General features: G+C 38.3%; 41 protein-coding genes, 1 long non-coding RNA gene, 2 other non-coding genes and 1 pseudogene across 60 annotated transcripts; 26 read left to right on the forward strand and 19 right to left on the reverse strand.

Moving 5' to 3' along the window:
• The first annotated feature begins 326 nt into the window (after positions 1-326).
• Positions 327-15,261, forward strand: LOC134746722 (1,4-alpha-glucan-branching enzyme). The gene is made up of 13 exons (XM_063681242.1): positions 327-600; positions 2,736-2,905; positions 4,133-4,350; positions 5,936-6,080; positions 6,722-6,812; positions 7,702-7,911; positions 8,783-8,854; positions 9,219-9,387; positions 10,104-10,313; positions 11,204-11,375; positions 13,125-13,309; positions 14,033-14,170; positions 14,502-15,261. Exons 1-13 carry the CDS (start codon positions 488-490, stop codon positions 14,655-14,657), a joined length of 2,049 nt encoding a protein of 682 aa, XP_063537312.1. The 5' UTR covers positions 327-487; the 3' UTR covers positions 14,658-15,261.
• On the reverse strand, positions 15,247-17,126 carry LOC134746723 (glutathione S-transferase C-terminal domain-containing protein homolog). Its single transcript, XM_063681243.1, has one exon. It carries the CDS (start codon positions 17,070-17,072, stop codon positions 15,276-15,278), a length of 1,797 nt encoding a protein of 598 aa, XP_063537313.1. The 5' UTR covers positions 17,073-17,126; the 3' UTR covers positions 15,247-15,275.
• A 2,078-nt stretch (positions 17,127-19,204) lies between these two features.
• Positions 19,205-20,103, forward strand: LOC134746726 (guided entry of tail-anchored proteins factor 1-like). Its single transcript, XM_063681246.1, has 2 exons — positions 19,205-19,444; positions 19,632-20,103. Exons 1-2 carry the CDS (start codon positions 19,358-19,360, stop codon positions 20,049-20,051), a joined length of 507 nt encoding a protein of 168 aa, XP_063537316.1. The 5' UTR covers positions 19,205-19,357; the 3' UTR covers positions 20,052-20,103.
• A 341-nt stretch (positions 20,104-20,444) lies between these two features.
• On the reverse strand, positions 20,445-52,964 carry LOC134746725 (mitochondrial carrier protein Rim2). 2 transcript variants are annotated; one of them, XM_063681245.1, is made up of 8 exons: positions 52,642-52,964; positions 49,751-49,913; positions 39,157-39,224; positions 30,136-30,314; positions 29,456-29,568; positions 26,429-26,648; positions 24,293-24,395; positions 20,445-22,650 (listed from the first exon to the last, which is right to left on the reverse strand). In XM_063681245.1, the coding sequence occupies exons 1-8, from the start codon at positions 52,680-52,682 to the stop codon at positions 22,530-22,532; spliced, it is 1,008 nt and encodes a 335-aa protein (XP_063537315.1). In that variant the 5' UTR covers positions 52,683-52,964; the 3' UTR covers positions 20,445-22,529. The 2 variants fall into 2 exon arrangements, with proteins under 2 accessions (XP_063537315.1, XP_063537314.1); XM_063681244.1 differs by having other exon boundaries at positions 39,157-39,314; positions 52,642-52,963.
• A 1,377-nt stretch (positions 52,965-54,341) lies between these two features.
• Positions 54,342-59,837, forward strand: LOC134746727 (superoxide dismutase [Mn], mitochondrial). The gene is made up of 5 exons (XM_063681248.1): positions 54,342-54,503; positions 54,660-54,838; positions 56,558-56,696; positions 58,140-58,294; positions 59,592-59,837. The coding sequence occupies exons 1-5, from the start codon at positions 54,472-54,474 to the stop codon at positions 59,735-59,737; spliced, it is 651 nt and encodes a 216-aa protein (XP_063537318.1). The 5' UTR covers positions 54,342-54,471; the 3' UTR covers positions 59,738-59,837.
• Positions 59,838-60,456: 619 nt separating this feature from the next.
• Positions 60,457-181,161, forward strand: LOC134746777 (kinesin-like protein unc-104). 6 transcript variants are annotated; one of them, XM_063681313.1, is made up of 41 exons: positions 60,461-60,661; positions 85,561-85,600; positions 127,455-127,612; positions 140,278-140,360; positions 143,315-143,393; positions 145,412-145,566; positions 146,225-146,409; positions 147,104-147,215; positions 147,590-147,733; positions 148,940-149,103; positions 149,533-149,672; positions 150,439-150,483; positions 151,687-151,818; positions 152,338-152,538; positions 152,895-153,052; positions 153,441-153,591; positions 154,102-154,265; positions 154,590-154,704; positions 155,907-156,040; positions 157,366-157,577; positions 162,704-162,841; positions 163,228-163,358; positions 163,800-163,964; positions 164,528-164,708; positions 165,171-165,261; positions 165,345-165,443; positions 165,974-166,186; positions 166,334-166,472; positions 167,325-167,445; positions 167,619-167,721; positions 168,666-168,840; positions 170,976-171,088; positions 171,600-171,728; positions 172,211-172,337; positions 172,831-172,957; positions 173,263-173,337; positions 174,326-174,512; positions 174,973-175,109; positions 175,612-175,713; positions 176,950-177,382; positions 177,532-181,161. In XM_063681313.1, the coding sequence occupies exons 3-40, from the start codon at positions 127,513-127,515 to the stop codon at positions 177,095-177,097; spliced, it is 5,175 nt and encodes a 1,724-aa protein (XP_063537383.1). In that variant the 5' UTR covers positions 60,461-60,661; positions 85,561-85,600; positions 127,455-127,512; the 3' UTR covers positions 177,098-177,382; positions 177,532-181,161. The 6 variants fall into 6 exon arrangements, with proteins under 6 accessions (XP_063537377.1, XP_063537381.1, XP_063537382.1 ...); XM_063681307.1 differs by lacking the exons at positions 170,976-171,088; positions 171,600-171,728; positions 172,211-172,337; ... (5 more) ...; positions 176,950-177,382; positions 177,532-181,161 and adding an exon at positions 159,153-159,350 and having other exon boundaries at positions 60,457-60,661; positions 168,666-169,932; XM_063681311.1 differs by lacking the exons at positions 170,976-171,088; positions 171,600-171,728; positions 172,211-172,337; ... (5 more) ...; positions 176,950-177,382; positions 177,532-181,161 and adding an exon at positions 159,153-159,350 and having other exon boundaries at positions 60,457-60,661; positions 155,928-156,040; positions 168,666-169,932.
• A 2,537-nt stretch (positions 181,162-183,698) lies between these two features.
• LOC134746845 (vacuolar protein sorting-associated protein 11 homolog) lies at positions 183,699-206,785 on the reverse strand. Its single transcript, XM_063681413.1, has 19 exons — positions 206,673-206,785; positions 206,363-206,431; positions 205,703-205,876; positions 204,569-204,718; positions 203,754-203,884; positions 202,604-202,751; positions 201,309-201,489; positions 200,250-200,467; positions 199,616-199,751; positions 198,945-199,084; positions 198,257-198,476; positions 193,926-194,148; positions 193,430-193,588; positions 192,869-193,077; positions 192,482-192,563; positions 189,204-189,419; positions 188,850-188,972; positions 185,972-186,249; positions 183,699-184,634 (listed from the first exon to the last, which is right to left on the reverse strand). Exons 1-19 carry the CDS (start codon positions 206,685-206,687, stop codon positions 184,255-184,257), a joined length of 3,252 nt encoding a protein of 1,083 aa, XP_063537483.1. The 5' UTR covers positions 206,688-206,785; the 3' UTR covers positions 183,699-184,254.
• On the forward strand, positions 194,845-195,953 carry LOC134746386 (bombyxin A-3 homolog). The gene is made up of 2 exons (XM_063680755.1): positions 194,845-195,142; positions 195,755-195,953. Exons 1-2 carry the CDS (start codon positions 195,021-195,023, stop codon positions 195,951-195,953), a joined length of 321 nt encoding a protein of 106 aa, XP_063536825.1. The 5' UTR covers positions 194,845-195,020.
• Positions 206,786-207,366: 581 nt separating the features above from the next.
• Positions 207,367-219,493, reverse strand: LOC134746920 (beta-1,4-N-acetylgalactosaminyltransferase bre-4-like). Its single transcript, XM_063681492.1, has 7 exons — positions 219,442-219,493; positions 219,174-219,312; positions 211,031-211,128; positions 210,076-210,259; positions 209,280-209,402; positions 208,356-208,451; positions 207,367-207,564 (listed from the first exon to the last, which is right to left on the reverse strand). The coding sequence occupies exons 1-7, from the start codon at positions 219,491-219,493 to the stop codon at positions 207,381-207,383; spliced, it is 876 nt and encodes a 291-aa protein (XP_063537562.1). The 3' UTR covers positions 207,367-207,380.
• LOC134746387 (uncharacterized) lies at positions 214,456-215,321 on the forward strand. The gene is made up of 2 exons (XM_063680756.1): positions 214,456-214,665; positions 215,143-215,321. The coding sequence occupies exons 1-2, from the start codon at positions 214,577-214,579 to the stop codon at positions 215,318-215,320; spliced, it is 267 nt and encodes an 88-aa protein (XP_063536826.1). The 5' UTR covers positions 214,456-214,576; the 3' UTR covers position 215,321.
• A 1,922-nt stretch (positions 219,494-221,415) lies between the features above and the next one.
• On the forward strand, positions 221,416-229,812 carry LOC134746921 (beta-1,4-N-acetylgalactosaminyltransferase bre-4-like). Its single transcript, XM_063681493.1, has 9 exons — positions 221,416-221,433; positions 222,534-222,885; positions 223,382-223,517; positions 223,852-223,949; positions 224,582-224,765; positions 225,318-225,440; positions 226,086-226,181; positions 229,241-229,481; positions 229,753-229,812. The coding sequence occupies exons 1-9, from the start codon at positions 221,416-221,418 to the stop codon at positions 229,810-229,812; spliced, it is 1,308 nt and encodes a 435-aa protein (XP_063537563.1).
• A 729-nt stretch (positions 229,813-230,541) lies between these two features.
• Positions 230,542-232,673, reverse strand: LOC134746389 (uncharacterized). Its single transcript, XR_010128233.1, has 2 exons — positions 230,784-232,673; positions 230,542-230,643 (listed from the first exon to the last, which is right to left on the reverse strand). It is a non-coding gene; the product is annotated as an uncharacterized LOC134746389 (long non-coding RNA).
• Positions 232,674-232,739: 66 nt separating this feature from the next.
• On the reverse strand, positions 232,740-540,723 carry LOC134746811 (beta-1,4-N-acetylgalactosaminyltransferase bre-4-like). Its single transcript, XM_063681368.1, has 10 exons — positions 540,434-540,723; positions 244,292-244,397; positions 240,309-240,516; positions 239,595-239,944; positions 239,016-239,151; positions 238,447-238,544; positions 238,105-238,294; positions 237,213-237,335; positions 236,271-236,366; positions 232,740-235,811 (listed from the first exon to the last, which is right to left on the reverse strand). The coding sequence occupies exons 3-10, from the start codon at positions 240,485-240,487 to the stop codon at positions 235,679-235,681; spliced, it is 1,305 nt and encodes a 434-aa protein (XP_063537438.1). The 5' UTR covers positions 240,488-240,516; positions 244,292-244,397; positions 540,434-540,723; the 3' UTR covers positions 232,740-235,678.
• Positions 540,724-554,505: 13,782 nt separating this feature from the next.
• Positions 554,506-563,558, reverse strand: LOC134746728 (sperm flagellar protein 2-like). The gene is made up of 2 exons (XM_063681249.1): positions 560,171-563,558; positions 554,506-556,611 (listed from the first exon to the last, which is right to left on the reverse strand). The coding sequence occupies exons 1-2, from the start codon at positions 563,479-563,481 to the stop codon at positions 554,544-554,546; spliced, it is 5,379 nt and encodes a 1,792-aa protein (XP_063537319.1). The 5' UTR covers positions 563,482-563,558; the 3' UTR covers positions 554,506-554,543.
• Positions 563,559-564,755: 1,197 nt separating this feature from the next.
• Positions 564,756-566,969, forward strand: LOC134746729 (uncharacterized). Its single transcript, XM_063681250.1, has one exon. The coding sequence runs from the start codon at positions 564,969-564,971 to the stop codon at positions 565,446-565,448; it is 480 nt and encodes a 159-aa protein (XP_063537320.1). The 5' UTR covers positions 564,756-564,968; the 3' UTR covers positions 565,449-566,969.
• A 717-nt stretch (positions 566,970-567,686) lies between these two features.
• LOC134746794 (PAT complex subunit CCDC47) lies at positions 567,687-582,507 on the reverse strand. 2 transcript variants are annotated; one of them, XM_063681337.1, is made up of 11 exons: positions 582,376-582,507; positions 581,762-581,919; positions 581,180-581,283; positions 578,836-578,940; positions 578,010-578,184; positions 577,507-577,640; positions 576,902-577,060; positions 575,197-575,387; positions 574,713-574,866; positions 571,800-573,974; positions 567,687-570,226 (listed from the first exon to the last, which is right to left on the reverse strand). In XM_063681337.1, exons 2-10 carry the CDS (start codon positions 581,910-581,912, stop codon positions 573,537-573,539), a joined length of 1,611 nt encoding a protein of 536 aa, XP_063537407.1. In that variant the 5' UTR covers positions 581,913-581,919; positions 582,376-582,507; the 3' UTR covers positions 567,687-570,226; positions 571,800-573,536. The 2 variants fall into 2 exon arrangements, with proteins under 2 accessions (XP_063537407.1, XP_063537408.1); XM_063681338.1 differs by having other exon boundaries at positions 582,255-582,381.
• A 16,976-nt stretch (positions 582,508-599,483) lies between these two features.
• On the forward strand, positions 599,484-614,637 carry LOC134746730 (lysozyme-like). The gene is made up of 4 exons (XM_063681251.1): positions 599,484-599,645; positions 609,571-609,765; positions 611,574-611,647; positions 613,564-614,637. Exons 1-4 carry the CDS (start codon positions 599,579-599,581, stop codon positions 613,708-613,710), a joined length of 483 nt encoding a protein of 160 aa, XP_063537321.1. The 5' UTR covers positions 599,484-599,578; the 3' UTR covers positions 613,711-614,637.
• A 7,502-nt stretch (positions 614,638-622,139) lies between these two features.
• Positions 622,140-624,694, reverse strand: LOC134746402 (uncharacterized). The gene is made up of 3 exons (XM_063680771.1): positions 624,603-624,694; positions 623,748-623,881; positions 622,140-622,292 (listed from the first exon to the last, which is right to left on the reverse strand). The coding sequence occupies exons 1-3, from the start codon at positions 624,640-624,642 to the stop codon at positions 622,140-622,142; spliced, it is 327 nt and encodes a 108-aa protein (XP_063536841.1). The 5' UTR covers positions 624,643-624,694.
• A 3,808-nt stretch (positions 624,695-628,502) lies between these two features.
• On the forward strand, positions 628,503-631,476 carry LOC134746732 (lysozyme 1-like). Its single transcript, XM_063681253.1, has 4 exons — positions 628,503-628,863; positions 629,567-629,743; positions 630,447-630,520; positions 630,781-631,476. The coding sequence occupies exons 1-4, from the start codon at positions 628,794-628,796 to the stop codon at positions 630,919-630,921; spliced, it is 462 nt and encodes a 153-aa protein (XP_063537323.1). The 5' UTR covers positions 628,503-628,793; the 3' UTR covers positions 630,922-631,476.
• A 27-nt stretch (positions 631,477-631,503) lies between these two features.
• On the reverse strand, positions 631,504-648,513 carry LOC134746731 (low density lipoprotein receptor adapter protein 1-like). The gene is made up of 6 exons (XM_063681252.1): positions 648,331-648,513; positions 636,536-636,715; positions 636,053-636,158; positions 634,626-634,785; positions 633,916-633,978; positions 631,504-632,974 (listed from the first exon to the last, which is right to left on the reverse strand). The coding sequence occupies exons 1-6, from the start codon at positions 648,377-648,379 to the stop codon at positions 632,891-632,893; spliced, it is 642 nt and encodes a 213-aa protein (XP_063537322.1). The 5' UTR covers positions 648,380-648,513; the 3' UTR covers positions 631,504-632,890.
• A 3,587-nt stretch (positions 648,514-652,100) lies between these two features.
• LOC134746733 (inhibitor of growth protein 5) lies at positions 652,101-655,897 on the reverse strand. Its single transcript, XM_063681254.1, has one exon. It carries the CDS (start codon positions 655,656-655,658, stop codon positions 654,834-654,836), a length of 825 nt encoding a protein of 274 aa, XP_063537324.1. The 5' UTR covers positions 655,659-655,897; the 3' UTR covers positions 652,101-654,833.
• A 3,136-nt stretch (positions 655,898-659,033) lies between these two features.
• On the reverse strand, positions 659,034-684,214 carry LOC134746922 (nascent polypeptide-associated complex subunit alpha, muscle-specific form). The gene is made up of 13 exons (XM_063681494.1): positions 683,881-684,214; positions 668,653-668,804; positions 668,196-668,347; positions 667,796-668,064; positions 667,353-667,439; positions 666,865-666,994; positions 666,166-666,297; positions 665,345-665,483; positions 665,004-665,128; positions 664,492-664,755; positions 661,218-663,553; positions 659,196-660,803; positions 659,034-659,114 (listed from the first exon to the last, which is right to left on the reverse strand). The coding sequence occupies exons 2-13, from the start codon at positions 668,772-668,774 to the stop codon at positions 659,034-659,036; spliced, it is 5,445 nt and encodes a 1,814-aa protein (XP_063537564.1). The 5' UTR covers positions 668,775-668,804; positions 683,881-684,214.
• Positions 675,566-679,419, forward strand: LOC134746390 (15-hydroxyprostaglandin dehydrogenase [NAD(+)]-like). The gene is made up of 5 exons (XM_063680757.1): positions 675,566-675,691; positions 676,531-676,767; positions 677,824-677,997; positions 678,663-678,823; positions 679,248-679,419. Exons 1-5 carry the CDS (start codon positions 675,587-675,589, stop codon positions 679,384-679,386), a joined length of 816 nt encoding a protein of 271 aa, XP_063536827.1. The 5' UTR covers positions 675,566-675,586; the 3' UTR covers positions 679,387-679,419.
• A 948-nt stretch (positions 684,215-685,162) lies between the features above and the next one.
• On the forward strand, positions 685,163-687,415 carry LOC134746734 (speckle-type POZ protein B-like). 2 transcript variants are annotated; one of them, XM_063681256.1, is made up of 2 exons: positions 685,163-685,362; positions 685,459-687,415. In XM_063681256.1, the coding sequence occupies exons 1-2, from the start codon at positions 685,276-685,278 to the stop codon at positions 686,452-686,454; spliced, it is 1,083 nt and encodes a 360-aa protein (XP_063537326.1). In that variant the 5' UTR covers positions 685,163-685,275; the 3' UTR covers positions 686,455-687,415. The 2 variants fall into 2 exon arrangements, with proteins under 2 accessions (XP_063537326.1, XP_063537327.1); XM_063681257.1 differs by having other exon boundaries at positions 685,164-685,362; positions 685,462-687,413.
• A 562-nt stretch (positions 687,416-687,977) lies between these two features.
• On the forward strand, positions 687,978-689,519 carry LOC134746735 (diphosphomevalonate decarboxylase). The gene has a single exon (XM_063681258.1). It carries the CDS (start codon positions 688,133-688,135, stop codon positions 689,291-689,293), a length of 1,161 nt encoding a protein of 386 aa, XP_063537328.1. The 5' UTR covers positions 687,978-688,132; the 3' UTR covers positions 689,294-689,519.
• Positions 689,520-689,562: 43 nt separating this feature from the next.
• LOC134746736 (small ribosomal subunit protein RACK1) lies at positions 689,563-691,879 on the reverse strand. Its single transcript, XM_063681259.1, has 5 exons — positions 691,702-691,879; positions 691,222-691,430; positions 690,763-690,969; positions 690,171-690,422; positions 689,563-689,804 (listed from the first exon to the last, which is right to left on the reverse strand). The coding sequence occupies exons 1-5, from the start codon at positions 691,808-691,810 to the stop codon at positions 689,631-689,633; spliced, it is 951 nt and encodes a 316-aa protein (XP_063537329.1). The 5' UTR covers positions 691,811-691,879; the 3' UTR covers positions 689,563-689,630.
• A 904-nt stretch (positions 691,880-692,783) lies between these two features.
• LOC134746737 (serine/threonine-protein phosphatase 2A catalytic subunit beta isoform) lies at positions 692,784-720,716 on the forward strand. Its single transcript, XM_063681260.1, has 8 exons — positions 692,784-693,053; positions 704,104-704,313; positions 711,780-711,953; positions 712,666-712,796; positions 716,714-716,899; positions 718,193-718,246; positions 718,729-718,808; positions 719,401-720,716. The coding sequence occupies exons 1-7, from the start codon at positions 692,952-692,954 to the stop codon at positions 718,799-718,801; spliced, it is 930 nt and encodes a 309-aa protein (XP_063537330.1). The 5' UTR covers positions 692,784-692,951; the 3' UTR covers positions 718,802-718,808; positions 719,401-720,716.
• A 4,580-nt stretch (positions 720,717-725,296) lies between these two features.
• LOC134746827 (solute carrier family 25 member 16-like) lies at positions 725,297-741,925 on the reverse strand. Its single transcript, XM_063681393.1, has 7 exons — positions 741,814-741,925; positions 741,390-741,626; positions 740,466-740,692; positions 731,758-731,946; positions 731,172-731,328; positions 730,403-730,544; positions 725,297-727,011 (listed from the first exon to the last, which is right to left on the reverse strand). The coding sequence occupies exons 2-7, from the start codon at positions 741,451-741,453 to the stop codon at positions 726,834-726,836; spliced, it is 957 nt and encodes a 318-aa protein (XP_063537463.1). The 5' UTR covers positions 741,454-741,626; positions 741,814-741,925; the 3' UTR covers positions 725,297-726,833.
• Positions 741,926-743,132: 1,207 nt separating this feature from the next.
• Positions 743,133-753,725, forward strand: LOC134746800 (sialin). 2 transcript variants are annotated; one of them, XM_063681348.1, is made up of 11 exons: positions 743,133-743,248; positions 745,625-745,839; positions 748,073-748,160; positions 748,538-748,686; positions 749,065-749,212; positions 749,645-749,811; positions 750,497-750,646; positions 751,434-751,566; positions 752,025-752,180; positions 752,629-752,714; positions 753,521-753,725. In XM_063681348.1, the coding sequence occupies exons 1-11, from the start codon at positions 743,215-743,217 to the stop codon at positions 753,695-753,697; spliced, it is 1,503 nt and encodes a 500-aa protein (XP_063537418.1). In that variant the 5' UTR covers positions 743,133-743,214; the 3' UTR covers positions 753,698-753,725. The 2 variants fall into 2 exon arrangements, with proteins under 2 accessions (XP_063537418.1, XP_063537420.1); XM_063681350.1 differs by lacking the exons at positions 743,133-743,248; positions 745,625-745,839 and adding an exon at positions 745,982-746,084.
• Positions 753,726-756,095: 2,370 nt separating this feature from the next.
• Positions 756,096-769,105, reverse strand: LOC134746799 (5-methylcytosine rRNA methyltransferase nsun-4). 3 transcript variants are annotated; one of them, XM_063681346.1, is made up of 10 exons: positions 768,940-769,105; positions 768,672-768,858; positions 762,220-762,448; positions 761,415-761,593; positions 760,970-761,098; positions 760,254-760,437; positions 759,595-759,715; positions 757,815-757,939; positions 756,875-757,012; positions 756,096-756,251 (listed from the first exon to the last, which is right to left on the reverse strand). In XM_063681346.1, exons 1-10 carry the CDS (start codon positions 769,024-769,026, stop codon positions 756,104-756,106), a joined length of 1,527 nt encoding a protein of 508 aa, XP_063537416.1. In that variant the 5' UTR covers positions 769,027-769,105; the 3' UTR covers positions 756,096-756,103. The 3 variants fall into 3 exon arrangements, with proteins under 3 accessions (XP_063537416.1, XP_063537415.1, XP_063537417.1); XM_063681345.1 differs by lacking the exon at positions 757,815-757,939 and adding an exon at positions 757,455-757,579 and having other exon boundaries at positions 768,940-769,104; XM_063681347.1 differs by lacking the exons at positions 756,096-756,251; positions 756,875-757,012 and adding an exon at positions 757,455-757,579 and having other exon boundaries at positions 768,940-769,104.
• A 164-nt stretch (positions 769,106-769,269) lies between these two features.
• On the forward strand, positions 769,270-783,755 carry LOC134746847 (uncharacterized; annotated as a pseudogene).
• A 5,335-nt stretch (positions 783,756-789,090) lies between these two features.
• LOC134746839 (uncharacterized) lies at positions 789,091-798,313 on the reverse strand. The gene is made up of 3 exons (XM_063681406.1): positions 798,218-798,313; positions 791,166-791,415; positions 789,091-789,874 (listed from the first exon to the last, which is right to left on the reverse strand). The coding sequence occupies exons 1-3, from the start codon at positions 798,218-798,220 to the stop codon at positions 789,657-789,659; spliced, it is 471 nt and encodes a 156-aa protein (XP_063537476.1). The 5' UTR covers positions 798,221-798,313; the 3' UTR covers positions 789,091-789,656.
• A 13,417-nt stretch (positions 798,314-811,730) lies between these two features.
• Positions 811,731-832,339, reverse strand: LOC134746852 (tudor and KH domain-containing protein homolog). The gene is made up of 13 exons (XM_063681418.1): positions 832,190-832,339; positions 830,378-830,567; positions 828,304-828,522; positions 827,472-827,629; positions 826,941-827,154; positions 823,853-824,010; positions 821,901-822,014; positions 820,922-821,020; positions 819,504-819,635; positions 819,134-819,245; positions 818,468-818,618; positions 816,063-816,148; positions 811,731-815,275 (listed from the first exon to the last, which is right to left on the reverse strand). The coding sequence occupies exons 2-13, from the start codon at positions 830,562-830,564 to the stop codon at positions 815,007-815,009; spliced, it is 1,899 nt and encodes a 632-aa protein (XP_063537488.1). The 5' UTR covers positions 830,565-830,567; positions 832,190-832,339; the 3' UTR covers positions 811,731-815,006.
• On the forward strand, positions 829,036-829,108 carry Trnat-agu (transfer RNA threonine (anticodon AGU)). Its single transcript has one exon. It is a non-coding gene; the product is annotated as a tRNA-Thr (tRNA).
• A 710-nt stretch (positions 832,340-833,049) lies between the features above and the next one.
• LOC134746740 (uncharacterized) lies at positions 833,050-836,836 on the forward strand. Of its 2 annotated transcripts, none has more exons than XM_063681265.1 (6): positions 833,050-833,143; positions 834,562-834,755; positions 835,762-835,931; positions 836,012-836,102; positions 836,260-836,433; positions 836,648-836,836. In XM_063681265.1, exons 1-6 carry the CDS (start codon positions 833,119-833,121, stop codon positions 836,801-836,803), a joined length of 810 nt encoding a protein of 269 aa, XP_063537335.1. In that variant the 5' UTR covers positions 833,050-833,118; the 3' UTR covers positions 836,804-836,836. The 2 variants fall into 2 exon arrangements, with proteins under 2 accessions (XP_063537335.1, XP_063537334.1); XM_063681264.1 differs by lacking the exon at positions 833,050-833,143 and adding an exon at positions 834,153-834,246.
• Positions 836,837-836,979: 143 nt separating this feature from the next.
• On the forward strand, positions 836,980-837,774 carry LOC134746741 (uncharacterized). Its single transcript, XM_063681266.1, has one exon. It carries the CDS (start codon positions 837,090-837,092, stop codon positions 837,591-837,593), a length of 504 nt encoding a protein of 167 aa, XP_063537336.1. The 5' UTR covers positions 836,980-837,089; the 3' UTR covers positions 837,594-837,774.
• Positions 837,769-841,037, reverse strand: LOC134746738 (uncharacterized). 3 transcript variants are annotated; one of them, XM_063681262.1, is made up of 4 exons: positions 840,903-841,037; positions 840,472-840,794; positions 839,936-840,094; positions 837,769-839,539 (listed from the first exon to the last, which is right to left on the reverse strand). In XM_063681262.1, exons 2-4 carry the CDS (start codon positions 840,787-840,789, stop codon positions 837,848-837,850), a joined length of 2,169 nt encoding a protein of 722 aa, XP_063537332.1. In that variant the 5' UTR covers positions 840,790-840,794; positions 840,903-841,037; the 3' UTR covers positions 837,769-837,847. The 3 variants fall into 3 exon arrangements, with proteins under 3 accessions (XP_063537332.1, XP_063537331.1, XP_063537333.1); XM_063681261.1 differs by having other exon boundaries at positions 840,871-841,007; XM_063681263.1 differs by lacking the exon at positions 840,903-841,037 and having other exon boundaries at positions 839,936-840,077; positions 840,458-840,609.
• A 1,547-nt stretch (positions 841,038-842,584) lies between these two features.
• Positions 842,585-852,086, forward strand: LOC134746742 (uncharacterized). 2 transcript variants are annotated; one of them, XM_063681268.1, is made up of 7 exons: positions 842,585-842,952; positions 843,113-843,262; positions 843,790-843,928; positions 844,770-844,930; positions 846,159-846,233; positions 846,462-846,633; positions 847,416-852,086. In XM_063681268.1, exons 1-7 carry the CDS (start codon positions 842,832-842,834, stop codon positions 849,019-849,021), a joined length of 2,424 nt encoding a protein of 807 aa, XP_063537338.1. In that variant the 5' UTR covers positions 842,585-842,831; the 3' UTR covers positions 849,022-852,086. The 2 variants fall into 2 exon arrangements, with proteins under 2 accessions (XP_063537338.1, XP_063537337.1); XM_063681267.1 differs by having other exon boundaries at positions 846,459-846,633; positions 847,416-852,085.
• Positions 852,087-890,399: 38,313 nt separating this feature from the next.
• On the forward strand, positions 890,400-896,381 carry LOC134746743 (eukaryotic translation initiation factor 4E-binding protein). The gene is made up of 2 exons (XM_063681269.1): positions 890,400-890,624; positions 894,827-896,381. The coding sequence occupies exons 1-2, from the start codon at positions 890,483-890,485 to the stop codon at positions 895,030-895,032; spliced, it is 348 nt and encodes a 115-aa protein (XP_063537339.1). The 5' UTR covers positions 890,400-890,482; the 3' UTR covers positions 895,033-896,381.
• A 2,755-nt stretch (positions 896,382-899,136) lies between these two features.
• LOC134746391 (uncharacterized) lies at positions 899,137-901,538 on the forward strand. Its single transcript, XM_063680758.1, has 2 exons — positions 899,137-899,566; positions 900,130-901,538. Exons 1-2 carry the CDS (start codon positions 899,410-899,412, stop codon positions 900,912-900,914), a joined length of 942 nt encoding a protein of 313 aa, XP_063536828.1. The 5' UTR covers positions 899,137-899,409; the 3' UTR covers positions 900,915-901,538.
• Positions 901,539-910,208: 8,670 nt separating this feature from the next.
• On the forward strand, positions 910,209-923,797 carry LOC134746744 (cyclin-dependent kinase 5 activator 1). The gene is made up of 2 exons (XM_063681270.1): positions 910,209-911,108; positions 920,272-923,797. Exons 1-2 carry the CDS (start codon positions 910,224-910,226, stop codon positions 920,650-920,652), a joined length of 1,266 nt encoding a protein of 421 aa, XP_063537340.1. The 5' UTR covers positions 910,209-910,223; the 3' UTR covers positions 920,653-923,797.
• On the forward strand, positions 915,834-915,906 carry Trnad-auc (transfer RNA aspartic acid (anticodon AUC)). The gene has a single exon. It is a non-coding gene; the product is annotated as a tRNA-Asp (tRNA).
• Positions 923,798-927,146: 3,349 nt separating the features above from the next.
• LOC134746846 (chromosome transmission fidelity protein 18 homolog) lies at positions 927,147-985,373 on the forward strand. The gene is made up of 18 exons (XM_063681414.1): positions 927,147-927,359; positions 927,902-928,307; positions 929,463-929,616; positions 930,636-930,812; positions 931,094-931,243; positions 931,809-931,878; positions 932,291-932,419; positions 933,001-933,163; positions 935,237-935,462; positions 936,350-936,495; positions 937,623-937,790; positions 938,127-938,190; positions 939,522-939,677; positions 943,837-943,981; positions 944,393-944,484; positions 945,580-945,729; positions 976,688-976,742; positions 985,017-985,373. The coding sequence occupies exons 1-18, from the start codon at positions 927,272-927,274 to the stop codon at positions 985,118-985,120; spliced, it is 2,643 nt and encodes an 880-aa protein (XP_063537484.1). The 5' UTR covers positions 927,147-927,271; the 3' UTR covers positions 985,121-985,373.
• A 7,600-nt stretch (positions 985,374-992,973) lies between these two features.
• Positions 992,974-1,088,798, reverse strand: LOC134746924 (dorsal root ganglia homeobox protein). The gene is made up of 10 exons (XM_063681495.1): positions 1,088,795-1,088,798; positions 1,088,134-1,088,342; positions 1,065,213-1,065,330; positions 1,055,311-1,055,402; positions 1,053,861-1,053,962; positions 1,033,573-1,033,686; positions 1,032,874-1,033,013; positions 1,032,181-1,032,288; positions 994,813-994,949; positions 992,974-993,268 (listed from the first exon to the last, which is right to left on the reverse strand). Exons 1-10 carry the CDS (start codon positions 1,088,796-1,088,798, stop codon positions 993,039-993,041), a joined length of 1,254 nt encoding a protein of 417 aa, XP_063537565.1. The 3' UTR covers positions 992,974-993,038.
• Positions 1,088,799-1,104,802: 16,004 nt separating this feature from the next.
• Positions 1,104,803-1,114,538, forward strand: LOC134746746 (eukaryotic translation initiation factor 5A). Of its 2 annotated transcripts, none has more exons than XM_063681271.1 (4): positions 1,104,803-1,104,936; positions 1,107,450-1,107,693; positions 1,110,342-1,110,543; positions 1,111,912-1,114,538. In XM_063681271.1, the coding sequence occupies exons 2-4, from the start codon at positions 1,107,485-1,107,487 to the stop codon at positions 1,111,981-1,111,983; spliced, it is 483 nt and encodes a 160-aa protein (XP_063537341.1). In that variant the 5' UTR covers positions 1,104,803-1,104,936; positions 1,107,450-1,107,484; the 3' UTR covers positions 1,111,984-1,114,538. The 2 variants fall into 2 exon arrangements, with proteins under 2 accessions (XP_063537341.1, XP_063537342.1); XM_063681272.1 differs by having other exon boundaries at positions 1,104,911-1,105,002.
• Positions 1,114,539-1,119,102: the final 4,564 nt, after the last annotated feature.

Consider the following 1,119,102-nt stretch of genomic DNA (forward strand, 5'->3'; position numbering starts at 1 on the left):
TTAAGATGCTATGCCATTGTTAAATACAATGGTGAGATGCATTACTTATGCATTCAATTTTTAAACAAGATAGATTTTTTTTCCTTAAATTATTCACAACTCCGGATAACCATCGGAATCTATTCTTGGATATTAACCTTTAGATACCCATCTGAACTCAAGATACAGTACTAAGACTAGAACATAAATAAAACTGTTGGAGCAATTTTCGGCGCATTTTCATTAACACTGGTGACTTAGGTAGACAGTTAAAACGTATTTTTATCTCTACCTACCCAATTACTAAAATAAATACTTAAGTCAATTTAAATAAATGGGTGACCGGTGACCTAAGTTTATCTTAAAATTACGAAGTTAAGCACAGTATTAAGTAGGTATTTTTAATATCATTTATACCAGCCATATCAGTTCGCTCGGTCGTGCGAGGCGCGTGCGCATACAACATATAACTCGTTTTCTACGACACCTATCTACGCGCATAAATATAATGGGTGGTAACTTTTCCGCTATGGATCCGATGGACGTGCCCGTCCCCGATCTACCGAAATTATTGGAACGCGATGGTTATTTGAAGCCCTACGAGCGTGAAATTCGTCGCAGGTAAGTCTCCTAAGCTTTAACTTTACTAAATTGTTGTTAAAATGTATCTGTACTAGTGAAAATATTGTTATTTAAACGAAAAAGAGTAATGTTTGAGGTTATGTCGTGTTTACGAACTTGTTACAAGTTAGCGCCGTGAAGCGCTTTAACGCTTGCCAGCGATGATAATACATCTACTGGTTGTAAGTAATTTAATTTTTGTTAATAATACAATATTTGTGGTATTTTTTTACTAATTTGTTATTTTTTTTTAATTTAATTAGCATTTAACAGTTCTTTTCATAAATATGCTTACATTACTAAACAGCCAAAAAATAATTGAAGCGCTTCAAGCGCTTATCGACTTTCCTTGCCTATCATCTTCAATGTCAAAGTTAAGGTCATTCATGTAAAATGCAATGTATGGTATGAAACTATGCGCTAGACGCTAGAAACCACTTAATAGGAATACAAACATGACACCTAATAATTAAGATTACTATGGATACAGAAAAGAAGACAAGTAGGTACTTTTAGATATAACATTATATAATTATGTGCGTTAGGGTGGTATTCCACCTGTCTAATTTATTTGTCCAATGTCATTGCGTCTCATTCTCCCAATAAGCAAAATACACATTGGACTGATTGGACCAAGATATTGGAGAGATGGAATAGGTACCATCCTTAAGTAGGTACGGTACACGTTCCGCTACTTAAGTATTTGAATAAGTTATTTATTTATAAGACTTAATAGCGTCAATTAATTCGCGTATTTTTAGACGTATCAGTCGTATGACGTATTTAAACCAATTAAACCTGCTCCCCAGGGGCCTACATAATTACCTACGCTAAATACGCTGTCCACAGTTGGGCCAGTGTAATAATTATCATTTAAAATTGGCCTACAAATTCTTTCAAATCGTAATCATAATCATTTATTTATTTCTTGAATGCGGTACAATAAAGATGTAATAAAACAATTTTTGATCAGCACATCCTGCCTGAATAGGCATAGAAATAATAAGTATTACCTATAACTCTATGACTAGACGTATATGACCTATCATGCAGCATGCAAAAATAATAAATTTACGACCTTAACATACTACGTAGCATCTCTACTTGGAACACAGTCCTTATGGCATATCATGGGTATATTGCATCAAATTTAAGGTATGGCCTCCTTTTATGGGGTAATTGTAGTGATATAAACAGGGCATTTATAACACAAAAAAAATGTATAAGGGCAATGAATTTATAATGTATTAATAATACTTATATTTTCTTTTATCAATGTCTCCCGGAGCCTTAAGCTCCAGTTGTATATAAGCTCCGAATAATCAAAATTTTTGTATGTGATGGTGAACGGTGTTGGTCACACATACTGTAAATAGTGTTAAAACTACTATATTTAAGTTTCCCTTGTAGTGATTGTTTGTTTACCTAAATAAATTGAAAAAAAAAAAAAAAAATGTGTGGGATTGGTCCGCGGGATTCATGTAAACCCTTATTCGAAAAACATGAAATTTTGACACTACCATGCATGTACATTTACGAGGCAGCAGTTTTTGTAAAAAAATACCCAGATCTTTTTAAAAAGGCCATAGATGTTTACCATAGAAATTCAAGATATCCTAATAAACTTGTATTAGACTTCGTTCCGAAACTTTTTATGAAAAATAGGTATTATTTATGTATGAAAATATTTAATGCCCTTCCTGAAAATATCAAACCCCTGCCTCTAAATCCATTCAAAGCCCAACTATATACTTGGCTCAAAAAACAGGTGTTTTACTCTTTAAATGAGTTCCTCCAAATATAGTAATATTAAATAGAAATTATAGTTTTAAGTAAACAATGTATTAGATTAAGACTTATAGCTTTAAGATAACATTTGCATGCTTAACCAGCAAAATATGTCACTGTACGGGAAAACCTTTCCAATATCACCTTGTACCATATTTTATGCAAATAAAAAGTTTTTTTTTTTTTAACGTTAAGTCATTAAGTACACTAAAATTAATAAATATGGAGCATATAGTCTAAAAATTCTTTTAAACTCTTTCTTTTAGTCTACGTCCCCTATCATTACCTACTGGTCCTAGACCCAACGTGTCTCACTATTTTTATGCGATATTCCGTCTGTTTTACAGATACGGCTGCTTTAAAGACCTATGGGACCGCATCGAGTCATGGGACGGGGGCATAGAGGGCTTCACGAAGGGCTACAATTACTTCGGGCCGCAGTACCATCCCAACGGCACCGTCACATGGCGCGAGTGGGCGCCCGGCGCGCATTCCTTGCATCTCCAGGGGGAATTCAGTAAGATATATATTTACCTACGTTAAAAATGTCTGACATTGCTATGAACTTTTGATTAGGCGTTGTTTTAAAGGAGCATGCAACAAAATACCTATTAACTTTCACGTTATTTACAATTCCTTTCGTGGTTTTATTAAGTACTAGCTTTTGCCCGCGACTTCGTCTACGTGAAATTAGTAATTTGGGTACCTTAATTTTTAAACAAATCTGCTTCTAAATCCAACCTTTTTTTACCCCCAAATTGGTCCACTCTATAAATTTCTAGCCCATTTTTACACCCTTAAGGGATGATTTTGGGGATAAAAATTATTCTATATCCTTCCCCACAGCTCAAACTATCCCCATACCAAGTTTAAACTAAATCGGTTCCGCGGTTATTGATTCCCCATTCCCCATACAATTTTCCACCCCCTTAAGGGGTGAGTTCTTGGATAAAACGTATCCCATATCCTTCTCCGGGACTCATTATCTGTATACCATTTCAACTAAATCGGTTCAGCGGTTTAAGCGTGAAGGGGTAACAGGCAGACAGACACACTTTCGCATTTATAATATTAGTATGGATGCCAAACGCAATTTATACAATAACGCAAACTTTTTATTTTATTTTATTTATTTGGGATCACCAACAGACAATAGGTACATCATAAAAAATAATCTGTAGCTTACATAACGTTGAGGTAACACTTTACCGCGAAGTGGTAGCTAATAATATGCTAATAATAGGTATTAAATTATTGGGGTAAGATTTAAATGTTTTTTGGCCTTTGAGGAGATGAGGGCGGGTAAGACAAAAAACCGTTCGTATACCGAAGCATTATGGGCGACATTTTATCTTACCCCTTATACAAAAACCTTTCAATCTTAACCCAACGCACCATAAAGCCTCAACCTTCCTCTTGGACGTAGTACTATTGGGTATCTATTTTGTGCTCAAGGTTAAATTAATTCCCTATTACATATCTTCTCCGAATTTTATTAGAACTACTTATATTTGTTGTTACCTTTATCCAATTTTTCTTTATTTGTGACGTTTTCAACCAAAAGGTACCACATTGTCGCTTGTCGATAAGGTTGATTTCTAATTGAAGCTATATGGAAATAGCGCCTTACTGACAAGCGACAATAAGTACCCTTTTGGTTGAAAATGGCACATTTATTTGATTCTGTATTGTGTGAGGTGTGCAATAAAGAGTATTGTATTGTATTGTATATATTTAATAACAGACAACTGGAACAAAACGAGCCATGCATTCCGTAAGCTCGAGTACGGCAAATGGGAACTCCAGATCTCACCCAACCCGGACGGCTCGTGCGCGCTGCGCCACGGCAGCCGCGTGCAGCTTATCGTGAACGAGCATCTTTACCGCGTGTCGCCGTGGGCCACCTACGTCAAGCCGCACGAGGGGTTCACGTATCAGCACTTTATCTATAGGCCAGAGCAGGTGAGTAATAGATTATAACTATCAGAATGGAGAGTTCAACTCCTTGACATGCTGTCCAATGTCACTGAAAATTGATAAAGATAAGTGGTTGTCGCGTGGCATAGGGGTCATCCATTAATTGCATCACACGAAATTCTAGGTTTTTTTACCCCCTACCCCCTCCTTGTCACACTTGGTCACATTTGGCAACCCGGTGTGACGTCACATTTTTTCAACGAAATCGGCAAATCGAATTAAGTATTATTAATATTGTATCAAAATATTTTTGACTAAAGAAATATAAAACATTTTATAACCCAAAACTGATCAGGAAAGAAAATTAAACGAATAAAAACGATTACCTATCGTTCCAAAAGTTGTTATTTAACTGTACAATAAATAAAATAATTTTAACAAATGTTCGGTTACTGATGAGTTAGTGACGTCACAAAGTTTGTGACTCCCCCCCTCCCCCTTGTCACAACATGTCACATTTTCTTGACCCCCGCCCTCCCCCTAAACGTGTGATGTAATTAATGGATGACCTCAAGTGTGTTCACTGCCAGTTATCTACACTATAGTCCACTGATATCCCCTATTCTTAATTCTTAATCACCCGAGTGATTCGCAAACCCATTAAGATGATCTCATTGAGTCATTAGTCATAATAGTTTATGGCTTTATTAGGTGCTAGTATTATCCCGACGAGATATTAGGATCTGCGTAGCAGCACGTCTGTCTTTACTAATAAGTATATTATATCTACAGTTCGAATATCAATCCGTATTTTGAGTAAATTGTAAACCAATCAACCACAGAAAAGGGTCACTTTCAGTTTCAGGGAGCAGTTGCTACCCAGATCCAGTCCAGTTATTAGGCAGGCACTACGAACTCTTATCACATTGATAGGCTTGTTTACGAGTTTGTATTATAAACTGTTATCGTATTATCAACGAGAGGATTACCTAAAGCCAGATAGCTGTGGCAGACCGAGACTAAAATAATCGAATCTTAATACTATATTATCGGTATATGTTGCATCTTATGTACATCTTTTGACGTCATAGCTATTGACGTATATCGTGCAACATAAATTATACAATGAAGTGAATGAAGCGATTCATGTCTTAGCCATGTATTACCTATATCATTTTATGATAACGCTTCGTTACATAATGGTATCTACTGAATAATAAATACTTGAACTTAGGCCAAGGCTGGGACCTATTTGCTGAGAGTCTAGATATAGCGTCTTAAAGACTTTCATTAATAAATGAAATTGCTACGACTAAGTATCTAAGCAGGGGTCAATCCGGTCAACATAGTGCTTTCACTTTTAATAAAGTTGTACCTATGTACGAGCTAGACCAATGGTGCACCTCGCTCCCGGGTCACCCATTATTGATTGATTCCTGAAAGTTTATTGCCCCCCCATGACGTGGTACTATTATCAACCGCTTTATTTACTTACCTATTGGTTAACCTGTTGTCCGAATGAACAATGTTCTCACGCTACCTACGCTATGTAGGTACAACACAAAAATCATCTCCATGGTTGGCAACTCTCTTAAATGAATAATTGGCGAAACCTGTTAATTCGTTTCAGCCCTACCAATTCAAGCACCCTAAAGTGGAACGTCCAGGGTCGCTGCGCATCTACGAGTGTCATGTGGGCATCGCCACTCCGGAGGGCCGCGTCGGTACCTACAACGAGTTCAGGGACAACGTGCTGCCGAGGATCAAGCACCAAGGTGAGATATAGCTAAAACTGCACACTTTATCTTCTTCGGGTACCCTCTACTATAACAGTTTGCCTACATCATCATAGCAATTTTAACCTTTGACACGGCAGCTCTAAAAATCGGCCGAGTGCTTGCTTGTACCATTGGCACAGATTGCTTAGCCAAGGTAATTTTCTTCCTCTGCTACATTTTTTACCTTCAATATTCCCTTAATAATCAACTGCAATATTGCATATTTCGTTCGTAAAGCATCACGTTTGTTGTATGTGATGAAGACGAGGTTTACACAGCAGGTTTAGGTGGAAGGTTGGGGAGGTTTAGGTGTCGGCGGTGTCGCTATGTATTAAATATTATAACTTGTTATTGACATCCAACAATGTCACCGTCATTAGCGTAACTATAGTTGTACTCTGTGACTAATTGTTCGAATGGGGCAATGGAGGGCCAGTGCTTAAGGAGTCTCGGTCATATTGGGGCCCCCCTCAGACCTGGCATTTTGCCCGCTTTGCCAGGTGAAACGTTAGGTACCTCGGGTACCTACTGCAAACGTCATCCAACTACTGCAGAGATCCGCGATACCTAGCGATAGCCCTTTCTTTCCAGCAGACATTCAGGTTTGTTAAATTTTCTAATGTCGCGTTTTTTTTCAGGCTACAACGCCATCCAGCTGATGGCTATCATGGAGCACGCCTATTACGCATCTTTCGGATACCAAGTCACGAGTTTCTTTGCTGCGAGCAGGTACCATAATAACTCTGGTTTATCGAAAATTATCGGTGCAAATATCTACCTAATTACCTAGACAAGAAGATTCATATTGGAAATTGAAAACGCGAATCAGTAAAGATTTCCGTGGATGTAAATAGTACAGCCACGTTAGGCACAAAAGTGAGATAACTCCTTGATTTGCATTTCTCTTACTACCTACCTACTTTCTTATCTTTTAAGCAATGTGTCCGGTGATGGGGACAGGTGGGATAACATTAGACAAAGGAAATATTCCCCAATTATATGAACGTGGTTGACAGCGGTGTACTTTTTACAATCTTTGAATCAGGATTTAATTATCATCAACTAGATTAGAACATAAGTCACTGAGTCAAAAAAAACATTGTCTACAGTTATCTCATTTGTCCCCAGTTATCCCACTTGACGGTATAATTCGTGGTATTATTCATCTTTAAGTCAATAGAGGTGACAGTAGGGTGCCATCTATTGGGAATTAGCATGTATGTAGTGCGTATGCTTATTAACATAATGTAGGTACTTCCAGATATGCATGAGATTTCATAAATCAGTCATACGCCAACAGCTGTTTAGTTTGGATCCTGTCCCATACTACAATGTCGAGTACTTCGAGTACTAGGGCGTTTACCATAGGTACCTATTATTTTCCCCCACCATTGAATGCCTTCCTTTTTTTAACCACCAACGAAAAAAAAGCGATTTATAAGTTTAATTGCTATACGTGTGTCTGTGTAGCTCTTGAACGGGTGTATTGATTTGGATGTGTTTTATTTTATTTTATAGCAGTTTTTCTAGCGGTGGTTCTTATACATGTTTTATCAAAATCGGTTTATCCTTTTCAATGCGTTGAGTTTTTTTCTAATCTATGTTAATTTAATTCCAGCCGCTACGGCACCCCTTGCGAGCTCAAGCAACTCATCGACCGCGCGCACGAGATGGGTCTATACGTGCTATTGGACGTGGTACACTCCCATGCCTCCAAGAACACCCTGGATGGACTGAACGAGTTTGACGGCACGAATGCGTGCTTCTTCCACGACGGACCGAAAGGGACACATTCTTTGTGGGACAGCAGGCTGTTCAACTATTCCGAGTAAGTGAAACCTTATAAATTACTACAACATATATCATCCATCCATCCTTGTTTTTTTTTATGTAATAGGAAGCAAACGAGCAGACGAGCCGCCTGATGGGAAGCAGTCATCGCCGCCCATGGACATAAGCAACATCAGAGGCCACTTATGCGTTGCCTACCTTTGAGAACCCTAAATACCTGCTTCCTGAAGAACCCTATTGTTGTTTCTGTAACATATGATTACCTTTATCTATATAATATACCTATGTAAATTTATTCAGTTAAGAAAAATAAAATATGTATAAGTAGAAACAAGTCCATCCGATCAACTGATTAGCAAGTTCAGCAACGCAGGCTTCGTCAAGTGGACACAAAAGCAAATCAGCTACAGGCTTCGTAACCTAACTAACAAATTATATAATCCGCAACAGGCTATAAATTAAACTAGGTTAAGGTGCCACCCCGGACCGTAACCGTCCCAACCGTCCCCATGAAACTGTGAAGTGTATACTAGATATAGTTATGTACGTAGCTCATAGGATATATAAGGACCATTTACTCATGTATTCAGGCAGTAATAAAGCGCCATTTAACCTGAACACTCGTTCCTACTCAACTCCGAACCTTACATGGCGATCCTGCCATATACGGTATCGCGCGTATGGTCAGTCACCGAGTGATATTACGAGCTCAATTACAATGTAAACATAGTTCAAGTGGACAATTAGTAGAACAATTAAATAACGTAATGCTGTTTCTCACGGTTAAATCACGGCAGCGTTGCCCCTTTGAATTGCCAAGGAGACTTCTTTCTTTAACTAATTTGGAAATTTAAGAACACATGCCTTAATTAAGAAGCTAAATTTTAATGTGTTCATTTATGTTACAGAACTGAGGTGCTGAGGTTCCTGCTGTCAAATCTGCGGTGGTACCAAGAGGAATACCAATTTGATGGATTCAGGTAAAGCTGAATTAAGCAATTAATTAAAAACATATGACGCAAAGGATTGCTCCTTCACGTTGTACTATTATGTACTATAATGTGACTAATGTAATGATAAATTAATTAAATTATATTATTATTGATCTCTATTTCACGCGCATAATCATATTGGTGTCGCACAGTGGCATTGACCGTCGGCATAACGGGCGGGACAGCAATAAGTATATTTACGCGCGTGCGTTAGTGATAGGAACAGACGGGTCAATGTACGAATGTACTTCGCTGAGAAAAACAATTAGCGGTCTCAAAATTATGTCCGCTGGAAATATGATCACGGAAAAAAATGTGAGGAGTAGTACCAACACGTGTTTTTTCTGTCCAGGTTCGACGGCGTAACCTCCATGCTGTACCACAGCCGCGGCGCACAGGGCTTCTCGGGCCACTACGACGAGTACTTCGGCCTCAATGTGGACACCGAGGCGCTCGTCTACCTCATGCTGGCCAACGAGCTGGTGCACAGCCTGGACAAGCGCGCCATCACCATTGCTGAGGTGATACTAACACACACACACACACACACAGAGAAATAACAGGATACAGGGAGTATACTGCCTCAACGTGGACACCGAGGCGCTCCTCTAGCATACCTGTGGACAAGCGGGACATCACCATCGCTGGGGTGAGATATACCGAAGTTACCGAACGCAGCCACGTAGTGATTCACAACAGTGACAGTTTTGATTCTCTTGGTTCTTGGTTTACGATATAATTATATCGTAAAGGTATTTTTCTCCGTTATCGGGCAATTTTTGTACCTACCTGTAGTCTTTTTAGGGTTCCGTAGCCAAATGGCAAAAAACGGAACCCTTATAGATTCGTCATGTCTGTCTGTCTGTCTGTCCATCCGTCCGTCCGTCCGTATGTCACAGCCACTTTTCTCTGCAACTATAAGAACTATACTGTTGAAACATGGTAAGTAGGTGTAACCCATACTTGTGTTTAGTTCGTGTCATCCACGATGACGCCCGGATTTGTCAAATCTAACCTTTAATAACATGACAATACAAGTCTAGGCACGCGTCTTCGTGGATGACACGATCTATATTTAGTTTTTAAAAGTGTAATAAAGCTTCGGCTAAGGCGACGACCATAGGTTAGAGGTTGGAGACACAGCGATCGGACCTTTCAGTCCCACCTATGGTTTTCGCCTTAGTTTCGGCTAGTCGCACAGTGTCGTGGCCAGGACGTAATGTTTCACCTTTCCCAGGACGTATCCGGCATGCCGGCGTCCGGGCGGCCGGTCCGCGAGGGCGGCACGGGCTTCGACTACCGCCTCGGCATGGCCATCCCCGACATGTGGATCAAAATGCTGAAGGATGAACGAGACGATGATTGGAAGATGGAGCATATTGTTCACACTCTCACTAATCGACGGTGGATGGAGGGAACTGTCGCCTACGCTGAGAGTCACGACCAGGTTTGTTAATACTGTCTTTTAGGTACTTTGTGGTTCACGCCGTTAAAAAAACAGATCTACCGATGTCAATAGTGGAGTAAGTCAGTATGACTGTGTGAGTCACGACCAGAGGCGGTAGCACGGTCTCATTTTTATTGCCTGTCACCATGCCTGTCACGTTCTAACAAGTATGTAAGAGTATGTGATAGGGATAAAATCCAACCATGCTGCCACCGTAGGTTTTTGCAATCTATGTGTATTTAAGCGGCTAAAAAAACAGATCCAGCAACATCTACGGAGTAATAACTTACTGGCGATTACGTCTTCGAGATGGTCACAACATCGAGTTGCTCGAAGACTTTCAAGACGAAAAATGGAACATACATACCTTTTTGTAAAAAGGGTAGGTAAAACATACTTAATTTTGCTTGGGGCAAGAGAAACAGTATAAAAATTCCATACAAGTGTTTCCCTTGCCCCGGTGTTTCTCGTACCCCACCTGACTTTACCTATACCTACCTTTTATAAAAGCTTTTTATTAACTTGCAATATACCTATGTAATATGTATGTACGTATGTATGTTTGTTAGGGTCAAATCTTGCAAGTTAAATTCGACCCACTTCCCAACTTCCAATGAATCTGAAAATTTGCATACCTACATATGTAACTCGGGTGACAATGCAATAGGTATTATGGTACCATCGAGCTGATCTGATCTGACGATGGGGACACGAGGTAGCCATAGGAACTGTGATAAAACAACGCAACTTAATTGACAAAAAAAACATACACTTAAATGCCAAACAAAGAGAAGGTATTTCGTTAAGATTGGTGCTGGCCTTTTGTCCAGCGCTGATCTTCCAGGTTATTCTGTGATAATTGTTGCTTTTATTTTATTGATCTGTTTCAGGCGTTAGTAGGAGACAAAACGATCGCATTCTGGCTGATGGACGCGGCCATGTACTGGAACATGAGCACACTCAGCGACCCCTCGCCCATCATCGAGCGAGGCCTGGCGCTCCACTGTATGATCAGACTGATCACTCACGCGCTGGGCGGAGAAGCCTACCTCAACTTCATAGGTATGTAAGATTGATTCTACATCTCTATTCCTACGGATTGACGTGTACACTGTATAGTCATCAAAAGTAGCGTATCATACTATGCGCCAAAAGTACAGTGGCTCCGCTTATACTGACTAACCGCTTACTATGACCAAAGATAGATGTAACTCCGTAATAGATGGATACAGTCTAAGGAAAAAACGTGCCTCGAAAATCACGAAAATTTGATTCTCGATCAGATGACGCCACTAGCTTTGGCCTACTCTCGTATAGAGGGCGTTGACGGTTTCGTTTGTTATTTATAATTTTACCGCATATCCGTTAAAGAACATGGGTCAAAATCATATAAAAAAAAATAATGCAAATAAAAAAAATCATTTTCATATTTAAATACATTTTAACGTATTTTTATAAATCTTCATTTTTAGTTTTAAAGTATGTCGATAGATGGCAGTGAATTTACAGTGGTTACAAAATTTACTTTGACAGTACCGCTCTATCTTATTATATCAATCAATCAATCAAATGTTTTATTCGTGATAAACTTAAAACTAAAATTACATACAAAAGTATAACTAAAGGTATAGGGATTTATAAAATAGGTAATCCACTTTGCTATGATGTTATTACTGAGCGAAGTTTGGTTTTCATATAAAATTCTTTGTGACAGTCGGTTAAGATGACCTATAAATCCTATTTTCATGAAATTATGTCCGGTTATACTGACACATTCGCTAGTTTTCGTGGCCGTCCCAACGTCATTCCCTGCGAGGACGTTTGGTCCGTGCGTGGCGTGTATGTTGTTTTAGTTTTGATTCTCGCTAACCAGTTGATAATTGGTACAAGGTTAATAAAACTCATCTCTCACAAAGGAATTTCAGATAGGAAAAATTAACAAAAAAAAATAAAATAGCCACAACCGAATACAGAACCTCCTCCCTCTATGAAATTGAAGTCGGTTAAAAAATAAGAAGTTAATCAAATATGTTTTATATGTCATCCGCTTAGTATGACGTGTTTGTCACTTCCCTTCGATGTCATTATATGCAGATTCTACTGTATCTACCATTGTCTAATAGCTTAACGAAAAGAGATGTAAGTAGAACAATTAGACTGTGACAGATACTTTAGAACGCCTAATATAGAGATAAGTAGGTATGTGCCTATTTGTAAAAGTATTCAAGGGTGGCAGATACTTTTGGCGCGTTGCTTCATCCCCCTCCGTAAAACTGCAGCGTCTTACGTGGCGATGCTGACTGTCCAGATCTAGTTGCACGAATTATTAAGATCGCTATCCCCTTTGTGCCCAAATTTCCCCTGAGGCTTCGAACTCATAATCTCTTGGCAGTCCCAATCACACGCACTGTAGCGCACGTAAACTCTCCGTCCGTGCGAGCCCTAACATTGTTGAACTGTGAACTCGCTTCTGTCATGAACAGAAATGATATTTTTACAACTTCCTGGGCGAATATATGTCGGTCATGTCTGACGTACCTACTGTGAAAATCTGGATGTCATTTGAAATTGTTTTTTTATTTAATATCGCCTACTCGTAGAAAAAGCATTGTATGCAACGTTGTAGTCAAAAAATGCTCATGGCGTATTTATTAACAATGTGAGCCGTCGGCTCGTCGGCGGCGTCGAGAAGGTTAATTTAATTTAAGCACCTAGTTGCGATATTACAAATATAAATAAAAGGTTGCCTCACGATCTATCTTACAAAGTTCATATGCTGTTGTAATTTCACTTTACTGATTAAATTCCCAGGCAACGAATTCGGCCACCCTGAGTGGCTCGACTTCCCGCGCGCGGGCAACAACTCCTCGTACCACTACGCGCGTCGCCAGTGGAACCTGGTGGACGACGACGTTCTCAAGTACAAGTTCCTCAACCAGTTCGATAGGGACATGAACTTGTTGGAGGAGAAATACGGCTGGCTTAGGGCAGACCCGGTAAGTTGGACCATAACTATTCAATAATAAGGTTCAGTTTCAAAAAGTCGTAACATAACGCGCTAGTTGGCTCTACGGCAATCATATGAAAACCTTTTTGTCACCAATAAAATGCACTTCCAGAGAAACGAGTACAGTCTATATATTAATTATATAAATGCACGTGTCCTGACTGATTGACTGACTCATCAACGCTAACCTACAAAAGCTAGAAAGTTGAAATTTGCACACCAAGTTACATTTATAATGTGTACAAGAGCTAAGAAGCGATTTTGAGAAATTCAAGGACTCTTCTAAGGGGGTTGAGCGGGATTATATTGAGAACTATTTTTTTCAGTTAAGGCCGGTACAGACTGCAACCCGACTGCGACTTGCATGGGAACTGCACGCCGGCAGTTTCCATACAAATTGCAGTCTGTATCGGCTCTTAGGGGCTTGAAACTTTGTAGGTTGTGACAGACAAATCTTTTGCTGCATAATGTTCTATACATACTTAAATACATACAAATCACCCATGACTCAGGAACAAATATCTGTGCTCATTACACAAATAAATGCCCTTACCAGGATTCGAACCCAGGACCATCGGCTTCACAGGCAGGGTCACTACCCACTAGGCCAGACCGGTCGTCGAATATATAATCACCAACATACAAATCCACGCATACGAAGTTGCGGCGGGCAACAGCTAGTAGTTATATAATTCTGATTTTCATCTTTCAGGCCTATGTGTCGTGCAAGCATGATGGAGACAAGGTCATTGCATTTGAGCGCGCCGGGGTTCTCTTCGTATTCAATTTCCACACGCACCAGAGCTTCACCGACTACCGTATCGGAGTTAACGAAGAGGGAGATTACAAGGTAAATATCGTGATTATTTTCGACGCAACAAGCTACAACAGGCTTCAGGTAGCTCCCCACTCAAATGGCTACCGATAGTTAAAAGCAAACTCTAAACTGTCTGTGTACCCGGTACCTACAGACCAACCTGGCGAAAAGCGGGAGAGCCGACTCAAATAAACAAGCCCCTGTAAGAAGTTGGAATTTCTTACAGTGACCTGTTTATTTGGGTCGGTTAAGTTGGCGAAACCTTACGTTGTCATGTCCCCAACTTTTGACCTTCGGAAGAACACGCACTTTAGGAAAACCATTTTCAATAAGCATTTCTCACAAGTTTTTTATCTGTCTTTAGGTGGTCCTATGCTCAGATGGCAAGCAGTACGGCGGTCACGGACGCATCGAAATCGGCAGCTCCCACGTGACGCAAGGCATGGGCTGGGGCAACCGCCGAGACTCCATACAGGTCTACATCCCGTGCCGTACCGCTATCGTATACGCCCGCCACTAATGTTGCAAGCTAGATGTAGGGGCCCAATTTGTGCTGTAGCTAACCCTATCGAGTCATTCAAAGTCTGAATAAAGTCTGTGCCATAAGGATGTATTCTTAAAAGCAACTCAGGGTTGACTACTGCACAATCTCTAATTACAACAATAGGGTTGTTGTTGTTACTAAAGCCACCAGTTTTGTAGAATGAAGACTTTGTGGGCCCTAGATTCCAATGCTGCTTACTTAGTTATGTTAAAGTAATATGCTGTTATATTATAGTAATAAATGATATCTGTATACTTTTATAAAGTAAAAGTAGGAATTGTTATTGAGGTCTCTGCCAACTGGTTAGGCAATAACACAGATTATGCAAAACTAATCATTTTTTTTTTCTTTTAGAGATGACTTACGTCATTACCAGACATTAGACAATAATGGTGATGTTATAAATGCTTATCAATGGGTATGTAAGTTATGATTACCTGTGAGTTAGGTGCAGAAGCAGTTGACAGAAACATTTGAAGATGTTGTTATAATTTGATTATTTTGTATGTTAAATACAAAAATATTTTGTGAAGTTTTTTTATAGAGATATAAATGAAATGCAATATAATTTTTTCATTGATTTCGAATTTTATTTTAAGCTGACACACCTATTAGTAAATTATTTTTAGGGGTACAAGATAGTGGTTTGAGTCTCGACAGTGTAACCTTGTAGCCATATTCTTCAGCTAATCGGAGACGGTCGGAGTCAATGATAGCCATGCACCAGTCTCCTCTGACAGTGAGAGGACACTCCTTGTGTGTTTGGTCTGCTGCATGCCCTATAGTCAGGTACTGATCAACAGTAACACTACTGAACACTTTACTTCTAGGATAAACTAATCTATCTGTAGCATGCAAAGACCCATAACAACAAGGGCAGAGAACAAACTTTGCATTACATTTCAAACATTTGTCCAGAATCAAATCACTTGCAATGCCACAGGCATGCAAGCCAACTCCTATGTCAAACTTTCCTATGAAAAAATCTAGATTGCACTGAAAGAAGTACACATTTTTTAATCCCATATCATGTACCCGTTTTCTAGCTCTTAAAAGTGACTGTTCCTTGTTTTCTAATAATATAACAGTACAATGGGGCAGCAAATGAGCAATAAGAATTCCTAGATGACCACTTCCACTACAGAAGTCAACTATCAATTCTCCTTCTTTAGCTATACTTTGAACTGCTAAAGCAAGATTTTCAAGCTGTTCTGCTTTCCTTGCCATTCTTTCATCAGGCAAGTGGCCAGCACTAGGGTTTGCCCCATCAGGTACTGTGTTCCATTCTATTCTATTCTTGAAGTCCTTATCATCAACATCTATATTCATTGTGGCTACCAGGGAGCTCAGAGCATTTTCTATATCCTCGGGTTTGGTAAACATTCTCTTTCTTGGGTTATGTCTTTTGGGGTCTCTCTTATATAAACTGACGTCTTCCGCTGATGGTATGATTACTTCTTCAATAGTTAACCGCTTTTTCTCCAGGCCATTTAGAACATTGAAAACAATTTCCAGTTCTGGAACTAGCTCTACATTTTTGAACCATTTGCTTGACAATGTTAGTATAGATTGGAATTTTTTCCCGACAGCATTCACAATGATGTAGTACATTGGCATGAGGACTATGTCAGCTAGAGTCAGGAATGGGCCTTCAGCAAACTGATGACTAATATCCAATTCGTGTATTTTTACAGAGCTATCAATTGTAATCTCTTTGCTTAATGATGATTTCCATTTCCTAGCTTTAGCTACTCTTTCTTTCTTAACATTTTCGCTTTCTTCTTTTTCTTCATGTTGGTCATTTGGTTTAGATTTAAAGAACTCCTTCTTCTTAATTTCTCTTGCTAATTTAAAAACGTTGTGAACTCTGATTGGCTTACGTAAATGATTTTCAAACCTCACCAAATTAACAGGGACTTCTTGAAGAGAGTTTAGTTTAAGCATTTCTCTTGTTGTTTTCACCAAATCAACTTCGCAAAATTTTGTCCATATTGAAACTTCATTAGGAGCTTGAAGGCAGCTTCTACGGAAGCCGAGGATGCCATCTTCGTGTTCGTGAGGACTCGGCGGCAGGGTTCGGTGTAGGCTCATATGCCGAGCCACCGCGCACAGGCCCGTTATAACTGTGTCTCCATTAATCAAAACTGGATAAACACAAGACGAGACTTGCCATATAACATCCTGGGTAAATTTTACATCCTCCACGTTTACAGTAATCTCTTCTTTTTCTGGATCACACGGCACGTACACAAATGTTAATGCGATATTTTCAGGACAGCAAAATTTGTACACACAGTAAGTTATTAAAGACTCCAGTGGTAATTTTAACAAGCCGCCCTTCGTGTAATCATTTTCATTGACATAAGCCTCCAAATATACAATGTGATCCATATTCTTTGTTTACGGATATTTGATTTTAGCGCAAAATAAGTGAAATTATTATTTGACTGATTGAAATATATATAACCTCAAAAAAATATGTCAAAACTTTGACATTTTCGTTCGGATACTTCGGTGGATTCTCTCAAAAGCTATTTGACACAAGTTTTTAAATGCCTAAATTATCAATAATTCGAGAACGTAGTGATTATCATGGATCTATAGTTGGAAACGTTTGAAATAGTATAAAACTGGATTAGGCATGAGTGGTGGGGTAACTGTCAGAACGGGATAGTCCTATGTCTCTTTCAGTAGGAGTAGCAGAGAAAGCGTTATTATTGTTTTGTCCTTGTTACAGTATCCCATTACTAAATAAATACTTACTTAAATTTTTTTTTATTCCCCACCGTAAATTTGTATGGTGGTATTTATGGTGGGCTAATTTGGCTACAAATCTACTGTAGCAATGCGTATGTTCTGTCCAAGTATAATATAATAATAATATAATAATAATAAAATACTTTATTGTGCACTACAAAGAAAAATACATGTTACAAACAATGACAGGACATAAGTGAGTAGGTAACAACAGGCGGACTTATCGCTAAAAAGCGATCTCTTCCAGACAACCTTCAGATAGCGATTCAGTGGCTAGAAATAAGTTAATGGGCAGTGCAAAATAACAAAGGTGTAAAGTTTACAAATCAAATACCTAAGTATAAATAACAAACAATGAAAAATAAACTACATAAACTACATATATTATTTAAGCAACAATAATACACTACATAAACCTACACAAAATACATAAAATACATAATGAGAATTCAAGCAAGAGAAGAATAACGACTAGGTAGCGTGAACAAAAAGAAAAATATATATGTGTAAGTGAAAGGACCAAGACTAAGAAAGAGATTTTAAATAGTGTTCTTTTAGAAGTTTTTTAAAAATGGGTAGGGATTGAGCACGTCTTATATCAATGGGCAAAGCATTCCACAATCTTACAGACTGGAAAGTGAAGGATTTGTTGTAGAACTTACTAGATGACCGAGGGGCAGCAAGAAGGCGATTCTGAGAACACCTAACAGACAAAAGAAAACTAAACCGTTTTTTAAGGTATTCAGGAGTATTTGGAATAAATAAAGTGCGATAGAGTAGAGACAGGATATGTGTATTACGTCGGAAACGAATCGGTAACCACCTGAGCTGTGACCGGAAGCTGGAGACATGATCAAATTTTCGTAGCCCGAAAATGAAGCGAATGCACACATTTTGAAGCCGTTCAATCTTGTTCAATTGCTCTTCGGTAAGATCGAGATAAGAGATGTCGGCATAGTCTAAAATGGGAAGAAGAAGGGATTGGGCCAGCGCGGTTTTAGTGGAAAGTGGTAAAAAGTTGCGGAGACGCCTAAGAGATCCCACAGCGGCAAAAATTTTACGACCGACTTCATTAAGTTGCGGACCCCAGGAAAGAGTACGATCCATAATCACGCCCAGATTCTTTACTTGGGCCGAGTACGGGATCTGGACCCCATCGAATAAAATAGGAGGCAGACTCTCAAAATTCACCTTAGCTATGTTCTTAGGGCTACCAATAATAATAGCTTGGGTCTTCGTAGGATTAACTCTAATTCCATAGCAAGAACTCCAGTGCAAAATGCGCTCTAAATCAGAGTTGGTGGTAAGAATCAGAGAAGGTAGATCCGCAATTGGGCACTGAGAGTAAATTTGGAGGTCGTCGGCATACAAATGATAAGAAGAAAGGAGGTTAAGAGAAATATAATTGATGAAGATGGAAAAGAGAAGATGGAAAATATAATTATATATATTACAGTAAATCCAATCCTTTCCTTTCCAAATTTTCGTCTTATCCGTATTTCCTAATTCCTAGTTTCCCTAACTTTTAATTCCTCCACAACCTGACATTGGCTAACCTAAAGGACCCTCCACACTCGTGCGAGAATTGCGGCGGGAATCCGGGAACGCGAGTGTGGAGTCTAGTTCGCTAGTCAGCAAACCGGCTCCACACTCGCGTTCGCGGCTTCGCGCCGCGTAGTCTGGAGCGAGCATAGCAAAAGCCATAACAAGAAAAAAAAAAAGTCATGATGGTCTTGATGCAAAAACTGTCAATACTGTCACTGTCATTTTATTTACGAAAGAAATTAACCAAAATGAATTGCAGTTTCTACGCTGTTCCAAAATAGATTTTCTAATTTGTTATAAAAATTTAATTACATCACATCGTATATCAAATACATCTGAGCTTTGTGTAAATTAGTAATAAGTTCACAAAAACAATGTTGGAGGTTATAAATGGATTTCTACTAGTATACTTTGTCGTTTTGACCACGATCAGTGTATTAGTACCTTATTTGGTTAAACCAGTAAGTACAGTAGTAATAATACATTTTTACATTGAACTAAACTTCATTTACAATTTTGTGACTCGGGTGACTACGTAAAGAGAACCTTTCTAACCCATTTCACTTGTCACAAAAATATAAACCTGCAACTATACTACTAGGTACTATTTAATTACAGGGATCCCTATATCTTGATTTTGTGTTGTAGATTGCAGCATGCTTTTCCAGGCCATCTCTAGAAGAAAGAGCATCCTTTGCTGAGGTTAAAAGACTGAAATGTGAACAAAACAGCATTTCCATGAAGGAAGAATTTGCTGCATACCACAAACTGCAGCGAAAAATTAATGAAATAGAGAACCAACTAAAAGAGAACTCTCAATCCAGGATGAGTAAAAGCCTTGCAGTTAAGAGTACTGTACATGTAGCTCTGCAAGCAGTTGTAGCTTTGATTATTGTGATCTCAGTTATCTGGTTCAGGCGTGAGCCCATTGTTGCACTTGAGGGCAATTTATTTCCACTGTCAACCATGCTGAGGTACCCCAGTGAAACTCCCAATGCTATCTCTACACATGTGTGGGTGATGATCTCAAATCTCTCTATCAGAACATTATTGAAACCAATTGTTTAGTTAATTTATCTAAAATTTTATAATGATTAATAATTTGAATTAAATTTGTCAAAGAAAAACATCATTTTTCATTTTATTATTTATTCATTAAACAAAATTACTAATATTTTATACTCAGTCCAAAGTCCAAATGTTTCCTTTAAAAATATTTTATTTAACAATCATACTGCTTGCCCATGATCTTTACTATTTATAAGGAACCATGATTTTTTTAACAATAGAAAAGCTCACCCGAATGGTACAAGTAACACAATCTTGCGCCATAGACTGAATATGAAAAACTCTCTCAAATCTCTCTATCAGAACATTATTGAAACCAATTGTTTAGTTAATTTATATAAAATTTTATAATGATTAAGAATTTGAATTAAATTTGTCAAAGAAAAACATTATTTTTCATTTTATTATTTATTCATTAAACAAAATTACTAATATTTTATACTCAGTCCAAAGTCCAAATGTTTCCTTTAAAAATATTTTATTTAACAATCATACTGCTTGCCCATGATCTTTACTATTTATAAGGAACCATGATTTTTTTAACAATAGAAAAGCTCACCCGAATGGTACAAGTAACACAATCTTACGCCGTAGACTGAATATGAAAAACTATACACAATTAAACTTAACAATAAAAACATGTTTCTCAAATGATGTGCTTACTTTTGAGAATATAGAATCTACAATCTTGTGCATTAGTATTTACAAGCTATATATCACAGCTTACAACTTACTATATTTGCCCTAAAAAGAACTGCAAAACATAATTTTGATTAGTACATGTTAAGAATTGTATTTTCTTGTACAACAAGTAATGGCCTTGATTGTTATGAAATATTTTTAGACACTCATTACAAAATATCAGATTCTAGTTAAACCTTGACATAAAAAACAATATATCACGAATCGACAAACATTTTACGAATGGACAGAACACAAGTGCAGGACATTGATATGCACATATCAGCTATTTTAAGCTGCCTGTGCATTCGTATATATAAATAATATAATATATGGCAAAAGTACACAAATAACTTTGTATTGATGTATAATAAAAATTAAAATGACTAATTGACATACATCTCAATCTGAATCTATGTACTGAATTAAGAAGCTTTTATAATGTTTTTTAACTGGGATGATGTTTCATATAACTAAAATATATAAAAACTGGCATCATTCATAAAGGTCCAACTAAGCATTTTTTATAGTTAAGATTTTTAATATAAAAATACACAACATAAAAAGCAACCAAAAGTGGTTTGACACAAGGAATGAACCTGTTTTGGCCCAAACGGTGTTTTGCGTACTACATACTAAATTAATATTTATATCAATTTTATGGCTAAATCAAGGCACAGCAAAAAAGCACAAGACTAGACTACTGACTATAATTATTCTTTTGGAAACATAATCAAGGAAAATAATGTCTTCCCTTTCATTGTTGTGCTCGTTCTCTGTTGCATAATGCATATATACATTTTTCAGTCGCACTAGCAATTTATACCAATTAACCATTGTAACACAACCATGCAATAACTTATCAGTTCCAGATCTTGTATGTTACATTACAATCAGAACCTGTTAAATATAAACAATTTATTTTATTTACATGTTTAATGTTTCCAGTTTCAGACACATTTAATATTGGTATCAAGGGCAAACTGTGTAGCCGATTTTAATAACAAAAATTATTTAAGATTCCTAGTAATTACGTAGCTCAGGTTACTAATACTTCTAAACCTTATAACGGTTCTATAAGGAATAAGATGTGTTTTCGATTCATGAGATGTACTGAGGCCTACACAGGAATCAATTGCATTCTGATGTTATATAAAATTCCTACATTTATCCAGAACTGTAGGAACATAATCTTCTATCAATAAGACTTTACAGTACTTTATGCCAGATTATTATATAGACTGTAAGAAAGTTGTATCAGTAGCTGTCACTGAACTGTGATTCCAAACTTCCGTACAAATTCCGATCAAACATCGACTTTCTACCAGAGCAAAGTTAGAGAATCACACTCGTCCTTAGCTACACTAATCAAGTTTTAAGCAAGAAACACTACCCAATTCTTTCAAATGATTTAAAAGTAAACGGGTGCGACTTACACCAATCAAGATAACCAGTGCTAGCCCTGGGCAGGCGTGTCTCACTCCGCGATTTCGTCGCGTCGCTACAAGTACCTGCGGCCGCCTCAATTTTGAGGTTTTGCCATAGTAATTGCCGCGCACCGCTACGGAACGGACGTCTGCGGGTGCAAGCGCGTGCCAACGCCGCCTTGCGCGTAGTAGTCGCGTTTTATTAGATAGTGAATCTTCTGTACCTAGTACTATTATATATTCTGTGCCCTGGGTAAGTTTTTGGTACACTGGCATCTCTACTAAAAATCCTAGCCAGCCTTTATGATTCCATGGTTAAACTCCTGAGCATCCTAGACTAATGTCAACACGTAATCTCAAACGGGTTCAGCTAAGTGTTCTCATAGAAGGAACTGTTGAAATGGGTCGTGAGCAAGTACACGACAGCTTCGTATGTGGACATCATTATCGCCGTGTTGGGGATCTGGCGGACGAGTTGTATGCCGAGGCCCCTGTAGACAATCAAATATATTTTAAAAAAAATGTCAAAAACCCTATTTTGTCGCAGGGGTGCTGACCTGCAGTGAATTTGGCAGTACATTTGCTGCTAAAATCGGTTATGGCAGCCACCTGAGAGCTCACCAAAGTCGCTCTCATTACATCTTTCTTGTCAGCGGTTTGGACTCGTCATAAGTGCTTCCAAGACTCAAATCCTCAAGCAACCACCAAGAGGTAGCGAAGCTGATCCAGCATCGCTTTATCTAGATGAGAAACCACTAGATGAGGTATCACGCTTTAAATACCTTGGAAGTACTATCCGGCATGAAAACACCTTGGCTTTGGAGATACCATTCCGCATCGCTAACGCCGCTGCCAATTTCGGACGACTCGCTGACCGGGTTTGGAAGTCCCATGATCTTAAGCTAGAGACGAAGATTAGCGTCTACAAGGCGCTAATCATCCCGGTCCTTTATACGGCTCAGACATGGTGCCTCTACAAATCCGATATAAAAAAGCTAGACACATATCACCTAAGGTGTCTAAGACATATACTCAGAATCAAATGGGAAGACCGAGTTCCAAATTCTGAGGTCATGCGTCGTTCCGGGCTCTATGGTATGAAGGCTCTACTAGTGCAGCGACAGCTAAGGTGGTGTGGTCATGTCCACCGTATGGATGACCGCCGCTTGCCCAAAACCGTATTCTACTCTGAATTGGTGGAAGGCAAGCGGAAGCACGGCGGTCAGCATCTGCATTATAAGGACATGCTCAAACGACACCTGAACGCTTGCAACATCGATCCTGAGCGTTGGGAGGAGCTTGCTACAGACAGGTCATCTTGGCGGTCGACCATCATTAACCGCATCAAATTATTTGAAGAAAACCGCCTCAATACCTTAGATGTCAAACGCCAACAACGTAAAGAGAGACCGAAGCCCTCGTACGCGTATACGTATAACGCGTCTGGCCAACTCTATTGTAGCACCTGCAATAGAGTCTTTAAGACCAAGTTCGGCTTGGCCAGCCACATTCGAGCCCATAATAGGCGTAATCCATAATTGCTGAGATCGCCGTCATCGAAACCGATGAGGAGGACTATATGAAGTAATTAATAGTAGATTGTACAACAAGGGCATAAAGCGATCCATTTTTATCCGAGGTAATTTATTGGTCCGAGCTTAGCGAGGACCAATATAGTCGAGGATAAAAATAGACATTTATGCCTGAGTTATACACTCTGCTTTTCACTTCGATTGTAAGTAAAATATACAAAAAATATCCAATATTTACACAATATATTTATATATTTACAAAATAGACATTTATGCCTGAGTTATACACTCTGCTTTTCACTTCGATTGTAAGTAAAATATACAAAAATATCCAATATTTTAGGTTATTTAATTACCATATTTATTCAAGACTAAAGAAATTTGTACTCGAACCGGTCGGAAGCACGGGGCACGCTGGTCGGGCGCGCCCCGGCACGGCTGGCAGTTTGTATGGCAGATTTTGGACTTTATTGCTAAGACAATAAGGGTCGTAATAGATGATTTTACTTTATGTTCTAGAACATAATAAGCAACTTTATGTCGTCTACGCACGACTTAAAGTCGAACTTTACGAGCATGAGAAGTAAAAAGATAATTTTACCTATAGACGCCACGACAGCCCTCCTCCATCCAAACAGTGTGCAGCGTTTGCCAAAATTTGCGGTACTTGTCGCCTTCCTCCCTCAGTCGTGTCCGCGCCACCTCTGCACAAACAAAACATGCTGCCGTGAAATACCCGCCATAATAGCCGAAATAACCAATAAATCAGCTTTTTGCCCGAAATTAATGTGTGTTACGTAATTGTTTGCTGATTATGGGAAAAATTGTAAAAAAAATATAATATCGATTTTCACTGCGAAATCAGTGTTGGACTAAATCATATTTATGTAAATATATAATTTTCAGTAAGAGATATATGAAAAAATTTACTACCATCAGAAAGGTACACTATTTGTGATATACCTTTGATAAAGTTTTTAAATATAATTAATTACAAACCCCAAAAAACGTTCAAAATCACATACTAAAAATCATCAACTTCTGGATTTTTCAGTTTTCCGACATTTCGTCTTAAAACTATTATGTAATTTTTTAATAAATTAAAATACTGCGATAATTTAAGTAAAAAAACGGAAAACGGATTAGTTTTACTATCGAAATAAAATACAAATACATTTCAACAAATAGATTTCTTTATGCCCTTGTTGTACAATCTACCATAGTGCTCTGCGCCAATATACAGGGAATCCTGTGTTACCCCCTTCTGTTCATATGTTCCCTATGTTTTAATATCTTCAAGTAAAAAGCTATTTTATTTCAATCATATACCTACTTATGTCATCAGATTGATCCATCATACTCGTTATTGCGTCGAGACACTACCCCACTTGCCTTATTTCACCTGCACAATCACTTATCTGCACAGCAGACGAGATAAGGTGACATGTTTGATTGTCGACGAACCCCTAGTCTGATAGATTATAGATTAGATACATCAGTGTAATATTAATTTTCACTCCTAGGAACATGGAAATAAAGCCTTACATTGAGAAATTGATAATAATACATTTTTAAATCAACAATTTTCTCAGCCAAGCGATTTTCCAATTTATTATTCATGTTTCGTGTCGTTCTAGTTCCGAATGACCTAGATGACGATAAACCTTATTCAACTATTTAATCAGTTTATCATGAGCACACTGAATTAATTCGAACTCATTTAATATTGCTCGAAATGCTACTACTTTCTATTTGCAGAAAATATCTCAGGTTGTCTTCAACACAATTTTCATACATTGTGTCAAGTACGAGTAGAAGCAATAGGGAATATTTATGACAATGATGCATCAAGGCGGTTTGTTTACAAGTGGCCTACCGCGAAACGCGAAAATCGAAATTTCGCTATCTGCCTCTCTATCGATCAAATATGCAAGAGTGATGGAGGCAGAAACCGAACTTTCGATTTTCGTGTTTCGCGGCAGGCCCTGTGATTGTGACGTGTCATTGTGATTGCTAGTGACGACCTCTATGCAGAGTTTTGCGTAATATTTCCTATTAAAATTAAAGAAATAAATACATAAATAGATCGCATTCACATTTTCTGAGAATGGCCGAAAACAGAACCTCATAAACAGGCTTAAAAACTGTTATCCGATATGAAATGGAAAATGGAATGAAGACCTCATTGCGTGCAGAAGCTTGGCGAGGTCAATAACTCTAATTGGACTCTTTTGGTATGAGGGCAGGGCACCGAAGGCGCTCGGTATTGGAGAGCGCCCAGTTCGTCGGGTTACGCCCGACTCTTTGTATGAGGGCGCCGAAGGCGCATGGCATGGAGAGCACCCCGTACGTCGGGCTACGCCCGACTCTTTTAGTATAAGGGCGCCGAAGGCGGCGGAGGGCGGATTACAGTGCAAGCGAAGTAATGTGCTGTTACCATGTGGACACGCGATGCAATAAGCGACTGTCTTGGAGAAGGCGCCGCCTGCCATAAATTCTAAGAAGTCGGGCGGGGACCGAGTGCAGCTCGGCACACTTTATGGCCTCGAGCCGCCATTAGCACGAAGAAGTAATAAGTGCAACCTTGCCATGTGGATACGCTATGCAAGAAGCGACTGTCTTTGAGAAGGCGCCCGCTGCCATGAATTCTAAGAAGTCTAGTGGGGAACGAGTGTCGCTCGGCACGCCATCTTGTGCTAGAACCGTTAGAACGAAGAACTAATAAGTGTAGTCTTACCATGTGGATACGCGATGCAAGAAGCGACCGTCTTGGAGAAGGCGCCCGCTGCCATGAACTCTAAGAAGTCGCGCGGGGTCCGAGCGTCGCTCGGTACACCGTCTTGAGCCCGAGCCGCCATTAACCGCGCTTTCACACCCTCGTACAGTACGAAGTGGACTACTGTCTCGCTTATGCCCATGTAGGATGCCGTTATGCCTTTGTAGAAGCCTATAATACCCTGTAAGGTACAGATTAACGATATGGTTAAGAAGGTTAATTATATACTAACTTATTATTAAGTAAGATATATAGCCTTCTGACGATTGGGTTTTAATATTTACCAGCGTAAATTTAAATATGTAAAACTGACAAAGAGTAAAAACTTAATTGAGGCATAGGCCTCAAATACATACATACTACGTGGAGGACGCAGGCCGTCAGGAGGATATAGCTAATTATAGAGGTAATAGAGTTTACATTTGTCGCAACAACAAAAAATTTTTTTCAAAGGGAAGTTTTCTGAGGAAAGAAAAAACGTTTGAAGGGTTTTGTTTTGAGAGATAGCACTTTGTTTTTTTTATACGTGTGGATAAACCTAGTCTTGTCATTGTCTCAATTCACGCTATTTCGCTATTATTGTATTGTATTTATTTATTTGCATAATCATGTACATTACATTACATAGATGGTATTTGCAAAGTAAGAGGCACTGATACCCTGGTAGGGCATAGCAAAAAATATCTTACACACTAATAAAAAATTTACATATTAAGATACAATAATAATTTAGCAAAACATTCATATAAAATTCAATGCAATTAAATTCAATTGGTATAGTATTTAAATAATGTCACATAATTTCCAAATAAAAGTCATATACTTATACACCTTAGTCATATGCTAAGTTGACATGCACCTATGCATTCTTACATTAAATTACAAACATTACAAAACTATTAACAATTTTTAAATTATTCTCTTCTTTATTAAAATATGTCAAAACGTATATCTAATCTAAATAACATATGTCAAGCAACATCATTCATAAATTCTTTTATTAATTATTACTATAATATGTACAATAGTTTAATATCATGCAGTGTCAGTCATATATTCTCCAATTGAGTAATAGGCTTTATGGATAAGGAATGTCTTAAGCTCTTTACTAAATACACTTAGTTTGTTTTCCGCCTTGATGAATTCTGGTATTTTGTTTTAAATTGTTATTGATCGATAGTATGGCCCTTGCTTGTAGATGTTCAGTTTCGATTCTGGCGTCGTGCGCTTTTTTTGAAATTCGTACATATATATGTGCTTCCTTACAAACATACTAATTTCATATATGTATATGCATGGTAGGGTCAAGAAGTTCAATTTTATAAAATGGTCTCTACAACTTTCTGGGAGATGAACGTTCATAATAATACGCAGGCATTTTTTTGTTCAACGAACATTTCTTGTGCGTTTACGCTATGTCCCCAAAGGATCACTCGATACCGAAGCCAGGCGTAGGCATAGGCGTAATATGCGGAGCGGGCGCATTCGATATTTGTGCTTCTTTTTGTTAAGCTTAGTGCGTAGACGAAACGCGACAATTTTGTTTTTAGATTTTCAACATGTCCTTTCCAATTTAAGCTTGTGTCAAGTTGTAGTCCTAAAAGGTTTACTTCGTTTACTTCTTCTATTCCGATTTCATTAGATAAATTTGTTAGGTCTAAAGATAACTTTTGATAAGGCTTGAATTGTATTAGTTTGCTCTTTTTAGGGTTTAGGTCTAGACAGTGGTCCTGCAACCATTGTTATGCTTGTGTAAGCGTTGATTTAATTTCATAATCAATGTCATAGTCAATGTCATAGTTTTTTACTGTTATTTTGTTACAATTACAACATACTAGGATGTTTAGATTATTCAGCTATTTCTATAAGTATTTGATTCGACGCAAGATATATCTCCTTGTAGATAACGAAAGCTTTCCACATTTTTGCGATCAACAAACTGAGCGCATGCATGCTCCGCCCGCGTGCCAATGTGTACATTAAAAACAATGACGAAATTAGGTACTAGCAGATAACAAAATGTCGCAAGAAAGGAAAATTGCAGAATAGATAATAAGTAATCTAACAAATGCAATGTATAGGTATCTATCTTCTTCTGAATCTTCGTATGAAGACAACATTTCGCTGGTCCAATGCAAGCATATGGTTTTCATAATACAATATTTATTTGTATGGCGTAATTGTTACATAACTAAAAGTAGGTACAACTGATTAACTCAATATATCAGTCTATTCTACAGGATGGCTAAAAACTAAGTGTATTCCCGTTGCCAGGGAGGTTTTGGGATTTTACTGAGCAACTTTTACTATGGGACTAACCACGAAACCACTTTTTCGCGTTTTCGTGGTTGGTCCCATAGTAAAAGTTGCTTAGTATAATCCCAAAACCTCCCTGGCAACGGGAATTCACTTATTTTTTAGCCTCCGTGTATAACACTTGGTCTAAAAACGCTCTGAAATTACAGTCTGCTCTTTTAGGTAGGTATTTAAAAAAAAAAAAACAAACACGTTTAAATCTCTTTGTCCGTCCAACATTTCAGAAATTAAGTACCAATTATAATCAATCTATCTATTTTTGCTGTTTGTTATCAGAGTCACCTCAGCCACCGTAAACGTAAACAGCAGACGGAGCGATAATATATCGGCAGATACCGTAAGATACGGAATCTTACGATATCTTTTACGTACTACTTGACAGTCCACACACGAAGCTGTAATATATATTTTGGTATATTTCGTCTGTCTCACAATCTAGGTGCCAGAGAGCCATATATTTTGGTATCGTTGGCGTGTGTGGTGATTAGCGATACTCTAAAGATATCTGTCGGTATCGCCGCGCCGATATATAACCCTCAGTCTGCGTCGGGCTTTATAAAGAATCTGAAGCGCTTAAAAATATTCATGTCCCTTGGAAGCCTGACGTCATAAACAACCGAATCAGAACTTTACCATCATTTACATAAATGTGTATTTTGAAAAGTATCTTACCGATTTAGCATATATCCTTTTTATACATTGTACGGCAGTCACGTTCTGTCCGTCCAGTTGCAGCCTCGTTTTTACGAACCATATCGGATTGGTCATTGTGCAAGACACGAAACCTGAAACATTTAAGTTCATGTGTAATAGGGTATTTCGTCGAAGTTATATTTTTCTACGGGGCACCCGCTTAATGTAAAATCTACCACACCAATGTAATTTTTTTTCTGAATTTTTAAATACATTTTAGGGGTCGCAACCGCACTTTGAAAATTTGGAATAGGTAGTACAAAATGTTTTTTTTTTCTATTTTTTATTATGGAACGACGATTTAAAGTGTATTAATGTCCAATTTTACATAAAATAACACTGCTATTTTTTTTTATTTTATTTGTATTTATAGGAACTAAAAGTATGGACGCACTCTAAATCGAAACTTAGAACCCCAACAATATGAATAAAATTACGTTCCACACCATGAATCATCGTCCTACAACGAAAAATCGAAAAACAATAGAAAAAATGTACATTTTGTATGGATTTTGAATTTATTTAAACATTCTGAAAAAAGATTACATTGGTTTTTTAGTGGTAGATTTTACATTAAGCGGGTGCCCCGCGTAGAAAAATAAAACTTCGACGAGTTCGACGAAATAAGGGCCACCCTAGTTAACACGTAATTTATTTACCTGCAGCGCTAGCGGCCGATAGATGAACTATGGGCGTGTCGGGGGCTATGTTCTGGTTCAATATAGCCTTGGCTTGTGAATATGTGCAGAAGTATATAGCCCTGGACGGAGCCACGCCCACAATGTTCGGCCCTAAGCCCTTGAACAACGCCTTTGTGCCCTCAGTTTGGACAATGTGTCTGGAAAAAGTAAACTCTCATAAGTATACCTACGACGATGCTCTTGGTGATAGTGGTTCTGCGAATTTTTCGATTTGATTTTTGAAGTCCCGGTAAGATTTTGTTTATACCCACAGATTAGTGCGACTAAGTCGGAACTCTCACATTTAATTTAGGGCTCCCGGTATCCGTGTTACACGCCGATACGAATACCCGTGTTCTTAAGCCCGGCGGTACTAAGAACCCGGTTTACACGGAACCGCCGGGATTCGAAAACGTTTCGAAGGAACGTTCCCAAGAAACGTATCTCAGACACGTATCTCCGTTTACACGGGTACTTAAGACCGTTCCGAACGGGTCTGAATACTCCGAACCAGTTTGAGCCAATGTACAATGGTAACAAGGTCCACTATTATTATGTTGACTTCAGATGAATTCGTTTGTCGTACGATTTTTAAAGTGAAGCTTTTATTCTATCGCCCCAATTTATTAAGTTAAGATTAAAACCGCGATTTTAATACCGTAAATCGAATTAATTTCCGATTTTTTTTAGTTAAATGCCTACAATCCGAAAAAAGTTTCACTTGCATCGTGGTTTCATAAAACCGCACAATTACTTTTTTTTATTGTTTTTAACCGTATTGATAAAACATAGGTACTTTAATAGTAGGTATACATAATTTTTATTTTAAACTATTTATATCATTTAATAAAACCGATTGCTTCTAAGCTAATTACAAAAATTTGATATCGATCATAGTTTTTTTTTATAATTACATAATGGTATAGTATTTTCGTTAATAATAGGTGTGCAGACAGAATACAATATTAATTAAAAATAACAGTTTAATTATTTCGTGGTTATTTTTATCTCGGATCTATTACTGCTTTGCGAAAACAACAAACCTGCCAACGGCGCAAAAAAGTTATTAGTAGGTACACAAAAGCGGGATTATCGAGTAATTTTACCCAAGAACCATAAAAACCCATACTACCTTGGATAACTTGCGATAATATTGCTAATTACATTAAGATAGATCTTTAAATTGGTAATCATTCATAATTCACTTTGGTCACTTTCGCACTAGCGTTTAGGTAATAAACTTAAATGCGCACGTTGCCGACCGGTGGTCCATCCATCCATTGTTTTCCAATATCCTTTTGTTTGTCATCGTCGAAAACATGTAGGTTCCCAAACTATTATCACAAGTGTCACTGCCAATTACAAGCTTTATGTCGTTGTAATAAGGTCAAAACATCTGCACAAGAAAATGTTTTCAATTGTTTTGTAGCTGCACCGCACTAAAAAGCGTTTTACTGTGGTAAGAGGTACCTAAAGTAAAAACAATTAGAATTTATTGAGAAGGTACAATTTTATCAAGTTGATTTAAAGTGTTTATTAATAACTATACCGACCCGCCCCGGCTTCGCATGGAGAGTCAAGCATAATAAAATACATTCTGTAACAAGTATTCACTTCGGAAGCCTAATAATATTAAGAGTTCAATGTCCATTTATCTGTCACCACCCACTAGGCTGTATCTCATGAACCGTAATAGCTAGACAGTTGAAATTTTTACAGATGTATTTGTACGGAACCTTCGGTGGGCGAGTCCGACTCGCACTTGTCCGGTTTTTTTTTAGAAGTTAATAATGGGTTAATTATTCTTAAAATATAGACAGACAGCCATGGCGCACTTTTTTGTAGACCAATGAAAAAGAGACAAGTCCACCATACATTGACATCAAATAGATTGGGCAGCGTTTTCGATTAAGCCAGCGTGATTTTTTCTAACTTCATTAGCAAACATCGTCATATTTCTACCAATTTAAACAAAACCTTAACAAAATATACACATAAACATTCCCAAAGAAAAACTTCATTCATAGGTGAGGTCTGGTTATCGCGAACATACAGACAGACATACGGATCCGGCGGGGGACTTTGTTTTATAAGGTTTACCTACATTATGTGACAAGAAATACAATTTCATATCATGTTCTTAAATTAAACTTAAAATAAAGAAGCAAGTTAAAATTGTATTTTTTTATAAATACTTAATGCCAATTTCGAACATTAGTTTGACTTCCTGCCTACATACTGAACTCGATGGTTCTAATATTTTTTTTAAATAGGTACTAGCAGGTTTTTATATTATATTGCTAACCCGCAACGTAAAAAAAAGTAGCTATTTAAAGTGCTATATAAAATACTATACTTTGATAAGAAGCGTGAATACTCTTAATACCTATTGCAAGCAAAAACTACATGCTCAAGAAAGGAGTTTCTAAACCGTTTATTGAATTTCGACTCTATGACCCACGGAACAAGGTTAAATATGACAGAAACTCGTCATGAATCTTTTTTCTATTCATTTGTAACTGGCGTTCGTTCCTTCGCTACTATCGTCAAGGACGTGTCCGGCGCCACGGATAAATAAGATACGTATCTTCGAATACCCGTTTATCCGTGTACACGGGTCTTAACTACACGTTTCTTAATTAAACGTGTGGAACGGGCCAGAAAACCGTTTACGTATTATTCGGAAACGGGTATTCGAAACGTGTAAACGAAACACGGATTCGACCGCGAGCCCTAATTTAATTATCATTCTGTATAAGCATAGAGTAACTTATACTAGAGCGGTACTGTCATAGTAAATTTTGTAACCCCAGTAAATTCACTGCCATCTGTCGACACACTTTAAAACTAAAAATAAATATTTATAAAAATACGATAAAATGTATTTCAATATGGATAAATGATTTTTTTATTTGCATTAATTATTTTTATATGTTTTTGACCCATGTTCTTTCACTGGTATGGGTTAAAATTATAAATAACAAACGAAACAGTCAACGCCCTCTATACGAGTGTAGGCCAAAACTAGTGGCGCCATCTGATTGAGAATCAAATTTTCGTGATTTTCGAGGCACGTTTTTTCCTTAGACTGTATCCATCTATTACGGAGTTATATCTATCTTTGGTATAAGTGAGATAAGCCGTAATACTTGTTTCCGTATAGTCTAAGATCAACTATACTATGCTCCAACTGTGATGTGAGTAGCCTCAAACTTATCGTTGGACGAGGTCGAATGAAGGAATATTATCCCATAATATTTTTTCAAGTAAACAGACAGGTGATAATTTTTGACGTCAATCGATAGATTAGCTTATCGGGTTCTACCACCAACTTTCCACGCTAAAGTTCAACATAACTGAACCGATCCGGTAGATATCGGCGACGTACAGACGTCTGCCGGCGTTTGATTGTTTCCATCCAGATTCGAGATCCGGTTACTGACATTTCACTTAAAAATAAACGGGGGTCATTCGAGTACGGGCGTCATAATGTTCACGATAAACATGACTGATTAGGTCTAGTTGAGATAAAAGTTTGACGAGGCCTGATTAGACAATTAAGTGTTATAATGCCTATAATACCATTAAAACCATTATACCACCCATTTTTGCCTAAACCATTATAGATATAACTCCGTAATAGATGGATACAGTCTAAGAAAAAAACGTGCCTCGAAAATCAAGAAAATTTGATTCTCGATCAAAGGGCGCTACTAGCTTTGGCCTACTGTCGTATAGATGGCGTTGACGGTTTCGTTTGTTATTTAACAATTTTAACGCATATCAGTGAAAGAACATAGGTCAAAATCATAAAAAATATTAATGCAAATAAAAAATCATTTATCCATATTTAAATACATTTTATCGTATTTTTATAAATCTTCATTTTTAGTTTTAAAGTGTGTCGATAGATGGCCGTGAATTTACTGTGGTTACAAAATTTACTATGACAGTACCGCTCTAGTATAAGTTACTCTATGCCTAAACCTAATAATGTGGACGAGCTTTCTATAAGATGGCGAAGCCTGCGCTGTGGATCTGAAGGTATGCTATTTTTTTTATAATTAACAAAATAGTTTTGTAGTGCTATTTAAAGCAAGCACCCTAGTGCTTGCCATCTTACAGAAAGCTCATCCACATTATTAGGTTTAGGTTATGTCGAGAACATTATAAAAACCGGCCAAGTGCGAGTCGGACTCGAGCACGAAGGGTTCCGTACCATTACGAAAAAAAACAGCAAAAAAAACACGTTTGTTGTATGGGAGCCCCACTTAAACCCCCACTATCTATATTATTCTGTTTTTAGTATTTGTTGTTATAGCGGCAACAGAAATATATCATCTGTGAAAATTTCAACTGTCTAGCTACCACGGTTCATGAGATACAGCCTGGTGACAGACAGACAGACGGGCAGACGGACAGCGGAGTCTTAGTAATAGGGTCCCGTTTTTACCCTTTGGGTACGGAACTCTAAAAAGCAAGGGCACAAGAATTATACAAAATAGGGTAGTTGACACATGTTGAGTTTTATAACTAAATCTAGTTAAATAGATAGAAAATGAGTAATTTATCACAATAAATTGGAAACTTTTGTTTTCCATCCCTACATCGGAACGGCTTCTAAGCAAAGTGACACAGTGACGCCACGAATGTGTTGCCACTTGTGTTAGAGAGTTTGTTTAGTAAAGTGGCGATTCCAGACAATCCAGACTGACCATCATTTGAGACTTTTGTATTGCTTTAAGACAGTGGGTCCCATACAGACATTTGATCCTCAAAACAAACCTGATCAACTGATACCATAAAAAAAATTGTCAACTACCCTATTGTGATGCTAATCTTTGATAGTCACTTCTAAGGGATAGATCCTAGAATGGCTTGAATATACAGACTACGCAGTCAGTGTACCTTTCCCATTGTTGAATATTAGATGCAGTTGAATTACATTGCTATCTCGATCCTAAGTCATGCTCTGATGAAAACCACGCAGTATATAAAGGTAAAGGATAATCCATCAAATCCACATCACGGCTACCACACGTTACTTGTGCGAATCCAACACGGCTACCACACGTGACCGTAGTGGGAGCATTTAATTTGTTATCTATTAGCGCATATACGATAACTTTACCGGTTGAAACTGGTAATATCCTGATATATATATGATCGATGGATTGTTGTTTAGATTGAAAAATGCAAGCATATTGATAAGTTGCAAGGTTTTTGAATTTGCATCATGATTTTTATTTTAACGTCACTGGGATTTTTTTATGCTTCTATCGGGCGAATTGAAATTACAAAATAAGCTTGCATTTTTTTTGTTTAAATAGACTAGAATGAAATTACTGGGCTTTTTGGATGATAACATCTATGAGAACCTTGGCATCACATAGGTAAATACTGGCTGAAGTCAATTATTTATTTCTTCTACTTTCATTGCGCATGAAATTGGCATTCGAAAAAATTGCCAACTGTTCTATGGCAATGGCAACCTATGATTTTAATTTTACTTAACAGTTTTGAATGATTCACGGTTAGTTTGACGAACAAGATGCATGTAACTGCGTCGAAATATCGAACATATCTTATTTTTCTTACAAGGGGGAGGGAGGGGGTTTTCATAGTTCTTATGTAAGATCACAGATGCGATTCTTTTTAAATTTAAATGAAATTATCCGTTTAAAATAATACATACTTCCACACTGTATGCTATCAAACACGGTGCAGAGTTAGCTTAAACGGGCTCCAGTATCTTTGTAGGTACTAACAAAGGTAGGTATAAACATTCCGAAAAAAATATTTAAAAAATAAACACTAGAACCAAACGTATTATTTTTTCCTTTAGATTTTTACGTAATATAGGGGGGAGCGGGTCAGCCTATTCTTATTTTTTCTTATATAGGGAGGGAAAGGGTCAAAAAGTGGAAAAAATCATCTTACGATTCTCATTCATTACGATCATTAATCTAATAAATGAATGGCGCCTAATGTTTAGGTACTTGTAGCTAAAGTGCAACATCGGTACTTGATACAAATTCCTATTGGCTATTTCCTTAGAATAAACATATTATTATAATGTAGCACAGTACAAACAGCAACACTCTTAACTGTCCATCGGTGTACCTTATGCCTTTTGTAATAAGGTCCACCGGTAGACAGTTTAACAGAGTGGGCGATGGTACTAGATATAAGATTGTATTATGTTCCCTGAAACAAATATTCCATCGGCGTAACAGTTCTCTGACCAATTTTGAACCTTGTTGCAATGAGATAAGGCCTAACGACTGGTCAGGTAAGTGTGTTGCTGTTAGTACCTACACCTTATACAGGAGGAGGAATGTTGAGTGCTACCGTTCGCCAACAAACTGTCATACAATTTGGCGAAAAAATATGTAATAAATATCGCTGTGTATTTTTTATGGAGTAAATAAATTAATTGCCTCATAAAATAAAACACAGATCTGCCCGTGTTGCAGTTATTGCAGTAATTGCAGTATAATATTACTTTAAGGCCTTTCCATCGTTTTGCCGCTATCACTGTCACATTTCGCAAGAAAGAACGGGAAAGACCATGCTCGCCAAAAGTGTCAATTTTGATCGATTTTTATTTATTTTAATAACGTTGCCTTACAATATCGAAATTCGAAAGCGGTCAAATTACTATTTAAGTTAACATTGTTTTTTCTTCTTTCTTTTGTTTATTGTGTCACATATTAAATAACCGAGTAAAGTTGAATTAAAAGTCCTAGTTAGAGTTTACTTTGGGAATTAATTGTATCGAGCGAAGTGTCATAAATGTCATAATTCGTGTATCACTTATAAATTAAAGATAATATAATCAAGAACTACATATATTTTTTCCATGTCTACGAATATCAACGTCTCTTAGAAAAATATGATCATATAAGGAGATTTTTCGCCTTCTGGCTCAGGGAACGGCCTTAACCATCTCGTAACAATCTTCATACTTACGGTTTCGCAATTTCATTACGAAGCTAATACCTATACATCTCTTGTGCATTTCACCCACCGACGTCATATAAGTGCAAAACATAATCAAACGGCACTTATTCTATAGATAAAAAGTATTGATTCGATATAAAATCGGAATTTCCCACGCAGATCAAGAGTGGTGACAAAAACATTCGATGGCCACCGGCCAATATCAATCAACGCCAAACCTAGAATACCCTTTTAAAAATGATCATCTATCATATAATTGCGTTATGATAGATAGTATACGTAGTTCTGGATCAAAGATGAAATCAGATTCGTCAATATGCTTTAATTTGATCAAACATCCAACTTAAGTTCCTAAATAAAATTTACTTTTTTTAACTCTTAAACTAATCGTGAACCACCATGACTCCGCCATTTTCAAAAAATCCAGTAAGTAATTATTGAACCAGCTCAAAAATTTGACGCGAATCGCGAATCGGTTGAGAAATACGAGGAGAACAGCCGGACATACGAAAGCATGTTTGCCCAAGCTGAAACGAAGACCTTCGCTCTCGCTCGGTACATTATATGGGATTTTGATTAATTAGTTCACGCAATCGCAACTAGCGAAGTTTAAAATCAAGTCAAGAATCAAATTATTTTATCGAACCGCAGGTATTCACGATATCTCATAATTTGTTGCGTCGTAATAAATTGATAAACATGTCACGTTATCAAGTGAGAGCATCTCAAAAAGCGCAATTCAGAGGCCAATAGTGATAGTGCAACATCTCGCAAGTGCCTTTTATCTGCATACAGATAGGAAAATTATACAGAATTCCTTTTTGATTTGACGTCGCAACGAGTACACAAAGTCAAATGTGATAGTTTGTGAAAAATAATAATGTGACAGCTTGTTTTCAGTCTATTGAACTAGAAGTTGTACTTTGTGTTATCAAATAAAACCGTGTTACTCTTGTTTGTCTTATATGGTTGGGATCTAGATAACAGTTATTGGGACTGGAAAAGTGCATACCAAACGATGTCAGATGAGATGAGTCTTACAAAAACGAAAAGTTGAGAAATGGGTCTTACTCAAATAACGGTACCTATTTACTAAGTAGGTATAATCGGTATTCCGCAAACGGGGGATACATATTTTAATACCAATGAGGGGACTCACGGGACCTAAAACAAACAAATGCAGTCACGTGAGATGGGTTTATACTTATACTGGTTTAAGAAACGCCAACTTTAGGAGACAAGTCTTACAAAACCTTAACGTGAAAAGTTGGCTCAACAAAAATCAAACAATTTGCGTATTGGAAATGTTGGAATATGAACTTTTGAGAAAGAACCATTTGAAATCGAGTGTTCGGGAAGAAAAACAATAACAAGTATTTACATTAGGCGGTGAGTCTAACCAATATGTACAGGTATTCGGTAGGTAATAGGCCCTGTACGTTTTAACACTGTAAATGTTTGGTTATGCGTCATACCAGAACTCAAACGTTAAGAAATGAGTTTCAGAGAGTTGAGGTTTTATAAAAAAACTTGTGGCAAACGCATGGCAAAAAAGGACAGAACAAACATCAGGCGGTGATATTTCTTTCTTACACATTTACAAACAAATAATGGAAGAGGCTTTCGGACACGTAAACGTTTGGCGATATAACTAGTTATCAGAAAAGAGTATTAGAAATGAGTCTTAATGCAACAAGTTATGAAGAAGTCTTAACCCCTATGTTGTCCCGCGGATATGCGTTGGCATAAAAGTGACCTACGCGATATCGCACACGCGATTTCATACAAAATGTGACGTTTTCAACTAAAAGGTACCACATTGTCGCTTGTCGATAAGGTTGATTTCGAATTGAAGCTATATGGAAATAGCGCCTTATTGACAACCGACAATAAGTACCCTTTTGGTTGAAAATGGCATATATGTATAAAAAGTCGTAAAACCCTGGGACTGAGAGGTTTTGACGTTGTAGACTCCTGGAACTCAAGGGGTTAAACAACACAAACGTTAACAAGTCTTTAAGAAAACATAAAGCTCACCTGATGCACTGTATAAGGCTCATCCTCGAAACAGGTCGGGCGGTGCCGACGCGCGCGCACGGCTGCACCTGGCAATTGTACGACATCAGCATTCGATCGGGCTGCTGGCTGTACGCGAACATGGCGCCCATCGTACGTCGGTAGCCCCATTTAACCTCCTGCGTTACAATGCCAATGTTATTGACCGAAGTGTCTTTAGACCATTTTTTGGAGGGGTAGGGGGCGCTTGCACTGAGACTGGCGCATTTGACAGTCGATAGGATAATGCTTAATGTCATTTAGCGAGGCACTAAGTTTCTATTATTCTACTTCATACAAAAGTCTATTACTCTATTTCATACAACAGTTAACCTTTTGCCAAAATCGGCTAAATTCTCTGTAGAACAGTTTATTAAGTTTAGTGAACTAATATACCTATGTAGGTACTTGAATTTACCTCAAGTTTACCACATTAATTTACAGGTCTAATGATACTTCGGTCGTTTATTCATCTCGTTATCCATCTCTTGTGTCTAGCAGAACATTGAGTTAAAATATTCCACTGGAAAATGATTTAAGATGAACATACCTGTATGTCCAAATAACAAGTTACATTGATATAGTAGTCACTAAGATTAAGATCCATGTTCGAATAGTTGAATTTAAAAAGTTTATCTTAGATAATTTCATTCTAACAAACATGTGAATTCTGCGCTTATTATGAATTTTAATATTGGAATTTTAATCTATTAATAAAAATCAAAATAATAATATTTAAAACTACAAATAAACTTAAAAGTAAGGCTTTATAAATAAAAAACGTCCCCCAAGTCACTGCCAATGGGCAGTGTGCCCAGAAGACTGGCCGCATTGCCACGTTGAATGGCAATGCTTATCCTTTGGGCAAAATACTGGCCAGCCCTCTGGTCACCTGTGGCGTCTATAAGGCGCGACGCTAGGTCCTTGTAGAGCCGACGCGCGCTTGGTCCCCACGGCCCCAGCGTTTCGACCCCAAACGCCTCAAAAATGTAACTACTGCCTAGGGTGGCGTATTTGCGGCGTTTGAGGTCTTCTGCCGTGGACGCGGCACGACCAGCATCACTGCTGGTGCCCGGAAGGTGGGACGGCGCGAGGGTGTCAACGCACGTGGCATCCCAAACTAGAGGCCGTCCCAACCTCCAAGGCACCAGAGTCATACCGTCGGGCCTCTTGCCATCGTCCCTTGCCAAACCAACGGGCTCGAGAATGGCTGGAACTTTGACACTGACAAAGGCCCTTCGGATGACATCGTTGATGCTGGCGTGTCGGGGTATGCGGCCGGCGCTTCTGCCACAAGAAAGTCCATGATGCCCATGGCTGTCCACCATGGCACCACAGCGGCAGCGATGGGGGACGTTAGTTATAGTCCCTAAACGCAAACAGGTCGCCAGTCGAAATGGGGAATTGTCTATTAGGGTGCCTATGGATGGTGAGGGTAGAGCTTGCAACCACAGACCCGACTCCCACTCTGCAGTGGCAAGAAGACGAGCTCGATCTGACGTACCAGTTGACGTATCAACAAGATTATTCCGTACTAGACGGCAGATCGGCTCGTCCCATTGCCTCTGCGAGCAGGGATTGACAGGTGGGTCTGTGTTGCCACAGGTTAGTGACCAAACATTCTTGGCCTCGGTGCAATGTGCTGCCTCTATGGCCCCGAGAGAAGGGGTTAAAATGCTCGAAATTAAATTTTGAGAACTATGCACCGAGGACAAGAAGGCTGGCAGCGAAACACTAGAAATTTTGCGGATGCCCAGGCCACCGTGCCGAACCGGTAGAGTAACCTGGGTCCAGGACCTTTCTTCGAAACGTATGTTGAGGACTGATGCCAAAGTGTCCTCAATTAGCAAATCTAGTTTTAGGAGTAGACTGGGATGCTTCCAGAGGTGGCTGCAGCGGAGAACGTAGGTGAATTTGGGTACAAAAAGGCAGTGTCGAATGATGGAATAGGCGGTATGCATATTGATTTCTAAAAGACGTTCCGAAACAGATCTGAAATTTAGAATTTTGTCATTGACATATTGGTCGAAAGATTGATCTAAAATCGGGCAGCCGAGGAGGTGAAGCTCAGTTTCTCTAGTAACTTTGATTCCGGGGGCTATCAGAGCAAAGTCATCCGCTATACTTTGGCAGTCAGGAGATGAGTTTGAGATAAAGAGTTCGCATTTAGAGAAGTTTAAAGTTAAGCCAATAGTTTTTAGGTCAGATGTTAGTTTCTGTAAATCGGCTAAAACGGTCTTAGCGTCACCTCCAAGGGTTCCGTCGTCAAGGTACCAGATATTTAATTTAGAATTTAGATTTTTGATGATAGGTTGAATGGCAAGGCTGAAAATGGCTGGGCCTAGGGGGTCGCCCTGCTGACGGAGGAGGCCAAAAGATTGAATTTATACAGAAGTTTGGTAGGTAAACTGTAGCATTGCCAAAGAAAATTGAATGTTTCTGGAATTTTTTCCTTGATTTGGGTCAGCAGGGCGCCTCGGTCTACGGAATTGAAGGCATTTGTTACATCCACCTTCAGCAGCACCTCGCCCGCCTGACGCTCCACGTAAGTACGCACGGCGTGAACGGCGGCTTCGCACCCGCTTTTGGACCCAAAACCCAGTTGAAGAGGACTAAAATATTTACCTAGTTTTTCAAGAATGGCACGGCAGGCTATTTTCGCAGTCAGACGGCGAAAAGTGGATCCAACAGCGATTGGACGTATGCCGCCGTCTTTTTTTTGTAGGGCGCATAGGTTGGCACCATAGAGGATGTCGATTACGTCCGCAGGTACTTCTCCTCGCAACATAAGGTTAACGAGTGACGTAAGCTGTATAAGAAGCTCGTCACGCGTTCCGTTGCAGGCACTACTTAACATGTCCTTTAGATGCTGCGGCGTGAGGCCGTCTAGACCGCCAGCTGAGCCATTCGGGAACGACATGACGGCTCCTAGGACGTCTTCTGCTGTAGCCTTAAGCGGTAAGTCACTGGGTTGGGGAGGGTCGGGCAGGATGGAGCTGGCTGCTGGAGGTGGGTGTTTATTAGCTAGGCCTAAAAGTGTATCTGTGCTATTAGGTGCTAATACGTCGTTAGAGAATATAATGCGAGCGGCTCCCCTGATGTCACCATCGGCTACCTTGCTCTCTACTATTTTACATATATTTCGATTGATTGTGTATTCACGAGTAGTGTGATGAATGTGAGAATCATGGGAGCAGTTTTCCTTAATTTTAGCGGTAAGTGATTTATGAGAGTTATCGTCGACATTAACGTGAAGAACTTTGAATGAAAATGTTGAAAGTTCTTCCCAGGCATGTTTTGAATTTTCACTCACTGTGTTTTTTATAGTTTCAGCGAGGCGTTTGGACCAATAAAATGAATTTATGACAAATTGAATTTTGCAATTGAATTTCTTTTACAAAGTCCGTGACCAAAAAATGTGGTATGTATGAAATATAAGAATAAAATATAGTAAAATAAAATCCCCAGCCAATATATAAAATATTAAAAAATGAGGCCTAAAAATAAATAATTCCCACAAAATTGGTGTGAAATGAAACCGCAGTGAAAAAATGATTATATTTCGACCGCTCGAAATATAAAGATGATAAGAAACGGATGAAATTTACCGAGGCGCCGAAAATGAAAAATCCGGCTCGAAGACCAAAGACTAAGACTTGCGCTTATTTGAATTTACACAACACAATTTAAACATGTCGTGACTAAGTTGATTCGAATAGCAAATAACACTACACTGAAGGACAATGAAGACGGTGTAGTTGTATCGAGTTTTGTAAAAAAGTAACCCATTTTAATTGGTACCCTTTTTCGGAGCAAAGGAATTTTGTATTAGCTATTAAGCCTATAAGGGGAAATTGTTTTGGCTTATGTTCTAACTAATCTAACTATATCTTTTACCTTATTGTATTATTGTGTAGTGTATGTTTGCCAACAAAATGTAAAATTGAAAGAAATGTGACTACATAAAGTTGACATCTTAAAGAACACCGCAATATTGCTGTGTGCTGGTTATGCAACGAGCGTCGCATAACCGACACGCGACTCTTTTCTTAATGGACAATGCGGGAATGATGGAAGAATACTTTACGGCTAGACGACAAACAGGGACGAACTTTAACTATTGTAAAATACCCGTGACCCGTTATTAATATATTTAATATTGTAAAATAAGCCAAAATCAATGAGCACGTAATAGGGCCATAAAATAAAGAGAGATCGCAGCGATATGCATCAGTTCAGTAGCCGCAATACATGTCGACTGAGGTAGTGACAATTTACAAGTTTAAGCGGTAACCAAAACTTATTTCGCGATGTTAAAGAAAGAGATGCAACTCGAATATTTAATAAAAAAAGGCCTAGTGTGTAGCGAGGTTGATATAGACATGCGGAGCGAGCATATACATAGGTATATTTCTACTTATTTAAGGCGTTACTAAACTAAACAATCTAGTCTTACATAGACATTACAAAGCCACCTTAAATCATCTTTAGTAGCTCTCTACAAATGATGGAAAATAATTTAATTTACCAAGCTATGTTAAAGAGGTAACATTTATAAAGAGGGGCCACAGCCCACACCTCAGCAGGAAATAAGAAGTTGTAAGTAGAACATATTTTAAATAAAAAAAGTGATAATAACGGATCTGAACATAAAATTTTCTTTTAAAAGTGGCTATAGTCATAATTTGCTTTAATGATTCACTTATTGAACGTTGTTGAACGTTGATATTTAATGTTCATTCATCAGTCATGGAATATATCTAATAACATGAAAATGCAAAAGAGTAAACACTGAAGTTAAGTGACTGAAACCTTATGAAAATAAAATGTTGACTTGAGAAAATCTGCGCGTTGAAGTCGTTGAATTGCTCAAGTCAATGGGATAATGCATCTTAAAGGGTAAAGACAAGAGTTACTTCTGAACGTAGAAAAATTTTACAAATATGTTGATGCAAATTAGTTGTTCGAAAGGTTTCCTTTCAATTACACAGTAGATTCTTTTACAAAGAAGCTAAGATAAATCTCACGACCTATAACTAAAACTTGAATACTTGCCTTTTGTTATACGTACTAGACATAACATTAAACCAAGGTAAAGATGATTTTACTCGTAGCGATGAAAACAGCATATGGATTAACTATAATAGACACTTAAAGAAGTACATACCCGCTGTTTCAATTTACAGAGAACTGAATCGGACTCAGACTGAACATTACGTTACAGCAGAGCGATTCGCTTATGGGCAACCCATATTCTAAAAATAACTCTAAAGATAGTTAACAATATAAATCTCCTATTAAATTGACCTTGGTAATGCGTTAGCGTATCTCTGACATTGCAGAAGGTCACCGTTTATCTGAAAGTAGTTGCGTAACAATACCTAACCTATTGGTAACAACTCATTAATGATATTGGTTTTAAATACGACGCAAAAGAGGCTCGTCAGAGGCTCGCCACCTTGTATTTAGTATGCCCACCGTTATTTGCCTCTCTATCACTCTTGCATATTCTAGCGATAGAGAGGTAAACCAAATTTCGATTTTCGTGTTTCGCGGTAGGCAGAGGGTCCACCGCGAAACACGAATCATGTTACCTTCCGGTTTTCCGTTCGCAAAATAAGGACGACTAGTACAACGAACTGGCCGAAATGTTGCGAAACTGGTATTTAAAGTTTTATTTAAGCATCGTAGCATTTTGGCAGTGAGGTTACAATGTTGACTTGACTTCCGACAGTCATTTGAGAACACTGCGAGTATTGTTTGAATGGTAGGCGTCACCGTTTCCTCGTTGCGCTTACCAAATCTGATATGTGCGAGATTTTAATCAAATGAATTAATGCCTTATGTGTTTTGTTGCTACGTAACTATTTGTCAATCAAAAATCGAGCACATATCAGCTTTAAAGCGCAACGACGAACTTTTCAATTATTGAACACATTACAGTGCATACCTAGACATATAGTAATATGTTGTGTTTACAATCGGATACTGACGTCAGTGGATCCAATGCCAAGTGTGTTAGAAATTAAGAACTGAAATCTTAATCAATTAAATCAAAGATGATGATAAATGAAAGTCGGTATGAAATATCAAAGTCCAATCTCAATCACTTGGTCAGTCTAATCTTTCAGGTCCGGTACGAATGTGTAATACCTACATATATGATAGGTATAAAATCCTTTGATTAGGTCATTATACTTGTTTATTTTTGAGAATCGCTTCTGGTTTAGTTATTTGTTTTTTTCTATTAGGCACTCCTATACCCAACGGTAAAAAAGATTCGTTGCTAACCTTAATAGTACTTAAATAAAACGTAAGAACTGCGTAAAACATTTAAAAAAAATTTGAAACAAATCTGGTACACAGCAATATCTCATCCTACCGTTGATATGAACAGGTTTCTATATTCGGCATAGGTAATATCCCTGTGAAGCGTGCGACTTTCAATTCGGAGGTCGTGGGTTCAAACCCCGGCGCGTACCAATGAGTTTTTCGGAACTTATGTCTTTTAGTACGAAATTAACGAAATTCTTTAACGACTTTAAGTCTGTCTTTAACTACTTGTGCCACTTTTTGTCGTCACGATGCCATTGATTATCACACCGTTGACTTGGTTTTATATTGAAGGAACCAATCTTCTACCCAGATAACCTTTTTAACCAGATAATAACTTAGAAACAATTACCAGCAAAAATATTAAGCTTACCGAAGTTGACAAAATAGCCTCGATTAGTAGTTGGTATTGTCTACTTGATAACACCAATAAAAAAATTGGCATTAAAGTAATAAAAGCGCAGCGATAAATGTGCATAATAAATAGCATATAAAAATACTATTATCCTGTTATACTATTGTTGATAATAATACAAACAACAATGTAATATTGTAAAAAGGACATCGCGTTCCACACGACTAGCCATTAGGTCGTTGACCAAGTGAACAGAGTTGCATAACAGCATTGTCTTTAGCATAAATTAATCGCATCAAGTTACATACCTAATTAATTTATTGATCTCATCGTTATAAATAACAGTTGAATGTCTAACCTGCGTGTACATAATGGGTATAGTAAAACTGTAAAAGCATAAGCAGGCCTATAAAACAAATCAATATTTGTTGACGTGTTTACTCGCGTTTGGACCAAAGCCAACTGCTGCGTTCAGGTCACCAGCTCGAATTCTCTTTGATTTTAGATGAGTTATTAAAAAAGGAGATGGCATTGTATTTTAAATTTTTAGAAGCTTTAGTTGTCTGTCGGTAGAGTCTGTCTGTAATCATTGACCCACTTGGCGGGTTTCGAGTATGCAGAAAGGGCCTGAAATTTATGAAACGTGTAAAGAGGCTAGTGGACCTCATTTTGGCGTTTCAGCCTTGTTTTATCAGTGAATGATGCTATCGTTGCAGTGAACTTGTATGTCATGTCATGTCACATGCAAGGTATGCAACTCCACATCCATTGAATATCGTTAGCTCTGTTTACTTCAAAACACGGTCACTATGCATGTGTGGATTCCCAGGTATGTGTGCATGCACTGATTGCATTGTTTACCAAACCCTGTCATACAAGTCTCGTAAACGGGTAAAATTATAAATAGACTGCCAAGGACGCATGAGTCATCATACTCATCGCGTTTCAATTCTTAGTTATATATGTAAGTTACGCGATAAAATGTTAAAAAAAGTAGGACTTTTATAGAGAAAGACCCTAAAACAAGCTAGACGACAGATTTCAACAGTACATTCTTGACTGTATTTCTTTAGGACTTCGGAAACAAATCAAATTATTTTATTAAATATTTCTATTTATGTGACGGGGTACCCTAGATGTCCAGGGGGCGTTTACCGCGTATGTTGAAGATGACCGGTTCAAATCCGGCCTCCGCTACTGGAGGGCTTCATCACTTTTTTCAAGCTTTTATTTAACTTCATATTCATACATACATTGCCGGTTGCAATGTTTGTAATACTGTATGTTCGGGTCAAATCTTGGAAGCCAATTTAGACCCACTTCCCATTATTGATTGAGCTGAAACTTCACATATTTATATAAGTTGGGTGACGATGCAATATTATGGTACCATCGAGCTGATCTGATTATGGACACAGGTGGCCTTAGGAACTATGTGATACCACAACACTGATAACACAATGCCACCGAATTGTGTTAGGGTTTGTAAAGGGGCCCACTGACTATCAGTCCGCCGGACGATATCGGCCTGTCAGTTAAAACAAAAATTTGACAGTTCCGAACAACTGACCGGCCGATATCGTCCGGCGGACTGATAGTCAGTGGGCCCCTTAAAGGGGCCCACTGACTATCATCAGTCCGCCGGACGATATCGGCCTGTCAGTTAGAACAAAAATTTGACAGCTCCGAACAACTGACAGGCCGATATCGTCCGGCGGACTGATAGTCAGTGGGCCCCTTTAGAATTGTCTGGTTGAGTAGTAGTTGCCTGTAGAAACAAAAGTAGTCTGTGATAAAAGCTTGTATCAATAAAAATGAAATTTTGGACAAAACTTTCCTTTAGTAAATGACATCTATTTCAGTTTATATGTATTTCGTTCTTATTTTAAAATAAATAAATGTCATCATTCACAAATTTCATTGACAACAAACTAGGCTCCGTAAGTCCGTACATGGCGGCCCTGCCACCCATTTTGCAGCGGTATCACGTACGCGAGTGAGATCGCAATACAATGAGGGGATCAATAATATGGACGCATGTTAAGTTAAAAATGAAAAGTTTATACTTCTATGTACGGTTTTTGCATGGTAGGAGTGTTTATACTCGTTACGTTAATGATATATCGAAATGAGAAAAGTTGCTTCCATTTCAGTGAGGCTAATTATTACTTAATACTTGTTACAATAGAATCTACTGTAACAAGCATTACTAAATAGATAATAGCCACTTATTGTTACACGAATTAAACATTAATCTCTATTATCATGTTATGGTTCCAGTTGACATGTTTTTATGCATGCAACATTTTCAATTATGTGCTAGTTATAGCTCTCATTATCTTTAATAACTGATGTAGTCGTTAAATAAAAAACAAACAGGATGATGCTTTGATAAACTACACATGTAGTGTAATTACATACTTTAAAAACAACACTATTTTTAGCCTTAAGTAATAAAAATAAAATTATTTGCTTATTTGTTTTTATGAATAAATGATATGATATGATATGATGATATGATATGATATGCGCAAAGTAGTAAGGGGTCATCCATAAATTACATCACACGAATTTCATGATTTTTTGACCCCTTCCCCCCTCCTTGTCACACCTGGTCACATTTGGCAAACCCCCTTCCCCCTGGTGTGACGTTACATATTTGGCAATCTTGTTTTCAAATGACAAGAAATGAAGTTAAAGTGACGTCACAAAGTTTGTGACTCCCCCTCCCCCATGTCACATTTTCTTGACCCCGTCCCTAAACGTGTGACGTAATTAATGGATGATCCCTAACGTGCTAGAGACGCTAGAGTCAAGATAAGTCTCCAACGATTTGATAGCACACGCAGTGCGTGTTATTTAAACGTCAAACTTCTATGAAATTATGACGCTATGAAAATCGTTGCAGACTTACCTCGGTCTAACTCTAGTCAATCATTGCTAGCACGTTATTATTTCGCGGATGAGCAGTCATATTTTTGATAAACATCCTTGACCGTACAAAATTCGTAGTACTTATACCAGATTGTGCAAAACATATTTTTAATGTGATAGAAAACCTATTTCTGTCGCATGTTTATCTCCAAACAACAGTTAAAAATAAATAACGATAAGAAAATAAACTAAACTATAATATAAAATGTGGCTGCACGTGACAAATGTGACTTCAGTAATCTTGAAGGATACGAGTATATTATATTTTTGTAAGTTAAATTCTATTAGGTATTTGGTATTTGTTATTATGATTTAGGTTGATCTTGATAGTAAACGGAATCAGACAGATATGATATTATTGGAGCATTATACCTATACCTACTTATGCAGAATTGTTTAAGGAAATCATGTTTAAAATTATACATTAAAATACTTTTTTCTAATTTGACAGATAATTTGATCTCTTTAGGTAGTTAAATAAATGTAAGCAATGTATCCATAAATGTGTTTATACATTTTCGGGTAATTGAAACATTTATCAGGTAACCAACCAAATAGAAAACTGCCTGGATCTGTACGTCATGCAGATCGGCATCGTTAACCTATTTCATTTAATCGTGTAATGTTTTCATCTACTCTCAAATGTCTAAATATTCGATCTCGTTTTAGGTTCGTTACTATAGTCACATTTTTAGACACACGGAATTAATGTAAACAAACTACTGTCAGTGTCAAAGTGACACTTGCAGACAAGACAGGGGTAAACTACAGGTCATACAAATAATTGACTTCATTGTTAACTATTTTGCCTAAATAAAATGTTCTTTAACTTTATTCTTGTCTTTTAAAAAATCGAAGGTCAAAATTCGTTTCTTCCATCACATGTTGAAATCAAAAACAACTTCAATTTTTGTTTTTTTTTTTTAAACAGCATAGGTGAACCTTAGAGCTTACCTGATGCTTAGGAATTTTAGAGCAGCCTCTCTTGGCCTTTGCCGCATTGCTGTCGGAGGGCGGGGGCTGCGTCGGCGGCACCCCAACACCCTTGGACGACTGTAGCCTGGTTTTAACCACCTCTAGTGGACATGTCACCACCGCTCCCGCTGTTCCGGCCACTCTGTAATGGAGTTATACGTGCATTTTAATCATGCCTTTAATCAGCCCTTAAAACGCGCCTTTTTATATATATTTTATTTATTTATTTTTTTATACCACGACGGTGGCAAACAAGCATACGGCCCGCCTGATGGTAAGCAGTCACCGTAGCCTATGGACGCCTGCAACACCAGAGATATTACATGCGCGTTGCCGACCCTTTAAAAACCTGTACACTCCTTTTTTGAAGAACCCCATACTGTAGTCCCTCGGGAAAACCTCGGCAGGGAGCTCATTCCACAGCCGAAGCGTCCGCGGGAGGAAATTCCTCTTAAACCGCACAGTACGCGACCATTTAGGTGCTAGAGTGCTTATTTATTTATTTATTGTTATTATGTTAGGGGTCATCCATTAATTACATCACACGTTTAGGAGGAGGAGAAGGGGGTCACGCAAATGTGACATGTTGTGAATACCCACTGTTCCAGAGATGATCCAGTGGCAGATCCACTTTCTGAGTGGGTTTTGCGCCCCTGGACAGATCAAAATCGTATGTAAAGAATAGGGATGATGACACATGTTAAATTTTATAACAAAATCTAGTAACATAGATAGCAAATGAGCAATTTATCACAATAATGTATGGACATACTACAATAATACAGGACTTGAAAGTATTCTTCGACTTTCAAAAAGGGAAAAAGTAAGGGTAGTGCCATTCGATTCCTTACATTTTGTCCAAAAAAATATTGTATGGGAACTATAAACTATAAATGCAATATTTCACCGACAAAAACGCAATTTTCTTATTTTCCATACATTCAAAATGGGCTCTCAGTGAACTTGACGTCACATTCACTTATCGTTTTGTTAGAAGCGTTTCGCAAGTGAAGTACGACTGTCGGACTTTGACTATAATTTCTGAGTTCTGACTTTTGTATTGCTTTAATGCAATGGGTCCCATATAGACATTTGATCCTAAAAATAAACCTGATCGATTGATAGCATTAATAAAAATTTGTCATCTAGCCCATTAAAGATGAATGAGAAAGAAATACTTTAAAATTGAGTATTTCCAAAAAATTAACATTAAATTATTGTCTTCGGTTACCGCGATAGTTACTCATGAAATAAAATGGATTAGATTGCATATCGATTATATTGAATTATAATACATCCCGACGTTTCGAACCCTTTACAGCGTTCATGGTCAACGGGTGACTGAGGAAAAGCTACAAAGTGCAAAAATAACCACATACAAAAATAATGAACCATCATAAACTATAAACTTTAAGGCTGGTTAGATTATTAAGTAATAAATATTAAATAGGGGGGAAGGGGTCGCCTATTCTTATTTTTTCTATATGGGAAGGGAGGGTGTCAAAAACTGGCAAAAATCGTCTTTATGTAATAAATGAATGGCGCCTTTTCCTTATCCTTTCTCAAGGTGTACAGTAAAAATTTATTGTATTGTATTGGCAAATTACATATGTACATAAAATACATCAAATTGGATTCTAACAAGACTGAACTGTCATAACAGTTCCTCACTTTGTAATGTTTGTTTAGAAATATAAATTTCAGACCAATTTAATTTATACCAGAAAGACCATTGCTGAAATAGAAGTATCATTACTAGTATTGCACAACTTTTTTTTTATACTACGTCGGTGGCAAACAAGCATACGGCCCGCATGAACTTTGGGAACAAATCAAATTAGGGGTTCAAAGCGTTAGCCCGGATTGCTAAAGACGCTGGTTTCTGGTATGAATCCGGCCTTCACCACTGGAGGGCTTCATCACTTTTTCTTTAATATATGACATCTATTTCTGTTTATAATTGTATTATTTTATTACCAAAGAGCATTTTTGCCTAAAGAAATTGTTACATGGAACAAATTAGTTGATTTAACTATGTAGCATTTTTGTTCCTAAATAATTGAAGTTGTATCAGTTTAAATGTATTTTTGTTTATATTTTAGTTCAGCCTCTAAACCAGACCTCCCGTTTGAGTGGACCACATATTGAGCAGACTGACAATATATCATAATATGTAATTTGTCTTTTACCCCTCAACTCAACTTCCAGAATTTGTGGATGCAGGAGAATTAACTCTACATTCCAATGATGCAATATTGGGTTACTTGAAAGTAGGCAGGTTTTGGAAACATATTCAGAATAAAAAAAATGAGTTAGACTTGAACATTTTAAAGTGTGGGAATTCGGCAGGTCATATATGAAATTTTACAAATAAAATAAAAAACTAGTATGCTATGACACCTGAGTTAGTAATGTTTATTTACATACAATTTATTTTTAATGGTTTCTAGTTTGTACTACCTACCTACCTAGGTATATGAATTACATGAAAAGTTTTATAAACCTATTTTTATGAGTATGCAAATTAAAAGATTAATAAGAATGAGGTATAAATTATCAGAAGCATGTTTATTCATGTTTTTCTCGCCGTTTCAAGGCATACCTGTTTTGATAAGACTGTTTACTAACTAAATTTGTACAGTAAATTAAAAATCTTTGCTTTATTTATATCCACATTGTTATGCAAATTGAACACAGTCACAGGTTGGCGATCATTAATCAAAAATCGCACATAACTATATAGAATGACGATGTAAATAACATTGGCCACATGTTCCGTAACTGTCGGCCGTGCGCCGTGCGCCGTATGTAGGTATGTCAACAATGATAAAAAATGATATCAAGAATTATCAACTCGGTTTCTAACTCACCCTCCGGCCAGAAGATGTATTGCTGTATCCCTTTGAGACATTTTAGCGCCACCAAAATAATTACATGTCTGCAAATTGCGACGGTCTATAAATAAACAAAATGCACCACCACTTATAGCAACGAACCACACACCGCACGTATACTAAATTATCTCAATACGCTTCTTGAACTAACACAACTTAATTATAACTCTATTAGGAGTCCACTCGCGTTAATAAGCTGAAGAATTAATTCAGTTGGAAATTTCGACGCAGTTATAAAAATTCGGCATAAAACTTCGCATACATAACATCACTTTTGCACGTCCACCGCCGTAATGTTTACGCACACACGGTCACACGAACCATAACGAACGATATATTACTTGCACTCACACCTTAACAACAGGATTGCCAGCGTAATTAAACAGGCTCAAGTGACGCTTGTTATCATGAATCTAGTATAACCTTGTTATAGTTGGTCAAGCAAATCTTGTCAGTAGAAAAAGGCGGTAAATTAAAAAAAATGTAAGCGCGAAGGATTATAGTCCCATCATGAATCTAGTCCTATAGAAAATTTGAATTTCGCGCCTTTTTCTATTTGCGAGGGATGATTATGATTATGATTACTGACAAGATTTGTTTGACCAATTTTAATATTCACTAGAGATGAAATAATAAACTTTTTAAGGGCCCTCCACACTCATGCGCGAATCACGGCGCGAAGCCGCGAACGCGAGTATGGAGTCTAGTTCGCTAATCAGCGAAATCGACTCCACACTCGCGTTGGCCGCTTCGCGCCGCGTAGTCTGGAGCACGACTACAAAGACATGTCTGGAGCGAGCTTTAGCTTTAGTAATTTTGGTGTCATTAAAGTTTTCTCGGTCGTTTATTAGCATGTCTGAAACAGAGCGAATTCCATTAGTGTTGTCAGATTAGTAAACAATTACGCAATTTTAACGAAAATATGGTTAGTTTGTTTTGTGGCTTATTTTATAATGTTAGCAAAATATGTCTGGCACAATGATTCATGTAACTTATAACGGGAGTTTTGTGGGGCTATAAGTAGTTCGAGTAAAATTACATAAACATATTATTTATTACATTTATGAAATATAATATACATATATACATGGTGGCTAAGAAATAAATGCATTCCCGTGATTCCCGTTGCCAGGGAGGTTTTGGGATTATTCTGAGCAACTTTTACTATGCGACCAACCCCGACATCCGAAAAAATTTTTGGCTGTTTTTCATTTCGGCTGGTCCATTTTCTATGGGAAGGTAAATTTAGGGTATACTGCAAAAATTTTTTTTTTTTTTTTTTAATTTTTTTCAGTTTATTTGTTATTAGACTACCCTACCTCACGCATGCCTCATGCGAGCTTTGTGGCTGCATCAGATTTTAAAGCCTGACCAGAAATATAATGATCATTGTCAAGAGGGCGCTGTTATTCTCATGTATAGAGTGACAGTTCAGTATAGTATGAAAAAATTAGTTCCAGTGAAATTCCGCAACATGGCGAATGCTCATATATTCCTGGTCAGGCTTTACCTAGGATTGGTAAACAATATTTTTGCAATTTTTACGAAAATACAATCGCAACACTTTTTTCGACAGTTTAGTGCGCTGTCAGTTGTCATCTGTCACACCACACAGCTGACATCTGTCATATATATTGGAATTTGCATGCACTACGCATTACCTACCTTTAATTGCATAATCACAATCACATCATTCTTATTTATTATTGAGACCGATATTGTTATCTTTAGGTGCTAAAGGCGGCTAGAAATTCGCCGGTTATCAAACGCCTTCAAAGATCTCATAGTTCAACTTCAACTTTCACCATGTTCGCGTCTCGGAAGATCGGAAACTTGATGTAAATTAATAATTGATTGTATTGGTTAAGCCGATGCCGATTTTACCTGTCAATCCTTTGCAATCGATCGCTAATTATTCATTAAATTAACGTACTGCGCTGCTACAGAGAGTTTCAACACTAACGTTGACTTTAAACTTTTAATATTATTTTTAGGCGTGTGGCGGGAGCGTGCCGTCAGAAGCACACACTGCCAGACCTTCCGTACGAGTACAGCGCCCTGGAGCCGGTGATCAGCCGAGAGATCATGGCGCTGCACCACAGCAAGCATCACGCCACCTATGTTGCGAACTTGAATGCTGCTGAGGAAAAACTAGCTGCTGCACAAGCTAAAGGTAGGTTTAAATTTAATAAAAATAAATAAATAAAGTACATAGTGTCAACATACATCACATCCCTCAGTCATGAGGATGCAACAAAGAATAAGAAGATATTTGTTTTATAAGATGTATGAAATAAAAGGAACAAAAAGTAAACAAAGGGATAAGGATTAAAAGTTTATATTCAAATGTTAATAAACATCATCATCATCATCAGCCTATTCTCGTCCACTGCTGGACATAGGCCTCTCCTATTGCACGCCATTGAGCATGATTTGTGGCAACTCTGATCCAGCTCTTGCCAGCCGCCCTGCGAAGGTCACCGCTCCATCTAATTTGAGGGTGTCCTATGCTACATTTGCCGATACGCGGTCTCCATTCGAGAACTCGTCTACCCGGTTATTGGTTTACGGCCCACTGCCACTTAAGCTTGCTAATCCGGTGGGTTATGTCGACGACTTTGGTTCTCTGATGGATGACTTCATTACGAATATGATCCCTCAGAAAAACTCCGAGCATAGCCCTTATAAACATTTGTCTTAAATTGTTTACATTTTTTTAGTTTAAAAGTTATTCAGTGAGGTTTGTTCACATTGTGATGATTTACTTAATTAACATTATTTTCCTTTTTTATTTTGTCTGAACTTGACAGCAGAAGACACAGATGCCTTAGTGGGCCTACTCAGTGCTGTGAAGTTCAACGGAGGTGGTCATATAAACCACTCAATTTTCTGGTGCAATTTGACAGCAGAGAGGAATGAACCAAGTTGTTGCTTACAGCAAGCTATAGAGCAGTTAATATAATTTTATTTGATTGAGTTGCATTCTCTTGATCTGTAGAGTCATTTTAGAAAATACTACAGGTTCAGTTTTATTCTAGATTAGTTTTATTAAGCTAATATTTAGCCTTGTTTAGTTACAGCTTCCTATAATATATCACATCACAGTTATTTATTATGAAACTAATTTTGGAAACTGGCATGATTTTAAAAACAGATGATTTTAAAAACCTGGCTTGCTCCCAAGTTGCCAAGGTTGTTAGAATTATTTCATTTCTTCCTCTACTACAACTGCATCTAAGACTGCATTTGAAAAAAATGTGATTTAAATTTCAAGGTCCTACCTTCTACGGCTTGGGCAGTGCATTGTCTCTCAGTATCTAAGTAACGCAACATTGCACTTTTTAAAGCTGACATGTCCTTTAATTTTTATTGACAAATACTCGTAGTCACCTAGCAACAAAACGCATAAGATCATTAAGTTGCTTAACTTCAAACTCTGGTAAATCCATATGTCAGATTATGCTATTTTTATTATTGTTATTATTTGTAGTGCAGGTAGGCAGTTTAAATAACTGATAATGCCTGTATCCAGAGTCATCAACCAAGTTCTTAGTGTTGAGTAGAATTTGCTTTTCTTCATTATCTGCACAATAGGCTATCAGTATTACACTTTAAACAATGTTAATGAGCAAAAACAAAAAAATAATCACGACAATATCACCAAGATGGCAGTCGACATTATCGACAAGAAACTCCTCCTCGAATGGATTTACTTGAGTTTGAAGTTAAGGGACACATTTGATTAAAATGTGCACATACCATATTTGGTAATGTAAGCGTAACAACATAAGAGTCCATTAAGCAAGTTACTGAAAATATCTCACACTTGTGTCCATTATTCCCAAATTTTTGTCAATATCTATTTAATTACCATTTCATAAATTTCCAACAGGTGACATTGACACCGTCATCAACCTGGCCCCGGCCCTCAGATTCAATGGCGGTGGCCACATCAACCACTCCATTTTCTGGCAGAATCTATCCGCCAACGGCGGCAAGCCCTCCGACCAGCTCACCAAGGCTATCAATCAGTAATACAAGTATTATTCTGCATGGACTGTTTCTGGCATTTGCTTCAATCCTGGTTACATAGACATAGTATATAAAACCCTGGTTACCTACTTGAATAACAATTGCAATCTACAGCAGTATTTTCAGCCACACACCAAATTGTACTGTAATAGTGTTAGTAAAAGGTTCAATTTGAAGAGTGGACAGAATGTATCATAGGTCAATTTAGAGTCTAAATTGACCTATGATAATTTGCAATACTTGACATTTTTCCATTTAGAGTGTGGAGGTATTTGCTTCTGTCACTTGCAGTTGTAATTGGAATTAACCTTTCTTTACAGTTCCGTACCCAAAGGGTAAAAACGGGACCCTATTATTAAGACTGCGCTGTCTGTCTGTGTCCGTATGTCACCAGGCTGTATCTCATGAACCGTGATAGACAGTTGAAATTTTCACAGATGAGGTATTTCTGTTGCTGCTATAACAACAAATACTAAAAACATAATAAAATAAATATTTAAGTGGGGCTCCCATACAACAAACCTGATTTTTTTGCCGTTTTTTGCGTAATGGTACGGAACCCTTAGTGCGCGAGTCCGACTCGCACTTGTCCGGTTCTAAGAAAGGTCTTCAGTTGAATCCATTACAGTCGAATTTTACATGCACATATGTACCAATACTACCTAAGGGATTTAAATTGTCTATGTGGCTTTGTTTTTTCAAACTGTTTGTTTTGTCTGTGATAAGATAATTTTACAATTACCCTTGGCGTGTCTCCACTAATCTGTGTTACACCTGATAGCTTGGGGTCACCTTTTTGTTGGCATTAACCCCTCTGTGAGATCATTGTTTTGTTTATATCTTAGTTAACATGTATACTTAGACTACTTGGATTATTATAACTATTATAAGTATTATAGCCTAATTTACTTTACAGGGAGTTGTACTAGTTGTAGAAACGCACATTAGTAATTTTATGATACATACTCTACTAGTAGTTATTCTACAATAATTAAAATTGAACCCTTTCACTAGAAAACTTCTGAATTTTAACTTTTTTTTTGGTAGTAGGAATGTCTGCGATATTGATGTTTACATCTTTTCTTAAATTTCGTGTCTCGTCGAATCTTTCTTCCAAGTTTCAAGCATTAAAATCCAAGAATAATTAAAATAATATCACAGACCAACCACCGCGGTCTTCTGTGGATAATGTGAAATATTTTGGTCCGCCTTTTGTCACTGTATATTTTGTATTGCATAAAATTTAAATAAAAATAAATAAATAAATATTTTGATACAAAATACTAAGGGCCACTTGCACCATCCCACTGACCCGGGGTCAACCGGTTAAACCTGGAGCTACCATGGTTACCAGTACAATTTCACACTGTGTTAATGGGTTTACCCTGGGTTAGTGGGATGGTGCAAGTGGCGATTATTCATTCTTCTATAAATGTTTCTAGGGACTTTGGTTCTGTAGAGAACATGAAGAACCAGCTTGCGGCAGCGTCTGTGGGCGTCCAGGGTTCGGGTTGGGGCTGGCTCGGATACAACAAGCAGATGAAGAAGTTGCAGATTGCCACCTGCTCCAACCAGGACCCTCTACAAGCCACTACTGGTAACCATTCTGTTACATGAACCTTATTCTTCTTCCTCGCGTTTTCCCGGCATTTTGCCACGGCTTATGGGAGCCTGGGGTCCGCTTGACAACTAATCCCGAGAATTGACGTAGGCACTAGTTTTTATGAAAGCAACTGCCATCTAACCTTCCAACCCGGAGGGGAAACTAGGCCTTATTGGGATTAGTCCGGTTTCCTCACGTTGTATTCCTTCCCCGAAAAGCGACTGGTAAATATCAAATGATATTTCGTACATAAGTTCCGAAAAACTCATTGGTACGAGCCAGGGTTTAAACCCACGACCTTCGGATTGAAAGTCGCACGCTCTTACCACTAGGCCACCAGCGCTTCCATTCTGTTACATAAACCACTTTATAATTTAGGGGTACTTTGCTAATGGCCTCTAGAACCCTCACCGAAGTCACTGATAATTGCATTGGAGCAGTGAGCAATCAATTGAATTTTTTTACAACTTAGTCGGCAATTATCTAAAATCTCCAGACGATTTGTTGCAGTCTGTAATAATAATAATTTTACTTTTTTTTTAACAATTATGGCCTGGCTTTAAGTACTTTAAGCATAGAAGGTAGGATCCAATAGAAGTGGCCTACTGCGTGCGCCCGTGAGGGACAGAACATACGAAATGCAGCAATATGATTGGTCGAGTAGATTTGTAGGCCACCATAAACCATACAAATTGACGGTGGGGAATAAAAAAAATCCGAGACTGTAACAAGTACAAACAATAATAACGCTCTCTCTGCAACTCCCACTGAAAGATCCGTAAGACTATCCCGTTCTGATAGTCCCCCCCCCCACCACACATGCGTAATCTAGTTTAATATTAGATTCATGACTTTAAGCCAATTATATCAACGGACAAAAGCGTTTTTGCTTCTATATTCGTCAATGTTGCCATATCCCCTCGGGCGGCAAGCTACCTCGAATTTTACCAGAAATGGGGTTGGCCGGTCGAAGTGTTTAGCAGATGGCGCCAGCACAGCTTGCCCTGTCAATACTTAGAATTGTGTCAAATTTTTGTTTTTTTAATGCCCTGGTACAGTCGCCATCAGATATATCGGAGCGGCCAAGGTGCTCACAAATATCTCAGCACGCCTCTATTGTCATGGCGTTAGAGTGCTTGTTCAGATATTTGTGAACACCATGGCCGCTCCGATATATCTGATGGCGACTTTACCAGCCATAGAAAAAGGGGCAAGCTATGACGGCGCCATCTCTGCAAACCTTTGACAGTTGCCAACCCCATTGAAGAGTAACAATTTTATATATTAACAGGATTGGTGCCACTTTTCGGTATTGACGTCTGGGAGCACGCCTACTACCTCCAATACAAGAACGTTCGTGCAGACTACGTAAAAGCCATCTTCGATGTCGCCAACTGGGCCGATATCTCGGCCAGGTACGACAAGGCCCTGAAGTAAATTGCATTTATGGTTTAACCTTTTTAGATATACAAGCTTTAATCACATAGTGATTTAGTTGTGATACCTGTGAACATCATTATAATTTATAAGTGAATTATGGTTACGTGTTTTTATTTAACCCCTTGTCTCTATCAACTTATTCAACATCTTTTACAGCCCGAGCTCCGAGAATTCAGAAGTTCTTGTTCCAAAAATTATTGCAATGTTTCTTTGTACTTTGTACACCAACAGCGCCATCTTCAACTTAAATTATCGAACTGTCCGCAGGTCCGCAGGCACGATTGTTTCTTTCTAGTCTATATTATTTTGAATCTGACATATTAATTATTTAAATTTATTGGATTTTGATTTTATTGTTAAAAGTTTTGTTTTTATTTTTAATGTATTTACTAACACATAGGTATAACGATGGTACTAACAATATTGTATGGAATTTTAAATGTTCTGAAATAAAGATATTTTATTTTTATTTATTTTTAAGGTCCCTCCACACTCATGCGCGAATCACGGCGCGAAGCCTTGATTCGCGCATGAGTGTAGAGGGACCTTTAGACATCTTTATAATAAATAACTCTTTGGATACAAGTTTTTATCACTGAATTTATTCATTAAAATTAACAGGAGTGTTATATTCTGTTTAATATTTTATTAAGAAATTATTTTATATTATTGAATTATTGAGATTTTATCGTGTGAAGATGCTTTTACACGACTACTTTGACAGTTCTCTAAATGACAGACGTGATTTCGTTTAGAAACACAAAAACGCCTTAATGAACGAGCAATTTCGTTTCGACGTTTGTTCGGAGATTTGTGTGATGTGATCGAAAATAAATAAATAAAAAGAATATCCCGGGACATTCGTACTTTCTGACTCAGTTTCAGTGTCCTGTAATATCTCCACCTTTCGTCTTTGAAGAGGTAAGTGCCTATTTATATTTGTAATGCGCAACTTAACAGCAGAAAGTTGAGTGGGATTACATAGAAGTGTTATTGATTTTTCAGCGAACTTACCAGACGTTGTTACAATTTCAGGGGCTTGTACATTGAGTGAAAAAGTAAAACTAGATTAATATTTATTTATCGCGTTTATTTAAAACTCCATGCTATGTTTAATTATAATATATTTGTTAGTTATGGAGTTCGGAAAGGAAGGTCAACAATTCAGTGTTTCGTAAAGAATTAACTCGCCGTTACGCTCTATGATTATCTAGGTTTTATTCCGTTGCCTATTAAAAATAGAATTCCTTGTTATTTTAATATGGTTCAGAGATTGATGATAAATAAATGAATTATTTGTTATGATTCATCATACTCATTGTAAGTAAGACTATTCATTCACATATGTTAGCCAGATGGCCCTTCCTCATCCTATATCTAGACATTGGTATTTTGATTGACTGTATTATACAGTTTGATTAAATTTATAATTAATAAAGTATAGCAATGAATGAAGTCGCTATATTGGTAGAGTTTTTAATTTAAACTTGGTGGTTGGCTATACTGCAGTACAGTTTTGTAGTTTAAATAAAAAGCAATTGCTTAAAACATATTGCTTCATACATCTAAATAATGTATGAGTAATCTTACCTTACTTCAGTATTATTTAAAAATAAACACAATTCATTCTAAAAAGGGCAAATAATGCTAAAGAAAGAATATATATAACAGGAATATACTGTTTTTGAACATCAATTACTATTCATTATCCACTGGACCTTACTGAAAATCAGCATCGCGGAATGTGCCATGTGGCTCATACCGTGACACTAAGCTGAGTAAGGACCTGGATTTTGCACATGTAGCGCAACTCATCATTTTGTATAATTATTCTTAGTTTTAGTTTTATGTTATTGTGCTAATAAATGCTTTTTCTTCTTCTTCATTACAACATTGAGTGCCGGGAACGCGCTCAGCGGGTTCACTGTTCATAGTCACTTTCCTCTACAAAGCAGGAAAACGCTGGGATCAGCTACGAGCATACCTCTACCTAACATAGTTTACTACATTAGGTAGAGCTACGTAACTATACCTGTAAATATACCTGTACCTAATGTAAATATACCTAAATGTAGTTTAGATATTTACAAATTGATTTGGTCTAAAAATAAAATAAACATAGTTTTTCTAGAGCAGGGGATTTTTTTTTATATAGGCCTTCAATAAAATCATTGACTGATCCTGCACACCACCTCAGTTTGTGTAGATACACCATTCTTCTTCTTCTTCAGTTGGTTCCTCAATGCTAACACCGTTCGATCCGACCGATCGTGACATCATGTCCTTCTGTTGAAGATCAGGTTCCTCCATAGGCTTCTATTCTTCGCCAAGCACATGGCCTCGTGCAGTTATTCAGTTACAACATTTATACTTTCTTTATATCCAGAAACAAAAATGACAGTTTGAATTCCCCAATTTGTCATTTTAGTATGAAATTGGTACAAAACAATTTTATTCGGTAAATTAGCCAATTGGATTGAATTGTCGGTGAGGATAAATATTTTTATGTGGTAGTTCTAGATGTATGTATACATTTCTGCAATACAATAGCACAGAAAATATACCTCTAGCTTTATTATACAAAGATGAGAAATAGGTATTGGTTTTAATTTAAAACATATAAAAAAAATGTTTTAACAATGCAAGCTTAAAAAATTTATAGCGATATTTATTTAAAGTGATTGAAACCTTTTGATATTTTGTTTGGTTGTTTTAAAGTATTTCTGTACTTTCACATGTTGTTATTTTTTATTGATATTTGTATTCACGCTAAAGTCACTAAACAACAGCAACCTAACAACGCGAAGCTAAGAACGAGATATAAAACTAGAGTAAGTGGCGCTATAGACGACAAAGTAAGTTCCAATTATAAATATTGCATTCCAATCTTCTTCTTATCGTGTGAAGGGATCAAAACTAAATAATATTTTGCCAAGAAATAAAATTGATAAAGTAGTTTTATAAAACAAACAATATTGGCATTCCAATTATCTTCCTAGAATTAGCGTGTAGCGCCGGCGCCATGACGCCTACAAATTATCCTGCCGTGCTATGCATAGTGTTGGCTCAAAGAATATTTGTCAGAAATTCACTTCGCATAACACGTATCGCAGAAAACTTTTAGTCGAATAATACTTTCGCATAAATACGAGTACATACTTGCCATAATAGTTATTTCGCATAATATTCAGAATTTTCTAAGTGGGTTAGGTTAATGGTTTTCTGCCGAATAATATTATGCAAAAAGAAATTCTGCAAAGTAATATTATGCGAAAATCAGTATGCGAAAGGTAATTCTGTCAAACGACATTTCTGCCAAGTAACATTATGCAATACAAAAATATGGCAAAAAACTTTTTGCAACACAATAGGGAACCGTTGGTTAAGACTCGAGCCCTTTGAGTCCTCTGCTTAAGACTAGACTAAATTTTTCAGACTTATAGTTAAGTCGAAACTTGAGTTCATTTCAATGACCCCAAATCTTTTGTAGAGACTTGAGATCTTCTCACAGAAGTAACTTTTTTTTTACAAAAAAGTTAGGTACACGAATCATACAATAACGCCTATTTTGTATTCTCACAGAGTGAGAGAGTGAGTCTTATTCGGTGGAGATCTTTTAAGTTGAGCTTAAAAAAGACTAAAAACGATTCGACTCGGGATCGGGACTTTTTAACACATTCACTGCTAACGTTTTTGTAGCGCTACGCTCGTAGCCGATCCCAGCGTTTTACCGCTTTGTAGAGGAAAGCGACTACGACCAGATTACCCGCCGAGCGGGTTCCCGGCACTCAATGTGTTAAGCAGTCTCGTAAAAACGAGTCTATTTCTTTAAATGTTAGTCTCCTCGGGCTCGAGCTCCTACCATCACTAGCCATGCGTTAGCCTAAACTGTAATGGGTCTAACCTACCTCAATTGCATTATGCATAACTATAATAACACGGTCGGACGTTAGTGGGAACGTGTTGTTAGATAGGTCATGTTTTGCGTTAGGGTGTCCAGGATCCAGTAATGTTAGTTGGAAATATTATAATACTAGCTTTTGCCCGCGACTTCGTCTGCGTGGACTTAGTAACCCCAGCAAGAGTAAGAATAGCGCCTGGAGAAAGTCTTATAGCAATCATTAAATTTGAACATAATATGCACACAAATATTAGGCAATTCATTTATTATCTCAATTCCACCATGTTTCCACCCCACTTTTCATCCTCTTAAGGGATGATTTTCGGGATAAAAACTATCCTATGTCCTTCCCCGGGACTCAAACCATCTCTACGCCAAATTTAACTAAATCGGTTCAGCGGTTTAAGCGTGAAGAGGCAACACACAGACAGACAGACAGACTTTCGCATTTATAATATTAGTATGGATTGTAAAGAAAGAAAGAAAGAAAGAAAGAGAAAGCATTTATTAGCACAGCATAACAAGACTAAAACTAGAAATAATTAAACAGAATGAGGTTGCGCTAAATGGTCCTTACTCAGCTTGGTGTCACGGTGTGAGCCAACATGGCACACTTCGCGACGCTGATTTTCAGTAAGGCCCAGTCTTCGTTTACCGCGATAGTTACTCATGAAATAAAACTTACACCTTACACCTTCGACTTAATTAAAATTACCGATTTTGCATGTACAATCAGCCTTAAAGTTTAGTTTATTATGGTTTATTATTTTTGTATGTGGGGTTTCTTCAGTCACCAGTTGACCACGAACGCTGTAAAGGGTTCGAAACGTCGGGATGTATTATAAATTCAATATACGCGGTATAATCATGTAGAAAGCCTGCTGGAACCGGTTCACAGGCGCAACAATAGACACCCATGAACCGGTCGCAGCAGGCATTGGGACTATTGTAGAAAAAGTGAACAGTATACCGGTCTATGGACTGAAGTTTGGGTGGACAATGAGACTGGGCTATTGTAAAGAAGTCCGGACACCTGCCATAACAATGCTAACACACGTTATTCAGGCAGGCGATGACTTGCCGCTGACTAGATGGGCCCCTGTCCCCTGAAACTGCCGTCGTGAAGACGACCAGGAGCAACACCGGGGTGAGCGGCTCAGGGGTGTCGAGAGGTGTGCGCCGCTTTCTACCCAGTGACTGATGTCAACAGCCACTGTGCCAAGTCGCGTCTTATGCATCTTTCACTTCCACCCCTGGAGCATATAGCTCTTACGACTCCCTTCTGGACGGCCAATGAAGGCAAGCCAGAGCTGAAGAGTCCTGCGGGTCCCCTTGGGGTCCACTCCGACCGACGAAGACACGCCGGAGACCGAGACCCTGACCGACTCTCTGGAGCACTCGGGGCCGTGTGGTCGTCACTCCCCAACAGCTCGCCACGAGCTGCCCTGCGGCTATTATTATTGTTATCTTAGATAGATAATTTATCTAAATACAAACTCCTGCAAATTAATGAAACTATCCCTACTAGCCCTGAAACCATGGATATACACGTCGATAGGTATCGCATCGGCGCCTCACGCGACGCGGTGAATGCACTTGGATCCATACACTATTTAGGTTCCCTGTCTTAGTCCTCCCGGCCTGCATTGCGGACAGCTCGAACTGAACAACGCACGCCAGATGAAATACGGCAGGCAATGTGGCTCACGTGATGTTTTCGGGCCAGTTGGAGATTAAGGTGCTGATATATCTTTCTTGTTTGTTACGAAAAGTTACGAGATTACCTACGGAGTTAGATACAATTTTGATTCCGGCCAAATCTCGGGTGCTCTATAGTCGGTACATACAAATAGTTTACTCACAACCACTATTTAGATTGCGTTTTTATTTCGTGGGTACAAGAAACAGAATACTCCGTGGGTGGGTTCGAGTGTTTCAATACTGTATGAACGTCAGAGTGAAACAAAAACATTTGTCTCTCTATAACCAAGCATACTCGTATTAGAGCGTTACTATACTTACTAACTCTGCAATGGTTTTTTTGCTTAGATGCAAATGCTTGAAAACTTTATTTGATCTCTATTTTCTCCGGAATTCCGGGCAGAACTTGATCTAAAGGACGCAGTGTTGTGTAAGGTTCTAAATGTTATCTATTTGTTCAAAGTTTTCATTGTTCTTGACTCGAGTAGATGTAGAAGGGCTAGAAGGCCGCTCAATTCAGCTTCGGCAAGCCTTTAGGTTGGCTTCCACGGTCGGAACACCTACCTTGCTTAATTTAGCAACGGATTTTCACGTCAGAACTCGTACATATATGTACCTATGTGCGTTCGTATATATTATTAAATGAATATGAAATTCATCTATCGCCTAAAAAAATTTCTCTTTCTAGCAGGGTATTGAGAGCAATCCAGATGGTTAAGTCCGTCCTTAATACTCGCAACTAAAAATTGTTTTCATAGTGCCTGTGAAAGGCCAGTGCACTAGCTATTGTTTTAATAATTTTTTTAATAACCATCCCTAAAAACCTTCAGCTGGCCAGACAACAGTGAAGCACCCAAGCCAATGACCTTATAGTCACAAGCCGAACCAATATTATTAGGGGAAAGGGCGTGTTGACGAACTCTAAATGGAATCAGGAAATTACCCATCTCCGAGATCAGACGAGTCTTTTTCTCTTGTTCCGTAAATCCGTCCCTCGTTGCGAAGTTGTTTATGGTAACATTTGTTATGAGTTATGACAATTTACAGATGTTGTTTATAAGATACGGGCTAACTGTGCACACTTAACCTAAAAAAATAATCCGATTTGTTCTGCAATAGATATCTTATGGTATATTTAAATAAGAACTTATAATAGTAATTGTTAGACTGTTTTAAGGATTGCCACAGTATCTGCTGAGATTATCTTGGTCTGACTCCTATTCCTACCTTTTAAAGCTCAAAAAAAGCCGAGGTAGTGAGTTCAAGCCTCCACAACGCTCGATTGTCCTAATGATTCTGGTTAGGAAAAAAATGCAGAAAGAGGGTCAAAAGTTGTGTTAATTGCATGTATGTATGTGTATATGTAATTGACATTTCGAATTAAAGGGTTTGTAGCGCTGTCTGTCTGACCACAGCTCGAAACACTCCAAACCCATACCAGAAACACACGCGTTAGGCACTTTTTATATATTATAATATAGGAGGCAAGCGAGCAGACGAATCGCCCGATGGTAAGCGATTACCATCGCCCATGGAGAGTTGTAAGTGCGTTGCCGGCCTTTAAGATGTGAGTACGCTCTTCTCTTGAAAGTTTGTAGGTCGTATCGGTCCGGACTCACTCGGTAGATGTGCAAGTTGCGGAAAGTTTCAATAAAGTTCCCGGAAATTTCAAGCGAATTTCACAGGAAACAAAGGAAACTTTCAATGTGTTTCTAACAGTGCAGTACTGCTCCAAAGACGTTAGTTAATGCACCGTTTATTTACGTTGACAAACGCAATAAATGGACTATAATGACAAAAAGGCATAACGTCACTACGTATACGCAGCGTCGAATTCCAGTGTAGCCGGCACAAGTCGGCACTTTATACAGTGCGCCTTCTTATGAGGTGATGAAAATAAATGAAAACACTCTATTATGTACTGTCCGTGCGCCAATTCCGTGCATTGGCGAGGAAGTGGGAGGGTGTGTGCTGCGCCCCGTACGTACAAAATGACACTACTCTGTAGTGACGCCCAACATTCCTAAATTCCTCAGCCGTGCACGGAATTCACGTGGACAGTAGTTACTTGTTTTGTGCAATACAACAATAAAGTGTTTTACTACTATTTACTGCTGCATATAGATGCTATTTTCGGCTATTTTCCATGAAATCCCAGTCCATATCCTTTCAAAGTTTCAGTTTGCGGTAGCACAGTCCCGAAAGGAACAAGTCTTTGAAAGGCTTACACGGCTTGGACCTTTTAGAACTTTGCTACAGCAACGAAAAGGAAAATAAAAAGCACTCTAAAACCTATTAAAAGCAATAGTTTGCCGCTCCGCCTCTCATTTAGAGATGCTCGATTCCTTTTTATGAAGTATCTTTAAAAGCATATACATTTTCTGGTTCGAGTTTTACTTTTGGCATTTTTTTTTATGTCTAACAAATCTAACATACCAGCTAACTCTTTCTATCATTTTAACTTAATTTGTGTTTGTTAGAATGAGAAGCTCTCTGCTTTAGAGAATATCAGCCGCTCGCAGAATGTTAAAGTAGGCAAGTATATCAACGCTGGCATACTAGTGTAATAACGTTTTGTTTCTTCAACAATTCGAGTAAAATCTCTCGAGATTCCCAAATATTTGTATTCGTCCTAGAATTTGCACGCAAAATTTTGGTATTATAGTATTTTTAGTATGTTATTCAACATATTTTGCATTGGTGCGATTTATGGATTAAGTATCCTCTAAGGATTTCAGTAATTCTATAAACCAAACTGAGAATATGGCAATTTACTAACCCCGCTTTGAAACTTGAAACGCTGCACTTAGACTAATCTTACAGTAAATTTTATTCATTATAGGTGGATTGACACTTAGTCAACAGCATACTAAAACTGATTGATCATTAGTCAGTCGTGCCATTACGAGGCGTAGAACATTACGTGTTCTTAACTTTTATCACCCCTTTATCGGGTTCTTAAGTACCCAAACTTTTTCGTTACCTCCTAATAGCTCCAAGTTGCTAAATAAGCGCTTAATAGCTTTGCCACTAAGCTTGCATTAGGTGGTTGCGATTTTATCGCTTCTCAACTTAGCCGTCACTTTCTAACAAGTATGTAAGTGCGAGAGTGACGCATGACACGATAGACGATAGCATTGCAATCATCGGTCGTTACAGGACTGGTTTTCATGGCTTATCAAACATCGCTAAAGGTAAACCAGTCTAGGTCCGATCTCTGATTACATATAGTTATTAAGATTCTCTAGATCTCTCTCTAATCGGCGGCTGAAGTTCACACGTTTCTCGTTCAATGACCTCGAATGTAATGCCTCTTCATTTATTTTTTGCGGGCTATATTACTTGTATACGGGTGCGCCAAAGTTCACATAAAATTGCGACTTCGATTATTGGAAGTCCGAAAATGTTTGTTATATAAGTTTTTTATTTCCATTTTATAAAGTTTATTATTCATATTCATTATTACATCACAACAATAAATTACTCTTACTCTAAACTATACTACCATAGAAACTAATACTAATAATAATATGTCACAATTAAAATAAACCCACACATTTCACAATTCACAAACACACATTCAGTCACATCTTAAATAATCAGCCATATAAATCGTCCCGCGAATTTTATATCATAATGATCATTACTTATAACTTGTCTTTGCGCATAACTATCGTAACACCAAATCATTCATGTTAATAATGTCAATCATAATAAATATCTGTAATACTAATGTTAATTTTCATATATTCTTTTAATATAACGATTTTAAGTAATAAAATTTTATATCATATTTATTTTAAACTTTACCTGGTTTTATTTATAAACTGTCAGGTATCTTGCATCCACACCACATTCAACTTGCTATCAAAAAAGAAATACAGTCCCAGAGTCGGGATAGGTACGACGACGAGCGAAGCGAGGAGGAGTGTTAGGTTTCTTGTGTTCCTCAGAGCGGAAAAAGGAGCCCCGCGAAGCGGGGCTTCGTCGACTCCTTGGCGGACCGAAATAGCTTAATAGGCTAGGTACACGAAAAATAAAAAAGTTGCGGGGACATGACTAATAAAAATTAATAATAATAATTAAATTAAATGGGGGTATGAAATAATAACTTTACATGTAATTGGCTTTAGTTATTACTTTTAATTTTCAAAAAATCGCTGTGTACGTTCCAATACACCCATACTTTATATGTTATGCTTTCAAATACTTATACAATTTAAGTTTATAATTAATAAGTTTATTATAAAAACCATTATGAGTCGTGACGAATCGTTGGAAATGACATTATGTTGTTAAACAGATAATTATGAGCAATGATTTTGGAAATACAAATTTATATACAACAAATTTGTACGCAAAAAAATTATGACAAATGATTATTATGATCAAAAAGCGTTATTATGAAAAATAATATGACAAGTAATGTTATGTGAGCCAATATGGACCCCTTGTATACGCATATATTACTTTCAGAATAGTGCAACATAACATAAACTCGCGTTTAAAGATTTGAAGTGTGTTTGATATGCAAATATCGCTTTGCAAGCAAACCTAACAAGACTGAAGCTTCTTTAGCTTTTGAAATGTGTTTTATGAATGCTTTAAGACTCAAGTAACACTTAAATTCAATGAATTAGGTTTTCTGTATAAATTGTACATGTAAAATATGACTTGGTTCAAAATAAAAAAGACGATATTTAAACATGAAGAGGGAGAGCTTTTAATATATCATAAACTGGGTTGTATGTTTGTGTGTAAAAGGATTTTCCACAGCCGTGGTATGTAAATATTTGTATAACGAGGATAAGTATACCTATTTGTTGACAGCGTATTTTAATCCGAACCGTTATATTATATATGTACCTAATGTTTTTTAGCAAAAAATTTTTAAATTTTATTTTAGTTTGTCGGAAATAACATCGTAATGTTTCCTTTTGGATTTCAGGATTTCTTAGTCGGAATGTTACTAAAGAGCTCGTCCGGTCCGACCATTTGGACATAAGATTAATGAAAACGGGTAATTTTGCATGTAAATCGCTACTAAGTGCGCAATTGTGTTGTTCGCGGGTCTGTTTAATATCCTTGTTTTATCCATTTTATGGTCTGATCCCGGATCTAAAGTTTGGATCTGAGTAATGAAATCCCTTCTCCTAGGGGAACTACTGGAACTAGCATGTCTAGACGGAGTTACGAGATGCATTGCAAATACATAAACATCAGTGAAATGATTAAGGACAAAAAAATGCGTCTGAGAAAAAATGATTCTCCATAACTAGATGTAGTAGCTATTTAATAGTCTGCCAATACGAAGGGTTTTTGAATCGACTTAACATAAAATAAAAGTACTATAAAATTAAATGCTCAGAACCTAGGACGATATAATCAAACGGAGATGCCACGTCTGTAACTTTCTGTACAAAAAAATCTGCCGAATTTTGCGGGGAAGGGGAACGTGAATGTATGCGTAACGTCAAAATATACATTGTGTATGACCATTGACCGACTATTTTCGACAGAGGGGAACTCCTAGCTCGGAACCGCAGATACCGAGTGAAAACAAGGGACGAAGGGACTTTCAGTAGTGGCAGTTTCAGTCTGACTTCGACAAAATAAAACTTATGATAAAATATACTAAATATTAGTTATTACAATGGATTGACATCGAGATTAGAAACCTGTTTTACGTGCAATTCAGGTCGCGTGTTGCATATTCAATCTGGTAATTTCACCCAGTACCCAGTACTTCAATTGCTCCAAGTAATTCTAAACTTGGAGCGTAATATCCCAGAGACCTTGAGCGGGGCTTTGTAAAATGTTGACACGCAACTGAATTCCCTGGGCGGACTCGGCCTTGAGTGTTGGCATCTTGTTCGAGAAGGCTTTCATTTAACCCTTATACCATTCGATATTGTAGAGATGCGTTTTTGTTTTAAGTATATTGATCAGTATGTTGTTGTTGCCGCTATGGACTGCGTTAAGGGTCAGTTTGACGGTGCGAGAACTTAAATCCAATTCAACCGCTCCACATCCAAATGCTCGTACCGCAATGTAACGGAATTCTGGCACCGTGGAAATGAGCTTTGGCGGATCATACACTATGATTTTTAGTCGTGTGTACTTTACTAACGGACTATTCTCATTTATGTGTTCACATTACCTCCGCGGATGTCATTGCTGGATATTTTTTTTTTAATGTGATATTCAGCAAACGAGCAGACGAGCCGCCTGATGGGAAGCAGTCATCGTCGCCCATGGACGTAAGCAACATCACAGGAGCCACTTAAGCATTGCCGACCCTTGAGAACCCTAAATACCCGCTTCTTGAAGAATCCCATGTCGTAGCACAAAGGAAATACCTCAGGAGGCAACTCATTCCACATTCTGCACGTTCTGGGAAGAAACGAGCGGGATGCCCGCTTATTCATGGTGTGCCATGTGTCTAAGAAGTGAGGATGAGCTTTGCTCCTTTGGCGGGAGGTGCGGTGATAGAAACGAGACGATGGCACCAGATCAAAAAGTTCTTCGGAACATTCCCCATTGTACAGACGGTAGAACATGCAAAGAGAGCCAACGTCTCTCCGAAGACTAAGAGGTTCTAAGCCGTCAGTAAGTTCGGGATTGCCGACAATACGAACTGCCCGACGTTGGATGGAGTCAAGGGGAAGGAGCTGGTATTGTGGAGCGCCAGACCAGAGATGAGAACAGTACTCCATATGGGGTCGAACCTGCGCTTTATATAACAAAAGTCGGTGACCCGGTGTGAAGTACTGTTTGGCTCTGTTAAGCACCCTAAGCTTTTTGGGGGCCAGTTTGGCTTTTTGTTCCAGATGACTACGAAACTGGACTTCGTTCGTAATGTCGACACCAAGTATCCCGATACTTTTAGCGGTGGTAAGGGGAATGCCCTGAGACTTTGGCGCCGTGACAAATGGGGTTTTTTTGGCGAAAAACGCGCAGACTTGTGTCTTACTGGGGTTGAACTGGACGAGGTTACGTCTACCCCATTCGGATACCTGTTCAAGGGACGTCTCGATCTCAGACACAAGTCGCATCCTGCATTCCGACACCTGCTCAGGGGGGGCGTTTGCACGACCTGTATAACAGCTATCGCCAGTGCTGTCGTCTGCATAGCAATGAATATTGTTAGTTAATAACATATCAATGATATGCAGAAGGAACAGGGTAGGCGATAGTACAGATCCTTGGGGTACTCCAGCGTTTATAGGCTTATAATCCGAGCATATGTAATCAATGTGGGTTTTTTGTACGATGACAAAAAAATATTGAGTTTGATTTAGATTAAAACGATAAATAGAACGAAGTGTGGATATTCATGCCTTTGGGCAAAGCGAAAAGCCATAAGGTTAAGTTGCGACCGTGAGTGTGACAGTGACACATATCATAGTTATGTGGTACAGGTACTCGTATTTACTCTTTTACCTTATAACATTAATCCTAAATGTAACCATAGCTTTAGTTCAAATTATATAATACAATAAATAATATAATTTATTAATATCTGTTCATTAGTCTTTGTTATAATAAACACATCATCGTCATGTAATATTACACAATTAAACTTGTTTATAAAATTTTCAACCAAAAAGGTACTTATTGTCGGTTGTCAATAAGGCGCTATTTCCATATAGCTTCAATTCGAAATCAACCTTATCGACGAGCGACAATGTGGTACCTTTTGGTTGAAAACGTCACAAATGGTCATTATTGTTTGGCTCTCTTTGTCATCCCTGTTTGTATCTAACACAGTAGGTACCCAACGATACAGTGAAATATTGTATTATTCAGAGTAAAATACGCTGAAAATGAATGAATGAATTTATGTTACGTTGAAAATGTAGAAAGTTTGCGAAAAATTTAATTCACATCGGGAGCAAAATTATAGTATAGCTGACAACGACTCTTCCAATCCCTTCTTTAGGAATTGGCGCACGACCGAATTGCATGTGGTTGAGAATTCAAGAAAAGTTCAGGTGAAATGATAAAGAAAAATACGACGGCCTAAGACGGGTATAGTGTTATCTATACATAATATAAAGCAAAGTCCCCCGCCGTGTCTGTCTGTATGTCTGTATGTTCGCGATAAACTCGAAAACTACTGAACGGATTTTCATTCGGGTTTTCACCTACCAATAGAGCGATTCTTGAGGAAGGTTTAGTTATATAATATATTAAGCTTTACTCGTGCGAAGCCGGGGCGGGTGGCCAGTACGTAAATATAATACAAAGATTGAGGTGAATCCAAGGATAGGAAAAATCTTCTTTGGTAGTTTTTACGGAAGTTATACAGGGTGGCTAAAAAATAAGTGTATTCCCGTTACCAGGGAGGTTTTGGGACTATATTGAGCAACTTTTACTATGGGATCAACCACGAAATCGCAAAAAAAAAAAAATTTACCCTCCCATAGAAAATGGACCGGCCAAAATGTATGAAACAGCCAAATATTTTTTCACGATTACGGGGTTGGTCCCATAGTAAAAGTTGCTCAGTATATACAGTATAATCCCAAAACCCCGTAGGCAACGGGAATGCACTTATTTTTTTGCCACCGTGTATACATGTATACATGTATTTTTTCACGTCGACAGTATAAACCTCTTTGTTGCATGATGGTATTTTGCGCAGCCTTCATTGTTTCAGAACAGAATAGGCTCGTTTCAAACCATATTCCTTGTGGAGGGTACGGTCTGACAAAATACTCGAAGTTAACGTTATTTTTTCCTGCTCATTTCCTTGTTGTCTGTACTTTATGTCCTGTAGGGATGCGACATTGAATTTTATAAAATAATCTAATATCAAGAAAGCTTGACGTGTGTTATTTCGTAAATAAAAAAACGTCTTTCTGCCAAAACAATATCTGGTAGAAATAACTTAAATCTTAAGATACACATAACATACTATTTACTTTGAGATCACAGGCAGGCAAATTCAACATTTTAATATTTCCGTGCTCTCAGTTCCCTGCAGTCCTTGCCTTTCAGTTTCTTGCTAATGCAAACAATAGGCATTAAATGCGAAGTCTATTTGAAACAATTATTCGCGTGTATGTTAAATTTTGTGACACAATCTGATATTTATCAGGAGCCTTCATGTTGGTATTCCGTTGATATCCCTCCATAATAGCGCATCTATAAGCGGTAAATACAACATTTTTCTATTTCCGTGCTCCCATTTCCCTGCTGTCCGTGCTGTCGCGCATCGAAAGAATGTCGTGTTTAAACGCCTCTCAGCCTCACTGCACTCCACGCCAGACGACAAAGCCCCAGACACCTCGCGCAGTCTGTCTAATGAAGTGCGTTCACTGCACTGATCTCATGTTCACTGTCAACAATGCTGGCTTCAAAGACGTAAAAAATACAAGAGTTCATCTAACTAAGGTAAATCTGCATCGACTTTGAGGCGAGGCGGCAAAATACCGAAGTGCCATACCTAAGCTTCATGAATTATGTTTTATACCATTTTTAGGGTTCCATATCCAAAGGGTTTTACACAGGACCCTATTACTAAGACTCCGCTGTCCGTCTGTCCGTCTGTCTGTCTGTCCGTCTGTCTGTCAGCAGGCTGTATCTCACGAACCGTGATAGCTTGACAGTTGAAATTTTCACAGATGATGTATTTCTGTTGCCACATATAACAACAAACCCTCAAGTACGAACCCTCGGTGGGCGAGTCCGACTCGCACTTGTCTCTTGTTTTTTGTCATTGCAGTCTATTATTAGAAAACTAATTTTAACTATAAAACTCCCGTGAGACTTTTAAAATAATCTAATATATTAGAAAACTATCTTAGGAATATGATTAAATTACATATGAAATAATGGCAAAGATTACATACGTATCATATATTTTTTTAAATATTTTTTCAAACTTTAAGTGCGTACTCCTAGACCTGCTTACCCTAAGCTTCATGTTTTATACCATTTTTGTCATTGCAGTTTGTACAGAGTTAGCTTGGCATGACTACGTGGTACAATATGTGATTTGCTTGTAATATCTTCTCTGAAACCATTATTCTTCTGAAATATCTTTTTCCTGAGAGGTATTTCCTGAGTAAGAAGTTGATTCGAATTTCATCTGATGTTGTAATGGATATTAGCACGGGTATTTTTGAGAAGTAAATCCGGAAGGATGGTTCTTTACTTTAGGGAAACGACTTCTCGGAGTTATGTTAATGTAATTCAGCGTGTTTGTGCGTGGCGATGGGAGATTAAATTCAATCCCCTTTATATGGTTGGTCTTTATATGGCCGTATTTGAATTCATATTTATGAGAATATTGAGCGTTACAGCGACTACTGCAGTTGTTGTTTTTCGATGCCAAATGCGCCTATTGTTGTACAATAATTTATCAACAAATGGGATTCTGTTCGGTTGTCTATGGCAGTTTGTTCCGACCTCGAAAAAGCTACTCGCCCGCTTCAACTGAATGGTTCTTGAGTTGAAACAACGGCTCTTGTTTAAAATCCCAAAAGAGCCGGATAAGCTTTAGATTAAAATCAAATCTGGCATCTGTCTCGGGTTTTCCGGATATAATCAAAGACAATATTGCTTGTTGAATAAACTGGAAGTTATACTTTGCTCGAGGGATTGCGGAGAACGCATTTTCTGTGAAATCTAGCTTGGTTGGCCCTCGAAAGTAATAGGTATTATTGGAAAAGATATTTCGGAAAATGCTTTTACAAATGTACAAATACATTTCTATTAATATTGCAGAAATTGCTCGTCTAATTATAGAAGAGGATATCAAGACTTATTACTTCGCTAAAAGGTCAGGTAGGGCAGAGAATTCCACTAAAAAGAAAATGCGAGCCTTTCTGAATGGCCGACTCGGCGTCTGATGAAAATTTAATTAATGGCCGAGCTCTGGCTTTCATTTCACAAGAGAAAATCAACGCACCTTTAGTAAAAGGCCTAACATATTATGCCCATAACTCCCACAAGGCCTAGGGCTTAGGGATTAACGATTAAAAGCCTAGTAAATCTTAGGACTACGGTTAATTAAGAAGGCTTTAGATAAGGCTCTGAGACATGCTAGCTAGCTAGAGCTGGGCGTTTTATGAAACAAAACTTAAGTAACCGTTTAATTTGTCACTAATACTACCTATACTAGTGGCTCTGTGAGCTGTAGACCTCGCGTTAAGCTTAGAAAATGTAAAAATGAAAAATACTTAGTTCGTTGAGTCGTCTTAAGCGCCATATACCATTGGAGCTTAAGTCCTTTATGCCACATTCCGCATTTTGAAAAAAATCCAAAAACTGGATCAGCAAACAATCTATTTAATCATTGAATCTGGTCACTAAATTTCATGAGAATCGGCTAAGAATTGCGACCAGTAGATGAGAACATCCGGGACCGGACATACGAAAGCTAAATGCCCGAGTTAAAACCTTCGCTAACGCTTCACGCTTCGGTCAATTATATCTATGTAGAATTGTGACTGTTGTATCTAAAAAAAATGAAACTGAGAATAATCACTGTGATGAGTGTGATGTGAAGTATGTGTGAAGTGATTTACGCGATTATCGATAATTGCGATAACCATTTGCCAGTAAGAACGATACTGTGATAGTAGGTACGTATTGCGAACTGCATATTATATCACGATCAACCGCTTTTTACTGAGAGTTAACCAATGAAAGATGTTTAATATCATAATTTGTCTATTGCATGGTAGAGGCCGCATTCCTTATTTTTGATATATCCATGTCACCGTTTTATATAACCATTTTATATTTCTAAAGAAATTGTTTCTCCGGTGCTTTCAAGAATATTACTAGCCTGGAAAAACCTGGCTAAAATTAGCCAATGGCAACAAGTTACAACATGTAATCCATTCCATCCATTCTACCCGTGTTATACTGTTAAAACTTATTACAAAGTTGTATAACGTGGCTTCCGATACTCCCTTCATTTTCCTTCCCCGAAAAAGTTAGTCTTTGATCCTAATAAAATTATTTGTATGCCCGGCCTTTCGTCTCGGCAGGACTAAGTAATGGTGAACTTGCATAAATGTTTTTGTATATTTGTACTTATCGTAATGCTAGAAAGTGGAAATTCTCTTTTAAAGTCATGTAGTTGTGATTTACTTCAAATGTCTCAAACTCCCTGTTTTTTTGTTTTAAAGTAGATTTAATGCTACTTTGCTATTCATAATATAGAAAATGTTACGTGAGTGAATGCACTGTGTGTTGCGTTTAATGTAAAATAACATTAAACAATAATCACGTTTAAATTTTTTTAACTTCGGCTCATAACTGTTTCAACCTTATTGTATGTAGGTACCTAAGTATACAAAAAGTGTTAAAAAAACAATTAACATTACCTATGTATGAAATAAAACTATGAAAACGGATTATATCGCGTATATTGAATTTATAATACATCCCGACGTTTCGAACTCTTTACAGCGTTCGTGGTCAACGGGTGACTGAGGGAAAATTACAAAATGCAAAAATACCCACATACTAAAATAATGAACAATCATAGACTACAAACTTTAAGGCTGGTTGTACATGCAAAATCGGTTCATAAGGCTAGTTATACACTATAATTATTTTTCAAGTAAAGATATATATATATACGCGATAAAAAAAAAAAAAAAAAAAAAAAACTATGCCGGCTCCAACCCTACACCACGGACCCGAGAAGATTTAATTCCCTCCTAAATTGTAGGAGGGTATCCCAATATGGGACCGGCAACAAACTCGGCGGGACACATCTTTTCAAAACATCAGAATGTCCAGCATCATCCAACACTACGGTCTCACAGTCTATGTCTCGCTTGCTCCTTTATCAGGTGGACTACAGGATCCCAAGCTGGTGGTAGAGAAAAGCCATCTTCCCTATTAAAGTTTGGATATTTCTTAATCTCAATGGCCTCGCGCAGCATTCTGGGTATGTAACGCTTCTCCTTGGCAAGAACCAGAGGCTTATCAAACTTGATTGAGTGATTGGCTTTATCCATGACATGCTCACAGACAGCAGACCTAGGTCGACGGTGCTTGACATCAGCTATGTGTTCCTTCACCCGAGTGGAAATGCTCCGTTTCGTCTGCCCGACATATGATAGGCCACACTCACAGTCCAGCCTGTACACTCCTGCAGTCTGTAGAGGGGTATTGCATTTTACAGGCCTCAGGAATTGTGACATCTTCTTCATTGGCTTGAAATATGTTTTTATAGAAGCACGCTTCAAGATGTGGCTGATCCTGTCCGTGACCCCCCTGACAAAAGGCAGAATGGCAGGCCTGCGCTCAACTGTGGGGATCTTAATGTGGGACCTCTGGTTGACCCGCGGTATCCTGAGCTCGTTTGCCTGGAGCGCGCGCCTGGCATGCTGGAGCTCCGCGGCCAGATGCTGGTCATCACATATCCTCTGGGCTCTCTGAAACAAAGATTTGCCTACTGTAACAAGTTGACTGGGATGGTGATGCGATTTGCCATTTAAGTACCTATCAGTATGAGTAGGTTTCCTATACACAGTGCGACCTAGGGTGTTATCAGGATTTCTTTTTACCAATACATCTAAGAAAGGGAGAGAACAGTCTTTTTCCAACTCCATAGTAAATTTTATTTTGCTATGGATGGAATTTAGGTGATCCAAGAAAGTTGAAACACTACTTTTTGGAAGTATAGTAAAAGTGTCATCTACGTATCTTTTAAATATCTTCGGTCGCACAGGAGCCAATGAGAGTGCCCTCTCCTCGAAGTCCTCCATAAAGATGTCAGCGACTACTGGAGACACCGGAGACCCCATGGCCACGCCGTCGACTTGAAGGTAGAATTCACCATTCCATAGCAAGTAGCCAGATGTAAGGCAATGTTCCAACAGCTTAGCATATTCCTCTGACATTTAAAAGATACGTAGATGACACTTTTACTATACTTCCAAAAAGTAGTGTTTCAACTTTCTTGGATCACCTAAATTCCATCCATAGCAAAATAAAATTTACTATGGAGTTGGAAAAAGACTGTTCTCTCCCTTTCTTAGATGTATTGGTAAAAAGAAATCCTGATAACACCCTAGGTCGCACTGTGTATAGGAAACCTACTCATACTGATAGGTACTTAAATGGCAAATCGCATCACCATCCCAGTCAACTTGTTACAGTAGGCAAATCTTTGTTTCAGAGAGCCCAGAGGATATGTGATGACCAGCATCTGGCCGCGGAGCTCCAGCATGCCAGGCGCGCGCTCCAGGCAAACGAGCTCAGGATACCGCGGGTCAACCAGAGGTCCCACATTAAGATCCCCACAGTTGAGCGCAGGCCTGCCATTCTGCCTTTTGTCAGGGGGGTCACGGACAGGATCAGCCACATCTTGAAGCGTGCTTCTATAAAAACATATTTCAAGCCAATGAAGAAGATGTCACAATTCCTGAGGCCTGTAAAATGCAATACCCCTCTACAGACTGCAGGAGTGTACAGGCTGGACTGTGAGTGTGGCCTATCATATGTCGGGCAGACGAAACGGAGCATTTCCACTCGGGTGAAGGAACACATAGCTGATGTCAAGCACCGTCGACCTAGGTCTGCTGTCTGTGAGCATGTCATGGATAAAGCCAATCACTCAATCAAGTTTGATAAGCCTCTGGTTCTTGCCAAGGAGAAGCGTTACATACCCAGAATGCTGCGCGAGGCCATTGAGATTAAGAAATATCCAAACTTTAATAGGGAAGATGGCTTTTCTCTACCACCAGCTTGGGATCCTGTAGTCCACCTGATAAAGGAGCAAGCGAGACATAGACTGTGAGACCGTAGTGTTGGATGATGCTGGACATTCTGATGTTTTGAAAAGATGTGTCCCGCCGAGTTTGTTGCCGGTCCCATATTGGGATACCCTCCTACAATTTAGGAGGGAATTAAATCTTCTCGGGTCCGTGGTGTAGGGTTGGAGCCGGCATAGTTTTTTTTTTTTTTTTTTTTTTTTTTATCGCGTATATATATATATCTTTACTTGAAAAATAATTATAGTGTATAACTAGCCTTATGAACCGATTTTGCATGTACAACCAGCCTTAAAGTTTGTAGTCTATGATTGTTCATTATTTTAGTATGTGGGTATTTTTGCATTTTGTAATTTTCCCTCAGTCACCCGTTGACCACGAACGCTGTAAAGAGTTCGAAACGTCGGGATGTATTATAAATTCAATATACGCGATATAATCCGTTTTCATAGTTTTATTTCATGAGTAACTATCGCGGTAACCGAAGACAATATTATTACCTATGTATGTTACTTACTTATAAAAGAAGCGTAATTTCCCTATTCCTTAGTTTTCTTACACGTGTCGAATTTCCATTACTTGAAATCGCCTAATATTCGACCTTCGTTCTTAAAAAGTTCACCGGACGTGCGGTTCTGTTTTCGTATTTATTACTGCACGAGTTTCGTACAAGCTTAAATGGGCTCTGTTGTTTTAAATTAAGGTTGGGTTTCGGTGAGCAGGTGTGCTTGAAAAGTCTGAGGTGTCGTTTTGGGAGCTTACTCGGGTCGCGTTATTAGTCTTGTCCTTCTTTATTGGAATATACGAGGGCCTCGACGCCTCCCCGGCCTCCACAAGTAAGAGCGGCATTTGGAGCTTAAAAATCCAATGTTGTCCTGACATTTATTTTACTGTAGCTCGTTCGCACTCGCACTAGTATTAAAAGTGAGCTCGCGCTGCAAATAATGTCAAAAAAGTTTCGATTTTTATAAATCAAATGCCTCTTTAGGTTGGTTATTCTTAGCGATCGTACCAGTATAAGTCTTACCTTTGTAACCTATATTAGTTACGAACTTATAGATCTTTTTGAACTATAAGTTTGCAGTACATAAAATAAATAAATAAGGGTTGGCGTGACGTTTAGATCGCTATGTATAACGTCACAGTTGCAAATGCTGAAAGGAATATTTACACGTTTGATGTTGATGTAGTTAATGGGAGCGTGAAAGTCGTGGGAGTTTAATGAAAGTATAGATCATAGCACAATATTGCTTTTAATGAAGGTACGTATATTAACTCTCACAGATACTGTTTTTGCACGTTCACTACACGAGTAGTTTTATTTGAAAAAACCGTGATCCAGTGCAAGATATACCTAGTCATCTCACAACTCATACCGTCCACTATCCATCACCATCAGCCATTGAGTGCGCCGAATTCTGGCCGAAGGGTGTCGTGTTTTGGAGGTTCCGGGGCAAACTGACAAATCCGACAGTTCCGACACAAGTGCAGGCGATTCAATGGAGGCACGCCGCTCTCATCACCAAAAAGAAAAAAAAAATTGGCAGTATTTGATCACTTACAAAAGTAGGTTATAAATAAGAGCGAATATCTATCGCAGGATGTCTCTACCATGTTAAAATTGTGCCTATTTTAGTTGCTAATTTTTATTTATTTATTTTATATTTATTGGTTCACGAACACTTAAATAACAATAACCAATACCAATAAATAACCGCAGATATTAAATATTACAGCGGGTAGGTATAACTAACTGGCTATACATTTTTAGCTAAGCAGGAGCGGACTGATTTTTTAAACTGATGTGCAAATGAATTAGCACAAAAATCTGCCACATTAGCACATCAATGTCTGTACGACCTTGTCACGGACACGTGGCTATTTAGATCCGCACGTGTCGGCCACACGTGTAATGTTTATGTGCACACAGCTGCAACGGCACTGATTAATCTTCCAACTGGAAAAAAGTTCTGTCACAAATTTAAGTACGATAAAAAAAATTGAGGCCTATTCAGATTGTAATCTCTTGTTATGAAAAGGCTATGGACATATATACTACAAATACAAGACAGTAACAGATTTAAAAATCTCAATAAAACTTGTTTGTCAATTTCTTTTCCCCGCAATCGAAGTGTAAAGTTGAATCCAGTATAAACAATACAATATTTTTAAATCTTGTCGGCAACGCATTTGCAACCCCTCTGGTGTTAGGGATGTAATTTTGATTACCATTCAGTTGATTCGTCTGCTGGTTTGCTTACTAATATATCATAAATAAATAAATAAAAGAAGTTGTCCTTGACTTATATCCGCTCTCGCCTGTTACTCGGTTCGATAAATTTGCCAGAATAAAATGGGTTGTTTTATTGTTCTCTCGTTATACAATGTACTTAACTATTCATTATAAAATATAAATAGTCGGCGAGCCTCGTATTTCAGAGCGTAGCAGCTTCTACAAAGCGCTACGCAAGTGCTACGACTTGATAGCGGTTACGAACTTTTATTATGTACTGACCAACCACGTTGTAGCGTCGTATATTTTTCGTAGTAACTGCTTTTCTTGGAGAAAATAAGCCTGATGTTTTTAAATCATTCTGTTTCCTTTTTTAGTTCCATAAAAATTGCCCAGTTTATAAACTGCAGAACAAATTATAATCAACTGAACTCCATAAAGTCGTTGCAAGTTTTTACCGCCTAGAATTTTCTAGTAGGTATACATTTATAGTGTCGGACGCTAAATATACAGGCACCGTTTTACGATACGAAGCTGTAAAACGTGCCTCTGCAGGCGGTCTGCGACTTGCTGTGACTGAGTTAGTTTGATGAGATGTACTTATAGTTTTGTTTAGGTTTATTCCATTAACTGCGATTTAACGATAATTTTAAAACTAGCTACACTAATTTTATTTTCATATTCTTCAGAATATGGTTTTATTTTAAATTTACGAAAAGTTGCGTTGTGAATAGCACCGAATAAGAACTTTAAAAATCTGTGCACTACACTGTAGCGGCAGGCGTGGCTCACTCCACGATTTCGTCGCGTCGCTACAAGTACATGCGGCCCACTCCAATTTTGGTGTCTAGCCATAGTAGTTGCCGCGCACCGCTACGGAACGGACGGATATCTGTCGTAATAGTACTTGTACTTGTACTTTCTGTACAAATTACTATTATTTATTCTATGGTAGCGGTACAGTCGGGTAATACAATCTTGGACAGCGAACTGCACAAAATATGCCATGCTCTTGTGGTTCTACCAATAATATTGTGTCAGGTATGATGCCAGAGCACTGAAAACTAAAATACGACCCCGATCTAAAAAAGGTGCGATTTTACCAAAAAAAGTACAATTTCATTTTTTGTTCCAAAAAACAACATAAACAGCAGAAGTGTTTATCTTTTTAAACTGATAATCCACGAAAACTACATTAGTACGCAAAATAGTAAGGTACAAAAATACCAAAACAAAAAAGTCACGAATTTTTACGCAAATAAATCGTACTCTTTTGGTCTGTCACTATTATTTCTACGCCATTTTGGCATATTTTTGAACCGCTCATACGAAAAGTACGTAAAATCGTACTAAAATGTACGGTTTAGCCAAAAAGTACGATTTTAGTACGGTTTTGGGCGGGGTACGTTTTAAGTACGCATGCTGTTCAAAAAGTACGTAAAATCGTACTAAAAGGTAGTACGATCTGGCAACACTCAGGTAAGTATTTTTGTGCGCTGCGTCGTGCAAGATATTCTGGCAGCTACGAAATGAGCTGCACAAATAAAACTATAGAGAAAAAGTTAGTAGCTTTAGTTTTTCCTTAATTACTTTTAGTCAAAGATGAGTCGCTTCGTCATTGACAGTTACTTATTATCTGAGACAAATTATCGTTCCAAAAAAAGTAATAGCAAAATTTAAATGCAGACAATATTTGACGTACTACTAGGAAACAAATAAAATTGTTTTAATTTTTTTTTATTTCTGTTATTTCATGTAGAAACAGTACTATGTAAATTATAAACTAGAATATATGTCATATACGAAAGAAAAAGTTACCAAGGCCTCCACACTTGCCCTGCCTTATTCTAGCGCTGGGCACTGGAGGCATTGGTCACTTTTTCTTTCGTATATGACATCTATTTGAGTTTATAATATTCCACGTTTCTAGTGTCTATAAAGCAAAAGAAACTTGTGTCAACCCTACTGATTACCGATATTACTAAATAAGGGTGGCACTGAAAGCATATTATATGTAGGGATAATTGATGGTAACCGGAGATCTAATATTTGTCGCGCGTCTAGACTAGTTCTATTTTAGGACAGGATATAATCGAAGTATTGTATGTATGTATGTACACATGTCGGTCAACTAATCGACTAATCGTAAACCTACAGAGGGGGCGTAATGGCATAAAGCCAGGAAATTAGAAGAGGACAAAATATATAGCGCGCTGCACGAAACTTGCGACGGAAGAAATGCCCATCGCGGTTTATACCTTTTATTTCAAATCACTGGAAACTGGAAATATACCTGACAATTTCTTACAACATACCCACACAAATTACATCATCATCATGTCAGCCGATAGACGTCCATTGCTGGACATAGGCCTCCCCCAAGGCTCGCCACTCCGACCGATCTTGTGCCGCTCGCATCCACCGAATTCCCGCGACCTTCTATTCTAGAACCTTCCTGCCCCACCGGCCATCAGTTCTGCGAGCAATGTGCCCCGCCCACTGCCACTTAAGATTCGCAATTCTGCGAGATATGTCGGTGACCCTAGTTCTATTGCGAATATCATAATTTCTGCGCCGACACCGATTGAAAATAATAGTAGATTTTGTATGATACAATTTGTGTTGGTATTTTCTAAGAAATTGTCAGAAAAGTCACATTTTAAGTTTTGTCCCTATTCACTCCAGCCATCCCTATTCACCCCGGTTGACGGTACTTCTGAAAATATTTGCTCGCCAGAACCCTCGGCAATATCACTAGTTATTTTATAATAAAATTATACTGCTATGGCATGCAGGGTAACGATATACAACTGAAAATAAACGAGTTAGACATGTTTTCGTGTTTTTTTATCGAACTAACTTTACCCGTTTAAGGTTTTAGTTGGAGTCTGTCCTTGAAAATTTAGTCTTTTTTCCGTGTAAATATTTTGATGGCATTTGCTCTTGATTAAAACATTTTAAATATCAATATAAAAGACTACAATTTTGCGTTAGCCTCCTCTTAAAGGGGCCCACTGACTATCAGTCCGCCGGACGATATCGGCATGTCACTTAGAACATATCGTCTGGCGGATTGATAGTCAGTGGGCCCCTTAAGTGTGGTTACCTTGGGTGGAAAGCGATTTGATAAATTTGCGTTGAATAAAAAATGCAATTTGTCATACCTTAACAATGTTCAGAAGAATAACTAATAAAAGGAAAAATACTTTTTACTAAAATAGATTACCTATTGTTTCAGATGTCTCCAGCCTGAGTTTCCAACTGAATTCCCTTCAAAGGTAAGTTTATATTAGTGAAATTAAAGAGAAGCGTCGAAGAATAAGTACAAATATATTAAAGGTGATATTCGGATGACGACTGCAACATTACTGTTGCAATGTTACTGCTATAGTAGTGTTGACGCATTGCTACCGCGATTCGAACGTTCAATTCATCGACCAATGGAAGATCAAGGGGATTGACAGTGACAGCGCCTGCGTAATGTCAGGCGTGGCTCACTCCGCGATTTCGTTGCGTCGCTACAAGTACATGCGGCCGACACCAATTTTGGTGCCTAGCCATAGTAGTTGCCGCGCACCGCTACGGAACGGACGCCTGTTCGCGCTTGCACCACATAGCGGTCATATCTGTCGTAATTGACGCGCTTTGTTAGAGTAAATCTTCTGTTCCTATAATACTATGATTTATTCTGTGGTAGGTAATGTTTCAATAGCAACCCTGCTGCAGCCGTCATTCAATAATAATAAACTTATGGCGTTATTCATAAACGCTCAAGTCTAACAAGCCCTTTGTCCATATCCGTCATAATACATTTGTGTTTGTTAGAAAAGGATAAAATTAAAGGTTTGCAGTTTTTGAATAAGGGGGTTTAAAAGTTGACAGCATCGTTGACGATACGAAATGTTTCGCTATGATATGTTACGATATGACGCACGACGTCGCGTCGTGGAAATGGTGCGACATAATTGTTGTTACATGTCGCTAAATTTAGCGTTCGACCGTTTACTAATTGCTAAGACTAACTGCTTGTCAACGGGGACCCTAAAACAGGAGGTATGCTTAGTATCTCAAGAGCAAGCTTAGCTATCTAAACCTATCACATTTTAAACCTATACAGGGTCGCTCAAAATACGTTGACAAATAATTTTTAGGAATACTTTTCTTATGTATGTATTTTACAAAATGTCATTAAAAATTAATATTACAATCATTTAACTAAAACAAAACTTATTCTTTAAAATATTCTCCTTTAGCTTTGATACATAAGTTAAAATGTGTCGTCTTCAAGCAAAAGGTACCACTTTGTCGCTTGCCATAAGGACGCTCTGGCAGGTTATTCGTATAAAGATACTAGCCAACTTCGTCCTTATGGTAAGCGACAATGTGGTACCTTTTCTTGAAAACGGCACAAATTATTAACATTATTCCGCAGTAAAGAAATTGACGACGTATTTTTGGGCCAGGGTCCTTTAAGATGGTTAGGTATGAGGTGTATTTGCTGACTGTAGCAGTCTTTTAACGTGAATGAATATTATAACATCATTAATATTTTAAACGTCGTTATTGCCGTAAGCTTATATTTCAATTTCAGGTCTTAACGTTGGTGAATGATGTTGGCCAATTTTTTTTATTGGAATGGTAGAATACCCATCATTCGTTTTAATTATAATGAATAGTCGGTTACTAATTCACTAAATGTGGTCAGTCCGTTTCTTATAAGTACCTAGATAAACAAATTCATTCCTCTGTAGAGGTATTTTCAATGTAATAATAAGTGGCATCAGAATTATAATAATATAATTATATTGCTGGCATAAAAAAAGCGAAAATTTGTCTGGCATCAAACAGTTTTTTATATGTTTCACGTTTTATTAATAAACAATATCACCATATTTCGTTTTCAAAAAAACTTTGTCTCCCTATTGTAATCAGTTGACCTTAACCCTTCTGGAATAAATTCCGACATGACACTTTAATTAGCCCACCTCCAAAAAGCTAGGCTCGTCGGCCGCGATTCTAATTGGTTTCGTATTTCGCCTGAAACCTGAGGCGACGTAATATTTCGTATGCCCTGGATTTATCATCTGCCATTTAAAGATTAATTGCTTGAGCTTACAGAAATTAATTGTGAACTTCAAATAATTGGAAACGTCGCTAAAAAAATCAAAGTAAAAGTAAATAGTACATTTCGATGCTAGTGCGGAAAGTATGTCATCACTTCACGAGTACCGAGATATTTCGTCATTCTTCACTCGGGACGAGTGAAGAATGACATTTCCGCACGTGTATCGAACGACGTTTTTTAATACAGTTGCGAAAAAATAAAAAAAACAACAAGTAAGGAAATCGAAACTTTTATATTGTTAATTCTGTGACATCATTGACATTGACATTATGAAGAGGTGTTTTTTTAGCTGGGTGTTATTATTATTGAACCCACTTCAATGAAAGTTTTTTTAAAATGCATGTCCTATAAGACAGAAACAATTGTAAATATAAAACATTGTACTATTACTACCCAAATATCGTTAATTACGATTATTTGTGTATCGTACATTTATAAAAACAATATCGAATGTTGCCTTTGGAAACTTAAAGCAAAAAGAAAAAACGCCTCTTTGACAGGCGTTCCGTTCCAGTCAGACAACTTATTAAGAACGGTTTTTCAATATTCAATATATAAAAAAATAGACGTGTTATAATGATGAAGAGGTAAGTAATAAAATATAAAATATGTATATTTTTCGTATTCTTACATTAATAGTAGGTTTTTATGTTGATTACGACCTTTAAAGGAAACTAATATTTACACTCATCAATAAGTAGTCATGAATTGGAACAAGAATAAATTTAAAAAAATTGGAAAAGTAAAAAGCACTAGTTCGCGAAAACCAACTTTCCGCACGCTAAACAGCTACGTAAAGTAGCACTTTTTGAGCAACTGTATTAAAAAACATATTTTTGAGTCAGATTAATACGTAATTCCTCTGCTGTATTTGTGTGCCTCTTAAGTCGAGGGGTGAAACAAATGAAACAGGCAATGCTGATTGGCAGTCGGCCGCGACTCACGGGCGCCATTGCCTCTTCCATCCTCTTCTGATGACTTGTTCTTTTCTCAGAAGCGAAGAACTATTACTTAAAATAATGTAGGCGCTGTAAGTTGAATATTCATATAGGTATTTTTTGATAATGGCCAGACAGAGATGCCCACATTTTTATACGGCGGAATTGTTTCATTCATATCGACCTCTAAATGATGTTTAAAAAAATTGCTCTAAATTTTGGTATAAGTAAATGATTTTAGGTATGTTAAAAAAAAACCCGTGTGTAAAATAAATATTCAAAACTTTATTTTTTTGGACCACCCTAAATTGCCGCAGTAAAACAGCTAGCTTTATGGCATGTACTCGCATTTATGGCATGTAGTTATCCTCTCAGGCTCTGCTTGATTACAAATAATATTCATAGCATATGCCATTGATTGATTCCTGCACGTCTCCTTTTATCTGCGCTCATCTCTGCTTCAGTAGAAAGACAGCTTTAATGGCCAAACGAAAATGTTAAACATATACTACATACAATCTTGTCATTGTTTTGAAACCGAATTCTTAATGGACTGAGATATATTTATTCCCTACAATACACATAACAAATTTTTAAAATTAAGTAAGTAATTTTTGCAAAAAAATATATCTTAGTAAACAGGCAAAACAACGTAGGTACCTAAATATTTTATTTATTTGAGTCGTCAAGATTAAAAAGATTTCCACAAAATAAACCTTTTTCTTACAAAAGCAAATTATACATTCGTTTTTTAGACGGAAGTTTGCAAATAAAAAATAAAAAAGACTTGATAAAAAAAAACGCATTATTCCTTCTTGTGTGTACGTGAGTGTATTGTCTTGTTTGCGATCTAATATTATTGTATAAGTACTAACCCATAAAATTCAACTAAGGTTTATTCTAGGCCTCCGTTTTCAGTTGAAAAAGCAATAAAAAGCATAATAGCCTGCATTAATAGTGATCTTGAATCTAGAAACTTTCAGACTCCACTTTCCGCTACTAATAATTCCATTCCACCCACATTACATTATAGACTAGCAGTTACATAGCTCGAGAGGGATTGCGTGTGTCATTTCCTTTCCCTGTCCCTGATAATTAATTTTCTGAAAATGCCGACGTAGCACAAGAAACAGCAGATGTGACAAGAAGGGTACACCGGCCTTAGTCGCTAGCCATATACAAACAAAGGGTGTGCCTATGCATCGCCTCCTTGGGACGTTCTCGGTATTTTATCGAAGCACGTGACCTGAATCGAGAAAAGCAAGTTGTAAGCTGTTATTTAACTTTACTTGCATTGTATAACACAAGCTTTTCTCAGAAGGATACGATAATAAGTATTGAATTTTGGAAACATAACGCACAATATTACGCAATCGTAGATATTACGCATTGCGCTATTACTCAGTAAAGTGTCGTGTAAATTGCGTTATGTTATATATTTTTTGAGTGTAAATGCTATGCCAACTTATTTCAGCGCCAATGAGGCGTATTCTGACTGTAATGGTGTAGGTACTTCCGTTTGGGCCAAATACCTTTCGCCAAATTTCATTTTTGCAGTAGTTTCATTTCCAAAATGAATTTTAAGCAAATTTGCACTTTGCATAAAGTTCATTTGGTCAAATATTTAATCATTTGGCATGATTTTACTTTGTCAAATTTTATTAAGACAAAAACTTATTTAGCAAACGTTTTTTATTGGCTAACATTATATTCTAAAAATATGTTTGATCAAATTGTCATCTAAATTTGTTGTGTTAGAATTCTGAATTTATATATTATTTCTACTCAGAATCAGGAGCTTTTTCCATTTTTACAGAGACGAAATGTCCCCAATTTTTGGCTTATTTAGATACGTTTTCGGCTTCTAAGACCATAACATAACGGACAAACAATTTATCTAAGTATGGTTTCCTTTTTAGGGTTCCGTACCTCAAAAGGAAAAAAAACGGAACCCTTATAGGATCACTCGTGCGTCTGTCTGTCTGTCTGTCTGTCCGTCTGTCACAGCCTATTTTCTCCGAAACTACTGGACCAATTAAGTTGAAATTTGGTATACATATGTAAGTTTGTGACCCAAAGACAGACATGTAATGTAAACACATGTAATTAATTTTAAACATGCGCCACTTTTGGGGGGTAAATGAGAAAATTTAAAAATTAAGTTTTTCAAACTATATCGTGTTACATATCAAATTAAAGAGCTCATTGTGAGAATCTCAAATATATTTTTTTTATAATTTTATGATAAACAGTTTAGAAGTTATTCAAGAAAATATGCAAAAACAGAGCATTCCCCCCTTTATCTCCGAAACTACTGGGTCTAAAATTTTGAAAAAAATACACAAAATAAATCTTTACCTATAGATCACAGGAAAACCTATTAGAAATGTGCAGTCAAGCGTGAGTCGGACTTAATTATTTAGTTTTTGATCCAACCCCTACGGGTTTATTAAAGACATTTCACGCACGTTTCACATAAAAAATACATTGTTTAAATTGTGTAATGTACGGAACCCTTGGAACGCGAGTCCGACTCGCACTTGGCCGGTTTTTAAGTTCTGAAGTTGTAACGTAAATTTGACGTTAAGGCGGGCTAGTTTTTGTTTATCTAAGCTCTGAATTCGAGGGTAACCGCTATAAACTTGTACCGTAGCCTTCGGAAAGCCTAAAAGTTGGTCCACAAATTTGCACAAACTTAGCTATAGAGATTTCACGTATTTTCGCCGAGTGTATGTAAATTGCGACACAGTTTTTTTAGCCTGTCAACTAGAATGTTTTATTGTGCGCTACAGGGACATATCCGAGAGGCGTTTGTCACTTTCGTGACACAAAAAAAAATACAAATACCCATTTCAAAAACCATTGTCCTCTATTAAGGGAAAGGAGGAAAAAGAGAAGGAGTTACTCTTAAGTCACTTGAACTTTTATATTAAGATTGCTTTTGAGATGACAATATAATAAGCTTTTATACTTTTGACTAAGTACGTGTAGTATTATTTACTTAAGAGTGCTTTACGAAGTCATGTTTACATTAGTGTCATATCCTCATGCAGAAACCGAAAGCATGCAAATATATCCACTTGTTACTTGTTGTGTGTTGTGTTGTTGTGCAGCACTAAACTATGAAACTGTTCTAACCAAATAACACATGGAAAGACCAATAAACCGTTTACTACTAACTGCAGTAAGGTGCTTCAGCATGTTTTATTTAAAGCTAATGAATGGAGAACAAGTCTAGCGATACATCGTTTACTGCGAGATGTACGAGATGTTTCGACTTCACAATTCCCTGGGCTCCTGCTGAATAGGGTTACCACATAATATTTCTCAATGTAAAGACAGTCCTTGATCTTTGAAGACATTTCTGACATGACAAGACGCTTGTCAAACGGGGTTCGGTTTTATGCTCATTAATCTCATTAGTCATTACCTATGCAATGTTTTTTTTTTCCTAAAATTAACAAAATCCATCTAACCTGACTGAATTTGAATTGAAAAATAACGGATTTTCGATGAGACGACTATCTGAAACCCCATACGTGATACGTAAAAAAATAGTTTTAATATTTTATAATCATTAATCATACAAATGCCTTATATTTTTCGTGCTAAATGCGGCAACCCGATCCCAAAATCATCTCCGTAAACTGGTACAGTCCTGATATTTCCCGTCCCGACGAAAGGTCAAAATTCCTGAGTTGTCCGGAGACTTACTGACATCGTCTTTCTTGACAATTCACTGTAGATTGCAGGTCCAACACTTGTTGGTAAACATGCACGCTATGTACCGTCGTTACTTACCGACCAAGAAATGTACAGGAAATTGTCAGTAGCTAGCTGTCAATTGTCAAGTTGGTGAAATAGGCACCTGGTTACCCTACACCCGAATAAACTTGTGTAACATATCGCTGGTGCGGCGCGTATTGTTCCATGCAATCATAATGCTAACGCCATAAGCTTTCTTTGTTTATGTCTTCAAAACTTGGCGTCCCATTGTGTTCTGAGTTCTGAGTTTATAACGTTGACTTTTTCACCCTGAACAATATTTTTAATTTTGAATACTTTGAACTACCTGCGCTTAACAACAATTTGTGAATATCGTGAAAGTTAAAATCAATGTTTGGTTTTCTCTTAATCTCTTTGAAAATAATTTTGAAAGGACTACACTGTCACAACACTCACTGGCATTCTGCTGAAGAATTACAGGCTGGCGGCACAGCCCAGCCGCTATCCCGATTGAAATTAGGGCGCCGCCCAATCTCGATCGCTTCATGTATTTTACGTGGTACCTACGTAGCATTTTTCCCGTACCAGTATAATCTCGCCTTGTCTAACCGAAGATAGTGCGACATGCCTGTATCTAGGGCATGCTCTGCCACTGCGGAGTTGCTGCAGTCCATCTTCTTCACACTCCGTGTGCTCAACGAGTCTAGTGGACACGTTGCGTCCGGTTTCTCCTATGAGTGAGTTAACAAGTGAGTCTAAACCGTAAAATTATTGAATTTTAGTATGTCTCACAACAGTTTAAATTCGACACATGATACAAGTTACAAGACCCTTACCCATTCATGTTTCTGTGGTGGCATAGTACCTAATAATAGTTATTGCCACTGACTTGGGATTTTTGGAACCTTTCTATTCTTTTTCTACTTAACTTTGAGGGTAGTCCTATTTTTTGCTACTACCTTCAACAAGTTTAACGAGGCTTCTCTTAGTTATTTACATGAAATTTTAACGAAGAGATCTCGTAATCATAACTTGTTGGCAATATACGGGCGCGGTGCAAACTGAGTTATGACCCGAAGGGACCCGTAATAAATTCACTCTTGCCTCTTTGCCGAATTACACGTGTAACGTTTGTATGTACTTTATAAAACATGTTATAAATTAAATTAAATTTAAAGCATAGAGATAAAGATAAGTAATAAAATAAAGATCCTTATTTGCATATTCGCTAAAAAAGCAACCAACGGTAGTTCATAAATGTGTATACATTTTTTCACCTTATTGCAATGGATTAAGGTGAAGAAATGTATACATATTTATGAACTCGACTGTAAGGAATGTGAATAATAGAGTAAGAATCAAAACTCAGAAGGTATATGTTGGCTGAATCTATGGGATTATATTATTGACCAAATGGCAGCGTCTTAGTGCGTTTACTTGTTTACATTAAGTTAAATACGGGACAGTACAGGGGCAGTATAACAACAGACTCAAGAACTGTAATAGATGTCATATATTAAAGAAAAAGTGACGAAGCGATAGGTAAAGACGCCGGTTCGAATCCGGCCTTCACCACTGGAGGGCTTCGTCACTTTTTCTTTAATATATGACATCTATTACAGTTTTTAATTTTTATATATAGTAGTGTGACTACTTAAAAAAACACAAATCAAAATATTTAATAAAATAATTTGATTTGTTCCCAAACTTGTTAACAGACTCAAGCCTAAACCTAAGCTTAACTGTGTTGACCGTTCTACAGAACATATAAGTATATGTTTCTATTAAAATCCTCTAGACAATATCGCCAAGTAAAATATGCACAACTACGCAATAAAAAACAAAGAAAAACATAAAATTACGAATGTCCCTATATTGGTGTGTGTTGGCGCAAGTGTCTTATTGAAATTATACCTAGAAATAAGAAAGTAATTCTAGCAAATTGAATTTTATTGGAAAACCGCGCCAAATTCCAAAATTCAGCCACATTGTTTACGAATTTTACGATGTGATCTGATTTCTAACATAAGAAATGAATTTATTCGCGAATCGCGAACCTTTCGATTACTGAAGAAGCTTTTGTTAGTTATTACGTAGACAGCACGTGTAGGAGCTCATCAATCATTGTTTGGTACTGCCATTAATCTACTTTTAGTAACGCATTAGCATGAAACAGACGGTTTTATTCTGACTATCCAAACTACTAAATAGTTATAATAAATATTGATATTATAGTTAATCGCGTAAGTAAAACTATCTCTTTCAATGTCAATCGGTCTGACTGTTACCTTTTTATAGCTCTGATTCATTGGTTTTAAGCCCTGATAGGTAATTATGCCTTTTGAAAATTCAATACCTGGGGGGCAATAGCGGGAAATATATAGCACAGACCGAAACCAGACTCCATATATCTAGCGCGACTTCAAGTATGGACTCGCGCGCGAGCACGCAACTTATGCTAGACCGCCAGTCATAATGTTTACGAGTCGCAGGCAGATGTTAAGGGGCCCACAGACTATCAGTCCGCCGGACGATATCGGCCTGTCAGTTGTTCGGAGCTGTCAAATTTTTGTTCTACCTGACAGGCCGATATCGTCCGGCGGACTGATAGTCAGTGGGCCCCTTAAGTCATTTATTTTGTGTCGACTATATTCTCATTTGTAATATTCATTAAAACCATGCATAAGTCATACCAATATTGGTCCGCCTTTGGCCTTGGAGGATATAACCAAATGGAAGCATAAATATAAACTATTAGCATCCATCACGAAATCGACTGGGCTGCTATGTAAATCTTCTATAATAAATCAATTTATATTCCGTATTGGTGTCATAATTCGGCCTTAAGCGTGGCTGGGTTTATGCGGGTGCTATAAAAGTAAAATATTGCTTGTTCACTTGTTCAGAGCCGGCATTGACATTGTCCTGCTCTTTGTATTTCATGCGTGGGATGATTCAGCCTCCGGGGGTTTCAATTACATTGTTTTCATTGCCATCGTATTTTTAAATGTTTTTCCATTGCGTATGTTTTTAATTACAAGCGAATTCTATCGTTAAACAAAAAAATATTGTTTATTATATAACTTCAGTGGCTTTATTGATTCATATTTAGCAAATTACATAAATACCAGTTCATAAGAATCTACAAGTATGATGATTGCTAAAAAATAATTAATAGCAACATAATTCAACATAATCAGTAGTAAAATAAAACAATAATCGCAGGCACGGAAGTTAAAAAAAAAGAACAGTCCTGTACAGTTCCATGTACCTACAGTCGTTAGCGTACAAGTAGAGACCAAAGGATTATAAGAAGTGGCCATAGTCGTACATTCTTGCAAGTCTAAGTAAATTTGATTGACAGCTTTTTGGGAAATGGATGCTTTTCCCTATTTCTTTCAGATACAGATATATCAATGCAATATATTATTTCCCACCCCGCCCTCGTGTTGTGAGCTGCCGCGATATCCGAGGGCTGATTGAAGGCCTTGGCCTTGCCTTGGCGTTTACCGATCAATGGCCCTTAGTTCGTGGCTTCCGGGAAAACGATGAAATCGCTCGTTTAGAGGTGTAACTGGAATTAGTCGATACGGCGAATAGTTGTCTTATATCATGGCTTTATCATTAATAGTAGACATTTGTAGATAAGTTAGGAAGTTTCCTGAATATTTACCGCAAATCGACAACCGTTGTACCTATTTTGCGTGATACACTTACTCTAACAACCTTCACAGCTCCTCTACGGAATCCAACAATGTTTTCAAAGCGCTGACTAGGTACTTAGGTAGTCCTTACACCGTGGTGGGATTGTAGTAAGTTGCTTTTGTTGTTTATGTTGATGCGGCTCAATCCATGGAGCGTCGGCAAAAAACGTGACGCACGAGTCACGTACGTCACTGCGTTTCCGGTTCGTTAACGTGTTTGAGCACCAATGTGGGCGAACCTTAACTCTGACGGAGGGGCGGTTCCGTGGTTGTTTTCTTGTAGTATGCTGCTTAAGACTAAATCTAGGCATCGCATGGTACCAAGCAGTCGTACGATCAATCTAGAATTCTAGATTAGAAATAAAACAGAGTTTTAATATCAGTTGTTTATTTCAGCGCAAAAAATAAAATCAATCAGAAAACCAGACAGAATCTAAACTCCCCTCGCTCGTTTAATGGTCTCGCTGTATTTCATGCATCATAATACATCAGAAATTTCGACTCGAATAATTTTAAATTTAACTGTCGTCGCAATCGCAACCCAATACGAAGACAGGTAAGCAAATGAAAAATTCAAAAGTGCACATTCGGAACGTAAATTCGTTACATCTGTCAATCGTTGCCTCGGCAAAGGCTAGAGCCAATCAGGTGCGAGGTTCGATCGCGACGCATGCGCGTCCGTAGGCGTCGGGTCGATACCGCACGTGACGTCACGACCGCTGACCAATGGCGCCGGGCCGCTCGTCAATCGATGTGAACGTTTCCGTCGCCAGGTTTGTTTGTACTTACTTACAAACGCCATTGTTGTCCTATTAATACCGTTTTTTTTTCACGGTCAATTACATTTTAACCGTTTCTCCTTTTTTATACCCTCCCTGTCTGACAGGCTGCTTACCGTAATGGATATGTTTATGATCCTGTTATTTTTTCTCATTTTCCGTGCGATAAAAAGCCTCTAAGGGTATAATAGGGTGAAACGATGATATTATTTTTATTTAAACGCTCTGTCAACATTTTTTATCCAATAAAGTATAGTAACATAAAATTGCGACAATACATACTCGTGTAACTCGTGTAACGTGTTGTATTAATAATGACATTCGAAATATAATCTTTATTTTTTATCATATTAACTTGTACCTAATTTTATATGGATCAATCTTATGTGAAATGTGAATATATGATTTTTATTTATACAGGGTGTCCCTAGCCATTGGACACAGCTCAAATGTACATATTATTATGCATTAGGGTGATTAGGGTATTTAGAACCAGTATACAAAGTATCATAACAACCGGTGTATCGGTTACGAAGAAATTAACAAAATACGATTTTTTTTTACTCTGGAGCAGCCTGTATGTGTTAGTAGCTCCTGAGGTAATAAATAGTATTAAACCTTCTTCAACCTTTTAGATTATCTTTTTTATTTATCTATGTCATTAATAAGATTCTGACTTTTGACAAGTGTCATCTTTGCCGCACATTTTCGTCCAGCACGAAGAGAGAGAGAGAGAGATAAGTTATTAACATGAATGTGTCCTGATTTCCTGAAAGGTAATCCTAGGCCATAATGTTATTGAATTCTTTGAAAATATTTTTGTATTATTTTGGCCATGACATGATAATCCTGGAGGTTCTGTATAAATATAGATTGTTAATTGAAATATATTTTATTGTGAATGTTAATAAAAGTTCACTGGAACAGATAATAAAATATGACACGACATATCAAGCAAAATATCTAACTCCAAAAATACGATTGACGAGTGAACTTATTTTTACGCGACTTCACTATAGCATGAGCGAGCTACTCCATTACGACTATGTATGGACTAAGTATGGACTCGCGCGCGAGAACGCAACTTATGCTAGCCGGTCAGGTCAGATATTATTGTAGGTATCTGACGTATCTGTACAACCATATCAGGTGTTAGTTTTAATCTCTACTAATCTCTCTCTCTCTCCTTAGCAATATTATTCCCATCTGATTGTAGGGTCTGCTTTTCTTGTCCTTTCTCTCCACTTCGCACGATCGGACGTGTCGTCTACTGAAACGTCGCAGTCGCAGTCCCTCGTGTCTCTGCTATGGTATCTACCCATCTCATCCTCGGTCTTCCTCTTCCTCTGGACCAAGCAATGTTCAGATCCATAGCAACATTCCCGATGTAATCAGGAGGTCTCCTTTTAACGTGTCCAAACCATCTCAGTCGACTCTCTTGTAGCTTATCGACGATATCACGTACTCCGAGGCTACCGCGAACGTACTCGTTGCGCATCTTATCGAGCCCCGTTACTCGTTAATTTTAATTTCTACTAGTATGTATTATAAATGCGAAAGTTTTTCTGTCTGTTACCTCTTCATGCTTAAACCGCTGAACCGAATTAAATGAAATATTGCACCTATGGAGATAGTTTAAGTCCCGGAGAAGGACCATAGGATCTTATCACGGAATTTATTATTTAACGCAGAAGCCAGTATACTTCTAATTTAACTCGCCTTCTAAAGTACTGCTTTGAATTAATTGCGTTTTAATGACTGGAATGTAGGAAGGGCATTACTGTGATGGCCGTTGGCCTTGCCCCGAGGTCGATACCTCCGTCAGCGGTCCCTTGATAAACGGCCTGTCAGTCGATCAGATGTCATTAAACTGAGGGGTCGCAGCTGTATCAATCTTATCATCTTGGCACGTTTTGAGGTAAAATTTTCTCTTATTGCCAATTGTAACAAGAATGATTTTTAGTTCCATTTTTTTATCAGTAGTCTTTGATTTTGACTGCTAGAATACCCTTTTGCCTATAAAGGAACATAATATAATTGTTTAATTTGTAAAGTATAACGTCTTTACTGTTATTATTTTGGCGATGTCCGGTCGAATCGAAATCAATTGGCACTCACTTTTCGTGTATGCAGAAATTAAATTATTTACAGACAGTTAGGGCTTAATTGTGAGTGGTGATTGACGCGTAAATAACATTAGATTAAATCGATTGCTTTTATCATTTGATTGATCAGTCTGGTTAATTTCAGATTGATGCTAACTCTGAAAATAACAGGAATACTGCTAGCAAATATCCTATAATAGTACCTAATATTTCCGTAAATTAAGCAATTCACAATTACACATTATGTTTTAGTTATTCAGTGATAAGTCATAGAATTACCGATCAGAAATGCTTGCGCAAAAAGGCATCAAAATTTAAATGTTGACATACAAAGATAAATTATTTATTATGAAACACTCCTAGCATTACGTACGAAATTTCCATATTTCATTAGTACAATTGCTACAGGATTAGTGTAATCCACTTGCACGTAATACCCCTAGTCCTCAGAATTAATTCACGTCAGGTAGATGTCAGCACCTGACAGGGGGAGTTTAGGGTGTTTAGTTGTAGTTAGTGTAATAACTTTGTGATAGTACCTATATAAATGTGCAATGTCCATATATACGCGGCTTATAGACGCCGCAGGACCCCAAAGACGGGCCTGTATTTCGCTCAGCGTATTTATAAGCATTACGAATTTACGATTCAACATAGCAATGCGGCCAGCCTTTAGGGGCCCGTTTCTCAAAAGCTTGTAACTTGTAATACAAGTGGAAGTCCCTTTCTAACAAAAGCTGTCAAAAAGTGACATCCGCTTGTATTACAAGTTACAAGCTTTTGAGAAACGGGCCCTTGGACACACATCCCGTCGGCAGCGATTTAGAGGACGTTTAATATTTATAAGACCCTTACTTTTAAGATTTATTAATTTTAAGTTTATTATAGTCTATTTTTATCGTTAAAGAATGTAATTATTGTATACGCACTTGAATTAAATTACAACCATTTATTTGTATAGAACCGTAATGCGCATATTCATTCTAGAAATGTCAAAAGACTGTAAGAGGGTTGCGAAACAGAGGACAAAACCATTTAGGCTAAAGAGTCTCCATTTTCATCCCACGCTCTTACATAAATACCGAAAATGGCTGTAGGGAGGCTTTGCGCAGACGATTAGTGATCCTATATATTTTAATTTTACTAGCTACGCGTGTATTCAAATATAGGTATTTTTTAGAAAGACAGCGAAAGTCACTCAAAATACCAAGCAGAACTGGGAAGGAAGGAGGCTAATGAAAAATTTAGACTCCTTGTGAAAGCTGTTATCATTGGGTATACCTATACTGGATTGTGGTGTTTTTAGTTTCAGTTGTAAAAAAATACATGTTTCTAATTAACCGTGCATCTGTCATAGTCAGGGAGCCCAAGAGGGAATTTTTGTACTTACTCGAGCGCGTCAGTTTAAAATATGAGTATCTTGCTACACCGTGGAGTCTACCTTTACCACTTTTAGCCGTCTATGTTGAGCCGTTGGTTGATGGGGAGTTCAACAAATCGTTAAGCAGATTGATGACCAATCATTTTGATGCTATAATTGTGATAATACTAAATCTGACAATTATTTGTTCGCATTTTCTTAATCTAACGGTTACAATGTGGGAATTGGGCGTCGATCTTGTGATCGTCAGATTAAGGAAATGCGTACAAATAATTCTCAGATTAAGTTATAGAAAAATTATAGCCTTAACTTGGACCAAAATTACCAAATCCACAATCTACTTAACGATTTTTTTAACCCTCCACCAACCCCCCGAAATTTAAAAAAAATTGTAGATGTTTTCCGGCTCGCTAAAAAATCGAGTCGTCTAATCTTTCGATTCCAATAGGTCTCTACGATGGTCGAGTAACTACACATTTAGCATCGGCGCCGCTCTCGTACTACTATGAGTACTATGTCCTACACACGAACAAAATAAAGCTCTATAAGCTCGCCTCTGTTCTTCTTAGCATTCGAAAAATGGTAAACAATCTTGACGTGTCTTAATATTGAAAAACGCTTTAAAAAAATAGTAATTAGTATTTATGAAAGTAAACGAATGCAAATGATCATATGTGCCATTTTCAACCAAACTTTTACTTATTGTCGGTTGTCAATAAGGCGCTATTTCCATTTAGCTTCAATTCGAAATTAACCTTATCGACAAGCGACAATGTGGTACCATTTGCTTGAAAACGTCACATATGTGCTGTAGGTATAATTTGTTAAATATTTACTGTGACTTATTTTTCAAAAGCGTTTTCCGATAAAAAAGACTCGTCAAGATCGCTTACCTTTTTTCTAATGCTAAAGAAAACGAAGTATAATTGGAGCAGCGCTAAGTACCCTGAATAACTAGATAAGTTGCTTTAGTAAACACAGTTTAAAAACTTTGTACACAGTTTAAACATTTTTCGAGCCTGAATTAGATATACATTTTTCAAGCGTAGCTACACAAAACTGAGGCTGAAATACCCACGTTTTTCTTTCTAATTCTATCCTTTACTGTAGAGTTTCGTAAAAAGGTTCTCTTGATTAATATAAAAATTTAATCTAAAGCTCGTTTGAAAATTTGTAGTCTTCAATAAACTTTAAGTAACAAGTTCAGAGGTAGATCTGAAATAAAGCGAGAGATCGTTGCCTCGACCTCTGGCCTTATTACCCGTTACTTACGAACCGAAGCTGAATAAAAAGGCCAATTCGGCTTTTAAAATCTCATCTCAACTTTAATCTGTGCCTATCCGTACCTATCCGTGTGTCTCGCTGATTTAAACTTTCACGACTTTCATTATTAGTAATTTAGTATCCAGTAAAATGGGACTTAACCCGTTTGTTAGAATTGTTACGCCTCAGCATCATATTTCGCCTATGTAGGTAATAATAACTATATTAGACTAAATAAATAAAAATAAAATCAAATGAATATTATAGGGACATTCTTACACAAATTGACTAAGTCCCACGGTATGCTCAAGAAGTCCAGTGTTGTGGATACTCAGACAACGATATATATCAATATCATATACAAATACTTAGATACATAGAAAACATCCATAACCTAGGAACAAATATCTGTGCTCATGACACAAATAAATACAGGGGGGGTATCCAACGGCAGATTTCTAATTTCAAATTATTTCCGAACGCGGAGTGCGAAAGACACGCGGGGGCGTGTTTGAGTTTCGTGAGTGTTGCGGATTGATTAGTGACAATGGATCGCTGGCCAGCAGAGTAGAGTTCATATGCTACGGACACGTATGTCACCAAGGGCTTTTCTTTTGGTACCGCAAGGCGTAAGTTTTGCTTTAATTTCTGAATATGCGGAAAAGGTTGGAAGAGCGCATACAAAGTGAAGGTCGACATTGTAGCTAAATACGTGGACTTTGAGTGGAAGAATTATAATCACACCATGTATTATTCTAGCCTGTGCCTTATGACTATACCCAACTACTTACTATAATGTATACCAAACTACTACTATAACGACAGTGTGTTGATTTGTTTCCACGCTTGAAAACGTATATAAAATAAAATCTATTTAAATATAGTTTCCGCGTCGAGTTGCCGTATAAAAGTGCAGCAGTTTTGCGTCGATTTGCAAGTCAAATCCCGACTTAACTCCTTGTAAGCCTTCGAGAAAGCTCGGGTGATGGCGCTGAGGCGAGACTCGAGAGGCCAATTGACGCTGAAAATAGTGAAAATGCAGCGATGTAGGGCGTTATTCATAAACACATTTCAAACCTCAATTACCTATTAATCGTATGTCTTAATCTGCCACTTTGACTTATATTTGATTAGGTATTTGTAAGACGGGAATAAAACATACTTAAATTAACTAATTGGGGCTTGTAAAGTTCTATGAATAGGGGGGGGGGGGGGGGGGGTAATATTGTAGACGAGTTTTAATTGTTGATTATAAGGTTGATCGTTCTAGTCATGGTCCTTAAAATACCTCTGTAATAAAACTTAGCGATACAAATAAAATCCGCGCGAATAATTCTACAATCAAACAAAAACACTAAGCTGTTTAAGCTGGACCATAAATTTTTACGATACACTACTTAGTCTCTTTTTAGCTAAGCCTTTTAGTAACTAAAATACTTGACTAGACTAAATTCACTACACGCCATCAAATCGTAAAACAAAAGTACGCGCTCTATGCACAGACTGAGACAAAATGGGTCAAACTTGCAACTTGGATGATGCATGTCTAATTCACTATTTTAGATTATCTAAACGTAACCATGTGCATTCGAATTTGAATCTTACTTCGATCGCTGTACGTACTTATTCCGGTGTCACGAGACTAAGATTTATGAGTGATAAATTGATAGAATAGAAAATGAGTTCTCCAGTCATATTACATTTGATAGTAGGACAGTATAAAAACTGCCAGCAGTAAAATAAAACAAAGTAGAAAGAACAATAACAAACTCACTAAAGACACAGTAAAGTTAATTGAGGACCGGGAAAATACTAAACATGACAGAAAACAATACAACATTTTAGACAGACTAGTGAAAAGAAGCATAAGAAGAGATATACGAAATTTTAACACGAGACTTGTCGAAATAGCCTTAAAAACCCATACATCTCTCCGAACGGCAAAAGAAGGTATAAATAAAGAAAGACCGTGGATTACAAGCCTTCGAAACGAAAATGGGAAAAAATGTAGTAGCAGGGACCAAATCACAGAAATTGCTACATCATTTTATAAATCTTTATACTCTTCCGACTCTTTATTTTCAATACAAAACGGTAACTCTAGCCCAAATAACATTCCCCCTATAACAGGTTCCGAAGTAAACGCCGCTCTCAAGAGCATGAAGTACCTGAAAAGCCCTGGAGTAGATGGCGTTACAACCGAAGCGTTAAAGATGGGAAAGAAAACTTTGTTACCTCATTTAACAAAACTATTTAACTCCATTATTTGCACTGGCAAGGTCCCTACAAAATTTTGCCATTCCGATATCGTACTTCTGCATAAAAAAGGAGACAAATCAGACATAAATAACTATCGTCCCATTAGTCTGATATCCCATTTATATAAATTATTTATTAAAATAATAGAAAATAGAATTGCCCCACTGCTGGACAAACATCAGCCACCGAACAAGCCGGATTTCGACCTAGCTTCTCCACCACTGACCATCTCCACACTCTTAATCAAATAATAGAAAAATCCAACGAGTTCAGTGTCCCTCTGTACCTTGCTTTTGTTGATTATAGCAAAGCATTCGACAGCGTCAAACATTCCGCTATATTTTCCGCCATGCAGAATCAAGGTATAGATCCGGCATATGTTGAGCTCGTTGGAACTATTTACAATAATAGCACAGCTAGCATTAAATTGCACGCACCCGGTCCCGTATTCAGTCCCGTAATCTCCAAAATTGTTCACCAGTTGTCTCCAAGAGATATTTCAAAAGCTGGCGGTCTCATGGGAGACGATGGGCATTGAAGTTGGCGGCAAGAGGTTAACAAACCTGCGCTTTGCTGACGACATAGTCCTCTTCTCCCACACGTCATCACATCTGCAACAAATGCTGCAAGACCTCAGCCTTGAGGTTGGACTTACAATGAATAGAGCGAAAACTCAGTTGATGACCAATCAAGCTAAACATAGCATAGTAGTAGATGGGCAGGATATACAATATGTCGACGAGTACGTTTACTTGGGCCAGATAGCATCCTTCGAGAACAGGCGGTCTATCGAAATCGATAGACGTATCGAGAACGCCTGGAAGAGCTTCTGGTCCATGAAAGCGCTAATGAAGGGTGATCTTCCCTTGTGTCTTAAGCGCAAACTCCTTGACATGTGCATCCTGCCCATCCTAACTTACGGTGCACAAACTTGGTCATTAACTGAGGCCCTAAAATCGAAACTCAAGGTTTGCCAGCGAGCTATGGAGCGTAGTATATTAGGTGTTCGTAGAACTGATCGAATCAGAAACACGGAACTACGCTCCAGAACTAGAGTTGCAGATGTAGGCGTCAAGACCGCTAAGCTTAAGTGGGACTGGGCGGGACATGTCTGTCGCATGCACCCGGAAAGATGGGCCAAAATGGTTACTGAGTGGGACCCACGGAGCACCATAGACGGTGCAGGCCGGGGTTCAGGCAGACCAAAAAGAAGATGGCGGGACGACTTGGACGCATTTTACCCCAAATGGTGGGAAAATGGCGATGACAGGGTCGAGTGGAGAAAACGAGGGGAGGCCTTTGCCCAGCAGTGGGACACCAAAATAGGCTAATAAAAAAAAATAAAAAAAAGTAGGAACGACGTTGCTCGTGTCTCGTATTTCCCGGCCACTTTGCATGTGTGTAATATGACGTAGCATATGAACCACAGTACGAGTATACTGTGCCCTTGATAAAATCGAAAAAAAAAAAACGGATAATACCTACTATAATTATAATATACCATTACTAAGCTATAGTAATGCAACACCTAATTTATTATGTGCTATGTCAGCTGGACTGACTTTATTAACAATATACTCGTATTAAGTACACCATTAATTTCTGCTTAAGAAAATAAAGAGTTAAGTATTGTTTAGAAGGGCACGTCACTAAAATTAAGAATAATGCGTCTGACACACTTTGGCCCGAATCTGGTACCCATTAAACTGATTACTGTTCTCCTTTTACGTAAGTACTAAGTAGATTTCTAATGGTAAAGGCGTGTACTTCTTTATTTTTATGATAAATGATGGATGAATGTGAATATCAACCAGAAGTTCAATTACCGACCGTATTTTAACCCGTAACCGCTTTAATATTTTATTCTCTTAGATAAGAAGTATTCGCTTTTTATTCTTATGATTTATAAGGATGCGCCCCATAGTAGAATTGGAACGAGGAAATGTACAGAGATTGTCGTGGAAAAATGTGAATCGTTAAAGAACGCCGCATCTATATTTTATGCAAATATCAAAAAACTTGTACGAACGAAGTATACATCTTTTAACTATTTTTTAAATTATACATGCGACTCCATATCTTTCTCGCTACAAGATGCATACTGTTTTCAAAATAACAAGTCTCACCAAGTTTCTTGCACGAGTATCTTCTCGGTTCGTGGCGTAGGGTTAAAAGCGGTGGTGGTTTTTTGACATTCATAAGTGCATGGCTAAATTGAACAATATACTCCTTAATTCTCTCTAATGACGTTGCAATTATATAATGTATTCGTTATCTAAACAATGTCATTGTCAGTTGAAACCAAAGCTAATACGTACGTCAACCCGTAGCTAAAATGCGTCTACGAAACGCGTAGAGCGGTTACGACTCGTAGCGCTATCTACGCCTGATTTGCTCCGTAAATATACCGTAATCGGACACCGTAATAATAGTTCGTTAGCTCGAATAGGTTATAATGAGTATTTTGCGTGTAAGAAAGGAATGATATGAACCGACAAGTTGCTTTTAATCCCTTAGCCATGCCCTCTGAAGTGCAGATATAGATATAGCGAATAAGCTAAAAAAAAACTGACACGGCGATAAGGGCAGCCAAATTTTTTATGATACAAGCTTTTATCGCCGACTATACTTTTCTTTCAACAGGCAACTAAATAATACTCGTCGATAAAATTCTAACAAACTCAATCACATTTAGGTTGCGTTGTTTTATCACAGAGTTCCTATGGCCACATCCTGTGTCCATCATCAGATGAGCTCGATGGTACCATAATATTGCATTGTCACCCAACTTGCATATGTATATGTGAAGTTGCAACTCTATTGAATAATGGGAAGTGGGTCTAATTAAGCTTGCAAGATTTGACCCGAACATACATACATAAATACATACAAACAAACATTGCAATATAAATAAACCTTATAATACCTTCTGTATATAATTATAGGTTCTCTGTAACTTAGCCATAAAACCCTAATTTAGTTGTCTAGTAAAATTAATTAAAAGCCAAATACAATTCCTAAAAGCCTGTTGAAATGGTAACTCGTAAACCTTTTGTGGTCTAGCTTATTCTGACGAATTCCGTTTATGAACGTAACGTGGCACTCTGACCTTTGTCCCACGCGATATTTGTACGAGCAGTAGGCTCTTAAAGACCTTATCAACTTCTAAACTCGACTTTAATTACTCAACAATAAATTACACTTTCGCAGACATGTAAGTAGGAAAATAGGTCATAAGTAAAATCCCTGTTTTGTATTCGTAGAATATCGTTATGCGCTTGGCTCTGGTTGAAGTAAAATAAGGTAGTAGCTTCCGTAGGAGGTTCTGCTTTGATCGGACTTACGGCCCGATTCTAACTTTAAGATACGTCAAATATTAGGTCTAGAAACGATATGGATATCTTAAAGTTCTAAACGGGCCGTTAATGAATTGTGATGGAGTTACATTTGATCGCTGTTAAAGAAGTTAACTATACAGTCTTCGATTTACAGCTGTTGGTATTTATGTCTAAGGCTTAAAGGCTTAAATTGATTTTCAGGATTTGTAGTCTGAGAGATTGAAGCAGTGAGTACTAAATTGAGTAAGTGATTGGAGCGAGTGATGGATTGTACGAAAAGTACGTTGAGTATAACGCGCAGGTATGGCAAAGGAAAGCTATCGATCTTTCGTATACTTGTGAGCAGCAAATGTAAATGTTGTCTTCTTTTTCTTATGGTGCCGTCTTCTGCCGGAGGTTGGCTATCATTAAGGCTATTTTTACATTTGACGCTGCAGCTTGAAACAGCTTTTAAATGTTGTAAGCAACAGAAATGTTAACATAAACAGTCTAAAACAAAACAAAATCTACGAGCTTAGTTTTCTTTGTTACCCTTCACTACACTAGTAACTGCACAAAACACCCCTATGGGTCGAAATGTATCCGTAAGGGCCCCCGAAACTATAAGATAAGATATCCTTCACTACATATACACATAATAATTCTATAAAGTACCTAAACGGTTTTAAAAGAACTGACGATTTGATTAATTCAAATGTTCGATTCGAGATTACGACTATGTGATTGTATGAATCACACACATTAAAGAGATCCATACACGTGGAGCAAAGATAGATATAACTCCGTAATAGATGGATACAGTCTAAGGAAAAAACGTGCCTCGAAAATCACGAAAATTTGATTCTCGATCAGATGGCGTCACTAGTTTTGGCCTACTCTCGTATAGAGGGCGTTGACTGTTTCGTTTGTTATTTATAATTTTAACGCATACCAGTGAAAGAACATGGGCCAAAATCATATAAAAATAATTAATGCAAATAAAAAAAATCATTTATCCATATTTAAATACATTTTAACGAATTTTTATAAATCTTCATTCTTAGTTTTAAAGTATGTCGATAGATGGCAGTGAATTTACAGTGGTTACAAAATTTACTATGACAGTACCGCTCTATCTTATTATATCCTCATTGACGTGGAGTTAAACTGGCTAATAAGGTCAACAACCTGAAACATAATGATAATGATAATGACTTGGTATTTCGCTACTAAGGCCCACTTCGGTACCGAGTTCGTCAACCTTTAGCGCTATTTTGACAAAACGAGGAAAACCATCTAAAAACTGTCGACGCCTACACATACTGATGCATTTGACGTGTTAAAATTATATTATTGAAAACGTGTCTATGTGCGCTCTCTCTCTCTCTCTAAAGGGCAGTCGTTTCTGTGCAAGCACAACGAACTGTTATATTCAAAATGAATTTTATTGATATTACATTGGGAATTTCCTTTTTTATATATAGGCCTTTTTCTTTACCTGACTCCACCAATAGAAAAGCCTGAACTTTTACGATTTAATGGCGCAATTAAAAACGTATTTGAACGCTTTTAATTAACGCGATTTATTCCATCGTTTGTAGCGATTCAAAATTAAAAGTTGCTCTGGATTTATGCTGACATTTTATTCGCACGGGTAATTCGTTTAGTTAACAATCAGTTTTAAAGGCTAGAGAGCAGCGATGGAATATATACAGAGGAAGCTCTTAGTACATTTTTAACTTCAAAAACGGTCCACATGATGACACGTATCACTGACAGTTATCCCTTCTCCATAAATATACCCCCACGCAGATTTGAATACCCAATACTGCACTATTTCCCGCTTTAAGTTATCGCGGAGAGTTCCATAGGCCTGAATTGGTGTAGAAAAACTGGATGAGATGCATCAAAACGTCTTAATCCGGCTCTGCCAATGGTAGACCTTATCTGGTACTGAGAGCTTCGTCTATACATATTATTAGATTTTTAAGTCACCATGTACCTAACCCCAATGGATCCTAGTTATCTGAATAAAGAAATTTTATTATTATTATTATATTCCGTGGCTATGACCAATGGTCAGTTACGAGTACCTAAGTGTCGCTGTTAGTAATTGCATTGTCAGTGGCATTAACGATGATGCATCGGCTCGCTGAGTCGCTGCAAACTTGCATCGCTGGGCTAACTCATCGATCAGCACCCTTCTGCCTAAATGGCACATGGGAAAGATTGTAACGGTGCATCCGTTACAATCTTTTTGTTTGGCATGTATGTTGATTCCTTTATTTTAAACACGGGGGTTGATATCGGTGCCTTTAGCTGCTACAGCGCATAAAACTTGTAGTGTCATTGTCAGTAATATATATTTGTGGTTGACAAAAACAAACGTATGAAAATGTGCTGTAAAGCACCTAATAGCTTTTTTCTGTTAACTAAGGCTTAACTATGCTTAGTACTATTTTAAGTACAGTAAAATTTGACACTGGGTTAACGGTTTAACCGGTTAAACCCGGGTTAGTGGGATGGTGCAAGTGGCGCTAACCTATATATATAAAACAATAGAAATAAAATTAGGCATCTACGTCTAACGGTCTCTGAGAAAAACGCATTTAACTGATTTGCAAGAGCGAAGTGATCCCATAAGTGTTCCGTTTTTCAAAACAAAGTTTTGCACGGAACACTAAAAAGAACCTTGTCAAAACGTTGTAATAATAAAAAAAGGTGCATAAAATACAAACACAGACAAGTAGATAAACAAAAGCTTCCAAAGTCATAACATAGATGCGCTACTCGCTAGAGGTTAAAAATGACAATAAAAATCTAAATCTCTGTTTTACCTTACTGTCAGTTTTATTTAATCCCCTGTATGCCTTATTGCAAGGTTGCGCGAACCCTTTGAGGTATTGCTATATACAATAGAATCCTTGTTTATTGATTTGATAGGAGCTCGGGTCGTTGTAGAAGTAGGGTAATGTGTTCATCCCGCCCTTGACTCGCTGCAGCTCCTTCATTCCCACTGGTCCTGTGGAAACCAATGAAACTTGACCTCAAAATCCACATGAATATTATGTAGTCGAAGAGCAATTATTTTGGTATAGATAAATCGACCTGTGTCCCGTAAGTGGTTGGATTCTCGTGTTCTTAAGAACGAGGTCCGGGTACGTAATACCTCTGCATCTTATGAGGCTGGGTTCGTAATTTAGTAACTTTGGTGCACCAACATTCGATAGGATCAAAAGCTCTTGATGATATTTAGAAGTGGGATAACATGTAGGTAATACGAGGATTAGAATGTTGTGAAGGGAACTAGTAGAAAAATAAGGGAAAATTAGGTCCAGAGACAATTTTCACATTAAAAAAGATTTGTTTAGGCAGCATAAATACCCGTAATAGGTATTTTTCCGTTAAGGGGAATAAAAATGTGTTTGGACCTTAAAACTAGCTTTATAATAAAAATATGCTTAGGTACAGCTTACACGTACTTAGTAAATTCTGTGCTCTATTTAATTTACGACAACTTTCTTGTTTATTCTTACAATTAGATGGAAATTACGTCTAGAGGTCGTCTGGGAAAGCAGTTGAGCCTATACAAACAGGCATTATATAGATACGAATATTTTAGATGATGAGTAAACTAAACAAAGCTGTGTAATAGGTAGGTAAAATACCCTGAAAATCTTTTCCACAAGTTATAATATGGTAATCTTTATCTTATGTGTTTGTAAACCTAGAGGCCACTTAGCACTTAAATTTTGATGTTACAATTATGCCATTTTGTTTTAATTAGGCCGCGCGTCTCACTCGCTCCAATACATAAACGAACAAGTACAAGCGAAATGCACGCGGGGATTGATATCAAAATGTAATTTCAAATTGACCTCCTGGATAGGTGGGTTTTACATATTAATCTGTATCATGAATACTTACGGAAAATGAATTCCATATAAAATGACCCTTTTTCAATGTTTTTGAGTGTAGTGCCTTAACTCATGTTCAAGACGATGGAATATATTAGGATAAATATAAATTGTGTTAATACGGCAACACATATGATGGGACGTTTCTCATGTTGTTAGCTTGTCTCTCAAGTCTTTTTGTGCGTGAAGTTTTTCTAGCGAATATAATTATTGTAGCAGTCACCCTTATTTGCGTCTTCTATAAAAAGCTGGTCAAAAACATGATTAGAAATCAAGTCAGTTATTACCCGCCTGACAATCGACCTCGCGGATGATATCCGATACTTATTGAACCAAAATCGAAGGGCTCTATATGGTTCTATCAGGTTCCTTCCCTTTGACGTCTTGCCTCGAGCCGATGGCAAACAGGCCTTTGAGTCCCGTCTCGTGATAAATATTCAAATATTCATAGAACTCAGAAGTCTGCGCTGACTAGACGAGGAGTGAGTGTGAAGACCAACTAATATTATTAGTTTCGGAGTAATACATTAATACAGTAATACATTCGTATGATTACATTGAAAACAGCATGTTGCAAGAATAACAGAACGTAAAGGATATTGTTTCTTTAGGACGCCGTGCGCGATACATTAGAATTATTTTCTATACCCATAAAGCAACAAGATTAGCGTCATACTAAAACTTAAATACTAGCTTTTGACCGCAACTTCGCGTGGGATGATGATAAAACAATCTTATGTCCTTCCTCGGCTCTCTTACTATTTCCATACCAAATTACAACAAAATCGGTTTATCGGTTTAAGCGGGAAGAGCCAACAGACAGATATACAGTTACTTTCGCGTTTATAATATTAGTAGGGATCCCTGGGATGTAAATGCGTGTGTTCTTTTCAACCTTACACGTGTAGCCAAAAATAGGATAGGTAGGTTATATTTGTCGTTTCATTATTATATAACAAGAAACACCTACGACCTTTGGGCGTCATGTTTATGAAACGAAACTGAGCCTAAGAATAACTTCCATCTATATATTCCTGAAACCTAAGACCTTCCGCAACCTTGCGGTTTTTTTCAGCATCAAGACTATTAATTACACGATAGCTACAGGATACAGGGGTATTTTCTTCTTGGGCATTTTTAAAGACCCAATTTATATTTATTACTGCAAAAGTATTGTAGGAAAAATTACTTTCTTATCTTACAAAGGGTTGTGACAACATTGACCACAGAGTTACTTGATTATTGGATATGGATATGACTCATATGACATACATACCCATCTTTGAGCTTACAATAGATATACGAACACAAGCATTTTCTGCACCGAAGCAGCAGCTGAGATGGCTCCTTTACACTATCGCCGATGATAGACGATGACTGGCGGGCACGATGGCATACTCAGCAGTCCCCGCCAGTCATCCATCTCGACTATCATCCACCAATGATCGCCTGCGACCCGTGAGTTATTGGTTTTTTGGGAACGCATCAAAGGTATTCGCCGGGTGGTTGCGTTGTACAGGCGATCATGTGGATGCTTACACGATGATCTTGCCGATGATAGACGATGATAGTATCAACAATCATCGCCGGAATTGTAGAGGAAGCATAACCCGAATACAGTCGGGCCAAGCTAACTGCACGATGACAAAGTGTATAAATGTCATCATAAATGACAAATTTCTGTACAAATATGACGTTAATCGCTTAGACGGCTTCTATACGCGAGATGAGGGAGATAGAAAGAGATAAACAGAAGATACATATTAAATTTGCAAATACTAAAAGACATTAGTTAAAAGACGTCGTTAGTGTTCGTAAGTTAACGGGTACCTAAGAAGCCATTCGCCAGCGCCTGGTATTTAGATGTTAGCTCCATTTCGCAGCCTACGAAGCGCTACAATTATCCAGAATGGGGTCTCCAGGCGCGCTTGTTTCTAATTACTTAACTTGTAATTACTACATTAAAAAGGACTTCGGCTTTTATTGCTATTTCTCTTTGTTTTATTGCGATAAAAGTTGCATGACTGTTGGATTGTTGTTTAGATAACGTTTAGGAAATAAATAAACTTTGCTTGATTTATAATCTGGGAAATAATCGACATCGTTAGGTCGTTTACTTTGTCTCTTTGTCTATTCTTATCTTGATCTGAAGAATTTTGTAGGTAGACTAAAGGAAAAGAACATAGTCTACTTTTTTATGTAGGTATGGAGAAACCAAGATATCTCATCGTTGACAACCCAGGACAGAACGATCTGGCGCAGACGCACAAGAAGGCCCGACCCCAAATGAAGTTGGGACAAGGGAAGAAGAAGAGGTATGGAGATAATTTGGGCGCCGAGAAAGGACATAGGTTAGTTTTTGTCTATCACCATCTCACGCAGACGAAGTCGCGGACAGAAGCTAGTAAAATATAAAAATAAAATAATACTGCAATTGTGCGTATAATTAAACATATTGCGCCACCCTAGTTCACAGGTCTTATTCATGTAACAGAATATGACACTTTCGCCCATAAAATCACAACCAGTCAGTCAGTCAGTTGATCAGTTTGTCTATCTGACCTGGCTATAGTTTTCCACTCATCTACTCGAAGGTTAGCTGGAAGAGATCCCTTATAGGGATAAGTTCGCCTTTGTACTTCCATTACTGTAATTAATTTTTGTAAACCTGTGTTGTGTACAATAAAGTTATTACTACTACTACTACTACAACCTAAATAAATCTTGTTTTCCCCAAGCATTAATCAGCTGTCCCTGATTCCAAAAGACAAACGGAAACAGTTCCCTGTTCTCTGCGGGACAGAACTTCGCAAACAATCCGTTTGTTCTAATTAGCTTCTGTTTGCCAGGCTAGATGAACATGTAGGTCCTTGCGGGGTTCCTAGTAAATACTAGACATAGACTACATTTGAACTTTATTATGTACATTATACGGTACCTCAGGTACCTGCGATAAATGTGTTTCCTGCTGGAGAAACTTGCGTTTTAGGTACTCTTAAATCTATGCAATATACGAATATCATAGGGTAGAATTTAAAAAAAAACTTTAATATTACCTCTTTTTAACGTAAATATCAAATTGTGATTTCGAACTTAATTTTTCCTAATAGTTCGAATGTATTATGAATGATGACAGAACCCCTAGTGTAAATTTGCGTTTGCGTTATGTCCATTTTTGTATGGGATTTTTAACAGCGCGCCAAGCGGGACGTTGTGGAAACTCAAAATCCCATACAAAATGACACTTAACGCAAACGCGTAGGAACGTCACGTCACGCTATCGAATGAAATTGACACTAAATGAATGAATGAATGACGTCAAAACTCTCGATGAGAGTAAAAATACGACACATCCACACAGCTTGTCACGTCTCCAATGTAGGTCACATGAAATAAATACGACGATGGCTACAGTTTATTATAAAATTCCATTGTTTCCACTAGTCCCGCGAGGGATTGCGTTTGCGTTCAATTTCATAGCAATATTTGTTGCGATACCCAGCGGGAGGCAATATCGTGGTGAGCGTACACTTCGCGTTAGTTAGTTGTAGTTCAGTGGGGGCTTGACTTAACTTGCTCTTCAATATCTTATTACTGGATAGTTTAAGAGAATTTCGTGGAGCTAGTTGCTTGTTTAGTATGTATGAATGAAATATAGGTAAGTAGTACATACCTACGCGTCGCGCTTCGTAAGAGAAATAATCTAGTTGTAGTACGTAGATAAGTACTACAACACTGTGTGTGTTATATCATATATTACGTTTATTTATTGGCCTGTCAACTGAATTTTAATGCTCAATTGTGACTTGTATGTTGTTGTTGTGACTCTCGCGTTTTGTACTCATAATAAATAATGTCATTAATGGGTCTAACGCGATTAAATTTCATTATTTTCATCAGTCTTCCGTGGCCACAGCTAGTGCAACCTAGCTGAAGCGTCGGAAAAAGGGTAAAATAAAGAAATTTTATCGCGTTAGATCCGTTAATTACATTAATTTTGTATGTATTACCATTGATTGTCAATAGCAACTGTATGACTGTTTTATTTAGTATTTATAAATCGTCTTTTCTTTGCAGGTAAGACTTAAGGCGCTTTCTTGCTCTTCGGTAACAGTAATTTGAACTGAATAATATGTCGTTAGAAATATATGACTTAAATATGTTTATGAAGTGCTACTAATACTTCAAATAGGTCTGCTTAATAACTATAGAGAGAGACGATTCATTATCGATACAATTGTCGGACACGGAAAAATCATAAAGCAACTGTTCGTCCCTCGTCATTAGTTTTCAATCCATGTTATGTTACGAGCTTTCACCACATATTACGTCAATTCCTCAATAATCGGCGTCGAGCAGCGATGATAGTCCGCGGTCAAATATCATAAAATGGAACGTACGTGCGTGCTCCGACGTGGCCAATAACGGCCCGCGCGGTGTGAGCCTTTATGTGTACTGTTTTGTGGGCTGATAAATGTTTGTGAACGGTGCAAGGAAAACTTGAAGGTACAAGAGCACAGAGGCAGCGAAAAGTTAAGGTTTCCAGTGTACCGAAGAATACACTTTGTTATAGGTCCTCCGTACTCCGCCACTGGGGCTTGGTCACTTTTTCTTTAATATATGACATCGATTTCAGTTGATATTGTACTCTGCGTTAATAAGTAGACGGCGTTCGGCCTTTTAGATTAATAGGCCTAGAAGCTTAACGTAGAAAACAATCACACATCGCACCATAACACTCCCCATCCGTTTTCCCTATGTCGCACTGTGAAAGCAATAAAAAGCAATTCCTTTCAATAACAGGAACACTTCAGGAAGTCCATTGACCCGACGTTTTCCGCGATCCATTTCACTTAGTATCTTTCCCGGCTATCTCGGCTTGCGGTGCGTTCTTTATCTGGTGGGAATTTCTTTGACTACAGAATTGCCCGTCGCATGGGTCTGGCGAACGAATTCTACGTTAGGTTTTTAGCAGTTTAACTATCCTTTGCTCGGTGGACCGAAGTCTGTAGACAATGGAATGCTTAAGTTACAAATGCTGTGCTTTAGTTACTTATTTTACACTACGAAAGAACGGGGCGTTAAAAGTGAGAATTAGTTTATGTCTGCTTTGTGATCGTGAAGTTCCAGAGCGAATGCACCGTTTTTTTGGTCGGGTAAGTTACAAGTTACAGTTCAAGGAAGATGTCATATTTTTTAGTTTAATTGAATTTAATGTATGTAATTTACGTATTAAAACTCCAAGAAGCATTTTGGTTATGACGATTAGTGCCAGTTGCACTATCCGCACTTGACAGACTGATCAACGACACACGGCGCGCCGCCGCGGTTTACTATCCATACTTCCATACTAATATTATAAATGCGAAAGTCTGTCTGTCTGTCTGTCTGTCTGTCTGTGTGTTACCTCTTCACGCTTAAACCGCTGAACCGATTTAGTTAAAATTTGGTATACAGATAGTTTGAGTCCCGGGGAAGGACATAGGATACTTTTTATCCCAGAACTCATCCCTCAAGGGGGTGAAAAGGGGGGTGGAAATTTGTATGGGGAATCAATAACCGCTGAACCGATTTAGATGAAACTTGGTATGGGGATAGTTTGAGCTGTGGGAAAGGATATAGAATAACTTTTATCCCCGAAATCATCCCTTAAGGGTGTAAAAAATGGGATGGAAATGTATAGTGTGGACCAATTTGGGGGTGAAAAAAGTCGCGGGCAAAAGCTAGTGATATATATGCTGCTAAGCGGGCGCCACTGCGACCACTGTCTCGTACCCGATCCCCTCCCGCCTTATTGTGTTCAAAAATATTGAGATTATATAACACTATTCCCCAGAGTTTCTATTCGCTCACTGTTGATTTGGTAATAAGACTACACTGCTAATGCTCAACGGGTTATCGTACGACCTTAAATTACCTCCTAAAACGTATTCCCTAAGGAGTGTAATGTCATTCACCCTGCACTTATTCAAAATATCTAAAGAAACTTTTCAAACAAACAACAAATTATTCAAAATAGCTTGATAACGATGTTGAGAGAGGCAAAGACCTGTATAAAAGAGTAGACCTGATACGATAAAATACGAGTAGTTAGTATTGTAAGAACTAAATTAATGAGTAAACTATGTCTTTTTTATGCAAGTACATATGTGCAGCGTTCTTCGTTGTCTAAAATTTTGATTCTCTAACATTTTGGTTTGACACCGCCTTCAAAAACTAAGTACTCCGGATGTTTATTAATTTGCTTATTATAACGTATTAGTTACTTTTTGACAGAAATTTGTTTTACGACGAGACAGGGACTGGACAAATATAAGAAGGGTGAGGTATATAAGAATTATTTTGTGCTTTTCAGTGGGTTGGTGATGGCGGTTCCCTTTTCTAAAAAAAGAAATGAAATTAAGTTATTTTGGTTTTGTTTTGTCTTGAATTTAATTTTTTTTATATTTTTTTTTTTTTTTACTTTTTAGTGATAGGTACTTCATTTATTTTAGGTATTTAGCTAAAATTGCTCTCCATTTAATTTTGGGGCTAGTAGTAGGCTGGCCAACCTCGATGATAATCGCGACTAAACTTTGATGTTCTAAACGATTCTACGACGTCGAGACAGCCCTAAACGATTTGTAAATAGTTAGGTATAGGTATTATGTTTCGTCGTATGGTATTATTGCAACTAAGATTTAGTTCGCCTAAGGTTAAAATTATGTATACATATATAAATCCCTGGCCAGATTGTTTAAAATTTGTAAAGAAAAAGTTAACTCTCAAAAGACTCGACAAGAGATACGAATAAAGGCATGTAAATGATAGCCACCCACTTCCAGTTCCACTCCCACTATTCCATCTACATAAACACAAAATTTCATAAATCAGTTTCAGCAAATCAAATTTGACGATATATTGATAGCAGCGCCACCTACCGGGTCCAATTGGTTTTTCAAACCATACATGTATACTAAAACCTCCGGAATGTAAAAAATACTTTTTTGAAAACCCCATCAAAATCGGTTCGGCCAAACGCGAGATAATCGCGTACATACATATCTATACAAACATACGGGTCAAACTGAGACCTCCTCTTTTAAGGCGGTTAAAAAGTAAAATTTAAATGACAGAATCTCGAAAGGTAAAACTTACATGTGATATTTTCTAAAAAAAGGGACCTTATTGTCGATGGCGCTTATGCCATTATTAATGATGCTCCGATATAAATACAATGCCGCGCGACGCTGTGCGGCGTAAGCGCCTTCGACAATAAGGTCCCTTTTCATAGAAAATGCCCCACATTTTTACGTCGAATACCGCCAATGCCTCCATCTACCTCTATCAAATTGGAGTTGCGTGATGCGATCGGTGAGTTGATGTCAGACGTTAGGATTGACGGGTGAAGTTAACCTCATTTAAGCCGAGGTTCAGCGTGCCCTATAACATTGTTTACTCCCGATTTAGAATCTTTTGTTAGTGAAAAATTGGAAATATTTTTGGTAATTTAGAGAGCATACAAAAACTTTGCTTGCAATAATTAAAAATCAGTCCTTGTTCTGCAAACAATATTACAACAATTAATCGGCTATCAGTCAGCTAATTTGTGTTTCTGCTTGATAATCAAACGAGTAGTAAATTAATTACTTAGTCAGCAACTTACTGGCTATTAATCAAGGACTATCCCAAAGGCGCGAGAATCGAGGAGTAGATATGCGGATATGATTCCTTGCAACTCACCTACCCTTTTAGTAATGAAGAACATACACTAAAATGATTTAAGGTATTCTGACCGCCAAAAATTTGATTAAAGTACTTAGGCTGACCGAAAACATTTTTTTACGCGTAGAAATCAGATTTTTTTTAACTTACCGACAGATTTTCTGTTCTTTACTAATCGTTGTTACTAAGCGTTAAGATTTCGATTTGTAAGATTATTTCTTAAGAGTCAAGCACTTGACTTTGATATTTCATATCAAACGATGTAATTAACTAGTTGAACAATTAATTGAACCCATTCAACTTGCTTTCGTGAAATTGCGAACGAAGTATTAGCGAATTTTTTTTTTAATGAAACTGCATGATCTCAGCAGGTCAATAGACAGCCTAGCATATGTTTTAATATGTGTTCAAAAAGCGAAAGTTTTAAATGCTATAAATCTAGCTAGAGTCAGGCCAAGCTAACTCTGCAGTCACAAATTGTGGAAGTGCCGCCGAAAACGTCAAATCTTGATGACAACATGACTGCCACACTTTGTTCTGTCAAAGTGTCAAAGCTAACTTAGATAGACTACTATAAACGTGGCTACACGTTTGAATAACCCTAAGCACATTATATCGTAAACGCCGTTGTAATAAATATGATAAAAATCACACTTAACTCGTTAACGTTGAGTGGGTAGTTGATGTGCTTAGCATTATACATAAAAACTTCGCCGACGATATAAAACCTACGTCACTGACAGGCTAGACTGCGTATCTTCTATTTTGGTGCCCCGTAACTTACGCCTCGATTTCCCCTCGGTCACAGATTCGACTCACGCGTGTGTCATTAAGTTATCGAGTTGGGTAAAGGTCGAATTATTCTATACATATGATGCAATTTCCAATGCATTTTGTAATTTGTGCCGCCTTTGTGACTAAGAGTGAATGTACGTTATAGGTTATAGTAGTAAGTCGTTAGAAGTCGTCAAAGAGACACAACAGTGCAGTCCAGCCATTCTCAGTGTACTCCGCGGACCCCTGGGGCTCCGCAAAGCCTCAGTTGGGGCTCCGCGAGAATACAGTGCAGAAGAACAAACATTTTCAAGATTAGGCTCCGTCAAATATTTCGCTTTCAAAAAGGGTTCCGTCACCAAAAAAGTTTGAGAACCACTGGTGTAGTCAGTCATGTCTATAACCGCATTCACACATAAGCCCACTGTTTGTTTAAAATCCACGTTCCACATATAGGCAAATCCAATATTTTTTCATATGTATCATGATGACAATGTGATATATTTGTAAAAAAAACATGCGATACAGTCTTACTGTAAAAAAAATCGGCATTCACTGTTTGACGAGATAAAAACTTAAATACCTATGATACGAACTCCTATTTAAAATGTACCTTTTTTATTATTCTTGGATATATTATGATCATCAATTACTTCGCCAAGAATTGTACCCCGGGGTAACATATATCCGGGGTATAAACATCCCGCAAAAGACTTACAAAATAATTCCATCGGTCCAATATCGCGTGGTAAATAAATAAGACCCCAAGACTCGAGCGGTGACCCAAAACGTGTTTCGCTCCGGCCTCTTTCATAAAACTTCTTTTATCGACGCGTTATGCTTTAATGCGTACCCGAGTAGCAATTTACCTAACGATAGTAGTTTCTACAAATCGATGTAATTGCTTATTGATGCTATCGCCAGATACGCAATGCCTTCTTTGACTCGTTTATTTGGACTTTTCTTCAAATTGTTTAAATAATGTTGGATCTTACAAATGCAAACTTGCCTAAGTTGTAATGACTATTTTCTGTGTATATGATTAACTTCTGCTACTTTCATACATAAGATATTACACTTTAGTATATTACGAGTATTTTATGTTTATTTATTTATTTTCACAACTGAAGTGTGTCTCGACTCTAGGATATCGTCTGCGTAGCAGGTTCAATCAATACGTAGCTACTGCGTCATCATTTAGAGCCCCGGTAATGCGTAGTTTCTGTCATTCACTGACCTAGCTGATGACCGTTTGAAAATGGCAAAGGTTTCAAGTACTATAAGTTATATATAGGCAACTATTACCCTCTGCCAGCAACTTCATGCGCGTAGAAGACTTTCAACCACATTTTCACCCACTTGGGGTTGAATTTCAAAATCCTTTCTTAGTGGTGCTGGTGCACGACAACATTTAAAGAATTATATTTCGGAACTGTTTTACATTTATAGATAAAATGCTCCCTCAAAAAGTAATTAGGTAGGTACGGGAACGTTAATACTGTTAATAGTGGATAACGTAATTGGTATAGTGTCTGGATCGTCAATCGTGCATTCAAAGCAGGCTGTGGATCACCGACTAACTAGATTGATCAAGCCGATGAAATAAAAGCGCACGTGCTCTGAATTGCTGTTACGGGTTCAATTTCAGCTGATCGGTTCCTCATTTGCATTAATAAACCAGCTAGTGGTTAGATATGCCTTTAGCTGCCGAGAATCCTAAAATAACTCAAAATTCACGTTATTTTTGCTCAACCTTCGTAAATTCGGCATCGTAAGATTTGTAGGTACTTAATTTAATTGCGTTTTTTTTTTCGTTTCTAAATAAGGTGTATCAAGAAATTTATTGTAAACGCAAGGGTAACCAGCTCGCAAGAGGAATAGAATTATTGAGGCTGCGGGGCTGCTTGAGCGCATCTTTCTCGAACCGGGTAATTTGTCCGCCCACGACACGTCGATAAGTTGTACATAATTATTTAATTACTAGAGATGTGACCAAAAATAGCACTCATGGCGCTATCCTTCGGAGCGGTCGGGTTATTGTGGATTTGTTAATGATATTTGCGGTAGTGGGTGCGCGCCGATCGGCCGCGCAGCGGCGCGGCGTTAGATCGAAGGCTTCAGTGCCGCGGGGGTGGGTACACGCATGCGCCGCGGTGCTTCGCTGCCGTCTCCGCTGGCGGCCCGCAGTCGCACCGCGTAGCCCTGCGACGCGCCATGCCGGCCGACGCTGCGACCTGACCGGAGCGCCGCTCTAACCCAATAGTGTAAACCGCGACAGGATTCGTCGCCCGGACCCCTACCGCACGGAGGCTCTGGTAAGTCCGTAGCGGATTCCACAGCCCGAGGTTGAAGGCTTTCGATGTGCTTTTCCGCGAAGTAGGGGGCGCTAGTGCGCGCGGTGAGTCATCTCTGCGGCGACGGGTTTTCATGGCCGCCCTTTCGATCTTGTGGATCGGCAGGAAGATGTGAGGCTGATGTAGTGGTTACGTAAGTGCGTGAGCAGTGCAGCGGTGAGCACGACCGACACTTTCGAGTACCGGTGCGCACTCGAGCGCGGCTCATTACCGCACGCGAGGATTGCTTTCAGGAAAACATTCACCATTCTATCCGCGGATTTTGCGCTGGCAACTGTGCCGTTTCTGTGCCGACTCGTCATGAGGCCTGACGTTCGCGCTAATGTCTCGGAGACTTGGAATTTCGGTGATTTCTATGTTGGATCGTGAAAGTGGTTTTTGAAATAAGTGTTTGTGGAAAGACATTTGAGTTGTGATTTAAAGTAGGTATTGATTTATTGGTGAATTACTCGTAGTATTTTAGTGTCGCTATAGTGTGTGCAATAAAAATATTATTGATGGTAAAGCCTTGTATAAACGAACCATTAGGAATATTGTGTGCCGCCGGGTTTTCAGCGCTATAGATCTCTGATGTTAGGCCACTCATTAATATGTATATATCTCTTGATCGCACTTAAACTATCTTGAGACATATTTCAAAATATTTATCAGTACGGTTTTTACTCACTATTATTTTTAGTCGCTTTTGGCGACATGTTTCGGATTCTTTGGGAGTCCATCCTCAGGCACGAGTGTCCGCGGCGGTCCGTAAAAACCGTACTGATAAATATATCTCTTGATGTCCGAAAAATCTGGAATAATCTTTGCAATAACCATTATTTGTGGCAAGTTCGTTTTTTTAGTCATACAAAGTCTAATTCAGAAAAAATAAAATAAAAATTCAGTGCGTTGTTTCTGAGATAAAACCCTAAAGTACAAGGGCCTATAGATGTTGAGGGTGACAATGACAACAGCTTGTTATCAAAAATCTTACTCAATGGCTCATGGTTATTCCAACGCTCGTATTAAGTAAACCATTAAAAAGTTATAACAACTAAATAATGATAATAAACATGATGCATTATTATAAAAAGAAACAGTCTCCATTCTAAAACCTATTACGAAAGTGACTACTGCTTATTGTACTAAAGTACTCGCAAAAAAAATATTTGCAAATAAAGAAGTATCCACTTCAAAATTGCATTAAAATAGTAAGTCATTGTCCACTGCTGTATATGAATACGAGTAAATGAATTATAAGATCTTTGTTTAAGTTTGTTTTGAAACGAACGTATCAGCACTTCAGCAGTCGGTCGGCGCGCGCGCCGCCCGCTGGACCGTGACGATCGCACCAATTACACTGGTACTTGACCCAACCATTACTGTACTGTTACACTTGCGTTGCAACCGATATTCTCTTTATACTCGTAAATTACACGCGTACATGCCAACACACGAAGCTAGAGCTGCTTATAAGAAGACGTTATAATATTATTTAACTGTACCGACGTTGGTATGCGTCTTGTACTAACAGCTATACTATTATACACCTTATTTTTTTTGCAAAAAGGTTGACGAACTGTCAGTTAGCAATGATGATGGTACTTACAGCAAAAGAACATTAATGTGAGTCAAATAGCCTCAGAAATAAAAATAAAAAGTCTGCAACAGAGCACGATTTTATAGTCAGTGGCGTAAGAGCGTGTTTGGAAATGTTGGGCTACCAAAATAAACTTACCTTAAATCATTTACAGCGGTTGAGTTTTTGCGAAATGTAACGGGGAATGTTAATAAAATGCTTTTGCTACTGTTTTTGTCGCCATTATACTTTACCGCTACTTAAGATTTGAGCTGCCTTGACTAGCTTTTATGATGAAATTGATGATGATGAACATTCAAGTGTGCAAATTACAGTTGTGGAATTAGGATTACGCCTAATGTCAAAAAACGAAAACTAATAAGCTCATTACCATTCACGAAAGTCGAGTTTATAGATAAACAAGTGTAATCTGACCTTAAGATTCATATAACAACGATGTGGAACGGAGTAGGTACTTTTTAAATGTGGTTCAATTTGATTCTATGGTACCTATTAATTAGCATTTTCATATTTTTTATTGGACATCTTTACAAAAAAATACTTTCAATGATCGTTAACGTTAACGCGTTAAAACGTTAGCCGCCAAATGAACATTTGATTGGTTTTTTTGACGATTGACAATGACCACCGTTTCGACGTTTATAATAGTCTAATGAATTTAGATGCCGAAGATACGTTTTAAGTAATTATTATACTTATTATACCTACTACATACAGATACAAGATAATGAATTTTTAAAATAACCTATCATAGAGAGTAAGGCTTAGGTAGGTAGGTACTAAATTTAACTATTTTTAAAGCAAACCAACAAATTTACCAACTTTGGCAACTTTTCGCCTCCCATTAAGCGTTTTTATTCCGGACTATAGTCCCTCTTCGTCCTTGTTCACTTGTTCAGTAAGAGATTAGAATGGTCTAAGGTTGACCTTGCGCAAATAACACTGGGGAACGGCTAACGAAACAGTTTCAAAATGTTTACACGACGCCATTTCAATGAGGGAATCTCATTACGGTTTATGGTGTAACGCATCGTAACGTTTTATAAGACCCCCCCCCCTAACCCCCAAATTGCGTTACGTAATATTATAACCAGAGATGGGCAAAATGTAATCGACTAACGATGTAACGATTAAGATTACAAGAATTAATTGCGACTGACGATTGAAAACGACGGTTGATCAATCTTAGTTGTATAGAGTGCAACTAATTTAGTTGCAACTAAAGTAGTTGCAACTAAATTAGTTGCCGATTGATTTCGGACAACTAAATTTTGTAATCGACTAATTAGTTAGACTATTTTCTCGCGACTAATGTTAGAAGCAAATTGAATAGAATACCTCGGTATGGCTATGTTGACAGACTGATTAGGACATCTTAACGGATATTTAAAAATAAAATAGTCATGTATTACTTACGATATTTTGACCGTTTCTAAGGAGTGAGATCTGTTCTCACTATTATTTTGCTACTAAAGTAAGTAAGTTTAATGACCACACGTTGAAAACAAAAAAGACCGCGTAGATAATAAACAACATGCAGATGTGTCATTCAATAGAACGTGTTATTTTTAGAAGATGCGTCGGCACTTGCACCAAAATGCAACAAACAACTTCCAGTTCCAGGTAAGTAGGATTATCCCATTGTTGTGTCACCGCGTGACACTAAAAAGAGTTTTACTATTGTCAGAGACAGCAAAATATTGATAGTTTCTATGTCTAAGATTTACTCAGTATCGTATAATTCAAAGTATTAATAATGCACCAACCTACTTTATTGTTTGCGATTTGTAAACAATGCAGTTTTTCGCTATTTGTCGTTATTACCAATATATCGTTATAATAATATTATGGCATTATTTGCATTGTCATTCAAGCATTTCAAATTAAACGTGTATACATAATTTTAGCTCAATCGGATGAAGATATCTGCTTCAAAATAAGTCGCAAAATTCTACCCAAACTAACATAGTTACAACATACGAGTACCTCCGTATGTTACATACATACGTACTTGTAGTTACATATTGCAAGATAAAAAATGCAAAAACGGGCGACTACGTAGTTTTAATATAGATTTAATCGTGAAATTTAGTCGATTGAAACTAAAACTAATTTAGTTGTTAGTCGAACATTCTCACAACTAATTTAATCGCAACTAAATTAATCGCGATTAAAAAATGACGATTGATATTTTTAATCGATTGATTAGTTAACTAAAAGATTAATCGATTAATGCCCATCTCTGATTATAACGGCCCCTAAGGCGCTATATTAACATTGTAATGATTAGTTTAGGAATCATCTGTATATACACTGACAGCCGAAAAAGTGGTAGCATTTATTTTAAAACTTACAATTATTATCGTCATTTAAGCCAAACAATAAACTTTCGTGCGAATTAAAGCACAATACCATAGCGGAATTTCCCAAAACAATTCACAAATGCTAACGTCTCCGACGGCGCATTATGACCGGGTGAAAGCCATCCCGTGTCTAACGCCGATGACGCAAACTGCGCATTTGCATTAAATCCAAAGATCGCCATCTTTATAGCAAGGGAAATTGTCTCGGCTTGCAATTGGAGTGGAACCTCCCTACGCCTACATGTAGGGTTACCAGGCGTTTAAAGGTCGTGTCACTTGTCCTTCGATAGTTTATGGCAAAGGAAATTGCCTCAAGGATCGCAATTGGAATAGAAACTCCAACGAAAAAGGTTATCAGATGCAACCTTTTTTTAAGGACGTGTTACTTGTCCTTCGGTAGATTATTGGAGTGGAATTTCCCTACGCCTACTCTAAGGGTACCAGACGCCAGGAATTTTTATAGGTCGTGTCACTTGCTCTTCGATAGATTATGTCGGAAAAATAGAAATTGTTTGCAGGCTCGCAGATGGAACTGAACCTCTCTAGGCCTTCGCGTTAGGGTTACAAGACGACGCGATTTTTCTTTAGGTCCGTGTCACTTGTCTGTCGGTATCTAATTTGTCTCCAAGCTCAAAACCATAGAACGCCTACGTATTGGGATATACCATATGTCAGGATTTTTTCTTGGCGTTGTGTATATTGTCCTACGATAGTTTGTGTCGAAGGAAATTAACTGTGGGCTCGCAATTAGAGTGCAACCTCTCTATACCTACGCCATAAGATTACCAGGCGACAGGACTTTCCTTCATGTACTTACTTGTGATTTGTCCTACCAAATATCATCAACCTAAATCCAATTAAAATGCTTTGACGTTGATTTAAGAAATAATAGCAAATGATGATACGAGTGACTATCTCTTTTTAACCTTCGTGAGGGCATTAGGGCAAATACCTAACATGTTTTGATGTCAATTTCGTTTAGGTAGACAAAGGTTGTTCAATTTATAATTTATTTTTATTAAGTTCACTTCCCTGAATACAACAAAATTGTTATTTTCATTATGACTTTTGCAGATTATTATAATATATCTTATGTCGTATTGACGATTAAGAGTCCCCGGCAAGCTCGGCCGAATTTCACATTCCCATACTAAATGGAGTTTCGTTCCCATTATAAAACTTTCATTAAAATCCAGTACGTGGATTGTAATGCACATACAACACTACATACTTTGCAATAACTTGAGGTCTGTAATTAGCTTATATATCTCTATTGTATAAAACACACGAAATTGAGCAGAAACAAGTTTTGTATGATAAACTTAAATTCGCTGTTTTTTTTACTATGGTATCTGAAGCTACATAAACTAACAGAGACAGAGATATACCTTATGCTATTGTAAACTAAATACAAAGTTTCAGAGCAATCTAGCTAGTAGTTTTTTTAAATGAGACTGTAACTTCGTTTGTATGGAGAGATTGGAGAGCCGAGCTTTCTTTAATTGATGCCTCTACAATTTTAATTTAAAAAAGTATTGCAATCTCCATTTATTTAGGGAAGAAACTCTACCTTAGAAGTTCTTCGTAGTTGATTTACCCATACGTGCGGTAGATTTGCTGACTGTATATCAAAGAAAAAAAAAACAATATGGCCTAAACAACTGCAGCTTATATAGAATTTATTCGTCAGTTATAGTTCCCATGAACCTGAAGTCATGACAAGATTTTGAACGAGAGCCATAATAAATGATACATGTACATGATCAACTGATATAAAGTAGTGTGTGTGATAGTTTTATTTTAAGACTACAAACCACTATTCTAACATGGTATCTTCTTTGCAGGTGTAAATCGGTCCCCGTACCGATGTGTTAGTGCAACCGGAAAGTAACAAACGCCGCCATGTCGTCGGTGAAGGTGGCGGTGCGCGTGCGCCCCTTCAACTCGCGCGAGATCGCCAGGGACTCCAAATGCATCATAGAGATGTCGGGCAACACTACGGGTAAGATTCTCTTCATGCTGTTTTTTTTATATCATATCGATGGTAAACAAATATATGGCCCGCCTGATGGTAAGCGAGCTTAGCCTATGGACGCCTTCAACTCCAGGTGGTTATACAATGCGCGTTGCCGACCCGTTAAAAACTTGTATTTTTTCATCGAAGGAAATTTCTCTTAAACCTCACAGTCAGCGATCGTTTATGTTGCTTTAACAACTTGAACAGAATGGTACATTTTGCAAGGTTAGTGAGGTCGTAACGAGCAGGGCCATTCCTCTTTAAAAATGTGGATACCTCCGAAGATCAATGAATAGACCCACAATGAAAAAAGATTTCAAGTATAACTTTAACAAAACTTTTTAACTTAACCCAGGATGGGTCCTTTCAAGGCTCCTGATAAACTGGTCAAAATCACATATATGCACAGCCAACAATAGCTTAAAGTACCTATGTACATAAATAAATGAAAGTTTATTCATTTTAAAACACTTAAAAAGTAACAGCAAAGGGAGAATGGATTCTTTATGAGCTTTATACAGAGGTTATTATTGTTATTGTGGTGTTGTGGGCCTTTTGAGTGCCACATCGAACAAGCAGTGATCTATTGTGACGGCCCTATAAAGATATTACTAATGCCCGTTGAATCTAGGAAATTCCATAACAAATATTATACAGAGGTTTTCATTAATTGTTAGCATTGAGTTTGTAATGGTTAACTTTTGTAGTACCTAATCCTAAACATAAACGAAACACGACCAACACTAACTTTATTGCACACAAAGTATTGTTAAACGGGTTCAGCATAAACCACAATAACATTATATTATTATATTATTCCATACGTTATACTCCCTTCCATACGTTATCCCCCCCCCCCCCCCCCCCGCCCCGTTCCTCCATTAAGTAAAGTTGTTGGGTGCGCCTGTAAAGTTCAGTTATCTGTCCTTGAAACCCAACATTATCAAATTAGTTTCTGAGGCGAACCCTGGTTGATTCTGTTTTAGCAATTTGATATGGATACATTATTTAGATACGACCTTGACCGTGCGGACCAATCAGCGTTGAGCGCTCTTGGTGCTGACGAAAGTCGCCTCATAAAGCATTTCGCACTTATTGGCGCGCATGAGGATGCACTGCGAGCCGTGTCAAGGTGGTGTCATAACAAGATCGAAAAAATAACAAATTGTAAGATAAGAATCGGCCTCTGGCCCTTTTTAATCATGATTTCATGATTGACGCTTACTGCGCAATAAAAGCTCTTTAAGAGTCCCCGGCAAGCTCGATTCTCCATACAAACGTAGTTACGCTCTCATTTTAAAACGAGTAGCTAGATTGCTGTGAAACTTTGTACTTACAATAGGATAAGGTACAATCTAGGTCTGTAATTACACAGTATGGATTACAGACCTAGATATACCTCTGTATGTGCAAAGTTTCATTACAATCCAACACGTAGTTTCAAAATGACAACGAAACTCCGTTTGTATGGGAAGGTGAAATTCGGCCGAGCTTGCCCGGGACTCTTAACTTTTTATTTTATCGGAATATTTGGAGGTATAACTGAACAGTGAAGCCCTTGAAATGGAATGTTTTGAAATTGGTTCAGTTAAGAAAATACAGTTTTGTAATGACTGACTTAAAATACTTTCTAGCTTTGTTTAATAAAGTAAATAAACAATTTTAAACTGCCTTATATAACGTATATGTCAGCTGCACAGAAAAGGTACCCCCACTGCATAGAAGTTTGTATCGAAAGGTGCTAAGCGAATAGTATTGCTGACTGTACATGAAACACATTGCGTTAAAATAATATGTAATAAAACCATAATAAAACTAATAAAAGTTTGACAGCGACTGCTAACTTAGTATTGAAAAAAAAAAGCGCACTTCATAACAAGTGCATATAATAACGTCTAAAATACCATTTCAAGCAAGCATAAGTGCTTACTAAGTGGCAATAGACTTGATACTCGGATGAAGGTTAGACAGCGAAACCCACAACGTACATGATGTCAGCACTAACCAATTTCAGGCTACGTGTGATATTGAAAACTTACGTTTGGAATGTTCGAATACTCTACTGATTTTTTCTTTCTTTGGTCCCCGAGATGTTTTCTTGAATGAGCTAAAATAAGTTACATTATCTGTTCAACATTTGTTGTAAGACTTTTCTACGTTGGAAAATAATTCGCAGCTATGCCATTTTTTCATTAAACTTCATTATAATCTAAGCATGTTTTTGAAACTAAAAGTGCTAAGATGATGGCATAAACTTCCATTCTTCGTAAACAACTGTAAAGCACTCATGAACTCAGCCCAGAATTATGTATTTTAGCTACTTAGAGTAAATATTTTACCCGAAATGCGTTTTTCAAGTTTAGTAACTACATAGTAAATATATTTATATTACTCTTATAACAACATGATACTTTAAGAACAAATTAAATTACATTCTTATGAAAGTATTTTAATTTGTTATTAAAAATAGTTTAACATAATACTTCATTACCATGAATGTTTAATAATGAATATAAATCCCAGGAGTAAGATGATTAATGTCCAAACATTGACTTGTTGTAATCAATTGAAGTTCTTCATTTACGACATCATAATTATACTTATCTATCAGCAGTTTGAAAAGAGATAATACAGTTTTATTTTAAGAGAAAGAACGTGTAGAATAGAAAGTTAATGCTTAACGTGAATACAATGATGGTAAATGGTATCTATGTATTTGGTCGACCCTTAAAACATACACGTACAAAATGACTGGATCGTGATATCGATCGTCGATTATGATAACGAGCACTATGCAATGAGGGCTGTCATAACAGCTGCGCGCTAAGGTTTATTCATTAGTGATACCGGGTTAACGAGCTGCCCTCGTTATTTTACCACCCTAGGCCGAAAAGTCGTACGCTTCAAATAAATCCATATGTAGGTGCGCCCTTTTGCTTATCACAGCCCTCAATACCTTATTAATACGCACCTGTATGGATACTGCTGATTTTGCTTTGTTTCCCATGGATGTATATGTTTGCTTTGCTTGGAAAATAAGAATGTTCGTATTTGTGATGAACGGAATTCACACTAATTAAAACTTTTTTGCGGTATGAATACTTATAACAATTTTACCATACGGGAACCGGCGCGTTTCAAACACTTGCCGATGAAAGAAATAAGTCAAAAGCACTAATCAATGCAATGGTGCCACCCGCGGGCACCTTCATGTATTTTATGCCCATGGTCAAGTTCACTGTCAGATTGCGAGCGTAAAAGCCAAAAAGTAATTGACAAAGCTCATTACTTGTACAAAATACAAACCAACAAAACTCGTAGACCTATGTACGCACTGTTGCTTGGGAATGTATCTAAAAGTGGGTTTGCAAAAGCGCACAGACATTTACAAAAAGTCTGTGAATGGCCTCACTGTAAAAAGCGTAAGGTCAATAAGTGCGTCACGCTATAAAGCCTGAAAACATTTAATATGCATTAGTTGGGCGTTTTAAGGGTTGTTACACCCACGTGGCGACGCTTAAAGTTGCTACTAAGTATCTTCTACATATAGGTTCATATATAACCACCTACCAGTTGTTTACACCGGCAGAACATTTTGCTTATTTTAACAAAATATTCGCGTCAGCACCATCTTATTTGCGGTCTTGTTTTAATGTTTACCTACATATTAGACTCGCTTGTGATACATAATAAGTGGGCTCGTCACTTTTTGACCAGACGAATAGGCCCTTGGTTAATTCAAGAATTCCTTTTTGAAACCAGACCTTGATTAAAAATTCGTTTTTACTAAATAACGCGTAACTAACCTCTTACAGTACGCAGCCGACGCAGACGCCTTCCAGTAAATATTACCACAAATGTACCTGTAAACAGCGACCTTTGCGCTCTTAAGCCACCGCAATTCGCTCTAATGGGCCGTAAATTCCATTATGACCCATAAACCTTGCCATTCATTCTCATTTGCTCGGCGAGTCGACTTCTAGGGCCTAGCAATCAAGGGTGACTTTGAAAACCTTAAGAACAGAAGATTTGGAGGAATAAGGGTTGGTTGCATTAAACCGTCTGCACCGTTCGGTATATTTTTTTTGTATGAGTTCTATAGTTCACTAATGTGTGGCGTTGATCAGTACATCTAATGGCTACGCTGGTAGCGTAGCGACGCTACGTACGCTTATTGGCGCTACTGGCTCTAACATACCTATATATAGAAAAATTATGCGAACTTTACTCTTCTTGGTCATCCGGTATGTCACTCAGAAGAAGCTAACTACACCACTGTCATGACGCCCAACATTCCTAACATTCCTCAGCCGTGCACGGAATTCGCGCGCGGACAGTAAAGTGTCGAGAGCGTAGAGGCAACTGCAGGGGCATATATGCGCTCATGAAATGAGATTTACTACTTATTACTACACTGCAAGTTACTATGTATACACAAGGCTCAGGATCGGATGGCCATGGAGAGCAACGGTTGAAATATACGATCAAGAAAGAATAAGAGAACGTGGTGTTACAGGTTCGCATAAGTTCACTAGTTCATGCTTTGTAAGCATTTGGAATGTGACCCGTTGTCCATGGACTCCCGACAATTCACGTAAATTCCTTGCTACACGCAACCATCGCGAAGTACTTAATTCTAACGCTTGAATTCATTTACGCAAATCTGGTTTGAGTGTGGTTCTCGAGTTATTTTAGTAATTACATTATGAATGTATCTGTACCTACAGTTTTACAATTACCTACGTGCATATGCATAATCGGTTAAGTGCGATGCGGATGCTCCAAATGATTTTATATTTGGCTGGTTTTCACACAGGAAATTCGACTAGTTCATAACAAACGCCCACTTTTTGTGAAATTGTCATCGAACTATACAATTATAATACCAAGCCGAATTTACCGCCGATTAATATTATGACGTCTATATAGATGTCAGGATAGATCTTACTTACTTACCTTATTACTGCTATGGCGCAACAACCCGAAGTAGATCTTGGCCTCCGACACCAAAGACTACTCTATTACTCTGTCCAAAGCCGTTTCTGTCCAGTCGATACATATATATATGTATACACATTTTTTTGGTATTTTTTACATTTTTTTTTATTTTTTTTTGTAAGCACACACATTTTTATTTTTAGTTTTAATCGTGTGTCGATAGATGGCAGTAAATTTACTGTGACTACAAAATTTACTATGACAGTAATAATCCTCTATCCTATATATTCTCTTTGTTTTCTATTAAGCACAAAATAATGAAACAAAATGGGTATTATTTTCGCAACATTTTTCCAATAAAATGTGAGTCATGCAGAGAACATTATCTCAACCCTGAAAGCACAACAAGTAAATTTAAGTGGTGGGCTGGCCGGCGTCCAATTTTAATAAAACATGCGCATTTTGTGTAATGTTCCTCAAGCGCTACATTTTATCTCGTAAACCCAGCCCTATAAATACTTCGCTTTTTCTAAATTAAACGTATCCATATAAGTTTGTTGATATTTGCTTTATTAAATTAATTAATTCGTTTCATTTGTTATATTTGCTTGCACAACCATTTGTTGGAGGTCATATCAACGGTCACCTTAGATGTCTTATCAATAATTAATCTACTTACATAAAATTCTGCATATGGTAAACGTATGAATACAAATGCCATGTTTATCAGAAAAGTCGATTAATCATCCCATCATTTTAATATATCTATGAAATATTCCATCGATATTCATATTTAATAGCTCCAGCTCAAAAAAATTTATATTACCAAAAATGGTATATTAAATCACATTTAGAAACGGGTCTATCGCGAATTTATTTATTAATTTCCAGTGAAACCTGTGTCGAAACGTCGGTAAATAAAGGTAACAAAATAAATTCGCGATAGACCCGTTTCTAAATGTGATTTAATATGTGTTTAAACCGCAAAAGTTTTAAATGTTATAATTAAATGGTAATTTAAAAACGCAAATGCATTTGTAACATGATATAACGGTAACAAACATCCGAATAAAACATATTTCGTTCAAATATAAACTTCATGCATGAGGCTAATTCTCGACTGACCTTGGCAGTCAGCTTTTTTTCCGCTGTCGTCGAGGCTCGAATTCAAGGATTTACTGTTCATTCAGATGAAAAATTGGCAATAAAACCTGCTTTTCAGCATGCAAATTTCACAGCTTTTATTGGCGTTTTGGCTTTTTTTGGTGATTCGTGAGAAATAGCTGACGTATTTTTAATTTTTAGTTCGCGAATTTAAATGCCTATCGTATTTTAAGTTGCAGTTAAGTAACTCTTGAATTATGAATATAATAATATAGCTTTTTCCGATATTCAACGTCTCAACTTTCCTGTTTTCATAATAACGTTAGTTCGAATATACCTAGTCTAGCCATAAATTCCGTTATAAAGTAAATTACACATAACAACTATAAATTAACAGTTATTGAAACAAATTTTATATATCAAATAGACAAACTAATGATGAATTTAAAAAACATAATGATCATTAGATTTTGTCATCTCTTGCGTATTTACACGTCTTTTTCCACCTCCGTCGGGAATTTCGACCCCATAGCTTTAAAAAAATTATGTAACAAACTATTTTTTATGTATCGCGCAGAGCAGGCCTTGTTCTCTAAGATACATAACATTTTTTTTATCCAGTTACGTCTTTTAGGTATGAGCTTTAACAAAATATCCTTTTTTTTATTATGGAATACGGTGTTCCAAATAGGTTAAACTTAAGCGTATATTACGGTAGGTATTTTGTTACACTCGTGCACGTGTATTTACTAAAATGGATCAATTTTTCGCAAAAATTGTGCTTATTGACCATTTTATCTAGGCCTGCTTACAAAACCATAAAATGCACGAGATGATAGTCTCGCAGCACTTTGTTAACTACATTTGCCGCTTTCTTAGATCTCTATTCAGACAAGGAATTGAAAATTTTAAAAAATTTGGTCACCTGATTTTTTTTTTTCAGAACAAGAATGTCATGTAATTTCGCAAAAAAACGGTGCGTATATTAGGCCCTCTTCGCTTGCTCCTTAAAAAACATGTATTAAGGTGAGGGCTGGCAACATGGAATAATTATTAGGCATTTTTTACTCGTTATTAGTCCCTTTTTTAGGCATATAAAACTTTATTAAATAACTTTAAAATTATAGTCTCTTGAGACAATTCACTTTGTAACAGAATTTATGGCTAGACTAGGTAGAGCAGTAGGTATACGCGAGCGTTTGCCGTGTTAATTACTCGTACGATGCAAAGAAAACGGAACGTTCTAGTATAATATTATATCCACTAAATTATCAACATTTTTTAAGTTGAGCCTCCATGGCAAAAACATTAGGGTACAATTTTTTATGTTTAAGCACTAACTTTCAGGACGCTTCGGGCCTTCGGCCCTACGCGGAGCTAGGCCTTCGGCCAAAACTCTTAAATTTTGTCTGGTTTTTAAAACATTACACAATTGAACAGAATATCATAATAAAATAAATATATTAAGCATTTATTTGAGAACATTCGCGACTAAATGTCTACGTGATGTCTCACACTAGGTACATAATTATTAAATATATGTATGTTTATTTATATATATATTAAATTTGTATATATGTAGGTATATTATTATTTTCTTTATGGATATTTGTGTAAATATAGTATCATAGTAGTCTGACTTGGATCTTTTTCATATTTACTCTTTACAATCCTGCACCAAACTAACTGTCTCTGTTTAGCCCAATGGTTGACTGGTAGAGAATGCCTCAAGGCGTTAAGTCCGCCATTTGTACTCTTTTTGTGTAAATTTGTGCAATAAAGTTTAAATAAATAAATAAAATATCTAATCTAATAAGGGGTTCGAGGAAAAGTGGAGCCGTACAGCAATATACCTATAGGTTCATACGATCGAAGGAATACCGTTCTTTATTCACTCACATTTCAGCAAAACTATGCCTAATAAGTACTCTTTAGCATTGGCTTCATCATATTACTCGTAATATAGTTTTTTTATTACTTATAGGTATTAACTATCTGCATCTATCCATGTGACTGAAATTGTAGAACCAAAGGAACGAGATGAGATTTCCCGCAGTCTCTATTTCGTTTTGTATGCATCATGTTTGATCCGAAAAAATTCAGCTAGATTTTCATACTTTGTGGCTGGAAATATTATTCGGGGCAGGATATATCGGATAACCTAAATCCGAATATGTAGATCGTGCGTTTATCGCGATTTTGTGCCAAAAAGAAGAGTGATTACAAAGAACCACATTTATGCACAAAAGAGGCATATAATACTGGCATTGATATTTTTCTAATAAAATGGATAGATAGTTCATTGATACCTATAAGCAGAATTTATAAAATATTAAGGTCGTAAACGACAGAAACTTCAAACAGAAAAAAAATACGTTACATTACCGTTTTGTTTTATAAAACAATATTTGCAGACAGTAACGTAGTAATTTTTACCGACGGCTTAATTATCGATTGTCTCTCTCATCTGCTATAGGAAACATGTACGCGTTCTACACAGAACACGTGTTCAAAAATGGAGGCCATTTCACCAACTTTTACGCCCTACTCACGTCCGTTCTCACAGAATAGTGTCCACTAAAAGCGCCCTAAAGCAAAAGCGCCCTAACAAACGTTCCCTGGCATATTTTCCGCTCCATTCCCCACAATTACTGCTATCACATTCCAATCTCTTGCTATGATTTCGCCTCACGTGAACCAGTTTAACCGTGGCCTTCACTTAAGCACATTTCTTACGGATCTCGAGATCTAACTTATAGTGATTCGACTGAGGCAAGCATTTGCCTGCTGTGTAATAACACCACTTGCCCTCACTGAATCACTCTTGTACTTTGACCTCTTTAAACGTCATTGTTTGGGGACTTCGCGCTTTTATACCCGAATGTCGTTTCGTTAGTGTAATTAAGCATTTTCTTGTTTTTATTTCTTTTGTTTCAATTTGAAAATATTACAATTGTACGTTCTTTTGTTTTGTTTCTTTTGTGCTAGTGTTGTCCATGCAGGAAATCATTAAGTAAAAACCGGCCAAGTGCGAGTCGGACTCGCCCACCGAGGGTTCCGTACTTTTTAGTATTTGTTGTTATAGCGGCAACAGAAATACATCATCTGTAAAAATTTCAACTGTCTAGCTATCACGGTTGATGAGATACAGCGTGGTGACAGACAGACGGACAGCGGAGTAAACATTTCGACATAGGTTACGTCTGTGCATGAAAAAATATTCTCCAATTTTTTTGAGATTCCAACCACAACAGCTTGTACAAGAACCTAAGAAAATCCTAATTGACTGCGCATCTAATGACATACATAGATTACATAGCTTCATAGATTTTAAAATCACATCCTCATAACTCATAAGTGCACCATCCTTTCTAAATTACATTGAGTAGGTATTGACTCTTCCTGAATAGCCATTTGATTGCACAATATAATCAATTAGGGGGACAATTCAATGTCGACCGTAACTTGCGTCGGATGCAACTCTGACTCATCCAGTAGTTACATTCTATATTAGACTTTATTATTTTCCTTCAAGGTCTAAAGTTGATCGTAAACGTACAGATGGATGCAGCCATGAGTCATCCAGTTAGGGCGGCAACAGGCAAATGGCAGATACTAGGGCAGTATACCTTGGAATAGGAAAAAATCACTTTCTTGCACAAAGTATTTAATCAGGTAGAAAAATTTTTTTACTCATTCAAAAGATTTTATCGGTTTTCGTTTCTTTCTACTTCAGGCTGTGGTCTTGTGTCCGCGAGTTGTAGTGATAATTATCTATCTGTCTGGCTGTTCTGTACTATAGGTCGCACTTCACAACCGATCCTCCTTAAATTGTGAGCAGGATCAATAATTATATGAAACTTTGGTCGATTCATTTTTTGGAAATTTATAAAAAAACCATGGAAGTTCGCGTTATCGACAGCTCTATAGCCACTCACGACACTCTGCAGTTGCAGCAGCTCGGCAGCAATGCTATGAAATATGTCGGTTTTGAAGGCATATTTACCCTGCATATGAATCCATCAAGGTCTAGTCTATTATTAAAGTGCAGGATGCAGCGGTAATAAGTCACCCGGCGAGGGAAGGAAGGGCGGCAGACACCTCGGATTAGCAATCCATTTTCTGCTGAAGCCATCCGGTCGGTGACGAATCCGGTTTACGAGTACTTATTTTAGTGGGAAATGCTGTAAATCGACTTTGATTAATGTTCAAACATAGCGCTGTTCTACAGTGAACACTTATGGTGAAAATAAAATAGAAAGGCAAACTATTTTGTTTATTTTCGGATGGAGGATGTTTGTGCAAAATTTGAGGAATCGATCTCTTATTTCGAAAAAGTACGTAAATGGTTTAATAGAAATGGTATCCTGATGGAAATCAGTCATGATGTGTTGGAAATAGGTTGTATGGAGGTCGTTGTCGTCTTTCAGGTGTTTATGCTTTTATTCGCTTTAATTCCAAATAAAATTCCCAGTTAAAAACTTATGTAAAACTTGATTCGGATTTAGTTAGCGTTAGTGAAGTAGCCGCGACTCGGCGGCGTCGACGTCGGTCGATACGTCGCGGCGGCACGGCTGCACGCACACATCGACAACCCAACTTGTGTCGATTCAGCCGATTCGTTCTCGAGATTCACCACTGAGAGAATGAAAATAACTAATCGGACGAGAGACTAGACAGTGTGACGGCGGTGGGTTCGCGCTTTTAACTAATTAAGAAAACAATAACAGTCAGAAGCAGTGTTCTCTTGTGTCTTTCGACAGCTTGTGATGTTGCCACTTTTGTGATAAGGTTAATAAAATAGTGCTACCAGCAAACTGTCAAGTTGTATTGTTTAAATGCCATCATTCAATAAGTTTCAGCATATCCTTCCATAAAAAAAAATTAACAGGATATTCTCCTTTCACAAGTCAAAAATCTCTACCCCGACATTGGCGAGTCCAACTTGGTAAAATTTGCGAGGAGTAAAAGCCATTTATGAGAAAAAAGTTCTAGGTAGTTGCATACTCCATGGTTTAAGATATCACAAGCTCATCAATGAATCACCGTTAATAAAAAGGCGAACACAAACCCTGACTTTGGGAAGGGATGTCTTTGGATAACACACCTCTACGGGTACTGCCACAAGTGTTAAAGAGTTTCCGCTGACGTTGCTTAAACCTTATGACATCATTTAAAACACAAAGTTAATTTAGTCTGCGTCACACAAGTACCTAATACGTAATAATTCGTGGTATTTGAAGCACAAAGTTGTGATTCTACAAAACGTAGCTATCTACTCGTCTGCTACACAAACTATAATAATATGAATCGTATACTTATACCTCAAGTGTCACTTTATATCAAACATAATTTTCTCTAGCGTACGCCACCCTTTTTGCGGAGTATTGAAATGTAATCTTATCACGTTAAGCAAGGTTGCTTTTGCAAGTACTAGAGTTGAAAAGCACTTGGTACCGTTCACATGATTTGCGTTCATTGTAAATGTTCTGGCTGTTGATTGCGACGAAGTAATAATTGCGTAGGTACCTATAGGACGAATTGCGTGAAAATACGAAAATAATTTAAATTCTTATCTTCAGTATCGTCTCTGTTTCAAAATTGTAATTGAATTGAAAGAGGGTTCTTTATACAAATATATTTGATTCTGAAATCCGATATTGAATTTCTTATACCTAGTTATTGCGATTTTTAACATTCATAAAAACTACGAAAATTTACATGTAAGTTCGAGATTTAATGTAAAACTCTATCCATTTTCTACTCGTCGACTTAAATGGTTGAAACTTCGTACCTATACCAAACTGTAATCGCATATATTAAATCACATTTAGAAACGGGTCTATCGCGAATTTATTTTGTTACCTTTATTTACCAACGTTTCGACACAGGTTTCACTGGTGGTGGTGGTGGTGGTTAAATGTGATTTAATATGTGTTTAAACCGCGAAAGTTTTAAATGTTATATTGTAATCGCATACTTTTTACTATGGACTCCCGACTCAACTATAATGACTTTTTAGGAAACGCTTTAGTCAACAGTAATAAATTCGACCAATCACGTGTCGCCGCGGGCTAGAGGAATAAATCAAAGGATGGAACAAAAGACATGAACGCGCTACTATTTAATGAATAAGAATGTCTTTTGTACTATCTTCTTATCTATTAAAACACTAATTTTGTTTATTGATTTAGGTTTTATAGTAGAAAAAGTAATATTTTAGTTGACTCACAGAAAAAATATTGTATACAATAGTGATATCATCAAGCTTTTCAATCTCGTACCGTGTTTAGGCCATGAAGTTGGCTGAGTGGCCTAAACACGGTACTCGTCTGTAAAGCTCTCATTATATCACGATTGTATAAAATACTATTGTGTAACGGGTTTCAATGACTACATGTACAAGCGTACCCTACATATTAATTACTTACTAGATAACCTTTACCTTTACCTTCCTTACGGGCCAATGAATCCTTACATGGTCCATATGTGTGGTCACATATGTGGTCTATATACATCAAAGCATATGTATATCATTTAATATGTGTGCTTGGGTTGAACAACAAACATTATGTACGTATAAACTCAATCCAATTCTTTTGTTACAGTAATAGTGAATCCGAAAGCACCCCCTGGGAACAAAGATGCTGCCAAAAGCTTCAACTTCGATTTCTCATACTGGTCTCACAATGTAAGTAACTACATATTTTTTCTCAATCTAACTTTCACACAATGCTATCAAACTTTTATACATTTACTGATGTTTTTAACTTACGTCAGTAGAAATCGAGCTTTATATGAGACGGAATAAGTTTTCAATATATAATACTAGAGTACCTATTTGTCAAGAAGAAGCTTTGTGCATGTTGGCTGCCGCTGCAGCCCTTAACGACGATGACTCGCCGATTCACACGGCTACCGTTGCGACGGCAAAAATACAAATTTTGCTTCGAATTAATGCTCCATTTGCCACATTCGCAGGATTCGTACCCCCGCGACTTACGTATGTGTCCAAATTTCATTAATGGCTAATACGACAAAAAAATCCACCAACACCAAAACTACTTTGAGGGCTTTACAGAAAATTATATGAAAACGGAATAATGAAAAGCCTCGGTTTACTTATATCGAGCTAGAAGGAGCATATGTAGAGAACTAAATTAGTCATGCAGATTCAAATATCTTTGTTTTTTCGCCTTCATTTCGAAAACTTATCAACCCGCCCTCGTATCACAAAGGATGCTTCTTAACATAGACACTGACTTAGTAAACACAAATATATTTAGATACACTTGCAAAGTTTGCGTAAAGGTGAAACTCTATCTCTGGCAGTAATTCACTGGCAAACAGGGAGATTGCCTCGCCCCAGCTCGGGTTTCTATCAATAGACGGAAAATTTAATGGAAAACACCATCCTGTTCACCTTGCCGTGCAAATGTTTCCGTGTTGAAAAGAAAACAAGACTATTTCAGAAAATTACCTACCTATACCTATTACTTAAAATAATAGCGTACCTAATCATGTTTACGAAATATGTTTTATCAATTTTAATAACAAAACTTCCGTGAGACACAGATATTTTATCTCCATCTCCATCACGAATCACTTACTTAAGCTGTAAATCTTTAAAGTTAGAATGAGTTTAGAAATTGTGCCGCATTTGTACAAAGGTCAACCGGGTTAAATGCACTATATGGGATAATCGTTATCACTACATTAACTACATAGTATAAAACAAAGTCACTTCCTGCTGTCTGTCTGTCCCTATGTATACTTAGATCTTTAAAACTACGCAACGGATTTTGATGCGGTTATTTTTAATAGATAGAGTGATTCAAGAGGAAGGTTTATATGTATAATACATTAGCATTGCACCCGTGCGAAGACGGGACGGGTCGCTAGCTAATTATACTTATCAAGAACAACCTATTTATTTATTTATATTTATATTCACAAGAACGGTTTACACCAATTACACTTGCTACTATACTAATTACTTTGCTAAGTACTATGCTAATTAATTGCTACATTAGCAAAATGTAATTAAGTATGTCTAGATATTTATATCACATTTTGTTAATACATTATCGGTGACCCAGTCATATACACTGTCGTACGATCATTTACTTCACTCTCACAGTAGGCGAGGCAGACGTTATTATGTTACGTTATAAGGACTAGTATAGCTACATAATTTCCACTTGCTGACGTCAAAGTTTTAATGGCCATGTTGGCCATTTTCATCTCCATCGATCTGCTCGTTAGTGCTTGACCTATGGATGGTAAAGAAAGGATGCCAATCTCTTATAGTAGAACTGTTGCAAAAGTGACCGCTTTCAGCTTTAAATAATAGTTCCTAATCTCATTTCATTTCATTTCATTTATTTGCACACATGGACAACATATTAAGTATTTACACAAATTTTTGTGAACATGTACCCTGGAAGGGTGTAGCAACATAAGTACTTAATACTAAAAACTTAAAACTAAAATAATTAACTTACAATGAAATTAATTGTTTTAACATTACTATTTATATGTATATTATAGGTATATGCTTTGTATTACTAGGGCCACTTATCATTCAAGAACTCTGTTATATCGTAATACACTTTGTTCACTAGCATGTTTTTTAATTTATTTACATCTCTCCGGTGGCGCTAGTTAGGCTCTGGGACATGAGTATAACATGAACCATATAAGGCAACAAATAACCCGACCAAATTACGTAGGTTGTTTTTTGGTAGTATTTCGGTGTATGGTGGCGCCGCCTAATTACTGTTTTTTGATGGACACTTTTCATACATAGAGATTTGGCTCCTTTGTATAGTCTCCATGGCTTGACCGATGTGATGTCCGGCCATTTTGCTCATTTTGGGCGGCCGCCATATTGGATTGGATTTAACCGCAACGCCAACGCCATTATCAGATTATTTGTCTATGGTTTCAGCTCGAGCTTAGCTTAGTTCGGTAATTTCCGTTATTGTATAAAAACGACAAAACAAACACATTTCGGTTAGATATTTTTGGGTACTTACATGCTGAATAAAAGTATCTGAATTATGTTGCAAAACTCTACTTAAGGCCAGGATTACACTTGTAAGTTTTACTTACGTAAGTAGGGACAAAGCTATTTGCTAGAATGAGATAACGATATTCATATCTCATTCTGTAGTATAGCTGTGTCCCTACTTACGTAAGTAAAACTTGCAAGTGTAATCCTGGCCTAAGTAAAATTCAGTGCATAAATTAATTCATTTAAAAACCACAACTGCTTGTTACAATTAATTGTAAGAGCAAAGAGCTTGGTTTAATTAGTAATTAAAATGAGACTTGCAAATTCCAATTATTTAAATTTATTCGCCAGTCAGCGTCCCGTCCTCAGATTTGCATTAATATTACTTATTTTTATGAGAAATGTTTCGTGAACCTTTTCATTCGAGTAGTAATTTTTTAAGGCGTGATTTTACTTCGCTTCGTTTTATAAATCTACCTACACGTTACAATTTAAGTACTTAGGTATGAAACGGCTCTTAGGCGATGCGATTGATTAATGGCGAGAAGTTTTGCATGTATTTTGGTTATTATGAAGGATTTTACGTATAATATTTGGATATGTTTTCTAAGACTCCATTATCGTTACAGCCCAGCGATCCGGAATTTTCGTCTCAAGTCATGGTGTATAAAGACATCGGGGAAGAGATGCTTCAACATGCTTTTGACGGTAAGATTGTATTTTAGTCCTGTCTTTTGATAACATGTCATGATGTCAGAGATGCTCACTGGCGCTGAAATAATAATACAAACCCATAACGCCATTTTATAAAGTACAAGTTACAATTTTACAACTGTAAACTGGCAACATTGAGATTATTGATTGCTTGAACAATAATTTTGGCATTAATTGTGAAGTATACATATTTGCAAAGTTCTTTATTTGGGGCCGCAATACAATAATTGTAGAGAATTCATGCTTATTTCTACTAAAGGTATTTATTTTAAGGTCAGAAAAGACACATCAGAAAGTTGCTGTCACGGATAGGTTGTAATGTATAAACGTTCCCATTTCACTATATAGGCTGCAGCAAAATGAATGCCATTTTACTATAAAGTTAGTTACATTTAAATCGAGGAAACTGTACCTTCGTAACGGCATCCGCTTTCTCTCGCATCCGCAAAGATAGCATTAGTGATTTCGGTCCGACTGCGTTATGATATAGTTGCGCAACCTTCCTTCCTTATTATATTTTACACGTGACGCAACTTTGGTTATGATGGCGTCTTAGGGCTCATTTTTACTTAATAAATAAATATTATATCAAATATCAAAATAAAATACCTTCATTTTGCATATGGCATATAGAACAATCTTACATACATCAACCGCCATTTCGTTCAGAAATGGCTTGTGCAGGTATGTTCCAGACGAAAATTTATATTTGCAAATAAGATTCCCCTGGATTTGCTGAGTTTGGATAAAGCTCTGTCCAAACCCTGTACCGCCGGGTTTTGTAAAGCGTCCGGGAAAAACCCGGCACGAAAGTACGAGTAAGTGTGCTAAGATATATGGGATATACCGTGTTTCCCCCAATGACTAGGTCGACCGTCAAGTGGCGCCCTCATTAAGGGAATTGTGTTTTCTAATAAACCAATTAATTTCTGTATCAATCAGTATATTAATATTGTTGTCCTACTTATTCCCCAACTTTTGATCTATGTGATATATAGTTATACTTTTGACTTTATCACCTAAACGGAAAAATGTGACCACCATTTGTCGTTTAGTTGATAAAGTAAAATAAAACTAACTGACAAAGACCAAAAGTTGAGGAAATAATCAGTAGGAGTATCAATATACTGATTTATACATGGACTGGACTGGACCCAGTCTTAAACTTTATACTAAGACTCAGATACATAAAGAGCAGCAGCAGCAGATTTAAACAAACACGATTTATTTTTTATGAAAGTTGCTAGAAGATGCTATTGCGATTAATGCTGCATAAATGAATGAACAATTGAGCATAAATCAAGATAGCCATCTTTTTAACTAGTAGGATAAATAATATGCATAAGCTCAGTTAAGTCGTTCTTAGGTAGTTTCTAAAATTAGTAAATATCTACCTATTCAAGGTTTTCAGTTGCAAGTAAAATACATACAAGAAAGTTGTAGCAGTATCTATTTTCCGGGTTCCATTACTTTGGAGGTAGCGCTATCTTAACTACTGATGTGCCGTCGAAACGTTTCCAAAATTGCGAAATATTCAACATGGAAAAAAATCGGAAACTGCTTATATTTTTTATGGGAATCGAAATTTTCCATTTCCAAAATGAACGTTTCCTTTGGTTCCTATTTTCATGAAATTTCCGAGAACTTTTCCAAGTTTTAGGAAACTCCGCAACTTGAACATCTACAAGCACAACAAGCTCGTAGAAACAAGTTACCAACTATTTCGCCCTGTCACCCATCATATTACCATTAAAAAAAAAAAGCCTTTTATTTCTCGAACCTTTATATTTTTTCATATTTGGTTAAGAACCCCGTGGGTGTGTGTGAAGGCCTCCAAAGCCCTCCATGTATCTCCATTCTTGGCTACTTGTATCCAATTTGGCCCGGCAATTTTGGTCATATCATCTTGCCGTCTCATAGTGGGTCTTCCTTTCCCTCTTTTTCCTAGAGGTCCCTTCCATGACGTCACCTCCTTACCATTATCACCTATGTAAATTTGTAACTTTTTTCAGGCTACAACATATGCATATTCGCCTACGGTCAGACGGGAGCGGGCAAATCATATACGATGATGGGCCGTGACGAAGATCAGGGCATCATCCCGAACATCTGCAAGGACCTGTTCCGTCGCATCAGGCAGACCACTTCTGATGACCTCAAGTACTCGGTATGTACCTTCACAAAAACTTTATCACTGACCTAAAATTTGGAAAGCAATAGGTTTCATATGTTTATGTTTGTAAGATAATAGTGAGCACAATAAGTTTGGCACAAACATAATTAATAGTACTAGATTTGTCAAATTTAAGATAAGTTTCGAATTTGAGAGCTAATTGTACGGCGCCATATGTTTTGTGGTGACTGAATGAAACGTAAACTTTGACAACAAGAGTCACCGCATAATGCACGAAGGAACATTTGTTTTTTAGATTTTAAGTTTACACATAGATCGTCTGTTTTCGAGTAATGCGGCCGCCGTATGACGCCTCTGGAATTCCAGATCAATGTAAATGTCAATGTGGAGAAGACCGGCATATAACATTTTTGGTTGGTAAAACCGTCAAAATAGAGCAATAACTCTCGTATTTGAATACGAACTTTGCTAGGCACAGTCAGAAAGGAAGAGCTATGCTCCTTCTAATCTACCGACCGTATATAAGTGGATAGTATACATATGTATAAACGTAAGTGTTAGAAGATCTTGTAGACGGTTTTACCTGATAGACGGTACTAGACTAGTCGAGCGCTTTTTATTAAATAGACATAAAAGTGTAAAAAAATGGCTTAAAACCTAGTTTAATCAAATATACCAATTTATTGTCCAGGTGGAAGTCTCCTACATGGAGATATACTGTGAGCGCGTCCGAGACCTGCTGAACCCTAAGAACAAGGGCAACCTTCGCGTCCGCGAGCACCCAGCTCTTGGACCCTATGTCGAGGACCTTAGCAAACTGGCCGTTACATCTTACCAGGACATTTATGACCTTATCGACGAGGGCAATAAGGCCAGGTAAGTTCATCTTGCACATTGTATTGTATTTTATGTTTCTTTTTCTGTGGCAAAAGGTCAAAACTATGCCCAAAAAATGCTCTATGAGTTTCTTGGCGCTTCGGTCACACTGAGATGTAATAATAATAATAATCCAGCCTATATACTTACGTCCCACTGCTGGGCACTGGCCTCCTCTCATGCGCGAGAGGGCTTGGACTATATATAGTCCCACGCTGACCCAATGCGGGTTGGGGACTACCCAAACACTTGATATTGGTATAACTTAATATTAATAAATTTCTCCAATAAGTGGTAGTTTCAGCTCACTTCGCTTTCAGCTTTTTATAAATACTAGAGCCAGCGCTCTTCTTCTCTTCTTCCTCAGCGAGTATGCGCCCACTGTTGGGCATACGCCTCTCCAAAACTCCTCCAAGCAGCCCGATTTGCTCGAGCCAGTGCTATTGGGCTAAAACTTGTATTTAAACTACAAAACATCATTCTGAATCCACCTATCTGATAGTTTCAGTAGGTTTGTATTGTAAGATTTCGTCAGATGACAACCAAAATTCACTAATTACTATCACAAGGTCGGAGCCATCACAAACCGCACTAATATCAAAACAAGGTTGATTCTTTTATTATTAGTGAGTGTCTTTTGTCACCTGACGATTTGTACCTAAGTAATTCGTTATTAAATTGGCTAATATTGCAGGACGGTGGCTGCAACGAACATGAACGAGACGTCATCTCGCTCGCATGCCGTATTCACTATCTTTTTCACGCAACAGAGGCACGACCAGACCACGGATCTTATGTCTGAGAAGGTACGTATCTATATGATTTCAAATAAATATTCAAATTAATAATAACAAAACTTCCGTGAGACACTGACATATTAAATAAATTAAACCGGAAGGATCATCGACTTTATAAACGTGAGTCACCCGGTTTAATATATTTATTATATTCAATTACTTTATGAACAAGTGAGATGGAAAGAATATAGCCAGAGGACACCGGCTGCGTGTGCGTAGAGACTCAAATGCGCGTGTGCTTAAATGTTGGAGCTGTGCACGCACACGTCACGCAAGCGGTGTGCCGTCTCTCATAGGGATCTGTATATTACAAGCACACGTGAGCGTTGCAGTATATATACGGTGTGCACAGACCTTTAATGTTGTGTTACGTTTTTTCCTAGGTGTCGAAAATATCTCTAGTGGACTTGGCGGGCTCCGAGCGAGCCGACTCGACAGGCGCCAAGGGCACCAGGCTCAAGGAAGGCGCGAACATCAACAAATCACTCACCACTTTAGGGAAAGTCATCTCTGCACTCGCTGAAATCGTAAGCACATTTGTTTAAGAATAAGAGAATAAGAATAAGAATATCATCAATAATTATTGTTTGTGTTTGTTATTGTGTTATCGGTAAAACTATTGTGTAATTGTATGTTAGAGATTATGTATTCAGGTTTGCGACTATGTAAAACGTAAAATTTTTAAGCCGCTGCATAGGGTTTTCTATGAATTAAATAAATTCAATATTTGAAAGCCCAAAAGTTGTAATATATGCGCAACCCAATATTGTTCATGTATTTTTTTTTACTAGGTACCGTAAATTTCGCTAGATTTCATTATTTTCAAAACATTTATTTACAAATATATTTTACTTTACTGCGTCCTTCTCATTTGGATAACTATAGTCGGTAAGTCGCCAGGTTTTCCTTAATGCGTGTTCATATCTTTAAAATGCTTGGTCCATAGCAAATACTAAAGAGTTTATATATGTTTACCTTTATATTACATTATTTTACGTACAACAGCGTAATGTTTTTAATAGATTGTATGTATAGTATAATCGTGACCCACACTTCCAAGTTAGAGTAAAGAAGAGACGCTTACGAAGAGGACGCTTGACACGATGAATTTCGTACATCGACCCGCCCGTTCCTATCTCTATCGCACGCGAGTAATTATATTCCTGTCCCGCTGTCATGCCGACGGTCAAAAATTCCTCGTGGTAAGCGTCCTTTCTTTAAAACATTTACGCTTTTACTCGCCGATTTTATTACCAACCCTATTTAATAATGATGATTTCCACTGGGAAAAGTCTTGTAATAAAACAGCCTTGTTACTACAGGCCTTGGCATAGTTGATTATAAACTTTGTTATAAACCTATAAAAAATGTAAATTGTTCTTTGTAAACAAGCTTCATTGTACTTTTAATAACAAAACTTCCGTGAGACACAGACATATTAAATAACGGGTCACTCACGTACTTTAAGTCGAAAAACGCTCGACATGTTTCACTCCGTACCGAGGAGTATCATCAGGAGCTTGCGTTTTCTACTTAAAATACGTGAGTGACCCGTTATTAATATATTCATTGTACTTCGCTTAACAGCTATTCATTGAGAAGAAAATTACAATTAAATAAATAGTTTACCACAATTTTAGCGGCATAGACTAGCTATTGAGCACAAAGCATTAAATTTATTTTAGTTTCCTGTATTCTCTGTTTTCGTTTCTTACATGGCGATCATTTTTCAGGCATCAAAAAGCAAGAAATCAAAGAAGGCAGACTTCATACCATACCGTGACTCTGTGCTCACCTGGCTTCTCCGAGAGAACCTGGGAGGGAACTCCAAGACCGCCATGATAGCTGCTATATCGCCGGCCGATATTAATTACGACGAGACACTTAGCACACTGAGGTATGCAAATATGGACCTTATTTTCATTATATACACATATCAATATTGAATGTCGTAAACGAGTTAAATTGACTCTATATTATAGCCGCCCAGGCACAAAAAACTTGCCAATACAAAATAAAGATTCAAAATGGAATGGAATGGTAGGTAGACCTTTTTATAGGCCTCTGGGCGGTTAGAGGTTATGACGTTAATATGTGTACGCTATGACGTCACAACTCGACGTCGGATATCCCGTTTTAAATGTTTTTTTTTTTACAAAATTTCAAAGTAAAAGCAATAATAAATTCGAATATACGCTTGTAAAGTTTGTCTCGTTAATCAGGTTTTCGAAAATCTTATTACTTATTTAATGTCTTATAAGAATGTGGCCAAGAAATATTTTACCTCATTTGAATATAAATAGAGTTCAAAATTGTTAATTTCTAGATACGCCGACCGCGCCAAGCAGATCGTTTGCAAGGCGGTCGTCAACGAGGACGCCAACGCCAAGCTCATCCGCGAGCTCAAAGAGGAGATCCTCAAACTGCGCGAACTCCTCAAGGCGGAGGGCATCGAGGTCGAGGAAGGTGAGTGCTAGTGGCGTGAGGAGGGAGTCACTTCACTTATCGACGTGGAATCAGGCGAAGCCGAGCTTTTATGCCAGTTCAAAAGAAGTCGTTTCGTTTATGCTCAAACATCGTGAAACAACGTAATGTGAACGAAATTAAGTAATTGGGCGTAGGTTAGCTTAGACTCGTATATTCACACTGATTTATTCATCGCAGGTCATTGTCAACTAAATTATAATGCAATTATTAAATTAATAAGTTCACATTCAGGAAAATTCAAAATACATAAAAGAATTTTTCGTGGAAATTTGGATATCGTTGGTTTGAGGCTTTTGTCTGTGTTTTAATACTAAAGTTTGAATTGCAACTACGTATTTTTATGAGTTAGATTATTTTAGCTAAAGTGCTTCTGAAACGGATAACGCTTTACATAGCTACCGTAATTATTCATTTCTTTGTATCTTTACGCTTCAGACAATAATGAAAGAGAGCTCGATGATTTCCAAATGTTTTCGGCTGTGTCCCAATGTGTCCGCAGTAATACCCGAAAAGCGTAAAACGGAAAGCGATGGTAATCTGATCGGCTCAAGCCGATTCCACTTCGATAAGTCTTGCGACTCCCTTGTCGTTACCCAGTTAGATTGTTTAGCCGTCATGTGACCGGATAGCTCGTTCTGTGTGAGTTGCGTAATGTGTAAATAACCATGCTACAGAAACGCCACAACGAACTTGTATTCCTTATACTAAAACGTACGTTTTGTTTTCCAAATGTCCCACGAACTAGGACCAGATGGTAGAGTCGTTTATGAAAAGAAAGATCCGCCTGCCAGTAAGTAATTTGAACGAGGCTTCTGCATTGTACACCCCACCTGTACGCTTGGCCTCCTGAATAGTTGCCATGCTTAAAAACAAATATATTTATATATCGAGCTGGCAACGTAGCATATTATATGCAATCGACATAATGCACCCTTGTCTAAGCTTGTGGCGTTCGTAGGCAACCGTGTTCACTTCACGAGTACCCATTGTACCCGGTATATTATTGATATTCAAGTCAGTTATATGATTATATCTGCGCTTTTGTTATTGGTGTTGGTTATGGTCTATTTATGCATATTTAGTGGGAATGGTTGGGATAGTTTATATTTTGATATTCATATTTATTATGTGTCCTGTATGTACAACTGAATATTTCAACAAACAAAAAACATACCACTTAACTTATTTCTGTTGTAATTTTTGTTGAAATGTTTAGGTTATTGTACCGTTCGCGGCCTGACACTGGCAAAATTGGCATTTTTGAACGTTTTCTACCTTAGACTCGGCATTTTTTTTAAATAAAATCCACTAAATTAAACAAAATAACCGACTCCCAGCTAAGATAATAAATTACAAATCAGGTAATAAATTACGGAGTTCTTTGGTAACAATAAAAAACACTCATTGACTTGAGAACTTTTTTGGAAGTCGGTTAAAAAATCTGTCGCGAACGGGAGTCAACAATTATAATATGTTGCGAATGTTGCTGCAGAAAAGCTTCATAGCCTAAACTGCATGCTCCATATCTTGTCTACGTTTTAGATCTCGATGTTGCCATATTTATCTCTTATACATCCTTTGTAATTTAGTATTTTATATTAGCCATAATATATATATTATATGAAAAGAAAAAAACTTGCCTAAAAATATTGGAAGGCTTAATTTAGAACCTGAATTAAATGTAATTGGTTGGTTGTTTGATTACAAATAATTTAATTATGTTCAGAAAACTGTTGCAAACAATCTTATCGTTTCTGGGAATATATTGAAACATTCTGCGTGCAACGGTTTTAAGAAAAAATAACACATTAACTTAGTATTTGTACTCATCAGCACGCCATGCCGGTTATCACTGACTTCAAATGGGTAACGGCATTAACAATAAAGGGGATATTCAAAATTCTAACTCAATCACTAATACAATTTAAAGGCGCACAACGCAAAATATCCCTATCTCTATCCAACATTAACATGAATCCATATGACAAAACAGCCGAAGAGAACGCGTCTCCGCAACGCAAGAAGAGCGAGGCCGAAGTGCTGTCTCCGAAGCTTTCCCGAGCGGCTACGACCATTGCCGAGGAAGCTGTGGACCAGTTGCAGGCCTCCGAGAAACTTATTGCCGGTGAGAGGACCTTATTTCAGGTCATTAGGGATGAAAATGTAATTAAAGGAGTATTCCACGGGCTGTCCTGTACAAACGCATTTTATTTCCTGTGTTGCGACTTTTTTTTCGACGTTTAAAGTAGATGATTATTTTTCTGTGCATATTTTTGACCATTTGTCACAGAAAAGGAAACTCTTATACCTGCAAATCCTGAGAAAATTCGCGTTCGTATTTTAGTAGACAATTTCGTGGAATGCTCCAAAAACGGTAGTTAAGTATTTGAATTGCCTTTTTGTATTCTATTCAGTGCGAAAGTGGTAATTAATTTCAATAATATAATATATTTGTAGCGTGAGACTGCGTTACGGGGTTAAGTAAAACTAGTCTCTATATATGATTACCTAATCTGCTCGTATCATCGTCATGTCATCCTGATTGCAGTGCCATGACATTTTTTCCTTATTGAAATCTTATAGGCTTCGTTTAAACAATAAGTTGACCCCTTTAAAATCCAATTATACTTGTTTGTATATCCAGAACTGAACGAAACTTGGGAAGAGAAACTCAAGCGCACCGAGCAGATCCGCGTACAACGCGAAGCCGTATTCGCCGAGATGGGCGTCGCGGTGAAGGAGGGCATCACTGTCGGAGTTTATTCGCCCAAGAAGACCCCTCATCTGGTGAACCTGAATGAGGATCCGAATCTGTCGGAGTGCCTCATCTATTACATCAAGGATGGTGAGTTTCAGCCGATGAAAGAAAGGAAGACATCATTGTCAGAGTTTACTCGCCCAAGAAGACTCCTCATCTGGTCAATCTGAATGAGGACCCGAATTGTCGGAGTGCCTCCTCTATTACATCGAGGATGGAATTTTTTGGAGACCGAGTTTTTCGGCTCTATACAGCACAACCCACGATTTTGGACCACACATTAAAGCTTAAACTTGATACACTTAGTTATATCAGGAAGATTCTGATGTTCTTATGGTGACGATATCGAGGAGGATCTTCATCGATCATTCGTTGGCACCCTTGCTTGTTCATATAATTATGTATTTTAAGAAGCTAGTATGTAACATTGTATCATTTTGCAGGTGTGACCAGGCTCGGAACTGCAGAGGCCAACGTTCCTCAAGACATCCAATTGTGCGGCTCTCATATCCTCAGTGAGCACTGCATCTTCGAGAACACTGACGGCGTCATCTGCCTCATACCTCATCGAGAGGCCCTCATCTACGTCAACGGGCGTGAGGTTAGTTCGGAACTGCAGAGGCCAACGTTCCACAAGACATGCGGCTCTCATATCCTCAGTGAGCACTGCATCTTCGAGAACACTAACTGTATGATCTGCCTCATATATCAATGGGCGTGAGGTCAGGGCTATAACCGCGAAAATCGAAGTTCGCTAATTGCGGGCATCATTCTCTGTCACTTTAATTACGCCTTCATTGGAGTAAAAGAGAAAGATCCCCGCAATTTGCGAATTTCGGTTTTCGCGGTAGGCCTTCAGTTATCGGCTACCTAATGAGATCTGGATTTCGTGCGATTTAATGTCGATAAATATTGTGTCTTCGTGAGTGTTTTAGAGCTGTTTAAAGAATCTAGCTTGAGTTTTACTAAATAGTGTTCTTATTCCCCAGGTCACAGAACCGATAATCCTGAAGACCGGCTCCCGCGTAATCCTGGGCAAGAACCACGTTTTCCGCTTCAGCGCTCCATCACACCCAGGTCAGCCGCTCGAAGACAAGGAGGCCGTCATCAACAAGGAGATGACCACCTCCGACCCTGCTGGTAAGATTTTTTATTTTTATTTACTTAGAACACAAACAGTCACAAGATCCCACTCTGATGTCACCCTGAAGGATTCCTCGTGATCCTGGGCAAGAGCCACGTGTTCCCTTCACCCCAGCCAGCCGCATGAGGAGTTGAGGACAAAGAGGCCGTTATCAAGGACAAAGAGATGACCGCCGCCGACCCTGCTGGTAAGATCCCACTCTGATACAGATGTGATCCGAGTTCTGACAACTTTATGCGAGAAACTTGAAATCGGCTCATATGGAGATTATTTCTGAATGTGCTGGGTCAGAGTTCACTCAAAAAGCAACCTTATCCTAAGGTTGGAGCTGATGGTAATTCTGAAAATGAGGTTTACTGTCATCATGGGTAAGTACCTACAGAAAGTATTGATTTATACTCGACTGGCAAACTGTCAGACACCGGAAAATAAATATTTTACGGTAAGCGAATTTCTCGCTTTATTCTCAAACAAATTTCTATTAAAATTTTACTTTTGCTTCTCAGGCAATGACGCCGAAAACGTAGACTGGGACTTCGCGCAATGCGAGCTGCTTGAGAAACAAGGCATTGACCTGAAGGCCGAGATGCAGAAGCGGCTCGTGGCCTTGGAGGAGCAGTTCCGGAGGGAGAAAGAGCATGCTGACCAGCAGTTTGAGGAACAGAGAAAGGTATACTGTAAATTCAAATAAATATTCTTTCACTTTAGTCAGCAAAGAGAATCAAACTTTAACTCTAAATTTAAAGCTTTAAGGTCGTATTTTGGCTTCCTAGTTTAGCCTCATGGGATACAAGAGACTTTTGTTATGTTTTTGTATTTGAAACCTTGTCTTTTTTAATTACTTAAATAAATAAAATGTTTTAAGTGTATTTGCCATATATGTACAAAATCGTCAAAGGCTTCCGATACCTAGGAGGTTAGACTTCCGACAGTTGAAGTCTTCATGCAAGAAAGAACTCTAAACTCACAATGCTAAGGTATACATTTGTTCCAGAACTACGAAGCCCGCATAGACGCGTTGCAACGCCAAGTGGAGGAGCAGAGCGTGACCATGTCCATGTACAGCTCGTACACCCCCGAGGACTTCCACAACGACGAGGATATCTTTGGTGAGCATTCGGAAACTGCTAAAATCAGATCACTGTTATTTTAAAAGTTTATAAATAATTGAATTGTATTGAAACACGTACCTTTATTGTGTTGATGATAGCACCTCACCTGATGGTCTCATCGGAAGATCAGCGCTGGAAGCCACCAGCAACATGCTGAGATGAGGCCATTTCGTGGCACTTTAATCTTATTTTATGTTTTCTTTTATATATTATGTAATGTCTTGTTTGTTTGTGCTTACGAATAAAATCTTATTCTATTCTATTCTATTCAATGTGAAAAGGATTTCAACAAGTTCAGATAAGGCCAAAAATAGGTGTTACATTTTTGTGGTTTCTGTGTCAAAATTACCAAAGCACACAAGCACTCTTATTAAGATTTTGTGAAAATTTGTAGGGTTTGTTTTGGAATTTTAATTTAATTAATTTAAAGTAAATCGTTTGATATTTGATTTGGTCAAGTTATTTTTTCAAATATTTTCTACCCATTACAGAAATTAAACCTAGAATAGGAGTAGATTTTTATTGTTTATTCCACACCCTCGTACATGAGATGCGTAATTCGTATTTTATATAAGATACCTACACACTTATTTTTAACCCTTTATTCGTTACAAAAAAAGGTATTAAAATGCTAATAGAGGGTCAAAGGTTCCTTATGGCCAGTATTTTGCACGTACGACACGTACGTTAAAAGAGGGAAGTATAGCTAGTGACTAGGCACTTTTTTTCATACAATTTCCATTTCGGGGGAAAACGTTTTCCACTAAATTTTAACAAATCACTTTGATTTTGATGTCGTTCGCTCCAGCATAATATATTCTAGGTTTATAGGTTTCGCCTTATTTTTTTTTTGTATTGCAAATTTTGAAAAAAGGAAAACCTATAAACTTAGTTTTTCATTGTGTCAATAACACTAAAAAATCATGGAGAATCGAAAATGCTTAGAAGTGGAAAAAACGTTTTCTCTTTTTGCATGGACGAGTACGAGGTATACTTCCCTCTTAAGAGTTAACATAAACGTAGTGAGAATATAGTATCGTTTCAAAAGCAAATAAGAAAGCGCCAATCAAACCGAATAACTTCCTAAGCATAAGTCAATTAAAATTTAAAGCTTTACGCATCTCATGTCTCCATGTTATAGTTAATAGCCGATTTAAGTTTGTTTCTCAGATAGACTGACATTATTTCCGTTCCTTTAGTGAATCCCCTGTTTGAGACAGAGTGTTGGTCGGCGCGCGAGGTGGGGCTGGCCGCGTGGGCGTTCCGCAAGTGGAAGTACCACCAGTTCACCTCGCTCCGGGACGACCTCTGGGGAAACGCTATATTCCTGAAGGTAAGCATACTAAACTAGCTCAGGGAGCTTATCGTGAACACCGAAGTTGCGGCTTCTTTCTCTTTTACTCCAATTAAGGCGTGATTAGAGTGACAGAGAAAGATACCCGTAATTTGCGAACTACGGTGTTCGCGGTAGGCCCTCAGGCTTGCCAAACAAAAATGGTTGATGCGCCACCACTGTGGCGATTAAGGTACAGCAGCGTCTACATTTTCAATGAGTTTGCAGTTTTACACCTAATTCAATAAATCGCCGTGACAAACAGAGTTTTGCTTGTGGTAAACAAGTATAGCAACGAAAATGCTTTCTATTTATTAATTATACAAAGCCGATTGGGAGTATTAAGCCATTATAGCGAAATTTCGTGTGATATGTAGTAAGAGTCAATCTTCTTATCTAATAGATATAATTCATCATATTCTTGAAGAAAAACCATAATATTCTTTCATATTCATCATATTATTTTATTCTGGAAGAGAGGCCTATACCCAGCAGTGGGCGATAAAGGGCTGATATGATGATGATGATTCTTGAACTAAATGATGTCTAAGTTAGACAGTCAAGACCATAAACTCACTTTTTACGGTTAAACTCAAATGAGACCGGAGTTGCACTATTTCATGCAAACTTTGTAAATGCAATATTTGTTCGATTAAATACATTTGTCATCTACATATTTGTGACGTTAGCTATGAAAAGTCGTATGAAAAATCTTATTGTCGATGGCGCTTCCCCCATTATTAGCAATGCTCCGATATAACTACAACGGCGCACGACGCAGTGGGGCGTAAACGCCATCCACAATAGGTACCTTATCATAGATAATGCCACGTTTTACCAATTAGCCTCATGCATGAAGTTTATATTTGAACGAAATATTTTTTATTCGGATGTTTGTTACCGTTATATCATGTTACAAATGCATTTCTGTTATTAGATTATCATTTAATTGCTTAAAATAATAAATAAAAAGTACAACAATTTGCCCGCGAAAAGCTAGTGAGCGAAACGCCCGAAACGTCACGTGACATCTTACGACGATTAGTTCACATAAGTGTCATTAGTAGCAAACGTCAGTTGGACCGTCCAACGTGTGACGTCATCACGCTCTGTCGAATTCGCGCCAAATATTATGAGCGTTTCAAACGCTCAAAATTTTTCAACATTTTAAATATTTTTTAATAAAATAATGTGAAGGTTTACAAAAGTATTTTTATTTTTTCCGGTGTTCAAATGATATAAATTATGAATACAATTTTTTGTTTAAATTCATGCATGGAGCTAATTTTATTATAACACCTTACCAAAACTAACTTACCCCACAGGAAGCCAACGCGATCTCCGTCGAGCTCCGCAAGAAGGTCCAGTTCCAGTTCACTCTGCTCACCGACACGCCCTACTCCCCGCTGCCCGCGGAGCTGGCGCCGCGCGACGACGCGGACGACGAGTACCGCCCCAGCGCGCCCACCGTCGTCGCCGTCGAGGTCACTGACACCAAGAACGGCGCCACGCATTATTGGACGCTCGAGAAACTGCGGTAAGCGAATTGGGAGTTTAAACTTTACAAAACGGGAGGGTTTAAACTTTCACGTTTTGTACACATAATTAATGTCATTACCGGGTCTAACGCGATTAACAAGGTAAAAATTTTACCTATCGGTCGTTTTCAAGCAAACGTCGCTTTGTCGCTTGCCATAAGGACGCTCTGACAGGTTTTTCGTATAGATACAAGCTATTTTCGTCCGTATGTTAAGCGACAATGTGGTACCTTTTTATTGAAAACGTCACAAATAATGAAATTTAATCGCGTTAGACCCGGTATTCCCGGTAATGACAATTATTATGAGAGTTTAGGGGTTAAGTTGGTAGCATGAATTGGTGTTTGGATGCGTGGTGTTGGATGATGTTGGGAGAGTTTTAAACTTAATCCGACGTTATTACTTTAATCGTGATGTTTTAAAAGAATGTATAAGTAGACCATTTTGGGTGACCGTACAATATTTTGTCATGCGACTCTGTTTATGTAATATCCTAATTTTCTATACTTTGACTAATTTATAATTATTACAGGTTCATTGCATATATTGATTTACTTTATTTTCTGTTGCATTATGTTGTCCACCTTTGATTTTAGTTATTTCTTCTTCTTTTAGTGTTTTTATTTGGTAAAGAACGTAAAGTCTCTTACGATCCTATTTTTGCTAGCGCCGTGAAATTATATCTGAAAATATGAATTAAATCTGATCTGAGATAGTTGTACTTAAAATATAGTATGATATTGTATGTAGTGTTAGTTGTAAATATGTATTTTATTAAGGGTAAGTGTGTTTTCTCCTGTATGAAAATTTTGAATGTCTAGAAAATACTGAAATTATTTTTATAGAGCTTTTTTTCGTTGCTGCTTTTTTTTATTATAATTTATAATTTTACAATGCTATTTCCGTTTATCCGTACTATTAATTATTTATCACAATTTTCATTATATTCTAGAGAAGCTAAATTATGAGAACATGACATGAATAACCATATAGAAATGGCAGATGGTTTTGGATTTTCTTTATCTTTTTTGATAATTAGTAGAATTAGAAAATAAACATAGTAATAGCGTTAGTTCTCATCATTTAGGCGACAAAGTGACTGAGATTCATATAACATAAAAACTTATTACCGGCATTACCAACTCTATATAAATCTCAAGGACACAATCCTCATTCCGCGTCATATCGACGCACCCAAAACCCGACCTTAAGTATCAATGCACAAAGTCCAAAACGCGTCGATGTGTCGCGCACTCAGAATAATAAAGCCTAGAAGGTTAGTCCAAGTGGCGATCGGTTTCACTCGACTACTGTAACTTACAGTCTGTAAGGGCCACGCCACACTAGCGTCTCCCGACCGTCGGCGTCTAGTCAACTTTATGGCTGCTGCTCGACGCAACGTGGGCGCCACTTTCCATAGCGCTGACTAAATGCCGACCCTCAAAGGACGCTAGGTGGCTCTAAGAGCGACAAAGATGGAGATATTTATGTCTCAAATTTTAAACATATCGACTCCTAGGCTAGGCTATATTGTTGTTAGCCTTTACGGCTACAGGGCAGAGGTATTGTTGTAGCCACCGCCTGGAGCTAATGCGCCAGATATACAACATGAACGAGAGCTTGTGCGAGGAGGACGAGGCCCCGCCCCTGGTGCTGGCCCCGCCCCCCGCGCTCGCGCAGGCCCCGCCCCCGCCCACGCCCGACATTCTGCAGTGTATCTCGGCGGCGGCGCAGCAGACCAGACTGTCGCTTGCGAACCTGCTGCCCTCGAGGTGCGTGGCACCAAGGCTGGGGCTTTAAGCCCGTTTCACTGAACCGTTGCTAGTACAGTGGGGTTGCGGAATTCAATCAAATTGTTTCTCCGGTCGTGCATTGACGCTGACGACTGAGGATCAGAATTAGAACCAGAATTGTTTATTGCATGAGTGTATTAGTATACAGGATCAGGATTGTAATCATTTATGGATAATTTACATTTCCAGTTGATAAAGGGTTGAAATGACTGTATATTATTACCATCAGCATTGTAGTGCGTGGCAGTTGAGACAAAATATAAAGAAACCTATTCTGATGATTTAATTAAAGTACTTAATTATAATGGAATTTTTGGAAATAATCGGATGACAATACAATATTATGATGACATGGAGCTGATCTGATGATAAATACAGGAGGTGGCCATGGGAACTCTGTGATAAAACAATGCAAACTAACTGTGTTTGGGGTTGTTAGGATTGTCTCGATGAGTATTAGTTGCCTGTGGAAAGAAAAGTACAGTAAACGATATAAGCTTGTACCAAAAATTATTTTTGCCAAAAACTTATTTATAAATTGTCTTAGTACCGCAACCTCACTGTCCCGGTCTTAGGTTGGAATTGGAATGTTCATCATCCGAATGTTCGCATCAAACTTTAAACCGAAAGTCAAAGGTAGCTAAGTTCGTTGTAAACTTTCGTTATGCCATACATGGGCCGTTGTGTGGACGGCTTTGGTCGCTGAGCTGATCCGTGTGCCGACGCAGTTTATACAGAATACCACGCCTCGCCTTGCACTTAGAAAACAAAATAGAACAAACTTTTTTATACAAATGTATAACGTAAAGTGACACCCCGTGGAAATGAGAATTTAGTACATTGACTACACCTTGACTCCTTCGCTCAATCATCTGTTACGCGAGGTTAGTAATTACCAATGCTGGCCGAAACGTTAATGCAATTAACCAGTACAAATTGAACCGTAAACTGTAACCGTCCGTTATGGTTTACGGTTTAATTTGTACTGGTTAAATTAACGTTCGGCCAACACTGGTAATTACGCAGTAGGTACCTAAGATGTGTTGAAGATTAAATCATTTAGCAGGGATTGGCCAACCGCGGACGGCGAAGCCAAATACGGCTCTTTCACCATACAATAGATGCATTCTAGAGAAAATAACAATGTCGACGAATCAATTCAAAAATGATATTTGACACCCTGGAAACTGGCGATTTGGACAGATTTTTGCAGTCTGGCTATTTTTCTTAAAGGTACTAAATTCTTCGCCCCCGGCAGCACTTCAATACAAATAATAAAGCACCCCAAAAGTCTTTGACGTATTACATAATTATGAAAGGATTGATAGATTTGTATCTGTTTTGTTTGATAAGTATGTAAACGTTTTGAAAAAGGCCAAATCGACGTTACCAGAACTGTCGCTTTGCCGGCTTGCTTAACCTATGCGCGTGCGTCGTTGTACCTAATGTTATACATATTATATAGGCTTGCGTCTCTTGGTCCAACTGCGTTAACATACACATACATACGTATACGTATGAAAATGTATAAAGCATAGAAACACCTTTTATATCACTGTTTGTAAATCAATATAATCAATAATGCACTATTTGCCTTGCATTGCAGTCACTTACACTAGTATAATATATGTACAGAATTAAAAAGAGAAAACTGACAGTTTCATGCGTTTATTTCATTACCGCATTATCGTTTAAATTTTATACTATTTATTACTTAAATACTTTTTATGTTCGTGGTTCATCTCATTCATATTTTTATGGAAATAGTTCTTTATCAAAAATATATTATCAAACAAATATATTTTCAGTTTATTCTTCTTAATTCTGGATAATCTGGATGCCTGTATGATAAATTAAGCTCAACCATAGAGAAATAAGTAATCATAGTGCTCACTCCATACATCAGTTTTGTTTCCCAAACGACTATTATTTTCGTAGTCGACATCTAGCGTCAAGTAGCGGAATTATCAGTACTGCTACTCGACATTAGACGTCACGACGGAAAGTGTATTGGTCAACAATTAACAACTAATATTACAAGCAGAAGGAGTTAAAAATAGAGTTCCGGTTAATCCGGTTATAATATTAGCTGAAAATTGTTGAGCATTAGACTTTCCGTTCGTCGCGACATCTATTTTCGAGTAGCAGTTCTGATAATTCCGCTACTTAACGCTAGATGTCGACTACGAAAACAATAGTCGTTTTGGTAACAAAACTGATGTATGGAGTGAGCACTCTATGCTTACTTATTTCTCTATGGTTCAACGAGTGATCTATGTAAATTATAAGGCTAATTATTAACACATAATTGTAACTATGTATGCCATAAATTCTTTTTTAATTTTGTACGTCTATGAGTTATTTGTGAGGCTACATGTTTCAATAATAACTAATATATATGTAAATATGTATAGTAGAAGGCAATTTATTTGATAACTATAGGTCTACCACATAAATAAGATTTTCGGTCAAAAACTATGTGTATGTATTAGTAGAATGTAGCTTACTTTTGAGACTCGATCAATTTTTAGATGGTAGACTCAGTATTTCAGTTAAATGGTAGACTTATAGTTAAGGCACGAGTGGTATTAACACCACATTTCTTTAAATAAATGCATGTGATATTTAAATGTAGGTATCTTTGAAAATAATTATTGTCTTTAGTTGGTATATTTAAACCTGATTATGTTGCTTTGCTTCGTCGTGTAACTTTAAGCTTAAAGTATATACAATAACTTATAATTGCGGAAATTGCCTTAAATTCATTTCATTTATTGTCATTGTAGCTTGCGTTTAGGCACTGTTTTGCATGAACAATAATAATTTTCAATGCATGTAGCAAAAAGAAATGTACCAACTTCCTCAAAATTTTTGCAACTTTCCATGTAATTCCAAATTCAAGTTTGCTCGCATTCAATAAGCTCGGATTAAAAAAAATCCAGAACGTGTCCATGAAATATCGTTTTTATTATTTACATTATTAGCTTTCCGGTATTGGTAGATTTTCGCTAACGTTGGATTTATACTTATTCACAACTTACCACACCATTGAATGCTCGCATACTTTTTGTGTGAATCAACTTTTCACTCGTTTTATTGCACTTAAGTAAACTAAACATGCATTTATGTCGCAGATAAAAGCCCTTTTCCTAATGGGTCATCTGCCAAACATGTTCGTAGAACGTGTTGTAACGGTACTTGTAACAAACTTTGCTACTATTTTTCCCTCGTTGACGGGAAAATAACAACAAGAAATAGTTGATTCACCTGTTTAACTACGTTTGTGTAGTCCAAATCCTAGACTTGTCAATATGTCCTAATATTTTTTTCAGACAAAGGCTGGAGCTGATGCGCGAGATGTACCACAACGAGGCGGAGTTGTCGCCGACCTCCCCTGACCACAACGTGGAGTCCGTCACCGGCGGGGATCCGTTTTACGACCGCTTCCCCTGGTTCCGCATGGTTGGACGGTTAGTTATTTTACTATCCTCAGAATCACTGGCATGTTGTTCCCTCGCAAGTATTTATTTGGCATTCGCCATGTTCCGGATTTTCAATGGTACTTATTTTTTTACTGGCAAGGAGACCCATTAACAACATGCAGACGTTGAAAGTCCTCGAATGTCACCGATGTAAACAAGAAGAACAGAATTCGCAATTATAAACGACTTTACCGCAAAAATGCCAACATATATGCTATACCTACTTACTTTTAAAATAAAACCGTCTATTTTGCATTTTTCGCTTCTAATAATCTATGCATATAAGTAAAAGATTCTTGGAGAAATATTTTTTTATACCCTTTTATTTTCTTGAAACAAATGAACGAATGAATAATTTGCGTCATTGTTTCCAGGAGCTTCGTGTACCTGTCAAACCTCCTGTACCCGGTTCCGCTCATTCACAAGGTCGCCATCGTGAACGAGAAAGGAGACGTGAAAGGCTACCTGCGGGTCGCCGTGCAGGCGGTCATTGACGCCGAGAAAAGTAAGTATAATGTTACAATTAATAAAAACTATCTAGCTCATAAACGGTAGTTTACCTAAAAGTCTGGCAACGTTGCAGTTGAGCGAGGATTGCCAAAGGGTCACCCATAGCATCAACAACACGCTTCACTGGGCGAAAATACTAGGAGTATACTATTTTATGGCTGGGCTCTGAATGCTAAAGTGGTAACAAATTAGAACCAAGTGGAAAACTAAGCCTTTAGGATTAGCTTTATTTCATAGTTTGTAAGTTGCTAGCCGTGGTGTATAAGTGAGAGGTACCTCTTGTTTAACATTCTAGCTACCACAACACGTCCGGTGCTGTACAACGTACAACATCATTTACTACAGTGAAAATTGCGGTTTTTATATTTTTCACTTCTTTACACGTGTTAGCAATCATTTGTCTATGGTTGAAAGTAACCATAAATGTTTTTTAAAGACAATGCAGAGTTCGCGGCGGGCGTGAAGCAATCAGCCAAGATCTCATTCGACGACGATGTTGCGCCCGCGCGCCGTAAGACGCTAGCCAGCGTCGTCGACAAGAACAACGCGCTCAACCTCGAGGAGCGCATCGATCTCGCCGACTCCAATATTAAAATAGAAGGTAATATTAATTATAGTATGTTATAGTACTATAGTTATAGACTCGTATAAGGTGTTTTCAGGTCAAACTGAAGTAAAAATACTACAGCACCAATTTCGAAAAGTTTGGCTGTATCTAGGAAAACATCTTTTCAGCCGAAATTTATCGTTTTTTGTGATGGTTGTTACCATAGCAAAAGTTATACAGTTTGACCACCAGTTAAGTTAGATGTTGAGTTTCATCTGACAAAGTACCTGTTGGCGACTGACTGGAATGCGACCTCTTTCGAACATGTGATTTTGTAAAATCCTTTTACTCTTGCTTCTTCTTGTATGTCAGATACTTTTTATGTCAGTCTGCCTTGTCACCTATAAATATTGTACCGTATTTTCTGGTTTAGTATTTAATTAAAGGTATTATTTATAATATACGTGTTTCCATCATCCCATCTCGTCATACAGTCCACCCCGTTAGCTATCAGTACCTATGGTTAAAAACACCAGGTAGATATGAGTTCATGTTTATAAATAGCATGTTACGTTTTAAGTAAATTAAACAAGAATCAAGTCCATTATTATTTACAGAGTTGGCCGGCGGCGAATGCGACGCCGACAGCGGTCGCGGCGACAGCTCTCTCGCCTCAGAGCTGAAAGAGGAAGACCTTCCCGAGCACTTGACCCTTGGCAAGGAGTTTACCTTCCGCGTGACCGTGCTGCAAGCTCACAGCGTCTCAACAGACTACGCCGACGTGTTCTGCCAGTTCAAGTGAGTCTGCACCCTGTGCTGTTGCGTTAGAGTTCAGTTTAGATCAGCTCGCTCGCCGCAGAACTGAAAGAGGAAGACCTACCCGAGCACGTAACCCTAGGCAAGGAGTTCACCTTCCGTGTGACCGTGCTGTAAGCTCACAGCGTATCCACAGACTACGCCGACGTGTTCTGCCAGTTCAAGTGAGTCTGCACCCTGTGCTGTTGCGTTAGAGTTGAGTTTGGTGAAGATTTGCCCGATCACCTGACGCTGGGCAAGAAGTTCGTGTTCCTCTTTAATTTGCGCCTTGTGATTTTGGACGGAAAGTCCTATTTAGACTGACTATATTGCCAAATTTCGTCAAATCACGAGGAATTTATTATTTTATAAATAATAAATTTATGATAATTATGATGTTGTGTCTATGGCGTTTTGTATTTACTTTGTTTACCTACGGAACTTAATTGCTTGCATTTGTTTCAGCTTCCTGCATCGTAACGAAGACGCATTCTCGACAGAACCCGTTAAGAACACTATTAAGAACACACCGCTCGGATTCTACCACGTACAAAATGTATGTACCTATCAGATACAAAAAATACAATAGCTATTGTTAAAAAAAAATAGGAACCTAATACATGTTTTTTTCCATTGCAGATCACTGTCCCAGTAACCAAGTCGTTTGTGGAATATATTAAAACACAGCCAATTGTTTTTGAAGTATTCGGACATTACCAGCAACATCCATTACACAAGGTAAGAAACTGATATATTTCAAAACGATTATTTTACATTTAGTTTTTTTTTAGTGAGTTTTTTTTATTATTTTAGTGATAGTCTCCATAATTTATAAAAAAATAGTTTTATGATTATCCATCCTTCTGGTCATGGAGAATTCTATCTAAGTGCCGCTTTCGAAAACTGCTTTTTTAATACTCCTGAAAAAGTTACTAATTCGATTTTTGTGTTTGAGTATTTCATGGTTTGGCATAAAATTTAACAATGTCTAACCAAAACATTTCACTAAACTGTCGCTATTTCGTAAGCGACAGTCAAGTGGAATGTCTCTGATACCTCGATTCATGCTCTGTTATAGTGGCAGTTGCTTAGTTATAGTTTGCCAAGTTTGCCTCATTTCAAACATAGACAGAGAGAATCATACTATCTTTGTTTTACACTAGTAGCACCCAAAAGAAAAGGATGAGTATAGTTTTTTTTTGTTCTTATTTACTGACAATTTGGTTTGACCAATTATATCAATATCAATATGAGTAATTTTTTCTCAGGACGCCAAACAAGACGGCCCAGTAGCCGGGCGCACGCCCCCGCGCCGCATGCTGCCGCCCTCCATCCCGATCTCGGCGCCCGTGCGGAGCCCCAAGTGGGGCGCGGCCAGTGTAGCCCCGCCCTGCTGCTCTTCTCACCTCCACTCTAAACACGACCTGCTCGTGTGGTTCGAGATCTGCGAGCTGGCGCCCAACGGTGAATACGTGCCAGCTGTGAGTAGCTTATTTTTCTATTCCATATAAATAACTCTGCAAACTGATAAGCCATTTAGCTGGTTAGCTTTACTTTCCGACCGAGACCAAAAGCGGTCACCATTTAAAACATTTTTTTAAATTTATATTAATGTTTGTATCTGTCAGGTGGTGGAACACAGCGACGAACTCCCGTGCCGAGGGCTGTTTTTGCTGCACCAGGGCATCCAGCGCCGCATCCGCATCACCATCCTACATGAACCTTCTGGAGATTTGCAGTGGAGCGACGTTCGTGAGCTCGTCGTCGGTATGTTGTCCTTTTATTTTGATGTCTCAGCCACAAAAAAAGCACTTTGGATAAATTCGCTTGCGGCTAATCGACACAAACTTTGCGTCCGTTTAAGGCCGTTCCATCGGTTTGCCGCTCTCACTGTCACATTTCGTAAGAAAGAACGGGAAAGACCATGCGCGCCAAGTGTCAATTTTGATCGAATTTTGTCGAGTTTTATTTATTTTAAAAACGTTGCCTTACAATATCGAAATTCGAAAGCGGTCAAATTACTATTTAAGTTAAGATTGTTTTATTCTTCTTTTTTTCGTTTATAGTTTCACATAATAAATAACCGAGAAAAGTTGGATTAAAAGTCCTAGTTAGAGGTTACTTTGGGAATTAATTGTATCGAGAGAAGTGTCATAATTCGTGTATCGGAAGCTTATAAATTAAAGATAATATAATCAAGAACCACATATATTTTTTCCACGTCTACGAATATCAACGTTTCTTAGAAAAATATGATCATATAAGGAGATTTTTCGCCTTCTGGCTCAGGGAACCGCCTTAAGCGTGAAATTTTTCGATGGAAGTTGTAGCGTGGCGTCTTGTTTGGGTTCGTTTGTTGTTTAAGCTAGTTAGGTTGAGATGGTTTTTCGTAGCCTTTGAGTTAGTATTCGTGAACTTTTCAATAATACGATTTTGTTTAGTTTGAAATTGGTTATTGCAAACTAAACCAGCCAACAATCCAGTAAGATTTAAAATGTGCAGGATCAAGGACAGACAGTTTATTTTTGTGTTCTTTGTCCTTTGTGATGAACAACAAAAACGAAGTCATTACATTACACTCATATCATTAACTCGTACTAACAATGTGTTTATTTTCAGGCCGCATTCGCAATTCGCCAGAGGCTAATGAAGATACAGCGGACGGCGAAGAAGATGGCGCGCTGTCGCTAGGACTCTTCCCCGGAGAGAGGCCCACGCTCGACGATCGGGCTGTATTTAGGTATATCACACTCTTTTAATATTATCTCAGAAGTTATATATTATCTGAATATGAAAGAAGTGATATGACGTCGATTTCCAATTTTGGAAAATCGAAGTTCGTAATCTACCACTATAACTACCTCACAACACATTCTTCATTCTACATGTTTTAATTGTATGATGCTCTATCAGGTTTGAAGCGGCGTGGGACAGCAGTCTGCACGGCTCGCCGCTACTGAACAGGGTGAGCGCCAACGGAGAAGTCGTCTACATCACGCTCAGCGCATACCTCGAGGTAACGAAACGACCACTACACTTGTCATTTTATATTTTAATATATGAAGTACCATTTAAATGTTAGAGGTCTGCTAATTTCATTTAGTCAAAGCAGTACAGACAGAGTTAGATTTGAGTTTTGATACCAGTTGCTAAAGTTTTCTTCATTAATTTACTTGCAATACGAGAGTTGATTGAAATTTGAAATATTCGCGGCCTAAGTATAAAAACAAATTCAAATATTTTTTACTACTCTATGTAGTCTTCGCCGACATCAATTAGCCCTCGAACACTGATTTAAACTTTCAAGATTTTTACTCATTATTATTCACAACGACGGGACTTAATCGCGTAAAATTAAGTTTTAAGTTACTTGTAATAACTGTACCTTTGAATTCCAACAAGTAATTAAGTAATGGATGTACATTTCTTCTAAATTCCAAATGACCTCTGGAATATTCGCGGGACCCACTATTTAGGCGAAGTTTGGCCAAGTGTGTTGTTCTAGATGATAAGGGGTCATCCATTAATTACATCACATGTGTAGGGGGAATTAGGGGGTAAAAAAATGTGACATGTTGTGACAAGGGGGAGGGAGGAGTGACAAACTGTGACGTCACTTTAACTAAACGCCAGTAACCGAATATATATATATATATTTTATTCGCTGTATAGTTAAGTAACGAGTTTTTGGAACGATGATCGTTTTTATTTCGTTTGATTTTCTTTCCTAATCGGTTTTGTGTTATAAAATTATTAATATTTCTTTTATGAAAAATATATTGATAAAATATAAATAATACCTAATTCGATTTGTTGGTTCGTTGAAAACTAAATTGTCAAAAATGTGACGTCACACCAGGGGTTTTGCCAAACGTGACCCAAGTGTGACAAGGTTAAAAAACCTAGAAATTCGTGTGACGTAATTAATGGATGATCCCTAACGATGGGGCTAATCCTCAGGTTGAGAATTGCGCCCGGCCAGCCATCGTCACCAAGGACCTGTCCCTCGTGGTAGTGGGCCGCGAGGCGCGCACGGGCCGCTCGCTGCGCCGCGCGCTGTTCGGCTCCAAGTGCGCGCGCGCCGACCGCCTCACCGGCGTCTACGAGCTCAGCCTGCACCGCGCACTAGAGCCAGGTCGGTACAGTACAGTGTCTGCTCTGGTCTGGTCACCAAGGACCTGTCCCTCGTGGTAGTGGGCCGCGAGGCGCGCACGGGCCGCTCGCTGCGCCGCGCGCTGTTCGGCTCCAAGTGCGCGCGCGCCGACCGCCTCACCGGCGTCTACGAGCTCAGCCTGCACCGCGCACTAGAGCCAGGTCGGTACAGTACAGTGTCTGCTCTGGTCTGGTCACCAAGGACCTGTCCCTCGTGGTAGTGGGCCGCGAGGCGCGCACGGGCCGCTCGCTGCGCCGCGCGCTGTTCGGCTCCAAGTGCGCGCGCGCCGACCGCCTCACCGGCGTCTACGAGCTCAGCCTGCACCGCGCACTAGAGCCAGGTCGGTACAGTACAGTGTCTGCTCTGGTCTGGTCACCAAGGACCTGTCCCTCGTGGTAGTGGGCCGCGAGGCGCGCACGGGCCGCTCGCTGCGCCGCGCGCTGTTCGGCTCCAAGTGCGCGCGCGCCGACCGCCTCACCGGCGTCTACGAGCTCAGCCTGCACCGCGCACTAGAGCCAGGTCGGTACAGTACAGTGTCTGCTCTGGTCTGGTCACCAAGGACCTGTCCCTCGTGGTAGTGGGCCGCGAGGCGCGCACGGGCCGCTCGCTGCGCCGCGCGCTGTTCGGCTCCAAGTGCGCGCGCGCCGACCGCCTCACCGGCGTCTACGAGCTCAGCCTGCACCGCGCACTAGAGCCAGGTCGGTACAGTACAGTGTCTGCTCTGGTCTGGTCACCAAGGACCTGTCCCTCGTGGTAGTGGGCCGCGAGGCGCGCACGGGCCGCTCGCTGCGCCGCGCGCTGTTCGGCTCCAAGTGCGCGCGCGCCGACCGCCTCACCGGCGTCTACGAGCTCAGCCTGCACCGCGCACTAGAGCCAGGTCGGTACAGTACAGTGTCTGCTCTGGTCTGGTCACCAAGGACCTGTCCCTCGTGGTAGTGGGCCGCGAGGCGCGCACGGGCCGCTCGCTGCGCCGCGCGCTGTTCGGCTCCAAGTGCGCGCGCGCCGACCGCCTCACCGGCGTCTACGAGCTCAGCCTGCACCGCGCACTAGAGCCAGGTCGGTACAGTACAGTGTCTGCTCTGGTCTGGTCACCAAGGACCTGTCCCTCGTGGTAGTGGGCCGCGAGGCGCGCACGGGCCGCTCGCTGCGCCGCGCGCTGTTCGGCTCCAAGTGCGCGCGCGCCGACCGCCTCACCGGCGTCTACGAGCTCAGCCTGCACCGCGCACTAGAGCCAGGTCGGTACAGTACAGTGTCTGCTCTGGTCTGGTCACCAAGGACCTGTCCCTCGTGGTAGTGGGCCGCGAGGCGCGCACGGGCCGCTCGCTGCGCCGCGCGCTGTTCGGCTCCAAGTGCGCGCGCGCCGACCGCCTCACCGGCGTCTACGAGCTCAGCCTGCACCGCGCACTAGAGCCAGGTCGGTACAGTACAGTGTCTGCTCTGGTCTGGTCACCAAGGACCTGTCCCTCGTGGTAGTGGGCCGCGAGGCGCGCACGGGCCGCTCGCTGCGCCGCGCGCTGTTCGGCTCCAAGTGCGCGCGCGCCGACCGCCTCACCGGCGTCTACGAGCTCAGCCTGCACCGCGCACTAGAGCCAAGTCGGTGCAGTACAGTCTGCTCACTAAACACCTCTCCCTAGAACCCGGTTACAGTGTACTATACCGCGCGCAAGTATACAAGAGCACCTGGCCGTCATCACCGGGACCGTGTCTCTGGTCTAGTGAAACACATGCAAAAGATTACTCACACATGCAAAAAAGATCTTTGTCGAAACACGAGGCGACACATGCACATTTAAATAAAAATTAACACACTCATTTTGACGCACACAAACATATCACACATGGAAATGTCTAGACGTTTTTTTGCACATTGAGCAAGGTTTTTGACATAGGGGTAAGTTACTGAAAGGCTCATAGAACTGCGCTACTGGCAACTCTCGTGTTATTTACCTACTGTCAATACGGTTTGGCGCTAACCGATTCGTGAAACTTCTACGACATAATATTTTGTGGTTCCTCTGGTTTCTTTTAATCAAATCGTGTATTTAATAATGGCGTCCGTTGTTTACCTCTGTAACCAGACTTAAAGGAATGATTGTGACTACTTCTTCTTTATACAGGAGTCCAGCGACGACAAAGGCGCGTGCTAGACACGAGCGGCACATACGTGCGAGGAGAGGAGAATCTACACGGCTGGCGTCCGCGCGGAGACTCGCTTATATTCGACCATCAGGTAACATGATTACCTGATTACATGATTATTATGTTTACTATGATTTGGTATTATGATTGATTGATGGTAACTTTAAAGCTAAATAAGCTAATATACTCTGGCACAACCACTTTGTCAGTAGAAAAAGGCGGCAAATATAAAAATATAGGCGCGGAGGGTTGATCCCCATAGAAAATTTTAATTTCTCGCCTTTTTCAACTGAAAAGTTTGGGTGTGTTTGAGTATATTTCAAATTGATTTAAACTGGCTATGCTAATAATTTTTGGTATCTTTTTACCCCTGAGCAAGAAACAGTCTCCTGCTCGTCTAATGTTGAGGTTCATCTAATGAAGATGGTTATTTACAAGTCTTTACATGGTTATTTCTCCAAATTTTCTTGCTTTAAACTCGTTGTCCCCATAAACATAACTCATTGTTTGTTTATGACTGACTTGAACCTTGCTTTAAAAATTATAATAGTAATTATTAATGCTACTTGTTTGTCACACAATAAAAACTTTAATTTGAACAGTGGGAGCTCGAGAAAATGACCCGGCTGGAACAAGTAGGGCGCACGCGGCACTTCCTGGCCCTGCGCGAGCGCCTGCGGCACGGACACGAGAACACGGTCGCGCCCAACGACTTCACCAAAACCGAGAAGGTATGGACACTGGACACTGTGGACAGGTTCTTCATAGATAACACCTAGTCGGGATTTATCACACAAAAGTGGGGGAATTTCAAGAAATCTTGTATTTCGCTGACCGTAGTATAATATCATCAGTTTGAATTGCAGACATTGAGAAGAGTCGCATAAAAAAAAACCGTTTGAGGCAAATTGACTCATATATACGCACTCTCTCAAAAATTGACATTATGTGTGTATATGCTATAGTTAGTAGACTAGAAACAAAGACTAGTTTGTTAAATATTTATCTGATCAGTACGCGTATGGCACGTCACATATTTATCTGATCAGTACGCGTATTGCACGTCACTGCGATTCCGTACCGTTACCGTATTTTGAGCAGTGGTGTGGTCGATCCTTTACTCGTATTACAGTGGCGCGCAGCATTCAAAACTTCTTACAATTTTATTGGGTATGAGTCTTTTGATTGTACAAAGACTATATTTCGTATACAGGAGGTGTGCAACATGGCGGCGAAGGCAGCGGCCGAGCAGCACGCGCGAGACGAGTCCCTGTACGAGCCGTGGGACATGACGCCGCCCGAGCGAGACCTCGCCACCAAGTTCCTCAAACTTATACAAGGTTTGCTTATTAGCTTATTACTGCACTGACTACCTTCTACCTGCTACCGGGTAGACTGTGAATGCTCGAGCGTGGCGTCCATGCTAAACAAATGCAAACATACCCGAGCGGCTTCAGTACTCGTCGTTTAACTCCCTTTGCGGTCGACACCACGTTGCATGTACTGTAGATCACGTCGTTGGATGATTTCCACTGACCACATTAATATTTCTTTAAAATCTTTGATAATATAATATTTGGCAGGAGTTACGTTAAGGTAATCAGATGTCTATTTAATTTTATCTTATTTTCGATTCCATTTTTCACCTATGTAGGTACCTAATCTTGTCGTTAAAACATTGCTTTATGGAAAATCGAGCCGATGTTATATCTCTCTCGACTCACCTCACTAAACAAAATACAATTCTTACTTCAACTTATAATAAGCGAGATCAAACTTTAACACCTGTATAAACAATATCAATTTCTATAAACAAGTAATGTGTTTCGACAGGACGAATAGGAATGAACAACAACACCGAGGGCGCTCAGTCGCCCGCTTCTCCCGTGGACGAGGGCCTCGCGCCCGACATGTCAACGCCATCCCTGCTTTCCTCTGTACACAGTGCCAGCAGCTTCGAGTGAGTATCAACGGTATCTCTGCTTCAATCTCACTGTGAGCGATCTCAACTAAGATTCAAACTCATCCATTGTGAACAGACAACCAAAACCTAACAGAACACACCTTGAAATTATTGTTAGTAGCAAAACCCCCAACGAATCCAATATTTTTTTTACGTTTTAATAGTATGAATTATTCAGTGTTTTATTTTACGTATTTGTTTTGTAATCTCTCCTAATGTTTTATTTTATGCCACCAGTTTTCATTTTTTTACAAAGTCGCTTGGCTAAGTGGACTTTACTTTTATTTGATGTTTTTCCTTAGCTTCTTATCGTATCCCGCTCGGCTCCCACTTCCATGCACGCCATACCCTTGGACTATTGCGTCGGTCATTCTGAGGTACTACAGTCTGTCTAATCTTACTCTACACAAACCCTAAAATTACAGTGTGACAGTACTACTTTAAACGTCATTTTTTCACAGAATTTTGATGTTTATGGTGGGACTTATATGCTCTGCCACGGCAAAGTTTGTACAGAGTTAAATTATTCCGGCTCTACTTGAAAACACCTTCTTAACTACTTACTCTCAAACTTACGCTACACTGCCGCATCTAGTTTCAGCTATTTAGTTTTTTCCTGTGTTATTACACAGTCAGAAGACCTTGTGTCTATTGTTATAAATTTACTGATTCACATAATTACGGGGTTTCGAAATTGTTTGATTGAAATTGATATTTAGTATTTTACAGCCCAAATAATATAAATGCTTTATAGTGAAATTAGGTGATCTAATATAGTTATTTACGATACAAGTGCGGAAAAGAGGAAATTCGAAACGAGTGGCGATAAATTAAAACACGACCGCAGGGAGTGTTTTAAATCGACACGAGTTGCGAATTTCCTATTCGCACGTGTATCGTACAACGTTTTACAGTACATATGGCCCTTTAAACTTTCGACATATGCACGAAAAGTGCTCTTTTACGCACTAGTGCGAGAAAGTAGCACCATGTGTACTGTAAAGATTATTTGATACACCCGATTGATATTACAAAGCATAAATGTATGTCCTAAAATGTCTTCAGCTTTTTACGCACGGGCATAAAGTAGCAGGTAGGTAGGATAATAATCTATCATAAACGTCAAGTCATTCATAAACGTATTCAATAATACACAGTTATTCAATAATTACATAATTCTATATTGTTGAGTTTGTTAGTTAAATGTTTATTAATGGATTAACTGCTTGCATTAAAATAACTCGAGCTTTCACGCTTGTACTACAACATGCACACGATCAACTAACTATACTCAGTATGAGTCAAAGGGGCCTCTGTTAGCTTATCTTATAGTTCGAGTAATACAAATGAATTGTTTTTTTATAGACTATGCTCACCGGAGCGCGCGCTCCTAGAGAAATCAATGGCGGCATGGGGCGGCGTGGCGCTGAGCGCGGGCGGCGCGCTGTACGTGCCCGACTGCGAGGAGGTGCGCGTGTCCGCCGCCGTGGCGCGTCGCGGGCACCTCAACGTGCTGCAGCACGGCACGCACGGCTGGAAGAAGCGGTGGCTGGTGAGTGTACAACACAGGAACTAGAAACCTCCGCTGAAAAAGTCCTCTGAAAGAGCCTTAAATGGGTTCTATGCCATAATATGTTAAATATTTTTGTACCAATTTATCAGATAAAGAGGAACTGAAACCTCTCGAAAAGTGTTTTATGGTCAACAATTCCGTGGAATACACTTGAATGATGGTGGTAAGATATCCTTTACTATCACAAAAGCGAGTCTTTTCGACTGATTATAACAATATTTCTTAGCAAAATGCCACTTTAGTAATTCTGATTTTTTTAATTAATTTTATTTTATTTTTATTCAGTTATTCGTTTCGATCATAATAGAACAACAATTGCGTGGACCGTGATTCTTAGCACATAAATATCACAAAATGCACTAAAAATGCATCAGTAAAAAAAAACATTTTTTTTCAATCGTATTAACATAAATACTAATGAAAACACAACCCGTGCCAGGTGGTCCGCCGGCCTTACGTGTTCATCTACCGCGACGAGCGCGACCCCATCGAGCGCGCCGTCATCAACCTCGCCAACGCCCACGTAGAATACTCCGAAGATCAGGAGCAGATGGTGCGGATGCCCAACACTTTCAGGTAACTATCATCACAGAGCAGAGCAGTTACAATTTGGTGCCGTGACCAGGAAATTTTCTTTTTTTTTTAATTAGGGGTTTTTTACGCGAATACAGAATACAGGTTTATATGTTCGCGACTCCGTTTCTGTCATCAATTTCGTGGACCAGGCGTGTATTCACGAGCACTGTCGAATTCGAATATAGCGATTACTTGACATTTTCCAGAAAGTGATGTTAAATGGTCTTTATTAATTAATTAATAAAGGCGCCTTTAATGCAAGTACTTGATATTTGAGTTTAAAAAGTGGCTTCAGTTGATCGGTTGTTAAGGCGGGATTCCACCAGTGTGCGGCGCTGTGCGGCATAAGCATATTCAGTACAAAAATGCTACAACCAATTGAAACTAAAATGTTGTCTGTTGAAATGGTTTTTAGATAAGTTCCTACTCACAAGATAGCGCTGTTTTAGCCAGAGCGTTTTAATGGTATCTGTAGTGCGACGTTATTTCTGTATTGTTGCAGCGTTGTGAGCAAGGAGCGCGGCTACCTGCTGCAGACGCTGGGCGACAAGGAAGTTCACGACTGGCTGTACGCCATCAACCCGCTACTCGCCGGACAGATCAGGTGAGCATTTCATATTCTTGTACTTCTAATCATCTCACTTCTAATCATTGGCAAATTAAATTTACTAGTTTGATTACTTGGCGTAAAACTGTTTATCTCAAATGATTTAACTTTAAGCCAATCAATGTATATGTATAATTATTACAATTCGTAAGGCATTGTAATATGGCTAAACGGAAGAATAAAGATTTTCACTTTCACAAGTTACAATAGATAACTTTTGAGCGACTGATGGTATTATAAATATTATAATATTGCATTGTTGTCGAACTTAATTTCTCCACTAAAACTCAGTCGACTTCTTTCTTGCATGTTGAATTTTTTGTTTCCTTCCTTTAAATGTTGACGATTTAACCCCCCGATTTCCAGGCATTGACAATGTTAAAAACCTCCAAGTTCCCGGGTTTTTTCATCTTTCATACATTTTGTATGAAATCGTGTTTGCGATATTGGACTCCAGGGGTTAAACCGTGTTTCTATTTATTTGTTTCTTTGTAGAATAAGAAATAGTCTGTCCTCACTTTGTAGTTTTATGTTTTATTAAGCATATTTATATAACACTAACTATTGCCTAAGATTTATTAGCCATCAGTTTCGGCGCTTTCAAAGACTATTTCTTGTTCGCAAACGTAATTTTCTCAAAAATGGACGGCAAAGTCGACGTTGCCGGTTAAAAATTAGGTCGCGAAGTGCGTAGTTTATGGTCAGTCAAAAAATTAAAAAGTTAAAAACATTGCAGTCTCGATTTCGGGACTGCAATGTTGCATACAAATTTCATTATTTGTCGAGTTCCAAACTTTTTAAAAGTTGAAGTGGTCATATCAAATGAAAGCATAGGTCCATTAAACAGCAAAACAGACGATCAGTACTTAATATTATAATGTTGGTACTGCGACTATTTAGCTGTCTCAAATAGGTTGGCGTATTTTCGGCAGAAAAATAAACTTCGTTTTTCAATTAAAAAAAATAAAAAGGCGGCAAAGCAAATCTTTTGTGAAAATATATAAGTAAGAACGTTGCTTCTGTAAAATATTTCTATTATATTTGTATTTATTGCGCCATTTTTGAGAAAAGCACTATATATGACTCGGCAGGAAGGCTACTTGCTGGCTGAGGATTCGTTTTAAACAAGGTCGTCCGTTTAAAACGAATCCTCAGCCAGCAAGTAGCTACTTCCGACAATAATGTACTATTAAGAGCTAGCGAGCTCAAGCCAGATCAATATACACGATGAAGTTGTCGCGCCGCAGGTCCCGCTCGGCGCGGCGCGGAGACAAGGCCGCGCCCGCGCCTGCGCCCGCATGAGTCCTCACCATGGAGTCTATCCTCGTTTATTAAGCGCATCGCCTCCAGCCAGCGTACTGACGTGCATCCTTGCCATTGAAACTGCTAGGGCTTGTTCATTCTGTTTCTGAGTCGGTTCGCGCGAAAGAAAGCTAGATAATAATTGTGAGTTGTATTTGACGGTTCGCACGTTTCGAGTGCCTGGGAGAGTGAAAAGTATCATTGAGCGATTTCTGTGGGTACCTTCCTGTTAAAGGTTTACCGATCTCTTCAAAGTTTCAGCTATCTTTATCGAAACTCGCGATTCGCGACAATGTAACTAATTGGTCTTTGGGTGTATAACGATTGAAACCTGTCTCCCCTAACGATTTTAGACTTATTAATTGTGCCATTTTCAACCAAAAGGGTACTTATTGTCGCTTGTCAGTAAGGCGCTATTTCCATATAGCTTCAATTAGAAATGAACCTTATCAACAAGCGACAATGTGGTACCTTTTAGTTGAAAACGTCACAATTGTCTGTATTGTCTGTAAGGCTTACATAAACAATTTTATCGAAATCATGAAATTAAAACCATCAAGGTTATACAATCGTCTTTAGCTACTATTAGCGGTTGCTGTAGAAAAAAATATTTTTCTCTTCAATAAACTTTTAATATCGTTCAATTGAACTATGAAATGGTCCGAGAGTTGATTCAATATATCTTTATCTACCTATAAGGATTTCATGTTTGAAAAGGAACGTAAAGGTCGATACTGTCTTGCTCATATGCTAATACATGATAGAAACTGACTATAACTAGTCATAGGCAAACCAGATTGACATCCGAAAGAGGTGTTAGATGAAAATTTTGCTGGTTTGGTAGCTGGTCATGGATATTACATATATTTGACTTTCAATCCATAAGGCCTAAATATGAGGAAATTTACAAAAAGCCAAGAAGAGTGGTCCACCGATTCATCTGATTTGAGATTTCAATACATTACTTTCAATGAATTTTGGGACCACAGAAATGAATTATAATTTTAAACTATACTTAGTCCAGACGCGATCAATTATTTTAGCATATCCCCAATTTATTAACAGTATTATAAAACAAATGCATTTAATGCTATATACGATTTATACGTAATATTCATATACGTTTATATATGTTGATTAGTACGTTACAAGCAGATTATGAGTGTTGTCAGAGGCGGGACCAAGCCGGCACTAGGAGAAGGGTAACATGAAAATGACGAATTTTAACAAGCAGGAACAATTATTGTACAAGACTCTTTTGAGCTGTTTCAAATATGCAAAAGGATGCACGTTATATATTATATTACGTTATTTATTATACGTTAGTTATCTGGTGTTTGTGAGTTCGGAGAACTGTGTAATGCAATAATGTATTCCAAGTATTTCTATCTCGGCCATAGTGAATGTTTACTAGATATTGTTAGTGAGAGTATGAATGTGGTCAGTATATACGGCATCAAACGTAACTTAAGCAATTATAAGCCGTAATGCAATACAAATAAGGTGTACTGGTTAGGTTAAGTGTGTTGCCGTAATACTTAGTTTGGCGCTTACATCTTTCTTAGCTCTATCGCTAAGCTATTTATGGATATCATAAGCTACAGATCACTTCACGTTCGTGGTAAATTATATACAAATACCACCAGCAATACTAGGTTTTGTACTGTTATTACGTTATTAAACTTTTGTTGTCTTTGTAGCCGGAAAACGCCGATGCTGTGGTAATATGCAACCGTAGCAGAGTTTTCTACGTCGCAAGATTTTTCTCTTAATTGTTTACATGGTTGGTAATTTAAAGAGCAAAGTAAAAAATAGCTGAACACGCGTAGGCGTGTTGTTATTTTTAGACTTTTTAGATTTCCTGCGACGTGCAAGCTGTGCCGCATTTACTATTATACAGCGCCGACTCTGTGCCTTTTTTAACCAAAAGGGTACTTATTGTCGCTTGTCAGTAAGGCGCTATTTCCATATAGCTTCAATTAGAAATCAACCATATCGACAAGCGACAATGTGGTACTTTTTGGTTGAAAACGTCACATTTATTTCTTCCGAGCATAAGCTAATTTAATTGCGCACAAACGTACGCCGGCGATGTCTGATAGACTCCATTTTATAACAAAACTACGGCGAGATATAAGAATTTAAATGAATGTATTGTGAAAAGACAAATTACTGAAAATACCTATATAGATTTTCTTCAAATGTTGGATACATTATTAATGTAACTAACCTTGTATATACGTATGACCCGAACGGTAGAGTGAATATATTTTGAGGCTCAAATAGCCAATTCGAAGTGGCGGTGTCCGTATGACGTCATACGTAACGTTTCGTTTCACGTTTAGAATTAATTGTAAATACATAATAATAATTATAACATTGTAGTTAAATGTAGAATACGCGTTCCAAGAAATTATACATCATTTAACACTACTTATTTGGTAGATTGTTTATTTGTATTTTCTGTTATTTATACCTTGAATTTTGTTAGGTTCCTATAGTGATATGTTCAAATGGATTGTATAAAGTAGGCTAATGTTTACGACGGAAGATGTCGCCGCTCCGGCGCGTGTCACAACCATTCCGACCGGTTCTAGTCATCGTGCTCTCTGTGTAGTACATTGTATGTGATAGAGTAGCTACATAGCGACACCGTGCTACCCTCCACCCCTGTAATCTGTCAATTCTCGCTGCCGTGATAGCCGATTTTTATGTCAGATTGTCCATACAATCTAGATTATTCAGACTAATCTTCACGGCCCCGAGAATTGACTTGGAAGACCCAATTAAAACATTATATTTGTCAGTCACAATGTTAGATAGTAAGTAAAAGTTGTTCTGTTCCGTGAATGTCGTACACTCAGCGTGATACATATATACACTTCACTCGACCGCTCCATAATTCACACTAATATTTATACAGGAAACATAGCGTAGTTAGTATCGATGTGACGGTAGTTTTATATGGATGATATTTCTTTGAATAACTTATTTCGATGTACCTATCAGTCCGAGCAATGCTTACTCTCGTTACTGCTTTGATAAATGTTGATATATCTAATATTGTCACTATACTATCGCTTCTAGGTGACTGTTATATATTTCCATTAACTCCATCTTGACAAAGTAAGCTTTTGTGACGTTTAGTCTTTGTAAATATTTCCTAGTTGATTTGATCTGCCTGAGTTACGTCGAGCCCCGCTTGTAGCGGCTCGGCTGACCCTAGAGAATATCCCGATAATAATTTAGCATAGGCTATTATAGGTTAAGATCAAAAAAGTATTATCCAAGTCTAGACATGCTGTGTGTTATATTTCTTAAAATTATTACCATTATTGTCGTCGAGATTATCTTACATGAATCTGGGAGTTTTGTTCGAATGGCATCAGGATATTGTTATTTAAACTATTTGACTATGTGCTTACCACTGATAAAGATATATAATAGGCAGCGAGTTTAATTGGTATGTATGTTGTTTATTTTCTCGACACCGCAACGAAGGGAGATCTCGCGTCACGAGACGCTATATTATTGTTTACATACCTTTTCTTTCTAGTCATTTTTGTATAACATTCCAAAGTTTGTAACTATTGACTTTCTCAAATATCTAGTGATGTATTTTGCATAGCAAACTGATGTTAACGTAGAGACATAGAGCGGGATAAATCACGGGTGTGTCGTGTTGTGGGTGCAACTGTTTATGAAGTATTTTTTTGGAAATTTATTTTGCGAAGCTTACGTTATTTCGTTATATTTTTGTAATTCGAATAAAGGTCTTTTTAAATTAGAGATAACAGCAGACGCTGGATTATATATATTTTTATAGAGTATACTCTTTAAGCTATACTGCTATTTTTATAGGGTAGTGTTGTTCAGTTGGTTGCGTTCGTTCGGTTGGTCTGTTCGGTTGAGGCGCTGCTCGGTGACCAGAGCGCCTGAGTGATTACGATAGTGATTGTTGATTGTTGGCCGAGAATGATATTGAAAATTATATATTACATATAATTTATGAATTTCATTCAATATATGAAAATAAGAACAATGTAATGATTGGTAATATTACTCATTGCTCTAAATGTACTATCAAAATATATTATACACAGTGTTAAAGGTCATAAATAAAATGCTTTGAAAATTTCCAAACCGTTGTTTTTTTTAACACCTTTTTCATAGTTTTTCTTTTAGTGTTATCAATATGAAAAACCTTAGAATAATAATGCCTAGAAAGGTAAGTAAATAGTAAAATTAGTAAAGCAACTTTAGCTGCATTCTGAAATATATTATACATACATACATTGTAGCTCTTCTACTCAATAATTGCTCTGGTCATAGCAATAGTCTTATTTTGGCTTCAACTCTTAACAGGGAGGCTTTTTGGATATGGCATTCTAGGCTTTAATATTCTTAGTTAGTCTGTTGTGTTTCATTTGGTGGCAAAATTTGTTTAACCCTCGTGCCTTCAAACCCTCGCAACGTTCAAGATTCCACTCGCTACATTCATGGTTTAATTTTGGAATCTTTCGCTTGCTCGGGTAGCAACGAGCGGTTTAACTACTTTGCCCCCTACAAATAGTTACCACCCCATTGAGATAAACGTATAGCGAGGCATCAATAAAACATTATATGCGTTTAATTATTTTTGTTTCTTATCAACGGATTATTACACGTAATGACAACAGTATACAAAAGAAATACTTTAAAAGGCAATATACATTTTATAAATAACATAATATATGTACATTGATTTTCTTGTAAATAGTTTTAATGGTAGGACATTTTGAAAAATGCGGCGTAATATAGCACTTATACAGGGTGGAAATATAGGACTGCAAACCTAATAAGTATATTAAAGCGTTTTTTTTTTTTCAATTTTCTTATATCGAACGTCCGGTGGTTTGAAGTTTGGTCTGGGCAATCTTCGTCTATGTTCTTTTATGTTAAAGAAGAACGACGTTAGTGGACAAGCATTACTAATGTGGCATTGTAAACAAGTCGTTAAGTTGTAAAAAAACATAGGGTTACTGTATTAGCTCCTTCATAGTAAGGCAGAAAGAAACAAGGCAATATAAGTATTATAGTTAAAAGTAGCCAATTACTATGGAGGGGGCAATAACTATAGCAGTCACCGTACATATCACTCAAATGGAGCAAGCTATGCTGTGTTTTTGCGAATTCAAATTAGAAATGAGGGCATCCGCAAGAGTCATCTTGAATGTCCATTCAAGTGGCACCGAACGAGCGATATCGAACATGGGTGAGTAAATAAAAAGGTAAGGATATGACACTATGAATTGTCAGGGATGCAGTTTTCCTTCACAACGCATAACAGCCGTAAGTACTTAATATCATTGGAATCAGTGTACATTTATCGCGCGAGAATACGTTTGTTTAATAAATGAGTTTTGGATCGACTTACTGTCTGTTATGCGTGATGGAGTAGTTTTTAATTTTTTAATACTAACTTGCATGTATCGAGGTAATGGAAATAAACAACCTTTGTAAAGAAAGGACACTTAGTACGAGAAACTTCGTACCATGTCCAGCCTGTTCCCATCTCTATCGCACGCACGTAATTATACAGCTGTCCCACTCACGATGCCGGCGGTCAATGACACTGTGCGAGCGGGACAGCAATATGATTAAGGATGACTCACGCTGGGCCGGGGCGTGGCCGGAGCTTCGTTTTCTATGGAAAGCACCACGTGAACACCGATCAGCCGTCATAGAAAATTAGATGTCGGACGCCTCGGCCCGGGCCCGGCCCGGTCTAGTGTGAGTCACCCTTTATGCGCGTGCGATAGAGATAGGAACAGGCGGGTACGAAATACCTGGTGGTAACCGTCCTTTCTTTATTCAGTCGGCCAAGTGCTCCTTATCTAAGGGTTAGAGGCGACTCTACCGTTTACCTGACGGGGTAAAGTGGCTACGGTTAAAGGGCTTCACAGCATTACTAATGTAGCACTCGTTCCAACTGATTATCAACATTATAGAGGCTTTTCAACATTATAAAAACACCTCTAAGTAGACTTACTTATACATAAAAACCTAGCGTGCTTCTTTAACTAAACGGCTATAAACATCACAAAATTTGAAATTAAACAAATATAATCTCCCATTTCAGTGTGAGATACGAGCGATTATAAAATTACAAGCAAGTGTATACTTTTCCATGTTGTCGCCATCAATACAGGCTCCAGAAGATATACGGCACGATATATAAACAGACTAATGAACCTTGGCTATAACTGTAGACCCCTGTAGCCTGTAGCCTCGTCTTGTTCAATGTTCTAAGTTAAAAAAAAACTTTATGTGGTTCGGATCGGATCTAAAGTGTCCTCAATTAAGCACATCGGGCAGAACCCAGGAGTTCATTAAAAAAAACTGACAGGACGAGAGACGAATATTCGTATCTTAAAATAATGTAAACAAAAAACCCACGTGGTTCGGTCATTCGATCAATGGGGTAAGTACAGCATTTTGTATCTATAGAGTTATATCATTGGTTAAACGACAAGAGTCACATGTTTCTATTTATTAAGATTTCTTTAAGATCCGGATGGAATCAGTTTAGACAGAATCAGGAAGTCATCTTGACAAACACAAATAAACATAAATATAACACAAGTTGAAACAATTGAGTTGAGTTGAAGTTGATTAACATAAGTTGAGTACTTCGAATAAAATATATAACAAAACAAAATATAATAATTTCCTATAAAACTGCAACGTGCATGAGCATGTCCACAAAATACACAATTAACAGATATCAAACAGTTTGAATATTCGGGCCCAAGTTTACATTTTCGCTGTAACATGAGTTGTCTTCCCTTCCCCCGTTGTCTCTGCCCCGCACTTCGAACGCCAAAATGGTTTATATAACCCTTTTAACTCTTGCATGTATAGGATGGTAGCATTTTTATCATGGTGTGATACATCAATCTTGCGCTTACATAATTGTTAAAGTTACGGCCACGATATCAAACGCGTGACCATCTTAGGGTTGATTGCACCAAACCGTCTGTTACAGTTAAAGCGTTCGCTAAATTTTATTGTATGTGAAGTTTCATATAACTCTGCTGAGTGACGCTTATCAGTTGGCTAATTGTGGTGCCACTGGCCCTTAGGCTCGTTGGTAAATACTTTTAACTAAGGCTACATTCGTTAGTACACCATTCACCAAGGACCTCCCAGGGCGAGCTCAAATTTCCTTAAAGTACTGAGATCACAATCCTAACCTCACGAGAACGGGTTCAGATTCTTGTCATAATCATCATCCTCCTCAAACGGATTCATGGGGTCATTCTCATCATCAGCAAAGGGGTTTTTCGTGTCATCGTACGCTTCTTCAAATGGGTTTTTATTTGCTCCATTGCTAATAGCTGATGATATTTTTGGTGATTGTCGTAGGCTTTTCGGTTCCATTTTTCTGTTAGACATAGGTGAGGCTAGGGGGGAGGTTTTGGTGGGGTTGTGGACTCTGGGCTCTAGTCGGGAGATGTTGGCTTCAAGGCTGGAGCTGTACTGCTGTTGTTCTATGAGGCGCATGCGCCCTTCTGGTACGGGGATCACGGAGGTCCCTTTCGGTGCTACTTGCTTGCTGGCGTTTGGCACGAATACTGGAAAATGAGAGTGGGAATATTTAGTAAAATGGTCGATTTAGAGATATAAAAATGAGTCGGACTCGCCCACCGAGGGTTCCGTACTTTTTCCGTGCTCTGAAGAATTGTTTGACATGATGCCAACGGCCGCTTTCTATCACCGCACCGCTCGCCATCGGCAGGGTATTCATCCTCACACCCTAGCACCTAAATAGTCGCGTACTGTGCGGTTTAAGAGGAATTTCCTCCCACGGACGCTTCAGCTGTGGAATGAGCTCCCTGCCAAGGTTTTCCCGAGGGGCTACAGTATGGGGTTCTTCAAAAAAGGAGTGTACAGGTTTTTAAAGGGTCGGCAACGCGCGTGTAATATCTCTGGTGTTGCAGGCGTCCATAGGCTACGGTAACTGCTTACCATCAGGCGGGCCGTATGCTTGATTGCTACCGACGTGGTATAAAAAAAAAGATACAGCCAGGTGACAGACAGACGGACAGTTTTTACCCTTTGGCTACGGAACCCTAAAATCGTTTATTTCAGGCTTGTAGCCCAATATTACTAGATACATGTTCATAGATCAAACGAATGACCAGAAAATAGGAAAATTGACATAATAAAATGTAAATAAATTAATAATAATAATAAAGTACAGAATAAAAGTTTTACTTGGAAAAAACTCGTATCTTGTTCTGTCAATCAAAAGAAAAATGTGGTTTCTATGTATGGTATGCATACAGAGCCACTGCCTATGAACTTTGAGTAGTAGAATGAGATAATAGTTTAAATAACAATAATCTTTTTTTTTGTTGCGCCTGTGAACGGGTTCCAGCAGGCGTGCTACATGACATTAAAGTTCTTCAAGGGGCCTCTACGTGTTGGATCTATATCCCCACGCAAGCCTATCAAAAGACCGGGATCTATAGGCCCGTGATATCCAAGGAGATCATATTTTTTATAGAGAAATGGAGGTGCGATAAAAAAGTTGTTGTTGAAGGAAACAATAATCTTTGAATCTGGAGTTTTGATTATAACGGTGAAAGGTGAGGTGCAAGTATTATTCAAACAAAGGGCAAAGTAATATCATAGAATGCAAAAATCTAATATTGTTTGTTTATAGATATTAACGTGACATTATTTTAAGAATAATGTTTAATTTATTTTTACAATGATAATAATTAACGATTTAGTTACTTGCTCGTAAACATTTAAAGAACCTATCGGTTTCTTGTAAAAATTATATAAACGTTTGTCAAATCTGAAATGCAGATAACAAATAATTTTGACATTTGTCTTTGTTAGAAAAAGACATATTTTAACAGGGGCTTGCTAAGTTTTAAGAACAACGGGGGTGTTTGCTAACCTTGCTTGCTCTGTCCCTCCTGCAGTCTTAGTTTAGCCTCCGCGCCTGGTCCGTAGCTAGCGGCGGCGGCGCCCGGGGGCCCGGGGGCTGCGGGGCCCGGCCGGGGCGCCCCGGGACCTGCGGGGCCCGGCCGGGGCGCCCCGGGACCTGCGGGGGCCGGCCAGGGCGCCCCGGGAGCCGCGGGCGCCGGTGTGGGCGCCGCCGGCTCCTGGGCGTCGGTTATTACCGTCAGCTTGTTGAATAAGCCGCGGCCGTAGTACTCGGATACCACTGCATAGCTGTAATATTTCATCACTATTATTATCGTGATCATTAATATATATACCGTCAACCGGGGTGAATAGGGACAGCAGGGGTGAATAGACAAAACTTGAAATGAGAGTACTCCTCGACGGATGACACTTGTTCAAAAACTTAAAAAAAATGTCAAGTTTTTAGACTTCTTTTTTGCATACAAATTAAATATTATCTTCAATGGACGCTTTCATCATTGTAATTGACGTTGCTTGTCACGCTTTAAACATTACAAAATTCGCAATACAATGCGTCTTAGAATAAACTTACTAAAAATCAAAACACAAATTATTACAAACAAAGTCGTTGAACAAATGTTTGTCAGTTTGAGTACAGCCTTAGTACAACTTTAGTTAATTTTTTGCTCGTGTTACAGGCCTCACCCGGTATATTGACACGGAATTTCATAAATTGTTTCATTAATGTTAATTAATACGGTAACATATGGTAGCACTTAAATCTTTACCAAAAACAATACATAATATTATAAAGAAAAATCAATCTTCAAAGAAGACTTACCAGTTTTCATCCACGGCATTAGACAGGCACCACGAAAACGGCGGTATACGAGAAATCATTACAAATACATAACACTCAAAACAATATTTAAAATAATATAGAAGCAGCCGCCACCGATATCGACGACGATAATTATAACAATGGCCCAAACGACTTACAGTTGAGATAATAACTATACTACATACGCGTAATCGAAACGATAATCTTTTCAAACTCGTATCTGATTACAAACTGAAATATAAACACGGCCTTCTTACAAGGGAATAAGGTTTGGGTTCGAAGAAAACGCTGGTGTGTGATGTGAGGGGACTGAAAATTGTCAAACGATAATCCACGAGGTGCGATCACAAACTTATAGTGGGAATTATGCAGACGGACTATTCGAAAAAGAACTTTATTATAACAATAACGACTCTTTGAAATATGTTTTCGGGTGCGTTAAGAAAATATTGTGACATACGAGTACATCGTATTCTGTCATTGTTATGTTATTATTATTGGCGAAAGTAATCTGAATGTGATTACACTTTTGGTATCGGAATACCCCGTATTGTGTTTATAAAAGGAAATGCAGTTTTAATAATGTACAAATAAGATATGATACGAATTTTCGGCAAATACATTCTGTGGCATATTGTTTCCACAATATTGAATAGTAGATATAGTGCTACTAGTAAAAATAAAACGCACGGAATGGTAGGCACCATTGCAAGTGTTAATCATTACGATGAAATAGAAACGAATATCCACCATAGTCTTCCATTATAATTATACCGAATTTGGGTCTCCTTTTGTACTGGATAAAAGTAAGCCGAGTCAAAATGCTTTGAGAATGCGACAGGTAATTTCAGCTGTGACAACATATGACAATGGGTTGTTTAAATTATCGGCAACCATTGTTCTACCTGTTTTGAGGGCAGTGATCAGTAACAATCTTGATTAAGTTATATTATTTACTGGTTTTGCAAACCGTTAAAAAACTGTTACAGATTTTTTCATATAGAATCTTCTCGTTTTCAAGCCGGTGTTATAAAAATGAATAGGTAGAATCCTAATTCATCTTGGCCAAGATAGGACACCGATTGTCGAATGTGTGAGTAGTGAAGACAGAAATATTTATGTCACGCCCACGCCAGAGAGAATAAAGGACTTTGGAGCGGGCTCTGTGAAACCGAAGGAATTCAAAGCGTTGCCCTTGCGCTTCATCATCTGACACATAGAGATGGCCTAACGACCTCTTGAGTAGGCACAAGGTAGCTTTTAAGGACCCCCGAAATATTAAGATAAGATACACTTACGGGTCATATTCCTGGTGCAGCCTGGCGTGTAGCAAAGATAGATATAACTCCGTAATAGATGGATACAGTCTAAGAAAAAAACGTGCCTCGAAAATCACGAAAATTTGATTCTCGATCAGATGGCGCCACTACCTTCGGCCTACTCTCGTATAGAGGGCGTTGACGGTTTCGTTTGCTATTTAACAATTTTAACGCATATCAGTGAAAGAACATGGGTCAAAATCATATCAAAATAATTAATGCAAATAAAAGAATCATTTATCCATATTTAAATAAATTTTATTGTATTTTTATAAATCTTCTTTTTTAGGTTTCAAGTGTGTCGATAGATGGCAGTAAATTTAAAGTGGTTACAAAATTTACTATGACAGTACCACCCTATCCTATTATATCCTCTTTGCGTGTAGGCTCGCGGGCAGTCGCGCTCCCACTAGAAGTAGCTTTGGAAACATGTGCTCTGTGTGTATGCACTTACGGGTCATGTTCCTGGTGCAGCCTGGCGTGTAAACTTTCAGCGGCCGGAGGCGGCGGCTCGCGGCGCGTGCGCTTGTCGCAGGCGGGGCAGTCGCGCTCCCACTAGAAGTAGCTTTGGAAACAAGTGCTCTGTGTGTATGCACTTACGGGTCATGTTCCTGGTGCAGCCTGGCGTGTAAACTTTCAGCGGCCGGAGGCGGCGGCTCGCGGCGCGTGCGCTTGTCGCAGGCGGGGCAGTCGCGCTCCCACTAGAAGTAGCTTTGGAAACATGTGCTCTGTGTGTATGCACTTACGGGTCATGTTCCTGGTGCAGCCTGGCGTGTAAACTTTCAGCGGCCGGGGGCGGCGGCTCGCGGCGCGTGCGCTTGTCGCAGGCGGGGCAGTCGCGCTCCGAGTCGGAGTAGCTTTGGAAACAACTGAGGACAAATATATGTTTTAGTACAACTGGTAAACACAATAAACACGCATCCAAACTGACCTAGTAGCCTATGGAATTGGTACATTTTTTTAAATATGTTTTTAGTGATGGTTATAACCAATCCGGAAGGAAGGGGGACAGTTCTTGTTGTAATGTATGGATCTGGGATTTCATTCGCTTTCTTTCCCCCTTATACATGGTTGCTAGTTTAAAATGTAACGATACTTACTGTTGGTGGAAGGAATGTTGACACAAAAAGTGCACGCTAGGTAACTCCAGCGGACGGTTGCAAGCAGCACACTTTGAGCTCTGGAAGGGGACCGGTTCGTGTTGTAATGTGTGGATCTGGGCCTTCATTCGCTCGCTTTCCCCCTTATACTTGGCAGCTAGCTCTTGCTCGCGGGTTATCACGTCGTCTTCGGATTTGAGCACGTCTGTTAGGTACCTGGGTTTAATATTAAATATTATGAAATAAAACTATGAAAACGGATTATATCGCGTATAATGAATTTATCATACATCCCAACAGTTCCCGATAGTTTTATTTCATGAGTAGCTACCGCAGTTACCGAAGATAATATTAAATAATATTATGTTGAGAATAATTTCATATCTAATATGATTACTTTTGAAGATGGCACAATTAAGGTGGTTCGACTAGGTTACCCAAAGCTTAAACCCCGCTAGATGGCGTCACTTTCGCAAATTTTCAGGTTTTATTTTTTTGTGGAATAGTGTTGGTATCTGTATACTTAAAAGTATGTTTAGCGCACTCTTTACATAAATATTGAACTATTATAATAAACATTGAATACTTAATTAGTGCAAAAAACACTTTTAAAGTCGACAGAGTGTTTCTGTCATGCTATTTCCTACTATTACTCACACATGCAAACAGTGTTTCTGTCATGCTATTTCCTACTATTACTCACACATGCAAACAGTGTTTCCGTGATGCTTGTAGTAGACAATTTCATGCAGTGTAAGTATGCTGCAATGGCGTTGCGGTATGTTCGTGGAAATACGTGCAAGAGGATTCGGGTTCGAGACTGGTACGACAGGGGTACTTTTTTTGTCCTTTTTGTGTTATCTTATGTTTCTTATACCTTTTATTCTTCGAATTCTTGTCCGATTCCGATATAACCGAAATATATTTCAGTGATATCGGAAACGGCTCTAACGATTTCGATGAAATTTGCTGTAAGGGGTTCGATCTAGCTAGGTCCTATCTCTGGGAAAACGAGCATTTTTGAGTTTTTACTTATGTTTCCTTTTTCTCCCAGATATTCAGTATTATTAATAAATTAGTTTATAACGTTTTATAAAAATATGTGACGTTTTGAACTAAAAGGTACCACATTGTCGGTTGTCGATTAGGTTGATTTCATTTTAAAGCTTTATGGAAATATGACAACAATAAGTAGGTACCCGTTTGGTTGAAAACGCCACATATATTGAAAACCTGACTTTCACAAATCTCACCTTTTTGGGTTCTTCCAACTCAGAAAGGATGGAGAATACTGACGATTCTTAGTAGCACTAGCCCAAGGAAGTCCAGGTTTGTAAGTGTCAGGTATCAGTTTTTTTTTAAAGCGCTAAATATAGTTCTACAAGTAAAGCAATCCCTTACTGCCCAGCCTCTATAGTATTTTTCAAACTGGAAGGGTACGATGATAGATTTCATCTCCATACAATTTATAACCTAATAATGCCAAATGTTGCAAAATTATATTGAATTGAGATCTATCATCGTACCCTTGCAGTTTGAAATAGTTATTTACGATACAAGTGCGGAAAAGAGAAAATTCGCAACTCGTGTCGATTAAAACACTTCCTTCGGTCGTGTTTCAATTTATCGCCACTCGTTGCCAATTTCCTACTTTTCGCACTTGTATCGTAATGTACTAATAATAAAGTAGTAATTGTAAAATAAAATTAAAACTTTTTTATTTATTTTTTTTGGATTCAAGTAGGTACAGTGAGTAACAACATTGCATGGCCTTCTAATTATAACTATTATAGAAAACGGGATATTTATCATGTTTATTTATATTATTTATTTCTCGATATTTTGGCCGGTCTTGCAAGACCAGTCGTTGTGGAGATCCCTGGGGAGGCCTATGTCCAGCAGTGGATGTCTTGTTGGTGTAGATGGATTCACACAACAAATGAAATAACATTTTTTCATATTTGTTATCCGTAGTTGTCCCTGTAACTGAAAGAAAAATAATATCATGATAGCACAAAATCTCTAATGTTATAGGAAGAAAGATGATGCAACAATATAGATTCTAATAAAGTTATCATTTACTTACCTAGGAATAATTATGTTTTTCATTCATAGACAAAATTCCATAATTTTCATCCCCAGGAAATGTTTTATTTTACTTTATTGCAGTGAGGATGTCCTGATTTTTTCTGGCTAATGAAGGAAAACATTTTATTTCCAAGAATGCCTCTTCATTTTGCACAATACCTAAAAAAAACCTAGAGTTAGTGACACATTGACTATTCGGCAACCAAAACAGTAATAATTACATTATATAGGTATTGTTCACTGCTTATATCTACCATTACGGAAGAAGTGAGAATTATTTTCTAAAAAGATCGGCACGAGAAAATTACAATGTACAATGAAGGAATGAAACTGTACCTACCTTACGAAACTTCACCATCATGAATTCCGCTTCAATTGAGTCTGAATTTTTCTGGATTTTCGCGGACCAGAACACCGATGATTTTTGTAACTTGATTTAGACGTTGCTATCATTTTCAATTTATACAAACAAATTGACACAATAAACATGACCCTATGTGTCAGTGTCAACACTGTCAAATAAAAATTTACTAAACATGACGGCACTGCAAATCCTGCCAGGTCGGCCAGGCAACGTCGCCAACGTCATAGAGTGGCAACGCCGCACGCAACGTATTTGTACACGACATTTGTGACACACACATACGTAAAATTGATGAAAAAATTACGTTGATTTATGTATGATTTCTGTATGAAACAAAGTTTTTCTATTAATTTAGCGCAAACGAATATTCGAAAGTAGATAAATGAGCAAATATTTGTGTAGTAATAGTGTGTAGTGCCTTAATTAAAGCAGATTGAATTTTGTATGAAAATCGAACCACCAATCGATCAAGCAAGCCTTTACTTCTCAAGAGTGATTGTTAAAACAAAATATCAAATTGCGATAAAATTGCTAAAGTGGAACGTTGTAAGGGCCACGGTTCACGCCCCGCTTCCCTCGCCTACAGGTTGCGCTTGCGACACTTTCATCGTTTTGGTATGGCGTCTCTTTATGAAGTAATAATGACTCAAAGATCGAGATTAATTTCATGTCTCTTTTTATTAACAATGTCAGTTTTAGCATTTGATGCATATTATCATATATACTTCTCAATTAAAAATATGTGTACTCATAATATATAAAAAAAACGTGCCACTGATTCGTGGTGGTCGTTATATGTGTTATTGTATTTATTAATTATACTTACTTGCGGACATCTCCAAGAGTGTATGAAGGCACGTTTGCTAGGCAATCGATGACTAGAATAGGAGATAAAAGTTTCTCGGTGGCTGAAACAAAAACAAACACATTCTTAAGGGTCGAATATAAAACATGTAGGTCGCGTGGCCGTTAGTTTATACACTCGTACTAATAAAACAAAGGAATGAGATAAAATAAGAATTCTGTCCTTATTGACCACACGGCTTGTTTTAAAAACTATTTTTATGTTCAAAGGAATAACACAGAAGTTTTTGTGTAGGGTTCGAATTTCGTACTAGCAACAGCAAAAAGATCTAGCCGCGGTATTTGCTGTTTCAGCGGAGCAACATTTGATTTACTTCTGAACAATTGTTTAGTTAGAAATAATATTGACCAATGACATGTAGGAGCTCCGGTAGTATTGGCGTGGGTGCGGGTGCGGGTGCGGGTGCGGGTGCGGGTGCGGATGCGGGTGCGGCGCGCACGGGCCACCACAGCACGTCCAGCCACAAGCGCGGCGCCGCGCCCCCGCGGCGGCGACACACGCCCAGCGCGCGCTCCGGCATGCCTGCGCGCATGTGGAGCGCCACTTGTGCGCGCCATCTGTCGGATTCATACAACATTACGAACGGTATTCAACCTGTCCAATATCTTTGTCCAATGTGTATTATGTCTCACATTGGACAAAGATATTGGACAGATGGAATACCACCCTTAGGTATTACCTACCTGAGGGTGGTATTCTTGAATTCCAGTTTCGAGGTATACCCCGAAACTGAAATTCGAGACCAATAAGTCTACGACAGATACGTCACTGTCAAAAGTGCCAAAGTCACTTATGTTACTGTCAAGTAAACATTTCAGGTTTCGCCAACTTTTTTGCAAATCATCTAATCAAGAATCAACGCACGCACGTCTTGTTGCCCTTCATTATTTTCAAAATTATTCAACTTACAGTTTGTTCTCCTCATACAGATAAAGCATGCCAGATCGGAAGCCCAGCATCTGGCAGATGACTAATGTTTGGTCCTTGTCGTAGTTGGCCATAGGGTCTTGTAGCACCTTCATTATTTTCTCTTCGTATTCTGCCTTCTTCTCGGCGGGGGACTTCGCCCTGAGGAGAGTAAATAGTAAATTTATATTAATTAATTTAACTACACATTATATTAAATTATAGAAAAAAATTATGGTAATTTTATTCAGCTAGTTAAAGGACTAAAACGAAAATAAATACATATATCATTGCTTTGGAAAATGCTTATAAAGATTCTTGTAACCTCCGGCTTTAGGTTGACGCCGTACGCTGCGTACAACGTCACAATGCATCAGAAGATAGGTACATACATTTTTAAAGAACATAACGCAACACACAGCGTCACAAGAAGGCCAGGCTACATGAATGTGAATATAAAACGTGGGAAAGCAGGCTAAGCTAAAAGGAAAACACTTACCACACATGTATATAATGTTCTATAAGCGCATTATACACGAGCGTAGAGCTCTGCGACTCCGCCTTCGTCATGTGCTCAAGGAAGTGTATGAGCTGCTCCGAGTTGGACAGAAACATGTGTATATAGTCATCAGGGTTGGCTCGCTCGGGTTCTCTGTAGCCACCGGTCAGGGCGGCCTCGTCGACCAGGGGTTTGTTGCGGGGCTTGTAGTCCGTGCATAGTGCTGAAAGAGTTGTTGAGTTAGATCAGCTGGACAACAGTACCCGTGAATTTACGGTAAGTAAATAGGTACGTGAATAAAAAATTGAAATTGAAATTAAGCGTACTAGCGAAGCCGAAAACGATTTGAAAGGGATCTTCTACAACGCCTCTAACGGTCACTTGTAGCATTAACGATCGAGCCTATGGATTAAACAATAAATAAAAATTCCAAACGAAATATAAACATCTAACGATATTCTGCCAAAACAGCTAGTGTGGCAGAATATCGGTGCCATCACAAACTTAACAACTCATGGTAAACCGTTTCTTATCCCATTTAAACGAGACATGAAATCACGAGACATTTTGGTTACACCTGTACATTTACGCAGTCTATTAGATAGTCTTAAGACTTGTAAGAAAAATTGTGGCTTTAAGTTTCGTGAAACGAGACACACTTTCGATGCCAAGCTGATAAATTCCTATATTAAAGATGTTGTTTAAAATATAGATGTGAAATATTCGACTTTTTTTGAAATATAGATGATCTGATTATAGCGGTAACATTATATTTACCGAAAAGCTTAATGATATTCATAGCTTATGAAAACGTCTAGTTCGCTATTATAGATTAAAGGGTAAAAGGGTTACTGCCCTTTATTTATACCAAGAGACACATATAGTCGATTAACTCTAAATTGCTTTGACGTCTACGTCTCTTAAACCCAGTCAAAATAAACCTATTTATAGTTTGTACAATCAATTCTTAGAAATTCTCGAAGCAAATCGTGTGTGACATCTCACACGTCATTGACATGAATATTTATAAGTTATCCCTATATAACCCCCGACGGGAGACTAGAGTGGCATTAGACTATAACTATTTAGTTCATAATGCAGGCTGTTCTGCTGCTAGTGATTCTAAGCGTGGTGGGTCAGTCGATGCAGGAGGAGGGTCAGAAGTTATGCGGTCGAAATCTGGCGATCACACTCGCTGCGTTGTGCAGAACCCAAAGGCAATATTTTTTTTTAACGAAAAATATCGATACCCTAGTTCACACTCGTACTAATTACGGGGAAAATGTTCTTGTAATTAGTACCATACTCCATCAACAAAACGTCTCAATTATAACGAAATTCTCGCGTAAGTAATTATAACGAGTGCGTATACTAGGGCATCGAATTATATTTGAAATTAAAGCTAAAAACTTCTTAAATTCTTCATCAATTTAAAAGTTGTGTTCTTGTCGGTGGAGTAACTTTCAGCTTTCTCTAACCTGCGCCGGCTCTTTGACTTTTTGATATAACATGGCGCGCACTCTTTCTGTCACTTGATCTATGTACATAAACATGTACATTTTTTCACCTTATCAAATGCATTGAGCAATTAATTTTTTAACTTACATGTATTATATTCAAAAATGTTTAACAGCGCTTTTGAAATAATTTCTTTTCCTTAACATATCTAACATCGCTTTACCGACAAAACGTTTGCTAAATTTTATCGTACTTGTTTCGTAGTTATCTACTGTGTGACTTAATGTTATGTAGTCTCTGTAGATATTTTCTCATCCTGTATAAAAACAGACCACAATAGCACCACAATTTATTTCCATTTCAATCTACAGGGAAAAGCAGCTAGGCCAATACATGACGTCACCCAAACGGTCCCGCTACAACTCCATGCTACCCTACTACGCGCCTTACTGGCTGAAGCCGGAAAGGGCGCTCCGGCTCGGACGGGGCAAGAGAGATGGCATTGTCGAGGAATGTTGCAACAACGCTTGTTATATGGACGAGCTACTTGCGTATTGCCCCCAACAGTGATTTCTTTGCTGATTGTAAATTTACTGCCATACTATGAGCTATGAAGACCGTGCCGTGTTGAAGGGTCTGCCATCTCGTGACCTGAATCGAAAGCGAAGAAAATTCACGCTTCTAAGTAGGCGCTGCCCCCTAGACTAAGGCCCCATTCGCACGAGAGCTTAAAAAGCGTTGCGTGTGTGACGCACCCATAAGTAAGAGCGAGAAAGAGATATCGCTTTCTAAGCTCTCGTGCGAATGGGGCCTAAACGCTGGCTCTATTTCGCTTAGTAGGGTCTGCCATCTGGTGGCTTAAATCTAAAAATTAAAACTTTACATAATGCTTCGCGGCAATAAATAGGGGGCTTCTGTGCTGCCGTTTACAGTTCATGCACGCTCACTATACTGGCTGGCCGAGACAGCGCTGCGGGGCCTGCGGGACGGGGCCAGCGAGATGACATCATATTTAAAAGTTTTTGTCACACGTCCCTAGACTAAGGCGATTGGGAGATATGCCCGAATATAAAATGTTGTTATTATTATGTTTAAGCTTTTCGACGCCGTGTCAAGCACAAAAGCTGTCACTCGGACGCCACATCACCGAATTGTCAAAACTGAAATTGAACCATATGCACATGCACGTAGGTCTATGTTTCTCTGTGGTCTTTGACCGATTAGACTAGCAAGAACTTGCATGCAATTCTCATTACATTGCGGTATCTGATCAACCTTTTGAATACAGTTTACTTTAGTAGTCGGCAATGTAATTTAAATTGCATGCAAGTTCTTGCTAGTCTAAACCCCGCTTAAGGCTTTAACATTTTCTAAATTCGTAACGAGAGTAACCTATAAAAATTGTTTGAAATAATTCTGTAAACCATACAATCAATTAGATTAAAAACGAATTTACCTTTTGTATGCTCCTGTCAAAAATTTGCCATTTATATTGCAGTCATAACAACTTCATGTTAAATATATATAGAGCATACCGCTCCTAAGCATACCAAAGGTATGTGCAAAAATGTGTTGTCCACACATAGCTCGGTAACGTTAAAATACCCAGTGCTTTTTTACGTAAACATAATGAATTTATAATTAAGATAAAATTGTGTTAATCAAGGTATATAACGTAAAGTATTTATTTAGCAGATATAATAAAATAATAATAAGCTACAATATAATTTGTGACTTTCCACGGTTGGCGTTTTGTCGCGTTTCACCGCATTAGAGTATTGGAGCATCGTTAATAATAGCGTAAGCGCCAACCGCCATAAGGTATCTTTACCCGTGGAACGTCACATTTAAGCTACGATACGCTTTATGTGAAATCTCAATTTCTTTATCAATATTTAAATTGTATAACTTAATTTAGCTGTGACATTGAAAAATAAATTCTGTAGTAAATATTTACTTGTGTAGTATCTTATTTATCTATCTGTTAGACATCAATAGATTTTAATTGAATAAAATGTATATCTATTTTTCACAAGTTTGTATAAAATAACACGCCCAAATATAATTGCGGCAAAAATGTTTAGTCACCCTGATTAGTGCTCAAAACTGGTTATTCTTAGTACTCTACTGTAAGCCTTATGCAATATATAACGAACAATATTCGTCCATATATTTATTTGGTGTATATTACAAAATAAAGGACTAAAAAGCATAATTACCTGTCTATTTACTGGCGTCATGTTCTAATGCTTTTTTAAATTGTTATCTTGATTTATACCAATCTTATATTTTTTGTGAGTTTACGGTACCAATTTTGCAATTTACGGTACCAGTCGAGTATAAATTTCTGGAAATAAATACTTACCTACTGATCAGAAACTCGGTGCTTTCCTCCGACAGATGTTGTAACAACTTTAAACCGTATTTCTTCATATATGCGTTCGCGTCGTCAAACTCGAGTTTAGACAGGTATTCTGTATGCTTTCTTGTCTTCGATCACGAGTTTGAGATACCTTTCGTGTCTTTGGTCTTCATTTTGAGTGAATTTATGGTACCAATTGTGTAACTCTTGGTAGCAGCTGAGTATAAAGTATGGAATTATTAAATACTTACTTATAGAGACTCCGTGCTTTCTTCCGGCAGATGTTGTATCAACTTCAAGGCGTATTTCTTCATATAAGCGTCCGCGTCATCAAATTCTAAGTCAGAGAGGTACTGCAACGCTTCGCTGTATGCTTTCTTGCCTATCACGAGTTTGAGGTACCAGTAGTGCTTTTATAACAACCAGACTTAATTTTTAGGGAGTTTATGGTACCAGTTGCGGATTTTATGATACCAGTGGAGTAAAAATGTCTATTAAAACAGGTGCTTACTTATAAGAAACTCCGTGCTTTCTTCAGGTAGATGTTGTATCAACTTCAAGCCGTATTTCTTCATATAAGCGTCCGCGTCATCAAACTCGAGGTCAGACAGGTACTGCAATGCTTCGCTGTATGCTTTCTTGTCTTCTATCATGAGTTTGAGGTACCAGTCGTGGCGCTTGTGGTTGGCCGCGAGGGTAAGGGCGTCGTCGATGCTGACTTGGCGGACTACCTGTGGTAAGAAAACTTTCTTATAATTTAACCTCATAAGGCTCATTATATTTTTAAATTAACATGTTTTTTTTACTTTTAATTGCCTATATTATAGGCCAAATGTTTCTAACAAAATCAGCTTCTTGTATCTAAGACTGAAAGTTTTAAATTAAACGATATTTTTAAGATTAATATTTCACTTGTCGTGAAAAAAGATGCGGCCTTACGAGGGTGTTGATTAAGCATTTTTCCACACATTCAAATAATTCCTGATACATCCAGCGATTTAATCCGTTCCGGGGTATTTTAAGAACATTATGGTAAACTGAATAAGATTTATACAAAAACGCGGTAATCTCGTTTAATACACACTTGTATTGTAAATCCGTAGATGTATCCATAAGAGTAACATCAACAAAAACACAAGAACGTGAGTCATTAACAAATTTTATCGTTATACTTATAACTGAACCTAAAGTCTACGTACCTTAATAGCCACATCCACATCAAACTCAATGATTTTGTCCTTGGAATTAATGAACTCCTTCAACTTCCCCTGCTGATCATGCTGATCCAACTTGACGTAACAAGTCAGCAATAGCGTTGTATGGTCTTCCGTAGCCACACCTTTCAAATAAAAAGAGAATTATCGAAATGACGGGAGTGTTAGAAAAACCGGAGAAGTGCGAGTCGGACTCGCCCACCGAGGGTTCCGTACTTTTTAGTATTTGTTGTTATAGCGGCAACAGAAATACATCTGTGAAAATTTCTACTGTAGCTATCTAGCTATCACGGTTCATGAGATACAGCCTGGTGACAGACAGACGGACAGCGGAGTCTTAGTCATAGGATCCCGTACTCTTTGGGTACGGAACCCTAAAAAGAAAAATCATCATCCCCTTCTAAAAAGGAGCTTTTCTGGTTTTTTTAACTACTGGATCTTGGTCTCCGCTCGGGACATTAGTCCCAGAAATTGGCACCTACACTAGTTTTCAGGAAAGGATTCATCCAGTAATTATGTGATACTAAATACCACATACCTATAATGAAAATGGGGGAAAGGGGGTGGAAAAACTATCGCGAGTAGTTTTAAAGTACACAGCGCGTATTAAAAATTAAGGAATGAAATTGGAAATAGATTTAAAAAAATGACCTTACCTTTTTTATGCAACTCTTCTAAATATAACACTAGAGGTTCCAAATGGCGGGATTCCAAGTACTTCCTGATGACGTATGAGGTTTCCAGCCAGCCGATCGTTTTGATATACTGCTCTATAGCACCTTTTAGGTCACCCTGTTAAAGAAATCAGGAAGAGTTGATCATACAAAATTTCTGCAAAAATATATAAAAACAACGAAATAGAATAACTACTTATAGCAAGTCTGACTTGAGCTCAAAAACCGGCCAAGTGCGAGCCGGACTCACGCATGAAGGGTTACGTACCATTACGCAAAAAAAACACGTTCGTTGTATGGGAGCCCCACTTAAATATTTATTTTATTCTGTTGTTAGTATTTGTTGTTATAGCGGCAACAGATATACATCATCTGTGAACATTTCAACTGTCTAGCTATCACGATTCATGAGATATAGCCTGGTGACAGACGGACAGACAGACAGACAGCGGAGTCTTAGTAATAGGGTCCCGTTTTTACCATTTGGGTACGGAACCCTAAAAATGACCCCATGTGTATTGTGCAAAAATTGGTTAAAATTCAAAGATTGTTTGTTTTGCTTCGAAACAATGCTTTTTAATTACTGAAAAATGTCAATAGCAATGTTAAGACTCACCTTGCCATACAAATGATCACCATACTGCTTGTATATTTCCGTCAGCCCCACTGCATCGTACTGCTGCCCGCTCGCTATCCTTATCGCGACGTCATAGAGGTTCTTTTTGAACAGCAGCCAAAGTTTCGAGTGGAGGTCTTTCTCTGCCAGGTAAATCATCTCTTTGTTCTTCGTGAGGATGTAGATTGAGCCCCATTCTGTTAGGACGGCTTCGATTTCTGAAAACATACCTATAGATAGATATGTTGAACTTTTTTGTTGTTTTAGTACGACGACACAATTGTAAAACATAGTAATGGCAATAAGTTTTTGGCAAAGATATAATATTTGGTACAATGCTGTTGCTGACTGTACTTTTCTTTCCACAGGCAAATAATACTCATCGAGACAATCCTTACAATCGCTTACCATCAGGTGATCCGTCTGCTCGTTTGTCTCCTATATCATAAAAAAAACATAAACACAAATTAATTAAAAATTAATTAATTAATTAAACACATAATTAGGTTATGTTGTTTTACCACAGAGTTCCTATGTCTACCTCCTGTCTCCAGTATCAGATCAGCTCCATGTCATCATAATATTGCATTGTCATCCTATTTACATACGTGTGCAAAGTTTCAGCTTCATCGGAATACGGGAAGGGGGTCAAATTTAACTTGCAAGTTTGACCCGTACATACATAGGTACATTGCAAGTTAAATAAAAGCCTTTAAAAATATTAATGAGGCTGTTTTCTACACATATTCGGGTTGGCGTCAAAGGTTTGCATAGATGGCGCCATCATAGTTTGCCCCTTTCTCTAGTTTAGTTTTATGAGATTTGGCTTAAAGGGCTGGTATTCAGGGCATAAAATTCCATTAAAAACCGGACGGACAAGTGCGAGTCAGACTCGCCCACCGAAAGTTCTGTACTTATTCACTGGTGACAGACGAACAGACGGACGGAAGGACGGACAGCAAAGTCTTAGTAATAGGGTCCCGCCGTGTTTACCCTTTGGGTACGGAAACCTAAAAAGGAACAGCGACTTTATTTTTATAAACTGTATATTATAGTCACCTTCAAAAGTGTTTTCGAAGACAATAAACTTATTCTGTATATCGAGTATAGTGAGCCGGTGCGCGTGCTTGGCCGCCGTGGTGGTGATGACGAGGTAGCTGTGGAACCGGGCCAGGCGGACCTTCTCGCCTTCGATGGCGTAGCAGGGCCCGCGCCCTTCGCTCGTGTAGCTGAATATTGCCTGGAATATTCAAAACTATCAAAACAACTTGTTAAAGAGATAAGGATTTAACATAAGAGTTGTTAATCCCCGGATCCCATGCCCCAATGACCTTTGATCTGAATCCCTTAGTTTTCTATATTTTTTGTAGCTTATCATATTAACAGCAACAGCTTTAGGCACTATAGTAATTTAACTTCAAAGTTCATTGTTTTCGAGATATTTGGCATCAAAGTTGAACTATTTTATGCCAAAAAACTGGTTTTCTGACCATAACTTTTGTGTTAAATTAAAGTTTAAAATTAAAACCTTAGACAAATTTTTTGAGACGTCAAAGACGAACCCAAATATGTAGATTTCGTATATGTAATGCTGGCACCACACTTCGCCTTATTTGGCAAATATTCGTGTTGCATCTCTTTCCTTTGACATACAAAACAAAAGGGATGCAACACGAATATTTGCCAAATACAGCGAAGTGTGGTGCTGGCATAAGATCTTTCACAGCAATCGAGATACGAAAAAATTTTTTTTTAGATAATGTTTAATAAAATCATAAATAAATAAGTATTCATAATTATGTTTCAAAATTCGGTAGACAAAAATGGAGATAAAAGATTGAAGAACTTCGGTTCGGTTCGGAAGCCGTTTGTCTTATAATTCTATATGTAGTCCAAAAGAAGGAGATACGATTCAAAACTTGTCAAAAATCGATGAAAACCTCAGGTAGCCCCTTAAAGAGATTAGTAAGGTAAAGTGTGGCTATGTGGGAGTGCACCGTTGGGGGGAAAGCAAGCGACGACAACGCATTGTATAAACAATTTTCATACTAGGGCTTCGTCACTTTTTCTTTAATATATGACATCTATTACAGTCTTTAATTTTCATACTACTTGACAAACATCAACTGCCAGATAACTAATACTTCCCATGTCTGCCAGGCGAATTCGTATTTACGGAATAAACGTCCATCGACCACGGGAGACCGCCTACCTCCCTTCGACCTGGATTTTTCGTAATAGTACCTATCAATTAGCCACTACAAAAACCCAAAAAAAAAATTATCGGTGTTATTATAACACTTATAACCTACCAATGAATGTGGGTTATTTAAAGGCGGTATGTAGGTACTCACGTCGTCCTTGGCCACGGTGAAGCGGTGCCTATCGTGTACCGAGCAGCCGGCCAACGCTCCCTTGCTGTCTAACGTCACGCAGCGCTCTGTGCCCAGCCAATACACCAACACACTGGCGCGGGACACCACGAACAGTTTATCTGCGCCACTGGAAAATCATGTACAACAGAGTAATATCAGCAGTTTCAGAAAAAACCGGCCGAGGGCGAGTCAGATTCGCGTTTTAAGTGTTACGTACATCACACAATAACAACACTTCACTGCACTTCACTGTTCCTAAAACAGCCTAACCGCATTTTTGTTCTTAAGTCCGACTCACGCTTGACTGTATATCTCTAATAGGTTTTCCTGACATCATTAGGATAAGAACTATTTTGTGTATTTTTTTCAAAATTTTAGACCTAGTAGTTTCGAAGATAAAGGGGGGGGGAGGGGGGAGAATGGTAATTTTTTGCCTATTTTCTTGAATAACTTCTAATCTATTTATCCTAAAATTATAAAAAAAGTTATTTGAGATTCTCACAATGAGCTCTTTTTATTTCATATGTAACACAGTATACTTTGAAAAACTTTATTTTTGAATTTTCTCATTTACCCCCCAAAAGTGGCCCCTATGTTTAAAATTTATTTGTAGACGTTACATGTCCGTCTTTGGGTCACATACTTACATATGTGTGCCCAATTTCAACTTAATTGGTCCAGTAGTTTCGGAGCAAAGAGGCTGTGACAGACGGACGGACAGACAGACGCACGAGTGCTCCTATAAGGGTCCCGTTATTTCCTTTTGAGGCACGGAACCCTAAAAACACATTGTATGTCAATACTGTCATTAGGCATCGCATTGCAATTACATTTTCAGTTAGAATAAGTTTTTATAAAAAAAAAACAAGCTTTTATTGCCCACTATAGTTTTCTTTCAACAATCAATCTCTGGCAATGGCACGCGCCGTAGCACGCGCTCAGACTCAATGGTACACAATGGGCGACCGCACGCACAAAAGGAACAAAACAGATTACCGTCTTAAACGAAAAAGTCATTTGAAAAGATGCAGACTATACTAGACGAAGTACCTATTTACAAACTTGTAAAAATAGATCAAAACGAGTTCAATCATTCCATGTTGATGCTTGGAAGGCTAAGAAAGCTTACCTGAAGGCGAGGCCGGTGATAGGGCTGGTTCCAGAGTCCATTAGAGTCTTCATCTTTCCGGAGCGCTGACGGGCTATGTCCCCTCGGTATAACGTTACTGAACCATCTTGGAAGCCCACAGCAAGCAGGTTCTGCACACAAAACAATATTTTATGTACAAAAAGTATATATTAAATCTAGTCAAATAGCCCTGTCTTGAACATGTGCGTCTAACATTAGAAAAACGAATGTAAAGGCAGGCATAGCCATTTTTAAGGGAAAAGCGAAGAATGCAATCAGACGGAAGCCAACTCTACTGAACGACCCGAACGCCTTGTACGCTTACGGTGACAGACTTTAAGAGGAAAGGGGACGGCCGTTTCTCCATACAAACCCCATTTTCCTCTCTAAATATTGACATTAAGGAAAATGTTTTACATAATTTGATGTATATTAACCATAGTTATTAGTTATTGTAAAAACTAGGTGCGAAAAACAGGTTTCATACAAAATTTTAAATGCTATTAACTCTTGTATAAATTAAAAAAAAATTAAACAGGGTAGGGGCATAGCTGTGGTTAATAATGTTAATATACAACAAATTGTGTCAAAATATTTTCAATAATCCAGAGAGGAAAATGAGGACTATGTTTGTATGAAAAGGCGATTTTGCGCGGGTCCTCCACTTATTTCACATAGCTTGAGTACAGCGACAGCTGTCATCTCAATACATATTTTCAACTTTCCTTTTTCGTTTCAACCAGTGGCGCGCTTCATCCTCCTGTACAACATGAAAACGGGTTGTTGTGTCACCACACCAGTCCCGCGCTTCTCACCTTGTTGTCGTGCACGGCGAGCGCGGTGGCGGGCGTGGCGCGCATGTGCGATGGCACGGCGCGCGACACTCGCACGCATGTCGGGTTGTCATGTCGGTCGCGGCGCGACCAGTCCCATACTTTTACCAGTGGCGCACTCGCTTCATCTTCCTGAACAATGATTCAATATGTCTATCAGTACAAAAGTAGTGTCCGACCAATATTTCGGTTTCAGATTCAGCAGGTTATGGCATAAAAATTAATAAATAAATAAATATTTTAGGGACATTATTACACAAATTGACTGCCTGAAGTCCCACAGTAAGCTCAATAAGGCTTGTGATGTGGGTACTCAGACAACTAAATATATAATATACAAATACTTAAATACATAGAAAACATCCATGATTCAGGAGCTCATCACACAAATAAATGCCCTTACCAGGATTCGAACAGACTAGTTTTCCAAAATGATAGCTAAGATTAATTCTATTTAGCCTTTTTTAATTAGAATTGGCATGGTTAAACACGCACTTGGCCGGTTATTTATACCACCTGCACCAATTAGGTATATGTGTTTCATTGTATATGTATATAAAAAGAAAGACCACCAAAATATTATTGAACAATTTTACCCATCTATAAGAGTTTGAGTTGAGGCATTATTTAACAAACAGCACATTAATTCATGTGTCCAGGAGGACACTCCACAGATATTTTGCAGTTCAGTTCAGTTTTTTATTTGCTAATAATACAGACAAAGCCATGATAATACAATAATAAAATATCACATAAATACATAATCATTCCACAAAGACAACAATAAAAACATTAATTGTAATGACGTCACAAAGCCTATGTCACCCGGGATGACATAAGGATGAAACAATACACCTGTTTTTGGGCAGTCGTGTAAAAAACAGTAACAAAAACAAACAAAACGATCTAGAAGTAATACACTACCAATACTAATTTTGATTGCTTAATAATTAATTAATTAATTTAGTTTATTAATAATGAATCAAATTAATGAATGAAGATGATACCCATTAATTTGGCTGAGTCTTTATTGCAATGATTACTTCATCCAAGCCTCCTATGTAAAACAAGCAAAAAGTAATGTTCATGGTAAAAAAATAGCACAAGAATACTCACTCCAATAGTGACCAACAATGGGTCATGAGGTAACTGTTGGGCGAGTGTGACCCTGAGTTCATACGCTTTGAAGAAAGTGACATTCCAGGAGCGGGACACCAAGTGGGTCCAGCCCGTGCTGTCACACAGCACCACATGAGAGTTGCCACTTGTGGTTGCTGTTATTGTTGTATCCTACAAATCATTTACACTATTATTGCTGGAAAAGCTGGAATATATATGTATTTTATTTTCTACACAATTTTTCTGCATATTAAATAAATAAAACCAATTGTATTATTTTATGACATCTTTAGTGTTACCAAACTTGGATCACACTTGTTTCAAAGGTTGAGTAGGTATTGTCTATAAATTAATTAAATATGCCATCTTGCAATTTTAATTCATGTTTTTTAATTAGTTGTAAAACTTGAAAAAGTTGCTAATGTCATCAAAAGAGGGGAGAATCTTTGAACTACTAAGCCGATGTTTACTAAACATAACTAAGTCAGACAAGTGTCACAGACAGGCCTTTGCCTGCTACAAAGATAAAAAATATAAAACATATGTAAATATATGACAAAAAGACATAGAATGTAATGTAGTTAGAACATCAAATGACTCATTTAAGAGGGAGGACAGTTTAGCTTCATTGTAAAAAATCTGATGTCGTCAACTTACTTGTAAATTTTCTGCCACTTTTCCATTGTCAATTTTTCTGTGTACATCAAAAAATGTAAAACGACGCCACTGAAAAAATATAATAAATTAATCAGTTCAGTAAATGTATTAGTAAGTGTAAATCAGTATCTCATATCAAGACGGATTATCTTGCTTTGTAACTGAATTATTATTAATTTTAAAGGATCCTTAATTAGCAAAAACGGGCGTAATCATTTGGTTGATTTGGCCAGATACTATGTTAACAAAAACTTTCATGTTTTAATACAAACTACAGCCACTAAAGCTAGAAGTTTAGAAAAAATCATACCTCTAAGAACGCCATGATGTTTGCTTATAACTAAATAATTTGCATTATATTGTTAGCATAATTTTTTATAACAATAAATGAATTTCTGTGTATCTTCGTCACGGAACCTTATCAATAACTGTCAATGTCAAAAATGTCAAACGTCAAACTATCAAATGTCATGTTTTGAGCTGTTCGAGCTACAAGTTTTACGGTCTTACATCATAATTTGTAATTTTTATTTTATTTGAAAATAAATAAATAAGAAAAGGAATAACCGGAGGGAATAACAATAATATATTATAGTTTGTAAAGGACTGTCTTATTTCAAACATAAACAGAGATAATCATACTATCTTTGTCTTATAGGACTAGCACCCAAAAAAATGATGAGTATATAGTTTTTTGGTTCTTATTTACTGCCAATTTGGTTTGACCAACTATAGTATATAGTAGCAAATGTTGTCAGTAGAAAAAGGCGCGAAATTCAAATTTTCTATGGAACGATAACCCTACGCGCCTATATTTTATAAATTTGCCGCCTTTTTCTACTGACAACATTTGCTTGACCAACTATAGTCAGAAAAGAAAGCAGGTTAATTTATCCTAAAATGTTGCATAAGTAATTTATAACATACACGTAAAAAACGGTTGAGATTCGCAATTAGCAGCCATTAAACTACATTTGGCGCTTTGGCCGTTACGCCGTTTTTCTTTCAGTCACTTGCATTACAATTTATCGCCAAACAGCATGTTCGCAAGATATGGTATTTCAATGCTGTCCAATTTCTCCTTAAGGTTCGCAATGATGTGCGTGTACAGCTGGTGAAGGTTTTTCTTAATAACCACGTATTCTAGTGACGATAATCCGTCTTCCTTGTTTTTTCTTTTCGTTCCTGATAAGAGATACGTTCTGGAAACAGAAACGAAACGCAGTAGAAGTCATTTAATACGATCCTGGTAATATGCAGACTCCCTTGTAATATGCTGTTTTATAGTATTATGGAATGCATAGTATAGTAGTTATAGACATGAAACGGAGCGACCAGGGGTAAGAGAAAGACATATTCATGTATTGACAGGTTAATGTATGGCAGCATAATCCTTTTTCTCTTTTACTCTTATAAATTTCGGTATTTCGCGATCGCCTCCTACCTATACTGCCATAACCCGACCATGTAAAAAAACCCGGTCGGTGATAAGGATAAAGCATAGAGTAACTTATGCTGGAGCGGTACTGTCATAGTAAATTTTGTAACCCCAGTAAATTCACTGCCATCTGTCGACACACTTTAAAACTAAAAATAAATATTTATAAAAATACGATAAAATGTATTTAAATATGGATAAATGATTTTTTTTATTTGCATTCATTATTTTTATGATTTTGACCCATGTTCTTACACTGATATGCGTTAAAATTATAAATAACAAACGAAACCGTCAACGCCCTCTATACGAGTGTAGGCCAAAACTAGTGGCGCCCTCTGATCGAGAATCAAATTTTCGTGATTTTCGAGGCACGTTTTTTCCTTAGACTGTATCCATCTATTACGGAGTTATCTTTGGATAAAGCAAGTAATAAGTAATAAGTCTATATTTCTCTATCAAAGAGTGTCAGGCCCTTGTGTTTTACACTGGTCCCTGGACTGACGTGTTGGCCGGACTATAGTTGGCTGGCCAAAATTTCGTTTGTCTTCTAACCTTTTTGGGTTGCGCAGTGCTTCCGAGTGGCTGAGCATAGTATACCGAGCTACGGACATATTGTAACGTGTGATACGGTAACCCATCATCCTTAACCTGTAAGAATGAAAATTAGAAGATATAGAACGTACCTAACCACCTGAACAATTTATTTGTCCAATGTGCAATGTCTCACTCTCATTAAGCAAAATATGAGACGCAAATACACATTGGACCAAGATATTGGACAGATGGAATACCATCCTAAGGTAGAATATAAGACAGTCTGGACCCGGGTATGTCTTTAAACTACGTCCAAAAGAGAGGTATGGGCACTGTGAATGTCATCTCGCTTTGTGTGGTAGGGGACAGGACAGCGGATGTCATTCCAGATCTAGAGCAGAGCCCAACTGGGGAAGAACCTCCACCTACTGAAAACCGCAGCCAAATAGCATTAGATTACAACTAGCGGAAAAAAAGTTAATGTGGTCCGATTGGTAGGGCAAAAGCAGTAAGAGGGTAAACCATTGGGGCGTGAGGCAACACAGACCGTGAAGCAGTAGGCTGTGGCCCACGTCGCCTACGCCTAACGCCGCCCTGATCTTGCTTGATGGCCATGACCATCGGTGAGTCTATTGTCTCGGCAATAAGGTTTACGAGCTTCCAGTTAACACAGTTGAAGATGCGTGACTAATCTCGTCTTGCCCAATTTTCTTAACTAATAACGCTTTGAAATAAAACTATGAAAACGGATTATATAGATGATATTTCATAGTTTTATTTCATGAGTAACTATCGCGGTAACCGAAGACAATATTAATAACGCTTTATTTTATGTGGTTCCAGCCCAGAAAATCGAAATAAAAGTTAAGAACATTGGGCATTGCGCAGAATCCTGAAGTTCCTTAAAAATGCTTGGGTAGGACGAGGATAAGCAATATGTACCTGTGAGACATATCGTCGTCTTCGCCGCCCCAGCCCTGGTATCGGTTGGAGAAGCCGTTGACTTTCTTGAATTGCTCCAACGTTACAGCTGTCACACCGCCAAATGAATACGAATTCGGTAGCCTGAAAGAGAGATCAAAATTGGTGGCTATTGTGTCAATATGACGCACCGACAACAGATGCAAATGTAGAATAAGTGGGCACGTTTAATAGCGAAACTAATGAAAGGAAACCATTGAGTGCTCCGAGGAATGTTCTGATTAATCCCTGCCGCTTCTTTCCGCCATCGCTATACCTACGCGACAACATTTCCGTATTCACCGCTTAGATGGTTGGTAGTCCTTAACTGTGCATTTCTCCAGAAACTTCCTGCCTCGCACAGCTAAACTGTGGAATGAACCCTATATGCCTATCCGTACCGATACGATCTTCAAACCTTCAAAAAAAGAGCGTGATGATGATGATGAAGATGGGGATTTTAAAGTTCGGCATTGCAACCCCTTTGGTGGTGCGGGTGTAATCGCTTACCATCAGGCGATTAGTCTGCTCTTTTGCCTCTAGTACTACTCTACTCTACTAGATGGTGTGCTCAAATCACTGCACCTATGCAATTAAAACTGCACGAGGCCATGCGCTTGGCGATGAATAGAAGCCTATGGAGGAACCTGGTCTTCAACAGAGGGACATGATGTCACGATCTTCAGCATTGAGGGACCGACTGAAGAAGAAGTACGGAAAGCTGTATCGGTTGCCGCCGCAATGATAGCAAGTACTTAAATAATAATTATCACTTCACTCAAAACCGAGCTTATCGACGGCAGCAGCTAAGTGTCGAGGCTGCTTGTCGCACTGGTACACGTTCCGCGGGTCTAGCGGCAGCAAGTCCACATCGTGGAAGATGAAGCACTCCCAGTTACCCATCTTCTGGCTCTCCAAGAACCCCACGTTCATGAGCTGCCCGCGATTGAACGGATGCGTTTCTGGTGATGATAGTATATTGATTGAGAGAAAATCATCAGTAGGGGTTAAAAAGGCCCTATAGGTGTAAAGTTGGACACCTGTTCGTATCGTATCTCTATTGCACACGCACACGCATAATTATGTTGCGGTTGCGGTATCGCTCGGTCAGTGGCATTGACCGCCGGCATTATGAACGGGACAGAACAAAATTACGAGTGTGCGATAGAGATAGGAACATGCGGTCACAATGTACCTATGAACGAAATTCTACGTAGCGTCCGTACCTTTGGTACTTGTCGGACGATAAAGGCTGAAAAGGCCCCAGAAACCCACTTCTGTAGAAACAGAATGAATTTTCGAGCTTTTGTGTACACATAATTATTATTACTTAGGTAGGTATACAAAGACCATTTATGCTGTAGAAGATGCTGGGGGCGCAGTCCACGTGGCAATCGTTATCGTTAAACGCTAATCGAAAAGTAAAATATGTATCGGAATGACAAATGTAAACGAAAAGTCACGTTATTATCACTACACCTTATAAAACAACTAGCGACCTTAACTAATTATACCTACACTTAGTAACTTACGCGATAAACTCAAAAACTACTGAACGGATTTTCATGCGGTTTTCACCTATCAATAGAGTGATTCTTGAGAAAGGTTTAAGTCTAAAATTTGTTAAGGTTTGTATGCCCGTGCGAAGCCGGGGCGGGTCGCTAGTTTATATACATTATTTATTTACCCTTCGGTTAGAGTTACGATGAATTGGTGACAATGACTATACGTACCTGCTTGTTCGATAATAAATAATCTATATTCTATTTGCTGCTTCATCAGAAACGAATGCATGTACTTTATGAATAACGCCAGATGCTTCTGTCGATCCCTGTAAAACACACGAATGATATTGACTGCGAAAAACAGTTTCCACTATACAGTGGCTAAACAATAAGTGTATTCCAGTTGCCAGGGAGGTTTTGGGATTATACTGAGCAATTTTTACTATGGGACCAACCACGAAATCGCAAAAAAAAATGTTACCCTCCCACCTCCCATAGAAAATGGACCAGCCAACATGTATGAAACAGCCAAATTTTTTTTCGCGTTTCGGGGTTGGTCCCATAGTAAAAGTTGCTCAGTATAATCCCAAAATCTCCCTGGCAACGGGAACGCACTTATTTATTTATATGTTTGCCTTGGACCAGAAAGTGGACATAAATCGAGGATCGTGACGCGAAAACAGGTTTAAAAAAATGTGCATATTATATGTCGCTTTTCTTTTGTGCAGTTACCCCTTAGGAAAGATCCGTCCGCTACTCAAGAGCTTTTCCCACCATCTCCATATGCCGGAGCTGCATATGAAGGAGCTCATGGGTAGCGTTTTGAATTCCTTTGGTTCCAGATATCCGATTCCAAAGTCCTTCATTCTTTGTCTGGTGAGGGCGTGACATTCACACATAAGGTGTTCTACTGTCTCTTCCTCTTCGCCACACATACGACAATTGGTGTTGTCAGCGTGTCCCATCTTGGCCAGGATTCCCTTGACCCCGTAGTGGCCAGTAAACACCCTCGTTATTATTTGGAGTTGTCGTTTGCTAAGTTTCCAAAGCTTTTTGCTCCAACCATGCAGAGTCTACCCCTTGTATAAAGAGCTTTGAGTGCTTTAGACCTGTCAGACTGTCGCATTCCTCCTGATGTTTGGTCTTAGTAAGGTCTTTGATAGCCGTTGTAATGGTTCCCTGTGAGAGCCCCACGAATGGTTCCGGACCTATAAGGTTGTTTGCAGATCCGGCTCTGGCAAGTTCATTTGCATTTTCATTGCCTATGAATCCCTCGTGCCCTGGGATCCATACCAGTTGCACTTTGTTTTGCCTTCCAAGCTTGTTTAGAGCTTGGATGCCATTGTATACCAGTCTAGAGTCCACTCTGGGCGCCTTAAGCGCTTTGAGTGTAGCCTCACTGTCGCTGAGTATATAGATATTCTTCCCTTGGCTTTGCCTAACTATATTCTCATGCACACAGGCAATTATAGCGTATGTCTCAGCTTGGAAGACAGTGGCGTAATTGTCCATGCTTATGCTACTACTAAAGTCATTTGCATAAATGCCTGCCCCAGTACCAGATTCTGTCTTGGACCCATCTATTCTGTGTACCATATTATGTCATTTTCATCAGAAATTGGTGCTTCAAGACCTTCGGTCCATTCAGCCCTTGTTGGAACTTTAACATTAAAATTCTCACGGAACACAAACTTGGGTTGCATCTTATCGCAGCCCATATTCGTAATCCTTTTCATGAAATTGTCATATTCCATGTTTGTGTGTTTAGTCTTTGGCTTGCTATCGCTCCAGAGGCCTGTCAAAGCCAACGCGCGAAGCCTAACGCCAACGCCACTATTCAGGCACTAAAATGTGGAAAGGCCTTAAGAATGGTTGTCTTGGTATGTACAAACCTGTATGGCACTATGATAGCAACTTTGTGCCTCGTTGTAACATTGGACGATTTGGACGGGATGTACCACCCGCCCTTACGCACCTTGGGGTATTTTTTCGCCACCACGTCTAAATCTATGGCTGAAGATACTGTATCTGTAATTCAGAATGTACGTAATGATTTATGATGAATTTACTCTCGTTAGAACATTGTAACATTCCTGCCGGCCAAGCCGAGGAGACAATCCGGACAATCGCTATCGCTACGACAACAAAACGCTTTGTCTCTTATAGGTCGCTCCAGATTACGCGGCTTTGCGCCGCGATTCGCGCATGAGTGTGGAGGGGCTTATAACTCTTCCATATTAGTGCGACAGTGACTGTTGCGATTCGATCGCTACAGAACGTAAGCGATTGACATGTTGGCTACGCGGCCTATTTGGGGCTTTTATCGTTCCTTATATTAGGTATTTTTAAATAAGAAGATTCAAAAAGAAAGTAAATGTTTTCCCGCCAAAAACTGTCTATGGATATATAGTAAAAAAATATATAAGATAGGCCTCCTCTTTGTTTCGTATTTGTCTATTGCAAAACCTACTATAACTGGTCAAGCATAGAATAAAATAAATTAGAATATTTATTGCTCTCATGTTGGTGTACAGGTCTTAGGTACTCTAGATACAATAGTTCCATTACAACATGTTACCCTAAAAGGGTATTGCAATTACACGTACATTAAAACATGCAAATAAGACAGGGGTACTTACATAAATCTTTCAATAAATACTTAAACACGTACAGTAATAGTGTTTTAATATTATTTTATAGTTTTAGAATAATACTTATTTGCATCGAAAAACTCTTGCAGTGAATAAAAAGTGTGGTCTATTATATAGGTAGGTTTTCAGCTTGTTAACGAATTTTGTGTATGATTGCTTTGTAGTTATTTCTTTTGGAAGGTAATTGTAAATTCTTATATTCATATCTTGTCAGTAGAAAAAGGGCGGCAAATTTAAAAAAAACGTAGGCGCGAAGGGATATCATCCCATAGTAAAAATTTAAATTTCGCGCCTTTTTCTACTGACAACATTTGCTTGACCAACTACAGTGACCTAATATGTATTTACCTGATTCGTATGTTTCCGGAGAAACTGCCTGCAGGGTAAACTTGTTATAATTGGCCTCGTAGGATTTAACTGCATATAGGTTATTGAAAAAGCCATGGAATGTGTTCATAATAGTGGCAGCGAGACACAGCAATACCAGAATTCGAACAACAGGAGACATACTGGAACGAGTTAAATTATGATCCCACATTTAAACCCCCAAGCGAATATAGGTACAAATAATGACAACAATACACTCCTTTTTTTGGGCAGTCGTGTAAAAAGAAAGATAACTTTTAGTGATACGTCAAAACCTGATATCAATAGACAATTTGACTGACTTGTACTGCTTATTTGCCAAAGAAATTATGTTCGGAAAGTGCCCCGATGTTAATCAACACGCGGAATATAGAAAATATAGTCTGTCAAGCCATTTCTGTCAGTAGAAAAATCGGCAAATTTAAAAAATGTAGGCGTGAAGCTTAGAGCATATGGACAGGAGGCGCCTTTTATGTCGTATTTGATTTGCTATGGTAATGGCAAAGAGTAGTATAATGGTAATGGTCTCTCGGTACTTAATAACTGGTTGGTTAGGATTACTTACAATGCGCAAAAAAAAGGTTTAGGCACCGTAACAGACGTGTAAAATGTCAACACGTATTTTCTTTCCTTTGGATGTCATTTTGGTATTTACGCAAGTGAAATCGCTTCTGTTATGACACATCATAAATAAATATATTTTATTTGAATATTATAGCTTAAGTGAATGTTTTTTTACCAAATTTAAAATTAAAACATGCCGAAATATTACCGGTTCAGAGCCACAACGCCTACCCGCAAAGCGAGACAAATTAAGGAGAAAGATATTAAGAGGGAAGTGCAAAAGTAAGTGGAACCTAAAGTAGCCTTCATGAAGTGAGAAACTGAAACTGAATAAATGCAACTACGGGGTTATTGCGTCTATTTCGTTTATTTCTCGAATACGATTAGTCGGAATAACGCTCTCTATGTTACGTTTTATTACCAAGTAGCTCAGGCTTTTGTCACTAGAGCTCTTGTAATTCACGGTGTTTAAAAAATAACTCAAACAGAAGCAATACTCCATAGTGGCATTAACCCTGCCTTCGTAAGTCAATAAGGATTTTTTAAGGTCGACACCTTACGGGTATATTGACCTTTCTATTAATTTTAACTGGAGGTAGGGTGAAGAATCTGGACACCTTTGGCAGGTCGCGAAGCCTATTTTGCGTTTTATGTCCACTGTTACTTTAGTAACTTTCATTCATTTTCATACAGATATAAGTAGGTAATACATATAAGTAACTTTGTAATCTCAGCATATGTCACTTGTACAACCATCAGACCCGAGCATCCATACAATCTGCCTGAAGACATCCTGGGCCTGACGCTGGTTTGCGCGGCGCCATCGTGGTACCTGCGCCGCACCGCGTGGCGCGAGAGCCCTACGATCGCAGGTCCGCTGCGGCAGCTCTCGTCTGTCGCTGGACGGGCCGTCTTCATTGTCAAGCCGTCGTGGTGAAGGCTACGTACGCTACGCAAGTTTCTCAATTAACATCGCTCGCTTATTTATAATGTTTAGTGCAAACGTTTTAATTATTATTCAGTCATTAATGTCCATAAGGCTTCCTTTCCACTGAGGTGGAGCTGAGCGGAGATGAGAGGAATCAACCAGTAGCAATGGTTGTAATCCACATCTCTTCTCCGCTCCGCTGGAGTTAGATTTAGTTGTACTAAGGCTATTGGTTGATTCCTCTCATCTTCGTCTCAGTGGAAAGGTAGCCTTACTCCTGTAGCTCGCCTTTCGCGAAACGCACGCGCACTTTAAAACGTAGTACTTCACGAAATGCACGCAAAAAGCAATATTTTTGTAAATAGTTCGCAAATGACGCAGCTAGCAGTGCCGGATATTTGTTCATGCAGGATTTTCCCAATTGTGTGTTTTTGGTTGACTAACTGAAATTTCTCAACAATTAGTCGTGTTTTCAGAGGTATAACTGGCTATTTGGCTAATGTTAGATATCTATGTTTTTTTGTGAAAATTGTTGTGTATTGCTAATGAGAACTCAATTTGTTTTCCAATTGTCTTTAAAATCTGGACAATTTTAATGAAATTAAATAAATAAAACTAAAACAGCTGCCCTTTTATTACGGATACACGTATCGTATAATTTCACTTATCAAGTTATCATCACGGCATAGATAAGACACCTAATGGCTGATGTGATCATTAGGCTACCTGCAAATATTTTGTACAAAAAACGCTCAAAAATGTTTTACCATCTCAAAATCTTTGCAATTGGGGAGAAAATTTGGTGAGGTTTTCAGATAAAAGTGTACCGTTTAAATTTTTCGAAGAACCAGTAACTTTTGGTTATTTCAATTCAAAAGCACGAGGACTATAGATTGAAACAAAAAAAGTAGGTATTCCCAGTATAGGAAAATGTGTCATAAAAATTGTCATTTTTATTGGACACTTTCCTTTTTAAATCGATAGTCCTCGTAATTACGAGTAAAAATAACCCAAAAGTTTATTGTTTTTCCAAGAAAAGTATGTACCTATAAGGTACACTTGAAAATGCCCAGATAGGTGACAAATGTTCTCGAAGTTATAATATAGCGATGAGCTCCTTCTTCACACCGTCCATTGTTTCTCGCATGCTCATTCTGTCCGCTTCTTTATATTTCTCGATTATTTTCAACAGCTGATGGTAGGTGGGCGACCGGCCGATGTCTGCCTTGATGTGTGTGTACAGACGGTGGGGGACGACACTCTTCACGGAGTACTTTAGAGTGGACAGACCCTCGTTTTTTAGAGTATTCTTGGCTTCCATCATAGCGGTGAACCATTTGTACCTGTTTGAAAGTTATAAAATAAAAATTATTTGGAGTAAATTCACTATCTTCTACTATTTTTGGTTGGTTTATTAGTTTACCAGAATAGGAAGCCTCACTTAGTCACTTTCATGGTCGTAGCAGATTTAGTTAATTTATACTAATACAATAAATACTTACCGTTGGTTCTTGTTGGTTGGGGTTCGCTTGTGGTACAACGCAGCATATCGAGCGATAGTCGTCATGTTGTATCTTGATATGGTGTAACCCTTCGAATGCATTCTGTAATCAAAAATACATACAGAATATTTAAAATCCCTGACTGCCATGAACCAGTCACCTAGATTCGACAAACGCTGTTATACGTTGGTTAGGGTAGGTGGTGGTGGCCCGGCCCGCTAGGGTACTTACCTCCTAAATACGTATTGTGCGTCTCATAGTATTGTGGAATCTTGGCAAGCATCTTAATATTAATAAACCAATGCAAAAAGTACCGGCCCACCTTAAGACCATATCGTCGTTCTCTCCGCCCAAGCCCCAGTATGTGTTGCTGAAACCATTGACGTCGCTGAACTGCTGCAGTGTCATGGATGTTACCCCGTCGAACTTGGTGTCGAAACGAAGCCTGCAAGGAACACTCACTATAGATAATATTTTATTCACTACAAATAAACCACCACCGACCAAATAAAACACCATTGGCTATAACAGCAACTTGGAGAAAAGTTTGCTAGATGGTTGTGATTGTCATGGAAAAATTCATTCTCTCATTCATTCGTATGGACGAATAAGTGAGAATGGATGGCCATTAATTAATTAATTCATTCACTGCAATTGCTTGCCATCTAGCTTTCCAAGAAGTCTGCTTTTATTATTTTTAACATTTCCTGTATAGCATAGACATAGTATAGTAGTTATAGACATGAAACCGAGCGACCAGGGGTAAGAGAAAGATATATTCATGTATTGACAGGTTAATGTATGGCAGCATAATCCTTTTTCTCTTTTACTCTTATAAATTTCGGTATTTCGCCATCACCTCCTACCTATGCTGCCATGACCCGACCATGAAAAAAAACCCGGTCGGTGATAAGGACAAAGCATGGCACTATTTTCTCTTTCCTCTTATAGGAATCGCAATAAGACTATCTTTCTCTATCAAAGAGTATCAGACCCTTGCTGTATAGGTACTTGAAATATTGTCGGTCAACAGCAGCTGCGTGATGTCTTGGATGCTTCTCGTGAGGGCAGGAGTAGATGTTCCTCTGGTCCATCGGTAGCAAGTCAATATCATGGAATATGAAGCACTGCCAATGGCTCACGTTCTGGCTCTCCAGGAAACCTACGTTCAGGAGCTTACCACGATTGAAGTAGTCATACCTGATATAAAATCAGCGATAAAGTACAGGTCCATTCACAGGAGCTGGCACGAATGGAATGAACGAAACTCATTGAACCTATGAGTGACACATGTAGGTGTACGTACATCGGTAGACAGCCAAAGCTACAATTTTATTGGTTAATGTCATACATACATAGATATTTTCATTCACTCATTCGTTCCATTCGTGCCAGCTCTATGAAATGTTAATTAATATCATATATATAAGTATTTTATCAAAATTTTTTTTTTAGGGTTCCGTACCCAAATGGTAAAAACGGGACCCTATTACTAAGACTCCGCTGTCTGTCTGTCTGTCCGTCTCTGTCACCTGGCTGTATCTCACGAACCGTGATAGCTAGACAGTTGAAATTTTCACAGATGTATTTCTGTTGCCGCTATATATAACAACAAATACAGACGGACAGACAGACAGACGGACAGCGGAGTCTTAGTAATAGGTTTAACAATGACTGTACTTTTCTTTCAACGGGCAACTAATACTCATCGGGCCAATTCTAACAAACCCAATCACATTTAGGTTTCGTTGTTTTATCACAGTTCCTATGGCCACCTGTGTCCATCATGAGATCAGCTCGATGGTACCATAATATTGCACTGTCACCCAACTTACATATGTATGTGAAGTTCCAGCTCAATCGAAAATTGGGAAGTGGGTTAAATTTAGCTTGCAAGATTTGCGAACAAACATTACACTTTAAATAAAAGCTGCGCAAGATACCACCAGTTAGTCAAATTTAAGCACGTCTTACCTTACTTGTTCGATGATAAATATACCGTATTCTAGTTGTTGTTTCATTAAGAACTGATGCATGTAGTTTAGGAATATCGGCAACTGCTGCTTGCGATCTCTAAAACAAATACATTCATGAATAAAAAGAGAACTAAATCAAATCAAAATAAATCGAAAATCTTACGTACTATATACATACAATAATTATAATATTAGAAACGAAGTAAGTAGGTAAGAAACCTTGCTATGAGTACAAGTAGGTATCTAACTAAGTACCTGAGTTACCAAATATTCAGGGTCATCACTGAAATAAATGCCCCCACTTTGAAGCCCGGGTTTTCAGCTTTCTAGACAAGTTTGCTACGGAGGTCGAAATACTTACAAAGAAAATTGTAGTTTTCCTACCTGAAAGGCACTATAATGGCCACTTTATGTTCGGCGGTGCAATCGTATGGCGAGAACTGCCCGCCCCACTTTACCTCTGGAAATGCATGTTCGTCCAATTCTTCCAAGTCTATATATGACCTATTTACTGAGATGGGACCTGAAAGATTACGAAAATCGACAGCTGAACCTACGCACATCATTGTAAACTCATCACTTGTCAAAACGTTCAACTAAGTACTATGCATTTAAGGGCATTTATGCATTAATAGCCTAAGTTCGGCCTTACCTAAATTCGAAGGTAATTCGCATAACGGTTTTTCCTGTCGTACTCGTAGCATCTCTTGCCTGCATTAACATATTTTACATTATAAGTGCAAATTTGTATGTTAAAAGGCAAGGTGGGTCAAGGTCGATTTGTGGTACCTAATTTAGATTTAATTTTCTATCAAGTTTATATAAATAATTACGTACAATATTGAATTGAAAATACCACAAAGCAGCCTGGGTCTACCTCACCTTAAACCAATATCTAAACATCACATATCACAATACTTACTATTGCGAACTACAAAATTCTGTAATTAAAAAGACACCCTATACCTGCGATAGTTGTGAACTGTGTTGCAAAGCATTCGGAAGGCAAATATTGCCAATGTTAGTACAAAGCAGATAATTACGTATTCTCTCCTTCGTAGTAACTCAGGCTTAGTTAAGATTGGCCCGTATCCTGAAATTGTATGTAACTTAAAGCTATCGAAACATACAAAACGTACCTAATATACATTTATTACAATAACTACAAAAGAATTCTTACTACTTATTTATAATTAAAAACAGTAAAAAAGAATATAAAATATAACATACTTAATAATTTTCGATGCATGTTGATTCACGGCTTAAACGGATATGAAGTACCTAGTAGTATGTGTAGGTATACTGAAAAAATAGTTTTTGATGTACTACATAGGTAGGATATTTTTGTAAATCTTACTGAAGTTATTTTATTTAATTAAAATTCGGAAAATACGCAATATAATTTAAGACAGCTACCTTATATGCTGTATGGACAGGCTAATACGAACCTTTAAACTAAGTTGTTTCAGGAAAAATATAAAATATACTAATTTGGGTGTCCAAACTTTAACTCGATTTGTTTAAGTTTTATTTTTGCAGAAATAGCATTATAAGAATTCCGGTACTAGACAATGTCAAATGCTAATGAAATGCAAGTCAAATGTCATGACGAAAATACTTTTTCAAACCACATGCTCGACATTGCCCAATTATATGTATAGCATGCAAACCTCACCTAGTAAGTCATTATTGTTGTAAAAATCAAATCTCATTTCATTATTAGAAAGAAAGAAACAAGCGGGTTATAATGAGATTTAGTACACAGCAAGTACACAGTACCCGGCGAAATAAGAACTTATTTGAAAAGCCTAGTTCAAGCTTTGCTTAGTTTGGGGCTAGGTTGATCTGTGTAGGTAAGATGTCCCCTAATATTTATTTATTTAAAAAAATACTAGAGATGCTCAAAAATATCTGACCACGTACCTACCTACTCTAACGCCTTGACAATAGAGGCGTGTTCAGATATTTGTGAGCACCTTGGCCGCTCTGATATATCTGATGGCGACTGTACAAAAACTGTGCATTAAGTAGCTATCGTTTTTATTATCGCACAATCACCGTTTAATTTAAACGTAATTTTAATATCGCAAGCCAATTAATTATTTTTAGGAGTAGTATATAATAAAAACCACACAACACGCAATGTAGGTACCTATCTGTACATTTGAGTTGTTGCGAGTGTTACATTGTTTCGGTTTGTTTTGTACTGCAGATCGAATTTATTACAGCTGCGGGTCTACTAGGGGGGTAGGGGTCGTGTCGTATCAAAAAGTCAAAGAGCTGGCGCGGAATAGGGAAAGCTGGAAGATACTCCACCGACAAGAGAATAACTCTTAAGTTAATGATGATGATGATGCGGGTCTACTATGGCGTTTACGGCAAAAATCGAAATTTTGTTATCCGCCTCTATTGCTCAATTATGTAAGAATGATAGAAAGGCCAATAACGAAATTTCTATTTTTGACGTAAACGCCATAAGTTACATAGTGAGATTCCAACTGTTCTGTGACACAAATCGATTGGCTCGAAGCAGACAAACAAATAAATTACTAATTAAAAACCAGCTTCCATTGGCATATAAAAACATTTAAAGTATTGGCGACGTATATGCCTATAATTGGACTAAATGCGTCCATGGACTACGGTGAGCACTTACAATCTGGCGGTCGGTGCGGTTGTTTGCCACTAAATAATAAAATAATTATTTGTTTTACAAGGTGACAAAGTTGTTGTTTAACCCTCCTAATGATATGTACCCGATTTAAAAAATTGGAATTTTGAGCGCCGAATTTTTTGTTAGGTATTGTCTGTCCGAGGTGTGTACCTAATGTGTATTTTCTCTTCGACGGGGTGGGAAAACGGCAACTTCGTTTAGCGCAGCGGGACGAAATTTGACTTTTTTCGCACGAAGAACAGAAATAGTTATTTACGATACAAGTGCGGAAAAGAGTGGCGATAAATTAAAACACGACCGCAGGGAGTGTTTTAAATCGACACGAGTTGCGAATTACCAATTCGTACGTGTATCGTACAACGTTTTACAGTACATATGGCCCTTTAAACTTTCGACATATGCACGAAAAGTGCTCTTTTACGCACTAGTGCGAGAAAGTACACCATATGTACTGTAAAAATCTTATTCTTCCAGGTATACCGCAGGGCGGTAAAGGGAAGGGCAACCCCAGCGCTACTGCGCGTCTGGGTTATTTTGGCGATCGCATTCATATTTATCATGCACGTATTGTACTCCTTTTTCATTGATTCATCAAACAAAGAACGAGGACTCTCTAAAAAATACACAGTATTTTTCCGCACAAAGGAAAGCACGTAAGAAACTGTTTGTACATTAAAAGCTTATAGGTCAATACAAGGTAACATTATCAACATATCAACAATAACCAGAGCATTATTATTATTTGTTTTTCTAAGAACTTGATGAAGCCTGCGTTGCTAATCACGAAATGAATGGACTTGTTTTTATAAAAAAAAAATTAAATATTTATTTCAAGAAAAAAAAGTGCTTACTTCAATCTATTTTACATTTGTGTCCAAATTCTCTAACATGAGATTATGTGCGCGGTCACTAAACTCGCTTTTTGTTGTTAACATAATTATTATATGGTTAACCTAAATTGTAGTTAGAAAAAAAAAATGACATTTATTTATATTGATATTACATTGTAGATATAGTTAATATCGTTTTCATGATTTCACAGTTCTACGTCCAGATTTATACATCCACAGCGGTCCGAAGCGCTACTCAACACAGCCGCTGCAAAAGAAAAGGCCAATAATCCCAGTCTTACTCAGCGTCCCGAAGCGTTCAGGCCTAAAAACGTCAGTGACGTCACCGGAAAGTTTTATGATTTTCATGACCTAAACGTCGCCAGGGGAGTCAGTGACGTAAACGTAGTCAGTGGCGTCAACGTCATCAATGACGTAAGCGTTGTCAGTGGCGTCGACGTCACAAATGACGTGTATGTCGCCAGTGGCTTCAAAGTTCTGAGTGACGTCAACATCGTCAGTGACGTCACTGAAAAAACTTATGAATTAGCAAATAAAGAACGAAAGTTGTGTGATATGCCGTCGGATTTAGGTTAACAAATATTTCTCATTATTTAGTTTGAACCTTGCTACAGGAATAATTTATAATACTTGTTGTTATTTTCTAAAACGGGGCTTAATCGCGTGAAAATATATGAAAATTTTGGAATTTGACTCGTGATTCCGGAGAAAGCTAATAGGCAGCTTAAAGATGACAACAATATTTTCTAGCTGCGCGAGTTTTTCGAACGACCCCCACTTGATGCTGCTCTTCAACTTGAACGTTTTGGACACTATAATAGTATCCTTACCACGTGTTTGACACTGACATATTCGCTAGCGACTGCGTAAACTAACAATGCATCACCCTCGTACTATCATTGGGGCTAGCGGGATGCATTGCGTTTGAGTTGATGCAGAGCCGCGTAAAACTCATGGTTGTCTCGTATTAGTGATTAACAATGTGTAAAAATATAAAATGTTGTTGTTGATTTTTGGGATGTGACTATAATTTTAATGCTTACTATTTTATTACATTCACGTTTCAGGTCCAATTTCAGCGAATACATCAGATATATCGCTAGATGTGGTAAAGCAGAAATACCCTGAGGTGAAGTTGGGAGGGCGGTACTCACCGCCCGACTGCTTAGCTAGGCACAGAGTGGCGATCATAGTGCCGTACAGGTGAGTTTGCAGCATACGTACCAATAAAATTGTCGGGACAAATAATATAGGTACTCATCTATTAAAAGCCAGCCTTGCAATTTAGAATGACCCCATTAATTTGAAATTATTAGCTTGAATGAGCTCTATTTGCCCTAGGCTCATTTATTACTAAAGGTTATTTTATCAATTGGTTGTGGTTTTGAACTGGGTTTGATACGACCTTGGCCACTCAACTGTCTTAGTCACACACGACACGACTTGCACCAATCAGCGTGTGTGATCTTCAAATTCGTGTCAAAACCGTAACAAATTGTAAGATCTGAATCGGGTTCTCGTTAACTTATTTTTTCAGAGATAGACTGAAGAACTTGGCAACATTCTTGAATCACATGCATCCGTTTCTGATTAAACAACGACTAGATTATGGTATATTTATCGTGGAACAAAAAGGTATCTTTTTAAAATAACTGTCACTTTTGTGCTAGCCGTCCAATTAAAACTTCTTACTTTTTGCCATTTTCAAAATTAAGTCACTTTGGAAGCTACACTAATGCACCTTAAAGGGGCCAACTGATTATCAGTCCGCCGGACGACATCAGCCTGTTACAACAAAAATTTGACAGTTCCGAACAACTGACAGGCCGATTCTGGAGGACTGGTAATCAGTGGGCCTCTTTATGAATTGTCTGGCCGGTTGACATATTTTGCTGATTGTAAGTAGGTACTTATGGACAGAGGTAAGGAAAAAACTCTCTTATGGGAGAACAGTTGCAAAAGTGTCCCTGTCAGCTGTCAGCTATAAATACTTAACAGTTACAAATCTCTCCAATTACAAATTTCTCCAGAGTGGCTCTAGAATAGCTATGAACTTAACCGTTATTGACGGAGTGAAGTGCGCTCTCAATTATTTGAAGGTAAGGTATTGTGGCGCCACCTATTTAAGGTTTTTTGACGGACACTTTTATACACCGAGGATGTTCTCCTTACCTCTACCCTTTATATTTCTGTGGAACAACTCATTGTTTAGCAATACCTCTCTCAGAATATGGTTCTCATTTCTCATGTGATCACCGTTTGTTTAGGTACACACGAGTTCAACCGCGGCAAGCTCATGAACGTGGGTTTTCTCGAGGCTGGTGGATGGCAGTGCTATATATTCCACGACATTGACTTGTTGCCGCTCGACCAGCGAAACCTCTACACTTGTCCGCAAACGCGGCATCCGAGGCTGTATGACGTCAGTGCATTGGAGGGAAATGAGCTCAAGTAAGATTTAAGAAGGTATCTACATGTAATCTGGTGACTTTTAAGAGCTCATGCAGCTCATAAACGTAGGTTTTCTGGAGGCTGGTGGTTAGCAGTGCTATATATTCCACGACATTGACTTGTTGCCGCTCGACCATTGGAACCTCTACACTTGTTCGCATCCTCGGCAATCGAGGCTGTATGATGCAGGTGCATTATACGAAAGCGAGAGCTCAAGTAAGATTTAACAAGAGATTCTACATGTAATCTGGTGACTCTTAACAGCTGATTCAGACCGTGAACGTACATGGGTCTTCTGGAAGTAGGTGGTGCCGCTCGACCAACGGAACTTCTACAATAATTGTCCGCATCTGCGGCATGACGCTGTATGACGTCGATGCGTTGGAGGGAAATGAGCTCAAGTAAGATTTAACAAAGTATCTACATGTAATCTACTGGTGACTTTTAAGAGCTCATGCAGCAATCAACACTCATAAATTTTTCAGTCATATTTTCTAAAATAATCTCTATGAATATGAATACTTTTTTTAAAGGTGGTTTCTAATGTTTTAGAGCTACATTGAAAGGGAATTTTGGCGGAGTCTCAGCCCTGACTGTGGAGCAATTTGCCAATGCCAACGGCTACTCCATTGGTTATTGGGGATGGGGTGGCGAGGACAATGACTTGTATTACAGGTAAACAGCCCGTATCTGTTATTATTGAATTATGGGCCTTGTGAGTGCCACATCGACAAAGGGGGCGGATTTTTTATTAGAAGGATTAGCGGAGATATATTGCAGGGAGCCACACGAAATCGAGCGCTCGAGCGATCTATTGTGGTGGCGTGGCGGCCCTTTAAAGTTCATTACTAATGGCCGTTGAATGAATCTAAAGCGAGGTTTAGACTAGCAAGAACTTGCATGCGTACCTCGCTTAAGAATACCTAGTCATATATTTAGGCTGTAATGTGCTGTATACTGTACATCCGCAAATATATGTGCCGTCCTAAGTACCTCCTTTTTGACATCTGTGCTGGTAGGTACGCAGGGTGTATTCCCAGCATTTGTCCCCGCCGGCCCGCCTCGTGTATGGCGGCGGTCATGTGGGGCGGGCAGTATTCTAAATGAGCTGGGGCAGCGCTGGGACTTGCCGTTGCCCGTTGCTTTTAACTAGTTTTTGTATGACTCGTATTTGTTACTATTATAAATTTATAAGTGTTGTTGTGCTATATTGTACTAACACTAATATGGATTAAATTATTTAAAAAAATAACAATATTGAATTGAATAATGGTCTGAAATTCTGGTTACAAATGTCGGTAAACTTGATTCTACTTGCAGATTGTCAGGTTCAGGGTACACAATCACACAGTACAGCTCAACTATAGCTCGGTATGCAGCGTTAAATCACAAACAAAAATCACGGAACCCAAGAAGGTAACATTGTTTCTAAATTAATATTATATTAAGGTGGTTCGATTTTCATACAAAATTCAATCTGCTTTAATTAAGGCACTACACACTATTACTACACAAATATTTGCTCATTTATCTACTTTCGAATATTCGTTTGCGCTAAATTAATAGAAAAACTTTGTTTCATACAGAAATCATACATAAATCAACGTAATTTTTTCATCAATTTTACGTATGTGTGTGTCACAAATGTCGTGTACAAATACGTTGCGTGCGGCGTTGCCACTCTATGACGTTGGCGACGTTGCCTGGCCGACCTGGCAGGATTTGCAGTGCCGTCATGTTTAGTGCATTTTTATTTGACAGTGTTGACACTGACACATAGGGTCATGTTTATTGTGACATCAATTTGTTTGTATAAACTGAAAATGATAGCAACGTCTAAATCAAGTTACAAAAATCATCGGTGTTCTGGTCCGCGAAAATCCAGAAAAATTCAGACTCAATTGAAGCGGAATTCATGATGGTGAAGTTTCGTAAGGTACGTTTCATTCCTTCATTGTACATTGTAATTTTCTCGTGCCGATCTTTTTAGAAAATGCAGTGAACAATACCTATATAATGTAATTATTACTGTTTTGGTTGCCGAATAGTCAATGTGTCACTAACTCTAGGTTTTTTTAGGTATTGTGCAAAATGAAGAGGCATTCTTGGAAATAAAATGTTTTCCTTCATTAGCCAGAAAAAATCAGGACATCCTCACTGCAATAAAGTAAAATAAAACATTTCCTGGGGATGAAAATTATGGAATTTTGTCTATGAATGAAAAACACAATTATTACTAGGTAAGTAAATGATAACTTTATTAGAATCCATATTGTTGCATCATCTTTCTTCCTATAACATTAGAGATTTTGTGCTATCATGATATTATTTTTCTTTCAGGTACAGGGACAACTACGGATAACAAATATGAAAAAATGTTATTTCATTTGTTGTGTGAATCCATCTACACCAACAAGACATCCACTGCTGGACATAGGCCTCCCCAGGGATCTCCACAACGACTGGTCTTGCAAGACCGGCCAAAATATCGAGAAATAAATAATATAAATAAACATGATAAATATCCCGTTTTCTATAATAGTTATAATTAGAAGGCCATGCAATGTTGTTACTCACTGTACCTACTTGAATCCAAAAAAAAATATATAAAAAAAGTTTTAATTTTATTTTACAATTACTACTTTATTATTAGTACATTACGATACAAGTGCGAAAAGTAGGAAATTGGCAACGAGTGGCGATAAATTGAAACACGACCGAAGGAAGTGTTTTAATCGACACGAGTTGCGAATTACCTTTTCGCACGTGTATTGTACAACGTTTTACAGTACATAATTATGGCCCTTTACATTTTCGACATATGCACGTATTGTACTAATTACCGCACTAGGGCGGTAACGTATATGTAGCACCATATGTACTAAAAAGTATTTTACAGTACATATGGTGCAACTTTCTCGCCCTAGTGCGTAAAGCGCACTTTTCATGCATATGTCGAAAGTTTAAAGGGCCATATGTACTGTAAAACGTTGTACGATACACGTGCGAATAGCTAATTCGCAACTCGTGTCGATTTAAAACACTCTCTGCGGTCGTGTTTTAATCTGTCGCCACTCGTTTCGAATTTTCTCTTTTCCGCACTTGTATCGTAAATAACTATTTCAAACTGCAAGGGTACGATGATAGATCTCAATTCAATATAATTTTGCAACATCTGGCATTAATAGGTTATAAATTGTATGGAGATGAAATCTATCATCGTACCCTTCTAGTTTGAAAAATACTATAGAGGCTGGGCAGTAAGGGATTGCTTTACTTGTAGAACTATATTTAGCGCTTAAAAAAAAAACTGATACCTGACACTTACAAACCTGGACTTCCTTGGGCTAGTGCTACTAAGAATCGTCAGTATTCTCCATCCTTTCCGAGTTGGAAGAACCCAAAAAGGTGAGATTTGTGAAAGTCAGGTTTTCAATATATGTGGCGTTTTCAACCAAACGGGTACCTACTTATTGTTGTCATATTTCCATAAAGCTTCAAAATGAAATCAACCTAATCGACAACCGACAATGTGCTACCTTTTAGTTCAAAACGTCACATATTTTTATAAAACGTTATAAACTAATTTATTAATAATACTGAATATCTGGGAGAAAAAGAAAACATAAGTAAAAACTCAAAAATGCTCGTTTTCCCAGAGATAAGACCTAGCTAGATCGAACCCCTTACAGCAAATTTCATCGAAATCGTTAGAGCCGTTTCCGATATCACTGAAATATATTTCGGTTATATAATCGGACAAGAATTCGAAGAATATATAAGAATATAAGAATAAAAGGTATAAGAAACATAAGATAACACAAAAAGGACAAAAAAAAGCACCCCTGACGTACCAGTCTCGAACCCGAATCCTCTTGCACGTATTTCCACGAACATATCGCAACGCCATTGCAGCATACTTACACTGCATGAAATTGTCTACTACAAGCATCACGGAAACACTGTTTGCATGTGTGAGTAATAGTAGGAAATAGCATGACAGAAACACTCTGTCGACTTTAAAAGTGTTTTTTGCACTAATGAAGTATTCAATGTTTATTATAATAGTTCAATATTTATGTAATGAGTGCGCTAAACATACTTTTAAGTATACAGATACCAACACTATTCCACAAAAAAATAAAACCTGAAAATTTGCGAAAGTGAAGCCATCTAGCGGGGTTTAAGCTTTGGGTAACCTAGTCGAACCACCTTAGTCCGCAGCAAACTCGGCCAAATTTCACCTTCCCATACAAACGAAGTTTCGTTCTCATTTTAAAACTACGTGTTGGATTGTAATGAAACTTTGCACATACATTAGTTTAGATAGCTCCAGCTTATAAAACAAACGAAATAAACAAGTTTTGTATGAAAAACTTAATTTGCTGTATTTTTTTTTAACTAAACATTTAGGGATTCTAATTTGTAAATAAATGCAATGGTAGACCGATTTTCTAAGATTCTAATTCTTCCAGATACCGACTACTCCTCCAAACTATGAAGGCCTTCCAATTTGACGGATTATCCTCCTTGGAGTACAAACTTGTTTCCAAAACTCATAATAAACTCTACACCCACATAGTGATCAACATCGACCATACGTACCATGAAGTACAAGAGCTGTTTCAAGAGCATAACAATTTTAAACATTTGAAGGAAGTGTTTGTTCTCCGTGCAAAGCAAAGTCGTCTTCACGACTCGACAAGTTCGACCACTGTACGCCGACATAAAAGTAAACGCCGATCAGGGATTACGAGACCATATTCAAGAACACGATTTTAGAGTGCACCGACTGTTTCTTCATTAACCCTTAAATGCATAATGATGTATATATGCATCGTATATTTGATGGTCCGTGGCTCAATATGCAGCTATCCAAAATCACATTTATTACTTTTATACAGCATGACACATCTATTTCAATTTATTAAAAAGTTATACAAAAAAATCATGCATTTAAGGGTTAAGTTTCGTGATGCCTTTACAGCTCGCCAACTATACAGTTGGCGAGCTAAAGATACTTTTAGCTCGAGCAAGGATTTTGTAGAACGGCTCTCTCTCGGCCTCTCCTTCCTACTTTTCCCACTTGCGCTGGTAGCATGGTCGCGTTTTAATCGCAGTGTTATGCGTCACATTCGCACGTCGTATGTACAATACAAACTTGTAAAGGGGCCCACTGACTATCAACCCGCCGGCCGATATCGGCCTGTCAGTTGTTCGGAACTGTAAAATTTTTGGTTTAACTGACAGGCTGATATATCGTCCGGCGGACTGATAGTCAGTGGGCCCCTTAACACATTCAGTGCCGGCGCGTGCTACGTGCTAGGAGTGTAGTCGATAGCATGCAAAAACCCGTATATAAAGAACAGCGACTACGAACAGAGAACCCGACTATCGCCACCGGCACTTGATAATAGGATTAGTTATGACTTTAGAACGTGAAAGGCATGGTGACAGATGTTAATACCGACGGCTGCGACATAATGACAGACTAACTGACGGACGGACGGTTTTTGTCATTTCTGTAGCTATAAAGGCGATTGGACGTGAGCGCAGACATATTTTCAGAGAAAGGCTGAAGAAATAAACAAACGGTTTGATTTAGACAACCACTGAATAAAAATGTGCATACAAACCTACTTATATACTTTGAAGAGGACGTATCTACTTGAACCCTTCACTCTTTGTGTCATGTTCCTCATTTTATTAAAAAACATCGTGAATATTCCGCATTTTCCAGTCTTTAACAAAGGGAAGGAGAATAAAATACAAGCAATTTAAAAAAACGAAAATTTTATTTATAAAAACCAATAAGACAAAATAAAATTCAATGAGCTTATCACCTTTTCTTAAGTATCTCAATGGTCACTTATATTACCTACCGGTTGCTTGGAGGATATATCCATATAAATAGCCATGTCAGTCCATACAAAGTGTATGACCATCGGTCATAGAGTTTCGATAGAGGGGAACGCGTGTTAATGACTACTCCGTTTGGTTATATCCTCCAAGCAAGACCGGTTGTATACATTTCTAACGTGCGCTTCGCGCTTGACACATTCCCAATTAACATTCTTTAGACCCACATCTAAAAATCTTATATACCAACGGACTGGCTATCGTGGATTATAAAATATTAAACTTAAATATGTCTAGTTCGTCGATTGCAATTTGCATTATTTTTATATGTATGTTTCCTTAAAATTAATTTTAAAATTCTTTCACGGAATGCCTTTACAATAATGTATTGCCAATAAGGCTACAGTACATAGTTTGATTATAGGATTAGTTATGACAAACACATTCAGTGCCGGCGCGTGCTACGCGCTACGAGTGTAGTCGATAACATGCAAAATCCCGTGTATAAAAAACAGCGACTACGAACAGAGAACCCGACTATCGCCACCGGCACTTGATTATAGGATTAGTTATGACAAACACATTCAGTGCCGGCGCGTGCTACGCGCTACGAGTGTAGTCGATAACATGCAAAATCCCGTGTATAAAAAACAGCGACTACGAACAGAGAACCCGACTATCGCCACCGGCACTTGATTATAGGATTAGTTATGACATTAAGTAAATTGGATCTTATAATGAATTCGAGTATCAGCCTATCCAATACAAAAACAATATTTGTTAGAAACAGAGGACAAATTATACTTGTTTGGAAAAAAGGCAAACCGTGAAGTTGCTTAACCCTTTGATCGCCAAAAACGTCAACTGACGCGTGCGGCTACAGCCCAATGTTAACCTTCCTGCATTCCGATAAGGTTCATAATGACGCGCCGCACAGGATATGGCGTGACGTTCAAAGGGTTGAACGCCACCTTGGTGGTATATAAGATTCCTGTATCCTTTCACAACAGTAAACGGCGTTAACGCATGCATTCTGTAAATCTCCTTTAAATTCGACTTTAAGGTAAATTGCTACGAAGATAAGTTAATATAATAATATAATGTGATAATGTGATAAATTTCAGATGATACAAAAGCTAGTGTCACTAAAAGTACCTTAGTTCATTTTCGTAACCAAGGTCAATGTGGAGAAGACCGTCTATCAAGTAAGACCGTCCACAAGCTCTTTCGCCGCTTCTAACTCCTGCATGTGTACACATACTCACTACAGAAGAACGGAAGCTCTTCCTTTCTGACTACAAGTATGTTTGAGCGAAGTGCGTAAATACAGTTATAGTGCATAATCCCTTGCCATCGTATTTTCGACATTTGAACGTGTTGTGCTATTTCAGTCAGTCTCAGTACAAAAAGTACTGAGGTTGCAGTCAAAAGTAGCATGACAAATACGAACGTTTCCGAGAAATTACGATGGTAAAGGAGTATGCACTACATCTGTACAAGAGTTCATTTTATATGCCGGCTCTTCTCCACATTGACATTTAGTTCAACACTGGGAATTGGGAAATAGTTTATGCCTAGTTCTCCCTACCTCAACTCATTTCTTAAAATGTTTAACAATCCACTGTCAATATCACCCTTCTTTTATAATCTAGGCCTTAATATTATCTAAGCAGAGAATTCAAGTAGGTAACCATATTTTATCTTTGGATACAGAGTGTAACGGCGTTCTATTCTAAACAATATGCTCCAAGGACCTATTCGAGAGTGAAATTTACGCACATGAAATACGAGAAATAAGTATTCAATCGGGCTGATTTTCACTACTTTCGTTGCAAAATGTTCAAAACTAATAACGAAAGAAATTGCTTTGACGATATTTCTTATCTATCTGTTGTACTTACAAAATTGCAAAACAATAATAGCTATTTATGCAACAAGTGCGGAAATCATCTTTACGCACGTGTATCATACAATGTTTTACTATGCATTGTGCGAGTAAATAAATAAAAACATATAATGGCAAATAAGTTTAATTATTAAAAAAATTGAAAACAAAAAGCACTAGTGCGGAAAAGTGGTATTTTCCGCAAGTAGCACCATATGTACTGTAAAAAAAAATTGAAAACAAAAAGCACTAGTGCGGAAAAGTAGTACTTTCCGCATGATATGGCTCCGTAGGAAACACACTTTTCGAGCACATGCATTGTAAACAAAATTACATTTGGATTTTAACAAGACTAGGGTCCCAGGAGCTAAGGCAAAAGCATTACAACTAACAATAATCATAAAAACATTATGATGAACACAATGGAACATAGAAGCGCACATCATCCATTAGGGCAAGTGGAATGGTGCAAGTGGGCCTGAAGCAAATAACATTAAGCCACATTGTTTTACGTCGTGATAACTGATAAATATACAATAAACATATGTTTTTTAAAGTTTAAATTGGTGTGGAAATTGCTGGCGGGTCAGGTCATTGTTGTTTGTGGTTCGCTAAGTTCTATTGAAATATCCAACTTTTGTATCTCACAGATTTTTCCGATTTCGTAAAAATATAAAAAGTTCTACATTTATACATTATCATATTGACTTTATTCAGTACATAATTTCCTGACTAAATTACTTTACTGCTAAAAGTTAACTTACCAAAAATAGATTTGGACGCTAATAAAACAATATTCGACTATAAACGAACGAACATTTAAAAAATAAAATATTTATGAAACTAGTAAAACACTTAAATACATATAAAACAAAATATATGTCTGCTTAAGTAATCGTCTGCCAACACAACTTTCGGCTTAATACTTAGGCCTGCGGACAGACACTGAACGTAGAAACTAGTAAATATTTCTAACTGTACTTTTACTTTCTAAAGTTTGCATTGATAAGTTTTGTACGCACTTTATTTTGTACGCAGAAAAGTCGCTTTTTATAAGTTAAATAAAACTAAAAAGACTACGTTACTTCACGAGATTCCTGGAAATACTTAAATTTCAACGCAGATTTTTCGGAACAAATTTTCATTATCACATGGACTTTATAACCTTAACATTAAAGAATAAAATAAAATATCTCTTATGTACATGCGAGTTGACGCTCCGCTTCTATCACAATTTTAGAGCCGAACAACACAAGATAATGTATTATAAATAAGCTAATAGGGGTATTTAATATAATTCGAGTATCTGTAGTAATATTGGTTTAGCGTAATTGAGTGAACGTCTCTATTCGATCACGCCAAAGTAGGATGGGAACCACATATGGCTGTATTGCTGGCATATGTACCTATCTAAAGATAGACAGTATCTAAGGTATTTCCAAAGGTATTAATTAATCAATTAACCAAGTCAAAGTCACTACCTACTTGTTTTTATGTGCGGTCCACGCATTGCACCACTGTTTAAAACGGACTGCGAACAATGGACAATGATGAACAAAATCAAAGTATTTACCAGTACGGTTTTTACTCACTATTGTAGATGTAGATGTAGTGTAGGGACGCCCGGCCTGAAGCAGGCGGGCTGTCGATCACATGTCGTTTACTCACTATTACCTATATATACGAGTGTCCGCGGCGGTTGTACGTCGTGCACTGCTGTGCTGCTGTGGTGTGTGTTGCTGTGCGTGACTTTGAAATATGTCTCACGATAGTTTAAGTGCGATGAACAAAATCGAATGAACTCCATTATAATATTCCCTGATATCGATTTCGGCCAAAAATTAATATCATGACAATATGATCTCTATGTGGTACCCATCTTCCTTTGACAAACTTTTTGAAGGTTTACATCCTAACCTACAAAGGTTATGTACAGGAATACAATCATTTTTTTTAAACTTAGATTCGAGGTTTGGCTTTCGAGATTAAGGGGCCAAATATTTTACCCTAAACTTTACATAGTTTATGCAAAAGTTAACAATTGGACGCTCTGAGCGATTTTATAATATTTTATACAACAAATACTGAGACTAGTATTTGTATATTGTCATTATCTGTACTTGAAATGGACCTAACAAGTCTGTACATTGTTATCTATACCTATATATTACAAATAGGTTAATTTGAAGTGGTGCTAATTAGGCGAAGCGCAGAATAGACTTAGTTAGCTTCTACGAAACTGAGAAATGGTAATAGAGAGCCTGATAAACTCGAAATTTCGTTCTATCTGCGTCTATCATATATTATTCGAACGATAGAGAATTTCGATTTGCGTGTCTCGAGGTAGGCCCTCTGTTTCCAAACAATAGCCTTACGAAATTGATAAAATTTTGACGAAACTGAAGCGATAACTAACCTAATGTATCTATTCTGCAGTTTACCCATATATTATATCAGGTAATGTTGTGTTTTCATTTGGCCAGTGTCGATATACACATTACAGCAATAAAACTGGTACAGTTGTAGTGCATAATTATTTTCCATCGTGTTTTCACGGAAACGTACGAACGTGTCTTGCTATTTCAGTCAGTCTCGGTACAAAAAGTACTGAAGTTGCGGTTGACTGAAGTAGCATGACAAATACGAATGTTTCCGAGAAAGTACGATGGAAAACAATTATGCACTACATCTGTGTACAGTAGGTATTAACAGATATTGTTCTCTGTGCCATTGTTTTGTTTTTATCTTAAAATCTCCGATATGAACACAAAATTGTTTCTACGCCTTTCATTAACATCATTTTACCACAGCAACAGCAGAAAAATAAAGCTAAAAATATTATTACACAGACTCCCATAGATTCTATGACAATAAAGTGTTCAAAATTGACAAATATTAAAAAATGTCGGTGATTTAAAACGAAATAAAAACATAGAATTACACTTTACACTTAACAATATACATCAAACGCAATCATAAAATTATTCCTGGCACAACACTTAATTTGTGACTTTCATTGAACACTGTTCTGTAACTGCAGAGCAAATGACATCAAATTACAATTGCAGTAATATTCACTTAGTAACATGGTAACTGAGTAACTGTAATATCACAAGCGAGTCACTTGTTACCTTTCGTCGCCAAACAGGAGTTTGGCGAAGTATGTCCATCAGCTGTGTTCGTCTATGTTGGCCACTATGTGGGTGTAGAGGTGGTGGTGCACTACCTCCACTAGCACGTACTCTAGGGTCGATAGACCGTCTTTCTTGAAGGTTTTGCTCGTTTGTGAGAGAAGCTGATACCTGCAAAAATATAAAAAGGGTAAGATATTAACCTTTTTGACGCCTTGTCAAACACAAAAGCTGTCACTCGGACGCCACGTCACTGAAATGTCAAAACTGAATTTGAACTTTATGCACATGCACGTAGGTCTATGTTGCTCTGTGGTCTGTGACCGATTAATCCGTCTTTGGCGTTGGACCTGCGGTGCCGATATATTCGTCATTGGCGCCCAAAAGGTTAATTTTGGTACAGTGTAAAACTACATCGGAACTAGTTTTGGCAGCTATAATATATTATATAATGTACCAGTCAGATAATAGCCTCCAGTACCCCGAAAAAAGGGCGCCGGAAACAGTATCACGCGCACGAGACAGACAATCCGTGATTTTCTTATTAGTTATTCAATATTATATTTAGCCATAAACCTGACTTAGCGATTGGAATCATCTAATTTAGTGTAAAATTATGGAATTACAAACCTTTTTGGATTTGGATTGGATTTCTTGTGGTTCAGCATGGCGTACCGAGCTACGGACATTTTATATCTTGCGACATGGTAGTTCATCTTCTTCAACCTAAAAACAATAACATATCTGTGTCAGAGAGTGGCAATGGCAGTATCATCACAATCTGTATATATGTACGAAACGAACACTACGAACGCACTGTTGTGCAAAAAAACAAATATTGTTTATTTTCAGGCAACTAATGCCTAGATACATACTTTACAAACTAAACATACATACAATTTAAAAAAAAACATATGCAACAAATCATGTCGGCGTCACAGTTTTCTGTTGCGGTGTAGGATTCGGCAGATTCCCACGCAACCGCCGAAATACACAACCCTTCGGCCATAAGTCCGCGTTTGCGATGGTTTCCTGCAGCGGCCGCGGCGCACCACGAACACGCTGAAGTGCAGCAAAGCGAGTGTCCTAATGCTGGGCAAAGCATAAATATAAAAAAATGGTGCCCCTGGTTCTCCATAACTTCCAATTTATCCGTCTTCCTGCTAGTTTATGCAATTTATGTACCAGTGAAGTACCAGCGTATGTTGAGGATATCCTGGACCGCCATGCGAACCAATGTATCGATCCTTTCACAGCTTCGTTTCCGAACTCGCTTATCAACAGTCTGCCAGCAGTGCATATTGTAAAGCCTTGAAAAACTGATCATTGTTGGAAACACGGAGGGCAAACGAGGCTGGGGACGGTCTCCAACTAGATGGATCGATCAAGTAAAAGGGGCCCCATCCTCAACCAACTTTTGCTCGGTCGTCAAGAGACGCCATGAACAGGGACCATAAAAACCAGGTGTGGAGCATCCACATCCACCGAGGACCACGATCCTCAGTCATGAATGAGCGACGGTAGTCATAGAGAGAGAGAGTACCAGTGAATGGTACATAACTAAGCATTTACCTATAGGCCATGTCATCGTCCTCGCCGCCCCAGCCCCAGTAGCGGTTGGAGAAGCCGTTGACTTTCTGGAACTGCTCGAGTGTGAGGGCCGATACTCCGCCAAAAATGTCTTCGTATGGCAATCTGAAATTAATTGATACAGTTTTAATCAGATTGCCGAGAAAGTCGCTAGAGAATATATTAATTAGTTTAAGTGTCAGTTAAGATTCTTAGGGATTCAGCAATCGAAAAGTCAACTATAATTCGGTAACTAGCAGGTCAATTCGAACGTACATCTAAATGATGTCACTCGGTTACCGTGCATTTCACTCGTACTTGTCCGTACATTTATTGGCGCGAGCGAGACTCACGATAACTAAATAACATCATGTGGTTATTTTTAAGTAATACGTATTTTTGTGGTTGGTATTTTTTTAATGTAATTTTGTTGTATTCTGTTTGTAATTTTTTGATGATGATAACATTGTTCATGTTCATATGAAATAAATAATTAATTTAGACATTCAGATATCATTCTTATGTCAGTGTATTGTCGTTATTTACCCAAATAGAGGAATAGCTACAAGAAATTAATGATTTCGAGGTTTACCCAGCTGCGAAAGCCAGCTCAGTTTATGTATTAATTCTTTTCATAATGTGCCCATGTAATTTTGCAGCAGCTCGCTGTACATGACTAACAAATCTTAACACGTTGGCTGCCCACCATACTACACCTACAATATTGCTCCCACGCCCAAGAGAAATTTAAGTGAGCTTTTGATCCCACCGGTGATGCTCATGGCAGCCAACGTGTCAATTTCTTTTGTCAGTGGAGTATCTTCCAGCTTTCTCTATTTTGCCTCATATACTTGACTTATTGGTATGCCATGGCAATATTTTATTTAGTACTTACTTGAAATTTAATTTATCTATGGACGCCGACATATGCCTCGGCTGCCTCGGGCAAGAGTAAATGTTGCGCTGGTCAAGCGGCAGGAGATCTATGTCATGGAATACGAAGCACTGCCAGCCGCCGGCCTTCTGCTTCTGGCTTTCCACGAAGCCTACGTTCATGAGCTTGGCTCTGTTGAACTCGTGTGTACCTGGAAAGGGTACAAAGAGGTAAATTATTTTTTATGGCGATTTACCTTCATCCGAAATCATTGTGTTTATTTATAATTATCTGACAACATCTGAGAGTAGATACCAGTTTTATATTTTTACATGAAATTGGGATTTGACAGTGTTCCCTTACCTTCTTGTTCGACGATAAATATTCCATATTCTATTTGTTGTTTCATTAGAAACGGGTGCATATGATTCAGGAAAATCGCCAAATGCTGCTGGCGATCTCTGTAAAACAAAGTTTAGAGTTACGCAAAATAACTTATTTAGAAACCTCCGGGCTCCGACAAAATTAGAACACCGCCATCACAACCTAGATTCCTAAAGAACCAACGCTGATATCACAATTATTTTAATGGAAGAGTGCATTCAAATCGGTTCGTCTGTTAGGGATGCAGCACGAGTATAGTTCGCATAATAATTTGTTCATTGTGCGACCGATTTAGGTCACATTGATCGTGTAGGTACCTAGTTATAGGTGCATTCCACGAGAATGTCCCTTACGAAACGCCATTCTTCTAATAGTTCTGAAAAGGCTGAGAAAATGATATTGTGTCTGGTAATATTTAACGACTTTGCTAACAAATTGGCGGTACATTCTCGAGCTTTACGGATTTGATTGAATTAGCTGCCATACAAGACAAAAGCATTTCGTAAGGGACATTCTCGTGGAATGCCCCTATATCAGTATGCACAAACCTATATGGCACTATAATGGCAACTTTGTGCCGGGCGGTGCAGTTGGGCGGGGAGTACCGCCCGCCCCAGTGCACGAAGGGGAATTTTTTCTCCACCATGTCTAGCTCCATGTCCGTTTTGTTCACTGGTATTGGACCTAAAATGATTGAAATATGCATTTTAATTAAACATATACATTTCAAAATCTAATTTCGCGCTAATGGCAAAGCTGCAATGCCCAAAAAGAGAATCATCCGTCAATTCCATTTTCTATGGCAATTACAATTTTCATTCCCCACTTCCCTACATGACAAAAGACACGATTATTAATGCAATTAGGAAATTAGGTTCAACTTGCTCTAAAAGGAAGAATATTGAATTTAAATACCCAGGACTTTATTATCGATAAAATTGCAATCTACTCTACGAAGTAGGTATATCAGACCTTATGTCTCATATCATGAGCGCTTCTAACGTTGGAGGTGCTCTTCTCTGTACTTTCAAAGTTTTTTATTGCCTGATACCTTGGTCGTCTGTCCCATTTATTGAGGCTTTGCGCGTTGTTAACTTAAAGACCACGAAACACGGCAAAATTCTTACCTAAATCCGGCGGCATGCTGTCGCACAACGGTAGCTCCGTCTCATTCCTCCTTAACTCTCCTTCAGTAGTCGCAGAATTCTTTATACTATCCATAATCTTCGATATCAGCAGCGTAGTGCTGTCTTCTATATCTGTCCGGGTCATGTTTGGCTGTATATTGACGGTTGCGTTGTCGGATTTCCGTTTGGTCGTGTTTTCAGGTTTCTTTACAGTTGCGTTCTCTAGTTTTCGTCCGATTACGTCGAGTTTGCGTCCAGTTGACTGATTTGTGCTGTTTTGGGTTGAGTTTTTAGTGTTCTGAGTAGTTTCGGCTTGAAGAGCTTTAGGCCAAGGCCTTAGGTCGACGGATCTGGAACGAGATAATAAATTTCTTAAGTATTTATTTAGATCACAAAATTAAGACAAAAGGTAGGTATTTGTACGATTTGTACGATTGTAATAAAATATTAATTAGTCATAGTTTTAGGTACAGTCGCCATCAGATATATCGGAGCGGCCAAGGCGCTCATAAATATCTGAACACGCCTCTATTGTCTTAAAGTGACATATTTTTGAGCACCTTGGCCGCTCCAATATATCTGATGGCGACTGTATTACACGCCGAGTGGTTCAAGAACCAATGATGGCAAGGCAAGAGTGAGTGTGAGAGTGAATATATATTTCTCATTGGCAAGCGCTAGAACCAGTACGAGCAGAACATGGCAGAACTATACCTGATAGTAGGTTGCGTAGCGTTGTACAGCGGCGTATACAGATACGTCCGGAGTGGAGACGCCTCCAATATAGAACCAAAAAGGTACTCCACAGCGGCAAGCGCTAGAACCAACAGGAGTAACAGACGGAGCGCCCGCGCCGCCCGGCCGCCCCTCGCGGCCCCGTTCGCTGCGTCCATCAACGCATGCGCACACGGCACGCACGCACCTGGAATAGAAAAGGAATATTTTAAATATAGTCGTATGGTTTGTTTACATGTAATAGATAATACATTTTTTACCACACCATCTAGTAAATGCTCTCTTGATTGCTCAAAAACTGATAAGAAAGTTGCATTTTATTTACATGTGAGGCTATATAAGTACCTAATCAAATGCAAATTTTGAGTTGTTTTCTTATGTTTGCTGGTAGAACTGAGTTTTAAATGATGATTTTGAATGATAAATATTTAATAACATTTATTTTGAATCAATTTGCTTTGATTTTGTGTGATATGGGCTCGAGGGTTAAACAAATTTCGCCACCGAGTGAAACACAACATTTTTCACCACACCAACTCAAGGAAAACACTAAAGTCAATTCTACCAGCAAACATAAGAAAATAACTCAAAATTTGCATTTGATTACTTTGCCTCACATGTGGATAAAGAACAACTTATCAGTTTTTGCTTAACTTAACAATCAAGAGAGCCTTTACCAGGTGGTGTGGTGAAAATAACTATTTATCAGCGCCACCGCTGCATTTTTGTTTTATGTTCATCACAATATTAATTTTTTGAAAAACGTACGTAGCCACCTACATAAAGGTTGTTAGTTGCTTTAATTTTTATCTACATTGAATAAAAAATCTCATATACTTTGCTGGACTAGAACTTTAGTTTTAAAATAAGTAGGTTTGATATAATTCGCAGTGCATCTCGTTCGTACTTATCAAAGGTACTTATAATACTTATACCTAATGATGCCTCCGGGATCAGTGGCGTAGCTAGGCGTGGGCGAAGTGGGCCGTCGCCCACGGCCTCGCGCCTCAAGGTGGGCCTCTCGCAAGGCCCCTACGGGCACAGTGAAAGAAAAGGGCCTCGCAAATGCAATTTTGCCCACGGCTAGATTAGTTCACGTTACGCCACTGCCCGGGAACTAGGATTGCGAGTAATGTAAAATCAAACTGACTTTAAAACACTCTAAATGACACGTAAACAGTTTGTTTTAAATTTGAGTTACGTAAGATGTTATTGTATATCTTCGAAAAAGTTACTTCAATTGGGAACTGATTAAATGCAGTCAAATACGGCAAAATTCACTCAACCGTATAAAAGTTCGGAACACTGCAGTCCCATTTTGGAACGTGAAACTTGCAAGAAGTACGACGTTCCTGTCGTTCCCGTACAAACGTAGTCAAGTTTACAATGAAGCAAGTCACACAGTAAGCATTCAGAGCTTTCAGTTTTGCGTGTGCTATCAAAATTGCTGCAGACTTTTCTAGGTCTAACTCTATGTACCTACATATGAAATATCTCAGCCCTTACTTGGTAAAAATGGGTCATAAACCAATTTGCTTAACTCGTTCGCGTCTTTTCTGTAGACATTGCAAAGTTAAGAAAATCAAGTTAATTTTTGCACCTTACAGGCCGGAAATAGTTATTTATTTTACAAGGGGGAAAAGTTGTTGTTTAACCGCGGCGCCCCTTGCTAATATTGATACCCGAGCAAGCGAAAGATTCCAAAATGGAATCTTGAGCGTTGCGAGGGTTTCAAAGCACGAGGGTTAAACAAATTTTGCCCCGATTGAAACTCGACATTTTTCACCACACCAACCCAAAGAAAATATTAACTGTGTATAAGATATGAAACAAAATCAAACCAAATCAAATCCAAATTTTTACATACTTGAGACTCAAATTACAAAAACTTGATATTTATGTACCCGGTTAAAGACTTAACTTTTATTGTTTTGTCCACAGAAGAGACCTTTTTCTGAAATGTTCCCAAATAGGTACACATACTCATGTATAATCATACTCTGCTTACATTGCACACATCTTCTGTTTCCTCCACAATATGTAATATTACCGAGGAAGCGGAGGAAGCTTCTGCGAGTAATAACCATAAGTTTGTTTAACTAACTACATTGCTTACCGCTTATCGCTCACTACTGAGTTGAAATTCGTTACTGGTAACTAAATAGTAACTCATTTATCGCTAATTATAATACAATTTTAAAGCAGGTAATCAAGTCGTGCATGCATGGATTATGCCGTATTTAGTGAGTAATTTAGTTAGATGAGGTTGAGCGCTGGGCAATTTGGTTTTATGTAAAGAAAAACATCGTAATGAAACCTACTTTGATATGCAAAGAAAGTCAAAAGTGTGTACAAAAAATCTCCAATCCGGATTAGCGTAGAGCGTAGGAACTACCCAAACCTTCTTGTACCTATTTATGTTGAGAAGAGTCCTGTGCTTAGTACTTAGTAGGATGTAGGAATATGCGGGTAGAAAAGTTGATGATGATTAATTCTTTGAATACTCAAAATGACGCAAAGGCATTTTGTGAGTAAAGTCAATAGTAGAAAAAGAGTTAGACCAAGAAAAGTCTGCAACGACTTTGATAGCACACGCAGTGCAAGTGTAATTTTAAACGTCAAACTTCTATGAAATTATACGTATAAATAACACGTGCACTGCGTGTGCTATCAAAATCGTTGCAGACTTATCTTGGTCTAACTGTAACTAAGCCGGCCACGTAATGAAAAATCTGAACCACATACAACTTTGTTGTTAAAAGTATAAGCTAAAAAAGGAGTGTACAGGTTTTTAAAGGGTCGGCAACGCGCATGTAATATCTCTGGTGTTGCAGGCGTCCATAGGCTACGGTGACTGCTTACCATCAAGCGGGCCGTATGCTTGTTTGCCACCGTCGTGGTATATAAATAAAAAAAAAGCTGCTCCGCTCCCCCTTCTGGCCCACTTAGATTTACTACTGCAGTTGACTGTACATACTTTATACACTCAAGCCCAACAAGAAACGGTAATACTTTACGTATAACTTCAGATATACCTAATTAGGTTTAAGCCCAAAGGATTTCCCATCAGCATCTCTGGAAGCATACGACTTTTGACGGGGTTCTATACAAACTTTCATCTCTTGAGGCCCTTAAGGGATTTTGCAAATTTGCCTCGCCTACTCCTACTACGAGTACATTCGGAACTTGTAACTATTTAACTCTCTTCAGCAAAAGCAGAATAAGTTATAGTATTATCATACAGAACGGCCACGCACAGCCCCGCCCCGATTCGAATTACCTCGCCCCGCAACAGCAGATTGACGACCTTTTGCCGACCGCTCAGTACTGTTTTTAAGCAACTTACTCACACAATGACGCATGCCGCGTGTACAGACGTGCCGTTCACACATAGAAACCCAATTGATGTATAGCGTGTCCGCCCTGTGGCAAAACGCTGCGCTTCTGAGAAGCCGTTGTGACCATGTAGTACATATTTTAAATGTTTCTAATAGGTCTCCCACATGAGTGAGTCGGTTAATAAGGAGTTAGGGATCGCGTGAGAACGGTCCGGGTCCGGGCTGGCATATATGCTACGGTATAGCGTCACGTGATCACCTCAGCCCGGAGTCCCGGACGCGGACCGGACCGTTTTACCGTGAGTCATCTTTTATTATGGTTAATTGAGGACTGACTTTGGATGCGTGCGACTAATTTGTGCAATGTTAGGTAAGTAGTAATTATAAACTAAATAAACAAAACAAAATACAATAACTAATACTTAGTATCTTAGAATTCCCTATCCACCACAAGTCTCTACGGTGTATACCCTGCGAAAAGGCGCCCAAAAAGCATTTTTAAGGTTTATTTGAAAGTAAGCTTGAGAAAATAAGTCGCGATCCTCTTCCATCCGATTTCCCCACAACACACTTTTCGCAACTCCCATAGGTATCAAAACCCAGTATTATAAAAATATTTCTTACCTTCAAGGGAGTAACTTGTAAAGATGGAGCACGATGGAAGTGTCCCATCCTTTTCAATTAAAAGTTAGACATCCGGTATGCATTCTTCTCTCCATGGCGGTTATATCTGTAACAAGAAAAAAAACCTTATCAATTTCACCCATATCTTGCACATAGATTTGAAAAAATATATCTAGCAATGACATAATAAAATAACATAGTTTTTTCGCAAAAATAAAAACCATTTTATCAAAATTAAGCCCCGCAATTATACAAAGTGCGGCCAAAGTTTTCGGATGAGCGTGTCAAAAGATTCCAAAAAACCGGCCAAGTGCGAGTCGGACCCGCGCACGAAGGGTTCCTTACCATTACGGAAAAAAACAGCAAAAAAAATCACGTTTGTTGTATGGGAGCCCCATTTAAATATTTATATTATTCTGTTTTTAGTATTTGTTGTTATAGCGGCAACAGAAATACATCATCTGTGAAAATTTCAACTGTCTAGCTATCACGGTTCATGAGATACAGCCTGGTGACAGACAGACAGACGGACGGACGGACAGACGGACAGCAGAGCCTTAGTAATAGGGTCCCGTTTTTACCCTTTGGGTACGGAACCCTAAAAAGCAACCTCCCCCCCTACCTTTCAAATTTGACGCCACCTGCACGGGATTGCCGCAAAATGTAAACGACTTTATAAACACTCAACTTTTTACCGTGTCACCTTAATATTTATTATCCATGTTTACGTTATAACGCAAAATCACTTAACTGTCGCGTTATTTATATCGTGTCTGAGATGTATTTTTATTAAAAAAATCTTCATAATTTCACAGGAGGAGCTGTTTAACTATAAGTATTAATGATTAACCTACTCTTCACAAAAATAATTCCTTATTTTATGGTGTTATTAGCTTCTGTGCCCATGACTTTGTGTGGGATGGAAAAACTAAACTTTTAAACTATAGATTCAAACACTGGCAAATTTTGGACTTTTTTCTTGTATGGCTGCGCTTAGCAGGCCAGGGCCTCATAGCCCTCATACTATCTCCATACCAAATTTAAGCTAAATCGGTTTAGGGGTTTAAACGTGAAGAGGTAACTGACAGACAGAGTTACTTTCGCATTTATAATATTAAGTAGGGACAATATTGGTAGGGACTATACCTGAGGGAGGGACTAGTGACGGCCAGAGTTTTACAACAATAATTGTGGTATGGGTAGGAAGGTAAAAATACAGTATTTTTATAATACTTTTATAATGCTTTATTTCTTACGTATGTTTGTTTGTGAATTGCAAAAGTGGAAAGTCGGGGCACTCAAACAATGAGACATTTGCATATATTATGTATAGCTAATAGCTTAAACAACTTGATGATGGGAGAACGCTGACAGGGTTTTAAAACTTCTTAGGCACTTGTTTTAGACAGCAGATTAAATTAACAGGTTGATTAAGAAAATAAAGTTGAATGACGGACAAAGGTAGCCAGTTCTAAAAGCTGGGACAAATGTAATTTGCTACGAGTATTAAATTAACTACGGTAGCGGTGGAAGTTGGAATTGTAATGCGTTTTGAAAGCGTGCATTTAATTTATTATTAAATCTTAATATGAGGATATGGAACTTTCAGTTAGAATATAGCGCTGATTTTGTTTGTCCTTGTCAGTCTTACTTCTCATTTCAGCCTACTTTTAAAACGTCTTAAGTGCCACGTCAAAACGGTAGACGTGTTGCTGTGCGGCCGCGTTTTCACGTATACTTGCTGCAAAACTAAGTGGCGAGTCAGGTCATAATGCCATCTCTTTAACTCTTGGTTGGTCTTAACAAGGGTAAAGGAGATAGCATTATGATCTCAGTCGCCGTTGGTATTGCGGCAAGTATAGTGTTCTGAACAGTTCTGAGCGAGCAGTGCGTTCGTTCCGTAAATGGAAAAACTTGCTCCGATAGCAAATATTTGCTCAAAACAAAATGTTTCCTCAGAACACTAAGCGAAAACGCGGCAACCCGACAAAATTATGTAGGTTGTTAAAACGTGTTTTTAATTTCGTCGCATTGCGTATTTTCTGTCCCTCACAGGCGCACGCAAGTGCCAATTCTATAGGATACTTGCTTTGAATGTTTTTATAACAAATCGAACATTATCCTCTTTAGACGGAATAGGCTTACCCTATTCGCTCTGTGCATGACTGCAGCAGAACGCAGCTATCTGTCGTGTATGAATATGAATATGAGTCGCTTAACTTCAAACTCGGGTAAATCCATCTGTCAGATTATGCGATTTTGGTATTAAGAAAAGGTAATAGGGTAGATATTTGCTGAGAGGGTCAAATGGATTTACCCGAGTTTTTATTATTCTGTATTTTGGTTCTCGTACTTACCTACTTTGTTCTAATTAGGTAAATAGTATCTTAGTTACTTAGTTCGTCTAAGCTAACTTTAGTAGAGTTCATCTTCGTTCATATCCTCCCTCCCCCTTTTCACCTCTATAATATTGTTTCTCTGCGTAAATACTCATCAATATCGTGAGTCCTGTGGGCCTAGCCAAGATGCCAAATGTTTGCGCCGTAGCGAACGAAACTGTAATGTCTCTCTATCACTGTAATCTGTAATCACTGTAATGTTTCTTCCATATAAGTGCGAAAGAGAGACATTATAGCGTGTCGTTAGCATCTTGGCTAGGCCCCCTGGCCTGTCGTTAGCAGACTGGTCTGTAAGCTTTGTGTGAAGCCGAACTGTATCGTGTGTCAATTGTAATGAGTTCCAGTCACGTCGGCGTAGAGTCATTCGAGTCTGATTACAAACGGTTCGCGAGAGTTTGTTTTTAGAATTCCATGTAGTCAGCATCAATAGTAACGTACCTATACGACTATGCGTCAAAAGTATCTACTTTTCTAATAGCTTAACATAAATATATATGTTTATACATATACGTAGAACAATTAGGATTACTGTGTATAAATAGCGCCCAGGATCGCGCAAAGTGGAAAAAGGCAAGTTGGAAAGCGGACCCTGGCTAAGGCCGGGATAACGCTAGGTACAGTCGAGTTCATAAATATGTATACATTTTTTCCCCTTATTAAGGTGAAGAAATGTATACATATTTATGAAGAAGAAATGGTAGATACTTTTGAATGCAAACAGTAGAGATATAGGTATCACTAAAATAATTTACGCAATCACATAGAGTCAGACCAAGCTGACTGCAGCGATTTTGATATCATAGACTGTGAAAGTGTTTTTTAAACGTCATAATTTCATAGAAGTTTGACGTTTAAAATAACACTTGCCCAGTCTGTGCTATCAACATCGCTGCAGACTTAGCTTGGCCCGACTCTATTAATAATTTTGAATACACTTCCAATGATACTTCACATCATTCAGATTTCCGTCGCGTTTTTGATTTTTGACAGGCCAGGGCCACCTTGTACAAACAGCAACACTCTTAACCGTCCATCGGTGGATCTTATGCGTTTTGTAATAAGGTTTACAACTAGTTAACAGTGCGGTCGTACAGTGAGCTGCGAGATTGCATGGAGAAATTATGAATGAATTCATTGATAAATTCGCCATGCACTTTTGCGGCTGATGGTACATTTCCTTTTTTAGGGTTCCGTACCCAAAGGGTAAAAACGGGACCCTATTACTAAGACTCCTCTGTACGTCTGTCTGTCACCAAGCTGTATCTCATCAACCGTGATAGCTACAGTTGAAATTTTCACAGATGATGTATTTCTGTTGCCGCTATAACAACAAATACTAAAAAGTACGGAACCCTCGGTGGGCGAGTCCGACTCGCACTTGTCCGGTTTTTTAAAGGAGATCACATGGTTCGCCGAGCTGAACGCTCGCGTACCCTCAGCAGTACTATACAATAACATCGGCAGCGCTAGTTGCATTGTCACCCCGATTTCAGCCGAATTTGCACTGTACACTGCAGTGAAATTAAATTCACTTGGGCCAGCTGGGTAATTAGGAACGATGGACGCTTAGCCGCCGCTATACAATCGAAGTTACGCTCTCAATTTAAACCGACATACCTTGGGTTAACCTGTATTATAACACTGGGCATTTATTAAAATCATACTTTTAAATATTGGAGGTTTAAATTATTTGAACTTGTTTTGTTTGCTTTACATTGCAGCCAAGTAGCAGATGGTCGGCGCGAATACAGACCGGGAGAAAAGGATCGATAAGATATTATAATGCTTGGAGGGCCAGAAAAATACGGAAAGGGTGGACCGGACAGGGTTGACATGTGAAGGAAAAACAATATATAAATGTTTGAGATTTTGTCGAAGCTTCTTCAACTATAACGTCACGTTTCACATTGACAGATCATATCCATAATAAACCCATATGAAATTCATAACCGTCATAACCTGTTGTTCCAATTAGAATACGGCTTCCAGATTTTATGGCTCCTCTACACGATGGCCCAGTGCTGGACTAGCGTGATGGCCATGCGATGGTTGAAAACGCAACTACGCGATATAGTTCTAAAACTTCATTACTTCATGATGAGGCCACGTAGTCGTCTTTTTAAGCAAAAAAATCGTAAATTGGTACAAAGCACGAACGTCCACACTCAACCGCGTTCGAGCACGCCTTCGAAATGGGCCACATGTAGATGCGTACTGTCCCACTACCTTTGATGTGCGGACGAAAAACCGACACCGTGATGGCCATCCCGCTGCGCTATAAGCCATCCAACACCACTATCCTCTCTACAGGTTGGCCCATCCTAGTGGGCCAGTATGATGGCCCATCGTATAGAGGAGCCATTACAAATACATATTCATTATACTTGATTGTACAGTTGCCATCAGATGTATTGGAGCGGCCACAAGTATCTGAACAAAGCTCTTATTATTAAAAAGAAAACTTTAGTTGGTCAAGCAAATCTTGTCAGTAGAAAAAGGCGCGAAATTCAAATTTTCTATGGGACGATAACCCTTCGCGCCTACATTTTTTAAATTTGCCGCCTTTTTCTACTGACAAGATTTGCTTGACCAACTATAGTAAACACGTGACAACCCTACCACCGGGCAGGGATCCTAATGCTTCCGGTGCACATTTATCAGTATTAAATTAATAGAAGTGTATTTTTACCCCATTTCCTTACATGAATGAATTTTCCAACCTGTTCAAACATGTGAGAAGATTAGTCGAGAAAAAACGGATTGAGCTGTTAGCGCTTTGATTTATGAAGGCAGTTTGAAATTGAGTTTCGGTAAACTTTTCGATTTAGGATTAACATTTGTGATTATAAGTGAAACTGTAGGCGGCGATTCGATAATAGATAAGAAATTGGACTTGGTCACTTTTTCTTTGGTGTATGTTATCTATTTCAGTTTATAATAGACTTAGGAGGAAATTTTTGAGAAAACGTAAACGAGAAGAAAGGTAGAAAACAGTAGGTAATGTAGTTATGCATTATTGCTAAATAAGTTCCATGGATGTGATGCGGAGGGATGAAAGTCATGTGACGAGAAAGGTATTAAGAATGAATGTGGAGGGAAGTACGAGGAGAGGAAAACCGAGGAAAAGGTGGATGGACTGTGTGTAAGATGATATGAAACTAACGCAAGTGAATGATGAGATGACGGTTGACAGAGATGTATGGAAGAAAAAGACATGCTGCGCCGACCCCAAGTGAATGGGACAAGGGCAAGCGAATGATGAAGTTCCATGGAGGTAGAAAAGTATATAAACAAATCCTAGAATTATGAATGGTTCTTCACGACGTTTTCTTTTAAAGAATAACTGGTGTGAAATATCATAAGTTTCGAGAAATATATATATTTTATAAATAAATATAAATATTATTGGCCATCCTAAGGATACACACAAAAAAACAAAGTCCAGCATAGTAAGCTCAAGAAGGCATGTGTTGTGGGACTTGTAGGTACTCAGACAACGATATATACATATATACCTAATTTACAAATACTTAAAAACATAGAAAACATCCATGGACTCAGGAACAAATATCTGTGCTCATCACACAAATAAATTCCCTTACCGGGATTCGAACCCAGGACCATCGGCTTCATAGGAGGGGTCACTACCGACTAGACCAGATCGGTCGTCATTAATATTATAAATCGGAATTCGAGCCAAAGAGCTCCGATATAATTCTTGCACTTAAATAACTCGACTGCCGCCACCTGTTCTTAGCGATAAGTAGGTATCTAACAAAAACCTTTTACGAGAAAGTTCCGAAGTGCTCAGCAAACCGCGGGTCGCTCTACACAAATATACCTAAAACAAGGCCCTGACACGCTTTGATAGAGAAATATAAGTCTTATTGCGATTCCTATAAGAGGAAAGAGAAAATAGTGCCATGCTTTGTCTTTATCACCGACCGGGCATTTATTCATGGTCGGGTTATGGCATCATAGCAAGGAGGCGATGGTGAAATACCGAAATTTATAAGAGTGAAAGAGAAAAAGGATTATGCTGCCATACATGAACCTGTCAATACATGAATATGTCTTTCTCTTACCCCTGGTCGCTCGGTTTCATGTCTATAACTACTTATATATACTGTCTATGAACTAAAAGCACAAGTAATGCCGAGACAAGTTAATATTAAAGACGAACCTATTCATAAAACTTTACAAGCCTCATTTAGTTCACTCATGTTTTATCTCTTTCTTTCAAATTACTGAAAATGAGAGATTAAGGCTTGTAGCGCGTTTAGGAATAGGTAACGCCATAAAACTCTCTGTCACAGAGACTAGCGTTTCATTCATAAAAGCGCACAGAGAGTGTCTAAAAATTAAAGCACACATTTTAAGTATAATCACATACTTCGTTTTATAGGATTTCTAGCGACACGCCCTGGCTTCGCACGGGTGCAATGCTAATGTATTATATAGTTGGTCAAACCAATTTGTCAGTCAGTAACAACCAGGAAAACTATACTCATCCCTTTCTTTTGGGTGCTAGTACTAGTGTAAGACAAAGATAGTATGATTATCTCTGTCTATGTTTGAAATGAGACAGTCCTTTGACAAACTATACATATAAATCTTCCTCTTGAATCACTCTATCGTTTACAAAAACGCATCCAAATCCGTTGCGTAGGGTTAAAGATCTAAGCATACATAGGGACAGACATCCATCCATACAGCAGGAAGCGACTTTATTTTATACTATGTAGTGAAGACAAGCTATTATGCGGCAACGATTTGAAGAAATTTTTGAGTTGGTAGTCTAGTCATTATGTTACTTAAGGTTAATTAAGTAATTACACCGCTTAAAGTACCCGATAATATTATTATCCTAATGCTTACTTCTGCGGAGTTCTTTCAAAATTAAAATAAATGTATCTGACGTCTCTATAGCACGCCATTAGATAAGTATTTACTCAATTTAACGCTAAAATATTTTTAAACTAATTTTGATTAACTAAATATTTTTACACAAAAATGTGTGATATCTAACACAATGATTGTATGTATTTATTGTGATAAATTGTCATTATTATCATTACAAGTCATTTCCAATTACATATTACATTAACTCCATTAAATCCTAATACATACTACAAACTAAACGCTAACAAAAAAACACAATACCTACATTTAAAAAAAAACACTTACAAAAGTTACAAACTAATAGTTATCTAACCCTATTGTTGCCCGAGGCATTGTTCCCAAGACACTGGCCGCATTCCCTCTTTGCAGGGCTAAGCTTAGTCTTTGGGCAAAAAACGCCCCTGCCCGGAGGTCGCCAGACGCACCAATGCTGCAATGTGTGATATTGTCTAACTTTCAAAGTGAATGTCAAAAAATTATAATAATGGAGAAGTCTAAATCTTGTTTCCATGAAATGAAGTACAAAACAACATAGTGAATGGAAAACTTGTAACAGGATAAGCGCGTTTGGTGATGTGGTTAGTGGTAACAAAGTTTAAACTCGTTAAGTTGGTTGTCTGTGCTCTTATCTTAATCTTCTAATGATGTTAAAGTGACTGAGTTTAATTTAATAATATTAAGCTCAGGGCCTTTAGAGTGTTTGCGTCATTGTGTTTTCGTTTTTTTTAAAGGATTAAATTTATACATATCTATAGTTTGGCAAAAGTTGTTTCTCAGTGGAGCATATAGGCAGAGAAAATCATAAATTTAGTTTGTATTTTTATATTAGTGAAATTATTTCGGTTGTATTACAAGATAATATATATACGTAATTGAAATGATGGATTCTTACATTTAAAAAAAACTAATTAGTTTAAAGAAAAGGTCATGTCACGAAACAATTTTTATGATTAACTCAAGTTCCAAGTCCGGTGCAACCTGCGTATAAACTTGCAGTTTTTAAATATTGATAAGTATTAACCTTCAAGAAAAGAGTGTATACCTACTCCCATCTTAAAGGCCGGCAACGCACTTACAACCCCTCTGGTGTAGCAGGTGCCCATGGGCGGCGGTAATCGCATACCATCAGGTGATCCGTCTGCTCGTTTGCCTTCTATATCATAAAAAAAATAGAGCGGTACTGTCGTAGTAAATTTTGTAGCCACAGTAAATTCACTGCCATCTATCGACACACGATTAAAACGAAAAATTAAGATGTATAAAAATACCATAAAATGTATTTATATATGGATAATTGATTTTTTTATTTCTCATTAATTATTTTTATATGATTTTGACCCATGTTCTTTCACTAATAGGCGTTAAAATTGTTCAATAACAAACGAAACCGTCAACGCCATCTATTCAAGAGTAGGCCAAAGGTAGTGGCGCCATCTGATCGAGAATCAAAACTTCTTGATTTTCGAGGCACGTTTTTTCCTTAGACTGTATCCATCTATTACCGAGTTATATCTATCTTTGGTATTAAAAAGCAACAAAAATCAGGGGAGCTAGTCAAGACGGCAATAGTACATCGACAAACGCCAAACGAATAGGATTAAGAGTCTAATGACTATTTCCATACATTTTTAGGGTTCCGTACCCAAAGGGTTAAAACGGGACCCTATTACTAAGACTCCTCTGTCCGTTTCTCTGTCCATCTGTTTGTCACCAGGCTTTATCTCATGAACCGTGATATGCTAGACAGTTGAAATTTTCATAGATGACGTATTTCTGTTGCCGCTATAACAACAAATACTAAAAAGTACGGTGGGCGAGTCCGACTCCCACTTGTCCGGTAAAAGTCTATGATCTATAAACCGTTCAACAGTGTGCTCTAGTCCTTATATCGAAAATGAAGTAACGAATGGCTAAGTAACGAACCAAATTAAATATTTCCACCCTTAAAAAGGTTTTTGTGTTATTTTCGAAGTACTTTATAATATTTGTACCGATAGCTCTCCGAGAGCTTCAAAGGAACTTTTAATTGAATTAAATGTTTAGGTACGGATTGTATTGTAGAATCTGTGCCCAACGTTATTAAGAAGTTTAACGAGTTATATTGACTAGGTACGATTATAGTTAAAATATATTTCAAAAATAATTAACAGGGAAAATAATTAAATAATACAAAAGGTAATCACGGTCTATATCCCAGTCAATATAAGTCTAATTAACAGGGAAACTTTGAGATTAATAATTCTTAAGAATCTTTTTATTAAAATCTAATCTAAGGACTTGAAACGACATTCATATATTGACATACTTTAGTACTCAACTTAAATAAAACACAGATCTGTCTATGCAAACGCAAAACCTTAAATTATTTAAGAGGCCGGTGTCGATTTTAGTCGCAAAAATGTAAAATTGATAGATTTAGTCCGTGAAATTTTACACCTTTTGTTACCTAATTGAAATAACAAGTACTGGTTTCTATTAGCACGTCTTCTTATCTTACCTTATATCAGACCAGTTTTTTGAAAACATACTCACTAAATTAGTAATGTTTGCTTTTCTGATGGACGTTTAGGTAAACGCGCGTAAAGCACTGATTTTGTCGCTCTTATTTGTAAATTTCGTAAAGTTTGGACTGCTAAACATGGTAATTTTGTATTACCCATATCCTCTACTTGACGTTTATCAGACTACATTTTTATTATTATGACTTTGAAGTAGTGTAAATGAAAGTTAGACGAAAACGATTTTCTCCAGAAATTACTTCAAAATAAGTGACAATTTCTCTGAAAATCGAATTAATTTCAACGTAATTTTGATACTTAAACAATCTACAACATTTGCTGAAACTATTCTTATACATGAATTTGTATAATTTACCACCATGATTTTTTGATGAATTTTTAAAAACTGCCCCTTCTCTTCATGCATTACCGGTGACGCACGCTCGCGACCTCATTATTAAAAGGCAAGATGAGAAGACGTGCTAATAGAAATCAATACTTGTTATTTAGATATTACGTAACAAAACGTGTATAATTTCAACGACTAAATCTATCAATTTTAAATTTTTGCTCTAAAATCGACTACGGCCTCTTAACAAATATTAGCACTTATTTTTTAAGCAGTAAATGCTTAAATATTTTCTTCAAAGAAAATACCAAGCTCTACTATAATTATCTTGTTAATCTTACTCGTATCTCGTATCATTGATAAACAAAAAACCGGCCAAGTGAGAGTCGGACTCGCGCACCGAGGGTTCCGTAATTTTGTAGTATTTGTTGTTATAGCGGCAACAGAAATACATCATCTGTGAAAATTTCAACTGTCTAGCTATCACGGTTCATGAGACACAGCCTGGTGACAGACAGACGGACAGACGGACATACGGACAGCGGAGTCTTAGTAATAGGGTCCCGTTATTACCCTTTGGGTACGGAACCCTAAAAACAAGCAGTCAATTAGAGTGACAATCGAACGAAACAACAAAAGGTACTCTATTTAACAATAATTTTAATTTAATTGGATATAATTTTATGGTCCTTGGGAAGCTAGTTAACGTATAACTGGTGCGTAAAAGAGAGTCAAATCTTCTACTACAGTGGGGGTGAGGGACTAACACCCTCTGTTCACTAGACTCCGACGAGTCGTATTCACTGGGTCTCTTACGGACCTCTTACAAATTCAGGCGCGTGGCCTTTCAACTTCCGCCTCGAGGGCGTCACTATTGGGATTCCAATACCCAAACCGCTTAAGCGGTGCCTTTTCCACAATGAGCCATATCCTAATGTCTGCATTGGGACCTCAGTGGATAGATTTAGCGCAGATCTATCCTGGTACTACCTCCCTGTGTAGAAACGGACTCCCCGCTCATCGATTCCTCGCGAACGTATATATGCCAGACGCTTAAAAAATTTCAAAAGCGCGATCTAGGACACATCCTATTTTCACCCATGAATAAGTTCATAACTATATCTTAAAGTATGCAAATCACTTTAAACACGCCATTAGTAGCGAATTGAATTGTTAAAATTGCAATTTCATGCGTTTAAGCGCCGATTTTATTACTAGAAAGGAACAGCGAGATACGCGAATCGAGGCGTGTGACAGAAATAGCATCACGCGTGATAACGGCGCGGCGCTGTAACGCCATCTGTTGACAAGTATGCGCGACTTCGATGCTGATAATAATACTCGTAACGTAAGTGACTGGACAATACAGACTGCTTTATTAAAATGCGGACTTGTTTCCTCGTAACATTTATTGAAAATCGTTGTAGTTATAACTGTATTTATATCTATCAGTCATGAACAGTGATGTCCATATATTTAATGTAAATAGCTCACTATACTCGTATTTACTAAGTCACGAGGAAAATGATAATTCATGCCTAATTTAAATTTCGAATTTCATTAATAAAATAAGGTCGGTAATTCCTTCAACTCGTAAATGACGTAGGTATGCCACTTGAAAGGTTATGTTATGAAATAAAACTATGAAATCGAAAGTATTATGTTTCAAATATAAGTAAAATAATCATAAGTACATTAAGTACATACCACATTATTAATTATGCGAAGTCTGGTATATAATGTACTTAATTTAATGAACTGTTTATTACGACTTTAAAAGTCACAGTATAATCCCAACGCCAAAAAGCCGCTCCCATATTAGGTAAACGAAGTTATAAATCATTTTAAACGACATTCTGAAATAACATAAAATTTGACATAGTATCTAGGTCGGGTACTAGTTTTCGTAGCTAAAAATTGTAATAAGTACGAAAAAATTGTAATAAGTACATTGCAATTTGACATTTTTTTTCTACCATTAGCCTACTTATTATTATACGACATCAATAAATTGAAATAATAACTATTAATAATAAACTGACAAACCAATTCAATTAATCATTTACCAATATAATTATTTTTGACGATATATTCTTAGATTTAGTTTTAAGATTTGCGGTCATTTATTTTATTTTAACTTAAATTGATTACTAATAAGTAAATGTAATTAGCCTAGAATAATATTACTATTGTGTGCCCTTACAGGGTGTCATGATCTGATTTTATATTATGTAACACCTATTATGTACATGACAATACAATAAATAAATGATAAATGATAAATTAGAGCAATTCGAAATCGGTCTATTTGGTATGTTAAGTAAAGTAAAGTTTCATGTAATGAATATGTAAACTAATATGAATTTCACTCATATTTAAACTAAACGCCACTTTATCGTTTAAATTTAAGCTAGTTTTTATTCCGTTTAAATACATATAAAGTATACAAACCAGTTGAACCAGTTTCAGGCCCTTGAACGGCAAAAATGAGGGTCAAGTTCTATACTAGTTCCGTCCTGGGACGTTCTTTGACCCTCTACGTAATACTTACTAGTGCTATTTGAGTTGTTTTTAGGATAGGTCGTGACACCATTCGTGTTTTCGCATAATAAATTCCAAGTTGTTTTTTTTTGCCATCTTAAGGAATAAAGTGATATAAATAAATATTATAGATTTTTTTTACACAGATCGACCTAGTCCCACTATAACGTACTTAAAAAAGACTTGCGTTGTGGTACTATATATGTTTTCAATGTAGACCAGCGGTGGGAGCATGGTTCTATTTTTATCGCCTGTCACTATGCCTGTCACTTTCGCACTTACATACTTGTTAGAACGTGACAGGCATGGTGACAGGTGATAAAAATGCGACCGTGCTACGGCCGCTGTATATGTGTAAATTAAATTAAATAATCATTTATTTCAGGCAAGACCCATAGATGTGATAGTAACAAAAACCTAAATACTAATGTTATACAGTACAATTAATTAAAACCTACCATGCAAAACAGCATAAAAATAGCATTAAAATCTTATTTCTCTATGCTGTTAGTAGGATAAATACATAGTGGACTTCAAATCGAACAGCTTTCCCGATTAAATTAACTGATAAGTAAAGTTTGACCCATGCAGCATATAGATGGAGCGGTCAGGGGTTCGTATTCACTCGGACGAAGTTGGATTTGTGTTTGTTCTGGTCATTTAAATATGTAGGTGCTTAGTGACTGTGTGAGTAGCCAAGTTGAAAATCTACTTAGGTATATGGATATACAAGTTGAAGTGATTCCTAGGATTTTTTATGTCCCTAAATAAAAAATCAGAGGTACTAAAGAACCTTATATTTAAAGTTGGCTAATGATGATCAAACGTATACGTTTTAAGGAATATTTTTGTTACTTATAACCAAAATGTCATTATAATTAAAACTATAATTATTTAACAAAACGTATTATCTTTATAATGTTCTTCTTTAAACAAAGCTAAAAGTTAGCGTTTGTGTATCAAAATACATAAACGCAAACGTTTGTTAAAATTATAAAAAATCTGCCGCAGTAAAAAATATCAACGTAATTTTGGGCCAGACTGTATGTACTAAATACGTATACATTGTACTATTCAAAATAATAGTAAGGCTATCATTGTTTGTGTGTATAAGCCGTAAAAACCTCTTCAGCGAACATATTCAATAACGTTCAGCTTTCTGGTCAAAGTTAACTTATAATCAAATTCCAATAACACGTTTACAACAGCATTGTTATGTTATAATTAAAGCATAAACCACTCAGCAAAGGGCCCGAAAGCCCTTCAACCACAAACATGGTCATTCTGTACTAGTTTAACCGCACACAGTTTTCCTTTGATCCTGCTAGTTTCAAACGCCATATACAGCATATATAGCATGAGTATGGTTTCCCGAACGCTATCCTATCCTTGGAATCAATGAATTCTGTTAAAACCACAGTACACAGATCTACAGTGACGCTTAAAACGCTTAAAGATAATTAAAATACCTATTTCAATCACATTCAGAAAAGCGTTTTCCTTGAAAAATTCTCAACCTGTAAACTTTCAAATCAAAAGTTGGCAACAGTTTGTTCGTGGCACTGACAGTTTTAAAATGATACTTATGCTTACGCAAAGTGTGCAAAAGGGAAGCTATCGAGTATACGAACATTCCACGAGTGCGAAAGAGGTGGACTATAAATGAAAAAACGTGACCGCTTTTAAAAAGCATTACAGCGGTTGAAGGTACTAAAACGTAAGATTAGCGAACCCGAAAAAACGAAAAGCTGTATTTATGAGATAGGTGGGTGATTATGTCTTGGAATATATGTGAATATATAGGAATATGAATGAATATATTATATTCCAAGATATATTCACCCACCCATCTCCGAATGGGTAAATGTTACAAAAGCAAATTTACGCAATGACATAATTATTATTAATTTCTACATAAATTCAATACTTCCAATAGTTCCAATGACACTTAGTGTCTTTCCGATTTTGGTCACTTCAGTCTTGTAGCTAGAAACAACTTAACCTAACCATATCTTATATCTTAGTTATACTTCATATCTTATCATTATTTATCTGACTTGAATACTGCAGATACCTATCTGTTCCACTTCCATTTGGCAACAGCGAGCATAACAATGCAGAACTGCGTACGAATAGGAATTACATGGTGAAACACAGTTGCCAACATTTGCTCCTTTGTAACACTACCTCTTACCACCCAGAGGTATGTACCCACTAGGTATAAAGGTCCCCAATTCCATTCTAATTTGAATTTATATTTTAACTTTATTAAAGTCTTGGCAAGTTTTAATGTCTGAGCGACAAGGCTAAAGTCAGAAGCATAAAGTACAGGGTCTTTTTCCAACCCTTAGCCATTATTTACATTGTGAGGTAAGCTACATACAGACTATAGTCTGCATCTTTTTAAATGATTTTTACAGACAATGGCTTTTGTTTAACAGATTACCATCTGTTAAACAAAAGCCATTGTCTCTTTTGTGTGAGCGGTCGGCCTTTGTGTGTCATTGTGTGTTGGCGCGTGCCACGCTTTGTTTAACAGATTACCGTCTTAAGCGTAAAAATCATTTGAGAAGATCAGCAGACTATATTCCTAGAATAATATAATTGAATAAATTCCGTTGTAACAAGAGTCCCTTTTCGGAATATTCCAACCATTTTTTAGTGTTTTTTCCTTTCGTAATTACCCGAATACACACTCATACAATACAGTACAATACAATACAAATAGGTACTCTATTGTACACCTCATTACAAAAAACAACACAAAGAATATAGAAAAGAAGAGGTAGGAATAACCCCGCGGTTTTTGCATGCTAGATCTCTCGTAATCTGCATCGCTCATGAAATAGCTATCGATGTTCCACTCTAGCCCGTTTAAAGGTGCATACGTGCAAGCGAGACGCATGCTTAACGCGAGTTTAGTGAGATAATGAGAGTGTGAACGATGTTGCATATTGTTTACGCTGTGGACATATTGGATTAACGTTATGGGCCCTAATTGCGGTGGTTAATATTCCGTTTGTATCGTCTCTAAAGTATGGACAAATTACAAACTAATACACACATAATATAAGGCCCAAGAAGGGACACAGCTATACTACAGACAGAATGAGAGATGAATATCATTATCTCATTCTAACAAATAGCTTTGTCCCTGCTTACGTAGGTAAAACTTACAAGTGTATCTTATGCCTAAGGTGTGAAATAATCTGTAAACTTATCTTCTTTCTTAAGTTATTTTCTTTCTTTTTAGGGTTCCGTACCCAAAGAGTAAAAAACAGGACCCTATTACTAAGACTCCTCTGTCCGTCTGTCTGTCTGTCTGTCACCAGGCTGTATCTCATGAACCGTGATAGCTAGACAGTTGAAATTTTCACAGATGATGTATTTCTGTTGCCGCTATAACAACAAATACTAAAAACAGAATAATATAAATATTTAAATGGGGCTCCCATACAGCAAACGTGATTTTTTTGCTGTTTTTTCCGTAATGGTACGGAACCCTTCGTGCGCGAGTCCGACTCGCACTTGGCCGGTTTTTATTTATTTTCTTTGACGGCCTCGTGGTCTAGTCGGTTCGGTGACACTGCCTACTAAACAAGAGGTCATGGCTTCGAATCCTGGTAAGGGCATTTATTTGTGTGTTCATCGCGTTTCTGAGTTATGGATGTTTCTATGTATTTAAGTATGTATTTATTTATATAAAGGGCCCACTCACTATCAGTCCGCCGGACGTTATCGGTCTATCAGTTGTTCGGAACTGTCAAATTTTTGTTCAAAGGGGCCCACTGACTATCAGTCCGCCGGACGATATCGGCCTGTCAGTTGTTCGGAACTGTCAAATTTTTGTTCTAACTGACAGGCCGATATCGTCCGGCGGACTGATAGTCAGTGGGCTCCTTAACTGACAGGCCGATATCGTCCGGCGGACTGATAGTCAGTGGGCTACTTTAAGTATGTAATATCGTCGCCTAGTATTCATTGTATAAGCACAGTCTAGACACACTTTTTACACTGTGGTATAAGCATTGCTTAGTTTGGGACTAGGTTGACGTGTGTAAGATTGTTCCCAAATATTTTTATTATTATTTTATTTTATTTTATTAGGGTTCCGTACCCAAAGGGTAAAAACGGGACCCACCGGGGGGATAGTTTGAGTCCCAGGGAAGGACATAGGATTGTTTTTTTATGTCGGAAGTCATCCCTAAAGAGGGTGAAATGAGAAAATTAATGAATTGCCTGTTCACTCTACTCTCTCTAACTGCTGAAACTAATTTCACGCAGACGAAGTAGCGAGAAAAAGCTAGTACCTAATAACACAAGCTTATTTACAAACGCGCTCTTTTTCAAAGCGTTGAAAAACCGAACGTATTTCAGATAAAACCCTACTAATCCCACCGAATTTCAATATTTTTTAAGCGGGTAAGACGATATTTTCGGTCCATTACCCGATTCGCCCGGCGTGTGACTGGCAGTTGACACACGCAGCATTAATCAACCGCTCAATAATATAAAAAAAGAAACGCTTCCCACTGCTGTAATCTAAACCATAGTAGGTATTAGGGAGGTCTTTTTAACCAATGTAATTTAAAAAAAACCGGCCAAGTGCGTGTCTGACTCGCGCATGAAAGGTACCATTACGCAAAAAAAGGCAAAAAAATCACGTTTGTTGTATGAGAGCCCCACTTAAATATTTATTTTATTCTGGTTTTGAAGTACATCATCTGTGAAAATTTCAACTGTCTAGATATCACGGTTAATGAGATACAGCCTGGTGACAGACAGACAGACGGACAGACGGATGGACGGACGGACAGCGGAGTCTTAGTAATAGGGTCCCGTTTTTACCCTTTGGGTACGGAACCCTAAAAATACCACCTTACAATAACCAAAAAAGCTTTTTTAGGCTATATCATATTGCAGGCTCATCCATCTCTGGAGTGCCACGAACAGAATGTTGCCAACTTTTGATTTGACGGACCGTTTGCAAAGGGTTGAGGATTTTTAGATGTAAAACGCTTATTTATATCAATTGAAAATCTTTGTTATACACACGATCTTTTATGCAAGCGCAATTTAATTTTTTGCCAGATAGTACATACGTACGCTGAATGTTAAAAACAAATTCAATATCTAGTTAATCTCCACGGCGGCGGTTAGCGGCTGTCTTATTAATTGCCACGGTGACAAAGTACGAAGTGACATAGATTAGTAAAAACACCTAGTCAAGTACTACGCTTAGCTACGCGTAGCGTAGATAACATCCTTACCCAATATGAAAGAAAATATTATGGTTATGGTACGAGGATAAATACGAATTCCAATCAGAATTGCGAAATTCCTTAAATATTCGTACAATCAAATGCCTGACGAATATAAACAATATAAGTTGTACTTACTATGAGCCAAATCCAACATTTCGACTTCTACGAGTAGGTCAGTAGAAACACAGTATTAACGTACAATTCTAAACCTTACTCCCCAGACTTAAGTCTCCAAACTCCACTGTACCATGTTACGTCATCCATTGTATCTTGTTTTCAGTATTCTTAAATGGTAAGTGCATGAGTAAAGTATTAGCGTCTGCAATAATGCAAGGTTACCTACTTAGCAGTATATTAGTTACAGTAGCCTTGTCACGTTTCATTTAATATCTCTGTTATGAAACTATCAATATGGGTATGGTTTAAAAAAAAAAACTGACTAGGTCTAGGTACAGTAAAAATCAATCTGCCACCCTCGATACAAATAGAGATATACCGACCGGTGATAGAAACATATCTATCACAGCCACATATTTTGACTAAGGTGTAGAGTTTGTGAAGTTAGGGCCTGTAGAGTTAGAAGCTTGGCACTACAAAAGATCTGATAACTTTTTGACAGTGCGAGCCTTATGGTTCCGTCTTGGCAACATTTTACATGAAAAGTTTCGGGGGATTTTTTTAGGGTTCCGTACCCAAAGGGTAAAAACGGGACCCTATTACTAAGACTCCGCTGTCCGTCTGTCTGTCTGTCACCAGGCTGTATCTCATGAACCGTGATAGCTAGACATGTGAAATTTTCACAGATGATGTATTTCTGTTGCCGCTATAACACCAAATACTAAAAATTACGGAACCCTCGGTGCGCGAGTCCGACTCGCACTTGGCCGGTTTTTAGGGTTCCGTACATAAAGGGTTAAAACGGGACCCTATTACTAAGACTCCGCTGTCCGTCTGTCTGTCACCAGATTGACGGCTTTTGGCGAACGCTCAGTTCGGTTTTTATTTTTAAGCCACTTACTTACACAATGACGCATGACGCGTGTACAGACGTGCCGTTCACACATAGAAACGCAAAAAAAATTGATGTATGGCGTGTCCGCCCTGTGCTGATACGCTACTTTTGATGCTGACTGTATGTTTTTTTCTAAGTCGATTAGAAATGTGACCTGTGACACCCGCATCAAAAAAATTTATTCACAAAAATAATCTCAGTAAAAGCTCAGTAGTTCGGGTCAAATCTACTTATTTAGGGTTTCTGAATTATATGTCGTGAACTTCGTGAAGTAATATTTAATAAAATAGAAAAAAGAAATGTAAGCAAAAAAATACTTACTATACAAAGTGACTCCTTCATTGCTTTTCACTGTATTAGTAGTGACTCTGCTTCTACCTTTTTTGTAGATATCTTGAAATTCATAAATGACATTTGTTTACCTGTAACAATAAGATAACATCATTAAAAAAAACAGGCCAAGTGCGAGTCGGACTCGCGTTCCAAGGGTTCCTTTCCTTACCTTAAATGTAGGAGTACATTACACAATTTAAACAAAGTGTTTTTTATGTGAAACGTGAGTAAAATGTCACTAAAAAACCCGTAGGGATCGGATCAAAGACTAAGTAATTAAGTCCGACTCACGCTTGACTGCAATTTCTAATAGGTTTTCCTGTAATTTGTAGGTAAAGATCTATTTTGTGTATTTTTTTCAAAATTTTAGACCCAGTAGTTTCGGAGATAAAGGGGGGGGGGGGGGGGGAATGGTCATTTTATGCCTCTTTTCTTGAATAACTTCTAAATTGTGTATCCTAAAATTATAAAAAATATATATTCGAGATTCTCACAATGAGCTCTTTCGTTTAATATACATATAACACGATATAGTTTGAAAAACTTTATTTTTTAATTTTCTCATTTACCCCCCAAAAGTGACCCCCATGTTTAAAATTCATTTGTTTACGTTACATGTCCGTCTTTGGGTCACAAACTTACATATGTATACCAAATTTCAACTTAATTGGTCCAGTAGTTTCGGAGAAAATAGGCTGTGACAGACGGACAGACAGACAGACGGACAGACAGACAGACAGACAGACAGACGCACGAGTGATCCTATAAGGGTTCCGTTTTTTCCTTTTGAGGTACGGAACCCTAAAAGTAATGGAATTTAAAGTTACGAATATACTAACAAAAAGCACATCATGTATTTTACTTCTACTGCTACGCTAGCCATAGCTAGTAGTTACGATTAAATATAGAATACAATTTATCCAGGAAGCTTATATAAACAACAAGAAAACAACTGAGCATTATCATAAAAACACTATAAATATAGAGCCACTGAAAAACTTTTACACTACTTGGTGTCATGGTAACTTTTGACGCTGGCTTTAGTGAAATGATATGCTCTATTTTTTTCTCTTTTTCAGGTACACGAAATTTTATTTACAATATTTCTTTAGTTAAGTAATTTAATTTTTAACAAGGTAGCGAAATATGAATCCTAATAAAGGATGACTCACATTAGATCGGCTCGGGTCCGGACCGAGGCGTCCGACACTTCGTTTCCTATAGTGATCACGTGATCACCGATCACCTGTCATAGAAAACGAAGTGTCGGTTTCCCTGACCCAGACCGTTTTAGCGTGAGATCCTTTAGCCCATCATACCTTCGGACTGACAGACGCAGGAGCAGTGTTTTATTTGTTTCATCTTTATTGCACAATAAATTGTACAAAGGGGAACTTAATGTCATGAGGCATTCTCTACCAGTTCCCACTAGTCAAGTGTTCACATTGGCTACTGTTTTTTTATCATTTTTGCTACAGAACCCTAAAAACAGAAAATAAGTTCTTTTATCTCAGAAGCCTGGCTCCGCCGCTGGATTTATTATAGTGACCGTCCTTTTCATTACGCCGAAGATACTATCTTTATGAGCCCCCAGAACGGCCAGGTGAAAAACTCCACGCTTTATCTACAGCTATATATCTTTAAACTACTTTATATTTTTCCTCGAATTTAAATTGTCCGAGTTTATGCTCCGCTAAGTTTCTGAAAACTTCATATAATAACTGAAGGTAGTTTTGCAATTTCTTATGCAGTCAATTACTCGCAGATACCTAAATATAAGAATAATCTGAGGTTGGAAAATATGTAGAGGGGTAATTTGTATCTTTATTTATAACAGCAAAACAATTTGTTTTAGTTAAAAAATATGGAAGTAGAAATAAATAAAATGAAAATTGTGAAACTGCATTGCATTAAAAGTGCATTGCTTTTATTCTACTTGCACTCATTAATAGGTTTGACAAACTAATTTTGTTTAAAAATGTAGGCGCGAATTGTCGGTATCCTATGCAAAAGTATTTTGCGCCTCTTTCTAGGCTGACCACGCGAAATGCATATCCCCATAATAAGCTCCATACTTGACGTAGCACCTGTCATGACAACTAAGCGTCATGGAGACTGTATAAAGGAGCCAAATCTCTATGTATGAAAAGTGTCCATCAAAAAACAGTAATTAGGCGGCGCCACCATACACCGAAATACTACCAAAAACAACCTACGTAATTTGGTCGGGTTATTTGTTGCCTTATATGGTTCATGTTATACTCATGTCCCAGAGCCTAACTAGCGCCACCGGAGAGATTAGGAACTATTATTTAAAGCTTAACGCGGTCACTTTTACAACAATTCTGCCATAAGAGATTGCGATCCTTTCTATACCATCCATACTAAGCGTGGTTCGACTCTACAGACTATAATTTTCATAATGTAGCGCTGGAGTAAAAAAGTTATTAAAATATTCAATGACATCATTATCACGCATTGATATGTATTGGGTTTTTTAATTAGGCGAAAAGCTGACCTAACCTCCACAATCTGCGGTCCCTGGTTACTAATGAAATAATATAAACATTCTGTGATTTCCAAGTAATTTAATTAGTAATTTCATTAAAGTAATTTTTTCTTTGTTTTTTCCTTACGTGTCAGTGGTAAAGCTTGTAATAAAGAATCCAATAAACTTGAAACGATTCATTTTGGTTCAAGACTACATTTCAAATTCAATTTCAAAACCTAATATAACCCTAAAAGTGATATATGGTTTCCGTGCGAGCGTTTTAGCGACAAGCAATGTCGAATAGTGAGATTTATTTACGGCTAACTATACCATGAAAGTGGCGACTACCAGAGACAAGTAATGTACTGAGACTTTGCTAAATGGTCCAAATATACATTGTCAATTTTTTTATTTATTTTCTTAGGTACACGTAGTATACATATAGGTATAGTGATTTTAGTATTTTCATCAACAAATCAAGCACTTACATTTAAAAAAGTGACATTTGATGAAGTGGAACTGCTGATGATGATCAGAACGGAACTCTTCAATGTAACATAGTTCACGTTTGGCGATTTGTCCTCTTCGTTATGTTTGTTAAGCAAGTTAGGTTTTCAAGAAACATTTTTGTCAAGCTCGAGTTCTGATGATGGGATCCATGAGGAATCGAGGGAACTCCTCAAATATGAAAGGCATACATATAGTGATTTTTGTATTTTTATAAACAAATCCAGCACTTCCATTTTAAAAAGTGACATTTGATGAAGTGGAACTGCTGATGATGATCAGAACGGAACTCTTCAATGACGCATAGTTCACGTTTGGCGATTTGTCCTCTTCGTTATGTTTGTTAAGCAAGTTAGGTTTTCAAGAAACATTTTTGTCAAGCTCGAGTTCTGATGATGGGATCCATGAGGAATCGAGGGAACTCCTCAAATGTGAAAGGCATACATATAGCGATTTTTGTATTTTTATCAACAAATCCAGCATTTCCATTTTAAAAAGTGACATTTGATGAAGTGGAACTGCTGATGATGATCAGAATGGAACTCTTTAATCTTTATGTTTGTTAAGCAACTTAAGTTTTTAAGACATATTTTTGTCAAGCTCGAGTTCTGATGATGAGACCCACGAGGAACCGAGGGAACTCCTCAAATGTGAAAGGCATACATATAGTGATTTTTGTATTTTCATCAACAAATCCAGCATTTACATTTAAAAAAGTGACATTTGATGAAGTGGAACTGCTGATAATGATCAGAATGGAACTCTTCAATGACACATAGTTCACGTTTGGCGATTTGTTCTCTTCCTTATGAACCCAGACCTAAACTTGGACCCGGACTCGGACCCGTACCCGGGTCTGAACATGGACCCCAACTCGGACCCGGACCCGGACCGAACTCTGACCCAAACCTGGACCCGGACAGCCGGACACGGACCCGGACTCGGATCCGGACCCAGACCCGGACCCGGAAATGCTACTAGAAAAGTGGGTTTTTTGAACTGCGATTCTCACAGAACAGAACTGCTATCAGAAAAGTAGGTTAGGTTAGAGCTGTGACCCTTACAGAAACGAAATGCTACCAGAAAAGTAGGTTAGGTTAGGTTAGAACTGCGACCCTTACAAAAACGAAATGCTACTAGAAAAGTGGGTTGGTTTACCTCCTTTTCTACATAATTAGGCAAAAGATGCTGTCTTTTTCATTTCATTGTCTGGAATCTAAGAATGCTTTCAGCGGCATTCCCTATTGAAGTCGGTTTTTTTTTCTTAAAAATTATTTATTACAAAGAAAGTTATTACAAAATAAAGCCAACGCCCGTTACGGGCTAGTGGCTATCTGGATGAAGAGTTATTTTATTGTTTCTTCAGGATTCTGTATAGCAATAGATTTCTACCAAATAGAAACACGGTTTAATTGAGATTCTGTTTCCATAGAACGAAGCTTGAAGATCAAAGGTCGTGCACAATAAAGACATATTAATAAAGTGAGTCACGAATGGGGAAACATTTGGAAGCTACATTTATATTACGCTTAACCTTACAGAAGCCAGTAATATATAAGGGAGGCCAGTAGGTAGTTAAATTAGAATTCAACATCAAATAGGTACAGTATTTTTTTGAATATCTGTTAATTTTGTAATTTTTACAAAAGAAGAGATGATTTCGGCCACGTTATTCAGTATGAGGTACAAAGAAAGCTTACAAGTAATATTACAAATACCTGGTACTTGTTATTGATATGAGGTATTTTATATGGTAGATATAAAATACCTCATATCAATAACAAGTACCAGGTATGTTTATGTAAATTTTCGTGTACCTAATTAGCACCATCAAAACAAATTCCTTAATGCTTAGTCTATGCCTATAGTTACCATATTTATTATACGAAACTATAATTATTACGAATACAATATATACCTATAAACCCCACATATGTATCTGCGGCACCATGGTTGAGAGTGGTCAACATGCATTGAGTTGTTGTCGATGTGTGGGGAGGTTTATACGCCACAATGCTCTAAATGCTATTGTGAGGAGTGCACTTTTGTCTGCGAATGTGCCGTGTATGTTGGAACTTCCGGGCCTAAGCCGGTCTGATGGCAAAACACCTGACGGGCTGACGCTTATCCCATGGGAAAAGGGTAAGTGTCTACCTTGGGATGCCACGTGTGCCCACGCCCCTAATTGTAAAGTGTATTTACTTTCCTCGACTATATTTCGAAAACCATCTAAAAGCGAAGACGAAGATATAAATGTTTTCTATTATGTACATGTGACATAGTAAACAAGGTAGCCGACTATCGGGTGAGAATTGAATTTTCCGATAGACTCGATTTTTCCTTTAGTGCAGCTAAGCTCTAACTCGAGGTAGATTGAAACTTTGGTTATATTTGCAGTTTGTGTTGAACGAATGGAACGTATTTGATTTCAATCCAAGAAATGTTTCCATGCAAGAGGGTTATACGGAATCAGGATACGTAAAATGATTGTTAAAATGAAACAATAATATCGCTCATTAGGTACTGGACAGAAGTAGTCATTGGTAGGTCTAATTAGATGTAGGTTACTAACATAATATTAACATAATGTTACTAACAAAATGGATCGCTTTTGGTCTGAATTTTTTTTGGGTATATCATGAAAATAAATGGAGCAATTAACGTTAAGTACGTGTTATTATGAGAAACTATCTCTTTCCCGCTAGTTCTTCCGCATAAAAGTAATACAAAAACATCAACACTATTTCCACCACTGAATGTTCAAAAATTCTTAAGGTACATTTACAACATTTGAAGAACATTTGTTCCAAATTTCAAGATCCTTTAATAACGATGCAGGCTTATAATCTTAGTATTGTTTACTAGACGCTTTTATATTCATAAGCTCATAAGATTTTCATTTTTTCCTTGTAAGCGTCGAAACTCTTCCATTTGACGCTCCCTTTGAGTTTCCACAAAAAGTAAGTATCTCAATAAATTGAAAAGAAGGGTCAATCTAATTAAAGCGCCACACCCTTATTGCCTGATCGCGTGTCCCATCAAGTTATATTTTATTATAATGTTCGAGAAATATAGCCCCGAAAAATAGCTTCTTTGATTTGATTGATTATAACTAATGCGTTGTAGGTATTACAGGTACAGTATTGGGGCCCAGTTTTAGTTGAGATAGCGAAAGACGGTGGCTACGATAGCCATCATTTGGCTAAGTAGTGATGTCATAGTTGTGATGGTCGACATGTGCGATTCGATATGTCGCCCATGATCTGTCGATCTTTTTCAAAATTCAACATTTCGGCTATGATATGACTGCCGTCTAAAGTAACAGTAGTAATTTAGTAGCCATATACTTGTAGCAGCCATATGTAGGTGTATTTGCCTCGCGGATTTGGCTGATATACGGTCGTGTGTAGATTAGCCGGTATAGGTACAAGCGTAAAATTAGCATTATTCGTTTTGTAATTACATATGTAGCTTTAGTAATTAGATACTGAATCTGCTATAGTAGGTACCAATTAAAATCTAAATTTATGTACTTTTCGGAAATCATTAAAATTTGCAACTCCTTTCTTACATAGACAATGCTTTGTATAACCAGTAACAGGTATATACATTCAATAGGTAAATACATTCAGGGGCGTTTAATCAATCCACTTCTCCCACTAACTTCGCAAAAGGCTGTAAAACAAAAGCACCGGCAGCTATTAAAGGATAATAGTACCCAATACTAAAATTACAGAGAATTTTTAGCCTTTTTCAAGCTCTGTATTTATGCCCTAGAGCTAAAAATAGAGCAAGAAATCCCTAATAAGGCGTGGGATTAAAAAATCTATTCATACGCGATTCTGCCTCCTTTTGTGCCGCTGCCACTAATTAATACCATTGTACGTGTAGCGAGAATAAAGGCATTTCCAAACATACATTAATCTACAAGTTATTAAAAAGGTGCTTTGTTGGCAGTAATTAATTCTGATAAGATTGTCGGTTTATAATTAAAAGCAGAAAAGGCTTCTTGGCATCATTTCAAACGTGCTTTTTATTTGATATTAGGTTGCAATATGGCTGGTTGCCGAACCGTGTAACGTTGAAATTGTGGGCTTGGTTGACTTCGGAGCTTAAGTCCAGTCCGAACTCTGACATTAAGCTGTTGGCATTTTGACATCATGTCAGGAGTAATTAGTCTTGTCCGTATCTCAAACTGATGGCTACAGGGCGAAATTATTTGATTTGACTTCCAATTTAGATAATTGAGTGGTTTCCATTTTGGTCATCCAAAAATCAAAACTTTTTTAAATAAAAAATATGTGCTAAAATTTATCGACATGGAACGAACTTTAATTGTTTTTTTAGGCTAGAAGTATACATATATGAGATAAATAAAGAATCGGAAAACGCTTAATTACCCTGCCTGAAAATCAAAATGGCGGACTTGATGGCTCACAGGATAAAGGCCAATCAAGGTTTTAGAGACGCGAGATCCACTGTAATCCCACCTGTCCGCGCCGGGGGATTACGCCGTATTAAAACCAGAAAAAAACGTAACGGTTAGGCTGATCCAGGGCACTATGATCGTGGAACGAGCACGGGCGAAGTCTCGGTTTCACCAGTATAAGTGAATCTTTCAAAAATCAAAATCAAAATTTATCAACAAAACAAGATAGTGCTCGAAAAATTATGCTTTGGCCCTTCGTGGCCCTCAGCCATTGCAGGCCCCGGAAGGACTTCGGTCGGTTTGTTTGCTTTTTGACACACTTTAACCATTTGCTTCCATACAGCTCAGCCTTCGGCTTCTCACGATACCGCTGGGATACTCCCAGCATACGGCATTATGCGGAGCTCGGCTTTCAACCTTCACAGTCCCTCACATTTAAGACTAAGTGCTCACAGAGTGCACTTTTTTCTAAAAACCTACATTTTAAAATAAGTTCGCTCTTCAATTAAAGATGATTCTTGTATCTGAAGGTCACTTTACACTAGTTCACCAGAATCCTTCACTATAAAAACTCGCCCTGGTCAAAATGACCTGTTAATTGAACCGATTGTAACATGCAGGATTACTCGTGATTACCGCAACTTAAGGGATTTGTGATGTTAAACGGATTCCCTTTGCTATTGTGGCGTTTAGGCGCCATTGAAGACGGGAAAAGATAATATATTCTGGGAATTATTTATGCTCCAATTAGGCGGTACGGGGTTCACTTTGGGCAGACAGGGAAGCTTTATCTTTGTAAGCGCCACTTGCACCATCCCAATAACCCGGGGTTAAGCGGTTAAGCCGTTAACCCAGTGTCAAATTGTACTGGTAACGGTGGTATCTCCACTCCAGGTTTAACCGGTTAACCCCGGGTTAGAAAATGGTGCAAGTGGCCCTAAGTCTTTTGTAACGCGATAATATGACTTGTAAGGAAACAGTCGAGGTTTAGAGAGTTGTATTAAGATTTTGAATATATATAGGTAGAACACCCTCCCCTGACACTGCGGGGTTGCGTAATACAATGCAGCCATTTTGTGTTTTGCAGTTTTTAGTTTTAATATGTATATTGTTTGTATGTAGCTAGTTTTCAGGTATCTATGGGTCACTAGTTGCCTGAAATAAAGTTATTTCATTCATTCATTCATTCATTGATATCATTAATTAATAAAAAAAAAATTTATTTTTTGTAGATTAGTTTTCGAATACAAACAAACAAAAAAGTTGATATCGACAAGCTTTTGAGAGCACTAACTAGCAAGTAAAATATTTGTTATTGCTAGATTTAGATTTAAGTGAGACAGTATACATATAGACAGATTCTAACATTGATTTCCTACATTTGCCCATATCAGTTTAGAAGACCATACATAGTATAGTGTATAATTGTGTGCGAGTCCTTTTAGCCGTATTTTCCAACACATGGCTTTGTACAGGCTTGCAATATTCATAACCCATCCCGTATTTGCAAGATCAGTTTAAATTTCCATGGACGTCGATTTACTGTGGCGCCTACAATCGAGTTAACTGAGGTTCCACCTTAATGCCACGCTGATATTAGGGGAACACGAGCCTTTTAATCAACTGTTATTTGTACAGTACCTATATGGGATATATGTATACATTCAAAATAAGGTCAGAGGAAGTAAGAACAACATAGATTATTTTAACCACGCAAGGGGAATATTCAGATTCCGCACAAGTGTCCTTCTCTTGCTTTATTAGCCCATTATGCGGCTGAACTACTGTTGCGACGCTATCGTTACTGCTGTGGTGTTAATGCAGTCGTTATATCTGTTAATTACCTGAACAAAATGTGTAACGTTCGCCACCGCAGTACTGCTGCGACATTCAATCGTCACTCATTTTATCAAGGAAATTGACAGATACAGAGCCCGCGTCTAGGCCGTAGCAGTAATTGCGCAACACTAAAGCAGCTGCAGTTGCCATGCGTGTCACCTAAAGAAGCAGAGGCTTTCGTAGATACTGCTGTGTAAGTAGGAATACCAATTTCATGATTCCTATACTAATTTTAATCATTTCGAGATCTTGTGGAAATAAGTCAACCTTATAAGACCTAACTATAAATATCTTGGTCATAAAACACACTGACACGCCCTTGTCGCCCCTTGTGATTATGGCGGAGATGGTCTTTAATGTAATGTCATTCCGCAGGCGCCCAAAATCGAATTAACTTGGGGTTCGCCAAATCGACATCTTAATGAAAGTTTGACATTAGGGATTTACGAGCGGCCGTATTCTATACCATGCGCGATTGCGGGCGTTTCGAGTTTTCTTACCATTTACCGATGATGATGTGATTGTCCCCAAATATAAAAAAGTATTCCTCGTTTTACTCCCCGTCGCTATTATGCGAGTACGAGCGAAATGCATAGAAAGTTAACTACGCCGTCTACGCCCACGCTAGCAAATATGTCAGTGTCAAACTGGTGGTAGCCGTATAGTTCTCTGAATTAACTCGAGACTTCATCACAATCATGAATCATAAACATAAACATAATTTCTTTAAAAACACATGGCATGCCTACATTTATATAAAACAAAGACTTAAAAAATAGTGATGCATGTGCCTGAACTAGGCTTCCCTGTGTTTCAGGCGAGAAATATGGCAACATTGCTCATGCAAAATAATTTTTTGCTTACAAAATACACAATATAAATAATAGGCATTAAGTCCACCATTTGTACTTATTTTATGTGCAATAAAGTATAAATAAATAAATAAATACAATATAATTTAGCAATTTAATACTAGAATACATCATCATACTAAAAAAATTGAATAATTATCATATTTATCCTATTGTAAATCTAGTCATATCGCTTATAATAATTTTACAACTATTAGTAGATTCTCTGTGTCTTCACAATCAATCATAACCGTTGTCTTCACAAATATGGCATGAAATTAGATGTGTGTAGAGAGAGAAACAAAGTATTTGAATAGACACAATTATTACTATATATATATATATATATACCTTCTAATTTGTCTATATATATACCTAAAGACTTAAGTTCATTAAAGTCACGTTCAGGAGAGATTCGATAAGGCACTGGTTAATCAAAAAATTATGGAGGGGTTTAAGCGAAGTGTCGTAAATTTGAGTCGAGTTCTAATATAGACTCGTTCTTATCAACTATAACGAAACTCCTTAAGTTTGTTGACTTATCGGTTAGACCAACTGTTATTTACACAGTACAACAAATCAACAAATCTGCAGACGCCCGAGGCATAGTTGACAACAAGGCTAAATAGAAATAGGAATAGAAAATATTACAAATTAATACTTACATAAGTTGTGTACGTATATCATTAATCAACGGATTGCACCTTGTATATTATACCTAAATTCTCCTATGGAACTCTTTAGAGATCCCTTATAAAGGGTACCATTCGTTCGCCAGACTAACAGATGCACATGACACATGTCGCAGCTCCCAAATCGTGTGGTCGTGGGGTGAAACTTGCTCATATGAATTTCTCAGAACATTGTGTACGAAATATCATTTAATGTTTACCAGTTGCTCTTCAGTGAGAAAAAACATCGGACTAATTATATCTAACTGGACTGATTCCAATTTATCTATTGCCCAAAATTAAGGATTTAATGAGGGGTTTGACATTAAAGACCCCGGATAAGGCAGTTACCTAACGTCGAAAACGTGCAGTCAAGTGATAGGGCCTCATGCTTTCATAAATGGTCCGAGCAAGTGAATATGTTGCATACAATGTAAGGGGAAATATTTTGAGAAGCATTAAATGTATTATTATGGTTATAAATGGTTTTATTCAAAAGTTACGCAAAACTTTCAGTGTGGCCCTAGTGTAAACTGCTATTGTTCGAACTTCGGGCTCATTTTGAATGACACTAAGTAGGTTACTTTTATAATAAGTGTTCCGTTTGTCAAAACAAAGTTTTGAACGGACCACTAAAAATGTTGTGCTTGAAAAACAAAGAAAATAATGCTTACAAAAACAATATCTTTGTGCTAAAGTTTGCGAATTTTTCGGCCAGGCCCATGAATCGATAAGGCCCTCGATCAAGTGAATTGATGAGCAGGCTCGTTGCGTGGCCGACGTGATAGAGTGGAAGTGACCGGCGGGCTGATTTCCCCTGGCGATAGATCGACAGGGTTACCAGGTATTTAGAAATTAAAATTCTAGTTTTAGAACGTGAGAGCTGACATGTCAGTTTGTGGTTTGGTTTTCGTGTTCGTTGCTGCGTCACTTTTGTTTACTATGTCTATGTAGCAACACGAATATTTGGGGATACACGCGCGGCCATGTGTTTTGCTGGCGTCACATTTGTGGGACGGTTATCGTTACCGTTATCATTGCAAAGCTTTCAGAGGATATATCGACAGTCAGTCATTGAATTTAGTCCAAATTGATTTTTATCGCTCATAGCTTCACATCAACGCATTATATAATTTATTAATAATAATTCATAATTCATAATTTATTGATAAAGGTAATTGTTTACACGTCAAGATTAGGTACATAATATTTGATTACATTTAACTAAATGTAAATTATCCGCACAATACAAATGTCAATCATAATAGAATTAATAGAATTTTACAACAAAATAATGGTAAACATTAACATCACATCTATAATATCTAGTGTACACATGTACTTTACTTATTTATATTGTGTGTGTGGATCGATGACACTTTATCGAAAAATTCGTCGACGGTGTAGCAGGTCATCCCTAATAACATTTTTTTAATTTTATTAGCAAATGTGACGTCACTAGGGGCATCTCTGATGTCGGCAGGTAACGCGTTGAATAGCTTGACTCCTAAAACATAGACGGATTTCTTGGCTTTAGCGGTAGTATGGGGTGGGATCAAAAGCAGATTTCCCCCGCGCGTACTTCTGCCTGACTGCTGCTGACGGGTTTTATACGAGCTGATGTTATTTCTAACATACTTACACGCTTCCAAAATGTAGACACTAGGTAATGTTAGGATTTTATACTTAATGAATAATGGAAATACCGAGTGGTCGTAAGGTTTCCCCGCGATTATTCGTATTGCTCGTTTTTGAAGCTTGAACACTCGCTCTCGATCAGCCGCTGTCCCCCAGAGGTCGACACCATAAATCAATATCGAGTGAAAATACCCGTAGTATGCTTTTTTCATATTTTCGTCTGAAAGTGTCGGGGCCAATCTCGATAGTGCAAAGGCTGCTGAAGATAACTTGTCGCACATAATGTCTATGTGAGCTGACCATGTTAGACCAGAATCGATAATGAAGCCTAAGTATTTGGTTTGGTCAACTTGGGGTATTGGGGTGTTGTCAATACTTATTTTTAACTCTGTCTGGGACTTTCGAAGTTGGAAATGAATCAAGTTGGTTTTCTCTACATTTAACAGCATGCCGTTGGCACGGAACCACTTTGATATCTGGGTCATAACATGAGTCAGCTTCAGGGTAAGATTCTCAATACTACTATCGTTTACTATTATGCATGTGTCGTCCGCGTAAGTTACATATTCAGCATCGGAGCTAGCAGCCGTGATGTCATTTATAAGCAACAAGAATAAGTAATTACCAATCGTGGATCCCTGGGGCACGGCACACTCGCCTGTGGGATCCAGACTGGACTTAGAGTTCAGGACGTGGGTGCGCTGCACTCGGTTTTTCAAGAATGACGCAATTAATTTGTGAAAGTTACCCCCCACCCCATAGCACCACATTTTTTGTAGGAGGAGCTGGTGATCCACCATCTCGAAGGCGCGCGACAGATCACAGAAGACGGCCGCCACCTGCCGCCCGCCGTCGAGGTGGGCGAGCACCCGCGCCTTTAAGTCGCGCGCCGCGCTCACCGTCGACCGTCCCGATTGGTACGCGTACTGGTGTATATTGAGGATGTTATTATCTACAAGATGATTCATTATTCGCTTACTTAGTAATTTCTCGAAGACTTTGGAGACGATCGGTATCAGCGCGACAGGCCTAAAGTTCTTCAGAATATGCATGTCGCCTTTTCCTTTGTAGATAGGTTGAATTTTAATAATTTTGAGAGGATCCGGGTACACTCCTGCGGCGACGCAATCATTAAACAATTTTAGTAGCAAAGATACTACGGTAGGTGGGAGATATCCGAGTATGTTAGTGGTCATATCGTTGCTATCTTTTGATGGTTTACATTTTATTTGCTTTAATGTCTGAACAATTTCGTCGAGCGTAAATGGTCTAAATTGAAATTCCAAGAGCTCGGCTGGTAAGTATTTTTCTAGGTAAGCGAGCGCATCCCTAGGACACGGTTTGGGATTGTGGGCATTAGCAGTAGTGTAATACCGGTTTAGCGCTTGCGCGGCAGCGGTCGCACGCGCCTCAGCGCAGTCGCCCTCCGACCTGCTCACGAGTACGTCTAGCGCTCCGCTCCCGCGTTTGTTGTTATTGCCCGTCTCGGATGCTATAATACGCCACACACCCCTACACATGTCGTCACATAATGCTATTTGTTTATTTATATACTTAGTTCTAGTTTGTTTTAGTTCTAGTGAGTAACGGGACTCTAGTCCTAGCAAGTGCGAAAACATATCGACATTACCCATAGATAAACTTTGTTTACAAAGACGAATTTGGTTACGTAATTGTCGCAAAGTGTCATTGGCCCACACACTGGACCTATTTTTTACGGTATGTTATGTATGTTAAGGTATGTGTATAATAATTATCAAAACAAAGCAGACATGATAACACTAAAGCCACTCAATTTCATTCAGGAATCTTAGGATTTAGCAGGACATATATTGTATTTTTGATGCATGAGCTCCTTTTTGTAGCTTTTTCATGTAATTTTTAAATATGGTAACCCTACTCGGTCCCACGTTGGGCGCCCAGTAAGAAATCACTGTCGCACGTAAATGCGCCTTTTAACGTGTTTATGGCTTTATCTAGTTTACATACGAGTGTGCGTAGATTGATGTGTTTCGAATAGAACCTTTTTTCGTACACCAACTGGAACTTTAAGAGAAAATATTGAAGTGTATATTTTGTCCAGGTAAAAACTTTCATATGAAAACTTTCATTTCAGGACTCCCATTTCAATAATATTAGGCGCAGTTGTGTAATTTAGGCAGGTCATAGCGCATTTTCTCTCGTCTTGAGTATTTAATACTACACACGTCACATTATATTCGTATGTAATTTGTATAACGATAAGGCCATGTGTCTGGCGTCCGTGTTTGCTGAAGATCACACAAGAATGTCCCTGTAAATAATATAAAAAATAGATACTTACGTTTAAGACGAAAGGGGAAGACCGGCTTAAAAATCGGTTTTACATACAAATGTATTCTCCATTATCCTCCCTGGATATTAACAATATTAAAAATATTTTTACATAATTTGATGTATGATGTTAATCATAACTATGCCTGACCGTTTTTTTTTACGTTATTATAATATAAGTTAGGGGCTTTTAATTTGTATGAAGCCTGTTTTTCGCTCTATTTCTTATAATAATAAAAAATCGAAAAGAAGAAGAGAATCGATCATCCCCTATCCTCTTAACCCTGTTGTAAAACCTTAACGTCTAATTGTCTCTACTAACGCCAACTTAATAAATTAATTACAATGGTAACATTTGCCTCAGAGTAAGATAAAGTGGCACATCAGGCAGCGGCCGAGCTGCATTTGATGGCGCAAAGCGGCCGCGCTGAGCTAAATGTCCGGGCATTATATAACTACTGCTGAGGCCGAATAAGCTAAAATATTTCTCCTATTCGGATGATATATTTTGTCCCCTCGGACAAGCATCTTAGATTTATTTATTTAGAAGAATAGGGGATACCGGCCCTATTAGCTCGAAGATCAGCAAATCAGCAAAGCCTTAGGCGTGCATAATCTCGCTCTTTGTTAAAATAAGAATGCTCGTGAAAATGCAGAAATTAATCAGAGTATATTTGCCCTACTATGACTAACATAACAAGGTTTTCGACAGACAAGATTTTTTGCGAGTGGACAGCACACTACCATAACGGACTTTACTAAACGGATTTTATAGCGTATAATGAATTTAAAGTACATCTCAACGTTTTGAAACCTTTACAGCGTTCGTGGTCAACCCGCGTTGACAGAGTAAATTATCATAATACATATACGTTTCACGGGCAATTATCGCGGTAACCGAAGACAATATCAGTTTTTAACACATTATGATCAAAATTTATAATTTCGCAATCAGAAACACGAAGTAATCTCATTTGCAATGTCAATTTATAACAACGAAGTAGCAGGTGTCTAAGCAGTTAACAGAAATTCAACAAGAATCCAAGTCATCAGCAATAAAGAAATTCGTTTAACGGGAAACGAAAATTGAACCGTGATGTAGATCTCCTAATTTAAATAAAATTATTGTATTAAAAAGTTAAATTGGTAGGCGATTTCAAATGAGGACAAAAAAATAATGCGCAAACTTTTAAGCGGCGCTTTGGCTCAAGTTGGCTTTGGGGCCATGCGAAGCAAAATTAAACACGGCCGGACGCAGGTACCCATTTAACAAAGGATCTCTGTCAACCGGTGGGCGGCCATTTTATTTTAGGAGTTTTGCAACGGCGTCAGCCGCAAACGCAGACTAAGCTAAATCGTCTGCTAATAGCATGTTGTAATAGGATGAGATGGAGACAGTAGTATTTCCACGTATCAAGGAAGTTACTCAATTTATTTGTCGCTGGGTTTACAAACTTAGTTTCTAACAAATACAATTACACATATACATAATTTTAAATTCCAAAGATATGACTGAGAATGTTACGAGTAAATTTAAAACATATTTAAGGGAAAGTTATAATAAAATACGCGCACGGTTTTCTGAAAATAAACCTGCAACTTCCAATACCATGATTTTCCCACTGAATCTCATCAACTTGTCTAATCTTCTGTCTCGTCTTGTATATTGTTTTCGCGTATATTTAAGGCATACACCAAGACGTCTTTATAAACCAGCTTCATTTTAATTTACAAACTTTTATTTAACTTTCAATGTTTGTAATACGAGTATGTTTGTTCGGGTCAAATCTTGCAAGCTAAATTAGGCCCACTTCCCATTATTTTGATTTAGATTAATTAAACCACATACAAATTTAAGTTTGGTGATATTGTAATATTATGGTACCATCGAGCTGATCCGATGATGGACACAAGAGGTGGCTATATGAACTCTGATAAAAAAACGCAAACTAATTGCGTTTGGGTTTGAATTGTCTCGATGAGTAGTTGCCTGAAAGAAAAGCACAGTCAGCGATAAAAATTAGTATCAACAATGATTTTTTTGGAAAAACTATAAAGAATATAAAGCTCACAGTTTATTCGCCACTTTAATAAAAGCAACAACAACCGTTGATTAAGAACAGAGTTATGCTTGCTTTATCACGTCGAAGCAACCTGCGGGGGCCATGCTAAATTGCAGGGGATAGTACCAGCAGCTGAACAAAGGCTTTAATTAAAACTATCTATCTACAGTCTACTACACACGTGGTACTGTGAAAACATGAGTAAACGCTAGCGGAAGATATGTATGAATGAATTTAATTTAAGATTCTAGGAGGAATACCTTAAATATAACTGATATTAAATTAAATAACTAGTAAAGGAATTAGAGTATTTAGATATTTTAAAGTATTTTTTTTAACCCTAGTAAGCGGTTGTCGATGCCTATGCCCACTTAAATTCCAGGGGTGTTAAGGGCCATTATTACTATTCGGATTCAAACCGGCATTACTGTATGCTGCCGCAAATGTCAAAAATCCGGGCAGCAACATCAATTTTGGCATTTGTGGCAGTAATGTAGTCGGCAGTAATATTCCGCTGCAATACTGCTGCAGTAATCCTGGTGTATTTTGATAACTTGGTCGATAACAGTAGTTTTAATAAAATAAAAGTAATAATAGATTTGTGACTCATTCTAATCATCCTACATACTTATACAAGTATGTGATGGAAGATTTAAATTGACGCAAGCAAAGTGAGGTCGTACGTGTGTGCATTGCGGAGGTTGGCTGAACAATGGTTTTAATTAAAGCTATCTATCTACAGCAGTTACAGCACCATACGCGCCATGAAAACACAAGAACGCTACTGGGCCGTTATTGCCAAATGAGTTAGATTCAGGAATTGACGCGCTCGTATTAGAAATGGGGATTTCTTATTTAGACCAAGAATATGTAGCAAATAAGTGTCTTCATAATATGTTTCATAAAGGCATGATTACCTAATACCTATACAACGAACAGTTTTTGCAAATTTTCAAGTCGAGGAAAAGTTCTAAAAACTTGAAAAAGTTCTGGGAAATTTCTGGATTGTACAAAAAAAGGCGAACTTATCCCTACAAAAGATCTCTTTCAACTAACCTTAGAGTTAATGATGAAAATTTGACAGAAAAGGAAACTTTCATTTTGGAAATGGATGATTTTGATTGCCATACAAATAAATGAGAACTTTTCGAAATTTCGAAATTTGGAAACGAGGGCACATCAGTACGTATTTCTAAACTTACAATATGAATAAATTAATTTATGAGCAATTAGGGACAAGCAGACCTATTTAGATCTGCTTTTTAGGGTTCCGTACCCAAAGGGTAAAAACGGGACCCTATTACTAAGACTCCGCTGCCCGTCTGCCAGCTGACTGTATCTCATGATCCGTGATAGCTAGACAGTTGAAATTTTCACAGATGATGTATTTCTGTTGCCGCTATAACAACAAATACTAAAAAGTACGGAACCCTCGGTGGGTGAGGCCGACTCGCACTTGGCCGGTTTTTATTTTATTTGTGCAAAATACCATAGATTCCTTGCAGAAAAATATATACGAATATATGTACTGACATAGGACGAAAACAGGTAAGCGGACGACGATAGGCGGACCTATTTAGAGATTTTCTTTTTTTTATTTGTCATCTTCCTTGTGTTATCCCGGCTTCTGCCACGGCTCATGGGAGCCTAATAAGGTCTGTTGTATCGCGGGCCGCGGCTGCTATTAAAAGCCGTGTGTGTGTAAGGTTGTATGAAATTCCTTTACATATCATCTTCACTCATCGCACCGGATACGTAGTATTTCCGGACCTAATTTGAAGTAAGTCATGTCAACATTACAGTTGCCGGCACATATGGATTGACAGCGTCGTCACATTTTCCGTACATCCTTAGTTAGTGACAGATTTCATTTCCACGTATTTCCGTCGCATAGTTAGTGTTAGTAGTACACTACGCTGCGTAGCTTGGCAGGCAGATCCAGGAACTTAAAATAGGACACCAATTGGATTTTGACATAGAACGGCGCACTGGTATTAATAATTTGTACATACAATACATACATATAATCACGCCTATTTCCCGGAGGGGTAGGCAGAGACCACGGATTTCCACTTGCTACGATCCTGACATACCTCTTTGGCTTCCTTCACTTTCATAACATTCCTCATACACGCTCGCCGGTGTAGGGTGCTCTTTACCTGGCCTTTCTTGAGGATTTCCCCGATCTGATCAGAGAAACATCGATGTAAGAAACGAATTGATGTAATATTTTACGTTGTTAAAAATTCTCGTCTTTAAAATCCTACCTTTAAATAAAGAAAAGCTTATACATGTTGATACTGTTGCATACCTGAAAAAAAGAAACTATTTCAGAATATAAAAAAAACCTAAAACGTTGTTAGTATCATATTATTACCTATACATGTACATGTTAGTAAGTGCATTAAAATTAATCATCGACACAATACTTTTGACAATCGAGATCAAGATTTATAATAAAATTGAAATTGAAAAGAGAGATATTAGCTGCGTACCTATATACCGAAAATCCTAATTGCGTTTAGCAAAAAGGTAAATTTGAATAAAATGTATCTGCATATTTATATTCTGATTCAGATTAAGCATTGATAAATATTCAAAATTTCACCTTCCAACTCTGATACTGTTTAACAATTGTTCTGAATGTCAACGTTGAAACGTTTGCAAAATGAGATAATAATCGTCAATTATTATTCCAATAAACGCCACAGGCCGGCCAAATGGCTGGCTATAGAATATAATGCGCACTAATGTGTTTCTGATATTGTGGCGAATCAAAAATAATTAGCTGCTATGGAAGACTATCCAAATAACTCGGCGTAATTTAAGTGCTCTCTTTACCTAATAGCCAAATTCTAGTTGCGATGAGATCTAAATGTAAATGCGTTAAAAAATAAAAATAAAGCAAGATCAGAAATGATACTTATTTGTAAGCTAATTAAAATAAATAATTATAAATAAAATTTATTAGGTATTTTGTTAATGAATATTTAGATGACAAATTATGTTACGTATTATTGCTATGCCCTTGCAAGGCTCATGCTTGAGACATATCATTTGTTATTGAATACCTATTGTACAACATGATTGCAAGTAAAAAGCTTTAAGGTTGAAATTTTATATGCTTAGGTATATTTATACTGATACTATTTATTTCTAACGTCTTTTGTCTCATCTATTTTTAGTCTTTCAAGGGAATAGTGATCACCAGCACGACATGATCTTGTATTCTGAGAAATTCAGTTTAACGTTACAAAATTTAAAACTAAGTATTAAAACTCGAGCTCATTCAGATTTGATATATTTTTTACTTTCGCCCCCGCACCAACAATCAGCCATCGGTAAATTGAATGTATTAATCCAAACTTCCCTATCTTCTGAATATCAATTTGGTTCATTCATCAAAAGTATTTTTAACAGTCAACCGACTCATTTGCATACGAAGTAGGAACGTTTCAAAATTTGCTTGGAAATGTGACCGCAGACCGTGAAATCACAAAATACTCTGGGGGTTTCTGATTGTAGACACAAATCACAGGGAATCAGTTGAAGCAGATTGAGCTTTGATGAAAGAATCCCTTGGTGAAACCTTTTTGAGCTTAGTTAATGAGGCTCGGTGGGAGTTTGTGGACAGTTTCTTGTTCGGAATGTCCCAGGACAGTATATTTAGATATCTAATGAAAAACGAGTATACGTCGGCTAAAGTCGCCACAAGGACATCAGGATTTGCAACTTTAGGCAACAATACAACATAGTATATGACATCTATTTCAGTTTATATAATTTAAATATAGTAGTGTCACTATTTAAAAAACACAAATCGAAATATGTATTTAATAAAATAATTTGATTTGCTCCCGAAGTTGTAGAGATGGCAGTACCATCTCTCTCGCTATATCGTAATCCCGAAAGGGATTCGTACAGGAGGTGCAAGCATGTACTCGTACTGCTCGTCCTTAGAGTTGGTCAAAGAAGTCATTCTAAGATCGCATATACTCGAGAAATTGGTACAGATACCGCCGTGACGGAATAGCCTAGTTAACTGTAGACGCCGGTTCGAATCCGGCCTCCATCACTGGATGGCTTGGTGTATTTTTCTCTAGTAGGTATAGGACATCTATTTCAGTTTACATCACTGATTCAATTTAACAGCTAAATAATTTGTAATAATAAGTTTGCTTTTTAGCTTAAATAATATAACATCCGCCTCTATCATCTTTAAGCACTCCAACTAAACAGTTTAGAAAAAACCGCGCACGTAGGGTTCCGTACCATTACGCAAAAAACGTTTGTTGCATGGGAGCCTCACTTAAATATTTATTTTATCCTGTTTTTAGTATTTGTAGTTATAGCGGCAACAGAAATACATCATCTGTGAAAATTTTAACTGTCTAGCCAGACAGACAGACACAGACAGAAAAACAGACAGCGAAGTCTTAGTAATATGGGTCCCGTTTTTACCCTTTGGGTACGGAACCCTAAAAACGTGCATTTTTAAAGCACTTTGGAAAAATGTGTTTAACATCCTTATTAGACCGGGATGCTGTCACGCAAAATAGGCGCCAGTCGTCGAGTTGCGGAAAATCGCCCGAACTACAATACAATACAATAGACCGGGATGCAAAGCTAATTAAACCTCCGAATAAAAAATGTTATCAATGCAAACAAGACAGCAGACAAAATCCATAAGCTACGGTGGCCAAAATAAAAACTGTCTAAAAATTGAATATAGTGATGAGTTGAGTTACGAGAAGGTGTCGTTGACCAACCCGCCAGGCCTCGGCGGCCGGGGCGCGTACGAGGCTTCTGTTATATAAAAACAAAAGACGGTTGCTTTACAGGCCTGGTATGTAAGGCTGTATGAAATTATTTTACATATCATCTTCACTCATCGAACCGGATACGTAGTATTTCCGGACCTAATTTGAAGTAAGTCATGTCAACATTTCATTGCAAATTTGAGAAAAGTAAATTACACCCTGTCCCCTGTTGCTCCGAAGACAATTTCGAGGCTTCTTCGGTTTATCTAATACTGTCAATTCATTTATTTCCATTTGAAAAGGCCTTTATTACGAAATATTTAAGATGCTGGGCGTATTATTTGAATTTAAAACTGAATAACTATGAAATAAATCAAATTTTATAAAAATATTTCAATTTGTGTTATTTTAAGAAGATACAATAATAGATGAAACAGATGTCACATACGAAAGACGGCGCCGTGAGCCTTCAGAGAAATTTCGACCGGTGCCGCCGTGACTCACGTGGTCTAGTCCTGGTTCGATCCCAGCCCTGGGCACTGAAGGCCTTAGTAGTATGTAGTAAGAACTCTCTGAAGTCTAAAGGGCTCCTTGTATCGGATTTACAAAGCAAACTCATATGCACAAGGCGGTGTTGAACCCTAGGAGTCTGAAATTCTGTATTCAACTCAGTTACACGCGCAATGAAGGTAATTACAGGGTATTTATAAACTTCGCTTTGTTAACTCGGTACTAAAATTTCTCCTCACGTCCTAGCATTTATGTGGAGTGGGATTACTTAAGTATATTATGTTAATAATCGGATCGGCCATTTTTAAGTATGATGATTTTAATTGTCACAATTTTTGTAGAGAAAACTGATACAGAAGTAAAAAACTCAGAAACATGCTTTATTTATTTTCATCCACGAAACATTACAGCAAAACGTCGGATCAGTCACAGCCAAGGGCACCCCACTCCCCGCTACCGTTGATGTGCCGTGCAAACATGCCGCGTGTTTGAAATGTAACGTATTATTATAAGCACGGAATACATAAATATCAGTATTAAATTTAGTTTCGCCGTGATTTTATATTTCTAAACTTTTGTTTGGTAATTGAGATCATTGTCATGACCGTTTATGACTCTTCAAACTTTAATTCAATATTGGCTATACTGCTATTGGCTAACCAGAAATCAATATCTAGCAGCAGCAACAAGCAGATTGTCTACATTTCTAACTTTTTACAAGTACATATTATACTAAGCTGATCGATAATATCGTAATTTTGCAATATCAGCTACTCTAATTCATTATTTACAAAATAATTCGTGTTTTTACGTTCACCAGAAAGCAGCTGTTCCAGATTTCTAAAAACCGAATATTGAAAATAAATTAGTGTTATTGAATGTGTTAAAGATTTTGTGTTCCTTCCGGTGAGTAAGGTTGCCAGAGCTCGAGGGAGAGGAGTGTTAGGGTCGGCAACGCGCATGTAACTCCTCTGGAGTTGCAGGCGTACATAGGCTATGGAGACTGCTTAACATCAGGCGGGCCGTATGCTTGTTTGCCACCGACGTAGTATAAAAAAAATGTGGAGTGGGATTATTTAAGTATCTTATGTTATGCTTGGATTGGCCAAAACGTCACCCCACTGTTAAAGTTTGGAGTTCAAATCCTTCGCAACCTTCAAACAAATCAGTTTGAAGCACATCAAACAGCGAAGGCACTTGTCAAGTTGATATTTTGCCGGAAGGGTCAAAGTCTATCAGCAAAATGTAACGGTAATGTAAGGTAAATGTAACGTTTGCAGCACGGTTTATGATATGTACTTAATTAAATTATGGTCAATAAAGTGGAAAAAACTACAAAATAAAATTACAAAGACTCCTGAGAGTGTCTCAGCGCTTCAAAATGAGAACTGATCGCTGCCCTCGTCATTATAATTGATTTAAATTTTAATAATAAAATAAATTGAACATCTGAGACACAGACGTTGATAAATCGTTCAGAACCACCCTGCGTGCGATTTCGATGTTTCCTTCAAAGTCCTGACATTCCTGTATCCCCACACCAAAATTTCGATACGTCAGCCTGCCAACCCTCCCAAATCCCAAGTTTTCAATCGGAGTTCTGTCGGTTACAGACAAAGTAATATTCCGTCGAAGTGTCGATTTGTCTAGTTATGCACTAAAAGGAGGGATATTAAAATGCCGCGTATATTCGCATTGGTGAAGCTAAAGCGATTTCAATTCGGGCGGATTTTTATAGCTAACTTCAACATAAATCAAAATTGTATAAAGAGATTTGCCTACACTCGAGTTTCTTTGTTCAACACGTGGGCTACTTATAATATCGAGCTTGGATAAAAAATATGAAAAAAAAACCTGCCTCATCAGTATAGTGGACGTTATAGATTTAAGGGTTAACGTAGGTATTATAAATTATGTATACATGTAACTGAATGTGATATTATTCTAGTAGTCTGCAAAATACGATTCGATGACTGCCGCATGTTACGTATGCCGCATGTTACATAGATTATATATATTTATATCTATGTAGTTAAGTAAGTAAGTAAGTAAATATTCCTTATTGCACCAAAATTATACATTTTACATACATGTAAAACTACAAAGAAATTTTTAAAGAAAAATAAAACCAAGTATATTCAGCGTTATTATTTAGAACAATAAAACTTAGAACTAGTTTTGTCATATACAGCCGAGTCAGTACAAAAGACATTGTTCTCCTGCTATCTGCAAAACACACCGTCTTGGCTGCATACTTACATTATGTCTGCTTGCTAGTGCTAGTCCTTACAAGTATACATAGAACCATTAAGATCTTATAAGAATTTAAACAAAAAACCATATGACTCAGCCATAACATTATTTGCTTGTTACCGTTATTTACGTTATTAACGTTACGTTACGTTACGTTATTTAAAGATCAGAATGGAATTTAATAAACTATAACCTAATGCACACCCGAGTTATCTACTTTTACTATTTCTTCACACTTAAGGTACAGTCAAATGCAGGGAGAGGTGAATCAGTCTATGCAGGGGGGTTCACCTCTCTCTGCAGCAGTCTGTACAATGGGGTATTTTGAAAATTGCTAATATCTACTCAACCAGAAGTACTTTAAATTTTGGTACGGTAACACTTAAGTAACGCAACGCTTTTCAAGGCATCTTGCTTACTGTTGCTGAAATAGAAAGTACTCCTATTAGTGGCAGTAATTACCCCATTGCACCTTACGGTCACTCAATAGTCCACCTGTACGATCGCAAAAACTCAGGAATATTTTTTTGTCAAGAATGATGCCTCTGTCTCCTCGATTTTACGTCGTCGTAAAAAGCAACTAAACCGCAAAACATTTTTATATTGAGAAAAGGGGTTTAATCTTTTTTTTTCACTAACGGGGAACTTATAAAATTATTTAAAAAGGCGACATAAATATAAAACCGTTAAACAATGCATCTTGGTGACTCATTAGTCATTATGTATGTATGTAAGGAACGCTCTCAACAGTAAAATGTTTTACCCACTTTACATACATACAACGTCGTATGTTCGCTCCGACCGAGATGTATATTGGATGGTTGTGTATAAAATGTATGCAAACTAGCTCTTATACTAACTTTAACATGAAATGATTCCCAGTGTATTTTATTTTATTGACATTTGTATTTTTGATTTTTAATGGTTTTTTTTTTTTGACATTTGTATATATACTTAACTATATTTTATTTTTTAATGTGTGATTTTGTTATTTAATTTAGGGTGTTGTGTATTTTTAATTTTATTTGTTTTGTAATTTTTGACATGTGTTTTTGACATCAAAGATTGATTGATTGATAATAGCAGCGCTACGTGGTAACCTGACCAAATGACAAAACTTATATTGACCAGGATATAGACCGTGATTACCTTTTGTATAATTTATGAGCTCCCGATATTTCGACGCAGTTATATATGCATTTTGATCACGGTCACGGTCTATATCCCGGTCAATATAAGTCTAGTGAAACTAACCGTGAATCATTCAAAACTCAAATGACAAAATGTTTACAGAAAACGCTATTAGGAACTTATTGTAAGTATTTTAGGAAACTTTAGGACGCAACCGGGAAGCAAAGCAACGAGGAATAATGCTTTTCAAAAGTTATCACCCAATGAGACGCTTTTATAAATATCTCATAATATTAGGATGGATTATTCAATCAATCAATCCCAGATCGGCCCACAAAGCCTCAGTTTCACGCCACTTTGCCTGGTTCCTCGCTAATCTCAATTTTCCTGTTAGCTGCCAAATTGCACATAATGAGAAGTGTGTTTTCGACATGGCGTCATGTCACAGTAAATTCAAAGGTAAGCTGACAAAATGGGTTAAAGTGCAGTTGGCCCAGCCAGCAGTTTTTTTGAAAAATCGTAGCGCTTTTTAGGGTTCCGTATCCAAAGGGTAAAAGTGCAAGTCGGACTTGCCCGCCGAGGGTTCCGTCCTTGTCCTTTTTAGTATTTGTTGTTAAAGCGGCAACAGAAATACATCATCTGTGAAAATTTCAACTGTCTAGCTATGACGGTTCATGAGATACAGCCTGGTGACAGACAGACAGACGGACAGACGGACAGTGGAGTCTTAGTAATAGGGTCCCGTTTTCACCCTTTAAGTACGGAACCCTAAAAACGGCACCCTATTACAACGACTCCGCTGTCCGTCCGTCTGTCTGTCTCATGAACCGTGATAGCCAGACAGTTGAAATTTTCACGATGGTATTTCTGTTGCCGCTATAACATACCTACACTCACGGCGCCTAAAGAATATCACGCGTTAGTTTGGAACCTATATTAGGATATTTTTTTAGTCATTAAACTAGTGAGAGTGGACGTGGTCTCAAATGATGATTTGCTCTGTTGGTTTTGTCCTCACTCCCCTCGACTAGGAGGCCGCTTTGGCAATAGGTCTCCTCTCCAAAACCGAACATCTTCAAACCTCGCCTCAAGTTTCTTGTCACTTATGTGTGAAATATATGACTTAAGTATATAAGATCACGTGCTTCTGTAATAACTAGGGACTGCGTCAATTCTTGGGATCAGAACTAGAAAAGTTATGACACTCAAAAGCAATGGCTGCTCGTATAGGTATGAAAAGACCCATAATTCCATACCAAATAACCCTGAGTTCGCACTGAAGTTTGGAATTTCAAGCGAATTTATATGTATCTATAGCTTAGTATCTGTATTAATCCTAAGTGTATGCCGGATTAGTTTTGGCACCGAGCCAGTCCCAGGTGCATGGTGTCTGCAATCCGTATGCATGTGTATTTGCATATATGTATGTGAATCTGTGAGACAGGGGATTAGTTCGACATGGTCGATTTTGTGTGGGATTAAGTTGGGATCAGAAGCAGGATTCACGTTAAAAGTGACATGAAATGAAAAATCTTTATTTTAAGGCAAGCATTGGCTCATAGATAAATACCTTAAATCTAGCATATCTACATATTATAAAATATATTTAGTTGTATGTCAGAATCTGGCATATCCAGATACAAAATTGATATAGAATACGGTGTCTAGTATAGTATTATATAATCTGTGACGGTGTACACTTGTATATGCCATTATATACATATTTTAGTGATGAAGACAACTAAACCGATTAAGGGCCACTTGCACCATTGTCTTAACCCGGGGTTAACTGGTTAAACCTGGCGTTAATACATGGTTACCAGTAAAATTTGACGCTGGGTGGCGCTAAGAAGCCTACCTACGTTAAATGAAATAAGTCAAAAAAAAAACCATAAAGTAGGCCTTAGATAACTATTAAATAATACTTGATTATTATTTAGGTATTTCAAAATTAGATACTATTAGGTTTACTTGAAAAAATGCGACAAAAAGCTTTATTTTAAGCGATTGTAAAATTATTCAAAGTGTAACTTCCTTTTTGAAAGTGTTTTAGAAAAAACTGAAATGGGCCATCTCCTGCAGAAACAAGTCTTAATTATACTTACTCTATTGGAAAATACATTTATTTACATACAAGATATATACAGTGGTACTACGTAAACGAAATTAATAACTAGCTTAAATCTAAAATAGGCCCTTGAGGCATTGTACCAAGGATGCTGGCGGCATTTCCCCGCTGTATCGCTGTACTCTTAGTGAAGATAAACTTTGAAAAAGAAAAAGTTTTCAGAAGTCCTGTTTTTTCTACGTGGCCCGTGGCATCTGCCTGGACGCTCATTCCAAGTTTAAAAATCTAACTTGATTTTTTATTATATGTATATTAACTAACGAAAAAATTGCAGAAAGTAAATTGAATAGAAAAACCGACTCCACAAAAACATTTTTTTTTACTGTCTATTATTATGAGCCGCATCAGCCTCCCAGTTGATACTTTGTCAGATGATAGTTTAGATATAGTTGGTCAATCAAATCTTGTCAGTAGAAAAAGGCGGCAAATTTAAAAATGTAGGCGCGAAGGGATATCGTCCCATAGAAAATTTGAATTTCGCGTTTTTTTCTACTGACCACATTTGCTTGACCAAAATTACCAACTATACTATCATGAATTAAAAAAATAGTTAGCCGGTTTTATTGCGGTGGGAAGTCCGTCAGCTGATCACATGACCATATTGATATTTGATACTTTGCCACGCAATAGTTTAGATGCTATTATGAATAAAAAATACCGTCTGCTGGTTGTATCGCGGTGGAAAGAGCGTCAGCTGGTCGTATGAACATAAGGACCGCGGTCTATTAGAATTTAATTTACCCTAAGACGTAAATACGTATACGTGGTGCCCAATGCTTCGGAAAACGGAACATTTTACGAGAATCACGCTCATGCTTCGCACTCGCTCAGTAAAATAGGACAAGAACTCAACAAACTAGCGCTAATATATGTACTTATGTAATAAAGATGCACTGGGAATCGTGTCCTGTGCGTATGATATTGATACGATTTTAAATTTCGAATAGGCTTCTTGGGCTCGAAGTCAATAAGACCTCATCAAAGACGGCGATAAAAATTTAATTGGTCTGCTCTCTGCAAGATTTTCTTTAGCAGCTTCCTAATGACCCCGCCGTATCTTGAAGAGACATATTATTTATTATTAACAGTTATTTTTATACTTTGTACGTAAAAAATCAAGTATCACGTTACTAAACATCTATTTTTATGTTTCTGGCAACATTGGAGGTACTTGATAAGGTTCCTGAAGTTGTACATTATATATATGCAATATATGCATTATATTAATTTTAGGCAGTGGTAAGGTGTAAGGTGGAAAATGAAAAAATACATGAAATCAATGAAAAATTATGAATTTTTTTATGTAATATTAACATTATCATAAATGTTACAGAAAAAATATAATCACGCCTCTCTTGAAAACTACCGTTAATTATCCGAAAACTTTTCCGAATTGAACTTTAAAATTTACTTTGCAAGTGTTTATTATACTTGAATTTAATGAGATAACAATTCAAACACTACCTCGTCATCTAAGTACCTACTCTAATACTAAGTACATATTTAGTACTAAAATTACCAGTCGGGGAAACATACCGCCATCATATTTGCGGTATAAGTGAAGACGGGTATGCTTTATTAGGGTTCCATTTGGTTTAATGAGGGTTCCGTAACTCACGCCGGGTTCTCACTCTTTAATTTATTCTTAAATCCCATTAGGGAATGAGCACCAAAACATATTTATGTAAATTGTGGGTGCGATCTGCTTATTCACCGATACTGATGTGCCGCCGGAAAGTTTCCCAAATTGCGAAATTTCCACAGGAAAAAAAAAAACGGAATCAACCTTAACTCGTAATCTCGTTCATACAACGTCAAAGTACGAGTATTAATTACACTACGAATAACTCCTATTCCCCTGACGTCTTATTAACCTAACTTTACTTAGCTAAAGCCAAATAGGCTCTGTAAAGGTCGTAAGTTCCACTTTATTTGTATTAAAATTAGTCGGTTTGTAAAGGTTAGGATTGTGAAATACTCTCGTTACATTAGCGATCGTAGTTTCATTAAAATGAATGAAGTTTGACGTAGCGACACCTGCGCATACGAGGGGGACTAATAAGAAAATCGGAAACCGAATATTCATTTATTTTCTTCTCTGTTTTGAGACCCACTTTATTGTTTTAATACTATTTTATAAAGGGGCCCACTGACTATCAGTCCGCCGGACAATATCGGCCTGTCAGTTAGAACAAAAATTTGACAGTTCCGAACAACTGACAGGCCGATATCGTCCGGCGGACTGATAGTGGGCCCCTTAAAAGTTTAAAAGTCTGAACAGTTATAGATCTATAGGTTTTATGAATATTTGTGACGAGTAGTCTCATCTGCGACTATGTATTAACTGTGAAAAAGGTTAATAAGGTTTAAAGCCAGACAATTAACAAGCTTCTTATTGTATATTTTATTTGAACCGGCTATTCAACTGTACACATAGTACTCGTAATCATAAAGTTGCATCACGATAGCACAATTTAGGATCTAACCATTTTGTTTCGTTTTTCGGCCTGTAGATGTTAGAATGGGTTTTTATCCGCGTGGTTTGGGGCTTGTAGTTTATTTTGTGCGTTTTAGGTAGTCAATAGGAAGGCGGAGGACTAGTAAATTTGGCAGTGGTTCGTATTTGTATATTGGATTGTTAGATATAGTGAGAGAACTTATTACTTTTAGAAGTAAGTTGATAGTGATAAGTATAAAGTTGGCATTAGTATAAATTAAACAGACATGTATTTATTTTCATATGAGGGTGCTGGGCACGTAAAAAACAGAATTTATCTGTTCTGATACTGAAACTAAGCCCCTGCTGCCCCTGCGTGCGTCCCATGATATGGGCAAGGGCGGCATCCGTTCGGTGGGCCCCTTATATTTCATTAAATTTCAGGAATAGCCTTTACGTGATGGCTTCAGCTCCCCAGACGCCTCCCAAATATCAGAGACACCATCCCGTGTATGAGAAGACATACCATTAGGTATCTAATAAGGTCATGAGGTGTAAGAGAATATTGTTTATTTTACTCAGGGCAAGAGAAACAGTATGAAGAATACACATTGTGTGTCTCTTTCTCCAATGTTTCTCTTACCTTAGTTATCCGACCTTAACGTATTCCATCAGATCGGTTTAAATATAAACTAGTGGATAGGTAGAACCTCATACTCGTATCTAGTTTGACACAAAACTTGATAAATATATGAGAAAAACTGACAGATCCTGCAATTTATTACCCAGTTCCAAATTGCCACTCCGCCGTTTCAAGCACAAGCGTATGATAAAGGGTTACACTTAATAAAATATCCTTTTACCTCCTGACACTTCGGTATAGTAAGAGGTTTTTATTTTTCACCTCAGCAGCTCGAACAAGCCTACTTTCGTCACTCCCTGGAGTGAGGAAAGTGCGACTTTCGTCACTCCAGGGAGTGAAACAATGTAGCTTTTTAATTTAGTGAAGGCTATGACCTTCATACTACGGTACGGTACGGTACGGTACGGTCGTATCGTATCTTATCGTATCGTACATATTATAATACTTTTTTTTCTGTTTATTCTGTGTAATTCGAAATACATTTTAACCTTTAATATGTTCTCACTACTGAGGTGAAAAATTATGTGTGCAACACGAGAGCAAAGTTATTTTACATCTCGTGTTTTTGAGTCCCTCGCTACGCTCAAGAACCTTAGAATCTTTCGCTTTCTCGGAACTCAAAATAAACACTCGCAAGAAAAACCAACTTTCCTCTCTTGTTGCACAAATAACTATTTATTGCTTCGAGACTCACTAGCACAAATCTTTATTTTATTAACAAAACCACAATTCTTCATTCTAAAAGCGACTGTAATCTTTGTTTAATAAAACTGAATTTACAAGGACGCTAAAAATAGATGCTTGGTTACGAAAGTGAAATACAAATATATGTGATGCGTGGCAGAAGTGAAATCTTGAGTAAAGCAGGTATGCAGATTGCTGATACTGATAATGGATGCTTACCTGTGTAAAAATCGAGAATGATGTGTTTTATTACGAGATACACTACCTACTTTTAAAAGAAATGGCCAGAGACTGCACAAAATCGGGAAGACAGGAAAAAGTGGGGGGCGGGCTTTGCTTAGCAGTGGGACACATGTGGGCTCCCAATAATGATAATAATACTCTAGTTTTACTATTCGAGAAATTTAAAATTTTTGAAAAGAAAAATATGTTAAACCTTATTTTTGCGTGTCTTATTCAAGACGAAAATCAATGTTATCTGTCTATAGTCTATATATCAAAACAACTTATACCTACTAGTTATCAATATTATCATAGCTTAAGCTAGTTTACACATAATATCAAATTCGATCCTACAAACATGAAATGAATAAGCATAAGCAAATTCAGGCAGAAACAATCACCTGGAGGATCGGGACGGATCGTTCATCGAAGCTTTTGATGTTATCACTCAGAATCCCATAATGTAAGAGTTAGGATAACATTTTGGGAATCAATTTTACGAAGAAAACATATGTAACAATTCATATACGATCTATGTGTCACTAAGACTGCTTACCTAAGCAAAAATGTGTGAATGATTACGTTATTTTATAACTGGTTCGTACAAATAGATTATACATTTAAGGTCAGTTGCAGCAAATCGCCTGATGTATCCAAAGTTTCATAGTTCTCTACTAAATGATGTCGAGTCCGTCGATTGTGGTTGCTGCAACTGGCCCTAATTATATTGGGCACCAAATATAATGACCACCAAAAAATACTCTGGTACCCTAAATAAAGAAATCGCTTTCACCAAAAAAAAATAAACACCAAAAAATAAGGTCTAAAATTACAAAACTGCCACCTGTTTAAATCACGACTGCATTTCAAATTGTATTCAAACACCAAAAATCATGAATGATCACCAAATATAATTAATGATCACCAAATCTTGAAGAGCAAATTAATGCGATATTTTCACTTAAATAAACCACTATGATTACCAAAAAATGTATACATATTACCAAATAAAGTAAAATGATGCCAAAATTACTAGCCCCTCCCGCTCAATCCCCCGTACACCGCACCGCACGCGCCGCGCTCGCCTGACCAAATCTTCAATTCAGTCACGCGCCACGCGCGCGCGCGCGTTACAGAAAAGAAATGCTACTAGAGAAGTGGGTAAGGTTAGGTTAGAACTGCGATCGTCACAGAAACGAAATGCTACCAGATAAGTAGGTTAGGTTAGAACTGCGACCCTTACAGTAACGAAGTGCTACAAGAAAAGTGGGTTAGGTAAGGTTAGAACTGCGATCCTCACAGAACCGAACTGCTATCAGATAAGTGGGTTAGGTTAGGTTAGAACTGCGATCCTCACAGAATCGAACTGCTACCAGATAAGTGGGTTAGGTTAGAACTGCGAATGCACGCGCCGCGCTCGCCTGACCCAATCCTCAATTCAGTCACGCGCCACGCTTACTTAAAAGAAATGCTACTAGAGAAGTGGATAAGGTTAGGTTAGAACTGCGATCGTCACAGAAACGAAATGCTACCAGATAAGTGGGTTAGGTTAGGTTAGAACTGCGACCCTTACAGAAACGAAATGCTACTATAAAAGTGGGTTAGGTTAGGTTAGAACTGCGACCCTTACAGAAACGAAGTGCTACAAGAAAAGTGGGTTAGTTTAGGTTAGAACTGCGACCCTTACAGAAACGAAATGCTACAAGAAAAAAGTGACGAAGTGGATTATTTAATTTAATGGAATAACAAAGATGATAAATATTTGCTCATTTTTAACCGACTTCAAGTAATTTGCCTTAATAGGATAGCAAAATTAAAAAAAATTGGTTATAATTTCACATTAAAATGGAGGTCTAATTTTGGTAATCATTTACTATTTTTGGGTTTACAATGATTAGTTTGGAGTCATTTGCTTTAATAGGATAACAAGATTTAAAAAATTGGTTATAATTTCACATTAAACTCGAGTTCTAAGTTTGGTGATCGTTTACAATTTTTGGGTTAAAAATGATTATTTTGGTGTTATTTGTTTTAAAAGGTTAAAAATATGGTACAAATTTGGGAATCATTTCTCATTAAATAGGAGTTCTTATTTTGGTGATCATTCATTATTTTTGGTGGTAAAAACGAATTTTTTGGTGTTAAATTTTACTAAATCTGGTGATCTGTTAAATACATGCCATTATATTGTCCAAAAATCTGCCCTAATAAGCTAAAAGGCGGTATCTCAAAAACAAATGAATTTGAAAATGGAACTTTTAGCATAAGATCTTATATTATGGTATGGAAAGGAAATTGGCAATGGCACCGATCCGCAGAAATAATGTCGCATACAGAAAAACCTGCTACAGTTGCCATCCGATCTTTACCCCTTAGGCCCTGTATGTGAATATCAATATTTTCGCGTTATTTTTACGAATCTACAGACAAACTTGCGTCATGTAAATAGATCATAAACTTATAATTTTGTCACAAAATGTATCGACTCCTTAGACTACAGCAGGATAAGCGCTTCGATACATGGGACTAAAGACCCGGGACGCCCTGTGTGAAATCATATTATCGTGTAATTTAACTTGCTTTATATATACTCGTAAATATATCATACACTTAAAATATTATTTAAAATGTGTCGACTCTTAGACTACAGCAGGATAAGCGTTTTGATACAAGGGAATAAAGGCCGGGGCGCCCTGTGTGAAAACAAGTTTTCGAATAATTTAACTTGCCTAAATAAACAAGTTTGAGAACACATCAAATTATTTTATTAAATATTTTGATGTGTTTTTTTTAAAGTAGTCACACTACTATATATAATTTAAAAATGTAATAGATGTCATATATTAAAGAAAAAGTAACGAAGCCCTCCAGTTATATATAGTAGTGTGACTACATTAAAAAAACACAAATCATAATATTTAATAAAATAATTTGATTTGTTCTCAAACTTGTTCATAGATGGCAGCACCAGTCTCTCTCGCTACAACGTAAATCCGTAAGGAGTTCGTTTAGGAGGTGCAAGCGCGCACTGCTTGCCCTTAGAGCTGGTCAAAGACGCCTAGTCTTACTAAGATGGCATATAGTCGAGAAATTCGGACGGGCACCGCCGTGGCGGGGTGGTCTAGGGGTTCATGGCGTAGCCGCGATAGCTAAAGACGCCGGTTCGAATCCGGCCTTCACCACTGGACGGCTTCGTCACTTTTTCTTTAATATATGACATCTATTACAGTTTTTGCCTAAATAAATCATATTGTACCTACAAGTGATTATACGAGGTAACGTTACTATGTATTAAGTTTGAATATTATTCTCTTGACGATTTGCAATTCAATACTTTTATGTATTTATTTGCTAAAAAATAAACAAAAAAAAAACTCCCAGAAACATAAAAAAATAGGTAACCAACAGGTGTATTCTGACTTTAATAACAGGGATCTAATCCATAACTAATCCAGATCTAATTCATATAAGCATATAAAATCAGAATAAGCCTATAAGTAAAAGATCGTGTGCACATAATTTTGAACACATCGCCCGTTAAGCAAGTCCTGATGCTGCCTGTATCATAATTTTACGTGACATCCTTGAGATGGCACAATTAGCTTCATACCCACTTCAATTTATAATGTCTCATATAATTAATTATCATGTCACCCACAATAGAATAAAGAGTTCAATTCAGCAAAAATTAATCATATTCGCAATTTACTCAGTCGACGGCTAAATGACATTTACCCATTTTCTCTAAATGAGCGACGTAATCAGTAGTAACATAATGTGGCTCGCTCGGTAAATTATTTACACCGTTTAATTCAACCAGCCTAATTTAGTAGACTCGATAACGCTGAATTATCGTTTTAATCGATGCCTATAGGCATAGAGAAATAAGTAAGCATAGCATACAGTGCTCACTCCATAGTCTCTATACATCAGTTTTGTTACCAAATCGCTTATTATTTGTGTCATTTACAATCAAAAGGGTACTTATTGTCGGTTGTCAATAAGGCGCTATTTCCATACAGCTTTAATTTGAAATTAACCTTATTGACAAGCGACAATGTGGTACCTTTTGGTTGAAAATGTCACATTTTAGTAGTTGACATCTAGCGCCAAGTAGCGGATTTATCAGTACCGCTATTTGACACTAGATGTCACGTGTGTCGCGACTGACGAAAAATGTATTGCTCACCAATTTACAACTAATATTACAAGCAGAAGGATTTGAAAATAGAGTTCAGGTTAATCAGGTTATAATATTAGCTAAAAATTGTTGAGCATTGAATTTGAATTGAATTGAAAAGTTTATTTCAGGTCTGTCGGCCCATATTTTGTTAGTTTACAGTTCTTAAAAATATATTAGTAAACACATAAATTGTAAAATAAATAAATTAAAATTATAAATAAATTAGCTTCAATTCAATAAAATTTGATTAAAAATTACACATCCATTAAATTCCATTACTTTACATTTAAAATTTATAAGTCAATTAAATTAGATTTAATTACATTAAAAATATAAATACATTAAATTAAATTACATTACTTTTCGTTCGTCGCGACATCTATTGTCAAGTAGCAGTACTGATAAATCCGCTAGTTGACGCTAGATGTGTTTGGTAAGAAAACTGATGTACAGAGTGAGCACTCTATGCTTACTTATTTCTCTCCACTTTTAAGTCCAGTTGAGTCGAGTTCAAATAATAACTCAGTTGTTCCAAAAGCCTTAAGCGTAACAAAACATTCGAGTCGAGTACAGAAAACTCGAGTCTCTATAGAAAACTCAAGTCCCCCCCAACTTAAAAAGAACTCAAGCTTTGATGCAATTACTAGTCTAAAAAAACCGGCCAAGTGCGAGTCGGAGTCGCGCACCGAGGGTTCCGTACTTTTTAGTATTTGTTGTTATAGCGGCAACAGAAATACATCATCTGTGAAAATTTCAACTGTCACGCTATCACGGTTCATGAGATACAGCCTGGTGACAGACAGACAGACGGACAGACGGACAGCGGAGTCTTAGTAAGGTCCCGTTTTTACCCTTTAGGTACGTAACCCTAAAAAATAAGTCGAGTCTTAGAAATTGAGACTCGAAGGACTTTAGTCTATATCAAAACTAAATGTAGCTGCAGTTGACATCGGAACGTCACCTTAAATCGGCTACATACAATTTTGGAATTTCATGAGTTTATAAAGTGAGGGTAATGATTGGCCGGGCTTTAATAGCACACACGAGTTAAAATGTTGTGTGGGCTTTTATATCAACCAATTCGGTAAATTATTTCCATAGCTTAATCGAAAGCCCAATTAGTGGAGTCGATAACGGGGAATAATCGTTTTAATCGTTAGATATCGGATGCTCGCTCGTCTAATCTGGATTGGAGTTGCAGTTTGCTTTCATAGCTTAATCTAGAGAGAGTTCTCGAACTTAAGGGTCCCCGGCAAGCTGGGTACTCCATAGAAACGTAGTTCCGCTCTCATTTTAAAGGGACTAGCTAGATTGCTCTGAAACTTTGTACTTACAATAGGATAATTGAATGGAATTGGGTTGTCATGAAATTTTGCACATACAATGACATGAGGTATATCTATGTCTGTAATTAGTTTATGTAGCTTCAGATACCATATTAAAAAAATACAGCGAAATTTAGTTTTGATATAAAACTTGTTTTTGCTCTATTTCGTTTGTTTTATAAACTGGAGCTATATAAACTAATTACAGACCTAGATATACCTCATTTATGTGCAAAGTTTCATTACAATCCAACACATAGTTTTAGAGCGGAACTACGTTTGTATGGGAAGGTGCAATTCGGCCGAGCTTGCCGGGGACTCTTAAAGGACGGCCCACTTACACCATTTCACTAACCCGGGTTAACCGGTTAAACCTGGAGTTACCATGGTTAGCAGTACAATTTGACACTGGTAACCATGGTAACTCCAGGTTTAACCGGTTAACCCCGGGTTAGTGAATGGTGCAAGTGGCCCTTAGTGTTCTATAACGAACGTTTTACTGGGAGCGTTTTTATATTTTGCAGTTGGCTTTAAATATACAATTATCAAATCGTTATGAATAAAATAAATTGAAAAGTACCGTCAACCGAGGTGAATAGAGACAAAACTTAAAACGTGATTTACCTGACTTATAAAATACTTCGACAAATTGCATTATTCGATTGAAAATAATCGTAGATTTAAATGATACAATTTGTGTGGGTATTTTTTAAGAAATTGTCTGGTAAAGCACCTTTTAAGTTTTGTCCCTATTCAAGTATTCACCCCACCCATCCCTATTCACCCCGGTTGACGGTACAGTTAAAAATCACACCCTTACCCAAACTTTAATTCATGTATATTGTAACTTACCAGAACCTATTTACAAACAGCAAGCTCTTATAAGATTTTATTTGACTACTAGTCAAATCAGTTTCTTTTTTCGAACTGTCAAAACGATTTTGCTACTATAAAATTTATATGAAACACTAGCATGTGACGTCACAATCAAATTAAATTACCTACCCTTTATAGTTTTATACGTGTTTTAAAATAGAAATTGTGTCTAAAAATAACAGCAGCTTTCGTTTCTTTATTAATCTTCTAGTGCTTTATTTCATTCATGGTGTAAAATAAAGTTCACTTCTCATGCTCGTAAAGTTCGACTTTAAGTCGTGCGTAGACAACATAAAGTTGCTTATTATGTTCTAGAGCATAAAGTAAAATTATCTATTACGACCCTTATTGCCTTAGCAATAAAGTCCAAAATCGGCCATACAAACTGCCAGCCCTGCCGGCGCGCCCCCGACCGGCGTGCCTCGCGCGCCCGCCCCGACCGGCCCGAGTACAATTTTCTTTAGTCTTGAATAAATACGGTAAAATAACCTACAATATTGGATATTTTTGTATATTTTGTTCACAATCGAAGTAAAAAATTGGAGTGTATAACTCAGGAATAAATGTCCATTTTTATCCTCGACTATATTGGTTCTCGCTGCGCTCGGATAAATAAATTGCCTCGTGTAAAAATAGATCGCTTTATGCCCTTGTTGTACAATCTACTATTATTTTAAATACAGTAAAATACCCTATTAAAATACGGGTACGCGGTGCTCTTGTGCTAAGCCCACTGAACACTGAGTAGTCAAACCCAAAACTACTCGCATGAATCCGTCATCGTCGCTCAATCTATCTCCGTCTTGTTGGACGCTGACATTTACGACCCATGAAAACAACGTCATAAAGCTGATTTTCAGTTAACCCTAGCACTAGTATGTTCAGTGGCGGAAAAAACACGTCGTGATTTTACGTTCCTAGCTAGGGTATTCTCGTTGGCTGAACGAGACGAATGCTGAGTTCTTCAGTAAACCAATGTAACATTAAAAAAAACCGGACAAGTGCGAGTTGGATTCGCCCACCGAGGGTTCCGTACTTTATAGTATTTGTTGTTATAGCGGCAACAGAAATACATAATCTGTGAAAATTTCAACTGTCTAGCTATCACGGTTCATGAGATACAGCCTGGTAACCAGGGACCGGCCCGCTATCCCTTATCGGGGTTTTATAAGGGTATTGCATAAGGCTTAACTCACCATACCCTTTGCCAGACGAAACCCTTTGTTTGGGTTTTAAAAAAACTTATATAAAGCTACCACATTTCAGTATCGGTAGCCCAAATACCCTTACAAAACCCTTATCATCCGCTCACCGACACCTTGCATATTGCTTATAAGGGTTAGCCTTATAAAGGGCTTCCCTTTTAGCATATAAGCGTGCTAATTTAAGTCGTCTACCTTGTTCATAAAGTACACATTACTTCGAATCCGAGCGATCGTCGGCGGCGACGGCGGCGTTCTTTGACTAGGCACGTATTTTCTTTCCTTTTCATATACTACCGTAGATATATACTAATCCTGTCTCTTTCACGCAAAGGGAAACCTTTATAAAAAGCGCTTAAAGATAAGGGTAACCCTTATTAAGAGCTAGCCTTATTTTTGGTTAGCTTTTCGGTATGGGTTAGTCAAAGGTAAGGGTATGAATGGGCTTGCAGTTCAAAAGGGAAAGTCTTTCAATGTGTTAGCCGTGTTTAAGTGTCGCCCATTGAAAGGGTTTTATCGCGGAAAGGGTTGTCCGGTCCCTGCTGGTAACAGACAGACGGACAGTGGAGTCTTAGTAATAGGTTAGGTTTTACCCTTTGGGTACGGAACCCTAAAAACGGTCCACATGACTAACATTTATCTGACATGTAGGTATCACTGACAATTATCCAGTTCTCCATAAATATATCCCCGCCTGCAGTTTGTTTTATTTTTATTTTTATTAGGTACTTTATTGTACACAACACCGGTTTATAAAAATTAATTAGAGTAATGGAACTACAAAGGCTAACTTATCCCTATAAGGGATCACTTCCAGCTAACGTTCGATTAGATGAGATACCCAATAAAAAGAAAGGAATGGAAATATTCGCACGCTATTGGTAAGCTTCGGTAGCTCAGTTTATTAAGAGCGATCAGACCGGTGTTTCAAAGTGGAAGTGGGGAAGGGTTCATTTCATTTCATTTCATTTCACAATACAATACTGAAGCGGTGAACTTTTACATCCTTCCTTTAATATAAAAAAATGTAGTACCTATCCCTCGCAGGCGTATCTGCTTGATAAAAAATAATTTAGTTGTTAGAGATCGCACTTCTACTGCCTGTAGACGAAAGCTCGCCAGCGCTTGGGAATAACAGCCCAGCCTCTGTCGTCATCGTAATTTGTTCATAAAAATCGTCATGAAACTTTGGTATGATTGCCTTCGCTCCGATGATTCCAAATCACGGTGTTCGTGAAAATGTAATGCATACTTGTACTGCGCTATTGGGGATCAAGCTTATATGAGGGAAATTTAATGATAAATGAACGTAAACATGGAATGTTCGAGTAAAAGTATACAAATGAAATGATATTCAGGAAATGGCTAAAAATCGCGTTAAAATATTGTGTTTATATTAAAAAATAAATGGATTTTAATTAAGCCTGCTTTTTCAGTAACATTAAATCAGTACAAATATGAGGAAGCAGAGGCTTATTAGGGCATTAAAACGCTTCACTCCCAAAGGTTAATAAAACAAAACTTAATGCGTTTAGCAATTGTCGAATAATTATTTATCTTCAAATTGAAACGCTGCGGGTTGCAGCTGTTACATACGTTACATACATACAATATCTTACCGTTTTATAACTACACGTAATGTATGCAGCGGGCTTAGCACGGTAGCATTTTTATCGCCTGTCACGTTCTAACAAGAATGTAAGTGCGAAAGTGACAGGCATAGTGTCAGGTGATAAAAATGCAACCATGCTGATACCGCAGCTATAGCTATATCTAAAGTAGTAAATATTATTAATCGGCCCAATATTGAGATCACGTAGCTGACAGTATGCGTGCAAACACTCTTGTCCGCTTAGGGTGACCATAATATAGTGAACACTGAACAGGTTTGATCGCAGACACGCGCGGTAAAGCTGAATTTTAAATCGGGTTACTCACGTCTTTAAGTCGAAAATCGCTTGATATGGAGCGAAACATGGCGAGCAATTTTCGACTTAAAAAACGTGAGTAACCCGATTTAATATGTCTAAGTCTGAAGAAAGTTTTGTTATTAAAGTGTTATAAATTTATAAACTCTAATTATTTCTTTATTTAATCGTATGGCATAAAATACAAAAACAGGCAATTAATCATATTAGCATTATTAGGTCTAGTAATTTAAACGTCAACATTCAGCGCTGGATAATATTATGGCCCATGGTCTGGTCCATATTAAATAATAAATTATTTTTTTTACACAGGTTAAATTAAATGAATATGGTATATGTAATATAATACCTATATTTTACACCGTTAAATCTGGCCGTTTGGACTATAAGGTGTGCCAAAAAATATACAAAAAAATTAATCTCCGTCTCTTCATGAGTCATATAAAGAAACCGGACCCTAATGGAAAATAAATTTCCGATGTGTCCGTTAAAGAACATTTGATGTGGTCACCCTACGTCCACCTCACACGTACTAATCACTCGATAGTACCACTCTAGTTAATCAGTAGGTACGCCAATGATAAGGCTCTCATGGCAGTAATGGACTCTGACTCTGATATACTGCAAGGCGGATTTAATGCAGGCGAATTGCATTATATTTTTAACCGACTTTGAAACATAGGTGATATGACGTATGATAGTAAATTAGAGATAAGTTTATAATACAGACTGTAAGTCACATTTCTTAACTTTGTTGTGTTTGTTTTCAGGTCTATTTGATTTCATTCCGTACATTTTCATTCGCAATATTTTTTGTATTATATAATTTTAGATTAAGATGTAAAAAACGTGTCTAAGGCCCTAGTGCTCGAAGCCAGCTTTCCAGCATTCGCTGTTGATTTCTATAATAACAACGTAATACACCAAATTTCTTTCATTTAATTCGTTCTAAGACAGCTTACATTTACAGAATGTAAGCAGCTACATGGCTCGTGTTGGCGCCGTTTACTATACCTATAAATATTTTTACCTCAGCAGCTCGAACAAGCCTACTTTCGTCACTCCCTGGAGTGAGGAAAGTGCGACGTTCCTCACTCCAGGGAGTGAAACAAGGTAGCTTTTTAATTTAGTTAAAGGCCATGAACTGCCACTTCATACTTCTATTCAAATTCGTTTTTTTTTCTCTGTATGTGTAATTCGAAATACATTTTAACCTTTAATATGTTCTCACTACTGAGGTGAAGGTCATTAGCAGCTGCACTATAATATAAGTACGACGAAGACGCACACTCAATTATTTTCAAAATGATTTCAGCTTGTAAAAAGCCTTCATTATTTACCAGTGCCTCGGTCCAAGCCAGCGTCTCAAAGTCAACAGCACTCTCGATCCCTTAATTCAGTAATTCTGGTCCTTCGAGCCGGATAAATCACAATCACAACATGGCGGGGATAGAGACGTGTGATCACGAGTTTACGAGCGAGCCTCATAAACGGGCGAGTATAAACAAAATTGGGCTATCAAGGCTTGGAGTCTGAGCCTTGTGTTATCGATGAGATTTTCAGACGAACCAGTTTAAACGTGACTAACAGGCCAATTCAAACGTACACTGACATCAAAATGATATTTGAATCATGTTATTTAGTTATCGTGCGTCTCGTCCGCGATGTACGGAAAAGTACAAGCAAAATGCACGATAACTGAATGATATCAGTTAGATGTAATTGATATAAATGTACGTTTGAATAGGCCTGTTTAATATTTATTTCAAAGAAGTCGGATCAGAAATCAGCTTTGTTATTGACCGCAGTTTTAATACTGCAGGTAATGAGTATGTAAATACTTTTTATAATTTAATAAAAAAAAACCATATTTACAAATCATGGTCTGATGCATTCCGCCAGAATTCCAACCTTTTGATAACAAATTTCCATGAGACACAGGCATATTAAATTTATATTAAAATAAAACGGGTCACTCACGTACTTAAAGTCGAAGATTGCTAGACATGTTTTTCTCCATAACGAGGAGCTTCAAATCGAGGAATAAATGTAGGACACCTATAGTTGGTCAATCTAAATTGGCAGTAAATAAGAACAAAAAATCTATACTCATCCTTTTCTTTTGGGTAGTACTAGTGTAAGACAAAGTATGATTTTCTCTGTCTATGTTTGAAATGAGACAGTTCTTTGACAAACTATATTAAAAAATGCACATAGGTAATACTTTTCCCCCGAATACCAGGCGGTTGCATGGTAGCATTTTTATTACCTGTCACTATGCCTGTCACTTTCGCACTTACATACTTGTTAAAAAATTGGTACAATTAGAACCTTTCATAAAAAAAAGTAGTATAGTAGTAGTAGTAGCTTTTGCGGTTGTAGCATGGTCACATTTTTATCGCCTGTCAAGCAAGTATGTAAGTTGCGTTATCTATCGTTTTTAGTAACAATGATTTATTAAATGCATAAATAATTACAGAAAAACATAGATGTCTTACGTTTTACTTCCATCCGACATCCGATATCGGATCGGGCAATGTGAAACGCTCTAACTCATGAATTTCGATGGTTTGAGAAAGCAATAAAACAAAAGAAATACTACTTTTTTTGATTTATGAAAGGTTCTAATTAGAACAATTTTTTAACAAGCGCACATCAACAACAATTTTGACAATTTGTTTTTGCGAGGGCTACTACAAATTTTACGCCTCCCCAAAGGCGTGTATACATAGGGGAAGGAATAGAAAGATTTGCAAGGTTCTGGTAGGCTTCCGTATTGGTTAAGAGCAATGCATGGATTGCAGAGGTTACGGGTTCAAGTCCTGCCGGAAGCGTAAATTTTTAGGGTTCCGTACCCAAAGGATAACAACGGGACCCTATTACTAAGACTCCGCTGTCCGTCTGTCTGTCACCAGGCTGTATCTCATGAACCGTGATAGCTAGACAGTTGAAATTTTCAGATGTATTTCCGTTGCCGCTCTAACAACAAATACTAAAAACAGAATTAAATGAATATTTAAGTGGGGCTCCCATACAACAAACGTATTTTTTTGCGTTTTTTTCGTAATGGTACGGAGCCCTTCGTGCACGAGTCCGACTCGCACTTGGCCGGTTTTTTCCATTTCTTTCCTTTAATGTACATTTTAATGCACATTGGGCATTACGAGGGTATATTATCCAGAACCAATACACTGGTTCTGGTAAAGATAAGGGTATGGGGTATAATCTGCTTTAAATTTTAATTAAATAAAAAAAAAAGGCTAATAGCAAAAGTTGGGGTCTGTGTACATCGTGTTGACTTAGTACCAGATTTTATTTGACTTTTACATTTGTTTTACGTTCAATTAAATTAGGACTGTTTTATGCCATGGATGAATGTTTAATGTGCCTGTAAAAACGGCTTTACAGTCAAGACGTAGTTTTATGTAAATAATTTAAGCGGGATTTACACTACGAAATTAGTGTCATGCATGTTGAAATTGGTTTCACGAAAGTATTTTCGATATATGCGAAAGTAATTTCGTGAAATTCACAGTATCGCATTATCACAGGCCCATCAGCGTCGAAGCTACACGTCCGCACAGCGCAGGCACTTTCGCGACACTAGTTTTCACGTCGCATTTACACTACGAAATTAGTTGCATGTCACTAATTTCATCAAATTGATTTGCTCTCATATAATTAATGCATGCATTATGAAAATATTAAATTACACGCGAAACTGTTGGTAAAACTAATGTCATGAAATCAATTTTACGCCACTAATTTCGTAATTCAAAACCCGCTTTACACCTACAACGTAAATTACTGCATGTTATACAGGATGAATAATGAAAATACGCTTCGTGGTTATTAAGAAGAAATACGTAAATTAACTTTTTAATGTAATTCGTTGCCATGGTTACGTCCTCCGAGGCCACTCATCATCATTGATTTTACACACTAAAAAAAATTTGTTCTTGTTGCGAACGCGATCGCCCACGTAGGACACTTCTATAGGTATCAAAGGATTAATTCACCCCGCGCCGCATCGCTTCGCGTTTGCGTGTTGTTCGCCTACGTAGTACGCTGCGTTAAGTAAGAAATGAAAGAATCCCCAGTCATATTTACATTGTGTGCAAAAATTATATGATAATTGCATCATAATTTAAACATGGAACGTAAACGTTACCTACTTGTACGTATAATTATCTACTTATTACTAATGTAAATACATTTTTTTATTACCTAAGGTACATACTACGGACAAGTATTAACTGTCCATCTATAGTCTATACCAATCACTAATAACATTAATAAAATAACGAGGGCTGGGAGGTCAAACCCGACATATCAAAATATTTTTTCATTCAAATTAGAATTCCACGTGTCACATTTTAAATAGTTTCAATTTCAAAAACCCTTTTGTTATCGGGTTTGACCATCCACCCCTCGCATTTAGGTCCATCAAAAGTAACGGATGAAACAAAGCGCCAAAAGCTGTGGTCAAAAGTGTCTGCCATCCTCAAATACTTGTCCAAATGTAAATATATTTTTCCTTATTTATTGTGGGACTGGTGCTAATTGATTGATTGGTTGGAAGGTTGATTTTTTCCTTGTGATTGTGATTGACAACTGTATTTATAATTTATAGACTTGTAATATTTATATGTATATCCAACCTAAAGCCCGATTACTTATGATCTTAATTTCTTAATCTGAAACTCATATCCTTAGATTGACAGGACAAATCCTTATACAACAGTTTCAGAACAAGAAATTATCAATCAGCGGCCGTAGCACGGTCGCATTTTTATCACCTGTCATGTCACCATGCCTGTCACGTTCTAACCAGTATGTAAGTGCGAAAGTGACAGGCGATAAAAATGGAACCATGCTGCCACCGCAGAATCGAGCTTTAAGGCTGGTTTTCCAATGTTACTTACGACATGCGTTATGGAGCATTCTTATAGTCGTCATACAATATATCTGCATTAAAACTACATAATGCTCAAAATATGTAAAAAATCATTCTTTTCAGATTTATGGCCAAATAAATGAACAATAAATATATTAAGGAAAAAGGAAATATGCCCTAAATATCTATTCTGAATTAAATACTCTTGATCTGAAATAGGTATATCAAATTATTAAACATCCTATTTAACCTACCTACCTCTATACCTACACACTTCCTTAATTCGCGTATTTACTTTGAACCCATTCAAGTTATGGAAAGGGAAACCTGATGTGTCGGGATATTATATATTTACAAGGATTATTCAGACCAAAACGAGACTGAATGAGGAAAATTGCCGGCAGCTATTTTTGTATCCACATATATCTATTTTACACTTGCAACCATTTATCTTAATTCCTATTCGTTTAATTACCGTAATAACATACCTTTAATATAATAAAATCATTCGTAGATCAGTTTTTACAATTATGTTCTTTCTGCAATAATAACTAAGACACTTTCAGCCACTATGTAAGTTCACTCGCACAAAATCACTACAGTATTTTTACCGTCACTATTAACACTAACACTACTAATATACAGTATTACACTAAAATTCAGATCCAAGAATGAAGCCGACAGTTCGATTCGTCGAGGAAAAGTGGAATCGCGGCGTGCGCTCCGCACCGTGGTTGAGGAAAGACTGCCGCTCAGCCAAATTACATTATCCAACAACCTCTTTCATACAAGACAACCTTTCAATTCCGAACATAAACATTTCAGCTGTTATTCCGCTAAAATGATATTTAGAAGGTTTGATTAGTATCGTTCGGCCGAGAGTGTTTATTGTAATGGTTTAATTTTAATTAAAAATAATATTGGCTGAAGACTAGGTATCTCGGCATTAATCTAATTTCATAGTGCTGTGTAAAACGTTGGCTGGTTTGATTAAATTCTCAGCAAACACGTGTAGGTAGTATAAGTGAGTAATGTCAGTTTGCTTGTTTTTACTGGTGTGGGTGTAGTCTATTTTGAGCTATAATTTCTTGTGTGGGTTTAATCCGTGTCTGGCAATGGAAGTTTTAGCAATTATTGTCAGTTACAATTTTCTGCTTATTTTAATAACAAAACTTCCGTGAGACACAGACATATTAATAACTTCTCTTCTTCTTTTTTTCTTCTTCTTTCTTTTCTGCTTATTTTCTTTGTTAGTGTCAGCTTTGTAACCATTTAAAAATAAGAAATTGCCCACACATTTGCCTACAAGTAAAAAGTTTCAATACTTTTTATTTTCTCGGTAAAAAACTTCTCGAAATGTTACTTATTTAAGTATACACAACAAAAATGGATCGATTGACAATTTGACATGTAATAAATACTTTAAAATTGGACATGAGGATTAAGTTATGACGCTACGGTATCATAAATTAACAAAATTATCTACATATGTAAGTAGGTATATAAAATTTTCTCAGTGACAAATTAAGTTTCACACATTAAACATACATCAAGATGCTTTCAAAACACAAAATTTGTATTTTGGAAGCAAAAGTTATTTCAAAACTGCACTTCATTTAGAAGTTTTGAAAGGGACGCGGGACAAAATGGCGGGAAAAGGGTACAATACATACACACATACATACAGATACGGGTTCCCGTAGCGTTACTCTTACTACGACCCCGGTCCTAAATTATATTGGATGTAATTAATATTAGGCAACAATACAAGTTTCAGGGGGAGTATTCGGCGATGCTTTTCGACCGCTCGTGGCACCTTAAATAATATCACTAACTTTACTTCCATAGGCATTTTCAATTTTCCCAAAAGCGATACATACTAAAAGAAATCCAGAATAGATTTACATTACTTAGGTATTGTTTCGTTATAAATTGAAAGTTGTATTAGGTTCCTTATAATTTCATTATCAATTATGTTCCGTTACATTTTTCAAGTTAGGTAAATGTGGGAACAGACCGGGTTAGGAACACGGAACTGCGCTCCAGAACTGGTATCACACATGTGGGTGTTAAGGTCGCTAAGCTTAAGCGGGATTGGGCGGGACATGTCTGCCGTATGCGCCCGGATCGGTGGGCCAAACGGGCTACCGAATGGACATCGCAGACTAGCCGGGGCAGAGGCAGACCAAAACAGAGATACATTTCTATTACAGTGCAGTGCTGCATTGTCTCCTTGTATTAGAAATTCACAGCGCTAATCGACCTTTATATTTTTATTTTTCTGGCCTTGTCAAATTTCTTATTGGACTTACATACACTCCTAAAAATCTACGAATGAGGGCAATTACATAAAAGGGCCCTAATGAGTTATTTATATGCACGAGACGACGGAATTAGCGAAAAGAAACCGAAACGAAAAAAGGAAATTTGACATTGGGACCTTTAGACTAAAATAAGATCGGTTACCTACATAAACGGTGCCTTTTTACTGATTACCATATCCTGAGGATTTTAACATTTTTAACCGACTGAATGAAATGTAATGTTTTAAATGTTACCATATTTGTACGTATGTTTTGTTTATTCCGCATTATTGTTAAGATGTATTAAGAACACTTTAAACTCTCGCGTTTTGAACACATATTTAATTATACGAACGGGTCTACCGACCCACTTCCGATCTACTGATTTCGGGTAGATTTGTGTTGTTCACTTAGATCTCCGTTGACATTTTGCTGGGACGTCAATCTTTCCGTAACCACAGCTGGTGCAACTCAGCTGAACCGTCGGAATTTTAGGGTAAAAAAAAAACATTGAAATAAAATCGCGGTAGACACGTTCGGATAATAACCTGAGGCCTAGCTAAGATGCCAATCGTTTGCACTACGACAATGAAATGCTTTCTGTCTCTCTATAACTCTTAGGTACATATTAGTGCGATAGAGAGACAGATAGCGTGTCGTTTTCGTAGCGCAAACGATTGGCATCTTAGCTAGGCACCCTGAATTTCTCTTCGTACTCGTAATCAGTATTTAAACAATACGGTACCGTCATGTTATGATGGTCGTAGTTGTCTAAGTGACAGCGAGATAATGACAGTTTCCGTCTCTATCACTCGCGCGGTGATAAAATGTGACACTTATTTTATCATGCGGATAACGCCATCCATCGTACGCCTGCAGCATTAAACAAACTCTGCACACACGTAGGCAAACACGGGCACTTTACCTTGACGTTGAGATTTGTTGAATACTCTGCTTCTACAAGATAGCTTATCAAAAAAGTACTTATTATACTATTTATTTATAGTTAAGGTATATATGACGGCATATGCGGTGCGTTAAAGAAACTGGTAGTCTTCATATTTTACGTTCTTCGTCATTATTATATCAGTTCAATATTGGCTTTGTTACTAAACTAAAAACTTGGATCAGATTCATTGCAATGTTTACAAAAATGATAGAATTTTAATAAAACTGTTACGAAATTGTAACGATTTTAATAAATTGCATTTCTCAATTTCGTAACAAATATATTTCCTACATTTTTATTTTTATTCCAAATTACAACGCCATTAAATTTGTTTATTAGTTATTACTTAAAAATCTCAGTGAGCTCGTACATACTGTTAACATACAGTCACACAAAGTACGAGATAATTGAAACCATTCGTGACAATGACAACAATGACGAACACTTTCTATGGGGATAACCTTATCATTTAAGTTTCTGGTTATACCAACACTTATCATCACTAAAGTAATGCGTTTCAGGGTTCCATATAGGTATATAGCTATCCATGTCGTAATCGGCAACGGCGACCCTAGCTAATTACGAGCGTGTGCTCTGATATGGCTGGCAAGCCGAACTAATTTTTAAAAACTATCGCAGGTGGGGCAGTAAAGCTGACCAGAATCATTGTAAGTATAATTATAGGAGGGTTTCGGCCGGGACTTACGTATCTGACGTTTCGCATCAAGTTCAATGAGACGAGCGCCTTCAAAGTTCTTTACGCTCATCTTAACACGAGAACGCCATTCTGGCCGCTGAGAAGCATACTCCTCCCATTTGTCAGGGTTCCATAGCCAACTAGGAAGCAGGAACCCTTAGGTTCGCCATGTTAAAAATAAAGTCGTAATATGTAGTAGTGTAACGTAAGTATGTGATTTACCTACTTACGTTACACAAGTTACACAACTACCTACATACATATTACATACGACTTCATTTTTACACACATTTAGCAGCAGTTAGAACTCCAATTCCAATGATTAATTGACTCGTTCCATTCACCTCTTCTTTAGAATGAAAACCTGTGCCTTATATAATTTATTTTATTTTATTAATTCAAAAAATTTACACAGCATTACAGCGAACTAATACACTGAGAAATTTATAATAGAAAGTATTTACACAATCTAGGTACATGATACAGTCTAGAAAGGACAACATAACAAATGTAAGAAAGAAAAAACTAATACAAAACAGATGATTCACGCTTATCCATCGCCTCACAGTACTTCATACATTCTTTACACAGATCCATCCAACTACTTACAAATACATCACATTCCGGTGCTGATGCGAGGAGCGCGTTGATATATTGTAGAGCGCGGACAAGTGGTGATTTGCCATGAGACATAGTGCGCGTTTTAGGCACAGCTAATAGGTGAGGACTTCGCGGTCGGAAATTAAATTGGGCCTTAGCTTATAATACCAAACCTGGCTAGAAAACTGGGAACTTGCCTAGTTATAACTGGATATGAGGCGTTACCTGCGAACAAAATAACATTATTGTTTCCATATTCGTAAATTAAATCAGATTCTGCATAAATAAAAAAACCGTCCAAGTGCGAGTCAGACTCGCGCACAGGGTTCCAAAAACGGTAAAAAAATCACGTTTGTTGTATGGGAGCCCCACTTAAATATATAATTAACATAAAGTTAGTAAGTTAGCCAGTAAGTTAATACTAACAGCTATGGACTGTAACTGTCTGGTTTTTTTTAAATATTAATTTTATTCTGTTTTTGTTATTTGTTGTTATAGCGGCAACAGAAATACATCATCTGTGAAAATTTCAACTGTCTAGCTATCACGGTTCATGAGATACAGCCTAGTGACAGACCGACAGACGGACGGACAGCGAAGTCTTAAAAAGTAACGCGTAGTAGGCGTATTCTGATTTTAATATCAGGTTATGAATTCTGGATTAGTTATGTATCTGATCTGTCAGTGTCAAAACAGTGTCTTCAGCCAAAAACGTCACTTCCAGATCTAATTCAGTTATTAAAATCAGAATACGCCTGGTGTCCAAATGTAACCTTCACCGATTTCGTAATCGGACAGTTAGATTATGCTACATTATTGGACAAATGAACAATGTTATTGATAATGAGTAACCCGACCGCAAGCACGTATACCTAGATAAAGGATGACTCACGCTAGACCGGGCCGGGGCCGGGCCGGAGCTTCCGGCGCTTTCGATTTTTATGGACCACGTGATCACCGATCAGCCGTCATAGAAAATGACATGTCGGACGCGTCGGCCCGGGCCCGACCCGGTCTAGCGTGAGTCATCCTTAAGGCTTATCCGTCCGGGTTTTCCGGGATTTAACTGGCAGAACCCAATTTTTTGTGCTAGGGAAACTTCGCATTCCTTTAATGAATGGTTACGGTCAAGGAATTAGTCTTACTCGTATGGAAAGTGGCGAATATATATTTATTTATTACAACTCAGCGATATTATATATTACAATCCAGCTGTAACAATACAAATTGTTTCGAGCTACAACTTCACCGGGAAATAACAAAGTCATTAACGAACCGTTACTGTCACAACTTCGGCTAACCATAAATTAAATTAGGGCACGAGTCCGCGACAGGTGCTGACAGTCAACTTGTCGGATATTCACGAAACGTTTACTGCCGACGCCTGACTGTTCTTTCCTTATACCTCGGCCAGACTATGCTCATCGCACTGCTTTTCGCGCTGCCGCGATGTTGCCCGCACTGGCCACACGGCTCGGCCACGACTGCGCGACCGGCGACGGCGGCGGCAATAACCATAGGTTGAAGTGGAACACAGCGATCGGACCTTTCGTTCCCTGCACCTATGGTTGTCGTCGCCGCCGTCGCGAATCGCGCAAAGTCATGGCCGAGCCGACATACTGCCACAGAATAAGTAATAGTATTATCATACAGAACGGCCACGCACCGCCCCGCCCCGATTCGAATTACCTCGCCCCGCGACAGCAGATTTACGGCCGTTTGTTGCCGGCTGCTTAGTACGAGTACCTACTATTTTTAAGCAACTTACTTACACAATGACGCGTGCCGCGTGTACAGACGTGCTGTTCACACATAGAAACGCAAGTGATTTTTGATGTATAGCGTGTCCGCCCTGTAACACTGCCCTGCTCGCGCGATTAATCGCGAAGCTCCATACTTCAAATTGCCGGTCTTTTGACTCGGAGCGGTGGGCATGACGAGCGGCATGACCAGTAGCGCGGCCACACTACGTCTCTGCCTACTTCCCTTGCTACTTCCCATGCCACTTGTCGAGTATGTGGCCGGGGTAATAGGTTTACCGTTTAACTCAGGCACATTTCGCTACAAAGCGGATAAACAACGTAATCGGCTACGAACTTAGCGCGTACCTAGCTGGCAGTGAATGCGATAAAGGATGAATTCTGGCATAAAATCTATTGTATGTCCTTTCCAAAGCTTTTGTATGTACCCCGAGATTTAAACTATCTCCATGCTGAGTTTCATGTGTCAGTCCAGCAGTTAAGCATGAAATCGTAATAAACAGATAGACAGACAGAGTTAACAGTTGCACGTTGTAATGGATCAGGAGTTTAGGTTTAGCTGAAAAATTGTAACATCGGAACTTAGGCGATAAATCAAATCTTGTATCGACTAACAGTAAATTTTAAGCAAATGTAAAACTTTTGCAGTCTACAATTTTTGGAGTATTCGTAAATTGAACTTAAAATTTGATCTCCTTGTGGACTCCTGAACTTTGCTTCGTGAATAACACCAAGTCCAGTTCCTAGTTCCGATGTTTTGTAAGTCCAAGTCCGACTTCGACCGGACTCGACTGAGTTGCTTGATTCAACAATAAATTATCGGACGATCTTATCGACAGTAAGTTTCTCGAGTGTCTTTGACCCGATTGGTAAATGAATTCAGGGCAGTTGTTAAGCGGTTTTGTATCTATTTAGCTGCATTTCTTTTACGGAGTTAACGTTATTTGGCTCGATATACCTATCACCTAATTAACAAATACCTATGTAAATAACAAAACTCAAGGCATGAGAGATTTTTTTCGTTTTTAATTACGTAAAAAAAGTATCCACTATAAGTACTCATAGTCTGGGCGTCTACATACAATGCTATAAATAAACTATGTAACCTCAGGGATTGCACTCAAATGGAAGCGAAAAAACTGCTTTTCTGCACAAAATTATGCCGAGTCAGAAGCCATATTTAACAAAATTTAGTTTCAATATTGTGTCTAGATTTAGCCTTAGTTTGTAGTTAACTACATTAATAAACTACTTACGAGTAGTTTCTTACTAAATGATAGTTTTTAATTGTAACACCTCTGATATTTAAATTGCAATTGGTTCCCCGCGATACAGGCATTGCCTAGTGCGGAGATCCCTGGTATGTCTGTGACCTTTAGCTGAAATAAATGATCTTTATTCTTTATTCTTCTTTATTATTTCTAGTACACCATTAGTGTAACGGGACGGTCTATGTCACAGATTTCACAATACTTGCTAAAGGTTACTTTTACCACAAATTAAGTTTATTTAACAATACAATTAACAAACAAATCATCATAATCACTAGATTCGGCCCTTGCAAAGCCAGTCAAAACAACCCCGATGCTTGAATTTAAAGGCCCACGGTCAAAATAAACCTCCGTGGAAATAAAAGTTGTGGCGATACGATATACATTCGCGTTACATTTTTACCTGTCGAAATCGTAGCTATTTTACACAAAATGCAAGCGCTACGCCGTAGCAGTCTACGCGGAAAATCCAGCTTTCGTAGCGAATAGCGATACAGCCGTAGAGCTTATCGTGCAGTGTTTGTGGCGCGATATATTTATGGAGAACGGTAGATTTTTCTCTCGCTGTATCACTTCGTGGCTTGCATTTAGGGTGGATAAGTTCAATGTTAGTTAGGAATTCGGTTTGCACAACTAACTTATTTAGAATTAAACATTTTAAAATTCCACGCTTCGCATAACGTCGCTTCGTAGCCACCAGACATAACAGAGGGGTTTCGTTTCGATGCGTCTCCATGGACCCTGAATGTTCGTGACTCGACTCTGAAGAACCTTGGTTGCATGATTGAGTGATTTTATAAAGCAAGAGCGGCATTCAGATTGTGAAAATATGTTAAAAAGGTTATCAGATAAGCGGATAAAAATATTTGCTAAGAAAACTACTTATAGTCCATGTCAAAAATGTGTTAAGATGATCATACTGAACAAGGTTTCCCATGGACTGATATGAGTCGTGAAAAAATTATAACCCTAGGCTCATACGTTTCGACTACTTCGGGCCCTCGAGGTGTACATTAGAGTTTGTGGTTAGACCCATGGGGCAATTTGTTAATGTGGTATACTATTCAACTTAACATATTTTTGACATTCAGGATAACGACCCCAAAATCATCCACTATTTTAATTTGTACGTATGTGTACATATATAGTATTATATACACGTGTGGCACGAAGCTCTAATTTTCTCCTGACGCCGTTCGTAGGTACGTGGGATAGCGCTCGAAGCATTTTGTGTGAAATTGTTTTGAGCTCCGTACCGAGTACTTTTACAGGCAAATTTGTAGTGCGAATTGTTTCAATACGACGCTGCGAGAAAACTTTGTATTTTTATTTGTTATTCTAGTTTGATGGAAATGAACATTTTAAAAGAAAAGCGTCTTTTTGCAGACTTTGTAGGTGACGTTATGCGACAAGAAATGCTTTTAGAAACAATTGCAAGGTGTGTCGTATACCGAGTTAATAAAAAAAAAAGTCTACTGCTGTTTCCCAACAATAAGTAGCTCTCAATAGCAATGAGAACGGGTGTCTTTATATAGACATTTCTAAACAGTTTTCATATATTCCTTTGGAACAAAGAAAGCGAAATTCCAAGAATAATATACAGAAGGTAAATAAACAATATGTAAAAGTAAATGTAGCAATCATGTTGAATACAAAAGTCCGGCTTTACTAGTAAATAGAAGATAAAAAATATATAGAATAAGTATATAAAAGACAAAAGACATTGAATCGCGACAATCACAATATGTACCTACGAGAGCATACTTATAACAAAAGCAGAGAAACAGAACATTGAGTGCACATAAGAAATATAGGTACCCAACTCGGCATAATGCTAGCAGCTAGCTATGAACCAGCTCTGGTCTTCCGTAGTACCCATTCGGTGATGCTACGACAGATAACACATAAAGGTACATAAAAATAAATAATAATAAAGAATCACATAAGGGCACATGAAGAAAATGAACACAAAACAATCGCATAAAGTAAAAGTTTATACTCAATTTAGACCGCAGCGTATTAACAACATCGTAAATACAAAAGCTTAGGTACTTACTTACTCCATGATGTGAATTACAAAATTATCTACATCCGTGAAGCACCTCGAAACAGCTGCCAACTCAAAAACAACTTTTAAAAGGCTTTTCAATAGCCATTCTTTCCACATAACGCTGATGCGCAAACTTCAGACAAAACTTCTCAATATTCAGGATGATACCCGCCCCGCTTTCAACTCGGAAGGACGAAAATGTGCCAAAGATGTTAGAAAACTCGACAAAGTCAATTTTTTAGATAATGGAGACATATTTTAAATGGCTGGGGTAATATATTTATTTAAAGTTTAAATCAGGCAACAATATAGGCCATATTACTAATACCTTATAGACTAACATACATGTTACATAAACTTAAAGCTAAACACCATTTATGTAACAAAACGGCGTGGCTCCGTTGAATCGGCTGCTTTTGTGTCGGATTCGGCAGATTCTGCCGTCTCATACATTTCGGTGATTCAGTCATTGTTTTCTATAGATAGAACAGCCGATTTTTTTTCGCGATTTCGGGGTTGGCCTATAGTAAAAGTTGTTCAGTATGACCTACATATTCACCCTTCAGAGTTTGGTCAGTGATAACAAAAGCAGCCTGCTCGTCTCCTCTTATTTCCGCTGCGACGGAGATGAGCAGAAATAAAGAGGAGACGTGCGTGCAAAAGCATTGGTTGTAATCCACCAGAGCGGAGAGGAGATGTGGATTACAGCCAATGCTATTGGTTGATTCCCGCACGTCTACTCTTATTTCCGCCTCAGCAGACAGGCGGCCTTACGGCTCGGCCACGACTGCGCGACTGGCGATGGCGGCGGCGATATCCATAGGTTGGAGCGGAACACAGCGATCGGACCTTTCGTTCCCACCTATAGTTGTCGCCGCCGCCGTCGCGAATCGCGCAAAGTCGTGGCCGAGCCGTTAGCCCGGTGCGCGAATATGAAACAAATCGGTTTATTTTAATACAAATTGCAATATCTATTTACTCTAACTCTAGGACGTATTCTAAATGAGTTCCTTATTACATATTTTGGGGACTCAAGACACCATACAGCGTTCACGGCTCGAAGACGCCGAAAAGTTACGTGTTGTAATTAGGTATGAAGTTTGCAAAGACATTATGAACGAGCTTTTGGTCTATAAAGTTCAGGTAAAAACTTTGAATTTATGCTTTTAATTTTGTGATTATAACCAAGATGACGTACAAGTATCAGTAATAATAACTCAGTAGGGCTAAGATGGTCGGCTCTTTATCATTTGTCACCATGCCTGTCACGTTCTAACAACTATGTAAGTGCGAAAGTGTCGCATGACATGACAGGTGATTAAAATGCGACCATGATACCGCTTCAGTTCAGTATTAGAAGAAATTCTAATACATATATTTTACTATCAAACAGGTGACTGGATTAATATGCCTAAAAGTAATATTTTGGTAAGTTAAACAAAAGTATTTGAATAAAAGAAATCCTCAAAATCCTTAAATAATAGTATGTTATAAATGTGTCGATCTATATTAAAGAAAGTAACTTTAGTAGTATGTAACTTTATTTTATAAAAATATTAAAATGATGCCAATACGCAGTAATTTACGTAAATGAATAAACTCCCACAAAATTAATTCTAGCTAATTCTGACTTTAACTTTAAAGAGTGTATAAGTTAGACAAAAAATGTATTAATCCTTTATCAGTATTGGGACGTTAAAGCTATAGGTATCTACCTGTAAGAATGTTTTTAACCTCACAGGCATCAATATAAGCACAGACAGACAACAGGAACGCGTGAGGTACACACTTTCTTCGCAGAGAAGCAATATTTTTCTTTTATTATAGGAGCGAAAGTTACTAAGTTTTTTCATATAAGAAAAGTTGAAACAAACAGCGAGGCCCTTACTTGGAACAAACAAAAGTATATTTAGTATGAAACTACCCACTTTCGTCAACAATTTTATTAATTATAGGATAGGATAAAGTCATGAACAATTTGCAAGATACATTATTACAATTAATAGCATTTTTCTGGTAGTCTTAGTTTACTACTTATAATAAACGTTCTACAGTATGTACGCACGTAGGATTAATTGCAGAACATAACACACTAAACAAACATCTTATATAATATAGGTAAAAAAGATTGCCCTATGCAGAGCGTGCATGGAAACAGATCATTCTCCCAGACTGTAAACAGGTAGAAGTAATTATACAGGACCAAACATCTAGGGAGCAACCTGAAGTATTGCTAGATTTTGCGGAGGAGCTGCAGGGGTGGTTAGAGTAGCGCTACCTCGTTTTTCATGCAAGATAGTGCACAATGGTTCTCGATTTGCGGAAAATGCCCAGCAAACTTACTAACTATGTACCTATGCACGTATGTGGACTGTAGTTTATATTGTTAATTAGTAGATTAGGGGGTATTGTTAGAACAATGCTTAAATCACATGCGCATTCTAAAAAGCATACATAAATAATATAGTGGATTTTCATTTTCTCGAAGTCTTCTAGAAATCGATTATCGCTGACGTCTTCTCGGATATGGGTATATTTGATTTGATATCAGTGCATTCAGTATAAAGTCCTGAACACAAATATATGAGATGACAAGCGCGAAAGTGGTGGGGGTAGTTCTGAATGCAATGCTATACTGAATGCAATGATACCATATTTACCCATATCCGAGCCTAAAACCTGTTCCGCCGCCCGTCCTACTAATATAAGAAATTTGTTCTACCTTTAAATTTCTTATTTGATAGAATAATAAATAAGGTTACTTCGCGGCGGATTCGCCTAAATAAGATTTCCTTCGGGTACGTTGTGTAGACCGGAAACACAAGTACCTAATATTACAGAAATGATACCAAGAAACTGAAGAATCGATAAAACAAACCAATAAATGCTATTCAAACGAAAGCCCGAAGCAAATTTTGGTACAGTGAGCTGGTGGGGTAAAAAGTAGGTAGCTGAAAAGTATTTTTTATTCGGATTTTGAAATTAAAACCACATGAAATAATTCCATAGATAAAAAGTGTACCTGATTTGCCGAATGACTGAGTCACGGTTTTTTAATACTACGTCGGTGACAAACAAGCAAACGGCCCGCCTGATGTTAAGCAGTCTCCGCAGCCTATGTACGCCTGCAACTCCAGAGGTGTTACATGCGCGTTGCCCACCCTAACACTCCACACCCACGTTGTGCTCTGGCAACCTTACTCACCGGTAGGAACACAACACTATGAATAGGGTCTAGTGCTATTTGGCTGCGGTTTTCTATAAGGTGGAGGTACTTCCCCAGTTTGGCTCTACTCTAGATCTGGATTGATATCCGCTATCCTGTGCCCTACCACACAATATGTTTAAGATTTTCATTTACAATATTTTTAAGATCCGTATGGGAGAGAAGAGAAGTACCTTTTATACTTAATTTTTACTCTTTGGAGAGAAGAGACTATCATGTCACTTGTCTTGAGATACAGAGGTATGTTTAGCTATAAGTATTGGCCAAATAGTCTCGCACTTGAAGCAAAATCCTCTCCACATCACCACCATGACGTCAAATTTCCACACTAAGTCATTTCAAACTTTGTGCAGATGTCACTTCAAAGTTAGTCTAAACGAACTCTAACCACTATTTTATAAGTTTATAACAATTTTATTAAACTAGTAACTTTTCTTATTATAGAGAAAAACTAGCACCCATACGACGCCCACAAGTTTCCTAACAGGCGATTTTATCTATCATCCACGTACAAAATGCTCCAACAGGGAATTGCTAAACGGCTTAAGCGTCATTTACAAAATTACCAGCTGCCGCCTACACACTAGTGATGTGCTGCGGAATATTCCCGATTCCGGAATTACGGTCCTGAATCCGGAAATACGATCACGATCTCGGATTGCTCTTAAAAATAAGTATAACAATTTAACGGTTCAGATTTAACGGTTACCATACCATTCAAGCCTGAGTGTTAATTCATAGACTTAATAATTATACCTAAGAACAAAAAGATTTATTTCATGTTAAAGGGTGGTAATTTTTGCCTTACTTTAAAGTAGATTGTGCTTAACAAAATTGATATTGTCACATTTTTAATAGAAACGCATAGGTTTTGTTTATCATGAAACAGAATTTACTTTATTTCTAAATAAAAATCTAGTAGGTAATATTCCGAAGAGATATATCATTTTACTATTAAAGAAATATTGTTACGGTACAGGTACACCTTTCATATTATGTTATGGTTATGGCATCTGGTATCCGCACTTTGCCCGTAAGTATCGGGTCATCGTTCGTAATGGGCAAACACTTTATATAATATTATTCATTTAGGTATTTATGAAAATATATCTGTTTTACTACAGAGATCAACGAGAAGAAATTCCTTAAAGGGATAAGTTCGCCTTTGTACTGCGTAGCCTGTGTGAATATGACACAGTGTCTGTGTATTCTGTACAATAACGAGGTTATCCATCGCTTTTCAACGTGGTAACGCTGCGAGCGTGATGGGCATCTTTGCATCAGAAGGGGCGCGGGGCGTATTTTGTGAATATAGTTCAGGATTTAGTTTATTTTTTGTAATAGTTAAGTAGATTTTAGTTTATTATGTATATTGTACAATTGATAGCTGTTGGTTCTCCGAATAATATATAACGAGTTGATACATAGATACATATCAGTTGCCCGAGGAGATTGCCGGGCATTCCCGGCGACAGTACATCACTACTACAATAGTAACCACCACAGAGATGGTAAATTCAAATAAAAGGCCTGAATTTCCGCCACGAGACTCACATTTTGCTATTTGCTATACCATTAGACGTATTCCTTTTCTTCCTGTCTTGTATTGCTTGTTAACTCCTGAAATGATTTTGTTTAGTTCAAATTTAGTTATGTTGATTATCGCCCTTTTCAGCCTGTATGTGTACTGCTGGTCCCAGGTGGGATACCTGTGGGTGGGATTAATGGGATAGAGCGTGTAGTCCCCATATAAAACCTACTATAGAAGCTTCAATGGTTGGCGTTAATTCACTTGAATCGATCGAGTTTATTGATGTTTATATGTTCGTTTTTTTATTAGCAACCACAGTACTTACAAGGTTGCCACGTCCCATTGTCTAAACTGTAAAAATTGTAATTCTTTTACTATTATACTATCATGTTAATTTGTTTACAAAACCGAGCCAAAATTTCTAAAACTAACGGCTGAAAGAAGTTACTAGTCGAGGCGAGCTTTGCACAAACTTCTACCACTATGTAAATCGACTGCCGAGTGAACTAAAATACGCTTTTGCAAGCAGGCCACGGTGATAAAAAAGCGGCAGCAATATAGGTCGTGGTGGTAAACTTTATGGATAGTAGTTAACACAAGTTACACGAACTATTTTAAGCCTTTGACCCGAGACGCGAGAATCGTCAACTAATTTTTAAGCTGCCGATAAATTGTCATGATTGTGAATGACGTCCCTGCCCTGCTTCACCACGCTGACAATTGTCACCTGGCATTGGCAATTAATCGAACAATGCTGGTCCAACAAGTACTAAGGCCTGAGTCGTTATCATAACGTAGTGATGGGCGAGCGGAAAGTTTCCTTTATGGGAAACTTTCGGTAACGTAATTTACTGAGAATATTTAAGCAATATTCTCCTGACGTGAAAAATAGGGAAATTTACATTTTTTTGATGATTATATTGCACTTTTCTTAGTGAGTAGAACTGTCAAAAGAGTTACTTAGTAATATTACAAATGGAAAATATAATACATACATAAAAGGGTTTCTAAGTTAGGGATAGGAATATTTTGAAAAATAATTTTAATAGAAAAATTTACGTACATAAATTTGTGCCCCATCATTCAATAGGGTTTTAAAAATGATTTACAGGTATAAAAGATCGTTTTTTGCTTAAATAAATACTTTGGGAGATAATCGAACCGAAAGTCTTAAGAGATCATCAACCTGAATCAACAGTTTCCTAGAGTTTTTCATTATTTTTCTAGCTTAACTTTATTTGTTTTGCTTTCTTATATTTGTATAAAATTTAAGAATCTTAAAAAAATCTAAGGAAATGTGTGTACAAGAAGAGCGTATGTTCTAAAGAAACTTACGGCAGTTATGCCCTTTTGACGGTACCACTATTGTACCAAAAAAAAGTTAGTAGGTAACTAGTGATATTATGTGACCTCAACAATGAACTTTCGAAGAAACCAGTCTCATCGAGGAGACTAATTGATTCGATCACATGCAGTTATAATTTGATTTAACAAAACTAGCACTTTAATTCATGTCAATCACTAAAACGCATTTTTAAAGCATTTTTTTGCGAGAAACAACATATATAAATGTTATTTATACACCATATTTCCAAAATAAAACATAAATTACCAAGGAAATTTCCCTGCAATTTATGAGAATTTTACGGCAATTTATGGAAATTTACGAAAAATTCATGAAATTCAAGTGAAATGATCCTGGTTTCAACGTAAGGATAAGGAACCTTATATTTCTAAAATATTTCATCATTAGAAAAAATCTATAAAACTCCCGTGAGACTCAAACATATTAGATTATTTTAAACCGGGTCACTCACGTATTATTAAGTCGAATAGCTCGACATGTTTCGGTCCAATTTACGAGGACTGTCTTCACGGAGACACGACACGTCTTCACTGGTCGAGGGCGCGGCGTGTACTGCGGGCCAAAGCCCGACTCGCCCGGCCGCTCACGACAGACGGCGTCGGCGGTGCCGGCGACGTCACCGTTGCTAGGATAGCTCTACCCTCCGTAGCTCTGCCCTCGACCAGTGAAGACGTGTCGTGTCTCCGTGAAGACGGTCCTCGTAAATTGGACCGAAACATGTCGAGCTATTCGACTTAATAATACGTGAGTGACCCGGTTTAAAATAATCTAATATAGAAAAAATCTAGTTTCTATACAAAAAACACGCGCTTTTGGATAAATTGCCAGTTTTGGAAATGTTTCCGTAACATATCCGAGAATATTCTCTCAATCGGAAATATTCTCGGCAATTTCCCATCACTAATCGTAAGACATTCATCAATCATTCACGCTGCGACACTGTTAATTAGCGACCCAGAAATGTACAGGATTTTATCAGTGTCAATTGTCAAGTTGGGTTGGTGAAATAGGCGCCAGAAAACACATTCGAATAAGCGCAGGAGTCTCCATATAATGATCCGGCGGATAGCCTAGCGGTATCACCAGTCATTGCAAACAATTTCGAAGCTAAAACACAGAATGTAGGTACCTAATTTGTGTAATCCGTTTCTTAAAATAACATTTATAACCAAATAAAAATAATTGATTTACTCAGACGAAGTTTAACATTGCCTCTAACAAGATTTCTCGTACATTTTTGACAAGACAAAATAATTATTTTCGTGTTTTTCAATAACGACAGATAAACCCGACCGCCACGCGAATACCAAAAGACGTCAACAAAATCTCCAGTAATTACATACTACTAAACTTGTAAAACCCGAATCCGACCTAAATTGTACGTTTGGCCCCAACAAAGACCCTTGCTTTACAGACAGACAGGACAAAAAACTTTTTTCTTTGCGATGCCGTAGCCCGGGGCCTCGACATCATTGTGCGGAGCTTTCAGTTTTTATCAAAAAACGGTCTCAACTTAATAGGGAACGCTATTATCAACGTTTTCGGAGCCATTTTGTCAACAGTAATTTGAGATGGCTTATCAATTGCAGCACTTTTATAATGAAAAATTTTTCGTGTTTATTTTTTACTGAATAATGCAATATTTTTTAATGATTGCAACTATACTACCTATGGGTCTGTATGTCATCGTAAGTTGCATTAGGATAACAGTGGCCAAGTATTTGGCAGGCTTCTCTTTAATGATTCCCAATCATTTTAGAGGCATCTGACCAGCTCTGGACTTGATGTGGCAAGTATAAAATAAATGATGATGACTACATATGTCAGCAACTCCTGCTATTAATTTTCAATAATAAATTAATGAAAAAAATTACGTTACTTACTCATCTAATAATAAAAATACCCCCCTAATGAAGCCATAACGCAGGTAACATAATCTGTATCATCTCTGAATAAGATTAACTGCCGTTATCAGCAGACATCAATCTTACCATTGTGACAACTGAATACGTTGCCCCTCTTGTAAATATTGCGGAGTTTCGGAATACTTCAAGAACTTTCTCGATAATGATGCGTCATTACATTTATCTAGTTGACTACGAAAGAAGGCTAATGTTTTTTTCGAATATGTATGTTGTATGTTTGTAGAACATTTTTGGTACGCCCAACAGTGATTTCAACGTGAAATTATTTTTATTTATTTATCTTTTTATTTTTAATTAATTAAATTTCACAGCATTAACAGTGTTGTGAACTAGCCTAACGAGATAATAACGAGATATAAGAGAAACAAGCTAGTTCCACATTTAATTATATATTGTCAAACAACGGCACACAAGAGTCACAAGCACAAAGAAAAGAAGTAAGAGTACAAAGCACAGCACAGTATATTTAGTTGAAGAGAAAGTCAGTGTAAGCACAGAGGATAGAAAAAGCACAAAAAGAAAGAGTACATAAAAACCAAAAGCTATAAGCACTGCGAAATCAAGATACAATTTAATATACATAATACATGTTACAAAAGAGGTCATTACAATATTACAGAAGACCGTACTTCCACCGTCTCGCAGAACTTCAATATACGAATGTCTAGAATCGGTCATAAAAGGATTATTGGTGCTTAATGATCAAAACTCGAGACACTCAAAACACCAGTCACATACAGTGGATAGAAATTCCAAATAGGATTCCTCAAATTTCGGAACACGACCCAATTCAGGGGCTGAAATTCTAAAACTGGGGACATCTAGTTACCTGCAAGGCATGGACTGAAAATCTAAATGTCATAAAATCCGTTTTTGGACGGATTAAATTCCGTTGTCGAATTACATTCGTTGTAACTTTTTTATTACCTCCGATTTCCAACAACTGTGTCCAGTGCTGCAGACTAGTTTAGAAAAACCGTGTCGTATTGTATTGTGTTGACACAATTCCACTTTTAGGTTCTCTTTCTCTACGAGCTCGAAGCTGCGGTGACAATTAGCTTTGTGCAAGGCTACACATTCCCGGTCGGAATAACAAGGAAACAATTTACTTCATTAAAAGAAAGCATCGATTTTAGTTTAGTGATGTGCTGCGGGTTTCTTTCATCGCCCTCGCCGTGATTTAAAATAGCTTTTTTAAGATGACAATTGAGTTTTGTAAGAATTGAAGAAGAGTTGAAAAATCCTTACGGATCCATATAAATATTAATTATAAATGCGAAACTGTGTGTCTGTTACCTCTTGACATTTAAACCGCTGAACAGATTTAGATGAAATTGGTATGGATGGAGATAGTTTGAGGTCCCGAAAAGAACATAGTTTGATTTATCATCATCATCATCATCATCATTCCACGCAGTCACGGGAAGAAGCTAGTAGATAATAATTTCCGTATTCATAAACGTATGTCAAAACTATTTAAGTTGAAATTTTTTGGTTTTATTACTTCGATATTTTAACCTATTAATACGTCGTATCATGGTATTGGCGAACGTGCCTTGCATCCTTGGAGCCTCAAGGCTTAAGTCGTACTAACGGCAAGCGCCCGGCTTGACGCTGGTTCCGTTGGCCAAAGGCCGCTGCCTACTGTGGGATGCTACCTGCGCTACGTGAGTACATTTGCATATACTCACCTTGTTCCCGCCAGTGGGCTAGCGAGCGTGTCGCTGAAACTGCCGCGAGGCTCAAGCACTCAAAATACGCCAATCTGAAACTAGCGTACGACTTTGTTCCGGTCGCGGTGGAAACGGCTGGGCCGTGGTGTTTGGAAGCGAAAAAGTTTGTAAGAGACTTGGGGCGGCGTTTACGTAATAGAGGTTGCGATCCCCGTTCAGGCTCCTACTTAGTCCAACAAATATCGCTTGCCATCCAGCGCGGCAATGCCGCAAGTATATTTGGCACGTTTGGACAGGGTGGGGGTCGGAATAGGATTTATAGTATAGATAATGTAGTTAATTTCTAATTAGTTTTAAAGTTTTTGTTTAAAATTTGTTTGGCTTTATATGCACGTGTTTGTTTTCCATTGGAATATTGTATGGAAATGATTTAGTTAAAGAATTGAAACTTTGAAATCGTTATTGATATTCCTGAATATTTCTTTGTATCCCAAATATTCCCACGTCACATCACTAAATCGGCTTTTGTTTACTAAAGGCTAGGAGACTAACGTCCCAACAAAGTCAAAGAAAACCTTTTTTACTTCCTTGTGGAAACTTTCCAATAAAAGGACGAAGCCTCTTAATCTCTAGCCCCGTGCTATTGATTTCCCTTCGTTTGTTATTTGCGAATTATTCTGTATTCGAGCTTATTGTTCCAATGATGGATGGATGTTGTTACTGTTAGTATCTTTAATAAAATATCTATCTTTGTTATTGGGAACACCGTTCCTATTGTGATTTTGACTGCTTTTGTGGTATTTTTAATTTGTTTTTTTTTTCTGACTAGAAAGTTTAGTGTGACTATTGATTTTACTAACCGCGACAAACACTACCTATCAACATATATTATGAAGTCATTCCTAGTGGCTTTCATGTCAGCCGCCAATGTTGACCAAAATCAAAAAGTCAAAAATCTGAGCTTCAAACCTTGGCAGTTGAATTCTGCCTGCAACAGTGATGCAACTCTGGAAACTCTGGCCAGCCACATTCGGGCCCATAATATCCATTTTGCGTTATCCATTAATTGCTGAGGTCGCCGTCATCGAAATGGATGAGGAGGACTAATTATGTATATGTATTATGTATGTAAAAAAGAGATTAAATTAAATCCTGGTATTCCGCTAAACGAGTGCACTAAGCGTGAGTTTGACATGTATAAAATTTCCCCGAAATAAGCATCAAAACGCGTTTGGTTCTGAACAAATATTGGCCCTTTGTTTGTGGTTAGCAATGTTTTCGCGTTTTTGGCGTGATGAGACACGGGTAAATAACTCTCTGCCATTAAGGTATAATGTTTTTTGTGTTTTTATACGTCCAGATAAATGTAAACGTGGAAATGGTATGTCTACTGAAGATAATTATCGATGTACGAAATGCTCTTAGTAACAGGAATAGTACAGAGAAGGCGACTAAGAGGAAGAAGCCCAATGCGCTGGTCAGATCAGATCCGCGACAACACACAACATCAAAAGTCTACGATGTATTACACACTGCCGAAGACGTCAACAAGTGGAAGGCCTTAGGACACAAAATAATTCGCGGAGACCACGACCCTCAGCAATGAGGAACACGATACAAGGAGGAGGGGAGAGTATATGTATATAAAATAGAAGTTGGTGTTAACCTAAATTGAGTTGCTGTTAGCGACGAATGAACCAACAAGTCAGTTCCATGTCCCGTCAATATTACATGTGAGGTAATTGGATTGTCCGCCGGCTTCACATGCAAAGGTTACTGGTGCGGGCTATTGTTAACTAGTAATTTGATTAAGTTGTCAGCTAATAATAGGTGGGGAATGTTGAATGGCAGAGTTTGAAAGGTAAAAAAGTATTGAAACCTAGTTTCATGAAGTACGCTGCGTCTTACGTGAACACTCGCGAACGCGAAGCGAAACGGCGAGGCGCGGCGCGGCGGGTCCACGGCGTTCGCGTTCGCAACGAGATCGCCCACGTAGGACACTGCTATAGGTATCAAACATTAAACTATTATTACAAACGTATAGAAGCGGCACAGAGAACCAGTATTTTGCGCCATAAGTTGTTGCCGTTTTGGCATCAAACCATAGAAGCGGAGCGTCCTTCGCGATTCGCGACCTAAACGCGTAAGCGCCATGAATTTTACGGCACTTATGACGTTTTGGTCGCGTGGTACAGGTTGTGATTGCGACAATTTATATTACCTATTTTCCTTTCTGGATATTGACATTATATTATAGAAAATGTTTTTATACAAAATGTATTTTTATTTAGAAAATAAAAAGGTAAACGTTAAGGCATAAATATGGTTAACAGACATACACATAGACCAGAGATTTTCAGGCGCTCAAAGCTAAAACCAAAAATAGCAAAAAAAATTCCTAGGAAAATGATGAGGCACGCGGCGTTGTATGTAGGTCACTCTGCAACAGACGGAATCGTCGTGAAACATCCAATGTCATCAATTCTTTATTTTATTATTCACCAACTTGAATCAAGACAAAGCCGTATTGAAATTTCACAAAACAACAAAGCTTGCTTTGTTTTTTTATTCGTTTCGCACTTCTTCTGTGGTCAGAACGATGCTTTAGCATCATTAAAATGCTACCTACCTATATAAAATTAATTTATTCTAAAAACTGTTTTAATGTTTTGGTACTAACAGCTAATTTGTTAGTTCCTCAGAGGCCTCGGAGCTAATTCTGCCCAGCAGGGACAAAAGTGCAACAATATACGTCATATTTTCAAAGGAATTTGATGCTTATGGTGGCACTTCCACATTGTTCACAAGTTGGTGCATAGTTTGACTACAAATCCGCGCACCGTCCCAAAAGTGGAAGGAACAAACTCCTTTTGCTGATATATATTTAAAACGAAATTTTTATTTTGTTAGTCACCCTAATATCAAACTTGCCTCAATAATATCTTCCACAGCGAAGCGAGCATTTTATTAAAAATATATATTAGAAGACGCGACGCGCGCGCAAAACCACCGCCTCCATGAGGCTAAGTCGAACTTACATATGTCAAAATGATACCTAAATGATGTCATTCTGTTGCCGTTCCCGCGTGCATGTCGCTCGTACTTGTTTGTACACGTATTGTCGCAAAATGACATCATTTAGATATCATTTTGACATCAAAATGTAGTTCGAATTGTCGTCCCTGTTAGATACCTATTAAAAAAAAACCGGCCAAGTGCGAGTCGGACTCATCCACCAAGGGTTTCGTACTTTTTAGTATTTGTTGCTATAGCGGCAACAGAAATACAACATCTGTGAACATTTCAACGGTCTAGCTATCACGGTTCATGAAATACAGCCTGGTGACAGACTGACGGACAGACGGACAGACAGACGGACAGACGGACAGAGGAGTCTTAGTAATAGGGTCCCGTTTTTACCCTTTGGGTACGGAACCCTAAAAATCCATTTTAATATTCTTACGTAACAACCAAGCCATCGACTTTGTTGGACATGGGCCAACTGATTGAAAGCTCTTCAAATCTTCTTTACGTAAACGTAATGTAGTTTTTTTGTGAATCTTCTCCTTACCTGCAACAAAATAAGAGGAACATATTTAGCTAATTTGTTTCACAGATAAAGAATTATATACGTTATTTGAATGTTCATGCCAATTTCATATTTTAGGATGTCGTTTTAAAATGAGAGCGAAACTTTGATTGTATGGCGGCGCCTAAGTTCGTGTGACCCTTTATTCATTTCATTTACTTTACAGACCTAACTATCTACTACTAATTGTTACAGGCCACAGTAGCGACCAATTAGTTTCTAAATGAAGTTAATTTGAAAAGAAACGCTGGTTGCACAGAGTAATGAAGAGCACAAAGGAAATCGATCGATGTGACCGATTCTGACAATCTGCCAATACGTATTGGGTCGTAAAGATTATACAACTGTGATAACGAATACCTATTACAAGTTTTAATTAACTTGCAAAATGTGCCTAGAGTTAGACCAAGAAAAGTGCAACGATTTTGATAGCATACGCAGTGCAAGTGTTATTTATACGTCATAATTTCACTTGCACTGCGTGTGATGTCAAAATTGTTACAGACCTGTCCTGACTCTATATTGTATGTTTGTACGGGTCAAATCTTGCAAATTAAATATTGTCTCCGGTTCGGTTCGGTTTCGGGATGTATTATAAATTCAATATACGCGATATAATCCGTTTTCATAGTTTTATTTCTTGCAAGTTAAATTTGACCCACTTCCCGGTTTCCGATGAAGCTGAAAATTATGATACCATCGAGCTCATCTGATGATGGAGACAGGAGATAGCCATAGGAACTCTGTGATAAAACAACGCAACCTAATTGTATTTGGGGTTTTTAGAATTGTCTCGATGATTATTATTTGCCTGTGGACAGAAAAGTACTTACAGTCAGCGATAAAAGCTTGTACCAAAAATTATTTTTTTGCCAAAAACTTATTTAGGTACCTTTTCAGTATAAAAGAATATTTTCCTAATCGACTGTAATGGCTGATTTAAGATTTCGTATACCAAACTATATCTTATCATGTATGTCTTATCATGTGTGTGTATCTTGTATCTTTTTATGTATGGGCTCCCAAATACTAGAATAAACTAGATTTGTGGCGAATAGTCGAAAATTCGCAAACGTCACTTCTGTAATTTCATAAATCCAAAGTGAATTTTGCCTTGCCTTTAACCAAAGGCTTTAGCTAACAAAATTCATTTCTTCTATGTCCTTTCCGGCAGTTTATTGCCCTGTTAAGAAAAAAAGAGCATCATTTACTTGAGATCCTTTGTCGCTTGCGTCGTTTCATAAATGGGAACAGTGGGCTAAGCTACGCCTGGCTTACCTTTTCTGCTCGATTCAAACACACAGGACAGGCGTATTTGCTATTCAGATCGTTCGCCCACCAACAGTATACATAATATTTGCAGTACATCTTCAATCCTTATGCTATGGCGATGTATTAAATAGAAAAAGTATGACTTGGTCTCTACTTTTATGACTTGGTGATAACTAAACTATCTACATTTAGCAGATAGATTTTCATACCCAGATTCGGCCTGCAATAACTTTTTTTTTTCGATTTTGTCGCTTAGTTCGTTATTCCATAACGCAGTCCAATTTTGATCGTCTGTTAAATAATTTTATTGACCGAAGCGTTAGCGGAGGTCTCTGTTTTAACCCGGGCATTTTGCTTTCGTATGTCCGGATGTTCTCCTCTAGAGGTCGCAATTCTTAGCAGATTCCCGTGAAATTTTGTGACCAGATTCTATGAATAAATAAAAAAAATTGTCGATCCAGTTTTTAGATTTTTTTCAAAATGCGAAATTTGGCATAAAATGCTTAAGCGCCAATATTAACCTTATTTAGCAAATGGCAAAACCATTGTCGATCCAGTTTTTTGATTTTTTCAAAATGCGAAATTTGGCATAAAATGCTTAAGCGCCAATATTAACCTTATTTAGCAAATGGCAAAACCATGGTAGTATTAACGAAAAAAAAAAAACTATAATGTAAATATCCAGACTGTATCGAGACTGCGTTTTTATGGAGAAGCGATCGTCAAATTTCCTCTTAAATTATAAGTAGGTACACTGTTGTTGTTTTGTCTAGTCACGATACTGTTCAAAAATCGCTGTGTATAACCGCAGCAGAACCGTCCCCAGGGATTAGGTGATAGGGTCTTGTTATCGAAGGGACGGGTAAAAATGGCTTAAATCTAATAATAGCCACAAACGCTATTAAATGAATAAATGATAAGGGACGGTGTAAGTGGATTGCATGTTTGTTTTGCATTGAATTATGGATATTATGATCACTTTCATATATACCTACACTAACTAACTATTGTTGTTTTGTTCTCCTTTACAGACCTGCTAGCATAAGTTACGTTCTACCGTGCGCTAGATCTAAGCGCGACTTCAAGACAAGTATGGACTTGCGCGAGAATGTGAAAGTGAGTGTGAGTAGTTAAGTTAACTATCAACTTTTATTATACGAAGAGCACGAATTGATTGAAAATTGAAGTGACAATTGGTAATAGTATAGAATAGAATCGTTTATTGCGAACCATGGTACATAATACACACATAATTTGTACATAAGATTATATTGACATACTAACAGGGCCTGCCCATTAGCATCACAAACGCAGGCAAAACGCAAACTTAACATTATTCATTCAAAATGGAATTACACTCAACCTTTTTGTAGCTGAAATTAGCAAAAGAACTTCTTAAGTTTTTAAAAATAAAATTTAAACTCGAATGTTAATCAGTTACCCAACAGAAAACGTAATATAACATTTAAAACTTTCGCGGTTTGAACACATATTAAATCACATCCCACCAGTCACCACCACCACCACCACCAGTCACCAGTGAAACCTGTGTCGAAACGTCGGTAAATAAAGGTAACAAAATAAATTCGCGATAGACCCGTTTCTAAATGTGGAGAAAACGTAATGTTGTAATTAGATTTCAGGTTTCAGGGCTAGCAGTCCCAACGTTTACCGAACTAATTGCTCTGCAGGCCAATATAAATCTGATCTTCAGTTGTTTCAGAATCAGTTTTTTCTCGACACTCGTTGTCATGGTTACGGTCGCCTGGCCTGGGTCACTCGTTGAATCCTGATTTTATGGCAATTATCTAACTAAACTTGAATTTTTGTGTTAGTCATAACCTCTCCACATCAGGCCATCTACCACCAACCTTGACCGACTTGGACCTTCAAACCTTTAAGAGGTGTGCGTACTCGCATCTTAAAGGCCTGCAACGCACTCGCTACCCCACTTGTTGTATATCTCCATAGGCGATGGTATTTGCTTATACCATCGCGTTTCGTTTGCCTCCTAATATATCACTAGCTTTTGCCCGCGACTTCGTCTGCGTGGAAACAGTAACAGCAGCTAGAGTAATTTGAGCATAAGCTTTATTGTGTGGCATCAATTATAAGGCAATTCATTAAATCTCTCAATTTGAACCCCTTTTTCACTCTCTTTAGGGATGATTTCTGACATAAAAACAATCCTATGTCCTTCCCCGGGACTCAAACTATCTATTCTAAATTTCAACTACCTAAATCGGTTCAGCGGTTTAAGCGTGAAGAGGTAACACACAGACAGACAGACAGACTTTCGCATTTATAATATTAGTATGGATTGTACTAAGAAGTATCCATTTTATTCACTATACATAAGTAATTTCAGTTATATCTTCGACGACGGATACAACCCACTGGTTTCTTTAACGGGTCTCGAGGTCACAATTAAATAGATTTGCCTGAGGCGACGACCATTAAGCGTTGAGGATGCTCCCTGAAATCATGGCGACCGATCTCCGTAAGGGCTCTTGATTCAAACAGCTAGGCCTTTTACGATTCATATCTACTCGAGTGACGTAACACTTTACGAACTTTCACGAAATAAAACTTATCGTGGATCTAAATTTGGATCTTTTATATTCGGTCGCAAAGGTCGCCCTTTAGATGATTTAAAAGACTTGTGAAATAGCGGACACGGGGCTTCAGATTGTGGAGTTTTACGCTTATACATATATCTCACAATGCCACTCCTTTTAGGAAATGTCAACTTTATTTTCAACATGACAAGGTTGAATTTCCAAATAAGACTGCAGGTTATATTCGGTCCAATTGAGATTCACGTAAGTACCTGCGGATATTGTAGACGTTCATTTTATTTTAATCTTTCAAAGAATCTTGCATTGGAAACCTCTTGTAACGAGTACGGTAAAAGGTCAGGAAATTGGCTTAGTACTTAGACTTTCTTTGAAGCTATTGTAATTCTGCAGATTTTCTGCTCAACGGAAATAACATATTGCTTTAGTTATATATTTTTATAGTTCTAGTAGTAGTAGTAGTTAATAACCAGTAAGAATGCTAAGCACTTATTTAAACTTTTTCGATTTTTACTCATTATTATTCACAGCGACGGGACTTAATCGCGTCCAGTCATAGTAAATGTAAACGAAAACAAAGATAGCAAGTTGAAAAAGCGAATATCGTGTGTTGTGTGTCGACCCGGTGACACCCCTAGTGCGCAAAACGTTCAAGTTAATAAACAAGATCGTGCGGGTAGTTCGAAAAACTCGCGCGCCTATAGTTCGTTTTTTTAGCATTAACATAATTAACATAATATATGAACAGGCACTAGCCCCTTGACAATGGAGGCGTGTTCAGGTGTTTGTGAGCACCCTGGTCACTACTGTTTTAATAATTTGATACCTACGTATTACGTATGCTGGTTTTGCTACAATTATGTATATTGGGTTGACATGCCCAAAATGCGCTCGAATATTTAGCAGGAAGATTTTCATCTTAAGAAATACGACCTAGATTCGTGGTCTTGCAAATCAGTTAAATGCGTTTTTCTCAGAGACCGTTTGACGTAGATAAACTTGGAACAGTTATAACATGTCAACATTATAGATCGATTTATAATTATTTACATTTTACAAATACACTGGTAACATCAAAAAATATGTATTATTCAATTCAATAAACTAACAATCGAGGCAGTGAGATAAAAGTCAGTTAGACGTTCAGGGCGCGTAGCCAACGTGCCAATCGTTAACGTTCCGTATTGTATAGTTAATAATATATATCTCTCTATCGCTCTTCGACACTAGTGCGGCAGTGATAATTGCGTTACGTTCGCTTCGGAGCGTTAATGATTGCACGTTGGCTACGTATAACGATTATTCTAAATATCAATATCGGTTAACTAAAGAGATTGACAATTGATTCATTATTACGAAAATGCTAATTGGAATCATACTCTATGCAGCATTTGACGTCATTTTTCCGTCAACGGTATGACATGTACGGGCCCTGGCTGAGGACCAATCAGCGTTAGCGGCTCGCGCTTATTGGTGCAGCGGTGCACGCTGTATCAAGATCTTATCAAAATAGACGAAAACTATATCAAATTGTTAAAGCAGCATCGGCTTTTAGCTAAATATTTTATGAAGCCAAAGCCCTCAGACTAAAGGATAGTTTATGAATGTTGTAATCGTTCTCGCGTGAAAATTTTAGCGATCGTTCATGTTATAAACGAACTGTGAAGGAATATAACGTATGATTTGTATTCAAACTACTGTTGAAGTCGTAAATCAGCTTTTTATATTATAATCTGAAATACACATAGGTACATACATTTGTATCAGTATTTATTTAATGATTACAGGAATAGACCTTAATTTACACTACAAAAGAGTTTGACCAAAAAACGTAATGTTTCATATTAATTAACTGGCAGAAAAAAAAACATCTTTATTTTTAAGCCAATTTAATGAATATTTTGATGACTAACCTTTATCCGACCAACTTTGTTTTTTTTTTCTCCAATTAAGAATCATAAAACAAGATGGTATAACTGGGCTCTCAGTGTATTAAATGAGCGTAAATATGAGTTTTAATTTCCTAAAAAATTTGCTACAGAAAATCTCCATTTGGGCGTCTTGTAAATTAAGATTTATTTTTTATTTTTATGAAGCAGAAAAGTCTGCGAGCATTACTCCAAATTTTTAAATTAAAGGAAAAATTAAAAAAAATTACACCTTTGGCAGGACTCCGCGATCAGCAGGAGGGCGATTGGACCGGTGTTCCAATGGCCGCAGGTTCATGTCCTGCCGGAGGTGTAAATTTTTCCTTTAATATTTTTTTTTATATTTTATCCCAAAGGCCGTCAAAAAAGGTTAATATCGTTTCTACTCACACTATTTTTCATATCCCCATATTTCACTTTTTTTTTTAATTCCCGCGTGCACTCCTCATTTTGGCGGATTATGGGAGTCCGCTGTAAAGTCGGTCAAGCATCATTTACGTAGAGTGTTAGGCCTTGCGCATCTAACCTTTAAAGAAGTTTCAACATGCCTCAGTCAGGTCGAAGCAATTTTAAATCCACGACCTCTCACCCCCCTTTCCGACGACCCCTCTGACCTTACACCCCTTACTCCGTTTCATTTCCTTATTGGGAGATCTCTCACGTCGGTGCCACATCGCCAAGTCTCCAGCCAGAACATCTCGAGTCTCCCGAGGTTCCATCGCATAGAAGTTCTCAAACATCACTTTTGGAATCGTTTCTCAAACGAATACATCTTCAACCTTCAGCAGAGGACGACATGGGGCCATTCGAGAGGAAAGCTTGAAGTCGGAACCATGGTGGTAGTGAAGGAGAACAACCAACCGCCTCTCATGTGGTTGATGGGCCGTATGGTCAACGTGCTACCTGGGAAAGATGGAGTCACCAGAGTAGCAGACATCAAGACAAAGAAAAGAATTATACGTCGGGCATTTAATACAATATGCCCTCTTCCGATCCACAGTCTTGAAGACAAAGGGTCTTCAACGCCGGGAGAATATGGTGCCGATAGCACCAGCGCATCATCATCATGAGCCCTGGACGCTCGGAGCAGAACCGGTCGTCCATCCACGGCCGGGCACGCTCGCGATATACTGTACTCGCCGCGCTAAGTTATTATTGTAACGGTCAATTCGTTGTTTTTAATATATTTATAAAAAGTTATACAGTTTGCTTATTTCTCTCCACAGTAGCTAGACAAACACAATCAATATCTAAGACTTTTTTGTGTATTTAAAAATAATGAGCACTCATGAAGTCTCGCTTTTAGATCTTCTAATTAATATATTAATTTACCAAATAGTGGCAAACGAAGAATGTACCATTTTTGGGATTTTTAAAACAATGAGTGACGGGTATATTGTTATAAATATGATGATAAGTATATAAATCAAATATAAATAGAGTAATAGTTAAGTAGGTAGAGGTTACTAGTATATGTGTAATAAAGTAACGTTGGTTCATCGCGAACTACTTAATTACCTAAAGTTAAATTGCTTTCATTCATATTTAAGGTACTTGAAACGAGTTTAGGTCGTTTTCACGGGTTAATCAGGATATATACTAGTCGCTTTTCGGTGGAAAACCGAAACCTGCATGCATATATTCAAAGGGTCTAGGTTAATAAGATTTTTTTTCCTGTCAGGTAAGAAGGTTGAGTAAGCAGAGATTTTGAAAAATCGTAGTGCTTTTCACATCACAATATGGTTGCCAAAAATTTAATTAGCAATCAATGATGGTTTTCTGTAGTAAGTTCATCGATTCGAATCCTGATTTTTAGGTTTCTGTACCCCAAGGGTAAAAACGGGACCCTATTACTAAGACTCCGCTGTCTGTCTGTCTGTCTGTCCGTCTGCCACCAGGCTGTATCTCATGAACCGTGATAGCTAGACAGTTGAAAATTTCACAGATGATGTATTTATGTTGCCGCTATTTATAACAGCAAATACTAAAAACAGAATAATATAAATATTTAAGTTTTTTTGTAAGGGAGCCCCTTACAAAAAAAACGTGATTTTTTTTGCCGTTTTTTGCGTAATGGTACGGAACCCTTCGAGCGCGAGTCCGACTCGCACTTGGCCGGTTTTTTTTTTTACTTTCGTTCGATAGAAAACAAATTACATTACCTAGGTCTAAAACGCACTTTAAAATTTGAAACAATTTTTGCACTAAAGCTAAAAATATGGAATTTGCCTCAATAAATAATCAATATTATAATATTGTCTTTGGTTACCGCGATAGTTACTCATGAAATAAAACTGAAAACGGATTATATCGCGGATATTGAATTTATAATACATCCCGACGTTTCGAACCCTTTACAACGTCCGTCACCCGTTGACCACGAACGCTGAAAAGAGTCGAAACGTCGGGATGTATTATAAATTCAATGTACGCGATATAATCTGTTTTCGTAGTTTTATTTCATGACATGATCAATAGTATGTTTCATCGAATTCGATTAATTATTTGATTTGTTAAAACTTACAAAAAGTTAAAATTCATATATATCCGCGATCCCGCGCGGGCACGCACAACCATCTCGCTCACGCTTACGCTTTGTGAGTGCGAGAGAAAAACCTGAACCTATGGGGCTTTAAACAAATCAACAATTATCATTATCGAATCAATACAAAGTATTATAATAGACATGCCTGTCGACTGCTACATTCAGAATTTCTTGTTTTTTAAGTATCATTGAGTTGGCTAATCGTTCCATTACGTTCCATTGAACTCTAACTGTTGATTGAAATCAATGCAATATAAATTGAACGATGAATGCGTTAATACTAGGAGGAAATGGGAAGCCAATCGGAGCCGGAGGGAAAAAGAAGGAGGCGCTCAATTGATTCGGATTTGAAGATTACGGTAATTGAATAAGGGAATCGGTAAATAGGCAGCACGTCATGTTCAGGTGCCTCGTTACGCAGCGTACTACGTAGGCGAACGACACGCGAACGCGATGGGGCACGGCGCGGCACGGCGCGACTCGGCGCGGGGTGAATCAATCCTTTGATACCCTATAGAAGTGTCCTACGTGGGCGATCTCGTTGCGAATGCGAACGCTATAGGCCCGCCGCGCCGCTTCGCTTCGCGTCCGCGTGTCGTTCGCTTACGTAAGACGCAGTTGCGCCACTCTGCCCTATCTAGTGTTGGTCGGAACTCGAATCTTTTGAGACTATGGGGGACCGCTAGCTGGCGCGGTCGCACGGAGCGGGTTAACGAAAAACTAATACTATACTATCCATACTAATATTATAAATGCGAAAGTGTGTCTGTCTGTCTGTTACCTCTTCACGCTTAAACCGCTGAACCGATATAGTTGAAGTTTGGTATGGAGATAGTTAGAGACCCGGGGAAGGACATAGGGTAGTTTTTATCCCAGAAATCATCCTTTAAGGGGGTGAAAAGGGGAGTGTAAGTTCGTTTAGGAAATCGATGAAAAACAGATTGGATAAAAATAAGCTACATTCCACGCAGACGAAATCGCAGGCAAAAGCTAGTACCTAGTACGTATGAGTAACGCGAACTGGCGACAACGCGTGTGTTGAATTTTACCTACCATGGCACCCGACATTGATGCATCAAGACGGTTTGTTTACAGTTTGCGAGAGTGGCGCCACCTACGTAGAGTTTTGCGTAACATTCCTTATAGGTTCCAAGTTTAAACCAGTTATTTTTCTAACGACAATCATAATGGGGCGTTGAAATGGTGAAAATCGATTTTATTAAAAGCGCACGGCCGTTTAAGACAGCTGCTGATAATAAATAGATCACAATCGTGTTGCTTTATTTTTCTATTAAATATTTTCGTGTTACTTAGCTTAAAATAAAGTTAGGTTTGATAACACTTTCAACTATCATGAGAAGTTTTTTGTGTCTTTTTCGTAATAATTCTCGGAAACCTCTCTGTGCTATTTGCAAGCACATCACATTAAAAAATGATCATCATAAGTAAAATTCAATAAAAAACACAATATCGACCTAATTCTAACGATAGAATGGAAACTTACCAACAAAATGCAGGAAAATAAAATTAATATTGACACCGATTAATATATTAATACAACGTCCAAATGTGGCGAATAAAACTCAATCGCTCGGCAATACCAGGGGCACAGTTATTAGATAGAAATACAGTTAATTTAGACAGGCAAACCGACGTGAACAGTCCGGACGGACTGCCTATTGGGAATTCAAATCACTTATCGGGCAAGTTCACCATAAGTTACAAGCGGACGGCGAGTTTTGCAATAAATAAGGACTATTAACTTAAGGCTTAAATAAACAGGTCCTATTATTGTTAACTTTCAAGAATAATCAGACCTATTTCAGCATAGATAGCATGCATAGCATTATCGCCTGTCGTGTCATGCGTCACTTTCGCACGTACCTACAAACTTGTTAGAACCTGACCTGGTAACAGACGATAAAGAGGTGACCATCTTAGTCCTACTGGTTACTGGTTGTGACCTATACCGCCCACAACTTGTCCCCTTTAAAATAGTGCATTTTTTGTCCACCAAAGTCACAAGTAGGTAAGCTCTCGGAATGCCCGATTCGTCCAACTTTAACGCATTCACTGGTCGTAGGCGCTTTTCGCTAAATTCGGTTTATCCCGTGTTATCGGCTACGCACGTAGCGCGTAGCAGGTAATCTGTTAACACATTCAGTGCCAGCCCGAGCTACGCGCTACGAGCGTAGCCGATAACACGGGAAAAACCGTATGTAGCGAAAAGCGCCTAAGAAAAGAGGACTCCCCTGGCGAGACACCGGCATTGGATGTGTTAAATCCTAAAAGGAGGTATTGTTTTTCAACAATCATACAGGCCAATTCGAACGTATACTGTATATACGATACAGAATGACATCTAACTGATATTATTCAGTTATCGTACATTTCGCTCGTACTTGTCCGCACATGTACGCTGGCGAGACGCACGATAACTAAATAACATCATTCAAATATCATTCTAAAACCCGAATTGGCCTGATAGTCTTTCGCTTACATCGGATTCATCAAATCAGACTTGTATACCCACTAAAACTTTGCAAATGTAAATAGTGGTAGCGCAAAGTTTTTGATCAGTAACCAGAATATAATATATAGCAAAATTGCTCTCCGCCTATGCCCCGTATCGGCTCTCAAAGGCAAAGTTCCGAATAGATAATAATAGCGTACGCGCAGTTTCAGCATTTCATCGTTTTGCCGGACAGTGAGAAGGACATTCAATTTGATACTGATTAAATGTTATTTGCATTGCATCTTTCGTACTTGTACAGTACGTCGATTCACAAGAGCTGGCACGAATGGAATGAATGAAAATATCTCTGTGTGTCACCTGTGTGTAGAATAAATTTAAAGGTGGAAAAAAATACTCTTGGGTGAGACTTGAACTCACGGCATCTGGATCGATACTCCAGCGCTTTGCCAACTGAGCCACCAAGACCTCATCCATAGCCAGCGAATCTTTCCACCATATGGATTTAGGGGACCCTGGCGACATCTACCGTATCGCTTTTCCACTTTTAAATTTATTCTAAGCTTAATAGAATCGATCGCAGACGTTTCTGCTTGTTAAAAATTAAATCTCTGTGTGTATCACATTAATCTATAAAATGATGGCTCTGTCTGTTTTGTATACCGATACAGGTGTCACTCCTACAATGAAAGTTACGTTCATTCCATTCAAGCCAGCTTTCGGAAGCAACCTGTATACCAGCTAGCAAGCCAGCCTTTACAAGACTCACAAGACTCAGGTCTCGGTGTAAGAACTCAAGTTGCGTCTTAATAACTACAGTATAAAAAACTAAGTAAGTCTTAAAGCAGAGGACTCAAAGGACTTGAGTATTAACCAACACTATCTAGAATTCTAGAACGACAACTAAAGAGACGACTAAAAAGAGCCTTTACAAGCTAATGGTGGTCAGATTTAGTAAAATTTTATTATAAATGATTTACCATAGATAATTACAATAAAATTAACTGGAATCATCCTTTAACACGTTGCGTTATTTAAGGAGTAGGTACATTATCAATACCAAGAATTCAGAGCATGTTAAGATATAGTACCTAAATACCTTAAAATTCGGCCCCGAAATTCATTCGAAATCGTTGCCCCGAATGAAGCAAGTGGCCCGTGTCGCACTGTGCGCCGGACATCCGGGCGCAGCCGGGTAATTGGCCAGTCGGATCCGGCGGCGATCCGGGAGATATCATCACTGTCAACCCGGTTACTATTGAAAACTACATGGCGTTGAAAAGATTTCCTTTATAAGGTTGTAATAGTAGATTGTGTCACAAGGGAGCAAAATGACATATTTACGGCGAGGGCGTACAATTGAATCCTAAACGAAGCGAAGGATTCTATAATAGAATCCTGAGCGTAGCGAGGGATTCTAACATAGAATCCTGAGCGTAGTGAGGGATTCAAGTGTTAAAGCCCAAGGTGAAAATTATTTTGCTACCATGTGACACATACTGCTTTTCACATCACCTATGAGGAAATTACATACATATATTAGGTTTCAAAACATTATTATTTTAAGCAAAGATCGATACGGACAAAGTGCCAAAAATATGTATACACGACCTTAGTATAAATTAAATTAAATTAAATTAAATAATCATTTATTTTCAGGCATGGCCCGTAGAAGTGTATAGGGTACATACTTCTGGCACTTTGTCCGTATCGATATTTTCAGACGTGACTGTACTGACAAATTAAAAGTACCTACAGCTCATAATTATGCACCTAATATATTTTCAAAGACAGCAGCAAACACCTAAAATGATACAATGAAAATCAGGTACATTATTTTTGTAGATTTATTATTATTATCTCTTACCCCTTTGAACCAAATCTTCGGAATTTATTATTATAAAGTTATTGATTTAAACTAAATATTTACAAATTTATACACAACACAAAACCGCATAATTATGATTTGTGAAATATTTGTACAAAACTTTTTAAATATAAACTTTTTAAATTGCATAGACAAGTATGGCTGCGTTTAAGGAGACCTAAAATGTCAAAATAAAAATTAAATTATTAAACTAATGTTTTTTACGTTTCTTTGTAAATATTACGCTAATTAATTAATTTACTTAATTAAAATATGCTATTAATTAATTTAAAATACGCTAATTACATTTATTGTTTACAATTACAACAAAATATTATTTAAGTTAGTAAAATTGTATGCACGTAATCGACTATAAAGAAATTGTAATCGATTATATACATACTAATTTCATATGTCTTTGTGTCAATATTTCATACTGGCAACAAAATGTCCTTGAACAGAAAAGTGCCACTTTGATCCCTCCTAGCAGGGAAGAAAAGTTCCCTTTTCGAATAGGTGATGTGAAAAATAACCTACATACCTACGCATTTTGATATTAAATACTGTGGTGTTTAGATTTACATCCGTCAATCTAATCACTCTTGGATTAATTATATTATAAATAAAACAATTTATTATTGTTCCACACAGTGCGCTCGAAACACCGCTTCGCCATGACAGTACTGACACTGACTAGTGTTGCCAACGCAACTGATTGATTTATTTATAGATGAACACCACAAATACCAAACAGGCCAATTCGAGTTTTAGTTATTAGATCTGTTTCCAATGTAATACTGATCTGTCTGATCGTGAGACATATTACAAAATATATAGATCAGTAGGTACGGTTTCGCTCACTATTATCCCCATTCGTTCATTATTTTATCCATTGTCTCGGATTCCCGACGAATCCGAAACATGTCGCCAAAAGCGACTAAAAATAATAGTAGCGAGTGAAACCGCACTGATCTAAATATTTCGATCTGTCAGTATCAAAAGTGACGTTTTTGGTTGAAGAAATGCCACCTTTGACACTGACAGATCAGTATCATAGGCATAGAAATGCAACCTTTGACACTGACAGATCAGTATCATAGGCATATAAATGCCACCTTTGACACTGACAGATCAGTATCATAGGCATAAAAATGTCACCTTTGACACTGACAGATCATGCAGTATCATCAGATTCGGTAGACCAACTTAAACTATTGTGAGACATATTTCAAAATATTTATCAGTACGGTTTTTACTTACTATTATTACACACGACGTACAACCGCCGCGGACACTCGTGCCTGAGGATGGATTCCCAAAGAATCCGAAACATGTCGCCAAAAGCGACTAAAAATATTAGTGAGTAAAAACCGTACTGATAAATATTCGGTAGCCCTCAAGTTTCGAAGTGACCAGTTTTCTATGATGTTACATGCAGAATAAGCAGCTGCTACCCAATGACAACTGCTAAATAATAGTGGGAGAGAAATTCAAATGGAATGTACGTTTCGTAGCTACATACATAAACATAATGCATATTGTCTTGCTAACCACAAACCGCATACCGCAGCTCGCCCGCAGGCATTTACACCCAAATCTATCTGTAAGGCAAATCCGACTTAGCTTGATGACAGTTCGTAACATATACCATCATTGACGTACTAGAGTGAGACGAGGTCTCACGCACTGGCCACGACATTGCGCAACTGGCTTAGGCTAAGGCGTTCCCACCTATGGTTGTCGCCTTAGCCGAAGCCATTCGCGCAATGTCGTGGCTAGTGCGTCAGTGCTGATCGTTCAATAACATCTCGATCAGCTAAATTAAATAACGCAACTTTGCATAGATTGCTATGATCGTCTTAATGTGTTTTTAAGGCTGTACAGATTGCCATTTTACTAAAGTTAGTATGACACATGATTAATTTTTGGCACGGAATGGTCGGAATGGAACAATATTTGGTATATAATTTAATTTGAGTCCTGGGGAAGGACAAACAGTTAGACCAAGAAAAGTCTGCAAAGATTTTGACAGACCACGCAGTGCCAGTGTTATCTTTATACGTCATAATTTCATAGAAGTTTGATGTTTAAAATAACACCTGTATGCTGTCAAAATCTCTGCAGACTTTTCTAGGTTTGACTCTAGGTTAGTTTTTATCAATCTTCATCATCATCATTCCACGCAGACGAAGCCGCGGGCAGAAGCTAATATTATAAATTATGGAAAGTCAATCTGTTTCTCTGTCTGTCTGTTACCTCTTCACGTTTAAACCACTAAACCGGTTTAAATGAAATTTGGTACAGAAATAGTTCGAGGCTTGGAGAAGAACATAGGATAGTTTTTATCAATCATTATCATTATTCAACACAGACGTCGACAAGTCGAGGGCAGGATATAGTATAAAATAAAAGTCGAACTTGGTTGAATTTCGAATATCATCAGCATGTTAAATCATTTGAAAGCTATTCTAGCTATGTCATTTAAACATTTGCGAGATGTCGAAAACAAACCTGAATGCCACCTGTCAGTTTGTCCCTGCGCTCCAGTGACTTCGAACATTTCGGTTGGAAAAATGAAATTTGAAATTTTAGTGAATGCTAGAGTCTGTGCGGAACTTGGAGGATATAACCAAACGGAGTAGCTATTAACAGACGTTCTCCTCTGTCGAAACTCTATGACCAATGGTCATACACATTGTATGGACTGAATAACAACTTTGGTTTCTATGTCAATCAGAGCAGAATTTCAGCTCACAGGGCGTCGTTGTTGTCGCCGCTGTCTTTCAAATTCTTTCATAAAATGAGTGACGGAATCAACGACTTTATCAAGGACATTGACAGGTACAGCGGAGGCAACAACAAAGCCGCGACAGCAAAGTTGCAGTTGACACTCGTGGCGTCACGGGCTCACGGCGGCACCCCATCCATTTCAATTTCCTAAAATGAGAAACTCAAAACGATGAGTATAAAAAGTTGGGAAAGACCAAACTTTGCTTTTTAGTCATAAACGGATTTGGTACGTCTATTGCCACTTTATACAACACGATTTTACAACTTTTTTATTAGTTTTTTGACAAAAGTTTTACAAATTCTAAATTGTAGGTACGTTTTTCACAAATTCAGTTCAATCGTTAAACTCATTCATTAGTTTGTTGAAGCCCTTCGCGTTCTCTTTTTAATCAGTATAAATATTCATAGAAGTAGCGTTTTAGCAGCGAAACAATAGTTATTTGTTTTACAAGAGGGCAAAGCTGTTGCCGAAAAGTGGAATCTTGCGCGCTGTGAGGGTTTCAAGTCAAGAGGGTTAAACAAACTTTACTACCGAGTGAAACACAAAATAGAAGAAATCAACTCCAAAGAACGCTATTAATTATTAATCCTTTAAAATCATCACTTAAATCTTAGACCTATGATAATGTGTGTGTATGGATTACAGTATCGAATTAACAAGGTGGCTTATTAGAGGATTAGAACCGACCGCTTTCCGCACAGTTGGCCACCGTTCGAGCGTGAACTTATAAAAGGCTGAGCAGATTACTGTTGGTTACTAACTATGAAAACTATCATATATTTATATGACAGAAACACAAGGGGGCTTAGTGACGTGACAATCAGACGCCATATTGTATAAAGAAAAAAAAATCATATGATATCACAATGAGTATCATTTTGTATGTATTTGAAAATCATCTTTAGTTTCCAGTGATAGTTTTTAATTTGGAATTAAATGACAAACTAGGAAAATATAACGGAAGGAAATTTAACTACCGCTGTCGGGTTTATTATATATATATATATATATATATATATATATCTTCTTTTTATTGTTTTAATAAAGATGTCATCAATCCTAAGGTTCGCCTCCACAGATCCATGGAGCGCGCCATGCTCGGCATTATTCTTTAAGGAATGACGAGATCGAGATCCGACTCCGAACTCCACATCGCACTAAGGTGCGAGACGTGAGTGACGTCATTACCAAGCTTAAATGGCATTGGGAGGGACATGTTACCAGTGAAATCATCCATAGATTTAATGCTCAGTAAAAGGGGTTTAGCACACAAACCACTGCTTGCTTTGACATTTCTTTTATTACATTGATATACAGGATTAATTATAAGATTACATAAAGATCAAATCGAACATAAGTAACATAACCTCGCGCACAGGCCTGCCGGCCGCCAAATCTGACAGCTCTCTCTCTAAAACTAAAATGACCATAGATACAACAATCAAAAGTATAAAGCCAGGTACATACTACATGTAATTATCAGTAGTATTAGGCCACATATAGGATATTAACTATTGTGATGCTTACAGCTCGGCCATCCTTTTTATTTTAGTGAGTCCTCTCACTAAAAGTAATTAAACATTTATATCAACAACCATATATCATAACATGTCATCCACCTTAACACTAACGAAAGATAAACATACATAACAACATTATTTTAACCTTCTGGCTATTCAGTCCCTCATTAATCAATCGCAGCCAGTGACAATATGTATATCAACCTGATGCTTTAACCTGAGATCATGTAAACAGTCATTTCATACAACCAGCACCTATAGTAGCATTTACAGCCTTCTTCTAGTCTTTCACTATATGAACTAACTTACAGTCATGGTCTGCTCTAGACAGTCTGTTAAAGTATAAACCAACATCAACATTTACAGTCTGCCCTCAAGGCCTGCTCTAAACAGTTTGGTAAAGTATAACACGTTATAAACAATCATAGTCTGCCCTTAAGGCCTGCTCTATGGCAAAGCATAATACATCATATTCAATCACAATCTGCCCTTAAGGCCTGCTCTAAGCTGTTTGACATAAGTATGACACATCATAAACAATCAGTCTGCCCTTAAGGCCTGCTCTAAATAGCTTGGCAATGTATAACACATCATAAACAATCACAGTCTGCCCTTAAGGCCTGCTCTAAACAATTTGGCAAAGTATAAAATATAACACATCATAAACAATCACAGTCTGCCCTTAAGGCCTGCTCTAAACAATTTGGCAAAGTATAAAGTATAACACATCATAAACAATCACAGTCTGCCCTTAAGGCCTGCTCTAAACAATTTGGCAAAGTATAACACATCATAAACAATCACAGTCTCTTAAGGCCTGCTCTAAATAGTTTGGCAAAGTATAATTCATGATAAACAATCACAGTCTGCCCTTAAGGCCTGCTCTAAATAGTTTGGCAAAGTATAATTCATGATAAACAATCACAGTCTGCCCTTAAGGCCTGCTCTAAATAGTTTGGCAAAGTATAATTCATCATAAACAATCACAGTCTGCCCTTAAGGCCTGCTCTAGACATCATTCCAAAGTATAAAAATTGTTATGGCCTGCTCTAGACTAGACTAGTCTAGACAGTCTGCCATCACGGCCTGCTCTAGAAGACAGGCTGCTATCAAAGCCTGTTCTAGACAGTCTGCCAACATTCAACCTAGTCAATCTAATTATTTAATTAGACTGTTGTTATGGCCTGCTCTAGACTGGACCAGTCTAGACAGTCTGCCATCACGGCCTGCTCTAGAAGACAGGCTGCTATCAAAGCCTGTTCTAGACAGTCTGCCAACATTCAACCTAGTCAATCTAATTATTTATTTAGACTGTTGTTATGGCCTGCTCTAGACTAGACCAGTCTAGACAGTCTGCCATCACGGCCTGCTCTAGAAGACAGGCTGCTATCAAAGCCTGTTCTAGACAGTCTGCCAACATTCATACCTATAGCCAACCTAATCATTTAATTTGTTATGGCCTGTCTGCCATCACGGTCTGCCCCAGACAGTCTGCCCTCAAGGCCTGCGCTGGACAGTTTGCCAAAGTATAACTAATTATTTATTTATTTTTGAATCTAACTACAAGGTCCATATTACAAGTACCTATCTTTGCCAAAATATAAACTAACATAATAAACAGTCTGCCATTACGGCCTGCACTAGACAGTCTGCCAAAACTCAACGGTTATATTCTAGATTCATAATATTAATATAATAACTAGCAGTCGTGTCAGTGGAGAGTCTCGACCAACACCGAGAGAGACTCTCGCTGAGTCGCTTGATCAGATGCATAAGACGGTAATCGTGGACACGGCGCATAGTACGTCGGTTCCTCACTCTGCGGCCCTGACCATCGGCAGCTTGGGCCCTGCCCACTGCTGGCAGCACTGTCTTAACAGTTTCACCTCCTTTGCTTCAGTCAGCTCTTGCTGCGATGCCCTCGCTTATCATCAACTTCATCCGTTCAGCCAGGTTACCAGCGTTGAAACATACAAAAATAAAAATAGTTATAATCATTAGCAGTAGCAAAGATAATTTTAGTCACAGTCATCCTCAACAATTTAATAATTGAAATATAAACATCGACTCATTCAATCATTATCATCATCAATTAATCTTACTATATACCTAATCATCATCTATCATATCAATTATCATCATCAATTAATCTTACTATATACCTAATCATCATCTATCATATCAATTATCATCATCAATTAATCTTACTATATACCTAATCATCATCTATCGTCATCAAAATCGATCTGTTCGGTAATCATCATCGATATCATCATCAATATGGTCAGTCAAGCATTATCGCCGACATTGTTATCGAAGTCGTTCAGCTCCGTTTTCATCATCGATATGGTCAGTTATTGACCCTGTCGTGGACATCGAGGCAAACATTCGTTGACATCGACACTGTAATCGATATGTTCGGTCATATACATAATCATCGTTCTCGGACCTCTGTTACCTAAGATCTTCCTTAGATACCTACTCATCGTTACTGAAATCGTAATCAGACGTCAATGACGTCATGGATATCAGTCATTATCTTCATCGAAAAATCCTCAACATTAATTAAATAAAATGACAAATATTCCATCGATTCATCAACTTTAAGAAGATTACATTTAAAACAGGTTTTTATTAATTTATTTATATAAACAGATAATTATTTATTCAATGACCTTATGATCCTGATGTTTCGTCCTAAACTTCGTTCAGTATTTTACAATGGTAATATTCAGCCCCAGGAATCGGCAAGAACGCAGCAACTATATCTCGGGATGACATGCACCCAAAAAAAGTAGCTCTAAATAATAGCGTATAGGTACTACACCGAGTACACCGTAACATATACTAGCGTCATTAGTGTCATTACCCCACCACCACATATTATTGGAAGTATTGGAAGTGATTAAAAGTTATTCCAATATACATTTATTCACTTTTTGTTAATTGATACAGCCAATATTTCCTGGCTATGCTAATCGTGGCGACAACGCACTTAATGACAAAAATGCAACCATACATTTTGTCTTTATGAATCATGGTTCTTTTGCCTTACTATACTTTAATTAATATTACCAACTTATTTCTTGTCATCACTGTGTCTCTGTCATAAAATCATACATGTTACCTTCCATGGTACCTTCTGTTAAACCTACTGATCAAGCAAATTTTAAGAATACAAAGTTTCATGAATTGAAATGAAAAATAAAAATTAGTTCCAAGCTCCTTATAAGGCTTCTTGAGCCTACTTTATAAGGCTTATTTAAGTTTGAATGTTATCTACTTTTAGCTTCGTTTATTTAACTTACCTACTCTGGTGTTGATTCTTTTGTTAAGGTCAATCACAGACTTCTGCTCAGGACCATACTAAAATTTTGTACTAACACTTGTGACAGTGGTAGTACTTATTCATCGATTTTGCATTTCAAGTCAATTTTCAATGAGAATTCTTTGTCTTGTTTTTTTTTTCAAACAGGCACTGTTTTTGTAAACTTTTTAATTTTACAAATAGACTTTCTTAACTTGATAATGTATACACAAGTATGCTGCTTTTGCCTTTTCTTGACACTTTATGGTCCTTACCTATTAGTAACCTGAATTTTATAATTTGTGACCTAAGAGTTTGATTAACTTAGTTAGGCATCACTAACTGTAAAATTTCTTAACCTGAATCTGTCATACAATAATTATTTCAGATTCACCCTTTATGCAAATGAAACCATAAAGTCACAAATTAATTGTATTTCATAGCAACAATTCATAGTTTCATTTGTGGTTTGTTATTGTATTGTACAACTGCAAAATATAACTGAATACTATGCAATATGCTTAATACAAATATTGAATATTGTGTCAACAGCATGGAAAAAGTAATCTGTTCTTGTTTAGCCAATCTGCTTTTACTAGACAGAACTTGCACTAAACTTATAAATTTAGAGAAACAAATGTGTACATTGGTGTATATTTTGTGCAATAAGGTTTAAATATAAATACCGCTTGTCACCAATTCAAAGGTATGAAGTAGGTATTCAAGATTTCTAAATAGAGTGAAATATAACTTCTTTTAAATACCTACTAGGAGATCTTAACCACTGAAAGTGAACTGTACTTATTATTATCAGAAAATAAACATTTATTTTTCCATTTTTTTTCATTTTCTTATGCTATCCACAACGCAACCAGTCATCATGTAAATCATGCTCCCTGAATGATAATAATGATGTTTTAAAATTGTTACTTTGATTTTCAATTGCATGACATTTAAAACAGTAGTATGAAATAGATGTAAAACTATTAATGTCATTCATTTCAAATTTAGAATTGATACTGTGTGTAATTCCATTAATTCATTATTGTTTCTATATGCATCTCTCGGAGTATCCAGACTAATAATTTTCAGTACAACAATGATTGGCAACTAAATGCATGTACCTACAGTACTACTATGTAGAATATACCATTCAATATCTTTAATTAACATTTTTTTTTTACATTTGCCTATATACAAATGTTTATAAATAATTTGTTTGCATTAAAACAAAAACTAATTTCTTTGTCTTTTCACCTAAATAACCGATATGCACATTTATCTATTAAGATTCTTTTATTCTGAATTAGAGACCGGGGTATTTATCTCAATAAGTGTGATGCTTGGTAAAGGCCTTTTCTAAATCTTCCCATTGACAACCGTCATGGGCCAATCTCCTACAATTCTAGCCCGCTGTCAGTCGCTACCTCTCATCTTTGCTATCTTATCATTTCATCATGGCAATAACTTCTGCAATACTAATCAATCACCTTTTTTGTTATCTCTTACCATATATAGGCATTATATACTCATGCATCATTAGAACAAAAAAAACCTTTTAGTGTCATTAGACTATCCAAAAAATAATAGTAATAATACCTAGTAAATATTCAATTATTGTCATTATACAACTCATTGTTAATAATTAACTTCACTGAGCACCTGAATTGTACCTGAACAGTGCACAATACCATCCTTACCATTTTGACTTCTTATAACCATGTTGGCTCTTAATGATAGTTCTCTGCGTCTCACCAATCTCACCGTGATGGTCGTTTGCTTGCATTTTCGTCGAGATCTATTCTCATTGTATTCCAACGTGTCTCAACGTGTCAGTCCAAAAACAAACAATGACAAAAAACACAGGTTAATAACTAGATCAATACATAGCAAATGTCCAGTGCATTGCAAATTTAAAACAACTTTTATTTTAAACAAATGAAACCAATTGTCAATGATTTTGTTTACCGTACAAAACAAACTAATGAAATCGTGTATCATATATATTTATATATATATATACACTATTGTCTTGATTATGAAATTAACATTCAAAAGACCAAGCAACTTACATTACTATGTACCTCTTTCATCATCATCATCAATTTTAAGAGCTATGCTCTTGTTGATGGAGTAATTACCATTCTTTGCTGGGCCAGCCTTTTGACTCCCTCGTACAACATGACAGAAACTCTATCTTTCATTTGGCTGAGATATGTGTTCCTCTGCGTCCTTCTCGCTCAATCTTGCCCTTCAGGATGTTTAAAAAGAATCTGTCGTGCGGGTCGTGCCGTATTAGATGACTAATCATCTTGCCCCTTCTGTTAGCTGTTGTGCCTAACAGGCATCTCTTCTCTCCTGCCATACTCAGTTCCTCAACGTTCGTCTTCCTTTCTGTCCAGCTAATCCTTAGCATCCTCCGCCAACACCGGATTTCAAAGGCCTCCAATCGCTCTCTGTCCCGTTGTGTCTCTGTCCACGTCTCACAAATATTTAAAGCAATGCTCCAGATATACGCCTTAACTAAGCGTTTTTTTTTTCACATTCTTCGAGATGTGTGCTTCATCTCTATATAGGTGAAAATAATCATCCAATTTCTATGTGGGCATTTGAATTCACAATCCCGCTTTCTGAGTTGAAATCATCCATAGATTTAATGCTCAGTAAAAGGGGTTTAGCACACAAACCACTGCTTGCTTTGACATTTCTTTTATTACATTGATATACAGGATTAATTATAAGATTACATAAAGATCAAATCGAACATAAGTAACATAACCTCGCGCACAGGCCTGCCGGCCGCCAAATCTGACAGCTCTCTCTCTAAAACTAAAATGACCATAGATACAACAATCAAAAGTATAAAGCCAGGTACATACTACATGTAATTATCAGTAGTATTAGGCCACATATAGGATATTAACTATTGTGATGCTTACACCAGGCAGTTATGGCAGGTGGACCAAAATGTTAACGTGGCCGTTTTCGGATGAAAGAAGTGCCTGGCGTCCGTTAGATCGTTGGGTGGACGAGGTTCGAAAGACCGCGGGGCACGTCTGGATGAGACTAGCCCAGGAAAAAGACAGGCCTAATATTTTCAGCAGTGGGCGACACGAGGCTAAAATGATGATAAAGGTTTGGCTTATCAGAAATTAAAACATGTAGTCCTTATACAATCAAGCACATATAAATTAATTCAACTATGAATAGTATTTAGTACTTAAAATAGGTACATAATGTGATTAAGCTTTGTTATTATTATTGATACTTCATTTTATATAAAATCTGAAATTTTGTAATAATTATTATATTTTCGGAACATTCCAACCAATTAATAATGAACAATTTACTGTGTTCGTTATATGTATTTTATCATAATTACGCGTAAATTTTGCTTTTGCATGCTTTTCATTTATTATTAATTAACAGAGCAATGTTACTGATAAAATTAATTATTGCATAATAAAATATTCCTGCAACAGTTTAACACAACATGAATGTAGCCAAGCCATTGGTTTTAAAATGATTGACAGCGCAAAGCGTTATTAAATTATTGTCAAAAATATTTACTGTTTGCTATTTGCAAAAAGGTAGGCAACATGGTCAAATCACAAAAATAGTTTTCATATAACAAGTCAAAATTACATATCTATGATATAGGAGGCAAATGAGCAGATGAATAGCCTGATAGTAAGCAATTACTGTCACCTATGGACAGTTGGACACCTTTTTTTTACGGAGTGGGCGAATGCATTTACGCACCGTTCCCCCGGCCGCGAAAAAGGCCATTGATGGGGGGGGGGACTCGTCACTCCTGTCCCCTCTCAACTGGCGAGCGGGGAGGGCGAACTTGATCCTACCCAATAAACCCACTCCGGCTTTGCCGTTTGCGAGAGCGCCATGAGATCGAGTACACTTCACTCCACCATGGACAGGTTGGACACCTGCATCACCAGAGCCCAGAAGGGTTCCAAGCACGAATTAAGTGGTTGCAAACTTGCAAGTGCGTTGTTTAAGATGAGTACGTACGCTCTTTTCGGAAATGCCGCAGACGACAGTTCATTCAGCAAAAAGTGAAACTAATATAATAGTACTAGACCCGTTGCGGCGTCAACACGCCGCTAGAGTATGGTTCTAAAAGTTAGGTTGCCTGTCCACTGGAGCGGAGTGGTAAGCGGGAAAAAAATTTCATTAAAATTTCAGAGCGGAGATTTTTCTTCACTCATCGCTCCGCCATCGCCACCTCGCTCCGCTCCTGTGGACAGGCAGCCTAAGACTGAACGCTTAATGAAATCAGGAAATGTGACGTCTTCAGATGAATCACTGGCTGTCACTATCTATTTGATGCTGACTATACCCACAGAATATGAAATCTTATACATAATTATCCATACTAATATTATAAATGCGAAAGTCTGTCTGTCTGTCTGTCTGTCTGTCTGTGTGTTACCTCTTCACGCTTAAACCGCTAAACCGATTTAGTTGAAATTTGGTATACAGATAGTTTGAGTCCCGGGGAAGGACATAGGATACATTTTATCCCAGAAGTCACCCCTCAAGGGGGTGGAAATTTGTATGGGGAATCAATAACCGCTCAACCGATTTAGATGAAACTTGGTATGGGGATGGTTTGAGCTGTGGGAAATGATATAAAATAACTTTTATCCCCGAAATCATCCCTTAAGGGTGTAAAAAATGGGGTGGAAATGTATAGTGTGGACCAATTTGGGGGTGAAAAAAGGATGGATTAAAAAGCACATTTGTTTAAGAATAAGGATACCCAAATTACTAATTCCACGCAGACGAAGTCGCGGGCAAAAGCTAGTTTCTTATAAAATGGCGACACGTTTGTATAATTTTAGCGTATTATATTTCGGTCGCGTAGCACCTACCAGCATGTTTTGTGATCGTTAGTTTTGATGCAAAAAAGACATAATTATTGTCTATCTTTTCGCATCTTTCTAAACTAAAAATCATGATACGCGACCGCGATATGATACGGTAAATCAAGATTTCGTGGATAGGATGCCTTCTTGTCATTTGGCTCTCATGCCTAAAATTTCATAGAGCTAGAGTATAATTTATATTTAATTCTCTTTTTCCTATTATTCATGAGACTGAAGTTTACAAACATTTTACAAACATTCCGTGACATTCCGTGTCTGAGCTATACCGCGAAAATCAAAGTTCAAATTGCGGGCATCTTTCTCTAAAAGAGAAAGATCCCCGCAATTTGCGAATTTCGGTTTTCGCGGTAGACCCTCTGACCTAATAATAGACTTAGTATATACACGTAGTTATAGACATGAAACCGAGCGACCAGGGGTAAGATAAAGACATATTCATGTATTGACAGTTTCATGTATGGCAGCATAATCCTTTTTAGGGTCCTACTCAAAGGGTAATAACGGGACCCTATTACTAAGACTCCGCTGTCCGTCTGTCTGTCACCAGGCTATATCTCACGAACCGTGATAGCTAGACAGTTGAATTTTCACAGATGATGTATTTATGTTGCCGCTATAACAACAAATACTAAAAAGTACGGAACCCTCGGTGGGCGAGTCCGACTCGCACTTGGCCGGTTTTTTCTCTTTCACTCTTATAAATTTCGGTATTTCGCCATCGCCTCCATTTCATTCGGCATTTTTTTCATGGTCGGGTTATGCCATCATAGCAAACCCGACCATAAAAAAATGCCCGGTCGGTGACAGGGACCGGACAACCCTTTCCGCGATAAAACCCTTTCAATGGGCGACACTTAAACACGGCTAACACATTGAAAGACTTTCCCTTTTGAACTGCAAGCCCATTCATACCCCTACCTTTGACTAACCCTTACCGAAAAGCTAACCAAAAATAAGGCTAGCCCTTAATAAGGGTTACCCTTATCTTTAAGCGCTTTTTATAAAGGTTTCCCTTTGCGTGAAAGAGCCAGGATTAGTATATATCTACGGTAGTGTATGAAAAGGAAAGAAAATACGTGCCTAGTCAAAGAACGCCGCCGACGCCGCCGACGATCGCTCGGATTCGAAGTAATGTGTGCTTTATGAACAAGATAGATGACTTAAATTAGCACGCTTATATGCTAAAAGGGAAGCCCTTTATAAGGCTAACCCTTATAAGCAATATGCAAGGTGTTGGTGAGCGGATGATAAGGGTTTTGTAATGGTATTTGGGCTACCGATTACTCAAATGTGGTAGCTTTATATAAGGGTTTTTAAAAGCAAAACAAAGGGTTTCGTCTGGCAAAGGGTATGGTGAGTTAAGCCTTATGCAATACCCTTATAAAACCCCGATAAGGGATAGCGGGCCGGTCCCTGGTCGGTGATAAAGATAAAGCATGGCACTATTTTCTCTTTCCTCTTATAGGAATCGCAATAAGACTATCTTTCTCTATCAAAGAGTGTCAGGCCCTTGAACCTAATTTAGTTTTTTTTTAATTTACTTTTTTGAAAGTATGTACAAAGACTGGACCGCGACCTTGGTACCGTCAAAATATCTCTTTCTCGCTCTCGGCGTACGGCAGCCCACCTTAAGCGCCTAACACATTACCGCACCGCACTGGTCATTGTGCGATGCACCTATAAGTAAGAGCGAGAAAGAGATGTTGCTTACTCGCTCTTACTTATTTGTGAGTCACACAATGACCTTGGTGCGGTGCGGTAATGTGTTAGCCGCTTTATAGCCGTATTTAACAGACTATCTTAAAAGCCGTTAGAGACTACCACACCTCACCGCGACCTTGGTGCGATGCGGCGCACGTATCGATAGTGCGCAAGGTGGTCACCGTACGTACGTTAAGGACGCAGCTATAAGTTAGAGCGAGAAAGAAATATTATAGCCGTATTTAACAGACTATCGTAAAAGCCGTTAGAGACTACCACACCTCACCGCGACCTTGGTGCGATGCGGCGCACGTATCGATAGTGCGCAAGGTGGTCACCGTACATACGTTAAGGACGCAGCTATAAGTTAGAGCGAGAAAGAGATATTTTGACCGCACCATTACGGCTTTTCGAGATATTCTCTTTCTCGCTCTCATTTATGGGTGTGGCGCACCAAGATCGCGGTGCGGTGCGGTAGTCTGTTACGGATTTTACACACGATCGCACATACGCCGCACTGCACCAAGGGCGCGGACCGATGCGGAAAATGGGGTTGGCCGGTCGAAATAATTAACAGCGGGCGCCAGCATAGCTTGCCCTGTCAATCCCTAGAATTGTGTCAAATTTTTGTTTTTTTAATACCTGGATGCCAGCCATTAATTTAATTTAATTTTTAAGCCAAATCTTATAGAAAAAGGGGCAAGCTATGATGGCGCCATCTCTGCAAACCTTTGACAGTTGCCAACCCCATTGGCTGACCGTTTACCTTAAAGATCCGACATCATTTAACATCCTCATAAGAACAAACCTCGCCGTACGTGCTTTTTGAAGTAAATATAGATGCTTTTCCCCACCGATTTGTATGGTTTATGGTGGCCTGGTGGGCTACAAATTCTGTCCCTCACGGGCGCACGCGGTACGCTACTTCTATAGGATCCTACCTTCTATGTGCCAAAGCAACAATAAAATAAACATGTGTCATTTTGATGAGTACGATGTGGATGACACATGTCTGACATGTTGTCAAACACAATAATAAAATTTTATGGCGTTTTAATATAATTTTTAGTGTGGTGTATGCATGTTACAGTCTCAAAACAAATATTTGAATGGATTGGATACCTTACATACATTGGATATAGGTTTGAGTTCAATTCAATCTCAAGTCAGAACAAAAGATCACGTGGTACATTTTTTCAAATTAACTTTTTAGTACTTTTTCGGGAAAAAATCAAAAACTAAGAGCTTATTGCAAATCTGTAGCATAAGACGAATCTAATGACATATAATTTATTAAAATCGAACCATAACTGTAGATCTGATGGGATGAACAAAAATCGGCCTCGCGCAATATATATATAGATATTGTGAACTAAAATAACACAACCGCTAATGGGTTCACTTTATTGCATTTCCGAACACGAGCGAAATTTGAAAACTGCGCTCTGACAGCCTTCCTCGTACTCACTTAACGGGGCTAATTTGTTTTCTCAACTGTGACTGGACTGGACTGCCGGGATGAAATAATGAAAAGCACGTCGAGCATAGAGCCTACTATACGTTATGAAGAGTCACTCGTGTACACGACGCGAACCACGTTCGACGTCTCTGTCGCACTTGTAAATTCGTAAGTAAGTGTGACAGGGAGGCAACACCTCGAACGTGGTTCGCGTCGCGGTAGGCCTTCTGACTTCTAGTTCGTTTTGCTTCTATGTTATTGTCTATTGGGTAAGTGATCAGTGTCGAGTTTAAGCCGACAACCGTTTTGTCCGACATTTTTCACAATGGCTACTGTTAAATGTCGTAGAATTATTTAAAAGCCCTTAAGAATAGAGTAAAGAGGAATATGGTTCAACTTAACGCTTCTTTATTATAAAGAGGTTCATTTAATTATGTATTAGGAGTATAAGTCTCGGGCGGCATAGGGGATTTTTAATTTCACTCGGATTCTTTATGATAAAGTGTGTATCACTTGTATTGTATCAGTCTGATTTTGGAGATATGGCGCGCCGCGCGAAACTTGCGGCTGATGATATGGCCATCCCGCGGGTTTTAACGTTATCTGAATAACTAAAAATATACTTCTAAGCTGTTTAAGATTTTGCTCGTCACGTCCCTCGGCTATTATCACTAAATATTTTATACTAAAATTTTATTGTACTGTTGTGTTACCTATGCAGGGTAACCGATATACAATTGAAAATTATGCACGTTTTCGTGATTTTAGATTGTGTTAAAACGAATTTTACTCGTAATATTCATCGGTGTCATTCTAGATAACGGTGAATCCCCTTCAATATCGACCCCTTTGAAATTTCCCGTTCAACAGAGCCGTAGCAAATCAAAATATTTGCGTCAATTATATCTCCTTCATCAATCACCGTTAAATGAGTGGGCTCTTTCATCATTTACAATAATATTTTTGATGTCCCGCTAATGTAATCGATACGTCGCTCTTCAGATTCGATACGGAACCGCACGCCGCTATGGTGTGCGAGCGAGACATTGCTATATACGTACATAGCGCTGTCTCGCTCACACACCGCAGCGACATGCGGACCCGCATCGTTGTGATAACCGCGTAACCCACGGCAAAATAACATTCCCCATTTCGTTACCGAGCAAATAGCCAATTTATTTTCGCAGAATAAACCCGAAATACGCAACTAAAGCCTCAGTTATCCACAGGTTACATAAAACTTGTTTTAAATTCCCGTATTTGAACTAAAGTGGTCCCTGGGAGCAGTGTATTTGCTCACCTCGTAGTACTAGAGCCACGGGTTGTTTAAATTAACAAATGCTTAACCGTTTGGCTTAATTATATTTGTTCTTGCAATGTACGACTCAGACAACATAATACAAGCACCATAAAATTACTTGCCGTAAACATATCCAGCATTTTAATTAAAAAAAATGGGTCATGATGGGTTTATAGTGTGATTTTCAGTTATTGTCTATCAAGTCGACCTTTTTCGAGCACACGCTATTATGAGTTGTTAATGCATGGCACATCCCGGCAGCTACCGAAGGCTACAACTTGTGCTGCTGTAGTATTTCATTAATATTTTGCTTCTTGACTCTCAAACCGACCTTTTTTGTGACCTCCGGGCATTATTACAATGTTTACAATAACAAACTAAGAAAAGCGGTTACTTTTGCTAATTTAAACTACCCGCGGCTCTAACTTTACCGTTGTAAGTGCACGGCTATTTTCTTGGGGCGCACGCTATTATGAGCTGTTAATGCATGGCAAATCCCGGCGGCGGCCTCAAAGGCTACAACTTGTGCTGTAATATTCCATTAATATTTTGCTGGCTTGGCTGTGAGCTCATCAATATTTAGCAGCGTTTAATGAAGAGATAGAGTTAAAGTCTGCTATGGATTGCGGATATTTTAGCGTACTTATATCAAATACTACCTACTAAAGTTTTTCGAGCGTATGCATCTACTTATCTGCATATATACGAATATATGTACTCACAGGGTATACAGCGGCAGATTTGCAATTTCAAAATATGATTAAAAAACTAAAAGTACCTAACCAAAACTATTATTTGTATGAAAATAAGATGATTGCGGATTAAAATAAAAAATTAAAATATTTTCTATATATCAATCTTCGCTGTGTACGCACTCCTGAACAACCTTTTCCGTATAAACCTAAATTAATACAAAACTTTCGCCTTGGTATTGCATACTAAGTGAAAAACCCTTACCGTGCTGTGTCGAGACGTACCTATCTACTGTCCGCGCGCGAATTCCGTGCACGGCTGAGGAATGTTAGGATTGTTGGGCGTCATGACAGAGGAGTGTCATTTTGTACGTACGGGCGCGGCGCACCCCCCCCCCCCCCCCCCCACTTTCTCGACCTCCGAATGCACGGAATTGGCGCGCGAACAGTATATCTAACATAATGGATACCTACACCACGCTGATACTTATCATACCGCAACAATTACGAAACTAAAGATTAGAGAATAGTAGACACTTTTGACGCGTGGTCTATTCCGTTTTGATGCTGACTATACCTACTTGAGTTTGCTGCCAACCCTATCAAAGAAACCGCAACCGCATTGCAGAAGAAAGTTTTTGAAAGATCTCTTGCAGAGATTTTAAACTAAGAAGTGATTTTAAAAGCTTAACCGAACTAAGTGCCTGTTCATATTTGTTGAAACTAACGTCTCATTTACGGGATTCAATGAATTTTAAAATAGATTTTTATATCTGGTTATACGAGTAACCTTGCTTGTAACGGAACGTGAATTAGCATATAAAGTAAAGCTGGCGGACCTGCTCAGTTTCCGCTCCTAGGCATATAATGCAGTCGCTGTGGCCGAAATCGGTAAGGAGAGGAGACTTAAGTATCGACTTATATATTGAATTCTGTGACATAGTCATGTCACCAGCGCGCCATATCACCGCAGCGACGCGCCCGGAGCGGAATCGACCACACCGAGTCGACGGCGCACCGCGGGCGCGATGGAGGGGAGCGCCGACCGACACTATAAAACCGCGCGCAGCGCTCAGTCGAGCCTCTTTCCGTCCCCGCCGCTTCACGGCAACACTCCTCTCCATACGTGGGCCCGGAGCGGACACCGCCGGCCAGCGTATATCCCTATCCCGTATGTAGGCCCGGAGCGGTCACCGCCGGCCGACGTACTTCCCTCTCCTATACGTGGGCCCGTAGCGGACACCGCCGGCCAGCGTATATCCCTATCCTGTATGTAGGCCCGGAGCGGTCACCGCCGGCCGACGTACTCCCCTCTCCTATACGTGGGCCCGGAGCGGACACCGCCGGCCAGCGTATATCCCTATCCTGTATGTAGGCCCGGAGCGGTCACCGCCGGCCGACGTACTTTCCGAATCCTTTCGTAGGCAGGCCCGGAGCGGTCACCGCCGGCCAGCCTTATCCCTATCTTCCCAGGCACCTTACCCGACCCATCGAACACGCCCTGCCCGACGACCTAGCCCGTAGCTAGACCCGCGCACGCGTGTCCTCGATAACCCGGCCGCGTCTCGAGCCGAGGTCGCAGTCCCGACCGGCGGGTGCGCGTAGCTATAAGCATTTAGTTAAGAGCGCATATTCAATAAACGGCATAAAGCCCCGACTATCTTAAGGTACGTTCAGTGTTTGCATTTGTTCCCGTAAGTACCCCTTTTCTCCCCTAATCTGAGACTAGCTCGGTAAACCTCCCCCAGCCCTTACGGCCCGGAGGAAATGTGAACCCTGCTCCGGCAGCACATCACATTTGGCGCCCAACCGAATAACTCACAATTAGGAGTCTTATAGACTCGGGGGAAAAAAATAAATAAATAAACGCGACGCGTCCCACCCGCCCGTGTAGAATCAAATAGTTATAACTCCGTACCGCATCCTGTCAATCAAATCGTTATAACTCCGTACCGCATCCTGTCAATCAAATCGTTATAACTCCGTACCGTATCCCGTCAATCAAATCGTTATAACTCCGTACCGCATCCTGTCAATCAAATCGTTATAACTCCGGACCGTATCCCGTCAGTAAAATCAGTATAGTCAAAATCATAACTCCGCAAACTACGACCCAACGCATCGCGACAGAGAAACAGCGTAGTTTACAGTATTAACATATATAAATGCCAACTTCTTGGGTATATCACCTCAAGAAACCAGAACTAATACAACAAGCCGAAGCTAGAAACATAGCCACGACAGACCTCACAGTCGAACAGATAAGGAAACTGCTGGTAGAATCCATTAAGTCCACGGACGAATCACAAACCCCAGGAAAAGAACGAACACCAGAAATGACAGAAGACGAAGGAAAAATCGACGCGAATCGCTTGACCAAACTAATCCGGGAATGGAATATCTCGTTCAAGGGGTATGGAAAACCAGAGGAGTTCCTAGAGAGACTGGAGGAGCTCATCGCAGCAAGCGGAATTGAGAAGGAAGACATATTACCAGCGCTACCATGTATACTACAGGGGAAGGCCCTAGCATGGTATAGAAACAACACAGAGTCATGCAAAGACTTCGACGGTTTCCTCAAACTGTTTAAACTCTATTACTACGCCAGTAACTATGAAGAGGACTTAATCGTCAGAATAGCAGCAAGGAAACAGAGGTTCCGGGAAAGTTTCGTCGACTACCTAACCGACCTGCAAACGTTGATGCGTAGATACGGAAACCTAACTGAAAAAGAGAAACTACATAGAATACACGAAAATATGGCTAAAAACTACAAACTTTACATAAAGAAAACCGACTTCAAAGACTTAACCGAGCTAATAAAGCTCGCAAAAGATTACGAGAGCGTACTAAAACCCGTGTACAGTTGGAGGCAAATGACACAGGAAACCGAGGAGCGACTGGAAGGGAACGACTCGTACCAAGAGCAAGGTGACGAGACACTAGAAACTTCACAGCAAAGCGCCTCAGCTTGCGATCGCCAGCATTGGCAACAAGGCAGCGGAGCGGAGCAAGGCGCAAGGGAAGGTATAGCAATACATCCGAATTACGATCCCAAGACGTGTTGCTGGTCGTGTGGGAGACCAGGCCATGACGCAGCACAGTGTCGCTCGAAGCAGCGTATATTTTGTAGTACATGTGGTACATTAGGCGTACTCAGCAAGAACTGCTGTAGAAAGTACGATGGAGGAAACAAACCACAACCAGTAGGCGCAGCAGGTGACCAGGACAATGGCGACAATAGACCATTTATCGATGTGGCTATCAACGGAATAACGTACGGGTCCCTATTAGACACGGGATCGACACACACGTATGTGAATGAAGAGATTTATAAGGCATGCAAAAGAAGGGGAAATCCAGAACGTGAAGTGCAACGAGAAATAATCCTGCCGAACGGTACTAAAACCACCGTATGGACAGCCGTGCGAGCAGAAATAAAAGTAAAAAAGGTCAGAATTGAGCATTGGGTACGCGTACTCCCCACGGCATCAAACGTCATCATAGGCATGGACTTACTAAGCAGAATAGGCATGAAAATTACGTGGCCTGACGCCGAGGAGGACAAGAGCTACCACCGCGACGAGACGCAAGCATCAATTCCAAACCAAGGGTCAACGCATCCAGACACGAGTAATGTGGACATCCGGATAGTAACCGACCGCTCAAGCAAACTACCGCAAACGTTGACAAACACCAAGAAGCTACAGGCAGAAAAACTACTGAAAAGTGAATCCGCACGGTGTGACACCAGCCCCGAGGGGAACATATGTGTCCAACCTAAAATAAAGATAAAGAACAACGAACCGGTCAAGCAAACATACGAGTATTACCCAAGAAACCCTAAACAACAACGAATAAAAAATCAACACGTCAAGGACAGACGGCCGGAAAACATCAAAAACAAATCAAGTAACCCTGGCAACCAGATAACAGGTGAACCCTCAAAGAACCCAGTATTTACTTCGCGCACGCAAGGATGGTACGAAAAGAAAGTAGACCTAGCGCAAAAGGAGTCAAACATAGCACAGGAATACCGCACGAAAGGAAGAAAGCTATACAAAAAGATAACCAATTCAAGATACAACACACCTACAGACCCCAGACACAGGCTGGAAGTTATGGGTACCGGAATCCGACAGATTACAATTAATACAACAGCATCACGACACACCGAGTTCAGGACACCAACTACACCTAGGGATAACACAAAAATCGGAAAATACTGTGCCAAACTCGAATCGAGCGAAATACGACCTTATTTGTACAAGAAGAAGACACAATATAACACGCAATGATGAAATAAAACCAGAGACCTAACTCAAACACCGGACGGTAAAGAAAAGTTGATGACAACACACGTAAATAACTTAAAACCGTACCAACGAGAACAGGTAGGAACAATCAATATGCAAAAATCCAGCGGAAAAAAATAGTAATAATAATTTTATAAGCATAAGAAAAAAAAAACAGAGATAATAATAATATATAACAAAAAAATACATACATACATACAAAAAAAATATATGTGGAAAAGAAAAACCACAAAGAAGGAAAACAAAAAAAAATACATACATACATACAAAAAAAATATATATAAAAAAAAATATGTGGAAAAGAAAAACCACAAAGAAGGAAAACAAAAAAAATATATACAACGTTACTAGAGATATGTACTTTAAGAACTAGTTTTAACGGTGATTTTTCCCCAGGTAAAAATCCCCAAACCAGGGAGGGGTATGTGACATAGTCATGTCACCAGCGCGCCATATCACCGCAGCGACGCGCCCGGAGCGGAATCGACCACACCGAGTCGACGGCGCACCGCGGGCGCGATGGAGGGGAGCGCCGACCGACACTATAAAACCGCGCGCAGCGCTCAGTCGAGCCTCTTTCCGTCCCCGCCGCTTCACGGCAACACTCCTCTCCATACGTGGGCCCGGAGCGGACACCGCCGGCCAGCGTATATCCCTATCCCGTATGTAGGCCCGGAGCGGTCACCGCCGGCCGACGTACTTCCCTCTCCTATACGTGGGCCCGTAGCGGACACCGCCGGCCAGCGTATATCCCTATCCTGTATGTAGGCCCGGAGCGGTCACCGCCGGCCGACGTACTCCCCTCTCCTATACGTGGGCCCGGAGCGGACACCGCCGGCCAGCGTATATCCCTATCCTGTATGTAGGCCCGGAGCGGTCACCGCCGGCCGACGTACTTTCCGAATCCTTTCGTAGGCAGGCCCGGAGCGGTCACCGCCGGCCAGCCTTATCCCTATCTTCCCAGGCACCTTACCCGACCCATCGAACACGCCCTGCCCGACGACCTAGCCCGTAGCTAGACCCGCGCACGCGTGTCCTCGATAACCCGGCCGCGTCTCGAGCCGAGGTCGCAGTCCCGACCGGCGGGTGCGCGTAGCTATAAGCATTTAGTTAAGAGCGCATATTCAATAAACGGCATAAAGCCCCGACTATCTTAAGGTACGTTCAGTGTTTGCATTTGTTCCCGTGAGTACCCCTTTTCTCCCCTAATCTGAGACTAGCTCGGTAAACCTCCCCCAGCCCTTACGGCCCGGAGGAAATGTGAACCCTGCTCCGGCAGCACATCACAATTCTAATGTAAATTTGGTATTTAATTAGAATTTGAGGGATTACATTTAGACATCTATAGAAATGTTCACATACAAATATGATCTATCTCAGTATTCCCAGTAGTCTTTTAGAAATGTGTTTGAGTTTAAAAAGGTATTATTTGACAAATCCGGAATCTGTATCTGTAGCTACATATGTATCCTTAAACTACTAAACAAACAAAACTGAAGTCCGTACTTGCCTAATGCGCTTTTTAAACCTCCCTAGAGCCTCTCTACTTAGTTCACCGTCGATTAATTCTGGCAATATACCCGGCCCATTTCTACTTACGACATCGCTGTATGGCGTCCCCGGCTTAAGAATATCCGCTATCCGAACTTGACTGGCGTCTGAGAAGCGAAATTGAAATGAAGAATTTTTCATCATACCTAATCCGTAAACTAGTTACCTCAAAAACTTACAATGTAAAATATGCTCGCTTCGATTAAACTAAATGAAACGTTTCTCTGCTAATTTGTCGGTGCAATTCAGCCGGAAATTTGCGTTTTAATTTCATTTACCAGTGAAATTGATGTATTCGCAGAATGTAACACGAGATTTGGGTATCGCGCTCCTGAATTATTTGATTTCAGGATTGATTGAAAATATTCCGAAGTTATTTGAATATCATTTTAGCGCGGATTGAAAATTTAAGCGAATTCTGCAAGCGAATATTGCGCGTGATGATATGCAAACGACACTTTTATCAAAGTTTAGCTGCACTTAGGGTTGTCATATGAAAAATTGGAATATCCTGACATAAGCCCGGACATAACCCTAAAACTACTGACATTCCTGGCTGGTCAAATATAACCCAGTGGGCCACGAGCCCTTTCACTCGCCACTATATGCTGCGGCTACAGCATAACCTTCCCTTTCCTCTGTCAACTCAGCTAAATAGCTAAGTAACTTCTAGTCTAGGAGGATATTAACCAAACGAAGACGTCTGTACGTCTGTACTTTTCTGTACAAAAGTCTGCCGATTTTTGCGGGGGAGGGGAACGTCAAATGTATACGTAACGTAAAAATAGCCATGTCAGATAAACGTCAGTCCATACATTGTGTATGACCATTGGCCGACTATTTTGACAGAGGGGAACGCCTGTTAATGGCTACTCCGTTTGGTTATATCCTCCTAGATTCTAGTGGTTAGTTCAGGTTTCTAAAAAACCCTGGCAAGTCCCCGCGCAGTCTTTACAAATAAGGACTAAAAATCCTGACATATTAGGGGGAACCTTGTCGTACGGCAACCCCATCTGCACTCATATCCAGTTATATGTAGATACGATGGTTTGTGTGATGGCCCTTTTATCGTAGGTTGGATATTTATATCACAGATTCCTACACAAATATCCAGTTATAGATAGGATGGTTAGATGGTTGGTTATGGTTTAAACTAGCCCTTGACGGCCCCCGACCCCAGGGCAGACCAAAAAAGCGATGGCTCGATGTCGTGAAAGCAGATATGAGCGTAAACGAGCTCACACTAGAGGATGCCAGGATCGCGCAAAGTGGAGAAAGGCAAACAGGAAAGCGGACCCGGGGTAACGCTAGGTAGAAGAAGAGAAGATATGATGGTTAGACTTTTATCGTCTATCATTCATGCGTTGCTTTCGCACATACGTGTAGAAAAGTGACGGTCGCTGTGAAAATGAAAGCGCGGCTATTGTCAGACCAAGCTAATTCTGCATGGCATTTGCAATAATAAAGTGTAATAATATCTTCATTAATCTCAATTCTATGCGAGTATGACATTTATAATGTCATTCCTTCACTTTCTTCTATTCAAGCCGGTGTAAAGTTTGCTTAAGGGGGCCATTGGCGGACAAGGCGTCCGGCGGGTCAGGCCTGTCAGTTAGACAAAAATTTGACAGTTCCAAACAACTGACAGGCTGATATCGTCCGGCGGACTGATAGTCAGTGGGCTCCTTTAGAAAAATTATATCTTATGACGAGTAGGTATGCCCGTATGGTGCATTAGATACAGTAAAGCACATCGAACATTATTTGGCTTGCTCTTTTTTGGAGGTCATAGCTCAAAATCGGCAAACCTCTCAACTAAATATTTGGTTGGTAAGGTACCTACCAGATACTTACATTTATTTGTTGATCAAATAGGCATATAAACCCATGCCATTAGAGCTAATTAGTTAATTAGACATTTATTAGTCAATCACCTGAAACAAAGAAAAACACAAAATTAGTATAATTTTTTTCTGCTGAGTGCCTACAGCCACAGAATAAATAAAAGTACTTGGTACAGAAGGTTCACTCTCTAACAAAACGCGTCTGTTACGACAGATATGACGGCTAGGTGACGCAAGCGCGAGCGTCCGTTTCGTAGCGGTGCGCGGCAACTACTATGGCTAGACACCAAAATTGGTTTCTACTTACACGGCGAAGTCATTATACTTAATACGTATTAAAAATTAAAGATATCTCATATTGATGCGGTTTTAACACCCCTGGGCACTGACTAAAATAACCGATTTGGTATCACGTTATATCTCAAAACTTTTTTGTAGTAGAAGTATTGCATTGCAAGACTTGCATCTTTTTACATGTAATGTGTTTTTGATGGGATAAAATTATTTCGTCAAATAAAATTATGCATTCCGTACGTTACTTACCTATAATAAATTCCAAAATATCGACGATGTCACAACTCTCCTCTGTCACAACTTACCTCGGTCTGCCCTCATAGTCAATTAACTCATTTTCATCGCAAATGTCAACTTCATAACCGTGAATTTCCTCATCTTATAGCTCACTTCACTTCACCATTTCCTAAAGAATAAAAACAGCAATAGCCAATTAAACAATGTTAAGTACCCACTCCGCATTATTTATAACTCTACGGTGGCAGAGTTTAAACTGCACTCTATTTTAATGGCCATAAGGGTCGAGTTGGCAGGTCGTTTAGGGGGTTCCAAGTGGCGGTTAGCAGCGATATATTACCGCATACATCATGTGAAGAGCTGGATCGCTTACCAGGCTGAAGCTGGTATTAACCAGCATTGGCTATGTGCGAAGAGCGTGGTTAAGCAAATGCAAACGACGACAAGACTTGGGAGAAAATGACAACGTTCATGGGATCTTCATACCACTTGACAGCTGTCTACTTAGATAACTACTACTAACTACTGTTAGATAACTAAGGTGTCCCTTAACGGTGTCGCAGTCACGCACAGAGCGAATAAGAACTCTATACTTACCTGTAGTTTTTTATTACATAGAGTGATTGACCCTACGGTTATCTGACAGTGAAGAAAGGACTTATGAAGAAACTCACTAGTACGGTAATAGTTTCTCGCTTCTTTTGAAGATAGGGTCTATCATATTAGGTACATATCTCCACAATGATAACCGGACGTCGGACCGAACGATTCAAATCCGGAACCACTCGAAATCGCAACACTTGAAGAACCATTCCCTCGGCTCATTTGCATTTACTCGCAGTATGTGTACATGACTCGCACCAATAGGCGCGAGCGATTATATCAAAACAGAAACATATCGACGAACTTGAATATATTTTTACTCTCTTCCGTTGACCACGAGGGCTCGAAACATAGGGATGTATTTTTAATTCATTATACCTATACAAATAGTTTTATTAAATGAATAACAAACCAAGCCGACATTTTTAAATCTGAATACTGTTTAAGGATCCTCCAAGGTCATGTTACACTGGTAAAATGCCAATTCGCCTCGTCCACACTCATTTACTGATGTGAACCCTCTGATCCTGGCCCCAAGTGATATGAATCACCGTAAAGGTGACTGTCCGTTTGTAACTGCCGCTGCACTGCAGTTGCGACGTTACGCGGTGCCGCATTACTGTAGCAGCACGACTGCGGCTGTTGCGGCGTGCAGTCGCGACAGCGTTCGTTGATGGCTTGTCAATGTCAAGTCATATAATGTCAGACGTACAAATAAAATACTAATTTAGTTTTGTATTTTTACGTGAAGAAGCGAGTGACGATAATGCTACATGCTACATGAAAAAGAAGACCAGTTTGCCTTTCTACAATAGTCAGAGTCCGACGAAGGCAGCTACGCAATATTAATAAAAAATCTGATATTTAATGGTGATCCTTTATTCAGATAATATTGCCGATTAAATGAAAAGCAATTCAACATTGAATGAGACTTAATAATTGACGAAATACAATCAAATTACTCAAATAAAATTAATGCAGAGGAAAAATTATTCTTAACATTAAGGTAAGTTCACAATGTGAAACTTTCTTCCCCATCCTCTTGCCTAAATGCGTGACCACCAGGTGACCACCGCACACAGCAATCCGATGTGATGAATAAAATTATTTGTAAGAGCTATAAGTAATTGCGCAATTTACACTTCATATTGTCAAGTTTCCTATTTGAAACTGAAACACAAATTAAAATCCCTCTTGTGTTGCAGGTGTCCATGGGCGGCACGGCACTCTTTATGATATGACCGTGCATCCATATAAAACTTGACGGGCGAGACAAGAAATCCTTTATGAAGAAAGCTATTGCCCTCACCTTGGCCGATAGAAAGAACTTAAAATAAATTAATTTGAATAATAAATGGTTTCCTCGTGTTGTTTGTTTAACCCTCATGCCTGAAGACCCCCGCAACTGTCAATATTCTAAATTTTAAACCATTCGCTTCTCTCGTGGTTCAATTTTGTATCCTTTCGTATGTTTGGATATCAATATATTACCAGGAGGTATTAAACAACATCTTTGCTCCTTGTAATAAAAATTAATGATTGCTTCGTTTATTTAGCTCAGGAATGGCTTTGCAAATTTTGCAATCACAAAATTAGAAAGTGTCGCCATAAACGACATTATATAATATGGTATTACGACTAGAGTTGCCAGGAATATTCGGCAACTATTCGGCCTATTCGGCCACTTTGCCGATTATTCGGTATTCTATTTGCCTCTCTATCGCTCGTGCCCTGTCGAGCTTATAGCTATCCTCGCAAAACTACGAAAAAATAAAAGAACAGTTTATTTAATGAATTTATCATGAAATGATAAAAAAAATCACGTAGGAAAATATAGCTTGGCCAGGATTAGGGAATATTACGCGAAACTGCGTAGGGGGCGCCAGGGCGCCACTAACACAATCTGAGGGTCTATCGCAAACCAAGATGAAAATCGAAATTTCGTTATCTAACATCTCTGTCACTCTTGCATATTCGAGCGTTAAAGAGGCAGATAGCGAAATTTCGGATTCGCGTTTTCCGGTAGGTCCTCTGTAAACAAACCGCATTGATGCATCAATGTCATATTTTGTTATCTCTGAAAACTTGTCAAAAACCTATTAAAGGTACAGTATGTATACTACAGTATGTTAGTATGTATACGTGTATGTAGTGGGTACGGTGTGTTACTCTATGGTTTACTAAAAAGGCTAGTCCTGCACTCTGGTGGCAGAACATTGCAGTAATATCCCCTTTTGTCTTAGGCTAGTATACTAGTACCTAAAGGAAATGAATGAGTAGATTTTTGTTTTTTCTTATTTACTGACAAATTGGGACACTATTTCCCCTCTGCCGAGGTACAAGATTAATTGTGCATGCATACAACTAGCGCGGTGCGTGTTGTACACAATTATTGTGTACAACACAGACGTTTCCTAACTGGCTCTGTGATATGGCTCAATATAGATTAGCAAAAAAGTTTACAGTAGGGACAGTCGCCATCAGATATATCGGAGCGACCGAGGTGCTAAAAATATCTGAACACTCTAGCGCCTTGACAATAAAGGCGTGTTCAGATATTTGTGAGCTCCTGGGCCGACCCGATATATCTGCGATATATGGCGACTGTACGTATTATATTCTTTGGACTGTACCATCGGGGTTGTATATCCTTGGGTGTAATAAGCTCCTTATTAGAACGTAGTGGTTATATCCTCTTTGCTTAGAACTACTCATATCTGTGACCCAAAGACATTTCAGTGCAGGTGACAGATTTGACGTGCGGTCTGCAGCCGCAGTTGCAATAATACACTAAATACACAAAAATGGCCATGCTACGTGCAGTCGGCCTTGTCATTAATTTTACTATGTAAATTGACAATAACACCGACGTGTCGGAGCAGTAGTGCAGCTGCGGTCGGGAAAACGTTAAAATCACCATATTACGTGCAGTCGATATCGTCATTCATTTTACTATGGAAATTGACAATAACACCGACGCGTTCAGGCCGCTGCAGTAGTGTCGGAGCAGTAACGCAGCTGCGGTTGAAAATGGACAGTCACCTTTACGTTCGATAATTCGTATCGCCGTTAAAATATGGACCATTCACGGTTAACTTCCCCGCATTTACGGCAATAAAAGCGGTTAACCTATTTTACCAGTTTTTTTATTCATGATGGGAATTGATTTTGAATAGCAAAGTGAACAAAAGCGTTGTTTGATCATGCATTTATTTATGATGGAAATAGTAAGCTATTATTAGGAGGGAGGCCGACCCGAACTTAAAAATTGATCTGAACTACTGTTCGAACTTATTTAATTATTTATGCTTCATTCCACATAAACTAAGAAGTACAAATGGCGGACTTAATGACTTAAGGCATTCTCTACTATTCCACCAATGCTGCAATGGGACAAAAAGAGACGTATCAAGGTGCTTACGTAAGGTGTAAGTAGCGCTAAGAGTAATATCATGTTAATAGACAGATTTGTCACGTGCCAGATCCCAGCCCAGGTGGTCGTAGCAATTCTAAAATACCCTAATGATTGCTGCTAACTGCAGACCCACGTGAACACGGGAAGCGTATTGTGATTGCAATAAGGGTTCATCCATTAATTACGTCACACGAATTTCGAGGTTTTTTGACCCCTCCCCCATACTTGTCACACTTGGTCACATTTGGCAAACCCCTCCCCCCCTGGTGTGACGTCACATTTTTTTTTTCAATGAAATCGGCAAATCGAATTAAGTATTATTAATATTTTATCAAAATATTTTTGACAAAAGAAATGTTAGTAATTTTATAACCCAAAACAGATTAGGACAGAAAATTAAACGATTAAAAACGATTATCATTCCAAAAACTTGTACAGCGAATAAAATAATTTAAATAAGTTAATGTGACGTCACAAAGTTTGTGTCTCCTCCCTCCCCTTGTCACAACATGTCACATTTTCTTGACTCGAATGTACCTACTCGGTGTAATTTTCAGTGTGGGTCCGTTCTTGAAACTTCCATCCAACTAATGTTAAATCTCAACGTAAATTCTGTTACAATTTAGGTTCACAATTTGAATAACAAAGGAATTAATTTAAACAGGTGGATTAACTTTTCGAACTCAGTTCAGGATTTACATACGAGGCTAAGGCTTTTTTACGTAGAAGTAAATGCGTCACATTTGCAAATTGTGCTTATTTGCAACACGGCAAGAACAAAAATGTTCGTGTATGGACACATGGTGATAAAGATTATTAACTCACATTTATATATATACACACACACACACACACATCACATCACATTCACATTTTATTTTAAAATAAAGGTTATAAAATAAATTCACGATAAATAAAATGAATCTGTAAATTATGTGTTCAAACGCGAAAATTTTAAATATGATAAAGATTATGTCCGATTTTATAGCCGAATGGCATAGGGATGTACCTATCCCGGGAATATTCGCACTGGGTAATTCCATGTTTTCAACATTCCAAAAAAAACTAAATTTGATAATATTCTATATTTTTTAAGAAAATACTGCAGATGAATTATTGTTACATATCTGATACTTATCTAAAATATCATGATATTTTTTAAAATTCTCATCATATACAGCAAAATTTGGGCTAGATACTTTTAGATTTAACAACATCTAGCTACAATTAATGTTATCATGATGTGTGTACAATGTTGTAACACCCAAAACCATGAAATAATAAAACCTACGTCTTTAAATACAACGCGAATGCGATTACCTAATACCCCGCGACTGGCCGCGACCGATATTCTAAACAGTTTCAAGGTAAAAAAAAAACATAAATACGAATACAACATACATACATTTATTTCCATTGATATTTACAATCAACGTGGGTAAATTAATGATGTTACATATTTAGGAAAATGGTATGTGCAATTGTGCACAACTTCTAAGCCCATCCAGCGTCAGAAGGTAAATTACAATGATATTACAATTGAGCATCATAGAGGGTAAGGTAAATAACAAACAGCTGTTATTTCAAAGATACCCGCGATTTGACATTAATTGCCGACAATTTTCCTATATTCTCGTCACATGCACGTCACTAGAGACTTTCAGTTTACACGCAAGAATATTCTGGCATACACAGAAGAATTGTTTCGCAGTTCCGGCACTTCCGGCCCCATATCAAAACATCCGCAACAAATAAATTATTTAAATGTGTGACTTCGTTACGTATTCGGTGTCGCTGTTTTACGGCGAGTTATGGAACTCGATACGGTGTTGGGTCATTCTACTTTTTGTTGGCCGTTTGTTTTAACGAAATTAAAAAATATTTATACATATAGAAGGCAAAGCGCCTGATGGTAAGCAATTACCGTTGTACATAGACACCTGCAATACCAGAGGGGTTGCAAGTTCGTTGCCGGCCTTTCAGATGTACCTACAATCGAGGACACCACCACAGATTTTTTTTACCACGATCCTGTCGAGCGAGCTAAACTCTGCCTCCCATAGGTATAGTCTGCATCATCTCAAATGACTTTTTCGGCTAACACGGTAATCTGTTAAACAAATTGATGTCTCTTTTGTGCGAGCAATCGGCCTTTGTGTGACATTGTGTCTTGGCGCGTGCCACGGCGCGTGCAGCGCTTACACACAATGGCACACAATGGCCAACCGTTCGCACAAAAGAGACAATGGCTTTTGTTTAACAGATTACCGTCTTAGACAATAAAGTCATGAGAAGATGAAGACAGTAAGGACAGTACTAGTTGTTGTTGTTGTTTAGGCTAAGCTTCGCCTCCCCATTAAGATAACCAATTAGGATGCATTTTGGATTCCTTATCTTAGTTTGCTAATGCCGGTCGTCACAGAGAAAATGGACGGCAATAAACTTTACCCGAGCTAACCTTTTTTTTTCAACACACATATTGGTCATCACTTTTACGATATCGCATGACCGTCTGCTAGACAATATGATTTTTGCCCTTAAGGTGGTTCACCGGGAATGTTCTCGATTGTACGTACTGGCCGAACCCAATATTATCGGCGAAACGAAAGCCACCAGACTTCGTTGGTTCGGTCACCTACTCAGAATGGGAGAGGATCGGGCTGTCAAGAGGGCGTTCTTGGGACGACCGATTGGTAGTCGTCCCCAATGGGTCGCCCCAGGTATCGCTGGGAAGACAGTGTGACGGCGTATCTCCTTCAGCTTCGCATTAGTAACTGGCAGGAAGTTGCGCAGCATCGGGACAGGTGGCACGCTCTCGTTTTGGAGGCCAAGATTCTCTTTGGATCACTGAGCCAAAATTAGTTAGTCAATATTTTAGTCATACATATAGGTAAGTATATTAAGTATTGCACAATATGCCTATTAATTAAACAAAGCTATGAAAAAACTTCTAGTCAACGATAAGTAGAATGACCCTTTTACATTTAAAATAATGTAGTCTTTTTGCTCCCTTATTTGGTTTAAGCTTATCTGTAATATGGCTTGATATATCCATAGGGACGCCAGCGGGACACATTATTTATTTAACAGTTGACATTGGGCAAATGACAAGTTGTGTTGTATGGTATACGTCTGGCAACATATTCATTAACTGCCACAAATATGTGTACATATACATACAACACATAATGCTCGAAGAACTGACGACCGCTAGGGCAGAAAGGTGGGCCGACGATCTGGTGAAAGTCGCCGGAAACCGTTGGATGCGGATAGCGCAGGACCGGATGTTGTGGAGATCCTTGGTGGAGGGCTTTTTCCAGCAGTAGACGTCTTTTGGCTGATGATAATGATATACATACAAAGGAAAAATAAAGCGGGCTTTAAAAGACAAGAGCTTCGGCCTGATTTCTTATAATTGGCAAAACGGAACAGATGCCAACTCAAGTTTAAATTTAAATCAAAGAACGCACGGCAATGCGCTGATACTCGGCAGTAGGTAATTGGCGTATAAATATAATAAAGAAATAAATAAGTATCTCTGCAGTAGGGTCAAGGAGGGAACAGTGACTCGGAAAAAAATTGCCGGGTACAGTGGCTCACTCAACCTAATTCCAACATGACAAAGGCTATTTGCTTCGCTACAACAGAAACATTCAGTAATCGAACAAATTCAAATGGACGAGCAATGGTTATAGTAGTAAATCACTTTATTGTAAAAAAAAAAAATGTTAACATGAAATCTAACGCGCAATGCAATATTTGGGCGACTGAGCCACTGTTTGCGTTGAGCCACTGTTTCCGCCTTGACCCTACATATCAGATTAAGATTCAGATTTTTATTGGTAAAACAATACAGATTTTTACACGTCATATTTTAGCATGATTTAACTTAAATGTACGGTAGCTATATAATTAAATACAATTTCAATATGTCAATTATTTGTCAGTACATGTCAAGTAAATAATCAGAGAATAATGTTAAATCGAAACCGTTTGCGTGACAAGAAAACAATGCTGTCTCAGAGCCGTTTCTAATTTAACTATTTGTTACCGTTTCGATCTTGTTTTGATATGACCTTAACGATAGCTCACGCTGATTGGTGCGGTGCAAACGAAACACACTGGAAATCATGTCATTAGTTTCATTACATATCTCTCGAGCTTATTATTGCCATTGACATGTATACTGTGTTGTGTCAATACAAGATCATGACAAGATCCAAATCAAGAAAACATTGGTAAATCAGAATCAGCCTCCAAATCATAACGGCAATTAGAAAACCAGTTTGAATTTGGAATTTGTTGCGCCAAAATACGGTCAATAATAAGTCGTTTTCATTACGGCTGTTATGCTTGGGCAGGGGCAGGGCTGACATACAAACACTCTCAATATGGCGCCAGGCGCCGAAAAATAACATTAATCACGTTATTCCGGAGACGTCAATAATATTCAGAGCTCCTAAACGGAACGGAGAATAGATTTTATTCCGGCGTAGAGAGCTTGGCTCATTCATGAAGCTTACGGAGTATCGTCTCGGGCTAAATTAAACATCGGGCTAAACATTAAAGGATCCGTTCTACATTATTGACAGACGTAATTGGAACTGCCGTGCGGCATAACGAATGGCTTGTTGAATAAGTTAACAATCTCATTCATTAACTAGTGTTCTCGATGTTGTGCCGTCATTTTGTACGAAATATAATAAGATTTACCAGTCACTTTTCTTTAAAGGAATTCGTCGTTAAGACACCAGCAGGCGTATTCTGATCATATTCTGATTGTAATAACAAGGGGCCTAGCCAAGGTGACAGTCTTTTGCGGCATGGCGAACGAAACGCTATCTGTCTCTCTATCGCACTAAGAAAGACAGATAGCATTTCGAGTTTTGAATGATTCACGGTTAGTTTCACTAGACTTATATTGACCGGGATATAGACCGTGATTACCTTTCTTTCACGGTCTATATCCCGGTCAATATAAGTCTAGATAGCATTTCGTTCGCTACGGTGCAAAGGATTGTCATTTGTCTAGGCCCTCTCGTTATGAATTTGTTATGGATCTGTCAGTGTCACAGCATAAGTAGGTAACGTTTAACAGTTGATTGCTGAAGACGTCCATTCTAATCCGGACTGGGCCACCGGAGGGCTTGACACTTTGGTATATGACATCTATTTCAGTTTATATTGAAAGTAATATTTTAATACCTACATGCCCGGGTCTCCCTTACAGAACATATCGACATCTTATGAACTCTGACAAGTTGAAAGTAGCTTACACCAACACCACGCTAGATTGAACGTGTTGACAAGTGCTCTGTTTATTTGATAAGTTAAGATAGGTTAAGTTTTGTGACGTACAGAAATGTGAGAACCCAAGTTAACTGTATTGAGCAAAGCCAATCGGGGAGTTAGATTGAAATAGTTCTGGATGTCCTGATTTAACACAAGCAATAGGGTATCTCTGCAAATTATTTATTTTTATCAACATAAAATAACCCTTAAGGAAGCTGTAAAGAGTTCGAAACGTCGGGATGTATTATAAATTCAATATACGCGATATAATCCGTTTTCATAGTTTTATTTCATAACCCTTAAGGAGTTAAACTTAAGGATACAGTGCGCAATTAACACATAAGGGGGAGTTACAAAGTTGCACCTATTACAGAGAAAATAACTGAGACTGGATTGAGATGGTTTGGGCATGTGCTGCGTAGACACGATGACCATATTGTTAAAAAGTGCCTTTCCATGACTACACAAAAGAGAGGGAGGGGCAGGCCACAGACTACGTTGATGACCAGGACATGAAGGACAGTGGCCTGTCTGTCGACGATGCTAAACAACGGAATAGATGGCGCCTCAAAATCAAGAAAGCCGACCCCGCGTAACGGGATAAGGCGAAGACCAAGAAGAAGATCAACATAAAATTACGATGATTTTCGAACTTTACCATAACGTGTGTATAATATGTACCAGTTAAATACTTTATTACTAAGACGTATTCTGGCCTTAAACCAGATTAAAGATCACTTAAATATAAATAAAAAATACCAGAATTTACAAAGGAGACTATACAGAGCGCAATATAAAAATGAGAAGATTTCTTAATCGATTGATAACTTGACAGATTTCAGGCAAAAACAAAAAATACAAACTATATCCAATAAAAAACCTTACCTACCTAGCAAAATGAAATGACAGCATTTATGGGCAGAATAAATAGTTCCCATATAAATAATTACAAAATATAGCTTGTGACACGACTTACTGGCTAAACTCTACGTACATTCTCGATGTTTTATCATATAAACTAGCAATTGATCGGCAAAGTCCTAAACAGAAATGGCTTCTGGCCCGCAGAATACTAAAGCTAAGTGGATATCTACCCGGCTCGTTCGGGTTTTGTCAATATGCTGTAAGATAAGCACCGCTATGCGGGCATTTCCAATTATAAAGCTAGCCTTTCGTACTGCAATAAGCAACTAAATTCAGTTGCAGTCTAATATGAATCGAAAGGCTTTGAATCGTGAGGATACTTTCATAAGAACTTTTTTTTAAACGAATCTCTTCAATAATTTAACACTAGCAATACCATTCAACTATTATTACTAACGTATAGAAACGGCACAGAGAACCAGTATTATGCGCCATGAGTTGCTGCCGTTTTGGCATCAAACCATAGAAGCGGAGCGTGAATCTCGCGACCTAAACGCATAAGCTTTGATCTCGTGGTACAGGTTGTAATTGCGACAATTTCATTGTTTGGTATGTCGTCTCCGTCTGGTCTTCATATAGTAATAATTACTCAGTGAGCATTACTGATAGATGTTGCAACAACGCATATACCTTCATTCGAAAAAAGACTAAATAGTATTTATAACTGGCTGTACATAGACTACTTTTCAGCAAATGAAAAACAGGCAGTAATGTATTTATGTACTTAAGTTATCGTTCATGGAAATTCATTCGGCGTGCCAATACGTATATTCAATTTAAATTCTATTTATAAATGCACAACTGCACATGCTCTTAAATTAAGTTACGCGATCGCAGCGTGGCCGTGGTTATATAAATCATATGCAATTTACCTATATATTCGATTTTAGCAGTGAAGCATCAGAACCACAGTCATGTCATACATAGGTTCATAGGTCATATGATATCATTTATTCAGTAATAATCGTACATTGTCATTGGTATATACATTTCACTTATAGCGTGACGGACGTCTCATTTTGTATACGAGTAAGGGTCGGTTGCACCAAACTGTTTGTCATCGTTAAAGAGTTCGCTAAATTTTATTGTATGGAAAGTTTCATAGTAAACCGCCGCGGCGCGCCGGGAGACGATCAGTCTGTCAAGTGCGGATGGTGCAACTGACACTAAGATTTTGAACAGTGCGCCAAGCGGGACGTTATGGAAACACAAAATCCCATACAAAATGAGAATTAACGCAAATGCGTACGTCACGTCACGCTATCGAAGGAAATTTACACTAGAGGTAGATCACACGATTTCCTTCAAAAACTCCTTAGGTGATGAGTTAATGAATATGTGTAAAAAATTACGTTTGTGACAGTCGCAAACGAATAAACTGTGTGAATTGTGTCTTGGGGTTCAGTTCAAACCAACTCTGCGGAGACTTCACACTGACAGAGTGTAAAAGTGGCACTAAAACTAAAATAAGACGTTCAGTGTGGTATAACCACACTTTGACACTTCAGTCTATGCAGAGCTACCTAATGTATGGTGACATTAGAGATTTTCAAAAATAAATTCCCCTTTAAAAACCGAGTCCATTATACTTCGTTTACGAAAAACATCATTTTCCCTCTAGAGCATCAAGCGTCCAATCTTAATTGTCCCCGAATTCCGCAACATGGTAGTCCTTGACCCGATTTTTTCGGGTCATAAACTGGCGGAATGAAGTTGCTGCACAACGTGACAATGTTAATATAGCCACAATTAGGTCATACGGGTTGTTTAGTTAGCTCAATGTGGTGAAGACAGGGACCGGCCCGCTATCCCTTATCGGGGTTTTATAAGGGTATTGCATAAGGCTTAACTCACCATACCCTTTGCCAAACGAAACCCTTTGCTTTGGTTTTAAAAACCCTTATATAAAGCTACCACATTTGAGTAATCGGTAGCCCAAAGACCCTTACAAAACCCTTATCATCCGCTCACCAACACCTTGCATATTGCTTATAAGGGTTAGCCTTATAAAGGGCTTCCCTTTTAGCATATAAGCGTGCTAATTTAAGTCGTCTACCTTGTTCATAAAGCACACATTACTTCGAATCCGAGCGATCGTCGGCGGCGACGGCGGCGTTCTTTGACTCGGCACGTATTTTCTTTCCTTTTCATACACTACCGTAGATATATACTAATCCTGTCTCTTTCACGCAAAGGGAAACCTTTATAAAAAGCGCTTAAAGATAAGGGTAACCCTTATTAAGAGCTAGCCTTATTTTTGGTTAGCTTTTCGGTTAGGGTTAGTCAAAGCTAAGGGTATGAATGGGCTTGCAGCTCAAAAGGGAAAGTCTTTCAATGTGTTAGCCGTGTTTAAGTGTCGCCCATTGAAAGGGTTTTATCGCGGAAAGGGTTGTCCGGTCCCTGGGTGAAGAACGGCATATAAAATATTTGGTTCGAAAGACCGTCATAGGGCAAGAACTCTCGTATACTGTAGAAAGGTAGAAATTCGCTCTTTCAGCTCCACCGACCTTCTTTAAGTGGAGTATTTATATACATGTACAAACGCAAGAGTGAGAAGCGACGAAAGAGCATGTATTAGACGGTTTTACCTGATAGATGGTCTTACCCACATTGACCTTATACGCGGTTGCGTCTATGGAGAGGTCGTCTCGGCCCAATCAATATAGGTTGTCGTAACGCGATTAAATTGTAACAAATATGACGTTTATGACTCATAAAAATATTTTATTATCTCATTGTGTGCCACATTTCATTTGCTACATTTTAGTTATTTCATTGTGTGTTATTCTGCCTACTGACTTAGTTCTTTCGTGATATTATTGTACCAAAAATTAAATTTTTGCTAAAAACTTATTATATTACCACTTTGTCGGCGTGATTGATTGATTTATCTACCCATGTCAAATTGCAGCTTTTTAGCACTTACAGCCAAAGCCGCGAACGGACAGACCGACAAACAGACATAGCGAAACTATAAGGAACCTTAACAGTACATCTGGTGCTCTATTACGACACCCTGTGCTATAATGACATTACGTAACTACGTCAAAAATTTAAAGGGCCATATGTACTATAAAACGTTGTACGATACACGTGCGAATAAGTAATTCGCCAGTGGTTGCGAATTTCCTATTTTTTGCACTTGTGTCGTAAATAACTATTACAGTTTTGTTAAAGAATTATAAGTTGACTATCGAACCCTAAAAATGATCAGTTAACACCGACGATAATAGTAACGAAATAGTCGAAATATTTCACAATTATTTTTAGGGTTCCGTCCGTCTCCGCCCGTCCGTCTGTCTGTCCGAGGCTTTGCTCTGTGATCGTTAGTGCTAGAAAGCTGCAATTTGGTATGGATCGAAAGTCAATAAATCCGACAGTGGTAAAATAAAATCTACAAAAAATGTTTTTCAATTATTATTAGGTGCACGAATAAGTTCCCTACACATACAAGCGACTTCAATTTCAATATTCATCTAGTCCCATCAAAAAGAAACCTTATAACCGCACACTTGTCGAATTAAAAAGCGACACAAAGAACACATATGACCTTTTCGGTAACAAAATACGTTCACCGAGTCCAGTCAGGGATAGTCAGCATGTAAGCGAAATAAATTTGTATTGCCGGTAACAGGTGTGCTGAAAATATACGTCAAGTATGTGTGGAATAGATAACTTTCGGGCATAAGCTAGTAACAGCTTGCGATCTACAAATTCGAGTTTAATAAAAACTAGAAGCGAATTGTAATCGATACGAGTAGTTTACTGATTTTTATACAATATTTTTATTTTTGACGATGTTTTTGTGAAATTCTTAGTATTAAATTTGATCTGTATAATAATTCCATATTATAATGTAATAATATTAACATCAATAAATTGCTCTGATAATTAGCTTAAGATAGTATATATTTATGTACATATTATTTACCATTCATAAGTGCTTGTTGCTAGGCCTGCATGAATAAAGTATATTTGAACTTTGATACTTATTGGAAAATTTACAATATTAATTGTTTTGTGGAATAACGTTTACCTATATAAATACAAAAACCGGCCAAGTGCGAGTCGGACTCGCGCACGAAGGGTTCCGTTACGCAGAAAAAGGAAAAAAATCACGTTTGTTGTATGGGAGCCCCACTTAAATATTTATTTTATTCTGTTTTTAGTATTTGTTGTTATAGCGGCAACAGAAATACATGATCTGTGAAATTTCAACTGTCCAGCTATCACGGTTCATGAGATACAGCCTGATGGTAACAGACAGACGGACGGATGGACAGACAGACAGACAGACAGACAGACAGACAGACAGTAGAGTCTCAGTGATAGGGTCCCGTTTTTGTTATTTGTATTTTCTCCTGAGTTTTTAATGCCTATTTTTAATTAATTTAATTTATTTATTTCAAAAAATATACTATGTCTAGGTATACAAAAGTTTCGCCAAACTGTAGACAATAAGATGATAAGGCGGCCTAGCCAAGGTGACGATGGCTTGCGCTTCGCCATCGAATTGCTTTGTGTCTCTCTATCACTCTTCCGTAATATTAGTGTTCTTATTAAATTAAATAAATAAATAAATATAAATATTATAGGGACATTCTTACACAAATTGACTAAGTCTCACGGTAAGCTCAATAAGGCTTGTGTTGTGGGTGCTCAGACAACGATATATATAATATACAAATACTTAAATACATAGAAAACATCCATGACTCAGGAACAAATATCTGCGCACAACGCACAAATAAATGCCCTTACCGGGATTCGAACCCAGGACCATAATCGGCTTCATAGGCAGGGTCACTACCCACTAGGCCAGACCGGTCGTCAAGTGTAACAGTGACAGTTGCGTTTTGTTCGCTACAGAGCGTTAGCGATTGGCATGTTGGCTACGGGGCAAGGTATAAGTGTATTTCTTATTCTTATAAATTTCAATAAATTAACGTGTTCACGGAGCAATGGTGTCCGTTGCTCCGTGAACGGGAAAAACGTACGTAATGTAGTTATTGAATAGAGTACAAAGTTATTCAATTAAACTTAAGAGGCCAAAGGACCCGGCTTGGATCGTGATCATCCATAATTTGTCAATAACCAGACTCTAGTGCCTTTATCCATACTAATAGCTTCGATAAATCACCCTCGAAATTAATCGGGCTATTTTCGAAGCTAGGTACAGACGCAGTCGAAGGCAAAAATATCGATCTAGACAACTGGCTCAAAAGTATGTGAACACGACTTTATTGTCTAAGGTATAAGAGCGTACACATATTTTTGAAACATTGGGAATGTATATATATTTATGCCCTTGACTGTACTGCAAGAGTCGCATTTCTAATCCACAGATTAAATATTACTATTGTAGATACGACACTGTTTTATGTACTTTTATCACGCCGTTCGCGTCCAATACCACTGGTATTGCGTTGTGTTCTTCTTGGTCAGCAGATTCATTTCAGTGCAGTTGGATACATTACCTTTTTAGGGTTCCGTACCCAAAGGGTAAAAACGGGACCCTATTACTAAGACTCCGCTGTCCGTCTGTCTGTCGGTCACCAGGCTGTATCTCATGAACCGTGATAGCTAGACAGTTGAAATTTTCACAGATGATGTATTTCTGTTGCCGCTATAACAACAAATACTAAAAAGTACGGAACTCTCGGTGCGCGAGTCCGACTCGCACTTGGCCGGGTTTTTTTTTTTGTTATTCTGCTCGGCGACATTAGCAGCATTGTTGAAAGAAATATCATATTACGTTCTACTAATATGCTAAGTACTTACATAAACCATCATGGAAAGGCTTTATAACTGCCATAAAAATGTATTGGTTCCAAAATTGATACACGAGCGTAGAGAGTGGTTCGAAAGTAGTACTTTAAGCGTTGTAAGGGTTCCAAGGTACGAGGGTTAGGCAAGTTTTATTACAGAGTGAAACACAAAAGTTCACCACACCAACGCGAAGAAAATACTAACTATAAAACATTACAAATCAAATCCAACTGAAAGCTATTAAATATTTGTCAAAATCATCATTCAAACATTCATTCTAGCAGCCAATGTTAGGATATCATTTAAAATTTGCATCAACTTATATTCCCACTCTTATGGATAAAATGCAACTAAGTTTTTGAAGAATAAAGAGAGCGTTTACGAGCTGCTGTATTAAATAATTATTTAGTCTGTGACAAAACTGTTCAGAACAGAAATGAGGTAAGTATATCTTTATAACTAGAACGTTATACCGCATCATAACTTCAGAATATTTGTCATCCTCTTCATAAATCTCTCCCCAAGTAAGAAAGTCGTATGTGCCTTCAAATCTAAAGCTACATTCCATGTTGTCGCTCCAGAGTTTGAAATATGACAGTGGATATTGCCATCTGTGAGAGATCACGTACGTTGTTGTTTTATTTGGTGACGTGGCAGTAAAAGAGGCTTTACTTATAGTTCGTACGGATAATACGGGATATAAAAAGTGAGTCAGCAACTACTATACTTTCCTTTTTAGACAATAACGGTTTTGAACGATTCACGGTTAGTTTCACTAGACTTTATATTGACCGATACAATCAATGGCCTTAAAGTCTATTGTAGACTATAGAAACAGTGTCAGGTAGGGCGACAACATTTTCCATGGCTGTGCAGGCCAATACGGGAGCGGCAAACACGCCCACAAGCCTGGCAGGTGTACTGTGCCCGTGGCGAACAGACGTCGCTCTGATGACGCTTGGCTCGCTTACTAGCGAGTGACCGATACAATACATAACAATACAACAACAACACAAAAGAACAATAGGTACAAACACAACAACATAAGAGAACAATACAAAACAATAACAACAACAACAACATAAAAGATTGAACAATACAAAAGGTAATCACGGTCCATATCCCGGTCAATATAACTTTTAGACATTTAGCGCTCGTTATTTGGTATTTGTAATGTCTTTTAAACACTTTATTTTAATATAACTTTTACCAAATAACTTTTTAAGAAGGGCTAATGAAAATTGTAGTCTTCATTCTTCTTCAGTCTTCATTATGAAACAAACACATGTAATCTAGAATATATTTTCAAGAGCAGACTCCAACCAAAACCTTGAAAGGTTAGTTGACCCAATAGAGTACGTGTAAAATCATGAAAACGTCTTATTTTTATTTATTGTCGAATCAGACAGAAAGGGTAGGGCCGGAGTCGTTCCTTGTGCAAAGGCTGTCCGTGGGAATCCAGCGTGGAAATGGTGCGAGCATCATGGGCACCTTTGCACTGGAAACGGCAGGGAGCTGTTTGTTTTTATAAATTTATAGTTTTAAGCCTTTTTTGTACTTTTAATAAGTAAACATAATTCTTTGGGTTGTAAATATATCGTAACTCCTCGGGAGTTGCAGGCGTACATAGGCTACGGAGACTGCTTAACACCAGGTATGCACTACTGCAAGAAACTTTCAATTTCATATTAATGGCTTGATAAAATGACCATTTTGACGTTTCCTGCAGTAATGCTGACGTAACGTTACTGCAACAGTATGCCAGTACGGCATTAATGCGACTACATTGCTGCCACTAACTTCAAAATCGATGTTGATCCCAGAATTTTTAATACTGGCCCGGCAATAGTGCAACGGTAATGTTGGTGTAATATGAATCGGAACGGTACCATGACTATAATAACTCGCTACGAACCATCTCAGTTTAGAGGTAGACCAATAGATAAAGCTTATTTGACTAATTCTCTTCACAGGTTACTACAATCCCCTTGACCTTTATAATATTGGTACCAAGTTCCGTGCGGGTCTCGTAAATCATTTCTATTGTGTCCCGACTCCATTGAGTAGGAAGGATGTGTTCGCTTCAGGCCACGTGCAAAATTTAAAGAGCTCATTCAGGAAACTATTAAAGTTATACCATGGTATGCTTGATAGCATGACTTCGCAAAATTTTTACTCGACAAAGAGTACTGATGCCACAGAGCTCGCATAAGTCCCACTGCGTAGAAAAACCCATGTTTAACAGATTGTGGAACCCAACCTAAAGTATCTATAGGATAACCTTACAAATCCTGAAAAATTATCGTTTTTATTTTTAGGACTAATGATAATATGACAAACAATACATTATGACTCAAAACTTTACGTCAAACAAAGTATATATATATGTATAGTTGTATAAATTATTTGTAAACATTTACTTAGATATAGGAAAGTTATGGCCTAATGTGAGTTCCTTTTTATAGGACTTATTTTGTAAATGGCTGTTAATACTCGTATACATATATATATATATATAAAAAAATGTATTTACAAAATCAAAAACAATTAAAAATTTCGTTATTAGTAGGAAGTCTAAGAAGTAGTTACGTAAAAGTCTTAAAGATAAAAAAGTTAGTTGACCCCCTCTTGCATGTAGTTGTGTGCAGTTTACAAAAACGCATTACTTACTTAGCATTGAAAAGTATTTCTCTGTAATCTTTATTAAAAATAAGTGACTAAGCCGGGAAATTCCGATTAAATTTAGTAACCATAATATAATTTATACAATTTAATAAACTATATAAAATGATAATAAAATCGCAAATCAGACAAAAGCTGACTGTTCTTTTGACAATGTTATCTCGATGTCGTACATTTACCCCGTTTGACAGATAGCCGCGCCCGTATTTCATGTTTATTGTGCTTGTCAGTTCCTCCCCCCCTCGCTTAGCTTGCCTGTGCCAAACTACGAGTACTAATTGAATATAACAAAACATATTTTGTTTCAGGCGTTTTATAAACTGAAAAAACTTTACACCATTAGGTAACGTAAGGTACGTCAGTTATTTCGTGAAATAATCCCATAAATATACTTGTTTTTAAAGTAAACCTTCTTTAGGCGCGAGTGGCGCGACTAAAGGGTATATCAGTTTTTTTTTCTGACGAAACGTTCAGTAGTGACACACGCACAATAATAGCACACACGTCAAAGTGCCAATATGGCGATAAACGTCATCGTCAAAGGAGAATAATAGCACACACGTCAAAGTGCCAATATGGCGATAAACGTCATCGTCAAAGGAGTTTTACTTCAATCGCGCGTAAATATTACAAACACACAATATTTTTTTATTGGCTCTCCGAACGCACGAACCCAGGAATTGCGTGAGTCAGCCAATGTCGAAGCAAAAGGTCGAGGCCATGGCGCTTTTTGGTCTAATTGATTGGACTAGACGTTATAAATAAGACGATAGAATCAAACTAACGTTTAGCGCAGACGAATTAAAAGTCCAAGGTTTCTTTACAACTCTAGATTAGGATTGAGATAAGTTCCACGCGGAAAACATTTTTACTGAAAGTGGGTCAAATTATTTGGCCTCACAGACCTCACAGTCGGGACCAAACCATTGGATTGAGCTCCATAATCCCAAAGCCCTCCAAACGGAACGACTTTACTACAGCAGAAAAGAACGTGAAGCAGTTGGAATCAGAAAATAGAATACAGACATACTTTTGCATTTATAATATTGTAGGGATTAGTTCGGACACTTTTAGGTACCTACTGAAGCAGGTAATTCATTTCATAAACAGAAAAAGAGAAAGGGTTGTTTTTCATTTAATAAAGAAAAACAACCCTTGACTTTTATCACTGAAATTAGCTAAGAAACCGGTGAACTACCATTTTAAACTAAGAAACTGTAATTGGACTATAAATTGGAGTAGTTTCTGCAAATAGAAACAACTCTGAATAAAAAGTTGTCGAGTGCAAGAGCCATGGCCACTTTGAGACTTGGAGGTTCTTTAGTGCTACTAGAGCTAATACCTATTAGTGGGGGTGTATTTAATGTTTTTTTTTTTGCAGTTTTTGTTGTGTTGTGTGTAACTAGTTATAAAGCTGCTATATACAAGTAAATGGGTCAAATACATTTTCCAAAAAAAAAACTGCCAAGAGCATATCTGGTCATACTCGGTGTAGGGTTCCGTAGTTACCCTTCTGTCACAATAGGCGGCTATGAACGAATGGGGGGCTATTAGTAAGTTTGATGTAAATAGTTTAAAATCAAAAGAGAGTACCATCGCAGCGCTTTGTACGACATGTTATGAGACCACGACCAGTGAAACCTGTCGAAACGTCGGTAAATAAAGGTAACAAAATAAATTCGCTATAGACCATAGACCCGATTGTAAATGGGATTTTATATGTGTTCAGAGCGCGAAGGTTTGAAATGTTATGTTATGAGCTCCATACTTTAGCATGAAAACTTAGCGTGGTCCGACTCTAATAAAATAATGGGGTACCTACCTATGATCTAATAAAAATGTATGTCTGTCATTTAATTGGTCCCCAGCTATTTGCTTAGCGTTCGATGTTAATTAAGCGCTAGGCTGTTACCATAGCGATCGGATATTGAAGTCTAAATTCGGTTGGTGATTCATTCGTGTCTGCGGTGTCATTCACACACCGAGGACGAGCGAGTCGTAGGAATTCAAACCAATATTTAGATCTCCGGTCTTCGATTGATCGAAGATGGGTTATACATAGATTATTAACTAAAATGGTCACTCCTTAATTCCTTATTATCCCGCAGGTTAATAGAAAAAGAATTTAAAGAATAGAAAAATTTGGCTTAGTAACGCTTAACTTTCGTATATCCACCGAAGAGAAGAGGATTTTTTGAATTTTTCGGAAAATTTCGCAAATATGGCGAATACCTCCAGAAACACATTGTCAGTGAAAAAATCAAAGTCAAATGTAAAAGACGAAAGACGAGCCTTATGCGTTGGACTGACCACTTGACTAGGTCCACACCGTACGCGGCATAAGCGGTCCCGCGCTGCCGATAACCGGAACATTATACGGAATGATGCCATTGATGCCCTTTATGTTACGTTCTCACGACCCCCATTATTGAGGTTCGACGCAAGGAGAGGAAGTGTAGATGTGCACCATGAACGATTAAAGGAGCATTCTATGAAATTGTCTACCATTGACCAGTACAAACGCGAATTTTCTGAAGATTTGCAGGTATAGGAGTTTCTTTTTCTGTGACAAATGGTCTTAAATATGCCCAGAAAAATAATCATCGGCTTTAAATGCCGGAAACGGGATTGTACGGGATAGCTCGTGGAATGCTTCAAAACTTGGAGATGACGGACACTACGGACAGCTGTTACGGACGGACTCGCCCGAGCACTCAACTTAGTCATTGGGAATAGAAGACATGCTCCAGAATGGTTAGCCACTCGTTGACCTCGTCTAGATAGCCTAAGCATACATGTAGGATTCTAATATTATAACCCCATATTTTGTAGCATATATTTGTAAAAAGTTTTGTTGCCCTTCTCAAGTTTTTATCCAGTCCAGTAAATCTTTAAACGGCTGGATTACCAGGCAACATTCTTTATTATGATTATATCAGTAATCAATGTATTTATTGCTTTAGTAGGTAATACAAGATACATATTTTTTTGCTATGAACCCTATAGGACGCTGCAATGTAACTTTAATCTTAATCACTGTGGTTTAAGGCTTTGTTTAATATATTGTTTAATAATCACCGTGCAATTATATATTTTATAAACGGTAACAAAACAAAATGTTTAACTTGCTATATCTAAACTCTGCTATAAGTACTATTCCTTTAATCTCTGATAGTCTTTGGAAGTTCATTACACACATTATGTGTGGACTAGAGGCAAGCATTTTTAGGGTTCCGTACCTAAAGGGTAAAAACGGGACCCTATTACTAAGACTCCGCTGTCCGTCTGTCCGTCCATCTGTCCGTCTGTCACCAGGCTGTATCTCATGAACCGTGATAGCTAGACAGTTGAAATTTTCACAGATGGTGTATTTCTGTTGCCGCTATAACAATAAATACTAAAAACAGAATAAAATGTGTATTTAAGGGGGGCTCCCATACAACAAACGTGATTTTTTTGCCGTTTTTTGCGTAATGGTACGGAACCCTTCGTGCGCGGCATTGTAATCTCTTGGGCTATTTAAGTAGAAAGGATAGTCTGAAAGAGATCGCTTTTTAGCAATAACACCGCCCATTGTTTTACCTCCACCCTCGTACTCGTACTCATACAATGTTTTGTTCATTTTTGAGGTGCAAAAGAGTGTTCATGTTATGTAGATGCAGTTAAAACTATTTACCCATAAACTAACAGGTAAGTGAAAGAAACGCGTGCTTTGTCTATGAGGATAAACGCCGTCACAGACCTTTTAGGTCGTCCCAACTTCTATCGAAGATTTATCGCAGGGCATCTTCTTTCTGCGAACCCCGTACTTATTTAACGTCGCTCCAAACCTAGAAAAATGGCCGAAATAATATTCCCCGGCAAATATAAGCGAAGCGAGTTAATGAGCTGGGTAGGTTTTCTCGTCGCTTGCCGAGGTACCGCCTCAGGAAACCAAAGAAAACGAGATTTCGCATTACACGGCGTAGTTCTTACATTTACGTCGACCTTACTGCACGTGCACACCACACTATCAAACAAGTGAACGGTGAAGCGAACTGTCAAACTTTTCATCAAGATTTTGGAGTGGTAAATCCGCAAATCGGAGGGAACAACGAGATAAGGTAGACCAACAAGAGTCAAGATCGCAAAGAACCGTTGGATGAGGGCGGAACACGATGGGGATTTTTCACAGAGGCATATGTTCAGCAATGGAAGTCTTTGGCTGGTGCAGTTTTCTGAAAACGATTTGTAATACAACAGCAGTGAGTGGTTAATGAATGGTGTTAAGGAATGGTGGCAGCAGTGGTGGTGGTCCGGTACCTCATTTTTTCAGGAGTTTTAAATTGTATACTTCCTATGCTGGAACCAGACCTCCTGTAACGCGCAAGAGGGTTTAGGCTATAATCTCCACGCTGGCTCAATGCGGGTTGGGGACACATACACCTTTGAATTTCTATGCAGACGTATTGCAGGTGGTTTCCTCACGATGTTATCCTTCACCTAAAAGCTAGCTTATTATTATTTCAATTTTATACACTGGCCCGCCCGAGTACTTAACTCGCGGTGCTATACGAGGAAAAGCAATACGTGGCCACGGCGTCAATTTATCACATGCGAACGCAGCACAAACACGCGAAAAGCGTTGCGATTTTTAACCCTCCGCTTAGTTTTGCTGGCTCGGAGATTTCGCTGAGTATGGATTAAGGCTAATGTTTCGTTCGCGTTATGTTTCTGTTATAGCAGCGAGTTGGAAAGCTCGTTTAAAATGCAATTGCGAATTGCGATTCTCATTGTACGTCCTAGTGAATCAGGAAGATCCTGGAATACGGCAGGGTGAAAAGAGTAAAAATGTACCTGTAAATGCTATTTTCAGGTATTTAGTATGTAGATGTAGCCAAAATATCTAATAAAGAACCTTAAAAATTACAAATCACAAACATGTTAAAATATGCTCCAAGTGCTATATCACTACATAGTATAAAACAAAGTCGCTTTCCGCTGTCTGTCTGTCCCTGCTATGTATGCTTAGATCTTTAAACTACGCAACGGATCTTGATGCGTTTTTTTTAATAGATAGTGATTCAAGAGGAAGGTTTAGGTGTATAATTTGTTAAAGTTTTGTGTTAATTGGTTGAACTACCCGTGCGAAGCCGGGGCGGGTGGCTAGTGTACTATAAATTCATACTACAAATCTAATTAAGAGCGCTCTTACAAGAAAAGTAGAAATAATGTAAAATTGATGATATTCCCGACAACATTTAGGACTTTACGCTCATTATTAGAAACAAAGAGTACTTGTTCCAGTAAGAGCGTCTTCTTATCTTTAGGAATATCGTTGTACATTTTAGAAAAAGGACTAATTAAATTAGTAATGATTTTTTTTCTGATGGTCGTTTACGAAAAACCGGGACATTAGGAAGACACTATCTGAAACTAGAACTAAATGTTCCGTGTTCCTGATTCCTTCAGTTATCGTGTCGCTACGTCGTCGTTAACGTTCTCTCGGCGCGAGTTTATGGGTCAAACTGAATAAAGGAAACGTAAGTTTTGAACACGATTCCCGCGTTTTTAAAGTCCAACGTTTCAGGATAGTTGTACATTTGAGCGTGAACGGATAAAGTAAAACGGCGTGAAGCGTGAACAGCAGTTATCCTAGATGCTGCCTTTTATGTTGGTACTAAAGATTCAGCAGGGATGTCGAACGTGTTTCCGGCTGATTTCTCGCACCAGTTCGTTAACAAACTGATGTTTTAAATATTTTACACTATTTTTATCTTTTACAGTTGGTGCCCTGACCAGGATTCAAGATAGAAAAATATTTGTGATAAAGAAAAAAGCGTTTTTCGACTATGTGAAAATTAGGTATCATACATTTGGTACCATTATTCACTGTGCAAAACATGAAACATTCAAAATATATTATAAAAATAGTCTTCAAGCAGATATATTCACCGAGTAGCAGAATACATCAATTAAAATACAATAAAACTAAAACAATATATTTTTCAATATTAAACCTTTAAACCTAACTATAATTTGCCTATTCTATCTTATTTATAACTAGCGACCCGCCCCGGCTTCGCACGGGTGCAATGCTGATATTATACATATAAACCTTCCGCATTATTCTTCATTCTTCATATAAACCGCATCAAAATCCGTTGCGTAGTTTTAAAGATCTAAGCATACATAGGGACAGACATACATACAGAGCGGAAAGCGACTTTGTTTTATACTATGTAGATGTGGTATGTTGTTTCAAACAATGCCTACACTTAAATATATGATAATTCACAGCTCTAAATAGCATTCGTTTTCATCCATCAACCATTACTGGAGCATAACAAGGCCACACAATATCCTAGTCAGAAAAAGGGCTAACACTTATCAGGTCGAATCCCATAAATCTGCAGCCACTGAATAATCCGGAGACCTAAATATTTATGTTTACGTTTCCGCATTGGATTTGTTTACCCATCAGCCAATTTACGCGGATTGCCGGGATGTTATCGCAGTTATCAGAGATTCTAACATAATATCGCTGCGTAATTTTATTTGTACTAATATATGGGGAATTATAACAAGGACCACCTCGGTAGTGTTGTTGATGTTGATACTATAGGTATTATGGGGCATTTATTATAAGAACAATCTTCAGTGGCGAACTGTAGGGTGGCGAACCGGGCAAAATGGCATGGGCCTCGGGCCGACATAGCCCCAATTTCCTGCCAACTTTTGATAACAGCGCCATCTGAGTAGCAATTCACGCACTAATATGAAAAAAGCTTTACTTAGCGAACTGTCATAATTCATGATACACATACTGGTTAAACAATTAAACGCTATATTCGGATGTTTGGTAACAACAGCATAGGTAATTATACCAAAGAGAATTTAAAATAGAGGCGGATTGTCAAAGTAAATTATGTAGCCACAGTAAATTTACTGCCATCTTTCGACAGAAGATTAAAACTGTTAGAAAACCATTTGACTTTGATCCTTATTCTTTCACTGATGTGTTAATTTGTTCAATATCAAAAAAACGTCGCCATATCCGGGCGCACGAGCGCCGTGCTAACTGTAACAGTTAGCTCTTAGTTACTAGGAGTCGAAGTGGTCGCCATGGTCGAACTCCGCCGGAAGGAACATCATCATCATCAAAAAGTAACGCCATCTACTCGGCACTAGGCCAATATATGGTACGGTGGAATCTTTTCGAGCGATGGCGCCATACCTACCTTTTGCCTACTGTCGAGTAGATTGGCGTCACTTTTTGATATTTAACAAATTTAATACATATCAGTGAAAGAATAAGGATCAAAGTCAAATGGCGTTCTAAAAGTTTTAATCTTCTGTCAAAAGATGGCAGTCAATGTACGGTGGCTACATAATTTACCGTGACAGTAACTCTCTATACACTCTATTCTCTTTGATTATACCTATGCAAATGAGCAGCTTGTATTGGCACTTTTGCCTATGTGTTGCTTGTGTTGCATTTCCTTCTCAATTGAAGGCATACACCACAACGATAATGAGAACAGCATAAAATTAAGCAAATCGGAACCATTAAACAAAGCACAAAGCAAAGCTGTGTTTACTCCATTATTGCGCGTATATTTTGTAATCATCTACAATTTAACGATCAATAATCATGCTACCAATTACCTCACAGCAACGACAGACCATCGTTTGTTTTTAGGTGATACCTAAATCGACAAAATGCATCCTTACGTACTCTTGATTTCTAGAACGTAGCAAGGAAGTATTCGCTACTTTCGTTAAATTTTTACTACAAACCCTAGTGCAGATGATTACACCAGATTCGCAGCAGCTAAACGACTCGATTCGAGCCGCATCGAGCGCAAAATCGTGGGATTGAAAGCCACTCAAAAGACGGCGAGGTATTAGCAGTTACATCGCATCTACTCCTTGTTGCTTCAAACTGAATAAGTAAGGGCCTAAGTAAAACGAAGATATTTCGCCCCTTTCTTTCCTGGGAAGTTTACGATTACATTAGAAGAAAATGTTGGTGCTTTCAAAAACGTGTGATGAATGCGGAAAATATTTATTTTTTATTTTTGGGTTTTTGATGGGATTTCACTTATTTTTGTAAGTTGCTTATGACAATCTTCCATCCCCTAATTTAAAGGGCTGGAGGTGATTTCCTATTAAAAATTCTGAAATACGTATCTGGGGGCATCTTTTATACAATCTGCTATTTACTGATTCCCCATAGAAACTTCAACCCCCTTTTCCCCCTAATTTCCCTTTTCCGTCCCCTTTTCACCCTTAAGGGGTGATTTTGGGATTGAAAACTATTCTATATCCTTCCCATAACAAAAACTATATATATACCAAATTTCAACTGAATCGGTTCAGCGGTTATTGATTCCTCATACAAAATGCCACCCCCCCCTCCCCCTTTTCACCCCCTTGGGGGGCTAAACATTTCAAGTTTTTGATTGTTTTTGTTGTTTGTGTACTAATACTATCTTCCATACCAAATTTAAGCTTCCTAGGACTTCAGGAAGTACCCTAAGGGTTTTGATGATAATCAGTAAGTCAGTGACGAAATCGTTTTTTTTTTAGATATGATTAAAGTATAGGAGCTATGCCATTGAAAAATGTTATGCTTAATAAGTCCACTATTGACGTCGTATCCCGAAAATTTTGTTTATCTGGTATAATCTAAACCCAAAGTTATGAGGCTTCAAAAACGACGAAGCGTTTCGAGAAAAGGCATACTGACCTTGCGCTTGGCTTTGCCCGTCTTGGCGGGGGCACTGCCGTGCCCCTAAATATAATAATATTCAACGAGCATAGTATAGTTAGACCAAATGGAGAGCCTCACGAGATTAACCCCCGTGTATATGATAACAAACTCCACAATCGTTCCAATATTGTCCAAACATTTACACTAAACCCAATGTGTTGACGTTGGACACTAAATTATTAGCGGCACGAGAGACATTCCAAAGGGACAAGTCCGATGTCAAGATATGCAAATAGACGGGACTGTCTAATGTTTATTCCTATTGGTTACGCGTTGAGTTCTTAAGAGAACCAGTGTAAAGGTTTATTCGGATGTGAACTGCGCGTTACTTTACGTTACTGTGGCGAAGGTGATGCCGCCGATTATTTAAGACCTGACCTGTTGCGTTCCATAGCACGTTAGGGTATCGTAGATAAGGGCAGGCATAATACATATTATATCGACAAATCCTGTTTGAAAATTAAGGAAGACCTCCTTTCAGCAACGTCTTCATAATACAATAACTCCAAGTGTTTATCGATATCCTGCCTATGGCTGAAAGAGCCTAATTGGCCTAAATATGGGTTTATGCATATCTGTCAATCAACCTCGACACGGAAGTTAACTAAAATACGTACAGTCCCACCAACTGGACTATATCCAGTACTACAACTGTGGTTCACAAGTCCAGCTCATTTCACCTTACCTACGTGATTAAGTATAAAATCAATGTTCTTTTGGTTTCTCTGAGTCTTTTCTTTCATTATTAGGCATATTTTGCAATAAAACTACAGCATTTGAATAGTAGTGGCACCTGAGCGAAGATTTTTGAGTCAATTTTGGAATTGTGTGGTGGTTTTACGGTAGCCAAAATTCGTGCGCTGGTTAGTACGTAAGCGATTAGCATTACGGGACAAGCCGGGTGGCGGACGTCCGGGCGTCCGACCTGCATTCACCTACATAATATATTATACGGGCCATAGGAAGTCACGGCTAGAGGTTTGAGATCGGTTTACTTATTCAGTTTTTAAAAGGTATTATCAGCCTGGATCAACTAGGTACAGTCAGTATAGTAGGTAGCGGATGAAACAACGCGCCAAAAGTATCTGCCGCCCTGGTGTACTTTTCTAAATACAGATATATCTAAACACGGACTGTAGAAGTATAGTCTAATTACTCTAATTGTTCTACATGGAGAGACCTAGAATTCTGTACGTAGATATTATTACTATTATTTATTCAGTGACAATCCCGCACCATATCACAGTAGTAAAGTTAGTACCTATTGTTAGTAGCGAACACGACCCAAAAGACAACTCTAACAGTCCAAAAGCGAGGCTCATATTACCTAACTTTCCTTCAAACACTGTTTCAATAGTTTAGTACAGTCGGTATAGTAGGAGCTCGTAGCTTTGCAAATGTCACTTGAAAGGTTTAGACAGCGCTAGCTGCTGGAACCAGTGGATGATTTACATAGCCCGGTTTGTAGACGGCAAAACGTACCAGTGCTAGCGATTAATTAAATATCGACTCAAGTGTTATCGATATCGATACCCAGCAATTTCTAAATCATAATAACAAATGTGACACATCCTTAAAGAAAACAATATTAATTAAGAGTGATAGTTCCTTTATTATCTATTTTCCAACCTCTTTGATGTGTTCTTATTGCAACTGTAAATATCTGACGTGACATTGACTCTGACAATAATATAAATTACATCGAATATTATTCAGTTAATATTATTGGAAAAGCAATTATAATATTTAAGTAAGTATGACATAACGGTAATACTGTCTTAATATAGTATTTTTAAGTATTTATCAATCCATGCTTTTTCTGATTACTAGTAGTAATGCACCTTGGCAATATCATACTTTAAAGTAACTATTTAAATTCGAACACCCCTACCAAAATATAACAAACTAACATTAAACTTCCTAGTAGGCTACGTTGTTCCTTACTCGTATGTTTTTTGCCAGTGAAGTGCACCGTGAACATTCAATGAGGGCCTACCCTGAAAATCGAAATTCAAAATTTCGTTATCTGCCACTCTTGCATATTCTAGCAATAGAGAGGCAAATAACGAAATTTCGATTTGCCAACTTGCCCTCTGATATGCCAACGAGACTAGCGTCAGTAACTCGCTCAATCTAAATCGTCCTTTAAGTGTAACTTCGTCGCGTGATTGAAATTGAAATGAGCTTCGAGAGAGTTCAATCAAATCAGCTCCGTATACACAGATTGGTTTATTTGAATGGGCTACTAATGGAGCGTTGGTGGTTTCGACTCGGGATGAAGGCAGTTCTCTAGTCAGAAGTTTCTGGGTGCTGGTTAATTGACACAACAGCGAGTAAGTTTAAATTGTTGACATTCGTTCGTCAGGTCTTTACAAGCACTATTAGATAATAGTTTATTTCAATATAAACATTGGTCTACCACTGTTACCTACTCGGTTGTCACTTTTATAAAACAACAGCAAGCGATTAGATATAGGTCCATCACTGTTTGTCGAATGGCAAGATTTAAAGAAAGTTCTATCCTGCAGTCCTGCACTGATCGCAGGTGCCTCCGAGTTTCTTGCCGGTCCGGACGGGTAAGAGAGATTTAAATATTCTCGGGTCAGAGGTGTAGGGTTAGAGCCGGCGTAGCTTTATTTGACGTTCATAAGCGCATTGTAATAAGCCTACTTGAAAAATAAACGTTGTCTAAGCAAGTTCTTAATCATAACCATAATATATTTATTGTGACTATAGGTAGGTATACAAAAAGGTGTTACATTTCATAGGTACTAAAAGTTACTTAAAGCTAATAATAATATTTAATGTCAAAAGATACAATATACAAGGTGCTATAGAATGTGATTGAAGGCCACCGCAGCTCGTCAGCTGAGTCGTAACTCACACGGCTACTTTGTCACTGACAGTATTTATGTTAATCCTATAAATTTCTCTCAATATACGGATATTATTTCTACAAATAAATCATTTTCAACACATGTCGACATGTCATAAGTTAGCCAAACAGATCTCTTAGCAGAAAGTTTGTACCGCGTTGCCTGCATGCTAACAAGGCTGCTCTTCACAAGAACCAAAGCATTTTGTACTTGAGATTGAGCTGGCGTCTAGTACTAGAGTCAAAACTTAAGTCAATGCGGCCAAATTCGTCAACGGGAAATTCCGTACACGAGCGGTTTATTAAACTAATACAGGATTGTTAAAATTAACAACTAAAAGCAATCGCTGCTTTGTTGATGAAGTGTAACAGTCAAAAGCAGATGGGCTCTAGATCCTACGGTTGAAAAATAATCATGCGGGCAAGCCCGTCTGCGGAAAATTCCGTACACGGGCTTGGCCACATGATTACCACGCATCATTTTTATTTTGGTGCACACGATTTGCAAGTAATATCAAATCAATTGTTAGAATGTGTCCTCGTAAACTGAAAGAATCTTGTTTAACTGCATAAACTCGCGTGGAATAATATGTTTCATTGAATAATATAAACAGCTTTTGTTCGCGTGCGTGATGCCGTCACATTCATTTCAACCTTGCTGCTGAATAGTCTAAATTTGTTATCAGTGCTTATTCTCTATACAATATATATCTACATATGAACTCCTTTTACGCCCATATTTAACAGTTTATGGGCCCAGCACGCTTCCACTGAGGGAATAGAAAAGATCCTTCCGCTTAAGTATTAGGTTAATTAAACAATCTTACTTTTTACTGCACATCTCAATAAAAGACTTTCGGAAATGAAAACAATTGATTAAAGGAAACAAAAAAAGGCGGTTCTATCCCTAAAGGGCAATCGCTTGCAGACAACATTTGGTTTAGTTTTGTTTATGTCCCTTTGGGTACGGAACTCTAAAAAGTACCGAGAGCATGCCCTGGACAGATCTACTACACGAGGAAATTACTCGCTTACATAAGACAATAGGGAATAACGTAGCTACTAACAATTATAATACCTACATGTGTACTGGTTTCCGTAAAGCGAGTGCTTAAAGTCGTGAATAACATCCTAGATATGAAGGCGGATCGTCGCGTGCAAATGAGGATATCTTCAAAATGTCGTATTTCTTCTTAAATCGCACCTCCAATTTAGATCTTAACTTTTCACCAACAAGATTTACTTTTAAAAGCGTTGTAATTTTTGAATGTTGAAGGCTTCGCATGACGCCAGGAATTAGTGTTAAACTCGGCGGGTAATAAGATTTTCGCCTGAATATGAAAGGGTCTGTCAAAATCGTTAAGGAATATCCGCTAGCGAAAATTTGGCATAATTTTCGCTAAAATTTGAGTTGAAATGTTTAATTATATGTTTAATAAGCGCTTCTCAACACATCAAATATCCTTCCTTACCAGGTAAAGATATTAGGTAAGGCTTACCTTGTGCTATTTTGGCATGTTTACAACAATTTTTAAAACGACACGAGTTGCAAATAACCTATTCGCAAGTGTATTGTACGTTTTACAGTACATCCCCATATGTACTGTAAAATTTTTGACATAGGCGTGGAAGCCGGAAAGTGCTTATTTCCGCACTAGTGCGGTAAACTAGCACCATATGTACTGTACAATTATTTAATTTGATTTGAAAATTTTTCAATGAAAGCCTCATTGTCATCTCAATGCCTCATAGTGTGCAATGTAACGTTCAAAACAGTATAAAATGAACATTTTTATTAACCTCTCTTAAATTCGTAACGTTTTTTTGTAAAAAAAAACACAATGACCAAACCATCGCTCAACGTTAATAAAAGAAATGTCCAATGGGACAATAAATTAAACTCGGTGGTATCATTCGCTCTGTTCACCGGATTAACAGTAACCATTTCGTATTTTACGGAATTAAAAAAACAAACCTGTACTTTTGAACATAAAGTTCACACTTGTATAAATATTTACGATGTAGAGAAAAAAACATGTACCTACTTGAGCGAATGAGCAAACTTTATGAAATCCTTTAATTTATTTTTTTATTCATTAATATCCGGTTTCCGTTGAATCTGGAGTTGCATTACCTGAAACAAATACAATTAAATTATTATATTTAAATATTGCAAACCGTCAGTTGCTGTTAAAACGTTCATCAATTTGATAGTAACATGGGTAATTTCATAGTTTACTGCTGAGTCGTGATCAGTCCGACAAAATTTGGTTGGTGTGGGTGCACCTGCCCCTTTGTCATAACTCATAACAATGTTGGCTGACTAGAGATTTCGGAATTCTACTGAAACAGAATATTTTATAGTTCTATTCGTCTCGTGAAAGTGACAAATTGGTCACCTCCGTTCAGACCAGGACTGTCAAGTGTCATGTCAACTTCTCGTGATAAAAATATTTTTCGTATAATCAAGACCAAAGAGTAACGTATGTTATAATTGTTATCTTTATAGAACATACCCGTATAGATACATGCTATTAAGCTAAGCGCTCTACTGCAAGTTTTTGTTAAATTGATTACACAGTTTGGTCGGCATAGTGACCAGCGACTGCTTGATAAGATTGGTGACGTGGCCGAAAGGGCCGCGTCATCACCAAGGACGAATATTGCAAGTTATTGAATCTACAAAACATGTGCGATAAATCTTGGCACGATGTAGTAATATAGCGCGACACAAAGCAATTTAATCGGATTGCGACGACTTAATTGGAAATCTAGCCAATAACATATGAAACATGAGCAACGGCACAGAGAAAATGACGGACAGTAGACTAACTTTCGTCCTTTACACATATTGAATTTTATACCTAAATCTAGTTAGAAAATGAGCAATTTATAACAAGCAATTGGAAACTTGACAAATATATGGGATAATAAAAGACCTCAGTTTCAATTTTTTTTTACTTGCAAATAAGAAAAAAATAATGACACCATTCGATTCCTTACATTTTATAAAAAAAATATTGTACAGCAATAATACTTATATGTATTTGCAAGGGCATACTCTGTTGGCTCGATATAATAAATTCACGAAAACGTGTCCAATTTTCATTTATGTCCAGTTGTATATCGTTACCCTGAATACTAAAGTAGTACAATTAAAGTAAAAATAGCTAGTGATCTAGCCGAGGGATCTGACGAGACAATTTTTAAACAATAGTACCTACTATACTTTCAGAGTAATTAGCTCCATGCATGAATTTATTTTTATTTTTGGATTCATAATTTATATCGTTGGAACACCGGAAATAATAAAAAACCTTAACATTATTTTATTAAAAAATATTTAAAATGTTGAAAATTTTTGAGCGGTTGAAACGCTCATCATTTTTGGCGCGAATTCGACAGAGCGTGATGACGTCACACGTTGGGCGGCCCAACTGACGTTTGCTACTAATGACACTAATCTGTCGAACGCGTGACGTCACGTGGCGTTTCGAGCGTTTCGCTCACTAGCTTTTCGCGGGCAAATTTTTGTACTTTTTATTTATAATTTTAAGTAATTAAATGGTAATTTAAAAACGGAAATGCATTTGTAACATGATATAACGGTAACAAACATCCGAATAAAACATATTTCGTTCAAATATAAACTTCATGCATGAGGCTAATTGGGATGAAAGGTAAAAAAAAGCACGCGCTGCTGCCATATCTTCAGGCACAAGTGTCGCAAGAAATAAAATAAAAATGATAATAGAAAATTGTGTTAAGATAACAGTTTGTGTTTAGATTAACAAACTTATGCTATTTGTAAATGTAAGATTGGTATTTGTAAATGGAAGTTCACTTTCACTAATTAAAATCCCATCTTTAGTCTAAAGAGAAATGTTCTAGATTCTAGATAAAACGCTAACGACGTGTTCTAATCTAGTCTAGAAAATCTAGCCTTTACTTGAAAGTAGTTTAACGTGTAGGCGGAAAATCGATTTAAATGAATCATTCATTACCGATACTACAGGCCCACGTACGCAGTCAACACATAAAGGTAGTATACAATAGTACAATCGTCATCAGATATATTGGAACGGCCAATGTGCTAAAATATCTGATCAAGCACCTTAACGCCTTAACAATGAGGGCTAACGCGTATGAATTCGCAGCTAGGGGCGCTAGTGTAGATGGTGGTAAATGTCAAAAGTCACTTGTCACTTCAATGACTAACAGCTGTTCTTTAGTCTTTTGGACCACCATCAACAGAGGCGCCAACTGGTGAGCAAAAAAACGATAGCCCTCATTTAAGATATATCTGAGCGCCTTGGTCGCTCAGATATATCTGAAGGCGACTGTGTACCTATACCTATAGGATGCACTTGAGTAAAGAGGTGACATTCGGATGGCAACTGCAACTGGATTACTGTTGCGACATTAGGCGCCATTCATTTATTACGATTTTTGCCAGATTTTGACCCCCACCCACCTCCTATGTAAGAAAAAAACCGGCCAAGTGCGAGTCGGACTCGCGCACCGAGGGTTCCGTACTTTTTTAGTATTTGTTGTTGTAGCGTGTTGTGTATGAATAGCGTTCTCATTCCTGAGAATAGCACATATATGGCATTTATAAAGATTGTCAAGTATTTGCGACACGTATTTTCAGAGTATGACTAACATATATATGTTTTCTTAACTCATATATACCATAATAATACATATTACGAGTAATCTCCGTTATTGGTCCTGTAAGTCCTGTATTCAGTTTGCGAAATGAGATTTCTTTACCGCGAAGGCTGTCCCAATGATATAGAACGAAACCAAGCAATTTTAGACCTTAACGCTTTTGTTATAAGGGCGTTAACGAGTGCAATGTGGTTGTAGTTTGTAGTAAATAAATGCGAGAAAACAGGGAAGGCAAATATTATCATAAATAAATAAGAGAACGGTTTAATTACTCATTTTGAAAAGGAGATGGTAAATAAGGAAGTAATTATTTGGAATAGAGACGGTGGGCTACAGAAGCGCTGGTGGCCTAGCGGTAAGAGCGTGCGACTTTCAATCCGGAGGTCGCGGGTTCAAACCCCCGGCTCGTACCAATGAGTTTTTCGGAACTTATGTACGAAATATCATTTGATATTTATACCAGTCGCTTTTCGGTGAAGGAAAACATCGTGAGGAAACCGGACTAATCCTAACAAGGCCTAGTTTCCCCCTCTGGGTTGGAAGGTCAGATGGCAAACTGAAGAGAACCCCAATTAATTAACTGTCCCTCCCTTATCTTAAAAATTACCAATTACAAACCCATTAACTTACCATATTGAAGAATGATGCACGAGCTTATTCTAATTCCCAGGAGCTTGTAGTTCATCGCTTTGCAGCCTACTTAAAACTAATGGCCAGGCATTGATCGTAGTGGTGTTATTAGGACCCTTTAGATGTGAAAAATAGCAACCCAGGAACTTTAAGGAAGTGATTCGGAGTACCAAAGCAAACAACAGATTAGGATTTAAAAGCATTTATTATCCGAGAAAAGTATTTTAAGTTTTATTAATTTGTTTTGTTATTTTAGTTTTGGTTTTTGAGGTTATTGGTTTTTAGCCCTATCAAGTTACCTGCCTATTAACTAACCCTAAGCGAATGACTCTACCAGGCTTCGTAACCTACTTCATTTGGTAGAAAGAAGCCAGAACAAAACTACCAAATATTGCCTACAATCTCAATACATAAAGATAGTCGAACTAAACTAAAGTAAAATTATAATCACAAAACAAAGAATATTCTAACACTGTTCTTAGAAAATGATCAATAAACTTTTAGTAAAATTTCAAAACCTACAATTGAAATAAAACAAAAAGCTAAGAACTTCAATGTAGGGACTTCTGGAAACAGACTATGATCACATCCAGATTTCTTTGTTCCTGTAAAGTTATTGTATACGATAGATATCCAGATATTTAACTTTTTCTTCACTATATTCGAAGAAGAATAAGCAAAGCTATATGTAGACGCGATCTACAAGAATCTAACTATCAGAATTAAACCAGAACAAAGCCCAAAAAATAAATACTTATTAAATAAAACCTTCCATAATATTGTCTTCGGTTACCGCGATAGTTACTCATGAAATAAAACTATGAAAACGGATTATATCGCGTATATTGAATTTATAATACATCCCGACGTTTCGAACTCTTTACAGCGTTCGTGGTCAACACAAAAATCGGGGTATAAAAGGAAGGGAGGTTTCCCAGTAGGGTCATTCAGTCTCCAGCAGCCGAACCAGAAGAAGCTCTCAAGAACAAGAAACCCTGAAGAAGCAAGAAGAAAGAAGCCTGGAGGAGCCTGGACCAGCCGAAGCCGTCAAGGAAGCCCTGCGAAGCCAGGACCAGCCGGGAGCCGTCAAGGAAGCCCTGCGAAGCCTGGACCAGTCGGGAGCCTTCGGAGAAGCCCTGCGAAGACGTCGAGGAAGCCAGGACCAGCCGGGAACCTTCGGAGAAGCCCTGCGAAGACATCGGGGAAGCCCTACGAAGCTGAGGCCGCCTGGAAGCCCGAAGCCATCAGAGAAGCCCTGCGAAGCCCGAAGCCATCGGAGAAGCCCTACGAAGCTGAGCCCGCCTGAAGGCCTACGGAGCTGGGAGTCATCGGGAAAGTCTCCGAAGACACCAGAGCAACGTGCAACCGTCTGCAGAGCCCCGGGTACAGCCTTCGAGACTTCAAAGCAGAGATCAGCGGGAAGCTGCTTATTAGAAGCTTACAAGAAGCCCGGTGAGTCTTTGAGTATTCACTTAGGATGTATAATTTAACAATTTTGATAGTGGAAATGGAGTCAATGCAATGTGAATTATAAATATATTTATATAGGATTGAATGAATGCTGAAACCTATACTAGGGAATTGGTTTAAAATAATTGAATGACTAAATTTTGAAACAAAAGAGAATTTTATATTGCTTTTGTGCCATGCGAATTTATACTATTTGAAATTATACTAAAGATAGAAGAGTCCTGAATTAATACTTTTGCTATGCGAGTTTTATAATTTCTTAATTTAAAAATGATAATTATTTGGGAAATAAATTTTATACTTTGAATCTCATGACCATAAAGAAAATGAATGAAGCTTTTGTTTAAAGATACAAAGTTACAATTTGATTTCTTCTGTATAAAAAGATTTTACGAAAGCGATTTGAAACGAGACGGAGGATCTCTGTCATCGTTTATTAAAATAATGTACATTAGATACATAGAGGAACTCTTGAAGGAAAACAAATATATCCACATATGTGTCATCTGGTATCATTAACTGATGTGTTATATGCTTGATTGTATGTAGAGGTAGTTTTATATGAGCAAGAAGGAAAAATACATACACATGGAAGATATAAGAAGGCTGTTGTCTCTTCTCTAATGATATTACTATGTGTTATATAGTTAGTAAGAGGATGAAAACACATACTAACTAAAGCTTGGCTTAATCATTGGAAACTAAAGTAGTAAATTTTGTACCTTGTATCTCAATTTGTTTTATGATAATAAACATACAAATAAATATATTGTAGGGATGTGAAATATAACAGCTTAAGCATAATAATCTTAATTTGGAAACTATGTAAAGAGGCATTGGAGTGCGCATAAAAAGTTGGAAACTTAATTTTGTTAATTACTGGAAAACTAGGGAACTGAATTACAAGATTCTTATATAAAATGAATGTATGTATGTAGTCATTATATAGAAATTTATTTTATAGGAGTTTGTATAATATAGTTTTTATTAATAGTTATAAGCGGGATGATTGAGTGGACTCATGTATGGGAACTATTATTGACTAGGAAATGGTTAAATGAGGAAACATATTATGTGTTTTCTATGTAATTAGTGTTTAGGTAAGGAATTGAAACTCAAAAAGTTACTATATAGAGTAAAATTGGATTTAGAAAATTAATGATATTTTGTATGCATATGGATGTAGAAAACAACTAATTCTGATATTCACAGTAAGATTAAGGGAACATAAAACGATAAGCAGCTTATTTCAATTGAATTATATGAAACTTTGTGAGAAAAGTCAGGCAATTGTTAGAGGAAAATGGTTATTTGATCTTTATTTGATAAGAAATGAACAAGGAGGTTTTGATGTCAAAATCATAGAGTTAAGACATTATTGATGTTCATTATTGCTATGGAAGGTTAAATCATATGCTTTAGCAATAGTTTTAACTATAACTAGTAGCGTAAATATCAGAAAACTTAAGTTAAACATGTAAATATTGTATAAGGAAAGGTTAGGTTCTTGTCAAAATTTCGAAGATAGAAATCTAGGAATCTCAGCTTAATTGATGTGAATTGATGTTGAAAACAATTAGAATGTAAGTTTAAGAAAGGATTTTAGTCATTATTATCAGTAGAAATACTAAGAAACTTAAGTTAGGCATGTAAATATTGTAATAGGTTAGGTTTCTCTCTTGTCAAAATTTCATTGTTAAAAATCTGGGAAAATAAGCATTTTTATTGTAAATTATTGGTATAAACAATTGAAAAATAAGCTTTAAAGATAATTTTAACCAAAATTAGTAATGGAAACATCGGAAAATTCATGAAATTTGGAAAGTAATTGGTTAGGTTATGTTAGGCTTATAACTTCAAAAATAAAGTGTTTTGAGAGTAAAAGCTTATAGAAATATATAGATAATAAATTAATACATCCGAATTTGCATTAATTCTCATCTAAAAACAAGTATTTGGCTCAAAATTTGGAAAAATAGTTTCCCATAGAAAAAATGCCATTCATTTGTTTCAAAGGAAAATGAACCTTAATGTCATACAAATAAGGTACAAAAACGATTGCACCTGATGCCCAAAATTGTGAACCAAATGAAAGAGTGAAGAGTACCATACGTATTTGTCAACAAATACGACAAAAATTTCAAATATGCGTTCTAGAACAGGCAGGACCACAAAAATCGGGGTATAAAAGGAAGGGAGGTTTCCCAGTAGGGTCATTCAGTCTCCAGCAGCCGAACCAGAAGAAGCTCTCAAGAACAAGAAACCCTGAAGAAGCAAGAAGAAAGAAGCCTGGAGGAGCCTGGACCAGCCGAAGCCGTCAAGGAAGCCCTGCGAAGCCAGGACCAGCCGGGAGCCGTCAAGGAAGCCCTGCGAAGCCTGGACCAGTCGGGAGCCTTCGGAGAAGCCCTGCGAAGACGTCGAGGAAGCCAGGACCAGCCGGGAGCCTTCGGAGAAGCCCTGCGAAGACATCGGGGAAGCCCTACGAAGCTGAGGCCGCCTGGAAGCCCGAAGCCATCAGAGAAGCCCTGCGAAGCCCGAAGCCATCGGAGAAGCCCTACGAAGCTGAGCCCGCCTGAAGGCCTACGGAGCTGGGAGTCATCGGGAAAGTCTCCGAAGACACCAGAGCAACGTGCAACCGTCTGCAGAGCCCCGGGTACAGCCTTCGAGACTTCAAAGCAGAGATCAGCGGGAAGCTGCTTATTAGAAGCTTACAAGAAGCCCGGTGAGTCTTTGAGTATTCACTTAGGATGTATAATTTAACAATTTTGATAGTGGAAATGGAGTCAATGCAATGTGAATTATAAATATATTTATATAGGATTGAATGAATGCTGAAACCTATACTAGGGAATTGGTTTAAAATAATTGAATGACTAAATTTTGAAACAATATTGAAACAAAAGAGAATTTTATATTGCTTTTGTGCCATGCGAATTTATACTATTTGAAATTATACTAAAGATAGAAGAGTCCTGAATTAATACTTTTGCTATGCGAGTTTTATAATTTCTTAATTTAAAAATGATAATTATTTGGGAAATAAATTTTATACTTTGAATCTCATGACCATAAAGAAAATGAATGAAGCTTTTGTTTAAAGATACAAAGTTACAATTTGATTTCTTCTGTATAAAAAGATTTTATACATGCAGAATTATTTACAAACTTGGAAAATGAATTGATTGAGAGAAGAAACTCTTATTAATGAATAAAATTAGACTGAAGCCTTGATTGAAATATCAAAGTTTATATCTGGTTAAAAAAGTGCCAGAATCCAGTCAGATTTCAGATTTATAGAGTTCACCAGATAGCAGAGCGACTCTGGATGACTTTGGGTGTAATAAAACCTCACCTGATTTCTGTGAACATATCTATAAACAAAGAATTTGAAATTTGAATTGGAAGGTTTTATGAAATAAAACTATGAAAACGGATTATATCGCGTATATTGAATTTATAATACATCCCGACGTTTCGAACTCTTTACAGCGTTCGTGGTCAACGGGTGACTGAGGAAAAGTTACAAAATGCAAAAATACCCACATACTAAAATAATGAACAATCATAGACTACAAACTTTAAGGCTGGTTGTACATGCAAAATCGGTTCATAAGGCTAGGTATACACTATAATTATTTTTCAAGTAAAGATATATATATATACGCGATAAAAAAAAAAAAAAAAAAAAAAACTTTTATACTTATAAATTCAATATACGCGATATAATCCGTTTTCATAGTTTTATTTCATAAAACCTTCCAATTCAAATTTCAAATTCTTTGTTTATAGATATGTTCACAGAAATCAGGTGAGGTTTTATTACACCCAAAGTCATCCAGAGTCGCTCTGCTATCTGGTGAACTCTATAAATCTGAAATCTGACTGGATTCTGGCACTTTTTTAACCAGATATAAACTTTGATATTTCAATCAAGGCTTCAGTCTAATTTTATTCATTAATAAGAGTTTCTTCTCTCAATCAATTCATTTTCCAAGTTTGTAAATAATTCTGCATGTATAAAATCTTTTTATACAGATGAAATCAAATTGTAACTTTGTATCTTTAAACAAAAGCTTCATTCATTTTCTTTATGGTCATGAGATTCAAAGTATAAAATTTATTTCCCAAATAATTATCATTTTTAAATTAAGAAATTATAAAACTCGCATAGCAAAAGTATTAATTCAGGACTCTTCTATCTTTAGTATAATTTCAAATAGTATAAATTCGCATGGCACAAAAGCAATATAAAATTCTCTTTTGTTTCAATATTGTTTCAAAATTTAGTCATTCAATTATTTTAAACCAATTCCCTAGTATAGGTTTCAGCATTCATTCAATCCTATATAAATATATTTATAATTCACATTGCATTGACTCCATTTCCACTATCAAAATTGTTAAATTATACATCCTAAGTGAATACTCAAAGACTCACCGGGCTTCTTGTAAGCTTCTAATAAGCAGCTTCCCGCTGATCTCTGCTTTGAAGTCTCGAAGGCTGTACCCGGGGCTCTGCAGACGGTTGCACGTTGCTCTGGTGTCTTCGGAGACTTTCCCGATGACTCCCAGCTCCGTAGGCCTTCAGGCGGGCTCAGCTTCGTAGGGCTTCTCCGATGGCTTCGGGCTTCGCAGGGCTTCTCTGATGGCTTCGGGCTTCCAGGCGGCCTCAGCTTCGTAGGGCTTCCCCGATGTCTTCGCAGGGCTTCTCCGAAGGCTCCCGGCTGGTCCTGGCTTCCTCGACGTCTTCGCAGGGCTTCTCCGAAGGCTCCCGACTGGTCCAGGCTTCGCAGGGCTTCCTTGACGGCTCCCGGCTGGTCCTGGCTTCGCAGGGCTTCCTTGACGGCTTCGGCTGGTCCAGGCTCCTCCAGGCTTCTTTCTTCTTGCTTCTTCAGGGTTTCTTGTTCTTGAGAGCTTCTTCTGGTTCGGCTGCTGGAGACTGAATGACCCTACTGGGAAACCTCCCTTCCTTTTATACCCCGATTTTTGTGGTCCTGCCTGTTCTAGAACGCATATTTGAAATTTTTGTCGTATTTGTTGACAAATACGTATGGTACTCTTCACTCTTTCATTTGGTTCACAATTTTGGGCATCAGGTGCAATCGTTTTTGTACCTTATTTGTATGACATTAAGGTTCATTTTCCTTTGAAACAAATGAATGGCATTTTTTCTATGGGAAACTATTTTTCCAAATTTTGAGCCAAATACTTGTTTTTAGATGAGAATTAATGCAAATTCGGATGTATTAATTTATTATCTATATATTTCTATAAGCTTTTACTCTCAAAACACTTTATTTTTGAAGTTATAAGCCTAACATAACCTAACCAATTACTTTCCAAATTTCATGAATTTTCCGATGTTTCCATTACTAATTTTGGTTAAAATTATCTTTAAAGCTTATTTTTCAATTGTTTATACCAATAATTTACAATAAAAATGCTTATTTTCCCAGATTTTTAACAATGAAATTTTGACAAGAGAGAAACCTAACCTATTACAATATTTACATGCCTAACTTAAGTTTCTTAGTATTTCTACTGATAATAATGACTAAAATCCTTTCTTAAACTTACATTCTAATTGTTTTCAACATCAATTCACATCAATTAAGCTGAGATTCCTAGATTTCTATCTTCGAAATTTTGACAAGAACCTAACCTTTCCTTATACAATATTTACATGTTTAACTTAAGTTTTCTGATATTTACGCTACTAGTTATAGTTAAAACTATTGCTAAAGCATATGATTTAACCTTCCATAGCAATAATGAACATCAATAATGTCTTAACTCTATGATTTTGACATCAAAACCTCCTTGTTTATTTCTTATCAAATAAAGATCAAATAACCATTTTCCTCTAACAATTGCCTGACTTTTCTCACAAAGTTTCATATAATTCAATTGAAATAAGCTGCTTATAACGTTTTATGTTCCCTTAATCTTACTGTGAATATCAGAATTAGTTGTTTTCTACATCCATATGCATACAAAATATCATTAATTTTCTAAATCCAATTTTACTCTATATAGTAACTTTTTGAGTTTCAATTCCTTACCTAAACACTAATTACATAGAAAACACATAATATGTTTCCTCATTTAACCATTTCCTAGTCAATAATAGTTCCCATACATGAGTCCACTCAATCATCCCGCTTATAACTATTAATAAAAACTATATTATACAAACTCCTATAAAATAAATTTCTATATAATGACTACATACATACATTCATTTTATATAAGAATCTTGTAATTCAGTTCCCTAGTTTTCCAGTAATTAACAAAATTAAGTTTCCAACTTTTTATGCGCACTCCAATGCCTCTTTACATAGTTTCCAAATTAAGATTATTATGCTTAAGCTGTTATATTTCACATCCCTACAATATATTTATTTGTATGTTTATTATCATAAAACAAATTGAGATACAAGGTACAAAATTTACTACTTTAGTTTCCAATGATTAAGCCAAGCTTTAGTTAGTATGTGTTTTCATCCTCTTACTAACTATATAACACATAGTAATATCATTAGAGAAGAGACAACAGCCTTCTTATATCTTCCATGTGTATGTATTTTTCCTTCTTGCTCATATAAAACTACCTCTACATACAATCAAGCATATAACACATCAGTTAATGATACCAGATGACACATATGTGGATATATTTGTTTTCCTTCAAGAGTTCCTCTATGTATCTAATGTACATTATTTTAATAAACGATGACAGAGATCCTCCGTCTCGTTTCAAATCGCTTTCGTAAAAACTAGTGCCTACGTCAATTCTTAGGATTAGTTGTCAAGCGGACCCCAGGCTCCCATGAGCCGTGGCAAAATGCCGGGATAACGCGAGGAAGATGATGAGAGACGGTGGGCTACCTACCTAATTAATTATATTTCATTTATAACATGCCCGTAACATTTTAAGAGATTTGATGCATTGATTCGTCCAGTTCACACCTGGCTGTTCAAAAGTCTGCTCTTAATAAAGCACTATACTTTAAAATTCACCTTCCTATCACGCTATTAACACTGATACCTCACTATCAGCTACAGGGCGTCTGAGAACAGTTCCCCGTCGCATGGCACTTTCAAGGAAGAACCCTCGAGTCATTGGCCCAACTTATTACGAACAACTACCTGCTGACCTAAAAAATGAGCCGTGTGACGAAGCATTTAAGAGAAAATTGAGAAACCTTTTGTTGGATAACCCTCTGTAGGCCGAGCACATGATTGACGCGACAGTATCTCGCCGCGAGATAGACTACCCGTCTCTTACTAACTGTATGAATTAAAGGGGGACGGGTAGTCTATGTCGCGGCGAGATACTCTCGCGCCAATCATGTGCTAGCCCGGCTGTACTCTATAAGTGAGTTCATGGAATTCAATTTGTAATGATATATGTAATTTTATTTATGATTCAAATGATTTATTGTATTTTAAAAATGACATTTACTTCTTTTGTGATATTTTATTTTGTTTGACATTTAATGATTCTAAATTGCTAAGATTGACATCAGTTTTCGACATGTTTTTGTTTATACATACTTATATGCCGATCCTTATATTGGGAGAGAAAACTATTTTAATTTATTTTGTATTTTTTAGTATGTAATGTTTGACGATCATGATAAGAAGATAAGCATAATTTTGACATTGATGCAAATTTATAGTGTAATTTTTGTCCTGAAATAAATAAATCTAAATCACTACATATTTAGTATAAAACAAAGTCGCTTCCTGCTGTCTGTCTGTCTGTCCCTATGTATGCTTAGATCTTTAAAACTACGCAACGGATTTTGATGCAGTTTTTAGGGTTCCGTAGCCAAATGGCAAAAAACGTAACCCTTATAGATTCGTCATGTCTGTCTGTCTGTCTGTCCGTCCGTATGTCACAGCCACTTTTCTCTGAAACTATAAGAACTCTGTTGAAACTTGGTAAGTAGATGTATTCTGTGAACCGCCTTATGATTTTCACACAAAAAAACAACAATAAATTTTGGGGACTCCCCATACTTGGAACTGAAACTCAAAAAAATTTTTTTCATCAAACCCATACGTGTGGGGTATCTATGGATAGGTCTTCAAAAATGATGTTGAGGTTTCTAATATATTTTTTTTCTAAACTGAATAGTTTGCGCGAGAGACAAAGTGGTAAAGTGTGTGTCCCCCCCCCCCCCCTGTAACTTCTAAAATAAGAGAATGACAAAACTGAAAAAAATATATGATGTATATTACCATGCAAACTTCCACCGAAAATTGGTTTGAACGAGATCTAGTAAGTAGTTTTTTTAATACGTCATAAATCGTAAACCGCAATTTACCTTTCACTCACGTTTCACATAAAAAGTACATTGTTAAAATTATATCATGTACGGAACCCTCGGTGCGCGAGTCTGACTCGCACTTGGCCGGTTTTTTTTAATAGATAGTGTGATTCAAGAGGAAGGTTTATGTGTATAAAATACATCAGCATCGCACCCGTGCTATGCTGCAATGTTCTAAATAGTTTTCAGTTTATTGATCCATAGAGTAGAAAACAGACGAGTCGATATCCGCGAGCCATCAGTCGTTGTCGCGGCTCCATTTATCACGAGATAAAAACATTGCTAATGAACTAACTGGGTATTAATTAGCTGTGTTCTTGTTGGGTCGTTAGTTTAAGCAAAGAGGATATATAATAAGATAGAGCGGTACTGTCATAGTAAATTTTGTAACCATTGTAAATTCACTGCTGCTATCTATCGACATACTTTAAAGCTAAAGATGAAGATTTATAATAATACGTTAAAATGTATTTAAATATGGATAAATGATTTTTTTAATTGCATTAATTATTTTTACATGATTTTGACCCATGTTCTTTCACTGATATGCGTTAAAATTATAAATAACAAACGAAGGCCAAAGCTAGTGGCGCCATCTGATTGAGAATCAAATTTTCGTGATTTTCGAGGCAAGTTTTTTCCTTAGACTGTAACCATCTATTACGAGAAGAAGCGAATGTGTCAATCATAGGCAAAAATGACAAAATAAGAACCTAAATGTTTTTCTATTTCATTTTGTAATATGTGACGTTTTCAACCAAAAGGAACCACATTGTCGTTTGTCGATAAGGTTGATATCGAATTGAAGCTATATGGAAATAGCGCCTTATTGACAACCGACAATAAGTACCCTTTTGTTTAAAAATGGCACATATGTTTACATAATTGATATATAAAATAGGCCCTTGAGGCATTGTACCAAGTATGCTGGCGGGATTTCCTTGCTGTATCGCAATGCTGATACGTTGTGCGAGGAAGCCGCCAGTTCTTCGGTCACCAGTTACGTCAACCAGACGCTTCGCGATTTCTGCAAACAACTTGTGCGCGCTGGGACCCCATGGACCCCTGTTTGTTTTAACAATATTAATACAAAAACAGATATCGACCTTACTTACATTAATTTGTTTACGCATTGCACACTCAGCATCAAAAGTAAGTAAAATAAGGTCCTTATGGACATGAAGCATAAGGACCCTTCTCTGATTAAAAGCCACATATTACGAGTATATAATAAAAACATATTACAATCATACCTGCTCTAATTATTTCCAGACGATAAACCAGTAAATATACGACTTTTTTACGACACAAATGACCATTGATAATTACTTATTTTACCGCCAACATAAACAGCGTTATCGTCAAATACGTATTAATAACATTGAACAGTCGCCATTAGATATCACAGAGGCTGAGGTGGTAAAAAACCAGCCAAGTGCGAGTCGGACTCGCGCACGAAGGGTTCCGTGCCATTACGCAAAAAAAGGGCAAAATCTCACGTTTATTGTATGGGAGCCCCACTTAAATATTTATCTTATTCTATTTTTAGTATTTGTTGTTATAGCGGCAACAGAAATACATCATGTGTAAAAATTTCAATTGTCTAGCCATCACGGTTCATGAGATACAGCCTGGTGACAGATGGACAGACAGACAGACAGACAGACGGACGGACAGCCGAGTCTTAGTAATAGGGTCCCGTTTTCACCCTTTACATAGACGAGTGTTCAAATATTTGTGAGCACCTTGGCGGTTCCGCGATATATCTGTTGGCGAGATTACTATATACTATCCACAAACCAAACTGACTATCGGGGTCGTAGAACTTCTCATTCACTCTTGTGGTCGTTGGTAGAGCGAGAGAGATAGTGATATGAGTCCGGTCCTCAGTTTGGTTTGCGGCTACTAATTCTCTCATAACTGACCAACGGTGTACCTTATTATCTTCGCAATAAAGTTTAAGAATCGTCAGTTAACAGTAACGATAGAGTAACAAAATACAACAAAAGTAACAAATAAGGAAAGTTACATACACAATTTATTAATGCTTGGTAAGTGGTTCGGTAAAAGTTTGGGAAGCGAGTAAGTAAAAGCTAAGTAATTTAACTTTCGTGTTAGTTAACGTTCTCTTACGTGATGCACGGAGTTTTCCACGAGGAGAAATATTAAACATAGAAGTGTAGTATCGTATTTATCATCCAAATACTTTTAATATTGGCAGTTTAGTAAGTAAACAAATATGGTCCGTCTAAGCTAACTTTAAAAGCTTTCAACCAGAAGAAACAACTATAGAAATCCCGTTTGTCATGTAGAAGCAAGAACTGATTAAGGTGTATATCCGGAGTATAGCCCTTTATGGAAGTGAAACGTGGACAATGACCCTAAGGGATAGAAAGAGTATGGAAGCATTTGAAATGTGGCTGGAGGCGAATGGAAGGCATTAGTTGGAGAGACACGACCACTTCCTTAAAACTATCCTGGAGGGGCGGATAAAGAAAGCGGGGTAGAGGAAAACCCAGACGCAGCTTTAGAACAAGTGAAAGAATGTTATGTGTATAAAGAATGTTATGAAAGTGAAGGAAGCGAGAAAGGTATGTTAGGATCGTAACAAGTGAAAATCCGTGGCCTGCCTACCCCTCCGGGAAATAGGTGTGATTATATGTATGATGTATGAAAGAAAAAGTAGGTGTGTCGTTTAAAAAAATCAAAGAGCTGGCGCAGGATAAGGAAAGCTGGAAGATACTCCACCGACATCGACAAGAGAATAACTCTTAAGTAAATGATGATGATTACTTTGTACCGATTGAATAAAACAAAGTGGGGAAGTGTCGTTAAAACGTCTTTTTTTCATAGAAAATTGACATTAATGATGACATAACCACACTTTGGCTTTGCAAATGCCATGCAGAGTCAGCTTAGTCCGACTCTATATTCTTTATTGTGCACCATAACGTAAAAAAAAACCGGACAAGTGCGAGTCAGACTCGCCCACCGAGGGTTCTGTACTTTTTAGAATTTGTTGTTATAGCGGCAACAGAAATACATCATCTGTAAAATTTCAACTGTCTAGCTATCATGGTTTATGAGATACAACCTTGTGACAGACAGACGGACAGTGCAGTCTTAGTAATAGGGTCCCGTTTTTACCCTTTGGGTACGAAGTGAGACTTTTGAGACGTCCAACATTTCAGTTTTCTATAGAAAGCAAAACGAGATTACCGATCACCCGCCATAGTGTGTGAAATGTCGGAGCCCTCGGCCTAAACCCGGACCGTTCTAACGTGAGTCATCCTTAATAGGTACACAGGGTTGGCTGTTGGCTTACGCTCTAAATAAATTTCTACTCTTCCTTGTCCAACTGTACTGTCCCATTATCAAAAAAACACTAGGTTGGCACGGACGTCCGGATTTAAATTATATTTCTGTAATTCCACATAGGACAAATGTTTAGAGATTACCCTGGACACCAGGCTGCTAAGAAAATACCCTATTAAGTGCAACAATTCAGTATTGAGTATGTTTGTACTTGATGTAGGTAGGTAATCCAATTATTCCCTTTTAATTAAACGCTTTACTTAAACAAGATTTCCGTTATTTTAAGTTTCTGCCGTCTAATATCTTGTTTGTTTACTTTAAGGATAACCGTTGTTAATTCTACGAGGAAATAAGTCTTATCTTTGCTGACGCAGCATACTTGTACAAACAGTAGGTAGGTTGTATGTTATAAATTTTATAATATGATCCACCACGAGACGAGACGTGACGTTCGAAAACTTATTCAATTATTTATCGTAATCTCTCTCGTGCAATAAATTCCAAATTCAAAATGATTTTATAATGTCGGTTATATATAAATCGCCCACACTCTTAACCGGTCCATCGGTGAACCTTATGCCTATTGTAATAAGGTCCACTGATGGACAGTTAAGAGTGTTGCTGTTTGTTGATCTTTCAATTTCCATTGTACGGCGTAAACTAGTTTTGACTAACTGTTCAAAAATAACTAGTTTTGACTAAACGATACACATAATACCAAATACCTTTTTAGGGTTCCGTACCCAAAGGGTAAAAACGGGACCCTATTACTAAGACTCCACTGTCCGTCTGTCCGTCTGTCACCAGGCTGTATCTCATGAACCGCGATAGCTAGACAGTTGAAATTTTTACAGACGATGTATTATTTCTGTTGCCGCTATAACAACAAATACTAAAAAGTACGAAACCCTCGGTGCGCGAGTCCGACTCGCACTTGGCCGGTTTTTTACAATTATCATCATTAATTCAATATATTATGATATAGTCGGTAGTCACCGTCAATATAACACGCTCCTCTTCGCATCGCTCGTCGTCGCAACAAATTTTTTTGACTGGTAGAATATCATGAAACTACTGAAATTGAACAAATGTCACCAAGGCAAATTGCGAAAACTAGGTTTGAATGAAAACCTGAAGGTTGAGTTGGGAGCCTGTACATAAAAAGGACACACACAACAACACAAGTAATTACAGTTTGGTATACGAAATCTTAATTCAACCATTACGACGACGGTCGACGAGTAGCAAAATTAACTTTCCTTATTTGTAGGTTCTTTAACTTTCGTGAGTTTCGTGTACCTAAGTGTAATGTAGTGTAAAAGACGTAGTAAGCGATGAAACTTACGCAAGCTTAAGAGTTTATCGATGTTAACTTACCATAGTGATAAACTTTCATTTACTGTAAAATGTACCTATTTGTGGTACAATGGTACCACAAATAGCTACCCTTACCGACGAAGCCTAGCACATTAGGTACACATAATAATTTCAGTGCTATTAATGCGTCTTAGTCTCCTCAGCTCGGAGAGCGCAACGCTACAGTAGGTACTCCGTTGGCTATAGATAAACCTAATCTCCCTATTGTACTCTTTAGACATAAAGCGAGCAATGGACCAGAATTTCCTGCTGAAGGTTCCTTCTAAGTACCAAGATTGAGAGGCCTCTATAAAGTTGTCGTCTATTTTGGTGCAGACAAAATACTTGTACAGTCATTATCAGACATTTTGAGCACCTTGGGCCTTGGCCGCTCCGAAATGTGGTACTTTCTATAAAAAGGGACCTTAATGTCGATGGCGCTTACGCCATTATAAATGATGCTCCGATATAAATACAATGCCGCGCGACGCTGTGCGGCGTAAGCGCCATCGACAATAAGGTCCCTTTTCATAGAAAATGCCCCAAATATCCAGTATATCCACATGAACAAGATCTTGGCTCTGAAAACATAACCAGGAGGCATAAAATAAGTACTGAATATAAATACATTTTAAATTCTAATGGCAGTAAGTCCTCTAATTGTACTCGTGTTTTTTGCAATAAAGTAACAATTATGATAATATCTGAAGTTACAAGCGTAACTTCATAAAAAATGTCAAATAGAGAATGACGTTCCGATAGCGATGTTTTAAAAAAAAGTTTATAAGAGCCGATTTTACAGTCCCCAGTTAAACAGACGGATAGGATTTATTCCATTGATAACACAATTCTCATATGGCATTCTTATCACTTAATTCGTCGGAATAGTTATAGGACGGGTTAAATGGTAACCGAAAAATCGGCCCTAATAAAGAACCTTAAATAGTACACAGTACACGCTATAAATAGGTATCATATTGTAGGTACTTGACGTTATTTTACCGCACTCTCCCTCTCGGGTAATACCGTCCATTCTGCTACGCAAACACTGGTAGTTCAACTTGCGTAATGACGGCCACTTTTACGTTTATGGCGACGTTTCAGAGGGCCTTATTTCGCACTCACTGTAATTACTGCGATAAGAATCGATCGGTCGCTCGGATATATATTATAGTAGATAACTAGTTGTCAGCGGATAAATTACGATAGCTTTTTGTTAGTGAAGGAAGAACTTTTGTAATTAGTGTGGCGCTAGTATTAACACATTCACTGCCAGCGACCCACTACGCGAGTTTTCCGTTCGTAGCCGCTTTTCGCTACATATGGTTCTTCCCGTGTTATTGGCTACGCTCGTAGCGCGTAGCTCGCGCTGCCAGCATGAATGCGTTAATCATGTATATAAGAGTATCCTTCTTCTGCACAATTTCTTGCAAAATATTCTAACCCATTTTACACGATTATTGACAAATATTATACTCGTATAGTGGACCATAATAAGAACGGTTTCACATAGCCCGATCCGACATCGGATGTCGGATGAACCTTGGATAGGCAACTGATAGTGTCCTATGGCATTAAGGTGGCATTAAGTATTACCTACTTCTTTTTTGGGTTGTTTCTTTGAATGTCGAATCGGAAAATGTAAAAACAGTCTAGATAGTGGCTGATGCTTTACCGTACAATGGTTTTATAATTGTAGCATGTCACTTTAACCATAGGGTAACTTACGGAGTTATATCTATCTTTGCTTTAACTGTTCGAGTGTGCCTGTTATTTCTTCATACAATTCACGACAAAATCAGACTCCGAATGTTATATCCTGCCAAAATCCGAATGTTATATCCTCTGAAACTTCATAAATTGAGGTCTACATAAAACACCGTGCATATGGCTGTTTGGCAGGATTCCAAGTGGAGACAGGACTCATATGGGAATCGATAGAATGCAAAAGTTGCCCGCAGAAACAATAGCGGAAAAAATGTGGGAGTGTAAACAGTAGACTATTCTTTTTTATACCACGTCAGTGGTAAACAAGCATACGGCCCGCCTGATGGTAAGCAGTTACCGTAGCCTATGAACGCCTGCAACACCAGAGATATTACACGCGCGTTGCCGACCCTTTAAAAACCTGTACACTCCTTTTTTGAAGAACCCCAAACTGTAGCCCCTCGGGGAAACCTCGGCAGGGAGCTCATTCCACAGCCGAAGCGTTTGCAGGTGAAAATTCTGCCACTAGAACATAATGGACTGGAGGGTCACTAGATAGATACTTATTCCAAAGAAAATATATAGGATAGAAGGTTACTGTCATAGTAAATTTTGTAGTCATGCACAGTAAATATACTGCCATCTATCGACACACGATTAAAACTAAAAATGAAAATGTATACATACATGGATAAATGATTTTTTATTTGTATTTATAATTTTTATATGATTTTGTCACGTTCTTTCACTGGATATGTGTTAAGAGCCCGTAGTCGATTTGAAAACGCGCGAAGATACGACTTTTACACAGTAACCGAACGCCGGCCGCTGCTTGAAATAACGCGACCGCCTAAACAATATTGATACTTTCGCAACATTATGCGTCACTTTATAACTTTAATTAGGTTAAAATAAAACTTTCGGTAAATTTGATATAATCGTTTATTACTCTTAACAATTTACCTATGTATTCATATAATACAGTCATACAAATTATTATAGCATGATGATAATGATTTGCACTAAGGCAATATCTTATATATATATAATCATCTTACTCGCGTTATCCCAGCCTTTTTGCCACGGCTCATGGAAGTCTGCTGGGGTCCGCTTGGCAACTAATCCCAAGAATTGGCGTAGGCACTAGTTTTTACGAAAGCGACTGCGATCTGACTTTCCAACGTTCCAACCCAGAGGGGAAACTAGCCTTTTGTTGAAATTTGGTATACAGATAGTTTGAATCCCGGGGAAAGACATAGAATACTTTTTATTCAAGAACTCACCCTTTAAGGGGGTGGAAATTTGTATGGGGAATCAATAAACGCTGAACCGATTAAGATGAAATGAGGTATGGACATAGTTTGAGTCCTGGGGAAGGACATAGGATAGGTTTTACCCCAGAAACGGGGGGCAGGGGGGGGGGGGGGTAATGGAAATTTGTATGGGATCCAATAAAACCGATTTGGATGGAATTTGATATTATGGAGATAGCCTTAATCGTTGGGAAGGGTGATAATAATTTTTATTTCCAAAGTCATCCTCTTCTCTTCTCCACTCTTCTAACACTCGCTCAACGTGTGGTTGGTTGTACGATGAATACTGCTCAAGACCTGGAACACCTGGAGTGCTTCTGGGTGCAAAGGGTCAGGGGTAACACTCGCTCAACGTGCCGCTGGTAGAGTATGATGGGGAAAACTCAAGACCTAGAACACCTGGAGTGCTGCTGGGTACAAAGGGTCAGGGGTAACGGGTAACACTCGCTCAACGTGCCGCTGGTAGTGTATGATGGGGAAAGCTCCAGATCTGAAACACCTGGAGTGCTGCTGGACGCATCGGATCAGGGGTAAAACTCTTTTAATCTGAAGTTGGTAGAGTATGCTGTAGGCAGGTTAAGTTCTTCAAGACCTGGAACACCTGGAGGGCTGCCAGATGAAGCAGGCACCTGACCAGAGCTACCACACGTTTAACATGCAGTAGGTACTGGGGGTTAAAAGGGGGTGGAAGTTCTGATAACAATAAATGAACCTGAGTTCCACTAGGTACAGCCAGGGTTCAGCATCAGCTCTATCTTGGGTACTGCTCTCCCAAGTATTCATCAAGACGTGTCGGAGGACCAAAACAGCGTGTGCCTATGTTGCACGAAACCTGAGTTCCACTAGGTACAGCCAGGGTTCAGCATCAGCTCCATCTTGGGTACTGCTCTCCTAATTGCTCATCAAGACGTGTCGAATAACCAAAACAGCGTGTGCCTATGTTGCACGAAACCTGATTTCCACTAGGTACAGCCAGGGTTCAGCATCAGCTCCATCTTGGGTACTGCTCTCCTAATTGCTCATCAAGACGTGTCGGAAGACTAAAACAGCGTGTGCCTATGTTGCACCAAACCTGCGTTCCACTAGGTACAGCCAGGGTTCAGCATCAGCTCCATCTTGGGTACTGCTCTCCTAATTGCTCATCAAGACGTGTCGAATAACCAAAACAGCGTGTGCCTATGTTGCACGAAACCTGATTTCCACTAGGTACAGCCAGGGTTCAGCATCAGCTCCATCTTGGGTACTGCTCTCCTAATTGCTCATCAAGACGTGTCGGAAGACCAAAACAGCGTGTGCCTATGTTGCACCAAACCTGCGTTCCACTAGGTACAGCCAGGGTTCAGCATCAGCTCCATCTTGGGTACTACTCTCCTAATTGCTCATCAAGACGTGTCGAATAACCAAAACAGCGTGTGCCTATGTTGCACGAAACCTGATTTCCACTAGGTACAGCCAGGGTTCAGCATCAGCTCCATCTTGGGTACTGCTCTCCTAATTGCTCATCAAGACGTGTCGGAAGACCAAAACAGCGTGTGCCTATGTTGCACCAAACCTGCGTTCCATTAGGTACAGCCAGGGTTCAGCATCAGCTCTATCTTGGGTACTGCTCTCCCAAGTGCTCATCAAGACGTGTCGGAAGACCAAAACAGCGTGTGCCTATGTTGCACGAAACCTGATTTCCACTAGGTACAGCCAGGGTTCAGCATCAGCTCCATCTTGGGTACTGCTCTCCTAATTGCTCATCAAGACAGACCAAAACAGCGTTTGCCTATGTTGCACTAAACCTGCGTTCCACTAGGTACAGCCAGGGTTCAGCATCAGCTCAGCTCTATGTATACTAAAACCTTCTCCAGAATGTAACAAACACTTTTCTAAAAACCGCATCAAGATCGGTTTAGCCAAATGCGAGATAATCGCGAACAAACATACATACATATACGTACAAACATACGGGTCAAACTGAGAACCTCCTTTTTTTGAAGGCGTAATAAACAAGTACTTACAACCCAAGGATTAAAGTTTCTGGTCGCAGTTTACACGCACACAGTACAGCCAAACACGCAAACAAATATAACTTTTTACACGGCGAGCGACGCACACAATGATAAATAACTTCGTCGTCGTCGATGCAACGTGCGGAGCCGATCAACAAACGTCCTGCCTCTACCAGCTCCCGCGCGGGACTGAGGCCGCGAGCGCGTGTCACCGATGTTATGCCAGAAAAAGGGGAAGTTTTTAAAAAATCGTCAGAAAATAAAAGTTGCAATTTAAATAAAATGAAGTACAGCAACAGTTTAAGTAAACATTGCAGATTATTTGAGTATGCAATCTACGTCGAAAATAAGTAGATTTTCGGAGAAATTGTCACTTGTTTTGAGGTCATTTCTGGAGAAAATTGAATTCGTTTAACTTTCATTTCCTCGAACTCTAAGTCATATAACAACAATGTAATCTGATAAACCTAGAGTACAGAATATGTGTTATACAAATTTACCATTTTTAGCAGTCCAAACTTTACGAAATTTACAAATAAGAGCATCAAAGTCAGTGCTTTACACGCGTTTACCTAAACGTCCATCAGAAAAAAATTCATTACTAATTTAGTAAGCCTTTTTTCAAAAAAATGATCTGATAAACCTAGAGATAAGAAGTCGTGCTAATAGAAACCAGTACTTGTTATTTCAATTAGGTAACAAAAGGTGTACAATTTCACAGAAGAAATCTATCAACTTTACATTTTTGCGGCTAAAATCGTAACCGGGCTCTTAAATAACAAACGAAACCGTCAACGCCATCTAGCCGAAATTGACAGACGGACAGTGGAGTCTTAGTAATAGGGCCCAGTTTTAACTTCCAGATCCAGACCAAGAAGTTCTTGTGTTTAAACCTCGACTTAATGCAAAACAGTTTCCGTAACGCGATAATGTTTAATTATGCATGCGTTCAAACTTAGCTAACGTCGACATAATTATTATGTGCGCGCATTTTCGTCTTGGTTGTATAAGCGGCCCTAAGCTGTAGGTAATTGTGCAAAACACCCTTTAGGGTAAGCGAGAGAGTTCTAATGACACTTAATAAGCACACATATTAAGATGAGTTTATATTTGGGTTTTAGCGGCCGCATGTTGTTGTTGATACCGACCTAGGTTACTGCCGAATTGTTAAGTACCTACGTCTTATTACCCGCTATTTTGAATTAAATTTTGAGATCCATATATTTTCAGACGATACAAAAGATGACGTTCGGATGTCGACCGCAGCTGCATTACTGTCGGCGTCGTTGTTGCCGCCGCTGTATCTGTCAATAGGGTTGTTGACACATGTTGAATTTTATAACTAAATCTTGTTAAATAGATAGAAAATGAGCAATTTATCACAATAAATTGGAAACTTACAAAATATATGGGAATAATAAAAAAAATATTTATACGATAATAAAATATGTGAGTTAGAATCAGTTACGTGCCTCAGCACTATGGTACTAATCGCGTTGCCGCTAAACACGCAGATAAAACGGTCGAAAATTCGCCGCTCTTATAAATCAATCACAGCATTTTTCCTCAGGAAGTCAGGACGAGAAAGTTGGCAACATTCTCCAGGAAAAGGCTGTTTATTTTTCACGCCCCTAACGAGCCCGATAGCGTTAATCACCGGCGAGTGTCCGAGGCCTTAATGAAATACTCAATTATGGACTTTGAAGACGCTCAGTGCGGTCACTGCGGAAACTGATGAGTGTTGTAGTCTACTCCTAAAGGGGCCGGACGATATCGGCCTTACAGTTGTTCGGGACTGTCAAATTTTTGTTCTAACTGACAGGCTGATATCGTCCGGCGGACTGATAATCAGTGGGCCCCTTAAGTCCCAGTCATTTTTCCAGTTCTGAATTTGGAACTTTGTTTTCTTCCATTACCTATTCACTAATTTCGTTTTGATTTTGTTCTTTTAAAAGCATTCAAGTCAGCATTTTATGTTAATTTCCTTAATAAAATAGTTACTTACGGAATGAACGTCATAATCGCAGGCATCGCAGCAATTCAACAACAACACTCATTTTATCAAGGAAATTGACACATACGAGTATATACACGGTAGCTAAAAAAATTGCTTATTACGAGCCTAGCCTAGTATCAGTCGATCAGGTTTGTTTTAAGGATCAAATGTCTGTATGGGATTTACCGGTCAATTCGAACAACGTGATAATTACTATAGATACGAGAACAATACGAGATTTAATAGATACGTTATAGTCTAGTTCTCAACTAGTTATCTTTTGCAGTTGGATTCGAGAAACTAATTGTCATTTCACGCTACAATTATTGTGACATTTTGGGATATCCATTAGATGTCTAAGTAATTAATAGTAATAGAATAATAGGGAGTGTTAATTTTTTTGGAATTTTTAGTCGGTTCGATTCCCGGGCAAGGCAAGCGAATAAAAAAATATAAAAGCAGTTTTGTTTCTTTTTAAAAATAAAAGAATGTTTCCTTTAAATAAAATGAGCTAACTTGAGGTTTTAAGGCACTTTCCCTCCAGGGCCCATCGCCCATACTGTATATTGCACACTGTAATACATAAATACATAAGTCTTATTGGTAACACAAGTCTTATTGAGCTTACTATGGTCCATCTGTATAAAATTGTGCTATAATATTTAATTTTAATTTTAATCACCTATTGTTTTTGTTAGTTTCCAACTACTCGCCCAGAGATGGCAACACCATTGCCAGTACTGCACTCTATTGTGTTAAAATAAGAAAGTCATGGCACATACACTATATAACTAATTTACACAAACGTCAGTTCAAAGATAACGGCATAGCTTATGGTATGGCAATTTACTTGTTTATTATTAAACGTGTTTTTTAGTCTCAAATGTGTATGTTCTAGATCGCGCTATTGAAGTTTTAAGATAGCTTTGCTTAAATACGCTCGCCATTAAACGTAAACTGGGAGTCCGTTTCTACGCAGGAAGGTAGTGAAGAACAGAGCTACTAAACTTCCTAGACTATTTGTCGGGTGTGCGGGTAGCATCGCGCGTTATACACGACCTTTAGTCTAGAAGTTTGAAAAATCTGTTCATCGTAGTGGTACCGGCCGTTCTTCGTGACCAAAGTGCTTAAGGCCTAAGGTTTACGTTGTTAAATGGTGTCCCCAAGATGAAGCTCGCGACCGCCTAGATCGACGGGTTTTCGCAGTCGCGAGCTTGATCAGTGCTAATAGAGGCTGACGAGCCGATTAAGGGGACAACGGTCGACGGCGCTGCGATTAAGAGATGTGAATTTAGACTGCATGAGGAATTCGGAAACCTCGACACCACTGTAGTAGAAAATTTGACTCTCACTTTTGTCATTTTTACTGTTTTGTACGTATGTTAATCAGTGTATGTGAGTATCATCGTTTTGTTACAATGATGCTTGCGATTACTCGTATATCGATGTGGTTTTGTGGTGGATAGATAAGTTGTCTTGTGCGATTTATTAAAAGCAAGTATACAGCGTGTATTTTTGATACGGCCACATACTATTCTAAGAGTAGTTAGTATAGGCCCAAATTAATTAAGTTTCATATGTTTTATTTCATATGTAGGTATGTACGACTCTTATTTTTCTATATAGAATAATTCAGCACGCAATGTATCATTACTTTGTCACAACTTCCACAAGTGTAAACTAGGTATACGCAATACATTGCCGCATAAAAAATTTCAAAAATGAATTGCACATTTTTAGTTAAGACTAAATAAAAAAATACTTTTAAAATTGTTTCATGGCACTGAAACCTTGCGGTTGTATAAATACTCGCTGAAGAGTTGTTTTTCGCATAATTTAGGACGTGAGAACACAACGCAAGCGTATTTATCTAGCAAATATTCTAGCGTGCATACTCGTTCTAACCACTCATTACCTCTCCAGCCATACACAGCGTTAGCATACCATACAAAACAAAAAAATACTTACACATAGCATAAAGGCGTCACAGCAACGCTAGGTAAATAAAAAAACAGAAAAAGCGAAATGGCTCGTTGTCACTGTTTATTTATTTAAACTTTATTGCACAAAAAAATACAAATCGCGGACTTAATGCCTAAAAACTCTCTAGCAGTCAACCATAGGGCTAAACAGATGTAATCAAAATGGTGCAGGAAGAAAAGTAAGAGAATTTAATTTGGAACCATTGCAACTGAAAACACCTAGGTAATACAACGCGACTATTTACGCAATTATCGCAAGTTCGCGTGAATTTTACTCTAGCGGCTGTGCGATCAAACATATTGAACTCGAATACGTATTCGAGTCGCGTTGTATCAGCACGACCCCTTAGACCCGCGGCTTAAGGTAAGTTGCTCATCTATTATCTACACACAATTGTTATTCGTATAGTTAGAACCATATACTTTGCCAAGAACACTCTTATTGTAAGTGCTCTGAAGGAATACAAACATAAGAGCTATCAAATTACTAAAAGTAGGAGGTGGGCTCGAAGGGTCTGGGTTTCGAGAATGTTCCATAAATGTATTCATTAAAAGCGATTGTGGGTCATACTTCGGTGCCAGAAGGTTGATAAGGGTTTGAGTTATATATCGTATAAATATGGCGTACCCCCTTAAAAAAGTACATTTTTAATTTTAAGTTAAAATAAATAGCTATAAATGGCTGTGATATACGGACAGACGTGACTACTAAAACACCGGCAGAAGTTTTGAGTGGGCTAATAAGCACTCGGAAGATGGAAATCCATTTTAAAGACATGAAAGGCATAGGAACTTTGCTTAACTTGGCAACGAACTTGGGATTCATAACTTGAAGGTTTTACTTTGTTTATTTTTAAATTAGTGCTGTAAAAAACGGTAAAAAGTTGTTGAAGACAACGCATTTAGGCTGCATTTTCACCAGAGATGTGCGAAGATGCGTAGCGATTAATGTGTTTGTTAAGAACCAATAGAATCACTACACACACTGAGCGAGGATAGGTACGTAAAGTGATTCTAGTGGGCTTACAATCACACGCACCGTAATCTGCAAAAGGTTAAAAACCACTGCCCTCCATAAACAACATACATACATATACATACGTTATTACTTATTACCCTCACAAAAAAGGTTGCGAACACCTGAGAAGGTCAGGCCGCGAAATATAATAAACTAGGTAAAAGTAACGTTATCCACTTAAACCTATCTCAGATTAACGTCAGACCGACGTCTTTACCCTCGTTTTGCTAAAGCCGTGTCCCTATTGAAGCGAGTACTCATCAGTGCAGTGCCCTTATACGCAGCGTCTTACGTTAGGCGAACAACACGAAGCGGTGCGGCGCGGGTGAATCAATCCTTTGATACCTCTATGGACGTGTCCTACGTGGGCGATCTCGATGCGAACGAAGAAATGAAAAATATTTAAATGGACGGAAATTGGCATCAAGGACTTAAGCGCCAATAAGGTATGGCACTTACGAGTCTTACGACTATTGTGAGTTCGCTGTGACTCGACAAAGTAATTATTTTTTATTATTACATTTGTAGGTATCCTGGTAATCACATGCGCTGACGTAAGGGACCTTAATTTTATAACCTCCACATACTTGCTAAAATAATCAATAATACAGAGATACGATTCTGTCCCGTAATGAAAAATATCAGTGCCGACCTTTGACCAAGGACGCGACGGAACGTTATGCGGTGTCAGAGGTTGTTTACTATTCCCTTTCCTATGCATAAGGCAGGGTTGACGACCACCATCCACCAAATAGTATTATATTATGTGACCCCACAGCATGCGGGTGAACATGTTCATAAATAGTTGCTGGATAAAATTAATAAAATTAAATAGTTATGAGTATCATACCAACTAATTATGTTACGCATAATTAATAAAGCCAATTTTACTTACTCACTCAAATAAACTATTCGTATACTTAATATAATATTTATGCCAATACAATGGAATGTTGTAATTAAATTTAATGTTAGTTAAATTTAATGGAATGTTGTAATAAGGAAAGACGATGAGTGTACTTTACTTTACAATTCAATTTCTTTTGTAACAGGGGGGTTGTAGGTATCCTGGTAATCACAATAATGTGGGTAGGCTTAGCGATATATCAATAAAGTAGTCTATGCTCGGTAATGGTCGTTTATATATCTCCTGACAAAAATTTTTAAGTTAATTGCGAGGTCTACAGCTCAAAGAACCCCTAGTTTCGTTTATTTAAAAGAGCGTTAGCGAAGGTCTCTTTTTCCGATTGTCCCGATGTTCTCCTCTGCAGGTCGTATTTCGTGAAATTTTGTGAGCCGGTTTGGTAGTTAGATATATTTTTGTGTCATTTCGTTTTTTTTTAATGTTCAAAATGGTGGAAATTGAGATAAAGGACTTAAATGCCAGTAACGTCAATGGCACTTAAGATTATTGTGAGTTCGCTGTGATAATGATAACTAATTAAGATTATTTATTTTCACATTTTTAAGCTTATGAAGCTTATTGCGAGGTCTACAACAGCTCACAGAGCCACTAGTCATTTTATTTTTATTACTTAAAATTCACGACAATAGCACACAATACAAAATGAACTTTATTAAATAAGAATAAGGTCGATATCTTTCAAGAATCAAACCCGCGCACGTGTATTATAGACGCGCCCAATTCGGACAAGGCCATCGCATCGCGCCGCTTCGCATTCGCGGTAAATTCGCTTGGCCGCCGCGTCGCGCTGCGCCGCATCGCGTCGCGTTCACGATTTGTTCGCCTACGTAACACTGCGTTAGACAGAGATACAGAACAAAGATAGGTAGGTAGGTATCTATGTAGTATTATTTCATTTCTTTAAAGAATTTTTTGTTGACCTTAGCTAAGATCACATAACCCCGCTTAAAACTTGATAAATTCTTACCCCTCATTCATTTGATTTTCTTTATTAGGTACTTATTTATTATAAAAGTTAGGAGCGAATAACAAATTCCATGTAGTTATTTATAAGTTTCTAACTCTTATAATAATTAAAAAATCGAAAAGATCAAACGAAGGGCTTAGCTGTGGTTAATATACAAGAAATCGCGTAAAATATTTTCTATAATGTTAATATCCACACAGGAAAATGGGTACTACGTTTGTATGGGGAAGCCCTCGCGTGGCGTCGTCCCCTTTCCACTTGACTGACCGAAGCGTTAGCGAAGGTCTCCGTTTCAGCTTGGGAAACAATTATTTCGTATGTCCTGATGTTCTCCTCTAAAGATCGCATTTCTCAACCGATTCTCGTAAACTTGGTGAGCAGGTTCGATAAGTAAAGATTTTTTTTATTTCATTCCGTTTTTAGAATTTGTTCGAAAGTGGGTTCAAGCCTCAAGGTATAGGTACCTACATTTAACAGGGCCACTAGTCATATTCTAGTATAGACACGACTTTACAATATTCCAAGCCTTATTCAAATTTCATTTTCGCTACGGGTTCAGTTAATCCGCTATAACCTTTATTAACTTTGCTTATCACATGATTTTAAACCTTTATGAACAGGTGATAAAGATTATATATGCGTGTACTGTACACGCTGAGTGTTTAAATGGCATGGCGGTTGCAAGTCATAAAAGTCGACAAAGCAATTGCAATTTAAAGGCGTGAAATGTAATTAGCTTTGGTCATAATTCATAATTGGATGTGTTGAATTGGATAAATTACCAAATTAAATAGGTTTGAATAACTAAGATTCCAAGCATACTTACATATATCAGGGTTCAGATAATCATAACGCATTGCATACCTACGTTGCGTATACGTGGGCTCATCAGTTTTGCTTGCCCCTGTCAAACCCAAGCTTAAGATTTTCTTTGTCCATGCCTTTAGTTTTACATCAGGCACGGTTTATCAATCAAATAAAAACAATAACTTCTTCAACCATGCTCAAGTGTTCTGAATACCTTAATGCTACATACCTACCTACACACAAGAATATTCAATATATATTGCTCAACAAACCGTAACATTTGAAGGTAAATCGGAGTTCGGAACTCCAGTCAAACGAGTATTTAATTTGAGCTGAAGCTGAAGTGGGGTCCGAATTAACAGCTCCCTTCTATAGGTCGTAAGCGACGCAGGCTTTCTAAAAAATCCCGTCGTTTTGTGATACAGTATGTCGTTTGAAGTTGACTCAAAGCGAAATTCGAAGACGTACGTTGTTTGCAGAACTATTCGCATTGGCTGTGCGAATGCGAGAATGATTTCTCGTGAATAAGTGTAGTCACACTGTTGTCAGTGGAATGACAGTCAGCATTCGAAAACGTTCAGGATAATCGGCGTCTTTTTTGTAAACAATACAAAAGTTAAACGACATTTTTCTACGACTTTCATCATATCATACAAATATTAACAAGTAGAAGGTTTTAGATTCTCTAAATCATTTCCGAACATTATTATATAAAATGGTGACCTCTCCTTTATTTGTTCTCGGTAAGTATCATTTGGTAGGTAAAGTAGAACAGCTGATAGATAGGTATACACATCAGCGTCAAATACTCTGTAGCAGTCAGAGTGAAGTATGGTATACCGATTTGACTACTTTGGTTGCTACAAAGTATTTGACGCTGAGTGTACCATTATGGCACGTTTAACTATTTTGTAAAGATATTTCTATTTTGTGTTAAAAGTTATTTAAGTTGTCATAATGTCTAAGTTACGTTGAAATACGGGTTTCCATGGCCTGAATACAAGCCGGATATTAAACTATAAAGTGCAACTACAAAGCAAGCTTTTAAGTTTCCCACAAAGATGCGCTAACTTATAAGTGTTATAAGTTACCGAAACGTTATAGAAGTTTTATGAAGTTTAAAGGTTTTTGAAGTGATCTAAAAGTTATACTTAGTATAATGCGTTATGTAGGTATTTAGAGAAAATTAGTTACCCTTTTGATAATCCGACGGTTTTTAAAAAAAACGCGTGGGGTCAAATTTTCATTTGACCGAAACATCGGACAAAAAATGTTTCGAGGTTTAGGTAACCTTTTATACTCGAATGATGACGAAATTCTATATCAATTTATTGTTTCCTAATAATAAAAGAAGGCTACAAAGAAACAATTCTTATTTCGATCAAATAAGGGAATTCCTTACCCAGAAATACTGATAGCAATACAACTGTCCCAAAATACTTATTACGGGCTTCGTCTCAAGATATCATCGGAAAAAGTTAGAACCACAGATAACTTACCAATAGATGGACTGTATAAAACTGCGATCACCATCACCAAGCTTTAGCGCTCCCACACTAATGTATTAAGAGGATACGCGAGCTGAGATTTAAATATTTTAGGTGATAATATCCATCTCGCTAACGGAAGCGGCTCCTAAAACTAGTTCGATAAGGATAACGCCAGGTTACGCGATAAATCCTGCGTAAAAATCTCAAAAAACGAGGTTTCGTACTCGACTTTTCCTCCCCCAAAACTTAACCAAATGTAACGTAATTTAGAGATCGAAATTTTGTAATGAAATTATCTGTGTCAGACTGTTTTACTTTTTGGCTAATTGGTGTCAGTTTTAAATACCATGCTACTCTTTGCAGCCTAGTAAATTAGGATGGGTTTGCGAATATTTGAAGTGCTCTAGCGCCTTAAAAAACAGAAATATCAAAAAAAGCAAAACATATTACAGCAGATAATTATTATTAATATTTGTGTCGAAAAGATCATTGCTCTAGCTTCAAAAACCACGGAGAAAACCGTCGAGTACGTTTGTATGGAGAAATTACCACTCCTGTTGCCTTTTAAGAGTAGTGTAGTGGCAGCTCATTTTAGCTACGTCCACTTGGGATAGAAAACGCCAATCAAAACTCGAATAATGTATGGATTTCAAGTGACTTTTCGTAGCAGCTCGGTCTGTCGATGTACGGTTGTCGCCACGGCTAGTAACTACTACGTTTGTATGAAGAACCGAGCTTGCCGGGGACCCTTAAGTTAAAAATAAATATAGAGTAAAAAAATTGAGGACAAATTCATACGTAAGCGTCCTGCGTCGTCGTGACGAAGGCGGTAAAAACAGGAAGTTAAACGATAAATTATTTAAGCGATCTTTAAAGACGTTTTCTGTCATCTGGTAGGTTTAGGTAGTCTGTGGTTATAACAGAAGGAAGACAAACGAAAGTTGACGAGTGGAGTAATTACTCGGAATCCCTTCATGACAGCCGGATCCACTAAATAGGGGCCCAATACTAAAACGGACTAACTACATCCAATAGTATTCAAAATTCGACCGTTGATATTTTTCTGTAAGGTCTAAAATGATTTGATCAAATATGATCAGACAAAGCAATGATTTAAAAACCAGTCAAGTGCGAGTCGGACTCGCGCACAAAGGGTCCCGTACGATTATGCAAAAAACGGCAAAAAAAAACAAGTTTTTTGTATGGGAGCCCCACTTAAATATTTATTTTATTCTGTTTTTAGCATTTGTTGTTATATCGGCAATAGAAATAAATCACTGTGAAAATTTCAGCTGTCTAGCTATCACAGATCACGAGATACAGCCTGGTGACAGACGGACAGACGGACAGTGGAGTCTTAGTAATAGGGTCACCGTGAATAGGGTTCCGTTTTTACCCTTTGGGTACGGTACCCTAAAACAGCAAAATACATTATTTAGAACTCCAAATTTTAACACAGCGTTATTGGTTTTTGTTTATAACATATGGAATAGGGTTATTACCTCAAGATACATTAAATTGGTTTACAGTGATCATGAAATCAACGGAATTAACTACACTGAAATATCAAAAGCAATGTTTTTGAGCTTTAAATTATTTTAAAAATAAACAAACCTCATTAAAAAGGCGTGTCACCCCAGACTGACTTTTCATACTATGTAACTTCGTTGTAACATAACGTTTTGAAGTTTCATGAAAAGTAGCTGATTTGACAGGTTTTTGTGCTTATCTAGGTATGTGGCTAGCTACAGTTTGGAACTGACATAAACGCTGTCAATAACGTAACTTACTTTCTATGCATCTCGCTCGTACTCGCATATTAGTGCGAGCGAGATGTATAGAAAGTAAATTAGGCTAAGTATATGTCAGTTTTGACACTGTCAGTAAGAATACGAACGTTTTATCTACAACCAAAACGGAATATAAATAACCAAAACATAACAAATAAAAAATATGTAAATGGAATAAATATTTTAATGGAGTAGAGAGATATTAAATTTATTGAAATGAATAACATAATGCTGTTTTGATTAGAAACCAAATTCCTAATTCCAAAAACATCAAATCAAGAAAATTCGCCAGAAATTGGATATCGCTCGAAAACCGGGACTTAAAAGTAATTAAGTTATTTCATTTCGTTTGATACCCTTTGGCGTTGCTTCTAACGCCGTAATCCTACCACGGCCCAAGATAAATTGACAGTTTACTTTCCAGATCTCGTAATTTTTCAATTTCGTACACATTTTATTTGAAAACCAACCTTAAAGTTACAAGATAAGGTTGAAAACCCTAGCAAGATACGAGATAGATGAAAATCCATGTGTGTTCCTGGCACGGAATTCGTGGTCAAAATATATCCTATAGTGGCATTTTCATAGCTTGCCTTGAACGGGTGTGATGATTATTTGGGATTTAAAAATCTAAGATCTACGAGGGCGGCAAGTATGTTCGTGATCTTGAGATCTTCGTAATCTGCTAAATAAATGAAAAACTTAAATAGATGTCATAATACTAAAGAAAAACCGGCCAAGTGCGAGTCGGACTCGCGCACCGAGGGTTCCGTACTTTATAGTAATTGATGTTATAGCGGCAACAGACATACATCATCTGTGAAAATTTCAGCTGTCTAGCTATCACGGTTCATGAGATACAGCCTGGTGACAGACAGACAGACCGACGGACGGACAGACGGCCAGTGGAGTCTTAGTAATAGGGTCCCGTTTTTACCCTTAGACTAGATAGTCGTAAGGCAGATGCCTTATGATTCTTATGAAGTGGTTTACGAAGACCGCGAGTTTTCCAGACATGACGTTCTTGTGCTAGTAAAGTAGCTGGCGAACTAATCGTTTATACTTATAGGAAACGCCAATCGGAACCTAATTATGATCACGTGACATTTAGTATCTGTGATCCCGATTAACCGTCCATAACATTAATAATAATAATAATAGAGACTCTCGCTAGGTGGTTGGATCAAGGGTCAGATGCAGAAGGCGGTGATCTTGGACACGGCGCGGATAGTCCGCCGGTTCCTCTCTCTGCGGCCCTGACCACCGGCAGCTTGGGCCCTGCCCCGCTGCAGGCGGCACCCTAGGTTAGGTTTTTTATAATGTGTTTATATAATTTTGTAATGTTTTGTAAGTGTTTTTATATTTTACTTTTATACTCATATTGTAAAAAGCCTAGCCTAAGACTAAAAATAAATAAAGGAATAATAATAATAAGCCCGCAGGGCAGCTTGTGGCGAGCTGTTGGGGAGTGACGACCCCACGGACCCGAGTGCTCCAGAGAGTCGGTCAGGGTCTCCGTCTCCGGCGTGTCTTCGTCGGTCGGAGTGGACCCCAAGGGGACCCGCAGGACTCTCAGCTCTGGCTTGCCTTCATTGGCCGTCCAGAGGGGAGTCGTAAGAGCTATATGCTCCAAGGGTGGAAGTGAAAGATGCATAAGACGCGAGTTGGCAACAGCCACTGGGTAGAAAGCGGCGCACACCTCTCGACACCCCTGAGCCGCTCACACCGGTGTTGCTCCTGGTCGTCTTTACGACGGCAGTTTCAGGGGCCCATCTAGTCAGCGGCGAGTCACCGCCTGCCTCGATAACGTGGACAGACATTGTTATGGCAGGTGTCCGGACCTCTCAGCAATAGCCCAATCTTTTGACCAGCCAAACTTCAATCCATAAACCGGTATACTGTTCACTTTTTCTACAATAGTCCCAATGCCTGCTGCGACCGGTTCATGGGTGTCTATTGTTGCACCTGTGAACGGGTTCCAGCAGGCATTCTACATGACATTAAAGCTCTCCAAGGGGCCTCTACGTGTTGGATTTATATCCCCACGCAAGCCTATCAAAAGACCGGGATTTATAGGCCCGTGAAATCCAGAAGGAGATACATAATAATAATACATGACATCTCTTCAAACTCCCTCTACGTGGTGGATCTATACCCCCACGCACGCCTTATAAATGACCGGGCTTGAAAACCCGTGAGTTTGTAACGGAGATACAAATAATATATTCTTTATTTTGCACCACATATATAGAGAAAAAATATACTGAAAGAGAACACACATTACAGGCGGTCTTATCGCTCAAAAGCGACAATTATAGGTACTCTTCGATTGTTTTTAAATCAAAGATTGTCATCTGCGGCGTCAGTAGGCATGGGAACGCTGCAACAGTATCTCGTACGCGGGATAGACTACACGTCTTTATCTAACTGTATTAATTAGAGAGGGACGGGTAGTCTATCTCACGCGCTAGATACTGTCGCAAATGTCGCAATGCTCCTGAGCTAAGCCTACAGGTCACAATACACTGGCTCACCACGACATCCACGCTCACGCAATCAACAGGGATTAGGCGCCGTCCATCTTGATTACCTTCGAGTAAAACGACGCTGGTTTACCTGAAAAGAGGGCGATGTTAACTGATTACTTAGATTACAGGGAAGTTGCTTAGTCATTAGTGTCATGTGGGCAAAAAACTAATAGTATGAAAAAAGCTTTAATCTCGTCAGTATAACGAAGGTTCGCTCCTTAGTCCTAAGAGCGTTTTCACATTGTCCGATCCGATGTCGGATGGCCCTTGAAGAACGGCAGCTGCAGCTACTATAGAGTGTCCTATCCTCCTGAGACCCAGAAGCTTTTGTTTTGTTTTTGAATTTGGAACCCTTAGTCACTAAACAAAAGTTCAAAATAAATTGTGGAATATGTACAAAAATTTGTACGCGGGGTCTTAGGAGGCTATGGCATCGAAACCTTTTGTTCTTACTCGTAGTTGTAGATCTTCTTTAAACAATGAAACATTTTAATAAGGTGCCGATAATGTGAAAACGCTCTAAGGCGCTCACTGGCGCCTGGTTAGGTATCTGATGCCAGTGTGATAAGCGCATAATACCTGGGCCAGGAAAAAAACAAGCACTGAGAAAATTTGCTTGAGACAGAGGCTAGAAACATCGATCGCTTTATAAATAGAGAACTAGCTAGCTTAAAGGTGTTTGCTGGCCTGCCACTCTGGCCTCCACCGATAAACAGATGCCAGACGCCCGAATCTAGTAATAAGGATAGTAATAATAACAAACTTACAAAAGAAATTCCGTTGCTCTCAAAATTTGCCCCTGAGGGCCTAGATCTAAATCGTTGATAGAGAACGCTAATAAAAACTTAAATAATGTACGGAAATAGTCACGTGACTTTTAGTTTGGTGTTTGTCAATGTACTATTGTCATTTTGGCTACGGCCTCTGATGTACGCTTCGTGAATACTTTTAGGCAGAGGCCCTTTAAAACAAATATTCTAAACTTCCCTTCTCAATCCGGTGACGTACGACGCGCCGGCGACAGGCATAAAATTTGCAATTTCTCGCACACCCGCCTGTCACGCGCGACAGGGGCAAGTGCGAAGCTGTCAACTACACATCTGTGATAAGATTACGGTTTTACTCACGTTTTTAGGGTTTCGTACCCAAAGGGTAAAAACGGGACCCTATTACTAAGACTTCGCTGTCCGTTTGTCTGTCTGTCTGTCTGTCACCAGGCTGTATCTCGTGATCTGTGATAGCTAGACAGCTGAAATTTTCACAGATGATGTATTTCGGTTGCGGCTATAACAACAAATACTAAAATCAGAATAAAATAGAGATTTAAGTGGGGCTACAACAAACGTGATTTTTGACCGAAGTTAGCAACGTCGGGCGGGGTCAGTACTTGGATGGGTGACCGTTTTTATAGATAATGGTACGGAACCCTTTGTGTGCGAGTCCGACTCGCACTTGGACGGTTTTTTTACAGATGTGGATAATAGAGTACAGAAGATACAAGGAAAAATAGTGTATGATTTGGAATGCCGCGCGTTGAGAGATGTTTTGCGCACTGTACATACAGTCTGGCAAAAAAGAGTAGAAATTAAAAAGTGGCAGCACTGTAGTGTCGTCCTGTTTTTCTTAGATTGATTTGAAAGGGACGACACTGCAGTGTCGCCACTTTTTAATTTCTACTCTTTTTTGCCAGACTGTAAAAAAGCCAGAGCCCAATTCAGATTTAAGTACTTGTTACGCAAAAGCGTAACAAGCGTAGCGTAAGCGTTAAAAAAACTGGGTTCCATATGACCGTGAATCTCACGCACGGCTTTCACTTCATTTCGCATGCATCAGCGTGAGCGATCTTCAAGGTCATAAAAAAAATATCAAAATCGTAACAAGTTCAAGTTTGGGAACAAATCAAATTATTTTATTAAATATTCACCACTCCACCGGCCTTCACCACTGGAGGGCTTCGTCACTTTTTCTTTAATATATGACATCTATTACAGTTTTTAATTCGTAACAAGTTGTTAAATCTAACACTATATGGGATCTGTGCCTGAAATAAATATTTTCAATTTCAATAAATCTAAATCGGGCTCCTTAAGATGACGAAGAAGACACAAAATAAAGCACAGGTTCACCGGTCGTATATACCGACAACACGATGATTTTTAGTGTTCCGTGCAAAACTTTGTTTTGACAAACGGAACACTTATGGGATCACTTCGCTCTTGCAAATCAGTTAAATGCGTTTTTTTATTTGTAATCATACAAAATTAAAAGATATGATAAGGGTAGTTGACACATGTTCAATTTTATAACTAAATCTAGTTAAATAGATAGAAAATGAGCAATTTATCAAAATTGGAAACTTAAAAAATATATGGGAATAATAAAAAAATACAAGACCTCAATGTTTCGAAAAAAATATCTTAATAAGATGCCTTGCGATAAGATATCGTAAGATACCAAAATATATATTACAGCTTCGTGTATGGAATCTGTCAAATAGTACATACGTAAAAGATATCGTAAGATGCCGCATCTTACGGTATCTGCCGATATATTATCGCTCCGTCTTTGACGGTCTTTACACTAAAATTTCAATAAAACAAATACAAATGTAAACAAGAAAATCGAGGGCCGGGGCGCTATTTACGCACGCAAGGTGCTCCAATTTATTTAGTGGCAAATAGCCCAACATTTTTACGATAGTTTTTGTTCGCGGGGAAAACATTTATTTTCAAAAATATTGCTCGTTTCCGGCAATAGGCGGGCTTTCTATGGCTGCCAACGTTTTTTATTCGACTCAACGGATTTTACCCTTTAATTTGGTGCCGCAGGTTCGGGGCATAGATAACGCAGGTTATTTTCAAAGGAATTTAAAAAAATGCATGCATGTAGCATGTAGAATGTGGTCATGCCAAATTGATAATCAACCAAAATGCAATAGCATGTGAAATAAAAGAAGTTTCTTCCAACTCTTTCCCTGCACACAATACGTAATGTCGCTTCTATAAGTTCTACGAAGTTTTCTCTGTTGCTTGCTACATGCTAGGCGCCTACGCCCTACGCAAGTATGTATATATATGAATTTTTTCCTAAGTTTTTTTTTGTGATAGCACACGAGCAGACGAGCCTCCTGATGGGAAGCAGTCATCGTCGCCCATGGACATAAGCAACATCACAGGAGCCACTTGAGCATTGCCGACCCTTTAGAACCCTAAAGATAAACGTGATGATTGATAATAATGAAATACTGGTTCTCTGTGCCGTTATCTACACGTTAGTAATAATAGTTCAATGGTCGCTACTCGTATATTCACAAACAGGGTTACTATCCACGCCACTGATAAATTTTCTTTTTTGCTTTTAAACTGCACTGCCTTTGAAGTTTCTTCGCAGTAATCGCTAAACAATTTTTCAGCGAAGCAGCAATATCGCTGCAAGCAGCTGCACCGCAAGACAGATTGTTCATTTCCCGACTTTAAAACTTTACTATAAAATAAATGCTTTGTTGCATTCTTTCTTTTCTATTCAAGTGAGTGTGAAGAGAGAGGAGGTTAATGGAAAACAGGAGTGTTGATACCCCCTTTAATTCGTTTCATTGTCTGAAACGGTGTTCGTTTTCCTTTGACTATTTGAATAAATAATTTTTCAGCTAAACGATATCCTATGATGACACGGCAGCAGTGTCGAGTTATATAAAAATATATATAGGTATATATATAATACAGATGTAGTGCATAATCCTTTACCATCGTATTTTCACGGAAACTCACGAACGTGTTATGCTGTCAATCTCAGTACAAAAAGTGAGTGAGGTTGACTGACTGAAGTAGCATGACAAATACGAACGTTTCCGAGAAACGATGACAAAGGATTAGAGGGCGTTCAAATATTACGTAACGCAATTCGTAAATTGCGTTACGCAATATTTGAACGCCCCCTTAAGCGTCAGCGTCAAACCAAATCGCTCGGCGTATGTTCGTGGTCTTCGGGTTATAACAGGCCCTTGCATTTTCTGCATGGACGCCACTCAAGACACATTCTTAACTATTTGTCTCAGGGACTTACAGTTCACAACTTTAAGCGTTACTAAGATAACTATTTTTAATCATAGTTAAATGGCTCCAGTAAAGCATTTTAATCAAGCACCGGGCAGCACCCTCGTGAAGTTGACCACCCCATTTCGTTTGCCCGCAAATGGCATATCTATATCGTTAGTTCATCGTTAGTTCACGTTTGTTCAGTAGGTAAAATCGTTAGGACCCGATTCCAAAGTCGATTTTTTTTTTAAAAAAAAGGGGGTGGCTGTCTTCACGCTAGCCACCCCAAACCACTTTTTGTTAGTTTTTTTGGTCTAGACAGCAAGATATTCGTTAGTTCATGATTGTTCAGGCATTGGCATCGTTAGGACCCGATTCCTTCATTTTTTATTTTTTTTTAAAGTGGGGTGGCTGTCTTCACGCTAACCACCCCACCCAGAAATCAGTCAAACTAACCATGTGAATCCATCGGGCGACGTTAGTTCACGTTTGTTCAGGCATTAAAATCGTTAGGATCTCAATAGATTTGCTATAAAAAAATAAAATCAAAAAATTCATATTGGCCGGCCGAGATAGTTCAGCAGGGGGGGCGTAACAAGCAATCGACACAGATACTAACGATTCTATGCCCTAAATAAGCATCTATAGACGATATATAACCGATACAGTACGGTAACTTGCGGGTATTCAGAACAGATTAAAAGATTTTCGTGGTTTTATATTTTTTTTTATTCTATGGTGGTGGCTGTCTTCACGCTAGCCACCCCAAACCACTTTTTGTTAGTTTTTTTGGTCTAGATAGCAAGATATTCGTTAGTTCATGATTGTTCAGGCATTGGAATCGTTAGGACCCGATTCCTTCATTTTTTTTTTTTTTTAAGTGGGGTGGCTGTCTTCACGCTAACCACCCCACCCAGAAATCAGTCAAACTAACCATGTGAATCCATCGGGCGACGTTAGTTCACGTTTGTTCAGGCATTAAAATCGTTAGGATCTCAATAGATTTGCTATAAAAAAATAAAATCAAAAAATTCATATTGGCCGGCCGAGATAGTTCAGCAGGGGGGGCGTAACAAGCAATCGACACAGATACTAACGATTCTATGCCCTAAATAAGCATCTATAGACGATATATAACCGATACAGTACGGTAACTTGCGGGTATTCAGAACAGATTAAAAGATTTTCGTGGTTTTATATTTTTTTTATTCTATGGTGGTGGCTGTCTTCACGCTAGCCACCCCAAACCACTTTTTGTTAGTTTTTTTGGTCTAGATAGCAAGATATTCGTTAGTTCATGATTGTTCAGGCATTGGAATCGTTAGGACCCGATTCCTTCATTTTTTTCAAAAAAGTGGGGTGGCTGTCTTCACGCTAACCACCCCACCCCGAAATCAGTCAAAATAACCATGTGAATCCATCAGGCGACGTTAGTTCACGTTTGTTCAGGCATTAAAATCGTTAGGATCTCAATAGATTTGCTATAAAAAAATAAAATCAAAAAATTCATATTGGCCGGCCGAGATAGTTCAGCCGGCGGGCGTAACAAGCAATCGACACAGAAACTAATGATTCTATGCCCTAAATAAGCATCTATAGACGATATATATAACCGATACAGTGCGGTAACTTGCGGGTATTCGAAACAGATTAAAAGATTTTCGTGGTTTTATATATTTTTTATTCTATGGTGGTGGCTGACTTCACGCTAGCCACCCCAAACCATTTATTGTTAGTTTTTTGGTCTAGATAGCAAGATAGCCACCCCTGTCTTCACGCTAACCACCCCACCCCGAAATCAGTCAAACTAACTATGTGAATCCATCGGGCGACGTTAGTTCACGTTTGTTCAGGCATTAAAATCGTTAGGATCTCAATATATTTGCTATAAAAAAATAAAATCGGAAAATTCATATTGGCCGGCCGAGATAGTTCAGCCGGCGGGCGTAACAAGCAATCGACACAGAAACTAATGATTCTATGCCCTAAATAAGCATCTATAGACGATATATATAACCGATACAGTGCGGTAACTTGCGGGTATTCGAAACAGATTAAAAGATTTTCATGGTTTTATATTTTTTTTATTCTATGGTGGTGGCTGACTTCACGCTAGCCACCCCAAACCACTTATTGTTTGTGTTTTTGATCTAGATAGCAAGATATTCGTTAGTTCATGATTGTTCAGGCATTGGAATCGTTAGGACCCGATTCCTTCATTTTTTTCAAAAAAGTGGGGTGGCTGTCTTCACGCTAACCACCCCACCCCGAAATCAGTCAAACTAACCATGTGAATCCATCGGGCGACGTTAGTTCACGTTTGTTCAGGCATTAAAATCGTTAGGATCTCAATAGATTTGCTATAAAAAAATAAAATCAAAAAATTCATATTGGCCGGCCGAGATAGTTCAGCAGGGGGGGCGTAACAAGCAATCGACACAGATACTAACGATTCTATGCCCTAAATAAGCATCTATAGACGATATACAACCGATACAGTACGGTAACTTGCGGGTATTCAAAACAGATTAAAAGATTTTCGTGGTTTTATATATTTTTTATTCTATGGTGGTGGCTGACTTCACGCTAGCCACCCCAAACCATTTATTGTTAGTTTTTTGGTCTAGATAGCAAGATAGCCACCCCTGTCTTCACGCTAACCACCCCACCCCGAAATCAGTCAAACTAACTATGTGAATCCATCGGGCGACGTTAGTTCACGTTTGTTCAGGCATTAAAATCGTTAGGATCTCAATATATTTGCTATAAAAAAATAAAATCGGAAAATTCATATTGGCCGGCCGAGATAGTTCAGCCGGCGGGCGTAACAAGCAATCGACACAGAAACTAATGATTCTATGCCCTAAATAAGCATCTATAGACGATATATATAACCGATACAGTGCGGTAACTTGCGGGTATTCGAAACAGATTAAAAGATTTTCATGGTTTTATATTTTTTTTATTCTATGGTGGTGGCTGACTTCACGCTAGCCACCCCAAACCACTTATTGTTTGTGTTTTTGATCTAGACAGCAAGATATTCGTTAGTTCATGATTGTTCAGGCATTGGAATCGTTAGGACCCGATTCCTACATATTTTTCAAAAAAGTGGGGTGGCTGTCTTCACGCTAACCACCCCACCCCGAAATCAGTCAAAATAACCATGTGAATCCATCGGGCGACGTTAGTTCACGTTTGTTCAGGCATTAAAATCGTTAGGATCTCAATAGATTTGCTATAAAAAAATAAAATCAAAAAATTCATATTGGCCGGCCGAGATAGTTCAGCCGGCGGGCGTAACAAGCAATCGACACAGAAACTAATGATTCTATGCCCTAAATAAGCATCTATAGACGATATATATAACCGATACAGTGCGGTAACTTGCGGGTATTCGAAACAGATTAAAAGATTTTCGTGGTTTTATATTTTTTTTATTCTATGGTGGTGGCTGACTTCACGCTAGCCACCCCAAACCACTTATTGTTTGTGTTTTTGGTCTAGACAGCAAGATATTCGTTAGTTCATGATTGTTCAGGCATTGGAATCGTTAGGACCCGATTCCTTCATTTTTTTTAAAAAAGTGGGGTGGCTGTCTTCACGCTAACCACCCCACCCCGAAATCAGTCAAAATAACCATGTGAATCCATCGGGCGCCGTTAGTTCACGTTTGTTCAGACATTAAAATCGTTAGGATCTCAATAGATAAAAAAATAAAATCGAAAAATTCATATTGGCCGGCCGAGATAGTTCAGTAGGGAGGGTGTAACAAGCAATCGACACAGATACTAACGATCTAAGCCCTACATAAGCATCTATAGACGATATAACACCGACACAGTACGGTAATTTGGCGGCATTAAATAAGGTTAGACAGGCAATAATAAAATGCAAAAACTTTAACTTATGCTCCTAAGTCGACGGCTGAAAAAAATACTCAGAATCGGGTCCATACGATGCCACTTGCAGAATAATATCAGCCGACCATGCTGATTCAAGATAGGTAGGTCATTTGCGGACGATCAAAGCAGATTTTGCGGAAAAAAATAAATTTGAAAATTTGAATAACCCAACTTATGCTCCTAAGTCGACGGTTGAAAAAAATACTCGGAATCGGGTCCTTACGATGCCCCTTACAGAATAACATCAGCAGACCATGCTGATTCAAGATAGGTAGGTCATTTGCGGGCGATCAAAGCAGGTTTTGCGGAAAAAATAAAATTTGAAAATTTTAATAACCCAACTTATGCTCCTAAGTCAACGGCTGAAAAAAATACTCAGAATCGGGTCCTTACGATGCCACTGGCAGAATAACATCAGCAGACCATGCTGATTCAAGATAGGTAGGTCATTTGCGGGCGATCAAAGCAGATTTTGCGCAAAAAAAAACTTGAACATTTGAATAACCCAACTTATGCTCCTAAGTCAACGGCTGAAAACAATACTCAGAATCGGGTCCTTACGATGCTACTTGCAGAATAACATCAGCCGACCATGCTGATTCAAGATAGGTAGGTCATTTGCGGGCGATCAAAGCAGATTTTGCGCAAAAAAAAAAAACTTGAACATTTGAATAACCCAACTTATGCTCCTAAGTCAACGGCTGAAAAAAACACTCAGAATCGGGTCCTTACGATGCCACTTGCAGAATAACATCAGCCGATCATGCTGATTCAAGATAGGTAGGTCATTTGCGGGCAATCAAAGAATATTTTGCGGAAAAAAATAAAACTTAAATACTCGTATTTTAATAACCCAACTTATGCTCCTAAGTCGGCGGCTGAAAAAAATACTCAGAATCGGGTCCTTACGATGCCACTTGCAGAATAACATCAGCCGACCATGCTGATTCAAGATAGGTAGGTCATTTGCGGGCGATCAAAGCAGATTTTGCGCAAAAAAAAAAAAACTTGAACATTTGAATAACCCAACTTATGCTCCTAAGTCAACGGCTGAAAAAAACACTCAGAATCGGGTCCTTACGATGCCACTTGCAGAATAACATCAGCCGATCATGCTGATTCAAGATAGGTAGGTCATTTGCGGGCGATCAAAGCAGATTTTGCGCAAAAAAAAAAAACTTGAACATTTGAATAACCCAACTTATGCTCCTAAGTCAACGGCTGAAAAAAACACTCAGAATCGGGTCCTTACGATGCCACTTGCAGAATAACATCAGCCGATCATGCTGATTCAAGATAGGTAGGTCATTTGCGGGCAATCAAAGAATATTTTGCGGAAAAAAATAAAACTTAAATACTCGTATTTTAATAACCCAACTTATGCTCCTAAGTCGGCGGCTGAAAAAAATACTCAGAATCGGGTCCTTACGATGCCACTTGCAGAATAACATCAGCCGACCATGCTGATTCAAGATAGGTAGGTCATTTGCGGGCGATCAAAGCAGGTTTTGCGGAAAAAAATAAAATTTGAAAATTTTAATAACCCAACTTATGCTCCTAAGTCAACGGCTGAAAACAATACTCAGAATCGGGTCTTTACGATGCCACATGCAGAATAATATCAGCCGACCATGCTGATTCAATATAGGTAGGTCATTTGCGGACGATCAAAGCATATTTTGCGGAAAAAAATAAAACTTAAATACTCGTATTTTAATAACCCAACTTATGCTCCTAAGTCGACGGCTGAAAAAAATACTCAGAATCGGGTCCTTACGATGCCACTTGCAGAATAACATCAGCAGACTATGCTGATTCAAGATAGGTAGGTCATTTGCGGGCGATCAAAACAGATTTGCCGGAAAAAAAATTTAATAACCCAACTTATGCTCCTAAGTCGACGGCTGAAAAAAATACTCAGAATCGGGTCCTAACGATGCCACTTGCAGAATAATATCAGCCGACCATGCTGATTCAAGATAGGTAGGTCATTTGCGGGCGATCAAAGCAGGTTTTGTGGAAACAAATAAAATTTGAAAATTTGAATAACCCAACTTATGCTCCTATGTCAACGGCTGAAAAAAATACTCAGAATCGGGTCCTTACGATGCCACTTGCAGAATAACATCAGCCGACCATGCTGATTCAAGATAGGTAGGTCATTTGCGGGCGATCAAAGCATATTTTGCGGGAAAAAAAAAACTTAAATACTCATATTTTAATAACCCAACTTATGCTTCTAAGTCGACGGCTGAAAAAAATACTCAGATTCGGGTCCTAACGATGCCACTTGCAGAATAACATCAGCCGACCATGCTTATTCAAGGTAGGTAGGTCATTTGCGGGCGATCAAAGCAGGTTTTGCGGAAAAAAATAAAATTTGAAAATTTGAATAACCCAACTTATGCTCCTAAGTCAACGGCTCAATAAAATACTCAGAATCGGGTCCTTACGATGCCACGTGCAGAATAACATCAGCAGACCATGCTGATTCAAGATAGGTAGGTTATTTGCGGGCGATCAATGCAGATTTTCCGGAAAAAAATAAAACTTGAAAATTTAAATAACCCAACTTAAGCTTTTAAGGCGACAGCTGAAAAAAATACTCAGAATCGGGTCCTTACGATGCCACTTGCAGAATAACATCAGCAGACCATGCTGATTCAAGATAGTAAGGTCATTTGCGGGCGATCAAAGCAGACTGCGGATAAAAATAAAACTTAATAACTCGTATTTTAATAACCCAACTTATCCTCCTAAGTCGACGGCTGAAAAAAATACTCAGAATCGGGTCCTTACGATGCCACTTGCCGAATAACATCAGCCGACCATGCTGATTCAAGATAGGTAGGTCATTTGCGGGCGATCAAAGCAGATTTTGCGGAAAAAAATAACTTGAAAATTTGAATAACCTAACTTATGCTCCTAAGTCAACGGCTAAAAAAAATACTCAGAATCGGTTCCTTACGATGCCACTTGCAGAATAACATCAGCAGACCATGCTGATTCAAGATAGTGAGGTTATTTGCGGGCGATCAAAGCATACTGCGGAAAAAATTAAACTTAAATACTCGTATTTTAATATAACACAACTTATCCTCCTAAGTCGACGGCTAAAAAAAATACTCAGAATCGGGTCCTTACGATGCCACTTGCAGAATAACATCAGCAGACCATGCTGATTCAAGATAGTGAGGTCATTTGCGGGCGATCAAAGCATACTGCGGAAAAAAATTAAACTTAAATACTCGTATTTTAATATAACACAACTTATCCTCCTAAGTCGACGGCTAAAAAAAATACTCAGAATCGGGTCCTTACGATGACACTTGCAGAATAACATCAGCCGAACATGCTGATTCAAGATAGGTAGGTCATTTGCGGGCGATCAAAACAGATTTGCCGGAAAAACAAAATTTATAACCCAACTTATGCTCCTAAGTCGACGGCTGAAAATAATACTCAGAATCGGGTCCTAACGATGCCACTTGCAGAATAACATCAGCCGACCATGCTGATTCAATATAGGTAGGTCATTTGCGGGCGATCAAAGCAGGTTTTGCGGAAACAAATAAAATTTGAAAATTTGAATAACCCAACTTATGCTCCTATGTCAACGGCTGAAAAAAATACTCAGAATCGGGTCCTTACGATGCCACTTGCAGAATAACAGCAGCAGACCATGCTGATTCAGGATAGGTATGTCATTTGCGGGCGATCAAAGCAGATTTTGCGGAAAAAAATAAAATTTGAAAATTTTAATAACCCGACTTATGCTCTTAAGTCAACGGCTGAAAAAAATACTCAGAATCGGGTCCTTACGATGCCACTTGCAGAATAACATTAGCCGATCATGCTGATTCAAGATAGGTAGGTCATTTGCGGGCGATCAAAGCAGATTTTGCGGAAAAAAATAACTTGATAATTTGAATAACCCAACTTATGCTCCTAAGTCGACGGCTGAAAAAAATACTCAGAATCGGGTCCTTACGATGCCACTTGCAGAATAACATCAGCCGACCATGCTGAATTAAAAAAGGTAGGTCATTTGCGGGCGATCAATGCAGATTTTGCGGAAAAAAATAAAACTTAAATACTCGTATTTTAATAACCCAACTTATGCTCCTAAGTCGACGGCTGAAAAAAATACTCAGAATCGGGTCCTTACGATGCCACTTGCAGAATAACATCAGCAGACTATGCTGATTCAAGATAGGTATGTCATTTGCGGGCGATCAAAACAAATTTGCCGAAAAAAATAAAACTTGAAAATTTTAATAACCCAACTTATGCTCCTAAGTCGGCGGCCGAAAAAAGTACTCAGAATCGGGTCCTTACGATGCCACTTGCAGAATAACATCAGCAGCCCATGCTCCTAAGGACTCTGTACATTATAAAACTTATCGGCAATCTGATCTGGGGGCACGGCAGTGCCCCCGCCAAGTCGAGCAAAACAAAGAAGCACGGCCGTACCATCCTTTTCTCGAAGCCATTCAGGCCATTTTCAACGTCCTGTAATCTTGTGCTGGCTAAAGCTAGAGCCCTGAATTTTCAGTGACATATAGGGCATAATATGGCTTACATATATTCCCAAGAACATTCAATTTGAACTTGTAGTTTAAGAATTATTGCACGTCAAAGTTCCTTATTTTTGTCACTGACACACTCACTCACTGATCATCATAATTCTAAGGTACTTCTAGCCAACCAACACGCTTCAAATTTTAAACATAAGTAGTTTTTAGCTTAACAAGCCATAAAAAACCTAAGAATATAGCAATATCAGTCTCGTTTTAAATATTTAGGAACTGCATAAGTAAGTTTGTATTCCCATATGAATATATTCTATTAAAAAGTTACTTTTGCAGTTCCAACAAATAGTAGGTAAAGGTCTAAGATGTACGATGTGTGTATAAAGATGTGTATAGTATGAGCAGGGGGGTGTCACTGCGCAGTTTAGGTATATTTGGCCGGCGCACCGCCCGGGCAGGTGTATGGGCTGCCGCTCGGCTCGCACGATAGTGGTGTCACGTGGCGCTCGCGCAAAATTGAAAATACGCAATGGCTTCGAAACCTAAATCGCGATCTAATCTGTATAAAAGATAATGTTCTGTTTACGGATGTCTGAATAAACGGAAGAACAAGGAAGCAGAAAAAACATTTTTTTTTAATTCCGGACTATATTGACCGACATATTTTCAAAGGAATAAGTACTTCTGTGGCATACCTACTTCCGTGAGAATCAGACATACTATCTCCGGCTAAAAATGTATGTTTACAGAATCTACGTTTGTAATTCCTACATATTTATCTTAAAAATAACTTTGTTTGTTTGTAAGGTTTGTTTACTTATATGATTCTACTAGTTGAAAGTATTATTTTTTTGTCTCGTAGAAAAAGTATTGTATACAATAGTGATATAATCAAGCTTTTCAATCTCGTACCTTAACTTAAGCTACTCAGCAAGCTTCGTTGCTTAAACACGGTACTCGACTGAAAAGCTCTCTATTATATCACGATTGTATAAAATACTATTTTCTCAAACATGCTATATAATATTGATATTACGTTCTTTATATTAGGCTGGGAAGTATCACGTTTCAGGCGCGGCTAGACGAGAGGTCTGTAATGAAACTAATGAAATTTCATACAGTGGCAGGCCTAGGCCGGGAAGTGGCTTTTTTTAATTTCTATTTCACATATAATTGTGGCACAGTATCATGGCATTCAGCCATTTAAAAAAAACTATAAACAATATTTGCTTTTTGGTTCGTTTATGACATTCTGCCAATACGCCTATTAAAAAAAAAAACATTTTGTTTGTGTTTTTTTTTTTTTAACCTGACGGGCTCTATGGCACTAGGGCCATTAGAGCGGTAGGACTGTGTGGGGGGATGGTAGCCTGGGGAAAATCAGGACCCTTCCGCATCACACGAGACGGTTTTGCTACGCTGGAATACTCCTAAAGATTTAAAAAAAACAATAAACGATATTTGATTATACCTATATATAGTTGGTCAAGCAAATCTTGTCAGTAAATAAGAACAAAAAAAACTACTCATCCTTGTCTTTTGGGTGTTAGTACTAGTGTAAGACAAAGATAGTATGATGATTCTCTCTGTCTATGTTTGAAATAAGACAGTCCTTTGACAAACTATAGACCTATATTAAACGTTTGAGAAAAGCACTATACATACATCGGCGTGAAAACGGGTTGTCGGCCTCATAACTATATTCTATTCGGCCGGCAACCCCTTTCTTCCCGGCCTCTGTAGTAATGTACTATTAATGCTCAAGCTGCATGTGATTAGCGCTAGCGTTATGTTCAATTAGAATTATTTTTAATAGTTGATGATCCTTGTGTCATTATGCAGCCGTGCGATGGCCAAGTCATTATACGTATTAAAAATTTAAGATATCTAATATTAATGCCGTTTTAACGCCCCTGGCACTGACTAAAATAACCGACTCGGTATCATATTACATCTCTAAAGGTCCATCCACATTCATGCGCGAATTGCGGCTTCGCGCCGTGATTCGCGCATGAGTGTGGAGGGACCTTAAACTTTTTTGTAGTAGAAGTTTTGGGTTGCGAGACGGGCATCATTTTACATGTACGAGTAATGTTTTTGATGGAATTAAATTGTCTGATCAAATCAGATGGTGGACGCAAACGCCAATTTGGCTCGATTCGGTCAATTCGGAGGCGGACTAGCACTTGTTAGTTTAAGAGTTCCGTACCCAAAGGGTAAAAACGGGACCCTATTACTAAGACTCCACTGTCCGTCTGTCTGTCACCAGGCTGTATCTCATGAACCGTGGTACCTAGACAGTTGAAATTTTCACATAAGATTATGTATTTCTGTTGCCGCTATAACAACAAATACTAAAAAGTACGGAACCCTCGGTGGGCGAGTCCGACTCGCACTTGTCCGGTTTTATAATTTTAGGATAGACAGTTTAGAAGTTATTTATTTTGTTTTAGAGCGCTCAAATATCATATCACCATGACGCCAATTTTTCATCATCAAATCGGTCGATTTTATCATATCGTCTGTACTGGGCTTATTTGCCAGTAGAAAAAGGCGCGAAATTAAAATTTTCTATGGGAAGTCAACTCTTGGTGCCTAAATTTTTTTTAAATTTGCCGCGTTTTTCTACTGACAAAGTCGGTGTACCAGAGCATTTTAAATTTAATTACGGTTTCGATTCATGTTTTAGGACACATATGTATTGGGCCAACACAGATTAATTAAAGGAGTTTATGCGGTGGGCCGGAACGAGATGGCAACATGGCTTTCTCCTTACGACGCTGGTGTGGTTTGAGACATGTTCGATTGTTGGACGGTGCAGCAAATTTAATTGATCGATCAAATGTGGCAATGTAACGCAAATCTCATGCGATCATCGATTAAGCCTGCTCGCAGACGTTTCGCAAAATTTTCCGTACGGAATCACATGTACAAGCGAGACAGCACTATGCATTTGTTTCCACCTGTCATTCGGTTTCCGTATGGAATGACAGGTGCAAGCGAGACAGCGCTTTGCATTTGTAGAGCGTCGTCTCGTTCCCACCTGTCATTCCGTATGGAAACTGAATGAAAATTCCGAACGTCTGCGGTAAGGCTGGCCTCAGACGTTCGGTTTCCTGATCAGGAATCCGAATGAGGGCTATCGTTTTTTTGCTCACCAGTTGGCGCCTCTGTTGATGGTGGTCCAAAAGACTAAAGAACAGCTGTAAGTCATAAATAAATAAATAAATATTATAGGACATTCTTACACAGATTGACTAAAGTCCCACGGTAAGCCCAAGGAGGCTTGTGTTATGGGTACTCAGACAACGATATATATAATATATAAATACTTAAATACATAGAAAACACCTATGACTCAGGAACAAATATCTGTGCTCATCACACAAATAAATGCCATTACCGGCATTCGAACCCAGGACCATCGGCTTCACAGGCAGGGTCACTACCCACTAAGCCAGACCGGTCGTCAAAACGGGTGTCATTGAAGTGACAAGTGACATTTGACATTTCGAACTTGGCGAAGACCACCATCCACACTAGCGCCCCTAGCGGCGAATTCATACGCGTTAGCCCTCATTGGGAATACAGATTCGGAATTTTGTAACCATAGCGCACACATTCGATTATTTGCGTTAGGTCTCATACTCACGAGCGCTTTTTCAACGGGCGTTAAAAAAGCGTTTGAATGACACTAATGGAAACATGTGTATTTATTCACACGATAGCGGTAGCGCGTTTTATGAAGCGTTGTTGGATTTCAACTTTAAGCCTGGGTAGTTAAATCGAATTTAGCGTGCGGGCAATTTCAAGCGTTTGTTTAACGCGCGTTGAAAAAGCCCTCGTGTGATGGGGCCTTAGGCCAGGATTACACTTGTAAGTTTTACTTACGTAAGTAGGGACAAAGCTATTTGCTAGAATGAGATAACGATATTCATATCTCATTCTGTAGTATAGCTGTGCCCCTACTTACGTAAGTAAAACTTACAAGTGTAATCCTGGCCTCAGGGCAAACATACGGAATTTTCGATCGGTTTCCGTACGGAATGACAGTTGCAAGCCATTATGCATGTGTATAGCGACGTCCCGTTCACACCTGTCATTCCGTACGGAAACCGAATATTCTGTCCGTGTGCGGCGAGTCAAATTAAATATACGTAGGCACTAGCTGTATTCGGGATGACGTCATTCGGTTTTTACCCGACTGCCAAAGGAGGAGGGTAATGTTTTTCGAGTGTATGTAAGTATGTATGTATGTATGTATGTATGCATGTTTCTTAGTGGCCTCCTGTAGCCTAAACGGCTTGATGGATTTTGATGTATGAGGTATCGTTAGATTCGTGTTGATCACGGGAGTGTCATAGGATACATTTTATCCCGAAAGTCCTACTAGTAGGAGATACGGCTTATATGGTCGACCTTCACCCATACGTCTGACGGATGAAACTTATATTTTATGAAAGAAAATATGTTCCTGAACATAAATAAATAGGGTTGCCTAAAGAAATATGGTCAAGGCTATTTTAAATAAATTTTTGAAAATATATTTTTTTCTTTAAATTTCACCGATTTGTCTGACGAACAAAATAAGTTCCAATGGAAAGTATACAACTTGTACAACATGAATAAATTAGGTTGCCTATGTTTTTCCGGTCACTATTATGAGGTTGCCGTGTTTAAACGGGTGAGTTAAAATCGATAATTGCACCCATCTGTCTGACGCTTGAATTGTATATCAAAATAATGGTAATTTTATTGCGAATACAATGGTATAGGGTTGCCTGCAAAAATCCGGTCACAAATAAGGGTTGCCAGGCTTTAAAAGAAAATAAGAAGGTTATAAGTTGCTGATTAGCGAACTAGACTCCACACTCGCGTTCGCGGCTTCGCGCCCCGATTCCCGCACGAGTGTGGAGGGGGCTTAGTATATAAGTGGATCAGTCATGGATTCTCTTTGCTCGTACAAGACAGTCTTAAGCCACTCGTGTGTGGAGGGGGCTTTATACATGTGCGGTGGGGGGAATGGACCGAACGGGACAGTCTTATACTAGAAGACGCTTTCTCTGCTACACCTACTGAAAGATACTTGAAGATACATGTATATTTCAGTAGGAGTATGGTGCACATAGTATGGTTTATGGTGGGTAACAAATAAAGCCCATCACAGATACGGCATCTGCCGATATCTTTTAAGATCCCTCCACACTCGTGGGCGAATCGCGGAGCGAAGCCGCGAACGCGAGAGTGGAGTCGAGTTCGCTGATCTGCGAAATCGACCACACTCGCGTTCGCGGCTTCGCTCCGCGAGGCATCTGCAGATGAATTGCGATGTATCGGTCTGTATATTTCGTTTCTCTCACAATTTGCAGTGTTGCTTCCCAGCGAGATCTTGGTGTCGTTATAGCTGATAACTTAACATTGGGAGGAACACATTTTGGGTTTTACCAAAAAGGCTAACTGTTTTATATATGATTAAGAAAGCTTTCCGTTATATGGATATAGTTATTTGTTATACAAGGGTGCAAAGTTGTATTTTACCCGCGAGTGTGGAATTGATACACGAGCAAGCGAAATGATTCTATAGTTGAACCACGAGCGTAGCGAGTGGTTCTAAAATAGAATCCTGAGCGTAGCGAGTGTTTCAACACACGAGAAGTAAAATACATTTGCACCCGTGTGTAACACAAAACTTTTCCCCTCACCATAGCGAGGAAAGTACAACATCCACAGGCGTTAGATCATCTTCGTCACTGGAATCACTATTTTTTTTACGATATTATAACAAAAAACTGGAAATTCTGTATTTTACGTGAGAAGTTTGTAAGTAAAAAGTTTGTTGACAATGTTGAAATTCTGACGTATGAAAAGTCAATGATGCGTTTTGAAATTGCATTGACTCAACTTGTGCGTTCAGAATTATATTTAACATCATTATTAAAAAACAAACGTTTCTTATGGAACTTTAAGGTCTATGACATAAAATCATTAAATAAAGCTAAATTTAGTATTTTTTATTAGATTCTCAAACCATTTGTTTAATGATAATTAATATCAAACGAATCATTATTATGAGCGTTTTACGTTTTGTTATCTGTCAAGCTACTTAAACACGCTCCATCCAAGGTCAAATTACTTTCCCCACTAGTGGATAAAATGCGTTTTTCCCTGCTAGTTTTAAAGGATAAAAGACAACTTTCCGAGCTAGTGAGGGGAAAAGAATATTTTAATTAAACTCTATAAAACATACGTACAACCCGGTCACAATATCTGTGCACCTCGCTGGAATGTGGCGCCTCTCCCGCTTCCCCTGTCACCTCTCCGCGCACTCCCCGGTGCGACAGTACGGTTAGCATCTTCGTTGCCGCTACACCTCCACATTTCTCGAAAAAACTTTTTTTCACACCGTACCCAGACCGCCGATATGACGTCACGAGGTCAGGTGCACAGATATTGTGACCGGGTTGTAAGATCCTTATTGGAATATGCGTTCCAAATTTGGAATCCATATTTCCGAAAGGACATCAACCTTATTGAAAGAGTCCAAAGAAGAGCAACAAAATTGGCGCGCATCTCTTCGCAACCGATCTTACGAAGATAGGTTAAAGGAATTGGGCCTGACAACAGTGACAACCTTGGAGCAGCGAAGGCAACGTGGTGACTTAATAGAAACATACAAAATACTCACAGGACACTACAACGTACCCGGGTTAAGTGACATTTTCACTCGGAATATGAATGACAGACTGAGAGGACATTCTCTGAAGCTGGCACGGACGCAGAGTAGTAGCAACCCAAGACGACACTTCCTGTCTAACCGTGTAGTGAAAGTGTGGAACAGTTTGCCCGAATCCGTAATCAGTGCGCCTTCAGTGAACTCCTTTAAAAACAGACTCTACAAACATTTTACGAATGGACAAAACACAAGTGCAGGACATTGATATGCACGTATCAGCTATTTTAAGCTGCCTGTGCATTCGTATATAGTAATAATAATAATAATGTAGGTGCTAAACAGAGAGCGATATATATTTTGGTACAATTTCCAATTTTAACATATAGTTGTTCAAGCAAATCTTGTCAGTAGAAAAAGGCGCGAAATTCAAATTTTCTTTGGTACGATATCAATTCGCGCCTACATTTTTAAAATTTGCCGCCTTTTTCTACTGACAAGATCTGCTTGCAAGATTTAACTTACTTAAAGTGACAAGTGTTTATTATTCTATAATTTTATTGTAGTACTAAAAAAAAAAATTCTAATTATGACAATAGAACATAATTAGTTATTTACCTATTTTGTTTCACTTTATTTATCATTCAATACATTTAATTTTTTTATGCCTTTAGTCCTAATCATCTGCAATTTCAATCCGGAGGTCGCGGGTTCAATCTCGGCTCGTACCAATGAGTTTTTCAGAACTTATGTACGAAATATCATTTGATATTTACCAGTCGCTTTTCGCTGAAGGAACACATCGGGAGGAAACCGGACTAATCCTAACAAGGCCTAGTTCCCCCTCTGGGTTGGAAGGTCAGATGGCAGTCGCTTTCGTAAAAACTAGTGCCTACGTCAATTCTTAGGATTAGTTGTCAAGCGGACCCCAGGCTCCCATGAGCCGTGGCAAAATGGCGGGATAACGCGAGGAAGATGATAAGTTCTAATCATCTGCGCACCACAGTTTGCTCCTCTCTCCAATTCCCTGAAATGTTGGTGCCTTCTATACATAAAGCCCCAAGCAACTGCTTTATTTGATCACTGGTTTATCCGGCACTGATAGCATACCTTTTAGATAACAACCCTCCTGCCTACTGACAATAGGAGGATATAGAATTATAAATATAGCGAAACATATAGATTTATTTATAGGTACTGAATTTACTGATCATATACACTGTCAACATAGGTTAAAAATACAATGTACAATTTAAGATCAAAATGAACTACAACTAGTGCCAAATATGTGCGATATTACATTGACTTTTTTTTATACTACGTCGGTGGCAAACAAGCATACGGCCCGCCTGATGTTAAGCAGTCTCCATAGCCTATGTACGCCTGCAACTCCAGAGGAGTTACATGCGCGTTGCCGACCCTAACACTCCTCTCCCTCGAGCTCTGGCAACCTTACTCACCGGCAGGAACACAACACTATTAGTAGGGTCTAGTGTTATTTGGCTGCGGTTTTCTGTAAGGTGGAGGTACCTCCCCAGTTGGGCTCTGCTCTAGATCTGGAATGACATCCGCTGTCCTGTGCCCTACCACACAAAGCGAGATGTTATTCACAGTGCCCATACCTCTCTTTTGGACGTAGTTTAAGGACATACCCGGGTCGGATATACTTTTGTTATGTTATAATAATTATTATAAATTGCCTATCATACTACTTAATGTCTCAATATATTTTGATAATAATCAGTACAAAATGCGTAGTGACAAGTTTTGGTGTTATTTTTTTATACTACGTCGGTGGCAAACAAGCATACGGCCCGCCTGATGGCAAGCAGTCACCGTAGCCTATGGACGCCTGCAACCTGTTTATTTCAAGACTTGGCATAGTATAGTAAAGAACAAAGAAGTTTTAACGGAAACAGCCCTTTCTTGTCACTAACAATTTTTGATTGGTGGCATAGGAAGATCAATCAGTGATGGGGTTTCAAATGATTATTCCCACTAGGTACCACCAAATTGGTAACAGTGGTAACAACAGATTTTTTTTCACCTATACCCAGTGGAGGCAACCATGAAAAATAATTTCCAGAAAAAAGCGCACTGATCTTGCTGGTCAGTTGCTGATAATGCAGCTTAAGATATCATGCTTAGTACAAAATACAACTACTCCGTAAGAAAACTATTTATAAGTCAAAGTCGCCTGCAGCAATACATTTAATCAGATGATGGACTGGGCTCTGGGCATGATGTATTTGACGCTATTTTTATTTTTTTATTTGAAATCATTATACAGCGTGGAAAGATAAGTCGGGCCCTGGAGGGAAACTACCTTAAATCCTTAAGCTGGCTCATTTTACTTAAAGGAGACATTCCTTTATTTTTAAAAAGAAACAAAACTGCATTCAAAGATTTTTTTAAACTCGCTTGCCTCGCACGGGACTCGAACCAACTAAAATAAAAAAAAACAAACACTCCCTATTTTATTATACTAATCGATAGTATTATTATTCAGGATAAAATTTCTCTAACCAACATTTGGTCTTAAAAATAAAAATGATCGTTAAATCTAACATTAATTTTATTTTACTATCAATTTGTTACACTTAAATTATTTAACTGATAAATTGTTTGAAATGAGCCCCCTCGTTCCGGCTACACAAAATTAGTCGCCGTTGAAATTCATTTCTTGTACCCTTCAGCAAAGTTGTAGCGGAGTTTTACTCCAAGGGGGATGTAATGATAACCTCGCTACATGGATCTCTATGTATACAAAGCACAGTATAAAATAGCTATTGCACTGACCAGGAATCAACACTCGATGGGCGCACAATTCCATCTGCTCTCAATCTCATACCTCTATTCTCTTGTTATGAATGTAACCTCAACACTCTCAGGGAGATTAGAAGGGCCCCAAGTCCCGTGGCTTGTATCAGTGGATGCGCGGCACAACTGAATCTCGACAAGAGAACTCATCGTGCATCCCGCATCTCATAGGTATACTCTTCTCAACCTCATCCGATGAGTACTGAGGTGGGAACCATGTGGTCCCCGACGAGCCTCCACAACAACCCCTACAGCTCATCCATTAGCCTCCATAAGAAACCTCCAGTAACTCAAACCGATAAACTCCAGCCAATTTTTTTCAGCCGTCTACTTAGGAGCATAAGTTGGGTTATTCAAATTTTCAAGTTTTATTTTTTTCCGCAAAATCTGCTTTGAGCGGCCCGCAAATGACCTACCTATCTTGAATCAGTATGGTCGGCTGATGTTATTCTGCAAGTGGCATCGTAAGGACCCGATTCTGAGTATTTTTTTCAACCGTCGACTTAAAAGCTTAAGTTAGGTTATTTAAATCTTCAAGTTTTATTTTTTTCCGGAAAATGTGTTTTGATCGCCCACAAATGACCTACCTATCTTGAATCAGCATGGTCTGCTGATGTTATTCTGCAAGTGGCATCGTAAGGACCCGATTCTGAGTATTTTTTTCAGCCGTCGACTTAGGAGCATAAGTTGGGTTATTCAAATACGAGTATTTGTTTTATTTTTTTCCGCAAAATCTGCATTGATCGCCCGCAAATGACCTACCTTTCTTAATTCAGCATGGTCGGCTGATGTTATTCTGCAAGTGGCATCGTAAAGACCCGATTCTGAGTATTTTTTTCGGCCGTCTACTTAGGAGCATAAGTTGGGTTATTCAAATTTAAAAGTTTTATTTTTTCCGCAAAATCTGCTTTGATTGCCCGCAAATGACCTACCTATCTTGAATCAGCATGGTCGGCTGATGTTATTCTGCAAGTGGCATCGTAAGGACCCGATTCTGAGTATTTTTTTCAGCCGTCTACGTAGGAGCATAAGTTGGGTTATTAAAATACGAGTATTTAAGTTTTATTTTTTTCCGCAAAATCTGCATTGATCGCCCGCAAATGACCTACCTATCTTGAATCAGCATGATCTGCTCATGTTATTCTGCAAGTGGCAACGTAAGGACTCGATTCTGAGTTTTTTTTTTCAGCCGTCGACTTAAGAGCATAAGTTGGGTTATTCAAATTTTCAAGTTTTATTTTTTTCCGCAAAATCTGCTTTGATAGCCCGCAAATGACCTACCTATCTTGAATCAGCATGGTCGGCTGATGTTATTTTGCAAGTGGCATCGTAAGGACCCGATTCTGAGTATTTTTTTCAGCCGTTGACTTAGGAGCATAAGTTGGGTTATTCAAATTTTCAAGTTTTATTTTTTTCCGCAAAATCTGCATTGATCGCCCGTAAATGACCTACCTATCTTGAATTAGCATGGTCTGGTCATGTTATTCTGCAAGTGGCATCGTAAGGACCCGATTCTGAGTATTTTTTTCAGCCGTCGACTTAGGAGCATAAGTTGGGTTATTCAAATTTTCAAGTTTTATTTTTTTTCGCAAAATCTGCTATGATCGCCCGCAAATGACCTACCTATCTTGAATCAGCATGGTCGGTTGATGTTATTCTGCAAGTGGCATCGTAAGGACCCGATTCTGAGTATTTTTTTCAGCCGTTGACTTAGGAGCTTAAGTTGGGTTATTAAAATTTTCAATTTTTTTTCCGCAAAACCTGCTTTGATCGCCCGCAAATGGCCTACCTATCTTGAATCAGCATGGTCAGCTGATGTTATTCTGCAAGTGGCATCGTAAGGACCCGATTCTGAGGATTTTTTCAGCCGTCGACTTAGGAGCATAAGTTGAGTTATTCAAATTTTCAAGTTTTATTTTTTTCCGCAAAATCTACTATGATCGCCCGCAAATGACCTACCTATCTTGAATCAGCATGGTCGGCTGATGTTATTCTGCAAGTGACATCGTAAGGACCCGATTCTGAGTATTTTTTTCAGCCGTCGACTTAGGAGCATAAGTTGGGTTATTAAAATTTTCAAGTTTTTTTTTTTCGGCAAATTTGTTTTGATCGCCCGCAAATGACCTACCTATCGTGAATTAGCATAGTCTGATGATGTTATTCTGCAAGTGACATCGTAAGGACCCGATTCTGAGTATTTTTTTCAGCCGTCGACTTAGGAGCATAAGTTGGGTTATTAAAATTTTCAAGTTTTTTTTTTTCGGCAAATTTGTTTTGATCGCCCGCAAATGACCTACCTATCGTGAATTAGCATAGTCTGATGATGCTATTCTGCAAGTGGCATCGTAAGGACCCGATTCTGAGTATTTTTTTCAGCCGTCGACTTAGGAGCATAAGTTAAAGTTTTTGCATTTTATTATTGCCTGTCTAACCTTATTTAATGCCGCCAAATTACTGTACTGTGTCGGTGTTATATCGGGCTTATGTAGGGCTTAGAATCGTTAGTATCTGTGTCGATTGCTTGTTACACCCTCCCTACTGAACTATCTCGGCCGGCCAATATGAATTTTTCGATTTTATGTTTTTATCTATTGAGATCCTAACGATTTTAATGTCTGAACAAACGTGAACTAACGTCGCCCGATGGATTCACATAGTTAGTTTGACTGATTTCGGGGTGGGGTGGTTAGCGTGAAGACAGCCACCCCACTTTAAAAAAAAATGAAGGAATCGGGTCCTAACGATTTCAATGCTTGAACAATCATGAACTAACGAATATCTTGCTATCTAGACCAAAAAAAACTAACAATAAATGGTTTGGGGTGGCTAGCGTGAAGTCAGCCACCACCATAGAATAAAAAAAATATAAAACCACGAAAATCTTTTAATCTGTTCTGAATACCCGCAAGTTACCGTACTGTATCGGTTGTATATCGTCTATAGATGCTTATTTAGGGCATATACTTGTTACCACGGAGTAGGATGGAGATGGCAAGTGGGCGTTCCCGTCTATCCGACAGTTAGTAGCGACCGACTCACTTTATGCACAGACTATGCTCAGTTGTTGTGTAAACTTCATGCTCGAATGACATTCACGTCGTACGTACGCTCGTCTAACAAAAATTGATAATTAAATTTAAAATGCCGTATTGTGCAGTATTAAGCTGCAGAAATCACAGCGGTTTAAAAAATCTTTCACGTGGAGGTATTTCCTATCACCGGTGGTTATTTATTTAAATATAATCCGATAAATACGAAAAATCTGTTTCTTTTGCATTATTTACGAATGTTCGTTAAGTAAATCTATATTTTATCAGTTAGAACTTAGAGTTCACAATCCTTTGTCACTATTCTTTACGTTTATCTGGAATATTCGCTATCCTAAATGTCAAATAACTACGCTACTCAGATGCTGCGCAATGTCGATATTTATATCGATAAAGTTAAAGTTACGATATTTCAAGTTTGATGTTTGGTAGTTCGGTAATAAATTATTATTTTAGACACGTTTCTAATTATTATTTGGGATAATCAATGTCTTAGTAAATATGGCAGCTCTGGTCATCAAGCACTAAGTTAAGTCGGGGTCATTTCATGGCAACCTTTCAAACCTTCGTATTCCTTTACATACGTTTTTGTTTTTTACACCCATCATATTTTCATCGTTAATATAATTAGACTAGGTACTTAATGCACTTATGCGTACAATGCATGCAATGTGCCATGAATAAACGTTTTATATTTTCTATTTCTTTATTATTAATTATTGTAGGTTACCACAAGATGCCGATATTAAAAATAAATGGAGCAATGCTACTGGGCAAGAAAATTAGTTTCCGCAAAAATATAGCACCATTTGCTAGGAGCATTTCTTAGAGAAAGATTTCTGGGGATAAAATTGCCATACATCTCATCTAGCGTCCACACGCCTAAAACTTAGTTACTAATTTAGTAATTATTAGTGACATTCGGCCTCACTTAATTAATAAAAAGTGTTCCGTACCACGCAAACTAGCGTCAAATATTGGAATTTTGCCGCCCCCCTTCCTGATTTGATAGGTCACAATCTTACAATCAAATCAAGTGGGATCGATGAGCCAGTTTCATGTATGCTTTCACACCATACAATTAATTTGACAATTTAATCAGGTTGTCCCGTCTAGATTGGCCTTAAATGCTGCTACAAGTAAATCTATTGTTAAAGACGAATACTTACCTATGTAAGTAATTGCAGATTTGTGATCACAAAATAACAGCAATACCGAGTTAATAGACCTTTAAAGAACTATGATTTTATCTGTTTGACTTTAAGATATATTTAATGTTCACATTAACAACCTAGTCGGTCAATTAATAAGAAACAAATTTCTAGTTAGAAATTTGTTGTACTGTACTACATATTATTTTTCATACAATCACGATTATCACTACCTATATTATAATCATAAATAAAGTATCATCTAAATGTGTTAAAACATACGGTAATGAAATATCAATACCTAACTGAACACACAAATATCGATAAAACACTCCGATTACACTGTCCCCTCCCTATATCGTCGAATGGAAAGAAGTTCCAACGGTTAGCTACTCGCAGGCGTGTAGAGGTCTCGAAAACACCAGTGTAACGTGACCGTGAGATCCGTAACAAACCATGCGTAATTAGACCTTACTTATACTGGTTTTTTCGCCCTTTTCTCGCCTGTAATAAGTAAGTGATTTTAAAATTATATAAAATAACGCCATCTGGTGTTGAGTAGTTGTATTAGGTGAACGTTGAGCGAGCTTTTGTGAGATGAATGAGATAATGAAAGAGTCGTATGTCATATAGCTTTGACATTATATTTTAAACCGTCACTCATGTAGCCTACAGTTGATATTCGTTCGAGAAATGTCCACCGGTAATAACTTTTTGGTATGGAAAGTTGCTACGAATCAGAGCAATTTTGTAAGTGTGTGACGTATTTTAACGTGGCTATGAATGTGTGAGTTTAGCGACACTGGTTTTCATACTAAATAGGAGTCATTTCACATCCACTAGTTTATTAATTCGTGCTTGTTACGCCCCCCCTGCTGAACTATCTCGGCCGGCCAATATGAATTTTTTGATTTTATTTTTTTATAGCAAATCTATTGAGATCCTAACGATTTTAATGCCTGAACAAACGTGAACCAACGTCGCCCGATGGATTCACATGGTTAGTTTGACTGATTTCTGGGTGGGGTGGTTAGCGTGAAGACAGCCACCCCACTTAAAAAAAAAAAAAATGAAGGAATCGGGTCCTAACGATTCCAATGCCTGAACAATCATGAACTAACGAATATCTTGCTATCTAGACCAAAAAAACTAACAAAAAGTGGTTTGGGGTGGCTAGCGTGAAGACAGCCACCACCATAGAATAAAAAAAATATAAAACCACGAAAATCTTTTAATCTGTTCTGAATACCCGCAAGTTACCGTACTGTATCGGTTATATATCGTCTATAGATGCTTATTTAGGGCATAGAATCGTTAGTATCTGTGTCGATTGCTTGTTACGCCCCCCCTGCTGAACTATCTCGGCCGGCCAATATGAATTTTTTGATTTTATTTTTTTATAGCAAATCTATTGAGATCCTAACGATTTTAATGCCTGAACAAACGTGAACTAACGTCGCCCGATGGATTCACATGGTTAGTTTGACTGATTTCTGGGTGGGGTGGTTAGCGTGAAGACAGCCACCCCACTTTAAAAAAAAATAAAAAATGAAGGAATCGGGTCCTAACGATTCCAATGCCTGAACAATCATGAACTAACGAATATCTTGCTATCTAGACCAAAAAAACTAACAAAAAGTGGTTTGGGGTGGCTAGCGTGAAGACAGCCACCCCCTTTTTTTTTTTAAAAAAATCGACTTTGGAATCGGGTCCTAACGATTTTACCTACTGAACAAACGTGAACTAACGATGAACTAACGATATAGATATGCCATTTGCGGGCAAACGAAATGGGGTGGTCAACTTCACGAGCATCCGGGCAGCTTCACCGCAAGACGGATTGTTCATAATCCCGCTTTAGCATTTAATTGTGGCAAAGTTTGGTCTCAATGCTGCAAGCACCCGTGCAACCGGTATCCGGTATCCATCAATAAACTTACTTCAGTAAAGTACGGTAGCATTAAGAAAGAGTAGGTAAAGCCACGAAGTAGGATTAAGATAAGATATATTTATTTGCATAAATGTAATGGTGGTGGTGGTGGACAGTGGGTAATTTTAAGTGCGTACATTTTACTTAAAGAAGCATGCAAACATTTCTTATTCCTTATTAGCCCACAATAACTTTTTTTTTTAAATCTCGTCAGGTCTATACGAGTATATCTATACCACTAGCTACTTTATGCCAAAATTTAACTGCTATGGTATGAAGGGTAACATGTACAGTCAACTTGAACCTTTAAAGAAAGAATGCGATTAGAAAAACCACTCAAAATATAACAAATATAATAATATTTGCCTTTAATTCCTTAGTATAAAAGCAACGTGGCGAAAGATGGGATCGAAACCTTAGCTCAATTAAGCTCCAAACAGCAACTGGACTGCGCGTTCCGTGAAACCCTTCTGCTTAAATTATTTCCTAAAATTATACTACATTATATTTTGTAACAAATATCGTACTCGATGTTTATTCAGAGTTGTCTCATCTGTGAGTACCTACTTATATCTTCGAAATAAATAGTACTAGGACTTTTTCATTCCAAAAAGTGTAATTAAAGGTACCGAGCGGACTTAGATTACACCAGCATTACTGCAGTATTGCCGCCCGTCATTACTGTCTACTGTACCTATTACTGTAGCAAATGTCAAAAATCCGGACTTTTTTTTAATACGTCGGTGGCAAACAAGCATACGGCCCGCCTGATGTTAAGCAGTCTCCGTAGCCTATGTACGCCTGCAACTCCAGAGGAGCTACATGCGCGTTGCCGACCCTAACACTCCGCACCCTCGTTGAGCTCCTCTGGCAACCTTACTCACCGGCAGGAACACAACACTATGAGTAGGATCTAGTGTTATTTGGCTGCGGTTTTCTGTAAGGGGGAAGTACTTCCCCAGTTCAGCTCTCCTCTATATCTGGAATGACATCCGCTGTGCTGTGCCCTACCACACAAAGCGAGATGACATTTACAGAGCCCATACCTTTATTTTAGACATAGTTTAAGGACATACCCGGGTCCAAACAACAACCGGGACATGAACAAATTGAACAACGATTGTGATATTTGCGGCAGTAATGGCGCGCCGCAATACTGCTGGCAGTAATCTAAATCCGAACGGTATATTTACGTGTATGGCGGTGGTTTTTAACAAGAATTACCCTTACCCTTGAGGGGCCCACTGATTATCAGTCCGCCGGACGATATTAGCCTGTCAGTTAGAACAAAAAGTTGACAGTTCCGAACAACTGACAGGCTGATATCGTCCGGCGGACTGATAATCAGAAGACACGCAATTAGAGGTACTATTTCTAAGGTCTTATGTAGTAGGGTTACCATGAAATAAGGCGGAGCGGTTAAGGTGATTACAATTTATGACCACATGAAGGCTTTTATGTTTAGATAACTTTTGAGCACTTTGCCCTGATATATCTGTACGAGATCTGTACTAAACCCACATAAGCCTGGTGGCCGTTAGCGCCTTATATCCGCTAATGTCCGCGGATCAACCGTAAGCTAATGGTCCGTACGTAACAAAGGTAACTATTACACCCCTTGCTGCCCATGGTGATTAATCTTCATCATCTATTTCAACGTCCAAATACTTTGCGATCTTAGTCTAAACAATGAGGTAATGGAATTAAGCAATGATTGACAGTATACTTAATTTTTGTTCAACTAATACGGACCAGACAGAGCCTTACGGTACCGTCTTCAAAATGAAATCTGCAACTGTTTACGGCTCCCTAATGCCAATAAATTTTCGGTGTTTTTATTTAAAAATGGCCGTTCTGGCCATTAAAATGGCAGATTAAACCAGTCTTCAGAAGACCAGAAGAACGTGACAACACAAAATGAGTAATTTTATTTAAAACTGGAGGTTCATCAACCGTCGGTGTTAAATAAATTACTTATTTTATTATACACCTTATATTTCACATCTCATAAGAACCTGACAAAACAGCAAATACAAATTTTAATTATTCGAAGAAAGGTTGGTAGGTACGAGTGTGTTGCTATAACGGCAAGGCGAAATGGAAAATTTCATTGGATTAATATTCATCTCTAGTTAGTTCAAGCGTGGAAGAGCATGTTTAACGTCAATGATTTAATATTTATTAACAAGCAAGCACTCAAGTCTCAAAATTAATAGCAGCACGTATACGTACGTTACATAGTTATTAGTTGATATGAGAAGTACAATAATACCAACCCATCCTTTTTATATCTTAAAATATTCAAATTATTTCGCTCAAAATTTCGTTTAAAGTTATCCTCGTTGATTACAGTATACACAAAATAAGTTCTCGCTTAATAGATGAGCTGATGTTGACGTCAATACTCTTAAATTTAGCTAAGAATATTAGAAATTTAATTAAGTCATGAAATTGCAACGATGAAAGCAAATTATCCCCCGTCTAGACGGTAAGCATGCTTGAAATTCAAGGTTCGACAGCAAATTATTACTATTTTTGAAACAAAATGAATACAGTTTGCTCATTTTGTAAATAATAAATCCATCTAAGCTGTATTTTAAAGGTAATAAGAGACATATTTGTATTTTGTACGTAGGTATATTATATTGTGAGTACAATTTAGTGGATGGTATAAATAATTTGCAGACAATTTTATTGTATTTAATTTTGTTTATTTCGATGGTAAAAGGGTTCACTAAAGTAGGGTTTTATTAGCCGACGTTAAAGTAAATAAACGTGAACGAACGTTTGACCGTTCTATAAACTCACTTTATATCCCAGTTTAAACCTCATTTGCATAGAAACTATCGCGTCGAACATTCTCGTAGCTTTCAGGCAAATAAATAGGATGTCTAGTAGACCGAGGTGAGTTGTGACATCGTCGATTTTTTGTAATCTATTAACTAATAACGAGCTCGCATTAGCGCGCGTTTGTTGGTTCAAGTTAAACTACTAGCTAATAAACGCGCACTGTTGCGAGCTCGCTAACATTTAAGAGGTTCCAAAAAATCGACAATGTCACAACTCACCTCGGTCTCCCTAACACTGAATTGAATAGGAATATTTTTCTTACTTATACAAAATGGCACAAAAAATTTAAAGAAAAATAATTTACAATCATTTTATAAAACAAACGTAGGTTATCTTCAAAACATTATCTTTTAGCTTTGATACACAAACGCAAAGGTTTGTTAAAATTATGAACGTATTTTGGGCCACACTGTACAGTCTGTATGTATGTAAAATTTAATAAACTTAAAAAGCTGCAATTAAAGACTCGCGATTAAACATGTCGAACGAGTGCCTAAAAATACGCGAAACACTCCCGACAGAAATTCGGGTAAAGGTATTATAGTATATAAATATTACTAGTTTGTATATTGGCGTTAGTATTAGAATTTATATTTAGAAATATTTTTTTTCGCATCGCACTGCACCCACCTTAACAATTTCTGTTTGGCCCAGTGGTTGACTGGTAGAGAATGCCTCAAGGCATTAAGTCCGCCTTTTGTACTTGTTCTTGTGCAATAAAGTTTAAAATCAATAAATAAATAAATAAATTCGAATGTAATTAAAACTTTTAAAAATTAGCTTCATCATGCACAAGTTCCGCCAGAATATTTTAATTACAAAATGGCTCTACGACCCCATTACCAAGCAAAGCCCCAGTGCGCAAAACCACATGTTTACCGAAACGTGGCCATAAGCTCCAGCAATCAAACGAACGCTTCAAGAGTCTCTTGTATCGGCCGTTTCGGGGCCGCCTCGATGGCGGGAATTCATAAGGCCAGAAATGTATATTTTACGCCGAGTGCCTTTGATGAAATAAGGACATATATGTATAAGCATTATTTACAATTACCTCACTTAAAATATTTACTGATATGAAACTTGTCCTTAGCCGTCAACTGGAAAATGAAAAAAAGAATGAATGAAAAATGGAAATTAATTTCAATCATTTTCATTTTCTTTTTTATTCTTAAGGGGACATTCGGATGGCAACTGCAGGCTGCATAACTGCATTGACACAGGTGCTGTCACTGTTAGTTTCCTTGATAAAACACTGCACATCCACACTCCCATCACTCATTTTATCAAGGAATTTGACAGTGACAGCGCCCGTGTCAAGTCCACAACATGCCGCAACAGTATTGTAGGTGCAGTTGGCATCTAAATGGCACCATTATTCGAATCGTTTAGTTAAAGGCTTCGTGTACTTATTAGTTTTTAAGGGAGTTTGTGATATTCATTTAATACTAACTAAAAAGAATCTATAATAATATTATAAATGCGAAAGTGTGTCTGTCTGTCTTTTACCTCTTCACGCTTAAACCGCTGAACCGATTTAGTTGAAATTAGGTATAGAAATAGTTTGAGTCTCGGGGAAGGACATAGATAGGATAGTTTTTAACCCAGAACTCACCCCTTAAGGGGGTGAAAAGGGGGGTGGAAGTTAATATGGGGAATCAATAAAAAGCAGATTGGATAAAAATAAGCTCCCAAATTACTTATTCCACGCAGACGAAGTCGCGGGCAAAACCTAGTATTCAATAAATAGTATAATTCGTCTATAGTTAAATGGAACACGTATTTGCCATTAGTGTTTAACTTAGTAACCAAAACCTAGTTAGCACTAAAACAATATCGATTAGTGATTAGTAACGTGTAATTTAAAACACATTGCGGGTCGTGGGCGTTATTTAAATATTAATTTAACCCTCGACCGCATGTGAAACATGATATTACTGCCATATGTCATGTAGTACTTTAGATGATATATAACAGTGACTATTCGTAACGATAACAAATACTGAACTTGCAAAAGTAAAGGATAAAAAAAGCAATCGAGCACACCACACTCCCTTCTATTAAGGCATTTAGTTTTTCTTGAGGCGTATTGTTATTAAGCCCAATTGACACAAAATGTGCAAGTCGACTTCTATGGAATCTTAAATTCATCTCAAAACAAAAGAATAGATAAATGTATCGAAATATGATGAATTCGATTTTATTTCTAGACAATTCAATTATTTCATTTGTGTTTTTTCAATTATGTCCTGGGCTCCTGGGTCAAACACGTTTAAGAAAAAGGTAACTTGTATCCCGCCTGTAAGCATGCAGTGTAAAAATTTGCTTTAGATTCCCTTAACTTTGGGATGCCTACAAGGAAAGACGAGAACGAGTTAAGCATACTATAAAATGTATATGACCCCCTATTAATTTAACACAATATAATGAATACAATTGTAGACGAATTGTGTTTTTAACCTAACCTGAAAAGGTCGCGGGAGTCCGCTGGACCGCAAGCTGGTGCCGCAGGACCGGTCATTGTGGCACTCTTTGGGGGAGGCCTATGTGTTCCGACTGAAGAAGAAGAAGATGTCAAGCAGTGGACGTACTGATATGACGACGTGGCTGATATGACAAATCGTAGGCTGTACAAGTACAAGTATAGTTATACTTTCACTAATAAATTAATAGCGTAGCGGCCTAAGCCACTTAATTACGCTCGCCCCGTTTTTTACACTGTGATTAGGAAAGTTTCACTAATGGCTGACGCGAGTAACGCCCATATAAGTTGTACGGAGCTTCCGCACCCTAGTCCGGATATATGAAAAGTTATAAGCCCTCGAACCACTAGCTATATTTTTGGTTCGGAACTCTGATCTTTGTCAATAACGGAAAGCGTTAATTTTCTCGTTTTTGCTTGGTCTAACTCTAATTAGTTGCACATATTTTTTGTACAACTAATTAGAGCAGAGTAAATAACTACTGGTGCAGTCTGAATCTGAACGGAAAATTAAATCTTACGGCCACTTATAAGCATAACTTTCTGTCTTAGCGACTTCTTCCTCAACTCATACAATAAGATAAGATTTACGTAAATGTAGCTATAAGATAAAGATGTGTGCGGATCCCGGCACTCCATCACCGGGTTCATAAATCAAGTGGCAACAACACGAGATCGCCCGTCGTATCATTATTCTTCGATAGAAGTCTCTGGAGATATAACGGAACCCAATTTTAACGCGGAGTTCAAATTGGAAGCGATCAGTATTTCTTTATTTAACCAATCTGTGAATTTATTCAATTCAATTCAATAGATTTATTTTCATACCATGTCCATAGTGTTAGTTAGTGTACATTACCATAATCCTATGTTAGTTAAACCTACCTAAGATACTAAATTACAATCACTACATAGTATAAAACAAAGTCGCTTCCTGCTGTCTGGATGGATGTCTGTCCCTGTGTACCTATATGCTTAGATCTTTAAAACTACGCAACGGATTTTGATGCGGGTTTTTTTTAATAGATAGTGATTCAAGAGGAAGGTTTATATTATATGTATAATAATAATACCTACATCAGCATTGCACCCGTGCGAAGCCGGGGCGGGTCGCTAGTAAATTATAAACTAAGCCTCCGGCCATGCCATTTTTATGTATTTACCTATTGGCTATTATTTATTGAACCCATTTATTTCACCGTCACATGGTACAGGTATGTAATTTTTTTTTACTGACAGTCATTACGTTTCTGTTATACAATAATTCTTGTAGTAAGTAACGAAACGGCATGCCACATAATTTTGGTTAAGTAGAATTTGTGAAGTTAAGGCTACCTACTTGTACGTATTTCATACGTATTTGATATTGATTCATCTCTATGCTCTGACTCACAATACATCTTGCTCACTTGTACTCATATATTTACTACTTAACTCTGATATGAAATACATTCCAATTAGCACAGCTTGTCGAAAGCAAAATTTTTGGCAAACTTACTCCTTCAAGGCCTCAATCATTACTACGCACTTCGTAATATAAACCGCCCTATGCTTGTCTCTTATCCCCCACAACATGAATCCGTAAAACTCCACAGCATACCTAACAATATTGTATTCCGTGTGTACATAACTTAGGAACTTCAGAACCGGGCCAAATCTGCACATAAGACGCATATGTGACACTTGAGATGAACGTGACGGAAAATCCTTACATTTCTGATTTCTACTTTTGTAATTTTTACGTAGGATTTTTCGCCTAAGCTGAGCTGCAGTTGTCCTTATCGCACTAATCTTAGTAGCAGTTCCCGTCAGCGCGACGGAAATATTTACCTAAAACTCAAATCTGAGAAGGGGCTCATCTGATATATCCTCTAAAGCGGCAAACGTTAATTTTGAAATTCCAACTGAATATCAAATTGTTGTTACGGCACAGAATAAGTAATAGTACTACCGTTACGGTTACCGCTATGGCTGTTTTGCTTGCTAGTGTGGTAGTAGCCAGACGAACAACTTACGTGTTCTAAATGTTCTAATTTTGATTTGATACGTTGCTGCCATACCTGTAACGAAAAATAAACTTCATTAAATGTTTAAGTATATTACAACACATGTTATAAAAACATCGACTTTACAAGGCACGTGCGAGTCAAATTTTAAAATACTTTACGGGCCTAGGCCGGCAATGTCGTCGGCGCATTTCGCCTGTATCTGCCACGTGATTTCTGGCATTCTAATATTACGAACGTAATGAGAATATTTCCGCGCACGTTTAAGAAAATATGCTTTTTTTGTTTTTTAATAAAACAGAGTTGCTTTGTCTTCTTACCGGTCATTACTCACTGGAGACCCGTAAAGTTACAATATTAAAACACAAAGCATTTCTCACACGCTCCAATAAATTAAAATTATCTCGAACCGACGGGGCGGCATTTTTCCCTCCGCCCATAGATTATTCTAACTAATGAGAGCGGCGGAAACTTCCAGTCGCGGCTTTCGAATTTTTAATAATGGAGTACTAGCAGCATAGCACGCAGTTATCAGTATACCTATCTACACGGTGGCTAAAAAATAAGTGCATTCCCGTTGCCAGGTAGGTTTTGGGATTATACGGAGCAACTTTTACTATGGGACCAACCCCGAAATCGCGAAAAAAAATTTGGCTGTTTCATACATTTTGTCTGGTCCATTTTCTATGGGAGGGTAAATTTTTTTTTCGCGATTTCGTGGTTGTTCTCATAGTAAAAGTTGCTCAGTACAATCCCAAAACCTCCCTTGCAACGGGAATGCACTTATTTTTAGCCACCCTGTATAGCTAGGGAAAAAGGTTTACTACGAGCCTTTGAACAGTGACACAATAAAATAAATATCGCTAGCACCTTCGCCAGACACAAAGGAAGGGATTAGGGGGATGGATATTAGGAGACACGTAACAACAAAGCCGCCTTAAGAAACCGTGCCTCCGTCTTAGAGAAAACCCCGAAAGTCTGTCATGTCATGTCACATTTAAATAATATGTAGATACAATGCCGGCGTGTAGGAAGAGAAAACTATTTTGTTTAAAAAACTTACGAAAATTTGCTGGAGTATGTAGGCATCTGTCCTGGCTCCTCTACATTATGGCCCAGCGCTGGACCAGCGAGATGGCCATGCAATGGTTATGGCTCCTCTACACGATCGCCCAGCGCTGGACCAGCGAGATGGCCATGCAATGGTTATGGCTCCTCTACACGATCGCCCAGCGCTGGACCAGCGAGATGGCCATGCAATGGTTATGGCTCCTCTACACGATCGCCCAGCGCTGGACCAGCGAAATGGTCATGCGTTAGTTGAGAGCACGCACTATGGAATGGGCCACGGGTAGGTGCGTACGCATCATCGCTGGCCTACTACCTTTGATGTGCGGACGAAAAACCGACACCGTGGCCATCCCATCGCCATCCCGCCGCGCTAAAAGCCATCCAACAACACTACCCTCTCTACACGCTGGCCCATCTTAGTGGGCCAGTATGATGGCCCATCGTATAGAGGAGCGATCAGCATCTTTACGGTAGCACACTTGATATTTGCCGCGGAAAGACTTTAAGGCTGTAAATGCTTCATGAAGCAAAATCTGGGAATTAGTGGGTAGTTTGTGGGTATAGGTAGTATAGCCGCGATAGTGTGAACATTTACCCCCTTATTCATAAAACTTTACGGGCCTGATTTTGTTAAATTATGGTTTATCTCTTTCTTACAAATACATAAGTCAAAATGACAGATAAAGACAAACGATTCATAGCTAATTCATGCCAGTAACGCGTTTATGAATAACGCCATATGACTTAAAAATATAATTGAAAACATATATGTACTACCTAACATTTTTTTACTAGAGACCCAGATATAAATAGTACCTACAAGGGTGACGAGAGAGATGCACTGTGAGTTTTGTATTTATTGATCATTATTACATTATGACAAATCAAATTGTTAATTTGCGAACGCCGCTTCTGTGCCTACTCAGTAAGCGCTTGTAATGTAATGACACCCCCGTGTTATTGCAACAATCATCATCGAACGCTTATTTGCTCAGCCCCAGGCAGTTTCGGGTTCGGGTTTAATTAAATATTTTGTTTAAGTAGGTGTTAAACGCAGGATAATGACGAATAAAGAGAAACAAGAGTATATTTGTGCCAATTGTGCTTTTACAGTTAAAGTTATTACACGAAAGAGAATTGGTTACCCGACAATTTACCAGATACGCATTCCCCAATATGAAATTTAAGAAATAATAATTCCCCTTCAGCACAAAGCTCAATGGTGGCCTAGCGGTAAGACTAAGAGCGTGTGACTTGCAATGTGGAGGTCGCGGGTTCAAAGCCCGGCTCGTACCAATGAGATCTTCGGAACTTATGTACGAAATATCATTTGATATTTACCAGTCGGTTTTCGATGAAGGAAAACATCGTGAGGAAACCGGACTAATCCCAATAAGGCCTAGTTTATCCTCTGGGTTGGAAGGTCAGATGACAGTCGCTTTCGTAAAAACTAGTACCTACGCCAATTGCTGGGATTAGTTGCCAAGCGGACCCCAGGCTCCCATGAGCCGTGGCAAAATGCCGGGACAACACTGCGTGGGCACGAATATAATGGTTGCGCTTTTATCGTTTAATGTGTCATGTGTTACTCGAGAGTAATTACATTACTTGCTAAATTACGGTCACCATGACAGATGATAAAAGCGCGACCGTCTCAAACTTGCTGAAGTTGCTGATGTCGATTTTAAAATAAAATGTAGTCAATAACTCGGGTGAAAGGCACCATTTTAGTCTCGGAATATCGGCAAACTACCTCGTCTGAAATGTGCATTTCATCCCATGGTTAAAAATCTACTATTGCTAAAGACACGTGTCTAAAATTTAGGTAGGTAAGTAGTAGTAGTAGTAATCACTTTATTATACACAACATAAAAATATAAATAGGCCTTTGTCATCTGTGTCAGATGTTTCAAGCAGCATCGCGGTTACGAGTGTTACGACACTTGCGTTCGTGGCTGTAAAACCCTATACAAGAGAGGATCCCTCGGCCACACACGCAGCAGGTGTATGCTCCCCCAGGTGGGCGGGGGTTGGAGGCCTGCTCGTGGCGCCTCGTGCGTTTCTCTTTTAGTAAGGAGAACCAGGCATCGTCGTGCTTGGATTGACCATCATGAATAACACGACGCCACATGGGTCGGTCTTCAGCCAGTTTCTGCCATTGGTTGCATGGGATGTTAAAGGCCACCATGTCACGTTTCGCACAATCCTTAAAGCGCAATCCTTAAAGCTTTGTTATTATAGCTTATAGCTTTATTATACACAACACCGGTTTATAAAAATATATTACAGTAATGGAAGTACAAAGGCGAACAAATCCCTATAAGGGATCTATAGGTTAGGTAATTTCTCTGTCAACAAACAACATGTTCCACCAAAACACATCAACCTACATAAACCGCACACACACTCAACATTCATAGCACAAAATAAATACCCACGTACGCAATCTTTTTAGCTCCATATTTTCAAATGCGGGGCAATAACGTTCGAATTCAAAAGTGTGTATAGCAGCCACAATGGGGCTTTCACAATACACAATATGATAGGGCAGCCTGAAATCAGCAGGTATTCAAGCTACGTACGAAGAATAGTATGAATGTGAACGAGGTCTGAAGGCGTAATCGTGGCTTGTGTTCCACGGTATACTATACATACGTATATTCGAATGTACTGAAAACTGGTCACGCCATAACACTACGTTACTCTTGTTTTATAAATAAATAAATAAATAATAGATAAATAAATAAATATTATAGGACATTTTTACACAGATTGACTAAGTCCCACGGTAAGCCCAAGGAGGCTTGAGTTATGGGTACTCAGACAACGATATATATAATATATAAATACTTAAATACATAGAAAACATCCATGACTCAGGAACAAGTATCTGTGCTAATCACACAAATTAATGCCCTTACCGGGATTCGAACCCAGGACCATCGGCTTCACAGGCAGGGTCACTACCAAGTAGGCCAAACCGGTCGTCTTGTTTTGGCACATTACACGTCAAAAAATATTTGGCTGTTGTTGTAGCAACAACTTTTAGACTTAAAGGATGCTCTGGTCAAATCGCACCCAATACGTTGCTTGCATTGCGTGTCCTACGGTTTGTTAAGAGTACGCAACGAAACGATTTACTTACTATGCAGAGAGTTAGAGCCGTGATGTGTGCTTGATGTCTGATTCGGCCATAATTACCACTATTCCAAACTTAATTTTAGCGTCCTACTATGACACCCTCACCCTACTAACATGAATGAATCATAAAGTAGGTATGCACTTTTGCAGCTCTACTGGGCCAAGCGATGAGTAACCTGACATCTACTTTAGTAGCTTTATATTTGCGACAAATCTAATACTTGCTGAAAAGTCACACAGCTCAAATGAAAGAACTGCTAAAGCGCCAGCTGAAACACGTATGCATAATCTAACGTACAGACGTAGTTGAAACCACAGAACTTTTGTTCGTATTTAAACTTTATTCAAAGTAGCAGTTTCACTAAAACTACACTTTATGCGTTGCCTTAAACTGGCGCATATAGTAGGAGATACGTTGTTAAACCGTTAACCCAGTGTCAAATTGTACTGGTAACCATGGTATCTCCAGGCTTAACCGGTTAACCCCGGGTTAGTGGGATAGTGTAAGTGGCCCTTATATTATTATCCTTGTCTATTCTAGTATTAATTCTCTCGTACCCTTTAACAAACGAGAATACTGTCTGGATTAACTGCCGATCGTTACGTCAAGACTTTCCACCGATTTCAGTCTCGGCATAAAAAGTCCTTTGAAACGCGATGACAAGATATTAATGACACTCGCGCGGAGTTCATACGTTTTTTCTGCACCATGCAAGTGGCGCTAACGGAACATACAAAGTCTAATCAGGCCCAGGTGTAGGTTAGGTCTAATAGGGCTCCTAGACCCTTGTCATGGCACTTGGAATCTAGGGAGGCCTTCTTCTCCATCTCAAAACCATTGTTAGGTTGCCTGGGCCCCTAGCTCAGGCCTTGCTAGGCGGAAATCCCGCCCTGAGTCTATTCGTTTTATTTCGATTTCTAGGTGCTGCTTTATTCATTACTTTCATTACGGTTACTACTGCAGCAATGACGCGGGCGATGTCACTATTAATTTCCTCATTGAAAAAATGAGGGTCGGACGCGCACTCTTATCCAATAAGTATTTTTATTTAATAATTGTCGATTCCATTCTATTCTATTTCATCAGACTGTACCTAAGCCATATCAAAGAGGATATAATAGGGTAAAGCGGTACATGGCGGTACTGTCATAGTAAATTTTGTAACCACAGTAAATTCACTGCCATCTATCGAACCACTTTAAAACTAAAAATGAAGATTTATAAAAATACGATAAAATGAATTTAAATATGGATAAATGTTTTTTTTAATTGCATTAATTATTTTAAATGATTTTGACCCATGTTCTTTTACTGATATGCGTTAAAATTGTTAAATAACAAACGAAACCGTCAACGCCCTCTATACGAGAGTAGGCCAAAGGTAGTGGCGCCCTCTGATCGAGAATCAAATTTTCGTGATTTTCGAGGCACGTTTTTTCCTTAGACTGTATCCATCTATTACTGAGTTATATCTATCCTTGGCCATATTAATACACTAAGCCGTCGATCGAACAAGCTTTAGAAATCCTGAGTGTATTTGTCCACGACCCTTACATTATGTGATAAATCGCAGTGTCATGCCTACATCATTGAGGAGCCCGTGTCTCAGCTTGCTACCAGAGACGAGTTAACAATATAGATCAGTAACTTCCAATTCATAATAGGTCATATTAGAAAACTCTTAATTTAATCTTCGCTATATTTTTTATGGTCCCTATATATTTCAATGTTTCGATATATATCATATGCACGAGTAGCTCTCTTTGGTCACACATTTTAACAAACTCAATTTAATTTTGCATAAATATATCTGACGAAATAAAATAGGTATTCAACGCAATGGGATTTAGCTCACTCGACGTTTTTAATGTGGTTAGAACGTTAAGGTATATGGGGCCTAAAACCTCTCTAAGTGGCACTTTGGAGCGCTATCAAAGCAATGACTACACGTTGCACCACAATATTGAGTAGTTGTAAGAAAGATAGTCTGTGCGGAAAGAGAAGAGTCGTGGAATGTATGGCGCCCAATACATTCCATAACTCTTCTCTTTCCAAACAGACTCTGGTAGATATGTAGATATTCTATAGAAAAAAATATTACATTGGCAAAAAAGGTCTAGCGCGGAAAGGTTCGTTACGCTTTCAATTATTTTAAAATCAGCAAGGAGACGGATTTATCATAAAAACACATTATTTCGCATGCTGCTTTGCCTTAAGGTTGAGGTATAGAATGCATTTTGGTATTAAGTCCGCCGTTTGTACGATAAGTTTTTCGTTTGTGCAATGAAGATTAACTAAATGAATTGTTTCGAATTTTCATAAAAAGTAGCTATTTTGACTGATTAGGAAACCTATTACCCCCTACTCCGAGGTAGCTGCACACCTCCCTATTGTCTTTAATATTTACCTGTCTCTGCTCGCTGCCAACGAAATCTTTTCAGCAGCTCAGTTTAATCCGGCTCCGAATCTAAATCCCGAGATAAGGTAAGTGAAACCTTTGTAGGATTCTTGAAACGTCTATATACCTAGCATATATTATTATACTATGTACTTCGTGGCTACTTCGTATACGGGATGTATTTGCAAATTTTGCGAAATAAATAAATAGGGCATACTGTGCAAGCAACTTATTATAAAACAAAAAAAATTGCCTGTCCCGAACATAACATCGTCATTTGATATGCCAAAATCATGCCAAAATGTATGGGACAGCTAAATCCAATTCCAATTTGACATTGTGTACGGTTTCATTTCAACTGTTGGTTACTCATAGAGTACTACGTCACGTCTGAATGTCTGCCAAATTAAACCAGTTTGACAGTACTGGCTTCCCTCGAATGCGGCTGCGAATTAAATTATGTAGATAGATAGATTTTTATTCGGTATTAATCATACATTGTCAATTACATAATAAAAATTGATTACAAAAATCATAATAAATTATAATTATTTAAATTCACATAAAAATTAATGTCGACAATTTTGAGATTCTAATACTTACATTAGGAAACCAGTAAAATATTATTCAAATTAAATACTTACAATTACAATAGAAATAATCACAATTACATTAGAATTAGATGGACGAAAATAATGGTCACAATTACATTTATTACGGGGATTTGGACATACTTCATTCGTCCAGAAACTCATTTACCGAATAGTAGGCGTTCATTGTGCAATAATTCTTAAGTTTACGAACAAAAGTACAGTCGGTGTCAACGGTTCTGTACTGTCGAAACTTCGTAAAATCATAAACAAGAATCATAATAAAGACTAAATATGAATCAATTAAGCCTCAATTGAATACCACGGAACAAAACGTAAAGCCCCAGTGAAAAATATTACAGTAGCAATTTGGCGGCCATTCTTCCGCGTTATTTATTAGTGTTAAAAGGGCGTAAGTTCCGCTGATTCTCTATTGAATTAAGCCTTTTGCGATGGTGCAGTTCCGAACGAGCGGGCAGGGTCAAAGTCCTGGCTTGGCATTGCAGGGGCGCAGATCGCTTACACAATAGATGGAGTATGTGCGACTTGCAATAGTAGTTTGAATTAATAGTTCCCGGCAAGCTCGGTTCTCCATACAACCGTAGTTACGCTCTCATTTTAAAACGACTAGTTAGATTGCTCTGAAACTTTGTACCATATTGATACCATAGTAAAAAAAATACAGCGAATGATTCTCATACAAAACGTGGTTTTGCTCTATTGCTAGAGATTTATAAACTAATTATACAGGCATAGATATACCTCATGTATGTATGTGCAAAGTTTCATTACAATCCAACACGTAGTTTTTAAATGAGAACGAAACTCCGTTGGTATGGGAAGGTGAAATTCGGCCGAGCTTGACGGGGACTCTTAACAAAACTCTACATTGGCTAACCTAGCGTCACTGCAAGTTTGTTCACGTCAAAGTTGTTTTTTATGATATAGGAGGCAAACGAGCCCACAAAACCCCTGATTGTGAGCAATTACCGTCACCCAGCCGGACGCCTGTAACACCAGAAGGGTTGCAAATGCGTTGCCGGCCTTCAAGTTGAGAGTACGCTCTTTGCTTGAAGGTTTGAAGGTCGTATCGGTCCGGTTATTTTAACTCCATTTTCATCCTCTTAAGGTAGACCTACAAAAAAATATTTCTTAAAGTAGTAAAGATTTAAAGAATATATGTTTTAAAATACAAGGCCCTCGAACTGTTATCCTCCTAAGGCCCAACCATACAAATAGAGGAGGTAGGAAATAGAGTTCGTTTTGTTTGAAAACTAAACTGTTTGTTTTATACAAATGCAAAACTGTTCCAAGTTCCAATAGAATATTATTTAAATTCCTTCGAACAAAATAACTATTATAGCTAGGACCGTAGACGTAGAAGTAGGTATAGATAATGCAGAGTGTATGAGGAGTAATCTATGTGCAGGGCTTTTCAGCCCCGCCTACCCTGTTTGCCAGGTTAACTGATGACTGTTGGTTATGTCCAACTAGCTTTTTGCTAAACGAGCGGTTTTTTTTTTCGAGCAAATTACGGTTTTCGCTATCTTGAAGTTTAGTAAGGTTTCTTCGTCAATTTAATTACTCGATTGCATGAAGGTAGTGTTTGTTGAATTAATATACGAATAAATGGTTTTAATATATCAAGGCGGTGGTGGTCAAGAGGCGAACGGCTCTTTTAAAGAACGAAAGCACGAATTCATCGAATGAATGAACTTAATTCCATTTGTTCTTGTTTTCTTAAATATATTTAATAAATTAAGTTATTTTGACAAACGTCTGCAATATAAACCATCTTTTCAATAATTTGGAACTCCAATAAATGTTGTCGATTTACATATGTTTAGGGGAGTTTTCAGAAAATGTGACGTTTTCAACCAAAAGGAACCACATTGTCGCTTGTTGATAAGGTTGATTTCTAATTGAAGCTATATGGAAATAGCGCCTTACTGACAAGCGACAATAAGTACCCTTTTGGTTGAAAATGGCACAAATAGTGTGCCCAATTAGCGTGTTGTTAAGAAAAGTTAATCACTGTCAGCTTGTGACGATAATTAAGCATTAATTAAAATTAAATGAAAATAAACAGTTGATTCCCATAAAGATTTAATGCTTAAATTGTCACTCTCTCTAATTGGGTACACTATTTTCTGAAAACTTCGTTAGACTTAAACCGCATATTATACTGTGAATTAGGTGCTGAATTGCTCGCTAGATGTCTCTTTTTATAATGTAAACTATCTAAAGAAGTTTTTCCCTAAAACTGTGCGGTCAAACCATATCCAAGGTCAATTATGTAAGCAAAGAAAATAAAGTGTTATTAGTGAGAGTAAGTTAGAGAAAAAAGTAATATTGCTATAGTTGTTATAATAAAGTAAACTTTAAAGTAGTATTAATAAGCGCAAATTATGAAAAGCCGGGTGCGAACCAACATTATCAAGTTTCTTTTAATTTATAAAATAACGCCATTTGTTTCTTACGCAAGAAAACGGATAAAAGAAGTAAAATTGAACCTTATAATCCAATCTTTTTCCGCAAAGGCACGAACAAAATCAAATTCAAAATATATAATATCGGTTACTCAAACGGGGCGCTGAAAAATGATAAAATTAACTTTTCGAATTACTTTACACAAAAGGGAAAGCCGCTATGAATAATTCATTACTATTAATAATACCGGGTGGGGTTCCATTTCAATCGGTTGCTGAAAGGAATACTATACCTACTCGTATTTTTTTCCCTGTTTCCATGTAGGTACGTGGAAGGACAAAACAAGGAAAAAAATGGAAACGCTTAGAGTGGAGCAAAATATTGTAAGCGCAAATTGAAATGCTAAAAGAGGTGGCGCTACATTGATTTTATTGTAAATAGCTCAGAGCTATTTAATATATTTTGGATGAATTAAAATAATTATTACGGTTTAAACTCACGTGTTTTTAAAGCACGCTGCAGTGCGCGAAGCACGGCCGTCGTGAACGCTGGGCTTGAGAAAGGAGACCTTAGGCTCTCCGAAACATGTCGCGCGAGTGACAGCGTATGAGCTTAATGTACTTATTAAGTACATTTAATCTGCTTTCATTAGATACCCCACACGTGTACCTATGTGCAATGCATAGTTTGGGTGTAATATGAAGTATTCACAATGAGCCGGTCATTTTGATGATGTTATTACGCTGAAGTAGATGGCTATAGCATGCCCAAGAACATACTAAGTTGGTAGCTAAATATTACCGGCTCTGAGGCCTACCGCTATCTAAAAACGAAAATCGAACGTTATCTACCGCTCTTGCATATATTTAGGCGATAGAGAGAAGAAGTTTAAATTTTCATTTTTCGCGGTTGGGCCACTGAACGATGTTTCCGTTTCCATTAACTAAAAAGAGCACTATATTTGATGTATTTTTTCTTTCATTCTTTCATTATATGCGTGGAAGCGGAAAGTACTGCGGATAATTATCGTATTTTTAAATTTGAATAACCTCCAACAAACAATGCATCGGCAGATAACAGAACTTTGCTCAATTTAGTAAGATCGTATCAGTTTGTGTTTTGAAATTATTTACGCTACTTTTGTTTTGAAATTTGGAACAATTGTAATGTCAAACGACCTCGATGATAAACATCTCATTTTGGTCCATTTGTTTCATTCATTCTATAAATAACAATGAGTTTATTTGTGTCCCTTATATTTTTTGTTTTGTTTAAAACTAAGCAGTGTTACTGTGTTAGTAACTGCCTAAAATATAATTTAGTTAAAATAGCAACTCGAGACGTAAATATGCGAGTGACTCACTGATATCAATGTCTCTGTTTAGCCCAATGGTTGACTGGTAGAGAATGCCTCAAGGCGTTAAGTCCGCCATTTGTACTATTTTTGTGTAAATTTGTGCAATGAAGTTTTAAAAAATAAATATCAAATTGGTATTATCAGTTTTAAGAAATGCACAGTCATAGCAATGGCGTAGAGCCTCTACGCCGTAGCATTAAGAGGATAGTGGTGACCGCTTCTTTATGCAAACGTAGTCACCATTTTCCTCCCTGAATATTAACTTCTTGATTCTTCGTTTGACTTCGATTTTTTTATTATTGTAAGTTAAACAACTAACATAATATTTAAAGGGTAAAAAAACAAACGGAGGTGCAAAAAGATTGTTAATATATGTACATCAAATTGCGTAAAAATATTTTATACAATGTTAATGTACATGTTTCGTGCAACATGAAACGAACGACTATTTATTGTAGTAGGTATCTAACATAAATACAAACTTTGCTAAATATCTCATTCCCTGCCTTATCCAAGCTCGTATTTTTCCACAAGAAACTTAGATTGGTCCCGGTTTTTAATTTTTCTCCCGCGACATTCTAAATCCTGGCTTCCATTTTTAAAATAGACAGGCAATTTATCACACACGGCGCACACCGAATGGAATAAAGTCGAGATATTTTCTACGACGGCTGTATAGTTTTGATTCTTTTGCCTGAAAAAATACACTGCGCGGTATCGTTCGAAAACGTGTGCATCTGCGGAATATTTTAGTTCCGTTTGTCGCCCGTGCAGATTTATTTCGGTCGTTGAATACATTAGAATGCATTTGGGCAACCGACATCATAAATCCTAGTGTTTGGTAGCTTTTCTCTGTAATATTTAAAAGTGTTTCAGTTTAAATAAAATGCCTTCTTCTTCTGTCCAATGGGACAATTTAGCCAGTATTAAGGTAGGAAGAACAAAATTATATGACGATTTCGCCACTATCTAAACTATGCTTGTAGATCAAGACATTGTACGGTGATTGCTCTAAAACGGTGGTGTAAAATGGTAGTTGGACTTTACAAATAGCCACGATGGATTGCTGAGTGTTGACTTCTTCTTTGTCGGTCGGTCCCTCATTACTGAGGATCGTGACCACTTGGTTTTGCAGCTCCTGTGATTTGCCTCCATCGATCTCGATCTCCCGTAGCCCTCACCGCTTGACCGCGAGTTTGTCTGAGGTGGCTTTCTTAACTTGGTCGGACCGTCTAGTTAGTGGGGGGCCTCTACGCATAACATGGCCAGATAGCAACCGATGTTGGCATATGGTGGACAGACGTGTTTACTGACTATCAGCACAGGGCGGACACGCTATACATCAAAAATCACTTGCGTTTCTATGTGTGAACGGTACGTCTGTACACTCGTCATGCGTCATTGTGTGAGTAAGTTGCTTAAAAATTGTACTGAGCGGCCGGCAAACGGCCGTCAATCTGGTGTCGCGGGGCGAGGTAATTCGAGTCGGGGCGGGGCGGTGCGTGGCCATTCTGTATGATAATACTATTACTTATTCTGTGCTATCAGTCCGCCGGACGATGTTCCGAACAACTGACAAGCCGATATAGTCCGGCGGACTAATAGTCAGTGGGCCCCTTTAAGAAAGGTTAAACGCGTTTCAAGATAATTTCTTCATTAGCTGTAGGTACACTTCCACAGTAAAATTGTGTTTCAACAAAGGATATTTTACTAGGGACTGACAGCTGTCAAACGGTAAAATGGCGGGAAAGATTGCGTTCAGTTATTGAATTATTGAATGTTGCGGTGTATCCGTGTCGAGGACAAACATCGTTATGGATAATTATATAGGTATTGCTGCAGCTGGAATACACATTACAATGGCCGTTCAAAATTGATTTTTCATTTTGTTATTTAACCTAGTTTTTACTTACTTTTCTATGAATAAGGTATTGACCGATGCATGAAATTTAAATTACTGTTTTGGACTTGATGTTTTGTACTATGTTGTAGCTAATACTCTGGTTTGTATGCTAAAAAAGATATTGTGACAAATGAAAAAGGATAAAAATAAAATGATAATCAATAGTGCATTGTGTTACATTGTCCGAAAAAAAAAAGAAAATGGATAGCGTGACACCCGTTCTAATCACTAATTAATATGACTAATATTTAATATTGTCTTCGGTTACCGCGATAGTTACTCATGAAATAAAACTATGAAAACGGATTCGGAACGGACGTGGTCACCCGTTGACCACGAACGCTGTAAAGAGTTCGAAACGTCGGGATGTATTATAAATTCAATATACGCGATATAATCCGTTTTCATAGTTTTATTTCATGACTAATATTTCTTAATATTTTGCGGTTAGAATTAAAATATACTCCTCATTTTACCGACACAAAAAAAAATTATCCCATGCTCGACCATAAGGCCTACATAACTTACTCCTTACTCCCATTTTGCTTAAAGACAAATGAGCATGAGCCTTGCGTAATAGTTTCGGACCGAGCAGGCTATTATTCCCATTTCTTACCGAACTACGGTTTTTTTCCGCGCGTTTATTGCCAAACTTTCTTACAGTTACATAGTTTCGATTTCTATGATAAGTACTTGAAATAGACGCCAATGAGTGACGTAAATAATAAACGAGACTGTCGTCAACAGTTATGAAGATTGAGTTACAATAAGAATCCCTAATCTGAACGGGAACTTTCTAACAATAAGTGGAAACTTCAATGAATTTTTCCAGAAATTTTCGGAAATTTTGATAATGTTCTACATAATCATCATAATCATAATAATTTATTCATAATATAACATTACATGTCAATAAGTATGTTACATTACAGCGTGTAACTATACAAATATCATAAAATTCTAAACCATAAGGTTAAACTTAAATAATTAATCAATTAAAAAGCTCCTTGTGGTCGTAGAACGCCTGCTCGAGAAGCCATTTTTTAGGTTTGATTTAAAAAGAGAAACACTGTGCTGTTATAATTTCCCGCGGTAGTTGATTGTACACCTTACGGCCCATGACGTGGGTGAGTTTTTTGGACTTAGCTAGTCTATGCGGCTCGATTCGCAGCAGTCCCGAGCGCGTACTACGGGTTTCATACCTTTGCGGGGGTTCGTTGATGGGGTTTGTGTCCACTTCATCACGCACATTTGTTGCCATATGCAGTATAAAGAGTGAGGGCGGTGTTAACTACTACCTCTTAATACATAATAACGAGTCATTTCCTCCCATATCCCTCTTAGCAGGTCCGTCTGAGGCATTTGTTTGGAAAGCGAATGGAATAAAGCCGTGAATAATGCGGCGGGGGAACGAACTACGCTCTAAAGAGCCCGTAGTTGGATGCAGGCTGACATACAAATGAAAAAATGGGTAATACCAAAGAGAACATATAGGGTAGAGCGGCACTGTTATAGTAAATTTTGTAGTCACAGTAAATACTGCCATTTATCGATTTTGTTGTTTTTCTTGTTACCTGTCGTGATTGTTTCACCGGATGGTCTCACCGGAAGATCAGCGCTGGAAGTCGCCAGCAACATGCTGAGGTGAGACCATTTCGTGGCACTTTTTCTTTTTATTTATGTTTCTCTGTTCTGTATAACTTTCTATTTGTGTGTGCTAACGAATAAATTATTTCTATTCTATTCTATTCTATTCTATTCTACACCCGATTAAAACTAAAAATAAAAAGAATTTATTCTTCCATAGGTCTTTGGTTATACTTAAACGATAGTCTGATCAAGCTAACTTTATTGCATTTGCAATTACTAAGTGTATCATTGCAATGTCATCATTTATGTCAAATTACTATGAAAATATGACGTTAATAATGTCCCTAACTTTGTTTTGTTCAAAGTCGGTGCAAAGTTAGTTTATACGGACTTTAAGAATCAATTTTTACTAATTTTAACTATACCTAGTATATTGTAATGAATACATTTACTGTTCAGTAAATAGGAAAATGGGTTTTTAAAATCATAACCGAAAATTATTTTGGCGAATGTCAATCGCAACCACTTATTCGCATAATTAAATTTTGCCGAATGATCAAGTGGCAACTCAACACGTAAGATTTCCCAACCTAAGTGTTAGCAACCTGTCTGTTTGGTCAACAACTTAAAAATACACTTTTTAAAACGCTACGTTTTAGGTAGCAGTACAAATATAAAACATAAAAAGTTTATTTGTGTAATTTTCGGGTGTCTCGCTATTAGTTTCGTCGTTCGCCTCGCCAGTGACACATTATGTACAGATACGTTTAAAAGTCCATGGATAGATGTCGACCGTAATGCCTTAATAAGGCGGTTTAAACATCTCCATGCAGTTTTGAACGCCACTGTACCTAATTACAAGGTAACACGAAGGTCATGTCAACTACCTGCAAACGGTATTCATTTGTATGGCAGCCGGTATCCAACTGACGGCCGTAAGCCGCAGCTCTCGACTGCCTCTTATCTATTGTCCGTGGTGCACTACAGACTCACAATATGCAAGTATGCACCGACAATGAAGCGGGGATATATTTCGGAAAGCCTGCATCAAATACTAGCAGACTAAATTATTTATTTATTTATTTCAAAAAAACACTTAGGACTAGGTATACAATATTTTCGCCAAACTGAAGACAGTAACTACCAGACTGAAGTAGTATTTAAGAAAACATCGAAATTATGAGGGCTGCTCCGAAAGTTTTTAGCTGCTCCGGCTCTACTGATGCGATTTCAAGATTATTTATTTATACCATTGTGAGAGATCCGATTGCAATATTATAACTACATCTTATAAAACAAAGTCACCCGTCAAGTCTGTCTGTTTGTATGTACGTATGTTCGCGATAACCTCAAAAACTGCTGAACGGATTTTCACGTGGTTTTCACCTATTAATAATGATTCTTGAGGAAGGTTTAGGTATATAACTTGTTGAGGTTTATAGCGGGTAACTAGTTTATATCATATTGTATAAATATAGGTATAGTTTATACATATTATACTTTAAAGATGATGTGTAAAATTGAGTAAAAATATTTTCCATAACGTCAGTCAAGGTCTTGTTAAGGTTTATAGCGGGTAACTAGTTTATATCATATTATATAAATATAGGTATAGTTTATACATATATTTTATAGATGATGTGTAAAATTGAGTAAAAATATTTTCCATAACGCCAGTCAAGGTCTTGTTGAGGTTTATAGCGGGTAATTAGTTTATATCATATTATATAAATATAGGTATAGTTTATACATATACTTTATAGATGATGTGTGAAATTGAGTATAAATATTTTCCATAGCGTCAGTATTCAGGGAGGAAAATGATGACTACATTTGTATGAAGTAGCGGCCTTCCACTATTTATCCTGTTAATACTATGTGTAACATTACACAGTAAACTTACTGAACAAAATATACAAAAGTTTACAACCTAATGTTAGGCAATAGGCATGTACCGTGAAATGCCAATGATGTATTTCGATTTTATCTTACATAAAATGCCTGTCATGCCACAGTTTTGTGTAAATAATTATAAACTATGCGATGATTATTCACTACGATAAAATATACTTTTTTGAAGTAGTGCGGAATTTTAGGTGCCCACAATCCAGCACCGGTATCATGGTCGCGTTTTTGTCACTTGTCATATCATGCGTCACTTTCGCACTTACGTACTTGTTAGAGCGTGACAGGTATGGTGACAAATGATAGACAGCCGTCCATCTTAGCCCCGCAGGTAGTATATTTTGTTAGTGTGATGTTTGTTGACATTAAAGATTTTGAATTGAATGTTTATTTTTACCATAACCGGAAGCTTTTCAACTAATTCAATTACAAAGCATTCAAAGCCACTAAGCTAGCATCACATCAAAATGTAGACCAGACTAATGAGGACAGAGCAACAGTGCAATGAATTTGATTGTGATTGAATTTGAGCAATTCAATTATGGAGCGCTCCCCAGTGGCTACAGACGTCACCCGCGGGTTTAGGCTTGACGGAAGCTAATAATAGCATTGGTTGCACGTTGAAATACATTATGAAGTGTTCATAATGTAATGTATGCTGACATATTCGCTAGCGTGTGCGTAACTTACTTCCTATGCATATCGCTTTTACTCGCATATGAGTGCAAGCGAAATGTATAGAAAGTATATATCACGCCTATGTCACTTTTCTCGATGATTTCTTTCTACGAATGATTCTCGTCTCTGAATAGCTTGAAAATATATTTCAAGCTTGTTTATGAGATACATACGCAGCGTACTACGTAGGCGAACAACACGCGAACGCGAAGCGGCGCGGCGAGAAGCAGGGTGAATCAATCCTTTATACCCTTAGAAGTGTCCTACGCGGCCGATCTCGTTGCGAACGCGAACGCCGTGGGCCCGCCGCGCCGCGCCGCGCCGCTTCGCGTTCCCGAGTGTTCGCCTACGTAAGACGTAGCGTTACTTGCAATGCAACATCCATTTCCGTGGTTTGATCAGCGACTATAATTTACCTGGAAACAAAAAAAATACTATTTTTTAATCTGAAATGGTAAATATATTAATAATTAAATAGAAAACGAGTAATAAACATTTCTGTAGTTTTTTTAAGGCTTCGTGGTTATGTAGTCAGAGATAATAGTCAAAAGATTGTTTGAATATTCACACAATCCTTATATTCTCAATCCTTATATCTTCTCATACTACAGTAGAAGCTTTTAATACGAACATACACAATACAAAGCTGTTTTGTAAAACAACAAGCGGCACGGGAGCACTTCAGAACATTTTTTCCCGTTGTTCGGGGTAAATAACTCAACAAGGTGTGTACAAACAAAGCAACAAGGCTTGAGCACACCGTAGCGCCAGCAGGGCAAATGTAAAATGTCCTATCAGCAGTGGAAAATAGACCATTTTATTTATAAACCCCCAAAATAACACCGGATGGAAGCTGGACAGTCGTTAGGAACCATGAGATTGAAGACCTAGTGGCTGACCCTAACATCATGGGAAAGACTAAAGCTCACAGACTCCGTTGGTTGGGCCATCTTGAGAGAATGGACGAGGATCGGAACGTGAAAAGAGCATACCTGGGCCGCCCAGCAGGAAGACGTCCTATCGGACGCCCCAGGTATCGCTGGTGCGACATGGTGGAGGCGGATCTGCGCGAACTTCGAGTCACCAATTGGCGAGAGGTCGCACAGGATCGAGAAAAGTGGCGCTGTCTTGTGTCGGAGGCCAAGTCTCATTTTGGGTCGCTGAGCCAACGGAGTAAGTATTTAAAAAATCTTGCAAGTTTTACTGGGTAAAAGTTTGGACGCTACGTATGTCGATTATAACTAAAAAGTTTTTGGACGCCAATGAGCAATATATACGCACCGTAGGTTCAACGGCAAAGACCGATTAATCGGTCATAGACCACAGATCAACATAAACTTACATACAAATGCATAAAGTTCAATTTCAGTTTTGACACTTCGGTGACGTGGCGTCGGGATGACTGCTTTTGTGTTTGACACGGCGTCGAAAAGGTTAAATTATGGCTTTTGAACTAGTTTTGATACGGCTTTGACTATCGTCTTGGTGATTGGCGCGTATCTGACGCACGACTTTCACTTCATTCCACATACACCAATCAGCGCAAACGATCTTCAAGGTCGTACAATAGTAATACCCCAAACGTATAATAATAATACCAGGTCAAAACCGTAACAACTTGTTATATCTGAATCGGGCTCACGTTTAGTGTTTGATGTTTACAGAAGAATTTTTTTTTTGCGTTCTTGCTTATTTTTATAAAATCAATACATTCCTATACAACCAAGACACATTTTATTAGTAACACTTACAAACTAAGGGGTTAGTATGTAGGTACAGCGAGACTTAAAAAAACAAAATAACACTGACGGGAGAATGCAATTCCTCGCAGTGTGACAAGTAGGGACAGTCAACCCTGTCCGCTATCATTCGCAGGATGCTGTTGGGACTGCCGCGCACCCGGCGCGGCGCACCAGGGACACAACAAGACTTTGTAAAATGTAAACCTTTGCCTTATTTCATTAAAAAACTGTACACGGTTCGAAAACGTGTGCACTAGCGAAATATTTTAGTTCCGTTTGTCGGCCGCACAGATTTATTTCCGTCATTGAATAAATTAGAATCCATTTGGGCAACCGATACCATAAATTTTAAAGTGTGATCACACTTTGCAACAACGTGCATTTGCAGCACGTGCAGATAGGTAATTTTTTTCACTTGCAGATACTCTTCCTAACGAGAAGTGTCATAAGTCATAATCATAATTGATCTGGTGAACTTACATACAGGTGTATATCGATAAAAATGGTACTTTCCTTTATATTAACAGAAAAGAAAGAAATAACCCTTTTAAAACATCAATTAAGAAAAAATCATCATTTAAAAATATCGATTTTTAACAAAATCCGTTGTAATTTTTTTACGCCGCCGTATTCTTTCGAGTAAAGTTGATTTCAGGACCGTCATGTACTCGAGTTTTTTAATCAACTGCTTTTTCCACCTACGCACTGCTTACTGCTTTTTTATATTGACGCTTTCAAATATACGAAATTTCTTAAAAGAGTAAAGCACTAAAAGTAAACGAGCAAAGCCACTTCTGTAAGACACAGCACCGCTCCAGACATTTCATTTGCCTTAATGAAGACAATAGACCAAAATAATGGTAATGGCCAACATTTAAGCTCTTGTTAGGAAAGGGCGTACTGTACTAGCTTTGCACGGTGTTAAGTTTATTGTTATAATTAATTTTGTAATGTAATTAAATACGCTTTGTAAAAGACATGTAACGTAAGTAAATAGGAAAGGAAGGCAGAATTTTCCCTCGATCTCTATTATAATTAATTATACCTCTTAAAGGCCTCCTAGCCTAGTCGGTAACTCGGTAGTGGCCCCTGCCTATCCCGGGTCTGGGTTCAAATACCGGCGAGGGCATTTTTTGTGTGTTTATCACGAATATTTGTTCCTGAGTTATAGATGTTATCTATGAATATAAGTATACATCGTCGCCTAAATATTGGCTTGTATACTGTATACGTATAGGTATGTATATGATAGAATAGAATAGAAATAATTTATTCGTTAGCACACACAAATAGAAAATTATACAAAACAGAAAAAAGAAAAATGAAAAAATGCCACGAAATGGTCTCACGTCAGCATGTTGCTGGCGACTTCCAGCGCTGATATTCCGGTGAGACCATACCACGTTATATGCTTTGTTAATTTTTACTTCCACAAATCAATCTTTTCTCTTCAGCAATCACCTTCCTATGTGGCATGTGCTCTGCCCGACGAACATCTGAAATGCCCCATAAAGTATTTTTGGGTTATTTTCATCGCCGCATCAGATTTATAAAAGTGCAGCTTCCTATCTTAACTGTTGACAGATAGTTATAAAAATAAACAGCACGAATATATAAGACACACAAAGTAGCTGAAAAACATTTTTAGGGTGCCGTACCCAAAGGGTAAAAACGGGACCCTATTACTAAGACTCCACTGTCCGACTGTCCGTCCGTCTGTCCGTCTGTCCGTCTGTCTGTCTGTCTGTCTATCTGTCACCAGGATGTATCTCATGAACCGAGATAGCTAGACAGTTGATATTTTCACAGACGATGTATTTCTGTTGCCGCTATAACAACAAATACTAAAAACAGAATAATATAAATATTTAAATGGGGCTCCCATACAACAAACGTGATTTTATTTGCTGTTTTTTTCCGTAATGGTACGGAACCATTCGTGCGCGAGTCCGACTCGCACTTGGCCGGTTTTTTTATTTATCTCGACTAAAATAGTTGCTTATCTCGACAAGAATAGAAGCAATTCTTATTTAAAATACTGATTGCACAGAAAGAGATTTCTTCTGAAAACCATTCGTTTATAGCCAAAATCGAAGACCATTCAGAATTCAAATCAAAGAGATCGGAACGTAGCGTCAGAGCATTGGCATCCTTTTGTTTTAGAGCCAGTATCAAAGGAACGCGCGCGGCGAACCAGCAAATGTCAGTGTGAAAAGCCAGGACCGACATTCGAAATTTAAAATCTTAACTTGATTTAGTCATTTGCACTTAGCCGTTTGTCAACATTCAAGCCATTTACGTTAATCAGTCCGCTAATCGTGGTTAGTGCAACTACCCCTTGGTATTGTTTTAATATAAATCGCAACTACTGATATATCGTTGTCGAAAGATTTAAAGTATCTCAAAAATTCCTGTGGGGTCCTATTTCCAAAATATAAACTTCTTTTAATAGTGAAATTTTGAAGAAATTTCCCCAAAGCCATCGAACTTTTCTGTATCTAACGAACCTTACCTTACAAACTCAATCTGTATATTCTGTCCTCGCAGTTCATTTGGTATATGTACATATAAGTTTATAAGTATAAAAATAGAACAAACTATCAAATAAGTTGAGAATTTTAAAGTTCGGTTGCGGCTGCAATCAGTGTTCCTATCGCGTCACATGACCAGTGTATCGTGACCTCCAGAGTCATAACAACTAACCGAAATTGGAGAACACTCTTATAACGGTTCTAAACTTTTGACATGTCGCTTGTGCTCAATAAGAGAATAACGCCCCAGGGTGCGTAGCCAACGTGCAATCGTTAACGCTCCGTAGCGAACGAAACGCAACTGTCACTGTCGCAATTGTATGGAAGAGTGATAGAGTGAGGTGACTACGATACGCTACGGAGCGTTTACGATTAACACGTTGGCTACGCGCCCTGGGTGCCAAAAGAATGTTCCCGTTCCATTTTCATTTAAAGGTCCCTCTGTTCGTTATTAGCCTCATAACCATGGGATTTGCATAAAAACGACAGAGACCGCGCAAAGAAGTATTTTATGCAATGAATACTAAACGTGGTCGCGTCTGTATGACCTTTTCAGGACATGTAGGTATACAGCGTGTATATTTTTGATATATGTAATAGCAAACTTAAACGAGACGTAGGTTTTAGTGCTTTGAAACGATTCTGTGATTTTTTTTTATTTGCTCTTAAATACCAAAAGCCTAATAATTTTTGAATTTTTTAAGCATATTTGGTACAACGTGATTACTTGCGACAGTTGTGACGTAGCGATACTTTACTTGCTGAATTCTTTTAACTCTTTGTGTCACAGATTTTTGTTTATTATAATAAAAACTTATTTTTTGCATTTATTTATTGATTTGGGCTAATAATATGAAAATCCATGACTTTTTTTCATTTTTTGTTTGAAGGGGGTGTTTTATAGGGTGGTTAGTAGGTGTAACCACCGTGAAACAAGTATACAGTCCTATTTGCAAAAATATTGTATTATATACAAAACAAAATCAATTAATACATAAGACCACGGTCTTATGCGTGCTTTAATTCACATCACGATGTGAATTAAAGCACGCATTTCCCCTTTTTACAGTAGCAAAGTGGTACTTTGCATATTTTGCAGCTCCACACAGTGCGGACAGGTTTGGCTTTTGTGCTGCATATGCTGCATCGTCGCGATGTACCTCTTATTGGTAGATGATTGGCTACTGCATGCCTTATAGAAGTTGGTACAAAGGGTTTGTGTTTTATTATAGATGCATAAGTCGGCGAGTTAGTGTTGCTTTTCCTAGAACTGCTGTTTGCTCTCCTGCTGCTGGCATTAACTAATCTCCACCGGCAAAACTATCATTGTCTGAAGGTATATCTTCATATATTAAAGCGTTTTCGATATCTCGATCGATCAATCTTTTTCTATACATTATCTAAAACAGAAATAATTATTATATTTATGACCGTTTTGAAGTATATTATTACCTAAACCTTTTTTATTACCTAAATATTTGTGTCACGGTGGTCATCGCTGTTAACCACCTTGAATAAGTCAGCTTTTACCTAAAGGTACCTTTTAAAACCTGAATATTTAACATTTTTTATTATATGTGAAACTATTTTTTACAAAAAAAAAATCGAGTAACAAAAAACAATTGTGCCACGGTGGTTATCGCTGTTAACCACTTTGACTAAGTCCACTTCTACCAAAAGTTATAAATCTAAATGTAAATATTTTTTACTTAAAATAAATGAATAAGTATATTTCATAATACGTATCACAAAACACAGCAAAAAAACGATTATTTATAATTTTTTACTTACCAGCAATATCACACTTTCACATTTCCGTAAACGGCGGTTTTCGAATAAAAATTTAGTTCCACAAACAGCCGTCGAGCGAACTGCGAATGACATTGTTATCTAACTTAGATCTTCTTGTTGACCACGTAATACGATACTTTGACCATAGATGGCTCTGTTACTAAATTATCGGTCGATAAAAGGTGGTTATTGCAGATAACCACCAGAACGAAAAGAGTTAATAAAAGGACAAATATATTTTTAATAAAAACTATGAAAGTGTCTTCATTAGGGCCTAAACTAACTACCCTAGGATTATGGGGTTGTATCAAAAATACACGTTGTATGTACGTTATGCTAGTAACGAGTACCTAAAAGTTGGAGGTGATTACTTTAGACTTTAGTCTGGAAGAGATTTAAATTTCCCTGGGCGATAAAACGTGCCTTCAAGCGATCTAGAGGTAGTTTAAAGTTCATTTTATTGTAGTAGCGGAGTCACGCAAGCGCGTCAATATTATTACGAAATACGGAGTAATTTTCAGGTTGTCTTTAAAAAATCCCTAAAATATTTTTTTGCCTGGGTTCGTGTAAAGGCTTTTCTACTTTATATACTTGACATTTTGAAGACTAGTTTTACCTGTACAGTATCAAAAGTTTCTTAAAGTTACCCGGCTTCCTCGTATTCCAGTAAAATTAAATATTTCTTTAATTAGTATACATATTAAAGATTTTGTACTTGTAGGAAGGTAGATAGAGGGAAATAGAGTACTCTCTCCAGGCCGGTGTTATGCCGTGGGACCGAAGTCCAGAGTTTGCTAGGAGTTGTATTTAAAGATTCGGAACTAACATTCCGAATTAGAAGAATAGAACGGTACTTCATAGAAGACTGCACTCTTTGTATGAAGCTCTACGAGTACTAGAACAGAATAGAATAAAATTTTATTCGTAAGCACTAACAAGATATTACGTAATATAAAAGAAAACATAAAATAAGATTAAAGTGCCACGAAATGGCCTCATCTCAGCATGTTGCTGGTGGCTTCCAGCGCTGATCTTCCGATGAGACCATCAAACAAGACAGGAAGAAAAAAGACATAAAATAACATACAATGAACAAATAGTTGAATAAGAACAAGTTACACAGCAAGAAGATACAACATAACGACTAAATAAAAAAAATAAAAAATTTTTTTTACTACTAACGCTGTTGGATCTTGTGGCACGACGTGACTGAGGACTTTATGTGTAAACTGACCAGTGATTTGCTAAATTGTTGACAAGTTACGTCTAGGCCAAGTGCTATTTAATTTCGATTAGGTGTAAGGTTGATGACATTCATAAGATGTCAAAAATCTCGTATAAAACGCCAGCTTGCGTGAATCAACAGGATAGAACACGTTGTACTGTTCAACATGGCTCGCTATATAAGCTATATACTAAAATAGATGTCATATATTTAAGAAAAAGTGACGAAGCCCTCCAGTGGTGAAGGCCGGATTGCAAAAGATGCCGGTTCGAATCCGGCCTTCACCACTGGTGGGCTTCGTCACTTTTTTTTTAAATATATAACATCTATTTCCATTTATAACTTATATGTATATAGTAGTGTGACTACTTTTAACACAAATCAAAAAATATTTAATAAATTAATTTGATTTGTTCCCAAAATTGTATTGCTATATAAGATTAGATAACCCTTTGAAACTTTGTTTATTCTGCGCAATTTTATTAAAAAGGTTTTATTCACATAGCGATTAAAAAGACGACATTAAAGCATATTTTTTATTTCATATAAATTACAATAATATAAAACCAGTAAAGTTGGTTCGGAACAAATGAGAAAAGTTGCCAAACATCATTAGCAGAGGCCACGCTCAGAGATGGCGGCGGTTACTTCATCTCTGACATTTTATTAAACGAAATGACTATTTTTAATACGGCCAGCACACTGCAATTACTCGGGTCTGGGGTTCCGTAGCTGCACGAATACTTCTGCCACTTGATTTCCCACAGATATGTTATTCGTTAGTCAGTGCAAACATAGAGTGATCGGAGTCTATGCGTTCTATCTAGGTTTTAACGGAGCATTTCACTATAGAAAGTAGCAGGTCATGAATTGGTCCAAAAAAGCCTTCGAGCGTTTTCAGGAGTATCTAAACAACATTCTGACGGAATGCCCCAATCCTGGGGATAGGTCAATTGGCTACACTCTAACCCTGGCCTGATGGAGGAATATAAATATTATTATTATAGGGACATTCTTATACAAATTGGCTAAGTCCCACGGTAAGCTCAAGAAGGCTCGTGTTTTGGGTACTCAGACAACGATATATATAATACTTATACAAATACTTAAATATATATAAAAAACATCCATGACTCAGGAACAAATATCTGTGTTCATCACACAAATATATGCCCTTACCGGGATTCGAACCCAAGACCATCGGCTTCACAGGCAGGGTCACTACCCACTAGGCCAGACCGGTCGTCTAAATGCACCTTCTAGTGGTGTTGATCTCTACTGAGTATAGATCATACAGGATTAATGTGACGCTGTAAGCAGAGATACGATATCAGCAAAACCCTTACATTACGGTATTTACGATAATTTGACCCACAAAGTAGCAACGGATGCCTCACGCACACACAATTAATCTAAAAGTTCACGCTTTATTAGTATCCATAACCCCAATTAAACTCAATTTAGATATCCATTAGCTAACCTTTTGGTATTCAATTTAGAATCACGTATGCTAATAACCAGGAATATTTCAGAATATTCAAGAGAAACGCTGCTCAAGTAAACGAGCCTAGCGCAACTTAAAAATTCATATCGGGAAAATGGCGTCGCGTCGTCGCTTCATCGACCCCACTTATTAATACAATACTACTTGACTGAGCCACAGTTTTTAAACAATGTTGAGATCGATTTTTGCATATCGACAGTTAAATAAGGTCATTCATTATCAACTTTTGTTCAAAGAAATATTAATATTTGTAGTAAAAGTCGTCTTCATAGTTGCATGAAAAATTTGACAACTCTCTATGGGTTTAAAGATATTTATTTACTTGAGAAAAAATAGGGTAGTAATGCAATTATCCCAAAACATTCGATTGACGGACGGACAAAACCAAGTTTCCTTAATATTGAAAAAAAAATTACAAATTCTATAGACGTTTCTTGCTTTGTGAGAAAGCGGCAAAAGTAATTGATCTTCAGACACATCACATGTGCGATGCCTAAACTTCAAATGAAGGGAACATCAACATAGTGCCTTTTCCTGACCTATCGACACCTTAACCTCAGGCGTCTCCTACGCGCTACATTTCTAAATTCAGTACGAGCAGCCTTGGAGCAGGTACAAGATATCGTTATCCCCGTACTATCCCCACTGGGACCACCTCCAAGCTCCGAACCCCACCGTTAGGTATTAAACATTAGGAATTCCGACATCTCTGAATTACTGTACCTGCTGTTTACCTTTGCCCGGTTTCCGGCCATCATTAGAAGGGTTAACGTAGCCACTTGAAATTCAAATTTCGAATACGCCAAAAGAATAAATAATTACGAGTTCCACGAGCTTTTTGCGGAAATTATAATTTCCCAAAAGCAACATTTATATTAAAAAATAAACGGGTTTGAATAGAAGTCACAATATTTGCTAAATGTTTTTCGTAACACGCTGTTGCCACCCGTTGACCACGAACGCTGTAAAGGGTTCGAAACGTCGGGATGTATTATAAATTCAATATACGCGATATAATCCGTTTTCATAGTTTTATTTCATGAGTAACTATCGCGGTAACCGAAGACAATATTACGCTGTTGCAACTTCAGCTGATGATTTTCAAAGCGTTTAAAAAAATTGGTTTCACATGTTCATAAATCGGAATACTTGCAAACAAAGATATTAACTACTTTTGAATAGATATTCAGCATGATGAGAATACGTTTTGTAATATTGCACTTTTGTTAACTTCGTTGAGATCAACGTTTTAATGATGATCTTGATGTAACTTAAACACGACAATAAATTGTCAAAGGGGCATCACTTGTTGGCTTCGACCCCGTGCATGTCTCCTATCCCAAGTGGCTAAGACGAGTCACGTGATACTCCAAAATTGGATCAAAACCGTAGATAAGATAGACGAGGAAGGAAGTGACTCATGCGATGAATATTTCATATCAAGTTGTACAGATTCCTACGTAACTAAATAATACCTAGCGGAACCGGCCTCAATATTAAAATGAGTATTATCGTCACGTCTCCGGCCTTGCATGCGAAATATTTCGACAAATTATGTTTCGCCGCCTTCTGCGTGCAGAATAAATGTGACTGTAAAAAGTGGACTGAAAATATTAAAACATTGTATTTTCAATAGTGATATGCGAAAACATGAGGCGATATGGAAGTGTATCGATATGAATAACGAATTTTTAGTTTAATAAAAAACTTTTCAGTGCCTTCATGTAATGTACTAAAAAGACCATGTTTACACTTATCTTCTAAACATGTAAAACAATATCATAACCTACATACATAGGTACTGGACAACGCACCTCAAATTTTCTTCACATGTTTAAGAGCCCGCCTCGCGAGCTGTGGCTAGTTAGGCTGTGCTTAGGCTAAAGGTGACATACCTACGGATGGCAACTGCACCTCAGAAACCTTGATAAAATTAATGACCTTCGATGCCGCATTACTGTCGCGATCAAAACGTTCAATCCGTCACTCATTATCAGTTTTTAAAATTAAATGGCTTCAGTCCATCCATTGGGACAATTTAGCCAGTGTCAAGTTATATAAGGAGCTATAATATAGACGAATATTGTACGGTTAGTGCAAGACAGTGTACGGTTATTAGCTCTTGTAAAGCGATAGCAGGACTATACAAGGGCCACGTGGGGCTACTTGGCGTTGACGCCAGAACGGTGTGTAAACTCGTATCTAGATTTATTCTTCATTATCCGGACACTTCCACATTAGTTTACTGCATAATAAGCTATCAGTATTACACTTTAAACAGCATTAATGAGAAAAAACAAAGAAATTAATCACGACCCGACGTCACCAAGATGGCGGTCGACAAATAGTCTCCACTAATTTTATTTGTATCAAGGAAATTGTCAGTGTAGCAGTAATGCCGCTGCAGTTGCCATCCGAATGTCACCTTTATACGACAGTAAAAAAGGTAATTGGATGTATGTTCTCGTAGTTTAGCGCAATGGATTGTAATTTAACGAACCGACCTGACTTTTCTTTTTGGCAGATCGTAATATTAATTTTATGAACAGATTTTTGTGGGTTAAATCCTTCCTACTTTACATCCAATTCTAAATAGCTTTATCGCGTATATCTTTCTACTTGAAAATAGTTGTAATGTATAAACCAGCCTTATGAACCGATTTTGCATGTATAACAGTATAACCAGCCTTAAAGTTTATAGTTTATTATAGATCATTATTTTTGTATGTGGGTGCTTTTGCACACTGTAGTTTTTCCTCAGTCACCCGTTGACCACGAACGCTGTAAAGAAAGCTGCTGTTAGAACAAAAAATTGACAGTTCCGAACAACTGACAGGCCGACATCGTCCGGCGGACTGATAGTCAATGGGCCCCTTAAAGGGTTCGAAACGTCAGGATGTACATTTTAAAACACGCGATATAATCCGATTACATAGTTTATTTCTAAATAACTTGTTAAAAATAACTACCCGTAGCGATTAAAATGTTTAAAGTCGGTCTAACAGAAGTTGCGGAGTTTTATTGCAATTAAAAGTTAATGGAGCAGATGAAGTTTGCTTGTTAACGAAAAGCGATTTTATTACAAAAAGTGGACTCAATCGAACGGCCAGAAACTGTTGAATGAGTGGCTTACGAACTTAAATAAACTTAAATAAAAAATTAAAAATTAAAAGTTAATTACAGTGAAAGAAATGTATACATAGCAGTAAAAAAAATTGTACTTACCTAACACAAAAATTTAAACTTGCGAACTACCTTTGTGCAACCCCGGCCAACAGGTCGAATTGTAACAACAAAGTAGGTTTTAGGATATTGATCAAAATTTATTTCTTCATTATGTTCAGTTATTTTTTAATTACTTATTAAGTTCAGCTGTTTTTTTTTCCGTAGGATTAACATACGCTAATAACGTTACTGGCACCTCTTTGTTTATTGGGAGCAAACAGATTAGTACAATTACTACTTATTAAAAAAGAAAGAAAATGTAGACATTTCCTGCTCAAACCGGGCGTCAACCTTTTAAAGCACCGAGACAGGTTATCCCTAAGGTTTATAAAATGTTTTGCATGACGTTACAATTTTCAAGTTTCACTAGTTTTTGCTAGGACCATTAACTTAATTAAAATACATTTTTGACTGCGTATATGGCTTCAGGCGAACCACAGACTGTTATGAGAGTATTTTGTTTTCAAAAATTAACTACTAACATTTTCGAAACGTATTTGACAGAAGGGATTAGTTATAGCATAAACTTTCGGCAAAAATTTCATTTTTGGTACAAGCTTTTATCGCTGACTGTACTTTTTTCCACAGGCAACTAATACTCATCGAGACAATTCTAAAAACCCCAAACACAATTAGCTTGCGTTGTTTTATCACAGAGTTCCTATGGCCACCTCCTGACTCCATCATCAGATCAGCTCGATGGTACCATAATATTGCATTGTCACACGACTTACATATGTATGCAAATTTTCAGCTTCATCGGAAACCGGAAAGTGGGTCAAATTTAACCTGCAAGATTTGACCCTTACAAACATGTTACATACATATCACATACATACTTACATTGCAAGTTAAATAAAAGCTTGTAAAATTAACTACTAACATTTTCGAAACGTATTTGACAGAAGAGACTAGTTATAGCAAAACAGTGTTTAAAGAACATATATATATTATGAAGATTTAGGAAGGTAAGGTGATTTTGTAAGGGTAATATATGAATTTGTTTAGGATAACTGTAAAAAAAGAATACTTCTAGTATTTGAGCACGTTTACTTATCTGTGGAAGTGAAGCGAAAACTATCCATAATTTTGTTAAGGCCTATTCATAAAATAGGACTAAGTAAAATTATAAGAATACGTACGACAGGAACGCATTCAGATTATAAAATTCGTTAGTCATGTGATATTGATATGACATTACATATTTAGTCTCAGGAAATTACTTAAATAAGATATAAATATTGATGTTTATTAAAACAGACGAAAAAAAGATTTTTATTAGTAAATTTACTTGAGTAATTGTCTTAGCTCCGCTTTTCAATTATATGATTACATTATTAGGTCGCTCACATAAGCCTAGTATCATCATACTTTAGACTAGGGGTCGGCAAACATGCGGCTCTTTGGAGGTACAATTGGGGCTCATTAAGTGGCCCAAAAATTTAACGGTCAGCAAAGTTTGGAGGTACAATTGTGGCTCTTTAAGTGACCCAATAAATTTTACACTTGAGAGTCATAAGACCTCTGAAATCAACATTTGCGGCTCTTTGAGCATCCTCAGACCGGTGATTTCTACTGCTGTTGGCTCTTTTTCTCAAAAGTTTGCCGTACCCGACGTACTACTACTTGTACTAGACTATATTATCATTTTATAGTCTGGTATCATCATAATATATTTAGCTATCATTCATATAATTAGTTCAATTTAATAAGAATTCGTGTACAAAATATATATACGAAAATTGGTGTAATTCAAAAACACGAATGACAAAAAAATGGAGTTTGGTTAAGAAAACCATTTAGTTACTTAATATACTTGCCCTCGCACTATAAATTACTACGCAATAATATATGCGTTCAAAATGTCCCATAAATTCCATGAAAAGACGCGAGAAGGGTTAAAGAGGATTAAACGATGGCAACATAAATCAAGATAAAGCTAAAACTTTTAACGTTAAATGTTTTTAACGTTTAAAGTTTATCTATTTTAAAAGTAAAGATTAAATTCTAAGATTAACATTTTACAAAGCTGCATTCAGACGTTTCATTATATTTTGTTATTCCAATCATTATTTCACAGAAACATTCGATTTGAAACTACGAGGCTGTTTAATACGGCATTTGTAATATGGGCCTTATTGCTTGATTCAAATTTTAAAATAAATAAATAACCATAAACCCTTAAAGACCAGCCCGAACTCGGAATACCCAATTGGCGTGAAGTGGCACAGAATAGGGCAGAGCGCCTCTCTTGTGTCGGAGGCCAAGATCCTTTTTGGGTCACTGAGCCAGTGAAGTAAGTAATAACCATAAGATGAGGAAGAGCCTGGGGTACAGTAATAACATATACTAATCTTTGAGCTTGGGGACATCAGAAACAAAGTAGCTATGCAGTTTTTATATCAAGAAGCCGATTAGGTTTTAACAATTTGTTAAGGTTTTCACGAGATTCCCAACCCACGCAGACAAATTCGCGGGCTAAACCTAGTAATCATACAAAACATTCATTTCATTTCACCTTAATAAAAAATTGTAGTAGCTATCGCTTTTAATGTGTCTGTGAGATTTTATTTACAAAATACGACCTTTTAATTAAATACAAGATGAAACTCTTGCCAACTTAGTAATGAGCATTGTGAGTTATTTAATTAGAGTCACCTTATTAAATTTAACTCGTAAAGGAGCTCTTGAAGGAATTTCCTTGTTAAGCATTTCGCAAAACTGATACGCTTTGATAGGCTTTTCAATGCTTCACAAAGATGTAAGCTTACAAAAAACGAAACAATTTTCATTTCTTGGTTATATACAGTTTAAGCAAGTACGGTACGGTACGGCCATTCTACATTTCGTTGTACATTAGTTTTTGACACTTTTTCGTAAAATGCATATTTTAGAATACTTGGCCCATACTTTCATTTTATTTCTTGTTATTGGAGAAAGAGGCTTAATTAGGCTAGGAATTAGGCCTCTTTTATCAATAAATAACTACTGTAAATATTCGTAATCAAAGTATCTCAGGGGTCCTGGATTGTCTCCCGAATTGTATAAAAATAAGGCATTTACCACTGCATAGCCATCTTTTTACATAAATTAATATGAATATATATGAATTTTGCTCAACAAATTCATATTACTTGGTTCAGGTCCAATTTGTAAATACAATTTTTATACACGAATTCAATATCATATCATACTTCGTTCTGGCAATAGATTTAATGGTCATGAAAAAGTGGCCCATAAATTTCGTTATCCAGGAAACACATCGTATTAAATTAACAAATTAGGCTTGACATTTAAATAAAATAGAAGATAGAGGTCTAAACTAAATTAACTACCACATCTATGAATTTTCAATTTTTCTTTTAAAAGTATTTAAACAAACGTAATCTATACCTACTTGTGCATTCAGCATCAATAGAAGCGATTGAAACAACGCGCTCAAAGTATATACCACCCAGGAATACTTTTCCAAATGGGGATATATCGCTACGTTCACGTTTATAAATATTTCTTACAGTCTAGTTGTTCTACATTATAGAGATCTATTTATGTGAAGTTATTGGAGAATGGTTATATGGAATACTTTGACGCGTAGTCTGATCCGCTAATTTTGATGCTGAGTGTAAAAGGTTACAAACAGAAACTGACAACTAAATGAAAGCAAGTAAAATATTATACACTTCAAATGTAAATCGCACTGCAGTTATGAAAGATGTTTGAAAATGAACAGCTAATTACGTCTCGAGTTGCCTAGCAGTTGTGCCAGTCCGCAAACTCGAATTATAAGCACGGCCGACCAAGCGCGAGTCGATCGCGTCGCTTGGGTTCCGTGGTACCACATCATAACTAAACCACACACGTCCAAAGTCGCAATCGTTTATGAAAAACGCTAAACAAAAATGTAAGGAAATGATCACGACACTTTTAGTTGCATACTATCTCATCTCGATACATTTTTAATTTTCGATTGGCGTTTGTCGATATACGATTGTCATTTATTCTTTGTGTATTCTAAACTATATCTGTGTGCTTTAATCAGTTGTCCAAGGTTTTCCTGGCCATACCGGCCCCCAAACGGTCACGATAATTCCTCGAGCGCTAAGTGGACGTGTTGAAGCGCCAAACGATAATCCAGTTTCCGGCCCTAACGCTTTCAGCTCAAAAACGCATAATTACGGCTGCTGTCTGTTCTATACTACCAAAGAGGATATATTATTATAGAGCGGTACTGTCATAATAAATTTTGTAACCACAGTAAATTCACTGCCATCTATACACACACTTTAAAACTAAAAATGAAATTTTATAAAAATACGATAAAATGTATTTAAAATATTTAAATATGTATAAATGATTTTTTTATTTGCATTAATTATTTTTATTATTTTGACCCATGTTCTTTCACTGATATGCGTTAAAATTGTTAAATAACAAACGAAACCGTCAACGCCCTCTATACGAAAGTAGGCCAATGGTAGTAGCGACATCTGATCGAGAATCAAATTTTCGTGATTTTCGAGCCAAGTTTTTTTCCTTAGACTGTGTCCATCTATTACGGAGTTATATCTATCTTTGATACTACACATAGGTACAGGTATATATAAATTAAATAGATCATTTAATAGTTGTCCCAGGTTTTCGTGTCCTCCCTACGGGACCCCAAACGGTCACGATAATTCCTCGAGCGCTAAGTAAGTAGACGTCTTGAAGCGCAGAGCGCTAATCCAGTTTCCGGGGCCTAACGCTTTCAGCTCAAAAACTCGCATAATTACGGCTGCTCTCGCCCTTGTTACCTTCAACACGTAGACTTCCTCCTGTGGATACCACACAACTAAGGACTAGAGCCCAATTCAGATTTAACAACTTAATTAAAATCAATATAAGATTAATTATCTACAATTCTACAGTTTTAATCTTGAAGATCGGTCACGCTAATAATTGGTGCATGCAAAATGAAGTGAAAGTCGTAATACGCGCCAATCCCTTAGAGACGATCATCATGGTCGTAGATATTAAAATCAAACCAAAAAAAGTTGTTAAATCTGAATCTCCTAGTCTCTGCCGTCATGATGAATCAAAACACGTAAACTATGTATGCTTAGATGTTGAAAACTACGCAACGGATTTTGATGCCGTTTTTTTAATAGATAGAGTGATTCAAGATGAAGGTTTATATGTATAATTTGTAGGTTTGTGGGTATGTAAATGAGATGTACATTTATCAATAAATCATCTGAAATCTGAAATCTGAAATCTGTTTTGTGTAAATTATTTGAACTACCCGTACGAAGCCGGGGCGGGTCGCTAGTAGCTAATAAAATTAAGCGGTCGCGCTCTCATACTAATTTCATATGGAAGCGGCATCGTGTATATAGCGAGTGCTGTAACTTGTCCTACATCTAGTGGACAAATCTGTGCTACAAAAAGAGACAAATAGACAGAAAAACACACGCCCGGTCTGTGTTAGAAGACTTAGAAGTGCCTTTGTCGCGGCGTGATTTGCATAGAAAAATGTTGTAAAGAATTCTCACAAAGGTCTTTGAGGGAGTTGTTGTTTATTCTTATAAGTTTATAAAGAAGAGTAACATCGGGTGGAGGACTACTTAAGACTTTACTTTAGACTATGTGAATGTTTAAAAAATATAGTTTGTATTTTCGAGGCCCGAAATGTAGAAAAGAGTTAGTTCACCTGGCGACTAGCAAGCTGAAGAATAAAATACATACACAAAAAAGTTTAAGAACTAATGGAGTTATAATGCGAGCAAAATAAAATAATTTATGCTCAAAATTAGCTTTGTCTTCAAATCATCAGAAAATACATTGGGAATAGCCAAAATGTCAAAGTATTGTTATGTCGAGTAAGTATATGAGTCTACGCCAACAGATTAATTTTCATAAAACAATAGAATCGATAACATGAAGAGCAGAATTACAATTCTTAACTAACGTACAATTTATTTGCAATCCGCCCAGTAGAAACCTAAAGGTTGCCTCGAATCGAAGGGATCGCTCTTTAGCTTTAAGGTCGTCTATTGTTCACCTATGCATTGTGTGTGTAGTTGTGGACTGTAGTTGGTGTTTTAGCATATATTAATCCAATAGATTTAGGTAGGCTTACCGGATGGTTTTGTGGTCTGCTGCTGGCAGAGGCCTCTGCTGGTGGATGCCTGGTATAGCCTTTCTTGGTGTATCCTTCCTTCGAGCACTTTAAGAGGGTTTTTACCGAGTATTATTTGCTTTCGCGTTAGTTTTTTATCACGTTTTTGATGACACTGAAGTTGTCAGTTATTCTTCAAGACCTCTTTTGTGACCGGCCAGTAGCCGCGCTACTTCCAATGAGTTAATATAGCATTTACTAAACAGTGTGATTTGTGTGTTTCTTTGAAAATTTTATTTTGAGGTTGTGCAATAAAAAGATTCGTATTGTATTGCAAAAAAAGAAATATTAAATGTCTTGGATACCTTAGCTGTAACGGACGCTAATAGATTAAGGAGAGTCATATCTCTCCATTATCTTCTCATTCTACAAGGATAACATAACACCACAGCCTTACAAATCGCTGCCATGTTTATTCATGTAGCCAACATATTCCCGAAGTTTTTTTGTTATCAAAATGGCTCATTCGCGGAGTGCTATATCCATCATGACCAAACTTTGCTGAGAAAACTCGAGCATATGATAATGTATTGTTTATCGATTATTCTTAGCTTGTCCTTCAGTCCAAGTGCGATTAATAAATTATAAATTGACGTTTATTGAATTTTCTAATGAAATACGATAGCATTTCATTATCTACGAGTATTTAACTCGCGTTGGAGGATATCTAAGTGTAAGGTGTCAATGTATTGCCAAAGGTAAACTAAGTAAATATATTTTCTAGAACCCACGACGGTTTAATTTAAACATTGCTTTGAGGACGCACAAAGACGCTAAAGCAGAATGATATCGACTCCCTATTTAGAATATCTGCCCATTATAAATTATTCAAGAAAAGTACATAGGTACAGCGAACTCAAAAGTGCATAGGTACCCACTCTTTTTTACTTTTTTACCTGTTATTACTATCAGAATACGTCTCTTTATTAATAAATTCTACTCATAAATTGGAAATGCATGCACTTTTGCATTACATTAACTACCTCGGAACCAGGTTTGTCTGCCTCGCGTTACTAAACGGCCTCGTCGCTAAGCTTACCTAATATTGAATATTGCACGGCGCTGCTAATACCGTGGCTAATACGGTGCTATGCTACGCTCGTAGCCAGGTCGTAGTGGATAGTGTGGTTTTCCCAACACGTAGCGAAAAAACTGCGTAGAGGTGTGTTGTGGTTAGCAATGAATGAGCTAACGTAAGACGGTCTCCTGTGTGAGAGTGGATCATCACTATATACTTGCATAGCGCTGTCACGCTCGCATACCTACCAGAAACAACCGAGTAATTTGTTATGTAACCAACCACTACATTTATATTAAAACACCACAAAGCGGCCCGCCGCGCCGTCCTCCCCCGAGGCTCAGATTCGGTGACAATTCAATTAACGCTAAAAGCCGCTGGAAATGAGCGCGATTGCATATAATTAAGTACCTTCAAAACGGCAAAACATTTATAAAGGTTTCTTTTGAATTTAGACCGGATTTTTTTAAAGGGGTCATCCATACATCACACGTTTAGGGGGAAGGAGGGGGTCAAGGAAATGTGACATGTTGTGACAAGGGGAGGGGGGCACAAACTTTGTGACGTCACATTAACTTAATTAAATTATTTTATTCGCTGTACAGTTAAATAACAAGTTTTTGGAACAATAATCGTTTTTATTCGTTTAATTTTCTTTCCTAATCAGTTTTGGGTTATAAAATTACTAATATGTATTACTTTTGTCAAAAATATTTTTATAAAATATTAATAATACTTAATTCGATTTGCCGATTTCGTTGAAAAAAAGTGTCGTCACACCATTGGGGGGTTTGCCAAATGTGACCAAGTGTGACAAGGAGGTGGGAGGGGTCAAAAAACCTAGAAATTCGTGTGACGTAATTAATGGACGACCCCAAAAGACAAAATTCGTGATTATCACAAAACATGTACAGACAATAAAAGCAGACAAAAAACAGTACTATTTAGTTCGCATCACGAAATGAACTCAACTCAGCGGTAATGCCACGACATATCTGTTATCACACATAAAGATGCATTAGTTATCTATAAAAACATTACAAAAAAAATATACATGAAAAAATCAATATAATATTTAATAATGAATCACAGAAGACACGTGAAGAAAATAGGAACAAAACGGTCGCATAGAATTAGTTTGGTTTTCCATGAACTTTAAAGTAAATTATCAAAAGATGTATGCCTTTTCATACTTTGATAGCCTACGTTAAGACACGTGTAAAAAAAATCTAGTAGAATCCGTAAGATTATATTTCACTTCTCGTTTAGGATGACGGGCCGGGCCCGGGCCGAGGCGCCCGGCACGCCATTTTCTATGACGGCTGGTCGGTGATCACGTGGTGCTTTCCATAGAAAACGAAGCGCCGGAGGCTCCGGCCTGGTCCCGGACCGGTCTAGCGTGAGTCATAATTTTGTTGTGTTATTACAGTACCCTGTTTGTAATATACACCTAATTGTAAGATTAATCGTATATTGCAAAAGTTTTCCTCAATGAAGGCGAACATTTAACCGATTTTCCCACGGAAGAATAAATGAGCGCGCCGATTTTCCTAAGAAAATAAAATGAAAGCTGTAAAAGTGAAATTAAGTATGATTGTAATCCGATATTCCTACTATTAAATCCAATAACTACTAGCTAATCACGTCTTTTTGCCTCCGCGAAGCATTTTCTCTACCTATCGGGAAACCCGTGTCATCGGCTACGACGTAGCGATTAGCGCTACGACGGTATAGCTTGTAAAAAAACTCGTTCCGAAACTACCAAAATAACGCAAATGACTCTTTCAAAGCCTGGCTTTGACATGTCTCTTCTACAATGAGTTTTTAGGAATTTCTATTCAAAATTAAACTTATTTAAACATAATTTTATTAGGTCTATCGCAAATTTATTTTGTTACCTTTCCGATGTTTCAAACTCACCAACTCAAAAAAAAACTTACTGGCCATAATTTAATTTGTAACGTATAACAAATCTTTGACTAAAATTGATGAAGAAACTTCAAATTGGGAATGTTCGAGCCCCGTGGCAATCAAATCAACGCATTCCATCAGGCCATCGAAGGAATCGATAATAACGATTCCGAAGCAAATTCCTAAGGAGCAATCGAATAATCGAATGGCGCCGAAATCTGCGCTGTCAGTTGAACTTGGGCGGAATGCCATCAGCTGACATGGAGAAAATTAGCATTCTTTAAAGGTGTGATTCGGGTGGCAAGCGCAGCTACGACAGTTGCGGGATTACTCGGGCGCTGTCACTATCAATTCCCTTGATGTGTTGAAAAAAAGGTGTTAAATGTGAAGGAAAAATGAAAATAACAGTAATATTTCCCGTATTGATTGACCCTAAATACTCAAGGAATTAAAATTGATCCTGACCTTTCCCACGATATAAATTTAATTCTTCAATTATAGTATGAATTTTCTCAAATGATTTTTACGCCTAAGACCCTAATCTGTTAAACAAAAGCCATTGTTTCTTTTCTGCGAGCGGTGGGCTACCGTGTCTGAGTGCATGCCAAAGCAACAATGTCGTTTTAAATAGCGGCTATATCGTGGTGGTTTTAAGATTCAAATCTATGTACTTATAACATGTTTTCGTAATTTATTGAAAACACATTTACATGGCATTACAGTATAAAACTAATGCGCCATGAAAGTTAATTACATTTAAATTACAACTAGTACTATGGTATATTTACAACACTAAATTACTACAGTTGAGCACCTATCATCCATCCTCTCACAAAACCTCAGACATTCACTGCACACAGCCGTCCATCGCCACGCAAACATATCGCAGTCAGTAGCTGATGTCAGGAGCGCATTCAATAGTGTGAGAGCACGAAGAAGTGGCGAGTTCTTACGCGACACAGTGCGAGCCGCCGGCACTGCCAATAAGTCGCGTCGGCGGGGCCTGAGAGCCATCCTGGGAACGTCAGGGACAAAAAGTCGTACCAGGCGGCACACTAACTCTGGGCAGTCTGACTCGCCACGCAGGACCCGTAAAGCCGTAGTCAATAAAGAAAAGTTTCGCCTGACCTCTAACGAGTTGTAACCGAGGGTCCCTAACAAGAATTTGGTTGGGTACAGAAACGGGTAATACCCGTACATTTTCTTGTACAAGGATCTTAAAAAGGCTTTTTGAACTTTCTCGAGTAACAAGGCATACGTTGACTCGTGTGGGTGCCACGTAATGTAATGTAGGACTATCGACCACCTAAATGTAGGCTAGCGCTCATTATGTGTACACTATAAGTTCAATGTCTGTTTTAGCCTTGTGAGCTTGCCTGTGAATGTCGTTTAGAACCACGGTAAGAGTATATACCTACATGTGTGGATTAATTTTTCTGACGATGTAGTATATACTCGTAATATTTAAAAGTCGCCGGCCAACCGTACAATAAAAATCAATTGTATAAAAACTATCTGCCATCCACACTGAAGATAATGTGAATTTCACACAAACATTTAGGTGTCGTAACAAAATCAAATATCTAAAAATATAAAACTTCTTAAAAGAACAACAATAATTTAATAACGCTTTAAAAGAATTTAATAAAACGTCGGAGTGATTTATGCGATGCTAATACATTTTTATGAGCGTAATATAATAAGATTCTTACTGCAATTAATGTCTGACTCGTGCCTTTCATTACTTACATAATCTAAAGGAATCGGTAAGAACTAACGGAATGATGAGATGGACTTTTAATGCCTCTGTGAATAGAATATTCTGTATTTGCAATATTCTGCACATTAACATTTAAAAAATCACCATACCCTTTTATACAATATCACGGGGCATGCGGACCTTAATTTCTTATTTATTAGCTTATTTTTTATCCAATCTGCTTTCTTATCTATTCCCCATAAACCCCCCCCCCACCCTTTTCGCCCCCTTAAAGGATGACTTCTGGGATAAAAACTACCCTATGCCCTTCCCCGGGATTCTATACCTTTCAACTAAATCTGTTCAGCGGTTTAAGCCTGAAGAGGTAACAGACCGACAGACAGACAGACACACTTTCGCATTTAAATTATTAGTAAAGTAAAGTCTTAAGGATGACTCATACCAAATCTTATAAAGAAGTTTCACACATGGGCAGCTACGGTTCTTGTCCAATATCGCATGTTTAGGGAGTTATGATTATATGTATACAAGTAGTTGCCAACAGATGTCGCTGTCACAGCTGCCACGAGTTTGATCAGTTTGATAGTTGAGGCTGCACACGCATGGCCACTTTGTGATGAAAGTTCGGGAGTGAAGTTAAAACGTTCGTTTGTTTTTAGTAAGGTAAGGGATTTTGAAATGTTATATGCATTAAACTATGTAGGACAGAAATATAAAAGGACAGGTTGTTATTTCATATTGGTGTACGAATTGCTTGGTGAGAAAACAAAAAGTATTGACAACGCTAGCCGTACAAGAATCACAGGTCTGGAATGTACAAGGTTGACTGTCAAAAATCAAAAGTGCATCGAAAATCGGAATGATGTCAAGTTTCATTGAAAGTACTAATTTCAGAATAAATGTAATTGCGTGTAATATTTGCTTTTACAACAGTATATTCCAAGATTAAACCACCCACCGTACCTCCTAAATGCAGCTTTTGGTATTTCTCCAGTCCGCTAAATTTACGTTTTGTACCTTCAAGTCGGTCGCTAGCGGCCGCTTGTAGCACAAAAGTGGTCAGTGGTCACGTTTTTTCATTTATTGTCTACCTCTTTCGCACTCTTTAAATGTTCATATACGTGATGGATTCCCTTTTGCACACTTCGATTATCTTTATCTAGGTAAGCGTAAGCGTCATTCTAGATCTGTGAGAAAAATAATGAACTTTGGTAAGAATACAATACTTATTTGTCTCTCAAATAACGAATGTTTCCCACGCCTGGAAGGAGCCACTGATCGATTTACTTTCGTGCATATAAGGCTTAACATACTTAGTTCACTAGACATTAAAGGAACTATTTTAAGACACTGCGTGCTCAAGTAATTTTCCATGGTCCAGTTGATTGATTGGCCGCATTCAACCCGACTCGTAATACGTAGTTCCGTGATTGATTAATTAATGGAATGGCTCACATAACCTAAACAGCTGAAGTTTGTAGTTTGACAATTTTGTCATCTCGAAACAAAATGGTGCATTTTACAGTGGAGATTTTGGTCAACAATCGTCTCGCCATCGCTGGGGCTGTGTGGCGCAACCATTATATTAAAGACTAAGTTAAGTTTAAGGTTTAGTTTACCAAACGTTTGTTTAGTTTCCTAAAGATATGTTTGCTAATGAATTGTTTTGAGTAAGAGAAACATAATAAACCGGCCAAGTGCGAGTCGGACTCGTGCCCGAAGAGTTCCGTACCATTAAACAAATAAAAACGGCAAAAATATCACGTTTGTTGTATGGGAGCCCTACTTAAATATTGATTTTATTCTGTTTTTAGTATTAGTTGTTATAGCGTCAACAGAAATACATCATTGATACAGCTGTTCAGGAGATACAGCTACGGTTAATGAGATACAGCCTGGTGACAGACAGACAGACAGAGGCGTCTTTACCTTTTGGTTACGGAACCCTAAAAAGCAGCGCTTTAATGTTTATCTTTACTCCACAACACACAAAGTAATTAAAGAAGCCTAAACAAAATTGTGTTATTCAAGTTATTTTGATTGGAAAGGAATGGAATTCCGCAACTCTCATTATTTCTGCTACCGAAACTTGTCACGTACTTCCCCACAGTCTCGAGAGACCGCTATCTTTAACTTTCTAACTAAATAACTTAACGAATGTAGTTTCTGTCCGATATTGTTGCTAACATTGCCTTTAATAATTGGATCAGGGCCAAGGAGCGCGGCAAAAACTTTATGACAGTAATGCGATAATCTCTTTTGCGGTGGCCTTGAAGAAAAAGTAGCACATGTTTTCACGGACCGAAGCAAAAGTGAATTTGCATGACAGTATACATTTTGATGTCCATAAAAATTCATTCGTTCACGTTTGAATCAAATTATGCAATTGTAATGTTTTGATTTTTTATAAGGGGAGACTAAACGGTTTCGTTTTGAGACGTTTGTGACTAATGGAATGTCACCTTGTTTAACCGTCTCTATAAAGGCTGACTTTAATAAATCGATTCTGGCGCGGTATTCTGAAGTGTAGACGAGCGTTAGTTTTCAGCGTTAGTCAAACCAATGACGCATAATTCGCAGATATAGAAATATTAACTTTTCATTTATCGACTTCGTATACCAATAAGTATTTTTTTACACGATTCATTTCATAAGTATGTGTTAAATATCGATATACGGATTTATAAATACAAATACATTTATTTCATTACTTTTTTACAGCTGTTCTTAGTTATAAAGATATATTATGTAAGTGTATATATGTGTTAGTTGTAAAGATGTGTATGTATGTGGGTTAGGTAGGTAATTAGTTAGCATGGCGAGCGTTTTTCGACTTAAAATACGTGAGTGACCCGTTATTAATATATTTAATAAATGCCATACGACTAAATAAATATATTTTCATTTCTCATGCTCTGAAAGAGGGTCATTGTTGTTCTAAAAGGTGCGCAGAAAATGATACGTGTCTGCACTAGAGCATTTTACGTTCGAAGTACGACTTTTTTAATTTTTTTACGATACGCAATTGAAATTTGAGTTTAAATGGATTTGTTATACAATTTCCATTCTAATATTTGACTCTCCATTCCATAAATAACGATACTTTTGCCTGAATTGTGAATTGAAAGTACCCTCAAGAAATACTATAAAAATGTATACTTGTCATGTTTTAAAAAAAACACATGCATTTTACTGTCCTCGTATTCGAAATGAAAAGTAGAGTGTTTAACTCGGGTGAAAGGCATCATTTCTGCCTCGGACTATTGGCGCTCTCACTGCGTTCGAGCACCAAAATACCTCGGCAGAAATGAGTGCCTTTCATCCCTTGGTTAACAATCTACTATTAATGTCTGTGTCTCACGGAAGTTTAGTTATTAAAATTAAAGAGTAAGTAGTTAAGTATTTATCTAAACATTGTACTGTGCAACGATTTGATTGTGTAATGAAAAAGGTGCGGGTACAGCTTGCTGGATTTAAACCCGCCCTTGGTCAGCTAATTGGAAAGGTATTAAGATTATATAACAAATTATGCAATTAACAAAAAAAACCGGACAAGTGCGAGTCGGACTCGCCCACCGAGGGTTAAGGGACAGAATAAATAACAGCACAGCTATTTTTCCTATTTTATTCAAAGTTGTCTTTTTGTTACACCTAGGTCAAATACACCATTTGCCAGCGCCGACATGATACAATATGTTTAGTGGTTAAAAATTAAATATACAACACATAAACACGCAGTCGATAAATACCTGCCCTATAGCAGTTCAAAATTGCCACCAATATTCCGGTTACATTGGTAGTGCCTACTCGGTATGCTGTAAGAATACAGGGTAATCGTACTACCCCGTCCGTTCGTTTTCATCCGTACATTTGTCGATGTCTCGGTCTCTTTACGTGACCGGCCTCGGCCCGAGGTGTAAAGAACTATTTCTAACTAAATAGACCTTTATTTAACTTGTAGAGTATGTGGAAGACCCCGTTTAAGTTAACTATTTTTTATTGTGAAAGAGTAGAAAAGGCCGGATAAAGCACACCGATAGGTCACAAAAGCAATACCTATATAAAATCAACTATATACTAGCACAATACAAGTATATAATACTAACTACGGAATACGGACAGTTCAATCCTTTCTTGAAGAATTTAGTCCCTTAAGAAAACGTCACCAGAGCTTATGCCTGCCCCACTAAGCATTTATAGGTGTAACTGCCATTGGAACACGAATGTGAAATTGAAATTGGTATTTAGGCGAGAATACGATAAACATGATGAATTTTCCAATGGCTAGGCAGCGATTTACTCAGCGTAGGTATAACGAAACTCTTTCGTATACGTTTATAATTTATAATTATTATAATAATTACTCTGTAGCTGTACCTTACTCTCTTCTCGGTACCACTTGTTAAAGCTACATTCCTACTAGGGAGTGTTCCCGGTACTGGTTTTCTATGCAAATACAGTACCGGAACCGGGAATTTCCGGTTCTCGCCATACAAACTCAGTACCGGGAGCATTGTCTAATTCCTACCTAGATTTCCCACTGGTCGCTAAGTTAATACGTCAGACCTAGAATGCCCAAATGTAGTATTTTAATCGAGTTAGGCAATGTTAGAATGACGTGCATGCAGAATATGCAAAGGGGATTTTAATTTAACGAATTTATGTACTGCTGGCTAAGTTTCCTTGTGTTCTGGCTTGAATTGTCGCTGGGTTTTCACGTCTATAAAATGTAACATGATGAACAAGTTATACGTAAGTCCTTATAGTCTGTCAAGCCATTTCCGTCATTAAAAAAGAGCGGCAAATTTAAAAAATATAGGCGCGAAGGGTTGTCGCCCCACAGAAAATGTCATTTTTTTAATGACAAAGTTGTTTCACCAGCTATAATTTAAGTCAAATATAGAACTATTTTGTAAGATCGTGCGATTACTGTTAATATATTCAAAGACTTAACAAATTTTTATAAGGTTTTCAAAAACAGCGTTCTTAAAATTATCTTCAATAGTTTTTTGTAAAAAGTAGTTCTTTCAAAAAATGAAGGGAGATACAGTGAACGGAAATACAGGGAGATAGTTTTTGATGTTAAGATTCGAGTGCAATAATTGAATCTTTTATCTTATTTCCTCGCATGTTTAGAGAATAAATAGTACTATATATTTATGCCTCGGCGGGAGTACATAATTACATATAGCAATTCGTGGATTCGTCTCATTGTCGACGACGACAAACGGCAAATCGTGTGTTATATTTTATATTTAAATTATATATTTATATTCTTCGTGACGATAACAATGACCAACTCAGCTATGAAACTAGCGCCGGTCCGGCCTTCCGTAGGGCCGTAGGGCCCATTCAGTTTTGAAATTCACAATCGAGTTCCAGAAAGGAGGAATCAAATAAAATCATATCATTTTATTTATCAATATATCTACCGGCACTTGTCTATATTATACAGATAAGACTGTTTAGTTATGATTAAATACTAAGCTACTTTGTATTGTAGGTAACTGTTCAAACAAGCACTTGAGTTATCTTATCTTCTATACATACCTATATATAAATTCACGTGTCCTGACTGACTGTTTTATCAACGCAGAGCCGAAACTACAAAAGATATAAAGTTCAAATTTGCATTTTACCCCCTTGTAAAATTTGAATTTCGGGTTGATACATGCTGTTATATATGACGTTCCGTAAGTAAAGGTACCTTATGGACGTTTGCGCTTACGCTGTTATTAACTCTGCACCGATACTAATTCAGTACGTGGAACGTACATAGACTGCTATATTGTTTAATTTTATAAGGTTTATTATATTACTGGGATGGTTAAAGAAGCTTTGTGAGAATTGTGAGCCACATTAAGCTTATAGCCTGCAACTGCAGTAACTACAACTGTTTCAAACGAATCAGTTCCTGTTATCTCCTGCATTTTAAGGAACAGGAAAGATTAGTTTTTTCTTAGTAAGGTAATCCTGGGCTGGGCGGTAGCTTACTGTCCGCGCGCCAATTCCGTGCATTCGGAGGTCGAGGAAGTGGGAGGGTGTGCGCCGCGCCCGTACGTACAAAATGACACCACTCTGTCATGACGCCCAACATTCCTCAGCCATGCAAGGAATTCGCGCGCGGACAGTAGTTAGTAAAGCGGCGGGCTGGTATCCCCGAGTTGCGAGTCGTGTCTCGCCCGAGATTGTTTTTTTTTTCACTTTTCCTTTATTTCGCATTGTCACACAACAATTTTAACAATCCAATACTTTTACTTCCAGTCTTGACACAATTTCGAGTTTCGACACGGCAAGAATATAGTTGACAAGTTTTGTATTAGATCAGTTTAGTTCAACTCTAAATCAATAACGAATACAACTGATTGTAGACCAAGTTATACTAGTTTGTATGAAAATAACGACTTAACATCTTAACAAGCACCGGCTCTAGACAAACGGAATCTCGTTACGGTTCCGAGTTCGAACTCGCAAATGGGATTTACCTTGGTTCGAGCTAAAAGGCGTCTTTTTCTGTAAAGTTAGAAGCCGCCTACGGAATACCTATAATTCCTTGGGATTATAAAGGAGTGAAGTTAATTACTAAAGACGTATAATAACAATATATAATTTCGTTTTCTATAAACAGTGTTTTCATGCCATAGCTCGAAAAATATGGCAATAGATTGGCTAAATCAAATAGTTTAGTTGCGACTGTACTGCAACAATGTATTTACCTCTTGGCTGTGTGTGATAAAGATCCTGACCGAGTAATTTGCATGTTTTTCACTTATTTCGAAAACAATTTGGTCTGCTCTATACCTACAGCACAACCACTACACATATGAAAAGAAAAACGAAAAGGATGTAAAAATTACTTTCCTCGTGCTAATTGGTCTAATCACTATTTGGATAGTCAACCAATCCCCGCCTAGAAAACTCGGTTCAAGTTACTTTATGCTGGCTTTTAGGTTTTTAGAATACACCGGAGTTTTCTTTTCTAGTCTACAAAATGTTAATCATTAGGTATCGAGAATTCACAAATACTTATCTATAAGGAAATTTAATTATGGCCTTTACAATAGTATTTTTAACAATAATAAAACTATAATTAAAAACTAAACTAAAATAAGACTAAATAAATCTAAAATAAAAACTATATTAGATCTAAAAAAGGCCCCTGCGGCATAGTACCGAAGACGCTGGCAGCATTTCCTCGCTGGATTGTTAAACTAATACGCTGAGCGAGGAAGCTACCAGCTCTTCGGTCTCCTGTGGCGTCTCCGAATCTCTTCGACAGGTCTTTGAAAAGACTCAGAGCGCTAGGGCCCCACGGACCAAGGGTCTCAACGCCGAACGGAATAAAATTATACTCGGCGGCGAGACCGCTGTATTTACCTAACTGGTTGTTCTCTGCCGTCGCTGCACGCTGCCGATGCCCTCACGGAGGTTCGAATCTATGAATTGACATATTTATCAACAACGTTGCTAATAGGACAGTGCAGTGTATCACAGGCAGATAACAGCCATATCGCAATGGGTGTATATTTCGAGTGGGCGTAGCAGTGGGCGTTGGGGAACAATAATCTCGTCAAATTCGTCGGTTCTATAAAAGTGCTAGCAAATAGATAGATAGAATACTCTTTATTGCCACCTCAGTAAAAAATACAAAAGAAAAGAAAAGAAACAATGGAACAACATAAAAAACATAAATGGAGAAACATATATATGGGGTGACGTCATATTATAGAATAGATAATAGTCCTATATACAGATTTGTCACTGTTTATCACTAACAAAACTTATATAATCATGGACAAATTTAGAGGATCGCAATAAAAAAGGTTTAACTGGATTACAGCACCTTCATTAAATAAAAAATTAGTAATTAAACTTTTTTTTGCATTCCTCTAAATTTGTCTAAGTGTATTTTGTGATTTAAACGGATCCAATGCGATATTATTTCATTATTTTTATCTTATCCGACGCGACGTTTCAGCTGGGTTGTAGCTGACCAGCTGTAGTCAGGGACTCACGGATGACTGTCGTCCCAACAAAATGTCATCGTAATAGTTATATGAAAAAAACTCATGTTTGACGCGCGGAAGGCCATGATTTACGAATATACTTTGTCTTACTAAGCAGCAGCAATATATCAATCCAAGCATCCACTTGCAAGGTAACTTGTAAACATTTTCATGAAATTTGTGGTCCAATTCTATCCTGATTCATACACATAACCAAATACTTGTAATCAGTACATACAGGAAGCAAATTAGTTGCGTTCTGTCACGGTGCGTAATTTTGACTAGTATAGCCAGTACCTATCTACATACGCGTTTTGCTAACGCATGTTTTAGCGTAAAATTGTATAATATAATTAAAAATATTAAAATTACTAACACGAATTAGTATAATCCTAGTATAAGATTAAAATGTATAACTAATTTGAATAATAAATAAATAAATTATACTTTTTTGAAAAAAAAATTAAAAAAAAAATTGCCACGCCCAATGCCATAGTTAATCGATAACGTCGAAGGTCACGGACACATACAAAACTGCGTAAAATGGAATTTAACGCTCTTTGCGGTCTTTGTTTTTTAACAGTTCTTATTCAGGCACGTGACAATGGCGCTTCCATTCTGCCAGTGAAGCATCATCAAGTCGTTAGTCTGTGGTTTGAAGAGGCACTCAGTTAGGCTAGGTTGTTTCTAGAAGGGCCTATGCGACGTGCCTTTACCATTGACACGGTTATTTTTTTAAAGTGATGATGGTTGCGTCAGTAGTTTCTAGAAATGTAGACGACGATGCAATGTGGTGGGCACAACTAGGTGTACTCGGTGAATTTTGTGTTGTGAACCCCAATAACGTTTTTCGAACTTAAATAAAATAGGTATCCGTTGCACCGATAGTTGTCTCACTCAGTTATTTACTCTCACGATTTTATTATCCCTGTTATAATTCCTACTAAACAATATTAGGTATAAATGCGAACGAAGTAACTGCCTGTCTGTCTGCTACCTCTTCACGCTTAAGCCACTGGACCGATTTAGACGAAAATTTGGTATGGCGATAGTTTGAGGCCCAAGGAAGTACTACATAGGATAGTTTTTATCAATCATCATCAACATCATTCCACGCAGACGAAGTCGCGAGCAGACACTAGTTAGGTATAAATAAAGAATACCTAACACGAGTTATCTGAATAAGATAACAACTGGATCTATTAGTTGGAAAATAGTTGCTTGCGATAACCATGACATGTGCATGTGTACAGTGAGCATCAATAGTGACAGTGAGAATCACTTTTGTGACATATACTTGATTTAACAAACATCATGATACATTTCATTGATTCGATGAAGGCATACAAAATACCTAGAATAAACTTATCGACGTGATCATATATTACGAGTATCTTCCTGTCAGAAAGACCAAGTCGGCTCGGTAAAAAATATTCCACGATAGACATTCATTTATTTCGGAATTCCCAAATGGAATAAAGGCAATAAGGCAGTTCGTTCCCATTTATTATATCGCGTAAACTAGTAAACGGAAAGATGTAGGAGTATTGGCTAAATTATATGCTGTTTCCTAATTTGAATTATGTTCCTACAATACATACAAGACATTGAGCAGTTGACACAATTACCAAGACATTTTAACAATGTGCGGTGTTCGTACTGTATATTACGAGTAATTCTTATTACTTGTATAGCAAATTGTACGCAGTTGCACAAGAACTGACGGACTTTACGCTCATGACATTATCTGCCAGTCTACTTTTATATAGGTACAGAAATAGTGTGGTGTAAGATCATAATCGGAACCAATGGTTCAACGGTTCAATGAGTTCAACTGAATTGGCTATACCGATTCTTTTAACTGACCCATAGAGAAATAAGTCAAGCTTAGTGCTTACTACTCCATACATCAGTTTTCTTACTTATAGTGTAACAGTCCGGTGGCCGGCTGCATGAAACCCTACCTGATAAAAAATAGAAAATGCCTACTCTGTGGGGGTAGCTGACTTAGTAGCTTCACCTGCTCTTGGTTCGGCCGCGGCTTAACTTGGCAAATTATGTGCTAATGGCAAAAAAAGTGGTACAAAAATGCATCAAAAAAAAACATCGAAAAATAGAATGAAACTTGTATGGTAGGATAGCTGCGTTTGAGGACAGTAAAAAAAAGTGGTCGGCCAAATCCTATTTTATCAGGTTTCATGCAGCCGGCTACCGGACTATTAATAATATTAAGTTGTATGGGAGGTATGGTTGGACGTATTGCTAATAAGTTTAAAACTTGCTTAAAACTTAATAGTTATTAAGCGAATTATCTTACAACCCTGTTGGTATGGAGCCCATGGATGCTTCAGCTCCAATATTGACGAAACGTGCAAACGGCCGTTTAATTAGTCTGTACGTGATTTCGGCTAACGCACCGAATAGTTCTGCGTTTATTTGGGTCCGACTGTTGCGTCATGTTAGGATCATCTTTAAGGTACCGTTCGGATTCAGACTACACCAGCATTATTAGCGCGACATTATTGCCGACTGCATTGCAGCCGCAAATGTAAAAAAAATCCAGACAGCAACATCGATTTTACATTTGCAGCAGTAATGCAGTCGGCAGTATTGTCGCGCTGCAATACAATAAATACAATAAACAATATGTCCTTTACAAGTATTCACATTACTATTAGTTACATTTATTAGATTAAGGTATAAATACAATAATAAGACTTATAAACTATTATTAAAACGAAATTGCGTTTTGCTGATGATATAGTTCTGACTGCAAATAGTCATGAGGATTTGGTTTACATGCTTAATACATTAGAAAAAGAAAGCAAATTGTGTGGATTGCAGATGAATAGACAAAAAACCTTTGCCATGACAAACAGTGCTAAAATACCTATTATAACAGAATCAAGCCAAATAGAGTATGTGGACCAATATATATATTTAGGAAAAATAATATCATTTACTCAGCTAACATCTAATGAAGTCGACCGAAGGATAAAACTAGCATGGAGTAAGTACTGGTCCTTAAAAACAATATTTAAGTCACAACTCCCCATACACTTAAAAAAGAAAGCCATGGACTCAATAGTACTCCCAACACTACTATATGGTTGCCAAACTTGGACACTTACCAAAGACATCATACAAAAGATAAATGTTTTCCAGAGAGCTACAGAGAGAAGTATGCTTAATATTAAAAAACGTGACAGAAGAAGAAACTGTGATATTAGGAAAATAACAAAAGTAACAGACGCAGCCGAACTTGCATGTAGACTGAAATGGAGATGGGCAGGCCACATAGTAAGAACAACCGACAATAGATGGAGCGAGAAGATTCTACATTGGTATCCACTTGAAGACAAGCGTGCAGCCCACCGGCCAAAGCAAAGATGGGTTAATGATATTACCAAAGTGGCTGAACATGCTTGGACCCGTAAGGCTAAAGACAGGACACACTGGAAGGAGCTGGAGGAGGCCTTTGCCCGACACTGGGTACCTCAATAGAAATAAATATATAAATTAATTCATTAAAATGTAAATTGTAACGTAACTATGTAAATGAGAAATAAAGGCTTTATTATTATTATTATTATTCTCTTTATTTATCTTTCATCTTAGGCTAGGTTTTTATAATATGGATATAAAAGTAAAATACAAAAACACTTATAAAACATTACAAAAAATATATAAACACATTATAAAAAACCTAACCTAGGGTACCGCCGGCAGCGGGGCAAGGCCCAAGCTGCCGGTGGTCAGGGCCGCAGAGAGAGGAACCGGCGGACTATCCGCGCCGTGTCCAAGATAACCGCCTTCTGCATCTGACCCTTGATCCAACCACCTAGCGAGAGTCTCTCAAGGTGTTGGTCGAGACTCTTCGCTATGAGACCGTTCGCTGAAACGACTATCGGGACAATGATCGTCGAATCAACATCCCACATGGCGGTTATCTCGTGAGCCAAGTCTAGGTACTTACTGGACTTGTCCTTCTCGGCTTTCACGAGATTCTCATCATGGGGGATGGTGATGTCGACGAGCACGGCCCGGCGCTGCGATCGATCTATTATCACAATGTCAGGCTTATTGGCTACAATAGTCCTGTCAGTGATGATAGATCGATCCCAATAGAGCGTGGCACGACCATTCTCGAGAACTGGCACAGGTAAATACTTGTAGTACGGTACTTCGCAGTCCACAAGGCCGTATAGAAGAGCAAGCTGCTGGTGAATAATCCTGGCTACGAGATTATGTCTGTGCAAGTACTCGCCGTTAGCAAGATGAGAACAACCGGAAATGATATGCCTGAGTGACTCTCCGGGACGGCGGCATGCCCGACAAATGTCGACCGTACCGTCCTTCAGGATATATTTCCGATAGTTGTTCGTCATCATAACTTCGTCCGCAATTGCACAGGCAAAACCCTCGGTTTCTCCGAAGAGGTCCCCGAATCGTAACCAGTTCACCGACGCGAGCAGGTCTACATCGGGTCCCGTGAGGGCCTTGTAGAACCGCCCGTGTAGCACCTTACTCTCCCATACCGCCTTGCGGCCCGCAGCACTTTGTACCACAGGTTTGTGCCAGTTCTCGTTTGCCAAGGAGAGCGGCGTGAAGTGCCTGTCCACTGCCACCACATCACGATGCATCCCACACTCGTTGTTAAGGAAATAATTCCTGAGATTGCACACCTCGCGGTTGTGTAGATCTTTGGCGTTAAGGAAGCCTCGACCTCCACACTTCCGTGAGATGTACAATCTCATAACTGACGAGCGTGGGTGTAGCATACGGTGTGTGGTGAGTAGTAGACGGACCTTCCGATCCAGGGCGTCCAGCTCGGTCTGAGTCCACCTTAGTATGCCAAAGGAGTATATGAGTATGGGCATTACCCAGGCGTTGAAGGCGCGCACTTTATTGCCTCCTGACAAAAGACTGTTAAGGACTTTTGTGAGCCGACTGAAAAAGCGCTCCTTCACCGACCGTCTAATACCCTCGCCCTCAATACCCAACGACTGTGACATACCAAGGTATTTATAGGTTTCTGATTCAGAGATAGATCTGAAAGACATTGTCTCAGAAAGTTGTAAATTTGTTGAATTTACAACCTCCCCCAGCTGTACATGCATAACCGCACACTTATCGACACCAAACTCCATTCTGATGGCGGTACTGAAAACTTCTGTGGTTTTCAATAGCACCATCAAGTCTTGGTTATTTGGCGCAAATAGCTTGAGGTCATCCATGTACAGAAGGTGAGAAATGACTTCACCCTCTCTCCGAAGCTGGCAACCTAACCCTGAATCCTTCAGCAAGGTGCTGAGGGGATTCAGAGCTAGGCAGAACCACAGGGGACTCAGACTGTCACCCTGAAATATTCCTCGCTCGATCCTTATAAAGTCCTGCGGGCCAGGGCGGTCATCTCCACCTCCTGGTTGACGAAGGACTGTGATCCACTGCCTCATACACGCACTTAGGAAGGATATTAAAGCTGCATCAAGTTTATACAGCTCCAATACCCTTCTCAGCCATGAGTGAGGCACCGAATCATAGGCCTTCTTATAGTCAATCCAGGCGGCCGAGAGGCCCCCCCTGTTCCGCCGAACTTGCTGGCATATGGTCATGTCTATGAGGAGGAGCTCTTTAGTACCACGGGACCCAACCCTACATCCATTTTGAGCGGACGCCAAAATGTTGTTAGCGACAATGTGCGCGTTGATTTTTGCTCTCAAAATGGATGTAAGGAGCTTGTAGAGTGTAGGCAAGCACGTGATGGGTCTGTAGTTCTTCGCTTCCGTGGTACTACCGGACTTGTAGAGCAGGAAGGTCACACCAGTTGTTAGGGAAGGTGGGAGGGAACCGAGCTCTAGGGCTTGTTGGAACTGCGTTGCCAACCGTTCGTGCGAGCATCGAAACCATTTTAGCCAGAAGTTATGCAATCCGTCCGGTCCAGGACTTTTCCAGTTCTGGGCCGTACGGATGGCACAACTTACATCGTCGGGGCTGATGGTAATAGCACCCATAGGTTCGATGTTCTCGCACTCATGTTCGACAACGTCTATCCAACGGCCCTCCGTGTGTTCAACAGGCACTGACCAGATGCTACGCCAGAAATCAGTCATGGCAGTAGCATCCGGCAACCGCATGTCGGACACACGAGGATCGGCTTCCTCCCACCTTCGGTATACCTTCCTTTGGTCACTTTGAAAGAGACGATTCTGCTGGAATCGATCCACACGCTCTCTGTAGCGGCGAATACGGTTTGCCCATGCATAGACTTTCTGCTTTAGAAAGTCGATGCGCTCTGTGACATTGGCCATGTAGTCGCGGGGCCTGACATCCGTCCCCGCGAACGCCTGGTTCACAAAGCGCATTACTCGGGGGCGATTGTTGCCCCCCCTAAAGCAGATCAACTTTGCAATGAGAGTCCTAAACGAGCTGATACGTCGCTCGATCCGCGCTTGCCATGCAGGGACACCTCCGGCGGTCCTAGGTGCACGTTCAGCGTCCGGTAACTTGACTCGAGCAACACGGCACGCCGCGATGGCTCCGCAGTACATGATCGAGTGCGTATCTTCTAAATCTTTACTAGTCCGTAAATGTGGCTCTAGTAAAGCGTTTAGGGCTCCCACTAGCGCTAGATTGCGTCTATTCATAGGCAGACGTGGTAGTCGTGGCCTAGAGATGGTTGTGGCGCGATACTGCGTAATCGCCTCTTCCAAAGTCCTCCTCACTTGCTCATTAGCAGAAGTACTCACACTCGCACAGTCCCCATCGTCGGTATTAAAATCAACCCGCGGCGCCCCCGGTGCCAGGTCGGGTGCGGGCACCGGATCCGGCGATGTGACGGGCAGATCTCGTACCGAGGTGGAGTCCGCGCGAGCAGAGAGAGCCTCCTGGCGAAGCTGATCAAGTGTCGCGTCATCCAACCGCTTTAACCGTTGAATGACACGCACCTGGTCCGATAGTCGCTGCTCCGATACGGTGATGGTAGGTTCAAGTGCCTGAAACAGAGGCAGCATCCTTGAACGATACGCGGACAGTCGGGTTCCCCCCTCTGTAACCCCATAGTAGGCGCGCATGACGTTCTCATTCATCGATTGAGTCCATCGCATGCGACGCACTACACCACCGGCAGCGGGAGCCGTGGGCGGGGCAGGATGTCCCGCAGGCCCCAAGCGTGCCGGCAGCGGTGGCCGCCCTCGTCGCGCAGGTGGTCGTGGCGGCGGCGGCGGCGGCGGCCCGCACTCGTCGCTCGACTCGCTGGTGTCGGGCGCGGTGGCGAATTCATCGCCCGACGACAATTGCGAGGAGACGGACGAGGCGGGCGAGGGTGGTGGACGTGCGTTGGTTGTGGTAGACGCTTGTGGACGCGTTTTACTCCGTGTGATCATTTTCTCTCTTTATCTTTCGACCATTGTTTGTCGGCTAGTTTTGTACATATGTAGTTACATTTTTGCGGTCACGTATCCTTTGCGAGTGTCGCAAATGTGAAGAGGTAACTTTTCCACAAGAATGTACAAGGAAAATGTAGAAAAAGCCAGTAAAAACATATTTGATTAAAAAGAAAAGGAAAATTTTGTAAAAAACGCGTCTGACGTTGACAGCGTCATTTTTTTTTAAAAATCGTATTATTATTATTATTCTCTTTATTTATTATTTTTCTTACGTTAGGTTTTTTATAATATGCATATAAAAGTAAAATATAAAAACACTTACAAAACAATACAAAATACATATAAACAAATTATAAAAAACCTAACCTAGGGTGCCGCCAGCAGCGGGGCAGGGCCCAAGCTGCCGGTGGTCAGGGCCGCAGAGAGAGGAACCGGCGGACTATCCGCGCCGTGTCCAAGATCACCGCCTTCTGCATCTGACCCTTGATCCAACCACCTAGCGAGAGTCTCTCAAGGTGTTGGTCGAGACTCTTCGCTATGAGACCGTTCGCTGAAACGACTATCGGGACAATGATCGTCGAATCAACATCCCACATGGCGGTTATCTCGTGAGCCAAGTCTAGGTACTTACTGGACTTGTCCTTCTCGGCTTTCACGAGATTCTCATCATGGGGGATGGTGATGTCGACGAGCACGGCCCGGCGCTGCGATCGATCTATTATCACAATGTCAGGCTTATTGGCTACAATAGTCCTGTCAGTGATAATAGATCGATCCCAATAGAGCGTGGCACGACCATTCTCGAGAACTGGCACAGGTAAATACTTGTAGTACGGTACTTCGCAGTCCACAAGGCCGTATAGAAGAGCAAGCTGCTGGTGAATAATCCTGGCTACGAGATTATGTCTGTGCAAGTACTCGCCGTTAGCAAGATGAGAACAACCGGAAATGATATGCCTGAGTGACTCTCCGGGACGGCGGCATGCCCGACAAATGTCGACCGTACCGTCCTTCAGGATATATTTCCGATAGTTGTTCGTCATCATAACTTCGTCCGCAATTGCACAGGCAAAACCCTCGGTTTCTCCGAAGAGGTCCCCGAATCGTAACCAGTTCACCGACGCGAGCAGGTCTACATCGGGTCCCATGAGGACCTTGTAGAACCGCCCGTGTAGCACCTTACTCTCCCATACCGCCTTGCGGCCCGCAGCACTTTGTACCACAGGTTTGTGCCAGTTCTCGTTTGCCAAGGAGAGCGGCGTGAAGTGCCCGTCCACTGCCACCACATCACGATGCATCCCACACTCGTTGTTAAGGAAATAATTCCTGAGATTGCACACCTCGCGGTTGTGGAGATCTTTGGCGTTAAGGAAGCCTCGACCTCCACACTTCCGTGAGATGTACAATCTCATAACTGACGAGCGTGGGTGTAGCATACGGTGTGTGGTGAGTAGTAGACGGACCCTCCGATCCAGGGCGTCCAGCTCGGTCTGAGTCCACCTTAGTATGCCAAAGGAGTATATGAGTATGGGCATTACCCAGGCGTTGAAGGCGCGCACTTTATTGCCTCCTGACAAAAGACTGTTAAGGACTTTTGTGAGCCGACTGAAAAAGCGCTCCTTCACCGACCGTCTAATACCCTCGCCCTCAATACCCAACGACTGTGACATACCAAGGTATTTATAGGTTTCTGATTCAGAGATAGATCTGAAAGACATTGTCTCAGAAAGTTGTAAATTTGTTGAATTTACAACCTCCCCCAGCTGTACATGCATAACCGCACACTTATCGACACCAAACTCCATTCTGATGGCGGTACTGAAAACTTCTGTGGTTTTTAATAGCACCATCAAGTCTTGGTTATTTGGCGCAAATAGCTTGAGGTCATCCATGTACAGAAGGTGAGAAATGACTTCACCCTCTCTCCGAAGCTGGCAACCTAACCCTGAATCCTTCAGCAGGGTGCTGAGGGGATTCAGAGCTAGGCAGAACCACAGGGGACTCAGACTGTCACCCTGAAATATTCCTCGCTCGATCCTTATAAAGTCCTGCGGGCCAGGGCGGTCATCTCCACCTCCTGGTTGACGAAGGACTGTGATCCACTGCCTCATACACGCACTTAGGAAGGATATTAAAGCTGCATCAAGTTTATACAGCTCCAATACCCTTCTCAGCCATGAGTGAGGCACCGAATCATAGGCCTTCTTATAGTCAATCCAGGCGGCCGAGAGGGCCCCCTTGTTCCGTCGAACTTGCTGGCATATGGTCATGTCTATGAGGAGGAGCTCTTTAGTACCACGGGACCCAACCCTACATCCATTTTGAGCGGAGGCCAAAATGTTGTTAGCGACAATGTGCGCGTTAATTTTTGCTCTCAAAATGGATGTAAGGAGCTTGTAAAGTGTAGGCAAGCACGTGATGGGTCTATAGTTCTTTGCTTCCGTGGTACTACCGGACTTGTAGAGCAGGAAGGTTACACCAGTTGTTAGGGAAGGTGGGAGGGAACCGAGCTCTAGGGCTTGTTGGAACTGCGTTGCCAACCGTGCGTGCGAGCATCGAAACCATTTTAGCCAGAAGTTGTGCAATCCGTCCGGTCCAGGACTTTTCCAGTTCTGGGTCGTACGAATGGCACAACTTATGTCATCGGGGCTGATGGTGATAGCCCCCATAGGTTCGATGTTCTCGCACTCACGTTCGACAACGTCTATCCAACCGCCCTCCGTGTGTTCCACAGGCACTGACCAGATGCTACGCCAGAAATCAGTCATGGCAGTAGCATCCGGTAGCCGCACGTCGGACACACGAGAGTCGGCTTCCTCCCACCTTCGGTACACCTTCCTTTGGTCACTTTGAAAAAGACGATTCTGCTGGAATCGATCCACACGCTTTCTGTAGCGGCGAATACGGTTTGCCCATGCATAGACTTTCTGCTTTAGAAAGTCGATGCGCTCTGTGACATTGGCCATGTAGTCGCGGGGCCTGACATCCGTCCCCGCGAACGCCTGGTTCACAAAGCGCATTACTCGGGGGCGGTTGTTGCCCCCCCTAAAGCAGATCAGCTTTGCAATGAGAGTCCTAAACGAGCTGATACGTCGCTCAATCCGCGCTTGCCATGCAGGGACACCTCCGGCGGTCCTAGGTGCACGTTCAGCGTCCGGAAACTTGACTCGAGCAACACGGCACGCCGCGATGGCTCCGCAGTACATGATCGAGTGCGTATCATCTAAATCTTTACTAGTCCGTAAATGTGGCTCTAGTAAAGCGTTTAGGGCTCCCACTAGCGCTAGATTGCGTCTATTTATAGGCAGACGTGGTAATCGTGGCCTAGAGTTGGTTGTGGCGCGATACTGCGTAATCGTCTCTTCCAAAGTCCTCCTCAGTTGCTCATTGGCAGATGTACTCACGCTCTGACTCGCAAAATCCCCCTCGTCGGTACTAAAATCAACCCGCGGCGCCCCCGGTGCCAGGTCGGGTGCGGGCACCGGATCCGGCGACGTGGCGGGCAGATCTCGCACCGAGGCGGAGGCTGCGCGAGCAGAGAGAGCCTCCAGGCGAAGCCGATCAAGTGTCGCATCATCCAAACGCTTTAGCCGCTGAATGACGCGCACCTGATCCGATAATCGTTGCTCCGACACGGTGATGGTGGGTTCAAGAACCTGAAACAGTGGCAGTATTCTTGAACGATACGCGGATAGCTGTGTTCCCCCCTCTGTAGCCCCATAATAGGCGCGCATGACATTCTCATTAATGGATTGAGACCATCTCATGCGACGCACTATACCACCGGCAGCGGGAGCCGTGGGCGGGGCAGGATGTCCCGCAGGCCCCAAGCGTGCCGGCAGCGGTGGCCGCCCTCGTCGCGCAGGTGGTCGTGGCGGCGGCGGCGGCGGCGGCCCGCTCTCGTCACTGGACCCGTCTGTGTCAGGCGCCGTTGCAAACTCGTCGCCTGACGACGATGTGGACGAGGAACTGGACGAGGCGGGCGGGGGTGGTGGTCGTGCGCTTGATGTTACCGCTTTAGTTCGACTCCTTGTTATCATTTCAAATAATTATGTAGTTTTGCCGGTGAAGTATGACAAATGTCAACACGGTTGTAATGCGACTGCGACCCATGGTCGCGGTGTCTACAATGAAAAATATCAATTGTCCGCATGGTGTAGTAATAACTCGGTTCACACATGAGTATTTATCACTATTTTAGGGCAAAAACCACATTTAAAATATATTTTATCAAAAGAAATGTAAAAGGACGTCTGTCAGTGTCAGCGGAAGTTTTTTTTTTTTTTTTTTTATTATTATTATTATTATTATTATTAAAACGAAATATGTCCTTAAAATAGTTATCTTCATAAGGTGTATCCACACCACGCCGCAGTTAACTTTTGTGGAACAACTGTGGAGCAACACTGTGGAGCAGTAAGTAAGTAGGTAAGATCATAAGTTGACTAATGTTACCGTGTTGTTCCACAAATAGTAAATGCGGTGAGAACCGCAAGATTTAGGCAAGCCTGCCAATTTGCACTCTTTTGCCGCTTTAAACTACGATGCGACTAAGTCGCTAGAGTTTCACCTACAAAAGACTAATAGTGCGTAGCGTAACGTGCAATCATTTACGCTGGAGCACCGAACGAAACGCAACCGTCACTGTCGCATTAATATGGAAGAGTGATAAAGAGAGATGACTACGATACGCTACGGAGCGTTAACGATTGGCACGTTGGCTATGCGGTCAGGTACCTACGAACTTGTCAAACGACAAGTTGATCGAGCGATCCAGCCAGGATTTATGCGAAAACTTCGAGAAGCTGACGTAAGCTTTGAAAACATGCAAATTCGAGTCCAACATTTGCGTGCAGTTTCACTTGCATATCGACACCGGAGCTAGTTAGCGTCTGATAGGCGCGATTAGTCGAAGTTTTAAAATGTTGGTTTTCATTTGTTATTGATATTTTATCATTCGCCGCATATTAAACTTTATGTATGTATGTATGTAAACACTTTATTGTACAGAAGACAGAGAACTTTAATTGATGTAATTTTGATAAAATTTTGACATCAATCGCCCGTCCATCTTGGGGTCTTCACACTTACATCAATTAAAGTTTAATTTGGCCTCAAAGGCTTTAAAAAAACTTTGCTTAACAAATACTCAAATAACTTTTATTTCATAAAAAACCACACGTAAATACCTACTCTTTTTGCTCCTACAGAAAGGTCAAACATTTATCATTGCATTAACAAGATAACAAAACAAATACTAAATCGGTAGTCTATCGTAAAGTAAACAAACCTAACTTGAAAACCTTGTATTTTTTATCTAATCTCTCAAACACATAGACGTAGGTGTACGACATTATAAAGGCTAGAAGGAATAGCAGAAGAAAGGAGAGGAGTTTCGATTTGCAGGCCATAGCGGGAGGGAAGGAAGCAGGCGGGGGTCTTCAAGGGAAAGCTGGAAAAAATAAAAAATAAATACCGTCAACCGGGGTGAATAGGGATGGCTGGGGTGAATAGGAACAAAACTTAGAATGTGATTTACTTTACAGACACAAATTGTATCATACCAAAATTACCAAATCTACTATTATTTTCAATCTAATGATACAATTTGTATGGGTATTTTTTAAGAAATTGTCAGGTAAATCACATTTTAAGTTTTGTCCCTATTCACCCCAGCCATCCCTATTCACCCCGGTTGGGGGTATGTATAAAGACATTAAAAAGATATATCCAAACTAGGGTTGCCATAAATATCGATAGGCAAGATATATTCGGTTTGAGCAAGCCACTACTTCGTCCAAATATTCCACTATTTTACCGCCTTTATTGGATAAACAAAAACAGCCCATTCACATTAGCGGTAAGTATGTAAATCACTGCAACTCTGTTTTTAGGGTTCCGTACCCAAAGGGTACCCTCGGGACCCTATTACTAAGACTCCACTGTCCGTCTGTCTGTCACCAGGCTGTATCTCATGAACCGTGATAGCTAGACATTTGAAATGTTAACAGATGATGTATTTCTGTTGCCGCTATAACAACAAATACTTCAAACAGGATAAAATTAATATTAGTAGGGCTCCCATACGACAAACGTGTTTTTTTGCCGTTTTTTGCGTAATGGTACGGAACCCTTCGTGCGCTAGTCCGACACACTTGGCCGGTTTTATGCCTTGCACTGCTTATTGTGTAGAGATAATATACTGCTTTAACTTCCATAATTCCATTCGAAGTTATGAAACAATGCTCAATGCAAGTGTCATTCAACACAACATCTATTGATGAATGGACAATGGAATTTATATCTTATGCCATTGCCAATGTGACAAAATACTAATTGCTTTAAGGTTAAGGAATCAGCTGATTTGCGTTGTCTGAACTAACCATTTAAACAGCAAATGAATAGACAGGATCAATATAGTTAAATAGATAAAAAATAGTTTAAAACAGGTATTGTATTTCAAGAGCAATTTAATAAAAAATTATCATCACTTATATGTGGCTTTCCATCAGAAAAGGGTCCTGTGCTCCATGTGCATAAGGACCACACATGCTCCATTGTAAAGCATCTGATGGAATGCCACATATTGTCATATTAATGAGTACACCAAAGATGTGAACAGGTATGGCTTTGAAAATATTTAGTCAACCTTCAAGCATGTAGAACAGTGCAATCTCGTTAATCCGGCACTTCGATAGTCCGGTGTACCCAGTAATCCGGCACTAAAATTGGGGTACAAATGATCACTCTATGTCCTATTTACTATGTACGCTTACATTATCGCACTTCAATCTCTTTATGAATTGCTAAGTTCTAGATAACAGTAGAATTTTCTTTGAATTTAGTATTTTAATAATGTGTATTTCTAAGACATACCACAGAATAACTAATAGTACTACCGTACAGAAAATTCACTCCTTCACAAAAGTCAGATTTAGGTATAAAATTATACCTACACTCGCCGCCTACAAGCAAAATTGAAACTTATAACCGCGCACGAACCGTGAATCTTCTTTGCGCGCCGCAGTTTTATGACCGAGCTGCGAGTGTCGGCACGGGGTTGTCACTAGACAAGTTTTTGTACCTATACCTACTGATTTATTATTTTTAAGATATTTATATGTAGGAATTACAAACGTTGATTCTGTAAACATAAAATTTTTAGCCCGAGATAGTATGTCTGATTCTCACGGAATTAGGTATGCCACAGAAGTACTTATTCCTTTGAAAATATGTCGGTCAATATAGTCCGGAATTTAAAAAATATGTTTTTTTTGCTTCCTACATTATCTTTTATACAGATTAGATCGCGATTTAGGTTTCGAAGCCACTACGTATTTTCAATTTTGCGCGAGCGCCACGTACCCACCCACAACCCACTGCCATATACCTTCCCGGGCGGTGCGCCGGCCAAATATACCTAAACTGCGCAGTGACACCCCCCTGGACATACTGAAAACACATCACAATAATATGCAGATTTGCTCTAACTTCCAGTAATCTTATTGTGTTAGCATTAGTGCCGGATTAGTGACATTGTATGTATTTAATACCTAAATGCAAGTTGGTATATACTGCACTGTTATTAAAATTATAATATTTCAGCCATAATGTCACAATATCTATTGTGATAAGGAATGTAAACTGTGTCATTCAGTTATTATGTGTCTGCTAACAGTTCTAAACACATATGAATACATTATTTGATTAGCTATGCAGGCTCACGCTGATCCCTTACAATAGATTCCTCTAACAATCAACATAGATTAGCACAATCGTCAATGAAACATAAAGATGTGCTAAACAGGTCTTTCTTGATAACAAGAGACATTGATGCATATTGCTAGTTCTTGCAGTATTGTTAGGGTTCCGTACCCAGAGGGTAAAAACGGGAACCTATTACTAAGACTCCGCTGTCTGTCCGTCTGTCACCAAGCTGTGTCTCATGAACCGTGATAGCTAGACAGTTGAAATTTTCACAGATGATGAAACCGCCGCTATAACAACAAATACTGAAAACAGAATAAAATAAATATTGTGGGGCTCCCATTTTTTTGCGTGGTTTTTTTGCCGGAATCCTTCGTGTGCGAGTCCGACTCGCACTTGTCCGGTTTTTCATGTTATAAACTCATATGACGATCATGTTACTAACTAACCAGCGTAAATGAAAGTTATTCTTGAAAGCATAAAAAGCTTAACCAACCTTACAATGATGTTTAAAAACAAACCTTACTGTTCCTTGCATTATAAAAATAAAAAAAATTATGGATTGTAATGAAACTTTGCACATACAATGACATGAGATATATCTAGGTCTGTAATTAGTTTATATAGCTCTAGTATATAAAACAAACTAAATAGAGCAAAGACAAGTTTTGTATGAAAAACTTAAATTCACTGTATTTTTTTACTATTGTATCTGAAGCTACATAAACTAATTACAGACATAGATATACCTTATCCTATTGTAAGTACAAGTACAAAGTTTCAGAGCAATCTAGCTAGTCGTTTTAAAATGAGAGCGTAACTATGTTTGTATGGAGAACCGACCTTGCCGGGGACTCTTAATGTTCATTGTAATAGAAAAATAACACATAAATACATAAATTGGCCGAAGTTATACATAGATATTAGCTATTTTATAAATATTTGCTTACATGTTTATTTCTAAAGCCAAAAGAAGCAGACTATAATGACATGTAAAAAGTATGAAGGCCATAAAAAAAAAAAACAATTGGATTACCTATACAATCTCAGACAGATTATCCCAAACAAATAATTACCAACACGCATATGATAAATAGATGAGACAATGATCAAAGAAACAGATGTAACAAGGTATAGATAAGATAAACAGTATTGACACTACACTGACACTGGTTTGTCCGATAACACTATTGACACAGCTGTGATTATGTAGTGTGGAAGGTTAATGTACCTATTATTGATAGACTATACTTACTGTAGACTATAGTACTTTCAATTAAGTTTCAAGTAAGTAAGTAAATTGTAACTATGGTTGCACAAATCCATTAAATTTGGAAACTAGAGCCATAAATTATATATAAAGTTTAGTAATGATTTTGCATTATCATATTCATAAAACTTGTGGCATAAAGGAACTTAACATTGACTAGACTTATATTGACCGGGATATAGACCGTGATTACCTTTTGTATTATTTGTGAGCTCCCGATATTTCGACGCAGTTACATGCATCATGTTCACGGGTGACTGAAGATAGCGGGTGGGTGTCAAAGTTGTGTAGACAGCGCTCTGTCTACCCTCATTCTTGCGCGTCGGCTGCGTCAATATAAGTCTAGTGAAACTAACCGTGAATCATTCAAAACTTTAACATTGACTAGTTGCTTTCTGCAACACTATGGTCAGTTTTCCTATGACATCAGATATTGTTAAGTGCATAATTGGGTTTCAGCGGAGACCATCTAATGGAATGCATCCTTATAGACACTATTGGAAGGTCATTTCAATATGAACACTGGCTGACTGTAATCAGTTCTAAACTGAAAAGTTCCATCAAGAGACTAGGCAGAATAACAAGTCCAGTAAGCTCCAGAAAAAAAAACAAGTCTGCCTGATAAAAAAAAAACAGGATACCATAAATTGAGTTTATGTTTATTTTTAATACTTGCTATTAGATTATGCATAACCATTTAATACAATTAAGTTTTATTGTAAAATACGACTTGTTAAATTATCACTATAAATGTCCTTGAACTACATTGGAATTTGCGAGATTGTATACATGTTACTAAACAAATCATGTTTTTATACACTTCTTAACATCTATGACATAATAGATATACAAACAGTTCCATTCCAGAATATCCTTTCATTTATTTAATTCATAAAACGACCTTGGATTTTTCCATCCCGAATCTAAGAAGACATGTAAACAATATGCCATTCGCACATGGTAATTATACCTATTCTAAAATTAGAACGACCCGTTCCTTTTTAGAATGCTAGCAAAGAACTAATCGAGTTACAAAATATTGTTACTCACCTTATTATTGCGACGTGATTTTCCTCACAACTTGCACCAAACCGGGAATAAATTTGCACACAAAAACTTGTCTAAAAAACAGCACTAGCGCATATTAGAGACTTTCCCTCGCGCTATTTCGAAAATTTTGCATAAATTTACACACTCTGCGAGTAGTAATTACACAATCGGAACACTAGAAACTGGGGAAACGAAAGAATTACGAACTGCAGTAGAATTGCAAATCCGTAAAAACCACTACTCTGCGATCTTTTGCCGCAAACCGCAGTGTCCAATCAACTGACGTGACGTATGTGTCAGTCTGTCAGATGGCGAAAATCAAAAACCAAATAATGTTGCCAGGTTATTTTTCTACATCCCGCTATTATATAGAGAAAAATGTAAGATAATATTTAATGTATTGTTGTGCTAGATATAATAAGAATTTTGAGATCAATTCCCATTGCTTACATTGTTATTTGTTTTTACACTACGTATTACGTATAGACGCCGTTGTTGTAGACGTCCCCAACAGGACTAAAAAAGTCCCGTGCATATGGCATGCGGGCCCTATCGACCAATGATGGCAATGATATAAGTTTCAGCATTAACTGGCAAATATTTTAAACGACACACCATTTTTGGGGTTGCGTACCTCAACCGGCCGACCACCCACCCACACTGAGCGAACGACGAGCGCGTATGAGGAATGTTATGAAAGAGAAGGAAGCGAAAGAGGTATGTCAGGATCGTAGCAAGTGGAAATCCGTGGTCTCTGCCTACCCCTCCGGGACATAGGCGTGATTATATGTATGTATGTGTATGTATTTGTATGTATGTACCTCAAAAGGAACAAACGGTACCCTTGTAGGATCATTTTATCGTCCGTACATCCGTCCGTCCGTCTGTACGTCCGTCTGTCTGTCTGTCTGTCTGTCTGTCTTGTCAAGACCCTTTATCTCGGGAACGCGTGGAAGTATCGAGTTGAAATTAAATAAAACCATATACTACCATATACCATATATGCTAGTGTATCAAATAAATAATAATAGTCCCTTGAAGCTGTAAAAAAATCAGTTCTAAGTTAACGTAAAGAAAAGGTACGACCGTTTATGCCGCAATAAACGTGTATTTCGACACTCAAGGGAATCATAATTTACATAATTAACATAATTTAGTGACGCGGAATCAAGCGATATCGACCATAACCTATACTTTTCTAAATCCCAGGAAAAAAACATCAGTGTGGCAACTTTGACTCATTGCGTTCCGTTTCAAGCACGGTTTGCTGTAGTAATGTGGAGTTAAGTAGTACTGAAGCAGCTTAAAAAAACTATAGTTGGTCAAGCAAATCTTGTCAGTAAATAGGAACAAAAAAACTATACTCATCCTTTTCTTTTGGGTAGTAGTGTAAGACAAAAATAGTATGATTCTCTCTGTCTATGTTTGAAATGGACAGTCCTTTGACAAACTATATTTTCTAGACTTGAGTGTTGAAAAATGTTAAGTTAAAACATGGTTAAAACACGTATTGTTTCGTATTATAAAATCTAATTAAAACTGATCCAACTGTCAGCGCCGTAAAGGGACTGTTGTTGAGGCATACAGGAAGGGACCATAAAGTTGCAGGCTGAATTTAAATTAAGTTTGATGCCCGCAACGGCAACACACTGTCTGTCGTTTTTGGGTAAATATAAATATGGCTGGGTCACTTCCGCTTGCAATGCAATGCGATATTATGGCTGTTATCACACTGTATGTGATTCGCACGTGGCTCCGATGTTTGAGCGAGACAACGCTAATTATGCGCGTATTCGGCGTATTATATCGGAGCGACGTGCAAAGTGCGAATCGCAACCAGTGTGATATTCATTTCAGATGTTTTTTTTTCTACTCCAGCATTCTTGTTTGTAGATTAAATGACTGCCAGTGAAATCGAAAACAACTTCATAATAAGCGCGGCGCGGCGGCGGGCCCCGGCGCAGTGTTCTTAGGATCCTGACAGCAGTGTTCGGGATATTCATACAATAGGTATTATGCAACTGTTGTTTTTTTTTATTCTGACTTCTAGGCAAAGATCTACAAACCAATATTTACTTTGATTTTATTTCAAATTATAGGTGTTTGCCGACTTTGCCGCTACAAAAAACTATAAACTACAAAAATTTTGGCCAGAAGAAACTGGTTTTCTGGACAACTTTTGTGTTAATTAGTTTCTAATTAAAACCCTAGACCAGTTTTTAGAGACGTCGAAGACGAACCCAATTATGTAGATATCGAGATCTTTCACAGCAATCGAGACAAAAAAAGTGTTTTTTAGAAAATGTTTTAAAAAATCATAAAAAAATAAGTATTCATTTCTTTTAAAATCCGGTAGACAAAAATGGAGATAAAAGATGAAAGAACCGCGCGATAGCCGTTTGTCTTATAATTCTATCTGTAGTGCACATGTAGGAGATAAGATTCAAAACTTGTCAAAAATCAAAAACCTCGGGTAGCCCCTTAAGATGAGAACGAAACTCCGTTTGTATGGGAAGGTGAAATTCAGCCGAGCTTACTGGGGACTCTTAACAATGGGTATTTGTTATACTCCAACAAAAGGGGAGATGTAGTTACAGTATGGGTTTCTTCAAAAAAGGGGTGTACCTACAGGTTTAAAAAACTAATTAAAATACGAAAAACATTTTATTCAACAGGATCATTATAAGGATTGACGTCTATTACAATATGCGTGAAGAGTGGATACAGCTTCTTGTATGCAACTGTGTACTTTAGTGTCGATAACCCGTCTTCTATGAGGTGCGCTCGCGAGTTTGAATACTTATTTAGTATATCGTATCTGGAAAAAATAGGCGTTTATTACGGCCGTTCCGTGAGCCAGAAGGCGAAAAATCTCCTTACATGATCAAATTTTTTCTAAGAGACGTTGATATTCGTAGACGTGGAAAAAATATATGTAGTTCTTGATTATATAATCTTTAATAACACAGCTTCCGATACACGAATTACGACACTTCGCTCGGTACAATCAATTCCCAAAGTTACCTCTAACTAGGTCTTTTAATCAAACTTTACTCGGTTATATAAAAAAACCGGCCAAGTGCGATTCGGACTCACCCACCGAGGGTTCCGTACTTTTTAGTATTTGTTGTTATAGCGGCAACAGAAATACATATGTAAAAATTTCAACTCTTTAGCTATCACGGTTCATGAGATAAGTACAGGCTGGTAACAGACAGACGGACAGAGAAGTATACACACACACACACAGCGTACAGCGTATTTTTGGGCCATCCCGGGCCGTAAGGTAGACTGGGTACGGTTGTGCCAGGGTAATACGGTAGGTTATAACATCGAAACTATACGGATTGTGGGGTAGATTTCCCAGTCTTCCGTCAGCCAACGCGCGACGTTAAAGTAATATGCTTTTCAGTTTTTTCGGTGGTTATTTTTTTTTTTGTTAAAAAGTTTTTATTGAAAAACTGTATGGTTCGTAACGTAATATGTAATAAATTCAATATACGCGATACAATCCGTTTTCATAGTTTTATTTCATGAGTAACTATCGCGGTAACCTATTTCTTGGCCGTGACGTTCGTCACTTGTGCAGTTTTCACATTGGAGCTCTTGGATACGATACCTTTTCGGATTCTTCTTTGGGGAGACGTGTGGCAACATAATATATCGCGCTATGTCCCTATTATATCTCATCATAGGCAGTTTCTTCATACGTATCCTGTAAACATCAATGTCATTCATTAGGTAATAGGCTAAATGACAAATATTCATTAATGATATCAATCGATCAGGTTTATTTTTAGGATCAAATGTCTTTATGCGACTCATTATGATTAAAGCAATACAAAAGTCAGAAATGATAGTCAAAGTCCGACATGTGTACTTCACTCGCGAAACGCTCCTAACAAAACGATAAGTGAACGTAACGTCAAGGTCACTGAGAGTGACAGCCCATTTGGAATGTATGGACAAAATAAGAAAATTGCGTTTTTGTCGGTGAAATATTGCGTTTATGTAAATATAGTTGCTATACAATCTTTTTTTGGATAGTGTAAGGAATCGAATGGTACCCTTACTTTTTTCGACCGCTAAAGACGGCGTCCGGGCGCCGGATGGCGATAGTGGTGTCGGATGGCTTATGGCGATGCGGGATGGGCCCATAAGCCATCCGACACCACTACCCTCTCTACAACGCCGGGCCATCTCAGTGGGCCACTATGATGGGCCATCGTGTAGAGGAGCCTACCTCCAATAAGGATGGCGCCTACCTCCAATACATCTCATTGTCCTCGCCGCCCCACCCCCAGAACCTGTTGGAGTAGCCGTTGACTTTCAAGAAATGGTGGTCCCTCATTGCCGTTACACCGCCAAAGAAGTCGGTTAACTTGACGATTCTGCAAGAGCAAAATAAGATAATATCTCTCAATACACCGTTATTCCGTAACGCTGCATCGTACGCAAGCGAACAACTCGCGAACGCGAAGCGGCGCGGCGCGGCGAGCCCACGGCGTTCGCAACGAGATCGCCCACGACACTTCTATAGGTATCAAAGGATTGATTCAGGGATTCGTATAGGGGGTGCGAGCACGTACTGCCCGCCCTTAAAGTTGTTCAAAGGTGCCTAGCCTTTTAAAATGCATATACACTAAAATTTAGGACGGGTATAACCGTGACCGGGTGGCCTAGTGGTCAGGGCGTTAGCCGCGTAAGGTGAAGACACCCGTTCGATTCCGGCCTCGGCCACCGGAGGGCTTGATCACTTTTTAGGGTTCCGTACCCAAAGGGTAAAAACGGGACCCTATTACTAAGACTCCGCTGTCCGTCTGTCCGTCTGTCCGTCTGTCCGTCACCTGTCCTGTCACCGTCATGAACCGTGATAGCTAGACAGTTGAAATTTTCACAGATGATGTACCTATTTCTGTTGCCGCTATAACAACAAATACTAAAAAGTACGGAACCCTCGGTGCGCGAGTCCGACTCGCACTTGGCCGGTGTTTCTTTAGTATTATGACATCTATTTCAGTTTTTCATTTATTTAGCAGTTTAGGAAGATCTCAAGATCTCGAACATACTTGCCGCCCTCGTAGACCTTAGTGCTCATGTGTCTGGGATACTTGGGGCAGGTGTAGAGGATCCTAGGATCCAACGGCAGTAGGTCCACGTCGTGGAATATGAAGCACTCCCAATAGTCCTTGATCTGGTCGTAACCGGCGTTGAGCACCCGACCTTTGTTGAATTTCTCTGTTCCTGTGAACACGATATTTGTTATATGTAGTGTAAATAAAGTATATTTGGTGGATGTACGTCATTGCAAGCAGAGATTGAGTTAGCCAAACAGGCAACGGCAGGCAGAGACATCTAGCAGACGAAATCTCTCCTTTCGTCAACTTAGTGTTATTCTAGCTTTAAAAGTATAAATAGTTAAGAGGAAAGGGGACAGCCGTTTCTCTATATAAACGTACATCTTAATTATAATTTATAAATAAACATTATTTTGACTCCTCGACAACACTTAACTAATGGCAAGCAACATTACAAACAACACACACATAAAAACATACATACGACATAAAAACGACAACACACAGAGCACAGAACACAACACAGAGCAGACATGAGTACCTGTGTGAAACGTACCTATGCGATTTGATAATTAGCCCAAATGAAAGTTTAAGGAAAATGTTACGGGCGATAGTATCTAGGTAATATATGATCACATTTTCGCCAATCAGTAACCCGTTAAAATATATCTGAATAAACATTTCTAGAATTTTGATCAAATACCATTTTCTTAATAATCTTAGTATTAATTTACCTATCTGAAAAGCATAATAGAATCGATATTTTCATTCGCTTTCCCTCCACGTAGCACTGGCTGCCAGCTGCGTAGCATAAATATATTGAAGCGAACCGTAGCAGCTACGACGTGCTACGAACTGTATTTCGAAATTGCTAGTATTGCTACGAATTTATATAAACCTAAACAATACTGGTTATTACGAAACGAACTAACCTATAATACATACACTCATGGACAAATTTAGAGGAACGCAAAAAAAAGTTACGCAAGTCAGGTGCTGTAATCCAGTAATTATTTAAGCCTTTATTTTTGCGTTCCTCTATATTTGTCCATGAGTATATTTAGACAAGCTACTAGTAATTCGAACGTACACTGATATCAGAATGACGTCTAAGTGATGTCCTTCAGTTACCGTCCATTTTGCTCGTACTTGTCCGTACATATATTGGCGCGGGTGAGATGCACGATAATTCAAATATCATTCAGATGTTTGTACTTATGTTTTATTATGTTTGGTTTTGACGACCGGTTAATTAGATGTATGAAAAGAGTCGTGGCAATTAGACGCAGGCAATTATCTTAGAGAATGACCCTTAATCGCTCACATTGAGCGTAACTTTGTTTGTACGGGAGCGGCTTTTTAGCGGGTCTAGGTTCTTTTTTTTTTATTAAAGAAAATCCACATCATACATATTATAACTTACCTTAAAAAAATAAAAAAGGTAATACATGACAATTATGGAGTACCTAACATTGACTAATAGCATCGCAGTGAGATCAAACTTAACCTAAAAGTATACAATTAAATCTAAAATTATACCAATTAATTATAACTATAAACTTACCGCTTTGTTCGATAACGAATATTCGATATTCTATCTGTTGGTTTATCAAGAACTGGTGGATGTTTGTGAGAAATATTGCCAAATTTTCTGCACGGTGCCTGAAAATATAAAACGAATTAATATTATGGTTAAAACTTTTTTTTTTCCTAAAACTTTTATTAAATTACCCCTTTTTTACACGACTGATAAAACAAGGAGTGTAATGCTTTTTGGGTTAATTTTTTAGCTTTTCATTCTACTATTACTTATTATATACCTATACCTGACGCGACGAATGATGGTCCATTTGACAGTTTCTCCAAGTCCTTTTTTGGAAGGTTTGTAAAAGCAACAACAGGATTCTGGAGAAACGCCGCTTCCCGGCTCACGTTAGTCAAATTGTAGTTTATTGTCAGGTTGCCTGCTAAAATACTAGGTAGTTTATGTGATTTGAGTATTTTACCTATACGGAACGAGGATGGCAATCCTCTGCCTCGTCTGGCATTTGGAGGGTTTGTAGTAGCCTCCTAGACCAACGAGTGGACTCTGGAGAAACGCCGCTTCCTGCCTCACATTGTAGTTTATTGTCAGGTTGCCCGCTAAAAATTATATGACAATGACATAGTTTATGTGATTACTATATAATTTACATTAAAATACGTGCAGTTTTGTTTTTGTTTTTATGCGTTAGATAGCAGAAGGTGTCGCAGAAAGCAAACCGAGACTGGAACCTCAGGTGGCATGAACTTTCTCTGCCAAAAATGTGGGAGGTCGTGCCGCTCATGCATCGGCCTCCACAGTACCAAACCCGTTGTCTAAACAACAATGCATAAATCGTCTGCAATAGACGCAAAGGCCTGTGATGATTTAATTTTTCCTGTAATAAAAAAAATAGTATCGCTCGCAGACGCATCTCTTCTTCTTCCTTGCGTTATCCCGGTATTTTGCCACGGCTTATGGGAGCCTTGGGTCCGCTTGACAACTAATCCCAAGAATGGACTAGGCACTAGTTTTTACATCTGACCTTCCAATCCAGAGGGGAAACTAGGCCTTATTGGGATTAGTCCGGTTTCCTCACGATGTTTTCGTCACGGTGTGCTCGCAGACGCATCTGCTTGTTAAAAGTTAAACTACGGCAACACCATCTTATTTATTTTGTATCCGATTATCGATAAAACTCTGTAATTAATTAATCACCAGCACTTGTATTTTTTGTCGCCGAAAAACCGGGCTATGGTAGTTACATTAGTTACATTACATATATTAATTTCGTCATATATTAAAGTGTAATACTCTTCACTCACCTTTTGTATACGCAGAATTTATTTTACATACTGGCAGACCATTATGTGGGAAAATATCTGAAATATTTAACGTCATTAACTCTAATTAATTTAAGCTACAGATAATAAATGTTAATAAACTATGTTTCATAACTTTGACATCATTGACATTATATTATAGACCGTGGTATATGTTAACTACAGTTGATATTCAGTCTAAAGGGGCCCACTGACTATCAGTCCGCCGGACGATATCGGCCTGTCAGTTAGAACAAAAATTTGACAGTTCCGAACAACTGACAGGCCGATATCGTCCGGCGGACTGATAGTCAGTGGGCCCCTTAAAAATATCAACTGTAAAACCCTATTGGAAATGCCGTGTTGTACTTAACTATGAATGTGTGTTTGGCGACACTGGTTTTCATACTAAAAAGCTGTCATTTCATATCCACTAGTTAATAATTCGTGAGCTTACCCGTTATAATATTTAATCAAAATAAAACCTACACCGGAATAGGTTCATAAGGCGACATAGCAAAGATGACAATCGTTGAAAACAAATCAGTCAAATCACCAATCGAAATTAAAATGACTCTTACCACACTAACTTTGCACAAACTTGGCAGTAAGAATACATACATAATACATATCCCCTATCAGCTTCATACTTGACGTAGCAGTGTTGGGCATTCAAGAATAAAATCATTATTTGAATAAGAATTCGTCGGAATAAAATCGAGTTGATTTTATTCCCGTCAAAATTATTCCGCTAATTTTGGCCGGGACTAATTCGTATGTGACAAAATTGAATGGGAATAACTTATTCTTATTCAAATAAATGTAATCATGATTTTTTATTCCAAATAATATTCCTGGAATAAAAATGTGGTCTGGGTCTGGGTACCGTATAGGCGTTACGTATAGATAGAGGTAAATAATTGTAGGTTCTTTCTTGTCTAATTTATACCTATTTGTATGCAATATAATCTTACAAATTGACTGTCACATAGTCTTGGTACCCGTATTGCTTTTAATGTGAAAACTAAATCATCAGGTACAATTCAGCTGATCTGATCGAATGGTTGGTAGCGAAACTCTTCAAATGGCTGATTGTACCTAAACTAAAGTAACAAATAAAAATACATGTTTCTAAAGGTATGATGAGTAATGGCTCGATGTGGTGTATTCCTATTTCTCCCCGCCGGGCGCATATGTAAATAGGCGCTTCATATAAATCATTCCCACATGTCCCCGCCTCATGTATCGCTTCTGACACTCTATGCTTGATAGCACTTGGCATGCAAACTTAGATAGGTCCGACTCTATTCGGATCGATCTATTAAATACGATAATAGTAAAATATGATGTTTATTACTTACCAGATTTATTTCTGATTGTGTTATTTCGAGAGTTATACAAGCCAGTATCTGTAAAAGAATTCAACAAATTTACCGTTAAGCAGATTGTGGATTTGGTCGTTTTCAGCCAAATTAATGCTATAATTGTGCTATTACTAAATCGGGCGACCTATAGCTGTATCGACAGGCAAACCAGCCAGAGCACTGAGTAATCTCAAATCTGTGAATCTCGAATAGGTTGTTATTTATTACTTTTATTACCTTCAGTCGCATCATCAAATATTTCGCTGCTGTCGTTAAAGTCATCACCTGTAAAGAAACAATTAATGATTAAACCCCGTTATCTTTCTATAAGTGTATCTATTACCTAATATTAAAAATGAACACGGACAAAATTAAAAATGTACTTTTCGAATCTGCCTCTCTATCACTCTTGCATATTCGAGAGATAGAAAGGCATATAACGAAATTTTGATTTTCATGTTTTGCGATATATAGGCCTTCTGGAAAGGCCTAAGAGCGTTGTCACATTGTCCGATCCGATATCGGATGAAGATCCTAAATTCGCTTTCGCGGTGTCGCAGTGTCAATGTGTGCATTCGAAAATGTCGATCCGACGGGGTTCTTGGCTGTAATTATAGGAAGTGCCTTTCCGATATCGGATGTCAGATCTATTGATTTATTTAAATATTTTAAATTTTATTGCACAATTAATTTTTTTTAACAGAATTTAAACATATTTTAGACATTTTACTTCTATTTGATATCCGATATCGGATCGAACAATGTGAAAACGCTCTAACACAAGAATCTTTATTTTATGTGATTTTATTGTGTCATGAAGTTCAAGCATAGTAAGTACCTACCTATTCATGATAGTAGTGAAAATAAAAACAAATTAAAGTATTTTCTGTATATAATTTAATTTGTTCTAATACTTCTAACATGATAATCATGTTATATATAATCACCTGTTTTATTTGTGGGCGCCTGAAAGCTATTCAAACTGGCATCTGTAAAATAACATTTCGTGTGTGTTTAAAAATCTAATAATTTATGTATTATATTTGTATCATTATGATTATTAATCATCACGAGCCAGATGATGTTGATGTGCCACTATCTGGATAAGGCGGCTCATGATTTTCTTGCACTTGTATCACTGTTAAAAATATCATATCAAAGACACGTATATTGTGCTAGCTGTTGCCCCCGACTTCGTACGCGTGGATTTGTATGTTGGTGGTTATGTAATGCCCTTTTACCAAGTTTCAACGTCTGTCCCCTTTTTAACACCCTTAGGAGTTGAATTATCAAGAGCGTTGAAATAATTTTTTTTTAAATCTTATATGTTGCCTTTCTACGAAGTTTTAAAGCATTTGTTCAAACTTTCAACCCCTTTTTAACCATTTTAGAGGATGAATTTTTAAAAACGCTAAAATTACTTTTCGAATTATAATAACATGTCTTTATACAAAAATTCAAGTCCCGCTCTGAAAAAAATTTTTGAACTTCATACAAACTTGAACCCCATGTCCACCTTAGGGGATGAATTTTCAAAAACGCTGAAATAAGTTTTCTAGTTTTTAAATAAAATACTTTTTTACAAAGTTTCAAATTCCAAGCTTGAAATAAAAATTGAACCCCATACAAACTTGCATCCCCTTTTTAACCCCCTTAGGGGTTGAATTTCACAAAATCGCTTCTTATCTCTTGTATACTTTATAAATGCAACGGTGTGCAAATTTCAACTTTCTATCTTTTGTAGTTTCGGCTCTGCGTTGATGAATCAGTCAGTCAGTCAGGACACGTGCATTTTTATATATTGAAGATAAATAGATTACCTTTATCAAATACTTCCATAGTTTTATCGGTAGGATCTATGCGACCTGCAACGTCGGAAATTATTAGGTACCTATACTTAAATACCGCATCATAATAATATAAATAGTAAGCAAAAAGTAGCATAAACTACCCCATGATTGGGCCAATCATTGGAGGGAACGACATTAGAATAATTAATCGTATAACAATGACTTATATTACAGTGAAACTAAAATAATTCTACAAGCTACGCTGCTGACTAACAGCTGCTGTATAAAGTTAGCATCAAATGTAGCATATCAGAATCAGACTATGGTTCAAAAGTATGTAACTAGGTACCATGCTCTGATAGCTTAACAAAAATAGATGTGACTATATTGTATAAATTACAATCAGTTTTGATGCTGACTGTACATTAAACAACTTACCCTTTGTCTGCTGTATTATATGCGTACTATTTAACGCCAAAACGCTTCCATCGGCACTCATCCGATACTCCAACCCGTTAATGCGGTAGAAGTAGAAAACCAGAGGCAGAAAGAGAATTAACACGAGAAATGGTCGGTAGCATGTGCTCGGTGCTGGGCTCTCGATGCAGTCGTGTAGGTTGCTGGGTAGTCGGGTGTATCCTGAAAATGGTTTGAAGACGCTATTAGATGTACTCAGACACACCCACTTCGTCTGTAGAAAAAGGCGCGAAATTCTTGTTTTCTAAGAGAAGTCTACTAAGTTATTTTTATTAATTTTGTTGCCATTTTCTACTGACATACTCGATGTGCCAGAGTAGTTTTCACATTGTCCGATCCGACATCACTATCAGATGTAGGGTTTTATCTATAAAGGCGGGTCGCGAGGTGTAATAGGGGCGAGCCGTCCCTGCTTGAGCTGCACACTTCAGCAAACACTAGGTATATACGCCTGCCGTGTTCGACATGCTCGCGACCCCATTGCACCCCCCTCAACGGCATAGACGGAAACGCCGCAGGGGATGTTAGTGGGTATTCTCCTCCCCTGCCTCTGGTTAGCAGAGGAAGTTACGGGAGGAGCGAGTCCCACATACCACCCCCCAATGCGCTTCCCCAGCCCGGGGGGTCAAAAAAAAAAGGTATATATGCCTACACATATAGGCTCACAAAGCTGTCTGTGGGTGTGATGTGTCCAAAATTGTGGGAAGTGTGTAACTGTGTATCCGATATCGGATGGCTCATAATATAGGAACAGACAGATATAAAGGGAGTACCCTGCAGAATAAATTAAATAGGTACAGAAAAAAAAACATGTATCACTAGATCACTACATTAGTATAAAACAAAATCGCTTCCGCTGCCTGTCCGTCCGTTCGGTCTCTATGTATGCTTAGATCTTTAAAACTACGCAACGGATTTTGATGCGGTTTTTTTAAATAGATAGTGATTCAAGAGGAAGGTTTATATGTATAATTTGTAAAGGTTTTGTGTAAATTAGTTGAACTACCCGTGCGAAGCCGGGGCGGGTCGCTAGTGTTATATGTTGGTAACACTTACTTTTATGAGGTTTCAGTAATAACAAAGGCGACACTTTCCTTACAGGGATTAAAGTACCCAAAGAATAACTGAGAGTGCCCATGGCCGCTTCCAGCTGAGAACTAAGACTGTATGGCACAATGAGATGTTGACTGTTAGAAAATGAGAAACTTTGTTGTTGAATTCTTTTAGAGCTTCCAAGATACTATTGAGGAATGTTCGATATAATCAACATTGGAAAGAATGAATGTTAACGGATTGCGTAAATTTCATAATCGAGTTAAGCCTATTTTCTCTTGAGACGTACTGTGACTACTGTGTGACTAATCCACCTCTTTTATAGGAGTTTTTGCTGATTTAAAATAATAGAGAGCAAACATATTTTTGTTTTTGTAAAGTGACAGCCAAAACGCCGAAATATAACGCAACACATCCATAGGTTTGGTGTGTTGTAATTTTTGAGTACAGCACCTCATTTTTTTAAATCAGTAAAGTAAACAAATAGCCCAATAGTAGATAGGCAGTAGCAAATAATCTAACCATACCCACCTTTGTATTATTACAGTAAAACGATACTTAATAGGTAGGTACTCAAACCCAGATTAACATTACACGGAAAATCCAATCTCAAATATCCCGAACAAGACAATTTAAGCATTTCCGTAATTTGTTCCTACAGAGCAAAGGCATTATAAAGCCTGATAATAAATTACAGTGATTAGCTGAATGCGCAAATCTGAAATTTAGGGGAATTTCGCACTGATATTAAACAATACAATTAAAAACCAAAATATCTTGGTATCTATCTCAGTAGAACTAAGGGGATCTTAAGGTAAAATCATAATGGTTGTGTTTGAACCATTATCAATTGTGACCTGGTAACAATATAGAGGTTGCTAGAAATTATTTGCGAATGTTATCTATTTGTTAAAATGTTATATATAAACTGAAATAGATATAATACACTAAAGAAAAAGTGACCACTTGGTGGCCGAGGCGGGAATCCAACCCGCGTCTTCAGCTTACGTGGCTTACGTCCTGACCACTAGACCACCCGGCCACGACGGAACCCGTCCCAAATTTATTTAGTGTATTATATCTATTTCAGTTTATAATTTATATATGACTACTAAAAAATACAAATAAAAATATTTCATAAAATAATTTGATTTGTTTTAGAGCTCCTACCTTCCTACTTTGTTAAAAGGCTTCCTTAAAATGTTTTAAGTATATTTCAAAATTATTAACGTTAATCGAATCGCTACGCTGTTTATACAAATGAAAATAGCTAATGAAGTAATTTAATGTAATGTATTCAGAATAAGAGCGATAAAATAGATATTTACAGTCAGCAATGTTTTACATTGGTCTTACATAGTTTATACACCAATCCCGAGTATGTTAGACAATAATTGCAGCCGTGTTGCCAAATATTTGAAAAACTATGAACTCAAAAATATAGATAAAATTTCTGTTAAGTATATACCTATTTACCGACTTACCTCTGAAAATTATAATTGTATTACAATACTATTTTACGCACTTCTCCCAGCAAACTCAGAGCTGTGAATTTTTTCGCTTTATGCAGTAATTTGCAAATGACCGGTTCTTTGAGAAAATGGATGACATAGATGTCTCCATTGTCCGTCTCCACTTCGAGCCGCTCCAAGATTTCCTGCACTTGATCCTTGTATGGAGTTACCTTTTCTTCAGGAAGTAGAGAGAAGTGCCAAGGCAAACAAATCTCTAGCACATTCCAAATCACTTTCTGACTCACGGCGTAGGCTATCTTAGGATCTTCCTCAGGCAACTCTACCTTCTGTTCCTCTTCGACTTCTAATTCCTGTGGTTTCTCGACCGCGATTTCATCCACTTGACAAGGTGGACATATGTACGTGCTTCGCACTTCAACCGCCGATTGCACTTTGGTTTTACTCGCTATGTTTAGGTTATTTTCTTTGGACATACGAGCGCTTTGTGACGTACTTTGTTCACCTTTCTTTAATTTTGAGGCCGATCCCTTCTCCTTTTCTCCCTTTCCTCCTTTTTTACCTTTCTTACTTTCAACTACAGGTTCATACTGCAACTCTATTATAGTAGTGCCCACGCATGTATCAATTACATTGGCAATAACTTTATCTAGAAGATGATTGGTGCATTCTAGAGCGCATGCGCGACAAGCATCTCGATATTTTTTATCTTTAATTAAATGGCAAACGATTTCTTTGCATTCTGCATACGAGTGACAAACCTTTTTTCCAACTGCTACAGATAGAGCTGCAGCGAAACCCTCAATTGGATCAGGACTTTTGCATAAAGCTAACAGAAGTGCTGGATAATTCATCGTATCTTTTGAGGTTTCATAAAGGCTAAATAGAAACTCTTTGATTAGGTTCTTTCTCAGTTGCTCACATGGGTCTTGTGTGTCAAAGTCTCGTTCGAACCATAGTTCTGTCGCAGTGAAACCTTCTTTTTCGATAAGCTCTGTCGAATCCTGATCAATACAACGGAATTCATGGCGCAAATAGAGTAGTTCTTCTACAGATGGAAATCTTAAATTTGCACAGTAAATCAGGAAATCTCTCCAATCCACGTAAGTAGTGTCTCCGAACATCTGGAATACCAATGTTGGCACTTGTTCGGGGTCTAACCGCTTCCACACTTCTGGAACGAGTGAACCGTCACATGTTTCGTGCCCAAATATTAGAAAGTCTTGTAAAAGATATATAAATGCCTGCTGTAGTGCAATTCCTGATGGGGCGACAATCTTGAATTGAGACCTCAAACGCTCCAATTGAGCTACTTTAAATTCCATGTCAGACACGTAGTCATCAATTGGAGGCTCAGCAGGCGGTGCCGTTGGTGGAAACTGCAGAAGATTAGGATCAATAATGAATGTGTCATTCTCCAAAATAAGACTTTCTGGAATTCGTCGACTATCTTCAACAGCTAGTTGAAGATATTTACAAAGGCGATCTACGGATTCAATTTCGTTCAAATAATATGTATTGATTTCGTTTTGCACTAGCATAAACGTTTTGTAAATTATATCATTGAATAATTTCATGTCCTGGTAGCATTTATACTGGAGGGCTAGTATGCGTAAGCTGGCTCTGTACATTTCTCCATTAATACCCATTGTCCATTCATCAATACATTTTAGTACATTAGCCTTGAATATATCCTCTGATGTTATTGACTGGTCGGAAGCTAAATCTTCTTTTTTCTTAGGAGCTGACGCTAGCTTAGCAACTTCGGTATATTCCCTACTAATGAGAGAGCGGTAAGAATCATTTGTATCTTTGATCACTTTTAACGCAAACTTGGCATTATTGTCCAAGATAATATTAAACGGATTGTTACTATAATCAATTTGGATATTTTTTATCTGTAGGTCAAGAAATGTTGTTCTTAACTGTCTGAAAACTTTGTCTTCTCCACCGGATTTCTTGGTTACTGCGGAATCGGCTTCATCCGATAGGTCATAACTTATTTTAGTTAACTCTTTGCTTGTCAGCCGATCGTTCGGAGGCAATTTTTTGAGTTGAGCAAAGTAGAAGTCATGAAGAGCTTGGAAGGATAATATTGACCTGAAATTAAAACACGGTTATAGTAATTACAATTTACATGCAGCTTACGAAAGTGTATGTCTGATTTTCCTGCCTTTCTTAAAGCTAGCATTTTGTCATTGCTAACAAAATATGATTCCAACCGAACGGGCGGAGTCGGAGTCCATTTCACACATGTACGGCCGTAAGCAGCCGGTCGGCTCCTCGCGGACGGCTCCGGACGGCCTCCATTGCTTCCACCATACATAATGTTAAAAATGCGCCTCGGCGCGGCTCGACTCCGGCCAGTCGGTGGGAATTGTATATTATGGTAATCGCACGGGCATTATTTATAACTAGCTGTGCCCGCGGCTTCGCCTGCGTGGAATTCGGTCTGTGTCAGTAAGCGGCTAATTCACCCCTAATTTATCTCCCTGTCCCCTGGAGACGGAACTTAAAGTAAAGTTGACAGATGGATACGCTAGAGGACTGTAGTCCAGATAAAATATTTTACAATTAGGTACCTACCACCAAAGATAGATATAACTCCGTAATAGATGGATACAGTCTAAGGAAAAAACGTGCCTCGAAAATCACGAAAATTTGATTCTCGATCAGATGTCGCTACTACCTTTTGCCTACTCTTTATAAATCTTCATTTTTAGTTTTAAAGTGTGTCGATAGATGGCAGTGAATTTACTGTGGTTACAAAATTTACTATGACAGTACCGCTCTATAATATTATATCCTCTTTGCTACCACTAAATAAAATTACACTCAAAATGTTTTTTTTTTTTGCCCTTATTAAATTTTTTGACGTGATTTAAACGGCATAGAGTAGTAGGTGTATATCGAACGATACAGTACCATTTTTGTATTTTTACGTCCTTGACTGTACCTATCCAAATCGGGTCCACTACATATTTCCGAAAAAATTTATTCCGAATTTTAGAATGTCGAATTTTATCATTCCGATTTTTAAATGCTCGACCCATCAAAATTCCGACTGTCATAATTACGAATGATGAAAATCACGAAGATTTATATTTCCGAAAACCCAAAAAGCTGAATTTTGTAAATTCCGAACTACATAATTCCGACTATAACAATTCCGATGGTGGTAAACACCGAATTTAACATTTACGATTTTCAAAATCACGAATTCGGAATTGCCCTTATTCCGAATTAACGTGATTCCTATTTAAAATATCCCAATTTTTAAATTTCCACTTTTTTGGCAACAGTTCGTTTTCTTGGGGGTCGCAGTTCTAACCTAACCTAACCCACTTTTCTGGCAACAGTTCGTTTTCTTGGGGGTCGCAATTCTAACCTAACCTAACCCACTTTTGGCAACAGTTCGTTTTCTTGGGGGTCGCAGTTCTAACCTAACCTAAACCACTTCTAGCAACAGTTCGGGTTCGCAGTTCTGTCTAATTTATTTATGCCGAATTTTTATGCCAAAAATATTTTATGCCGAATTTAACATGACGCGGCACGATAGGTACCCGTAATAATTACTAAAACGTGAGTCTTCATTTGAATATCACGGACTTCATTTTTCCGATCTTGTAAAAAACCGAATTTCTGAATACCGAATTATTTTATTTCCGATCGGACAATAATTTTTCGGAATTTAGGAATTCGGAAAAAAATATTTTCGGAAAAGTGTAAAATCGGAACTTTAAGCTTTCTGTCAAGTGACAATCGGATTTAAAGTTTTCGGAAATAGCACATTCGTGATTTTATTCCATCGTGTTTTTAAAAATCGTAATTTTGATATTTCGGACTTATAAATAATCGGGATTATGAAAGTCGTGGTTATAAAAATCGGAAAAACATATTTCGGAATATTTGGGTGTTCCCATCAAAATCATGTCATCCAAATCGGTCCTCCAGTCAAATCAGTCTAAGCATGACGCCGGCGGCGGGCAGCGTCTGCCCCTTTTTTTTGTTTTCGGAGTGGGAAATGCAACTGCGTAGCGTCTGCCCCTACGACTGGTTGATGGTCATAGCGAAGCAGACGCTCACGGGGACCTGTAGGCGCTTGAAGCGGAACGGGAAGTTGCTCGGAATGAGGGGGATACGCAGGATGAACACGGCTTCTCCGGCGCCACACTCTGTCAGGATCTGCGCCTAAATATGTATTGCGTACGATGTATTTGGGATCACAATCGAGACTCGCGCTGGCTTGCCGTTTCAGCCGAAAGCGAAGCGACCTGCCTGGCTAGAGCGCCACTGAGTCTCTCACCGTGGTTTTTCTCAGACTCCTGAGACCGCAATGCATTGCGAGACTTTCGCGAAAGATTCGATTTTTTTCGGGAAGGCATGGTAACGCGTATAAGTCCCAAATCGTTTGACATTTACTGAAAAATGTTTTTTTTTAAAGTACCCACCTTCGTGACCATTATTAAGAGGAAAGGGCACGGCCGCTTCTCCATGCAAACGCAGTCTCCATTTTTTGGATAAAAACTACCCTATGTTCTTCCACGGGACTCAAACTATCTCTATACCAAATTTTATATAAATCGGTTTAGCGGTTTAAGCGTAAAGAGAAATTAAAAAAAGTTTTTTTCATATTTTTTGTGTTTTCACTCGGGAATGGTGTCATTTTGATATCATAAATGAATTCGGCATACCCGATTTATACAAAAACGATACCTAACTTGGCCTAATAGCTAAAATGATATAGTTATCAAGATAAAGTTTATAACCCCTTTTTCACCACATTGGGAGATGAATTTTTAAAAACGCTTAATTTTTTTTTCTTGCTTTTTAATATAATTAACGTTTTGCAAAGTTTTAAGTTCCTGGCTTAAAATAAAATTTGCACCCCAAGACAAACTTTCATCCCCTTTTCAACCCCCTGAGGGGTTAAATTTCCAAAAACGTCAAAATTAGTTTTTTTGTAATCGTCTATCATACCTTTCTAAGAAGTTTCAAAGCATTTGTAATGGATTCAAACTTTCAACCCCCTTTTAACCCTGTTAGGGGACTAATTCTTGAAAACGCTAAAATCACTTTTCCTGTATTATAATAATATGCCCATTATACAAAGTTTCAAGTAACGCATAAAAACAAAATTGAACTCCATACAAACTTTCAACCTCTATTTCACCTCCTTAGGGGATGAATTTTCAAAAACGCTGAAATTAGTTTTCTTGTATTTCAATAATATATCTTCTTACGAAGTTTCAAATTGCTAGCTTAAAATTAATCTTGAACTGCATACAAACTTTCATCCCCTTTTTAACCCCCTTAGGGGTAAAATTTCTCAATTTTTTATAGCCTATATATAACCTGGCCGTGGATTTTTTCGACAGATTAGTAAAGTTTGCATCAAAATCCTTTCAGCCGTTTTCATTTGTAGCGCGGTCAAATAAACAGACAAACAGATAAACAGATAAACAGATAAACAGACAAACAGATAAACAGATAAACAGACAAAAATTCTAAAAACGGTTGGAATGTGTTCTGTTATCGATTCTAAGTATCCCCAGCCAATTTTTTTTCGAATATCTTCCATGTACAGACTTTCGACCCTCTTCCGCTTTATTATATGTATAGATAGAAGGTACCTAGTACATATTGTCTTAGGACTTACCTATTTACTTCCGCTTGCATACATGAGATGTACGAATTAGCCATCGCAGTAAGCTCTTCCATTGCCCAATTATCCACAATAAGGGCATGTCTTTTTTGTTCCGCGTGTAATTTTCTTTCATCGCAAATATGGTAAAGTTTACTCTGTAAATCTTTCACTCTGCAGTGCCATTCATTTTTTGTAACACCGACGGTTCTCCAATCGCTTTCGAATTCATTATACTCCTTTTGAAATTGGCTTACTAAATCCTGTTTATTTGACGGTAATGTGATGATTTGGGTCATCTTATCTTTGATGAATCTGACGTAAAGCGCCAAACTATTCATCTGCAGGCGAATAGCAAAGAATAGCTGTTTCATGTCGTTGAGATATATTTTTTCAACTTCTTCCCAACATGTAGCTAACGCTGCTCCAATTGATTGTGAAATAGGTATTTGACCGTAGTCCCAGTCTTCCTCACCAGCCAAAACTATTACTTCTTCCGCTACTTCATCATTTTCAGACTCTACATCAGCCTCTTCAGCTTCAATCGCAATTAAAGTATCTTCTTGCGAAATGTCTGCAGAAGAAGGATCTTTGACCACGTTCAGGCCTGATTGTGATATTGACTGTCTTGATTGATTCGTTTTAGATTTTCCTGCTAATCGGTCTTTTGATTTGCCTCCCGCCATCTCGGGCTTAAGAATCTTTGATTTTGTTCTTTTATCAGTGGAAGACGGAAAATTAAGGTTACTTAATACATTTTCACCAAATAATATATCAGAGTATGACGTCACAGACGTCATACAGTCCCCTATTATGTATTTGCAGATTTGTGCCAAAAAATCTTTTTCAATTAACTCATAGTACATGCTGTAATTAATTCCTAAAACGGAGTAAAATCTTTCTATTAGCTCGGAATTTTCTTCGGTTAAATCCCAAATAACGAGCTCTTGAAGAATATCTTCTGTTTCTTTTAATTGTATATAACAGGAAAAGTAGCTTTCAAATGGTTTCTCAATCTCTCTTTTATGGGGATTATTTACAAGCATCGATTTACGTATCTCTTTATATTCATCTTTTTCAACTTTACGGTGGTTTTCAATGGCTTCCTCTAAGTAAATGTCATCTTTATCTGCTAAGCTTTCTTCACCTGGAGGAGCGCGTCCGGAAAACGCCTCTTCTAGTATTTGGGCTGTTCTATATGAATTAGGGTAGTTTATTATAACAAACCCCTTTATATCACCTTGAGCTTTTATATATTCCACAATCATAGCGGCCAACAAGTAATCCGTTAATGCGTCACCACCGCTTAAAACCTGGTAGGCATATTTTCCTAATTCCGCAGCCGTAGATAATACTATTTCTTCCTCGGGTATTGTCTTTGGTGTTTGTGTTTGTTTAGTGTTAGGAGGTGGAGAACCAATGACTGGAAGAGGTTCTAGACTTTTACTTGCTGTTTCATCATCCGATTTCATTAACTTGATTAGCTCTTTCTCGGGCTCTTCTTGAGCAGCGAGGAGAAATTTATCGAATGATAGTTCAATATCTGTGCACCCTACCATTTCAGTCTTAAATTGTTTAAGACAGTAGTTAATAGCAGCCTCGATTCGAACTACATGTAAACGCCTATAGTCCAGTAATGTTTGCATTGCAGTGGTTATGGCTCTGTCAGGTAGGTTACGCAAAATAGCCTTAGATGTAAACTGCGGCAGATCGGCAGGAGGTCTGGGTGGCGGGTAAGGGTATTTTATTTCCAATAATGTATACACAACGTGACCTAGTACACGCGTGCCGAGGTATTCAAATTTTCTTTCCTCGGATTCTGGGTCAAAATTAGGAATCAAATGGTCCAAATTCCAAGGTCCAGTATAATTATGATACTCCAAGAATTCGCAATCGTTCATTGCCTCTTGCCTGTCCAATTCTAGTCTTATGATTTCTTCAACTTCTGGAAGCACCTCCTCTTCAAGGGCAGGTTCGTTAAGAAGATCTTCTGTGGGTTCTAATATCTCAAAAATAGGTTGTTTTTTAAAATACAACATTTTCCACTCATGAATGTAGTGTTCTGGAATATCATCACCAATAAGTTTTTTGAAATAAGCATACCTAGTCGCATAATCAACAATTGATAGCATAGTTTCATAACATATCTCATAATAATGTTGTCGTTTTCTTTTAATTTTTTCTGCATATAGTCTCTTATGCAGCATATCTTGTCGAGATTTTTCAAAACCTATTTCGTCTAGGGCCGAATTAATTTGCTCTTTGATATTGTCAAGATACTGATCAAATTGTTTTCTCCTTTGCTCGGCAAACTCATTTTCAGCCCTGACCCTGTTTTGAAACATATTACGAGCTTGTTGCTTAGTCTCCATTATTTGTGTACACATTTGTTTTTCAAACTGCGACAGTTTCAATACCTTCTTAGCGAGTTCAGTATCAAGGTTAGTTTCTTCTTCATTGATCGTCTCGTTCCACATTGCGCTGCTGAGCGCGTTTGTCATTTGTTTTTGGAATTCCTCCGAGTCAGCTTTTTTGTGCATCCTAGTATAGAGATTTTCCATGTAATTTTGAGCCCATTCAGAACCCATCAGCGCTTTACTTTCTTCAGCGGCCTTATTTTCCATTTCTAAAAGTTCCTCGTATGTATAGTTTTTGGTTTCACAAGGAAATCTCTTTGAGAATATTTCCATATCTTTTTTGTCTTTTTCAGTAAGCTTTTTGGATTTTGATGTGGGGTAATAACAAGGCGTCTTCTTTTCTTTTATATTCTGCAGTGTCTTAACATATTTATGACGTAAATATGCAAAGGTCTCTTTTATTTCTTCGGATTTCTTTCTCTGCCACTCAATAAAATGCTTCTCGTTTAGTAAAGGTTTTGACAAAAAATCCACGGTAGGCTCTTCTTTTTCCTCAATTTTATCAACTTTGAATCTAGTATCCATTTTTTTCACCAAGTTGGAAACCATTTTTCTTTCACGTTTGATAAAATCAATACGGTCCATTTTATCCAAATGAAGAAACAGTTGGTAGAAAAGCCTTAATAAAGCGGTTCCTTTGCCTTCCTTCACATTCGCAAGATCAGTTGCGGTCAAATTGATTTCTAGTTCACGTAACCATTCCTGTAAATATTTCCAGTTGTTATCGATGTCTATCGGGGCGTTACTAGATCTGATGAGGTAATGTTTCTCCTCATTTATGACATTGTAGCTGAGCAGAACGCTTGCAACGATGTGTCCATTTTTCATCATGTTACCAAATTCTTCAGCTTTCCACACAATCTGCCGTTGCAGCCTCTCCGTCAGCCATTCTTTAAGTATTTCAGCCATTATTATAATTATGTTTGATAATATATTATTAGTGCATTTTATCAGAACTCAATAAAAAATTGACAATTGTCAAAAACAAATCGATAAAGTAGGCAGATGGCAAATAGGCAGAGAACTGTAAATTACTTTATGGCCATATTTACCTTTTCTCTAGCCCTCGAGCCTTTTTTATTCGGCAAACTGTTTTCTTTCGTCGTTCCGCCTCCACATCAGCAATCAGCAGAAAACATTTTTCAGTTTTCCGCCTTTTTTTGTGACGGAAATGGTAAGCCGAGGGCCTCCGTCTATGGATGGTATAGAAAGGATGCCAATCTCTTATGGCAGAATTGTTTCAAAAGTGACCGCTTTCAGCTTTAAATAATAGTTCCTAATCTCTCCGGTGGCGCTAGTTAGGCTCTGGGACATGAGTATAACATGAACCATATAATTCAACAAATAACCCGACCAAATTACGTAGGTTATTTTTGGTAGTATTTCGGTGTATGGTGGCGCCGCCTAATTACTGTTTTTTGATGGACACTTTTCATACATAGAGATTTGGCTCCTTTATATAGTCTCCATGGCCTCCGTCTAAACATTTATACATGGAGACTATATAAAGGAGCCAAATCTCTATGTATGAAAAGTGTCCATCAAAAAACAGTAATTAGGCGGCGCCACCATACACCGAAATACTACCAAAAACAACCTACGTAATTTGGTCGGGTTATTTATTGCCTTATGTCCCAGAGCCTAACTAGCGCCACCGGAGAGATTAGGAACTATTATTTAAAGCTAAAAGCGATCACTTTTGCAACAATTCTGCCTTAAGAGATTGGCATCCTTTCTATACCATCCATACATTTATAGTTTGGCAAGCCATTTCTGTCAGTAGAACAAGGTGGCAAATTTAAAAATGTAGGCGCGAAGGGTTATCCTCCCATAAAAAATCTGAATTTCGCGCCTTTTTCTACTGACAATTGGGTTTGCCAGAGTACAGTATATCGTAATTTTGATATAGTTTGGCAAGCCATTTCCCTTAGTAGAAAAACGCGACTACGTTGTGCTCCCATAGAAAATTTGTTGTTCGCACCTCTTCCTACTGACAAAGTCGGTTTGCCAGAGCATATATCTCATATATATTAAAGTTAAATATAATTAAAATATAATTTATAACCAGTTAAGACTGGATGTACTCAACCAGACTCAACGCAGATTTTCTAATATAGGAATTTGAATTCACTGGCATGGCAGCCCGATTATTATTGTTTATCTTCTGTTTACTTACTTGCAACATTGCCTTTTTATTGTCATTTAGTCGTTATTTATTATGACTTTTTTGTGATGTTTATTTTGTAAAAAGTAATTATAAATGCATATGTTACACCATTGAAAAACTGAAAAATAGTATGAAATACAAAGACATTGAAAAAAGTGTATGTAAAAGTGCATAGCTGGGATACAAGTTAACCTTGTCGCCAACAGCCTTGGTAATATTGCTGCGTCGTATGCAGAATCCTCGCTGCCACATGAATCTAGACAACTTGGATAAGGCGCTGCACGATTTGGGCATGCTGAGCGCTATAACGGAGGCCCGGCGGGACTACCTACACGAGTCCAATTCTAATTACGGTATGATGAGACTGAACACGCGCTACGTCTCTAACGTCACCGTGGGTTATTGTATGAAGCGAGTAACCAACAAAAACAGACTGTGTCCTTACGTGTTGCCGATGCGACATAGAACGAAGAGCGAAAACTCTGACGCGATCGCCACCAACATGGCGGACAGCGGGCGCGATTACTTAAACACCCTTCTGGAGCCTTCTACGAGTGGATGCAGCAACAACGACAGTGCTAAGTGCCCCGCGAAGCGTTGCCAGTCCCTCGAAAACCTGAACATCTCCGTGGAACCTCAGTCTAGTCCAGACACCCCGGAACTGGATGGAGTGTCAACACGCATTCAGAAGCTTCAAGTTGATGAATGACGAACCACTCCGCCACATTGTCATGTGACACTTAATTAACATAAAATAAGTTGGAATGACCGTGGGTAGCAAATAGTTTTTACAAGTAGTGAAGTGATGCAAGTAATTAATGTTAAATTGTATTTTCAGTGTACTTGTATGATAGCATGGATGAGTATATAGTGGATGTTGTTAATGTTCCTAGTAATTTCTTGGTGTAATTGGTTAATTTTGCATGGTATTACCTCAGTGAGTTTATTATTGTCAAGGAAGTCTGTTTGAGTCCTATCTCCTAAGCATTTAAATAAATTTGCTCAAAAAATTGGAATGGGTACAAATTATAGGGATATGAAATGTAAATTATTTTGTATCCACTTTTAGGTAATTGTTTGATAAAAGTTATTGAGTTTGTTGACTTTGGGAGTTTGTGATGTGTCCTAACAGTTTATGGTTACCTTTAATAAGTACCACCTATGAGAGTTGTTAAGAACAAATATTTTGTTTTCTTTCTAAGTCACAGATGCACTTCCTACTACCATGCACTTGCAGCTTGTTTAATTATAAAGAGGGGTTTGGTTTATTGTTAAATCTAGAGATATGTAATAGAAATACAATTTTTTTTGGCTTATACTATAAACAAAGTAGTATTATCTAAATAATCTGATTATACCATAAGTAACCAAATGTTGATCATAGTTAGTCAAACATTCACTGTGAATTTTTTTTTTGTGAACCCTTATTGCATTTTTGACCAGTGTTATTATTTCTTCACTGTCCTTAATGTCATAATTCAGTCTTTTGTTAATAAACAAAAGCATTGTGATAATGACTATGGGGCATCTGAAAGTACAAATTTAGTACATTTTTCACTTTTCATCACATAAAGTCTGCTGTCTATACTTATGTTAAAAAGCTATTACAGTGGAAGGGAATGTGTCAAATTTAGGACATTTGCCTGCATGAAGGTTTAATGCTGCCCTTCCACTAAGGCAGAGATGAGCAGGAGACGTCCAGGAATCAACCAATAGCATTGATTGTAATCCAGCAGAGCGGAGGAGACAACCAACGCTATTGGTTGATTCCCGCATGTCTCCTCTTACCTTCGCCTTAGTGGAAAGGCAGCCTAACATCTGTATTGATTAGGTATAATTCTCACAAGCTCTCTTTAAATGCGAGAAATAAGAACATTCTATCCAAATTATTTTAACAAAGCAAAAGTTTTATTATAAGACTGTGTAGATCTCATTTTGTTACACAATCTTTTAAAACTGACCGTAGTTATGCATAAAACGATCAACTCCATTTTTTTATCAACGCAGAAAGCAACCAAAGCCACTAGTTAGGGTGTTCTCTTTGACAAAAATAAATGGTCGCTTTCTACAGAACTACGGTCAAATGATTAGCTAAGGCATAACCTTGTGTGAATATTTTCTATTCGTAGATATAACCCACATTGCTTTTGTGACTTAGGGATACTTAACTTTGTTAACAAATTTATTTTTTTCTTATTTAATATTTGAATAAATATTGCTTTAAATAATTTATATGCATTTTCATTTCTATTTTTGTAATTTTCAGATAATAATATTTCCCGGACAACTCCCAAATTAAATAGCATTTAGTTTCAATTTGAAGGAGGAAACTCTTCTAACGGCTCGTCCACGATTTCGTGCAGCGGCGAATGACCATGCGAGGGATTTAAAATCTGACCTCTCGCTTCCACTTATGGAGGTTCACGGCTCGCCACTCTCGTTTGCCGAAGTGATAGCTGGGCCGTAAGGCTGTCTTTCCACTGTGACGGACTGGCGGTTGAAATCCACATCTCTTCTCCGCTCCGCTTAATTATAACCAAAGACCTATGTCACCTAAGTCTAAGGAAAAAACGTGCCCCGGAAATGAAGAAAAATTGATTCTTGGACAGATGGCGCCTATCTACATCTCCGGCCTATTCTCGGCTAGATGCGTTGACGGTTTCGTTTGTTGTTTAACATTTTTAACTCATATCAGTGAAAGAACATGGGTCAAAATCATATACGTATACATTTTTTGGTATTTTTGTACATTTTCGTTTTTAGTTTTAATCGTGTGTGTAAAATTTACTATGACACTAACCCGTTACATTATCTTTGTTATAACCAATGCTATTGGTTGATTCCGTTCATCTCTGCCTACATGCTTGCCTCTCTTAATGCTGTCTGTCCTCGTAAAATTAATCTTAAAAATGTCAGTAAAAAGGGTATTAAAAGATAAACAACAATATAATTGCAACTTAAATTCATTTAATCGAGCTCACTGAGTAGGTAAATAACACTTAGAGGTAAATAAATAACAAAAATGTACAGTCATCCACAAATAAGAACAGGCGCCATCAGATATATCAAAGCGGCCGAAGTGTTCACAATATCTGAACACGCACTCTAACGCCCTGACAATAGAGGCGTGTTCAGATATTTGTGAGCGCCTTGGCCGCTCCGATATATCTGATGGCGACTGTCCATTGAACATGTACTAATGGGGCATAGTTACATTTCTAAGTAAAAAGTTCAGTGGCTTCTGAAGCCGACTGTACTTTAAATAATATTGCATTTGACACATCACATCAGTAATCGAAACACTACAATACTTCCACACAAACCGATTTGCCATTTCAATTTTTTAGTGAAAAATAAAATACTTATTAACTCTACCTATTAAGAATTATTTCTATGACATCATTTAATATGCAGAATAAAAAACAGTTAATATAACTAGAATTACCATAATTATTAGAAATTCGTTTTTCGCTTATGAATTAACAGTCCCATAAGGGTTCATAATTTTTACAAGATAACGGGTATAATTATAACTTACAATTCGCGTGAATTCACACACACAATAAAATCACATTTTAGAACGCACACTCAAATGATAATTTTGATTCGAGAAAATACTAACCACATTTTTTTTATTAATGACATTTTAGTTTTTTTTTACATTATGACTATGACTGCCAAAGAATTTTATAGTCACATATTTTGTTCCTTGAACAAATCACAAACAGTTACAATGATCATTTACTTACAGATACTGTCAAATTGAATCCAATTCATTACATTTTTAAATAACGATAATAGACAAAGAAGTACGTTTATGCACGAGTCGTACCGCAAAATTTTATAGTATGGATTTTTAATGCAATGACTGCTTGTTACAATGGGGTTGGCAACTGCCAGAGGTTTGCACGATAGACGGCGCCATCATAGCTTGCCCCTTTTTCTATGAGATTTGGCTTAAAGGGCTGGCATCCAGGACATAAAATTCCATTAAGAAAAAAATTTGACACAATTCTAGGGATTGACAGGGCAAGCTATGGTGGCGCCATCTGCTAAATACTTCGACCGGCCAACCCCATTAATTGAAATGGCAAAACGGGGGTAAAGGTATCGCGGTTGGAAAGGTTGCAGTTTTGGCTCGTAATTAAGCAACACTCAAGACCAGTTCCACTATGGTTAAGCGGGCCAGGTGTCTAACATTATCTGCAGAAGGTCTTATTTTCTTAACACAAAATTTGGAATATTTCACCCGCTTAGCTACTTCTTCTGCTGGCTGTACCAGAGAGACAGTAGAGGTATAGTAGGTATAGTCCGACAAGAAATTGTAAAAAATAATTGAGGGCCGCCACTTCCTACGTAACTCACATTTTTGACGTAAAATAAAATGCTTAAACATGGCAACAATTTAGTATATAATTTTTTTAGTTCCATTTTATTTAATTTCTACTATTTTATGTCGATATACATACAGTGGCTAATGCCCCATTCACAGTACGCGGCGATAAATATTGCACATCGGAATATGAGCTTCGTAGAGCGTTGTCTCTTTCTCTCTCGTTGTCTCCAATTGTTTCTTTCTAAAGACCGATACGCAATATTTATCGCCAGGTACTGTATACCATACCTCATCTCAGTAAACAAAAGAAATACTAAGACGCGTAAAGGAGTGTAATAATATACTTAACCGTAATTTTATCAGTTGAAAGTTGAAAGACAGCGTTGTATTGTATGGCTTCATACATTCTGCTCCTTTTACCAAGTAAAATCTATGGCTACAATTAGGGTCAGGTGGGATAAATATAAAACACGGGTAAAAATAAGACTAAGTTTTTAACCCTTAAAAAACTAGTCTTGTGTGTAGACTTCTTTTTCAATGAAATAGGAATGTAATAGAATAGAATTATATTGACCGGGATATGGACCGTGATTACGTTTTGTATTGTTTTTGAGCAGCCGACGCGTACGAATGAAGCCCGGTTCACATTTGTCTGATGCACGCTGCGTCAGACAAATGTGCACGCAATCATATTAAATGTATGAAATCGATATGCTTCTCGACACAACACAACACGACAGGACAGACAAATGTGAACCGGGCTTGAGGGTAGACCGAGCGCGGTCTACACAACTTTGACATCCACCAGCTATCTTCAGTTACCCGTGAACAAGATGCATGTAACTGCGTCGAAATATCGGGTTCTCTTATTGAAATAGAATAGGTTTTTGAGTGTTAAAAACTTAGTATTATTTTTACCCGTGTCTTATATTTACCCCACCTGACCCTACACTGTTTTGAGCGACTGTATTTTTTCTATATGCTTACAAATCATACGAAACTCTTTACTTGAGGATTGTATCTTGAGTGTATATTATAGTACGGGCTTAGAGCGCCTTGACTTTAAGCTGCTTCATCTTGGGGGTCTTGCGCTTCTGTTGGCGTTTCTGCTCCTTCAGCTCCCATCGGCGCTGCTTTTCTGGGTCGTCCTCCTGCAAAATATATGAATGAGAGAAAGAACTAACTTCACGGAAATAGTATGCTATGATTTTATGGTCATCTGCATTAAATGTAATAAAAGCTACCAAATCACTATAGCTAGCCATACACGTACGGATTTGTCCGTCGGGTCTGTCTGAAAAGGGTGTCCGGCGGACACATCCGTCAATGTATGGTGAGAAATTGACACAGATGTGTCTGCCTGATGTCTGTCCGCTGTGCGTGCTCAAAACCAACGGATCGGACACGGAGCAGACAGATCCGAGAGCGGACTGCGCGTGTGTGCGTAGTAACGGACGTGTCCGCCAGACCGCACCTCAGTTGCGCTCTAATGCTACGGCACGGCGGTACGGACGCGCTCATTTACTTAAAATAGCGTTTACTGACAACGCAGTGTTTTGGACAAATGTATAGAGCTTTATAAGTCTTTACCATATTTATGGAAGCTCAAGGAGAAGAAATTGTACCTAAACAAGGATCTTAAACAACAAGCTTACGATCAATTGGTCGAAAAATGTACAATGAAATGTAAATGGTATGTATGTAAATGTATGTACCTATATGTATGTATGGTTAAATTCTTCGACCAATTGATCGCAAGCTTGTTTCCTCATTCGAGACATATAAAACCGCCAGATATCACAGCCAGTGCATACTGGAAGAGTTGCGCATAAAACGCCGGCTGTCAACGATATGCCAGGACCAAATGCTTACTTACTTCGGACACCTCTCACGTCGTTCTCCGGATAGCCTGGAAAGAGTAATAATGACGGGCAAAGTTGAAGGCACGAGACCTCAGGGCCCTCCTCCCACTAGATGGTGTGCTCAAATTACGGCACCTATGCAACTAAAACTGCACGAGGCCATGCGTTTGGCGAGGAACAGAACCCTATGGAGGAACCTGCTCTTCAGCAGAAGGACATGATGTCACGATCCTCAGTATTGAGGGACCGACTGAAGAAGATCACAGCCAGTTTTTGTTTAGACAGAGACATTTTTACGGACAACCGTTACTAGCTAAATCCGGATTACAACTGATGTCCGTCGCCGTGTGTGGCGAAGTCGCGGATCAGATCCGAGACGTGTCCGGCGGACAAATCCGTGCGTGTATGGCTAGCTTATAGGTATGAACGCGACGCCTATCGTGTGCGGCGCGTCATCGTGAACCTTGTTGGAAAGCACGAAGGTTGATATTGCGCTGTTGCCGCGCGCGCCAGTTGACGATTTTTAGCGCTCGAAGGGTTAAAACGAAAATCGACAAACCGTCGTCGATAAATTAAGGAATCCCGAGGAACATACATGAAAAATACACAAAAATAGATCTGTTTACCTACCGAGGAACACGAATCCGAAATTTCGCTATCTGCCTCTTTATCGCTCGAATATGCAAGAGTGACAGAGATGTTCGATAACGTAATTTCGATTTTCTTGTTTCGCGATAGACCCTCAGATTGTGGTAGTGGCGCCATCTTCGGAGAGTCCTGTCCTAGCGTGGGGAGTTTTCAGTTGTATTGTTAGTGATTTAGAATGTAGATAGAGAATAGAGGGAGGTACAGGTATACTGACAGCGAGTATCTTCTCCTTCTCCTGCTTGCGTCTCTCCTCGCGGCGCACGGCGGCCTGCTCCTGGCGGGCGGCGTGCGCGCCGCGCAGCCACGCCTCCGCCACCTTCTAGAATAGAGGGAGGTACAGGTATACTGACAGCGAGTATCTTCTCCTTCTCCTGCTTGCGTCTCTCCTCGCGGCGCACGGCGGCCTGCTCCTGGCGGGCGGCGTGCGCGCCGCGCAGCCACGCCTCCGCCACCTTCTAGAATAGAGGGAGGTACAGGTATACTGACAGCGAGTATCTTCTCCTTCTCCTGCTTGCGTCTCTCCTCGCGGCGCACGGCGGCCTGCTCCTGGCGGGCGGCGTGCGCGCCGCGCAGCCACGCCTCCGCCACCTTCTAGAATAGAGGGAGGTACAGGTATACTGACAGCGAGTATCTTCTCCTTCTCCTGCTTGCGTCTCTCCTCGCGGCGCACGGCGGCCTGCTCCTGGCGGGCGGCGTGCGCGCCGCGCAGCCACGCCTCCGCCACCTTCTAGAATAGAGGGAGGTACAGGTATACTGACAGCGAGTATCTTCTCCTTCTCCTGCTTGCGTCTCTCCTCGCGGCGCACGGCGGCCTGCTCCTGGCGGGCGGCGTGCGCGCCGCGCAGCCACGCCTCCGCCACCTTCTAGAATAGAGGGAGGTACAGGTATACTGACAGCGAGTATCTTCTCCTTCTCCTGCTTGCGTCTCTCCTCGCGGCGCACGGCGGCCTGCTCCTGGCGGGCGGCGTGCGCGCCGCGCAGCCACGCCTCCGCCACCTTCTAGAATAGAGGGAGGTACAGGTATACTGACAGCGAGTATCTTCTCCTTCTCCTGCTTGCGTCTCTCCTCGCGGCGCACGGCGGCCTGCTCCTGGCGGGCGGCGTGCGCGCCGCGCAGCCACGCCTCCGCCACCTTCTAGAATAGAGGGAGGTACAGGTATACTGACAGCGAGTATCTTCTCCTTCTCCTGCTTGCGTCTCTCCTCGCGGCGCACGGCGGCCTGCTCCTGGCGGGCGGCGTGCGCGCCGCGCAGCCACGCCTCCGCCACCTTCTAGAATAGAGGGAGGTACAGGTATACTGACAGCGAGTATCTTCTCCTTCTCCTGCTTGCGTCTCTCCTCGCGGCGCACGGCGGCCTGCTCCTGGCGGGCGGCGTGCGCGCCGCGCAGCCACGCCTCCGCCACCTTCTAGAATAGAGGGAGGTACAGGTATACTGACAGCGAGTATCTTCTCCTTCTCCTGCTTGCGTCTCTCCTCGCGGCGCACGGCGGCCTGCTCCTGGCGGGCGGCGTGCGCGCCGCGCAGCCACGCCTCCGCCACCTTCTAGAATAGAGGGAGGTACAGGTATACTGACAGCGAGTATCTTCTCCTTCTCCTGCTTGCGTCTCTCCTCGCGGCGCACGGCGGCCTGCTCCTGGCGGGCGGCGTGCGCGCCGCGCAGCCACGCCTCCGCCACCTTCTAGAATAGAGGGAGGTACAGGTATACTGACAGCGAGTATCTTCTCCTTCTCCTGCTTGCGTCTCTCCTCGCGGCGCACGGCGGCCTGCTCCTGGCGGGCGGCGTGCGCGCCGCGCAGCCACGCCTCCGCCACCTTCTAGAATAGAGGGAGGTACAGGTATACTGACAGCGAGTATCTTCTCCTTCTCCTGCTTGCGTCTCTCCTCGCGGCGCACGGCGGCCTGCTCCTGGCGGGCGGCGTGCGCGCCGCGCAGCCACGCCTCCGCCACCTTCTAGAATAGAGGGAGGTACAGGTATACTGACAGCGAGTATCTTCTCCTTCTCCTGCTTGCGTCTCTCCTCGCGGCGCACGGCGGCCTGCTCCTGGCGGGCGGCGTGCGCGCCGCGCAGCCACGCCTCCGCCACCTTCTAGAATAGAGGGAGGTACAGGTATACTGACAGCGAGTATCTTCTCCTTCTCCTGCTTGCGTCTCTCCTCGCGGCGCACGGCGGCCTGCTCCTGGCGGGCGGCGTGCGCGCCGCGCAGCCACGCCTCCGCCACCTTCTAGAATAGAGGGAGGTACAGGTATACTGACAGCGAGTATCTTCTCCTTCTCCTGCTTGCGTCTCTCCTCGCGGCGCACGGCGGCCTGCTCCTGGCGGGCGGCGTGCGCGCCGCGCAGCCACGCCTCCGCCACCTTCTGACGACGCTTCTCGCACTTGGCTAGGGCCTGTCAACAAACAACAAACAACATATGTATAGGTAACTATACTAAACTGAAATAGATGTCTTTTTTTTTTAAACCGGCCAACCGCGAGTCGGACTTGCGCACCGAGGGTTCCGTACTTTTTAGTATTTGTTGTTAAAGCGGCCATAGAAATACATCATCTGTGAAAATTTGAACTGTCTAGCTATGACGGTTCATTAGATACAGCCTGTTGACAGACAGACAGACAGACGGAGAACGGAGTCTTAGTAATAGGGTCCCGTTTTTACCCTTTGGGTACGGAATCCTAAAAAGTGACGAAGCCCTCCAGTGGTGAAGGCCGGGTTCGAACCGGCGTCTAGCTATCCGGGCTGACGCCTTGAGCCCCTCTAGGCCACCTCGCCACGGCGGAACCAGTCCCAATTTTTCAACTATATGCCATTTTACTAAGACTAGGCGTCTTTGACGTGAGAGTTTGAGAGTAGTTTGGTGGATGGGTTTGGTTAGTATGGGTTTAATATATGACATCTATTTCAGTTTATAATTTATATAAGTAGTGTGACTACTTAAAAAACACAAATCAAAAATATTTAATAAAATAATTTGATTTGTTAACAAAGTTGCACGTGTAAACAATACCTATTAAATTTAGTTTTTTAGAAACTTCCTCACATCAAGGTATACTTAGTGCACATTCACACTAAACCCTTTTTAAACCATGTTCATAACGTGGATTTAACACTGCTCTTATGCTCATAATACCTCTTTGCTAAGCCGGGTGCGTTTGACCTTCTCCAGTAGATGGAAGATGAGCAGCAATAGAGGTCGGACCTCAGCACCGCCACCATCTGGACCCAATGCCAGAGAAACGATCAGCACGCGTTCCGTGTCTGGGGGTTTCGTCGCTGCAGTCTCCCTATATAAAAAACACACATTATTAGACCTTACGAACATAGACAAACTTGTAAAAAACTACTCAAACATAAATATAACATTCAAGATGGCAACCAGCCAGCCACCATAGTGTAATAACAGAACATATACAACATAAGTACGTAATTTTAGTCGGATTGTTTTCGTTATCCACCAAATTAAACAATCAGAATATGGTTTGACAGCTTCGACTTGTGACCTATGTAGACAAGTGAGACAAAAGAAAATGACACTGTCACTCCAAAAGTTGCATATGTCCATTCTCATTTGATCCTGGTATTACACTCACTCCACATCTAAAAATGACACTCACTCCATCTGCTTGACGCCAGCGTACTTGTCGGATATGTGTATGTACTGTATGTGGTCTGGGTACTGCGCCAGCGCGGCCGTGACGCGAGCATCCAAGATGGCGGCCGTGGCCTCGCCGCACTCGGACATGACGGACAGCGAGGACGGCAGCCCGTGCTTGTCTCCCGGCCGCCGCTCGGGGCAGAACACGCTCTGGGAGGTGAAAGGAAAGGGTGAAGAATAGTACATTACTGCAGGCGCCGGGAAAGAAGGTCTTGCCGGCTGAGTAGGTATAGACGGCCGACCGGAGGGAGGCCGGATAGTGATACGAAGCCGGCAAGCCCTTTTCACGGCCAGGCATGTATAGTGCTTTTCTCAAACATATGCAATGAAATAAAGAAATACACCACTCAAAAAAAAAACAAATTTCTCCTGCGACTTTGGCGGCAACAAGTTATTAATTGCTAATTCTGCCTCCGCCCTCAATTGCGACGGAGTACAATTAATTTCTTCGTCGCTATTATCATCGGAACTCACATTGAAATTTTATTTATAAATATCAATCACAAATATAAAATCCAGCTACTCGACAAAAGTTTTTTAATTTTCCCTCAAATCCCTACATAATGTTTTTTTTTTACGGAAGTCGTGCGTATTTCGCGTGTGTAGTGTTCGAATAGACCTTATTAGGGTTAATATACACAACCTGATATAGTTGGTCAAACCAAATTGTCAGTAAATAAGAACAAAAAAAAATACTATACTCATCCTTTTCTTTTGGGTGCTAGTACTAGTGTAAGACAAAGATAGTATGATTCTCTCTGTCTATGTTTGAAATGAGACAGTCCTTTGACAAACTATAAATGCAGAGGATTTTAAATATTGTCTATGGTCTCTGGTGACTTAGGCCCCATTCGCACGAGCATTCGCTAATCGACAGATTAGTATACTTAATATCAGTTCGTGTGTAATAGGCGTTAACGCGGATATTTTTGGTCCGATAACCATTCAGCCACTAGAAAAAAATAAAAATATAATTCTGCTGTTTAGCATGTTTACATTAAAATTTAAAAAAAATTACTTCCCGGCCTAGGCCTTCAATTTCGTATGAAATTCCTTTACAGTTCTCTCGAGTTGCTCCGCCCGAAACGTGATATTTTGAAGCCTGTTTTGAACAGAACGATAAGAACGATATTTCATTGCATGTTTGAGAAAAATGCTTTAATGTCACAATAGTGTTCTATACTAAACTGTAAACTTTTTATAAGAAGACTCATCCGCAGTAGAAATCGTTACTTTATGGAACCGCAAAGAGCCACAGTTGATGGTTTTAAGAGAACAGTGTTGAGCCGCATGCGGCTCGTGAACAGCGGTTTACCGCTTTCTGCCTTAGAACAATGTTTGTAAAATAGGTTGTGCTCAATGTGACATTTATACAGACGCAAGCGTCCATAGGCTACGGGTAACCGCTTACCATCAGGCGGGGCGTATGCTTGTTTGTAACCGATATGGTATACAAAAAAGTTTCTAATTAATCGCATCCATGGATATCCTTGGATAATGATCGCTCTACAAATTAAGATACTGCAGGGCAGATGTGTATTTGCGTCTCACATTTTGCTTAGTGAGAGAGTAAGACGCAATGTACATTGGATCAAAAATTGGACAGGTCTAATACCAACCTGTCTTGACAATACTGTCAAATTAAGTTTTATCATGATACGTACCAAGTCCTGCATCTCCTTGGCGAGGCGCGTGGCGATCTTCTTCTGCGCGATGCACAGCACGAAGGGGTCGCTGTCGTCTTTGCCGAGCTCGATCCGGGCCTGCAGACTGTCCGGGGTCTTACGGAAGCTGCCCAGGATCACGTGGACCAGGTCTTGACGCTGTAACAAATATTACATTTGTAAAACCTTATTACCAATATAAACGCGAAAATTATTCTGTAAGGTACTCTGGTCATCTTCACGCTTAAACCGCCGAACCGATTTATCAGGGAAGTCATCCCTTCTACGTCCTGTCACTAACAGTGCCTCAGTAGCGTTCACAATAGCCGCGCGCTGCCATCGCGCACGACATGGTGAAGCAGAGTTCCGACTCGCGCCGCGGTCTCCTCTACCGGCTCCCGTCCCGCTCTGGTATACCTTGATGAGCTTGAGAGTGAGCAGCATGCCCTCGCAGCACACACTCCACCACATGGTGAAGCAGTCTACCATCTCCCGTCCCGCTCTGGCATACCTTGATGAGCTTGAGAGTGAGCAGCATGCCCTCGCAGCACACACTCCACCACATGGTGAAGCAGTCTACCATCTCCCGTCCCGCTCTGGCATACCTTGATGAGCTTGAGAGTGAGCAGCATGCCCTCGCAGCACACGCGGCCGCTGCACCACATAGTGAAGCAATGTTCCGCCTCGCGCCGCCAGCCGCGGTCTTCGCCTACGCATACAACGTCGCTACCCGTTTCACCTGCAAAATAGAGATTATATGAGTCAGAACTAGAGCGCAATACGCCATTTTCCAACTTCATTACGCTTGGCCAAGCGCACTCAAGCCAAAGAACGTCAATACAGATGTGAAGCTTGTGAAAGTAGCGAGTTTCATGCCGGCTGTACACACTCGTCGAGTCCCCGAGATAGGCCGAGAACGAGTGTGTTAATACTGCTTCCTTCGTCACGTATCGCCCTTCTCCGATTGGGTCGGAGCGGTGCCGAGACTCGGCGAGAGGAGTGTGTAGAGCCGGCATGAAACAATTGACAAAGCTCTCGGGATCTTAATTTCTGATCGGAAACCATTACTGTATGCTAAGCCGATATTATTGTCTGCAACAAAACTCACCGACTAGAGTAAAATTGTCATCTAGTAGCGGTTTGTGCAGTTTGAGGAAGTTGGTGGCGATGGCGGTGTTCTTGGCGCGGCCGACGGCGTACGACAGCGCGTAGCCGGCCAGCAGGCAGCACAGCGCGCCTTCTAACCAGTACGCGTCCCAGCGCGGCCGGACTGTGATTGGGACCTGTAAAGATAAGTGGCGTTATTCATAAACGCGTTAGTGGTCTTTATCTGTCATTTTGACTTATGTATTTGTAAGAAAGGGATAAAACATAATTATCTAAATCAGGCCCGTAAAGTTTTATGAATAAGGGGGAAAGTTATAGCATCTGAACTGGACAGTTTATAAATCTTAATGTCGCGCTCAGTTAGGTCGCAGCCTGAGTGGCGAGGGTCTAGCGGAGCGTTCGGCAGGGCGGGCAGCGTAGCGTTAAGCTGTTCAGACCTGACGTATTGCATTTGTTCAATATGAACTCCGTACACCCCTACCCGCTCGAAAGTCCGCTCAGGTCGCACACAGCGCTTGTGTCAAGAAGATACATATGCCATGTACTTTTCGAATCAAATGATGGTAAATTGAAGTTGTAGTTAATTTTAGAACTTACAACTGTTGCTAATAAATAGAATCGTGTTGTCTTTTTTTATGGAGTTGTTCTTTCTTATTTGGCACTAAATTATTTGGTTGACATGCTAAGTTTTAATCAGCACACGAAGTCCGTAGGATCATAAGGCAGCCCGCTTCACATTCACGTGTCCATGGCTCATTATGAACATTTTTGACACATCGCCCCTGCATATTAGAATTTCAAAAGTTAGTATTGAAAATAAAACTTACCTTAGATATGGTAATCTTTGGCTGCTCAGTGTTCCTGGGAACGTTGTCCTGGAACCCTTCGAACTCTTCCGGGTCTTGGAAGTGCTCAAACTCATTGTCTTCATCCTGACAACAAAATAAAGGTCTTTGAATGAACCTCCAAAACATGAATGATTAATTTTCCTATTTAAAAAAGCTTAAAAAACTGTTCCTAATCCACTTCCTGTTTGAAAGTCAATGAAAAATGTGTCTTAAGTATTATACCCAGTCCATAAAAACAAATCGATTGACAAATCATCAATTGCTCATTGTATTTATTTATATCTATCGTACATTTAAGTCTAATCTTAAAGCATTTGGAAATATGACGTGTAAAAAATTGTATTATTTTTCCCAATAAATAATCTGAATCTGAATCTGCTCAGCCGTTGATACGCTACCAACAAAACACACGGTACAAAGGTACAAACACACCTACTCAACCCATATAGCCATAGGTAGGTTGATTCAAAAGGCCGCGGACTTTATTTATTTGCCAGTCCAGTCCGAGGCCTTAGAGCTGGCGCAACATTTGCCCTTACCTCTCTTCTTCCTCGCGTTGTCCCGGCATTTTGCCACGGCTCATGGGAGCCTGGGGTCCGCTTGGCAACTAATCCCAAGATTTGGCGTAGGCACTAGTTTTTACGAAAGCGACTGCCATCTGACCTTCCAACCCAGAGGGAAAACTAGGCCTTGTTGGGATTAGTCCGGTTTCCTCACGATGTTTTCCTTCACCGAAACGCGACTAGTAAATATCAAACGATATTTCGTACATAAGTTCCGAAAAACTCATTGGTACGAGCCAGGGTTTGAACCTGCGACCTTCGGATTGCAATTCGCACGCTCTTACCGCTAGGCCACCAGCGCTTACCTGTCACATTTGCCCTTACCTGTCAACATTTTTATTTAAAAGGCGCTCCAATTTTCATTAATATACCATTACTATTGTACCAGCTTTGCAGCTCAGGTAAGAAGTGAATGTGAATTGAATTAAAATATGTACACGGTGGCTAAAAATGCACTTAGCATTCCCCTTGCCAGAGAGGCTTATACTGGGCAGGGATTATACTGAGCAACTGTTACTATGGGACCAACCCCGAAATCGCGAAATGTTGGCTGTTGCTTACCATCAGGCGGGCCGTATGCTTGTTTGCCACCGACGTGGTATTAAAAAAAAATACATTTTGGCTGGTCCATTTTCTATGGGAGGGTAATTTTTTTTATCGCGATTTCGTGGTTGGTCCCATGGTAAAAATTGCTCAGTATAATCCCGAAACCTCCCTGGCAACGGGAATGCACTTAATTTTTAGCCATCCTGCATAGTTTATATTTATTGAGATGAATTATTCATTATACATACATTTCGTACGTTATTAGGTCATGAACAAAGGAAGAAGCAGTACAAGTTATAAACAAAGGCATTCTTAGCTTAAAAAGATCCTTTTAAAGAAATTTACCTAGTTATTATTTCGTGCCAGGCCAAACAAATAGAAAGTCAAATAAAAATAAAACCTTGTTGTCATATCGTTATACTAACTAGCAGCCACCATTACAAAACCAATTAAGTAATTGATTACCTCAAAGCAAGGACAAGTTCAATAGTATATTTTGTAGGTCTTCAGTATGGCATAATCATCATCCTGTCCGCCGGTTCCGGCCTCGGCGAGTGAGTTTGTACTGGCTAGTGAGAACGACGATCGTGAGCTGTCAGGTGGCTGACGTAGCCTATTTTTGCAGTAAATGTACGGCCACACTCACCGCAGGTCAGCACCCCTCTGACTAAATTGTAGTTGATGACGGCAGGTGGTCGGGCCTTTAACTCGTCACGCTTCGTTAGTAGTTCCACTCGCCTATCTCTTCAAAGGCTTGCACTTTTATACTCACTGTATGCCTCCACTTCGGCCGATCTTGTGCCGAAGTCTCTCAATGTCACATCTCCGCATGTGACGCTTCAGCACATCTTTGTATCGCAAAAGTTGGCCGCCCTGTTTCCGCTTGTCACTTTGCATCTCAGCCAGCCTAGCCAAGGTGACAATTGCTATCGCTTCGACAATGAAACGCTTTGTGTCTCTCTATCACTCTTCCATATTAGTGCGACAGTGATAGTTGCCTTTTGATCGCTGCGGAGCGTAAGCGATTGGCGTGTTGGCTACACGGCCTGAGTAGAAGATGTGCTTGGGAACTCTGTCATTAGACATACGGGAGTCATAGTGAACCTTGTTGGAAATGTTGGAATGCATGAAGGTTGATATTGGGCTGAAGCCGTGCGCGTCAGTTCACGTCTTTGGTGATTAAAGTGTAAGAGTTTTAATAATTTCATATTTACCTCAACAACAAGCTCATCTTCAGTCTCAACTTCTGCCTCAAATTCATCATTCGAAGTCAGCTTTGGTTTTTGAGCCGGAGCCTCTTTTTCTACATCATTGAAATCTGAAAACAAAACATAGTTACAACATTTGTCAAACAAAAGAATACTAATTATAAACTACATGTATTTTAATGAACAACCCAGTCATGAACAGACATAGAAATTTTTCTAGCACGAACGAGAAAAACGCTAGTGACTTTCTTCCGAGATTTAGTTCATTGATATCTTATTCGATTCTCGAAGTAGGTACTCAAACTGCCAATTTCAACTGTCTAGCTATCACGGTTCGTGAGATACAGCCTGGTGACAGACAGACAGACAGTAGAGTCTTAGTAATACCGTTTTTACCCATAAGTCATCCCTCCTCATTTTTTTAGAAAAGGACCCTAAAAAGCAATTAGTAGCAGACTGATTTAACCTGTCTGTTTTAGCCATAAACCTATATTATTGAGCCCTGACATACATATTTAATTTTCATTACATGACATTAGCATAATACCTCTCTTAATGAGAACTGTAGAACAAAACTATTCCTACTACCTTGAAAACCCTGGTCTCCTCCCGGAAGCTCATCTTCTGCATCAAACTGCTCAAACTCCGCAAAGTCATCATCTTCAAGGTTGGAGTCCTCATATGCCCGAGTAGCGAACACCCCGCAAAACAAGAGTGCCACAAATAGCACTGGACGCATTATGGCCCTGTGAATTAGGCGTAAGCTTTTACTTATTTTCATTCTAATTTATTTATTTATTCATTTTATTTTATTCCTAATAACCTAATTCAGTAGAACGTGAATTAAACATAGAAGTACTTCAGCAAATAGAATACTTTGAAGGGGATTACGTGGTATTTGATGAGAAGATAACGGTGTTTATGTTCTTAAGACAGATGTAAAAAATCTAGGCCCAACTTTGATAAAAAAAGTCTATAATTAACTCTGATCGGTATACACTATATAAGGGTTATAAACTTATAAACACTACCAGTAAATTATATGAACTGCAAATTACGATAGCTGTGAATAAATACCTACCCTTGGTACTTGAAATTGAATATTTTTTCTTAGATCAGGGCCAAGTAACCTGACAGCACATTTATTAGTTTTAATAATGTATGTAAGTAGGAAGACATAAAATAGCATATTAAGACATTACCCGTATTTTTTACTCCTTAATTCAAATAGGATCACTTCATTTATCTAATTAGGATAGTCTTAATATAAAAAATCTATCTATACTAATTCTTCACGGTTTCCTTCAACACTGATTGATGTGAAGTGCAATGTACAAAATGAAATGTCACAAGTTGCAGTTACGTTCATATACCCTCAAGAATACCTCAGGCGTTAATATTTTTTGCAATTCAGAGTATTTAGAATGAAGACGATTTAAACTATGTTTAATATATAAGAATAATCACACAGTTTTTCAAGTTTTTGATTGTCAGGTAACTTTATTTTACTCGAAATTAAGTGATTATAAAAATAGCTAGACCTACTGTAATCACATATCAGAACGAGTTTGGAAACGTCATATACGTCATCGATTTGACTCAAATCTAGTGTCATGTTCGAGTGTTTTATTTTACAAATTGTAAATACCTAAACCAACCACGTAAATAGAAAAATAAAACAGATTAAAGTAATAATTCCACCACGAATTCCATGGTAAGTACATGGTACAAGTACGGTAGTATAATCTTGTTTAGTCTACTCCATAATAGATGGCGCTAGCTATTCTTTATCTTTAATTAGTGTCTCTATTTACCACTAGAGCATACTAAAGTGATCTGAAACTTACTATTTACCTACTTGACTAGTTAAACAATAGTAGCATCAACTAGGACGTCAAGAGGTTCATCAACTTATAACGCAGCGTACTAGGTACGTAGGCGAACAACACGCGAACGCGAAGCGAAGCGATGCGGCGCGGGGTGAAGGGTGAATCAATCCTTTGATACCTATAGAAGTGTCCTACGTGGGCGATTTCGTTACGAACGCGAACGCCGTGGGCCCGCCGCTTAGCTTCGCGTTCACGAGTTGTTCGCTGACGTAAGATGCTGCGTAAGCGATCATCGTACTGAAAACTTACTGCACGGACCGAGAGTCCATTAATCGCACGGCTTTCAATCAAGCTTATAATCGGCCATGAACTCCATTCAATTCAATCGGATATCTGCGGATTTCATCGCTAGTAAAGTACCTTAGTACAGCTAGCATACAACATACAATCAAAGATAGATATAACTCCGTAATAGATGGATACAGTCTAAGGAAAAAACGTGCCTCGAAAATCAAGAAAAATTTATTCTCGTTCAGAGGGCGCTACTAGCTTTGGCCTACTGTCGTATAGATGGCGTTGACGGTTTCGTTTGTTATTTAACAATTTTAACGCATATCAGTGTAAGAACATGGGTCAAAATCATAAAAATATTTATTGCAAATAAAATAAAAAATTATCCATATTTAAATACATTTTATCGTATTTTTATAAATCTTAATTTTTAGTTTTAAAGTGTGTCGACAGAGGGCAGTGAATTTACTTGGGTTACAAAATTTACTATGACAGTACCGCTCTAGTATAAGTTACTCTATGATACAATACAATACATAAACACAAAGTGTTTTTAAATAATTAATATTGTCTTCGGTTACCGCGATAATTACTCATGAAATAAAACCACTCCGCATTCACCCGACCGACCAACCGATTCAACCGATTTTGCATGTACAACCAGCCTTAAAGTTCATAGTCTATGATGGTTCATTATTTTTAGTATGTGGGTATTTTTGCACTTTGTAGTTTTTCCTCAGTCACCCGTTGACCACGAACGCTGTAGGGTTCGAAACGTCGGGATGTATTATAAATTCAATATACGCGATATAATCAGTTTTCATAGTTTTATTTCATAAATAAATAATTATTAAAATAGTTATTTGTTTTACAAGGGGGTACCTAAAGCGTTTGTTTAATCCCTCGTCTTAATATCGATAATGATACAGTTATCATTAAAACAAGCAAAAGATTCCAAAATTGGACCACAAGCGTAGCAAGTGTTTCGAGAAGTGGAAGCTTGAACGTTGTGATCGAGGGTTTCAAGTTCAAGGCACGAGGATTAAACAAATTTTGCTACCGAGCGAAACACCACACCAACACACCAACACGAGCAAAATAACCTAGATGATTTTATTTTTTATTTTTTTTATTATTTATTGAGAAACAAACAGTCTTAAAATAAACATAAGCAACTTAGCTAATAGCTACAAATTGATTTTTATAGACCTATAGTTTCCTAATTCACATATCGAGGTACAATTAAAAAGTAATGATAAATAGTGAATTTTACTCTATTCTATTAATTTGACTACACTTAGACCATATAAAAGTGTATCGATTTAAATTAACACGATTTTCACTCATAGTTTTAAACAAACACTAAGTTTTTAACGCGATTAAAGTCCCGTGTTCGTTTAAAATTATGACATATAGGTAAAAGTGCTTCTGCTGCTGACGGTACACTTAGTGCTTTCTGTGGTCCTGCATACTTATTACATTTTATTTTAATACCTATTTTGTATTACTTTTTTTGCGGCTCTGGAAGTCTAAGACGGCATAACGCATGTCACAACTTTGTCAAAATCACTTGATTGAAAGGCCGACTTTGTAATTTTTTTATTTAAATATTTTAGGGTTCCGTTTCGTGCAGAGCTGAAAGAAAAGCTGAAGGGAAAACAATCGACGCAATCGAAAACTTCAAGTTATGTAAGTAAAGTTTTCTTTTGGACGAATGAGGGCTAACGCGTATGAATTCGCCGCTAGGGGCGCTAGTGTAGATGGTGGTATTTTCCATAGTTCGAAATGTCAAATGTCACTTGTCACTTCAATGACTGACAGCTTTTCTTTAGTCTTTTGGACCACCATCAACAGAGGCGCCAACTGGTGAGCAAAAACACGATAGCCCTCATTAGGGAGTGTGCATGAACTATAGGGCAGCACATGAGCCGTCAGATTTTGGGCGCGAGGCGTAAATGTGAAGTTTATGCTTCCGATGTAGCCCACAAGATGGCAAAATCTAATACTATACACAAGAAAACGTACGAGAACGGAAGATGGCAGCACTTGCTCTGGCAATGTACCTATATGTTTATAATAATATTTCCGATTCCCGCCTCAAGATGGCAGACCCTCCAACGCGCAAGGCATGCGCAATGTTTCTATAGGTGCTTTATTCCGACTTATGTATCATCTTACAGTGTACCAAATTACATACAATACATTCAAATTTGATAATTAAACTAGGACGCTTTTTCTTCCAATTTGAACGAAAGAACTCGTGATTCTGAGCATAAATGACACAATACAATACAATAAAAATATTCTTTATTGCTCACCAATATGAAAGAGAACATAACATAAAAATTAGGCACTTAAACTATAATATTACCAAATATGAAAAAAAAAATAGTGCACAACTTTAAATAAAATGATCCATTTATAAAAACGCTCGAGCGAGATTAATGTCAAAACAATATCATAATTTCAAAATCTGAATGTGCCTCCTTGGAACTCAAGAATACATAGTGCAAGTAATGGTAGGCTACTTGTCGTGTTATTGTATTTTCCGCCCACTCAGATCAAGCCATAACTACACGTGAATGTGAAATGTCACCGACACGCCATGTAGTACGACCAAGAGGCCTTTACTAAAGCGTTTAGCGGATATTTTTTCAACCAAAATCAGGGCACCAGGTGTGTGAAACTCCTTTCGGCCTTTCTGGTATTCGCGGCTCCGTTCTGCTCAGCATGTTATTAGGGTTGACACAACTTGACGTTCCTTTGCGTGCACGACCACAGATAAGATAATGACCTGAATTTTGACAACCCTAAATAGCCGAAAGGGGTAGTGCCATGTATTAAAAAGGGACAGCATGATTCGTCCCTGAACCGCAGCGCTGTCAAACTTCGGTTTAGTAGGAAGTTTCCTTTCTGTACGGTAGTACTATTATTTATTCTGTGCCAAAACATAGTTTTATAAACAATAATGGAACGAAATGATATAAAGTAGACTGTGATTGTAGTACAAAGAAATAGGTGGGATCGTGGTCAAACGCCTGCCTATTCATCATAAAAATAAAAAATTAGAGCGAGTAAAGGTTTTACATAAAAAAACTTCTACTCTGTTTATTTTAACGAAAATGTTATTTGACATATATAGACATATGTTACGTTTCATGCCAAGTTTATGTAATTTAAGGAGGTCGTTTCTAAATAAGAACGTTACTTAAATGTATGGGAGTAGAACTTGATAAAATCGCTAATTCAATTTTCGCAATTGAACGAACCTGCATCGAATCTGCCCCGCTAACCGCTCCACTTATGGCCGCAGCTTAAGGACCAGAGAGCCTACCGCGAACCTCGTTCGACGTGTTGCCACTGTCGCACTTGTAAATTCGTACGTAAGTGTGACAGGGAGGCAACACGTCGAACGTGGTTCGCGGTAGGCCTTCAGAGATGCGTCAGCAAGTATCCCAAGGCGAGACTATGAACGCATTGTTATTGTCTCGGTCTAAATGGTATGCGGATTTATACTTACATTAAATGACATATGACGATCGTTTTGAACTTTGTAGACTACTTATTAGACATTATATAGAGCTTTTAATTTTGAATTGAATGTAGGTATTAATTTCTACTCACCACCTTAGCCGCCTTAAGGATGACTCACGCTAGACCGGGCCGGGGCTGGGCCGGAGCTTCCAGCGCTTTGTTTTCTAAGGAAAGCACCACGTGATCACCGATCAGCCATTATAAAAAATGACATGGCGGACGCCTCGGCCCGGGCCCGGCCCGGTCTAGCGTGAGTCATCCTTTAGCCGCCAGAAAATTAACTAGCCTTACATCAGCCATTCTCAAAGTGTGCTACGCGGACCCCCTACACCCTGGGGCTGTAAACTTCCAAAGCTTCTGTGGGGGCTCCGCGAAAAGCGAAAACAAATCAATAACTAGCTCGTCTATATCTCTGGTCCACAGTTAATTTGACAAACGAAATTTTTTAATTCAATACATATACATAGTCCTGTAATGGCGTGCATCCACCTCGAACAGTCCAATCCATGAACTATTACAAACCCTACTTTACCTATACCTACTTAAATATGAACTAGACAAAAGTATTTTAGGTCGAATTAATTATCGTATGGCATATCTTTACATGTCACTGCATTATAAAATTAAATTTTAAAACTAGAATTCTTAAAATAATCCAGGGCTTTCCCAGTCAAGGCTTTGAGCTCTTCAATGTTGCTACCGAATTTGGTGTTGGGGTATTCTAGCACCATGTGACGGATTGTTTGTTCCGGTTCTCCACATCCGCATGCCGCCAATTTACACCATTTATTCCAGTCAGTTTTAAAGCGGTTTAATAGACACCAGACACGTCGTTGGGTAGTGAAACCTGGAGGTCTAGTACGGGGGCTTAGTTGGGTCCTTATATGCGATGTACTGCGTTTTGATTCTTCATTACCATCACCACATTATTGGCCGTTTTATAAAAGCAAACAGGATCATTGTGACAAGAATAGCAGAAGCACGGGAGTGCTACAAGATAACCGAAAACCATTCACCATTTTAGACGGAGAGCTGGTGGAAATTTGGAGTAGGTCCTTGAGGCAAGCTGAAAATTTGCCTGATGCTTCTCCTATCTTACCCTACCTCAGCACTACAAGTCTGGCTGCAGGGTAGCGGGTCTAAACCAACCTATCCATTTTTAAAGAATTTTTTTTTGGTGCCCAAAAAAGGTTCTTGAGGCAATCTGTAATTTCTACAAGTGAAAATTGAATATCTAAATAGGCATAAAAAAATTATGCCAGACGATTTGGCCGGGTCTTTTACCTTGCCAGACGCGTGCAAAATATTTTTTCAAAAAATTCAAAAAAGGTTCTTGAGGCAATCTGTAATTTTTACAGGTTAAAGTTAAGTATCTAAATAGTCATAAAAAAAATAAGCCAGACGATTTGGTCGGGGCCTTCTACCTGCCAGACGATCTAGAAAGTTACGTATGGCACTTACTCGCACGCAAAATTAAGTTTGTTATCCTGTATAAATGTATGCTAATACAAAGTTAATTTTGTAGTGCAGAAAATTAAAGATAGAAAAGTACAAATTTGGATGTACGATGTGATTGTGAGTATATATTTATGATAATTATGGGTATGAATAGGGTGTGGGCATAGTACATATGAAATTAGCGACAATATGTCCAGCTGTATCTCTATTGTAGATACATGGGTAGTTCATTAGTTATGACGAAGGCCTAGGCCGGGAAATATTTTTATTTTATTTTAATGTAAACATGGCGTGCATGGCTGTGTTCATGATTTTTTTTTCATCTTTCATATATCATATAATATAATTAAATAATAAATAATTTATTAAATAATTAATTAATTATTTTAGGGGTTTAATATAATTTTAGTTTAATTTAATTTTAATTTTAATCTTAACTGTAATATAATAATTTTATGTAATGTTATAATGTAATGTATTATGATCCTAAGTTGATTGAAATAAATGAATAAATGAAATAAAATTAATTACATCACACGTTTAGGGGGGGAGGGGGGTCAAGAAAATGTGACATGTTGTGAGGGAGTCACAAACTTTGTGACGTCACTATAAGTTATTTAAATTATTTTATTCGCTGTACAGTTAAATAACAAGTTTTTGGAACGATAATCGTTTTTAATCGTTTAATTTTCTTGACATGCAATGAAATATCGTCCTCATGTGCGTCAAAACAGCCTTCAAAGTATCACGTTTCGGGCGGAGCAACTCGAGAGAACTGTAAAGCGAGGTTTAGACTAGCAAGAACTTGCATGCAATTTACGTTACATTACCGACTACTAAGGTAAACTGCATTCAAAATGTTTATCAGATACCGCAATGTAATGAAAATTGCATGCAAGTTATTGCTAGTCTAAACCTCGCTTAAAGGAATTTTATACGAAATTGAGTATTTTTTTTTATTTTAATGTAAACATGGCATCTGTGTTCATGCGAACGGGCTAAACAGCTGAAATTTGTTTTAGTCGGAGCGCAAAAATAATCAAATTTTCTTTCCCGCATAAGCAACCCTTAATTTATATTTAAAATAAACGCAAAAAAAAACAAAATCTTTATAGGGCTGTATCTGCTAAAGCATGCGTCGTAGCGCAAAAATAATAAAATTTTCGTTCCCCTCTAGGTAACCCTTAATTTATATTTGAAAAAAAAAACCAAAAAGACAAAAAAATCTTTATAGGGCTGTATCTACTAAACCATGCGTCGTAGCGCAAAAATAATAAAATTTTCGTTCCCCTTTATAAAACCCCAAAGTAATATAATAAAGAACACAATGAAAATCAAAAAAGAAAAAAAAAATATAGGGCTGTATCTCCTAAACCATGCGTCGTAGCGAAAAATAATAAAATTTTCGTTTCCCTCTAGGTAACCCTTAATTTATATTTAAAAAAAAAAAACAAAAAAAAAATCTTCATAGGGCTGTATCTTCTAAACCATGCGTCGCCAAAAATAATAAAATTTTCGTTCCCCTCTAGATATGATCCTTAATTTATATTTGAAAAAAAAAAAACAAAAGAAATATCTTTATAGGGCTGTATCTCCTAAGCCGTGCGTCGTAGCGTAAAATAAATCAAATTTTCGTTCCCCTTTAAAAAACCCCAAAGAAATATAATAAAGAACACAATGAAAATCAAAAAAGAAAAAAAAAGAAAAATAAATTTATAGGGCTGTATCTCCTAAACCATGCGTCGTAGCGAAAAATAATAAAATTTTCGTTTCCCTCTAGGTAACCCTTAATTTATATTTAAAAAAAAAACAAAAAAAAAATCTTCATAGGGCTGTATCTCCTAAACCATGCGTCGCCAAAAATAATAAAATTTTCGTTCCCCTCTAGATATGATCCTTAATTTATATTTGAAAAAAAAAAAAAACAAAAGAAATATCTTTATAGGGCTGTATCTCCTAAGCCGTGCGTCGTAGCGTAAAATAAATAAAATTTTCGTTCCCCTTTAAAAAACCCATGTGATAAATAAAAAACACAATAATAATAAAAAACAACAAAAAAACGTTATAGGGCTGTATCTGCTACACCGTGCGTCGTAGCGCAAAAAAAATCAAAATTTTCCTCCCCTTTAGGAAAGCTTTAGGAGTTAATATAAAAAATTACCAAAAAGAAAAAAAAACAACTTTATAGGGCTGTATCTCCAAAACCGTGCGTCGTAGCACAAAAACAATCAAATTTTCGTTCCCTTTCAAGGAACCCACAAGTGATATAAAAAACACAATGATAAAAAAAAAAAAAAAAAACGTTATAGGGCTGTAACTGCTAAACCGTGCGTCGTAGCGCAAAAATTATGAAATTTAAAAACAACGAAAAATAAATATATATATATATGGCTCTAGCTTCTAAACCGTGCGTAGTAGCGCAAAAATAATAAAATTCTCGCCCCCTTTTACCCCACACACTGAATAACCTATGAGTACATGAAACAATCACCATCATCATCATATTTGTATTATTATTTGTATTATTCAAGCATTAATAATAAAATAACAAATTCACACATTATAATAATTACAACACATTACTATTCTGTATTTAAATTGTACATGTATTTATTAAAATTACAATACATTCTTATAAATTCGGTCATATTACATTTACTATATCCCTACTAATACTCAGTGTACATAATTATCATAAATATACAAATATTCATAATCACAATCACATCGTACATCCTAATTTGTACCTTTTACCTTTAATTTACTGCACTACAAAAATAACTTTGTATTAGCATACATTTATACAGGATAACAAACTTAATTTTGCGTGCGAGTAAGTGCCATACGTAACTTTCTAGATCGTCTGGCAGGTAGAAGGCCCCGACCAAATCGTCTGGCTTATTTTTTTTATGACTATTTAGATACTTAACTTTAACCTGTAAAAATTACAGATTGCCTCAAGAACCTTTTTTGAATTAAAAAAAAATATATTTTGCACGCGTTTGGCAAGGTTAAAGACCCGGCCAAATCGTCTGGCATAATTTTTTTATGACTATTTAGATATTCAATTTTCACTTGTAGAAATTACAGATTGCCTCAAGAACCTTTTTTGGGCACCAAAAAAAAAATTCTTTAAAAATTTATAGGTTGGTTTAGACCCGCTACCCTGCAGCCAGACTTGTAGTGCTGAGGTAGGGTAAGATAGGAGAAGCATCAAGTAAATTTTCAGCTTGCCTCAAGGACCTACTCCAAATTTCCACCAGCTCTCGGACCATTTATACGCAGTTCGTCAATAATGTGGGAAAGGTGATGAAGCGATTGGTGCGACTATTCAGTCGCGATTATTCAATCGCATAGAACTACCCAGTTAGAAGAAGTCGGTTGGCACCTTATTGGATTGCCACTCGTTGAGCCAGGCATTCTCTACCTTCCACAGGGGGTCCATGGCGTTTAACCTAGCTAGTGGTGGATTACAGGACTTAAGCCTTGCGTTCAGTCTTGGTCGAATATAATAAACTAACACAAATAAATTATTATAAATCAGGCCCGTATTCCGGATATGTGAGAGATTTATTAATTCAAATTGACAAGTGATACCGCTAACCGCATCCTCCACGATAGACCGATTAGAATCTCATCACGACTCGACGCCATCGACATCTGAGATATATCGAATCGGACAGATTAGCATAATCACCTTAGAATACGTAGCGGTATATCGTTACATATATTTATACCTTTACAGACATATAATCTTAATTAAGGCTGGGAGCGGGCGTTCATACATTTTGATAGAGTTCAATGTATGAACACTTTGTACGCCCGCTTGACGCCCGCTGCCTGCTGGCGTCCGTACCGCGCCCTTTTAATTTAATTAAGTTTCAAACATAAGTAATAGCTATATAGGTAGGTATAGCCGAGTGTCATATTCAGTGTTAGTTATAGTTATAGTCAATGTTAGTCTAGTAAAGGTGTTTTTTTTTTCTCTCTCTTTCTCTCTCTCTATTATAAATCATGAGAGGTTTACTATACTTGTCAGTAAAAAAGGCGCGAAATTCAAATTTTCTATGGGACGATATCCCTTCGCGCCTATATTTTTTGCCGCCTTTTTCTACTAACAAGATTTGCTTGACCAGCTATAGTTTGTCAAGGAACTGTCTCATTTCGGGCGTAGACGGAGAGAGTCATACTGTCTTTGTCTTGCACTGGTGCTGGCGCCGAGAAGAACGGGATGAGTGTAGTTTTTTTTGTTCTTATTTACTGACAAGATTTGCTTGACCAACTATATAAATAGTAATTGTTAAAAATATAATAATATTGTCTATTCTCAACCAGCGACAAGTCAAATGTGACATTTCTGTCACAACTCTACATCCGGTATCTTTCGATCATGACTTCTACCCATTAGCCGCCTATTTTTGTATCGTCCCTAATTTTAATGGTTTTATACTATAAGTGTTCTACACTTTTAATTATACAAGTTTTTAAATCATTTATTCTCGATTCATTACTATCACATCAGTACATAGTATAAAACAAAATCGCTTTCCTGTCTGTCTGTCCCTATGTATGCTTAGATCTTTAAAACTACGTAACGGATTTTGATGCAGTCTTTAATAGATAGTGATTCAAGAGGATTATATGTATAATCAGCATTGCACCCGTGCGAAGCCGGGGCGGGTCGCTAGTGTAAAATAAAACAACAATATTCAGAAGACATCAAAGTTTTATTTCGACTACGAGATCTCCAATCACGTGCCGACAACTGCGCCATGATCTGATTAACAGTAATTAGGTACAGCAGTCGAAAAGTTTACTATTTAATTATCCATATCCACTTCCTGGTTTAATCGTTAGAACGGACATCATTGTGAGTACTTCTTATACTCTTTACTAGTACAGGAATACTTTGTATAAGTATTACTTAGAAATAAGAAATAAAGAATATCAATTCAACATCAATTAAAATACGATTTCGGATACGGATGCGAATTGCCTAATAATAAATTCAACCTTAATTTTGTTTTAAATTAACAGTAATTAGGCCTGTGGTTCATAAACCTCGCATTCTCAAAGAATCCGGTAGCTCTATTTATTTACTTCGTTTCTACCAGATAGAGAGTAGTATTAACCTTTGTGTGTGTTAGTCAAAAATCCTGGGTGCAAATTTAATTTAATTTCATTTCATTTCACCGGCTTCCGGGACGTCGGAAGGGAGAAGCCCACAAACGATATCTTAGGTACCGTACAAATCATTCTGCCGTTCTCACACACTACATACAAAATTCAATCTGTAATGACAACACAAATAGAGAATGACATATAAAATGACTCACGTCAAAGACAAATCTTGCACACCTCGGCGATCTCTTTTTGTGTACGGAAGAGTCACAACACGCACCGTCATAGGCACAGTTGTGCCTAATATGCTTCGGCAGAGGGTAAATAGTACGAACGCCGTCTCCCTTTCGTGTTGGTCGAAGCACACCTTCTTCTTCAGTCGGTCCCACAATGCTGAGGATCGTGACATCATGTCCTTCTGTTGAAGACCAGGTTCCTCCATAGGCTTCTATTCTATATTCTTTACCAAGCGCATGGCCTCGTGCAGTTTTAATTGCATAGGGGCAAAGCACACCTATAGTGTGTTTTTACTCGTGCATTTTCTGTCGGTAGGCGAAACTTGGTGAAGTGGAACTTCTGACGAAAACCATGAAATGATGGCATTTTTTTACGCTTATTTCACGTTCGGGGTCTAATGCATGCATTCTAATCTTTATTTCTAAGGCCACTGTATGTATATCATGATAACGACAGCATAATTATATTACTAAGGTAAACTAGCTAATTATGTGAAGATGCACTGTGAAACTCGAAACTCTATATTAATGAGAGAGGAATGTCGATGTCGCGCCGACAACCTTAATAGAACATTATTCATATGCTTACCCTTTAAGGTAACTCAGCTACAAATCTCCCGAGTTAATTATGAACAGTCCTTCTTGGATGTGCAAATTGAGTTACAAAATAAATAATAGGTAAGTAATAAACTAGCTAAACATCTGTTTAGTGTTTGTTTAGTAATTTTCTATCTAGAAAATTATCTTCGCAAGTATCTGTGACCTCTCCTTCACCAAAAAAAGCAAATTAAAAGGCGAGTGTGGTGGCGAAGTCCCCAATTCGCAATTAATCGTGGGGACTATAATGGAAATCGTCTCATAAACGACAGGAGGCAGGTGCTTACTTGCTATAGTTCTTTGGTACATTTTTATACTTTTTTGGTACACTTATTATAGTTCTTTGGTACACTTTTGTTCATTGGGTTGTGCATTGTGCGATATGAGCGCTGACATGTCAGTAAGGCTTATAGTATCGCGATAATGTCTTCGCTATTTTAATCAGCACAATGTGGTGGAAGTGTTAAGATACTATTAAGACATGTGTTTAAGGTAAGTTACAAAGAAAGCTGCCCCTGAGATTATTCCCAGCGGGTCGTTATCGATGTTTCCGCTGGAGGGCGATACCGCCGCGAGTTCGCGTTTCCCACGAGAAGCGGGGAAAATTTCCCGATAGCGAATATGTGCAGCCGTGCTGGGGCTCAACGGGTGTGGCGAAATCGATTTCTAGCGATTTGCGATTGTCGACAAGAGATGACAATAAGAGAGCAGGTACAAAAGACTTGCTAAATTACGTTATGTGTAGAGAATGCCATGCTCGGCATCAAACTTCAAGACCGAGTGAAGAATGACGAGATGCAACACCGCACTAAGGTCCGAGATGTGGATGACGTCATTACCAAGCTTAAATGGAGTTGGGCAGGACACGTTGTCAGGCAGAGTAATGGCAGGTGGGCCAAAATGTTGACGGATTGGTGGCCGCTTTCGGATGAAAGAACAGAAGCGCCTGGCGTCCTATCGCTCGTTGGGTGGATGATGACGTTCGAAAAACGCGGGGCACTTTTGGATAAGACTAGCGCAGGACCGGGATAAGTGGCGTACACAAAGAGAGAGGCCTATGCTCAGCAGTGGGCGACTGAAGGCTAAAATGATAATGTAGAGAATTCGATTCCTACCGGCTTGCCTAATTTGGAAGTTAGCAGCAGGTATCGAAATAATGCTGGCCAAATGAGCTTTGATGGCCTGGCCAAGCTAGGTAAATACCTATGTTTTACTCGTCGCCCATCTATAATGGTACGCCAGTCGCTATCATTTGTCAATTCTCTGCAGGTTGCATTTCTCAACAGTGAGTGAAATTTTGTGAGCAAGTTTGGTATTTAGATAGAATTTTTCTGTCATTTCGTTTTTTGGAAATAGTTCAAAATGGCGAAAATTGGCATAAAGGTCTGGAGTCTAGTAGGGTAACTGGCACTTAAGACCATTTGCTAGTTCGCTGTGATAATGAAATAAGAACCTACATACCTACCAATTTTGTTATTTTTCTCATATTTTAGGGTTCCGTACCCAAAGGGTAAAAACGGGACCCTATTACTAAGACTTCGCTGTCCGTCTGTCCGTCTGTCTGTCTGTCACCAGGCTGTATTTCATGAACCGTGATAGCTAGCCAGTTAAAATTTTCACAGATGATGTATTTCTGTTGCCGCTATAACAACAAATACTAAAAAGTACGGAACCCTCGGTGCGCGAGTCCGACTTGCACTTGGCCGGTTTTAACCTTAATGAAGCTTATCGCGAGGTCTACAGCCTCTACAGCTCACAGAGCCACTAGTTTATTATGTTTTTACCCAATGTGTTTCGTTGAACCAAAGGAAATAATACATCTTTTTTATATAAACGAGATATACCAATACAAAAGTCGGTTTTTTTATTCGATACCGATCTACCTATAGGTAGGTATTTACCATCAGCGGCATAGAAACAATCGTTTATGTTCGTAGAACCTCATATATTATATTATAATGGCTTGTCCTCTTCTATATAAAGTTACTGACGTTAATAACCAAACTAATTTATTTTAATAGTGGATGTAATTATGTGTTTATACATGGTTTATACCTATTACGTATATTATTTAATACACATCCTTATGTGAAACATTTTACTCAAAGAGCAAATAGACGTAATTGTTTACATTGTCTTTTCTGGGACTTTTGGGACAATTTAAAAATGAAAAACCAAATGTGTCGGGTTTTGGTTTTTACTTGTAAATATATAAAGGTATAAAGCTAAGAAAGATTAAATAGTAATATCTCCTTAGATGAACGAATTTGACCTAACATTTTATGGTTTCAACAAGACTCTCAAGTCACAGAAATCCTATATATATATATCTGACTCATTGTTTGTTTTGCTTTGTAACATTCGGCATAAATTTGCGATTTTAATTCATTCGAGTGACCTCAGATTTTGCGGTTTCATTCATACAAATTAGTGTGTCAATTTTTTTACCTGTTACAAGAAGTCTAAAGCGCGGCAATGCTACCAGCCTTCTGGGCACCTTACCATCCGGTGCCGAGCTAGCTCCCATTTTTTACTTGTAAATATGTGTATATAGGTAGATATTTTTAGTTAATTTAATTTAGTATTATTTCTGTTTTTTATATTTTTATGTTTGTTTTAGAAGTCTCTTCTTTGTCTCTTATTATTTTTGTAAACATAATAAAATTTTCGAATTCGCTATCGAAACTCCCTTCTAATCCCTCTAAAGGCAATTACGACCTCTACGCACTGAGCTAGGCTTTAAGTTTTTAAATTTAATACGTCGTCCCAGCTGACCGGTTCTTCGCCTTCGGCTCCGCTAATAATAGAACCAGTGTCAAACGATAGTTATGGCCATTTAAAACTTATGTATGTGGCAACACTGGACAGGCGGTTAATCCCACGGGAATTGGCTATAAATAAAATATCCTATGCTATGTCTTGCTGATTTATCCTCAATTTAAAATTACTCCTGGTCCTGGATGGCATTTTTATCCACAGATTTATGTGAATTTATCAGCTCAAAGGATTGCCGAAACACGAAAACATTTATGTTATTGCCATTCCAAATTCTATTATTTTAAATCACAAATGGGTCAAAAAGGTTTATAGTATGAGTTAAGGTTATGCGTCTTTCTTTTGGACATCATAATCCCACCATAAACATTATCATTATCATATAAAATGTTGCCAAGACGAGACCATATGGCTCGCACTATCAAAAAGTTATCAGATCGCATGTAGAGCCAAACTTCTAACTCTACACGCCCTAACTCTACAAACCCTAACTTCTCAAACGTTCACCTTAAATAGTAGTACTATTATTTTATTTTGTGACCTTAGCAGTGTAAATAATCCAAACGAGAGTTATGAGGGTTTAAAAAACGACGTCCGTTCGAGAAAAGGTAGGTTAGTACCGTGCCCCCAGATAAGTAAACGCACTTTAATGCCTTATTTCCTTTAATGTGCTTGGCTTCTATTTCTTAAAATATGTATGATGAGAGCCTTAGGTAAAATGTACGATTTTAACTTTCATAATGTCCTCAGGATAAAACGTTCAGGAAAACACCCGTTTTGCACCCTGTGCCTGTGACCGATGGGCCTAGCCAAGATGACCTCGCTATCGTTCGAATATGCAAGACCGATAGAGAAGCAGATTACGATTATTTTTTTCGCGGTAGACCCTCTGTCATCGGATACAACTTAACACTTCGTGTGGCATTTGTTGGTGTATGATTGTCATCTTTGGCCCCCAAAACGTAATTTTCCAGCCACTTTGCCCATTATTATTAGTCGCAGAAGTTCGTATCGGGAGCTCCTTTAGAATAAGGTCCAAATAGGCAATAACAAAGGTCTTCCTTTTTACACGACTGCTAAAAAAGAGTTTTCAGGGTTCATTTATGGTTTGCATGAGTGACATTTCTATCTTTATATAAATAAAATATTTTAGTACGAAAGGATCAAATATTTAAAATAATTTTATTGTAAAGAATTTTATTAAAATTTATTTGAGGGAAAACTATTTTGGCAGACATTGAATAATATAGGTACCTACCTAATTGTGATCAATAATTAGTCTAAATTAGTCGTACAAAAACTGTAAGGGTAGGTACCGTAAAAACAATATAGTCCAAAATTTTCCAACTATGGTACAAAAACTAACTCGAATATCTTATATTAGGTGAGTCTATTATTTGAGTAAACCAATTCCAAGGCGATTTTTTTTCATAAATGAGAGAACACTCGGAAACATTTGTTACCTACTTACTTGACGACCGTTCTTGCCTAGGCGGTAGTGACCCTGCCTATGAAGCCTATGGTCCCAGGTTCGTTCCTGTTCCTGTATTTGTTCCTGAGTCATGGGTGTTTTCTATGTATTTCAGTATTTGTATATTATATTTATCGTTGTCTGAGTACCCACCCACAACACAAGCCTTCGTGAGCTTTGAGCTTACTGTGGGGCTGAGACAATTTGGCTTAGCCAATTATTTATTTTATTTACGTTGTTTATTATTATAGATGATAGGTGGTTGGTTACCGATCAACCTAAACCTTAAAAATCTTGGCATTATGGAAGTACTGTATATATCATGTATGTATGATATTACCTACAGTACATTAGGAAACCCCATTTCAAATTGGCTCAGGAACTATTATCATTACAATGTAGACGTTTTAGTAGATACATCTTTATGAAAATTTGCATATGCAAATGCGTAAAGTTCTAAACAATGAATACCGTGACGCAGAGACCATTTCTAAAGATCTCGTATGTTTTTTTCTTTAATACGTGTATGTAAACCTTAAGCTTCTGGACTCCTGAGTATTGGGGAACGAACCGATAACTCCATGACCATAGGTCAGAAAAAATTAAGATACCTCACCGGGAAAACACCTTCCTACGTACCTGTCACATTTTTGAAGTAAAATGCAACAATTTAGTATGGAATTTTTTTAGTTCCATTTTATTTAATTTCTACTATTTTATGTCTGACTATACTAAGTAGGTAACTTAATCGCAGAAATCTCATTTATCACGTGCAAAATATACGATTCAAAAACTAAACTAATTGCAAACTGTTCCTAATTTCCTCAGGTTTTCATAATAAATAGTCTGTTATAATTAAAATTGACATCCTAAATAGGTGCTGAAAAATCGATGATCTCACCGAGGAAAACTCACCTCAGCAGCTCCTATTCTCAAGCTTTCGTTCAATTTCAATGGAACGTTCTGAATCAGCGGTCCGTCCATATAAGCGGCTCTAAGGCCATGACCAATGCCAGTCAGTTGCAGAAGCGCGGGAACGACCGACGCTTATAAATTAAGGTTTTTAATAAGTTTTTTTTTTTAATCCGTCGCTATGGCGTCAGCCGTGATGAAGTTCAGTGCCATATTGTTTCTGGTTGCCGCGTGTGCTGCTGATGTTTGTTAGTATTTTTTACTTGTCTATTAGTGAATAATCTACCTTAGTCCAGGGGCCCTTTTCGCAAACGGTATTAGTCTAATATTATTAGTGTGTTGCCATGGTAACCCATACGAGTTGACAGTTCGTGGACTAATAATATTAGTTTAATACCGTTCGAGAAATGGGCCCCAGCTTTTATTGGTAAAAATTAAGTTCTGAGAAACATTCAAGGATCATTTTTAAGCTCTATCGACTAGTAAAAAGTGATTTGTGACTCGACTTTATTATCTATCTTCCCATTTTATAGATAATATTTCACATCAAGTGGAGCAATGTCAAAAAGCTTGAATGCCTAAAATAAATAGTATTTGACAGTTTGCAGGTTTAGAAACCGACGAATTAAAAAAGTCTGGCTTTTGTTACATTGTAACACAAATACTCACACCAAAAATAAATTTAATATTTTTCGCCTTGTTTTATGGAAATGTTTATGGAAGTTTCTCAAAACTACTGTTTAATTGTCTATTCCAAGAAAACTTCGTAAATGGACCATAAATTATTGTTATAAATACTTACTAACTATTAGGAAAATAAATAGAGATATTTCATATATTTATTCAGTTTAACAATAAACATTGTGTTTGAATTTCTATTATAATTAACTTAACCTTATTTAAAAAATTACATTAAATAGTTTAAATTAAATATTATATAATAATCCATGCTCATTATTTTAATTAATTATATACATTTCATTTTCAACTTATTCATTATCAACATATTATAACAATTACAAGTGCGAATACAATTAATATAAATAATGTCATTTATGTCTATTGTATACACGCAATTTGATACAAAAAACAAGTCTCCTCAATCAAAATAATTTAATTAGGTATCTAATATTAAAACTGGCGATGACCAGACGGCCTTAGAATATTAATTAATTACGATACTAAACATGATCCTTCTTCAACAAAGTTGATAGATGACGAATACCTATAAATCTTACACTGAAAAGGATTCATGTATGTCAGTATCTAGCTTTGAAAAACTTGTACTTTTTAAAGTAGAATTTTTTTTAAGGAATGCCCGTCTTAAGTCATGTTTTAAGTTACATCTACTGACATCTAGTATTTATCTGTATTACTTAAATATTTTAAGCTAAAAATAGCTTGACTTGATTCGCTCCATAAAGAGGAGCTTCATCTGGAGCACGCGTACACGGAAGTTTTGTTAGTAAAACTACATCTAATCTAACTGACCATTTTGTGATGGTGTTTGAGATTGACCGTCAGTTTTGTGATGACAACTAATTGGCCATTAAAGTAAAATAAAATCACCGTCAGTTATGAAAATGTCAATTTACATTCCTTTTAACACTGCCACAGATCGTGAGCAAGTGACAAAGACCATCTTGTCTTAATTAAGATTGATTAAAAATAACTTGGCCGTTATATTAATTGATCTATAATGGTTATTGGATATTGTTAGATAATTAGACTTCATCGCTGTCGTTAATTGAAAATTTTCACTTCTCGTTTTCTTGGTTACCATACTCGTAATTTAATTATATGTATAACAAAGCGAACGTAGTCCCAGTAAGGAGTATCTAAGCAGGCCGAGTTGTTTTTTTTTTTTAACTCGACCTACTCAAGCATTTTTTAAAGAACTTGGGGATTCCGTCCAATGTTCAGCCGCCATCAGACACATTAGAGCGGCCAAGATGCTCTAAAATATGTGAGCATGCGAACAAGGACTGTAACGCTTTGATAATAGAGGCGTTTTCAAATATATTTGTGAGCACCTTGGCCGTTCCTATATGGGCGACTCACACATTTGCTCCGGTTTCGGGACTCCCTGACATGAAACACATAAAACAAAAGTGTTAGAAAGTTTAAAGTTAATTTCATTTTGAGTTTTACTTTGCCACTTACAAAGATATGAATAATAAGCATGGGAAGCAATAGAGAAATAATGTAAAGATGCAATTTCCAATAGGTTGTATTTTTAATCAATACCGGAATAGGGACCAGGTCTAACCAGTTTAACAACTTGTGCATAGGACGCGATTTTCCATTAGTTATTAAAAGTACGTTCCCATAATCTTACTTTGATATCGATGGTATATGGGTACTTCAGTCTGGGGACTGACACACAGAAAACAAACTATAGTGTATTTGTATTTTTTTAACATAAACAAAACCATGATTTTATTACATTCATAAAATAAAATAAAGATATAAGTACAATATGAGATGTTATAAAACGTTGTTTATAATGAACTTAAATCGATGAAAAGACAGACTTTCCCGGGCAATTAGCACTACGTGTAAAACTTGCTTAACAATAATAGTTATTTGTTATACAAGGGTGCAAAGTTGTATTTTACCCGCGAGCGTGGAATTGAAACACGAGCAAGCGAAAGCAGTCTATAGTTGAACCACGAGCAAAGCGAGTGGTTCTAAAAGAGAATCCTGAGCGTAGCGAGTGTTTTAACACACGAGAAGTAAAATACATTTGCACCCGTGTGTAACACAAAACTTTTCCCCTCACTATAGCGAGGAAAGTGCAAAATCCACAGGCGTTAGATCATCTTCATCAACTGGAATCACTCATTTTTTTACGATATTATAACAAAAAACTCTCGAAATTCTGTACTTTTACGTGAGAAGTTTTAAAGCAAAATTTTTGTTGTCAATGTTGACATTTCTGACGTATGAAATGTCAATGATGCGTTTTGAAATTGCATCGACTTAACTTGCGCGTTCAGAATTATATTTAAGATAATTATTAAAAAACAAACGATTATTATGGAATTTTAAGGTTTATGACTTAAGATCATTAAATAAAGCTAAATCTGGTATTTTTTATTAGATTTTCAAATCATTTATCTAATGATAATTAATATCGAACGAACCATTATTATGAGAGTTTTACGTTTTGTTATCTGTCAAGCTACTTAAACACGCTCCATCCAAGGTCAAATTACTTTCCCCACTAGTGGATAAAATGCGTTTTTCCCCGCTTGTTTTAAATGATAAAAGACGGCTTTCCGAGCTAGTGAGGGGAAATAATATTAACACATTTACACAAAAAAACACGCCCGATTCATGCATCTACGGCCTATTCGAATTTAAAAAATCTTAGCTTTTACATTTTGTATTCGAAGATATTGGTGAGAAGGAAGGTAGACCTGGGGCTCATGTCTCGAATGATATTAGTCTAATAATATTACTCCGCGAACTATCAAGTCGTATGGGTTACCATGGCAACACACTAATAATATTAGACTAATACCGTTCCAGAAATGGGCCCCTGTAGAGTTACCGGGGTCTTATTATAGAAATTAGATTTAGGTATTTACCTCAAGACATACAATACATGTTTCTTTGAAGTTAACATGGCCCTTTTTTTCTGCAATAAGTATAACGCTTAATTGACGGGTCTAATTGACCCCGTAAGAATGGTTAATTAATTTTTCGCCTCACTAGCTCGGAAAGTTGTCGTTTATCCTTCAATACAAGCGGGGAAAAACGCGTTTTATCCTCTAGTGGGGAAAGTAATTTGACCTTGGATGGAGCGTGTTTAAGTAGCTTGACAGATAACAAAACGTAAAACGCTCATGATAATGGTTCGTTCGATATTAATTATCATTAAATAAATGGTTTGAGAATCTAATAAAAAATACCAAATTTAGCTTTATTTAATGATTTTAAGTCATAAACCTTAAAATTCCATAAGAAACGTTTGTTTTTTTATAATGATGTTAAATATAATTCTGAACGCACAATTTGAGTCGATGCAATTTCAAAACGCATCGTTGACATTTCATACATCAGAAATGTCAACATTGTCAACAATTTTTTACTTAAAACCTTTTCTCACCGACTCGCGTAAAAATACACAACTTCCAGAGTTTTCTGTTATAATATCGTAAAGAAATGAGTGATTCCAGTGATGAAGATGATCTAACGCCTGTGGATGTTGCACTTTCCTCGCTATAGTGAGGTGAAAAGTTTTGTGTTACACACGGGCGCAAATGTATTTTACTTCTCGTGTGTTGAAACACTCGCTACGCTCAGGATTCTATTTTAGAACCACTCGCTTCGCTCGTGGTTCACCTATAGAATCCTTTCGCTTGCTCGTGTTTCAATTCTACACTCGCGGGTAAAATACAACTTTGCACCCTTGTATAACAAATAACTATTATACTTCAGAAGACTCTATAGTTTGTCAAAGGACTGTCTCAATTCAAACATAGACAGAGAAAATCATACTATCTTTGTCTTACACTAGTACTAGCACACAAAAGAAAAGGATGAGTATAGTTTTTTTTGTTCTTATTTACTGACAAGTTGGTTTGACCTTTGACCAACTATATCTTCAGCGTGTATGCGCCCACAGTTGGACATGCGGATCACAAATTTTCTTCAATAAAAAAACTGCTATCGAGACTAATGTTCCGTAAGTAAATGTATACCTACCTATAACTAAATATGTAGTATGTTTCGCTTTTGCAATGTTTATCTTGGGTAACAACAAGTTCGCACTCTTGACCTCAAGATGTCTGTGTCAACTGTCATCGAACACTTGACACGGATTTTGTTTATTTATGTTTGTTTTGCGGATGAAGAAAATGTCATAAAATAACAACGGGTATATACTTATAGGTATATTTAAGTACTTATATGTATATGATGTGCGTGGCAGCCGCTGCTTCCTTAATTCCCTATTTGATCGATTAGATTAGATAGAATTCGTTTCACCTCCTTAGGTGGCAATGTATAGCTAAAATTAAATTCGAGTTATCTACCTACCTGCGTCGACACGCTGGCCCCGTCCCACGTGGAGGGGTCTGCTCGGAAGCCTGGGACGGCCGCGGACCAGGCACAGACACTGAAGCGCCGCAAGTATACGATTTTGCGCTTGCGGTGGAGACGTTGGGTCCGTGATCAACCGACACTAAAAAGTTTGTTAAAGAGGTGTCGGTTCGACTAGTAGGCGTCTCAGGCGACCATAGGGCGGGCTCCTTCTTTGCGCAGAGGCTGGGCCTGGCGATTCAGAGGGGGAATGCCGCCAGCATTTTGGGGTTTCCCGGAAGCGGGGGACTTAAGGGAGATTTTTTATATTTAGTTTTAAATTTGTATTGTTTTAGTTTTAGCTCGTCTAGGTTTAATTAGTAATAATTCGTTTTAAGGTTTTTTTTTTATATGTGTATTGTACTTATAAATTCGAGTTATTGCATGTGGCATAAATAAATGTTAGGTATACCTAACATAACGCAGCTGTGACCCCTAGAGAATCAATAGCGTAGAGATAAAATAAGGCGAGCAAGATACTCAGCAATATGCACTCTTTCCTATTACTTATTCTGTGCTCTTTCTCTACCTATAGTTACATCTAGAGTCGGACCAAGCTCTGCATGGCATTTGCAATGACAAAGTGTGGCCATGTCATCATTAATGTCTCATTTCTGTGAAAATATGCCGTTTATTATGACACAGCCTCACTTTGTTCTCTTTAAGTCTTTTTAAGTAAGCTTAGTCGGGTTGTACCTTGTATACTTGTACTTCGTTGCTGTGGTTATGAGACAAAAGAAACAAATTTTGATCCTGCACACCATGAAATTGACGTAATTTCCAAATCAAAAACATCCGCGTATTTATGCACTTACCATGACATTGATATGTCACGTTAACCTTTTCGATGCGACCGGTCTAGGACTCGTTTGACCGCATCGTTCGCGCATTTAGGATCTCTGTGTAGGATCAACGGTAGATTTATTGTTTAAATTTTGCTTTTATTATTGTGATTTGGTGCAGCTTGATTTAATGAGGGTAATGAACCGTATAGTAAATAACGATAAATTAAGTTTTAAAGTTTTCACGATTTTTATACATAATTATGTACCTTTTACAAATAACAGGACTTAATTGGACTTAATGCGTTGCCTAAATTATTGACAAATATGTACTTATATATACGTAGTGTATTTTTTTTATAAATTTTCTCTTTAAAAAAACCGTTATTTATTGTATAGTGACATACTCGTACGCAGTATACCTATTATTTAAAAAAAAACCTGTTATCCTCAGTTATTCCAGTTATCCGTTAACTTACTGGGCTGGGCTTTATGGTCTAATAATATACACAATAGGAATGTAAAAATATTACCTTATATTTGAAAAAAATATATAAATGTTAGGTAAAACGTTTCTACGGGTACCAATGTTATTTTTTAAGAGTCATAATCACTAGTTTTCTATAAAACTGATTAAATACCTACAAATTATAACAACACAGGTATTATCTGGAAATGTAAATTTTACTAAGTAGTATACATGAAACAAAAAGTCGATAAATCTTCCGCGTTCCTACCACGGCAGCAAACCTAATGAATATTAAAGAATCCTTTGCTTATTTATTGAAGATTAAACCAGTCCTTTCTCGGATAGTTGTTCTGAATGTAAAATTAAATAGGTAAGTACTTTGAATAGGCATGTGTACAGTCAGCATCAAAAGTAACACGTCAGACTCTCTAATAGCTTAACAAAAAGATATAAATAAATCCCTGTGTATGAAGAACAATTGGATGCTGATAAGCAATAATGTGTCAACCCGCAAAAACTCAAAAATGAGATTTTTAATGCCATATTATAGCTGGTGCGCTCGACTTCATTTTGCAAAAATGACCTTAGTGATTTGAAATTTATAAATATACCAAAAGAAGGAAAAAAGGTTAACACAAATCCGTTAACACGTGTTGTCTGTTTTGCATTAATGCGTTTAGTACCTTAACTTATTACAGTAATGGGGAGAACGCATACTAAAACTTCAATAATGTCTTAAGACAGGTTAACTCATTATTGCGGAAATCAAATTCCATTAGTTCTGTTTTACCAGAAGCGCTTTGAAGGTAAGTGTTGCTAAAAACTGTGTTTATAATATGTAATTTTAAGAAATGTGTGCACAAATCTGTAAATTTTTGCAGTCTTCAAGTAGTAAATACTAATGCTGTTCGAAATAAAGTATTTATAAAGCGTAATCACACTAGTTTTTACGGGTTTTATTATTGAGGAAAGTTTGCCGAAGAAAGATTAAACAAAACGGCAAATTGCTGTAGTTTTTCTTAGCAATTAATTTTAAATGCCAAGTTCAAGAATTTGAATGTATGTACATTCGTATAATAATGTTATTTTTGTAATTATAATGATTTAAAATAACTAGTTAGACTTGAATTATTCTTGCAAATCGAAGAAAATATCATATCAATGCATTATGAGGCTTGATTGATTATAGCAAAACAAAATTTATATTAAGTTAGTATTAAACAACAACACTTTATGTGCTATAACATGTTGATTATAAGTTCAAAGGCACATTTACACAATTAGCAAAACTGTGTAACGTTCTTGAGAAAGTTTCACGTCATTATTCAATTCGCAATAAACAAAAAGGGGATTATTGCGACAAATTTAGATTTATTTCGAATATTATAATTATAAATCAATTCATTGTATTTAAACTGACAAATACAACAGTTTAAACAAAATCTTAAATTCTTAGAACAAACACTCAAAAACCACGATTAAATCTTTGGACGCCATTTTCTCACAATAGTGCTTATGTGGGTTAACACATTATTCCTTATCAGCATCCAATTAGGCTGTGAGTACTTTAGAACGCGAACGAATTACACTATAGGTATGTATGCTACAGGCATAATTATTTATCTATTTGACTCTGTGATAAAAACTTAAAAAACAAAAACACCAGCGTGTAACATTTTTTTCTGATTCATTACGCACAACTTAACGAAGTAATCGCCGTCCCATTTCCGTTTCCACAGTTTTTATACACGCTAATAGTTCAACTATCTTTACACTAATCTCCGACTTCTAAAGAACAATCGTGTTCAAATTATCTCGTACCGTCCACACTGTTAACTGTCCATTCGTAAACCTTATTCCAAAGGTATAGAGTCCACCGATTCAGTTCAGTGTTGCTTGTTAGTACTTATGGCGTGATGGGTAGTAATGGCCCCGCAGTACTTTACGGGCCGGAACTTACCCGTACTGGGAATAACGTCAACAATAGTTATCTAAAATTCCCAACCAAATATTTTTTGAGAAAAACCCTGGGAAATTGGTTGTTGTACTTGTTGTATAAAAAGTGGACTTAACAATTGCAGCACTAAGCACTTTTTGCGAATAGAACCAAACTTGTAGTCTTTTGTCAAATTTACTTCGTCATTTTAATTTAGATGCATTGCAGAAGCATTTCATACTTACGCTATTGCAATACACATGACAATATGATGATTGAATAGACATGTTACTACCCTTTTTCTGCAAATAAACTTATTCTATTCTATTCAATTCAATGCTTGCCAATAAGGTGTCCTGGGGCTCATTTCTCGAACGGTATCAGACTAGTATTAGTCCACGAACTATCAAGTCGTATGGGTTACCATGGCAACACACTAATACCGTTCGAGAAATGGGCCCCAGGACACCTTTTTGGCAAGCATTGCAATAGCGTAAGTATTCTGTCTTATCCTGGCTATTGCTACAGGGGGTAGTGCTTCGAGTTTAGTAATTTAGTGGATATTTGTAATTTTCAAACCCTGCTTTCGAAGTTACACCAATGCACCTTATCTTATAACAGAATAATTTTGAAAATCATATTTAAGTGGAGTTGTTTTCAAAGGCAACTGAATTTTGTACGTACGAGTATTCAGGAAGTTTACACTAATATGACAAAAGTTAGAAGCGAAAAACAAATTCCATGCAAATTTTATAAAGCTCCTAATTTTTAATATAGTAATTAAAAACCAAACGAAGTGTCATAGCTGTGACTTATGTACAGTCGAAAATATCAAACAAAGGGGCATAGATGTGGTTATTTTATAATATTTTCCATAATTTCAATATCGAGAAAGGAAAATCCACTTTCCTCTTCACTTACCTACCTATTTTGTTTGAAATTCCTATAACGCTGTGTATCGAATGTGTGGCCTCTGTAACTGAGCCTAATGTAAGGACATTGTTGTTTGCACTTAAGTATAAGTTAGGTAACCTATAGCTTAGTAGGTTATTTCGGATTCTTGACCTAGTAACTAGAAACGCATAAGCGATCGTAAGTTCGTAACCTAATGTTTATTATGTTTTATTTTTTACATAAATTAAACTTTATTAAACTCCTGAACAGTAAAAACATTAATAGCCCTAATTGGTGAATTGATGGACAAATTAAATCTTGAACATAGAAATTTCGTTAAAATTATTTCGTTATATCTATTTAGATAGGATGAGGTAGAAGCAAACAAGTGCCTTGACCTCTACAGGATTTATGGCTATGTCACTTTAATGCATTTGCATGAAATTATCCTCGGAGTGCAACATGAAAAGAATACTTAAATAAGCAAAGTCAATAACAAACTCGCATTTTTAGGAGAACATTGACGTGTAATAAAAATACCAATATTTGAACAGGAAAACAAACAGGAAAGTCGAAAACCTTTTATAGCGTATTTTTAGTGATTTCAACTTTTTCCTAAATATATTGAGTTAGGCTAATGACGTGGTACTTAGTTAGGCCTTTAAATACCTACCTAACCAAGAAACGTAGATTTATTCAAAAATCATAGAAAGAAAAGAAAACAATTAAGCTTAGAAATAAATTAAAAGTGGAAAATTTTACTGTCTTGGGTAAGACTTGAACTCACGACCACTGAATCGTTCGCACGTTTCTGTTTGATACAAAATTAATCTAAGAAAACAATTATTAAAAATAGAGGTAGACTACCAGGCGGTCTTATCGCTATAAAACTATATCTTCCAGACAACCTTATTTAAGTAGGTGGAGTAGAAAGCCCAAACGAAAAATTACTACCGGTAATAAATAACCGATACCTATTTAACAAGAACGGTTTTCCTTTTCAGCGGAGCTCGTCGGCGACAAGTCAGCTCAGCCGGTGACGGAGGTGTGCCTCGGGTGCATCTGTCAGGCCATCTCGGGCTGCAAGCAAGCCCAGACGTGCGAGGGAGACACCTGCGGCTTGTTCCGCATCACCTGGGCGTACTGGTCGGACGCCGGCAAGCCTACCATCAACAATCTCGCGCCTGACCACCCTGATGGTAAGCTAGCATGATAGAGGTGTGCCAGCCAGGGCATATCGGGCTGCAAGCAGGCCCAGACGTGCGTGGGAGACACCTGTGGCCTGTTCCGCATCACCTGCGCGTACTGGCTGGATGCCGGCAAGCCTGCCATAAACAATTTCACGCCTGACCACCCTGATGGTAAGCTAGCATGATAGAGGTGTGCCAGCCAGGGCATATCGGGCTGCAAGCAGGCCCAGACGTGCGTAGGAGACACCTGTGGCCTGTTCCGCATCACCTGCGCGTACTGGCTGGATGCCGGCAAGCCTGCCATAAACAATTTCACGCCTGACCACCCTGATGGTAAGCTAGCATGATGGAGGTGTGCCAGCCAGGGCATCTCGGGCTGCAAGCGGGCCCAGACGTGTGTGGGAGATACCTGCGACCTGCGCCCTGTTCCGCTCTCATATTGTGAATATCCCGTTTGCATCCTCAACTACTGCTTCGGAGCATAGGCTGTGTAACATAGTAATGCTAGTATGGCCCCATTTTTTAGCTCAAAGAGTCTCTCTACACTTGACTAACTTTAACGAACTCGCGCCTGGCCAATTTGAGTGACCTGACTGCAGGTACCTTTAGTACCTTAAAGTCCCTCCAGACTGTGTGCGTGAATCGCGACTTCGCGGAGAGAACATTTGCGACGTTGACGTATGACTCCACACTCTCACAAGTCTCACAACTTCACGGCGATTTCGCAGTTTGGTTTGCGGCAAGATGGCGGAAAAGCATCAGCTGATCGAGTTTATCTGTTAGTTACCTATCTACGGCATCATACGTGATTTAGCTGTTTTTCCATTTTGTTTTGTTGTACAACCGTAAAATATAGCCGCTTAATATAATATAATCATAATATAGGTAATTAATATTTATCTTTCCACTGATGAGCCAAAATAGTGTGTAACAATGTGGAGTCTTGCAAGTTCGCGCTTCGCGCCTCCTTTGACGCGGCCCGAAAAACCGACAAAAAACGGGGAACAAGGCGCGAAGGCGTGAAGTGTGGTGGGCGCTATTAAATTAAGAATTACCTTAAAAGAAAAACGTGTAAGGTACGAGTAAATTTACCTATTAGCCATTGGCCCCACTCCATCATTTTTAGGAAATGAACTAATGTCAAAAGTGTTGTTTTTTATATTTAGATACCAGTACTTACGTATCTACTTTAATTACAAAGAGCGAAATACCTTTTAGTTGTTAACATAGCTGATATTCGTATATTTATGGCTGTTTTATTTAAATTACCTACCCATTTAATTTTATGTGAACAACACAATATTTATGGATCAATAGATAAGAAAATATAAATTTGTTGAAAACATCACGGGAAAGGTCAAGAGTCAATCTGCTGTTTACAACAGTCTCGGTTAAAACATCATTTATGAAGGTCATAAGTTTAATATTTTTACTATTTTGATAAATAAAAGTTAAAAACACCCGGCATTCCAATCGAGGTCTTTTTTTTTTTTTTAATCTGGTTTTTATGGAGGCTTTGGACCTGCATCAAGAAAAAAGGTATTCGGAAGAAGGAAATGAAGAAGATTTGTATTTGTATCGTATTCATAAATGCACATTAATTAGTGCATATAAATTATAAATCCGCTTGTTTATTTCAGCAGATAGGTATATATATTATGTTTTTAAAGAATTTATGTCAACTGACGAAACCTTCAAATTTCGCCTACGAGTAGACTCTATTTTTTGGAGATAATTTGGAGCTAGAAACCTATTTATAGAATAATCTTACTATTTATTATGTAATTACTTAATAGTATATTTTTTATTTTCTACAGCGTATCGCAGCTGCGTTGTGGACCCGTACTGTGCTGCCCAGACCGTGCAGGGATACATGAGGAGGTTTGGACAGGTAACTAACTATGCTAAACCACTAGTAGAACAGAACTAAGAATTGTTAAAGTCGATTATTTTCTCATTTACAGTCTATCAAATATACGCTCAGATTAGAAGTAGGTTAAGTAACTACTATTTGCACTTGTTTACGGAAGTGGAATTACATCTGTAATACCTACGTACAAAAAAATAATATTGTAACCATATCAAGTGATAACGAGTGAAATACCAAGAAACAGAATCTTGCATGCGTCCGAATAAAAAAAACCTAATTAAATCTAGCGTAATATTAAAAAACTAATTACCATTCAAAAATATTGCTTGGGTTTTTACTCCGCGAACATAGACAATGCCATTTTTTTTATACAAGTATAGACATAGCATATACAAGTTAGTTATAGACGCGCCACCGAGCGACCGGGGGTAAGAGAAAAAATATTCGTATACAATTTAGGCTTTTTTCTCTTTCACTCTTATACATTTCGGTATTTCGCCATCGCCTCCTACCTATGATGCCACCCGGTCGGTGATAAGGACAAAGCATGGCAATATTTTCTCTTTCGTCTTATAGGAATCGCAATAAGACTATCTTTCTCTATCAAAGAGTGTCAGGCCCTTGGCTTATGGTCTCTACAAACGTCCTCGGTACTGGCATGCCATTTGCAATACATTGCGCCACTTGGTCGATCGATTGAATTCGTTGCTCCTACTTAGCCGGCAATAAAATCGCATACCATTTGTTGCAACTTGCAAGGTCTGTAGAAGCCTTTAGTGGGCGTGTATGTTGATGTTAATTAAATGAATACGTAGCGTGACAATGTCAGTGCATGAAATATTTAGCGGTGCGACTGCGCACTGACATCATCGCGGCCTTGGCTTTATGTAAATCTTCTAAGGCCGTAAAATCTGTATTTCGTATCAAGTTGCTTGACCTACCTACAACTTTGTGCGATATTTTAGATGAGTAAGGTATTTTTAAGACGATTGCTCGCTTGTGGGTAAAAAATACCCAGGATAAATTTTCCGAAAACATAAGTTACATAAACATTTTCATTAATAAAACTTTATAGATATTAGCCAAAAATATGAACGGGACAACCTAAAGTAAAATAATTTAGTTTTATATTTTCGGTAAATGCATCAATGCTCGACATTGTCCAGCATCGTCAATCTTATCAAGCATTAGACTTTAGAGAGTTTACCTTAAAGGTGGCATAGGTCGAGGCCGCTATGTCAAATGCGAGAAAAGGCAATGTCACTACTATTTACACGTTTCTAATAATTAGATATACCACCTCTATAAATATCGTTGAACCCTAATCTAAAAAATGTACTTTAATAAAAAACTAAAATCATATACTCGTACTTCTAACTCTACCATTAAAATGACTTTATAAAATGAAATGAAAATCATTATATCAATCAGAATAATTTTATTAGTCATATGGTGCATTGGCCTGCAGAAAAGGGCAAGAAATTCTAAATTGCCACTTTTTTACTGGCATAATTGGTTTGCTAGACTCACGGCAGGCTAGACTTATTAAGTTATTATTACTATAGAGACGTCATATCTCTGTCTATCTGATGCTCTCTCTATAAGTATAATATTGTATGAAATGTTGACTTACCCATGTAATGATCATATTACGTTATGGTTAATGAATAAACTAAACTAAACATACCAAACAATGAAATTGTCGCAATCACAACCTGTACCACGAGACCAAAACGTCGTAAGCACGGTAACATTCATGGCGCTTACGCGTTTAGGTCGCGAGATTCACGCTGCGCTTCTATGGCTTGATGCCAAAACGGCAGCAACTCATGGCGCATAATACTGGTTCTCAGTGCCGTTTCTATACGTTAGTAATAATAGTTCAATGGCTAGACTATATTAATATTGCTCCACTTAATACTGGACGATCATTGCAGGACTGCAACGGCGACGGCCAGGTGAACTGCTATGATCACATGGCGATCCACAAGAAGGGCGGGTACGGGTGCTCTGGCGACCTTCCTTTCGAGTACGTCAACGTCTTCAATCAATGCATAGCCGCCGTTGCCGCCCACCAGGGGTGAATAACGTAGTTTTAAGACAACTTGTAATAGCTAAGGATATACAGTACTGTATTGGTCCCAAACCCATAGAAAAAAAGTCTAGTGATCGAATCCATATCCATAATCACGGCTCTGACAATAGGGTTTTTAACTGTATTTAAAATAAATTATTTTACACCATGCATGAAATACAGCACCAGAAGATTAATAAGAGAAACGTAGACAGTAGTTAATTTTAGATACAATTTATATTTTAAAACCCGTATAAAATTATAAAGAGTAGGTAATTTGACTAGTAGTCTATTGTCATCGGTTATCGCTGTACATTGCTTGTCATGTCATGTCTTTACGCTGCGTATTGTCCACTTATCAAGCTAGAAATGTACAGAAAATAGTACCATTAGGCGACGGTAATATATATTTAAAGATGTGCCAGCAGACAGATAGCCGACAGACACGTATATCCCTAGCTAATACGGGTAATACCTACCCATAAAGTAGAATTCGTAACATCTTTTAAACACTATTTTTTGGTTCGTATGTTAGAACACAAAAAGTGTGCAATTGGTAGCGCATGCTTTGGCGCATGTAGTCTGTATGAGATTAATTACTTTACACGCGTTAGGCTAAATCAATATATTTAAATAGTTACATAATATTTAAAATCATAAAACACGCCGTGCAAAATCAAATCAAAGTGGAAACATAACAATTTTGATTTGATACTATAAGAGCCTATTATATACGAGTTTGCCCAAACAGGCACGTCATACGTATATCTCAAAAAAACCTACTTGAGTTGTTTAGGAACAATATTAATTCCTTAAATATGGGTACAAATATGTATCTACTAGTCTTTTCGGATTGTTGTTAAGTTAATAACAGATTTTAATCCTAATAAATATGACTGCTCAAGACTTCGTAATAATAAATAATTTTACTACAGAATGGTGTTTTTCTCCCAAAGACCTTTATTACATCAGACATTAAAATTAATTTTAGATGTTTTATAAATAAAACGAAAAAAGGAATAATATTTTATTTTTTTCTTATTATACAGGATGATCCATCATTTGCCAAATGGATAATAAGTTTTGATTATGGAAAATAACATTTGCTCTCTTTTCAAGCCAAAAAAATCTTATGCTACAATTTTTTTTTGTACAAGGATTAAGTTTGTGTGGAGAAGAAGCCGTCATCCGCTTTCCTCTTAACTATAAATAGAAAACGCTAATCGAAACATAAACACATGCAATCCGGATACATTTTTACTTATTGATTGGCGTGAATCGATGAACGATTTTCCCCTAGGCTCAAGAGATCTTAATCCTAATAATTAGTAATAGTTTTGGTGTGTTTATAAACAGTGTTTTTTTCAAATTTAGCTATGTTTTGAGACGCGAATACTTATATAGGACATGCAACTTTTACTATGGAACCAACATGGAAGTTGCAAAAAATTACTAGGGATTGATAAACACCCGTATATAAAATCATCTTTTAAATATCATTAAACAATAATAGTTTCGAAAGGTGACGTTCTAACCATCCCTGAGAATCTGTGGATATACTTTCGATACTAAAAGATATCTTTTAGTGACTTTGTGTGCTCTTCCTGGTTCGTTTTTTGTTGCTGCTAGCGCTAGCTTTTTCTTGGCCCCAGCCTGAAAAAGTGTGTTAAATAAGTTTATTTCACACCGTCGTCGTCGTCGTCGCACCTATCTATATTCTGTCTTCCGTGATTGTAAAAAAATGCTATATTTAGTGGGATATTATGAGAAATTAGAAAACCTAACATGAAAATAAGCTATTGGAAAATAAATAAAATGGGAAAATATGCGAATGGTTAGAAAACGTAACAGGAAAATAAGCTATTGTAAAATAAAATTAATGGGAAAATATGCGAATGGTTAGAAATGCTTTCGGGAAAGGAAGCTATTGAGAACAAATAAAATGGTAAAAATTGCGAATGGCAAAAATCGCGATCTGGAAAAAACGATTTCCGGAAGAGAGAGTACACGCTCCTTAAAATAGCGTCCCGCATTTCCTTCACGTGTAGTTAACAGCCTTAGGGTAGGTACTTACTTATGTCCCCCCGCGGGTTGCTCACCTTGTCGTGGTGGGGGGCTTAGTTACCGTGGCTTGGTTATCCACGGTGAAGCGAAGAGGCAACCAGGGCCGGCCTGTTTGGGGCGCGGGCTGGCCCGAGGAGGACGCTCCAAGTGGGCTGGTTTAGCCCGCTTGTGATGCGCCGAAGGTGGACCGTCGAGGAAGAGGAGTGTCGGTATTGCGGTAAGCCGTTCTCCCTATCCTCGGCGGCCGAGGTGGGATCGGGGAAGAGGAGTGATGGTATTTCGATGCGCCACTCTCCCTATCTTCTGCGAACTTGGCGGGGCCGTTCCGCTGTAGCGGCGTTGGTGGGGCTGCAGAGGAAGAGGAGTGTCGGTGTTCCGATGTGCCGTTCTCCCTGTCCTCTGCAGCCGAGTTGTGGTTTTGCGGCAGAACCATAGACCTGATCTGTCGCCGGGCGCCGGGGAAATTCCTGGCGCCCGTGGCTTCCTTGTGGCGGGCTCGGGGGGGTCCGCTACAATACAGAATGGAAGCCGAGGAGGAAGGCGCGTCTTACCATCTGGCGCGCCTAGCGTGAAGGGCCTTCGGGCATTCGCGAAGGAGCCGCGCTCGTGGGCGGCTGCCGCAGGTGGGGTCGCGGATGACAAGCGCAAGCGTTCCTGTAACCCCTCCAATAAGGCGGCGAGGCGGCATATGGGGGGTTTTTAGTGGGTACACCGTGGGCCTCATTAGCCTAGACGGGAGTCCCACGACATAACCACTCGGGTCACCCCCCGCACCCGGGTGGTATGCGGAATGCATTTTTCCCTCCTAAAAAAAAGGAAAAAAGGTACTTACTATGTGTCTCAACGCGTGTTGTGTGGTAGATATTAATATTCCCTCGAAGTTCAATTGGGTGCTCCCATGTCCATCCGACGGTTCCGCTCCAAACGCTCTAATTGCAGTGTGAATAGTTTCTCTGTAAAATTCGTTCATTACAATATTTTCTGTGGTCGACAGCAGGCGTGTTATGGATGGCTTGGCCACGTGATAAAATAAGTGTCACTATTTAACACCACGCAATTAAAAGAGGCATATATTACATAAGGTGCTAACAAATTAGTTACCAATATTTTTACAGCTGGGGCCCACATCTCGAACGGTATTAGTCTAATATTATTAGTGTGTTGCCATGGTAACCCATACGATTTCACAGTTCGTGGACTAATATTATATAGTCTAATACCCATCTAATACCGTTCGAGAAATGGGCCCCTGATTGTCAGTGTCATGCTAATTGTTGTCTGTGTTGTAAAATTGTTATGAAAATTATGTGTTGCCACTTTTCTGTATGCATGACATTGACCTGTTATTATTATTCTCTATTATTATTACTAATACTTATTTTTTTTGTCTGACATTTTTATACTTTTATTTTAATTTTATAGGTTTTAATGACATGCACATTGAGAGTCAAAGAGTATTGTACGCCAAATTCAGGCTGATTGTGATGTAACCAAATACTAACCCTACCACCATTTATAACCACTCACATTCAAACAATAAAAAATTTGTATTTGTATTTGGTTGACTTAATGACATTTAAGACAAACAATTGTTGACATGACAGAAAGTGTTAAACATCTTGTCAGTTCATTGTCAGTTAAACGCATATGATGATTATTTTATGTAAATGAAAACAAAAAATAGGTACCTATATATAGTTTGCCAAAGGACTGTCTCATTTCAAACATAGACAGAGGAGACTCATACTATTTTTGTCTTACACTAGTACTAGCATCCAAAAGAAATGGACGAGTATTAGTTTTTCTTGTTCTTATTTACTGACAATTTGGTTTGACCAACTATAAGAAAAGTTTTTTTTATTTCTATTTAAACTTAATTGTTTTAATGTATCCATCACCATCTCTTAAAATATTGATAACTAATTTGTTAGCACCTTATATACGGAAGATGATGCAAAATAATTGTAGCAAATATGTAATTTTGTAATCGGACATAATATGACATTATGCGCTTATGCGATTACTATCTGACTGCACTAACTGCGAATATTTTTTTTTAGGATGATAGGACGACTGAGTTAAGTATTGTCAAAGATAGATATAACTCCGTAAGTTACTCTATGGTATTGTGAAGCGTTTTAGACCCCTCCGCCTGCTGCGTCAAAAAACTTCTGCTGCAATAAATCTGCTACAAACCAATGAAAACCGAAGAATAAAGTGGGCCGCGGTACGTCCGATAGGCCCCATTCGCACGAGAGCATAAAAAGCGTTGTGTGTGTACTTATGGGTGCATCGAACACGCAACGCTTTTTAAGCTCTCGTAAGAATGGGGCCTCAAGGACGCAAAAGAAATGCTGACCGGACCAAGGCCGCGGTTAGGATCGTTTGTAACTATGCTACTGAAATACCCTGCGTATTCGAATGCGAGGCTCCTAAAGTAGTTCCGCTCCGCCACCGTCAGTTGGGAGCCCAGCTTGGGGTGTTCGTCGATGTGCTTAATGTTCCGTATCGACTTCTCGAGAGCCTTGGCTGAAGCTTGGCGGCGGCGCCCGTTCAGTTTTGATTGCAACATACGGGCTTTGGCTCTGTAATTATAAACCATAGAGTTGAGGTCAGGTCTCGTAGCCGGGTTAGGTACGCTCATCTGGCAGAATATTATTTGTCAGAAATACACTTCGCATAACACGTATCGCAGAAAACTTTTAGTCGAATGATACTTTCGTAATAGTCATTTCGCATAATATTCATTTGGCAGAATTTTCTTAGTAGTTTTTAAGGTTAGGGTTTTCTGCCAAACAATATGATGCAAAAAGAAATTCTGCAAATATTATGCGAAAAGCAGTATGCGAAAAGCAGTATGCGAAAGGTCCAAACGACATTTCTGCCAAGTAACATTATGCAATACAAAAATATGCCAAAAAAACTTTCTGCAACACAATAGGGAACCCTCGTAGCCAACGTACCAATCGTTAACGCTCCGTAGCGTATCGTAGTAACTCTTCCCCACTAGTGTGACAGTGACAGTTGCGTTTCGTTCGCTACGGAGCGTTAACGATTGCATGTTGGCTACGCACACGATCACTTAAGACGAAAGTGGACGACCGCCCCGAACCTAGTCCCCATTTTCCTCTCTGGATAATGTTAATACATAATTGAAAATATTTTAATTAGTATATATATATTTTAGTTCAGTATTATAGTATGAAAAAATTAGTTCCAGTGAAATTACGCAACATGGCGCACCGCGTAATCATATATTCCTGGTCAAGCTTTAGTTAGCTTGTAGTTATGTTATGATAATACTATTACTTATTCTGTGGTTATGTTGTAGTTAGTGTGGGTCAAATCTTGGAAGCTAAATTTGACCCACTTCCCGATTTCTGATTGAGCTGAAATTTTGCATACATATGTAAATTGGATGACAATACAATATTATAATAACATGGAGCTGATCAGATGATCGAGGCAGGAGGTGGTCATGGGAACTTTGTGATAAAACAACGCAAACTATTAGGGGTTGTTACAATTGTCTCCATGAGTTTTAGTTGCCTTTGGAAGGTAACGTACAGTTAGCGATAAAAGCTTGTAGGTACGAAAATTGAAAATTTGGCTAAAAACTTATTTAATTCAATACGGCAGGTACCTACTCATACAACAATTGGCGGCTGACCGGAACTGTGGCAGCGTTTTTCGGAGGTGGACAAGTTTTTTGTGTGGAATCCCCAGGGATGCAAACGGTGGTTGCTCTAGAAAGTCGACATCATTATTACCATCAGTCCGCACTATTCAACTGGGCCCATGATTTACACATTCAGTCAGTATGCATTCTCTAATGTGTAAATAAAACACCTACATCAAATTGTGGATAGTACTGTTAACTCTGTCAACCATCTAGAACGGAGGGTGAATATAACCCTAACCCTGTGGTCTATCTATACTTTAGATATATCTAAATTATAGATACCTACTTATGTATGCCGGCTACCTTTAGAGAACCTAGAGTATGGATACAACTCTTTAGGTGGTCTATGCAAACTTTAGACATGCTTAAACTTCAGAAAGACCACAAAGTTCAAAGTTCAATTAGAGTATGAATAGTACCACCTAGAGGAAAGGTACTATTCATACTCTAAGGGCCACTTGCGCCATCCAGGGTTAGCCACTAACTGGTTAAACCCGGAGTACCCAGTACAATTTAACCCTGTTTTAACGGTTAACCCCGAGTAAGTGGCTAACCCTGGATGGTGCAAGTGACCCAATGGTCTATCCGTTGAGTTTAAAATGCCGATGGACCTGTGTTTCATCCGCTATGCTATTGAGCATTTTGAATGTGTTTAGTTTAGTGGAGTACTACGTTTAATATTATAATTGAAAATGTAGTGCCCGCTCTTAGTGTTTTCCAAGATCACAAGCATAGGTGAAATTGGAATGACAAGGTGTCAAATCATATCGCACGGAGCGCTGCGATATGGTTCGTCATCTTGGAAATTCTTCAACGTGTACGACGAGAATCAAGCAAGAAGACCAAACCAAACAAATGGTATCAACATAATCAACATTGGTGGTCACGATAACGAACCTGATATACGCAGGTTATACAACTGTGGACAATAGCTTCGAGTAAGCTTGAGATACCTACAATGATGAAGATTTGGATAAATAACATAAGGGGGATCCCGCTAGACTTGTCCCAAATTATAAATATGCAATGTGTCATGCCTAAATAGATACGATCACGCTCCGTGATTGTTGAGCCATTTAGGGTGCTAGCTAAATTGGTTGTTCAATATTGGTTGTTGTTATTGGTTGGTCGCTATGGACTGTCAAATTTAGCTAGAACACTAAATGGCTCAACAATCGCTGTAGGTAGGTGTAGTAATCGCTGCTGGCGCGAGATATGGTCTGAAATGTCAAAATTCACCGTCACGGGAGAGTGAATAATTACTGGATGCGTAAATCAGGGGTCCAACTAGACTGGTATGGGCTGATGATGTTGATGACGTCAACTTTTGGTCTCTTATGCCATAACGCATGGTTAATTGTCAACAAATCGACTAACAGTAGATGTCTATCAATACCATTATGCCTATTACGTTTCCGATTAAAACTAATAAGCACATCTGGCGGTCTAGCAAAAGTTGCGTTCTCGCGCGCGAGTCCATACTTGAAGTCGCGCTAGATGTATGGAGTCGCGCGCGAGAACGCAACTCATGCTAGCAGGTCAGATTGACAACTGCGATCGACAATCGCTTCGTATTGTTTCATTATTGTATTCCCTAAATTTGATAGGCTGCCACCTTCAGACCCAAATACTTGACGCATTGATTGGAATTTCATTATTCGTACTTCGAGCAGGGTTGTCAATTAATATCAGGGCCTAGCCAAGATAAAAATCACAACGATAAACGAAAAGAAAAAACAAATCTAAATCGGTCCAGAAATGACGGGAGATATGGAGTAACAAACATAAAGAAAAAAACCTACCGAATTGAGAACATCCTCGTTTTGAGATTTGGAAGTCGGTTAAGATAAGATATTTATTTGCAAAAATGTAGTGGTAAACATAGTTGGACAGTGGGTAATTTTAAGTGCGTACATTTTACTTAAAGAAGCATGCAAACATTCCTTATTAACTAGGTACTATAACTAAGTATACATATAAAAAGTTAAAAATAATCGGGATGAAAGATGTTACGAAATAGTTATTTGGGCAACAAGAGAGGAAAGTTGGTTTTTCTTGCGAGTGTTTATTTTGAGTCCCGAGAAAGCGAAAGATTCTACAATTTAATCACGAGCGAAGCGAGTAATTCTAAGGTAGAATCTTGAGCGTAGCGAGGGACTCAAAAACACGAGATGTAAAATAACTTTGCTCTCGTGTTGCACACATCATTTTTCACCTCAGTAGTGAGAACATATTAAAGGTTAAAATGTATTTCGAATTACACAGAATAAACAGAAAAAAAGTACTATAATATGTACGATACGATACGATACGATACGATACGATACGAGACGAGACGGACCGGACCGGACCGGACCGGACCGTACCGTACCGTACCGGACCGGACCGGACCGGACCGTACCGTACCGTACCGTACCATAGCATACCATAAAAAAAAAAAAAGTATGAAGTTCATGGCCTTCACTAAATTAAAAAGCTACATTGTTTCACTCCCTGGAGTGAGGAAAGTCGCACTTTCCTCACTCCAGGGAGTGACGAAAGTAGGCTTGTTCGAGCTGCTGAGGTGAAAAGTTAATGATTATTTCCATAGGTACATTATACATTTAGGTTTCGATTGGCATTTTCTATTCAACTATTGTCATCTTGGCTAGGCCTCGTCTTAAAATAAGAACATCTCCACAATTTCTCAAAACTTACTGTGTTTGTAAAGTGGTTGTTTGTATTTCTGCAGGGGGTGCTGATTTGTTAAGACCATATGTAGCCTGTATCTCCGCTTTCATTTTATGATAATGCCAATCTAAGCTGTGTGTGACTACGTCCATAAAAAACACATGAAATTCATTTGTCTAGAACAGAATAAGGTTTCCAGATTAACCAAATAAACTTTTGTGCATCCATTATGAGGACCGCGCACAGGTTTTTTTCTTATAAACTGAAATAGGTGTCATTTAATTTTCCCCTCACTAGCTCGGAAAGTTGTCGTTTATCCTTCAATACAAGCAGGGAAAAACGCGTTTTATCCACTAGTGGGGAAAGTAATTTGACCTTGGATTGAGCGTGTTTAATTAAGTAGCTTGACAGATAACAAAACGTAAAACGCTCATGATAATGGTTCGTTCGATATTAATTATCATTAAATAAATGGTTTCAGAATATAATAAAAATACCAAATTTAGCTTTATTTAATGATTTTAAGTCATAAACCTTAAAATTCCATAAGAAACGTTTTTTTTTATAATGATGTAAATATAATTCTGAACGCACAAGTTGAGTCGATGCAATTTCAAAACGCATCGTTGACATTTCATACATCAGAAATGTCAACATTGTCAACAATTTTTTTACTCAAAACCTTTTCTCACCGACTTGCGTAAAAATACACAACTTCCAGAGTTTTCTGTTATAATATCGTAAAGAAATGAGTGATTCCAGTGATGAAGCTGATCTAACGCCTGTGGATGATGCACTTTCCTCGCTATAGTGAGGTGAAAAGTTTTGTATTACACACGGGCGCAAATGTATTTTACTTCTCGTGTGTTGAAACACTCGCTACGCTCAGGATCCATTTACCTATAGAATCCTTTCGCTTGCTCGTGTTTCAATTCTACACTTGCGGGTAAAATACAACTTTGCACCCTTGTATAACAAATAACTATTTTTCCCTAGGGCACTAACTCAAAATTTGCATCTGATTACTTTGCCCCACATGTGGATAAAATGCAACTTTCTATCAGTTTTTGAACAATCAAGAGAGCCTTTACCAGCTGTTGTGGTAAAAAAATTATGAGAGACTACTGACTGTGGTAAGCTGTTGGAAAAATAGGAAAAAATGGTTTTGTCCCAAATGGCCCCAATATACGTAATTAGTTATTATATAATATTGTCTTCGGTTACCGCGATAGTTACTCATGAAATAAAACTATGAAAACGGATTATATTGCGATATCGCGTAGGTATATTGAATTTGTAATACATCCCGACGTTTCGAACCCTTTACAGCGTTCGTGATCAACGGATGATTGAGGAAAAACTACAATGTGCAAAAATACATACAAAAATAATAAACCATAATTAATAATAATTAACCATAAACTTTTAGGCTGGTTACCTATACATGCAAAATCGACAACTATTTTCAAGTAAACTGTAACTTTATTAAAGAAGTGCTGGCGTGAGTATCAAGATTTGGACAAATGTCCTATTGTCGAGGTACCTACAAGTATGTCCGTAATACAACAGTCTCCCCTACAAACATAGGTATCTATATATGATGTTATAAGAAAATCATTAGGCGATCTTACCCTCATTTTCAATATTTTGACGTAATCGTCCGATCTTCGAAATTGTCGCAAGACGTGTTGCAAGTCGAGGCCATATTCATTTTTAGATTCTTCTTCAATATCGTATCTCTTATTGTCCGCCGTATTAATAATAGCTGAAAATAAATACATTCACTCATAGTATTTTTCAAACCGGATGGGTACGGTGGTCGGTGACAGATGTCATCTCAATACAATTATATATAACCTTACAACCATCTTACAACGCAAAATTTTGCAAAATTGCATTGAATCTCGCAAAACTTCTCAAAATTGTATTGAATCTTGAAAAATGTTATAGACCAGAACATTTTGACCCGAAGTCCATCCCGCAACGCTTGCACACACGGCACTCCCGCACCCGGGTTCTTTTCACGGGCCTAATTGTATGGCTTTTGGATTTTCCATTTCCTTTCTGTGGGCCAATCCGATCCGCCAGCCCTTAGGAAGATTCCTACAGACCCGCCGAAATACGTGTGACATTTCTCTATCCTCCTAAGGCCCAAGGTCCTATCTACAGTACTTATTCAGTCCGATGAAGCTTAAACCATAATACAATTGGAACAGAGTTGCATTTCTTTTGTTTCGTTGAATTTTCAAAAAAATAAATTTCAACTATTCCCTGCACTATAGGTTCAAATTTCAGTGGCAAATTTTGTGCCTTTCATTTGTATGGCTGGGCCTTAGGAGGCTATTGCCCGAAGTTAGCGATCACGATGAAATTTTAAAATGAAATGAGGGATCTCATATTATGGTCAGTGTGACAAAATCACAAGACACGAAGTGGCACAGAAATCTAAATGTGTAGTATCTCAGGTATACTTAATATAAACTTACCAGTTATGATACAAAATAAACATAAATCGAAGTGATACATTTCGCCTATACGGCCACAATAACTTTCAGCCGTTCTTATTTCACAATCACCTTTTTATTATGGTTTCTATAATACACTGTGGCTACCTTATATTATTTGATCGTAAATATTCGTACACAATAACTAGGTACTAGTGTTGGCAGTAACTCGAGTCTTTTGAGTCTACAATTGAAGACCATGACTCGTTTTTACGAGACTGCGCTAAAAAAACTTCCGAATCTTTTGAGTCCCGAGTCGAGTCCTTTATCGAGTCTATTTTTAAGTGTAACTGCAAAGGACTCGATGCCTTCGAATAAAGACTGTGGCAACAATTTTGTACGATTTATCAAAATTCTAGTACCGTTAAAGAATGTAAGTGTTATTGTATGGAGTACCTACATACCCAACCCAACCCAAGAATTTTACACGAAAACAGTATGTACAGTTTGTAAAAAAAATGATAATTCTCTGTTAAATCCTCAAGTCTCTACAGAAGACTCGGGTATCTAACAAGTCGAAGAGAACTCGAGCTTAGACTTAATTATAAGAGTCTGAAAAACTTAGGAGCTTGAATTACTCGAGTCTTAACCGACACTAAGATACTACCAGGCGTGGCTACAAGTACATTCAGCCCACACCAATTTTGGTGTCTAGCCATAGTAATTGCCGCGCACCGCTACGTAACGGACGCCTGCTCGCGCTTGCGCCACCTTGCGGTCATATCTGTCGTAATAGACGCGTTTTGTTAGAGAGTGAACCTTCTCTACCTAGTACTATTATTTATTCTGTGATACTACCTACTACAAAATCTTGCAATTGATGTCAACTAAAAACGAGTTACTAATGGATTTCCGAAAGTTTTATGCCAAATAATAATTTCCCAACTCAACAAATAGCATAAAAATGTTTCACAACAGAATTTTTTGCAAAACAATCTTTAGACATTTCCTCATTTGGACAATTTTTATTTTACCATTTTTTTGTTACTTGAATTATTTAGTTGTCAAAATATACGCGAGCCAAAACAAAATATCACAAACCTAATGTTTACCAAATAAATACTGAGCGAATACTTTATTTGGCCATGTTCGTCGTCGGTCGTAGGTACATTACTAATATTTTATATCTAATTTTACGAACAAAATAAAAGCTTTTCTATTTCAATACTTTATTTTTTTTTTCAATACATTCCGAATCCTGTAGGGCCTAAACCGTTGCATAACATTAAAGTCGGTGCAAGGATATATTTATTCCTAATTGTGGTATAACTTTCCCAATTTGTCTGACATCAAATATTGCAACAAATATATTATAGAATTTATAAATGAAAGGGTTTTATAATAATTTTAATAACTAGACTAGTGAAACAGTATGTAATATGCTGATTTTCCCGGGCTCGGAGGAGGAGTTTCGCAACCCGGGTAGTAGTAAAACAAATGAACTTGAAAAAACCGGCCAAGTGCGAGTCGGACTCGCGCACGAAGGGTTCAGTACCATTACGGAAAAAAACAGCAAAAAAATAACGTTTGTTGTATGGGAGCCCCATTTAAATATTTACATTATTCTGTTTTTAGTATTTGTTGTTATAGCGGTGTTAGCGATGCAACCTTTGTGGTCTAGCGCGGATGCTACTTATAAAACTATAATTTTAAATATATGTCATAAAACATTCGCTATAAAAACAATAAGACAAATGTCAATACATTCAATGTAAAAATACAATAAATAATATTCTGATTTATTATAATAACAAGTTTTCATTATTACAACAACAAAATCAAGAATATAGTTCACGCCTCATAGGCGCGTGAACAAGCGGCAACAGAATTACATCATCTGTGAAAATTTCAACTGTCTAGCTATCACGGTTCATGAGATACAGCCTGGTGACAGACAGACGGACAGACGGACGGACAGACGGACAGCGGAGTCTTAATAGTAATAGGGTCCCGTTTTTACACTTTTTACCCTTTGGGTACGGAACCCTAAAAAGAGCTTTCACTGTGTCATTTTCCTGAAATGGAAATGCTGAACTCCTTTTGAGTGATTTAAGTGTTAATCCATCCCTAGTGAGGTGAGAGTTGTAAGACAAACTGTCTCATGAAACTCCATGTATGGATATCTACATATTTCAATTGTCGAATTTGACCCGAAATCGTGGGGCAAACAGTGCAGACAGTATACTAATTAATAACTATACCTATATACGATGGATATCAAGTATGTATATGAATTATACGATTGATATCACGGCGATACACGCTGCCGTCTCATCAGGTAGACTGTAATTTACAAAATGGCTGCCATTTGCTAAGATTTACTATTTAATAGTATAATAAAATATGACAGGTAAATTATGTAGACATGATTTCGTTTAGTTTCGTAGCGATAGGTATAACACTAGCACATTGCGCTAGTTTTCGTCCATGCTCTAGTTTTCGTCCACTTGAATAATATAAGTGTGCTATCAAAATCGTTGCAGACCTGTCTTGATTTAACTCTACCAAGATTTCAATTTATTATTTTTCTTTTTTTTTTTAATTATGTGCCTTCTAGGTTACCTACTTACACTTGTTTGACTCTTTAATATTTTGTTGTTGTTTTCCTAAAATTTTGAGCCACTTTTGTAAATACACATCCGGATTAGCTCAAAGGGAAAATGGAAAATTCTCGTAATGACGAGATGTTCATTGAGTATCAAGCTAAAGTTACAAAAGGTTATCATGAATATCACGTTTTCTACGAGTCTTATAAAATAAACAAATTATATTACTTACTTAAAAGTGTTAAAGAAACAAGACAACAACAAAACACTATATATAATAGGATTATTTATAGATTGATAAAACTTTAAAACTTATCTAACTTATTTTTCTTATTGGTATATAAAAAATCGTCAGCATTGAAGCATCGCATGCGCTTAGAAACTGCAAAAAAAATCTGTAGCAGTGGCAAAAAAAATTTGTAACTATTTTGTAAGATTAGTTACCAAGAAGAGTTTTAACATTTTTGTCTAAACCACTCAGTAGCTGTATTTTTTCAAACACGTATTTCATTAACGTATAATTGTACCATTTTTGAAACTTATTGTTTATAAGAAATAAAGCATTGTTCCCACAAGCGGATGTATATTAATTATTGCGAAGTCTGGCATAACATGAATAAAACATAAGTCTCGATTCGCAGAACATTGTCAACAAGCCTCGCAAAATCACGTGCGCCCATAACTAATTAACTAATAACATATAACCTCATGTTAGGTTATTGCGAAAACGTTATTCATTAAATAAGTACGAGGAAACGGAAGATAATCAAAATCGTGTACCCGTCATTTAAATATGACGCACAATTTTTTTACGTACTCGACACATTTTTTTTGTTTTATGAAAGGCCTTTTTTTTTCGGAGTAGGTATACGCTGAACCATAGGGGTTAAATTAATTTTTAAATGAAGAGGAAAAGCCGCAGTAACGTATAATTTCATTAATATATTAATATATTCCGGCTCGTATAGATTCTCTTTATTGTTTAAAAACTGATGAGAAAATTGCATTTTATCCTAAAGAGTGGCAATGTAACTTGATACAAATTTTGAGGTGGTTTCACTCCGTAGCAAAGTTTGTTTAACCCCCGGGCCTTGAAACCCTCGCAACGCTAAAGCTTCCTCTTCATTTAAAGATTCACTAAGCTTGTGGTTCAACTCAACTTTGGAATCTTTTGCTTGCTCGAGTATCAAACATGTATCAATCGTGCTATTAATTAGCACCAGGAGTTAAGAAACAACTTTTCCCCCTTGTAAAACAAATAGCTATTATCTAATCCCGACAGTAGGTACTTCCGTAAGTTTATTTAATTGGTTACGCTTCAATAACAGCCAAACTTAAAGTTGAATATACTACGTAATAGGTCGTGTTCCATCTGACAATAATTTATGTAGAACACTCGAGCACGAGAAAACCCACAGTTGCTGGCTAGTCTTCATGTGCTAGTGACGTTTAGAAGGCCAGCCAAAGAGCACTTTGTACCTACGACGTTTTTTATACTATTCGTCAACAAACGCACATATTTTATGTAGTTTTTTTGTGGAAATAAGACAGTAAAGCGTCAGTGTGGTCTAAAATGGTAGAGCTGTCGTCTCTTCTAGAAAATTTATAAATAGGTATATTTCTCATAATGAAGTTATGTTTTAGGATATTGTGTTATTTGTGTTTAGTGGTTGTTATGTTATGTTCCAACGCTCTTGGTAAGTGCCTTTCTGATATTGTTTACAATTTCACCATATCCGGCTCACGACATATTTCAATCAATGTTCTTAAATTATTATTTTAGTCCTATCTCATGAAACAACTTGGACTTAACTTGTAGTTAATGTATTTATGTACCTAATCTTATCAAATGTACTTGACATTATTATTAAAAGAAACTCATATTCTGCAAACATACGAGTAAGTAGGTTTAATACTCGTACATTACTTACGAACTTTAGCATATTATCAGACTCTGGCATAATACACCTATACTTTTCTTGGTACCTTTCAGCCAAAAGGTCCGACGAAAAGGTAAATGTAATAAGCCTTCTAAAAGCCCTATAAAGGATGACTCACGTTAGACCGGGCCGTGACCGGGCCGGAGCTTCCGGCCCTTACTTTTCTATGACATGACAGGTGATCACGTGATGCTTTTGTCGGACACTCTCTGCTCAGAAGAACAGAAAATGGTACTTGATGTTTTCCTGTAATGTAATATAGCAGCAATATAGCAGAAAATAACTTGCGAAAAGATAGATTTCATAACCCTTACTTATAGGGTGAAGGATGGTGATCCCAACCCAACTGCCTATCCGGATCGAAGTCAGTGGTATTGTGATTCGAGCCCTGCCTACACCCTAACAAGATTAAAAGAAAAAGATGAATTTGCATTACCTACTTATGACAATCTGACTTCAGGAGTGTACATCTCCAACTTGAACGAAGCTTGCTACCGCTGCCTCTGCCATGTGGCTGGCTGCAACACGTCGCACGCCTGCTCGGGGGGCTACTGCGGTCCCTTCTACATATCCAGAGTGTACTGGGTGGATGCCGGCAAGCCCACGCTGCCTGACGACGATCCCGTGAGGGAGCAAGGTAGGCTACTTACATATTTTTGACTTTAACTAGCTCCAGGAGTCATCTCCAGCCTGAACGAGGCCTGCTGCCGTTTCATTTGCCACATGGCCGGCTACAACGCGTCGCATGACTGATCGGGGGCTACTGCGGGCCCTTCTACTTACCCAGGGTACTGGGTGGATGCTGGCAAGCCTACGCTGCCTGACGACGATCCGGTGAGAGAACAAGGTAGGTAGGTATACCTACTTATATCCTTGGCGAAAATGTATCGGGATGACAGATGCTACGAAAGGTCACGTAACTATTTCGATACATTATTGAAGTTTCGATTGGTGCTTTCTATCAACGATTGTCATCTTGTCTAGGCCTCCCTGATCTGACTAAATTGTGCAGATCATATACCTACGTAGCAATTAGATTCACGACACGTCTCTCAAAGTTAACGACTAGGAGCATGATAAGCACATTACCCAATATCCCTGTATGACTTTCTTGACTTGAGGCTTTCTTGCTAGGTAGGTACTGCCTAAGGGCACACATCAATAAGTTATGGTCACACCTGTGGTCCCTCCAAATTTTTTTTAAACCCTGTTGCTCTATAATAAATTGAGGAAAGATTGAATCTAGTAAAGGCATCCGGCAACCTTAGCGCAACCTCATTACGAGTTTTTGGAGTACTTAGAAATGAATGATGTCATGTAACCGTGCTCGTTTTTTGCAGCGTTCGAAGACTGCGCGCGGGACTACCACTGCTCTTTAAAGATAATTGAAGGCTACATGGCGAAGTTTGGAAAGGTAACTAACATAGTCTAACTCATGAATGTATGTATAGGTAACTGTCCTGTCCTTATTATGTTGCATCTTATAATGTAGGTAATATCCCGGTACTAATTTTTTCACTAGTTTTCGAACTTTTAAATACGTACTTTTCGAACTTGTAACATTTTAGACGCACATAGTTTGGTCTCTTCCGTATGTCAGTAGTTGGTATCTTCTGTTCTCATAGCCAACTAGCAGTAAAACGATGATCTAAAATAATATGAATTTCACCTCAGGACTGCAACGGCGACGGTGTGACGAACTGCTTTGACTACATGATGATAAACCACCATGGTGGAGGCGCCTGCCACTTTCCTCTGGACACGGATCCACTCGGTCGACGCAGGCTGGCACTGTTTAACCAGTGCCGCTTCTAACAAACCCGAACCTCTAGTGCAAAATAATACAAAACTGAACTGAATAATACAGAACTGTATCAGTAAGCTGATCTAATACAGAGTAAACGTTTGCTATTAGGTAGCTCTCGTCTCGTCTCGTCATATATATAATAGCATTCTCGCAATAGAACACACTGACGTTGGTGAGACTCTACAAAATTATAGACAGTCGTCAGTGCTGTAGTACCAGCAGTACGTCGCAGCATGCGGAGGAGGCCTACGTCTGTCCCAACTGCCCTGCCCTGCAAAATATGCAAACTTTGATGCGCCGCCTGCGTCAGCATACGCTTAGCCTAAACATTTCATTGCCGTCACATCGTCTATGTCTACATTATTTAAATATAAGTTGGTAATCATTGCGATACGGAGACCCCTTACATATATAGATATAAGTCGCTAGGAGACTTTTCCTTCAAGCTAGGAGAAGATAAACAAAAGTATATTTAAATTAACTTTATTCTAATATATTTTTCTTACATCAGTCGAAATATTTATATTAAACCTTATAAATAATAGTAATAAATTGTACCATTTTTTTCCTCGTTTTACTATATTTAGTTACTTAATAATATCATTATTATCGTAAATTATTTTATGAAGCATGTTACCGGTTGAAAATATTAGGAATGTTTTTGGAATGTAACTAGTTCTTCTAGAGGTACAAAGGTATTGTTATTGCTAACATATTGTTATTTATACCATATGTTAGTAGTTTTATTTGTCGTATGAAGCCGTTTACCTACATATTTATCACTTGTCATTCTTACTAAATGGATTATATGTAAATTATTTATTTGTGAGCTGTACAGCAACCGCACTTAACTGAACATCGGTAGACCTTCCGTCTCTGTTTACGAAAAATTGTCAAATTACCACTGTAATTATGTAAATTTTAAAAACTTTTGCCCACATAAGAGCGTTTTCACATTGTCGGATCCGATGTCGGATGTAGGATCCGACATCCGCGAAGTCAGGCCGCGGGGGCGCGCGCGGGCGCAACAAGCATTATACTATCGGTCCGACAGCTGACGGGGGGCTCCGACATGGCTGAATTTATATCCGATATCGGATGTCGGAAGGCGTCTATGAAAAACAGCTACAGGGCCTACAGGAGCGTGCCATTGACATTAAGTCCGCCTTTTTGCATTATTTATATTTTTTTAGTGATAATGATCTATTACATGCGTAAATAAAGACAGAGAAACACATATATTTTACATTTTACTTTCTTCCGACATCCGATATCGGATCGGACAATGTGAAAACGCTCTTGTCAGTGTACTTTTAAAACCGCGCATTGCAGTAGGGATCGTCAGTTCCACGAATTTCAAAGAGCCAAAAATATTATTTTATCGGCATAAATATACATTGTATTTATATTTTTTTTGCAAACGAAAAGCCGCAATTGTACTTACATTTTAATTTGGGTATGTATTCGACACGCGCGTTACATATCTATCATATTTTACTAAGTTGAGAACCTTTCTCTAAATAAATGTCACGTGCTACCTAAGTCTTTGCGAAGATTTCAATTTGATACGTCCTCTGAGCCTCTGACAGTCTTCTAAAATCGCACTTCTCCCAGTTGCTTCGAAAAAACTTGGAAACGCCCGATAAGTAGGTATGCCTTAACGCCTTTGTGCGTGTGTCGAATAGATGCTTTATACGTATTCGCTGCCGTACTGTACATACCACCCATAACAGACGTAACAACGATTGGAGAATCATTTTGAATTTGGAATTTATCGCGCAACAATACAGTAAACAATTGAATGAGTTTTCCAATCGCGGTTACGACTGTCGGGGGTGATGGGGATGGGGCAGTATGATGGTTGCACTTTTATCGTCTATTGTGTCACTTAGTGAGGGCGACAATGACAGACGATAAAAGCCCAATCAATTTTAGCCCGTTGATGGCACAGGTATGTCCCTAATCCTTATCGAGAGTTCACGCGAAAGTGACCAGAGGAGCCTGCGCCTGCCACTGCTCGTCTTCCAATTCTTCTTCGTCGGACTCTTGAGGAAACCGCTCCTGAAACAGATGTTGATAATTTAGTAAGCTAATTTTATATTTTAACTAACAAGCGACTTCTACGTGTAACTACATGATGAGCGGAGAACTCGTTAAACTGACCCCCACCCACCACCCAACCTTTATAAGTAGTAATATCAAAGATATAACTCCGTAATAGATGGATACAGTCTAAGAAAAACATGCCTCGAAAATCAACAAAATTTGATTCTCGATCAGATGGCGCCGCTACCTTTGGCCTACTTTCGTATCGGACGGTTGACGTTGACGGTTTTTTTTTGTTATTTAACAATTTTAACGCATATAAGTGAAAGAACATGGGTCAAAATAATATAAAAATAATCAATGGAAATATTGCAAATAAAAAAAAAAAACATTTATCCATATATAAATTCATTTTTTGATATTTTTATTTTTAGTTTTAATCGTGTGTCGATAGATGGCAGTGAATTTACTGTGGCTACAAATTTTAATGACAGTACCGCTCTATCCTATTATATCCTGTAATACTATTCTTATTCTGTGATAGTATAGTGACTTTGTCAGCTGTAGAGCTGTAGAAACTGTATAAATGTATGGCTCTGGTAACTTGGGAACGAATGGACAAAGAAATCCATATCATATGAATCATATGATATAGTATCATCATACGTTAGGTATGGATTTCTTGTCAGGCTCGATAGAGCTTGCTCACAAAAAATATTCATGAGAATCGTTTGAGAAATGCGAGAGAATAACAAGCGGACAACCGGACAGACATACAAAAGCATTTTTGCTCAAGCTGAAACACAGGCACTTTGGTCGCACTTCACTCCCCTTCCGTCAACTATTCGCGTATGAATACAAACTTTTACATTAAAATTAGTGGGATTTTCTTTATAAAATTTTTGAAACTAAAGCAAATTACCTATATTGTATTTGTTAAGTAAAATTTTAATTACCCAAGGTGATGAGCGTTTGTCGTTGCGCTGTAAGGAGCTGCCTTGGTGGTTATTCTGCCATGCCTGAAATTTCACCAAAGATTATAACATAGTTCTAAAGCAGTTAGGCACCTTAGTACCTGCTGGTGGTTGGGACTTAAGTTTTATAAAGGGAGTTGTCACAATTGACAATCGTAAACGCGAATATAGTATTTTACACGCCTCTAGGGAGCCTCACGTCTTACTCCACCGTGGCTCTCTTCTTTTTGTTCTTCCGGCCGTGTGTGACATACTCACACGCTCTTTTACTTCTGCCTTCTCACTTAAACTCCCACATCCATAAACTTTAGCATCGGCATCCCATCACCTGATAGGTGCTGTTAAAGGCGTGCGCGAGCGCCAGCGCGATTTTGCAATTCGAATATTCTGGTATTCGAATAAGACTTGATATTCAAATATTTTCATACGCTCGCAGCCGCGCCCCTTCACCACCGAGTGTTATCTGCAACCGCTGAGCAGTACGAGATCCTGCACAACTCATTATCAAATTCCGGGCCGGTCCGGACTCTCTTCTTTATCATATCCTCATGACTGATGGACGTGACTGACATGACGATTGTGAACACTCTTCACCAATGCTCTTCAAGACGCTCTTAGGCCCAGTGCATACTAGCCTATAATGTGGCTTTTGACTCGGACGTTATTCTGTGCACCCAGCGCGTGGCCATTACCTGATAGGCGTCGTTAAAAGCGTGCGCAAGAGCCAGCGCGAGCGCGCGCGCGTGCCGGCTGCGCGGGCACGTGAACACGTGCGCGACGTGCTCGCAGCCGCGCCCCTCCACCACCGCGAACACTCGAGCGTTAGCTGCGTCTGCTGAGCAGTACGAGATCCTGGAAAAGTGGAGAATCGTCATTAGTTTTTGTTTCCAGATGGTCTCGATTTATAGGAGCTCTAGACTGAGACGTGGTGCAATTGGTGCATCCACCGTACACTGGCCTTTACACGTTCGCTAAGGCAATTAGTGTAATTTGTAATTAACTATATTTTGCATCGGGTCTTCCGGCCCAGTGCTGCAGTGAGCGTGTTAGGCTGCCATTCCAGTGAGGCGGAGATGAGAGGAAATAACGAGCGGGAATCAACCAATTAATCAATTATCCAGCGAAGAAAATATGTGGATTAGAACCAATGTTATTGGTTGAATCCCGCACGTCTCCTCTCATCTCTGCTCATCTCTGCCTCAGTGGAAAGGCAGCGTAAGAAGGTGTCTTTCTTTGCTTTATAATTTTTTTGCAAGCTTTCCAAAGACGCAGAATAATAAAGTGATTGATAATTTGTAGTCTTGCGCAATTCCTTTCCTTGATAGCACGATCGTTAACCTCACAAAAATTACTCCGTATCTTTTTGCGCATACGCATATGTCAATCAACTCCTGTTTTTCCTTGATATTGATAATAATAGCGAGTGGACTTGAAGTCAGAACGGGGTCGATTCCGTGATATCGCCGGGTGTCTCTGGATGCGATTGGTAATAAAAGGTTGTAATAAATCAAAGGAGACAGTAATGAACTGGTTATTATCTTAGCTTGTAATTTATCGTACATTATTGTTACGTTATTGATGTGGATGGGCTATTTATTCACAAGTTAATGTTTATCGAAAGCGTCACTACAGGCGAATCTGTATAAATCTGACCTTTGATTACGCATAGTAGTTGCGGAAATATACCATTGAAACTCTATTTAACTATTTATTCTAGGAATATCACGATTCGATCGGAGAGATGTCACGTTTCATGCTGCTATTAAGTACCTATTACCTAGTAAAGTAAGTACCTACCTACCGCGACTTCCGCAGACATATATTTTCTGAGAATTATACGTACGGGCATTGGATTGATATCACTATTGACTCTAAGCAGGAGTAAAAACCCCGTATAGCTTATTAAACCTTGCTTGTAAAAAATAAATAATATAGAACTTAATATTATTTCTACCTATAGGAAGCTAATGCGTAAGATCCTAGATCGCCCGTAAAAATAATATATCATTGAACCCATGCCATTATGCTGGACTGTCACTATCCTCGTGTAAAAGAGCTTATAAGAATTACCTCATCGACTAAGCAACTAAATATATGTAATATGTTAACTAGTGCCTACCTGTAGATGGATATGCTGAGCACATTGTCGTGAGTGTCGGCATCAGTGACCACGATGCCCTTTGAGCTAATGTCCAGGCTCACTCGCTGCAACTTTTTATTTAGAGCTGGAACAAAATTCAGCTAATTAGATGAATAAATAAGGTTTTAATTGAGGCTTAATTTGTCCTTATTTAAAGGATCCCATTGTGTAACGATGTACCTATATGTTTTTTTATCCAGCCAACCGGTAAGGATTGCCTATCTTATTTAATTCCAACCAACCTCGGTCTCCTTAGGATTTATTTCCTGACTTAGCGCTTTCATTCGCGCCAATCAAGTTTACTATGAAATAATTGCCCTACCTGTACCGATTCCCTACCGAGAACATAGGACTTCTTCCACGTCCACCGAGGCATCTTTGCCGGTTGACTCCCGTGCCTTGCGCCACAATCTCTCACCCTCGCATTTTGCTAACGCCCATCTTCCAGTTCTAGTAACTTACTTTTGGCGGAGTGCAAGGCGGAGCGGACAGCGATGGCGGTAGCGGGCGCGGAGGCGGCCCTCTCGACGGGCACCATGCCAGCGTATCGCACGTCCACCGAGGCATCTTTTCCAGTTGACTCCCGTGCCTCGCGCCACCAGCTCTCGCCCTCGCATTCTGCTAGCGCCCATTCTTCTAGTTCTGGAACACCAAGCAAAATTTTTGTATCGTATTTTCAACAAATCGTAAAAATTCTGTGAATAATCACTAATCAGGGACTTATCTAATATGTTTGTCCCATAGGAGAGCCATATTTGACTAGCGGTAAGTTGTGACAGAAGTTGACGTGGTCATTCATATAGTAGCTACGTCAGCTTTTGTCACCTTCTCTCGTCAAAAAAGGGGTATATTTTTCCTCGTAAAAAATCTGAAGTAGATTTTTTCGAAATCGAAATGTATGTAAAGTATGAAGTAAACACGAATGTAATATTAGTCACATTTTTGTCGTACCTACAACGTTGTGGATCCTAGCTGTGCACTAGAATTATAAACAGCAGACTGATAAGCATTTATATTTAGACGCGACTATAATAGGTTTACTGCATGGAAGTCTATTCATAAATCATAATATTCATAATTGATAGAGCAAATATTAATTTACTCACCAAACTATTTTTTTTTAATATAACCATTTAACTTTGTAACGAAATAACATTAAGTATTCAACCTAAATACCTATTGAAGCTAAATTATGATTAATATCATATCAAACCAGATTCCAAATTCCGTAACCTCATAATTCCATGCCCCACGTACGTGACTGAATTTAATCAGGTGGGTACTTAGGTTGCCAAATTGCCCTTATTTTTGCTCTAGCACAGATTTTGCAATTACCTATGTCTAGGTTTGGACAAGCATTCTCAATTCCAAGTTTCGCTGCCTAGGTTGATGTGTCATGTAAGTCATGTTCTAAACATGGCGAACCGGACTGGGCGTGGTGGCCCTAGAAAACGTTTATAAGGCAGATCTTTCTCCAGTAGGGCTAAGATAGTCGGTTTTTTATCTATATCATCATGCCTGTTAGGGCCGGATTTAGGGGAGGGCAACCGGGGCTACCGCCCCGGGTCCCGGGCCTCCACAATAGTGACTTCGAAAAAATTATTTGGATGGCCCCACACCTTTGTTGCCCCGGGGCCTCGACCCTAAATCCGGCCCTGATACCTGTCAAGTTCTAACAAGTGACAAAAATGCGACCATGATACCGCCTCTCGTCGTTTACGACATATTTATATATAACCGTAGGGCATGCAGAATATAAGATATAACTAATTATACAACAGGAATGCATAACAACCGCAAAGAAAAGTTATTTAATCGTTTACCATACCTATTCGCGCCTTAAATTCTTAATTCAAACTATTTTTCCAATGGCGTTACAGCTAGAGTTTTGAATGATTCGCGGTTAGTTTCACTAGACTTATATTATCGGGACTTTCAAAAGTAAAGATAGGCCCGTTCATATAATTTCGACCGACCATTCTCGTTTGGTGTGCCTGGGTGGAACCTGGAGTTACCATGGTTTCCAGTACAATTTGACACTGGGTTAGCGGTTTAACCTATAAACCCTCCCACCCGGGGTTTACAGGTTGGTGCAAGTGGCGCTAAGTCTACCGTTTAATTTCAAACGACGATAAGCAATCAGGCGTTTTGCCAATCAGCTACATCCATCAGACATACATAATTAAGTTAATATCTAGTTAATAAAGTCGGTAGATGACCCACTTAAATAAATCACTGCTCTCCTCACTAATGTTCATTTCCCTTTCGCATATAAAACGGTCATTGTCACGTGCGTTATCTTTTACTTATAATACTTAATTTATTTAATACACACATAATACTTACAATGTGCATAAATAATCACGCAATTGCTATTTTTCTGACAAAGAATCTTGTAAATGGCACGCGCAAAAACTTTTCTCTACCTCATAGTAATTTGTTGTGTTGTTTGTTGTTAAACATGAGCTTGTCTTTCTCTTTCGGTATGCGGGAGCTCGTTAGCACGTGCACATATCTCGCTTGCCTGGGCCGACTAAAGGCAACTTGTACAATTTGCCACAAGGTGAGTGCTTTAAGGATGACTCACGTTAGACCGGGCCGTAACCGGACCGGAGCTTCCGGAGCTTACTTTTCTATGACATGACAGGTGATCACGTGATGCTTTCCATAGAAAACGAAGCGCCGGAAGCTCCGGCCCGGTCACGGCCCGGTCTAACGTGAGTCATCCTTTAATGTTGGAGCGTGTATAACCTATCTTTAGATATAAGATCATAGCTTATATCTAACAGTAAAAGACAAGCATATAGAGCGGACGTAGACGGTTATTACTGATAATTTCAAACGCGATTTGCCATGCATTTAACTAGAGATTACGTCGATCTAGTTTCGCAAGCAGGAGTGGCCATGTAAATCAAGTAACTGATCCGCGACCAGAAATTACGCCGGCATTATTTTAGTGAAAATCATAGGTTATGGTTAAAGCTTAATGGTAAGTTTAAGCTACAACCTGGTGACATTTTCCTGGTGTAAGACATACCTAGCTAATCAGCTGCATACTAATATTAATATTACACCATCCATATTAAGTAATATTATTATTATATTATTACGGTCTCCTAAACGCATTTGTCGTCAGTGGACTGCCCACTGATGAGGCGTTGGAACCAATTGCATGAGCAATCATCGAAATAATTAGTGTTAATTAGTTTTAGGTATTTATTGTTTTAAATATTACTAGACGTAAAAAACTAGCAACACATGAAATGTAATTTTAGTCTACGGAATAAAAAAAACAGACTTTAAGCTTCGAACAGACCGAGAGACATTCGATCTACACTCTAAAAGCACTTCAACAATATTTCTGTTGCCGCTATAACAACAAATACTAAAAAGTACGGAACCCTCGGTGCGCGATTCCGACTCGCACTTGGCCGGTTTTTTATTATGACTTTTATATCATCGCCTCTTCATTATGGAACCCTAGAAATTTGCATACGATAGGTATTCGGACAGGCACACCCAGACCGGCCAAATCAGACGTAACATAGGAAAACGAGACGTAATAAGATAACAGAACACGAGTGAAACAAATGTTTATCTCTTGTTAATTACTTAATTAGCTTATGTTTAAGTACTATCTCGGCGCTCGTCTGAGAAACTGCGCCTAATATTGCTCCCTGACCCGCGCTCAATCCTACACTCTGGCCTAGATATACACTGATATGACTGAAATAGACGCTGATATGCGAATATTGGTCCAGGGTCCTTTTCTGACGCAAGTAAATAACGTATTATTCATTTACAAGCACCATATGAAGATAGTGCGTTTTTCTTTTGCACTCCATTCTGTTTTAGAGCAAATAATATAAAATTTGAATCATAATATTATGAACATTGTGTGTTTATGTAATGATCAGATAGGTTGTTTTAAAGAATTTATGATAATGTTTGCACATTATCGTTAATTTATTTAGATTCGGGGGGCCGATTTTTGAAATTCGAGCGCTCGATTTCGTCACTCAAGCCTGTGGAAAACGGCGAATTGATAATTATGAAATCTGAGCAATAAATATTGGGAATCTAGTGGTATTGACCACTCGTTTTCAATTTTATTAGTAGAATTTAAATGCCTAGTAGTGGAGATATACATATTTAAGAGAAAAGCACGAAATCCAGCGCTCGAAATTAAAAAATCGGCTCTCTGGTAAGTTTTCGCGGTGGTAAAGTAATAACGGCCTGGAGAGCACTGGTGAAGAGTGTCCACACTCGTCACGTCCCTCAGCCATGAGGTTACGACAAAGAAGAAGAAAGTAATAGTACATTGTGCAACGTGGGGGTAAGTGAAACATTATACGAGTCTATATATTCACGACAGCCGCAGGGCAACAAAGACTCGAGTAACAGTATTCTTACCCCCGGAGTTACACACAATGTAAAGAAACATTTACAATGTAAGTTACACACATCACACTTGCAAAGAAAAAACAAAATTTTAAGCGAAATCATCGAAATGGTGACATTTCAAACATTCGTCCGCCATTTTGAAATTTTTTGGTAGTTTAGGCATCGAAGGCACAGACCCATCGGCATTCAGCCACAATTGAAAATTGTGTAATAGTTATTTGTTATACAAGGGTGCAAAGTTGTATTTTACCCGCGAGTGTGGAATTGAAACATGAGCAAGCGAAAGGATTCTATAGTTGAACCACGAGCGAAGCGAGTGGTTCTAAAATAGAATCCTGAGCGTAGCGAGTGTTTTAACACACGAGAAGTAAAATACATTTGCACCCGTGTGTAACACAAAACTTTTCCCCTCACTATAGCGAGGAAAGTGCAACATTACATCCACAGACGTTAGATCATCTTCATCACTGGAATCCCTAATTTTTTTACGATATTATAACAGAAAACACTAGAAATTCTGATTTTTACGTGAGTCGGTGAGAAGAACAGTAAAAATTTTGTTGACAATGTTGACATTTCTGTTCTGACGTATGAAATGTCAACGATGCGTTTTGAAATTGCATCGACTCAACTTGTGCGTTCAGAATTATATTTAACATCATTACAAAAAATCTAACGTTTCTTATGGAATTTTAAGGTTTATGACTTAAAATTATTAAATAAAGCTAAATTTGGTATTTTTTATTAGATTCTCAAACCATTTATTTAATGATAATTAATATCGAACGAACCATTATCATGAGCGTTTTACGTTTTGTTATCTGTCAAGCTACTTAAACACGCTCCATCCAAGGTCAAATTACTTTCCCCACTAGTGGATAAAATGCGTTTTTCCCCGCTTGTTTTAAAGGATAATAGACGGCTTTCCGAGCAAGTGAGGGGAAAAAATATTTGAATAGCCGTTTCAAATTAAATATTTTAAAGTATAAACAAAAATAAAAATAATTTATAAACGTCAGTTTTTTTAAAGTAAATCTAATTTATATTTATACCTACTTGGTTCGTATGAATTAATGACATAATTTAAAAAAAAGCTATAACTAGCGAGTGAGATAGCTTTTTTTTTAGAATCCATAACTCCCGCGGGAACAATATAGGCCTTTGTCCTTCAGTACACCTGCATGAAACAAGACCTTTTTCGAGCAAGTGTGATGAAATAGTTATTTGTGCAACAAGAGAGGAAAGTTGGTTTTTCTTGCGAGTGTTTATTTTGAGTCCCGAGAAAGCGAAAGATTCTATAATTGAATCACGAGCGAAGTGAGTGATTCTAAGGTAGAATCTTGAGCGTAGCGAGGGACTCAAAATAAACACAGTCGCATTTTCCTCACTCCAGGGAGTGACGAAAGTAGGCTTGTTCGAGCTGCTGAGGTGAAAAAAGATATGTCCCTGAATGTTGAACAATTACACTATGATTTATAGATAGAGATTATCTATATTTGGAATAGTATTTCAGGGTGGCAGATACTTTTGGAGCGTTGTTTGATCCGCTACTATTGATACTGACTGTACTACCATAGAATAAAGAAAGGTACTACGTTGGGGTCGACGGTCACTGAGATCCAACATTAGCCACAGAATAAATAATAGTACTATCTTACAGAAAGGAAACTTCCTACAAAACCGAAGTTTGACAGCGGTTCAGGGTCGAATCATGATGTCCCTTTCTAATGTATGGCACTATCCCTTTTGGCTATTTAGGGTTGTCAAAATTCAAGTATTTATCTGATCTGTGGTCGTGCACGCAAAGGGACGTCAAGTTGTGCCAACCCTAAGATTTTCTCGGAGCAATGCTGAGCCGAACGGAGCCGAGTTTGCCCGAAACGTGGAGTTTCGCACCCCAGTATACTTAACTTTTGCAAAGAGATGAGTTTTTTTTTTGTTTTTCTTTAGATTTGCATACGCTACCTACGGCAATGAAACAATACGACCTATTTTAACTCTGAGCATAACTTACGCGTATCATTCGTATCAACTTGCCCTATAAAGAGTACTTATTAGCTTCATTGTCGTTAAGTTAATTAATAATCATTGTCAACGTTGTCAATTTTGAGCAAAACAAAAGCTCGTATTTTATGGTTGTTCCCTATTGAACCATAAATGTGAATTATTTAGGAAAATCGAGAGAAAGAAAACAAGCCAAGTCCACCTCGGTGTTGATGTCTAACTATTGCCTATTTTCTTAAATAACTTCAAAATGATTAAAAAATAATGTCACACAATATAGTTTGTTTTTTTTTTTTTCTACTTTAGGTACCTAGTACCTACCCCTTATACCACCACCATGTACCATTATGTTTAAAATTCGTTTATTTACGTTGCTCGTCCGTCTTTGGGCCATCGACTAAATCGACTTACATATATACCTATGTACCAAATTAAACTTTCACTATTATGCATCTATTACGGTATAAAAACCAGCCGACCCTTATTTGGAACGCATTCAATGGGTCATACTCATACCTATGCCGCGATAGCCGATAAAAGGACAATTATATAGGGACACCCAACCATTCTTGTTATTTCGACTGGTACGCTCACAAAAGAAAAAATCGCCCTTCGATTGTGTCTAAACCTATACCTATTCACACCTCTACAGATAATAACTCTTTTATAGGTATACTATTAGCTTTTGCCCGCGACTTCGTCTGCGTGGACTTAGTAACCGCCGCCGCGTAAGAATACCGCCTGCAAAAAGTCTAATAGCAATCATTCAATTTGAGCTTTATTGTTTACACAAATTATCAGGCATTTCATTTATTAATTATCTCAATTCCACCCCGCTTTTGACCCTCTTAAGGGATGATTTCCGGGATAAAAACTATCCTATGTCCTTCTCCGGGACTCAAACTATCTCCATGCCAAATTTCAACTAAATCGGTTCAGCGGTATAAGCGTGAAGAGGTAACACACAGACAGACAGACAGACTTTCGCATTTATGATATAACTAGCTTTTGCCCGCGACTTCGTCTGCGTGGACTTAGTAACCGCAGCTAGAGTAAGAATAGCGCCTGAAGAAAATCTCATAGCAATCTAGATTTGAGCATATTATGCACACAAATTAGTAGGCACTTCGTTAATTATCTCAATTCCACCCCGCTTTTTACTTTCTTAAGGGATGATTTTCGGGATAAAAACTATCCTATGTCCTTCTCAGGGACTCAGCCTATCTCTATGCCAAATTTCATCTAAATCGGTTCAGCGGTTTAAGCGTGAAGAGGGAACACACAGACAGAAAGACAGACAGACAGACAGACTCGCATTTATAATATTAGTATGGATGTACACTATACAGTAATAATCGTACGTCTTATTCTTTATCTTTACTTTTCAATTTGTAGACTTCACATAGTCCACATTCCCTGATCCATTTTTAATAAACGTCGCTTTCTTACGTCTTACTTTGCTCTATTAATTTTTTACAACAAAAATGCTACCGTTTAGCTGGAATACGGCCCCGCAAGAACTTGGCCAACAATCTCTCTTTTATGTCAGTCTAATCAATAATGTATCACCTTCGTAGGTGTAGGTAACATAGAGAAATATAAGTAAGGAAAGAGTGCTAACTCCATGTACATGTAGTGGATTAATCAGTACCGCTACTTGACACCAGATGTCACGAGTGTCGCGACAAAAAATGTATTGCTAAAACAATTTATAACTAATATTACAAGCAGAAGGAGTTGAAAACTACGAAACCCAGGTAGCATTTATACTATTTTATACGTCATTGTGACGTCCGTTACGTCATTATGACCTACAAATGACGTCACTTGTACGTCGCTGACGTCACTTTGCTACCTGGGAAATAGCTCGCGTTTTGGTAAGAAAACTGATGTATGGAGTTACCACTCTTTCCTTACTTATAATTAGTCAAACCAGTAAATAAAAAACTATACTCATCCTTTTTTGGGTCCTAGTACTAGTGTAAGATAAAGATAGTATGATTATCTCTGTCTATGTTTAAATGAGACAGTCCTTTGACAAACTATATATTTCTCTTCATTAAGAATTGAAAAAAAGTTTGACTGGTAAAGAACGCACTATGGTCCGGTATGATAAAAGGAATGGTATGTACTTACCATGCAATACCATACCGCCATTTTCACAATTAAGCTTTCTTGTGCAAGTTTGGAAACTCATTATGAAGCAACCAAAATTCTAACGCTTAAGAATTCCATTCCTAAGCTTCATATTTCGAACATGGATGACCGTCATTAAAAGCATTTAACCACATAGGTACACTTTTATAAAACATTCCCATAAACTTCGCTTTAGTTTACCTTCTTAGGGTGCTTTTCGACCAGAGATGTGCTATGCTATGTTTTCATACATTTGTAGCTGGAGTTGCGTTTCAAATGTATGAAAACATAGCATAGCACATCTATCATACACCTAGCGTTACATAGATGTGCTATACGCGTGCGCCCTGAGGGACAAAACATACGCAATGCGACAAAATTAAAAACACGTTTTAACATTCCTGACACCATACCAAAAAAACCGACCAAGTGCGAGTCGGACTCGCGCACGAAGGGTTCCGTACCATTACGGAAAAAAACAGCAAAAAAATAACGTTGGTTGTATGGGAGCCCCATTTAAATATTTATATTATTCTGTTTTTAGTATTTGTTGTTATAGCGGCAACAGAAATACATCATCTGTGAAAATTTCAACTGTCTAGCTATCACGGTTCATGAGATACAGCCTGGTGACAGACGGACAGACGGACGGACAGACGGACAGCGGAGTCTTAGTAATAGGGTCCTGTTTTTACCCTTTGGGTACGGAACCCTAACAACCTACGTAATTTGGTCAGGTTCATTGTTACCCACCATAAGAACGGTGGGCAACAGAAAACGTCTACGTCACTTAGGACTTTTTATAAGTAGGTAGAAAGGAAAAGTGAGACTATGACAATGACAAACAATAATAGCGCTTACTCTGCTACTCCTACTGAAAGTTTCATAAGAGCATATCGTTCGGTCAAAATGGGGGAGGGGCCATTTCCTCTCTATATTATTTGTACCTCAATGCTTCTTAATACAATAAGGGAAAGCGCCAAGCGACATTGATTCTGCGGACAATCTATAGTTGGTCAAGCAGACCTTGTCAGTAGAAAAAGGCGGCAAATTAAAAAAATGTAGACGCGAAGGATTTCGTCCCATAGAAAATTTGAATTTTGCGTCTTTTTCTACTGACAAGATTTGCTTGACCAACTATACCTACTTCACAACATCGATCACATACGCTCGAATTATATTTACAATGTTGCCTTAGCACCTCCCATTAGAGAAGATGTTCTTTAGAAGCGAGCATTGGATGGATTATAAAATCAAGTTGCGTTCAGAAACCGCCTGGATTAGTTTTTCTAACCGCCATGTACGGCAGGCAGCGAGATCTCCTAATTCCTAAGTAATTAGAGAGAAACCTGCACCCGGATAGCTGGCTGTATAAGCGTAGTAGTCCATAACGGGGACGTTTAATTAAGACATAAAAAAGTTGCGTTTAAAGTAAGGGTTAAAATGGATGAAGGACGAAGCTTATCAGTGTCAATAAGACCTCAGCTATTTTACCTATGTAGAAGAAACGACATCAACGCGCCTCTCAGAACAAATTCTGCACTTGCAGTATTTCAGTGTTGCGTGTCTTGTTTAGGCCACCTAAACTTGCTGTTAGGAAATAATATTAAATGAAATATTTATTTACTGCATAGATAGTCACTTTATAAATGGAATTCATTCATAAAGCGGCCATGCACCTTTGCAGCTGGGTGTACCTACATATTTTACGATTGTTCAATATAATTTTAATATAAGTAAGAGGGGGAATCAAAAAGTCCTTAAAACTACGTATTTGTAAAACTTCTTTACTTGAGGTTTGTTTTTTTATGACGTAACTTTTGACAGTTGTTTTTTTTCAATTGTTCCCGCCTTATATTATATTTATGGATGGTATAGAAAGGATGCCAATCTCTTATGGCAGAATTGTTGCAAAAGTAACCGCTTTCAGCTTTAAATATTAGTTCCTAATCTCTTCGGTGGCGCTAGTTAGGCTCTGGGACATGAGTATAACATGAACCAACAAATAACCCGACCAAATTACGTAGGTTGTTTTTGGTAGTATTTCGGTGTATGGTGGCGCCGCCTAATTACTGTTTTTTGATGGACACTTTTCATACATAGAGATTTGGCTCCTTTATATAGTCTCCACGATTATATTGTAAATGAGTCATAGACATAGTATATACAAGTAGTTATAGACGCGTCACCGAGCGACCGGGGCAAAGAATATAATACTCACGGCCCTTGTATGTCTTTTGTGAAAGAAGGTGACTAAAAAGTTCAATTATGGAAAAAAAATAGTTACGTGCCGTGATAAAGTACTTGTGTATGAAGAAAATGTCTACCAAGTAATTTTTTTTTGATATTCAGCAGACGGTAAGTTGTCGCTTATTGAGTTGCCGAGTGCCGAGTTCAGAAGAGGTAGATCAAGCTGTGAAGATGACTTCCACCTCAGTTAACGAAAAACCGATGGAAAATTTAAAAAAATGGTTTTATAAGACAGGCGAATCACAATCAAATATCTAATAGCAGAGACCCTAAAGATTTCATTTGGTAGTGTACATTCGATAATAACAGATGTTTTGGGTTTTAAAAAAGTGTCACCCATCTTGGGTTCGGCGAATGGTGCTTTTCCACCACGACAATGCTCCGGCTCATCGGTCACAGTCTTAACAGATAGCTCTCACTGCTATCCGCCAGGCTGGTTATGAGATCTTTGGCCATCCGCGGCGGAAGAAAGTAGGGCGGATGATCCGCCCAGTAGGGCGGACTTTAAGGCTGGTTGTACATGCAAAATTGGTTGGGTTCTAGTTTGTAGTCTATGATTGTTCATTATTTTAGTATGTGGGTATTTTTGCATTTTGTAATTTTTCCTCATTCACCCGTTGACCACGAACGCTGTAAAGGGTTCGAAACGTCGGGATGTATTATAAATTCAATATACGCGATATAATCCGTTTTCATAGTTTTATTTCATGAGTAACTATCGCGGTAACCGAAGACAATATTAATAGTTTTATTAACTACTACTTATCTAAATATCTCACTCAAATAGGAGTTACTGATATATGTATCTACACTTGACCCAATTAAACACACTTAATTAAATAATTTTAGATTGTAGGCATTCAGTTTGGACTTACGCACGATACGCATACGATAGACACTACATACTTATTATGCAAATAATGCAAATTAAACAATGAGGTTAAATTCTGGAGGTAAGTAAATAAATTGGATTTTATCTTGGGTAGTCAGAAAGTCTCTCCAATATAACCTCTGACCTCTGTCAGACGCGGCGAGACGTTTGTCTATGGGAGACAAACTTCTGTATAAATGGCAAAAACGCAAAGTGGAAATTCCATGTAACTAAGTACCTAAAAGTGAAGTCAAATCAAAAAAGTTAAATATTGAACAATAGAGAATTTAATAAGGTATTAAGTAGCTTATCAAACTTAAAGAAAAAACTATGTTTATGGGAAACACCTAGCTCATAAATTCTTTCAAAAAACGCTGTACAAAATAAGATATCCACAGATTTGGGTTCTAGATTGTCTTTTTTGTACTCGAAAGCCAAAACTACGTCGGGAATGTTATGTTTGGCACTTAGATATGGCCTGCATAAAAAGTCAATTCCCGAATCTAGACTACAGTATTTATAGTGACCCTCGAAAACTTTTGTTTTTTGTATATATTATTTGGTAAAATATTAATTACACAAAAATACTCACTTTTATGTTTGGAGCGATTTTTCCACATTTTCCTTATGAACGTCGTCATCTTAACTTTTAAAAGTTTGGCAACTCAAATCTTTACATAAATGAAAATGATCCTCGCTGTTTACAAAACTTTTATTTATTTATTTTTGCCGCGGTAAACGCGTGCACGCTTCAGACCACCCTTCGCGATATGAGCGCGGCGGGAGCTCTGCCCAGCCAGTTTACGTATGATAGCGAACTACTACTGAGATATCAGGACTTGTGCGTAATTTCACTGTTTTTCACACACTCCATGATACATGATACATATATGTTTGTCGATATGTGTGTGAACACAAGTACCAGGCTCCGAGCGGCTCCCAAACCGGAAGTTCGGAGACTTCGGAGTTCGTGGGTTTGTGATTTCGGAGCTGTATGCCTGAAATAGTTATTAGTTTTAAGAGGGCAAAGTGGTGGTTTAACCCCCTCGTGCTTTTTTTGACCCGAGCAAACGAAATATTGCAAAATTGAACCACGAGCGTTGCGAGGGTTTCAAGGCACGAGCACAGAATAACAATAGTACTAGCACGAGATCGAGTTAAGCAAACTTTGTTCCTAAATGAGAGTAAGGCAGTGCCCAGCAGTGTACGTCGTACTGGTAATGATGATGATCATGACCTACCTAGGTCTTAGATCTAGAGTCTAGACTCGATAAAAACCAATTGAAGCTACCATAAAATATAACGCCACCTAAAGACTACCCACATTATTGATGTAAATATTATATGATTTCTACAATTAATTATTAAGACTTGGGGACTAATGACTACATTAGTCTCCACTAGCCTAATAAGTGTCAACTGGCCTAATTACCCAATATTTGTTATCAAAATGGGAAGGAAGTGTAAGTTCAACACCTTGACACTTGCATTGTGTTGTCTACTCTCCATTGTTTAGTTACATAAATTAATTGACAATCGATGAACAAAACTTATGAGTAGGCATGAAATGAAGCGCATATTTTATCTATGAATAAATAAATATTATAGAACAAGTACACAGATCGACCTAGTCCCAAAGTAAGCTCAAAGGGGCTTGTTAATACTAATATTTAAATACATAAAAAATATCCATAACTCAGGAAGAATATATTTATATGTGATAAACACACAAATATATAAATGCTCTTACCAGGATTCGAACCCGGGACCTACGGAGCAGCAAGCAGGCCTGCTTTTCGTATGCAATCTCTATAAGACATTCTTAATTATGTACTCTTCATCTTTATGCTTTCCCGGTTGCATCATAATGGAACCCAGTTTTTACGAAAGCATCTATCATCTGACCTTACAACTAAGATGACTAGGTACCACAGCTGGGATTTCTACATGGAAATATTGTACCTAAGCCGCCTATCTACCTACCTACCTACCTACTTAATATTTCATTCTCAATTGCTCAAAGGTTGACTGGAAGAGATCCCTTATAGGGATAAGTCCGCCTTTGTACATTGTATATATTTTTGTTCTTTTATTGCGTTTGTAATCTGTCTTATGTACAATAAAGTGTTTACATACATACATACGAGACGAGGAAGAGCGAGACGAGTAGGGAGCCACATGTACACAGGACACACTCGTTCTCGGCCTGTCTCGGCTCGGTGTCTCTCGACGAGTGTGTACAGCCCGCAAAGCATAAAGGATGACTCACGTTAGACCGGGCCGTGACCGGGCCGGAGCTTCCGGCGCTTCGTTTTCTATGAAAACCACCTGTCATGTCATAGAAAAGTAAGCGCCGGAAGCTCCGGCCCGGTCACGGCCCGGTCTAACGTGGGTCATCCTTAACGGTACAAAGTAATATAAACCTTCTATCAACGCGCTAAGATCTTTATTGGTTCAGATAAATTTACAACGCAGCTGATGCAAGCTCTGTCAATCACCTATCATCGCGCCTGATGAAATTTCTGAGTTCTTGCACGCGAATCAGGTTTTGAGTTCGTGGATTTTAGCGTCCGATTGGATAATTGCATGATATGCCAACAAAAGCTGGGAAGCTTCGCGGGATTCGTAAACTTAAATTAAGAACTTTTATTATAGATATACGAGTATGATAGACGGACTTATAGGCATCCTGGATTTGGGTGCGGGAATGTTTTACAATAGCCAAAAAATTGGCCAAACCTAGCCATCAGGCGGGCCGTATGCTTGATTGCCACCGACGTGGTATAAAAAAAAATTTGTTAAAATTGCAAAAACATAAATTATTTAACATTTCTACGAGTAAGCACATTTGGAGCTTACTACCTATTTGTAACTAATAGCTTCGTAACTATTTTACAATAAACAGTTATTAATACACAAAATCATTCCCGCACCCAAAATCCCCCGGGTGTGCTAATAAGGGGGGTTCCATTGCAAACAAAAACATTGTGAGGAAACCCGATTACTCCCATTAAAATTTAGGTTAAGTACCCTCAGGAATCTGTGCTCTGGCTTAAAAGGTCACTTGGCATTTGCTTATTTTGCTTTAATAAAAACCAGTGCCTGCGCCAATTAATGAGATTAGAGTACCAAACATTGACTTAAGACTTCGTAAAGACGGGCCTTACGGCCACCAAGGATTGTGCCAGCACAGCGGTGTCTATCAGTGACACTTTTTTTACTTTTGAAATCTTTGGAGCCCCTTCTCCCTCCTTTCTTCTCCAAAATAAAAACGCTATCTTAAGGGCGGCGGAACAGGTTTTAGTGTTTCATGTCATCAGATATGGGTAAATATGGCATTCAGTATAATGTCCTGAACACAAATATATGAGATGACAAGCGCGAAAATGGTGGGGGTAGTTACTGACGTCATAAAGTCGGCAGTAAGTATAAACTTTTTTTTTCTTTTAAACATACCATGTGGGGAGTATAGTAGATCTTTCCAAACCAAAAGTGAATATGCTGTTCTGTTACTAAACAAGTGAGCTTCATTGTAGCTCGTCGTCACTGACCGTCAGGGGCCTATACTAGCCCAAGATCGCAATATAATTTACAATCGGGGACATTCCCGGTGAACCACCTTATGGGCAAAAATCGTTTAAACGTCTTGCAGGCGGTCAGGCGATAACACAAAAGTGATGACCAATAGCATGGCACTTAAAAATGTAAGTGTTGAAAAAAGAAAGGTTAGCTCGGGTAAAGTTTATTGCCGTTTGTCTTTGTAATGACCGGCATTTGCATAAGGAATCCACGTTTTGACGACTGGTCTGGCCTAGTGGGTAGTGACCCTTCCTATATATGAAGCCGATGGTCCTGGGTTCGAATCCCGGTAAGGGCATTTATTTGTGTGATGAGCACAGATATTTGTTCCTGAGTCATGGGTGTTTTCTATGTATGTATTTATTTGTATATTATGTATATCGTTGTCTGATTAACCACAACACAAGCCTTCTTGAGCTTACCGTGAGACTTAGTCAATTTATGTAAGAATGTCCCTATAATCAAAGATAGATATAACTACGGAGTTATATCTATCTTTGCTATAATATTTGTTTATTTATTAGTAATATTATTTATCCAAAATGCATCCTACCCTAATTGGTTATCTTTATGGGGAGGCGAAGCTTAGCCTAAACAACAACTAATAAACTGTCCTTTTACTACCTATTGTTTGGTTTATCTCATTACCTGCTTTTACCCATTCCATTATTAAGATAGGTATAGCATCCTAAATGCATCGTAATTGGTTATCTCTAATCTCTATGGGAAGCGAAGTTTAGCTCGCTCGTAAATATATATATATATATTAAACAAAGATCAAACTGTGATGTGATAACTTTAATTTCAATATTCAACGCAATGCATGATATTCTAATATATTACAAGTATGAATCATAAAATATGGTGAATATTTAACAATGCATGATGGTCTATATTCTATATGAAATCTAGATAAATGCCTATATTACATCAGTAAATCACTTATCAATATTGACTCTAGAATTAATACAAAATCTTTACTTGGTGACAGAAAAAAGTATTACATCATCAGGGTTTCTGCTTTGTTAATGAGTATGAGAACACATTGACAGAATTTGATTATTATAATTATGAGAGCATCCGGGAGTATTATGGTGCTGTCTACTTTAAATTTTTGGCTACAATAATTTCCGCTAGTACTTGTTTCTTCATATTCCTCTGTCAATGATATCAAGTTTATCATTTCCTTGAAGAAATATGTATATAAAATAAAAAATATATATTAGGGGACATCTTACACTGATCAACCTAGCCCCAAACTAGGCAAAGCTTGTACTATGGGTGCTAGGCGACGATATACATACTTATATAGATAAATACATAGAAACAACCCATGACTTAGGAACAAATATTTGTGTTCATCACACAAATAAATGCCCTTACCGGGATTCCAACCCAGGACCATCGGCTTCACTAGCAGGGTCACTACCCACTACAGCAGCAAGATATTTATACTAACTTCATTACATGCCATCATTCCTTCATTCCAATTACTACATTATCACTAGTACTGTTATTACTTTAAAGTAATGAAAAGTGTCCGGCCCTTCATAAAGATGCGTTTTATTGGATTTTAAATCGGAAATTCTGATTTTGTATTATTTTTTGTCTCACCCTGTAACAGTAATATATTATAATTATAACTCACATAATTCAGTCATAAACTTAAGTTAGTCACCATAGTGATATTTATTGCTCTATAAGATTCCTTATAATTTAACTCTACACAAGTAGTCATGACTTAATTCCCAGTAAACATGAGAATTAGAGTAATAAACTATCAAAGCAACCAAATTATTCTAGTCTACGGCAATTCATTTCAAAACATTATTATAACTTACATATGTAACAATTATTTATATGTAACCTATCGACTTTCCTCTTTGGATTTTTATCCACTTAACTATATTTAACAATTGAATGTTGACCCAGTTCACCCACCAAATAAGCAACAAGTCAACAGTTATTCCATGTTATTTCGAATATTTTGTACTGTTGTTCCAATTTATGTAGGACAGTTTTTTACTGCAAAAAGAATTACAACAAATACGTGTTATAATTTATAATAATCGGTTTCGTAATGTAACAGATTGATTATAGGGACCCAAATAAAAATAGTGCTATGGAACCCAAAGTGGAAATTAAAGATTCACATTAATAACCATAGCTTTATAAACGCATACGCGCATATGTACCTTAAATTTAGTTTACAATTAACATTATTATTGGCTATTGCACTATAGACCACACTCGTCCCAAACTCCACAATATCTGTATACTGCAGTCGTCAGGACGTCAGGAGTTTTTAATAAGATTTATTTGCGGCTCAAAAAAGTTTGACTCTTTATATCTCATCATGTGTAATGTGTAAACTACAGCAATACCTACATCCGTCCACAAATTTACTTTAAAAACTTAATTTTTCAGTTTAATTTCATATACATAAAATTAAATTGATGTAGATAGTGGTCCCATATAGAGCTGATTGTTAATACTATTTAATTACATGGTTTTTCAAATAAAAAGATGCCAAATACTTAAATATTATTGAATTATACACAAGAATGGATGCTTCAAATCAATTAAATGAAAATTGTAGACACATTGCTAAACAAGATTACCACCTGCCAGTGCTTCATAGGCCAGGTCTGTGTATTATTGATGAAATGGTAGTAATGATTTACAGTACAATAATGAGTTTTTAAATGTTACATATGGAGATTACGTGAGGTGAGGCAGTTTAGCAACAATGGGCACTGGAGGGTTAAATATATTTTTATCCTGGCTAGCGAGAATAACTAGTGTCTAATATCGAGTACACTAAACTAGTTTGCTTAATAAAAAAGATAATCCCATTTACTTCACAAAACATAGTAATGTATGGGAAATATCTATTTTTCAAATAAAAAGATGGAACCTGTATTGCCTAAGTTGACTAACATATGACAGCAAGTGCAAGATTTAACATAGTTAAATCTTCTTAAAAATCAGCATCAGACACATAATTCATTTTTTTAATATAAAAATGATATCTAATTTTACAAAACATTGTCTAACTGTTATTCACAATTCACATTCACATTGAATGTTGTGCAATATTACTACTACATAAGATATCTTTTGATTTTTATCTTTTATCTCATTTAATACAGATTGTGTGTATAAAATAAATACCCAACAAGAAAAACATCATTAATTCATATTAGGCACTGCAATTAGATAATAAAGGCATCTTGTATATATTAAATTATTACTAGCTCATTTTGAAATAAAAAAAAATAAAGACTATAGCAATTTATATAAAGTTAAAATAGGCTTTCAAATTTTAAATTATTATATAAAACTAAATACAGTTACCACAACACTAATAGTTTTAATATCCTTTATATTACTATAAATTCATTTACTATCTAATTCTTCACACATAGTTTTTGGTAATAAAGACTGAAGTTACTTCACTTCTTTCTTTACCGGTACAGCCTTGTCAGTGGGTTTGACAGGAGGTTTCACCGTGGATCATTTTTTCTTGCGATCCTGAGTACACTTAGGACAATACCATTTGCCTTTAGGCTTAATCTTAAGATCTACACATGCAAAGTGGAACCACTCAATGGGACAGTCAGGGTTGTCACAACCTATCATTTCTCCATATGAAACTTGGTGGCAGAGGCAGTAAGTGGGCTCGTTAGGGTCTACAGGCATATCGAGGACGTCACTAGGATGAGCCATGCCAGCAACAGAGTCCAAATCCGCATTTTCTTCTTGTTCTTTGACAGCACTGGCTGTTGTAGTTGCACCTTTGCGCTGTGCCTTCTTTTTGGCTGCGGATCTACCCGACGCGACCGCATCGTCCTCGCTGGAAGCTCCGACGCGCTTCTTCTTACCAGTGGTAGCAGCTGCCTTCTCACTGCCCTTATGCTTCTTCCTTCCCTTCTTAACAGTGGTCGTATTCGGCTCCTGGTCTGCGGCAGCTTGCTGCGCAGCTCGGGCGCTCATCACTTTCTCTTGAATTTCCGATTCGAACCGAGCAAGGTCAGAGTCAAGGCGCCGTATGTGTTTGTCCACCAACTCGTAAGTCTGTATTGCGAGCTGCACTTTATCATCGCCGTATTCCTTGGCCTTGTTAAACAGGCCCTGTATGGTATTAACCTTGTCTTTCTTCATTTCCTCGTCCATTTTCGGAATATTGGGCAATAGTTCGTCAGCCATAAGATCAATTGTCCTCATTAACCCGTGTGCCCTATCATCGAGGTCTCGCATTAACTTGAAATTTCTCTGTAATTCTATCGGCAGATGTTGAAGACTGTCCAGATAGTGCTCTAAATAAAGTGCTGAAGTCATTTTGCAAAATTTCGTAACGAGTCCTGGGTAACGATAGATTTCGATTCCAGATTTTGAAGCTTTACTGGTAGCTTACTGAAATTAGCACCACTTATATTTCAAGTCAAATATGTTATAACAAATATTTTTCACATTGAACTAAATTTAAACTTGTCAAAAACACTGCACTGAAAATTATCGGCATTTGTAGCAAGTAGCAAAATTACAAACTTTTCAGAATGAAAGGAATGCAACAAAAATGTCATGACTTGTCTATGGTAGCTTCACTTTCGCCTGTTTTCATGCTGGCAATGTCCTTTATTTATTTTTCTTTTGTATTTCTCGGTACCATTATTTTGTGTAACGTTTAAGATAATACAATTATTATATATAAATTTAAGGAATCAACACAGCCCACTACAATTACTCGAAATTAAACAATAAAATTTGGAAAAAGAACTGAGTATATTTTTTAGTAATTATTGCACTGGCAATATTTTGGTCATAACATAAACAAAACTATTTCCGTTGAAATGAGCGCGAAACTGAATGCTATTTATCGGTTACGCGTTCAGGCTCAGCATCACTATTCGCTATTACGATTGGACACGTAAAAGGTACACGTACATAATTTAATTAGATTAATTAGCGAGTGTAATTGCGCTGTGTCGCTTGATTTTGTGATAGAAGTACTGTCCTGAATAACCTCCAGACACAAATATATTGAAATCAGTACCTTATTGCGTCAGTTTTATTTTGCCCTCGGGAGGTCACGATGCCTTCTCTGGAACACATTGTGGCCTACAGATGGTAGACCTGGTACGGTTGATGAGAATGTTTTTTGCGGCATTATCATAAAACATTGGTCCATGATGGTACACATCAAGTAACAGACGATTACATATTTATCAAACTAGTCATATGCTCCACCTTTAGCGTGGAAACTACTAAACCGATTTTGATATATTTGTTTGAAGTCTCTTTCCAATTCCTTTGATTATAATTCCAATTCCTCTAACGTGTCTCTTAACTATATTGCGTCTCCAGACGCCACGACATTGAAGTTTAGAAACATTTCAGTATGTTTCTGCAGTTTTATTATTTGCAGGCATGTTTAAAAAGACAGTCGTAATTTTTAAAGGGGTTGAAGATTAAATAAAACTAAATTGCTATTAATTTAATTTAAATCATATTAGCAAATAAACAATTTATAAAATATTTTCTTATTAGACGTAACTTGCTTTAACTTAAAATTATAAACATTTAAGAAAAAATGCTAATAAATAATCAGCGCTTGCCTGTATTTGGCAAAATAAAGAGGCGTTTACATAATCTACATAATATAAAACATGCTTTATTTATTTTCTTACTACTATACTTTACATGGCTTAGCACTAATCGTGATCATACATACAGTACACTAACCTATTCTACAGAGCGTTGCTCGTACCCCAAATAACGCAACGAGAGAATAAAAAAAGGCTTGGAAAATGCCAAAAAGGTTTGGAAACATTTATTACATTCATATAAGAACACAAGCTGCTCAGAATGTATAAAAAACATTTGTCCATGTGGAAAGTTTTTTGGTAAGAATTTAGGTGCTTTCTAGTGTCGAAAATAGAAATCCAATGATGTAAGAAAAAACATAAATACTAAACTAGCATTTTAAAAATGGAAAATATGTCTACCTAGTTACACTACCTTCATTACTTAGAAAAAATTTGGTACACATTCGTTGCTCTTTTTTATTAATATTAAAATTATAAAATATTTGTATAGAGAGAATGCTGAGCAACAAAACACTTGGAATGCATATTATACTCATTACTCGTTCTCATCAGTATTGATCAGATAAAGTAATTATGTTAAAAGGGGCTGTTCTGTTATTTATTATAAAGTTTGCCCATTGCATTTTTACAAGGAATTACAATACAATTAAATGAGAATATTTTTCGCTTATTATAAAATAAAAATCAGGAAAAATACGACGTCGCCTTGCCCTCAGGGTCCTACCATATTCAAATGTGTCACACACTACTAATATTTTTGGTGTAACTCGTTGGTACTTTCACTAAATGAATACAAAATTCATTACAAATTGGAAGTTACTGATTTAACGTTGATCAAAATATACAATTGATATAATTGGCACTACATATACAGGTCACATATTATATGAAAATACAAAATCGTACATACTTTACTTTAAAAATGGAATCTTATAATATGTATACCTACCTACCTATCTGTTACGAAAATAATCGGATAAAAGTAAAAATATGGATTATAAAAGCTGATCAGGAAATACTGAGTAAGAGATATATCTTGTGATTACATAGATTTTAAATATTCATATCGACTAGCAACTTCGTATTAGTTAAACATAAACTTTAAGTTTCGATAAAGCTTGCGTCTCATAAGTAAATTAAAAATCTAATCTCAAAACGTAATTTCACAACCGCTAATAAAAACAGATAGTTAGAGGTCCAAGTGAAATGTTACAATGTTTTCAACAAGCAAAGCACCATTATATTCAGATTGTGCTGAGGTGGGTAAAGTTTGCTTTCCGTAAAAACAATTACAGTACTATGGTATCACTAGTTATATCATAATTGACTCATAATAAGTCGAGGTTCTATTTGTCGTCTTTGCACTGGATGCAGTAACGGGAAAATGCTCCAATCTACATTATATTTTAGCAACATTTGAGTTCATCATGTGTCGTGGTATCTTAAAAATATGTGAAATTCTTGTATGAAACAAATTGATTCCTTTTACATAACAACGCCCTTAAAAGATGATGACTCGTGAAGTTGCACATTTTCATATCGGTACTTAGAAAAATAAGAACTCCAATTGCAATTTTGGCGAAATTAACAAATTTTAAAATCTCATTACAAACTCAGCCAGCCACCACATTGAAAAAGGTAAGAGTATATAATAGTTATTTTTAATACTAATACACTAGCTATTTTCGGCAGTAGTATAATTTTTATATTCTGTATGTGTACATAAATGTAAGTATTCTATAAATATTTGGTTTACAATGATATAAATATTGAATTGCCCCTAAATTTATTTAGCTCCAATTTCTACGAGAACATTCATAAGACTAGCCGATAAATCGCCGCCCCGTACGAGAATAATATCAATCAATACCTATCCGATACGTAATATAGAGGAAATTATTTAATATAAATCGCGTTCACACACTCATACATCGCACCAAGGAACCTCACTCTACTGGCTCGCACCTCCACTATCACAAATATCATGCACGGAATAGGGCAGCACTACAGTCAACACTAACAATGAAACCGCGTCGCCGACGCGGGAGCCTGGCCGCTATCGAACGCCGGCCGACTAGGGCCGGTCGGCGTCCGAGCGGGTGTAATGCTACACGAGCGTCTCGTACTTGTCGAGCACGTGCGCCTGGTTGTTGTCGTCGCCGTGCGAGCGGGAGCGCGGCCGCGGCGGCTGGTCGGTGGCGGTGGCGGTGGCGGTGGCGGTGGCGGTGCCGCTGCCGCTGCCGCCGCCACCGCCACCGCCACCGCCGGCGCTCTTGGCACGCGTCTTCTTGTCGTGGCCGCACGTGCACGCCACCGACGTCTGCCGCTTCAGTGTCTGCGCGCGCGTGCCGGCCCACTGCGGGTCGAGCGACTCGCTGCGGGCGTACATCTGCCGCTTGCGGCCCATGGTCGCGTGCGAGAAGCCGCCGTGCGCGTGGCCGCCGTCGGACGCGGGCCGCAGCGACTCGCTCCGCACGCAGACGTTGCCGCCGGCGCGACGAAACGAGTCCAGCACGCGCTCCTCGATCTCCTCTATGTCCTTTTTCTTCACGAGCCATATCTCCTCGGAGCCGCGCGTGAAGTAGCTCGACCCCTTGCTGATCTGGTACGACTTCTCCTTCGGCTTGGACTTGCAGGGCTTCGAGTTGTTGAGAGCGGCGTCCTCGAACTTGTGCACGGCGCGGGCGACGTCGGCCTCGAGCGCGGGCGAGGCGACGTTGCGGAAGGCTGTGCCGTGGGACGGGAACTGGTCGGCGATCTTGACGCCGAGGCTCGGCGAGCGGATCGTCACGTCGACAGGCGAGGGCATAGGTTTGAATTCCGGCTTTATGATCTTTTGCGGCTCGGCCTTCTTTATCGGTTCCGCGGGTTGGTCGCGAGGCCATTTCGGCAACGGCGGGCTGTTCTTCGATAAACTCTGCTGCCGCCCTAAAGTCGCACTTCCGAGTTCAAAGTGAACGTTATCCTTGAAGGGTGTGGCCGGAGGCGGGAGGTCCTCCTTGGGGTCCGAGCCGAGCCTCTCGGTGCGGCCGCGGCGCACGGAGCCCGAGCGGGACAGCCGGCCGGGCGGCACGCCGGCATCCTCCGCGGCCTTCTCAAACTTCTTAATTTTATCCCCGACCCCATTGGACTCCTCGTTGCCCGCGACCCCGCCTCCGGCCCCATCGCCATCGTTCGCGTCCTTTTTAACGTCGTTTTCTATAATAACCCCATTATTGACCAGCGAAAGTTTTTCAGTTTTTAACGGCATCGGCGATTCTTTAGCGACATTAGATTCCTTTATAATCGATTTCGGAGCTGGCGAATCGTCGTTCCTCTTAATTTTGAAAGTCGCAACGGGTGGAGAGTTCTCTTTCTTAGGTGGGGGGATAATTTGTTTCGGTGGGGACGCGACTTCGGATTTCGTAAGGGACAGTACGTCGCTCCTCGGCGGAGGTACGACCTGTTTCTTAGGAGGCGACAGGATGCCCTTCCGCGGAGGCGAGTCTGCACCGAGTACGGACGGAGGAGCCTCCTTTACGACCGGCGACTCCGGCTTGATTTTAAAATTGTTGACAGGTTCTTTAGTTTTCTGGGCTTGAATGTCGCGGCTCAAGAAAGAGGAGTTCTTCACATAGCTCTGTTCGTCCAGCGTAGGCTTGGAGGAGTCGATAGAGGAAGTCCTCGGCGGGGGCTTGGCTTGGCGCGCGGTCTGCTCGAGCTTGAGCGCCTGCTCGCGGACAGTGCCGCCGTTGTTGGCGCGCTCGTGCTTGATGGTGATGGCGACGCTGACGCCGGCGGGCGCGGACGCGGGCGCGGACGCGGGCGCGGGCGCGGGCAGCTTGTGTTCGGGCTTCGCCGGGGCGGGGCACGGGTCGAGGGGCCGGTGCAGGCGCGGCTCGCGGCGTGGCGAAGCCCGGGGTCACGCGCGAGACTCGGTAGTCCACTGAAACAACTTCTAAATTAGTGCCGGTCCCACTTTTGAGGTTCTCGGAGATGCACGATTCCCTGGGAAACGTTGCGAAAGTTGAAAAGCCTTTATACAAGTAATATTGGATCCACAATAAATGAAATATTAAAGATCCAAACCTGCCAACAGTACTATGATATTACCGAAAAATAAATTCGTAACAGAAAGTAAGAACCGTCGCGGTTAGAACTCTGCCAATAGGGTATTTGGCTACTAGTCAAATCAGTTTCGTTTTTCTGTCAAAACGATTTTGATACTATGGAATTTATATGAAACACTAGCATGTGAGCTCGACGGCGACGTGGCGCGCGAGGATGGAGGCCACGTCGAGGAAGGGTGTACCTGGTCGGAGTCGTCGGAGTCGGAGTCGGCGCCGGAGCTGGTGTCGCTGAGCTCGACGGCGACGCGGCGCGCGAGGATGGAGGCCACGTCGAGGAAGGGTGTACCTGGTCGGAGTCGGAGTCGGCGCCGGAGCTGGTGTCGCTGAGCTCGACGGCGACGCGGCGCGCGAGGATGGAGGCCACGTCGAGGAAGGGTGTACCTGGTCGGAGTCGTCGGAGTCGGAGTCGGCGCCGGAGCTGGTGTCGCTGAGCTCGACGGCGACGCGGCGCGCGAGGATGGAGGCCACGTCGAGGAAGGGTGTACCTGGTCGGAGTCGTCGGATTCGGAGTCGGCGCCGGAGCTGGTGTCGCTGAGCTCGACGGCGACGCGGCGCGCGAGGATGGAGGCCACGTCAAGGAAGGGTGTACCTGGTCGGAGTCGTCGGAGTCGGAGTCGGCGCCGGAGCTGGTGTCGCTGAGCTCGACGGCGACGCGGCGCGCGAGGATGGAGGCCACGTCGAGGAAGGGTGTACCTGGTCGGAGTCGTCGGAGTCGGCGCCGGAGCTGGTGTCGCTGAGCTCGACGGCGACGCGGCGCGCGAGGATGGAGGCCACGTCAAGGAAGGGTGTACCTGGTCGGAGTCGTCGGAGTCGGAGTCGGCGCCGGAGCTGGTGTCGCTGAGCTCGACGGCGACGCGGCGCGCGAGGATGGAGGCCACGTCGAGGAAGGGTGTACCTGGTCGGAGTCGTCGGAGTCGGAGTCGGCGCCGGAGCTGGTGTCGCTGAGCTCGACGGCGACGCGGCGCGCGAGGATGGAGGCCACGTCGAGGAAGGGTGTACCTGGTCGGAGTCGTCGGAGTCGGAGTCGGCGCCGGAGCTGGTGTCGCTGAGCTCGACGGCGACGCGGCGCGCGAGGATGGAGGCCACGTCGAGGAAGGGTGTACCTGGTCGGAGTCGTCGGAGTCGGAGTCGGCGCCGGAGCTGGTGTCGCTGAGCTCGACGGCGACGCGGCGCGCGAGGATGGAGGCCACGTCGAGGAAGGGTGTACCTGGTCGGAGTCGTCGGAGTCGGAGTCGGCGCCGGAGCTGGTGTCGCTGAGCTCGACGGCGACGCGGCGCGCGAGGATGGAGGCCACGTCGAGGAAGGGTGTACCTGGTCGGAGTCGTCGGAGTCGGAGTCGGCGCCGGAGCTGGTGTCGCTGAGCTCGACGGCGACGCGGCGCGCGAGGATGGAGGCCACGTCGAGGAAGGGTGTACCTGGTCGGAGTCGTCGGAGTCGGCGCCGGAGCTGGTGTCGCTGAGCTCGACGGCGACGCGGCGCGCGAGGATGGAGGCCACGTCAAGGAAGGGTGTACCTGGTCGGAGTCGTCGGAGTCGGAGTCGGCGCCGGAGCTGGTGTCGCTGAGCTCGACGGCGACGCGGCGCGCGAGGATGGAGGCCACGTCGAGGAAGGGTGTACCTGGTCGGAGTCGTCGGAGTCGGAGTCGGCGCCGGAGCTGGTGTCGCTGAGCTCGACGGCGACGCGGCGCGCGAGGATGGAGGCCACGTCGAGGAAGGGTGTACCTGGTCGGAGTCGTCGGAGTCGGAGTCGGCGCCGGAGCTGGTGTCGCTGAGCTCGACGGCGACGCGGCGCGCGAGGATGGAGGCCACGTCGAGGAAGGGTGTACCTGGTCGGAGTCGTCGGAGTCGGAGTCGGCGCCGGAGCTGGTGTCGCTGAGCTCGACGGCGACGCGGCGCGCGAGGATGGAGGCCACGTCGAGGAAGGGTGTACCTGGTCGGAGTCGTCGGAGTCGGAGTCGGCGCCGGAGCTGGTGTCGCTGAGCTCGACGGCGACGCGGCGCGCGAGGATGGAGGCCACGTCGAGGAAGGGTGTACCTGGTCGGAGTCGTCGGAGTCGGAGTCGGCGCCGGAGCTGGTGTCGCTGAGCTCGACGGCGACGCGGCGCGCGAGGATGGAGGCCACGTCGAGGAAGGGTGTACCTGGTCGGAGTCGTCGGAGTCGGAGTCGGCGCCGGAGCTGGTGTCGCTGAGCTCGACGGCGACGCGGCGCGCGAGGATGGAGGCCACGTCGAGGAAGGGTGTACCTGGTCGGAGTCGTCGGAGTCGGAGTCGGCGCCGGAGCTGGTGTCGCTGAGCTCGACGGCGACGCGGCGCGCGAGGATGGAGGCCACGTCGAGGAAGGGTGTACCTGGTCGGAGTCGTCGGAGTCGGAGTCGGCGCCGGAGCTGGTGTCGCTGAGCTCGACGGCGACGCGGCGCGCGAGGATGGAGGCCACGTCGAGGAAGGCGGGCGCTCCGCGCAGCGTGTCGTAGCGGCCCGTCGTCTCGTCGCCGCGCTTGTCCACTTTGCGCAGTTTGATGCCTGTTACGACAATTTATTTAGGTTAGTCACTTGTTCATATTAAGTTAAAGTAAATAATAGTACAGCGGCCAGATGGCCTAAAACACCATTCGATGTGACTGGACAGTATACTACCGACAAGTGGTATCGTTGTGTTCGGTAGAGTCTACTGAGTACGAATAACAACTTGTCACTTTCTAAGAGTGTGGGGGGCTTAACTGTGAAGTCACAAAATCGGCAGTACAGTTTTTAAGTTTTTTTCTTTTAAACATACCATGTGGGGTACCAAATGAAAGGGCTTTGTGAGTAGATTCCAAATTATAACATACTCTAACATTTTCACTAATTTGTTAGACCAACTAACGACTAACGAAAACCCGACAAACGAAACTTTGCATGAAATTAGCCATAATAAACCCTATTCTTGAGATAATAGAGTCTACATTCAGTTGTTATTGTAGTTCGCACTCGTACAAAAATTAGGTAGGTAAATTCGCCATTAGACGATCTTAGCCGACATTGGCGCTGAGTTCGTCCATTGCGACGTGTTTTAAAAACGTGTTTATTTCACTATCCGATGCCTTATATGAGAATTTGGCAAGTTTAATTAGAAACCAACGAAATATTTTATCAACTATAGTTTCAGAAAATTTTACTTTCAGGTAACAGGATAGCTAAAATTTGTCAAGTATTTTCTTTTTAAATAAAGTATGCCGGTCTTCGCCGAGTTGACCTTAAGCCAATGATCGTAGAACGATTGAATAATAAACTTTCACGCGCGTTTCATTTTTGGTCACTTGTTGTGTTTAAACCTTGAACCTGTGAATCTCGTCGGAACGCACGAAGGTTGGGCCGGAGCCGCGCGCGTCAGTTGACACTTGACAGTCAAAGTTAACAAAGGTTAGCTAAGTTTTATGAAAAAGGGGGGTAAGTGATCGGCGCTGAGATCGGGCACTGACCGTCCCGGATGGCCTTGAGCAGGTCGGAGCGCGGGTCCTCCTTGGGCTCGGTGGCCTGGCGGGGCGGCTTGAGCTGGGAGGCGCCGCGCAGCAGCGAGCCGGGCGAGGGCGGGCGCGGCCGCTCCCCCGCCCCCGCCACCGGAGGGCCGGGCGCGGCGGGGGCGGGGGCGAGGGCGGCGGGGGCGGGCGGCGCGGGGGGCGCCGGCGGCGGCAGGGGCGCCGGCGCGGCTAGCGGCGCGCCGCCCTCCTCCGAGGACATCATGCCTGAGGAGCATATTACAAAACGTTCAACATTTCAAACGTTCACGTTAAGCTCGCGCGGTTATCACACTGTGACATTGCACGCCTCGCTGGTGTGTGTGTGAGCAAGACAGCGTTACGTACATTATGTAGCGATGTTCCTCTCGCACACTATTAATCTAAATTTTTCTTACAACCATAATCATGATTTTATCTTGCATTTTGTCACATTACGACCTACGTCTCAATTACGACTTTATATTGAAACTCACCGATGACGGCGTGCATGTGGTCGAGGTGCGCGTCGAGCGCGGTGCGGTGCGGCGGCGACGCGCCGTTCATCATGGGCGGCGACGCCGTGCCCTCCGGCGGCGGCGGCGGCGGGGGCAACGTCGATCTGAGGACAGAGACGAGACAGGTTATTAGAACCGACAACATAAGTGCAATTTGCCATGAAAATCAATTTCGCAATCCCTTACCATCTGCTGATTGTGACGTTTCCTGCTCTTTCTAAAGTCAAGTAATATCACCTTGCAGCTTACTCTAACACCGAAAAGGCATTCAGCCAGCATACGAGCCATGACATTGGCACAGCACTACACTAGACAAGCACCTGGTCGGCGTGTGGTTGTTGGGCGAGTCGGCGGGCGGCGCGGGCGGCGGCACGGAGGGCCGCGGGCGGCGCGGCGTGCCGGCGCCGCTGCCGCCGTAGATGGGCTCCACCGACCCGTAAGGGCTCTCGTCCACCATCACTGCGAACATCGCGTCAATATGGATCACTAATTCAATACAGTGACGTAACTATAGGGGGACAAAGCGAACAAAATGTCACGGGCCCCTGGCCCGAGGGGTCCCAATTTGCCGAGAAGCTGTGATCATAGGGCCCAAATTGATTATGATATGATATGATATGAATATGCCACGGAAATCAGTTGATATAGTTACGCCGCAGGTTCAATTAATTGTGGCACATCACTATTTCTAATATTAATTTAAGCGACACGTGAAAACCGTCCACACTGTACTAGCATGCAAAAAACACTTCCGAAGGAAACCGCCGCGCCCGGCGACGATATGGCCTTCTATTTGAAAATCGAAATCGCATCGCTGCTAATTTTTCCCGCCGCTCGCGTTTGCGCTCACTAAGTAGCCGGGTCCACACAGAACGAGCATACGCGCGAGGCAATTTCCTCGCGCACAAAACGGCCAGTGTAGACGTGCCTCAGGTGCCTCGGCCGAGGCGGCGCAGGCTCTCTTTGTGTGGACCCGGATAATAACGTCTGTCTGTTCCCCTATTTGCCATAATAAGTAGGTTGTCGGTTCCGTTGGTTCTCGATCTCGATGGAGTTGGGTCGCGCCGCGGGCGGTTCATCTGTAACCGCCGTCCGTGACGCTCGAAGCTACAATACTTGTATATGTATAATAGAACCTTACCATGTCCGTTTCCTGTGAGCCTCGGTTGTCGGTTCTGATGGTTCTCGATCTCGATGGAGTTGGGTCGCGCCGCCTGCGACGAAGGCGGACGGTTCATGCCCACTCGGTAGCCACCGTCCGTGACGCTTGTAGCTATATACATTTTAAACACGTATGATCATAATGATTCCTATATTTTATTATGATATTGTGGATGCTGTCACAAGCCAAACAGGGACAATCATGACAACGATATTATAACAACATTATAAGTAAAACTTTTATTTGTTCTATGAATTATCCGAATCCAACGGACCAGGCGTCATCAAAATCTTGTGAAGTTACATCATGCAAAATACAGAACCTGAAGATGCCATACGCGTAAGATTACTCGATTAAAAACAGAATACCGGAAACAAGATCAATTATGGCATGCCTCGTAAAAATATGAGCGTAAGATAGTCTCAGCTGAATCAGTTTCAATGAACAACACTCTCATCTTGTTTGGAAAGGCATCTATCTCGCTGGAGCTGGAACTCTGCTACATAGGACTACGCAACAAACAAACGCAATCGTGCCAAAAGTGGTAAAATAAAACAAAAGCAAATATTCTCATCATATCTGTTGACGCGCAGATTTGTCAAATCTAACGCACGGGCACAGGGCACGCGTCTGCGTGAATGACACGATCTATAGACACGTAGTGTAGTACCTACTCACCATAGAGGGCCTCCTGCCGGATGGACTGCTGCGAGAGCTGCGTCTGCAGCGGCGGCGGCTGCGGCTCGATGTTGTAGTGCCGCAGCTGCGCCGGCGCCATGATGTGCTCGCCGCGCGTCACGGCTGCCGCCTACAAAATTACATTTCAAACTTAACTTAAACGGTCGTCGACGTCGGTCGCGTTTTGACGGACAAGTTTGGATCATCATTTTAGATTCTACATGTGAACTCCGAGCGTGAACAGAGTAAGAACTTGGCAACCGCACTGTCCTTCGATAAGATTATGCTCGCATAATCGTACTTCCGGTACTTCGGATTTAGTGCGGACTGGCGACTGTGAAGTCCCGAAGCACTCGCAGTTCTCACTAAATCCAAGTACGATTAAAATCCCAGCATAATCTTACTCGATTTCGGAAATAAAATAATATAATAAATATCTATGTAAGTGATAGATTTGAATGTAATCAGAGTGGGATAAAACAAAGTACCTTTTGTCTTTCTCTAGTGGAGTGCGGCGGCCTCACGCGCCGCGCGCCGCGCCCGTCGGCGCCGCCGCCGCTGCGGGGCTGCCGCACCTGAGGGGAAGCGCTCACTTACACACCTGCACAACTATCCTTCTTCTAATACATTTATATGTCAACATTTGTCAAGCTTCACCATACATCACGACATCTAACCTTACCCTTTGCAATGGCTGTAAAATACAACACAAACTTTGGCGACGCGACGTTATTAATAGATACGTTGCATAAATACATGTTACGGAAGGAATGTACTACACAAGCTCGTCTAGCGAATCGTGGCCATTCTTTTTGTTTTTATTTCAACTATGCCCTATCAATTAACGTTAATTTCAACCATTAATTCCATACTATGTGTACTCTTTTTGACCAGAAAACCCCAGACAAGACATATATATGTTACCACTTACCTTCTTCCCGCGATCGTGCTGAATGCGCTCGGTATCCTGCAGCATTTCCCTTCTCCACAATTCGAAGAAGTAATCCGGATCGGTATAGAACTTCCTCGCGTCTCTCCCGTCGTCTCTGAACTCGTTGAGCCTCTCGAGCGGCGGCGGGCGGTCGCAGCGCGCGTACGTCGCCAACATGGCCGTCGGCATCGAGTTGCGACTGAATAGTTGCTGTTGGAATGTCCGCGAGGAGCGGAAGGCCTTGCGCATTTGAATGTCTTGAAGCGACACTAGAATAAAATAAGATAGTGGTTAAATTGGTGTGTAAAAACTTTGAAAAATTACTTCTAGGGGAGCCTCAAATTTAACTACAGATATTAAGTAATGTCCCAATTATCATTCGTAAAAAATCATGTTGTACCTTCCTCAACCCCAGAGTCGAGCTGCGTGACCTTGATGGCTAGCCTGTCTATCCGCGCCTGCAGCACGTTGGTGCGCTCCGCGAGGTTGCTCGCCTCTCTTGTCAGCTCGCCGAACATGTCCTCCGCATGCTTCGATAGGGACGACAGTTGCCTGGCAATAAAAAACGGTGTTAGATTGTCAGCCTGTAAAGATTTAGTGCGATAAATGGGGTACTAACTTCTCAAAGCAATTGGCTATGCCACTAAGACTATGACAATAAGCTCGTGTGAAAGACTTGCAACTGCCAAATAAATATAATATGTAATTAAATTGTGACATATAGGTACCATTGGGCGCCGCTTTCGCGCACTTAACTAGAATAAAAAATGTTGAGCAGGGGTTCAGGCCATTGGTAATCTGCGGTTCAGAATCCGATGAAACTAAGAAAGGCGCGTGGACGCACTCTGATGACGTACCTCACAGTATTGGCCAGTGTGCCGTTGGTGACGGCCTCCAGCTCGGACGGCACGGCGAGCCGCTCCGGCACGGTGCCGCGCGACACGTGGACCGGCTCCACGCATCGCTTCGGCAGCGGCATGGCTGCGGTGGAACTACCGGACTACCATCACTGGAAAGAACAATACGAAAAGTTAGAGCTCTGTACTTTTAAACAGTCATACTTACGGGAAAGATATAATATTCGTAACTGAAAATAATTCCGAAACGACATCGAAGAATTTTTAAACTATTAATTTGCGCTAAACATACAAAAGGGGTTAAATTAGTCTCGATCCTCTAGCTACTCCGCTTGGTCCCTCATCGAGGTGACGTCGTAATGAACTTAAAACGAATGTATCATGAATAATTCATATTAATTATTTTATATCGTTTAAATAACACTTTAAATAAATTTAATGTAACGTTACGTAAGTCACTCGCCTTACAATCGACCATAAAACAACGCTGCCGGAAAATTTCAGGGTGGGAGTTACACCCGGCTTTCCGTATTTTCACCGCTGTCCGCTGTTCCCGCCAATTACCCGCCATTTAGCCATCTTCCGGCTCGCGTGCCGTGAACGAAGCAGAATATTTTATATTCGCCCGCTAACTAGATAATTTAATTTAGTAAACAAGAAATGTAATCATGAACCAAAACACGACTTAAGTACATTGTCCAAGCCCGCGACGTATAATGAAATAAGATGGTCTAAAAGAGAGATAATTATTAATTGGCCACTTAAGATTCCATTCCAAGATCCAAGAGGTTAGCACAATTAGCTGTAGCGTTCAAATGACAATGGCGCGAGTAAAAACGTGAACTACACAATATAGGTACATAACTCATAAATCTCATAATATAATCAATGCATATCATTATATTACCGCAGCTATGAATATTATGACGATGACCTACTTTAGCTTCCTAAGCAGCCGAGTATACGCGGATCCAGCCAGATAACTAGTTGTTTATTTAATCAACGAGCTCGCTAAGGCACTTACACTAAATATGTTCGAAAATGACGTATGACAACAGCTGGACAATGTTCCACTCAGTGAATTGACGATTCGTAAACCTTATTGCAAAGATAAGATCGACAATTGACAGTTGAGTGTTGCTGTTAGTTTAGGTAGTATTACGCTGCTGGCTGGACATCGAGGCCGTGGCTGGCGTAGCCTGGACGAGAATTACATGGCACACGATGAAGGAGGCCAATGTCCACAAATTGACATTTCAATAAACATTTAACGAAATAAATAAATACAATATTTAGTAACCCAATAATAATTTAAAACGAAACAGTACTTATCTTTGTATAAATCTATTTACAAAAATCATTGCATGTTTTGTAAACTAATGTACCTAATATTTATTGGAATAAATGGCTCTACTACTACTAAGTTACCGCTACTGCCGCTGAAGGACGTCTAAATGGAGAAAAATGTGACCGATTATGATAATGAATAGAAAGTATCTTCGGCGTTTACATAAATGAATGGTAATTTGCATTGGTTACTTAATTTTAAAACTTACTTTTATTTTTATAACACACCACATGTCGCAATCACAGAGAATAGTACATAAATAGTATAAAGTTAGGTACGTAACAGAAATGAAAGGCATATGCAGGCAAGACACTAAATGTCAGTGCCATCCCGGCGTCCCAAATAACAACAAACCAATTGATCGAGCGAGACAATGACACAATCAGCCAATATCACTACATAGTATAAAACAAACTCGCTTCCTGCTGTCTGTCTGTCCCTATGTATGCTTAGATCTTTAAAACTACGCAACGGATTTTGATGCGGTTTTTTTAATAGATAGAGTGATTCAAGGGGAAGGTTTATATGTATAATACATCAGCATTGCACCCGTGCGAAGCCGGGGCGGGTCGCTAGTAAACAATAAAGGTTACTTCGGGTTGAAACTTACAACGAGTTTGTTTGAGTATTTACATAAACGACTCATACATTTGCTACCTGTTAGAAGATATTATGTCATTGTTAACGCCAATGAATTCTAAGGCTTACCTATTTACCTACTCTATGTACTGTTAAGTCCATACGTCGCGTGAAGCCGAGAAAGGGGAAAATTAACAAGAGCTTAGAAACAATAAGTATACTCTGTAATCTGTAAGTCTAAACTAGAAAAGTGACGTTTTTCATACTGGACGTCAGTCATGAGTCGTTAGTAACGACGACCATAGTAATGAATTCAATGCACTAGTGGACAAAGAACAGTTGGCCATTATCATTAATAACGTGGACATTATGAACGATTAGGAAAATGCGTGGCAAATCGCCGGCAACTTCAACTGGGAACAGTTATTTATTTCCAATACAATACAACTTCAAAGGATAATAACCGAGAAACAAGTTGGCAAAAGGAACCAGCTCGGTCACTTGTCCATAGGGGACAACTGGTATACAGATGCATTTAGAAATCTTTCTTACTGACAACATATACTAACTTAATAAGTGGTATATTTTAGCTGAAACGTTAATATCCTATCATCCATCATTATTACCCAGCAGTAAGCATTTGTGCTAGACTCCGATATTGCTGTGCATATTCATAAATTAGTACGTAAATAGCAATAGTTACCTAATACCTTTAACGATGGTAGTATTAGTTACTTCATTAGAGTTTCATTGACCTCTTTAGGCTATAAACTACAGGTAATATGAATTATAGAATAGAATAGCATAACATGAACCAAACCTAGGAGCAACAAAAATGTCTACTGAGATGAGTTTTGTGAGGTTGACAAACCAATGAAATCAGAAGTTTCGTTTTCATTTTTGAGTGATTTTGTATTCACGACATCAAAAAATCTCAACAACGCCTCATAATAGTCATTAAAGTGACTTTAACTGTCTTACCTCCAAGATATTTCTCGCATTTTCGGAGTCACTCAAGGAAATACTGATCATAATATATAGGGAAATATTTTACGCGCGTACGACATTGACGAATTTGGTTGCGGCGTCGCACGGTACACCGGACACCTAAATTAGCCGCATTCGTCCCCTAATCGAATGATCCCACTCGTGTCAATGTGCCATTTACGTGTCAGTAGGTACTATAAATATAATACGACTAAATATACTGGATGTCCTTAAATCCATACAGGGAAACATTTAGAAGCAAGATGTACCAATATTATTCACTGAATTACCAAAACATAATTCATAGCGCAACTAAACAAATATGTGATAGATAGGTACTTATGTAGTTTATCATATGGTACATAACGGCTGCTAAATGGACGAGACGAAAGAACTAGTTTAAGAATGTATTTAGATGAGATGTCCTTAAATCCATACAGGGAAACATTTAGAAGCAAGATGTACCAATATTATTCACTGAATTACCAAAATATAATTCATTGCGCAACTAAACAAATATGTGATAGATAGGTACTTATGTAGTTTATCATATGGTACATAACGGCTGCTAAATGGACGAGACGAAAGAACTAGTTTAAGAATGTATTTAGATGAGATGTCCTTAAATCCATACAGGGAAACATTTAGAAGCAAGATGTACCAATATTATTCACTGAATTACCAAAATATAATTCATTGCGAAACTAAACAAATATGTGATAGATAGGTACTTATGTAGTTTATCATATGGTACATAACGGCTGCTAAATGGACGAGGAGACGAAAGAACTATTTTAAGAATGTATTTAGATGAGATGAATTAAATGGTTTAAGATTTTTTAATACGATACACTATTAATACTACACAGTAGGTACACACGAAGCCCGTTAATTTATTGGTAAGTTACCTATTGGGGAAGTACTTAAATCTTAACGTGGCGCTTGGAACAGCGAAAAAGAAACAGGAACTCATTAAAAAAATCGTGGTAAATAGAGTTGGACCACGCTATATTTTCATGCCAAGTGCTACGTCAAGTAAGCTTATAGGGATATATATGTGTGCATTCTTACTGCCAACTTTGTGCAAAGTTAGCGTGGCCGTGCGTGGCCAGAATATAATCTAAAAATGATATACTATAGGTGTAATTTACTGTTAAAATCGAAATGACTTATTACGTTATTTGATAGAACCGACCTTTACGAATATTAAGAAGTTAGAAACAGGGCTTGATGTGCGTACCTACAAATAAAGATTATCAACATAAGCAAAAAAATAACTTGTAGATAGTTATTTTTTTGCATACGTTGATAATCTTAGCAGTAACAAATCAGCAAATCACTCAGCAGTAAGACATTTTAAATGGTGGGTATATTTTAATCAGTGGGATTATTTAGAAACTAAGATAATAAATAACAAGTATCTAAAAGCCATATGAAAGGCTTTACATGAATATGAACTACCTAAAGCATACATTGACATCATCAAAAATATTTACCTTAACTCTACAAGCAAAGTAAGACTAGAGAGCACAGGCAATCAAATTAAAATGCAGAGAGGAGTGAGACACGGAGACCCACTCTCTCCTACACTGTTCATGGCCGTACTACACAGCATGATGTTGAGGACACATATATATTATCTCTAGCTAATTATCAGAGCAATTTATTGATGTTAATATTATTCCATAATAATATTGAATTATTATACAGATCAAAAATAATACTAAGAATTTCACAAAAAGAATAAAAAATACTAGTCTAGAATGTTTCAAGAATAAAATCTAAATGTCAAAAAAAATACAACAAAGGAAGTACATAGGTACATTGGATTATCCATTTCCTCGTCATTAATCAAATATACCTAATAAATAATTAATCGTTTCGAACCAAAATTAATCCCACGTTGTTTTATCATTCATGGTGTCTTGTGTGGTATAATAAGCTTTAGAAATAAGTTTACGCTTTACATAATTCTTCAATTTATTAATTGATAATTCAGTAATACGGTTTGGAAGTTTATTATAAAATCTTACACAATAACCCATGAATGATTTTTTAATTTTATGGAGCCGAGTGAAGGACTTTATGTTATGAATGTCACAGTGTTTCCTAAAATTGACAATATTTTTATGAATATACATATACAGAATATTCTCATAAATGTATCTGTTCACTGTCATATTATATGAATTTCCTTAAATTTAGTCTCTCCTATGGTTCATTTTATATATTGCTCGAATAGCCCTCTTCTGCAGAACAAAAATGGTATTAATAATTTTATTTAGAATGCAAGAGAACAAAAGCTTGCAAAATTCACTCGGCCCTTGGCACTTTGCGCAAAAAAATACAACCCAATAAGTGGTTGTGACGTCAAAACCTGATGGTAAAATCGATAGAAATTTAATAGATTGAGTTGTCGACCGGCCAGATATTGAGAGATTAGCATAACTAATGTACGGAATACACGCGACCGCATGTAATCCGCTAGCGCCTCAGCTTATGTACATTTTTTTATGGACCTGGTGTAATGTTATTCGTCCCGACGTTTTCTCCGCACGCACTGTATGTTATTATGGATGGACCATATCGCTCTGATACGTCTCGAACTAGAGCGGCCCGTTGGTTAATGCACTTTTTTGCACAGCTGGCTCGTAGCATCGTGTTTACTGCCATAATTATAAGTACGTTGTTGTCCGGTGCAAGTGAAAAAGGAATGGATTGCAGGTAATCAATCGTCGATGAACATTATGAAGAAGGTAATGCCGTGGGTGCTGACCATATAGTGTAAGCCGTTCGCATAAAAAAAACGCAATTCGATGTACAGGTTAGCCGTTTGGCACACGCATACTAAAGGTCAAAACAAAATTTTTGACCCGCAGTTCCTAAAAAAAATTCCCTTAGGAGGGAAGTGCTGAAACATTTTATTTTTGTATAAAAAATTTTTTTTTTTTTTTTCAAAAACCTATTTTGTGTGGTATCATACGAAAGGACTTTTTATGGCGATTCTAGAAATATATCATTACATTTCAGCCATTTTTTTTTAACTAAAACAGCTCAACAACGGGAGTCATGGAAATCTAAGGGAAAGGCCTTTGCCCAGCAGTGGGATACTACAGGTTATTAAAAAAAACAAAAAAAAAAAAAAGAATTTTCAACACATATCAAGTTATATTTTTCAACATATATCCTCCAAATACGATGTGGCAGATTTTTTTTTGTACAATATACCACAAATGATACGTGATATCCTCAGATCCAACCCCAAGAAAGCAATTTTGAAAATAATATCATTAACAATTTTTTTTAATTTTTTTTATTTTACAAAATGACACAGTTCTACTTCAATACCTACTTAACGAGACTTATGGAACTATACTGCAGATATACGGTACATATTAATCATAAAAGGATACGTAATATCCATATAACCAACGGGAAATACCTCTTAAACCCTTTAACTGCGCCTTTTCATCAGTTGGTATAGTTTGTTTAGTTTTTGACACAAAATATCAAGGTTGTATCCTTCAGATACGATATACCTTACCGATTTTTCTTTGTACCACCGGTGAAATGTCTCAAATGTAATGTCTTTACATTTGAGACATTTCACTCATGTTTTATATAAAAAAACCGGCCAAGTGCGAGTCGGACTCGCCCACCGAGGGTTCCGTACTTTTTAGTAATTGTTACTATAGCGGCAACAGAAATACATCATCTGTGAAAATTTCAACTGTCTAGCTATCACGGTTCATGAGATACAGCCTGGTGACAGACAGACGGACAGAGGAGTCTTAGTAATAGGGTCCAGTTTTTACCATTTGGGTATGGAACCCTAAAAAATACATTGTTAAAATTGTGAACCCTTGGAACGCGAGTCCGACTCGCACTTGTCTGGTTTTTTGACCTGTCGTGTAAAGGTGATAAACATTCTGATAAGATTAAAACAAACCGATGTATATAAAAGTTACACCTAAAGAGAGAACTGAGCCATTAAACGAAAATGAACACACGAATCACAACATGGCAAGCCTAGGCGACATTACGGGAAAGACGTGTCTGATCACAGGTGGCGCCTCTGGTTTGGGAGCGTTATACGCTGAAGCTTTCCTACAGGAAGGGGCTAAGGTATTTTCCCAAAATATTTTTATTTAAGGTGGTTCGCTCTCCATACAAAAACAATTGCGTTTTATTAAATCATTATGCACTATTACTACATAAATATGTGCGCATCTATCTACTTTCGAACATTCGTTTGCACTAAATTTATAGAAAAACTTTGTTTTATACAGAAACTGGATTCAGAAAGCTCATTCAAGGTCAACTTGGAAACTGTTGGAGGAGGCCTTTACCCGACAGGGCCCTTAATTACCTATAATATAATTTGCTATTTCCTTCTATTATGTATTAGTTAAAGTAGAAGGATGGAAATAAAAGCTTAATTATTATTATTAATTATAATAGTGTGTAATGACTTAATAAAACGCAATTGTTTTTTGTATAGAAAGCGAACTACCTTAATTTCAAATCTGGTGTAAATTCTTAATGACTTAACATAATATCAGCATAAACTATTAACACCCAAGAGTTGCATTGTTTGAATGGGGCGTTTAATTAATGAAGCTCGATTGGTAGAATATATTACGTAACCATTTGACACGTTTCATTACACTACAGTACCTAAATTTCAACAGTTAAGACATATATTGAGCTGTTATCAAGCAGACCTTCACCTTCACCTGAGGGGTTCATGCAGAAGAAGATTACATAACTAATAACACTTATTATAATATTTTTCTTCTTAAGTACTTTTAAAACTTTATAACTTTTATACTTGCATGAAATAAAAGGCTTTTTATTTATTTATTCATGGCGCTATTGATTGACGAAATATCTGACCTTAAGACAACCGTCAAATTATAACCTCATCACTTTTATCGTAATATTTTTACATTTTGTTGATCCAGCATGTAGCTATACTGGACATAGCAGAGGCGAAAGGGAAAGAAACAGCTGAACAACTGAATAACACATATCCTGGCAAAGTGACGTTTATTAAGTGCGACGTCAGCGATGAGGACAGCATCTCAATGAGTTTCAACCAAGTTGTGGACACTGTGAATCAGCTGGACGTGGTGATCAACAACGCTGGGATTTTTAACGACTCTCCTACTCTCTGGAGAAAATCCTGTGATGTCAACTGGGTATGGTATTGTAGGGGAGAGTGGGTGACAGTGAATCACTTTTTTTTGTAAGAGCTGTAGTTACGCCATTTTAACTTCTTCTTCTGCTACCATGCCCTAGCGGGCGTCGGTGGCCACCTTTGCAAAGTATTTTTTCTACTCTTGGCCAGTTTTGCTAGCGTATTTTAACTTCAAATTGTATCATTTTCTTACTTAAACCTAGAGTATCAATCTTACGTCTTGGCCACGGCACAACATTGCGCGACTGGCTTCGGCTAAGGTGACAACCAAAGGGTTGGCGACACAGCGATCGGACCTTTCGTTCCCACCTATGGTATTCGCCTTAGCCAAAGCCAGTCGCGCAATGTCGTGGCTAGGAAGTTAAACCTTATTAAGAAAGAAGCTGTTAGGAAAGCTAGAAATAAAATAAGATGAAATTTAAATAAAAGCGAAGAAAGATTCACTGTTACCCATGTGTGGGTAACACTGGAACACCTTCCGATTAAACGAAACGGTAAGAGCTGTTGCATTGCTTGAGCATTTATTCATTAAAATATATTAAGTTTTATGATAAATGTGCAAAATTTTATCATAACCGTTTATCATAATTTTTCATAGCGAATAGTGACCTTGGTAGCCAATGCTCATTACTGCAAATTGTAGTTCTGAAGGTGAGATGGTATCTAGTTAGGCAAACGGAGGGGCGTAAAAGCGGTAACGTCGTGAGCGCTTACTTCTTTACAAGTAATATTAGTAAAGTTATTGCAAAAGATCCACTGTTACCCTTACCCGTGACCCACGTCTCCCCTAATCAATCCAAATTTACAGTCTGGCAAAAAAGAGTAGAAATTAAAAAATGGCAACACTGTAGTGTCGACCCTTTCAAATCAATCTAAGGAAAAAGGGACGACACTACAATGTTGCCACTTGTTAATTTCTACTCTTTTTTGCCAGACTGTAAATTTGGCTTGATTAGGAGAGAGTGGGCCACGGGTAAGGGTAACAGTGTATCTTTAATAATAAAATAGATTCAAGTGATATGTTTTATCGGTGTTTCGCGTGTTTCATCTTTTTCAGCAAGGTCTGGTGTCATTTTCGATGAGAGCAGTAAAGCACATGCGAAAAGATGAAGGCGGGGCAGGTGGGACCATCGTAAACGTCGCGTCCGCAGCGGCTTTCCGTGCAATAGGGTGCTTTCCTATTTACTGCGGATCCAAAGCTGCTGTGCTACATTTCAGTCAAAGTCTTTCGGTATGCCAGCGGTATTAATTAATTTTGTCTGCATTATAAATTTTATTGTTTTTTTTTTATAATTACATAAACGAATCGGAACAGTCGATACTTCGCAGCAATATTTACGGGGCTAGAAAAAATACAATTAGGTGCAAAGCGATCGCGTCAAATAATTTTTCATTTTTCATTCTCTGAAAGTGGGTCGTTGTCGTTGTTGTTCTAAAAAAAAAGTGTGCAGAAAATGATACATTTCTGCTCTAGAGCACTGTACTTTCTAACTACGTTTTTTTTCTTTTTTTACAATAAGCAATTAAAATTTTGGTTTTAAATGGATTTGTTGTAAAATTTCCATTCTGATAATTAACTCTCCATTTCATAAGTAACGATATTTTTACCTAAACTGTTAATTGAAAGTACCCTCAAGAAATACTACTGAAGTTTATACTTAGCCGTGATTTTTAATGCACATGTAATTTACTTCCCTCGTATTCGAAAAGAAAAGTAGGGAGTAGTAGTCAGTGTTTAACTCGGGTAAAAGGCACCATTTCAGTCTCGGACTATTGGCGCTCTCACTCTCACTGCGGCCGAGCGCGAAACTACCTCGACAGAAATGGGTGCCTTTCATCCCTTGGTTAACAATCTACTATTTTAGTTAGACTTATAAAATGCCTATATGTTTACAGCAAGCTCCATTTGAAGAAAAAACAGGTATACGAGTGTTAACACTATGCTTAGGACCAACGGACACGCCTATCATGAAAAACGTGGCTGAGCGGATGTACGACAAAAAATTTGGCAATGTCCTTTTGAACCGCATAGCTGAAGGTTCACAAATCCTTCAAAAGTAAGTAGCTATATGTGCGATAACACGTAGGTAAAATAAACCAATGTAGACCACTCATATCACTTGCTTTAAAAAGGGGCCCACTGACTATCAGTTCGCCGGACGATATCGGCCTGTCAGTTGTTCGGAGCTGTCAAATTTTTGTTCTAACTGACAGGCCGATATCGTCCGGCGGACTGATATTCAGTGGCCCCCTTTAGCTTGGAATAGAAGCGGAAGTTTTCATTTTTATAAAATTAAGGATTTTAAAAGGAGCTTCCGTTTGTTACGCGTTAGATATTTGGCAGCCTAATTCCATTAATTATTGACAGCCTGTCTGTCTGACTTTTGACTAACATAATGAAAAATTATATGATATTATGAATATAACTTAGAAGTTATGTTATGCCGCTATTGTGAAATGTAACAATGCATTATTTGACAGAACCGAACCAGCCGTAGCAGCCTTTATCACGATGTTCAAAAATGCCCCAAACGGCTCGGTGTGGATGTCGGAGAACAATCAACCAGTCAAAGACATCACTCCGAAGATACAAGATTTTTATAACTCATTTGTTAAATAAATGATAATCTTCAAAATGAATCAGAATAAACAAGTCATTTCTGGATGCTGATTGGCAATAATGTGTTAACCCACATAAGCACCATTTTGAGAAAATGGCGTCTAAAGATATTTTCGTGGTTTTTGAGTGTTTGTTCTAAAAATTAAAGTGTGCAGCGAGTAGTAGGTATATGTAATTAAGTTACAAGGCATAGGTAATCCTAACAAAATAAAAGGTTTAACGCTGAAAGATAAGAGGCAGATACTGGGTGGTGATCGAATCAAGTCAATAGCATGTAAGTACATACCTAAGATTGAGATAAGTAAAGCAAATATAATACAAAGTTGCGTTCTTCATTATTGTTGTAGTTGCTGACGTCGCTTGGCAAGATTATTCCCATAAGTAATCATTTACTAGAAGAGTAATACCTTTTTCAATGAACTTTTATAATATGTATAACAGATAAAATTCCAATAACAGAAATAAGACTAGATAACGCGATACGCAGGCAGAATACAACCAAACGGCTAGACTAGGCAACATAGATAGAAACTTGTTTGATTACCAGAGATGCCTCCGGTTTAGGTTTCCTTAACGAGGAAGCCGAGTTTTGGTTCGAAACTAAACTTGATTACGTATGAGAAGAAATTAATGAGAGCTGTAGTACACCAAATCAACAGACATTATACATCCAGGACATCCATGTGGATCTATTAGTGTTATATTTCAATCCGTCTTGAAGTCACTATGTTAAATATATTATTGCCTGCTGCAAAGGGTGTGTTTCACGGAGTTTTTATATGATATCTAATCGAAAGTTTACTTTACTTATACAAATACAATTAGGCACGAAGACGTGCTATCAAACTTCGCACTTAAGTATAGTGGAAGAAATCCTCATTTAAAGGCCTACGGAGGTTAAAATTGTATACCTATACATGTGATGTAGGGCATGGTCGGAGTGGCGAACCTTGGGGGAGGCCTATGTCCAGCAGTGGACGTCTATCGGCTGACATGATGATGATGATGACATGCGAAAAGCAACTCAGCCCCTGGAGTATATGAAAGTCAAAAACCCCTGGGACTTACAGGTTCTCGACATTATCTATGGCTGGGACTCGATGCGAGGGTTAAATGTGATAATTTCTAGGAATTAGAACGATATTCAACGCGAATATTTAGGCAAATACCTGCTCCAATGTCTGTCGTAAGCTAAGAAAAGTATGGCAGTTACTTTCGTTCCGCATCAATTAGACTTAGGCCAAATCTTGGTGAAAGAAGTCAAATGAAACCCCTCCAGAGTTTGGTGCTGATGCTGATTTAAGTCAAGTCAAGATCTGGTCCGGAAAAATCAGGTTATCTCATTTACAAACACGCCGATTAAATATCCATAAATATCGTTATTGCTAACCTTTGGCCTGTCTCCGATCGCTATCACGATAGGTAAAAGGATGTTGCCATCAGTGCCATCACACTTAAATAATAACAATAAGACGTGGAAGTAGTAACGTTTTATTTTCATAGATTCTTTTAACATAATCTGCTCGTGCTGCAGTACTTGCAGTAGTGCGTATGCGTCTATATCCGGCGATGCACACCTAAATGTAAATGAGCGAACGTGGCACCAATATAGCACATAATAACATTCATAATCGTGTTATGGGCCGATTAGTATGCAAAGTCAGGTCTATGCGCCTGTCAACATGGGCGTTTACGCTAAAGGTACGGTTCCGAACCAAATGGAGAATGCGTTTCCGCTGCGTTCACGCGGCGTTAATTTTGTGTGAAATTGTCGAACAGTTAGAAAGATACGCCGGTGTGCACAAGCTCTTAACTTAATCTAACATAAGTGGTACCCAAACTTTTTTTCTACTATGGGTCCGGGATACACAGACAACACAAACTGTTACAAAACAATGTACTTTAGGGTCAAATGATTAATTATGCATGTATGTAATAAGACTAATAAAATGAGTTTTAGATTAATTAAGTGATATAATATTAGTAATACATAATGCATAACATGTATTAAATTCAAATGAGAGAAAAAGTGACAACTATTAGAACGAGATTAAAATTGCAAATCTAAATTTTATGTAAGACGTAACTTTCATTTATATTTACATATCAAAAAGTGTGTCACTAATAGTATTTAAATAAAGAACATTTGAAAGAGTTAATACTTTAAAATCTTCAAATATGAATGTCAGCTGAAATGCTGAGGTCTCCATTCATAGGGATACACTACATAATTATATTTAGTCATTTAGTCAGTCATTTATTCAATATTGCATTGTCATGTACATAATAAGGTGTTACATTTTATATAGCAAGTTCATGACACCCTGTAAGGGCACACAATAGTACAGTTTTTCTATTCTATTAATTCTAATATATATTCTTAAGGGTCTCCGGCAAGCTCGGTTCTCCAAACAAACGTAGTTCCACTCTCATTTTAAAACGAGTAGCTAGTTTGCGCTGAAACTTTGTACTTACAATAGGATAAGGTATATCTATGTCTGTTATTAGTTGATGTTGCTTCAGATACCATAGTTTAAAAAATACAGTGAATTTAAGTTTTTCATACAAAACTTGTTTTCACTCTTATTTCGTTTGTTTTATAAACTAGATATACCTCATGTCATTGTATGTGCAAAGTTTCATTACAATCCAACACGTAGTTTTAAAATGAGAACGGAACTTCGTTTGTATGGGAAGGTGAAATTCGACTTTTTACAAGCTTTTATTAAACCTGCAATGTACCTATGTAAGTATGTATGTAACTATGTTTGTAAGGGTCAAATCTTGCAAGTTAAATTTGACCCACTTCCCGGTTTCCGATAAAGCTGTTTAAAGTAAAGTCACAAGACTTACATATGTAATTTGCATACATATGTAAGTCGTGTGACAATGCAATATTATGGTATCATCGAGCTGATCTGATGGAGCAAGAGGTGGCCATGCCATAGGAACTCTGTTATAAAACAACGAAACCTAATTGTGTTTGGGGTTTTTAGAATTGTCTCAATGAGTATTAGTTGTCTGTGGAAAAAAAGTACAGTCAGCAATAAAAGCTTGTACCAAAATTTTTGCTAAAAGCTTATTTATTCATTCTGTTACTAAAACATACAAAAGCTCTAATATCCTGCAGTAAAATATTTAAGCAAAAGCTTCATTTTTAGTCCAATTGTTTATTGCAGGCCGTACTTTATTGTACATTAAAGTTTATAATTATGTATGTTTCCCACAACATTATTACCTTGAACTTTTGCAAAAATGTATAATTACAAATGGATAAAATGGCAAATCCACTCAACAGCAACTTCCGTTCACATGATAACACAGATCATATTCTGTTATAATAGGGTCCCGTTTTTACCCTTTGGGTATGGAACCCTAAAAAAAAACTGGCACTACCAGAATACACCATAGGTTAAGTTCTTATAGCAGTTACTAAACAAGTAAGCAGATTATTTATTTTTCTGTATGTTCTAATGAAAATATGCTAATGATACTAAAGGGGTCCACTGACTATCAGTCCGCCGGACGATATCGGCCTGTCAGTTGTTCGGAACTGTCAAATTTTTGTTCTAACTGACAGGCCGATATCGTCCGGCGGACTGATAGTCAGTGGGCCCCTTTAGGAATAATGAATAATAAATAAATATCAGGGGACATCTTACACAGATCAACCTAGCCCCAAACGAAGCAAAGCTTGTACTATAGCTGCTAGGTGACGATATACATACTTACATAGATACATACATACTTACATACATAGAAAACACCCATGACTCAGATATGTTCATCACACAAATAAATGCCCTTACCGGGATTCCAACCCAGGACCATCGGCTTCACAGGCAGGGTCACTACCCACTAGGCTAGACTGGTTGTCAAAAGGAATACTTCTAGACTATTAAGATATCATAAAATACATAAGAATAGTGTGATGTTAAGTGGTCTATTGACACTTGCCTGATGAGATTTTTAAAATTGGCTTCTAACATAAACAAGGAGCCCTCCCAGGGACTGCCTAGGTATCATATTGAAAGTCAAATAAATAATGTCTACTTGGACACGATCCAATGGAACTTTAGAAAGTCCATTTATTCTGTTATTGTTTACGTTAAACTGCGCACAGTATGACACAGAATCAATTCTCTGAACTATAATTATAGTGCTAAAGTTACTATTATAGACAAACACTAAGAATAACAATTGATCCTCGCTCGCAATTCACGATCTTATACTAAATGACTTGAAGATAAAGAATGACTAAACGAATGAATACATCGTCTAAAGGCGTGGTGACAATTTAGCGATGATAAACCTACACACATCATAACGCCCATTTTACCGAGAAGTTAATTCGCTCAATAATATAGGACGCGGCCACGTAACAGGACCTTTCAGTATCTGTGATTTAATAATATACTTACCAGCCGAATTAAGTAACTAACCCGAATACGCAAAAAATCTTATAAGGCTTGGAATATTGAAGTAAGTACTCACCCTTCACACTCGAGGAAGTCAATAATTACTTGGCGCAATTTGCGCAAAAGTCTCTGGCGCTCCAAGTATCTACCGCCAAACAAACACAAAACACAATGATCTAAACACTTTTTATATAAATGCCAGCTATTTCAACAATTTTTACGCTAAAACCGCCGCCTAGCCGTGCCACAAAACGAAAATGGCAGCGTCGAATTAAAAAAAAAACATACGTAGTTCCAAAATCTGCCACCGGCGCAGCTGACAATTGCTGACATGGCTGACATTAAAAAAATCCAAAAAGCACTTGCGAGGCTTTAATTTACATGTTTATAATAAAAAATCTTTTTTTTAAGTTATTTTAATTATGTAATTTAGAGTTACACCACGAACACTACACCACACAACATCAGTGGTTTTATTTTGCCTTTCTCTCAACAATCCCCTCTCTTTTATGTATACTTATATGTTTATTTTATTTTGAGCTGCCCTTAAGGTTCATTTTAAGATGATTTTAAGCAAAATAAACTATAATATTAACTTAATACTCTAGTACAAGAAGGGAGTAAAAGTAAATAATGTAGGCACCTACTTTATGAAATTTACTTTTGTAAATTGGGCTTACTAGGATTATCTACATTGCATTAGAACCGCCGTTCAATAGATTAGTTTTTGCATAATATGTACTTTGTATATTCTTTCGTGAATATGTTTTAATATAACTGAAAAAATATAAAAATAAAGTAATCGCTAATCAAATTGTAATAAATAGAGAAATATAGTTGTCAACTGCCAGCATACAAATCCACCGTATCGGACGAACGTTCTGAAACTTTACGGAATCTACCTCGGAATACAATATCATATGGTGATTTCTGGTATAATAACTGATATTTCGTAATTACATGATTTAATTTTGAAATAAAATAGTAAAATTGAAATAATCAATGAGTGGTTGGTTAAAATGTGAAATAATTTGAATGATAAACAATATGTTATTTCTGCTCTAAATGGTTATTGCCGTAATATTACTAATAGGTAGATAATGTATGTTTGTTTAACTGAAATAATTTATTATTAACATAATAAGTCACCATTATATTTTAAGTTTTTAATATTTGTACGCCAATAGGCAAAGCACAGAGCTCTATTTATTATTTTTTATATAAGACCTTACCTGTATTACCTGTTCCACAAATAAATCTTTACTGTACTTACTAATGGTTGCTACCATTTGGAGTAATTGAGTTCTAGTATTAGTGCGGACGGGTGAATGACAATGACGTACCTACTTGATTGACGACTGACCGACCGAGGTGTTGTTGTATATCATACATATATTATTATACTATTTGTTGTATATTATATCTAGTAGATTTATTATCAAACTGGTTTTCTCGAATTACTCAAAAAATAATGAATACATCCTCTAGTTCTACTACTTCCAGGGCAAATAAGAAAAACACGGTCGAAAATATGGACGAAGATACCATGGATATTACGGTAATATGTTCTGACTGTCGGGTAATCTCAAGATGAATCATATCATAATAGATATGTCCTTGTGGAATAAGTTTATTAAACGTTTGTGTAATTCAGCAGGAGGATGCCGATGTTGTCTGCTGGCGTAACCGAACCTGTCAGACCCGTAACGCGAGATGGCTGTCCCTTGACAAAATCTACGAAAAATTGCAACGTCCAAACTTTTACGAGGTCGGTAATACATATATCAACGACGTGCTTGAATACACGTTCACGGTAAAAGTCGAAAATGTCGGCACACTGTTCCTACTGCATTTATTTGTTGGTAATACCCATGAAGGGTCATTCAAAATCAAAGTCAATGAAGGCAATGACTTGAAACTGGACCGAAAGAATGGAAAGGCATTTCTTTCATCAATCTCCAAAGAACACAGGTTTGACAATTCACCAGAAGGATCCGTGAACTATGTAACCACTTATAGCTTCTCTGAGCAAGATGTTGATTTGCTTAAAGATAAGAGATTGTACATTGCAATGTCTTACTTAGAAGGGAAAGGGATCAACCAAGAAATAATTGATGATGTGAAAGCTAGTCATGATTTTGGAGCACTCCTCTCAGAATCAATTGGCTGTGATTTTACAATAAAATCATTAGATGGAGAAACATTTAAAGTTCACAAAGCAATGTTAGTTGCGCATAGTGAAGTATTCAAAGCTATGCTGAAAGAAGATACAGCCGAGAGTCAGAACAACTTTGTAACTTTAGATGTAATGAAGGAGGACCTGCAATGCATCTTAGAATTCATCTACACAGGCACTGTGTCTGATTTGGAGAATAGCAATTGGTTTAATTTGCTGATGTATGCAGACAAATATGATCTTAAAGGTCTGCGAGAATTATCTGAGCATGCTTTAGCCCAACAACTGACTGTAGATAACGTCTTAGAGGTACTCATTGTTGCGGACATGTCTAACTCTGAAGATTTGAAAACTGCAGCACTAAAGTTCATCAAGAAGAATCCATCTGCACTTCAAACTAGCACTTTCAAAGAGATTAAAAATGTGAGTTTGATGGGGGAGCTCTGTAAGGCATGTGCATTTGCAGTGAATTGAATTTATTTGTTACCATGTTAATATATTTTAAGCTGTGATTATTATAGTGTAAGCAACATTAAGAGCCCATCGACATGCTCACTAGCGCCACTGCTTAATAATTGTGATTATTTAAATTTAACAATACATATTTAAAAAAAGGAAAAGGCCTTGGGAAAAACTGGGGGAGGCCTTTTCCGCACAAGCGACATGCAAATAATAAAAAATAAATAAAAAAGCCTTTTACTTCCAATTTACAGTTTGTTTACATTAGAAGTTTTAGCGTACTGGTTAGTAAGTTTCTTATAGTTAGTAGTTAGTGTTAGGTTTATGTATTCTATTTACTATCGATTTATTTAATATAAATAATAAACCAATATGAAATTTAATGTAATTGTAAAAAAGAAGCATGAAATAAAGGCTATTACTATTACTACTATTAAAAAAAGGGGCCACTACATACTGTATTTTGTACTTAAATACCTTTTGAATACATCAAACTAGTTGGATTTGTTGATCTATGAACTCAAAACAAAAACGGCCATTTTAACTTTGGACGCATAGATTGACGAATCCAGCAACGTAAAAACTATTATAATGTATTCAAAAGGTACTTTAATACAAAATACAGTACGTAGCGGCCCCCTTTTTAAAATATCTATCGTTAAATTTAAATAATCACAATTATTTAGCAGTGGGGCTAGGACGTTGACGGACTTTTAACACTTAACTGCCCCTCGCTTTCACTACTGACATGGAGCAATACAGTAGTTTGACAGTGCATGTCTTGTAATGCACGGACAGTAAAAGTGTTAATATAGTTTGTTATGTTTTCAGCAGTGTGATGGACTACTAGCTACTAAATTATAGTACCTCAATATTTTCTTTGATTTACACATGTATGAACCTGAACTTAACCATGAAAATATTTAACTAATTATGTTATTTATCTGTTTTATTAATTTATTATTTATGAATAAATAAGTGTGCACAAGTTGAATGTTTGAAAAAATTCAACCTACAAAATGTTTATATGAATTACAAACACTGTCATTACAATTTGAATCTTGTTGCATTGACAATTAGGTTAAATATTTATAGTTGCTAGGTTAAATAACTTCCTGGGTTATTTCATTGGTACAGTCAAAAGCAATATTCTGAATCAAACAAAGCTACAGGCAGTGCCCAAAATCGCCAGCATCGCGGACGCGTGTGTGGAGCCTAGTTCGCTAATCAGCAAACTAGGCCGCACACTCGCGTTCGCAGCTTCGCGCCGCGATTCGTTCATGAGTGTGGAGGGACCTTATCAAAGAGTGTCAGGATCTTGACCTCCTATCTTGACTGACATGGTTTGCTTGACCAACTAAAGCTGGAATTTGCAAACAAAAGCTGGTATTGCAGGCGTCCATAGGCTACGGTGACTGCTTACCATCAGGCGGGCCGTATGCTTGTTTGCCACCCTGTGGTATTAAAAAAAAAGTTGAAACAGCGTTTTAGTTACTTACTCAAACAGCCTCAAAAACACACGTCAAAAGTCCTCTGGGTCTTTCTTCGTTTGATGTTCGTTTGCCTTCGTTGGTTGATTACTTTTCAATTCGCTTCTCGCTCATTGCCTCGATTTCCGCGCCAGGGCAGACGTATTTAAAAATTAATATTGAACGATTTTAGTTTTCAAATAAATCTCCACTATTACAGCATAATGAGTAATGTAAAAACTGTTATTGCTCCCGTAAATATCGCAGTAATTAAATATTGGGGAAAACGCGATGAGGAATTGATATTACCGTTAAATGATTCCGTTAGCGCTACTTTGGACACAAGTGTTATGTGTGCCAAAACATCTGTGTATACCGGCCCACAGCTTACTAGCGACGAGATATGGCTCAACGGCAAGAAGGAATCTTTTACGAATAAGCGGCTAGTAAATTGCCTCGAAGGAATAAAAGCTATAGCCGCTAAGGAGAAAAGTGTGGACGAAGAATTCCTAGAATGGAAAGTTCATGTGTGCTCTGTTAACAATTTCCCTACGGCGGCCGGCCTCGCATCCTCTGCAGCAGGATATGCGTGCTTAGTAACTGCATTAGCGAAACTTTATAATGTGAAATCTGATGTTAGCTGCGTCGCAAGGTTGGGTTCTGGCAGTGCTTGTAGAAGTGTTTATGGCGGTTTTGTTCAGTGGCATGCAGGAATGGACCCCACTGGCAAAGATTCCATCGCGACTCAAATTGCAGAAGCCTCTCATTGGCCTGAAATGCGAGCTCTTATACTTGTGGTTGGCGACAGTGCAAAGAAAACTAGTTCAACAAAGGGCATGAAGATAACGGCTGAAACCTCAGAACTCCTCAAACACCGGATTGACTATTGTGTGCCACAGAGAACCACCAGTATTATTCAGGCTATAAAGGAAAAGAACTTTTCAAAGTTTGCTGAAATAACTATGAAAGACAGCAACCAGTTTCATGCAGTCTGTCTGGACTCTTACCCACCTTTTGTATACATGACAGAAGTGTCCCACAAAATAGTTGAAGTGATTCACAAATATAATGAGGTCTGTGGTGAAGTGAAAGTTGCTTATACTTTTGATGCAGGCCCAAACGCTTGTTTGTACCTTCTAGAGGAAGAGGTGCCAAAAATAATCTCTCTTGTAAAATACGTTTTTCCTTCTTCATCACCAGAGAATTTTGTAACTGGTCTCAATTCCAAACAGCATGAGCCGAGTCAAGATTTTCTAAATAAGTTTGGACTGGAACCAGAATCTTTGGATTTGTTGAAATATATTATTCATACTAAAGTTGGAGAGGGGCCAGCAGAAGTTACTGATGGCTCACATTTGTTAGATCAAAATGGTCTCCCTCTCTAAATGTTGGTGTGGCTAATGTGTGGGGTAGAAATAAGTGGATGAATGGGTATTTTTATGTAATAAATTATATTACTTTCTAACTTAAGAATATACTAAATTATATTTACAATTTTATATAACTACAAATTTGAATGTACTGTTTATTAGTTTGAGAGAGCATATATTTGAAATGTTAATATGATATTACATTACAATTCAATGGTTCAGAATAAATTACTATCTCAAAGCTACATCTTTTTTAGATAAGGATGATAATGAAAACAAATGTAGTCAGTCCTTTCATTTATTTTTAGACATTCATATTGGAATATAGAGGCATAAAATAAATGAAACCACTTTATCGGGCGGAGACTGACACCTGCCATACTCGGATGATGTTGTCCGAGTATCCAGCAAAGAGGGTCTGACCATCGGTGGACCATGCGAGGGACAGGCACTGGGGTGGGTCAGCCTTGGTGGGGTTGATCACATCAGGGCGGAGTTCCTCAACCATCTCCTTGCTTTCCAGATCCTAAACAACAACAGTCTATAATTAGTATATGAAACATCCATACATACAAAATTATGTCAATATGTAAAATGGAATAAGTATTTACATAGCTGACACTGTTTTTACAGTCACCAAACTTTTAACTGAAGTACAAATTATAAAATGTATGTATATTCTTTATTGTACAGTCATAGAAGTTTGCTTGCAAAGGTGCTAAGCAAATAGTATTGCCGACTGTACATAGAAAAACAAATACGAAAAACAGTTACAAATAGGATCTCTTCCAGTCAACCTTTGAGAAAATGAGTAGAAAATAAGTACTCGTGCTAGAAGAAAAAAAAACTGGGGTACTTCAGACAACAAAAAATGTAGTCATGTAATACATACCCAGATCTTGATGGAAGGTCCATAAGCAGCACAGAGCCAGTATCTGTTGGGCGAGAAGCAGAGGGCTGTGATGATGTCATTGTGGTCCAGGGTGTGCAAATGTTTGCCATCATTCAGGTCCCAGAGCATGGCCTTCATGTCCTTGCCACCGGAGGCGCAGAGAGAGCCGTCAGGGGAGACAGTCACTGTGTTCAGGTAGCCAGAGTGGCCGAGATGGTTGATCTTGAGCTTGCAGTTGGTAAGGTGCCAGACCTAATGGACAACAGGAAATAAATTATTAAGCCAGGAAGCAAGTTACAGAATGAGGCTGACAATGTTTTACCATTGACAGATTCCACTAAATTGATGTTAAATATTGGTATCTGTATGTCTGTAGGTCCCTAACAGGATTGTGCAATTTGTTAATTATTTTTTCTGTAAATCTGTCTTTATTGCTTTCATATAATTGACAGAATAGAACACCTGAAGAAATCTAGATTTTTATAAAATGAATGTTGTAATGCCAATACTCCCAACACATTACTCTTAAGTAGAAAATAGGCATTAGGTTATGAATGAATATGTATGTAATTCCTACAAAGTTATAAATTACCTTGACAGTGCGGTCCCATCCAGCAGACACAATGATGGGGTTAGCATGGTTTGGGGAGAAACGCACGCACGAAACCCAGTCACTGTGGCCATCATCCTGGATTGTGTACTTGCACTCGGCGAGGGTGTTCCACAGCTTGATGGTCTTGTCTCGGGAGCCAGAGACAATCTGTCTGTTATCAACGGAGAATGCCACAGAGAGGACATCCTGTGATAAAAAAGTTAGGTTAGTTTAAGCTTGTATGAAAAAGACAATTAAAGTACTTTGGATTGAGGTCTTACGAACTACTACTTACTGACAATGGATATCAGCGTAATAGCTTATAATTCTTCTGTCTCGCTAAGACACAAATGCGACGTCGAATCTTCTGCCTCGCATAGGCGCAAACTTGTCTTCTGCCGCGCATCGGCTCTTAACACTATAACCCTTTAACACAACAGTTTTAACATTTTATCACACCTTAGTATGGTCTTCGAAACGACGGGTGGTCTTGCCGGCAGCAAGATCCCACAGGCGGAGGGTCTTGTCCCAAGATCCGGACAGGGCGTAGTTGCCGTCGCTCGAGAGCACGACGTCAGAGATGAAGTGAGAGTGACCGTATAGGCGCTTCTGTGGCAGACCGTAGTTGGTCTCGTCTCTGGTCAGCTTCCATACAATGAGGGTCTTGTCTGAAGAGCAAATAAAGATTAATCGATTGTTACGGTCGTGCCATACGTTAGTTGTGGAGAAACTAACATCAGCCCCATATCCGCTTGCCGCTCAGGACTCGCGTGGCAAAGAGTTTTGTCATCATGTACGAAGGAAATATAAATGGATTCATCGAAATATTCGCTTTATACAGCAAATAAAATACATAGTCAACTTATATTTATTAGGGTAACATAGATGAACATGGATGTAGATATCAATTTAGGTTAAGTATATCACTTATAACCTTACCTCGAGAAGAAGACAGGATCATGTCGGGGTATTTAGGGTTCGTCGCAATTTGCGTAACCCACCCATTGTGGCCAACGAGGTTGCCTCTATGCTTCAATGTTTCAGTCATTTTAATATTTTTTCACGGCTGAGCACTGGACAACGACACTCAGCAAGGCTACCGAAACGAAAAAGACAGATTGGTCAGATTGCCACAGATTGTGCCAATAGGACTCACCACAGATAATGTAAATAAATTTGACTGACTGCTTGTAATCCTGTCTCATTTCAAACATAGACAGAGAGAATCGTACTATCTTTGTCTTACACTAGTACTAGCACCCAAAAGTTAAGGATGAGTATAGTTTTCTTTGTTCTTATTTACTGCCAATTTGGTTTGACCAACTATACCAGTTTTATGAAAATGTTTGGTTTGTCTACGATAAAAAAAATAAAGCGTAAAAATATCCAACAGGAACCATAAATATACATTACTGTTTTTATGCAAAGAAGACAAGTAATGGAGGCAAAAGTCGTTAATTAAAGTGAATATTAAAATTATAGCAAATATTAAGATAGCTTTTGTTTGATACATATCGTAGAAGATAAACATTGTTAGAGTTAGACCAAGATAAGTCTGCAACGATTTTGATAGCACACGCAATGCAAGTGTTATTTATACGACATAATTTCATGGAAGTTTGACGTTTAAAATGACTCAATCATGCACTGCGTGTGCTATCAAAATAGTTGCAGACTTATTTTGGTCTCACTGCAAGTTTATCGAAGTCCTTTAGTAAATATTTCCTGGTAAATGTAATTTACAGCGCTTCCACACTATTGCACCGAACCGTCAAAACGGTGCGATCCTACCTTACAGACTGCCGCACGAGTGTGGAGGGCCCTAATCTACTCCTAAATTGTTGGTGTTCGGAAACGTAATATATAATATATTCTTTGCACGTAATCAACGTAATACTCGCCCAAAGAATATAATTGTACTAGCCACTCGACTTAACGTAGTCCGAACTAGGCTTTAGTATTGATTTGCAGATTATGCGTTGGTCGGATCGTTCTGTAACGGATGAATAGCTCCTTCGTAACAACTGACGTCACGCCAGTGGTACGCCATTTTGTAAGTGTCCGCCGTAGTCAATTTTCTCGGTATAGTGAAAAATAGTTTATTCGCATGGTTTTGTGTACGCTTAAAAGATAAGACACTTTTTAAACCTAATTTAACGTCTCGTACGTTAATTTCACAAACCACAAGTATGGAGGACAAGGCGGCGCTAAAGGAATTGGATCAATGGATAGAGCAGCTAAACGAATGCAAGCAATTGACAGAAAATCAAGTCAAAACGTTATGCGACAAGGTAATGTAGCTTTGTTAGTCATGTTTTATGTGTAAGAATTTGTTTTGCGTATGCTTTTTGAAGTGTTGTGAAGTTTCACGCTCGATCGAAGCCTCTATTTCGTATGATTCATATACCTACATGAAGTAGTAACAATAATGCATACCGACATTAGTGGAAGCGGGGGCTATCCGTGGGGAGCTAACCGTCTGTTTAGAGTTGCGGAGGGTTGTCTGGTCAACGCTGTTTCTCCAGCGAGTGATACGACGTAGGATGCACACCTAGGCAGGGCACCACACCCAGCTATCTATCCTTCCACTGTAATATAGCCTAATTGGACAGGATATTTTTAGACAACCTGCGGAAACGATTCTGGCTATTTGTTAATTCGCGGATCGAAAATAGTTTCTCTGTTTAGTTTTCTGGTTAGGTATCTCTCAATCACATTTAATTAATTACTTATTGAGGGGGTAGATACAGGTATGGAACATCATGAATGATGTTCCCTCTGCAAATAGGTACATCAAAACTGATTTTAGATTATTTTTAAAGAAGTATTGTAAATCGGTTTATTTTGTCAGATAGAGTTTGATAACACAAATACATACATGGAATGTTTATCTTCAAATATTTAGTTGGCTTACAAACCATTTTTAAGCAGTATCTTTTGAACTTACTCTAATTCTATAATGATGTTTCAAAATATTAAACTGATAAGATTTTATTTGTGACCAAAATTATATGAAAGAATTTGCTATTATCTACCTTTGCTTGTTCTTGATTAGAGTTGAACATTGTGGGCTATAGATTGGTAATGAGTTTGTTTTTAGTCCATAGTCAGATTAGAAGTAACTACATCTCCCTAATAGTATACATAAGTGTAAAGGATTCTTACTCTGATACTTATTTTAGCTATATGAAGTATTAACCTCTTAAAGCACAGCCTTACAAATGAAAAATCCAAAATTTGGTAGTGATATTTAAACCATGTCGGTCTCGCATCGGTCTATTCAGCCACCAAAAACGGTGTCTCTCCGGTGTTACACCATAAATCGTCTGCAATAGACGCAAAGGCCAATGAAGCATAGGAAATATACTCATGGACAAATTTAGAGAAACACAAAAAATAAGGTTTAATTACTGGATTACAGCACCTAATTTCAAAATTAGTAATTAAACTTTTTTTTGTGTTCCTGTAAATTTGTCCATGAGTGGAGTTGTTGTTTTGTTTGAAAATTATATGAAACAAAACAAACTCAACTTTGTTCCAATTGAAAATACCTAATTTAATTTCTTCAAACTGAATAAGTACTATAGCTAAGAACATGAGCCTTAGGAGGTTAAGATAAAGACATATTTAATATACTGAGTGGTTATTATTGACCAATGTCCTACCTACTAATACTGCATACCTACGATTTCAGTTCGTTACAGCCAAATATCATAATGCCCTTTTACTTATTTTACTAAATCTCAAATTGTTTTAGTTCCAAAATGCCTAAATTCCTAAATTGACTTTTTTTTTCAATACGATAAAATGTCATAATAACATTTACACATTACATCCGATATCCAAATTGTATAGTTGGTAAAATGAATAATAACTTCAAATACCGAATTATTATTAAGACTGAAAGTGAAAATACATTAGTTTCACATTTACCAAAATACAAAAATTCCTTTTGTTGACAGGCCCAAAGATCAAAATGACTGAAAGATGAATGAGAATAGAAATAGTAACAAACGAAAATTGGGATGCCGTTCATAATTAATTTAATTACTCATTGCTTAAAAACTGTAACTTCAACATAATTTTAAAGATTTTCCATAGGGTACTGAGTTTTAGATATTTTGACAATGTGACGCTTTTGTATCTAGTTCATTTGGGTTTTAGACATTTGGGGAAATAGTAAAATTGAAAATTCATTAAAACAAGATCAAGTCAAGTTTTAGACATTTTGGGAAGTGTAGAATTGAAAATTTATCAACACGCGATAGAGTATAAATGAATTATAGTCATGTTAAGAATACGGTAATTTATGAAGTAGTTGTAAGTCATTTTGAGCTTTAGACATTGTGAGAATAATCTGTTTTGACATTCTGATATTCTAGGAACACGTTATTATGATATTTGGCTGTAACGAACCGGAATCATACCTACATAAGAAATTATGGAATCCAGATATTATTATCAGAATTATGTCTTATAATATGCTTTTGTTTTTACATTTGTCCCTGCTTAAGATACTTGTGCAATATACCTAAGTTATCTTGATAATGAAATCATTGACATGATAGGAGACTTGTTACTCTTGTTAGGTTCTAATCTTGATTAGAATATCATTTATATGATTGTGTGTAACTTAAGCAGTGGGTATGATTGCATAATTCTTAATTAATGTTCTAATTATAACATGGCTGCTTTGCATATACTGCTGGCAGATAATGTTATTAGATAAGAATTGCAGAAATATTTCAAATATTTAATAAATTATAACCTAAAGTCCACGGTCCTAGCTATAGTACTTATTAAATTTGATGGAATTTAAATCATTTTCAGTTAACCGAGTTGTATCTGTTTTGTTTCGTTCAATACTCACACAAAATAAAACCAATTAATTTTCTGCAATATAAGTTTAAATTTCACTGGCAAATTTTGTATTTTTGTTTTGCATTGATACTAGATATTTGATAGATAAGGAGGATAAATAAGTTTGTTTGTTTGTGAAGGCTAACAAGTATATGAACTATTTGCTTGTCAGCAGAGACCCAGAGAGCAGGACCCTTTAAAAACTAGACAAGTGAGTGGGACTCTCCCACCAAGGGTTCCGTACTTTTTAGTATTTCTTGTTATAGCGGCAACAGAAATACATCATCTGTGAAAATTTCAACTGTCTAGCTATCATGGTTCATGAGATACAGCCTGGTGACAGACAGACAGACGAACAGTGGAGTCTTAGTAATAGGGTGCCGTTTTTACCCTTTGGGTACGGAACCCTAAAAAAGAAAACCAATGACTAAAACTTACATCTGAGGCCTCGCAGATTTTATTATTTCCATACCTATGTTCTTTGATAGATGTGAAAGTAAATATTTTCTTATCATGACAACAACTCTTTTTCTTGTTTGATGAGTTAATTCATTACACACAACTTACAACAGATACTTAAACTCATGTTATACAAATCACAACAATATAAACACCCATCTTTTGTTCTATATGAAATTGCCAGCATAGTCAATTACCAACATGGAGGCAGGATAACATTAGCTTGATAAGACAACTCATATGAATGCAATATGGTCAAAATGTGTGGGTTGCATTCACAGATAAATTAAACAATAATAAAAACCACCTCCATCAACTCTATATTTTCGCAACATGTATCCTTGCAATATGTGTTATGTAGTGTAACTTTTATAAACAAGTGCGAGGTTTCCGTACTTTTTAGTATTTGTTGTTATAGCGGCAACAGAAATACATAATCGGTGAAAATTTCAACTGTCTAGCTATCACAGTTCATGAGATACAGCCTGGTGACAGGCAGACAGAGGAGTCTTAGTAATAGGGTCCCGGTTTTACCTTTTGGGTATGGAACCCTAATACAGTACAATCTCGCTAATCTGGCACTAATGCTGACACATTGAATGAAAATTCGGATTACTGGAAGTTAGAGCAAATCTGCATATTATTGATGTGTTTTTTTGTATGTTGTAGAAATGCGTTTGACTAAAATACTAAATTCAAAGAAAATGCTACACTTATCTGGAACTTAGCCATTTATAAAGAGATTGAAGTGCGATAATGTAAGCGCACATAGTAAATTAGGACATAGAATGATCATTTGTATCCCAATTTTAGTGCGGGATTACTGGGTACACCGGACCATCAAAGTGCTGGATTATAGAGATTTCACTGTAATAGGGTCCTGTTTTTATTACCCTTTGGGTACCCTAAAAATACTATGCCCAAGTGAGTCTTGTGTTACTTCTAATTTGTTTCCTTTTTTCCTGTTAAGATTTTTCTGAGTTACATATGTGATGTTAAGGCTTAAGTTATAAAATTTATGTAAACATGTTTTTCACTTTTAAATTTTACTTTGTTTATGAAACGAAATTTGTACTCAGAAACAACTTAAATTTATAAAAAAGGGTTTTAAAACTAGTGTGATAAGAGTTAGACCAAGCTAAGTTGGCAGCGATTTTGATAGCACAGACTGAAAGTGTTATTTTAAACGAGAAACTTCTATGAAATTATAATGTTTAAAATAACATGAGGCTGCAGAGTTGGGTCGGCAACTCGCATGTAACTCCTCTGGAATTGCAGGCGTACATAGGCTACGGAGGCTGCTTAACATCAGGCGGGCCGTATGCTTGTTTGCCACCGACGTAGTATAAAAAAAACAACGCATTTGTGCTATCAAAAATCGCTGCCAAGATAGCTTGGTCTAACTCTAGGTATCCTGGATAATCATTTAAATTGACCTTGGAGTCGAGCAGTGATTGAATTGAGGCAATCAAGTAGCTCAGGACAAGTGGTAACCTTAATTTGACATCAGCTGAACTGACAATAATTGAACAATTACTGTTTTGTCCAACAATCAAAACGTTTGATGTGTTCCGTTGTGGTAGAAGTGTAAAGTTGGCAATTGTCAGCTATATCATTAAATGATTGAGGTTGATTGAAAACCAGATTCTCTGAGACAGTTTAAAGTAGAATAATTAGTACTTAATTGTCATTGTAAAAAGTCATAATCATTCTAATACCTGAGCTATGTTTCTTGTTGATTCTTCTATTTAAGAGCGTTCTTACAAGAAAAGTCGAAATAATGTAAAATTGATGATATTCCCGACAAGATTTTACGCTCATTATTAGAAATAAAGAGTACTTGTTCCAGTAAGAGCGTCTTCTTATCTTTAGGAATATCGTTGTACATTTTAGAAAAAGGACTAATTAAATTAGTAATGATTTTTTTTCTGATGGTCGTTTACGAAAAACCGCGTGAAGCACTGAATTGTGAGCTCTTATTTGTAAATTTTGAGAAGTTTACTCTGCTAAAGTTGGATATTTTGTATTACTAACATCCTGTACTTTAGGAATATCGAACGATATTCTTCCTACATGCTTTTAAGAAAGAGAAAATCAATGTTAAACGAATTGAATTTTCTCTTCGAAACAAGTGTAAATTCCTACGAAAATCTACTTAGTATCGAAGTCATTTTTATACACGAGCAATCTACAACGTTTGCTTATACTGTTGGTATACATTTGTGTTAATCAAATTCTACTTTAATTTTTTGGCAATTTTTTGAAAACTACTCTATATTGTCGATGACGCGCGCTGGCGATCTCAGTACCGCGGCAGAGCTTGAAGAGGTCGGACCTGTGTCGATCGGCTCCGCACGTTTTCGACGGCGACAACGAGGTTTTTTATCGTTGTGTGCGGCAGGCGCCGTGTAAAACGCTATACTGTGTGCGTGTAAACTGCGACTGAGAAACTTTAATCCGAGTACTGTATTTGTTGTTATAGTATTATAATATAGTATAGTAACATAACAAACTTCCGAACAACAATAAAAATATTTGAAATTACCTGACATTTTATAGATAGCAAATTAAAAAAAAAAACAGACAAGTGCGAGTCGGACTTGCGCACAAAGGGTTCCGTACTACGCACAAAACGGTAAATAAATCACGTTTGTTGTATGGGAGCACCACTTAAATATCTATTTTATTCTGTTTTTAGGGTTCCGTACCCAAAGGGTAAAAACGGGACCCTATTACTAGGACTCCGCTGTCTGTCTGTCTGTCCGTCTGTCACTAGGCTGTATCTCATGAACCGTGATAGATAGACAGTTGAAAGTTTCACAGATGTATTTCTGTTGCCGCTATAACAACAAATACTAAAAACAGAATAAAATGTGGCATTTCCTATAAAAAGGGACCTTATTGTCGATGGCGTTTACGCCATTATAAACGATGCTCCGATATAGCTAAGACTGAACTTGTATAAGTTTTGAGTATGTATTACTCATCCTCCTTATGAACCCTGGCAGTACCTACTGGAACTTAGGTTTGGTGCAACATAGGCGGACACTGTTTTGATCATTCGACTCGTCTTGATGAGCAACTTGGGAGAGCAGTACTCATGATAGAGCTGATGCTGAACCGTGGCAGTACCTAGTGGAACTTAGGATTGGTGCAACATAGGCACACGCTGTTTTAGTCATCCGACTCGTCTTGATGAGCACTTAGGAGAGCAGTACCCATGATAGAGCTGATGCTGAACCGTGGCAATACCTAGTCGAACTAAGGTTTGGTTGACATATCAGTCAAATTTGACAGATCGACAGTTTTTGTCATTTTCAGGGAAAATTATCTTTTTGGGATAGAATTTAGCACCAAGTAACATTGTTAAGTGTAGATTTATAATAGCTGTCAAAATTGACATTTTTGACAGTTTTGGATCCCAGATCGAAACGGCTTGTCCAATTTTGATAGGACCTTCAACATTAGTTATGGGATGGAAAATGTAGTTTGACACATCTGTCAAAACTGTCAAAATTGACAGTTTGACAGTTTTTGTCATTTTTAGTGAAAATTAACATGTTTTGTTAAAGTTTTGTACTAAGTGACATAGTTTAGTGTTGTTTGACATATCAGTCAAATTTGACAGATTGACAGTTTTTGTCATTTTCAGTGAAAATTATCTTTTTGGATATAATTTAGCACCAAGTGACATTGTTAAGTGTAAATTTATACAATCTGTCAAAATTGTCATTTTGCGACTATTTGACATTTTTGGATCCCAAATCGAAACGGTTTGACCGATTTTGATAGGACCTTCAACATTAGTCATGGGATGGAAAATGTTGTTTGACATATCAGTCAAATTTGACAGATTGACAGTTTTTGTCATTTTCTGTGAAAATTATCTTTTAGGGATATAATTTAGCACCAAGTCACATTGTCAAGTGTAGATTTATACAATCTGTCAAAATTGACATTTTGTGACAGTTTGACATTTTTGGATCCCAAATCGAAACGGTTTGTCCGATTTTGATAGGACCTTCAACATTAGTAATGGGATGGAAAATGTAGTTTGACACATCTGTCAAAACTGTCAAAATTGACAGGTTTTGTCATTTCTAGTGAAAATTAACATGTTTTGTTAAAGTTTGGTACTAAGTGACATAGTTTAGTGTTGTTTGACATTTGACAGATTGACAGTTTTTGTCATTTTCAGTGAAAATTATCTTTTTGGGATATAATTTAGCAAACAAACCATGTTCATTTTCACTAAGAAAGACAAAAACTGTCAATCTGTCAAATTTGACTGATATGTCAAACAACACTAAACAAAACTTTAACTTCAATGGCCATTAATGTCTCAAAAATTTAATTCGAATTAACTTTAATGCAATTGGTGCGTAATGCAATTGGTTAATGGCGGAACTAATGGTTAATGCAATTGATCAATGGTTAATTAAAATTAACAATTACGGCCAACACTGCTACATATAGCTAAAATAGTTTCGCTACCCAAGCGGTACGGTTACCCTGTACCTGTACCAAATGTAATGACGAAACATGTAAACAAGCGAGTATAATTTCTTTCTAGTATAAAATAATTCTTTTATAATACAAAAGTAAGTACATTTGCACTGGATTTAGTATTTTCGGACCAAATAACAATAATTAGGATTTTAAAATTTAAGTACAGTTAGTGTCGTTATAATTGTTTTCAGTATGCTTCACGAAGGATCAAGATTATTTAATCCATCATTGTAGTGCGAGCGAGCGGGAAAACGTGGTAGAAGGGATCGGCATACTGAGCTCGCACAGCCCGCCGCAGCGCGTAAAATACCTAAACTCGCTCAACGCCGAAATGTAATAGCGCTCTTAATACAAATCCCAAATGACGTATGTAATTGTAATACCTATTTTTTTTTTACAAAAAGCACACTTAAGTTCAATTTCAAAAAAAGATCGTAAAAGTACAAAAAATGCGCGAAAATTTCCTAGTTGTAGGTATTGAGCCAATACCATTACTAAGATTTTACTAATTTTCCCCTTAATGATAATTTTAAGTACATGAAACGTTATTGCAATATACCTAGTCGGCTCATAAGTTCTGTCACTGGCCTTTAAAATTTAAATTTGGAACTCCTAAAACAAAAACCGTTCTGCATTTGAATTTCGAATCTTTATTAAATATTTGAGTAGTATAATTTTGCAATTTTCTGTTTTCTTCAACATGGAGTGGACGCTTAAAGATAGCCGTACCGCAATAATTGCACTATATCGTTGTGGTCACTCGCCGACTACAATTTTTAAGCTACTTGAAAATTTAAAATTCTCTCTAAGATTTGTGTATCGTACCATAGAAAGATACAGTGAGGTCTCTAGTTTAAATGACAAGAAAAGAAGCGGTCGTCCGCGTACAGCTAGGACTCCAGCGGTTGTACAAGCAATTAGGGCACGCATTGCCAGAAATCCCGCTAGGAAACAAAAAGTTATGGCCCTCCAGATGGGTTTGAGCAAAAACACGGTGAAAAGAGTGCTTAATCAAGACCTGAGACTGCGTGCTTATAAACGAAAAACTGGCCATCTTCTCAATGGCTTAAAGCTTTAAGGCTTAAAAGATCTAAAGCTTTATTGAAGAAGTACGCTAAAAATAAGCACCGTTGTATACTGTTTTCGGACGAGAAAATTTTTGACATAGAAGAAAACTGTAATAAACAAAATAATAGAGTGTACGCTCGCAATAGTAAAGAAGCGTCTAATAGCATTCCCCGTATTCAAAGAGGTCATCACCCTTCATCTGTGATGGTTTGGCTGGGAGTTTCTTATGCGGGCGTCACTAGTATGCATTTTTGTGAGAAAGGAGTAAAAACTAGTGCCAAAGTGTACCAAGACACGGTGTTGACTAATATTGTGAAACCACTATCCCATATGATGTTTCTAAACCAGCATTGGGTTTTCCAGCAGGACTCTGCTCCAGCCCATAAGGCAAAGTCTACACAAGCCTGGCTCGCCTCCAATAAAATCGACTTTATACGGCATGAAGATTGGCCCTCCTCTAGCCCAGATCTTAATCCTTTAGACTATAAAATATGGCAGTATTTAGAGGAAAAGGTGTGCTCAAAACCTCATGCAAATCTAGACTCGTTGAAAAAATCTCTTGCTACGGCAGTGGCCAATATCGACATGAAAGTGGTGCGTGAATCCATTGACGACTGGCCACGAAGACTTCAAGCCTGTGTAGATAATTATGGCGGTCATTTTGAATAAATGTTATACATTTAGATTCTCTAGTTTATAAGCTTTCAAACGCTGTACAAATTATACGGAATAAACTTAAACTTTTGATTTTATTTGATACTATGTATATGACAGAACTTATGAGCCGACTAGGTACATACTTGTGTGTACACGCGACTTACGCAAGTGTCCTCGGCAAACTTAACTATCTACATTGCAAGTTACGACGTAGGCAACTAATTTGTTTATATAGCAACAAAAAAAGCAATGTTAAATAACAATGTTTGCTAAAATTGTCGTTGTTCTAAGATAGTTCGATTTTTAATTTATGCTGTTTCTACAATATCTGCGTGCTCTACTGCTCTCTGTCATGTTGCGAATTGCGATAGTAAAAATACTCAATAAAGACCATTTATTTAATTTAATTTATTTAATTCTACAAGAACATATACCAATTACAATTGCTAATAAACAATTATATGAATAGAATACTATCAAAGTCAAAATACTAAGTATGTACACTTTGCTGATATCATGCAAAAATTTCTAGGGATCTTAAAAGAAAAAGTAAGTCTCGGTAAATTAAGTATCCTGGCGCCATCCCATTCAATTTTGTAGTGGTAACAGACAAAAACATCTGTTTTTTATTTAAAGCTTTTCGCGCTCCCAGTTTTCTTTTCACGCTTGCCTATACTCTATTTGCCTCCGGCCTAATATCTTCATTACCTGATTACGTAATCTTTACTCTACTTTAGTAGGTACTTTATTGAAAACGAATTTCCAGTATTGATCAGCCTTGAATGTACGATGTGCACTCCTCTCCACATTTATGATAATGACAATGTCATTCGAATTGTCGGAATCGTTTCAATCGTTCCACTCGATAAATGGTTCCCCGGAGGGTGAGATTCCGGATGTCACCCAATCTACCTATAATCGCGCTTTTGTTTCGTCACCCACAACCCCAAGGTTAATGTTCTGAAGCCGCTGAACTCTGGAGTCGTGGTGTACCCTTGAAAAGGAATGAAATTACTTTTACCGGGATATTTGTATGTACTTATCATGATAATGTCTTATTGACACGCGATGCGCTTTGCGTACGTGTTCAAAATTATCTATTATGCTTTACTTTGATTTGATTGATTTGATAAACTGGGAGAGTATTCCACGTTAAGTAATAATAATTATATAATAAAAGCATGATTTTCGTATAAAACCACACTCGAAGTGAATGGTTTGTTTTTTATTTTATTTGCAAGTTCAAAAGGACAGACTAAGACAATTGCACGGCGTGCCTCATATTATAATTATATTTTGTTACGCTTACAACATTATTATATTAATGTAGACTTGAAACACCAGCCTTTCTTCGAGAAGGGTTCGTTTCGTTTGCGGGACACGCAAACTGCCCACTCTCTCAAACTGTAGAAAATAGAAAGAGATGAAATGAAATGGGCATATCGCGTGACAAAGAGTTGTCCGGTCAGGTATTGTGCTATTTCAAACATGTAGAAAAGATGTATTGTATCCAATATAAGTCACATGTATGTATGCGTAATATACGCGACCTGAAACGCTAGATTTGAGTTTAAGAAAAACAGAGGTACACAAACATGAAGGCGAAACGCAACATGTGTTTGACGGTGTGCGTTCTCGCGAAATATGGGGTATATAAAGCCAAACAACAAGAAAAATTGTTTTTTCTTCTCAAATTTGAAACCCTAATGTTAATCAACTTTTAATCGTATGGCCACACGTCGATACATTTCTACGTACAATTTTACCCAACCTCCATTTCTTTTACAGGCAAAAGAGATTCTGACTAAGGAATCCAACGTCCAGGAGGTGAAATGCCCCGTAACCGTATGCGGCGACGTGCACGGGCAGTTCCACGACCTGATGGAGCTGTTCCGCATCGGCGGGCGGTCCCCGGACACCAACTACCTGTTCATGGGGGACTACGTTGACCGCGGGTACTACAGCGTCGAGACTGTCACATTGCTGGTTGCACTTAAGGTCAGTGTTCCACGACTAGATGGAACTGTCCCGCATCGGCGGGCGGTCCCCGGACACCAACTACATGTTTATAGGCCACTACGGCGATCACTACCTACATTGCAGTGTCCACAGTCAAGATAATGTCATAGATAGAAAGCAAGCGAGCTCACCTAGCACGAGACATCTAAGGGTAACCATTTCAATCTTGCTGATGCCAAAAGTGCATGCTGCTAGAAATACTACCAGATTCTAGAACACTCGAGCAAGCTATGCTTGCATATCAGTTCAGCAACACGATAGGTAGGTTCTAAATTTGTCTTTATCATCTTTCTGAACTGAACATAGTGTCCTCCATTATCGGAAGTCGTCATTGATCATATCATGACATACTTAATTATCAAAATCACGCTAAAAACATTATACAAATATGTAATTATTACGCAGCGTACTACGTAGGCGAACAACACACGAACGCGAAGCGAAGCTATGCGGCGCGAGGTGAATCGATCCTTTGATACCTATAGAAGTGTCCTACGTCACCTACGTGGGCGATCTTGTTGCGAACGCGAACGCCGTGGGCCCGCCGCGCCGCGCTGCTTTCGCTTCGCGTTCGTGAGTTGTTTCGACAGCGTTACCATTAAAATTGGCTCGGGCACCAAAACGCAGGTTTGCCGCGGTCGAACATGGCTCGCGCGGCAGCCGCGCGCAGTCGATACGCGGCTTTAGTTTTTGTGAAAACTGTTATTGTATTCGTATAAGAACAAGCACATAAATATTTTTTTATAGGTTCTCAAGGCTGTCAACTATTTTGCTTTAGGAACTTGCTTTTAACGCGTTGTTCGTTTATTTTATCTTAATTTGACAACCGAAATTTTGCGTAACAGCCGCATAGATAAGCCTCAAAATAGCATCACACCCGATTAATCTGAATTATACCACATAACCAGATTTTATGACTTAAAATATGGCGTATATTTAGAAACAGTAAAGTTAGTGTCCTTTGCGTCACTGTTATCAAAGCAACGACTTGCATCTTATCTTTCCTCCTTTGAATATTTTGAATAGGTACTTATGAAACCATTAGCATTATGAAATTATGAAATTTAGTTCTCTTTGGGCAAAGTACTAAACCGGGAGTCGTGGAAATCAAGGGGAGAAGTTTTTACCCAGCAGTGGGACTCTCAAATTGGCTAGTAAAGATGATTGTCAGAAGACTCGCGACTCTCGCGAGCCATGGTGTGCCGAGCCCTGGTCTAGGAAGTGTAATGAGGCGTCACGTCAACATGAGACAACTGTTCGCGATTCATCGCATAGAATATGTCACGCCAATCTGTGTGTCGCTAGAGAGCAAAATTAAACCCTACTTCAAAGGATGTCGCTTTACGCATGGCATGGTTGAATGCACCGCACCGCGCCTGAAACAGGGCATTTACCTGAACAGGTGTTATGATTTGGTTAGTCATGTAATAAAAACACGATAAAGGATTGGTCTAATAACGCAATGTTTTACAAACAAAATAGTAATTTATTTGTTTTCAGCTTCAAATAGATGGAGACGGCCATAGTGGCCAAGTAACCTTAACACACAATGTTACCATAAAAATATGACAAATTTGGCCACTTTAACCGTCACTATCTATTTTATGCTGACTGTACCTACAGTAAATGACATTTGAGAGATAAGAGACATCACATACATTTATCGTTCTTAGGGTTCCGTACCTCAAAAGGAAAAAACGGAACCCTTATAGGATCACTCGTGCGTCTGTCTGTCTGTCTGTCTGTCCGTCTGTCACAGCCTATTTTCTCCGAAACTACTGGACCAATTAAGTTGAGATTTGGTATACATATGTAAGTTTGTGTCCCAAAGACGGACATGTAACGTAAACAAATTAATTTTAAACATAGGGGCCACTTTTGGGGGGTAAATAAGAAAATTAAAAAATAGTTTTTCAAACTATATCGTGTTACATATCAAATGAAAGAACTCAATGTGAGGATCTCAAATATATTTTTTTAATAATTTTAGGATAAACAGCTTAGAGGTTATTCAAGAAAATAGCCCCCCCCCCCCCCCCCATTCCCCCCTTTATCTCTGAAACTACTGCGTCTAAAATTTTGGAAAAAATATACTAAATAGATTTTTACCTAAAGATCACAGGAAAACCTATTAGAAATGAGCAGTCAAGCGTGAGTCGGACTTAATTACTTAGTTTTTGATCCGACCCCCTACGGGTTTTTTAAAGACATTTCACTCACGTTTCACATAAAAAATACATTGTTTAAATTATGTGTAAAAGGTGTGATAGATAAGGAAACGTGGTGGTGGAATGAGGAGGTACAGGGAGTATTAAAGAAAAAGAAGCAGGCATTTAAAGAATGGCAAAGTGTTGAAACTGGGCAGGAAGTTGAGAAGGAAATAAAGAGGACAGAGTATATAGAATGTAAGAAGAAAGCAAAGCGTGCAGTTGCTATAGCCAGAACCGCAGCACAGGACAATTTGTACGAGTCTTTAAATAGCCCTAAAGGCGAAAAGCAGCTGTACCGCCTAGCGAAAGCGAGAGAAAGAAGTTCTCGGGATATGGCTCATATAAAATGTGTGAAAGATGATGCAGGTAAGGTGATTACGAAAGATGAAGCGATAAAAGAACGTTGGAAAGTCTACTTCGAAAGGTCGATGAATGAAGAAAATGAATGGGGCAGGGTGCTAGAGCACAGGCTGATAAATATGGGTGCAGTGAAAGAAATATGTATGGATGAAGTAAGAACGGCTGTGAGAAGTATGAAAAATGGAAAATCTGTAGGACCAGATGATATACCAGGAGAGGTATGGAAGTTATTGAGTGAGGATGGATGTATGTGGCTGACTTTATTCTTCAATAAGTTGTTGCATGAAGAAACAATCCCCGACGAATGGTGTGACAGTTTGCTGGTGCCCATTTTTAAAAACAAAGGGGATGTACAGGAATGCAACAACTATAGAGGAATAAAGCTCATGTCACATAGCATGAAAATATGGGAAAAAGTGATAGAGAGACGCCTGAGAGATGAGAGTGATATAACACAAAACCAGTTCGGGTTTATGCCGGGGAGAGGTACAACAGACGCCATTTTTGCACTTCGCCAAGTGTGCGAAAAATACAGACATGCCAAAAAGAACCTGCATATGGTGTTTGTTGACCTCGAAAAAGCATACGATCGAGTACCCCGAGAGGTTTTGTGGTGGGCTCTGAAAGAGAAATGCGTGCCTGGGAAGTATGTGGAGTTAATCCGGTCAATGTACAACCGATGTTGTACACGCGTCCGGTCAGCCGCTGGCACCACCGACAGGTTCAGTGTCACAGTAGGCTTGCACCAGGGATCGGCTTTAAGCCCTTACCTCTTCCTGCTAGTTATGGACGCTCTGTCGTCGGACATACAGGAGGAGGCACCTTGGTGTATGCTGTTTGCTGATGACATTGTGCTTGTAGGTGAAAACGAACTAGATGTGCAGAGCAGACTTGAGAAATGGCGGCAAAAATTGGAGAATGTTGGCCTAAAGATCAGCAGATCTAAAACAGAACACATGTTCTGCGATTTTGGCGGTCTCTCCAGTTTTGCTGCCATAGAACTCGATAGCGTTACATTGCCGGTCTGCTCCGACTTCAAGTACCTCGGTTCGCTCGTACAGTGCGATGGCGATATTGACCGTGACGTGAAAAACCGGATTAGCACAGGATGGATGAAATGGCGGCAGGTTACGGGGACCATTTGTGACGCCCGTATGCCCCTTCGGTTGAAGGGTAAAATTTATAAAACGATCATAAGACCTGTCGTCATGTATGGATCAGAGTGTTGGGCCCTAAAGATGACGGATGAAAAGAGATTGCATGTAGCGGAGATGAGAAAGTTAAGGTGGATGTGTGGCGTGACGAGAATGGATAGGATAAGGAATGAGTATATAAGAGGAAGCCTGAAAGTTGCACCCATAACAGAAAAAGTAAGGGCAAATCGCCTAGCATGGTACGGGCATGTGATGCGGAGGGATGAAAGTCATGTGACGAGAAAGGTATTAAGAATGAATGTGGAGGGAAGTACGAGGAGAGGAAAACCGAGGAAAAGGTGGATGGACTGTGTGAAAGATGATATGAAACTAACGCAAGTGAATGATGAGATGACGGGTGACAGAGATGTATGGAAGAAAAAGACATGCTGCGCCGACCCCAAGTGAATGGGACAAGGGCAAGCGAATGATGATGAAATTATGTAATGTACGGAACCCTTGGAACGCGAGTCCGACTCGCACTTGGCCGGTTTTTTTCTTTAATGCATTTGGTTAATGAGAATTACCATCCATACTAATATTATAAATGCGAAAGTCTGTCTGTCTGTCTGTCTGTGTGTTCCCTCTTCACGCTTAAACCGCTGAATCGATTTAGATGCAATTTGGCATAGAGATAGGTTGAGTCCCTGAGAAGGACATAGGATAGTTTTTATCCCGAAAATCATCCCTTAAGAAAGTAAAAAGCGGGGTGGAATTGAGATAATTAACGAAGTGCCTGCTAATTTGTGTGCATAATATGCTTAAATTTAGATTGCTAAGAAAATTTTTCCAGGCGCTATTCATACTCTAACTGCGGTTACTAAGTCTACGCAGACGAAGTCGCGGGCAAAAGCTAGTTATCTATAACATGTCTATTATCATCAGAAATAAACCAATAAATTATATCACCAATCAATAATTATACCAAGCTAATGAATTATATCACTTTGCTGATTAATCGTGGCGTAGTGTTTAATCTATTTTCGTTTTCTCATGTTGTCATTATTAGACCGAAGCGCCAGATGGTTGTTATTGTTGTTTGAACGTTTGATGCCCAAGTGAATGTTCTCACATGTCGAACTAGTTTATCCTGCATCCGATTATTCATTTTTATTAAATCAACTTTAGTCGATCATAGTAAAATGTATATAGGATAAAAATCAGTAGATCACTACACAAAGTCGCCCGCCCCGTCTGTCTGTCTGTATGTTCGCGATAAACTCAAAAGCTACTGATCGGTTTTCACATATCGATTCTTGAGGAAGGTACAGGTGTATAATTTGTTAAGGTTCTACCCGTGCAAAGCCGGGGCGGGTCGCTAGTATAGCATAAAGTAAGAACGCTTAGCACCCTCCTGTTGCTATCTCTATCGAACGCGCGTAATTATAGTGCGACTGGGACAGCAGCAATGCGCGTGCGATAAAGATAGCAACAGGCGGGACAGTGTACGAGATTGTTCGCGCTTAGTGTCCTTACTTTAGCTACGCAATTAAAAAACCATTGAAATCCATAACAACTATTACATATTCTTTAATTTACTTGATGAATACCACCTACTCAAACAAATCTTATAAGTTATAACAATATTATGAACTGCCGGGTTACTGGTATTACAGTTTATCCGTCCTCTACACTAAAGCCAAAGAGAATTCATTGTTATAGAGATGTAAATTCTAAGAAAAAAACCTGTCCTCTAGTTTTACATCCAAACCAGATAGCGCTGTACTGCGCCATATGTTTTGCGGTCACTGAATTGTCAAACGACAACTTTTGACAATCAGAGTTACCGCAAAATCATGGAGACTATATATAAAGGAGCCAAATCTCTATGTATGAAAAGTGTCCATCAAAAAACAGTAATTAGGCGGCGCCACCATACACCGAAATACTACGAAAAACAACCTACGTAATTTGGTCGGGTTATTTGTTGCCTTATATGGTTCATATTATACTCATGTCCCAGAGCCTAACTAGCGCCACCGGAGAGATTAGGAACTATTATTTAAAGCTGAAAGCGGTCACTTTTGCAACAATTCTGCCATAAGAGATTGGCATTCTTTCTATACCATCCATACGCAAAATGTATGGAGCTGTACAGCGCCATCTCGATTACCTGTCAAATTCGAAGCACGAAAATGTAATTTTACGCATCTTACTCAATCAATGTATCTTTGCTGAAGCTAAATCTGTCCCGACTCGCACGTCATCGTCAGTACTTTTAACGATCTTTCGTTCTAATTGAACTACAGTTGTCGTTACATCCTCTTTTTACTTACGCGCGGTTGTTTTCTCACGCTCTTTGTGTACGATACGAAACAGCTGTACTCCAACTATTCCCAGCCGATCTCGACATTTATTTGACCTTTTTGCTAACTTGGGTAACACTACCATTAAGTCGTGTGTGCACTTTAATTAGCTGTGTTTAGCGAAATGTGCGTCCTCGCGTGGATGCCCGCCAGAGGCCAGGACGTTCGATTTTATACATCAATATTCAAAATATCTAATTAGGCGGTCGAGACCGCAAATATTACGGGCATTGCGGCGCTTCCTCACCAGGGTACTCTATAAAAATCACAAGTGACGAGTCAAAAGTATCTCTGAATAAATTTCCGTTTCCTATCGTTCGTAATGTATATTTTATGTGGAAACTGACTCACTGGTCAGTCCTTTGCCCTTGATTATTCACTGACAATTAACATTAACAAAGTTCAAAGTTTATAACATGCAAAATTACTATTAACCTGAATTAATTACTATAGTTATGACAAACCAAACTCAGTTGATTACTGGCTAACAAGAAGAAAAAAGTTGTGTCTTCTGATAACACCCGGGGGCATTATACTCATTGTACCAACGATTCTTGGCATACGTGAGAGGAAACTAGCTTTCTTATCCCTTATCTCAGATAACTGTGTTGACATTACACCTTATCTCTTTTTAATACTTTCATATCGTTTGCATTTGCGCCCGAAATTGTTTATTTACGTTCAACCGCACCTTTGTTTTTCCTCTTTTCGTTCATTTATTCATCAAAATTAGCTAAAGGTTATTTTTGCATGTCTGTTGGACCTTAACGCAGCGGATCGATGAATGAACAATGACGTTGATGTACCGTTTAAATATAGTAGGCGGTGACCCACAGCGTTGCTAAATCGACAATGTGATTATGTAGATTTTCATAAAAAGATAGGCATGACATTGAAAATGAACAGTACAAATACGTGACTATTGTTATTTCGCAGAGCGTGAAAATTGTATTATAGTCGTACTCATTTATTAGGACAGAATTAGTCTGCTCTTTATAAGGTATATATTGTGCAGTGGTGTCATGTCAAACAATGTTTATTAAGTAATTGTGGTTTATACAAATACATCACAAAAACTGAATATTCAATTAGTAATGTTATAAATAAATACCGGGTAACCGAAGTCATGTGTAATTAAAAATATTTGGTTGGATGTCAGAACTGTAACGTTTTGTACCGAGAGAATTTTACATGAAGTTAATAAATATAATAGGATTTTTTTGCCGATTTTTCGGTTTTCTCAAGTTTTGGCCAAAATCGAACCTTTGGCCGAAACATGATTTTTCTACCAAAACCTGCCTAAACCGGACTAATAAATACACACATCATGCATATTATTTCATTCTTTCATTAAAACATTTTCACATTGTTTGCAGGTGCGCTACCGGGAGAGAATAACGATCCTGCGCGGCAACCACGAGTCGCGCCAGATCACGCAAGTGTACGGCTTCTACGACGAGTGCCTGCGCAAGTACGGGAACGCCTCCGTGTGGAAGCACTTCACCGACCTCTTCGACTTCCTGCCGCTCACCGCGCTCGTCGACGGACAGGTATGGAAACCGCAGATGACACGTAGAAATACCGCAGAGAACTATGAAACTTCCCAATCACAAGTGACAGACTGCTTGGTGCAACTGATTCTTAGGCGATTTACACAGAGACCTGCAGCGAATCTGTCGACAGATTAAATTGTGTACCTATGCAATTATACCAGTTCAGTCAGGCAGGGGCGTAGCTAGAGGATATGGCGCCCGGGGCAGTCACCAAATTTGCGCCCCCTGACAACTGACAAAAGTTTCCCTGCTGCTACCTTTTGCCCATTTTGGCGCCCCCCCATTTGGATGACGCCCGGGGCACTTGTCCCCTCTGCCCCTCCCCCCTAATTACGCCACTGCAGTCAGGTACACACTGCTAGTGTCTTCCTTTCGCCCGGGATGATCAAGCTGTAAGCTGTCTATGTCTGTATGCACATCAACATACCTACTTTGGGGTAAAAACTGCTAGATATTAATGAAAAGTCCCCTTTACATTTTAATGAAAAGTCTTCCCGCGCTCTCAAAATATATTAACCTATCTAGATTTAAACATTATCTTTCTATTCTTGCTAATAGCAATATTGTCCAATCCTAAGGTAGCGTTAGCGGAAAAATATCAGTTTACGTTTCAATGCTAATGAAAATTTCACAGTTATGTTACAAAAAAGTTATCATACTCGCGACTGTTATGTCTAAAGCAAATAAACAAATCGCAACGTTATTCCAGATCTTCTGCCTTCACGGTGGTCTCAGCCCGTCCATCGACACCCTGGACCACATCCGCGCACTGGACCGCCTGCAGGAGGTCCCGCACGAGGGGCCCATGTGCGACCTGCTGTGGAGCGACCCCGACGACAGGTGAGACACGTTAGATAGCGTCAAGGGTAACATAATTCCATCTCTTGACTTAGTCGGAAAATCGCGGGGCAGTTCTGGATGAGACTAGCTCAGGACCGGGATAAGTGGCGTACACCGCGTACACGAAGAGAGGCCTATGCTCAGCAGTGGGCGACTGGAGGCTGAAATTATGACAGTAGTTGCGTGGTGGTTCTCTAGTAGGAGATAGTTTAGAAAGGCTAAAATTAGTGATGTTAAATGTCTACTAACCTCTATTTTTGTTTCCCTAGATTGTTAGCTATTTCAAAGGCAACTTTTATGTCGATTTACTGAGTTAGGGTAAATCAATGAATCAATAAATTACATCAATAAATACACTGCGAAGAAGACGCATCAATCATCATTATTATTTATTATAATTAGATGATAATTGAAACAACAATTGACATACGATCCCATTAAGTTATTTTGACGCTTGTTCTACGATCTTTAGATATATCAAAGTTCCATCAAACAAATTTACTTCGAAATATTAATTATGAAAGATGCCTTATTTTTCGTATGTTTCAAGGTGAGATAACAAAATCCTTGTCATGACCACGACAAATACATTCTGATTCTGCCATGCCTAGGTGAATTACGCATAGGCCAATAGTTATCAAAACATGACATATTGACTTATATTGACCGGGATATAGACCGTGATTAACTTTTGTATTGTTTATGAGCTCTCTAGTGAAACTAACCGTGAATCATTCAAAACTCTTACATGACATATTGGGTTGAAAACTTGCAGTTTGCAGGTTATCTTGGGCATTCCTAAACTATCAAGTACCTACATTTGAACTGCTGTGAATGAAATAGTACAAGCCAAGGGCATTCATCTTTCGCGTACTAATTGCCAACGATAAAGCCCTCGAGATTATATTGTTGTTGTGTCTCGCCCTAGCTGATAAGATAGCGTGATGAAAGCATTGTATTGATTTTTTATGATGAGTTTGTTGATCCAGTCAATGCAGCAATTTTTGCGATAACGCGCTAATTGTGGTTGATAGTACTGTTTTAATTGTGTTCACCTTGGACCTTTGAATTTAATTATTTCTACAAGACTCATTGGTTTTCTTGGTAGTGAGACAATTTCGTTCGACAAGTAAATGCCGTAAATGTGTATACTTAAAATAGAAAACAGCACAAGCTTTGTTTTGAAAACACTTTAAAAAAAATTAGAGACCACTATAAGAGATGCTCGTCTTGGCGGGGGCTAGTGCCCCCAGATAATAGAGCGACTTGTTTTACACACCCGACACACGATAACACCCGATTTCATCATAATTACAATACAAATCCCAGTACCCTCAGAGTCGCATTAACGCTGCACTTGTTTGCACTACAGTGACTCATTATGATAATTAGCATCTTTGGGTACCTACTCCATATAAGACGTATGTTGGTAAACATTCCAATCACTTAGCGATGTTAAGTCGAGCGCAGACAAACAAGTACAGACTACATACATACTTTCCGATTCTTCATATTTTCTCAATGAAATTGCATGATCACGAGCTGGGACCACCCGTCACCACCGTAGGTAAAATCCATCGCACGCGTCCGCGCCAGTTATATTAAAATATTTTAACGCCTCACACCCTAATCTGTTAAACAAAAGCCTTTGTTTCTTTTGTTCAGCGGTTACCAATGCTACCGCTACTGGCTGAACGGGAACAAACTCGTTTAAATAGAAATTTTACCGTCCTATATACATGGTTATGTAGCAGCTCTGTATTCTGAGGCCACACAGGCAGCCGATCGTCCTTCATTACCCAAACTCGTTATCTCAGAATGAGCTGTTACATTTTGAACCTTAATACTATCATGATAGTTGCTTTTTAACGACATGGTTGTTTTGGCACGCGCTCGGCACGCGACTAAGGCGCCTCTCGATAGAATAAACAAAGGCTTTTGTGTAACGGATGAGGGTCTGAGGCCTACAAATCAGTTTTGAGAAAATTCATACTATAGCGTTGCTCATACTATTTTTCGTTAACCCGCTCAACCGCTCAAGTTGGCGAAGGGCCTTGTATGTATAGACGCCCATCTTAAACGAAATAAAGCACATAGTTAAAGTTATCGAATCTCCATGTCACATTTACGCTGGATGTCTGAGCGGTCGGGTTCAGTAGGGATCCGTTAGCAAAGAGATTAACGGTCTGCTTGGACAATCAGTGATGTTTTTCACTGGAAAACTCCGGCTCCTTATATCCGACGCAATTACACGACTAATCGCTTAATCGTGCTGACTAATTATAGTCTGTGTGTGGATTCTGAGAAAGTGTCGTATGTTAATCGTTACTGTAGGAATAAACCGCAAAATATGTATGTAAAACGACTACAACAAAAAATGAACAATGCAAGCCAACTTACGTCATTTACCAGGGGAGTGCGTAGTTATTTCAGTATATTATGCGGCAGCATACGATGCGTTTAGCTCAACTAAATGAATAGTTTTCCTCAATAAACTAAATGAAATTATTTTCTGTTAGTCATATGTTGTAGTTACTCATTCACCTTATCGACACAAAAGCTGTCACTCATACGATAATAAAATCAAAACAGTTTTCGGTTACATGTGAAGTTAAAGTGACGTCACAATAGTTATTTGTTATACAAGGGTGCAAAGTTGTATTTTACCAGCGAGTGTGGAATTGAAACACGAGTAAGTGAAAGGATTCTATTGTTAAATAATTGGTTCTAAAATAGAATCCTGAGCGTAGCGAGTGTTTCAACACACGAGAAGTAAAATACATTTGCACCCGTGTGTAACACAAAACTTTTCACCTCACTATAGCGAGGAAAGTGCAACATCCACAGACGTTAGATCATCTTCATCACTGGAATCACTAATTTTTTTACGATATTATAACAATAAACTCTGGAAATTCTGTATTTTTACGTGAGAAGTTTTAAAGTAAAAATTTTGTTGACAATGTTGACATTTCTGACGTATGAAATGTCAATGATGCGTTTTGATATTGCGTCGACTCAACTTGTGCGTTCAGAATTTGCGCGTTATTTAACATCATTATTAGAAAACAAACGTCTTATGGAATTTTAAGGTTTATGACTTAAAATCAGTAAATAAAGCTCAATTTGGTATTTTTTATTAAATTCTCAAACCATTTATTTAATGATAATTAATATCGAACGAACCATTATTATGAGCGTTTTACGTTTTGTTATTTGTCAAGCTACTTAAACACGCTCCATCCAAGGTCAAATTACTTTCTCCACTAGTGGATAAAATGCGTTTTTCCCCGCTGGTTTTAAAGGATAAAAGACGGCTTTCCGAGCTAGTGAGGGGAAAAGTTTATTACTCCCCCCTCCCCCTTGTCACAACATGTCACAATCTCTTGACCTCCTCCCTCCCCCTAAACGTGTGACGTAATTAATGGATAACCCCTACGCCACGTCACCGAAGTGTCAAAACTGAAATTGAACTTTATGCATATGCACGTAGGTCTGTTGCTCTGTGGTCTGTAACGGGCTAATCTGTCTTCAATGTTGGACCTACGGTGCGAATATATCCGTCATTGGCGTCAAAAAGGTTAAAATGCGAGTAATAATATTATCTAATCTAATCCTCTGTGGAGCTGGTAAACACATGACTTGGATTATTTCTTTCAGTAGAAGTATTAAATCCTCAACTACCACCGACGCACGAGTCACATTAGAGCAAATGTAGGATTTAAAAATTGCTAGTAGTGTGAGGTTTTGGTTTTGGACAGTTAGCAGGGTAATATCATCCAATTTCATCATATATTATCAATTAATCAGTCTATTTGTCAAAAATATGGTGACCATACGTCCCAGACTTTCAAGAATAATTTCAAAGAAGATACAATTAATGGTGTTCAGAATATTAACACAATGTTTTTTCACAGAGGCGGATGGGGCATATCGCCTCGCGGCGCCGGCTACACGTTCGGGCAGGACATCTCGGAGACGTTCAACCACAGCAACGGCCTGACGCTGGTCTCGCGCGCCCACCAGCTGGTCATGGAGGGCTACAACTGGTGCCACGACCGGAACGTCGTCACTATATTCTCAGCACCCAACTACTGCTATAGGTGAGTCAGGACATCTCGGAGACGTTCAACCACAGCAACGGCCTGACGCTGGTCTCGCGCGCCCACCAGCTGGTCATGGAGGGCTACAACTGGTGCCACGACCGGAACGTCGTCACTATATTCTCAGCACCCAACTACTGCTATAGGTGAGTCAGGACATCTCGGAGACGTTCAACCACAGCAACGGCCTGACGCTGGTCTCGCGCGCCCACCAGCTGGTCATGGAGGGCTACAACTGGTGCCACGACCGGAACGTCGTCACTATATTCTCAGCACCCAACTACTGCTATAGGTGAGTCAGGACATCTCGGAGACGTTCAACCACAGCAACGGCCTGACGCTGGTCTCGCGCGCCCACCAGCTGGTCATGGAGGGCTACAACTGGTGCCACGACCGGAACGTCGTCACTATATTCTCAGCACCCAACTACTGCTATAGGTGAGTCAGGACATCTCGGAGACGTTCAACCACAGCAACGGCCTGACGCTGGTCACGCGCGCCCACCAGCTGGTCATGGAGAGCTACAACTGGTGCCACGACCGGAACGTCGTCACTATATTCTCAGCACCCAATTACTGCTATTTTATTAGGCTTTTTAGTTTTTCGAAACTCGTTAGACATTTTTCAATTGCTCGTTAAGGAAAACATCGTGAGGAAAGTATGTAATGTCGCTTTATTGCACATAAACAGACGTTCATAGATTGCTGATGGATTTGTCTAATCTTGTAGATAAGACTCACTGAGTACGATTTGACGATTTTACCATTTAAAAAAAATTGTTTTTAGAAGTAAATACTTGAAAAGTGAAAAAGCGAAACCGGAAAGAGTGTTTTAATCAATACAATTGTTTTAATTGACATAAAAGTTTTTCTTTGCACCACTACTACAACTACTACAATTATGTTCACGAAGTCATAATATTATGAAGCTTGCAATTTCAGCACTAATATGGGACATTTTCTATGAAAAGGGACCTTATTGTCGATGGCGCTTACGCCGCACAGCGTCGCGCGGCATTATATTTATATCGGAGCATCGTTAATAATGGCGTAAGCGCCATCGACAATAAGGTCCCTTTTTATAGAAAATACCACATATTATTTCACAACTAGAAGATATTAGACATGGAATCCTTATTTATTTTGATTTATTTATTTCTATGTAGCGCTAACGGCCACTGCATAATATTTACAGTACATTTACTTTAATCGATTGTCCGAGCCTGATGTTTACCTACCTACCTAGCGCCTAGCGTAGCGCATGCCACAATGGCTGACGATGTATTTGTTGCAGGTGCGGTAACCAAGCCGCCATTATGGAATTGGATGATGCGCTTAAGTACTCATTGTAAGTATCTATTGTTAATGAAATACTGATAACTTATTGGGTAATTTTGCTGATAAGTAATGGTTTTTGACAGCTGATATAATTGAATCTAAATTTTCCAGCAGGTGATATTAACACTTAATCTGAACGGGGTTAGCTGGAAATATTTAATGTTTTTTTATAGTTATGTTCACTATTTAAAAAAAGTACACACTATTTAAAATATAATATCTAATTAAGTGATATCCTGTTGTGAGCTGTGAGAATGTCCACTATAATCTCATTATCATAACTTAAATTTATTCAAATCAAACTGGTATTACCAGAATGGAATGATTATAAGCGCAAAGTGATGACTCGAATTTGATTGTGGTGATCAAATTTCTATCGATTACATCGATTACATAATGGATATTGAAGTTTATGACCCATTGTGTGTATTAATAGTTGTGTGTGTTGTTACGTGTGTGTGTGCTGACGCGTGTGTGTGTGTGTGTTTGCAGCCTTCAGTTCGACCCGGCCCCGCGGCGCGGCGAGCCCCACGTCACACGGCGAACGCCGGATTACTTCATGTAGGCTGCATGTAAGTGTTATCATGATTTATTTTAGAAAGTTAGCTAAATTTGAACTAAAAGTAGTTTTATTGTAAGGAAAATCAATCAAGATGTTACTTTTGTTTTAGCAAACAGATTTTTGTTTAGATTTTGCGTTATTGGTTAGTTCAGAAGTATTTTATAGATGATGATGTTGTTATATTTGTGGGTGATACGTGATCACTGATTTGACAAATTGAGCCGTTTACTGAGGCGGTTTTTGTATGTCAAATCGCATATAAAATAATTTGTTTTTGGTTTTCAATCTTCGGAAGTCAAAAATGGGCTGTATGGCGCTTGTACCACCAACTTGACAATTGTCACCTAGTATTGATAATTTCCTGTACATTTCTGGGTCGGGAAGGAACGACGGTATCTAATCTAGTGTCATTGGTCATGTGCGCTAGTTGGGTCAGCGATGAATAGTGAATATTGTCATTATGAGGTGGCATTTGTTAGCTTGATAGGTTTTGAGGGCGGTTTTCTATCTGGGATGTGGCGGAGTTTTACGTGTTAGCCACCAAATGCACACTCGACGTGCAGGCTGATTATCATTTTGATTTGATTTGTTTCTCTTTGCAGCGGAGGCGCACATGAAGCAGTCGGGCGATGGTATCGGCGGCGGCGGGGGCGGGGGTAGAGGCGGGGTGAAGCGGGCGCGCGCACGCGCACGTGCAGGCGCACACGCACGTGCACGCGCACGGCGGGCGGCGCGCGCGCACGTGGCCCGCGCCGCGCGCCGCCTGCTCGGTCTCGCGCGCGTCGCCTCCTGGCTCGCCTCCGTCTGACTCCCCGCACCCCGCACCCCACACCCCACACCCGGGGAACACACACACACGCACACAACAACAACACTACACGGAACACACGAGGGCTGACGCCGCCGGTGCGGCGCGTCCGTAAGCGTTAGCCTAAACGTTAACGCGCTGAAACGCGGCCTGTAACTTAACATCACACGTTCGGTATCGCTCGAGGAAGTGAAACATCCCGCGACGGAAACTTAGGTTAATATATAGCAGTAATTATATGTTACTTTTTACTGTTAAGTGTTATGCGATATTTCTAATGCGGGGTGGTTACCTTCTTCGGCGATACGATGTCTAGTACCTACCCAAATTAACAATATGTGTAGTAAATCGCTTAATAACATCGGCATTTAAAATTGTTCTATAAGTAAATTATACGTCAAATGGAAGTACTAAATTACAATCTTTACTTGAATGAGTGTCATCCATTCAAACGTGTATCTCTTATTCTTGCTATTTAAGCAATTGACTCGCACGTGGTCGTCTAGTTTCCTCGCGTGTCTCGCCAACAACTTGCCAGTGGAAACGTGCCCCACATTAAATAACAGATATCTCATAATACTATATACTCATTTATTTTGTCAAGATTCAAGTGTTCCATTTGACGCTTATTATGTTTGCGGCGAGGAAGCAAAAATGCGCCCCTGTAGTTAGTTTAGTTCCGTTGTCAGAATATACTGAGTGTAAGTTCCCGTCGTTCCCGCGCCCGACGGCCGCATGCGCATGAAGGTTCCCCGCGTCTCATCTCCGCCCGTCACCGACCCACTTCAGCATCAAGCTTTATGTAGGCACTTCTGTAAAAACGTCTGTTCTAGTAATGATCAGTATAGAAACGCGGCGACTTTTGCTTGTTGAAGTTAGTCGGTGGCCGGGCGGTCTCCTACCGCGAGCCATCATCGTGTGCGTAGGCCGCAGACGTTGACGACTCGGGGTCGGTTAGTTGTAGCATAATTCCTGTACTTGTGTCTAATTATTCGGCGTCTCGCCCCGCGGCAGTCTATGCTGGTATGTTCATTATAACCTGTCCGGACCTATTGTATGTACACTTATGTATCAGACACTTAGACCTCATTAAACAGCGTGCATTTGCTATCACAGTCGTTTTATTTCGCCACCGTTGACAGTCCCCATTGACCGCGGACCGGCATTATGGACATACCACCATGAGTGTCTGGTGACGCCTCACACCCCATGCTTGTGACCCATTGAGATCGTCGTTTTGCGACATAATAGTTTATATAATTTTTGCAAAAGTAGGTAACAGATCAAATCCCGTAGAGTCCATTTTATATCTTTTATTTTTATTGTACCACTTTTATATTTTAACATGAATGAATGTAATTGTTTTATAGTAAATTTTAATATATTATGGACTTTGTTTTACACACAGACTGGATGAAGTGAATTTTCACATAAACTACGTACTTGCGTTCCATTCTGGGCGCATTCGATATACGTTTCTTAGGCGAGATTTCTTTGAATCTGACTACTAGACTAGAAGGGTAATAGTATGTAAAAAAAATAGGGAACGCTTGTTTCCTGAGAGAATGGCATTTAAAAATTATTTTATATAGAGTTTTATTTATATGTGACCCCCAGAGTCCCTAAATAAATAGCTGAAGCACTATATTATGTTCAAAACATGCCCAGTGAGGCCATTCTGCCACGAAACACGGCAGCCAGTCATGCATATGCATTATCGAGTTAAAATCTCTAAGCTCGCCTTTTCTTGTGCCACAGTACTTGAACCACAAAAAAAATGTTTCACAACTGTGGAGCTTTAATAGTTTGTTTTAAAATTTTATAATCAATTTAGGTAATCTTGTAAATACCTAAAGATCAAGGCATTACGTAGATTGTTATTATTTAAAAATAAGTTTTAAATATTTCCCGAAACTACTTATTTCCAACTATATAAAGGCAAGGTAAGTATATGTATAAATTTATAATGGTAACATTTTTATATGATGGAAGCGTGAAGTATTGAAATCGAGTGTTTGTACAGTTCGGCCCCGCCCGGGCCCGGGCCCGGGCCGAGTGCCCGGCGGCGGCGCGCGCAGGGGCTACAGATACTGATGTATCTCCATCTCGGTCACGCGTCTTCCAACAGCGATAAAATAAAATATAATTCATTTATTTCGGACAATACTAAATCCATATATGTATATATCGTATACCTACAATCTTATATATACATTAAAACTATACATATTACATTAAATACGATACGATTACGATAGCATAGAGAAATGTAAGTAAGGATAGTGCTAACTGCATACATCAGTTTTCTTACTAGTTGACAATAGATGTCGCGACGAACGAAAAGTCTAATGCTCAACAATTTTCAGCTAAAATTATAAACGCATTAAACGGAACTCTATTTTCAACTCCTTCTGATTGTAATATTAGTTATAAATTGTTTTTTAGCAATACATTTTTCGTCAGCCGCGACACTGTGACATCTGGTGTCGTGTCAAGTAGCGGTACTGATAAATCCACTACTTAACGCTAGATGTCGGCTACAAAATAACTCTCGTTTTGTTAAGAAAACGGATTTATGGAGTTAGCACTCTTTCCTTACTTATATTTCTCTATGGCGATAGAGATGGAGATTACCGAATATACCCCCAGGGCCGATTGACATCGGATCACTCGTTCTGCGTTTAGTGAGGCATTTCTTTTCACTTAGAATTTATTTATACAAATTATACTGAAATTTATTCCATTATTATTTGACCCATAGTCTAACGGACTGTTTGTCCAAGCTTTGGCATGGTTAATTTGTGATCCCGGCTTGAAAGATTAAAGATTTTATTATGTACTTCTAAAACTGCACTTCGATTGAAACGCGTGTGTAATAAGTTATACAAAGACTTTACCCACCAATGTCACCTGAAGCCACACGTTTCGTTGATCTAAGTATTAAGTATGTAAGTTGTAGGTAAAAAAAAAAGTAATTATATTACCCAAAAATACAAAAAAAAGAGTATGTATGATGCGGAGCTTCGTTTGAGTGAAATAAGCCAATTAGAACCTAATTACTGTACGCATAAGGTTGATTTGACTGCTAATTTTTTGTGTTATTTTCCCCCAAGCGAAGCTCGAATAAAATTTACAATAAGGCTTTCCTTGCAAACGGCATATAATTTATAAATAACTGTTACTGATGACATTTTGTAAGAACCGAGTTTTGAATTATATCAAGGGCTCGAGGAAACTGCAAATATAATAGGTTATTGATAAGGTCGAGAAACCTGAAGTCGTATTCACTCAGTGAAACAACCGGAGACACACCTTTATTCTTGCAACTGTATTATGCCCGTTGATAGGAATTAGATAATAAATAAAATTAATTATAAAAAGATTTTTCTTTCCAGCCCTTGCGATTTACCTTAAATAACCGTGGTAACTGTGGGTTTAAAAGAAACTACAGAACTATAGGTGAAGCATATCAGACTTCGAGGATTCAATATACTCTATTCGTCGAGGTCAATACACTCATACAAAGGAACACACGTTTAGGCCCCGTTTGTCACAAGAAAATGTGACAAGGGGGATGGGCGAGTTCACATTTGTGACGTCAATAACTTAATCAGTTATTTTTATTCGTTGTAAAGTTAAATAACGAGTTTTGGAACGATAATCGTTTTTATTCGTTTAATTTTCTTTCCTAATCGATTTTTTGTTATAAAATTACTAATATTTCTTTTATCAAAAATATTTGGAAAAATATTAATAATACATACCTATAAAATTTAAAATACATACCTAATCCGAATTGCCGATTTGGTAGAAAGTAAAATTTCCAAAAATGTGACGTCACACCAGGTGGAGGGGTTTACCAAAATGTGACCAAAAACCTATAAATATGTGTGACGTAATTAATGGATGACCCATAATTCAGTGTGTTTGCAGTCGCGTCAATATTAGATGCAAATGCGGCGTGCAGTCATATTTTACAAGGGAAGAAGCGCCTACGTTTGGTGACTGGTGGGTTTCGTAAATGCTTCATAATGACTGTGTGTGGGGTAGCCCCAGTGGTATCCCATGAAAAAAAAACAAACATCCTTAAAAGAAAGTATATTTATTCTCAAATACAGCTTTATGTCGAGGCTCGTGTACTTGTTGTTGCGCATCTTGGGTTATTCCCACTAGTTTCCACCAAGTTGCTACCAGTGGAAACTACTGAGATTTTTTCCCCACCTTTTACCAGTGGTAACTACTGGGACTACGGGTTTTTTTCCCAGTAAGTAGTTACCTACCACTGGTAACAACTTGGTGGTAACTAGTGGGAATAACCCCGCATCTTTGGTATTGATACATTTTAATTCAACACAAAATTGTTCAATACGATATTTTACCTACGAGAGACTAATACATATAATATACCAAAGAGGATATAATAAGATAGAGCGGTACTGTCATAGTAAATTTTGTAACCACTGTAAATTCATTGCCATCTATCGACATACTTTAAAACTAAAAATGAAGATTTATAAAAATACGTTAAAATGTATTTAAATATGGATAAATGATTTTTTTATTTACATTAATTATTCTCATATGATTTTGACCCATGTTCTTTCACTGATATGCGTTAAAATTATAAATAACAAACGAAACCGTCATCGCCCTCTATACGAGAGTAGGCCAAAGCTAGTGGCGCCATCTGATCGAGAATCAAATTTTCGTGATTTTCGAGACACGTTTTTTCCTTAGACTGTATTCTATTACGGAGTTATATATATCTTTGAATATACTTAACACGAAATAATTTAAATATAAACTTGTCCAAAAATGAACTTTAGATGAAAGATTCCGCTAAACAATATCATAAGAAACAGAATGTATTTTGACTTTGTTGGAATGAATTGTTTTTAAACTACCTATTTATTAATGTATACTGTCATGAAACTCACGAATTAAGAGAACCTATATAACCTTGTATACATTTTTTTTAATACCACGTCGGTGGCAATCAAGCATACGGCCCGCCTGATGGTAAGCAGTATTATTATATGTGACATGTGGGGTATTATATGTGACATTTTCAACCAAAAGGTACCACATTGTCGCTTGTCAATAAGGTTGATTTCAAATTGAAGCTGTATGGAAATAGCGCCTTATTGGCAACCGACAATAAGTACCCTTTTGATTGAAAATGGCACTTATATACAAAATATATGTCAACATTTTCATATTACCTAATTAAAGAAGTTAATGAGCATCAACAAATGTACTACTTCCAGTAGAGCAACACATACCAACTAACTTTCACATATAGCATTCTTCTTTTTCTAACAGAATACAAATGAAAGAGATGAATGCTTTGTAACAGCGGTAAACAAGGTGAATCGTAATAACTTAGTGCACCTGTGGGCAATTCCCAGATTATTATTCATAATAACTGGGAAGTTATTAGGGTTCCGTCCCCAAAGGATAAAAACGGGACCTTATTACTAAGACTTCGCTGTCCGTCCGTCCGTCTGTCACCAGGCTGTATCTCATGATTCTCATGGATGATCCGTGATAGCTAGACAGTTGAAATTTTTACAGACTTATGTATTTCTGTTGACGCTATAACAACAAATACTAAGAGCAGAATAAAATAAATATTTAAGAGGGGCTCCCGTGTAACAAACGTGATTTTTTTGCAGTTTTTTGCGTAATGCTACGGAACCCTTCGTGCGCGAGTTCTACTCGCACTTATGTTGTGACAAGAAAAGTGCAAACATACGAGTATCTTATACTATTAAAGCTACATATGAGCTCAATACTATTTACTTATCATGCTCAAATTATCCTCCTAAGGCCCATCTTGAATTAGAAATCAATAATGAAGAAAATATGACTGAATTTCTTTTGTTTTGATATCAAACGAAACAAAACATGCTAATCAGTTGCGAATGAAAATGAGCAGATTAAATCACATTAGAGGAATTAGTACTATTTGTATTACCCCTCGTATGCTTAGACACGGATCCGTGCGCGGGAAAGGGAATTTATTGTGTCAAGGTCACTTTTTCAATGATCAGATTTGACAAGCCGCATACGAAAATTTAACTAGAAGTTTAGTATGTTATGTCACGGTTTACCAGGATTTTTATTCGTTAAATTATTACCGCAATAACAGATACCTATCTGCGACGAAACCTCTGAAGTATGAATATAAGAAACTGTAGTTTATGGTGTAATACTTATACTTAACAAGATTTTAGAACAATACTGCCGCATGACACATCAGTGGCAGTATTCTGGTGCAGTGTTTCATAGAAAAAAATCGCAATCTTTCACAACTGATTGCGATTTTTTTACAGAGTAAATGCCCTAGTAATGAAAATTATTTGTACTACAGAAATAATCGACTACTTCATGTCGCGGTGTAATAAAACAGAGCTATTTAATAGCGGAGATTAAACTTAAGTCTAAAATAAATAAACACTGAAATATTTTATAAGTCGAATTGACGTTTCTTTCGCTTAGCCTAATTAAGTAATGTCTTTACAAAACTGTCTTTATCATTGTTTTCTTAATTTTAGGCGAGATTAAATTGAATTTAACCTGCCATATTTTAACAATATGTTGATGGTTCAGTCTCAATCTTACAAAATGACAAAAGCGCTAATGTCTCTGTCGATAATTCTTCAATTTTCATGTTACTTTAAAAACAAGAGAGTAATATAAAAGTGAAAGGAGCGTAAACACTTTTTTTACAAGCACAAACATGTCCAGTGTATGTGGGCCGAAAATTCAAAACAATCACCAACAGAAACATTAGGGTCCGATCCTCTCCAATTTTGTGTATGACTGTAGCGCCGCTCCAGCAAATAATGGGACACAATAGCTATCTGCAGCTGTCAAATATTATGAAGATGTCCCATGAGAGTTCGCGTTTTCTCCAAGTTTTTGCCGGTCGTGTATCCCCTACGAACTTCGCACATAGCGAAATAAATAATAGAGGACTCCACAGTGGCAAGCGACCGGCGCGGCGTTGCAGCGTTGCGTGTCCAAGGTGTGAGTTGTGTGAATTGAGACATATAGTTTGGCAAGCCATTTTCGTCAGTAGAAAAAAGGGACAAATTTAAAAAATGTATGCGCGAAGTTGTTCTTCCAACGAAAATTTGAATTTCGCGACTTTTCTACTGACAGAGTATATGATTGCATGCATGTGCCGTCGGTCGCCTCCGTTCAAGCGTCCACTGAGTACCCTTACGCGACTTTCATGCCAGTGTCGAGTTGCAGCAGTTGTTTCATGAGCTCGTATGTTGAGAAGGAGGTGGCGACCATGGGTATGGCGCGGATGTAGTTGATGCTCATCCCGCGGTAGAGCCCCTTCGCGATGCCGTTCTCGCGGTAGATGAGCGTTAGCGTTCGTATCATGCCGGTGCTGAGAAATGCCAGGTAAAAGTAAGTTTTTTTATTAATAAAAAATTGTGTCGTTATCAAGTAAAAGGTACCACATTGTCGCTTACCTTGAGGGTGAAACTTGGTTGCATCTCTTTACGAATAACCTGTCAGAGCGTCCTTGTGGTAAGCGAAAATGTGGTACCTTTTACTTGAGAACGACACATTTATTGGTTCATGGGTGAATCAACTGTTTTTTGTCACTCGATGCCATGACTATGTTCCCCTGGGCCACTGTTATAACCCCGGATTTATGTTATTTAAGTAAATGTTTTTATAGTAGTTATGAGCCCTTTCCACAACGGATCATCTGGATTGTTTGTAGAACTCGCATGCCATTTCGAACGTACCTACACTGACATTAGAATGATGTTATTTAGTTATTGTGCATCTTGCTCGCTTCAATACATGTACGGGCAAGTATAAGTGAAATGAACAATAACTGAATGCCATCATTTAGAAAGAAGAAGAAAAAGCATTTATTAGCACAACATAACAAGACTAAAACTAGAAATAATTAAACAGAATGAGGTTGCGCTAAATGGTCCTTACTCAGCTTGGTGTCACGGTGTGAGCCAACATGGCACACTCCGCGACGCTGATTTTCAGTAAGGCCCAGTAGATTTAGATGTCAATGTACGTTTGAATTGACCTGCTCATTTCTTCTAGTCAGACCAAGCTAACTTGGCAGCGATGTTGATAGCACAGTGTGCAAGTGTTATTTTAAAGGTCATAATTTCATAGAAGTTTGACGTTTTTAAGTGTTATTTTAAACGTCTATTAAATTATGAAGTTTAAAATAACACTTGCACAGTCTGTGCTATCAAAATAGCAGCAGAATTAGCTTGGCCTGGCTCTAACAATCTGTGTTACTGTGGTATCTGGTTGACGGGACAGAATAACAACAAGAAATAATTGATCCACCTATAGGTAAGCTTTTATCGCCGACTGTACCTACTTTTCCAGTACAGTTCGTTTTCTTTAGCATTAAAAATAAGGTAAACAATCTTGACGTGTCTTTTTATTGAAAAATATTAAAAAACGCTTTAAAAAAATTGTTTATATTATTTATGAAAGCAAAAGATCGTATATGATTTATTTTATTTATTTATTTATTTAAACTTTATTGCACAAGCAAAGAAAAATGTACAAATGGCGGACTTAATGCCAAAAGGCATTCTCTACCAGTCAACCATTAGGTCAAACAGAGACATAAATGTTGGTGCAGGATAGATTCACAAATTATAACGAGAAATAGAACCAAAAAAAAGTCAAATATTATGTATATATATATATATATATATATAAACATAATAACGTAAACTAACAAAATTATGATTAAATACTAATACTTTTATGATATACAAAAGATAAACTAACTAACTAACAAATTAATAATTGTAACATATTTGCTGTGACTTATTTTTCAAGCGATTTTTAATAAAAACACACGTCAAGTCTAAAATAAATATATATTCACCAGGAATCGAACCTGAACTCGTTAAATTGATAAAGGTCACAACAACCATAGTGATTGATAAATGCAATCAAATAATGTAAGTCCGTAGTAAACTTGAAACTGATTACAACAAATATTGGGTCAAGATCACGCGACGTTAAGATTTGGTTAGTTTGCGTTGAAAGATAGATAAGACATTAGTGTCATAAAATGATAGTTAATAGTACAATAAATAATAATAAAAATAGTGTAACCCACCTTCTATATTGTTGCCAACACCATGTGCAAGTCATGCAATCATACATAAAATATTTCATTAATACATTTCACCACTACCACTCAGTGCTATAGCTAAAGTAAGGACAAGCGCGAAGAATAGGGAATATTACTGCAACGTTCTGCCGCCAGAGTGCAGCACTAGTGCACATCCTAAACCATTGAGTAACTTATACATACTATGCCTTAAACAGTTTTTTGACAAGTTTTCACTATGACATTGATGCATCAAGGCGGTTTGTTTACAGGTGGCCTACCGCGAAACGCGAAAATCTAAAGTTCGTTATCTGCCTCTCTATCAATCGAATATGCAAGAGTGATAGAGGCAGAAACCGAACTTTTGATATTCATGTTTCGCGGCAGGCCCTGTGATTGTACTAGTGACGCCCTTTACGCAGTTTTCCGTAATATTCCCTATTTCGTACACTGACCCGCCATTTCCTAATCTCTATCGCACGCGCATAATTAAATATAATAATATAATATGCGCATAATTAATATTGCTGTCCCACTCGCACAGTATATAGCCGCCAGCATCATCGGCAGGACGGAAATATATAATATATGTGCATGCGACAGAAATAGGAAATGGCGGGTGCATGTACGAAATGCTTCACGCTTAGCATCCTTTCTTTAATAAAGAATATAAAGATACATGTGCAAATATAAACAAATGTTAGGATATAGTTTATGTCCTTTGCAACGGCGGGTACATAATACGTTGGTATATTCCCATTTGTCCCCGCCCCACGACGCGACAGGGGCAGGCACAAATGGGACTGGACTCCTGTTCCTTACTGAACATCATGTTGACGATTTAAGTTTTTATATACTGGAAACTGGTGTTAGTAAATAACTAATATTTTAGAATTTCGCATAACAGTAAAATTAATTTATAATAAGATGCTCGTAACCGCCTACTTCGCACCGCAATGTGAATTAGTCACAGAAATGTTAGTTAGTACTGTATATATATTTATGCCCTTGACTGTACCTACCTAGGTTACAATACAATTTAAAACAGAGCAGGAAATTAATAAAATAGAGAGCAGTAATTAAACAATAATGTTTCAATTGGATCTATCGGTAAATTTGTTTTGGGGTCATCAGGAATGTACGTGGTAACCAATGTAACTCATTGTCAAATGTTAAGAGCATAACATTGGGGAAGGCAATCAAAGCTTTTTAAAGATGGCGACAGCATAGGCTTTCCCATTTTCTAGTTTTGTTTTATGAGATTTGGCTTTAAAACAAAATAAAACAAATAAACTTTGTAAAACAGGTATTATTCCCTAGCGTCCTTAACGTTCAGAAATAGTTGAGTTAAATTTTGAAAAGCTCACTCAAACCGACATCAATTCGTAGCTAAACTCCTACAGAATCGGCAATGAAACCACTGCGACCTTAAAAGTTTCCGACCGTATATAGGTGGTTGGCAAGCAAATTGGTCCAAGATTACGGTGAACGCACCATATCGGAAGCTTGGCAGCCAGCCGTGTATTGGTTTATTCGGTGTATTTCCATTTGTTGCCGTCGGGCACAGATGCATTCATATGAATGATTTCCATCTGTCCCCGCCTCCGGCGGTCACGTGGGGCGAGGACAAATGGGAATACACCCTTTATCCTGGCGGACTTACCCGAACTGAGCGGTGGCCGGGTCCATGCAGGCCAGCTGCATGCGTCGCCGCGTGACGTCGAGCGGGTACGACACGCTCTGAGCCACCGCGCCGGCCAGACCGCCGCACACCAGCTTGCCGGGCACCGTTAGTACTAGGCCGCCTGAAAACAACAAGCGCTAATAACTAAATGTCTAATAAATGTTATAGGACATTCTTACACAGATTGACACAGTAAGCTCAAGAAGACTTGTGTTGTGGGTACTCGGACAACGATATATATAATATACAAATACATAAATACATAGAAAACATCCAAGACTCGGGAACAAATATCTGTGCTCATCACACAAATAAATGTCCTTACAGGGGTTCGAACCCGGGTCCATCGGCTTTACAGGCACTCACTACCCACAGTACCCACTAGGCCAGATGGTTCGTCTGTTATGGGGTAATTGTGCAAAGAATAGTCCAGGGTTAGCAAGCCGCGACTCGCTCACTTGCGACATAAAGAAGTGAGCCGATATCATGCAGAAGAATACGAGGGACTCAAAACGGCGTAAGGGATTATGTACTCTGCTTCAGTCGTGGATAACGCCACATTTTATAAACATATTTGGAAATAATTGCTTGTAGTGACAAGACACACGTTGGCACATCGAAACACAGAACTTGAGAGACTTGAAGCTACGGCTAAGTCTAGTACGGCTTCAACTTCTACTTTAGTCGTTATTAGCACATGTACTCTGCGTCAGTAGTGATTAACGCCACATTTTTGTTTTTGACTTACCAGTGTTCCTCTCGCACTTGCGACACAGTGACGTGGGTAGATACTTCATGCAGAAGAACTTCAGGTACTCGAAGCAGTAGAAGCTGAAGCCGGCGTAGGGCACCATCCCGCAGAGCGTCGGCACGAAGCCGCGGTATAGCGCGCGGATACCGCCCTCCTGGTAAACGGAAACACATGATTAAAATAGTATTTTGTGCAACAGGTACATAATAAGGGTTCTTAAAATTCAAGGGCCGGAATTACAAAACGAAACGAATTTGAGTTTTGTAAAGACAGGCCCGAGAATTTTAAGACCTAATTATGTACACAAATGTGCACAATCCTTGAATATATAATATAATGTATAATAGATGAAGCCGCACAGTTCTGATATGCCGATCACGTGTTTGAAGAGTTGAAAGGGTAGGTATCCCACAAGCAAAAGTTACAATTACCCGTTACTCTTAAAGGTGGCTTCTGTTCTGAAGTAAGTTGGATGAAAGACCTGTGATAATCTTGGGGAGGCATATACATACGTCACGTCCGTTCGCTGATAATTACAGGTCATGTGAGTCTTCTCGAACCATAACCATAGCGTCAAACTAACCGTGCGGAGCATGGTGGTGGCGGCGTGCGCGATGCCCGTGTAGCGATGTTCGCCCGTCACCTGGAACGCGAGGCGCGCCCGTATCGTGTCGAGGGGGTAGGTGAGCGTGACGGCGGTGACGCCGGCGCCGGCGCCCGCCACGAACTTGTCGCCGTGCCGGACCATCGGGATGCTTAGACCGCTTAGATACTGAAAACGGAAATGGATGTGGTCACGGAACTGAGTAACAGCAGAGAGAAGTAAATTGAAAACCTCCATACACCACCGCGGCCCCATATACCTACTTAAATAGGTTAAATATGTTATTAGCATAGCATCAAACTTGTTGCCCGCCGCTTACAATTTAATTTTTAGACCTATTACTTCAATACATCATTGTCATTCATTATGTATCAAAATGTACTAAAAGGACGGTAAGATCTCGAGTCGTCGAATAAGAAACATCAATCTCAAATGATGTTAATAAGAAAATTAAAGATTTGCATTTTATTCATATTTTGGTCGTTAATTCGTTAAAATACGACAATGATGGGCTACATTGGAGGCTATCTTTATGCATGAACATTATCCATTTTAACGGACAGGGCTCGCCAAACCGGAGACCCTGCAAGGAGGTTAGTGGGCCAGACTCGAGAACGTATACGTGAGAATCGCGATATACCTAACATGAGTGTGATGACTTCTTATCAACCGAAATGTATGAAATAGCCTTTTTCTGCGATATCAGAATGGTCCCATAGTAAAAGTTGTTCAGTATAAAATTACCTCCCTAATTACCTGGTTTTAATAATTCTTCCTGGTCTTAACAGTCTTAATTATTTGGTTTTCAAATTAAATATACATATTTACTATTTAGTGACAGATTGATATTCATTTATCTGGGTTCTACGGCATACGTTACATATTAGTAGTTATTAATTGAATTTTATGTATTAAGGCGGTTCCCTGAGCCAGAAGGCGAAAAATCTCCTTATATGATCCTGTTTTTCTAAGAGGCGTAGATATTCGTAGACGTGGAAAAAATATATGTAGTTCTTGACTATATTATCTTTAATATCATAGCTTCCGATACACGAATTATGACACTTCGCTCGATACAATTAATCATAGATTAGTATATGTTATTTGCAATTAATTCCCAAAGTAACCTCTAACTCGGACTTTTAATCCAACTTTACTCGGTTATTTATTATGTGATACTATAAATAAAAAAAGAAGAAAAAACAATCTTAACTTAAGTAATAATTTCATAGCTTTCGAATTTCGATATTGTAGGGTAACGTTTTTAAAATAAATAAAAATCGACAAAATTCGATCATAATTGACACTTGGCGCGCATGATCTTTACCATTCTTTCTTGCGAAATGTGACAGAGACAGCGGCAAACCGACGGAATGGCCTGAAGTCTTAGCTTCATATATGTAGGTAAGGGTCATATTCATTTGTCAAATATCAATTAAAACGTTGCTCCGACTATAATAGTACCTAAATTACCTAATGTTGTTAACGTCGCACGAGACTCAAGTCTCGCGACCAGTGACGTCACCCGCAGGAATTCGACCAACGGAACATAGCTGTCTCGGTGGCCCTCTTCGTCGATTTTTAATTTCTAATGACCCAAAAACCACCATGGACCATGAGTGAACCGGTTCGGGACATATTAAGGACTTTTTGAAGAGAGAACTCAAGAGCTATTCGCTTGATCTATTTAATCCTTAACAACAAATAGGTAAAGAGATGCTCTATATTTAAATTCCGTAGTAAAACTTATTTAAAAAAAAAACTAGTAAGTATGATACATCTACTGACAATATACGTTCAATTATTAATTATAAACTGCATAAGTATAAAACAAAAGCCGTCTTTATTTATTTACTTTAGTGCTGCTAATTGTTTTGACTGAACGTTCAGCTCGTTGTTATGACATGACGTAGAAAACAACATACAAGCTAGCAAAGGTCATGGTGGCGGGTTCAATGGACTGCAAAATGGCGAACGCTTTCAAGTGGCCTGATTGTCATGATACGAGTAAGTTGGCTGTTAACCAGACACAAAGACTGTTAAAAGTACCTACAAGTGTCGTATCCCCACGTAGATGGATCTTAAGGGTTCATCCATTAATTACGTAACACGAATTTGACGATTTGACGACACGAAATCATATATCGACAAGTGCCCTTCGCACGTAGAGTACCTACTTATATCTAAGGAAATCGGAAGCTATTTTAAAGGAGAACTTTGGACGGAACTCCGCGTTTCTTGGCAATGCCATCGTGGTGTATATATTGAATGACAAATTATTTTTAAACGCGAATACATGATTATAGATAACGCTATCCACAATCTCTTTGTACTAAAGTATACGAAATCTTTACTTAAAAAAAAAATGAAAAACAACTTCATCGCTTTTTTAATAGGGTTATTTAAAACCCAAAAGGCGTTGCGAGAGATTATAATGCTCATGTATATAATAACAATGGAATTCGTATTGCATAGTCGGGTGAACTGCGATTATCATTAAGGAATTGCGAGCTCAAGGATAGCATTAGCAAACTCCTATCACGTGTTTGCACATTTGGAAATTTGGAACTTAACGTGTGTGTATTAGGGTCGCTTTTCTTACGGTTTCCGAAGATGATATACTCGATAAATAATAAACTGGACGCAAAGCGTGACAAAAAAACGTCTGTCATTAAAAGAGATGGTGAGGTGTGGATGCGGATGTGACGGCACTGTCTGGGACTAAAAATATTTTCCCATAAACATTGGAAATGAATTTTGTTGTACCATTTGTACCTACCTATTACACTACGTACGTATACCTATAGTATAAGTACGTAATTGAAAATAGCAAAAATGCACTAAGTAGTGCTAGTACATATATATCGACATCGACTTTTAGAATACATATGTAAGATTTGTGACTTTTTGAACCAAAAGGTACCACATTGTCGCTTGTCGATAAAGTTGATTTCAAATTGAAGCTGTATGAAAATAGGGCCTTATTCACAACCGACAATAAGTACCCTTTTGGTTGAGAATGGCACATTTATTTGTCCTCGACAATTGAAAAGTTACAGTACATTATTGTTCTCGTCTAACCGGAGTACCTGGTATCTATATATTAATCAATTCAGGTAGCCTTAAATATTTCAGGTGCAGGCAGTTTAATATAAATTCCTTCGTGTAACAAAAGTAAATGAGCTGGCATCGCAACGTAAGCACCGCCAGCCACCCTAAAAAGAAAAGGGGCCTTCCAAGGAACGACATCTAATGATTTAATTGCGTATTGCGCATGCATGGGTGTCGCGTGCTCATCGCCGATGGGCATCGAGTCACTTTCATTTCATGCGCTTTCGATTTCGCCAAACAAATCGTGCTCCGTCAAACCTCGTAACGGCCACCATAAAACATTGGGATGGCAGCATGACCACAGAGGTACGAGTATATAAACTTTTTTAGTTATTTTATGTAGGTACCTACTTTGGATTGTACAATATTACTTAAATAATAATAACCATAATATAGGTATGTACCTACTTTTATATGTAATTTGCATTCGACATCTTGTAGTACTGGCTGCCTTCCTGCCTAACCTAGGTTCGACCCGTGGAGATTCGGGAGACATCGTAAGTAAAGGTAAAGTTGGTGCATTCTTATACTATTGCCAGTTAGGATTTTCAGTTAATCAGTCAGCCCTTATTGGAGTTAGGTTTTGCAGGTTCATATAAAATAAATAAATAATTCTACAAAGTATTGTGAGTATCTGTAAACGTGGATATTAGTAGGTGTCTACTAGTTGTTAAGTATACGTGCCGTAACTGCAAAACACTAGTCTTCGGCGCACCTCGAGAACCTCCTTGCAGCCTACATTACTACGCAAATAGCAGGAAGCCTATTTTTTTTTGATATATTCTTCGGTTAAATACAAGACTAAAATTTGTTAATTACATTTAATGTACAACCAACACCAATTGTTGACGAACATACAGATTTAAAAATTAAATTAAGGTTGATTGATATACGGAATATCCGACATAAAAGTCATTTATGTCGGATATTCCGTAATCTGTATGAATGTGCCACGCCTAGATATAGAAAATTGTTATGTATTCAAATGAAAATACGTGTTGCCCGCCTACAAGTGACTGTCACACATCCTCAAACCAAGGATATGTTTTATTATGTTTAAGTATCCGTCTAAGCTAAGTCTGCACCGCCTAGGCAGCGCTACCATGACCGTCGTATCATATTTTCAAAATATTTAATCGTCAACTTAGCCATAACATCTTGCCTTGTACCATATTCTAGTAAATAAAGATATTTTGATTTTTTATTTATAGTTGTGCTTCCACACTGTTGCTGCCAAGCGCCGGCTTTGTTTAAACTCTAGAGTCTAGTCTAGTAAAACGCTACCGCAAAAATACAGATAAGAAATAGTCGATTAATTCAATTGTCTACATCAATCGACATATACATTGTTTTATATCCTCCCTCTTATCTATATTATACACTTAAGTGCTCGTTACGTATTCTTCTTTCGATACTTTTTATTTATTTATTTTTATTTATTGCATTTCACATGTACATTACAGGTTTTACAAGTACTTAAGAGTATAGGTAGGTACACAAATGACACATGAAACCCAGATGGGCGCAGCAATGTAGGTAGATAGCTAAACAATATTAATCGTTTCATTATACAATTAGGTACATTGTTATTATCGCACCGAGACACAGGTACACAAACAAATATGAGCAGATACACTGGCACATACTTTCTTCAATATGTCCCCTAAAGACCGGTAATTTGAGTTGGTAATATTTACACAAATAATACGATACTGCCTCTCTATTTTGGCCTATATAAAAAACTGAATTATACAGATGCAACTCGAATACCTACTGAAGTCTGAAGTAAACATAACAAAGTAAAGTAGAGAATTGCAAAGATATCAGGTCCAGTACTGTTCACACGCAATTCGCAATAACGGTCGCCCTCCGACCGTGACCGAATACGGCCGTCCGGTGTTTAAACACAACTTTGTTTGTATTTAAAATTTAACGCTCAACCCTATTCTCTACACAATTAAGTTCAAAGTGCAATGGTAATTTTTTTCGGTTTGAGGTTTAGAATACCTGTTTGCACGAACACCGGAGTATCTGATTAGAACTTTATTTTAATGAACATTAGGTGTTAATTACACTGTTTGGTAAGATGTAGCAGTACAAACAAGGATGCGTTGGTTGTCTTACATACCCCGGCCACATACTCGACTACCCCGGCCACATATTTCCGTCGCTACTACTTACGTCCTATGCCACTCGTCGAGTATGTGGCCGAAGTAGACGAGTGGCATGGGAAGTTGCGAGGGAAGTAGGCAGAGCCGTAGTGTGGCCGCGATACTCGTCATCGGCCGCCATACTGCCCTGCATACTTCCCTCACTACTTCTCATACCACTCGTCTAGTGTGTGGCCGGGGTAACAAAAGTATTACGAAAGGGTTAACAGAAGTATTAAGAATAAGGACCTAAAACAGTGTTTTGGCATTAAATGAGCCAATTCAACTCAATTAGGTACAGTCAAGGGCATGAATATATATACATTCCCAAAGTTTCAAAAATATGTGTACGCTCTTTTTACACCTTAGAGTTTAGACAATAATGTCGTGTTCACATATTTTTGAGCCATTTGTCTGGATTCATATTTTTGCCTTCGACTGTACAAAGTAGTGTCCGACCGAGGTATCGGTTTCGGCAGGTTTCGGCCGAAGGTTCGCTTTCGGCCGAAACCAGAGCATAACCGAACCTTCGTTTTGGCAAAACAATTGGTTTCGTTCGGTCGCTAACTAAAATGAACAGCCTTTAGTGAACCTTATGTGTTTGCAATAAAAATTACGAATCATCAGTTAAGTTTCATTAGGTACCCCGTACCTATGTACGACTGTAATCTGTGACAGTGTTTCACAGATAGAGAGGGGTAAGGTGCAAAGATAGAGAGAGGTAAGGTGCAAAGATAGAGAGGGGTAAGGTGCAATGATAGACAGGGGTAAGGTGCAAATGTCCAAAAGTGTATCCAAACATATCTTTGACGTCTACTGTACTCTATCTGTATGTATGTACTTAATTATGAATAACACTTCAAGTACCTATACGTTTTTTAGAATAATAATGGAACATTTGTTATTGACTGTAGAATATTAATTTATAAATTATAATGTATCTACGTACTTACTTTATTAGCTAATAATAACTTTATTGGTCATACTACGCTACCAGAATATTTTTATTAAGAAAGAATTATACTGATTAATTGATTATCATTTGCCTTTTATATTATGAAAAACCACGCACTTACTATTAATTTTTCGAGAGCATCTCGCCGAGAGTTTCGGCACCGCTCCGATCCAATCGGAGAAGCGCGAGACGAGACGAGGAAGAGCTGGACGAGTAGGGAGCAGCATGTACACACTCGTTCTCAGCCTGTCTCGGGGTGTTTCGACGATTGTGTACAGCCCGCATTAGGTTTATTATTATGGAATCGTACATACACTTAAATCAAAAATATAACGCTCCAGTAGCTTGCAGGTGCAAAAGGAGCAAAACGGTTTTTTTTTGTTTTTCTGTCTGTGTAAGAACCATCCAGCAGGTCTCAAAATAAGTTGGTGCAGGTTATCCCCTCGAAACTAAAACTACATTCAAAAAGTCCTAACTCGATGGCAATAAAAATATTCAATAAAATTAGTAACAAAATAAATAACACCAACTCTGACAATGAATTCTTTAAAAACTTAAAAGATCACCTGATTAAAAAAGCTTATTATACATTAAATGATTTTTTTCACGATCAATAATTATAATTAATAAAGTACCCATATAATAATACTTATATTATATAACCTTGTGCAAAAAACTCGTTCTCCTCTTGAATAAACTGTTTACTGTGCCCTACAGGGTGTCATGTTGTACACAATTCTATGTTAAGTATAGGTTAAGATACAATGTGATATGCAATAAAGAATATGAGTACATATGGGTAACCTTAAAATAGTATCATATTTTGAAACCTGAAAACACCATTTTAAAAGGTAGGTTTCGGTGCGTAAGTACTTTAAAGACGTATACCTACATATGCTATTTATGCATCTATAAGAAAACCAAACATAAGTTGGTATTATTATCCGTTTCTGTTTGCATCCATATCCTGTTTATTCAGAATACAAACGGGAGATTATCTCCCGACGAACAACAATGTTATCAATTCAGATAACTGAGATGAGAATACCAAAGATATTGCCGAAGGAGAGTTTTGTTTAAGACTACATATTTACCATAATATGTATGTACTTAATTGTTAGCATTGCGATACAGCGGGGAAATGCCGCCAGCATCCTTGGTACTATGCCTCAAGGGCCTATTTTAGATTTAAGCTAGTTATTAATTTCGTTTACGTAGTACCACTGTATATAGGTATATCTTGTATGTAAATAATTGTTACCTACTTTTGAATAGATTTCGATATTTAGAATGTGTTAGGTACCTAAGTATTAAATTTATCGAGCAAGCGCGAAGCGTCTCCATTTATTTTCAGCTTAAGCAAAAAATGCTTTCGTATTTCTGGCTGTTTTCCTCTACAGGTCACATTTCTGCACCGATTATCGTTATTAAATTATTCGTTTAAATTATTTTAAAGTGTCGTTTAAATTATTTTATTCGCTTTATAGTTAAATAACAAGTTTTTGGAACGATAATCGTTTTTATTCATTTTATTTCTTTCCTAATCAGTTTTGGGTTACAAAATTACTAATATTTCTTACGTCAAAAATATTTCGATAAAATATTAATAATACCTATATTCGATTTGCCGATTTCGTTAAAAAAATGTGACGTCACAGGGGGAGGGGTTTGCCAAATGTGATCAAGTATGACAAGGAGGACCAATAAATTCGTGTGACGTAATTAATTGATAAACCATTTTATCGAATTTCCTGTTGATAAAATTTTGGAAAATTTTCAAAATGGCGAAACATTCACTTCACAGCGAACGTACAGCCACTAGTAAATAAAGGGCCTTATCTTTATAAGAGGAAATAATGGTCCTAAAACCCAAACTTATATAGTAGGTTGTAGGTATAATAGTTAAATAAATAAATAAATAAAAATAAAATAATCTTTAAAAAAATAGTTAAGGTTATCAACTGTCTGGAGATTGTCTGGCTTCAAGGCGTGTGCTATAAATATATGCAAATGTGAAGTTACGAATTAGCTTTCTATTATGAATTGATACTTATAGATAAAATAGATAATGCTCTACCTACAGCGTTGTGTCCGCTTTTTGTTTAGATCAAAATAAAATGGGTCGGAAGACGAAAGACAGAAAAATAACAGATAAATCTTTAGCTCACTCACATTACTGTTTATAACATAACACATCAGGTCACCATCACATGACATGTTAGTATATACTTAAATAAAGTTGTTGGTTTTTTTTTTTTTTCGTTTTAAAGTTCGTAACTTTTATGGGGCGTGATATTGTGATTTCTGATCAAACGGTAACACAAAGCAAATGGGTTTAAAGTGCATTTCTAACCAATTAAGTTAGGTTTTGGTGTAGGTTTAGTTTAGGTTTAGGGTAACCCTCAACCTAAACTGTTTCTCTCCCCCACAGTTTAGTTGGCTAAAATTTGATGCTGTGTATAATGGCTTACCTTTTTATAAATCTCGAAGCTTGTAAACTGTGTAGCGGCATATGGGAATATCCGAACCATTTGGGCTCCGTTCCCCTTGTACAGTGCTAGTAGGGACTCCTGCTTGACTATGGCCATGAGCCCGCCAATGACTCCGTGGTGCTTGTAGTGTATGGACTGGGCTTGCAGCAGGATCTTGATGCGGTCTAGAGGTGCTACGGTAGTCTTGGCACACATACCGGCGACACCTGTTGTAATATACTTGTGAAATGCTTTTGTGTCAAGTATTTTCAATTTCTGACTTTAAAAATAGATATAGTGCTTATGTTTTTAGTAATTACTTAAAAAAACTTACATTGCTTGAGTTGAAAAAATAGCTTTTAAAATAAATTTATAGTGACAGAATTACCATTTTTACATTAAATAGATTGGGAAATGATATAGACATTACAAAACACAAATATAAATTCAAAAACAAGTAACAGACACAGTAAAATGAACTTTATTATAAATGTCCATGTGTATATTTGTCCCATATACCTATTTAAACAATTAAATAAATGTGCCATTTTAATGTATTTATTTACACATTAAAATTCCTAATAAAAGAAGGAAAGTTAGGACTATGTAAATAATTATATTATTTAACCATGGTAAACAAAAATGTTTGTAATTAAATAGGGATAAGAGAAAGAGATTAATTTTATTATTTGATAAGATTAAAATTATATGCCTATAAAGTAAATCTAACTAGAATTATTCCTATTAGACATATTAACTAAATATTGTCTTAAAAGAAAAAGAAAAAAATATTGTCAGATTTTTACAGTTGATATCTTTTTCCTATATTACTTACATTCAATTTAACAAATTTTATAACTAATTACTTTCTTTTCTTAAAACAAATGGGATGGGAATCAAACGAAAAATATAAATTAAACTTACCTCCGGCCAACAAGCTCTTCATAATAAAGTCAAGATCATTTTTCTTCTCCATTGTTAGGGCCATGTTTAATTGTTATTTATCTCTACGGTAAACTTAAATTCCGTTTGTTTTGTGTACGATATTCTGCGGCTGGATACGTGTCACGGCCCGCACTAATCCATGGTGTACTCAAAATTCTTGGTTTAATTTATTAGCCACCGCCACTGGTCATTTGGCACGGGCATCGGCACTTTCACCTGCAAGCAATGAAGTATTTCTCGAAATATTCGGAATACCTTTCAACTCAGAATAACATTAAAATTCACTATGAAGTCAGTCACTAGTTAATTTGTAGCACATTAACGCAAAGAATAAAGTAATTCAAAGGGCTTCAGATGCTATCGAACTTAATATAAACTGAATTCAATAACAAACGATACATACATTCCCGTTAACGTCTTTCGGAGAAATAAAATTAAAAAATAATACTTTTCTACTTTGATTTCAATTATCGTAAGTGTGAACTTCAAAATCCGTCCGCCTTCTATTGGCTGATTAAACCACATTCCATGCAAATTGCTATGTAATCAACCAATAGCGGCAGAGTCTATAATTTTTTATAAAGTGTAAAATAGAGAACATACCTCATTTTGACGCATTGTCAAAAGTGACAGATGACAGCATAATCAGCATATGTGGTATTACACTCCGTTTTATTTACGTGTCTGAATGTGAAGCCTATAATTGATAGACTGACCACTAATAATAATAAATGAATAAATGCAAAGATAGATATAACTCCGTAATAGATGGATACAGTCTAAGGAAAAAACGTGCCTCGAAAATCACGAAAATTTGATTCTCGATCAGATGGCGCCACTAGTTTTGGCCTACACTCGTATAGAGGGCGTTGACTGTTTCGTTTGTTATTTATAATTTTAACGCATACCAGTGAAAGAACATGGGTCAAAAACATATAAAAATAATTAATGCAAATAAAAAAATCATTTATCCATATTTAAATACATTTTATCGTATTTTTGTAAATATTTATTTTTAGTTTTAAAGTGTGTCGACAGATGGCAGTGAATTTACTGGGGTTACAAAATTTACTATGACAGTACCGCTCTAGTATAAGTTACTCTATGATAAATGTTTAATAATATTACTGCAACATTATAATTCTTAATTGCGTAGAACGGAGTGGCGTGACTGGCAATAGCAGTGACATCTATTATATGTAGCTGCAACTACTGAGTTGCTTTACAGAGAAAACAAATGATTCGGGAAAACTCTCAAGAGATGGCGGAAATATCACTTTACAGGACACACGAGAAAAGGAAAAATATTTCCTTTTGGCTTGTAGACGGGGTTAGAATTTCAGGATTCGCGATGCGTATGAAGTTGTGGGAAATCAAAATTACAGACGCAATATATGCCAACTGAAACCAAATTAGATCAAGTCACCTCACAGTATGTAATTAATGGACATAGTAAATTGGCTAGGTCCAATTGATAGTAAAAATTCTTTTCAGTTTCATTGATCCCGCCCGTTTGTGAAGGTCACCTTGAGCGCGAAAGCTCAAATGGGAACAAACAAGTCCGGTGGAAGCGTCACACCACGGGGAAAGCTCCGTGCATGACGCCGCGCACGTATGGTTTACACTGATATTTAACGTCAACATACGCATTTAAACTTAGAGTTGATTTCACCATGTTACCGAATGGTTGCGCGTCGTCAATAATATACGTGGTACCGGCGTGGTGAATTTAAAGTTACTTAATATAATTTACGAACATTTATTGGACAGTTGATAAACTTTATTAATACCTATAGAAGTGAACATGGACGTGCCGGCAAAGGGAAATGTTTTGGGCAGTAAGTATTTCAGTTATAAAACTAGTTGTAGTTTTTAAGTTTAGTTTATTAATTTTGGTTTACTTTAATAAACTCTAATTAATTTTATGTTATGAAACTTACGAAATGTTATGTCAATGTTCAATGTTATATCGGTGACTGAAATTAAAAATTATGAATAGGAAAAGGTTTTCTATAAAACCAAATAAAACGTATTTCATTGTTTTGTTACTTTAGATCTCTTTCTACATGCTAATGTTTTAAATATTTAACACCACTCGTGGTCACCGCGGGTATTGAGATACGAGATACCTACCTACTTATATACTCATTACTTATACCTGGATGGATATAATATTGTTGGAAAACAGTTGGAAAACCTGTAAAGACGATATTAATTTAAAATCTTGAAAAAATAGATACTCGTAGCATCGTAGGTACCCAATTGAAGGTACAAGTTTTATTCAGTCAAGTTTTTCGATATCTTGTATAGTTTTTGAGATATCTGCTCTTGAAGATTTATTTAGGGCTCTCATTTTTATCTTGATTATCTACATTAGTGAAGCTGCTAGGCCGGGTTTGGAATCGTTTTCTTATAAATCGGGGGATTCAGCACCCCCGTGGATTTCCATTTGGAGTCGCTTGATGCAACCATAGAGTAACTCATACTAGAGCGGTACTGTCATAGTAAATTTTGTAACCCCAGTAAATTCACTGCCATCTGTCGACACACTTTAAAACTAAAAATGAAGATTTATAAAAATACGATAGAATGTATTTTAATATAGATAAATGATTTTTTTTATTTGCATTAATTATTTTTATGATTTTGACCCATGTTCTTTCACTGATATGCGTTAAAATTGTTGAATAACAAACGAAACCGTCAACGCCATCTATACGACTGTAGGCCAAAGCTAGTAGCGCCCTCTGATCGAGAGTCAAATTTTCTTGATTTTCGAGGCACGTTTTTTCCTTAGACTGTATCTATCTATTACGGAGTTATATCTATCTTTGATGCAACTTGGATGCAACATACAATTTATGACTTGAATAAAAAAAAAAACAGGTGATGTGATGATAATAAATTATAATATTTATTTCCTGTTTATTAATAGTACCTTACGTATACATATGACTGACCAATAATATAATAGTAGATTGTTAACCAAGGGATGAAAGGCACTCAATTCTGCCGAGGTATTTTGGCGCTTGAACGCAGTGAGAGCGCCAATAGTCCGAGGCAGAAATGATGCCTTTCACCCGAGTTAAACACTCTACTTTTCATTTCGAATACGAGGAAAGTAAAATGCATGTATTTTGTTAAAAACATGGTTAAGTATACATTTTTATAGTATTTCTTGAGGTTACTTTCAATTAACAATTCAGGCAAAAGTATCGTTATTTATGGAATGGAGAGTCAAATGTCAAAATGGAAATTTTATAACAAATCCATTTAAAAACTCAAATTTCAATTGCGTATCGTAAAAAAATTAAAAAAATCGTACTTCGAACGTGAAATGCTCTAGTGCAGACACGTATCATTTTCTGCGCACCTTTTAGAACAACAATGACTCTCTTTCAGAGCATGAGAAATGAAAATAAGTTTTACAGTACTTATGGTGCTACTTTACTGCACTTAATTGTACGATAATTAGCACATTACGCAACTATGACGAAAATTTAAAGGGCCATAGTGTACTGTAAAACGTTGTACGATTACGATACATGTGCGAATAGGTAATTCGCAACTGGTGTCGATTTAAAACACTCCCTTCGTTTGTGTTTTAATTTATCGCCACTCGTTTCGAATTTCCTATTTTTCGCACTTATATTCGTAATGTACTATTGTTAAAAAAAATATCCTTGTGAAAAAAGGTTTTTTCACAAGAACCGATACCGAGATTTCGCTATCTGCCTCTTTATCGCTCGAATATGCAAGAGTGACAGAGATGTTAGAAAAGACATTTTCTTGTTTCACGATAGTTTCAGATTGTGGTAGTGGCGCCCTGGCGCCCCCTACGCAGTTTCGCGTAATATTCCCTATTAAACCTGCTCACGTTTTCGTCGCTGTGGCAATAACTTTGAAATGTACAGTTCATCTCATTTACATCCAATACCTATTTAAATCGTTAATAGGTTTTACTTCCCGTGACGTCTGTGACCAAGATGACTCATGACTGAGACGTGAGACTTAGATATACTTTGGTATATGGTAATGGTTCTATGAATATGGGATTTAATTTGTGTCAGTCGCTTTTATTTTCAAAATCATCATCATTCCCCCATTGTAAAGGGACTAATTTGTTGAAAAGTACGAGTATGTCTTGGAACTAGTTACTAGGGTTCCGTATCCGTTTAAACGTAAGCATTGAAATTGTCAATTTTCTTCCCCAGGGATAGTACCAGCGCGGTACATCCTCGCCATCCTCGGCTCCATCGCCATGGCTATTGTCTACGGGCTGAAAGTCAACTTATCCGTGGCCATGGTCGGCATGCTCAACTACACCGCCATCAAGACGTTAGAGGGTGATGTAGGGAGCCACTCAGCTGCTGTCGACTCCAGCAATGACTGCGGAAGCAAAAGCGCTGGAAACGCCAGTCATCAGGAAGTAAGTTACATTTTTCAGATGAGCCTTTTTATATGAGAAGGGACACGTCTGTGCCGACTGCCGATGATGGGTATATGCTGAATAACCCATAAAGTTAACTTATCCGTGGCCATAGTCGGCATGCATGCATGGTGGCTACACCGCCATCAAGACGTTGGAGAGAGATGCGGGGAGCCATTCACCTGCTGTCGACTCTAGCAAAGAATGTGGAAGTAAAAGCGCTGGGAAACGCCACTCATCAGGAAGTACGTTTGTCTGTCTTTTAGATGTAGGTAGGTACTTTCAGAGTGTGAAGATTAACATCTGTAGGGCGGGTATGCTGAGCTAAACAGGGCATCGGAGGGAGGCATAAGGACTCAATTTACGTACAGCCGGCAATTAAATAACAGTTGTGGTCAGCCACGGAGACGGAAAACTCTTGGACACGGTCTGCGCAAGACCGCTATGTTAAAATTATAGGAGGGGAGGCTGCGTTGACGTTTTTCAGACAACATTACAATTGCACCGCATTTAATTTACCAATTTATCAACAACATTCGAAATTGATTGGCGAATTGTGGCTAACTTCAGTGTAGTAAACATGCCACTGCGCCGATTGTTATGTCTGCGTCAATTGTGCTTGCACAGCTGGGCGGTTTTCAGATGTTTAAGGCTCATTTAGACATTTTATGCAGTGTAAGAACGCGAAACGCATGCGAGTTGCTATAAATAGTCGGCGCAACCTTAAGATCACATATTAGACAGTTGAGAACTGACCCTTATTATATGTACCATAGGGCCTACCGCGAACCACGTTCGACGTGTTGCCTCTCTGTCGCACTTGTAAATATATGAGTATGAGTAAATTAAATGAGCCTTTATCTTATAATTTGTTATTAAGAATCTCCAGCATAAAAACATTCCAATCGTAGTCGTTGTTTTTATTTAATGTCCTAATACTGGTACAAATTACCTCCAATGAAATTAAAATCTTAATTAAATGGAACACAGTTGCTTTTGTTTTGTTCCGTTTGATTTTAAAACAAAACAAATTCAACTCTATTTTCTAATACCATTGATTCAAATTTGATCGCCAATTTTCCTTGTATCACCTAGCCGCTATTTACTGCCTATTTCATAATTGTTCTTTGTTTACTCGAATTGAGGATTTTGGGGCGTGCACAGATTGTGTACCTATTAGTCTGATTGTACCTAATGTACCTACTCGTACCTACATATGTAAAATATAATTTGTTACGAGTACCTAACCGTGTCAGAGCATTGAATCTCTCTTAAAATTCAGACTTGTATATTTATATTTAGCAATTGGGAGCGGGACAGTCATAAACTTTAGAAGATTAACATACATATTGGGTTAATAATAATGAAAATTTTAAAAGCTTGCGAATACCGGCAAAATTCGCATGTTAATTGAGTCAGCTGAAATACCTATATGTAAATAATTTTGGAATGAATCCAAGGAATTTTGTTTTCAAGCGTGTTTAAGTTAAGGGAGATTTTAAATTTGTTAAAGGGTCATTAAGTTCCTAATTTATTTTTGACATATGTGGACGAACAGGTAAATAGATGACATAGATGTCATAGATTAACCGATGGAACGACGGACATGATAAAACTAAAAGGGTTCCTTTTTGCCACTTTAGTTACCGATCATTCAAAAGTTTTTTTATTTTTTATTTGGTGCCTTGGGGCAAAGGTTACCCTGGGTTGTCACCTGGGATAGGTTAGGTTAGGTATACTTAGCTACTCAAATGCAACTGCGAGGGTCCTTTTCTTCGCTTAGAACTCTTTACTCTCTTTAGGTCCTAGAGTAAATACGCCCTCTCTAGTGGAAAAGCGATAGTAGAGTACTTCTAGTGCATGTTTCAATTATTAAACACTATGAAGATTTATTATGTCTTTTGTCATACCAATGCAGCTATGTTGTTCGAGATGGCGAACAATAAGGTTACTTATTTCGATTACATACGTGAGACATAATGCGTCAAATTTCAATAAGATTCAATGAAAACGAATGGTGCACCAATTAAGGTTGGTGTAACAGCGAAATTAGAGACGTCGATTTTCACGCGGAGCCATCACACACATCACAAATGAGGGCTATAATAATAATAATATTGGCTCCGCGTGAAAATCGACGTCTCTAATTTCGCTGTTACACCAACCTTAATTGGTGCACCTGCTCTATTACAAATAGGTACCTATAAATTCGATCTTAATTTTGTATTTCCAGATCGACGGTCCATTCACGTGGGGAAGCACGACGCAAGGCATTGTGATGAGTTCTTACTTTTGGGGGTACTTCATCTCGCAGATTCCTGGTGAGTTTCCATATTATTCCCCCTAATCTTGTGTTTTGTAGACACTAAAATAACAGCTCTAATGGTGGAACAGTACACTATCCTCCACGAAGCTGTAATCATATCTGAAAGCTCCGGCAGAAGCTGGGGCAGTATAATAGCATGGGGAGTCGGGGACTTACATAAGTAAGGTGTAGGTAATTAATGGATCAGAATGATTACTTTTCGATTGGGGCATTAAGAGTTAACGAGTGTCACTTTGGATACGCGTCCGGTGGTTAAAATATAGCGGTATCTTCTTTTACGCAAAATAGGCTCAATGGATGTCGACTTGCGGAATATGCTCATGAATACGAACTATGTCTGTCCGCGGAGTTCAAAACCTTTAAATTTTGCAGGGGCGCGGATAGCGGAGCTGTTTTCAGCCAAGTGGGTGATGTTCTTCAGCGTCACCATCAATGTCGTATGCACGCTACTTACACCCGTGATGGCTGAATGGGCGGCCGCGGCCGCCGTGGTCATGAGAATCGGTGAGGGGATTGGCGGGGTAAGCATTGCCGTTTCGTAACCTAAACTAGTGTGAAGAAAAAAGTTGTGACGTCGTGTGTTAACAGTTAGGCCACATAAGAAAGTTCAAAGTCAATCAATTGGCAATGGAGGGAACTATATGTTCAGGAGTTCCTCTGCGAGATCGCAGTAGGAACTAGGAGACCAGCAAGAGAAAAAAAGGGTCGTTGACGTAGCTCAAAAAGTTGCCAGAATTATGTGGTAGTGAGCTGAGCTGGTCTTGCTCGAAGAACCAATCCACTCAGGGCGCAGGCAGCCACAACAAGGGCGGTTGTTGTGGATTTCCAGCAGTGAACGTATTTCTGCGTTTATATGAAGGTGAATACGGTGATGTGTGTTAACGTCGTCCATTTTCCAGGGCGTCACGTTTCCCGCTATGCACGTACTGCTGTCAAAATGGGCGCCGCCGGCCGAGCGGAGTGTCATGGCGGCCCTGGTGTACGCGGGGACGTCGCTCGGCACCGTCATTTCCATGCTGCTGGCAGGCATACTCACGGCTCAGCTGGGTAAGACCTTTCAATTTTAATTTTAAATAACATTTTGAATACGGCAGTCAGGAAAAGGTCACAGAATTAATGCCACTAACTCCATGAACTCTGCTTCGGTGATAGATATTGCCACACTACATTGGTTGGGTAGACCTCAATGTTAAATTAGAGCAGACTAGCAAGTCTGCGGATTGACATAATTGTCACTCATGGAATAGTTTATAAAGCCACAAGTTCTTGTTTTATTACAAGTCCAAATTTCTATTTACGTTAGGATTACTTTTGAGCTCCTTGATCATTGTCGAAATGGCTGCCGAAAACAAAGTTATCGTCTCGTATGTTCTGATTGTATTACAGGATCATGACCGAGATCTGTTCCCAGTAGTCAGTAACTTGAATTAAACCAAAGAATAAATTTTAAAGAAATATCTTTACACATTTTTCCTTCAGGTTGGGAGAGTGTATTCTATGTTATGGGAGGACTGGCAGCGATTTGGTGCTTGCTGTGGGTGGTACTGATCCAAGATTCTCCGCAGCAGCAGCCTCTCATCAGCGCCGAGGAGCGGAACATGATTGTCACGTCTTTAGGAGGGAAATGTGATGATCACGGTCATAAGGTAGGTATTTGTCATCTTATGAGTCCCGTCCCGTCTTCCCCATTCCGAGCCGAATTCATTAATTATTCTCGTTCCCATTCTAAGTTGGCTAGTTGCGTTCTAACCATCCGACTGTTACACCACTTACTTATAACAAAAGAGGAATGATTTACGTCACGGACATGTCCCATACAGCTGTTAAGACAATTTTTGGGAACATAATACCACAAGCACCCCTACCACAGATGGTTTGGTGCAACGGGGAAACGACTGCAGAGCCTAATTATATTAATCCACCTGTCTACTTAATGATGTCCTGATAAAAATTGATGATACATTGAACAAAGAAAATTTCGGAGAACTTGAAATTTTTCGACCAAATCTGAATAAAATGACAATCATTTAGACAGACAACAGGAGTGCTGTTAGGCTAAGTTAGTTATTTAAGTAGTAGTTTTATTTATTTAAGTTATTGTAATAATATAGTCTGTAAGGTAGCCGTAATATGGGCCTTGTTGCCTGATTAAATTAAATTAAATTATAGAAAACAGCAATCTGAAATAGATTGATATATAAACGTTTGTCGTCTTGGCAGCTTCAGGACAAGAGTTTACCCTAAAAAAAACGTCCTTCGTCAATTTGTGGAAGAATGTCCCTATAATATTTATTTATTTTATTTATTTAAAAAAGGTTATTTTTTCCGTAGAACCTGCCAGTACCATGGCGTGCGGTGCTGACATCCCCTCCATTTCTGGCCATCCTGGTGGCGCACGCGTGCTCCAACTGGGGCTGGTACATGCTGCTCATCGAGCTGCCTATGTACATGAAGCAAGTGCTCAAGTTCGAGATGACTGAGGTCAGTCAGTACACACATCAATAGAGTCCGTGTTAAATTGCTAGCGTTATGGGTGCTGAAATCACCTCCATTCCTGGCCATCCTGGTGCACGCGTGCTCCAATTGGGGCTGGCATGGGCATGGCCTGATCGAGACGACCGTCAGTCTGTGTATTAACCACCTTGTTGTGTGTACCTTTTAAACATAAGTACCAAATTGCGTACCTTTATCAAGTGCTACGCTAAGTACTTTCTGATGATGTAGTGCATAATTGTTATCCATCGTTTTTCTCAGAAACGTTCGTATTTGTCATGCTACTTCAGTCAGCCTCAGTACTTTTTGTATCGAGACTGACTGAAATAGCAAAGCACGTTCGTACGTTTCTGTGAAAATACGATGGAAAATAATTATGCACTACATCTGTACGTACCTATGTATTTTCACTTGACTGTACATTAGATTATTTTAAACCGGGTCACTCACGTATTATTAAGTCGAATAGCTCGACATGTTTCGGTCCAATTTACGAGGACCGTCTTCACAACACTTACGGGACTTATTAATACGTGAGTGACCCGGTTTAAAATAATCTAATATGTTTGAGTTTCACGGGAGTTTTATAGTTAAGACTGTACATTACATACATATCCATAAGGAGCGATATTGCAGTCAATATCGATGCAAACTTAGCGTGGTCGGAGTCTAATCAGTGCTCCGTCTATTACCCTGATCTTAAGTTATTCTGTCTTCATATTATTATGCTCGTAAAACTCGCGTGTCGCGTGTGTCAACTTCATACTGTTTACAGAATGCCGTCACCACCGCTATGCCATTCCTGACCCTGTGGTTCTTCAGCATGGGGCTCAGCAAGACCCTGGATTGGCTGCGGGGACGCGGTAACATAACCACAACTACGGCTAGGAAGATTGGCACTTTGTTTGGTATGTACCTAGTAGACACTAGTAGTATGGTAAGTAGGTTATACTAAAACGAATTCTAGGAATACTTCTAGCAGAGATATACTTTCACAGATCTTCCCGGATACTAAAAAAACTTCCCTAGCAGAAATAGTGGACCGCCGCGGACGAGTATCTTGCCCATTATGCTAAGAAACGTTTTCTGTATCTATCACTTGAGGTTGCCCAAAAAAAGGAAATTAAAAGTTTACCTAGCTTATCCTCGAGCAGCCCACCATACAAAATTATAGCTAGGGAAGTTTGAATCTATTTGGACAATTGTCCCACGATACATGTCGCCAGAGACGCCGGGTGAAGTACCGCGACATTGCCGGACTTCGCTCGACATGTCGGGCGACATTGCGCGCCTTACATATGATGTCGCCCGTCTATCCCTGGCTTAATTTAAGACAAAACACTTATTTCAATCTTTTTGTTCTCAGCTTCTGTGGTTCCAGCGATCTGCCTATTGGCGGTTTGCTACATCGGCTGCAACCGAGCTGCGGCCGTGGCCCTCATGGCTATCGGAGTGACTTGTGTCGGCGGCATGTTCTGCGGTTTCCTGTCCAACCACATCGACATAGCGCCTAACTTCGCAGGTACCTAATTAAGCCTTAAAATGTTTCCTAATGCCTATTAGGTTGTCTCCATAAACTTCTATTCTACAAAAAAGACGGCTCCAACCTTTCGTTAAAAAGTTGTGCTTCAACAAATTTGCTAAAGCGGGATTCAGGACTATAAACCGCGAATCACTTCGTTCATCTATTTGTCTCTCCATCGCTCAAATATGCAAGAGCGATAGAGCGGATAGAGCACTGACATTTGTATCATTTGGCAATAATGCCGAAAACGAGGGTAGTATGTCGCCTCCCCTGATGTCACCGTCGCGTCGCCCGCGCCAAGTAAGCGCAGTCTGCGTCGGTCCACAAACGCGTGCTGCCGTTGAAGATGCTCCCCGTTATGGAGCGAAATATTTCGAGCAATAGTCGACTTAAAATACGTGAGTGACTCGGTATAAATGTATATGACTTTATCCATTTGTTTCAGGAACCCTAATGGCGATCACGAACACCGTAGCCACGATACCTGGCATCGTTGTCCCTATTTTCGTCGGAGAAATAACCAAAGGCAATGTAAGTACCTACATATAATATAGCTTTAACTTCCAAAATACTGGACGGAACCTTTACTCTTTTTTCCTAATCAGAAACATTAGTAGTAATAGTTATTATTGAGCGTCGAGAAGACTAACTCACGACTTCGTTCTCGATTCGACTCAATTATCGCAATTGCACATTGGAAAACCTTTCCCTATAGATATTTATTTCCTGTGGTGAATCAGAAAATATTTTCGTGGTAAAAACGAAATAAGGTGTGAACAAGACATTTGACTTGCTTCATGATTGATTGATGAAAAAAAATATCCTTCTGCATCAAAACAATGCATATCTATCTCAAGCATAGTTTTGTTTAGTAATGGTTAAAAATAATTTTATAATTTACCTTTTAAGTTTTCCTTCCGCTTGCTCGTAGGTGTTGTTGTTTATAAGTAGATGGGTATATTGTATTTTTAATGTGAACGTAAAAGCCCCTTCTTCCTTCTATCCTTAAGCAATCTTATTCCTGTAATAAAAAAAGTCTATATACTTACTGACGTTTCTAACGGCATTATTACGTGGTCGCAGGAACACGCACTTACCCTTGATATCTATTCTTGATTATTTTACGCTAGGATTATTAAAAGAACTACACCATACACCACACAGCATACTTACGACATCTAACGCTTGGAAGGTCGATGTTTTTTCACTCACATATTTTGCTGTTCGCTGTATTCTACCCAAGACTACAAAAGATTGAAATTTCGATGCTTATACATTGCTTTCAGCCGCTTATAATATTTTTCTGCAAAAGTGACATATTTCACAATAATTTCCAGAAAACCATAACCGCCTGGCGCGTGATATTCTTCGTGACCATAGCCCTATACGTGGTGGAGATCCTGGCGTACACGATCTTCGGCTCCGGCGAGGAGCAGCCGTGGAACAAGGTGGCGCAGGAGGAGCCCGCGGAAAACAAGCCGCTTAATAATGATACTGAGAAAACACACGTGTAAACTAGTTAAGGAAGAGTTTATTCTAGTGCCGCATTAAGTAAGATAAAATAAGAGACTCTTAGAACTATCTAAATTGATTTATTTCAATACTGGAATTGTTTTAATTATTAAGAAGTATTTAGGTATATTAGGTAGTCAGTTTAAGCTAACTTTGCCCCGATTTATATAGAACAAAGTGTGGAGTGTCAAAAAAACGTCATATTTTCATAGAAATCTAACTTCCATGATGACATTGCCACACTTTGTCATAGCAAATGTCAAGCAGAGTTATCTTGGTCCGACTCTAATAACTTTTATATTATCACGCATTTTTTAAATGTTAGCAATGTAATGTAAAATCTAAAAGAAGTGAACGGATCTGATATTATTGACAGACACCTCGTGCCGCCCAATGTACGAGTACATTACGATGTACAATCCGTTCCAATGGAATTACAACTTTTATAAAAAGAAATAAAGTAGCATTTCCTTTGTCTCATAAATTTTTCGAACAAATGAAATTCAACCTAATTGAAAATACAACTAGATTCAAACTTCCCTAGCTATAATTTTGTATGGATGGGCGGCACCAGGTTTAAGCTATCAGGTTTAACTCAACCATAATTTATAAAATAGTATGTAAGCAATAGGAAGTAAGGAAAATCATTTTATACGTATTATATTCTACACGATATTTATATTACTTATGCAAAATATACCAACACTTTGTAAGTATGTATGGAAATTGATTAAAATATGTAAAATTATAAAATGAATAGATTTAAATGTCAATTTTTTAAAACGCATTTCCTAATTTTTAGAGTTACATATTTATAACAGAAGAGATTTGAAGTTATGTATGATACGACACATAACCGCGACTATTCAGGTTGTACTTATATGTATTTTGTACTTACATATACTTAACATAATTGTAAGTGGCTTGCCTAAGATATACTTTGTTAAGAGTATTTTAGTTTTTTATATTTAGGACTAGATAAATCAATATCTAGAGTAAGATAACAATAAGTATTATGTCCATGACATATTTTTTGCAGGCTGATGATAAATAAATAATGAATCTGCAGCTTTTGTCATTTTATACAGGTAATCAGCATTTAAAAGTACTTATTTTAATTATATATAAATAAATTGATGTTTGCTAAATCAACATTGAGTTTTATTTACAGGTAAACTTGTTACTTATTTATAGGTATTTTGTCGCTTAAAATGGGGAAGTTTTAATATTATTCGGTCCTAATATTATTCACAACGGCGGGACTAAATCGCGTAAAATAAGTTTTAAATTTACCTCCGACGTTTCGAGGACGGCGTTGTCTGCGTGGTCTCGGACAAGACTGGCTAAGGTTGACATCAGCATCTTCTAGGCGCGCGAGTTTTTCGAACTACCCGCACTTGGTCTTGGTCTTTAACGCGATTAAGTCCCGCATGAGTCCCGCCGTTGTGAATAATAATAAGTAAATATCGTGAAAATTTAAATCAGTTTTAATATTATCAATATGAATAATAAGAATACTAGTTAATTTGTATAGAATGTCTCTTGAGTAAATTATGACACATGTGGATTTAACGTTTTATGTTTTTAAGGCGGTTATCACACTGACGTCGTGGCGGACGCCTAAGTGGTAGATGCAAGCTATTGCAAGCTAGTCGGAAATAATAAAACGAACATTATGTGTAACGTGTAACACAAACATAATACAGGTAATTTACAGGTTTTTTCATACAAACTAGCATACTGTTTCATCTATGTAGTCCATATCTTTTAGATTCTAAAATCAGGGTTCAGACACTATATTCCGGTAATAATGATAAAATACATTTCAATCGACATTTTATTTTTTAAAGCTATATAGTCCAGTGTTTTGTCAGAGACTTAAGATTAATATAAAAACAGCTGTGAGTCGCAGGGAAGTTCAAATGAAACGGGGGGGATCAAAGCAATTTGAATCTTCTGTAAAATAGATACGTTCCATATTTAAATGGTAGCGCCACTCTGTGCACTGCGCCGCGCCCGCGACTACTCGCGTCCTTTTGAGTTGCCACTAAAATATGGACTGTAATCAATATACCTACAGAGTGTTTTTTAGTCACCTGCAATAATTAACGGGGTGAATATATAGATCATACTGAGCAACTTTTACAATGGGACCAACCCCGAAATCACGAAAAAAATTACTCTCCCATACAAAATATCAACATCAGACCAGCCAAAATATATGAGATAACCAATATATTTTCTCGTTTTCGAGGTTGGTCCCATAGTAAAAGTTGTTCAGTATGATCTAAATATTCACCCTATAAATTATTACCCTGTATGTAAGGTCTAAACTTCTTTGGTCATAGTACGCCGCGCCCTGGTTTCAACCGTTTGATTTGATTTATACATTACTAGGTCAAATAAAATTACTTAACACGGACTAGCCTGGCAATGTAGGAGGGCCCGAAGTTGGCATCGTTCGTGGGTGTGACCAGCTGCCCGTAGCGCGGCGCAATGGACCCAGCAGCTAGTGATAGCGTGCCTGCCAGGTTTGCAAAGGGCGCGGACAGATCTCTGCAATGGATTAAAAATAAACATGTGAGGGCCACGGTTTTTAAATTCATCCAATAGACGAATCCTACTTTGCTTTCCTACTTTGGTCATGTTATGCGTTGAGGTGATGAAACTTTAGAAAAAGTGATCGTGCTCGGAGAATGGAAGGCGAAAGACCTCTGGGCCCCCCACCAACTAGATGGTCTGACCAAAAGGACACCTTAGGCAAACTCCACCAAGCGGTAAGGGCTACGGGAGATCGAGACCGATGGAGACAAATTACAGGAGCTGCAAAACCAAGTAGACGCGATCCTCAGTAAAGGGGGACCGACAAAGAAGAGAATAGACGAATGCCTTATCGCGTTGTCTCTATTCTGACTTAAAACTGCGGTGTGTATGAGGAAACTAACCTCGTATCTACTGGCTAAGTTTTTTCCATGAACTCCTGAGTTGACATAGTTAATTTTGGCAGAGAAAATGCGGTAACAAACAAGTAAGAACGAAAAAGGAAAAGGCGTCTAAGAGGTGTGCTTGAACAACACGCGTTTTGGACGTAGCTGAGTAATGAATATACACAGCCGAGCATGAGTGAGGCCTTCTCGAGGTACGAGTCAGGCAAGAATATACATATTTATAAAACTTACTTGACAGTGGCGATTACACCATGCGTTTCAAATGCGTGCTTGAGCCCCATGTGGACGACTCCATCATTTTGCACGGGGCTGAGCGAACACGTGGAGTATACTACTGCTCCGCCCACTCGGACTAACTTCAAGGCGTTTCTGCAAATAGTACAAATGTTTTAATGTTACCTACAATTATGAAGTAAATAAGATATTAGTGCAACAAGAGAGTGGCATTGCTACGAGTGTTATTGAATCGCGAGCGAGCTAGATTCAACAATAAAATAAGGACTGTAGCGAGTAAATCTTATTTAAATAAAATCGTCACTGCGCGAAAGTCAATTTGTATTTAAGTACATTATTAAGTATAACACTTTAAACTCTCGCGTTTTGTAGACATAATTAATGTCATTACCGGGTCTAACGCGATTAAATTTAATTCTTTTACCTTGTTTTCGACGTTTCTGCTAGGTTGCACTATCTGTGGTCATGGTCAGTGGTCACGGTGTGGTGTGGTGAAATTTAATCGCGTTAGACCCGGTAATGACATTAATTATACATTATTAAGTAATAATAAAACAAAAAAAATAAACAAACTCACGTCAACAACTGCGACTGCATCTCCGGCATACGCAAACGCTCCTTAACTCGATCCGGCCTGAAGATATTATTCTCATCCTCGTTCATAGTGTGCCTGTCGGTCGTGCACGGCACATCTACCAATACCTGAAAGGACTTACCATCGTCAACACGTCACTTGGATTTTGAAGCTTATTGCGACGAGAAAAGGTCTATGTTAGTACGATAGCTTGGAATCGGGTATCCATTCTGAGGAACTGCAACGCTGTAGTTATACGGTAAGTAAACCCGGCTGCCGGTAATGCGAGGAAGGCCATGTTTTGTGAGGTAAATAACTAAATGGCATACTTAACAACTTAGATTAAGTATGGTAATCGCTTACGTTAGCAAGTAAGGTTGTACGTCTGGTAAACTGAGCCGGTCTTTGACGCGCGCCAGGTGGTAGACCAGGTTAGCGTCTTGGTTGATCGTCCGTCTGTCTGTTGTGCAAGGCGCGTCCACCAACACCTGGAGGGAGGAGTAAGTTAATAAAGAGTTACACTATAGAAAACAGCGTTCCTCTGAATGTGTATATAAACACTAGATGGCATTGATGTCAAGTAAGATTATAACAAAACCAAAGTTATTTAGTTTATACCGTATGTATAGGAACACTGTTTTGTATAGATATTTTCTTCATTAACTTAAATCCTTCCTACAGGAGCGGACTGGCTTTCGTCTTTTATATATATTTTTATGAGATTTTATAATATCTTTCGGGTTCGGGTACTTGACATTGCAAATAACAAGAACTAGTAACGCCATCTTGTGATAAGTAGACACAAATCTCATGAGCTACTCTTGGGGTGCGAAACTCCTCCTTTCGGGTACTCTCAGCTCCGTTCGGCTCAGCATTGCTCCGAGCAATTATTATTAGGGTTGACACAACTTAACGTCCCTTTGCGTGCACGACCACAGATAAGATAATGACTTGAATTTTGACAACCCTAAATAGCCGAAAGGGATAGTGCCATATATTAGAAAGGGTCAGTATGATTCGGCCCTGAACCGCTGTCAAACTTCGGTTTTGTAGGAAGTTTCCTTTCTGTACTATTATTTATTCTGTGGTATGAATGTCAAAACAAGACGGTTTTTTAGGGTTCCGTACCCAAAGGGTAAAAACGGGACCCTATTACTAAGACTTCGCTGTCTGTCTGTCTGTCCGTCTGTCACCAGGCTGTATCTCATGAACCGTGATAGCCAGACAGTTGAAATTTTCACAGATGATGTATTTATGTTGCCGCTATAACAACATTTTTTGTGTATATTGTAAATACTTGTTGAATCTTATTGTGTAGCATGTGAGCGCTTTGGTATGTAAACTGTAAGCTTGAGTGTTGTATTAATAAACAATAATAAAATACTAAAAACAGAATAAAATAAATATTTAAGGGGGGCTCCCATACAACAAACGTGATTTTTTTTGCCGTTTTTTGCGTAATAATATAAGTCCGACTCGCACTTGGCCGGTTTTTTCTACAGTTCCTAGGCACACGGTTGCCGCACTGACCGTTCTAAACTCGTGCAATGAACACCGATGCAGTCCCTTGCGGTACGGTACTTACAGTCGCCATGAGATATATCAGAGCGGCCGAGGTGCTCAAGAATATCTCAACACGCACTCTAATACCTTGGTCGCTCCGATGTATCCGATGGCGACTGTACGTTGGGAAGGGGTACGTTGTTGTCAAAATTATATGACGATGAACTACACCAGTACACAAGTAGAAGAATACTTATGTATATGTTATTTATTGAGATAAATGTATTAAGCAAATCGGCAAATAACACAAATCTGCGCTTTATAGAGCCACCCCACACTAGCGTCCCCCGAGCGTCAGCGTCTAGTCAACTCTACGGCTGCTGCTCGACGCAACGTTGGCGCAACTGCGCAGCGACGCCATTTTCCATAGCGCTGACTAGACGCCGACTCACAAAAGACGCTTGTGTACTCGGTGGTTAGGGCTACATTAGCGTCTTTTGAGCCGAGTCGGGTGGCCCTGGCCCCTAACCACCGTGTGTGTTATCAACTGTTTGCTGGACTGTCTTTTAATATTTGTATTTAAATCGACAAATGAACATTTAAAAATGAAATTTATAATAAAAAAGTCCTCAGTACGTACCTTATCAAAACCCATGTCGTCAGTGTATTCCCGTCCGTCGCGCGTGGATATAATGACGCGCTCCCGCCACGAGTTGCTAGTATCGAAGTCGATCAGGTAGTCACGGAATATGCGGCTGATTCTGGAACGCACACTTGATTTGATTCGGGGGGCACAATTTTTTTCAGGTTTTTTCTTCCCTGCTAGGAGGAAAGTGGCACTTTTCTTTCCTGTTAGGAGGGATCAATGTGCCACTTTTCTGTTCTAGGACAATATATTTTCTTTACATAATGAAAATGAAAATGAACATGGTAGCAAAATTATTTCCACCTTAGGCGTTAACACTTGAGTCCCTCATTACGGTCGGGATTCTATTTTAGAATATCTCGCTACGCCCGTAATTATATCATATTATCCTTCGCTTCGTTTAGGATTCAATGTACGCCCTCGCCGCAAAATGTGTGTCATTTTGCTCCCTTGTGACGTAATCAATAACTCTTTGACATAACTAATAATGTAGCGCATCTAGTTACTTGTGGCTATACAAGTAATACACGTAAAAAACAGAGTGACACCTGGTAAGGACACGGAGTCATGGCGCTTCTTACTAAAGTTACGCAACTTCAAACTTCTACACAGTGGTTACAATCAATGTTATATGATATAATACTGATGATTACCTGTTGGTCCGTGATATGGAGGAGTCATTGCACACTATGACGTCGGGTAACAAGGTCTGGAGCGCCACGAGCGCCTTGCCTCCCGGGGCGGAGCACAGGTCTAGCACGCGGTCGCCGGGGGACAAGCATAATGCTAACACCGCTAGCACGCTCCCACAGTCCATTGGATAATAGTTCATTACACCTAAAAAGTGTAAAAACCGTTAAAAAAATCCCATATTGAATTTTATTTTGGTGGGAAAACGCCTATGACAGGGTCGAATGGAAAAAACGAGGCCTTTGCCCAGCAGTGAGACACCAAAGCAGACTAATAAAAAAAAACCTATTAGTGGGCTTTTAGTCAGCTAGGATTGACAAATAGAAAATGTAGGGAGCCGTACAGCGCCATCTTACTGTCATATTCGAAGCACGATTTTTTTCTTATACTTAACAACTCTTCTACAAATAATACCTAGCTCTTTGCCTTTAGGGCCACCATACACTAGCGTTTTTTGAGCGTGGGCAGCTAGTCAGCGCTATAGGAATTAGCGTCTGCGCAGTTGCGCCAACGTTGCGTCGAGCAGCACCTGTAGAATTGACCAGACGCCGACGCTCTAGAGACGCTAGTGTGGGGTCGTCCTTAGGGAAGTTCATAGCACCATCTAGCGTAAAAGACTGGCACTTGATACAGTTGATACTGTTAAATAATGAAAGCAAAATGAGAAACTGCTACTTACTAGTTTTACATCTCTTTGGTTCAGGAAACATGTTCCACTCGCTGCCCATTTCATACGTGTACACTTTGAGGTGCTCCGGGAAACTGAATTCTGTTTCCGGCTCTATTGCCAACGGGAAGTCTTTATCTTCTGTAATAAGTAAAAATAGCCACGATTTAGGAGAACAAGTTTTAAATTACATACGTACTGGTTTCAATTGTCTTTCGTTTTAGAACCAATCCATACATTTATGTTTCTAATTCTGAACCGAAGACGAACGACACGACATTGGAGCGCGCACAGTGGGCCCCACCGGTTATCGGGCTTTTTTAAAGCGCTCGGCAATTGAGCGCGCGCGGCGCGCCCCGTTCGTCATGTAAAACAACAGTTGGATTGAGCAGATATGTTTGTGATCCAGTTTCAAAATATTCCTTATGTTTTAACTTTGTCTCAAAAACGTACTTACTAGCATAGTAAGAATAGTGCAGTGACTCCGGCACCCACTCATCCATGCCCTTTAGCTGCGTGGCCGGCACGTACTGGTACAGGGCTTCGGAAGTGACCCCCATTGAGGGGTCGATAATGCGGGACATGTCCATTTGCGCGCTGGCCAAGGATTCCTCTAGGGTCAGGTTTTTTAGGGTCCTGGAAAATTTTAAGTAATATTTTCATGCTGCTGAGAAAAAGACCTCTAATTATCCATGACTTTCCCTGGCCATAAACTTGCTAGATTTTTTATTACTTATCTTCGCTTTCAGGAAATCTGAGATGTGTGGACTTTTTAAGCAGTCAAAGGGATAAGTGAGTCGCTTAACTTCAAAATCGGGTAAACCCATATATGTCAGATTATGCTATTTTGGTATTAAGGTAGATATTTGCTGAGAGAGTCGAATGGATTTACCCGATTTTGAAGTTAAGCGACACAAGTGGGTGAATCAAATTTATAGTATCACCTGTTGCCATAGTTATGTTATGGTTAGGTGTCCATAGAAAAAAACTACTCTTAAAATCTTGATTTTATGGTATTTAATATTACCAAGTAGCGGGCAAGCAAGTAGTTACTACCACAGAAATGTATAATGATGAGCCATCTACTAAGAATATCAGTAGAACGTGATACAACATTTCTTCTAGCAGACTGTGCCACTCTTGTTCCTTGGACAATGGGAAAGAATAACAACACAAAAAAAGTAGATCTACCCACACCTTATAATAAATGCAATGCATTATTTGAGTCATGATGACATGATTGGAAATATTGTTACACTTACTGTTTCTCTACTTCCTTTTCTTCCTCACTACTTCTAATCGTCATATTACTCAGCTCCAGCTTCTCGGGCAGGTTGTCTTGCGGGTATATGCTGGATATGTCGTCAGACTGCACTTTGGCTGTGTATTGTTCGAGGGTGGTTGTCTGTGTGTCTGTGTGCGTGGATGTGGGTGGGTACTGCTTGTGGAACTCTTGTTGTACTGACATAAGGGCTTTGAGACAGTGGGCACCTGGAGGGAATGGGTAGCATTTATACTTAAGGTTCAATAAGCAATTTACTACCAAATTTTTAAGTAGATGTTTCTACCATTTTTCAATATTAAATACTAATCCTATGTTACCTATGTAATAGTTACTAAAAAAGTAAGAAAATAGCTACTAAAATAGTTTTAATTAAAAAAATATGTCTAAGCTTAAGGGTTTTCTTAATAAATACTCTTATAATATTATAGCCCATACTGGTTTGCTGCTGCCTATATATTAAAATCTAGAGGAAAAAAGTTTATTTTCTCCAATATGCTCAGAGATGTTCGTCTTATTGTAGCAAAAATAGTACAGGAAGTTGTTCTTTATGGTCAAACTTAAATTAAAAAAATTCAAACCATTATTGTCCTGTTTTAGCAGATCTTTTTAAAAACATGTATCCACTAAGAAAAATGCAACCAGCAACTTATTATAGCCGCGGGCGACAGAATCTAAATTTATGCACAAATTGCCCTTTCTCAGCCTCTGCAATAATGTACTATTTTCCAAAAACAAAACCTAGCTAAATTGATTTTTGGTCTCCTTAAGTGACTTATACATATATTAAAGATATTCTACAACATCATTAAGCAGGTTTTAAAACGTACCTACAAAATAATGCTTTATAGTATACAACACACACACACATACACACATTATTATTATTATGTTCGTCCTTTACATAATCTCGGGACCATGGGGTTCCGGACATTTGGAAGGCGTGCGTGGGGCCGAAGCCAACACGCAGAGGCCCCTTGTAAAAAGACAATTTACTCTAAAAGGTGATGTGACACCAACCGACGATTATCCCTGTATGCACTATAGTAGTGCACCCAAAGACAAGCCCCGGTTAGTGCAGGACTATTGCAATGATAAGAAACAAAATAAACTAGGCTATTGTGTTGAGATGTTAGTGTACTGGCTACCGGGTCTATGGAAATACTATGGCACCTGTCCCAATCTATGTTTAAAAACACGAAAAAAATGGACAGGTGGTGACTCGCCAACTCACAATATGGGTCCCCGAAAACGGCCGCTCGCACAGAGCGACAAGGGGACAACATCGCGTGAGTGGCTCAGAGTGTGGAGAGGTGTGCACCGCTTTCTACCCAGTGGCTGTAAACACTCACAGCCACTGTGCCAACTCACGTCTTATGCATATTTCACTTCCACCCTGCGAGCATATAGCTCTGACACCCCACTCTGGACGGCCGGTAAAGGCAAGCCAGAGGTGAGAGTCCTGCGGCCCCTGCTCATTGTTCACTCCAGCCGGCCAATGAAGGCAAGCCGGAGGGAGGGGCCTGACCGACGCTCGGGGGTATGGGACCCAAGGGACGTCACTTCCCATTCAGCTCGCCACAAGCTGCCCTGGGGGCTTATTATTATTATAATTATGTTCGTCCTTTACATAATCTCGGGACCATGGGGTCCCGGACATTTGGAAGGCGTGCGTGGGGCCGAAGCCAACACGCAGAGGCCCCTTGTAAAAAGACAATTTACTCTAAAAGGTGACACCAACCAACGATTATCCCTGTATGCACTATAGTAGTGCACCCAAGGACAAGCCCCGGTTAGTGCAGGACTATTGCAATGATAAGAAACAAAATAAACTAGACTATTGTGTTGAGATGTTAGTGTACTGGTTACCGGGTCTATGGAAATACTATGGCACATGCCCCAATCTATGTTTAAAAACACGAAAAAAAATGGACAGGTGGTGACTCGCCAACTCACAATATGGGTCCCCGAAAACGGCCGCTCGCACGGAGCGACAAGGGGACAACATCGCGTGAGTGGCTCAGGGTGTGGAGAGGTGTGCACCGCTTTCTACCCAGTGGCTGTAAACACTCACAGCCACTGTGCCAACTCGCGTCTTATGCATATTTCACTTCCACCCTGCGAGCATATAGCTCTGACACCCCACTCTGGACGGCCGGTAAAGGCAAGCCAGAGGTGAGAGCAGCGGCGGCTGGTGATTCTATATTATGGGTGTTCACTATCACAGTAAAAAACTACACATTAAATTAACCGACACAAAATACGGTCATTGAACTCTCTTATAGAATTTCGCTATTACGAATATCTTGACGACCGATAGACGCTAACTGCAGTTCATTTTACAAATGGATTCTAGGTTGTGAATGTTGTTTTAAAATTTTATGGAAATATGTGCTAAATTGTTAACACATCGGTTTCGGTCCAAGCAAACTCACCGCACAGCCGTCGCCCGGCCCGCCCGCGCCCGCTCCAAACAAGACATATGTACTTAGGTAGGTAACACGATAAACTAAAACACCTAGTTACTTTTATCACAGCGACATAACACAACCACGGTGTTTTTGCATATTGATCTTATTTAATGACATATAAGTTTTTGTTTTTGACGAACATTGTTACGAAAGTTCAAGGTTTTCCTTTTATATTGAACTCGAGTCGATTTTGTAAACTTTTTTCACATTCTCCCGTTAAATTCATTCATTTTAAATACCTCACAACAAACAAATTATGTGCACTTACTGCTTAAACTCTTGGTTAATTATTTATAATAAAAAAATGCCAAAATTCCATTCACGCGCGTACTTTAAAATTGACTACTAACTAAGGTCTGTTTACAAACAAGTGACAATATGGCGCGCACAATGCGCGCGCATTCGACGAGAGGGCGCAAGGTCAAACGGGCTACGGAGCGCCGCTCCAATTTTACCTCTTTCTTCATAGAAAATCTTCTGTTTCACGTGCGGAACTGTAGCGAAACTTCTCTTTCGCTCTCATTGAATTTCCTATTGATTTGATGTACTAAATCTTTTTCATAGGAGCGCAATCCAAAGCGCTCCGCTTCGCGCGTTACCTATGATTCCTATGAAATTATAGGAGTAGGCCGAGTAGTATAGGCCGTCTATAACCTTTAATGAATAAAGGTAATTATTTAATTGGTATTTTACTTTTGTACGATAGATCTTAAAGAGTAATATATTAATTAGGCACTATAATTTCATTATGATTATTTATGGGAGTGCACTGCACAAGCGCTCCTTAGAGGAAGCCGCGCCTGGGTGAGAGTCCTGCGGCCCCTGCTCAGTGTTCACTCCAGCCGGCCAATGAAGGCAAGCCGGAGGGAGGGGCCTGACCGACTCTCGGGGGTATGGGACCCAAGGGACGTCACTTCCCATTCAGCTCGCCACAAGCTGCCCTGGGGGCTTATTATTATTATGTTCGTCCTTTACATAATCTCGGGACCATGGGGTCCCGGACATTTGGAAGGCGTGCGAGGGGCCGAAGCCAACACGCAGAGGCCCCTTATAAAAAGACAATTTACTCTAAAAGGTGATGTGACACCAACCGACGATTATCCCTGTATGCACTATAGTAGTGCACCCAAGGACAAGCCCCGGTTAGTGTAGGACTATTGCAATGATAAGAAACAAAATAAACTAGGCTATTGTGTTGCGATGTTAGTGTACTGGTTACTGGGTCTATGGAAACACTGTGGCACCTGCCCCAATCTATGTTTAAAAACACGAAAAAAATGGACAGGTGGTGACTCGCCAACTCACAATATGGGTCCCCGAAAACGGCCGCTCGCACGGAGCGACAAGGGGACAACATCGCGTGAGTGGCTCAGGGTGTGGAGAGGTGTGCACCGCTTTCTACCCAGTGGCTGTAAACACTCACAGCCACTGTGCCAACTCGCGTCTTATGCATATTTCACTTCCACCCTGCGAGCATATAGCTCTGACACCCCACTCTGGACGGCCGGTAAAGGCAAGCCAGAGGTGAGATTCCTGCGGCCCCTGCTCAGTGTTCACTCCAGCCGGCCAATGAAGGCAAGCCGGAGGGAGGGGCCTGACCGACTCTCGGGGGTATGGGACCCAAGGGACGTCACTTCCCATTCAGCTCGCCACAAGCTGCCCTGGGGGCTTATTATTATTATTATTATTTCATTTTAGACAGGCAGCTGATGCTGGTACGTCTAAATCATAGTTCACTTAGCACAGTTAGCATAGTTTGTCTAGTCTATTTTTAAATTTAAACTCTTTTCATCAGTTATAGAAAAAAGAATAAGCACCATCCTAGATAGACACCAACCACTTGAACAAGCGGGCTTCAGACGGGGTTTTTCAACAGTAGACCACATACACTCGTTGGAACAAATCATAGAAAAACACCAAGAATTCAACACACCACTTTATATAGCCTATATTGATTACAAGAAGGCTTTTGACACCATACTACATTCAGCCATTTGGGAAACACTAGAAAACCAACAAGTTCACAACACCTACATAACAGTAATTAAAAACATTTACATGAATAGTACCAGCAAAATACAACTTGACAAAATTGGCCCATCATTTCCCATTAAGAGAGGGGTAAGGCAGGGAGACCCACTATCCCCAAGAATTTTTATAGCCGTGCTAGAATCAGTTTTCAGACAGCTAGATTGGAAATCACTTGGCATAAATATTGGAGGAAAAAACCTGACACATCTAAGATTTGCGGATGATCTGGCCCTGTTTGCAAGAAGTAGTAAAGACTTAGAATATATGATGAACACATTGAACATAGAGAGCAAAAAAGTTGGACTTGAAATGAATTATAGCAAAACTAAAGTTATGTCAAATAGCAACAAAAATCAGATAACTATAAAAAATGAAAATATAGAGTATGTCGACCAATACATATACCTGGGAAAACAAGTAAGCTTCAACCCAAATGCAAACGAACAGGAAATTGAGAGAAGAACTAAAAACACCTGGAATAAGTACTGGAGTCTAAAAGAAACCCTAAAAAGCGACCTACCTATCAAGCTTAAGAAGAAGGTAATGGATATGTGCATACTCCCAACAATGATCTATGCATGCCAAACATGGAAATTCACTTCAAAGGCCAAAAGGACGATAGTTTCATGCCAAAGGGGCATGGAACGGAGTATACTTAAAATAAGAAAAATTTACAAGATCAGACATTCCATAATCCGAGAAAAAACTAAGCTTATAGACGCACTAAGCCAGGCCCAGAAACAAAAATGGAGATGGGCTGGCCATGTTGCCAGACTCCAAGACGAGAGGTGGACTTTTCACACAACGGCCTGGAAAGGTCCAGGCGGAAAGAGGAAGAGAAGACGGCCATTGGCACGATGGTCGGACGACATAATTAAAACAGTGGGGGCCAACTGGATATGGGAGGCCCAAGACCGAAGAAAGTGGCAGATTCTGGAAGAGGCCTATACCTCTTAGGAGGGTTCTGGAGTGATCATTAGATATTAGACATTTAGAAAAATTTAGATTAAGTTTCAACCCAGAAATAAAAGGCTTTTTTATTTTTATTTATTTATTTTATTTTTAAATTGATTAACACTTGCAGAGTTCACAACTTCTGAGGGTAATTTGTTCCCAGCCTTTACTACTCGGTTTGCAATAAAGTGTTTGCCGATATTTGTTTTGTGCTTTGTTGTTATTAGTTTAAGGTTGTGTCCTCTTGTGCGCGTGTTTGAGTTTCGAGCGAACAGATCGCTTAGTTCTGGACAGTCGTAATATCCGTTAATTATTTTGAACGTTTCGATCAAGTCGCCACGTTCACGCCTTTTTTGCAGTGTTGTCAGGCCCAGCTTGACTAATCTTTCTTCGTATGAAAGTGACTTTAGTTGTGCGGGAATTTTAGTGAATCTACGCTGCACTCGCTCGATCATGTCAATATCTTTTTTGAAGTATGGATTCCATATCTGAAAGCCATATTCCAGAATTGGTCTTATGTAGGTCTTATATATCTTTAGCATTGTTTCGGTGGTGAGGATACGAAAAGCTTTTCTAATTATGTAGATTATAGAGTTAGCCTTTTTTACTATTCGTGAAATATGGGGTTCCCACTTGAGATCATTAGACACTATGACTCCCAGGTCTTGTTGGGTCATGGTTCCTGCTAACGCTACGCTGTTTAAAGTGTATGGCAACTTTGGGTTTTTGTTGTGCATGTGGAGTACTGTGCATTTAGATTCGTTGAGGTTTATAAGCCAGTATCCTATCCACTTTGCTCAACCAACAGGGTGACCCGTAACATGATGCATGTAACTGCGCCGTAATATAAGTCTAGTGAAACTAACCGTAAATCATTCAAAACTTTAATTTTTCTGGTGCTTTATTTCGTGCATGGTGTGAAATAATTTATTTTAAATACAGGAAATATCCCTAATTCCCTATTATAGTAACTTACCTCTCTCGGTGAGGAAGTCAATAGTTTCTTCAGAATCCCCATAGTTGTTGATTACAGCAACATACTTAGAACGCCGCAGCATCGCCTCCTTCATCGGAGGCCATTTCCCGCCGAACACCGACCCGTAGAACTCGTCGAAGTGATTCTGAGCCTTGTATTTTGGACTAGTTTTCTTTTTTAATTTAGCCTATATAGATATAAATTAAATACATTATAAAATATCATCATTACAAGTTCACAAAATAAGTATAAAGCAATAGTTTATTACCCAATGTGTTTTAGATTTGTATCTTATTTGTTGCATTAATAATGTATTTATATGGACATTTTTGCAAATATTTATAACAGATAACATTCCGTTAACGTAATAAATAAAAACAAATAAATATTTTTAGGTTATATGCAATACTAAATACAGTGAGTTTGACTTTGACGTTTAGGTCAGTGTGACCAACTAGTAAAATACAGTTCCAAATTGATCACTGTTTGTTAATGGTATCTTTAAACTGTTTAAGCACAAGGTTTTACAGCCCTAAACAGAAGATGGTTGTCAAAATGACAGCGCTAGACAAAGAACGACCATAATACTATCTCTCATTTGCGCCCGCGAACAGTAAATTGAATTATTGATCTGTTTACAAGGACTCAGCCAAGAGATTTTTCAAGTATCTTATAATTATTATAGGTATATCATACAACCTTGAAGAAGCGATTTAAAGATAATATCCCGGCTTAATTACAACCTTACGTGTTGAAGCCTTATCAGCTGTCCGTACCACCTGTGCGCCGCGCCGAACTAACTTTTGACGGCTTTGAAAGCTTAATTAGCTCTGCCTGGGTCGAGTTGTTTTATCGATTGCATGCCCCACTTGTGCCTTGGTACGTTGGTGGATCTCGGAACCAGTACGAGACACGATAAGCATCTAAAAATGCGTCGTGAATCGTCGCTGATGGTCGCACTGTCGAACGGGAAATTTGGTCAATCGTAAGTAATTTTAAAGTGCGATTTCGTGACAGTTAAATGAATACTATTGTGAAGTTATTATTTGTTTTGTTTGTTTATTATAGGTCTGATAATATCGGCGGGGCGATGGAGGCTTCGGAGCTTGTAAACTGAAGTGTTTGGAAGAATAGCTGTAGTCATGTATGGGATGTTGTCGGCTGGAGTGACGGTGGGCATTAAGGAATGGATAGCGGCAGGCTGGAGGCAGTCCCGGCCGGGGCGGTGCACCTGGACACTGTGAGGGCCCTGCACCAAACTGTGGTATCTCTACGAACAGCTTTAGAAATATCTAAGAACGAACTGAAGGAGCTCAAACACAAATACGAGCAGCACTCTCGTTGCATAGAGTATGCTGATGTTATAGAGAAGCTGACATTGGAAAATCACATCTTAAGACGTAAAATTATAGACTCTGGTCCGGAGGACTTGGGTTCTCAAAGAGTGAAACTTGAAGTGACCTACAGTCCTCATTCTCAAAATGTAGATGATTATAGTGGAAGTGAAGTGGTGATTAAAACTGTGAATAGTGAAATAAACAGTACCATAGAGACTCTAGAACCTGATCCTGAATATGGGGAAGAGGAATTAATTTCTTCAGATACCTGTAAAGAGCCAGACTTTTGGGGAGAAGAAAAATGTGCTGAATATTCTGAGAAACATTCACCAATTGGTGAGCAAGAGTCAGAGAAAGAAGGGTCATCTGTAGAAGAGCAACCCTCACAAGTGCAGGAATCAGTGAGCCTAACTAGCTACAATGAACAATCTAAAGACAGTCAGCCTACTTTCCAAACAAAACTAGAACTCTTATCCAAATTCGATGTTCGAATTAAAGTGCGTACATTAAAAGAAGGTGCGGAATTTTCAAGTACCACATCTGAAAGTGGATCTACTGTTGAAGATAAGAAAGATAAAGATACAGAGAAGGGAGATCCTGAAGCTACCTTCCATTACGAAGACCGTAAAGAGCATTTTGAGGATACGGAGCATATTAAGGCGAGTAGGGTGAATACGGTGTGTGAGAGTGTGAAGATGGCTGTGCCGAATGATGGTGATGCCAAGAAGACAGATAAGTTTGATGTGCAGGTCCGTATTACCTCGGAGGAGAACTTGGTGGTGAAGGAGCATGTGGAACGGAGCCGGAGGAAGGACACGCTGAATTTGGACGTTGATAATTTGAGTTTGAGGTAAATATGGAATATGAACTACTTCTAGTTACATAAATACTTCTATATCTTCTTAACTTAACTTCAAACAAATTAATCATGCATTATAAACTGTAATAAATTCTTCTTTAATAATATATATAGTAGTGTGATTACTTAAAAAACACAAATCTAAATGTTTTATAAAATAATTTCATTTGTTCCTAAAGTTGAATCATGCATGTTATTCGATGCACTTCTATGGGCCATGCCTGAAAATAAATGAATAATTAATTTAATTTTTATTCTAATATTGATTCATTTATTTGAAGGTAATTTAATTTCTAGTTTATGTTTTACTTGTTCTCCAAAACTAGAGGTGGCATAATAGGCAGTATTATTGCTAAAGAGTGATCTATTTCATGCCTTAAAAATTACTAAACCGATTCTAATGAAGAATGGTGATAATCCAATTAATAGTTTCGAAAATAAACAGTCACTACGTAGTACTTCTTCTTCTTCTTCACATGCCATCTCCGTCCAGGAGGTCGGCGACCATATGTCTATATGTCTCTCTACGTGTGTGTAGGTGACATCACTTCTTTTCAGGTCTCTCTCCGAAGGCGACAACTCCGTGTTCAGCGAGGGCGCGATCACGCCTATAGACCCGCGTGGCGATGAGAAAGAGACGGAGAACGCGAGCGGCAACGAGTCAGAGGAGGTCGACGATATAGAACTCATATTTACTACCGACGAGTCTAAAGATATGAGTAATTTGCAGGTAAAGTTTCTTATCTCGTATCTTAGTCGGTAGCTTTTAAGCGGGCCCCTAGGGGATCTGTTTGTCTATTGTAAGTGAAACCGCACGTGCTACTTACCTGCATAAAAAAATAGTTGGGCCGTTTTAACCGGTTATTGAATTACCACTCTATGGAGATTGCAATAAGGTTCAAAATGAACAAACAGAAAAATAATTTGCGATTTCTTGTGTGGTCCCTCTACGGTTACTGAGTGCCGGCGAGTCGAACCAGTCTAAAATATGTCATCGAGATGCGTAACAAAGGCGTGCTATCGGAGAGCGCACTTACACTGGATTTTTGAGCGTTAGCAGGTGCCAATTAGAATTGTACGCCAATGGCTGGCTGCACATGCGGTTTTACTTAACAATAGACAAAGGATTAGCCGTTCGGGGCCAGCTACAAATCGAACCACTATCCCTTAGGCTTATAACTTCTAATACTAATACGGTGGCAAACAAGCACTGTAGACCACAACCGCGGGATTGAATGGTGTAACACACGTGAAAAAGCTTATTAAAGACAATAAGAGGAAACACATACACACTACATATTACATTACATGGACATATGAAAGTATGTAACACCATAATAATTTTGTTCTGAAAAATCGTAGCATTATTGTGGTAATATTTTTCAGAAATCCATATACACAAATGTACACCTTAAGTCATTGCAATAAGGATTACAAATGGCCAATCATATTATAACTGTCGATGATGCATGGCGACCTTGCCCAGATAACTAATCTTATTTTTATTCACAGGAGGACCTAGTATCCATCCGCGAGACCGACCAATGGCCTCCATCGGCCTCCACGACACACTCCACTCCCGTCCTTATCAAATTCCACACGCTAGACCCCGACTTCCAACCAGGAGAGACCACTGAAAACGCAGAAAACGAGAACCAAGAGAATATCGCTCTACAGGGGGTCATAGCTGACTCAAGCTTGAGAGTTAAAAGAGTATCGCTTCCTAATGATAAAGAGATACGTCACGTCGCCTTCAACAGCAAAGGGAGTTTAGATCTACCCGGTAGAGGGATTTTAAAGAGCTGCGATAACCGCTCAGATAATACCCTTTACAAACGCAGCCCAAACACAAGTACTAGGAGACTAGACAGCGTCGACAGTCTGACTTGCGAATACAACAGAGGCCTAAGCTTTGACAATACCAAGTCCTCAAGCTTCGAACTGGGCTCAAGTATGGATATACTCCATAGAGATGAAAGTGTGGACAGTTTTCACAAGACTAGCCACTTTGGGCATAGATTTTCTGTGTTCGCTGAGAGGGATATCTCGAAGTGCGGAACTTCGGAAGATGATTTATATAGCAATGTGAGGAGGAATACTTGTCCTAATCCGTTTCAATACAGGTAAGTTTACAGTTTTTGTTTTGATTCACAATTTTTTTGTAGACATATAAAAACGCCACCATTATAAAGGGGAGTGACATACACTTCGGTCAAATTACATTAAAACTAAGAACAATTCACTATACGTAGAGCTCGCTCTTATTTATTTTATTGGGGTGTTTCGTGATTGTTAGTTTGTCTATCTATACTCTATAGGTTTACAAATTACAAGGAAATAAAAGATGTGGTGCGCCGCGCGAAACTTGTGACGGAAGATATGGCCTCTACTACTACTACTACTATTGAGAAGATACTTCTGTTTAAAATTTTCCTCGTCAGATCCCTCGGATATATCACTTACTAAAATTATTGTACTGCTTTTTAATGCAGGGTAACGATGTACAATTGAAAATCGTCGCAACCCTGCGTTCAATTTCGAAATTCTAACATACGTTAGCTTCTGTCATTGTATGTGTAAATAAAACAGCCTAAAGAGCCTATCCGTGTTGAGAATAATTCTCTCTAAATGAGGAGATTCTATCGCGATGATTCTTTAAGGCTAAGGCATAGGGACTATATTTCCCATCTGATTTTGAACTTTATTACAAAGCGATAGGGTTCAATTTTGCATAATTCCTGACAACCTTATGCCTTATACGTTTTGTATATATTTTGTTTCTTCCTCAGACCGGCAGGCTACCGGCTGCCCCGCGGGCCCCTCAAGGCGGGCGCGCTGGGTCGGGGCGGGGGCGGGGGCGGGGGCGCGCGCCCCGTGCTGCGGGACGCGGCGGCGGCGGGCGCCCCGCGTCGCGAGTCGGGCGCGCAGACCGACGTGTGCGCGCTGCCGCCCCGGTGGAGCTCCGACCAGTACCTGGCTAATAAGGTACCGTACACCCTGTTAACCGATCCTACACCTACCTATTGTAAACACGTAAGGTCCACCCAAGTTCAGTAACTGAAACATTCGAAACCCTTAACTGTTAAGCGTTTCCAGAGAGTATTGTCCTACCGCTGCGGTGGAGCGGAGCTTCGAGTAGTACTTAGAATCGGACCGCGCTAAGTTTTCATGTCAAATGCTATCGTCACAATTTCTTTCTGCATTTAAAAAATAATGCCCATAAATTTGGTATAGACCAAAACTACCCCAAAACATATTATGAATTATGACAATATGAAATGAAATTAATAAAAGTCACAACCAAAGATTAGGCCTCAGTTCCGGCCCCCCATATTTATTTTGGATGTCAAATTTGTGGCTGTGACATGAAGGCCTGCGCAAACCGGCGGATGGTAGCGGAGATCATCAGAAAAGATTTCCTCTGCGCAGCGCACACTGACCGGGGAGAATCCCTCCCAATCTTCCGCCGCGGTATCTTCTTTCAAAAGGAGTGACCAGTGTGCGCGTATGCTCCCCCACCATCCGCTGAGTTGCGTTGCGCCAAAGAGAATTAAGAAGACATAGAGTGCTCACTCCATACATCATTTTTGTTACCAAAACGACTATTATTTTCGTAGTCTACATATAGCGTCAAGTAGCGGAACTCTCAGTACTCCTACTCGACAATAGATATCGCCGCAAACGATGATACTATCAACGATTATCGCCGATATTGTAGGAGGCATGAGACTGAATAAATAAAGCATAACATATCTTAACTTGTTGCCCTTAGATAACCCTACCATCAAGATCCATAATGCCGACGTTGCCAACCCGCTCCGCGCCGTTCCGGCGGCTCACCGTGCCGGCCCCGAAACTCGCCGTACCCGCGCCTTCTGAAGACACACGTGTGCTACTTAGTGACATTGGTAAGATAACTCCAACTGTAGAATAAGGTCAGGACGAGGTTTGTGCAGATTTCGTTTGTGTTTTGACGAAGCATGTGGCGGATTACCTTTTTGTATGATTTAATTACTAAATAAATATTTTATTTACTTAAAAAAAAAAATATTCACTCCAACTTGATCTGTTGACAGATATACTTGGCAAGCCAACTTCGTCAGTAATAAAGACTCCGAATTTGAAAATACGATCTTCGATCTGACATACAATTGTTTTTCACTAACAAAGTTGGCTCGTTAGAGGATATCAGTCCATAATGCCATATTGACGCTCCGTGCTGGCTCCGAGGCATGCGGCGCCTGAGGCCTTTAAGACATACGCGTTCTGTTTGCCCGAAGTTGCTCGAAGTTGCGAATAGGGTTGAAAAACCGCGGCTGACCCGTTTGCGATGAATATTTCCACGATTGCCTTCACTTTGTGGTTAATAATAAAAAAACGTCTCCCTACACTATTGGACCCGGTATTCACCGTACCGGACTCGCGACTCATAGTCATATGAGCAATATTTATACTGACAAAATTCCTTACTTTGTAAAACTTGTAACTATGCTAAAAATGCGACATAAATAAGACCGATGAATTTTTGCCCAAGCTGAAAGGGAGACCTTCGCTTTCGCTCGGTCAAAAATAAAATCATTTCTTCAAGCTTTCGTTCATATCACAAATTTATATTTTGTGATCCATGAGATGATATGTACAATGCGGGGTTGGTTTCAGGTTTCACGTCGATGGTCCCGGAGCTGTCCCGGTCCGCGGACCCGGTGTGGGCGCTCGGGCTCCGCGCCTCCATGGACTTGGAGTCCATCCCCTCTGAGCCCTCTAAGTGAGTTTAAGCTTCGATTGAGGTCGTATGTCACAAACAATATGTAAAGAAAGACGGAAAGACCATGCGCGCCAAGTGTCAATTTTGATCGAATTTTGTCGATTTTTATTTATGAAATAAAACTATGAAAACGGATTATATCGCGTATATTGAATTTATAATTCATCCCGACGTTTCGAATTTTATTTAATTTAAAAACTTTGCCTTATATCGAAATTCGAAAGCGGTAAAATTACTATTTAAGTTAAGATTGCTTTTTCTTCTTTTTTTTAGGGTTCCGTACCCAAAAGGTAAAAACGGGACCCTATTACAAAGACTCCGCTGTCCGTCTGTCACCAGGCTGTATCTCATGAACCGTGATAGCTAGACAGTTGACATTTACACAGATGATGTATTTCTGTTGCCGCTATAACATCAAATACTAAAAAGTACGGAACCCACGGTGGGCGAGTCCTACTGGCACTTGTCCGGTTTTTGTTTATAGTGTCACATACCTAATAAATAACGTTAGAGGTTTTTTATTATGTGACACTATGAACAAAAACCGGACAAGTGCGAGTAGGACTCGGGTCTTTGGGAATTAATTGTATCGAGAGAAGTGTCATAATTCGTGTATCGGAAGCTGTGTTATTAAAGATAATGTAATCAAGAACTACATATAGATATATAACATATAAATATATTCGTAGACGTGGAAAAAAAAACCACGTCTACGAATATCAACGTCTCTTACAAAAATATGATCATATAAGGAGATTTTTCGCCTTCTGGCTCAGGGAACCGCCTTAACACCGAATTAATAAGATATCCACATGTTGGCAGCTACTCCAAGTTCCTGGCGCGTTCCTCACGCTCTCCTAGTACCAGTATGGACCGGAGCTACGACCGCCTGCCGCACTACACACCGTCTTCCAAAGGTAAACTTATCTTTTCCTTCGTTTATGGTTTAACCTTTTCGACGCCGTGTCAAACACAAAAGCTGTCACTCGGACGCCACGTCACCGAAGTGTCAAAACTGAAATTGAACTTTATGCACATGCACGTAGGTCTATGTTGCTCTGTAGTCTGTGACAGATTAATCCGTTTTTGACGTTGGACTTGCGGTGCCGATATATCCGTCATTGGCGTCCGAAAGCTTAATGCAGGCTTTATTATAATAATGTATCGAAATCTGAGTTAATGCGAAAATTCATGAAAATTGTGACGAGTGCTTACACTCGTGGCCATTTTCCTGCCTTGTATAACAATATTAAAGGTAATTTCTGGATAGATGCCCCACTTTATAAAAATAACACTGCTCGATGGGGTCAATTCGACCCGGTATCTACACTTATGATGATGGCGAGAGCTAGTAACCGTACAGTGAACTTAAATTTGACTTAGCTTCGGTTGGAGAGCTTTGGTCTTTAAACTAGTTTTTGTTCAATGTTTACATGAATATTTTGGTTTTATTATTTACAGTGGGCTGTCGGTTGTGGCGCGGCTCGTTACCAGATGTGCGACGTGACGACACTGACGAACTACTAGAAGAGGCTGAGACGTATATTCGACGCTCCATCGACAATCTGCGCTCTACCTCCACGGATCGTTAGTATATAGTCATGAATTAGGAGATAACAAAATACGTCATATTGAAAGATATTATAACAACCACGTACTTAATAAATAAATGCGTGTTTGGTAAATTTTAACCCTATAAAACCATAGTTTTAAAGCGTTACCAAGACACAAATTCATAGTAGCGAGTGTCACCCATTTACTACCCAAACATATTTATGTTGGGGTGGTAGATGGATTAATCAATTTTGTGCCACATATTATGTCGTACAATTTTCGCAAATAAAAACTATACGGTAACTGTTTTATCGACAGACGATCGCGCACAAAGCGCAGTGGGCCAGCCATATGTACCAGCTGAACCGCGTCAACTGCGCCTCGGCCACACCGTCAAACTCATCGCCCCTCACGGCCGCATCGCCGTAGGCCGCGTCCGGTAAGCTAACAATGATCTAATCTCTGGTAGACCTTATCTCCTTGTAATAAGGTTTAAAAAAGGCAGCATTGCCGTTGGCCGCGTGCGATAAGCTATCAGCACCACACTCAACTGACCAGTGGTATACGAATGGTCGGTTAGTTTCGTCGACGATAGTATATGTCACGGGCACGGTATCCACTAGATTCTAGATTGACCTTGTAAGTCACCTTCCGATCACCACATTTTGGCACTTTCATAATAATTTAGCATTTGCTTATTTCTATTGCCTCTACTTTTTCGACTTGTGTGCGCGTAAATGAACAATACTATGAATAATTTTAACGAGTCTGGTTTAATTATCGCTTTAGTCAAGGTTTTTTTTTAAATAAAAATATTTCATTAATCGCTTCCTCTTGGATTTTTATGCAATTGACGCGTTATTATTTTACAAGTTTGAGGGCGCTAGTGGTCACAATGCGGAGTCATTTTGCATTTCAAACGTATTATTGAATGTAAAATGGTTCGTTCTGCCGCGACGTAATGACATTTTAACTCTTATTAAATCACATTTACAAACGGGTCTATCGCGAATTTATTTTGTTACCTTTATTTACCGACGTTTCGACCAGTGAAACCTGTGTCGAAACGTCGGTAAATAAAGGCAACAAAATAAATTCGCGATAGACCCGTTTGTAAATGTGATTTAATATGTGTTCAAACCGCGAAAGTTTTAAATGTTATATTTGAACTCTTATTCGTATGTAGTTACGTGGGCATCGCGGGCGGCACTGCGGCCACAAGCGGCGTGGTGGTGGGCGCGGAGCTGGCGCTGGCGTCGTGCCCGGGGCTACCCAACAACGACGGCACCCACCGCGGCCGCCGCTACTTCCTCGCGGCGGCCGGACACACGGCGCTCTTCGTGCCCTTCAGCAAGGTCGTCATGGCTTGGGCTAACTAGGTGTGTTGTTGTTGCCCCTGGCATGTTGTCCGGACTTACCCAAAGCTTACAGGTGAGTTTGGAAATTATGTTACTTAGAAAAGAAGAAAAAAATGGGATTATTGCTTTCAAGAAAAGCGCAGGCGTTACCGCTTGGATTAAGTGGAAACAGTATGGAGGATTTTGGTAGGGGCACGATCAAGTCAAGCCGGGCATAGTTATGTGTAGATACCTCACCCTGGTTTACGGTTAAGCCGGGTACTTTGGGTACTTTCCAATGCTTGGAAATTATACGTTTGTTCGAATATGAACTCTATTGCCATGAAACTAAGGAGAAATTTTTGTAATGACGTATTTGCTTGGGGATTACCTTTACCTAGCCAAGCGTGGTTTGAAGTGAGGAACGACTATTATGAAAGGTACCGGTACCAACGTGAAGGAACAGTAAGAGCTTTAGTGGACTCAATCCCGAGATTATATATAACTACTACTACAAGAATCGAGTATAGGGAATATTTGCCTCTACTAGTAGGATTTTTACCCGACTACGGCAAAGCAAAAGAAGTTATGATTTTGACCGGTATGTTTGGATATTGATACAGTTTCGAATTATAACTTTGACTCGGAAAGATTGGTTGTGTATTGAAGTTGCTATTGTGTACTTAGTATTGAGTCCGGCCTAGATCCGGCCTTCTAAAATAATAGGTACATGGACTTGGAAATGTTTTAAACGAGGTTCGGAATAAAAAAAAAAACATTTTTTCTTAGATCTCATTATGATCTCATGATCGATTTCGGTGTATCTAATAATTGTAGCAGTAAGTCATATAACTAAAAACAAGCCTTTCCTACATTTGAATGTCTCTTCTAAAATCAGTATTAAAATTTTGTGAACTTCAGAGTGAGTATAATATTAGCTGCTAATCTTTGTGAGAATGGCGGCGTTTCGTGTTGTGTCATGTATTTTATGTAAATGTAAACTTTTGTAATTATATCAAAGAGTGTATTAAAAATCAATGTCAATATAAGATAATGTAGTTCAGCTTTGTACCTTGAATGACGGGTGAAGAATCCATTTCACATACTCAGTACAAAAATACATTTTATTATTATACTACACGTCATTCTGTAGGTATTTAAGACATTGGGAACTTTTATATTTTCCACCAAGGCCTAATTATTCTATTCAAATCTCTAAGAAACTAAACTTTATGTTTGACTAAAATTGATTCAAAAAAAACTTTTATAAGTTTCTTTTAAGACTCGCAATGTAAGTGGCCAATAGTCATTCGAGTTTCCTGTTATAAATATTTATGGCGTTATTCATATATTTTAACATGGATGTTGTATATGTAGCAATATAATTGTAGGAAGTAGAAGTACCGATATGAAATACAGCATTACCCTATTCTTAAACGTAGCAAGTTGACAATGGTTTGTAATTACGTGTTCAATATAAGGACGTAGGCTAATTATATGCATAGTATATGTGTATAAATATATGCCGCAGTGTCTAGCTTCGGTCTCTTTCCTATATATTTTGTGGATATAAAGGTAACAGGGATTTTACCGAGAGTATTTTCATAAAGACATAACGGAGTCTACGTGTAACTGACTTAGGGTTTCAAATGGTAAAGAAAGGTATTTTCACTAACAATTTTTTCACTTTTTACAAAATGAATAATGTTTATAGAATTTCTACGAAATCTCATGAAGACGCTTCCATTGTTGTCAATTCTCATTTAAATATGAATATTTAGTTTTAAATCCAAATCACACCTGCCTACGAAACTGCCTGCCTAAAAAAATAAAATGGAGGCAAAACGGAATTCTAGAAGTTTGACAAATAACTAAAAAAAATATTTTGCCGATATAGAACTCTCAGTGCAGTGCGGGGGCGGGGAAATTTAATTTAATATTTTACTAGTTTTATAAGTTGTCATTGTCAGGTAGATAATACTTTTCAAACAAACTGGCTACAAATGCACTATATTGTAATAAAAAAATATAAGAAATTGCTCACACTTTTCTAAATTATGGTGCTCTATAATCTTACTAAAAATATTGAGGAATACATGTTACGTTTACTCCAATAAATATAGTAAAAAATTGATTTTTAATAGGTAAGGATTTATTGATAATCCTTCTGTGGTTATTATTTTAATATTTATCACGCATACAAACCGTATTTTCTGAGCTGTTTAATGATGTCTTTAAAAAAAATTTTTCGTCCACGTATATTTTGCTTTTTACCTATATCGTTCTCGTACCTTTTCGGATATTGTATTGCTTTGCTTTTTACCATAACATAACAGTAAGCAGACAAAGCGATGTGTATATGTATTCTTATATGTGTATTGTTTGGACTTAGCTGTTTACATGTGTATTTAATGTATAGTGTAAATTATATGTAACATATACATTACACCCCTTAAAAACTCAAATACTTAAATACATGCACAATCAATATTATATAATTAAGTACAAACTTTATATATGTATTTGTATGGATATCCTTTATTACCTTATCTATCAACATTATAAACTTATACGTATTATTTTTAGTAGATAATTAATGAAAAGTATTATAAATGACAAAACTGTCGACTTTGAAGTTCTAGTACCAAACTGTACATATCTGTCGACAATATTTAAGGCGTTAGTCTATTGGAAATAACTTAAAAGATCTCACTCTAAGAGTGTATGCTTGAATGGACATACAGGGTGGTACTGGAGGAGGTATAATCAAAATAATATTCTCTTTTTAAGCATCTAGCAAAGATTGTTGATAACTAACTCTGACTTTAATGTTTATAGTTTGTCAAATGACTGTCTCATTTCAAACATAGACAGAGAGAATCATACTATCTTGTAAGCAAAACAATGAAGTCGGACCAAGCTAACTATGCACCGATTTTGACTTGACAAAGTGAGGCATTGTCATAAACTCATAATTAACGTCATGTTTTTTTGGCTAGCACTCCACACTTATTTAAGGTTCTTAGTACGAACCTGGTACGATTTGTTTCGGTCACGTCTCCCGAGCCACCCTGTATTGTCAAGGTCTGAATGATGTCTCTCATGTCTCATCGCTCATGTGTCCTATTGTGTGGAATTGAAACGGAACGTAATGGAAACACGATGTGATTGTGTGAAAGTGTCTTATTAGGATAGTAGGATCTTGTAGGACGATCTGGTAAGCACCACCTGTACAGCTATGCTGTTTTGAACGTTAATGCGCTTAAAATACAGTTCAAAGTTCATTGACATTTGTAAACTTTTACTAGTAGTCAACATTGTCTTATTACACCAAAAGAAAGGAGACGAACACTTAGAGGTCTCCGAATTAGGATACGATCCCGCGTCTTCCGAAGTCATGAGCCGTACTGGAGCCTTTGGTCACGTTTTCTTTAGTATTATGCTATATGCCGTGTATAACCTGATCGTATAAAATGACTTGATCGTTGTTTGGGTCAGAGCTATAAATGACTAAATATTTTCTTCCTTTAATTGTGTTTTTTAAGTATAAATAGTGCTGTTACGGGTGGTTTAGTATTGGAATTAGTAGAAGTTGATATGTCGTGAGCATATCGGTATGTAAAAGATCCTTAGAGAGGTAGAGCATTTATTGAATTAACTGATGTATTCTTGACTTGAAACAAACTGTCGGTGGTCTCATACATTTCTTACCTCATAAAAATAAGATAAATTGACAGCGTGATTTATCAACAATCATCTAGTCATGATGCATATAGATAATTGCGCATGCCAAAATACCTACAGTCAAATAATTCAATTTCCGTACCAATTCATACCTTGGCAAAGTGACACTATGAAAGTCCCTAGGGATCTCATACTATTGTCACTGTGACAAGGTACGAAATGGTGCTGAAATTAAATTCCTTAATTGAACCGTAAGACCACCCAACTGTAGGTTTCAAGAATACATCTGCACTTCACTTGTGTCGTTATTTGTTGAAGTTCTTATTGTGTGGGAACTAGGGCGACTTTTGCAACTTCCGATGGCGAAGATGTAAAATGAGATAAATTGCGTTGTTTTGGAAACTTTCTAGTCATTGTTTAATTGTTAATCTTATTATTAGGTACGTTTATTTTTGTTAAACGGGGCGAAAGAGATAGTGTGGTAATCGAAACACAATAGCCCCTATGTACCTTACGATCTAAGCTGTTTTATTTTCTTAAAAGTTAATTTATAAGTTAACAATGAGTATTGTTTGTGTTCAACGCACAATAGATAACTAGTCGTATTTTAATAAGCTGGTACTAAATGCGCAATTCGGGCCGCTCAACTGGAATATTTAAATAGTATTTATACAATTTTACCAAAGTAATGGTTGTGTTTTGCTTAAGGTGCTTATTATTTGCAGATTCATATATAGTAAATAATGTACAATATGTAACAATTATATATGAACAGCCGAAGAAAACTGAAGTGTAAGAAAAGCTTGATAAGTATTCACTTCCAAAAATATACATAATGATGAACAGAAATTCAACTTTTTTCCTGAGTGTATTAATGTTTAATGTTCTAGCAGATAAGTTATAAAAAACTAGTGTTCATCAACTTGTGCCAAACAACTTGGCTATATGTCAATGCGATTGAGAATGTTCAAATCTTCTTGTAAATTATATTGAATTTCTTGTAATGCGCGAGGTCGCGGTTTAGTCAGGACGACCGAGTTGTGTTTCTCTTGTACAGTCGAGTAAATAAACTGTTGCAACTGTAATACCATCAGTAAGTAATACTGCGAAGGTTTTTAATAAAGTTTAACTTGATCGAATGTATCGTGTTCTATTTGATACATAAGTCTAAAAGTTCAGTTTGTCAATTTAGTTTACTCAAACAATTGTACTTTTGGTAAACTTAAACTAATGATAAGATAGTTTGTTTCAATAATACAGCAGCAGCTAGCTTGCTGTATTTCAGTGTATCAACAATTTCTCGAATTAACTCGACTCTACATTCAGTTCTGAAGCTTAAATTTCTTCGGCTCTTAACGATTTAACTGTTAGTATATGTATTGAATGGGTGTTGTACCTGTAAGTACATAGCAACCTACTGTAGATTCTAAACTTGTTAGTAGGTACCTATTCTATAACCGTGTACTGTTAACGAGGTCAAAAAAAATCTATTTTAAATATCATTGTACGAAAATATATGTTAACTGTATGAAAATAAAATGCAAAACTTCAGAACGTGCGGTTTTATTAATATTGCGTACTAATTGTGTGTATTAGCAATACTAAATTACAATTAACGATGGCGATAGGTGTGATGGCAAGCCATTTCTGTCAGTAGAAAAAAGCGACAAATTTAAAAGATCTAGGGCGAAGGGTTATCGTCCCATAGAAAATTTGAATTTCGCGCCTTTTCTTTTGACAAAGTTGTTTGACAGACTATACTTATACTTACCTATCCATTCCATGCATATTATGATTTGAATCAGTCAAGGATTATTTAAGGTTCCTGCTTAAAAAGGAAAAAAAATAAGACGTTTATATAACAACAACAACTTTTAATAAAAAATAACAACATCATAAAAATGACAATACTAGGTGACAGACTTCAACTTTTTTCTAAGGCGTACCAAGCTAGTAAGAACAAGAATGAATATAGAATAAGAACAAGTAAAGAGGAGAAATGAAAAAGACCAAAAATTAATAATTTGGACTCTTGAAGGAAATTAAGATGAAGAAAAAGGGAAATGTTCACTTTTAGATAACGAACTATATAAGTCATTAAACAAGACTTTTAAACAATAGTGATATATTAAAGGAAATAAATAAGGTAAGATAAAGTAAATTTAATAGGTATCGTAAAAATAGAAGCAGTAAGATAGAAGAAAGTAAACATAGAAGAAAATATAAGAAATAGTCTGATATAAAACTAATATTCTAGGAAAGAAGAAGTATAAATGAAGGAAACTTAAATGATTTAAGAGTAAAAAGTTAAATTTAAGTATGTCATAACTATAATCATAGTGACAGCTTAGCAAAGATAGTAATAGTAAGACAAAAATAGTAAAAGTAAGAGAAGTAGATAGTAATGTAGAAAAGGAAAGCCGAAGTAGTCGAGGAGAGGAAACAGTTCAGTACATAACGTGCTAGAACAGGCTAGAAATAATGAAAGATATAGTCAATGTACGAGATAGGCAAGTACAAAAAGAAGGAAATATAAAAAATAGTCCGATATGAAACTTATATTCTAGGCAGGAAGGAGCAATGCAGGAAATTTAAGTGAAAAGTAAAATTTAAGTACGCCATGACTATGATCATAGTGATAGCTTAGCAAAGATACTAATAGTAAAACAAATAGGTATAGTAAAAGTAAGATAAGTAGACAGTAATAGTAATGTTGAAGAAAAGGAAAGTCTAAGTAGTCGAGGAGAAGAAAAGGTTGAGGACCTATAACCTGCTAGAACCGGCTAGAAAAAAGGTATCATAGTAAATGGAAAAATGGAAAAATTAGGCAAATAAAAATAGAAGAGATTTTAAACCTGATCCGATATGAAAATAATATTCTGGGCAAGAAAGAGAAATGAAGGAAATATAAAAGAAAATTTTAAGAGTGAAAAGTAGAATTGAACTACATCATGGCTATGCTTATAGTGATAGCGTAGCAAACACAGTAGTAGTAAGACAACGATAGTAATAAGAAGGTAGCAAGTAGATAGTAATAGTAATGTTTAAGAAAAGGAAAGTGAAAGTAGTTGAGGAGAGGGAAAAGTTCAGTGTAACGTGCTATAACGGGCTAGATCTGCAGCCGCTAATAATAGATATTATTTTGCACATGTAAGAAGGCCAAATGTGATGTAATAAATGGTGAATAAAAATATAGGTAGATAGAAATGGATAAAGAGAGTTGTTATGCAAGTATTCATATGTGAAGTAAGTGTAATGTATATGACAAAATGAGCAAAATAAAAGAATGTGATATCGTATCAGAAAATAACGAAAAGCAAGAGTGAGCAAGAGAAAAAGTAGAATAGGAAATATGTTTACAGTTTTATGTAGTGATAGTGAAATGAATTTAAGGGTTTTGAAGAATTGTGGTTGCGTAGTAAATAAAGAGTATGAAAATGGGAAAATTTAAAACAAGCAAAGTCTATATTTCAAGATTTCATAAGTAAATCAAGTGTGATAGACGAAAATAAAGAAGAGTGAAGGGAAAATACGAGGAATGAAGAGAGAGAGAGACAGTGAATTAAACGCTTAAATAGGTAAACATTGAAGTAAGTGGGCGAGTACAAGTAGAAAACATTCTGTGACAAAATCAACAGATAAAATAGAAGTGTTCTCATGAGTACAAGAAGTGTGTAAGAGGAAAAAGAAATAAAATTAAGTGTTCAAGATTTGATAGGAAAACCAGAGAAAGCGTAGTGATAGGTTTTTAAAGTAAACGAATGAAGGCTTATACATTCAACTTTAAGTGTAACATAACAGAAAAGTCGATTACACAAATTCCCATAAGTGTCGTCCTTTTAATAGAAAAAAGGAAGAAGCAGAATTAAGTACTTTAGAAATAGAGGAAAAACAAGAGTAAACAAGAATAAATGCGACACACGTCTACATAAAAGTAATCGCGCATAAGGCTGATGATATCATTATAAGAAGGGACAGATACTACAGTAAGATGCAATAATAGATATAGTTTAGAAAATAAATCGAGATTAGAAAATACGTAGATAGACGATAGAGTCGATAGAATATACATTATGTATAGATAAAAGTAGCCAATGCAATGTTGTGCTATATATGTTGTAATAGGATTAAGTGTGAATACGTGCAAAAAGTATTACCTTTAAAAATTTTCATACGTCATTCATAGGTTTTCATTAACTGATAGGATAAAATCAGAAAACTCCTGTAAACAGGAAATAAAAAAATAACTTGGTTTCATTATGTCGATCAAGGTCAAGGAGTAAGAAATAAATTAGGCAATAATGATTCCAGGACAGGATGGTTTTTCTGATGACAGGAAAAGATGATTAATAGTCTGTAAAGCAAATAAAGGAAAAATAAATATAGGAAAGAAGAAAAATAGAAGACACCATGGAGAATAGAAGTGTAAGGTATTATTTACACCTTGTAAATAAATGTTACTGAACAAATTCTAAGACCTACTAATAATAGTAACGCAGAAAAGAAATCTGAAGAAAAAGGCACGGTCTAAAGTAAGAGGGATTATTAAAATCCAACACTCAAATTATTGTCGTACACCAGATAGATACAAATACACAAGTGAAAGATCACAAAAATAAGAAAGTATAGAAGGAATAGGAATATTGGAAGGAAGTAAAACAAGTTCAAAGTGAAAGGGAAAATAGAGAAGAAAGCAACGAAATAATTCAGGAATGAAACAGTTTGAAATTAAAAGAAAAAATAGTTAAAAGTGGTAAGTAAGTATGAAAATGAAATTTATGAAATAAGAATAGATAAAATAAGACTATAGTTACAATTACGCTGAACATATTGTAATTAAATCAACATATTGCATAGTTTTGATAAGATCAAATTTTACGCGTTGTCATAACAGTATCAAACTTTTGACTTCGTATGTTATTACGTTTTATCTGTTTAAAGTATTACAATGTACATATGGATTCTATTAACCTTTTCGACGCCATGTCAAACACAAACGCTGTCACTCGTACGCCACGTCACCGAAATGTCAAACTCAAATTGAACTTTATGCTGCACATGCACGTAGGTCTTTGTTGCTCTGTAGTCTTTGACCGATTAATCCGTCTTTGGCGTTGGACCTGCGGTGCCGATATATCCGTCATTGGCGTCCAAAAGGTTAAATAGTCCTATCATATTTTTTTCGAATAACAAGTAACATTTAGACAAACACAGTTTAGTGAAGTAAAGAAGATAATTAAGGAAACAGAAATTAAGTGCGGGAAAAGCAAAATAGATAGTAACAGAAAAATAAGGAAGATAGGAAGACTGACACAGGAAAAAGAAAAATATTGGAAAACGACAGTAAAGAGCTAGTAAAGGCAAGAAAATAAAAACGTGCAAAAAGATTAAGACAAGATAAGGAAAATGAGTTGATAATATAAGAAAGAAGGAGGAAAGAGGAAAGGAAAAATCTGAAACGACTTTAAAAATAAAAGAAAGAAAAGGAGAACGACAATGAAAAAGACAAAACAGTGTGAGCAAAGGAAAGGAAAAATTACTTTAAAGACAAAACAAATAAAGTAGACAGTAGTGGAGATCAGAGGACAATAGTTAAATAGGAAAAATAAGAAGATAATATAAGTAGGCAGACGAAAGGACACACTTTGTTTAATTATAGTCCAAGTAAATAAGTAAGTTAATAAATTATAAAATAAAGATTATAAGAAAGAAATTATAAGAAAACTAAAAACTGTATAGAAGAAAACGAGGAATTAATTTCATAACCATAAATGTCGGTTTAAGTTTTTCGGCAAGAAATTACTATGAAATGAAAAAAAAAATACTCACAGTACGGTGTAAAGGAGTAGATGTAAGGGTACTTAAATAAAAATTAAGTAAGAAAAGGGACATTTTATAGACATAAATAAAGATAGATGAAGAATAGATAGAAAAAGATATTGGTTATAATATGGTGAAATTATGAAGTACAAAGGAAGGTTAAATGTATAAAAATAACCAAATAGTCAAGTAAGGACACGTCGAAAAGGTTGGCATAGAAAATAGATAGAAGTAAGGCTATATGTATAAGTGAAATTCAAGAGAATATTGCACACGGAATATTTTACTCAATTGCGTTCATCTATTAAACTCAAATATTGATAAAAATAGTAAAAGAATATACCATGAAAGTTAAAGTTATGAATAGTGTAAAGAGAGTCAGAAAAACTGATTATTGTGTAAATGAAAATGTAAAGTTGAAGCAGAGCGATCTTGTAAAATGCAATGACAGGTGTAGTCAGTAGCGGAACTAATAAAAGTGTAAACAGTGAAAAGAAGTAATTGGAAAGGCAGTGATAATAGAAGCAGAAAAGAAATGAAAGCAGAGTTATAGATAAAGCTAGTGAATAATGAAAGACGATTGTAAAGAAAGATGAGTGTAATAATTAATAAACAATAAAAGAAAATATGACAGTAAAGAAAATAAGCATGAGGTTTAAAAAGAACAAGAATTAAGTGACTACTTAAGCTAAATAAGGTGAAAAGAAGAAATATGTAGCAGCGACTAAAAGATGTATAAAGCGTGACAGTAAGAAAAGAACAGACATGAAGTTTACAAGAAATTAAGAAATATAGACAAGAAATAAATAACAGAGTCTCATAACATAGAGAGTAGTTATAAAAGTAAGTAAAAGTCACTTTTAGAAAGTAGACTATGTTGTTTTAAGTGCATAAACATTAACACTGATAACTAATATTTAACAAAACTATGCAATGCATAATAGGACATTGTATTGTAACTTCTTTTAAGCATGAAGCGAAATAAATCTAAGATAAAGGATTGCAATAAGTGAGCAGAAAGAAACAGTAAAAGAGCACAGAAGTGTAGAAAAAAGTTTCTAACTTGGTACGTATCACAGTGTTCTTCAAAAAACTTAACCTAAGTGAGGAACTAAAGTTGAATATAAAAATGTGCAACGCGGAATTAACCGTTTGAAACAAATGTGCGGTAATTCGGCTCTACTAACTACATATCACTTGGATCGAATACTGTCTTTGGTAATACTCCTACTAATTAAATAACATACCCACATCAAAGGAGCAACGATGATAACGCTCCAAACAGTGATTCATATCTTAATAATTTTAGAATCAATAAATAGGGTATTATTTTATTGGCAAGTGCTAGCCTTTGGTTTTAATAACCGACTGCGAGTAAGCTCCTCGATATTAATAAATGATTATCAAATGGCTCATCTTTATCATGTCATTTTGTGTTCATTACAATGACCACATTTCTGACTTGTTTTATTTAGTCATAAGTTTATTGACTGCTAAAAATTTATCAAACCAATCAAAGTGCATTTGATGGTTGTCATCCCATAGAGAGCTAAACTTCCAAAAATAAACGAGCATAACTTTGCAACAAACCCTAACTAATTTCTCGCAGCCGGGTACGTTATAACCGCGCTACTTCCTATAGCTGTCCCCGTGTCCGTTGATGGGGTAGTCGGCGTACCAGCCGAAGGCGCCGCTGTCGCCGGTGTGAGCGCCGAAATCCACGTACTCGCCGAAGTCGGGAGGCCGCTCCGCCAGCGCCGACGCCGCGCTGTCTACATCACTCTGCGCGGGCGCTTGGATTTGTACTATTCTCGCAGGGGCTTCTGGTACTGGGGCTAGTGCTATTGCTGAAATGGATAAAGTGTCCAATGGATAGGTGTTCTTAGGGAAACGTTTGGTAGCTTAAAGATTATTTCACAAGACTTATAGGTTATTGACAGTGTAATATGGTGTTATAATTGTTATAAATATTATTCGAGTCTAAGGACTTTTAAAAACCAGATTTCAATGTAATTACGGAACAATCGAAGACTCTTATTATACCTGATATACGACAAACGCTATTAAGTGTTTAGATAAATAACTACTATTGTAAACGTAAAAGTTAGGGCGGAGACAGTATTTTAGCGCACTTAGCAAACCCCGAATTTATTTGCATGCATACATCAATTGTTAAACTAACTATTGCATAATCCGCTCAGCGTGTCGATGTTATCTCAAAGGGAACAATAGAAGAAAGCGAACTGAACGTTTGTCGTCCGCCTTTTGTTCATTTGTCAAAAAGGTTTCACGTAATAATGAAGTCAATGCAGCTATTTAGTGTGGAACTGGTTAACTAGTAATTAATTACACTATAATATCGGTGTTCTAGAAAGCTATATCTAATCCTTTGTGTAGTGAAAGTGGCGGTGATATCTTGACGGGCGGAGCAGATTATGAATTCATTTTGTTCTCTTAGACTTTGACATTTGGTCTCGCTTAGTTATGCGCTGCTGCGAGGAAAGTTGATTGTTATTGACCGAGCGTGACCTTTACTTACAATAGTTGAAAGCGATCGTTTGATTGAATTAGAGTTATTAAAGAGTTTTATGAAAAGGTGTGAATTTTTATTGTGGGATCTGGAGGTATACCATGACCCGGGTTATGATGTCATTGTGCGAAAGGTTGACCTCAAATTTTCCACCTACAATTATGTAGGTACTTAATATTTCATGGAAAATCAATACTTACTAATAGATTGTGCACGCTCAATTATATTTTATAACTTTGAAATATTGACAATGTGCGATATTACTTAATAGTTCTTTTAGGCTATTTTTCAATCGACCTACCAACTTGATACTGATCTTGGAACCGAAATTTTACAAATCACTTGAGATTATACAATAACTTAAAGATCTAGCTGTTTTTTTATGTATTAAATAAATCTAATTGAAGCTGATAAAATAAATGCCATTATCAGAATATTCATGTGTCATTCAAGAAGTTATTCCATTGTGTTGTATAATGTCATTGCCGTCGGCTTCTCTATGTCAAGATATCAACCGATTAAATGCAGAGCGATATCTGTAAGCGTCTGTTGATTAGCCTTAGAATATCGGGACTTCTTCACAGTAGAATATTGAACCTGTTACTCACGTTGTTGTTGGTACTGCACTGGATATTCCTGCTCTTGCGGGGCGTACTCCTGCAGCTGAGCGGCGTACTCCCTATACAGCGGCGCCTGCTGTAACTGCGGGGGTGGCGGGGGAGGGGTGAGCGTCTGTCTTGGCACCCGTCGCACGCGCAACGCCGACAAGTCGACGAAGGCGATCTGATCAGCCGGGACTGCGATGTAGGAAGGCATGGCCGTGCAGGCCGCCAAGAGTGGCAGGAGCAAGAGGATGTGCTGTAGACAAACAAATACAATTCATAACCAAATATTTACACTAATCAGGTAGTTTCAACTGGTGGGAGTTTAGCAAAATTAAAAAACTAACGGAATAATAGAAGCGGTTTAAGAGGAATTTCCTCCCGCGTACGCTTCGGCTGTGGAATGAGCTCCCTGCCGAGGTTTTCCCGAGGGGCTACAGTATGGGGTTCTTCAAAAAAGGAGTGTACAGATTTTTAAAGGGTCGGCAACGCGCGTGTAATATCTGGTGTTGCAGGCGTTCATAGGCTACGGTAACTGCTTACCATCAGGCGGGCCGTATGCTTGATTGCCACCGACGTGGTATAAAAAAAAAAAGCAGAATATGCACATTTTTTCTAATTTTGTAAATAATGTAGGTATTTTTATGACGTTTACTAGAGGTTGTACTTATGTGAACAAAAGATGCACAGACAAAAAACGTAATTGCTCAATTTAATTAGGATATGAATTTTTAACCGACTAAATAGCTGCGTAAGCATTACCTGCAATAATAATTAATCTTTCTGAATAATTACCTACTGCATCCTTATTACATGCTCTATTATCGGAATCTAATTTCCTTTTATAAAGGGAAATCAGGCACTTTTAATCACACCAATTTTTAACTCAATCAAAAGCATTAGAAGTTATAATATGATTATTCAGTGCGCATATTTCATAGGCAAAAGCAGTCAAAAATATTGCATACCACATCATGATATATTTTATTGCTCGTCTCTTTACGCGCGCTCTCAGTTAGTGACATATATACCTATGCTATGTCTTGTCATGTACGCGATAAGCAATACTATGTTACGTTTGGTGATCCTACTCGTAGGCCTAGGCCTGAGGCAACGGTAGTAGGTACGAGTAGCAAGCTTTCTGAACAGTACGCTTAATCCAATCTTGCGGTTGTCCTAGTCACCGAACGCATTTCTTTGATAATTATCTGGTTTTCTATCGCCGTATTTGCGGTCTAATGTTTACACAGATGTAGTGTGATATTTGGTTAATATTAATACTGCCGTGTACACTATAAACCACAATAACTGGCAATTTTCCAATATTAGTATTTTCGTAATCTATAAGCAGTATACTCAAACGCACAAATATTTCCTAATCGGTTTTCAATTTGGACTACTGTAATCAAAAATCGAAATTCCAAAATGCAGTTACTACTACCACTACTGCATACAAAGGACCAATGCAGACTAAAACGCAGTACAAATATACTTTTGTATAATCTGTATTCTTATAGTAATAGCGACAAAACTAATATTTTGTTTTCTTTATTTATTTAACCTTTATTTGGGTCAATCAACAATCTACATTTTTTTCTTTCCCTCCGTCCGACGAAAAGGTAGGGCAATACCGTGGTAAGCAACATCAATACCATTGCAAGTATTTCAACCGTCTTACGTCGCAACGAGGCACGAGGTATGAAGTCCGGCGTTGCGCAATAGCAAGCAATTGGATCGTGCTTGTGGCCAGTAACGTTGCGTTATGCGCCGGCGTCTGTGACACCAATAATTGATCGCTTATTTGAAAATGGAATGACGTTGACTGCTAAGTAAGTTATAGGGAAAATGTTTGATGTTGTAGACTGCTCTGGGGACATCGCCCTAGACTTCCTGTTTGTGATTGTCATTTTTATTATAGGAGGCAAACGAGCAGACGAATCACCAACAGAGGGGTTGCAAGTGTGTTGCCGGCCTTTACGATGGGAACACGCTCTTGAAGGGCATATGATAATTATAAGCAAATGTGTATTTGTCAATCACAATCTAGAAATATGAACGTCATGCAAGTAGGGCCGTGTAACCTACCTACGTAAAGTCATTAGTTATATATTTATATTACTTTCATCCTAGGTTTCCTTGGTTCATTGCAGCAGAACCGTAAAATTTTATAAATAAGTACCTACACAGTAGGTACAATCGCCATCAGATATATCGGAGCGGCCGAGGTGCTCAAAAATATCTGAACACGCACTCTGACGCCTTGACAATAGAGGCGTGTTCAGATATTTGTGAGCACATTGGCCGCTCTAATATATCTGATGGCGACTGTACTTAATAGTAACTACCGACTATCTCGTGTTATAATATTTATTATCTATTGTTGTCTTATATTGTGGCATTCAATAATTAATATATTTTATTGTTGTACCTAACATATCTCTATATTTGTTTGCAGTTAACGTACGTTAAGTAAAGGCCTGAAGGCCGAAAGTTATGATTGGAACAGTGCCATTTCTCGTAGGCGTAAGTCCCGCCCACATTGCCCTTTGCGTTTCCCATTTCCCAATAAATCACCATCGAAAGTTGGTTATTATACTATACGCCTACATAAATTACACAATTCACACAATAGAATAAAAACTTTCTGACGATGCTCTAATGAGAGCCTAGGTACTATAGAAAATTACCGTACGTATATACGTATGTGGGTATGTACATTTGCCGCCTTATGCCAATGAAACAGGATTCATATTCAGAGGCAAATACAGACCTACACCACCCACTGCACCACCACACCACTTCTGTTTTTCCATAAACACCCACGTAATGTATGTAGGTACCTATTATGCCTATAGAAAGTGTTTTATAGTCAGAGAAGGCAAGTAGGGTACAATCACCTGAACACTGGCCCTTCACTACATGTTTTCTTATTTATAAATAGAACTCATTTCTAAAACTAAGTATTTTAAGTAGGTAGTTGCTTATTATCACAACCAGCCAAGTAATTAATTACAAAGTAAAGCTAGACAATAGTGGATTAATCTAGTTAGTTATTATATGTAACGGTGTTTTTCAATCTGTGGTTATCGCGTCGCGTAGCCTTTACAACGGCGCCACGTGGGCTGTCAAACAAAACACTCCCAAGTTTTATGTCATGAAAAATATTGAAAAACACTTAACTAACCTAACCTTCCTACAGTCTCCATCAGATATATGGGAGCAGCCAAAGTGTTCAAAAATATCTGAACGAATCCTTTATTATAAGGAGCGCCTTGACCGCTCCGTCTGATGCGACTGATGTAGGTACAGATGTAGTGCATAATTGTTTACCATCTTATTTTCACGGAAACGCACGAATGTGTTATACTATTTCGGTCAGTCTCTGTACAATAAGTACTGAGCTACTGAGGGAGACAAAAGTAGCATGACGAAAACGAACGTTTCCGAAAAAAAACGATGGCAAACAATTATGCACTACATCTGTAGTCGTAGGTACAGGTACCTAGTAGGTACCTATCTAACACACAAATTGGCCTAATAATTGAACAACTACTACGTAACATTACGTGCTAAGTACTGTCATTGACCGCAATGGTTTCGTATTACCTCAGCAACTTTCAATTCGTACGTCAATAGCAAATAAGTTGTCTGTTTAACCTTATCAGGCCGCTCGTAAACAAGTTAAGAATATTTACAATTGCAAGTCACTGGCATGTTGCTTTCAAACTGTCTCTTTAAAGCGGAATTACTTTACGTAACGTGGTTATCATTCCGATATGTAACTTAGTACGCGCGTGTCGAAGGATTTAAAAACCAGTATAAGTTTGATCTACGATTATACATAAATTCACAGTATTTGTTTGTCATAAATATGTAATAGGATAGATCCCTAGTTTTATAAATCCGTTCGTCAGAGTTTTATAGTATATACCTAGGGTAAGTAAGTGCAGTAAGTACGAACTATGCACTTTTGTCTTCTTATATAGGTCATTAGGTCAAACAAAGCTGATTTAGCCCGGTAGCCACGAGATCGTGCCGTGACTACCCCCCCCCCCCCCCTTCCCAAATGAGTAGTAGTAGTAAGTATATCATTACCATGGTTATGTGATCACATGGCTGATATTACGGCTAATTTGGCGCCAAAACGTTCCGCCATGTTTGCTATTACTTTTGAAATTGTAGCAAGACAAGGATATTTGCTTTTAGAAAGTAGATGTAGATTCGATTTCGTGGTCGGGATAACTAAGCGGTTTGGCTTGAATAACGTGCGGTACTTTGATTCGAATGATAACGTAATCGGTTAAACTGTATCATACATCGTTTTTATTTTATTTGTCACGGAAGTGGATAGACAGACGATTATAATTAAGAAAAGCCTTAAACGAGTAATTAGGTACGTATTCAGTTTTAAGGTACTTACTGTGAATTGTGGGGATATTTGCATAAACCAGTACCTAAAGGACGAAAAAATAGCATCCATTATGCAATTATTGTTTACCCACTGTGGATTTATTAGTTGCAGTTGTGAGAGGCTGTCCTCTTTCAATTATTTAAAGATGCGACAAAATTAGCAATTGTTTTCTGATTTAAAGTAAGATGAAAAACCTAACGCTAATCTGTACAATCACGATCCGCAAGTATGCAAACCTAGAACTTGACCTTAGGTTTTGCAACATATCTACCGGATTAGCATAAGAACATAACACATTCACATCGAGATGTAATTTTCAAAGAGTCGTATCTTACTCGGTTACGTAGGTATTTGCGATCTTCGTATATACCTACAAGGTATCAAATGAAGCTCAAATTAAATTCTTAGCCGGCTTCTCAAGAAGAGGAAGTTCCAATAACAAAAACTATCTTTCAATTAAAAAGTCTTAATTCAGTTGGTGCCGTGATCAGGATATTAACTTTTATATCTACCTACAGTTTCTAAAATTGAGCGGGTTAAATGTTTAAAAAGTAGCGTGACGAGGATTTTCGTGCTGTGAGGTTTTATATTAGTATGGTGTCTTTACTGCAGTATGTTTGTAATAAAATTGAATTGACCAGATTGTTAAATTGGTCTATTGTCACACTGATATCAGATTGCCACTCCCCAGAAAGTGAAACTGTATAATTTACCAAACCCTTGCCGATATCAACCGTGATACGTTTCCTATAAGTTCTAAAGCAAACCCTAACTTGCCCTACAAGGAGGTTTCATTAACCGGTTGTAAACCAAGCAAGAGCAAGTTTTAGCCTACGCCCTCGGTTCCTGTTCGCCTTCGCTCATTTCCGACCAGTGAAAGGCCAGAATGCAACCAATAACGACAATAATATCTTGAGAAAACCAAGGTTGATTGTGGAACCGAATGTTATAAAAAGATATTATCTACTTGAACAGAATCAAGGCTGGAGTTTTTGCGCCTGTTATTGAATTGATTGTGTTTTGATTGGAATTCGAATACTGTCTGTGACAGATTGATTTGATTAAGTTTAATACAATAATTGTTTGACCTGGTAACCTGGAAGTGATACGTTATTGAGTAGAAATCAATCATACTTAATTTATGTTTAATAAATTACTTTAAAAAAAAATTAAGACAAATTACAAATGAAATTCAAAGTAACAAAAGTGACAAAGGGGTGATTTTTTTATTATTCTTCGAAAGAGTTGGATTATGTAGGTAAAAGTAAGGTGTTTCACTTTTCACACTGTACGTATAGGTATTTATATACGGACATGTAGTGTAGGGTAAAGGGTAACCATCAGGCCACGTATGTTATTGTTAGTGTCCGACCGAAACCGGATTTTTTGCTGAAACCGTACCTCCGGCCGAAACATGATTTTTATGCTGAGACCGAAAGCAATATTTCGGTCGGACTAATAAAACTACAGTTTCGAGGCCCCCGAAAGTTTAGGCAGTTTTTGGCTGAAACGCTGAAACCGAACTTTCGGCCGAAACATGATTTTTATGCTGAAACCGAAAGCAATATTTCGGTCGGACTAACAAAACTACAGTTTCGAGGCCCCCGAAAGTTTAGGCAGTTTTTGGCTGAAACCGAACTTTCGGCCGAAATATGACTTTCATGCCGAAATCTGCCGAAACCGCGCGAACTAAGTTCGGACACTAGTTATTGTACACATACTTTACTTAACTAAAAATATTTATCATTACCGGAGCTAGAGCAACCAGCAACCTTTAGGTAGTATGTCTCTTTAGAATAGAATAGAAAAAACTGGCCAAGTGCGAGTCGGACTCGCGCACCGAGGGTTCCGTACTTTTTAGTATTTGTTGTTATAGCAGAACAGAAATACATCATCTGTGAAAATTTCAACTGTCTAGATATCACGGATCATGAATTCATGAGATACAGCTTGGTGGACAGACAGACAGATGGACAGACGGACAGCGGAGTTTTAGTAATATGGTCCCGTTTTTACCTTTTGGGTACGGAACCCTACAAATGATCACTCAGATTCACTCTGTAGTCAGTCGCTAATTTTAATTACTTGCCTATCACGGAATTTTAAATTTGGCTGTACCTACAAAGAAATGAAATTCGTGGAAAATAATAAAACAAAATGCATCATTAACCGCAGACAATGCTTAAGGAACATCACAACTTTTATTTAAGATTATGAAAACAGTTGTAGTCGACCGGTGTATTGCAAGTTGTGTAAAGTGCTAATTCAGGTGACCTTGTATGTTTACGCTCTACTAACGAACTAATTAACTCGCAATACATCATTATAACAATGCAACTTTAATTATTCACTATAGTATCTATAGGTGGTATGTTTAAGAGATTATTATGATCAGTAGCAATTAATAATTTTATGTTTTTTAGGGTCCCGAACCCTAAAAAGTATAAAAACAAGTGCTTAACATATTTTTTCTGAAAATAGACACTAGAAAATGATACGATTACCTCAAGAAATGCTTAAAAAATCCAAAATACTTAAACATTACGTGGAAGAAAACCGATTTATTTACGTTGATGGACACTGGCAAAAAGGTTAGATTACATCACGTACTTAAAAAACAAACAAACGAAAGTGAAATGCAACTGACCATTGTTTTCCACCGCGATGTTGGCACTACGTCACTTGAGGGCGCGCTCGCCTCGACTGAACTCGCTTTAGCGGCTGCTACAATTTTTATAGCAACCTTTCGACAAAGCGGTTTCACTTTCTACTTGGGTCCGGTCGAACATGGTCCACTTTTTTACGGTGCACCTTTAAAGGTAAACAAAGGCGCCCGTTTCACCCCCGGATGCCTGAGCCAGCGTCCTCGGAGGTGGCGCTTGCCATATGTCAGCTACCATTTTATCCGGGGGATCCGATTTGGTTATGAGAAAACACAAAGCTCAACGTAACTTCAAGTCAATGTAACTTTCGCGAAAATCAGGTATTTAAGGATTCTTAGGCAAAATCAAGATCGAAGTTGTATACCTATCAGCCTCGTGTTTCTGTATATGGTACCTACTCACCGGAAAAGCTCTACTTATGTAGCTATTCATTTAAACAAAGCGTTACCCTATCTGCTAGTTCCACTACCCCTATTCGTTTCAGTCTATTTTAGTTCATAAATCACTGTTCTACTCATTTGTAAATTGATCCGTCTTTTATTCTTTCACTGACTCCTAGATTCGTGACACAGTGCGTATTCGGAGGTCAAAAGTCGAGTCCGAGTCGGAAGACAATTAAGTGTGCCTCCGACCTATAACCTTGCGCCACAGACATAGCATAGGTACGTTCCTTGTTAAATACTTATTGGGTGAATTAGCAATTTTTCAGTCTCTCCTTTACCTAATGGGTACTCTAAAGCTGCACTGGAGGCTTTGGTCACATACGGCACGGCCCGATTCGACAATGCCTATAGGAGATCACAGCGATTCGATACCACAGTTGATCTGTGAGTGTTAAAAGTAACATTTTTTTAACCAAAAACGTCACTGATCAGTATCGTCTTGCTGTGACATCTTATAGAGCCCGGCAAGCTCGGCCGAATTTCACCTTCCCATACAAACAAACCCCGTTCTCATTTTAAAATTACGTGTTCGATTGTAATGAAATTTTGCACATACAATGACATGAGGATGAGGTATATCTAGGTCTGTAATTAATAAGTTTATATAGCTCCAGTTTATAAAACAAACAAAATAGCGAGCAAAAACAAGTTTTGTATGAAAAACTTAAATTCGCTGTATTTTTTTTTACTATGGTATCTGAAACTACATTATAAACTAATTACAGATATAGATATACCTTATCCTGAATAAGGTATATTATCCTATTGTAAGATTTGTAAGTACAAAGTTTCAGAACCAAGCTTGCCGGGGACCCTTAATGCACCAAATTTATTTATAGAACTACCCCACTCTGTAGAAGACTAGTAGTAGTAGGGAGGAATAGGTAGTACGGACAAAATGTTTTTCTATAAAATCTTGTTACTCATTTGCAATGTTAGGTATCGATACAATTAATGTCCGCTTCAAAGGGGTTGATTTCTTTCGTAATACCATTCCTCTTCCACCATCTGACACCACATAACCGGACATTTCAAAAGTTTTTCCGATTAGTACAACCTCAGTAGAGTCTTAGTAGACAATCGTCGGTTACTAAACATTTCAGTAACCATGCACGCGACATTTTGCATTGCAAGCGGCTATGTAGAGCATGAGCATGTTTTATCACACAATATATTAATTAATGGCTCGCTTTCGTCATCTTTGCTTCAAGTATTACCCGCTGATGTATTCTGGAAATTACAATGAGCAATTTCGTGGAACTACTTTGGCTGATGCGCCATTAAATATTGCAATAAGTTGATGTTATTTTGTTTTATTTATTGGAATGGCGCGCGGGTATTAAAAGTTTACATTTTACCTACCTATATATACCTATCTTTATAAGTATATAGAAATATTCTTCATGTGTGTTTGCTTCTTGTTATTATTTCTTTTAATTGATATTATAATAAACTGAAATAATGTCTGGTATTAGTTGTTAGATACATGAACTCACTGCGATATAAAATAAAGAAGGAATGAAAATCCTTATTTTAGTTGCACCGGGCGTTTGGCAAGCCCAGAGGGCCAACATCGAAAAATCGAAAATCTCTTGCAAATTCAAGCGAGAGAGGCATATACTCGTACCTAACGCTTTTCGATGTCGGCGGTAAACCTTCAGATTTTAAAATTCAAAGAACCCTGTACCTAAATTGTAGCGTCATCGTCACTGCGTTACGCCAAAAATAGTACTTCGTTAAACTCGTATCTCGCATTGCATCATTTTATTAGCAAGCAGATAGGGCTCCTCAGGTGGCGTAAAGCCGACGATATAGTGTACGCATGACGAATACTAAGCGTCTTTCACAATATTTTCTACTAAGTATAATCACTTCCATTATTGTATGTTTGTTTTGCTTGGCGCATAAGAGATAACGAGAAATTGTAGAAACGATAGCAACATACAATATGTGAGTAATTTGATCATGTGATTAAAATAATAGTTTGGTAACTCAACTTACACAGTTGATTGTTTCGATTTATTATAAGCTGGGCTCGCACAATAATTCGTAAGCTTGTAGGAGAAGATTATTATTGCTAGCCTATAGTGTTCCACTGCTGGTCAAAGGGAAGTCTTCTTTTTTATATTATTACGACTTATTGCCAGTTGCATCCATCCGCACTTGACAGACTGATCAACGTCACCCGGCGCGCCGCGGCGGTTAACTATAAAACTTTCCATACAATAAAATTTGGCTCATTTTCTTATACTGCTTTGGTGGCAACCAAGCATGCGGCCGCCTGATGATAAGCAGTCACCGTAGCCTATGGACGGCTGCAATTCCAGAGGTATAACATGCGCGTTGCCAAACCTAACACGTTAATTCTCATTTAATCTTTTCTGATGCAATACATATAAGAATCAAGTATTTACGATCGCAACACAATACTACATTACATACCTAAACGTCGTAAGGCACCTTATGGTTTCCCCAAAATTCACCCTTTCGAAGCAGTGCGTGCCAAACCACGAATACCACGTAAGTACGTGAAAGTTGGGATAGGCCATACGTCGCAGCGTATCGCGTTTCCGACGGAGATAAACTTGTTTATCACCTCAAAATACGTTGCATGGCTTGTTTATTACAGACTTATCCAATTAAACTTTGCTGTCTTCATTTTAGTAGTTATATGAAATTAAATGAAATTAAATTAAAAACTTTATTTCAGGCAACTAGTGGCCTTAAAACTAGCATACATAATATACATATTACAAAGAATAAATTTTAAAACTAAAAACTACAAAACACATCATGATTGCGATGTATTACAGTAGTAGTAGTGTAGTATCTAATTACATGTCAACAATATTCATTGTCAAGTATAGGTACCTAGCTGGTGGTACCTTGTAGCTGCATCTGATTAAAAAGCCAGTACAAACATCCGGTACAGTGTTCGGAAGATGACAACGCGCCTTACACTATAATAAAAGTCCCGGTAATACATCAATATAAAAATGACCAGGGACGTAAACTTTGACTGTATGAAGACAGTCTATATTATAAAATTATCTTTGATTGCAGGAACAATGATTGGGATTGGGATCAATTAAGTACAAAATAATAACTACGCTCGACAATATTGATGACGTTTTCAACCAAAAGGTACCACATTGTTGCTTGTCGATAAGGTTGATTTCGAATTTAAGTTATATGGAAATAGCGCCTTATTGACAACCGACAATAAGTACCCTTTTGGTTGAAAATTGCACAATTTGTATCTTATATTCATAATATGAGTTATTACAAAATAAGTGTTAAAGTAAATATTAAAGACTGTCAATCTCCATATGAAATGTGTTGTCCGTTTGTCCCTACTATACGTCACTTATATGTTTAAACGCAACATCATACACAGTCGAATTTTAACTGTTGTGAGACATACTAACATTAAATAACACACAGTCATCATTCATCAGTCAGTCGTCATTTAATCATACACAGTCTTTATTATTATTTGTCCCTGTCTCTATTTAATAGTAGAGGCGACCGCAACTTGGTTTTAAGTAAAAACCGCCATGTGTTTGGATTGCGGTACGCGCCTTATAAGATGTGCTGGGAAAATATTTGTGCTGCTTACTATTATGTGTAACGTTTAATATATAACAAAATAATATACATGGTAAATATAAACCCGTGATTTGCTAAAAAAGGAAAAGCTGTATCAGGCACAGCATAGTTCGTGATACATATTGTGCGCCCTATAAGGTTTCCATATTTATTTAATAAAATCTCTGCCTATATTTAGGTAGGTATAGGTACCTACCTAAAATTAAACCATACCTATAAGTTTACCGGTTGGTATGAAGTTAGGATGGTCAGCTACGGACTGGTTAATGAAGCTGACTTGTATTAATTTAAGTAAGCAATAATCACAATAACGTAATAGTTGTATAAACTTATAAGCTAGAGTATTCTCCCAGTACTGAAATTATATGAAGAAAATCGCGAATTCCCGGTTTTGGACTGATTTTCTACCGAAAATGAATACCGGGAACGGGATGAAATTAATACTTCAAGACCTTTAAGTAATAAAAGGAAAGTACAGAGTCAATTATTTAAATAAATGTCTTAAACAGAAAAGTCACGTACTTACTTGAAAGTACAAGCGCGAGTATGACATAACCTGCGTCCACGCCACCCGCGTCGTGATTTGCATATGTTATCTTTTTTTCGAACTACCACTCAAAATAACTTTAAACTACCCGATACCAAAGGAACAAACGCTTGTGGAAGTTTACCTACCTACCGCTGAAATGGTTCTGGCAACGAAAACATATCTAATTATTTAAATAGATCGGTAATACCTGCAGATTTTCGATGGGTCGTTGATAGCTAGATTGAGAGAAACACATTAGCGTTTCGTTCGCTACGGCGCAAGCGATTGTCATATTGGCTAGGCAAGGGGCAGATATGTATATCTCTGTTTAGAAAAGTATTCGATGGTGCACCTTTGGTGCGTTATTTCATCCGCTATATTAATGATAACTGTACCTAGATCTAATAGATACCGGCACCATCGTCACGGGGAGTGCTTTTGTCTCGCTGTGATAACGTTTCTTGTTATTTAAGATTATTTCCGTGACGGCAGCACCTCGTCGCTTGGTAGCGTAAAATCGCGCGATTTCAGTTACGTCATTTGGATCTGAGTGAAATAATTGATGCATTAAACCGAACAGTTGCTGTTACATTTACGTAATTTTCGGCTGTCTTTTTAAGAACAAACTAATAATGCACCGCTTTCGAATCTAGATGCCTACTTAGTACCTATACTTAGCTACTTAGCATTACCGCAATTGCTAATTGTAAGTTGTGGCGGTTGTGTAATTTGTAATAAGGCGAAATTGACAAAAATATTAAATGTCTTAAAATTCAGCGGTTTTCATAGGAAAAAGCGATATCTTCAGTAACATCGCACATCATCCGTTCCTCCTCGATCGAGACCTCATTTGAGTACCTTGAGAGGAATTCTCAGCTCGATGTTACACAGATCTTGTAGCAAAGACAGTGTCTTCTTCTAGCAATTGCCTTCAGTATTTTGAATTCATTTTGAAGCGGCTGAGGTGTTTAAAAATATCTAAACACGCACTCTAGCGCCATGACAATAGAGGCATGTTCAGTTTGTGAGCACCTTGGCCGCTCTGATATATCAGATGGTGACTGATGTTACATGTGGGGCGGCGGCACTCACCAGCAACACCAATACTCGATCATTCGACTCCAGCTCTTTGTGTTAGCCATTGTTTATAATCTACACGTATTTGGGCTATGAAAATTCAACAGTCTTAGGGTCAATAGTCCTTTTGGTTCCAAGTCCGTACCTACAAACCTACGTAATCCAGACTAAGGCATTTGCCTTCGTGTTGCACATAACAACATTTGTTGTTATGTGTTGTGCGACATATACCTATACACTATATATCTTCTGTACCAAGAGTACTTACTAACCCAGATATTTGCAATATCTATCCATCCTATCCTGTCGCAATTGCTTGCCCCAACCGATGTAGTGTTAACGACATCAACGGCTACAGCAAATTAACAAATATTCTCGACTCTATATTTCCTAGTATATACTGAACCTCAAGATCTATTAACTGTTAGTAACCGGAGGTCATATATATACTGGTTAGTTATATGACAACTTATATAGGTACTAAGCTTTGGAAGCAGTTCTGATATGTATTCCCATGCTCGAAGGCGAGTCGAGCTTTCGACCACAAAATGTGTTACCAAATGTGTGTGTCACGAAATGTGTGATCCAGCTCAGGCCCCATAGACAACATGCCAATCGCTAACGCTCCGTAGCAAACGAAACGCAACTGTCACTGTCACACTAATATGGAAGAGTGATAGAGACACAAAGCGATATGACGAAGCGCAAGCGATTGGCCCCTTGGCTAGGTCGCCAGATCTCTACAATTTTGAGGTAGATACTACGAGTGGCTGGTCTTGTATTTCTGTTGCAGCAGCTGCATCAAGTCCCAGCGATCCCACGACTGTAGGACGGGCTTTATACAATCATTCTGGGAACGATGATGAGTGGCTAGAGTGTATTACATACTCGAGTAGCAGTGTTGGCCGAATATGGGACCGGCAACAAACTCGGCGGGGCACATCTTTTCAAAACAATACATCTTATAATCAACATGCATTACGAGATTTACGAGAATAAGAAAAAATACAACTTAAATTACTAAATGTAAATTGTAACACTACAGCTAACAGCTGTGAAAATCGATGTTTTAATTTTTTAAATTATTATTTCTAGAATCAGTAAACAATTATGTAACACCTATATTAATTTTAAGCAAACAGAGAAAATCATGCATTTAAGTGTTAATGTAACAGATTTTTTTTTAAGTATTCATGTTAGTTATGTTAGGTGTCCACGCATGTAGGGGTGGACGAGAAGATCTTGGGGTCGTGGATGAGGTGAGTTAAATGACACTCGTAGTCCAGTACATGCACGTATAATAAACTTTGTGATACAGAGGTGTTAAGTTATCACTGTAAGTAAGCGGACGGGCTTGACCGTCCGTCGCAAGATAGCTGAGAGAATGCCGATGCCGGCCCCGCTGCCCCGCGCCCCGCACCATGCATTGCGTCGGCGACGGCTCCCGAAGATGCCCGAACAAAGACGAGGCGTTAACATTAGGATATATGTTATAATTTGAAGAGCGCACTTAATTCTGGTTCTTCCGAGCTGCCAACTCGCCCGCATTGGATTAAGGCTCCTACGCCTGGAGAAAGGCGCTCGATTGCTGCGATAACTGGAAATTTCAATACCTTAAGTAGCTAATAACACAGGACAGGATTAACATAGGTACTAGGTATTTCCGTTTTCGCTTACCGAACAACTTAAACTCGACTCGACTCTATTTAAGACTTTAAACTGGGTACTTACACAGCTTACACTATAGCTAAGTGCTACTTTCGTTCTCCGCTGTTAATGGTAAATTACAAGTCAGCTGTGGTGGATGTTTTCCATATAACGTCGGAACGTAAATCTGCGTGATAACGTTCCGTTTCCCTGCGTGCATACACCGGTTATAATCCATGAAATTAATGGTCAATGTTACATCGCTCCTATTAAGTACACTATTAGAATAGAATAGATTCATGGTAAACATTTCAAAGAAAAAGTATATTTAAAACAAAAAAGTATATACTTACCTAGTTTACCACGAAATGGTCCCGCCTCAGCATAATGTTAACCCTAAAGTCAGCGCTGGTCTTCCGTATCCGTATTACGTACTTAAAGAAAGATATTAAGTACATGGCATACCTTTTCCATGGTCTATAACCGTCGTGCACGCGTGTATAGACCTCTATAAACGTCCGATACCTAATCGCTTGCGATTTGCGTTACATTGCGGCATTTGATCGAGCGATTGAGGTTGTTGCACCTACTTAGCAGGCAATCGTCTAAAATCGGATGCTGTTTGTTGCAAGGTCTGAAGAACCCTGAAGCTGTTATTCTGCATTTAGTGTATAAGTATTTGCCTTTAAAGACTTACGAGATTTAAGTGTTAGTGCGACACAAAAGGTACCTAATGCGCACCTGGTACCTACATATAGGTATACCCCTTAATAAACAGAACGGCTACTTATCGCAAAACTGCGTAGGTACATTTTGCAAGTCCTCGTGAAAAGCCGATGGCGGTATCAGACGGATAACAAAACCGAAAGTATGGCGGTTACTATTGTTACACCATTCATGGGCTACATTCAGAAACGTAAAGTCAACGCCAATACAATACCAATTCAATGTAGTTGCATTGCGCACGAAATTAACGTGATTTTAATATCATTTTTATGTTCCACACTCATAAATGAGGCTAGTCCGGATTGTCATACGGAATTCTTTCCCGTCTTATAGCGCTTTTTCGTGGTTTTTGGCAACGATCGAAGTTTCAGTTTCGGTTTCGGCATACAAATCATGTTTCGACCGAAGGTTCATTTTCGGCCAAACGAGAGCAAAACTGAGCCGGTCGGACACTAGCAAAGAGTTACCGCAGTTTCTACAAAAGTGACTGCAATCTGAACCCAGAAATATCAACCCACAAGGGCTTATTGGGATTAGTAGTCGGGTCTCATCATGTACCTGTACCTACCATGACTAAACATGAAATGATATTTTGAACATCAGTTCCAGAAAACTCATTAGTACGAACACTACGAACCAGCGCTCCTTTCCTGCGCTAGGCCACAGCTGTAACCATAATACGGAACTAAACCGGGGTCCGGGCATGTGAGATAAGCTTCGCGAGCTGATGGAATGATAAATGAACTCTCTGCCAAGGTTTTCTTAAAATATTGCAGTAAATACTTTAAAACAGGAAAAAGGGCAACAAAGCGCATGTGACAGACGTTACAGTAGGCATCAGGCGGGCCGTATGCTTGTTTGCCATCGTTGTACCTATATAAAAAGTGCTCCATTTACATAAATGACACAAAAGTGTCAATGTAGTTTTATAAAACATTGAGAATGTGAAGATAGAAAAATGTTACTAATGCGCATTTAAATGTAGGTTTAATGTGGTGTATTGTTATGTGTACGATGTATTTACGATACGGTGCACTGAATAACAAGGAATAAACTTAAGTTATCTTGGCCTAAATTTAATTGAAAGTAATTAATTATTGTACCTAACCTACTTAGAAAAAGTGTCAACCTTAACAAACCTCAACAAATACTAAATTGCACTATGATAGAGCTCTTGCCTTGCGGTTTAAACTTCCTGGCAAGCAGTCAGCCAGCGGCAGATTGCATTTCACGGTGCCGTCCTGCATAGCGCTTTCTAGCGATTCGTCTCATTGCGAATTACGCAGCGTACTACGTAGGCGAACAACACGCGAACGCGAAGCGAAGCGATGCGGCGCGGGGTGAATCAGTCCTTTGATACCTATACAAGTGTCCTACGTGGGCGAATTCGTTGCGAACGCGAACGCCGTGGGCCCGCCGCGCCGCTTCGCTTCGACCTATGTTTCTGTAGGTAGGTAATATAACAAAAAAATATTGTAAATATATATAATGTTTGGGTATTGTATAAACAACAGATGAAACATAAGGGTTCCGTGTTTGCCATTTAAAAAAATATTCAGGATGTTTAAACTACAACAACTTAACCAATAAATTTCATAACAACAACTTAACTAAGATGATGTTTTAACTAACAATTTTTCTTGTATAAGTAGGTAGGTAATTGTCAGAGTTCGGACAAATTATCGCAAAAATAAATATGGTATGGAACAGGATAAAAAAAATTAACAATTTTGAACTGCAGTTTTGAGTATAATCTGGAAATTTTATTCAAAAATACTGTACATAATACGAGTTTAATAAATCTTGTCCTATTTTGAGATATAAATGATTTTTGATGGTTCAATAACTGCGCCCATAACTAGAACTTTTCCGAGCAAATTCATGTTAGGTAATTTGGTAATTAAAATCAATCATGATTACATAGTTTACTGGTGACGTACCCGCCACATCTGACCGCATCACGAGCCACGACCTGTCATTCTAACAAGTCAAATAGGCCCCCTGCTCGCAACTTGACCTAAGAAACGCTAACGTCCTATAAACAAGGTGTTACTTCTACCCTGGCATAACGAAGTGGCGTGAACCGGAGTATTATAATTTAGGAGAGAGCCAGTCGGTGAACCGAGTCAACCATTGTGTACGCCAGCGATGGCAAACCAGAGGTACACAATAATGCAACACAACTTTGCAGACAAGCCAAGGCTTATTTGACATATTTACGATTCGAGATTTATTCTAGACAAGGTGCTCAAATATCTTAAAATGGGCAAGCTATTGGAATTGTGCTCTACGGCCTCTCCGCCACGCGCTAATGCATCTGAAACCTATCTACAGAAATAGTCAAAATGCGACTTGGACCTATAAACTAGTACATGTCGTAGCCAGATCTCTGAATCGATCATTACATGATGTGGCGAGTCAAATCTAACCTAACCTAACCATATCATGAAGTGTCCTGAAATAATCAATTTCTATGATCTGGCCACGACATAGGTACCTATAGATAAACAGTTTATTATTTACTGGTTTGTGGTTTCGACCAAACTGTGTCAGAAGTAAGTATTTGTATAATAATTTTATCGTAGTCTGTCATTAGTTCACCACCCCTGGTTTACGCGGTCAATTGTTTGCAAATTTCATTCCGAGAGCCACTTTTATTAATGTCTGAGGTGATGACTGTTTTTACTAAGGTGATAGACATCCCTACTAGTTAATATAATAAATGCGAAAGTAATTCTGTCTGTTACCTCATAACGCTTAAACCGCTGAACTAATTTACTTCACGTTCGCTTCGAGTCGGCAACCGTTACGTAATTACGTCACAGGTACCTACAATTACTAGTACTGTCGACAAAAAATAATTCGTACTTTATTTTTTAATGCTTACTTACTTAATTTAATTAATTTAATAACTTTTGTGATTGAATTAAATGTAAGTCATAAAAGTAGTTGTAAAGCTTTGGTAGCCGAGTGGATAAGGCGTCTGAGGGGGTGGGGCGGGGAAGCGTGCCCGGAGATAACGGCCAACTTGAAGTGAACGTTGATATTTGGTATGGAGATAGTTTGAGACCCGGGGAAGGGCATGAGATAGATTTTATCGATCATATCCATCATTTTACAGATGAAGTCGCGGGCAGAAGCTAGTTCCCAATATTCCCATTGTGTTATTATAATAGGATATGCCAAAAGTATCCAACGGACCTAGTTTTCAAGCAGACCCCATGCAGGCTCCCATGAGCCGTGACATTGCGAAGATGATGATGCCAAAAGTATTTAGACGTACATTCGTAAACCTTATTGCAAAGACAAATTGCACCAATGGTCAGTTAATAAAATGAACTATAAGTATGCGGGATTAATGAACTTATAATAAATCAAATTTAATATTTTGACCAAAGATAGATATAACTCCGTAATAGATGGATACAGTCTAAGGAAAAAACGTGCCTCGAAAATCAAGAAAATTTGATTCTCGTTCAGAGGGCGCTACTAGTTTTGGCCTACAGTCGTATAGATGGCGTTGACGGTTTCGTTAGTGATTTAACAATTTTAACGCATATCAGTGAAAGAACATGGATCAAAATCATAAAAATAATTAATGCAAATAAAAAAAATCATTTATCTATATTTAAATACATTCTATCGTATTTTTATAAATCTTCATTTTTAGTTTTAAAGTGTGTCGACAGATGGCAGTGAATTTACTGGGGTTACAAAATTTACTATGACAGTACCGCTCTAGTATAAGTTACTCTATGATTTTGACCTAAGTCTTTTCTCCATACAAATTTTCGTTGCTTATCATGAACAGTGGCACAACTCAAAATTAAATGCTATTGCATTTAATATTCTATCTTTTACTGGTAAGATTTAAAATCAAATGGCATTTCATTTTATGAATAATTCAAAATTTGCTACTGTTTGAATCCATAGTGTAGGGAATAGTTTTTTAGAAAATTTAATGAAACAAATGCAAGCCTTCTCCAATTGAATATAATTAAAATTTCATGTACAGTCACCTGCAATGTGTTACTCTTCGAAGGCCATAAAAATATGTGATGCGCTCTTATGGAGCTAGAAATAAGATCGTGTCAGATATTTTTGCGGCCTTCGTTGTGTAACATATTATTGCAGGTGACTGTACCAACTATAACTCGGACCGTGAGCCTAAGGTGGCTAATGGTACATTATGTTTAAATAAATAAAAAACTATATTTCAATAACTGTTTTATTTCTGAAACATACAAATAGTAATCACTACACTTCTATGTAGTTATTTTAGACTCAAAAAATATCTGAAACGAATAATAAAAAAACAAACAATCAAATTCGACCTAATTGTTAGGCAGTTAAGTTAAATTTATAAGAGGGATATGCCTAATGATAAGGGTAAACATAATAAAAAAAAATGTAAATTATAATTTGTACTGCAGGCTATGGCAAACAAAAGTTAAGTAAACTATAGTAGCCACTGGTTATTATGCGTCCTACTATGGATTATTATTAGGGCACAAATTCACCCTTCGCAAAACGCCCCTTTTTAAAATAACCCTTTTCGTATGTCCTGTCCTTGTACTTTTTCGTACCACTTCGTGATATTTACGTCTTAGATCTCTTTCTTTCAAACATTTTTAAAAAAGGCGTCTGCGAGTAGGTGATTACGGCGGTATTTCTACGTTCGTAATAAGAAGCGAAACACTATGCGACTAGACGTAGAACAACGTAACAAATACTTTTTTCCCCTCACTAGCTCGGAAAGTTGTCTTTTAACCTTCAAAACAAGCGGGGAAAAATGCGTTTTATCCACTAGTGGGGAAAGTAATTTGACCTTGGATGGAGCGTGTTTAAGTAGCTTGACAGATAACAAAACGTAAAACGCTCATGATAATGGTTCGTTCGATATTAATTATCATTAAATAAATGGTTTGAGAATCTAATAAAAAATATCAAATTTAGCTTTATTTAATGATTTTAAGTCATAAACCTTAAAATTCCATAAGAAACGTTTGTTTTTTTTTATAATGATGTTAAATATAATTCTGAACGCACAAGTCGATGCAATTTCATCAAAAAAAAAAAACGTATCCTTGACATTTCATACATAGAAATGTCAACATTGTCAACAAATTTTTTACTTAAAAACTTTTCTCACCGACTCGCGTAAAAATACACAACTTCCAGAGTTTTCTGTTATAATATCGTAAAAAAATGAGTGATTCCAGTGATGAAGATGATCTAACGCCTGTGGATGTTGCACTTTCCTCGCTATAGTGAGGTGAAAAGTTTTGTGTTACACACGGGTGCAAATGTATTTTACTTCTCGTGTGTTGAAGCACTCGCTACGCTCAGGATTCTATTTTAGAACCACTCGCTTCGCTCGTGGTTCAACTATAGAATCCTTTCGCTTGCTCGTGTTTCAATTCCACACTCGCGGGTAAAATACAACTTTGCACCCTTGTATAACAAATAACTATTAAAGCCTTTGTGACATTTTCATACCTAAACATATGTTCAAAATTCTATTTAAGACATGGTTGAATGTGACGCATCTTATGTAGATAACTAGACGACATAAATTTACAATAACCTCGCAAATCCCCGTGTACTTTAACTATGACTTTAACGACAGTAGAGACATTAAGGTCAACGTGGAGGTATACGTACGTCGCTCAGACACAGAAAGGAAGAGTATGACTCCTGCTCTACCAGCCTTCTGTAAGTGGAGTAATGTGTACAATCGAAATAGCTTGTAGACAGTCCCTCACATTGACCTTAGTGACCTTACAACTTCACAGCAGGAATAACTGCCAAATATACAAGACCTACTACTAATACTTGCTTTATCCCTTAAAGACATTTTCTTTACTGCAAAAATACAAATATGTACAAGGAATATGGGTTTCGGTGTGTAGCAAATTTTGTACTTTATGTAGTACCTTCGGTAGAATGTACTATAGCTATCGAACAAATACCTACAGGACTTACGAGGTTAAAAAGCGTTTTTTTAAGAAAAATAATTCTAATTTCAAAAGTCGTAAACCTACTTGAAAACCGTATAAAAATTACAAAGCTGTGAGAAAATTGTGTAAGAAATAATACAATGATGAGATAAAATGCTGAGTAATACAATTTACGTAAGCTAAGGACCCACCCTATGAAGCGCATGTTATAGCCTAAGAAGGTTATGCTTTGTTCTACAATTTCTACATATGCAACAGACCGACACAGTTGAAATGAAGCGATTAGTTCCCGTTTTGCCGGATTCCTGTCTCCTCGGATCAACTTTAGTACGGCACAATCCGTCTAAACGAGAATCTAGCGAATCGGGAACTAATCAATAAAACTTTGTGACAGATTCTGGGATTACTTAGGCAAAAAGCGGTGCTTTTTCCTCGAAACTAACACTGTTAACTGAACTTCGGTGTATTTTTGTCTTTGAAGAGTTAATAAATATTTGTTGCTGACTGTACAACATGTTAGTATAAAACAGTATCAAACATTAAATGTGATAAGTTTGACTTTTATAATAATAGACATTTTTCTAATTTAGAGGTAGATTGGAAGAAGGATTGATTTACACATTATTTACTATTTAGTATCTTATTAATAATAATTACCAAAACATATAACTTTTCCAAAATTACATAGTTTGTTGCCCTGCAATATTACTCTGTTATTGTTAACATTGATATCTTTAGGTAATTACGTATACCTACAATACACTACATAATTATATGTTTACAGTTAGCTGCAAAATATCTACACCTAACGAACTCAATAATATCTTAACTATTGCACTGACAAAACAGATGTTTTGCAGCTAACTAAAGCATTTTTATACAAATACGTATGTACAAAGTAAAACATACTCAACCGACACCAATAGACCTTACGACATTAAAATAAGGTCCACATTTGGCCGAAAAAATATATCTTCGATAATAGACCGCAAAAGGTTTTACAGACCTTAATTTACTATCAACTAATTTTACGATAAGTACTTTGAACGACTGATACTGTTATGCATTTGGATGTAACTAAAAAAGGGGAGTAAAGCATTCGTCCTTCACTAGCAAGTATGAAACTGCAAGAGGGACGAACGGACATCGGACATAAAAGTTAATCTTAAACTACAACTAAAATACATATTTCTTATATATTTTTAGGATCACAGTAACAAATCTACAGGTAAAACAGAAATAATCACTTGTCACGATTGGTTATAAAGACAATCATGTTTGCTTTACTCTATGACTGTACCATAGATAATAAGAAACGCTGCTGTCATAGGCCCGCCACAATGCACGAAGATAAAGCGAAGACGCTGTACGACCAAAAAAAAAAACGAAATCCTACCATATACAAAAACGTTAAAAACTTCCAAGTCCCAGGGGGTCTGTGACTTTTCATACATTTTGTATGAAATTGCTTGTGATATATCGCATCCGTGAGACAGAGATAATTTTTCAACGGTCAACGGGCCTCGAGGGATTATACTCAAGAACTGTCTTATTTAGCCAGTAGGTACAAGGTATTATTGTCAAAAGACGTCGCTAATCTCGTTACTAAAACGAGTTGGAACTCTGTAGTTTAGATTTCTCTTTCTGTCACATTTTTTGGCCCTGAAGCACATTAGGTATATTTTCGTGACGAAATTCAGATAAAAATGTTAAGGTTTCATGAATTATTTTCGTCAATTCTTCATAATACTCTCTCTTAACATACACATATCATTTACCCTCGCGCCTGTGGCGAGCTATAACTCAGTAAGATTGCATGCATTTGAATTAGGGTTAGCTTTAAAACCCTAATTCAATGCCCTTACACTTACACTGATTATTGTCTCTTTGAATCTGAAGTAAAAACTTGAAAACCTAGACTTCTAATAATTATTTTCAAACCAATTTAGTTTTTCACAAAAGACATTTGAAGGCAAGGGGCCTTTGAACAACGGTCGAAGAAGAAAAAATATGACATCAGAGTAAGGATGGTTTCGACCAAAAGATGTGCGAGGACGCGTTGCGAGGGATGATTTTAAGAACCAATAGATAGATATAGAATCACTGCACGCTGAGTGAGGAAAACAAATCAAGTGATTCTATTGGTCAAACAAACACATCCTTCGTTGATCTCTTCGAAACGCACCCTTATTGACATTTAAAAGTGAACTTTATACTAAAGTGCAATTAAAAGCTGAATACCGACATTAAGAGCTCAAAAAGATCTAAACAAGCTCTAATACTCAAGGGTGTTAGATTCGAGTGCATATTTATTTTTCTATATACACGGTGGCTAAAAAATAAGTGCATTCCCATTGCCAGGGAGGTTTGGGGATTATACTGAGCAATTTTTACTATGGGACCAACCACAAAATCGCGAAAAAAAAATTACCCTCCCATAGAAAATGGACTAGCCAAAATGTATGAAACAACCAATTTTTTTTAGCAATTTCGGGGTTGGTCCCATATTAAAAGTTGCTCATTATAATCCCAAAAGCTTCCTGGCAACGGGGATGCACTTATTTTTTAGCCAACCTGTATATGTATTGTAACGTTTTCAGGCAAAAAGTATTTTATTTTTGGTTTGATTATACCTAGCGTTTGCTTTCGACAAAATACAATAATACCATGTGTCTGAAAAAGTAACACGGCTAATTGAAAAAAATATAAATATCTGTACACTTAACTTTATCGCCGAGCAAAACTAAAATGTACACACATATTTATATTTCATATAGCTAGCTTATAATTCATGCAATCTGCCCAACGATTCTAAATTACCATGATGCGAATCGATCCTATTAATATTAGCTTTTAGTTCATCTAAAGGGGTCTTGTGTAAGTCGGGCGTGTGAGGAACATCTATGTCGGCCTCGTAGCGTCGCTCGGCCTCGATGAGGTCGTGGGAGCCGTTTTGTTTGGGCCTCGAGAGGTCCGCGTTGGTCATGGAGACCGGTGTGTGCGAGGCTTCTATGCCGGAGCCTAGGGATTTTGAGGTGGCGAGGATAGATGCTGGAATTAAGAAAGTTTTATTTTGTGAATAATTTGATACCTACTAAATCAAACAAATTTTTACTAAATCAAATAATAGTAGATAATTAGAAATTTATATTTAACTACTTATTTATCATAATTAACTGTGTTTTAACTTTAATTTTTGTTTGTTGACAATATTTAACTCCGGTTCGTGCGTGAGCCGTATGCGGCTCTTTCGCCCTAAATTTCGCCTCTTCAAGACACTCAAACAATGAAGTATTAGAGGACTTACCCAGTCAAATTAATCGTTGTGTCTCTTTGACATTTCTAAATCGGGTAATTTTATTATGATTTGCGATTCTCTAAAAAGATTGCCGAGACCTATTCTAGTTTTAGTACATGACTCGTATCAGCCAACTTAAGCAACTAAACGTCATTAGCAGAGACCGGAATTATTGTGGCATTTTTGAACTGTCATAGGGAGTTCTCATTTATACATACACATATATCGATACAACGTAGAACACAAAATATTAAAAAGTTATAATAGTTGATGGATATTTGACTGTAAAAGAAGTAATTTAAGCAAATAATATGGAAAAAAGATGACTACTTTTATATATATATATAGTCCTCCTCATCGATTTCGATGACGGCGACCTCAGCAATTATGGATTACGCCTATTATGGGCTCGAATGTGGCTGGCCAGGCCGAACTTGGTCTTAAAGACTCTACTGCAGGTGCTACAAATGCTACAATAGAGTTGGCCAGACGCGACTTTAGTCCTATAACTTATTCTATGGTAATGTATTTACTCTTTACCCTGTGTGTTGTTGTTATCTGCAGTGTGGTCTTCCTTGTGGTCACGAGGCAAGGACGAGCTGCGGTTCTCTACCATCCCGAGCACCCTGTACACAAATATTGTTTATTCAGTCTCTTCCATTCTATGCCAATGAGGATAATCACGCAAAACTTAACGCAGATGGCGCTGCAATCGTTGAAGTTGATCCAAAGAAATTTAAACTGGACTCACAGGACTCACAATCTTAGAGTTTTCTGTCAGTTTTTGGTTCCATTTGCTGCCTGTATAATGAGTATAGTCACAAAATGTGATTAAATCATTTATGCATCATAATATAATATGGGTCCCATATTAGATGAATTTCTAAAAGCTCCAGCTCTATTTATGGGATTCATGTAATACAATAGTGAATATTGTTTAATTTACACCCTAGCATATTAAAAGCGGCTAATAGGGAAAAAATATTACGCGATACTCTGCGAAGGGGGCGTGGCCACTACCACAATCTGAGGGTCTATCGCGAAACAAGAAAATCGAAATTTCGATATCTAACATCTCTGTCACTTGCATATTCCAGCGATAAAGAGGCAGATAGCGAAATTTCGGATTCGCGTTTCCCGGTAGGTCCTCTGTAAACTAACCGCCTTGATGCATCAATGTCATATTTTATTATCTCTGAAAACTTGTCAAATACCTGTTAAAGGTACAGTATGTATAAGTTACTCTATGGTTTACTACAAAGGCTAGTACTGCACTCTGGTGGTAGAACATTGCAGTAATATGTATTGTAAAATACGGACTACGGATTCTTAGTAATAGGGTTTTACCCTTTGGGTACGGAACCCTAAAAAAAGAGAGTCAAATTTTCTACAACAGTGGTGCCGAAGACCGTGTACTTTAGTCCCCTCAGACACGTTAGCCCACCGCTCACCATGGGGGCGTGAGTAACCGTCACTTCGGACCGCATAGGCTTTCATACACGATGTTGTACTACCCCCTCGTACCACAGGTTAGGTTAAATTACATATAACCTCTTCTACTACCTCCAGTGTACTGCGCCTCGTACTTGTACCCTTCATCAGTACCTCGTACTGCAATCCTCGCACACATCGTACGGAAAGCAAACGCCGTCCACCCGCTCGGTTCAATCACGCTCCGCTAGTACATGTCAAAGGAAAGACTAGCTTTCCAAAGACATGTCAAAGAGCGGCGGGAGTAGCTAGCTTCACTACCTGCTTGTGTAGGAACGGACTCTCCGACTAATCTTTCGCTAGAACGTATATAAGCGAAGCGATGCAAAAACTTTGAAAGCGCGACGTAGAACATTGCCTAAAATAAACATGACAAGGATGATTTGGACTCAATTTTGTAGGGTAAATAATCATATAGCATTATTTAAATGACTGTGGTGCGTAATAAAGTTTCATTTTCATAGTAAATAACATGTTTTTTTCTCGCAAATGAAATAGCTTTATACAAAATACGTCGGTGTGAAAGAGAAAGCAAGAAAAGCAAGCGATGTGTTGGCGACGGTGTCTCCATCTTTGGGTTAATATTCGAAACCTTAATGAACAGTCGATAACGCATAATGTTTGTGCACGACACAATGGTAATTGTTCAGTTATTGATAAGAACGATTATTATCTGCATTGTCAAAGCAAGAACAAATTAGTGGGAGCTTTTAATTAGGCCCTATGTTATTTCCTGTTATAATGTAGCAGTTGTATGAAATAGTTCATCTGAGTTCATTGTAGTGAATTTAACAGGCCGTTTTCTACCTACCTAACAGAAACACTGTTTTGTTTGCTACAAGGAGGCTTAGAGGATTTTTGGGAAATAATAATTACAATATTTTACTACAATATTGAATGAATACTTGCTTGTTTTAGTCCTAGTAAGCATGAAAATAAAAATGTATTTGACTATCAGCAAGATAAGTAACGGTTTTTCTACAGGACAATAATTTTTGTCAGTGATTTTTATACGTTTTGTTGTTACTTCTTAAAATTTGTATATTGTTAGGGCGGTCACCATTTATACGTGTTATGTTTTTTATCTAAATATACTGTAGATATAGTGCGACGTTAGTAGTGTCAAAATTGCGTGGACACATTTTGTGACGCGCAGTTGGGTAAAAAGGGCGTCGCGTACCTGGAGCGCGGCGGGGGGCGGGGGCGGCCACTGCGTACTCTTCCGCGATTATACAGTGTGAAAAGAATGAATGGGCGCTGGAGGGAAAGTACCTCAAAACCTTAAGTTAGCTCATTTTGCTTAAAGGAAACTAAGTCGCGAGTCAGGTCATAATGCCATCTCTTTCACTCTTGGTCGGTCTTAACAAGGGTAAAGGATAGCATTATGATCTCAATCGCCTGTTGGTATTGGTATTGCGGCAAGTATATAGTGAGATAATATATAGTGGGTGTACCTGGAGGCGCCGAGGTCGCCGAAGGGCGAGGGCGGGGGCCGCGGCGGGGAGGCGCGGGGCGCGGCGGCGGCGGAGGGGGAGGGGGAGGAGGCGGGGGCGAGCGCTGCGTGCCCCTCCGCTATCAGTACTGCACCGATGTCAATCTCGCCTTCTATTCAATAAGGAACAACGACCGGATGGTTATTTCCTATGGTCGATTCGTCGGCTGCGAGTCTCGCATGAACACTGGACGCTGGTGCTCCCTTTATTCGATCAATATGGCAGCAACCGCTCATGCACGCTTGAAATGTACACAAAATATACGGACTGTACGGGCGAGGTGCACCTTGCCCTTAATATAAAACGAATTTGAGATACAAATATGAAAAGCAGACAATCCCAAAAACCCACGTTATTAAACATAAACGCGACATTTTAACAACAATCGAAATTTCCACAAGTCTTACAGTAAGTTGCGACAAAAGATAAAATATACGTCTAACAATAAGCATGTAGTATTAATTTCACCATATAAAACAATGGTTGACATAACTTCATTATTTATACTTCTAACGTAACCCAATATTGTAACATTGGTAATCCCCCTTCCCAACTTTCAAATCGATGTTGTTCAATTAAATAACATAACATCATATCACATTAAATTCTAATGAACAATCAATTTACCTTCAGTGATATCATACAGTTTAATGCCAGGTATCTCCTTTTCTTTCTGGTCTTCCGTTGCCGTCTTCTTATACGTACAAGTTTTTGACACCAATGGCTTCCACCGCGCAACCTTATAAATAAAACATATGTAATGTCTTTAAAATACGTAACTTAAATTAAACTTGTTAGTAATATATCTTAACTCTGTAAAGTATTGAAAATCATAATAAATAATTAAATTTACTCGTGCATACAGTTGAACAATTCTGATATTTTTTTCGTAAACCAGACCAAGGTATTTTGGTTCGGTGCCATTATTTTGTATGACTATGAATGGTTTAATATTTATTACAATTTAATTTAATTATATTAATGTACGATTCCTGACCTGTGCTAGCTGCTCGAAGCGCTCGACGGCGGGTGCGGGCCAGTGCTCCCAGCGTTGTCCCGTCGCTGTCACTCTGATGACGTCCTCTTCGCGCCCCGCAGGCTTTACGCCCGCTAGGAAACACTCCATGGCCTGAAAACTTGTTCAAATTAGTTTAATTTATTCACTCAATGTTTTAAAGGTATGAAAGCGTTTTGCGATTTCTATTTACATATAATAAGCAAGCGTAAAACGTAAAGTAACAAAATGCAAAATATAATATTTATAGAATAGCTGGCCTTTTTATAGTTCCGTATTTACTTGACGGGTCTCTATTGTTTCCCATATAGTTTTAAGTCATAATGTATTGTTTGTCCACATTTTCGTTAGTCATAATTAGGTTTTTTCTCAGAAACGCGTAACTTTTCAGTATTGCCATAAAACAAACCTAACCTAGGTGTTCATAAATTTATTTACATACAAGATATATACAGTGGTACTACGTAAACGAAATTAATAACTAGCTTAAATCTAAAATAGGCCCTTGAGGCATTGTACCAAGGATGCTGGCGGCATTTCCCCGCTGTATCGCAATGCTGATACGTTGTGTGAGAAAGCCGCCAGCTCTTCGGTCACCAGTTACGTCAACCAGACGCTTCGCGATTTCTGCAAACAACTTATGCGCGCTGGGACCCCATGGACCTAGAGTTTCAACTCCAAATGGAACGAAATGATACTCTCTACCTAGGTTAGGTTAGGTTTAATCTATAGGATAACCTAAGGAAAATCCTGAAAAGTTAACGGTTTCAGAATTATGACTAATGATAATATGACAATCATTACATTATGACTTTCAATAATTATGTTATGTCTAACAAAAGACAATATCTTTTCTTCTTCTTCTTAAAAAATAACTACGGTCTCGATTGTCAATTCAAGTTTAATCATAACAGTCTGATGTAGATGACCCCCAAAGTGTCAAAGGTTCACGTAATGCGCGATTTCGATCCGAGAAAGTGGAAGGTCGTTATAAGCTGTATGCTCCGAGCGCGGAGGCGTCTAAGTAAACCTAGCTCAATTTAAAGAGTTAGACAAGCGCCCTCTCTGTCGCCCTTTTGTATGCAAGTGAAAGGGACAAGAAATGGACAATGGGCGTGAATGCCCTTATAAGCACTAGCCCCGGAAAATAGTACCAAACGAATGATGGTATGAAGTCCATGGAATTTTGCAGCTGCATATATAATAATGAGAGCAACTAAACTTGACAGTTTGCTATACTATCCTTGTCATTAGATTCAGGCGTCTGGCAGCTATTCAGTGCCCCGGTATGATTTCTACTATTCCTCAGAAACACAAATGCAGATTATACACTTACAAATGACTCGTTTGAATTATGTAGGCGTGCAGATTGTGATGCTGTGAATGTTCGAATACCGTACCTGAAACCGCAGCCGTAGAAGGTCGGCGCGCAGTTCGCAAAGCTCGTTCGTGGCCACGTACTCGCTGTCCCCGTAGTCCAAGTAGAACACATCCGCCACCTGCCCATTTTTTTTTATATATATTCGTCAATATCATACGCACAGCTTTGATCCAATACTATACAGCCCAAAGGCTAGGGTATGAATTCGTCGCTAGAGGCGCTAGTGTAGCGTGAGGTTTCCGAAAAAACTGTTTCTGGGTGGGTTACGCGCGTTTATTACAATTAAAATTATTTTGTGAACTTATTTCGGATTATTTCTTGAAAATATGAGTTACGGCTCAATAAGTGTCCGTACTTTAAAAGTTCAGAAAAAGAGATGTAAAACTAAGCGGGTCAAGGGGGCAACAAATTAAGACATAGAAAAATATATAAAAAAGAGTGGTAACTCCATTCCATACATCAGTTTTCTTACTAAAACGCGAGTTATTTCGTAGTCGACATCTAACGTCAAGTAGCGGAATTTATCAGTACTGCTAGTTGACAATAGATGTCGCGACGAACGAAAGCTCTAATGCTCAATAATTTTCAGCTAATATTATAACCGATGAAACCGGAACTCTATTTTTTTTTCAACTGCTTATAATATTAGTTGTAAATTGTTTTAGCAGTACATTTTTCGTCGGTAGCGATACTTGTGACATCTGGGCCGTGTTGCATAAAAAAACTACAGCTAATATTACAAGCAGAACTCCTTTTCTGCTAAGTGAAATTAGAAAAGGAGTTCCACTTGTAATGATAAAGAGGTAATTTTTTAACGGTTTAGTATTATGCTGTGTATTAAATATGATTGGAAATTAAAACTTTGTCGCGCCCATAATAACAATTCACGACACCCATAATAACCATACCTACTCAGTGGCGCCAACTGGTGAACATGAAATCGATAGCCCTCATTTTATAGGAATTGAGGTACAAATGTTAACTTATGGCGATAGTACCTGTTTGGTGGCGTCGAACTCGTTGGGTCGTATGTCGTGCACGCGCGCCCTGTACCAGCGCCCGTCGTGTCGGAACACTGCCGCTACCACTTGCCCTACTGATACCGATGTTAACTGAAATAAAATAATACTCATAAATATAATTTCATTTTCAGGTGCGTCCAGAACTAGCGAATGCACCGCTCGCGCGGAGACTTTCCCGACGAACTGTCAGAGTGCGGGGCCATGACCCAGACGTCCTAATCTCAGGATGCGAGCGTGGGGTGTGGGGGCGATATACAATCAAAACTTGAAGATTGAACGGGAGACGGGACGGGGTGGTAGGCGTAACTTGGCAGGTCTTGGTACAGAACCGAGGAATCCTATCTATTCGTGGACATATTTCTCGTCTTCTCAGTGGTAAGTACGGAATGGGGTGAGCCTTGGGGCAGAACCGGAAAATCCTATCTACTCATGACGTGTTAGATATAGTTGGTCAAGCAAATCTTGTCAGTAAATAGGAACAAAAGAAACTATAATTATTCTTTTCTTTTGGGTGCTAGTACTAGTGTAAGACAAAGATAGTATGATTCTCTCTGTCTATGTTTGAAATGAGACAGTCCCTTGACAAACTATACTTAAAAATATTTATAAGATAAAGCAAGCAAATCAAGCACGCCGCCTTTTTCTACTGACAAGATTTGCTTGACCAGCTATAAATGTCTATATCTACTAACCGCATGTGCCTCTCGATTCGCCTTGTCGCCGTAATACTAGGGAATGCAAACCGGTTTTTATTTGTATGAACATTTCGGTTAATGACCGGTTATTAACCGCGTTTTCCACACAATTAAAATCCGGTTTGCATTCCGTACGTAATACTCTGTCATGTGCTCGACCAGTCCGTCCAGTTGAGAGACTTGTGGCCCGACGAACATACTAACCGCATGCGCCTCGCGATTCGCCTTGTCGCCATAGTACTCTGTCATGTGCTCGACCAGTTCGTCTAGTTGAGAGACTTGTGGCCCGACGAACTGCACCCAGAAGCGAGCGGGGGACGACACGGCCGACACGTCGACTCAGATACTAACCGCATGCGCCTCGCGATTCGCCTTGTCGCCGTAGTACTCTGTCATGTGCTCGACCAGTTCGTCTAGTTGAGAGACTTGTGGCCCGACGAACTGCACCCAGAAGCGAGCGGGGGACGACACGGCCGACACGTCGACTCAGATACTAACCGCATGCGCCTCGCGATTCGCCTTGTCGCCGTAGTACTCTGTCATGTGCTCGACCAGTTCGTCTAGTTGAGAGACTTGTGGCCCGACGAACTGCACCCAGAAGCGAGCGGGGGACGACACGGCCGACACGTCGACTCAGATACTAACCGCATGCGCCTCGCGATTCGCCTTGTCGCCGTAGTACTCTGTCATGTGCTCGACCAGTTCGTCTAGTTGAGAGACTTGTGGCCCGACGAACTGCACCCAGAAGCGAGCGGGGGACGACACGGCCGACACGTCGACTCAGATACTAACCGCATGCGCCTCGCGATTCGCCTTGTCGCCGTAGTACTCTGTCATGTGCTCGACCAGTTCGTCTAGTTGAGAGACTTGTGGCCCGACGAACTGCACCCAGAAGCGAGCGGGGGACGACACGGCCGACACGTCGACTCAGATACTAACCGCATGCGCCTCGCGATTCGCCTTGTCGCCGTAGTACTCTGTCATGTGCTCGACCAGTTCGTCTAGTTGAGAGACTTGTGGCCCGACGAACTGCACCCAGAAGCGAGCGGGGGACGACACGGCCGACACGTCGACTCAGATACTAACCGCATGCGCCTCGCGATTCGCCTTGTCGCCGTAGTACTCTGTCATGTGCTCGACCAGTTCGTCTAGTTGAGAGACTTGTGGCCCGACGAACTGCACCCAGAAGCGAGCGGGGGACGACACGGCCGACACGTCGACTCAGATACTAACCGCATGCGCCTCGCGATTCGCCTTGTCGCCGTAGTACTCTGTCATGTGCTCGACCAGTTCGTCTAGTTGAGAGACTTGTGGCCCGACGAACTGCACCCAGAAGCGAGCGGGGGACGACACTGCTGATACGTATACTTCGATACTGGACGATGCGGCTTCTGCGGAAAAAAAAAATCAAGATCAAAATAAATAATATTAATATTTGAGAGCTAATAAGCTTATCTTAAAAATAAAAATCTATTACATTATATTAAACTGGGAAAGGTGTAGCTTTCATTTGTGTAATTCTACTAATTCTGTCAGAAGATACCTTGTCATCTTGTCAATTATCGACAAGGGGCCCGTTTATTAAAAGCTTGTATTACAAGCTATAAGCTTTTGAAAAACGGGCCCAAGGAGCTATCAGCGTGACAATTAAGTTGAAAAGCAAAGCGGCGAGACTTGTAATGTAAAAGTGAAGGTAATTTTGATCTTAAGTCCTTAATACAGTCTAATAAGGTATAATGGTGAGATATTTGGGTCGTTGATGGACAAACTTTATAGTTACTAACTCGATTGCTGTTTGTAAATTAATTTAAAATAAAAATATAACTGTACGAAATCTCCAAAGGAAACAAAATAAATATAAATGAATAAAAAACATGCAACAAATACACACAAAAACAACAAAAATAACTGATATGAATTATCCTGTCTGCCCTGACCTTTTAAAAACCATCAAACTAATCAAAATAATATTTATTGCATATAATATTTTATATTATATCCAATAAACCTCTATCACACAAACCTCAAACACATTCAAAATACACCTTATCCATGCAATCCCTACTACTTCTAGACTTCATATCCCATAGTACAAAAACTATTAGCTACTATAAGTATCGCAGCTAGCTTATAAAGAGCTGCCTTGCAATTGATAAGATAATAACCTCATTATTTAAGTTTGTTAAAAAGTAAACACTAATTGTATTTTATCGTCAGAAAGTAGTTTTAAGAATGTATTTGACTCGTCACGCACGCAGATGTTAGTCATGGAAAAATTACCCAGTTATAAATGGCTGAACATGAACAATTAAAGTACGTGAATTAAATACTTACACGACTTCACTCCATTACTAAAATACTCTAAGAAATTGAGATGTAAAGTACCGATGTGTAAATGTGTTGTAAGAAGTTCTACGTCTCGATAAACCTACATAAGGTATTATCACAAAAACCAAACTAGGGGATAAGTTAGATCAACACAACAGGGGGACAAATAAGGAGATCAATCAAAACTTACATCATAATTTTCAAATATTGGATCCAAAAATGTCCTTCAGTTTAATCAGTTTGATGATGAATGAATTTGATTTTACAAATAGATTCTACCAAGTAGTACTAACAGCAGTACAACGAACTGACCATCGGAAGACCTTATTTATTTGCAACAAGGTTTGAAATTGGTCAGTTAATCGTATTCACGATAACACCTTACAAACCCGACTCAGTAATCGTCATCCTTGAGCTACTGAGATGGAAGTGCGAGACTGCGAGTTGGAATTGTAAATTAACACCGGAGGGACGTGAGGTTCACAATGTAACAATTCGCAAATATTTGTCCGGTCAACATGTACTCGTATAATCCAAGTGTCACGAATAACGGTGGAGGTGCGATGATGTAATGTTTACGTCATCGCCGTATTAACGAATGAAATATATATTTTCGAGCATCTTAAAAAAGTTGGCATCTAATTACAACCAATTCAGGTTTTGTTTGACTTTGGTATGTACTTTTGAATATTTGAGTTGCATCACTACATAGTATAAAACAAAGTCGCTTTCCGCTGTCTGTCCGTCCGTCTGTCCCTATGTATGCTTAGATCTTTAAAACTACGCAACGGATTTTGATGCGTTTTTTTTTTATAGAGAGTGATTCAAGAGGAAGGTTTATATGTATAATTTGTAAAGGTTTTGAGTAAATTAGTTGAACTACCCGTGCGAAGCCGGGCGGGTCGGGTCGCTAGTGGTTATATATCTTCCGATCTTGGGGAATGAATTATTGCTTATTCATGTATTTAATATTACAGTACAATACAACTGCAAAGTAGCATAGAGCAGCATTTCCCAAACTATGGTTCGCGAGCAAATATTGAGTGGGGCCCTGAAACTACTAGGGCATCTGAGCGTTTATACCAATAATATTTCCCGAATTTGGCAGTTTTTGTTAGGTGGGCCAGCCCAGTCAACTTTGGGAACCACTGGTATAGAGTTTATATGTATGTAGGTATAGTTTTAGATCGAATGATTCTAAACCTTGCTTTCGTCTCGTGCGGCAAACGTGTATTAGGTAGTAAGTAGGTGTGTATTATGTTCACATCATAATAAATTTCGTAATTATTTTAGTGTTTTTTATATCACTTCTCTTCTTTAAAGCTTTAATTTATGCCAGTTTTTGCATCTGAAATGCTCAATTGAGGGTAAAAATACATGTATAATTTTATGCATATATTTATGTTAATAATAACACGCTTAGCAAGGGTAAAATAATTTGAGTATAGAAAAATACTTCCAGAGCTAAAATTATTGTTTTTCGATTATTTTACCCTGGCTAAAGTCGTGGGCGTAACAAGGTTCTGTCAATTATATGATCTATTATATACACACAATAGTCTATGTGAATATAGCGTAAGGCTCTCCCTACATATGTCGACGCGGAATCGGCAAAAGCCGATAGAAAAAAAATTTATGTCTGCGCAATAAGAGCGAAAAACTCATAATTCAGATCGGCTCGCATCGGCCGACGCCTGCCGACGCGCCGACGCCTCTTTCGCTCTTATTGCGCAGACATAAAGGTTTTTTCTATCGGCTTTTGCCGATTGCGGGTCGACATATGTAGGGAGAGCCTAATTGTCCCAGACCGCGGACTGGACGCACGCGATCGACGGCAACTGCCGCCACCGCCGCTGTCGTCCAGGTTCATGCGAGTCTATACATTTTGATCGAGTCGCGCGAACCACCGCCGAAGCCTTTAAAACAATACCTTATTACGCCAACGACTGATACAAGACAATACAAACAAAACCATGCGGTTAGCAATTCTTACCATTCCGCTTATACTTGACGCGTTTGGGGTCACCTGGCGATTCCTCCACGTGGTCGCCGCGCGCTTTCGCTTCCGTCCCCGCTCTCTCTTCCGTCCCCGCTCCCGCTCCCGCTTGCGCTGACGCCCCCGCTGCGCTCGTGGCTGGCTGGACTTGGACGTGGCGTGGACTACGCTTTGACTGATCGATTTCGCGACGGCATTTCTCTTGAGCCACCTGACGGGATTTAATTTGTTTTTTATAAAAATTTTGAACATACCTATTGCTTATACGTCCTTGAGCGATGCCGATTGTGGTCGAACGAAAATGCACTAATTGCAAAAATTATTAAACAATCACCCTTGTTTTGCTTCTAGTATGGTTCACTATTTATCTGAACTTGGGGTATTAGGTTAGTGACTTTTGGGTTGGGCGTCATATAACGATATATACTTGTACCAGTGGCGGGCTTCAAACATACCTGCGTTGCGTTGTCAGCTGTCGAAGGCCCCCCTTTAACCTTCATACTGTCTTTATATGAACAGCCAACTTACACAGCTGGACACCAGTCCCTTGGCAACCTCGATTTGCTCCTTGGTGCCTCGGAAGGTGACATGCCTCTGCGATGCGTTGTCGGCCGTTGGGGGCCCCTCTACTTTTACTCGAGCTCCGCTACGGTGGCTGATGTCGTTGATTGTCTCACCGCCTGAGCCTAAAATAAAAACGTTTTATACAAAATCTACTGCATCAAATGGTACACTACCGTTTTTTGTAAGTGATTTATTACAACAGCACAGAAAATTTGCAATATATAAAGAAAACTTATAAACACGTGGCATGCTTACATTCATACAAAACAAAGGCTTACAAAATAGTGACGTTTTACATGTGCCTGAACTAGGGTACCGTGTTTCAGGCGAGAAATACAGAAAAAGCGGTGCGAAACCTAATCGACTAGAGCTCAACCCTCAAAACAGGTCTTTTTGGTTAATTTCAGCAACTCTCCCGTTTCGACGCTCAATTCTGAGGGCCTACCGCGAACACCGAAATTCGCCAATTGCGTACATCTTTATCTTTTACTTAAATTAAGACTGAATTAGAGTGACAGGGAAAGTTGCCCGCAATTTGCAAACTTCGGTGTTCGCGGTAGGCCCTCTGTCACACGGCCGCCGCCCGCACCACTAGGGCCGCTCTTGATTAACGAAATGGTGAGGTCAGTACAATATCGTCCTTTAAAAGAACGAAAGTTTCCAAAGAGATCCTTTCACTTTCATTGAAAGTAAGTTCCACGGATTGCCGCGGCATTATGCTGAGTCCTATTGTAGCGTCCAATGTTATTGTTTTTTTTTTGTGTGGTTTTGATGTGTAAAATAAGAAATAGCTCACCTATGATCCTGCCACAAGCCCAGTTGGGCACAACCAAAGTATCTTCAACAATGATGGGCTGCTGTTTCATAAACTCCCTTATAAGGTTCTCAGCCGTCTGCGAAGTGTGGCTTTCGCCTCTTATCACGCATGTGTCATAATCTTTGTCCGGAAACTTTTTGAAGTTAATCTTGGCACCGGATTTGTGTTCTATGTCCTTTATGTTGGCACCGCTGCGACCTGGGAATATATAGTTTGTCAAAGGACTGTCTCATTTCAAACATAGACAGAGATAATCATACTATCTTTGTCTTACACTAGTACTAGCACCCAAAAGAAAAGGATGAGTATAGTTTTTTTTGTTCTTATTTACTGCCAATTTGGTTTGACCAACTATATAACTTCGTACGGCTCAAGGTCCTATGTATAGTACTTATTAAGATCAATGAAATTTAAATCATTTTCAATCAGAATACAGTTGTAATTAAACAAAATATATGAACATGCACTATGCACTACAATGTCTTGACAATAGAGGTGTATTCAGATATTTTTGACCACCTTGGCCAATATATTGAATGGCGACTGTACAACAGTAAACCTATGGGTGGTATCTTGGATAAGTTGGTTTCCTGATTATATCATAAACTAATTTACCCACTAGGGAGGCTCTAGCGACGGTAAATGTCGCTGGAGCTTCCCTAGTGGCTCATAGCCTCATATGTGGTGGAAATATTCGCTGCTTTGGATACGGTCTTGGTGGCTCAGATGGTAGAGCACTGTACTAGTGATTCAGTGGTCGTGGGTTCCAGTCCCACCCAAGACAGTGAATTCTTCCACTTTTTATTTATTTCAGTATCATATTCATTTGATTGCTCAAAATTGTCCATACTCTAACTAATCTAAGGTAAACATGATTACTAATAAGAGAAAAAGTACAAACAAAGTGTTATAGTAAGTAGGTTTACACGCTTGGCAAGTCTCGACAAGCTTTCACAAACACAAGCGTGTGAACGGGGTTGTGTTTGGCTTGGCTGGCTTGCGTGAGCTTGCAAGAACTTGTCGCGATCCGGGCTAGTGTGTCGGTTTTTGGAGACAGATCGAAGGGAGCTTGCGGCAAGCGCTTGTTGACGTATTTACACGTTAGCGCGTGTTTATGTCAAACTTAGAGCAATTGCCAACACAACTTCAACGTCCACGTCTGCCATGCTGGCTTGTCCGGAACACAGTAACGCACTCGCAAGCATGTAAATGGCATCCAAGCGTTTGTAAAGGCTTGAAGCTTGTAGACGCTTGCCAAGCCTCGGCAAGCGTGTAAAATGTAGCATTTTATGTTTATGTTGCAACCTTGAGAAACAACAAAAAAAAACTATTTTAAACTAAATAGTTACACAATGCATGGCATTACATCAAAGCACATTTAGACAATTTCTATTTATATGTAGACTAGACATATACAAATATTGTTGTAAAGAAGCAATTAATCTATGAAATGCTCGTGGACACAAGGGGCGGTGAGTAATATCTTATAGGCATGAATATTACGTTTAGCAACACTACAATAGATTTATGATAATATGCCACTTATCTACAAGCCATAAAGTATATTTATCCTTGGCAGATAACGAGGCCAAAATATGTCAGGCTTAGAAATGATGCTGAATTTAAGATTTTGATGTATATAATGTAATACAATTTAATAATGTATAGTTAGCCGGCGAATAATGTATAGTTGTTAAGATATAATTTAGATTAAGTATTATTTAAGTAACAATGTTGTTATGCCCTTATGGGTACATGTTGTAACCAAGATATAAAAAGGACCTGTAAACACATGTATGCAACTATGTATCTAGAATTTCAATATTTTTACTATATTGCACTGATACTTTATTTGTTTTATGAAAGATTCTAATCCATTTGAATCCAAAATGAAAAGTAAATTGTAATGCATATTGGGCCTAGGTTAAACCCATGTTAAACCATTTTGAATTGGAAATTGGAACAGAGTGATAATTATTTTGTTACATACAAAACAAAAAAAATTCAACTACCAATTTTAAAAGGGTATGGAATACCACATAAAACTACTTACCAATTAAAGCAGGGACCAGACTTTTAGGAACATTGACTTCAATGGTGTTCACCCGAGAAGTGGCGATGGGCTTGGAGTCTCCGGACTCCTCATCCTTCTTCAAGACATAGTACACTACGAAAGCTGTGACGGTGACTAGAGACAAGCCAAGAGCAACAGGCACTATGAATTTAGCGGCAAGAGGCATTGTCTGCAACAATTGGAAATTTATTGATTTAAAATTTATTAAAACAATTTTATGATACTCTATGGTTGTTTATTTTTAAGAAATTACAGCCAAAGCCAACTGGATGCAGCTAAGATGAAGAATAGGGAACTAAAGTCTAAGCTATACACTTAAATTTTGTAAAATTACTATGACTACTTAATAATTAACTTAAGCTTCCAATAAATCTTCCATAACATCTTCATTAAACAATGATCTAAAGATGTATGTACTTAGTTATGTGTATTTTAATATGAAATACAGGAGGAGGCACCCTGGTGTATGCTGTTTGCCGATGACATTGTTCTTGTCGGAGATAATGCACTTGAGGTCCAGAGCAGGCTGGTAAAATGGCAAGAAAAGCTGGAAAGTGTGGGACTGAAAATAAGCAGAACCAAAACGGAGCACATGTTCTGCGATTTCGGTGGTCTAACCAGTTTTACCCATATTGCCTTAGATGGTGTATCCCTACCAGTCTGCTCCGACTTCCGGTACCTTGGGTCATTGATCCAGAGCGACGGACGCATCGACCGTGACGTGAAAAATAGAATAAATGCGGGATGGATGAAATGGCGACAGGTCTCTGGAACAACTTGCGATCCACGAATGCCTCTTAAACTTAAGGGGAAAATTTACAGGATGATCGTGAGACCTGTTGTAATGTATGGATCAGAATGCTGGGCGACGAAAGTGACGGATGAAAGAAGAGTGCATGCAGCGGAAATGAGAATGTTGAGATGGATGTGTGGAGTGACGAGGAAGGATCGTATTAAGAATGAGTATATTAGGGGAAGTTTGAAAGTAGCACCAGTAACGGAGAAGATAAGAAGTAGTAGGTTAGCGTGGTATGGGCATGTGATGAGGAGGGATGAATGCCATATAGGCAAAAGAATGTTAGGGATGAATGTTGATGGACGGAGAGCGTATGGTAGACCCAAAAAGCGATGGATGGATTGTGTGAAAGAGGATATGAGAAAGAAAGGAGTGTGCTGAGGTGACGAAAGATAGAGGAGAATGGTAGAGAAAAACATGTTGTGCTGACCCCACATAACATGGGATAAGGGTAGGAAGAAGAAGATTTTAATATGAAATAAATGTTTTAGTTTAAAATAAACTTAATAGTTAGATAAATATTAAAGCAGAGCCTAGAAATTGTTTAGACCAAGTATAAGGTTTGTAACAAAGGTACTAACAATTCTCAAACTTGTATGACAAAATAAATGGCCTTGAAATTATTAACACTTTAACCAACAATCACCAACAATACTGCCTGTAATACATTAAATTGGTTTCACTATAAACCAGACCGAAAAGTATTATATTCCTTAGCTGCTATTAAAAAACTACCTTATATTTTGTTAGGGCACTTGCAGGGTGAAAGTAATTTTTGACAATAGAGCAATGAATATCTACTTGTCAAGTTAGAATACTGAAATAATTAACGAAATAAGTGTAACTTTGTAAATACTTGAATTCAAGTATTCTATTGCCAGCTATGACATAATAACATAAAAATTACTTCACAGAAAGTAATGTGACACCCGCAATAAGACAACTTTGAGAAATGTGCAATTAGTTTCAGGAAAATGAAATAATATTTTACATACCGTTTTCCGCGTGTTTTAAATGCAATTTGTTAATTTCTTATCACAACACGCATTACCACCACATAAAAATCGTAAATAGAATAGATTAGATATGAACGAAAAACGGCGAAACTTTCAATCGCGTTTCGTTCGCTCGTAGTGTTTGGCACATTGTCATCGACGTAGTGATTATATGCTCTTTGGTCATCGCATCGTTTGATTTGATAACTGCTAACTTGTCATTGACGACCATTGGCAACGTGACGATATTATTTATTGACGACGATTTTAAATGTACCTCAAAGATACTGAAGTTTTTTTGGCGGGCTATTGCACATAATTTTCGGTTACGCTGCGCGCCATATTTAAAAAAAAAAGCTCGCCACATACATTATACGTACCACGACTTTTTTTAACATTAAATTTGCGTCGTGATTAAAATGAACATAAATTATTACAATTATAAAACATAAAAATTGGATAAAAAGCACTCTGTGTTACTCGTGTGACTTGACAAATTAAATGACAATAAATGTAATTATGTTGTCATTGTCAATATTTTGTCAATAATGTTTTGAAGACATTTACAAAATTAAATAAGCTTCTTATTACAGATACAATTTAATTTTATATAGTATTTTAATCGGTTAAAAGGTTTGTAATAATACAATTATCTCGTACATCTCCATATTGCTCATAGAGTTGTTTAAGTATTCCCATTTTAATTTACATAACATAAAATAAGCGTGGTCGCGTCTGGATCGCGTGCCATATTTTGATCCTTCCAAGTCTTCCCAATTTTTATTTAATTTAGCCAATTTGTTTCTGCAGCTTTCATGTTCCCATGTCTACCTCTGATTTTAGTGTGTCCATGATGCATTACAAATTCCTTGTCTCTTTTCAGTTCAGTCATGTGGCTTTAGTCACAGTCAGAAAATATGAACAATTAAATGGCAGCGTGGGATGTGACTGAAGGTAAGAAAAATAGAAAAACGCAACTGATTCATTATTCGGTTAGGTACTTTATGCGTTTTCATTATTACGTTATGCGTACATAACGTGCCCATATATTCGTAATATTTCGGCTATTTCGTAAGGTTGTAGGGAGGTTGTTGTTATGAATCATGTCATGACCCGATACTTCATGATACTTTTCCATTTCCATAAAAATGTTTTTTATTATTATTATTTGAATACACGATTTGCAATACCACGGCGTATTGGATAAAAAGTAGGACTTCTTCCCCATAGTTATAAGACTATGTAGGTAAGTAACATAAATATAGGAATAAATAAGTAGTCGAGAACTCACGCGAAAGTGATTTCTCGCGAAACATAAGGGATTACACTTGTAGGCTGCTGACTAATTAGGTACCTTAATCCTCCAGTGTTTCAGACTTTTCGAGAGCCTAGTCTGAAGGTCAGACCATCAGGGAAGATCATCTTCCTCTACCTAGCGTTATCCTGGAATTCGCCGAGGCTCACTTAAGGAGCCCGGGGTCCGCTCGGCAACCCAAATCCAAGAATTGGCACAGCTTCTATTAATTCTTACGAAAGTGATTTCCAGTCGGCTTCCAGTTCATTTGACAGTGTTCTATTTTGAATTCAAACTAAACCTCTAGACCCTCTAGTAATTTGAATATTTATTTATTTAAACTTTATTGGACAAAGATATACAATTATGTACAAATGATGGGCTTAATGTGAAAAGGCATTCTCTACCAGTCAACCATAGGGCCAAACAGAAACACTAATATTGCCCGACAATTATGCTTTATTATTATTAAATACACATGTCCCACAAAAAACCGGCAATGTGCTCAACCGACTATTATATCGAACGTGCGCCCCAATAAAAGCGTAATAGCCGGATTCGTCATATTTTCATTGTGCACACAATCACGAAACCCCGCGACTCTCAGTCGCCTGCTGACTTGCGAAGAATCCAGTAAACTTTACTTACTCCAGTACCTATAGACTTTTACTAGAACAAGTAGGGTTTAACGGTGTAATGATGCAACGTCCTTACGCACGCCGGTATTTGCGTCCGAATACCATGCATGAGGCTTCCCATGATGGTAATGTGTCTGTTGAAATTTCGTGAAAAACAATCGTTTTAATAGGTATTGAGTGAGTGATTTATTCGTCCACAAATACCTACTGAGGCGAATGTCTAGGGATCCACTAGCTCGATGTTCAAAATGATCGCGTGACATGGTTACTTAATTGACAAATACTACCCTCCACTTTCTAATGAATAATGTGAGAAATATACAATATAGAGTTAATTTTACACCGCACCCTAACAAATCTTCACACAATATATTTCCCCCTAAAAGGAAGTTCGGGATATGCCTAAAAAGTAATACTTACCGTGTTTTTCTGATTTCTAGATTTCGAATATGTGGTGACGAAAAAGGAGGCACCGCGCATATGCTTTGGAACTGGACTGGCCCGAGAAGTCCTTCCCACCGACGGCCCATGTATGAGTCCTTTCATGAGGCTTTTGACGCAGAAAGGAAGACCCAACTTAGGCCCTGGAACTTATAACGGCGACCGCGATGCGTTCTACGATATAACTCATAGGGTACTTTGACAAGAATTACTTGTATACGCATACATATTTAAACCTGCACCTAAGTCGAAGCTTCCAGTTATATCAGCATACAGGCCATCACAGACGGAGCGATAATATATATTTTGGTATCTTACTATATCTTATCGCAACGTATCTGCAGATGCCTTGCGATATATCGGTCGGTATCTGCCGATATCTGCCTATATCATTATCGCTCCGTCTGTGACGAGCTTAAACGCTCCTGACTTTTAGTATTGATCTTTATCAAACTTAAAATAAGCTCCTTTGATAAACGATAATGTTGGAATTCTTAAGGGGATCCCATGTCCCAATGACCTGCGATTTGAGTCCCTTAGTTTTCTAATGTTTTTTGTAGTTTATCATATTAACAGCAACGAATTTTAGCAATTTTCGAAATATTTGGCATCAAAGTTGAACAATTTTAGGCCAAAAAACTGGTTTTCTGTCCATAACTTTTGTGCTAATTAGTTTAAAATTAAAACCTTAGACAAATTTTTAGAGACGTCTAAGACGAACCCAAATATGTAGATTTCGTATAAGTAAGATCTTTCACAGCAATCGAGATACGAAAAAAGTGTTTTTTTAGACATAGTTTAAAACAATCATAAATAAATAAGTATTCATTTTTTTCACAATCCGGTAGACAAAAATGGAGATTGGAGTTCAGATTGAAGAACTGATAGCCGCTTGTCTTATAATTCTATATGTAGTGCAAAAGTAGGAGATACGATTCAAAACTTGTCAAAAATCGATGAAAACCTCAGGTAGCCCCTTAATAGCACAGGCAGTGCATGTGTTATTTAAAACGTCAAACTTCTATGAAATGATGACGTATAAATAACACTTGCTCCGCGTGTGCTATCAAAATCGTTGCAGACTTCTCTTGGTTTTACTCTACCCACTATTTCTGGACATATTTTTATCTTATTTGTTTTCAGTTGTTGATGGCTTGGTTTGGTTTATTAGTTGACTTTCAAAAAACACTTTGTTTCAGTTTTACAGCAAATACGGTCTCGGACCGAGAGCTCCACGATCCACAATAAAGCACGAGTACCAGCCACCTCCACGGGAGCCTCCGCCCAAGAAACCTTTTCCTCAGAACTGTGCGCCATTCAACCAAACCGGACAGAGAAAGGGAATCTTCAAAGCTAATCCCTATCCCTCGTAAGTATTTTGATCTAATAAGAATCCTCTTCTAAAACACTGAAAATTAAAGCAGTCTCAATACTTTTTTATCTTTGCAGACCTTGTGATTACTGTCCGGAATTTAAGAAGAGACAGATAAAATTTGCATATAGTTTTTCTGGGAAGAAAGTTTTACGCTGCCCCGTTATGGTAAGAAACAAGAAACCTACTCAAAAATGTGTCTTGTCTTGTCTCTATCTTAAAAATACAAGTTGATCCATAGGGGTAGGGGTTTATACCCTTGTTTAGTACAGAGGTACTAAACTCTTGTTCCGTGCGAGGAAATGATTTTTTTTTTGTAATTTAGATCAAATGTGTACCCTATAACTTGGATGCCTGCGGATATTGTGGATGCTCGTGTTCTGCACAAGGGGATTATTGGCAGTTTGAGAATCGAATCTTCCTCTGTAGAGATCATTATGCACAGTTGTTCAAACATTGTCTATCCAAATTCCAAGGCGCGAAGTTAGCTGATTTTAAGGTGAGTTTTACTTTAGTTCCTACATTTTCCTCAGGGTTTGATTCCCTGTATATGAAAAAGTTGCCATGTATTCCTCATAAAGCTGGATAAGAGGATTTAACAAGTTATATCTGTATCAGTGTGGCAACGAACGGTACAAAATAGTATGTTGAACTAATAAACCTTTATTAATGCTTCTATTAAATGTCTTCCATCGAACCTACTTTTTTTGCAGTCTGTACGGGATTGTTTCTTTGCCCACGCACACAACAGCTGCCAAGCAGCTTTAAAAATAATGACAAATGAAGAAATACAGAAAAAGCTGAGAAAAGAAGCCTACCTCGATCTTTACTTTCCGCAGCGGCGTTCCTGCGAAGGTGCCAACGGCTGACACGACTAATTGTATATTATAGTTATTTTATATGGACATTTTTTTTATATGTGTATATATTTCTAAATTTATTCGTTTTATAAATATTTTTTTAGATTATGAATTGTTTTAAGAAATATTGATTTGTTTGTAGTAATTTATATGGCAACATTTAAAGTAAAGCTATTGATATGGCAACATTTCTATCATCAATCATCATCTGACTTTCTTCAAAAGTGGGTTATTTATTATTTATTTTGAAAACGAATCAATATTTTGGGTGTATCGAGTCAACTTGTAAGCTACGATGAAATTGGACTCAAATAACAAGCTGATCCGAGGTGAAAGCGGGTCAGACTCGCCCGAGGACGTCGTCGATCCGCGGCAAAATGCAGAGGACATCATTGATGAAATACTTGCCGAGTTTACGGAGTCGCGGTCCCCTGACGCCGCACGCAATGGTAACGGGATCCCGGATAGCCTGTTCAGCATGATCCAGCCGCCGCAGACGCGAACACCTGCAAATTCGTTCTCCGAGCCCGCTACACTGGACGACATCGACCCTGCATCGGATCTCGGCACATCGATACGAAACAAATGTGCGGAACTCGAAGAGATACTACAGAGCTTGAAGTCGCGATTAAACCACGTAGTCTTGGATGAAAACATCGTGTTAAGCCCCGACGCTAATTCCATGGAGGCGCAACTTGAGCATGATTTGGACACAGACTGCCAAGAAGACCTTTCATTGCAAGAATTCCTGGAACTGCTGCATTCCCAGAACGAAATCAATCCCACTGGCGTACAATGATCATGTACTCGAGCCTGACATAGTGTTTTAAGGTTGAAAATCATTGTGTAAATCTGGTATAAAAATATTATATTTAAAATGAAGGAAATTATGATAAACAAAATTTCGGGCCTAATATTCAAACTATTATTTTTAAATATACACTAAGTGAGGTAATTAATAAAATAATACTATATATAAATCAACTTCTTTATTCATATCATAACAAAGTAATAATTTCCTCTTTAAAAAAAGTAACAGCCATATCAAATAAACTAAATCATTTCAGCATAAAAATCATTTATTTCAGGTTTGATAGACAGTTCTGTGTCATCGGGAACAGTATCATTCTCATACAGTTGACTGTCTTCATGACTATTCTCCGCATCGTAAATACTTGTGGGATTTTCCTCCTTCAAAATCAAACACAACTTCTTTTCATTGATGTTGGTGATAACATCAATATTGTTGCGAGATATAAGTGCATTTCTAAATCTAAGTAACCAAGTGTTGTATGCAGATGGATCAACTTTCACACATTCATGTCTGAAGAAGGCCATGGCATCAAATGCTTTGGAATAGTTTCCATCCAAATTACAATAGATAAGGCTTTCTATAGCATCTGTCATGTCAGCAGCAAGATCAGATAATGTTTTGCCATTATTTGCAAGTGTTTGGAAATCATCAATGGGATCTATAGTTCCAATTCGTACTGGACCTTTATTGTTCAGTACAGGCAGTTGGACTTTAGGCATGTCTAAGTCACCATTTGATTGGTCACCATTTGTTTGGTCTTGATTACCAGATTGGTCCAGCATGGTAGAATCATTTCTTCCTTGGGCCTTAGTTCTTCTTTTTTGTTTTTCTTCTACCTTTTTCAACTGCAATAACTGTTTCAGTTTATTTATTGGATCCCTAGATCTTTCCTCAATCAATGGAGGTGTTCTGAACAACATCATAATGTCATCTCTAGGCTCCGGTAGAGGCTTGCCTGGGTTCATTGCTCTGTATGCAATACAGTCCAGAACATACTGAATGGTGGGACTGACAGTTTCTGCAATGGGAAATGCTTCAGTATCATCAAAGGTGTCATCATAGGCTGAAGTTAAATCCATGGCTTGAATAAGATCTTTGAAGGCATTAACTTGCTCATCGGAACAGGCAAATTTCTTAAATTTTGTTTGAGGAAATGCCATATTTTTAATATCTTCTTTGAAACAAATTCCCACCATAGATAAACAAAGAAAGTCTTCTTTTGGATCTATCACTGGCATTAAAGCAAACATCTTAGGAGCATTTCCATTGTTGAATACTCTTCTTACAAGCCCAACTAAATTTAACTCATGAAGGCTCTCTACCAGGCATCTTATTGTATACTGAGCTTTTTTGTCTGATATCCTTCCAAATATATATTGCAGGCCATTTCCATTAAGATTTTGCCATCGAATATTATCAGCATGAGTAAACCCATAAACAGATAAGGACTTCTCACCAGGTTCATAGAGCATAGATTTATCAAATTCAGATAATGGAATTATTCGCTCGCCATAATGGTAGCCTTTTACAATATCTACAGCGTCTACTGTGCTATAGTTCTCAGTGTTTATCAAAACTTTGTTTCTCATTACCCCTTCAGTAGTGCTAGAAGTAGATGTGACGGGATCTCTGATGGCTTTCTTCCAAGGCTTTACAACAGGTTCATCTTTCGTTCTGATAAATGCAGATATTGGAATTTTAATATTAGGGCCAATACTTAATTCTACATTCCAATGCCATGCAGAACTGGTAGCCTTCTTTTTATGAAAGAGCAAATATCTCATGGCATAATCAAATGCTGCTGTAGCACCTTTGGTCACTTCTACAAAATGGCGTGCCAAGTCAATGTCATCCCCTTTATGACTTTCATCAGTAAGATCGAGGCCAATGACATCAACTTCAAAATTCTCCTCCTTGAATCCATTTACAACCTGCAGAAACAAAAGAATTTGAGAATATTGTTGCAAGATTTTGAAATTAGATGTCTATGACCAATTAATCGGTCTTTGGCGGTGCACCTACGGTGCGTATATATAGGTCATTGGCGTCCAAAAGGTTAAGCCACACAAAAAAATAACACGAGAGTTCTTAGACCACTAAAAACAACACTTGTGGCTCTGAGCTACACTGGCTATTATTTGTAATTTTTGCTGTGGTTGGATCTTTTTATAAAAAGTTTGCAGACCCCTCGACTATCGGGTTCTTGGCATTGAGTGTTAATTGAAAGAAAATTTTTGTTCACATAAAAAAAAAAAAAAGATCTTTATTATATTTTCAAGTATGCTACTTGAAGGTATAATGAAAATAATTGCATACAAATGACTCACCATTTCAACCTGGTCATCATTAATTTTGGCAGGTGACTGGAAGTTAGTCATCAGAATAATCTTCTTGTTCAGAATATTTGCTCTTTCCATTTCATCCTTGAACTGATCTGCAGCCACAATCAGGGCGTCAAACCAATCACCTCTGCTCTTTAAAGATGGCTGAAATAATTGTCATAATAATAAACATTGCAGAAAAAAGACAAAACACTGTGCAAACTTGCATAGACAGACTATTCTATGGATATATTCAAATATTACATAAGAGATGTAGTGAATAATTATTTTCCATCGTATTTTCACAGAAACATACGAAGTACGAACATGTCTTATCGCTATTTCAGTCAGTCTCGGTACAAAAAGTACATAGGTTGCATACATACATACATACATACATAGGTAGGTTGGGTACATAGGTGTAGGTAGGCTTAAGTAGCATAACAAATACGAACGTTTTCGAGAAAATACGATGGAAAACAATTATGCACTACATTTGTAAAATCAATTGAACTAAATTGTAATAACTGCTAGTTTCTTACCTCCTCTGGAAGATCTCTTATCATTTGCCATGTAGGGGTTTGCAGTGGGAATAGAACATCAATGTGCCTGAAAGCTCCCTCAACTTCCTCAGCCATTTTGTTGTTGGTTTTCTTGGACCCTAATAACGTGATACCCACAAAGTTATTAGCCTGGGTCATTATCTTGCGCTCTATGATACGAGCAGCACATTCTTTGGCTTTTAGAAAGAAACTGTTATTTTCTCCTGCAGGTGCAGACCCTTTTTTATCTTCTGGTGATAATACATTCCTTCCTACATCTAGGATAATGATAGTACCTTGATCTACCTTCGGCGCCATTGGAGCTACAAAAAATAAATTAAGGATATTAATAAATTCTAATAATCACCCAATTTGCACCAAGAATGTACTTACTCTTACCGGAATTTTGGAAAATCCTTGTAAATACTTACTTTTACTACAACGTAGTACAATTACTTCCACTAAAAAACCAATTCTTTAGACTTAAATATGTATTTATTATATTCTTTGCTCCCACAACAACAACAACAACCCCAACAAAACAGAGGAACGTGTCTCGACTTGTCGTCTTGTGCATGGAGACTATATAAAGGAGCCAAATCTCTATGTATGAAAAGTGTCCATCAAAAAACAGTAATTAGGCGGCGCCACCATACACCGAAATACTACCAAAAACAACCTACGTAATTTGGTCGGGTTATTTGTTGCCTTATATGGTTCATGTTATACTCATGTCCCAGAACCAAACTAGCGCCACCGGAGAGATTAGGAACAATTATTTAAAGCTTAAAGCGGTCACTTTTGCAACAATTCTGCCATAAGAGATTGGCATCCTTTCTATACCATCCATAGTCTTGTGCCCAATGTTGTGCTTTAGCAGGCGTGTGATGGTTGCAGTTATTAGCGTGATTGTGTGACAATGATAGTGTCTGTTTCAAAATATTTATCAGTACGGTTTTTACTCACTATTATTTTTAGTCGCTTTTGGCGACATGTTTCGGATTCTTTGGGAATCCATCCTCAGGCACGAGTGTCCGCGGCGGTTGTTCGTCGTGCACTGCCCGCGCCGCCCGCCTCGTCGCTCGTTGCGCACGCGCTGATGGGGCGGGGGCGGGGGGCGCGGGGCAGTCCGCAGATGGAGTCGTCAAGTGAAGGTCTGGTAGGGCGGCTGTATCGAACGAAGTCAAGCACACTGCACTCACTATGTCCCCGCGATCGTCACAACACACTTGCCGCTTGACCCTAGGTATTATAGGCTTCCATGCAGGTGGCAACATCCAGCCTCCGTCCCGATTGAAATTAGGGCGGCGTGAAATTTCAATCGCCTCGCGAATCTTACGCGGCACAAAACATTTCTCCCGTACCAGTAATCTCGCTTTATCGAAACGAATGAAATGGGACGCGCCTATATCGTTCGCATGCTCTGCCACAGCTGAGTTCCTGGTGTCCATGTTCTTTACGCGCTAAGATTCGCGAGGCGATTGAAATTTCACGCCGCCCTAATTTCAATCGGGACGGAGGCTGGATGTTGCCACCTGCATGGAAGCCTATAATACCTAGGGTCAAGCGGCAAGTGTGTTGTGACGATCGCGGGGACATAGTGAGTGCAGTGTGCTTGACTTCGTTCGATACAGCCGCCCTACCAGACCTTCACTTGACGACTCCATCTGCGGACTGCCCCGCGCCCCCCGCCCCCGCCCCATCAGCGCGTGCGCAACGAGCGACGAGGCGGGTGGCGCGGGCAGTGCACGACGAACAACCGCCGCGGACACTCGTGCCTGAGGATGGATTCCCAAAGAATCCGAAACATGTCGCCAAAAGCGACTAAAAATAATAGTGAGTAAAAACCGTACTGATAAATATTTTGAAATATGTCTCACGATAGTTTAAGTGCGATTAGTGTCTGTTTCTTTCAATCATGTAGTGTTAAAAAGTTGTGTATGAACGGCGCCAATAGTTGCGCCCATCATACGTCCTCAACTTGTTTGAGCTACACACAAAACTGCTGACAACTTAAACAAATTTGACAGCCTTAATTGTACCTGACAGCTGTCACATTAGTTATGTGATACTTTTGATTGTATTCTGTAGTCCTTCTCTTCTTCCTTCTTTCTTTACGCAAAATGCAAAATCGCCAATCCTGAAAAAAATTGATGGTGTACGACAGCAATATTCGCGGAAATTTGTTAATTTATGTATTTATTTAGTATAAGTTCAGTATTTTGGCGTTAGACTAAGTAAACATGAATTCAACTTTTTGTGTAGGCGTAGGTACCAAATGTTTTCTCAAAAATAATTTAAGCGTTCGTAATTAATTCGAGAATGGATTTTATCTGATAAGAATGATGTTAAAATAAAGTATGCCGCTTACAATTGCAAACAGAAGTAAAATGATTGCTGAAATCATGAAATTTTCGTTTCACCACAGAGCGTTTTACTGCTATGTTGGGATGAGTATTTGGATCTGTTTTTTAATAACGGGTGAGTAATTTTAATACATAAATATTTATTATGTTCTTAGGTAAATATAATTTTAATAATACTAATTAAATTACTACAACTTTCTTTAAGAAACTGTTATTTTTTATACTTTTACCTAACTCAGAAAGGCTATGCTAAACTCATAAATATTTTTTTCTAGTAATGTACAAATACATATCAGTAGGAGAAGATGCAACAGTGATCAAGAAGATTGTGCAGAGTGAATACATATCCAAAAGTGATATCAAGTATAGGAAGATATATCTACGCTCATGTAATCCACCAGACAGTATTGTGAGGGGTGCTGAAGGTGATTCTACTAATATTAGTATTACAGTATATCAAACTTAGTTATCTTATTTCTAAATATTTAAAATTAGTGTCCAAGTGATAAATCATAACAAGATTCTGCTGGATATGAATTTGATAGTAGTTTAAACCTTTTTCTTTTCATGTATCATATTAAAATAGTTGAGGTTTAATTAATCATTGGTGTATAAACATATCATTTGCTGCCCATCCATCAATTTTTTTATGAATCTTTTATATTTAAGAATGTAAAATGATCTATTTTAATCAATTCTGCTGCAAATTATGACTTCTTCACATTGTAACATGTTACAGGGTGAAATTTTAATCACCAGCCTTACTCTGCGTACTTAGTGACTTTAGAGGTCATACTGCACAACTTTTATTAAGGGACCAATGCTGAACTCGCAAAAAAATTGGCTGTTTCATACATTCCGGCTGATGTGTTGCCTGCTGATTTCTATGGGGTTTACATATAAAGTCACTATGCTGGTGATTAAAATTTCAACCTGTTTAATGGTGTTCCAGCTGTGGTGGACAGTGATACTTGGCTTCTGCAAGGAGTGTTGGTTGTTACAAGACATGGTGACCGAGGACCCCTTACACATTTGCACGGGGGAGACAAACTGCCCTGTGACACTCCACCACCATCAACATTGTTGAAGACGTAAGTTAAAAACCGGCCAAGTGCGAGTCGAACTCGCGCACTAAGGGTTCTGTACCATTATGCAAAAAATGGCAAAAAAATCACGCTTGTTGTATGGGATTGGGAGCCCCACTTAAATATTTATTTTATTCTGTTTTTAGTATTTGTTGTTATAGCGGCAACAGAAATATATCATCTGTGAAAATTTCAACTGTCTAGCTATTACGGTTCATGAGATACATTCTGGTGACAGACGGACAGACAGACAGCGGAGTCTTAGTAATAGGGTCCCGTTTTTACCCTTTGGGTACGGAACCCTAAAAATGAAAAAAAAAAAACATTATGATAACACTATTACTACATAACAAATCAGACATTAACTGATTTGGCTCTTTTTTCCTTAGCTGAAAGGTTAGTTACAGTTAACAAAAAAAATATCTGTGAAGGCATTGCGGACAAGGATGCGTCTAATCCATGCGTCTATTAATTACGTGAGGTGTTCAGGAGATATGGGGGAGGAAGTTCCTCGTCACAAGCTGTCCCTCGCGGGGTAATTATTATTATTCAGTAAGCAGGCAGGCAGTTGTGACAACTGATATTGCCTGTATCCAGTAATCATTGACAGTTATCATTGACAAGTAAGTAGATGTATAGGTATGCTTGTCTAATTTATTTGAAGGAGTAAGATGAAGGGAGGGGCAAATTTCGACGGGGTTTAAAAATTCTCAAAAACACCTAACGCAATTAATGGACGCCTCCTAGTCGTGCGTTTGCCTCGGACGAGGTATGTATAATTATACTGCTGCTTTGTGCAGAAATCGCCTCATGACTTCATCCTCGCCTTATGTACGATATTTTGTAGGTACGAAGAATGGGTGTCCAACACGAGCTCAGCGGGGCGCGCGTGGTGGGTAGCAGGGCCGGGCCCGTTCCACAACTTCCCCGCGCTGCCGCCCCGGGCCGCCACGCGCTGCGCGCTAGGACAGCTGACGCCGCGCGGGCTGCTGCAGATGCTGACCGTGGGTATGTAGCAATACCAACCAACTAGAATAATAACACTCACATTATAGAAGCCTAACTAGAGGTCAAAAATGAGCCCAATTAGCTCCATGCATGAATTTATTTTTATTTTTGGATTCATAATTTATATCGTTGGAACACCGGAAATGATAAAAATACTTTTGTAAACCTTAACATTATTTTATTAAAAAATATTTAAAATGTTGAAAATTTTTGAGCGGTTGAAACCTTCATAATTTTTGGCGCGAATTCGACAGAGCGTGATGACGTCACACGTTGGGCGGCCCAACTGACGTTTGCTACTAATGACACTAATCTGTCGAACGCGTGACGTCACGTGGCGTTTCGAACGTTTCGCTCACTAGCTTTTCGCGGGCAAATTTTTGTACTTTTTATTTATAATTTTAAGTAATTAAATGGTAATTTAAAAACGGAAATGCATTTGTAACATGATATAACGGTAACAAACATCCGAATAAAACATATTTCGTTCAAATATAAACTTCATGCATGAGGCTAATTGTAAACCAAATTTATTATTTTATTTATAAGGCACACAAGACATACATTCAAAACATAATTATAATTGAAAATAAGTGGTAGGTTTTATATACGAATGCCATCCAAAATATGCATGCAAAATATGCAAGGAAAAAACAATAACAATGAGTAAAAACAATTCTAAAATTATAAATTAAAAAAAACATTGCATGAGAAAGCAGTATTTCTAACTGACTTCTTCGGAGTGTCACACCATCTTCTATGACCAGCGCGATATCGCGTTAACCTTTTCGACGCCGTCACACACAACACAAAAGCTGTCACCAAAACTGAAATTGAACTTTATGCACATGCACGTAGGTCTATGTTGCTCTGTGGTCTGTGACGGATTTATTAGTCTTTGGCGTTGGACCTGCGGTGCCGATATATCCGTCATTGGCGTCCAAAAGGTTAAACTCGAAGATGTTTTTTGGTTAACAAATTTACACCCCTAAATTTAAGGGGTTTAATAGGTTAGGTTAGTTAGGGGTTAGATCTGCTTGCCACAACATGACAACATGCTTTGGAGACTGCATATTATGCCCGAAGCCAAACTTAGGTTACTTAAAGCTATAGATATATGAAATTGTTTAACCATCGCTACAACATGAAATTCAGCAGACGCCCTTTAGGTTCACAAGATGCAATTTTTTTATGGAATTCTAAAAATATTTTTTTATCTTTTTTTCAGGTAATATTTTGAAAGAGGCTTATGGAGAAAAACTTGGGCTAGACAATTCAGATCCAACGGGAAAACGAGACACAGGTCAGTCAACTTATGTTAATTTAGCTTTTATATGGGTTTACTATGATACCAACTACCAATCACTAGTCAAAACTCGTCGTCTAGCAAACAAATTTCTCAGTATAAAAATCATTAATGCCTTTCCGACTAAAGAATTATCTCTGGTCAAGTTTTAAGAAAACTTGGAGAAATCACTCTATTTCACACTTCTATAAATTATGACAATACAGTTTTTCTTAATTTCAGGAGACGTTATAATGTACAGCACGCGATACCGCCGAACGTTCCAGTCCCTAGCAGGACTTGCTTGGGGCTTAGCGGGCGCCAATGCCGGCGCTCGACTTGCTAGAGCGAGAGAGAGCCATAGCGTCGCCTTCTGCTTCCGCGAGTGTGCGTGTGCTGCTCACCACGCGTTGAACAAGTCAGTACCTTAGTTCGTTGCAATAAGGTGTATAATCATAGTCTAGCATGGTGCGATATTAGTGGTTGTCGGAGCAAGGCTCGCCAGGGCGCAAAATAACCATAGCGTCACTTTCTACTTCCGCGAGTGTGCGTGTGCTGCTCACCACGCGCTTAACAAGTCTGTACCTTAGCTCGTTGCAATAAGGTGTATAATAGTACTGCGCGCTTCAGTCTAGCAGGGTGCGATGCTTAGCGGGCTACATACAATGCAGGCGCTCGGCTCGCTAGAACGAGAGAGCTATAGCGTCGCCTTCTGCTTCCGCGAGTGTGCGTGTGCTGCTCACCACGCGTTGAACAAGTCAGTACCTTAGTTCGTTGCAATAAGGTGTATAATCATAGTCTAGCATGGTGCGATATTAGTGGTTGTCGGAGCAAGGCTCGCCAGGGCGCAAAATAACCATAGCGTCACTTTCTACTTCCGCGAGTGTGCGTGTGCTGCTCACCACGCGCTTAACAAGTCTGTACCTTAGCTCGTTGCAATAAGGTGTATAATAGTACTGCGCGCTTCAGTCTAGCAGGGTGCGATGCTTAGCGGGCTACATACAATGCAGGCGCTCGGCTCGCTAGAACGAGAGAGCTATAGCGTCGCCTTCTGCTTCCGTGAGTGTGCGCGTGCCGCTCACCAAGTCACCACGCGCTCAATAAGTAAGTTGACTTTAGCTTGTTGCAATAGGGTGTAAAATCGTAAAGCTTTTCTTTGTCTAATGTCGCGTTGGTTACAACAAATTTATTGCATTCCAGAAAAATCAGCATCCAAGCAAAACACCGTCTGGACAACCACCCAGCGCTAAGAGAGGTGGTCACAAAGCTCTCCACCGTGCTCTTCGAGTCGCAGGAGCACCCCGAACCCGACATGGTCCGAGACGGGGTCCTGGCTCACATGTGCCATGACTCGCCACTGCCGTGTGTGAGGAAACCTGAGAAACAGAAGATTAGCTTAAAGAGGAATAGGAGGCTTCGAGAGGATACTGTGCCAGGGAAAAAGTTGCTAGAATATAAGGTAAACGTAGAAAATAGAAAATCTGAAAGAGATATATTAACTATAGAAGTACCGGAAAACAGTGGTGAAGATTCTTCTGTTAAAAAAACGGAGAAAAAGAAGCTAATCTTGAAGAGACATAGACAGTTTCACGAGGATACTGTTCTTAAGAAAAATTTACTAGAGCATAAAGAGGTTACCGACATAGATAACAGAAATCCTAAAGAACAATTACCAAACATAGAAATACACCAAAATGGTAATGAAGATACTCCAGAGCGCGAGTCTCCTAATAAGGATAGTAATCGTTCAGAAAAACATAAACTAACTGTAAAAGGACATGAAAGATTTCACAATAATTTACCTGAAAGGAATAATATGAGAAAAGCAGAAAACGAAAAAGAATTGGAAAATCGCAAAGAGACTGTGCCTAAAAGGAATTTATTAGAAATAGATATAGACACTCTTAACATGGAATTGGATTACATTAACAATCAGTTAGACTTTAATAACGAGATAGGGCGAAAAGCTAGAGATATCATCGGTAAATATTACGATAGTAAAGATAAGCAGAAAGCTCCTTTAGATTTCGATGCTCAAATGGAAAGGGAGAAGCTACTATACTACCAGCAGAGATATATGGATAATGCGGATGCATATGACGATGTAGTTATTGTTAAAAAGAATTTAGACGCAGACTTTAATTTTCCAAATGACGCTCGCATGGATACAGATTTTGATGAAGAATATAAGGAACCTACACCAGAAATAACAGAGGAATTTTGTATAAGAAAAGAACATATCACTTCACTATTCGCGTATTTAGAATGGAGTTACAGACAAGAAATTAAAAATATACATAATAGAAAACGAGGTTTGCTTTTAGCGTACGGATTAATGCACAATATAGTGCAAAATATGATTAGAATGATCTCAGAGAATAAACCTAAAATAGTCATATATTCAGGACATGACAAGACTCTGCAACCATTGGTTTTAGCACTTGGACTAACTAATTATCAACACTATAACGTACATTATGCTTCTAGAATAGTCTTCGAAGTTTATAGAAAGAAAGATTTACGCGACGAATTCAAATTCACGAAAAGGAAAGCGGTAGCACAAGATTTTTACTTTCGAGTGGTTTACAACGGGGAAGATGTAACAAATAAATTAAGTTTTTGTAAAACTAAGCAGAGTATAGTGATGAAAGTAGCGGATCCCATAGACGATATGAAGACGTATAATACTTATTTGTGTCCGATAGAAAACGTTGTTAGGTTTATACATGACGATTATTTTGCTATTTTTAACGTGACCAACTTTAAGGACGCTTGTGCTACCTATGGGAATCTCAAACATGTTTAGGTACACTAATTTGTTGGATATTAGCAACTTTTGAAGTGGACATAAAAACTTGGTCTTAGTAGTACGGATGACTACATGGAATTTGTCACTGCCTCACTGCATGTGGAGACAAAATGTGGCTTTCCATCAGAGGAGGGTCCTGATGCTTCATGTGCATAAGAAACTTTCCAACAGGAAAGCCACAAATAACGTATGTGATTAAAAGTAACATCCGCTCTCTTAAAAAGTTGTAGGCGTCTAAAACATAGTCCATTCTTCTTATTATGGCGCTAAAAGTAACATACTGGCATGTGACTGTACAGAAATATGTATAGATATTATTTGTACATAATTTGAACTGTTTCTACACTTTCTACTTGCCGAATGGACGAAGAGGGGTCCAATTTCTAATGAAATGTCTTTAAAATTGCATAAAAGTAAAATATAAGTCTTTCTTCCTTCTTTCGAGAGACAATGATATAAGCATCTTTGAATACATATAAAGTTTTTAAAATATACTAATATTGATTTAAAGGCAGCTAAGCATTAATTTTTGTCAAAAGAGGTTAAGTAAATAGCAGTATTCCTTTTTTATCGATTCTTCTTCCTCGGTCCCTCATTGCTGAGGATCGCGACCATGTATGCTCCGTCTCCATAGTGTGCGGTCATAAGCCACATGAGTCACGCACTGCATGTTGCCGCCAACCACCCTCTTCACACCATCAGACCATCTCGTGGGTGCTTTTCCTCGCCCGCGCTTGCCATCCTTTTTATCGATAGGAATTCATAATTTATGTCATTATATATAGTATACATATACAGGTTAATATAATTTATTTATTGCTAAACATTCCAGAGTTTAATGACTTGTGACACGAATCTCAATTATTTAAGTTAGCGCCGTACTTAAACTATACATATCTATATCTACTAATAATAAGGACATTATTACGTTGTAATTGTGCATCAAAGGCTATAAATACTAAAGTTATTCTTAGTTAAGTAATTCCTACTGAAGTAAAATGAGATCTTACTAAATGTGATTGAACTATTTACATATCATTCCTTTCCTTGCCCTTTAGTATGAAAGTAGAATTAGACTAGTATCTACATCTCTATTACGATAGATGGCTGTGCACCAGCGGCCTTGTCGCATTGTTATCACCTGTCATCATGCCTGTCTCGTTCTAACAAGTACGTAAGTGCGAAAGTGACAGGCATAGTGACAGGCGATAAAAATGGAACCATGCTGCCACCGCAGTACCCCTAGTGTAAATTTCATTCGATAGCGTGACGTGACTGACGTGACGTATGAGTTTGCGTTAAGTGTTATTTTGTATGGGATTTTTAGTTTCCATAACGTTCCGCTTGGCGCGCTTTTCAAATTATACAAAAATTGACATAATGCAAACGCGAACGCACGTCACGCTATCGAATGATATTTATACTAGGGGTTCAATTCTTAAATACTCGTAACTTAGTTTTTTTTTTTTTACGTTTTACGATACAGAAAGAAAACCTGTCGTAAAATGCATTTACTTTGTACTGAATATTATTTCTTTGAATTAGTATTTATATCTAATACCTATGACTTACATATCATATGTAGTGACATGTTGTTTTTAAATAGATTGAAATCAAAGACTGCACTCTCAATACCAATATGTTTTAACTATGCAATCTATGCATAATAATGTTAAGTGTGTAATTTTTGTTTTAATTTTTGTTTATTGTTAACTACTAAATTATTTTTTAAATCATAGCATAGATTCCATTTGTTTGTACAATCTATTATAATTGATTAATACTATACGATGCATTGTAAAAGGTCTTAATCGCGTATTAAATAAACTTGAAAGTCACCGCCTAAGTTTTGACCGCTTGGTCACGGAGAAAGGCCAGTTTTAGTTAAAAATGTATGAAAATTTCAAATAAGAAGTTTAAATATGAGGTGATCGCTATTCTACCTACTTAAATGCCTAACCACACAAGCTGCGTGTGTAGATGTGCACGTGTTATTGGAACTAAATTGTTAGAACCGTGCACACACACGTCACGCAAGCGGTGTGCCGTCTCTCATAAGGATCCGTATATTACAACGCACACGCATCCGGTGTGCACAGGCCTTAAAAGATAGACACTTTAGATTTAAACTAAATTAGCCTTGATGTCGGCTCTATGAAGTTGTTCCTAAAAGTATACGTTAAACCCTTTTTCAGGCCGCTGGTGTTGAATTTCAAGAAGTCAGTTCAGCGAAACTACAATGTAATTTGAACCTTAAGTCTTAGTGCTAAGGTTGAAATTCTATTGACAGTCTACTAGGAATGAAAAAGGGTTGTAATTCTTAAAATAACTAGTGTGCCATGACTATTTTATTTAAGTCAATCAATTCAAAGGTTCTGTTACTATTTATATGATATAGTTGTTTAGTTATTTCAAATGTTACCACATTTTTTTCTTAAGACTGCAGTAACTTATTATTTTAATTTGTGATATGTCGAATCTCTGATAATTTATAATTGTATTTTTTGCAGAGATCTGTTTCTAATATTAAAAAGCGTACTTATTATGAGTAAATACTCAATAATTGTATTCCAGAAAAATAAACATTTGATTTTTAATCTAATAAGCAATGAAAACAAGTGCATTTCCTGTAGAACTTGTATATCAACAGCCCTGCAACGCATAACAACCGTATGTCAACTTGACCAGTTTCAACTTGTACTTTATTGCGTGAGAATACGGTAAACAATTGTTTTCGAATGTATCATACCGTTGTATACGGGCTACGCTACACTAGCGTCTTTTGAGCGTCGGCGTCTAGTCAGCACTATGCAAAATGGCGTCGCTGCGCAGTTGCGTCAACGTTAAGTCGAGCATCAGCCATAGAGTTGATATTGATAAGACGCGGACGCTCAGGAGTCGCTACCGTGGGGTGGCTCTTAGAACCACCTACTTAATGTTGTTATGCGTAGTGTATGTAGTTAACGCTATCTCTACTGAGCTCGTTCACTTACCTGTACTAACAATGGCATTCTGTTAAACCAAAGATAGATATAACTCCGTACGTAAGTTATTTATATCTATGGTTAAACAAAAGCCATTATTTCTTTTGTGCCTGAGCGCGTGGCCTTTGTGTCTGAGGCTCACACACAATGGCCACGCGCTCAGCAAATAATGGCTTTTAGTTAGCAGAATGCCATTGTCAGTACAGGTAAGTGAACGAGCTTAGTAGATAGACCGCATACTATACACGGTGTTCACGTGGAACCCGAAAGATTTTAACCACGCTTTTCTAAGGCCAAAAGAAGGAAAAAATGTAATATGAGTTTAGGTCAGTTTAGCAAAAAAAAAAAAAATGTTTTGTTTGTTTTTTAGATTTTTTAAATGTAAAAAGTAAATGTTATTGGTAAACTTGTCACTTAAAATTAATTTTAACTTTTTTTTCTCGTAATACCTTGTTTTTACAAAGTGTTACTTGACACTGACATCGCCATCAAAAATGCGTTTTGCACTATGTAACAGTAAAATATTGTTTTTTTTTTTAATTGGCATTAGAAAAGTTTATACGACATTTTTAACTTCAAATATGGTCAGCAATACGCTGTTCAAATTATTCGGTTTCCTCGTGTTACACCGTGTATAACGTAGCCGTGCGCCGCAGTGGGTTGTCACCGTAATAGTATGTTCCTAATCCAACCCACCTCAATTTTACACGACTGACCAAAAATGGGGTGTAATGTTTTTCACATTCTCCGACCCCTGAATATTACTCGTGATTACTTTTGTCTGTAGCAGCATTTTACACACAAAACTATCAATGAGACCAGCGGGTCTATTATGATTGCCTCCTACTATCGTATCGCGCAGGGTCAGAAAGTGAGTTAGCGAAATCTTGTTTTAAGGCCCAGGTTCAGATTCTTCTCTTCACTCTCATTGAGCGTAAGCGCGATCGAGATGGCTGTGCGTATAGTCGTTAGCTTTCAGGCGGGCCCCTAAGGGATAACACTTTGTCTATTGTAAGTGAAACTGCACGTGCTATTTACCTGCATAAAAAAATTGGTTGGGCCGTTTTAACCGGTTATTGAATTACCACTCAATGGAGATTGCAATGAGGTTCAAAATGAACAAACAGAAAAGTAATTAGCGATTGCTTGTGTGGTCCCTCTACGGTTACTGAGTGCCGGCGAGTCGAACGCTATAGATCCAGTCTAAAATGTGTCATCGAGATGCGTAACAAAGGCGCGCTATCGGAGAGCGCACTTACACTAGTTTTTTGAGCGTTAGACTAGCTCGCGTTCAGGTGCCAATTAGAATTATACGTAAATTACTGACCCTTGTTTTTTGTACGTGCGGTTTTACTTAACAATAGACAAAGTGTCGATGTGTCGAAAAAAGTAATCGATGAGTTTCTTATTTTTAGCTTTTGCGCAAAAATTGTTACAAATTTTAAAGGTGTGTTTTAGGACTGTTCGTGATTTCTTTCTATCGAGCGAAAATCAACAAAACAGGTTTCGATGAATCGATGAAGTTACTAAAGAAAAGGCCTCAAGATTGGTATTTTTTTTTGGCAACTGTATTTTTTTTAAACTGCTGGCTGAACCTACTGCACCTTAACGTAAGATAAGCGCAACCATTATAGGCCCGTTAGGAATTATTTAGTTAAAACATAGCCGTACTGTAATTAAGTTAGCACCAAATATGTACAACAAAACGTAGAATAGAAACGATGTCACTGTTAACTGAATTGATTAAACTTGAAAATAAAATAATTGCCATTACAAGTGGTCTTATATACTAATGTTGTTTCCATTAACCTTGGTTCCATTGTTTGCATATCAATAATAAGTTCACTGAAAATGTTTTTATCACTTTTTTTTCCCATAAACATTTTGCCAATGAAAACACCTGGATACCAGTCTGGAAAGGAGACGGCCACTTACTTCCTCATATAAACGTAGTCCTCATTTTCTTCTCTGGATAGTAGTAGACATTATGGACAATATTTTACGTATTTTTACGTTAGAAAAACAGTTCTCATACAAATTTTTGAATGCTCCTAACTCTTATAATAATTAAAAATTCTAAAAAATCAAACGTAGGGGCATGTGGTTGATATACGCGCCATCTTGCGGTCATATCTGTCGTAATAACCGCGTTTTGTCAGAGTGTACCATCTGAACCTAGTACTATTATTTATTCTGTGATGGTACTGAAATTAAATTCCTTAACCGTAAAGACACCTTAAAATCCCGTAATTCGCATTAGGCCGTCCTGCGGATATTCCAGGACCTTTTGTGGGAGGAAGCCTGTGCACAGCAGTGGGACACGCAATGTAGAAGTACCCTAAGGAGGCCTAGCTATTACGCACATAGAAAATATAAACTTCGGTATCGCTTGCCTATCGCTCGAGCATGAGCGATAATGTAAAATTTTACTATGATTACTTTCTATTGAAAGTGTTGACATTCACAATATTAGATTTATATAAATTGAATTTTTATGTTGTATCTTTTTGGTTGTATTTGGTTTTGGTTTTATATGTATAAGGATTTTTTTATTTTCAGTTTTTTTAATTTGTATCCGGACTTACATGTAAATTAGCTTTACGAATAAAATGATTATGATTATGAGGCCGATTCGCTCTTGCATCTCGCTCGTACTGATCTAGAAGTGCGAGCGAGCGCGCTGCGACTAATAATATATCGATCATAATTATCCTGCTAGCGTTATCAGGGCATTTTTCCACGATTCAGGGGGCTTGGGGTCCGCTCGTCAATATATTCCCTAGAATTGACACAGACTAGTTTTTACGAAAGCGACTGCCATCTAACGTTCCAATCCAAAGGGTAAACTAAATCTCGTACCTTAACTTAAGCAACTCAGCAAGCTTCGTTGCTTAAACACGGTACTCGACTGAAAAGCTCTCTATTATATCACGATTGTATAAAATACTATTGTTCTCTGTAATATGTCTCGCGACGTACAATGATTGTTTTATACAATTAATGTAAATTTTATTTATCATCTTTTCAATAAAGCTTATAACATTAAAAAATAATAATAATGATTATGTATATTTCTTAAATCTAAGTATATGTCGTCAGAATCAGGATCATATTCGCAACTAATAGCAGCGTTTTACCTTACAATAAAACGCTTATTAAGCGAAATACCTTATTTGAAGCCTATATTTTAATATTTGAGAGAGCGATGCAGTTTGTCAGTGACGAGCGGTTCCGGTTCATGATTGTGCTGACATCTACCGGCATGTTCCCACTTTAACAATTTCAGTTTTAACCCCCTCCAACTCCACCAGCGACCGTGGCTGACATTGACATTTAGGATATCGAATATTTTAGACAAATATAAAGAATAACGACCTGGTGGCCTAGCGGTAAGAGCGTGCGACTTTCAATCCGGAGGTCGCGGGTTCAAACCCCGGCTCGTACCAATCAGTTTTTCGAAACTTATGTACGAAATTATATTTATCAGTCGCGTTTCCGTGAAAGAAAACATCGTGAGGAAACGGGACTAATCCTAATAATGGAAATCGCTTTCGTAAAAATTTGTGCCTACGCTTATTACCTATTCTTGGAATTAGTTGCCAAGCGGACCCCAGGCTCCCATTAGCCGTGTCGTGGCTAAAAATGCAAGAATAACGCGGTGACGCGAGATGGTGAACTTTAAACACAAGGGAGGTTCTGTGAGCTGTTGAACCTCGCGAACATAGCATAAATAAGTGTAGCCTATTAGAAAAAAAAACATAAAACTGTACTTTTTGTTTTCGGATGTCACAGTACCATCAAACAGTTCCCAACGATTGGCAACTCGCGCCGTGTAGAGATCTCGAAACACCAGAGTAACGCGGCCGTAAGATCCGTAACAATGTATGCATATTCGGAGAGCTCATTTATATACCTCTTGACTCGCGTGTGATAAGTGAGCGATTTTAATATTTTTTCAATAAATTCTGCTCACAAAATTTCGCGAAAATAAGTTGAGTAATACGTACGACTTATACAGAAGAACAGCCGGAGAGACGGAACGGCGCGCACTTCGCACTCGCTAAATTCAAATTTTAATTTAAAAAATACATGTCAAACTCTAATCGTCGCACTACAAAGCCGCGGTTTTCCAACTGCACCACGATAGCACGTAAGTATGTAATGTACCTACACACCAAAGTATCTAGATCCCTAGGTGAAATTTGGCTACTTATTCTCCATTAAGAATTAAATATCTATAGATAAAATTTCTGCATTAGATGTTTGCATGTAGATAGAACACATGTCTCAAAAAGAAAAAAATGCCTAATGATATCGAAACCGCTACTTCTTTAGGCGCTGATCTACAAATGACTCCGTGATTTTGTATATTTTCCAAAAATGAAATATGTACTAAGTAGTAAACATGAACACAAAATTCACAAAAATCGATTGAGTGAGCTGAATCGGAGACCTTCACTAACGCTTACTTCATTAAAAACAATTCCGATTATGGTAAAAATGCTTTAAAATTTCTAGAAACTTACAATTTATAATACATAATATTCCTGACTTTATATAGGCCCTACATAGATAGCGCTAGCAATACGTAAGTTTTATAAAAATCTAATGTTAAAATTATTATATTATCGTAGATTCTATAAATGAATAATTGTCATTTCTAGCTGGTATATCAACTCTTACAAAAATGAATGAAATCCCACCAAAAACATTTCATGTAAAGTGTTGCCAAGACTATTCGCATAAAGCTTTTACACTAAAAAGCTATCAGATCCCGTAGTAGGTACCAAGACTTACTCTGTAAGTCCTAACTTTATAAGCTCTAACTGTATAAAGCCAACATCTTGGTCAAACGTACAGTACGGCTTGGCCGTTTCGTTGCAGTCACATAAACACTCCCTCGGTGGACTTGTTGTATAAAGTAGTAACACAAGTCTTTCAAATTCTGAGTGTCAGTAAGGGATTGTCCAATTTGTCCATTTGACAGCAACGAAACGGCCAAGCCGTACTGTACGTTTGACCAAGATGGTGGCTTTATACAGTGAGAGCTTATAAAGTTAGGACTTACAGAGTAAGTCTTGGTACCTACTACGGGATCTGATAGCTTTTTAGTGTAAAAGCTTTATGCGCCTAGTCTTGGCAACACTTTACATGAAATGTTTTTGGTGGGATTTATTATTCCGATGTGTAATAAAACAAAGACATACACTGGTATCACTGGTATGCACTGGCATTGAACTGTAAAGACAGTAGATGTTGCTATTTGCATATTGCATGGTATAGGTTAAAATGCAGCGTGCCAAAAGTACCCTCAAAGGGCATAATAAAATAAAAGTGATGTGGTTTATTGCAACTGAGTGTTGTAGCCACAGGCGAAGTTAAAAATATAGGCTTCAAATAAGGTATTTCGCTTAATAAGCGTTTTATTGTAAGGTAAAACGCTGCTATTAAGCTTCTGTACCGTTATTTGAAGCCTATATTTTAATATTTGAGACGTGTCTGTGATCGCCTGGTGGTCAGAAAACGCCAATGTGACTTATGTGACTCATTTATACTCATAAGTGAAACTGGTGGAAACAACTAGTACAAGTGCACTTAACAATCCGGGTACATGGATGAATGTGAAATAGACTAATGGGCTAAGTGTGAAGTGACATATTTTACTACACCTAATTATTTATAGGTGGGTAATTAGGGTTGTCAAAAACTGAATGTATATAGATATCAGTATGTTTATTAAAAATTATTTCTGACAACCTTATTATATTTTATTTCATCCATCCCACAAACGTATTCAGGCCATAATTTGTGTTTGTATTCTTTTTCAATATTTATTATTGTATTCAACGTATTTACCTTGCAACGAGGAAAATAAACCTTGATTGTTGAAAATTTTAAGTGTCATTTACCCATGTAATAATACCCGACATTAGTAATGATAAGGCAGGATACAATTTATTTTACAGGCACCCAAAAACGAGTTTTCAATACATTCCTCCGAGCCTCACTTGTTTCTTTTTAAAAGTCTTAGTATTTGAGGCAGGTAATTAACATGTAAAGTGCACTTGTCACCACAGTGTAAACGTGATCAGGGCTTTCGGTCAATCAATTAAAGGATTAACTCATTAGCTACCATTATTTTTTAGCTATGGTACAATCTTGAATAACAATTAGATCGTGAATGATATTATGTTGACAAGTTAATTTCGGTAGGGCTATAACAACTTTCTGTTGCCCATCTGAAGGAGTTACCTCAGCCAGGTACCCAACATGAACTCTCTGTCGTTGTGTAGGTACAGTGCTCAGCAGCTGAGCCTCAGCTATTCATAATGGGAATGCCCTTGTTATAGGTATATACATTTTGTATAAAACTAAACTTTTCTATCATAGTCGCTATGTTGGTAAAGCCTAACTCCACAGAGTATTCCAAAATATTCTAGGGCCTAAGCCCATACTAACCAACCCATTATGTGGTTTTATTTTATTACACGAGCAATAATTAGAGCCGGTATGGTAAGTATAATATTAATCCGAGAGCAGTATTACCGCAAGAATAACAGTAAGATGTTCCTCTCATTACTATTTGTGAAAATATGTAACATCCTGCAAGATGTATATAATATTAGTATATTAGGGCGTACGACATATATAACTTAACTTGGCCTTTGGTTTTAGATTAAACACGTAGTGACCGTATCTGATCAAAGTCATAAGCAAGTGCTGTATTATTGGTAATAAAAACCCCGTAAATTCCGGTTAACCAGCTACAACAACTGAATCTAAGCTCTGTCCAGAGAATTGCTCTTCCGCTTGGTTCTTTGTGCCGTTTGATATTTTACACATTAGGTACTCTGTTTGCGTTTCTGTTTAGCCAAGGTTTGGCCCGTGCATACACGACAGATCTGCGTAGTGTTTCAAAAAAAATATTTGCATTCGCATAATTTCAACCTATAACAGCCATGCTACCCGGAAGACGGCTACAAAGCTAGGGCGTTTTGTCTACAACAGCACCTTATTTCGGGATTACTTGTACTACCCGTAGTGCAAGCTCAAGAAAGAGCAAGATATATTTATATATAGATTATAGATTTAACTGATGTTATTATCTGGCGGGTTAGGTAGGTAAGGTCAATGACCTTCGCGTGTAAAATGATCAGCCTTCAATCATTTGGCATTAAGTACCCTTCTTCTTTTTATGTTTTTGAAGAGAAACGAAAGAAAGATAGTGATGTAGCTTTCAAATGAAGTGCCTTAAAGTGTCAAACGTGATTTGAGCACCAATTCAACCTGCCGCCTGGGCTATGGCGCAGGCACCTAGCTTTAAATCTTATCAACCCTCTATATTAGGATGATTTAAATAATAGTTATCTGAGTGAGCTTACTGATTCGCGCATGTATTTGTACCATTCTCACAAAGCTAATACTGTTTTTAAAATATTGTTACCAAAAACAATAAATATGGGAGGAATTTCACCGGACACCATTAATGAGCATTAGTACAGTAATAACCATCGAGATTACCTTATTACTGCTTCCTGAGTAATTTTTAGCTTTTGATATTTAGAAACAAACTGACCGTTTTTTATATTGTTGGATTTTAACCCAGCGATACATGTATGTAAATTCTTTCAGCTAATTAACTTAAGGGATTGGATCAGTTTTCCAGAAAATGACCTTTGTCCCCATTCCTTAAAAACGTGCGAGCCTGCGAGGGCTCTGTTGTTAACCTGAAGTTGTCTAGGGAATCTAGGACATTTATATCATTAACGTGTGTTATTCATCTGGATTGATAAACAAAATGGCTTTGTTTCATTTGGACTGATACTCTGAGTAGATGAGTTGCAATGTGAGAGTCATACACATTTTATACATATAGTAATTTGATTACCTCGTTCACGTCTTTCCTGAAGACAATGCAAAGTTAAGGGAATCTAAAGTTAACTTCTTACAATGCACCCTTGCAGGTGGGATACATTGTATCAAACATTTATAATTATATGCAGAGAAGGAACCTTTCTCTTAATGTTTTGACCCACATGGGATTAATCCCATCATTTAAATGATGAATTTTTGGCCTGAGCCAGTCAAGAGTAATGTATTTCTACCTTTTAATGAATGAATAAACTGAAAATGAATGAAAAAATTAACAACTTCAGGCACTAGTGGCCCATTAACTTGCAATCGCAATGACTTGCATCATATGTGGCGCCGGGGCGGCCCGCTGGTTATGGCAAACAAAATTAAATTTTAAAATTTTAGTTCAACGATTAGTATCATGAACTTTATAAAATCGTGACCTTGGCCCTGGCATAGGAATTACACAATTATTTGCTTGATTGAATGAACCGCGTCTGAACCCACTTCTAACCTAATCGATTGGTTTGTTAAAAACGGGGTTCATGGTGCTTATGGTGATTTCTAATCTTACTGCCCTAAAAGCCAGTTAACCCACTCAATGCCAGAGCGAACTACGCGTTGCTAGCGTAGCTAATAACACGAGAAAAACAGTATGTAGCGAAAAGCGTCTACGAAAGGGAACCCGCCTAGCGGGTCGCTGGCAGTGAGTGTGTTACTTATTTTATCTTTTTAGGGTCTTATAATATTAAGACTTAGGGTCTCCCCGGGAGAATTTAATGTTTATTAGTGAGGTGTGTTTTTGCTGCAAAACGAAAGTGTAAATAATTTCTCAAATGCCTTGCGTAGGCAGAGATTTACATGGAGGCGAATCATTTTTACACATTGAAAAACATGTATACTTGTATCATATTTGCTTTGTAGTAGCAATATTTGGTTAATAAACTCCTGAACTAATTGCTACGCGCTTGCACAGCAGGCTAATGTATATTGCACGCCTTGCGCAGGCATGTTGTATGATATTAATATACCTAGCTTAAACAGTTTTAGTGTAACTGTAACTACTAAAAACCCAGTAACAACAGTTCCAGAACAATGTCCAACTATTAGCTTTTCGCCCAATGACTAATCATTTTTACACACCTTACGCAGGCTTTAATAAAAGGTCTTGGCGTTTGGAGCCATGTTGATTGTATTATACCAGTGTTATAGTATTTTGCTTCATCTACTAGCTTCTCATGATAATGAAACTCGCACGCCTTGCGCAGGCGACGGGTCTTCAGCTGGCTAAATAATAATATTCACACGCCTTCCGCAGGCAGGAAATTTTAAGTATGTTATTTGAATTCTAAAGCATAGCACAGCATAGCTTATCAGCACATATTTTAATAAACTTTCCGGCAATACCCGCTTGCGCAGTGGGTAATTGCTGTAGTATTTAGGGCTTGGCGGATATCCATTATATAAGTTACGTTATGGTGGTAAATTTCTCCACACCTTGCGCAGGTGGGAAATCTTAGAGTATGCTAAGTCAACAGAACATAATGCACCATTGTACTACTCTGCTTATGCAGCAGGAATGTATGCCTTGTGCAGGCAGCGGCTCCGTAACCACCAGACCTCCCAGCCTCAATTACGTTACTCAGTTTTTTCACAAGAGTTATTGTTATAGCAAAGGGTAAAATAGTGCCCCTCCTGTATGCTGTTATACATATACATATATATACGAAATCAACATTTTGTATGTATAAAAATACTTATTAACCAAAATTCATAACAACACAAACTGGATAGAGATACCTCAGTTTTACATACAAGAGTTTCACTTTCCAATCCCTTGCTTGAACTAGCAGGCAGCTTTTAACAGCTAAGTATTTATTGTTAGGTACAAAACCCTTAATTGAAAATAAAATTCAAAGGTGCTGACGGTACCGTGACTACCGTGCAACCAAAGTTGGCAATACGAGTACTTAAGAGAAAACTTTCCAAAGACTATAGACACAAAGATCGAAAAGGGAGGTTTTCGATGTAGGTTTGTTAGTTACCTTTCGCTCTTCAGAGCGGAAATAGAAGCCCAGCGACAGCTGGGCTTCGTCGACTTTAAGGCAGATAGGACCCTAGTTTGGAAGCGACTAGAGTAACTGTTTAATGGTGCCAATACCAAATATGGCATTTCTTTATTTTTGTGATATTTCGATTTCAATGCAAAGGAAAATAATTTTTATTACAGCAGCACAGTACCAGAAAATGTGGAAATGTACGGAAAATATCAGGTCATAGGTATATCTCACTATCATTAACACTGTAATTACTTTAGCCTAAAAATACTAAATGCAAACACACAGTGATTACTTAGCATAAATTACGACGTCATAGAGCGCGTCTGTTTAAGACCTTTGAAGTTAGGCAGTTCTATTTTGAAATAGAAACCGTTATAACCTCCCTTTCGGAGGACACTAAAACGGAGGCCTATAAATTGCAATTTTCACTTTTTCAAGGGCCTGTTCCGTGCCTTAAGACGAATCGATTCACGGTAAACAAAATAATATAAAAGTCGCTTACTTTTACGGCGACCGCTGCGCTGCGCTCGCGATGTGAATCGATCACGTGTCAGCTTCTCTAAACACGTTAACGAACCCGAGCTGTCCGTCAAATGTTTTAAATTTAAATTATATTAATAATCGAACGGTAACACCGTTTAAAAAAAAATACTTTTAATTAGTACTTACAAAAAATTCTAAGAATTTAAGAATTTCTAAGAATTTTTTGTAGTGAACCGAACGTTTCGACAAACAGAACGCCAATGAACTAAATCCGAGGCCGCACGCCACGGTCGCTGGTGGAGTTGGAGGGGGTTAAAACTGAAATTGTTAAAGTGGGAACATGCCGGTAGATGTCAGCACAATCATGAACCGGAACCGCTCGTCACTGACAAACTGCATCGCTCTCTCAAATATTAAAATATAGGCTTCAAATAACGGTACAGAAGCTTAATATTTAATTGACAATATGTGTGCATTTAGATTTAAGAAATATATATGGAAAGTTGCAGAAACAAATTGGTTATTTTATTTTACGCCTATTGCTTGTATTGAACAAAAACGAGGAATGCATTGTTTTTTACCGTATTTATAACAATATTATTTACTTCGTACGTTTCCGGGACTTTAGTCCCGAAAAAAAATGTTATCGCAAGGCAGTCTCCACTTTATGACTTTGTTCTACCAAGTTTAGGTATTTATACTCTGCCTATTCCGATCACTGGTCACCACTCATTAAATATGTTTTAACGATGATATCAATAAGCCATGAGTTAACAATCACCAGGGTGCGTATAAAAGTAACTTAAAATATGAAGCTAATTAGAGATCAATATCGCAACCATCCGCTTAGGCATAGGTATGTAAAGGCTTAGAACGAGTGTGAACCTACGGTTCCGTTTTGGTTTCGGTCGAACTAATAAATATATTCTAATTATGTACTGGGATGATGCGTAGGTACTCCGTCGGCGTGCTACGGCGTAGCGCAACTGACAACTGCGATGCGCGTCGAAAGTGCAAGCGTTATGAAATAATATTAGCAACGTAGGTATACTTAAGATTACATCATAATAGATTACGAGTATTAAATACGAGTTAAACTAATGTTTGCAAAAAGTATGTAGGTACCCGAATCGTTGTGAGTTTAGACTCGACTAAAAGCCTGCTGAACAAACTACTAGCGACTACGCGGTTTTCTAATATTTAGCGTGGAAATAAAACCACAACTTGCTATCCGATTTATAGCAAAATACACATATTGCCCGCCGGCATTCGCAATAACAACATCTGTTTCATCATCAACGCGGTTTTTAAATGCGTAAGAATGTAACTAGCTGCTATTTTGGACGGGTTCAGGGTTATGACACATTTCGCGAAAGCTGAAACACGTTTTAAACTTTCGCACTTTGAAACGTTCTACTCCTAATTGCAAGACCGAAGTGACCCTTAAGTGCTCCGTGAACATTTTAATTATCGTACGGAACACTAAAAATATTGAAAACAGGAGAACTATGAAGACTGAAAATAAACAGCAAAGGGAAAGCAAATAAAAGATTTAATGATATGATGTATAACGGAGAAGGTAGCGTAAAAAAAACTAAAGAGCGAGAAATAGCTGTAAGGTTTATCAGTTAATATTACGTCATAAGACAAAAACAAGGTATTTTTTTCAAGGAAATTGACATATAAGTAGAGCGGCGGCAACAGCGACGCCGCAATCACACTTCACACTTACGTACAAATTTACAAGTGCGACAGAGAGGCGAACGTGGTTCGCGAAAGGCCCTCCAGACAATCGCTTGCGCTACGACAACGAAACGTTATCTATCTCTGTTATTGTTCCATATTTGAGTGCGATAGAGAGTAAGATAGCGTTTCGTTGTCGTAGTTCAAACGACTGTCACCTTGGCCCCCTGACCATCGGCTTCTTTCAGGGTTTCCCAAACTTTTTGGCGTCGAGTCCACTTCCAACAACCGATTCACTGGTGCATCCGGCGATGCTAAATGTGTATCGAGCGTCGTAGTTTATTCGTACCATTACGAAAAAAAAACAGCAAAAAAATCACGTTTGTTGTATGGGAGCCCCATTTAAATATTTACCTATATATTATTCTGTTTTTAGTATTTGTTGTTATAGCGGCAACAGAAATACATCTGTGAAAATTTCAACTGTCTAGCTATCACGGTTCATGAGATACAGCCTGGTGACAGACAGACAGACGGACAGACGGACAGACGGACAGACGGACAGACGGACAGACGGACAGACGGACGGACAGATGGACAGCGGAGTCTCAGTAATAGGGTCCCGTTTTTACCCTTTGGGTACGGAACCCTAAAATGACCAAATCTACAATTTGTTGAACCCCCCACCAACCAACGGCTCAACTCAACATAACGTAGACGGCTAAAAGTGGTAAAGGTAGACTCTACGGGTAGCAAGATATCACTCCTATCTTAATTTGACGCGCTCGAATAACTACAAAAATCCTCTCTTAGGCTCCCCAACCAATACTCTTACTGTTGTAATAGCCACAGACCTAAAATTTATGCTTACGCATAATTTCTAAAAAACCGGCTAAGTGCGAGTTGGACTCGCGCACGAAGGGTTCCGTACCATTACGCAAAAAAGGCAAAAAAATCACGTTTGTTGTATGGAAAAACAGAATTAAATATTTATTTTATTCTGTTTTTAGTATTTTTGTTGTTATAGCGGCAATAGAAATACATCATCTGTGAAGATTTCAACTGTCTAGATATCACGGTTCAAGAGATATAGCGGTGACAGACGGACAGACAGACAGACAGCGGAGTCTTAGTAATAGGGTCCCGTTTTAACCCTTTGGGTACGGAACCCTAAAAATTACCTCTAAATATCAGTTAACGCCTTCCGTAAGTTATTGTTGCCCTCAGATCCTGATTGCCCGGAGATAACAAAGTGTGGCGAGGCCGAAGGTGAGTAACCCCGCTGTAAATATAGAGTACGTACGTGCGTCCGTACGCGTGCTCGTTTCAGCATTCTCAGTACTCTTTTTTTTGTTTTTCGTTGAAATTGTTTTTTTAGAGAAGAATTGTTTTTTGAATCTTGTGCACCACTTCAATTATACTTGTAGTGCCTGTCTAACTACTTTATAACCGACTTCAAAAAAAGGAGGAGGTTATCAATTCGACCGTATTTTTTTTATCGTATTAAGCGAATTTAAGCGAATGTAAAGTGGGAGGTGGGAGCGAAACACCTCCGTTTAGGCTCAGGTAAAAATGCTTTCGTATGTCTGTCTGTCCAGCTGTTGTCTTCTACAGGTTAGCGCATTTACTTTCATGAAATTTTGTGAGCAGTTTAGATAATATACCTTTGGATTTTTTTGTTGATCTAAACTAACCTACTTTTCTGGTAGCATTTCGTTTCTGTAAGGGTCACAGCTCTAACCTAACCTAACCTACTTTTCTGATAGCAGTTCTGTTCTGTGAGAATCGCAGTTCAAAACACACCCACCCACCAAACCCACTTTTCTAGTAGCATTTCCGGGTCCGGGTCTGGGTCCGGATCCGAGTCCGGGACCGTGTCCGGCTGTCCGGGTCCAGGTTTGGGTCAGAGTTCGGTCCGGGTCCGGGTTCGAGTTGGGGTCCATGTTCAGTCCCGGGTCCGGGTCCGAGTCCGGGTCCAAGTTTGGGTTTGGGTCCATAAGGAAGAGAACAAATCGCCAAACGTGAACTATGTGTCATTGAATAGTTCCATTCTGATCATCATCAGCAGTTCCACTTCATCAAATGTCACTTTTTTAAATGTAAATGCTGGGTTTGTTGATGAAAATACAAAAATCGCTATATGTATGCCTTTCACATTTGAGGAGTTCCCTCGATTCCTCATGGATCCCATCATCAGAACTCGAGCTTGACAAAAATGTTTATTGAAAACCTAACTTGCTTAACAAACATAACGAAGAGGACAAATCGCCAAACGTGAACTATGCGTCATTGAAGAGTTCCGTTCTGATCATCATCAGCAGTTCCACTTCATCAAATGTCACTTTTTAAAATGAAAGTGCTGGATTTGTTTATAAAAATACAAAAATCACTATATGTATGCCTTTCATATTTGAGGAGTTCCCTCGATTCCTCATGGATCCCATCATCAGAACTCGAGCTTGACAAAAATGTTTCTTGAAAACCTAACTTGCTTAACAAACATAAAGAAGAGGACAAATCGCCAAACGTGAACTATGCGTCATTGAAGAGTTCCGTTCTGATCATCATCAGCAGTTCCACTTCATCAAATGTCACTTTTTTAAATGTAAGTGCTTGATTTGTTGATGAAAATACTAAAATCACTATATGTATGCCTTTAACATTTGAGGAGTTCCCTCGATTCCTCATGGATCCCATCATCAGAACTGCTTTTTGACAAAAACGGGACCAATCTGTATGTATATACTTACAATCAAAAAAAGAATTTTCAAAATCGGTCCAGAAATGACGAAGTTATGGAGTAACAAACATTAAAAAAAAAAAAAACAAAAAAAAAAAAAAACATACAACCGAATTGAGAACCTCCTCCTTTGAAATCTTGAAGTCGGTTAAAAAATATAGAACTGTTTGATGTAAGGGTCACTAACTCTGAAAGAGGAACACATAGGATTAAGTTAAACTTACCGAAAACCAATCTAGCGTTATCACGACAAAATTCTTACTGTATGGCCATTAAGATATTTAATATTCTCTCTGATACATTTAAAGAAATGCATTTTAATATTTTTAAGAAGAATTTATTTAATTATTTAATTGAAAATTGTTATTATTCTGTCGATGAATTTATAAACAAATGTAAGTTGTAATGTTACATTTTTATTACCTACCTCGAATATCATTGTTATATAATATAATTATAATTGTACTACTTATTCATTAATTTTATATACCTAAAATCTAATTGGATAATTATGTATATGATTGCATGAGTTACATAAAATTATAAATTAGAATCTTAGTCTGTAAGTTTAGGTTTATAGTATCTTGTACATAGTCAATTTAGTTAGTATAAAAACAATATTTGTACGCCAGTCATGGTAAAACAAGGATCGCCCAAAAACAAAAATTAAACACCTGTATATGTACGCTTGGTTGATACAAATAAACATTAATTCATTCATTTATTCATTCATGGCTTAGCCAGGGAGATTCGCTAGCTCTACAGTTTCTCTACTTGAACACCTCTCTCTCTTGTAAGATGTATTACAAGAGAGAGTTTATCTTCGTACTTAATAGACAGGTATCAATCTCGCCATGTTGAAGTCAAGAATTAACCTATTAAACCTAGGAACTGCTCTGTGACCTATGTCACGCATTAATTGCAGTACAGTTCATCAACCCGAGGCGTGCAGGGTTTCTGTTTATAGCAGTGGTTACGTGCGTACCTCCTCGTCTCTGTTTCAGCCTTGAAACAATTTCCTAAGCGATGCGTAACGGCGGCTTATCTCTGTTTTCTTTTAGGGAAAATAATATCACATTATTTACAGATGCGTAATCAGTGTTGTTCTTTAGAGTCCATCTAAGCTAGCTCGGCACCCACTTTGACGCGACAAAGTGTGGTCGTGACATTATAAAAATCATATTCGTAAAAATTTGGAGTTTATGGTGACTTCGCCCATACATTTTCACTGCAAAGTCTGTGCAAAGTTAGCTTGGTCTGTTACTCAGTTCTTGCCGACCTACAAAAAGATGACAATATTTTTAGTTGACACAAAAAAAGGTAATTACTCGGTACCTACCGCTTGGTTCAAGTGGGCCAAGTTGAGGTTATTTACCTCAACTATTATTATACAACCTGCAAAATTAACACTTTTTCAATTTGCTAAGCAAAGTACCTATCAATAAATGATCAAATTGTAATCGATAGGTATTTACATTGTTTACTTCAATCAAATTGGTCAACATCTACATAAAACGGTCGAGTCTTGTAATACGAGCCCCTAACCTGTTACATTGAAACGAAATTGAATTGGTCGGCACTAGCTGAATCTACATTAAGTGAGGTTATGCAGAACTAGGTCATCGTACGGTGGTCGGGGCGTCCCTCGGGCGTCCACTCTGCGACAAATAAATCAATTCATATTTTTAACGCGTCCTCCTCCGACACATTCATTTATCAGTAAGCTAAACCAGTGGCGTAGCTAGGGGGGGGGGGGGGGGGGGGCAAGGGGGGGGGGAAGTGCCCCGGGCGCCATGCAGGGGGGGGGGGGGGCGCCAAAATGGGCAAAATGCAGCAGCAGGGAAACTTTTGCCAGTCTTCAGGGGGCGCAAATTTGGTGACTGACCCGGGCGCCATATCCTCTAGCTACGCCCCTGCCTGCAACCGCGGAAAAAGGCGAGAAATAGTACGGCAAGCAACATCTGTGCCTGATGTCAGCAGTTGACCACGACACTCTGCAAAGAGTACAACGACTAAGAAGAAGAGCAAGCGAGAGAGTCAATTTTTATTCAATTTTAAATTGTTTTCAGGGTGAATGAAGACTCGTTTTCTATTATTATGACACCCGTGTAAGCAATAACTGTATATAATTTGTTGGTTATGAGGGAGGTGGGAACGTTTTCATTTGTATTGACGTGTGCTATTTTGTTGATGAACCTCGCAGGTGTGCAGTTCAACTGTCATTGCAGTGTCTTTTTAAATTATGGGTAGGGTAAGCTGGTTTAAGAGCACGCATCCGATAAGAGTACGCTACATAGAAATCCACGAAGCTGTTTAGGATTATTTTGAAGTGAACGGCGGTTAAAAAATCGGTTAAAAAAAATCAGTATAAATACAGAAGTTATATAAATTTAAGTAACACCATGGGGTTGCAATGCAATGTATCAATGCTTTATGATTTATCTCTAAAACAGATGGATCGATTCTTTGCGGTTTTAAGGGTTGGTGATAGACTATCAGTAATCATTCTTAGTGGTTTCACTTCAAGAGATGGCGTTGTTATAGTTTTATCGTGGGTTTTAAACATGTTTTAAAACTAGATGTATCATGTGTATGTCATGTCAGCTCCAAGGTTACCGTGCGTCGTGCTCGCGTGATACGATATGACAAGAAGCTTCTTATTATTTTATTTATATACCTTTATCACGACACAAGAAGTCTGATACTTTATCATCGTTATCAGTTAAGGATTAGGTTGGATTGTGTTTACATAACCATTCGGGAATTATGAACTTGGATAATCTAGATTTCTTCTTTCAGCTGAAATCCTCTACTTTGTTTACAAGCAAGCACTTATGAGTCCCCGGCAAGTTCGGCAAAATTTCACCTTCCCATACAAACGGAGTTTCGTTCTCATTTTGAAACTACGTGTTGGATTATAGTGAAACTTTGCACATACAATGACATGAGGTATATCTATGCCTGTAATTAGTTTATATAGCTCCAGTTTATTAAACAAACAAGTTTTGTATGAAAAACTTAAATTCACCGTATTTTTTTTACTATGGTATCTGAAGCTACATAAACTAATTACAGACCTAGATATACCTAATCCTTATTCTAAGTACAAAGTTTCAGAGCAATCTAGAAAGTCGTTTTAAAATGAGAGCGTAACTACGTTGGTATGGAGAACCGAGCTTGCCGGGGACTCTTATCAGCTATTTACTAAGTGTATCAATCTTAATATTTGCCTACAACTACAACCTACATTATACCTACTCGTAGTACTCGTAGCGTAGCCCAGTCGGTAGTGAGTGAGGGTGACCCTGCCTACAAAACAGGAGGTTCCCGGGTTCGAATCCTGTTTAAGGCATTGATTGTTGTGTTTATCACAAATATTTGTTACTGAATTATAAATTAGATACTTTGATTTGTTACTGAATTATAAATTAAGATGTCACCTGAAGGAATTTAAATTAAATATGTAACTATATATTATATATCGTCGTCTATTTAGTCTAGTGCCCACAACAGAAGCATTATTTGTCCTATAATATTTATTTAATTATCTTATTTCTAAAGCCGGTTGTAACAGTTGTTCCCGCCTCGTGCTCCGGTAATAAACAGCGTTTACTTTTATTTACGTTTAATTGCCTGTTCTTGTCCTTGGGCTCATATTGGGGACGTTAATGAGTTTTCGAGTCGTGGTCTAAAATGCCACATCATCTTGAGAATTTATTTGAAATTCAAGCCAAAGCCTTAAAATAAAATGTGGACCATCTTAACAATTCTGCTCTACCACACATACCTACAAGTCGTAACAAACCTGTCAAATAAGGCATGTTTCAAACTGTAGTTTCATTTCGTAGAATAGTAGATTGTTAACCAAGGGATGAAAGGCACTCAGTCCTGGCGAGGTATTTTGGCGCTCGAACGCAGTGAGAGCGCCAATAGTCCGAGGCTGAAATGATGCCTTTCACCCGAGTTAAACACTACTTTTCATTTCGAATACGAGGAAAGTAAAATGAATGTGTTTTTTATACAACAAGCCAAGTATAATTTTTTATAGTATGTTTTAAGGGTACCTTCAGTTAACAATTTAGGCAAAAGTGTCTCTATTTATGGAATGGAGAGTCGATTATCAGAATGGAAATTGTATAACAAATCCATTTTAACTCAAATTTCGATTGCTTATCGTAAAAAATAAATAAAAAAAAACGTACTTCGAACGTAAAATGCTCTAGTGCAGACACGTATCATTTTCTGCACACCTTTTTGAACAACAATGACCCTCTTTCAGAGCATGAGAAATGAAAAATTAATTGCCAGGTGTACGTGTTGTTGAAATTAACGCATTTTTTGTTGCACTACTAGCGAGTCTGAGTCAATGCCACTCGCTTGCTTTTATTAGCAGTTGTATATCGTATGGTATGGTTTTATTAATTTTTATACAAAATTAGATCAACGATGACTCATTTAAGCTATGCTATGCTATGGTGAATAAATACTTTCCTAGGGGGCGTATTTAGAATAAATTAAATTGGTATCATATTTCACGAGTCTGAATACTCTCGTGTTACGTCTGAAAAGGATATCCGTTCCTGCCCTGCACCCTGGCAGAAATATGGCGCTTCGTGGAGGTGCGGACATCCGGGCAATACTTACGACTGGGCTACAAAGGACTGTACTTAGTGCATGAAATTACCGGATACATCAAATATATTATTCTATGTTGATGATTTATAGTTCTCTGCACGTTAATCAGTACCAGCCCAGTAGTCAGTCAATTGTGGCGCTCAGTACCTACTGACGATTTCAGTGTTGGACCTAAAGATGATAATACTATTACTTATTCTGTGCCTAAACTACAACATCATCATATATATAATAGTGCCTAAAAATCAATAAGTGGATTAATTTATTAACATGTTGACATATTTAAATTTGTATTTAGGGTACGATTCAGGGTGGTTTATTTTAGTTTCATGTTCCTCTTAATCTTATTATTATTTTGACGAATTAATGTATTGTGCTTTAGTTGACTTGTTTTTTATTTTACGTTCCTATAATAGATTTGTATTTGTTGTTTATTAATGTTAAAGATGACTCACGTGAGACCGGGCCGTGTCCGGGCCGGAGCTTCCGGCGCTTCATTTTCTATGGAAAGCATCACGTGATCACCTGTCATGTCATAAAAAAGTAAGCGCCGGATGTTCCGGCCCGGACACGGCCCGGTCTAACGTGAGTCATCCTTAATGAATGGATTATTTCTATGTGGAATAATTTTATTAGGTTAGGTTATTGATTATTGTATCTTGGAAAATCTATATTTTGTAATTTTTGATTATAATAAAATTTTGTAATATTTACGTTTAAAATTAACATGTTTAACTAATTTTTTCCTAATCTGATACTTAGTTATTTTAATTATTTCCTAATTGTAATTTTTATCATCTGATTATGCTGTAAATGTATATACTTTAAATTGTATTGCTTGCCGCTTGCTTTATAATGCATTTCGTACGTAATTCGTTAATGAACATGTGGACCATAGGCTTAGGCTGATTCTATCAAAAACATAACAAAATAAGCCCTTCAAAAAGACTCTCCTTAGTTGTGGTATTCACATTTGCGACCCATTTTATGAAAACCTGCAATTTGTACCAACTTTACTTCGTTTTTGTAGCATTAGAAAAAACTTCGCAAAAGTAAGGTTGTGGTTCTAAATCGGACAATTTTTGCGGTAAAATTATTGTGATTTCCATCCATTGACTAACAACTTCAAATATGCCCGGAGCAGTAAACCGCCGTAGTAACCTTGCCATTGACCGTTCACTCCCACAACATCGGAGATAAGTACATTGACTTTCGGAACTTTGAGTTGAAAAATAGTTGCCTAACTATAGGGGAACAAAGCAGACAAAACGCCATCGGCCTCTGGTACAGTCGCCAGATACATCGGAGCTGGTAAGGTGTTCACAAAATCCGAAGACGCACTCTAACGCCTTGACAATAGAGGCGAGTTCAGATATTTGTGAGCACCTTGACCGCTCCGATATATCTGATGGCGACTGTACGGAAGGGGCCTCCGGTCTAATGCCCAGTAGGCAGAGTAAAGGATGACTCACGTTAGACCGGGCCGGAGCTTCCGGCGCTTCGTTTTCTATGGAAAGCATCACGTGATCACCTGTCATGTCATAGAAAAGTAAGCGCCGGAAGCTCCGGCCCGGTCACGGCCCGGTCTAACGTGAGTCATCCTTAATCCAATATTTCTTTGAATTATTTGGGAGCAAGCCTACGCCAGTTACGCCACAAAAAAACGAAGGTATAAAAGTAGCAGTCAAATATAATTTTGTTAAATCAAACCTACCAGCTCCAATTTCTATCCATTATTGTATTAGGTATATGTAGGTACCTATTTCATAGTCTATATATGTATATTGGACAGCTAGTAAATATTCCAAAGAAATCGAATTTAATCGAACAAGTACAGAAATATCTCATGAAATTAGTCCCAATCTCAAAATAACGACGCTATTACATCGGCAATCATAATAAACAATTCCTCATTTTCCACGCATGTTCTTATCATAGTGTTACCATTACCTAACCAATAACCATGGTACCGGGACCTTGGCAGTGACCGTTCCGCATTGCAGATGTGGCATGCTGAGATTGGAAATAATATGAATAATTGCATGTAGCAATAGCTGACACACACATGCTACTCAGGCACACAGCATAACAGCACACACAAACGCACTTTCGTAAAACCACCCTACTATAGTCCAAAATAAACTCGAATAACTTCGTTCAGGTGTGACTAATTTTATTCGAATTTTAAATATTTCAATGGTAATCGAATTTAATGTTAATTTCACTGGTAATATATTTATAAGATGAAAAAAAAGAACTCAGAAAAGTCCAAAATACACTGCAATTTATACTTAATTATGTAGGGTATTCAACTTGTGTTGTGGTTTTAGTTGAGGAGTATCTCTTCAGAAGGGCTTATTCTATCAAAACCTTACCAAAATAAGCCCTTTGAAAAAACTCTCCTTAGTTGTGGGTTGTGGTATTGACATTTGGGACCCATTTTATGAAAACTTGCAATTTGTACTTTACTTCGTTTTTGTATCATTAGAAAAAACTTCGCAGAAGTAAGGTTCCAAATCGGGCAATTTTGGCGGTAAAATTTTGAAGTAGGTAAATTATAAGTATTGACCATGCTACATTAGATAATTCCATTATTATTAACATTTAAAGAGCCTGATAAAAACTGGGCGCTTACCTACTTCTGTGGAGTTACTTGTAATGCTAAAAACGAAAACGAAGTATATATATATATATTAGTTTAAACTATATAGCTCCAATATCTACTTAATGAAATGATAAAACAAAGTCTGAAATTTACAAAGATTGTAAAACACTGTTCGTTTTTGTAGCCAATTTAACGCATTCCTTATAATTTTATTTATTGATGCGTAAAGTTACAGGAAAACTCCGAGACCACTGACCTACGGGCATTAATAGAACGAGCTAGCCCAGTAGGTACGTTTATACAAATAATAGTTTAATTTTAGCCCGTATATTATATCATGACGTCCTCTCCCTAACAGCAATACTTATATATAACTGACCTTTTGTGAACCTTATGACTTTGGATTAAGGTTTACGAAATGAAAGTTGACACTGTGGTCGGTGGTGCGTCTGCAGCTACGCAGCGACTAGGAACTAATGTTGCGGTCTTGGCAAAAACACGCGATTGCGACAGTCCATTCAGTCTAATACCGAGCAGTTTCGTCCCTTAAAATTCCTACCATTCCTACTCAGTGTTATTAATAACTTTCTTTTTATAAAATGGGACAAATGTAGTTATGCTATTTTTCACATCAACGATATATTTATTGCAACATCTCTTTAGGTATATATTTTTTCCCATTGGTTTTTTAGCCAGTACCTGTATTTGAGTTTAAATTGAGAAGTAGCTAGGGACACCTACAAAACGCTTTTGCAGTAAACGTCATTGAAGTAACCGATTGTTAATCGATTTAAAGAGGGAGCATTTTTATTCGAGTACTTATGGCTACTTTCTAGGTATTACTTTTTCACCTCAGCAGCTCGAACAAGCCTACTTTCGTCACTCCCTGGAGTGAGAAAAGTGCGACTTTCCTCACTCCAGGGAGTGAAACAATGTAGCTTTTTAATTTAGTGAAGGCCATGAACTTCGTACTACGGTACGGTACGGTACGGTACGATCCGGTACGGTACGGTCCGGTCCGGTCCGGTACGGTACGGTCCGGTCCGGTCCGGTCCGGTCTCGTATCGTATCGTATCGTACATATTATAATACTTTTTTTTTCTGTTTATTCTGTGTAATTCGAAATACATTTTAACCTTTAATATGTTCTCACTACTAAGGTGAAAAATTATGTGTGCAACACGAGAGCAAAGTTATTTTACATCTCGTGTTTTTGAGTCCTTCGCTACGCTCAAGATTCTACCTTAGAATCACTCGCTTCGCTCGTGATTCAATTATAGAATCTTTCGCTTTCTCGGGACTCAAAATAAACACTCGCAAGAAAAACCAACTTTCCTCTCTTGTTGCACAAATAACTATTTGACGACCGGTCTGGCCTAGTGACCCTGCCTGTGAAGCCGATGGTCCAGGGTTCGAATCCCGGTAAGGACATTTATTTGTGTAATGAATACAAATATTTGTCCCTGAGTCATGGGTGTTTTCCATGCACGCATAAGTATGTATTTATCTGTATTAAGTATGTATATCGTCGTCTAGCATCCATATTAGTACAAGCGTTGCTTAGTTTGCGGCTAGGTTGATCTGTGTAAGGTCTCTTTATAATCCATTTCAGCATTTCACTCACTAAGTACCTGAATATGAGTATACCATCACCCACAACTATTATAGTTTATAGGTACCTAAATACAGTGTTGAACACTATATAATGCCGTTGAATGAATTTAAATAATAAATCCAATGCGCACCTAACTCATCAACAGATAAATGCCGTAAATCACTAATGACGAAGTGTTAGTTGACCCTCAACGAGACTAACGATCTCCAAGCTCTTATTCTATTCAATCTTATAGCAGAAAACAACCTTCTTATTGAACAATAAGGTTAGAAATAGGAGATTTTGCAAAAACGTCATACGAGCTTGCCAAAACTAGTTGTTTTCTGTTTTCATCTTCATTCACAAGAACTTCACTTCCGCATGTTTGATATTTATTTACCTATATTACGTTACGGCGAGTCGAAGTGTTTTCTCGCGCTACGTAAATATTTGTATTTTTTAAAATATATTTCAAGAGTGGATTGCAGTTTATTTCGTATTAAGTGACGCAAAAGATTTAACCTGAGGTCATCATACATATCTACCTTAAAATATACATACATACCTTAAAGTGCATACATTACACAATTTAAACAATATATTTTTTATGTGAACCGTGAGTGAAATGTCTTTAAAAACCCGGGGTCGGATCAAAAACTAAGTATTTAAGTCCGACTCACGCTTGACTTTTCTTTGGCCTCTTCCCAGCTCATCTGGGGTCGGATCTCCTTGTACGTTTGCGCCAGAGAGCTCTGTTCTGGGTTGTCTGCGTAGCATCTCTTTTTGTATTTTGGTCCACCAAGTAGCGGGGGGTCTACCTCGTCCTCTGGGTCGGTTTGGTATGTTCAGGACCTTTTTGACTACATAGTCATCTTCTCGCCTGGAAATGTGTCCGAACCAGCGTAGTCGGCTTTCCTTTATTTTTTCAACTATCGGAGCTACTTTAAAGGATCCCCTCACGTGTTCGTTGCGAACTTTGTCCAGACGTGTCACTCCACCTGCCCATCTAAGCATCTTCATTTCGCTCGTATGTAGTTGTTGCTCGTGTCGCTCGTGCTTGACTGCACGTTTCTAATAGGTTTTCCTGTGATCTATAGGTAAAGAACTATTTTGTGTATTAAAAAAAAAAAATTAGACCCAGTAGTTTCGGAGATAAAGGGGGGTAATAGACATTTTTTTCCTATTTTCTTGAATAACTTCTAATCTATTTATCCGAAAATTATAAAAAAATATATCCTAATTTCTCACAATGAGCTCTTTCATTTGATATGTAGCACGATATAGTTTGAAAAACTTTATTTTTTAATTTTCTCATTTACCCCCCAAAAGTGGCCCCCATGTTTAAAATTCATTTGGTTACGTTACATGTCCGTCTTTGGGTCACAAACTTACATATGTATAACAAATTTCAACTTAATTGGTCCAGTAGTTTCGGAGAAAATAGGCTGTGAAAGACGGACAGACAGAGAGACAGACAGACGCACGAGTGATCTTATATTAAGGGTTCCGTTTTTTCCTTTTGAGGTACGGAGCTCTAAAATGTGTGCATCCCTCTGACACTATTGGTGGACTTTATGTCTTACCTAATTGGAAATAAGGTTTAGGAATCGTCAGTGACTTGTATATGGTACATAAAATAAATAAAGTACAATGCCGTGGACTTAGAGCACGTGTTAACATGCAAAAGGGCGCTTTTTGTCCAAGGTTATTGTGGCTATTTGGATTAGATATTTTTAGTTTCACCGTTCTAGTCAATCGATAAAACGGAAGTATGATAAAAAAATGAGGTAAGAATGATAAAAAAGTAAAGTAATATTATTTTAAGTGATAAGTTTGTATAAGAATGACCTGTAATGTATATATGTATATAAAGTACCTATTCAACTATTTCTGTACAATATTAATATTAGTTAACAAGTCTCTTTTTGGTTGCATCCAACCGATCTCATATATTGTTTTGTCATGTAGGTAAGTAATTCGCTTCTTTATTCTTTTTTCGTGAAATAATGAAGATGTAGCATGTTGTTTTCAGAATAATATCGGCACAAAATTGTATTTGAAAATTAACTAATGCCACACAATAGAATATTCGTCTCGAACATTGTTAATCACCTAGCAAAGAGGATATATAGAATAGAGGAGCACTGTCATAGTAAATGTTGTAGCCAGTACAGTAAATTCACTGCCATCTATCGACAAACTATTAAAACTAAAAATGAATATGGTTAAAAGTACCATAAATGTATGTATTATATGGATAATATATATGATTTTGACCCTTGTTCTTTCACTGATATGCGTTAAAATTGTTAAATAACAAACGAAACCGTCAACACCATCTAGTCGAGAATAGGCCAAAGGTGGTAAAACGTGGTGGCGCCATATGTTCGAGAATCAAATTTTCTTGATTTCCGAGGCACGTTTTTTCATTAGACCCATCAATTACGAAGTGATATATATAAATCTTTGCACCTAGTATTTCGAGCAGACGAAAGCAAACCGGTGTGTCTACATTAATTTCAAAGTTTCAAAGTCCGCGTTCATATTAAAATTACCAGTTTAGCAACACCATTATTCTACAATCTGTATTTTACTTCCTTAACAATGTTCACATTATAAACAGATTTGTTGAACTTTCCAGTGGCCAGAATTACTCGTAGTTACCTATGTTTATGCTTTACAGTTCCCTTAATAGTCTTAAATAGGAAAATTGGTCTTACCGTTACGATTACCGACTGATTTTATTGATATTTGTATTAGGAATATTATTGAACTTGTGAAAAAAAATTATTTTGGAATTATACTAATCTGCTATTAATTTAGCTTTGTTGTATAGGTTTATGTTTTGTCCGTTAAGGACAAATTACAGAGAATTAAGTGCGTTGGACGTAGGTATAATAAGGGTAAATGCAGTAGATATTCATTCATGATCAAAACAAATCACTTTAATACATATTACATATAACCCCTAGAAACCGACCAGTCAAGAAAAACTGGCTGTCTTTTTTTTAAAAACAGCCAGTTTTATAAAAAATACCTATTTAAACATTTCTTGTGTAACATAAGACGTGTCATGAGCTCATGAGTATGAGTCAATAACAAATCAATCACTTACGGGTGTTTTTTAAAGATGTAATTCTAATGTTTGTAAACAAGGGGGCGTGTCACACTTAGTCACGGTTATGTAAGTGCAGCGCAGTTCAACCACGATCAACGGTAAACATACTCAAGGCCACGGTATAAAAACACGATTCCGTCAGTTTCGTGCCTAAACGGAAAGGGTAACTCACGGTATTATACCTAATGTGCAAGATAAAAGAGGAGTCCGATTCCGATTTAACATTTTGTTATGGTTTTGAACTGGTTTTGATACAACCTTGACCATTGGCTTGGTTACTGGCGGTCATCTCATGCACGAGATTTAATCTTGTTGAAGCAAATAAAGATTTTGATTTGCACATTTTTGGTTTTTAGGGTTCCGTTTCCGTACCTCAAAAGGAAAAAAAGGAAATCCTATAAGATCACTCGTGTGTTTGTCTATCAATTTTCTCCGTCCCTGTCCTACCCTACATTTTAAAACTGGTAATTAGAAAGGAATAAACTGCAATCGTCATCCGAATGTCACATTTACTGTTCGATTGGCTTTTATCGATAGACTCATACTAATTTATTGATAATATTCTTAAATATATGATTGCCTCTGAAATAAGTTTTTTAGGCCAAATATGGTTCTGCATTGAAAGCGATAGTCAGAACAACTCGGCAGCGATTTTGATAGCTCAGACTGTGAAGATTGACGTTAAAATAACACAGTCTGTGCTATCAAAAGTCTACTACTTTTCTCTCTACTATGTTTCAGTTTTAAGTTTATAAAATGCATATGTACGCTAGTCTGTAATATGGGCCTTGTTGCCTGAATTAAATTTTAAATAAATAAACATACTTCTTTTTTTAAATTAATATTGACGATGCGTGTTGCAGATAACTTCAGTTTAGATTCAGTTTTGACGAAACCTGAGGTGGTGGATGAGCTTTCTGTAATGTGATTCTGCCCTGCCTCTGTCTGCCTGTTTCTGTGATGTGTGTGTGGCCTGCGTTGTGGATCTGATGGCATGCCTTTTTTTGGTTAATAAAATTTATGCGCGACTAACGTACGGCACCGAGCTATGGGGCCGATCCTCGGATTGGCAGCGAGTGTTTTCGATGCAAAAGAGAGTAGTCCGAGCAATGGCCGGCGTGCCCGACGACGTCTCAGCACGCGAGCTGTTTAAGGAATTCCATATACTACCCCTGCCTTGCTTATATCTGTACCAAGTAGCCATGTTCACTTATGGACACATCGATGAGTTCAAGCGCAGGGGTACGAATCCGAAATACGGCTTGCGTAGCAATGAACATGAGTATAGGCTAAGTACAATCTCGCACAAACTCGCTAAAACGGAAAGATCAGTATACTACCTAGGACCTTCCGTGTATAATCGGTTGCCAAGCACAGTACGAAATGCAGCATCCGCCCAAAGCTTTAAAAGTAGACTGAAGTCGTGGCTTGAGGAGAATAATTTTTATAATTATCAAGATTTTTTCAATCTGCCTCTTGCAGTATAAATGATATAATTTTTTGTAATTAAATATATATAATGTATTTTAATAAATAAATATATTAATACTTAAAAATAAGTACTATTTAAATATACCAAATGTGAAATGCGAAATAATCTAATTATGTATTGACCTATAACTGTGTGTTATGAATAATAAATTTCATTTCATTTCATTTCATATCAATAAATAAATAAATAAAAATCGCTGCCGAGGTAGCTTGGTCTGACTAAGTTTTCGGCCAAATATGCTTATGCACTATGCACTCAAAGCGTTAGCGCTCCGTGAAACTATTATTTTTGCATTTTTAGCAAGGAACTAAGATTGTGGAATTTGTGGCCATTGCACGATGCAATTAGTCATGTTTGTGATTGCGACTAACGCAGTTTAAACCGTAAACGGAACCGAGGCCACCCTACAACAATACCTATTCGTGTTGTTATTAAGAAACGCAGTAACTGCTAGAAGAGAACACGAGAATCATGAATCAATAAGTACAATCTGGTACTGATGAATAATTAAATGAACGTAATTATAGTATAATAGTATGTATGTGAAAGCATTAAGGTATGTCATGTAAGTATAATCAATTATTGTTTAAATTTCTCGTTGTCGTAATAGTAGGTGGTAGGCTTCTGCAATCATCAACTGCATGCCTAAAGCGATTTGTGTAGCGTCGATTGATTCCAACTCGACTTTAGCCTAATTGAATATGCCTACAGTTGTTTTTTAATCATTTTACACGAGGTACAAGTTACAAGTAAAAGTAGTCAGGTACAAGTAAAAGTACGTACCAAGAAGACAGCCATGTCGTAAGGAATGCAAGGAACTACGTTAGATGAGGGCGGGGCGGCAGGGGAAAGTATTTTGGAAAAATATCTCGTATAGGTGTGTGAGGCCGTCTTGAGGGTGAATGATGATAATGACAGCGATAACGAAATGGCAACAAAGAATTTTATTGGTTATGATAACCAAGGCAATTGTAATAATCAAATCAATTTACTTACCTCCACTCAATTGAACCATAATTAGGAATAAAATAAATTATTATTAAGCGTTCTCTGGGAATGGGAAAACAATTAAATAGAATACCTCGGTGGAGTCAATAAAATTGTATGCTCGGTTGTTTTCGCGGGCACGGTCAAGGTTACGCTTCGATGAATAATAGAATAACACGGCGCCCAAGACTGGTACTGTCTAGCAAAGAAATGTAGACATGTTGTGGATTGGCTATGCACACTGGCTATGATATTGACTCGCTGCCTGGCTGCTATGTCAGCTTACATTTGTCACATAGCATACTCAGCAAACTCTATATACGTAAGATTTAATAGGTCGACTTTCAGGCATATATAGGTATATACTTAGGTATAGTAAGCTGCAGGGTTAAGTGACCCTCCTGCATAAAAAAAATCGTTTGCAGGGGGGGTCACTCAATCCTCCAGTTAACTGTACCTACCTATTTAAACATAAAACATCACGAATTAATCAATGGGGAAATGTTACAACTTCCTTGCTTCTATTTTGTGTACGTAGTAGGTATACCGACGGTTTTTTATCTAGCTCGAATGGGCTGGAAGATGGTTGGAAATATCTACATGCGGTCCACCGGCGCCCCGGCGTCGCATGGCGAGTGACATCATCCAAGGACAACGAATCAAGGTTTATTTGGATACCACTGAACGAACCATTGTTTTATTTTTAACTTGGTACGGTAGATTCGTGGCTTCTGCAGACTTTAGAGGTTAATATATAATAACTAGCGACCCGCCCCGGAATCGCACGGGTTACACAAAACCTTAACAAAAATAATACAAAAATAATATGTGAAAAACGCATGAAAATCTGTTCAGTCGTTTTTGAGTTTATCGCGAACATACAGACAGACAGATGCGGCGGGGGACTTTGTTTTATAATATTCAGCCCATATACGTCCCATTGCTGGGCACAGGCCTCCTCTCATGCGCGAAGGGCTTGGGATATAGTCCCCACGCTAGCCCAAATGCGAATGCGTTTAAAGGCTAGGTTGCTTTTATATTAAATAATAAACATTCGTGAATTATCACAGAGGCATACGCCTGTGGTGGCTAGGCTATTATATGTATGTGGTGGTAGGTGGTAGGTATCTAATTCGGAGGCTAATTCGAACTTAACAAATTGATCTTATTTTGACATCACTCGCAGCGCATCACGATTGCACTTGCACCAGTAGATACTTAGTGCTTAAGTACAGTGCAAGTGATGTTAAAATGATATAGTTAAGTTCCCCAGAACAGCTAAAGTGCACGCGGAGGTAAGTAACCTAACCTTGCCTAACTCTTGGACTTGGTCTGCAACTCAATCGAAAAGATCTACCTAGTAGAGTCAAGATTGATCTTGACCACTGGATTATATTGATTTCTGTAATCATATTAGTATTATTAAAGTGTAAAATATTACATCATAATTAAAGCCTGACCAATAATATAATATATGATCTTATGATCATTGTCAAGAGGGCGCTGTAATTCTCATTCATATGGTGACAGTTCATTATAGTATGAAAAAAACCGGCCAAGTGCGAGTCGAGTGCGACACGAAGGGTTCCGTACCATTACGCAAAAAACGGCAAAAAATCACGTTTGTTGTAGATATGGGAGCCTTAGGGCCTGTTTTACAATGTCCAAGTAAAGTCCTGAATAAGCTACTTGCCACTTCTGACGAATAAAGTTATCTTTGGCGTTTCACAATCTTCAAATAAGCTTAACTGGTAAATAAACCTTTACAACTGAAGGTAGTTTTATCTGGCAGTCTGGCAGTTAAGTTATTTGTTAATTAGCTATCAAATACTTTACATGGACATTGTGAAACAGGCCCTCAAACATTTATTTTATTCTGTTTTTAATGTTTGATAATGTTATAGCGGCAACAGAAATACATCATCTGTGAAAATTTCAACTGTCTAGCTATCACGGTTCATGAGATAGCCTGGTGGCAGACGGACGGACGGACAGCGGAGTCTTAGTAATAGGGTCCCGTTTTACCTTTTGGGTACGGAACCCTAAAAAAATAGTTCCAATGAAATTCCGCAACATGGCGCGTGATCATAATATATAACTGCTCAGGCTTTACCTATTACCTATTAATCAGCATGCCTTTATTTAATGTTATCTATGTCTTAGTAAATTACTTTTATCTTAGCATTATGTAACTGTTATAAAAATAAATGTCTGCCTGAGATAAGAATTAAATCATAATTAATACGCGTGTAATATTGTGTATAATAAAATTCATGTTGTTATTGTCCTTCCGTAAATGATATTCGCTATCACTTTGCATTCACTGCTTTAAAGGTGTAGGTACCTATACAGTGTATAAATCCAATACGGGCAATAAATTAAACCAGATGTAGAATTTAAATCCGTCTAATCACTAATTAATAAGTTTTTTTTAAGTTACACTTAATTATGACCCATAATTAATTTTTTTTAATGTACCGAGCAGCAATGTACTGCAAACATTAAGAAACATAAGATGACATGATATTACGAGATACGAGCTTTTTATAGTCAACAAGCGATTTGTATGGTTAAAATTTTCATTGTATTTCTAAGCAAAATCTATCAATATATTTCTTAGGTCCTATGCTAGCCACCGTTTAAATATTCGCCCGTATTGAATTTACACTCTGTACACGTATACCTTGTATTACAGGATTCCTTCCAAAGGGAGAGAAAATTGTTTTGGTATTTAATTAGTTATTAAAGAACAAGTTTGGGAACAAATCAAATCATTTTATTAAATATTTTTGATTTGTGTTTTTTTTTAAGTAGTCACACTACTATATATAAATTAAAAACTGTAATAGATGTCATATATTAAAGAAAAAGTGACGAAGCCCTCCAGTGGTGAAGGCCGGATTCGAACCGGCGTCTTTAGCCGCGATAGCAAAGGACGCCGGTTTGAATCCGGCCTTCACCACTGGAGGGCTTCGTCACTTTTTCTTTAATATATGACATCTATTACAGTTTTTAGTTATTAAAGAGTTTAATTTCCATTCGCGCCTTCTCCTTCATTATTTATGTTTACTTGTTCAGCATTACCTACGCATTAAATTACCGCCTAAATTAAGTACCTAGTACGGTAGGAGTAATTAATATAGCAAGATTAGCAGAAGTTCAAGTTATTTTTTAAGGGGATTTTATTTTAACACGTAATTAAATTGTAACCAAAAATAATTGTGATCGAAAGTAAAAGATGTTTGCTAGAAAGTATTTAAGTTACGACTTAAACAAACAGTTACAATAAATAGAGGTACTAGGTACAGATATCGGTAAAACCTTAGGTATTAACGCAGAGCTATTAAAATGTATGACGTTATTATGGTGTCCAGTCCACTATGTTATGCAATATTGTAAATGCCACTGCGTAGTTTCCTGGCAAAACAAAAATAAAACATAATCGCAAAACAAGGCGCTAAATTAATTCACGGATTAAAAGTACAAAAACAATATGTGCTTTTAAACGACAATAAATGTATGATGATTGATTAATTTGCGGTAAACGTGAATTACACAGACATCAAGAATTGCTGCATGTGAGTTACTTAAGGGTCAATAGTGATTCCATTTGTGAGGCACTGGTTGTCATTGCATGCACCAGTGTCTCAAAAATGGGTTAAATAATAAGTCTTGTATAGGTATTAATTAATTTATGAACATAACATGTAACTTATTTTTACTCGACCATGACTTTGGCTTATTTGGAAATCTATATGAATCATATTTTATTCGTTTCTTAATTTTTATTCTTTTATTTTTGACATGTTTCCTGTAAGTTAGTTAATATTTTAGTAAACATTTTAATTTTTAAGTTTTTATTTTAATTTTAATATTGTTTTATGTTTCAAAGCTTTTATGATTTATGAGCCATGTTGTTGCTTGAATTAAAAATGAATACAATACTATACTATTCGGATGAAGACTGCAGCAATGAGCAACGTTGACGCGGGCTATGAGTATATATATAGGTATATGTCAACCATAACAAAAACTATGACAGCGTGTGTGCGATAAATTAGGCAAGTACTTGTAGGTACACGTGCATCCTTAAACCTCTCGTATGCCGCGATTTTTTTTTCAAATAGTTTCCTCGTCATTTTGTTTTTGATATTGTATGATATAGACATTTGGCTATGGCTAGACCTGGCATATTCATTTCAAATAAGAAAATATTCGACATACAAGTATCCTATCGCAGTGGTATTGATATCGATGTTGGTCATGCGGCAAAGGGAACTTGTTAAATACGTACTAGGTACTGGCCTACTCGCACTCAGAAAGAAAGGTCCAGTCGCCCCATTTTGCATTATGTCAGGTATTAAGCACATGTACAAAAACATGCGTTAATAATTAATAATGTGCTACGACTCCAGTATTGTTTTTCACAAGTCCTTCGCAATTCGCATGTGTAGATTATCCTGTTTACGTTTTGGGCCATGTGCTTATTAATGATAATGGTTTCCGGTTGGCCCATTTATTTATTGGTCCAATACTTAATTAACGGGTTAATTTTTTTCGCATGCGTAGGTATGTTTATATTTAAACAGATTGGTTAAAGAGAACGTTACTGATGGAATATGTAGATACGTAGGTACCTTACATATGCGTATGGTGGTCAAAAATCGTGGGCGCAGAGCAGAAAAAATCGCTCGCGAAAAAAATGCAAAAATATGACTAAAAATTCGGTCAGTAAATATCCTGTTCATGCATAGAAAAGCCACCGAGAACAGAGAGGATTGGAAAAGGAGACAAAGGCATTTGTCCAGTAGGTATAATTCCCAATAGTAGGCAAGTGGTAGGTAAGTATGTCGTAACTCGTAAATCCCATTACTGGGGAAAAATGCTTTAGAAGAGATACCTATCGAGATATTCGAGATAGAGAGCGTGCTCATCCTATCCTATAAAAATATGATTTAGATTTCAGAAATAATGGATTGCAATTTCAGCGTTATTTGGGAAATTAACTTAGTAAAGGTTTGTATTTTTTTAGATTATTTGTAAAGTTCATTTTACTTTGAAAAGGTAGGTACCTATTCCTTATAACTTTGAGAGTACGAGCGGTAGTTAGTTATGTTATAATACGGATTACAAAGCAGATAGATTATCTACTGTTTTTTTACTTGTCAATAATACAAGTGCTTCTCGAATAACAAACGTTGCGTCAGAATAGTTTGTCTTTCGTATTATCAAGTATTATGGAGAATTTGATACTAGAATAAATTATACATTGCAAAAAATACATCCACGTGATGTGATACTAACACAAACAGAGATACTAATGCATATCCGATTATGTCAAATATGTCCATTATATGCAATGTTACGTAGACAAATATAAATGGACTTTATTTGCAAGATTTCTTAAGATTTAACTTGCGCTTTGTGATAAAAAAAACATATCTTTAGTGTACCAGATCCAGATGGGACTGTTCCCATCTGTGTGCGTAGCCAATATGCCAACCGTTTACGCTCCATAGCATAGCGAGCTGTCAACTGTCACTCTAATAAGGAGTGATAGAGATGATTACGCTACGCTACGGAGCGTAACGATTGGCATGTTGGCTAATAAGCACGCATATGAGCAAATCGGAAGATACAAACCCAACATTTTTCTTCTGCTGGAGACTATTGAGACTATACAGTTGAAAACCAGGAGCCCGATTCCGATTAAACAACTTGTAATGGTTTTGATACAAGCTTGAAGTTCGCTCAAGCTGATTGGCGCATGCGAAACCTACGATCTCCAAGGCGTATCAAAACCATGACAATTTGTTACACCTGAATCGGGATCCCGGTTAATATTAAAACGAAATCATCACTCATATAGTCATAATTTTATCACACACTTCACACAGGTAAAAAAAGAAATAGGTACCTATTAGATTTAATCAGAAAATCGTTAAGGAAAACTGGCGTCATTTCTGTGGACATTATAAAAGTTAACGATTTTGATACATAATATTGTCTTCGGTTACCGCGATAGTTACTCATGAAATAAAACTATGAAAACGGATTATATCGCGTATATTGAATTTATAATACATCCCGACGTTTCGAAATCTTTACAGCGTTCGTGGTCAACGGGTGACTGAGGAAAAATGACAAAATGCAAAAATACCCACATACTAAAATAATGAACAATCATAGACTACAAACTTTAAGGCCATTCTGCCTTTTGTCAGGGGGGTCACGGACAGGATCAGCCACATCTTGAAGCGTGCTTCTATAAAAACATATTTCAAGCCAATGAAGAAGATGTCACAATTCCTGAGGCCTGTAAAATGCAATACCCCTCTACAGACTGCAGGAGTGTACAGGCTGGACTGTGAGTGTGGCCTATCATATGTCGGGCAGACGAAACGGAGCATTTCCACTCGGGTGAAGGAACACATAGCTGATGTCAAGCACCGTCGACCTAGGTCTGCTGTCTGTGAGCATGTCATGGATAAAGCCAATCACTCAATCAAGTTTGATAAGCCTCTGGTTCTTGCCAAGGAGAAGCGTTACATACCCAGAATGCTGCGCGAGGCCATTGAGATTAAGAAATATCCAAACTTTAATAGGGAAGATGGCTTTTCTCTACCACCAGCTTGGGATCCTGTAGTCCACCTGATAAAGGAGCAAGCGAGACATAGACTGTGAGACCGTAGTGTTGGATGATGCTGGACATTCTGATGTTTTGAAAAGATGTGTCCCGCCGAGTTTGTTGCCGGTCCCATATTGGGATACCCTCCTACAATTTAGGAGTGAATTAAATCTTCTCGGGTCCGTGGTGTAGGGTTGGAGCCGGCATAGTTTATTTTTATCGCATATATATATATATCTTTACTTGAAAAATAATTATAGTGTATAACTAGCCTTATGAACCGATTTTGCATGTACAACCAGCCTTAAAGTTTGTAGTCTATGATTGTTCATTATTTTAGTATGTGGGTATTTTTGCATTTTGTCATTTTTCCTCAGTCACCCGTTGACCACGAACGCTGTAAAGAGTTCGAAACGTCGGGATGTATTATAAATTCAATATACGCGATATAATCCGTTTTCATAGTTTTATTTCATGATTTTGATACATTTTTCTAAGATCATACAAATTTAAAGAAGTAAAAGGTTTAAGGAAACATCCCTACAAAGTACGAAAATTAGGCTTCTAAGTCCGTTTATTTTATGATATTTACATAACCCTTAACTCATACTAAAAAGTTTTTGACCCCATTTACCTTTTCTGGTATTTACCTGTGTTCCACAGGAGAGATGTGCAGTGTCATACGGAAATCGACTGTAGGTAGGTATGTGAGTAATAAGAATAAGTATTTATATGTAATGCTACGTAAGCGCCACGTGTCCATGTTATTGTTTACGAGGTTTCGTAACGTAAGTACATCTCGTAAATATCTCTCCGCACCTAGAATACTTCAGCAGATGTAAACAATCGATTTGGGTCAACAGTCTATTTCTAAGATACAAGACTGTGTGTGAACACAATATAATACTGACATACCTAACCCCCACTGCTGCCCGCAAAGCGACTTTACTTTACTTTACTTTACTTTATTAGGTACACTAAACAGATATATCGTATCGTATATCATGAGAAACATACAATTCACATAATGAACTGATGAAGATTGGTAAAAATTGTCCTACGTCATTCCCCAGCCTTTCCATCCCATTTTTTCTATCATTTTTTTCTATTTCCATCCCAACTTTAATGTAAATCGGTTCAGCAGCGGTAAACGCGAAGAGCTAACACACAGACAGACAGTTACTTTTTATTTATAATATAAGCGTATTGCGGTTTCCTTTTTAATTTTTTTTGTCATCTATTGTAAATAAATCAATATGATATAAAGACCTTCTTACACAAATTGACTGTCCCGCGGTAAGCTCAAGAAGGCTTGTGTTGTGGGTAGGGTACCCAGACAATGATATATGTAATATACAAATACTTAAATAAATAGAAAACATCCATGACTCAGGACAGGACAGTTGTATAAGGAAATATTACATTCAGAGCGGAGAGAAGCGTTCAAGTATTGTCGGATGAAATGAAACAGATATGTTCAATCTAAAGAGCCAGTTTGGGAAAATGTCACTACACTTCAAATCAATGAAATTGTATGGAAATTTCTTCACAAAGTGACCCCTAAAGCCAATAGCACTGCCTCAAAGCTAAGTCTGTTTATGATAAAGTAGGAGTATCTACACAGGTAGAAAACCGGTTCTGCACGTTTTAATATAAGAAGCTAGTCTATTTAGCCCATCCTTGAAGCCCCACGATAACAATTCACGAATATAAATTAATCAACACATAACTTACACTGTTTTAAACTTTGCAAAAACTACGCATATAGCAGATTCGGCGTGGGTGTGTGGGTAATCGTAACATTGGGGACGCGAGTGTGCGTGAACACAGATGGTGTATGCCACGTGTCTGTAGACGCGACAGTCGACTGAGTGATGTAAACAAATAGGTATGTCTGTACCAAAGTAAAATTCCATGGAACTTCCAACGAGCTTGTAACTATTTATATGAAAACGTTATTATAATGCCAACTACTCCGCTAGCTTCAGTTTTCTTTCTAACTGCCCTTCCGGGGGACCTGACAGAGGTACGTACTTACTCTTAGTCCTTGGACGTTTGTCAATATAAGTAGCTTGTTTGTTTAGCATTAGAAATAATAAGGTTCTTTTTATTGAAAAATATTGAAAAACGCTTTAAAAAAATTAGTTTATATTACTTATGAAAGCAAAATAATATAAACGATCGTGATTTATAATTGTAACATATTTACTGTGACTTATTTTTCAAAAGTGATTTTTAATAAAAAGACACGTCAAGATCGCTTACCTTCTTTATAATGCTAAAACAACGAACTATTATAGGAGGAACTACCCCGCAAGGTAATAAGGTTACACTTGGAAGGGGATCATGTACTAGTTATATTAGTCTCACAGAGGTTCACCTCCCGTAATCACTGTAACATCTATCGAATAATCTCAGCGTGTTTTGATGCGAGGCGCGAGTGTGCGACACGTCTCCTATACGTGCGCGTTGTTCGGTTCGCCGGTAAACGTATTTATTTTAGGCCCCGCCAGCGCTCGGCTCAGTCGCTCATTCCTCCTCCGACAGTGTGCAAGTGTGTGAATTTTGAAGTTTACCAGAAAAAAAAATAAGACAATGTCCGCGTCCCCTATTGCTAGGCAAGCGACGCACAGCCAGTCGATCCCGACGAGGCGGGTGCTAATCTCGGACCCGGCGCAGATGCCTGATGTTTATTCCAGCACGCCTGGAGGCACCATATATTCCACTACCCCTGGAGGTAATTTGTAATTGTTACATTTTTGAATATCATTAAAGTACAAAATGCCATTTCAAATATAAAACTCATTATTTGAGGTAGGTTAGCTAGATTATTTTGTCGCTTATCTGTGCGATTTGGCTCGCGCTCAATACCTATCTTTCCGCGATAAAGTTGTCTAGATTGTTGACACGGTTATACCTAATATATGTTGCTAGGTGTATATAGTTCATGTTGCTAAATTGATTAGGTCAGTGACCTCAGGATGCATTTGTCTATTAGCCGTATTAACCCGAGAGGGGCTGAATTGTAACGGGCGTAAGATGCGACATCGAACTTTTGTCACAAGAACTTGCTCAAAGTAAGTAGCGAACAAATCGACTCAATATACCTCAATAGTTACGACACTTACGACATGACTTACTTAATAAGAATTTATAATTACACATATTTTATTTACACTTAACTTTAAACCCTGCTTGGAATCTTCAATTAGGTACACAACGTGAAACGAATTATAAAACGATTTATTCCGCTTCGAAGTAGAATCAAGTTTAACGTCTGAGAATAATAAATGTCCAAATTTGAAACACAAATTCAGTTTGGGCAGCAAAAACGCGTATTTCCGTCAAGGTCAGGTAGTTATCTTCAACTGTTTAGTTGTTTACACATGTGGTTATGTAATGCCACATGGCTGGGTAAATTATTATTTAGTCACCTCTATTTTGATTCTAGGTTAAATTGGTTTATTTATGGTGATCACGTGGACCATGATATTAAGTGTTAACGAGGTAGAAAATGACAGGTTTGCATGTCACCGATTAAGATACGGTATGACCTACTTTTGAGGTGTGAGCTACATAGTATATGGGTCATTGTGTGTCCTTAACGTTTAGGCATCGGTGACATTGACTCTTTCGTGTCCAGTCATACGCAGATAAAAATGTTAAAAATGTATGACAACACAAAACATTGTCAATTTCAACCACAGAAGGCATAGTTCATGGACTCCAAAAACTAAAATATACTCTAACAGTACATTTTCCTCAAAAATATTTGTAGGTACCTAAACAAAACAGCCAAGTAAACTTCGATTCCTATTGTAAAAACTATAGATAAGAATAAGCAAGGGGGAAGAGTGGTATAAAAAAGCCAGGTAGTTAGGCCAGGTAGCAAGCCATCAGGATTGCGTTTTACAAAAGCTTTGTAACCTGTACCTTAATCACTTCCATCTCTGGGTATACATATATCTCTTTCTATAACGTCTTATAACTTATAATATCTTGTTAGAAAGCGACATAGACAGAGATTAGAGATTACTGGTTACCTACTTGCCTGTATAAAATGCGATCCAGGTAAGCATTGTGGCTAAAAAAATAAATGCCTCGTGAGCAAAGTTTTGTATCGGAGCACTAAAAAGAAAGAGAAAGAAAGAGTTTCTTTGTATTGTAATAAGGACATTTGGCGATATTTTGAGCTTTGCTTTTATTACCTCATTTATGTAAGTACCTATATCCACAAAAACTAAAGATTTCTCAACAAGCTTAGCTTTCTTCTTATTGTACCGATAGGTTAGCAACAGTGGGCGATATGCTGATGAGGTCACGAGTTTAAACGGGCCCCAAGGCTGCCCAAACTGCTCGCTTGATTACAAAGTAAATACCGTAAATGGATTTATGCATGTATGTGTATGGTAACTAAAACTAACACTCACAAGAGTTACTTACCAACATAGGCGTGTAAATTATTAAGCAGGCCTTATAGGTTAATGCTAACTTACTTTGGGTGTCCCTTACATTTTGATTTATATTTCCGTTATTTCGAGTTTTAAAAGTTACTTAAATTTCCAACTCGGAAATAAAATATGACGGGAATAGAGATAAATTCATTAAAGCTGTTAAATATGTATAAACAAATTTCATTTCGGTATTTGAAACCAACTTATTACATTACAATTGTAGGTATTATTTTTCATTTAATCTTTGCTATAGGTACACACGTTTTGTGGTCAATAAACTCTTATTGAATCAAATGTTTATTCCGCTAAGCCATGCGGTTAAAATCGTATTATTTTCCTACTCACTGTTAACTGCGCAATACTTAACGTATTATCGTAAAAAAAAGGCACTACATAACACAGCGTCAAATAAAACCACAATAACAATACGTACTACACAGTTCTTGCTCTATTTGACGTAAGAGATATTATGATTACATTCGCTTGTTTTTTTTTTCATGATTTCTGTAGCCTTGACCGGCTGACCGCCCTTTCCATACAAACGGAATTCCGTTTTCATTTAAAAACTACGTTCTGGACTGTAATGAAACTACACATGAATGACATGAGGTATATCTAGGCCTGAAATCAGTTTATATAGATCCAGTTTATAAAACAAACGAAATAGAGCAAAAACACGTTTTTTATGAAAAACGTAAATTCGCTATATTTTTTTAACTATGGTATCTGAAGCCACAAACAAACGAAGTTTCAAACACAAAGTACAAAGTTTCAGAGCAAACTAGCTACTTGTTTTAAAATGAGAGCGGAACTACGTTTGTATGAAGAACCGAGCTTGCCGGAGACCCTTAAACTTGAGGGTTTATGTTTTAAAAATGTTAAGAGTGTTAAATACGGGTGTAACTTCACGTGCCTATTATATAAAGCAAACACGTAGGTAGAAATAATATTTTACTGGATAGTCAAATAGAAACCCTGGTCGATTATTTTGGTGATTGGCGCGCATCTCTTCGCAAGAACCAATAAGCGTGAGCGATCATCAAGGTCGTATGATAATATAATAAAAACCTTAACCAATTGTTATATCTGAATCATGCCATGAATTTTTTTTTCTTGAATTTCATGCCTAATGTAATGGTACCAATAGCGTACCTACCTACTTAAGCCGCAGTATGTAGAGTAGTATCAAAGATAGATATAACTCCGTAATAGATGGATACAGTCTAAGGAAAAAACGTGCCTCGAAAATCACGAAAATTTGATTCTCGATCAGATGGCGCCACTACCTTTGGCCTACTCTCGTATAGAGGGCGTTGACGGTTTCGTGTGTTATTTAACAATTTTAACGCATATCAGTGAAAGGATATAGGTCAAATCATATAAAATATATTAATGCAAATAAAAAAAAACATTTATCCATATTTAAATACATTTTATCGTATTTTTATAAATCTTCATTTTTGGTTTTAAAGGGTGTGGATAGATAGCAGTGAATTTACTGTGGTTACAAAATTTACTATGACAGTACCACATCCTATTCTATCCTCTTTGGTACTACAGTAAATAATAGTATAGAAATAAATCTGATTTTCATAGCTTTCATCAAATAATTTGCAAGACGTCTACGCAGAGTATTGTCGAACCGAAGTTTTCGTTTCGGCAAATCAGAATTTGGTCGGACACTATAGCGCAAAGACTCACAACATTGCGTGTGCAAACCACTTTGCTAATCTAATGAAAGCAATTCTAGGAGCTGAAGATACTGAACGTCACTGTGTATTGGCAGATAAGCTTCATTTATAGCAGCTAATGACCTACGTTTGTAGAGGTTGCTTGTAGATATAATATCTTTATCAAGGGTAGATACTGTCAGGTTCGAAACAGATATGATAATATGCACGCAGATATGACGACAAAGGGAAAGTTATGGTCAAGCTAAGTTTGAAGGCAGACAATATCCTACAATACAAGATATTATAAACTTTCAGACCTTACTTATACGGTATGCTTCTGTATGACAAGGTATAATAAAATGAGGCACGTTGTGCCATCTACGTCAAGCGGTTTATAATTATCTGCTTTGTTTATAGTAGTTACAGATTGTTTAAATAGACAAGAAATAGTTTGTTTTAATATGTGCAAGTGCATGTAAACATTGCGTCGTAAGGCTTGAGCCCCGTGGTCAATAACTACCTACATAAAATACCTAGATTTTGCACTTAGTTTGAACATTGTACGGTGCTTAAATGTTACCAAAACTTACTAATTTATTCCTAAGGGAGGGCCTCTTTATCGCTCTTGCATATTCGAGCGACATAGGTAGACAACTTTTTTCTATTTTTCGATGTTGACGGTAGATGTAGACCCTCTGGTGTTCCATGTCGTCTTGTTAGTTTTTTTTATGTAGATACCATTATGAAAACTAAACAATCAAGGACTGATACTCAGCACTTATAATAATTACGATATATTCTCTTCTTTCCAGGCACCAGGATAGTCTACGAAAGGTCTTTCATGTTGTCTCTGCGGCAGTCTCCCATCTCTCAGACGCCGCCGAAATGCTCGCTACCGGCCGCCATGTTGAAAAACCCCGGCGCGGGCAATGTATCAGTGTTGCCGACAACAAAAGATACCCGCTCGAATTCCATCTCGTTCGACGAGTCGCAGGAAACGTTTAGCATGGATCTCTAGAAGCTTATATTAAGTTTCTAAACCTTTAAATGTTATGACTTTTACACTCGATGTAATTTTATTTGAGGCGAAAACAAAGGATGAGAAGTATTTTTATTAGATTTTTGATAATGTCGAAATTCCTATAAGGTTGTGTCGTGTGGAAGAGGCATAAGATACCTCATATTCTAAGCAAGCTAAATAACAATAACTCAATTGTCAGGTAGGTACAGTTGAGGTAATTGTTTTCGCGCACAAATGGATAACATGAACATGTAACTTCAATTACATAAATATTCAGTGAGTCTACTGTTTTGCTAAGAATATGGAGTCATAGTTAAGTATATAATTATTTGCAGTTTATGCGTTTGCAGCGGGCTCTCATTATTGTCTTTGGCGATTATTGCAGAGGTTGTACAAAGCATTTGTGATTTCTGCAAATATTGCGTGCTGACAATTTTTAAAGGTTTTAATATCAATACATTAGTTTTAAGATTTTAAACATAGTTTTTTAAGCGTGACTGAACCGTTGGTAGTGCGTTCAAAACGCAATCCATTGCCCTTTTGATTACATTTTTTTAAATGGCAAAGGAGTTTTGTAAATAGTATCAGATGGCGTAAGACGCATAATTAGTTTAATCGATTAGTTTATATTTAGTAAAACAGCAAGTGCCATTGAATAGAAGTTAATTAGTTTATAATTTACTTCTGAAGTGGTGTTGCGAACATTTAGACTGCGTTCTCAATATACTTATAATGCGATGTGTATTTATAAATTCAACAATGATTTATTAAAAAATCTGTGTCTTGTGACATTACTACTCGTGTTTTAGTAAATTGATAGGTATTATTTGTCGCTGATTTTGATCCTTCATCAGAGGCCCTACCGCGAAAAACGAAAATCGAAATTTCGTTATCTGCCTCTTTATCACTTGTATGTTTGAGCGATAGATGGACAGAGAAGAAAATTTCGATTTTCTTTTTTCGCGTTAGGGCCTAAAAGGTTATCAAAAGACGCGACCGACCCCAAACTATTGCTCCCAGTTCACTAGTTATGATGAGACGACAGCAAAGTATTGTTGATTTTGCTATCACTCATGAGCAATGAAAAGGGTTACTGTATTTGGAGATGTAGATGCCACACAAAGTGACCTTTTAATTTGCTCGCGTGAGTTTAGATTAGTTAAGGTGTGAAATATGACAAATTTTGTTAATTGTTGTTCCAAAGCATTTAATAACACATATTGTAAATATATAATATTCTGTTAACGAATTGGGCTGAAATTTATTACTCAGATTCTACTGAGATAATTTGATATTACAATTTTCATTGACTGCCAATTTTTTTTTAATAAAGTTGATATTATGAGTATGTTTTGTTTCATTTGGTATACGTAGATACTTAAAAAATAACGTCTAATTTCAATAGGTAAACTGAATTATTTTACTAAGGAATTAATTTGAGATGAAAAGGCCTCACCACTTAGAGTAAACCGGGAATACACTGTATTAATGTTTTGGTCGAACTATACTTACCTGTGGCAAACACCCCTATTATGAATGCACCAGTAATGAAACATAGGTAAATCACAAATCCTGTAAAATAAGTATATAATAGTATTCAACATCAATTTTTAAACACTGGCCTGGCAACATTTTATACCATCAATAAAGACTCATAGAGCTGCTTAAGTTTGACCAATGAGGATATAATAAGATAGAGCGGTACTGTCATAGTAAATTTTGTAACCCCAGTAAATTCACTGCCATCTATCGACACACCTTAAAACTTAAAATGAAGATTTATAAAAATACGATAAAATTTATTTAAATATGGATAAATGATTTTTTTATTTGCATTAATTATTTTTATGATTTTGACCCATGTTCTTTCACTGATATGCGTTAAAATTATTAAATAACAAACGAAACCGTCAACGCCATCTATACGACAGTAGGCCAAAGCTAGTAGCGCCCTCTGATCGAGAATCAAATTTTCGTGATTTTCGAGGCACGTTTTTTCCTTAGACTGTATCCATCTATTACGGAGTTATATCTATCTTTGGTTTGACTAATTTTGGTCTGTTTAAAAAAAAAATGGCGTCATAATGTCCATGATTGGTGAAAAGAATACCATTTTAATTTATTCATTGAAACCGGTATCATCATCATCATCATGTCAGCCGATAGACGTCCACTGCTGGACATAGGCCTCCCCCAAGGCTCGCCGGTATGCAATATCTTATATTTAAAAAACGAATTTGACATTTAACTTTTAACGCGCAAAGCGATAGAAATTTTAACATCAGTAAATAAGTCTATGTTTCATGATTGGTGCCGTTACTATAAGCGTGAATTGTCTTGCGTGTTTACCTAACCGCTTACGAAGCTAAGCTACAAACCCAGAGGACCTACTGCCAACAACGAAAAACCGAAAATCCAAGAATATGCAAGGACGATAGAGAGGCAGATAAAGATTCTCGATTTTTCGATGTTGGCCCTGAAAGTAACGCGGATGAATGTACTTATGAAATGCCAAGTATTTAATTAAATCTGAGGGCTGCTATATTTGCCCAAACATTCATACCTGTACCTCTTTAATAGTTAGGTATATATCAAAGATACATTCAATCAATCAATCAAATCAATCAAACTTTTATTGGTAAAATAGAAGTATTTTATATGTCAACACATTATTATTATCTTATACATAGAACATTACTTACACATTTCACAGGAATAATTATATTAGGTACATTATTATTTTTGGTCAAATTATTTTTATATGAATTATTTACTGATTTATATTACATTTAATTATAATTATACATTTTTAATTAATTCGGTTTCAAATATATATATATATATACATATTTAAAGTATTACTTATTTCTATTACATGTAGTCAATATTACTGATTTATATTACATTTACTTATTTATACATTTTTAATTAATTAGGTATCAAAAAAAAATTAAAATATTTAAAGTATTACTTATTTCTTATTACATTAACTGAGTAAGAAGTGTAGTCTCAGACAATTCGTGCTTTGAATTTGACTGCTAAACTAGCTGGCGCCGTACAGCTCCGTACATTATGCGGTACCTAACTCTAATTGTCAAAAGTTGATGTTTGATAATTCAGTGACCACAAAACATACCCCACGAAACAGCGCCATCTGTTTCGGTGGTCATACTCGGACGCACATTTTTATCTTAGACTTTACCTCTATTACAATTGATAACGCTTTTATTATTATGGAGATTACCACAGACCTAAAATTTATGCTTAATTGGAGCGGCGTTAATAATAGCGTAAGCGCCAACCGCCACTAGGTACCTTTACCCGTGGGACGTCACACATCTTTACTATTTCATATCTAGTGACTCTCTAATTCATTTCCCCAATCGCGCCGTTAGGCTATTGGTATGAGCATTTGGCCCCGGATCGTTGCGACTAACCGCAATCGGTATGCATGACCCACGTCTACAGTGAGGTGAGATGCTAGACATTGCATCGCACTCGCACGTTCGGTACGGTAACGTCCGATGCGGCTGGGGTTGCCATACAACAGAGTTTTTCGTGTCTTATTACGAAATTTGATATTTGATTGGGAATGTAGTAGTAGTAGTAGTAGTAGTAGTAGTAATCACTTTATTGTACACAACACAGGTTTACAAAAATAAATTATAGTAATGGAAGTAAATTATTTTTGTAAGGTAAACTGAACTTTCTAGACAAGCATAGGGTTATTTACGGAAAATAATGACTTTCCATTTTTCAAATGCTTCGTCATGTACATGTACTTATCTAAAACTATAACAACCATTTGTAAAGCCACCATGAATTGTATTAATGCCATACGACTAAATAAACAACCTGCAAATAGTTATTATTGGTTTTTAGAATATGTCGCTTATCATGATTCCAAAGTTCTTTACTACGAATTAAAAAGTGCCACTTAAAAAATGTAGGCGTGGAAGTTTGATAACTTCAAGAAATTTATAATTTCGTGCTTTTTTCAGTGACGAGAATCTTTGACCAGACTAAAGGATTTTTTCCAATTTTGTATGTGGCTATAATACCTACGCGGACGGTGTTTGCTATTATCAATATACAAGCTCAACACTTTGACGCCGTAATACTGGAGAAACACATTACTAAATTCAGAAAGGTCTAACAAGCTCTTTAGCCAGCAATTTTCTTATATCGCATGCCAATTGTTGCAAGGTCTGCAGAAGCCTGTAAGGGGTTATTCCTGTAATTTTTAAACTTTAGTCCTGGCAACATCACGCTAACGGCGCGCGGTGTGCGCTCGGTATGCGCTCGGCAGTCGTGGGCCTGTAGGCCACAAACCGCAACGGTTTTCACATTTGAGCGTTTGTTGCCGTTTTGAAAATGGAACGAGAAGTACAGAACACTTATTCTTTCATCAAACTTATTAAACAAATAGAAAGGTTCCCTTCGCTTTATAATTATAATTTACAGGATTATTCTAACAAAGCAGTAACTGATAAATTATGGGCTGAAATCGCAAAGAAAACGAATGGCACAGGTGAGTTTAGCAAATTGTTTATGGGTGAATCAACTTTTAGAACATTTGCTTTCGTGTCTCTAGACTCCCTAGCAAAGAAAAATCGATTTTTCAATAACCATGTTGATTTTATTACTTTTTTGTTTACACGGGCATTATTAGATCCATAGTTTCACCCTCTTTAGGGATGATTTCCGACATAAAAACTATCCATTCCCCGGGAGAGACTCAAACTATCTCTATGCCAAACTTCAACTAAATCGGTTCAGCGGTTTAAGCGTGATGAGGTAACATGCACACAGACAGACTTTCGCATTTATAGATTAGTATGGATATGGATTTGACTTGTGTCAAATAGTATAGTGGTGGTACAGGTGGTAGTAGTATGGTAGTGGTAGTAATATTGTATGTCGTGTAATAATTTATCTCCCTTATATTAATCGTCGTCCTGTATCCATAACACAAACCTTATTCATCTGATTGTGAAATTTAGGACAAATAAAGATTTGATTTTGAATTTCATTAGGCCGATTTGCGTGACAAATATTTTTGTATTTGACATTAAACCTAAGTTTTATTTTCAGTTGGTGAATGCAAAGAAAAATGGAGGAATATACGATCATCTTTTCTTAGAAGTAGGAAAGCCCCGACAAATGGCTCCCGACCAAAAAAGGTGTATTACCTGGCCGAACACTTAGAATTCGTATTACCTTTCCTAAAAAGTCGTGACGTCACATGGCACAGAGAAGACGAAGAACAAGAAAGTATAGGAGAAAGTGATACCCAATCGCAAGATTGCAATTTTGAAGTAGAAAAAAGTGAAGTAGACGATTTTGAGGTTATGAATAAAGAGGAAGATGACAGGAATTTCTTTACTGAACCTTCTATTACTAATGTTGTTAATAGAAAACGATATATATCTGAAGATGAAACAAATGAGGACGTAAAAAGAAAGGATAATCCCAAAGCAGCCAAATCTACACACCCGATGCATTATTTCTTCCTTAGTTTATTGGATGAATTTGACACGATGGATGAGCGTCAAATAAGGCAGTTTAAAATAAGAGTGTTACAAGTTATAGATGATATTAAAGCAAGCAAAGTAACACAACCTTTCGGAGTGTCCGTATCTCCAGAATCATTTCACGTTGCGTTCAAATCTTCGCCTGCTTATGCTACTTCACAAAATCTTGTTGCATATTCTACAAAATATTCGGCAGATAAAAAAAATACACAGACCGCTGGTCCTTCGTCATCATCAAGGCTCGTTGGAACAAAACAAAAATATGCCATAGAAAAGAATGTACAGGACGCGGAATTTGAGGGAGATGCAGTTATAAAGTTAGATAACGATTTTACTTTTGATTAAAAGCAATCATAAAATAATTAGGGTACTGTCACTACTTGTATACGTAAATCTCCGATGAATAGGTACATATATCTGTTATGTAAATTACGCATTTATTGAGTCATCTCAGGGCTATAAATTGTACCAACTAGGAACCAATTCACGATCGAGAGAAAATAATATGAACCTAATGAAGGCTTCTATAGACCTTGCAAATAATGGAATGCGATTTTAGATGATTGCTGGTTAAGTAAATAGGAGCAACGAATTCAATGGCTCGATCAAATGCCGCAGTGTGGCAAATCGCATGCGTCAGTGACATTTAGTCACCATAAGTTTTTTTTTCTCCGCGTAATTGTATAAATATTGTGGCAAATATCGACAAGCTTGTTTCTGGCGAAGAGCAGTAGAGGTTATTTTGCGCAGGAGGTACTAATAAGCAGTGAGGGGTGCAATTTTATTATAGAATGAAAATAAGGGTGCTAAATGTCATATCTATAAAAAAGCCCGCAAAATAAAAGGTACAAAATTAATTACTCTGGAATTCTCGGCGCATAAAAGTCAAGAAACCTTGGCCTAATGGGAAAATGTGCTAATGATTGAAGCGGATTGTTTTATAAATTATAATTTTTTGGAACACTCTTTTATAATAAATATGTATATGATTATTCATGGTAGTTCGTTTCATTTATTATGGTGTGTTTAAATATGCAAACTACGGGTAAGTATATTGATGAGTGACCACATTCGCTCCACTGCCCGCAATTGCTTAAGGCAATACGGACGGGAGTATTTTTCTTATTTTAGAGCACACCGGTCTACTTTTGATTGCTGAAACTAAAAGCTGCTTTATCGATGAAGATAACAATCGTGTATCACTCTTTGAAAAAAAAAGCGCCCATATCTGTAATTTCCTGCAGACAGATTTGGCCGTATCGACAAATTTATAAAGGGTCCCACTGATTATCAGTCCGTCGGATGATATCAGCCTTTCAGTTAGAACAAAAATTGGTCAGTTCCGAACAACTGACAGGCCGGTTTCGTCCGGTCCCCTTCAGTGGGCCCCTTAATCAGTGGGCCCCTTAATACACACGATTTATTTAGGGCAAGGGCAAATCCTACCCAAAGAGAATATTATCACTACCAATAGCGGCAATGAAGTGGGCAAAGCTTTCTTATATGTATACTTATTTTAGGCAATACGAGTAGGAATTATTAGTATTCAAATTAAATTAAATTTCATTTATTTAAGACCAATTAAGGATCAATCTCGTTAGTGACACATTTTAATCTTAGCTCATGTTAGTATGCAGTAGGTAGGCTGGTACACACATAAACTTATTAACTAACTACATATTGACATACATATTTCTTTAAAACATATGTGGAGTGCCCTGCAGTGGTTCAGGTAGGCCAATTATGGACAATTTATTTTATATTAATAAAGATAAATTGAACAGATTTTTTCCCGATAAACAGATTAAACATGTTTTAGGTATGTACATTGTTCAAAATATGCTTTTATAAGATTATAGTTCCTGTACCTACAACACAAGCCTGAATACTGAGCTTACTGTGGGATTAGGACGATCTGTGTAAAATTGTTGTTTGTTGTTGTTGTTGTTGTTATGTGATGTTGTTTTCTCAATTTCTGTATCTTTTTTTTATGTAGTGTGCACAATAAGCCTTTTATTATTATTATTGTTGTTCTATAATATTTATATAATTTTAAAGTACTTTACCTTTAATTTATTGCAAGAGCACCCCCTCAAATACCAGCATTAATTAAAACGGAAGACATTTTACATATTCAGATTGGCAAAGGTCAACGAACTTGCATTGCTATACCCCATGACATGCGAAATAACACTGTGTTAACGCGAGCTTTATTAGCAAAGACTTAAGGTTGAATTTGGCTTGTTAGTTGATAGGGAGACTATTTAACCCTCTCCCCATGATGTTGGGTATAATCTGTCTGGAACTAATACTTTATGACTGCTGTGATGTGTATCGTTATTGAGATGAGAGAATGTATGTTGACATTTTCATCTAAAGGTGGAATGAAATGCTTTTTTACCCGAGTTTAAAAAAAGGAGAGGTTCTCAATCTAAATATTTATAAAATTAAAACACGTTTTCCACATTTAAAACTAGATTTCGAAGAAGAGAGATAGAAATGATGGCAGTGTCATAACATCATCTTCCTCGCGTTATCCCGGCATTTTGCCACGGCTCATGGGAGCCTGAGATCCGCTTGACAACTAATCCTAAGAATTGACGTAAGCACTAGTTTTTACGAAAGCGACTGCCATCTGACCTTCCAACCCAGAGGGGGAACTAGGCCTTGTTAGGATTAGTCCGGTTTCCTCACGATGTTTTCCTTCACCGAAAAGCGGCTGGTAAATATCAAATGATATTTCGTACATAAGTTCCGAAAAACTCATTGGTACGAGCCGGGGTTTGAACCCGCGACCTCCGGATTGAAAGTCGCACAACTAGGCCAACAGCGCTTCGGCAATGTCATAACATAAATAAAAATCAATCTGACGCACACTACGCACTCGAATATAGCAAAGGTCGTACTATTGGTGAGTCATAAAGAGAATTCATTGCAAATTCCATATCTATGCCGATGACCTACAGCTTTTCATATCATTCAAACCAGAAGACATGCAACAAGCTGTCGATAGACTAAACGAAGACCTGCACCGCATTGACAGTTGGTCAGAAAAGAACAGTTTGGTACTTAACCCGACGAAATCTAAGTTCCTCGTTTTGGGCTCAAAAAAACAAGTAAACCGAATTACAGCTGCTAATCCTCATGTCAATATCTCAGGCAAACATGTGGAGATGGTTTCGGAAGCCCGCAACCTGGGCCTGCTTATGGATAGCTCTCTGCACTTTGAAAACCACATCTTAGAAACTGTCAGAAACTGTTTCTATAGACTGACAGTCCTTTACCGGGTTCGTAACTATCTTAGTGTAGACATGCGTTTGAAATTGTGCGACACACTCATCCTATCCAAGCTTAACTACGCGGATACGGTGTATGGTAACTGCTTACTCTCTCGTACTAAGAAAATCGTTCAACGGCTGCAAAACGCCTGCACACGTTTTTGTTTTCCAATACCCCCACGATCCCATATTACTCCGTATCTCAATATGAACAAGCTTTTAAATATGGATGGTCGACGTACCCTACATTTGGCCACACTCTTATTTGGTATTTGCAACAGCAAGAAACCCACATATTTGCATGATAAGATGGTCTTCTACCAGCGTCGTATTAGACGTGTACCCCGACTGGTTTGCCCAAGGCACAATACCGCTGCATTTCGTGGCAGTTTTCGTTATGCTGCCACGAAATGCTGGAACAACCTTCCACCTCCTATTTGGGAGAGCATGACTGTTAGTAGGTTCAAGTCTAAACTGAAAACACACCTAATAGCTCAACAAGGTATTGCTGCCTAAGGGCATCATTCTACATAGCTCCAGTTCCTAAATATTACTAACCCCCAAGTCTATTTCTAGTTACCGCAATATAATGAATTTATATGTATAATACGTGTACCTTTGCTGTAATATACAAGTATTTATATTTCATATTTACTATTGACAAATGTTTATTTTGTGGTGTAACCACTATACTTCTATTAAATGCATGTATATAATAATAAATAATATCATAATATTTACTTATATACATAACTAGCATGTAATATTAATACCAAATATTTATAACACTAAACATAAATAATAAAGCTACACATACAATAAATATAAATAAATAAATACGATACATATAAGTATAAATACATAAATAAATATATAAAAACGTTCACTTTCACTAAAGTAACTTACATGCAATATATACATAAATAAACACCTTAAAATCAACATCAATACAAACAAATTATCCTAGCTACTGTGTCGGTCGATCTCCGGCCGCGATGGACGGGCAGCCGTGACGTCACACCAACAAACCGGCTCGACCAGGCGCGCGCCCGCGCCGGCCGAGCCGCATGCCACGCCAGTCGGACACCTAACTTGACGGCGAATGCTTGCCGCTCCGCGCTGCGCTCGCGCTTGCTAACGCTTACGATTTACGCATTGTTTACCTTATATTCCTTCCGCTTGTGCTTGAGACTGTGTACCGCTTAGCAACAATACAGCTGTGAAAGTGATTTAGTTGTTTCATTTGGAGTCAGATCCCGCTACCACAACTACAATTTATTTATTATTACCTGACACACAAGTAGCGCATGCCGTTCCGCACACCTCCTCTCCTCCTGGCTCCACAGAAAACCAGCGCCGTTGACAACGCTTAGTCGTGCCAACTGCATTGCTGAGTGGAGACCATTTCAGCCTCACATCCTTATCTGTTAGTTTTGTATTTTTCACCTTTGTTTTTTTTTTCTTTCTTGTTGTTGTTAATGTATCTTTGTAATGTAATAATGATGTGTTGCCTGAATAAATATTATTCTATTCTATTCTATTCTATAATTCCTCACGTTTTCTGTTACTTACTCGGAATTAAGCACTTCGCTGGCCTCAGCATTATTCTAACCTTCCCAAATATTTCCAGAACAAGAACTAATAATGTTCTTGTTAGCAGGGGATTTATTCTTTACATGGAAAATACGTTTTGGGGCCTGTTTCTCAAAAGCTTGTAGCTTGTTATAAAACTGGAACTCCCTTTCTAACAAAGGCTGTCAAAAAGTGACATCCGCTTGTATTACAAGTAACAAGCTCTTGAGAAACGGGCCCCAGGTCGTAGAAAGACATCGTGGCTACTGTAACATCGGGGAATAAACTGGAATCGAGAATGCCCTTGAGCTTTTCAACGTTGCCAAAAATTGGGAGAAATTCTGAGCTGACTGGCTTGACTAGTAAAGTTGCAGAGGCACTAAAAGAGAAAGGGAGAGAGGGCATTTATGGTTCAAGAAGAAAAGTCCCGAAATTTGTATATGGCGCGCAGTTGTTTTGGACACAATTGGACAGTATCTGAAATTGATTTATTGCTAAGCTACAGTCTTAGCCGATAACATGGCAAGTATGTAGTAAAAATGCTTTGTAGTAAAAGTGCGAAACTATAATATGTGGTGATTTAGAGCTGAATGGGGGGGGGGGGGCTATTCAGATAGTAATGTAAATAAACTAATAACGTAATGACAAGCAGTTTGTTATGGATATGGTCTGTCAGCCGCCAACGGAGACATTTCTTTAACATGAAATTACTGTCTGTCTGTATCTATAAATTTTATAGGTTGTAATTTCTATATATTAATTTATAACAAGAAATTACTAGTTAGACCAAGAAAAGTCTGCAACGATTTTGATAGCATGCGCAGTGCAAGTGTTATTTATACGTCATAATTTCATAGAAGTTTGCGTGTGCTATCAAATTCGTTGCAGACTTATCTTGGTCTAACTCTATCTAAATATTCTAAATGGACGTGGCTCTAGGTGAAATCTCATCTGCGAGTGGCACGGCGTGTTACGACGTTGCCACTACGGCGGGCGGAGCGTAGCAGATACAGTTTCAGAAATCAGTGCCTGCTACAAGGAGCCCGATTCGTCAAGGTCGTATCAAAACCCTAACAAATTGTCAAATTTGAATCTACCCAAACTAGCATTTATTTACATAAAAGACATATATACAGTGGTACTACTAAACTATAGTTATTTGTGCAACAAGAGAGGAAAGTTGGTTTTTCTTGGCGTGTGTTTATTTTGATTTCCGAGAAAGCGAAAGATTCTAAGTTAGAATCTTGAGCGTAGCGATGTGTAAAACAACTTTGCTCTCTTGTTGCACATACAATTTTTCACCTCAGTAGTGAGAACACATTAAATTTAAAGGTTAAAATGTATTTCGAATTACACAGAATAATACACATACAAGATACAAGGACGGATCAATTTGAAGAGCTTCTGAAGTTGATTGTCAACCTCAACAGTAGGTACGTAATTTTAAAGTTTAGAATAAAACTAGATAATATATGTTTAGTTTTAGGAATAAAGTTAGTCAATTTGTAGTTACAAAATTCATTATAGTAGGTGATTTGAAGATCCAGAGTACAGGCAGCATCAATAGTGAATTTGTTTTTGCTTTAAGGAAAGTGTCGACATTACTAGAATTGATACTGTATTATTATGACCTTTTATGTTTTTTTTTTGTGCCTAATATGTGTATACCAATAATTGTGACGTTTTCAACCAAACGGTTGTCGATAAGGTTGATTTCAAATTGAAGCTATATGAAGAAATGAAAATAACTGCTCAGTAATCGCTACCGTAAATATAGTAGACGTAAAAAAAAGGCTGTCAAAAACAGGCTAGACATAGATTACAGCACCTCTCCTTAATAGCAACCCTTTGTCTAGTGCATAGGGGGCTTAGTGTAATGTGTAGCATACTAAGCAAGGGGACGATCTGCTTTTACAAAATGGCGTATGACAGTTGGATGTTATTCCCATCGCCATTTCAGTACATCGCCTCAGGCCAAGGAGCTTATAAACCGAATAGAGAATCACTGTAAAGGAAACCTTTGAAGGAGGGTTTGGTTTTATTAACCTTTTGGACGCCAATGGCGGATATAACGGCACCGCAGGTCCAACGCCAAAGACGGATTAATCGGTCACAGACCACAGAGCAACATAGACCTACGTGCATATGCATAAAGTTCAATTTCAGTTTATGTCGTTTTGTCTCTGTGCATGATGAATTTCTTGAGTTGCTAGTCACAATTACAATGTAACTTTAAGTAGGTACAATAAGTACCACAGTAGTTACATTGTAATTTTGACTGCAGCGTCTCGCTGCCCTGGGCAGCATTGTTGCCGACATGATTGCTTCGAAACGCTGTAGCAATGCAGAATATGTAGGTAAATAATTATTATCTAAAATACTAAGACTACTCAGTGGAAACCTCTTGGAAAACGCCTAAAAAAACACGTATTTAATTTACGATACCTACATAAATCGCCCAGTACTGGCACTAATTAGAATGAGGCGACATGCGCTCAGCTTTTATAATAGCAGCCCTACAAATCACAGGATTTACGACTTAATGATCGGATAGTCATATCCCACCATCCTTTTGATGCATGCTCTAAAGTCTAATCAATACAGCAATCACTGCGGCGTCCAACTGACTGCAATTACCCAAGATAACACGACCCCTGCTTTATTCCTTGATCTATTGACATAAGGGGTCTAAGCCTGTTGGTGATTATGATGGCGAACTGCGCGCCAATGTTGCAGGGCTTCGGCTAAGCGCATTAAGCCGACCTTGGCCACGGGCGCTCGTGCGGATCATTCGCTGTCTGGGTGGTTTATTTCATTGTCTGTTGAAAAATCGGGGTGTACTCTATTCGGAATAAACCTGATGGTATGATACATACGTACTTCGGAGCCGAACGCAGACACGGACACGGATCTTGTTAACTTTTGTAGACGCACAAACGTTGTAATGTATGGAATCATTATTTCTGATAGGGGTACATTGTATAATAAGTACACAGCTAGAAGTTTCGATTCTATTCCTTCAGCAGTGATAGTTAGGTTATTTAAAATATTAAGCACAAATACGACAAAAAAAGCTTTAGTCCTTTTTTGCGATCATATACAGCTATCCCGATTAAAGGATGAATAGCGGTAACTGTATTGTGCAGCCATTAGGCGCGTGCAAAAACTGGGTTATCACATGCGCGTTGCCTCCCTTTTACTACTACTCTTTAAACCTACACTTCTTTTTAAAATACCTACCCTATACTGCAGCCTCTTGCATTTTTATTTCCATCTTATCAGCAGCCTTATCACAGATTAAAGCATTAAAAGTCATGAGAAAGTTGCAGCGTTTATGACGGGGAAAGCACTTTACAATGAAAATTGTATCCAGGTCAGTTGCTCCCAAAACAACCTACATTTGCCATTGCCACGGAAAATTCTCTAGAGGAAAAAGCGCACTTTAATAAGGAGAGAACTTTTTTTAGTCAAACAAGTATCCCACTTCTTTACAAGGACCTCTGCTCTTTCCCGTGCTCTTTACGTATATGACAAATTTTCCCGTCATCTCTGTCTTGGTCTTCCTTTGGGATCTAGTTTGTGGATAATATGGTCCAGCTTTCCGGATGCATCCAACAGTGCTTTGTCCAGTCTAACTTTAGCTTGGCGGCTATAGCTTTCATACACGATGCCGGTTTTCCAATATAGTCTACAGTTCGTGTTTCTGATGCGGTCAGTTCTACGTATGCCCTGTATGCTGCGTTCCAATGCTCTCTGGCAGACCTTGAATTGATGGACAATGGACAAATGAATTTAGAATGAGCTTACATTTGGACATAAAACAGTATTTTAAAGAATTTATGTAGGTACCTATATACCTTGTTAATCCAGCTAAATGTGAAATCATACAGCCATAAAATATTCTTTACTAGTAAATAACTAATATTACAAAATCCGCGACAGGCTTATTGTTTGAATGCCAATTGACTTGTTTTATTTCTATCATATGCAAATTTCCAGTTTTTAACCAACAGAAATGAGTTCCCTTTATTATTAAAACTAAATCTGCTCCGTTGTATTCTGGACAGTTTTAAATCGACCTACATTTTCCACTGAAAATTCTCTAGAGGGAAAAAACGCTGACTTTAATTGAAGTTAGTTATGTCAGAGGCCGACTCAGATCGAGCTTGGAAGTTAAATACCGCATTATAATATAATTTCCATATAATTTCTGAAAAAATAACTGAATAAAATAATTAACGGCCGATTAGTCACATGTATTTACAATATAATAGAAAAACGGTAATCTAATCAAACCTCAAACGATTGAATTAGGGATATATTATTTAATTAGGGATAATGAGAAGTCATGGATAATGGGTAGCGGCCAGGGTAACTGCCGGTAGGCCTCCAACGAGATGGAGCGACGACCTGGTGAAGGTCGCGGGAATTCGGTGGACGCGAGCGGCACAGGATCGGTAGGAGTGGCGAGCCTTGGGGGAGGCTATATCCAGCAGTGGACGTCTATCGGCTGACATGATGATGATGAATGAGAAGTTTCCAAAACAAATCCTTGTAATAAGTCAATCATTCGTTTTATATTCCATTGGGTTATCGATCGTGCAATAAGGTGGCGAGACTTTATTGAAATTAAACCTTAAGTTACTTATCTTAATCAGTGATTGTGACGCGGAATAAGAAACAAACATTCAATACAAATTCACTGTGCATATAAGTGTGTCGCACTCGCTCACATATATGGATGCGAGCTAAGAGCGAGCGAGTGCAAGGATGTAATACGTTGCCAATATCGTACAGATACGAAATGTGCATTGGGAATAAGGTTCCGCGAGTTTGTTTACCGGGCGCTGGCGACGTCGAGGGCGGCGGTCGGTGGTCGGCGGTCAGCTGGGTGCGCGCGCCCGCGGTCGATAGGGCGGCACGTGGCGCGCAGGCGCGGCCCTATCGAGCCCACACGGGCCGCCGCCGCCGCCGGCCGCGCACGTCATGCATGCGGGGTCCTAGCACGCGCGCCCGCCTAATGGGCACCGTGCTCAGCTTCAGCCCGCGCGAGCGGCGCCCGCCCGCCGGCGCGCCGCCGCCGGACCGCGCCGCGCTCGCCTACTCCTACGAACGACTCAACAACGCCAAAAACAGAGAGAACAGGGAGGTCCCCCGAGACGAGCGCCGCGCCACCCTCGACGACGCCGCCAAAATCATCTCCGAGAAAACGGCGCTCGAGAAAAACTTGAAAAAACACTCGCTGTTCATAAACGCCTTATCTTGGAAGAGGTTTTCTACGGCCAATAACAATAAGAAAAAGTTAGAATGCAAGACGAAGAGCGTGACGACGTTCAGAGCGCCTTTAACAGACAATGCACCCTTGGACAGGAACAAGAATGTGACCGTCCAGGGGACGATATACGCGCGGCCTGCGCCCGTTTCGGCGCCGCTGCCGCCACCGGCCGAGGTCGCGCGGACTAACGCGCTCAACAACAATGTCTGCTACTCGGAGAAGCTGCCGACGACGGCGGTGGGGCCGGCGGTGGCCCCACGCAAGACCGTCATCCAGGCTTCCACCTCCGAGCTGCTCAAGTGCCTGGGGATGTTCCTGCACACGCGCTGTCACCGGCTACGGGACTTCCAAGCGGGGGATGCGGTGATGTGGCTCCGAACGGTGGACAGATCGCTGCTGTTGCAGGGATGGCAGGTAAACAACCCTCGCGCAGCCGCACTGCCGTTCATTCACCTAGCATCCCTTGCGCCATTCCTGTATTCCCCTATATTCCGTATCCCTTTAAAACACTTGAATGCTTTTGTTATATAATGCGACATTAGGGTGGAAATAGAACGTTTCCCAATTACCGTACAAATTTCATCGGGTCGCAAAGTGTGGGTGGAAAATCCTTTTGTTTTCTTTAGTACGTAGGTAGCACTTAAAGGTCCTCTTTAAAGTAACCTTAAGGTACATAATAGGTACGTAAATAGGTAACTAAACATTCGGGTTATTTTAGGTTGCCACAGCTTTCGAGTTACCTTTAATAATGCTTCCTCGATAGAAATCTCATGCGCTTTAGTTGACAAACTATCAACGTCATAGGTATCTGTATCTGGGTCATAAGTGCATAGGCACTTACTTATACTTAGCCTCATTTAGTGGCGCGCAATTTAAGGATATTACAAAAATCTGTCCTGTGTGTGTGTTTGTGTCAAAAATGTGTACTTGGGGTTGCCATTTGCTAAATGATAAAATAGTAATAAATGGCGGCCGTAAACCGAAACTGTCACTACTAATTCGCGCAAATTGGGGTAATGAATTCAGCGTACACCTGCCTTGACTGCGGATGTTTAGTTAGACTAGATAGTATTCAAGGAGTTCAACTGTTGACAAAATGAAGTTTCGTGTTTGTACTTATGTTGACTGGATAGCCATTTTTTTATACATTATAACTAATGCGAGGGATGAGCGGTCAAACTTGATAAGTCTATATAATTTGTCACTTAAATTAACCCTTAAGTGCATATTTTTTTCATTTTGCCCGAAATTAATATATGTGTTACGTAAATTATAACATCGATTTCCACTGCGATATTAGTGTTAGTAGTTGCATAGGCTAAATCATATTTATGTAAATATATAATTTTCAGTAAGAGATATATGAAAAATCTTAATACCATCAGAAAGGTACACTATTTGTGATACACCTATGATAAAGTTTTTAAATATAAAATAATTACAATTTTTTTCAAATTTTCCGACATTTCGTCTTAAAACGAATATAATTTTTATAAATTTAAATACTGCATAAATTTAAGAAAAAATCGGAAAACGGATTAGTTTTACTATTGCAATAATATATAGGACAAATAGCTTTTATCTAATTATGTATAAAATGAGATGTTTTTGTTGTGTAGGCTGCATCCTACACTATGCATTTAAGGGTTAAGAACCACGCACGTCACATATCTTCTATAGATCTAATTTCAAAAACCCATTTGCACGACTCATCGGGTTTTACCGCACACCCCTTGACTGTGGTTCTGTGAGCTAAATACCTTGTGAATCTATAGTTCTGAAATTTTGAAGAAAATAAATAAAAGCGGATTAAAAAATTACATGTGGTTATCGAACCTGCTTACAAAATTTAACGTAAATTGGTTGACATAATGCAACCTTTAAAGAGGGGAACAGCCGGACATACAAAAGCATTTTCGCAAAAGTTGAAACGGAGATCCTTTAGTTCGGTTTTTTGGACCGATACGTTTTCACGTTTTCCGAATGTGAGTTTTCACATTGTCCGATCCGATATCGGATGTCGGAAGGAAGTAAAATATAAGAAATAATTATGTGTTTAGTTTTCCGTATTAATTTATTTATACATTTAGTAAATTGTTATTACTACAAAACGATAATTAACGCAAAAAAGGCGGACTTAATGCCAATGGCACGTTCATGGAGCTGTTTTTGTCACAGGCGCCTTCCGACATCCGATATCGGATAAAGGCGCTTCCGATAAATTTAGCCATGTCGGAGCCCCCCGTCAGCTGTCGGACCGATAATATTTGTTTGCGTGCGTATGTGTAGGCACAATGCTTGTTGTAGTGTGCGTGACCTCTAAAGACGGTGTCCGGGCGCGCCTCCGCGGCCTGAATAGTTGAATACGCGGGTGTCGGATCCTACATCCGATATCGGATCGGACAATGTGAAAACGCTCTTAGGGTTATTTTAAACAGGCTGTCACTAAATGTAGATTCATTCAAAACTTAGGCATTTGAACTCTAGGTACAGTAAAACCACCCAAGTATACCATACAAATTTACAGAAATTTGTATGCAGAGGGGGTGCCTTTTCTCTGCAGCTGACTGTACCTACAGTACAGTATTACAACCCACTGAGTAATTATTTTATATTTAGTGTCCACAAGTTCAACCTGTAATTAAATGTTAATACCAATGTCTTTTTTTTGTTTGTCTGAGTTTTGAATTACGACGTTCAAATAATATTGACACCTGAACGAAGACATAAGTAACAGTTAGTTTTGAACCATTAATTAGGAGCATTTGGACCATATTAGGTGGTTTTACGTTGGTTTTACGGTAAATATCAAGTAATTTATATTACCTATAAAGTATGAGTATGAATATGAGTATGTTTCTAAAAAAACTTTTTAATTTGGCACTTTGGCACAATAGGCTAGTTGAAGAAGTATCCAACAAAACAGTGCCCAAGAAAATTGTTTGGCAACCTTCGTAGCACTTTGTACTCATCCAATATGCCACCTATTTTCTTTGTTCGTTGTAGGCAGCACGTTTTAAATGGTTTTCTCATTTTTAATCTCGAAGGAAAAGTTTTGATTGGGAACGACTTGCCCTCTTATTCATAAAATTTAGCAAACCTCTTTTAAATTTTGTTTATTTGTAACAAACGCAAATGTCCCCACTGGCAAAATGCCCATTTGTTCCTTATGAAAACGTTCCTCCTTTGGCTCGCAAAATGTCTTATCTGCAAAATGTAACCCTTTCTCAAAATGGCTCTCCTCAAAACTCCCTTTCACAGAATACCTCTGTTCTGTCCCTAAATAACGCAAAATTCTGTGGTCTAAAAATAAAACTTTCTTGTGCAACTTCGTTGTAACTTAGCCGGCACGTTTTATAAGGGAAAAAACGGGTTATCTTGTAACAGGTATACGTATAACCGTACAAAATACACGAGTGACTTACGAAAGAACAGAAATTCCTGTATGAACACTGTACAGAGAGCTGCAAAATTGCATAGTCAATTTATGAATGAAATTCATTAATTCATAAATCTCAATAAGATCTATTTCTCTTTTTTACCCAACTACGGAAATTTGATTATAGCAGCTTATGTAACTACTGTGTGTGTTGTTGTGTGTGTCGTACAGTGTCGTATGTTCCACTGTAGCGTTAATACTGCTGCAGTCAATCGTTTTATTTTCATGACGCGGGTGACCTAGGATACATATTTAGGTTGTTTTTAGGTGACATTCGGAACGGAAGCGTTTTACGAAGAAAAAAAACGGCTAATGTTTTACAAACGTTTTAGACTGCATGGCATTTGCAATGAGTCATCATTTACTTGTCAAGTTTGTTATGAAAATATGCCGTTTAATATGTCGGTGCAAAGTTAGCTTGACGGACTCTACTTACTTGTTCTTGTAAGTCAACAAACAAAAGCTTCGATTCAAAACAAGCATTGTCTTACCGCAACTGTATCGATCGGCCGCACGGCGCACGGCCTCCATATTTAATTAACTGCCTTAATAATTTTGATATCTAAATGATGTTATTTACTTAGTACTTGTTCGTACATTATCGTACATGTATTGGCGCGAGCGTGACACATCGGCGAATGATAACAAAATGATACCATTTTGACACTAAATGTAAGTTCGAAAGCTGGCCTCCTGGCGGGAAAATGACTTACTATGAGAAATGACAGCATTACGGGAGGGTGTGCGTTGAATTCTTTAAACCTGAAAGACGCCATATTTCTTGAGAAAGTGGTGAGATAAATTGGTACGGTACGATTATGGGGCATCTGGAAAGGTAGGTTATCTTCTACGTAGAGCTCTACGAGTCGCTACGGTCGTAGTCGTAGCTCGTAGCACTTGCTCTACGATTGTATCTAGAGGCGTATAAACTTTTTAAAGTATGAGTAGCAGACATAGAGATTTTTCTAGCACGAACTTCATGTTGTTAGTGCTTGATAAAATAAAAACATCGACAATCCTAATATCGATAAGTACCCCTTCAACGTTAATCATTTTCCATATTTCTGCCATTACAACAGCGGAATTTGAAAAATCCTTTATACTTTAAAAGTTCTTTGCCTCTTTGAAAAAAATCCGCAGAAATGTATCTGCGGATTTTTTTCAAAGAGGCAAAGAAGTTTTACACCCGAAAATATGGAAAAAATTGCCAGTTTAAGTATTTCGAGGATCATATAAGAAAAGTTTTCTTAGAAAACCTATGTGATAGTTTTATTGGCGATTGCGATTTGAAAAACAAGTTTGGTTGTCATGGAGTTTTTTTTAAGTATAAAGTATGTGGGTAAAGTATTAATAAACTGATAGTCTCGTTTTTCTTGTTAACTTATTTCCAAACAGATCACATTTGTTTATAACATTATTATGACAAATTTAAAAGTGGAAAAATTACTGCCTTGGGTGAGACTTGAACTCACGGCCTCTGGATCGATACTCCAATAAGCTATTCTAAGCTTAATAGCATCGATCGCAGACGTTTCTGCTTGTTAAAAATTAATTTAGAATGGGTAGCACATCGTAACTGGTGAATTTCCAATATGACTTGGAACTCCGGTGGCCGTTTAAGAAGTGTAACACTCTTACAGTAGATGTCGCTAGGGTCCCCTAGACCCATATAGTGGGAAGATTTGCTGACTATGGATGAGGTCTTGGTGGCTCAGTTGGCAGAGCGCTGGAGTATCGATCCAGAGGCCGTGAGTTCAAGTCTCACCCAAGGCAGTAATTTTTCCACTTTTAAATTTATTCTAAGCTTAATAGCATCGATCGCAGATGTTTCTGCTTGTTAAAAATTAATTATTATGACAGTTATAAAATATCGATAATATAAGATGTCGATAAATTAAATCTCGGGAGGAAGTCACTAGCGTTGCCTCGTTCGTGCTAGAAAAATCTCTATGTCTAAATTGAGTAGTGTGACACTAAGATAGAGGCTGAATCGAATTTATCAATTTGTTAAGGATTTGATATTGATATGACACGACCATGACAATCGCTCAAACAGATCGGTGCGCGTGAAATTTACTGGGAGTTGTATTATTAGGCATCTTGCTCGCACTTATTGGTTCGCGTGAGATACATTAATACCAACAATGTATTATTGTAGTTAAGGTACAATACCTTTTATTAAAAATTGCTTTCTTTTCATTAACTTCACTTCAAAGTAAGAGGATAATGCTTTTAAAATTAGAACAGACAAGCACTTTGGTGTTGGACACAAAAGTAATGGAGCTGGATCGAACAATAGAAAGCGTGTCCCGATTGTATTATATTGTTACGTACAAATTTTTGTTATATTGAGACAAATAAAAAATAAAATCTCTGTTTACCAAAGTTTATCTAAAGTTTTGAATTCCACAAAAATAAACATTCGGTATTTGAAATAAACTTAAACCACAGTAGGTAGGGTGACTGCTATAGTTATTTTCCACTATATAGTAATTGGCCTTACCGAACAAATTAGAAAGAAACAAGCCAAAAGAAGTTTACCCTACCAAGATAAGCCTTTTACAAGTATGTAAGTAGGTTTCCTTTATTCCTGCGTAGAACATTGACTGATTATGCAAACTTTAGCTTCAAAGAAAGGAAGTCATTTTCACCACGAATAAAGTGTGTTAGTCACGAAAATTTCATCGAAACAGCCACTTTCCCGTCAAGGTCAGAAAAATGAACTCGCATCAAAGAACGATATTTACGGTTAATGTAATGTTTCATTGATTGCTCGTGTTCTAAGGGCTCTAACAATGTGGCATGATTGCTCGTGTTCTAATCATGTGCCATTCATTTGTTTCTAGAAAATTGATTTTATTTCTTAGCACAACGTCTGCCTGTTAATTTAGGTATTTGATAATATCTAAGTTCATTAAATTTGTGCTACCTGGCTGGGGCCACACTGGTTCAGAATTTATTTGAATTGTGTTGGATTAGAAACTAATTTGAAATAGTTTTCTCATATATTTGCAACGGGTGGTTATTCCATCAAGAAAATTATTATCATAGAACTAGAGCTGAAGCTCGAATACTAGGTCTACTTCTGAACTCAGATGGTTCCTGAGAAGTTGTTATGGTCGCTTATTTTATTACTGTGCGGTAGGTGGTTTAGCTGTGTGTGTCAGTGACTAAAAAATAGCATGGACATTAACGCTGGCGTTCCGCGAGGTTCTGTGCTATCCCCAACGCCGTTCTTGCTGCACATCAATGACATGTTGTCTATGGACGACATTCATTGCTATGCAGACGACAGTACTGGGGATGCCTATTACACCGGCCGTGCCAACATCCCTCGTTGGTGTCCCCCGTGGTGCTGGAGTCGTGAAAAGCTTGTATCGGATATTGCGAGAACTATATCCAGAGTATCGGTGTGGAGCCGGGACAATTTAGTCCGATTCAACCCCACCAAGACACAAGCGCGTTTACCGCTAACAAAACCCCATACTGTGGTCCCACAGTTCGAAGGCACAGCCCTTACCATGTCAGGGAGTATTGGGATCCTCGGTGTCGACATCTCCAGTGACGTCCTCCGTAGCCACCTGGAAGGGAAGGCTGCGCTGGCAGGGCCGTCTTAAACTATGCTGGAGCCCTTGGGCACTCAAGAATTTGGGCCCCTTTTGGAATGTAAAGATTGCGAATTAAACTAACAACCGATCCCACCCTGCCAACTCGGTTGCTCACTGTTACTGTCTGCCCTTCGCCGCCCCCTGAGGATCGGGGCCCCCTGAGGAAGGGCCCCGTGTTCCCTTATGGTAAAGGCGGTACTGTGCGCTGGCATCCAAATGGTGTGCTCAATAAAGCAAGGCGATACTTTACTCCGGGGCAAAGACTGCTGCTATATAAATCGCAAGTCAGACCCTATATGGAGTACTGCTGTCACCTTTGGGCAGGAGCACCTGGATGCCAGTTAGGACCTTTCGACTCAGTCCAAAGGCGCGCTGTACGAATCGTCGACGATCCCAAACTCACAAGCGGTATATATTGAACCTTTGAGTCTAAGGAGAGACTTTGCCTCCTTGTGTATGTCTGTGTTCTATCGCTTGTACAATGGGCTGTGCTCTGAAGAATTGTTTGACATGATGCCAACGCAACGGCCGCTTTCTATCACCGCACCGCTCGCCGTCAGCAGGGTGTTCATCCTCACACGCTAGAACCTAAATGGTCGCGTACTGTGCGGTTTAAGAGGAATTTTCTCCCGCGGACGCTTCGGCTGTGGAATGAACTCGGATGCCGAGGTTTTCCCGAGCGGCTACAGTATGGGGTTCTTCAAAAAATTAGTGTACAGGTTTTTAAAGGGTAGGCAACGCGCATGTAATATCTCTGGTGTTACAGGCGTCCATAGGCTACGGTGACTGCTTACCCTCGGGCGGGCCGTATGCTTGTTTGCCACCGACGTGGTTTAAAAAAAATTAAATACTAAACTAATTTTGTCACCAAACTAAGCTACCTTATCACCTCGCAACTACAACCCATGTCAATTGGACTGTAAATAAAATAAGCAGACAGAAGTTTTTGTGGCAAAATAAAGTGATTGACAAAATGAAATATCGACATGTATGTTATCGATGTTACCTTAACGTTATAGATATTTATTACATATTATAAGAAGATAGTTATCGCGATACACAACACGTTCGATATCTTCTTCTCTTTTGATATAATGGTAGTTTTCTATACACGACATGCTTACGTTTTAATTTTTAAGTAGTAAATATCTATGTATGTGTACTTATGTAACTATAAATATGTGTTTATTCAGTTTGAAACAGCAATTAGGGTTGCAAGTAGTAAATATATGTAAATAATAAATAAATTATGTACCGCTTTGTAATTGATTTGCATACATACAGCAAGTAGGTTACATCTTTTTAAATTTTAATCTATTACTTATCGATAACAGATTTATCGATGTTTCATTTTCTCCTACGATAACGTTAGAAGACAGCTGTCGAACCACGCGCAATATGATAATATCGTGCTGAGCCCGCAGCACTCGTTTTTGCCACAACAACTTCTATATATGGATGGTATCCATACTTCTATGTCTGAAAATAAGAATGAAGCTAAAGTATCTCCGATATCTGTAGGTTGCCTAGCAACTAAACAAATATTCGTTTTATTTTGTGAATGCTCACAACACGACAAGCCGATAAGTGAACCGTAAACTGCATTTTACGGCCCTATAAACTCGAACCGCCCTGAGCGGAGTGTTTGTTCTGCCCAAGCTATTTTGGGCAAATCAATAAGAATCATTGAATAAATGACGTGGTGTTGCGTCATTTCGATGTCTTTGGACCCTTTGGACTTACTTAAAATACTTATCAGAATGTACGCAATTATATTCTTACACGTTACACGATTACATAATAACAAAGACAATAAATAGGGTTATTTGTCATAGTAAATTTTGTAGTCACACTAAATTTACTGCCTTCTATCGACACACGATTAAAACTAAAAATGAAAATGTATAAAACGTTTTTTTTTTAGAACGCCATACCTATATATGGCCAAAACAGTAAAAGTACAATTTTCAAAATGGTGGCTTACAGTTTTAACACCGAATAATTGCACAAAAGCGTGCTGGGCTTGTAGGCACTTATTCGCCAGTTCATTGAAGTAAGCTACCAACACGTATTCCAAGAAAGACTGGGCGTTTTTGCTGATTTTTCATTGTATAAAAGTTTCATATGCCGCCAATTATTTTTCACCCGATTTTGATGGTAAAAGGCTATCGTTCTCGTTTCGACGTCTCGTTATTAAATTTTACCCGAAGGAATAATAATAGAATAGAATCCTGAGCGTAGTGACACATACTACTTTTCACATCACGAAATTATTATGTTCCAAAATATAATTAAAGCTAAAATAATTGTATGCAGAACAGAAATAAAATCGAGTCCTGGAATAGAAAATTGACATTTTGATCCCTCCTAACAGGGAAGAATAAAGCCCTTTTAGGAATGGGTGATGTGGAAATCCGTTTTAATACCTACTTATTTGACTCAGTCGTTATCAAGAACGCCCGATCCAAGCAAAATGAGCTTTAAATAGTACTTTCGTCAATATATTAAATATGAAATTATTGTATTCCAGGACGTGGCATTCATCAACCCCGCCAACGTGGTGTTCGTGTACATGCTGGTCCGCGAGCTGGTGGACGGCGACCGCATCGCGCGCCCCCAGGAGCTGCAGGCCGTCGTGCTCACCTGCCTCTACCTCTCCTACTCCTACATGGGCAACGAGATCTCCTACCCGCTCAAACCCTTCCTCGTCGAGGACTCCAAGGACAAGTTCTGGGACCGCTGCCTTCTCATCGTCGACCGGCTCTCTTTCAACATGCTCCGCATCAACTCCGAACCCGGCTTCTTCACTGAAGTGTTCACCGAACTGAAGGCTTGTGGGGCCGTCGAGAGCCCGCCCCCCGCGCCCGCGCACCCGGCCCCCGCCCCGCCGCACGCCATCTCGGCCGCCTGACACACAGAGGTCGCGGTGCTGAGGTTAGCCCTGACTGACCGCCCCAGTCGCGTTTGATGTCGGCTCTACACGACCGCTCTTGTTCAATCGTCTGACACCGAACGAGCACGGACGGGCTTAGATGAAGTCTAAGTCTAGCCAATTAATAACTTCTAAGTGGAGTGTTCTTGTAGTTACGTCTGAACTGTTTGGAGAATGTAGTGAAATTGAAAGATATTTATTTGTAGGTAACCGTGAAAGGATCCTGAAAGCTTTGGTAGGAAATACTCATTTTTGAATTTAAACTGAAGTAAACTGAGCAAGTTTATGTTGTTCTAAGTGCAGCATGATATCGACGTTGTTATTTGCTCAAGAATGTAATCCCGCCGTGACGATTGACCAAGAATTTATTTGAAATCTTATTCATTTCATAAGACTGGTGAGCGCGAACGGGGGAAGAAAACGCGAGGAAATTGATTGACCGAAAAAGTTTGCAAAGCAATGAGCCGCTAATAATTATGCGGAAGTTTCGTGTCATATTGATCGTAGAAATTCAGCTGCTATGACTGTTGGGTCATTCTCAAATTATATGACTGCGGTCAGACTCAACTCCGTCAAACTTTTCATATACATTAAGTAAGGTTTGACGGAGTTTAGACACAGCACAAATCTGGAGAATGATCCTGTTGGACCACGTTCCGGAACCAACGACACAGGCCGTAAACACGACTCGCGTTTGTTGGTCCTATTGTTACTGGGCAAGATAACCTACACGTGCCGTGTCGACTTCGATTGCTGCATTTTACATAATTAATGTCTGTAATTTTAAAGTAGGTAATTTGTCTGGTAAATATACTTTCTGGGGCCGCTGCGGAGCGGCGTTTAGTCCAATAGAACAGCGGTTAGTTAATAAGTTAAGAGTTTCGTAATGTAGTGAAATGCTCGCATGCCATATACCTAGTTAGTCGTTAGAAGCAGGCGGGAGGATGCAATAGCGGGGAACCGTCAGTAAAATAAAGGAATCCGGTGAATCCTTCTATGAAGTGTACGTAAATACGGCCGTCAGCTTAAAGCGGGGCGATTGAACCATTGGTTGAAGTATATTTAACAAATAGGTCAAATATTGCGAACGATTAAGCGTTTTGTACAGTAATATCGAATAAATTTATATGTTAAGTCATAAATAGTCTGGTGTGGTTAAATGGGGTTGGTTTGTTCGGTGTGGAAAGATGGGCAGAGACCTAGGGCACTCGGTGTGACTTGACCACAGGCCTGGAACTAGTTAATGGATTTCTAATCGTGGATCGTAAGTACTAAACGAACGCAATAGCCTAAATATACTCAAGAAAATGTTTCCAGAACAGGGCGATAGAGTTTTTTTCTAAGATTGAGAAAGACAACGTACTTAAAGCGGGAATTAGGCGACCGCCATATCTAGATATGGCGGTCGCCGTATAACTTGTGTGGCTAAACCATTCGCCTATGCGGTTAACTTTGGGTATACCGCATACGTTTAGTCAGTCGCATGCGGCAACCGCAGTACCTAATGTAATTGCGGTATTAAACTTAAGTTAATTATCTATTTCTAGTCAGCGTTTATTGTTTTCCTATAAAATTAGTTCTTAAAATTAAATTAAATTAAATTGTAGCTTAGAAAAATTAATAAAAATGGCTAATATAGATCGATTCAGGAAAGCTGGTGCGGATTTTAAATAAGAATTTTGACATTTCAGTACGAATTGCGCACCTCAGCTCTTATGAATCTATCTCTACTTATTACTTAATCGAATTAATGGGTGATTGTAGTTAATGAACAGTGTCACCGAGTGCCGTAGTTAAATGTACGTTAGTAAAGGTACGGAGTGCCAGTATTTAATGAAACTGGAATCTCATAAACAACTAGGGGAAGTAGATGTCTGTGATGTTCATTGACTTAGATTTGTGTTTGTGATATGTTTCGTTTTGTTATTTATTTATTTACTCCGATGATTGTTGTACTTATTCTTAGATGTGGTTAGATATTGTAAGGCAATAATTGATTTGGTCAACAGTACACATTCCGATATAATGGTTATTAAAAGTTTTACTTAGGAGATCATCGTGCATAGCGTAAGGAGAACATCGGTGTCGAATATTTAATTTCCTCTTATTTAAATTTTATATAGCGAAAAAACTCAATTTAAAAGTACAGGCAGTGACAAAAATATTTAAGCTCACGGGCTTATCTATCAATCACAATTTAGTTTAGACAAATGTTACTGTTCTAGCTATTGGAACGCTACGCATATCGTACGTAGTACGTGGCGCATGATCGGAAACCTTATCTAAATGCAATAAGGTTGATATTGAGCTGTAGCCGGGCGCGTCAGTTGACGTCTTTGGTGTCAAAATGGTAGGTATTTTTATGTCAACACTCTTTACTGACAATTTTTAAACCTTATTACAACGATAAGGTCCACCGATGGTCGTTAGTAAGTAGATACGTATAAAGGTCCCTCCACACTTGTGCGCGAATCACGGCGCTAAGCCGCGAACGCGAGTGTGCATGGAGTCGATTTTGCAGATCTGCGACGCTCGCTCCACACTCGCGTTCGTGGCTTCGCGCCGCGATTTTCGCACGAGTGTGGGGCGGGCAACATTTCGTTACTGCTGCACGATGTTGCTCCTATTAGTAAAGGTAGCATAATAATATAAGGATGTTCGTTGGACTATTAAGTATATAAGACATGATCTTGATGCCGTCTGAATATCTAAAACTTCCTATTTACCTGTATTGAAATTCAAAAGTACCTTATAATACTCTGATTGAAATAGCATAATGTTGAAACTAGTCAGTTTTAGAACTTTGTTCTATTTTATCTTGACAAATGCCCTTATTTTTGGACAAGATCCTAATAGAAATTAATTATTTTCTTATTCCGGTGTTTACTTTCTTGGAAACAGTAGGTATCAGGCTATGTATACATTCCAATTATTAGTAAATAAGTTCATCAGATACAGCTTAATGTCAAATTCCAGCGATCTCTGGGTTATTCTCAAACTTTCTTTACAACGTTTCAAACGCTGTCCACTCTGGAATAAAGAACCCAACAACTTTACTAACTTTTGTTATAAAACAGTCAAATATTTCAGAAATATCGGGGTAGTGGTATACAATCGAAAAAAGGAAGGTAGAAGATTGAATACTAGACCAAGTGACTCTAAAATCAGCTATTACTCGCAGCGCATCTCACACACCGCACACACGCACACACCTATAATGGCCTCTCCAAACGTCACCGTTAATCGCATGCGATTTGCAATACATTGCGGCATTGGATAGATCAATTTTGTTCGATGCTCCGATTTAGCCAGCAATTATCTGAAATTGCATGTCATTTGTTGCAAGGTTTATAGAAACGGTGCACGAGTGCGATGCACGGGCGGGTGATATCAAATTTAGATCAATTTTTAAGTTTGAATTATTTTAGTGTTAGAAACGCTGTAAAATTACCTGAGAATCACACCTCTGATATTATAGCATAACTTTGATATTTGGAACGTGTGGTATCATAATAATCGAAGGTATTACTGATCAGGTACCTCTTCTAATATTACCTACTCATGTAATTCACGTTTGTTAATTACTCTATTGTAAATATACCCAATTATTAAAAAAGACTTTCGTATACAGATTTTTATTTCATTAATGGCAAATCGTACCTACTAACAGGTGGTTATTCCATCCACTACTACCTTGCCTACTCCCCCCCAACAAATACACATATTAAATTTTTTTATCCATCCCTAAGACTAAGGTACATATTGTGTTCTACATGCAAAACTTCATCAAATTTGGTTTAGTAGTTTACAGTGCCGGTCCGAGTCCTTGATCAGGGTAGAGCACAGGGTAGAGCGAAATCGGGTTTTGGCGCCCTTCGTTGAAGCTTTTTACCCAAAAGCAAAACAAACCGTATTTTGTGCACGCGTCACACTCGCGTCTTTTAAAACTTATTTTTTTTTCTCATTTGCCATTTTGGCGCCCCCTTGCCATCCGGCGCCTAGAGCGGCCGCTCCACTCGCTCTACCCTAGATCCGGCCCTGGTAGTTTAGTCCAATCAATCCTATCGTAGTCAAGGCGGAAAGGCAGATAGGACAGATTACATTATAAATGCAAAAATAACCCTAGAGTTAGACCAAGCTAAGTTGGTAGCAATAGCCCAGACTGTGCAAGTGCTATTTGAAATGTCAATCTTCTATGAAATTATAACGTTTAAATAACAATTGACAGTCTGTCCTATCAAAATCGCTGCCAACTTAGCTTGGTCTAACTAGAAGTAAAATTAGATTCGAAATTTTGCAGAGATTATTGTAGGGCATGGATGACTTAATCCTTGTGTAAGTGGTAAACATTGTTAAGAACTAGTAGCGTCATCTAGTATATTTTCCTGGTCAAGATAGGTAATTCAATTCAATTCAATATTCAATCAACGAATAAAAAATCCATATTATTGTTAGTACAAGGCACAGCAAAACTTATAAATCTGTTAGTGATAAAAAAAATACGAGACGATAAATATAGTTGGTCAAGCAAATTGTGAGTAGAAAAAGGCGCGAAATTCAAATATTCCATGGGACGACAACACTTCGCGCCTACATTTTTTTAATTTGTTGCCTTTTCTACTGACAAAATTTGCTTGACCAACAGTATAAGAGATATTGCTTAGTGAAACAAACTGAGCTGAATTAAAAGATTCTGCTGCTGATCGTAAGGACACGTGAATGCTATAAATTTAATGCAGGTATACTTATAAATAATTAGTGTTTTTTTCTGCTTTAGGTGCTTGAGGCTACACAGTACACAGTACTTGTAACATACAAATATACAAGTAATAAAGCCTGACCAGGAATATATGATCATTGTCAAGAGGGCGCTATTATTCTCATTTATATGGCAACAGTTCAGTACAGTCTGAACAATGTGGATTGGCAACTCGTTTGACTTACATACTTTTATTCACCGTAATCAAAATCAGAATAATCAAAAATGATTCAGAACCCATTTATTTGGTGTCCACACTTTTTTTTATAGTCGGTACTTCTTTTCTGCCATATAACATTCATGTATTTTCTTACTATCACACATAGGTCAATGTCGAGTAATTGCATTTTCTTTTTTATTTTTGGTTTGCTTTTCTTGGGCAGCATAAAACCTCAGTAATCCACGTAATCGATGCCTCCAATTTACCTACAAATTTATATAAATTTACATAATTATATTTAATTTAGTCGTAACATACCAGATGGTGGCGGTGATGGTGGTGGTGGTGGCGTCCGCGTACCGGAAGACGAACTGCCGGTAGGCCTCCAACGAGATGGAGCAACGACCTGGTGAAGGTCGCGGGAATTCGGTGGATGCGAGCGGCACAGGATCGGTCGGAGTGGCGAGCCTTGGGGGAGGCCTATGTCCAGCAGTGGACGTCTATCGGCTGACATGATGATGATGATGATACCAGATGGTGTGACTTCTATTAGCCACACCATCAGCTCAGCTCTATAGCTGAAAAATTATTTCGTCTATCATCTTACTCCATTCAAGGGAAGAGGCCTACATCCAAGATTGGATCACCAAGAGGCCACCATGATGATGATGATGATGATGGTCATGTTACTATGTAGGTATATATTCCGTAACCTTACATAGGTTCTGCTACATTGTCAATTAACAAAATTGATCGTCTCCAAACCCCATAGTAAATATTTTTCAAACTCAAACTCATTTTTGTTACTGTGTTTCCTCGCTTGTATAACGTAACACTACAATAATTAAGTCGTAATAACCAGACTATAATGACATTTTGATTTGTTTACCTATCAGTGATGTTAATTTGGAAATGTTTTGTTGCGAAATAGTTTAATTTACCGAACTGTTCTTTTCCAGCAGTTTATTATTTGCATTATTAACAATGTTCCGGTCCTAAATATGTACAGTTTTGGTCATTTATTATTTAATATTCAACACTTAAGCATTATTCAAGTGAACCGCCACAATGACACTGACAACAGTGACCAAAGAGCATATAATCACTACGTTCTAGTGACAACTTTCATTAAAATTCTTGCCAGTGTAAGAAATTAGTTCCAATGAAATTCCGCAACATGGCGCATGATCATATATTTCTGGTCAGGGCTATATATAACCGCGAAAATCGAAGTTCGCAAATTGCGGGCATCTGTCTCTGTCACTCTAACTATGCCTTCATTGGAGTAAAAGAGAAAAATCCCCGTAATTTGCGAATTTCGGTTTTCGCGGTAGCCCCTCTGGCTTTAGTTAACTTGTAATGACTTCTTGTAACGACTAGTAGCGCCATCTTGTATTGAATAAAAACAGTCCTCAAACTGAAGCTATTTAGGACCAACTTTATGACGCTTTAATTTCAACAAATTAGATTAGATTTTTTGATGTTGACAGCTGTCACGCAAGACGCTCATGACAGTTACATATATAATTTTGTTTTCATTTCGCGCATATTTCGCGGCATGTATCGTTAAATAGTTTAAATAATAATATTTACGATTTTACAGCTTATTCTATTAAATACCTGTCTGTGAATAGTTTTGTGCAGCTTGTTTTAGACACGGTTTATTTAATTTATTCACAATGGCTGACTATCCGGACCCCGACGAAGAGTACGAGCTCATGTACGCCGATGAGCTCGAAATGCTTCGTGATGACGAAGATAGTTCAGGTAATAATCATTCAGCATTACCTACTAAGGCCTTGGGCACGCGTTGAAGGCCTGCGTAGAGCTTTAGTCAGTCCTTTTGACTATGATTTGGATTAATGGCTTAACCTTCCGGTTCTTCCCGCTCGGGAGTATGACGTATTCTGCTCTTCTATTGTAAAAAGGTTTATATACAGTTTACATTATTATTTTGTTTAAAACCTTGTCACTGTAAAAATTTAAATACGTTGCCACAGTCTAAAAAACATCCTCATCATACCAAGACCTATATTGTAAATTTCCCTGTAAATATATTTGTGCTTCGTTTTAACAAGTGTTTCTGTGAATAGCGTGACCATCACAGTCACACAGTCACAGTCAGTCACAGTCAGTGACAGTCAGTCAGTAGTTTTTATTCAGTGTGATATCATACGCAGCGTAAGGCGTGAATAGGATACCAAGAGCCAAGGCTAATGTACGGAAATAACATTCTTCAAACATGAAGAAAAGTACATTGGTAAACTATATTTGATACAAATTTTTCATTGTACTGTATTCTTTTTCAGATCAAAATGTAGTCAAGAAAAATCCTTTACCAGCTAAAAGAAGTCTAGATTTCTCTAGTCCAACAGTAAAAAAACATCTGCCTACATTCGCTAGTCAAAATGTGGAAACAGAAAAAATTGATGGTATAAACTCATTGCCTTTAAGCCAGCCTACACGAGCTGCTACACCCGTGGTTTCAAGTAAACGGACAGTAGATGACTTATTTGGAGATATAGGGGATATCGAAGATGATATTTTATTGCCGAGTAAGAAGCAGAAAACTGAAGAGGAAGAAGATGAGGAGCTGATTCAGAAGATTCTAGAAGGTCGGAGATTGCGGCAGATGCTTCTGGAGCCTAACAGGCTTCAGCGTGAGGCAAAGCCCAACTTTATTGTGAAAGACAATATTTCGTTGGATATACCAAGGTATTTATTCAAGAATTCAGCAAAGTATGGGTATCTCTGTATGGTAATCTAATTAGTCCATCACATTTGAGTATTTGTATATATTCTGATATCAGGGTTGAATCAAACTTCTATACCTTTGGCAAGAAATTTGCAGTGTGAGTTAGAAAAGCTCAATCTTTGAAATTGAGCCACTATTTAAGGAAAGAATAGGGATGATGGCACATGTTGAATTTTATAACAAAATCTAGTAACATAGATAGAAAATGAGTAATTTATCACAATAATGTAGATATTAAAATAATAATAAAATAAATTTTTCAACTTCCAAAAAGGAAAAAAAGTAAGGGTACCATTCGATTCCTTACATTTTATCCAATAAAATATTGTACAGCAACTATATACATACACGCAATATTTCACCGACAAATCGCAATTTTCTTATTTTGTCCATACATTTAAGGCTCTCAGTGAACTGACGTCACATTCACTTATCGTTTTGTTAGAAGCGTTTCGCGAGTGAAGTACGACTGTCTGGCTTTGATTATCATTTCTGACTTTTGTATTGCTTTAATGCAATGTGTCTCATATAGACATTTAATCCTAAAAATAAACCTGATCAATGATACCATTAATGAAAATTTGTCATCTAGCCTATTGTATAACAGAAAAGCTCATTAATTTATTTATATATTTAATATTATATAAACTTTATTGTATGGTTTAATAAAAAAAAACTGGTTACCCCTCTCAACCCTCTTAATTTCCCCCTAAAATAAGAAATAAGCGGTTTTGACTTATTGACAATATTAGTGGTGGTAATTGCTATTACTGTGTCAAATGTTAGGTATTTACCTCAAACGGTCTCTGAGAAAAACGCATTTAACTGATTTGCAAGACCAAAGTGATCCCATAAGTGTTCTGTTTGTCAATACAAAGATTTGCATGGAACACTAAAATGTAAAAATGGTGGAATCATTGTATTAAGGTGATTAAGGCATTCTCTACCAGTCATCTCTTGGGCCAAACAGACATGTTGAGACTACTTTGATAATATACATACTCAAATATAAATTTAAAATAGGCATTTTGTTTTTGTTTGAATGTTTGCTCCGAGTTTAGCTTAATGTAATTGTGCTTATATGAGTTAATGTAATTTATTTGTGATTGTTTCAGATGGGCATTCATGCCGCTAACCAATTCTGATGGAGACAGGTTCTATGTAAGGTTAGAGTCCGAAGACTCATGGGAACAGTCACTCGAGATGACAGAAGAGAGTGTCTCTCTGCATGTCAACTATGCAAACACATGGGCCGAGGCTCGAAAACTTGTAAGTATGCATCTGATCGGTTATTGTAAGGACCATTCCATTTCTACTCACAATAATCATTAATTTTATATGTATTGTGTATCAGAAGATCAGCATATTATAGACGCGCCACCGGTCGCCCGGGGGTAAGAGAAAGAATATTCATATAAAATTAGGGTAGCATAGGATTATTTCTCTTTCACTCTTATAAATTTCGGTATTTCGCCGTCGCTTCCTACCTATGATGCCACCCGGTCGGTGATAAGGACAAAACATGGCACTATTTTCTCTTTCCTCTTATAGGAATCGCAATAAGACTATCTTTCTTTATCAAAGAGTGTCAGGCCCTTGGCATTGGAAGACTCGAACATCATGCTAAGATGAGGCTAGGATATGTTTTTCTTTTTTGTGGATTTTCTCTTCTGTGTGTGTGTTTACGAATGAAGTATTTCTAATTCTTATTCTCATTTTTTTTATTGATAAAAATGTTTACATGACATTACAGTTGAACCAATGCGTCACGAAACTTAGACTAACAGTAATAATTATACTTATAACAGCAACAATTATAACAACAATGATAGCACATTACATTAGCATAGACAAATTATATTGGAACAGTTGAGCACCTAGCATCCATCACCTCACAGAATCTCAAGTATCCACTATACACTGCCGTCCAAATAAGGTGCCTCCTATGCCTCCTGTTTAACTTTTAAACCACATGTCCAAAAAAAACAATTTAACACTTAATTTTTTTGAGAATCTGCCATAATTTTAGTTTAATAAAAGCAAGAGGTATCATAAAGAGAGTTTAAATCTCAAACTCCCAGGCGTCTTGAGTCTCAGCGGAGGGCAAGGGCAACCATGTTTTGCCTAATTTATTTGAAGTCTTCCAAACAAAACTGTTCTCTGAGCGCTCATTTTATTTTTCATAACATTAACTAGCAAATCTCTGTAAAAGAATTTTAAATTAGCGCTTGGTTCTTATAGCTAATCTACTCCTTAAAATATTTCAAACATTCCTCTCTTGTTTCCAGTTGGAAGAAAAGCAAAAACAAAAAGAAGCCCAGCCTGAGGAGGTGCAGGTTGTAGAGAAAGATGAAAATGACAATCTCATGTGGGTGGACAAGTTCAAACCACAGTCCTATGTGGATCTGCTGTCAGAAGAGCCAGTTAATAGGGCACTGCTGCATTGGCTGCATTTGTGGGATAAGGTAAAAAAAGAGTCAATGTGCATTGCGTCTCACTCTCTCATTAAGCAAAACGTGTGACGCAAATACACATTGAACCAAGAAATGTGACAGGTGGTAATACCACCCTTAGGTATAAAACTTAGACCGAAAGCATTACATGATATTCCACTTTTGCGTTTATTACTGTACCATCGCCCACACTGTTAACTGACAGTTCGTAAACCTTATTACAAAAGGCATAAGGTCCATCGATAAACAGTTGAGAGTGTTGCTGTTTGTACATCAAACCGAATTGATTTCAGATAGTTTTCAAAAAAGAAGTGAAGACAAAAGAGCCGCAACAGAGAACCACGTTCAGCAAGCGCGCGGGTGAATTCCAGCTCACCAACAAATGGAAAGGCAAGAAAGAGGCCGAGCCTGAGATGGACGAAGACGGCCGGCCACACCACAAGGTAGGATTTAATTTAAAAATAAAGTAAAGAGCCGCAGCAGATGACAACGTTCAGCAAGTGCGCGGGCGAGTCCCAGCTCACCAACAAATGAAAAGGCAAGAAAGAGGCCGAGCCGGAGGTAGATGAAGATGGCCAACCACACCACAAGGTAGGATTTATTTTAGAATGGAATTCAAGACAATAGTGCCGTAGCAAAACTACATTAAAATAATAATAATAAATACATGGGAAGTACATCCAACTTACAGAAAACCGCAGCCAAATAACACTAGACCCTACTCATAGTGTTGTGTTCATGCCGTTGAGTAAGGTTGCCAGAGCACAACGAGGGTGCGGAGTGTTAGGGTCGGCAACGCGCGTGTAACACCTATGGAGTTGCAGGCGTCCATAGGCTACGGAGACTGCTTACTATCAGGCGGGCCGTATGCATGTTTGCCACCGACGTAGTATTAAAAAAATACCGCTGTATTGAATTGATTATAATTAAATAATGTACCTACCTTTTACGCGTTACTTACATTGATATCAAACGCAACGCAAAATAGTATTGGTTAAATGTTTATAGGTGGCGCTGTTGTGCGGGCCGCCTGGCGTTGGCAAAACGACGCTGGCGCACTTGCTAGCCAAGCTCGCGGGTAAGCAAATCAAATACCTCTCTTTATACCAAATTGAAGAATACACAACAACCGGCTAAGAGCATGTCGGGCCATGCTCAGTGTAGGGTTCCGTAGTTACCCTTCCGTCACAAAAGGCTAACCTGGAGCTATTAGTAGGTATAGAAGATTGCTAACAAAGGGATGTGTTGGCGCTCCCCACTCGAGCAGATCGGGTCCTCCGCCTCCGCGCCCGCGCCCCGCGCCCCGTTGTACGGCTGTACGACTGTTCGATTTATTGATTTATATATCCATGCCAAATTGCAGCTTTCTAGCACTAACGATCACGGAGCAAAGCCTCGGACAGACAGACAGACGGACATGGCGAAACTATAAGGGTTCCTTGTTGACTACAGATCCCCAAGAACGTGGTATAATTCATTTTTGTTTACAGGTTACAGGCCAGTAGAACTGAACGCTTCAGACGAGCGCAGTACGGACGCGTTTAGAACGGCGCTACACAATGCTACTTTAATGCGCTCTGTGTTAGACCCCGACCGGAGACCCAACTGTCTTATACTAGGTACTTAAAACTAATTTTTAAATATTTATTTTTCTCGTTATTTCGAAAATTTTATATATATTTATAAAAATATTGTGTCACTTAAATTTTTTGTAAAACTTATCAATTGGAACTTAGAGAAATAATAGGTATCCTTATGATTTTATTTATAACCTGACTATGTCATGTCATGGTTCTCATTAAAATAAACCTTTGAAATTTACAAGCGCCGGTGGCCTAGCGGTAAGAGCGTGCGACTTTCAATCCGGAGGTCGCGGGTTCAAACCTCGGCTCGTGCCAATGAGTTTTTCCGAACTTATGTACGACATATCATTTGATATTTACCAGTCGCTTTTCGGTGAAGGAAAACATCGTGAGGAAACCGGATTTATCCCAACAAGGCTTAGTTTACCCTCTGGGTTGGAAGGTCAGATGGCAGTCGCTTTCGTAAAAACTAGTGCCTACGAAAATTCTCGGGATTAGTTGTCAAGCGGGCCCCCAGGCTCCTATCAGCCGTGGCAAAAAGCCGGGATAACGCGAGGAAAAAAACCAAAATACGGAAATCACGGAATTATTTGAATAACGCTATTAATATCTTTCAGATGAGATCGACGGTGCCCCGTTGCCAACCGTCGAATTGTTAGTGAAATGGTGCACAGCGGCTGCAGCGGGCGCTGGGAAGAAAAAGGCCAAGACGCAGCCTTTACGGAGACCAGTTATAGCCATATGCAATAATTTATACGCTACGTCTTTAAGGCCGTTAAGGTAAGACCAATATGTACCAAGGTACATATTGGTCCAAAGCAAGCTTTGGGTTGTCATATAGAACCAAACAAACAATGTAAGATGGGGAGACGTACTTTCTAATGATTATAGGTTAGAATGTGGCGTGCGCCAAGGAGGGCTAACCTCTCCGGACCTGTTCAACATCTATGTCAATGGCCTGATCGAGGAGCTGAGAAGTACCAGAATAGGCTGTCACATAGGTAATGTTTGCTTAAATAACCTTAGCTATGCAGACGATATGGTGCTTCTAAGCCCCTCGATCCATGGTATCAGTGACCTACTAGCGATTTGTGAGCGATATGCAGCTAATCACGGATTGGTATATAACGTGAACAAATCTGACCTGCTGGTTTTTAGGTGTGGAAAGGGTCCGGACAGGGTCCCACGAGTGTTCTTGAATGGACAACCAGTTCGGATTGCAACGTCGGTCAAATATCTTGGTCATATTGTGACGGAGACCTTACACGATGACGCAGATATTGAAAGAGAGAGAAGGGCTCTGTCCGTTCGTTGCAATATGCTGGCACGTAAATTCGGTCGTTGCTCAGACGAGGTCAAAATCACGCTATTTAAAGCATATTGCCAAAGCTTTTACACGTGCCAGTTATGGACTAGGTACACGAGGCGGGCGTATAGTAGCATCAGGGTACAGTATAATGATGCATATCGTATCCTGATGCAAAAGCCTAGATACTGTAGTGCATCAGACATGTTTGCGACGGCCAGAGTACCTGACTTCTTCGCGATTCTCAGAGCAAGAGTAGCCTCCTTTTGGGAAGCTATTAGAAGTTCCAAGAACGAAATTCTGAGGACGATAAGTGAGAACTTAAATAGTCATGTTTTTAGGCACTGGCTATCTGTTCATCAGAATGAGAACCGGAAATAACAATATTGAGTATTGAATTATATTTAATACTCAATATTTTTATTTTTATTTTCGTTAGTTTAGCTAGTTTATAGTTAGTTATTAAGAAGTGTATGGGTTTTTTTTTATGCCTGCAATAAAACACTTTATTATTATTATTATTTGTATCTCCTTGGATATCACGGGCCTATGCATCCCGGTCTTTTGATAGGCTTGCGTGGGGATATAAATCCAACACGTAGAGGCCCCTTGGAGAGCTTTAATGTCATGTAGAACGCCTGCTGGAACCCGTTCACAGGCGCAACAATAGACACCCATGAACCGGTCGCAGCAGGCATTGGGACTATTGTAGAAAAAGTGAACAGTATACCGGTCTATGGATTGAAGTTTGGGTGGACAATGAGACTGGGCTATTGTAAAGAAGTCCGGACACCTGCCATAACAATGTTAAAACACGTTATCGAGGCAGGTGGTGACTTGCCGCTGACTAGATGGGCCCCTGAAACTGCCGTCGTGAAGACGACCAGGAGCAACACCGGTGTGAGCGGCTCAGGGGTGTCGAGAGGTGTGCGCCGCTTTCTACCCAGTGACTGTTAACAGCCACTGTGCCAACTCGCGTCTTATGCATCTTTCACTTCCACCCCTGGAGCATATAGCTCTTACGACTCCCCTCTGGACGGCCAATGAAGGCAAGCCAGAGCTGAGAGTCCTGCGGGTCCCCTTGGGGTCCACTCCGACCGACGAAGACACGCCGGAGACGGAGACCCTGACCGACTCTCTGGAGCACTCGGGTCCGTGGGGTCGTCACTCCCCAACAGCTCGCCACAAGCTGCCCTGCGGGCTTATTATTATTATTATTATATACTATGAAAAATTTAGCGAACTCTTTAACGATGACAAACAAATTCCAAATTATTTATTTGATAAACATAGGTAGGTAAACGGTAGGTCTTAAATGTACATATAATAAATATGTATCACTATGCTTCGCCATATGGCATACAAATTTACTAAAGACACGTAGCGCGCATTTAAAACTAAAACTTAATAAATAATAAAGTAATACACGACAAATTTAAAGGTTATAAAGTTTCCACTGTCTGACAAAAAATCTTGGATCGAGTAGTATGCTTTAGTTATTAAAAAATGCTGGGTGCAACCGACTCTAACTGTATGTAATGTTCCAGGCCGGTGTCTCTGATACTCCTCGTGTCGACCGTGTCCCTGCCGCGGCTGTCGGCGCGCCTGAGCCTGGCGGCGGCGCGCGCGGGCGCCGGCGGGGGCGGGGGCGGGGGCGGCGGCGCCGGCGTGGCGCCGCGCGTGGCGGCGGCCGTGGCGGCGCGCGCGCACCCCGACGTCAGGGCGGCGCTGCATCTGCTCAGCTTCCTAGACAGGCTTAAAGGAGGCGCTCAGGTACCGTCAAGTTCGAGGTCAGGTGCAGCCAAGGTCAACTGCGGTCAATATTATCAAAGATAGATATAACTCCGTAATAGATGGATACAGTCTAAGGAAAAAACGTGCCTCGAAAATCAAGAAAATTTGATTCTCGTTCAGAGGGCGCTACTAGTTTTGGCCTACAGTCGTATAGATGGCGTTGACGGTTTCGTTTGTTATTTAACAATTTTAACGCATATCAGTGAAAGAACATGAGTCAAAATCATAAAAATAATTAATGCAAATAAAAAAAATCATTTATCTATATTTAAATACATTCTATCGTATTTTTATAAATCTTCATTTTTAGTTTTAAAGTGTGTCGACAGATGGCAGTGAATTTACTGGGGTTACAAAATTTACTATGACAGTACCGCTCTAGTATAAGTTACTCTATGATATTATGCACTGTCAAGGTCGAGTAGGGACAATGTTAGGTAAGTCAAGGTCGAGTACGGACAAGGCCAGGTAGGTCAAAGTCAGATCGAGTATGATCTAGGTAAAATACGATCCAGGTCAAGTACGGTCAAGGTCAGTAAGACCAAATCTGTAGGTAATGTTGACACGGTAAATCAAGCACGGTAAAATAGTATAATATAAGTAGTCAAGTACAGTCAATGTCAGAGGACAATTGTACCTACCTAGGTATGGTCAATGTCAGGTATTGTACTCGTTCAAGTGAGAGACCAGTGTCCTAATACTATAATTATCCAACGTGTCCCGCGCACCAAAGAGCGATGTCTTCTAGACGGCCTTTAGTTAACTTATCTTATTTTTGCGGAGTTCTTTAAATTTTTTTTGTTACAGCATGTTTTTCGCGTGTTTTCTGCTAAATATTTCTAAACATAAACATTTTTCCATTTTAGGTGACGGTAGCGGACGTAGAGAGAGCCTCCATAGGCACCAAGGACTGCCACAAGAGCCTCATGCAAGGGCTGCAGGCCATTTTCATCATCAACGACAAGGACACGGACATACTGAAGACGGTACAAGCGGCCGGGGAATATGACAGGTATATTTTAGTCAATAGGGAATTTTACGAAAAACTGCTTAGAGGCACAGATTAATGAATAGTTACTACGTAACAGATACATCATTCCCATACAAAAGCGAAAATACCTACGCTATAATAGACTACAAAATCTTAATAATAATACCTGCTCCTCAGGACGAGAAGAAATGTACCATAAGTACGCGCACAAAGAGTCGAGACTGCCTTGCTCGCCGTGCGAGTCACGTGCCAACGCGTCATCGTAAGAATGCGCTAGGGTTGTACTATTACTTATGCTATTATTGTAAAAAAACGAATGTTGCGAATCAACCATATTTTTTATTAGTCAATCAAATATTTAAAAACAACACTTATAATACCTGACTCAACAAACTCCTTAATTTACGATTTACCTACTTATGTTCAAAGAAATAAATAGTGACAAAATTCATAAAGATAGCTTCACCTTTCTTTGTCTCTCGCAAATGAAAAAAACAACAAATTTTCCTTTGTTTTTTGACCTTTACACCCATCTCTGCACAATAATTACGTGGTTTCGGCATTTCGAAGCGTAGGCGCAGGAAACGTGCGGTGCGAGCGCTCAGGCGGGCGTTCGGCGGCCCTCTGTCGGTTGTATCGTCGACGATACTCCGAGCGGTAGGCATATAGCGCGTGACCTTGAGCGAGTGAAGGAGGCCTGTTAGAGGTTAGAGTTAATTTTAATAGATTTTTTATGTTTCAAAGCTTTTATGAGCCATGTTGATGCTTGAATTAAATGAATACAATAAAATACAAAACAATAAATCGGAATTAATAACTTGATTGTTAATGCACACAAATAAACAGAGGGCCGCTGTGTTGCCTTCATAGTTCGCGCACGCTCCTTAGGGCGGTTTTATACGAGCATACACGTACGCGTGTCGGATAGACCAAATGTAAGGAAATTATTATAAAATAATCTTGTTATTAAAAAATTACCTGAGGTATCCGCCACCGGGGGACTGCCCTCTATACTTTTTGTTCTGAACCCATTGAGGTTACACACTCTTCTAGTTGTCAGGAATGCATGACAACCTCACATTAAATTGTAATCCAATATGTTACAAATGTAATTAAACTAAGCCTTACGTTAATATAAAAAAATCCAGGCTAGCAGATGGGATTTTCGAGAACTACCTCCAAGCTCGCGTGGACTCCCGGCTCCTCATAGCTTGTGAAACTCTCTCCTGGCTTCGGTTCTACGACACCATTTACTCGTGGACGCTGCGGACACAGAACTACTCCTTGTACGGAGCCCTGCCTCTGTGTATAGCCAGGTAAGATACATTTCATTATATACTGATATACTTATAAAAGGAATAATCGAGAACTACCTAGTCTCGCGTGGATCTCGAGTCCTTATACCATTACCGCCATTTTAAAAGTTTTAAAACTGAACCCTAAAAACTTACCACTGAATTGCTTATATTCAAACTTAAGGTGCAGTGGGTTCAGCCAGCAGAGTACTTAAAAAATCGTACCGTTTTTAGTTCATAATACGGAATAACAATCTTGAGGCCTTTCTTTATTAAGTAACTTCATCGATTGTAAAAAAAAAAACATACGTTGTAACCAATAATTGAAGTAAGGTTTATTTTTATTTATCTTTGCAGGTGTCACACATTATTGGCGTCTAGAACTCCGCAGAGAATAAAGTTCCCAACACAAGCTCAAGAGGTCAGTATTTGCTCGTATCAGACAATAAACAAATAAAGAGTGTTAGTTTTGCGTCCGTAACAGCGGTTAGCAAGGAAAGTAATTTTTAAGCTTCGAAGCTTGTAAATAGCAGTAAGATTACAAGTTTCATAAGCACAATAGTGAAAATGCATATATAAAAAGTATAAATAAGTTCCGTTGTGTGGAGATTAAAACTCTTTGCTGAGGCTGCCCAGCCCCTATATACACTATATTTTTTTTTCTCAAAACTGGACGGCAAAGTCGACGTTGCCGGTTAAAAAGTAGGTCGCGAAGTGCGTAGTTTATGGTCAGTCAAAAAATTGAAAAGTTAAAAACATTGCAGTCTCGATTTCGGGACTGCAATGTTGCATACAAATTCCATTATTTGTCGAGTTCCAAACTTTTTAAAAGTTAAAGTGGCCATATCAAATGAAGGCATAGGTCCATTAAACAGCCAAACAGATGATCAGTACTTATTATTATAATGTTGGTACCGCGACTATTTAGGTGTCTCAAATAGGTTGGCGTATTTTCAGCAGAAAAATACACTTCCATTTTTAATTAAAAAAATATAACGGCGGCAAAGCAAATCTTTTTAATTTTTTTCTGTGAAAATATATACATAAGAACGTTGCTTCTGTAAAATATTTCTATTATATTTGCATTTATTGCACCATTTTTGAGAAAAGCAATATATATGACTCGGCTGGGAGGCTACTTGCTGGCTTCGGATTCAATTAAACGGACTCCCAAGGTCGTCCGTTTAAAACGAATCCTCAGACAGCAAGTAGCTACTTCCGAGCCTCGACAATAATGTACTATTAATAGTACATTACTACAGAGGCCGGGAAGGAAGGGATTGCCGGCCGAATAGAATATACGGCCGAACGTAGTGAGGCCGGATAGTTATGAGGCCGACAACCCGTTTTCACGCCGATGTATGTATAGTGCTTTTCTCAAACCCGGCTTCCATCGCCCCACACAGTCCTACCGCTCTAATGCCACAGTCAGGTTAAAAAAAAAAAAAAGTTTTTTCTAATAGGCGTATTGGCAGAATGTCCTAAACGAGCCAAAAAGCAAATATTGCGTATAGTTTTTTTTTAATGGCTGAATGCCATGATGCTGTGCCACAATTGTGTAATGTAATTACATGTGAAATAGAAATAAAAAAAAAGCCACTTCCCGGCCTAGGCCTGCAACTTTGTATGAAATCTCATTACAGACCTCATGTCTAGCCGCGCCTGAAACGTGATACTTCCCAGCCTAATATAAAGAACGTAATATCAATATTACATAGCATGTTTGAGAAAAGTATTATATTATGATCACAGATGTACCGCCGACATACGGAGCTGGATGCGACAGTGTCGTCTGTAGCGCGAGGCTGCGCGGCCAGCGTCGCGTTGTCGCGCACAGCGCTGCGCCTGAGCCTCCTACCGCTCCTGCCTTACTTGTTGTCGCCCGTGCTGCGTACTGCTAACGTACAGGTAATGTAGGTTGCGCGGCCAGCGTCGCGTTGTCGCGCACAGCGCTGCGCCTGAGCCTCCTACCGCTCCTGCCTTACTTGTTGTCGCCCGTGCTGCGTACTGCTAACGTACAGGTAATGTAGGTTGCGCGGCCAGCGTCGCGTTGTCGCGCACAGCGCTGCGCCTGAGCCTCCTACCGCTCCTGCCTTACTTGTTGTCGCCCGTGCTGCGTACTGCTAACGTACAGGTAATGTAGGTTGCGCGGCCAGCGTCGCGTTGTCGCGCACAGCGCTGCGCCTGAGCCTCCTACCGCTCCTGCCTTACTTGTTGTCGCCCGTGCTGCGTACTGCTAACGTACAGGTAATGTAGGTTGCGCGGCCAGCGTCGCGTTGTCGCGCACAGCGCTGCGCCTGAGCCTCCTACCGCTCCTGCCTTACTTGTTGTCGCCCGTGCTGCGTACTGCTAACGTACAGGTAATGTAGGTTGCGCGGCCAGCGTCGCGTTGTCGCGCACAGCGCTGCGCCTGAGCCTCCTACCGCTCCTGCCTTACTTGTTGTCGCCCGTGCTGCGTACTGCTAACGTACAGGTAATGTAGGTTGCGCGGCCAGCGTCGCGTTGTCGCGCACAGCGCTGCGCCTGAGCCTCCTACCGCTCCTGCCTTACTTGTTGTCGCCCGTGCTGCGTACTGCTAACGTACAGGTAATGTAGGTTGCGCGGCCAGCGTCGCGTTGTCGCGCACAGCGCTGCGCCTGAGCCTCCTACCGCTCCTGCCTTACTTGTTGTCGCCCGTGCTGCGTACTGCTAACGTACAGGTAATGTAGGTTGCGCGGCCAGCGTCGCGTTGTCGCGCACAGCGCTGCGCCTGAGCCTCCTACCGCTCCTGCCTTACTTGTTGTCGCCCGTGCTGCGTACTGCTAACGTACAGGTAATGTAGGTTGCGCGGCCAGCGTCGCGTTGTCGCGCACAGCGCTGCGCCTGAGCCTCCTACCGCTCCTGCCTTACTTGTTGTCGCCCGTGCTGCGTACTGCTAACGTACAGGTAATGTAGGTTGCGCGGCCAGCGTCGCGTTGTCGCGCACAGCGCTGCGCCTGAGCCTCCTACCGCTCCTGCCTTACTTGTTGTCGCCCGTGCTGCGTACTGCTAACGTACAGGTAATGTAGGTTGCGCGGCCAGCGTCGCGTTGTCGCGCACAGCGCTGCGCCTGAGCCTCCTACCGCTCCTGCCTTACTTGTTGTCGCCCGTGCTGCGTACTGCTAACGTACAGGTAATGTAGGTTGCGCGGCCAGCGTCGCGTTGTCGCGCACAGCGCTGCGCCTGAGCCTCCTACCGCTCCTGCCTTACTTGTTGTCGCCCGTGCTGCGTACTGCTAACGTACAGGTAATGTAGGTTGCGCGGCCAGCGTCGCGTTGTCGCGCACAGCGCTGCGCCTGAGCCTCCTACCGCTCCTGCCTTACTTGTTGTCGCCCGTGCTGCGTACTGCTAACGTACAGGTAATGTAGGTTGCGCGGCCAGCGTCGCGTTGTCGCGCACAGCGCTGCGCCTGAGCCTCCTACCGCTCCTGCCTTACTTGTTGTCGCCCGTGCTGCGTACTGCTAACGTACAGGTAATGTAGGTTGCGCGGCCAGCGTCGCGTTGTCGCGCACAGCGCTGCGCCTGAGCCTCCTACCGCTCCTGCCTTACTTGTTGTCGCCCGTGCTGCGTACTGCTAACGTACAGGTAATGTAGGTTGCGCGGCCAGCGTCGCGTTGTCGCGCACAGCGCTGCGCCTGAGCCTCCTACCGCTCCTGCCTTACTTGTTGTCGCCCGTGCTGCGTACTGCTAACGTACAGGTAATGTAGGTTGCGCGGCCAGCGTCGCGTTGTCGCGCACAGCGCTGCGCCTGAGCCTCCTACCGCTCCTGCCTTACTTGTTGTCGCCCGTGCTGCGTACTGCTAACGTACAGGTAATGTAGGTTGCGCGGCCAGCGTCGCGTTGTCGCGCACAGCGCTGCGCCTGAGCCTCCTACCGCTCCTGCCTTACTTGTTGTCGCCCGTGCTGCGTACTGCTAACGTACAGGTAATGTAGGTTGCGCGGCCAGCGTCGCGTTGTCGCGCACAGCGCTGCGCCTGAGCCTCCTACCGCTCCTGCCTTACTTGTTGTCGCCCGTGCTGCGTACTGCTAACGTACAGGTAATGTAGGTTGCGCGGCCAGCGTCGCGTTGTCGCGCACAGCGCTGCGCCTGAGCCTCCTACCGCTCCTGCCTTACTTGTTGTCGCCCGTGCTGCGTACTGCTAACGTACAGGTAATGTAGGTTGCGCGGCCAGCGTCGCGTTGTCGCGCACAGCGCTGCGCCTGAGCCTCCTACCGCTCCTGCCTTACTTGTTGTCGTGTCGCCCGTGCTGCGTACTGCTAACGTACAGGTAATGTAGGTTGCGCGGCCAGCGTCGCGTTGTCGCGCACAGCGCTGCGCCTGAGCCTCCTACCGCTCCTGCCTTACTTGTTGTCGCCCGTGCTGCGTACTGCTAACGTACAGGTAATGTAGGTTGCGCGGCCAGCGTCGCGTTGTCGCGCACAGCGCTGCGCCTGAGCCTCCTACCGCTCCTGCCTTACTTGTTGTCGCCCGTGCTGCGTACTGCTAACGTACAGGTAATGTAGGTTGCGCGGCCAGCGTCGCGTTGTCGCGCACAGCGCTGCGCCTGAGCCTCCTACCGCTCCTGCCTTACTTGTTGTCGCCCGTGCTGCGTACTGCTAACGTACAGGTAATGTAGGTTGCGCGGCCAGCGTCGCGTTGTCGCGCACAGCGCTGCGCCTGAGCCTCCTACCGCTCCTGCCTTACTTGTTGTCGCCCGTGCTGCGTACTGCTAACGTACAGGTAATGTAGGTTGCGCGGCCAGCGTCGGGTTGTCGCGCACAGCGCTGCGCCTGAGCCTCCTACCGCTCCTGCCTTACTTGTTGTCGCCCGTGCTGCGTACTGCTAACGTACAGGTAATGTAGGTTGCGCGGCCAGCGTCGCGTTGTCGCGCACAGCGCTGCGCCTGAGCCTCCTACCGCTCCTGCCTTACTTGTTGTCGCCCGTGCTGCGTACTGCTAACGTACAGGTAATGTAGGTTGCGCGGCCAGCGTCGCGTTGTCGCGCACAGCGCTGCGCCTGAGCCTCCTACCGCTCCTGCCTTACTTGTTGTCGCCCGTGCTGCGTACTGCTAACGTACAGGTAATGTAGGTTGCGCGGCCAGCGTCGCGTTGTCGCGCACAGCGCTGCGCCTGAGCCTCCTACCGCTCCTGCCTTACTTGTTGTCGCCCGTGCTGCGTACTGCTAACGTACAGGTAATGTAGGTTGCGCGGCCAGCGTCGCGTTGTTGCGCACAGCGCTGCGCCTGAGCCTCCTACCGCTCCTGCCTTACTTATTGTCGCCCGTGCTGCGTACTGCTAACGTACAGGTAATGTCTACATTCGGATTGCGACTGTAGTAGCGTTAGGCTTAGAACGCGCTGCGATTAATTTCTTGCGTTTTCAGTCTAATTTCTGGTGGTTTCAGTCTTGTGCGTGCGCTTATGAAGCATGTCATACGTTACACTTTTTGCGTTTCTGAAAATGCAAGAAATTAATCGCAGTGCGTTACTGACGTTAAGTGCAATTAAGAATATCGTATGAGATCAAGATAAACAACTAAATGATATTTTAATATGAGTTATTACACTTACGTTAGGAGGGCAGAGTTGCAGCAGCGGAAAATGAGCGATGTCACTGTCAAATTTCTTGATAACTTGCGTTATTGCTGTTGCATCAATGTCGCGATGGAATTTCAATCCGACCCTTTTATCAACAAGATTGACAGTGACATCACTCGTTTTCAACGGGAAAGGACTGCAGTCACGACTGCAGCAGTAAAATACAAATAAACGATATGCCATCTTAGTAAGACTAGGCGTCTTTGACCAGCTCTAAGGGCAAGCAAATAAACAAATTAAAATATTTGGAGAACATCATCACAGATCGATCTAGCCTCAAACTATGTAATTTTAAAGGATGCGGTAATGTCTCGAGTGTCTCGTATCATATAGTCTTTAAATAGACATAACTAAGTAGCTCGTTTATAACTAATGTTTGAATTTTGTATAGCTTTGATGTTGATTTTGTAATTAATCCTCATAAATAGGCACGCATTGAAAACACGATTTCCTAACATTGAATTTTTTGACAGCTATGCACCGAAAACGAACGCAAAGCCCTACGGGCATGCGCTGGTGCCATGTGCGACTACGGCCTGCAATACGTACAGCAAAGAACGGTTGAGGGGCTGTACGCGTTCATGCTAGAACCCGACATACACAAGATCGCCTTCTATGGTAACTTCATCAAACGATACTTATAAACACAAAAACAAACAATATATTGCGTCACTTAGTTGCAATGCAACACAATTTCAATTGGTGCCATGACCAGGATTTTTAACAGTTGTAATAAGTGATTTTTTGTTAAAATGCTGCAAATAACTCCTGATAATATCTTGTGATATCCATTAAACGTTATCGAGAAAAATTACTACCATAAAATACGTCAAAATATAACATTAACCTTGTCCTCCATTTAAATTATAGTTTACAATATTTTTGTATAACACATTTTTATAAACCATATTTTTTATCACTAGCTGGTAAACTGAGGATCACACAGGAATATATGGTATAATACCTACATACACAAGTTTTCATACTGCGTCTTATCACTTGGCATTAAGGTGTTTTTTCGTTTGTCAGGCAACGAGGACAGAGCGCGACCGCCACCACCTGTGCGGCAGGCTATCGCCCGCGAACAACAGCTGGAGGTTATTCGCAGAAACGAAGAAATGGTAATAACCTTGTTCTTATTAGGGTTCCGTACCCAAAGGGTAAAAATGGGACCCTATTACTAAGACTCCGCTGTCCGTCCGTCTGTCCGTCTGTCCGTCCGTCTGTCCGTCCGTCTATCCGTCTGTCTGTCTGTCTGTCACCAGGCTGTATCTCATGAACCGTGATAGCTAGATAGTTGAAATTTTCACAGATGTATTTCTGTTGCCGCTGTAACAACAAATACTAAAAAGTACGGATCCCTCGGTGCGCGAGTCCGACTCGCACTTGGCCGGTTTTTATTCTTATTTTTAATTTTTTCATTCATTGTGTCGTTAAAGCTCTGGTTTTCTATGAAAGCGGTGCCGTCATATTATAGCGGCCGTAATACAGCGGTGAATGACGTCACTAGAACGTTGTCTATGTAAACCAAATGGCGCGGTTTCCTAGAGGGCGGTGATTGACACCGTAACGTCAAAAAGCGGTGTCGCCATTTGCATGACGGCCGTCTTGACGTTGTCGATAGTTTCGTAAATGTTTTATTTGATAGCGGTGAAGCCATTTCTACTAAAATCCTAAATGCACCTTCTGTACCACGAGATTTGAATAAATGATCTTCCGCACTACGATTATTTTCCTCTTCTGATGATAGTTCATCCTCCATGTAAATTATTAAAGCTAAATCAAGCTCGTCCATATTCTCTCCTGGATACGTGTCGTTTGACGTTGGTGGCTGACGGTGTGTTATGACGCCGTGAAACTTTCCACATGTCATCACCGTAAAGACGGCCGTCTTTTTGCGTCCGCTGTATCACGACACCGCTTTCCTAGGAAACCAAAGCTTAAACACATTGACACTGCTCACTATAACGCCCCGGGGTCCGCTAAGCAAAGGTCAAGTCGAGACGTTGACGTAAATTGACGCAAGATTTGTTCTTACGAAAGCGATAGAGCTAAAACGAGACCTTATGATCTGTTTGGTATCCATAGGACATTTTTCTTAAAGGCGATTGGTAAACATAAACACCCATTACTTAATGGTCAATAGCTGTACAGAGAAAAGTACAATGGAAATAATGTAATGTATAGACGGACTAACAAAATATTACTCATCTCAGGCTAACAGAGTGAACGGTACACAGACGAGCACAGAAGGAACCAGTAGAGCAACGCCAGCGATGAAAGAACCGCTACCGAAGAAGGATGTTCCATTACCCAATCACCTGCAAAGGTTAAAGCCCAAGGAAGTCACCAAGGCTGCTCCTCAGGTTAGTTGCATGATTATTTTCTTTTCTACCCATTCTATATACTTTCTCTAACGTATTGGCGCCCATACTTAACTTTTTTTTGTTAAAAAATAACCACGAGGTATGAAATAAATTTGAAATTGAATTTGAATGGTACAAAAGGCATCAGCTGAACGTTAATAATTCATTGTCAATGAGTATTTAAAATATAGATGGATAGAATACTCTTTACTGGCACACCTCATCAAAATAATACAGCTTAAAGAAATCTAGCATCTGATATAGAAATCTTTTTCTAGCATCTGGTAATAATAATAAGTTAATAACACAATGAACAAGTTTGGGAACAAATCAAATTATTTTATCAAATTATTTTTATTTAGTTCCCAAACTTGTTCATAGATGGCAGCACCAGTCTCTCTCGCTACAACGTAAATCCGTAAGGAGTTCGTTTAGGAGGTGCAAGCGCGCACTGCTTGCTCTTAGAGCTGGTCAAAGACGCCTAGTCTTACTACGATGGCATATAGTCGAGAAATTCGGACGGGCACCGCCGTGGCGGGGTGGCCTAGGGGTTCATGGCGTTAGCCGCGATAGCTAAAGACGCCGGTTCGAATCCGGCCTTCACCACTGGAGGGCTTCGTCACTTTTTCTTTAATATATGACATCTATTATAGTTTTTAATAACACAATGTTAACTTTACTATGCGCTGTATTTATATGTTACATGAATAAAAAAATATTGTGAAATAAGTTTGTTACCGGTCAAGTAATAACACGCCTGTGACACCTAAAAATCGCACTAAAAATACACCCTGAAAATTCAATTCTAACGATCTTTTAATACCATATCATCGAAAAAAGGCGTTGAATTTGTAATAGACACTCTCATATGTCATTCAAGATCGAATGGCAGATCTCTGCAACCAATTAGAAAAGCCCATCCACCACACTTGCAGCTAAACTCCCACTCGAATTAGAATCCCAAAGAACGGTTGGTCTGATAAAGAAGCTCATTACGGCTGAATGGGCGGCGCGCAGATTGCGGTTTACCCGCTTGATGGAATATATTAGCGAGCTGCCCAAGGCGGCGATGCGAGTTTCGGCGGCAACAACGTTTTAGGCGAGACTTTTTGGTCCTATAATGCAAGTAACCTATGTTTAGATTCTTTTGATCCTTAGGTGGAAAGGTTTTGATACCGTAGGTACTTTGGTACCTAGTTTGATATATTAACATGACGCCCGCGGCGGCGCGGCGATGCGAGTTTTTGCGACGACATTCTTAGGAAACATATTGGTCCTATAATATCTCTTGTAAGACGTAACCTTCTTGATTCTTTTGATCCTGAGCATATCCTGAGGTGGAATCGTTTTCATACGGTCATCCGAGGTAAGTTTCGGCAATATTAACAACATTTTCGATGACATTTTAATTATTTTGAACCACAACGCCGGGATCTAGAACTGCTGTAGGCGTTAACATTTCGGCGCTAGTTTTGGGTTGTGTAAACATTTTGGACTTAAAATACATGATCTAAAACCGAAAATCGAAATATTCCGTGAAAATTTGTTATTACGGGCTCTACACGGTCAAAGTCGCGAGCCAAAGCTAGTATCATATAAATACGAGAATCCCGTAGCGTACCGTACTTTAAATCGTTTTGTGAAAATCGAAATATTCCGTGAAAATTTGTTATTACGGGCTCTACACGGTCAAAGTCGCGAGCCAAAGCTAGTATCATATAAATACGAGAATCTCGTAGCGTGGTGTCAATACGCGACACATCACAGCACTCGGCATAGCGCTAATTGCGACTGTGTTTGCGGATCCGCGTCGCATTGTGCGCGTCTTGTTGTGAGCGATGATGATACGCTGTAGATGGGGCACTGCTTTTATAGTTGGGCTTTTATAAAGTATGATTATCTCTGTCTACGTTTGAAATGAGACAGTCATTTGACAAACACTGCACACACACACACACTTGCAAATTAAATTTGCATAAAATTTTTAACTTATTGGAAACGGTTATGGATATAATTTGTGAGCTATCAACAGTGAAGTGTCACATGTTTTATTTTTATTTTATTTTATTATGGCAACAAACAGTCATTACATAGAAAGATACAATAAATAGACTACAGAGAAGACAAACAGTGCCGAAATTTTTTACATGTGATATTATAGAAACATTATAAGAGTTGATACTGAGTGGTAGAGAGATTCATCGTGCAACCCAACGGACAGGTTTACAACATTTAAACTGATAACTGAGTACTTTGTATACATACGTATATGTAATGAATTTTGAAAACCTTCCACTGTCAGTTGAGTTGTCGACGAATCCGAGTAACAGTTTAATTAAATGACAATTTATAGGAAATACTTATTAAATGGAAAGTAGCAAACTGAAGGTTCTTATATCCATAACCGTTTTATAACAAGAAATTACAATCTAAATTTAGCCGTCCTATCGTCCAAGCCAATCTTGTCGATTTTATCTTTCCGATGTTTGTTTCGGACATCAAAGTTTTCCCGAGTTTGGTCTAGTTTTTTTTTAAAGTTTTAATAGTTTACATGTTCGGGAATGTCTTTAGCTTTCTGTTATACAGTTTTACTGTTAACAATACACTAGTAGAGTTTAGTATTGTAATTTTATTCTAAGATATGTACGAGTATGATGTCTCGTCGTGCGAGGTCGATTGATGCTTTACGTCCGTAGGAGTAACCCCTAGAAACCCTACACGTGACCTCCGGGTGGTGCTAAAAGAGCAACAAACCTGGCAGCTGCACTGTTGACACTGTTCCTTCTGAATCTCGCAGCGCACACTGGAAAGAGAGAGCGATGCCTCGTCTGTTTAACTCTTTGCCGGCAGAGGTCACGTAATCGCAGGAAGCTCCGGCCGGGCGCTCACAAAAAGTAAGGATAACTGTACATTAAATATGTTTGAGAAAATCTACTCTAGCATGTATGGTGATATTGGTGCCCCGTCTACCTCGTAATTCTTTGCCGACAGAGGTTACGTAATCGCAGCAATCTCCGGCGGGGCGCGCACAAAAAGAAATGATTAACTGCGCGAATGAACACATCCGTGTTTGCATAGTTACTGAAATATAAAATATGGTTATTGCATTTGTTATATAATTATTATGTACCTACTTGCATGTTTGCTAATAGTGCGATTAGTGTCAGTGCTCTGAAATAGGGTATTTGACTGTATTTAGAATAAATTATTTTACACCATGCATGAAATAAAGTACCAGAAAATTTATAGAGAAACGTAAACAGCAGTTATTTTTAGACACAATTTCTATTTTTAAACGCGTATAAAACTATAAAGAGTAGGTAATTTGATTGTGACGTCGCATGCTAGTGTTTCATATAAATTCCATAGTAGCAAAATCGTTTTGACAGTTCGAAAAAAGAAATGCAGTTGCTAATAAAGATTCTAGGTCTAGGCAGATTTTGTTTTTGAATTTCGAATCTATTCGAATATAATTCGAATTTCGAATAAATCGATATGAATTTGTGTTGTAGCACCCGCGTACTGTGTTTATCTATTACAAAAACCGGCCAAGTGCGAGTCGGACTCGCGCACGAAGGGTTCCGTACCATTACTTGTTGTGTGGGACAAATATTTATATTATTCTGTTTTTAGTATTTGTTGTTATAGCGGCAACAGAAATTACATCATCTGTGAAAATTTCAACTGTCTAGCTATCACGGTTCGTGAGATACAGCCTGGTGACAGACAGACGGACAGACGGACGGACAGACGGACTGACGGACAGCGGAGTCTTAGTAATAGGGTCCCGTTTTTACCCTTTGGGTACGGAACCCTAAAAATACGTCATTGTAGGATAGGTGCTTAATGACTTAAAACCCGTGTACTGGATAACTTTATATACCCAAGTCACAAAGAAATAAACTTTCGAACTCAATACAATTTGTTTCTGCTTTCAAAACGAACGATCCGTGTCTAATTAACCACAGCACAAATAAACCAAAAAAATTGCCCAACCTTAAAAATCTTAATTACAATTGCGATTACAAACTCGTTCATTATTAAACAAGTCCATTATAAGATTCCGCAAATCCTTTTCAAAAATGTTTAAAATCAAACGTCAGGATGGGATTTTTAATTCCCATTAAAGTGGGGATGGGGGGTAATTTTTGTCAATACCGGTCGCAAGGGGCGGTAAATACAATAACTAATCAAAATAAAAGGGTTGCGGCCGCCTCTCTATTAAAAAGTCTGTAAGAATTCCTCTGGAGGGTCGGGTTGACGGCGACGTACACTGCGTTTTTCTATCAAATGTAGTATAAATATAAATAATAAATAAATATTATAGGACATTCTTACACAGATCGATAAGCCCAAGCCCAACGCACGGTAAGCCCAAGGAGGCTTGTTTTATGGGTACTCAGACAACGATATATATAATATATAAATACTTAAATACATACAAAACACCCATGTTTCAGGAACAAATATCTGTGCTAATCACACAAATAAATGCCCTTACAGGGATTCGAACCCAGGACCATCGGCTTCACAGGCAGGGTCACTACCCACTAGGCCAGATCGGTCGTCAATAAAGTAAAACGTCAAACCCGTGACAAAAAATGTTGCCACGGAAGATTCCCCATTATAACAGATACTCAGGACTGTACTGGTTTTCTTTACAACGGAAAGGAGACTGTAACGTCCCATCCTCCCATCCCATCCTCGTCGCCAATGTAACGTCCACTGTTATCGTGAGGGGGCTTGCTAAATAAAACACAGTGTGGTATTTACGTTTACCAGCGGTACGAGTGCTGTCCGCGAGCTGTCTACGCGCGAACTGAGACGGGAGCCGCTATAGCCGGTGTACCGCAGTGAGCATTTATTTATGTATACATTACAGAGACGGTATATGTGTATTGGGGGAGAGGCTGTAAATGTGTGTAGGTCCGCAAGTACCTATGGGCCTTTTTGATATACCAATGATAGTTTTTAGATTAGTTTTAACTTACCAGGGGCTTTTATCATCTCGCTGACAATTGACACCTGACACTGACATATTCATATCCATTTCCAGGTCGGTAAGTACAAGTTGTACCTAGCTTCAATATTTACTTATTGGACCGGCAATATTACGGCAAATTGTCACTATTTGGTACAGGAATTGTCCTGTAACTAATCTTAGGGCGCATAACTAGGAGGTGCGAAGAACTTGCTATATGCAAAAAATTGTACAAAGATGAGTGTTTCGAGGTGTGTGGCATCAGGGATTGCGACACAAATGTCAATATAATATGTTGTTACCGTAATCCAATTGATGCAAATTATGATAGTTTCATGAACCGACTTGAACAGATCTTGGAACACTTTTTTAACAAGGATTGTGTCATTTGTGGAGACTTTAATATCAACCTGCTGAAAGAAGACAAAAAAACTGCTGACTTTCTATCCTTGTTAGCCTCATATAACTTTAGACATTTAATATCGACTGTTACATTTACACGAAATGAGGCTAATTCATGTTTGGACAACATCTTGACCAATTTACCAGCTCAACGAGTGCCCACACCATTAGTGGATCATAATGGTCTGGCCGATGGACACGCAGCCATTCTAAGCACTTTTACTACTGTCAAAGATATCAAACATGAGACTGGAAAAAAACACATTTGGAAGACAGTAAGAAAATCTAGTCATAATACTAAACTGCAATTCCGACAGAAACTCGAAGCTGAAGATTGGTTAAATAAGGGAGTTAATTGTTTTATTGATAAATTTAACCATATATTTAGAGAATGTTTTAAAAAAAAGGAAATTAAAGTACCATTAAGTAAATGTTGTAAAATAAATTGGGTAACGAAGGGTATCAGGGTATCAAGTACCATGAAACGTATACTTGTAACCCACAAAAAAGCCAACTCAGACTCAATAGAAGAGTATAGGAAGAGATATGTTAATATTTATAACCGGGTTATTCGGAATGCAAAAAGATTGGCAGTACAGTCACAAATAGAAAAATCAAAAGACTCTTGTAAGGAAATTTGGAAAGTAGTGCAGAAATCCAGAAACAAGGCTGCAGAAAGTTCGGAAGAGAACCTAACTTTAAAAATAGAATCGGAAAACGGAAAAGTAAAAATGATAAATGACCCTGAAAGAGTATGTGCTATTTTTGTAGAACAATTTACACAAAAATGTGATACAACGGATGCTTCATATCATGCTATGTCTCTAATGAATTCCCACACCCCAAAAGTAGATAAAGACATGCCACTTGACAGGGTTTATCCGGCAGAAATTAATTTTATCGTTAAACAGCTTAAACCTAAAACTTCTTGCGGATATGATGAATTACCTATTGCCATTTTCAAAGATAATATTGATATTCTTGCTGAACCACTAGCCCATTTTTTCAATCAATGTCTAGACACTGGTACCTTCCCAGATCAGTTTAAAGTGGCAAAGGTAATACCGGTCCATAAAAAAGGTTCCAAATCGGATCCTAAAAATTACAGGCCAATTTCTATACTGCCAACACTATCCAAATTACTGGAAAGAATTATGAAGGATAGGTTAACTAAACACCTATACCTAAACAAAATACTATCGGCAAGGCAGTTTGCTTATCAAAAAAGTAGGGGCACAAAGGAAGCGATTGGTACTCTGATTGGGGACATAGTTCATCAATTGAATACTAAAAAAAAGGTAGCGGGCTTGTTTCTGGACCTGAGCTCTGCATTTGACTTAGTGGACCATAACATCCTACTGGATAAACTGGAATTCTATGGAGTCAGAGGCAACGTATTAGCTTTGTTTCGATCTTACCTTCAGAACAGGAATCAATTTGTTGAAATAAAATGGTCTCTTGATAACAAAGAAACGACTCATAGATCCAAAATGACAAGACTTACAAGGGGTGTACCGCAGGGCTCCATCTTGGGTCCAATCTTTTTCATCCTTTTCACCAACGATTTAATCGACTACATGAACAGTCAACTCTCAAATAGCCAGTTAGTGATTTTTGCTGATGACACTAATGCGGTAATATCTGCTGATAACGTCACAGAACTCAATAATAGAGTAAATAAGGCATTGGAACTTTTTCATACCTGGTTTAGTACCAATAAATTAAAATTAAACAGCAATAAAACTAATGCCCTGCTGTTTACAACAACCGCTAATAGTAAAGATAGGCTGCACTTATTATCTAATGGATCCAACATCCAGCAAGTGCAGTCTGTGAAATTTCTTGGCGTATTTATAGATTCTAACTTAAATTGGAAATATGAGCTATCCGCAGTGGTAGGTTCAATAAGTTCAGCCTGCTACGCACTCAGAAGCCTAAGAGACGAAATAAAATTGGCCCAACTCATTATGGTTTACTATGCGTTAGTCGAATCGAGATTAAGATATAGTGTTAAGTTCTGGGGTAACAGCTACCAATACAATTGTCATTCGGCTTTTGTGGCCCAGAAAAGGGCTATTAGAGTAATAGCACGAATATCGCAGCTGACGTCCTGTAGGAATTACTTCTCTGAGTTTGGAATTCTGACTGTACCCAGCCTGTACATTCTTATAGTGCTATGTGATTTGGTAAAGTCCTTGAACGAGATTGAAAACATAGAGAAACGGGAAGCTCGTCTAGCTTCAAGAAGAAAGGACTTGCCACTGACTGTCAGATCAAATCTCAAGGTATTTAAGCACTCAGCAGGTCACCAGGCTATTGTCCTATTTAACAAATTGCCAATTGATTTGAAGTCGCTCACAAATGCCAACTTGTTCAAAAATAAATTAAAAGCTTTTCTACTCAAGAAATGCTTCTATTCAGTGGAGGAATATTTATTGGATGACGATACAAGATATTAGTTAATTACGCTAGTTTTGTATACAATAGACATATATGACATTATTTATATAAATTGTATTCGCACTTGTAATTGTAATAATATGTTTATAATGAATAAGTTAAAAATGAAATGTATATAATTATTTAAAATAATGAGCATGGATTATTGTATAATATTTAATTTTAACTATTTAATGTAATTTTTTAATTAGGTTAAGTTAATTATAATAGAAATTCAAACACAATGTTTATTGTTATACTGAATAAATATATGAATATGAATATGTCACCTTTGTGAAACAGGTGCCAATGACGCTGTTATAGTTTTGCCGAGGTTTTCAAATTTTACGGTTATTTATTCGTAATATTTATTTCTCTGGTTAAGTCAGTGCACGTCGCGCCTAACCCCATTTTTCCTGAAGTTGCCGCCCCGCTAATGGCCGCCGCGGTGCCGTCGATTCAAGCCATAATTTATTATACTTAGCCCGATGTTTTTTCAATTTCAATTACGATGCTTTTGCACCGGGAAAATGTACTTTGCTAGCTTACCTACTTATAAAAACTTATGCTGTTATGGGTGTCCGACTCTTTGGAACAGTTTATAGATAATTTTTTAGGGTTACGTACCCACAGGGTAAAAACGGGACCCTATTCCTAAGACTCCTCTGTCCGTCTGTCTGTCTGTCACCAGGCTGTATGTCATGAACCGTGATAGCTACAGTTGAAATTTTCACAGATGTATTTCTGTTGCCGCTATAACAACAAATACTAAAAACAGAATAAAACAAATATTTAAGTCCCACACAACAAGTAATGGTACGGAACCCTTCGTGCGCGAGTCCGACTCGCACTTGGTCGATTTTTTTTCATTTCGTGATAACAAATAATACATACCTACTACAAATTAAGTACTACTACCTATTCAGTAGTCATCGTAAACATTACATTTGTATAAAAATATGACATGACGTTTATCGGGGTAGGTATTTCCACACTTGTCTCTGCAAAGTCGTTGTAATATTACTATAGTTATGCGAGGGTCGTTTCTCACTGGAACAATAGGCAGAGAGACTCATAGTGTATTTTTCTTACGCTAGTATCATAAAGGAATGAATATCGTTTTTAGGATTCCGTACCCAAAGGGTAAAAAAGGGACCTTATTACTAAGACTCCGCTGTCCGTCTGTCCGTCTGTCTGTCACCAGGCTGTATCTCATGAACCGTGATAGCTAGACAGTTGAAATTTTCACAGATGATGTATTTCTGTTGCCGCTACAACAACAAATACTAAAAAGTACGGAGCCCTCGGTCGGCGAGTCCGACTCGCACTTGTCCGGTTTTTTTAATTGGTATGCCAGTTTATCACATCCACACAAAAGTAAAATGTTGGAACGAAACTGCTAAACGTCCACCAATCTCATTTACGCTTAGTAAATCCAAGCAATCAGCGCTCTTGTCCATCGCGAGCCAGCACTTTAGCGGCGCTGCGCCGGTCGCGTGCGCTGCGCGGCCGTATTCTGACGCTAACTGCAGTAGAACTGCTATGGAATCATAAGAAGTTGAAGCTGTGTCGGTAGTTAAGAATTGTGCACCCACCCTAGATTATTAATAAACAGTCTTGAAGTCCAACTCGAGTATCATTGACGACTACCCTGACAGAAGCGTCGCTGCACACAGTAAACTCTTGGAATAGAACGCTAAACGTCCACCAATCTCATTTTCACACTTCCCCTTTGTGATTAAATTCTGATTCGGCTAGCCAAAGATTATCTGGAATAAATCGCTCTGTAACGAGAAGTCCGGCTGTTGTCGGCCTCTAAAATCAATTGATTTTACTGAATCTGTATGTTTTACGCAATAAATAGTATTCTATCTACTATCTAATGTCGTTTTGAAAATATGTTTCTATAAGTACTTATAAGTACTTATATCGATTAGAGAACTGTTCTCAAGAGAGGAAGTATATAATTACCTGGATCCAAAGGAACTTCCATATTATTTGGTTTCGGATTACAAAACCGAGGCACGTTTACTTTAAGATTGGTTTAAAGTACAGTCAGCTGCAGAGATAGTAGACCCCCCTGCAAACAAATTTATACACAGGGGGTCAGTTATCTCTGTAGCGGACTGTACATATTAAAATGATACTAAATGATACTACAAAAAAAAGCTGTGACATTAAACATTGTACATTGTAGTAGGAAGCCAACAATAGGAGCTCTCATAGGTACTAAGGTTACTTTTTTTTTTTACAGAAGCGGAGGTTCTTACTAACTAGTGCAATAATTAATTACTTACACATTAACGTACGTTATGAGGTTACGAGGATAGGAAGTACGTGATGTAGATCTCTAATAAGAAAGAAGTGTTTTAAAATGATTAAAAACAAACATGGTTAATTTTCTACCAAAGTCAAAACCGTTTTAAAACTTGCTCATCCACTAAAACATCCACAGAACTCCTATCACACTCGTTTTATTTCGCGCTCTTCAGAATACTCCCTCGCAAAGGGAGGTCCAGCGCGAGTTAACAGCGAGTAAATTTATTACATGGGCGTGAATACCCATTTTTGTGCTCGCACTCGGTAATAGATGCTAATAACCCTCCCCTCCCCCCCCTATACTGGTCTATACCAGTTATAGACTTAGGGTGGTGAGGAGCTTTATTCTGAGATTATTTAGGAGATTAGGAGTAGTGCGAAGGGATTTTTAGAAGATGTTTTGTTAGAAGTTTTGGATTAATGGAAGTTATATGATATAGAAATAATATTTTCTTTTATACTTGATTCTTCTAGAAATTAAAAATACTTAGTTACGGTCAAGCATGTTAGTTAACTAAGATCAAATGAGCTATATTTTACTATAGTCTACCCAAGGTGTCATTGCATTTCATTCGTCTCGTTGAAGGAACTAATAGAAATTATACTTACAATATTAAATTATTATCAAAATGTGTTGGTGTTTGATAAACACATGGTACAGAATACAAGATAAGGTTATATGTGTCTTAGGTATAATTACCTATAGAAAAATAAAGAAAATCCATGTAATCACTTGGTTGTCTGTCTTTGTGTCATTACGAGCACAAAAAATGGGCTCGAATATAAAAATCAACCAAGTATGTGCTCAAGTCAATGTGTCCTAACCTCCAACAGAATTGCTCAACATACCCTTAGCTTATCAAAATAAATAATTCAGTCTCAAACCGACGCCTGGCGATCCATTCGCGATCCGCTCTTATAATCCGGATGACGGACCGCGCGCCGTCGCGCCGCGGACGTGGAAAAATCTCACCCTAACCGAATAACCCCTTCGACACCACTGATAAAATTTTAATACGAATAACCGTTAGAAAAAGTAGCCGTATCCTGCTCTGCAGTGTTGTAAAAAACAGAGACAGACTGATGTGGTTTAAGCTTGAGAGTTGTAAGGAACACAAGATAGCTAGGAGGATTTTTCTGTAGCAGGGGGTAAGGTTAGCGCTCGTTTCCGATTGGCCGCCTCCCCGGAAGGATATGACCTATAGTTTTTCTTCTTAAGAACTTCCTCCGTCCATTGTCGGTGTGATTTACGACTAGGCGGGGGGGCACGATTGATGATTGCCAGTATCCGGCTCGCAATCACATCTGCCGAGCTCCGAGCAATTTCCCCACATATTCGTTTACTTGGCGCATTATAGGGGCACTCTTTCCGAGGCTGAGTGTTATTGCCTCTATTATGAGAGGGCTTAAGAGGGTAGGCAAGGCTTATACGGTTTACGTAATCAATGGTATTATGGGTTTGATGAATGTTGAAGCGCCTTGGATGGAATGATTGTCTGGTTTTCGACGTCGTTATTAATTTTAGTTGGAACGCCGGTATTTGATTCTTATTACTGTTAATAAGCTGTTTAACATTTCTGAATGATGGCATTTTGAAAATAATTAATAAAAAATAAAGAAAGGTACATTTTCAAACACCTATTGAGAAAATCAAAATTTCGTAATCTGCCTCGCTATCACTTTTGCACATTCGAGCGATAGAGAGGCAAAAGACGAAAGAATATCATATCAATCAAATGTACGTTAAAACATTGTAAGCTGTTCAAGTACTTTGAAGACAAAAAAAATTGCAATGGAAACTGGTGTCGAAAAAAATTACAACAAAAAAGACGTGTTTTATTGCTATTACACCTTATTGCTATCCTATTTCATTATGAGTTATTAAAATACTATTATTAATTGCTAACAATACAAACTTTTTTTTAACAGTTCATGCTAACTTTAACTTTTACTATTAGTCAATTTAACTAAAGGATGGATTTCTAACAGTTTTTTATCGTTAACGATTCACTTACGTACTTTTAAATTCGTGTTCTCTATTCCCTAATAACCGGCACATTACACTGGTAACCGTATGATGGCGCCGCAGTCTTTATGGCATTATTCGAATTTGGAAAACGAACCACCCACCGCCCCGCGGGCAATCCAACCCTATTTGTTGCCAGTTCTAAACATCAAATCGAAACGAAGCATAGAGAACGGATGCGCGATTTATTCTTTTTTTTGAAAAAATGGTTTTAATGCGCAAAAGCGAATTAAACTTTGGGGTTTGGAAAAGTTTTATGGACTCACTTCTCTGATAACAAGTAAAAGAATGCTTGACCATAATAAATTATAACGTTAAATTAAGAAACATATAAAGGTAAGGTCAAGTCAAACTGAGCCCACGTAACGCAACGTATGGAATGCATTTTGAAATCTGGACCCTGAAATTTGTTTGCTTAGAAACATACTTGTCATGCGTTGCGTTTCGTGGGCTCAGTTTGTCCACTTTGTCCCTACCTTAAATGTAATATATCGAACAAAAAACTTACCTACCTGCAAATTTATTTTTCCCTTCACTAGCTCGGAAAGCCGTCTTTTATCCTTTAAAACAAGCGGGGAAAAACGCATTTTATTCACTAGTGGGGAAAATAATTTGACCTTGGATGGAGCGTGTTTTAGCTTTTAACAGATAACAAAACGTAAAACGCTCATAATAATGGTTCGTTAGATATTAATTATCATTAAATAAATGGTTTGAGAATTTAATAAACAATACCAAATTTAGCTTTATTTAATGATTTTAAGTCATAAACCTTAAATTCCATAAGAAACATTTGTTTTTTCAAATTAAAAATATTATTATTATTTATTTTTGTTTTTTTAAATGATGTTGAATGTAATTCTGAACGGACAAGTTGAGTCGATGCAATTTCAAAACGCATCGTCAGAAATGTCAACATTGTCAACAAATAATTTCTCACCGACTCCGACACGTATAAATACATAACTTCCAGAGCTTTCTGTTATAATATCGTATTATCGTAAAAAAAAAGAGTGATTCCAGTGATGAAAATGATCTAACTCCTGTGGATGTTGCACTTTTCTCGCTATAGTGAGGGGAAAAGTTTTGTGTTACACACGGGTGCAAATGTATTTTACTTCTCGTATGTTGAAACACTCGCTACGCTCAGGATTCTATTTTAGAACCACTCGCTTGCTCGTGTTTCAATTCCACATTCGCGGGTAAAATACAACTTTGCACCCTTGTATAACAAATAACTATTTTTACACATCTTACACCCTCGGACAAAGTAAAGGGATTCTTCATGAATTCACATTGCATAAATTTATTTGTAAATAACGATTTCAATGTTCTTTAGGTAAAATATTCGGTGGACTTCAATACAAGATCACGTTTTTTATATACTTAATTTATTTATTTATTTATCCGTTATTGCACAAAAGAAAGAAAAAAAAGGTGGTGTAGCAGTACTGTAATGAAATTCAATATATTATTCAAAAAATTACTCCAAATTCCATTACAATCCCCACATCTAAAACCTATTCTCGCCCAGTCGGCAAAAGGGAGCCGTTATTGCATAAATTCTTTTTCCGAACGAATTCATTTGTGGAACATGGTGAAATTTGAATTTAGAACGTTCCCGGGCGAGCGGCAAATTGTGAATTAGAGAGCCGCGGGCGCACTCGCTTGTTAGCTAGTTTTTACACTGGAAACCCTTTGTGCGGGATTGCATCAATGCAGCTTATTTAGACTTCGCGGCGAGATTGTAACGAATCACACTATTTATTTAGGATATATCTATGCGCTAATTTGGGATATATCTGTGAAATGAAAATTAAAAAAAGTGCACTTTGCCTGCCTAGGCCTGCAATTTTGTATGAAATTTCATTAAAGACCTCTAGTCTAGCCGCGCCTGAAACCTGACACTTCGCAGCCTATTTTAAAGAAAAATATTATCAATATTTCATTGCATGTTTGAGAAAAATATATTTATCCTGCAACCGCAAGCGATTGAAACATAGTTTCCATCAGTTTTTCATTAGACTTATCATTCTGTATTTGAACGAGTTGAAACTAAAAACTAATTTATTATGAAATATGATTTTACCAACGCACTGGAGTTAAATATTTTGAAATGCAATTTCCACGAAATTGGGAAATTTGAGGTTGAAAATAGTTTTTACGAATGTAATATTTTAATTTACCCCTTTGCAACACTTTTGTGGGAAATTGGTGGTTTTCTTTCCCACTCGTGGCTTTTAAACTAAGTTCGGTTTCAGTTTCTATAAAAAATAAGTCTATGTCCTACATAAAACCGCACTATATTGGTGACGAATCGTATCGTCACTGACGATGGCTTCTATTTATGTAATGTACCTACGGAATTTTCCAACGAGTCCATCCTAGACGCCATCTCTTACCGATCTTCTCAACTTGCTCTTACCGACCTTTCCCTTCCTATTGCACAAGCGACATGACCGATATATAATTGACGACCGGTCTGATGGCCTAGCGGTTAGTGACCCTGCCTGTGAAGCCGATGGTCCCGGGTTCGATTCGAACCTTCTGTACCTAGTAATATTTTTTGTTTTGTGGTGATGAGCACAGATATTTGTTCCTGAGTCTTGGGTGTTTTCTATGTATTTGTATATTATGTACCTATATCGTTGTCTGAGTACCCACAACACAAGCCTTCTTGAGCTTACTGTGGGACTTAGGCAATCTGTGTAAGAATGTCCTACTACAATATTTATTTATTTACATATAAGTATAATAGTTAGTTGTTTTACAAAGGGTCAAAGTTGTTGTTTAATCGCTCGTGCTAATATTGATACCCGGGCAAGCGAAAGATTCCAAAATTGAACCACGAGCCTAGTGGAACACAAAATTTTACACCACACCAATGTGAGGAAAATACTAACCGTAAAATATCAAACAAAATCAAACCAAGTTATTAAATATTTATCATTTAAAAGTCAATTCTACTAGCCAACAAAAGGAAACAACTCAAAATTTGCATCAGATTACTTTGCCCCACATGTGGATAAAAAGCAACTTTCTTATCGGTTTTTGAACAATTAAGAGAGCCTTTACCTGCTGGTATGGTGAAAAAATATTTTCCATTAAGTAAATATACCTACAGGGAAGAAAGTAGGGACTACGTTTGATATTTGTTGTGCCGATATCTTCCGGCGGACTGATAGTCATTGGGGCCCTTAAGGCGGTTCCCTGAGCCAGAAGGCGAAAACTCCTTATATGATCATATTTTTCTAAGAGACGTTGATATTCGTTATATACGTGGAAAAAATATATGTAGTTCTTGATTATATTATCTTTAATTTATAAGCTTCCGATACACGAATTATGACACTTCGCTCGCCTTGATTAATTTCCAAAGTAACCTCTAACTAGGACTTTTTAATCCAACTTTACTCGGTTATTTATCATGTGGCACTATAAACAAAAAAAAAGAAGAAAAAACCGACAAAATTCGATCAAAATTAACACTTGGCGCGCATGGTCTTTCCCGTTCTCTCTTGCGAAATGTGACAGTGATAGCGGCAAACCGATGGAACGGCCTTACTGAGCATGTACACCGTTTCATAGCCGCCGGCGGACACATCGCAGTACTCGTTAACGCCATATGTCTCTACTATGCCATTAATTGCAACAACACACAACATTTTGATGGTTAAGTCTGGAGAATAACGCCCAGAATAGTGTGGAGAACAATTAGGTACTTTATTAAGAAGAAGGTCTATTAAAGTCTAAGTGCCTGAAACTAGTCTTACGGTTTCCAATACATCTGAGTAGATAAGTTTTTTAGCTTGCTTGATAAACTTTTGTGTATCTGAAAATAGGTATATAATCACACATAATCCGAGAAAGTTACGGAGAATAGGTAATGTACTTACATTGCCCTGGATTACACCTCAATCCGTTCATACGGTGCGGTTCAAACAAGCTACGACCAAATATATTATTTGATATATACCCTTTAACTGGCAGCATTTCTCAGCTAAGTTTGGTTTTTGGTTATTAAATGTTTTTTATTTCAAAATAAATATACAATATACAAGGTAATATGCTGTACACTAAACCAAGCACTTACAAATCACGAATATATTTAAAATTACTTTCTTAGGCTAAACACCTTTAAAACGTTAGGTCTCAGTTAAGTAATCTTCATTTCAACGTTTTTATCCGCAACCATTATCAGATTTACCAGTTTATCCAATCTTCATCACATAATAAAGACATTTTCGCCATAACAGTATTACCGTTTACGACGTTACCTCGTAATTTCCATTTCGGTCCGCATTACAAGGATTACAGTCCCAAAGTCCCAATTTACAACCCTCGCACTATTATTGTAACTAATCTTGTCACTAAACAAACATAACACCAACTGCCAACCATTCCAAATTAATCTTTACTACCTTGGAATAAAGTCCTTGCCAATTTTCATATAAAAACTGGTAATCCCTAGTCCGATTAGGAGTTCCAAATTCAAATAGGCTCAAATAATGCGGTTCGAAATTTAAACACGCGTATAATTTAAAAAAATTGGAAGCCATGTGCATAGCCGACGGCTAATTTTTTCAGGCAGTGCGGGGTTGTTAAATAAGCGTTAATATGAATGGATATATTTAAGTTTTTCATATTATGCTACGTTATTTATAGTAATTTAAACTTTGAAGTCATTGTAGTTAAGTGCAATTTAAAACTGAATGTATTGATGAGATGCGAGCTTGCGAAAGTGTTGTCCCGAAATGTATTCATGAGAGGGTTGGATAATAAACGTTTTATTGACTCGATCATCTGTCACAATCTAGGTATACTTGTCAAGATTGCGGTTCACTTTCCTTAGCTCACAATGCATAGAATTTCGTAAGATTTTGATTATTTTTGATTCACTCTTGACCGATTGTTGGGTACTGCAGTACATATTTTGTTTTATAATCACTTAATCAGTTTTACCGTTAGAAATATCAAATACAAAAATGTACAAAAGCCATAGTTTCTTATATGACGGTGTCCAATCTATTTGCTCTACTAAACAGTGTTTGCTTATGTTGGATTTTTGTAGAATTTTGAAAAATCCTGTTTTCATTTTTCACTGCTAAGTTACATTCTTAGCGATACATCGTTGCCGATAATATGGGTTATCCGTTATGTATTGACATAGAGTAACTTATACTAGAGCGGTACTGTCATAGTAAATTTTGTAACCCCAGTAAATTCACTGCCATCTGTCGACACACTTTAAAACGAAAAATAAAGATTTATAAAAATACGATAGAATGTATTTAAATATAGATAAATGATTTTTTTTATTTGTCTTAATTATTTTCATGATTTTGACCCATGTTCTTTCACTGATATGCGTTAAAATTGTTAAATAACAAACGAAACCGTCAACGCCATCTATACGACTGTAGGCCAAAACTAGTAGCGCCCTCTGAACGAGAATCAAATTTTCTTTATTTTCAAGGCACGTTTAGTTAGTTAGTTAGTTAGTTTTGCTGGGCATTTTCCGCAACTCGACATCCAATGTGCCTATTTTGCGTAAAACGAGGTAGCGCTACTCTAACCACCCCAGCTCCTCCACGAAGCCTAGCAAGGTCTTCAGGTTGCTAGTAGCTTCCTTTAGTGTGCATGGATTTCCTAGGTATTTGCTCCTATATACTTCTACCTGTTTACAGTCTAGGAGAATATGTTTTGTTGTTTCTTCTTCTGCCATGCACGCTCTGCACATGGGGCTGTCCGTTTTACCCATAATATGTAGGTGTTTGTTTAGTGTGTTATGTCCTGTTATTAATCCTACTATTTTACGTAGTTGGCTTCTTGGTGTTTTCAGTAATATTTTGGTAAGTTTGTGGTTCAGTTCCGGTAGAATTTCTTTGGTTTGCCTGCATGTCTTCATTTCATTCCAGTACTTGTTGTGCAGTTGTCTGTGATGTTGTTCTAGCTGGTTGTGTATGTAGGATATTGGTAGAGGCATAATTGGCTCGGGTCCATATGCCGGTGTTTCTGAACCTTTCCTGGCCAGTTCATCCGCTGCATCGTTTCCTCTTGATCCACTATGCCCCTTTATCCATTGTACTCTTACTTTGTTGCCTTCTTTGCTCACTTCAGTGAGGCTCCGATGGCATTCAAGTATAAGCTCTGAGGTAAGTTTGTCGCTGCATAGCGCTTGTAGTACCGATTTACTGTCTGACAGTATTAGTATGGTTTCGTGTTTCACTTGTCGTCTTGTAATAGCATTGCAAGCTTCTATTATTCCTACACATTCAGCTTGGAATACCGTATTGTGTTCACCAAGGGGTTTTGTGATGTGAATGTTCAGGTCCTCTGAGAAGACACCACATCCTGTCCCTTCGTTTGTTTTTGAGCCATCTGTGAATATTCTTAGGTTTGTTTGGTTTAGTCCTTCTTTCGGATCTTCTGTTAAGGATATGGCGTAATCTTTCCAGAAGATCATAGTTTTTGGTATTTTGTCGATAGGCGCTTCCAGCATGGGCATTTTTGAGATCGTATTTTCATAGATCTTCTTGTGCGATGAGCTGAAAGATGTCCATAGGTTTAGATTCTTCAAACGAAGAGCTGTGGCAGCCGCTTCTTTCTGTATGTACATGTGTAGTGGCAGGAGTCCTAGCATTATTTCTAGAGCTGCAGTCGGAGTAGTTCTCATGCAGCCCGTTGCAGCCACACATGCTAGTCTTTGTGTTTTATTTAGTTTGTCTATTACTGTGGTTAGCTGGGTGCGGGGCCACCATACAACCGCGCACGTTTATTCCTTAGACTGTATCCATCTATTACGGAGTTATATCTATCTTTGGTATTGATAAAGCTTCATAACGGTGAAACGACGTGTCCTATGCTTCCATTATAGTTCGTGTCTTTGATTTCATACATTATAGTATCGCTGGTCACAAAAATTGTATATAAAATTTAGGTACACTGTTTGTTAAATGCCTATAGTCAGTTTTTAAAACACCTACCCCGTTTTTCCAAAAACTTTCTCGGTAAACTTTTGCCTCTTTCTAACAAACAATAATTTTAAAATGACGGAAAAAGACAAACGATTATCAACAGCATATATATGAGAGACTTTTACTGTTTAGGAATGAATAACGCCGTACGTACTACTTTGATTTAGACCTCTCTATCCCTTATTATCATTGAATCCAACATGTCAGATGACGCCGCTGAGGTCATTTATCGTCATATGGTTGATAAATAACCCTTCCGCGGTCAGTGACTGTGTTGATGGGTTAGGGCGGATATTTCGTGCGTTTACTTTTTAGGATTCTATAATAGTCAATAAGGAACGCTTTTAGTTTCGCTGTCATTCCGCCTGTGCGCGAATTAGTGCTAAAGTTAAAATTAGCTATTATTGTACAGTCAAGGGCATAAATATATATACATTCCAAAAGTTTCAAAAATATGTGTACGCTCTTACACCTTAGATAATAAAGTCGTGTTCACATATTTTTGAGCCATTTGTATGGATCGATATTTTTGCCTTCGACTGTAATGATTTTTTTTTTAAGTAGTGAAATAAAAACGTGAATAAAGATTTTAGGATACATCCTTTCCTATACGGAGTATTCTTTTCCTTCAACTCCACGGCACGGTGCCTAGGTATATGATTCATCTTTTTAAAATATTACAGATGTGTAAAAAATCGAATTTAATTAACGAATTATTAAGGTTATGACTGTAAATTTTCGTTTACAATTTTACAAGAAGTTTCTATAAGTATTCTAATACATTCGAAAAAGAGCACAATTATGAAATCGTGATTAAAGGAAATTTACATAGTACTTAAATAAACACTTGAATCATCCCAAATGCATTCTCTCACCACCAGACTAAGAACATGTAAACACAAAATTCAATGACTATGAACTTAAAAGCGACATTTGCCGCATAAAAACCCAGCATAATCGTCTTTTATGCCCGTCAGCAAACATGCGGCATATTGCTCTATCCCCTATCTGATTAACGCAAACATTATGAAAGGTTCCTTATACAAAACGCTGGTTTTACTAAGGATACGCTTGGCGGTTGTGACGTTTAGTAGAAAGAACGCAAGCTTTGAGCCAGTGCCTTGCGGCCAAATGACTTGAAAATCAACGGGTTAATTACAGTTTTTTGTATCCCTTTTGTATGGTTAGTATGCACACTTGTAAATCTTTGTAATGACCGGGGTTAATGAATGCTTTTTCAATGGTTTAAAGACTAGGGCATTTTCTTCAAGCTTTAGCTTTAAATAGAGATGACAATTGGGCAGTAATTAAAGTATGAAAGAAGAAGGCACTAACTAATAACTATAGTTGGACTTTTGGAAATTCTGACGTTAAATTATAGGGATGTAGAAACGAAAAAATATTATGGCGCTCACTCTGCATGACGTGGAACATTTTATGTAGTCTTACTTACTGCTGTGGCGCGACGACCCGAAGTGGATCTTGGCCTCAGACACCAAAGACCGCCATGCTACTCTGTCCAAAGCCGTTATGTAGTCTTGCTTTAATCTAATTAATATTATCTACACATGTGCAATTTGCGGAAAGTTTGTTACTAGTTAGAAAAGTTCTCAGAAATCTCAGGAAAATTTCACAGGTAACAAAGGAAACTTTCATTACGTAAATGGAAACTTTCGATTCCCATACAAAAAATACGAGAAGTGTCCGAAATTTCGGAAAGTTTCTGACGGCATATTTATACCTAGATATATTTTACAATGTTTGATTTCAAGTTTCAATGTCGTTATAACTTTGTCAGTAACTTTGTCTTTGATCTTTTAAGAAGTTAATTACAAAAAATTCAAAGTATCGTACCTCAATTGAGACTATTTGGGTTATTCACCCAACTTGGACTATTCGAATTTAAAATAAACGACAAGAGCCTAATCGACTCTGGCGTTAAATACACAAGAAAGTTAATTACACTCAACATTTTCCACAGCCAATTTCTTTTTAAATTAGATCGCTGGCTCTCGATAAAAAAATGAGATTATGTTTTAAATTCTCTATGGACATTGATCGCCGATCGATCACCAGCCAGCGGGGAATACTGCGGTACAGTGCAAGTATTACAACCAGTTATCTGTAAGTAATATTAGTAATCAGTAATTCAATTATTTATATCGAATCATTTTGATCCATATAGTGTTAGTAAGTACAACAAAACTTAAAATTAATTAAGGTTAGTGACATACAATTACAATTCACAAAACACACACATAAATTATAAAATAAAATACAATAACAAATAAAATAAATAAAATCTAGGTAATCGAGATGTATTAGTTGCCTGTGGAAAAAAGTACAGTCAACGAAAAAAGCTTGTACCAAAAATGATTTTTTTGCCAAAAACTTATTTAACAATCATATAACTATTAACATTTTAAGATCAATAAACATTTTCTCGACTTTTAACATTCAACGCGAACCCGCACCTGCACAATGATGACATTACCACACTTTGTTATGGCAAATGCCATGCAGAGTTATCTTGGTCCGACTGACATTACATACATAGGTCACTACTCGTATTTATGTAATAGAGCTAGATATTATTGAATCCGATGGTGGCGCCAGAAGGTGACGAACTGGAAGGTGGCGAAAGCAAGACTAACTGTTAGTAGTGTCAAATAAAATCGCGCACTGATTTTTAGAGTTCCGTACCCAAAGGGTAAAAACGGGACCCTACTAAGACTCCGCTGTCCGTCTGTCCGTCTGTCTGTCTGTCTGTCACCAGGCTGTATCTCATGAACCGTGATAGCTAGACAGTTGAAATTTTCACAGATGATGTATTTCTGTTACCGCTATAACAACAAATACTAAAAAGTACGGAACCTTCGGTGCGCAAGTCCGACTCACACTTGGCCGGTTTTTTAAAGTTTCAATACCTACTGGTTTCATTACTGGTGTGTTTTAACTGCGATATCGGTGCCGAAGTTACCGCTATTAGCTGAAGCTGTAAATCGAATGTAATTTATAATACCGCTTTGTTATTTGCCTAACTTTAGGAGTTATTTTGTTAAGAGTTTCTTTGAAACCCACGAGAGTATAGCTATAATTTATAATATGTAAAATTTTTATGTGCAATTTCTTAGTTTTGAATGGAAAAGCAAAATCGGATGACACTAAAAAATAACCATTGTTTTGTCTATCACAGTAGCTCCATTTTTCATATTTGAAATATAGCTTAGAAACATTAATATTTTATATCCTGTACACTTTATTCTATAACCTTTTGTCCTAAAAAATAAAGGGGAAATAATATCTAAAACTGTTTTATCTTTACCAATAGTAAATTATTTACATAATGCCCACACAAAGTACCGCAACCCCTTTCCATAATCGTTTCAAAGGCCTATTTAAAACATGAATCTCGAAAATTCCTATCTTGCTAAAACTTACTTTTCCAAAAACACCCTTAAGACTTTGTATATAAAACTCAAATACATAATAACTAACCTAAGAGGGTATTAAGGAAAAATATTCCTTCTATTATCTGTGATAGAAAGCTTGCATAGTAAATAGTGTAACTGATATATTTTTTGGTGCTCTCCTGAACTGTTTATGTGCTTAAAGGTTATTTGTCCGGGGCATTGTTTGCTTTTATTGACCCCTATGCGATAAAACCACTGGCGTAAGTATATCAATAGAAAAACAATGAGGTCTCGATAAACAAGGGGGTAATAGGGCTATTATTAAAGGAGGCATAGATTTATGACAATGATATAAACATCAGTTTTGCATGGACGATTTTGGTCGAATCCGGTACATATCTGGTATGCTACAGGTATCCCATTTGATAATCGAGTTTAACATTATAATTAAATCATTTATCTTATGTTTCACGAAAACTTGATATAGGTATAAATGTAACGAGTAACGCATGTTCATAACGTTAGTAAATTTAAAATCATGCATCAAAAAAATTTGACGACCGGTCTGGCCTAGTGGGTACTGGGTAGTGACCCTGCCTGTGAAGCCGATGGTCCTGGGTTCGAATCCCGGTAAGGGCATTTATTAGTGTGATGAGCACAGATATTTGTTCCTGAGTCATGGGTATTTAAGTATTTACATACGTATTATATGTATATATCGTTGTCTGAGTACCCATAACACAAGTCTCCTTGGGCTTACCGTGGGACTTAGTCAATCTGTGTAAGAATGTCCTATAATATTTATTTATTTATTTAACGTCTTTATCATGCTGTATATCGTGGCGAAAGAACGAGACAAGATGAGCGCGTAGAGGGGCGGTATAGCAGTTGTCGTCGCAGCGCCGCTAGATGTCGCTAGATGGTGCGCTAACACGCATAAGAAATAAAAGTGAATTGCCTGCTTGAACGTATCCACTCAGAGAGCCTCGCAAGTTGCCCATTACGCCGTAATATCAATGCCACATCCGATGCCTTAACACCCATCATTTCATGGTCGGCCATAAAAGTTCTTAGCGCGATACATACCAGTTTACCAGTAGTGGAACTTTATTTACGGCAACTGAGCTTCTTATTTTCTAGAAATCGCAATAAATACTAAAAGTAACATTATAAGATTTCTAATGTTTGATACAGGCCACTTTGAACGTACACTGATATCATTCAGATATGATGCGATTCTGATATGATGTCATTCGTCATCTGCATTTCGCTCGTACCTACTTTTTCGTGCATGTATTAGCGCGACCGCCATGCGTGATAATTAACTGACATCATTCAGATATCATTCCAATGTCAGTGTACGTTCTATTCTATGAAAATACGATGGAATTGGCTTTGATATTAGGCAACAAAGTGTTATTCAAAATAGTATCAGTACTAGCCAGAGGAACTCCACTAACACTTCAAAACCTGTGCTCGAAATCAATCCGCCATCCATACTTTCAAATATTTATCACAAACATATTTCAGGAGCGGATAACATTTTTCCGACCGGGTGCACCAGGGTAGGGGTAGGGTATCTACAGACCTGCGGGGTTCCGCCCACAAACAATACAATCAGAACCAATCTGCCGCGCAAATAGGAAAATAGAGTGCGCGACGACGCAGGGCCGCCGGCTGCTTGTTTTATGAGAATTACGGCCCAATTGGAACAGATAGTGTAGTCATGCGGCTAATAAGGGTTTCGTTTAACATGTCGGTAATAACGGAGGAGGAATTGACGACTTTGTTAAGTAAATTTGCTGTTGATTTCGCTAACTTGGGTTTGGGTTTTGTCTACATGTTTGCAACGTATAGGTACCACAATGATCGAACAAATTATATATTTCGACAGTTACGTGGTTGGCGTCACGTAAACCAACAAAATTGATTGCATTTGATTTCTCCTACATACACTTTCGAAATAAAGGTGTTAGAATAGCTGTTAAAATACCTCATTGAAAACATTAAAAATTTGCACCTTTAACCCAATAAGTAGCAGGCCTATTTTATGTGGTCAATTGGAATTTGACACTGCGTAATTGCCGAAAAAATCATTCAAACGACTGTACTGCAACCAACGTCAAAGTCGTTGACACTGACATATTCGCCAGCGTGTGCGCAACTTACTTTCTATGCATCTTGCTCGTACTTCGTACTCGCATATTAGTGCGAGCGAGATATAGACAGTAAGTTATTACGCAGACGTCAGCGAATGTGTCAGTTTGACACTGCTAAGGCAGTCGTGGTAAAGTGGTGGAAAAGCAAGGTAAACCGCTCGAATGGAAAAAAATGTGTTATCTCAAACTCACCAAAAGAAACTGCATTGTTAAATGTGTAACTCTTTTACTGTCTCCATGCACCAGATTTACGGGATATATTCCAATATCTTCTTCAATGTGGAATCAGTATTTGAGCGACGTCTGCTATTATTACAGCTAACCCTTTCACGACTCACAATCACAATTGATGATAAAGCCAAAACTACAAATATAAAATTAGCCTTTCCCCACTCCAAGCCCGAATGCGGCCCCTCTGTATCGCGAGCAATTTTCCGGCGGTCATTTTTCATTGTTCGCAGTTGGAACTAGGCGGGTATCTATTTGCCAGCTATCGTAAATAGAGCGCTTGAGTTTACGAGCGGCGGGCATTGGGGAGTGCCCGTAATGTAATTCTGGAGCCTTTTATATGGTAGGTTTAAAGACAAATGAGAACATAATACAAGTTAGTGCCTATTGTCATAGATGATGGCATCAGTAATCGGAAAGGATCCAATGATTAACACTCATTCTTGTTAATAAAGCGATTATTTTTTTAATTAAAAACGGAGCTTTTCAGTAAGTAAACTAAACTAGGTACCCGCTTGAGATCAGTTATATCAAAAGATAAACCCTCTTATTTATAAATGCGCTGACAAAATACCTTAATCACAGAAATATATCCAGAAGATTCAAAAATTCGAGGAAATAAATAATATCAAGGTTATGCTTGTCCATCGGTAGCACTGCTACCGCTGTATTCCGTTCGCAGCTAGGTAAAAACTACTACAGAACACCGCCAAAAACAAATCTTCACAATACATCTTTCTTTCCAACACGATTTGCCCAACCCATAATAAAGTTTCCAAGTAATCCCACAATACACCTTCATTTTGATCGAGCATATCATCGCGGCGTCGCGCGGTAACTTTTATGAGTGCGAAATTGTGTTTATGCGGGTAGATGTCGCGATTTACCGCCCGCCTACCCGCGTAATCGGAAATATTGCGCTGGAACGAGGTTGGCGCGTGGTGTAGACAGTAAACGGCAGCGATTACGTGCGTATAAAAATCGATTGTATATTTTGAAACATTGTTCAGTTTTATAAAAATCGAATCTCTACAGTATAGCGTAGCTACAAGCTATCATTAACAACCATTTTAATTAGACGATAATGGGACGCACGTTTAATATTATACCGTCATTTAAACGTCAGTACCATGGTAAAGTTTATTTTTTGTGTAAGCCGCTACTTAGCTTTTAATTAATTTCTAGAAAATGTAAACCGTTTTATTTTTGTGAAATGCCACTGTCAACATTAAAATTACATACAGGTGCAACCATACCGCAGTTAACTTTAGTGGAGCAACTCTGTGCGTCACGGTAGCATTAGGTTACTTACCTAATTACTAATTACAGTATGGGGCTACAGTACGGGGTTCTTCAAAAAAGGAGTGTACAGGTTTTTAAAGGGTCGGCAACGCGCATGTAATATCTCTGGTGTTGCAGGCGTCCATAGGCTACGGTGACTGCTTACCATCAGGCGGGCCGTATGCTTGTTTGCCACCGTCGTGGTATAAAAAATAATAATTACTAATTACCATACATCGGGGTTTTTGGTGCGGGAATGTTATACATTAGCCAAAAAATAGGTAAAAACTGTAAAACCGACACTAGTTTAACATTTCTAAGCACATTTGGACCTGTTTTTAATTTATAGTTTTGTAAATATTTCACAATTTAAATAAAGTTATAACAGGAAATCATTCCTGCACCGAAAACCCCGATGTAGAGTTTGTCAAAGGGCTGTCTCATTTCAAACATAGACAGAGAAAATCATACTATCTTTGTCTTACACTAGTACTAGCACCCAAAAGAAAAGGATGGGTATAGTTATTTTTGTTCTTATTTACTGACAATTTGGTTTGACCAACTATATGCTAATTACTTACTGTTGCACAGTGTTGCTCCACTAAAGTTAACTGCGGTGTGGGTGCCTTCCCTTCCTTCCCTCCATTCCCTCTCTTCCCTTCAACGCGCACGGTCCCTAACAGCATTCGCTATTGCCTTGCACCAAACCCGAATAGTATTGTGGGTACTCGGCGCCTTTAACAAACTAGTAATTGGTTTGATATTGCCGCCGTCCGCCGCTGATACTGTTTGCCTATCAATTTCGCATCCTGATACACTAGTTACCGATCTCGATGGGATTTGTTTTGTACGCTCTAGATTATTCTACTAGATAATACTAGGAGAAATGTAGGATTATACAGTGGAAAAAAATTATGGGCACTGGAGGGAAAAAGCACTTAATCTTTGAATGCAGTTTTGTTTCTATTTAAAAATTAAAGAATATTTCCTTTAAGTGAAATAAGCTAACTTAAGGTTTTAAGGTACTTTAGGGAAAGTACCTTAAAACCTTAAGTTAGCTTCTATAGAACGTTTTCTAATACGTTTACGTAATACGTTTTATAATTTATTAGACGAAGTAGTGAAAATGTTACAGTATGTTATATATTTGTGATCTACTCACAAAGCCCTTTCATTTGGTACCCCACATGGTATGATTAAAAAAAAGTTAAAAACTTTGTACTACCGACTTTATGACGTCACAGCAACTACCCCCACCACTTTCGCGCATGTCATCTCATATATTTGTGTTCAGGACATCACACTGAATGCCCGTGATACCAAATATATCCATGTCCGAGACGACATGAGCGAAAATCGATTTCTAGAAGGCTTCTAGACCAAAAACCGAGGCTCTATTACTCTGATGCAGCAAGGTTATTGCTCCGAACATTTCAACATTTATATCATAACGCAGTAACGTAATAAATTCCCGTCTTTCTCGCTGAATTCTCATCGGGCTACGCTCCGTGCTACGATGCTACGGGGTTCCGCTACGGCACGTAGCACTGCATTGCGTAGACACATGTCTGCGAGAAATGAGATTCCACTGCATTCAATTTAAGAATTTTCTTAGAAACTCTAGTATAGCGAATTAGAGATTCGAAGTCGAACCTGATAACTATTCGCATTGGTTTTGTACTCATTAAAAAAAATTAAGCTTATTTTTGATCTAGTTATCATTCAATACTTTTAAATACTAATTCACCTTTGAATATCGTTATTTTCTTTTTGAAATTATTCAAATGTAATAAGAGACAGCAGTTGTAGTCATACTTGTTATGAACAAAATGCTGCACTTCATGATAAAAGCAAGCCGCTTTGCACAGTGATAGTAGGAACCAAACTGAGCGATTTGATCCGCAGCAGCGGCAGTTTCACCCCTTAGGAACAGAGATGGCGCCACTTCTTTAAAAAATATTTCAAAAAATTCTACAAGCTAAACCAATGAACCGATTTAAATGTTTAATATCTCAAATGAAAGCGCATTATATACATTACTTTTAAAAAAATAGTCAAAAAATATATACTCAATAATTTTGATAAAAACGGGAATTTTAAGTTTGTTTTTTTACTCGATTGATAGTTTTTACTTGATTTCTCAAAAAAATTGTATGGAATATGAATAGTTTAATGCATGTATATATTACTGAATAAATAAAAAGTATTATAAAAAAAACCCGACACCGATATCTCTCATACTTCTCGAAATATTTTAGTTTGAATGTGAGTGTAAATTTCTTCAAGATATATTCCAAATAATTCTACAAGCTAAACTATTCGACCGATTTTAATGTTTAATATCTCAAATAAAAGCTCATTACAAAGCGCAGTTACAGCGATTTGGTCGCAATTAAGCCTCTTGGACCATTGTGGCTGCAAATCTGGCTGCGAAACTATGCGTTGTGAGTGTCGTCGCGTCAGCTTACCATGCACAGCCCAGTGTAAATCATGCAAATGTGGCTGTACAAATCAAAAGTAAGTTAATGTAATTTTCAATCCAGGGTTATTTTGCATGCTGACCACTAATTATAGGTCTGGCACAAAATTATAGGTTTAATGGATATCAACTAGGCACAAAAATAATTCAACAATAATCTACAGCAACCAGTTCATGTATGATCAGTGATTTTGTAGTATTGGAATGGTACGAGTACTTAACAAAACGACTTTTCTTTTACAGTTTTACATCTACCGGTGAACCATATAATTTGACATCACCTAATAATAATTAGTTGCCCGTTTATTTTGTTATTTAATACACTGACAATTATCTGATTCAATTCGGCTTATATGTATAGAAACTACTAAATTGACCTACTTTTATATTATACACATAGATTTAAGATCAGATTCCAAGTATGCATGTAATATTGCTATGCCCCCACGGGGTCCATGTGGAACTACCAAGAATTTGTAATACCTATAAAACCATGGTTGCAATAAATAAATATGAAATATGAACCCGAAGAGGACATTTAAGTTTTTTGTTTACAAATGTAGTCACTTTAAATAAAAATAATTCCTAATTTTAGATTTGTTATATTTTTTAGCAATTCACCACCAGGAAAAAACTTAATTCAGTTTTTATTTATAATTTTTTATTTATTAAAATAAATTGGGTGATTTATTTTCATATGACACATTTCATATTAAAATCAGTGCACTTACTGCGATTGAAGATTTCTTTTAAAGGATTTATTTGTAAGAACGTGCATAATTGAACTTAAATATTTCGTGAAGAATGAAAGGTATCGGTGTCGGGTTTTTTTGTAATACTTTTATATACTCAGTACTATATATATATTTATTAAACTATTCATGTTCCATAATTTTTTTTAAGAAATCAAGTAAAAACTATCAATCGAGTAAGAAAAAAAACTTAAGATGCCGTTTTTTGCCAAAAGGGTTTAGTATATGTTTTATAAGTATTTTTCTATAAGTAATGTATATAATGATCTTTTATTTGAGATATTAAACATTGAAATTGGTCAAATAGTTAAGCTTGTAGAATTTTTTGAAATATATTTTGAAGAAATTTACACTCACATTAAAACTTTTATATTTCGTGAAGTATAAGAGGTATCGGTGTCGGGTTTTTTTATAATACTTGTTATTTATTCAGTAATATATACATGCATTAAGCTATTCATATTCCATACATTTTTTTTGAGAAACCAAGTAAAAACTATCAATCGAGTAAAAAAAAAAACTTAAGATGCCGTTTTTTGTCGAAAATAATCAGTATATATTTTTTGAGTATTTTTTTAAAAGTAATGTATATAATGAGCTTTCATTTGAGATATTAAACATTTAAATCGGTTCATTGGTTTCGCTTGTAGAATTTTTTGAAATATTTTTTAAAGAAGTGGCGCCATCTCTGTTCCCAAGGGGTGAAACTTGCGCTGCTGCGGGTCAAATCACTCAGTTTGGTCCCTACTAGCACTGTGCAAAGCGGCTTGCTTTTATCATGAAGTGCAGCATCCGGGCAAAAAATGGCCATAACAAGTATGACTATTGTACCTACGAATACAAATGTGTAATAGTAACCGTACTTTTTTAAGGTTCCGTACCCAAAGGGTAAAAACTAAGACTCCTCTTTCCGTCTGTCCGTCTTTCTGTCTCCGTCTGTCTGTCACCAGTCTGTCATCAACCTTGATAGCTAGACAGTTGAAATTTTCACAGATGATGTATTTCTGTTGCCGCTGTAACAACAAATACTAAAAAGTACGGAGCCCTCGGTGGGCGAGTCCGACTCGCACTTATCCGGTTTTTTTACATATAAAATAGAGCCACATAACCTCAAGCCCGCGGCGCCTGCGTCTACAATTAGCGAAGTCGTCACGCCGATGTCGTTACTCGCGATGTCATTAGTGTCACGTCGTTAGTGTCAAGTTGTTAGCGACTGCGGCGCGGTTAGTGTCGCGGCGAGTGGTGCTTGGCGGCGTGAGGTGTGTTGTCAGTTCTTTAGGGTTTTACCTTTAGACGTAGACTGCAAAGTACGACAAACTACATGAAAATACCGTAAAATCATAGGGGCTTATTTAAACTAGTCCAAAGACAAAGACATAGAGAAAAGCTGTTCTCTTTTGTAGTAATCAGAAACTATTAATAGATATTTTTTACTCCATTCCCTTAATTATTCGTATTTAGGTTCTACGTTCTACGCGCTAAATGTTAGATATTTGTTGCAGGTACACAAGGATTTCTTCGGGCGCATAGTTCCGCTGTCTCAGGTGCAAAGATCAGGTAAGTTTCTTTATAAATGAGTTCAATGTCTTCGAATGGTATTCAAATAAATGTAATGTCATATTCAAGACATTAAAGGTTAATAGTAGATAACACATAATGTAAACGCTATATTCTTGAACGTATTTCCTTAATTTATCAGTGACAGGACTTGGCTTTGGTGATGTAAGTCATCATCCTGTTATCTATCGTTTATGTCAACGCGGAAATGTCCTGAAAAGAAACATTAAAGTTTTAGTGCTTTAAACAATCACTAACGCTTACTGTTTAGCAGGTGTTAGGAACAGAATGTAAAATGGGCTCGAAAATTAGGGTTTTAAGAGACAGTACCTTGTCGTGAGAGAAAATAACCTGGTAATCCCTCGTGGGCGGGCCCGCTTTCTTCTTTCTTCTTTTGTGTTCTTCTTTTCTTTCTCTCAGTTTATGTCTGTCACTGTCCACTTATGAAAATATGGAATGCTTAAGGCAGAAACAGCTGATATCTTTAATTTAAATGAATTCAACGCGGAGGCGCGTTCAGGCGGCCATTATGGTAATTGTCGAAGTGAAGTTTTTATCTAAAGGTGACTGAATGGGGTTTGAATGACGGATATCCGGTAGAATGAAAAGAATGTAAATTTGACATACAATGTTGCTATATGAAAGAACATATTCCTAAACAGCAGGCCAATTCGAACAATGAGATACGTCATTTACTAGATCTAGAAACTACATATATGGATGAGATATGTCAGTGTCAAAAATGACATTTACAGTACATATGGTGCTACTTTCTCGCACTAGTGCGTAAAAGAGCACATTTCGTGCATATGTCGAAAGTTTAAAGGGCCATATGTACTGTAAAACGTTGTACGATACACGTGCGAATAGGTAATTCGCAACTCGTGTCGATTTAAAACACCCCCTGCGGTCGTGTTTTAATTTATCGCCACTCGTTTCGAGTTTTTTTTTCCGCACTTGTATCGTAAATAACTATTTTTTTTTGAAGAAACGTCATTTTTGACACACATATCTAATCCATATCGTTTCTAGAACTAGTAAATGATGTATTTCATTGTTCGAATTGGCCTGCTAGTGAACAATAAAACAGCCTTAAAATGTGTAAAAAGTTTTATTTCCTCTAACATTTCATATACTAAATCTGTCGTAAATTCGTAATCCACATAGCAGTCGGTCCCCGCAACCGTCTTTATCACATAACGTTAATCTCCGTCGCACGTCCGCCTATTATTCTCAATTATGGCAGCGAAAGGGTTGTTAATATTCATTGGCGCGCCGACGCCGACTCGCGCACCTGAGCCCGCCGATTCGCCGATCGTGGCTTTAATAGATTGGGAGTTGTTATTGAGGTATAAGGCGGTTATCACTATGCGTGTGAGGTAGATAAAAGCTATGCAGTTATCAATTTTCACACTAATACTTTTCACGTCGCTGGCGTTACCAAAAATGTCTCTGTTACTAAGAAATCGCGTTTCTAATGTAATATTTGTCTAAATTTTAGGTCTGTCAGAGAGCAACTCGTTTGTTTTAACGTACAATCGAAGGCGAAAATATCGATCCAGACAAATGGCTCAAAAATATGTGAACACGACTTTATTGTCTAAGGTATAAGAGCGTACACATATTTTTGAAACTTTGGTAATGTATATATATTTATGCTCTTGACTGTACCTACCGATAACATAAAATGATATAAAAGTAATATATTTTACTAACATATTTAGGTAATATATTGTAAACAAAAATGGATACCTGGTGTCTGAAATAAATATATATATTTTTTTAATTTTATTAGCACATTTTCCGATTGAAGTTTAAATGTCGAGGACAGATTTGTGTCGGTCTACTCGTAAAAGTTGAGTCGCCCGTCGATGTTCCTCCCGCGCGCCGGAGATCCGCATTCAATTTTGAAAACCAACTACGGGCTATTTTTGGTGTGATCCGCTGGTAACCCCCTTTAAAAAAATATTATATAGGAAAGTTTTATAGTTACTTATTAGATCATGGCTGCGTAAATCAATGGGAGTGCGATATAAGACGTGGATTTTACTAAAACCAAGTAAGATAATTAGAGTACTGAGTCATTAAGCTCGGTTTTGTGAAGTAGATAAGTTTTTCAAGTATTTTTAGGTGCCCAAAAGGCAAACCACGAAGATTTAAGTGCCCCGCGCAGAGTGGCTCCATCGGAACGGTTATCTGCTCTGATTATGTAACTTATTTATGTACAGGGAACCATAACAATTATTCATCATCAAATCTTCCTGTCTACAAAATCGCCTCTCAAACTACGCCTTTACAATCTACAGATTCCCATAAGAGTATGTACATAATCGTATCTGCATCTGCGCCAAGCCTTATTCCTTATTGTAAAACCAAACCACCCGAATCCTCACGAATATAGTCCTATTTAAATTTGCCGGAATACCCCCACCCCCCATCGTTAAGGTGACTGGTTAATAATCTCAACGCGATTCGTAATGGGATTGAATGTAAATTCACTCGGCGTCTACATTTATATTGTTTCTGGCGCGTACAGTCGGAATTGATATTTAATATTTAAATCCGATTCGGGAGCTCATTATACTTGGCGGGGGAAGCCTAGGAATTGGTGTGTGGTGTAAAATGAAACCGTAATACAATGTCTACATTAACCCCGAAGGTACTTTACTTTTTGATACTTTCTAACAAAGACAAAATGAAAAGAAAGATAACGGCTTTTGTTTTGACAGTTTTAAATAACTGTTTCTGCATTAGGGACGCAATTAAGACATTTTTTTTTTAATTGTCTCGATGAGTATTAGTTGCCTGTGGAAAAAAGTACAGTCAGCGATAAAAGCTTGTACCAAAAACGAAATTTTTGCCTTAAAAGTATTTAAACATGTAATCCATTGTCCTATAAAAGAGTAATTGTAGGTTTGGATCGGCAACACTAAATATACCGATCAAATCATATTATATAATCGATTAACACATTCAGTGCCAGCAAGAGCTACGCGCTACGAGCGAAGCCGATAACCCGGGAAACCCTGTAAGTAACAAAAACCGGCCAAGTGCGAGTCGGACTCGCCCACCGAGGCTTTCGTACTTTTTAGTATTTGTTGTTATAGCGGCAACAGAAATAACATCATCTGTGAAAATTTCAACTGTCTAGCTATCACGGTTCATGAGATACAGCCTGGTGACAGACATACGGACAGACAGACAGACGGACAGCGGAGTCTTAGTAAGAGGGGCCCGTTTTTACCCTTTGGGTACGAAACCCTAAAAAGCGCCTTCGAGCAGAGAATGTGTACAACTTATACAACTGTACCGCCTCGTGCTGACCTAGTGGAAATGTTACTGAATTTGTATATCTCGCTACCAATTCCTAACAATCGCATCTCGAAGAGAAAAGCTAAAATTTATGTTGAGTTACTTCCGTAAATACCTGAATGTTTCCTATGTAAGTAGCCATAAATCGTTCGTAAAGCAGCATTTTAAAATCGTATTAATTCTGTTACACAATTAGCCTCATGTATGAAGTTTATATTTGAACGAAATATTTTGTATTCGGATGTTTTGTTACCGTTATATCATGTTACTAATGCATTTCCGTTATTAAATTATCATTTAATTGCTTAAAATAATAAATAAAAAGTGCAAAAATTTGCCCGCGAAAAACTAGTGATCGTAACGCGCGAAACGTCATGTGACGTCACGCATTCGACAGATTGGTTCACATAAGTGTCATTAGTAGCAATCGTCAGTTGGACCGTCCAACGTGTGACGTCATCATGCTCTGTCGAATTCGCGCCGAAAATTATGAGCGTTTCAACCGCTCTAAAATTTTTAACAATTTGAAGATTTTTTAATAAAATAATATGAAGGTTTACAAAAGTATTTTTAGTTTTTCCGGTGGTCAAACGATATAAATTATGATTTCATAAGTTAAAAAAAATCATTCATGGAACTAATTGGTTTGTTTTCTTTTATTTTGTTCCAGTAGTACAGAATAATGAATCACTTACATAATCCGACAGACCAGACCAAATTGCACGTAGGCCTACTACTTAGACGGTTGATGAGGTAAATTGACGAAGTAGTTGCGCGATGGTATCCGACTAGAAGATCACAAAGATTCGGACTAAACCTTGTTTCAGTACCTCTATAACATTTTCACCCACTGTGTAAGTGAGCATAGGTGATACGAAACAGTCGCACGCAGCCGAACCTTCAATATACATAAAAAAGATAAAAGATAAAAAATGTTTTTATTGCACAGAACGAATACAATTGTAGTACATAGTAAGTACATATCACAAGTTACTGAAGAGAGTTGGTGCATAACTGACTTGACATTCGGAGGTTCCAGGAGTCCCCCCGCTAGGCTAGGCCTGTATCGCGGGAGACCAGATGTACCTACATTTTTATGTCATGCGAGTTAACATCATCATCATCGTTAACAAACTTATAATATTTTTAGATAATTACACATTTAAAATAGAACATATCATAGTAGGCATTTGTATAACAATTTTAGTGAGTTATCGCGTTATCTAATGTGAGACAGTTTAAACTTTATTTATCAGAAAAAAACCTTTTCATCAAATCCATTGATAAAATGGCTTTTTCAAGGATTCGGATATATTAATTAAATCGCAATCACTTGTTAATTGTCAAATAGGTATAGTGCGACATAAAATAGTAGAAATTAAATAAAATGGAACTGATTTTTTTTTATTTGTTGCCATTAAGCATTTTACGTCAAAAATGTGACAGTTACGTAGAAAGTGGCGCCCTCAATAATTTTCTACAATTTCTTGTCGGACTATAATTCTACAATAAAAACAATTAAAGCCCGCTCAACACATTTCAAATTCGGAAATCTCATCGGGCTCCCAGTTGATTAAAAAGTCCCAAATCAAATAGTCTCACTGTACAATGAGACGAAGTTATAACGAGCCGGCGTATAAATTAATTGTTCCGAGCTGCGCTCCCCCGCCGCGGGCGGCCGGGAAATCGACTTTGCTGTTTGATTCCACTGTTTATTGTAATGGATGTGTGATGATTAGCGTAGTTTCAAGGGTTTAACCGAGTGTTATAGTTCATTAGAGTCAGAGAAATTAGGATCTCCGGTCATGTAGATATATACCTACCGGATAGGCTTACGCAGCGTATAACATTTAAAACTTTCGCGTTTTGAACACATATTAAATCACATTTACAATCGGGTCTAGCGCGAATTTTTTTTGTTACCTTTATTTACCGACGTTTCCTATAATTACTATGTAGCAGCGTACTACGTAGGCGAACAACACGCGAACTCAAAGCACCGCGGCGTCGCGCGGCGCGTGGTGAATCAATCCTTTGATACCTATAGAAGTGTACTGGGTGGGCCATCTTGTTGCGAACGCGAACGCCTTGAGCCCGCCGCGCCGCGGCGCGCCGCTTCGCTTCGCGTTCGCGAGTGTCTTCTCTGCCCTTCTCTCGCTAAGGTATGGAAAGTGCTTTAAAATGTACAGAAATACCAACTAAAGACCAATCCAAACATTTTATGAGCTGTGTGATGCGGCTAGGGCTATTGGTAGGTGGTGTGTACGTGACATAGAGCTCAAGGTTAGCTAGAGCTCATTTTGCCAGCCTAGGCCGCCAATGTATTAATCTGTTGTCAAGCGACTCACTTTAAAAAATATTTTCAAGGGAAATGACTAAATTATATGTCTACCTGGCAAGTAGAATGAAAATTTTGAATATCTCAAACATTTTAATACAACGGTTTAACCCGATCCTATTACAAATTCGTATCAAAGGCGTCATTTACCTATTTAAACAAAAACTCAATTAAAATTAACCTATTCTCTATCACCGCCGGGAAGCACTTTAAGCTAACACAGGGAATAATGAAGCGTATGTTAATAAAGAATATGCATTATGTAACGACATCTAGCGCACAATGGAGTAATTAACTAGCGCAAACACTCCGAATGGCGTTTTATATGACTTTGTACATAACATAACCATCCATACTGAAAGTGTAATGGGAAATGCAGGCGAAATTGAACTTTATTGTTATTGGTTTTAGTTGAAATTAATTTGCTATGTGAGTCTGCTGTATGTTCAGTTTGCTGAGAGGATATGTAGATGATTCGTGTTGTTGGTGAGAGGGATAGTTTTCTTATGAACAACTGTATGTTTCGTATATTAGTCTCATTTGGACATTTAAGATAACATTCTATGTTTTGTAATCAGCTACCTGGTTTTTTTCGCTTTTGTTTTGTTATCTAGTGATAACATAGTCAACAGTCTTATCCACCGGACAGAATATATGCACATACTTTGCACATACACATTAGCCATAAGGAATACTAATAGCGTCCCGCCCCGGCTTCGCACGGGTTACTCGAAACCTTAACAAATTATACACCTAAACCTTCCTCAAGAATCACTCTATTGATAGGTGAAAACCGCATGAAAATCCGTTCGGTAGTTTTTGAGTTTATCGCGAACATACATACATACAAACAAACAGACAGACACGACGGGGGACTTTGGTTGATATGGACAATAAGACAAGACAGATAGAAATAATTAAAAATCGTTTTTCGGACTTTATACATATGGAAATACATTTAGTACCAAGTATTTGGTAGGCGTCAAATGCAGTTTACAGACTGTGTAACGTAATGTTTTGTCAGATACGTTTATTTCAAAAAGAAATAGAAGAGATTTATTCAGAAAACGCTTAAATTTAGGTATTACATAGACAACAGAACAATTTATTATTAATAAGCGTCACTGAAAGGGTCTCCACTCAGCTTAATGTCAAGATACCAGTTAAGGATCTCGACGCTGGTCTTCCGTGGAAACCCTTCCGAGAGAGCGCAACTACACGCTAAAGTACATAATATTTTATATTTTAAAAGACTGAACAACAAGAGCCTCATCTAACCTCAATAAAACGAACGAAGTAAATACCGATTCCCTTCACTGCTATCCAGTACATTACTAACAAAGCTCTGTACTCCGAAGAAAATAATAAGACTGTACTTTACGCGTTTGTATAGTTCCCTCTCTAATACGAATTTTTCATTCGTTTTACCTCTGTAACTCGGAGGCTCTTTAAATTGAACAAAAACTACCTCTCTAACAGGCCAATTCGAACAATGATCTAGATATCAACTAGATATCCACTAGATATGAAACAGAAACGATAACGAGATATATAAGAAACTCGTGTAAAATTTTACATTTCCGCGATTCCGAATGTCCTCTTAAACGATCTCTTTAAGATTTGCTTAAACTTAGACATCCAATGGATATCTAATGGATATCCCAAAACGTCACAATAATTTGTAGCGTGAAATGACAATTGGTTTCTCGAATCGACTTACAAAAGATAACTAGTTAGATTTCGTATTGTTCTCGTATCTAGTAATTATCACGTTGTTCGAATTGACCGGTAAGTCGATACTCTCTTTAAGACGAAACCTCGTTAACATTAACTTTTTAGCCTTTTTCTTTGGTTACGTGTTATCGAGGTTCCGCTGTGTATTCATAACAATACATTGTACCGGAATGTCTCCACGCTCATAAAAGCATAAACAACGCACGGCATTAGTCTCTATTAGGCTGAATTATCACTCACCGTTATTGCAACATTACTGCAGCTTAGAACCCCGTATAATTGATATAAACGCGGCGGCGGCATCTGCTACACGCTTTACATATGCGTTACATATTGCCGAATGGAAAAGTAAAGTTTAATTTGAATATTTGATTGGCGTTTTAGTTATTAGTGAATAGCGTAATAATTGAAATTGTCTGAATTTTATAAATAGTTACTAATAAGTAGTAATTTAAGTGAAAATTCAGATACGCACAAATACACAACAATCGGGTGTCATGTGAAATGAACAAGTAAAACGCCCTAGGGCCGAAACGTATAACTTTAAACCCACTTTCAAGCTACTTTCAGAGTATGACAAAAGAAGAAGATTTTAAGCGAGGTTTAGACTAGCAAGAACTTGCATGCAATTTTCATTACATTGCGGTATCTGATAAACATTTTGAATGCAGTTTACCTTAGTAGTCAGCAATGTAACGTAAATTGCATGCAAGTTCTTGCTAGTATAAACCTCGCTTTTAGACACAGGCGCTAATGATTTCAAAAACCTAAATTTTCCTGATTTCTCGTAGCTTCACGTAGCGTAGTTTTTTAAATCGACGTTGTACAATTTTAAAGTAAGTTTGTAAGTAAATAAATAGTTCGCCACCATATATTTTTTCGCTACGCAGATGCAGTTCCCGACGTGATATCGTCGAGCAGCGTGTTCTACCAATACCGGGAGGGCTTCAACAACGCCGTGCGACGGAACGTACGCACCAAGGACTTGTTATAGCGAATGTAGTTTTAAATCAAAATCTATGCATACTGCGTTTTTTTAACGCGCCGTCGACGCGCGTTTGTATCTATACACACGCGATGCGCAAACTAAATTCCTATAATGCGCGTCAACGGCGCGTTAAAAGTTAAAAACACGCGGTGGGCATAGGCTAACATTGAACTAAAATCATGAAACAGCAATCTTCACCTTCTACATGTTTTGATATTAATACGCCATGATTGTGATGAACTGTGCACGACTTGTTATAGATAATTAATGTAGCGTCAGAATAACTAATTTGTATTTAGTTATCATTTATAGAATTATGAAACTGCAGTCTTTACATTTTACGTCTTGATACAAACAGGCCAGGTCGAACAATAAGATACCGTCATTTACTAGTTCTAGAAACGATATGGATTAGATATGTCAGTGTCAAAAATGACGTTTTTGTTTGAAGAAACGTCATTTTTTGACGTATCGTATTGTTCGAATTGGCCTGATAGTTTGTATAGTTTGTATACCAACATAAATCTACTTTTGAATAAGCGTTCAGTTTTTAGTTGTAAGTGTAGTCATTATAGGTATTGTTTGAAAGCACTGCTTTTTTAATTTGTTAGGTAAGTATCAGACAGTGGCAGGTCCGCTTTGGAAGTATTTATTATTTTTCGATACAAATGATTGTTTATATAAGCCACAATAATATGCTACCACTGTAAAACTTTAGGTACAATCAAGAAATTTAATTTTCTACCCATTTCGTTGAAATGTTGTTAGACTATATAATGAACGTCGAAAATAGCGACATGTCAAAGCAATGTAGCCCTCCGAATCGCTAAACTTAAGTGGTAGTGGGCGGGGCACATTGCACGTAGAACCGATGGCCATTGGGGCGGAAAGGTTCTCGAGTGGCGACCACGTATCGGAAGAAGCAGCGTGGGTAGACCCCCCACAAGGTGAACTGATGACCTGGTAAAGGTCGCGGGAGTCCGCTGGATGCGGCTGGCGCAAGACCGGTCATTGTGGCACTCTTTGGGGGAGGCCTATGTCTAGCAGTGGACGTCCTCTGGCTGATATGATGATGATGATGATGAAAGCAACGTCATGCTCTATCTGGCTCTTATGGTGACTGTTTGCCGTATGACAGCGGTTCTAAAACTTTTTTGGCGACGTAACCCTATTGGAAAGCAAAATATTTGACGGAGCCCCAAATAAAAAAAATATGTTTGTCTAATTAACTGTGGACCAGAGATATAGGAGATGTTTTCGTTTTTTCTTGCGGAGCCCCCACAGAAGCTTTGCGGAGCCTTCGGGGTCCGCGGAGCACAGTTTGAGAATAAGTTATTCTCCTACTAGTCGAATCAGTTTCTTTTTAGGGTTTCGTACCCAAAGGGTAAAAACGGGACCCTATTACTATGACTCCGCTGTCCGTCTGTCACCAGGCTATATCTCATGAACCGTGATACCTTAGACAGTTGAAATTTTCACAGATGATGTATTTCTGTTGCCGCTATGCAACAAATACTAAAAACAGAATAAAATAAATATTTAAGTGGGGCTCCCATACAACAAAAGTGATTTTTTGCCGTTTTTTGCGTAATGGCACGGAACCCTTCGTGCGCGAGTCCGACTCGCACTTGGCCGGTTTTTAGAACTGTCATAACGATTTGCTAATACTTATGAAATTTATATGAAACATTATATACACAATGACGTCACGGTCAACTCACCTATTTTTTATACTTCAATCCGATTGATTAAATAGAAATTGTGTTTAAAAGTAACTGCTATCTATGTTTTTCTAATAATTATCTGGTGAAATAAAACTATGAAAACGGATTATATCACGTATATTGAATTTATAATACATCCCGACGTTTCGGACCCTTTACAGCGTTCGTGGTCAACGGGTGACTGTGACTTTTATGAGTAACTATCGCGGTAACCGAGGACAATATTAATTATCTGGTGCTTTATTTCATGCATGGTGTGAAATAATTTATTTTAAATACAGTGTAACCCTATGGCTGAAGATACTGAATCAAAGGTGGGTTGGAAATTTAATTCCTTGACTGTACCTAAAAGTCAATGTTCATAATATATTTTCATTTTGAAAGTAAAATAAAACCAGTACACAAGATTCCGTTGTTTCATATTACACCCAAAACCCCCGCACACCTAAAGTCCAAACTTGCATTGTTATCAATGTTTATTCGGTAGTAAATAGCGAACTTAGCCCGCCACCTGCGCCGCAACTTGGCGCATAAATCCTGGCTAGTTCCACGGTTTACTGCGACCATCACCTGATACACTCACTTATGTGTAATCTTTAAAAACCTTCCTTGGGTGAATCAACTTTTTCTTGTCACTCGTTGCCATGGTTACGTTCTCATAAACCCCGATTTTATGGTGATTAAATTAACCAAACATACATTTTTGTGGTAGATATAAGGCCTTTCCACTGAGCTACCACTAATTAGGACGTTTGTGGATCGTTATACAACTTTCCGTCTAACAAACTGTGCTAATATTGTCCCCTGGCTGACGGGACACAATAACAACAAGAAAAAGTTGATTCACCCCCTTACATCCATCTCAGTCTTGGGTTCGAATCGAGTTCCAATTTGGGTTTTTCTACTTTTTCATGTCCATTAATCTATTGCCAGATAAAAGTATGATAGATATTGAGGTCGTGTATAAAAATTGAATTACCAAATTGGACCTGAACCAAATAAAAATAATTTGTTGACCAACATTTATATATATATTGATTAATGTAAAAAGATGATAACGCAGTGGTAAATGCGTTTTTTTTTTCATACTAATCAGGAGACAATCAAGGACCACTGAGTTACTGTGATTAAGAATATTTACAGTAAGTATTTAGTTATTTATTGAAGAAAGCTATCGGGATTGATAACCTAATTAGGCCTCTTTCTCCATCACAAAAAAGAAAATGAAAGTAATGGCCAAGTATTCTTAACTATTTTACGAAAAAGTGTCAAAAACTTCTGTACGGTCAAAGACAAAAATATCTATCCAGACAAATGGCTCAAAAATATGTGAAGACGACTTTATTGTCTAAGGTGTAAGAGCGTACACATATTTTTGAAACTTTGGGAATGTATATATATGTATGCCCTTGACTGTACAACGAAAAGTAGAATGGCCGAATTATCATATTTATGTTTCAATTGTGCTTTTCGACTTCTCAGAGTAATTCGCGCATGCGCGTGTAAATAAAGGCGCTATAAAAAAAGTATAATTTCATATTCGGCGTCCTCTCAAGGCGGCTATATTGATTTTTATTTAATGAAATAATCCCCAAATGTCAAATAGTGTGGTGGACATGAAAAAGAGACCTTTTATTAACATACATACCAAATTTCAGGACTGTTCCAGAGATTTCGAGGCTAGCCCTAATCCGATTGTGCTACCTGTGTGACCCGTCTAATCAACAAACTGGATACTTCAGTATATTTTCGTAATTTTATAGGTATCTGTTCAGCCGTTTTAAAAAAATAGGGAACATCTCGTACTGAGAACTTTCTACTTTTTGCATTCGGACAAAATGTTTAGAATATCCCCTTCTAATGTTTAAAACTTTTCTTTTCCATCCACGGCATCCACTCTTTCTTTTAATTGACACCTGTTCAAAAAACTCCCGCAAACTAATCACCACAATTGTGAAAGCATAACCCAAGTTTGTAAGAAACAAACCCTTTATTGCCAAACTTGGTTCATAAATACAACCCATAAAATCTAAGCATTTTCATTAGTTAATGAAAAATGGCTAAACTCCGAGATAAACTGTTGTTCTTGCTCGAACAGTTGCAAAAATGCTGTAAATCATTAGAAATAATGGGTTTCACGAAATGGACGACAGACGCGTAGGTAGTAATGAGTGTCGTTACAAATTACAACAATTCTACGTAAAGGAGCCCACTGACTATCAGTCCGCCGGACGATATCGGCCTGTCAGTTAGAACAAAAATTTGACAGTTCCGAACAACTGACAGGCCGATATCGTTCGGCGGACTGATAGTCAGTGGGCCCCTTAAAGGCCAGAAGTAATTATAGTTCGTCAAAGGACTGTCTCATTTCAAACATACACAGAGAGAATCATACTATCTTTGTCGCACACTAGTACTAGCACCCAAAAGAAAAGGACGAGTAGGTATAGTTTTTTTTAAATATTATTTATTGACAATGTGGTTTGACCAACTATATATGATAAGTGTTTATAAACGAGTATTTCTAATTTACCCAATTGTTTTTAGGGTTCCGTACCTAAAGGGTAAAAACGGGACCCTATTACTAAGACTCCGCTGTCCGTCTGTCTGTCTGTGACCAGGCTGTATTTCGGCTGTAGCTAGACAGTTGAAATTTTCACAGATGATGTATTTCTGTTGCCGCTATAACAACACTAAATACAAATACAAAAAAGTACGGAACCCTCGGTGAGCGAGTCCGACTCGCACTTAGCCGGTTTTTTTACTCTGCTATGCTAGACTTATCTCGCTACGCCGTAGCCGTTATCGTGGTTTTATATATGTAGCGCAAAAGGTTTATATGTATAGGCGTTGTTGTGTTGTAGTAGGCGGTGTTCGCGGTGGAATGCGCTGCGATCCCGTGTTCATCGTCACCATTGCTGAGAGACGGGCGTACCGTGGAAGTTTTAGTCGGTATTTGGTGTCTTGGCCACGAGTCCGACATATCTTTCCTAGTTCCCCGGCTAGGCGGAATGCCTAAATGCATTGCTCCACGTAAGTTTAACCGGTTAACCCCGGGTTAGTGAATGTTGCAAGTGGCCCTAAATTAGTACAGAAATGGGAACTCTCAATGTGTGATGGATGACCGTGGATAGTAATTATGGTCACAGAATAACCGGAGTCTTGTTTTTGTAATCTAAAAGTAGGAGTTTTTATACTCGAATAGTAATTTATTAAAAATTACTTATTTTAATATCAAATTATTGAAATCTTGTATTGCTCAGCCAATCGCCAGAATCTTTTCTCTCTGTTTTTGTACATACCTTTATATCAAAATATCGTGATCGGTCATTATAATAGATAACTTTTATCGATCGGCTCCTGTTTGTAAACCTGTCGGCCAAACCCAAGCCTTGCTGTCAATCCTTACTCCTGACCTTTCTCTTTGACCTTAGGACAGTTCCAGACTAGCGTTTTATACGAGCGTACGCGTAGGCGCGTGTAAGCTCCTATAGACCACATGTACGAAATAGTAACGTGCGCATAAACTCGTAAATACCAAATGTAGGGAAATGTAACGGGCGTGTATACGTATACGCGCAGAAAGATACGCTAGTCTGAAACCGCCCTTAGACATGTAATCCATTTATTGTAATTTTAAATTAATAATTTTTTTGTCAATCTAGTTTTACTTATACGCTTGAGTTTGTTAATTCAAAACTATTTTACAAATTTAAAGCCTGACCAGTAATATATGATCATTGTCAAAAGGGCGCTGTTTATTCTCATGTATAGGGTGACAGTTCAGTATAGTATGAAAAAAGTAGTTCCAGTGAAATTCCGCAACATGGCGCGTGATCATATATTCCTGGCCAGGCTTTATATACCTTGTAGTCCGCTATATAGGTTAGGTACCACATAACAACTCATTTTACAAGTTCAAGTGATTTTTCAATGTAATTTACGCTTGTTATGCGCGGCGGTGCAGCAAATCATGTTGAAGCAAACTTAAGGAGAAACGTTTTTCACTCTAAATAACTTCTCCTTTGAATTTTTTGCAGTTTAACAAAAAATCGCTTCGCTTCGTGTTCGCGTGTTGTTCGCCTACGTAGTACGCTGGGTTCTTAGCATTCAAAGGATTACAGCCGTTACAGGTCTGGTGATATTAGAAAACAAACTAAATCTCATGTACATAATAGTTTATTTTGCATTAATTAAAACAACTAGGTATTTAAATGTGCCTAAGGTACGTATATATTAAGTATAATATTTATATTATCATACAAGTACAGTCAGCCCCCACAATTCCACGGTTCGTGCGTAATGCAGTGGTCGTCTCCCGGCTCTCTATGTACAATATGGGGCGGACTGTACGTCTACTTACAATATTATGTTATATGTATATCATAACTGTATTAACATTTGTTCCGAGTGGTAAGTATTATTGCAATAAGGATATACGACTATAAAGAAAGACTTGCCAAGCTAACAAATGTGTCTGGGCGGTCAGTGTGTACAAATATCTGAACAAGAGACTTTGACAATAGAGCCTTGTTTTGGCGATCTCTATCACTTATCGTAGCGGTGAATGTGTTAACTATTTTATTGTGCATGCCACATTATGGCTACGAAGCGCTTGCATGCTGCGACATAGCGGCCTGAGGGTTGCGAAATTTGCCATCAAAAAGATGTTTATATTTGAAAGCCCCATAAACCGAGAATAAGTATGAGATTTTAATAATATAGATGAAAATTAATGTCATTTTCATAACATGCAATGCACTTTGTAATATCGACACAATTTGGAAACTATCCGTTTGACTTGATCGTCATGCCTTTTTGTACGTAGGTACCTACATAAGAACTGGCATAAGACCGAGTTTTCAATGGATAGAACTTTTCTTTTAGGAGAAATGTTAAGTATAATATCAAGTATATAATACAATAATTATTATGTTATTTTAAATGTTATTTATTTACAAAACTACTTAACTACAGACACCTTACAAACATTGAGTCACTGAACAATAAAGATCACTGTTTTCATCAAATAAAACTTCCTGACGTAGATTAAAAAAAAAAAAAAAAAAAGTTTTATTGCCACAACTACCAGAAAAAAAATGCACAATAGAAAAAACAAAATACACAATGCACTTCATTGCACAAAAAAACATTATCCAAAACATGCACAAAAAAAAACGAACAGTTTAGTAAAATTATTATGTTAAATACGATATTAAACACTATCTTTCATATTTCGTATATGATGAAAACAATGACTGATTTATTTACAAATTTTCTTATATATTTGGCACATAGAAAATAAATATGCACAACAGCTTTTGGTCGAATACTGCAATGGTATAAAAATATTTACAAGAACTAAATAATAATTAAAAATAGGTATAAGTAGATTTTATATTTCTGTGTTAACTATTTAGGATTCCAACACACAGACATCAGAATGGGTAAGTAGGTAAATGTGATCTTACAATTTGAACGTCTAATAAAATAAGTAAGTATTTACTCAGTTTGACACTGCGGTGCATCGTAATCCTTCTAATTATTTTTTTACTTTCAAAAAACTTAGTCAGCCTACCTAATATACATATTATTATAATTTGGCACTTACACTTTCACATCGTGTAGTTTAATTTGGTTTAATGAAACACAATTACAGTATAATGGAATGAGCAAGAAATATCCTAAGCTAAGGGCTATGGCACATAGTTTGGCACGACTTATGTATATGGCACAAGAATCCACAGTTTCCTCGACTAATAAGTTTATACTTAACATAAATCTGAACATAAAATTTGTTTTAATTTACCTACTGTCGCACTGTCGTATTATATTCGCAGTTAATATTGTGAACTTATCCTCTATCGGACCACCATACAAGAAATAATGACAGTCAAATTTGAATCAGACTTAAATTTGTTTTGTTTTAAAATCGAACGAAACAAACAAAAAGCAACTCGGTTCCATTTAATAATGATTCAAAATTCATTGGAGGTAATTTGTACTAGTATGAGGAACGTGGGATGCTAGAGGTTTAACATTTATTAAAATCCACACCACCGGTAAAATATAGGTTGTTGATGTGTATTTATGAAAAGAGTATGTAATGATTTAACCGTGAATCATTCAAAACTGACACTATAAATTAGTTAATATCTTCCTACGCTCCTCCAAAATGCGTCTGTCCGACTGTTACGGGTTTAGTCTATATTTTTCTGCGGCTCCGGCTGGTTTGGCGGCGGCTCGTGCGGTAGCAGCGACATGGGCAGCGGCGGCAGGTGCAGTGGCAGCGGCAGCAGCGCCCGCGACTGGAAGCTGGCCAGGGAATGCAGTAATGCTGCCGAGTGCTCATGGGCTTTACGCCGGAGCTCGGCCACGCTGGTCGAACGGGCTTCCTCTTTGGGACAGCAGGGGCAGGGGGCGCCCCAACCTGAGGGAAAATAAGAGAGTTTAGAGATAAAATGGCCAGCTTAGTGCCAGTTGCACCATCCGCACTTGAGATTCTCACAACGAATGAACGAATGATATACTTTAAATAACTTTATTTTTTAATTTTCTCATTTACCCCCCAAAAGTGGCCCTCATATTTAAAATTCATTTGTTTACGTTACATGTCCGTTTTTGGGTCACAAACTCCCATATGTGCACCAAATTTCAACTTAATTGGTCCAGTAGTTTCGGAGAAAATAGGCTGTGACAGACGGACAGACAGACAGCCAGACGAACGAGTGATCCTATAAGGGTTCCGTTTTTTTCCTTTTGAGGTACGGAACAATAAAAATAGTGAATGGCGACGACAGCTAGGGTAAGTCAAGGCCGTTGTAATTTGCACCCATTTTGGATACCCAAAAGGCATACGCCAAGGGCGTGCAAGTTCTCGTCTTAGGCTTCACAGTTTTGTAGGACATAAACGTTAACCAATCGGGTGGCCCGGTAGGGGTTGTTTTCTCATTTTGTCAAGGTCCGAGCTATAGGTATGTTTCTTTGCCCTGCCCGATTATATTTAGCATTACACCCAACTCCTCTAGCTCCTTGTTCAGCATATGCCTCGAGCTACCTGTTTTCTGTCTGCCTTTTGAGTATGAGTATTTGACTTTTTTAACTGCTCAATTCCTAGTATAAGTCGTCTAGTCAATCGGTGCTTCTAAATCTGTAATCTGTAACTTGAATTATTCTGTGTCCGATCCATGTTGTTCATCAAATTATTAATATAAGTTGTTTCACTTCGGTGTACATTTGCAGTTATTTTTGTAAATTTAGAGATGTTCTCACTCATTGCTCATATACGATTTGTTTTTTTATTTAATTTATTATTTTTTATAGTGTAATTTTGTTATATCCCATACTGTAATCACATTCTTTATTCAAACAAACACAAGTATAAGTTTACAGCGACCTACGCCAAGACACTTATACTGTTAATACATAGTCAGTATCATAAACATGTATACATTTTTCGAACTACGAGTATCTCTAGGAACTTAAATAAAACATACATACTACAAAGTTACATAGGTAGAGTTTAAAAAAATCCTGACACTACTTTGTAAGGACGGCCACTTGTCTGCGAATATGTCTGCGTTTTGGATTGAAGCTAAGAAGTTATTTAGTAATTCTATTGCTCGGTACGTGGGTGCGTTTGAACCGTGATAGGTGCGGACATTTGGATATGCGAAAAGGTTTCTGGCTCTACGTGCGCTACGCCCTACTGCAGCTATGTAGTTGTCTGGGGTAAAAATACGCATACGCTCCAGAACAGATGGGTTGCCAATTTGACATACTGTGCAATGTTATCATAGCGTGTACTGAGTAACATATTATTATATTCAGTTTCTATTTGCGAGTTTCTATAATTGGCTCTTTATAGCTGTTGGAATTCCTTGTATAAATAAATAAAATACTGAAGTAGGTAGATTATTTTTGAATCACTGAACCAATGCATGAGAATATAAGTATGTAAGTAGTTACTCTTACCTTTCAAGCTGGGAAAGAACGGTTGCGACAGATGGGTAAGGTGCTGCGAGAGGTGGCTGAGGTGCGGGGGTAGGAATAGTGGCGGTGCGGGTGGCGTGTCTCCCGCCGCCGCAGGCGATGCTCGGTAGGCGCTTGAGCTGTAACAATGACGAATGTTTATAACCATATGTAAAACAAGATTTATATCAAAACACTTCATGAAATTATAGGTAAGTAAATACTCGTAGTTTGTTTAATTAATTGAATGAAGGATCTGAATACTGCTTTTAACAGGTTACGCTGTATCCGCTTGTCGTAGATACTGGCACTACGCGAATTCATAGCAATCAATCTTTGCCACAATACACCAATCAAAAGGTCTAAGGGCGTTCGCTGACTGGCACGGAGCGGGTGAGCGGGTTTACGAAAAATAGTATGAGCAAACGCTAACTGGCGCGGACGCGTGCGACGGATTTTACCCACAATGGCACCCGCATGCGTGCGCCCGCTCCGTGCACCCGCGCCAGTTGGCGGACGCTCTAAAAAAACAATTATAAGATCATGTAGGTACTCTCTAGGTCGGTTTATTTCACAGGTAAACTTTGGATGTGTGGTTTGTTTGGATGTGGATGGTACGACTATTGGCGACGGTTGTACTTTTTAATTTTTTCGGTTACGATGCGATTAAGACCGTTGGCCTATGCATCACACTCATCACAGTCATACTTTCTGCGAATTATATTTACACAGACGTAAGGAAGGTCCTGGTTGTAATGTAAGTAATAATGTTACGTTGATGACGTTGGTCCTGAATGGGTTTTTTCAGGGGTCATAAATTCATTTATTTTACTGGTTTCCTTTTGGGTCAGTTCTAATGTCTTTAGCTATCTAAAAAGCTATCCAAATGTCAAAATATGTATATGCGCCTAGCAACGTCCTCATAGAATATGCAGGCGTCTTTAAATCTGGCCCAATCTGCAGCGATCGATGCAAGGGCTGTTTTGCCGAATCGCGAGGGCGCGACACCCCGTGGGCAGCCAAGCGCGCCGGCCACGCCTTGTCAGCTTGTCACGGTAAGGAAAATGCTTAAACTGAAAACGTATGTGTCCTTGTGGGATTGATATAGGATCTAATTTCGCTTGGTCTGGGAAACAATTGCTTTTTAACTAAATCAAAGCATAGCTACTAAAATTGGTAGGATTTTAAGGATTTCTATAATTCGTTTGTTTACCCAGCATAGAAAATCCAATCCAAAAATAAGTAAATTGGTTGCTAACCATAGTTCTATAGAATTTTTGTTTGATATTTCATTTGGAAATTTGTAATGTGTTTTAACGCATTTTTTTCTAAACCGCTAAATCTCAGGGACAACCTATTTCTATGCCAAATTTCATCTAAATCGATTCAGCGGTTTAAGCGTGAAGAGGGAACACACAGACAGACAGACTTTCGCATTTATAATATTAGTATGGATGGATATCAATACCCTAAAATAAAATACATTTGGGCAAATAGTGAATGATGATCTCAGCAAAAGATAGGTACATCAGAGGAATAAAATCTATAAGTACTACTTACTACGAACGGAACTAGGGATATTCATAAATGACGATCTAAGCTAAAAATGTAGTAATAGATAGTCATTCTCAAAAATAATGGCCAAATACCTAAACAAATTACATTTAGGTATCCTAATTAACTAATTACGATTAACCAATTACACGGGCTCGCATGCAACTCATTAGCGCGGTGACACGATTATCGAGCGCTAATTGCAAATACCTACCGCGGCATGTAATTACGCCAATATTGGTTTTAACTTTAAACCATGAATCTAGTATAACTGGATCGGTCATGAGGGGTGGGGGGACATGACCAAACGGGATAGTCTTATGTATCTTTCAGTAGGAGTAGCAGAGAAAGCGCTGTTATTGTTTGTCCTTGTCACAGTCTCACATTTTTTTTATTCCCCACCGTAAATTTAGTAAGTATGGTTTATGGTGGGCTACAAATCTACTCGACCAATCATATTGTCGCATTGCGTATGTTCTGATGCTTTAATTTCCATATAATCTAAGCAGGTAACTTAACCAGCCAGGCAGCCTGGGCTGGCTGCCCAGCTGACAAAAAACGTAAGGTTCACAACATAGGTATATCATGAATCATGATCTTTTTCTTGGTAGTCTGGGCTCTATGCACAATGGACAGATCAATTGTTGGTTGGCAGAGCCTATATCGGACAAAGCAATCAGTGTTTACCACTTTATTGACCTCTCCCTTGAGTAGGGAACTATGATAGCACATAGCACCCATGAGCCTGACATGTTCACCTAGAGTGTCCAAAGCCTCCATAGAAACCAGATTATAAAAAAAAAAAAAGATCTTTTTCAATTTCAGTTACTTGGTAAATACTGACAGACTTCATGTCTTCACTGTTGCACGACTAGCAAAGGTGATGTTTTCTCCATTTCTCCAAAGCCGTAAGGGGCTTTTACAAAGCGAATAAGCACGCGCTACCCAAACTGGGCAAAGGCCAGAGCCATGGTGAAGTAATTGGCAAGCAAGCAAGTGATCCGGTTAGCCCGCTGACGCTGCAGACAATGAAATAACGACGAGGTGTCGCGCCGCTCGCCCATTCCCTTAGTGCATACTTGATGAGAGGATGGAGGGCATGAGCGAGAGCGGGTGCGTGAGCGTTTGGCCAGCGGGTTACATATTGAGTAATATAAAGTGATAAAGGTCGAATATATTTGCATTTGTAGTTAACTAGTTTTACGTAGATTTAAGTTCGGTTATTACATTCACTTTATTCATTTCATTTCATTAGCACTGTTGTTGTTTCACCAAGGTGTGCTTATCTACTATAAACAAAATACCCAAATCAAGGTATTAGGTATATTTATACTATATAGTTGAAGAGATCTCTCGATTTCTTTAGGACCCTATAATCGTACTTTATGGTACAAAAGTTCAAATCTCAAACAAAAAAAAAATCTCATATTGGTCACGATTTTTCAAGTCGACAAATTAAAAACCTCATTTTCGAAGTCAGTTAAAAAGTAAAGTCAGGTAAAACAATCTGAATCATTTTTTTGCAATAAGAAAGCGTCTAGCTTTTAATAGCCGCTAGTCTTCAATTTGCATCCCGAGTTCCTGACCATTGAATAGAATCAAACGATTTGGGTTCATTACCCGGGGCAATAATGCATGACCCCGCCCGCCGCTCCTAACGTGTAGCCTAAGGGATCGTAGGATCACACTTTGATCTTATCGTGCATGGATTTTGAAATAGGCCATACTTTTACATAAAATGTATTTACCTAAGTGGTTAAGTCTACGAGAATTAATGATTTAAAATGAATAAAAAGAAGTTGTCGATGGCCTGAGAGTTTTCTGACTGAAAGTAAAGTGTGTTAGCCACTTCACTAACCCGGGGTTAACCGGTTAAACCTGAAGTTACCATGGTTACCGGTACTTTTTGACCCCGGTTAACCCGGGTTAGTGCAATGGCGCAAGTGGCGCTAAGTCGTCGTCATCGTAAGAGTATTGTATATTAACAAAAACTCCATCAGAATCTGGCACATGTAGGTAATGTCTACATATGCGTATGGTAACTTATAAATTCTTTAATCGCTCCCAACTCGTAGCTTGGGCCACACCGGGCCACGAGCCAAATTAAATGTGTCGCCTTTAAAGCACTTTGATTTTATCTTTCATGCCGGCTTCGATGTTGTTCCATTTATTGCATTTGCTTTTGAGGTAAAGAGCTTGTTAAATGTATCACGTGAAGTGCGAGGGCTTTTATGTCGGAATTTCAAAACATGATAAAATTTGGGATTTGTATATTCTGATTTTTGTGTATTCGCGGCGTGAGTTAAATATAAAATGTGGGAATTAAGGAAAATTAGGTACAGAAAGCACAGAATGACAGCTCTAAAATACCTAAGTAATTGTAAAACCTCATTATCAAATCCATTATCATCTCAAAATTCGCTCTCACAAAACGTCAAAATGCAAATCTCCTGCGTTCATTCATTTATTAATCAAAACTACTAAAGGACATTAAGGATCAAATTGATTCCCTTTGTGAGGCACAATTCAATTCGCCTGAATATTCATATTAGCTCCTCAAGCAAGGCGGTAGATGGCGCTGAAACCAATTAGTGCGAACGCTTCGTTACGTTCGCGGCTGGACCTAAGTACCCAGCAGGAATTGCTGTGGAAACAATTTACTATCTATATTATATTTCGTTAAGCATTATATTTTAATAGGATCTCTATTGTTTACCATATAGTTTTAAGTCATAATGTATTGTTTGTCCACATTTTCGTTAGTCATAATTTGGTTTTCCTCAGAAACGCTTAACTTTTCAGGATTGCCATAGAACAAACCTAACCTAACCTAACCTATTTATAAGATAACCTGAGGAAAATCCTGAAAAGTTAACGGTTTCAGAATTATGACTAATGATCAATCAGCGTGAGAGTGACAATCATTACATTATGACTATCAATAATTATGTCAAACAAAGGTTATGTCATTTTGGGTAACCTGTATAGACAGTGGGTCTTTCACTTATAAATTAGTGCAAATAAGCTGCAAGGCGAGTAATATCAAAGTCAATATCAAAGTACGATTTTTTTTAACCTGTTTATTACTCATAGCGTATTTCGCGTAGGTACTCGCCATCAACAACCTTTGAACGAACCACACGATTGTAACGTTACGAAATTTTCGCTACGAAGCGGAATAATAGTGCTACGGCGTAGCACGCGCAGCCTCGAATCAACAAGAGGCTTTATTTAGAAACGGCATTTCAATATTGATAATAATGACAATTCAATGTTAGTGTGTCTCACTCTTTTTGTATACTACGTCGGTGGCATACAAGCATACGGCCTGATGTTAAGCAGTCTCCGTAGCCTATGTACGCCCGCAACTCCAGAGGAGCTACATGCGCGTTGCCGACCCTAACACTCCGCACCACGTTGAGCTCTGGCAACTTTACTCACCAGCAGGAACACAACACTATGAGTAGGGTCTAGTGTTATTTGGCTGCGGTTTTCTGCAAGAACATTCAGTAGGTATACTAGAGCGAGCGAGAGCAAGTCTTTCTTATTAATTAAATCATCTGCGAGGCTCTTCTAGGGCTCTTTCTCATGGGCACGTCAAATGTTAAGCCCTTCACGCTAGGTACTTTCCAATAACCAAGCGTCTCAAATCTTATTCGTTCTAAAAGTACTCAGCCTACTTGATTTGATTGTCGAGCATAGCATAGTTTACTTCACACACTATCCCAATCTAATTGGCCGCCTTTGAAGCCCCGCGAATTAATGATCAAATATAGCGTAACGGAATACACACTTGCTACAAATGAAAATTAATTATGTATGGTGATAAATTGACAGTAATTACATGCAGGGGCGCTGTTCTGTCGCTTAATTTCAAAAGGTTGTATGTCATGTCAAGTTTGATTGGTTCATACGTCATGTGGCGATGGGGATGGAAGATTATGTCGTGACGGCGTCGGTAAAGGTTCAGGCATGTTTCCTTGGAAGATTATGATTATCTTATTAATATGGAGGCATATTTGTCGACATTCGGTACCTAATTCGGTGAGATAACTACAACCTTATGCTAAATAAAGTTACGGCTACAAATTCGCGAGAATTCATGTCTGTCAGAAATAGGTATTTGCTCATGCAGAAGTGTTAGGTAAAGTCAGTAATAAAAGTGCAATTTTCATCACACTCGGTTATATTTAAAGATTGGTATTTCACGCAGCGGGAGAAATCACAAACAAATGCCTAAGGTGGTATACAGTAACTAACCTAACCTAACCTAACCCCCCCCCCCCCCTCATTGAACAATGTACTATTGTTACTTACAGCAATTTATTATGTATCGTCCGCCGCTAACTTAACGTTCACTTACTCGTATTTAATCGGCTCTAAAATAACATTGTTCCACATAACACTTACGCGGTTACCCAGCAAGGTAACTTTACCTTGCTATACACTAGTTGTAGTTAGGGGCGGTGTCGCTGGATGTCGCTATAATCAGTTAATTGCATGAATAATTGAACGAGGCTGCGCTAACACAGCGAATACCTACGGAGCAGGGTGCCGTGCCTATTACCTACTTGGTTACATTTGCAAAACTGTAAAAGCGTATAAACCTTTGTCACTGTAAAGTGTGTACGCCTTTTAGGCAATACGCAGTATACGACATCTGTGGTGGTTTAAAATGACGTAAAGGACAAAATGTTAAGTAGGTAGTGTAGAAACTCGTCTTTTTTTTACAAATCTGTTTTAAGTTTATTTTTTCTAATATTTCCTTTAGCTGTATTCTTATCTGAAATCAAACGAAATTATCACTCGAATAGCACAAACCTAGACTGTTACTTTTACTATAAATTCCTAATGTAAGTGTATATAAAAACCATACTTACATATAAAGAATGACACAAAAGGCTTTCACCCACTAAGAAATCATAATGCACGCCAAATTGAAATATCAAGTAAATAACTTACTTTCAGTTGCCATCAAGGCAATTATTTAACATCTCGAATATTAAAGAACCATAAAGCATTCAGACGTTAAAATCATATCATTCGTTTGCTAAACATCCTAACACTCACTTTATACATTTCTTGAGGAGAAAATTCAATTTTGAGCGAAGGTAGGAGGCGGGGAGATCCTAATTGGCAATTTTCTTTTTACGCCATTTTTTCAGCTTTTAAAAAGAAAAATTCGTTAATGAATATTTAATCGTTATAATCGCCTCGCCCAGCCGAATTACGTCGTCTACACTTTAAGAATAGATTCCTTAATATTAATAATGGCTTTAAAAATAATAGCTTTTAATATTTCAAATCTTTCGGCCAGATGGTTGGGGTACTTTAAAATAATTTAACGTAGACTAAATTAAATACTAAACGCCACTTGCACCAACCCACTAACCCAGGGTTAACCGGTTACACCGGTAACCCAGTGTGAAATTGTACCGGTACCCATGTTAACTCCCGGGTTAGTGAATGGTACAAGTGGCCCTAACTGTTCTAACTTCCAGCGTTGGCTTTTGTGTATGTTTATGTATCTTCTAGATATTCGTACACTAAAGCACTGACCAATAATACTATAATAGTTATACTATAACTGGTACAAACTATACTAAAGATAAGACGGCCTAAAACATTTTCTTTGCATCATCAGAACATTCGTTAGTTCAGAAGATCATAAAGATCATTAGCAATTATAGAACGATATCTATTCCTTTTGACCAAACAACTTCATGCAATATCAATTTAAAGTATGATCCTTATTATAATGAAATTCATGAAGATAGATAAAGTTTTCTTAAACTGTATAGGTACCTACATATCAATATTTTATATTATTTAAAAAAAAATACCTAGTTTACCAAGCACTACGAATCAGCTCAATATCTAATGATAAATTTCCCTTCCGTCAGTGATGTCTCAAGAAGTCCCCCGCAAGCCGTAATACCTCATGTATTATGCGCGCATATAAATTTCAATTTTAAACCGGCCGGGCTCGAGTTACAGCCATTTGGAGAATTACCGCGGGCGCTGGGGGCTGTGGTCGCAGGGCTTAGAAAAGTGATGTAAGTAACGAGAACGACATGAAAGGTAGTTTGTATGGCGTAAATTCAATTGTGCTGTCTTCGACAATATCAATCTGTTAAGAAAAAAATACACGATGGCTAGAAAATAAGTGCATTCCCGTTGCCAGGGAAGTTTTGGGATTACACTGAGCAACTTTTACTATGGGACCAGCCCCGAAATCGCGAAAAAAAATTGGCTGTTTCATACATTTTGGTTGGTCCATTTTCTATGGGAGGGTAATTTTTTTTTTCGCGATTTCGTGGTTGTTCCCATAGTAAAAGTTGCTCAGTATAATCCCAAAACCTCCTTGGCAAAGGGAATGCACTTATTTTTGGTCAATCTGTATAAGCCTGCTTAAGTTCTATAGATAATGTTACTGAAAACAGTTTAAGTAGGTACCGTCGCCCACACTTAACTGTACACCGCCACCGGTGGACCTTCTGCCTTTTGTAATAAGGTTCATCGATGATAGATAGATAGATAGATAAAGTGGGGAAACAGACCAAAGTGGGGGAGTGTCATTAGTAAAAATCATATTTTCATAGAAATTTGACATGAATAGGCACACTGTCAATGCAAATTCCATGCAGAGTTAGCTTATTCCGACTTTAAAATTTAGGGTTTGTGTCTTTTGGGTTACATTAGATTACCGGTATTCCTTGTGGTGTGAGTTTATTGTCTTGTTTTCCAGTTCCATCAACATTTTAACAAGAAAAAGTGAATAGCTTTAATACGCTGTCGCCAAAATAAAGAGAACATTCCCATAAATCACGGATTCTAGATATACTTCGCAAAGACTATAGGTAAGTAGGGTCAACTATCGAATTGTAAGCGTTATTTGAAGGCATTGTTAGGGATATTTTTACAATTAATTCATACATTCCTTAATACTTTTTAGCGCCAATCATTGGGTAGTTAACTCAATCATGTTTTCCTAACTGTCTACACTCTACATCATCGACGTGTCCCCAACCCTACAGCTGGTGCCGTACTTACGTAATCAGGTAATGCGTCCGCGCCGGGCCGGAATAAATAAACTAGTCCTTTACGTGAATAGTGTACGACTGTGCAAGTGTACACATTGGCAAGGGATATATTACGTTACGTACGGGTTACGAAAGTGTTCGCGGATAGGGAATTATAATCAGTTACGGACTTGACAATTTCGTAAGTGATACAGACGCCCTATATTTCATGAAAGTGGAGAAAAATATTAAAATACGGAATACCTACGGCTTTATTATTATCAAAGCGTTAAGCGGAGCTCAAATGTTTAGCATTCTCACCTGTTGATGCTCTAATAGGGATTTCAATTTCAATCTTCGATATCAGAAAAATAACGGGTAAATTATGGAAACAGTCCCAATCCTTTACCCCCATCCTGCTGCTACTGTTTGCTTCCAATCCTGTTTCGGTTACGATCAAGCAATTAAATCAAAATAAATTTCAAATTACATGTGCTTTCTTTTAGTTTATTTGTCTGTGCGATTAATATATTTATTTACTGATTATAAGATTAATAATTTTCGAGGTTATAAAATTTCTAATCTGAAAAAACATAGGTAGGCACACCAGCTGTATAAACTTTTTCGCAAATTAACTTAGTTTTATAACCAGCCCTTTTATTGATACGAAATTATTTAAAATAACATGTGTCCGACCACAAGTCAAACAAATCTTAACCAAAATTGCAACAAACCCTCCTCGCGGCACATTAAATATAATAACATAATCCGGACTGACAACGCAAACAGGGCTCATCAACCCCATGCTCGAGGTCGTGCCAGTCGATACAGAGGGTTAAGAAAAATTTTTTTAGCCTATTTTAAATTTACGTACACAAAAATTACCTACTTGATTTATTTATTGAGCATAGTGATTAAGATTTGTGTTTTTCATAACAATGTTTGTCAAATTGTATATAATAGGTAAGCATCAGTGATCGAAATAGGCAGGTTAGAAATACCTAAACTTTGTAGAACAGTCATAAAGTGGAGACTGCCTTGCGATAAACTTTTTTTGCGGGACTAAAGTCAGTACGTTTCCGGGACTTTAGTCCCGGATTTTTTTTTATCGCAAGGCAGTGTCTAGTTTATGAATTTGTTCTACCAAGTTTAGGTATTTATACTCTGCCTATTCCGAACAGTAATAATAAGTAATGTAACAAACCATCGTAAAAAACAACCTGACTATATAAGTAGGTATCATTGATATTTCATACTAATATTTCATATTAAATTAGGTATTTCATTGGCCGTCTAAACGAGTTACGTGGTTTTGTATACGTTCTAAAATAATAAATTAAAGATTTAGGGTCGGTTGCACCAACTGTTTGTGATCGTTAAAGAGTTCGCTAAATTTTATTGTATGGAAAGTTTCATAGTAAACCGCCGCGGCGCGCCGGTTGACGTTGATCAGTCTGTTAAGTGCGGATGGTGCAACTGGCACTAAGAATACCAAAAAGATAATCACTTGTTGACACATACCTCAACAACTATCGATAGTTATAAGGTAGGTACTTACTGTTAGACTGTTAGACCAAGATAGTTAGACCAAGTCTGCAACGATTTTGATAGCACACGCAGTGCAAGTGTTATTTATAAGTCATAATTTCATAGAAGTTTGACGCTTAGAATAACACTTTCACTGCGTGTGCTATCAAAATCGTTTCAGACTTATCTTGGTCTAAATATTAGTAATGTCAACAGCAAATCTTTAAGCTCAAAAGTATATTAACAAACTATTAAAGTATTTTTAACAATTTTGTTAATAAGTTATGCACAGATTGATTTGAGGTAGGTTAAGGAAGAGTAATGCTTCTTCGTATAAGTAGGTATAGAGTTTTTTTTTAAATACCGCCAAAAAAATCTCCTTAGGTATTGATTTTTTTGTTTAAGACGGATTTTAACCAACAGCGAACCCCAAAACTCAGTGGATCCGGTAATCCGCTAAAAATAATAACATTTGCGCAAATCCGCGGCGGCTAATGTACCCGGCCCCGAGGGCTTTAAACTGCTTACAGGTTTAAATACTGCCTGCCGCCAACGACATTAGTTGTTGTACTGCGAGTACTTATATTAGTGCGCAATAAAGAGCTTTTTCTTAAGCTGCTGGAAGAAAGAAACAAAAGAAGGAAAGAATAGCAGGTAAGTATTATTGTTATTATTAACAGTTAGCGTTTTATATTAATTCTGATTGATATTAATTTATGAAGGGTCCCCGGCAAGCTCGGTACTCCATACAAACGTAGTTACGCTCTCATTTTAAAACGACTAGCTATTTTGCTCTGAAACTTTGTACATTACAATAGGATAAGGTATATCTATGTCAGTAATTAGTTTATGTAGATTCAGATACCACAGTTAAAAAATACAGCGAATTTAAGTTTTTCATACAAAACTTGTGTTTGCTCTATTTCGATTGTTTTATAAACTGGAGCTATATAAACTAATTACAGACCTAGATATACACCATGTCAATGTATGTGCAAAGTTTCATTACAATCCAATACGTAGTTTTAAAATGAGAACGAAACTCCGTTTGTGAAGCTGAAATTTGGCCGAGCTTGCCGAGGACTCTTAAAGGACCTCCAACTAAGAAATTAGTTTTAATAGACTTATCTTAGACTATGGTCAGGCATACCAAATCAACTTGCACGAGAAGAACAAGACCTATTCAGACAATTTATTTTTGTTATAAAACGGTTATGTTTTCGGTTTCTTCAGAAAAAAATACACTGTTAACAGCTGACAGGTCATATCGATAACTACCCTCACCATGAGTTTTATGCGGCAATAAACGCTAGAGACTGCGTCCACTAAAACACAGTTCATCTCGCTTGCACTAAGTGCACTAATGTCAGTACGAGGGAGATGCATTTTGAGTTAGTTTACGTAGTCGCTAGCAAAAATGACAGTGTCAAACTAGTGGTAAGGATACCGTTTAATTACCGGCTACGTACGTCACAAATTTTATCAAGGACAGCGCCCGCGTCATCGTCGCAGCAGTTAGGTATACCGTAACAGTAATGCAGCTGCAGTTGACAGATGAATGTCGCCTGCTGCAACAGTAATAATTAGAAAGAGAATGATAAAGTCTCTCTCGTGTAATAGTGTCTCGATATACGTTGTCACTACACTTTTGCTAGTACAATGACTACCCGAAAGCTCTTATTGTGTTTGTGACTTTGTGTCAACGATCCAATGATTTCCTATTTGCACCTTCATGCAAGTGCGGACTTGAAATTAAAGATTAATTAAAAACGGAAAATTCAGATACATTATATTTCTAATAGTTGCTGTTTTTTAAATATTTTTCCCACTGCACCCACGTTCAAAAATCTCTGTTTCGCCCTATGGTTGACTGGTAGAGAATGCATTGAGGCATTAAGTCCGCCATTGGTACTTATTTCTATTGTGCAATAAAGTTTAAATGACTAAAATAAATAAAATTCTACATAAATTAGGTACCTATTTGACGCACTTCGTAACACGATTCGTTTATCGAGTCAGTGGGTAAATCAAACCTATCACCGATGAGAGACGCCGCGCTCGATTTAAACAAATAAAGACCGTTCTCATAACTACAATTGAAACGCATTTGTTCAAATTATGCATTTAAATTGATATTGAGATCTTCCCCCGGACACGTCATAAATTCCAATGAAAACACCACGAGAGTTATCAAATTAGAAAAATTAAAGTGATAAATAAAGTCCAATTAAGCGTTATTGCGTAAAAAAGGCATAAATTAATGCGTATGAAAAAACGGGCAGACGAACCATTTGAGACGAGACAACTGGACGAGAGAGGGGCGATGTCGACAGTTTATTTTGATATTGAATGCAAATACGTATGGCAAAACTTAAGACTATCGCAAAAAATTTGGCTAGGCAGCAGCCGATAAACTTCATAGAATATTTGTCTTTATCGCTGTTTAGCATGTTTGTCGATAATTCTAATTAAAGAGATAGATCACTTTCACTACATAAGTACGCCGAATACTGATTGGTTGTGAAAATTGTCTGAATATTCACTTTCCTTTAGAAACATATAAAATCTGTCATTCAGCCAAATTCAGCCAGCTGAAATGAATCAGCTATCCATACTAATATGATGATTGTGATAAAAATTAATTTAACCTCATGAACCTTACGTTACGAACAAAATTAGTCACACAATTTAGGCGTATTACTTACTATATAGGTACCTACATGATTCTTTAATCAAAGTTGCGTCCGGGAAGTATCGCCAACGGGCTATTGTCCATAGAATCTTAAAAGATTAACTTTAAACAGTCTAAATTAAAGACCCCATAAAATAAACTAACGAGTGGCTCGTTGTAACTATGAATTCAAAGAAACTAATAAATTAAAAACGTAATATTAATAACAAGAAGGCATCTAATACTGGCCACAAGAGACCATTATTTTATTCGACGAATAAATTGCGATTTCAGTCCATTGAGATTGAGTAATTACTTAGAAACAATGACGGCGCTAAAATCTGCCTCTCAGTAATAATCATCAATCAAGACAATAAAGAGCGAACTGGTTACAGCGTCAAGGTTCTGGATCAATAAATTTTAAAATTAAACGGGCTTAGGTATGGGAAAAATATGGTCAATGGATATTGATGCCAGTTAAATAAGGTGTGTTTTTGTTTACACATGCATAAGCATTTGCATTAGGCCGCTTGTAGAGTTGTAGACGTCCGCTATTTTCACCGGACAAATGTCCGTAGTGTCCGTTGTATACTGGACGTAGTCGCTTAACATAGTCCGTTGTCCGACAGAAACACCGGACGTCTACAAGCTGCCTTAAGCAGCCTCGATATCTTTATTGGTATTTTTGTTGAATTCCATTAATATGTAGACTAATGACAGTGAGACTACTTAATTACACAAAATAATTAATAATATAAATACCAAGATATCATCTAAACAAACTAACCAGTTTTCAATGAAAGTTTGGCAGAAATAATCTGGAACATTTAGGTACCTATGGAAGTAAGACTATGTAAAACGTAGCTTTTAGAGAGTAGTGTTAAGATTACATAAGTGTAAAAAAAAATATCGACATAATGTCGCTGTGTGCCATCACTAGTCGCATTTCACGTGTGCCCTCTAATTACGCGTTTAAATTGTATTAATTAAGCCGCTGTGGAAGGGTTCCAATTAACGGATCCTGACGAAACACAATCCCACCACGAGCGCGATATGGGGGTCATTTACATAAATTCAACTTACTATTAATTGTAATCATCTGTTATTGCGTAATTACGTTTAATGATAACTGTTTACTTGTAATAGATATGTGTATTGTGTCTGTAATCTAAATTTTTTTTTACATACAGGTAGTGACATGATACTAAACTTTAATTTGTTTTTATTTTAAGTAATGTCATCATAATTACATTACAATACTATTCTAAACATACTATTCTATAATTATCCTTAATAATAACAAAAATCATCTCTCTGTTAATTATTATAGCGCGATAATAAAGGTTGTACTCGGTTCATGAGAAAGTTACATACACCGTAGCTAACTTTTGTGGAGAAACACTGTGCAACACGGTAACATTTAGGTAACTTACCTATAGTTACTTACTGTTGCACAGTGTTGCTCCACAAAATTAAACTGCGATGTGGATGCACCCTGTGAAATCAAGTTGCACCATTGCATCAAATTCTCTAGATACAAGTTCAACTCATGAAAAAAAGCGTGTTAAAGACCTTTAGTTTCCTCAGCCCCACGTTATCTAGGTTATTTAGGCTAATATTCTTCGATTCAATTTCGAAGCGCTGGTGGCCTAGCGGTAAGAGCGTGCGACTTTCAATCCTGAGGGCGCGGGTTCAAACCCCGGCTCGTACCAATGAGTTTTTCGGAACTTATGTACGAAATATCATTTGATATTTATACCAGTCGCTTTTCGGTGAAGGAAAACATCGTGAGGAAACCGGACTGATCCTAACAAGGTCTAGTTCCCCCTCTGGGTTGGAAGGTCAGATGGCAGTCGCTTGCGTAAAAACTAGTGCCTACGTCAATTCTTAGGATTAGTTGTCAAGCGGACCCCAGGCTCCCAGGAGCCGTGGCAAAATGCCGGGATAACGCGAGGAAGAAGAAGGGATTCTTCGATTCAATTTCATCAATCATATAGTTCAATAAACGATATCTACTATTCAGCGTAATAACCTAAACAAAACACTCTCATATCCATAAACCGTAAAAGGAATATAAAACTAAACTGCAAAGAATCACCAATAGAGGGCGCGTGATAGGAACATCAAAAAGAAGGTATTATGAAAAATCGTAACACATTTAGGAGGCGGACTTTCATACATTATTCAGGAATGAAATTGCTCCCTACCTGAGCAGGAACCTATTATTTATACCCGTTTGTGTAATAACAGTTATCGGGGGTGTGGGCTCCGCCCTAGGGCGGAAAGTTAGAGCATGGCATGATTTATAGTAGGCTGTAGTAAGTTATCCGTGTAAATGCCTATTTTGATAATAAATTGCGTTTATTTTTGTTTTTATCATGTATGGTTCCGTTTCGTATACCTACTCGTAATACTTAAAATAGCGTACCTACCTAAACGCACTGTGTTCCGCAAGCTTGTGAGTCTTTCTACTAAAAATAAAGTTTAGTAAATATAGTATTGCATTGGATTATGTCCATATTAATAAATTGTACAAACATCAAATATTTAATCTTATGCTAGAGTGCTTATGAATCTATCTTTAAGTAAGTTTTTTTAACATGTTAGTAGGTCCTAGGCTAAAGAGGCTAGTACGTCCGATTGATTTTCATATTAGCACTGTCTTAGGGTTCATTATAAACGCAAATAGCGATAGGATTTAGTTATTAAATAGATTTTTCAATTAGCTGCCCTGTTACAAATTGATATTATTTGCATGTTTAACATGTATTCCCAATATATCTTTATTTGTTTTTCTGTTGTTAGATATAGTTTCATACCTATTAGATAAATCCACCAAATAATCTCATTCTCACAACTGTGTTTATATCTTTAAATAAACCATCCCCATTCACAATCAGATTCGCAAAAGCTGTCGCATTGCGTCCGCATAAGCAGGCAAGTCACGACTCAGTCGCGACTAACGACTTTACGACAAACGCGTGATTGCGAGATTGCGACCGGCCCCAGGCCACGGAAATCGGATTGCGATTTTCTATTCTGACGATACATTCGATCTTTGATGTCGTAAGTGGATGGGGCGGTATGACACTTGCCAATTGATTTTGTTTGTGGTTTGAGTGTTTGATTGAGGTTTAGTTTAGGGAAAATCGATAATGAAGTAAGAGATATTGTGAGAATAGGATCTTCTTTGTTCGTAACTTAAGAATAATTTAATACCTACTGACGAAAAGCAATTTGTTGTTTGAAGTAGTAATAAATAGTAGTAGTAGAAAGTGATGTACTGGCAGCGGGAGATCTAATTACATAAATATCTAATTTAGAAGGCAAAGAGTTGAATGTTATTCATTTTAAAATAATGAACCTAGGACTCTTAGGAGTAGGTACCTACTCATCCATAATGATTCATAATTATTGATCTTATCTGACGCAGTGACAGAGTTGTTACTTGTAACTAATTTGAGGCTAAAGATGATGCTAACTCAATATATGAAATGAAAATATACTACATATTTAGTAATAAGCATGAAAACATCTGAAACAGCATAACCAAACAGGACCATCTCATTTATTTACTTATGCATTCAGCTCGTCTCGCTCACCGTAGGCAAAAACTCAATTATCATATTTTATACCTCATAATACTTACGAAAGAGATATTCAATTATATAATTTTTCCTTGGAAAAGGGATTCCCTTTTCATTTCTCATTTGGATTTTTCTCTTAAGCAATTACGAGCGCGCCTGAGGGAGCGAGAGATTGGATCCGCGAATACATTTCCACGTTGGACGCGAATTTTCTAATTTATCTTATAACAAGGATCTGCGCGACGCTGTTTTTCGTTTAAACAGCTCCAAGTCGCGCATGTTCGCGTTACCGAGTTACCAATTCGTTTGAATAGAAATGGGCTCATTAGTCGTCCGTATGTTCGAGTAATTACTTTTTAGGGTTCCGTACCCATAGGGTAAAAACGGCACTCTATTACTAAGACTCCGCTGTCCGTCTGTCCTCTGTCCGTCTGTCTGTCACCAGGCTGTATCTCATGAACCGTGATAGCTAGACAGTTGAAATTTTCACAGATGATGTATTTCTGTTGCCGCTATAACAACAAATACTAAAAAGTACGGAACCCTCATTGCGCGAGTCCGACTCGCACTTGGCCGGTTTTTATTTAAATAAATATTATGGGACAATCTTACACAAATTAATCTAGAGTGGTGTGATTTTGTGGATATTACGTTATCGATAATATGCAACTTGTATTGCCGCCGCGCGCAAGTTAAATACATAGGTACATAATTATGAAAATGAAGATGTATGTTTTTGATAAAATCAAAATAAATACACTTTTTACTAAATTCTATATAATTTGTATAATGAAATGAAAATAAATGAAATATATTTATTGTCAGGCAATTATTGCCATGTAGACAAATAATACATTAAAACTAGAATATTGCGGGTGATGCGACGTAAGGGCGCGGCGCCCACCCTCCCACTTCCTCGACCTAAAAATGCACGGAATTGGCGCGCGGACAGTAGGTAGTAGATAATGCATAGAAAACATCTTAACTAAAAAATAATTATCACAATTAAATGGCTACGCCGGGATTTGATCAGGTTCGTAAGAGATGGAGAGTATAATTCCTCCCATAGGGGTAAGAATGTGGTTGATAACTTCTACGCGAACAAAATGGAGCCTAGTTAAGTATAAATCAGCTCGAATTAGCATCAAGAAACTTGGCCGAGTTATCCGGCGATCGCCGCTTGATATTATAATTCGCAAACCAAGTTCGCCAGCGTCGCTGGAGCGGTTGCTCATTCGATTCCTACCATCGGATTCCGGCAACTCGTAATCGCATTGAAGTCGGGAACACAAATTATTCTTGCGCCGAAACTCTTCTAACTTCGTCAACCCTATAAAGGAGAACAAAGCTACCACAATTGGCCGACAATCGATGTACCTGAGTCGATGGAAGTTTTAAAAATGGCGGCTCTTTGAGAGCAAACTCGATAAGGGCGCGCGGGCGCCCGTGGGATGCGAAACGCAATTTGCGAGGAATTCCTTGCCTTTGACTGCTGCGGGACGACTACACTTGCCTGTTTGCCTTATTCACTACCTAATACTTGTATTGAGTTTGTTATGTTTTAACTTTACGAATTATGAACATGGCTACGTATGAGAAGTTTAAGGGCGAGCATAACTAGACACCAATTGGTGTCTATACCAATGTTAGCTTGAATTCCCATTATTTGTATTGGCAACATATTTGTACAGTGAACTGCAAAACTACATGAACACATTATGAATGAATCCATTCATAAAGTGGCCATGCGATTTTGTGGCTGGGTGTACCTACGTAAAAGCATAGTACAAAAACATTTGACATATATATGCCTCGAAAAATCTAATACTGCATCCAGCAGTCGTTCTCTGCGATGGGTATCTACCATAAACAAAGGAACAATAAGACACAAAGTGATTCAGAATAATTTAGGTGTATTTGGGTCGATAGATAAACAAGAGGCATTTTGTAGTTAGTCTGTCAAACTAGCAGCAGCAAACCATTTGACAATTTAGTTACTGAATTACATGAAATGAAATGAAATAAATAAGGCCGTAGGTACATCCTTGTCGTCTTAACTTAAATATTGTATTTAACAAACTTAATAAATAACTAATAAGTAAGGGCAGGTTAGGCACCTACTTACTGAACATTGCGAGACATATTTACATAGAGTCGTGAAATAATATTCAAATTTGGTTTCAATTTGCTTCTGAATACGCTTCTGTAACTTTTCTTCATTACTGAAAACTCTTAATAAATGAAAACGTCTCCCCACATTAAGACAAGTTGTTAAGATTACTATTCATTCATATAATAAGTATAATAACCGCCCTCGCCTCGCTCGCGATGCAAATTAAAGGGAGCGATCGTCCCCCACAAACTTGGCTAATTTTAATTTGTTATTTGTTCGCAATTTGTCCATAAGTTGGAACGCAATAAACATATTTTAACAGTATTTTAACCTCGGTTATATCGCAATTGCGGCAACAATTAATATATTTAATAGGACAGATAATATTTATTTTTAAAATAAATACGGTATAATTTAATTCATTCAATAGCATATCGAGGGGTGAATATGCAGTAACAGCAAATGGTTATTAAATTTGTTAAATTACATGGTTTTATATAAGGCACCAGTAGCAGGTATCTGTAAGTTCCGTGATGTTGAAAAGAGCTTATTTCTAAAATTTGAACTTACCACCTCGCCATTGCGATGTACTTAAATTCAAATTCTAAATTATTTTATGTTTTGTCGTCCGATATACGCGGTATACCGCGTAACGTAACGTATACGTTAACTAATTAGCACCTAAATTACACAATTATCAGTATACACTTCACACCCAGGATTATCATTACCATAATTATTGCCATGTCGACGATCCTGATAAAAAAGTCCCGAATACGAGATCCGATCAACAATATCTACATTATAATATTACATCTTTATACATTTACCATATTTAATCTCATTTTGAAATCACGCGTAGTAGATATTGCTCATAGTTATGCATTGGTGCAACTTTGTTTTAAGACTTTTAAGAGTTAAAATACTGTTTAATCGTGTTCACTGTGATCATCAACCGTGACTAGTAGTTAAGTTAAGTAAGCCGCAATAGCTTATTGCTTTAGTCATCGTGACAATTTATTCTCAACTCCTATTGTATTATCTGAGAATTTCTTTTTGAAACTGAATTAATTCGTAATTAACAAATACGATTATGAATTAAAAAAATTCTATTAAGAAGAAGATTATTCTAGTTACGTATAGTCTATTTTTTTATCCCGTAGACTAAAATTACATTTCATGTGTTGCTAGTTTTTTACGTCTTATATTTATATTTATAAGACGTCAAAAAGTAGCAACACATGAAATATCATTTTAGTCTACGGAATAAAAAAATAGACTTTAGGTAGTTATTATTTATTTTGTTTATTATTTTAAGTTCATTTAATAATGATAATTTCACTTGGCTAGGCCCAGTAGACAACATGCCAATCGCTAACGTTACGTAGTGAACTGTCACACTAATATGGAAGAGTGATAGAGAGGTACAAAGCGATTAGATGGCAAAGCGCAAGCGAACGTCACCTTGGCTAAGGTCGCCAGACCAGCCATCGCGTTACTGAAAAATATGACCAAAAAACTGTTTTAAATTTTTTTCTAAGCCACAAAATGACTACCCAGACTATAGTTTAAAGCTTTGTAACAGACAGTAAGAAAATACAGCATCAGAATACGTTCTACAGGGTGATAGGTCGAAAGGGTTATTCCTAGTCGCCCGTAACCATGGCAACCGTAACGCAATTCCGACCGCGTCCGTCCCTAACGAAGTCTACGCCCGCCGCGCCAAATCGAATCCTAATCCAACATCTATACGTCTCAAATTAAATTGGTAGCGAGCAAAAAGAGTTGGAACACCAACGACAAACGAGCTCTATTCGACAACCACAGATCTACAGTGGCGCTTTACGCTTAAACATAACAAAAGTGTGTAAGAGGGATGTCATCACGTATATATATGCACTTTTCATGAGTGCGAAATAAGCAGACTACATAACAAATGAAAAAGGTTAGCGAACTGAAAAATATCTAAAGCAAATAATTTACGCAATAATTAAGACGTTGACTTTTGAATGACTGAAATATAAATTCGGCTTGATTTATGCGTTCTCGCTTTATAAATGCGAAATAAATGTCTGCAGGCTCAAAACATTAATAATGAAATTGAAGAGGTGTTTTATATGGATGCAATCAGATAAGTAGAATGCAGGACCGCGGACTGTTTAGATTAGGTACCCAAATTTTTTTCCCCAATAGCTTTTGTACCATTCGCGTTTTTCCCCATTCTGCTTTTTAACCAGGCCTTTATTTTTTTTGTTGTTAGACGCGTGGATTGAACACTCGGCACTTTGGTTTTCTACACTTTCCATGCCATATGATTTGAGCGCTTGTTGAACAGAGGCCCATAATGACGTTACCGTTACACCCGTTTCGTTCCCGTTACTACGTTAGTTTCGTTACGCTAACGAGTTCGGAGTTTATCGGATAAGGCGTAATTATGAGCTCTGGGGATAGTTTGGGGCCGACTGGTTTGATTGTAAAGGAAATTGGAGTGGAATTCTTTTAAACTTCGCTCTATTTTGATGCAGATGGTAGCTAATGTTTTGGAGGGCATGCTTGTTTATGTCTGCATGTTTTCTACTGCTAGAAATCTGCGATTTTACAACCTACCTGCCACCTAATTTAAAAAATTTGAAATAATAGAAATCTATAGATCAAAATTAACACTTGCTTGCACGACGAAGCGATGGCGATGTACACTCGGCGTCAAATACTCTGTAGCAAAGTGGCCAAATAGTTCGGTACACCGTACTAAATATATGGTGTACCGAACTATTTGACTACTTTGGTTGCTACAAAGTATGTGACGCTGAGTGTACATATATGTGTTTTAAGACTGCTTGCGTATTCCGATTTTTTCAAAACAGATTGACTGATCTACATAGTTACGAAATTCTGTGAAAGATTTGTGATTGAGCTGTGATGGTTGTTAATATATATGATATGAGACATAAAGCAATATAGACATAAAACAATATAAAACAACTAACAAAGTCTTAACAAAGCTACTAGAATTTAAAGATGAAAATAAAAATAAAAAATAATTTCAATAATTCTTAATTTGGTTTTAATGATATTAAAAAAGATTGTAATCACTTAGTAACATTACACCTAACCCAAGATTACCCATAATTAACCCGTACAAAATGCACCCGCATGGCCGACGGCCAAAGGGTTACGTAAAAAGACCACTCAATCTTTCCGCGCGGGCAGCCACAGTGTTCGTTTGATTTATTTTTTATCGGTTAAACACTCGATTGTATGCAGGCGTTGCTAATCTGTGGGTGCGGGAAAAGTCACAATATCGTTTATACTAGTTAAAAACAAAGAGAATAATTTAAAAAAAGGAAGAACAATTTTTCCCAAAGAAGCAAAAAGCTCAATAATCTAGATCTCACATAGAACAGCTGTATCACTTATTGGTTTTACAATGTTAAAAGCAAACACAAAGTAAGTGCAAGTACTATAAAACGCATTGGAGCATTCCTCACGAATATTTTTCGTAAGTATAATGATTCACCCTTTACCATTTCCCCACAACATTAAACATATTAAATATCATTTTTAACCACAAAACGTATTAAAACGATACCTACTCATTGTGCGCGTCAGTAGCCGTAAAGCCGGGTCCACACGCGCGGCACGCGCGCAATTGTCGACGCCCGTGGCGCCCAGCGGGATGCCCACGGCTTGGCTGAATACATATGGGCCTGAGTCAAGTGACCGGTGGCGTGGAAGTAATATTTAGCTATCATTATAGTCAATGTTTAGACACCTTTTCAAGTGGAGTAACATCGGGGAATAGAAATAATGAACTGTTGAAAGGAAACTGAATCGGAATAAGATTCTTTTAAATATTTTTTTAGGAATTAGGTAGTTGTTATTTACGCGCGTAAACTTTTCAAAAAATATTATACCGCGCATGTAAACAACTACTTAGTTAAAAGAAATATAGACATAATCTTGATATCACAACTTAAGTAAAGTATTTTGGGAGTAATTTAGATACTTTGGTAATGAATAGAAGACATTTCGAGACGATCAGTGCATCCGGGCTTTAGTTTCCAAAATGTTCACTCTCCTGACATACGACAAACGGAAATCAAGATCCAATTACGGTACATTTAGCATCAATGGCGACACTCGAACACGCTTCGCCTAGCACGTGCCATTCGTTTGTTTTGTACCAGATTTGAGTCAATTTAGCGTTAACAATCGCCATGCCCTTTAGCTACGGGGGCGGCACCCCTCGGCGAAAGTCGGTGGCGCTCGGAATGACTCGGCTTTTTAACGCAGTGGGAGGTTATGCTGCCACAAAGTTATGTATGCTGGTTGGTAAATATGGAACTAACATGCTGTAGTGGAATATCTCGATTAATGACTGTAATGAATAAGTTTGTGCGTGAGTGTGGACGCAGCCTATTGTCCGTTTTCGTTGATTGAAATCTGTTTCGCTATTAAGATAGTGCTTTTTTATGGTGTTTGGATTTGGGCGTCGATTTATTGACGGCTTGATTTATAAAGTGGTGTGGATAAAGTAATGGCTACTTGAGGGCGGTTTAATGGACGTATGAATAGCATTTAAAGTGTTTTTTTATTAAATATCTCTTGTTGCAGTTTTGCTTTTAGCCATTGACAATTGACCATGGAAAATATATTAAATGATTTGCTTTACGATACATGAGTGGTGGTACAGGACAGTCGTAGAAAACTGTGCTCTCGCAAGCAAGTTATAAATGAACGTGTAAAAATGTCAAAAAAAAACAAAAAAATTATAGTCTTTCATGAATTTGTACCCCTGCCACTTAAAAAGTCGTCTATTTACGCGGTAACGATAAAAAAATATACGATAATGACATTCTAGTTTGTTGCATCACTAATAAAAGTACATGTACATTGTACAAAGCCTGTTACTTTAAAACTGGCAGTACCGCTTTACATGGTACTTAGAAAAAGCGTATCCTGTTACAAACAAACTTCAGCCTCTTCAGAAACATAAGGTTCTATCTTTGTACAGAACCCTAGTTTTTCTGTCCTTTTAGTTACAAAGCAGTCATACCATCGAGCGGCTCGGTGTTCATTAGCGGCACTAATTAATGTTTAATTGAGCCAAATAGAGTATCAATTTAGCGGACAATTGGATCATGCATCCGCGCAGTTGAAATATACAGTCGGTGCGGCGAGTGTTGGCACGCTGGGGTCTGTCTGACTAAAGTTGGTATTCTCTAGTCAGAGAATATGTCCAAAACGATTAAAACTAGTTCTAATTCAAGTTTATATTATTAATATTTAAGTTATGGTTGCAAAAACAAGACCAGTTTCTTACATCCAATGGATAGGTTATATCCTAGCAATAGGTACGAGTCTTATAAGTGTAAAAATATGGGTGAACAAATCATCTCAAAAATATGTCCCATATCTCTTACGTCAGCGAACTATGGGACAATATTTTTGAGTAAGTTGTCTACACCCATATTTTTACACTTGACTGTATTAGCTTATAATAATTTAACCAGTCGCTCTATAGGGGGTATTACTGCAATGTTCTGCCACCAGAGTGCAGCACTAGCCCCTTTAGTAAACCAATAGTAAGTTATACATACTGTACCTTTAACAGGTTTTTGACAAGTTTTCAGAGATATCAAAATATGACATTGATGCATCACGGCGGTTTGTTTACAGAGGACCTACCGGGAAACGCGAATCCGAAATTTCAATACCCCTAAAATTTAAGTTCTACGGCTCTACCAAGTGTACCATGGACAACAATAACCGCAGCAGAGACAATATAAACGCGACACAGGAAGGCCGGAGTCTCAACGGTTTCATTAACTCATTAACTAGCGCTAATTGACTTGAATGGGCTGCCTTGTTTATGCGATGACAACAAACGCAAACGCGTCATCTCGACATATCTACTTACGAGTCTGTAAATATATTAGAAACTAGCTTTTAAGCGAGGGATACACTATATTAGGGGACAAATGTCCCGCGACAACAGTGGCGTAGCGTGAACTAATCTAGGCGTGGGCGAAATCGCATCTGCGAGGCCCTTTTCTTTCACTGTGCCCGAAGCGGCCTCGCGCGAGCACCCCCCCCCCCCCCCCTGGGGCGCGAGGTCGCGGGCCCACTTCGCCCACGCCTAGCTACGCCACTGCTGACGACAAATCAAGCGAAGCCGAACGATTTCGCTTGACATATCTAGCGACATCAGGCGACTTAAGTACGTAGCGACGTCAGGCGAAGTTTCGCAAAGTCGCACGACACACTGGCGACATCGCACGAATGACACACACTGGCGACAAATGTCCCAACGGCTTTACCCGCGACTTCATCTGCTTGCAACTCTCTCTCGAAATAAGTAGATTTAACATCTCTGCTTAACACAAAATTAATTTAGATAAATTAACTAGTTAGTCCGAGTTATCGAGAAAAGCCCCTTTCCGCCCGTCTAAGCTAACTTTATACCGAACTGAATAAAGTGTGGAAGTGTGAAACGTCATATTTTCATAGAAATTTGACATTAATGACATTTCACACTTTGTCATTGCAAATGCTATACAGAGTAAGCTGGGTCGGAGTCTAATCGCGTTACAGTGAAATAGCGCATGTGCACTCGTTAACGCACTTAAGTTGGACGCTAAACGCTGATTGAATGATTTCGTCCGCTTAATGCCACTTATTGGAGCACTTTCTACACTTTCATTTAACTATGGGAGTTATGCGAAACAACTCCGAAATCACAAAAAAAATTTTGTCTGCTAAATACATTTTGGCTGGTGCGATGTTAATATTTTCTATAAGTAATTTTTTTTCGCGATTTCGGGTTTGGTCCCACAGTAAAATTAAATATGATCGCCACCGATAGATTAGATTAGATTAAATATATTTATTTCTTAAAGAAAAAGGCACAGTATTTTACAAAAAGGCTTTCACTAAAAGATAATTACTTAATTAGAAAAATTGGTTCCTGATTACCAATTTAATTTCGTGTGTATAGGCTAGTGACCTGACGAGTCAAATTAAAATTAGTATTGGCCAGTCGTTACACATAAATTTGTTATTCATAAAAAGAAACAAGTTACATTAACACCGCAAGCATTTCCCATACGGCCATCGCATTAGCCCCTTTAATTAAAAGCAGCAATTACCCTGCGCGTGCGTTTCGCGGCTACTGAGGGCCTACCGCGAACCACGTTTGACGTGGCAGGGAGGCCCTGTCACACTTACGTACGACTTTACAAGTGCGACAGAGAGGCAACATGTCGAACGTGGTTCGCAGTAGGCCCTCTGTTCTATTCAACCCCTTCGCCCGCATGCCGTAATTGCCCACATTAATATGACAAATAGGTTTATTCGGCCCGTACCGAGGACACCCTGTGTGCCGATGGTACCATTGATTTGACATTTGTGATTTTGTTGTATGAAAGTTCCATAATAAAACGTGTGATTTTTTTACATAATGTGTTTTTAAATCATCAAAAGAGTTATGACAAAATATTAAATAAGAAAAAAAGTTTGACTAGATAATTTGCCTTACAATATACCTAGATATTAATTTATTTTTATTTTCGTAAGGTTAAAATGGAAGCTGAAACATTTTTACTCTTCCATAAATTGTTAAGAAACATGGTCGTTAATCTTTTTAAGCATTAACTTAATCGTCCTTTTATTCCAAGAACAAATACATCAAACATGAAATCAAGTCTATGTTTTAAGAAAATAATCAACTCAATTTTTTTTTAGTTCGTTCGTTAATAACAATATTGGAGGCGCATTCTGATTTTAATAACATCAGGGGAATTTGATCTGAATTTGTTTTGGACATTTCTTCAAACAGAAATGACATGTCCAGATCAAATTCCTTACATGTTATAACAATCTGAATACGCCACTTGGTCTACGAATGTTCCATGTGGTCAATAGTATTAGTAGAAACGTAATTGGCTAGGCATGCGCGTGCGTCGCTTTTCGTCCCGAATTCCCGGCAGAATGTATTGTTATTAGGGTTACAGCCCAAAGGGCGGCGACCCCGCTGGCACAATTACTTTGTTATGCGCGTTATTGATCAGCGAGAGCGAGATGAGTCAATTTAGCATTCATTTGTTTTTCTTGGCGTCATTACTATACATAAGCTGTACTATGTGAAGGATATAAATTTTAACTTGTTTTCCATCACTTTTATCAGCATTGTTACTCTGGAGGCCAATTCTAAAGTAAAAATCGGATTGTTAATTTCTTAACTAAAACTTATTAGGATAAGATTTTTACATTTCGAATAGGATTCGGCTACAGACCAACCAAATATGACACTAGAAAAAGGCACGATGTTAAACAAAATAATTATCAACTTATTGTACCTACATTTTATAGCTAATTTAATTATAATAGCATTTATTTACATAAAAGATACATACAGGGGTACTACTAAACTAAATTATTAACTAGCTTAAATCTAAAGTAGGCTCTGTACCAAGGATGCTGGCGGCATTTCCTCGCTGTATCGCAATGCTGATACCTGTAGGCCGAGCACATGATTGACGCGACAGTATCTCGCCGCGAGATAGACTACCCGTCTTTTACTAACAGTATGAATTAAAGAGGGACAGGTAGTCTATGTCGCGGCGAGATACTCTCGCGCCAATCATGTGCTAGCCCGGCTGTGGCTGATACGTTTTATAATTTGCGTCTTTCCTCGTAATATCGACGGATATAATGAGCCACTGTAGAAATTTAAAAGAGTAATTTTCTTACGGCTTGATGGGTTATATTTAAGACTTAAAGTGGTTTGAAATCATTATTTAATTTCCTATCGTTCGAATGTAAGTACCTAAAGAAGATCAAGCTTTCAGTCACTTGAAAAATATCAATAATATTTATTGTTGCTGTGTATTTCTAATAACCGAAAACATGAGAGGGACGATGGTAGTGAAATATTAAGGTACTGCCAGACTAGGTATCCCACGCGAGGCGATAAGTCGGCGCCGTAAGCCGGGACACATCCGGGTCGGGTAGCGCCTCTATTTATTCTTACATATAATGCTTATGGACCGAAATGTCTCGATGTCACCTATAATATGTCATCTACTACAATAATCTACCTGTGAAGAAGTTTATGCGTAACTTGTCCTAACTGTAAGTACCTATTGCTTTGTCATTACGTATCTACATTGATTAGGCATAAAGTAGGTACGAGTAGGGTGTAGGTACGGTCAGCTGCAGAGAAAAGGTGCCACACTGCATACAAACTTGTATGTACCTACGTTAATAAAAGATATTCCAGATATTAATATAAGATCCCATGCCCCAATGACCTTCGATTTGAATCCCTTAGTTTTCTAGTGTTATTTGTAGCTTATCATATTAACAGCAACGGATTTTAGCAATATAGTATCCCATATTTACTTCAAAGTTCATTGTTTTCGAAATATTTGGCATCAAAGTTGAACAATTTTAGGCCAAAAAACTGGTTTTCTGGCCATAACTTTTGTGTTAATTAGTTTAAAATTAAAACCTTAGACAAATTTTTAGAGACGTCTAAGACGAACCCAAATATGTAGATTTCGTATAAGTAAGTTAAAACAATCATAAATAAATAAGTATTCATTTTTTTCACAATCCGGTAGACAAAATATGTATTTAACATCTTGTAACTTACCTATGTTGAACAAATAAATCTTTGAATCTTTGAATCTTTGAATCTTCAAAAATGGAGATAAAAGATTGAAGAACCGATAGCCGCTTGTCTTATAATTCTATATGTAGTGCAGAAGTAGGAGATACGATTCAAAACTTGTCAAAAATCGATGAAAACCTCAGGTAGCCCCTTAAACTGTAGGGATATTGTTACTTTTTTTTTTATACTAGGTACTTCGGTGGCAAACAAGCATGGTATAAGGTACATTTAATGTATAAAGTCTCAGGTAATATTTCCAACAATCGGATATGTATAGTCATCCTCACACCGTACACTAAGTGCCCCAACTTAAGTTAGTAAGTACCCACATCGCCACACTTTATAGTAAGTATCATGGCCTATCATGGTATAATATACTCGCGATACACACACACACACACACACACACACACACACACACACACACACACACACACACACGCACAACCATCATGCTAGTACTACTTTTTAGTATAAAAGAAGTATTCCGTTTTAGATTTAAGTGTTAAATACTAGATTTAAAGACACAAACATAATAATAATAATAAAATACTTTATTGCACACTACAAAATAAAGGTTACAGAGAATACATTGGAATTTAACGGCGTAGGTTACAACAGGCGGTCTTATCGCTAAACAGCGATCTCTTCCAGACAACCTTCAGGTTTGTACCCTACATAATGGTTTATACCCTAGCGATTTCGGAACAGCGGGGTTTTCTGTCACAAGCATATCTAATGCTTAAAAGAAGATCCCATCCCATGCTGTAAACTACTTGTAAGGAACCAATAAACATTTTTTCATTTTCATTTTCATTTTTCATAATAATATACGTACTCCGCCTGGTACTCTCTTCCGAGACTCGCGAACCCGTGACTGACACAAGCCACGTGACTGACATGAACCTGTAAAGCAGCATGATGACGGAGGCTTGTGTCAGTCACGAGTCTCGGAACAGAGTACCAGGCGGAGTATATTATTATACCATGGTAAGTATCCACTTTTCTACACAGATCTCTTTCTAACATAAGTTATGGATCTGACTGTAGTTTTCCAATTCAAGGTTAAACTATTAAGCTCGAGACGTCTAAATTAGCCTAGCGAAGCCTGTACTAAATTGGACCACTGCAACCATAATCATTTTAATCACTTAGGTCACGTTTAAATAAAGCAGAAATCAATCACCTTTGATTAAGTAATGATGTCGGGAATAATTAAAGCGAGCACAAAGTTAATTTCTCAATTGGAGCCGAGTTAGCTCCGGATCATTATTATCGACAATTAAACTGTTAATTCGATTAGGGGAATCTTCCAAGTTACTTGTACAACGAAGATGAATTTGAGGCGCAAGCGGCGAGAGAAAGCGGAATTGCATAAGCGACTAAAGTCAGCCATTGTGTACGAAATTATCTTAACCATTACAAGTTCAGTAAATACCATAAATAAGTAGTCGAAAATAAAGCTTTATCTGTATGCTTTAAGGATGACTCACGTTAGACCGATTCTGCAATTGTGAACATGTAAATAAATAATATGCAACACTTAAGTTATAAATTATATCAACTTAGTTATAAGATATTGACGTGTAAACTGTATTTAATGTATGTTTATAAATAAATAATCTGAATCTGAATCTGAACCGGGCCGTGTCCGGGCCGGAGCTTCCGGCGCTTACTTTTCTATGACATGACAGGTAATCACGTGATGCTTTCCATAGAAAACGAAGCGCCGGAAGCTCCGGCCCGGACACGGCCCGGTCTAACGTGAGTCATCCTTTACTGTAAAAATAATAATATTACATTTCATGGCAAGTGCGAAAAGTGTGTCATAATGTACGAGTTCCGCGATGTCTGTCAAAAGACACGGGACACTTATACACGATACGGGACACGATAATGACACTTTCACAAGCACACTCACTCACACTCGAGCACTTTTAATACATTTGCGAAAAAATCACAATAAAACAAATATTGGTTACACGAGTATTACACTTAGTGACGAATTTTCCCTTGAACTTGAATGATATTCTCAACTCAAATTATTTTATTAAATATTTTTGATTTGTGTTTTATATTTATAAGTAGTCACACTACTATATATAAATTATAAACTGTAATAGATGTCATATATTACAGCTTGAATGATATTGTTAATTTAGATCTAAGGGATGATATAAAATTTTATTTACATACTTAATAAGAAATAAATATTTACTTTTTTTTTTAAACCACGTCGGTGGCAATCAAGCATACGGCCCGCCTGATGGTAAGCAGTTACCGTAGCCTATGTTTATATTGTACTAGCGACCCGCCCCGGCTTCGCACGGGTGCAATGCTGATGCGGGTGCAAACCTTCCTCTTAAATAACTCTATCTATTTAAAAAAACCGCGTCAATCCGTTGCGTAGTTTTAAAGATCTAAGCATACATAGGGACAGACAGCCAGCAGGAAGCGACTTTGTTTTATACTTTGTAGTGTTAATACAATCTTTGTACGTAATAAATGTTTAGGACGAAATAAAAAATAAATAAAGTTTTTGAACATCTAAACTCTTTGGCGTGGACGTATGGACTAAGGTCAGAAAGAAATTTAAAAGGATTGGAAAAGTAAAAAGCACTAGTTCGCAAAAAACAACTTTGCGAACGCTAAACAGCAAAGTAGCACTTTTCGAACAACTGTTTAAAAAAATATTTTTACAAGCAACTACTGAAAAGTAGGTAGTTGGAAATACTGACAGAATGGGGCCAGCATTAAATTTTTTCTTTACTAATTGCATTTTAACAGCTACATGTCCCTGTGAGTTTTCCTATTAAGATAGTATAAAAAAGCTCATTATACATATAATAATTATGGCAGTCGCTATCGCACTGCTCTAGGTATTATTTAGTTAGTATTCTTGTAGGTAATAAAACAAACTTTGACTACCATAATTTTGTTAGGCTTTTATAAGACAGAGGGAATATATTTCCCACCTGATTTTGAACTTTATTTTAAAGTGATAAGGTTCAATTTTGCATAAATTCTGACCCAACACTCCTATTTATGCCTTATAAAGAGTTAAGGAAAGAAGGCCATAACAAACGCCTAAATAGAATCTAGAACAAACTATTAAATTGATCATGCTTTAATTAAAAAAACCGGCCAAGTGCGAGTCGGACTCGCGCACGAAGGGTTCCGTACCATTAAGGAAAAAAACAGCAAAAAAAATCACGTTTGTTGTATGGGAGCCCCATTTAAATATTTATATTATTCTGTTTTTAGTATTTGTTGTTATAGCGGCAACAGAAATACATCATCTGTGAAAGTTTCAACTGTCACTAGCTATCACGGTTCATGAGATACAGCCTGGTGACAGACGGACAGACGGAAAGACAGACGGACAGACGGACAGCGGAGTCTTAGTAATAGGGTCCCGTTTATACCCTTTGGGTACGGAACCCTAATAAACGCAGTCTTTGACTAATCCCGTCCTACCAATCGCTTATCACTTAGACCAACAGCCAATATAATTCTGTTTTCAGTTATCTGTCACTCGGCTGGATTAGTTACACTAATACTCAATCAAACTCAATTATGCGAGTAATGTGTTTCGATTACATGTTTAGCGAACTCTGATGGGTTAATTATTTAACGTAACATGACATTAACATTAACATCTACATGTAAATGCGTCGTGTATATTCGAATAGGTTTAAGAGTCCCCGGCAAGCTCGGTTCTTCATAGAAACGTAGTTAACTAGCTAGATTGCTCTAAAACTTCGTGCTGACAACAGGATAAGGTATATCTAGGTCTGAAATTAGCTTATGTAGCTTCAGATACCATAGTAAAAAAATACAGTGAATTTAAGTTTTTCATACAAAACTTGTTTTTGCTCTGTTTCGATTGTTTTATATACTAGAGCTATATAAACTAATTTCAGACCTAGATATACCTCATATCATTATATGTGCAAAGTTTTATTACAATCCAACATGTAGTTTTAAAATGAGAACGGAACTACGTTTGTATGGGAAGGTGAAATTCGGCTGAGCTTGCCGGAGACTTAATAATCAAATATGTCTTGAGAAAGTGAATTTAATTTCATCGTATCGCTACGAGCAAAGACCTATGTAACCCCGTATAAGATTAATACAGTCTAAGGAAAAGACGTGCCTTGGAAATCAAGAAAATTGTATTCTCGGATAGATGGCGCTACAACCTTTGGCCTTTTCTCGGCTAGATGGCGTTGACGACCCCGTTTGATTTTTTGGGTTCGTTTGGGTTGGAAGGTCAGATGGAAGAACCGACTTACTTTACTAATTATAGTTTTCATTCGGTTGCCAACCGAACCCTAGCATCCTCAGCGCGCGGTTGTTTTATGCGATCAACGGAATGTAGAAAAAATATTTTTATTTTTACATTAGATAATCTAACTAATGACACTATATATTATTGTTTTACGCGGTAAACGCAGCGGCGACCGCATTGTTATTCTGTTAACGCATCCGTTAACGCATGCGTTCGACGCTGCGCGACCCTAGTCGCGGCAAAAGCCGGGTGCACAAACAATTTTTTTTTCTCAAATAGCGTACCTATTAATTATTTTGATTTATTTCTGTCTCCTTGCCTCAACTCTCCCTTCAATTATGTTTTTGATTAATTCGTCGTGTCGTGGCACTCCTAGCAGGTGTCCAAGCATCTTCCGAATATGTATACTTCAATATTCATTTGTTTATGAAACGTGCCGGAATCAAATAAACTACAACACATCGGCACTTGGTTAAACAATTTGACGGTCAGCAGCCCGAATAGCTTTATTGGTCGGTTGTTATCACTTATCAATTGGTATTAAATCACTGTCAATCAATGTAGCGACTGATATCTGTTACAATATGTTTAACGTACATTTGATCAATCGTGATGATTCCGAATGGATACGAGTATGTTCAATGAACAAACACCCTACATTTGATGCAAGGACCCTTATTAAAGATGAATATGTCTGCATTTATGCTACCGCCTCATAAGTAGAAGTACTTTTGACCTTAAATTCATTTAAATTATATCCGGCTCTTAGGAATAAGTAGATTACAGTAGGAAGTTTTCATTCGACAAATCCTTGTAAGAACAAAAAACTCTTGCCTTGCCTAACTGCCCTTAACTGACTGAAGACCTAAATTGTTCACCTCTTAATATTGAACCGTTAATAACTTTAAATTCGTTGGTAGGTAAGTAGTCAGTAATAAAGTATTTTATTAAACTAAAAAGTACGGCCATCACAGACATCTTTATTTCACCAAGGAATGTTTTGCGTAATAAACGCTAATTCTCCAAAACTCCATCAAGACGCGTGAGTCAAGCAAACATCGCGCGCAATACGATTATCTTTCATTAAACCTCACATGTAACCTTAATTGCTAATTGCTCATACTATGAGTTGAGTATCTGGCCACCGACCTTCCACCGACTGACTAAATAACTCGTTGCGGCCGTAAAAAGTTACGGCTAAGGCAAAGATGTTAGGATTATTAGGTGAATAAACATAACTTTTAATATTTATTGGTTGGTACCATTTGTAATGATACTAATGATATTGTAAATTGTTTATCTTATTTTAAGAAATTTGTTGCTCGCGGGTAACTAAAAGTTAAACTTATATTAAAGTAAATGGAATATATAATGTAATTAATGTTAAACAAAAAAAAGTAACAGGCTTGGTTTATCGGTTATCAACGCAATATAAAAACAAGTTCTAATTACACTTGAAAATTGATGAATACCTAGGTACGTATTTATAGTAAAAATTGATGAATCTAGGTATTACATACATATTGTAAAAAAATAAGGAGCATGATTTAATATAAAGTAAAGCTGCACAAAAAAATTGCCGCCAATCAATTTGATTTCTGAAATGTAGTGGTGTGACAATTGAGATACATATTTACTTATCATCGTCGATTGCCACACAATCGATATTGAAAGCAGACATTGATAGAGATATATCAATTTTTACGCCAAGTTCAAACGTCGTTCGAATATTTACGAACAGAAATTAATTAATTTTCTAGGCATATCAAACTATGACAGTAGTAGCTATCACATGTTTCAATTATGTGGCCTATGAACTTATGTTATTTTTATTATTACACGACTGCCCAAAAAAAAGAGTGTAATGTTTTCAGCGTTCATGTTTGTATGTATATATATATATGTATGTGAGTTTCTTTATTCCACCATAACTTCTAAATGCCTTAACCGATTTAGATGTATGATATATCATTCGAATCCGTACGTCATCCTGGGTGACATAGGCTATGTGACGTCATAATAAAATCAATATGGCGGACGTAATACAAAATAATGCGCGACATTTGGAAAAAAAATTTTGCAAACTTATCGAGTGGGGTATCAAAATGAAGAGCTTTGAAAGACGATTCAAAATATATATGCAACATATGCATTTAATTCTTACTTTGGTAGAATAAGGATTTACAAAATATGCTAAAATATATATTTCTATCTTATTTAGTGACGTCTCAAATAAAATAATTTTACCGCTGATCATAAAAATATATACAAAAAGATAATATGGTATAGCGTAAATTTTGAAACTAAACACAAACATTTTTAAATCGCGCTATTAAAATATTTGAAATCAAAATTTGTGTGAACTTCGATATAAGCAATGAATTGATATTCGTATTTCTTATAGTACTTGCCCATTGCTTCATTTAACCCGGTCGTAAATTAAAAAAAAAACAGGTTTTGTTTGAACTCGTGCATAGGTTACTTATTAGCTTATTACTAGACCTACTAACTCCATTTCTTATTAGCTTTAGTACGAAACGAATTTCCATGATTGTGAAAAGTGTTTAAGTCACGATGTACTTGCTATGTGTATGTTGATTTAACATGTATTGTAGAAAGCTCGCAACATAAAGTCGACTGTATGTATTAATCTAAGGACTAAATAAGAGAAGGCCCGAAGCGTCCGAGAGAAGGGCGCCTTTTAATTTGGTGTTCACACACAGAACGATAGTAGTAAGTACAAATGTCTAAATTCAAAGGCCGAAGTCTGAATTCCGCGTAGGGCCGGAGGCCCGGAGTGCGCGTTTTACGCAACTTCCCCCTAGTATCTCAATTGCAAAGGCTGAAGACCAAGGTGTAGTGCTCAAACACAAAAATAGTAAAAGTGTCTGAATGCGAAAGCCGAGCTCCAAGTAGAGCCGAAGGCCTGGAGCATCCAACAGGTACCGTCAAAACATATTAAATCACATTTAGAAACGGGTCTATCGCGAATTTATTTTGTTACCTTTATTTACCGACGTTTCGACACAGGTTTCACTGGTCGTGGTCGCGGCTAACTGACGTCCCAGCAAAATGTCAAAACAGAGATTTGTGTGACTACCCCACGAAAAGTGCATTTAAAGTTCGAGGTAGACATCACATTTTCAAACCACCCACTACACATAAAAGTTAATTATTGTCAATAGTCCGACACACAACACTCACAACATCCGCGCACACATCCGAAGATAGATCCCTTGGCTTTAACTTCTGGATGTTGTGAGTGTTGTGTGTCGGACTATTGACAATAATTAACTTTTATGTGTAGTGGGTGGTTTGAAAATGTGATGTCTACCTCGAACTTTAAATGCACTTTTCGTGGGGTAGTCACACAAATCTCTGTTTTGACATTTTGCTGGGACGTCAGTTAGCCGCGACCACGACCAGTGAAACCTGTGTCGAAACGTCGGTAAATAAAGGTAACAAAATAAATTCGCGATAGACCCGTTTCTAAATGTGATTTAATAGGTACCGTCAAGTAGGGTAATTAGCGACAGATGGGGGACCAACTGTAGACATTTTTTTAATATGGTCTAATTGTGAATTAGATAAAAAAATCAACCCTGAGATTGTTAAATCATGACTCAAAGAATGTAAAAGTAGACTATAATTGGGAAATATTTCCTTTCTCTAATGTTATAGCTCGGCGTCGGTGAAAGCTGGCGTGAAAATAGCGTGCTTTTATGTCGGAGGCTTTTTACTCATTTTGGGTAATCGCGCCAACCAAGCAAGTAGTAAGTCAGTAATGTTTTCCCACCTATCCCCAGTTAACCCACTTGACTGTGCGAGCTTTCTGTATCGATCCTAGTACTGCTACGCACATTGCAAGCCCTATAGCTGGCCCTCGCATTAAGACACTTGTAACATTGTTCTGTGTTTCATCACTAAACTTCCGCAGCTTGGCCTTAGGCTTTTCATAGAAGCGCGTCTCTCTTGGACGTTTTGGGCCTTCGGCACTACGCTGAGCTTCTGGCTTGTGCAAGTGTGCAAGTGTTAATTATACGTCATAATTTCATAAAAATGTCCCATTTAAAATAATACTTGCACAGTTTGGACAATCAAAATCGCTGCAGACTTATCTTTGTCTAACTCTATCAACCTGCTATCTTATTTCGATTCTATATCGATTCGATATCTGCTATTTTATTTCGATTGCAGTCGGGGGACCTTTTGAATGGGAAAATGCACTACATCAAGGTCCCACGACTACAATCGAAATAAAATACACAGGTACAGTCACGTCATAAATGTGCATAAACCTTTGTATTTACTGTAAATGACCGTAAGTGTACATTTATATTCCAATTTAAATTCATAAAGTTATGTAACTAACATCAAAATTATTTTTAGCTTTTCAGTTCGCTTAAAATTCAGCAGTAGGGTTTTTAATTTTTTAATTAATTTATTTTATTTCTTCTTTTCCATGTGAAGCTTACACGTTGCAATTTTTGCTCAAAAATGGGTATGTAAGACATGTCACAAAAAGCACAAAAAAAAATTATGATACCAAATCTAAATCAGGAACGGAAATCAATACTTATTCAGGATCGCTGAATCATTAAGTTCTGTACGCATAATCCATCAAACGCGCTGCATTCTTTGTGGGCATCTACTTTCGGCCTTACATATCAGATATTTACGAGTAGGTAACTAGGGTTACGCCAATTCGTATTAACCGAATGACTAAGGGCCAAGATAACCACGGAGTGGGTGCCCCTTGAGTCAAACCGGGGATCCGGCACACGTCGTCGGCAATGATGGGATAACTGGACTCCTTTTTGAGAGACTAGCAAGTTGTAGCTTAAAACCGGGACGAGTTGAAAAGGGAAGAGGTATTTGCCCAGCAGTGGGACACAATAGACTCTCAATAATATTAATAACTTAAGGTACTCACTGGTCGAAAGGCGAGAAGATGTGGTGCTGCGGCCGCGGTTCCGGCGCCGCGTCCCTAGAGCCCGCGCTGCCTACGGAGGGCGCGGGCGACGGACAGCTGGTCTCCGACCTGACAACACCAGTAAGTTACTGACGTGGTACTGGTAACAGAAACATCGTCGAGAAGGCTAGAATAGCGGCAAGTTGAGGACACGAGAATATGATCTAGAATATATAAACGCGGAAAATTGTTTTAGCCCTGTAGGAAGCCTCATTATGATTTTCTGATGATATTTCCTGGCACCTTGATCTAAAAAAGCGCGATAGGTACTTACATACATGTAATGATTCAATAACTGTGTACGGCTACAAAACCAGTGACAACTGCATAACGATTTCTAAAACAAATGCGTATTTTTGATCTTAGGCTGCAATTAAAATTATTCCTGTCACTGGTTCTACAATCTAAGGTATGTACAATATATTTGGGACAACAGGCTGTGTATATTGCTACAGAGAACGTGTAATATTGCATGTTATAAGGTCCGACGTCAGTGGCCTTTTGGGCGACCTCTGGGGCGAGCGGAACGGCGAGCGATGCGGCGAGCGGCGTGCTGAGCTACCTACGTGGCAGCGACACCATGCGTACGAGAGAGGTTTTGGCGGAACCAATATTTAAATAAATTATTAAAAGGACCTGTCAGGTCTCGGTGACCTGTTGGGCGAGCGCCGCGGCGAGCGGTGCGGCGAGCGGCGCGGCGAGCCTGGCGTCACCGGAGGCGAGGCGCGGGGGGATGCCACGCCCGACACGGGGGAGGCTTCAGCGGAGCCGCGGGACATGCATTCGGATGAACCCTGGAACACACCAGAATATAAGATTCAAAGCCAAGCAGTGGTAAGGCGTGTTGTTTGAGAAAAGGGAACCATGATGATGACAGATACCTACCTAGTTCTTTATCTTCTATTAAGTAGAGACAAGTAGAGCCATAATATAGGTACTTAGTATAAATCATGTCTACATGTAGGTACGTTCTCTTGCTGCCCTTGATGGTAATTGTCGCCGTATTCATACTGACTACTTAAGTTTAATTAATAAAATACCTTGAAGGTACTTAAATCAAAATAAATTTCATAAATAGGTACCCCAAAACTATTATTTCTATAACGACTTAAGGATGACTTGCATTAGAACGGTCCGGGTCAGGGTCGAACCGTCCGACACTTCGTTTTCTATAAAAAGTATCATGTGATCGTCGAGGCTCGGAAGTGGTTTTCTATAGCACAAATTGATCCAAGTTGGTCTTTAATAAATGAATTTATTTATTTTATTTATTATTTATAGAAAACGAAGTGTCGGACGCCTCTGCCGTTCTAACGTGAGTCATTCTTTACTCCAGGGTCTCTCATATGTTACCTTATCATCCGCAGGGTCCCTCTTCGGAAGCACTTCAACGCCTTCCCGCTTCCGCTGCTCTTCCTTCAACCGCTCCGCTTTCCGCCACTTCGCCCGCCGGTTTTGGAACCACACCTGATACAAATTATACGTAAGGTTTTTAATACAAACTAGTACATTGTCACGGTACAAACTCTTCCAAGAGCAGTGGTTTGGAAGAGTACAGAACCGATCAGAGAATTAGGTGTTTAGTATTTAAACAATTAAATTAGTTCTATACCAGTTATATTTTCCGATATTAAATTATAAACAACCTTTTCCAAAAGTGAACAATTCTAGACGGAAACAGAAGAGTTGTGGAATGTATGGGGCCCAATACATTCCATGACTCTTTTCTTTCCGAACAGACTCAACCTATGGCATGGGTTGTCAATTTGTAAACAAATTTGTCACCAAAATACGGAAAAAAAGAAAAAAAATTAAAATTAAAACACGAATTATCAGTCGAAGAAAAATAACAGCAATAATAATATTAACAGTAAGAAGAAGAAAAAGATTAGTAAGTAAGGATAAAGTAAAAGTGTTGTTATATTGTTATATAAGAGTAAATTCTTAATGACATAATAAATTCTTAAACCATATAAACAAATAATTTTCCTCGTACTTACCTACTAGTAAGTAGGTATTTTGTATAGGTACTAACATAGTTGTTTGTCTTTGTTTTAATAAGGAGTACTTTTTTTAATCTTTTAAAGACTTAATTAAGTAAGGTAGGAAAGAATCTACAATTATTATTTTTTATAATCCACAATTTTAGGCATCTACTTAGAGGTAAAAACAAATTCCTAAACTTCGATTTCGATGAAAAAAACATGTGTAAGTAGTCTAATAAATTACGAAACAAATAATAATGAATCATCCTCTCAAACACATTACCAGCCAAATCCAAGGATTATCCTCATCTTGACCCATAAATATCAAAAATAACACCACTCCACAGCCAGTATCACCACCCCTACGCTGCCTTGTTATAACTCAAAGATTAAATATCATTTTGATATACCCCTAAAGTACAGGGGGTGCGAAACTTAAGGACCAATAATAATGAGCTACCACTGCATAGAAAGTGTACAGAGTAAGAGGTCAGGCATTGGTCGTTTGGAATTATCGCTAATTAGAGTTGAGCTGTGATTAGAAGTAACGGCAAGGGTACGATAGATCAAGTTAGGTTGGCCGCGGTAAGCTGGTTAGCCGAACACAGCGCCGGGCCACATTTGCACTGCAATTTTCGCAATTTACTTTTAATAAGCCCTCTAGTGGGTGAGTGCTATGAAATCTCGCAGTGATGAGCGACGCAGACGTGCCAGTGCCAGGGTATACATTATATAAAATGTAAGGGAGTTATCAAGAGAAATTAACCATGTTTGGGTTTGATTATACTTTGACATAGTCTACTTTTGGAATGGGTTGTTGACACACGTTGAATTTTATAACTAAGTCTAGTTGAATAGAATGAAAATGAGCAATTTATCACAATAAACTGGAATCTTAAAAATATATGGGAATAATAAAGAAATACAAGACCTCAGTTTCAAAATTATTATTTTTTTAACTTCCAAATAGGAAAAAAATAATGGTACCATTTAAAAAATCTTTAAATTTTTATCGCTTAGCACATTGTGCAACGAGGGGGGGGTAAAGCTAGATTTTGTAAACAAGGTCTATAATTCCCGCCAGCCGCAGGCAGTGATCGTGACATCACCATGTAACGTCGCTACTGCTTCGAAGCAGTTTCGATGTATGGAAAACAAGGAAATTGCGATTTTGTCGGTGAAATATTGCGTTTATGTATATTGTTGCCATACAATATTTTTTTACTAAATTGTAAGGAATCGAATATTCTTTTCCTATTTGGAAGTTAAAAAAAACTGAAACTGAAGTCTTGTATTTTTTGAATTTCCATATATTTGTTTAGTTTTCAATTTATTTTGATAAATTGCTCATTTTCTCTCGATTTAACTAGATTTAGTTATAAAATTCAACATGTGTCAACAACCCTTGAGTCTAGTCTGTCATAGTCTATGCATATCCCTAGTCCCTCGGCTATCGTAAGCTAATTTCGTTAAAATAATAATCCACCCATAATCCTCTCCCTCCTAATAGTTTTTATCGTTAAGGGTAGAATTAATATTTCAGCGTGGCAGCCCTAAGTCCCCTACAGCGTGTGAGGAGTTTTTTGTCCGATGTTAGCCAGGGTTGGCGATAATGTTCTTTGATTATGTTAGTGATAATAGAGGTGTTATTAGGTTTGGGATATTAGGATTAGTGGACGGTTATTTTCGTGTCAGGCTTTCAATTCATGTGAAAATTGAGTTTATGGAAACTAGTGTGATAGTTTATTTATAGAAATGGGTATGTTTAAGTGAAAGAAGAAAATTCAAAGGTTCATATTAGATACGTATACGATAAAATTGAAAGTTGATATAGATCAATCGAGGTTATGCAGAAAGCCTGCGAATAAAATACGTTAAACTCGTATCGAAACAAGTTACGAATTTTTGAGATAAGCATATTATATTTCACGCGATTATTAGAAACATTTTTTTGCAATTAGGATAAAAAAACAACATGATAGGTACTTGCAGAACTGCAATAACATATTAAATGTGAATTTTATTATTTATTTACATACAAGATATATACAGTGGTACTACGTAAACGAAATTAATAACTAGCTTAAATCTAAAATAGGCCCTTGAGGCATTGTACCAAGGATGCTGGCGGCATTTCCCCGCTGTATCGCAATGCTGATACGTTGTGCGAGAAAGCCGCCAGCTCTTCGGTCACCAGTTACGTCAACCAGACGCTTCGCGATTTCTGCAAACAACTTATGCGCGCTGGGACCCCATGGACCTAGAGTTTCAACTCCAAATGGAACGAAATGATACTCTCTACCGAGGCTCTTATATTTATTACGTTTTAAAATTTCGGCGCTTTCCGCCGCTCCGCCCGCTTTTACATTTTATTATTTAATATAGTTGTCATGTCCAATCTTAATTCCAAGTAATGAACAGATTGCCAACTATTGGAATCAGGCGGTTAAACATAAGACGTTTTACAATAATTGGATCCTTAAATTACGTCCAAAAGAGAGGTATGGGCACTGTGAATGTCATCGCGCTTTGTGTTGTAGGGCACAGCACAGCGGATGCAGATCTAGAGCAGAGCCCAACTAGGGAAGTACCTCCACCTTACAGAAAACCGCTGCCAAATAACACTAGACCCTACTCAGTGTTGTGTTCCTGCCGGTGAGTAAGGTTGCCAGAGCGCAACGTGGTGCGGAGTGCTAGGGTCGGCAAAGCGCATGTAGCTCCTCTGGAGTTGCAGGCGTACATAGGTTACGGAGACTGCTTAACATAAGGCGGGCCGTATGCTTGTTTGCAACCGACGTAGTACAAAAAAATCATAAGAAAATTACGCATCATTTAAAGTGCACAGGTATGTTTGTATCGTAGTATAGATACTACTCAAGAGCAATGAAAAATTTAACATAGTTCAATTTGTATGAACCGTTTTAATAATTTTTGAGTGGTGTTTCATAAATTTGAAGTGCCAAAAAATGAAAAAAAAAACGATCTGCAAAGCCAATAAATCGCAGCCAATATCACCCAAGCTCAAGCTCGAGTGTCAACAATTAAGCGAACAATTTACAAACAAATTAGCTCTCGCCCATTTAATCTTACAACAATCACTTAACGAAAACCAACGCTTACTAAACGACAAAATCGCCCCAAAATTCACAACGTTGTAATCTATCAAAAACACATGTCAACTTGCAACCTTGTCACTCTTAACCTAAAATAACCATTTAACATTGATCCCCTCACCCTTCGCAAGTAAACGGGAATAGAAAGAACGAGGGGCAGTTTTAAGACCAATAGGTATCATTTTAGACTGGTATGGTCCGCCGCTTGAGTAAGCGGTGTTTCTCACTGTAGGGGGCTCATAATTACCTACAGTTTGGCTCGTTTGTTTGCGTTTCGCTACTCCGCCGGGTTAAATAATAACAAATGTATTGTTTAGTGCAGTGTGAAGTGTGTAATGGCTCTTTAGCGGGTGGTCTGCAATTGGTTCCTTTGTCTCGCTCTATAAAGGGAATGGAAGCTTTTATTCAGCTGTTTTAAGGGCACTCGGAGCGATTTTGCAACAATGAACTATCACCTCTTTTATTTTTTAGTAGATTGGTTTGTGCTTGTGGTATGTGTGGTTTTTGCATTTTTAAACTTTACGAGTATTATCTGCTAATAATAGACTACAAGGATGATACGTAAAATATCCCTTTTTATTAAGATTTAATGACATAGTGATCATAACGAAAGTACATGTGTTACAAACGTATCAAGTAGAAAATTATTATTAGACACAATATCTATAAGTACAGACAGAAACTGGTCAGAGCTACCCTGTATGTATTTTTATATGTTAAAGTCATATCTATTGCATACGAAACCTTAGCTAAGATATCCAACCAAAATAACAAAAAAGACTAAAATTTAAATAACTAAGTTGTCAAAAAAAAATCCCCTCCCTCCTCTCCTATTAGCGAAAAGACGAAACGCAAAAACACCCTTCATCTTAAAAGCGTCTGCTTCACATGATTAACCATACAAAATGAATTCCAAACAACTTTTAAACACACATTAGAACCGTAAGTCTCTGCACTCACCTACTTAAAAGTTTCTACCTGCGTAATTATGTCAGCGCAGCTTATGTTTTAAAACACTTCATACGGGAAAGTTAAAGCTTAATGACTACTGAAAATATGCTGAGAAAATGGAACTTTGTGATATGATGCTCCTTTAAAACCAAGGGCTCCGATATGGGTCGGGGTTGAAATACAATTTCGTACCCTTGGCAGTTGAGAGAGGGTTGAAACACTTGGAATGTTCCTATGGAAATCACATGTGTCAGCTTTGCTTGACATGAAAATGGTTAGAATCTGTGACGGGGCGGGGTTTGGTTTTTTATTATCCTACATTTTTATTCCCTGTTAATGCCCTTTGCGAATTTCACCATTTTATTGTTTTAAGGCAGTACGTAAAAAAACCTCAAAGAGGGAAACCTATTAATACCTTTTAACGCTCTTTAGTAGTATTTTAACGTTCTTTACGATTATTTATTTATTTACAATTCAGACTATACTTACCTATCATTCATATGGTTGGAGAGCCGGCAGTAAAGTTTCGAACCAACGTGATACCGCGATGAGATGCACAATGGTTTCCCATAAAACTGATGCTAAGTCCGAATTTGATAGTCTGCCACGGCGGAACTAGCCGAAAGTACAAAAAAAATAGCCACTTCCGGTGCGAAAAAGGGGGGGTCATTTAACCCATCTGATACTACAATAAAAGCTATGGCATCAGTTAGAAATTTACTGGTAGATACAGAAAAGCGAAATCTGCCAGTATGATTCCTGCCGGAAGTGCTTGGCATACGCTCTCAAAGGTGACCATCAGGACCCCTAAATTAACCCATCTGATACCAGCATGAAACCAATTCCAGTCGGTAGATATGAACCTTCTCTTCAGGAATATATAAGTCTGCCAGGGCGCTTTCAGCCGAAACACCTTGACATACGAGATTATGTGGCGCAACATCCGTGGTACCCGTATAACCCGTATTTTGGAATTGTACATATTACGGACATTTCAAATACTGCAGGCTTATTAATTTATTACTCTATGCTTATATTTGTATATTATTACGTTATTAATAACACATATTTATAATAAATTAAGTTAAAATAAATTAAATAATGTGATTAATATGATTAATAGTCATTGAATCAGTCTATATGAATCGTTTGTCTTTGTCTGTCATTTTGACTTATGTATTTGTAAGAAAAGGATAAAACATAATTTAACTAATTCAGGCTCGTAAAGTTTAACGAATAAGGGGGTATTAGTATTCATAGCTAAATCAGGCTTGTAATGCGACATAAAATGATTTTTGGTGGTTTCTTTTACGCTTGAGGCGTTTTTTCACCTATTTGGTGTATCTAATCACTATCTTATGTAGGGGAGAGAGGGGCAAGACGAGTAAGACGGGGTAGCGGCTTTATATGGCGAAACGACTGACCAACCATCAGAATCCCGTTAACGCATGACGATGCGTCGCCATCATAGCAATCAGTTCGCACAGTGACCGGCTAGACAAATGGTGTCGTTAATTATTTATTTGCAAAAAAACTGTTTTTGTCATATTCCTTGTTATTTTTAGGGTTCCGTACCCAAAGGGTAAAAACGGGACCCTATAACTAAGACTCCGCTTTCTGTCTGTCTGTCTGTCTGTCCGTCTGTCACCAGGCTGTATCTCATCAACCGTGATAGCTAGACAGATGAAATTTTCACAGATGATGTATTTCTGTTGCCGTTATAACAAACTATAACTAATTGTTTATAACACCTGTATTCATTACCTGTAATGCACAATTGATGAATAAATGATACTAAAAACATAATAAAATAAATATTTAAGTGGGGTTCCCATACAACAAACGTGACTTTTTTGCCATTTTTTGCGTAATGGTATTATGGTACGGAACCTTACGTGCGCGAGTCCGACTCGCACTTGGCCGGTTTTTGTGTTTTATTTGGTTTGCGTTTGTTTCCTTATTATCACCAGCACATATATACTGTTAATTTATTCCTATGGCCCAGCAATCACGCCAACAGCTAAGGACTTGTTTGGTTTCAAGTACGGTTTATTTTACAAAAAACTTTCGAATTTCATTAGGCACATGGGGCAAGATGGGGTACATCTTGACGGCCGTAGTTTTAAAGTGATAAACTGATGAAGAATTGCGGATTTGAATTTATTTATTCTTCAACATCAACATCAAACATTTATTCAGCAAATAGGCCACAGGGGCACTTTTACATGTCAATTTTTACAAACAATAAAATTAACCCAACAAACAATAAAATTAACAAGGGAAGATGGGGTACATGTTAGCTGTAAACACATTTTCTGTCTCTCAGACGACTTAAGAAATAAAAGTAAAACAGTTCGTGAGAAGTTATCAGACGATGGACCCAAAAGCCAAAAATTTAAGTTTTGTTTAGGCCCTAAATATAATATTTATATGAATCATTCTTATCTTGTCCCGTAGGGGTTCCCCATCTTACCATACTTGGGGGGCAAGATGGAGAGAAGGCACTTTTGGCCATTTTAATTTATTTTTAATTTTATTATCTAACTAGAGAGTTCCTAGTAAGTGTTGATTATGAAAGACTGATTACCAAAGATAAAAATAAAAATAACAAAAACTTAAAAAAATAGCATTTTCAGTTTTATTGGACTTGAAACATTAAGTATCCCGTCATGCCCACCTCTCCCCTACATTTCTTGACGTTGACGCAAAACTGACTTAGTTTAACATTCAGGGTGTTGTTTTATAACACTACAAATTGAGATAACTAAGGTCTGTTTTTTTATTCCGTAGACTAAAATGACGTTTCATATGTAAGACATGACATTTCTTAGTACCACATGAAATGTCATTTTAGTCTACGGATTACGGAATAAAAAACAGAATATAATCTATTGGAGTCTTAGTAATAGGGTCCCGTTTTTACCCTTTGGGTACGGAACCCTAAAAATGATTTAAAATGTTCATATTTGGATTATTGGTAAAAATCGTCCTTGACGTTGAAAATCCTGTCTTTTTACACCCGTTTACAATAAGTATGTAATAATAATAATTTTGTTCATTTTGGTAAATAAAGGATATTGTAATTTGAAATTATTGTATTATTTATATATAAGGTGCTAACAAATTAGCTACAGAAATTTTACGAGATGGTTGGTACTTTACACTAGAACAATTAACTTTTAATAGAAATTAAGAAAGTTTCTCATAATTTTTATTTTATTTACCGAACAAAATAAATAAACTATAATTCTATCTAAAAAATAATCATCATGTATTTAACTGCTTGTTTGTCTTAAATGTCATTTGATTTATCAGCGTGAAGTGGCCAGTTAAGTTTTATATTTAAAAGAGGTTTTAGAATCTGTTCAATGAGGTCTCATTTAATTATCTCATTAACAGAGTTTTTTTACAAAGCAAATTTGTTTTCCTATTTTCTCAAAATAATATCATAAAACTTATAATGTTTCATACTTACATATACTTCAGGAGCCGAGTACTATCAACTGTAAAGATATCGGTAGCTAATTTGTTAGCACCTTTATAAGGCAAACAAAGAAGTACAAAGCCGTAAGCAGGTATTAAATTAATGCCCAAATTATATTGTGTATATTAATAAATTTGAAATATATGTTATTAATGGCATAAAAATATACAAATATAAGCATTAGGTAATAAATCATAAGCCTGCAATAATTAAAATGTCTGTAATCTGTACAATTCCAAAATACAGGTTCCACGGATGTTGCTCACATAATCTCGTATGTCAAGGTGTTTCGGCTGAAAGCGCCCTGGCAGACTTATATATTCCTGAAGAGAAGGTTCATATCTACCGACTGGAATTGGTTTCATGCTGGTATCAGATGGGTTAATTTAGGGGTCCCGATGGTCACCTTTGAGAGCGTATGCCAAGCACTTCCGGCAGGAATCATACTGGCAGATTTCGCTTTTCTGTATCTACCAGTAAATTTCTAACTGATGCCATAGCTTTTATTGCAGTATCAGATGGGTTAAATGACCCCCCCTTTTTCGCACCGGAAGTGGCTATTTTTTTTGTACTTTCGGCTAGTTCCGCCGTGGCAGACTATCAAATTCGGACTTAGCATCAGTTTTATGGGAAACCATTGTGCATCTCATCGCGGTATCACGTTGGTTCGAAACTTTACTGCCGGCTCTTCTACCAATATGCAAGTTCGATAAACGAAACTACAATTTCAAGCAAAATTTAGTTTAAATCGAAAATTGTAACGAAATCTTATGATTTGCGGAATGGAATGGCGGACAATTTCACGCTGTCTTAGCAATTTATAGAGTCCAACTGATTCAGATTAAATTTATTAGGTACCTACACTTAACTCACCTACCTACACTCAAAGCGTAACATTGATTGCCTTAACTTTGGCTTTTTATTAGTTTTTTTTTAAGTTTTTTTACTTAGATGTATAAAATTTAGGTACAGACGTAGTTTTGATCAGAAAATAATTGCTTTTTCTTTTACATTTACGATATTGAAATCATTGTATTACGCTCGCACAGCATAAGCAGGCACTTAAAGTTATCTTAAAGTATTTAAAGCTCCTAAACACAACAAGATCAAAGCGCGTTTTTAAAACGCGGTCTGGCTGAAGCCGAGACCCGCGAGACGGTGAATAATCCACGAGATAATTTGCCAAAACAGGTTAGATGCGATACATCTTCCATTTTGTGAGAATTACACCACTCCGCGTAGAATCTAATTACTTGGCGAGGATGTGGGAATGTTGAAGGACAAGCAATAAGTGTAGTAAAGACGGAAAAAGGCTATAGTTATAGATCTAAAGAAAATACTGAACAAAGACAACAACAAGAGAGAAAAAATTATGGATCAGAAATATGAAAGATAAATGAAAAGTATGAAAAGGATGAACCTCGACAAGAAAAGAAGAAGAAGAGATCAATCTGAGGAAGCAGGTATATAAGTAGATATCAGCGGGCCCAGTCTACTACCAGACCTTCATGTCACAGATGCGGCTTTATACATGGCTTCAAGTGTCCAGCGTTTAATCAGGTATGCAAAAAGTGTAATAAATTCGGACATTACGGAAAAATGTGTAGAAATGTGAAGAATATGAATGTAGTGAATCTGTCATCGGATGAAAATGATATTGTGTTAGGTATGGTGCAAATGAATTCGATTCAAAGGAAAGAAGACTACGAGTATAAGGCCATTCAAATACATGGTCACATTATAGACTTTAAACTGGACACTGGCGCGGACTGCAATGTACTTCCATTTAGATATGTTAAAAAACTCGGATTAGAAAAACAAGAGGAAAAAATTCCAAAGAACTTATATAATTATGAGGGAACGGAGCTGAACTGCCTTGGTAAAATTAAATTAAATGGAACTTTTATGAATTATAATGTACAATTCAGATTCTATGTTATCGACTCAGTTCGCCCGATTCTACCATTGTTATGTCGTAAGTCCATATTGAAATAACTAGGAAAAAAAGCTAATTATGAACAAAAAGATAGATACTTAAGCCTGTTAGATAATAGGAACACACCAATTTCAAAAGAGTTTAATTATAAATTATAATAGGCCTTCAGAATTGTTAATGGGCAGGAAAATTAAGAATTTGTTGATGCCTGATATTAAGAAACCTAGTAAAGAAAATTGTAATGTGCAAAAATATTGTATGACAATGCATGGAAACTAAAACAGTATTATAATATCAAGATCAAAAAACTTGTCTAAGCTAATTATAAGCTACTGATCGTTTAATAAACCTAACAGCTATGCTGAGGTATTAGTGAGAAAAGCTAGCAGACACTATTTTCAAATTAAAACAGATACTGGACAAAACTTGTTGAGGAATAGAAGGTACTTAATAAATTGTAAAACTCAGAAGGAAATGAAAACTGTAAGAGATAGCCCTGTATTTTCTACTAATCAGTAAATCAAGTCAAAATGGAAAATCAATTAAGTTTAGAATATATCATGTAAATTATTAAATTGTTGAACCTAAAATACGTGTATGCCACATCCAAACCCCATATTTAATTCCTTAGCCTCTAAGAAAGAGCTCTCCGGGTCTTAGCGAGGATAACCGAGAATTTACCGGATCCAAGGAACGGGAAGAGGGGGCAAAGGGGAGAGGGGCAATTTGCCCCTAATCATGTGATGAAAAACTTAACGCCAACTTGCGCATTAGGTAATATTGTAGGGAATTGAGTATGTTCTCGATATTTGTTATTTTCCATGATAATTTGGTTGTTTCCTAATGTTGGTAGAAGATCCTAAGTAGGTATTCGTAAGTGAATCTGATTTAACTGCTCGATATGCTTCATTTAAACACTTGACGTTTTGGTCAAACTTACAGTGGGCTGTTGAATTTGCTATCGGTACAAAAAAGTACTCGCACTAATTAGTTTCGAGAGAACAGAATTTCTAGTGACGATATCGAGCGCTCGAAGATTAAAAATCGACCCCCATGCCCTTCTCCTAGCGCAACTCCCTGAGCAGTGAGCACTGAGCGGACGGACGTGTGTGCCTGGGTTCGCGGATATCACTGTTTTTGAATTGTTATATTAAGTTTTAACAAAAAAGTAATCGATTACTTGGGTTTCGTACAAGAATGGTTACAAATTTTTAATCGTTTTAGACCGTATGTTCGAATCGATGAAGTTACTAGAAAAAGGCCTCAAGAAGGCTATTCATATTTTGGCAACCGTATTATGATAAAAAAGTGCTACGATTTTTCAATAACTCTGCTGGCTGTACCTTACTGTACTGCACCTTAACCTCTGTTTGTGTGCGTTACAAGCAATTAAACACGCGTCACAATAAAGTGGCGTCTTCCACTCGGTTTGATTCCAAAGCGGACTGATTGACGGAGTGACAAACAAACCCCCATTCGGAGGGTGCGGGGTTAACTGCTTGTTTTTGTTTTATTATGTTGTTCACAGCTTTTGTTAAATATCTTATTGGATTTTTTAAAAGGTCAAAAATCTCTCGTTTTCCTATGTTGTAAGGTGGTGACACTGGAAAAGTTGGAGCCTATGCTGGAATTCAGTAGGGGTTGCTGGAGAGATTCTCTACAGCAACCCCAACTTCATTTGGCTTGTTCTCCCAAACTATAGAGGTAAAAATTTTTTCAAGTACTTAAGTACAAATTCAGTACCAATTGTGTACTAAATCCTCATATAATAAAAAATGCCAAAACACAATGTGGGGTTGCTGGAGAGCATGACGTGTCGCATCGCGCATCGTTAGCCAATGTCACACGGCGCTAGGGTTACCTCGGCCGCGGGGGGCGAATTAGCCGGGAAAATTGAAATGTGACACCACACCGGGTGATTTAATGCTGATTAGTTTTTTTTTTTCTGGAGCAAAGATAGATATAACTCCGTAATAGATGGATACAGTCTAAGGAAAAAACGTGCCTCGAAAATCAAGAAAATTTGATTCTCGTTCAGAGGGCGCTACTAGCTTTGGCCTACTGTCGTATAGATGGCGTTGACGGTTTCGTTTGTTATTTAACAATTTTAACGCATATCAGTGAAAGAAAATGGGTCAAAATCATAAAAATAATTAATGCAAATAAAAAAAATAATTTATCAATATTTAAATACATTTTATCGTATTTTTATAAATCTTCATTTTTAGTTTTAAAGTGTGTCGACAGATGGCAGTGAATTTACTGGGGTTACAAAATTTACTATGACAGTACCGCTCTAGTATAAGTTACTCTATGTCTGGAGTAAGACGATGTTGGATAAGTGACTGATTTTTGAAAATAGGTTACTGCGAATTAGACGTGTATCAAGATATGTTCTAGTTTCTAGCTTGAGGGTTTCTAATTTTTTGTCCTCCGTACAAAACTTTGTTGACGGAGCACTTATGGAATAACTTATGTGGTCTTGCAAATCGGTTAAATACGTGTTTCTCAGACTGGCGTAGATAGCTAAAATTTAAGAAGCAACTACCATCACTCATACTATGTCAAAACCGCTTATTTAATTTCTTATTTTTTATAAACGTCATGTAACCATTACCTTCAGCTATTTTAAAAATATGTACTTAACTTTATTAAGTTACTTATTATTTTTTAAATCATGATCGCTAAATAAATGATACAATCTACATAATGCCTAAATGCCATTGAACCAATATAATAACTAAAACAATGTTTGAAAGCTCTAGAAAAATCACAATACACTTCAACAGCGCAAACACTCCAAACTAACATTTTAACAAGCAATTATTTCAAAAGCGTCGCAAATTCTACAGTGCACAATCCTGTAAGTACAACCATTTCAATTTAAAATGACGTATGTGCTTTAATTTAAAGCTAAATTTAAGTTCTTTCAAAGTAAGTGTTATTACAACACTTCTGCCGAATTCGTAAGGGCTCTCTATTTGTACTTACGAAAGACTGAGTATCCGCGTACTTAGTCGCCGGCAACAACCCTATACCTACATCTAAAAAAAGGCTAGTATCATCCCTTTCACACTTCAGGTTTGAACGCAATGTGCAATAGAAACAGCGCAATTTGGTTTAGAAGAGAAGGTGAGAGAAGGGATGTTGCAATCACTTTAGCGTCTATCGTAAAATTTCTGCATTTGATTTTGAACTTTGTCTTAATTAGGATTAGGTGGATTGTCCCGTGTATTTTCTAAGAGAAGTTAACCTCACGCAAGTCTCAGAGTTGGCAGGGATGTCACAAGCACCATTGTAAGTACTCGTAATGCCTTGTTTGCCGATCATTGTTTTAGTCTCGAGGACTCTATATCAAAGTCGTATTGAATTAGATTTTTCGCTTTAGTTTCTTTGTTCGAAATAATTACTAAAGACGGCTGAAGTGTAATTTTTCGAAGAAATTTAATTGTAAGAAATCTCTTAAGCCACTTTTGGAGTGATTGAGTTCAATGAAAGAAACTTGATAGGTGTTTTTAGGATAGGTTTGTCTCTGTCTGTTTATTTATAGATACACACACACACATAGACATTGTATATTTTTGGATACTACTGAGATTACTAAGATTCAAAACATTTCTCAGTATCTATTAATTTGTTACAGTAGCATAACGTTAAAAATTAATTATTAATATTAATTTTCAGTATTAAAATCATAAAATTAGTGTTTGTTTGGCGGTGTCACAGCCTGAACTTAAATTGCGAGTATCGAGCTTATATGCATATAAAGGAATGAGAAAGAGTATACAGCAATTATTTTTTTGATCGCATCTTAATTCATACCTACCTATCGTATGAAAAATCCACAAAATATATATTTATATATGTTTATGCATCGAGCTCACGCCAATTAATAAGCCGCTACAGGCTTTCGGGTTTTAAAATCTGATTCCTAGTTTAGTTAAATTTCCTATTTCCGGGTTTCCTATTTTTATAAGCGTCGGATAGCAGTAGTATTGCTAGGAGAGACGAGTCGAATGATTACACACACAGCTACACAGAATTCTAATCGAAGAAACAGCATTGAATTAATAAATGAGTGAATGGGCTATAGTTATGTTATGGGACAGTTTCCATCCAATCTGTCGCAGTAAAAATTCAATACGGTCAAAACTTACTAAAAAGGTATGTTCCACACACCACCGCGGTCTCGCGGTAATCCAATATCTCTGACAGCTGCTCCCAAAGCTTCCTTTTTATATTTTTCGGGCGAATTATCACCGACACTCCCGCCGGACGAGGATGCGAATCAAATTGAAAGCCGACTCAATTACCAGCTCTTTTAGGGTTACCAGCATTATCGGCCTTTGTTTTTGACATTATCGTTGTATCTGCGCGGAGAACGTACTTTAGGGAACGTACATACTTACTTAGTACACTCACACTCGCAGTTTTGGTGCGTGTTTGAAATCATTTCTTAATTGCATTAACTTTGTCAGGAGAAAAAGGTGAAAAATTTTAAAAATGTAGGCGCCATTGTATAGTAAGTTAGAAACACTAATAATTACCATCATCACCATTGGATATTAACATCAAGAGTATGATTTATATCAGAGTGCGGCACTTTCGTAAATGACTTGTAAATCCAATACGAGAACAGCCGCGACTGCATATCTGGTAGGAAAAGTCACGCATTCGCGCCTAGAGTTAAGAAGAAGTTGAACACTAAACATAAGATATAAAGAAAAAAACTCATGTACATGATAGTTTCAGTTTAGGTATGAAGCAGATTAACAGTCGTCAAATTTGTAGGTCGTGTTTGCTAAGCTAAAAAATACCTAAAATTATATTTATTATCGACTATACTTAACTATCGAAGACGTATCATATTTCTCTAGTGTTAATTCCATGTAACTAAGCAAAGCATAAAAAATAATAAGGGTAGGTATCGCAGGCAAGCATTTCTTTGTTCAGAGCCAAGACCGAATTACTTTTTTTATTTAAAAAGACACTATCCGCAGACCCAGCGAAAAGCGGATATTTGGAACCCTAAACAAGTAACTATATCCAACTACACAAAAAAAATCGTACATAGTCGAATTGCCAAGTTTCCGTCAATATTTCCGCCTTCATAAATATCCTAAGTCCGCTAAGCTACAAATCATTCGGCGACACCCCTAATCCCGGTAACACGTTCCGAAAGGTGCGAAAGGGACGAAGGGGCTCATACCGTAATACCATTCCGAGATGAACGACTTAAATGCGTTACAGACCACCAGACCAACCAGACCCTTTAAAACTACGCCATCCACCATAATACCAATGAGCGGTCAAAGATCCAGTAAAATTGGTCATGTACAGCGTTCAATTCTCAACTGTTTTGGTGGTTTTGCCAACAGAGTGGCTTTTGACAATGCTAGTTAACTAATGGAAGTGGATCTGCGAGATCGACGTGTCCAAATTGGTCTTACGTGCCCATCAGTTGTGTCAATTGTGGATGGACTAGTTTAGTTTGAGAGTGAATTACGGATCGTTTTTGATCGATGGGAGAAAACTTTAATAAGTGTATTGGTATGGGTTGGATAAGTAAATTGGTCTTGGATAAGGGAATGCAACATAACCGATAAAGTGGGTATACAGTAAAGAAGGTAGTCAGCATCCAAAGTAGCAGATCAGACTACGCGTCAAAAGTATTTTCATTTCTCATGCTCTGAAAGAGGGTCATTGTTGTTCTAAAAGGTGTGCAGAAAATGATACGTGTCTGCACTAGAGCATTTTACGTTCGAAGTACGATTTTTTTAATTTTTTTACGATACGCAATTGAAATTTGAGTTTAAATGGATTTGTTATACAATTTCCATTCTAATATTTGACTCTCCATTCCATAAATAACGATACTTTTGCCTGAATTGTTAATTGAAAGTACCCTCAAGAAATACTATAAAAATGTATACTTGTCATGTTTTAAAAAAAACACATGCATTTTACTTTCCTTGTATTCGAAATGAAAAGTAGAGTGTTTAACTCGGGTGAAAGGCATCATTTCTGCCTCGGACTATTGGCGCTCTCACTGCGTTCGAGCACCAAAATACCTCGGCAGAAATGAGTGCCTTTCATCCCTTGGTTAACAATCTACTATTACCATTCTTTATACATATATGTAGAATAATTAGACTGCGGCAGATACTTTTAAACGCGAACTATAAAGATATATGTAAGATATATATTTGGAAAAGTATTCCAGGGTGGCAGATACTTTTGGTGCGTTGTTTAATACGCTAGTACTGATGCGGACTGTACATCATTTATCGCAGAGTTTCTTTAATGTATTTACATTCTACATGTACACATTATGTGCGGTAAAATTGTTCAATATAAAATACAAAATTTGAACAGCCATGGCTTACGCATCTATAAACGCTCTAAACGCGTGAACATCACATTACCCTCGACATAAAACGCCACAAAAAATAACAACCGCGAAAATTACTTTCCGAACCCCTCCGCCCATTAAGGGTTAACCAAACACTTTGCCCCGATTTCCAAACTCCCGTTTAGGCCATAAAAACCATTCGCGTAGGCCTCGAAGCGACAGCGAGCCACTAAATTCCAACAGTTTCGTGCTCAGCCGACGGAATTGGGCAATTTTTATTTGGGCATAAATAAAACACGCCCGGTTGCTCCCAGCAATTTGCCTAAAACCGAGTCGCAACGCGTGCCCAAATATTGCATGCAAATGACGTAATTTACCTAGATGTTTTTCGAGCGACATGTGGGGTTGATTCGGTGCTGTGCGGAATATATTTGTTTTCGTGTGGCGTCTTCGCGATATAAGTGTAGTTTATTAGGAATTTATTGTTGTATCAGCCTGATTGTATGTATCAAACGTGGGACAACCAGATGAAGAAATCAAGCATGTCTTTCGAGTTAGGGGTAGATTCGATGTAATCTGTAGTAAAATAAAGATAACTGCCTACACGTAGGTATCTAAGAGGTATAAGTAGGTGCCTAAATGGTTTGTGTATAATCTAGAACCTAGATACTGCTCAGAAGCGCAGAACTAAAAAAATCACAATTTAATGCAATTTTTTCTATATCGTATATCGTGACAATTACGTTTCAATTAATCCGATATAGTACACCTAAATAGTTATTTGTTATACAAGGGTGCAAAGTTGTATTTTACCCGCGAGTGTGGAATTGAAACACGAGCAAGCGAAAGGATTCTATAGTTGAACCACGAGCGAAGCGAGTGGTTCTAAAATAGAATCCTGAGCGTAGCAAGTGTTTCAACACACGAGAAGTAAAATACATTTGCACCCGTGTGTAACACAAAACTTTTCACCTCACTATAGCGAGGAAAGTGCAACATCCACAGGCGTTAGATCATCTTCATCACTGAAATCACTCATTATTTTACGATATTATAACAAAAAACTGGAAATTCTGTATTTTTACGTAAGAAGTTTTTAAGTAAAAATTTTGTTGACAATGTTGACATTTCTGACGTATGAAATGTCAATGATGCGTTTTGAAATTGCATCGACTCAACTTGTGCGTTCAGAATTATATTTAACATCATTATTAAAAAACAAACGTTTCTTATGGAACTTTAAGGTTTATGACATAAAATCATTAAATAAAGCTAAATTTGGTATTTTTTATTAGATTCTCAAACCATTTGTTTAATGAAAATTAACATCAAACGAATCATTATTATGAGCGTTTTACGTTTTGTTATCTGTCAAGCTACTTAAACACGCTCCATCCAAGGTCAAATTACTTTCCCCACTAGTGGATAAAATGCGTTTTTCCCCGCTTGTTTTAAAGGATAAAAGACAACTTTCCGAGCTAGTGAGGGGAAAAATTATATGTATTTGCGACTTGCACTTCTCTATTTACTAACCCGGGGTTAACCGGTTAAACCTGGAGTTACCATGGGTACCAGTATAATTTGACACTGGGTTAACAGTTTAACCGGTAAACCTCAGGTTAGTGTGAGTGGGGTGGCGCTTAGAATTAATATTTATTCTTCCTAGACCAAAAGACATTCAGGTACCATAACGACATCAAGAAAGTAACTAATAGCCTTACTAGTATGCACTCTACATATACTTACCTACCTACGTATGAACGGTACTATTTCCTAAATGGAATGTTGGGTAGTTTCACCTCAATTCCATTACGCAAATACCTAGCACAAGCGAACGTACACTAACCAACCAATATCTTCCGAATGCAACGGAAATAAAATCTAAAATGAATTCCACTAAAAAGTTTGCGTATCTATCGGGAATTAAAAGCTTTGCTGTTATGGCCATTGGATAACTTTTGTAGCATATGTTTGTTTTAATAAAATTTAGTTTTTTAGGTGAATTCGGTGTAGGCCAGTATAGTGCTGTAAACTTGTTCTATTAGGTAAGTTTGGTTTTTCTATATTTTCTGTAGCATAAAATCCGCGCGTGCGGCGCGCGTGTGTCCTGAAAGACTGATAGCCGAAACTACAAAGGATAGAAAGTTAAAAAATACACACCAGGAAGCAATTGTAGTGTTCAAGAGATAAGAAGCAATTTTGATAAATTGAAACCCTTAAAATAAAACTTCTATGCTCATGTAGAATATATGTGCCGTTTTCAACCAAAAGGGTTACTTATTGTCGCTTGTCAGTAAGGCGCTATTTCCATATAGCTTCAATTAGAAATCAACTTTATCGACAAGCGACAATGTGGTATCTTTTGGTTGAAAACGTCACATATAACCACCAACATACAAACACACGCGTACGAAGTCGCGGGCAACAGCTAGTGTTATTATACGATCTTAACGATCGCTTACGCTGATTGGTTCGCGTGAAATGCAATATGGGAGCCGTGTCATAACGCATATAGCTCGCACTTAGTGAAGCCTTTGACGCGCTGGCCACGACAATACGCAACTAGCTTAGACTAAGGCGACAACCATAGGTTGGAGCGAGACACAGCGATCGGACGTTTCGTTCCCACCTATGGTTGTCGCCTTAGCCTAAGCTAGTCGCGTAATGTCGTGGCCCGCGCGTTAGATGCTGAGATGTGCTACACACAAACTTTGTTAAGTATGCTACGACGTAGCACTATGAGGATAGCGTAGTACATTTCAGTTACGGCTCTGGAGCCCGATCCAGATTTACAGTTACACACAGTTAAGTACCTCCAAAAGTTAACGTAACTACCTAACAGGCCAATTCGAACAATGAGATACGTCACTTACTAGTTCTACAAACGATATGGATTGGATATGTCAGTCACTGACATATCTAATCCATATCGTTTGTGTGACTAAAGGCGCATATACATTTATACAATCATCCCCACATGCAATAAACTCCGCAAGCTATACGTTCGCGTGTAACGCTCGTATTTCACCGGTTTATGGCCAGTGTGCACCTTGCATGAGCCTCAATTTTGTATACAATAAGTAATCACATTACATTTATGACTAGCGACCCGCCCCGGCTTCGCACGGGTTTCACAAAACCTTAACAAATTATACACCTAACGGGCCAATTCGAACAATGATCTAGATATCCACTAATAGATATGAAACAGAAACGATAACGAGATATTTAAGAAAGTCATGTCAAATTTGTCATTTCCGCGATTCCGAATGTCCTCTTAAACGATCTCTTTAAGATTTGCTTAAACTTAGACATCCAATGGATATCTAATGGATATCCCAAAACTTCACAATAATTGTAGCGTGAAATGACAATTGTTTTCTCGAATCGAACTGCAAAAGATAACTAGTTGAGAACTAAACTATATTAACGTATCTATTAGATCTCGTATCTAGTAATTATCACGTTGCTCGAATTGACCGGACAGTTTTGTGTTGGCGACGTTAAGTTCTTGTTTTAGGGTTCCGTACCCAAAGGGTAAAAACAGGACCCTATTACTAAGACTTTGTTGTCCGTCTGTCACCAGGCTGTATCTCATGAACCGTGATAGCTAGACAGTTGAAATTTTCACACATGATGTATTTCTGTTGCCGCTATAACAACAAATACTAAAAACAGAATAATATAAATATTTAAATGGGGCTCCCATACAACAGTTTGTTGTTTTTTGCTGTTTTTTTGCGTAATGGTACGGAACCCTTCGTGCGCGAGTCCGACTCGCACTTGGCCGGTTTTTTTAAGTCTATGTTCAACGACTGACCTGCACTCGGGCTTCCGTGAGGTTGATCTTGAGTGCGAGGTCTTCTCTCGTGAACACGTCGGGGTAGTGCGTCTGCGCAAACGCCGTCTCCAGCTCCTCCAACTATATCAAACACAACTATACGGTTACTATATAGTAGTATAGCATTTTTACAAAGGGGGTTGTTAAGGGGGTCGTACCCTCTCTTAAGAGTCCCCGGCAAGCTCGGCCGAATTGCACCTTCCCATACAAAGGCAGTTCTGCTCGCATTTTAAAACTACGTGTTGGATTGTAATGAAACTTTGCACATACAATGACATGTGGAATATCTAGGTCTGTAATTAGGTTTTTTTTAATCTTTATTTAGGAAAAAAAGACCTTCGTTGCTGATGTAATTAGGTTATAAACAAACGAAATAGAGCAAAAACAAGATTTGTATGAAAAAAAATTCGCTATATTTTTTTTAACTATGATATCAGCTACAAAAACTAATTACAGACATAGATATACCTTATTCTATTGTCAGTACAAAGTGTCAGAGTAATCTAGCTAGTAGTTTTAAAATGAGAGCGGAACTACGTTTGTATGGAGAACCGATCTTGCCGGAGACCCTTAAGTATGTTTGTTACCACAAAGCTACATGTAGGTAAGTACTAGCTAGCTACATGTAGACTTACGTCTTACATGACTGAGATGAGATTTAGGACAAAAGACACAACTGAGAACTTGTAAAATATAAAAGAGAATTAGACTATACATAACATGGTTAATGTGGTTGTGTAATAGATGGATACAGTCTAAGGAAAAAACGTGCCTCGAAAATCACGAAAATTTGATTCTCGATCAGATGGCGCCACTACCTTTGGCCTACTCTCGTATAGAGGGCGTTGACGGTTTCGTTTGTTATTTAAAAAATTTAACGCATATCAGTGAAAGAACATGGGTCAAAATAATAAAAATAATAAATGCAAATAAAAAAAATCTTTATAATATTTAAATAAATTTAATCGTATTTTTATAAATCTTCATTTTTAGTTTTAAAGTGTGTCGATAGATGGCAGTGAATTTACTGTGGTTACAAAATTTACTATGACAGTACCGCTCTATAATATTATATCCTCTTTGGTAGTTCGAATATACCACGTAGTTGCGCTCATCTCCGCATCATTGTAAAAGCAGCCTTGTTTGAGGTTGGTTTAAGGATGACTTACTCTAGGTCCGGGCTGAGGCTTCCGATACTTCGTTTTGTATGACGGGTGATTGGTGATCACTCGATGCTTTCTATAGAAAAATTAAGTATCCCAGGTAGCATTTATACGTCATTATGAGGTCAGCGACGTCTTTATGACGTCATGATGACGTCATTGTTTGGTCATTAAGACGTCGCTGACGTCACTTTGCTACCTGGGATTGAACCGCCTGGGCTCGGACCGTTCAAGCGTGGGTCATCCTTTATTTACGTGTTTGTTACCTGCTGAAGCGTAAAGGTGGTCCTGTTCCGCCGTTGTTTCCGCCGCACAAACGTATCATCGTGTATCGCCGGGTGGTACGAGTAACTCGTGTCTGAAACAATAGAATTCGTCAGTAACATGGGCAGAGTCCGTTTATCCACATGTCTAGTATATATAAAAAATAAAAACGCGTTGGGAATCGGAGTGACATTGGAAGTACCTACTTATATCATTTATATCATTTTTCATTTGTAGTCTGCCTTTTTCCCACTCATGAAGTGTTTATACATATATGTGATGGCTTCCGTTTCGCACACTTCAATTATCTTTAAGAGTAACCGTCATTGACTCTGCAACGATTTTGAAGTAACACTATGCCTCTATAAGTGTATTTTCATATGATTTTCAAATATCTTGTCACTGCAAAGTCTGTATAGTCATAGTCTGTTGCAGATGAAGGAAACACGTAACGAGCACACACACAAAAAACGTCACATATTTCATACCTATAGACATAAAACTGTCAAATTCAATTTTGGACATTCTTACTTATCACCATATTATTTTTAGACATGAAACTGTCAAATTCAATGTTGGACATTCTTACTTTATCACCATATTATTTTTATCCGTGAGTAGTGTAAGCCGTTCGTATAAAAAAACCGCAAATTTGGCACACGCATACTAGAGGTCAAAACAAAATTTTGACCCGCATTTCCTAAAAAAATTTCCATTAGGATTTTTTTTTTCAAGTGCTGAAACATTTATTTTTTTGTATGGTTTTTTTTTTAAACCTATCGTGTGTGGTATCATTTTATGATTAATATGTACCGTATCTGCAGTACATTTTCATAAGTCTCGTAAAATAGGTATCGAAGTAGGACTGTGTCACTTTGTAAATTTGCAAAATTAAAAAAAAAATTGTTAATGACATTATTTTCAAAACTGCTTTCATGGGGTTGGAAATGAGGGTATCATTTGTGGTATATTGTACAAAAAAAATCTGCCATATCGTATCCGAAGGAGCCCTTGGCATGTTTTAAAAATTCTTTTTGTTTTAATTTTAAAAAAATGTCTGAAATGTAATGATGTGGTATATTTTTAGAATCGCCTAAGAAAAGCCCTTTCGTATGATACCACACACGATAGGTTTTAAAAAAAATCCATACAAAAAGAAAAGTTTTAGCACTCCCCTCCTAAGGGATTTTTTTTAGGAACTGCGGGTTAAAAAATTGTTTTAACCTCTAGTATGCGTGTGCCAAACGGCTAACCTGTACATCGATTTGCGGTTTTTCTTTGAAATTGGGGTCGAGCGGCTTCCACTATACCGCATAAAATCTCAAAAAAGCTTATCCGAAAGTGGTAAGATGTTAAATATTATTTTCATCTATTATGAAAATAGCTGTAGGTACTTACGGGTACGAGTATATAATATATTGCATTTGTGGTGTTTTCTTTTCTTTCTTAATACAGACTATTACAGACCAATAATGTATAAAATCCATACCATCACAAACCGAAATTACCATAAACGCAATAAAAGCTGGAGTCACCCCACGTCGTGAAAAGACCGGACACCCGCGCCATTACCTCGGCAGTCTGTCCGGGTTTGCAGTGGGGACACCCGGGAATATGAACTTTTGCTTAATTCATGCTTAATTGACTTTCGGGACTCTACTGGCGTGATGAAACAGAAATAAAATCAGTTTTTTCCTACTTAAATGTAGGTATAGGTACACACGAATGGTACACGATAACTAAATGACACCATTCGCATATAATTCTCATGCCTGTTTATCTGTTTTTATGGTTGGCACATGAATCGCACTGAATTGAAAGCTTTGTTAATAGAAATATTTCAAAAACAAATATTAATCCATGAAATAAAACTATGAAAACGGATTATATCGCGTATATTGAATTTATAATACATCACCCGTTGACCACGAACGCTGTAAAGGGTTCGAAACGTCGGGATGTATTATAAATTCAATATACGCGATATAATCCATTTTCATAGTTTTATTTCATGAGTAACTATCGCGGTAACCGAAGACAATATCAAATATTAATTGTTTATGTTTTCCAAAAAATTTTTTTTGCATGATATCTCAGTTCTTTTGTCAGCCTATAAATGATGCATTTTGCTCATACATGTAGTAAGCAAGACGCACAGGCCAATGATAATAAAATGACATCATTTCAATATCATTTAGATATCAACATGTAAGTTTGAATCGGCCTACGGCCCTTGATAAGCATCGCAGTTTTTTTATATTATTGTTATTATTCATATCCCGAGAACACTCGCTTGTGCACATAACTGAGCATTTTAAAATGCTAATTGGATTTGTATGACGTTAAATTTAAACATTCGTTAAATTGCACGATATTAATATCGCATCAATTACGTGCGGTCAACGCGAATAAAAGCGTGACTACGGTGGCACTGTATAAAGTAATATGGTGGTTACACAGACTACCATCGGCAGACTCTGCTTTATGAACCACTAGCTTAATTCTGCTCTCCTCTCATCTTCTGCATGGAATGATGATGATGATGATGATGATCATGATAGATAAAAACTATCTTATGTCCTTCCAAACTATGTCATTCAAATCGGTTCATCGGTTTAAGCGTGAAGAGGTAACAGACAGACAGACAGAGTTACTTCGCATTTATATTAAGTATGGATTTGTGAAGATAATATTAAGTAAGGAAGTAGTGTGTGAACATAGAGAGAGGCGCATTTATATTGTACAGTTGTGCAGTTATTATTATTATTGAGCTGTTGTGTGTTTATATTGTATTGTTGTTGTGTCGTAAACCGCATTTACCTTTTACTCGTTTCACATAAAAAATACATTGTTTAAATTGTGTAATGTACGGAACCCTCGGTGCGCGAGTCCGACTCGCACTTCGGTTTTTATTTTTGGATAATTGAAGTGTCGAGTTACTGATTCCCTGTCGGTCACTGGTGCCACTACGTTATATGTATCATCTTTGCAAGACGATGTTGCTTCGGTGGTCAACTGGAGTATTAAAAACAAGCTTCTTTTTAACACAGCGAAGTGTTGTGTATGTACATTCAGTCGTTCCTCTACCCCTCTTCTTGCCCAGTACACACTGGGGACCGAGACTATTGATAGAGTTTTCTCTGTGAAAGATCTTGGAGTGGTTTTTGATGAGCGCCTTACTTTTCATGAGCATATGCGGACACTCGCTAAAGGTTGTTTTCAAAAACTTGGGTTCGTGATCCGCAATGTCAAGGATTTCCGAGACACTGGGGCCATTGCGATGGTTTTCAACGCCTTAGTGAGGAGCAAGCTTGAGGCTTCATCTATTATTTGGAACCCGTACGAGTCCTCGTACGCCTTACTTCTAGAGAAAATCCAAAAGGCCTTTTTGAGATTTCTGTACAAAAAAAGATATGGGTACTACCCCTTTTTGTACCCAACAAAATTCTTACTAGGCTGCCTTGGATATAATTCTCTAGAGGTAAGGCGCAACAACATCTTGCTGACTACGGCTTGTCGCATATTGCGCGGTGACTCGGACTGCCCGGAACTGGTAGCTGGAGTCTTGAGGTTGTACGTCCCGGATATTCCTCGAGTCTGCTTGAGGCCGCGAACGCGTCCACTATTGTCTGTGCCGGCAGCGCGCACAGTATCGCACAGAAACTCGCCACTCCTCCGCGCGTTATCGCTGCTCAATGCACTCCTGACATCAGCACCAGAGTGCGACTTGTTTGCGTGGAGATGGGCGAATGTGTGCCAGGAGTGTCTGAGGTTTTGTGAGATGAAGGATGATAGGCTTTCCAGCACTTGTATTGGACTTGACTATTTGTATTTTACTTTATATATATTTTGTATTTGTAATTTGTATACCTGTAACTAGTTTAATTATTCGGTGTATTGGCCTATGCTGTGATGCCGTGTAAATAATTTAAATAAATAATAATAATAATATAATATGGAAAAAAAATCCTTTTCTTTCATTTTCTAATAAATAATGTGTATAGTGATACTGGTGATTTCCGTGATTTCGACTTGTCTTAACTATGCTTCCTCTGGTAGGAAGTGATCTGTGGATATAATTATGACGGGATATTTTTATTCAGAAGTTTATTCATTTCAATTTGCAGCGCACTCGGGCGGTAATTTAGTTATAGTACTTAGTTACTCGTAGTTTATCGAGTGCATATTTAATATTTTCAATATTATTATTAACTTATTTGTGGTATACCTAGTTTTTGTTTTGTTCTAATCATTTTTGTAAGTACCTACCTCGATCATTAACAAACAATCTAGAATTATTAGTACCTCTAATTACTAATTATTTAATGACAATTTACATGAGCCAAATCCCTATTCTTGTTCCCGAAGACGTACACGTGAAATGAAATATTGGACAGAGAATAACGAAGATCAAATTCATTACCTGTTATTACAATCAAAATACGCCTCTAGGTATGTAATGTATACCTACTTCCTGCCCTAGAGAATTAAGGCTAGGAGGAGGATTGCCGAAATTAAACTAAATTCTGTTTTTTTATTCTTCTAAAGATAAATAACTTAACAAAGAGTAATGATTAAAAAACACAACATGAATTCGATCTAGATAAAGTGCAAGACTAAAAAATTAAAAAAACTTTATGAAGACGGAAAAAAAATCCTAGGGATTCTATTCTTTTGACGTCTAGTATGTGTAGAGTAGTGAGTATCCTTTGTAGTAAACTGGATAACGCACACATTTGTCACACAAACACTTATTAACAAACACAAGCACAGGTGCCGCGACTAATTGGCGACTCAACTGCCTAACGACTCACTCTACCGCATCTGCTCCTACCCCATTCAAAAATTAACTTTATGCTGTTCTAATACAACGCAATTTCAGTTGTACAGTCTTATCACTTTACGGTGACTGTTTTGGTACATTGGAAAATGGACTTTTTGTTTTATAAGTAAAGTGCATTTTAGATTGAGTAGCGATTTGTTGTAGATGTCATAATGTGGTGGTAAATTGGAAGTCAACTTTCGAGTGGGTAAGGGAAAGTGGGATTTAGATTGTTTTCAGCAGCTCCTTAAAACATCTTAATAATTACCGTAAGCACTTTTAAGTAAAATCTTATCTAGCTCTCGTGATACCTTTTAAACTAAGATATCTAGAACACCTTATCTGACTTAAGGATGTAATGAAATGAAATGAAATGAAGGATGACTCACGTTAGACCGGGCCATGTCCGGGCCGGAGCTTCCGGCGCTTCATTTTCTATGGAAAGCATCACGTGATCACCTGTCATATCATAGAAAAGTAAGCGCCGGATGCTCCGGCCCGGACACGGCCCGGTCTAACGTGAGTCATCCTTTACTCTCTACTCGTAGGTACACATACATTTCGATAATTTTGATCTGTAAGATATGACTGTAGGTACTGTTGAGTACTCTTTGATAAATACCCATTTTTTATCTGAATAAGTAATCTACCCAGAAGAGAAATGAAGTACACAGTTTGCTACGATTTGTCCGTTCTCGGTCTGCACAAATAATCATACTTGCAAGCAAAATAAAATCTCTTCACAAAATCTCAAAAACGCAAAGATTAATAAAGGCCGAATTAAATTCCGGCGAAAAAGAAATGTTAAGTAACAAAAGCGAGGATTACACCGGATTATAAATATTTTCATTAATTGAGTGTTAATAATTGAGTTCTCATCACGTAGAAAAATCCCTGGGACCTGGGAGCGGAAATTGAAAAGTTGGCAGCATCCGGCCGGCGCGGCGGGAACTATCCTTGGTGGTGCTTGATGAGTTTTATTTCTTTTAAGCTTTTGGGATTAAATAAACTAGAGTATGACCAGGTCATACACATTTTTAGCGTTCCGCACCCAAAGGGTAAAAACGGGACCCTATTACTAAGACTCCGCTGTCCGTCCGTCTGTCTGTCACCAGGTTGCATCAGACTGATGATGTATTTCTGTTGCCGCTACAACAACAAATACTAAAAAGTACGGAACCCTCGGTGGGCGAGTTCGACGCGCACTTGTCCGGTTTTTTTTTCAACACTCGATCGCGTCTTTCCTGTAGACATCGCAAATTTAAGGGAACCTGAAGCAAATGTTTACGCGGCACCTTTACAGGCGGGATACATTTTTTCAGTACTTGAAACTCAAATCAGAAAAACGGAATATATATATGTATCAGAGTCGTTAACTTTCATTGTATTGTCCACAGAAGTGACCTATTTCTAAATGAGTTTAACCCGGCCGTCAGAACAGTTTAGAGGCGTTTTTAGTGGGTTAGAATTATAGTGATGTCGGTCACCATGGTGGTCAAAGGAGTTATATAGTTTAGATTAATATTGTAAGAATTGGTACCTCTATTCTATTCTATTGGTTTTTTTTTTGTATAGAAAAACCGTATATCATAGTCAGTATTCTTAACCATCTGAATTTATTCCGTACCCAAAGAGATAAATTTTTACTTTCCGACCATTAGTATTCTTTTATAATTTAATACTTTTAATATATATTTTTTCATATTCAAAGAAGTTGGATTTTGATAATATCTAGTGGTGGGACTAATCAGATTTGAGTGAGTTCCCTGTTCAACATTCAATTAAGAGTTTGAAGTTTCTTAAATCACATTGATTAGGTATGAGGGGCTTTAACTAGCTTAGATGACCCCGTACCAAGTTAAAATTAGTTATTAATGTCGTTAAGTTATGGTAAGTACTTATCGCTTGCATTGAATATATTTGGGTATAGGTAATCAATCACAATTTTAAAATCTACTTGAAGCAACTTTAGAACTTACATATTTTGGAAGCCTAACTGTACAGATATGATAGTCATATTATATGGCAGTCTGTTACAGTCTCGCAATCGCGTGGTGTTAAAAGTGACACTTATTTTATCACGTGGATAAAGCTTGCCATGACCGTTAGCGATTCAACATAGGTACAAGAATAATTTGAATTTGTTTTGTATTAAAATCGCACGAAACAAAACATACACAATTCTGTTTCATTTAATAATGGTTTAAATTTCATTGTAGGTAGGTAATTAGTATTATTAGATTTAGGACCGTGGGATGCTAGAGGTTAATAAGCTCGCTGATACCTCTGGGTTGCGGAAGGGATATCGCAGCCCAGTACCACAGGGCGGACACGGTATACATCAAAAATCACTTGCGTTTCTATGTGTGAACTGCACGTCTGCACACGCGACATGCGTCATTGTGTGAGTAAGTTACTTAAAAACAGTACTGAGCGATCGGCAAAAGGTCGTCAATCTGCTGTCGCGGGGCGAGGTAATTCGAATCGGGGCGGGGCGGTGCATGGCCGTTCTGAATGATAATACTATAACTTATTCAGTGGCAGTACATCGAGCTCAGTATACACCAGTGAAAGAGTTAAGTAAACGTTTCGCAGCTCATCGCGCGATGTGATTGCTAACCGCCCGACTCCGAGCCAAATTGCTTTATGCATTTTTAAACGATCCGCTTAGCCGCGTTTTTACCTACGCTTTTAAAAACCTCCCATCCAGCAATTCGTTAATAGATTTTAAAAATTAACAATATCCAAATTAGCTACGCTGGCTGTCATTTTCGACGGCCGTAATTAAATAAGGCCGTCGAGTAACGCAGTTATGTTCTCTTTGATCGCAAAAAAGCTGCTGGGACTAATCAAAAGTGACATGATCCTTATTGAGTTAGAGGACGTAACTCGTTTAAAGCGACATTGGCGCGACTCAAAAACTATTTTATGAATAATAGATGACGCCAGCGGCGACCAATCCCAAGGGAGCCCCGCCCATCCCCCGCCACCCCGCGCCACCCCGTCTCGTCTGCCTTCTATTCATTAGCACATTACCACCCCTCGCGCGAGGGGTTACCGTAAGAAACTGATTTTTTTTGAATTAGGAACTTTTGGGGCGTTTTTAGCGGACAGTTTGCGCTAAACTGTTTTAGTGGTAGGTTCCTATGTATACTATTTAAAATGAAGCAGTTTTTGTATGACTCCTTTGAATGATTTTAAACTATTTTTGAATAGTGCACTAATTTTATATAAAAGGCAAAATGTTAGCTCTAGCCTTCTATGAAGATGGAGCAGTAATATATACAAGTTAGAGGATGTGGATCTGACTGAAAAGGAACCGAACGGTGGACTAAATCGATACGTTTGAAATAATTCTAATTTTGAAATAGTTTGTTATTCCTATTTTTTTTTTTTGGTTTGGTACTTTAAGTAAATGAAGTAAATTATTTTTGCAATTATAATAATCAGAGGGTTTCATATTTTTTTAAGCGCATAAAGCACTTATCTTTTCATTTCCATATTTATATTTTATGTAATTTTAAAAACCGCAAATGAATAAAGTGCAACATAAATAAAATATTCATTAATTCATTGCAGTATCGACGACAATAACTGCAAATCCGATTAACCGCTTTTAAATTTAAAATTTCGAATCAATTAAAACCGTAACCGAATTCCAAATTTAATAATACAGATTCATTAGCCGTCCATCGATACTGGTATCGAGTTAGCGATGAAAATCGAGTTGTAAAATCGGTATAAGACAAGAGGTTAGAGTAATGGAGTTTGTGGGGACTGGAGGAGGAACTTAGTTAGGAGTTTGCCGACCGATAAGTGGACTAATCGGACCTGACCTACGAGTATGTTGGTGTGGTGGCGTGTGCCGCTAATAAAATGGGATATTTATGGAGCGAGTTGCAAATTTTTATGTGTTGTACAATCTTTTAAAGAATTGCCTATTTTTCGACAGATACTGAGACGTACTTGAGCGTTTTCCAAAAAAAATAGGTACTGAAAACCTGTTTCTTACAATTATGGACTTTCTTGGGGTCATTCTACTAAGAATCGTCAGCATTCTCTATTCTACCATTAAAAAATAAAATGGCCGTTCCATTATGTCACGAATTAGTGTGAAAATTTTCACTTTTTGTCACAAATTTCCATACAATTTTTTGGGACTTTTTATAGCATCATGATTAAATATGCTAGTCATTCTGAGTTGGAGGAATCCAAAAGTATCAGGATCAGTGAGATTCAGGTATTCAATATTTTGAAAAATGCTCACCTACGTTCAGTCGTCGGTCGTCGGGAAGTCGTGGCAACAGACCAGGAGTTGTTGAAGCTTGACCATAGGAGGTACTAGAATAGTACAATTATTCGGAAACTTGTAATGCCATAAAATCTATTAATGCCCAGTGTTGATTTTAGTCTCCTCTTATGATAATTACAAGGGTGTGAGGCTGTGAAACGGTATTCCAAGGCAGATAAAGTCTGTACGGAAAGAGAAGTCGTAGAATGTATGGACTCCCTTACGTTCCACGACTCTTCTGTTTCCGCACAGGTTCTAGCAGGTGTTTCGTCGGCAGCCTCGGTGAGCATTGGTAGCAGAAGACGGGCCTGTAGTGTTACCGTGTACTTACAAGGGTGTGAGGCGGTGAAGGGGTACTCCAGGGCGGACAGTCTGTGTTGGTGCGGCGGCAGGCTCGGCGGGCAGTGGTAGCAGAAGACGGGTCAGTAGTGGTACCGTATACTTGCAAGGGTGCTAGGCGGTGAAGGGGTACTCCAGGGCGGGCAGTCTGTGTTGGTGCGGCGGCAGGCACGGCGGGCAGTGGTAGCAGAAGACGGGCCAGTAGTGGTACCGTGTACTTACAAGGGTGCGAGGCGGTGAAGGGGTACTCCAGGGCGGGCAGTCTGTGTTGGTGCGGCGGCAGGCTCGGCGGGCAGTGGTAGCAGAAGACGGGCCAGTAGTGGTACCGTATACTTGCAAGGGTGCTAGGCGGTGAAGGGGTACTCCAGGGCGGGCAGTCTGTGTTGGTGCGGCGGCAGGCACGGCGGGCAGTGGTAGCAGAAGACGGGCCAGTAGTGGTACCGTGTACTTACAAGGGTGCGAGGCGGTGAAGGGGTACTCCAGGGCGGGCAGTCTGTGTTGGTGCGGCGGCAGGCTCGGCGGGCAATGGTAGCAGAAGAGACCTCGGCCGCCGCCACCGCCGCTCGCCAGCTGGACCAAAACAGCCAAATTAATATAGAGGTAAACAAAAGCGTGAGTAGTCTTAAGACATCTCAAAGTTTGTATCATACATTTTTAGAAAATAGTGTATTTGTGATGCCAAGTCCTTGCTTAACAAGTCTACTGCTCACTCTGTGGGTCCAGAAGTCTCACATGCGCGTTATGCCCACTTTTAAAAACCTATTCACTCCATTTTTTAACAACCCCATCCTTTTAATCCCTCCAGAAAACAAATGAACTTTTTCCAGTAAATACTTGTTAATTTAAATGTTTGTAAAATAAATATATCTTCGAAAAGAAAAAAGATCGAAATATGATCCTTGATTTTTCTTAGATTATTGGACATGTACCTTTCAAAAGTGGCTCCCTTTTATTCATTATTTACATAATTAGGCTCAAAACGTATTGAATTGAATAAACTTATATATTTTCAGAATGATGTCCATAGTATTGGTTAAAACACCTACAATCTTAACCTAGTGTAAATCTTATATAATTGTAAAGAAATAAATGTCACAAATGTATACATCACCAAATACGATCATTAAAATGCGTAGTGACAGAGATTTGCGAGGCCAGCATTCACTATCATTGTTCTTTTAACAATTACCACCATTAAAATCGCAATTAAATCTATCATAATACAACACTAAACACACCGTTTAAAACCGCATACCTATTTCCCCACAACATAGCACCAGATTAATATTCAATCAAAGCGCTCGCTTAATCTATGATTATGACGCCGAACACAATTACAGTGCGCGCGCACAAGAATAAAGATCTATAGATCTTTAAGCCGTGATCCACATCGCGCCCTGTAATCGGCGGGCTCGTTTCTATGGTAATGCGGGATAGTGTTAGATTCGTGATCGTGGTCTAGATGGCTTGATTTTTAGCTTTGTCGCTTTCCAGTGGTTAGTGTAAACACAACACGGATATGGCGTTGTTATAGGGCAAGTGGTACCACTTTCTCGTTTGCCATTAAATTGCTGATGGGATAAAGACGGGCCATTTTATTTTAAAGTTGTACAATACATTTTTTTTACTAGTTACAGTCTGGCAAAAAAGAGTAGAAATTAAAAAGTGGCAACACTATAGTATCGTCCCTTTCAAATCAATCTAAGAATAACGGGATGACACAACAGTGTTGCCACTTTTTAAATTTTACTTTTTTTTGTCAGACTGTATTTTCTAGTTAGAATCGCGAGATCTTGCATTCCTAATGAGAGATAAAAACGTGTCTCAATATTTTTATTATTATTCCATGACTATTTTTCATACTTTGTATGACGGTATGAATGGACGAATCGAAAAGTGTATGGAAAGTTTAGGACATTTTTTTCTCCTATTAGAATCAAAACGGCTCGTGATTCCAAAATAAAAATCCGTGATAAAAAAATCCAAAACTAAGTGTAGTTAGTGTACAAACTTTATATTAAATAACCCAGATATACCTAATAAATATATAGGTACTTAATTTATTAACAAGCGATTATCAACTGATATAAAAAAATATATAATCACCAATGGTTACTAAAAAAAATTGATTTAAAGTTCGCCTTTTCCCGGAAATGATACGGGATACAATACAAACAAAAAGTAAAAGCATGCATAGGTAATAAATACGCAAGAAAATATAACGGGTTAGCACTGATTCTATTTCGCGGTTTTTGTAATATTTTTGTTTTAATTAATGAAAGAAGGATAAAAACGGGACCCTATAGACCGTTGTCTGTCTGTCTGTCTGTCCGTCCGTCTGTCACCAGGCTGTATCTCATGAACCGTGATAGCTAGACAGTTGAAATTTTCACAGATGATGTATTTCTGTTGCCGCTATAACAACAAATACTAAAAACAGAATAAAATAAATATTTAAGTGGGGCTCCTATACAACACACGTGATTTTTTTGTGTAATGGTGCGGAACCCTTCGTGCGCGAGTCTGACTCGCACTTGGCCGGTTTTTTTATATATTTTCCTTAAATAGATTTAAAAGCGTGGACATAGCTATAAAACAAATACCTACACATTGATAATGTGTACACTGTTAAACCCCAAATTTTTTATTCTCAACAAAGAAAAGCGATAATATAGATCACATTGAACTTCATAGTTTTGTGAATCAAAAATATTAACGATGCATTATCGATAACTCGTAAATTTTAATGTTTTAATGTTTAGGTTTACATATATTATTTTAACCACGTAAGGCCCCATGTGCATTACAATGCACACCCTGTTTCAATCTAAGTCGAACCTTTTAAAAACTAAATTAAGGTAGCATTTCTTTTGTTTCATTGTTTTCTAAAGCAAACGAAAGTCAACTACAGTGGCAACTTTCAGTCAACTTCTTTACTACTACTACTAAGTCTACTGTGCAACAAGGTTCAAATTAAAAACAGGGAAACTTTGTATGGTGGGCCTTACGAGGATAAAAATTCTCTGTGAAAAGTCCACAATAGGGAATATTACTGCAATGTTCTGCCGCCAGAGTGCAGCACTAGTGCACATGCTAAATCATAGAGTAACATACATACTGCCTTAAACAGTTTTTTGACAAGTCTTCACTATGACATTGATGCATCAAGGCGGTTTGTTTACAGGTGGCCTACCGCGAAACGCGAAAATCTAAATTTCGTTATCTGCCTCTCTAATCTCTCTATCGATCGAATATGTGTAATATTCCCTATTTAGAGTATTTGTGCCATTTTCAACCAAAAGGGTACTTATTGTCGGTTGTCTATAAGACGGTATTTACATATAGCTTCAATTTAGAATCAACCTTATCGACAACCGACAATGTGGTACCTTTTGCTTGAAAACGTCACATTTAGTACCTACCGTAAATCCACCCAACTATAGTCTAGGAGTACAATGGTCAACATGTTCAATTCGTAGGGACCCTAAGTAATTAAATTAATTAAGTATAATTAAATCAATATTCTGTTTTTTTTCTGGGTTATGTCTTCTATTTATACAAATATTTTTCCATGGAACAACGATTTTCAAATAAAAGTCACACCTCAACGAAGATATTCGAGTTAAGTTTGGACCATAGTTTAAGAGCTTTTGGACAGTTTGGACCATACATAGTAGTAGTCATGGAGACTATAGTAGCAGTAGTAGTAGTAATCACTTTATTGTAAAATAAAACTATGAAAACGGATTATATCGCGTATATTGAATTTATAATACATCCCGACGTTTCGAACTCTTTACAGCGTTCGTGGTCAACGGGTGACTGAGGAAAAATTACAAAATGCAAAAATACCCACATACTAAAATAATGAACAATCATAGACTACAAACTTTAAGGCTGGTTGTACATGCAAAATCGGTTCATAAGGCTAGTTATACACTATAATTATTTTTCAAGTAAAGATATATATATATACGCGATATAATCCGTTTTCATAGTTTTATTTCATGAGTAACTATCGCGGTAACCGAAGACACTTTATTGTACACAACACAGGTTTACAAAAATAAAATTACAGTAATGGAAGTACAAAGGCGAACTTATCCCTATAAGGAACCTTCGAGTAGATGAGTGGAAAACTATAACCAGGTCAGATAGACAAACTTACAGGATGTATAAACTAATATTTAAAAAAGTAAACTACTTAACATATTGTCTACTCATAAAATAAAGAAATAACATATTATAGATTAAAATACATAAAATACATACTAACCAGACCATAGTTGGGTGGTTTTACGGTAATTTATAATGAGTCAATGTTGAGACTGAGACTGTTTCTGCCTAAATAAATAAAAATGCACCATCTAGCGCATGCAACACCTACGAGTTGCATACTAGTAAGTGCGCATACGGTGCAACGGATTCAGTCGCTGCAGCAGCAATTTACTCATCGAAATTAATTGATTTATGCGCTCCGTGTCCTTTGCCCGTCGGGGGGAGTTTATGTAACCGGTCGGCATATCGCAATAGTTATATATTAGATCAGTCTATTCAAGTCCTGATCGTCATCCTATCATTTTAGCGATACGAAGAGAAAAAACTGACTAGATAGACATATAATTTTTATTCTCTCAGTGAAAGATACAACGTAAAGGAAAAAACAATTGATTAAAGACATAAGCAGACAACAGGCGGTATCGTTAAAGAGCAATCTCTTCCTGAGAAAGTTTGGGTAGCGGAAACAGAGAAACCAAATTATATCCTCTTTCTCACTATTGATCAGTGGTTTCTCAATATATATGCACTAAACACAATAGATACCTATATACAGGGTGACATTAAATTGGTGATACAAAACACTTGATTGTGGCTCAGTTAATGCCCAATAGTATACTACAGTAACTCCGTTGTTAAAATTAGCTGTATTTAATTATCGCTAATTTTCTAATAAAACAAATAATTAAAGTCCCGAAGTGTGGTTACCCCACGTTAAATACCTAACTGTCATACCTGTCACTCGATGTTTTCAATGTAAGTTAATAATTATCGATATCACCATTAGTGACACTCGTGTAACTAAAGCCCAGTCTAGACGGACGGGAGAATTATGGTGACATTTAAGTGCTCTAAATTAAAAGATAATGCCCCTAAACGCGCCTACTGGCGTCACAAATCTCCATTGTATCGGTCATAATCTTACAATCGAAGAAAAGGGGAATCGGCGGGCAAAATTGGCGTTTGCATCCACACCACCTGATTTGATTAGACAATTTAATCAGAGTAGCACAAAACTGTTCCCGTCTGGACTGGCCTTAAGCTGTTTAGTCTTATGTACCCTGATACATTTATGGTAATAATAAGCGAATCAATTTAAATTAAATTATTTATTAATGTACGTAATCTACCGAATGTAACAGAATCTTAAAATACCAACGTTTCAATAAGTAGTGTGCACCTACTTTACCTAAACGTATTTTAAGATGTGTGCAAAATGCCCACCGCCTTCCTGGACACGAAGTCTAATTCATATGATTGATTTTGAGTCTGCATTGGCTTTCACAGAATTGAACACCTCAATTATCTTTTGGCGAAGTTCATAGACGGTATTTGATTCCCGTGCGTACACTCTCCTTTTAATTTCGCCCCGCAAAGGATGTCGAGTCGGCCATGCGAAGATTGGGACTTCGAGACGGCTTTGCGACTGGGCCGTTTCGTCCAATCCATCTGTCAGGGAACTCTTGCTCCAAATGATTTCGCACACTTAGAGCAAACTGCGCTGGTGCACCATCTTGCCGGAAATGAGGATTCTCCAAATTTTTCTCCGGCACTTCTTGTAGCAAAATCGTCAACACGTTTCTCGAGAATAATTTTATCTTAAATTTTATTGTAAAACCGAAATCTTGCATAAAATCTTATTTTCTTTGACAAGTGACAAGTACTAATCAAAACACGTTTACATCATAAACTGTGGCAGGTGATTGATAACCAAAGAGGAAAATGTTCATTTGAAATACTTTAACCTTTTCTTTGTTAGGATAACCATGTGAAGCCTAAAAAAACGGGATAAAATAAAAAAAAATAACAAATTACTTTTGATTATTTTTAAAGCATCAGACTTAATTGAGGGGCTTAGTTTAGGGAAGATGTATGTAAAACATTGATTTTGTATCACCAATTTAATGTAGATAGGCAAATCAATACACAATGATAATCACAAACTTTCAGGCATATTTAAAGTTAGTAATCAGTAGAAATCAGTTTGAATTCCTCTGTAGCTACATTTATAATGTTTAAATAGTTCAACACTCACGTCATACCCAAACAGTACAATCAAGCCAGCAATCTCAGACAATTTGGTTAACATTCTTTCAGTGACATAACTTCGTTTGCCAGAGGAAAATGGCAATGAAATTCAATTGCAATGGCCCACGTGTTGGCGAGCATAAATGACATTAATGGAGCAATAGAGCTAAGCGATGCGCGGGCGACGCTCTGACGTCAGCGCGCGCAGGGTTGTCACAGGCGGAAACAAAATACTTGTATTTATATAAAGGCTAACCCTTTTACAGGCATAGGTAGTACGATTCATAGACCACATAACGTGTCAATTTAATTTCAACCTTAGCAATCCGATTAAAGGTTTAAATTAGATTGGTCTTTCGGGGAATATGGCTCTTCTTCAAATTAATCACCAAAACGTAACTACTCATTTGGAATATGTTTGGATTTTATAGGAAAACCTTTTAGATTAGTACAACCTGGAAAAGAGTTAAAATAAAATAGAACGTCTGCAATAGCTGCGAAAAATCTTTCGCACATGCTGCAGTATCAGTGTCATTCGAAAGAACTTCATATTGTTTTTCTTGACATTTTAATATACCCTATTGTATATGATGAATAATTTACATCATAACCTCTATACAACCCACAACACCTCTGCACTCTGTCAATAGTAATATAATAAAGAATCTAAAGAATATCGTTCGTTTTAACCCTGTCTTAATCAGGCTTGATAGATACGACAAACGGCCCTTCTTTGTTGACTAAGACTGACATTCGATTGTCATTTTTGAACTGTCTGGCTGATAAAGGGTTAGAATGGAGTTGCAATACTTGCAATGTATTCTGAATGTTTTTGTTTTTAAGAACAATTTAAGCTTTTAATTTAAGGTATGTATTTTTAAACTTCAAAATCTATGAAAAGCACGGCCTCAATACGATTCTAGATATTTCGGGCAAATAAACTCCTTAAACTATATACTTATGGATCGATATAAAATGCTCTGTGTTTTGAATGCAAAGTTCAGCGAAAAACTTTCACATTCATAATATTGGTAATTTGCAATGGCGATTTTATTTTGCCTATGCTCGTTCTATGCGCTGAGTGTAACCATCGCGTTGTATTGGCTCGTCCTGTCGGCGCGTGGGGTCGACATAATCCCATTTATCACATTATCGCGTTACCGCCTTACTGTCTGTTATCACCGGCATTATTGCTTGTTACGTGTTCAATGTCAGTGCAAAAGTATTTCTTTTTAATAGCTTCTAAATCGATGTGGTTGCTTTAATTCGTTAAAGAGTTCCTTTGGCTAGCTTCCGACCGTGTGCAGTAGCATAATATGCAGAAGAGGTCATCAAGTTTGACAGCCAAAACAGAGGCCCTACCGCGAAAAACGAAAATCGAAATTTCATTATCTGCCTCTTAATATGCGAATGCGATAGAGAAGCGGATAACGAAATTTCGATTTTCGTTTTTTTGCGGTAAGCCTTCTGGTAAACTATCTTCGGTTGTAACTTCGGTTGTGAACCAAAGTTACCGCAAAATATTTGGGGCCGTAAACGATGTTTTCGTCTCGTCTTCTACTATAACTATTTGGTGTGCACTTATGAAAAACGACTGTACGAAAAATGTATTTGCGATATTTCACATTTTATTTTTACTTTCTAGGTTCACATACCTACTTACGGGTTAGTAACATATTTGACAGCTCACTTTAAGAAAAATCAATTTGCAATGGGGAAGGTGACGATCAATTAACTTTCTATGGCATCATCTAATTCCATACAAAAAACGTGCCATCGTCGAGAGCCCCATTTACTACATGTTTTAACTGATCTTAGTCAACGTCCATATTAAATACCATCGTTGCGAGCGCCATGTACGATTATATTTTACGGCTCTGTCCCATTTTTACGGTTCCGTACCCAAAGGGTAAAAACGGAACCCTATTACTAAGACTCCGCTGTCCGTCTGTCTGTCACCAGGCTGTATCTCATGAACCGTGATAGCTAGACAGTTGAAATTTTCACAGATGATGTATTTCTGTTGCCGCTATAACGACTAAAAAGTACGGAACCCTCGGTGCACTAGTCCGACTCGGACTTGGCCGGTTTTTTATTTATAAACTGTAGTTCCGTATTACAACGTCCTGTGCTATTCAGTAACTATCATTTAATCCGTGACGTGGGGCTCATAATCCCATTTATTTATTATTACTCGCCGCATCCTCGTGCGCCAACCTTGACACGTTTGTCTTGACAGGTATTGACAGTGATTGTAATGTCGTTAATCGATTACCGACTCAGTTTGACTAACGGGAATAGGACTGCTTAAGATTGGCAGTATTCTTCTGTGTCACTCAATATGGATTAAATATGTCAGTGTCAAAAATGACGTGTCTTCAAACAAAAACGTCATTTTTGACACTGACATCTAATCCATATCGTTTCTAGAACTAGAACGTATATCTTATTGTTCAAATTGGCCTGATAGTTTAGTGTTGAGAGCACCAGCGCCTCACAGAGTTTAACTCTTAGCTCAACATGAAGGAATTCGCGTATTTTCAAAACTTTCAATTGGTAGAAGGAGTTGCGTATTGTATTTTGCACATGTGTTTCATAGCGAAGTTCGCCATCAATGACGACTCCCAGATTATACGAGCTTCCTGGACACGTTCTAAGGGTTCATTGTTTATACGTACTAAGATGTTAGATTTAGATATGTTATCAATTTTATTTATAGGCCCTAGAATAATATATTGTCGGATTTAAATGGAGTGAGTTTGAGTGTGACCAATTAGATAGGTACGAGCTCCAAATCCTCATTGAGCTTATTAATTTGATTGACGCAGTTTATGCTGTTGAAATCAATATAAATTCGAAGATCATCGGCATTTATATGGAATTTGGAGTGCATATTACACTAGTTGAATCAACTGCAGTATAAGATAAACAATAATGGGCCCAAAATTGAGCCCTGAGGCACTTCTCTAGAGACCGTGCTTATTTCGGACGCTATGCTCTTACCATTAGCTCCAGGGATTTCAACTAACTGTTTTCTATTGGTTAGATAACTCGCGAACCATTTTACAGTGCCTTTGTCAAAACCGTAATACCTGAGCTTATATAGTTGGTCAAGCAAATCTTGTCACTAGAAAAAGGCGCGAAATTCAAATTTTCTATTGGATGATATCCCTTCGCGCCTACATTTTTTTAAATTTGCCGACTGTTCCTACTGACAAGTTTTGCTTGACCAGCTATAGAAAGCAGTAACTAGACTGAAATTTTGCCCCCTCTTGATATAGGTATATGGGCATTTTTCATATTTAATATAAAAAAAATAACAATGTGTCTGGGTTAGCGTTGTTCATGGCTATTCCAAATTTCAAATCGATAGATTTAGTAGTTCTCGAGATATTTAGCGATAAGACGGACGGACAGAGTCGCACCATAAGGGTTCCTTTTGTACCTTTTTGGTACGGAACCCAAAGAATACGATTTTGCTCTCCAGATACAAGGGAGATTACATGCAAAACGAGACCTTGAAACCTTCTTTTTTTAATTAATCTACCATTTGTGACTTACGTCAAACCTAAAAAACTGATTATGCTCCATAAATAGGCCCTTTATTTATAAAGTACCTCAATGTGCGAAACAAAACACCTGCGATATGAATAGCCGAGAAGGACATTCTTGTTAGGAGGGTGGTTAAATCTCACACATCCAGCCACTTACCTCATTATAAGGTCTGTAGGTCTTTTGCACCATAAACAACGTAATTCAATTGGAGTAAAAACAAAAGCCGCATTTTTTGGCATCAAGTGAAATTGTCGGTGACGCTGCAAAGGATCTTTTATCGGGCAGCGACGGGGTTCGTGTGAGAACTGATTTTATCTGTTCTTTAAATTATTGAAAAGAATTAGTTTACCTGCTTTAACTCACTTAGGCCCTCTTGCACCATTCCACTAACCCGAGTTAACCGGTTTAACCTGGAGTTACCATGGTTACCAGTATTATTTGACACTGGGTTAACGGTTTAACCGCTTAACCCCGGGTTAGGGGGATGGTGCAAGTGGGCCTTAGCAATCGAATTTATTTACCTAGATGTATTTACTTTAAATTCGTTATATCAGAGACAATAAGAGTTAGAGGCTCTAACTCGTTAAATCGTTGCAGAGTTATCTTGGTCTAACAGCGCAGACTGTGCAAGTGTTATTTACACGTCATAATTTCATAGAAGTTTGACGCTTAACATAACGTAGTTTTAAAGATCTAAGCAAACATAGTGACAGACAGACAGCAGGAAGCAACTTTGTTTTATACTACATCAAATAAATAAATAAAGTTGAGTGCTATTGTAGATATGTCTTTCTAGCTGTAGATTATAATTCTCTTGCGAAAAATTAAAAACTAAATTTCACCCCATACAAAAAGCTCCACTCCGTCACATTTTTTGGGGACAAAAAACAAGACAACGAAAATAATTTTGACACAAATCAAAAATTTTGATAATAATATCTAATTAGAAAATTAGTTCTCAAAAAGTTGTACAATGTAACACATTTGTGCAAGTGGTATCAAAAAACTAACTAAACGAATTAAGAAAGACATATTAGAATTCACTATCATATAAAAACTAGCCGAACGCGATCCGAAACTGCAATATTGTAAATTTCGCGCCAAAAGGTTCGGCAGTTTTTTGGCCGAAGCCGAACCTTGGGCTAAAACATGATTTTTATGCCGAAACCGAAACCAAAACTTCGGTCGAACACAAATTTTCAGTTAGTAGGTACTTCATACGATAAAAAGCAACATCAACTTATAAACTGATGAAAATAATTAATTAAATCTAAACATTTCGCGTAACGAGCGCAGCTCAGGTACAACATTAATTAGACATTAACTGAAATTAATCCAATTCATTAATGAGTCGTCAAATTAAGCGATACAAACGCGATTGCGCGCCAAATTGTGTTTGCTCTCGTTTTTGAACGAAAACTGTTTGCCTGTCTATTCGCCAAGTATTTTTCATCCACTCTGAGCGAGTCTCTAGTTTAACTTATATCTGGGAATCGTAAGAACTGAACGTTTTCGGAGGTCATCTAACACTGGGTAGTCTGTGCCGAAGTGTGTAAAAGGTATGATTAATAAACTGTTTGCTGAGCTAACACGGGAATATTGGCGGATAGGTACAAATACCTGTAAATATTCGTATAGCTAATATACCAATTTTATAGAACGACAGCAATTAATTTTTTTAAATATTTATTTCAATTAATTTAGGATTAGATTAGATTACTTCTGCTGACATCTACTAACGCGCAGACTTGAGCTAAGAGAGCCCAATAAATTCTTGCCATTACTAGACAAAGGTCTCCCCCAAAGACGTTTACCTACATGCCTACGAAATTCATATTCTGCTTTTTAGGGTTCCGTACCCGAAAGGGACCTATTACTAAGACTCCGCTGTCCGTCTGTCTGTCACCAGGCTGTATCTCATGAAGCGTTATAGTTGAAATTTTCACAGATGATGTAATTCTGTTGCCGCTACAACAACAAATACTAAAAAGTACGGAACCCTCGGTGGGCGAGTCCGACTCGCACTTGTCCGGTTTTTTTACATTTTCATCATCACTGCACGATTTTCAGCGTCCCCGCATGTTATCATTAGCGACATCTGGCTTATTCTAGCCATTGTGATAGTCTACTCCCGTAGCACGGTGTTATTTTTATCACCTGTCACCATGCCTGTCACGCTCTAACAAGTATGTAAGTGCGAAAGTGACGGGCATAGTGACAAGCGATAAAAATGGAACCATGCTGCGACCGCAGGAAACAGGCCTTGCCTACTGAGTCACAAGAACCTTAGTCGCCGCCATACAATTGAAGTTACGCTTTCTTTTTAAAACGACAAACGTGAAATAACATGAAATTGAGCGTAACCTCGATTATATATGGGAGTGGCTTATAAGTGGGGGGTTTGTGACTCTTAATAGGTACTAGTATTGAAGTGATATCCAACTACATATTTCATTTTGTCACCAGAGCAATTCTCGTCTCGTACCACAATGACGCATGCCCGGCCAGATCAATTTGGACGCGAAACATAATTAATTTATCTGGCAAGCGACTTAATGAGTTCAATTATCCTCCGTTGTATCGAATTTCGACACGTTACTGCCTTGACCTCGTATCTTTCGTTGATCTTAAATACTAAAATGAACTCTGTGTTTTACGCGTTAAGGTTGATTTTATAAATCTCGGTGGAAGTAAATAGGATGTTAAGAAAGTTTTTAGACGATTTGCTTTGCCATAGCAGTGAACGGCGAGTTTGGCTATTTCATTATGAAGGTTGAATTAGTTCGTGCAAGTTATTAATCAAAATATAGGAATTACGAAATTTTGAATAATTTATGCAAAAGCTTGTGAACGGAATATCATTTAATTTTCAGGTATCTACCTAAAGGAAATTATCATTGTAACAAAATCAGACGAGACTAATTATGTTTTAATTTCCCCCTGTGGTTCGAAGTCAAATGGCTCTTTAGATGCTAAGTAAAAATATATCAAAGATTGAAACATCACCGAAAGATTATTTAGAGTAGGTTGCTTATTAGCGATCTCTTCTACCTAGATAATCCTGTGCTTGAGCTGCACCACGCTTTAGTTAGAAAACCAGAAAATGTAAGATCGTGTCAGAATATCATTGGAGAAACGAAAGCCGTCAAACTCCGATGGCTCGGGCACGTAGTCCGGATGGGTGACAACCGTGCAGTCTGGAGGGCGTACTCTGGAGTACCAAATGACCAAACCCCGTCTGGACGTCCTATTAAGTACTGCTGGGCTGGAGAGCCAAAGAGCAAAAAGACCTTAGCGAACTCGGCGCTGTCGTTTAGACAAAAACGGCTTTTGACAGAGAAGCAAAAGCTTTGGTGTCAGACGCCAACATTCACTTCGGGTCGTCGCGCGCGGTACTAGGTATTGTTTCTATAATATATATATGGGTCTGTATAAAATAAAGAATTTATATTTATGGTTTCTACGCTACGTGCTATGACGTATTAGGTATTATAGGATTTATAGGTATATTGAACCACAATTAAAATTGGGTCTATCGCGAATTTATTTTGTTACATTTATTTACCGACGTTTCGACACAGGTTTCACTGGTGGTGGTGGTGGTAAATAAAGGTAACAAAATAAATTCGCGATAGACCCGATTTTAAATGTGATATGTGTTCAAAACGCGAAAGTTTAAAATATTGGTCCAAAGGCAGCTTGCCAGTAACTACAGTTGTGTAGGCATTAGGTTAAACATAAGCGAAAGTTCATAACGTCACTGTGTCACAGTGTACATTGCACCGCATAATATGTAAATTCATTGTTATCAATTGAAACAAATTATTTTACGATTCAACAATACGATTCAGCCCGCTTGTTTCTAAACAATCAATAATATTTAATCACGACGGTATCGGAGTTTTATAAATGGTAATGGAGATCAATTGAACGTTTAAATTAACTGTTAATAACGGGTTACTTGGGGCAGTGCGATGAAAAAAAACATATTGAATTACAAAACAGAAATATGAGCCACAGAGGAATTATTTATTTATTTAAATTTTATTGCACAAAATATATACAACAATGTACAAATGGCGGACTTGGGGAACGTTTTCCTTTATTCCTTTATTATGATTCACAATTGAAAATTTATTACATGAATGCTGCAATTCATACAACATTATTTTAACTTGTGCGCTAGTCAGTAACCAAAATACAAAAGTAATTGAGCTACGCATACCTTCGCCGCAAACCTTACCGTAGTTACCGTACTCTAGCCATCAATCTAAACGACTTAAACGACAATCTTTCCCATACCATACACGTCCTTTTACACAACCCCTTACATCTCAAGAGTCATGTGCTTGTAAGGTTCACCGATCCAAGAAAATTCGACTCATCGTAAAACCAATTTAAAGCATAATCAATACTTTGAAAAAGTTTTGAGCCTAGAAGCCACCCCACACTAGCGTCTTTTGAGTATCGGCGTCTACTCAGTGCTATAGAAAATGGCGTCGCTGCGCAGTTGCGCCAACATTGCTTCGAGGCGGTCGAGCATCAGCCATAGATTTGACTAGACGCCGACGGGCCGACGCTCAAAACCTAGAAGCCTAGGCCTAAAAAGCCTAGGCTCAAACCTTTTTCAAAGTATTATGCTTTGAACTGGTTTTACGATAAGTCGAATCTTCTAGGTTCGGTGAACCTAACAAGCACATGACTGAGATGTAGGGGTTCAAAATGCGCTAGTGTGAGGTTACACTTATACTAGTTAGCCAGAGGCGAATGCGTGGTACAGGATTGGAAGAGCAATACGAACCGTCGAGATCAATTACGAACAATTACTAGGTACGAGACGCGGCGCAATTGAGCGTTATTTCTATTGAATAAACTTCGCATGCTGACCCTATTAATTCTACAATATTATATTGTGGCGTTCAGTATCAGGGGAATTGGGTTTTGTAATAAGTTAGTATCCGAACGTAGATTTCACGAAGAATAAAGTTTCAGTCATACTATAAATAATATGTAAAAAGTGCGAGTCGGACTCGCCCACCGAGGGTTCCGTACTTTTTAGTATTAATTGTTATAGCGGCAACAGAAATACATCATCTGTGAAAATTTCAATTGTCTAGCTATCACGGTTCATGAGACAGACAGACAGGCAGACAGAAGGACAGTGGAGTCTTAGTAATAGGGTCCCGTTTTTACCCTTTGGGTACGGAACCCTAAAAATCTTATCAATACTAAGAAATTTATTTCTTATTATCAGTCAGTTTATGATCTATGATTATGATTACTTAGTATGTATCACATAATATGTCGCTCATGAATAACTGGCCATAATGTACAAAATATAGCCAGTCCAATTGCATAGAATCAGAATGTATTTATGCCCAAACATTGAATACATAATTATGTAAATGTCTGTTCATTAGGTAGGTATTTACCTACACTACACACAATTTTCACACTACACCTAAGCCCTATTCTGCACATGCATATTAACGACACGCAAACAACTCAATTTGCTGCCGCTATAGTATTCACAAAAGGCTATAGCGCCCCTAGTTTCGAAGCTTGCATATAATTGGTATGCGATGAGGCTATTCCTGAAGCGTGCGATACCAATTGCTATACTTAAATAAATTCATCCACTTGCCTTTACTAAGTTGCTATACCTAAGTGAATTCATTTAGGTATAGCAACTAAAGGGGCAAGTGGAATACAGCTATTAGTAGAGTCGTCGGACCACGCTATAAGTTTCATGCCAAGTGCTACATCAAGCATAGAGCTTATAGTATGCAATGACAAGTTTGTGCAGTTAGCGTGTTCAGTCTAGCTAGAATAATATTGTGAAATTATTGACTTAGGCTGGCGGAGTAACCAAAGCTATTGGCTCAACTAAATCAGGTGGATGGACATTGGACCATCCCGTTTATCATGCAGAAGCAAGAAGCTACTGATTAAGGTGTACATCTGGAGTATAGCCCTTTATGGAAGTGAAACGTGGACAATGACCCTAAGAGATAGAAAGAGAATGGAAGCATTTGAAATGTGGTGCTGGAGGCGAATGGAAGGCATTAGTTGGAGAGACAGGATAACGAATGAGGAGGTGCTAAGAAGAGTGAGTGAAAGAAGAGCTATTCTGAACACTATTGCAAATAGACGCGGGAAAATGATTGGAAACTTAATACGACACGACTACTTCTTTAAAACTATCCTGGAGGGGCGGATAGAAAGGAAGCGGGGTAGAGGAAAACCCAGACGCAGCTTTTTAGATCAAGTGAAAGAAAAAGTAGGGGTCGTGTCGTATCAAAAAGTCAAAGAGCTGGCGCGGGATAGGGAAAGCTGGAAGATACTCCACCGACAAGAGAATAACTCTTAAGTTAATGATGATGATGATGGACATTGGACACGACACGCAAGAAACGCGCAATTTCTTCATTTAACTGCAAATTGTATTAATATGGACATTTGCAGAACCAGAGGTATTGCAAGTGCGTGACAATGCACCTTTAAGGTGGAGTGGCAGGCCTTTAAGGTGGAGTGGCCGGCCTTTAAGATGGAGTGGCAGGCCTTTAAGGTGGAGTGGCAAGCCTTTAAGATGGAGTGGCAGGGCTTTAAGGTGGAGTGGCAGGCCTTTAAGGTGGAGTGGCAGGCCTTTAAGATGGAGTGGCAGGGCTTTAAGGTGGAGTGGCAGGCCTTTAAGATGGAGTGGCAGGGCTTTAAGGTGGAGTGGCAGGCCTTTAAGGTTTTTTCCTGAAGGAGTACGCTCTTTTCCTGGAGGTGTGAATGGCGTATCGGTCTGGAAATACTGCGGGCGACACCGTTCACCGTTACAGCGTTTTCACATTGTCCGATCCGATATCGGATGTCGGAAGGAAGTAAAATGTAAGAAGATATTTGTGTTCTCTATGCATTTAATAAATTATTATTACTAAAAAATTATAAATAACCCAAATAAGTGGACTTAATGCCAATGGCACTCTCCTCTTGTCATAGGCGCCTTCCGACATCCGATATCGGAAAGGCGCTTCCGATAAATTCAGCCGTGTCGGAGGCCCCCGTCAGCTGTCGGACCGATAATTTTTTTTTGTTATACCACGTCGGTGACAATCAAGCATACGGCCCGCCTGATGGTAAGCAGTTACCGTAGCCTATGGACGCCTGCAACACCGGAGATATTACACGCGCGTTGCCGACCCTAACACTTCTCTCCCTCGTTGAGCTCTGGCAACCTTACCGGCAGGAACACAACACTATGAGTAGGGTCTAGTGTTATTTGGCTGCGGTTTTCTGTAAGGTGGAGGTACTTCCCCAGTTGGGCTCTGCTCTAGATCTGGAATGACATCCGCTGTCCTGTGCCCTACCACACAAAGCGAGATGTCATTCACAGTGCCTATACCTCTCTTTTGGACGTAGTTTAAGGACATATCCGGGTCCGGACGCAGTTTAAGGACATACCCGGGTCAGAAATATTTGTTTGTGTGCGTATGTGTAGGCATAATGCTTGTTGTAATATGCGTGACCGCTAAGGACGGCGCCCGGGCGTGCCCCCGCGGCTTGACTACGGGGATGTAGGAACCTACATCCGATATCGGATAGAACAATGTGAAAATGCTCTTAGGCAGGATACAGGCAGGATGATTTACATAATTCACATATCCAGAATAGCCCCCTCACTTCATCAGGCGGATCGAGTTAGCGAACGCGGAGGCTTTTAATATCAACTTTAAACTGGCTTTACATAATAAGTCTACGGAGTTATGTTACTTCCGGTAATTAAATTGATCGTGCTTAGAGTTTGTTAGTTTGGCGATTCCAACTAGACGGTTACGTTCTGTCTGTACATACCTAATGTCTTTAATTTACATTTAAGAAAGGGCTTAAAGTCATGAAATTAGAAAGAAACAAAAGATATGGCGCGCCGCGCGAAACTTGCGATGGAAGCGGAAGATGGCCGTCAAGCGAGTTTTTACCTGTTGCCTCAATTACTCTTAACGTATAGGCAGGCGTGGCTCACTTCGCGATTTCGTCGCGTCGCTACCATGCGCTATAGTAGTTGCCGCGCACCGCTACGGAACGGACGCCTTTTCGCGCTTGCGCCACCTTGCGGTCATATCTGTCGTAATAGACGCGTTTTGTTAGAGAGTGAACCTTCTGTACTTAGTACTATATTTGCAAGGACAGACTAACCAAAACCAGGGAACAGTGTAAAATGGCGCATTGCGTTTAGTTAAGGGGGCATCCATTAATCACGTCATATGACGGGGGAGGGGTCTGAAAAAAATCGCGATTGTTCACCGTGGGGGGAGGGGGGGTCTAAGGAAATATGACGTGTAATTTTTTCTTAAACTGGGCCAAGCCTAAAAGTGTAATAAACAATAGTAGTACATATTACGTTTCGCCATTTAGCGTATTTAACGTTAACAATGTGTTGGTGAAAATCGTTTTTTAGACTCTAAAACGCTTTGTACGATAATTAGTAACTATTTTAACTGCCATTTTTTGTTTTTACATACCTATCATGTACCTACTAGCGCAACTTTTAATTATTTTTTAACCTAAAAGTTATAATTATACTGGCGAAACCTTTTGGACCAGTGTTTCAAAACGTCTTGATTTCAAACCACGCTCAAGGTAGTAATTTATTTTTATTTTTCCCTAAATCGAAAACATCATAATATTTTTTTATTACTAGAATATCTAATCATAATCATAATAATTATATTCCTTCTACTTTGTCTGCTATCATTATCACACAGACACGCACCTTACGCTGCGTCTTACGTAAGCGAACAACTATCGAACTCGGCGGGCCCACAGCGTTCGCGTTCGCAGCGAGATCGCCCACGTAGGACACTTGTATAGGTATCAAAGGATTGATTCACCCCGCGCCGCATCGCTTCGCTTTCGCGTGTTGTTCGCCTACGTAGTACGCTGCACAAGTTTTTTGAATAAGGGGGCAGACGTCCGCACATTTTTTTATTATTATTATTATTTATTAAGAAACAAACAGTCTTATAAAACAGATGAGTTTATAAAGTAACATTTTTCTAGTAATAGACCTGTGGTAAGTAGTAAGAGGGCGATAGAGAGTACTCTCTCCAGGCGGGTGTTATGCCTGGGGACCGAAGTCCACTGAGAGTTAGTCAGAAGGAGTATATATAGTAAGTGACATTTGAAACTTCGTAACCGCGATGTAGGCTTCTAGCTAATTGCGTTCTAGCTCCCTAACGCCATCTGTTCGATGACGTCGACAGTGGCAGCTAGAGGAGACGCCACATCAGCCCCCCTTTGAGCGGAGGGGTCAGCGACGATGTATGAAGCGTGCAGCGAAACCAGGTGTGTGCTCGAGCCAGTGTGGCGAGCGAAGATGCTCAGAGTCACAGGCGAGCGGAGCTGCTCAGAGCCAGTGTGACGAGCGCAGTTGCTCAGAGCCAGAGCGGCGAGCGGAGAGAGAGAGAGTGAGAGAAGTTGAGTGCCAGGCATGAATATGTACAAGATAATTACAGGGTATATACATATGTACAGAACTGTACAGAGGCATGCAAGGTGGCACACAGAGAGGAAACTGTTTTTGCTGCGAGGCGGCGTCATCAGGATCTTGAGGTCTTCATAGCTGTCCAATGTCGGAAGGTCACCAATGTAGTAGGTGTAGAGAGTGGGCAATAGAGAGTACTCTCTCCAGGCGGGTGTTATGCCTGGGGACCGAAGTCCACTGAGAGTTAGTCAGAAGGAGTATATATAGTAAGTGACATTTGAAACTTCGTAACCGCGATGTAGGCTTCTAGCTAATTGCGTTCTAGCTCCCTAACGCCATCTGTTCGATGACGTCGACAGTGGCAGCTAGAGGAGACGCCACAGACCTATAGTTTCCTATATGTAAACGAATATTAATAAAAACTTATTACTAAGTACAAATGACATGCATATTGTACATATATTAAGAAGACATATATTAAAATTATTAAGAAGAAGATGGCAACAATTTAGTACGTTTTTTTTTACTATTTCATGCCGCACCACATGTGTGACGACATATATGATGAAATCTTAAATTTAGAATCGGGTATTTTTATCTTAAAGAAGCATAAGCTAATTTCTTAAACAATCTCAATGAGCTGCTAAATATGTCCATGTTTTGGCAATTTTTATTGTATAACCTACATGTGCGTTTAATGTATGAGTGCTGCGCATGTTTAGTTCTGCTGCTTTTGATGCTAAATAACATTTTATTGCGACAACTACGTTCTGTTCTGCGGGGTACGCGTAAATCTATATTTTGCAAAAGTTCAGGGACATCTACTAAATTATTGAAAATTTTGAATAAGAAAATTAAATCGGTACAGGAGCGCCTTAAGGAAAGAGATTCAAGATTGTATCTGGCTAAGGAGGTGGCGTATTTTAACTAATACTACAGCGGCCAGATTTGGGCCAGATGGCCTAAAACACTATTCGATGTGACTGTACAGTATACTACCGACAAGTGGTATCGTTTTGTCGGTAGACTCTACTGAGTCCGAAATAAGAACTTGTCACTTTCTAAGAGTGTGGGGGGGATAACTGTGACGTCACAAAATCGGCAGTACAAAGTTTTTAATCTTTTTCTTTTAAACATACCATGTGGGGTACCAAATGAAAGAGCATTGTGAGTAGATTACAAATATATAACATAGTCTAACATTTTCACTAGTTGGTCTAACAAATGATTAGAAAATGATCAAAAATTTCACAATTCAGAGTTGACTTTGAACTGGCCTGAATATCCTCTACGAGTATATTATATCTAAAAATAATTAATTAATAAGTACTATAAATACACGTGAGTAAAACAATAAAATTATATAATGCAAATAAATGTGTGTAGGTACCTACCTACTTGTGGTAGTGGCGCCATCATGATCACATTTCAATGCTGCAAATCGAGCAGTAATTGAAGTTTATTAGGTTACTTTACTGCCGATTGAGACTGTGACGTTCAAATTAATTGACTGGAATGTAATATTCTATATATGAACCGTACAATAAACATACGACTGCGGCTGACTAAGAAAAAGGTTGGGGTTCAAAAAAAACGGGAAAATCGGCATGGACAATTGGACATCACAAAAGTTATTTAAATAGCGTAATACACGATTATGACAAACAAATACAAATAGGTTGGACTGGAGAGATTCGCTTGACCAGGTTAAGGCCCACCCGCGGCTGTAGTGCCTCAGATGATGATGATGATGATAAATTTCAAGCTACCTGTATCATATTCGGCTTGATTCGTACTTTAAGATTCGTCAAAAATTTGCTAAACATACAATATGGATCGGATACGTCAGTGTCAAAATATGGTCAAAAGTGACGTTTACATCCACGGCATCACTGCTACATTTTAGGTGTTTTCTTTTTCTGCCGCTTGCCGGGGATGCTCACAAATTAATTTGTGTAAGTCCAGTGAACTGTATTCTTATGCGTTTGGATGACGCGTTCCAGGGTCCAAAGTTCGGACTGCTATTTTGGGGTGGATGATCCACCGCAGCCACACCTGCCAGCAACGCTACTCTCGCCAGTTAAGACCATTCTTTCTTCAGCCCCGGGCAGCCCTGAGCAGTTACAGCACCCGCGCACACCACCGACGGCACAAACCAGGCGAGAGTACCTAACCGCAAAGTGAATAGGATCCAAATTTGTGTGAATTTGTAAAATTAAAAACCTGCAACCCTACAGGCCATAAAGATTCGTGTATTCCTAATCTTGAAGTTTTACTTTTTTAACTGTAAATTATTATTTTTTTGCACGTATCAAGACTACTCATTTCTCTCTTTTTAGTTAACTTAGTAGTCAAGATCCTAACCGTAACACTGGCGCCCAACGTGGGGCCCGACGTTTTTGTTTGAAGAAGCGTCACTTTTGACACTGACATGTCCGATCCATGATCTTTAGCAAATTTTTGACGTACCTTAAAGTTCGAATCAGGACGCTTTCTGTGATCAGTATAGGTAATAATTCAAAAGGGTAAAGTAATCATTTGAATACTTCTAAGTTACCTACTGTAGTTTTTATTCTTTTGTGTACATTTTTCTTTTTCTTTCCTGGCAATGAAGCATTTCTTTTATTTAAAGATGGCGAAGATTGACATCATAATGCCGGTTTTGAACCCCTTTTCCTTCGCGTCGGGGTTGAAAACCAAAGAATGGAGTGCTAAGTAGGATGTGACTTGCTGACAAGCATCTGCCTAGATTTTACTGGGGTTAAAAAATACGAGTACTTTAGGTATTACCCCATTATATTGGTACTATGTTTAAAATACGCTAGAATGTAAAAAAAGAATGAAAACCGATGTAATTTCAGGTAACTTAAAACCGGCGGCATTACTTTGATTAGGGCCTTTGGACTAGTTTCCGTCCATGCTCTAGTTTTCGTCCTTTTGACGGATTAGCAAATAATATATTTCATTAATCGCACTTAAACTATCGTGAGACATATTTCAAAATATTTATCAGTACGGTTTTTACACACTATTATTTCTAGTAGTGAGGATGGATTCCCAAAGAATCCGAAACATGTCGCCAAAAGCGACTAAAAATAATAGTGAGTAAAAACCGTACTAATAAATATTTTAATATTTTCATTATTACTATTTATTTATTTATTGAAATTTTACTGCACAAAAGAAAATCTTAATGTACAAAACTAAAGGTGAACTTAATGCCATGTGGCATCAAGCGATTTTGTTTTATTAACAATTGAGGCTCATTCATATAAAAAAAATGGATATTAATCCTTTTACATTAGGAAGTCTAGGAATAATATGAGTGCGAGCGAAATGTACCGAGATTGTTATTAAATCTAAATACATTATTAAAATGAAACAGACAGATTAAAAATAAGAATAAATAAATAAAAATATAGTAATTAGCATTACTTTGAAACTTACATAAGCCATCCTCATTGACATATTAAAATTTTCCGTCGCTATAATAACGTTCGTCGCTTAATAAAATTATTTGTACTTTACAAAAACGTATTCAAAAATAGTACTTACGCGGTTACAATCCAAGATATTGTGATAAAGGCGACTTCATTAACTTCAGAAGCGCTACGAAACTCACGTGCGCGCGTAGCAGGTGCTACGGCGCCGTAGGCGCGTAGCGCATATTCTCTATTAATTTATTATTGTTGTGTTATATTGGGTTTAAGTTAAATTTTGTCTCATGTCAAAGATTTCATAGCTTATTTTAATTCAACTACATGTAGTTCTTTCGTCAATACTTGAATGGCCAATTAAGATTTATTTAACACCATAAGAACGATCATTAAAATTAAAAAGGTCACCGGTATACCTTGGTCGTTAATATTTTTAGATGGCACTGTAGAAGTAATTTCCATTTGTTAATATAATATCAAAAAATTTCAGCCTCATCGGGCCATAACCTAAAAAAAGTTTTCAAAAACTTTCAGTGAAAATCATAACTTCGAACCAAACCTTATACAACCACTCAGCGAACCTTGAAAACACCACAAACACATTACCTTATTAGCGTCTGAAAATATTTTGTCGTTTTGTGGGCGGGAATGTTCCCGCCAACTCCGTACACACGCGGTCACCGCGCGCACATCAACACCGCGCGAGCGTTCGCGCCAGACTGAAACCGCCCTCGGCCTCGCAAACAAACCCCACCCGCCGACTCCCCCTCCCCACCTCTCGCCCTGATTTAATAGCGAGCGCGGGCACTGATTCACTTAGGAGAACGCAACTACCGACTGCCTCCCTCTCTCTCTTGCATCCGCGGTCTCTCGTCTCGTGCACACGCGTTAAACAAATATAGGGTAGAGCGAGACGAAGCGCTTGACTCGATTTGCATGTGAGGCGGTCGCAAAGTTTACGTCCTCGTTCGTTAAATTATTTATACGTTTGGAAATACTTTTAGCGGCCGAAAAGATTGCTTTAAAAGAGAATTAAGTGACCGTTGGGCGGATTAGGGAGGAGGACTAATCGAGTTGCTCCTCTGATCACTCTAACTCGTCTAAGCAGCATTTTGTCGTGTTTTTAATTCCCTTTGTGTTAAAGATAAACTTCATTAGTCTTGGCTTGAGGAAAATGATGAACTCGGTCCGAAACTTTGTTGGTAAACTGAGTAACAATAGTAAATTATTGCAGAGGCCGAGAAATGGCAACTCGTGGATGAGTTACTCATCTTTGTCGGACGATGCGAAGCAAACTCTACAAACCTTGGTCAAAATATGTGGCTTGGCCGTTTCCTTACTACAAGAACTATTGTATAATAAAAAATAGTGAATAAATTTTCACCTTACGCCCATGTGACGGTAGCGAAACGGCCGAGCCTCATATTTTGACTAAGGTGTAGAGTTTGTGAAGTTAGGGCTTGTAGAGTTAGAAGCTTGGCTCTACAAGATCTGATATCTTTTTGACAGTGCGCGAGCCTTATGGTTTCGTTTTGGCAACATTTTACATGAAAATGTTTTTGGTGGGTATTGTTATTCCTTATAAATAAATTGAATTTATTGGTTCACTCTAACCAAGGTTCAGAGCAGAAAATATGTTGACACTCTACACACTATTTAGAAATCTTAAAGGTGACTCAAAGCAAAGGAACAGTACCTTCTTTATATAAAATGGTTAGACTTACTTACTTACTTAGTTATATCTACTTCTACAAAATAAGTAGTTTTTTCAAGATTGTAAATTGTATCTTAAAATGCATTTAATTTCTATTTTTTTCTTTTACATTATATAACTAATATCTCACATACAACACATTAACTACAGCTAATTTAATTGGTGCGATGCGAGCGAATGCGATGTATATATAGTCCGACAAGAAATTGTAGAAATTAAAAAGTGGCAATACTGTAGTGTCGTCCCGTTTTCTTAGATTGCTTTTAAAAGGGACGACACTACAGTTATTGCCACTTTTTAAATTCTAAATTTTTTTGTCAGACTGTAAGTATAGTTAGGGAGTTTCTATATCCATACACTTTTAACAAAATTATATTTTTACAAAAAAAATATGGAGCAATCTCTAGAATAAGTATGGGAAAAGCATCGATAATTGAGCTAACGGTATAGGCACTCTTTGCCTGTCATTGAATTATGCCCCCTAAAACCCGATGTGTCTGTTGATGTCAATCCAATATCAAAACGAACTATTAAGTTCAAAAAATGAATGAATTAATTGAAATAGGTACTCGGTTCTCCATACAAACGTAGTTCCGCTCTCATTTTGAAACGTCTAGCTAGATTGCTCTGAAACTTTGTACTTACAATAGTATAAGGTATATCTATGTCTGTACTTAGGTTATTGTAGCTTCAGATACCATTAGTTAAATTAAAAAATACAGCGAATTTAAGTTTTTCATACAAAACTTGTTTTTGCTCTATTTCTCTTTTTGCTCTATATAAACTAATTTTAGACCTAGATATACCTCATGTCATTGTATGTGGAAAGTTTCATTACAATCCAACAGGTAGTTTTAAAATGAGAGCGGAACTACGTTTGTATAGGAAGGTGCAATTAAATTAAATTAAATAATCATTTATTTTCAGGCATTTCAATTCGACCGAGCTTGCCGGGAACTCTCAAGTAGACATAGAGTGCTCACTCCATACAATTCTCTTTTTCTGGAGGACATGGGTTTAGATGTAAAGCTTTGATTGGAAATAATGGCAAGATACTAAATTACAATAATAGTACACAATTGTATTTTTTTCGTAGGATGTTACGTTTTTATAAGAATTTCCGCGAGGTAGTAAAAAAGCCGGTTTGCATGATTTTTTTTTTAATACTTCCATTCCAATATTATTTAAGTAAAGGTTACAGTTAATTTTGGAACAATGTTAAGTAATGCAGAAAAATTATAAAAATTAATCCAATATAATTGATCTAAAGTTATTGTTTTTCCCTAATTTTCATTTTCCTATTGACTGCTATTTTATTGCACACAGCTGTATGTTAGCTAGAAGCTATACAATTACTATATCGGATATTAGAATACAGTTTATTCTCGCATAATCATATATTTACTTCATACAACGACCAGAAGTGGTAATAGTAAATAAATCTTGTATAGTTTTGGATTTTTTCATTAGATTCCCTACATAAAAAATAGAAAGAAGAAGAAGAAGAAGAAAGAAAATACATTTATTTAACGCCACAACAGATTACATATATGAAAAAAAAAAGGAAACATACAGACAAAAAACATTGGATGCTAAAATAGGACCCCACTCAGCATAATGTCGCGGTAATCCGCGGCGCTGGTTTTTAGTGGAGACCTGACTTAAAACTATGAGTTGGTGGCGACACATACGCCAACGACACAAAAAAAAATACAGACAAAAAAGTAAGTAACTACCACAAAAAAATCTATACATACTAAACAACAAAAGAGAAAAAATAAAAAACAATAATGAAATATAAAATGCACAATGAATTAAGTATATATAAAAAACAAAGAATGAAAGCTTACAAAAATTTACAAAAAAAAATAAAACTTTTGAAACTTGTACCTAAAGTTGTATGGAGTGTACCCCTTCTATCCTCGAATGTATCCAACCCTGTTTGTGCTCGGAATGGTGGGATATAACCAGCTAGAGGTTAGAAGGGAATTGGCACTAGCCTCTTATATATTTAGGTTAGTGCGTGGAAAGGTCAGTAACCCAGAGTTACTAAAGTCAATAGGTGTTTACGCGCCCCCACGGTACGTGTGGCGGAGGCGCAGGCCGCCCCTGCTGGCCGAGCCGCACGCGCGCACCGGGTTGATGCGCACGGCCCCTTGGACGAGAGCCCTGCGCACATTTAACGAAGTTGCCAATCGAACTGACGTATTTTACTGTTCCGAGAGTGAATTTGTAAAAGTTACATTGTTTGTGTTGTGTTATTCTTAGTTATAGTATGTATATACCTAGTTATAGTAGTAGTATAGTTATAGTAGTAATTTATTATTTTTAAGGTTAATAGACACTATCGCATTGGGTAACTGTAATGATAGCTGTAAGATTTATTAAATAAAAAATAAAAAAAAATTAAATTAAAACTGTAACCTAAAAACTTAAAGATAGCCACAAAACAGATATGGACAATACTAGGTGATCATTTCAGCCCCCAAACAATAAAATGCACGTGTGTCACTCATATTGCACTGACGCTTCAACCTGTGCTTGTAATAAGAGTCAACGACATTTTGATTTGAAGCCGCTTAACGACTTAAAAACCTGCATACATTTTGTGCTTTATACAGGTGTCCCTAGCCATTGGACAAAGCCCAAATGTACATACGCATTAGGGTATTTAAAACCAGTATACAAAGGGTGGGTACATAAAGTAGAAAATTGTGGAAGTAGTATAAACCCAAATTAATTAATTTTCATAATATACGCTGTATACAAAGTATCATAACAACCGGTGTAGCGGTTACGAAGAAATTAACAAACTACGATTTTTTTACTTTGGAGCAGCCTGTAAATATGTGTTATAATTTGTCAAAGGGCTGTCTCATTTCAAACATAGACAGAGAGAATCATACTATCTTTGTATTACACAACTACACGCACCAAAAAGAAAAGGATGAGTATAGTTTTTTTTGTTTTTATTTACAGCCAATTTGATTTGACCAACTATAGTAGCTCCTGAGGTCATAAATAGTGTGAAACCCTCTTCGACCTTTTTGATTATCTTTTTTTTCTATGACACTAATAAGATTCTGACTATATTCTGACTTTTGACAAATGTCATCATTGCCGCATATTTTCGAACAAATTGTCAAAAGCACTGCCAATGTTTAATACAGTATGTTTCTTTTTGTTGTCGATTATTGGAAATATTTTTTGTTAGAAAAAATATTTTTTTATCTTTTGTTCTTATCGTATTCGTATCTTATACAAAAAAGGAACCATTTTGTAAACCTTACTTCGTCCCAATAAGGTATTATAAGATTGGTCACTCCATTATGTGATGGTACATTAGTACAAGAGTCACGCACCTGTGCCCCGAGTATAATAGAATGCCAGGTAATTGCCACATTCGATAATACGAGGTAATGAGCGCTAATTTTGTTGGCGGGATGGATCGATCGATTGCTCGGGATGTTTGATATGAAGAAACACGATTAAAAATTATGGGACACTATTTGTAGTTGTCTGGAAGAGATCGCTCTTTAGCGATAAGACCGATATTTATACAACTCATAATATTATATACAATATGTATAGGTAATTAACGTAGTATTATCCATAATTATACACTTACGTGTAGTAGTGTTTCTACCTAAAATAACACAAACCAAAATAATGAAATAATTAGTATGATGATAAATTGAATACAAATAAAATTGAAGCGTATTATTATAGTTGGTCAAGCAAATCTTGTTAGTAGAAAGAGGCGGCTAAAGAGTGTAGGCACGAAGGCATATCGTCCCATAGAATAATTGAATTTCGCGCCTTTTTCTACTCACAAGATTTGCTTGACGACCTATGACTGTGATATTATATGATCTATTCTAGTTTATAGAAATAACATTTTTACCATTAAAAAAGCATATCTAAGTAAGTAAAACATAATTAATGCGTAGCTATAAGGATCTCGCTCGTCCTTAGCGTTCGATTTCCAATGGGCCTCGTCAGGTAGGTAACTCAATTGTTGTCTACTAACACTGTTACTCATTAACCTTATTGATATCAAGTTACCTCCGTTTACCTTCTAGCAGGGGAGGCGACGATGCTAAATGTGTAGTAACTCGAGCGTCGTAGAGACAAATTTCAATCGATAAATTAGATGATAGAAAGAAAAAATGTTATAAAAAAAATTCTTTTAATTTGCAAGGTGGCGATTATTTTTTACTATTCTGACGGGATGTCCTTGATTCCCTGCTCGGTGTCAAGGACGCATACTTGGTGGAGGTACTCAACAGCTTAGGATGCAAGGTATCCCCCTTATCTTAATCTGATGCGCTCGAGTGATTCCAAAAATCCCCTCTTGGGCTCCCCGACGGAGGATAATGAAATTAGCTCGTTCACAAACCTTTTTGCACTTTCTGGAAGTTCTTGCCTAGGGTGTTTTGACCTTTAGATTCGTGGCAGCTGTGAGGGACCGGAGGGCAAGCTTATAATGGGTATTGCTGGGTAGTAAAAGCAACTGATCATATACTCGATAGATAAGTAAATAAGTCTTGCAAAGCAGTCTGAAAAATAATAAGGATCTAAATACATTCCAGTAGCCACGAATGACTATTTACCTACTGCAGATATCAATGAAAAGGTTGAAAAATTGTGAAACTTTCCATATGGAAAAATCTAAAGATCTGAGAAAATGCTCGAAGTCCCATTTAGACAATTTTCCAAAATTGATACATTTTTTATTTTTGTAACTTTCTGCGACTCGTTTGATAGGTATCCCATTATCCTAACCGTGAAAAATGTGTTGTGAATTTAATTGACTTTTTAAATGCCTTGATTCGTGATACCTATTATGGGAATATAAAAAAATGCTGTTTGAAATCAATGAAAACATAATTAGAACCGGACAAGTGCGGGTCGGACTCGCCCACCGAGGGTTCCGTACTTTTAGGGTTCCGTACCTCAAAAGCAAAAAACGGAACCCTTATAGGATCACTCGTGCGTCTGTCTGTCTGTCTGTCCGTCTGTCACAGCCAGTGTAGATGGTGGTCTTTTCCATAGTTCGAAATGTCAAATGTCACTTGTCACTTCAATGACTGACAGCTGTTTTGGACAGCCATCAACACAGGCGCCAACTGGTGAGCAAAAAAACGATAGCCTTCATTAAGTTGAAATTTGGTATACAAATGTACGTTTGTGACCCACAGACGGACATGTAACGTAAACAAATGAATTTTAAACATGGGGGCCACTTTTGGGGGGAAATGAGAAAATTAAAAAAAAAGTTTTCTAAACTATATTGTGTTACATATCAAATGAAAGAGCTTATTGTGAGGATCTCAATTTTTTTTTATTATTTTAGGATAAACAGTTTAGAAGTTATTCAAGAAAATAGGCAAAAAATTACCATTTTACCATAGCATTCCATACCAATTACCAAAAAAAAAACACAAAAAAATAGTTCTTTACCTATAGATCGCAGGAAAACCTTTCTCTTCTCCTCTTTTACTAGTCAACTTTCTAATTTTCTTGATAAACTAGGGGAAGTAATAATTAATAATCCAGATGACATATTCCTAATTATCGGTGATTTTAATCTAAGTAACATTGCGTGGACGTTAAGTAGCCAACATTTATTGCCATCTAATTATACTTCCATAGTCGATGAGCTAAATTATCTTGATTTGTATCAGTATAACCATGTATAACGGAGTGTCTACGATATGGTAAGATATTGGATCTCGTGTTGTGCATATGACGTTGTGACTGTGTGCGAGTGCCTAAACCCGTTTGTACCCATAGACCCGTATCACAAGGTATTAAGCATTTATATAACATTTGCTTCTTGTACATCTCTTAAATCCTGCCATGAAATACTTTTATAATAAAGCCAATTACGACTTAATTAATTTAGACCTTTTAGAGACAGACTGGGATGTTGAGTTCTCTAGTCGAACTTTTGACCAGTGTATTGATTATTTTTATTCTAAATTTAAGGAATTAAGAGATAGGCACATTTTTCAGGCACAGGCACAGGTTTATTTCTAATAATTCATACCCAGTTTGGTACTCATCCTCGTTAAAGAAAGCCATCAAAGAAAAACATAAGTATCATCGTAGATTTAAGTTATATGGTAATAGGTGTGATTTGCTTTCCTTCGAGTGGCAGAGGGAAAGAGTCAGGCGTATGCAAAAACGATGTTTTATATTATACTGAAACTATTGAAAATAATATAAGTAAAAACCCAAAACTATTTTGGTCTTTCATAAAATCTCGTTCAAAGTCCTTTGGGATACCGAGTAAGTAGTATGCGTTATTATTATGAATTCAGGGATTGATATTTGTAATGCGTTTTCTGATTATTTTAAAACAAGTTTCCTAAAGCCTGGAATCCCTGCCGCAAGCGATTCACGCGGTTGTAGCAACGCTCATAGATATACCGACTCGGCTAGTGACATCGCCAGTATCTCTGTTGATAGTGACTTGGTTACCAAACTCTTGCTAAGCCTCGATCCTAATAAATCAGCTGGTCCCGATCTGGTGCCAGCCTTGTTTTACATAAACTGTGCCAAAGCGTTAACCAAACCCATTTCATTACTGTTCCGTCGCTCTTTCGCGGAATGTACGATTCCCGCGATCTGGAAATCAGCTTTCATAACTCCAGTTTTAAAAAAAGGTTCTAAAACGGATGTTTCTAATTACAGACCGATTTCGAAATTGTGTATCTTGGCTATTAGAAAAAATAGTCCACATGCAGATTTCGTCAGCATTCAAAAATTCCATAGATAACACTCAACATGGTTTCATTCAACGTAGGTCCACAGTGTCTAACCTGGCTTTACTCAACGACTTTATCTCCGAGTCGATGGACAATGGCCATCAGGTGGATGTTATCTATACAGATTATAGTAAAGCTTTCGATCGTATTGACCACGATATTTTAATATCTAAGCTTTACTTAATTGGTATCAGAGGGGATCTCCTGAGATGGTTTAAGTCGTACAATATAAATCAGTCGGTGGTGATCAATAATTACATGTCGAGCTGGGTATCTATACCAAGTGGAGTCCCCCAAGGCTCTTTATTGGGCCCACTTCTATTTAACATCTTTGTGAACGACATAAGTACCTGCTTCCAATTTTGCTAAAATTACATGTATGTGCACTTCAATCTGATCTAAGAAGGCTGGATACCTATTGTAGTATAAACAAATTAGATTTAAGAGCCAACAGGAGTGGTCATTTCTCCATACAAACGTACTCGACTGTTTCCTCCGTGGTTTTAGAAGCTAGAGCAATGATTTTTTCAACACAGATTAATATTGTCAATATCTGTGTCGGTGTGTTTTGCTTTTTTTGATATTTTTGTTTTTTAAGGCGCTAGAGCCCTTCACACATGGCCAAAAATGGCCTCACTGACTATGCCGCAATGAGAGGCGTGGTATTCAAAACTGATATCAATTAGCCAAAAAATCAAAACAGTCCGACACAGACAATTTCATAATCATTTAGATTTCCAAATTTGGTTACGATTGGTTAAGTTTTGGAGGAGGAAACAGTCGAGTACAAAACCTCGATTTTTGAGATTTTTACGCAGGATTTTTCGCCTAAGCAGTTGTTCTTATCGCACTAATTTTAGGGGCGGGGTCAAGTTTCTAAATACGTACACAGACAGAAAAGTGATGGGCAATAGTCGACATTAAATGTCGATAATCTAGTGATGTGATAAGATCGATAAACCTTTTCAAAGTCGCGATTTGCCTCTTAGTAGGCGAAGTAAGTAAAGTGAGTATGCACTTTGGCCTCAGGGGATATCGTTTAACACTATTTATTATTCCTTGGTTCATACAAAGCTGAGCTGACGCACTGTTATACAGTAACCTTCTCTAGTAAATTAAATAACATTTGTACCCCATATTCACTAAAAGGTAGCATTCTTCAGCGAGTGGCAAGCATAAGACTAATATAAGGATAGGAATAAGGAAGTTATTTGTAAATAGTTCAGTACCTAGTATTAAGATTGTTGCAGTGCCCTAACGGGGTATCATGTCCCTACTTCAAAATGTTTTGTACCATCCTCTGTAATGAACATGATCGCAGTAAAGATATATGAAATAAGAGATTTAGGTATTATTCATGACTCAAAACTTATTTTTAGCGAGCACATTGACATCATAGTACGTAACTCTTCCAGGTCACTTGGTTTTATAATGCGTAATTCAGTTTGTTTCACCCGTCCCAAAACTCTTAAAATCTTGTATTGTGCTTACGTGAGAAGCAAACTTGAATACGCATCGCAGATATGGAATCCTCAGTATCAAATTTATGTTGATAGGATTGAGAGATTACAGTCTAAATTTATCAAATTTCTGTGTTACAAAATGCGAGTCAACTATAGTTCTATCAACTACCTCAAGCTGTGTAAGAAACATCATTTGATCCCACTTGTTAAGCGCCGGGAAATTGCAGACATAGTGTACTTAGTAAATATTATTAAAGGTAATGTAGATTGTCCAAATTTGCTTAATAATATCTCTTTTAATGTTCTGTCAAGGACGTTTAGGCATTTTCGTCCCATCAGTAATTACCAAGTTATTACTAGGTATATAAAAAACAGTTTCTTATGCAGGGCAAGCATGAGCTTAAATAAAGCTTTTATAAATTGTAATATCGACATATTTAGTGATAGCATATCAATAATAAAAAATAAATTAATTAGATACTTTATGGGTGACAATGATTCTGGCGCAGGGCTAATGTACTGTGACTAAATGTACTATACCTAACAGATTTTACCTTCTTTTCTACTTAGTTTTTGTAATATTCGATCATATTCATATCGATCCTCTGTTCTTGTGCTGTATGAACTTGTACATGTGTAATTAAGTTGGGCAATAAGCTTGTTATATTTCATTCCGTTTCTATAAGTGAAAACCTATATGGCTTTCTAATTCTATTATAGTTTTTGGATATGTATAGCGCTGTTGGTTTTCCATGTACCAACACAAAATAAAACCTATTAGAAATGTGCAGTCAAGCGTGAGTCGGACTTAATTACTTACTTTTTGATCCGACCAACAGACAACAGAAATACATCATCTGTGAATATTTCAACTGTATAGCTATCACGGTTCATGAGATACAACCTGGTGACAGTGGTGACAGACAGACGGGCAGAGGAGTCTTAGTAATAGGGTCGCGTTTTTACCCTTTGGGTACGAAACCCTAAAAATGATCAATAAATTTTTACTACACTCAGATTTAGCCACGATTTAGCTCAAGTGACTTTTCTCTTGACTTGACACAAGTTTTCACAAACAAACGATCAAGTGCCAATTTGTAAAGGGGCTACAATGAATTGAAAACCTCTTTGTTATTTATTGTCTGTCTATCTATTTACATATTTGATTTTATCTGAACAATCGATATTATTTTCTGTATTTTTAACTTTAAGATACATTGTCTAATTTTAAAGGAAAACATTCTAAAATAATACCTTCAAAATTCGTAAAAAGAACAATAAGACGACATTGTTATGTAATATTCTTGGACAATCCAAAATAAGCAGCTTAATACTTTATAAGCAATCGTTTCAGCGTCTGATTCTTTAATCAGAGCGCTGATTCAAAATTTACTTGTCTTGTATACTCTCTCTTGCCAACTTAACTTTGCGTTTAAGAAAATGTAAAAACTTCAAACTTGAGCTTTAAAATCAAAACAACGGTGCGGATTACTTGTTTTTTGGATTGCAAAGTAAAGTTTGTAGCGGTGTAAGTGACAATAAAACGGGAGCTTAGCTCTCGAGGCCGTCTTCAAGTGGAACGGAGGGCGAAGCGGGCGCAACAACAAAACTACACCCGTCTCTTTCTAGCTCGGTTTCGCGAGTTTTATTTCTTGTCCGTTTCCCCCTACATAATTTATTTTGAGCGGGCACACTTAAAAAATTGGCTTCGCGCGTATGTACAGACAAAATGGAGTTTGCGGGAGTACAGAAATAATAATATGGTAAATGATTTCATTTGAATTCCCGTTTTGCTGTAATCGTTGGGGGGTAATGGCGCGCGGGAGCGTCCTGTTTTCATTTGCTCGCTGAATTTATTTGGCACTTTATTGCCGCAGTTGACTTTTATTGCCTTTGCCCCATACATATTCAGTGTTGTTCGAAGGCTTTTTGTTTGCTATTGAGTTTTTGTAGAGCTGGAAATTAAATTCTATTTTTTACTTACCTAATGGTACTTGGCCTAGCGGGTAAGAGCGTGCTACTTTCAATCCGGAGGTCGCGGGTTCAAACCCCGGCTCGTACCAATAAGTTTTTCGGAACTATGTACGAAATATAATTTGATATTTACCAGTTGCTTTTCGGTGAATCAAAACATCGTGAGGAAACCGGACTAATCCCAATAAGGCCTAGTTTCCCCTCTGGGTTGGAAGGTCAGATGGCAGTCGGTCGCTTTCGCAAAAACTAGTACCTACCTACGTCAATTCTTGGGACAAGTTGTCAAGCGGAGCCCAGGCCCCCATGAGCCGTGGCAAAATGCCGGGATAAAGCGAGGAAGAAGTGTAAAAATATGGGTGCACTCATCATGTGGTCGGCCATCATGGATTCAAAATATGTACATGATACTTACCTAAAATTATGCAATATTTAATACTATGTGAGAAAGCAAGATATATACAGTGCTACTACGTAAACGAAATTAATAACTAGCTTAAATCTAAAATAGGCCCTTGAGGCATTGTACCAAGGATGCTGGCGGCATTTCCCCGCTGTATCGCAATGCTGATACGTTGTGCGAGAAAGCCGCCAGCTCTTCGGTCACCAGTTACGTCAACCAGACGCTTCGCGATTTCTGCAAACAACTTATGTGCGCTGGGACCCCATGGACCTAGAGTTTCAACTCCAAATGGAACGAAATGATACTCTCTACCGAGGCTCTTATATTTATTACGTTTTAAAATTTCGGCGCTTTCCGCCGCTCCGCCCGCTTTTACATTAGTCCGTTGGAGGTGGGACGGTGCCAGTGTGTCTACGCAGGTAGCATCCCACACCAACATCCGTCCCAAGCTCCAAGGAACCAAGGACATCCCATCGGGCCTCTTGCCATCATCTCTGATAATACCAGTCGGCTCAAGAAGAGCGGGTACATTGATGGTGGCAAGAGACCGACGGATTATGTCATTAAGCGACGCATGTCTTGAAAAACGGCCGGCACTTTTTTGACAAGATAATCCATGGTGTCCCAGTCGGTCCACGTCCGTGCCACAAGAGCATATGTGTGGCGTACACACCGAAACCCCGAGTCGCAAACCAGTCGCCAGTCTAAGGGAGGCCGGATCCAAGAAAGTACCAGTATTAGGCGAAGGATGGGCATGTAGCCAGTAACCCGCTTCCCGGGCTCCGACCGCCAAAAGCCTCGCGCGGTCTGGACCTGTACAGTTGTTTAGGAGAATATTGTAAGTTAAATCACAGTAAACATTATCCCAACTCCTTTGTGAATTTGGGTTGTCTGGAAATTGTTTTCCCGGGCAAGCAATTTTAAAAGCATTTTTGGCGTCCTCAAAGCCCGCAATCTCACAGTTTGTGGGCAAAGCCCTTAAAATATTTCCTATGAGACCAGACGTGCTATGAGTGGACGCCATAAATTATGCATAGGTACGAGTGTTTATTTTGGGCCCTTTCATACAAAGAAAGCTACTTAGTTAAATTTTTACCTAACCATTTTTATCTCACTCCCACGAAACTATGAAAGAAACATTAAATTAATAGAGCAAATCGCAGCACCGGCAATGACCCATGGCACAATGGAACAACCCGCAAGGGTTTAAAAGCTTTCTTCAATAAATCACTAGGGCGGGGGTCCAACACAAAGGATAGATACAATTACGTAAGCATTGATGTCGTTATTATGGTACGAGTGTGCAAGTCAGTCGTTGTTTTGAGGGTTTTTTAATAACGGTCATTATTCTTAATTGTTTTTACTTTTTGAATTTATAATTAGTATTGTCTTCGGTTCCCGCGATAGTTACTTATGAAATAAAACTATGAAAACGGATTATATCGCGTATATTGAATTTATACTACATCCCGACATTATGTCGAAACCACGTCGAAACGTCGGGATGTAGTCGGGATTTAATTTAATACTTAATCCGTTTTCAGTTTTATTTTTGAATTCATTTAAGACAAGACATGTATTAGGTACGTAAGACAAGTATAAGGGTTTTTAATACATAAGTAAATATACACACACACACACACACACACACACACACACACACACACACACACACACACACACACACACACACACACACACACACACACACACACACACACACACACACACACACACACACACACACACACACACACACACACACACACACACACACACACACACACACACACACACACACACACACACACACACAGGGCAGCCCACATAGCCCTTGATCGCGTTAAATGGAGGGACATAGTTGTTGGTCACGATCCTCAGTCATGAGGGAACGACGAAGAAGAAGAAGAAGAACTACTGGGCCATAAGATGCTAAAAGTATAAATTATATGAGTTTATTAGATTATTTTAAACCGGGTCACTCACGTATTATTAAGTCGATTAGCTCGACATGTTTCGAGACGGTCCTCGTAAATTGGACCGAAACATGTCGAGCTATTAGACTTGATAATACGTGAGTGACCCGGTTTAAAATAATCTAATATGTTTGAGTCTCATGGGAATTTTATATGAGTTTAGGTCGAATTGACCAAATTTAAACTTGTTTTCGATTTTTTACAGCTACCATCTACCATCACTGGACTGGCAGTATTTTTTAATTACCTAGAACAAGGTAGAAGAATGTGTGGAATGAACTGCGCCTGCGATATTTCCGGACCAATAAGACCTGACAAACCTTCAAGAAAAGAGCGTAACCCTATCTTAAAGGCCGGAAACGCACTTGCAGCTCCTCTGGTGTTGCAGGTGTCCATCATAATCATCACATCAGCCGGAAAACGTCCACTGCTAGACATAGCTAGGCCTTCCCCAGGGATCTCCATAACAACCGGACTTGCTCCGCTCTCATCCATCGGCTCACTGCGACCTTAACCAGATCGTCGGACCATCTTCTTGAGGGTCTTTTCCTGCTGCGTTTTCCGGTTCGCGGTAGCCACTCAAGAACCTTTCTGCCCCATCGGCCATCGGTTCTGCGAGCAATGTGGCCCGCCCACTGCCACTTAAGTCTGGCAATTCTCTGAGCTATATCGACAACTTTGGTTCTCCTGCGGATCTCCTCATTTCTGATTCGATCACTCAGGGAAACTCCGAGCATAGCTCGCTCCATTCCTCTTTGAGTGACCTTGAGCCTTATTATGAGGCCCATTGTGAGCGACCACGTCTCTGTTCCGTAAGTCATCACTGGCAACACTGACAACACAGACACTGCGGTAAGGACGAGAAGATGTTACGTAGCTTCCCGAACGCTGGTGCTGGTGCTGGTGGCGACAGGTGTCCCTTAGACCAAAGACCCACTTGCACTATTTTATCAGGTTACCAGTACAATTTGACTGGGTTAACGGTTTAACCGGTTAACCCCGGGTTAGTGGTCTAGTGGGATGGTGCACGTGGCGCTAAGTGTGTCTGGCTCTGGCCTGGACATAGATTAGATCTATAGTTCCAACTAATGTGGTAGATACCCACTGGTATCCACATAGGTATTCTCTGAGGCTAGTGAGGCTACTCTAGATATTTCAATTATTAGTAACGAAATATTTAACTTCACTTTTTAAAAACACACTTAATTATTACCAACTGTAAATACCTACTTGGACTTGGTACCAGATTATTGTATAGGTATTATAGGGCCACTGCTCATTCCAGCCAGGGTAAGCCAACTAATCGGAGTTAACTGTTTGTACAGGGTTATACAGGGTAGATAAAACATAAGTGCATTCCCGTTGCCAGAGAGGTTTTGGGATTATACTGAGCAACTTTTAGTATGGAACCAACCACGAAATCCCATAGAAAATGGAACAGCCAAAATGTATGAAACAGCCGATTTTTTTTTTCACGATTTCGGGGTTAGACCCATAGTAAAAGTTGCTCAGTATAATCCCAAAACCTCCCTTGTCGTTGCCAATAAGTGCAGTCCCGTTGGAATATAATAATATAATTATACCAACCGATAATTTGTACCAACTATACCTCTAGAGCTCTAACAGACTACCGCACCGCACCGCGACTTTGGTGCGGTGCGGTGCGGTGCAATATCGGTCGATGGTGTGTAAGATGGTCGCCGTACGTGCGTTAAGGACGCAGCTATAAGTTAGAGTGAGAAAGGGATATTTTTACCGCACCAAGGTCGCGGTGCGGTGCGGTAGTCTGTTATGGCTTTTGGTTGTCAAGCAAATCTTGTCAGCAGAAAACGGCGCGAAATTCAAATTTTCTATGAGACGATAATCCCTCGCGCCTACATTTTATAAATTTGCCGCCTTTTTCTACTAGATTTGCTTGACCAACTATAGTTTATACCTATTCCAAACTTCAAGTGGGTAAAAGCAAGTAAACACAGCTACCTACCTACTGTCAATTGCCTTGATGAAATGAGCGAAAGATTGAACGTCAAAATCGCGGCAGTAATGCGGCGACGAACGTTACTCATGTTACAGGTACAGCGGCGGCATTATCGTGATCGGCAAAATTTATTTTATTTATTTCATTTATTTACGACCAACTGAGATCATTTTTCTTTGTTAGTACCATTTAGTACAAATATGACTTATAAAATATGGTTATATAGTATTATACTGGTATTATAATCTACCTAGCCGCCAACCTCGATTTGCTACAACTATGTAGGTGGTGCGCTGACGTGCCCAAAATGTGCTCGAGTATTTAGCAAGAAGATAGGGTACGTGAGCCACCTAAGGGCGCACCAGAGAGCGTATCAGCTACACGCTAATAACCCGAATTAAAAATTGCCTACTCCAGAGCACACAGTCGCTGTGGCCGAAATCGGTCAAGAGAGCATCATCATAATCTATGCACTAATGAACAAAAAATTAAATGATACAAGTGTGAAGTGTGGACCCAGCTTATTCATATTTCTGTGTTCTGGCCAGTGTACGACATTATGACGTCATGTTGACTAGGCATGACGATATCTATTTGGAACTTTTGCGTTCCGAACTATTGGCGACACCTATCGGACGCGGTGAACACATCTTAAGAGTCAAATGGCATTCAGTGAAAATAATTTATAATAAATAAAGTTTACCCTTTTTTACAATCACTGAAACTGTTAAAATAAATAATATAATATTTTTTTGCTCAGTTACATATTGATGGTTTCTGAACTTGACTGTGAAAACATGGAGTGCTGCCATCTGTTCGACATTTTACATACTACTTCGCAAAGACGGTAGAGCAGAACATAATGGCTTCGTTTACGAACCAATAATTAACAGATTTTATTAATTTTGTTTATGAATCAATAAAACAGAAATCATAAATAATTTTCAATTTTTCTACTTATTGTATTAGCTTTCGTAAAGATTTTATAGCGAAATAATTGAATTCGTTATAATTACCGCCAAATTACGGCGGCGTTGCTGCCATTTTGTGAACCCCGCTACAGGAAGTGAGTGTTGTAGGTGCTACGCAGGCGCAAATTGACCTTTCGGTTGAAGAACCCGTCGGTCACATGTGAGTGTCGATAAATATCTTAGTTTTATCGTGAATCCTATTTAAAACGTTGTGATTATTGTTTTCGTAAGTATGTTACATGGTGCCAATTTTTTCGCGAAAATAGGGCGGTTTGCTGATGTGGTTTTTGTGTAAATATCGAAAATAAAATAGCACCGCGGCGCCGGCACGTTTGTCAAACGCGATTTTTTTCGTTATCTCTTATTTAGTGTGATTGTACTCACACGTTTCTGGTACAAGTTTTATGTGATCGAAAGCCCTGTGTAATTCGTTAAAAAGGTGTGTGATTGATAATTAATAAGTGAATTTGGTCGAAGACATGCCCAAGATGTCCCTTCGCCACTCGCCACATGTTCGGGGGAACCACACGGCAGGGCTCTTGTTTTCGCCACACCAGTTCAGGCCTGATTTTATTGTTCTTATTGTTAAAAATGAATTTATCTTTCATTATTAAGTGATAATTTTTCTTTCATATATTTATCTAAACTGCACAGAGCGTACAAAGGTTTACTTTGCTTTGCGCTAGGTGGGGTTAAGCCGTCAAATTTGCCATACCGTGAAAATTGCAATCCGAGGTTGAATTTACACGTATAGGTTAGATATTTGTTGTGTATTATTAGGTTATTTCGAGTTATTCAGCTTCAAAAGTGTTTAGTGACGTTAAAGAAGATATTTCGGTCTACGAGTTCGTTAACGTTTGTAACGATTTTGTCCACATCAGTGGCTATCATTACAATTCTAGCTAAGCATATGGTGTGCTATACATTTCTACATGTTTATGGTGATATTCCTCGAGACATGGAGCTCATAACTTATTCATTTTCGTACTAAATGTTTGACTATTGATCTGGTTTTACCTAGGCTATAATATTCGTTACCTTTGACAGAACCAGCATGTTCCACACGGCATAGCAATTTTGTTGGATGACAGTTCTATGATAGTTCTAACATAAGCAAGTGAAATTGGTCAAATTTGCCTGAATATGCGTTCGTCTGCGTGGAATGATGATGATGGTTGATAAAAACTATCCTATGTCCTTTCCCAGGTCTCAAACTATCTTCATATCAAATTTAATCTAAATTGGTTCAGCAATTTAAGTTTGAAGAGGTGACGGACAGACAGAGTTACTGTCACATTTATACATATTTTTTTTGTATTATTAGCATGGATATTACCTAAATACTAAGAGATACTAACTAATATTAGGCCGCCTGTTGTTTACCTCTGTCTTCATGTATTATTTGTGTTTCCATGTACATTTATTCTGAGGTTGTGCAATAAAGAGGATTTGTATTGTATTGTAATATTAATTTTGTACCTGAAGTGAATATGTTTCTGGTGTAGAGAATTGAAAATTAATACGAGCCCATAGAGTCGCAGGTGCAGTTCATACTGTTTCTGTGCTGAGGGTACTCGAACATAATATCCCAGTCCCGACTATGCGTCTCATCACACCACTGTGTTGTGGGATCACCGTCCAGGGATACATTTGCTACTTTAAAACAATATATTTACTTATTTTTCACTTAACTACCATATAATAAAAGTAAATGGTGTTTATGCATATGTATAGTTAGTTCCTTTAGCTTGCTCTGCCCTCATAAGATTCCATGTACACCAAACTAAGCTCAGAGTATACTTAAGTGCCTCAGAATGCTACTGGACTTATTCCAAATTTTAGGACTGTTCTTGATTAGCCGTGTCCACATGGAGCAAGCATACGTGCGAGGCGATTTCATCGCGCGTATGCTTGCTCTGTGTGGCTATTAGTAAAGTGACATAGCTTAGATATGTTTGGGGCAGGTACAATCATTAATACTATCAGCAGAAGTCTTGAAAATATGTGTGGGCCTGTCTCTGTAAAAGCAAAACATTTTCTGGCCTAGTTTAACGACCCCCTAGGCAACCAATTTTTTTGTCCTTTCCCTCAAACAACTCTTTATTTGCTCCAAGTCTAGACTTTTAGGGTTCATTGACTTAGGGTCAATGACCTGTGCTAAATTTTTGACGCAAGTGTGACACACACTCAGTTTTATGCCAAGGTTCTAATGATTAGATGTTGGTTTTATTCTAATTGACACACCTTCTCATAGTTGGCTTCACATTTTATCACCTTCATGATACTTGAAATTTTTATTTTATCTTAATAGCATTTCCGTAGTATTTTGATAATTTAATTTGGTTGTATAACTGTCATGTGTTTAAATTTATATCAATGGAATCTAAAATTCAATATAAAAAAAATTGGTATAAATTAGGATTGGGATCGTCAGCACAGCAACATTTTTATGGGTAAAGGTTGATACCATGTAACATCATATAAATGTATATACTACTAGGGTTTTCCTATGAACAAAGCCAAGTAAATGAAATTAGTTTAGGAGAAAATAATTTATGAAAACCATCATTACAATTTGGACATGACTAAAATTTGATTTTTGATCATTTCAACCAGACCATAAAATATACATTACAGTTCTTTTTATTCATAGCTCTATTGCCTATTCCGCAGATCACTCCAGACCGTAGTTAATACTCTACCACAAAATGGGTGACATTGAGGACACACACTTCGAAACCGGGGACTCCGGAGCTTCGGCCACCTTTCCCATGCAATGCTCCGCCCTGCGCAAGAATGGCTTCGTCATGCTCAAAGGTCGCCCCTGCAAGATTGTTGAGATGTCCACCTCCAAGACTGGAAAGCATGGTCATGCTAAAGTCCACTTGGTCGGAATTGATATTTTCAATGGCAAGAAGTGAGTGTTATTTCATTTATAAATTTTGTCAGTTTACAATTAAAACTTGCCCACAAAACCCTCTAGATAAACATTATCTTATTTTATTTTAGATTCACCGCACACATTGCTTTCACACAATAAGAAGGTGCACATGTATACATGTGTGTTTACGTACTACCTTTGCTAGTTGCTAGTAGTAGAGTGAAAAAATTATCTAATTTGATCTAAATAATAACAATAACAACATATACAATACTAACGTCCAACATATAAAAACAATAATAACAAACATTGGCGAAAACTGCACCGGTCCGAGAACGGCCATCTTTAGACCATAAGTTTGTAAATGTTTTATTTCATTGTTTTAGGTTGTAAGTTTTAGTATTTTGCACTGTATTTTTTGTTTTTTTTTTTGTAAATTGTAAAAATTGGGTTTCTTGCCTGCCAAATAAATAATTTATTATTATTATTATTAATACTAATTTAATTTGAAGTAAATGAACATCATCATCATCAGAACAGAATTTAATTTATACCTACTGAGATTATAATTTATTGCTACATCTTTACGAAAACAAATGTTTTAAGATAGAGACATGTTTTAACTAAGTTCTTGTTAGCAAGTTTTTGTTGGCAACTGACAATGTTTTATCCTTGTATTCTGTGATTGTGTATATTTTGTCTTAGTTTAGAGGAAATTCTGGGTCTTAACGAAAGTTTCCTTGTTATATTGTTAATAAATTCTGACATAGTTGGTTGAATCATGAATTATTGCCAAGACAGCAAACTGAAGAATTTGGTGTTATTAGCATTTACTTTATTTTGGTTGGTATTTTGCAGGCTAATTTTCATTACGCCAATGCTGCATTTAGGTTTGCATTAGTAACAATGTATAAATGTGCTATTATTGCAAAGAAAACTTATCATTTAAGGTCAGAGGGTTAACTTCTAAGATAAGTTGGCAAAATAAATTTGACTATCTTACTTAAGTTAAAACTTCGATTTTGCAATTGCTCTCTAGGGGTAGGACAGACAAGACCACGTGGATAGTGGAGTGCTCGATTTAGTTTTGGGTACTACGTAATTTGGTCAGGTTTATTGTTACCCACCATAAGAACGGTGGGCAACAAAAAACGTCTACGTCACTTAGGACTTTTCATAAAGGAAGAGGGAGACTATGACAAGGACAAACAATAATAGCGCTTTCTCTGCTACTCCTACTGAAAGTTTCATAAGAACATCTCATTCGGTCAAATGGGAAGGGGCCATTTTCTCTCTATATTATTGTACCTCTATGTAAAACACAGATAAAAAGATGACGTCACGTATCTTTTTTAAACATGGCTTGTCATCGCTTGCCTCAAGTGACTAATAAGTAGAAATCAAGCATCCACATACATTCTGTTTGACTGCACTTTTTCTGGCTAAATATTGTTTTAAAGGTATAATACAGTTATTGTCGCCTCATGATGACGTCACACATTCACCTACTCATGAAGTCATGAATATAGAAGTGGCTGAACGGCATACGCATACGACCAAGGTCGGCTGTCAATAATAAGCCCTTTCTTGTAGTTACATAGATAGATTTATTGAATCTCACAATGCAATATGACAGTGAAAATCTAGTTTGTGTCTGCAGAATTCGCTTTCGTACGCATGGACGTAAAATGGGATTAAACATTTTGATATGTGTAAAGACACATTTTATCCTCTTCGGCATTTATAGTACGATAAAATAACTGCCTACATGTTTTTTTAGAAATGAAATAATTTCACTTTTCCTAAAAACAGATGATCCTTACGATTTTAGGAGCAATGAAAACTGGCAAATTCAAAGAAATAGTTTCCATTATTCTTGCAATTTGTCAACTATCGTGAATGACTAAAACACGAGCCCATAGAGTCGCAGGTGCAGTTGATACTGTTTCTGTGCTGAGGGTACTCGAACATAATATCCCAGTCCCGACTATGCGTCTCATCACACCACTGTGTTGTGGGATCACCGTCCAGGGATACATAAATACTATTAGGGTCTTAATTGTGGTAACTACTTTACAATACGTTTTACAAGTACTACACACACACAAGAACAAACAACTGCTATTTATTGCTTTATTAGCAATTTCATTGCTATTAAAAATGTATGTAGTTTGAGAAAAACTCTAAAATGCGGTAAAATATTACGTATTGTATGATAATCTATGAGATGCATTTACATATTTTGACTATCTCTGCTTGTAAAATGATGGTCATGACATTAATAAATCTTAAGGTAAAGGTACTTACGGTATCACCGTAAAGAGCAATCAAATGAGTGTTAAAAACCGGCCAAGTGCGAGTCGGACTCGCCCACCGAGGATTCCGTACTTTCTAGTATTTGTTGTTATAGCGGCAACAGAAATACATCATCTGTGAAAATTTCAACTGTCTAGCTATCACGTTTCGCCTGGTGACAGACAGACGGACAGCGGAGTCTTAGTAATAGGGTCCCGTTTTTACCCTTTGGGTACGGAACCCTAAAAACTGCGGTAAATCACATAGAGCGCTAAGGCTCGAACAATTTAGTGCGGCACCGCACTGAGAATACGTGTGTACCAAAACTAGTATTTTTATAAGTATTTTAACTTTAACTCCATTTCAAATTTTTCTCCCCCCACCCACAGATACGAAGATATTTGCCCCTCCACCCACAACATGGACGTCCCCCACGTGAAGCGCGAGGACTACCAGCTGACCGACATATCCGACGACGGCTACCTGACCCTGATGGCTGACAACGGCGACCTTCGCGAGGACCTCAAGATCCCAGACGGAGATCTGGGCACCCAACTCCGCTCGGACTTTGACAGCGGCAAAGAGCTGCTGGTGAGTATTTTGTTTTACTCTTTTACCCCTCGAGTCCCGCCGTCACGATATCGCAGCCACGATTTCATTCAAAATAAATCAAATATGCCTTGGAGGTTTTGATGTTTCAAAATGCTGAGACTGAACGCAATAATTTCGTACTGTGGCCCTATGCTCCATCCATGAAACTTACTATTTTCAGCAAGTTAATATTATCCATTTTGTTCACTATATTTAATCACTGGTGTCACAAGTTAAAAAGTAATTTTGTCATTTGTTAATATTTTATAAACCAAACTGACTTGATGGCAACTTTCTCGAATGAGGTAACCTGATCTCAGTTGTCTGGTCTGGCAAATTGAAATGCTCTTCTCCGATTATTTAAATATTTTTAAATTCATCTAATAAAGTCCGAGTATAGAGTCTCTGACATACTGCTATGGTGTGTTGGTGCTAAATTTACTCGAAAATTAACCTCCGCCTTTTACCTGGGCTAGTGTTTTATATCACTAGCTATATGGATCTTAGGCTAAGAGTACATTCCTTTCATTAATTCACTCCATTTATTCATTTGAAATGTCTGACTAATTATCACTAAATCAGTCTCATTTGACACTGATCCAACCCAAACCTAGGCTAAGTTTGGACAATAAATTTGTAACTTGATAAGTAAATATCACCTTGAATGAGGGCTATCGTTTTTTTGCTCACCAGTTGGCGCCTCTATTAATGGTGGTCCAAAAGACTAAAGAACAGCTGTCAGTCATTGAAGTGACAAGTGACATTTGACATTTCGAAGTATGGAAACCATGGAGACTATATAAAGGAGCCAAATCTCTATGTATGAAAAGTGTCCACCAAAAAACAGTAATTAGGCGGCGCCTCCATACACCGAAATACTACCAAAAACAACCTAAGTAATTTGGTCGGGTTATTTGTTGCCTTATGTGGTTCATGTTATACTCATGTCCCAGAGCCTAACTAGCGCCACCGGAGAGATTAGGAACTATTATTTAAAACTTAACGCGGTCACTTTTACAACAATTCTGCCATAAGAGATTGCGATCCTTTCTATACCATCCATAATGGAAACTACACTAGCCACCATCTACACTAGCGCCCCTAGCGGCGAATTTATACGCGTTAGCCCTCATTCCATGAGTGATGGCTGATGGCTCGTTCCAAACTTATCATAAAAATATTTATGTTATCACTATTCACTTTAGTGACATGATAAAGAAGTGTTAGTTCAGTAAATACAAATCCGGATTAGATTTACAGTTACAAGTTGATCCTTTAATTAATTGTTAAAAATATAATTACTTCCTCATTTTTAAACACATTTTTTGTTTTAATTTTTTTCTAAGATTGTTTTTTTATTCTTTCCAGTGTACCGTGCTGAAATCCTGCGGCGAGGAGTGTGTGATCGCAGTTAAGGCAAATACGGCTCTCGACAAATAAACAACCACTCACATCAATAGGGATATAACAAGCGTATAATTTTTTTTACAATCAAACAACTCTTACATAAATGTAAAACATAATATTATGTATAATTTAACGTAAAATATCGCGGCGCGGCGCGGGCTTGCCGCACCGCGGTGGAGTCCAGGCGGCTCGGTCAGAACAATAATATAAAGAAAAGCGACATCTCGCGTTTTTTTGGTTGCGAGACCATCTCCTGGATCCGTCGCGGTGCGTCCACACCACACAGACGTGTCCATACCACACAGACGTGTCCATACCACACAGACGTGTCCACACGCACGGCCGGCCGCTCGACCCGCGGTGATCGCGTGCACGGCGTTTGATAGGCAGCGGTCCACTTGTATTAAGGATTCGAATCTAGGGGTATTGTTGTAATGTGAATGCTGGAACTTGGGCCTCTAGACCCTGTTCGGAGAATAGGCTACCGTTTAAGCACTTGACCGCAATTGGTTGCGGGGACGATGTTAATATCGTTCGTGTACGTGGTCGTTTCTCGGGAGAGGGTGGGAAGGATGACTACGCATGCTGTCCGCACAGTGCACTCCGACGTATGTTGTGACATACGAGGCCGGGGGTCACGGACAGATGTCGCCGCCGTGCGCCCGCGCCGCTCCGCCCGGAACTTCTCGTTTGTTTGTTATGTTTGTTCTCTTTTCGCTTCATCGTCTAATTTAAACGTTACGTGGCGCTCCGAGAGTTTGTGGATCGACATCGGTGTGATGAATTCCATGTGGTGGATATTAAATGTTTTATAGTGATTTATTATCTGACGAAAAGACGGACGCAAACTTGAAGTTATTACCATATTTTAATGCTAAATTAATTAATACATATAAAAAAAATCAAGAAAAACTATAAAAAAATAGAAATAAAGGAAATTCTTGAACGAGGTGTGTAATTCTTTGAGGCCGTCGCGAGGCGGTGGTCGCGCCGGCGACGTTATATCCCTTCATGTGTAACAACATCTGTTCAAATACCGCCGAGCTCACGCTGTGTCGGCTGTCCGATGTTCGGTGTCCGCTCTCAGGCGAAAACACCTCTTGTGCTAAATCTATGACGAAGACTGACGAACTGTTGACTGTGTGCTGCGGCTCTGAGACCTTCACCAAGTCTACCGCTCGAATCTGACATTTAAAGTTACCGTCTGAAGGCTCTAGAGGCGACATCATGGAGCACCACCTCCTCAGTCAAGACTGAAAATGCATTTTTGTAGAAGAAGTATTGATTTGTTTTAATATAAGGAAATAGAACAATGTTGATAGAATTGTGCTCATCGGCCTTCCCTTGCTCTCTTTGTTTGCATATTTGAACACATGAATTGTTACACATCGCTCGAGTGGGTCGCGGTTTGCCTATCGTATTAACTAAATTTCTTATTGGCACGGCAGATGCCTTCGATGACTAGACCAAGCGTGTCCGTTATTTATTATAAAATAACATCAATAAAATTGTCATAGACGATATGATATAATACGAAATTAATGTAAGGTAAGGCCCTATAGGAGAGATATTTTTTTATGCATTCAACTAAATTCGTACATCGCAAGTTGTAGAGATAACTAGGCTGTTACATGGCAGGTTTAACTGTTTGTGTTCCGATTACTGTACATTACTTTCGAAATTGCATAATCGTTATTGTTGGTGAAGTTTTTATACTTAGCAGCTTTTAATCAGGTTTTTATTTTATAAAATCCTTTGGTATTTGTGAAGACATAAGACATCGGGAGGTGTAAAATAAAACACTTAAGTCTAAAACAACTTTTCTTTCTGTCGCGAGCGGTCCCTCCCCAATACTTGGGAAAATGTACAATCCTATGGGAATTCTCTTTTATACTATCTAATATTTTAGAATTAATACGCATTAAATGTGAGGAATGTTTTTGTGCCGATTTAGGAAATAATTGTTGGTGCACATTAAGTTATCTTTAGGAATATATATCTCTTGCTCACACGGTCTTACAACTATGTCTACAATGGAACTATCCCTTTGTTAGAGTTCTAAGTACTAACATTGTCAGTTGATTGTTAGTTACCTACAGTGTTTTGAAATTATAATGTCGGAATTTATGTATTGCTTGTCACTGTACGTTTTAAAAACTAACTCTTAAAGTTAGGATGTAACGCGTGTGTTAACAATTAAGTACTAACTGCGCTGAAACAGCGCTGCAGTTAAATGTTAATGTGTAAAAGTGAAGACCTTGTGTATAAGAGATAAGCATCAAATAAGCGACGACACTTAAATGTGCGAATTTTATTTAGAAATCTTAAATATTTTTTTATAAAGGGGCGCAGGTCGGGTTGAAAACGTGTGGTAGTAAAAAGAGTAAGTTCTGTATATACGTAAGATTGGAAACTACACAGCTGGATAAAAATATCAATAATAAACCACTAGGGAACTAAACGTAATGACTGGTCGCGTATGTCTATGTGCAAGCACTACCGAATTACATTGCAATGGCCAATAACTAATGTAAATGCAGTTATAAGTATTTAAACAAGTCTGTCGAAATAAATCTGTACAAAACGAACCATCGCGCGTTGTCATTCATTGTAGATGTTGGTTTTTATCAATAGTATTTTTGTTCTTCCCTTTTTGAGTTGATTTTTTATTTATTTAGTATTTATTTGTTACGATTGTAAATTCTTAAAACTCATCAGACACTAATAATATTGTGCTAGGTATATTCCTGACACTATTTCATTAGGAATAGACCAAGATGTAGGTACACCTATTTATTTATTTATTTAAACTTTATTGCACAAGCAAAGAAAAATGTACAAATGGCGGACTTAATGCCAAAAGGCATTCTCTACCAGTCAACCATTAGGTCAAACAGAGACATAAATGTTGGTGCAGGATAGATTCATAAATTATAACGAGAAATAAAACCAAAAAAAATAATTCAAAAAAAAAAAAAAAACAGGACAGAAGATCCTTTCCCAACTATCCAGGAGATCAAAGATATATGTAATGTAACTCAAGAAAAAGTTATGCTCGAATAGATGGCGCCACACTTGACCTATACTCGTGTAAATAGATGGCGTTGGCGACACCGTTTGATATTACACAATGATATGATACAAAATGGCGGTTTTTTGTGCGGAAGTCAAAGGACCGGTAGCGCGAGCGGCAGTGCGTGTTCAGATTCTGCTCCGTCGCTCAGTACTCGCCGAAGCGCCGAACGCCTGGAGGAGAAAGACGTTGCCGGCAGCGGCAGGGGCTGAATGTAAATGTAGTATAATTATGACAATAACTCTATACACTCTATTCTCTTTGGTCGACGTAATAGGGTATTTAACAAAGAGTAGTATAATATATGTATTTGACTACTAGTGGAATCAGTTTCTTTTTTCGAACTGTCAAAACGATTTTGCGACTGGAATTTATATGAAACACTAACATGTGATGTCACAATCAAATTACCTACTCTTTAGAGTTGTATACGGGTTTTAAAATAGAAATTGTGTTTAAAATAACTGTTGTCAACGTTTCTATTAATCTTCCGGTGCTTTATTTCATGCATGCTGTGAAATAATTTATTTTAAATACAGTCAAATACGCTATAATGTAGGTTTACAATGATTAGTTTGGAGTCATTTGTTTTATAGGATTGCAAAATGTAAAAGAATTGTTAATCATTTATTATTTTTGGAAGTATAAATGATTATTTTGGTGTTAAATTTTACTATATCAGGTGATCAGTTCAATACCAGCCTTTTCGTCCTCACCACCTGATTTTATCGGACAATTTAATCAGGACGAAAAATTGTTACCGTCTGGACAGGCCTTAACACTCCGTTCCATATGCTTGTTCCATACGGTGCATGTAGGTGGAGCAAGTAAAGGCAAGGGCTACATGTGCATGTTATGTGTACTACTCTTGTCCCCCTTGCTTCAGTAAACAGTCAAGTAGCTATTATACTCCTCCCCTTTCTTTATACAGTTGTATACCGGAATTAGTCAATTCTTTTTATATTTTGACCAACTTGCGCAAAAGCCTCAAGCCTGGATTTACATATGCGTGCGATATAGCGAGACATCCGCCTTTATGCATTCTCGTTTTTGCGTTCGTGATTAGCGCGTAGTAGTCATTTATTTGTCCACATATTCACGTCGCATATAGTGCGACATAAAAAAGTGGGGAAAAAAAGGAACAAATATTTCCATACTAAATTGTTGCCATGTTTAAGCATTTTACGTTATAAGCATGGAGACTATATAAAGGAGCTAAATCTCTATGTATGAAACTCAGAATAATGACTAAAGCATAGAAGTCGGGCAAAAATGCTTCGCAAATATGTATACCCGTACTTTACTTCCTTACGAATTAGATAATGTGCCGAAAAGAGATGCATATATGCTTGTTATTTCTCATTTACGTACGGTGTCATAAGTTTGATAATTTGCTAGGGATGTGACTGTGTCGACTTTTTACATCGATAAATTATGCATAAGTTTATGTGCCGTGTAAAAGAATAATCACGAAATTGGCAAATTGATCTGGCTAATGAAAGTTGAACCTGAAAAAACGCGGCAATTTCAAGAAATCTGTAGCAGGCGGCTCGTTGAAATGAAATGAAATGCGTGGAATACAAGGATTGCATAACTTTTATACTTTTTATAATTTTCATATTCTAAAAATCATTAAAAAGTATAAAAATTATGCAATCCTTGGAATCAAAGAGCCGCCTGATATGAGGATTAATGCATGTACCTAATATAGCTTTTATCTCATTTGCAGTGTACCACTCAGAACCGTCTAACTATACCTCGTTTTTTTATCATTAGAAAGAAGGCGAGCGATCTTAACGTGTCGTTTTATCGAAAAACACTTTGAAAATAAGTCACAACAAATATAATATACGATCATTTACATACTTTTGCTTTCATAAGTAAAATATTGCTATATTTATAAAAAACTTGTCAATAAAAAGACACGTGGAAATGGTTTACCGTTTTTTTCTAATGCTAAAAGACTAAGTATAGTTTCTAGTCATGTACAGTCAGCTGCAGAGAAAAGGCACCCCCCCTGCATACAAAGTTCTGTAAATTAGTATGGACGTGGGGTACCTTTTCTGTGCAGCTGACTGTACCAAATAGGAAATGAAAAAAAAAAACGTTCGTGTAATATATTTTTTTTATTTAATAATAGGGAATATTACGCGAAACTCGGCGTAGGTGGCGCCACTGTCACAATCTGAGGGTCTATCGCGAAACAAGAAAATCGAACTTTCGTTATCTAACATCTCTGTCACTCTTGCCTATTCGAGGCGATTAGATAACGAAATTTCGGATTCGAGTTTTCCGGTAGGTCCCCTGAAAACTTGTCAAAAACCTGTTAAAGGTACAGTATGAATAAGTTACGATACGGTGCACTAAAAAAGCTAGTGCTGCACTCTGGTGGCAAAACATTGCAGTAATATCCCCTATTCCTCGTCCTTTGGAAATCTGAAATAAAAAGTTGAGTTTTGTGACCAACAATATTAATAAAAGGAACATTCATCAATGATCATTAATGTCTTTTTTATTAGGGTTCCGTACCCAAAGGGTAAAGACGGGACCCTATTACTAATACTTCGCTGTCCGTCTGTCTGTCACCAGGCTGTATCTCATGAACCGTGATAGCTAGACAGTTGAAATTTTCACAGATGATGTATTTCTGTTGCCGCTATAACAACAAATACTAAAAAGTACGGTCCCCTTGGTGCGCGCGTCCGACCCGCACTTGACCGGTGTTTAGTATTAAACTATAGTCTGGCAAACACAATCTGTCAGTAAGTAAGAACAAAGAAAACTATAGGTACAGTCGAAGGCAAAAATAGCGATCCAGACAAATGGCTTAAAAATATGTGAACACGATTTTATTGTCTGAGCGTACACATATTTTTGAGACTTTGGGAATGTATATATATTTATGCCCTTGACTGTACTCATCAATTAAAATGAGACAGTCTTGGGCCAAACTATAAGAAAGCTGTAAATGTCGCTAGGTAATGATCTGAGGTCGATACATCACTATGCCAAAAATATAACCTTTCATACTTAGCAGAAAAGTTCGAAAATTTATGCAAAAATCTATATAGACTTGAATGCAAGTAATAATTACATAAACAATATATCGATTTCTATGTTTAGGGTCAGGTCCTATAAATTAATTTCTTCAAAATTGAACAAAACACCGATTAAAGGCTATCGGTTCGTGTGTATTTTCTTTTCTTCCTGTATGCGATTTACAGCCCTCGATCACACAAGACATTATCACAAAGGGAACTTCAAACCATTACAAATAAAAACAACACGTTTTCCAACAATCTTTCAGGAATATCAAGAATATAATTAAAATAAACCAAGATGACCGCTGAAACATCCCGAAATTTTTGAACTAAAATAATACGACTATGTCAAGTTGTTACAGTTGACACCTACCTGTGAAATAACGAACTTATATTTTATTTGGCTGGATTATATTATAGAACCACATAGGACCATTTGACATTTCCCTCAGTTCATCTTATGACAATACTGAAAAAAACGAAAGAACTTGCGGATTGTTGTCTCACTCACTCATAGACAAAAAGTAATAACGTGTTGTGAATACGATATCTTTTACCAAGCTTTTATTTTTGCCCGGCTTCTTTGCTTTAGTCATTATTCTGAGGTATGAAAAGTGTCCATCAAAAAACAGTAATTAGGCGGCGCCACCATACACCGAAATACTACCAAAAACAACCTACGTAATTTGGTCGGGTTATTTGTTGGTTCATGTTATACTCATGTCCCCGAGCCTAACTAGCGCTACCGGAGAGATTAGGAACTATTATTTAAAGCTGAAAGCGGTCACTTTTGCAACAATTCTGCCATAAGAGATTGGCATCCTTTCTATACCATCCATAGTTATAAGCATGGAGTTATAAGAGTGACAGTTACGTAGGAAGTGGCGCCCTTAATAATTTTCTACAATTTGTTGTCGGACTATATGTATACCGCTCCACACTCGTGCGCGAATAGCGGCGCGAAGCCGCGAACGCGAGTGTGGAGTCTAGTTTGCTAATCAGCGAAATCGACTCCACACTGGCGTTCGCGGCCTTGCG

Source organism: Cydia strobilella, chromosome 13, assembly GCF_947568885.1.
Source record: "Cydia strobilella chromosome 13, ilCydStro3.1, whole genome shotgun sequence".
Taxonomy (NCBI): Eukaryota; Metazoa; Arthropoda; class Insecta; order Lepidoptera; family Tortricidae; genus Cydia; species Cydia strobilella.

Coding starts and splice junctions, on each gene's coding strand:
- LOC134746736 (XM_063681259.1), bottom strand. CDS start 691,810: ATGACTGAAACATTGAAGCATAGAGGCAACCTCGTTGGCCACAATGGG. Junction 691,431..691,701: donor GATCCTGTCTTCTTCTCGAG/GTAAGGTTATAA, acceptor TTTGCTCTTCAG/ACAAGACCCTCATTGTATGG. Junction 690,423..690,762: donor GATGGGACCGCACTGTCAAG/GTAATTTATAAC, acceptor GTTGTCCATTAG/GTCTGGCACCTTACCAACTG.
- LOC134746827 (XM_063681393.1), bottom strand. CDS start 741,453: ATGGCCCTAACAATGGAGAAGAAAAATGATCTTGACTTTATTATGAAG. Junction 731,329..731,757: donor CCACCACCATGCTCCGCACG/GTTAGTTTGACG, acceptor TCCGTTTACCAG/GAGGGCGGTATCCGCGCGCT. Junction 727,012..730,402: donor CCGGCCACCGCTCAGTTCGG/GTAAGTCCGCCA, acceptor GGCATTTCTCAG/CACCGGCATGATACGAACGC.
- LOC134746723 (XM_063681243.1), bottom strand. CDS start 17,072: ATGGATCACATTGTATATTTGGAGGCTTATGTCAATGAAAATGATTAC.
- LOC134746728 (XM_063681249.1), bottom strand. CDS start 563,481: ATGGCTGAAATACTTAAAGAATGGCTGACGGAGAGGCTGCAACGGCAG. Junction 556,612..560,170: donor ATGCAAGCGGAAGTAAATAG/GTAAGTCCTAAG, acceptor TTTTAATTTCAG/GTCAATATTATCCTTCCAAG.
- LOC134746800 (XM_063681348.1), top strand. CDS start 743,215: ATGGACGTGCCGGCAAAGGGAAATGTTTTGGGCA. Junction 745,840..748,072: donor GAAACGCCAGTCATCAGGAA/GTAAGTTACATT, acceptor TTGTATTTCCAG/ATCGACGGTCCATTCACGTG. Junction 749,213..749,644: donor CATACTCACGGCTCAGCTGG/GTAAGACCTTTC, acceptor TTTTTCCTTCAG/GTTGGGAGAGTGTATTCTAT.
- LOC134746794 (XM_063681337.1), bottom strand. CDS start 581,912: ATGCGTCCAGTGCTATTTGTGGCACTCTTGTTTTGCGGGGTGTTCGCT. Junction 578,941..581,179: donor AAGATGAGCTTGTTGTTGAG/GTAAATATGAAA, acceptor TTTTGTTGTCAG/GATGAAGACAATGAGTTTGA. Junction 577,641..578,009: donor TGACAATTTTACTCTAGTCG/GTGAGTTTTGTT, acceptor TCTATTTTGCAG/GTGAAACGGGTAGCGACGTT.
- LOC134746727 (XM_063681248.1), top strand. CDS start 54,472: ATGTTCGCGTCTCGGAAGATCGGAAACTTGAT. Junction 54,504..54,659: donor CGGAAGATCGGAAACTTGAT/GTAAATTAATAA, acceptor TATTATTTTTAG/GCGTGTGGCGGGAGCGTGCC. Junction 58,295..59,591: donor CCCTCTACAAGCCACTACTG/GTAACCATTCTG, acceptor ATATATTAACAG/GATTGGTGCCACTTTTCGGT.
- LOC134746921 (XM_063681493.1), top strand. Junction 223,518..223,851: donor GCGATCATAGTGCCGTACAG/GTGAGTTTGCAG, acceptor TTATTTTTTCAG/AGATAGACTGAAGAACTTGG. Junction 226,182..229,240: donor AAATCACGGAACCCAAGAAG/GTAACATTGTTT, acceptor TAATTCTTCCAG/ATACCGACTACTCCTCCAAA.
- LOC134746387 (XM_063680756.1), top strand. CDS start 214,577: ATGCCGAAATATTACCGGTTCAGAGCCACAACGCCTACCCGCAAAGCG. Junction 214,666..215,142: donor ATTAAGAGGGAAGTGCAAAA/GTAAGTGGAACC, acceptor TACAACCATCAG/ACCCGAGCATCCATACAATC.
- LOC134746726 (XM_063681246.1), top strand. CDS start 19,358: ATGTTGGAGGTTATAAATGGATTTCTACTAGTATACTTTGTCGTTTTG. Junction 19,445..19,631: donor TACCTTATTTGGTTAAACCA/GTAAGTACAGTA, acceptor TTTGTGTTGTAG/ATTGCAGCATGCTTTTCCAG.
- LOC134746402 (XM_063680771.1), bottom strand. CDS start 624,642: ATGTATCACTTCGATTTATGTTTATTTTGTATCATAACTG. Junction 623,882..624,602: donor TTTATTTTGTATCATAACTG/GTAAGTTTATAT, acceptor ATTTATTTTCAG/CTATTATTAATACGGCGGAC. Junction 622,293..623,747: donor TCAAAATATTGAAAATGAGG/GTAAGATCGCCT, acceptor ATTCTGTTCTAG/ACAAATGAATTTCATGTGTT.
- LOC134746845 (XM_063681413.1), bottom strand. Junction 194,149..198,256: donor AAGCACGGAGTTTCTTATAA/GTAAGCACCTGT, acceptor CAACTCTTTCAG/CACTATGCACGGACTACAAG. Junction 193,078..193,429: donor CTGTATGAGGAGAACAAACT/GTAAGTTGAATA, acceptor TGAATCCGACAG/ATGGCGCGCACAAGTGGCGC.
- LOC134746725 (XM_063681244.1), bottom strand. CDS start 52,682: ATGTCTCAAAGGGATACAGCAATACATCTTCTGGCCGGAGG. Junction 30,315..39,156: donor AGCCTTATACAGTGCATCAG/GTGAGCTTTATG, acceptor TACTTTTTCCAG/ACACATTGTCCAAACTGAGG. Junction 22,651..24,292: donor GGCTGTCGTGGCGTCTATAG/GTAAAATTATCT, acceptor GATTGTCTACAG/GGGCCTCGGCATACAACTCG.
- LOC134746799 (XM_063681346.1), bottom strand. CDS start 769,026: ATGTTATCTGTTATAAATATTTGCAAAAATGTCCATATAAATACATTA. Junction 762,449..768,671: donor TGACTTCCTCACCGAGAGAG/GTAAGTTACTAT, acceptor CATTCCCTCCAG/GTGCCCACTGTCTCAAAGCC. Junction 759,716..760,253: donor TCCATATCACGGACCAACAG/GTAATCATCAGT, acceptor TGTGCGTTCCAG/AATCAGCCGCATATTCCGTG.
- LOC134746735 (XM_063681258.1), top strand. CDS start 688,133: ATGAGTAATGTAAAAACTGTTATTGCTCCCGTAAATATCGCAGTAATT.
- LOC134746740 (XM_063681264.1), top strand. CDS start 834,180: ATGATGCAACGTCCTTACGCACGCCGGTATTTGCGTCCGAATACCATG. Junction 834,756..835,761: donor TCTACGATATAACTCATAGG/GTACTTTGACAA, acceptor ACTTTGTTTCAG/TTTTACAGCAAATACGGTCT. Junction 836,103..836,259: donor TTTTACGCTGCCCCGTTATG/GTAAGAAACAAG, acceptor TTTGTAATTTAG/ATCAAATGTGTACCCTATAA.
- LOC134746742 (XM_063681267.1), top strand. CDS start 842,832: ATGCCGCTTACAATTGCAAACAGAAGTAAAATGATTGCTGAAATCATG. Junction 843,929..844,769: donor CCATCAACATTGTTGAAGAC/GTAAGTTAAAAA, acceptor GATATTTTGTAG/GTACGAAGAATGGGTGTCCA. Junction 846,234..846,458: donor AACGGGAAAACGAGACACAG/GTCAGTCAACTT, acceptor TCTTAATTTCAG/GAGACGTTATAATGTACAGC.
- LOC134746839 (XM_063681406.1), bottom strand. Junction 789,875..791,165: donor AGTGCAGTACCAACAACAAC/GTGAGTAACAGG, acceptor TATCCATTTCAG/CAATAGCACTAGCCCCAGTA.
- LOC134746924 (XM_063681495.1), bottom strand. Junction 1,055,403..1,065,212: donor CTTCACCGCCTCGCACCCTT/GTAAGTACACGG, acceptor CTATTGTTTCAG/ACACGAGTTACTCGTACCAC. Junction 993,269..994,812: donor GTTCTTTCCCAGCTTGAAAG/GTAAGAGTAACT, acceptor ATTTTCCCTCAG/GTTGGGGCGCCCCCTGCCCC.
- LOC134746852 (XM_063681418.1), bottom strand. CDS start 830,564: ATGCCTCTTGCCGCTAAATTCATAGTGCCTGTTGCTCTTGGCTTGTCT. Junction 819,636..820,921: donor TTCTACGGCTGCGGTTTCAG/GTACGGTATTCG, acceptor ACAAGTTTTCAG/GCCATGGAGTGTTTCCTAGC. Junction 815,276..816,062: donor AGATAACAACAACACACAGG/GTAAAGAGTAAA, acceptor TCTTAATTCCAG/CATCTATCCTCGCCACCTCA.
- LOC134746744 (XM_063681270.1), top strand. CDS start 910,224: ATGTGCATTGGGAATAAGGTTCCGCGAGTTTGTTTACCGGGCGCTGGC. Junction 911,109..920,271: donor TGCTGTTGCAGGGATGGCAG/GTAAACAACCCT, acceptor ATTGTATTCCAG/GACGTGGCATTCATCAACCC.
- LOC134746386 (XM_063680755.1), top strand. CDS start 195,021: ATGCAGGCTGTTCTGCTGCTAGTGATTCTAAGCGTGGTGGGTCAGTCG. Junction 195,143..195,754: donor GCGTTGTGCAGAACCCAAAG/GCAATATTTTTT, acceptor TTCAATCTACAG/GGAAAAGCAGCTAGGCCAAT.
- LOC134746811 (XM_063681368.1), bottom strand. CDS start 240,487: ATGGACGCAGCGAACGGGGCCGCGAGGGGCGGCCGGGCGGCGCGGGCG. Junction 239,152..239,594: donor CAGCATGCCGCCGGATTTAG/GTAAGAATTTTG, acceptor CAATCATTTTAG/GTCCAATACCAGTGAACAAA. Junction 236,367..237,212: donor GACGATGACATGGCCTATAG/GTAAATGCTTAG, acceptor TATTGTTTTTAG/GTTGAAGAAGATGAACTACC.
- LOC134746746 (XM_063681271.1), top strand. CDS start 1,107,485: ATGGGTGACATTGAGGACACACACTTCGAAACCGGGGACTCCGGAGCT. Junction 1,107,694..1,110,341: donor GATATTTTCAATGGCAAGAA/GTGAGTGTTATT, acceptor CCCCACCCACAG/ATACGAAGATATTTGCCCCT. Junction 1,110,544..1,111,911: donor ACAGCGGCAAAGAGCTGCTG/GTGAGTATTTTG, acceptor TATTCTTTCCAG/TGTACCGTGCTGAAATCCTG.
- LOC134746846 (XM_063681414.1), top strand. CDS start 927,272: ATGGCTGACTATCCGGACCCCGACGAAGAGTACGAGCTCATGTACGCC. Junction 928,308..929,462: donor ATTTCGTTGGATATACCAAG/GTATTTATTCAA, acceptor TGATTGTTTCAG/ATGGGCATTCATGCCGCTAA. Junction 930,813..931,093: donor GGCTGCATTTGTGGGATAAG/GTAAAAAAAGAG, acceptor AATTGATTTCAG/ATAGTTTTCAAAAAAGAAGT.
- LOC134746391 (XM_063680758.1), top strand. CDS start 899,410: ATGGAACGAGAAGTACAGAACACTTATTCTTTCATCAAACTTATTAAA. Junction 899,567..900,129: donor AAAGAAAACGAATGGCACAG/GTGAGTTTAGCA, acceptor TTTTATTTTCAG/TTGGTGAATGCAAAGAAAAA.
- LOC134746732 (XM_063681253.1), top strand. CDS start 628,794: ATGAAGTTATGTTTTAGGATATTGTGTTATTTGTGTTTAGTGGTTGTT. Junction 628,864..629,566: donor GTTATGTTCCAACGCTCTTG/GTAAGTGCCTTT, acceptor ATCTGACTTCAG/GAGTGTACATCTCCAACTTG. Junction 629,744..630,446: donor CGATCCCGTGAGGGAGCAAG/GTAGGCTACTTA, acceptor CGTTTTTTGCAG/CGTTCGAAGACTGCGCGCGG.
- LOC134746734 (XM_063681256.1), top strand. CDS start 685,276: ATGAATACATCCTCTAGTTCTACTACTTCCAGGGCAAATAAGAAAAAC. Junction 685,363..685,458: donor AAGATACCATGGATATTACG/GTAATATGTTCT, acceptor TGTGTAATTCAG/CAGGAGGATGCCGATGTTGT.
- LOC134746730 (XM_063681251.1), top strand. CDS start 599,579: ATGGCGTCAGCCGTGATGAAGTTCAGTGCCATATTGTTTCTGGTTGCC. Junction 599,646..609,570: donor CGCGTGTGCTGCTGATGTTT/GTTAGTATTTTT, acceptor TTTCCTTTTCAG/CGGAGCTCGTCGGCGACAAG. Junction 609,766..611,573: donor CGCGCCTGACCACCCTGATG/GTAAGCTAGCAT, acceptor TATTTTCTACAG/CGTATCGCAGCTGCGTTGTG.
- LOC134746922 (XM_063681494.1), bottom strand. CDS start 668,774: ATGCCGCTGCCGAAGCGATGCGTGGAGCCGGTCCACGTGTCGCGCGGC. Junction 668,065..668,195: donor CGACTCTGGGGTTGAGGAAG/GTACAACATGAT, acceptor ATTTTATTCTAG/TGTCGCTTCAAGACATTCAA. Junction 665,484..666,165: donor GCTCACAGGAAACGGACATG/GTAAGGTTCTAT, acceptor CGATGTTCGCAG/TGATGGTGGACGAGAGCCCT.
- LOC134746741 (XM_063681266.1), top strand. CDS start 837,090: ATGAAATTGGACTCAAATAACAAGCTGATCCGAGGTGAAAGCGGGTCA.
- LOC134746738 (XM_063681262.1), bottom strand. CDS start 840,789: ATGGCGCCGAAGGTAGATCAAGGTACTATCATTATCCTAGATGTAGGA. Junction 840,095..840,471: donor TAAGAGATCTTCCAGAGGAG/GTAAGAAACTAG, acceptor CAATTATTTCAG/CCATCTTTAAAGAGCAGAGG. Junction 839,540..839,935: donor ATGATGACCAGGTTGAAATG/GTGAGTCATTTG, acceptor TTGTTTCTGCAG/GTTGTAAATGGATTCAAGGA.
- LOC134746731 (XM_063681252.1), bottom strand. CDS start 648,379: ATGACGACGTTCATAAGGAAAATGTGGAAAAATCGCTCCAAACATAAA. Junction 636,716..648,330: donor AAATCGCTCCAAACATAAAA/GTGAGTATTTTT, acceptor TTGGTGTTCCAG/AACTAGAAGAATGGGCGCTA. Junction 633,979..634,625: donor CTTTTAACGACGCCTATCAG/GTAATGGCCACG, acceptor GTGAAATTTCAG/GCATGGCAGAATAACCACCA.
- LOC134746737 (XM_063681260.1), top strand. CDS start 692,952: ATGGAGGACAAGGCGGCGCTAAAGGAATTGGATCAATGGATAGAGCAG. Junction 704,314..711,779: donor CATTGCTGGTTGCACTTAAG/GTCAGTGTTCCA, acceptor CATTGTTTGCAG/GTGCGCTACCGGGAGAGAAT. Junction 712,797..716,713: donor TGGAGCGACCCCGACGACAG/GTGAGACACGTT, acceptor GTTTTTTCACAG/AGGCGGATGGGGCATATCGC.
- LOC134746777 (XM_063681313.1), top strand. CDS start 127,513: ATGTCGTCGGTGAAGGTGGCGGTGCGCGTGCGCCCCTTCAACTCGCGC. Junction 166,187..166,333: donor ACGGTGAATACGTGCCAGCT/GTGAGTAGCTTA, acceptor TGTATCTGTCAG/GTGGTGGAACACAGCGACGA. Junction 174,513..174,972: donor GCTGGAAGAAGCGGTGGCTG/GTGAGTGTACAA, acceptor AACCCGTGCCAG/GTGGTCCGCCGGCCTTACGT.
- LOC134746729 (XM_063681250.1), top strand. CDS start 564,969: ATGCAGAATCCTCGCTGCCACATGAATCTAGACAACTTGGATAAGGCG.
- LOC134746743 (XM_063681269.1), top strand. CDS start 890,483: ATGTCCGCGTCCCCTATTGCTAGGCAAGCGACGCACAGCCAGTCGATC. Junction 890,625..894,826: donor ATATTCCACTACCCCTGGAG/GTAATTTGTAAT, acceptor TCTTCTTTCCAG/GCACCAGGATAGTCTACGAA.
- LOC134746733 (XM_063681254.1), bottom strand. CDS start 655,658: ATGACTTCAGCACTTTATTTAGAGCACTATCTGGACAGTCTTCAACAT.
- LOC134746920 (XM_063681492.1), bottom strand. CDS start 219,493: ATGCTACGAGTACGACAGGAAAAACCGTTATGCGAATTACCTTCGAAT. Junction 219,313..219,441: donor CGAATTACCTTCGAATTTAG/GTAAGGCCGAAC, acceptor GTAATCTTTCAG/GTCCCATCTCAGTAAATAGG. Junction 207,565..208,355: donor GCACTGCGCAACCCAAAAAG/GTTAGAAGACAA, acceptor TTCTGTTTCCAG/AACGTATCTCTTATCAGGAA.
- LOC134746722 (XM_063681242.1), top strand. CDS start 488: ATGGGTGGTAACTTTTCCGCTATGGATCCGATGGACGTGCCCGTCCCC. Junction 601..2,735: donor GAGCGTGAAATTCGTCGCAG/GTAAGTCTCCTA, acceptor TCTGTTTTACAG/ATACGGCTGCTTTAAAGACC. Junction 9,388..10,103: donor GCGCCATCACCATTGCTGAG/GTGATACTAACA, acceptor CACCTTTCCCAG/GACGTATCCGGCATGCCGGC.
- LOC134746390 (XM_063680757.1), top strand. CDS start 675,587: ATGGCAAGCCTAGGCGACATTACGGGAAAGACGTGTCTGATCACAGGT. Junction 676,768..677,823: donor AATCCTGTGATGTCAACTGG/GTATGGTATTGT, acceptor CATCTTTTTCAG/CAAGGTCTGGTGTCATTTTC. Junction 678,824..679,247: donor GGTTCACAAATCCTTCAAAA/GTAAGTAGCTAT, acceptor ATTATTTGACAG/AACCGAACCAGCCGTAGCAG.